This window comes from Camelus dromedarius, chromosome 4, assembly GCF_036321535.1.
Source record: "Camelus dromedarius isolate mCamDro1 chromosome 4, mCamDro1.pat, whole genome shotgun sequence".
In the NCBI taxonomy this organism is placed as follows: Eukaryota; Metazoa; Chordata; class Mammalia; order Artiodactyla; family Camelidae; genus Camelus; species Camelus dromedarius.
The window spans coordinates 51,215,044-52,257,002 of NC_087439.1; the positions used below are offsets into that span (position 1 = coordinate 51,215,044).

The 1,041,959-nt window shown below is 37.9% G+C and overlaps 9 protein-coding genes, 1 long non-coding RNA gene, 1 other non-coding gene and 2 pseudogenes across 31 annotated transcripts; 5 read left to right on the forward strand and 8 right to left on the reverse strand.

Annotated features, from left to right (window-relative positions):
* Nucleotides 1–1,608: 1,608 nt before the first annotated feature.
* Nucleotides 1,609–186,441, forward strand: OSBPL6 (oxysterol binding protein like 6). 8 transcript variants are annotated; one of them, XM_031451722.2, is made up of 27 exons: nt 1,609–1,750; nt 83,597–83,788; nt 107,185–107,442; nt 125,398–125,490; nt 132,214–132,336; nt 134,757–134,810; nt 135,902–136,015; nt 136,132–136,302; nt 139,796–139,928; nt 146,301–146,404; nt 146,982–147,074; nt 151,415–151,489; nt 156,798–156,963; nt 160,064–160,197; nt 161,004–161,027; nt 167,981–168,088; nt 169,892–170,029; nt 175,162–175,249; nt 175,758–176,011; nt 176,703–176,840; nt 177,191–177,254; nt 178,454–178,532; nt 180,077–180,221; nt 181,871–182,015; nt 183,201–183,327; nt 184,951–185,073; nt 186,095–186,441. In XM_031451722.2, exons 3-27 carry the CDS (start codon nt 107,341–107,343, stop codon nt 186,201–186,203), a joined length of 2,904 nt encoding a protein of 967 aa, XP_031307582.1. In that variant the 5' UTR covers nt 1,609–1,750; nt 83,597–83,788; nt 107,185–107,340; the 3' UTR covers nt 186,204–186,441. The 8 variants fall into 8 exon arrangements, with proteins under 8 accessions (XP_031307582.1, XP_031307583.1, XP_031307584.1 ...); XM_031451723.2 differs by lacking the exon at nt 161,004–161,027 and having other exon boundaries at nt 1,610–1,750; XM_031451724.2 differs by lacking the exon at nt 146,982–147,074 and having other exon boundaries at nt 1,610–1,750.
* A 31,363-nt stretch (nt 186,442–217,804) lies between these two features.
* PRKRA (protein activator of interferon induced protein kinase EIF2AK2) lies at nt 217,805–236,180 on the reverse strand. The gene is made up of 8 exons (XM_010991356.3): nt 235,944–236,180; nt 235,192–235,361; nt 231,834–231,915; nt 229,724–229,802; nt 228,581–228,698; nt 227,248–227,342; nt 221,403–221,577; nt 217,805–218,515 (listed from the first exon to the last, which is right to left on the reverse strand). The coding sequence occupies exons 1-8, from the start codon at nt 236,006–236,008 to the stop codon at nt 218,358–218,360; spliced, it is 942 nt and encodes a 313-aa protein (XP_010989658.2). The 5' UTR covers nt 236,009–236,180; the 3' UTR covers nt 217,805–218,357.
* Nucleotides 236,181–238,087: 1,907 nt separating this feature from the next.
* Nucleotides 238,088–245,576, forward strand: PJVK (pejvakin). Its single transcript, XM_010991367.3, has 6 exons — nt 238,088–238,557; nt 239,304–239,499; nt 240,029–240,170; nt 243,258–243,375; nt 244,978–245,076; nt 245,267–245,576. The coding sequence occupies exons 1-6, from the start codon at nt 238,347–238,349 to the stop codon at nt 245,557–245,559; spliced, it is 1,059 nt and encodes a 352-aa protein (XP_010989669.1). The 5' UTR covers nt 238,088–238,346; the 3' UTR covers nt 245,560–245,576.
* A 3,886-nt stretch (nt 245,577–249,462) lies between these two features.
* On the reverse strand, nt 249,463–261,474 carry FKBP7 (FKBP prolyl isomerase 7). Of its 2 annotated transcripts, none has more exons than XM_064484937.1 (4): nt 261,182–261,474; nt 260,006–260,157; nt 253,800–253,930; nt 249,463–249,788 (listed from the first exon to the last, which is right to left on the reverse strand). In XM_064484937.1, exons 1-4 carry the CDS (start codon nt 261,379–261,381, stop codon nt 249,627–249,629), a joined length of 645 nt encoding a protein of 214 aa, XP_064341007.1. In that variant the 5' UTR covers nt 261,382–261,474; the 3' UTR covers nt 249,463–249,626. The 2 variants fall into 2 exon arrangements, with proteins under 2 accessions (XP_064341007.1, XP_010989680.1); XM_010991378.3 differs by having other exon boundaries at nt 253,800–253,933.
* A 1,475-nt stretch (nt 261,475–262,949) lies between these two features.
* On the forward strand, nt 262,950–287,444 carry PLEKHA3 (pleckstrin homology domain containing A3). 2 transcript variants are annotated; one of them, XM_010991410.3, is made up of 8 exons: nt 262,950–263,692; nt 268,550–268,666; nt 274,420–274,575; nt 276,743–276,879; nt 278,365–278,529; nt 281,364–281,407; nt 283,159–283,274; nt 285,882–287,444. In XM_010991410.3, the coding sequence occupies exons 1-8, from the start codon at nt 263,653–263,655 to the stop codon at nt 286,007–286,009; spliced, it is 903 nt and encodes a 300-aa protein (XP_010989712.2). In that variant the 5' UTR covers nt 262,950–263,652; the 3' UTR covers nt 286,010–287,444. The 2 variants fall into 2 exon arrangements, with proteins under 2 accessions (XP_010989712.2, XP_064341008.1); XM_064484938.1 differs by lacking the exon at nt 262,950–263,692 and adding an exon at nt 263,798–263,985.
* On the reverse strand, nt 269,074–269,759 carry LOC105098647 (small ribosomal subunit protein eS26-like; annotated as a pseudogene).
* A 9,310-nt stretch (nt 287,445–296,754) lies between the features above and the next one.
* LOC135321141 (uncharacterized) lies at nt 296,755–421,683 on the forward strand. 3 transcript variants are annotated; one of them, XR_010380635.1, is made up of 7 exons: nt 296,755–297,412; nt 300,767–302,077; nt 348,254–348,403; nt 373,359–373,444; nt 382,971–384,804; nt 412,784–413,567; nt 420,764–421,683. It is a non-coding gene; the product is annotated as an uncharacterized LOC135321141 (long non-coding RNA). The 3 variants fall into 3 exon arrangements; XR_010380634.1 differs by lacking the exons at nt 296,755–297,412; nt 300,767–302,077 and adding an exon at nt 334,477–334,611 and having other exon boundaries at nt 382,971–383,118; nt 383,231–384,804; XR_010380633.1 differs by lacking the exons at nt 296,755–297,412; nt 300,767–302,077 and adding an exon at nt 334,477–334,611.
* Nucleotides 304,244–588,373, reverse strand: TTN (titin). The gene is made up of 330 exons (XM_064484940.1): nt 588,285–588,373; nt 571,794–571,897; nt 569,373–569,576; nt 567,602–567,889; nt 567,038–567,123; nt 566,683–566,927; nt 562,504–562,789; nt 561,979–562,131; nt 561,195–561,332; nt 559,766–559,897; nt 558,336–558,473; nt 557,610–557,747; nt 556,991–557,128; nt 553,545–553,838; nt 553,312–553,434; nt 551,827–552,108; nt 551,503–551,568; nt 550,704–550,962; nt 550,430–550,490; nt 550,098–550,313; nt 548,906–549,048; nt 547,817–548,022; nt 547,026–547,259; nt 546,675–546,919; nt 545,502–545,758; nt 545,219–545,383; nt 544,952–545,120; nt 543,149–544,842; nt 542,724–543,005; nt 542,007–542,273; nt 541,646–541,918; nt 541,259–541,522; nt 540,904–541,164; nt 538,964–539,224; nt 538,098–538,361; nt 537,743–538,003; nt 537,358–537,618; nt 536,707–536,967; nt 536,048–536,189; nt 535,793–535,958; nt 534,319–534,550; nt 532,513–532,797; nt 532,151–532,276; nt 526,901–527,089; nt 521,585–521,641; nt 507,467–510,208; nt 506,415–506,693; nt 504,035–504,598; nt 503,217–503,498; nt 502,829–503,107; nt 502,136–502,414; nt 501,760–502,038; nt 501,354–501,641; nt 500,962–501,240; nt 500,591–500,872; nt 500,217–500,495; nt 499,810–500,088; nt 499,412–499,690; nt 498,998–499,285; nt 498,606–498,884; nt 498,181–498,462; nt 497,802–498,080; nt 497,406–497,684; nt 497,014–497,292; nt 496,624–496,911; nt 496,104–496,382; nt 495,593–495,874; nt 494,310–494,588; nt 493,901–494,182; nt 492,838–493,116; nt 492,437–492,724; nt 492,006–492,284; nt 491,633–491,911; nt 491,247–491,525; nt 490,843–491,130; nt 490,436–490,723; nt 489,619–489,900; nt 489,083–489,361; nt 488,684–488,965; nt 488,263–488,541; nt 487,881–488,168; nt 487,425–487,703; nt 487,049–487,327; nt 486,663–486,941; nt 486,235–486,522; nt 485,805–486,092; nt 484,239–484,520; nt 483,724–484,002; nt 483,021–483,302; nt 482,627–482,905; nt 481,819–482,106; nt 481,429–481,707; nt 481,038–481,316; nt 480,670–480,948; nt 479,809–480,096; nt 479,382–479,669; nt 478,659–478,949; nt 476,676–476,963; nt 476,010–476,102; nt 475,603–475,888; nt 474,453–474,636; nt 474,153–474,242; nt 473,789–474,056; nt 473,428–473,688; nt 471,566–471,775; nt 471,281–471,358; nt 471,147–471,173; nt 470,677–470,736; nt 470,279–470,362; nt 468,638–468,703; nt 467,577–467,630; nt 466,290–466,709; nt 465,787–465,849; nt 465,342–465,419; nt 465,099–465,176; nt 464,401–464,487; nt 464,089–464,169; nt 462,985–463,068; nt 462,502–462,585; nt 460,412–460,495; nt 460,108–460,188; nt 459,882–459,962; nt 459,628–459,711; nt 459,276–459,377; nt 458,746–458,853; nt 456,826–456,909; nt 456,568–456,636; nt 456,072–456,155; nt 455,829–455,912; nt 455,459–455,542; nt 455,151–455,234; nt 454,336–454,416; nt 453,855–454,043; nt 452,819–452,896; nt 452,537–452,611; nt 452,240–452,335; nt 451,381–451,458; nt 451,050–451,211; nt 450,760–450,843; nt 450,506–450,583; nt 449,917–450,000; nt 449,558–449,641; nt 449,267–449,350; nt 448,732–449,058; nt 448,315–448,398; nt 447,129–447,203; nt 446,881–446,964; nt 446,565–446,642; nt 446,280–446,354; nt 445,463–445,618; nt 444,836–444,913; nt 443,836–443,904; nt 443,565–443,684; nt 443,125–443,421; nt 442,216–442,296; nt 441,355–441,432; nt 440,723–440,806; nt 440,478–440,564; nt 439,055–439,138; nt 438,860–438,943; nt 438,656–438,739; nt 438,254–438,331; nt 436,774–436,857; nt 436,446–436,526; nt 435,927–436,001; nt 435,727–435,810; nt 435,541–435,618; nt 435,304–435,387; nt 435,109–435,192; nt 434,926–435,009; nt 434,732–434,815; nt 434,538–434,621; nt 434,375–434,458; nt 434,081–434,167; nt 427,896–427,979; nt 427,729–427,812; nt 427,499–427,582; nt 427,283–427,366; nt 427,067–427,150; nt 426,856–426,933; nt 426,385–426,468; nt 425,832–425,918; nt 425,479–425,556; nt 422,413–422,523; nt 421,013–421,081; nt 418,686–418,766; nt 417,699–417,773; nt 416,965–417,057; nt 416,451–416,513; nt 416,025–416,114; nt 414,204–414,254; nt 413,267–413,668; nt 412,814–413,092; nt 412,273–412,548; nt 411,973–412,112; nt 411,546–411,672; nt 411,190–411,453; nt 410,640–410,906; nt 410,236–410,499; nt 410,009–410,148; nt 409,723–409,849; nt 409,329–409,595; nt 408,948–409,214; nt 407,696–407,962; nt 407,465–407,604; nt 406,912–407,038; nt 405,969–406,111; nt 401,653–401,776; nt 400,863–401,129; nt 399,074–399,171; nt 398,210–398,378; nt 397,852–398,118; nt 397,479–397,745; nt 397,116–397,394; nt 396,616–397,024; nt 396,386–396,510; nt 396,016–396,282; nt 394,936–395,205; nt 394,543–394,845; nt 394,148–394,450; nt 393,694–393,881; nt 393,493–393,607; nt 393,101–393,385; nt 392,840–392,991; nt 392,002–392,149; nt 391,668–391,845; nt 391,255–391,376; nt 390,875–391,162; nt 390,465–390,761; nt 390,160–390,346; nt 389,595–389,710; nt 389,207–389,506; nt 388,796–389,095; nt 388,597–388,702; nt 388,306–388,502; nt 387,916–388,221; nt 387,530–387,808; nt 386,657–386,956; nt 386,255–386,557; nt 385,781–386,143; nt 385,152–385,454; nt 384,716–385,015; nt 383,921–384,217; nt 383,354–383,638; nt 382,967–383,260; nt 381,374–381,673; nt 380,962–381,270; nt 380,683–380,873; nt 379,859–380,288; nt 378,377–378,685; nt 378,096–378,244; nt 377,978–378,010; nt 377,735–377,864; nt 377,346–377,645; nt 376,935–377,252; nt 375,645–375,941; nt 375,237–375,536; nt 374,837–375,151; nt 374,601–374,749; nt 373,671–373,821; nt 373,301–373,582; nt 371,726–372,028; nt 370,667–370,969; nt 370,285–370,566; nt 369,892–370,191; nt 369,496–369,798; nt 369,092–369,400; nt 368,695–368,976; nt 368,275–368,574; nt 367,895–368,188; nt 364,838–367,804; nt 364,195–364,515; nt 363,812–364,096; nt 363,412–363,711; nt 362,685–362,987; nt 361,974–362,249; nt 361,570–361,869; nt 361,176–361,478; nt 360,720–361,019; nt 359,935–360,222; nt 359,273–359,569; nt 358,882–359,184; nt 358,475–358,780; nt 357,341–357,628; nt 356,956–357,246; nt 356,579–356,866; nt 355,829–356,416; nt 355,623–355,727; nt 354,951–355,148; nt 354,549–354,845; nt 353,873–354,460; nt 353,479–353,781; nt 336,265–353,370; nt 335,371–335,667; nt 334,681–335,268; nt 334,289–334,591; nt 333,876–334,172; nt 332,213–332,500; nt 331,801–332,100; nt 331,227–331,529; nt 330,832–331,137; nt 328,951–330,717; nt 328,325–328,618; nt 327,344–327,631; nt 326,927–327,226; nt 324,766–326,832; nt 324,361–324,663; nt 323,927–324,232; nt 323,531–323,821; nt 323,140–323,436; nt 322,703–323,008; nt 321,489–321,794; nt 321,122–321,403; nt 320,348–320,941; nt 319,937–320,224; nt 319,535–319,834; nt 318,750–319,052; nt 317,897–318,199; nt 317,210–317,794; nt 316,787–317,092; nt 316,376–316,675; nt 315,131–315,706; nt 314,714–315,019; nt 313,296–313,889; nt 307,519–313,172; nt 307,234–307,390; nt 305,845–306,533; nt 305,598–305,751; nt 304,765–305,067; nt 304,244–304,625 (listed from the first exon to the last, which is right to left on the reverse strand). The coding sequence occupies exons 1-330, from the start codon at nt 588,359–588,361 to the stop codon at nt 304,327–304,329; spliced, it is 104,592 nt and encodes a 34,863-aa protein (XP_064341010.1). The 5' UTR covers nt 588,362–588,373; the 3' UTR covers nt 304,244–304,326.
* LOC116153057 (titin-like) lies at nt 429,993–431,890 on the reverse strand. Its single transcript, XM_064485387.1, has 7 exons — nt 431,851–431,890; nt 431,659–431,735; nt 431,453–431,561; nt 431,254–431,337; nt 431,119–431,138; nt 430,458–430,521; nt 429,993–430,342 (listed from the first exon to the last, which is right to left on the reverse strand). Exons 1-7 carry the CDS (start codon nt 431,888–431,890, stop codon nt 430,248–430,250), a joined length of 489 nt encoding a protein of 162 aa, XP_064341457.1. The 3' UTR covers nt 429,993–430,247.
* Nucleotides 522,798–525,530, reverse strand: LOC135321182 (muscle M-line assembly protein unc-89-like; annotated as a pseudogene).
* A 13,339-nt stretch (nt 588,374–601,712) lies between the features above and the next one.
* On the reverse strand, nt 601,713–796,684 carry CCDC141 (coiled-coil domain containing 141). 8 transcript variants are annotated; one of them, XM_031451742.2, is made up of 29 exons: nt 795,770–796,684; nt 784,519–784,587; nt 783,718–784,041; nt 778,185–778,356; nt 776,585–776,817; nt 774,170–774,292; nt 735,807–735,998; nt 732,241–732,349; nt 725,390–725,643; nt 712,391–712,507; nt 686,100–686,294; nt 672,051–672,223; nt 660,552–660,693; nt 658,691–658,810; nt 656,806–656,997; nt 651,295–651,474; nt 639,493–639,672; nt 638,839–638,964; nt 636,832–637,020; nt 635,455–635,634; nt 633,525–633,674; nt 625,441–625,581; nt 624,525–624,713; nt 622,995–623,178; nt 619,940–620,052; nt 615,861–615,977; nt 607,186–608,021; nt 604,968–605,052; nt 601,713–601,810 (listed from the first exon to the last, which is right to left on the reverse strand). In XM_031451742.2, exons 5-29 carry the CDS (start codon nt 776,684–776,686, stop codon nt 601,772–601,774), a joined length of 4,428 nt encoding a protein of 1,475 aa, XP_031307602.2. In that variant the 5' UTR covers nt 776,687–776,817; nt 778,185–778,356; nt 783,718–784,041; nt 784,519–784,587; nt 795,770–796,684; the 3' UTR covers nt 601,713–601,771. The 8 variants fall into 8 exon arrangements, with proteins under 8 accessions (XP_031307602.2, XP_031307601.2, XP_031307598.2 ...); XM_031451741.2 differs by lacking the exon at nt 601,713–601,810 and having other exon boundaries at nt 602,871–605,052; nt 615,861–615,974; nt 795,770–796,683; XM_031451738.2 differs by lacking the exon at nt 601,713–601,810 and having other exon boundaries at nt 602,871–605,052; nt 783,906–784,041; nt 795,770–796,682.
* Nucleotides 796,685–800,168: 3,484 nt separating this feature from the next.
* Nucleotides 800,169–918,180, reverse strand: SESTD1 (SEC14 and spectrin domain containing 1). 3 transcript variants are annotated; one of them, XM_031451743.2, is made up of 18 exons: nt 917,890–918,180; nt 880,063–880,154; nt 877,212–877,320; nt 866,504–866,594; nt 863,034–863,147; nt 841,367–841,480; nt 840,056–840,153; nt 837,812–837,867; nt 834,408–834,619; nt 825,850–825,972; nt 819,658–819,852; nt 819,010–819,124; nt 817,423–817,582; nt 814,260–814,341; nt 813,440–813,562; nt 812,482–812,673; nt 809,915–810,036; nt 800,169–807,499 (listed from the first exon to the last, which is right to left on the reverse strand). In XM_031451743.2, exons 2-18 carry the CDS (start codon nt 880,115–880,117, stop codon nt 807,370–807,372), a joined length of 2,091 nt encoding a protein of 696 aa, XP_031307603.1. In that variant the 5' UTR covers nt 880,118–880,154; nt 917,890–918,180; the 3' UTR covers nt 800,169–807,369. The 3 variants fall into 3 exon arrangements, with proteins under 3 accessions (XP_031307603.1, XP_031307604.1, XP_031307607.1); XM_031451744.2 differs by lacking the exon at nt 917,890–918,180 and adding an exon at nt 917,536–917,677; XM_031451747.2 differs by lacking the exons at nt 880,063–880,154; nt 917,890–918,180 and having other exon boundaries at nt 877,200–877,311.
* On the forward strand, nt 902,369–902,470 carry LOC116153222 (U6 spliceosomal RNA). The gene has a single exon (XR_004137005.1). It is a non-coding gene; the product is annotated as a U6 spliceosomal RNA (small nuclear RNA).
* Nucleotides 918,181–1,041,959: the final 123,779 nt, after the last annotated feature.

Sequence of the window (1,041,959 nt, forward strand, 5' to 3'; positions counted from 1 at the left end):
GGAGACTTTCCCCCTGATGTTTAAAGCCTATTTTTAAAATGATAAAACACACAGAGATACTATGCAATAGAGTAAAAGCATGCTAGCAGTCTTAAGATTAAAACGTGAGGTTTCAGTTGTGATAGCTCCTTTCCCCTCCCCAATAGTTTATGGTTCTCTGCTATTAGAAATTCAGTGAAAATTTTTGATAAGCAGCTGTTTGGGTTAAAGACTCTGTGTGTGCTCTCTTATCCCCTTGTATTTTCTCTTACGTGGAGTTTGGCTTTTTTTTTTTTTTTTTTTTTTTTTTTTTTTTCAGAGCGAGTAGTTTTAGTAGAGTTTCTGTAGATGGAGCCCAGGTGGAAGGAGTGGAAAGGTGGTGATGGTAAAGTGAAGGTCAGCACCCCAGTCTTTCCTTTGAAGAGACTTTCTTTACTGGGAAGGAGTTAATATGAAACTAATGTGTCGCAGGGTCTATTGTTTTATGACATGACGATATGAGAACATTGCTAGGCTGTAAGAAACGAATCCAAAAGGTGAGGTTGGAGATTCAAGAGAAATGGTGTGTGAGAATGAGGGCAAACAAATTGACTGTGTTTCATAGCAAATCAGGATTTTATCAGCACAGAAAACAGAGAAATGCCATCACAGTTGCCTTGGTGGGTAGCAATATCTTCAATTTTGGAAGGCACCGCTCCCCCCATCCCCCATTCACCCATCTGGACCCCTAGGGAGCCCCCAAAGCACTGTTTCTGTAGTAGTTCCTGTTACAATCCTTGTTTTGTGGACTTTTTTTCTCATGAAGATGGTGATGACAAATATTTTGAGATACTCCTGACATTTCCTCAGTCATCCATTTACAGAGGAAACGTCTGTGCAGAATTACCCCATCCTTCCCAGCAAATTTGCCTTTAGATTAATCTTCCCTCGGGCATCGGTTGGTGGGGCGGAGGGGAATGGATTGTAGCGAGGTGTTTCTCTGGGCCTGGGAAGTTTCTGCTCCGGAGTGTCAGGGACGGTGGGGGAGCAGGCACACACAGTTTCGTTTGTTTAATGACTAGCCTGAATGCTGGCCTGAGACAGGGGCTGGGCAGCGCCTCTGGGAAGGTCTCCGGGCTGCGGTTCCCTTCTCAATCCGCTCTCCCTCGGTGCTCGGATAGGATGCGCTCCAGGCCTAGAGCGCGGGGACCATTTGGAGTCACCCCCTGCGAATCAGGGCTGGCTCACCTCCGCTGGCTGCAGCTAGGGCGGGCGGGCTCACTTCTACGGCTCTCAGGCCCGGGGATGCCCGGTCAAGGGCTCTATGGCTGTGATCTCTGGACAACCCCTGTAGGCGTTTCCACCGGGGCCGGGTCGGAGGTGAGCCCAGGCAGTGAGACCCCGCGCGTCGGAGGCTTGGCGTGCCCAACTCGCGGGTCTCCCCGCTGCGCCGGAAGGTGCCAGGTAGGGTGAGCGCGCAGCGGGAGCGCCCGCTGCCCGCGGCTCCACTCCAGCCGGGCCGGCTAGCGGGAGCCGGGGGGCGGGGAGCCCGGAGCGCCGCCCCGCCAGCGCGCCCCGCCCGTGGGAGAGGAGGGGCTGCGGCGAGGCGGACCACTGGAGGCGCAGCACCGCCGCCACCGCCGCTGTCCGTGCAGGAGACCGCGGCTCCACGCAGGCGGCGCCCGTGCCTCCGCTCCCCGGCCGGCCCGCGCGCCCGCCTGTCCGCCGGGGCTGTCTCCCGCCTCCCGCTGCTGCCGCCGCACGAGCCGCGGCACCGCTGCTTGTCTTGCAGGTAGGTGTCCTGGCTGCGGAGGGGACCATTGGAGCGGGACTATAGTGCCCGCACCACGGCCCGGGGGTATTGTGAGCGGCCGGAGGGCCCAGGACCTTGAGGGACCCGCGGCCGAGCTACCGGGCTTTGGGTCCCTGAGGCATCGCAGCCCTCCGGGGGCTCCACTAGCCGAAGAGCCGGGGACGGTGGTGCCAGTCCCGCCCCGCGGCCGAGGTGGGAGGGGGCGTCTGGGTCACGGTCCCAGTTCGCCGCTCTCCCATCCCCCTCGTCGTGGGGAATTCCTGCTGCCGGCTCTCGCGCCTGCATCACCCCTCGCCGCCCCCTCGCCCCGGCTCCCCCAGGCTGCTGGGATGGAAGCTGGGGCAGGGAGAGGGACTGATGTAATTGTCGGCGGAGAACCGAACCCGCGCGCCCGCGCCCGCTCCAGCTAACGCCTACGCCGCACCTTTCGGGGAAGCCGGGGAGCTGAGAAGAGCGGCTGGGGAAGTTGTGCATTGGGTTTTATTGTGCGCGTGCACTGCGGACTGCCCTCACGGGGCACCCCTGCCCACCCGCTGCTGGCTCCCCTGCAGCCTTCTCTGCAGCCTTCGTCCACACCCCCGGCCAGGGCCGAGCCCGCCTTCCCTGGTTCAGACTGGGACAGGGTTTGCATTGCAGTCAAGACGTGCTTCCCCTGCATCGAGCCGGGAACTGCTCGAAAATCGTGTGGCCGGGGATGCTGGGGGAGGAGGGGATGGGAGACCTGAGGAGGAAGCCGGGGAGAAGTAATGACACCAGCACATTTTTTTCAAGCCACTGATGTATATAGACGCATCTGTATGACACCTATTAAGCTGTTTTTGAAAGTTATGACCAGATACTGATTTTGTGGCATATCTGTGATATACCTGAACGGTAGCTTAAACATAGAGAACTAAAGCTGGGGAAAGCATTACATAATGGACATGAAGCAAATGACATGAAACTAAGTGAAACCCACTGGGTTGCCGAATTCTTTCTTTCTCCCGGGTGCAACGTCCTATATGCTTTTTCTCTATAAGAATTTACGTTTTTAAATCGCTGGACTAGTTTTAGCCAATTGTGATTTTTTTTTTCCAAAATGACAAAATAATTTTTCTTGACCATCTTGTCTTAAATTTAAAAATTGCATGCTAATGGATAGTTGTATATCACAGAGCTGATTCATACTTGTGGTCTTTTTCCAAAGGTAAACGTTTTAAATATTCTGTCTTAATATCATTAACTTTATTTTCCTCTTGGTTGTATTTTTCCCCCTGCCTCCTCCCCCTTTGTTTTTTGGAAGCATTTCTACAATTTAAGGTCTGGGAGCTCACAGTGTTGATACTCCTATCCAATGCTACAGCATTGCAGATACAAAGACTAATAATAAATGAAACAGAAGACCTCACAGTAACTCAGAGTGAGCAGAGTTCCCAAGGTCGAAGGAAGGCTGCAGTGTAACTGGGCTATAATCATCTACAGAGAATATGCATAGCCCTCTTTGGCTTAGAGGGCCCCAGTTGGTGGAATATTATTCCTACTATTTCTTTTAGCCCTGAATGTCATGTGCTTCCCCCTAAAAATAATTTTTTTCTCAAAGTAGAAACAAAATATTCTGAAATTATAATCTTTGCATTTTTTTAGAAAGCCTAAAAATCCTGGTCTTGCTCATATTTTCAGTTTTGATGTTGATAACTCAATTATCCATTCAGTGGATGGGTTTCTTCCCAGATATCTCAGTTTTAAGTTATGATGCTTTATCAGATGTCTTTTGGTTATGGTATAGTGTGATTGTGCTGGACTTTTACAAGATTGCTTAATATAAGTTTTCTTGTCCTTAGATTGCCTGTACCTTATATTAGTTAACTTTATTCCAAGAGGAAAAGTAAAGTCCTTCTAGGATGAATTGTTTGTTGTTGAAGATCTGTAGCATCACTGCAGAAATAGAATTAGGTTAATGCATAAGTAGATAAAAGTTTTATGTGACTTATTCATGAAATTGTTGGACTAAGGAGATTTAAATTTTATTAAAATGCCTTGGCTAAGTAACATTCAGTAATCATTCAATGGATAATTACCTACTGAGCACCGGTCTGTTGAAGACAATGGTCTAGGCATGTGGGAAATACAAATAAGAATGAAAAGATGTCCCTGCCCTCAGGAGTTTGTGGTCTCATTTGGAAGGATAAGGCATGAATTCTCAAAAGAGGGACTTTTTTTTTTTTTAACTGCAAAGGCTAAGTAATAATTATTAGTTTGTTTTTAGTTTGTTTTTAATTTTGAAAAAAGGTCTCATACTAACTGTTAGTGTCTGAGCCTTTTTTTTCCCACTCAACATTATGTCACTAAGATTCATAGGCTGTACATAGTTCATTGACTTACATTGCTGTGCAATATTCCATTATGTGTCTGTAACATGATATGTTTCCCTGCTTTCCTACCGATGGCCTTTTTTTTTTTTTTAAATGATTGCAAGGAGTACTGCTTTGATCATTCATGTTTCCTGAGGCACATGGGCAAGTGTTTCTCTTGGGTAAATACCAAGGTATAGAATTGTTGATTGTGTAGAATGTGTGTATATTCAACTCATAGATATTGCCAAATTATTTTCCAAAATACAATACCGTTTCTGAAATTGTACTGATTTACACAAGCCAGTGAAACAAGCAAAGACAAACCATCAAATACAAACATTTGTGTGTGTGTGTGTGTGTGTGTGTGTTGAATTGCCTTTCCTTGGCATAGTGATTTGGAGAACATCTTGCTGGTAGTTTCAAAAGCAGCCGAATGACAATGTGGCAAATCTTTAATACAAAAAGAAAAAAAGAGAAAAAAAACAGACGTCCCCAGGAAAAAAGCTTGTGCATACCAATAAAATCAGAAATTATCAAAATAGCTCATATGAGAATAAAGGACTCTATAATCCTCTGTTATTCAGGGAGGATTATCCACATCCCTTGCTTCAGTTACACATTCCTTATATCCCCTAATTAGATATATGTTAAATGATTTGAAATCCAAAGTGTGCTTAGTAGCTTTGATCAAGAAAATGAACTAAAATTAATTTAGGGATAACTGACTTGATGTCCATCTCAGTTACTGAACTTGGTAGTCTGCCCTTTTAGTGTGGTTCTGAGTTTCCATGAGCTTTGAGGCAGTTCTGCATCCATCCACTGGATTGCCAACCCCATGGCTGATCACGTTCATAGAGAGGTGACCAGTGTCTGTGGTTCTCATGTGGAGGTGACATGGCACACATCAAGTGCCTTTCTTCTTCATTCAGCCAGCATTCATTGAACACATAGTATGTACCAGAAACCATATTAGGTGCTGGGTCATATGTTTGCCCTCAAGGGTCTACCCAAAACAGAATCTACCAAAAACAAATTACTGTTGAATATGTATGCATGTGTGTGGGGTGAATCTGGCTTTGGTTTTAGAATTTGCATGAAGTATCTATTTTTTCTTTTGTTCCCTAAAGTTTTTCCAGATTTATGTTTAGACTTCCTTCAGTTGAGAGTGCTTTGGGGGAAAAAATGTAGCCCTTGCAAAGAACAGTTACTTTAAATGTAGTTTTATGTTACTGGCTTTTTAAAAGCAGAAGGCTTTAGAAGGACTTAGTCATGGTTAGTCCTTTTGTCATGAAGACACTTAAGTGTTATCAAATAGGAGAAAGACAGAGGTCAGGGGAAGGATAGTTGGATGGGTGAATTCAGATTTTGGGGGAATGGAACATTACAGTGTTGAATGGAATTTCAGAGGAAAAGATAGAAAATAAACACAGATGAATGGTTATTAAGAGTTCCAACCTGGATATTACAGGGAACTGAGTGTGTGGAGTCATGAGGGTCTCAAGATGAAGTTTCTGGTGGGTTATATGAACCCATTTTCTTATAAGTTTATATTCACTTTCTTTGTGTATAGTATGAATGTAGTTTTTATATTAAAATGAATTAGAATGTAAATGTTAACTATCTGTAAAAGGATTATGTCAATGGGAGGGTGAATTACAGGAAGCAGAAATGTCCAAGGACTCTTTCTTACCGTGGTTTGGCTGATTACTTGAAAGTAAAAACTCTCCTGTGTGAGGGAATTCCATCTGATAGGGCCAGTGTCGTGGAACATCTATATAGTAAGCTGACAAAAGGCTGAGCTAGAAAGGAGGGCAACCCAAGTAGCCTGATATTCAGGACTGTCTAAGGGATAATTGGGTTAGAGAGAATAACTAACTATGTAACGAAAATCTTAAAATAAATGTAAGTAAGTAGATAAATAAGCTTAAAAAATAAAAATATGTTTAAATAGGCAAAAAACATTCAAGTAAAATATTGGTGGATTATCATTTTATATATGTTACCAGTGCCATGGGACTGAGTACAAAGCTTTCATGATTAATACACAAAAATTATCTTCTTCTTTAGAGATGACGGATTATATGGTTTTCTGTTCGAGAAAACCTACAGGTCAATTTGTAAACTATATGAAGAAAGGACCCAGACACTGGAAATTCTTATATTTGCTTGATGTGATGATGCTTGAGGTGTTAGAGCTGAAAGAGATTTGAAAAAACCTTTTATTCCAATTCTAACATCTCCCATTTTCTAGGTGGGAAAACTGTGGGCCAGAGACTTGCCCAGTGAGGCACTAGCTCCAGTTAGCAGAGAATATGCCAAATAATTTACTTCTGTTGTTGGTGACAGGAAATAAAGTTCTTCCCCAAATGATGGGTAGGTGAATAAGAAAATGAACCAACAGCAACCTCTGCAGTGGGATTTTAAGCTACCTTCCTATCGTTCTCCTTGAGTGGTTGGTGTGGGAAGTGAAATCAAGCATATTTTTAAAAACTTTTCTTATATTTTTAGAGAAAAGGCCTTGTTTTTGAGGAGATGATTAGAGGAATAAACATTGCAAATATCACTGTTTAAATTTTTTTGGTGTTTGCTGTTTTGATACCCACAGCTTTGTCTTTTAACCCAATAAACAGCAACGGACAGAGAAAATTAAATTATCTTGTGCCTCTCTCTTTTCCTTTGTGATTGTCTTTCCCTAAGCTAATATGAGACAAAAACAAAGTGTAGAGGGAATTAAGTCAGGAGTAGAATATCAACTTTTACTTTTTTATCTTGCATCTTATTGAGGCAATTCTCACTGTAGCTCTTGAGACCTATCCACCTTTTGGAGAATGTAGAAGTCGAAGGGAGAACAACAGCCTTATATTTTTAGAATCTTTTTTTTTTTTTAAGTCAAACCGAAAATAAACCTGGCCTCAATTTCCAGCAATAGCTTTATTTCACACTTCCTAAACCAGTGCTTAAGTTTTGTCATACATTTGAAGAAGTTACCTTGATTTTTTTTACACATAATAAAGTGTTGCTACAAGTAACATACTGTTACCAGCTACTAAAGTTTGAACAATAAAGTATCTAAAAGAACATGAAAATTTTAAAAATTTTGTTATGTGTCGTTTCTGGAGATAAAGTGAAGAGTCTGATTTTATTTTAAATTAAGATGACATTTTTGCTTTCTGTTTTATCTGTAGCAGCTAGACAAGCTTTTGCATATTTGCACCCCATCAGGCAACAATCTGAACAGTTTTGGTTGTATCATTTCCCTAGAATAGAATAAGGAGCACAATTTGAGTGGCATGTTGATTATGAAAAGACATTAATGAAATTCTTTTTGATCTCAATGAACTAAAAATTGAAGCAAGAACTATAAAGAGAGTGTGCTTTCCATGGTAGGTCAAGCAAATATAGCACTCATGTGAAACTCTGTGAAGAAAGCAAGGGAGAAGGGAAGAGCAAAATCCACAAGAACTCAGGATAATGGAACGGGAAGGTCAGGGGAGGAAGTGGGTGGATATTATAACCCAGCTTGTCCTCCAATTTCACTTCAAAAAGTGCCAACAGAGGAAATAAAAGTGTGAATCTGAAGGCTTATGGAGATCAGATATTATAGAAGATTTCTTTATGTGTCTGTACACATAAAGAAAAAGCTTTTAAACATCTTGAAGAATACAGAAGGCATAAGATGAAAGATTGATAAATTAAACTTCAAGAAAAGATAGTATGTGTAACAGGCAGGAGATGAACCTCACCACACCAGGAAGAAACTACTTATGACATGTCGTAGACTAAGAGTAACTCCTTAATATCCAAAGAGCTCCTCTGTGTCAACAAGAAAAAATGACTGTAAATCTAATAGAAAAAGGGGCAAAGGAAAGGAACAAACAGTTCACAGAAAAGGAATCACTAGTGGCACTTAAATATAAAATTATACTCAATTCAAGATAAGACAAATGCAATTTTAAACTATTTAGCCTATTAAATTGGCAAAGATCTTAACATTTGTTAATTCCTCATGGTGGCAAGGCTTTGAGGAAACTGAGAGGCTCATACATTGTTGGTAGGGGTACACAATGGCACAGCATCTATGGCTAGCAATTTGGTACTATTGCCAGCCATAAAATTTAAAAATCCACCTACCTTCTCATCCCAGGAAATCTAAGAAATTTTTCTGCAGATATACCTGTACATCACAAAATGAATTTGCACCAAGACATTCACTGCAGCTTTGTCTGTAATGACAAGAGATTTAAAGAGAGCTAAATGCCCATTACTATGGGACTGGTTAAATAAGGAGCAGAAACAAAACCAGATAGCTGTTAAAAAGAATGAGATCGTTCTATATTTGCTGACGTGGAATGATCCTTGAGATGTAATAAGGTGCCGAGAAGTATATGGCCGTTGATGTTAAGTATAACTTTATAAGTATATTTTTATGCTTGTGATAGTAGAGACTATCTCTTGAAGGTGACACAATAAATTGGTAATGGTGATTTCCTTTGGGGAAGAGAACTGGGTGGTTGGGGTGGGGATGGGAAGGACACTTATTTAGCACACTAATTAATATAGTGCACCTTTTACTGTGATTTGAACATATTATGTATTCAAACCAAGATAATTTTTAAATTTCTTGGGAATCACTCGTATTGCTAAAGTATGTTAAGTAGTTGTAACCAATAGCATTCCCTTGGAACTTTCGGTCTCATTGTGTGCTGATATAAGAACATGATCATTGTCATAAAGACTCACCCTCACTACTACCCTGACAGGCTGATGTTCAAAAGAGGAGGGAAACCGGAAGCGGTTGTCCCTTGGGACAGAGTTGGCACACCTGGGTTCTCTGCAGTTCCTTGCCCTTGCTACTGTGTCCCCAGCTAACTGGTCTTCCTGGGGAGGAGATCCAGGGGAGTTGATCAGGACCAAGGTGTACCCTGCTACAGGTGAGAGTTCAGGGAGAACAGACATTGAAGAAGGGGTGGCAGAAGCCCGAGACTGGGAGAGCACAGAAATGGAGATGTTGTTAATTGCCACTCCAACCCCATCAGATGCAGCTTCCAGTGGTAAAATAGAGAGAAATGTTATTTTATGGGCCACAATCTTGAGAGCCTGCTATCCCTGAAGTTTGGTATGGTGTCCAGGAATCTGTATTTTTTAAAAGTGTCCATTCTGGGAATTACTATCTCTTCCATCCTCCTTGTTTTATAGATAAGATGACCCCCTTCATCTCTTTAAAAAAAATTTTTTTTTGTTTTTGGTTTTTTGGGGGAAGGTAATTAGGGTTACTTATGTATTTTTAATTAATTTTTTTTTTTTTATGTGGAGCTACTGAGGATTGAACCCAGGACCTTGTGCATGCTAAGCACACACTCTACCACTGAGCTATACCCTCCCCAACTCTTCATCTCTTGAAATCCATTCCATGGAGTATTTTTATAATTACTTCTGAAGCCATTTTTGGTATTCTACTCCTAAGCATATGCTTTCGTACAGTGATTGTTTCATCGTGCCTTTGCCCTCCTAGAGTCTGCAAAGGGGTACCTAATACTAAACTATAGAATAGTAAGAAGGACAAAGCCAAGGAAGCAACTGAATGGTTAGTGGGTCATAACTTTGGGAAGAGTAATTATATGTTGATATGACTTTAATAATCAATAATATGAATAATTATGGGTTATACTGAAGAAAAGGAAAAACTTGGTAACAATCAGAGGTATTGTGCTGCAAAATAATTTTCCTAAAAAGAAATGAATAGTTTAATTACCATCATGAATACATATTTATTCAAAGTTAATAGACATAGCCCTTCATCTGGAATTGGTAATTTTAAATCAGAATGGCATTCACCAGTTATACAGAGGAAAGGTGTTATACCAGTCTCTTTTAATCTTGAGACATGAAGTCAGGATTAAGTATTTATCCTAATAAATGAATCCAGTAAATAATATGCATCCTTTTTCTCTGTGGAAGTTCTGATATTTTAGTAACTATGTTCTTTTCCAAATAAATTTATTCAGAAACTAAGAAGAATAGGCAGCAGCCTCGTAGTGGCACATCATGAGAAGCTTTTGATGTCAAAGTAGGGTGATTTGAAGAGCAAAGAATGATATAGGTGGATGGGGAGCGGTCAGAGAAGCTCTTTATCACAGAAGAGGAGGCACTGGAAGGCTTTGTAGGGGATGTGTGGCAGTATCTGGAAGACCCTTTCCTTAACTTTCCAGGACTGTTGAAATTTCAGGATGCATTGATTCTTACTCTGTGTATCTAGTGTATCTAATTCCTAATGGAGTTTTGTACGCAGGTTTAATCTGACATGAATGAACATTTACGTTTCTTTAAGAGATTCAGCAGCATATGTTAAATACATTGTGCTACACTGCTTCTTCTTGCCACACATCTAACTTCCTTTTTTTTCTTTTTCCGATACATCCGTCTTTGCAAATAGCCTTCTGTCTTGCGGTGCTTTTTACCGCAATACACGCCTTTTGGAGGAGCAGTGTATTTTTGACAGGAAGAGCCCAGTAGCCCAGGGAGAGATCATGGATACCCAAGTTCTATTCCCAGTCTCTCCACTTGTTAAGCATCTGACCCTGGACCAGTAACCTCTGGGAGCCTCATCTGATAAATGAGGGCAAAACAGTCATTGTTGGTGTGATCACGTTTCCAATTAGTATGTGAAAACACTTAGAGAACTAGTAAGTCCTACGTAGATAGAAAGTACAATTATTAATCATTACCTTAAATTCACATTTACCTAGAATCCGAATAACCAAAATAACTACACTTTTCCTGTAGACTTCTCCACTGATGACTGATTTAACGCTTATCTGCCCTGTGGCACTGTAAATTCAGAAGTGACTTGGAAATAAGATACTAATTATGATTACATTTAGCAGGATTTTTTTTTTAAGTGATCAGCAGTCTGGTTCTTTGAAAATTAGTTTATCACATGTACAAAGACTAAGTAGAAAAACCCAATTTCTGGCCAGTTTGGGGGAAAGCAGGCATCAGTCACTAAACTCAGCCCACCCCGGGAAGGGCCGCTTCCGTGGGTGCTGCCCTTCCCCCTGCGCGCTAGAGGCTTTTTGTCCCTTCCCAGCCGCCGTTGCGCGACCATCGCCTTTTCCACGCCCCGGACGCTCTCTCCTTTTCTGTCCTACCAGTCCTTAACTGGTTTTTTGTGAAACTCCGAGGCAGTCTCTATGCCCTGCAACTCCTCAGTTTCTTGTCCTGTTCCACTGTGCGACTTCCTTTGGTTGCCTCCTTGTATGTTTTGCCTTCCCAAGCAGGGTGGAGGTGGGCGGGCCCCTTTTTCAGGGCCGGGCCTCTTTACCACTCTTTTCTGTCTTTAAAGCTCCTGAGTGTCACTTGTTGGACGTTTGGTAGCTTCCCTTAGAGTGCATGTCCCTGCCCTGCGACCCTTCATTTTTCTGACATCATCATGCAAAGAGGTGTTCCCCACAACTGATACCCCTGTTAAACATGAACTCGCCCCCCGCCTTAATTTTAAACCTTTTTTTTTTTTTTTAAAAACAGGTATCTCTCTAGAATGTTTTATATACTTCACTTAAAAAAAATTGCACGTAGAATCCCCAACAACAGAGCCCGCTAAAGTAAGTGACGCTGGTTAACTCTAAGACTGTCCATTATTGTTCACGCCTGTAATACAGAGGACTTCGGCTGTGGGACAGCACGAATTGCTCCTTTACCAAATAACCCTAGAATTCTTCTCCTTTTAGTTTTAAGTAACTTTTTTTTCCCTTGAAGATCTTTTGCTTTCTCCTTTAGTTAGCCGTCAGCCTTCTGACACATGTACGTGCTGTCCTTCCACAAGATGAGTCTTCTGACACTTAAGAAATACGGAGGTAATTCTTTTTCAGCCGCATCTTTGAAGTAGTAAGTAAGAAATGCTTCTTATTCCTCATTTTGCTGAAGCTAGTTTTCTTTGGCTCAGAGGTTCATTTTCCAGTTAGTGCAGGATAGTTAAGATGGTACGAAGTCACTCTCAGTGCTAGGTAAATCTGGTATTAGACACTTTATTATTAGGTTATGGGAGGGTTTATAGTTGCTCTGAATATTGGCATTGAATTATTTTGACATTCTCTAATCCTATCGTCTTTTCTCAGGATCATTAATTTATTTGAGAAAATAATTCTTCAGCATCTACTGTGTGCCAGGCTTTGTGCTTTGAAGTCAGAACTGACATTCTAATGAAGGAAGACAGTCAGTAAAAAAAAAAAGTACATTGCTATTTTAAATTCTGTTAAGAACTATGAGGACAATAAAGGTGACTGATGGGGCAAGAGCGGTCGGTGGTGGTATGTTTATTAGTTTCCTAGGGCTCCCATAACAAAGCATCATGTACTGGATGGCTTAGAACAGTAGAAATGCATTCTCTCAGCCCTGGAGACAAGAAGTCCAAAATCAAGATGGATCCTTCCTTGCCTCTTCAACCTGCTGACAGCCACAGGAATTCCTTGGCTTGTAGTTACACTTAAAGTTTTTAAGCATAACCAATCTCTGCCTCCTTCACATGGCTTCCTACCCTGTGTCTCTGTCTCTGTGTGTGTCTCCTTCATATAAAGACATCAGTCATAATGGATTAAGGGCCAACCCTACACAGACTTCATCTTAACTACCTTACAACAACCCTATTTCCAATTAAGGCCATGTTCTTAGGTATTGGGGGTTAGGACTTCAGCATGTCTTTCTGGGAGACAGGATTCAGCCTGTAACAGTGGGCTTCTTTGGGTGGACTGACCAGGCAAGACCTTGCTAGGTGGAGACATTTGAGCTGAGCCTCAATGATAGCAAGGGTCATGCTGTGAAAAGGTCTGGGTGCAGATCCTTTCCTGGTACAGGGAACAGTAAGTGAAAGGACCAGGGGGATGAGCCTGTTGGAGTGGAGGATATACACATTAGGTTTTACATTCTTAAAAAGGGCAAAAAAAAAAAGTCTGGTTTGGGCAGATTACTTTTAAGACAAAGGGATTTTTCTTTTGAGCACTCTTGAATGTTTTTACTTATGGTCAGGCAGAGACTAAAACAATTTTCTTTAAAAAATTAACTGCTGAGAAATCAGGCCTTTCAGCAGTAGCTAATCATGTATTAAGAATTTTGTTGGTTAGAAATTTTTGCATTTTAATAGTAGAATTCTCCATCACTGTATTTGGGTTTATTAACCTAAAAGCTTTAAATAGAACAATATCTGAGAATTAAGCAGACTTTGTAATAGTACAGATTATTTTCTAGTGGTAAGAAGTTAATTAAGGCTAAATATACCCTTTAAGAACCTGACATTATATATTAAATTGTCATTTTCAATAAGACTGTAACATTATTGTGGTTGTCCTGTGTGACACCTAGTGCTAAGTAGCATTTGTGTGATTTATGTTACATATTTATGAAAATTCTTAGTTTTTTAACTTAAAAATTGATACAGAATATAGAAAAATCTGTATGAAAATATAAATTTCCCAAGATAGTCAAGAAGTTTCCATATTAGACTGGTAATATCTTTAAGCATTTAGAAATAGGTTAAAGTAACTTAAAATATTGTAATATTTAATGCAAAACTGGCATTATGAAATAAGCATTAGTGCCTTGTATATGTGTACTTTTAGTCAGAACTTTGATGTAGTTAACACCGATATATTTATATACATTTATATATTTTCATATACAGAAAAATATATTACTTATGAATAACAAGTTTCTATAAAAAATTCTAAATGAGTTAAAAAATGCTTATGTAAAATTAGATTTTTATGGTGAATGACTAGATAAGGGTTAGGATTACAAGCCCAGACTGGGGCCAAGGCTGCCTGGGTTCAAATCCTGGCTTTGCTTTGTGCAGCTGTATGACCCTGCATAAGTCAGTTAACCCTTCTCTGCCTTAGTTAACTCATTCTTAAAAAGAGAATAAAAATAGTACCTAAGCATTAGTACACAAAGCATTATTGCAAGGATACAGTGATTTAATGCATATGCATTTTCTAGAACAGGTACATAGTAAGTGCTGTGTAAACTCTAGCTGTTATCATTTTTAGCATGTTAATTGAAAATTAGATATATTAATATTCATTAATTGGAAATCATTATGTAAAATGTAAATACAGTCAGTGTCTCTTATGCCTTCTTACAAATCAAAAGCTAATTTGAGACAGATGAGAAAATTGTCAACAGTGTTTGCAAGGCTCTGTTTTAATGTTAATAATCTATTAAAAGTATTTTATATGCTTACCCATTTAGTTACTTATAGCAATAACTATGTTCAAGAGATTTTGTTAGGTCTTAAGGGAGAAAGAAAGATGATTAAGCTGTTGATTCTGCTTTTAAGAACCTGCTTATCCAATAAGGGAGAGGAGACATAATTTAGTATTACATGAAGTGTAATGAGGTAAATGTCATACCAAGAATGTGATTCATGCTTTATCTCTGGAGGCTGGGAAGCATCTGAGGCGGTTTTGTGGGTACGAGGGGCAGGGATAAAAATGTAGGAACTGATGATATTTTTAATGGATAGGAAGTATAGGAGAAATCTGAGGTAGAGAAGGAACAGTTAGAAAAATAGGCAGAAGATTGAGAGTCTTGTCCCCAAGTCAAGAGAGGAAAGGATTTCTAAGAAGAGAAATGGGCTATTACAAATACTATAGAAAATTTAAGGAGAGTGAGAATTGAAGAAAGACCTTGAAAAGCATTCCCGCCTTATCTTCCTGGGGGCCAGAGAGACTTTGTTGGGAATTGATTACTTAATTCTAGTTGGGCTGTTAGGTCATTTTTTGACATTATAAATAACCTGATGAATGGCCTTGTGTAGAGATACCTGATTATTCCCTAGAATGGCTAGTTTTTTAAGGATTAAGAGATATGAACATTTTAAGGCCTTCATTACATATCCTCTAACAGTCTAGCCCTTCAGACGTATTTTTAAAAAACATTTTTCACTGAGGATTTATGAGAGGGCTTAGTAAAAAAAGTTGTCCAAGTGTTGTGAAAATGTAGACATAATAATAGCTGATACATAGGCATTTACTATGTGTCAAGCATTGTTTTAAGCACTTTATTTGAATTAACTCATTTAATACTCACAGTAATGCTATTGCTTAGTACTATCATTAGCTCTGTTTTAGAGGTAAGAAAACTGGGGCACAAAAGATTAAGTAATTTGCCCAAGTGATTTCCTTCACTGTAGTATTGGAATACTGTTGGGAGCTAAGTCTTGAGTCGTTGTGTTGAGTGTTCTGTGCTCTCCTGGCCTGTAGTGAATATTAACCAAATATCACCAGTAATGTTAGGGAATCATCATTATTATAGAATTAGTAGCATTAAAGATATGAAAACTAAAATGACTGTAGAGAATTTATTGGCTCTTAGATTTAATCCCGATTGGTGATTAGAAGAAACATAAACATAAAATCCAGTGTTCTAAATTCGAATGAAAGCTTCCATGTGTCAGGATACAAAGGCAGCATTTCAATTTTTGGCTTTACTGTGGTAATACCACTTTAGACAAATACAAATGAACATTCTTTTCCTCCCTCTCTGCTGTTCCCCTAAATCCCATCCATTACCCCTTCCATACACTTAATATTTCTGTTCATTTGCTCCTGAGGATGCTTGCATATTTGCTGCTAAGTATTTTTCTGGGTCTTTAGAAGCCAGACTGATTAAACTACCTAGGTATTGAACTCCATCCTGTGGTTCCCTGGTTCACAGAGGTAATGAGTCTTCAACTTTTATCTGCCTTTGAGTGACTGCTCAGATGTCATGGGGTGCCTTAGGGGGACTGATAACTATTAAGGGTTGTTTTTTATTTTCACTTGTTAGATCCACAAACTAATGCTATTAAAGGTCTTTTCATAGAACTAGAAGGCTCTATCTATTCATCTTTTTAACTCCTACATCACATAGCCTTTTATATAGTGGGCATTCAGTAAGTTGTTGAATATGTAATTTTTGTTAATTGATTTGTATAAAATTACACTATACATTGTTTGCTATTAGAAATGCTAATTGTAGGTTTGTTTAGTTTGTATTTACACTCTAATCTTTAGACTTCAGGAAATACATATTTGGATAAAGCACTGCTGTACTTCTGTTCTTAAATGTCCATTATAGGGTAGCTAACTGACAATTATTTGTTTCTCTATGGAAGAAGTACTTTTAAAAATACCTTGAGAAGAAGGCTTAATTATTCTTTGTGAGCAGACCACATAATGTGAAATAACAAGGTTAAAGGATTACATTTTTCAAAGCCAAGAGTACAGTAAACAACTAAAATGCATTTCTTTAAGTTGAAGATACTAGAGCTTTTTAGTTGGTTAGTTTTGGTTTAAAACAGGCTATTTGACATGTCTCTCTGCAAAGCAATAACTTATGAGTTAAATGCAAGCAAGTTTCTGTTTCTTGAGACACTTTAAAAACTACTCACAAATCATGAGGTAACTTTCTTCATTTCTGTTTTGATGGCATAGGTATGATGACTGTACTTAAAACGGGAAATTAGTGATCTCTTTTTTAGGGTGGTGGTAGAATTTTGTCCTTGACAAATTAACTCATGTCTACCCCAAGTTTTAGTTTAAATATGTGACTCAGATGATAATATTACATCTAAAAGTGCTTTGTGCCAGAATGTATTACTGTGTGTGGTGAGAGGAGGGTGTTACTTGATAATTTTATGTTTTTTTCTGTCATTCCTTAAAATTTTCTTTCTGAAATAGATGAATTTTCCAGAAAGCCTTTAGAGAAATACTTGAAGAATTGTTTGCTTTACAAATGTATGTTATTATTTTATTGAGAATTAAGATGAAAGTCATCTTTTCTGATTTTAAGATAGCTAAGAATCGTAAAACTCTGTCTAAAGAAAATATTGGTAGGCAGTGTTGGGATTTGGCCACTGATAGGCAGTTGATTTTCATAAAATCAGGATGATAGCTTGAAAAAGAATGGCCATTCTTCAAAATAATGATTCTTTTGGGATTGCTTTGAGAATATTTTGTGGCAAACAGATGCCAGAAGTGTCTGTCATTATATTTTCTTAGTTCAGTACTTAAGACTTAACTAATACATTAACCTTTCCAACATTACAAGAATCACAGAAGAAATCTTAGAAATCATCTGGTCTACCTCCCTCATTTTGAGAGAAGGAAACTGAGTTTCTGAGAGGTTGAATTCCATGACTTGCCTGGCTGCCAGGCTGTCCTGACCTGGCATACAGTACACCTTAGGGTTGATTTGCATGTATAGATGTAGAAAAAATACTACATTGTTCCACAGCTGGAAACTCAAGGCACAAGTGGGTACAACTTGAGGACTCATCTCTTTCCCGTCTTTCAGAGATCACTGTTTTTGTTGCCTGATAATATCTTGAAAACTGTTTCTTCGTATGTTTGTCCCCTTTTTGCTTGTTTCAGATAGGAAAGTAAATTCTGTCCTTGTTATTTTATCTTGACGAGAAGTGGAAGTTTTCTTGGGATCTGTTGAAAGTGAGGAGGCGGACAGAGGAGTGAAATAGAGAAATTGAGGAGTCATGGTAAAAGTTTACATAGTCAACATGTTGAATAGGAAGGCCTAGCTAAGGGGGAAAGACTTTCTCCAGCAGTGTTTAGAAGCAACTGAGTGAGTTGGCTAGTAGTTTTATTGATTTGTTGATTGATTGTTCTTTTTTTAGCTACTATTTATTTGTCTGTATTGTGTCTATTCTGTGCCAGGGGCTTGACATACATTATTTCTCACCCCCACAATAGGCCCAAAAGGTATTGTTATTGATAATCCTTCTCCACACCTCACCCCACCATCCTCTTAACCTTAGTCCCAGCCCTTCTCACTATCACAGATGAGGAAATAGGAATGTAAAGTGACTGCCAAATTCCTGCACCTTGTAAATTGTATAATCCTATTTCAAACCCAGTTTCTTGTAGCTTCAGAACCAATTGGTCCATACTGCTTTTTTCTTGCTAAGATTGAAATTTGTGTTGTGGGAGGAACTGGAGAGATGAGAGTGCTAGAAAGGAAGAGGTTGAAGGGACAGCTCATGATTAACTAGATCAGGAAATGAGGGAGTCAAAGATGAAGAGTGATGGATGGCAAGTAAAAAGTTTTGAAGGCCCTAAGTTCTCTATGGTGTTGACAATGGCTATAATGGTCTCAAAGAAACAAGGGAGCATGTGGTTGGCCCTGGATGATGACAGTGAAAGTGATGTGAGAGAAGGAAGTCCCCATAATTTTACCTGATCTTCTGATTAATCCTTGATGTCCAGTAACAGTTCTAAGTAGATTGTAGATCTGACATGTTCTAGAAAAAAAATAAGCAAAGTTTTTTTTTTAAGCAAGACATAAAGAGTGCTCATCATAAGGAGAATACTGATAAATTAGATGTATTGCAGTTCTTTTCATCAAAAGTACTGGCAGAGAGCAAAAATCAAGCAATAGAGTAGCAGACATTTCCAGTACATATATCCAAATCCTTTTTAGGTCATTCACTTGGACAAATGAGAAGTTACATGTAGTCATTATTGAAACACTAAGTATTTTATTCTTTCTATCAGAAATTCATTAACAAACACCATGGCTTTGTATATTTCCAGAATTGTTTGTCTAATCCTCTTAAGGGCATTATACTACTAAGCAGCACAGCTAAGTGTTTGATCAGTTTTAATTAGAATGATCATTTGTCACACTTAGAAGCATTTGGCTCTTGACTATCAAAGTATTGAGGGCTGGGCAAAGAAAGTATTAATTCTGCCATCTTTTAAGGTTACATTTCAAGCTGTTGAAACTAGTCATAGTTGAGTCAGTATATAACCTTCAGCTGTTCAAGCCTATTCAGTATGCTGGTTAATCAGATTATGCATCTAATTTTTCCACAGTATAACATATTAAGGCGATGCAATTAAGATTGATCCTATTGGCCATTCTAAGAAAACCAGCATCTAGTTTTTGTCTTGTATGAAGAATTAAAGTGTTTTCCAGTAGGTAGAATGAGACAGAAAAAGATCTTTCTTGGGTTCTGTATGGGTAAAAAGCTATTATGTCAACACAAAAGGACACAAGAACTCACAGATTACATAGTATTTTGTGGTCAGGGATTACCATGTAAGATGTAGCAATGAGACTGAGTCCACAGATGCACATGAAAATCAGTGTCATTGCTTGATAGTTTTACAGTAGACCAATGGGACACAAAGTCAGAACACAGAACCATGAGGCCATAGTAGTGTAACCTGCATATTTAGTGATACTGTTAACCCTCCTCTGGTTTTCAAGGTGAGGAGAGAGTTGGAAAACTTGAATCATGTTGAATCACTTACAAAATGATTTAATTCCGTTATCAAAGGATTTAGTAGCCTCTTTACCGACTCTCCCTTATAGGAATTCAGTTTTTTAAATGAGAAGTTACCTCACTGGTGGGTCCCTGCTTATAAAGGTGGTCCTAAGTGAGTTCCTCTGTGTGTATGGGTGTAGTGGGGGTGGTGTATTAGTTTCCTATGGCTGCTATAACAAATTGCCACAAACCCTGTGGCTTAAAACAACACAAATTTATTCTCTCATAGTTCTATAGACCAGAAGTTCAAATTCAGTTTCACCAGGCTGAAATCATGGAGTCAATAGGGCCACAGTCCCTCCAGAGGCCCTAGGAGAGAATCTGTTCCTTGCCTCTTCCAGCTTCCAGACTGCCAGCATTCTTTGGTGTTCTTTGGCTTGTGGTCTTATCTGGCCAAACCTCTGTTTCATCTCTACATTGCCCTTTTTCTCCGGTTCTATCAATTTTTTCCTTTCTAAATTTTAAAGTGATATTATTGGGTGCATACTATTTATGATTGTGCTGTCTTTCTGGTGGATTGACCCCTTTGTCGGTATGGAATACTTGAAAAAAAGATCTGTTAGTGATTTTGCCTTGAAGTCTATATTGTATGCCATTACTCTAGCTAACCCATTTGCCATTCTCCAGGCTTTTACTTTCAACCGTTCTGTATTTAAATTGTCTCTTGTAAACAGCGTAAAGTTAGGTTTCTTTTTCGGTTTAGAAGTCTTTATTAGTTTTGAATATTTAATCTTACATTTCAAGTGATTACTGATGTATTTAGGATTAAATCAATTTCTGTGTCCTTTTTCTTTTTAAGATCTTAAATGTTTATAAATACTTTTACACTATTCTCATTCTTGATTGGTGGTTTAACTTGGCATAAAATTCTAGGTTGGAAATAAATTTTTTTCAGAATACTTAAGGCATTGCCCCCTAGCTTCCAGTGTTTCTGTTAAGAAGACCAAAGCTATTCTAAAACCTCATCTTTTGAATCTAATCCAAGTTTGCTTTCTGTCTGTGAGTTAATATTCTTTTTTCTTTTTAAATCCATTTTTTTCTGGGTATTTGGTGGGTAAGTTCAGTCTAGAAAATTCAGGTCCTTAAGATCTGAAACCTCTTTAGTTTTGTTGATGATTTTCTTTTCTCATTTTCTCTATTCTCCACCCCCCCCCCCCCCGGAATTCTTTTTATTTGAATATTGGACTTCAAGATTCGTTGGTTTTCTAATTTTCTTATCTTTTTTCATATTTCTTCATTTTTAATCTTCTTTCCCTATTTTCTGGGATATTCCTTAGCTTTATTTTCCAGCCCTTCTCAAGTTTTTCATGTCAGAATTTTCTTTTCTTTTTTAAAGTATTTCTTTCTTGTTTTTGGAAACAATATCTTCCCTTACCCCTCTAAGAATATTTATGTTTTCTGTTCCCTGTACAACCTGTTTCTTCCATGTTGCTTCCCTTTTGTTTGCTTTTTTTGGTCTGTCTTTCATGTTAGAGCTTTTCCTTAGGTAGCTGATAATCCTTAATTTTTTACTTCTTTTTAAGGGTGAGTCACTAGGGAGCTGATTTAGAAGCTCCCAGCATTTAACAGGACTTCTAAGCTGAGGTCTTCACAGACAGAGCCAGTTCCGTAAGGAAGCCCACCCTCACTGCCACAGAAATATTTTTAGGGTTTTTTTCTCTTGGTCAGGGAAGATTTCACAGAAAACAGTTTCCTAAGCTTCTACCTGAAGACCATAAGCCTGGCTACCATTTTGTTATCTGCTAAATAACTTACAAGAACTTTTAAGACATTGCCTGTTTCCACTTCTGTCCATACTATTGCTATATATATTCTGAAAAAATAAGACTGTATTAAAAATAAAAGTTGTAAGTACATTAAAAATTTAAGAAGTCAACAAAGACTTTCAAATTGACCTTCCTCTGCAATTAGGATTGACTGGTACCTCACTGTTAGATGATTCAACCTATTTGATGGCAATCTTTTGAACATTGTGTCTTGATGGCTTTTTAAGTTTAGATATCAATTTTGGAAGACCAATGTAGACACATTATGCCTTATGTACACTGGACATATAAATGACCACTCTCTCCTGGAATGGAGCAGAGGCTTGGACAAGGACTGGAGTGAAGATGGTCATCTGGAGCTAAGCTGCCAGCTCCAAATGGGGCATGACTGCATGAGCAGACCAAGATATGAAGCCAGAGAGGTCCTGAGCCACCTAGGCAATCCTAGGAAGGTCAGGCAGAGAGCCCGTCTGTGTACAGGCAGGCATAGCTTTTGATATGTTTCAGAGACTTTGGATAACAAGATGTCCTGAAGGTCCAAGGGCCTTCAGTCTTCAGTTACTATCTGATCTTGCCTAGGACTTACCTTTCAGGTTGTCCCTGGCCCCAGAACTACCTTTCCTCTCATGGCTCCTGCCAGAACATAGTTGCTTCCAGCACTTGCTTACTTCTAACGACAGCCTCATGTCATTTTGGTAGGAATCCTAACTCTCCTCTATCTCTCCGTCCCTGCCAGGGCTTGAATCTTCCCCTACCTCACTGTGAAGTAACCCCCACATCCTTATCTTTGGATTTGGATCTGTCACGTGGCAGCCACTGGCCCTGGCTCCCAACTGCTGCCCCCTCATTACCCCTCTGCCCACATTGCCGGCCTGGAGCCAGGTGAGTCATTTTCCTACTGCTAGGAGGAGTGGCATCTTTGCCCATTCTGGGACTGCTGCCGAGGAAAGATACATCCTTGGAATACTAAGTTGTGCCCGATGTATTTTCCTCACAAAAGCATTGTTACAAATGGTGGTTAGAAACTCTAGTTAAACTCTTATGATTTAACATATGGCCTGGGCTCTGCCATTTATAACACAACTTTTAAGGAAAAATGTGTTTCGGGTTCAGGTAATAGACTTGGCACAAGTCCCATTGATAAGTTGGGGGCTACCTTGTAACAGCATGCAAAGGAGGAAAAATGTCATCATCAAATATTCGTTAAGCTCCAACTTGTGCATCATGCTGTTATGACTGCTGGATCTGTGGGCCTCTGCTGGGCCTGTTTTTATAAGCTATAATAAGGCCGCCTTGCAAATTGCCCTCTGCACCTCAACACACTGTAGCACTTTCTCTGACATATCTTGTATGGTACTAATGGGGAGGACTAAGGCAAGAAGTGTTCCTAGCCTGAGAAAGTGCAATTTTAATTTAAATGCGACCTTTCCTGGAGCCTAAGTTCTTTCAGTCACTGAGCCTGCACTAATTTGTGTGATTCTTTTAGGGGCCAGGGCACTCTTCTTAGAGCTTTTTAAAATCAGTACTTCCTATCGGTTCAGTGTTTTCTTTCAAGTGAGGCACTCTTAGAATAACGTGGCACATAGCGATTTTCAAAAGATTAAAGCAGTGTGTTCTAATGTGAGCCTTGCAACTAATCGCCTCAACTAATTATACATAAAGGGCCAAGTCATTAGTGTTAATAAGAAGTGACTTTGGAAAGTACAGTCTGACCCAAAGACTGAATAACTATTGCAAACAGTAATCAGTGAGGTGGTATCCATTGTAGAAAACACCTTAGTGGAAATTATTCACATCCATTCAAATTGGGTTTTCCCTAAGTTGTTACCCTCACACTTGGTTCCTATTTCCTTTTCAGTGAAAATGTGCACCCTTTTGAATGTGGAAGCTGAACTAAAATAGCTCTGGGAAAAGTTACTTGTATAAATGAATGTGCGCTCTGTGAGTGTAGATCTTCTTGATTGATCCTCTTCAGGCTCTTCTTCTACCCACTTAAAACGTCTGTGCTCCATGGGTTTTTACATCCCGCCCAACCCCCCAGTCCTCCTTTCCTGTTACCTCATCAAGTTCTGTCTTTGCTGGTAAATCCCACATTTACTTTTCTGGGCCAGGGATCTTCTAGATTCCAGATGCACATTTCCATATGGATTTTATCTTACAGGCATTGCAGACTTGTGCATGCCCAAAACAGAATCGTGATCTCTCCCGAATCTGTCCCCTCCCCCTCGCCCTGGCTTCTCAACTTGGAAAATGATCCAGTGCAACTCCATGTCCTGTTGCTTTTCTTCCAGCTTTCTCTCTCCATCCCTATCACCCTGCCCTTGTCCATGTGCCCATTGTCTTTTTCCTGGACTGTAGCAAAAGACTTATAACTGCTCTTCCCAGATCCAGTTTGCCTCCTTCCAAATTATACCCAGCTGCTAGAAAAGTAGTAAACCACAAATCCAGTCACGTCACAATCTTCTTTAAAGTGTGCAGTGATTACCAGTTTCCGAAGAACAACAGGTTTCATTGGTGTGGCCGTTTGATTTGTAAGCTCTTCATCCCTATTTCACAACAGCTCAGACTCGCTGGCCATCTTTCAGGTTCTTGAATTCATCTAGAGCCTTCCCTGCCCAAGGCCTTTGTACAAATGGTTCCCTGAGCCCGGGATGCTCTTCCTCTTATGCTCTGCCTGTCAATTGTCTACTTACCTTCTAGTCTTACCTGTAGTGACAGTCCTCAGTGACATTTTCAAAAGCTCTCCCCAGTCGGTTAGATTCCCCTGCTAAATATGCCAAACAGCATCCTGTATTTCCCAATACTCATCATAATTATAATTAAATGAGCATTTGTATAATTACTATTTTGATGCCTGATTCTCCTACTAGCCTACAAACTCCCTGAGAGCAGGGACCATGCCTGTCTGGCTCACCATTCACTCCCCAGTGCTTTTTATTACAAATATTTGTCAAATAGATGTATAATGAGTATGGTTGGACAGAAGCTGTGACATATGTTATGTGTATTTGTACTTATGTTTGAATATGGGGTATCAGATGATCTAGGACTTGAATACTTCCCACTCCATAATGTAGCGATACTGTGAAAGCCTTATTTAGATCTTGTTAACTGTTCAGCTGTTGCATACTCTTTCCCCCTTTATTCTAGAAGTAGATTGTATCTGTCAGGGTTCTGCCAGAGAAGCAGAACCAGTAAGAGAGAAAAGATTTGTTGCAGGAATCAGCCTTCTCACATGATTGAAGGGGCCAGCTGGGCAAGTATGACGTCTGTAAGGCAAGAGGTCAGGGAAGACAGGGTGGAACTCTTGGGCATAGGGAGGGCAAGGCTGCTGTTCACAACCAGAATTTATTCTTCAGCGAAGCCCCAGCTCCACTCTTCAGGCCTTTCAACTGATTCAAGCAGACTCACCCAGTTAATTTAGGATAGTCTCCCATACTTAAAGTCAGCTGATTATGGACTTCAATTACATCTACAAAATACCTTCATAGTAAAACCAACATTGAATTGAATAACTGGAAGGTGTAGCCACTAGCCAACTTGACACAAAAGGTTGACCATCAAAGAAAGCTTTGATGCAAAGCACCAGTTTAAAAGCATAATCTACCTTAAAAAAAAAAAAAAACCCAGCAAGCAACAACCAAACTTGGCATTTCTGGGATTGAGAATGGTAATTAAATATTTATTCAGTGGACTTCTTATTAGCTATGGAAGTAATGTCTATTTTAAAGAGATTTTTACCAATCCTGCTGTAGTATGCCAAATAACCTCATTATTCTACTACCCAGAACAAATGTGTAACTACTTCAAATGTGAATCTATAATAAAATTCTAGGAAAATTGTCCCTTTTGTGTGTAGTGCTTCGAATAAGTGGACAATTTTTCCCAGGTCCCCTTTTTATTTATTAACACAAGCCAACATTTACTGAGCACAGAGCTGGGCAATGGAGATACAAGAAGAGGCAGAATATCACCCTGTATTTCCAGGCCTTGCAGTGGATTTAAGTAGACAAGTGAGTAATCAAACAATTGCAGGCCTGGAGTCTGTGGGGTTGCAGTGTGGAATTCAAGGGAGGCATGGTTTGGTGTCAAAGTGTGAAGTGTCCTGAGCACCAAGCTTGGGATCCAGCGTTACTCGGCAGGGAGAGAAGGGTCCTATCTGCTGGTGAGAGCCTTGTTCATATTATTTAGGAAGAGGAATCTCGTGTGGAGGGTGAAGTGAGGGAAGGAGAGGGTATTAAGGGCAGGAGTCTGAAATAGAGGCTGGATTCTAGCACTAGCAGAGTTTACCAGTTGAGTGAGGGAGAGAGACGATTTGGAGATGACTTTGAAGTTTATTGCTTGAAAGATAGGAACTCTGACAGGACCAGTAACGGAAGTGGATGGTACCAGAGGAGGAAAGGATGTTTAGTTCTGGGGCAGGTAAAAGGACAAAAGGTTGCAGTTGCCACTTACTGAGGGTCTATACCAGGTCTGGTGTGTTACACCCATTGTCTCATGTCTGTTGAGATGCCAGTGTGAATTTTAGCTTGTATGAAATCACCTTAGGAGTGTCCTGAAGCAAGGGAAGTATTTAAGAAAGATGCTTGGTGTCAGAGATTCTTTTTTAGTTCTTCCATCTTTTTATAAAGGATAATATAGGTACTCTATTTTGAAAGTTACTTGACAGTTGATTCTCAGAGGAGGTCTGTTTATAATTAAAGTGAATGTCAGCCAGTAAATGTTGGGAAAGGGAAAAAAAAAGGCTAACATTTATGAATGATTTCTGGGTTGTCTTACAGCTCCCAAAGCAAATTGAAAAAGCAGAGATTTTTGGCCTTGAACATACCTCTGGGTACATGAAATTGTATTTGCTAAATCTGCTTTCCAAAAAGGCAAGTGCAAGGGGCTCTCACCATTCAAATCTGGAAAAATTGGAGCATGACAATAAATAATGTAGTAATGTATTATAAACCATGAACTAAGATTTAATGAATCTGTATTGATCAATGAATGAATGGGAGTGGGGAATGGAAAGCTCTTACAGGAGAATGCCAACTAATAAATGTAGAAGGGTAGAAAATAGAAAAATCATCATTTGGCAAACATCACAGTGATGGTTGATGAAAACGGTTGATGTCAGTGAGTGGGTGGGGGTTTATTGGAGAACAGGATATTGGCATAGTCTCATAGTGTTTTTCCACAAAATACTCATTAGTTACAAAGAAGGAAATGGTGACTTTATGGTGAAGACTGGCAGACACAAACTTGTCCAGGTTATCAAGATTAACACCATCAGTCATGGGATGATCTGACATCCTGTGTCTCCTGAGATGATGCACCAAGAAGAGCACAGCATCATTTTTTGGGGTCTTCTTGCTAGGAATACATGGCTTGAATCTGGTCATGAGGAAACATCATATGGACCCAAATTAAGGGTGACCCACATCACCCAGGAGAATAAAACGATTTGACTCTTTAAAATTGTCAAGGGTGAGAGAGACAGGGAAAGAGTAAAGAACTGTTCCAGATTGAAGAAGATTTATGGTTGTTATGTAAGAGAGTGTCCTTGTTTGGGGAAGTATATACTGGAATATACAGAAGTGAAGCAGCTTTGTGTCCATAATTTACTCTCAAATGGTTTAGAAAAATACTGAAGACTGAAAAATAGCCTATTTAGGTGAAGGGAAAACAGATTTATTTTTGTACTGTCCCTGTAACTTTTTTTGTGAGCATTTTTAATAGTTATGAAATTCAAGGAAGGATCAAGGAACAGTTTTGGACTGAAGGAGACCGAGAGACATGGCAAATACAATGAGTGATCTGGATTGGCGCCTTTTGCTATAAAGGAGATCAGTGGGATAGTTGGCAAAACTTCAGGAGGCTTTTTGCATTAAGGGGATATGAGTGTTCTTTGTGCTGTTCTGGGAATTTATCTGTAACTTTCAAATTGTTTTGAAATAAAGTTTTTTTTTTTTAAGTATAAATGCTTTTTGAAATCCAAACTAACTTCAATTTCCCTTTTCTTTGACCAGATGAGGATAGAATTTGTTCCTGCTGTCAGTGGCCAACCAGACTGTGCTTTTTAAAGAGCAGGTTGAAGAATGTTAAAGATTTTAAGAGTAGGAAATGCCTAAGGGAATGTGAGATGTCCCTACTCTTGATTCTTTGCCCTCTAATATAAATTCAGGGGAAAAGTTTCTGCCTGGTTTGTCTTATATATAAGCATTATTTTTAAAAAAGAGAGTATGTTAAAGAAATGTGAGCTATTATTGACCAGATGCTGTGTGTGGTCTTATTTTCTGTATCTTAAAACTAGTAATAGAAGTATTTGGTTTGGTAACAGAAATGCCTTTTCCCCTTGTTTCTCTTTTTTTCCTCTTTTGTTTGTCAAATATCTCTGTACCCACCTCGTATCTCCTCTTTTTCCACCTCGTATCTCCTCTTTTTCCATATTTCTCTTTCAACTTCTTCCTCTTTTACTGACTTTTCTTTCTTCTTTTTGTGTTTGTTCCCCCTCCTTTTATCAAATCTCAGTTTTTCCCTCTTGTACATAGTTCCTTGCTTGTGTTTTCTTGTTTCCCAGCCCAACACCCTGACTTGATTCTCTTGTTATTGTAGCTTCAAGGAGTATAGACATAATGTTCTGTTTCTAATTTGCCCTTATTCAAGAGGAAGACCAATCTAAATCATACTCTTAGCAATGCACTATTAGTAACAAATGAAGTTTTATTAATACTTACCATTTATTGAATGCTTACTATTGGTCGAGAATGTGGTGATTGCATTATCTATATTCGCATTGAATCTTCACAGCAATATTTTGGAGCAGGTGTTTTTTATCCCCATATTTCAGAATAGGAAATTGAAGCACAGAAGTTGAACAATTTACCCAAAATCAAAAATGGTAGGTGGCAAAGCCAAGTTTCTAAATCCAAGGTAAATTTCTAAACTTGTGTTTCAATCCTACTTTAAAGCCCATGATTATTAGTCCCATAACAGTTGGGTTCTACAGATAGTGCCTTAGGGTCCAAGAGTGACATTTAGTTGAGTATCAATAAGAATCTACAGATAGTGAGTCTCGTATTGCTTATTACACTAGCAGTTGGGGGAGGGAAAGCTGAATTTTACGTCAGCATCTGAATGACTAGTTCTTAGCACGTAATTATTCATAATCAGTGCATGTTGCTGCTGAAAGCCATCCCATCGGACCCCTTTCTGGCAAGATTCTCCTTTTGGAGTGAAACAGGAACTAATTATGCACTATTAAATCCAAGACCCATTTCATATTCAGAGGTTCCAGTGGTAAACCTCACGTGTCAGGAGCAATTAGTGACATTGTGAAATGCCATCTTCGGTATGCTGAACTGTGGACAGTAAATCCTAGCAGGATGTGGAGATTTAAATAACCACCTCCACCATCACCTGGTGCCATCTGAGCAATGCTATTTCAAGGCAACAACTTCAGGACATCCTCATAACTGGTGTTATGAAGATTTCAGAAATGTGAGAATATAATTAATTCTGAAAGCTTTCAGATTTTGAGTGCCTAGGAAAGAGGCCAGAGATACTGGGCAGGGGATGAAGTCACACACTATATTCTCCAAGCTGATCACAGGGACACTGCTCCCATGCAGTTCCAGTAGGATGACTGCCGTGTGCTGATAAAATCTGCATGTACGTATAACCAAAAGCTGGGATGTGACAACAGGCTCGGCCAAGACTTGAGAAACTAAGTTCTTTTGTGCTACTTGACTATCCTGGATTAATGGGAAGGTTTTAAGTTGAAAAATGAGCAAACTTCTCATTGGAACTTGTTTATAAACTATTTCATATTCTTATTCTCTTTTATGGAGAAAAATGAAGAAATGAAAATGGTTTTTTTGGAAGTAAAATGTGCTATCGCAGAAGCATCATGAGTTTGTCGTGTACCTAGTCTTACTGTCACTTGTGGTTCTGCTTCTGGTGCTGACATTAGGAGTATCTCCTGAAGTGGGATTTCCCTGTCGATTTTGGGTTGTTGCATGTTGCTGAGACACTCCATGGGAAAATGCAGTAATAGGATGTTGCTAGCATGTGGCTGAGTAGTGAAAGCATCTGAAAAAAACTGCCCTCGTGGGATAACTGAGCTGTGTCCATTAAGCCATGTTCTGCCCCAGAATGCTGGCTCCGTTATGGGCATTCCTCGGAGGTAATTGACTCTTCAGCTCACTGAGGCAGCTCAAGGACTCTCTGTAGTAAAGAACCTCTTTGTCTCCCCTCCACTCAGAGGCTTGGCTATTTCAGCTAGACTATTCACATCAACTGTAAATTCTAACCACCACAAAACAAGTCTCTGGAAGTCCCTATTGTTCACAGCTTAGAGATGGGCACTTAGCAAGTGCCTAAAAAACCAAGAGAGAAAAGAAAAAAGAAAAGAAACAAGAAATGCAAACCTGAATAAAAATAAAGAATCTGAGGGGCATTGGTTAAATTTGGGTGGGCATGGGGTATTGGCAACTATTATAGTGTGGGGTAGAAACATCACTAGGAAATACCTAATAAGCACATAGTACTACTTAAGGGAATGCATTTTAAAGTAAACACACAGCCTGTTAATAAATGAGTCTGTCATTGAGTGAAATTGAAGGAAAGCACCCTACAAGGGTTGATGAAGCTATGAGCATGATTTTTTGGAAATGTAAATTAAATTCTAAGATTATTTTGTTTTAAACCTGTTTGTTAATTTTGTGCATAAGTGTATGTGTGTATTATAAAATTTTCACTCTCCTTTCCCAAGTAATAAACTTCTGAATAGCCCCGTAATGATCTTAGCTGATCTTCAGTTTAAGAATAAAAATTAGCACTATCTATCAGTCACATACAGTGTTTTCTTACAGAGATGTGAGTTGAGTTTGCAAAGACATGGCTTTGATTAGTGAGTGATACTCACAGAATAATTGATTCAGTCAACCAACCATGTTTTTGGGGGTAGAAGGGAGCTGGTTTCACAGCTGGTAATACATGAAATAGCAAGCTTGAGATACTTCTACTTGTCAGAACAGATAAAAATGAATAGTTTTGCTCTCCTAAGCCCAGATCTGACTGTCAAGTGACCCCTCCCAGGCACAACATTTAAATTGTCCCAGCTGGAGTAAACCACTGCAGGGCCCTGTGTTTAAAAGATCCCATGTTAGGTCCCACTCTCAGATCCCATCTTCTCTGTTTTACAGTGTTAGCTTTTCTCTCTTTTTCTGTGTTGTGCATTGGGTTTGGAGGGGAAGGAGGGAAGGCATCTGCTAAAGCAATCACCCTCATGGAGGCTGTAACCAGTGAATGTAGCATGTTCTCATCCAACCCCAGGGTGTTCCGACTTTGTGGTTATGTCAGGGAGCCACCCTGCAGTTTTCCCAGGTACTGTCTTGGCTTGATGCTGATGATGCCATTTTAATCTCTTGTCCATCCATCTACCTAAAATTCATAGATGTTTGAGGGCCTTCTATATTCTAATTTGTAGACACTCAGATATTGTAAAGAGATTTACTAATTCTGGCCTAACGCAAACGTTTGCTGAAAAAAAATAAAACAATCTTGGTGTGCATGAAAGGTAATTACAGTTCCTTTTAACATTTTAAAACTAAATGTTGTGTGAAGTCTTATTCTTCATGGCAGAAAAAATTTAAGATAGAACCTCCCCCAAGAAATATAAATCACTCATAATCCCACTATCCAGATGTGGAGTTAAACACCCAGATAATATTTGGTGTTAAATACCCAGATTTTCTTTCCTAGGATTTATATTCCTATAAATTATTTATTATATATGTATATTAATAAAAGTGGACATATAGTACTTTATAAACCTCTCCCTTTTTCCCCTTGCTCCAACCAGAGAAAATATTTGAACCACTATTCCGTAATGGTGACTATATTTACATCATTACTTAGAATGGCTGTGAAGATTTGTTGGACACATAGATTGTGTCCTGATTTTTCACTTTAATAAGCAGTACTGTGGTGAACATCGTGTACATGATTGGGCAATTGCTTGATTACATACTTAAACTCTTAAGTACAGAATTTATTAGATCAAAGCAGAACCTATGTTGAAGGCTTGGGAGACTTATTACTAGATTACTTTCCCAAAAGTTTATTCTGATTCTTTATCAATCAGTTATGTGAAGAGTGGTTTCTCCTTGTTTCATTTTTTTTATTGAAGTATATTCAGTTTACAATGTTGTGTCCATTTCTGGTGTATAGCATAGTGTTTCTGTCATACAACATACATATATTCCTTTTCATATTCTTTTCCTTGTTTGAAATTGCATCTCTTTTTTTTTTTTTTTTTTTAGGCTGAGCATGTCTCTGTGTATTGGCCATTTGAATCTTGTGGTCAGTTGGCTCGTTTGCTTTTCCCATTTTCTTTAGGTATATTCCTGTTTTGGCTTATTGTTTTGTGAGAGCACTTCATGTATTAGGGACATAGATTTCTTCTCTGCATTGTAAGTATTTTCCCCACTAGATTGGAATTTTGATTAAGATTTAGTCAAATGTAACATTAATTTGGTGGATGTGAGCATGTTTTTTGTCTTGGGTCTTGGGATTTGAGAATGTTTTAAACACTTCTGATCTAACGAAATTGTAAAAAAAGAAAGAGAAAGGGTACAGAGTGACTTCTTCCAGGCTCTTCTGTTTATTGCCTTGCCTTGGGGTAGAACTGTTTCTAAATCATTTGAGAAAACGGAGTAGCTGGAGTGTTTTCTCCAGCTAAGTGACTGGATTCCATCTGGTTGGTTTTTAAAGTGTTCTTTTGAATGATTTTAGCATACTCACCTATTGTTCCTTCTCAAAGCTGGTATCTTTGTCTCTTTGAAATAGTCTGTTCACATGGGTCCTTATGGCTTTGGGAGTCTGACAATTTTATGATTATGCAAATGTTATTGAGATCATCTTGATGGATGTTCCCAGAGCCCTTGGCTGACTGCACAGAGACTGAGCCTTTAACTGTCACAGGGTTGGCTAGTGTGACCTTCACATCAGGCTGCGTAAAACACACTTGCCAGGCATCCTAGGACAATTTGGAGCGGTTGCCCAGGCAACCTCACTTGCTTCTAATCAAATGCCCCAAGTCCCAGTGGGAATGCCACATCCGAAGGGAGAAATTCTGTCTTTAGAGTAGCAGCAGAAGTACATTTGTCTGTTTTAGGACACTACTAATGTTTGGGGGAGATGAGGTTATGCCATGATCTGACGATGAACTCAGCAAAGAGAGAGAATGAAGGAAAAGAGGATCAAGAGAACAGAGATAGAAGAGAAGCCGGAAGGAGGAGAAGGATGCACTGAAGTCAGTGGCAGAAATCAAAATAATAAATACGAGCAAAAGGTTCATGCATAAGAAAACACCATAGCCCAGAGTGAGCAGAAAGACACTGAGAATGAAGACTGAAAATTATGCTTATGAAAAAAATCCATGATCAATAAATAAATATCTGGGGAGACAAAAATAATAGTGGAGGCTTCTGAGAAGTATACAATAAAATTTTTTTTTTCATGGAAACAGACTTGTCTGTAGGAAGTATTTGATCAACTCTGCTTTAAGGAACTAATATTTTCTTTCCAATACTCTCCATTGTAGCCTGAATAAATCATGAGTAATTTTTCTGTAATTAGAATTATGCCACTCAGAATCATAAGACCCACTTTTTCTTGCTACTTCCATGAATCAGAACCATTATGGATTGGAAACTAGTATAGTTAAAGTCAGGTTTGTTTGTTTGTTTAACAGAACACTTTCTGTGTTATACTCGAATGGTTATTATGACAGGTGTGGGTGTTCTAGCTGCTCGAATTAGCGGAACGCAGGCTCGGGCAGAAGGGCATTGTGTAGCCCTGGGAAGAAAGCCTATCTGGGGACACCAGTGAGCTGGCCGTTCTCTACCCTCCAAACCCTCCGTCAGGTGCTTAATTCATCCTATTAAAAAAAAGTCTGTGACTTGCTGCTGAAATACCCAGAACCAGGTACAGGAGAGATGCAGATTTTACTGTAATCAAAACCAGCACATCCAGCACTTGGTAAAATGTGCTCTCCAAGGTAGTCCCTCAGTTAGTATTGCACACTGACAATGTTGTCTGGATTTCAGACCTTGGAAAACTTAAGCTCTGCTCAGATGTTTTCTAAAGATTGGATTTTATAGTTCCAGATAATCATGGTTTCAGTCAGAGTCCTGGCAGGTAAGAGATGTCGTATTCTCAAGGTTTAATTAAGAGACATTTAATAAAGGAAAGATTGCAAGAGGCGAGGACAGGGTCCAGAGAACCCCTAAGTACCCTGGGTCTAGCAGTGGTGGAGAACATGCCCATCTTTAGGTCAGAAGGAACAAGGGAGGAAGCAGTGCTCCTGGGACCCAGTGAGAGCTCTGGCCATGGAGCTGGAAGTATAGAAACAGCCACAGCCAGGACAGAAGCAGGCAGGGAGATGGGGGTGAGTGTAAATACCTCAGCTCCCTTCTCCTCTCCTCTCTTGTTTGATTTCTGCTTGCGTCTTCCGTTAGCCAAATCCATCTGCAGTTATAAGGAATCTTGGCTGATGCAACTATAGAAGTCAGCTTCCTGGAGCTCAGAGAAGGGCAAGAGAACGTTAGATAATGGATCAGGAAGGGGGTTGGGTGGCAAATGGAGAATGACTAGCATGATGTGCGAGTCTCCTCTGTTCTCTCAGGATCTCTTTACCTTTTGGGAGAGCAAGCATTTGGAAGAGAAGTTACTTATAAAAGAATGCCATTTATAGGCGCTGGGCAGCAGAACAGGAACACCAGTCAGTCTTATGATTTTCCCAGTTGATTCCTCCCTTGTTTATGCTACACTGAGTCTAGTGCATATTCTACAATTGCTGTTATTTCTTTAAGTGTGTCTCTCCCCTTCTAGACTTCAGGTCCTTCAGATTATGAACTTCCTTTTATTTGTCGTGGTCTCTCCAGCATCTAGCTGGGTGCCTGGCATGTAGTAGGAAATAATGACTGTAGTAAATGATGGAATTTCCTAGCCTCCTTCAGAATAAATTCAACTTCCATAGTGTTTTCCATAGTTAAACATCTTCTTTCTTAATGCTAGGTCCTCTGCATTATTATTTTTCAGTGAAAAGTAGGGAGGATGCACCGATCTCAGCTCCCTGCTGGCTGAAGCTCTGGCACTGTTAGTGGCCACAGTGGAAACACTTCTGCTCTCCTGTGAGCCATGAAGTGACAGTTTCATTGAGCATGTTCTGTATGACCAACATGTTTACTGATCCTTATACTAAGCATGAGACCAGTTCCCATGGAATGTGTATGGGGAACAATCTGAAACTGGATGAGGCTTGGGTGTGGTGGTGCCAATCAAATGCAAGAGGTAGAAAGAGAAGAGGGGTCAGCGATGTTCTATTAGAGAGTAAGTTAAATCTTGAGTTTGATCTTAAAAAATATGTGTAAAGTTAAGAGTAAGGAGTATGGGCTTGCCCTACCATATATCAGGACCTGTTATGAAGTTGTAGAAATTTAGTGTGGCACTGGCACTGGCACTGGGACTGATAATTCACCAGTAGAGTAAAATAAAAAGCCCAGAAACATGCTATATTAGTCTGCCAGGGCTTCCATAACAGACCACCACACATTGGGTGGCCTAAACAGAAGAAATTTATTTTCTCACAGTTTTGGAGGCTAGAAGTCCGAGATCGAGGGGATGCTTCAGAGGTGGTTTCTGGTGAGAACTGTCTTGGTTTTCAGATGACTTCCTTCATGCTGTGTCCTCATATGGCCTTTTCTCTGTGTATGTACTCCCCTGGTGTCTCTTATTCTTCTTAGAAGGACACCAGTCCTGTTGGATTAGGGCCACACCCTTATGACCTCATTTAACTTTAATTACCTCCTTAAGGCCATGTATCTAATTACAGTCACATTGGGGGTTAGGGCTTCAACATATGAATTTTGGGAGAATACAATTCACGACCATAACATATTATCTGCACACAGCTTTAGAACTTTTGGTGTATGTCAGATCAGTAGGAAAAGGAAGGGCTATTCGGTAAATGGAGCTAAGAATTAATGATTATCCTTAGGAGAAAAGATGAAAACAGATCCTTACTTTATATCCTATACCAAAAAAAAGTCAACTCCAGGAGGATCAAAGTCTTAAATTTCAGGAAAAACAAACAAACTTTAAGACTTCAGGCTTGGCCATAGGAAAGAATTTCCTAAGTGTTTTCTTCCTTCCTTCCTTCCTTCCTTCCTTCCTTCCTTCCTTCCTTCCTTCCTTCCTTCCTCCCTTTCTTTCTTCCTTTCTTTCTTCCTTTCTTTCTTCCTTTCTTTCTTCCTTTCTTTCTTTCTTTCTTTCTTTCTTTCTTTCTTTCTTTCTTTCTTTCTTTCTTTCTTTCTTTCTTTCATTTTCTAGGCTTTTAGTCTTCAAAGAAGGAGATTTCTTCAGACACAAAAAACACTTAATATAGAAGTTTGACAAATTGGACATTAAAATTAAGAATTTTTTCATCTAAACAAACATTATTGAAATTGTATCATGTCTTTTATTGCTTTAATATAATTTGTGGGAATGGAGGGAAAGTAGGGGTTTAGAAATAAGATTGGCCATGAATCGATCATTTTTGAAATTGGGTGATGGGTGTGTGGGGTTCATTATACGGCCACACAAAAGATGAAAGGATTAGTAGAATATACAAAGAAGCCCTACCAATCAAGAAGAAAAGCATGACTAGCATACTAGAAAAATGGACAAAGGATGTGAATGGTTATTTTATAGATACAGACAAGGAAACATATATGGCCAATAAATATATTAAAAATGTTCCACATCATTTGTGATTTGGAGGGAAATACAACTCAGGGCCACAGTGAGGTGCCATTTTATACCCATTCAATTGGAAAAATTGAAAGATGTGTTAATCAAGAGGATCTCCTACCCTGCTAGTAAATTCATGCAACTACCTTAGAAAACAGTTCTGGCATTATCTCGTAAAGTTGACCACACTTCCAACATTTTCCTCCTAAGTATATATGTAAAGGAAATTTGTGCGCATATATACAGAAGTATTTTTGGTGGCACTGTACACAACATCAAAAACCTGGGAAAACCCCCATGTCTATGGGCAAGAGAGTGGATGAGTAAACTGTAGTATATTCACCCAGTGGGAAATATGCCACAAGCAAAATAAAGTGTAATGAAAGAGTTGCAACATAGATGTTTCAACAATACAAAATGAAAAAAAATCTAAAAATATTACATATAGTGCCCTTTTCTATAAATTCAAAAGCAACTAAAATCATAACCATAGTTTTTAGGAATACATGTAGATGACATGCTAATATATAGAAAGGAAAGCAGTAGAATATTGAGTATGGGATTCAGGATGGTTGTTACCTCAGCTAGTGGGAACCAGGAGGTTGCGACTGGAAGGGCTGTTTGGATAGATAAGTTACTGTCAGAGTCTAATTTTTGAGTCGAGTGGTGGGTTCATGGTTGCATATTGCAATATTAGATATTGTAGAATCTAATAGTGATAGTGATTAATCCAGTTCTGTGAGATTGAGGTTGAATAAAACAAGCAAAAAAGGGTTAAGATGAGTGGAAAAAGAACAGTAGCATAGTACATTTATCACCAGAAATTTGGAAATTGTACATTTTGCATAGGAGGATAACAGGATTCAGGCTAAGTAGCTGTTACAAAGAGACTGCAAACAAAACTAACTGCTCATACAAGATAGAAAATCTCTCTCCTGCTTTCTCTCATTCACATAATAATTTAGATCATCACCATTCAATAAAAATATGAGAGCCACTTATGTAACAATATTAAAATTCCTTGTAGCCACGTTAAAAAAGAAATAAATCAGTTTTAATAATATTTTTTACTTAATATAGTCAAAATATTCTAACATATAATCAATATAAAGTTACTAATGAAATATTTTATATTTTCATCTTAATAAGTCTTCAAAATCTTATATGTATTTTATACTTATAGCACATATCAACTCAGGCACTAAATTTTCATCAGAAAGATTTGATCTGTATTTAGAGTTCATAAAATATACAGTTGAAAAAAGTAGTTTCACATACCCAAGATGTTCTAAACATATTTTAAAGTTTTCCATGAACTGAATCAAGTATTGGTATTTAAGATAATTAAAATTAAATAATATTAAAGATTCAGTTCCTCAGTCTCACCAGCCACCTTTGAAGTGCTCAGTAATCACTTGTGGCTAGTGACCACCTTAATGAAAGACCAGTTCTAGTACATTAGTTATCAAGATGTGTTCTCCCAGCCCTCCCCACCAGATCAGCAGCCTTAATATCACCTTGGGACTTGTGAGAACTGCACATGTGAATCAGAAACTGGAGGTGGATCCAACACTCTGGGTTTAACAAGTTATCCAGGTGATTCTGATATACACAAAAATTTGAAAAACCACTGGTATAGAGGCCATTCAGAGGCCAATGCTCTCTTACCTTGTTGCTCTCCAATCACTTAGAGTATTGGCTTTATCTACAGAGTAGAAGCTTCCTGCTTGGGACCACTTGTGAATCCTGCCTCTAGGTTGGTGGCTGGGAGAGAGGAATAGAGTAGACAGTTTCCTTTTTTAAAGGCTGAATTGCACACATTCTTCTGCTCAGATCCCATTGGATAGAGCTAAGTGGTCATCCCTAGCTGCAAGGGAGGCTGTAAATTATAGACTGGCTGGATGATAATGTGCCAAGCTAAAATTTGTGGAGGTAGGGTGGTGGAGGAAGTTCTCTTCCTGAAAGGAAGAAGTGGTGAGTGGACACTGAAGGCAGTTTGCAGTCTCACCACAACAGATGGATACAGTTTGATTTATTTTGCAACCTAGAGCTTAGCCTTGCTTTTATTATTTCATTGGCATATTGGGTTCCTTGGAAAAGTCAAACAGATGAAATATGGAAGCATATAATATCTAAGGAAGTATTAAAGGTGCTGTGAAATATGTCTGAACTTGAAAGGTACCAAAGAAAATTTGCATCACTAAGATCAGCCCCTGACTATCCTCCTTTGAAAAGGAGAAGGCTTTATGTGGTGCGTTTATGGAAGGCAGGACTTACCTTTAGGTATGATTATTCAAAGAACGAGTATGTAATTGTTCCAATTTCATTCTACAGAAATAATAACCATTAACACTTTGGTGCGTCTGCTACCTAGACCATAAATGTTTTTTTAATGGGATTATACTTTTTTACTGTTTTGTAGTCTGCCTTTCTCTTCTAACTTATAGCACAAATAAGTTTCATATTAATGATATAAATCTGCAGTGTTAAAGACTATAGCATCTTGTAAGTTAATCAATCCCTTTTGTGGAGTATTTTTTGTGGCTTCTACTTTCTGTTACATAATTAGCACCACACTGAATATCTCTGTACATTTCCACCCACAGCAGTTCATGAGTGGCCCTTTCCCTACATCCTCGCCATCTACAGCATCCTTTTAAATCTCTGCAAATCTAATAAGCATATTAATTAATTTAAATAAACAAATAAGAGGTTAATCTTTGTTCAAATTTACATGTCTTTGACATCCATTTTAGAGTTTCTCAAACTGTGCTCCTATGAACTGGACACAGGTATTTTGGGGTTCAGAGCCATAAACAATAGTTACCTTTTCTCACTTCACAGACAAAATAAATTATAGTACAGCTTTCCTCTATTTGAAGATTTACCTGTCTTCCTTAAATGTTTGCCTTATTTTGCTATTTGCCTATTCCAGACTCTACTCCAAGATAACTTTATACTACATAAAGATATATATTAACTTTAGAGTTTATAGATCAATAATTTATGCTGCTTTCTCACAAGCACCTTGATTTCAAAGAGACAAGTTCAAAAACCTCTAGTCAAAGAGGCATAGGGTATCACGGCTAAGGGCAGGCAAAGACTCTGGATTCAAAGTGCTTGAATCCTAGCTTTGGCCCTGCCAGCTGTATGATCTTGGAAAAGCTATTGAACCTACTGGAGCCTCAGTTTCCTCATATGTAAAATGGGATAATACTACTTATGTTTTAAGGTGGTTGTGATAGCTAAATGTGAAGGTGTTACCCTTACCACAGCTCACTAAATAATTATTAGCTACTATTATTTCCTTATAGAGGAGGAAACTGAGTTACCTAGCTTGTTACTTTCAGGGTTTAAATAACATATTACATTTGCTTTTTGTTTCAGTTGTCTTGAAACCTAACACTCCACCTCCCCGCCCTTTTTTTGAGGGGGAGGTAGTTAGGTTATTTACTTAGGTATTAATTTTTTTTAATGGAGGTACTGGGGGTTGAACCCAGGACCTCCTGCAGGCTAAGCATGCGCTCTACCACTGAGCTATACCCTCCCCTTGCTACGTTTCCATTGTCTTGAAATCACATGGAGTATTGTTCTTTATTTCCAGAACACTGAGTTTTCACTCAGCTCAGTACTTTTTCCTTGATTAACAGCTCCAAACTGGTCTTCCAAAGATAGCCTTAGAATCTTTCCATTCAATATAGTGGAGTTAAGACCTGCCCTTGGGCCCCAGGTCTTCTTAGTTAACTGGTCTCTCTGAGAAACAGTTCACAGTGACTCAGCATACCTGATTTTATTTTTTTTTTGACTATCAGATAAATTGTAATTGCAACTGACATTGGATAACAAATCATTATATAGAAAAGATTTCCTGATGGCTTGACTAGAAACTGTCCATGGTGTACTGCCTGGAATGTTTTCATTTTCGTAATATGGAGCACTGTAAATTATTATTTCCCACTTTTTACAGTTCTTCAAGCACTTTCAGGACAGCTGATTTGAGAAGCATGTTTAATATTCTGAGTGTAGAAATAGTTGAGACTTGCTTCTTCAGTCTTTGTAGAGGCTTGGAATCAGGGCCTCCCCTTTAAGGAAAAAACTGAGAAAATACTCAAACGGTAACCTTAAATTGCCTTCAGAAATTAACTACAGATTAAAAGTGAAATTTGAAATTGGATAACCACTTCTCTTGATGACTTTCTAATTCCTGTAAAATGGCCTTGCTCTTGTGAAACTTGTAGCCATTTCCATCAGTTTTGCTCAGCTGTGTTTTGTCGTGGCTGCTGCTTCTGAATTGGTTGAGGCTTCGCCATGGACTGCGAGTAGGACTCCATTTCAGGCCCTTCTGTTTTTAGTGTTTATCCATCCACACTAAGTGGAATTACTGTGGATATTATTATTTACTCTAGCTGGTTGTTAAAATGTTCAGTGTCACACTGAAAACCTTATCACAAGCTGGGGCCCTTAATTTCTCTGACATTTTCAGAGCAGACTTGGGGGATCCCTCATCCTCTGGGAAAGTAAGGTGGTGATAACGTGTGGGGGCAGTGCCGGGTTTCAGTTAGATGTTCAGTAGTTATAGCATGAGCTTTAATGTCATGCATAGGAGACCTGGCCACGGACAAGCTATTTAATCACCCTCTCTACCCATCTTTCATAACAGTGTCTACCTCATGGGTTGTTGTGTGTATAAAGATGATCCACTTATGATGACATTATTAGCCCAATATCTGGCACATAGTAATTCCCTTATGAGTACTAGTAATTAATTAGTATTATTATTCATAATAATAGGGATGCTAAATTCTAGAGACACTGAAAATACTCTTGCTGACACATATTTTGTATATTGAGATGGTGATAGTTCTCTAGTGTCATTCTTCTCCTTTTCTCTATAACTTTATTTAGCTTTTGAATAATACTAATGATCAAGTCTTAAAAACTAATGTTCACTCAGTGTTACATTAATAGGAGAAAATGAAATATTTTCATAGCAGTTCTTAACGTTAATTCAATATACATCTGAAGTCATATAATGCACTCATTTTCTGTGGTACATGTCATAACACTGCTTTGGGAAATGGGATGGTAATAATGGTAGCAGCAATAACAACTTTTATACTTACATCTGAATTAATATGGAGAGTATGTATGCCTGTGCATTTCAGGTTATTATTGTTGAAGATTTCACAAGTTTTGAATTATCAAGCTTTGCTGGACTTCAGCCCTTGTAATAAAATAATATTTCAGGCTGTAGTATAACCCACCAGCTTGTCATCCATGTGATAGCTAGACAGACAGGTAGTCACTTTTTAAAAAATTTTGTTTTGAGATAATTACAGATTTATAGGAAGTTGCCAAAAAATGTACAGAGAAGTCCTGTGTACACTTCACTCATTTTCCCCCAAAGGTAACATCTTACACGATGATAGTGTAAAGCAAAACCAGGAAATTGACATTGGTACAATCAACCGAGTTTATTCAGATATGCAAATATTTTGTCTAGTCTATAACTTATCTTTTCATCCTCTTCATGGGATCTTTTGTAGAGCAGATGTTTTTTTAATTTTGGTAAGGTCCAATTTATTTGTTTTTCCTTTCTATAATCTGGAGTGTGTTTCTCCAAAGCTGATCCACACAGCACCTGCTTTGGAATCATCTGAAGTGCTTGTTACGAAGCCCATTTGCTTGGGCCCCACCCCATGTATTCTGAATCAGACTCCCCAGGATGGGGTTTGTTAGTCTGTTTGATTTATGAAGCTCCTTAATAACTGAGAACCACTGATTCAGAGAGTTTGTCCTTGGTTTTTTTCCTTCTTGCTCTACCTTGTCTGTGGGTCAGCCTATTCCTTTCTACCACTTGTCTTATCAAATATGTGTAGGTAGCTTCTATACAACCTCTCTGATGAGCTCCAGAGTATCTCAGTTGCTGGATACTCTCTGCTACTATACATAGAAAGTCGTTAATATGTAGATTATTGGTTAGATGTTATTTTTCTGGACCCTTGTGAATAAGACATGGTAGAATAAAAACTATCCTAATTATTATTTATAGATTGTCAAAAGGCCTCAGCATTTTTCCTGATGCTTGAAGTTATTTAATTGTATAATATTTGGGAGGGTTGTTATGTAAATATATATCTAAACAGTCTTGAGGTTATTTGTATTTTTTTTTTTTGGTCTAATATTTCTACCTCTTCTTCCCTTCATTAGAGGAGATAATTTGATACGATCTGTATTTGGAGAAAACTTTACAGCACTTGATGAATATTAGTATTCCTGTGGCTTAATGACCTAATATTTAGATGTTTGGTTCCTCTTTTTAAAAATGTAAAGTCTTTTTTTAAGCATAAAGAACTATTCCTTGTGTCTTCAGTATCTCTCTGAAAACTGAGTTTCACATTTGGTTATTTTATTTGACTTTGGAATGTAATTAGAATATTAAAATGTCAATTTTAGAATGTCTCAATTTTATATCATTTGAACTAGTTAGGCTTTATTTATTTATGCAAATTAAATTCTCATTTTATGTTTTCTCCCAAGTCATTTGCTCTGTTCAATCCATGTTTCTAGCTGCTTCAGTCCCTTAAAAATTAGTGTCCCTTTAAGATGATAGGACATGCTGAAACAGGCCTTATACTGAAAGATAGCTGCTAAAATGATGATGAAATAAAACTGTTTCTTACACCTTGACCTTGGAAGAAAGTGATAAATTTAGGGAACAGTACTTAATGGTGTTTGTGTCTTCTACAGTGCAATCAGAATTCAGAAGGCAAGAAAAGAAAGCTAATTTTATCTTTGTTGTAAAGTTAGATTCATTCATTACCCCAGTGGAGAATAGCAATAGCTGTGGGTCATGAAGTTTCTCCTGTAATGAGGAATATTATGTGCTACTCTATCATTGTATCATCTTTCACGTGTGCAACTCTCAGGAGAGTTTGACGTCAGAGACGTTTGAGTTCCACGTGGGCCAGCTAGCCCTGGTGACACAGTCTCCACTGACTTCAGATGGCCATGTCACTGACATGTGCTGTGGGATATACAAGGGGATCTAGTGAAAGTGTGATTGGTGTATCTAAACAGAAACGCATTGATAAGTAAGTGATCTCTAAAGGCTGATGCTGGTAGGAGTATATTAAGGCTGGTGCAATCCAGGATGGAGTCTTCTCTGCCTTCACTGGATGTCAGAATTAGTTTATAGCCATGGCTTTGTCTTGGACCTCACCAAAATTTGAAACGATTTATCCTCCGAGACTTGAGACCCCAAAAGAGTTACTGTCTTTGACCTTGACTTTCTATCACTCTCTCCTCCTCCTTCCTCCTACCGGACCTGGTTATTTGTCCCTCTTGTGGCACCCAGCCTTCTTTCTGTCTTCTCTGTTCATCTGGTTTTGGTGTCATTACCATAGTTTGGACATCAAGTAAGCTGACTCAGCAGGACTGCCTAGTTTTTCATACCTCTTGTCCTTCTCTGATCCATCTGGCAAGTCCTGACCTTAAGAAAGCTTTGTCATTCTCTTATCTTTTGCTCCTAGGATAAATAACTTTTTTGTTGTGGACATTCAGGGAACTGAGTTGTATTCTTTTTTCCCTCTCCTGCCAGGTCCTCATGGATACTTGGTAAACCTTTCATGTCCCTCTAATTGATTCCACTTCCATAGGGGCTGTTTGAAGTGTTTTCCTCTCTCAAGACCATACTTCCATCCCCATATCTCTGCAGAATTCTTGCTGCTTGCTTTTCTGAGAAGATCAAGGCCATTAGATGTCAGTTCGTCCAACTTTCTTCTTTTCGATCTCCAATTCTGTGAATTTTTTGTCTTACTTCCATTCCTCCTGTTTCAAACAACTTTAAAGGTCTTCTTTTCCAACTCTCACCTCCTTGCTTCTGCCCTTAATCATATACCTTCCCAGTCTTGTGAGACCCTGATTTGTCATTATATCCTTCCTTTTTTGTAACTTAAGTTTGGTAACTTCTCACTGTATGAAAATACTCTTTAGAGTAGGATTTCTGAACTATCGACATGTTGATATTTTGGGCACAATCGACATTTTGTTGTAGGGGGTGTCCTGTGTATTGCAAGATACTTAGCAGCAACCCTTTACTCACCAGCTGCCAGCAGCACTCTGGAGTTGTGACAACCAAAAATGATTCCAGACATTGCTAAATGTCTCTCAAGGAGCAAAATTGCCCTCAGGTGAGACACTACCTTAGAAAGTCTTCTTGCAACCAAGCCATTCCATCTATTACCATTCTCCTTTTCTTTTCATTTCCATTATCACCAAGTTTCCCTTGTGGCCTCCTCACACTCCTTATCTCCATTTCCTCACCATTCAATCAGTCCTGAATCAGGCTGCTGACACCACTCATTACCGAAAATACTCTCAGAGGACCAAAGTGACCTTCTGGCAGCCAAATCCAGTAAGTGGCCTTTTCTCAGTTCCTTAATTTGCTGCAACACTTGACACTGTAGCTTCATTTTTATGGTATCCGTCTTAATGTATTCTTTTGGGTCTATTCCTATCTCCCTGTTTCCTTTAGATCCTCTTTCTACTATACTTTCTAAATCTGGGAACTCTCCTCTGTGTCGGCCTCAGCTGTGTTCTTCACAGTTCTCATCTCTTCTCATGTCTCTTCTGGTCACTGCTATGTAGATGATTTCTAAATATAGATTCCATCTCAGCTGCACTCTAGGCTTATGTGTCCTTTTGCCTTTTAGATATTTCTATTTGATCTTCTACATGACACATGAAACTCAACGTTGCAACATATTCAAAAATGAACTCCTGGTGGGGAGGATATAGCTCAAGTGCTCAGCATGCACAGGGTCCTGTGTTCAATCCCCAGTACCTCCTCTAAAGATAAATAAATAAATAACGTAATTAGCTCCCCCCTCAAAAATAAATAAAATTAAAAACAAACAAACGAAAAACAAAACAAACTCCTCACCTTCCCTCCTTCGTTGATTTCTCTTAATGGTATTACAGTCCTTTACTTCAATGGTTCCTGAATGTTTTTGGTTGTACAGCACAACAGTAAAAGGTTTTGTGCATGTTATATCCAAAATATGATATTTATTAATAAATATTGTACATGTATAATAGTATTATAATAAACATAAAAAATAGAAATTTTATAAAGATTAGGGAAGATAAAATTAATATTTAAAATTTTAACAGTAAAATTTTTTGTTCTCTCTGAAATATTATTAATAAGTTAATATGCTGCTCTCTTTAAAATCCAGATTTAATATCCTGTTATACAGAAATCTAAGTCCAGTTTATTTTGATTCTTGATTTTAATGTTTTAGTTGAAAAAGATACCCTTTAAACACATGTGGATTCATACAGAAGAAGTATATTGTTGGCTATACTTATGAAACTGTAATTTTTGGGTAGAATGGTGGTTGTCAGGGGCTGAGGAGGAGGGAATGGGGGGTGTTATTTAAGGGGCACAGAGTTTCAGTTTTGCAACAGGAAAAGTGTCTGGAGGTGGATGGTGGTGCTGATTGCACAGCAATGTAAGTGTACTGAACGCCGCTGTGTTAGACACTTAAAAATGGTTTAGATGGTAAATTTTATGCTTTGTGTATTTTACCACAATAAAAAATAATAACTTCAAAAGTGCTTAACTGAGAACCAGTCACATAATAATCACTTAAGAAAAGTTAATAATTGCTACTATTGTTTCTGTACCACCAACCTTGCTGACTGCTTCCACAGGCCCATTCGTACTTCTCAGTGTCCTAATTTTGGTTCCATAATTGATCACCTTGCCCATTGCATCTCACACAGTTCCTTATATGTAGTAGGTACTCAAGAAACATGTATTGAATAAATGATGTGACAATGATGGATTACAATCACTTTTTGCTTTTCTTTAGGGATTTCGTTCTATGACCAGGGGGATGGCTTATAATTAACTATTTAATTCATTTTGATTTTGTACCTTAGATGTGCTGATGGCATTCTACATGGATGCGTATTCATGGCAGAAGTTTATATTTAAGGCAGTTAAGCACATATAGCACAGATAGGCTTTTTTTTACTCTGGAAGTTATCTTGCTTCATGTTGTATGTTGGTCAGTTAAGAAGTTGTATTTTGTGACTTTAAAAAAGATGTCTTATAAAGTTGTGTAAGTTAACATGATTGCCTCGGACAAGAGAGGCTTTAAGATGATTTTAAAATATGTCTTGTGAAAGGGTGATTGAGAAGCTCTGTTTTTAAGTAGGTTAGATATGGAAAAATGTGCACTCAGAAAAAGAAAAGGGAACACTTTGGTCTAAATCTTTCACAGCTAAAACTCTGCGTTTTACTTGCTGCTTAACCAGTAGTTTTTGACTTTTCCCATCTCATTTGACGAGGTACCTGCCTTCCCTTTCTTTCTTCACTGGCCACCAGTAACCTTTTTGAGCAGTTGTCCAGCTCAGCAGCCGTGTTCCAGTAAAATGCACTCACAATTCCCACATCTCTCTTGGCTTCACCGTCTCCTCCTCCTCTTTGCTCCCTTCTCCATGAATCAGCGGATGTGGATGATGTCATCTTTTCATTTGGCTGTCTGGCCGGTGTTAAATGTCGCCCTGCCAGAAGTCAAGCGTGGCAAGCCTGCTCCGGCAGTTTTTGCTCTTATTTAAATCGGTGGAAGTTTTGAATGAACAAAGAATTTTGAATGCTGGAAATTGGTTAAAAAAAACACAAAAATCAACCCAGGGATCAGAAATGGATTAGGAGTCCCTGTAACCTGAAGCCATGAATCAGTGGTTGATGCAAACAGTGATTTCACACCATCTTGTAGTGCTTTTCAAAATGCTGCTAGTTGGCCAAAATCCGAGTAGGATATAATGCCCTAAGTTTTTATCATAGAAATGTTAGATGAGCTCACTTAATCATTTAATTCCTGTGTTAAACATTAAAAAACTATTCATTTTAAGTTTTTTTACAATACAGCTATGAAACAATGTACACAATATATGTACACATAAGACCTTCAAAAATGAACTTGTATTTTCTGATATAAAATTTATTTATGGAAATATTATTTAAATTATATTTATATATTTCATATATTTTATTAATATATTTATATACAAATATAATGTATAAGCCATATAAAATTGATAACCTGTATAGAAATTTATAAAATCTATAACCTCATATAGCTGGTATATTACAAAGACTTCTCTGCTTTCTCAGGATATAAATTGCTCTGCTTGAGAGTGAGTACTGTTCACAGTTCGTAGAGAGGACCTACGTTCCCATCTCACTGGCCTGCTCCTTGGCAGGGAGTGGCCTGTATCTAGAGGTGAGCGAGAGGATGGAAAGGCTTGAACAACATTTTTCCCTGGTTGAGCCAGTAATCTGGATCATAAGAGTGAAACAGCACATGCATTACATTTCTGTTTCATTTAATCCCACCAATTACCTAACATTTTCATGTGGAGATCTCACCGGTATCTTTAACTTTTTAACATTTTGGTCAAAAGCGACATTTTTTCCCGTCTACTTACCAACTAAGCCTTTGCCTCCTGTCTTTGTGTGAGATGTCTCCCCATTTAATTAGTTGCTCCAACCAGAAACCTGGGGTCTACTTGATGCCTCTCTCCGTCACTGCTCTCCCCCACCCACACTAAACTGTCCTATCCATTCATCTCCAATATATATCCCAAACACACCCTCTTCTCCCACTGCCATTGCCATGGGTTTCCAATTTCTTGTCCTCCTCTATCCATTCTTTTAAAAATACAAATCCAGTTCTGTCTCTACTCTGTTTAAAGTCTTTAACTGCCTCCCATTACACTTAGGAAACAAAAGCAATCAAACCAAAACCCAAATCCTTAATTTGGCTCCGAATTACTTGGCTCCTACCTACAAATATCACTTCATTTCATGCCTTCCTGTCCTTGCACACTCTGCTCAAACTTCACCGGTCTCTTGTCAGGTCCTAGTATGCCCAGCTCTTTCTTACCTCAGAGCCTTTACACATGCTGTTCCCTCTGGCTGGAGTGTCCCCTCCCACTTCGGCCTTCAGTCTTAGCTTAAATGCTAATTCCTCTGAGAATCCTTCTCCTCTTAAGTTAATTTAGGTCCCTCTTACTATTTTTTTTCTCATAGTACCAATATCATTTCCTTCTAGCATTTAGTATTTGTAATCATATGCTTAGCTGTTTAACTTTTTAATCTGTCTCTCACATCAGACCATAAGTCCCTGAGAGCAACAACGCGTCTGTTTGGTGTGACACCACATCCCCAGTTTCTTGCACCGTCTGGCACATAATAGAGGCATAATATGTTGCATGAGTATGAATAAGTGAATGCCTTTTATAAAAAGAGAATAATAATATTATATTCCTGACATTTCCTCGGAAGTGTCAAAGGTGGTAGATGGCTCTACTGAAGGCATTCAGTAGCTGATGCTACGACTCTGTATGCTTCTAGCGTTTCATGTGATGCTGAACATCCGTGTTTCTGTTCAGAGGGAGACTACCGCTTATGCTTATTTCACGGCTCCTGACACTTGGTTAACAATTTAATTTTAAATCACTACTGAGACTTGCCTCCAATGGAAAAACGGATTTTATCTAGGTTGTTTAAAATGTATGAGCCTTACTGTACTGTGTAGAACAGCAAAAATAATTTGCTGCTTTGGTAGTGGAAAAAAATGTATTTTCTCCATATGTGTTATTTTACCCCCTGCAAAGGGCTAAGTTACAGATGCAACATTATCTCTGTAATAAAAAGATTTTTATTGAATGGTAGGTAAAGCTGTAGCAGCCATATTAAAACACACTTTTCCAGAGTATGCTCCATTTCAGGGGAAACAGGGATGCAAATGTGAAATGACATGATGGATTTGACTGCAGCACCTTCTTACTTGGTGATTCGGCAGAACTCAAGCGTGTCTTCCACTGCCAGTGGGTTTGTACCACTCAGGAGGGCTGTGTGCGTAGTGCCTGTCTCCTTGCTCAGCTGGGATATGGTGGTTAATTTTTCTCTAGAATGACTTTTCTAGATCCAGTGGCTGAGTATACTTGAAATATAATTTCTGTTTTATTCTTAATTAAAATAAATCACTGTAACATATGGAAACCTATTCATAATTACACTTCTGCTAGTTTGAAAATGCTGTTACAAAGTATATGCAGTGAACTCTGTTGTTTGCTAGGAGTCTGACTCAAAACTCAGGCTGGGAACCAGGTGTCCCTGTGTTGTGGTGGGACATAGAAAACAACTCAGCTATATGCTTTCATGAAGAGGAGGCTGGTTCTTAGTCCAAGTCAGTGCATGGTCAACACCTGTGTACAAAATACTCTGTTAGACCATGTGTGGAATGCACGCAGATTGAACAAATACTCCTCTAGTGAGAAATAAGTATACGTGAAATATTTAGATCCAGTGATGTACACACAGGGCTCTTCCATCTTCAAGGTGCATGCACGTGTACACTGTGTTTTGGGGCCTCACTGCAAACTCTTTGAAGGAGGTGGGAGTGGTGTGTGACTGGTATTGTTGTATCTGATTTACTGATGGCACAGCTGAGCCTCAGATGAATTCAGATGTGTTCACAGGTTTATAGGTAAGTGGTAAGTGGCAGAACTGGCCCACAAAGCCGTGCCTTAGATTCTAAGCCCCAGCCTAAAATTTCATCGTACACACTGTGGGAATTCAAAGGAGGGAAAGATTCATGTGCCACAGGGATGCTGGCCTGTGGTACCTGCACAGCCCCTGCACCCCTTGTGCTCATAGTTTTGGAAGAGACCCTGAGAGCTAACTTCGTAGCCTCCATCCAGACCCTGGCCCCTTCCTCTCTCGCTCCATCACTTCTGTCCTCTCTTTGGTGCTGCTGCAGTTCTGACCTGACCACTAGTTCTCACCTGTCTCTCTGCTCCCAGTTTTTCCCTTGATTTAACCTCCCTTTTGTGTCACTAGTCTTTATTTCCTTTCTTCCCTTCACTGTTGGAGCATTTTCTGAATCTCTCTGTATGAAAGCCATTCACACATGCCACCCAACCCCGAAACTCCTTATCAGTAAGATCCCCAATGGCATTTGAGTTCCTGTCTCTCAGTCCTTCCTTTCCTTGGTCTCCACACAGTCTGCCTCTGTAGACCAGCCACTGTTTCCTGAATGTCTTCTCTGGTGGACTAGATTCTCGCATCGTCCCTTCTGGCTGCATTCCTGCTTTGCTCTGTCTTCCAGTGCTCTACCTCTCTGCTCCTGAAACATTGACACCCCCAGAGTTCCGTGGTCTTCTGAGGCATAAGAACTGAATTATCCGTGGCCATCTGTTCCTGCCCAGTAGCTACCCCTACCACCAAAAGATGACCACCCCTGTGTTCTCCCAAGGTTCCAATCTCTACATATCATATCACACTGTGCCCAAAATGGAGCAGAAGTTCTTTCCATCTATTATGGAATCATTCTCCAGTTTCCCAAAATAGAAGCCTTGATGTCATCTTCAGGTGGGGTCATCAGGAAACCTTGATGCTTTTATCTTGGAATTATTTATTATGGCCTCCTGATTAGCCTCCCTTTCAGTCTCTCCCCACTCCAGAAAGTCTTCCATTCCCCTCTAGAGTTACCGTCCTCTTAATTTAGTCTGATGATGTCACTCTCCTGATTAAAGGTCTCTGACTCCCATTTGTCTTCCTGACAGGGCAAGAGCCAATTCCATTCACAATGACTAGTGACTGGGCCCTGCGTGCAGTAGACATTCATAAATATTTGTCGAATGAATAAATCTGGTTCCAGTCTCACCTGTCAACTTTATCTCCCAGTGACCTGCCCCCATGCTGTTGTGAACCCCACTCTTCTCACCATTTCCCAAACATCTCCAGTTCTTGATTGTTTCCTGCTTGTGTTGTTTTTATGTGTCTGTGTTCCTTATTAAATTTCAAATCGAATCTATTTTCTCTTGGGCATCTTATAACTTATTTTTCAGTTCTGAAGAAAGAATCCTTTTGTCTTTTTCTTCATTTTCTTGAATTCAGTCAACTCTCACTGCATTTCTTCCCTTTTTTGTTCTTGTTCATGTCTGATGTTAACTTTTGTATTTCTAATTCTAGAGTTTGTTTTTAATTCTGCAAGTGCTTGTGTGAGGATACTTAATTCAGTTTGGAATGTGGTGTTACAGTTTTCTTCTGCTTCATGGTTTTGGGTGGGGAGAATTTTCAGCAGCTGTTTGATTTTTGTGCTGATATCTTTCATTGGTAGGCATTTCATGGGTTCAGGAGCTCTCGTGGTTGTCAGAGGCACATTTCTTCAGGGATGATGGTGGTGATGGTGAGGGTCTGGGGTGCCCCCCCCTTCATTTCTCCTTCCTTCACTGCCATGGCACTACTCCTTCCTTTATTCCTTTCTCTTCCAGAAGCAGCACTTCTCTGAGGCCTGTGGCCTCTCTCACTTTCCAGCCCTTGCTCTCCATGCAGCTGGTGCTGAGAACTACCAGTCTCAGACCTGTGTGTGGTATGTGGGCACTCAGTGCAGGGCTTTATTTCCCTCCACGGGGCTGACTTTCTTTCTATGCCATCTCTGCCCCTGTTCTCCTTTTCACAGAGCTTCCCCGCTCTTCACACCCACTGGTTTGAGCAGCAGCAGCAGGAACTGTGTTGGAAACTGGTGTTTATTTCTCCATGGACAGGGACTTTGAAGTTTGTGATATTCTCTGTCCCTAATAATGCTTAGTGGCTTGGGTCTCTTGATGACATTTGCCCTCTTGTTGATTTGTGGTCTTTGGGGAAGGATGTGTACAGAAGAGAGATTTGGGTCCATGCAGCTGCTATCATCCTCCAAACCTGGAAGTTCCTGCAAGGAAAGTTATATTCTCCTCACTTTTAGGTGACAGAACCAAGGCTAAGAAAAGCTAAGTGACTTGGCCAAGATTGCACAGATAGTAAGTACCAGGATAAAAGAAGATTTTGTTATTTTGCTTATATCAGAAAAAGGTTAATCCCTTGTGAAGTTTATTGATTATTTAGATGAGGGGCAATGTAAATTTTCTTGATAAATATAAGAGTACTATGGGGAAGTAAAGGTCCTCCGAAAATGTTTAATGTTTCCTGAAAAGAAATTTCAGGTTCATTTTGTAGGTGTGATGGTATGTAAATACATACAAACAGAAGGTTTGTGTGGCTTTCTCTTTCTACAAGGAAATGAATTTTTTTCTATGATTTTTCTCTCAGTGCAAATTGTTAAAGATCAGCAAAGAATGTAGTTCAACTCACAACCCTGCTGTTCATTGTTTTTAGATCAGAAAAGGACAGCCACTGGTGGAGAACATGGTTCTTTTTCATTAAGGAAGGATCAGGGAAATACTGCTCTCTGTGCAGACGGTTGTGTCAGCTTCCTTTTAATGTGAGGAGGAGGATGGAGACATTTGTGTCAAGTCTTCAGTCTCAGTGTTTCTCTTGAGCTTTGGTTTGGGAATTTGAGAAAAAGAGTGTCGGGTATTTTCGAGGAAGAGATGAGAGTTCTCTGGTTTGTTTCATTTTCTATCATACAGGTAACATCTACTCACGCTGGTATTTGAAAAGCAAAAAAGTATGAAGAAAGAAAAAAGTCACCTAAAATCTTATTATCCAGAATTAACTATTGTTAATTTGCTGGTATTGTTTGCCCTGCTGGTGCTTTTTTTTTTTTTCTATTGTGTCTTTTTTCAAACAAAATATTGTGCATGCTAGTTTGTAGCCTCCTTTTTTGACATGCTGATAAAATGTGAACATTTTTCCAATAAATCATCTATGGCATGGTATTTAATAGTTGTACATTTATTCTGTTACGTAGATGTACCATCCTTTTACCTAACCAGTCTGCTATTTTTGATTTAGGTTGCTTTAGGTCATTTTTGCTGTTAATAGCATTATAATGAATGTTCTTGCAAGTATATTTTTGTATATACTTCTCATACGTAGAGTTACTGACTTCCCTATTAAGATTGATTGTTGTTTTTCTGTTTGGAGAAATAGACTAAAATATATAGAACCTCTGTATATCTATTTACTTTCCTTTAACTTTTCAATATTTGTTTTGTGTTTGAGTTTACTCCCTACAGGCTCAGTCCTTGACCCTCAGTTTTCCTTCACCCTCAGTTTTCCTTCCTCCAGGCTTGCTTCTGCATCAAATTATTTTGTTTTCTGCAACTTTGGATGCCATCTCTATGCTGTTGACACCCAGTCACTGACCTTTCAGTCAATTTATAAGTAAATCTTCAATTGCTATTATAGTATGTCTAACTAGCTGTTTGATTCATAGTCTTGCAGCAGCAAGACTGAGCATGCATGATCCTTCCCACTCCCCCAGCAGGAGAGAGTTCTGAGCTGCAGGGCCGAGTTAATCTAACTGCCTACTGGACACTTTTCCTCAGGTCACTGATAAGATTTCAAGATTTCAAACTTCAAGTACAGAGTTATAACCATAGCTGCTAAAGTTTTATTGAGATTATTGTGTGCCAGGAATCATGCTGTTTTACTGTACATGCAGTAGCTTATTTTCTCACAACAGCCATATAGGTGGTCCCATAATTCCCACTTTATAGATGATGAGAACAGAGGCTTACAGAGAACCTAGTAAATCTCAGTGTACTCTTTACAGATCTGCTGTGTGTTTTACAGAATGGAATTCTTGATGCTTCACCCTACAGTGTCTTCCCAAAGTATTTCTTATCTTGGCTAATGGTGCACTGTAGTCCAGGAGCTCATGCCTGAAAATTAGATAATTTGGTACCTCTTTCTCCCTCATTTATTCTTATCCCCTGTTGATCCTACCTTCCAAATATATCTTGAGTAATGCCACAGTTCTGCACACCTGCTGCAACCCCCCACCCCGCTGCCCCTAAAGCAGGCCACCACCATCTCCTGCCTCAACAGCGCCTAGCCCGTGCTTCTCCTCTTGCTCCTCAGGACTAGTCCCCACACACAGGATGGTCTTTTAAGAATGCAGCTCTAACCCTTCATTCCCCTGTTCACAGCCTCCTGTTGGACTCAGGGCAAATACAAGTCCCTGTTCTGATTTGGAAGGCCGCTGCTTCTCTTCCCAGACTCACCCTCGCCTCCCTTGACCAGGCCACACTGTCTCGTCCTTGAGGCTTCTGTACCTGCTCTTCCTTCTGCCTGGAATGCTCCTCAGCTCCTTCTTCACCTGAATAACTCCTGCTCCTCCTTCTGGTTTCTTTTTAAATGCTCCTTCTGCTGAGCAGAAGCCTTCTCAGATCTGTGATGTCAGTGAGGATTCCTCCTTACGCTCTCAGCCCCAGCTCTTCACCTTCACCAGACCGAGCATAGTTTATAGACTCATAATCTTAGACTGAGATTCATTTGTAATATAATCTTAGACTCTGAGGGATTACTTATCTGATATCTTCCTCCCCCCGTCGCCCCACCTGTCAGCGCCCTGGGAAGCCTGGGACTGTGTCTGTTTGTTCACCCTTGAGCCTCAACCCTAAGTACAATCCCTGGCAGATAAGGAGACATTCGTCAAATATTTGAATTAAAAAAAAAAAAGTATAAACATACTGAGCTCTGGCTGCACCTGGCTGTGAGGTGAGCTGGGATGTCTTTTTTTTTGCCCAGGGATGTGGGTGTGTATTTGATTCTCCGTTGGTCCAGGGGGAGCCTAAGGATGTCAGGCCTGGGACCTACCTTTAGGCAAACAAGGAAGTGGTGGGCTCAGGGAGTAAAAGATGGTATATAATGGGGGAATAAGACCCAAAGCCATATAGAAAGAGCCACAGCCCTGCTTCTGTCCCAGTAGGACAGCCCACTGTGATCCTAGTAGGGGCTGAAGGCTGGGATTAGACCCAGTTCTTAAAGTTTTTATCTGATAAACTACCCTACTCTGTCAATATTGTAAAGTCAAACTTAGCAACAGTTACTACGGGTCTTTTTTCTTCTTCTTCTTCCTGCTCCTCTCAACTCAAGGAGTATCTGTGTTTAATTTTCTGTAGTATAAAATTTCATTACCTGTGTGTGCCAGATTTGCCTACAAGGGCTTTCTATGGGAGCAGAAAAGAGATTACAAGGGGCCCTTCATGGTTGGTCACTGCAGAGGAGGCGGTGTTCAGCAAGAGCCTCCCAGAAACCATCGTGTGTCATTCTGGCCATCAGATCTGTCCTCCAAGGCACCTGTGTCGGGATCTCTTAAGGCTCACAGTAGTTTTGGATTTGAAGGCATTTGTTCTTTCTGATCACACTCTCTTCCTGCCCGAAGCAGTGAAGCCACAGAACTATGTTGATTTAAATTCTTAATTTCTGTAACAGCGACAATACCCTCATAGGCACTGGTGACAAATGAAGATGATTTCTGTATTCCTGTTCTACTGCATTTTCCTCATCAGACTACAGATAACGGTGGCAGCAGCCATCCTATATGTGTGCTTATCATTGTGTTATTTCACCTTTTGACATCCTGGGCTCTGAGCAGAAAGAAATGTGCTTTTCATATTTCCATGCCTGTAGCTTTATCCTTTGTATTCTTAAGAATATCTGAGACTGAAGAGCTGTGTTCTGTTGAAACTACACTTGACCAGATGAGCTACTACACCAAAAATGTTCCCTGGGCACTTGAATGTGGATTCTGATCGTCGTGGATTTTGTCCAGCAAAAGTCCCACCGCAGAAGAACAAGATTACTCAAGACTATTAAGTCAAGAGAGTGAGAGGAAGCTGGAGACCAACTCACCGAGGTCCTCCAAAGCTCTTGTATTTGCTGAGAATAGTCAAACAAGGAATCAAAGTGAAATATGTCATAGGAATGAGTAAGGGGCATAGTGTACAGTGCAGGGATGCAGGTGAGCAGTTTTAGTTCATGCAAGACAGAAACATTATAATCTTAATTTATACTTAGAGAGAAGGTTACAAACAATCATGAGCAAGGTTACAGTGTTCCAAATAATTGATAACCCAGACCACCACAGAGTGTCTATACAATGATCAGAAATCGTCTAAGCATGCTAAGCAGCCCAGCTGTTCCCAGCTAAGGGATACGTCATAGTCTTCTGTGACCATCCACCTATGCCTGACAAGCAAAGCATGTCCTGCTGGTTAGGGCAAGGGACGAGTTATGGTTTTCCGTAAGCACAAGCAGCCCTGAATCTGTGACCTTGAACTAAACAAAGCGAGCAAAGCATGTCTGCTTTTTAAGGCAAGGAGACAGTTTGTAGCCGATTCCTCAGATTCCTGTGAGCAAAGCAGCTTCAGGGCAACTAAGCTAAGTTCCACAGATAAGGTGGTGACTGGTATTGAGAGTTTAGTCTTTTGTGCTTTTGAATATTTTGTCTTGAAGGAGCAGTATAATGACAAATATAGAAAGCATTCGTTTTGATTATACATTTCTTATGTGCTTACATAAAGGTGATAATACATAAAGGTGAGAATATGATTTGGGAAAAGCAATTATTACAATATCAAAGTTTGTTAACCCAAGTTTGTGCTCCCACACTTGGAGATTGCAAGGGCTCATGGTTGATAGCACTGGAAATAATTTCTGCATTGAAAAGCTACCATCCATTTTTTAAAAAGTGTTGCCCAAAAGGTGTAGAGCCTTGAATGTTGCCACTTCATTTCTCCTTTTTAAAAATAGGGTTAATGTTAGTCAGTTACAACAGGGATTGGCTAAATTTATAGGAGGTCCAGGTAGTAAATATTAGGATGTTCATGAGGCATACAGTCTGTTGCCAGCCACTCAGCTCTGCTGTCCTAGTGTTGAAAGCAGCCAGAGATTACTACAAAGATAAATGGGCATGGCTCTGGGCCAAAAAAACTTCTTACAAAATAAGCAGAGGGCAAGATTTGACCCATGGACCGTAGTTTGCTGAAATAATTAGCATAATTGCCCAAACCAAAATAGTTAAAGCAGGGGAGAAGACTTGAGGGAAACAAAAAATAGACTTTTGCTCTCACATGGTCAGTGCCTAAACTCAGATTTTAGAGAGGAGCTCGGGGGTCTTTGTTAAACAGCTATGACTGAGTTAGATGCTGTCTATATGGAACTAACACATAGGGCATTTGAATGGAACTAAATTTAGATATGCAGAGAGACATAAATCCTACCCCATTCCTTATGATTAACGCTAATACTGTAGACTGTCTCTGGTCAGCATGAATTAGATGTCTGCTGTTCCTTCCTTCCTGGCTTGATGAGATCATGGCACAACTCTGTCTCAGAATAATTTTGGATCTTTACTAAAATAATATGAGCTTCTGGTAAGCAATACATCAAGGATTACCGTGTGTGATCATGGCCCCTGGTGTGATCAGTATGAGAGAGCACTGGTTTCTCTGTAACTCCTAAACATTTCTGATGTAGAGCACTGTGAACAGAATTTATAGAAGGTGGCAAATACTAGAGAACATTCAGATCACTGTGTAAGAGTAGTTGTCACCATTGATGAGTTGTGAGAAAATAGTTTTCAGGAATTGCTTTTGAAGAAGTAGAAATGAGCAGCAAATTGAGTTGGTCAGTCATATTTGTGTGTGTGTGAGGAAACTTCCTCCAGGTGACATGAGAAGTTCAGACATTGAGGACTGAATTTGATATGGGTGAAGTTTGTTAGCAGTTCAGTAGTTTGATGGAATTTTGGATCTGGTCCAGCCCTTTCCACATCACAGTTGGGGCAGTTGAGACTAGCTCAGTAATACCATCATGCTCATTTTCTTACTTTGCTGCATTATCTACATGCTTTATATTCTGAAGGGTTACATTCAGAGCCAGCAAATCAAAAATGGATATAACAGTTAGTGTTATTTTTTTTACATGCACATTGATTTTATCCATCATTGTAGTGGAGATAGGGCTGCCAGTTGCCATATTTAGCAAATAAAAATATAGGTCACCAAGCTAAGTTTGAACTCCAGACAAACAAGGGATCTTTTTTTTTTTTTTTTGGTAAAACTATAGTGTTAAATGCAATATTTGAGACATACTTATGCTAGAAGATTCCTTGTTTAATTAACATTCAGATTTAACTAGATGTCCTGTATTTTTTTTGGCAACTCTACTGAGGGCATACCAGATGAAAATTGAGAAAGACTAGCCATGGTGGCAACCAGAGTAGGCTGTTTTGCAAATCCTAGCACCTACCTGGGGATCTTCTTAAAATTTTAATTTCCAGGTGCATACCAGAGACTGAACCAGTAGGACTGGGGTGGGGTTCAGGTATTAGTATTTATAGACAGTGTTCCCCAGGTCATCGTGCAGAGCTTTGGGGTCTACTGTTTTGTAATATTTATTTGCTGATGCTGTCTGGAACAGAAGTTTTCAAGGAGGTAGCTCTCTGGTCTCAATACCATTACCCTCCACTGGCTGAGACCTGTAAGAGTTTTGCTCCATTGATTGGGTGGTTGGGTACTACAGAAGTTGTCTTGAGGCTTACTTACCAAATTACTCAGCCCCTCACCTTCATTTCCTTCATATTACAGTGTGATATCAGGGCCTGGGTTTAGAGGAGGAGTGGGAACAGACTTGATAAAGTGAACTGATTTAGAGTAGGGGGTGACAGAGGAATGGTTCAGTCCAAAATTCTGTAGAACTTTCTTTCAAACTTCCTGCTCTTTCTCACTAAATTCCTTTGTTTTCCCACTTGTCAGTGTTTCCTTCTGAATGATAGAACTTTAGAGTTAAAAATGATCTTTGAAGAAGTTATCTGGTCCAGAATCCATGGAATGAATCCATTCAAGCCTTAGTATTCACATCATCCTGTGGTTTGACCTTTATGTCGGATTTCTCTGCTACAAAAGGGAGCAAGCAGAATCTAGTAGAAACAGTTGAGAAGCTCAGCTCCGTGATTTGGTGGACCACATGGGCAGTTAAGTGGTTTCATGGACATTGGGAAGCTGCGCTTTTTTGGCAGAAAAGCTATACAGCTCTGTGATGTTTTAGAGGGAGAAAAAAAAAAAAAGGAAGGCGCTGGTGTTTAGAGAAATCAGCATAGCCTCTTAGAGGAAGGATCCCTTCCATGAATAGGAGATGTTAAACTGTAAGGGGAAATGCAAACTTAGAACCTAACTTTAATTAGATTGTGAAGATTTTGCTAACAGGGTAATAGCTGGAGTGGGGGTCTTAGCTTCAAGTCTTAATTTTTCTTGAATTGACCAGCCTGTTCACTGAGGAGCTGTGTAATGTGCTGTAACAAAGGGATAAGACGTGAACAGTGTCAATCATATTTTTTGTTTAGCGGTTTCATAAACAGCAGCTCAGATGGTCTTCCTTGGGCCGTCCTGAAACCCAGTAGTTGGCAGGATTGGCTGGCACTTTTTAGGAAAGTCATATGGAAAAAAATGGACATGGCATTTGAGGCTACTTGAGCAGTGCACCAGGTCATTCATTTCATGCAAAACTAGAGGCCGTGATAGAGAGCGGAACTGAAAGGAACATGTTCTCCAAAAACAGATCTTAACACAGCGGAGCACTATAAGTAGGCATTTGGTACATATGTCTATTATTTGAAGATAAGATTAATGTAAGAGAATTTATCCAGGTGATCTTCTTATATTTTTGAATAAGATTGTATGTGATTTTTAAAAACATCACTTTGGCATGCTTATTTACTTTGAAAATTGGGCCAACAACCGCACACCAGGCCAACCTGTTTGTCTTCTCAGGGTACACCCTGACTCTTGGAAATTAGACTGGGACATCAGGGTAGAATTACATCTGGAAAACTCCCTCTCTCTCTCTCTCTCTCTCTCTCTCTCTCTCTCTCTCTCTCTCTCTCTCTCTGTCTCTCTCTCGCCCTCGCTCTCTCTCCAGCTTGTATTTTGTGGTAGTTGTAACTAAGTTTAGCCTAATAGACAAGTTTTTAAAAGTAAATAAATAAAGCCCATATGTCCACTGGGCTTCCTTGAGTTGAATGTATATATTCATCGGGGAGCCAGGTGTTTAGAAGTCTAGTTTTCCAATTTATAAGTATAACCAATTTGCATGAAGAATTTAATGTTTCTTATCCCTAATGTGATTTTTATATGAACTAATGAACATTGTTCTTGATGGTCAAGCTTCAGTGGATTTTATAAGGGTTGATTCTCAATTTTGAACATGTGAATTATCTACATCATTTAAAATCCTAAACCATCTTCCTTCTGTGATGTGGTTTTAGGCATCTTCTCTCAGCCATCAAGTTGAAGTGTGCACAGGACACTCAGACTTCTTCTAAAGGCCAAAATTTTTGCACTATTGTCCAAAATAAATCATATAGTACATCTTGTCACCAGATATGAATAGCATTTGTATTATCCATACTTTTGACTTATCAGTTCTATTACTGTTTTTTTCAGGCAAAAATTATTGAAAAACAAATGGATACACCTCATGTTTCTGTTGAAAGAAATATATTAATGATCTGTTCTACTGGTCCAGGGTGGAATGTGATCCATTAATAAAGACAAATCTTCATTATTATTAACTTTCTATATTTATACACTACTTCACAGTTTAGAAGTTACTTTTGCAGCCATTGCCTTACTTGATACTTAGCAACAACCCAGGGTTGTTTTGAGTGAGGTGTGCAGTGATCATTATTTCCAGCTTATAGGTTAATAAAACGAGGTTCAGAAAGGTGGAGCTTTGCCCAGAGATCTAACCACTACTAAGTAGCACAGATGGGATGAAAGTTCTAGTTTTTTTAAAGACCTTTAGCATGAGTTTCGAACATGTACAAAGTGAACAGAATAGTATAGTGAATCCCCATGTACTCATCATCCATCCTCTACAGTTATCCATATTCTTGTCATCTTATATCATCCATACCTTCACCAGCTCTTACCCCTACATGGTAATGATGGCGGTTTTTTATTGTTTTTTAAAATAAAGTTTACATACACCGAAAAGCACTAATCTTAGCTATATCGTTTTGACAAATGAATATACCTATGTAACTTACTCCCCTATTGTGATAATTCCGTCTCCCAGAAAGGTCCTTTATGTCTCTTCTCAGGCACCTCCCCACCCATCTTAAGTAACCCCCAATCTGATGCTAATTTGCTTGTTTGTGAACTCTTTATACGAGTGAAATCTCTCAGTCTGGCTTCTTTTGTTCAGCATCATGGCTGTGAAGCTCTCTCTCGACCTTGAGTTTAGTGCTGTTTGTTGAGATATATCTTCATCTCATAGTTACAGAAAGGTGATTCCTTAAATGATAACCTGAGAAAACTCAGGCTCTTGTCTCATGTCATCATTGTTTGAGCTCATGTTAGAGACACGCGCAGTTTTTCTCTGCGTACAGAGAACCCTGCGTTCTCTTCAGTGACAGAGCTGATTGTTCCGAAGGTCGTTGAGGAAAGAGGTGCTGCACCGTGAAGAAGTTTGCTGACTCAGTCACTTGCTTATCAGGCGAGCGTCCTCACCCCCCAGGCCCTTGCCTGATTTCTCCTAATGGCTCTGCCTGTATGTTCTTGGAGCCCTCTTGATCAAATTCCATTCGAGGTTGTGCTGATTTTTTAAGGTCAAGTACTGATAATTGTAAGATCCGGAAAGTCATTTACCTGTCTTGTCATTTTTAATTGGATTTCTTAATGGTCCGGTTTTACTAATTAAGTAGAAGAGAAATGATCAAAATAGTAGCTAAATTACTGTACCCAGAGCTTGCATTTCATTTCGTTTTATTTAAAAGAAATCAGCGAGGGCTCAACAGAATTAAATCCAAATGTGTTTTCCTTCTGTAGGGAATTTTCTTTGAATTCTTTAACTCAATGATCTCTATTTTAGGTTAGAAAAGGACAACATAGACAAAAAATAAGAAGCAAAATGCCTTTTACTTTTAGCTTTTAGGGAAAAAATGTGTAAGAATTTATATAGGAAAAGCTCTTAAGTAGAGCAGTGAACCCAGCAGTGAACTAATTTATAGGTGCCTCTGGCTTCTTTGACAGGCAGCAATTTCTTCCCCAAAGAAAGTTTATACATTGATGTTGCTGAATGACTCGTATTTTGTTTAACTGATTGGAAAGAAGAGTTTGAAAGGTAAAAATAACTTTGACTTTATTCCCTTTGCTGTTTGTTTTAAGTTTGAGTCAATACTGAATGACTCGTTTCCCCACATTAAAATTTTAAAGGCTGTGACTGGCTTCTGATAATCATAACAGCCATTGATGATCATTGCCAGGATCTCATTCATTCCTTAGGAAATGCAGAATGGTAATCTTCTAATTCTATCATTTGTTCTTCAATTATTAGCTGGAATAATGATTATCTTCTATAAAGAGAAACTGTCCTTTATCAAGGCCTCAACTATCCTGAGGTATGGCTTGTAATAGAAAAGCAGGATAAATGCTGATTCTCTTCCTTACTTTATCACTTTCAAAATGAGTTGATTAACTGGCCTCCTCTACAGGTGACCAATAGTTTTTTTTAAATCATAATGAACTTTTGGATTTAAATACATTTAATATATTCAACCCATTTGCAGTAATTATTTTATTTAATGATCAAATTGTCTGATTTTTGGCTAGGGGAGCCTCTTCCAGTTGGCTTCTGAGCTGTATGTATGGTATGTATGTATGTATGTATCAATCAATCGTCCATTTATCTTTCTATTTATTTATAACATGGTCCTACTAGTCTTTGATAGGAAGACGTTCCTCACTCATTGTACTGTTTGTTTCCAGACTGGAAATCAGCCATTTCTCCAAGAAGCTCTGGTTCCTTTTAATGGAAACTGTATTTCAAGACACAATATAAACACTAGTGGTGGTGACTGCTACTTAGCTGGTTATTATTTATAGGTTTTTACAAAGGATAAAGTTAGGAAATTTTACCTTCATATAAATTGCTTCATGAGTTCATATTGATCCTTCCAATTCAAATTGAAGATTAGGAAAAAGTGATGATTAGGTGGAAAAGAATAGGATGAATAAGCAAGGACTATAAGATAATGCAAAAAGAGCCAAGGAAATAATTAATGAAATTATAGAAAATAGAACTGCAAAGGGATCTTAAAATAGACATGGTCTATTTTTTACCTACACCTTTGCCCTTTCATAAAAGCTAAGTTTGAACCTGTCAGAGTAGAGAAGGAGTTCAGGAAGGTGAAACTCAAATATTAGTCACTGGCTTTAGCAGTACAGAAATGGCTGGAGGCCTTGATGTGAAGTGATGTGTGTGAAGTAGAGAGATCTGAAAACAGATTACAGCAGTTCAAACGCAGAATTTTGTATTGAGCAAATTTCAACTTTAGTTGACCCTCCTTCAACAGTTTTCTCACTTTGGACTTTTTCTTGGAAAAGGGCTTTTACCTCTGGCAATGAGAAATTTGGTATGTGAAAGCAAGGCAAAGTTAACTGCCGACAAGCCCCTTATACCCTTGGTGGTTCTGATTTTCCTTTTTGGTCAAGAGAGCTCTAGGTCATCACTTTTGTTGGATTTCTCCTACTGATGTTGACTTTAATGTTGTTGTTGTTTAATGAGAGGTAATGTGTAAGACATTTTGACAATTTTCTATTATACAGGGTGGAGGCAAGAAGCCTGGCTTCAGTGTCCCCCAGGTTAGTCTGGAAAGCATATGTGTTCATGTACACAGTCAATATCTAAGGCAAAACATTGCATGTTTGCATGTTATCATAGTTAGAGATGCAAACTTGGATTACTTTACTTACAATCCATAGGGAGATTCAGAATTAAATGCAGAGGTTAACTGTTTTTGTTTTTTTTTTTTTTGCTTTGCTAGAAAAACTTTGGCCACACATGTTTAAAATGCCAGTCTAAAAAGATGTCTCTTTTCAAATTGAATATCTACAATAAATATGTTGAATATCCCCAGTTGTTTCAAATTTTCTTTAATGCATGTTGCAAAAGAGAATTGCTTTTGATGGGGAAAATGCAAATTTTATTGGCCTTTAAGGTTGGTATCAAAATGTTAGGAAAACTCCATTTCATTATTATTATTCAGAATATGTCTCCAAGGGGAGCATTTCATGAATCAAGATACATAAAGGAAGTGTCATTGAGTTTCTTTAAACTTAATAGTCAAAAGAAGAAGTGTTAATATTTTGAAGTAGAGATCAATGAAATGCAATGTTATAATGGCAGGTTTCCTTTTGATATTTCAATGAAAAATAGCTTAATAGCCTTCCTCTCTAGGAGGATTAAATTAAAAATGGAAAAGACTGGCTTTCATTAAAATTAAAAACTTCTACTCTGTGAAAGACAATGCGAAGAAAATGAGAAGATAAATCCAAGACTGGGAGAAAATATTTGTGAAAGACACTTCTGATAAAGTATTGTTATCCAGAATATACGAAGAATTCTTACAGCTCCACAGTAAGAAAACAAACAGCCTGATTAGCAAGTGGGCCAAAGACCTCAACAGACACCTCACCAAGAAAGATACCCAGATGGTAAATAGGCATACAAAAAGATGCTCCGCATCATACATCATCAGGGGAATGCAAATTAAAACAATAATGAGATACCTGTACATACCTATTAGAAGAGCCAAAATCCAAAACACTGGTAACAGCAAATGCTAGTGAGGATGTGAAACGGCAGGAACTCTAATTCATTGCTGGTGAGAATGCAAAATGGTGTTGGCCACGTTGGAAGACAGATTGACAGTTTCTTGCAAAACTAAACATATTCTTACTGCGCAATCCAGCAATCACACTTCTTAGTATTTACCCAAAAGACCTGAAGACTTATGCCCACACAAAAGCCTGCACAGGAGTGTTCATAGTGGCTGTGTTAATAACTGCCAACACTAGGAAGCAGCCAAGATGTCCTTCAGTAGGTAAATGGATCAATAAACTGTGGTACATCCAGACAATGGAATATAATTCAGCACTAAGAAGAAGTGAGCTATCAAGACATGAGAAGACATAGAGGAACCTTAAATGCATATTATTTAAGTGAAAGAAGCCAGTTTCAAGAGGCTACATACTCTGTGATTCCAACTACAAGACATTCTGGAAAAAGCACAGTTTTGAAGACAAGAAAAAGATCAATAATTGCCAAGGGTTGGTGGGGGTGAAGAGGGATGAACAGATGAACACAGGATTTTTAAGACAGTGAAAATACTCTGTAAGATACTACGGTGCTGGATACATGTCATTATACATTTGCCCAAATCTATAGAATGGACAACAACAAGAGTGAACCATAAGGTAAACTGTGGACTTGGTGTTTATGATGTGTCAGTGTAGGTTCATCAGTTGTAACAAGTGTGCCAGTCTGCTGGGGGATGTTGATAATGGGGGTGGCTGTGCCTGTGTGGCTTCAGGGATATATAAGAAATCTCTGTATTTTCCTCTCAATTTTGTTGTGAACCTAGAACTGCTCTAAAAAATAAAAGCTTAATTTTTAAAAGTTCTGGGGGAAAGCGATACAAAGAGATTAGAATTCTTGACTTTCTAGATCTCTCACTGTTTCTTGGAATTAATAAATTAGGAAAATATGGAATAGGGGTAGAGAATCAAATACAACTGAAATTCAGAGTTAGAGAAATTATGTCCACATTCCAGATAGTACTCAGTATACCTAGCACCTGGCACTGTGTCATCCCTTGTTTTGTCAGAAGTTCCAGACACAGTATTTTGTAGATATAGTTCCAACCTTATAATGGAAATGGATTTTTAAAAGTTAGATTTATTTTTTAACCTTTTTTTTTTAAACTGCACCTTTTCTGTTCTGACATGAGAACTAGTTCTATAATATGTTTCTCCAAAAGCGAAGTATTAATGTGATCCTGGGCAAAAGTACACACAGAATAGTCTTTCAGGGCTGGAAGGAGTTTTGCCATCATCTGGTAGCCTCACATCCTTGGTTTATAAATAAACAGATCAGTGATGCCACTCAGTGACTTGCACAAAGTTGCGCACTTTGAAGCAGCAGAACTGTGACTCGGAACCCAGACATCCAATTCCTGGTCAGTGTGTTTTTGGCTGTATTGGGATGCTTGAAGATTGTGTCTTTCTCTCTCTGACTGTGTGTCTCAAACACCTTGGTTAGAAAGCTTACGGGCTTACGGGGATACTGAGGTGTCTACGTGTGAGGTGTCTTTGTTATTTAGAAGAGACACAGAAAATTCTCAGTGTCTTCTAAAATGATGATTGATAAATTTAAACTTGGCTTCAGGATATCAGGAAGCCTCTGACATAGTAGTCTTTCAGCAAGTGCTTTTACCTCTTCTGCTGGCCAGCGTCACACCAAGCCTTTTCTGGAGTAGAAAAGGGGACTGTGGCACGGTAACACGGTGCACCTGAGCACGGGGCCTCCTTTCATTATGGCCCACAGCTGGGCTGTGCGTGGGGCCCAGTTCTAATACTCTTCTAACTCATGAATGCAGGTTGCTTTGTCTAGTAAGATATTCCAGTTACCCTTGAGTTCTGAAAATTACCTAACCACGAAAAAGTAAAATCCATAAACATGAAAAAAAGAAAATTAAGTCCTTGAAATTACTCGATTGGAAGCATCATTTTTCTCATACAAATGTCCAAACTGATCATCACATCAACTCTTTGAATTTACAAGACATCATCTCCTTTGGCAATTCACAAATGTTGATTAGTGAATACTGACCGTATTTCTTCTTGTATATCCTGTGAATTCCATAAGGAGGTTGGAAACAGTTTTGGCTCAGACACAGATGGGCTTTTTCCATCGGTGCAGTGGGAAACAGGACCAATTTTAAGTAATCTCTATAAACTCTCTGAGGACCCTTTAAACACACAGAATTTCATGGGTTTCAACATGATAATGATTGGGTTTTAGTGTATTCAGTTTGCAGGCAATACTTGCTCTATAGGTGTATTTGTGACCCCCTAGAAACAACTGCATAATATCCAAGGGGTCCTTGGGCCTTAGGTTGGGAATCACTGGTATAGACCTCCAGGGAGTGTGAAAACTCAAAGAAGAGTGTTATCAGTGGGGCATAGTGTTTTTTTTTATTTTACCTTTTTTAGAATTTTGTAATGATTATTTGTTTTCCTTTTAAAAAGTGTGTGTGTGTGTGTGTGTGTGTGTGTGTGTGTGTGTGTGTGTGTAAAATGACTAAATACAGCCCCAAAAGTTTGCACAGGATAGTCTAATTTAGTTCATGCCATTTTCAGGTTCCAGAATTGAATAGTCCCACAGCTGTATTAAAGGTCATTGATGCTTGTCTGGTGGCTTTGACTTAGAAAATGTAGGCCAGCTGTTGTAAGCATGATGACATTTTAGTGATGATTGTGAGCTAGGTCAGCATACGCTCCCCTACCACTGACCTAAATCTGATAAGGCTGAAGCATGCATGCAGTAGACGGAATGTGCCCTCCCCAGATCCATACGTTGAAACCCTAACCGCCAAGGTGATGGTATTAGGAGGTGGGGCCTTTGGGAGGTGATATGAAGGTGGAGCCTCATGAATGGGATTAGTATCCTTATATAAAGAGAGTTCCTCACTCTGACCTTGTGAGAACCCAGGGGAAGACAGTGGTCCGCGAATCAGAATGGAGGTTCTCACCAGATCTACCCGCACCTTGGTCTTGCCTTTTGAGGCCTCCAGAAGTGTGGGAAACAAATGTTTGTTGTCCAAGCTCCCCATTCTGTAGTGTTTTGTTATAGCCCGACAGACTAGGACGATGTCCTACATTCTTAAACCTTTCTCATTCATTCTCTTTGTCTCTTGCTCTTCTCTCCTCTTTCCCTTCCTTTTTTCCTTCCTTCTCCACTTTGTTCTTTAGATGCTTGAGCACCATGTAGCCACAGATTCATGGTTAAATCATATGCTTCAAAAAAAAATCACAGAAATCTCTGATTGCAAACTGGTAAGCGTGGAAGCGGAAATGCGGGTGCTATGAGACTGACAGAGAGATGCAGCCCTGCCTGCGGGATCAGAGAATGCTTCCCTGGGGAGCTGACAGTTGGGCAGATTTAGGATTGACTAGATGATAAAGAAAGGAAAAGATGTGTTTTCCAGGCAGAGAAAGCAGTATGTGTTCAAAGAATTAAATGAAAGAGTGACAGACGTAGTGTGGGATGAGGCAAGGTGTGGAGGGCCTGCCTGTTGGGAACTTTGGTTTCAGTCCTAAGAAATGCTTTTTTGTGCTGAGGGGATTCAAGGAGCACGCTGAGCCCAATGAACCATTGTAGTATGTTCTCTGACTTTCCTGGCACAGGGCTAACCTCCAGCCCTTTGCTGACTGTGTTGGTCTCCTAGGGCTACCATAACAGAACACCACACATTGGGTGGCTTAAACAGAAATTTTTTTCTCATAGTTCTGGAGGCTACAGGTTCAAGGCCAAGGGGCCATCAGGGTTGATTTCTTGTGAGGACTTTTCCTGGCTTGTAGACAGCTACCTTCTCACTAGTATCCTCATGTGGCTTCTGTGTGTGCTGGGGGTGGGGGCGAGGGAGATTGATCTCTAGTGTCTCTTCTTATAAGGACACCAGTCCTATCAAATCAGAGCTGACACGATGACCTCATTTAACCTTAATTACCTCCCTAAAGGCTCTATCTCCAGATAAAGTCACACTGGGGGTTAGAGCTTTGACATATGAATTTGGAGGTGGGGGGACACAATTCGGCACATAACACTGACCTGTCACAATCTGGAGCATGACTTCTGATGATTGTCCCCAGGACAACACCTTGTGATTTACAGTGGGCAGCTGTCTTGGAAGAGGACAGACAGTAAAGCACTGCAGCATTTGGGCTTCTCCCTTTGAAAACCAGTGAAAGAACCAAACAGAAGCTGATTCTGTCAAGTCAGCATGCTCCATCACGGAAGCCCCAGCGCTTGGGGCTGATCAACTTGCTCCATCTCTAAAGTGGGCATAGCTCCTATGAGGGGACAGATGGTGCTCAGTCGCTGGGATGCAGCAGGTCAGCAGCAACGTCACCGTGAAGCCTTAGCACATAGAGAGAGGCCGAGACTTCCAGATGCAACCCTCAGAGTCTTGTGACTTCAGGTGCTAACAGCTTGAAGAATCATGTAAGACCTGCTATATTTAACAAGACCATAGAGAAGAAAACTATGAAACTAAAGTAACCACAGTTCTTGCCCTTTTTTTGAGAACAATGGTAACTATTGTTAACTACATTTGATTGTGGGACTCATGCTTTTTCCTGGCTTTTTAAAATTGGAGATCCTTAGAAAAGTCACCTTAAAAAAATAATACTAGAAAAATTAATAAGCATGTCATTCTCAGGGATATTTTCTGGGCAGTTTGATACATATGGCATTGGCAGGGCCATGAGCCCTATGGGAAGGGGAAACCAGAGAGGCAGGGCTATTTTTGTTTTTTGCCAGTGCACTGCAAGCTATCAAAGCAAGGTTTATCATTTTCTCTCCAATGGCATGAGTTTATCGATTATATCTGTGCTTTCCCCACTTACATATTCTTATTATAGAATTCTATAATAGGATGAAATTGTATAGGATGAGTTTCAATCTATTATAGGTTGAAAAGTTTAATGAAAGAAATCTTAGAATAACACAAGCCCCATCCAACACTCTACTAGTAGATATAATACGATAGGTATAATATATGTAAATATAACCTGTGTACGATCTTAAGTCTTTTATAGATTTTCAGGCTTCATAGGTGGTGGGAAAAAGTGAAAATCTGGAAAAAAAGAACATCGGCCAGGAAACCTGGACCAAGAGAGGTACTATGATGTGATAGACTAATAAACAAATTATCAAACACTTGCTCTGTGCAAGATGCTGTGCTGGGCATTTAAGGGCATAGAAAGATTAAAAAACAACCAAGAAATTTACATTTTAAGTTAGATTAGCCATAAATCTGAACAAGATATAAAATGTCAAGTAATTGAAGAACAATACAGGTGAGATGTCAGAAGGTGGTATATGATATATTGCCAAATGAACAGTCCTACCAGTGAAGTGATTTTCTGCACTAGCATCCAAACTCTGTGACAATGAGGACCATGCTTGCAATGCTTAACGTAGTGGTAGGCATTCACTGGGGTGAATGAATGAGTGATGGTGATGGTGTTTTTCACTTGTTTCTCAAAAAGGTACATCTTATGTATAGTATAGCAAAGTACACAAATTCTACGTGTAGACTCAATTAATTTTCTCTATCTATGTTTATGTGCAAAACTACCTCCAAATGAAGATACAGAGTATTCCTAGCACAGTGGAGGTTCTTTCAGGCCTCTCCCAGTCTGTACCACCCAATAGTAACCACCGTACCGACTACTGTCACTGTACTTTAATTCAGCCTGTCCTTGAACTTCATATAAATGGGATTATACAGTGCTTCTCTTTAGGTTGAGATTCACCCATGTTGTTACTATTGTTTGCATCCATGGTTCATTCTTTTTCACTTCTGTGTATTGTTCTTACCGGATATTTGGATTATTTTAAGTTAGGGGTTTTTATGAATGAAGCAGCTATGAACATTCTCAAATTTGCCTTTTGATAGACATAAGCACTCACTTCTGTTGAACATACATCCAAGACTGGAATTGCTGCATCAAACAGTATTTTTATCTTTAGAAGACATTTTTCTGAAGTGGTCATACCAATTTACATTCCCACCAACCATGTAAGAGAATTTAAATACAGATTCTGAATTGTTTTATAGGTTTCAGTAAAGTTCATCAAAGTGTGTAAAGACCCTTTTGGTCATTATAACTCGAGGGAGAGAATGAGTTTTTCCCTTTGTTAGTCTTGCTCGTATTTCCAGACTCTGAACCCTCATGACCAGGCACAATGTAAGCATTCAATCAGTATTTGAATGGAAGGAAGGCAAATATGAGAGCAGAGCATAGTGGTAACCAGTGATTGAATTCTGACCTTTACAGTTATCGAGGCTTCCAGCTGTATCCCTTGTCAGTTTCCTGATGCCATTCATTCCACAATCCTAACTGTTAGGAGTCTGCTCTGTGCCAAGAACTCTTGTCCTACTGTTGCTACTGAATAAAATTAAGGATGTCGCGCACTGTGCCATAATAACACAGTGGCTGGTGCAGGGATGGTTTCCTGACCGAAGCTTCCCTCCACTCCTTCCACAGGAAGACTGTGGACTCCGAAAGAGCCCTGCAGCAGAGTTTAGGGGGGGCTCGGTCAGCTCTACACCGAGAAGGACAAGAATCAGGCCAGGAATGCTTTCCAATAGATTCTTCAATTTGGCTCTCTTGTCAAGGAAGGTATCTTGTTTTCTTTTTGTGGTGAAGGGGACGAACAAGAAAAACCAAAAAGTATGGCCATGAATAATTTGAGTCTGGTTGTATATACAGTATGACTGTCAGACAAAGCTGCTTTAGTAATAGTAAAAGCTGACATCAGGTACCTCCTGTGGACCAGCTGTTATTCAGTCCTCGTTAGAACTCTGTGAAATGGATACACTTAGTAGCTCCATTTCACAGATGAAGAAACCAAAGAGAAGACATAACTCTCATGAGGTAACACAGCTGGAGAGGGGCAGAGAGGAATTTGAACCCAGATGGTTCCAGAGACTGGGCTCTTAGCCAATTACTGCATGACAGCTACCAGTTAGTTGTGGTGCTGTGAACTTTGACATTCACAGTCTTTATTTCTATGAGCCTCATAAAAGTTGGATATTTGACATAAACATTTCAATGATTTTTGCATGTAATTTCCCTGTGGGATGGCACATTTGTAGTCTGAAGAGACTACAGCCCTCCATGTCTGCAGGTTCTGCATCTGTGGATTCCACCAACCACGGATCAAAAATATTCAGGGGAAGACAATTTCAGAAAGCTTCAAAAGCAAAACTTGTATTTGTGGTGTGCGGGCAACTACAGGCATACCTTGGAGGTACTGAGGGTTTGGTTCCAGACCACCATAGTAAGTGAATATCGCAATAAAATGAGTCACACGAAATTTTTGGCTGTACACTATACTGTAGTCTATTAAGTATACCATAGATTATGTCTTTAAAAAAGATATATACACCTTAAATAAAAGATACTTTATTGCTAAAAAATGATAGTGATCATCTGAGCCTTCAGTGAGTTGTAATCTCTTTTGCATTAACATCAGAGATCACTGATCACAGATCACCATAACAAATATTATAATAGTAATGAAAATGTTTGAAATATTGTGAGAATTACCAAAATGTGACACAGAGACATGAGGTGAGCAAATGCTGTTGGAAAAATGGCACCTATAGACCTGCTTGACACAGGATTGCCACAAACCTTCAACATAAAAAACGCAGTATCTTCGAGGTACAATAAAACAAAGAGCAGTAAAACAAGGAAAGTATGCTTGTATTTACATAGCTTTTACATTAGGTATTATAAGGAATCTAGAGATGATTTAAAGGGTACAAGAGGATGTGCATAGGTTAAATGCAAATACCATACCATTTAATGTAAAGGGCTTGAACGTCCTTGGATTTTGGTATCTGCAGAGAGTGTGTGTTTGGGAAATCCTGGAACCACTCCTCCACAGATGCGGAAGGATGACTGTATGACCTGTAGAGGTATTAGAATAATCCATCAATCTCAATTTTTAAAAAGAAAAAAATTTTAATCTGGTGTTAGTTGTCCTGTATCAGAAAGTATGTAAATTGGCAGCCATACACACTCCTCAGTAATGTCTGTTTTTACATAAGTTATGTGTGTGTGTCACAAGAACCAAAGAATAATTCTAAAGTCTGAAAATTTGTGAGTTAAAAAACCTTTACACAAGTAGCATTTGAGCACTTGTAATTGGGTTTGTGCGATACTAGATCCTGAATATATACCATCTGTAGTCTCCAAAGTAACTTGAACTAGGTTTTGTTAAAGCTCAAATCCCCATTTTTCAGATAAGGAAATTGAAGATCAGATTAGATGAGTAACCTACCCAGTTTCATAGCTAGACAATGTCATTGCCAGGATTTTAAATAAGCCTATTTAACTCCAAGGCCCCTGGTCCTTCTGTGATACCACAGGCTTCCACTTGTGCCCAAAGAAAGCACTCGATTTCAAGGAAAATTGCTGTTATGTGATAGCATAATCTACCTTGTTTTCTCCATTCACTGTTTTAATGCATCAAATTAAATTTCCAGAAAAACAATTTTGAATTGTAGTGGACGGCATTGCTCACTGTCTCAACATTTTAAAATTTATTCTGATTTTACTGCCAGTACCATCTATCTAAATACAGTAAGCTTTCATCATAAGAATGCTAATAGGCCTGATTTAGTTGTCAAACTTTTTTGTGGTCTAATGAGCAAACAAGTCAGTCACTGTGGAAACCAAATAGAAATCTAGCAAGAAATGGGGCCACTTGAAATAATTCCATCAAAGTAGCATAAGAGGTAAAAGAGACTGACTCAAAGATAAATTAGGCCAGCGTTACTCAGTTAAGCCATGTGTGGAAAAACAATACAGATTACATATACAAACCTGATGCTTGTTTAGGGTCTATTTTATCATTTTAAACTGTTATGTGTGGTGGTGCCACTGACAATGTTCACCTAATTTATTAACAAATGTTAACATTATTTTGACCTCAGTTTGTATGTGGTAGGCACATTTGTACTTTAAAAGAATATTTAGTTATTTTATAAGCGAGTAAGTTAAAACAGAGTCTCCTGCTACCTGCCTGAAGGATTTGGTTGCCATCCCAGTAATCCAAGAGACACCAGCAACGTGATATTGGAGACTGAATGTTCCAAATGTCATTGATCTGAAAGCCATCTCAGGTAGAGAACTCCACAGAAAACTTCCCATTGGCATGACTCAGAGTCCAGACACTCCTGTAAACATGTTCTTTCATCTAGATTTAGGACTTAAGTCATCTATTCTTTCAGGATTTGGGGTTTAGAAAAATTTACTTATGTGTAAGAGTGCGTATTCAAATTCATTTACCTAACGGTAACATTACGTAACAGAGAAATGTCATCTGTGAATATAGGACTGTAGACAGCGGGCAGCTGTTCAGTGGTATGGCAGAAACATACCGATCAGCACAGCCCTGGAGCATCACCCCGGAGTGAAGTCAACCTTTCCTCTGTGATCCAGTAAATGTTTCAGTTAGCGCCATCCAAGTGGCCTATCAGGACTAGTGAATTTCCACCCAAACTGTATCAGACTATAGCTTTTAGGGGTTCTTTTGTTAGTCTTTCCCTCTCTTTTGGCACTTATGTGTTCTGTTATGTATCAGAGTCTCTGATTTTTGCATTTTGGTATTTAAATATTTAGAGTTTAAGGCACATTGGGCATGATGATTGAAAGTATCACTATATACACAGGTCTTGAGAACTCTTTATCCAAGCCCTAAGGTGAGCAGTGTTTTGAGTCTATAGTAGGTAAAATACAGAACCAGCTATCTTCTGACTTCTCTAACTTTGGTGGTGTATTACTAGTTACATGAGTGGGAGGGAAGCTTTTAAAGCACTACTGTTAGTAGGTGTTGGCAAATCACCAGTTGGTAAATGTAAATGGTGGTTTCTTTGCCCTGGAAGTAAGCATTAAAATTCTCATCTCTCACCTTGCTTCACAAGAAAACAAATCTTATTGTGTATCTTTTTAACTGAAGCCTTTCTTCAGCAAAGCTTGTCTGAGTGCGTATTCCTTTCCTTTTAGTTTCAGTGATCAGTCACGAGCTTTAGCACACTTAACGCATATCTCTTGCATACTTTGGCAAAAAGCATGAGCACTGCCATGTGCAGATGTGCCGCGGTGCAGTTGGGCTTAGAGACATGGAGTAGGTATGGATGTTGCCCTCAGAGAGCCTCCATTCTGAGGAAATGCTGGTCAACGTAAACTGAGGGAAGTCCAAGAGGTGCTGGGCAAGGATTATGAAAGTTGAAAACCTGGAGAATTACTTCTAGCTAAGCCATAGGAAATGATGCCACATCATCCATGCAAGGTTTAAGGGAAGGATGGAATTTAGACTTTGGGGAAGTAAGGGGAAGACTATTGTAGTTAGAGGAAACAAAGGGTGGGCAGAGAGTGGGTGTGTTTGGAGAAACTATAAGGAATTGTATTTGGTTGATGATTTCAAGAAGCCTGCCATGGAAGATAAAGTTGGAAAGTTAGTTGGAGTTAGATCATGGAGGACTTTTAATGCTAGGATAAGGAATTTGGGCTTTATTCTCTCTTTCCTTAGTTTCAAATAGTAACTCAAGTGTTTTACCTTAGGCCTGATTATTAAGTATTATTATTCATAAAGAGTAAAGTGATCCTTTTGGATTTCTTTTCTGGGGAACAAAAAATACTGTTACACAACAGCAGTTTGTGTGGTCTGGGTCAAATGGCTTTTCTTTGGCTGGAAATTTTGCACAGAGGCAGTGCCAAATATATCGCGCAGTCCTATCTCTCAGATGAAAGTCAGCTACATCACTACATCACTTATTTTGATTCCTCCCCAGGTTCAGTGATGTTAGGATCTACATTTCACTTTTTTTTTTTTTTTTACCAAAGTGGGGGTGGTGCTAAAATGCCTAATATTCCATTTCTCTAGCAAGCAAGCTGGTTTGTTTGAAAGCTGAGTCATTAAGCTCCTTTATCTTTCTCCTCAATTTCCTACTTGGCATTTTCCCTTCATATTGGGCACTTTGTAAGCAATGAGGGGGCCCATTGATTCGCTGCCCAGTAAAGAGCAGCTCTGGGTTTCTTTGTGTGTGTGTGTGTGTGAAGTAATTAGTCTACCTGTGCTGCGCCTTGGAAATATTCTGAGGTGATATTTTTAGCTACGGGAAGCCAAAGGAGAAGCATCTGAATTTTATCAGGTAGACTTGAAACACTTTTCAGTTGATAAAAACATTGGTGAAAAGGGACCCTTTTTGTATTCCCTGGCTAAGTAAATCAGTTGGCTAAAGCTTGAGGGTTATGTGGTAAGGTCAGTTAGTTTTGCTCTGATTATCTGTGGAAACCTCTTGTCCTGGCCATTGATTTTAACAAGTAATTATAATAACAACAAACACTTACATAGTTTTAAGTACTCTACATATAAACTCATTTACTCTTCAGAATAATCCTGAAGGGTGGATACTGTCACTCTCTCTATCTTGACAGATTATGAAACTGAGGCATTGCGAAGCTATGTAACCCGGGTCCCACTACCGGTAAATGGCTGAGCCAGGATTTGAACCTTGGCACTTAGGTTCCAGGGTCTTTACTCTTGATCTTATTAAAATCCAAGGACACAGGTAAGGATTCCCTAGACTTAAGGAAACACATTATGTGTCTAAATATTTTAGGCTGTTTATTTTGTATAGTATGAAGCTTTGAATTTAAGAAATTTCAGATCAGGATATGATAAACAGACACCAGAAATCCACTTAGCGTCTCTTTTGTTGTGAATGCATTTTTTTGCACTTAGGCAGGGCATTACAGAGGTGACATTTGAGGCCTGAGCCAGGACTTAAAGAATGCTCAAGTGCTCAGCAGGCAGAGAAGAGCATCACAGGTAGAGGGAACAGCATATGTAAAGGCTCAGAGAGGCGAAATGGCATTCGATGTGCACGTTTAGAGGAAAATATGATGTTCAGTGTACCTAAAGCAGGGTGGAACATGAGGAGAGTGACTAACATGCAATTTAAGATTACAGATTGCACCCTGCTTAGCAGTTTAAAAATTGTCTTCTCAGACAATGACTCTTTTTTGATCAAGGGCTCACAAATTTTTGTATCCAATTTCAGAGGATTTCCAGGTGCTCTGAAGCTTGCCTGCAGGTCTATAGACCCCTTTCCCCCAAGCAGTAGAGAATACTGTTATCCAGTGTATGTTTTAAGAAAGATGGCTCTGATGGCAATGAAAGATGGCTTGGAGAAGAGAATGATTCGAAGCGGAGAAACCAAGAGGCAGATATAAATAATCTAGGGTAGAGATAGCTGAGATGGCAAAAAGAGAGCCATGTCTATTAAAGACATTTAGAGATAGAAGTGATAGGGGAGGGTAATAGCCCAGTGGTAGAGCATGTGCTTAGCATGCACAAGGTCCTGGATCCAATCCCCAGTAGTACAGCCATTAAAAAAAAAAAAGACAACATACCTTCTGGGAAAAAAAAAAAGGAGACAGATGTCAGAGGACCTGGGGTGAGTTAAATGGGAGAGTTGCACATAAAATAGTTAAAAGTACCTGCCATTTCGAGTGAACTCTTATGTAAACTATGGACTTTGGTTGGTAATAAAGTGCCCATGTTGGTTCATCAATTGTACCAAATATGCCACACTGATGAGGGATGTTGAGGGAAGGGGAGTATATATGTGTGAGTGGGGAGGGCTATGTGGGAACTCTCTGTATTTTCTGCTCAATTCTGTTGTGAACCTGAAACTGCTCTAAAAGAATAAAGTCTATTAAAAACAAGAAACGAAAAGTAACTCATTTCTAGCTGGGTTTAAGGGTAGATAGTGATGTCATTAACTAAAACAGAGGACAAGGAGAGGAAAGGGGAAAGGGTAGAAAGATTATGGGCTTGATTTTTAGACCCACTGAGTTTCAGGTGCTCATGATATATTCCAATGGAAATGTCCACTAGACAGTTGGAAGTGCAGCCTGGAAAAGATGCCAGCATTGGAGAGAGACTCAGCAGTCTCTAGCAAATGATAGGTTGAAGTCCTCGGAATGAGTCAGGACCACGCAGGGGAGCCCAGAAGGAGAAGGCAAGGGCAGAGGAGGGGTATCAGGTAAAGCTAGCTGGGGAGATGCGACTCAGGGGAGCAGCAGCAGCATTAGCATCTGAGCGCTTCCTGTATGCTGGGTCTGTTCTGAACACTGCATACATTAACTTGCTTCATCCTCCGAGAAAGAGCTGCATTTTTACACATGAGGAACCTGAGGCACAGAGAAGTAAAGTAATTTGCACAAGGTCACAAAGCTAGTAAGTCACTTTCAATATAAATTAGTGGTAACATTAAGCTGATGTAATTGAATTAAAATAGTTTTTTCATAACTCTTTTACAGATTTAAATATAGATTGGTAAGCTTTGATGATAGTATTTCCTTACTTTTCCTCCTGCTCTATCAAGTAAATATAGTATGATCATCAGAATTCATGAAGGAAGTCTGATCTGAGGCTTTCATAAATCTCCAAATTCCCTGGCTTTTTCTCACATGAATATTCTGACAGGATTCATGCATTTCTTAAACATATTTTTGTTTAATAGGTTAAGTTTTCCCTGAAGTTTTCTCCCAATCAATAACCACTTTTGGCATTAGTCAGAGAACTTCCTGAAACGGTTCCGTGAGTCATATTTTCGTATTTCCATTTAGAATATGTTGGAGTCTCTCAGCAGTGACCTGAGACATCAGCAAACTCTACAGTCTTCTTTTAATTTATCCAAAACTTAGCTTGTTTCCTTAAATCTATCCCTTCCTTAGAACCTCTTCATTTTGTTTTCCCTTTTATTACTATGCCAACAGTGGAGATTTTCCTTGGAACCCCTTTTCTCAGTCTTTTTTTAATTGCGTCATCAGTGTTATGCTCACTGATGAGACAAGAGCAATGGAACCATGCCAAGTTGCCACAGCTGGGCCATCTGCTAGACTAGGGTCAGCAAACTACAGTCCACGGGCCAAATGTGAGCCACCACATTTTTATAAATAAAGTTTTATTGGAACATGGCCATGCTCATTCACTGACATATTGTCTGTGGGTGCTTTCCTGCTACAAAGGTGGAGTTGAGTATCTGCATTAAGTGGTACACTGCATGACCCACGTAACCTGAAATGTTTACTGTTGGGGACTGTCACAGAGGAAGTGCTGACTCTTGCTCTGTTGCATCTACTTTTGGAAGACTGGATATGTCCAAAGCACATCTATAGTGCTTTAGAGTTAAGGAGGTTGTTTTTTAAGTAAAATTTCACTCAACTGAGTGATAGAACCATTGAATAGTTTCTGTAATATTTGTTCTTTGGATAGAAAACAGAAATTGTCTAGAGAATAATAAAATGAAAGACTCCTTTAAGTAATCTATAATCAGAGTTCTTATCTGTATAATCAGTCATCTGAATTTTTCGGTATTAACAGAACTGTTTGATTTGGAAAAATAAATTTTTCTTTGAATGCTCAGGATTTGCAGAATTATTGCACTTTCCTACCCTCAGAGAAATGTGTCTCAATTTGAACCAAGTTAAATACAAACCAAAAATATCTGAAAAAATTGGCCTAGCTCATAGAAATATAACAGAATGAGAAAAATATGTTTTGTGTTGAGGACATTATTTTAATTTCTTAGCATGTTGACCATATCTTGTATTACTTCAGTCACATTTCTGAAAATACAGATATACTTTCTTTTCTTTTTTTTTAAATTGGGGTATAGTTGATATACAATATATGTAAGTTTCAGGTATACAACATAGTGATTCACATTTTTTAAATTAAAAAAATTTTTATTGAAATGTAGTTAATTTACAATGTTGTGTTAGCTTCTAGTGTACAGCAAAGTGATTCAGTTACATATGTATATTCTTTTTCATATTCTTTTCCATTATGATTACAAGATTCTGAATATAGTTCCCTGTGCTATACAGTAAGACCTTGTTTATCTGTTTTATATACAGTAGTTTGTATCTGCTAATCCCAAACTCCTAATTTATCCTTCTCCTACCCTCTTTCCCCTTTGGTAACCATAAGTTTGTTTTCTATGCTTGGTGATTCGCAATTTTTAAAGGTTATATTCCATTTATAGTTATACTAAAATATTGGCTATATTTCCAGATGTGCTTTATTTTCCATTATTTTGGTAAGACAAGAACTGTGTGAGGCCAAATGGGATGACAGTCTCCCCTGTCAAATATGCGCTCTTCACTTGTCCCTCCTGAAGCCCACTCTCCCAGGTCCCAGGTAGCTCTGCCCTCCCTTTTTGACTGCTATGTCTTCTGAGGTCCTTTCTTGCCTCTGGGTTCTCTTTCCTCCAATTTGTTCTCCTGGTTCTGCCTCCTTGAAGCATAATCACATGACTTCCCTGCTCTGAACTTCATTCCTGTTCTTTACAGCCTACCCGGTGAAACCTGGTCTCTCACCCGCATTTAAGACCTTCCACGGTGTTTGAAGCCTCCTCTCTGCCTTTCCTTCCCCCACTGTCCTTTTTTGCACCCTAAACTCTGAGTACTGTAACTACAGTCTCCACTTTCCTGGCTCTTGATTTTCATACACTTCTATTCACTGTTTGAAATGTCCTTTAACTTATGTGATACATGGTAGCTACTAATGAGATTAGGTCACTTTCCAAGTTACAACTCTGCTCTTTAGTTATTGACAGGAAAGCCACCACAGTTGCCGGGTGCAAGTGATGGAGTTAGTGGTTTTCATCTTCAGGAAGTTACCCTAGCATAACCCGTTTCCACAAATTCTATTGGGTTGTAGCACTAAAACTGTGTTCTCCAGGGATTTAGACACAGTGTCGAAACTCTCAGTGTACTTAAGATTATCACAGATAGGAAGAGAAAAATCAATTTTTTGTGTAAACATTGTAGCCACTGAGAAAAGTAAAATAATTATCTCTTTACCAGCTAAGGTATTTAGTGGAGACAGTAGACAAAGTAAGCAAGATAATGAGGAAAGATCATATGCCATGTCTTGGGCTACAGTTTTCTTTGGAAGGCAATTTAGGCTGTTTAACCCCAAATTAAGACAAAACTGTCTTTTGTGGAAGTGATGTGGGCTTTGATCAAAACCATGGGCTACATTCTGTACAGGAAATAGAAGTGTCTCATTTCTTATTTTTGTTGTGAAATGCACTTTGCTATATCGACGCTAACTTTATGTAAATATACTCTGCTGGTTATTCTGGTTGTCTTTAACGTCTTTACTATTTTAAGGATCTTTTCTTCCGTATTTTACAGAATGATGGTGCTTGCTTTATCTGGCCTCCACTGTGCATTCTCTGCATTAACTTAGTGCTACACGGGACAGTCTTGTCTCTGGTAGAATAGAATACATCCTTTGCCCTGAGGGGCTTGAATAAGACATGAGTGGAATGTGTGGGGAGTGTGCTGGACAAGAACGTTGTGTCTAGTGGGAAAAATTCAGGCTGTGGGAGGATTAGTCACACGATTCATAGGAAAAATTTTTTTGCAAAGATAATGGATCATTTGCTTCCTGAGTGAGCCATTCGGAAGGAACCTTTGCCAAATCACTAAACTCCCCTGGTGAGATTTTGCAGACTCCCTCAAGTACTGGCTAGTGTAGGAGACTTTGTTCAAATCAACCTTTCCAACCTTTCCAACTTTTGATTTATGAATAGTTCTGAAGGTGGGTGTCAGAAGTCTTTTTGGGCTGCGGAGGATATCATTAAATTAGAACGTGATTCCTTTTGTGTGTGTTGGTAAAAATTCAGATATGTTTTCTTTTAAAGTGTCAATTTTGGTTATGGTTTTAGAAAGAAACTACCTCTTCCCTTCTCTGAGTTTATTTTTTAATGAGAGCTTTAAGGATTAATCTTCAATGTGGGTTGTCAGAAGGAGTAATCAGACTTGAACTTTATTAATTTAGCACTTTTGGACTTCAGCCCCACACGCAGTTGATCTGCAAGGTAAAACAAGACCTTGTACAGTTTCTAATTAAAATAAAGTTTTGTTGCCACTTGGTTGACTTCCTAGTTTTTGAATAAAACTGAGTCACCTGGAAATTTGGAATTTGAACGTGACCATATAAATCTTACTGTCCTAACCAAGTTTTTGAAACTTAATTAAAACAAATATTCCTAATATTTCTGGCTTCAGTAACTATGAGAGATGATTGATTATATCTGAACCATGTATTGATTGATTGGTCATTTTTAATGCAGAGCAGTAATCCCCCCGAAGGTTATAGAAGGCATTATACTTTATCATGGTTGTTGTCCTTTTAAAAATTGTACAAAATGTCCATATGAACATTAATTATAGTCTCAGAACAAGCTCTTTTACAAAGTATGTATAAGTAGAAACCTTACAAAATTCACTTTTTAATTCTCACACTTACTGTGTGCAGCGAACTAAGGTCTGGTCGTAGCTTCCCAGAGTCAACGCAGTCTGGTAGGGGAGATAAGAGGTGTCAGAACATGAGGGAGGACCAGGACAGCCTCACATCAGTTGAATTGACCAAAGTACCAGGTGTTGATGAGAAGCTGCTTCCTTCTAGCTGGGAAGATTGATGAAAGAGTTGGAAATTGTACTTTTGAGCTGGATTTTGAAGGATGTAAGCAAAGATTGTGGGGAAAGAGACGAGTGAAGTGGAAAATGATCCTCGAGCCAAGGTATGATTACACAGGCTGGAGACAGGACACACCAGCAGTGTGTATGATGCAGAAGGGCGGGGGCATTCCTTAGGTGTGGTTAGCAAGATGCACCCCTCCCGTTCTCCCTCACCTCTGCTGCTGGACTAGGGGGACAGAGACAGAGAGAAAACCTTGATGTTACCCCGTGGTCTTCTCTTCTCCCTTACCTTCCCATTTGCTACTATAGGATGGTAAGAAGTTACGGAGAATAAGACAAGGGAAGAGGAATGGGGATGGAGTGGGCAAAAAGAACTGCAGTATAGCACAGGGGGCTTCTTTACCATATTCTTTCAGTGTTCTCTCCCTCTCCTAAGCTTGGCAGAGCCCATCAGAGGGAAAAGCAAGGAAAAGGTGGGTAGGGGAATTTCTATAGCTGATGATTCATATTCAGTCTGCCTATTATTATCTGGGATTAAAGAGCATAGATTGAATAGTATTTGCAGAAAATAAACATAATGCTGAGCATACAAAAAATAATATTGATGAACCCTAACCCTAGTTCTTCTATGCCACCATCATAGTCATCAATTCAATTTTATCTAGGAATTATAATATGCACAGAATTGTCTTACAACACAGTAGAAAATTTTAAATCCCTTTTTAAATTTTTGTAGAGGTGAAGAGGCATTTAGAACAAACACTTTTTTGCAGAAAAATGGTATTTAAAGTGTATCACAGCATAAGAAACTGGGTGGACAGACCTGTTTTTGCACTTTTATTAAATCATAACTTTTCAGAATACCTGTTTGTGCATTTTCTTTTTTTTTTCTTTTCAATAAGTAAAAAGAAAAAAAAAACTAAGAATGAAAGACTAGGCTTGAAAAATAATCAAACCTGGGCAGAAGCTTGTAAGTTTCATTAGGTCCCATTTGTTTATTCTTGCTTTTATTTCTATTGCTTGGGTAGACTGCCCTAGGAGAACATTTCTGAGATGTATGGACCTCCATTTTAAACTTAAAGTGAACATGTTTTATCTTCTCATAAAGTATTGTTTCTTTGCCTTCTGAGGAATTATGTCAAGTTGAACACTATGCTTTGTCAGTATAATCGGCTCTTTCTGCTTGAGGATTGTTCTAGGAGTTTGGCAGTAACGAGAGAAGTCTGCCTCTACTGCGTTAAGGCAGCCTAGAAGCTAGTGATCAGTCTTTATCGGGGTATTGGGATTGTACATTGATGTGCATATGTGAGGGAACCACCTCATAGTGACTGTTCTTAAAAACTGAAGTTTACATTTAATTAATTGAAGGTTTAAATGTGTTTCTGGAAGACATGCTTTGTGTCCTTTTAGGAAATATTTGTTTATAAATTGAGAGTTTACTTACTCCCAACTCTAGGGAAGATGTAAACTTTACTGATTGGTAAGGAGCTCAAGGGTTAAATCTTTGAGATGGCATAGGATTGAGCAAAGGTGGTAAATGGCTGAGATGCCATCCCTTGTGAACTTTCTCCTCAAAAGATAAACTGGAAGGAATTTTCTGTTGGCCACAGAGGCTCATGAAAGGTCAGTGGAGATGTAGTATATGACTGTACTCTTTCTTTTTCAGCTTCTGCCCCTTTCTGCAGAAGAGCAAGAGAAGGAAATCAAGGAGCCACTCCTGTAATTTACCAGATAACCCCAGCAGGCTCAGTAGACAGACCAAGTTCCCAGGAAAAAAGCTGCAGGCACCTGAGGACAAACCTCTTGAACAGCTTTTACCTTAAAGCCAGCCCAGAAGACTTTGACTCCCAGTTACAAGGTGAGTTAGGAGAATGCAAGCTTAAAGTCAAAAGCAGGGTAAGATTAGGCAGTGCTTAATGATAGCAAAATATTAGTGAGATATTACTACATCATAGGCACGTGTTTCTTTCTATTTTTTATGTATATATCAGATCCAAAAATAAGATGTGGTAATTCTGGTTATGTTTAGCCATCTTATTAAAAGTTCTGCAGTAATTTTTTTAAGGATAGGAAGTAGAAAAACATGCCACGTTATTTAATCTTTTTCTGTCTGCAGTCTGGCATCATGTGAAAATAAGACACTGCCCTTCCCTTTTCGAGTAATGAGCCTGCAGAGCTAAGCCTGCAAGTGGCCAAAGAGCTATTCCTGCTTTCGTCATATATGCAATTGTACACAGACCCACAAGTGCCTGCATACACACATTCTTGCAAACACATCCCATTTTTATGATCTTCCATAGTGAACAGGTTGACAATTGACTGTATTCTTTTTGCACATGAGACTGAAATAACTAATATGACACCAGCAATGTTCACTCTGGGCTCCTTGGCATCTTTGTTATTTGCATTTATTATTTTCAGAGCCACCTCACATATGCCATTTGACATCTTAGGCCCAGTGAGTTGAGTCTTCACAATTTGGACACATCCCTCCCAGTTATACAAAGCTTTCTGCTTTGTTAAGATCAGTGACGCCCAGCGTGCGAGGGTGTACCATTAGAGCTCTTGCGGATCTTTTGCAACATGTGTCCTCTGCTCAGACTCGTTTTCTCTGAGGCACAGGGGCAGCAGCAGTGGTGGTGGTGATGGTAGTGGTGATAGTTGCAACATCTGTAATTTGGGAAATGCTCACAGATGTTCTTGATACCACTTCTACCCTTTCCTTGCACAGACTGCTCCTTCCTGGAGAACAGAAACCAAGGCTCAGTTATTTAGTATAATTATTGTGTCAGAAACTTTGTTTATTACTGCACTATTTAAAGTTACTTTTTTCACATTTTTTAAACATTTTTTATTGATTTATAATCATTTTACAATGTTGTATCGAATTGCAGTGTAGAGCACAATTTTTCAGTTATACATGAACATATATATATTCATTGTCACCTTTTTTTCTCCATGAGCTACCATAAGATCTTGTATATATTTCCCTGTGCTATACAGTATTTAAAGTTACATTTTAAAGCACAGCTTGCAAACTGGTGGCCTACAGGCCAAGTTTTAGACTATAATTTTTTTTAACCTGTAAAAGTTTTCTTTTTTTAAAATGGAGTTAATTGCCAACATTGGACAATCTAGAAATTTCACATAAAAAAATCAGATACTTGGCCTCTCTTGGAAGATTAAAAATCTGGTCTGATCTTCTTAATATTTCAAGGACTGAAGTTTGGTAGTCTTTACCACTACCTAAGTACTTAACCCAACCAGCCTTATGGATTTATGTCACTTGCCTGGCACCTGCAGGCTTTTGAGGTCAAGATTCCTGCTTTGAGCATCAATTTCTTCTCTACTTACATGAAATCACTTCCCTGTAGTTTCCACATAATTGTCTTTTAGTCTTTTTTCCCTTTTGGCATTTTATTATTACATATAAAATTTATGTACTTTGAGAATGATGGCTTTCTGAGGTTAAGCTGACACCTGTCTGGCTTGTCTATGAGGAAGGAAAACTTATCCAAAACCAGATGGTCCATTGTTCTTAGTTTGGAAATCTCATTTACATATTGATAAAGTATGAATCATTTTTTCCAGCCCTTGAGATTATCATCTCAGAGTCTGATACGTCATAGCCTAAGGGTTCCGTTCCCTGATCAGTCTGTTTCCGTCCAGGGAGGTAAAAGTGATTAATTGAGTCGGCTTCTTTTTGAATGATACCTGTAGACATTTAGAGTCCATCTTCCGGCTTCTTACTCATTCTGGACACCACAGTGATTCAGTGATCTATGTGCTGTGCCATCTACAGGTGTAGAACTTTTGACATTGAGAAATCTCACCATCAAAATCAGATATACCTTCAAGAACAGTGAGTTGTAGTTAATAACAAAACCCTTTCCCCATGTTTGATCACTATGTATTATTGGGGAACTGCACTACTTTCAGGAATGTTCCTGTTCATTTGATATTGAATCCAACTTTTATATGGTAATAAAGAACTTTAACCACGAAAAGCATTTAAAATCATGGGGTCCTTACGAGGATAGCACTTTTCTGTCTGCTAAACTCAAATGTTAATTGTTTGATCATAGTTAAACTCAAATATTAATTGTTTGATCATAGTTTACAGATAGCAGGGAAGCTGACTTGATCCTAAAACAGTGGTTCTTATCCCAACAACCCATTTTTCAAATGCATAGTGCCTGTTACGCAGATCTTGGGCCTCAGGATATTCATTTTTAATGTTGAAGCAAACAAGAAAGAAGGTTGGCTGGGTTCGATGTTTATTTCTAATAGTTTACTGTGCTCTGGCTGCATTACTTTTGCTCTATCTCGTGGAATCTCCTAGGTCAGTATTGCCTGGGATCTCTTGATACTTGACCGCACGTAAAGATGAAATGTATATGCATCTCTTTGACTATCAGGTTTAAGTTCATAGAAATAAAGTAACTGGAAATTTGTTTCCACACATCTGCTGAGTTGTGACTTGACTATATGAGAAAGAAATTAAACTCTTCTTAAAAGGAAAAAAGCAGGTAACCAACATCTCATTTCCTTAATGGAATGTGTTTACTTCATCCCTCTTTTGTCATAGGAATTAGTGTGTGTGCATGTACACTCAGAAGTGCTTTCAGAAAGCCTCTTTATCTCTTTTTCTTGGCATTCCTGTTCTCAGCTACACGTTCCATGTCCCTTAACTCCCTGAGGAAAGGACAACCAGGACCAAAAAAATCGAACCAAAGGGCCTTGAAAGCTATTATTGACGTATAAAACAAGTTGAAATGTGGTGAAAAGGGTAAACCCAGTAAATCAGGCCACCAGTCAGCAAATATAACACAGGGAGAAACTGGAAGAAGAGTGTTCAGCCCTGGCATGGCTAGAAAGCTGACGTCTGCTCCCTTTTACCCATCACGAGGGTCATGAGACTCTTCCCTCAGGTAGTAAAAATGGAGAGAATATTCAATGAGAATGGACTATGCTGATACCATTTTACTTGAGCTTTCTTCAAAAGATGATCAAAGATATTTCTTTGTATTTTTAGGGGAAGAATTCCCTTTTTTCTTGAGGATCATTGTAAATTCATGAATTTTAAAAATATTTGTTCTGTGTTGACTAGTTATAGTGACTTTTTTTTCTGGGTGCTCTTTGTTCCTTGAGAGCCCCTTCAGATTGGTTCCTGTATATACATACAGAAAAGAGAAGCTATCACAAGTGAATCACAGTGAATTTTCACAAACTGAACAATTTCCATATAATCAGCACCCAGATCAAGTTGCAGAAGATCCCAGAAGCACCCACGTCCCATTAGTTTTTTGGCACAACAGGATACTTCAGGCTCCTCTCATTCATTTCACAGTTCAATCTAAGAGTCAGTCATTATAAGGAGCTCTGGTTCCTTTTAGTAGAAAATGGAATTTAGAAACTACAATCTGGGCAATAAGGGTGCTCATTCTTATCAGTTGTCAGGGTTTCCAGGCTGTTTCAGAGAAAAGAGTCAGAAATACATTTATGAGTTTGTGTTGATTTTTCCAAGTTGACTTTATGGTGTTTTAATATTATTTGATATTATAATTATGAGTTCATGTTGATTTTTCCAAGTTAACTTTATAGTGTTTTAATATTATTTGATTTTATATTTATATATCTCTTTTTCTCTTACACTGAAAATATTGGTTCAAAATAACATCACAAATTTATCTGCTTTATCCTTTAAGTAAGTAAAATAGTTTAAAATGAATAATCTCAGCATTACTACTACTAATTGTTCTATTTTTACATAGAGAAAAAATGTAGAGTTTTATTTACCTTTTATTAATGTCGTTATTTTTGGTCTTTTAAAATTTATGTATGTGGTCTAAAATGAATTTTTCCCTCAACTCCATTTTTTAGTATTAATGTCAATATGTTTCTTGGCAGTGAGATTTAGTCTATTAAGTCTTTAGTTCATCAGATAATTTGAGTTATTTGCAGCTCATGACATCATAGGCGGGAGATGTTTCAGAAGTGACAGTGGGATTATTGTACTCTTTGGATGGTGGACCAATTTGTGCTGCATTGAGTGCATTTATTAGTGACCATTCATCACAGCGCAGGCCCAGAAGCAGAAGAAAGAGAAATGATCTAAATGAAGCAGAGAGCCTGACAGTGCCCCAGCACTTTTGTCCTTCTTCTTTCTATCTGATAAAAGGATATTTTATGCATGTTTATCTTGGAGTGACTTCCTTTTCCCTTGGTTTGGTCAAGGGATCAAGTACTTTGACTTTTGGACATATTTTGTAATATTTGACGTCGGGAGAACTGTAAACGTTCATAGAGAACATAGGAATAGGTAGTTTCTCCTTCCTTCCTTCCCTCCTGCTTTCCTTCCTTCCCTCCTTCTTTCCTTCCAGCCTTCTGTCTATCCTTCCTTTCTTTTTCCTACAACCCATGTAATTCCTTGAACTTGAAGCTGAGGGGTAGGCAGTTGAGGGGAATAAGGAGAGCTGCATCACTCCCCTTTAGTCTTTTAAGCTTTTCTAGAATGTCTTCGAAACCACGATACGGTTGGAATCCATATTTTTGTTTTTTCCAAATATTTTAGTTCTAAACTTTGCCTCAGTAAGAAGTGATTACAAAGATGATAGACTAACACATAGGATCTCTAAAACTTCAACTGTGTATGGCTGGTGGTAAAGGAACAGTGTCAATTTAAATAGATGTGTCTTTTATCATGTGCCTTATATCACCCCTGCCATACTGCCATAGTTAAAGTGTTTGCTCATTCATGCTCTCGTTCATTCATTCATTCATCCATCCAGCAAAGTCTGTTGAGTATCTCTGCTCAGTGTGCACCAGGCACTATTCTGGGCACAGAGATTATAACAGGGGGAGAAGGAAATGTGACAGGTGAAGTCTCTGGGGATGGACAATAAGCCAGTACACAAATACTGTTAACTATTGTGTGAGATAAATGCTGTGAAGGAAATGCAAAGAATATTGTGCAGAAAAATGACAGGGCATATGCCTATTTCGAGGTGACACAAGCTGAGAACTGAAGGGTGATTTGCTGACTAAATTTTCATGCTTAGAAAACTAAATTTGAAAGTACTATATAGTTTATTTAAACAGTAGCTACAAATTTGGCATTTGAATTTATTTTCAAATGTCTAATTTTTTTTTTTCAACTGGCACTATAAATTGTTAAGCTTTAAAATCTCTTGTTTTGTCAGTTTCTGAAAACTGGAGGAAGTCCTGGATGGAAGGTATATAGGAACTCTCTCTGAAAACCTAAAATTATTCAAGAATAAAACATTTAAAAGAAAAAGAACGGTGAAGAAATACCAAAATTTATACTACATCGAGTATACTCTGGCAAAGATAAGAAGGTCAGACTATGTAGGAGGGGTGTGTAGGGAGAATGGTGGGTGGTTAAGAGTTCTTGTATAGACTTTTGTCTCATCACTCATTTTTGAACTAAACAAATTTTACCCGTTTTCATGCTTCATTTCACCTTCTTAAGTTTTACAAAGTTAACTAAACTTGCAAAAAGAGTCAGTTTACATTTTACCTTCTTTAAAACATTTATTCATTTTCTTAAAATACTCTTGGACTACTTAGAATGTTATCCTTCAGGTGGAAATTAGCAAATCTTTGTCACAGGGGCTTTTAATAAAATTGGTATCATAGGTAAAAGTCTTCTCTGATCAAAACAAATCTTCTCTACCCTTTTGTTAGTACTTTTCAGTTTGTGTATTTCTAAGCATAAAGTACCTTCTATTATATGTTAGAGAAGATGGAGAAATCTGAAGGTGGCAAGAAGCCAATAAATTCAGAATCTCCTTTGTAAATGCTTTGCCATCTGTAACACAAATAAACAGACCTGTCATGGAAAGCTCTTTAGTAATCTATAATCTTTGAAAGTATCCTCCAATATCTGGTCCCAAGAATTCTTCCTAATCTTTCATTATTGTACTCTTTGGATGGTGAGTTCTGGTTCAAGAGTCAGCAAGTTATAGCCCACAAGGCAAATCTGGCCTACAGTCTTGCTTTGTAAATAAAGTTTTATTAGAACATACCTATGCTCGTTCATGAGCATTTTGTCTATGGCTTCTTTTCCACTAGAGTAGCCCCCCTTTATCCATGGGGGATGCGTTTCAAGACTCTCAGTGGATGCCTGAAACTGTGGATAACACTGAACTGTTCTAATATATACTATGTTTTTCCCTATACATACATACCTATGATAAAGTTTAATTTATAAATTAGGCAAAGAGATTAACAATAATTTATAATAAAATAGAACAATGATAACAATATACTGTAATGAAAGTCATGTGAATGTGGTCTCTCTCTCTCAAAATATCTTACTGTACAAATTTAATGCCTTTTCCATCTTAACTAAGTACTTATCATGCACTGTGGCCTTAACTTTTGCAGTTTGAGATGCGATAGCAAAACTAGCACAAATTTCTTTTTCTTTCTTTACACTTTCACAGATAGATGGTTTGTTTTTACTGTAGATCTTAACAACCTCAGCTTACAATTTTTTCCTTCCTTCCTAAGTCAAGAACTCTCGCCTTTTCACTTAAAGGAAGGACTTAACGACTTTACAGCTTCTCTTTGGTAGATCTTTATTGCCAGCATCACTGCTCTTGCACTTTGGAGCCATTATTAAGTAAAGTAATGGTGACTTGAACACAAGCACCAAGATACCGCAGCAGTTGATCTAATAACCCAGATGGCTAAGTAGACTAATGGGTGGGGCACGCTGGACAAATGCATGATTTACGAGCTGGGCAGGATGGAGCAGGACGGCAGGTGATTTCATCATGCTACTCAAAACAGCATGCAATTTAAAACTTATGTTTATTTCTGGAATTTTCCACTTAATATTTTCAGGTCAGGGTTGACCTCAGAAATTGAAACCACGGATAAGGGGGAACTGCTGTACAGGGGTAGTCTTGAGTAGCTGTGATGAGATTGTTTGGCTCACAAAGCCTAGGTTTTCTGCCAGGTCCTTTGTGTAAAAAGTTTGCTGACCTCCAGTCTAGTCAAAGGCATTGACTGGGTTATCTCTTTCTATTTCTGAATCTGGGATCCAAGAAATTTTTGCAATCCCAAGGATTAGTAGACAACAGAATTGTTCATAGTAGAGCTTTTTGCTTTATTTTTTTAATTTTATTTTTATTTTTGCATTATTTTCTTCTTTATTCATAAGTGGAGGTACTATTTTTGTAGTAAAAATTTTCCATGAGCTTTCTAAGGTTTTTAAAAACCATTTTGTAATGTAAAGTCCATTTCAATAAATGTTAAATAATATATACATTAATTATCACTTAAAATTCTTATTTTTTTTTAATTCTGAGGAGAAAATTTTTAATTCCTTTTTTCTGAGGCTTTAGGTCTATTACTTGGGAGTGAATCTACGTCTAATACTATACTATTATTCTCTGTGAAGAGCAGGGCCCCGTTGGCAACCCTCTACACCTGCTGCATATTTTCAGTCTTGTTAAAACACAAAGTGCTGGGCCTCAGAGTGTTTGATTTGCTGGTTTGGATGAGCTAAAAAATTTGCATTTGGAAATTCCACTCCTGGGTATATATCTGGAAAAAAGGAAAACACTAATCCAAAAGGATACATGCACCCTAATATTCATAGCAGCACTGTTTACAATAGCCTAGACGTGGAAACAACTCAAGTGTCCATCAACAGACGATTGGATTAAGAAGATGTGGTGTGTATATATATACACACATATATATATACAATGGAATACTACTCAGTCATAAAAAGGAATGAAATATTGCCATTTGCAGCAACGTGGATGGACCTAGAGAATATTATGCTTAGTGAAATGTCAGACAGAAAGACAAATACTACATATCACTTATATGTAGAATCTAAAAAACAATATGAATGAATGTATAAACAAAACAGATTCACAGATATGGAAAATAAACTTGTGGATACCAAAGGAGAGGGAAGAGGGGGAAAGACAAATTAGGGGTATGGGATTAACAGATACCAGCTACTGTGCATAAAATACATAAGCAACAAAGATTTACTGCATAGCACAGGGAATATACCCATTATCTTGTAATAATTTATAATGGAATATAATCTGCAAAAATACTGAATCACTATGCTGTATACCTGAAACTAACACAATACTGTAAATCAGCTGTATTTAAATTTAAAAGAATTTGCATTTGGAATAATTTCCTGGTGACATGTTCCTGGCACCACCTTTTAAAAGCCCTGTAGTAGATAGCACTGGCATTTCCTAGCTTGGAATTTAGGAGAAAGTAGCTGCTTTTTCCATCACAATTCAATATTGTGTGACATTTTAGGCCTTCCTTTGAATTCCTTCAACTTCCACTCATTGTCTTTGTGACAGGACTCACTAATTAACCAGATATCATTTCTCTACTTTCATCTGTATTCCAGTCTCCAAATTCTGTTGCTAATGTCCACTGTCATCAAAACCTTTATAGGGTTTCACTTAAAAAAAAAAAAAAGTCCCTTTACTGTTGTTTTCAGTGTCGTTTTAAATCTTTTTTTTTAATTAAAAAAAAGTTTTTTTTTTGTGGGTGAGAGGTAATTAGGTTTATTTATTTATTTTAATGGAGGTATTGGGGATTGAACCCAGAATCTCGTGCATGTTAAGCATACACTCTACCACTGAACTATACCCTCCCCCATGCGTGTATATTTTGAAGTAATTTTTTCTTTCTTGATTCCCACAAAGTCCCATGAGGTGAGTTGGGCACAGAAGTTATCTTTCCTGCACAGGGGAAGCAAAGACTCTGAGGTTTAAGATCACAGTTTGATCTGCTGAGAAAGGAAGTCTCGAGGTCAGGCTTTTTGCATCCATTTCTTTGTTAATTATAGAGTAGCATGAGTTTGACACTAACTGGACCTCAAACCATTAGGACCCCTTTTCCTTCACTTTACATCAATATCTCTAGTATTTTTGACACTAAAATAATCTTAGTGTGTTATTTGAGCGTTCTCTTATATTTATATGTAGACTTAATTTTAATGAGGATATGCCACAAAATCCATTTAAAGACAAACTGATACATTCGTTTCTATTTTGTGGATTTTTGTAAAATTATGCATTTTCCCCCATATATTCTTTATCCTTTGATGGGAAATTGGCAAACCTTTTTTATAAAGGCTTTTAATAAAATAGTGTCATAGATCAAATCAGTCTCAAAATTGGAAGTCTTGAGGTTTAAATGTCCTGAGCCTGCTCATGGAGGAAGGTGATGATCTCTTGGATACAAGCGTGTCCTCAAGTCTTTTTCCCCCTCACAGAGTCATTTGGGGGAGGGGGAGGAGTCAGAGAGGATGCATAATAATAGTAAACATTTTGCACAGATTATTGCACTTAATTCTGATAATTCCATGAAGTAGATGTTATTGTCTCTGTTTTATAGATGAAGAAACTGAGGCACAGAGAAATTAAGTAAAGGGCCTGAGGTTTCATAGCTAGGGAAGGGCAGAGTTAGGACTGGTTCCAAACCCAGGTGATCCATGGGATTTTTTTTTTGTGGAAAAATAAAAGGAAAAAAACACCACACGATATATGCACCCCCACCCCCCGCCAAAGGCCCTGATTTACACGGCATGCATACTCCCCCTTGGCCAATTTCAGTTCCCAAGGGGATGGATGTCTCTGAAGGCTGAGCTGGGGAGAGGCGCAGATGGTCGACTCCTGAGCCGGTGTTAGCTGGCTCTAGTCACTACTACCTGTGTGCAAAGATTGCCACACCCCAATTAAATGAGTTCACAAGGCAGGAGAACCAGGACCTAGCAGTAGATCCTCAGTCACTGCTAGCTGTTTCTCCTCTCCTGTAACAATGAATAAGCAGTAATTGAAACCAACCCTCCTGCTGAATGCCTAACACAAGTAGAATTTAATTATCGGCACTCTGATATGTGGGTAAAGGTCTACGTAAGCATTGCTATTCTGGAGGGATGACAGTTTTTAAAAATTCTACTGAAGCCTTCTGACTGTGAAACATCTGTGATTAGGTAGATAATGGCTAGTAAATTAGGTGGGTGGCAGGTGCAGTAATTCTCTGCAGCCAGGCTAACCCATCAGTGGTGTTTTGAAAGAATTACACTGCTGCCGCTATTCCTATTCCTAACATACAACTTGACACCAGGAAGAATAGAATCTAATAATGCCCCAGGCCTCTAGAGCACCATTAGCAGCCCGGTGGGTCTTTTTTTAGGACAACCTGGAGGTTTTCTCTTGGGAATGTTGAACTTTGTACAGTCTTTCTCTCTAGCTGACTGCTGAACAGATAGGGAACTCCAATCTGTAAATCATTTGGATTATCTTTGGGCAAATATAATAAAATCAGACCTGACATGAGGGTGGCTGTGGCAGACTGTGGGCACAACCACCTGTATTTAATGGCTAGAATGGAGGACTTAAGTCTTAACTATAAAATGATAAGCCCAGTAAACATCTGAGTGTTTTTTGTGGCCCATAACGTCACACTGTAATGTTGAAATTGACATAGTCCCCACCCTCAAAGATTGTACAGAATCAACACAAGTGAACACAGTGCAATGCATGTTCAATAACATATGTATGCATAAGTATGCAAGTGATAGACTGAAGTGACCATTTTCTCCAGTGGGTTAGGAAAGCTTTTATAAAGAAGATGGAACCTGAGCACAAAATAATATAAAAAACTTAACACCTGCATGTTATAAAACCATTGCTGTGGTCTGAAATGTTTGTGTCCTCCCAGCATTCAAACACTGAACTCCTAACCCCTAAGGTGATGGTATCAGAAGGTAGGCCTTTTGAGGGGTGATTTAGTCATGAATGGAGTTAGTGCCCTTACAAAAGAGACTCCAGAGAGATCCCTTGCCCCCCTTCTGCCATCTGAGGACAGAGTGAGAGATGGCCATCTGTGAACTAGAAAGTTGGTCCTTACCAGACACAGAATCTTCCAGTGCCATTATCTGGGGCTTCCCAACCTCCAGAACTGTGAGAAATCAATGCTTGTTGTTTATAAGCCACCCAGTCTATGGTGTTTAATTGTAGCAGCCCAAAGGGACTAAGACAGCCACCTTCTATCTTGAGAATTTTTTCATCTTCCAAACTGAAACTCTGTACCCATTAAACTAACTCCACTTCCCCTCCACAGATCTTGGCTACCCTCTTCTATTTTCTGTCTTTGTAAATTTGACTACTCTAAGTCCTTCACATAATATTCTACGAAGTAGAATTATACAACATTTGTCTTTTTGTATCTGTCTTATTTCACTTAGCATGACGTCTTCAGATTTTATCCATGTTGTAGCATACATCAGAATTTCCATCCTTTTGAAGGCTGTATAATGATCCATTCTACTGATATACCTCGTTTTATTGCACTTTGCTTTATTTTGCTTCCCAGATACTGCGTTTTTCACAAATTTAAAGGTTTGCAGCCATCCTGGAAGGCTATTGGTGCTGTTTTTACAACAGCATTTTCTCACTTTGGTGATTCTTGCAATATTTAAAACTTTTTCATTATTATTATGTTTGTAATGGTTGTCTATGATCAGTGATCGTGAATGTTATTATTGTAATTTTTTCTTTTGTATTCTTAAATTAAGGTATGCACATTTTCTTAGACATAATGCTGTTGCACGCTTAATAGACTACAGTAAAAATAACTTTTATATCCACAGGGAAACCAAAAATTCATGTGACTAGCTTTATTGCAATATTTGCTTAATTATGATGGTCTGGAACCAAATCCATGATATCTCTGAGATATGCTTATATAAATATGTCACATTTTGTTTATCCATTTATTCATTGATAGACACTTGTGTTGGTTCTCCTTGTTGGCTATTATGAATAATGCTGCTATGAATATGGGTGTATGTATATGTATGTGTGTATATATATATATTATGGGTATATGTATATATATTTTTTTTTTCAAGTCCTTGCTTTTAATTCTTTTGTGTATATGCCCAGAACTGGAATTTCTGAGTCATACAGTAGTTTTATTTTTAATTTTCTGAGGAACCATTTTTAGTAGTAGTTACACCATTTTACATTACCTATAGCAATGCATCAGAGTTCATTCAGGAACATTTTTGTTTGTTTTGTTTGTTTTGGAGGGGTGGTAATTAGGTATTTATTTATTTATTTTAATGGAGGTGCTGAGGATCGAACCCAGGACCTTGTGCATGCTAACCACACACTCTACCACTGAGCTATACACTCCCCCTATTCAGGAACGTTTTTAACCTAAACCATTTTGTCTGCTTTAGCTACTCTTCAGCATACCTCAACTCAGTACAGAAACTTGTTTTGACAGTAAATTCCTCTAGTTAATGGGACTCGTGCTGCTACTCAGGTCACTTGGTGCCTTGTAAGAGTTTACATACACTCAGCATGGATTTATGAATCATTCATTATTCAGGGTCACAAAGCAGAGACAAAAATCTTTGATGTTTCCTGTTATTGCCAAAAAGTCCACTCTCTGCTGATAATCAGTACCTATTAGAAGTCATGGGAACCATATTTCCTAATATTATTTTCTCTATTAACATATGTATTATGGTAGTACCAAGCTTCCTTTCAAAACAAGTTAGCATGAGCCAGGAGGCAAATGATGAGTGAAAAAGTAGCTGACAATTCTTATAAAATTAGCACTGGTAAAATTGTCAAGTGATGGCATCAAAATGGTCTTGTCAGGGATGTCCGTGGCTTGTTGTTCCCATCAAAATAAAATGTCCCGTGATCTCACTATATTAAATATGTTGTACAGCTTTCGTGCCCATGGGTTTAAAAAAAAAACTGTACTGGTAACAATCCTTTTAGAAATACAGACTTCCAAGGATGTACTCTTTTAGCCATTTGATAATCTGTTGAAAGCTATTGAGTGTCTCCCTAGAAAAATAAAATGCATATATGTACAACACTTTTCATACCATTTCTGGACTTTAAAGAATGTGCTCAACCTATTCAGGAGCCCAGGTCAAGAACTCTCTTTCTGTGTATTGTATGCCATCAGTAATGTACCATACTGTAGAAAACTTGATTTGTTTAGGTTATTCATTTTGATTTATAGTTAATTAAGGGTAAATCTCAGTGAAAGAATTTGTTGCATGGGCTTTGATGTCAAATAGATTTGAAACCAATTCGAGGACCCTGTTTAATAAACTTCCTAAGCCCTAATTTCCTCATCTGTGCTCTAAGAATACAGGAGAGTCCCGGAAGATGAGTGGAAAGTGCTTGACATCCAGGCCTGGCACCTGGTAAGAGCCTGCTGTTTTTAATTGGTATTTTTTCCCTAACATGATAGAGGAAGCTAGCAAGGAGGTGGGTGATCTCTTTTTAGGACTCCGACCTCAAATAATATTTTTGATGTACTATTTTTTTACTCACTGATAATTTTTAAAAGGCTGTTTATGTTTTCTTAACTATATAATTAGTAGATGTCCAGAGAAAGATTGCTTGAGGAAAAAGTGTAAGAGGCAGTTTGGTTGTTCAGGTTAAGGAAGTATTCCCTAATCTCTTTATAATTAACAGTTTTTGGAAGTTCTGAGAACAATCCAATGCATAAGCCCCCAAACCCAATAAAACCTAAACTAGGAGGAAAGAGCTTTTGATGTTCCTGGAATATAAATTTCCTACCAAGTACAAAACTAAAACTGGATAGGAAAGAATATATAATTATTAAATCTAGGGGCAGATGTCCCAATTAGAGAATACATCAGTTCAAATTTCAGCTCTCCAATAAAGACATTATCCCATTATTATTTCACAGAGATTAGTGTGCTATTAGAAAATAGCTGATTTAAGCTGACTTTCAGGGGAAATTCCATATGAGAAGTTAAAATAAGTAAGTAGAATAATAATTCTTAAATCACTGAAGAAGATTTAGACTGTTCTTTATCCATTTTTCTGATATTATTTTAATTTACCTCATTGGTTTGCAAGAAAACTTTCTTTGTTAAAAATATTAACCCTTTGTCATAGATTTATTTTTTTCTAGTTTTTTTTTCTTCATGCATACTGGTTTTGTTGCCATGATTAGTAAGCTATTCCTCATCCCAAGGTGATTAAATATTTACCTAAAATATTTTCTACTGCTTTTATGGCTGTCATTTTACATTTAAAACTTAAGCCACTTGAAATACATTGTGATCTAAAATATGAGACAAGGGATTCAGCTTTTCTATTTTATTTTTTTGAAGTTGTTGTTACATAATCCTTTTGTTGAGTAATTTTCTTACTGATATAAACACATATTTGGGTTTTTTTAAATTAAAATTTTATTTCAAATTTGTAAAATATATTTAAATTTTTAAAGCTGCTCCTTATTTTTAATAGCAGTTTTATGGTCACAGCAAAATTGAGCAGAAAGTACAGAGCGCTCCCACATCCTCCGCTGCCCCCACACATGCATAGCCTCTCCCACTGTCAACATCCCACACCAGGGTAGTATGATGGAAGAGCCTACAATGACAGGTCATTATCACCCAAAGTCTAGTTTACGTTAGGGTTCACTCTTGGTGTTTTATATTCTGTGGGTTTTGGCAGATGTATGACGTGTGTCCACCATACAGAATAGTTTCACTGCCCTAAAATTCCTCTGTGCTCCACCTAGTCATCTCCTCTCTACCCCCAACCCCAGGCAGCCACGTATCTTTTTTTCTGTCTCCAGAGTTCCAGCTTTTCCAAAATGTCACATAGTTGGAATTATACAGTATGTAGCCTTTTCAAATTGGATTCTTTTACTTAAAAATTAAGTTGTATGTATACTTTGTAACCAGCTACTTTACTGACATTTCTTTTTCTAGTTGATTTTCATTTGATTCTTATGTGAATTTCAGATGGACAATTTTATTATTCATTAGTTAGCACTCTCAGAACACAGTGCAGTAGGGTGATAACCAGTATCATTATTCTGATGTTAATGGAAATGGTAATAATCTTTCACCATTAAGCCTGATGCTGGATTGATTTGTGTGTATGTGTGTGTACAGAATAGCACAACCATATAAAGGCAGGTATTCCAGTATTTGTTAGGAATTCATAAATATTTGGGAATAGATATATTTATATGGCGTACTTGTAAGTCAGGGTGATTGTAGAATATTCTGACTTGACTTTAGTTTTAGTAACTTTTAAAGATTGCAACAGTTATCTCATAATTTAGTATCTTCTCTTCCTTGGCTATACACTTTTTATAACCTTATTTCTGTATTTTATAACCTTATTTCTGTATTTATGGTTCCTGGTTTTTTTTTTTTTTTACATTAAAAAAAGTTTAAGTAAATAAATAAATAAACTAAAATAATTAGGTTGATAAATCCAAGAGTGCTTATAGTTACTTTCCCTATAATGTATCTTTACTAATTTATAAATTATGAATGTTAATGTGTTTGTTTTTATTCTTTAATGTTTAGTAATGGAAGTGATTAAGACCATGAATATTCCTTTCATTATAGCTTTAGCTATGTTCCGTGATTCTGAATGTGTAATATTTTCATGACATTATTTTAAATGTTCTGCGATTGCATTTATCTTTAGTCTTTCACCCTTGAGTTAATTGGAGAATCCACCCTATCACTCAGAGAGAAAGAGTGGAGGCAGGGAGAGGGGCAGGATTGAGTGCTTTTGGTGTCTACTTTGTCTATTTTCAAACATTCTACAGTATCAATTTGATTTTTTTTCCTTCAACCCAAGACATAGTTAGAAAAGTATATTTTAAAATTTTTCTAGGATTAACCCCTACTTGCTTCCACTTTTTCATTAATATTTAATTTATTGAATTGCTTCAGAGAGTGTGACCTAAATTCAGCAGTTTCACTAGGATCTGTCTTATTTTGAAATTGCTTTTTTTAAAACCAATTTTGCCTGATAAAGATTTTTTAAATTTACCAGATAAAGATAATTTATTATTGATAAAGATTTCATTTTCCAAGTTGAAGTCTTCCTTATGTTCAGGAATGTTTTTTAATGTTGTTTCTTTTCTTTTTCGGGAATTGTTTTCAGAATCATCAGTATCAGTAAATCTAAGTTCCATTATCTGTTAACTTTTCCTTGCCCTTTTTTCTGTTTGCAAGATGATTTCTTCAACTTTATGTTTCTAATCTATGTATTGACTACATTTTTTCTGCAGAATCATCCTGTCCTTCATTAATATTTTAATCACTGCATTTAAATTATGATGTCATTATTGTTTCCCCAATTTCTTACTTTTACCAGTTCCCATTGCATCTGAGCCTGTCTTATCTCTTATTCAGAGATGCCATTTTTCTAGAAAAATGTGCAAATGTAAAGCAGTTGTGCTCTGAAGCTACCTCTCTACCTTTCTTTTGCTAAGGATTAACATTCCAAATAAGTCCTCTATCTCTTGCACATAATGATTTCTCTCCTATTGGGAGAATAATTTTTCCTAGTGTTTGTTTTTGACAGAGGTACTGGGGATTGAACCCAGGACCTTGCTCATGCTAAGCGTGTGCTCTACTACTAAGCTATACCCACCTTCCTACAGTGATTTATACACACACAATTTTTTAAAACTCCTTTGTGTAAAATCTACTCTTTGTCAAAGATTATTTGTACTTATGTATAAAACAGAGACAGACTCACAGACATAGAATGCATACTTGCCAGGAGGGAGTGGGGAGGGAAGGGTTAAACTAGGAGTTCGAGATTTGCAGATACCGACTGGTATATATAAAACAGATAAACAAGTTTATACTGTATAGCACAGGGAACTATATTCAAGATCTTGTAGTAGCTTACAGTGAAAAAGAATATGAAAACGAATTTATGTATATTCATGTATGACTAAAGCATTATGCTGTACACCAGAAATTGACACAACATTGTAAACTGACTATACCTTAATAATAATAAAAAAAAAGATTATTTGTGCCAGGTATCCTTGGCTGCCTTTATATTTCCTTGATTAGCACTCAAATCATCTAAAAATTCACCCTGAAGGGTAGGGTGCAGTGGAGTGTAGGTTTGCCTTGTTCAAGAACTTAGTGTGAAGAGCCTTAGGAGTGTGGGGAGGGATTAGAGTCTTGGATGGTCACAGTTAGAGAACTTGTTTCTGGGTATGTTTTCCTCCATAGTGTCATAAATGACTACTCCAGAAGCCAGCTTGGGGAGAGGAGGCTGTATTGTGGGGGTGCGTTGGGATGTGTCCATGAAGCTCGCCAGAAGACAAGACTAAGGGAAGTAGCAAAGGGCGAGGAAGCTGTGGACTTGCTGTGCCAGCAGAGCTGTGCCTCCGTGGCCTCTGAAAGCTGTTAATCTGTGGCCAGCCCTCTCCCTGTGCCTCTTGCTTCCTGCGTCTCCAGTCTGGAGGAAACTGGCGGAGCTTCCCAGACTTTCTTCCTGTAACACCACTTCACTGTCTTGAGAAGGGGGGGGTCGTATGTTGGTTTCATACATTCTGTTTTGGTCCTGAATGAAGTGATTCCTTAGATTTTATGTCATGTAGTGGCCGCTGTTCCCTAGTGTAAATACTAATGGTCTTTTTTTTTTTTTTAATCCTTTTAGTCCTTGCTGTTTAATCATTTTCTAGGAAAATCTTTATCAGATCTTACACTGTCATGTTTCCTGGAAGTCTCTGGTTTATTTTCTTGAAATAAGTCCTTGATTTTTTTTTCTCACCTCTGGGTTAGTGACCTTAGGAATGAAAAAGATTCCCTACCCTTTCTGTTTAAGGAAAAAAAAAACTTTAATATATAATGACATTGTAATGACTGTAATATATAATGACAACAGGCATTCATTGCTCTGGTGATGATCTTGATAGAAAACTAATGTATTCTACCCAGCAGGACAATGACATTTGCATTGATAAGGTTAGTTGATAGGAATGTCCTGCCCCGGGTGGCTTGTCTCCAGCATCATCAATGTGGCTCCTCCTAATTCTCTAAATAGGCGTGCAAATACTGGAAAAGACAGACTATCAATAGCTCCAAACACTAACAAAACTATGGAGGATTGGACCCCAATTCTGTGGTGGTGAGATCTCAAATGGAGGAGAGTTTACCCAGTCTTGATTATGGCAAACCTCAGCTGCCCTTGCAGAAAAAGAGACTGCTTGAGAAAGGGCAGAAAAAGCTTTGCTTTTCTTAGTCTGTCTTCACCCTTAAAGATTCCGGTTGGCCCCAAACAGAAAAAGTGGTAACGGCTCCTCTCTATTGCTCTAGAATCCTAAGTGTAATTCTCTAGAACTCCAGATTAAATCACCAAGTTGAGAAGAGGACTGGAGGAGAAAATTTTGATTTTTTTTTTTTTTTTGGCAGAGGGTGGGGAGGCTTATATTTCAAGGGAAGACTTGAAAAATGCCATTTTACTCTTTACTTTGTCACTCTATGTTCTAGCATAGTTAGAGAAATTTGAAGGAGAACAGAAATAGAACTTTAAAGGGGGAATTGTATGTTTCAAATCAATGGCAAATATAAAAGTCAGTTAAAACCATATAAATATCAGTATTATAAGGAAAGGCAGGTTATAAAGGAAAAGCCATCAAGCATTAAAGGAAACAACCGAAAAATAGAAAGTGTAAAATAATATGGCAGGGGCTAGGCCAATTATTAATTAAACAGTAAATGGAAGGAGTGGAGGGGAAAGCTTCACTAAAATTAGATTTTTTAAACAACCCAATCTAATCATTACTAGAGGAACACATAGTACAAAATGATATAGAAAGTTATATGTAAACACATGGACAAGTTTCATTAATTACTTACAAATAGAAAGAGAGCAGGTGATATCAAATAAAGCAAAACAGTGTTACAATGAACAAAGAGGTCATGTTATAATAGTCAAAAGTGAATATATAATTGTGAACTCTTCAGTAATAAATGTCATTGTTTCAAAATATACTAAGTATAATCTAATTGTCCCACTAGAAGAATGGTTAAATGTATTGTGGTGTATCTGTGTGGTGGCCTTAGAGTAGTGATTAAGGATGATGATTCTGAAGTTTTTTGTTCACAGGGAAGGCTGTTAGCAGTATATTGTTGATTGAAGAAAGCATATTGCAGGTAGTATGGACATTATTCTTCTACTTTGGTTAAAGTGTAACCAAAATGTTAACCAAAATTATTTCTAGGTGATGAAACTAGAGTCAATTTAAGTATTTTCATCTGTACTTTTAATCTTTTCCTGTGGTAAATATAGTATGTTACGTTATTGTGCCTCTCCCTCTGGATTATACTTTCATGCATCATTGACCTCAGTTTGACCATGTGACTTGATTTGGCCAGTAAAATGTGAGTGAAAGTGACATGTGCCCCTACAAGCAATAGTTCTGCATGGCTCTTTTCTTCCTTCACGTGCAAGTTGCTCCTTCCACCTGGAGTGAAGAGGACATAGAGTAGGGCTGCAGCCGACCTCTGAACGATATGCAAGTGGGTAAGAAATAAACCTTCCTTATAAGCCCTTGAGGTTTTGGAGTTGTGTATTATCATATCATAACTTAGCCCAGGCTGAGTAGTCCCCAGTTTCAAATGCCTTTCTTTCTTTCTTTCTTTCTTTCTTTCTTTTTTTTTAATTGAAGTATAGTCAGTTTACAATGTTGTGTCAATTTCTGGTGTACAGACAGTGCTTCAGTCATACATGAATATACATATATTCGTTTTCATATTCTTTTTCACCATAAGCTACTACAAGATATCGAATATTAGTTCCCCGTGCTATACAGTATAAACTTGTTTATCTATTTTATATATACCAGTCAGTATCTGCAAATCTCAAACTCCCAGTTTATCCCTTCCCATCCCCTTCCCCACTTGGTAACCGTAAGTTTGTTTTCTATGTCTGTGAGTCTGTTTCTGTTTTGTAAATAAGCTCGTCTTTTTTTTTTTTTTTTTAAGATTCCACATATGAATGTTATCATATGGTATTTTTCTTTCTCTTTCTGGCTTACTTCACTTAGAATCATATTCTCTAGGGCCATGCATGTTGCTACAAATGGCATTCTGAACACACACAGTGTATGATGCAAGTTCTCAAAGTCTTCCCTGCCACCTTTTGCTTTAGTTAGGTCCCTGGGTTATAAATCTGAATTTTATGTCACTCAGTGTAAATACAAATGTTATAGCACTTAGAAAAAATTGTAGTGATCCCATTGATATGAAGGAGGAATGAGACAAGAAAATTAGATGTTAGGCTCTCGTATTGCTGTTATTTTCAGCTGCAGTATTTTTCTCATTGAGTGTAGGAATTATGTTGGTGTTTACTTTAAAATCTATGGTCTAAAAAAATAGGTTTAGAATTTTGTTTAGGTGATTTCTGAAAATGTGCTTTGACAGAGATGAAATTTTTTTTAAAGCCACAGCAATTCTTACACTCGGAATTAAAAATAGATGAAACTTACAGAGTTTAGACTTAGTTTTGTAATGCATCTTGAAATAGAGCAGTGATCAGACATTTGATTGATAATCAGGTTGGAAGGATCTTTAAAGGTCATTTCATTCAACCTTATATTAGGTACTTGAAACTTTTTTATTAATAAAGATTTTTTTAAATAATAGAAAAAACAATAGTAACCTCAGAAACAATTCTTGGAATGAATTAAATTCTCTCACTCACCTTTTCTTCATTCTTGATATTATTCAAGATATTCATAGTTATACTTCAACAAAAATGCTGCCCTTTCTCCAAAGAAAAGTTACCCTGAAAATGTCATTTTAAATTAAAACAAAAACCAAGGTGTTAGCATTGGTGTTAATGAGGAAAATACAGTTGGATGCAGTTAGGAAAAAACGAAAGTACATCAGAGGAAATGTTGGCCCTTGATGTGGTTTGGATTAAATTTACTTCCAAATGGGATAAGAGTTTAATGAGTTTGGTTGTCTCGGCGTGATCCCCTGGGGCACTTGAGCACATCACAGAACCTCCATACTTTTAGCTCAAGTATTAGCTTTAAAACATCTTGGACCAGAAAGCAAAGTGCTTCACATCAAGAATTTGAGCAGCATTCTTGCTTTCTGTTTGTTGGCTCCAGAGCTTGGCTTGGGAAATTGTACTCACACTTATTAGAATGCCTTCGTAAAACAAAAGGATTAGCTAATCATCTAGCAAGTGTCCTGTTATCACTGCCTTTTGCCAGAACTAAACAAACCGTGGTCTCAAGCCAACAAAAGAGCTCCTCAGCGCTGTTTGTTTCTTTTAGCCCAAACACTAGTTTTGTTTCAAGAGGAAGGCTTCCAGTGTTGGGGGGTAAGTAGCTTTTATTTTTCCTGTGGTGACGATGAAGTTGAAATCTTACAATTTCTATTCACTGAGAAGTCCAGTTTCCCCAGTTTATAGTAATTTGCCTTTTAATTATTGGGGTTGTTCTTTCCAATATTCTCTGTAACCAGTTGAGCATTAAAATCTTGATAACATTCAGGGTCACATAATCTGTTAACAAACTGTTGCAGATTTTTAAAATGTAACCATAAGCCTGTATAAAATTTAATTTACTTGCACTTGCAGAGTGTACATAATGTATACATAAATCACTCCCTCAATACGTTTGTATCATTGACATAATCTATTAAGCATTTGTCTCCAGCCTAAATTTCTCTGGGCTGCAGACCTGCCTTTGTCTCCATTTGAACGTATGTCAGCGCTAACACGTCTGAAACCACACTCATGACCTGCTGTCAATCCTGGATTTCCTTGGGCCAGCCCTCCTCACTGGGAACACCAGAAACCTGAGAATCATCCTCAACCCTTGCTTTTCCTCCTCTGTATCAGGTCACAGCTGACAGGACTAGGTGCTGAGTTTCCTACCAACCATCTAGTTCATCGTCTCTTGTTTCCTGATTGGGCCTCCCTCATCTTCTCTACTTCCGCCAACTTGGTTCTCCTCGTGGCTGCCAACGTAATCTTTTAAACACACAGATCCTGTTATACCTCACCTCTTGATGGTCTCTTATGCTTATGATAAAAATCAAAATGCTGAACATGTTCTACAAGGCCCTGCAGGGATTGACCTCTGCCTTCCTTTGACCCTCATGTCACCGTCTCTGTGTCCTCTGATCATACTGGCCAGCATGCATTCCTTGATCATGCCCAGCTGGACACCCAGACACCTGGTTAATGCCTTCTTATCCTTCAGATCTCACCTCAAACCCACTTGCATAGGGAAACCTCTAACCTCCAGACCCAGTGAATGTCCCTTGCATCGTGTCCTCCTAATGTCCCATGCATCAGCATCTTTTTTTGACTTTTTTCATTAACTGTCTCTCCCTCTGAAGCCCAGGTCTCACTTTTCTTTGGCCTAATGATTGACTTCTCTTCATCACGAACAGCCTCCTTTTCTAAATTGTGCTAAAGTACTTAACCCAAGGGCTCTGTGCTGCTTTCAAGGTATTATTATTAAGATGAGGCCGGAACTTGGCCTTTGACCTTCTTAGAAGAGGATAAAGTTCACTTTAGTTGTCAGTCTTTGGGGTCGCAAATTGTTGTATGAGCTTTTCATCTTACACTCATCATGCTTTCCTTTAAAATTTTTTTCCTAACAACCTGTGTTACCAATTGAACAATGCTTCTCTTGGGGACAAGTTTTTAGCCCTAGGACTAAAATGAAGACTTTCCTTGTATGAATCCAAATGACAAAGTGAAGTGGTTCTTGGCTGTGGATAAGTGAAGCAACCCCAAGCATTACCGCAGTCCTGGGGCATGCCTGTCAATCTGTAGATGCTTGTGAGCCTGTTGGTTGTTGAGAGTCATATGTAGGTGTGCTGTGGTCTTGGAGTACAAATAACTGTGGATATGTGTATTCTTTGATCCTTCCCAAACGCTGGATCATATTATTCACAAAATGCATCAACTCTCTTGCCTCTTGTCACTGACTGCTTTGTGTCGGATTTAACCATCACAAGTATGATGTGGCTGAACTAAACTGATGATAAACGTGGATGGGGCTCTTATTGTATTCCACCGAGCAGGGGAAATTACATTTCAAGGGAAGAAACTGATGTCCTTTGGCATGAGAATCCAGAACATAATATTGTAATCTGCTCTAAAGCAAAGAGAGTATAAGGGAAGAATTATCACGTTAGCATATGGTTTCTTCCCGTTTTCCATGTTGACAGACTTTTGTTGCATACTAACACTTTTATCCTCTACCTTAAAATCTGGAAGAAGAAATAACATTTTCTAATGTGTCAGACTTCTTCATTTCACTAACATTTTAGTACTGTTTCCTAAATATAATGATTTTTTAATTCATTTTAAAATTATTTACATGAGGTTTTTTGTTTGTTCATTTTGTTTTTAGGTGTTTTGGATATCCTCAATATTTGCCCCCTGTTTTCTAGCCAAACCTGATTCATGAAATGGACTAAAGCTGAAAAATCATCTGCTTCTTTGTCTGTGAATTTGAGACACGATTGGAATGATCGTAAGTGCATACAACTAGATTCTCACTGCAGCTATGAGTTCAGACGAGAAGTGCATATCCCCTGCTCATAAAATATCCACTCCAACCCATAGAAGTGCCTCCTCTTCAACATCCTCCCAAAGGGACAGTAGACAGGTAAGAGAAGGGCATTGTCATTTTATGCTAATTCAGTGCCTATAAGATATGATGGGATTGCTAATTCGTTCTGAAGTTTTTGTTGTGAAGATTTTTGTTCCACAGGGAAACTTGCTGTTTTCCATAGATTACCTGACAATGTCATGAACATCCTGCTCTTGAGTTGCTGTGATTTAGAATAATCCTTTTTTAGGGTACACACCACAGGAAGGGTGGCCAAGCAAAGCCCGCAGTGTCCTCCTCATTTCTGTCCCTGGAGGCAGGATGCAGCTACTGGGATGTGAATTTTCTGCTCTCTCTCTTCATTCATGGAGGTGGTAAAGGTCTTCTTCCTTTAAGTCTCTCACTGGTCTGCCAAACGCTAACTTCTGTTTGGAGCTCCATGGAATCCGGTAACAGATTCAGAAATGAGGTTACAAATACAATTGTGGAAATCAGGGAATTGAAGGAAGTGAGAATTCAGACAATATTTAAAGTCAATAGAGAAAGTAAATTATTTATGCTTAATTAGCCCATTGAGCCAATTATATAAATTATTCCTGTTTATGGAGTTGCTTCAGTACGACTTCAGGGGCTGTTCTGCAGGCAAGGTTGTGTGGGGATTCGTCCTGTGAGTTCTCTTCCTTGTCAGAACAGGTGGTTGGTTTGCCCAGCACTTGTCTGAATATTTATCATTTGCCGTTACAATATTATCTTGTGATGGAATTTCTTGTTGTGTAACTAGAAATTCATAATAAGCAGATGGTGGTAACTTTTAATAAAAACTTTCCTTTATGGGGGACAGTTACTGAACATTGTTGTAGAATTCCCCCCTCCTCTCATTTTCTATGTTCAAAGTATGTGCCTGGTTTCTAGAAGTACAAATATCAGTTATTCAATCGCCCATGTACAGAACTGGGTCTTGAGAAAACCAGTTCCACGCAAGAATTCGTTCTTCCAGATGGTGGGAATGCACTTCTGGGGGTGGTCCTTAGGGAACCCTCAGTCTACAAACCCTCTCAGAACTCCTTTCCCTATTTCTAGCAAGAGATTCCAGAGGAATCTGTAAGAATCAGAGTTTCCTTGTGTATATATCTTGCACAGATTCTAAAGCAGAAATTTCTCTCTTGGGGAATTTTTTTGCATTGGTGTTTTTTGTTATGGAATGCGAGAAGACATCTACATTCTGTTCCTTAAAAGCAGTTATACCATTAACTAAATCTGTGATTACACACAGTTATAATGTTTATTGCATTATATTTTTAGAGTTAAAAAAAAAGTAAAAGTACCATGAATGAAACACATTTATGTTAAATTACTGCTGAAGACTGAGAGGCTTTCTAAGCTTGCATTTTCAATCTACCCTTCACCTGCCTCCCTGTCCTTTCTTGTTATGGCTTCTCCGTTTTCCCCTTGCCCTGGGCATTTAAACTGAGAGACATTTTAAGCAGCGTGGCCTTTCTGGCTGCTGAGGGAAAGAAGGGATTGACCCCGCTCACCCTGGAGAATTGTGGCAAATGGAAAAGACTGATGACTGCTGCAGAAACATGTGTCAGGCATTATGGTCTGCCTGTTGCACCTGAGGTCCTGGCTGGGCGTGCAGGACAACAGCGGGGAACTGAGACCCCGGTCTGCCGGAGGAGAAGGTGGAATGTGTGACTCCTGGCTGGCTTGAGAATGGAAGGTTCTATGAAAGGAATAAAGGAGCATGTCCGTAAATTGATAATGTATTCTAGAAAAGTAAGAGACGATGTTCAAATGGTTATTATTCTTTAAGAAGTTTACTTTCATTCTTATTTGTCTCAGCAGGTGGAAACTCTTCCCAAATATTTTCTCCTCTGTTTTCTTCCTGCCTCCTGTTTTATGTCTGTTCATCTCCCTCAAGGGAGAGAATAAAGAACAAATTACAGTTCTTTTTCTCTCTCCTTGTCTCATCATTTCTTAAAATTCAGTCTTAAGGAAATCAGAAGTTTTGAGTGATCCATGACATAATATGGTGTAGTGTTTTTTACATACATCTATTTTTGTGTGATGACTGTTTTCATAGTTAAAGGACATAAAGTGATAAATTAGTCTTCACCAAATGTTACCATTCTCTGATTTGACTGACATCTATGTATACAGTCCCAAATTGTGAATCCATCCCTATTTCTCTCCTAAATTGATCTTACAGGTAAAGGATCTTGCACACAGCTGAGAATACAGTGGTACCTTACTGCACATTATTTGCCCGTCCTTCCCGTGTTCTAGTCCCAGATCACTAGTTACTTAAATGGGCATTTCTACCATGGTCAGCTTAAGTAGTGTGTATAAACCAGTTTGCTATTAGGATGATCAATCTCTCTTAGAACCAGGGTCAAAGCCATTCCTTTCTTCTTTGCCTCTCCCACAGTCAGTAGGTTGACAAGTCCTATTGATTATTTCTTCCTTCATAATATCATAATTTCTTCCTAGTGTCACTGTCCGCCCCCTAGTCCAGACTCTCATCACCTCACCCCTGGGATCCTGCTGAGTGCTCACTGGCTCCTTATGGCCTCATGAGATCAGGGTTCCTTACTCTGGCAGATTGATGCTCACAACCCTTCAAGGACTCTTGGTTACCTAAACGATTAAGGCTGGATTTCCTTAGTTAGTGTCCAGAGACCATCATGATCAGATCCAGCATCAGTGTCCCACTTTGTCTCCAAACCTGTGCAGTCTTATCTGCTCTTGGTTCCTAAAACTGCCTCGTCTCCACCTCTGCCCTTGTCTTTCCTGCAGGGAGCTCCCACCACCCTCCTCTCAACCCGATACCTCTCTATGCTTCAAGGACTCACTCTTATGACACTTTCACTGGCCACTCAAACCCACGTTGACCTTTCCCTTCTCAAACTGTATAGAAATTTCTGACAGTATTTCACATTTTTCTGTTCTTTATCTTTTTATATACTGACCTCTTCATTCGTATTGTGAGATCTTTCAAACTACACACTCTAATTCTTCAGAGACAAGCCTTGCAGCTCAAATAACTTAATGTATCCTAGAGGATATTTTTAAAGACCTACAATATTTGTCTTGTCTTTTTATTGCAGATCTTCCATTCCAGACTTGTTTGTCCTCTCCCATCTTCCTTCCTCATAGATAAGTAAAACAAAGAACATCTGCCAAGGGCCTAGTAGTAATTGGCCGCCCTTCCTGCCACTAAATTATGTAGCGCAACAGGTGAAAGAGGGCGAGGAGTTGGGAAATGAAGTGATTCAGTGCCCTTGTGATTTCACTAAGTGTTTCTTCACCAATGAGAGGGTCAAGGCCCCACTTAGCATTTAACAAGTTGGAAGACTTCAGTAATTGCTCCATTTATAGTTTGAGTCTGATACTAGATGTTAGAACAGCTAACAAAATCGGCTCTGCCTCTGTGTGTGTGTGTGTGATCACTCTGACTCTTAAGCTGCGAGAAATACACTCCCAAATTTTTCAAAGAGGAAATGAAGGGGTTGATTAGACATCTAGGACTTTTACATAAACCAGCATTTCCCAAAGAATGTGGCTGGGAATGCTTGTCCCTTGAGATACTACATGAAAAGAGGGTTCTCCTGTCAAGTAAATTAGAGAAATACTAAACACAATCTCTTTTTGCAATTTATAAATTAAGGACATTGATAAGTCCTGCAGTCAGAACTTGATTTAACTAAACACTTCTTGAGTTTGATAGATTGTGGAACTTTTTTTATTTCCCTAAGGTTTGGTTGTCGAAAATCCAGATTTTTCTTTCTCTTAAGAAATAAGAAGATCTAGGAACTCTGGGCCCAGTTCCCAAATGGCAGCACTGGGCTCAGGAATGGCTTTCCCTTTAGATGGGGTGTGTACTCTCTCATCAGCCACAGTCTCCACCTCTCCTTATTGTCTTTCAATACTTTTTTATGTTTCCTGCTTGACCCCTGAAAGCATTTGAATTTATGAACCCTGATCTGAGATGTCAGTAAGTCAGCCACAGTAATACTTAAGTGACCAAAGATTATCTCCACTTGGGTGTTAGGAAGGCATCTCAAATTTAACATGTCCCCAAACTGAAGTTCCCTCTCAAGTCTGCCCCTTCCCAATCATCCTTATCTCAGTAAACAGCAGCTCTGCCCTTTCATTCAGAAAGGCCAGAAACCTTACCAAGAGCTATCCTTGACTCATCTGGTTTCCTCACACCTCACCTCTAGACCCTCAGCAAGTCCTGCTGGTTCTACCTTCAGGATGTACCTAGAATCTGATCACTGCTTATCACCTCTTCCCCGCCCCCCGATCTGAGCCACCATCATTTCTCACCCAAACTATGGCCATAGTCTTCTCACTGGTCTCCCTGCTTCTACCTTTGACCAACATACAGGTCATTTTTTATATAGTAGTCAGAGCGATCCCTTTAAAACCTAAGTCAAATCAAGCCTCTCACTGGCTCCGAGGTCTCCAGTGGTTTCCTGTCTCTCTCCAAATAGTATCTGAATTGCTGACCGTTGTCTACAAGGTCATTCATAATCTAGACCCACATGTACCTCTCTGGTCTTGCCTCCTAGCACATTCCGCTTCACTTAGTTCTCCCAGCATTTTCCTTAGATGTGCCAAACATGCTCCAACCTCAGGGTCTTTGCAATTTTGGCCCCTCAGCCTAGCTTGCTTTTTTTCCAAGTATCCCCAGATGTGCTCACACACGACTCATTCTCCAAATGTACCCTTTTTAGCCTTCCTCTGCCTTCCCCTGTATATTCTTATCACTCACTGCCCACTTACTTGCTTTCATTTGTCTTTGGAGAATGAACCACTCCCTGACATGTTACATATTTATCTGTTTATATTTGTATCCCCTTCCTGTATTCCCTAACACTGAAATGTAAGCTTCCTGAACACAGGGGTTTTATTTTGTTTAATAATGTATCCCTAGTCCCTCCTGCAGCTCCTCACCTATGGTATGGCCCCAAATGTATTTGAATGGACAAATGAATGAGGAGTCAACATAGGAAGATTGCAAACCAGGTTCTAGAGGCCTTAATAGCTGTGCAGGAATAACCATGTGGCTGGGAGATGACAACAAGGGGAGGAAGTAGTATGGCTGGGAGTGCTGAGTCTCCTGGGGACAGCGGGTGGTCCAGAGGTGGCAGAAGGTCCTAGGAGAGCACAGACCCTCCGGTATGCTGCTGACGGTGACTGTGTGGTAGAATAAATGGCTTGAGGCTCATGAAGGCTATGATATCAAACAAAAGCAAAGCATTGGGAGCATTCTGCACAGATGTTAAAAATAGAGTTGGTAGAGTGGGAGATAACTCTGTTTTAAATCAAGAGCTGTTGCTTCCCAATCTCTCATAGTACTTATTTTATAGTAAAGTTACGTAGTAGGCTAAGTGTATGACCAGCTGACTAGATTTTGCTTGGTTTTTTTTTTTTTTAACATTTTTTATTGATTTATAATCATTTTACAATGTTGTGTCAAATTCCAGTGTAGAGCACAATTTTTCAATTATACATAAACATGTATGTTTTCATTGTCACATTCCTTTCTCTATGAGCTACCATAAGATCTTGTATATATTTCCTTGTGCTATATAGTATAATCTTGTTTATCTATTGCTTGTTTGTTTTGATAATTACCCTTATGATTACATATTTTAGGAAATTCTAAGACTGAGAACAGCCTGTAGAGACAATTTCAATAGTTTGGGATCAGGCCAAGGACCTGCATTTTTTAAAAGTGGGGCTCCTGTTTGGAGCCAATGATTATTTTTATTTGTGTCATCATCAAGTCATTTCAGAAAATCAGACACTATTGCTCTAAGAACTTAGGATTTGGAATGCATAATTACCAGGTGACAGTGTCTATTATTAGAGTGAATTGTTATAGCTCTACCGGGTTAGACATTGTAAAATGCTCAAATGAATCAATCTTTTTGTTTAAATGAAAAATCAAAGAAAAAAATACCAGCTATTCCTTATAGTGATTTAAAGCTTGGAGAAGCTCAGAAATCATAAAATGAAGAACTTTTTATGGGAAAAATGATATTAATAAGTCATAAGAGGCTGGTAGTTAATCTTCTTGCCAGTTTTTATCAAATATATAATCAGTATCATGATCAATCTTCAACAACTAATAGAAGAAGCTTTCAATTATGTGGGTATCTAAAAATATTTCCTGTACACTGTCATCAACAATAAAACCAACTGTGGTCCATTCAGTTAATGTCTGCTGATAACATGTGAAGGCTGTTCCCCAGCAGTGATTCAGTGGGACTCAATGTGACCAGGGGCTGGTTTACTACCATATAACCACCTAGTTCTGATGTCGGCAGCATCTGCTGTATTTGCAATTTTCATTATCAGTGAAGAAGGATCTAGAAAACCAGAAAGTAAAAATGTTCCTCATCAATGACTATACTTATGTTCAGGGTTTTCAGAACAAGTTTTCTTCCTGGACAAACAGACTGATAAAAATATCCCCTAGCATATCCATGAACTGACTTGGAATATGTCTCTTCCAGCTCAATGTCTGAAGCATCTTCTTCAAATAGCTTTGTTACGTGACATAACCAAGGTACAGCTTGGAAGTATAGTATCTCTATCTTCTGAATATGAACCTGTTTCCATCTTTTAGTTGTGAAGAATATATTCTAATTTGTTCTAATTTTGGTGAGAAATATGTTCTAATTTTTTGAGAAAAAAATTCAGGCATTCTTGATAAAATACCTAACCTCCAAGTTAAATCATCTTCAGCCTTATCAGTGAGGAGGAGGAACATAATTTGAAATCTGCCAGTATCTCAATTGAAAACTTGTAGAATTCAGTGGATCTAGGGATTTGCAGGATGACCCTGGCGCCCAGTTCTCAGTTCAGAGAGAAATACTAACCTCACGTGAAAATATGCAGTGTCCTCTGTAGAGTGATGCTGGAAAATGAAGCCCTCGGTGCTCGGTATCTTTAAATTCCTGACTCGGTTCCAACTGAGCCTTTTGGGGATTCCACTCGTCCTATGGAACCTAACTTTCAGGACTTATAACCAATATCAATGGGAAAATAATACCTGCTTGCAAAAACTCACCCTGTGACCAACTTCTGCGATTTAGGTGCATTTTGTAAAATTTATTGGATGTTCTAAAAAGTCTAAATATTAGACAAAATTCATGAATAATAGACCAACCCCTGCAACAGGATAACACAGCTGATATTTTATGAGTTCTTCCTGTAGAAGGTTGAACTATCATCACCTTTTTTAGAGAACTAAACTCTGGCATGAAGTGGTGAAATGTCTTGGCTGCAGCTAATGAGCAGCTAAGACAAGGTTTTCTCCCTGGAAGCCTGATTCTGGAGCCCCTGTTCTTGACCACTCCACTGTTTGCTTCATTTTAAGCTGATATCCAGGGGAAGGGCCTTCTGTCCTTGTCCAAGTGAACTTTGTCAGGCAGCATTTGTCAATTTTTTTTCATTTTTTTTTTGTTTTTGTTTTTCTTTTTGTTGATTATTTTTTGAGTTGTGTATCGCCTCCTTGTTTTTACCTCCAGAAATAATAATGATTTTCCAGATCCTCAGTGGCCTGGGAAGCAACAGACTGGAAGGTACATAGACGAAAATGTTAATAATTATCGTGAAGCACTGATATCAAAGGTGAATTTTATGTTTTCTGTACTTTCCTGAATTTTAAATTTTCTGTGCTTTCACTCCATGTATTGCTTTTGGAATGAGAAGTTTTGATCATTTATTTGTTTACTGAAGGCTGTGATTAGCCTTTCCCATGAAACAAAATGAGCAACCACACAGACTTCTTGCTGTCTCCACCATTTGGAGATCGCTGTCACTGCTGCTTGGTGTTTACAGTTATGTGTTTGGTTCGTGTCAAATGTACTGAAATTGAGACCACTGGAAGGAAATTTGCCACCTGGCAGTCAGACACTGATTACCCACAAGTGATTTAGAACTCAGCATTATCCAAGAAAGAATCTGTTCACTGCTTGCCCTGGTATGTTTGCCAGGACACTTTGGTTCTCACCGCCTGCCATGGTTGCTCACTTAAGAAGTTATCTCCTATTACCTGGAGCTGGCCGGTTTGGGATAGCATGTTTATAGCAGCAAAACCGTCAGAGCCAAGATGAACACTGCCTGTTTGGTTCTTGGGCACAACACCAAGTAGAGAGAACTACATAATCCTCAGTTGTGAACCCTAAAGGATCTCCTCTGTAGGCTGTTGATGAGGTCTGGGAATCTGTTGTTTCTAAAAGCCTCCTTGGAGACTTATTCCCAAGTTTGGACGTCACTGCTCTTACAGAATGCATTTTCAGGTGTTTCATTAGGACTATAAAAACATCATGCCGAAGGACCATAAGTCTACAAAATGGCTTTATTTGATTTTTCAACTTGGACAAATAGAAAACTGTCCCTCTGCCTAGTATCCACGGAAACTTTCCTGGGCTGTAATTAAAATACAGTCGCAGACGTAGAGGAAAGCCACATGCATGTTGTATACTTTACTTTTTTTTTTTTTTTTTTGGAAGTATAGTCGGTTTACAATGTTGTGTTACTTTCTAGTGTACAGCATGTCATATACTTTAAAGTGCCAGACTTCTTGACCTCAAATCCAAATTAAGAGCAGATTTTTAACAATGGTAATGGCCAATTTTGGTGAGTTTTCAGGGAAATGGACACTCTCGTGCACTACTGCTAAGCATATTAATTAATTCCACTTCTCTGGACAGAAATTTGTATCTAAATATGTATCTGAAGTCCTTTAAGAAGTCATACCATAGGACCTGGTAACTCAGCTTGTAAAAAATGTATTCTAAAGAAACAACCAAAGATACATGTAAAGATTTCTGTGCAAAGATGTTTATCAAAGTACATTCACAGTATTAAAAAAACTAGAAATAAGCTGATGTTCAGCAAGGAGTTAACTTAATAGCCTATCTCATGGGTATACAGTGGAATATTATACAGCTGTTAAGATGTTTTTGAAGAATATTTAAGGCTGTGGGGAAATTATATATTGTTAATTGGAAAAACTTGGCTGTTAAATAAAAATATAGCATAATCCCAATTTTTTTAACAATTGAACATATATATGCATTTTAAAAAGCTGAAAGCAAATATACCAAGATATTAGAAGAGATTATTGCTGGTTGTGGGTGGCTTTAATTTCCTTTTTTCTTTTCTGTCTCCTCCCCTCAAATTTCTGCAGTGAATATGTATTGATTCTATAGTCAAAAATGCATATTTTTCAAGGTCATATTTTGTGACTTAATGTGCATATGTATATAGCTTTAAAACAGTATTTGGAATATGGTAACACAGTATATATGCCAGCTGTTTTAATAATAAAATTGTAAGCCTTACCTCCCTAAGCTTCAGATTTAAAATGCCAGGTGCGACGTGCCAGATGCAAAACTTACAGCAAGTTTTTCAAACCATTTTTGAGATGCTGAGGCAGAAACTGGGCCATTCTTTGTCCTCTTAACTCTCTGTATTTATCTCATAGTAATTCAATCATGTTTTCCAAAAGTGGGAACCCAGACACTGTATCTGTTGTAACAAATATTTATTCAGTCAGTAAATCTTTATGAGTACATTTAAGCATTCATAGGTATGTACGCTCTGAGTTTCCAAGGATGATCAAAACAAACCAACTCTGCCCCAAATATACACATGCAAATGTTAAATATATATGTGATTTTTTTGCTTGTATTGTTATCAAAATATGTGAGTGATTATCATACTGAAAACCTTTGTTCTGGGTCATTTTAATAGCCTTGTAGAAAATTACAAATTAATTTGACTTTAGTGTTCTCTTGAGTCAGACGGAGCTATTCTCCTGCCTTTTCTATTAACTCTCATGCAGAGTTTCTATTAACTCTCATGTTCCAGAGCCTTTGCTCTTGAAGTGGCTTAGTATTTGTCCCTTTTATTTGCTGTTAATTTATAATTGCTGTCATGAAGCATGATCATAGTTGCTGGGGTTTTCAGTAGTTTTGTTGCTCGCTTGTGAGTGTTGAGAGTACAGGTAAGGAGCAAGCCCACAGGTCAGTCCTGGTTCTAGCGTTACTTAAAGGCAGCCCTGGGAGTTAAAATGCTGTTTATTCATATGCCTTTTACCACTTCATCGTCAAGATCACTCAACTACTCTTGGCTATAAATGGACCACTTGTTGGGTCCTGATTGTATTTCTTACAATGCAGGGTTTCCAACAACAGACCTGTTCAAAGTGGGGCCATAGCTCTTGGTTCTTAATGAGTTTCATGTTTCTCTGCAGGAAGAGTCAAGAGTGTGATGACTGCTGGTTCTCCCTTCAGGGTTTCCCAGGTGTGCTGTGTGGAATTTTCCCAGCCACCATTTCTAAAATTTTCTACTTTCATTCATTTTAGTGGCACTTAGAGATTTATTATTAATGCAATTCTGCCCTCTTTCAGTGAGAGCAAGATAATTGTTACTATAGAGAAAATAGTAGAATTACTACTTCTTCAGTCATGGCCTTTTGGCTTTGGTAACTTTAATATTTTGTGCTATTCCAAAAATAATAAAAATAATTCCCTGAAGGCCGTTTTTAAGAAAGCAGCAGGCAAGTCGGTGCACCTCTTCTGCAGGAGGCATTTAGAAGGATGCAGACATGTGTTACCATCCACTGCTGTTGCTTTCCCCCTGGCAAGTATCTAGGGCATCTGTCTCCATTCACTTTGTCAGCTTTCTCAGTAAATTGTGATACTGAGGTCCTGAGGTGGTGCTGATGACTGGCACTACATTGACTGGATAACATAATGGCCATATCAGGTATGGATTCTTTGCTTCCAAAGGGGCAGGCAGGTTTTGTACATGCAGGGCGTTTGGACACATCTTTCCATGGCAGTAAGAACACGCAAGATTCCTAAACATTTATTCTTACAGCACTTATAGCTGAGATGTTAGCTACCATTTATTAAGTGCCTGCTGTGTGCCAGCCCCTAGGCAGCACTGTCCATACCCTGGGTGCCAACTCTGTGACTTGCAGTGTCTTCTAAGGTAGACATTAACATGCCCATTTTACAGAGAGAGAACAGTGAGGCTGAGAAAGGTTCATGATTTGCCCAAGGCACGTGGTAAACAGCAGCATGACAGTTGGTGTGCTTGTCTGTGTAACTGTAAAACTTATGTTCTTTTCTCTGCCTCAGACATTGCGTTCCAGGAGTAAAAGCTAGCTGGCTTGCTCTTAGTTCTTAAAACTTGGAAACAAACTTTGAAGTTGTACTGTATTTAATAGTGCTGTAATCTTTTCTTTTTTGTTTTACTCATTTCTGTCTCTCTGTTCCCATGGAAGGTTGTGGTACAGGATGCCTTTTGATGTGTTCAGTTAGTCTTGAGGGAAAACACTACTTGAAATTGCTGTAATTTTTTTGTCATTTAATGTTAGATTTAACTTCAGTAGCAGGCAGGAGACTTAAAAGCTTGGAGTCCAGAGAGTCTTGATTCTCATTCCAACTCCAGTACTTACTGACTTTGTGTCATTAATTTAACTTCACTGTGCCTCTCTCTGTTCAACCAGCCATAAAATAAATTTAATAGTCATTATTCAAAGGCTTTTTATGAAAATGGAATGAAATAATCCATGTAAAGCACAAAAACAGACATGTAGAAAGCACTAAATATTAACTGTCACCACTATCATCATCATCAACACTCTCATAGAAAGGTTACCAGTATCACTGAAATAGTGTTACTTTGCCAAAATTAGACAGAACTAGAAGAGAAATAAGCCTAACAGCCAAAAGACTGAATAAGAAAATACTTCCAAATTTATAAATAATTTTGGATTTTTTTTGGAAAATATTTTGTATAATTCATGAATGTAAAAATAGGTTAGATAAGATAATCAGGTGAACAATTCCAGTGAAGTTAACATTCAGAAGGCAACAGTCCAATTCTTATTACTATCCTAAATTTGTGTAAGTGAGTCTATACAGAAATTGGTAGCCGCAGCCTAAAATATTTCCAGCCATTCCTTTATGTCTCTAAAATGAAGTTAAGGTAAATGAGAAGCCTAATAAGCCAAGAGACCCATTCAGCAGATCCGTGGATGCTCATCCTGAGAGTCATGTTTCTCTCTGCAGGAGTTGCAACTAAACCGTTTGCCTATTATTAAATGTCTTATTGTCTGTCTGTTTACCCACATCTTTTGATACTGAGTAAACCAGACTGCAGTCATGTTGGCAGATTTCTGCTTGCTGCCCAGGAGGTATTGAGATCAGTGAACGCTACCCGGGGAAGAAACTTTTACCAAATTAAAGAGCTGCTGCAGAATATGTGTGGTAGACTCCTGGTTTTAAGCTAAATATGCATCAGTTCTTTCTGAGTAGGGCGACCAAAGGTCCGGTGAGTATATTGACCTTCTCTTTGTGTTCTCAGTGCCTTAAAAACTGATCGGAATTAACCTAGATTCATCAGTTGTACAGCTGCACTCTGGTGGGGGATACTGATGATGGGGGAGGGCTATGCTTGTGTGGGGGCAAAGGGTATATGGGACATCTCTGTACCTTCCCCTCAGTTTTGTTGTGGAGTTAAAACTGCTCTAGAAAAAAAAAAAAAAAAGAAAAGAAAAAACACTGACCTAGAAATTAAGTTGTGATTTTAGTATTTGAAAGGAAACTTGATTTTCAAAGAAAAATTAACAAGTTTATGTAACCCTTTATTTAACCTGCTTATATAATAACACCTTGAAGGTATGTGGCATGTGTTTCCAAGTCACCATGAAACAATATGAAAATAGCCAGCTTGTGAAGAAAAGTCCAAAGAAGTGTAGCACAAATTATGTTCTTAAAGGAAGCATTATGAAAAGAATTAACTTTTGTTACAGAAGATGTTGCTACATTACGTTTTTGTGTTCTCCATTGACCAGTCATAGTTTTAAATCTAATAAACAAGAGCTCGGTAATTTAATTCACCAGATGTTTCCATTTTAAAAGTTAAGTCCTTATTTTAAAATGTTTTCAAAAGTTCTGTCCTTCTACAGCTGTGATTTTTATCATTCCAAGATGAAGTTAGAAGGCAGTTTTATACCTGATCTTGTGATAATGATTGCTGAGGAACTATGATCAGAGAATACTGAAAAATTCCAGAAATTTTTGACTGGCTACAATGTGCAGGATCTTGTGCTAGGATGCCGTGGGTGAGGGGTAAAGGGGGTGGGATACCAAGATGAAGATGAGCTGGTCCCTGCTTCCAGGGAGCACCCAGTTTAATTAGAGTCCAAGACTGAGTATGACAAATTTGACAGCTGTCTTCGTCATATCTGCCAATATAAAAACATAGTATTCAAGTACTTAGATATTTCATTAAAAATTATTAGTGGTCGTGTGTGATTACATAACTTCAGGGGTATGCTTTTGGCTTTGAATACCATCAGTTTGAAGGCATTTCTGAAGGTGGTGGATTAATATTTTATTATTGGATAGATAATACTTAGGTTTTAATAATGTACAAATAATAAGACTGTAAGTTTATATAAGAGCTTTTGGCTACTTCATTATCACTGTGAAAGTTAAATTAAATAGCTTATTTTTTGAAGATAGATACATTTATAATAATAGGTATCAGCTGGTAGTTTTATAAATTATGCTTTACTTTTTTCAGTTAAATATATACATACATTTATGGTAATAAAAATATTCCTTTACTTACTGTTTCTTAGTAAATGTTTTTACTATTCTCTGTTCTTTGGCAAATCAACAAAATTTGGGGTTTGTGTACTACAGCCTTCTGTGTTTGCAGTGAATGGATGTCTTCCTTTTCTTCCCTAATAGAAACTTTTGTATAATCAGGTAAAGAAGAAACTAATACTGTGTTTTCTGTGACAGGTACTGCAGTAGGTATGTTACAGATTCTTGTCCCACTTTGGTCACTAACGCTTCTGACCCACAAACTCCTAGCAACATTTTAACTATCTCCGGGTCTGTCTAAAGACAAAACTCATTTTTATCGTACTTTGAATATCCTAAATTGATTTCTGTCTGTGGCTTGCTTTGGAAGTTAGGCGACTTAGTTTCTTTCACCCGTCTGAGTTCTTCAGTTAATCCTTTATTTCTTGCCTACGTAGTTGCTAAGGTCAAGTTTCTTTCCAAGTTTTGCATTTCTTAACATGTTTGTTTGTTGGAGGGAAGGAGGGAGCGGGAGGCAATGTATGTATATTTTACTGCCCAGCAACCTGCAAGTATGAAGATAGAGAAGAGTCCTTAAAAAGAAGCCCAAGCCAGGGGGAGGATATAGCTCAGTGGTAAAGTGTGTACTTAACATGCACAAGATCCTGGGTTCAATCCCCAGCACCTCCATTAAAAATAAATAAATAAACCTAATTATCTCCCCTGTGCCAAAAATTACCTACCAAGGGAAAAAAAAAAAAAAAAAAAGAAGCAGCCCAGGCTTTTTTTTAGCTCACTGGAAAAATTAAAGTGAAAGTAAATTAAACATGGAACAGGTTTAATACATGAGTTTACAAAAATTTATTCACCCTCATTTGGTCTTTTGTATGATAAGACCTCTCTATAGAATATAATCATCTCAGGAGCAATTCACTTGTCTATTTTGTTCTCTGTCACCCTGTCATCTGTGCCCGGCACAATGTAGGTGCCCAATAACTTATTCATTAATTGAACCAAAGGGTGGATGAATGAATGAATGAATGAATGAATGAATGAATGAAGAAGGACACATTTCACTGGCAGTTTCTGGTGTTCTGCTTTATTATATTTGCTTTACTGATCTTTAGGGTTGATACTCTATTAAATAGTGAAGAAAGAACTGGTACTAAAATGTATAGCTTCTAAATGACTCTAATTCTTAATTTTTAAAAATGATGTATTAGAAACTGTTTTCTTCCTGTAGGAAATTATCTCAAAGTTATTTATTTGTTGTGAGGCGCTTGGAAGCATTTTATATTTCTGTAATACAGTAACACCTATCTATCTTTATTGCTCATAGTTCTTTTTTAGAAAAATCAACTCAGGCATTTAAAAAATACTTCTATGTTTTTTATATATTAATAGAATTTACAGTTAAAGAAGTTTTGCTCAGATATATTTGAAGAGTACCTGAAACAGGTTTTCCTCTTATAGGTTTCTGTAACGTGTCAGGATAGTTTGGGTTGTTAATGAGTAGGTTTGTATAATTTAGCTCAAGGTAGTTTAAGTGGTTGTAAAGAAATTCTGAAATGTGTTAATTTTTTAAAAATGCTTTTCCTCATAAGAAGCATTATGAGAAAGGGAACAACATAAATACAAGTTGGAATTCTCTATTTTAATAATAATCACAAATTTTTTCATAGTAATTCTTGAAGAACAGCAGTTCTCAAACTTTTTGGCCTCAGGAACCCTTTGCACTCTTAAAAATTATTGAAGACTTAGCAATAGACCCATTCCATGCTAGCTTGTGTAACATTTTTTTTTAATTCCCCAAACAAATTTTAGTGAAAAGAATGATAACTGTTTTACATTTTTGCAAATCTTTCTGATGTCTGACTTAATAAAAAACAGCTGGATTCTTACATGTACTTGTTTCATATATTACAATATCACATATTATGTATCCTATGAAAAACTCCACTGTACGTGAGACCCTGAGAGTAAAAAAGGCAAATAACATATTGGTATTATTATAAAAAAAGTTTTCACCTTGCAGATGCCTTGAAAGGGCCCTGGGGACCCTCAGGGTTCATGGACCAGCTTTTGAGAACCACTGCTGCAGAAGCTAGGGGGAGGGAGGGTTAGCAGCAGTGGGGTGGGAACTTCGACTTCTTTTATATATTTCTATGTTGTATTTGTATGTTTTATTATGAGTATATATTACTTTTGCCATTTTAAAACACAAAAAAGAAAATGAAAGGGTGTGGGGGGAGATGATTATGTCCCAGAAGAAGGGAATACATTTTTTTGCTTCAACAACAACAGCAATTCTCCTTTTAGTTCCTAATTATATGATCTCTGAATAAATTTAAATTTCAAATTTGGCTGATATGTTTTAAATAGGATCCTATCCAGAATATCAGCATGAACAAGCAAATAATGCAAGTCCCGGGTCATTTGTTCTCATTTTGTCTTGTAAACATCTGAACGCACACCGCCTGTATCTCACTCGGTAATAAGCCTTTGCTTCCGATACTCCCACAAAAGGTGCTGGCACATATTATGGACACTCAGCCCCATTTATCATTTTTCCCTGCTAATTCAGGGGAATCTGAGGATGGAAAGAGCAGAGTCCCATTTAATGCTACAATTGTCCTTGGACACTTTGGCTGTCAGATTAGGAATTCTTGCTAATCCCTGCCCAGCTTTATATTTGGCCCCAAAATATCTGTTCTTATTTCTTCCACTTCCTCACAAATTGGAGAAATAGGAGCAATTCATAAATCTTTCACTTTAGTTATTCTGTCTCTAATAAATGACTTACAAGGGCATTCAGATCAGACTTCTTGTTTACAAGGTAATAGAAATAACCAAAAGCTTGAAAACTTAAAAAATTTAGAATAATTTGGCTCAGGTCAAAGTATAATTTTCTCTATGAAAAAATAAACGTTAATCTGAGAATTTTCCAATTATTAAAAATAGAAACCTTAATAAGTTAAATAAAATCCAACTTGTCTATTGAAACAATGAAATGTTATAACTAGAGTAAAAATGTTACTGTATCTAAATCTTATCTAAATATTATGTCTAAATATTAACTCCACTGAATTATTTATTTAATGTCTTTCAAATTTTTACCCCCCATATAAAGTGCTTACTTTTTTCCCAAATACACAGGTAATAACTATTTATTGCAGTAAAAAAATAGAAAAAATTAAAAATCACCTATAATCGCACCACCTCTATATAGCTACTGTTAACATTCTGGAATTTGTTTCGATTATTTGTTTGATTATATGTTTAACATCATCGTATTCTACATACTTCTTATAGCGTGATTTTTTAGTTGACAGAACATCACAGGTATTTTTTCCATATCAATAAACAGAAATCCATGTTATCATTTTGAATCACTGCATGGTATTTCCTTGTAAGTCTGTGCGATTCTCATCTGTATTAGATTTTTTTTTCACTGTAGTAAAATAATGCTTTAGTAAACATATTGTTCCTCTGTCTTTGCACACCAATCTGTTTATTTCCTCGAAGACTTAGCTATGGGATTGCTGGGTCAATGAGGCATGTACTTTTTTTTCTTAAGACTTTTAAATAAAATTGCAAAATTTCTCTTTAGAGAGACTGTACCCAGTTACACTGTCTTTCCTTCCCCCAACCTTGATCTATTTTTGAATGTGATGCATTTTTAAAAAATCATTATTATTTTGGTTTTCATTTCTTTGAATACCTCTGTGGTTGGGGTTGAACATCTTTTCAGATGTTCTGCATAAGTTGCCTATTCATGTACTTTGCCTATTATTTTGTTGGAATGTCATTTCACTGGTCTATGAATGCTCTTCATAGTCTTTGTAAAAGACATCTACTACTTATTACATTTGATGAATTGTTTTCTTCTCTGTGCATTTAAGAATTATCATGTTATTATAATATTATAATATGATGTGATTATCATACCGATTATAAGAAACTCTAGACACTAAATGGCATTAGGCTCTGGGCTTTTTGACGTAGACATTTCTCTGTATCTCCCACCATTGGAGAAATGAGCAGATATTTCTATGTTAGGCTAATTGTTTAAGTAGTACGTGTACCTCCTTTCTCATAAAGTTATAAAAATGTTGAGACGTATTCTGTGTTTTTTTGAAATTTGTGAGCTCTCTGCCTCTCTCTAGCAGAAGTCCAGCAGCAAATTCATAAGGGGAAAAAATGAAATCCTGTGCTGGCATTTTTCTTCCAGTTGCTGCTGCCTTTGGTCCCCTGAGGAACTTGTCATTTTTAACATAGCTCTCTGTTCTTACTGTGATCTGTGTGATCTCACCCCCATATCCATCCACATGAGAAATGGGTTATCTAATCCTCGGCTGTGTTTACTTCCATTTATTTTCAGAGTATCCACATACTGGAAAGGACTTCTTCCTCTAGCACCGAACCCTCTGTAAGTCGGCAGCTGCTAGAACCGGAGCCGGGCCCCCTCTCCAAGGTCAGTGCCAGAATGTGATGCTTTCTCAGATGGCACGATGCCCACTCTGGGGCCAGCTGAACTGTAACTCTTACACCTGACTCTCCGAAGGTAGCGGTGACCCCATTGTAGGGCTGCTCTTCCACTTCTTCCTGCTCCAGTGCATGGGGTGTCTTTGCATAAGGCTTGCTTATGTTTCTTTCTATAAGGAGGAAAGAGATGAAAGTGTATTTTGCTGGAATTTGCAGTGTTATGTACAGATGTCCAGAATTCTCTTTGTTTTAAGGGAAAAGGGTCAAGAGGAACAGTTGACATTCCCTGTTGGAGAGCTGAGCTAATATTCTATTTAAAGCTAAGAGAAAAAAGTCAGTGGGTCCAGCAATAACAACAACAGGCCCCTTTACTGCCCATGTACTGTGTACCAGGCACTGTGCTAAGTGCCTAAATACATGATCCCGTTTAATATAATCCTCTGAGCAGCTCCATACAGTGTGGGTATTTCTTATACTTCATAAATATGGAAACCAAGAGTTAGTAACTTGTCCACAGTCAAAAAAGCTGCTAAGTAGCAGAGCAGGGATTAAGCTTTACCCCACCTGCAGGGTAAACTAGTCTGTCCTCAGAGGACCTGTAGTACGTTCAGAGTTCCAGTCCCCTTCTTCCATCTGGCCTTCCAGGCAGTGAGCTGTCTGAGGGGAACACGGCCGATTATTGATGAAGACGTTTTCTGTTTCATGGAAGCCAGTGTTCCCTCCTCTTCAGCCTTCTCTTCCTAGGACTAAAGGAACATCTAAATTCATTTATCTGAAATCCAAGAATCACAAAGAAAAGTCAAGGACACGCCATCGTACTCATCCCCATCCCTTGCTCAATTCCCTGAGGTTTTCAGTGGGTTGGCTTCCTTACTGAGAAACTCAGAAAATAGAAAGCAGGGGGATTTTGAATCCAAATATAAAAAACTTTCCTTCCCCCAAAGCTTAACTTCTAAGTATAGGTAACTGATTCATCCACTTTGCTTTTCCCGTATTAGACAGAATGTTTTGTTGAAAGAACACTCTACTACACTAGTGTTATAGACACGTGTAACTCTTTATACTTTGAACCCATTATAAGCATTAAAGTTACTGTATCAGACAGGGGTAGACTGCGAAACTAAAAAAGAGGGAGTTACTGAACTACAAAAATAACTTAGAAGTGGGAAACGATCTTATTTCTATTTGAATGGCAAACAGAGAGTGTCTACTTGGTAAATATAACTAGTAATCTCTTTGGAACCTCAGTTCTCTCATACACAGCTAAAGGACAGAGAGGATAAATCAGTACAGGGGCAATGCAGAAAGCAGCTAACATTGCTCCCTCACTTTGAGCCAGGCACTGGATTATATACAGGTATTTTCTCAGTCAGCCCTCAACTCCATGAAGTGAGTACTGATATTATTCTCATGTTACTGATAAGGAAACAGACTTGGAGTATAAATAAGTTGTCCGCAGTCAGATAGCTGGGAAGTGTGTGACATTTAGAGCAGTGGGAGACAAAGACCGTGATGGTGAGAGAGACACAGAGGAAGGAAGACTCGGAGAATGATGCATAGAAAAGGAGAGGTGCCAGCGGTAAAATGAGTAGGGAGCGACACACACACGCAGGACTTGCTCTGGCCCCTCCTGGCCCACCGGCTGCATCTCCAGCCTCTTTGGCATCTCACTTTATAATCCAGCTCCATCCACCTGCAGGCAGTTCCCTCCACTGGCCATGCTATCTCTTTCCTCTGCTGTTGGGCTCCTTCCGCCAGGCCTGCGCGGAATACTGTCCTGCTCCCCTCCCGCTCCTTCATTTAGCGAAAACTCGAACTTCTCTTAAGTTAGGCCCACAGGGACCCCTTTTCAAATGCTGCTCATTGTCTCCCTCCCTAATCCACCCTCAGCCCCAGACCATCTTGCATAGCCTGCAGTTGGTACTGACACACTCATTACTTTATTTCACATTCTTCCTTTTTGTCAGGTTCTCTCGGACAACCTGAGATGGGTTAGGGTGCTTCTGATCTACTGAGGGAGGACCTCAGGAGAAAGAGCATGAGCGAAGAGGCTAGGGCAGGTGTCGTTGCTAAGCAAGAGGGGGTTTCAGCTGGCGTCTACCCTCAGCCTGATCCTGTGGTGGGCTCTGGAGCATGGATTATATCAGAGTTGGTCTCCCCCGGAGGCAGGGAGCCCTCAGCCATTTGTACCCTTGTGTCCTTCAATTGTTGAGAGCTGTGGGGGAGGTAATACTAACGCATAATTTCCCGGGTGTGGAGGCCCTGGCTTGGCCAAACAGCAGCTCCCCGTAGAAGGAGGGAGCTATTAGCCTTAGCAGTTCACGGTGCTCACAGCAGTTGGGACATGGGTCCACTGGCTGGATTCAGGGATCCACGTAGGGCACCAGCAGCATCCATTTCCCATCACTTCTCCGTGCAGTTGCCTGTTTGGATCTTGCTGTACAACTAAGACTCTTGTTGTGTTTTTGCATTAATAGGTAACACGTCTCTTGGGACCCCCATGAAATCAGAGGGTCCCATTCAATCCAGATACCACAGCATCTCACCATCTCTTAGCCCCTTTGAGAGGAGATGGGCTTCCTGGGCACTGGCTGGTGGCAGAAGAACATTGTTTGAAGTACATATAGTCCTGTCTTAGGATTTTTTCAAATACTTTGTTTGGTGTTTTCACCTCCTAAAGCATTTCCCGTATCCCCCACCCACCCATGCACACAGGCCTGCACGCACACAGAGTAAGAAAGCAAATGTTTCTGTTTTCCCAAAGGAACAGACTAGGGCTGTTATTAGGTTACTTTCTGATTTTAGGTATTGTTATTAGATCAAAAGTATTTTTAAAACTTGTATAATAGCAAAAATGTTTGTGTGTCCGATTCAAGTGCTGACGTGATCACATTAGGGTTTTTGCCTCTGTTTCTATTACAAGTAATCCTATGGAAGTTGGTGACTTTAAAACAGAAAATTAATATCAGCTGAAATTATGAAAAACAGCCTTCAATTTTCCAAAAGTTATTTTAGCTTTCTCAAGACAGACCTGGTCTACTAAGCATAGAGATGGATTGTACTAAGTCCTGAGGTGGGATATTTTATTTCTTACATACTTAATTTGCAACATTATCATCAGCATTTATAATTAAAATAGAGTTGTTTGCTCTGGCTTTATCCTTTGCCTCTTTGTTTGACAGCTTATTTAACTGTAAGAGCTAGGATTTTTCCCATTTTCTTTCTTTGCTGGGCTTAATAATACTGAATCAGAGTAAGTGGAATTATTTGTTCAGAGCTGCTGCATTTATGTTTAAAAAATACATTTTAACTTTTTGCCTTTCTGTGTAATTTATCTTCCCCCTTCATTCTTATTCCTGGGTAGTTAAACTCCCAAAGAAGAAAAAAAACTGCTGTGATAGAAATCAGTAGCCATAGCTCCACAGGGACAAGCTGTTATTACATCCTGAGTTTAATTAGAAAAAAATTCAAGAAGCATTTTGTACTTATATTAAATGTTTCCATTTTCACAAGTAATCCAGAGTTTTCATCTTAAACACACAGACACACACACACACTGGAATAAATCAAAGATGAATACTAGCCTTCAAATAAGATCTAGCCAAAAATAAAAATGCTGTTCTGGGTGGGATGGGCATAGTTCAGTGGTAGAGCATGTGCTTAGTGTGCACAAGGTCCTAGGTTCAATCCCCAGAACCTCCTTTAAAAAATTTTTTTTTAAATCCTGTTCTTCTAGAGGTGCTGTCCCGCGGAGGGGCTACTGAAAATAGAAATGTCATTAAATACATCTGATATTTTTCTAAGAACAGAGAGCTCTACTGAATGTAGGTATACATATGTAGAAAGTTATTCTTTTGACTTCTTGATTATACAGATACTTCCTCAAAAGAATCAGTAGAAATCCATCATTTTTATGGAATGAAAATCTGTCTTTATTTTTCTTTTTTTTTTTTTTTTTTTTTTTTTTTTTTGCTTTGCTGATGAGAATAAAAGGCCAAAGATACCGGACTTCATATAAGAGCCTACTGTTTTTTTCTATTGTTCTAACATTATTCAAAAGCAATGCTCACCTGTTGAACTGCAATTCAATATTAAAAAATGAAAATTCCAAAGCGCTCTGCTTTGTACTACTGATGATAATGCCTTTATTGTCCAAAAAACATGGTGCAGAGCCTGAAATTGCCTTATCAGAAATACTTTTTTTAAATCATTTGACCAGATCCATCACAGTTACTGATACTATTATCTTCAGGTAGAAAATCACTTTTGGGGTTTTTGTCTTATGTGAAGGGAAATTGACAGATCCTTTCAAGGATTCTTAATGTTGCCAAATGAACATTGGTAGGTGTGTTTATATAGGGATGTAGTTCATTCACTAGGCACCCCTCAGAGATGACCAAGAAGATGGAGAAATGACGTTGGTCTCAGATTAGTTTGCAGGGGTGGTGGTGGTGGTAGGGTTGGGCTTGGGTAGAAGCATGATGCTGGCTTTAGAGGGCTCTTCAGAAGCTCAGTGATGTTTACATGAAGCACTGTTCAGCCACATCTCCTGGAAACATAATTGTCTGTGAAAATCCCACTCCGTTTACACGTCTTTGGACTTAAATGTAGACTTGACTAGGCCATAGGGCAAGCAGCTTCTGAGATGAAAGGAGAAGACAGGGGAAAGAGGCATGAGTCTCCCTTCCTGTCCCCGTGGCCGACATCAGTAACTAGTTAGGGCCTCCTCGCCTCTGGGTCCTGTCAGAGCCTCACAGTCCTGCAGCAGGTTCTGGGCAGCCCCCACCCAGACATCTGGGCCAGCAGGTCCATCTGCCCCGAGATGGAATGCACCCATTGCCATTCCACTGAAGCCTCTGTGCTGTGGCCTAAAGATGATTTCTGATAGAACGAAATGTTGCAGAAAAAACGTGTTGCAGCTCAGTGTTACAGCTCGGTGTTACAGCTCAGTTGTGACAGCAACCTGGATCTGGGTGAGAGACTAAGCAGCACTCGGAGAGTTGGAGAACTCAGGTTTATTATGCAAGCTGGCCCAGGGGAGTTAACACTCCAAGCTCTGGACCCCATCTGTAGGTTTACACAGGGTTTTATAGGCTACCAGTTTACACTTTGCAACATTGTATGCAAATAAGGTATAACAAAAGTTGACTAATTAAGAACAAGCTTTGTAGAAATGGACCAATCAGGAGTGAGAGAAATAACGAATCAGGAGTGAGCTCCATGCAAATGAAGTACTACAAATGGACTAATCAGAAGTTAGGAAAATGGACCAATCATGAGTGAAGGAAATAACCAATCAGGAGTGAGCTCAGGGAACCAATAAAATTTTAGGGGTAAGTTCCACTTTCCTAGAAGTAAGCAGTTTCAGAGGCAAAAAGTGAGTTAGAGCCACTGGCCCAGGGAACCGGATGGTGCTGGCAGGAGAGTAGTAGACCTGCCTAGGGGTCCCGCTGGTCTTTTTTATGGGGCTTCCCACCTCAGTATCTTCTCAGAAGGCAGCCTCCTGAGTCAATTTGGGATGGAGCGTTCTGCAGAGGGGGCCACCCTGACACAGGGAGCTGTATCCAGCTTTCCAGAGCCAAGGCAACTGAGCAGGTTACGCTGAGAGGTTTTGCTTCCCTGTGCCGTGGGCAGGACTGTAGCAGTTGTATTGGGATGTGACCTCGTTCCTGCCTCTGCTTCTGCTTAATTGTGCTCCACGCCCAAGATTAGCATATGAGTGTTTGCCAGGTCAACGGCTACTTCAGAGCTGCATGGGCCCTTGGAAATCACCTGGTCCAAGGATTTAAACCCAGGATGTTGCTAAGGAGCAGGTACCCAGCATGGAAGCAGGCCCAGGGGGGACTGGGGCAGACTGAAGATGGACAGCCGGCCCTTGTGGCAGGACCAGCATTGCCAGATCTTAAGCTTTCACAAAACACTAGAAATTTGGGTTTTTAAAGTCTGAAATCTTTTGACTTTTAAATGTTGACAATTGAATTTCAAAACTTTTTTTTTAACACCAAAGACGCACAAAACATCTTATGGAAGAGGAAACCATGATTTAGTCTGTTTTTAACAGAGGAGGATGATAGCTTGGACTTTAGAATATCAGATTCCTGGCTGTGCAATGTAGTGCTCTTTCCATGGGCTCCCAAGGATGTGTGAATCTCAGGACAAGCGTCTTCGAAAGCATGGACTTCTTGGTGTGTGTTTGGAGAGCTGGGTGTTTTATGTGCTCTCTGTAATGCATGCAGCCTCCCCAAGAGGAAACAGATGCCCACAGCACTGCTCTTCAACTTAATAGGTTAGGAGCCACTTAGGCTGCTGTAAACTTTTCATTTCTACACAGAAAGCCAGGCCCATGTGCTAATTGAACATGTTTCATCAAAGTGGTCTTATTTAAAATTTAAAGTGCCTCTGTGCAGAGGAACTGTCTGGGAAAATGCATTTTAAACCTTATGAATGCAGGCAATCAAAATTCCATCCTACCCCAGACTCCAGCTCCACCTCATCTCTGCTGGACCCGCATACCTGCAGGTGTCCCCGGAAACTCGCTCTCACTGCAGTGATAAGTACATAGCTGTGTCTGATGTTAGAATTTGCCCCAGAATGTTGTTCATACTTCTGGTGGGTCAAGTATTTCTTCAAAAGCAACTTCTACTTAAGAATCTGCTTTAAGTGTCATCAAACACTGAGAAACATGTGATTTGCTTTTCTTCTTTTCTCTCAGGAAGCTGACAGCTGGGAAATTATAGAAGGGCTGAAAATAGGCCAAACCAATGTCCAGAGACCAGACAAACATGAAGGCTTTATGCTAAAGAAGAGAAAATGGCCTTTAAAAGGCTGGCACAAGGTAACATTTACATCATATTCACCTTCAGATCATCTTCATAAATAGAGAGGCTCTTATTTGGTGTCATTAGTTGGTAAACCAAGAATATAGTGGTATGTGTAAAGCTAACCTTCAAGGCTTATTTTAACCATACAGGCCGCAATCTGTCATACTTAAGTCTGAGATCTTAAGATCTTGCTTAATATCTGTATGCAAGGGAAAAAACATTTTACATGATATTTAAAATCCAGTTGAGACATATTGTTGTCTACTCTGCTTTTTTTAACTTAAATTAGTACGAATATGTTCTTATTAAGTATTCTGAGATGTTTTTAAATGCATGTACGTATTCTGTTGAAGGGATTTATACTGTATCCCACCATTACTGAACCAGTTCCCTATTGCTGATGGAATATCACTGATCTTGGAAGTCTGTTTACTGCCCTTGGACGTATATGGTTTATTCCTCTCTCCCCTACTCCACATCTTTTTTCCATCTTCTAGTTTTAAGTATGGTGAAGGTATTTTGCACTATATTGTTGTAATGACCTGTGTGGCAAGAATTTATTCTGTGATGGTAAGGGTAGGAAAGTTGTCCTCCATTTTCAGTAAAAGCCCTTTGGTAGATGACCAGGATCTTCTCTGAAATCACTGTGAGAATAGGTTCATTACTTGCTGCATGGATTTCATCTCAAGGCAGGTGGATTTGTGGGTGCAAATGGCTGGGCGATGGCTGCCCACTGCCCAAGCAGGAAGGTTATGGATTATATCCTCAAAGAAATATATTTTTTTGCAATTTAAGGGAAGGACTTAAAAATTAACAGGTGGAAAATGTTGCCTCAATTCCCTGTCTCTGAAGATGGAATAAAAACAGGTCAAAGAGTCTTCTTCCCCTCACTTGTCGTAAATCTTGGCCCTCCCCAGAACCCATAATATTATACCAGGGCCAGGGTCTCTCTCCACCTTTGTTATTTTTTGGATTTTGTTCAACTGGCCGTACTTCTTCCTGGAATCACCTTGCCTTTCATTCTGATCTTACGATTTTGCAATTCCTCAAGTCGGTGGCTTCGCTCATTCTCTTTCCCCGTGACCATCCTATAGGTTATCCCTGCTAAAATTCTTAGATAGATAGATAGGCGTGAGAAAATAGAAAAAAGGGGTCCAAGAAACATGTGTTATCTGAATTGCTGACTTTAATTTAGTGCTCTCAGTCCGTGTTTCAGCCAAACTGGCTGTGAGTCAGCAGCAACTCTTTCTGGACCATGCCTTAGAACATTTTGCTGTGAAAATAGTTAGAGGTTCTCCCTTAAATTATCTTTTCTCCTGGTCTCTAATGACATCAGATATTTATTCAAGCATCAGCCTATTTGATTGCCCAAGTCCTAGGTAACCAAGTCTTTTTCAGCTATAGAGATTCTTCCTTCCAGTGCTTGCTTGATCCCCCGCCTCCCCAGAACCTGTAACAAAGGGGTTACAGTGGCCTTCTGTTAGTTCTGTGCAGGGGGCCTCCAGGCCTGACTGCCTGCCACTTCAGCAGCTAAGAGTTCCTGAGTCACACAAAAACTTCCCAGCAGAGTAATTTCTCAGCCACAGAAAGACTCCCTGCATCTGTAGAGACTAGAAGAGGGCACTGGACCCACTGTTTGATTCGGTTCTGGGAACTATTTGTTCTCCTGTCAATTGTCCGCGGAAAGGAAATCAATAGCAGAGAGTTCGTGAGGTTTGTGAAGCAAAAACGGCTGATTCATTGGGACTGGACCAGGAGTATCTTGGAAGAGACAAAAACTGCCATGTATATATATGTGTATGGGTTTTTTTCTGCTTAATATGGTTCAGAAATAATTTTTAATCTCTTTTACTAACAGTGAAATGCAAGCATTTTGCCAAGTGGAGATGCAAGCATATTGATAAGGCTACTTTTTAAACTTTCCAGAGAATTCATTATTCATAGGTCCAGTCCATGGGCTTCTGTAACAGACATAGGCATTTTTAAGAATTATTCATGGTAGCCAGGGACATGCAGGAGTTGATCTTCAAGGTGCAACATTCCCTGTAGACAAGTTCCTCACAGCGTCACGGTGACCCAACTCAGGTTACTCTTGTTTCTCACTTCCAAACACACCCCAGTGTGGTTCATTCAGAAAGTCTTAGCTCAGGCCCTGGGACTGCTCCCTCGCCCCCATTAAGAAGAACTCTGGTGGAAAGATTTCATCCCTGTTGGATTATGTGTGAAAACCCTAGTAGCTAAACAGTACAGAACTCAAGCTCAGGTTCCCTTTCCGTTTAATGTGGCTGACTGTGGCCAGGTGCACTGAATTCAAATACATGAAAATGATCAAACATACTGACGACAAATGCCAAGCAACGTTCAACCCACACTCGTGAATGTTTTATATAATTCAAAATCCTGACAGTAACCGGGGGTTGTTTGGTTCTTGCAGCGTTTTTTCGTCCTGGATAATGGAATGTTAAAGTATTCAAAGGCGCCACTTGATGTAAGTAGCACACAGGGCATGTTTCAAAGATTGATTTAGAATTCTGCTCAAAGTGAGTCAACAGCATAGTGTACAAGTCTTGTGCTGTAGTTACCAGCTTTGTGCATTTCTGTGCCTGTAAGATTTAACAAGCCACCGAAGTTCCATGTTCATGGAAGGTGTGTTTTGTGTTTACGATCAAGCTAGCAAAAAATCTCAAACTGCTGCATGATGATTTAACTATTGTGATGTATATTGTTTGAAACAGAACCTTAAACCTGAAAGTCCCACACTAATAAAAATTGCCCTTTCTGTCTTGGAGAGAAAACCCAAATAGGCTTTTTTCCCTGCATCTCTCCATAAACCATGCTTTACGTGCTTTTTTTGAGATTTAAAGCAACATTTGTCCTCATCGATGTCCTTTTAACGCCTGTCTTATAAACTTCATTTCTATTTTATACATCCTTTTATCTTGGGAATCCTGACTCTAAAATTATTTCAAATTATTTTTCTTTAATATGAAAAGTCACCGTTTGCATGCAAAACTAGAAAATACTCTTCTTATCACTGTGTATAGGGGAATTAATGGAGGGCTCAGATTTCATTTCTGTCCCCATCTCTTTCATGGAATCAGCTGTGTGTCCTTGATCAGATGAGGACAGCCAGAATGAAGAGCTGTCTGCTCCGGGCTCTCGGTCCCAGCTGCCCCATTCTCCCCCAGCAGCTGTCTTCTGACTGATTACTTGGGGATGTTCTGGGTTGTGGTCAAAGACTGACCCTAGTTATTTTAAGAACCAGTAAATATATCTTTTTTAGGCTATAAACTGTGTGATCTAGAATTATGAAGACTTGACATAATAGTTATGCCAAAAGCAGGAATAAGAAATGAATAGTCTTACTTATTGAAATTGGTGTGAACTCACTGCAACTTCAGCTGTCCTCAGATTAAGGACCTTAACTTCAGAACCTCAGCCATTAGATCTTCTTTGTAAAGGAAATGTGTTATTCCATCTCCTATAGATAAGTTAAAGATTACATTAAGCTCAACTGCAACACAAAGACATATCAAATCACACATCCTGCCAGGCTATTTACTAGTCTTTTGATTTCAGATTCAAAAAGGGAAGGTCCATGGAAGCATTGATGTCGGACTCTCTGTTATGTCAATTAAAAAGAAAGCTCGGAGAATAGATCTTGACACAGAAGAACACATCTATCATTTGAAGGTAAAGTCACTTTTCAACAGTTTCTCTGCCAATATCAAGGGAAATCTCTTGCCTGTACCAGTGGTAAACAGGAGATCTGTTTCGCCATTACCTGCCTCTCTTATTCTTTGTTTTAGGTGAAATCCCAGGACTGGTTTGACGCGTGGGTCTCCAAACTGCGCCATCATCGATTGTATCGGCAGAACGAAATTGTGAGATCACCAAGAGATGCTAGTTTTCACATATTTCCTTCAACCTCCACAGCTGAATCCTCACCGGCTGCTAATGTTTCTGTTGTGGATGGAAAGGTATGACTGTTATATAAAAATCAGCCCAGAAATTGCTTGGAAAATTATGCAAACATGTTAATGGAGTCTCATTTGACAAACCAGTAAGAGAAGATTTGCTTGTAAACTAACCCTCAGAAGACAATAGTGACATTTAACAACGTTATTTACAAGTGTAGACTAGGTGGAAATGTGGGTCACCAAGAGAATTAACAGTTATTATTCCTTTCATCTTAATTTTATATGGCTTTGTAGGAATATTAGAAAGTAGAGTGAAGATTGGGTTTATCAGCACCTACAAATTGATGTCTTCTTTGGTGGTAATAAGAAGACCACAAAGTTTTGAACATGAAACTTGCTTTTGTTCCTTGAGCTGTAGTATATACATGACCATGAGAGAGACCAGTGACATTCCTCACGAGGTTAAACAAGTGGGCTAGAGAATGTGACAGTAAGTAGTGGCCCTTTCAAATGGCCAGGCACTGTGTTAAGCATTTAACATTCATTCATTTCTAGTCTTTAATATATCCAAAGCTCAGAGACAGTAAAGAATTTTCTCCGGAAGTTACATAGACATTAAATAGCTGAGCCAAGCTCTGAATCCTCATCTGTTTCCAAAATCAATGTCTTTTCCATTATACCAGGTACCAGATTAAGGGAGGCTGAAGCTGTTCTTTGGGCTGTATTGAGAGTTCTTTTTCTGTATTGCTGAAAAGCTAGAGGTGCTCCCTATTAAAAATCAAAGTTAAGACAATAGGCAGGGAGACAGCTGTTTCTGCCTTTGATTCAATAATTAAGTTTTCTGAACCATGGCCACATTGCACTGCCCAGGGGTCTTCCAGCTTCCCACTTAGCACCTGATACTGAGACTAGAGACATCTGTGAATAACTGGCTGCCACAAGGAGTTGGGTTCAAGTGTGTTTCAGCGAAGATTTCGTTTTTCTGTTTTCTTACATAGGGATGTATGTAATAACATATATCCAAGTTTCCTTTGCAAAGCATTGAAAAACCTCGTGGAATACCTGCGAGAGTAAGCAAATTGGATGAAATGAAGTTAGTTTTTGCTATTTCAGTGGAATTACTTAACTAATTTTTTTTAACTTTTTTTTTTATTGAGTAATAGTCATTTTACAATGTTGTGTCAAATTCCATTGTAGAGCACAATTTTTCAGTTATACATGAACATATATATATATTCATTGTCACATTGTTTTTTTCTGTGAGCTACCACAAGATCTTGTATATATTTCCCTGTGCTATACAATATAATCTTGTTTATCTATTCTACATTTTGAAATCCCTATCTGTCCCTTCCCACCCCCCGCCCCCTTGGCTACCACAAGTTTGTATTCTATGTCTGTGAGTCTGTTTCTGTTTTGTATTTATATTGGTTTTCTTTTTAGATTCCACATATGAATGATCTCATATGGTATTTTTCTTTCTCTTTCTGGCTTACTTCACTTAGAATGACATTATCCAGGAGCATCCATGTTGCTGTAAATAGCATTATGTTGTCGGTTTTTATGGCTGAATAGTATTCCATTGTATAAATATACCACATCTTCTTTATCCAATCATCTGTCGATGGTCATTTAGGCTGTTTCCATGTCTTGGCTATTGTAAATAGTGCTGCTATGAACACTGGGGTGCAGGTGTCATTTTGAAGTAGGGTTCCTTCTGGATATATGCCCAGGAGCGGGATTCCTGGGTCATATGGTAAGTCTCTTCCTAATCTTTTGAGGAATCTCCATACTGTTTTCCACAGTGGCTGCACCAAACTGAATTCCCACCAGCAGTGTAAGAGGATTCCCTTTGCTCCACAGCCTCTCCAGCATTTGTCATTTGTGGACTTTTAAATGATGGCCATTCTGACTGATGTGAGCTGATACCTCACTGTAGTTTTGATTTGCATTTCTCTGATAATTAGTGATATTGAGCATTTTTTCATGCGCCTGTTGATCATTTGTATTTCTTCCTTAGAGAATTCTTGTTTAGGTCTTTTGCCCATTTTTGGATTGGGTAGTTTGTTTTTTTCTTATTAAGTCATATGAGCTGCTTATATATTCTGGAGATCAAGCCTTTGTCGGTTTCATTTGCAAAAATTTTCTCCCAGCTAACTTTTTAAAGTCCCATTAATTGTATTTCACAAGGCTCTCAGACCTTATTTCATTCTGGAGTATCTCTCTCCTAGGAACAGGGTGTTAGGGGATCCCTAATACTAACCGCTTCTGAAATGAAAGGAAACTCAATGATCCAACGCAAGATGCTCAAGATAGTCCCCAAGTTTCTCTAGGCCTCCAGTGTTCTCAGCACAAAATAGAATGAATCCCAGAGTTAGTCTAAATTAAGTAAGAAATGTATCCCAGATGAATATTTAAAAAATATAAATGTTTAATCCTTTGATTCTTCCAGCTTCTGCCTGTGTCTTTGGCACAGAGTGTTGATAAAAGATGTATTGTTTTCATCCCTTGTGTTATTTATTAAATAACTTGGGTGACATCTGAGAATGGAGAACTGAAACCAAATCCTCCCCACTGTTTGCCTTGAAATAAGAAAGCGCTTCAACGCTGGTTTTCCTAGATCTATTGCTCTAGTTACAAATGACACACCTCTAAGATCTAACTTGGTGAAAGATTTCCATTACATGTATCAAAATGCAATAAAGAGTGAAAAGAGCTTTTTATCACTTAGCTTGCATTCTAAGCATCAAATTATGAGACTCCTGAATTTTAATTGGTTTGTGGCCCTGTGCAGGTAATAAGTAAGTCTGGGTTTGCTAAGTATGTGCATCCTTCACTTTGTTGTGATGTAGAAGAGACAAAATCAGTTGTAATTGAATATTAAAGTCAAATATGGAATTTTAAAGTTTTGGCTTTGGGGGAAACAAGTTTCTGCTTTTTTTCACTGAGTGTTTACTGCCATCACTTTAGTATGTATATACATCATACAACTTTTATTTATTTCACATAAAATCCCTTTTAATGGAAAGTCTGTCAGCTATAGATAATAATAACTGGCCAAGATTGCCGTTTTATATGTACAGTTTTCAATGTGCTTTCAGAGCATGGCGAAGTTGCTTGCTGGTGAGTAATGTATTTAAGAAACTTAAGTGGCTGATGAGACCGTGAGTTGGTTATAGAGTACTGAGAGCTTTCGGGAAGGAAAGGCATTCCATCATGAGTTTAGACTGCTGTAAGAAGGACAACTTAACTAAGAAATTCAAAACTATTGAAAATTTGAGTTGGTAGGTCCTCATGGGTTTGAGATCTAACGGACTTGAATGAGCTCCCCTCCACTGTGCGGTGGAGATGGCAGCTTAATGAGTGCCATTATTGCTGATGAATTTTGGCCTCACTGAGCTCATACCACGTTTAGCCAAGAGGCTTCTTACATATTTTGAGTGTACCCTTTTTTCCTCTCTTTTTAAATGTCAATTTGAAGATGCTTGTCTTCTTTTTAGTGACTTAAATGTACTGTTTCTGCTTAACGAAACTCTTCCTTTGTTCACCATAGGTGCCCCCAAACAGCTTTCCATGGCAGTCCCCTTTACCATGCAGCAACAGCCTCCCTGCAACCTGCACAACCGGGCAGAGCAAAGTGGCAGCCTGGCTACAGGACTCGGAAGAAATGGACAGGTGTGCAGAAGGTTAGTTCTTGCCCGGGGTGGGCTCTCAGGATGAGCCAGAGAAACAGACACAAAAGGGGCAGATTGTGGGTGGGTACTGCACTTTTCACCTTCCCCACCTCCCAGCCCCCTTGATTGCCTCCATCTTTCTTTCTTCTTCTGTTTATACCCCAGATCTTCTCCTTGCCATGACTAGGGCTTCTTACCTGTCTGTTCTCCTGCATCCTCACAGCTGAATCGGGTTTTGCCCCTACCCCGACTGCCACTTACTTCAGCGCTCCCCCTCATCGCATTACCAGCTCCCTTCTGGCTTGGTTAGCCTCCCGCACCCTGGACCCTGGGGGGATCACACAGCTGAGTGCTACCTCCAGAGCACCCTCCACCGTCGCTCTTGACAGTCTGCTAGGTCCCTGCCACAGCTGCCTTCTCTGCCGCTCCATCTTGCCCATGAACAAACTTCCTGTTTCCCAGCTGCTGGCGATATAGAGCAAACGTATACTGCATCTTACATCCCCAGTTACCTGGTGGTGGTGTTCCACCAGGAATCGGTTATTAAATCTTCTGAACTAATACACGATTCCTTCGCTGCACCATCTCTGAGCCTTTTAATCTGCAGAAACTTTCTTCTTTCTTGTGATTAGCCTGAGCCCATTGGTCCAAACTGGATCTGCAGACCATTTCCACTCTGTGAGACAGTTTTCATTTGACCTTCAAAAATGAAAAAAGAAAACCAATGATATATCAAGTATTTAATAAGGCTAGGTTTAATTTTAAAAGTTATTTTGAGATGATGTTCGGCCTTATTTTAAAAAACTCTTTCTTTTTTTCTTTTTTTTTTGAGGGGGTATGCAATTAGGTTGGTTGGTTGGTTGGTTGATTTATTTAAATGGAGGTGCTAGGGATTGAACCCAGGACCCTGTGTGTGCTAAGCACACACTCTACCACTGAGCTATACCCACCCCCACCCTGGGTGTAACTTTTTTAATATTAAATTTTTTTCTTTTATGAAATTATGGTGAAAGGATATGTTAGATTATTTTACGTCCTTGCTTAGAAAAGTTGAAATTTAGCTATCTGTGTTCATGCCCCAACCAATTTTTTTTGCTCTACACATGCATGAACTCAGTCAGCAACATTTTTATTAGCTGTCTTCACATCTCAAACTCAATGTTTATGTGAAAATATGGTTTTAAGGGGGCCATTATATTCATAAAGTGTGTCCAGCTGACATCCCATTAAAAGGATCTTACTTGGATACATTCACAAAACGCACAGACTTTACTTTGACTTTAATAGACTCAGGTTGGGAAAAGAAGCTGAGCTTCACTCCCTAAAACACTGTAGGCTCGCCTCAGCGCTCACTCTGGACAGTTCAGCCTCTCCTCTAGTTTCTGCCGCTTCACACATGCTTGTGGCATTTAACATGGCCACCTCCATTGTTGAAAAGATTGACACAGTCTACTGGGACAGAATCTATTCATCTGATAAAAATAAATAGACATTGACTTTGATGCCAGGAAGCCCCTGGCTGCTGGGGGGATGTATTTGTCGCCCTGTGTGCTTCAGAATCCTCTGTGGTCCATCCCTGGGCCCTCTCCCCAGTCTCGGGGTGATCCTCCTGCCCCCCATCCTGACTGCTCTGCCTGTGTCCTCTGTCCTGCCATTCTGTTCTCCTTCAGGATTTAGTGCGATAATGAAACAACCAAAGTCTTTCCCGCTTCACTCATTCCTGCCCCCAGCTTGTAGACTCCAGCTTCTCGCCCATAATTTTACTTTGCCTTTTTCGTTCTATGGAAAAAGCATTCTTGGCAGCAGGAGGCCATCTTGATTTATGCTGTGTTCTCAAGCCTCATCCTCTGACCCTCCCTGCAGGACTTTCTCTAATGAGCCTCCTCTTTTAGGCCCTGTGAAGTTTTCCTTTTTCTCTGACTGCTCCTCCTCTGCTTCACTGGGATTCCCTTCTGGCCAGCCTTGGTTGTGGGGGTGATCGAGATTCAGTCTTTGCTTTTAGTTTCAGTAATAGTAATGAGAGTCAGAGCTGGAGCTTGATCCTGACCAACTTGATCCTAATGACTGTGCTCTGTACTTTGGAGATGATAGGCATGCTTAGAGTTTCAACTGCAATCTCTCTTTTGATGATAACAGTGGTGACGGTGGTGGTGGTAGTGGTGGTAATGATAATGATGATGGTGGTGGTGGTAGTGGCAGTGGCTGTGGGGGAAGTTAATAGGTACTGCAGACTTCCTGTGCAACAGGCACTATTCTAGGTGTTTTATATGCATCAACTCATTTAATCCTTCCAACTCCATTTTGCAGGTGAGAAAACTTAGGTACAGAGAAGTTAGCTCACTTTGACCAAGTTCACACAGCCAGTCATGGTGAAGCTGGGATTCAAATTTAGGCGGTCTTACCATGTGCACCACATTTCTCTCAAAAAGGCTGGAAACTCTTTAAATCTCAGACCTCTGTATCCCACCTGTGCTGTAGTCCCACCCTCTCCCTTGCTGTTGACCCTTCTCCACACTCTGTCACACGCTCTTCTCAGCCTGCCTAAAATCAGACTCTCTGTCTCCTCCATGAAAATGCTCCCAGCTCCTGGACTTCCCTGTTTCTGTCAGTACTGCTGTTATAACTCCTCCTGAAACCTCAGTGTCATCTTTAACCCACTCAGCCTGTTCATTCAGCTGAGACTGAGCTCTGTCATTTCTTTGAAGACTTCCCCCGTCTCCCCTCCCCCTCACCTCCCCTTCCTCTGAAATTCCATTTCCGATGTCCTAACTCAGGCCCACCCTTTGCCCAGCCTCTGACTGGTACCCTCACCCTCAGTCTCCTGCTGTGTGGCTCCATCATTTCAGAGGCTCCTGGGACATTACTGTTCTTGAACATGTTTGCAGCCGGTGCCAGCACTGAGCATTGTCCCACTGCCCTCGGCTATGAGACGTAGGTATTACTCCTGTCCCCACTTTGCAGATGAGGAAAGTGAAATGCATGGAGGTTGAGGAATCTGCCCAAGACTGATTGCACAGCTGCCATGGTGGAGAGGCTGGGAGTCCAGCTAACCCACATTTGACTAACTTCAGAGCCAATTCTTTGTTCACTACAAATAATATTCGCTTAAGACCACTATTTCTTAAAATAACTTTTTGCAAAAATCCCTTCAAGTGGTCTTCCATGAGCTCTTGGGCTCTAGTCCAGACTACTTAGCCAGGCACTTAACATTCAGCTTTCAGCTCTCTGTCCCTGCCTGCCCTTTCAACCTTGCCGTCATAGGCCCACCTAAACTTATTTGCTATTTCCTGAACATACTTGCATATTCCTGCCTCCATGCTTTTGCACAAGCTGTTCTTCCCAACCTGCAGTGCCCTCTCTGCCCTTCTCCACCTTCCTATTTTGCTGACTCCTTGTCATCAATCCTCCAGACCCACAAAAGTTTCTTCTGTCTCTTTTAAGTCTGCTCTGATGACCTCAAACCACAGTAACTGTTCATTTCCTAAACTCCCACAGCACTTTTTTTGGTCTATCCCGATCATTTCATAGAGTCTACAATAATGTGGTTGGTTGCATTTCAGAAGTTCATTATATAGCATCCTCTTGAACCCGTAATATATCACATTTATAGTTCTAATACTTAGAGAGAATAGCTATTCATAGATCTGGACTTCTCTCAAGCCAGATCTTCTCAAATATGTAAGGGAATTGCTTGGCTCTTGGAGAATGTTTTTTTTCCGTAGAAACAAAATATTAAACTAATAATCTATATGCCATCCTTATGTACCAGTATATGCCATCATTAAAGATGGATACATATAGTTCAACATATAGATTATTGTGTAATTGTTTTAAACCAGAATGTAAATTCCATGAATCTTACTTGATTGCTGCATTCCCTGTGCTTTGAACTGTGCTGGGTGCATAATGTCTTCCCAATCAGTGGTACCTAAATGAAATAATAAATGGATATTTTTAAATATACCTTAATTTATTTTATCATTCCACAGTTGGGTCACATGTTTCTTTTTGGAACAAGGTAGAGATGTTGAGAAAATAAGTAAACTGCTAGATACTTAAGTTTTTAGTTTTTTACTATTATAAACTATCTCAGGAGTCCTTTCTTAGCATAATTTTCCCTTTTTCCCAGATTCTGAAATTAGATTTAATCTTAATTTATTGAAATTCTAGAGATTTCTTTTTTTAAAGATGTTTTTATTGTCTTGGGCAAATCTTTGTATTCCTTACACACAGCTGTACACTTAGGCGAGCAGTGAAATTCAGCCGAGGATTTCTTCCATATTTTAAATGATAGAAATGTCAAGGCATGGTGTGGCTTGTTCCACGTTATAGTCCCAGAAGGATTACTAAGCCTAGTGCAATTAATACTCCATGAAGACGATTTCTGGTTTGCAAAGAATCGTCTCATCCCCCATCTCAGTTGCTACTTCCGTCGGGGAGGTAAGAGGGTGGCTGGTACTGTTACCACTCGAGCAATACTGCAGCTGAGAAATGTACAGTAAATCAACACTTCCCGACTCCTAGTTTTGGGTGATTTTGCCTTAAATTGAGTTCATTTATCAAGTTCTCTTTCCATTCTGTTAGAAAGGGTTTTAAGCCCCATTTCTAGATTTCTGTGCTACACTACAGGTACCATTTGTGTAGAATAATCACAATTATTAAGAAGTATGAAAGTAATATTTACTGGATAGAAGGCTCAGTGGGTAGGTACTGTTAGATAATGTCCCTCCCAGCACAGTGCTTGTGATGTAGTTTTGTTCTTTAAAAGGCCAGTTAAAATATAGGTCTCTTCAGCTGTCTCCTTTCTCCTTTTCCTTCTAACCCCTCCCTTCCAACTTGGCACTGTTTTCTCCCTCATTCCTTCCTTCCCTTTTGTCGTCTGTATTTCCACCCTTCCAAGCCACTCACCTTATTTTCTCTGTGGGGGAAATGAGAAGAGTACAAACGTGCTGCCTCCCCTGCAAAGGGGGTTGGTGGCGGAAGGGCACCAGCCCCCTTAGCACTTTCTTCCACCACCTCCACTGGGTGATTTCCTTTCTTAAGGAATTCAAAGGCCACTGATGGCCCAGAGTTCCCTGGAAGATCAACAGCCGCACTTGAACAGCCCACCCAGACTCCACCCTAAGGCAGATGCTGCCAAGAGAAGGGACCTGGAAGAGACCTGGACCCGATGTATTGCTGCTGCCCTCCTCTCTGTCAAGTGTACAGAGATCCTGAGTCCTGATAAAGACCCTCATAGCAGTTAGCCATCTATTTTATTTTATATGCAGCAAAAAACCCACCAAAAATGTCAAAAATCCCCAAACACAACTATCTATGCTTTTTGACCCAGCTAATCCTTAACTGCAACCTAACAGTGATATTTTGTTGCCTGTACCATATCCATAACAATTCAGACCTTTGAGATTTAATGAGAAACAGAGATAATATAATTGAAATTTTTATTAACTGGCTACAAAAATAGGAAAAACCACTTTATGATATAACAGATTCATAGACGTGCCCTATTGCAGTCTCTACTAAACAGTACACATGTAAAAGTTATCACATAACTGCGAGCCATGTTGTAAATATGATAATAATTAATTAATAATTAAAATAATGAATATGTAATACTAAAACTCAATATTCTTGACTGTAGTTTCACAAAGTCAGTTTTTGAGTGGTATTTTTTTGGTATGCACATCTTTAAAAACTGTTTTCAAGTACACCTCCCAAAATTTTTTTTTAGTTTAGAAGTCATTTCTTCGTTCTAAACAGAATGAAGAAACTCATTCAAGCAGAAGGAATTTCATACCCAAGTGATGCTGTTGCTGCTAGTCCAGGGAACACACTTTGAGAATATCTGGTTTTGTTTAGTATGTCTCTAATAGATTTTAAAGAAATCATTGCAACATTGTTAGTGAGCTCAATTACAGATAAATATGTTCATCTTGACTTTGATCTTATTTTTCTGAACTTGACTTTGACTCCACCCAAATTCCAGGCAGCCACCTTGTAAACTATTTTAGGAGCAGGCAGACAGGTTTCTAATAACAAAACCATACAACTGCTGAAGTTCTCTTGAGGGTGCTTCTAAGGTGACAGAGGCCACCTCAGCAGGAAAATGGGTACATCCAATTTCACTGAGATTTTAATGACTCTCTACACTAATAACTGTTCATTTGTAAGAGTGGGCTTTAAAGTAATTCAATAAATAATCAGTGATTTTATGGTTCTAAACCAGAGAAGGGTCTGTTCTCTTTGATTTGCCGGTATCATTGTTCTGTAAACATGCATCTTCCTGATCTATGCAAATACATAATTTGGATAGACTGCCTTATATCACCATCACCACCTCTCCCTGCCCAGTTCTAACATATTCTTATTTCTGATTTGTATTAGACCTTGCACACTGCCAGTCAAACCTCGTGGAACTTAGCAAACTCCTGCAAAATTTGGAAATACTTCAGAGAACTCAGTCAGCACCTAACTTTACTGACATGCAGGTAAACATATTATTGCTGCTGGTCAAAGGACCTTAAGATATTCACTCAGAAGTTTTACTGGATTGTTCTGTGAATATATAAGGTAACATTTAAAGGACAATAACTACAGCACAGATTAGTTTATATTCTGGAGTTATTCTTAATGTTTTTGAATCTTGATGTCATTGTGTTAATTAAGATGTCTTTTTGAAATGTCTTACATTGAAATACAAACTAACTCCAATAAGTAAATATCTGAGTCATTCTTCCACGTTTGTGTTGTGTTAGAAATGATAGTTGTGAAGCTATAAGTTAGATCCTCTCAGAATTATTACTGTCTTTTCATGTAGGAAAAAATGCTAAAGATCTCTATTCCTGTTTTCATTTTGTATAGCAGAAAAATATGTTTTATGATTAAGTTTTTGTCTCTGCTTTTAATGCCCACTGTGCATCAGTTATGCCTTTATCTCCTGGCCAGTTTGCTTTAGGCGTCTAACAATGACTCTTTACTAACTTGCTGTGCTCTCTTTGTCTATGCCTGTATCGTCTGTGTTAACTTAAAAATACTTTGTTGCTTTTAACTGTTTGTGTAACATAGGCTAACTGTGTAGATATTTCAAAGAAAGACAAGCGAGTCACAAGACGATGGAGAACAAAAAGTGTCAGCAAAGACACAAAAATACAACTGCAGGTACAGACTTTACTTTTCCTTCATTCATATTTTTATATATTTTTAATATGTTAGTCTTTATATATCATCAGTTCATAGAAGTTAAAAGGTTTAAAGCAGCTTATAACTACTTTGAAGCTAGTGCTTTTCAGAGTGAGTTATATTATCTAAAATAGCAAGAAATCTATTCTTATTCTGGCAGGAGTAAAAAAGAATTTAAAAGAGAAGTTAAAATTATGTAATATGGCTGCAAAGTGGCATTTTCATTCTCAGTTATGGTCTCTGGACCATTAAACATATTTTAACAAAAAGTCACCTTAAAAATTTATACTGAAAATCAAATGGGTTGTAATGAACATTCATTTATAAATACTAGATTTTAAAAGAGCCTTTTATGTATTAACTTTGTCCAAACTTTGTATCTATCAATAAGTGAGGATTGCAATAAGCTGGAAATTAACAAACTTGGGTTCTAGTCTAATCACTGTGATTTCCTGGCAGTGTAATCTCGTGCATTTCTGTTAAATTTTCTGGACTTCCATTAGCTGCTGGGTAAAGTGATGATAGTTGACTTAATGATCTCTGAATTCCCTTTCAACTCTAAAATTCTATGCTTCTACAAAAATAGGTATTATTGGCCATCAACAATCACTTTTAAAATCTCAACTGAATTCTTAATGGCTCCTAATAAATTTTCTTGAAATTCATTTTAAATTAGCTATTTAGTTGAATGAATAGTTTTAAATTTTTAAATTAAGATCCTCTTATCACATTACATCACAATGATATGAAATATGGTAAATGCCTAAAACCTTTTATGTCAAAATTCATGCTACTTTCAGATCTTTAAACTAGAATTTCTTCTACTCCAATCCTAGCTTTATATTATAAAGAACTCTTCCCTGCACAATCAAAATTAGACTTATGATTTTGCTTTTCTTTTTATTACACTATAAATCAATCTATATTCTAACACAAAGGTAATAAAGGAACTGCTTTTTAGAATTCTTCAGTGTCTTTTAAGTAAGAATAATAATTCTTCCTTAATTCCGATTTTATTGGTAACATTCTTTGTGTTGTAATTCTGAATGTGTAAATAACAAACTATTTGTTGCTTTGCTGGCTAATCTGCTGTATTTGAAAATAAATTTTCACAAGAATTAAAGATCCATGGTTTTTTATTTAGAATATCCACATTCTATGAACACAATTTTTTGTGGTCTTTTGTTCAGTATGTGCTTGTGTGTTTTTCCTTCTATTCAGAAAATTAATACTGTAGAGACAGATGTGCCAGATGACTTCACAAGAAAATTACCTAAAATTGCTTTTGGCGGTTTCATGTCTTTTGAGTGTGTGATTGTCTAGTTTTGTGAGTTTTGGGTTTTTTGTTTTTAAGCATGGAATCTATGGTTATCATAGCCAGGAAAAAAGAACCATTATAAGTAAAATAATTGAAGAAGGCCAGCATCGTAAGAACATATACATTTGTGGATAGATATCAATTCAATCTTGTTTTTATAAGATATGGGTAAACAGATTCCCATTCACAGCTGTGGTCTGGAGCAGGTTCGTTCTCAGTGAGTCTGAGTGAGTGCCCCTGGCTGCTCTGCTGTGGTAGCAAGGCCCACTGTGGCCTCCATATCACTCAGTTTTTTTTTGAAGGAAACAGAATGCAACTCTGAATAGCCCTCCTAGATACTGTGCTTTTCAGCGTGCGGAGAGTTTATGAAAATCTTTTTCAGTCATCAAAAGACATTGCTAAAAAAGCAGGAAAATAGTCTTCATTGATATTCCTGTCACATTTTTGGATGGTTTGTTTGTTCTTACATTTTTGTTTATGCTATTTTGCCTTGTTTTTGTATTGCCAGGGAGTAACAAAATGGCCCTTGTGATTCTGGTTTAATTATTTGAGGGGAAATTGAAATCATCTCATCCCCACACTCAAAGAAAACATTAAACTTTCTAAAGTAGGAGATTTAGTTCCAACTCCAATGGAAACAACTAGCCTGAGAGGTGGCAATAAGCTATTAATCATTCCCAGAGAAACCTTACTTGCACTTGAACTGGCCAAAGGATCATAGGGTGAATGCTGCAGAATTGAGTACCATCCCTAGACTAAGCAGACTGAGCATCTTCTGCTCACCCAAACCAACATGCCTTCCAGGATCCCTCAGGATGCCCATTCTCTACCACTGCGAAGTCACTTGAAGTTTCTTCAGCACGCATTCTTGGCTGGGGAACTATAAAACCAGCCAGTGATGACTGTGACTGCTCTAAACGTTATCAGTATTTTACCCACAGAAGGGCATAGCATTTGTTTTTACTGTCGTAGGTTAAACATACCCACCACCTTCTCCCTAAGGCACAGGTTTTCCCTCCTGCTTTAAATGTTTCTTGACCATTAGAATCCCATCTCATGGTGCTCAGTATTCGTTTTGAGCCCATAATCATTTCATTACTTGAACCACTTTCTCGGATGGTCATTGTTGTGGCCAACTGGAGAGACTTTTTGTAGTAAATGGCTTATTTTTCATCCCCTCTCTAGTCTGGAACTTTTGGTCCACCAGCCACGTGTGAAGGGACCTAGACTGGTGGTGGTCATGGTGGTTATTGTTACTGCTGCTGTTATTGTGGGTGTTGTTTTATTGAACTTCGTATTCAGCATTCCATAGTAGTTATAATTTTGAAATAATTATAAAAATAGATCATTTTAAAAATTGACCTTAGGGAAGTAGAAATGATGAGCATGTTATACTGGATGTTTCATTGCTTATTTTCACCTGAGTTAGATTATGCTGTTGATTTGAATATGAAGGTTAAATTTTGGACCCATATGGCCATATTTCTACTAAAAGCTACTGGGAAGCTAGCTCAGGAATCCATTGTGTAATTCACTGAAGGCAACAGTTGTCCTAGAAGGCTCTGTGGAATTACCTTTTAGAAAAAATACTTCCTGTGTCCCCAGCTTCAAATTTCTGTTTCTGATAAACAATCTCAGTATCACTATTATGCAGAAACAATTTGGTTATGTTTTAAATGAGGTAGAGGAGGGCAGGAAGAGAATGATTTTATAAGGATTGCTACAAAAGAGACTGCGGCTTAATTTCCTATGTTGCTAGTAGCATGAATTAAATACTAGATCCCTGAGTTTTGGAGAGTATGAGGACTAGTAGTCAGTATGGGATAGCAGATAACTGAGCTGATGTCATTCATGTGTAGCTAACCTAGATCTCACAGATGCTCAGATTACACTGAGGGGTAAAAATAGTTCTTTCTCTTTTTTTTTCTGCATTAGACATAAAGGGATTTTGTATAGAAAACATTTTGTGTAAAACAGGTTATCTGTGTATGTGTGTTTGTGTGTAATAAACATTCATATATGTACACAGAAGATTTATGAAGATGGAAGATAAATGTGAATGTAATTTGGAAAATTTAAAGAGGATTAGAGATATAAGAATTTAAACTATTTCTCTTGTTTCAAAAAGATTAACACAGCTATGCTGTTGGGTTTTTTTCCCCCCTCAGACAGGATTGTTAGGTGACTCTTAGTTTCAGTTAATTGGAACTGAGATTATTGCTCACAGCCTTGAAGAGTTAGGGTTTGTCAAGTGCAGGCAAAGTTGAATTGATTAGAAGGAAATGTTATTATCCCTTAATCCTGTCTACCAAAAAAGAGAAAGAAAGGAATCTCTAGAATTCTTCTACTGGTTTATGCATAGGTACACATCACTAAATGAAACTTACGCTTTCAAATTTCCATAGTTGAGTTTTGTAGGTGTTATTCCAACACAATGTGGACATTGAGACTGGCTTCCTCCTTGGAAAATTCTTCAACCTGAAAAAATCCCAATACCATTCTTAATATTGAATCCCAGAGACTTTATAGTAGGAGAAAAAATGGGGAGTTGGACTCTCATTACAACCTGTTTGTTTTAGCCTCTGTGCATTGTTTATTTAATCACTTGTTCCTGAACTTATTTTTTTCTTTACTTCCATTTATTGACTGCCTTTCAACTTCATATAACATGGCATTGCATGAATAAAAGAGTATGTACATTTATTTTACCTTGAAATGGTAAGCTGTTCATCAATTCATAACTTCCCATCTCCTATTAGGGTAAGGCTTATATTCAGCGAATAAATTTAAGTGTTTGGGTGTTCTGTCATGAGAATGATAAACTTCTCTCACCACACGAATACCCCTTCGAGCTTTTCAGTGCTAAGATTGAGCAAAAGTCAACTTCAGTTAAAAATTCTCCCTCTCCCTTGTCTGATTATCTTTCATCCTCCCATCTCCTGTCCTCTCTCTCCCCTACCCCATGTTTTCTCCTCCCTCCTCTTCTCTCATTCACTGTCAGGAAGGGCCATCTGCGAAGGGCCAGTTCAGCACAACTCGGCGCCGGCAGAGGCTAGCAGCAGCAGTGGCTACAACAGTGAGTGGATTTCAATCTCAAGTGGACCTTTCATAAGAATGAGAAACTGTGTGCTAGCGTCACCTCCCCTGTTCCGAGGGTGCCACTCCCATGCGGTGGCATCAGCCGTCTCCCTCTCCCGTGTTGGCGTAGCTCTCGCATGCTCCCTGGCTGTCTTTGCATGGCAGGTGGCACACACGGTATTCAAGTTTGCGATGGAAAACTCTTAGTAATTCAGAGCTCAACTCTACTGTCAGTGTAAGACACAATTTAAGTTCAAGGCTGCAAAACTGAGGTGTGAGATTTCCTTAAAGGATACTGGTTTGGTTTGGTTTGTTTGTTTGGGGGTCTTTTTGGGGTTGTTTTTTGTTGGTTTTTTTTTTTTTTTTTTTTTTGCCATACTGATTTAAAACCTTTGTTAACTGATTTCTGTTTTTCTAAGAAAAGTCATGTTACTACAGACATAAATTGTGCTTTTTTTTGTAGCAGTGTGACTATTTGAAAAGGATGTGAGAATAAAGAAGTGAGAGGATAAGAAAAGGTGAATTTTGATGTCATCTCTCAATGGCTACCCAAATTTATACTCAGCAAAGGAAAATTGTTTTCTGCAGAGAATATTGAGGTGAAAAATAAGGAGAAAACCATAAAGTTAAATGGTGTTTAATTCACATCTAGATATTGGTTTGGTATTTTCTTAAGAGATAATAGGATGGATTTTAGGAGGATGGAGGAGGTATGAGATAGATATGGCAAATAACCAAAACTTCAAATTGATTGTAAGGTACTTAGATTAATGAGCTGTCCATGGTGAATGTGAAATAGAATATGTCAATATAAGAACCTTATGCTGGATAAAAGTAAATCATAATATTTGCTTAATCATAACATCCTATCAACTTTTTAAATACAGAGTTCATAGCAAACAGAGACATTAGTTTTTCGGCTATTAGAGAATTTTTCCTGAATTATAACAGTCTTACTTCTGCTGATGGTGGAATGTATTTTAAGACTAAAACTGCTGACAAATATGAAAATATTTTGGTTGCATTGTTGGAGAATGGATACTAAAGTGAGGATTGTTGGTTTTCCACTTTAGGATTAGTGACTGACTCTTGCTTTATATCTGGGTACTTAGCTGAATTGTTTCAGACAGAATTGATTTTGATTATGAAATGAACCAGTGACTTGGAATTAGGGGACTGACTGACTCTTAAACTCAGTTTTGTGAACATTTGAACAAACCAATTTTTGAAGCTGATTTCATGGTTAATGTCTATCTTATGCATCTATTAAAATGCAAATGAATAAATTATGTTATACTGATATGGTAACAGATTCTGACAATAGATACCTGTAAAATTAATTTTAAAATTCTTTTTTCTTTTTAAATTAGGTACTGGGGATTAAACCCTGGCCTCATGCATGCTAAGCACACACTTTACCACTTAGCTACACCCTCTCCCCAGTTTTAAAATTCTTAAATGTAATCTTTCATTTAAAAAATTCAGAAATCCAAATGATTATTAGGGTGAGAACAATAGCTCAGTATGGAAAGGAAAGGTCAATCATTTTATGAAAATGCTGTTTCTTTAAATAATGTACTTCTAGGATGGCATGCAGGGAAGTGATTGTGTTTCTACTGTGCTCATTTTTTTGATTGCGGATACATATAGTGAATATAATAAAACTTGGATTAGAACCTATTAAATAGAACAGATCTATTTTTTTTAGTCAAGAGTACAAGAGAAAAGGCTTTTGAAAGATGGAGATATTGATGTTCACTTCCCCACAGGACAGCTGTGACCACAGAGGTTAAGAATAACTTAGAGCATCTAATGAGAAAAGCTGGCAACATTTAGTAATGTACTCAGGAATACCTAGAGAGAACGGTGACTCCAAACCCCCTAGGGTTTATGATTTTTTTAACTTCATACCAGAGCAAGACAGCATCTAGTAGGACCTTCCACTGGCTCCCTCGGCCCCTCGCCAACATCTCAGTGAGCTGTCACTGACGACTCAGCCCTCCTGTTTCTTTTAGTGCAGTGGTTCCCCTCAATTCCCTGTCCTTCCTCTTTTCAACACTGAAATTAGCCCACACATTTTGCACCTACGCTATCCTGCTAGGTGCCCTTTTACCTGGAATGCTTCCAGATGACTTCAGTCACTTGTTCTCCTCACCCACTCAGGTGTCTAGGGCAGCTGAGATTGCTCCCAAAGAGAAGTACACCCGAGATATTTCAGAGATTTATTCTCGTTGATTCTTAGTACTAGCATCAGTAATGGTCCACTTGCAACGTCAGCCAGACCCAACAGAATAGGGGATTGGGAAAGAGAAACACTGGCCCTCCCCATGGAAGAAGACGGAGAGTCCCAGTGCAACCAGCACACCACACCAGGATCCCCGCACCCGTAACGCAGAGTAACAGCAGCAGGACACTCTTCACAACAGCTCCCTGAGTGGTACACACTCAGAATCTGCCTTAGACCTCCTGTTGTGTGTTCGCTTTATCATTCATGTTTACTATTGCTAAATGTCTGTGCCAATAGTCCACCGTCAATCTGATTCCTCTTTTGACTGCTTTACAGACAGGTGATGAAAGCATCTCCTCACAGCCTGCTTCCAAACTGCAATTATTTTATGTTCCTGGATCAGGCTTACTCCCTGTCACAGGATTTCAAGGAAGCCTTGAATTTCCTTCCTGAGAAGGGTATAAAGCTACATTTTCAGTGTTGAAGTTTCTCGGGTACAAACATTAAGAGCTGTAGACAGCTCCCACTCCAGTCATCACCAACAGAGAACCTAGTTACCATTTAAATGTTGGAATCCCATGATACTCAAATTGATGAAGAAAAAAAAATGAATAAATAAGTCCCCAGGCTGCAGAGATATTCAATTAGAATTAGATTAATACATCTCAATTTGCGTTCTCAATTTCATTTCATGAATTTTTCAATTAAAATGACCCATTCCATATACTTCTTTTAACAAAAAAAGATATCAGTATAAACATTTTCAGCTAGAAGTTTATAAAAATTAGTTTTCAATTTCCCAGGGAACTGTCTGATTGCAGTTTGAATAGAGCATTCCAAGTCCCTTTTCCTGTGGGTTAGATACAAAATCCTTTTTACTGCTTTAATTGCCGATTTAGACTTCCATTATGTACAAAATACAAATTTGTAATATGTTTTTCTTCTTGGCGTCTGATTACAACTTTTAATAGAGAGGCGTTATCTCAGGGACAGTCTGGGTCCTTACTGGACATTCTTGGCCTCCACTGCTCATGGCCTCCCATTACCACCTCTCCCCCAGCCTCCTCACCCACTCAGAGTAAGAGACCCTCCCCTGTGCCGTGTCAGTCCTTGGAGTGTTCAGGGCACCTGGCTGCAGATAAAACCCTTTTCCATGATCCTCAAGACATTTCATTTCCTGTCACTGAACACCCACATTCCTTTTTCTGAAGTGTTTTTTAGTTCTTTGTATCTGGAAGCCATATCCTTAAACCTGAAAACTCCCTGGTCTATCCATTTCCTCAGGTCACAGTCTCTCCCCATGACCTCCTAATTACCAACCTTTACGTGAATTCCCTGCTCCTAGAGGACCTTGGACTGACTGTTCTTTCTAGATTTAGCATCACCACAGCCAAGGTCAGAAATTTTCTTTATCTGTCTTCAAATATTCTTCCATGTAAATCCTATTCCTTTACAGATACCCTAAAAAACCTCAGTCATTATTAGCACAAAGTTACCCGGACAAGATTCCAGCAATATTGAACCCGAGGACTCCATTTTCTCAAGTGGCTTATCTGTTATTTTTAAGTCTCTTCTCTGGAATAGCCAGAACTTCTGATCCTGATGAGATACACAAGTTCGTGACATCTCCCAGCCGAGTGTAGCCAAGGTCCCCATGGAGAATGCGGTACTTACTTTGATGACTCCAGATACCAAATGCTTCAGATATTCTATAGTAACATGCTTAGCTTCTCTGAACATGCTCGCTATCTTTCCCAGTAAGCCCTGGATATCTTTTGAGATAAATAACTCCATGCCAGGACAAATTCCATTCTAAGGACGCTTTCCAGTCTCAGCAGCCCTCCTCACACAGACCCACAGACTGCAGCTCAGGATAGATTTTTGGGATCTCCATCTCCTCCATCCTCCTCCCTCAGTGCAGACATATACTCACTCACTCCCTCTCTCCACCCCCCTCTCTTTTTCTGTTACGAGTTTTGAAGATATATCAAAAAAATGAAAAAAGGAAGGGGTTCTGACATACATTTAAATCAGGCGAGATACTGGTTCCTTCCTCCTCCACCATATTTTCTGTTAGATAGAGGGTGTGAATTATCTTTTAATTTATGCAAAATTCAGCTTGTGGAGGAGCCTAAGAGTCTGATTCTTGAAGATAATTGAATGCACATCTGTGCAGTAAGAATTAGGGGAGGTTGCTGGTAATCTGATTTACAAGAGGAATTGATATTCCCATTTCCCAAGAATGTTTGACTAACAGCATTTGTAATGGTCAGGTAAAACCTTCCAGAAGGAAAGGGAAAGGTGCTGTGCCTCCACCCATCACAATCTTAGCCCAGATCCAGCCTGGGCAAGGAAGTACCTCTAGTATTTGGGAAAATCTATAGTAATATGACTTTTTTTACTTAATGCTTTTCCATATTGGCCAGTTCATAAGCCATATTCGTGTATAACAGTTATGTGTAACATACAAAGGTAAACTACAGTAATTTATATAATATATATATTTCATTACAAATATATTTTGATAAATCAATTTCAAATTTAATTGTGAGTCCTTTAAACCGTTACTGTATTTAGTATTAAACTGAGTTATGTTTTCTCTAATGGCATTGGAGCAAGTGAATCTTTCTGTATGTGTGCCTCTTGAATTGTCACCTGTTCCGTGAGTTCCTGCTCCAGGCTCAGAAAGAAGTGGGCATAAAAAGCCCTCTGATGTGAGTACCCAGACTTTGTAAGAGAAGGTCAGCTGCGTCACAGCTCAGACTGCTTTCGGCCGGTACTGTTTCAGTGGGCTCAGAGCTGAAGCTTACCTGGGATTATGCCTTTTCTCCCTGTCATTGTGTAGTCATCTCTTCCTGAGACAGGGAAAAGCCAGGGAGTCAGTGGCAGTACTAAATCAGCTCCGGGAAACGAGACTCCTTCCTACCCCAGCCACCTGCAAAATAAATGAGTGCTGTCTCCGAGTGTGTCATCAGAGAGGATTCTATTACTGGGGAGAATGGAAGAGATCTTTTCTGTGTAAGAGAATGTGGAACAATGTGCTGTTTGCTGTTTAATAATTTGTGTCCTCCCCTTTCAGGTTCCTTTCAGTGCTACCATGTCCCCGGTTCGCTTGCATTCCTCCAATCCCAACCTTTGTGCAGATATTGAATTTCAGACTCCCCCTAGCCACCTCACCGACCCTCTGGAAAGTTCAACAGATTATACAAAGCTTCAGGAAGAATTTTGTCTAATTGCACAAAAAGGTAACAACCAATGTGACGTGCCTTTCAGAGAAGCTCTCTTCTTTGATGGAAAAGTTGCCATGTATTTTCTTATCCGTGTCTGGGCGGTCATGGTAGAAAAATTAAATGATTTATACACTTGTTGGAGCTCTATAGACAAAATGAAGCAGGATGTGATGCTTGCCTCCTGGGAGAACATATATCATAGGGTTACAGTTCAGACTGAATAAAGAAAGTATCATTGAATGGAGAGAAAAGGCAGAAAGAAAGGGTTATTCTAGGCAGGCTGGCAGACACTATTACTCAGCATGTTTTTCATCATTTAATACATACTTGCACGTTAGCCTTTGCACGGGGAAAAAAAAAGAAGAAATAGATTCTGTTTGAGTCTTTTTTTAAATTGAACAGCACTCACTGATTGTAGCTACAGTTGGTGGGTCAGGAGTTCAGGCTGGCTTTGCTAAGCAGTTCTGTGCCACGTGACCTTGGCTGGGCTCCCTCAGTGTTACTCAGCTGGAGGCTGGGCTGAATGGTTTAAGGTGGCTTCATCCAGGTGCCCCGCACTTTGGTTGGAGGCTGAGAGGCTGCACACAACTGTCTCTCTCCCTCTCCACCGCATCTCAGGGCTCCAAAAGAACAGAGCGGATTGGAATGGAAGTGACCAGCCTTGTCCAAGGCCAGCTCTGGAACTGGAGCAGTGTCCCTTCCACTGCACTCCACTGGGCAGAGCTTCATAGGCTAGTCCAGATTTGAGGGGAGGGGAAGTCCACCCCACTGTGGAGTCTCTTTTTTGATAGGAAATTTCAATAAGGCATGTTGCATATGTTTAACTGCTGTCATCAGCCACAGAGAGTAAAGTGTAATAAATAAGCGGGCTCGTGGAGTGTAGATGGACTAGGCAGTCTTGTCTGTGTTGACCAAGAAAAGCTCAGCTCCTGAATTAACTCCCTCCCCTCACTGCTACAGCGTTCTCCACCTTTAATTCAGCCACTGAAATTTGTCTTTTGCTTTTGATGGTACCTTCTCAGGCACTGTCTTGTAAAATATGTAATCTCTTAGAGAAAGATATACCTTATGTTACTTTCAGTCACTGGCACCTTATGATGAATTAATCACATTTGTTTCCTCTGGGGCTGCTGGTAATAGGTTATAAGATATTTTTGAAAATGTGTGTTAAATGAAACATCTCAAGTATCCCCCATAATACTGAAGAGCCCAGTGGCTCAGGAAAAGAAGGGGCATGCTGTGGGCATCTCCGGGAATGCTGAAGTCAACAAAAAATTTATACTCTCAAACCATCAGCAAAGATGTACTGTCAGGTATTTCTTTAATTCCACAACCCTGAAACAGTTAAGCAAAATCATCTCCCCCTCCCCGCCCCTTTTCTTTCCTGTGGATTTCTCAGCTGAGATTCTGTACGGCCAGCTCTCTTTCTACTGCTATTTTACTCCTTACACATTTTTATTACATTTCTTAGCTGGATGCTAGTCATGTCATTAGACTAGAGCAATGCTTTTCTGTTTATATAACAGCATAGATTTATGGCCAAGAAAGCCAGTAACTTTTACTTCTAATACGGGGTTATAGGAGCAGGTAGAATGAGACAACTGTGTGAATTAAATATAGCACAGCTTCTAAAGGAAGATGGATAAATTTGAAAGTAGCCCCAGGAAAGCTTTGTATATTTGGTTGCAATCCCGAGGCTTTCAGGAAATCCAAGTTTCAACAGAATTTTAAAGCCTCTGTTGAAACAACGTGTTTTCTTTTCCACTGTGCTAGAAAAAAAAGGGGGGCTTTTCTATGACTATTGAGTGAACTCTTTAGGAGGAATTATGGATTTTGAAATCAGTGAGAGTCCGCTTTTAGAGCTGCCAGTGGGGTTAATGTATTTCAGCTATCAAGTTATTACCATAAAATTGATGACAACTAGAATGTAGCACGTAAATCAATAGATGGTGAGTCCCTTGTGATCCTGCCATTTTTCCCCTTTAATTCAGGCCACTTTTTTGTGCTAAATTACTCCACTTCTTTTAAAAATAACCTTTCTCAAATAAGGAGATCTCTGTTTTAGAAGACTTGCATTTTATAGAAACTGCTATTGTAAAGATAGGAGTTGGAAATTTAACCTTTTTGTTTCAAAACTGAAGATTGCCTCAGATTTTACCAATGTACGTTGTTAGGTATGCAGAAATGGGGGGGGGTTATTGTTGCTTTTATTTTGTTTTATTTTACTTCCAGCTTTATTAAGCTATAATTTGATAGCTTAACATTTATAATTTAACATTGTGCACATTTGGGGTATACATGTCAAGTTGATAGACTTATATATTGCAAAATAATTACCACCATAACGATAGCAATACCTCCATTATGTCACAGAATTACCATTTCATTTTCTGGTGAGAACATATAAGATCTACTCTCTTAGCAACTTTCAAGTATATAATGCAGTATGATTAACTGTAACCAACATACATACATTAGATCCCCAGAACTTATTCATCTTATAACTAGAAGTTTGTACTCTCTTTGAAAGCACTTCTGATATCAAGATGTTCTTGGCTGAGAAAGTAATCCAAGTGCTGTTCTTAAGACCAAATCATTTCCTATCCCAAAGAGAACTAGTCAGCACTTATCAATCAGCTGACTGATTTATATTGGCAGGAGTCATAAAATGATCTTTTTTGAATGCACACTTTAGGGAAATAATTTTTAGATAGTTCTAAATGATCTGCATGAGGCTTCATTGTACACAGAACTGCTCACGTATTATCATTAAACATGGCAGAATAAAACTTGTTTCCTTTTCCTTCTAGAAATTATAGATTAGTTTCTAAATATTGAGATTTAAAATTGATATATTATATGCTGCCTCCAGGTCTTTGTTGGCCAGTCTGGTGTGAAATGCTAAAACTTTCATCCTGATTAGTTACCATTACCATATTTGTGTTGTGTATAAATATTCTATAGACTCCATTTTAAGGCTGACTTTTAATTAGACTGTAACATAACCTTTCCGGAAAATATCCATGCATGAATTAAAGTGCTGAGAAGTTTATAATTTTACATATTCTTTCTAGATCTGTTTAATCTCTGTTTCTCACTTTTCTCCCCGATCCAGTGCATTCTCTTTTGAAGTCTGCATTTAATAGCATAGCTATAGAGAAGGAGAAGCTTAAGCAGATGGTTTCTGAGCAGGATCACAACAAAGGCCACAGCACACAGATGGCACGGCTCCGACAGTCACTGTCTCAGGTAAATGAGAGTGTTTTGTTTCACTCTCATGGCACATTCCTAACCCTAGAGCCAAAGATAGGTGCGGAGGCAGGCCATCCCCAGGAAAGCACATTTGTATGAAATTCTCCCAAGACAGTGCAATGTCAATATTCAGTTTTATTTCTTTTCCTCCAAAAAATATCAAGGTAAGAGCAAAAATCAACCAAACTTGCTTGCACACATAACTGCTGTTTTGCCCAATTGAATACTTTTAATCCTCTCTATGGTTATTATGAATCCCTGGTTTTAGAAAAAGAATCACGCATTTATACATGACTGATATCCACATCTAAACTATGTTCCAAAATATGTTCGACCCAATGTTAAATAGACCAAATCTACCAGATCTTCCACATTTACTATTTTTTCCAACTTACAGTACATTTTAATCTGTTGAAAAGTACTGATTACCATTACCTACTTATTCTTTTCTGATTTGCACTGTTAGGATTTTCTTCCTGTATAAATTATGCCTCCTGAAGCTAGACTCTTTTATGTTTCAATATATATATAACACTATAATATATATTATTCAATCTATATTGCATTGATCTTGTTGATACTAATCGAATCCCTGTGTATTTCAAGGTTGAAATTTCTGTTCAAAAGCCTTGAAAACTGCAGTTATGCTTCTGACACTGAGCACTTCCTCTGAATTAGTGTCTTCATTTAGTCTATAAATGCACCTTTAAAAATTCCTTTGAGAATTCTATGTTGTTATTGATTTTGTGTGAGAACTCAGTGTTTATATAAAATATTGTTCACTTCCTGGTGCCTTGGATCAGAGCGAAGGAGCAAGCAAATCCTGGGTAAGTGGTTTTCCATGTGGGTCAGCTCCTGCTTGAATAGTTTTTCCCTCAGTCCCTACCAGTTAGACTTAAACTGTTTCACCATGTTTTATGTACCTGAACTGTCAGCTTATTTCCAATGTTAAGTTTCCTGTTATTGAATGTTGTTACCTGAGCCCACTTTCTGCTGTTCACTGTCACACCCTGTCAGCTGAGGTGCATCTGCTGCTTCCAGTGCAAAACGAAGGGGCACGAGAGCCTGAGCGTTCGAAGCAGCGTCTGTCGTGCCAGTCCGCAGACAAGCCCACTTTGCTGGTTTGCCCTGGACTATATTCTCAAGTCACCTATCTGTTGAACACTTAGTGCATGTTCATCGGTCTTCTGAATCATGATCTGAAAGGCTCATGAATCAGAAAGATCAACATAATGGTTCATGAACATGTATCTATCACCTTGTAAACGTGTAAAATACACTCTCATCCCCCTACATGTTGTAGTATTTTCCTCAGATGTGTTAAATGACTGAAGGCTTAGTGATAAAAGATAAGCTTGTACTAAGAAAAATAGGAAAATGTGCTTGATTCTTGCTTGCTTGCTTTTACTTGCTTGTTGGTAAAACAGAGAATGATAAAACAAGATCTAGGTTTGGGAGATCAGGTGAGATTAGAAATGATGATGAAGAGAAATTTTAGGCAGTTATTCATCCATTTAGTCATTGTTTTCATTCAACTCCTGTACGTTCGGTCCAGTGCAAGATGTAGAACATCCAGGTAAAAGTAGCCCTGGCCATGTTCTGAGTAGCTCGTGATCTGACTTGTGAGATGAGCAGTGTTTACTCAGGAGGCAATTAAGTGGACCACACTGTAGTCCATTCCAAGCAGCACATGGGTGGTTTAGATTTGTTCAGAGACATGAGAGATCCCTGAGCTGTGAGCAGAGCCAGAGATCAGCCTTTGTGGTAGAATCGGTCCTTGACAAACCTGAGTAGACAGCAGTAGTTCACAAGGAAGATGCTGATACCAACATGATAAAAGTAAAATAAAGCAAAATTACAGCAACTTTGGATGCTTTGGGTTAAATGTTCTCTTCTCTTGTCTAAATGTATTTATTTGCATTTAGAATTAGAGTCTCTGGGGGAGGGTGTAGCTCAGTGGTAGAGTGCATGCATAGCATGCATGAGGTCCTAGGTTCACTCCCCAGTACCTCCATTAAAACAAATAATAAATAAAAGTAGAGCCTCAGTAGGTTTTTCTTGTTTTTTTTTGGGGGGGGGGTTGTTACATTTAGTTGTTTGTTTTGTTTTTTTTTAACTCAAAAATATGAAAATAATTTAGGACTATAAGGATAGTTATACCCTACCTACTAGAGAATTTAGTGCTTCCAGTTCTGTCTTATCATAGCCTTTAGGCCATGTTCACATCTCTGTGTCTGTACACACCTTCCCATTGGGCAGATTGTATCCTCCTGAGCTTGAGGGCTTTGGAGAGAGGCCTTGGCTAGAGAGAAAGATGTGGATACCCCAGTATATCAGTGAATTTATAGATGTTGATGCATTGTGTTTTCAATCAGAATAAAAGAGGTCAATGATGCTGTCATAGAGAACATTAGTATTTAAAGGACAAGCTAAAAAAAAGGGGTGAGGGGATCTTTTGATGGAAGCCCAGGGCAAATAGTCGACAAATTTAGGTAGCAATGACCGTTGAGATCAAAGGTAAAGAGTTCTGATAATCTCAAGAAAGAAAAGGTTAACAGGATCTGACTTAGCAGCAAATGATATATGGGTTGAAAGTCAGCCTTGGGATTTGGCGGTCATCTCAGTATGTTTGTATCATGAAGGGAAGGAACTAGCAGATAAGGAGACTAAGATGGGAAACAATTAACCGATGGAGCCATGCTGGTTGGTCAACTCTTATCATTTTCATTTTAAATATAGCACTTAGGATTGAACAAGCTATGAAATAGCTTGCGTACATTGAGAGGGTTGTTCTGAGTATGTTTTTATAATAAAATAACTTCACATTTAATGTGCTTTTAGGTAAGACATCTTTGATCCCTATTCAAGTGTCATCAGTTAAACCCCAGGTATTTTTTTAATGAACATTTGCCAAGCCATGTCTCCCCTAGGAAAAGGAAAGAGAGAGAGAGAGACTGTGTTTAAATAACTTCTTAGATTAGTCTAACATTTTTAAAGCTTATTTTTTATTTGACGTAAGTCCTATTCGTTATATGTCTAATGATTAAAATGCTGCTTTTCAATAAAGCTTTTAAATATATCAACTTGGCAAATTCCATCATCCTTTAGAAGGCACATAACATAATAAAATATATAAAATTACCATTCTTCACTACCTGTGCAGCATGAATTGTTACCTGCCTTGCACATCTAATAATTTGCAAGGCTGAACAGTATAATGAATTCCTCTTCTACAGTATATTTCATCACTGATCTATATGTACACAAAGACATACATAATTCTATTATTTTACCCCATAAACGTTAAAAGTAAACTTTTACACCTGAGAGGCAGCATAGATGTTGGATTTGAACCTATGGGGCAAGGTATTTTGATGTGGCATCTATCCCTTTATAAGTGACTTTGTTTCACAAGCAGCTGTAGTACCCTGAACACCAGAATCAAATAGTATACATAGTAAGACTAAGGTAAACTCAGCACCCTAGATAAAAGGTTCAACTTAACCTGTGTCTGTCTTCAGTACGTTACCCTTTGTCACTGTTACTAGTTTGATTTCTGGCCTCATAGTTTGTACACAGCTTGTGCTAAATGCAGTGGGAATTGGGCCCGTACAAACATGAGCAGCAGTAATTCTTGTACTCCATCTAGAATTACTGTACTTCATTAAATCAATATGGCATCAGTTGTTAAATGTACCATCATTCTGTGCATTGCAAAGAAAGAATAAGCTCCTGTCAGTTAAGCTGACACAGTGCTTCAGAGGTGTTAATATGGGGGGAATGGTGCAGCTTAGAATCAGTGAAATGTGGTATGTGTGGGAATGTAAGCAAAAAATTGGCTCAAGGCACAGAGCAGCATAGTTAAAATTCCAGTCATAGTATTTGCCATTCTTCCTGTCTGTAACATTTTACACATCCAAAATAAATATTCTGGGCTGAGATACAAGTTCTAAGTGTATTTATTTATTCCTAAATTTTACCGTGCCCTAAGACTTGGCCAAATTTTTTGTGTATGAAAATATTCTTCATAGAATTATTTACATCTTTTTTTTTTTAAGCTATCCAGTAACTTTAAATTGATGTCATCTTGGACATAATTTGACAATATTTATTAAAAGCCTTTGAAAGATTTTATCCTTTGACTCTTTGGTCCGTGGCTGATACGTGTAATCTAAGGGAGTAATGCTGAAGGTAGAAAACCAATATGCATGTAAACGTTCATGGCAGCATTATTTATTCTAATAAGAATCAGTAACAGCATAAATGCCCAATATCAGAAAATAATCACTTATCTGCAATTATTAAAATCATATTTGTGAACAGTTTACAACATAAAATAAATATCTGTGTACAAAGAATAAGTGACAGACACAGGATGTAACGTATGTTCCCATTAAATAATGTGGAAAATGCACAAGAAAAAAAAAAAGCTAAAAAGAAATATACCAAGCTACCAAAAGTTGGTGGATTGGGTAGTAAGGTATGAATTTTTAAAAATATTTTTCTACTTTTGCATTTTCCAAATATGCTACAGTAGTATTTAGTTTGAAATCAGAAACAAGGTGATTTTTAAGAGATACCCAGGATTTGGTTCTTGTTAGCTCTAGTTTTGACAGTTTTCATACTCATTTTCTCACTCCTCCTGAACTGGTTTTGCTTTTATCAAAAAGGTTTAAGCCTTCTGATGATTCCGTCTTGCCATACGTTTCCTATCCCTCTCCAGCCATCAGGTTTCCATGTTTCCTTCCAGCACCCACAGTTCCATTCAGTAAAATGAATAGGTGAAGCCAGTGTCTCACTCAGTCTAAAGTAAATTCTCACCCATTGTCTGCCAGAGTAAATGAATGGTAGTCAATAACAAAGAAAGTAAGGGTTTGAGCAATTAAATCAGGCTAGGACTTCAAAATAGCAACTTCTTTTATAGCTTGGTCAGGAATGACGTGTTTTTTCGGATATATTACACCTGAATGTCTATGAGGGAGACGAGGTTGGGGAACGGAGCATGCTCTGTGGAGTTTGTAGTGCAGTCTGAGCTCACTCATGGAAGCCAAGTAGTGAGACTTCCTAAAGAATCCAGGCCCGGTCCTGAGCCCCAGGGCGCTTCCTGTCTGCTAGGCCTTGGCCCCACGTGCCACTGATAGAGCAGCCTTATGACTTACACATGTCCATGGCTTTTCTTGCTCCTGGGCTGGCGCGAGTGGCTGGTGCTGGGCCTCCTTTTCCTTGCTTTTCCACTGCTCGTGCTCTTCGGGTGCGTTCCATATCTTGCTTCTGCACTTGTCTGGGCTCTTCTATGTTAATTGTCACTAATAGCGTCATTTCACTGAAAATACCCGTATTCCTCAGCATCCCAAGGATGTTTCTATAATATCGTACAGAGAAAATAGTAGCACTTCAGAGAGGGGAGGAACAAACGTGGTCCTGAGCACTCCCGAGGGCGCTACGCTGCAAAGTTCCTGGTACCTGGTTGTAGCCACCTTCAGACACAGTCTGTGTGACTGAGGCAAAATTAGGAGCCCCTGGCATGACGCACAGAAATGGGCTGCTGCATGCTCCGCCTCTGCTTACACTTTCGACCCTCCGGGTTGCCAGGGTTGGAATAGTACTTACTGCCACGCTTTAAGGTGCTATGTAACGTTTTTCTACCACTGCATATATATTATCAATACAACATTCCTTTAGTTTTCAGCTCATTTCCTATTGATGTTGTCAGCTAGAGGCTACCTTACCCGGCTTCACACACACCTGTAGGGAGGATCACATTTAATGAATATTGGACGAGATGAAAGCTTAAATGAGAATTTAACTTTCCTAACTACCCAGAGCAAACTTCTACAAGTTCTCTCATAAATGACAAACCTGGGTTTAAAATGCCCACCCTATGGGAAACCATTACTTATCCTTGCCCTTGAGTTTTCGTGGGGTTGTTTTGTTAGCTCTGTTCCAGTGGCAACAGAAGGTATAGTCACTTTGGTGGAATCCTTTGTTGAGATTTGTGTGAAACCCTGAGGTCAAGACTGTGAGTCTGCAATTAAAACCATCAAACAACCTACAATAAAGCCTCCTGCTTCCAAGACAACAAATTATCTGGTTCCAGTTATTTCAATAACTAAGACAACTTGCAGTGGACTTGTGGACAGAGAAATAATGAAGGAACAAATAAGCATATGCAAAGTAGTCACAAAGGACAGGAGTGATGCAGTATTTTCCCCCAAATTTCAAGCATTTGAGATTTTACTTCTTAAGAAAAATGATTCTGAGCACTTTTGCTGAATATAAAGTTATCAGGAATCACATGGCTTATTTATTAAAAAAGTAGAAAAGTGGTCACTTTTTTCCTAACTAAAACATCCCTGTTTTCTCAGAGAACTGGACACATATTTCCTCCTATCTGCAAATGTAATGACTGCAGGATCTGTGTTTAATCCATCAATATTTGACAGCCCGCAAGACCAAATGTTCTACTTTACACCTCTTTTACTAACTGGTTCTAAAGACTTTAAGCAAAAGGCAAAAGCTTTGAGAGAACAGTTTTCTCTTTAAGAAGCAAGGGCTGGGTTGAAGGGAGAGAGGAGAGGCCCTTCTATGCTCTGTGCTCAAGGACTATGCACTGCTCAATGCAAGTGTGAAGTTTAGCCACTTCGTAACTTATCCTAGGTGCAGAGTTATAGTTATATGATATGATATTTGTCTGTGTATTGGATTACTGTATTCATTGAGTCCTTAAGAAGAAAAGAAGCATTCTCATTGCCTGGGGCAGAGGCCCTCTTCAGTAAGGCCCGACATTTAACTTCCACTCTGAAACATTCGCTTCCATCTTCTCATTGCTGATTTTAATGGGAAGGAAAGGAGCTGTCCAGCTTTTCACTGGGCTTTGTCCTCACAAAGGTCTTTTACTTGAGACTTGATATAATCCAGTTAACTACCAGTTATCTGTCTTATGGAAGAGGTTCCCATTCACTAAAGTGATGCATGTACCTCTGTCTACAGAGCCCCTGTAGGGATTCCATGCTTAAGTAAAGCTGTTCTCACCACACGCACTGAACTGGGGTGTAGCAGGTGGTGTTTTACTGATGCTGGCTTGGGATGTGTTAAAAGTCGTAGGAGACAGATATCTTAGAGTCAGTTTCCTTGCCATGATGTGTTCTTTGTTATGCTTGTCGATGTCCACACTGTTCAATGAAGACACCTTTGGTCTACACTTGAGTTAATTCTGTTACACTGTCATAGGAATTAATTATGTGCTCCTGGAAAATGAAACTACAACTATTTCCTTTCACCAGAATAAAATACAACTCTATAAAATATAAAGTCAGTCCACTATTTATTCCATTTCCAAATAATTTTTAAGATAACTATCTGGCTTTGAAACAACTCCCAAACTTTAGAAACTGGAACCAAAAAAATTTGAAAGAATCAAAAGTTTTTATACTCGTGTGCAAAATGTGATATATATGTGGTGGTAGACTGGGCTCAGGTGTAATGGGCCTGACTCTAAAGGAGAGAAAATTCCATGAATCATTTTTATGAAATTCATGAACTCTTTCAACCCACTAACCTAAGTACTACTTAGACTGCCAGTCTTACATTGCAAAAAATGAATACCTTATTTCTGAGCCATTTATTTCCTTCTTACGAGTAGGATCTGGCCTATGATGGCTCCAAAAGTTACAACTAAGAACATCATACACTTTGTTGTCTAAAGTGTACATGTGTGCTTGTTCTGTTTTATACTTGCTTAATAATTTGAAATTACATGTGCGGTTCTTGTTATTTTAAGGCACTCAACCAGAATGCTGAACTAAGGAGTCGATTGAACAGAATACATTCAGAATCTATTATTTGTGATCAGGTTGTCAGTGTAAATATTATTCCTAGCCCTGATGAGGTAAGACACATTTTTAATAGATGTAGAGTACTTATTTTATAGCATCTAAATCTACTGCATATTTTAATTAATTTTTATACAGTTTTTCCACTGCTGCTAAGATTCCCTGCGTAAATATTTGTGTTGCTGACAGTTCGGTGTTCTTTGGAGTGAAAGATGTACATGAGCTTGACGTTATTTATTCTTGGTGATTAGTTGTCTATTTTTATTTATTCCTGGATTCATCTGATGCCGCTGAACACATATTCCAGCTTGTGAATTTTCTGTCTCGGTCTTCATTTGAAATGTTCGTTATCATCAGTGACTCGTGATATGTGAAACAAACACTTTTAGCTGAGAAGGTGTTTAATAAAAGTTTTCTTGAGGTTTGTTTTAAAAGTCCTATCTAAGAAGAGACGTCACCTGACCTTGCTAAGATAATACTAATAGTGCTGCTACGACTGATGCTGCCGCTAATTATTAATACTGAACACATGTCAAGTGAATGCTTCCTGTGTGCTTGGCATTGTGCTAACCCACTTTACCTGTGTTATCTCATCTGACATTCCCAATGATTCTCTGAGATAAGGGCTATTATTATAACATTTTTCAAAGAATTTTTGGAGAAATGGTAAGAGGGTGAGAGAACATTCAGTATTTGGGCTAAACTTGAATGTGTAATTCTGTTTATAACCCTTTATAAAATTATCATTTTTAGCCATGAGAATTTATACTTTTCAGTAGTAATACCTGGGGAGAGTTTTAACTAATACTAAGGCCATATTTACACCAAAAACATACATTTTTTTAGAGATGTTCAGGGGGGCAAAGGTTCTGCCATCTAACTGCTCAGGAAATGCCATCCCCACACAGCTCTTCTTTGATGTAAGTTGCCCACCTTACCCCCAGGGACCTCCAGGGGTCCCATATCTCTGATGGCACTTGCTGCCCACTCAACTGCCTCGAATCTAGAAGTATTTCTAAAACTTTGTCATTCAAAAAGTAGTCAACAGTCTCGGTTTGAATCTTCTTTTCAACCTGAAATGTGTACTAAGATATATAAATTATAGTTCTCTTACATACTTTTCTGACTGAAATTTGTATAGCTTCTTTGAAAACAATATTTATCACTTACTGAATAAAAATACAGTTTGAAATAAGATTCAGTACTCTAGTCATATGTTTCATTGGCTGAAATTCATGATCAAATTGGAAAATGACTTTTATGTATTCTGTATCAAAAATTAGTGTTGCAGATTGTTTTCTTAGCCTGTATGTAGTGGTTTCTACAAATATTTCTTGAGGTGTAGTGTACTGGTTAGAATATGTTTAGTAATGACAGACCTAAGCACTTGAGAATGAACTTGTCTCCATAGTCAATTCAGCTTATTGATAGGGGCTCAAGCTTTTAAATTCCACTTGATATCAATTGAGCAGAAATTTAAAATGAACTCACTTTTCAACTGTACCTTTTGGATTCTTTAGGCATATTGGAAGGAAACATATCAGTGGTCGTTACTCAGTTGCAAGTGAAAATTACTTGTGGTCACCACTCTTTTAACAAATGGTGTGAATTTATTTAGAAATCCAACTAGTACATCGTGGTCTGATTTGAACAAATAGCTATTCTTATGGGGAGAAATGCTTTTTTTTAATTTAAGTATAGTTGATTTACAATGTTGTGTTAGTTTCTGGTGTACAGCATAGTGATTCAGTTATACATGTATATATTCTTTTACATTATAGATACTACAAGCTATTGAATATAGTTCCCTGTGCAATGCAGTAGGACCTTGTTACACCATATACTTTTCTTTTCTGTAGGCTGGTGAGCAAATCCATGTCAGTCTCCCGCTGTCACAGCAAGTAGCCAATGAGAGCCGCCTCTCCATGTCAGAGTCAGTCTCTGAGTTCTTCGATGCCCAAGAGGTGCTCCTCTCTGCAAGCTCGTCAGAGAATGAGGTAAAGTTCTTTGATGCATCAACCCTAACTGCTTCTGACCATAAGTTTGGGTTAAAGAAGGTAAGACTATGGAACTTGTTTTAACAGCATAGTAAGATGTCCAAATAGTAGCAAAGCCAAAAGCATATTGAGAAGCCAGGCTGTATTGGTTCACATTTACTGAGCCCTTAACACTCTGGGTACCAACCCAGTACTCTTAAATTTTATGAATAAAAAGAAAGAATCAAGTATTTATTCTGACTTCCCTGTACAGTTTATATTTAATGTTAAATAAATAATTGATAAGAGTTCTTTATAGAAGGAAACTAGCTAATAAACATAGAAAGAGTGAGAGAATAAGGAAATTACCATTCATATTTGTGCATACACATACATACACACACACACACACACACACACACACACACACACACACACACCCCTTTGTCAGAGACATGAAATTGAGCTTAGAAGACTAATGTCTTTCACATGTCTAGTTGGGTAATTGTGGTTTGGGGAGATTACCATTGGCTGCCATAAAAGCTTATTGGATTGCTTTCCATGCTAATAAATCTTGGCAAGGTCTTGGAAACAAAAATCTCTTCCTTAGTCAGGTTATAGAAATTCTTTTACTGAAATTTAGTCAAGTACACTTTGAATTTTTTTTGGCATAGGGGAAGCAGCCAAAACTCTTCCCCACACAATTGTTTAGGAGTTTTGTCATTTGAGATTGCAAATCTGTACTGCATTTTTACAAAAAGGAGATGAAAGAATTGCTAAATGTTATTTCCATATGCATGGAAAGTAGATTGGAAGGAAACAGCCTGACAATTAGTAGTAGTTGTTTTTTGGATGTTGGAAATTATGAGTGATTTTAGAAACAAAAGTAAGTAAAAAATAGAAAGAAATAATGAACACATGTAACTTTTATAATAGAGAAAAGGTACAATAGAATTCTTGTATCAGGTACTGAATTTGTTACCACACCCAGCTGGGCACTTGCCTCTCAGATTCCAAGTCATAAATTAACAGATTCACAGAGACTCACATTCACAAGCTAGTTTAAATTATTCATAATAGTAATTGATGTTATCAGATGGACAAAATAATCATTGCTTGCTGATTATGTCTCTTTCCCTGTAGTCAAATCTGCCTGGGAAGCCTGATTCTAGTCAGGCAGTTGTTTGGTGAGCAGGGAAGAAACAGGAGCAGAAGTGAGCTGAGTGATTTTAAAGCTGGGAGGGCCAGGATGTAATAGCTCCAAACTTTAGTCTCCATTACAGGGATTCTCTGCCACACAAATGGGAAATTTGTGTTGTGAGCTAGTCTCCACACCCCCAGGGAGCACCGTGCTGGAGACATGCTGCCTACCAGCATTTTCTTTTCTGACTCTCCCTTTTCTGGGCTCCCATAGCTGACAAGTTCTTTGTCCTTGTTCAGTCAGACAAACTTGACTGGACATTATCTGGGCTTGACCCATCATCTGATGACTGTAGCGTATCTCTCTGAGAGCAACCGAATTTCCCTATTTCTGTTCTTGGGGGCACATCTGACCCGGTGCCCAGTTGCCACTTGCACCAGCCACAGGCACTACTGAAATGAGGACGGTGTGAAGCAGGTTATTGCACAAGTCCAAGCAAGGTGGTGGTGCTGCCCCTGGGGCAAGAGTGAATGAATCCAGGGGCAGAGGGAGGGGCAAGGTAGTAGAGGACAGAGGCACATGGAGATAATACATTCACTTTAAGAGGCTGTGAGTTTAACAGGCCTCTCAGTGGTGCTACCTGGCAGCCATTTGGGTATTCAGTCTGCAGCTCAAGGAGAAAGCAGGTCTGGGGACAGAGCAGGGGTCAGCTCAGGATCCACTTACCAGCTGCCCGTGAGACATTGCCACCTGGGTGCTCCACAGAACTTCTAATTCAGCATGTCCAAATGAATCCATCAACAACCCCCTCCCAAGCACACACAATTGCTTAGTAACATTGAGAACATTGAGGTGCCTGTCACTTGGGTTTATCTCCTGGTCCAGCCTCTTCAAATACTTAAGACCGAGTGTAATGATAAAGGGAGAAGATCTAAGTAAAAAGAGTCATTTTATAAAAACCTGTAAGATACAGTCACAAGGAACGGATGTGTAATTTAGTTCTTTCCAGTGTGTAAGAAAGTAAGAAAGTCATTCTCTGTGCTTCAGAATGGGACATGGGGTGTCTTTAGCAAACTGATAACTCCAGGAAGCACTCTGGTGGCCTCTGGAAGGCTCCAGAACAGAGGTTGCAAGAGGCTGCAGCTGAGAGCAGAGCTCAGATTACAAATCTTCGTATGACAGCTAAGGAGTTTAGATTGTTTTCCTAAGGACACTGGGGTATAGGGACATGATCAGATTTGCATTTTGGAAAGATTGATCAGGCTGCCCAATGGAAAATGGATTCGAGGGGGCAAGAAAGGAGGCAGGAAGACTCATTACGGAGATTGATGGGGTAATTTAGGCGGGGCCCTGATGGAGGGTTGAATTGGAGGAGCAGCAGTGAAGCTATAGGAAAATGTATGTAATTGAGAGTATTTAGGTGACAGAAATTTCAGAACCTGATGAGTAAATCAATGTGGGGAATGAGTGCTAAAAGGCAGAGGAGTGAAGGAAAATACTGAGGAATCTTGGCTATTTGATGTGAACACTTGGGCAGAAAAGTGCTTAGTTAAGCAAGATGACAAGTCTAGGTAAGTTTCTGTTTTTTCCCTTGTTTCCTACTGCTCACACGTATGACAATATAGATCTTACTCAGGGCCCGCTGTCATCGTAAAATTCTTTTATATTCTACACAGACGTGGATATTGGACCATTTCTATCGTATATTAGTTTGGGCAAGATTAAAAGTTAAAGATGAATAGACTGTAGCTTCTAAATGTTTATGTAATAAACATGCCCTGCAACATGAATTTGGTTGGGGCAGGCTTTTGTCTCCTCTAATATAATTGGATATGATTAGCTTTTTTCAGAGAAATCACACACAAGAGTTTGATTTACTTTTTATTTCTATCAAAAATGTGACTTTCATGATCCTGATGGTTTAAACCTTCCACTTCATAGCAGTCAGTGGGAACTGGAGGCCAGCTGCAGTGGGAAAATACAAATCAGAAAAAGACTTCATTCTCAGTTTGCCATCTTTATAGACTTGCTCAGGGTACAAAAGCAAAACTACCATTATTCATTTATGCATAAAATCATTCTGTCTATAATACTGTCTCCCTAAATACATGAACTCTTCTTAACTAATTTTGAAAACATCAGCAATAAATCCAGAAACCTTAAAGGAAAGGCTGATTGTTTTTATTACATATAAATTTAAAATTTTTATATGCCTCCCCAAAAACAGCATAAACAACCTTAAGAAATAAATTGCAAACTAGAAAAGAATGAAGTTTATATGACAAACTGAAAAATGTGTGAAAGACAACAATTTCAGTAAAGATAAAATTCAAACTTTAAAAAGAGATCTTTTATGTCTGTTAGATGGATCCTAATATGGATTGAGGATGTATAGTGTCTAAGCAGATGTGAGAGATGCATGCTCTCATGCACTGCTGGTAAGAACAACTTAAATCAATACAATCTGTCAGGAGAGCAGTTTGGCAACACACAGCTAAAGCCTAAAAGTGACTCATCTGACCCAGCAGTTTCACTTCTGGGAATAAGTCTTAATGAAATTGCCAAACAGATTTACAGAAATATATTTACAAAGATGTTCATCCAAACATTGTCTATAAATAATAAAAAATTGGAAGCCACATGAGTGCTGGTTAAATTCCTTGGGTTATAACTATCTCATGAAATATGTTGCCATTCCAAGTAAAGACAAAGAGCTATATTTATGAGAATGGAAATATACTCAGAACACAATGAATTAGCATGTCAACCAATCCCCCTTTTCAGTATCTAAAGACAGGTGTATCTATCTGCAGAGGCATTTTGAAATTGAGGGTAATACTCACCAAATGTTAAAAGTGATTTCTTTTAGGTGATAGGATGGATGATTTTCATATCATTTGTTTACCCTCATGTAATTTCTGATTTTTTACAATAAGAATGTTTTGTTTTTATGTTCAGAAACAATATAGCACATTTCCATTTTGAAGAAAGTAAATAAGTATCAACAACTTTCTTGCCTCTAGGAGAAACACTGGTTTTCCCATTCCTCTGAGTGGCTTTATGTTACTTCTTCTGTTTTCTTATCTGTTCTAAGTCCCCTTAGTACATATGTTGCCCCTTCATTTTATTCTTATGTGAACTTTGGTTTCATTTTAGTTCCATGTTTTTCTCATGGAGAGAGTGGCTTAATTCTTGATTTCTCTGTGTCCTGAAATCTCTCCCTGCTACCCCAAATCATCTGCCAAATTTTGTCTGTTAATACTTCAAACATGGCTCTCAAATGCAGCTTTACCCCCTTGATCCTTACTGTGGCCGTCTCAGTGTAATCGGTCAGTATTTCTTACCTGGATCTATGTGGTATCCTATTATCTAAAAAAGCTGCCTAGGATCTGCCTGAGAACTAAATATGACTGTGCCATTCCCTTGCATTTCATAACTCAGAGGTTTATGTGTGAACCCTTTATGTTCACATGAAAAGCCCTTCAGGTCGGACCTCTTCTCGTTCACCCTACCCTGTTATAGCCACTCAACTTCTTAGCGCTCCTAGAATAAATGTTTCCCTTGCGGTCCTTGCCTTTTTGCAGACCCCTTCCTCTTGTGCTTCTCCTCTTTCTAACAACTGGCAACTCCTGCATCCTCCAACACCCAGTTCAAGTACTGCTTCCTCCAGGCAGCCTCTCCTGATTCCTTTAGGGGGATTCACAGGGCTTCCTTTTTTGCACATTCTTACTGCGTTGAACTGAAACACTTCTGGTTATGTCCTGGCCTCCCCCAGTCTCACAGCTCAACTAAGACAGGAAGCTACTTACAGAAAAGGCTGCTCTCTGGCAGTCCTGTATTCTGGCTCACAGAAGACTCTCAGTTGCTCATTGCATGTATCCCAAATACATTTCATACTGTGACCTCTGCTTCTCATTTGGGCAATATCCTGTTGTTTTTAATTGTTTGCTTTCTCTGAACTTTCAAGAGTGAACAAGAATTCTGATCCTCTCCCTGTTCTTCCCTTCCTCAGGCTTCCGATGATGAGTCCTACATCAGTGATGTGAGTGATAACATATCTGAAGACAACACCAGTGTTGCAGACAACATTTCTCGGCAAAGTATGCATCCTTTGAGCTTCCAGGTTGTTCTATCTCCATGCCAAGCTACACCGCTGATGACTCAAGGAACATTTTGACCCCCTCACTAACTGTTCCTTTTGCAGCTGATTGTTGAATGAATTTTGTCTTTGTATAATCTGTTGAGGCAAATGGTTGAAAATTTTGTTAGGTAAATGGTTAAATGAAAACGTTTAATTCTTGCCCAAACCAAAATTTTGAGTCTTTCGTATTAAATATATTTAATTTTTAAAAATTTGACTGTCTTTTCTCAAATAATACTTAAGTATATTTAATGCCTTGTTTAAACAGCTATACACTGAAGTTTTGTGCATTTAATGAGCAACCTTGTATTGAAATAACTCCATTCACTCTTGAGAGAGTATAATGAAGGCTTAAAAAATGTATCACAATCAGAATTATTTGAAAGGGTTTTTTCCCTCCCAGATTTTGGGAAATCAGAAAAGCAAAATACCTGTCACTGTGATTCTTATCTTTCTCCCTCTCCCAGTCTTGAACGGGGAGCTTACAGGAGGAGCCTTCCGAAACGGACGTCGGACATGCCTGCCCGCGCCCTGTCCTGACACCAGTAACATTAACCTGTGGAATATCTTGAGGAACAACATTGGTAAAGACCTGTCTAAAGTCTCCATGCCTGTGGAGCTAAACGAGCCACTCAATACTCTGCAGCATCTCTGCGAGGAAATGGAATACAGTGAGCTTCTGGACAAGGCTTCGGAAACGGACAATCCCTACGAGCGCATGGTAGTAAATAACAGAGCAGCACCCTTTGGGGATGTGCCAACCCTAGACCTGGGCTGAGGCAGAATTCGTTGTGATGGCATGTTTGGTTGCTACCTAATACTCTCACTGCAGAGGGAAGAGAGGAATCCGTTTGCACAAACCAGGCAGGGCCAAAAAGTTCCAGATACCTCGACTGAGAGATACATACTTTGTGATTGATTCTTGGTTCCAAGTGTTTCTGAAGTTAGAAAGTAAAGGTCTCACGCTCCTTGCTGGTTTAAGACATGCCGAGCCTTGTTTCATCAGCTCTTCCTGAATGCCAGGAGAGTGCATTGTTCAGGGACTTACATCTGAGGAGGTAACCTCCTGTTTGTTCTACTCCATGTGGTGCTAAAACTGTCCAAATGGCATAACCTACACTCTGGCTTTCAGAACCTTTGAACTCTGATACTCAGGAAATTGGGCAGGCAGATGACTGAGGAATATTTGGCCTCAGTTGCCTGTTGGTTCCCAAGCAAGGAGTTTAACCTCATTTCCACTTATTTGTTTATCCCCACGAGTGTATGAAGAGTCTGTGCAAATTAAAGAAAACGCAAATGCCATCAAAGCAGCGCCCAATGATAGGGGTGTATAAAGTCTTGGGGAACAGGGGACAAACAGACCTGGAAGTAGTCTCTCCTATATTATTTTCCTTTCTTAAATGTTTTAACAGGTTCTTATTGCTGCATTTGCAGTTTCAGGATATTGCTCCACCTATTTCAGAGCAGGAAGTAAGCCATTCAACCCTGTCCTTGGGGAGACTTACGAATGCATTAGAGAGGACAAAGGATTCCGATTTTTCTCAGAACAGGTGAGTCCCACTGGACTCAGTGAAGTTTCTGTGTAGAAACTGTAGGAGGGCTGTTTGATGATACAAAGAGCTTTTTGATAAACATCTGACTGAGGTGGGTTATAATACTAGTTAATAGAAAATTCACTTAGCTTATCTATATAATTGCCCCCTCTAAATGTGTTTAAGTGTGAAGTGTCTTAAAAGATAAAGATTCAGTAGTTTACTTGTACATTTTGAGACTAATTCATTAATAAAGATGGATGAGTTGAGTAGTTTTATTTGAGGGTAGCCAATATATGTTGTAAAAAATTATCATTTACGGAAGTTTTAACACTGATGTCATTGCCTTTTTCGTTTTTAACTATTAGGTTAGCCATCATCCACCCATTTCTGCCTGTCACTGTGAATCCAAGAATTTTGTGTTTTGGCAAGGTTTGTATTTCAATTATAACTTCAAAATCCAATTGATGAGCCTATACAAAAGTTTCTAGTTTCCAAAGGTGACTCAGTACTCAGTTCAGATTTCTACTTTTAGAACTCAGAGAATATTGGTAATTGGTGTGGAGTTCAGTTTGAGAAACTGGATTTCCTGATTTGAATAGAAACCATGTCATCTAGGAGATGGGATTATTTATTTAGAAAGCAAAGCCCTGTGGGACAGCAATACCCATTGTTCACTTAGAATGTTGCAAACTCACCTAGAATAAAAAGTTTCAAAACCCCTCTAGAAAAATTTACCATGAAGTGTGAATAGTTCCTTCACATTTGGAAGGGTGCTTTACTGGTCACAAAATGACTCTTCTCAATGCACTTCCTCAACCTAAAAACACACAAAATGATAGAGCACTGTGACTATACTTTATTGCAGAATAAGAAAGTAAACCATTTCTTGTGGATAACAAAGATTCAGAAATTTTGTGGAGTTAGCACTAAGCTCCCTTAGTTTTATCAAAATGAGATCAAGCAGTTATTACAAATGCACAGATATACCTGAGTGTCCACAAGTAAAACATAAACCCATCACGTGAGATAAAGTGCTGGGCCCTGGGTGGTATCTTAACAACTAGCACAGGAACATGTACCTTAAATTAATCCTACTTTCTCATAAATCTTAACCTATCTGTATTTACAGGGTTTTTTTTGTTTTGTTTAGTTTTTTACTGTTTTCCCAAATCATGCAGCTCTTCAAATACATGTGTATATAAATCAATGGTACTGCAATCTGCAATTATTTTTACTATACACCATATATATGTATATACATATACATACAAAGTATTTCCACCATTTAGTTAAAACTTAACATTTGTGTAGATATTAAAGCACAGTAGAGTCTATGTATGTGTATATATGAATGTGCACACACACATTATTCGAAGCCTTTCCTAATTTTATGTGTTGAAAACACATACAGAGCATGTATTATGGAGAAACATAGATTTTTTTGGTTCACAGTTAATCTTTTCACTTCGGGCCATCCTCAGGCACTTGTCATATTAAAACAATATAGAACCAATTGTGATTTCAAAAGTTCTTTGTCAAATGCAAGGTATAATATAAAATCACATTTCTAGAGTAAAATGACTAGATATACAATATGTATTTCTTGTCCTCTGCCTTATGTCGTTTAGATATCAGATGGAAAAACAAGTTCTGGGGGAAGTCGATGGAAATCCTGCCAGTTGGAACCCTGAATGTCATGCTTCCAAAGTAGGTTGCTCTCATCTTCCTTTTGGTCTCTTATCTGCTTTTCTACGTCAGAAATGTGTATTTGAAAGTCTAGAAGGTGCCAGGGAGCAATTTATCTGTATGATCAATGCTTCTGTTAACTTCCTCAAAGTTTTGAGAATGGACCCGCACAAAAGCAAATGAGAACTTCAGCATATGTATCAAAGATTCCTTTTATTTCTTCACATCCTCCATTCATCAGTCAACACCTGCCTGTCCTGGTCACCATGTTAGTTTGGATTTTATGTGAAAGTTTCTCTTTTTAGCCATTTCTTTTCTATATATTTATAATTTCACTCTTGAGTTCATCTTAGACCCAGCTAGTATTTTTAATATCTAAGTTATTTTATTGAGGAAGCAGTGGAATCCTCTCAGGGTTGTTGTCCAGAGGATATTGCCTATACATATTAAAATTAAGTGATGTTTTCATTGAGGCCAAAGGCTTGATTGCTTTTCCTTTTTTTCCTTCATTTGGTTGATTTTGTTCTGTTTTGGTTTTGTCAATCTGAATGACAGAATTCGCTGGTAGATTGGATATAGAGGAAGGTAGGGAGAGGGAGGAATTCCCAGGACCACAAAATAAACTTTCAATATTTACAAACTCATGAGAAAGAGAGTTTGCCCAGGTATATACAGTACCTACAGCATACCATTCATAAATTTTTTAGAAACTCAGAAGCATTTTATTTTGAAATAGCATTTTGTTTGTACATATACATAATGTGCAAGTTTAAAGGCGATTTGAAACTGTCGTCTCATTCCTTGGCAGAAACTCTGTAATCCTACACACTTTGCATTAGATTTATGCCGTCTATGCTCATTGATCTTTTCTCAATTTCTCACGTATTTGTCTTCAACTCACAGCTTGAAACAATGTCCTCAGAGTAGTCTTTCCTAACCTCTTGCCCTACTGTGCCTCTGTGCCTCTCTCTTCCCAGGAACCTTCCTTGATGGCCCATTGTTTGCAGGGTAAATCCAGACTCACTGATGTGCATTCAGGGCCTTCCCTGATCCACCCCATCCCACTCTCCAGCCTTGCCTCCCACCACGCCCACTCACCTGTAGCATGCCACACGTGGGTCCCCAGATGTGTCATGCTCTTTTGGCCTCTGTGGCTTTGTCTCTGCTTTTCCCAGCCTGTAGTACCTTCCTATCCAACCTTCAAGCTTAGCCCAAACCCAGCCTCCTCTAGAAGGTCTTCCACATTCCAGGCAGATCTAAGGGCACTCCTGCCATGCTCTCATACGTGTCCATCTACCCCTCCTTACTATTGGCTACAGGAGAACAGGAAACAGGCCCTATTCAATTTGGTAGCTTTAGCCCCTGGCCCATAGAAAGCATTGAAATGTTCCTTAAATGAATGACTTATGTCATAAATGTCCTTGACCACATAGAAACTTCCAACAAAGAAATGAGAGAGAGATGAGGGAAAAGGAAGCTTTGGCCAAAGGATATTTTCATTGGTAGAAACAGGAATATATATATTGTGACCATTGTTTTTAATCAGCGTTGTTATTCTTCACTAGGTATGGTGATTTCTACGTGTGGAATAAGGTCACCACATGCATACACAACATTCTCAGTGGGAGGAGATGGATAGAGCATTACGGAGAAGTAACCATTAGAAATACCAAAAGCAGTGTTTGCATTTGCAAACTCACATTTGTCAAGGTAAATAATGTCTTACAACAGCGAAAGAAAGAGACATGAAATGCTTCCTAGGGAAGAAATAAAACAATTACCTTAAATAGCAGCAATGAGTTCATCCTGTACCCTTGATCCTTATGGACATTTTAGGTAAGAAAGCAGAACCAGCTCTTGGGGCTGCTCCAGGCATGCGGACATCTGACCATGTAGAGGTCAAAAAAGGCACCATCATTTTTTCTTACAACAGGAAAAACATTCTTTTTAAAGAATTTTCTTTTTTAAGCAGCTAATCAATGCATCAAGTAAAATTCCAGAAAGTACTTCTTGCCTTTAACAAGTCTCCTGGTTTATATTCTATTTCTATGCCTGCTTGATTACAACATATTCAAGAGATCTTGTTTTAGGGAACTAAATATAAACGCAGTTGTCATTTTCTGAGGACGCGCAGTAGATGGTAGTTTCCAGTCCCTATAAGCTTATCCAACTCTGCTGCTATGATATATAATCTTGAATAAATTCAACAAAAAGCAGTACCTGTAATCACCAAGAGAAGATGTTAGCTTTTTGTCTTTTTTTCCCCTTTTTTTCTTATGGGCTCATTAAGTGGCTTCAAACTGAAGAGCCAGGATCACTCTTTGCTCTAACTGGATGATGTCAGTAAACGTGTGCATTTAGTTTTGTAGACTCTGAGAAACTTCCATTTAGGCCTGCCCTAAATACTTGTAGAGCTCGGGGCAGGAGTACAAAATATGGAAATCCCTATACTGTCTATGTAAGTATTTAAGTATGTAAATCAAGCCCACAAGATGTCAAATAAAATATGTCCTATCCTTTCACCCTGACAAAAGTATTTTTCATAACAAAACCTGCAAAGCCAGGTTGGACACTTGGGAGCTCCAGGCTGGACACGTGGCAGAGCAGGAGAGCCAGTCTGGCCCATAGCCTTCCCCACTCCGGCTCTGCCCTGCATTGCAAGAGGCCATGCACACACACACACACATAGGCAGTTCAGCCCACACATCCAAGCTCTGTCCACACCCCTTCAAACAGCCACCCTTTAGGCCCAGTGATTCACACACTGAGTGGATGAATCCAAGGAAAGTCCTGTGCGAGCTGTGGAATAAGCTTAGAGCCATTTGGACAGGGAATTAGGATCCTGCATACTTGGCGCCTGATCTAGAACAGGGGCCATGGGATCCAGGTGGATCACTTCCTACAGACGTCGCACCCCTTGGGGAAGAGCATGGCTGGAAGAGAGCTAGAACCAGGTCTTCCTGATAAACTTAGCCACTCACAGATACTGTGAAAAGTATTTTACAAATTATGTCTACAGTGTAGCCAGTTGAAAGTCATTAAAATCTATGAGCAAAATTCAAGACAGGAGGCTCAGAGAAAGAAATGACTAACCTATTAATTATATTCAGTTAAGATAGACACTGAGCCCTCTCATGCTGTGCTTCCATGCTCTAGCATGGAGTGGGATCATCGCTTTCTTAGAAGTGAAGCCAGCTAACCCTTAGAAAGCCACCCTCCGTATAAAACATCTTGAGATAGATTTCTGGAAATGGTTTGAATGAGAAACTTCAAGGTTAAGAACATTTTCCTTATGGAAATTATAAGGATGAGTGTTATTAAAGAGAGCAAGTGTTTTAACTGGAGTTTGGCTTTTCCAGGTGAATTACTGGAATTCTAATGTGAATGAGGTCCAGGGGGTTGTGATGGATCAGGAGGGGAAGGTGGTGCACCGGCTGTTTGGGAAGTGGCATGAAGGGCTTTACTGCGGTGTGGCCCCCTCGGCAAAGTGCATCTGGAGGCCAGGTGAGACCAGCATGCGGGTCCTGCCTCTGGGTGGCGGCAGAAGGTAGTCGGATCATCCCATGCAGTTCACCATACGTTTTCTTCAGTATTGAGATTAAAAACATAGATGATTAAGGCAATTATAGTTAATTTACACTTACTATGTAAGTTAAATAAGTCCTAATATTTGATAATAAGAAGGTGTAAAATTGAGGCCAAATCTGACATGTGGTCCGAGATTGGGCTTGATGTAAGAATCTCTCTAATGCCCGCATTTCAAAAGCTAGCTTTACTTATTAAAGAGTTCAAATGATTGAAATATACAAACTTAAATTCTTACTCATGTTATTTATTCTCTGTTTTAGTAAAGCAAAGGAAGGTCTACAAACACCCATAATCCACAAGTTCAATAATTTACCCAGAATAAGTGATCTTTTTATTTGAGCAGCAAAGAGCTGCAATATGTTGACATTTAATAAAAGACATCAGAAGAGTTCTGGTAATAACACTAGCATATAACTAATTATCAAGTACAATAAAACAAGTCTCCACATGACATTTATTTTCACTGGGATTTTGTCAGTTAATCCCTAACTTTAAAATTGGCTGTTGGTTTCCTAAGAGACGTCAGTGAGTACTGAAATTCCCCGGTGGTAGAGTGGTTAGTTCATTCATTCGACAGTTACTTACTGAGTACTAACTAAGCATCAGGCTTTGTTCTTGGAGCTTGGAGCACATTAATGAGCAGAGCATACAAAGATTCTGCCTTTGAAATTGGTTTAAAAGTGCCAATAAACATTAATTTAGATCTGCATCTTTTTTCTTTTCTAAATGGAAGTAAATTGTGTTTCTGGGAAAATCTTAATGGTGATAGTTAGCCACCCTAGCATTTAGTTACCCAACTGGATATTTTAGAGAAAAGTTATGGTGTAGTTTAGCCAATGAAGACTATTATTTGTACAAAGTGTTATTTTGAAGGCTGGATTTTATCAGTTATATGAATCTACCAGTTCTGATAATCAACATAAAGTGTACCATCTAGCAAAATATAACCAATTTAATCCACTCAAAAAATTCATGATCTAATATTTATGACTATAAATTTAATATTAAAGCGAGTGTTAATTAAGCACCCAGCTTAAGTCAGCATCTGCATGTCCTGTAAGCCTCTTTACCTCTCACAGTGATTCATTGGCCCCATTCTAGGTTCCATGCCAACCAACTATGAGCTCTACTATGGCTTCACAAGGTTTGCTATTGAGCTCAACGAGTTAGATCCTGTACTAAAAGATCTCCTTCCACCGACAGATGCCCGATTCCGGCCAGATCAGAGGTGAGCATGGCAGCAGTGTCTAAAATGAACACTAGATCATGGCATGGCACTACAGAAGTCATCAGGGCTTACTTTCACCACCATCATGTATTTATTTATTCATTGACTCATTCATTCATCCCCTTACTCAGTCAGTAGTAGTTGAGTCTTCTACCCTAGGTAAAAGAGTACTCAGAGTATGAGCATAACAGAAGACTGGCTTAATACAACTTCCCCACAGAAGATAACACAGATGTTTTTTAACAAAAAGTCTCCCCCAAAATTTACCAAAAGTCTGCAGATTATTGAACTCTTCCCTAAATATGAAATCACTCCTCACCCAGTGTTTGTACTTCTTTACTTCTATTAATCTGTGACATAAAGTATCTTTTTAAAAAATTTTTATTGCTGTAACTTTGGTATTACATTATATAATTGTAACTATATATGTAGTATATTGTATAATTTTCATATGTACAGCATTTTATGTCTACTTCTGTTTGCCCTACAGCCTGCTCACCACCAAAAGTTCAGTTTCTGTCCATTACCATTACAATTGATCCCCTTTATCCATTTCAGTGAACAATAAGAGGATGAGTTACAGAGACACCTAGAAATACTTTGAGTAAAAGTCTGGACTTTTCCCAACATGTTTTTGTGAGATATATTCAAAATACAGTACCTTTAATACCTTCTGATTCTTTTTTTTTATTACTATTCTTACATAGCTCTATACTCATTGTTGTACATTCCTACAGAATTTTTGCAGAAATTCTATAGGCCATACAAATTTCATCCAAGATTGTTTTCAAGTTCCAGTGACTTGGTGGCTCTATCTGTCTCCTGCCAAAATGTTCCCAGTATTGAATGTTCAACCATTCAGTTCTCTTGTATTTCCCTCTCTTTCTCTAGAACATGCAGTCTCACTGTTGACATTCAAACTTATCAGTAAGCTTCCTGTACAACATGTATCATATTGTATTCCTGGGTTTTTTTTTTTTCTCTCATTTTGAAATTTAAATATTTGCAAATCACCATTGAGTCTGCTTTGCCTTTCTCAATTTGACTTCAGTATTCCCTTTCTGAATTTCATTTACTAGTCATTTCCTCTCTGTGGCCTTTTGGAATTTTCCCCAACTGTTACCTTTTCTTTTTCCTCCAGTTTTGCTGTCTCCAATAAAATAGGAAAACTCCTTCCCTCTCAGTCTGTTCCAAAAGTAGCTGGAGAACAGCCAGTTGTCATCCTCCATCCTGTGGCCTTTAACAAATGCTTTATGACCAAATGGAAAAGGAGCACAGCCAGGGACTTCATGATGTTCTAGCCCCAGACTCTCCAGTTGTCCTGAAAACCTTACGTTGGAATCCCAGATAGCACAGAAAAGTCTTCAGGGCCAACCAGTTACCTTTAACTCCTGCCATTTTCTTGCTGAACACAAAAATTCAGTTCACATACACAGGAAGTATGTTAATTGATGGCAGATGGAGAGAGTGTGGCCTGGGGCAAGGGTGAGAGGACATGATCAGAGTGTTACACTGGTCACTGTGTGTGTTCACAGCAACCAGAATTTAAGTTTATATAAATGAGATGATGTTTTTCTAAGAAAAGAGGATCATATATTCAAAGATAAACTGCTTTCTGCTTAGATTTTTGGAAGAAGGAAGTTTAGAAGCAGCAGCAGCAGAGAAGCAAAGAGTAGAGGAACTCCAGAGATCTCGAAGACGGTACATGGAAGAAAACAACCTTGAACATATACCAAAATTTTTTAAGTAAGTCGGTTTATTCCCATCACAAGTTCAAGTTTTGCCAATGGTCGCCACAAGCAATAAAAAACTTCAAGTGAAAAGAAAATGAGGGATAGTTTCACATCCAGGGAAATCTGAGGTGGGAAATTAAGCCAATTTTGGTAACTCGTTTTGACAGTGAAAATATTGATTCATATTGATCTTGTGAAAAGTCCGTAATCATAAAAATAAATTTTCCTTAACAGCTCTTTTCTTTCATGGGCAGCAGTAAAGAGTGAGGGTCTTGCCTCTTTGTCCTTCAGCTACACCCTTTAGAATGGTAGAAACTTATCCCTCACTCAGAAATAAGGTGGGACCCCACTGCCCACGAGGTCGTTCTGGCTTCATTAGTGTTAATTTTATTTCTATCATTTGGAGATTGTATCCGTTCAGATTTGATCCTTCTGTGGTGTGATCATGGGTGATTATTACAGGATTATATAAACATCACACAGACTAAGCTGTAGCTTCCAAATCCATCTGCTGCCCTCCAAAGCCAGGACAGATCAGCTCGGAATAACCTCGCATCCTTCCTAGTTGCCGTCTCATGTCTGCCCTGGAGCAGAAGCTCAGTCTTGCCCTTTAGCTGTTGAAAGTGCACTCACTGGGCCTGCGCCCTGCAGAGGCTCTTACAGCCACTGAGCTTGCATACTTTCCCCACAGGTGAAGCAGAGAAAATTCTTGTGAGTCTGGGCCTGAAGTTCTAGTTAGAATATTCGTACATGCTTTGTTGGGAACACTTCATTTTCTAGTCCTGCCTGGAGGTGATTTATTCCTACACTTTAAGCCCCTCTCCCCGTGACCCTACCTACTTCCATTTCAAACGTTTAACAGCAAAAATGAGTTCATTTGTGGTCAAAATAGTCAAATCATCAATCAGCAGATAGGATACTAACAGGCTTACAAAGTACTTTTTATATGTACACATCTTATGCACAGGGGAGTGTCCAGCTATCAGGTCACCTAATGTGATTTGTGTCTAATGAGGATTTCTATATCTTCACAGAAAAGTGATTGATGCCAATCAAAGAGAAGCCTGGGTTTCTAATGACACCTATTGGGAGCTGCGAAAGGACCCTGGGTTTAGCAAAGTAGACAGCCCTGTTCTCTGGTAAACTGGGAATGTAGAGCTAGCCAACATATCACACTCTGAATGAATAAATAACTATGCACAATTATGTTTCTTAGAGCTCCGCGTGGTTTCTGGGTCGGCTGAAAACCGGCCATTTGCTTTTCTATTCATCTTTATAATGGACTTTCAGAAGTGCATTAGACAAGGCCCCTGACCACTTTCGGATCCTTTCTGTTTTGCTGCAACCATGTTCCTTAAAAAAAAAAAAAAAAAAATCCGCACCCTCCTTGAAAAGCAGAATAAAAGGAGCAGAATATAAAATCCAAAGTCTGAAGAGTTTGTAAAGGAAAACAAACTGTAACTGGTGCTTAAAGCTGATCCAGAGAGTTTAAAGCAAAGCTGCACGTGAACCACGTGTTGGGTCCCTTTTCCGGAAGCGCCATCCCCTCCTTGCAGGAGCTCCTGGGCCACGGCTGTTGGTCAGCTCAGACTTCAAGTGTGTCTGTTTGATGTGGTGTACTTGTGCTGGCCTCGTCAAAAAGGACGTGATGCTTCTCAGAACCTGTTCCATCTGTACGCCATTGTTCATGCCTTAAGAAATGCAAAGATGTACAATAAATCATTTTTTAAATGTGTGCTCCTAGGTTTATGTAAAGGACAGAGCTTTTGAATCATGGCATGATTCGCTTCCTGGGATCAGAAGATTATGAGACTAACTTAAATGGATTGAAAAAAGTGAACAACATGTGCTTTACTTTGATATATTGGTGACTGTATGGAGTGTCTGAAGGTCAAGAAGGAAAAGGTGTGCTAAGTAGATCTCTGTATTCACGTTGCTCATCAATTTCCTGTCCCACGTACAGCTAATAAACCATCCCTCTCCACCTAACCTCCCAGTGTGCCCTATTATTTGGCAATACCTGTATTTGGTTTGAACACTTGGCATCAGTGTGAAAATGTTGAAAGGAAATAACAAGCAGCATATAGAATTTCTCTGTGGGTTTAGGAGCATTTCAGCATAACTATTTTTGAGTGAAGAGCAGTGTAACCCACATCTCGATCCTGTGTCCAACCCATTGGCACTGTTGGAATTCCCCTGGGAACAGAAGCAAGAATACGAAAAGCTTATTTGCATTGTTTAATTGAGGTCTATGCAAAATCATATTTCATGTTTTCATCAAGTGTTTCTGTATGATACATGACCACATATTGAGCATTTACCTTGCTATTGGCAGAGAGGTAAAACTTAATTAAGGAATTTATCCATCCCAACAAAAAGGGAGAGGAGGAGGGGCAGAAATGTGTTTTGCAGACTTCAGGGTTTGTTTTTTCCTTCACTAATAGACAGAGGCTTTTATTTTTGTAGGAACTTGCATTGGTATTCCTGAATTTCTATCTGCAGATGACTATATAAATGCCTATGTAGTAAAAAAAAAAAAAAAAACTCTTTAGAGATTTCCCTAGAGAATTATAAAATTACGTATATTTTATTCTCAGTTAGGTTTTTATTCTTAGTTTCTTAGCATCAGGTTTTAAGTGTTATTTTAAACTCTGACAAGGTTACTGACATTTACGTTGTGTTACAAGGTGTTGGTTTTAGCATTGTTTCTGCTCCTCCTCAAAGCATTCCTAATAATGGCTATGCCACTATCACGAGACTGCTGAGAGCGTAAGGGAAAACTCTGACGTCTCCACTAGGTGGAGCACGCCTTAGCTATCCTGAAACTCATTCCTCCTTTTATCTGAGTCCTTATGTTCTGTGTACAGTATGCAGTGGTGTAGAATGAAATTTCACTGTCAAGGAAACTCCCTAATCCATTGCCAGCTCTGAGCACGTAAGCAACACCCTCCCTTGGTGTCTCAATGCCTTTCATTCCATTTTAACTCTACAGCTGTCTCCCCCATGGTAGTAAAATTCCCCTTTGTTGTCAAGTCTTTTTCTGCTCATTCATCTGGCCATCCTTTTGTCTGCATCTTGAGATACATGTCTTTAATTTTAAATACAATTAGAATTCTGTTGACTGAATGACTTGAATGACTGTTGACTTCCTCAGAAAAGTCTGTTCTCCCATAATTGGTAAAGCTTTAAATAGTATTTCCAGTAGTTCTGGTCTGCACTTACTAGCACTTCCCTGAAGAGTCTCCAAATTTTAGCCTAAAAATAAGGAAAGAACTCTGCAAAGTAAAGGTACTAAGGAAGTAGGAAGGTGAGGCACCAGGTGACCAATGGATATGCCAGTCAGGCAGCTGCAAGAGGACCCAGGACCCATGAGGGAAGCAACCATTGTACCTAGCATTGGGTTATGATTGAGAAAGAGTAACTAGTAGAATGGACCTTGACTACCTAGTAAGTTCAAGGTACAAGTCAGGTAGGTGAATGTTGGTCAGAGCTAACCTGAAACTGTGATTAGGATTTCAAGATGGGAATGAGAAGAATGTCAAGTTAATTAAAATTGCCACATTCTTTATAATATCCCAGAGTTAGAATCTCTTTTGAGATTCAGATAACCTGATTAGACTTCTGGTTCAAGTGATCATTTCAGTTTGGGATAACACTTCTGTTGTACCTGATTCACAAATCTCCTCATCGAACGTTCATACCCACATTCTTTTGGTTGGTTCATCCCCCATTTCTTTTTCACTTTTTGTTTATTTGGTGATTATAGCATTGTGAGACTTACTCTGTTTGGAATTTTCATCTGCAGAATCTTGGGGCTTTTGAGACTGGTTTAAACAGCAAAAGGATAGAATATATGTTAGATCATTCTTGATAAAATCTGACTTATTTCTTAGAATTTTATGTAAATCTTTATTTCGGGGGCACTTTTCCACCCTAAAACAACATAGGATAGAGGAGGACTTAATATATCTTTATACTTCCGCTGTGATTTATTCCTAAGCTCCTTCATCTTTTTGAGCTGGTCATGAAGGAAAGCAGTAAGAAGTGACGATGGTCCCGTGGCTGTGGCTAGATGGAACAGCTCGACAGCACACACCACGCATAGGGCCCGACCAGAAACTATTTTGCTTCTGATGCTGCTACCAAGGGTATAAATTTAGTCTCAGATTTTGCTGTAATTTTATTGAGTTTTTTTTAATTAAGTCATTTTTCATGAGTTACTTTAAAACACCCCATAATTTCCATGCAGTTGTAAAAATAAACCTCATTTGAGATACCTTTTCACACTACGTATCAATTATATGTGACATCAAAACTACCGAATGTATGTTGGTAAGAGAAACCAAGGAGTTGTTTTTTTCCAGTTAAAAGAGGGCTTTATTCATAGCACACTTATAATTAATAAGTAATGTTGAATTCTCAGTTGTAGAAACCAAGGAGTTTTTAATACCAGGGATGCCAGGTTGTCGATTTTCCAAACCTCTTCATTATTCTGACCCCATGCCTTTCAGCTATTCCACTAAACAATCATTACATTAAATCCCACCCTAAGGAGCACTGGGGGCAGTTAAAGAGGAAAATGACCCAACTATTTTGCTTAGTTCTAATTACAGCTGTGGCTGGAGACAAGTTTATAATCATAATCGAATGTACATTTTGTTAGTACCTTGTGGATTTTAATTATCCATCTTGTCTAATCTTGTTCTCTGTCATCCAGATAATGGAGTGTTTGTGATAGCAGAGCTCCTCAGACACCAGGGGGTGGAATAAATGTTTGCACTTGACTCGAGTTGGTATATTATGAATGTGGCAGAGTAAATAAAGTTTGTGTACAAAAGATTTATTTCTATGGGAGCCATTATGTTCAGGGTATATAAAATGTATCTAATTAAACAATTATGAATCTATTTTGTGCTCTAGAAATGCTCTTTTTGGGGAAAGATGGAAAAAATGTCATTGGAGCTAAGATTAAAATGTATGGGGTTCTTTATTTTTGTTTTTGTTTTTTCCAAAAAGCTTCCCAATCATTTAGAAATACTGCTGATCAAACTAGGATTAGATCCTCTGAGTTTTAACTGAATTTTTCGTAAAATTGATACGTTTAAACTGTACATTGCATGAACCATTCTGTTAAACCTGACTTTAACTTTTAGTACATAATTGTAAGAGCATATGTTTGTGACTGAATTGTAAAACTTTTGTTGAAGCCTTTGCTATTAGAGAAAATGGCAAATTGTTTAAGAAAGGATTAACTTTAATTCTTCCAAAGTAAGATCTAAAGAAGAATGAATTCTTTACAAATTGCTGTGATGAACCAGCATCTTAAACACATGAAGCCCTGTGATTAAGGCAGATTACAGGTGGCAGTATGCTGTCATCCAGGGTGCAAATTTACTCAGGTTTTGCTGTTATTTTTTTTTAATTACGTCATTCTTTTTCATGGGTTACTTTAAAATACCCCATGATTTCCAGCTTACAGACTTGTCAGTCATATGCATCGTTCTGTTCTCCAAAATAACTCTCCTTACTTGATTCATTTTCTCTTTCCCTCTAGTCCTAACATAGTGAGAGGCAGGGATTCACATCTATTCTTCTGTGTAATGGAGAGTTTATAAAATATGCAGTATTTATGTGCACTTGCAGAGTGGGATATTGGAACCACTCACTGCATTTAGCTTCTGTGGAACACTTTATTAAATGTTCATGGATTAAAAATTACCCCATAATTACATATTACTAGTTTCCTCAGTATCTCCAGATGGGTGGGGGAAAAAACATAAAACAAGAATGCTTTTATTTTCTGCAAAAAAAAACTTTTCCTATCTTCCTTCTAAATATGAATTAGGGCAATTTTGGGGAGAGGAAAATCAAGTTTTCAGCAACTAATGTATAGTTCTATTTGAGTTCTACCTGTTTCTTCTCACTTATAGTAAAAAGGGTAAGCAACAACTTAATACTGTTGAAGGCAGAATAATGCTAAAAGTACCACTTATTTTATCTTAGGTACCAATCCCTGCCCCCTTTAATTATTCTCATTCAGTTTTTTAAGAAATAATGTGGTTGCTAGAAACTTTTTTCAGTCATTTCAAGCTTGTTTTAAATCCTTTACTGAGGTATAACTTGACATACCGTAAACTTTACCCATCTGCACTGTACAATGTGATACATTTTGACATACCTATACACTTGACACGGGCACCACAATTACAATAGTGGACATACCCATCATCGCCCATTGTTTCCTCTGCCCCTTTATCATCCCTTAGCCCTGCACGCCACCACCTCGAGGCAATCACTGACCTACTTTCATTACTTTTCAAAACCTGCGTATTTTCTTGTATTAATTGCATATGGAACTTTTCTAATAGGCTGTGAGTATATACGATAGAAATATGCCTCAAGCCTCGCCCATGCCGCTACCTCAGGATCCACCATCAGCTAGGTGACAGGTTGCAAGAGAAAGACGATCTCACGAAGTTCTAGGTCTGGTAGCCCAGTAAAATTTTAGATTTGAAATACTTAGAAAACAAATTATGTTCACATCAAAATAGCCTTGTAAGTTCATTCATTTCCATCTTTTCGGGGTGCAAAAATAATGGTAACACTGAACTGGCTGGCAGGGCTGAGGATGTCCTGGGGAGTGGTTGTCTTATTTGGAATGAAAGAATCCCTGACAAAGCCGTGGGAATCCAGGACGACGGCTCTTGAAGTGACGTCACGTTGATGACGATGATGAGGGAAGCAGCCTATGCTGTTATTTATTATTTGCTTCCCCAGCCCTACTTTTGGGTCACAGACATTTGAAACTTCCAGTGCTCAGGAAGGCTGCTTTTCGTCTCTTCTAATTCTCTTACTTCCCATCTGGAAATAAAGTTGTTAAACCTAATTTTGGAGAAAAAAAAATGGAAATGAAGTGTCGGAATCCAGAGAACTTTCTGCCATTGGCAACTGTGCGAGTTGAAAGCTTATTCCTTTTATCCTTCCCCACAAAGCCTATTGCTCAAAAGTCGAAAACTTTCTAGAGACTGTCAAATACAACATGATTGGCATTAAATACTAATGAAAAGGCATGGATGAATAAAAGAGAAATGGAATCTGAAAAAGAAAAACAAGTTCTCTAAGTGGTCATCAGGCTCCTTGGGTGCGGGTGGATGGATCCCGGGGGACCAAGTTATCATCTAGGATGTTTGTTTACACGCAGATTCCTGAGTTTCCCTCCAAAGATTCTGCGTCCATAGATCCAGGGTGTAGACCGAGAAGCTGCAATTTAACAAGCACTCCCAATCTCCAGGGAATTTTGAGGCAGGCAGGGAACCTCCATGAGGGTGGGCTGGCCTAACCGCCCACTCCCTTGCCCGTTTGTCGTTTTTCTCATAGTGACATTCCTGTCGTGGCCAAGGAATTCAAGAACTGAAAACTGACTAGAGCTCAGTGACCTGTGACTCACTCTGCCCTGCGTGGCTTCTCGTCGCTTTTGTGACTTCCGTCCCTTTGCCAGGGCTGTCATATGAAGGTGAAGAGTAGGGAGGGCAAAACTCTGAAACCTACAAGGGGGGAGGGTACAGCTCAGTGGTGGAGCGCATGCCCAGCATGTATGAGGGCCTGGGTTCAATCCCCAGTTACTTCGATTAAAGAACAAACAAACGCGTCGCGGAAGCCGCGGGCGAGCGCAGCTGAGGTCCCGCCCTGCCACTTCCGGTCCCGCCTCCCAAGCCGGTGAGGGGCCATGAGCGGCTGTGCGCGGCCGTGTCCGGCAGCCGCCGCCCGCCCGTCCTGGCGTTGGGCGCCGGGCGCGCCTCGCCCGTCTCGGGCTGCCCAGGATAAAGGCACCAGTAATGCTGACGGTCACAAGCAGATCGAAGCGGGATGCCGGTCTCAAGGGGTCCCGGGCGTCAGCCACAGCCTCCGACTCCACTCGGCGGGTTTCTGTGAGAGACAGGCTGCTTGTTAAAGAGGGTGCAGAACTTGAAGCTCATTTACCTTGTACCTGTAAAGTGCATTTTCCTGATCCAAACAAGATTCATTGCTTTCAGCCAACTGTAACCCCAGGAAGAACTTTTTTTTCTGTGGAAGAAGTTGTATAATAACAGGAGAAATCTCATTTTCGAAATATGCTGGAAAACTTTAAAAAAAATCATTTAATCTGTGTCGTGGTTCTGCAGACGGCTGGGACATAGACATAAATTCTGTCTGGAACCATTTCCATTTCTAAGGAGAGTGAACACTAGGGTAGAGTTCCTAATGCCAGGACACTGCCCTTAGAAGTGGGCGTTCCACACGCCTGACCTCGGGAGAGGACCGGCCTGAGGACTTAAAAGTGAAGTAGGGAAGTGATGAAGGTTATAACTGTTCTTTGGCCACCTTCATAGACAAATTGCACGTGCTGCTGTTTTTAGGAAGGGGTACTGAGCACACTTTGATGTTTCCTGATGACTGAAGGTCACCATTAGGAGCATCATTTATTATTACTGGTAAGCAGTGTAAGGTGGTTCCAGAAATTATTGTGGTAATAAATATTGGTTCTCTGTTTACTAAGTAGTCTCACATGTGTGTGTTTGTAGTAAAAGTATTTTCTTTCTTGTGCCTTTTTAGGGCATTTTTGTGTGTCTATCAAGGATTCTGTTGCTCTGCCCCTGCCCAAGCTTGGGCTTTGTAGTTCTCAGCTATTCAAAGAACTTGGTTTTGCCAGGCTTATTCTTGTCTTAACGGGTGCATTTGTGTCAAGTCCAACCTCTGGATAACTGTTTCTTCTTTTCTAACTGAATTATTTTACTGAATTACATGGTTGTTGTTGTTATTGGGATTATGACATCGTCTTTGATCTTTTTAGTCTTGAAAATGCAGCACAATTGTTTGTTACAGTTTTGGTGTTCCCTGTTCCATCAGAAAAGTAACTTGTGTCTTGGTGCCTGTATCTGCTCAGTATTTGGGCATTTGTGTTTGGGATGGAGACCACATGGAGTTGTGTGTGGTATTCTCTTACCATGTGTGTGCCCTTGCTTTGTGGTGTCAATGAGGCAGAAACTTGCTGTGGTTACTAAGAAGCATGGCAGAGATCTGCCAACCCTAAAAACTTGCCCAACATCCTGGTTTTTCAAAAACTTTGAAGTCATGCTCCTCTTAGTACTGAAGAAAAACTACACAGACAGGCCTTAGTAGTAAAGTTTTAACCGTATATGGAGCAGATGGTTTTGAAACTGGCTTATTTGCAGCCAGTTAATCCTGGGGCTGAGTCTGAAAAAAAATAATAACTTCCAAGATGTAGACATTTCGGTGGTCAGGGTGGGAGAATTTCATCTGCATCTGGAGCTCAAAGCTCTTCTTTATCTGGCTCCTGGCATGATAGTTCCTCGTCATACTTGGGAACATTTTTATAGTTGTTTGTTTCTGGAATGTCCCTCATGCTCGGGAATAAATATACTCTTGAGAGAAAAGACAGAAGTGTAATTTGGTGATAGAGGAAAAGAAAAGAACCGAATTTGGGCGGGGGTTGGTGGATCTCCACATCAACTCATACAACAAGAAACAATACCAGTAAATGAAATGAAACAAAACAAAGCAAGAATCTAAAGACTGGCTGAAATACCCACTGAAGTCGTCTATGAAGTTAGAGGGATGGTTTGGAAAACTGGGCCAGCTGGTAGTTGCTCAGCTGACTTGTGGATGTCCCCTCAGCCTGCCCCAATGCGATGTGGTAGCTTTTAGACAGAGCAGACCAAGGACAATTCATTTTTTATTTTAGTTTTTACTTTTTAAATACATTTTACTGAGGTATAAAATTACAAACAGTAAAATGTACTAATTTGAAGTGTATAGCTTAATAAGTTTTGCAAAATGGATGCACATCCCTGTGGAACCACAACCCCAGTAAAGGCATTTCTGGCATTCCAAGAATTCCCCTCTTCCTCTATGTGGTCAATTCCTCGCCCCCTACCAGAGGCCCAAACTTGCTTTCTCATTTCCCTTACTATAAATTAGTTTTGTCAGTTCTTGAATTTCATATAAATGGAATCTTATATATGTATTCGTAGTCTCTGGCTTCTTTCATGTAACATGTTTTTAAATCCATGTCTGTTGTATGAACATGACATAATTATTTTCCCTGTTGTTGGGCATTTGAACTCTTCCCAGCTTTTGGCTGTTATGAGCAAGACTGCTCTTAGCCTTCTCATATCCTGCTTTTTAGCTCGTATTTTTCATTCCTCTTCAATTCCACTTAAGAGTGAAATTTCTGAGTCATGGGCAGCATGTAATTTTAACTTTTTAAGAAACTTTCTAAAGTGGTCCTATCACGCACTGACCAGCATTGTGTAAGTTCCCGTTGTTCTATGTACTTACCAATATTGGAGTGTGAGATAGTGTCTCACTGTGATGGTAATTTGCGTTTCCCCAACGCTGGGGTTTTGATTGGGACTGTGTTGACTTCTATAGATCAGTTTGGCAAGAAATGACATCTGAATATTGAGACTGCCAGTCCATGAGTGGAGTAAATGTCTCCGTTTATTTAGCTCTTCACTTTCTCTCAGCAGTTTTTTGTAGTTTTCAGTGTATAGGTCTTAACCAATACTTCGTTAAATATGTCACTAAGTATTTCATGTGTTTTGAAGCTATTATAAATGGCATTTTTAAAGTTTCATTTTACTTGTTACTAGTATATAAAAATATAGTTGATTTTTTAATATATTGACGATGCGTCCTGTGACCTTACTAAATTCACTTACTAAATTCTAGTGGCTTTGAAATGTATTTTTAGGATTTCTGTGTCCATAATCATCATATCTTCTTTCTCACAGTATGTATGCCTTTAATTTCTTTTTCTTACTGCAGTGGCTAGACCTCCAGGACAGTGTTGAATACAAGTGGTGAGAACACAGGTCTTTGCCTTGTTCCTGATCTTTGGGGGAAAAGTGTTCATTTTTCATTGAATATGATGTTAGCTGTAGGTTTGTTTGTTTTAACAAATTATCAGTTTGAAGAGGGGTTTTTTTCTGGTTTACTGAGAGTTTTAATCATGAATGTTTGGATTTTTCACGTGCTTTTTGTGCATCAATTAAGATGATCATATGATTTTTCTCCTTTATTTTGAAAATATAGGGAATTATACTTCATTGCTTTTTGAGTGTTAAACCAACTTTGTATTCCTGCAATAAACCCTACTTGGTCATGATGTATTACTCATTGTTTATATTCCTGGATTCAGTTTGCTAATACTTTGTTACAGAATTCTGTGTCAATATTCATAAAGAATATTGGCTTGTATTTTTTTTTTCTTGTAATTTCTTTTTCTGACTTTGACATAAGGGTAATGCTAGCCTGGTAGAATAAATGAAGAAGTTTTTAAAAAGAGTTTGTGTAAGATTGGTATTATTTTTTTCCTTAAATATCTGATAGAATTCACCAGTTAAGCAAACTGGGCCTGGAGTTTTCTTCCTGGGAGAGTTTTTATTTATGAATTCAATTTATTTATGAATTCAATTTATTTAATAGACTTAAGATTATTCATCTGTTATATTTCTTAAGTCAGCTTTGGTAATTTTTTTCTTTCAAGGAATTTGTCCATTTCACCTAAATTGTAGAGTGTATTGATGCAAAAGTCGAACAGAATATTCTCCTGTTAGTCTCTTGACATCTGTGGGATCCGGACTGATAGCCCCTTTTTTATTTGGTTATTTGGGTCTTCTCTTTTTTTCTTGGTCATGTCAGCTTGAGGTTGATCTTTGCAAAGAGAAAGCTTTTGTTTTTTTCAGTTGTTTGTCCACTTTATTGACCTTGCTCTTTTCATTATTGCCTTCCTTATACTTTATGTTTGACTTGCTTTTCTTCTACCTTCCTAAGGTGGAAAATTAGACTGATTTAAAAAAAAAGATTTTTTAAGCAGTGTTGATTGAAGTGTAAGTTACATTATTTTACTCATCATAATGCTTTTCAGTTTCATCTATGTTGTATTTAGTATCTTTTTATTGATTGATTATAATGCATTGTATGGGTGTATACCAATTTATTGATACCAGGTTATTAAGAAAACTTTGTGTTGTTTCCACTTTGGGGCCGTTATGCATAAAGCTGCTGTAAACCTTTGTGCCCAGGTCTTCATTTGCCAGTGTGTTTTTATTTTTCCTGGCAGTGGAATTACTAAGTCGTGGTAAGTATTAAGTGTAGCTTTATAAAACCCTGCCATACTGTTTTCCAAAGTGAAAGTACTATTTTGCATTCCTGCTAGCAGTGAATCAGAATTCCAGTTACCCTACGTTCTTGCCAACAACTAATATTATTAGTCCTTTCAATTTTAGCCATTCTGATAGGTATGTACCTCATTGTGACTTATTTGCATTTCTCTAATGACTAATGATGTTGAGCATCTTTTCCTGAGCTTGTTTGTTATCTATGTATTTCCTTTGTTCATATGTCTATTTAAATGTTTTACCCATTTAAAAGTTGGATTGCTTGTCTCATTATTATTGAGTTGTAAGGTTTCTATACCTGGGTATGAGTTCTTTATTAGCTATCTAGGGTTTTCTTAGTGGTTAGTAACATCCTTTTTATTAATGTTACATATGTGAAAAATTCTGATTAGGGAATTCCACAGCTACATTGTAAATCTTGAATATTTATGTGTATATTCACCTAAATTTATTTTTAAATATACTGATTGTTAGATTATTTGTGTTTTCTTAATTTGAACATTTCATATATAAAAACTCCCTAACTGTTGAGCATGACAATAAAAGTGCAGCTTCCAATAAATAAACAAACCTAATTCCCCCCCCCCCCCCAAATAAAATGGAGAACGAAACCTACAAGGTGAGATTGTGCTGAACCAGACTGTAAAAGTGCGGTCTAGCCCAAGCAATGGGAAATTTGCCTTTCAAAGCCCTGAATCAACCTCCCCTGCCCCACCCTCCACTCCCATTTACACCTGGTCTTTGTCTCTAAGGAAGGGCATGGTCTTTAAATTGGCTAATGGGATCCTGGCAGGTGGCAGCCACGCGGAATTTCTGTAACAAAACACGCTCTTGATCACCTGACTGACATTTTCTTAATGAGGTACAGCTGTAAATTCTTTATCCAGATCAGCTTCTGCCCTGAAAATGATTTATTTAATAATATATTTTAAAAATTCTTCTTGGAAAATGACTCCACTGTGAAATTACTCTGCCTATAATTGAAGGTATAAAGGCACTAGTCATGTACTGTGAGTTTGCATATGGTCATTTTGAGATGGAAAAATTAAATTTTATCTTATATCAGGGATAGAATTTCAAGCAACTTTCTACAGAAAAATAGCTTGTAATTAAATTATTCACTAAAAAATTGTCTAATCTGTGTCACCTCAAAACAAGAGTTGTACCTTTTCGATTAATGTTGTATACCAAAATGTCACATTTGTAAGAACACAGGAAACAGTACATTTTAAATGAACCACATAAAAAGCCTTGGGTTTTTTTGTGAATAGTATGTTCTAATGACCTTTCCATGAAATAGGTACATATTTTTACCTCCAGCAAGAGACTTAAAATAGGCTATAAAGACTGAGTGCTTATTCTGACTATATTTCCTGCTCTTTTTTTCACATAGTAACAATGTAGAAACTTTTAAATCAAGCACTAGAACACAGGACTTTTTCCTGAATTTTGAACTTTTTATATTAAAAGATTTAGAAAGCTGGTTTCAGTTTTCCATTTGTTTCTAGATTCTAGGAGTGAATCTGTAGCTTGTGAGGGCTGCAGGAAACTCAAGAGTGCACAGATCTGTGTTTTCCATGGCTGGTCTTTTGGGAAAGCCCCCAGGGATTAGCTTTCACTCATCCACATTCTCCCTTTCAGAAATACTTAGGGAATATTTTCTATCTGTCACGGGTGAAAGCACTTCCAATCAGCTAGTAATAGCGTATCCTGGTTTTAGCCTTTCTATACACTGTAAGTAGAGGATTTATCAGTCTTGAGCACCATGTCTCATTTCTTATGCAGAGGTGGAGGAAGAAATGCAATATACCAGACGTTTGGGTCACTAGAATCCCCAAATCAGTTTCTTCTGAAACAAATGTTGGTAGTGGATCTGGTTTAATCCTGCAGGAATATGTTAAACACACAGGCCCTGGCGCCTTTCAGCATCTGGTCCACTGTGGTGCGCTTACAGGGTGTGCACAGCCCCATCCCGGCACTGTCCTATCACGGAGACATGAGAATCTTGTCATAGCCCCTCCTGGAACTGTGTCCCCAGGATTCTACTGAGAAGCTCTGATATGAGTGGCAGGAACACACAAAGAAATCCTTCTTCTTTGTGTCCTTTACTGAAAAGTGTATACACCAGAACTTCTTAGCTTACAGGGCTGGAGGGAGGGAAAGATGATGAGAACTCAAGATGTCAAAGAAATGTCCTGGCATTTGCTGTTGGTAATAAAGCAACTGGAAAGCAAATTGAAAATAAGTAGCAAAGGGACACAGTAGATGAAACTTGTATTCGCATAGTTTGTGCTTATACATAAACTGTTACCATAAATCAGTTCCCTAGTCCAATAACAAAACCATGCCAGGAATTAACCTCTAATGGGTGAACATAGCCACAGTTACATTACACTATTGCTGGCTTGTACGTAGTGATTTTCTGGTTTAGTTTTAGCTTCCTAGGTACTTGATAAAATTTGGATGGCACACTGAGATAAATACAGTTGAGTTTGTGGTAGCTCATCTGCTCAGAGGGAAAAACCATCTGATGGTGAGGGTTGAATCCTGAGGGCCGTATGTTGGCCTGACTTAGAACTCTGGGGGCTGTCTGGCAGCCGCTCGGCGGGAGCAGTGCAGTGTCAATAGCTGCCTGCCTGAGGCAGCTGCTGCTTTTCCATACAGGCTCAGCTAATAGGGCTGTTCTTTCCTTTAAACAGTGGTTTAGATGGGCTTCCTAAATTTTGGGGGGGAAATAGTGAAAACTACAAAACTCAGTCCCTACCAGGAAGCTCTCAAGTGTATAATAAGGTCATCCACATGACAGGTAGTCCAGGATAAAACCAGACATCACTCTCAGCATTTCCTGATTACTCCTGGAATCATCCATCATTTTTGACCAAAAGTATACTTCCCAGATGCTAACAACTCAATATTTTAAAACACCCTTCAAATTCTGATCATTAGCTGTAGAATTTTAGGGAAACAAATATGAGAATGAGGATTTTTCTTTCAAAGAAAATTAAACCACTTTATATCCAACCTTTCTTCCCAAAGTCTCTCCCTGCTAAATGCTTAATTCTCCACTGCATTGCTCAGTATTTACTGTTTGCTATCACAGAACTTTTTGATTGTTACTTTTTAAGCTTCTCTTCCTTAAAATTGTATTTTAAGCCCTTTCTTAACAAATCTTCCTCTATTCTTTTTTCCCATGTAGAATAAAGCACATTTATATTTATGCAATTAATACACTCTCTTCAAAATGTACCAGTCATTTTGTGAGGTCTTTGCAGGTTAATTCTCCAAAGCATTCCAAAGGCATTTATCTTTGACATATAGAGTAAAGGAAAATGATAGAGAAAGCCTCTTCATTAATCTTGCCACAGTTCTGGTCAAACGATGTTCAAACTGAGATAGGCTGGGACCTGGGACAAGTGCTTGCACCTGGACAACTGTCTCCTTAGCAATAGAATACAAAAACTTAAGGGACTAAAAATAACTACACATGTGCAATTGGGGCAAATTAGGACCAATAAGATACAAGAAGACCAAAACCCAGCTGCCACTTCTGAGAGACCTGGAACAAAAACAGGGTACTATACACAGCACCACCAAGGGGGTGGGCACACCACCTCCGGCCCAATCCCTGGTGTGTTCCCACCCTCACCCTATTAAGGAACCAGCTCGCCCTCCCTCAGGGAGCCAGCAGGGGCACCTGTTACTTGTTTTCCTGCCCTCGTGCTGCAGCACGAGTCCCAGTAAAGCCTCTCATGAATCCCTCCTCTGGCCTCTTATCAGTTTCTATTGATTGAAGAGTCCAAGGACCCTAGTCAGTAACAAAACCAAGACTGGTCCTAAATATCACCACTCGTATCACCCATGTGGGCCTGAACTGGCCGTTAGATTTTGTACATTTCCTTCTAAGAGGTACCCAGATATGCGGGCACCTAACTAGGCGACCACACAGGTGGATGGCGTCCCCACACGGCTTCTTCAGTCAGTAATGTTCAGATTCATGGCATCAACCCTGAGAGGTCAAAGTCATTTTCTAAATTCCTCACAATTTTGCGAAACCTAATTAATGATATTTAATGAAACATTCTGAACATTTTTTTATTTTGTTCAGTGAAAAAGATGCTTTTCCACAGTCTGGTTGAACTAGTGAAAGGGCCTAAAGCTAGTATTATGTTAGGAGCCGTATGATCAGGCCACCCAAGGTGGCTGCTCTCCTGCTGTCTGCACATCGCCTGCTCCATAAGTGTCTGCTTCACCTACACCTTACTCACCTGGCTGACCTTCCTACATACTTGCCCCCAGCCCCAGCTAGTGCTTGTTCTGATTAGATCAGAACAATTTCCACCTGGATAGCTTAACAAAGGGCCCATGAGGACCGTGCTCTTCTGTTAGTTTCCCTGGTAACCAATGAGCCAACCTGACATTAATTGCCCCTATAACTGGTAACCTCCCCCCTCCCTCACTGGAAGCCAAGACCGTGGCCACATCCTGCCTGCTGTCTGCCTGCAGTCTGCCGCCTCTGCTGAGGTGTTGCTCCAGGACCTGGCTTCAGACAGGTAGGATCCCCTTTTCCATTAAACCATTGATATCTCTGTCGCTGACTGCAGGCTCTTTCCTGGGTCTTGAGGCTGGGCAAGTACAGGGCTTGCAGGCTTCAAAGCTGACAAATTCTTGGGAGAGTCTGTCTATTCCCAAAGGGCCATCTCATTACACTGCCTTCTCAATAGATTTGGGGAACCATAAGGAAGAACTTTTATCTTTCCCGGTCAGTGGGGTAATCTGCAAAACTGCTAACTCATGAATGACATTAGTGCTTTTAGAGATATCCTAGATTCCACCTCTATAAATTCCAATTATACTCAAAACCTAGGCCTATACCTGTATTGGTTTCCTGCTGGTGTTTTAACAAATAGGAACAAACTTAGTGGCTTAACACAAGAGATATTTATTCCTTACCATTCTGAGGGCCAGAAGTCTAAAAGGAATCTTACAAGGCTGCAATCAAGATATTGGCAGGGCTAGTTTCTTTTGGAAACTCCAAGGGAGAATCTGTTCCTTGTCTCTTCCAGCTTCTGATGGCTGTCTTCATTCTTTGGCTTGTGACCACATCTTCTAATCTCTGCTTCTGTAGTCAAATCTCCCTCCTTTTCTAAGAATGCTGTGATTACATTTAGGGCCCACACATATAATGCAGGGTAATCTCCCCAGTTCTGGATGTAATGTAATTATATCTGCAAAATCCCTTTTGCCATTTAAAGTAACATTCACAGATTCTGAGGATTAGGACTAGGACATCTTTGGGGCTATTATTCAGCCTCCCACAGTGGCACTCATAAAGCAGGAGGCAGTGAGTTGCACCGTGCAAATGCAGAGGAAGTTTAAAAGCTGTCATTAAATAACATGGGATTGACTGACCAGTTGCTAGAGCTGAGACATCCAAAATGATTCTCTTACACATCTGTCATCTTTACCTAAAACAACACTTGGCTGTTGTAGGTATGCAAGAAATATTTATTGAATGAATAAACGCATACAGCTCCACTTGAAGGTTGCAGACAGAAGAAAACAAAAGTATCTGAAAAAAATAACTTTGAATTTTCTTCATTACATTCAAATCATATAAGCAAGTATGTTTTGAAATCTTTTGTGTAAAGGTTTCCATGAGAATGATTAATTTAATCAAATGGGGAAATACAACAGGTAACAACTGGGGAGACAATCAGTAGCATCCATTCCTAGGCAGACTCACCCAGTAAAGCATGTACCTCTAAAGATGAAGAAAGCAGGAACATAGAAAGCCACACTCTAAATAGATGCCTGCCGCTGGGTCCTTCTATTTCTTTATTTATTTTTGAAGTACAGTCAGTTTACAATGTGTCGATTTCCAGTGAATGTTTCAGTCATATGTATACATATATATATTCCTTTTCATATTCTTTTTCAGTATGGGTTACTACAAAGTATTGAATATAGTTTCCAGTGCTATACAGAAGAAACTTGTTTATCTATTTTATATATAGTAGTTAATATTTGCAAATCTCGAACCCCCAGTTTATCCCTTCCCACTCCCTTTCCCTCGGGTAACCTTAAGTTTGTTTACTATGTCTGTGAGCCTGTTTCTGTTTTGTAGATAGGTTCATTAGTGTCTTTTTTTTTTTTGATTCCACATATGAATGATGTCATATGGTATTTTTCTTTAGCTTTTTTTTTACGTTTTCCATCACACCAGCCAGTCCCAGCTTTGGCCTCAGCACAGAAAACAGATTCCCTGTCAATTCTCATTTGTGTAAGAATGCTGTCAACCCAGTGGACTGGCATATAGTTGCTCCCAGGGAACTTCCATGCCACCTTCAGGTTCTCACTCTCAAATAAGAGCTTTATTTCAGATTCACACAGGTTCTTTTGTGGCTTTTTGTGACATTTTCCTCCTGCTCCCCAAGGATGAAATTGATCAGAAGTTACCTTTTTAATCTCAACTGGCTCTTTTAGGCAACAAGTTCATTTGCCAATGAGAATAGAAGGTGAGTTTATTTAGAGAGGAGGGCTGAGAGAAGAATCTTATGATTTACAGGACTTTTCCATTGCAAACAAATATTCTTCTCCTTTTCAGTTCAATATGTTAGAGAATTCTGGTTTTCATAGGGCTTTAAACCAGGGTTTAGCTGAGATAGGATTTTGTTGTTTCAAAGTCTGATCATTTTAGTGCCAACTGAAATTGCTGAAGTCATCCAGGTCATTGCACTAACATGAATCTAAATGTAAATGATACTTTTAGTCACCCAACATTATAAGAATAGTCAACTTTGTATAGCGCATTTCTCTGTGAGGGCTCTCTGTTCCAAATGGTTGTCCTTCCCTTGATGAGTCAAAACATGAAACAGGAATTTTCTTTGCATGTTACATGAAGAGCCAGACACTTCAGGTTCAGCTGTGACCACTTACCAATGTTTAGAAAAATCAGAAGGTACCATTCAAAACCAGGAAGAAAATTTATCTATTAGGTGAAAAATCATTCACAGAATTCAAAGCTTGATAGAAAAGAATTTGGAGAGTGGCGTCCAGGTGAAAATTAAGTACTGAATTTCTGTTTCTCAGGAAAGTTGAATGAAGAATATATAACTTGCATAAACTGTTTATCAGCACTTAAACCATCCACCACTCTGGTAATTTCATCCACCATTAAATCAATGACCACACTGTGGAAATAAATGAAGACCATCCAAGTGTGAACACGGGCTGTTTATTCAGAGCTTGCTGTAGTAAGGGAGCCACCACTCTTGTGTTAGGTGGAGACTCAGAGGCAGACGGGGGAGTGGGAAAGTTCTATATTGGAAAACAATTTCAGGTATGCTTGGAAACTGGTGACATAGGGAAGATAGAGGCAGGCTAACTAGAAGCAGTATATTTCATATGTTTAGCTTGGGAAGAATATTTGGCTTTCTCTGGTTGGTCCTGAGTTGGAAGCTAAGGCAAAAATAGGGAAGCTGGTGGCCATCAACTAAGTCCTGACGGTGCTGGGCCGGTTGCTGCAGAGGTTGTGGGTGAGAGTTCTATTGTTATATATGGTCTGGCCGTTGTCTGTTTGTCCATTCGGTCTCTTAACATGAAAACCAGATTTTTTTTTTTTTTTAAAGAAAATACCAGAAGATTCAAATCTGCTGGAGAGGCATCAGTGGGCACTGGAAAAGTCAGTTATTTTAAGAACATCATCCCTGAGTGATGATTTAACACACACCGCAGCAGAAGGTGTATTTTCATATCACTCTGTGAAGCATGAGTTTTCATTCAGGTCATATGCCTCTGCTTCTGATTTACTTTTACTCGTATTGAGTCCAAATTTCTTACGTGCACACTAATATGAAGCAGTAGCTGTTAGTGTGTTGGCTCCATTAGTAAAAGAATTTTGCAGATAATTAATGACAATTTTTTAAAAGTTGAAGTATAGTTGATTTACAGTGTTTCAGGTGTGCAGCAGTGACTTAGTTTTATATTTATGCATATATGATTCAGTTATATTTATATTATTTTTCAGATTCTTTTCCATTGTAGGCTATTACAAGATATTCCCTGTGCTTTACAGTAGGTCCCTGTTGTTTGTCTGTTTTACATATAGGAGTATGTATCTATTAATCCCCAAACTCCTAATTTATCCCTCCCTCCCACCTTTCCCCTTTGGTAACCATAAATTTGTTTTCTATGTCTGTCAGTTTCTTTTTGTAAATAAGTTCATTTGTATCATATTTTAGACTCCACATATAAGTGATATCATGTGTTATTTGTCTTTCTCTGTCTGACTTATTTCACTTAGCATGATCATCTCTAGGTCCATCCATGTTGCTGCCAGTGGCATTATTTCATTCTTTTTCATGGCTGAGTAGTAGTCTGTTGTATGCATTTACCACATCTTCTCTATCCAGTCATCTGTCAATGGACATTTAGGTTCCTTCTGTGTCTTGGCTATTGTAAGTAGTACACAATAATGCCAATTTTATACTAGTGCCATAAGATTTTCAAATGGAAAATCAATTGAAATAATTCCAAAAGTAGTTCAGTTTTTTCATATGACATGTAATTGAAGTAAAGCTTTTAGGAGTCAATTACATCAGAAGTGAAATACCTGACCCTACTTTGTGAATGACACTATAAATTCAGTTTAAAAATTCAACATTGCTATGAAAAGCTCCAGTATTAAGAAACCTCCAGAGTAGAAATACACAAGGAATTGGCTATGGTACAAACTTATTTCATAATTGTGTTCAAGCAAACTGAGAAATCTTACCAATAAAAGAGTTGTCAAATTTAAGAAATATTTATACATACCCAGTTAAAGAAAATGAATTACAAAATTTTTATGACAAAACTGATGTAGAATTTTTAAAAAGTCATTGTTTTCAGATGGTTATATACTCTTTTTACTATCATCAGTTGAATTTTAAAATGTTTGAATAGTACTTTGAAGTACTACTTTGTAAATTGTTCTAAGTATCTTGCAATGGTATTGAACATTTTTGTAACAAGTTCTCTAAATTTTGGTTTTGCTTTGCTCAAAATCAGTTGGAAATTGTTAGTCTAAATATTTAATGAGTAGAGAGCCAAAAACTTCAGCTTTTGAAATTTTTAGTGAATTGCAATTATTGAAAACAAAATTTCCAAACAGGAAGACACTGAATTTTATCCCTTCAAGCAGAAGAAAGGAACCAAACAAACTGAATGAGACTCAGACAATGTAGATGTAAACTTTAAATTCTCTAACTGAGCTTTAGAATATCCAAATTTGTAAAAAGAGCCTTTTGACAGAACCCCTATTTTTAATTGGATAAATTTAAATTCTTTACCTGAATGGAATGAATTAGAACAACCAATGGTTTTGCAGCATCTGGGTTTAGCAAAATATTCAAAAGAATTATAAACAGAGACCATTTATTGAACACATTTTGTGTTGTAAACCAACCCCCCCCCTTTTTTTTTTTTTTTGCTTAAGGCACTCGGATTGATGACAAAGGACAGTGCTTTTGAAAATATTTGGGCTGAAATTTTACACATTTCACAATTTAAAAGTGTTAGATATTTAGAATATCCTCCATTTAGAATTTGCCCCAAATTTACCAATTACCTCAGCACTTATAGAAAAAGTGGTTTCTCAATCAAAAATATTAGGTCTATGAGGGAGAAGCAATTGAAGATGTCAACAATCATAAATGTATTTACTGTAAACTGCAACTTCAAAAAATACTGTAGGCAATTTTAAGAAAAAAAGTGAAAAATAATAAGACCATACTAAAAAACATACACTTCAGAAAATGGCTCTCAGTGTGTCCAAACTTCCATTTTATAAGGAAACAAGTCAGACTGGATTAGGGTTCACCCTAAAGGCCTCATTTTAACTTAATCACTTCTTAAAAGGACTTATCTTCAAATGCATTAACATACTAGGGGTTGGGACTTCAACATATGAATCTGAGGGGGACAAAATTCAGCCCCTAACAATACCCAAAATAATTGAAATCAGAGTCTCAAAGATATTTGCACAACCACGTTCATAGCAGCATTATTCACAATAGCCAAAAGATGGAAGCAACAAAAGTGTCCATTAGCAAATGAATAGATAAACAAAATGGGGTATTTATACACAATGGAATATTATTCCACCTTAAAAAGGAAGTAAATTCTGGTGGAATCTGAAAAAAAAAGGACACTATGAACTCATCTACAAAACAGACTCACAGACATAGTAAACAATCTTATGGTTACCTGGGAAAGGGGGTGGGAGGGGATAAATTTGGGAGTTTGAGATTTACAAATGTTAGCCACTATATTTAAAAAAAAGATTTTAAAAAGTTTCTTCTGCATAGCACAGGGAACTGGGTTCAATATCTTATAATAACCTTTAATAAAAAATATGAAAATGAATATATGTATGTATATGCGTGACTGGGACATTGTGCTGTATGCTAGAAATTGACTGTACTGCAATAAAAAAGAAAAAGAATTTTTTTAAAAAGGTGATAAATTCTGATACCTGCTACAACGTATGAACCTTGGGGGCATTATGCTAAGTGGATTAAAACAGTCACAAAAATACTGTGTGATTCTACTTATATAAGTCACTTACAAAATTTATAGAAGCAGAAAGTACAAGGGTGGTTACCAGGGGCTGGGGGGAGGGAAGAATGAGAAGTTAATGTTTAATGGGTACATAATTTCAGTTTTGCAAGACGAAATAGTTCTGGAGATTGGTTGTACAATAATGTGAATATACTTAACAGTACTGAACCATACACCTAAAACTGGTTAAGATGGTACATTTTGTTGGGTATATTTTAAATTTTAAAATTACATAGATGTACATATATGTTGTACCATTGTTAATTTTCTTGTTCTGATAATGTTCGTAAGATAAAACCATTTAGGGATACAGGGGACCTCTCTGTACTACCTTCACCGTTTCCTATGAATCTATAATTGCTTCAAAGCAAAAAGTTTTTAAATATATTCTTAGGTTAAAAAAACATAAGGAAGTTAGAGACTGCCAGAACTTAATGGAGATAAAGTGTTTAATCATAGCCTGTCCATAGGGATAACTTTGATCCGCAAGAAGCTTACAAGCTGGGACCCGGCAGGACCTAGTAACCCATGTAATGATTGTTACAAGTTATTAGCCGTCAAGGGAAGTTGAATTAACAAGCTTCCCCTTTGGCATTGGGCCTTGATAATGGCTTCCTATCAAGCAAAGTTCCCAGCAATATTCCTCTGCATGTCAAATGCCTCATTTGCCCAAGAGTAAACCATAAAGTATAGTGTCAATTCTCTCCATGTGTATCACCCAGTGGCATACCATGAGCACACAACTGGTGGTACTGCCCCTAGCCAAGGCCACATAGCAACAGCAGGCTCTTCCCTCCAAATATTAATGCACACAAGATTTACCCCTTCCCTTGGAAAAAAGTTAGTTTCCTTGCCCTCAAATTGGAATCTAAAAATGTCTAAGTTATGGGTGCAGTATGTCTCAACTGCCAACTCTTTTTTCTTTCTTTCTTTAAAAAATTTTTTCCTTTGAGCCCTTACCCCTATCTCGCCCCTCCCCTCTTCCCTCTCCCCACTAGTAACCACTAGTTTGTTCTCGATATCTGTGAGTCCGCTTCTTTTTTGTTACATTCACTAGTTTGTTGTATTTTTTAGATTCCACATATAAGTGATATCATTACAGTACTTGTCTTCCTCTAACTTAGTTCACTAACCGTAATGCCCTCCAATGTTCTTATTGCCATTTTGTTAATTGCTTTGGGTTTGTTTCTGTAGGTCTTTTTTTTTTTTTTTAACCTTTCTTCCTCTTTTGTTCTCCTGTGATTTGATGAGCATCTTTAGTATTATGTTTGGATTCATTTTTCTGTTTTATGTGTATACCTACTATAGATTTTTGGTTTGTGGTTACCATGAGGTTTTTATATAGCAGTCCATACACACACACACACACACACACACACACACACACAATTGTTTTAAGTTGCTGATGTTTTAATTTTAAATGCATTTTAAAACCCTGCATTTGTACTCTCCTCCCCTCACAATTACTGTTTTTGATACCATATTTTACATCTTGTGTTTTCAGTAAAATATAGAGTCATACATTTCCCTTAGGTAATGCTCGTCGTATTGCAAATATTTTCACATGTAGTGCTTTCATGTCATTCAACACTAAATATGCTGAGACTTATAATTTTGTCTTTAACCTGACTATTATATTACTTGTCTTCTTATTTTTTTTTTCCTTAACAAATGTACATTAAAAAAACTTATTTTCCCCTTTTGCTGTTTTCCATTGGACAAATGAAAATCTGTTTTGCTAGAATGAAGTTGTACATCCTATTTCTAATCTTCTGGTGGTGTTCCTTAATTATTAAGACTCATTCTTTTTCATGTCAACTTCTAAACTGTGTCTCCTCCCCACGCCATCTCCCTGTCATCCCGCACTCCTTGCACGTTGAGTATCTCAGTGCCCTAGCGGCTCTGTGCTCCCAGCTCATCCTCTAGGGGCCTCGCCCCAGCCCGTTGGTACAAGCCTCTTGATGATCTCAACCCCATAGGCCTCCCATTCCAGCGACCCCGCCCCTCAAGGAGCGGTACTCGAGGGCTGCCTTCCCCGGGCTAGTGTCCACGTGGGCGAGCGGACTCCCTGGCCCCTGCCAGCGTGTTCCGCATGGGTGGCAGCGGCACTGCTCCCTGTGGGGTCCCTGGGCTCGCACTGGGACCCCACTGTCCCGCGGACTGGCGCTGGGACACCTCTTACCCGACCCCTCTCTCCCTAAAGAAGGTCACGGGGGTCCTGACTCTGCTTGAGCAGGGCCGACCTGTGTGGACACGGAGCCTCTGCTCCTTGAATCAGCGCGGTCGTGGTCAATTGACATCTTTTGTTGACAAAGGGGAAGAACTTCACACACACACAAGGCAGGATTGAGTAGTGTAGGCTGAAGAAAGCGCGGGAGCTTGAGCAATTTTAGGAGTTTTCTTATGAGGAATTTTTCAGAAGGGGTATCTTCACTGTGAAATAGGTATAGTAAATATCGATCTTGTCCTGAGGGTAGAAATTGGCCGTGAAGTGGTACCAATATGGTTTTTCCTTCAGATTTTATAGCACTTGTACAGAGGGGCCAGTACCAGTCCTTCAGTGGGAAGATGTTTTGTCGATAAACATACTGATTGCCTCAACTTGGACTAACGGTCACAGTGATGATTATGGGTGTTAAAAAAAAAAAAGTTTATTTCTCACATGTATGAAAAGGAAATTTCTTTTCATCTATCTTAGGCTCCCTCCAAGAGTAAAAAGTCAAAGTCACTTAACTTGCAAAATCAAATACTGACCTCATTTCAAATGAAATAAAATTCAGCCCTTGATCAGAACCCCCTGGGAGCAGTTTACATTAAGCAAGTTATGTTTTATTACTATGGTAAATTGATTTATGATATGATTTATCTAAAAAGCAATTATATTTACAGGTCCTAAAGTCAAATGCTAAGGGAAAACCTGATTTCTTCAAACCAGGTAGAGGGACAAACCTAAGGGAGTTTTACTGTAATGTCCATCAAGTTCAGAGGATCTTCAGCTAGATCATTCTTGCATGAGCTCTGCTTTGCCTGTGACTCCACTCTGAGCTCACTGAGAGCAGGAAGTGAGTGGATGGTAGCTAATATCTTCTACCTAAGGCTGGGTGTGGTTTGTGAGTAGGCGGAGTTAAGTAGAGATCCCTATTGCAGATTTGAGGAGCAGGGGTGGTCCATGTGCTGTGTGACCAATATGCTGAAGTTCATATGGTTAAAGACAGTTGCTAAATTATAAGTTAATAGACTCTAAGGTAAAGCTAGCTGTTATGAGTACATCTTGTGTGTATGGCACCAATTCTTGAAGCTTGACGTGTGAAAAGTTATGACACACTGTATACTCAGAAGGAGTAAGACTGGATATTAGGAGTGAAGATAGGAAAAAAATATAAACAAAAGGTGTGTATGCTGCGTCAAAACTGTGCTATAAGCTTATAATAAGAATTATAAAAACTTAGACAATGAAGTAAAATAGTTTTCTCCAAAGTGTGTGGTCCTCTGAGCTAATCCCACAAGGTGTTTAAAAAATTCTGATACCAAAATAAATTTGGAAGATGCTACACACTGTATCCCAGCTGGGAGATTTTAAAGGGACCTGATAAGTCCTATAATAAATAAACTTGCTTAACCCAAAGTTTACCAACTGTATTTAAATGTATAATCTTTAAAACATTATCAGTAGTATAAAAGCTATTTTTTAAGAAAGCTTTGGAATGCAATCTTTGAAACACTGTTCTAGAATTACCATTCTATTGGCAATGAGAAGATCATGAGTGACTCTGAGGAAAGTGTCAGTAGAATTGTGGGATCAGATCAGGTTATTAAGATGAAGGAATAAGTTGAGGAAATGGTAACGGTCATTATAACCTGTTTGCTGCAGTTCCCAATGAAAGGAAAGAAATAGATGAGATGGAAATTCAAGGGGGTGTGATGGTTAATTTTTATATGTCAACTCGGCTGGGTCATGGTACCCAGATATTTGGTTAAACGTTATTCTGGCTCTTTCTGTGAAGGCATTTTTTGGATGAGATTAACATTTGAATCAGTGGACTTTGAGTGAAGGGGCCACTTGCCACATGTGACAGTTGAGCACTTGAAATGTGGTTTGACTAGAAGTGCTGTAAGTGTAAATTATAGGGCGCATTTCAGAAACGATATTAAAAAAAGAATGTAAGCTATCTGATTTTAATGTTTAATCTGCTCATCTCATAAGCCTATATACCTCAAGGCTTAGTTGAAATGTTATAGAAGGAATTTCTGTTTGAGTGAGTCACCTCAATTTCATAACTTGGTAAGGAGAATGCCTTACATTATGTGTATCTTCAAGGTTTTCAAAGTACTTGCACGTTCATTCTCATTCATCTTCCTAAAGACCTGGGAGGAAGGTAGAGCAGGTTATCCCTATTTTACTGGTGAGAAATTGAAGAGTCTGTGAAGCAAAGAACATTGGATTCAAGAATGCTGCAGAACAGTGACTCAGGGTGACCAAATATTGTGAGGTCCTGGAAAGAACATTGGATTTACAGTCAGAAGTTTCAATTCTTCCCACAATGATGGCTTTAAACAGATATTTTTACCTCTTCACCTAAATTTCATTTATTCAGCTATAAAATGGGATAATCAGAGTACCTGTCTCAGGGTTGAAGTGATCTTTAATTGAGTTAATCCATGTAAAACACTTGACACAGCAATTAAACACCAGGAAATTCTTGGTAATTTAACAGTTAGTAATAATATGAAATGCTATTTTATATCATTCAAGTTAAGGGTAAACACCTAGGTGTAGCAAGGTTCTAATACTATTCTTCAGTGTTCTAGACCAGGAGGTGAGCCTTCTAAACACTTTATAAATCACTGCTCTGTAGATCCCTTTAATTGATAATAGAGGTTCCACTTAGAATTACTTTGCAGGCATGACAACAGGATTCAGAGAATTATAAATGAATAGGCCTCATTTTCTAGCTGAGGAAATGGAAGCTATTAAGATAAACTATCTAATACTTGGATATGAGACCAAAAAAAGTGGGTGGCATGTCCTTTCAGTGACATGGGAGTGACAGCTTCTTCAGGATTATCCAGCGTAATATACTTCAACTTATTGTTTATTATTTTTATTGATTGATTGACATATAGTTGATTTTATATATTTTTATATATATATATATATATATATGCTATATACGGTTGATTACGTAGTTGATTTGTTAGTTTCAGGTGTACAGTAAAGTGATACAGTTGCACACTTCTTCAGATTCTTTTCCATTTTAGGTTATTACAAGACACTGAATATAGTTCCCTGTGCTATACAGTAGGCCCTCATTGTTTATCTGTTTTATATAGTAGTATCTATCTGTTAATCTCAAACTCCCAATTTATCCCTCCCCATGGCTCTTTCCCCTTTGGTAACCGTAAGTTTGTTTTCTATGTCTGTGAGTCTGTTTCTGTTTTATAAGTAAGTTCACTTATATCACTTTTTTAGATTCCAGATATCAGTGATATCATATGGTATTTGTCTATCTCTATCTGACTTATTTCACTTAGCATGATAATGTCTAGGTCCATCCATGTTGCTGCAAATGGCAATATTTGATCCTTTTTTATGGCTGAGTAGCATTCCATTGTATAAATATACTACATCTTCTTTATCTTTTCATCTGTTGATGGACATTTAGGTTGCTTCCATGTCTTGGCTATTGTAAATAGTGCTTCTATGAACAGTGGGGTGCGTGTATCTTTTCAAGTTAGAGTTTTTGTCTTTTCTGGATATATGCCCAGGAGTGGGATTGCTAGATCATATAGTAAGTCTATTTTTAGTTTTTTTAAGGAACCGCTGTACTGTTCTCCATAGTGGCTGCACCAAATTACATTCCCACCAACAATGTAGGAGGGTTCCCTTTTCTACACACCCTCTTCAACTTGCTGTTTATTCTTGATTTAAGTTTCCAGACTTAGTGATAATATATGTTAACTTGTAGGTTTGTTTATTTGTAGTTTTTTTCCTGGTAGGAGTGTAAATTTCTGTGGAACAGACAACCCCAAAATTTACAGTTTAACTAGTTTTGTATCTCACCCAACAATCTTATTCTCCTATAAAGAAATACTTCAGCTTCACAAATGCTCTTTGAATTGGGCAGGGCATCTTACTGGTTCCCTCATTATTGAATGAGTCAAATAAAATCTTTGACATGCACAGTCTAGAATGCACCCTTGGTCTCAGCTCAGGTGTTTCCCCTCTCTCAGGTTCACAGTCTGTGTTGTTGTCCAGTATCTGAAAACAGCTGCCCTGTGTCTTTTGTCCAGTCTTACAATTGTTTTTACACAGAGAGGGCTAGCCCAGAATCTGTTACTTGTTCATGCTGGAAGCAGAAGTCAGTTACACTTACATGAGAGATGAGGGACCTGAGAATTGGGAAGGTTTAGCAACTTGTCCAGAATCACACAGCAGTTTAAGTGCTGGAGCTAGAATGCAAACCCAGCCTGTCTGACTTCTGAGCTGCTCACTTAATTACTGTACCATGTAGCTTCACAGTAAAATGGCTTTATATATACATGTGAAATGTTTTGTCCAGTGTCAAGAAACATAGTAAATTCTTAATAAAAGTCTGGCTATATTGTTCTTTAAAAGTCTAAAGCTCATTAGAAATTTGTCCCTGACCCAGTGCTTAGAAGCACAAGATAGTCAATGGGACAGAGGCACCACTGCATGAGTTGGTTTTGTCCCGATTACTACTAATCTTTATTACTCTCCTACTGTTAGTGAATAAAAAGAGGACATTTGCTTAAGTGCTTTATTGCCTAAGTCCTGTTTATTTGCATGAACCAAATATTAAATCTTTAATTTGCTTTCTTTTGCCATTAAGATCTATCTTTATTCATTAGGAATATAAAGCAAAACAAGTCAAACAAACCAATAAATCAGGCATAGATGGTACTCCTATCAATTTCTGAATTTCAAATCAATAAATACCGTGCAGTAACACACCCATCTGGCCATGAAGGAGACTTCATTGGAATGAAGGTATAATGCAAATATTTGTAATAGCACCCAGCACTTAGTCTACCACATAATTCTTAATTTTTAATCTAGCACCTAAATGTGCTTTAATTTTTCATCTCATTAAAAAATGTATAATGGTGACATCTTTAAGCCCATGACTCTCCTTGGTTTTAGCCTATGTACTTGAACATAGTTTGCCTGTTTTGTGCTTCTTCTTACCTGAGATATATGTAAGTTTTGCAAACTTCAGTTATATCTACTAGCACAAAATACAGCAGACACATTGCAGTTATCCACTCACTCTGATTGGTAGAGGAGGGAGAACTAGCTTATTCAGGTCTTCTTCCCATGACACCCAACTCTTGCTCCAGGCCAAACAGACAAGCAGATAGACATCAATGCCATTCCATCGACTCTGATCTCTCTGTTCAAATCGACCAAGTAGCAGCCGCCAGATTTTCACTGCACATTGTTCTCTGAAGATGGTCCTTTGGATAATTTCTAACCTAAGCAAATTTACAAAGGGAAATGCAGAAATCAGGAAATGATAAATAGAATAAATGCAAGATTTGGTTTGTTATCTTCCAACAATTCCAAGCTTCCTGTTTCTGGTATCAGCTTTACCTGTAGCAGAAAGCCATTATGATCTCCTGTCTGTGAATAATTCTGAATATGCTGTCAAGCTAGTAACATGTTCAGAGTGGACCACATCTTTAATAATTTCCACACGTTCACAATTTTTCAGATAAAGCTGAACTTCAGTGCATCAAAATAAATTCATTTTTGTCTAGTCTATTAAGAGCAGCTGCCTAGTTCTAATACTCAGAGGCTTTCAGGGTTAGAGTCTATACTTCTTAGAACTCATATTGTAGTATGTGCTCTTCCATGATTTTTAACTGTCCTTTGGCCCTTGAAGTGCAGTGTTATTCTAGATGTAGCCTTACTCATGGTAGGCTTTGTCCTCAAATTAGGATCGTTTGTATTTCATTTCCTACATTTCCCTTTGGATGTCAAGAAGAATCTTTTCAAAATGCAAATATGTTTTGTCATGGAGCAATACACACACCACCCACACAGACCTGCAAAAACATTTTTTAATAAAAGGCAAAAGAGTGGGGAGGGTATAACTCAGTGGTAGAGCACATGCTTAGCATGCACAAAGTTTTGGGTTTAACCCCCAGTACCTCCATTTAAAAAAAAAAAAGGCATAAGATATATGATCTAAAGAGAAATAAAAGTATCTCAGAGTTGCATTTTATATCATGAGTAAATAAGATGATTTATCTGACTTTTCTAATTAATATTTTTATCATAAACTATAACTGTATATCAGGTTGGGCTCTGCAGGAAGAGACAGCGGCAGGAGGTTTTTATTTAGGGAATGCTTTGGAGATCACCATCGGTGGAAGAAATAAGAGACTGGTATTGTGCAGAAAAAGTTGGGTTGTGATACGATCTCAACCCAAAGTTCTCAGCTGAACCCGCAGGCAACTCTGAAGCTGATGGGCCCTTTGGCTACCATGCATCCTGTCCTGAGAGGCTACATCTCTACCAGGGCGCAGTAGCACATCACAAGATGTTTGCCGAAAGGTGTTTACTTCTCCACCATAGATGGCCTGGTCTTAATCCAGAACCCATGGAGTCTGCATTGTGATTTTCCCATTGGAACTTGCAATAACCTCCACACAGTGTATTTTCTCACTACTGACACAGCTAATGCAACAGGCATAGTTACTTGTTTAGCCTATTTGGGTCACTCACCTAACATGGTTAACAGTACACCAGTTTTATTCATTAAGAGCCTAACAAAATACTGTTAACTGGAGGGTGCAGCTAACTCCTGAGAAAACCTGGACAGTCTGACAGAGGTGACATTGGAGCAGTCTCTTTAAGAATGCTTGCTTCCTCTGGAGTCAGAGCAGGGAAAGCACAGGCAGAAGGAAGAACGTAACTTCTGGGCATCTTATACTCAGTTCTCATCATTTTATCAATACACATTAACTGTTTAGAACCCAGTTATATTGTCCTTTCCCCCAGCTGGACTTCATCCTCTTCTTCCAGTGCTTTATGAGATCTTCCCGTGACTTCACCCCCTTCACAGTGGGCATTTTTACTGTGCAGAGGGTCTGAGGTCATCTCTAGAGTGAGTTCATTGTGTCCTCTCTATTCTACAGCGTCCATAAACACCCAAAACTAATCCAATCTTAATACCCATAAACTCTGGTTAATGCCTAAATTTCATTTCCAGTGTGTGTGTTCCTTAATCTCACCCAAAAAGTACCTAAAATTACATGATTTAATTGACATATTATAGCTTGTAATGTAAAACTACGTTACATGCTCTTTAGGGTTTTAAATAAGTTACATACACTGGTTTCCCTTTATTATGTAGTTTATTCTCAAAGGATTGCACTCAGGTAAAATATTTTTCCAGACAGAAATACACTTGTTACCTACTTCCTGCTGACAATCTTCAGATTGTCAAAACCTAACTTTATTATTGAGAGCTCTCTTCTTTGAGGTTTTCCCTGATCTACAAAGGTAGCACTGTCAGCTGGCACTGACAGATGGCAGACTGGAGGTGTTACAGGATGATATAAGTTAACACAAAAGGCAAAATTAAAATTTGCTCAGGAGACTTATTTCCCAACTTTTTAAGCACTCATTACTTTATTTGAAACATTCTTGTAACTGAATTGAGTGCACTGGAAAATTTTGCTTTTGTAATTTTAATGCTTTTTCAACTTCAAGTTCATCTGTGAACGGTTATGTCAAAGAAAAAGACAACACTGCATATGCTCAGAGAAAATATGACAGTGATTCATCACATATATATTTGTAAATTTTTGCTAAAGCCATAGGTCTTTTTTTTCTTTACCTTTGACTTTTAGAAGTAAACTAGAAATACTTAAATAACACAATACCCACATTACAGTGTTACTCACAAGAAGGGCTAAAAAAAAACAGGGCCACAGTCAAGTCAGTAGCACTTTAATAAAATGAACAGAACCCATTATAACAATAGCTCTTTATTACATGGATTCAGATACACAGCAGACAATCATGTTCCCTGATGTTTAACAATCATATCCAACAAAAGCCTGTAAGTGCGTTCCTCAATGTTAAGTCTAAGGGGCTTCCTTCGAAACCCCTTTACAAAGCCTTTCGCAAGGAAGAGGTTGAGCACCAGTAGGAAAGACTGTTGCTAGCGGTTTTAGTTCATCATCACTATCATCGTCAACATCATCAACAACAAACATGCAGCTTTTTCCTTCTATGTACATGGCACTGTAAAATGGGTGCTACAGTCTGCTTATGGTACAAAGTTTATAAATACAGTATACCAATACAAAGGTGAAGCCGTTAAAAACTGCTTGGTAACAGCTACGAGGAGAAAATTAAATCTGTAGTGTTGATGGAAATCTAAGAAATTTAGAAACAACACACAAATGTAGTAAAGGATTTACTTGGGAAGGGGTGAAAGGGGAACATATGTGCTACTGAAGGGTTCTCCAAGCTGTTCCAAGTTTACTTTCTTTCTGCTATTATCTTTAAATACTGCAAAGCATTGTGAGCTGCATCACTCTGTGCATTGCCACAGGAGATCCCAGAGCCATGGCAGACTGTGATGGGACTGGTGGACAGTTCAGCAAGACACTGATACTGTCCATTGGCACTCAGTTCTTCTGCAATGACATAATCAAACATGATGGTTAATGCCACATGCAAATAGAGCAGATCCTTTGTAAAAACAATAGTTTTTATGACTGTCTTTCTCCATAAGCATCTATGGTATAACCACTCCACTTACTATCTTTGTCTTCCTTGTATAAACAACTGCCCAACTACAGTGGTTCTCAAATACAGCTGCCTCATAGTCACCTGGGGGAACTTTAAAAAAATACAGGTACCCCAGCCTCACTCCAGCCTGCTCAATCAGAAACACAGGGCTTGGGGTTGGAGTGGCCAGATTCCTGCATTTATTTAAAAAAAAAAAAAAAAAAAAAAAAAAAGCTCCTAAGGCAATTCTAATGTGGCTAGTTGAATAGTGTTTGTAAATTACTGAACATGGCAACTTTTTTAAAAGGGAAAAAAACTTTTGCAAGAGGGCTGGAGAGATTGTATTTTCCATTATAAGGTATAGAGTTATTTTCAGTAGACATTTGAACCAGGAAACACATGGTTCAGGAAAGACCTCCCTTTGACATCATGTTCTTTGGTTATAAGTCAGTGCAGAGAGTTTAATTCTATATTGTATATGGATCAGGATGTTTTAAAAACAATACCTAAACCCTGAAAACAAATGGTCTTCTCATCAACTGATGAATCACTCTTACTAAAGATGGTTTACTGAGGCAAGGAAAGAAGTAGAAACAGGTGAGTTACGATAAGTGGTCATGATGAAGTGTTATTATTTCAGCTAGTGTCAATAATAGCATAAAATTTCCAGATACAATGGGACTATTTAATGTGCGAAGAGGGTTTCTAGTTCAAGCATCTCGGTTCTTTTAAAAATTAAGGTAAAATTCACATAACAGAAGATGAACCATTTTAAAGTGAACTATTCAGTGGCATTTAGTACATTCACAATGCTGTGCAATCACCACCTCTATCTAGTTACAGAACATTTTCACCATTTCATCAGCCCAGGAGAAAACACCATCCCCATTAAGCAGTTGCTCCCTATCCCCACTCCTACCCTCCAGCCCCTGGTGGCTACCAATCTAGGGATTATTCTATTCTGGACAGTTCATATAAATGGAATCATATGTGACCTTTTGTGTCTGGCTTCTTTCACTTAGTACAATGTTTCTGAGGTTCATCCATATTGTAGCATATGTAAGAACTTCATTCTTTTTCATAGCTGAGTAATATTTCATGCCATGTACATATCACAACTCATTTACTTATTCACCCATTGATGGACCTTTGAGCTGTTTCCACCTCCTGGCTATTGTGAATAGTACTGCTATAAACGTGTGTATACAGGTATTTGATGCCAGTTTTCAATTCTTGTAGGTATATACTTAGCAGTAGAGTTGCTGGGTCATATGATAACTCAACTGAGGAGCTGCAAAACTTGTATTTTCCACAGCAGCTGAAACATCTTACATTCCCACCAGCAACGTATGAGGGCTACAGTTTCCCTACATCTTTGCCAACCTTGGTTATTTCCTATTTCATTCATCACAGCCATCTTAGTGGGTGTGAACTGGTACTTCACTGTGGTTTTGATTTGCATTTCTCTGATGACTAAAGACAGTGAACATCTTTTCACATGCTTGGTGGCCATTTGTGTATCTTCTTCAGAGAACATTGAGGTTCTTTTGAAAGTAACTGTAAAGAAGTTAGTCAAGTTAATTGACTGTGGTTTTTAGACTGCTATTCTATATTTACAAGAATGATTTAGTTCTTAAAATTGGTAAGAAGCATTTCAAAGGCATCCTTAATTCATAATCTAAAAAATCATCTCAAGTTTCTTTTCCACAGATTCAAAACCTCCCATAGTCATATTCATGACATGGCTTATTCATCTCTCTGTCTCAAACACTCAGCAAAGTGGAAATAATATTTTTGTATGAATGGTCTCTCAATCAGCCAGTTTCTCATCATCTTTCTGCATTATTCACCAGGTTCTGCATCATTCTTAGTATATTAAGACATTGCACCTGACCCAAAGTAGCAGAGAAAATCTGAAGTCCTTTCAGTCTGTAAACACCCTATTTTCCCAGTGCTAGTAGCTCTGACAAGCTAGGTCCCCACAGTTCACCGAAGCTGGAATAAGGGATATCAAATTCTTCACATGCTATACTGATATTAAATCAAGGCACCAAAACACACATGAACACACCCACCCACCCACACACACAAGCCAGTTATAAACTGCATTAAAAGAAAATCCACACTGACTTGCTTTCCAATCTGTCCACATTTGTCTATCCAAATGATTATGGGCTAGAGAAAATATAGAAGAGGATTGCTGAGATGACATAAAGCTATAAATTGACTTGTCCCCATTCATCCCCTGGAACTGGCAGCATTAATGCAAAGAGAAGGGGTCTGGCCCCCACAAACCTGGTACTTGCTCTGGAAATGTAGGTGCCTTTTTATTTGTCAAGCTGCCCATCAGGGCTAGTTTAGTAGACATCGTATCTGCAGGGACTCTTCTAATCTGGCTCTACCACTAACTAGCTATGTCATCTCAGGCAAGTTTCTTAACCTTTCCATGCCTTACTGTCTCTACTTATACATAAGGAAAATAGAATCTATTTCACAGGATAAGTCTGAGGATTCTGTAAGTTGAAATATGTAATGTCCTTAGAACAGTGCCTGGCACATAGTAACTCTATATATCTTAGTGATTGTTGTTTTTATTATTATAACTGGATGGATCTTACCTCTATGTTTATTATTTATAAGAATGGGACGTATCAATGATATATTACTGCTCTGGTAATTATATACAGTCAGAATCCCTGATCAATGGAAAAAAAAAGTAATAGAGGTTTTTGTTTCTGAAACATATTTTATAAAGAAACAGTTTTTGCAATAAGCCAAAGAAAAAAATCCTACCTATATCCAAGTATGTTATACTAAAACCTTGTTCCTTGGCGATTTCACTAAGCAGCTGGATATAATCTGTATTTGGAATACTCAGAAGGCTTCTTTTCAGTAAGTTGATCTTTTCACCAGGAGAATTCCTCAAGGAATGCCAAGTACATCCTAAAGAATGTCCTACCACATTTGTCTGAAAAACAGAGGTGAAGATTAAGACTCTTAAGTTGGACTGGGTTCCAGTGCTATTATAAGTATGAATTAAGTACTCACATTTAGTACTTCATAAAGCATGTTTAAATGGATTCCATTTAATTAACTTTCCAGTGTAACCCAGACAGCACTAACAAGTATACACATTTAACAAATACCACAATGTTAACAAAAAAAGAAAGGATGTGCAATAATATCCTGGAAGTATTTAAAAACATTTTTGTATAATAAAAAGTTCTCAGTCAAATTTTGTGAGGGTCACTTTAAAATGTGTAACATATTTAAGAGCACTATAAGCAAATCAGTAAATACTGTGGACCCTTGAACGACGTGGGGGTTAGGGGAGCCGACCCTCCCCGCAGTTAAGTCAGCCATCAGTATCCACAGTTCTGCATCCATGGATTCAACCAGCCATGGACCGCGCCGTACTGTAGTATTTACTACTGAAAAAAATCCACGTATAAATGGACCCGAGCAGTTTAAACCTGTGCTGTTCAATGGTCAACTATAATTGAGTCTGCCTAATGGAGCAACTTACAAATTAAAATATAAATAAACTTTATCTTTACGGTTTCTTGTACTAAATACCAATCTATCTGACGGCTGTAGAGCAGAAAACAAACTATAGGAAAGATGAAATGTGCAAGTTTGAGAACAAGTCATTCAAATGAATGGCACGATGTAAAAAAAAATTCTTATCAGACCTGTCTCAGAACCCAAATGAGTTTAGTTATTCCTGTTTTCTCTCTCCTTTTCCTCTTTTCTTTGTTTCCCCCATATCTTTACCTTTTCATTTCCATTGTTAGAATTCTTTACATTTCCATGTTAGTTTATGGTTCTTAAATTGCTTTCACATATGCTGTTAGAAAAACCACAACTACTCTCTGAAATAAGTAGGTCAGCATATCCTTAGTTTCTATTTATCAATGAGCTTGACAGAGGTTAAGAGATTTTCAAAAGATCATAGGGATGGTCATGATAAAGAACTAAGTAAACTGCAAAATTTACTAAATAGAATTTTACGCTCCTTAACTTTAAAAAATACTCAAAAATCATAATTCATTCATATAGTAAAAGAATACCTGCAATAAGAACAAAAATATAATGAAAAGTCTCTTTCTTACCATTCTTTCCCCAGAGTTCTGCTCCATTCCCTAAAGATACTTGCTATGAAACATTTCTTCAGTATCCTTCCATAAATGTTCTATGCATATTTAAGTACACACACAAATATAATCTTTTTAAACAAAAAGAATGAGTTTTCTATATCTGGCATTGTTCATTTTTCTCGTATCACTGAACATATAAGCACTACATTTATCTTACCAGTCTCCAACTGTGGGCTTTAGGTTGTTTCTAGTTTCTTGCTTTTACTAACAATATTACAATGAAACTCTTTTGCACTTGGATGACTTTCTCTGCAATCATTTCTAGACGTAGAACTGCTGAGTCAAAGAACATATGTTTTTAATTTTGATACACAATTCCAAACTGATTTCTGAACCAATTTATACTCCCATCAAGTGTCTTGGAGGGTGTGGTTTTCTCATACCTTTGCCAATACCACGTATGGTCAAACTTTGTAAGTTTGTCAATCTACAGATGAAAACTGTATCTTGTTCAGCTTGCATGAATGAAGTTGAACATTTTTTTCACCATTTGTATTTCTTCTATTGGGTTGTCCTTTTTATTGATGTGTAAGCTTTATATGTGATAGTGAAAACAGTTCCTTCATAGTCATGTGTTGAATACAGTTTCTTCTCACTTTGTTTTTATTGGTTTTATTTACCCACATTTTGCTGTGCAGTAGGTTTTATGTAGTTAAATTTATGAATTTTTTTATGTTACAGCTTCTAGGTTTTAAGTTATGCTTAAAAAGGCTTTCCCATGCTAAGAATTTTATTTTTTTCATTTTATTTTTTATTGAAGTATAGTTGATTTACAATGTGTTAGTTTCTGGTATTCAGCAAAGTGATTGTCATACATATATTTATGTGTGTGTGTGTATATATATTCTTTTTCAGATTCTTTTCCATTATGGTTATTACAGGATAGTGAATATAGTTCCCTGTGCAAATAGTAGGTCCTTGTTGTTTATCTATTTTATATATAGTAGTTTGTATCTGCTAATTCCAAACTTCTAATTTATCACTCCCTAACCAGCTTTCCCCTTTGGTAACCATAAGTTTGTTTTCTATGTCTGTGGGTCTATTTCTGTTTTGTAAATAAGTTCATTAGTATCATATTTTAGATACCACATATAAGTGATATTATATGATATTTGTTTTCTCTGTCTGACTTACTTTGCTTAGTATGATAATCTCTAGTCCATCCATGTTGCTACAAATGGCATCGTTTCTTTTTTTATGGCTGCGTGGTATTCTTTATCCATTCATCTGTTGATGGACATTTAGGTTGCTTCTATGTCTTGGCTATTGTAAATAGTGCTGCTGTGAACACTAGGGTGCATGTATTTTTTCAAATTAAGAGTTTTCTCTAGATATATGCCCAGGATTGGGACTGCTGGATCGTATGGTAACTCTATTTTTAGTTTTTTAAGGAACAGAAGTGTGTGTGTGTGTGTGTGTGTGTGTGTGTGTGTGTGTGTGTGTGTATGTATGTGTATTTCCCCTCCTAAAATGTGTCTGTAAATTGTTTCTACATCATTTGTTGAATAATCCATCCTCTCATCCATTTATTTGAAATCTCACTGTTGTCATGTACTATGTTCCTACATGGATTCACATCTATACCTACCCTCTGTCTACTCCAGTACAAATACCTGTTTTAACATAGTTACATAGTACATTTACAGTACATTTTATTCTCTGGTGAGGTGTAACCCCACGTCCCATACTCTTCCTTTTTAGTTTTCTTGGTTATTCTGGAGTTTGTTTTTCAGAGACAAACTTAATTGTAAGTTTTATCAATGTCCAAAATGAATTCTGTAGATTTTGACTGAGATTATATTACATTTTTTATATACTTACAATATTGAGTTTTTCTATCAAAAATAAAAAGACAGCTTTACATGTATTCAATCTGTTTAATGTCTCAATTGAGTTTTAAAGTTTTTCTCTAGTAAGTCCTGCACATTCTTTTTAAGTTTATTTCCCAACACATTATCTTCTTTTCTACTATTAAGAATGGAAACTTCTATACTCCACCTGTTAATATTTGTAAATAGGAAAATTATTAAATTTTTCTAGCATACTTTTTCAGGACAGATATAAATGACCAATGTTATCAAGCTTCATAAATTTTATTAATCAAAGTAATATACACATATAACCAAAAAGATCAAATAGTACAGAATTATAAAAGCAAAAATCCCCTTTCCAGAAGCAATAATTTTTAACTTTCTATTTTTAATTATTCTGGTGGTTACCTTTGTAACTCTAAATAATATGAGAAAGGTATTGATTTTGAATATTAACTTTATGATCAGTTACCTTGATGAATTCTCTTATTGTTTCTAGTAGTTTGTCTCTAGGGTTTTATAGGGATACAATCATATTATTTGCAGTTAATGATCATTTTTATCTCTTATTTCTAATCTCTTGCTGTTTTCTCCTGTCTAATTATGTTGGTTGGTACTTCTAGAATAAGGTTTAAAAAAATGGTGTCAGTGAGCATCCTTGTTTTATTTCTGAAATTATGGGAATGGATATAACACATAACCATGATTTTGATTTTTTTTTTTGAGGTATATGTTTTAAATCACAATAGGGATATTTTAAAAGTGTTTATCAATTATGACTGTTAAATATCTTTTTGGCATCTACTGAGAGATTGTTCTTCTCCTTTGACCCATTAATATGATTAATTAGAGTAATAGATTTACCAACGTTGAAATATCCTTGCATTACTGAAGTAAACCCTCTCTGTCTATGGAATATCATTCTGTTAATGTTCTACTCAACATTAAAGTGTTTCACTATAAGAGAGATTGATCCATAATTTGTTACACTGGGATTTACTATTGTCAGATTTTAGTGTTAGTGTTATGTTGGTTTTGGAAAATAAATTTAGAAGCTTCCTCTTTGTAATATATATTGCCTGAAAGAGTTTAAATAGCACTGAAAATATCTCTTCCTTGAAGAGTTAGTAGAATTCACCTGCAAACCTGTGTTTTGTGATTTTGGTGTCATCTCTGACCCAGTTTTAAAAGAAGTTAGTGCAGTGTTATATTTTTCTATTAAGGAAGTAAAACCAAAATTATACTACTTGTTCATGTATAGTCTTTTTTTCCTACAGAATGAGCCCTTATTTTATCATAAGCTTAGGATACTGCTGTAATCTTCAATTCTCACTTCCTACCTAACATACTACTCTCAGATAATGTGCCATAAGACATACCTACCTATGAATACCAGAATCTCAAGTTAAGTATCATGTATGGCCCATGATACTCTTAAACTCTGTATCTGTACCCCCAGCTGCCTACTCAGTATCTTCACTTAGCTACTCCACAAACACTTCAAATTCAATATATCCTAAGTTTAAGCTCATTATCTGCTCCCCCCTCAAATCCTACTCATTTTCTATGTTCCCTGGATTATTCAACGGTACCATCATCTATTCGGTTGCCAAGCTAAAAATGTTTATTCCTTCCTCTTTACTCTCTACAGCCAATCAATTACCATGCCCCATTCACTTCAGTTTTCTAAATAATTTTTAAATTGACCATTTCAACTGCCACTACCTTAGTCTAGGTCACCACTGTTTCTCATCTGCTTTCTGTAACTGTAGCAGGTCTCTTTGATTCCAATATTCGTTCACTCACCATAATGCAGCCAGTGATTTCCCTTCTAATATATAAATTAGATCCTGTCCTTCCCAGATTAAACTTATTTAATGACTTTGCACTACCGTCACGATAATGTTCAATCTCCTTAATATAGTAGTTCCTTCAAGATTCAATCCCTCTTTACCTTTCTAGCCTATTGTTTGAGACCCCCTCCCTCCAACTGTGTGCTCCAGCCATTCCGAACTACTTAGAGTTTCTAGATCACGTGAAATGTTTCACTCCTGGGTCTTAGTACATGCTCTTTTTTCTCTCTGGAACTCTTTCCTGTTCTCATCCTAAGGTCTTGACTTAGATATTACTTCCTCCAAGAAGTCTTCCTGAAACCCCATCTTGGTTGGATCCTTCTCTTATGTTCCCAAGCACCTTCTGTAAGGACCAGTGTGTAGGGTTCTTTTCTCTTTCAGTAGGCTGCAAACTCCTTTGGGCTCGAGATTTAATTCACTATATGCCAGTACCTGATAGAAAGCTTGGCACAAAATACGAGTTTCCCTAAATGTTTGCTGAGTGGATAAATGAATGGATGAACCAAGAGATGTGAACGCATTGTCAATCTGAAGGTAAAAGTGGCACTACTGGCCCAGCATCTTTAGATACCATCACATTATTCTGAATTTGACTGTGCCTCCCAAGTCCTCTTACCTGGTCATGCCCGTGACCCTGGTTCACCTATAACATGCACCTAAAATTGGGGTACTGTATAAGTTAAGAGATTTTTAAACAATTCAGAGAATTTAAAAATTGCAACCCTAAAGTATCGATACAAAAAGCAATCTAGAGAAGTTTCCTACAGCAAGAGATGCTTAATTGCATTAACATCGTGGATCTCTGATCGTAACTCACCAAAGAAATGTGGTTCTCTGGAGAAATATTACTGAATTTGGCAAGAAACTTCTCAGCAGCATTTCTCTTGGCTTGTTTTTTTGATGCCCCCTTTCCTAAAAGAAGAAAAAGGCAATGGTAGGTTTTGAAAATGTTAGCGTCCACAGAGAATGACCAAATGTTTAAATTATTGTGTTTTATCAGAGAACAAGCCCATGGTTTTTGTACACTATTCTTTTACTGACCTAACATCTTAGTTTGTTATGCTTCATGCAGCTATGAATTCTTACATTTTGAAGGCATTTCTTTTAACAGGTTATCTTTAATAATTATACTTTGTTTTCCTTTGACAGTTATATTTCCCTAGGCCTAACTTTAATGAACCATATTTGGTTTAAATTCTGATCAAATATTCAAACTTACCAAGGTACATTTGAATTACAACTCCTATCTCTCAATGTCCTATAAACTGACAACTATGTGGAATTTCTTTCTCAACATGAATAAGAAGGGCACAGGAGATGCTGGAGTTGAAAGACACCATAAATAGCATCTACTTCCATGCTTCTGTTTTATAGATTTAAAAAGCCCAGGCAGGGAGATTAAACAATTTGCCTAATCTTGCAAATGAAGGGCTGCATCAGGAACGGAAGCCGAGGTTCCTGCTTATGGCCCAATGCTTTCTACACTGGCCAACACTACCTCTCCAGCACAAACAGTTGCTTATTACTTAAAACTAGTATCTAGCCAAGGTAAAATTCCATTACAAGCCACTTTGAAAATGATAAAAACATGCTGGAGAAGTTACAATAGGAATCCTCACTAGCAACTATATTCAGTGACTTTTTTTCCCCCCTCATAGCTTACGGCCTTTACAATATAGAAGATGCTATAATTCAAAAGGTTAACGTCTACTTTTTTTTAATCTCACTGCAATTTTTTGCCATCAGCCTCTCATTAATCATCTTGTTTTCAAATGTAATCTTCTCCTAGCCCTATCTTCTAGAACAGCTGTTGAAACTATAAGAGTACTATTGCTTTTTTCTCCAAAGTGATTTTCAAGTTACTATTATATCAGTGAACGCTGTTTAAAAAGTCAATTATTTATTTGCCTTTCCATTACCAACCCATTATTTAAAAAAATATCAAATTGACAAGTATAAGTATTCTTAAACCAAATATTTATACTTAAATTCAACTGCAGAAAGTTAGAGACAGTAGACTTGGAGTGTGTCCATTTTCTCCCCCACAGAAACAGTTGAAAAGAAATCACAACAGAAATTTCTATGGTCATTCATCATCTGAAAATATTTCCAATGTCTTCAGAAGTATGAGGGTAAAAAGAAATAAGTACCAGTTTCCATGAATGACTCTAGCCTGCAAATTGTGGTATATTCTCTCTTATGAGCAGGTCCTCCCTCCTGGGAAAGGGTATATTCAGGAAGTCTCCAGCCATGATGAATAGCCAGTTCCTAGAAAATCGAGATGAGGCTTTAGTCGTAATATTCATTATGCAATGGCTCAATTACATAAAGGATATTTTCATGATTTGGATCCCAATTCTAGTCATATGTTTGAAAAGAATAATAATATTCTACAATGAAAAAATGAGATAAGACCCTATATTTCCCAGAGATAGTCCCAGAATACCAAACTGACGCAGTTTCCTGCTGTGAATGGTGTTCTTCCATGAGGTCAGCTCACTATGGCTTAAAAGAGTTCAAGGGGAAAGACAAGCTACTTTCTCTCTCTTTGGGAACATCAGAAAGGACATCTACAGGTCATCAGTTCCTAAAGCGTCTCCGGTCCTCGCTCTGACCTTCCAGACCCATGGCTGCCTAACTAACTGTATTTGATCAAAAGCAGATGAGGAACAGACAGCAAACAAACACACCTGGATGAGGTTGAGGAAAGGAGAAGAAAACTACAGAAAAACCCATAGAGCAGGAAAGAGACCAAAGGACTGGCTGGATAACAGGGAGGGGAGTTGTCCAACAGAGCACATGGCTAATCTGCAAGAAGGATATTCTGCATGCAGAAATTCAAAGCTGAATATATGTAAATTTTTTGGTAGAATAAGCAAATAAGCAGACGACTTCCCCTTTTCTTGAGTTAGGTAACCCAATTTGGGTACTTTATAAAGTCTTCTGTCTCAACAGAAGTAGAAAGAGATTTGTCACAAGGGTGGCAAGAAATATTCTTAAAATATGAAACACTCTACCCATGTGCACTGAGGTCCTGTTGATCTCAAATAACAATTCCACAAACCAAAGGCAGATACTGTATATGGAAGAAAATCCAAAATTTAAATAAATATGAAAAGAATTTCAAGTTAGTGCTATAATATCTAATGATCATAACTTGGAAAACGATATATCATGCCACTTTATCTTTAAAATATTAACTCCTTCTTTTGGCCCCTGTGATACTATCAAAATTTATGACACGTTTTTTTCAGTAGACAGAAAGTTAAGTATGGAAAAACTGTGCTGCTTACCTGTAGTGAACCAATAGGATTAAGCTGGTTCTTTGGTTGCTTGGAAGGGTCTGGCATTAAGGGGTCAGGAACTGCAAAGCTAAACATTTTTATAAAGTGTTATAAAACAAAATAATTTCCTCCAAATTATCAAATAAAGGACAGGCGTTTTCTACTTAGCTTTTGCTCTTGCCTTTCCTTCAACATGGAACGCCCTTCTTGCCCACAGCCTCTGTGAGAATCTGATCTATCCCTCATCCAAGGTGTATCTCAAATGCCACTTCTCTCAGGAGCCTCTTCTTTCACCCCAATGGACATAATTTTCCCCTTCTTTGAACCATTATAACATTTGGTTTGACCCTTTAAATGAATTATTTTACCATAAGTTCTACACTCTTACATGTAATTTATCTGTCCTTCACCACACCTCTCCCCTGTTCAGACTTTAAATCCTTATGTATTACTTACCTTCATAAGCCTTGCAGTGCTTTATATATAATATGTGCTCAATAAAAATGTAAATAAAGCATACCATTGTTAGCCTACCCGAAAAGGGAAGAAGACTAACAAATCAGAAAATCCAACCTGGCAATGTGAATCATAAGGATCATAAATGTAGCTTTTTCATCCAAATAATTATGGAAGAAAGACCTGGTTTGATCTGTCATCTGCTCTATGCTAGAATAATCTTCCAAGGATTTATATATATCCTGCATAAAATAGATGGCTGGCGTGAGTGGAGACTGTGATTAGTGAAAAAGATAACAATCTCCTCTAAGTAGTGTGAAATTACCAGTTACTTGGGTGATGGGTCCTGCATTCCGAGGTTACCACCACCCAGGCAACTGAAGAGTCATTTCTTCCAGGACCAATGATGTTGAGCTATTGCCATCTCCTCATGTTTCGTTCCTAACTGCCAGAATTTCAAGCTTTTATAGAGGGTGATAAGATATAAACATTGTATACCAAAGCTACCCAAATAATTGTGATGGAGAAGGGAGAAAGTCTCTATCAAATCAGGCCAACTTCAGCCTGATTTACAGCTTAATAATTCCCATCTTATTCAAGAAGCACAAATACATAGTAAAGCTTGTTAGCCTTTTTTTTGGCGAGAAAGTGAAGTGTCCATGTGGAAGGAGGACACACTGGATGCTCATTTCTACGGATATACAAATACACTTTGGGTTGACCTTTGGGTTGCACAGAAATAGCATGACTATCACCAGCAAGGGGGAAATCCAAAAACTGCCATGACATTTGGCATGTCCAGAAAGTTAGCATGAATCAATTATAATGTGTGAACCTAGAGAATCAAGCATCATTTTGTGAGATTCAAGGCTTTCCCTGGTTGGTTCCAAACTACCTAGATGGTTTAGAATTACTTAGAAAAAGGGACCAACACTGCATGAGAACCTAATTACATCCCTAAGCCAAGTGTTGCTATGGCTGGGAAATAGAAAAACCCACCCTAAATGCCCATGGGCCTCTGGTGTCAGCCATGAGCAGATATACCAGATTGTACTCCAAGTACATCTGAGTACATATACAGAGAATTTGAAGGCAAAACATGCTCCTGGATGTGCCCATTAGAAACCAAAGGACACCACTTTATGATACATGAGCTACCACAGGACCAACACTCTTTCCAAAAACACCTAAAGTAATAACGAGTTTATTTTGGAAAGATAGTCAGCATATCTTAACATCCTCTTGTATTTGGCTTACATTCTATAACAAAAGGAAATCTCTTTGTCTCCTTCCAAATGAGAAATCCTAAAAGAGCACTTTTAGCTTATCTTTTTCTCTCTCACACCTTATTTTCTTCAGTGCAGAAATAAATACAGTAAAGTATTTGCCAGAGACACTCTGGTTTTCTACTGTTGCACATCATCTGAAAGGAGGAAAAAGAAAAGCCTAGTTCATGAGAGTCTTCATTTAACAGTTAATTGCTGGACGTAATTTCTTACAGATAAAGCTGTCCTTGGGGATGGCAGGTCTCCACAAGGAAACAGGATTTCAGAACTAGACTAAGAACTTTTTACTTTGTTGCTTTTGTGAGCATGTTCAAACTTTTAATCTTACCTCAACCATGATATTTTTGAGCTGCAGAATACAAAGAAATTTAGCTCACCAAATACTTGCATTGGCTTTCAAAATGTTTATGGCAGCCTCTGCAGCTCTATGTTTCGCCAGCTTCTTACTTGTACCTTCACCTGAATTAAGGTTAAAAAAATAAGTCTTTATATGCTGTGAAAACGTGGGGCTTGTGTAAATGTTTGCATAATAGAGAACAAAGCCACTACACATTATATATATACACACTAGGTAATAAAAAAATACACTATAAACAGTTATACAGTGTAATAAAATATTCACCATATGGAATCAACACATTTTAAAACCCCATGATTTTAAAAGATCTAGGTATTTAATTCTATGTACACCTGTAGAAAAAAATCCTTATGTGTACACTGTACATGTTTATTACATTAAATGATAATAAAGTAGACCATGTCACACCTTCTGAAGAAATACAACTTGGTATTTTATTCTTCCTTATTCCTAGAGAGGAAATTCTGTAGCAAGAAGTTCCCTTTAAAGGAGCCACTTACAGCAACACTGTTTGACAGCAAATTGTACACAATTTTATTCTAACAGCCCCTCCTATACTGGATTAAACCCCTCTGCTCTGCGAAGCTATCATGGCTACATGCTGGGTACAGAGGGGGAAGGTTTATATAGGGAAGATGACATTATATTATGCATCTTCCATACAATCTCTATCCCTTACATGGGTAGCTAAGGGGGCAGAAGGGAATAGACCTGACTAATCACTGAGACAGATGATGCCTAATGTCAGTGAGCAACCACACAAGTAACTGTAAATTCAATCTTCTTCCTTCTGAATTCAAACTAGGTGTTGAGAACCCTTCCAAAGTGGTATCAGAATGCTGATGTCTATTCCTCTGGTGCAGAGGGAAGAAAAGGGACATGGAATAAATTTCAGGTGTGGCCCTCAAGTGTTAGAGAACACACAAACCATCCTCATTTATTCACTAAACAGGTATTAAGGATATACAGTTGACCCTTGAACAACATGGGAGTTAGGGGCACCAACCCTCTGTGCTTTTGAAAATTCACCTGTAACTTACAGTCAGCTCTCTGTATCTGTGGTTCCTCCATTTTCAGCTTCCTCAGTAACCACAGATTCAACCAACCATGGATGGTGTGGTACTGTAGTATTTACTACTAAAAAAGATCCAAGTATAAGTGGACCTATGTAATTCAAACACGTGCTGTTCAAGGGTCAACTGTGGTAGAGAACCAGAGTCCCTGCCTTTAAAGAGCATACAGACTAGCGTGCGAGATTTGCCTCTAACACACATCTGCAATAAGGAATATTTCGGTAGGCCTATGTGCAGGTTGTAGGGTTGCCCAAGCGAGAGGTAGCTCTTGGTAAGAATTCAGAAAGGTTTCATGAAGGCAGAGCAAGGACCTGAAAGATCAGTAAAAATGAGTGAGGTGAAGAGGGATGGGGGATTAGGAAGAGCACTGTAGGAAGAGAAAAGGGCACCTGCAAAGGCTCAGAGGCAACATGGGGCACGGCGTTCTCAAGCCCCAAGATGCTTGGTGCAGTAGGGCCTGAGGAAAGGAATTTTGAGATAAAAGGCTAGAGAGGTGAATGGTTGGAGAGGTCAAAGAATGGTCTCCTAAATTTGTGCATCTCAAACTTTATAAATTGCCTGGGAATTTTGTTAGAACACATACTCTTATCCAGTAAGTCTATTCTGCACTTATTTCAAGCGTCCAGGTTGATATTAATGCTGCTGTCAGTCACACTTTCAGGTGTTAACTCATGTTAAGAAATCTGTATTCACCTAGAGGGTGTTGGGGAAACCACTGAATAGATTTTAAGAAGAAGAGGAAGTACATGAACAGATATGAATGCCAGAAAGAACAGTATGGTTGTTGTGTGGACACCATAAGACTAGAAGCTAAAAGAGCAGCTACAAGACTGTAGCTATAATCCAAGTGGCTCCAACAGTAGCAATGGGAAGACGAGAGGGACAGACAGATTCAAGAGATTTAGGAAGCAGGATTTGGTGGCAAACTGGACAACAGGCGGAAGGAGGGGAAGGACTCAAAAAGACAAAACCCAATTTCTACTGTGAGCAAATGGGTGATGGTGGTGCCTTTACTGAGCTAGGGACTGCAGGGGGAATGGATTTGAGAGAGAAAAAGATGGATTCAGTTTAGGACAATGAGAAACTGAGGCATCTTTCGGTCATCCGTGTGAAGATGCCCAGCAAGCACAGGCTGAAACACTGTTCTATCACTGAGCCTGAACTGAAGACAGAGACTTCAGAATTACCAGTGTTTAGGCAGTATTTGAATCTGTGGAGGTAGGTAAGCGTACACAGGAAGATAGGGCAGTGTGGGGAAAAGTAGGAGGCCTAGGCAGCTGCCACAGGTTGTTAATCTCTGATCTAAAACAGACTGAGGGGAAACAGGCTACTTTTTCTTGAATTTTCACTGAATATTTAAAAACAGACTAGCCAAAGCAGTAATGCAATGTTGATTCTATAGGTCATATGAAGAACCATCCAGCTAGAATCGAGCTACAATCCACCTGCCTCACATAGACAAAAAAGCTGCAAAATTTTCTTAAAGTGGCTTCAGTGAAAATAGCGGACTTCAGATTTTCAGGGACACAAACAAATGATGCCTTCAGATTACCAGATGGTGGAATCTCAGTCTTCTTGCTAAATTTCTTTTAGGCATTCTTCCAAATTAAATTTAGTATTCAATTTTTTGTGTGATTGCAATTAAATAGATACATAAGAAATAAAACATCTACAAATGGGCTACTTCAGTTATCATTTGCTCAAGCTCAATAACCATAATAAGGTGAATCCGAATTTTGAAACTTCATTGCTCTGTGACCTTGGGCATGTTTCTTATAATCTCTCTGAACCTATTTCCTCATGTATAAAAAAGTGATAACATCTCATTAAGATACCTACACAGTGTCAGGAACTAGAAGCTATAGGCAATACAGTGTAGTTGAGCCTCTGCCTTCCTCATTTTGTTTCAATACAGAATCCAGTGTGGTACTATGGGCCCAAAGTGCCTAATGAGTCTGGGGTCATGCTTCCTGGCATCTGCTACAACCTTTGAAACTTGACAGCACGTACTTATTCAGCTATGGCTGCTCCAAGAACCTTTCCTGATTCTCCCTAATTCTTGGAAGAACCCTAGGAGGATCCTAGGGTATGTTTCTGAGCTTCTCTTAGTATCTGGGGAAGAGAAAATTAGAGAATCAGAAAAGTTAGAAAGTCCCAATGACCCAATGAGATACAAGGTCTCAGTTTTACGAGACCGCTCTCACCGATGTCTCTGGTAAAAAGGGTACTTTTCCAAACTGAAAAGGGATACCAGGTCTTGACTGCCAACACACATGGTCATCGGGGTTAATTTTGCATACAGACCTGTGCAAGTTATGTCACCAATGGTTACTCTGAAGGTGAAAGTGGGCACGTGTATTTGCACATCGGATCTTTCACATTCGTAAACTGGGATGTTCTTGGTCTTCATGCCGTATTCGTGTAATACCTGAATTGGTGTTTTCCCTGGCTTAGCTGTAATCATCTTCCCCAAACTAGAAAAACCAGAAAAAAGCTGTGCTTTGCATGTCAAAACGGAGAGGGAAGTAGCATACAGAGAATAGTTTTTAACAGCCACTAATGGTGACGCGGGAGACACCGAAGCTCCCCGTCGGCCAGGCGCGCGTCTCCGGGCGCCGCTGCGGCGGGCAGCGGGCGGCGGGCAGCCGGCAGCCGGCAGCGGGCAGGGACGGGTAGGGTGAGGGAGGTCTTTATGGAGATAACCTGAATGCGGGTAGGAGGGATTCGCAGGGGAATCGAGAGGACATGGGTGCCGCAACCTCCCAGGACCAAGCCTACAAACCCCTTTCCCACGGCGGCGACCCGAGCCACCTCAGCCCATCCTTGCCGCCCGAGACCGCAAGAGGGGCGGGGCCGGGCCGCAGACCCCGGCCCGCGCGCCGCCGAGAGGGCGGGGCCGAGTGCCGGCCAGCGGCCGGGCCTCAGACGCGGGGGCGCGAGCGCCAGGAGGGGGCTTTACCCAGAATGCCGCTGGACAGCCGGCTCCCCCGCCCCCGCCTCTCCTGCCCACCACTACCGGCCCTGCCCGGCTCGGTCCCGACCGCCTGGGCGCTGACCTGAAGGTCCCGCTGTCCTCGCGCTCCAGCGGCGGGGCCGCGGCGCGATGCCTGCTCTGGGACATGGGGAGAAGGGACGGCTTTGCGGCAGGAGGAAGAGCAGTGCGGAGCGACGTCCTTGCTCCCCGGGTTGGCCGGTCCCCGAGAGGAGCGATCAAGCGCCGACACCACCACCTCCTCCCCTCCAACTCCCCCTCTCTTCCTCGCTTGCGTCCCTCCAGGGGACGGGCGGGGGCGGAGGCGGGGCCTCGGTGCAGCAGCGCTGGTCTGGCTCCCCGCCACGCCCCCTGCTGCCGGGGTTCCGGCAGAGATGCTTGCCGGCTCCGCCCACCGGCTCGCTGGCCTCAGGGGCGCCCGGCCCCGCCTCCTCTCCCAGCCCGGACATCCCTCAGCAGCAGCCGGTACCCTCCCTCGGCCCAGCGGTGCTTGGAGACTGCAGCTCAGTGCCCTTAAAAGGAGCCCGTTTCCTGCCCAGAGAGAGGCTTGTCTTTCGGGCAAGCCTCATAGGCTGTGAGGCCTGAAGCTCAGCCTTTTTTTCCCCTTTATTTTGGGCGGGGTTGGGGGCCTGGAGGAGGAGGGCTGCTTCGCTTTAAGAAAATGATTTCAAAATTCCAAGTGCAAAATTTCCAGAGAGCCTCCCTGAGCCTGGGTGCGAAGTCTGAGACTCGCGGTATATGGACTCCTGAGGGCTGCGGTGGGCTCCTGTCCAGGAGGCCGGCCTTTAGGTGCTCGCGGGAGCGTCCGGAGATCCACTTTTCTCCCCCCAGGGTGGGCTCCATTGTCTTCGAGGCTTAGGTTGAGTGGTAAGTGCTGGGCTAGCAGATACCAGCAAGGCACATTAGGTGTAAAAGAAGGCTTTTCTGTTGACCCGATTCCAATTAAATACTGTTTCTGCACACTTGTGGTGGTTGTAATGGCGTTTGCCTGGGATGCGCCACCTTTGGTGGGAATCACACGGCGACATTAGATGTATCATTTCTAGGGGTTTTTCTAGCCATTTGCAGAAATGACTCCTTGTGCTTTTTCGTTATTTTGGAAGATAGTCTTGCAGTAATGCTATTCAGACGAGGAGACATTATTAAAAACTATATATAAGCCATACTATAGAAACTATATATATAAACCATATATATGTAAACGATATATAAACCATATATATATAAACTATATGTATAAACCATATATAAACTAAACCATATATATGAAGAATATATACAAACTATATATAAACTATATGTAAACCGTATATATAAACTATATATATATGTAAACCATAAATATATATAAATAAACCATATATATATATACATACATATATATAGGTGACTCTCAAACCTGGATACTTGAAAGCAAAATGAAAAGAATGTCCAGAATCAAATCAAAGGGACATTTGAATTAAGCCTGTTCTTCTTCCTCCCCCTCATCCCTGTATATATGTATATATCTTGATTACTATCCACTGTTATGTTTTAATGAATCTTATTGTAAGTACCACATAGCCACTATTTCAAAACATGTTGTCCATAACTGGCAGTCGGTAGCAGTGCATTATTTCAGGACTCAGATTTGTTTCTAAAAAGTTTTAGCCATACAATTCCTTAAAAACACGCGTAAACTTTATGTAGCTCTTTTACAGTTTGAGTAACTAGGATAATATGGATGAAATGAAAAGAAAACAAGTACATCTGGATCTCATTTCCTAGAGATGTCTATGTGCCAGCTTCAGAGTAAGAAACCTGTTGAATGAGAGTTTATACTTGTATGGCTTTAATTTAGTATTTTATAAAATTATACATATAATTGTTTCCTTATATTTGTGAATTTATCTTTATATTAATCACTTGGTTTTGTAAGTATATAAGGAAAGTGAATGAAATGTTCAAAGAAGGAACTATATACCATGAGGATTCAAAACAGTACTTTTCTGTTGCCAAAATTGGCATGATGGACTTGTGAAGGAATTCCCTTTGGACTAGATCCACTGTAGATGGTGTCCAGGGTTAATGCCAGTGGCTAAATTGCATTGTTCCCTACGGGGTTATACGCTTCCTTCAAACCTGGCACACCACTATTAACTGTGACCCTCATCAAGGACATTGGTGATATTTTAAAATTACTAGTTTTTTGTGTATATTTTAGTGTTATAGACTGCAGTTCCCAATTAGACTTGCTTTAGGATATCAGTTTACACTGTTAATCTATAATTTATTACTTGAGCACACCAGGGGAGGCAGTGTTGTGAATTGTACACTGGTAAGCTATTTAATGAAACCGTGCTTTGTATTTTTAACGTGTATAATTATATTTAAACTCAAGCAAGACTTAGGCTTGTCTGACTCCCTTTGAATATATGGATTTGTTATCTGAGGGTTGCAGCTGATGGCGTTTTGATACCATATTAATATGTTTGCTGCTGCTACCAAGAGCTTTGTCAAGCAAGTTGGAGATGGAGGAAGATTAGTTCCTGTTCCAAGCCTCAGTGAGGCTGATAAATACCAGCCTCTGAGTCTGGTGGTAAAAAAGAAGCGATGTTTCCTGTTTCCTAGATATAAATTTACTTCAACACCTTTTACACTGAAAGATATTCTTTTAGGAGACAGAGAAATTTCTGCAGGTAAGTTTAAATGTCTGTGAGTGACTACCCATTCAGCTGTATCATTGGTAATCTAAACGTAGACTGTATATGCTTCTTACGTTTGTAATATTTACATATTTTTATTAATGAAAGCAACTTTTATTATTGTGGCAGTAATAATATTATTCAGATTAACAATGCCTAAAGTTTGTATAATATCAAATCTCTCATTGGTTGAATAATTTTCAAGTGAATAAAATTATTTACCATATAATTTAATTACAGTTATTTTAGGAATTATTTCACCAAATCAACTTAGAATATGACATAACAATATATTTCTTCATCTATAAAACGAGGGTATTACTTAATCTTACCTATCTCACATGGTCAAATGAGAGAAAATAATTTCTATTTATTTTTTGATTCAGTTATTATGGTTGGTAAACTGAAATGTATTATAGGCTAGATTAGGAAATAAATTGACATTTTAACAAATTTTTTCTTATAAACACTAATTTTCCTCTCAGCTAGCCAGTGGATCATGATGCTTAAGTATTCTGCTAGCTGAACAGAGAATTTGAGTTCATTTAAAGTACTCTGTATATTTATTTCTTCTTCTTGTCAGATTAATTCAATTTCTCTTTTCAATTGTGATTTGAAACGTTGCCTTTCTCAACATTTGGGTAATCAAGTTTTAAATAGTAAACTAACATGTTACTGTATATAATTTACTATAGACGAATTCAAGACATTTAAAAAATATTGATTTCTTTTCCTTAAAGGTATTTCATCTTATCAGTTACTGAATTATGAAGATGAATCAGATGTTTCACTCTATGGAAGGCGAGGCAACCATATTGTGAACGACGTTGGAATTAACGTTACTGGATCAGATTCAATTGCAGTAAAAGCTTCATTTGGTATAGTAACCAAACATGAAGTGGAGGTATCAACGTTACTCAAGGAAATTACTACACGGTCAGTATAATAAGTCTTAATATACTTTGATGTTGTCATTAAATATTTTAATTATATAAACTTCATTACAAAGAATGCTTAAAACATTCATGTTATAGTTTACTATTGTGCTTTATTTATTTGACTTGTTTGAAATACTACAAATTAGTAATATATCCAAATTTTGGGTAAGTGTGGATATCCAAAATCATTCTGTTTAAACAGAATATTTAATTGTTCTGCAGAATCGCTTTGGCTCTGCACACATTTGCTAAATTATCAGATTAAAAGAATTCATGAATCTGCTTGCAACAAATATACTAAGAGTCTCTTCCAACAGACTCCTATAATAAGCATGTTTTAAGAAAATGGAAAGGAGAGGCAGATAATTAAATTTCTTTTGTGCATTCTTCCTGATTTATATTAGGGCTGCCTTGATTTACTTTTAAACAAGGTAGATCATGAATAATAACACATGATAAGCAAAATATGTATTTGATTATATGTAATTAGATGTTATAGATTCTTGAGAATGTCTTCTTTATTTTAGAAAAATTAATTTTGACCACAGTTTGATACGTCAGTCAAGGAGCAGCAGAAAGGCAGTATTGTGTGTGGTCATGGAAAGCATTCGAACCACACGACAGTGCTCACTGTCTGTGCACGCTGGAATTCGTGGGGAAGCCATGCGGGTAAACCACATTCATCAGACTTCTCTTACTAAAAAGCTGCAATAGGAATTTTGTTTTAAAGTACTCAGCTTATAATTAGACCTGGGTATTTTGTCAAATGTTAAGATTAAAGAGCTGCAGTGTATATAGAATTTTTCACAGTAATGATTTTATTTTAGAATGTGAAAAAAATCCAAGAAAATTTGAATTATAAATGTGTAAAATAATGCAAACAGAACACTAATCCTTGTGAAATAATGTGCACAATGGAGTCCCTCCTATTACTATTTATGTATATATTTTTTAATTGAAGTATGGTTGATTTACAATGTTGTGTTAGTTTCTGGTGTACAGCATAGTGATTCAGTTATACATTTTTTAATCATTTTTTTCATATTATTTTTCATTATAGATTATTATTAGATATTGACTATAGTTCCCTGTGCTATACAGTAGGACCTTGTTGTTTTATCTATTTTATATATATAGTAGTTTGTATCTGCTAATCCCAAACTCCTAATTTATCACTACCCCCTTCCCTCCAGTAACCATAAGTTTGTTTCCTATGTCTGTGAGTCTCTCGCTGTTTTGGAAATAAGTCCATTTGTGCATTTTTTTTTGATTCTATGTATAAGTGATAGCATGATATTTGTGTTTCTCTGTCTGACTGACTTCAAGTGGTATGACAATCTCTAGGTAAATCCATGTTGCTGCAAGTGGCATTAGTTCATTCTTTTTTATGGCTGAGTAGTATTCTATTGTATAAATATACTACAACTTCTTTATCCAGTCATCTGTTAATGAATATTTAGGTTGTTTCCATGTCTTGGCTATTATAAATAGCAATACTGTGAACATTGAGGTGAATGTATCTTTTTGAATTAGGGTTTTCATCTTTTCTGGATATATGCTCAGGAGTGGGATTGCTGGATCATATGGTGACTCTATTTTTATTTTTTTAAGGAACCTCCGTACTGTTCTCCATAATGGCTGCACCAAATTACATTCCTACTAAAAGTGTAGGAGGGTTCCCTTTTCTCCATACCCTCTCCAGCATTTATTATTTGTGGATTTTTTTTAATGATGGCCATTCTGACTGGTGTGAGGTGATACCTCATTGTAGTTTTGATTTGCATTTCTCTGATAATTAGCAATGTTAAGCATCTTTTCCTGTGCTTATTGGCCATCTGTATGTCTTCTTTGGAGAAATGTCTATTTAGGTCTTCTGCTCATTTTTTGATTGAGTTGTTTGTTTTTTTGTTATTGAGTTTTATGAGCTCTTCGTATATTCTGGAAATTAAGCCCTTGTCAGTTGCATTGCTTGTAAATATTTCCTCCAAATCTGTAGGTTGTCTTTTCATTTGGTTTATGGTTTCCTTTACTATGCAAAAACTTGTAAGTTTGACTAGGTCCTATTTGTTTATTTTTACTTTTATTTCTATTTCCTTGGGAGACTGATCTAGGAAAACATTCTACAATTTATGTCAGAGAATGTTTTGCCCATGTTCTCTTCTAGGAGATTTATGGTGTCCTGTCTTATGTTTAAGCCTTTAAGCCATTTTGAGTTTATTTTTGTTTATGATGTGAGGGAGTGTTCTAACTTCATTAATTTACATGTGACTGTCCAGCTTTCCCAACACCACTTGCTGAAGAGACTCTCTTTTCTCCATTGTATATTCTTGCCTCCTTTGTTGTAGATTAATTGACCTTAGGTATGTGAGTTTATTTCTAGTCTCTGTTCAGTTCCTTTGATCCACATATCTAATTTTGTGCCAATACCACATTGTTTAGATTACCGTTGCTTTGTTGTATTGTCTGAAATCTAGAAGGGTTATGCCTCCAGCTTTGTTCTTTTTTCCTCAGTGTTGCTTTGGCAATTCTGGATCTTTTGTGATTCCATGTAAATTTTAAGATTATTCTAGTTCTGTGAAAAATGTCATGGGTAATTTGATAAGGATTGCGCTAAATCTATAGATTGCTTTGGGTAATATGGCCATTTTAACAATATTCTTGACATCCAAGAGCATGAAGTATGTTTCTGTTTATTTAAATCATCTTCAGTTTCCTTTATCAATGCTTTATAGTTTTCAGCATCTAAGTCTTTCACCTCCTTGGACAGGTTTATTTCTAAATATTTTATTTTTTGATGTGATTTTAAAAGGGATTTTTATAACTTTCCTGATATTTTATTGTTAGTGTAAAGAAATGCAACAGACGTCTGTATGGTAATCTTGTGTCCTGCTACCTTGGTGAATTCATTTATCACCTCCTATTAGTATTTAAATGTTGTTTTAAGAATAAAAATTGAGTGCTTATGTTGAATTCTTATATTTTTAAGTAATGTGGTTCATACTTGAGTTTTTAAAAGTTGAATTTATATTTTTACATTAATTTTTGTAAAATAACATTGTCAATAGTCAAACATACTTCATTCATTGTTAAATCCTTTAAAAATCTTGAAAGTTATATGTTTAATTTTTAGCTCCATTATACTATTTGTCCTTGTCATTCACCTAATAATGATACACAATAATGACTTGATTTGTTTTATGAAAATCAATTATTAGAAAGATAGGGTACAATGATAATTTTTCAAGTCTTTGCAAATGAAGTTTCTGTTCAGTGGCTACATTTAGGTGCCTACCCAGTCATTTAATATTGGCTCATTTGGGAGGCATGAACTGAAATATACATTTACTTAATTGTTGGTGATTGCTTGGAAAAGCTACTGAAAGCTCTGGGGGCTTTGGAACAGTGGACAGAGTAGGCTAAAAACAACTGTAGCAATTAAAGGCAATAGGTTTGCTGTTGAAAGAAAAAGATTTCTATGTCAGGGAGCATTACTGTTGTGGTAGCACTAATCATTGGCTCTGATACAAAGTAAATGTGAAAGTGGTGAGAGGTATTTCCTAAGGTAGATCATGAATCCTCATTGGATCATTTATTTGGATCTCTGTTATACGAAGTTTAATTCAAGTAGGACAGTTCTTTACTTGGAGAGGTGTTTTTTCTTGTTTTTGGTAGGATTGTAAAAAATGTTTTGTTTCTCCAAAAATCTATCTTTACATGTTATGCTCCTTAATGATGTTATTTATTTATTTAATATAGTTTCATTTTATGGATGAACAGAATCCCAAGGGAAGGGACAAAGCTATTGTTTTTCCAGCACACACAACCATAGCTTTCAGTGTTTTTGAACTCTTCATTTACTTGGATGGTGCCTTTGGTGAGTGAATGATTTGCATGAAACACTGAAATGATTATATTTTTAAAGAAGGATTTAATGAGAATCCCTGTCTCTGATTCTCCTTTCTCAATACCTCATAGGAGAAGAGTGATGCTGTAAGTACTGTCAGTCTTGTGCTTGGGCAAAATAACCCAGAAAGACCCTTCAATCCCCTTACCTATTACCTCTTTCCTGCTTCTTGGTGAAGGTGGTAGACTTCTCACCATACCACGTACATTTATGAATAGGAGGTGGAATACATTCCACTGACAGAGTATTTTCTTGACATGGGAACATAAAAAATGACCTTCCAATAGGTAGTTTTTGATGATAAATAGAGTAAGTAGACAGTAAGATGCCTCAAGGTGTCAGAGCACCCAAACTAGGATACCCAAAGACAACTTTTCTTCACTTTTTCCTATCATAGACCCAGCTCCCCTCACCCCAGACTCTCGCTTAAAAAACCCTTAAAGGTACAAGTGCTTCCCCTAAAATTGTCACCTTATATAATACTTCAGTGCAGCTTCTACATTTCACAGGTTTTAAGGTTAGGAGACCCATCAGCTCAAGTCTAGGTGTAGCCCGAAGGACTAGGCAAGGGAGCCCCTTAGCCATGGTCATTTATAAACATTTTTAGACCTGTTTTTGTTTCTGCAGTTCTGTTGGAGGGAATAGAGTATCCAGAAAAAAAATACAACATGCTAATTAAATTCTATTTGGGATACTAAAGGCTGTAGGTTTTTACAATTATATTGATCATTAGGAGAAGTATAAACTGATAGAAATGATACATCCATCAAAATTTTAAATGTATATATGTATGTATTTTAGCCTTATTTACATTTTTAGGAATTTATCCTACAGATAAACTTACATATATATGAAATGATATGGGTATAAGGGTATTCAGTTCATAATAGCAAAAGATTGGAAATAACCTTGAGCTATATTATCAGCAATTGGTTAAATAATGGTGAACCCACACAACAGAATACTATGAAGCCATTAAGAATTAGGTAGCACTTAAGATCCTGATATAGAATAATCTTTATGATTTTTTTTTATTTAATTATTTATTTTTTTGTTTGTAGGGGGAGGTAATTAGGTTTATTTGTTCATTTTTTTTTTTTTAATGGAGTTACTGGGGATTGAGCCCAGGACCTCATGCATGCTAAGTTCCCACTCTATCACTGAGCTATATGCCCTCCCCTCTTCTATAATATTTTAAAGAAATGTGTATCTAACTACTGGAGCCCAAAGAATTTTATATATATATACATACTTACATACATGCATACAAATTCCTTTATGCCTGTGAAATATATAGAGTATTTCTGGAAGTATTCACAGTGTAAATACTTGTAAAACTGGGGTGTAAAACTGAGGTTAGGGTCAGCGCAGACTAGAGACTTATTTATCACTGCATCTTTTTTTTTGTACTCTTGAATTTTGTATGATGTAAATATTACCTTTTCCAAAAATACATAAAATTTAACTTAAAAAAATAGAATGAATAGCATGTATCAGCATTCAACCACAACTTAAACTCCTAATAAAATGAATTGTTCAAATTATAACACCTTCTAAAATTCTTTTTTATAGACCTTTGTGTCACTTCTGTGTCAAAAGGAGGATTTGAAAGGGAAGAAACAGCAACGTTTGCACTACTGTACAGATTGAGAAATATACTATTTGAAAGAAGTATGTCCACTGAAGATTTTTTTCTTCTCAGATTAACACGAGATTATATATTCAATAATCCTGTCTTTAAGGGAGAATTCAAATTTAAAAACCATATTTAATGATGGTTTAGATTCACATATTTATAAATGCAGCTTGGCTATGTATTTTTTATTTGATTTCTAACACATTTCTGTTTTTGTCTCTTTAGATAGAAGAGTGATGGACGCCATTTCTCGTTCACAGCTTTACTTAGATGATCTTTTTTCTGACTACTATGACAAACCTCTCAGCATGAGTGATATTTCACTCAAAGAGGGGACTCATATCCGAGTTAATTTACTTAATCACAATATTCCAAAAGGACCTTGTATACTCTGTGGAATGGGGAACTTTAAAAGAGAGACCGTTTATGGATGCTTTCAGTGCTCTGTTGATGGGCAGAAGTATGTGAGACTTCATGCAGTTCCTTGTTTTGATATTTGGCACAAGAGAATGAAATAAAGTGGAAAGTGAATGTACCCTTCTGGTATTTTAGGTGCAACCATGCTACCCACCTTTTCAAAATTATCCAGGTTTGCTTTGATGAATTATAGCCAATTAAAGAGGGAAAGGAGCAAGAAATTGACCTGTCGGGGCATCATTTTTCCCATCTCTAAAGAGGAGATGATAATGGTGTCTACCTCATAAATTGTCATGAAGGTTAGTAATATTGTTTATACTGAAAAAGGTTTAAATATAAAATTCAGAATGTAGACATTCCTTCATAAAATCTATCAGTCACTTTAGAAGTATATTTTGGGATTTAGTCTGTCATTTTAGATAATTTTTTGCATAGAGATTTTCTAAATACCAATTTTATTTTAAATTAGCTTTTAATTTAGCGTTTCAGGATGATAAGAGTACACAGGATGATAAAAGTACACAAAAAGCACCTTATGGTGCTTTAACTATTGCCCTAGGTCTGGTAAAGTGAGAAAAATATGTTAATAATTTAATGTAATCCTAAATGTTTAATTGTGGTATCACATTATAAGCACACTGAGCTCAGTGCAGGGTTTTGTGTACACAGTTAAGGGTGACCGATAGTAACAGCCTGCTGTTCTGTGATGAACATATATAGGTGCTTGCTAGTACTGTCTTCATAAAAACTCACTACTGTCATTTTAAAGTTAAGGCAGCTGGGACACGTTTCTTTTTTCCTTTGAAAATGTTTAAAACATTTAAAATATTCAGTTCTGAGAGATCTTTTTCATCTGCTGTGTAAGATATCTAAAACTTTTTCTATACACAAACAACTTAAATTCTTCATTTGCTATGCATCATTATTAAAATAATTACAAAAATACTGTGTTAAAGTTCTAGAACTCCATCATCAAAAAGTTTACAAATAATAAATGCTGGAGAGGGTGTAGAGAAAAGGAACCCTCCTACACTGTTGGTGGGAGTGTAAATTGGTGCAGCCACTGTGGAGAACAGTGTGGAGTTTCCTTAAAACTAAAAAGAGTTACTATATCATTTAGTAATCCCACTCTTGGTTATATATCTGGAGAAAACTCTTAATTCGAAAAGATACATGCACCCCAATGTTCAAAGCAGAACTATTTACAATAACCAAGACATGGAAGCAACCTAAGTGTCCATCGACAGATAAATGGATAAAGAAGATGTGGTATATATACACACACACACATACACACAATGGAATACTACTCAGCCATAGAAAAGAATGAAATAAGCCATTTGCAGCAACATGGATGGACCTAGAGATTATCATACTAAGTGAAGAAGACAAAGACAAATATCATAGGATATCGCTTATATGTGGAATCTGAAAAAAAAATGATATAAACGAGCTTATTTACAAAACAGAGATAGACTCACAGACATAGAAAACAAACTTATGGTTACCAAAGGGGAAAGGGTTGGGGAGGGATAAATTAGGAGTTTGGGATTAACAGATATACACTACTATATATAAAATAGACAACCTACTGTATAGCACAGGGAACTATAGTCAATATCTTGTAATAACCTGTAATGGAAAAGAATTTGAAAAAGAATGTATATCTCTTGATAGATAGACAGATGGATAGATAAATAGATAGATATAAAACTGAATCACTTTGCTGTGCACCTGAAACTAACACAGCATTGTAAATCAACTGTACTTCGATTAAAAAAATTCCAGAACTCAAAGTATATATTATAGCACTCACTACTAGGTGTATGCCTATGAAGGCATTAGACAACTGTGTAAATACAAAATACTTGTATACTATATGTAGAATGATTAAAATTTTATTTTTTAACTTTTTAAATGTGGTTAGAGTTTTAGAGTAAATCTCCATATTCATTCAACATCACCTGTAATTTTTTAAAATACAAGTTTGAAAGTACTTTGTATGAAAACAATGGGACAGAAAGGGTAGAATTAGAAAGTTTGTATTATAGAATAATTTCTAAATGTATCTTTTATGGTATTTTTGTTTTGGGAAGAGTATATGATTCAAGTGCAAATATGAGTAGACTGATCAAAAAAGACTCTAGTGACTTTTTTTATATGGATATAGAGAATGGGGGTGGTTTCCAAACCAGAACAGAATATTGTGTTATCAACTTAATTTACTTCAACTGAGCAGGCTTTTCTAAGGGAAGTAAAGGGATGAAAGTTGATGATTGAGTAAGTGAGGAGTTATAAAACCGGGTATGGGAATGAGGAAAAATTAAGAGGAAAGAAAAGATAGTAAAGGGTTTTGTTTTATGAAGTGTCTAACTCTGTGCTATGCATATGTGATATCTACTCATCTAGTGTTTCTTTTTATTGAAGTATAATTGATTTACAATGTTGTGTTAGTTTCAGGTGTACAGCAAAGTGATTCCGTTATATATGTATATTTTTTCAGATTCTTTTCCATTATAGGTTATTACAAGATATTGAATATAGTTTCCTGTGCTTTACAGTAGGTCCTTGTTATCTGTTTTATGTATAGTAGTGTATATCAGTTCATTCCAAACTCCTAATTTATCCCTCCCCCATTCTCTCCCCTTTGGTAACCATAAGATTGTTTTCTATGTCTGTGAGTCTATTTCTATTTTGTAAATAAGTTCATTTGTATCATTATTTTAGATTCCACATATAATTGATATCATGTATTTGTCTTTCTCTGACTTACTTCACTTAGTATGATAATCTCTAGGTCTATCCATGTTGCTGCAAATGGTATTATTTCATTCTTTTTTTTATGGCTGAGTAATTTTGTATGTTACCCTTATACTTCTAAATTATAGGATTTCTGGCAGTATGTTTAAGGAGGTTAAAAGATGAATAATGAACAATGGTTTGGAAAGAGCAAGTTCCAGAAAACTGGAAAAAGCTTTGTTTTGAACTCACTTGTTTTGAATAGAACTCTTTACTGCATAACCACACTTTTCTGCAGACGCAATAGGCAAAATCTTACATGTTCCAATAAATATGTCCTTTCTTGGGCACCGACATGATCTTCTACAGCATCTCTTTACTTCTTACTCTCAACAAGTTGGACCACGATGATTTGACCATGACACAGAATTGCCATGACACTTAATATCCTCATTTGCATCCTCATTTGCTATCCTCAAGTAGCCTCATGTGTAAAATAAATTCTACACATCAAAAATTTGATAGCATATCAGTTTGTAATGCTCATTCATTTTTAATAACAAGAACATTATGAGGAAGTGACATAGGATAGAGATACCTAGAGAAAGGGAAACTAAGAAATACCATAGCAGCAATTTAAAACTATTAAGACAAGAAGTTGGGGATGGTAGATATAAACACCTACAAGAAGAGGCGTAGTATGTTTATAATGATGTCTGAGGGAGGACAAGACTCAGAGTGGTACAGACTTTATTATGCCTGCTTTAAGATAGAGGTACAGAGCCTTTGGTCTGATCAAATAACTTTATAAACATTAGCCAGTGGAACAAATATGCAAGGCCAGAAACTTGCACCAAAAAGCAGAGACTATGTTGAGGCTCTCTGTGGGACAGAGTTATACAACTAATACTTTCCTGCATGCATACTAAAGGAAGACTCTTTGGTCCTATGGTTTTTATATCCTACTATCTGTAATGCTATGAAACGTATAAATGAATGAAATGTTAAATTCCTGGGTCCCCATTGAATATTTAAAAAATATGGGGTACTTTAACATGCAAAATATTAGAAATTGGATATTTACATATTTATACATGCCATAAAGGTTAGAGTTGGGAAGAGTTTGCAGGTTTTTGACATAGATGTCCTCCAATAACCTGAAGGGGAAAAATTGCCCACTGGGATGCAGAGGTAGATTTCATGGTGATACAATTTGTGTTAACAGAATAAAGCAATAGGAAACACAATCAAGCCTTACCTGAAAGTTAACTTTGCAAAACAGTCTCACATTTATTATTCCAAAATTACATGTATTGAGGGGATCAAAATATGTTCATGGGGAAAAATAGAAAATACAACTTGGAGAAAAGTGACTGCTTTATATATAAAGTACAGTAGGTAGCTAAGAAAATTTAGAAATAAAAATATGCTATAGTTCATCATGTTGATACACATTGTATTCCTTAGGAGAAATGAAGCCATCACCATCATGGTCGTTCTTCTTAAAAATATCTTCTAAAACTGCGTTCTGATATGACTTGTCACGTGGCTTCTCATCTTTTTCAAATTCCTTTTTCAGGTAGTGATTTATCTAGAGGGCCAAAATAATATTTCTTTAATAAAAAGGTATCACAATAAATTTTCAGCAACTTTGAAGAAATGTTTACATAAAGAAACTCGTATCTAAGACTACTTATAATAAGTGATATAAAATTTTTGAAAGCTATTTGAGGTTTTATTTTATCAACCTTTGAAGCAAGTTTCTGAAGAGAAACAGATCTTCAAATTAGCTTCCCCTGAGATTATAGGTGGTTAGTGGTACATACTCAGAGATTAACATCTGAATTAAATTTTGTTGAAACTAAATGCTTTCCAGTAATCTACACTGTCCACATTATCAAAGGAAATTCACTCTCAAGGATTCCCTTAGTGAATAAAATTCAAATTGGCATTTCTGTAATCTCTAAAATTAATATGCTGTGTAGTGAATAAAACCAAACCACAGATTTTGAAATAAAATTTAACTTTCCTAATTTTTCTATGCTTCTATAGCTCTCCCCCAATCTACAGACTATGATAATCTCTCTAATAATAATGTCAAATAAAGAACAGGTATTCTGAAGTATTCCCTTTTCTCTATGACATTTCTCTAAGCAAAGACACATAAGTACAGCCTAACGTGGTAGCCACTAGCCACGTATGACCATTAAGCACTTGAAATGTGGTAGATCAAATTGAGACAAGCTACTGTAAGGGTAAAATAAACCACAAATTTTGAAGACAATAAAAAAGCATCTCATTGATAATTTTTATATTGGTTTCATGTTGAAATGGCAATATTTTAGATATGCTGAGTTAAGCAAGATATATTAATTTCACTTGTTTTACTTTTTTTTTTTTTTTTTTGAGGCCTCAGCACTGGATTTTCTTGACTCCCTGGCAGAGAGGAGACATCTTTTGGGCAAGTGCTAGGGGGGCTGGGTGAGTTCGGGGCACCTGAGGGAGTGTTCCTCATCTGTGTGGTATGAGGCTCAGATTTGGAGCTGAGGGTTAGTGGATGCACTTGGAGGCTTAGCTTGGCATGGGGGGCCTTGGTCTGGGGAGGGGGAGACTCTGCCAGTGAGAAATGGGTGGTCCTTCATCCTTTGGGTCTGCAAGACCCCTGGTGGAGAGCTTTTTAAAGATGTGGCTACAAAAAATTTCTAATTATATATGTGACTCAATTATATTAATTGGAAATTATATATATTATATAAATAAATTATATATACTGTATATTTACATATAATAACTAAAGAAAGCAATGCATGATGATTTGAAGATAATGTTAAGCAAGGCTGGGTGTTTTAGAAGCAACAGTGTTTTTGAAGGCTGAAGTTGAACCCTGAGTGGTTTTTAGCAATACATTCCAAACTCAATCCATTGTTGAGTAAGCCTTATTTTAGAATGATCAATGAATCTTAATGAAGGATCTATCAACTGTTCTCAAATGGGACTTCAGTCCTATATGAGAAAGATGCATTTTTTTCTTCCAACTGAGCCTCCTATATAGGTGTAAAGAATTTTAAACAGCCTCAAGTATTCCTCAGTTTATATGTAAGTAAATATATATATATATATATTAAACCAATATTGCTGACTCTCAAAATGTACTTTCCTAGTACAATGTAGTGAAGAGGTACAAAAAGGCAGAAGGTAAGAACATGATCTTAATTTTGCTGGCAATGGGCTCCACACTGTTTCTATTTTGTAATAATGTAATAAAAATACTGTGTTTCATTTCTCCCCCATCTTATGTATACTGCAGAAATAACTGACTAAATCTTTCTGATGATGAAGGAAGGTAGTTTTAGTTCATGTTTCAAATCCAGACTTTGCTGTACACTTGGACAAGTAATTTAACCTCTCTGTACCTCAGTTTTGTCATCTGTAGAAGGAGGGAAATAGTATCTATGTTGTGGGATTGATTTGAGATTTAGAGTCATGTTTACAGGTGTCAATAAAAGACAGTTACTGTTATCATTCAACCATATGAAAATCAAAATCACTCTCACTTGTGATAATGCAGTTGATATGTGAGAAACATCTGGGCAAACCGTAGCTAAGCAGGCCACTATTTTGGCTTTTCTCTACTTTCACTCTCCAGAAAAGAACTGAAGGTCCCATAAGGTTTACTGAGGTGTATTCATAATGATGAACATGTCTCTTGGTGTGCAAGTGATACTGAACGGTCTGTGTGCACAGGCTGAGCTCTTGGGTACTACGTGAATTCATCTGTAGCTGCTGTTCACTCTAAAGAGGGTGATAAGGAGTCAACAGAAAAAACACATAGGGAACAGTTTGCCACCCCTTTAATTGCTGCTCTTCTTACAGAGCAGGGCGTGTTCCCACTCCCTTATTCCTCTTCCATCACTAACCAACCAAAGAGCTTCAGGGAAAAAGTCCTTACTAATATGGAGGAGGAAGTAGAATAAAGGTGGGTAAAGAATTGGAGAAGGAGAGGGAAAAAAACAGAGACAAGGGGCTCACTCCCATCATTTGAAATCAATGATCTGGTTGTGTCTTTTATTACTTAGGTGGTTTAGTTATGTGTATTAAACTGCCTCCAAAAAAGAGGGGAGACAGCTGGGCTACCTAATTTAAACAAAGAGTAGAGTCAGTGGGACTAAGTAAGGCACAAGACTTCACCGAAACAAGCATTAGCCCTGAAATGTCCATGATGGAAGTTCCCTGCAAGAGGCAGGGTAAACTCATGGTTAGAGCACAGTAGTGGAGCCAGATTGCTAGGGTTGCAATCCTGTTCTGACACTTAGAGCTGTGAGACCTTAAGCTAGTTACTTAACCTATCTGGGCATCATTTCCCCCATCTATAAGATGGAGAGGATGACAATAGGGTCCCACCTCATAAACTGTCATGGAGATTAAATGAGTTCACACACTATAGGTTTATAATTGTACCTGGTACTGAGAAAGTGTAACAAAAATTATTACTTCAAGATCTTTTTAAAAAAATAAGTGTTCATTATATGAGTTTCATGTGTACACCATATTTCAAATTCTGTATACACTACAGTGTGCTCATCATCAAAATTTAGTTTCTGTCTGTCACCATACAGTTGACCCTCCTTACCCATTCCACCTTCTCACCTCCCCTCTGCCCCTCTGGCAACAACTACTCTGTCCTCTGTATCTGTGTGTTTGTTTTTGTTTGATTTCATTCATTTGTTGTTTTTTTAAACATTCCACATAAGAGTGAAATCATACAGTGTCTGTCATTCCCTGTTGGACTCATTTCACTTAGCATAATACTCTCAAGGTCCATCCATGTTGTTGTGAATGGCAAGGTTTCATTTTTTTTTTAATGGCTGAGTCATATTCCATTGTATACCTGTGATACATGTTCTTTAGCAATTCATCTATTGATAGGTTGTTTCCATGTCTTGGCTATTATAAATAATGTTGTAATAACACAGGACTACAGATAGCTTTCCGAAATAGTGTTTTTGTATTCTTCAGGTAAGTATTCAGAACCAGAATAGCTGGATCATATGGTGGTTATATTCTTAATTATCTGAGGAGGAATCTCCATGGTGTTTTCCAGAGTTACTGCACCTTGAGATCTGTACTGAGCCCTCAATTCATATATAAGACCAACTGGGGTGCAGAAGCTAGGTGACTGAACTCCTGGCCCCGGTTTACCAACTTTCTGGGCCACAATTCAAAATTCTTGCTAGCTCTTTTAATAATCTCATGTAATCCTCACAATCCTATGAGGTGGCAATTATTTGCCCTATTACAAATTCCTACTGTGCTGCTTGAAAAAGATCTGCTCCTGTAGTCTGGAGGCTGGAAATGCCCTGTAGAGATTATTTTGGGATTTTAATGACCCTCTTGCAGGGAGAAGGGAAATTGAACAGGTTGACTTAGTTTCAGGTTTTATATTGAAAAGCACATTTTATTCTTGGAACTTAATTTTCTGTTACCAGCTCTATAAAAGGAAAGTAGCCCATATTAGGTAGAACTAAAAAAAACAGTTGTAACACAGATGTATTTAAATTGTGGGAAAAAATTAGATTGTACATATGAAATCTATTTGAATTACCTCGGTTTTAGAGAGTTGCCTGTCATTGTCCGTGTCTATCTGTTTAAATGTTTCAATGCTTCGTGGTCCTTTGGTCACAGCATAAAGTTCAATCTCAAAAATTAACGTTGCATCAGGTGGAATCTTGCCTTCTGCTAAAGGTATAAATTTTAAGAGTTTAACTTACATGAAGATAATGTTCAAATATTTATTCACTAATAGCCATTACAGCATTAAGATTATATTATTTCATACATATAAAAACTGCTTTCTAAATATTTTTTAGGAAAATTTTTTCCATATGTTTTCAAAGCAAGATAGTTCTAAGGACCTAGGGGACCATTATGTCCTCAATAAATTGAAATAAATATAAATCATGTAATTTTTATTAATATACCCAAACATTATAATGAGGAGAGAGCTAGTGCTGAGAAGAAATTCACAGAAAAAGTCAAAGATCAGTACCTTTTAGAAAATGATTTTGTTCAATTATTTGGAAGTATGAATAAGATATTTGTGTTAATATACTTGTCTTTCAAATTCTTAATAGACATTAAAAAGTAGTGCTATGACAGAATAAACCAGTAAGAATTTTATGAAGATATTTCTAACACAATAAAACCTTTTAAGTATTAAGTTGAATAGTTCTTGTTAATAAAGTTAACCTATTTACTGATGTCATAGATGATTTTAGCAGGCTATGGGCTATTTCAAATGACCAGTCATAAAAATGAGCTGCAGAAATGACTTGCTAAGAGGCATGGGTGGCTTGTGTCATCAGCACATTATAGTCACTCAAATATTTGTTGAATGAATGACCTCTGTCATTTATTTAAAAAAATGAATGTTTGTTCTTTGAAGGAAGTAGTAATTTAAAATGAAAAAGTGGAGATTTCTCACTGAAGAATCTATATATAATCCAAAGAAAAAAAGCCTGAAAGTTACAGCCAAAAGGAGAAGTGAATCAATCATCTCCAAAGCCAGGACATTAAAAAAAAAAAATCTATTCATGTATCACATGACTAATGTGACCATCCCAACAAATGTACCACATGTTACCTGACTTTAGAGTAAAAGAGCTAGATCATTAGAGCAATGATCATTTTTACAAAATCCATTCCTATTCTGTCCAGTTATGATCTGTTTATGACAGAAAAATAACTTCTGACAATAATTAATAACAAATTCAAACATAAATTCACATTTCTTAAGAAAAAATATTAGAAGTCAAAGTTTCCAAAAAATTCTACTGTAAACATAGAACATATTGCCAATTAAATTTTTCCTTGCAAAAAATTATAGTATAAAGAGGAAAATATGCATTTGCTATACAATTAATTGTATTTAGAGAAGCAGATCAAAGATGTAGGAGTTAATGTAAAGAATCTATACATACCACATGCACTGTTAATTAAAGCACTAACAACTCAGTCACATGCATTTCAAGACATGCAGGGGTGCTCTGTGACATGAGGCAAGGATACTGTGCAGAGGAAAGACTTCTTCTAGCATCACCTAAAATAAAGTTATAGCTAATGTTAGACCTTAATAACTATTTTATTTTTTAATTGAAGTAGTCAGTTACAATGTGTCAATTTCTCATGTACATCACAGTGTCCTAGTCTTGCATATACATACATATGTTTTCATATTCTTTTTTATTAAAGGTTATTACAAGATACTGAATATAGTTCCCTGTGCTATACAGAAGAAACTTGTTTTTTTAATCTATTTTTATATATAGTGGCTAACATTTGCAAATCTCAAACTCCCAAATTGATCCCTTCCCAGCCCCTCTCCCCCCAGTAACTATAAGATTGTTTACTATGTCTGCAAATCTATTTCTGCTTTGTAGATGAGTTCATAGTGTCCTTTTTTCTTCCTTTTTTTTTTTAGATTCTGCATATGAGTGATATCCTATGGTATTTTTCTTTCTCTTTCTGGCTTCACTTAGAATGAAAATTGCTAGGTCCATCCATGTTGCTGCAAATGGCGTTTTATTCTTTTTTATGGCTGAGTAGTAGTCCATTATGGAAATATACCGTAACGTCTCTATGCAGTCATCTGTCATTGGGCATTTGGGTTGTTTCCATATCTTGGCTATTTTATATAATGCTGCTATGAACATTGGGATGCATGTATCTCTTCAAATTAGAGTTCCCTCTGGATATATGCCCAGGAGTGGGATTGCTGGATCATATGGTAAGTCTTATTTTTAGTGTTTTGAGGAATCTCCATACTGTTTTCCGTAATGGCTGCACCAAACTACATGCCCACCAACAGTGTAGGAAGGTTCTCTTTTCTCCACACCCTCTCCAGCATTTATCTTTTGTGGACTTTTTAATGATGGCTGTTCTGACTTGTGTGAGGTCATATCTCATTGTAGGTTTGATTTGCATTTCTCTGATAATTAGTGATACTGAGCATTTTTTCATGTGCCTATTGGCTATTTGTATGTCTTCATTGGAGAATTGCTTGTTTAGGTCTTCTGCCCAGTTTTGGATTGGGTTGTTTGTTTTTTTTTTATTATTAAGTTGTATGAGATCTTTATATATTCTGGGAATTAAACCTTTGTCAGTTGCATCATTTGCAAATATTTTCTCCCATTCCTTAGGTTGTCATTTTGTTTTGCTTATGGTTTCCTTTGCTGTGCAAAAGCTTCTAAGTTTAATTAGATCCCATTTGTTAATTTTTGCTTTTATTTCTATTGCCTGGGTAGACTGCCCTAGGAGAACATTGCTAAGATTTATGTCAGAGAATGTTTTGCCTAAGTAACAATTTATTTTAAAAAGTTTATTCAGTCAAGATGTTGTTTGTTAAGCAGTTACTTATGGTCTACACAGCAGCTTTTAAAATAATCTAATCCAAGCTATCAAGTAAACTGTTATAAATAATGCAGGTAAACTAGCAGTTAACTACATTTCAAAGAGCACACTTTTGTTGGGTCTGAGTGTCCTTATATGTAAAACAAAGGTGTTGGTGGTGTTACTAGTGAGATTCACTATTTTTCTATATATTGAAGACACCTCAAATTGAATATGAACTAGCTTCTTTCAAGTTAAATTTCTACATTTTTGCAGCAAGGGTCTGGCTTATTAACAGCTTAGGCAGACTGGGTAGTTATACATACCTAAGTATAAATTAGTTTACAAAAAGGACAAGCTAAGTAGTTATTTGCCAGTGGGTCCTGGGACCCAGGAGGAGCATCTATTGATAAGGGATGTGGGTGCTCTAGGCAGAGAGGGGCATGGGTGCTGTGGTAGCAGGCAGAAGGTGAAGGTATCTACATGAGAAAGAGAAACTCTGAAAATGAGATTAAAGAGACTGAAAGGCATATATCATTTTGCCTAGAATTGGCCTCAACCTATGACAGCATTTTTAGGACAAGATTGCATTCAATTTAATTCATCTTCAATTCTCTCTCTCTCTTCCCTAGGTTCCTTTACAACTAAAAATAGGATACATAAATTATGATTCTGTGGGAGCTATTGTGACAGGACCAAATGATTGGCTAAAAGCACTGAAAATGAAGCTGTAGTTATCTGGAACTGTCTCTTTAGGAGTTTCAAATCTGTTTGGGTCTGACTTACACCTTTAACCAACCTGCAATCCAAACTGGGGCAGCGATTCCCTGCTTCTGCTGGAAAGAATAGGCTAGGGAATAATTTCTCCTAATGAGTAAACCAACAGCCTCAAAGAGGGCATGCCATTTCAATGAAGTATTGGAGATTAGAGATAATATATCATCATAGAAAATCTTTAATTACTTTAAATATATCCTAAATATTTAAAACAGGTGGAGTTAGCAAGGGATTTAAATAGAATAAGATAGAGATTCTTTATAATCTTCACACAGCAGTAGGAAGTAAGGACCCAACTGAGAATGCAAGATGGAAACTAGCCCTCTGCCAGACTGCCCATTTTCCCCCTTTGTAAAAATTTCTCTATTCTGCTCCACTTTTAATTTTAATGATTTTTGGAAAAATTAATGCATGTCTTTCCCTGTCTGACTTATTTCACTTATCATAATACCCCCAGGTCCATTCATGTTGTTGCAAATGACAAGATTTCATTCTTTTTTATGGTGCAGTAATATTCCATTGTATATATACCATACCTTCTCTATCAACTATTGACAGGCACTTAGGTTGCTTCCATGTCTTGGCAATTGCATTAATGCTGCAGTGAATATTGGGGTGCATATATCTTTATGAATTAGTGCTTTCATTTTCTTTGGATAAATAGGAGTAGAATTGCTGGATCATATGTTCTATTTTTAATTTTTTGAGAACATTTTAAGATTTTTTAAGTCAACTATACTTCAGTAAGAAATATTTAATACATGTACACATTAAAAATTTAAGCAGTACAATATATTACAGAGTGAAAAGAAATCTCCTCACCCTTGACCCTCAGGCCTCCTTCCCAGAAATACTTAATGTCACCAGATGGTTTCTCTTTCAGATATAGTCTATGTAGATACATGATGCATATGTGAAATTCCCCTCTTGCATGTAAGCTCATTGAGGATAGGGAGTTGTTTCTGCATTGTACACTGCTTTATGTGCAGTGCCTAGGACAGAGTCTGATACTGATGCTCAATAAATATTCATTGTAGGAATATATTCTGTCCCTCTTTATTTTAACATATTAATACATACGGCTCTACTTCATTCTTTTTACTGGCTGCACAGTAATCCACTGTATAGCTACAGCATAAGTTTTTAAACTAATTTCCTATTGAGGGATACTAAGATAGCATGCAGTCTTTTGCTACCCAAAAGAAGTCTGCAGTGAATGTTCTTTAAGATATACCTTTGTGCACATTCCTGGATTTGGAACTATGTGATCAGAGGATACGTGCATTTTAAATTTTGATAGAAATTACTAGAGAGGTTGAATGATGTACATTTTTGGCAATAACCTGTGTCACTGCTGCTTTTTCTATATCTTTGCCAACTTTTATGTCTTTGCTAATCTGATGGGTGAAAATGGTGTCTCATTTTTGTTTTAAGTTCTTTCTTCAACTATGAATAAAACTGAGTATTCTGGTAGGTCATTTGTATTTTTAGGTTAGTGAACCACTTGTTTATGAACTTGCCCATTTCTAGAACAGGTCATATGTGCTTATACATGCTGCAGGCACTTTCCTCATTTATCTGCTTTACCTAGGTTCTCAGATCTTACTCTAGGATTTAAAAAACAGGTAAGATCCCGAAAGAAGCAGTTCATTTCTTCAATATTTCAAGGCTTCTCCTGACTTTGGATAATAGTGACTAACAGCTTGTTTTATTCAGATGTTCTTTTTACAATGTTCCAATGGTGTCCTTTTACTCTAAAATCATATGTTCCAGGTTCCTGAGTTTTATAAATTTGACTTTGGTACTGCTTACCAAAATATTTGCTATAGACATTTATGTAGTAATAATACATACTAAAAACAAATTTAAAATGACTAAGTGGAGTTTTATAAAATATACACCATCATTATGAGTGTTGCCACTCTGTGGGATAAAAGACTCTGGCCAGAGATCTGTATTGCAACAATGTCTTAATTTCTTGTTGTGTAAGAAGAGGGGATTGGGCTGGACTGGACTAGATACAGCTAAAGTTTACTGGACTCTATAGCCTATCATTATTTCCTCTATGATTTTTAGTTCAGTTTTTTTTAGCAATTCAAAATTTGTAGTTGTGGGAAAATACAAGTAACATAAAATTGACCATTTTAAGTACACAGTTCAGAGGTGTTAAGTACATTCACATTGCAACCTATCTCCAGAACTCTTTCATCTTGCAGAACTGAAACTCTATACCCATTAAATAACAACTCCCTATTTGACCCTTCTCTTCCTGGCTCTATTAATTTGATTACTCTAGGTACCTCACAGAAGTGGAATCATGCAGTATTTGTGTTTTGTGTTTGGTTTATTTCATTTAGCATAATGTATGCCAGGTTCATCCATGCTGTAGCATGTATCAGAATTTCCTTCCTTTTCAAGGCTGAATACTATTTCATTGAATGTATATACATTTTGTTTATTCCTCCATCTGTCAATGAGCACTTGGGTTATTTTTAGTCTTTGGCTATTGTGAATAGTGCTGCCATGAATGTGGTTGTACAAATGTATCTTTGAGACTCTGCTTTCTGTTTTTTTGGACTATATACACAGATGTCTATGATTTATTTTTAAATATAACTTAGACATATACATATTAAAACACCTTACCATAGCCTTCCTTTCCATATGCCAACGAAGAGGGTATAATCACTTTTCGCTTCTCTCCAGGACACATATCCATCATTGCAATGTCGAGGCCTTTTATGACTTGTCCAAAACCAAGGACAAACCACTTGGGGTGGCCTTCATTTTGTGTCCGGCTATAATTAAAAACACTTAGGTAAGCTGATTTCAAGAAAAATAAAATCAAACTTTAAAATACAGCTGGCCATTAGTTATAATTTAAAATTGGAGTCCTTTCTAACCATCTCTTTTCCTATTTTAGGACTCATTCTGAAACCCCTGGTGGAGTGTTTGGGTCAAACTACCCTCATAATAGCCAGAGGTAGGATTTGCCCAAAGCTGGTCATTAGGAGTCATCTCATTTTCCTTTTTATTGTCATCTTTACAAAAACTACTCAACAGTTAAGTTTTTAATGGGTCTCCTGACCCTGACTTGCTGCATGGCTTGTCCAAATAACTTATTTAACCTCCCTTGGTTTGTTCTAAAAAACGATGGTGCAGGTTTAACCTCAAAAATCATTTGAACTGTAATTAAAATTTGTATCTTTTTTCTTATTAAATGTCTCTATTTTCTTCTAAATAGAAAGAACTAACTTTCCCCAATCCTATTTTTATAGGGTAATAGTGCAGATGAAGAAAAGACATTCTTGTAAGCAATAAACCACCAATTAAATCGGAGCAGGCAGTAGTGGGACGAAAGGGCAGATGGAAGGACACAGAGCCCAGAAGTCACCAGGTAATGTCATTGTTGTAGTGGCTTCTTGATACAGTTGGAAAGTGGCCCCCAGCCAGTAAATATCATGCTTATGAACACCAGATAATATCTCTTAAACTACTCGACAGGAAAAGTGTGAACATTCTTACAATCAGTTTCTTGACCTACTTCTACAGGTCTCAAGGATAATGGCGGTGGTCAGGGGTGAGTGTGGAGTAGTGTATCTGTGATAATTTCTTGGGCCAAATTTTTCAATAATTTAAAAACTAATATTCCGCTTAATAGGGAAATGCACCAAATCTGATTTCCCTTTCTAGGAATAAAAGGCTCAACTCTTACAAGAAAAACAAGAACCAACCAACCAACCAATTAGGCTTCTGGTTGGTGGCCGGAGGGTAGATTTATTGCATCAACTGGACCCAGGAGCTGTTCCCATCATTTCCTACCTGCAGTAGAATTTCGAGCCGTCTTTAGCCAAAAAGCCGTCGTAATGGGCATTTAGCAGGTCTCCCTTTTTGCTTGTCTTAGAACAGTTTTCTGGACGATGCAAAACTTCTATTTTCACTTCCTCCTCTCCCTTTTGCCCCTGAGCAGTAAAAATGCCCCACACGTAAAAGAAAACGATTAATCTAAATAAGAAATGCATGATTCCTGGAATTCGCCGCAGATGACCACCACGTACCCTCGTTCGTGTCGCTCGCGCCCCAGAAACCTAGTTCCGACGCGTGGCAGGCATTGTCCTACGTCACAAAGGGCGGGGGCGGGGCCTCGCTTCGCCCCGCCCGCCTCCCGGCCAGCGAATTTTTGCGTCTGCAGCTGGTCTTGTCCCCACGGTACCACGCGCTTTGGCTGGCTCTCCTCAGTCTAAGGCAGTGGTGCACACTTAACGCCGCATCTCCCCGCTAAGTCGGCGTATTTTACAGCTAGTTTCCCCAGGGTTCAAAAGGAACGCTAACGTTACCCAAAATAAAGCTGGCAGAAGACGAACTAAAAAGACGGGATGGCGTAGTCAGAGAATACGATTACCATTTCTGGGCGTGAAAGGCTTCTCATCAGACTCTTAGAGAACTGGCAAGCATCGGGGGAAGCGTTTTGCTTCTGGGTTATCCTTGAAGCGCCTTCTCGGGGTCAGAGTCATGCATTAGGAGGTCCAGGCTAAGCCACACACTAGTGAGCGGAGGTGCTGCTCCTCCCCGCCAGCGTTAGAGACTTTTCCCGAGAGCCCACTCCAGCCGTTCCACACCCGCTGCTGGTTTGCGTTTCCTCCCCTCACCACTTGGGGCCGCCCTTGGTTTGAGGGCTTGTAGGCGTGCGGGAAAAGCTCTTGACAGGGTTGTTTTTCTTACCAAGTCTGCGAGATCGGTAATTATAAACATTGAACAGATGGGAAAACGAGGTGATTTGAGTATGGGCATTCTGTTTCAATCTCACAGCTACTAGGCAGCAGGGATTTGACCAAGTCCGACACAAAGTCAGCTTTATAACCCCACCTCCTAACATTTTAGTATGAAAAACTTTCCAACACACAGGAACAAATGAACTTTACTACCCTATTACCGCGGTCTTACAGCCTCTACTTGGATTCTGTCATTAACATTTAACTGCACGTATTTAATTTATTACACATCCTTCTGTCCATCTCTTTAGCCATCAAATCACCTTATTTCCAAGTGAATACCCAAAGACTTTTACCTAAACCACTTAAGGCCTGGGTTAGGATTTGGAAGGGGAGGTATGTTAACTACCTCGGTGATGCTAAGAAAAGCTGCAGCATTGAGCCTGCTATATCTGCTTTGCTTTAAAGTTTGCAAAATTCCATGAATCGGAAAATTATTGTCAGTTATATAAGATGATGATCATTTCCAAACAGGATTTAAAAAAAAAATTATAAAGCCTAGGGGGAAGCCCCATTTTTTTGAAATGAAATAAACTCAAGTTTGCTTCCATGTTTTATATTCTAAATGAAGTTGTGTCTGTCTAATAAGCGGGGATGACAAAACCGCTCCTAGCGGTTTCTTGCCGGACGACTCTCAGCGGCACGCTGCCTGCCTTGGAGATACTTTCTCGGACTCCCTCAGTGTGAGGAGGATACGAAGGAAACATACATAGGAAGTTTTTTCTTTTCGTTGGTTCTTCTTCCTTTTTTTTTTTTTTTTTAAAAAAACAGCCACCGGAAGGACCTGAGGCTGTTTTGAAAAACCTGCGAGGCCTAAGTCACTGCCTGCAGGACGCGTGCGCTGGGAGCTCGTCCTCGGGTCCGTCCGCGGGCTGCGCGCGCAGCGGAGTCCGAGTCGGGCTGTCCTGGGAGCTGAGGCTTAGGCCCCGGCGGCCGGTGTGTCCAGGCTTCAGCAGCAGCGGGGACAGTGGGAGCCCCGGGACCGCCAGCCGAGGGCTGAGGGAGGCTGAGGCAGAGTCAGAGCCCCGGCGGCCCGCCCTCCTCGCGCAGCCTCCGGCCCCGCTCCTCTAACCCCGCCGCCGGGGAGGGGTTTCCCAGGATGAGCCGGCCCCTTTCATCCAGGAAGTGAAAGCGACGCCGGGGTCAATGAAAACAAACGAGGAGCCTGGAGGGAAAAGAAGGCAGTCCCTGAGGAGGAAGCGCCGAGGCGCGGGAGGGAGCAGTGGGACAGCGGAAGCGCGAGCGGGAGGGGGGCCGCGGCCGCAGTTTTACCGCCGCCGCCGCCGCCGCCGCCAGGGCTCTCCCAGGGATGTCTGAGCCCGCGCCTTGCGGCCCCCGAGCTCCACGCGGCGACTGTCGTCCCGGCCTCTGAGGGCCGCCACGTCCCGGCGGCGCGCGCGGGCTGAGGGAGGCTCGGTGCCGGCTGGGGGCGGGCCGGGAGGGGCTGTCCAGGCTCCGCGCTTCCCTCATCACCGCGGCCGGCGCCGGGCCGGGAGGATGCGCGGCGCCGGGCTCTGAAGCATGGAGGGGGTTCTGTACAAGTGGACCAACTATCTCACAGGTATGAGGGCCCGGCTGCTCCGGGGGGGTGGCGGGGAGGCTGCGGAGCAGGCAAGTCAGGGGCTCCTCCTCTCTCTGCTTGGCCGGCCGGGACCCTCACATAGAATTGGCTCTGTTTGGTTCCTGGGCTTAATCCCTCTCTCTGTCCCTTGGAAGAACCATTTGGCCTCTGCAGGAGACAGTTCGAGACTACCCACCATCCCGAGGATGGGAAGTGCATCCGACCACTTCTTTGCTTGTGTAGTAATATTTGTTTCCTCCTATAGCTTCCTGAACAATTCCTGGTCACTCTGCGTAAGTCGTTGCATTCTGTCTGTTCACACTCATTTCAGCATTTTGTTAATAACTGATTGTTGGGATATAGAATGAAATATAAACTGGAATGGACCCTTTAAGATCAAGATTTAATTTTAAGAAATATTTTCACTACTTTTAATTTTCCCTAGCAACACTGTGTATTTTAAAATTTCTTTTGTTGAAATTGTTCGAGCATAGCAAGCATGATTTTGAAAGCTGTCTCCAGGTAATATTCTCTTAGGGGTTGATCATCAATGAAGTATCTTTATGGTTTAAAATTCAAGTGTGTGAGAAGTTGTGGAAGAAAGTGTAATACACAGAAGGTGGAGCAGGCAAGTCAATTTCACCCACGAAAGCGGTTGAAAGGAAGAACTCCAAAGAGCTAGGTATTTCTGTAGAAATGAGAGACCAGCAAGAAAGGGCCCTTTTCCATGACACCAACAGCCTGGTATTAGAGCCTTAAATCTGAGTTGCATCCCCATCTCTGCCATCAACTAACAGTAAGGATAAGTCACTTTCTCTAATCTCAGTCTGATAGGGCCAGGGTGATCAACTAGTTTATCCTGAAGGTGTTTTCCAACTTCAGAATTCTATGATCTCCCCAAATTAGAGGAAATGTTAGAATTCTATGATCTCACCAAATTAAAGGAAGGGGAATGGATTTAAAGTAAGTTTAAAGACCAAACAGATTTCTTGGTCTAGTATAATAGGCAAATCTTGATTATTGCTTGCTTATTCACTGTTCCAACTGTTCCACTGTTATACTGAGCCCCTTAGTAATTGTATGGTACATTCAACTTGTGTCCACCTGACCTCGTACAAAATCTGCACGTAAACACTTCGAGACATACACACTGAGCTACAATTATCTCTTTTTTTGATTAATTGGGATGCTGAAGACAGACTAATAGCAGCAAATGCTTTAACATTTATGATACATGGATGTTTTATTTGTTTACTTTGAAATGCCACTATTTCTATGACTGATATGTTTTAACAGGAAACTTTTGTTTTGCATTTGATTATGTCTTTTAAATTTTCAGTCTTACTGTTTCACAACATTGACATTTTTGAAGAATAAAGACGAGTTAATTTTGTATATTGTCCCTTAGTTTGGAGCTGTCTGGTGTTTCCTCATGATTAGGTTCAAGTTATACTGTTTTAACAAAAACACCATATAATTGATGTTAAGTTCTCAGAAGGCACATGATGTCAATTTGTCAGTTATTGATGATGTTAACTTTGATCCACAGACACAGTGTTTTACATCCTACAGTTTCACTCACAGTAATATTTCTCATGTCTTTCAAAATTTTTGGAAACACCATTTCAGTGTCTATACAGTATTTCATTTGTTGACATGTCATAATTTGTTTACAAGCCATGTTTCTGTTTCATGTGTCACTGCATTGCTAAGGACTTACAGCATTATATAATAATAGAGTTAGCAGACTCCTGATTTTTAGTGGAAATACTTTCAGTGTTTTGCCACGACTATTTTATTGGCTGTTGATTTAATATAAGTTTTTCAAAGTGTTGGAGAAATACTTTTTATAGATATGATGAAAATTCAAGAACCAAGAAATATCTACTTGTTCAATTAATTCATTAATTAATGACCATAAACCTGTAATTGCCCACCCCAACTCCAATACATACATCGTGCAATAATGTGTGTCTGAGCTATCTGAGCTATGTTTATTGACTATGCTTTGTTCTCTTTCTCTCTGGAAATTGTCTCTTGTTTATCAAAAACAGCCCCTCAGAATAAATACATTTCATCAGCAATTTCAAGTTCTATTCTCTCATTCTGGGCTCTGGAAAACTTTTTTTTTTTTAATTGAAGTGTAGTTAGTTTACAATGTGTCAATTTCTGGTGTACAGCACAATACTTCAGTCATATAGAAGCATACATATATTCGTTTTCATATTCTTTCTCACCATAGGTTACTGCAAGATGTTGAATATAGTTCCCTGTGCTATACAGTATAAACTTGTTTATCTATTTTATGTATATTAGTTAGTATCTGCAAATCTAGAACTCCCAGTTTATCCCTTCCCAGCCCCTGCTCTGGGAAACTGTTTAAAAATGAGGCATATATTTTTTGTTAGGCATTTTCACATGGGCAGTTGTGAGAACAGTTATACTGTTTAGTTTAACTTTAAGACAGTAGTTACTCTGCTTTGAGATGCAAGCATCTCATTGCAACATTCATAAGCACAAGCCTTGGGAGGTCATATGAGGAACCACTTATGCATAGACCAGAGGAATGGGTGATTACTAAGTCATGATTTATTCCTGGAGCAAAATGTGCTCTCAGTGACCCACTTTCTCATCTCCTATCACTGGGCACCAACTGGTTGAGCTTTTAACCATGTGTGCTTAAGGTTTTAATCTTTGCAGAGCATTTCAGTTAACTGCTAGTAGGCATTGTAGGAACTTGATGAAATGAAATCTTTTGTTTGGAAGAATTCCATTTTTAACATTTAAATTTGGCCCAGTGGCATGCTGCTTATTACCTTTGGTTCATCTTAGGTCAGAAGGATGAGCAACTCTTTATACTAAGTGATCTTTAAGGAACCTTCCAGTTTGATGATAGTGTTTTTTGAGAATCCTTTGTAGAGAACAAGAATTTCAGTAACATTTGGTAGTTTGAGATAAAAAGAATGTGTTTTTTGAAAAGATAATGAAAAAGGAAATAGCTATGAATCTTTCTCAAAGATATAGCCCTCATATATATATATGTCAGTCAAATAGAGATTGTTTTATTAAATACTTCTTCAAAAAGGTGTGTGGAGGTAATTAACAGTCTTAATTAGACGAATGTATTTTTTACTATGGTCCCCTTTCAAGTTGGTGCAAATTCTAAGTGAATCATTTTGCTCAATATTTGTTTTAAAGAGATAATGAATCAAAATAGTGCAGGTTTACAAAATCATAATTTGTCTTATAGGCACTAGACCTGGGGCAGAGGAGGGTATTTTCTCCGCACCTTGCTTATAATTTGTTTGCCAAGGTGAATTAATGTTTGGAAAGATACTGTTTTCATCATTTTATGCACCCCAATACAGTATTCTCTTATGAGGATACTGCATGTCTGTACTCATGCATAACAGGCAGTATCTCAGTCTTCTGGTATTTACTCATTCATTCATTCAGTTACTTGAGACGTACATTTTTTTTTTAAAGGACCTGTTACGTGCCAGGCGCCTTTCCCGGTGCGGGGTATGCAGTGATGAACAAGATAGAGTTCATGTACCAAAAGAACATTTCCTTTTAATTTGCTAGGCCTCGTTAGGGAAAATAGTGTTTCATGAAAAGAATTTTCCAAGCATCTGAAACTTGTTTTCAAATATCCATCCCTCTGAACTGTATTATGACTTTCCCTGCTGTGAAATTTGACCTTTTTATGATGACTCAGCATTGTCATTTCAGAAGTGTTACCAGTAAAGCCTCTTGGGGAGGTAAATCCTGGATCTGTATCAAGATGTAAGGATGATTCCCCTATCTGTCACTGTCTTGGTACTCTTTGGCCCCTGAAAAACTAAATTGACTAATCATACAGCGGGCAGTGTCTAAAGTGACCAGGCTGAATGGTGATTTAATAGTCACAGAAAGAACAAGGACAGTCACAGTGCCTCCAGCATGGTCACCATGTTATTAATCAGTGAACTGTTGTAAATTAATAGCATACTTGATAAGATTTCAGGGAACACTGAGTTTGGTTTGTAAGAGTGGGAGTTGAGCTTCAAGGAAAGCCATCATCTTCACCCTCAGCTTTGCATTCGAGCCAAGTCTGTGATAGTTGTGTGCTGTAGTCACTGAATAAATGTTAAATGAATGATTGCACTAGCATTCTAGCATTTCTGCTTGAGCTGTGCAACAGCAGGGTAAGAAGAGAGCAGTGGTGGGAATCCATGCTCTCCCCACAGGGTATGCAACTTCTGTGTGAGAGACTGGAGTGCATTCAGCACTCACTGTGTGCAAGGGAGTTGGCTTAGTATTTTATAGGAGGGGGGAGGTCACCTTGCAGAATTAAGAATTAGAGGGCTAAGTGGCACCTGAGAGGTCTTCTTGTTCAGTCCACTCATTTTGGAGATTGGGGATTTTTGATATTTATTGAGATGAAAAGATTTGTCCCAGTTTATTCAACTAAAGAATGATAGAACTGGAGCTAGAATCCGTGTCTTCCTTTGCTTTTCCCATTGCATCATAACCCAACTCTATTTCCCTTAGAAAAAAGGGGGCAGTTGTGGTGTACTCTGTGTGGGGCTGTTTTTAAAGATGGGTCTTACGGGTTGTTAATGACAAGATTGTGAGCCACAATAAAGGTGTTATTCCCTGTAGTTATGCTGATCTAGAGGTTTCTCCAGAAATCTCTCCCGACAAATAGAGATTGATGCAAGAATATTTTGGGCAAGTCTTGGCAATTAAAAATTTCATTATCAAATTGTTGTTTTGGAGCCAAGAAATGACATGGATGGTAAATTTTGAAATCATAGTTTTCTATGTGATGAAAATAGTTTTATATTGATCTTTTGTTATTTATGATCTTTGTAGGTTGGCAGCCTCGTTGGTTTGTTTTAGATAATGGAATCCTGTCCTACTATGATTCACAAGATGATGTTTGCAAAGGGAGCAAAGGAAGTATAAAGATGGCAGTTTGTGAAATTAAAGGTAAGTAAATATATGGAGTTAGATGAATTTGAAATTAGGTAAGTAAGCGGTTCTTCAGCATACTCCAAAGAAGAGGAGAAGAGCGCTTCTAACCAGGTAGGGATCTTCTGCTGCCATTTATTTCTTTAGCATTCAGGAGTGGCACTTGGCATTGTTAAACACAGTTTTTTGATATTTCTACCTCTATAAATATACTTTGAATTGAAATTCAAAGTACTAGTGCTGGTCTTCTGATTTGAACTTGAAAAGCAGTTTTTTATGGACGCAACTTCAGTGTCCATGCTGAGTCTACCAGTGTCTTCTTTCATTCTAGTAGAAAAGTATTATAAAGATTGGAAGCTGAACTCTAAAGGTCATGAGACCAGCCCAGTAGGATTTTGATGAAGTATGAAGACAGAGTGGTAAACTCTGGTTCTTTGCTGAATTGGAGATAAGCTCTCCTGGGTGATGGAGATGTTTTCCTTTCCTTTTCTTCTTCCTCTTTTTCTTTCTTTTTTTTTTTTTTTTGTTATCTTGAGACTTTTCAGGAATATTATAGGAAGCCCCTCCGTGGAATTTGTCAGATGTTTTCCTCATGATTAGACTGGGGCTTTGGGTTTTGGGGAGAAGATCACAGAGGTAAAGTGCCATTCTCATCTTATCATATCAGGAGTCCATGCTATCAACATGACATATCACACTTTTTTTTCAAAGTATAATTTCCATTTAAAATTTTTTTTTTTCCCAGAGGACAATTTTTCTTCAGTCTTTAAGGACTTAGCTCATTATATGGGCTTTGGTAGAAGTCGTGGGGCAGCATCGACAGGTCTAAATTGGGATGGGGAGGTGTTTGGTCCATCCAGACTTCATGATTCCTGACTATCTTGTTGTGACTGGCACAACTCACTTAGTAATGCAGTTTCAATGTAAGTACAGCTTGGGAAACACATAGGCATTGAAGATGGTCACTTCAGAAATGTCCCTGATGGCTGCAGCCTCTTCCGTGTTTCCTAATGGCCCTAATGGTGTCCTCAGGCACAGCTGGTGCAGTGAATAGGCTGCAAGAGGCCTGACCCTTGTTGATACGACCATTGCTCCTTCTTTTCTTGGTCATTTTGGAAGTGAGGAGCTGAGAGATCAGCCGTATCACTCTTGATGTTAACCTTGACCGCCTGGCTGAGGTAGTGTCTGTCAGGTTTCTCTGCTGTAAAGTTACCCTCCCCACTCCTTTTCCATACTGTTCTGTTTTAAAGGGGAAGAGATAAAGCTCTAAGTCATGCTGTGATCTTCATGAAGGAAGGTTTCACGGACCATTGATTCATTTGTGTGCGTGGTAGGTTATGTGTGGGGTGGAAGTAGATAGGGAGAGATCAGACAAAATGATAATGAAAAGTATTGAATTCTTCAAAGAGAACTGAAAGAAAGACTAAAGCATTAGAGGAGAGAGTGTTAAACCCTGCAAGGGGTCATGGCCATATAAGATACAGAAGCACTTCAGCCTGGTGTGTTACTTGCATGTTCCCTGAACTATGTGGGGTGTAATTTTGTTGGTTTATTTTTATAACTCATACAAGAAAAGCATATTCAACGCATGAGTTTTTAATTTTTATTTTTTAAAATGATGGTTTTGTCTCATTTTATTCCTCAGATTTGATTCCAAATGAGATTTGATGAGCATCAAATCAAATTACATTCTAAGTTCAGAGATTTGCCAACCTTGAGGATATTTGAAAGACTTAGTGGCAGAATTCTAAGGCAACTCTAGAACTTTTTCAAGCCACAGCAGCATTTTTGTTATTGTTATTTGTTTAATCATTTAATTAAAGAGTAAGAATCAGAAATGGGCGTAAATCTTCAATATTGAGCCTTAAGAATGTTTACAAAATGAACACACTTGTAGAATCACCACCTACATCAAGAATTAGAATATTACCAGCTGGGATAATAATCTTGTCCTCAGCCACTAATCCCTCTAAAAGTTTACATTAATCTGACTTTTATCACCATAGATAAGTATTTCCTGCTTTTGAACATTTTATAAATGGAGTAAATCAGTATTTTCTTTTGTGTTTGGCTTCTTTAACTCGACACTGTGTTTGTGAAATTCGTCTATGTTATTCTGTGTAACACTTCACCATTCGTATTAATGTGTAATATTTTCATTGTATGAATGTCCCACAGTTTGGCTATCCATTCTAGTATTGATGGGTGTTTGTTTTTCACATTTGGGGAATATAGTAAGTAAAGCTGCCAGAAACATTCTTAAATATTTTTTTTTGATGTATATGTGTTTCTGTTCAGTATAGATGTAGAACTGGAGTGGAATTGCTGAGGCATTGGATATTCATACATTCAGCTTCAACAGATAATAAAGAAAAGATTACTCTTGACGTTTGCTAAAACAGTGAGGCACAAAGAAACAGATTCACAGATCGGGAGAACAAACCAGTGGTTACCAGTGAGGAGAGGGAAGAGGGAGGGGCAAGATATGGGTAGAGGCTTAAGAGATACAAACTACTAGGTATAAAATAAATAAGCTATAAGGGTATATTGTACAGCACAGGGAATATAGCCAATGTTTTATAATGACTGTAAATGGAGTATAATCTGTAAGATTTTTAAATCATTATGTTGTACACCTGAAACTAATACAATATTTTAAATCAACTATACTTCAATAAAAATGTTTTTTCAAAAACCCAGTAAGGCAGACTTTATTCAGGTCTGTCCGGATAGGTATAGGAGCTACTGCAATAGGGTTTTGCAGTAGGGGTGAGAAATTGGGCTCCACTCTGAGTACAACGAGGAAAAGTGGGAATTTATAGCCAAGGAGCAGAGTGGCGGAGGGCAGGGTGGGGGAATCAGTGGATGGAAAATTACTAAGAGGAAACTGAAGAGATAAAAGGGGGATTCTGGTTAAACAGACCTAACGGGATTTGTATGAAGGCAGGTCAAGGTGATCAGATATTACCTGGGGGGTGGCGGGAAGAGGAATTTGGTTCGATTTGGAGGGTGATCAGATATTGAGGGTAGGGAATTGGGGCTCAATTGACTTAGCAGGATGTTTGCTAAAATTAAACTCTGCTAGGACAGAGACAGAGAGGCCCAAGGTGGAGCATAGTCTAACAGAGGGCTCAGAGGAGCCTGACAGGTTTGATCAAGGAGAGACTCCTTGTCACAGATAGTGACAAACTGTTTACCAAAGGATTGTACCAATTTATTTTTTCAACTTGCAGAGTATGACAGTTCCAGTTGCTTTTCATCCTTGCCAAAACTTGGCATGAGCAGTTTTAAGATTTCGAGTACTTCTAGAGTACATTGTGCTGTTTCATGGTGGTTTTAACTTGTATTTTTTTCAGTAACTAATGGTGTTGAGTATTTTTTCAGATATTAATTAGCCATTTGAACATCCTTTTCTTTTGAAGTCCCTTTTCAAGCCTTTGGCCCCGTTTCTAAATTGGGCTATCTTTCATATTGATTCGTAGAAATTCTTTATACAGTCTGAATGAATTTTTGTCCTGCAAATACTTCTCCTGATTTGTAGTTTGCATTTTCATTCTGTTAGTGATATCTTTTGATGAACAGAAGTTTTTGATTTTAATAAAATCCAATGTCAAAAATTTTTTTTCATTAGAACTTTTTGTGTTCCATATAAGAAATCTCTTGAAGGTTTATTGGTTTACCTTTTATACTTAGGTCTATTTTAGCCTGTGATAGACGTAAAATTTATTTTTGTATGTGGTGTCAGGTAGGGGTCAAGATTCATTTTTTTCCACATGGGTATCTAATTGACTGAGCACCATGTATTGAAAAGAACAACCTTTCACCAACTACATCATAAGGACATTATTGTCAAAAAGCAAGTGACTGTGTGTGTGTAGGTCTTTTTCTGTACTGTCTTTTGTTCCATGGGCCTGTTTTTCTATTCTTGTGCCAGTATCACACTATCTTGATTTCTTTAGCTTTACACTTCTTAGTATCTGATAGCCTAAGTCTTCTCACATTGTGCTTTTTAAGCATTGTCTTGGCTGTTATTGGCTTTTTGCATTTTTTTATATGTTTTAGAATCTGCTTATAAATTTCTACAAATATCTGCTGGAATTTTCATTGGAATTGAGTCTGTATATCATTTTGGGGGAGAATTATGTTCTTGACAAGTCTTCTGATCCATTAAGCTGTATATTCCTGTATTTAATTAGGTCTTTAATTTCTCTCAGTAATGTTTTACAGTTTTATAGAGATTTTGTCCATTTTTTCCTAGCAACTTGATGTTTTGGGAGCATTGTTCTTAAATTTGTTACCTTCTCAGGTTACTACTTTGGAGGGGAGAACCCTTGACTGACCCATAAATTCTGATATATTTAAAAATGGAACTAAAATCTTATTACAGTTTCATCTTGTAGCAACATCTTTGAAATTAGAGCATTATTTTCTTTTAAGGTAGCTATTGGTGCTTTCATTAGTATTAGCAAGTAGCAAAAAGAATTACTCTGGGAACTTTGGGATTTCAGTAGTTCAGTAGTCGTAGACAAAATTTTTTGCACCCATCATTGATTGTTGCATGTTTATGTATTTCACTGTTTACATCCAAGAATGGTCTATATAAGTAGAATAATAAGATAGCAAAACTTTTGTGGCACTTATTTGCCATAGTACACAGCATTTGATCAACATTTTCAGTAATTAATCATCTAAATTAGAGCTTCTGCCAGACTTTCTGGGCCCCTCATAATTTGGCTCCACTCAGCTTGTCCACTCATGAATATCATTACTTTGTAATCCCACACAAGGCTCTATTTAGGCCTGTCTCCTGGCCGCCTCAGTACATATTGTATTTAGTTCCTCATCTAGGCCTTTTCTTTGCCATTTTCCTCTTAATTAAATCCTGCTGTCCTCAAATCCTTCTTGAAGACTTTTAAAATTTCTTGCCTCTTCTTACCTTTCATTATAATTACACATGAAGTCTCTGTACCAAAGAGTTCAACATTTAGGTGTTCTGAATATTTTTAGCTTATCATTTTGTTTCCTGGGTAAACTTGTTCCTTTTATTAGAGCAAAGACATCTTTTTCCTCCTCTCCTATCTTCGCCTCTACCAGCACTGCTCTGAGCAGAGTAAATACTTGTTGATTAATGACAGTATAACACAAATTCAGTCTTGCTACAGAGATTTAGTATTGGCTCAGCATAATTCTTCATTAAGTCTCTTTTGTCAGAGATCCAGGGTAGGGGGCTGTGTGTAGAAGAGGAAAAGGAGGGTGTTGAGGGAGAGATGTTAAAACACTCATGCAAGTGATTTTGATATGCTTATTAGTTGAAGGCTATTATCTTAATGGAAGGTGACCTTGGTTACTATTTATTGTACTTTATCTCTATGCCAGGCACTAACCTAGGCTTGGGGTGGGTACCAAAACACAGACTGCTTTCAAAGACATTAGTGAAAAATGTGTAGTGTGACAGTGCACATATATTTAAGGTGGTACAGGTGGCCCCAAGGGAGTCAGTTCTTAGATCTCACTTTTCAGTTGTTAATTCATTGCTGTTTTCTTTTTCATATTCTGCCGTCACTTTGACACCACTGCCAGCCTGGATATATGTAAGAATGATAGCTTGGAGGTTGCCACTGGATAGCTCCTTAGGGAGTGGCACTGTCTGCCTCTTGAGTCATGGTTTGTTGTTTCAGGTCTGAAACATCTAATACTGTGTAAGTGATGATTTGATTCTCCCTAAATTACTTAAGTTCATTACTGTATTTCCCCTTTGTTTATCATTATAGTCCATTCAGCAGACAACACAAGAATGGAATTAATCATTCCAGGAGAGCAGCATTTCTATATGAAGGCAGTAAATGCAGCTGAAAGACAGAGGTGGCTGGTTGCTCTGGGAAGCTCCAAAGCCTGTTTGACTGATACTAGGACTAAAAAGGAAAAAGGTAACTATACATTTTTCCTTTGTGGTGAGAATATTTTCTTAAACATGAATGTAAGTTGTCATGTTCACTTATAGTACTCTATCCCAAAGAAATAATCAGAAATATAGAAGGTCGATGTACAAATCTTCAGATGTTCATTATAATGGAAAATTTGTAAACATTGCCAAGGTTTAAATTTAGGGGAATGGTTCAGTAAACTGGATAGTGCTTCCATAGGCTGATATATTATGTAGCCAGTAAAATGTTTACATGGAATTTTGATGATGTGAGAAAATGCCCAAAGTTAAATGATAATTGAAAAGAGCAGGATTCAAAATTACATAGCTTTTCCTTGGCCAGCTCAGGAAAGATATATAAGAACTGGTCAAGTTGTTACTTTTGGAAATGGAATTCATGGGAAGGAGACTCACTTTTTTCACTGTATACCCTTTGTACTTTTTCACATTATCATGTATAAATATTGCCAATTAAAAAAGATGAAATAAAAGTCAAAAGCAAAGCAAATAATTTATGATATTAGTTCAATTATATGAAGATATAATGTGAAAATAATAACAGTGTTTAAATCTTGGTAATGAGATAACTGGTTTTTTTCTATGTAGTTTTGATTTTTAAAATTTTTCACTGAGTTTGTATTTTATAATTAAAAACAATGGAAGTTATTTAAGTTAGCAAAAGCAACTAAATTATGGGTATTGAAAAATGAAGGCTGAGGATCGAATTTATAACAATTTTCAAATATATGAAAGAACACTCTGGGTAGAGTATGGTGAAGGGTAGAACAAGAAGGAATGAATAGCTGTAATAGCCAAAAGGTGGAAATAACCCAAGTGTCCATAAGCAGATGAATGGATAAACCTAGTATGGTGTGTGTGTATATATGTATATATATTGGAATATTACTGAGCCTTAAAAAGAAAGTTCTGACATATTCCACACTGATGAATCTTGGATACATGCTAAGTGAAATAAGCCAGTCACAAAAGGACAAACGTTGCATGATTCCACTTCTATGGAAAGTCAAATTCATAGAGACTAAAAGTGGAGTGGTGATTTCTAGGGTTTATGGGAGGGAGAAATGAGGACTTAGTGTTTAATGTGTACATCTTCTGTTGGAGAGGATGAAAAAGTTCTGGAGATGGATGGTAGTAATGGATGTACAGCAACATAAGTGTACTTAATGCTGTCGAACTGTATAGTTAAAAATAGTAACTTTTGTTATATATATTTTACTACCATTAAAAAGAAGACGTGGACTTAGATTTGGATAGAGATTAATTTAGGTTAGGATAAGTGGGCATATAGAGCTGCTTTGGTTCACTCTGGCTAGAGCGGCTTTGTGGCTAGTACCACAAAGCAGTGCTACTGACTCAAAGAATATGGAGAAGCACCAGGATCTACTGTGCATATTTTTCCTCCCTCTTTTGCTGCTTACACATCTAGTTTAGAAGGTTTTGGTAAGTGAGTGGCTGAGATTATGGCTGGATGTTTAGTCTGTCTGGAAGTATTAAAGAAAAAGTAGGCTCTTAATAAAAAAATTCCTAAAACAGTATTATGTGAAAATGAAGCTATGAAAGGAACAGAAGAAAATAAATATTTATATACAGCAATTTTAATTACATAAAAATGAAAAAAACTTCTGTATACCAATATGCAATAAAGAAAATTGAAAGAAAGCTCACAGATCTTGAGAAGTATTTTCAGTATATATATAGGACAGATGAAAGATTGCCATCTTTAATGCATAAAGACTTTTATAAATTATCAAAATCAATTTATATATTATTAAGAGAAAACCCAAATATCAGAACTGGAAAAATGTGTAAAGGACAAGAAAAGCCAATTCACAAAAAAAGAAATACAACTATTTATTAGATGAAAGATGAGTAATGGAATGGAAATATTCTGTATGAGGCATTCATTGCCATCACCCTGTCTCTGAAAGCTGATCTACCTAAACTTCATGACAGACGTATGACTATGAGTTTTCTTCCAGTTACCTAAAGAGAAGGTGTTTCCTCAGGGCGCTTATATTCTGTTTCCAAGGTCTCATCTCTTAAGCTATAGGTATTTCTATCTATTGCCTTGCTTTTTAATGATTCCAGTTGTTGTTTTGCCCCCAAAATATGAAAATGATCTAAATGAATGTTTGTATATTTCGTTTCAGAAATAAGTGAAACCAGTGAATCTCTGAAAACCAAAATGTCTGAGCTTCGCCTCTACTGTGACCTCCTAATGCAGCAAGTTCATACAATCCAAGAATTTGTTCACCATGATGAGAATTGTTCATCTCCCAGCATAGAGGTAGATCAGAGATGTTCCTTTCATGTCTGATTATGCTTTGCAGCACGTTGGTGGGTGAGCTTCTTCCCATAAGATGACAGAGAAGCATTTTCAAAATGCATTATTCTCAGCCATTCTGACCTCTCCAGATGTAGAGTATCTGGAAATTTGTAGCATCTTACAGATTAATGTGTGTACAACCAGAGTAAAGCAGGAAGCAGCACATTTGTCCGAGGAATCAGGCCTGTCTTTGAAGCCAGTTGATAATTTGGTGGTTGGGGTGGGGAAGAAGCTTTCCAGGCTGACTGCGTGAATTCATTGGACAACTGCTATTCTCTTTCTTTTGTAGTAAGATCCTAGCTTAACTACTGAAGAGTTGATAATTTAGCCTTATAGAGTCACTTTAAAAAATCCTTTTCAAAACAGTGATGTAGCAATCAAAATTCAGATTTGTGGGACCTGACTATGAAACAGACTCAGTCTTTCTGATAAAGTGGGACCAGTGAGCCTTACTGCTCTCTGGATGAAGTGCCAGCATGGTTCCTTGTCCCCTTTTGCCTGACTTGGGAGAAGTGGGATGACAAATCTTCCCACCTCCCCTGCGGCCTGCCCCTACTGGGGAGGAATCTTGGGTGAGGTGGGTCTCATTTGGTTCAGGTGCGTTAAACCCTGAGACACTTACTGTTTCACCACAGGCCCTCTGGAAGTAGGCGCCCTCACATCTGCTCCCGTGGCTCAGGGACAGTGTTAGGGACCCAGCTTGTGCCATCCTTCCACTCTGCTGTTCTTGGTGTGTTGGGATTTTCTCCTTATGCCTGAGGCTTTAAGGTGACTGCAAGGTCGCACAGAGGCAGGAGGCAGTGGGGTGGCCAGGGTGGAGAGAGACATTCTCTATTTGCTGTCTTTGGCTTTTATCAGGGAACAAAAATCCCAGAAACTCCCCAGCAGACTTTTCATTATCTTTTTAGTCTGGGTCAGTGGAAACTAGGAAAAGTGAGTATTTGACAAAGGGTCACAGAATAGCCGAGACTGGCTTAAACCTGTCTATATTCATCCCCCAGGATCAGGGCGCTCTGTGTTGTCCTAAAAAACACTTGGAGTCTTTATTGTACCAAGGAAGAAGTGGGTGAATGGATGTGGGATAGACATGAGTTCTACCTGCCACTAAGGAACTCTCATGGTGTTCCATTGCTGTGACCACCTTTGGAATTCTGACAGTTAGAAATTTACTCTTTAGGTTAGGTTTACCTGAGAGAAATTTTTGTACACGATTTTTCAATATGATATTTGATTTAAGTGCAAGAGTTATTTTTTTCTTGGAGTCTAATTTCATGCATTGTTTACCTGAGAGACATAATTCTTATTCGTGCATTGCTTCACTTTTCTAAGATAATGCATTTTAAATAGATTTGAACATGACCTACTAAGGTGTCCATTAGAGGTAATGTTTCACTACTGATTATAAGGTGTATGAGTCTGTTCAACTCTTTGTATGTAATTTTTCAGAACATGAATGAAGCCTCTTCTCTACTTAGTGCCACATGTAATACATTCATCACAACGCTTGAGGAATGTGTGAAGATAGCGAACGCCAAGTTTAAACCTGAGATGTTTCAGCTGTCTCATCCGGATCCCTTAGTTTCTCCTGTGTCACCTTCTCCTGTTCAAATGGTTGGAACTCCTTGTTTTTCTTCCAGTGATACTGCATGTGGTTTTGTTTTTGTTCTTATTTTTAAGGGTGGAAAATGGCACTGGGAGGGAAATAGTCAACAGGTTGAGTTTCTTTTGATTGTACTCAGATTCTATATGGGAGCCTCTCAACTACTGGGCTGGCATGTGCCAAGGTCCTGGTTCCTTCCACCCGCCAACCCCCCCAGGGCTGTGCCATTTCCCTCAGTGCTCCAGGAAAACAGTGTAATGCTCTGTGGGTGCTGTGACACGAAAAGGTTGGGGAGCACTCTTCTACTTGGTAAAAAACACCACAATGGGGTGATGATTTACTCACAAGGGGATAAAATTATGCAAATCTTTAAGGGAGCTATAAGGGATTTTAAACAACATGTTACATGGGAAACAATATTTTGTAGTTAGCATTTGGATTTGAACCCTCTGAGTAGACAAGTTACTTAATCTCTCTGGACTTCATTTTCTTCATCTGTAAAGTGAAATGTTTTCTACATCAGAGGAAAATCTGACCTGTTTAATGTTAGGTCCATAATGTTAGGGTCTTACTGTCTGATTACTTTGAACAACAAGTACCTTTTTTGCTGAGATTGGTGAATTTGTTGTTCTTTTCAAGCTATTAAACTTGTTCTAGCATGCTGTGGGGAACTTGGAGGTGAGATAAGGTTTGATGAGACTTTATGTTTTTTTAATCAAACTATTTTCAGATGCCCTTTTGCAGATGGAAGAATGCCATCTGGCTCTTACCTTAGCAATTATCTGAAGATTTATTTGTTGGAAGGAAGAATAGGGTACAACTTACTCCAAAGTTCTCTTACCCACCACAGCAAATTTGGTCATATGAGATTACCTAAATTTATTCAGACCATTGTTTTCTAATCAATTTATGATGGACTCACAACATCCTCTGAGATAGGTGTACCGTGAAAATGAGTTCTGTGGTCGGCTTAGTCTGAGAAGTGCTAGGTTAACTTAAACAAATTGGATTTCTCTGTCACAGAACTTCTTAGAACCACTTTTATGCTAAAGTGTATTATGAATCTCTGAGGAGAGATGGTTTCTGAAATTTATTTGACAATTAAACCATTTTGTTTATTTCTTAATGACATCTCACAGAACTGTGGTGTTTGGTAAAACACAATTTGACAATGTTGCTTTTTAGAACAATTTTAGATAAACTGTGAACTGGTAAGTAACACATATAGTTGAACAAAACCCCCAGTCTTTTGAGATAGATGTATTGTGTTGTGTTCCTGAGGCTGATGTACAAGGTACATCTGACTTTAAGATATACCTTAGAGTCAGATAAAATGAGAACACCTCAAACCTGTCTGGTTTCTGCACTGAACTTCTGAGGAAAATGCCTTCTCTTACAAATGTTCTATAGTCCAGACAAATCATATATATATTTTATATATAAAACTGTAATAACTGTCTCTTTTAAATTAAAACCTTTTACCAGTAGTAACATAACAGGAAATAAGTTAATCCAGAAATGTCAGTTTCCTAGAGGCCACTTACTTTTCCTTACTGTGACATTTTACTTCATACATAAAGTAAAAATTCTGGCGTATGGTAAATAGTTCTGGAGACACATAACATAGCGTGTTCCATCAGACAGTCTTTAAGGGACAATCGTTTTCCTTTTTTTTTTTTTTTAAATAACATGTAAATGAAAAATAAAGCTGAAATATTTGAGAATTCCAAATTAACTTTATAACCACTTTATGTAGTTAATCTCATTGTGTTCCTCTTTAAATTAACCTGCATTCAGTTGTATTTCAGATCACCATGGAAGTTCAAACAATTGTCATTTTGATCCACAGATTGATAATTGTAGTGGGGGAGTTGCTGGGTGAGCAATCCTAAATGAAGTGATTTCTGTTAAAGGAGATGTTAATGTCCAGTTGCATCTTTATTTTAATCACATTAGATGTCCCTGGACTAAAAATTGGCTGGGTCATATTGTTATCATTTCACTTGGGATTTCTCAGAGCAACTGTAGAAGGCATGTATGTAACGCAGATGTTAGACTTGGACTTGTAAGACTCTTGAGCCCCGTGTGTAAATCAACTATCCTTAGCCTTTAATATAAAATTCTCTTTTCTGCTACATTGCTAAACATTGTAATAATCTACTTGGCTGCCTTTATTTTTTGGTGGAGTAGTTAGATCTTCTAAATTGTGTTTCATGTTTGTCATTTTTATTAATGCTCTGATGGATTTTATGTACTTATTTATATTTTAAATATATGTTTTCAGAAATCTGTTTGAGGCTTAGGGTTCATCTTCTGAGTTCTTAAAAGACTTGAATTATTAATGCTGTTTTCTATGAAAACCACACTTTCGAACATCTGTGTAATAGCTACCTGAATAATGAATGATAAAGAGAAGCTTGCCTACCAGGCTGTTCCTGCCCTTTAAAAAAAAAGGGAGACGTTTATTAGAATATTTTCTTTTCTGGCTTGCTAGATGCTCCTTTTTATCACAAACAGTGTGATTTTTTTGGACTAGTAAAGCATACTGTTTTTTATATTTTTATACATACACACATTTTATGTATCTATTATAAAATTTAGTTTCTAGTATTGAGAAAATAATCCAGCATGTTTTTAGTATGTGCTGAGAAAAATTTCAGTTAATGGTTATTAGGGAGAAAGCTGGAATTATGCTAATAATGGTACTTGAGTCTATGAAAAATAAATTTGGGGGCCAGCCATGTTTTTCTTTGAGTAAATTTATATTAATTATAATAATGGATATTAGAGATGTCTTATTCTACCTGACATATGGATTATGCTTATTTTCTTCTTGAATTTCTAGATGAAGCGTTCTGTCAGCCACCCTGGTTCTTGCAGTTCAGAGAGGTAAAATAACTTTTTGACCGAGTTCACTCAAAATTATATCTACTTTGGGAAATTCTTTGGGCCTTTAACAGAGTGGTGTGGAATGTTAACTCTGTACGGACAGACTCCAGTTCTGATTTGCTCAGCATTATTTCTTTTAGTCCTTGGTATAGGGCCTGGCCCAATAGGCAGTCAGTAAAGAAAAAAATGAGTGAATTAAATTAACCTGCAAGTAAGCACCTTGCCAGCTATCGTACCTTTTTTAGATGTTTGAAATAATATTAAATGATGGTTAATAGAAATCCATTTTTGATGTATCAAGGCTCCAAGCTTAGGCTCATTTTACTATATTTTTTATAGCATTATATATTCATGCTGAGCTGTTTATTTTATTAGGAGCTAAAGATTACTGAAAAGAGAGAAAAAGCAATTGATATTTTAAAGTATATATTCATATCAACATGTTTAAAAAATTAACCTTCCAGTTAGATCTTGCCAATATCTCAGGCTATTTATCATGGTAGGTAATATTCTTAACTTGCTATGGTTGTCTTACTTGGTTCTTTGGAAAGTGATGAAGTTATAGTGACATTAGTATTTATTTCTCTACATTAATATAGGGGTAGAGGGGAAAAGGGGGTTGTTATGGGATTATATGAAGTTATGTGTGTGAGACTTTTGAAAATTGTAAAGCACTGTAGAATTTAAAGAATCTTTCATTCAATAAACATCTATTGAGTGTCTACAAAGAGAAAGAATAAGTGCTAACTGAGGCTCCTTATTATTGTTTTGTCACCTCCCCCCCCGGATGACTGTGTAATTGATTGAACTATTATGTGCTCAGAGGAGTCCAATGATATATGTATCTAATTCTGGCCGGGAATGAAGAGTTTCACCAACCGAATTTTCCAGGGAGATAGAAGCTTTATATCTTTGAAAAACTTTTATTTTTATGATAGAATTTTTTCTGAACTGTATTTTATCCTGTCTATCTTATTAAATGAAATATAATAAGAATTTTACAACTTTTTTTCTTCCTTAACAGAGGCACTGGGGATTGAACTCACGACCTCTGTGCACTCCAAGCACGCTCTCTACCATTGAGCTACACTCCCTGCACCCCTAAAATTTTATTTTTTTCCTGATAAATCAAGGTTGTCATTAAGAACAGTAATGGTGGGTCATACAGTGGTGGCTGAGGTGCCATTGAGTGGTGGTGATTTGCTTCTGTGTTGAATTTTTTACATAGATTTTTCTAGTTTTCTGGTTTTCCAGACTGGTTTTTAAAAAATAGTTTTTCTAGCCTCCATTTGCCATCTTTATCTGCTCTTGCTGCTGTCAATGCGTTGACTTCTGGTCTGCTCCAGTACTACTTGCCCATCCCCTTTGCTCTGCTATCTTAGACCAGATATGGATTGACCCAAGAAATAACGCACTTGTGAAATCCATAACTTTTAGTTTTCAAACACTTGTCAATCATCTGATACGTTTTCTCTCTAGTTGGACATTCCTCTGTAAAAGAAGTCCTTCATTGTACCCTTTTCCTTTCAATTTGGCTCATAGGCCATATTCCCCAGCTTACCAGCTTCTAAATGTTTTGACTTGTGTGCAGTCTAACCTCTGAAGGAGTAGAATGTTGCTAAAATAGAACTTTGAGTATAAATATAGGTCCTCTTTCAAGTAAAGAGAAGTCATTGAAAACTGCAGTTAAGTTGAGGATGTTTTCATTTGTTGAAGTCCTTATAGTTTAAAGCTTTTTATTTAATATGCAGGAGTAGCCACTCTATAAAAGAACCAGTGTCTACACTTCACCGACTCTCCCAGAGACGCCGAAGAACCTACTCAGATACAGACTCTTGTAATGATGTTCCTCTTGAAGACCCAGATAGTAAGTTAGAAGGGCTCTGTCTCTCCCCTTTGGCCTATTCAGCAAAATTATTGTAGGGCTCTGTAATTGTAGAAATGAAGGATACTGACAGTGAATGCTGTGCTTTGTCCATGGATTAATTCCTTAATTCAGAGTTAAGCAAATACCACACAATCAACAAAAGCTCACATATCCTCTTACAGACACCTTTGTTACTGAGAAGTACTTAGCATCTCTTTGTAATTACCATGTCTTAGATTTGTTTGTGAAATATCAAAAGCTTTTACTCCCATTACATTTTAGTAATCTCTTGGTAATCTTCTATTCCCACTACATTTGCATTTAAAAAACATGTTAGAAGCATGAATTTTGCATAGGATTCTATAGGAAAATAAAGGCAAGTTCTAAGTTCAAAGGAAAAAAAAATCAGCATTGTTACTTAAATAATAGGAAATGGCCAACGAAAATAATTTTTTCTGGTAGCAGTGGTGAATTGTGGTAGCATTTATTCCTGTACCTTTTTCTTTCTTATTTGAAGAGGCAACATACTGTGATTGAATACTTTAGGAAAGGTTTTGTGATTTATGTTAAAATTTAATTATTTTTCTCTTCAGAGAAAAAGCTTTGAAAACATGTGACAGAATATCTACTTAGACAGTAGTGATCATGATTTCCAGTAGAACACAAGTTTGGTGTTATTATTGAAACTCATTGTTAGACTACTGCTTTTCAAAGTCTTTACTATTACCCCTGCAACATGTGGGATAAAAACTACATACAGCTCTCAATTAAGGAACAGATTGTGTTCCAAGACTTTATTTGTAAGTCAGCTGTTTGGAACAAGATTTTATTTCCCTTACGGCAATGACATGGTAAATGGTGGTTAGATTCTTTAGATTGCCTAGAAGAGCCCAGCTAATTCATAGTATGGCTGAAATGGGACGAAACAATGGTGTTGGATTTCTAGTATTTGAATATAATGAAAACATTGATTAAGATAGAATTGTTTTGCTTACCCAGGGGGTTAAACAGGTTTAATTAGAGGAGAATGTAGATGGTTGAGATTCTGAAGGGACTGCTGGTCATTTTCAGATCTTTAGAAGTTGATGACATTTTTTTTTAATGCCTATTTTTTAAATAAATAAATCTGTTTATTGATATGGAACACTGCTCTGCTCATTACCATTTTGAATTTAAGTTGGGGCAATGGATAAAAAGTTGAAAGAAGGAAAAGGGTGAGGGTGGGAAGGGGATGGGAGAAAGGAACTTTACTGGGCCAATTTCGTACAACTTGGAAGAGATAAGGAAAAGAGGAAGATGGATGTTTAAAGCACTTAAGTATGGGAGAAAATGTTGCCTGGTGCAAGGTACTATACATTCCAATTTACCTTATTCTTTCTGCCTTTTATACATCACCCTTTCCATCCAGAGCTCATGAAAGAGTTCTGTTCTGTCTTGTCCTTTTCTTTAAATGCCACTTCTTTTTTTAAAAAGATTATTTTCATTTGTGATAGCTAAAGTAATTTTTTTAAAGCCAGCCATTTTCCTTTGCTCTCTTCTTTTTTAGGCACCCTGGTTCTGAATTTTTGAAAACAGTTTTCATAAGATCTAAATGTAAATGGCTTATTCCATTTAGCATTCCCCAATTTAGCTATTAAAGAGTGTGAGAAAACTAGTTACCCTACATGCATGCACACTCACACACATATACACATGCGTTACTATTTAAATACATACATATATCTCAATTCTCTGGAACTTTTTAAAATTGGCAAGTATATGGTAGGTCAGAGTTTTATCCTTATATTTCCTTCTGTTCATCCTGAAGTTTAGTGTCTTAGTTGGTTGACAAAGCAGAAACTGACTTAGTACTCTTTCTTAGAAAGTACATGCTTTGCAAATTGGCAATCTTAGTTGAAAGTCTATCTCAGCATGTTCTTTTCCTTGAGAGATGTAGCTGCTTCTACTTTATATTAACTAGAGTTTTAAAATTTATGAAAGTAATAAATGTTCATGTTAAATTCAAATAATACGTACATGTAAAATTGAACAGGACCATGCCAGTGTGTTTAATGTGTTCACTTGCAGCTGCAGTGATAGTTTTGTGAGTTTGCTTTCCAAATGGAAATATGGCACCTTTCAGTGTGAGGTAGCTTGTCCGCTTTGCTCAGAAAGTCTTGTGAGGAAAAGAGCAAGATGTGTATTGGTCTTAGTTCTGTTAATGTGATCTTGGGTTAAGCCTGTAACCTTTTTTGGTTTCTTTGCCTCGAAATGAGGAAGATATTAACGGCATTAAAATGATCAGGCTGGAAAAGCAGTCGTTAAGAAAGAGTAATTCAGTTCAGCAAATATTTACTGACTGCTCATTATGTGCCGGCCTTGGTTCTAGCAATTAACAAAAAAGTATCTCTGCATCAGATAGTTTCATAATTTATCTCATGAACTCTAACATTTCTCCTTATGCTTGCCAGTAGTAGAAAAGTTAGAGTTTACTCTTTTTAAACAAATGATAAAATAATTAGCAGGAATCTAAAGGAATTTCATGTTCCTGAACTGAAAATGTTCTTTCATGGAGGAGTGGAATTCATATTGATAGGATGTTTAACCTTTTAATCAATTTCTTAATAGGACCTGTTCACTGTTCAAGAAATACACTTAATGGAGATTTGGCATCATCAACCATTCCTGAAGAAAACAGACTTATGGCCAAAAAAAAATCTGAATCAGAAGATCCTCTTCCATCCTTCTCTTCCTGAGGAAACAGAAGTGTCCAACTTCCTTTAAGTATTGCTATGCAAAAGCTGCTGTAATTAAACTATGTTTTAGGGAGTAGTTTTTCCCTTAGGATTTCTCAGCACTTTATAGAATATTGTAAAACAAACAAACAAAAACAACCCACATACCTTTGAAGTGTATTTTATCTTTATATAGTTTATTTGCAAGAGTATTTTCCTAATAACTTCACAGTATGAATGTGCATTTTTTTTTTTTAAAAACAAATGATGGTGTAACATTTTGACATCCATAAGGACAAATGTAGATATTTTTCTAAAAAACTGTGAGGGACTGACAGCTTAGTCAGTGTGTATTGTAGCTTATAAACATGAAATCTTATAAACTTAAGGTTTCAGTTTGACAGAAGTGTGATATATATAACGTGTGCCATGGACCAAATGGTCACTTTACCCCAGCTGAAAATGAGTTTCGGTCGCAGCTTGATGGTGATTGTATTATATTCCTTTAAGCAAAAAGAAAACAGTTAATATTCAAAGTATTTTTAACCCAAATATCATGACATTGAGGATTTTTTAAAAACCAGACTGCGTTGTCCTTCATATATGAAGTTGACACTACTGATTTATCAATACCAAATGTTGGGTTAAAATATTTAGTTTTTATTTATTTATTTTTCTATTGCATCAAAAATATGATTGCATCCTAACTTTTATGACCTGCCAAATTTAAGATATGTATACATTGTTATTTGCATTGTTCTAGAAAAGAGGTTAATGTTGTAGTGACCTTGCTCACTTCCACCAGAGAAATAAATGACTTGCAATGGAAGAGGATTTTAGTGCTTTTTTCCTAAAAATAGACATTAAGCTGCTGTTGTAAGGTATTACTGTTTGCAGCTCTTTAGAATATCTAGACATTTTTTATTTATGAATATTTATACAAAAAAAGGAATCTGTCAAGGTGACTGCTCTACATAACTTGAGAATGGCATTATTTAATTGAAGAACAAATAGCATTTTTTTGGTAGTGCCTGTCCATACCTATTGTCAGTGTTTGCTTTGTAAACTTTTTCAATTCACTTTGGAGTGACAGTTTTGTCCAAGGTTTTGGATGAGGAGCACTTTAAAACAAACTGGTTTGGTGTTTTTAAGTTAATCATATGTTTAATAAATATGTGGTTTTTGCATTCAAACTCTTCATATAATACATTGTATTTTTTACATTTATTGATTGTCTAATCTTTTTCGAGTGTAAATATTCTTTGTTGCTTTGATTTTGTATGTATATTCAGACCTCATAGTAAATACACAAATGAGACATAATTTTAGCTTTTTTGCCTGTGAGCTAGGAATAGTGTGACCTATTTCATTTTAAGTTTCTGTTATAAGTTTATGTGGGAATTTTTAAAAGAGTTAATATTTGGTATTTCCTTATTAAAGTAAACCTGTAATTAAAGGCTTTCTTCCTTAAGTTTAAATGGACATAAACAATCTATATACATTGATATACATTTAGATAAACTGTATGCTATTTAAAGTATTAGTGATTTTTAAATAGCACAGAGGTCATTAGGCAATATATATTAAGTGGAATCTTTTTTTGCTCGTATGTTGTATTTCATATGTATAATTTGAGAGAAAAGAAGTTTGATAATGTAAGTTTTAATGATGATTAAGTAATCAGATTTTTTGCTTCTATTTTTTTGTTTTTATTTTCTGTGGTAAGAACAAGTAGTTATTAGACCATGAAGGTCAAGGTGCTACTGATTGGGAGTTTTTCTTGAACCAGTAGGTTTATACTGAAAACACTATAACAAAGCTTTTGAACTCATAGAAAATAAATCCATTTTCTGTTGCTTTATCAAAAAAGATGAGTTCCTGAACAGTTTTCTATAAATATTTTCTTAAATACAGTAGTCATTTCTGGTTCATACCATTTTTTTCTCTTTGAAACAGGTGCTCTGAACAAGTTTGTTACATTCCTAAGCATGGCTTTTATTGTGACTGGAGCCACTTCTTTTCCCTTAGGAACCAACACATTTGTGAAATCCTTTTTTTTTTTTTTAAAAGGGAATATCAGTGTATCTTTAATTATATCTAGGGTTTGATCAGTGAATTGGTAGCATGAAGCAATCTATAAAGCTTCAGAGAACCTTGAATTTTGAGGAGCCCAGTGTATTTTCCAGTGGGCCTGATTTTTCTGAATTTTAAGAAAAAGATGAACCAAATAAGAACAATTTCATAACAATTTTAGCTTGTCAGGATTTTCTGTAATGTATAACTATTGATTGTTCTTGTTTTGCTTTATCTAGGCCATGGGGTTATTGAGAAATTTGGAGACTCTTGGTATATCAGTGATCTTCTAAGCAAAACCAGTGCTTGTTTTTCAAGTGCCTGGTTTCTGTTGTGTGAGAATTCAAGGCCTCTATGATTAAAACAACTTTGATAAGGATTCTTTTGTACATGGACCAAATTTGAACTTTGTTATATTATGTTAAATTATTGTGTTAATCTTTAATCAGGACAAGTCCAGAAATGGATGCTATTGCTTAAACTTAAATTCCAAGGCGGGGGATAAAGTATCTTCATTTTGACAGTCGCCATGGAACCTTTCACCCTGAATTGTAGCTTTTCATTATGCATTATTACATGTAGTGTTTAGAAATTATCATAAGATCTCAGGAAATATATCCTTGTAATATGTTAATATTACATTGCTGTTTGTACTGATTCCATGTACATTATAATATCGTTAATTTGGATTTTACCAGTTCTTTACTTCTTTTATTAAATGAAGTGCCTCTGGGCCTGTCCTTTGGGCCTTGCTACTGCCACTTGGTGCAGAGGGAGTGTCCTGGTCTGTAAGAAAGCCTGGTGAGGCTGCAGGAGCTCCTTCGAGGAGGTCTCTCTGTGATGGCCCCAGTGGGTAAGTAATTGTAGCTGATAGTTGGGCTTCCTTCTCGTATCTTTCCAGTTCCACAGCCCTCCTTTCTTTGAATTCAACTGAATTTGTTTGAATAAGTTTGAATTCTTTTCTTTATTTTAAAAATTAACTTTCTTTTTACTAAAGTAATTCATACACATAGTTTAAAAAATCAAATAGCTTATAATGAGAAGGAGTAGTTCCCCCTCGCCCCAGCGTAGTGCCCCAGAGACACGCACTTTTAGCTCATAGTGGTTTGTCCTAGTATTTACCTTCCTATTTGAAAATAGGTTTTATTACTTTTTCTTGATTTGTCAGTTTTAGAAATGATTTTTTGAATTATGACAGGCAGGATTTACTTTTCTTATATCCTTACCTCCCGCATCCCTCCCAATATAGATTAATCACAACTTTTCGTTAAATCAATAGATATAAATGTTTATTGATTATTTCCTATAATTTTTTCCTTTCTACTGGAACCTTATTTTACCTGGAATTAATAATTGCCTGCTTCTAAAATTTGCTTAGTTTTTTAAGTGCCTGTCACAATGATTATCCAAAGGCTTAAATGCTGAAAAACATCAGATAATCTATCAATTCCTTTTTTTTTCCCCCTTTTTCCTTTAGGGACATTTCTTCTACACCTCTTCATCTTCTGCCATCTGGACCATTGCTCTCCAGGCCCATGCATGGCTTGGTGGTCATTCTGGGACTCCCTTTGTTTTTCAGTCTCATGTTAAATCTCCTGTCTGTTGGATCCTTTCATAATTTACTGCACCTTTTTTTTTGCCAAATCACATCCACCACCAAAAACTTCTTGGGAAAAGATACATGAGAGATAAAGATTTTGTGGCTTTACAGATCTGAAACTGTCTCTACTCTTGATTGGCTGGTAGTGTGGAATCTCTGTTGAAAATCATTTTCCCTCAGAATGTTAAAGGCAGTGCTCCACTTTCATGACTCCTGTGAAAATTCTGATACCGTTCTTTTACATGGGACCTGTTTTTATGCTCGAAGCTTTTAAGAGCATCTCTTTACCCTCAGCGTCTCATGAGGATGTTGGTATCTTTGTTCATTCATGTTGATGGGTACTCGACTTGGTGGAATCTTTCAATTTACAGACTTGACTACTTCAATTCTGGGAAACTTTTGTGTTATCTTTTTGATAATTTTCTCTCCACTATTTTCTTCATCCTGTTTTTTCTAGAATTGCTGTTATTTGAATGTTGGATCTCCCAGATTGATCTTCTGATTTTAAAAATCTTTCATCACCAGTTGTTCTTTAAGTTGTTTTTTAATTGTTCTTTTTGTTTTCCTCCAGCTCTTGTGTTGAATTTTTTTTTTTAGCTACATATTTTAATTTCTAAGACATCTTTTTTCTCTGTCCTTTTTTCATGAAGATGATTGTGGCTTTTTTTTTCTCATGTCTTTCCTGTTTCTTGTGTTGTTTCCTGTTCTGTTTATTTGTTTTAGATTGTGTCTTCCATTCTGAAGCCTTTCTTAGAAAGTTGGGAAAGTCATCCATTCATATTAAGAATCAGGTACTAAAAAGCTAACTTCATGGTTCTTTATTTGTGGGCTAGGTTTATCAGTTATCTGCCTTCAGGCAGAGAGCTGGCCTTTTTTGTTGGAATTCCCTAAATTTCAAAGGAGGTCTTTTCTTTGGGGACATTCAGTTTCTTTAGAAAGAATTCCTGGGTTCTAGCTGTAGGGTAGGAAAAAAAGGGCTGAGGACCCCATAGTTTGTATGGTGGCTTTTACTTAATCTTTCAATTTTCAGCCTCTCCACGCCCTGTCCCACCCCACCCACCCCGGTCTTCCTCTGTGTTTGGTGACCTTCAGGTTCAGTTTCTCCTGGGGATGGAGGTTGGGGGTGGGTGGGTTGTCTGGCTGTGGAGAGTGGGGAGAGGACCTGGGGTCCATCTGCTCATTTTACAGACTTCTAGCCCTAATTTCAGCCATGTGCCTCACTCTTTTTTTTTTTTTTTTTTTTTTTTTTTTTGGTACTTGCTACTTCCAAGTCCTAAACTTGTTAGATATTTGGTTGGCTGTATTTGTTGGCTTCTCCCTTTAGGGTACATAGGTTTTAACTTCCTGTGCTCTGCTAGGTTAGTTATCACACCTCCTTCTGGTTTTTATTTTTATAAACTCTGTTGAAGTCTCATGGCTATGTAGTTGGTTCTCTTTGTGGATTAATACCACATAATATCCCTTCAGTGTCTTCTTGGTGGGGTTTTGAAGGTAGAGAAAATAAATACATGTGGTCAGTCTACCATAATTAACTGAAAGTCTAGATTTAAATTGTAACAGTGTGTAGAAAATAAAATTTCTTTAATCTTAATTCTGTAATTCATTCTTTCCATTCTCTAATGATTTTCAATTAATATGGTTTTACTGTACTACCTACCTCATAGGGTTGTCGTGAGGATTAGAAGAATCAATACATATGAAGCACTTAGAACAGTGCCTGGCACATAGTGTGTGTTAATAAGTATTAGCTATTAATATTGTTACCATTATTATTATTAGTGCTATCACTCTTAATTTAGTAACCCATTTAGGCCTGAATAAAAAATGTTTTCACCAAAGGAAAAATTATTGATACATGGGAAAGTCTAGTGTTTGGTATTTTTGACTTTATATTTAACTAGACTTCACATGAAATGTTCAGATGTAAGGTGTTATCTAAGACACGTGAAAGCCTTAAAAATCCAATCAGTAACAGTTACTCTAAAAGTGTTTAAAAGCGTATGGTGACAATTTTGATGTGCTTTTAAGTTTTATTGGTATTGTGTTCTATTTTAATTATCTAAATGTGAAGTATAGGAAACAAAATAATGGAGATGTCTATTATGCCTTACAGCCAGGAGATGTGATACTTTTTGAATATATAGAGTATAGAAGTAGAGAAATAGTGGACTCCAGTCTCTGCATCAATGACCTTGTGAATGTTGGTACACTTTCAGAAAATGTGAACTTATATGAAGCAGAATGCCTACATTTGCTCAATTATTTTAACTATCTTGTTTGTGTCCGAGTTAAGAGTGTATGATAACACTGAATTATAACTCTTAGAGGTGAAATGTGAGAAGGTGCTCACACTACTCTTCTTAAGGATAGTGAGTTGCATACTTTGGGGGAGGGGATTTTTATTTGTAAGGAGACTTGCATTCTTTCTCATTAAAGTAGAGTCCTGTGGTTGTGACAAATGGCTGTAAATATCAATACTACTAGGGATGAGAAGTTTTTCTACAAAAGAAATGGCCAGTTGCTTTGTGTGAATAACAACCTCTTTGCATATTACCAGGATAATTTTGGTGGGATAGATGACAGGTAGACATGGCTGTGGTGAACCAGTGCCTGCTGTGAGCTTGATGCTGGCATTTCCCCCTTCCCTAGGTGTGAATATATTGTCTTTATTGTGTCCCTTTGTTATTTGCCTTGATATTGCATCTCTGGAACTTTCATGCCTACATCTTTGGAGCCCCTTCTCCAAACGCAGCAACTAATCTAGTATACTTTCATAGGAATTTCCCCTTTCTGTCCCATAATGTGCTTTTCTTCCCCCTAAATAGTCTTTTTTTGGTCTCTTTGATAATAAAATGCTTACTTACTGTGGGCCACTTGCTTTAACTTATTTTAGCCTCATAACAAAGGTGTTAAAGTACAAGAATACAAGAACCACCAGGATACACAGAACCAGGATTAATTCACATGTGATTGATTAGAATGATAAATATTTCACCATATCCTGAAATACTAGGTGTTTAAATTACCTCTCCAATTAGTATTTTAGTTAATATGCTTCTGGACTAGTGTTAGTTGCTGAATAAATAACTAATGCAGAATTTATAAAACCGAGAATTAATGGAAGGGAGGATTAAGTTTGGATTAATTGTGATAGATAAAACAAATGAATTAATGTACAAATTAAGCAATTCCTTTGACATCAGTGAGGGCTAATGTAGTCAGAATATCAAAGATGAGTAAAAGGTATGACTTTGTAATGAATTTTCTCCTTAGTTTTATTCTGTCAGAGTGAGAGGAAGATGTTGCTGATGATCTTTGTGCCTTTGAAAGTTGTCACAAAGACTATTTTACCCACTTAAATCTCAATATAAAGTCTATTACCAGATTTGGTGGCATGGGGACAGTTAGGGACAAAAGAGAACGGCATGAAGGGATCCGTGGTCGCCAGGAGCTACGCCACACACTCTTCTTTGCCAGCCTCTCTGGGTGTCAGTGGGCAGAGGTCATCTTGGATGAGATGTAGCAGTGTAGGAGTGACGAGTAATGACTTATGTGTAATGAAAAGGAGGGGTTCTAGGAAAGCGTTTCAGTTCTACTCACTGCTGTGGTCTCTCTCCCGGCACTCTGGACGTCAGACTCTGAGAGAGCTGGGTTATTTACCACCCATCCTCTAGTTTTTTTAAAACAGTACCTGAATATATTCTCTTCATTAAGTAATCACTTAGACAATATGAATAAAGTGAAAGTTCACCTTGACACCCCCACTCTCGCAGGAATAACCACTCTTCTGGTGTGTATTCCAGAACTTTCCTCTGTGCATTGACTTATTTTATGTAAGCATACATCTCAGTTGTTCAGATCAGCTCATCCAAAGCCAGATGGTTAAATAAACAGTGGCACATCTAGGTGATGCATCGGGAAATCTATGTGAAGAGATGACTCTGTATCTCTTTACAAGTGTTTCTTATGTGTGACATAGATTAATTCTGACCTATACCATTGTTGACCTGGCAGGCATTCTAGCTGTTTTATTTTTTTAATTCCTCTATGCAAGGAACTATGAATTGATTGCTTTTTCTAGATAGCTAGAATGAGGCCATTTTCTTTTGAAAGACAATCCTGCAGTTTATAGTGCTTTTCTTTAATTCTGTGTGTGCATGCAATTTTGTATGCACGGTTTCTTGGTTGTGGACAATGCAATTTGAAATCGTTTTGTTTTGAGATACAGCTTTATGTTTAGTTTTACAATTGAATTTTACAAGTTAAGCTACAAAGGATAAAATAAGTTTGCTATAGCAGCCCATGACCTGGTCAAAATAAGAGTTGTGCAATCAAAAGTGTGGCCTAGAGACCGTAAAGGTTAAGCGTCCAGATGTCTGCCTTGGAATGTATATATGACTACACGATTAAAAACCTTCATTTGACAAATTTATATGGCAAATGAGCATCCAATAAATACCTTTTAAGTCTTACCACCAGAATCTGACTCTGTACTTGAATTAAATAGGAAGTATCTATACTGTGCCCTTTTCCTTTGGCATTTGTGGTTGCTGGGTATCTAGGTGTTTCAGCACGCCTTCAGCATTGCACACCCAGATGACTGCCCCTTGCCATTATGCTCCCATCTTGGGTGAGGCCTTAGAATACAAGTCACATATACAGCTCCTGTTTGACTTTATTTTGTTTTCTTGTTTTGCAGTTGTTGGCCAGAGAGAAGGGTATGGCAGTAGGTACCTGTGGTTTAACATCGTGACTGTGGTTGGCACCCTGTCTTTTTGGTTTTTGTTTCCTTCTGTGCTAGCTCTGCTCAGTTAGTTGTGGCTTTTGGAGACTCTGAATTCGAGGCCAGGATCTGCAGGGAGTGACTGACTGACTTGATTTGTGATGTCTGCCGTGGGCTTGGTGAGAGGGTGTGGGAATGGTGGCAAGAATGTTCTGTCACCCAGAATATAGAGCAGTGATTATGGTTTGACTTTGCATAACTTTGCTAGATTACGTTTTTAAGCATTGACAATAGACAAATGTGAACAACTCATAATTTATTACCTGTTTTCAGTTTCCACTGTCACATGAGGAAGAACTTAGCCATATGTATATATTTTTAAATGGAAACAAAAATACCCCATCACCTCTCTATTCAGGCCAAGTGTACACATGTGCGTGTATAATGCACACCGTTCACTTACTAGCAGTGCCTTTGTGAATTTGAAGACCTTTGCAACCTTGAGTGGCGCTCAGGAAAAACTTTTAGCTATACTTTTAAAAAACTTTAAAAATTATGAGTTTGGGAAATGAAATTCAGTAGCAGACCAGTGCTTTGCATAAGTCATCTTTTGAATTTAGATCACCCTTAGTCATCGCTTGAGAGAAGAGTTTTAGTTCCTTTGTGGGCTTGTGTAAGTAGCAAACCTCCTTAGAGAGATGAGTTGCCCTTCTTTTCTCCTAGAAGTGTTTTAAAAATATAGGCCTTTGGGGGAGTGGGGGAGATGTACAGATTGCAAGTTTTCTTTCTTGCTTTTGTGAATCAGGCTCAGTTGGCCACACAGTGTCCTTAAATTTATCTTGAGTCATGAAGCCTGGCAAAATGTACCTGCCAATGACCTATAGTTTTTTGTCCTCATAACAGTCTCTTTTCTGGGGGCACACGAGTCTTCTTCAACTGTAATATTTGCATCTGTCACTTTCAGGTTTGACACCTGCAGGTGTTTTTCTTTCTTTTGAGAGGTAGTATGAAGGGAGTAAGGGAATGGATATAATTTTAGATGATGTTTTTAAGTCCAAGTTCTCTACTAGCATGATCTAGAGAAAATAAGACTCACTGTGATTTTTTTTAACCCTGTGTTACTCAAAATTCTGTATGTTATCTCAACCTTCCCTGTTTACCAGCTCTGAAGAAACCATGGTTATATGTTATAAAAATCATGGTTGAATGTTATTAAAGTCATGATTGAATGTTAAAAGTTTCTAAGAGCTTTCCAGTATTATCTGTAATTAGCCAAAGAGATAGTCATATGAATTTTCAATTCTAAGTCCTTTTTTTCCTGTCTTATTCATTTTCTCTTTTTTCTCTATTTTTAATGGCCCAAACAAAATGGTTTCTTTTTTTAAGAAATTGATGTATAATTGACACATAACATCATATTAGTTGCAGTATTTGATATTTGTAATTGTTTCTCCAGTTTCAAATGCTGATTATAGAGTCCCTCAAAATAGCCTCCTCAGTGTCTCTGTATTTGGTGGACTGTTTTGGAAAAGAATCACTTGGGAAGGGTAGGGAGTTATAGGGGGCATCTAAATTTAGGATAGGTTATATATTTATTCACCTTTTAAAAAATTTTGTTCAGTCAGTATTCATTGACCACTTGCTAAGTGCTATGTTGTGAATATTCCTCTTTGCTTTCTAATTCTCCCTTGCACGTAAAACTCACTGCTTTACTTTTAATAGTTTAGATAAATTGACTATCTTAACTGTAGTTGGCTTTCCTGAATTTTCACTTTTTTAAGTTAACTAGTTGAATAGTATTAATTATTCACATTTGCACACCAACATAAATAAGCAAGCATTAGAAAGTATGATTCTTTTAAAATAGCTTTTTCTTTGTGTGTATAAATATTACTGAAAACAAACATGATTTTTTTTTCCTTTTAAATGTCTTTATTAGTTGTAACTAATACATATAATGTTTCTTGCAACAAGAGTTTGTGGGTATTTAAATGTAACTTCAGAAGTTAAATAAATTGGAAATATTGAAATTGACAGGAAAGCTAGTCTCTAAATAAACCTAGTAACCTAATAGCAAAAATGGCTTTAGATTGGTATAATTAAGCACTTCAATTTTGAAAAAATTTCAGAATAGGGTTTTTAATCCTGGGGAAAAATAAACTTCATTAAAAGATATATGTATAAGTATTTTGTAAGTATTCTTTTTTTCTCTTCCAAATGCCAAAAGGTGTACTCTATATTTTTGTTATGAAAATCCTGCCTGTTTAAAGTATTGTAGCAATTTTATAATCAATAAAACTGAGCCATGTCAACAGTGTGGGGGAAAATGTTTAATAAATTTGCCATGTCACTAAGAAAACTTTTGAAGGTTTAAGGAAGGGTAAACCTTTGCTTATATATATATATATATATATATATATATGACAACTGACTTGCTGCACACTTAAATGTAAAATTTGATTGGCTAAACTAAAGTTAGTGCTGTGATGTGAGAAAAGATATTAGGAGAAAAACAGTTCACCTTTAAATGAAAACATTAAATGGATCACTTTATTTGGCGAGATCAGGGGTTCTCCACCCTGGCTCTACATTAGAAATCCCCAGGAGCTTTTAAACTTACTGATGCCTAGGTTGACCCAGACCAATTACAGAAGAATCTTTGGGCATGAGATCCAGTTACCAGTATTTTTTAAAGCTCCCCAGTAATTCCAATAGATAGCCGAGGTTGAGAACCACTGAGCTAGGTGGAAACTCCTACTCTTCATGGTTGCATTTCAGAAGAGGTATATATAGAGAGCATTAAAGTTTGGGATCATCATTTAACTGTCTAAAAGTTCAAACATTTTTCCAGGTCCTTCTTAGCATGGTCTGAGGATCATCAGCATTGGCTTCAGGGATTGAGTTAGAAATGCAGAATCTCAAGTCCTCACCCTAGATGTGCTGAACCAGATTCTGGATTTGGACAAGACCTCCAGGTGATCTCTGTGCACTTTAAAGTTTGAGAAGCACTGTTGGAGGTGGTATTAGGGTAAATGTTGGTCTTGATATATGTGGCCTTTTGCTTTTCTCTCTGGTTTTCTGTCCTAAGCAAGTTGTGACATTTTCATACCGGGTTGGAAAGTGAAACTCGTACTGTGTGCTCACGTCAGCAGGTTAACAGCTAGAGATGGTTTTCTGATCTAGAGCACATGTGAAGGGAACAACCAGCAAGCACTATCACCATCACCATCAAATACCTCTCTCCTAAGATGGGGAAAGAGAAAGGAGCTCAAAGAATGGTCACAGGCTGAAGGCCGTGTTCTTTCAGTCCCTTCTAGCAGCTGCCTGTGTATTAAGGAAAAACAAAGAGTATAGTCCTTGTAAGGATACTTCCTCATTCATACCATTATTTTGAGAATTCTTCTTTGAAAAAGAAAGAAATTTAAGTAAAAAATGTACTCATCTGAGTCTCAAACTGAAATGAATAAAACCAAGTCATCCAAGTTCTCTGAAATAATATCTACCCAGCTCCCAATTTTCAGAAACTTCTATCATGGGCACAGTCCCCTGCCTTAAACATTCTAGGTTCTCCTCTGTCTGAGCACCCACTCGGAATCCGGCTGATTGTTTTGTCAGGATACCTCCTTCCTGTAGGTTGGAAAAGTTCTTTTCTGTTGTCTTTAGGGCCCATAACATTGTTTCCACAAAGCTTTTGCCTCTCCCACCCCTGATCCCATGACATCTGGGTCAGATAAGCACCCTATTTCCTGGCTCTAGTGCAGATGCCAATAGAAGGTTCAACATTTCTGGCCTTAGCTTTCTGAGAAGAGGAATTTACTCTGCAGGGCCTTTTTATAGGGAGTGACCTGAAAGGATTTTGTTGTCTACCCTGGAATTGAAATGACCTGGAAGTAGGACAGAGCCTTCTCCTCTCTAAACACTCTTGCCCTCTTACCTCCAGCAGGTTTGATTTTTGCAGTTGTGAAGGAGTGGTAGGACCACAGTGATAAAAACGGACCCCTGGCTTCTAGATCCAGCTCTGCTACTAACTGAATTTGGCATGTTATCCGAAGACCCTGGATCTCAGTGTTCTCCACTTCCTCCTTTCCTTCTGGTAGCTCTCTCCAGGAGGCCTCAATCTTCTCCTGATAATGGTCCTTCTGTTTATCAGGACAGGGCATCTCAGTCTCCCTTCTGTTCTTGGCCTGATGGGCCTGTTGGTGTCCCTTCTCTCCAGCTTCTTTGAGTTGTTCTTGGCAGGTATCAACAAAGCGCTGACTTCATTCATGTGTTACAACTGCAGGGAAGAATTACGCCCCCATGTTTCTCTCTGAGGCTGAGACTGGTGTCAGACAGTGTGCCCTCAACATCCACGAGATTTCCCCTATAACTCAGAGCATTTGTCCCTACTGTAACCTTAGGAAGGAGCATTTGTTTTGAGGGCTTTTAGATGAGCACAGTCAGCCCTCTGTATCCATGGGTTCCACATCCCTGGATTCAACCAACAGTGGATAGAAAATACTTGGAAAAAAAAATTCCAGAAGGTTTCAAAAAGCAAAACTTGAATTTGTTGCACCAGAAACTATTTACATAGCATTTACATTGTTTTAGGCATTATAAGTAATCTAGAGATAAAGTATACAGGAGGATGTGCTTTGGTTCTATGCAAATACTGCGCTATTTTATATAGGGAACTTGAGCATCCACAGATTTTGATACCACTGGGGTCCTGGACCCAGTCCCCCACAGATACTGAGGGACGATTGTCCACAACACGAGGCTTGTTAACAGCGGCCCCTCCTGGCTGCTTAAGGAAAGGAATCCTGAGCATCAGAGCTGTGTGGAAGAAGTTCCCAAAGTGGGGTTTATCGCTGCCTCTTTTTAGGGGAGCTGTGTGTAGATGCTGCCTAGATGGCTTGGGCATCTACCTGCCTGTTCCCCCTCTGAAACATGTAGGGCAGTATTTCTTAAACTTCTTGAATCACTGTCATCTTTAAAAATGAAATGAAACTAGGAATCATGTCCCTTTAAAAAAGGGGGGGGGATGCAGAATGCAGGGAGTTCATGTACCCCTAAAGATTCTAGGTTAAGCATGATTTCAGGTTTGGAATCCTAACTTTTAGGACATGCTATCTTTCGCAGTGATTTCCTGACAGATGGGAAAGCAGTGGCATATCTGCCCACTTCTCTTACCTGCTTCCCACCTTTTCTTAAAATGAAGCCCTGCCTCTCACCTCCAGCCCTTCAGAGTTCCTTTACACTCTTAGTAATGCTTTTTTCTACTTTTTTGAATGTATCCTACTCTCCTCATCCCAGACATCTGCATGTGCAAGACTCCTCTGCTTGGAAGAAGCTCTGCCTTATCTCCTTAGCTCACCCCACCCTTCAGGTCACAGCTTTTATGTGTAACTTCCTCTAACATGACTGTTTCCCAATTCTCTCTCTGGATCAGATGCCCCAGCAGTGTGAGCAGTGTGCTCTTAGACACCTTGGACTTTTTTTTTTTTTTAATCCTAACACTTAATTTCATTTCTTAGGTGGTATCCAGTTCCTCCCCAGGATCTAGTCCTCTTCACACCTTACGTGTTTTCACCTACAGTAGCCGGTATCATCCTGCATCACATGTAGTGGTACCAATGAAAGCAGTTCCATCACCAAATAAGTTCAGGGGGCACTGTATCGCCTCTTGGGGGATCACAACATATACTAGCTCATTGAAGGCTCTGAGAAGTCCTGCATAAAGAAGTATAGTTACCTAAATCCTAAGTTTCTTTGGCTGTGGGACAATTTTCCCACAACATCTACCAACATCTCAAGGAAGAGTTTGGGAAATATTGACCCAGATATACCAAAAGGCATAAAACTGTTTTTATAACAGACTAAAAATTGATGGGCAAATCTGTTTTCAAAAGGCCTATTACAAGGAAGCTGGGTTTTTCTCAGCCTGAATTTCTCAAAATTATACTTGTGGCAAAATAAACAAATATAAATTACTTTCTCTTCCTGGAGCACAACCATAGAACATTCTTGAATCAGTCACCATGAAGACTGTCATTTAACTTACTATTTTACTAACTGTATTCTGATTTCCCTATCTCCCTGCCTCTACAGGGTTCATCTATATAATCAGCTCCTACTGGTTAGAGATGATAAATTCATCTTTTGAGAAATCCCATCAAAACACTTCTTAAAATGATCTGTTGTCTCCTGTTCATCATGTCTAGTGTTATGGGTTGAATTCTGTCCTTACCCCGCAAAGATTTGTTGGAGTCCTAACCCCCAGTACCTCAGGATGTGGCCTTATTTGGAGGCAGTCTTTACAGATAATACACAGATAATAAAGTTAAAATGAGGTAAAACTAGGGTGAATCCTAATCTGATATGCTGATGTCCTTCTAAACAGGTGAAATTTGGACCCAGAGGCTTGCAGGGAGAACACTGAACATGGAGTTGATCATCTACAAGTCAAGCAGAGAGGCCTGGAACAGATCCTTCCCTAACAGCCCTCGGGAGGAACCAACCCTACTGATGCTTTCATTTCATTTTGGACTTCTAGCCTTTCTGTGTGTAAGCTGCCACCCTGCCCGGTCTGTGGTACTTTGTTCCAGCAACCCTAGCAAACCAAATACATGTAGTGATCATGAGTGAGGCCCGTCCTAGGTCCCCTGTACAATGCTGCTTCTCTGGTCCCTAAAGTCAATGTTTTTTTCCATGGTAGTCCCTAATATAATGATTGCTGATGTTTACCAGCTGTTGTACCAGCACTGCTCTAGGGGTTCCACACGTAGCAATTTGTTTAATCCTCACAAAACCTGTGAGGTTGATGCTATTGTTATTCCTGTTTTACGGATGAGAATATCAAAGGATGGAGGCGGCCAGTAACGTGTGCCAGGTAACAACAGTAGCAATAGCAGATCCTAGATTTGAATTGGAAGTCTGGGTTTTGAGCGCGGATGTGTAATTCCTACATTATACTCCTTTTCAATGTGGCCATGTGTGGGGTTTATAAAATAGGAAGGACTCAGCAAAAAAGAGGGGCAGGGTGAGTGACTATTCCTCACAGGTTTTGGGGATTGGATGGATTGAACGAGGAAAAAGGCACCGGCTTTCTCCTCTCTGTCGTCCCCTGCCAACTGGGGGAGAGAAAATCTGGTCTGAATCGGAAATGCCAAGATGCTGGGAAGCCACTCCTGGGGTTGCAGTAGGTGAGGCGGGATTGAGCAGGAAACCCCACCCACCCTCCTCGGGCGAGCACGGTTCTTGGAGGGGCTGGGGGAAGGAGGCTGGCTGGTAAACACGGGAAGGGGTTCTTGTTCCAGCTGGAGTGCCTCTGAAGGCCCTCCCAGGATCCTCCGCACACAGTCGTCTCAGGTGCGAGCACTTGGCCACACCCTGCTGCTTTCCTAGGCCGTGCGCTGTTGCTAATACGTCAGAAGAAGGCGGGCCCTGCGGAAGTCAGGTCCTGCCTTTAGCACGGAGTTCCTTGGCTGGAAAGATCGCAGCCCCTCCCTCTGCCCCCGGCCCAAACTGCCTCTCAGGGTTTGGGAGCTGCAACACCGGCAAGTGCGAAACCCTGTCAGCCTTAGAATTCTCAGCGGCACGGACGGGACCTGGCCACGCATGGGACGCGTTAGAGGGTTAGTCTGTCAGAGCTGGGAATCGCCCCCAGGACCCACCCAGGACTCACTCGCCCTCCTGCCTCTCTCGTTTTAAGGTAAGAACAGGCATTTCAAGTTGTTTGATGGTGAAGTGGGTGCTGTTGGTGCCGCCCAGTTCCAGGTTGTTTTCTGGACCCGGTTTCTTGACTCTTGGCTGTTTGGCTCCCCTAGTTTGCATAAGTTGCTCCGGCCAAGGGGTGCCCCCTCACCTGGGGGGTTATTTCCCTCTCCCCGTCCCCACCCCCACAAGCTCACAGCCTGTAGCCACAGACTGGCAGATAAGGGAGACAAAAGGTCAGCGCCTTTGCTCCCAGGTGGAATCAATTCTGGTACAATTTATGCTCCCTGCGGGATGGGGCTGAAGCTCCTGCTGAGACTACTTTCTTGCTTAGCTTTTCCCCTCTGCTCTGCTTCTCTCACTCCCTTTTTCCTGGGAGCAGCCCCTCAAAAAATTACTTTATATGAGAGCCCCTGTCTTAGGCTCTGCTTTTAGGGAATCTGACTTAAGACGGAATACTTGCTGAATACATTAATGAAGACCCAAGATCTCTGGGGACTAAGAATTGACTATTTGCTTTGGCCACTTGGACTTACATTTAGGAGCTAATTGTACTTAATTTGTAACTTAGGCTTATATTTAAGAGTTAACTTAGGCAAAGAATCAATTTTACAAGTTTACAATTACGATTATCTGAGGTGGATAAATGCAGATTTTTCTGGTACTATTTCATTATCTTTTTTTAAAGGTTTTTTAAAAAGCTCAGTTGTTTCTTAAAAAGCATGGTACCATTTAAAGCGAGTTGTCTAGTTTTGCGGACTTTTGTTCTGTTTGGAGCTGTAACAGTCAATAACAGATTCAGTAGCACAACTGATCATTTTCCCTGAAGTTGTCATTTTCCCTTCTACACTCTTTGTCGGGCAGGGTCTGTATCATCTTGCTCATCTTTGAGTTGCTGTCTAGCCCAAAATAATTGTGAATTGTAGAGGTTTAGTATCTTTGGATTTGGTTGAATCAGCTCCCATGAAAATATTTTTCTGGATAATAAATTTAGAAGATTTAATCTGTTATTTTGGGGGATTTTTGTTAATTTGGGGGGATAAATTTATCCATGAGAATATCTGCGCTTTAAAAAGTTGTTGAATACATTCAACAGAATCATTTAAATATTAGCTCTAAAGAACTTATTAACCTGAGTTGCTTTATCTCATCTGTGATCATTTCTGTGATTTGCAAAGGGACATACCTCCCCAACCCCAGAATTCACAGAAAACATCCGATCACACATTTTGAGGTGCAGATAGCTTGCTTTATTTTGTTGTTACTATCTCAAGGAGGTCCAACAATTATAACTAACAATTGAATTTAAACCTGCATAAAAGAACTACATCAAATTGATATTTTGGGCAGTTAGTAATATTGTTGTTTTTTAATTTCACGACAGCTTTATTTTGTTGTTCTTTATTTTTTGCTGTGGCTCATTGCTTAGTTGCCCCGGTTTCTCTGGTATAATTTAAATTTAGAGCTACCACACAAAGGCGTTGGCTGCACCCCGGGACCTCCAAGAGTTGGCACTGCTCCGGCATAGGAATACTTGAATAGCTTGGTTAAATGAGGGGATGGCCAGGTGATGTTACTTTTCCAAGCTACCCAGGCACTCTCTATGGTCGGAGACAGTGTGAAATGAGCGAACAAAGTGTTGGCCGTTGCACTTTGCTCTGGTAATATTTAAGTCATGATAATTTTGAGTGTGACATCATCAGAGAAAATGTAAGACGTTAAAGTGTTGCTTACAGGAGGGTAAATGCAAACATCACCAATGCCTTACATTTCTGATTCCGTAAGTATTGGTGCACGTGTCAGGTGACGTGCACAGCATCGTTTAGGTGGATAGGACATCTTCAATGGGGAATTTCTCAACCCACTGAGGCATACTTAGACATCAACATTATGTTGAGGCACAGAGATTGATTTAAGTGTTGAGCAGGGTATTCGTTCCATGAGAAACTTTCTCCTACCAACAGTTAGTTTCAATAGTTACATTGTAAAATGTCATAAAATAAATGGTACAAAACTTCATAACCGTTAAATCGGCTATATACAGTATGTACAGGTCACTAGAAAATGTATAATTTTCTTAGGTCAACAATTATGAAAATGTTGAAAGGCATATTTTTGAACTTTGACTCATTTAGGTTGATACAAAACTACTTTTTTTTTTTTAAAGTATTTACAGATCAGAAAGATTAGTCCATGTGAATCGTTTGTGAAAGGTTAAGGAGTCTGAATATGAGAGCACAGGCCCTCTTAAATGGATCGAATGTTTATATTCACAGTGGCAGAGTCAGATCCGAATTCATTCCCTAAGCTCAGGGTATAGAGTCCACCGTCTTGTTTCTGTACGTCCATGATGATCAGAGTCGTCAGGTCATCTGTGTTTTCAATATGGAATCTCCCTTGTTGTTCTTGATTTTGAATTTTTCTTCCACCGCGGGACCATGTTATTTCCGGGGTAGGCTCACCCGTAAAAGCGCAGGCTACTGTTAAAACTTTGCCCTCATCAATGCTGATGTCAGGGGGAAGGGCTTCAATTTTAGGTGGAATTCCTTTATGGAACAATAACAACAACAAAAGTTTTAGAATCACTGAAGAAATCATGTTTTGCTTTCTACTGAATTGTATGTACTAAAGACTACACCATGCTACTAGGCTTATCTGCCTCTACCAGTAATTTTTTTCGCTCACCTCTTACGCCTGCTTTAAGCATCCTACTAGTTGAACTTTCCAGTTGTGTCATACTAGATTTTCCCATAAAACTGCTGGAACTCATTCCTACAAATGACTCTTGCATGGAGGACATGCTTTGGGCAGACATGCTTGCAAATTTCATCTCAGTCATGCTGCTAGCGCTGCTGCTGCTGAAACTGCTGAAGGAGGCCTCCTGCTTGGAGGCAGACATTTGGACTGACTGAGACGAGAAGCTTCCTTGCAAGCTCGTTTCGCCACTTGTCCTCAATACTACCTCTCTGGGAGGTTCTTCAACTAGAGCTGTGGAGCATAGCAGATACACGGTGAACATCAGTGACATCTGGTTAATGGGTGACATCTGACGTTGATGTATGGCAACAGAAAACTTAAACACACACGCTTAGAAATGTAAACCAAACAATTTGCCATGGAAGCAGAAGCAAATACATACATACAGTTGTCAAGAGCTAGCTCAGTGTCTCCCAGAAACGAATCCTTGTATTTCTATCATTACATGACATGCAGGTGCTAGAATCACTGGGAGAAAAATGATTAGTTATACAGAAAATAATTTCTATGTTGTGCATTCTGAAAATAGATGTAATAGGGCACTTGGTAGCTTTGCTTTGAAAGTTAACTCATCCATTTTCTGTTTAGCTGTAAAGAAACGTTGACCGTAGGAATGAATTCACACAGAAATTCCTGTGCCTCTTACATGTGGAATTTAACGAGGCTCCTAAGAGTCTGCTGTGCTCAGAAGGCAAAAGCAAAAAAACAAGAACCACATAAAGGTCTTAAGTGAGTAAGGAAAATGGTAAAGATATACTTACGAAGCACTGTTAAGGAAGCAGTAGCTGAACATTGGCCACGGAAATTTTTGGCCTTAATTGTATACTTCCCACTGTCGCTTACTGATGCGTTTCGGATTTCAAGAGAATATACGTTTCTGGAGCGACTTACGCTGATATTTGAAGAAATAGAAATCTAAAAAGAAGAGAAGAAAATTTCTTTGAGCTCTTCGGGAGCAGATGGAGTATTTAAAATTTTCTTCAGTAATATATTCATAATTAAACTTACTGGCAGGTTGTTTTTAAACCATTCAATTTCTGGGGATGGCTCGCCACTGATTTCACAAGAAAAGAGAACATTTTGTCCTTCATTAACATTTTGAGACCTGGGCTGTGAGATGAAGGCTGGAGCATCTGAGAGTTCTTTGCTCAGGGTCAAGTCGTACTGACACTTGATGATTCCTTGGCTGGTTTTGCCTATGCAGGTGAGGACACCTTCATCTTTATGACCAGCCTGCTTGATGGTCAGGGTCTGGTCACTACCCGAGACACCATATCTGTACTCCTCGGAGTTAGTGAGCTCTACCCCATTCAATACCCATTTTACGTCGGTGGCGCCAGCGATGTTGGCTTTTAAAGTCACCTTCTGACCATCAGTTACACTCATCTGAGTAGAAAATGCTTTAATTTCATGTGTTCTGATTTCTTCAGAAGCCTGTGATGTTTTTGTGATTTCCTCGTGGACGATGGATTTTTCCAGGGAGGTCGCTTCTGATTTCTTGACTTTTTCGGAAATCATAGCCTTTGAAGATTCCTGCTTGAGGGCTAGCTTTTCTTGAGATTTGACCTCTGACATCTTGATTTCTTCAGAAATTAGAGCTTTTTGGGAAACTTCCTCTTGGACAGCTGCCTTCTTCTGGGATGTAATTTCTGAGCTCTTTTGTGTAGATACTTTCTGTATCTCAGTGTCTTTTACAACTGAAAAAGAAACCTCTGTAAGGCAAACTGAATTGGAAAGAGGCCCTACCCTTTACTGTTGTGGATTATGCAAGTGAATAATATACAAAGGAAAAAATACTGACTTCTTCATGCAGTGTAGTAATACCTATTTTTTTTTTCAGTCCTAGCCTTGAAAGGTTATTATGCATGACTTGAGATCCGTGTAAAGATTCCTTAAACTCAGCTACATTGAAGATGACTCTTATGACTTAAGGGAAAAAAGTTTTTAAAACAGTTGAAGGATTTAGGAGACGTGTGGATTTAGGAGATTTTGATTAAATAAAAATTCTTTTAGAAGATTGAGATGAAAGCAAACTAAGTTTAATTGGGAAAACTGATACTCTTTCATTAACTTTGCACTGCTTTGGAAAATTAGCAAGAGAGCAGTTTTAGGGAAGTACCATTTTGTAAATTCACCTGACTTTATTAAACATTTCTGGGAGCGGGAATCTTATATAATCTGGATGGAATCTTATATAACAGCACATGCAATTAGGCACTTAGTAAGTATAAAAGTATATGCTATAGTCAAACATGTGTATTTGTACATTTGTGTACAAATGGTGTTCTGTAACTTGGTAAACAGTTTTAATACTTTGTGTATGTGTGTAAGGAAGAGTGTTTAGTAATGTTTCTAAATACTGTTTTCTGAAAGTGATAAGAATAAAAGCCAACCTACCTTTTATTGTTAATTTGCAGCTGGAGGACACAGATCCAGCTGAATTTGTTATTGTACAAGTATAAAGTCCACTGTCAGAAGTATCAGTCTTGTGAATTTCTAGGAAGAATGCTCCTTTGTCTTCAGAGAGTTTATATTTACCTCCTTGTGTTATAGCCTGTTGAATGCAAGTGATAAGAGTTTTAAAAAGTGACTTAATTTAAAACTTTCTTTGGGACTTAGGCAAGAGGGAAGAGGTTAGTTTTTGTAGAAGATAAAATTAAAGGGCATATAAGGACTGGTTACCTTTCCATCCTTTGTCCAGATGACAGTCGGCTGGGGTTCTCCAGTAGCTTTAACTGCAAATTTAGCAGTGCTGTCTGAAGAAACAGTTGTATCTTGCAGCCCAGTAACAATGACTGGTTTTGAGGAAATTGGTTCAGGAGCTTTTGGTTCAGTTTTCTTGGTTTCGATTAGCTCAGCAGTTTTGGGAACTGCTTTCTTGGTTTCTGCTGACTCAGCAGTTTTCTGAGCCGCTTTCTTGGCTTCTGACGCGCTTGACACCTGCTCATGTACACTCTTGAAGGCTTGTCCCCTAAACTGGAAGTTGGTTTTGGAAGTTCCACCTTCACCTGAAATCTCACAAACGTATTCTCCACAGTCAGATTCGGTGAGGTTAAGGATTTTGAGCTCACAGGTACCGTCTGCTGAATGATGAAACTGGAAATGCCCATTTTCCTTCAGTTTCTTGCCATCTTTATACCAGGCAACCTCTTTTACACATAATACGCTACTTTCGACTGCACAGGTCAGCTTTGCTGTATCTTTAGAAGCTTCTGCTCTCAGGGACTGAGTTATCTTGGGTAGGGCAGCGACTGGTCGCTGCTGCACTTTCTCTGTTGGTGTGGGTTTTGTCTCTGTGGGCAATACAGCTTTTGGGTGAGAAGTGACCGGTTCTGGGGATTTCACTCGTTTTGGAGACTTAACTCTTTCTGGGGATTTTACCCGAGGCTCCGGGGATTTCACTCTGGGTGGTGATGTCATAGCCTTTTCAGTGACCCTGGCCTTCTGAATGGTCAGAGTAAAATGTGCCTCTTGCTTGCCTTCACTGTTTTCCACCACCACGCTGTAACTGCCCTCGTCGGAAGCCTGGACTGCAGAGATCTCAAAGGTTGATTTGTACTTTGTGCTGGTCACTTGGTGGCGGGCCGAAGTGCTTATGACTTGTCCCCCACGCAGCCACGTCACAGTTGGTACTGGCTCACCATCTGTATCGCAAGAAAACCTTGCAGACTCGCCTTCGTAGACGGTTATGGACCTTGGCTTCGTGAGAATTCTCGCTGCTAAAGTCGTCTTAATCTTTCTGTGTGTGGATTTTTCTTCCAGCGACTTTTCTTCCACTGCAGCACTTTTCATTTCTGCGGATGCATAGTGTTCATAAGACGAGAGACTTTCCCTGGTCTCTGTCATCTGTGACTTCATTTCCCTGACCGAAGAGGAAGCTTCCATCTCAGATGTTTTCTTAAATGATGAGACTGCATATTCCTCTGTTCTTGTCAGCTCAGGGAAGACAGATTGGGGGACATCTTCATCTCTGCGCCGGGATGCGTAGGTGGTGTAATCCCCTCCCGTGACATCCAAGGTCGCGTAGTCAGAAGCCTCACCTTTGTAGTTGGTGCACACGGCACGGTATGTTCCGCTGTCATCAATATTACAGTCTAGAATTTCCAGGGTCAGGACCCCACTCATGTTGGTATAATGGATCTTGCTGCTTTCTTGGAGTTCTACACCATTGTGGTACCATTTAACATCGGCAGTTGGCTTAGACTGAACGTTTAAGATAAAACGTGTGTTTTGGCCACAGGGTACCCTGTGGGAGCGCATCCTCAGTGTGATTCGAGGGGCATGGTCCAGCGTAAAAGGCTGCTGACTCAAAACCTCGTATTTCCTTTCTGATGTCTTCTGAGTTTTTAAAGCAGCTTTCATGGACTCATACCTGGAAAAGATATCAAATCTTGCAGACCTCTCAAATCTTGACAGTGATCGCTCACTCGACACGGGGCTGGGGGAGCGTGGGCGAGTCCTCTCTGGGGTGGGTGACCTCCTTTCTGTGTCGTCCTCATACTCCTCAGCTGGCTGTGGACGGGTCCGGATCAGCTCGGACACCGGCCTCATTAGCTCGATGTATGTTGGAGACAGGGAGCGCCGTCGCCTCAGGAGCTTGGACACCGAGGAGGATGTCTCTCTATGAGCGTGTTTTGAGATCTCGTATTCTTCCTCAATTTCTGTAATTTCAGTCACTTCTCTCTGCCGTCGCGATTTCTTTCTTGATTTTTCTTCCCTCGCCATGTGGTCCAGCTCGCTTTTGTACTCTGAGAGCCGCTGGGTGGCAGTGACTGGACGCAGCAGCTCTTCGTCCTCTCTCTCAGCCATGATTCTCTGCCGTTGTCTGGGCTGCCGGTACGAGGCCTGGGCGTGCCGCTCCCGCAGCTCCGCGTAACTTGTGCTGGTCTCCTCCCTGGTTGGGATGTGATAGGTTGAGTATCTGAAGTCTTTTTTTGTTTCCTCCATTTTGACATGAGCTTGTGGTGAAGAGTAACGCAGACTCGAAAGCTCAAAACGTGGAGGGCTCCGGCTTGGGGGGGAAGCTGAAAAACCCAGTTCCAGCTCTTCTTCCAGACGCAGCCTCTCCTCCTCTGTTCTCTTCATCGCCAGGTAGTCGTCAATGGGGAGGAGTAACTCTTCGTCCGAAATGTCCCCAAGAGAACGTCTTCTTGGTCTGTAGTAAAAGTAGTAATCAGGAGAAGGTGTACGCCGGCGGGCTGGTCTCACCATTTCAAGATCATCTTGGGACAGTTTGGGGATCCGCCATCTAGGTCTGTATTGATCTGTGATGCGAGGAAGAGGCATCACGTAGAACTGTTCCCATCTTGAAAGGCGGATGCGCTTCGGTCTTTTCTGTACGATTCTGTCAATCTTCCCGGGCATTTCAAATTGATCACGGATCTTTTTGTACCATTTCATGTCAGACATGGGCACGAACTGCTTGATGTGTTGGTCTTCTTCTACGGTGGTCTGTTTGTACTTGCGTGGCTCTGGTACTTCGTAAGGCATACGGAGTTTTCTCTCCTCCTTCTTTTCTTCTGTCTCGAGGCGGTATTCGCCTTTTACAGTCTTGGTGCTCACAGCTGGTTTGTAAAGGATAGCAGCTTCTCTCAGCGCCTCCTGGGCCACCTGGGTCAGTGGCACAGTTTCTGTTCCAGAAAGAATTTCAGCCATCCTTAGCGTCTTGTCAATTTGCCTCTGGACGTGTCGTTCTCGCTCCTCCTCAGTCTTGAACTCCTGCTTGACATACCTCAAGCGTTCCACTTGGAGGTGGGCCTGGCAGCTGGTGGATCCAGCTGTGTTTGTGGCTGTGACCCTGTAATAACCCGTGTCTTCAGGCAAAGTGTCCCTGATGTGCAAAGCATAATAATCCAAGCCTTCATGGATAATTTCAATGTTGGGCCCGAGGGACAGAGGATGACCATCCTTCTCCCACTTTAATGTCGGCGGGGGGATGCCAGACACTCTGATCTCAAAGCAGACGCTTTGGCCTTCTTGGCATTCTGAGTTTGCCAGTAGCCGTTTGAACATGGGTCTTAAGGTTGTGTCTGTTGGAGGTGGGTGTGGGGTTACAGTCAGCTTTGCTTTGCAGCTGTCTTCGCCGTATTTGTTCCTTGCTACGACAGTGTACTCGGCGTCATCTTCTATAGTTACGCTGTTGATTGTTAATTGGTAAAGACCCTTGTCCGACTCAAATGTGTACTTCCTATCATCCTCACCCGGTTTTATTTTCTGACCTGATTTATACCATGTTACACGAGGCTCTGGATGGACAGTTATAGTTACTCCAAACCGGACATTTTCACCCACGTAAGCTGTCTTGTTATAGAGAGGCAGGGTGAATTCTGGTGGCCTTTCCAGGAGTCTCATGGTATCTGTTCTGCGCTTAATTTTCCTCATGGTTCTACGGCAGTAATAATCGTAAACCTCTCTCACACCTTTAACAAACAGCTCTGCATAAGAACTGTCTTCTCCGTAGTCATTGACTACTTTGCATCTGTAGGTACCGTCATCGAATTTGGTAATGTCTTTGACATACATGGTGGCCACTCCATCCGCATAGGTGATTTCATATTTCTCACTGTTCTCCAGCTGTCTGACACCAAAGTACCAAGTCACCTGGGTAGACTGATCATAATTTTCAATTTTGCATACGTATTTGACATATCCTCCTTCTTCACTGACTGCATGCATTATCTGCCCAGAAACTGGGCCGATTTCAATGGATGCCACTTTAACTTTAGCAACGCTCACTCCCTTCTGAGATCGAACTGCACCACCACAGGAGATCCGGGCTGCTGACACAACCATGTTGAGGTCTTTCTTGATCAGGGTGTGGTAGTAACGTCGGTGTTTCAATGTCCGGATAACTTTAGTACTGACTCTTTCTATCTTCTGCTTCAGCCATGGGTGCTGGAGGGCCTCAGAGGCTGTCATGCGAGATTTTCTCTCTTTCACTAACAGCCGGTCAACAAAGTCCATGGCTTCAAGGCTGATCTCTTTGAATGCCTCTTCATCAAAAGTATATTCTGCATTCATGATGTTCTCAATCATCTGTTGGTTAGTCTCAGCCAGGAATGGATTGATACCACTCAACAGCACATACACCAGTGTTCCAAGTGACCACATGTCTGTGGCTGTGCTGACAACATCATGCTGGTGGACTTCAGGTGCATAGTATTCAGGGGCAGTGAACAGAAGCCTAAAGTTGTCCCCTGGCTTCAGCTGACGGGCTTGACCAAATTCTATGATTTTAATGATGGAGCTCCTTCTTGTCTGGTAAATGATATTTTCTGGTCTGATGTCAAAGTTTCCAATATTATGACTGTGTAAGAACTCAAGTGCTTCGCAGACCTGGCGAACATAACTTACAATTTCTCTTTCATTAAGTTCAAAAGCACTCGTGTTAATGCGTTCAAATATGTCAAGTCCTGATATGAACTCAAAGATCATAACTAATTCTTCCATGCTTTCAAATGATTCATGGAGGTATAAGATGTTGCGGTGCCTAGCAATGTTTAGAATGGAAATTTCTTTCTTTACCAAAACCTGATCAGTCCCTTTGACTTTAACAAATTTGGCCATGTATGTTTTCTTTGAGGAGGTCTCAATACAACGGTGGACAATTCCAAACTGACCACGCCCAAGATCTTCGGCAATCATGTATTTCTCGTAGAGTTCCTTGGTTTTAGAATGAGACGCTTTAGTCATAGAAACTTCCCGGGTTTCGTCTACCTCTTCATCATAGTTCATTGCTCTGGTCTTATCTTCTTTGGTTATGGTTGGTTCTGAAGGCTCGGAAGGCTTGCTCAGGCCAAACTTATTTTCAGCTATCACACGGAACTGGTAACTTGTTTTTCCAAATAAGTTGATGACAGTATAACGTGTTTCTCGGGCCTGTCCTACACGGATCCATCTTTCTGCAGTAGTTGCACATTTTTCAACAATGTAGTTGGTGACTTTGCTGCCGCCATCTGAAGCCGGCTCAGTCCATGTTAAGTTGACAGAATCTCGTGAGACGTCACTAACTTTGACTCCTCGGGGTGGGTCGGGAACATCAGCCACGTCCAGTTCAACTGTCTTCTGATCGATTCCGAATCTGTTTTTAGCACAGACCACATAGAAACCAGCATCTTTTCGCTCCACTCCATTGGGGAAGACAAGTGACGTGAAAGATCTTGTGACAATAACTTGGTAGTGGCCATTGTTGTCAATGAGATCTTGTCCTTTCTGCCAGGTGATCACTGGATCTGGTTTGCCACTGAAAGGGATCTTGATGCTGATCACCTCACCTCGGAGAGCATGAACTGCTCCCATGCCTTCCAGAGTTTTAGGCAAGTGTATCTTGGCTGGAACTGTATCAGAATAAAAGAAGGAAGAACATAATTTAGTAATACCCAGCACTAAGAATAACACCTCCCACTCGATTATTAATATGTAATCTAGCGCCAAACAGATGTTTACTGATTTGTTTTTACCTTCCACTTCCAAGGAGGCAGTGCCAGACACAGATCCTCCTTGGTTGGTGGCTCTGACTTGGTAAACTGTGGCATCATCATCTGTGACACTTGCAATGATGAGCTGGTGGTAGCCACCCTTAAACTCTTGAATTCTGTACTTTAATCCATCTGCGATGATTTCTTTGCCTTGTCTGTACCATTTCACAATAGGTTTCGGATGCCCAGTCACTTTGCAGACCAATGTAGCGTTGCTCTGATATCTGACATTTAGATTTCTCAGTTCCTCTTTAAAGTGTGGGGCCTGAATGGGGACATCAGATTTGGGAGTGACAGGTTCTGATACTTCACTCCATTCACTTTCCCCACCAAGGTTTTCACATTTCACACGGAACTCATATTCAAGACCTTCAATAAGGTTTTGCACTGAAAATACGGTTTCTCGAATTTCATCTGTTGTCACAGCAATCCATTTATTCTGCTTCTTCTCACGCTTCTCAAGGTAGTAATTTCTAATCTTTGCACCTCCATCACTGGCAGGTGGCTTCCAGGCCACAACACAAGAATCTTTGGTGACAGCAGTAATAGTTGGTTTGCCAGGAGCACCTGGCTTTTCTATTTAAAACAAACAAAAAGCATTTGACTCATGGGATGAAACAAACAGCTTTGTTAAAAACTTTTTTAAAAAAAATAAACTGTTATGAACCTAATGTTTTATTAAGGATAGCTATTACAGAAAAGTGAAGTTGGTTACTTTATGCTAAGAGACTTATCAAAACACAAAGTTCCTTTTAAAGACAAAGGGGCTAAGATATTAGATACACAGAAATTCAGTTTAATTGAGATAAAGGCACTTGTCCCTTATCTGAATCTTTGCTATTTCCTTTCAAACTTATTTCTGTTAAAAAAAGTTTTCTGTAAGAAAATAAACTTTGGGTTACCAGTGGAGAAAGGGAGTGTGGAGGGATAAACTGGGAGTTTCGGATTTGCAGATACTAACTACTATGTATACAATAAACAACAAGGTCCTACTGTATAGCACAGAGAACTATATTAAATATCTTGTAATAGCCTATAATGAAAAAGAATATGAAAAGGAATATATATGTATACATGAATCACTATGCTGTACACCAGAAATTAACACATTGTAAATTGACAATACTTCAATTAACAAAATAAAATAAAATATAGGAGTAAACAGTAATGAGGTATGTTCAAATTTGGAATGTGATAGACAATGAAGATTAGTTTTTAGGTATATTGAAAGACTGATCTTTATGAAACATTGAGGTCTAAAATTATTTGCACAGATGTTTGTTAAATATACTAGTCAAGAGTTTAAAATGTTTGACAGTTGTTAAAAAAAAAAAGTCTCATGTAAAGATGGAACTTTGTCCTGCGAAGATTGCAGAGGTTGTACAAGAGTTTGTACTCACCAAATGGACTCTTAATGATCACAACTGAGGAGACTTCTAGAGGATCACTGATGCCAAAAGTGTTCTGAGCTGAAACCCGGAAGTAATACCCAGCGTTTTCTGTGAGGTTCACAATTCTACAGGTTGTCACTGAGATGGCTGAAGACACCAATTGCCATTCAGCCCCTTCCTTGGCCTCACACTTCTCCACCACGTAATTGGTGATCCAGGAGCCTCCGTCATCTGCAGGTGGTTGCCAGCTGATCACCACAGAGTTCTTCAATAGCGCTTCAATCACAATTGGTCCTGTAGGTTTGTCTGGTTTATCTGTTGGAGGAAAATACAATTATAGTGGTTTTTATAGTGTATCTCCAAAGATCTGTTTTGTTTGTTTGTTTTCTTTAAAAATGAAAAACACTGAAATTGAAAATGAAATACCTTGTATTTCCACATCAAGGATGGTATCCACTGTTCCAAGAATGTTGCTGAGCTGAACCTTGTATTTCCCAGCATGAGTCTTGCGTTGGACGTTCTTCATGACGAGATGAGTGTAGTGCTCAGTGTTTTCAATAGTAATGTTTTCTGAGTTTTGCAAAAGTTTCTGGCCGTGGAACCAAGTGATGGCAGGTATGGGACGACCAATGTACATAACATGAAGTCGAAGGGTGGAGCCCACAGCACCATAATATTTCTCTTTCAGTGGGTAACCGGGATGGAATTGTGGTGTGGCTTGCAGGAGAAGCTTGCTGCTGGTTTCTACTTCTCCAACCTCATTGGTGGCTATGCAAGTATAAACACCTTCATCTTCTTGTTCCTCTGTCATTACTGTCAGAGTATGTGTGCGTCCATCTGAAGACATTTTGTACTTCCGGCTTTGTATGAGCTCCTTACCAAATCGGTACCATTTAATGTCAGGTAGGGGCCTCCCAACAATCTGGCACGACAGCTGAGCTGCTTCGCCCAGTTTGGTGGTAACGTCTTTCATTTCTTTGCGTACTCCTGGGGCTTCTCCAGCTGTAGGATATGGAAGATAACATTAATGCATTGTTACTACTGGATCTGTAATCCTCTGTCATTGTACATCAGGAATGAATTCATCCTATTGACTAATACTTTATTAGACACCATGATTTACACATGAGTCTAATTCTTAAAAAGTCTTCACAGTGATTGGGGGGTCATCTGGAAAACAAGGATTCCACGAGCACATCGTCACGTTATTATGTAGAGTGACTTTTTGTGATTGGGGGGCATTCATGAGGTAAAAGGGCTCGGGGAAATCTGAGTTCTCTGTAGATATGTAGTATCTTTGCCCTTACTTAGGTTCACGGAAGTACATTTGTTGTTCACTTAAGTATGTTTGTTGACCCTTCAAGTCATATTAGGCATATTGAAAAAAAAAAAAAAAACCCGACTGTATTCAAGGGAGAAATTGCTTGGGGGATATGCTTGTTCACTGCACCTTACAGTCCGCTGCTGAGGTTATGTGCTTGGAATGAAATGACTTCCTACAGAACCTATCAACTATTCCCTGTGTGTGCATATGTCAAAGTAAGTGATTTCTTTCCAAACACTTGCTCTCCAATAAAGGTTTGTGGAGATCTACTTAGTGTAGAAGAAGAATTAGCCTTAACATGTTGTTTAGTTATGCAAACCATAAGCAGAGAACTAATGGCTACTTACATGTTAGTTTCGTCTTTACAGACATAGCAGTTCTTCGAGGTCTGCTCAGCCCTGTCTCATTCTCAGCGAAAACCCTGAATTCATATTCAGTGGCTTCTAGCAAACCCCCGACTGTGAATTGCCTGTCTTTGATGCGGTCCTTACTGCTCTTCTTCCAGGCACTGTCTCCAGATTGTCTATATTCAACCCAATATCCAAGGATTTCTTTGCCACCATCACATTCAGGTTTCTCCCATTGTAGGGTGACGCTGTCTTTGGATATTGAAAGAATCTCAAGTTCTCCAGGCTGGCTTGGCTTATCTGAAATATTTTAAAACAGGTGAAAAGGAAATCAGCTTTCTGCTGAAATAAAAGAAGGCCAAAGATGGCTTCCCTCTCTGATTCTAACCCCTTCAAAAACCCTCTCCTTACCAAATGGATCTTTGCAAACAACTGGTTCAGAGGGAGGGCTGGTCTCGCTCAGGCCAACGTCATTCTGTGCGATGATGCGGAACTGATACTCAGCATCAGGAACGAGCCCGGTGACAGTGTACATTGTGGTGGTGATCTGAGTCTTGTTGTGTCTGACCCATTTGTCAGTTGATGTCTCCTTGCGTTCAATGTAATAGCCTGTGACTCGAGAACCACCATCATCTTTGGGTCGGGACCAGGATAGGCTGACAGAACTCTTGGTCACATCGAGTACTTCTGGAGGATTGCTTGGAGGCTCTGGAGGGTCTGGGTGTATAAGTGGAAAACACATGTGTTAGAGCACAGTCCAGAATCTTATAAGCTGGTGGCTTTCATTTAGAAACAAAAGAGGATTTTTTACAGTGTTGTGGTTGGAAAACTTACTCAATGGTGTTTTTGGTATGACTGGTTCCTCCGATTTCAAGGGTTTGCTTATTCCAAACTGGTTTTCCGCCGAAACACGGAAATGGTATTCCACGTTTTCTTTGAGGCCTTTTACCACCAGAGATGTACCCCGGACTCTGGAATCGATAGTATACCAGGCGGCTTTAGGCACTTCTCGCCTCTCGAGGATGTAGCCTAGGATGTCGGCACCACCATCATCGGCAGGGGCTCTCCAGCTGACCCTCACAGAGCGAGCTTGTATGTCGTCATATTCAAGTGGCCCTTCTGGAGTGTTGGGACTTCCTATCACCCTGACCTTGATGTAAACAGCCTTCTTGCCACATTTGTTTTCCAGAACCAGGTCGTAAGTGCCAGAATCATCCCTGTCTGCTTCTTTGATTACAAGCTCAGTGTGTGTTTCAGAGGTGGCAATCATGGCACGCTTGCTAATATCTTGGCCTTCCTTGGTCCATTTACATATTGGGAATGGTTTTCCTTTGATTGGTATGGTAAGTCTGATGACCCCACCTTGTCTTACACAGATACCTTCCTGGTATCTTTCATCAAGTTCATAATCAGGATATTCTGGGGAAAAAGATAGGATTACAATGAGCATTTTGGGGGGCACGTGTAGAAAATAAGTCTTAAGGCAAAAGGCAGAAGAAAGTAGATGATCACATGTCTTACCAAGCATTTCAGTGACTTTGACTGTTCCTGGCACCTCAGCGGGCTCCCCAGGTCCGCCAGCATTACAAGCTAGGACACGGAATCTGTATTCGGCGCCCTGAGGTAGGTGTGTTAGAGTATACTCCCGAATCTTGGTTGGGGTGGTATTACATTTGGTCCATTCATGTTGATCTACTTTCTGCATTTCAATCAAGAAGCCTGTGACTTTAGATCCGCCTTCATCTTCTGGGACACTCCAAGCCAGGGAGACTGATGTCCTTGTTGTATCAGTAACTCTTGGGTTTTGTGGCTTTCCTGGAGGAGCTAAGGAGGAGAATAAGACAACAACATACTTGTTAAAGTTGTTTCAGGGCTGAAAAATGTGCCACCTAACAAATTCAGAGAGTTGCGGAAACATGGAATGTAAACATTAGAGTATTTCTCATTTTGTAACAATTTATTCATTTTATCAGTGAAAATCACTTAAAGCTCTTGCTTTTTCCTTTATCTTATATGTGCTTTATTTATGATCACTACTACTATCTTCATATTTATCAGATTTTAAAGTGCTTCCAGAAATATTAACTTGCTTTACAATTTTAACTGTGATGTAGGGCATATGTTGTGAGTCCCACTTTAAAGAGGGAGAAAGAGACTCAAGAGAAGAATATAAGAAGTTATTTGTCAAAAGCTGCTAAGGCTGGAGCAGAGAGGGCATTGATGGCAAAGGGATACAGGTGAACTTTTATTTTTTGATTGTGGTGGTGCTTATACAACAGTACATTTCCCCAAACTTACAGAATTACATATTTCAGGAGGGTGAATCTTACAACATTAAAGTATACCTCAGTAAACGTATACAAAACACATTTACCAATTGGATCCATGGCAACGGTGGGTTTGGAAGGACGGCTTGGTTTTCCACTTCCTCTCGCGTTAATGGCTGTGACACGGTGTTCATATTCTAAGCCTTCAATAAGGCCAGTGGAACGGTACCGCGTCATCGTCACTGGTACTTTATTTACCCGGACCCACCGGTCTGCTCTCACTTCTTTGCGCTCCACAATGTATCCAGTTACTTGGGCGCCACCGTCATCTTCTGGTGGGTACCAGGTAAGTGTCATGCCATCACGGGAGACATCAAATATCTGTAATGTTTCTGGAGGCCCAGGAATACCTGCAGCAGGACAGAAGTAAACACAACATGGCAGTAGCGATAAATTAAAGACTCATACATTTGTGTAAGTTTGTCTCGTATATACCATTTAAAAATGGTATCTAAGACTCTTGTGACTATTTTTCTAGTGTTTTCCTTTTTGTACTTGGTGTTCCTCATTTTCTTCAATTTTATAAACATTTGTTAAGCATGTACTCTATTTTTTTCTCACTGTGACACTCCTCCCTCTCCCCTTCCCTCCCTCCCTCCTTTCCTCCCATCCATCCTTCCCTAACTCTCTCCTCCTCTCTTTCTTTCATTAAAATAATTTTTAACCCCGTTGAAAACAAACAACAAAAGGAGGTTTAGGAACTTGAGAAAGACCCTGGGGTCAATTTTGTGACCTATTTTTTCTGACATTAGGGCATATTAAAAACAAATTCCTTTTTGTAAACATTTAGAATCAGAATTGGGGAGAATGGTGGAAGGGTCCAGGGACTTACTGATCCTGCTGCGACATTCTATGACCTCAGACTGCAAGTAGGAGCCAATTCCGAAGCGGTTGGTCGCAGCCACACGGAACACATACTCATTTCCTTCAATGAGTCTGGTAAACTTAAAGGTTGATCTAGTCACTGATTCAGACACTGGCAGCCATCCTGGACGATGGGCATCACGTTGCTCTACCACATAACCGCTCAGTGGAGCACCGCCATCCAGTTCAGGTGGTTCCCAAGAAATGGTAACTGAAGTAGCATCAATTTCATCAATCTTGATAGGCCCAGTTGGTGGACCAGGCTTGTCTATGAAAGAAAAAGGAAGCCAGGAAATTAACTTTCACTTCAAATCAAAATTAGGTGACTGAACATCAACAACTTGCTTTTGCCTTTGTCCCACATCCTTACCAAGAATGATAACTTTAATGGTCTCTGAAGTAGTTCCAGTTGCATTCTTTAATTCAAGTATATATTCTCCAGTATCTCTGATAGTGGTTTCACGGATCGTTAACTTGGCTACCTTAGTGCGAGTTTCAACTGTGACACGCTCTGATTCTCTTAGTTTAGACCCAGCAAAGAACCAGGAAGCGGTAGGTGGTGGGCGACCAGCGATCGGTATCACCAGCTCCACTGGTCTGCCGGCTGGGACATGGACGGTCTTTTGAGGCATTGTAGAAAGATCGATTGTTGGCAGCACTATGAGAAAGAGGAGATATTTACTCTTAAGTATTGTTTTTAATGACAAAGTGTTATGAATTCTTTGTATTTCCTTCATTTTACATTACCGTTACTGTTATTTTTTGGTGATTTGGGACGTACCTTTGAGGTCTTGTATGGTCACAGCTGTGACGATCTCTCTAGGTTCCGACACACCTTTCTCATTTTGTGCCCTTACTCTAAATAAGTACTGTTCACCTTCATTTAAGGAAATAACAGTGTGCTCTAGGATGGTGGGTTTCAAGGTGACAACCTTCATCCATCTCTCAGTGCCAGCTTTGCAGGCCTCAAGAACATATCCAGTGAGTCGGCTGCCACCGTCGTAGAGTGGTTTTTCCCAGGCAAGGCTAACAGTTGATTTGGTGACATCGACCACGTCTAGCTTCGTAGGTGCCAAAGGCACTTCTGAGACCAGAACCGCATCAGATGTTTCACAGGGTTCTCCAATGCCATAAATATTTTCTGGCAACACTCTGAAATAGTACATGGTTCCTTCTATGAGTCCGGAGATTCTGTAGAGTGTCTTGCTGCATTTGGTAGTTACTGTTTTGAATGCTCTCATGGCAGCTTCACGCTTCTCAATAATGTAATTGCTGACAGGAGCTCCACCATCAATTGTGGGAATTTCCCAAGTAATGGTCACAGAATCTCTTGATACTTCCTTAACTTTCACTGAAGGACAGGGACCAGGAGTATCTAAAAAATAGAACGAAAAATCCATGCTTCTTACTCGCCTGATGGGTTGACTGAGTTCTCTTGCAGGAAAATATATTCAACGTAGTTACTTTCTAAAGAGGTGATCAGTCACATTAAAAAGATACGCAAGGTATATATACACTATATATATACACAGCATAGTCAAAGACAAATGCTTACCGTATACTTTAACAAGGACTGTTGCTGATTTCTTGCCGGATTGATTTTCGGCTTCAATGGTGTATTTGCCAGCGTCGTACCGGTTAACTTTGTCCACAATAAGTAAAGAGTAACTCTCAGTGGTGTCAATGATCGCCCGGCTTGCAAGGTCAATGCCCTTCTTGCTCCATGTGATGACGGGAGGTGGTCTTCCAGATACAGACACCATCAGCCGCAATGAAGCCCCAGCTCTGATGGTCACAGTCTTCTTTAAATCATCTGCAAGCTCAAGATCTGGTATTTCTGGAAAGTTAACGTCAAAACTTAATTAATGCATGAACAGGTATGATGAGAAAATAATTCACCAAAAAGCTTATCTTATAAATACCTAGTCTTTCCACGGGCTCAATTTCGGCAGTTGACTCGCTGTATTCACTCATACCCTTCACATTCACAGCTGCAACTCTGAAGGAGTATTTCTGGCCCATTTTAAGGTCTGTCACAGTGAATTCATTATTTCTTATTGTGGCCTTGGTATGCACTCGGTACCACTGATCAGTATCCTTCTCTTGCATTTCAAGAACGTATCCTATGATGTCAGTGCCACCATCATACATGGGCTTGGTCCACGCTAAACTGATGCTGTGTTTGGTGGTATCTACGACTCTTGGAGCAGAAGGTGGTCCAGGGGTATCTGTGGAATTTCAAAAGGGGATGTGGATATTACATAAATAAGGAATCTTTGAGATTTGTATTTTTGATTTTCAAAACTCACTAAGGCATTATTCTTTGTCCACACTCACCAAGATGATTATCTTGTACTGTAACTAGGCTTTTCTGACACTACAGGACAGCAGTGTATGCTCTATTATTACCATTACTATTTTAAGAATTATACTTCTTTAGAAAGGTGGCTATTTCTTTCTGGCCACTTTGGCTAGCCATCTGTGTCCTGCTAGCTAAACTCATTGCTTATCCATTCTCAGGAACTTTTCTTTAGTTGCTCAGCTTTCGACAGGCTAATATCACTTGTAACCTGTACATTTCTAAAAAGTATAGAAGTCAGTTTTCTATTTCCCCTATTCAGACCCAGTCACTTACTCCTTTTAGTTCTTGGGCTTAAACTCTGTACAATGATTTGCCACTTATTTTTGCAGCTCTCGTGATTCACCACTTATTTTCAAAACTCTGGTGGCAATTACTTTGTTAGGTGCTTATTGAAATACTAGAAACTTGATGCTCTGCTAAGCCTCTTAAGGGAAACTTTGTCTTTTTTCTTTTTAGTAGTTATGTCATTACAGTGAATTTTTATCCTTTCTTATTAGGAAGATTTGTAAAATATAACCCGTTTACATTGATAGTAGAATAATTTATTTTTTTCATAGATTGGAAAATACTGCAACAATTTTCAGCTACTAACTTATCAACAGAAGTGGTAGTTAAAATGTTCTCTATCTTAGGCTGTATTTAAGATCCTTCTAATAAGTATATGCCTTTCTAGACCATTCATAAATTCTACAGGTTCTTGGAAATGGCATGTTGGAAAATTATTTGTATTATGGTTTTGATGGGCATTAGTTTTCTGTTTTTCTCGGAACTCACATGATGGTTCTCTGCAGGAGATAAAGTTGGATGCTTCACTGGGTTCACTGTTACCAGCAGCATTTACTGCGGTCACCCGGAACTGGTAATCACAACCTTCCATCAGGCTAGTCACCTTCAGCCTGGTATCATACACCACATAGTCCTTGTTGACACGTGTCCAGCGCAAGCTCTTCTTCTCACGTTTGTCTACGAGGTAGTTTCTGATCTCATTGCCACCATCAGATTCAGGTTTTGTCCACTGAATGATGATATGCTCCTTGCCAGCCCCGACTTCTTCAGGTATGCCAGGTTGTGATGGAATAGCTGTTTATGGTTTTATGAAAATAAAGGGATGATCAAAATTACACAAAATCACTCCTGGTGTGACTGTCCTCCCCTCCCCCTGATCCCATTACATTTCAACCACCAAGTTGTTTAAAAGTGTTAATACTCACTGAATGAGTTTCTGGCCACAATTGGCTCTGATTCAACAGGCACACCAGGGCCGTATTTGTTTACTGCCCGCACTCGGAATATGTATTCGTTGTTCTTGATGAGTCTAGTAACTACATGGGATAGGGTTGGGCATTCGCCTTCAACAATCACCCAGTTGAGCCTGCTAGTCTCGCGTCTTTCCACAAGGTAGTGAGTTATTTCTGCTCCTCCATCTTCCTGAGGAAGGCTCCAGGCCAAAGTGCACTTCTCCTCTGTGACTCTGCTGACGGTGAGCTTTCCACATGGGCCAGGGGAATCTAAAACAGGTTAAGGATGAGCAAGGATGAGGAGCTTTCTTTCTGCTCACGCTTGAGAATGCTATGCAAATCAAAGATCATTGAACATGCTTACCAAGAACTTTGACCACGACAGACACGGACTTGGTCCCACTGGCATTCTTAACTGTTAAAGTGTATTTTCCACTGTCGCTTCTGTCACAGAACTTGATCACAGCAGTTGCTCGTTTGCCAGTGTACTGCAAAGAGACTTTTTCACAGAGCTCTAGTTCCTTGTCTCCTTTGGTCCAGATAATTTTGGGTTCAGGTTTGCCACCAACTGCGGCATCGAGGACAAGATCCGAGCCTGCTCTGATGGTAACCAGATCACCCTGTAATCTGGCATCCAGTTCGGCTTTGGGTGGAGCTGTCATAGGCAAAACAGATGTGAGTAAACATAGGATAGTTTATTTTCACAGAAATTATGATAATTTAAAGGGAGAACATTGACTATTTTTTTTTTTTTTTTTACCGTATTCATCTCGGCAAGTGACGGGGCCTGTAGATTCTGATCCTTTGCTGATTACGCCTGCTGCGTTCTTGGCTAATACACGGAATTCGTAGGTATCTCCTTCGCTGAGAGCAGTAACGGTGAAGAAATTGTCAGATACTATGGTATAGTTGCACTTCAGCCAGCGACCATCTCCAACTTCACTGACCGGCTTTCGCTCTATGATATAGCCCACGACCTTGCTGCCTCCGTCATACACGGGGGCAGACCAAATTAGTGATACTGTTGATCTTGTGACATCTGTCACCTCTGGTCTTCCTGGTGCATCTGGAAGTGATGCAAAAAAAAGTTTAAAAAACGCAACTCTGAATTCCGCTAGTACCAATAATAATGATGATGGTGGTGATTAATAATAATAATGAACAACAAATGTACCCTTAAATTTTGATACCTACCAACTGGGTTTTGAGCCATCATAGGTCTTGAAGCTTCGCTGGCTTTGCTAACACCTGCGGCATTGAGTGCGTACGTTCTGAACTGATATTCCAGTCCTTCTACCAAACCGGTCACTTTGTAGTTGCACTCTAAGCAGGGCACTTTGTTTTCTTTCACCCAAAGAATGGTGTTACGTTCTTTCTTCTCAACCCAATAGCCAATGACTTTACTGCCACCATCATGGTAGGGTTCTTCCCAGCGAATAGACATGGCATTGGCAGACACGTAGTAGACCTCAGGTCTGGTAGGTGCACTTGGTGGGACTAAATATAAACAGAGGCATCAAATGTGAATACAATTTTAGAAAATTTAGGGGAAATATTTAATTAATAGAGACTTGGAAATATGATTTTCATTTTTCTTACCAAATGGATGCTCAGCAATGACTGGTGCTGATTCTAGGGGCTTGCTGACACCAAATCTGTTCTCTGAACTGACACGGAAAGAATATTCCATGTATTTTGTAAGATGAGTGACTTTAATCTGAGTGCGCTTGACACTGGAATTGACGAGCTGCCAAGCTGTTGTGCCCGACTCACGCTTTTCAACTATGTAATTAGTAATATCGGTGCCTCCATCATCTTGAGGTTCAGCCCAGGATAGGACACATGATTCAGCTGAGATAGATGAGACCTCGATGGGGCCGGTTACTGGACCTGGTCTTCCGATGACCACAACTGTGACGGTGAATGTTTTAACACCAGCTGTATTTTCCAGGGTCAAGAAGTATCTTCCAGAGTCACCTCTCATGCTGTCCTTTACAGACAGGGTGGTTCTGTCTTTTGTTGTTGTGATACTCACTCGATCTGTCTCCTTAAGTCTCATTTCTTCAAGCTTCCATGTTACTCTGGGGGCAGGACGACCACTGATCGGCACATCAATGGTAAATGTACTTCCTGCTTTGCAAGTTATGAGCTGATTGGTAATTCCAGTGAGATCAGCAGTGGGCTCAATTTGAGGCTCCTTGATGATGACCGAAGAGAAGGCTTCCCTGGGTTCACTGTAGCCAGCGTCATTCTTGGCCTTCACACGGAATTCATATTCAGTGTTCTCAACGAGGCGCTCCACTGTGAAAGTCAGCTGTTTGGTGTGACCAGCCTCAACCCAGAAGTCAGATCCCTTTTGTCTCATTTCCAGCAGGTAGCCAGTGATTCGGCTGCCTCCATCATGGTCAGGTTTAAGCCAAGCTAATACCGCAGAGGATTTGCTTGTGTCAACAACATCGAGTCTCTTAGGTGGAGCAGGCTGTTCTGTGGCTACCATTGGTTCTGGCATCTCATAGGGTTCCCCAACACCATACTCATTTTCTGCAGAAACACGGAAATAATATGGAACGCCTTCTACCAGGTCGTTGACCTTTAGGATCTGGCGAGTGCATTTTTCACTGACCACCTGCCAGCTACGGCGACTTGCTTCTCGTTTCTCTACCACGTAGTGATGGATTCGGGCACCACCATCAAGGAGAGGGGCATCCCACATCAATGTAACAGATCCCCGGGTCACATCCTTGAAGGTAATTGGGCCAGGTGGGCCTGGAGAGTCTAGCACCTTTACAATGAATGTGATTGACTTACTACCACTGCTGTTTTCCACGGTAAAGGTGTATTTCCCTGCATCATTTCTGTTGCAGTTTTCCACAGTGAGGGTGCTGAAGGAGTCTGTTGTATGGATATCAGCCCGAATGCTAAGGTTTGAGTCAGGTTTGCTCCACACGGCTGTTGGAGTTGGTCTACCAGAGTAGGCAATGAAGAGGCGAATACTGGCCCCAGCCCTGACAACATGAGTCTGCTTGAAGTTGGCATCGATGTCTAACTCAGGAGCTGTTAATCGGTCAACAGCTTTAATGGTGCCGGTCACTTCACAGCTGTCTCCCTTTCCAGCACCATTGACAGCACTCACCCGGAATTTGTATTCTTCTCCAGCTTGTAGATCGGTGACTGTGTATCTTGTCTTCACACATGCTTCTACATTCACCTTGTGCCAGTCTCCTAAGTCAGCTTTGCACATTTCAATAATATACCCAATTATTTCCATGCCTCCATCAAACACTGGCTTGGACCATTCTAAGCTCACAGTTGTCTTTGATGTGTCTGTCACTTTGACCACAGTGGGAGCACTGGGTGGGCTGACTGGTTCTCTACATTTGATTAGTCTTGAGATGCCACTGGCAGGTCCTACTCCTGCAGCATTTTCAGCCATGACATGGAATTCATACTCGTTGCCCTCGGTCAGACCGGTGACTTTGAATCTTGTCTCACAGATTGGTCGTTTGCTGATCACTTTCACCCATCGAGTGCTCTTCTTTTCTCTCCTTTCGAGGATATACTGTTGGATTTCATTGCCCCCATCTGATTCTGGCCTCGTCCATGTCAGGGTAATGCTATTGCCTGTTATGTTACTAGGTTCTGGAGTGCCAGGGGCATCGGGAATAGCTGTAAAATGAAAACAAAGAAGTAATCCGTTAGACACGTTTGCTTGGAAGTGAATCTTATGACATAGTACCACTTAGTAAAAATGGACACTCACTGTACTGTATTTGAGCAACCACTGGGTCAGAATCCAGTGGCCTGCCAACACCAAATTTATTAACTGCAGAAACACGGAATTGGTATTCATTGCCAGTTATTAGTTTACTGGCAGTATAGCTGTGGCCTTCACAATTATCCTCAATTAGTGCCCAAGCAAGTCTGCTGGTTTCCCGTTTTTCAATGATGTAGTGAGTTACAGGAGCACAGCCGTCATTCAGTGGAGCATCCCACCACAGGGTCATCTTCTCTCCAGTAATACTGGTGAATCTTATTGGCCCAACTGGTTCTCCTGGTGTATCTATAAGAAAAAGGTTCCAGAGTTAGTTTCTTTTCCCTCGCTCATTAAAATGTAATCAGGCATGTCTTTAATCCAGGTCCTGTAAATTGTAAGATTAAGAAGCTATTTTAGGAGTACCTTGTACTTTCACTTTAATTTCTGCCTTTGTGGAGCCAGATGCATTTTTGGCTTCCACTGTGTATACACCACGATGGTCCCGAGTAGCATCTCTAACAAAGATGCTGGTGGATCCAAGGACATCTGTTATTTCTATTTTCATCTTCTTTTCAATTTCTTCTCCATCTTTGAACCAAGTTACTCGAGGTACTGGTCGTCCTTGCACCAAAGCTTTAATTCTGAGATTCTCTCCAGACTTAATAGTGACACCATCAAAGTACTCAGGGCCAAACTCTACTATTGGTGGAACTATAAAAGAAATAGAAATAATATGCATTAGTTTGGCTTAATAAAGACATAAATAACCATGTTTTTCATTGGTACCATATCCTAAAGCCTGGAAGGGTAATGCTTATACTGTGTCACTAAGGGCTATTTTGAAAGTAGGACTAATAATTGAGAATTTAGATTGTGGGGTTAAACATTTGCATATTATTGGGTTATCTCCTTTGCTGATGTCTGTCATGTTATTAATCTTGCATTGCCATTTATAAATTGAGAAACAAAACATTTACAGATCATTTACTTCCTAATACTGCTCGTTTCTGTAGGAGGCCATCAGCTGCACTCAAGCAAGGCGATGGTTGTGCTGTTGGATCTGTGTTGTATTTTAGTAACTTCAGAAGAGATGGACAGTTCTTTTTGAGAGCTTTTCCCTTGATTTTCAGTGTCTGAAATTACAAAGCTAAAAACTCATTCCCACCTGCATGCTGTTTATTTGGAAAGGGAATGAAATAACAGACATGGTAAAAAGAACTGATACTAATTACATGTTTTTCCTCTTCATCTGAAAGGTAGAACATCTAATTCATCCACCTAACAGCCTTTGGTAATCTGTATGAAATGTTGTTTCTGTTCCCATTTTACAGACTAGGGGCTAAAATATTTTTTAAAAAACATACATGATCTTAGTGACACTGGAAATCAGTTGTAAACGCTTACCATTTTCATCTCTTGTCATAATAACGCCAGAAGACTGTGAGGGCGGGCTTATAGTTCCAACAGCATTTCTTGCAATTATCCTGAACTCGTATCGATCCCCAGGACTAAGTCCTGTAACCGTGTACTGACATTCGCTGACATCGGTAAAGTTGCATCGAGTCCAGCGATCGCTCCCTTGCCGTTTCTCAATGCTGTAGGCCACAATCTTACTGCCTCCATCACGCAACGGTGGGTTCCACTTAAGTGTGATGGTTTCCCGGGTGACATCAATGTAGTCAGGAGTGCCAGGTGGGTCTAAATAAATTATATGGAAGTTAAAAGTGTCATTATTTCTGTAATCAACTCTTAATCCTCAATGGAAGAAAAATAAAGTGGATAAATCGCCTGAATTCATTTTAGCCACTAATTGCAATTTTTTTTGTTGTATCGGAGTCTTAAAAAAAAAGAACTCTCAATTACCTTATTAGGCTAATTTAAAATCATCTCCCTTGTTTTACTTGACCAGCTCTCTAGTGATAAGAAGATATGTGAAAAGGTGGTAACGTAAAAGAAAAGCTGTGTTCGATTTGTCACTAGTACATTCAGTTGCTGAATTAAATAGATTTGAATAATTCTCAGTCACTTACCTACTGGGGAAACAGCCAAGGTAAATTTGCTTGGGTCACTAGGTGAGCTTAGGCCGGCAGAATTTTCAGCGTATACACGGAACTGGTAATCCAGGCCTTCCATTAGTCCAGTAGCTCTATATTCTCTTCCAGATATTGGTGATGTATTAAGTCTTTGCCAGAGGATGCTATTTCTTTCTTTCTTCTCAACATGGTATCCAGTAACTTCTGAGCCGCCATCATAAACTGGAGCATCCCAAGTTAGTGACATGCCATCAGAAGTTACATTGTATGTAACTGGCTTTCCTGGGGGGCCAGGAATCCTGAACTGATGTCTTGCCACAATAAGGTTTGACACAAGTGGCTCGCTGACTCCGTATCTGTTTTCTGCCCTAACTCTGAACTGGTATTCAGCATCTTTGACCAGATTAGGAACTTTGAAAGTTGTCCGGGCCACGCTCGAACACACCATCTTCCAATTAGTTTGTGAAGCTTCTCGCTTCTCAATGCTGTAACAAGTAATTTCTCCTCCTCCATCATCTTCAGGCACATCCCATGACATGATGACACTGTCAGCCTTGACTTCATCGAATCGAATGGGTCCTTTGGGCTTTGATGGTGGGCCAAGTGTGATGATTGTAATGGGAAATGAGTTTCTACAAACTGCGTTATCAAGGATAATGGTGTATTTCCCTCCATTCTCCTTCTTAGCATTCTTAATACTCAAAGTAAGTTTGTTTTCAGTTTTACTTAAACGAACACGTTCACTCTCTTTCAGTGGCAAACCATCTTTTAACCAACTGATAGATGGTTTGGGTTTTCCTTTATAAGGTAATTCGAGGTGCACATTATGCCCAATTCTCACACTGACCTGTGCTCCAGGGATTTCTGACAGGTCAACTTCAGGTGTAATCACAAGTTCTTTCACTGTAATTGGCCCAATAGTGACACTGTCACTCAGTCCTTTCTCATTTTTGGCAGACACTCTGAATTCCAGGACTGACTGTTCCTTGAGTTGGCTAACCTCTATTTCACATGTCTTAGTTATGCCAGCATGTGACCACACTTGTTCGCCTTTGCCTTTCCTTTCCACGATGTAGTCTGTGATGACACTACCACCATCAAAGTCAGGCTTGGTCCAGGTCAGCGTAACAGATGTCTTTGTTGAATCTTTCACTGAGAGGTCGCGTATAGGAGCTGGTACTTCAGCAGCCTTCACTGGCTCTGTAGTGTCACAGGGTTCCCCGATTCCAATTTCATTTACTGCAAGAACTCTGAAGAAGAATGGAGTTTTCTCTGACAAATCTGTCACCTTAAAGGATGTGCTGGAACATTTGTGTGACACTGAAGCCCATGTTCTCTTGGTGGCATCTCTCTTCTCAATGATGTAATTGATGATGGGAGATCCTCCGTCAATGAGAGGAGGCTCCCAAAGCAAAGTGACTGTGCCTCGAGAAACATGTTTAACCTGTAGTTTCTGGCAAGCAGCTGGTGTGTCAAGCACTTTAACATTCACAGTTGAAGACTTTGGTTGACCAACTCCATTTTCTATTGTGAGGATATATTTGCCTGTATCATTGCGAGTGACTTGGGGAATAATGAGTAGTGAAGATGAATCAGTGTTTTGAATGCTGTATCTGGCGTCACTGCCAAGATTCTTCTCATCTTTTCTCCATGTGACAGTAGGAGGAGGTCTGCCTTTGAAGGGAATAAACACGTGCACATCTTCACCAGCTTTAGCTATAATGGAGGTCCTGAGAGCCACATCCAGGTCGATCTCTGGTTCCTCTGTAGACATAAAATGGACATGGATAATGAATTTTAATGCATGAAAATGAGTGATTTCCTGGAAGTACTCTATTAAAAAAAAATAAAAACACAGTCACACCAGTTGGTACGTACCAAGTATATCTTTAGCTTGTGCGGGTTCAGTCATTTCTATAGGTTCTCCTTGTCCAGCACAGTTTACCGCGGATACCTGGAAGTAGTAATTGACTCCGGGCTTCAGGTTAGATACCACATATTCTGTAGTTCTGACCTCTCCCTTGGCAGAGACAACAGTCCATTCCTCTTCCTCTCCTTGTCTCATCGCAACGACATATCCGGTAACAGCACTGCCCCCATCATAGACAGGTTTACTCCAGCCAAGAGTGATGGATGATTTAGTTGAATCTGCAATTCTTATCTTAGCTGGTGGGCCTGGAGGATCTGGAACAGCCATTCACAATACAGTAGTTACGTGATCATGTACAATTTGGCGACAAGAAAGAAGACACAGGTGAAGACACCACACTTACCAATAGGATCGGCAGCTTTGTAGAAGTCAGATGGTTCAGAAAATGGACCATGTCCAGCAGCATTTAGAGCACAAACACGGTATTGATAGTCACTGTTTTCTGTGAGTCCTGTCACTTTCTGTCTGGTGTCACGGATAGTCTCCTTTAGGACTTTAAACCATCCCAGACTCTTCTTGTCTCGTTTCTCAAGGATATAGCCACTTATTTCACTACCGCCATCTGCAACTGGCCTGCTCCAGACAACTGTCATTGAATTCTTGGTAATCTTTGTCACCTCTGGCACGCTTGGAGGCCCAGGTGTAACTGTTTAGAAAGGAAGAGGAAAATGAATTTAAAGGATGAACATTACTGATAAATTCTATATTTTAATCTTCAAATCCTAGCTAAGAATACTAGATTCATTTATTATACTTTCCACCTTGTGAAAAAAATGATAATGAGAAGAGATATGGGGCACAAGAAAATAAAAATCAATCAAGCTCTGAAAACATCTTCATAAGCTAGCGAATAGCTGATATGTATTGTTACATTTACAAATGTTTGATTTTCTTTTTCTGATGCAACCATGGCTCACCGAATGCATTCTTTGCTACCACTGGATGAGATTCCAGTGGATCACCAATTCCATATTTGTTCACAGCTCGAACCCGGAAGACGTATTCATTTCCTTTGATAATTTTGGTGGTTGTAATGATGCACTCTTCCAAATGTTCGGACACCATAGACCACACCACGCGGCTTGTTTCACGCTTCTCCACGATGTAGTGAGTGATTCTGGCACCACCGTCATCCGCTGGAGGCTGCCAGAGAAGAGTTATCTTTTCGGCGGTGACGGTCTTAAACTCAATCGGTCCACCTGGAGGTCCTGGTTTGTCTGTCAGTGAGAGAACAAAACGTTGTATTAGTCAATTTTAGAAGTCTTCTAATTTAAAGTGATTAAGTTTTAGGCAAACAAAATATGATGTTGGCCTGTACTCAGCACCTACCAAGGATCTGCACTCTGATGGTGGCTGAGGCTGAACCCATGGCATTCCTTAGTTTTAATTCATAGCTTCCACTATTAAGGCGATTTGTCTCTTTGATGAGTATAGATGCAAGGTCAGTGGTATTTTCAACACACACCAGTGCACTGGTTTGTAACTCTTTATCATCTTTATACCACTCAATTGTAGGCTCAGGTTTGCCAGAAATGCCAGCTCTGAGCCTCACAGATGTACCTGCTCTGTATTTGACAACTTCTGTATATTCTAGAGGCAAATCAATCACAGGTCCACCTGCAAGAAAAACAGATGAGAAATATTTAAAAGATTATAAGGATTAAAAAAAATAATGGCAACAACTTCAAAGTAATCTCACTGGCCTTTATGAATTAACATATACACAAACAGTAGTTCTGATCCTGTACATTTACATTTAAGCTTTTATAAGCCGCTCTTCTCTCCCAGATAGGGAAGAAAAATGGCGAGCAAGCTTTGTACCCCAGTGACACTGCAGTAGTTGCACAGGGACTTCAACGCCTTTGAAAGGTACTTTAAAGTCTCTGAGGTGTTTTATTCCAATGATAAAATGGGATACAGCAGTGAGAACATCATTGGAGAAGCTGCATTCTACATTTTCTCTCATTCTAGGTTCTCCCTCCTCTTCCTCTAAGCACCTCCTATTCTTCTTAGTTTCCCTTCCCAGTTCACTGGTATCTAAGTGGGGGCAGTTCATGTTGGTCCGTCGAGTTATGAATTTCCTACTCACAGAACTCTGTACTTCACTGGACTGATTTTCTGTCAGGCTGCTTGGAACTTTTGAGAAACAGAATGAAATGTGACTTGTTTTGCAGTCTCCCAAGTACTGATGCACAGTTCACAAAGCCTGGTTCATACAGAGAAGCCCTGGGATTCCCAGCGTGAGGACGGGAGTGGATGCTTTAGCTCAGACACCGTAGAGACTCCTCCTTGAAAATGGGGGACTTTTAGAAAAAGTGTTGTAGGGTGAATTCTTGTGAAGTTTTAATTTTTAAGACTCTGTTAAGTTCAGTGTGCCACTTATTTTCCAGAATGGTCAACTATGTGTGTTTTGGGCTGACAGCGATGTAGAGTGAATTCTGCAGTCTGTCTCTGGGAGTCCTCACTCTGTCATCAGTGAGCTGCCTGATGTTGGGGAAAGGATATAAGTACTCTAAACCTCAGTTTCTTTTCTGTAAAACTGGTTAACGTTAAGGCTGTTAGAAGTAGGGGAGAGAATTCATGGAAAGTACCCAGTAAATGTTAGCTACTGCTAATCTTATCATCATTAATGCCTCTGTTTAGTCTTTCACTTATTTAAGAGGAATATTCTCTGGGCATTCAACCATGATTTTATTATTGACTGCGAAAATTTAAAATAAAAATGTGAAAGCAGCAACTCATACAATCAAAGAATCATAAAAGGTTGAAGCTTGAAAGCCTTTAGCTATCCTGTAGTCTAAATCTCACGTTTTACAGTGAAGTCAGGAGGCCTAAAGAGGGGTTAAGGAATTTTCCTAAGACTCCCAGCTAGTTCATAATTTCTTATAATCTAACTAAGGTGCATAGTGAAAGTTATCCTATAGATTAGGACCCATAAGACAAAATACTAAGTTAAATTGCTGTTGAGATTCAAAGTGCTAAACATGCTTACCGTAAGAATCGACGCAAGTAATGGGACCTACAACCTCAGATGGATTGCTGATGGATCCAACGGCATTTCTAGCAAAGACACGGAATTCATACTGGGAGTTCTGAGTCAAGCCAGAGACGGTGAAGTGAGTCTCGGTGACATTGGTAAAGCTGGCCTTGGCCCATCTGCCATCTGGAAGATCTCGTCTCTCAATGATGTAGCCTGTAATCTTGCTTCCTCCATCAAAAGCTGGTTGTTGCCATGAAAGGTTGACAGAGTTCTTTGAAATATCAGTGATACGGACATTTCTTGGGGGTTCTGTGGTAATAACAGAAAGCAGATTAGTGGCATTTATGTCATTATTTTGCTCTGCAGAAATAAGGTTTGCATTTTTTTAAGCAATCAGAACTGTCCTCCTTGTGAAAAATACATACCACAGGCATCAATGGCTAGGACTGGTTCGGAAGGATGGCTGGGTTTTCCAATACCAGCAGCATTTTCTGCATACACCCTGAATTCATAGATAAGTCCGGCACTGATCGTTGTGACTTTGAAGTGAGTTGTGCGGATGACCATTTTGTTGACTTTTTGCCATAAGATACTGTTTCTGTCTTTCATTTCCAGGTGATATCCTGTAACTGCACTGCCTCCACTGGACACTGGTTCATGCCAGCTCACAGTGATGCTTTCTCGAGTAACATGAGTGACCCATGGTGTAGATGGCGGTCCAGGTGTTGCTATAAAAGAGAGAAGTCCCGTAAGTTAACATAGACATTTAAAACATTTAAAGGGAAACCTGGGATCTCTGAAAAGTTTGACAACTTACTGTATGGTAGTTTGACAGTCACACAAGCTGAATCTATGTGATCGCTGATGCCAAAGCGGTTTTCTGCCTTGATGCGGAATTGGTATTCTTCTCCTGTGGTCAGTTTCATGACTTTGATCATGGTTCTTGCAACTGTTGCAGACACTTCAGTCCATGCTGCGGTACTTGTCTCTCTCTTGAGTACAATGTAATTGGTAACCTGACTTCCGCCATCATACTTAGGAGGCTCCCATTTGAGAGTCACACTTTGTTCAGTTATATCACTAATCACAACAGGGCCAGTTGGGGGACCAGGCCTGTCCAGTACGACGATGTTAATGAAAGCTTTGGTTGTTCCACTGGAGTTGGCGGCCGTGATCTCGTATCTTCCAGCATCAGCAGCAATGCTTTCTTTGAGATTGATGGTCAGGTTCTCAGCAGTAATTTCAGTATTAAATCTCATGGTTGCTTTCAGGGGTACACCATCTCTTGATAAGGTCACTTTGGGCAGTGGTTTTCCAGAAATTGGAATGTCAACTTTAAGGTTTGAACCAGCTCTAACATAGACGGTGTGGCTTGGGAAATTCTTCATGTCTATTTCAGGTGGTTCTGAAAAATAAGAGTATGGCAGATGAAGGTGAAAAAGAGTTTTTAAAAATTAAATCAATGCAAATAATTTCAAATTTTGCTTCTTTATAAAATTAGACATACCTAGCTTCTCCTTAACGAGAACAGGAAGCAGCAGCTCTCTTGGGTCACTCAGACCAGCTTGATTTTCAGCAAACACTCGGAAAAAGTACTCAGCATTCTCCCTCAGACCAGAAATAACATGATGGGTTGACTTTACCACGGCACATCTAACCCAGTTTTTCTGTCCTTTTTCTAGTGCTTCAATGATATAATGTACAATTCTGCTTCCACCATCATGTTCTGGCTTCAACCAGGTCAGGGAAACACTGTCTTTGGATACACTTGTTACTCCAAGTTTTTCAGGTGGGCTTGGTTTTTCTAAGAAAGTAAAATATCAGAAGAAAGGGAAGATTATGAAACATTTTTCCCCCACATGTGTTCTTCCTGCATTGTCAAAAGAAAAATTTTAAATGAAGGCCATATAGTTACTTTGATTTGAGTCTTTCTTACTTTTTGTATGACTAGTTTGGCTTCTGAACCAAGCCACACTTGCCCAGGCTTTGCCATTCCATATCATAGCATTCAAATCAAGTTGTCAAATGACCAGATTAAATGATAAAATTTATCCCATATTTATCATGGGTATAAAAATGAGGAATGAGATGAACAATTTTGTAAGAAATATCACAGTTTCTGCACACTCACACTATATTGTGCAGTCAAATTCAAATTCAGTTATGCTTAAACATATATATAAAATATTCAACATGTATTATCCAATTCCAGCTATGTCAATTTCTACTTTTTTTAATCAATTAAAAACTCTGTCGGTAAGATTTCATTTTGTGGTATATAGTGTGAATTACTTGAGGTGTGAACCAAAAGCACTAAAAATTAAATAATAATTAGAATGATTCACACTATTCTAGGAAATCTAATATGGAAATCTAGGTTTTCTTTGTTCTTAAAACATACCTGTTATTTTTACTCCTTCCTTTGTTTCGGCTGGTACACCAACACCAAACTCATTTTCTCCAGAGACTCTGAAGTAATAAATCGCCCCTTCTTGTAAGTTGGTAATCTTGTAGGAGAGGCGGTTACAGTTGTTGGTCACAGAGACCCATGCTTTCTTACTGGCCTCACGTTTTTCTATGTGGTAATTCTTCACTGGTGCTCCACCATCGTTTTCAGGAACATCCCAGGATAACACTGCAGACTCTTTGGTGATATCATGCACAGTAATATTGGCTGGAGAACCGGGAGAATCTAAAACTTTGACAACTAAGGTCAGTGAAGCAGCATTCAAAATATTCTGAATCGTTAATGTGTATTTTCCAGAATCATTTCTGTTGGCATTTTCAATAGTCAGTGATGTACGAGAGTCTGTGGAGTCAATGTAAGCTCTAGTGCGGAGGTCAGTGTCTGGTTTACTCCAGGAGACGTTGGGGACTGGTCTTCCTCGGAAAGGTACCGTCATGGTGAACGAGGCACCGGCCTTGACAATCAAGGTCTTCTTCATTTCACTATCAAGGTCAAATACAGGTTCTTCTTCTCTTTCCTTTGCTATCTGGGGATCGGAGCTGTCACTGGGATCACTAGCACCCACCTTATTGATAGATCTTACTCTGAAAACGTATTCGCCTCCTGTTGTTAGTCCACTTATTGTAAATTCCGTGCCTCTTAAGTTCTGAATGGCAGTTTTCCAGTCAGTTTCATCAGACTTTTTGTATTCTACAGCGTATCCGGTTACTGGGGACCCACCATCAAATAAGGGCTTAACCCAGCTAATCGTTATATTTGTCTTGCCTGAGTCCACGATTGTGGGTTTGGATGGAGGAGATGGTAAGAACACTGGATCTTCTGCCCGAACTAAGGGAGAGGTTTCACTTGGAAGGCTCAGGCCAGCAGCATTTTCTGCATATACCCGATACTCATATTCACATCCTTCCCGAAGTCCGGTGGATTTCACTCTCAGATCATAAACTGGTTTTTTGTTTACACGCACCCATCGCAGGCTGTTTTTCTCTCGCCTTTCAATTATGTATCCAGAGATTTCACTGCCTCCATCACTCTCAGGTCTCGACCAGCAAAGTGTCATGAACTCTTTGGTCACAGATGTAATTTCCAAAGACGTGGGAGGACTTGGAACTGTAAATGGATCTAGTGCCTTTACAGCCACACTCTCTAGTGGCTCACCTACACCATATTTATTAACGCCTGTTACTCTAAAGATGTATTCGTTGCCTTTGAGTAACTTGGTTACTTTACAGGATGTTGTCCTTAACTCTCCTTCACATATTGTCCAAGCAAGGCGGCTTGTCTCACGTTTTTCTACAATGTAATAGTCGATTGCTGCACCGCCATCTTCTTGAGGTGGTCCCCAGGAAAGAGAGCACTTCTCAGCAGTGAGGCCAGTTATTTCAAGTGGTCCTGCTGGTGGGCCAGGCTTATCGAGAACCTTGCAATTAACTGCCATAGACCGAGTTCCCGCGACATTCTTCAGTGTTAGCACATACTGCCCAGAGTCTCGTCGGACACAGTCTTTCACTGTTAGCAAGGTATCATAGTCTGTAGAGATTATTTCTGTTCTTGCTCTCTCTTCAATTTCTACACCATCCTTGGCCCAGGAAATTATTGGCAGAGGTCGCCCTGCAATGTCCGCATTTATCTTAAGGACCTCTCCAGCTTTGACAACAATGACAGCTCGGAACTTGACATCCATCATAATTCTTGGAGCCTCAACATCGTCTTTGACTGTAATAGGTCCAGTGGATTCAGATGGCTCACTGATTGAGTCAGCAGCATTCTTTGCAAACACCCGGAATTCGTAACGCTGATCTTCAGTAAGTTCGGTTACTTCAAAGTATGTTTCTTGGACATTAGTATAATTGCACTTCAGCCACCGACCATCTGGTAGTTCTCGGCGTTCAATAATGTATCCCGTGATCTTAGCTCCACCATCATAATGTGGTTTAGACCATTTAAGTGACACTGATTTTCTTGTGATATTTGTGACTTCAGGTTGTTCAGGAGGGTCACAAGGGTCTCTTGCAGGGACTGGTTCACAGGATTTACTGCACTTACCAATTCCAGCAATATTCTCAGCATATACACGATACTCATACATCAGTCCTTCATCAAGGCCAGAGACTTTCATTTGAGTATCAGCGATGAGCATTTTGTTTGCTTTTGACCAAAGAATGCTGCTTCTTTCTTTATATTCCAGGTGATAGCCAATTACTTGACTTCCTCCATCATGAACTGGCACTTGCCAGGTTACTATCATGGTGGATTTTGTGGCATGCACAACTTTAGGAGTACCAGGAGGACCTGGGGGGCTGAATGGATACTCTGCGACAACGGCTGAAGATTCACTGTAGGAGCTCTTTCCGTAGCGGTTTTCCGCACAAACACGGAACAGATACTCACTTCCTGTTATCAGACGAATAATTTTAATGGATGTTCTTGCAACTGCTTGTGAAACTACGTGCCATGCTGTAGAAGTGGTTTCTCTCTTTTCAACGATGTAATTGCTAATTTGGCAGCCACCATCATATTCTGGAGGATTCCAAGAAATGGTTATATTGTCGCAGCTAACCTCATCAATATGTATAGGTCCAGGAGGTCCTGGTTTGTCAAGAACAATTACAGTAATAGGAACAGTTAGGGATCCAGCACTGTTTGAAACACATAATTCGTAAGTTCCAACATCTTCCCTTGAAGCTTCCTTAATAGTTAGTGATGTTACAGTCTTGGAAGAAGAAACATTGACTCTAGTTGTCTCTTTAAGAGCCTGACCATCTTTTTTCCAAATTACAGTAGCTTGAGGTCTTCCTTTAAATGGAACATCAATCTTAAGTTGGTCTCTAGCCTTTACATTGAAAGTATTGAAAGGAAGCTCAACTGAAGGCTTTATCTCAATATCCCTTGCAATTACCGGCACTCCCAGTTGTCTTGGGTCACTTTTTCCTTTTTCATTAATGGCAGATACCCTGAAGGTATACTCCTCTCCAGCACTTAGGCCAGATATAGTTGCCTCTAGAGTCTTAACTTGTGTGCAGATGCTCCATTTTTCACTCCCTTTAGTCTGCATTTCAACCACGTAACCAGTAATTTTGCTGCCACCATCACTTTCTGGTTTCTCCCACTTAATCGTGGCTGTGTTACGGGTCACGTCCACAAGAGTTACTCTTCCAGGTGGGAGGGGTGGTTCAGAAGCTTTAACCGGTTCAGTTGTTTCAGCTGGCAAACCAATCCCATATTCATTGCAAGCCAAGACTCGGAAGTAGTAAGAACATCCTTCTAGCAGATTTTCAATTTTGAAAGTATTCTTGGTGCAATTATTTGTAACGGTAGCATATGCTTTTCTTGTCGTTTCTCGTTTTTCGACGATGTAGTTTGTGATCTTAGCTCCACCGTCAATAAGTGGTGGTTCCCAAGCCAACACCACTGAGTCTTTCTTCACTTCTCTTACAGTCAGATTCACAGGGGCGCTGGGTGAGTCGAGAACTCTGACGTTAACAAAAGCGGTTTTAGAGCCACTGTTATTTTCCAGTGTCAGATTATACCGACCACTGTCAAATCTGGTGACATTATCAATTACCAACATTGTATATGAGCTGGTCACCTCAATCTGGGCCCTCTCAGTGAGAATGCCTTCGGCCTTTTCCCATTTCACTTCAGGTTCCGGTCGACCCTTGATAGTGACAAATAAGCGTAACGTTGTACTGGCTCGCAGAACAACCACTTTCCTGAGATCAGCGTCGAGTTCTATTTCTGGTGGCTCTTGCCTCTCTTTAGCAACAACTGAGCCAGGTATGGTTGCAGGCTCTCCTACACCTTCAGAATTGATGGCACAAATACGGAAGTTATATTCAGTATTTTCTTTAAGCTTGGTCACCGTGAACTGCTTTCCTTGTAATCCTGTTGGTGGAGTGCAGGTTGTCCATTCGTCAGCAGTGGCTTCTTTGACTTCCACAACATAGCCCTTTACAGGTGCACCACCGTCATAAATTGGCTTACTCCACGCCAGGGAGACAGAAGAGCGCGAAGTGTCTGTCACTTTGGGATTACTTGGGGGTCCTGGTGGATACAAAGCATCACACGCACGATAGAAAACAGACGGCTCGCTGGGTTCACCCACACCAGCTGCATTTTCAGCAGCAACTCTAAATTCATAGGAGTGCCCTTCAGTAAGGCCAGTTACCCTGAATCGAAGATCTGTTAGTGTTTTCTTGTTGCACTTGGTCCATCTAACACCTTCCTTATCACGCTTTTCAAGAATGTAGCCCTCAATCTCAGCACCTCCATCATCTACAGGGCGTGCCCATGTCACGACCATAGAATCTTTGGTGATTGCAGAGGCTTCAGGTGGTGAAGGAGGACCTGGTGGTTTATAAGGATTACGGGCTATAACAGGCTCAGATTCCAGAGGCTCTCCGATTCCGTATTTATTCACAGCCATGACACGGAAGATGTACTCGTTACCAGGAAGAAGTTTAGTGACTTTGTAGTTAAGGGCCTGTACCTCAGTTGAAACTTGGGTCCAGGAGAGTCTGCTTGTCTCTCTCTTTTCAATGATGTAATGTGAAATACTAGCACCGCCATCTTGTAGAGGTGGGTTCCACGCCAGGTAACATTTTTCAGCAGTAACCCCAGAAACTTTCAGAGGCCCTTCAGGAGGCCCCGGCCTGTCAAGTACCTTTACAGTGATTGGTATAGACTTTATGCCACCAACATTGCTGAGTTTCAGAATATATTGTCCTCCATCACTACGTATACAGTCTTTGACGACAAGAGTTGTTTTCTGAATAGTAGACTTAATTTCCATCCTGGCGGCAGTTTCTTCAAGCTCTTTTCCATCTTTTGACCAAACAACATCAGGTATAGGTTTGCCCCGAATGTCAGCTTCAAGGACAAAAGTCTCTCCTGCACGAACCACGATGAGATCTTTGTATTTTGGATCCAGCGAGGCATTTGGTGCATCGATTTCGTCTCGTGCGGTAATGGCACCAGTGCTTTCAGATGGTTCACTAAAGTTGCCAGCTGCATTTCTTGCAATTACTCTAAATTCATATCTTTGGTCTTCTACAAGGCCACTCACTGTAAATTCAGTTTCTAATACATTGGTAAAGCTGGCTTTCATCCAACGGCCATCAGGCAGATCTTTCTTTTCTACAATATAACCTGTTATTTTGCTGCCACCATCATAGGCAGGTTTCTTCCATTTCAGTGTGACATTGTTTCTTGTAATAACAATGGCTTCAGGGCGACCTGGTGGGTCACATGGGTCACGAGCAACAAAGCATTCCGACACTTTGCTCGGCTTGCCAATGCCAACAATGTTTTCGGCAGAAACTTTGAACTCGTACTCCAGGCCTTCGTCAATCGCAGTTGTTTTGAATTTGGTGTCTTGAATGGGAGTCTTATTTAATTTGACCCACAGAATGCTGTTCTTTTCTTTCTGTTCAAGATGGTAGCCAATAACTTTGCTGCCTCCATCGTTAACTGGCTCATGCCACTGCACTAGCATTTGATCTTTTGAGACTGATGTCACAAAAGGAGTGCCGGGTGGCCCAGGTTCTTTAAATGGATATTGTACAGTAACTGGTTTAGAATCCAAGGGGGCACTTTTTCCATACCTGTTTTCTGCAAAAATTCTAAACTGGTACTCACTGCCCGTTTTCAGCTTGGTTATTTTAATTGTTGTTCTTGCAACTGTTGCTGATACCATATGCCAAGTGGTGGTAGTTGTATCTCGCTTCTCTACAATGTAGTTGCTTATCTGGCAGCCACCAGTATAGGCTGGAGGTTCCCAAGATATGACCACAAAATCTGCACTAACTTCATCAAACCGAACTGGTCCAACTGGAGGTCCAGGCTTTTCCAAAACGATAATGCTCAGATTTTCTGTTGCTGTACCTGCACTGTTTGTTGCTGTTACGGTGTATTTTCCAAAGTCATCTTTGTTGCTTTCTTTAATGTGCAAAATAGTTGACGTAGCTGTTTCCTCAACATTTACTCTTGTCGTCTGTTTAAGAGGCTCACCATCTTTGACCCATGAAATACTAGGTCTTGGTCGGCCAATGACAGGAATTTCGATTTTAAGATCTTCTCTAGCTTGGACAGTATAGGTGTTAAATGGTAACTTAAAAGTAGGTGGTATAGTCAAGTCCTTGGCTATGACGGGAACACCAAGCACCCTTGGATCGCTTTGTCCTTTCTCGTTGTAAGCCTTGACACGGAACTGATATTCTTGTCCAGAACTCAAACCAGTAACAACTGCATTACAGACTTTGGATTCAGCCACAACACTCCACTTTTCGGTTCCTCTGGGCTGCATTTCAACGACATACCCCAGGATTCTGCTACCACCATCATGTTCAGGTTTCTCCCACATCAGCGATGCACTGGTCTGGGACACATCAGTGAGCGTAACCTTTCCTGGTGGGGATGGAGGTTCAGCAGCTTTCACAGCATCAACAGTTTCCACTGGGACACCAACTCCAAATTCATTTTCAGCCATGACTCTAAAGTAATAGATGGCTCCTTCTGTAAGATTCTCAACTTTAAAGCTTGTTTTGCTGCATTTATTACTCACATTAGCATATGCTTTTCTGGTTGACTCACGTTTGTCAATAACATAGTTCTTGACCTTTGCGCCCCCATCGATGATGGGTGGTTCCCATACCAGAAGGACGGAGTCTTTTTTCACGTCTTTGACTGCCAAATTCTGTGGTGGCCCTGGGGTATCGAGAACTTTCACAGTGACAAAAGCAGATTTTGATCCACTGCTGTTTTCTAGCTTGAGAATATATTTTCCAGCATCATTTCTATCACAGTTATCTATTGACAGCTGGGTATAGTTTGCTCCTTTTTCAGTTTGGACCTTATCTGTGAATTCACCTTCCTCTCGAGACCAAGTGATCTCAGGTGTTGGGCGACCTTTGAATGGAATGTGAATTCTGACAGATCCACCAGCTCTTACGACGATTCCTTTCCTTAATTCAGAGTCAAGGTCAAGTTCGGGTGCTTCAAGTTTATCTTCTGGTTTCACAGTGCCAGGAACTGAGGTAGCCTCACCTAAACCAACTTTATTGAGGGCACAGACGCGTATTTTATATTCTTGGTGTTCAGTGAGTTTGGAAATTTCAAATCGACTGGCTCTCAGGCCAGTCTGTGGAGTAACTATTTGCCATTCTTCTTCATCTGCTTTGCAGATTTCTACTACATAGCCCAGGATCTCACTGCCACCATCATAGATGGGTTTACCCCAGGCAAGTGTAATTGAATTTTTAGTGGTGTCTACAACGTGTGCATTGATGGGGGGGCCAGGTTTGAACACAGGATCACAAGCTTTATAATAAACTGTAGCTGGACTTGGTTCTCCAACTCCAGCAGCATTTTCTGCAGAGACTCTGAATTCATACTCATGATCTTCTGTTAGTCCTGTTACTCTTAGACGCAAATCTGTAATGCGGCGTTTATTACATTTTATCCACCTAATGCCGCTTCTGTCTCTTTTCTCTACAATGTAACCAATAATCTCACTTCCACCATCGCTATCTGGACGGTTCCAACAGACAGTCATGGAGTCCTTGGCAATGTTCGTGACTTCTAAGCTTTTTGGTGGCCCAGGAAGCACAAATGGATTTTTCATTAGTACTGGTGCAGATTCCAAAGGCTCTCCAACACCATATTTGTTGACAGCCATTATACGGAAAATATATTCATTCCCTTCTAAGAGTTTGGTAATTTTCAGAGAATTGGTTACAACCTCTGAAGCAACAACAGTCCAGGCAAGCCGACTTGTTTCTCTCTTTTCAACAACATAGTGAGAAATGTCACTGCCACCATCTTGAAGTGGTGGAGACCATGTTAAAGTGCATTTTTCAGCAGTGACTCCAGTAACCTGGACTGGCCCTTCTGGAGGTCCTGGTCTATCTAATACTTTTACATTTACTGGGAATGACTTAGAACCTGCAACATTGGAAGCTCGTAAGATATACTGTCCACTGTCAATTCTAATGGCATCCTTTATAATAAGTAAAGCCTTGAAATCTGTGTTCTTTATTTCACATCTAGCAGATTCTTCAATTTCCTTATCTCCTCTTAACCACTCAATGGTAGGGAGGGGCTTTCCATGGACATCAGCTTCAAGCCTGAATGTTTCTCCAGCATTTACCACAATTGTGTCTCTGAATTTTGGATCCATTGAAATTCTTGGGAGTTCAACCTCATCCCTGGCAGTTATTGGTCCAGTACTGTCAGAGGGTTTACTTATTGTACCAGCTGCATTCTTTGCAAGGACTCTGAATTCATATCTTTGATCTTCAGTAAGACCTGACACAGTAAATTGGGTTTCAATGACATTTGTGAAGCTGGCTTTCATCCAGCGACCCTCAGGCAAATCACGTTTCTCTACAATATAACCTGTAATCACACTTCCACCATCATATGCAGGTTTGGTCCATTGTAAAGTGATTTCATTTCTTTTAACTATTATTGCTTCTGGGGTTCCTGGTGGGTCACAGGGATCTCTGGCTACATAGCATTCTGAATTCTTGCTTGCTTTGCCTACACCAACGATATTTTCAGCATAAACTCTGAATTCATATTCAATGCCTTCTTCAAGATTGGCTGCTTTAAACTGGGTGTCATGAATAATAGTTTTGTTGACTTTTGTCCACAAGATACTGTTTCTTTCCTTTTTCTCAAGGTGGTAACCTATGACGGGGCTTCCACCGTTATTGACTGGTTCATGCCACTGTACAACCATGGAGTCTTTGGAAATGGCTGTGACAAATGGTGTGCCTGGAGGGCCTGGTTCTTTGTAGGGATATTGAGCTACAATCGGCTCAGATTCTAAGGCAAAGCTTTGTCCGTATCTGTTTTCAGCGAATATTCTGAATTGGTATTCAGTACCAGTTTTCAGTTTGGTTACTTTGAGTGTAGTTCTGGCAACAGTAGCGGAAACAACTTCCCATACTGTGGTAGTTGTGTCTCTCTTCTGAACTATGTAGTTGGTGATCTGACAGCCCCCTGTATATAATGGAGGTTCCCAAGACAATGTTATACTTTCAGCACTGACTTCATCAAATTTAACAGGTCCTTTTGGAGGATCAGGTTTATCTAGAGTTATAATTTCAATGGATGCTGTCTTCTGACCCACAACGTTAGCAACGGTGATTCCATAATGTCCACCATCATCCTTATGAGTTTCTTTAATACTGAGTACAGTGAGGTCAAGTGAATCAGTCACATTGATTCTTGTAGTCTGCTTCAGTGGAAGACCATCTTTAGTCCAGGTAATAGTTGGCTTAGGACGTCCAGAAATTGGCACTTCTATTTTCAAATCCTGGCCAACCTGTATACTATAACTGTTGAATGCAGGTCTTACATCTGGCTCAATGACCAGATCTTTGGCAACAATTGGAACTGCAAGAGACCGTGGGTCACTTCTCCCCTTTTCATTTACAGCAACAACTCTAAAAAGATACTCTTCTCCCTGAGTTAGGTTGGTAATTACTGCTTCAAGGGACTTGACTCGAGCACATTCTGACCACTTCTCACTGCGTTTAGCTTGCATTTCCACAATATACTGAAGGATTTTACTGCCACCATCATGTTCAGGCTTTGTCCAGCTCAAGGAGACACTGTTTCTGGTGACATCATCCACAGTTATTTTTCCTGGAGGTTGTGGGACTTCTGCAACCTTAACTGGCTCATCAGTGTGGGCAGGAAGGCCAATACCATACTCATTCTCAGCTGTGACTCTAAAGTAGTAACTGCATCCTTCCTGGAGTTGATCAATCTTCCACGAATTCTTATGGCAATTTGTTACAACTGCAGCATATGATTTTCTTGTGGCTTCACGTTTCTCAACAATGTAATTTTTAATTTTGGATCCCCCATCCAGCAGAGGAGGTTCCCATGTAATTGATACTGAGTCTTTCGTGATTTCTGTGACTTTCAGATTAACAGGTGGACTTGGCGTGTCCAGGACTCTCACAGTAACAAAGGCAGACTTTGTTCCACTGCTGTTTTCCAACGTGAGAGTATATTTTCCAGTATCATATCGGTTGACGTTGTCAAGAACAAGAGAGGTGAAGCTGCTAGTGATGTCAATTATAGCTGCGTCTCGGATTTCCCCATCCATCTTTCCCCATTTAACTTCCGGTGTAGGACGGCCTTTAATAGGAACAAATAACCTTAAGGAGCCACCTGCCCTTATATTAATAATTTTCCTTAGTTCTAGGTCAAGATCAATGTCTGGTGCTTCCAATTTTTCTTCAACTGTAACGGGTCCAGGGACATCAGCATGTTCTCCAACTCCAGCTTTGTTAACAGCACAAATACGGAAGTTGTATTCATGCTTTTCCAACAGCTTCTCTACTTCTATATTTGTTTTGCTGATTCCAGTTGGTGGAGTGCACATGGTCCATTCACCAACACTCACGTCACATTTTTCCACAATGTATCCTTGGATTTCACAGCCTCCGTCATATATTGGTTTGCCCCAGGAAAGGAAGACAGACGATCTGGTAATATCAGTGACTCTGGGATTGTTTGGAGGTCCTGGTTTATAAATAGGATCACAGGCCTTTTGGTGAGCAGAAGGTGGGCTTGGTTCACTAAGGCCAGCAGCGTTCTCGGCTGAGACTCTGAACTCGTAATTGTGATTTTCTAAGAGTCCAGTTACTCTCAAGCGCAATTCCCCAATCAGACGTCTGTGGCATCTCGTCCATCGGATGCCCTCTTTATCCCGTTTTTCAAGAACATACCCAAGAATTTCACTGCCGCCGTCGGACGCTGGCCTTTCCCACACAACAATCATTGAGTCCTTGGTCACTGCTGTGATTTCTGGAGCCTTTGGTGCGTCTGGCACCACAAATGGGTTCTTGGCAATTACTGGCTCAGATTCAAGAGGCTCGCCCACGCCGTGTTTGTTTACGGCCATCACACGGAAAACATATTCATTGCCTTCAAGAAGCTTGGTAACCTTGCTGCTGAGAGTCTGCACGTTGGCATCAACCACAGTCCAAACCAGGCGGCTGGTTTCTCTCCTTTCCACGATATAATTTATGATATCACTCCCACCATCCTGGAGCGGGGGTTTCCAGGCTAGTGTACATTTTTCTGCTGTAACTCCTGATATAACAATAGGTCCTTCAGGTGGCCCTGGTCTGTCAAGAACTTTGACACTGACAGTGACTGATTTCTCTCCTGCAACGTTTTTGGCCTTCAGGATGTAGTTTCCACTGTCGACACGTACTGCATCCTTTACACTGAGACTGGTGGCAAAATCAGTGCTCTTTATTTCCAGTCGAGCTGTATTTGAAAGCTCCTGGTCACCTTTTATCCACTCAGTGGTGGGTATTGGTTTACCATAAATATCTGCATCAATCTTGAATAACTCACCAGCGTGAACCACAACTGTGTCTTTGTATTTTGGATCCATACGTATTCGTGGTGGTTCTGTCTCGTCTCTTGCTGTTATTGCTCCTGTGCTTTCTGAAGGCTCACTGAACACGCCTGCAGCATTTCGAGCTATAACCCGAAACTCGTATCTGTGATCTTCCACTAAGCCAGTGACTTCAAATTGAGTGTCAATAACGTTCGTAAAACTGGCTTTCATCCAGCGGCCCTCAGGCAATTCTTTCTTCTCAACAATATAACCGGTGATCTTGCTTCCGCCATCGTAAGTGGGTTTCTTCCACTGAAGAGTCACGGAATTCCTTGTGACGATGATCGCCTCTGGCCTGCCTGGTGGATCACATGGATCACGGGCTGCGTAGCATTCTGACACTTTACTTGGCTTGCCGATACCCACAATGTTCTCTGCGGAGACTCTAAATTCATACTCAATGCCTTCGTCGAGGCCAGTTGTTTTAAACTTGGTTTGAGGAATAGGTGTTTTATTCAGCTTAACCCAGAGGATGCTGTTTCTTTCCTTGCGTTCTAGGTGATAGCCAATGACTTTGCTGCCTCCGTCACTGACTGGCTCGTTCCACTGCACTTCCATGCTGTCCTTGGAGGAGAGCGTTACGAACGGTGTGCCAGGAGGACCAGGAACCTTGAAGGGATACTGGGCTACAACAGACTCTGAATTGAGGTAGGTGCTCTTTCCATATCTGTTTTCAGCAGCAATCCTAAACTGATACTCACATCCAGTCTTTAATCTGCAAGCTTTTATTGTTGTCCTTGCAACAGTAGCCGACACAATCTGCCAGGTGGTTGAGGACGTGTCCCGTTTCTCTACAATGTAATTATTGATAGAGCTTCCGCCGTCATACTTTGGTGGGTCCCAGGAGAGAGTAATACTATCAGCTGTCACTTCATCTATTTTAACAGGTCCTGTTGGAGGCCCTGGTTTGTCAAGAACGATAACATTAAGGGTTTCAGTAGCTTCACCAGCTGAGTTAGTCAGTTTAACTACGTAATGTCCAACATCTTCTCGGCAGGCTTCCTTTATCGTCAGCAGTGAGTTATTTTCTGTGCTCTCTGCGTTCACTCTCGTTGTCTGCTTCAGTGGTACATCATCTTTATGCCAGGTCACAGCTGGTGTAGGGCGTCCGATGAAGGGAACGTCAACTTTGAGGTCTTCACCTGCCAGAACAGTGAAAGTATTGAACAGGAGTTTGAAGGCTGGTGGAATAACGAGGTCCTTGGCGATTACTGTCACACTCAGTTGTCTCGGGTCACTGATGCCCTTCTCATTCTGAGCCGAAACCCGGAAAGAGTACTCTTCACCCTGAATTAATCCAGTAATAGTGGCTTCGGTGACTTTGACTGTGGCACACGTGACCCATTTGTCACTGCCTTTGCTCTGCATCTCTACGATGTAGCCTAGAATTCGGCTGCCTCCGTCATGCTCAGGTTTCTCCCAAGAGAGTGACACGCTGTTTCTTGTGACGTCCACCAGAGTTATTTTTCCTGGAGGAAGAGGGCGTTCTGATACTTTCACAGATTCTGCGGTTTCGGCTGGCAGCCCGATGCCATATTCATTTTCAGCGAGCACCCTGAAGTAGTAGCTACAGCCTTCCTGAAGCTGATCTATCTTCCAGGAAGTCTTGTGACAGTTTGTTGCAACAGTTGAATACGCTTTCCTTGTTGATTCCCGCTTTTCAACAATATAGTTCTTTATTTTTGAACCTCCGTCGAGAAGAGGAGGCTCCCACGTCAGGGTGACAGATGTCTTAGTGACCTCCTTTACCTTCAGATCCTGCGGAGGGCCTGGCGTGTCCAGTACTCTCACGTTAACAAATGCAGACTTGCTGCCTGAGCTGTTTTCTACAGTTAGTATGTATTTGCCACTGTCGAATCTGTTTACGTTTCCGACAATAAGTAGGGTGTAAGAGCTTGTGGATTCAATGCTAGCTTTATCCAAAGATTCTCCGTGTTCCCGGGTCCACTTCACCTCCGGTGCAGGCCTGCCTTTGATTGGAACAAAAAGTCTCAGGGTACAACAAGCTCTGATAGTCACAACTTTGCGCAGGTCGGCATCCAGTTCAATCTCTGGAGGCAGCATCCTGTCCTCAGCCTTGGGAGTTCCAGGCACAAGGGCAGGTTCCCCGATGCCTTCAGAATTCATGGCATAGATGCGGATTTTATATTCTTGATTCTCGACGAGGTTAGTGATGGTGTAAGAAGTTGCCTTGAGCCCGGCTGGTGGAGTGACAATCTTCCATTCGTCTTCTTCTGGCAGGGCGATCTCAACCATATACCCAGTGATTTCGGAACCACCATCATAGATGGGTTTGTTCCAAGCAATTGAAATGGAGGATCTGCTTGTGTCTAGAACACGGGGATTCCCTGGGGGACCAGGTTTAAACACAGCATCACAAGCTTTATAGAACGGACTGGTAGCACTCGGTGCGCTAACTCCAGCAGCGTTCTCAGCCATAATCCTGAACTCATATTCATGTCCTTCTGTCAGTCCAGACACTTTATATCTTAAATCGGTAAGGGTTTTCTTGTTGCATTTCACCCAGCGTTGGCCAGCCTTGTCACGCCGCTCCACGATGTAATTGATGATTTCACTTCCGCCGTCAGAGTCAGGATGTCCCCAGCAGACAACCATGGATTCTTTGGTAATAGCTGTAACTTCAGGATTTTTGGGTGGATCAGGAGGTCCATAAGGATCTACTGCAAGCACAGGCTCTGATTCCAGTGGCTCTCCAACTCCATATTTATTTACAGCCATGACACGGAATATGTATTCATTGCCTTTCAAAAGTTTAGTGACCTTTAGTTTTGTCACTTGGACTTCTGAGGCTACATTGGTCCAGGCCAGCCTGCTGGTTTCACGTTTCTGAACTACATAATGATCAATTTTGGCACCCCCGTCATCCAGTGGTGGCAACCATGACAATACACATTTTTCTGATGTCACTTCAGATACAGCTAAAGGTCCTTCAGGTGGGCCTGGTCTGTCAAGAACTTTGACGTTGAAGATGTGTTTAGCAAAACCACCAGGATTAGTTGCTGTCAGGGTATAGGCACCACCATCCCTTCTTAATGAGTCCTTGTTTACCAGATTAGTAGAGAAATCGGCTGTTTTAATTTCTAATTTTGCTGTATTTTCAAGCTCCTTTCCGTCTTTGGTCCATTCCATTGTTGGAGGTGGGCGGCCTGAAACATCAGCTTCCAGTTTGAAGGCTTCACCTGCTTTTACTGTAATCGTGTCCTTAAATTTGACATCCACCATTATCCGTGGTGCTTCAAGGTCATCCCTGCATGTGATAGCATCTGATGGCTCAGACGGTGGGCTGATAGCCCCAGCAGCATTTTTGGCAATCACACGGAATTCATATCTAGCATCTTCTGTTAGGCCGCTGACTGTAAATTCATTCTCCAAAATGTTGCTGAAGTTGGCCTTCAGCCACCGTCCATTAGGAAGGTCTCTCTTTTCAACTATATAGCTGGTAATTTTAAAGCCTCCAGTATATTCAGGCTTGGCCCATTTGAGTGTCACTGTGTGTCTTGTAATATTGAGAGGAACTGGTTTCCCAGGTGGGTCAATGGGATCCAGAGCTAACGCAGGCTCTGACGGCTTGCTCGGCTTGCTCTTGCCTGCCATGTTTTCTGCAATCACTCGGAATTCATAAGCAATACCATCCGTAAGTCCACTTGATTTGAAGATGTTGCCTGGTACCAACGCTTTGCTCACTGTCTGCCAGAGGATGCCATTTCGTTCTTTTCTTTCAATGTGATATCCTAAAATGGGGCTTCCACCATCGGAAAGAGGCTCGTGCCAGCTAATTGTTATTGCCTCCTTGGAGACTGCAGTTACCTGAGGGGTACCAGGAGGCCCAGGAACCTTAAACGGATAGTTGGCAACTACTGATGCTGATGTGATGCCTGGCCCAACTCCGTATCTGTTCTGAGCTTTTACCCGAAACTGATATTCCATTCCGGTAGTAAGGCGAGTGGCTTTATAGGTGGTGCGTATGACAGTAGTTGCCAGCTCAGCCCACGTGGTGCTGTCAGTCTGTCGCATTTCTACTACGTAGTTGCTTATTGGTACACCGCCATCGTTCTCAGGTGGGTCCCAAGAGAAGGTGACAAAATCAGATGAAACTTCATCAAATTTGATTGGTCCAGTAGGTGGCCCTGGGATATCATGGACTTGAATGGTGATGACGTCACCCACCTCTCCCACAATGTTCCTTGCTGTTAATGGGTAGGGCCCACTATCACTTCTTACACACTCGTTGATATTTAAGATGGTTGAAGTTGCTGTATTTTCAAAATTAACTCTCTGGGTCTGTTTAAGAATCTGGTCTCCTTTTTTCCATGTAACTGTGGGCTTTGGTTGACCAAGCACTGGAATTTCAACTTTGATGTTGTCACCAGCTTTAGCAATGACTAATTTCTGATAAATGCCGCGGAGATCCAATGCTGGAAGCATCGTCTGCTCCTTGACGATGACAGGCCTGCTCTCTCTGGGGGCACTTCTCCCTGCACTGTTCACCGCCATCACTTGGAAGGTGTATTCCTCCCCTTCAGTGAGATTCTTCACCACACATTCCAGTCCCTTCACTGTTGTGATGTGGGTCCACTGGTCAGAGCCTTTTCTTTGGGCTTCAATCACGTAGCCAGTGATCCTACTGCCACCATCGTGTTTTGGTTTAGGCCATGCCAGGCTGACTGTGCTCTTGGTTATGTCCATAATGTTAAGACTGTCTGGCGGTGATGGTGCTTCGGAGGCTTTTACAGGCTCTGTGGTTTCTGCTGGCTCACCGATTCCATATTCGTTTTCTGCCATGACTCTGAAAAAGTATTCACATCCTTCAGACAAGCCAGTAACTTTATATGTGCACTTGTGGCACTTGGTGGTGACCGTGGAGTAAGATTTCCGTGTTGCTTCTCGTTTCTCCACAATATAGTTTGTTATACGTGAGCCCCCGTCTATCAGAGGGAGGTCCCAGTGCAGGGTGACACTCTCCTTTGTGATGTCAGTAGGCCTCAGGTTAAGGACGGGTCCTGGTGTATCCAAGACTCGGACGTTAACGAAGCCACTTTTCTTCCCGGCAGGGTTTTCGATGGTCATCACAAATTTACCGGTGTCATACCTGTTACATTCTGGGATAATCAAGAGAGTAAATGATTCTGTATTTTCGATGTTAGCTCGGTTTTTAAGGTTGATATCATCTTTGGTCCATGTCACTTCTGGAGCAGGACGACCTTTGATTGGCACGAATATTCTAATACTGAGTCCTGCTCTCACGACAAGTGTTCTTCGAAGCTCAGCATCTAGTTCAAAATCAGGAGCCATTTCCCGTTCTACAATTTCAACATCTGGAATCACTGCTGGCTCCCCAACACCTGCATCGTTGATGGCACTGATTCTAAAATTGTATTTTTCTTTAGTCTGAAGATCGGGGACAACAAATTCAGTGATTCTGAGGGCAGTTCCTGTTGTGTCCTTTATCCAGGCATCATCCCCTACTTTTTGATGCTCTACGACATAGCCAGTGATTTCAAGTCCACCGTCATAGTGAGGCTTGCCCCAAGCCAACGAAGCAGATTTCTTGGTAGTATCGGTGACACGTGCATTTGAAGGTGGTCCTGGGGGGTCTGAGAAAGACACAAAGACACAAATGTGTGAAGAGTTTGGCTTTTGTATAAATTATATAAAATACTGGCACTCCCAAATGAGCTGTGCTGAAAAAGATAAATACTAACATGCCACATCTTTCATTAGGACAGGATTTGAAGCCTCACTAGGTGGACCAATTCCTGCTTTGTTCTCTGCACTGACACGGAATTCGTAGGTGTTTCCTTCTTGCAGTCCTGTTACTTTGCATCTGAGATCAGAAACTGGCGTCTTTGTTGCTCTCATCCATCGCAAGCCTTTCTTCTCTCTCCTTTCTACATGGTATCCTGTGATCTCACTGCCACCATCATCAACTGGTCTTTTCCAATTGATAGTGGCAGTATTTTTAGTGACATTTGACACATCTGGTTTTCCAGGAGGGCCAGGGGGACCTGAAAAGGAAGCAAATTTATGAGAAATCTACGATTTTCTCAACTCTGCCGCAAATGTTTACATGTCGGTTCCCTTGCATGCTCTACATACCAAATCTGTCTACCATCTTGACAGGTTCAGACTCTACAGGTTCTCCTTTGCCATACTGGTTTACAGCTGAGACTCGGAAGAGGTACTCATTTCCTTGGATAAGTTTGGTTGCCACATGCCTGCAAGACTGAATATCTTCAGCAACCACTGTCCACAAAAGTCGGCTGGTTTCTCTCTTTTCAAGAACGTAGGACTTAATGGGTGAGCCACCATCTTCCAAGGGAGGTGTCCATGTAAGTGTTGCTTTCTCAGCAGAAACATTACTGATTTCGATGGGACCTGGGGGACCAGGTACATCGAGGACGGTCACCTTCACATGTTCCCCCTTTGTGCCAAAAGGATTGGTAGCAGTGATGGTATATTCACCAGCATCTTTTCTAGTGGCATACTTGATAGCGAGCATGGAAGATGTTGGAGTTGAAGATATCTGAACAATATCTGATGGTCTTATGTCTTTTCCTGCCTTGGACCAAGTTGACTTTGGAAGGGGCTTGCCAAGAATGCTGATGGCACTCAAGACAATAGTGTCTCCAGCTTTAACTGTTAGCCCATCTTTTATTGTGGGATCAAGGACAATGGTTGGTGCCTCTGCAAAGAAAAAAATAACTTAATCAGAAAAGGAAGGAGGCTTACTTTGCTATTTTTTTCAATGTGCATAAAAAGTAAATAGACTTACCGTATTCATCCTTGCAAATGATGGTTCCTGTACTTTCTGATGGAGCACTGATAGCCCCTGCTGTATTCTTTGCTCTAATTCTGAATTCATATTTTCCACCCTCGACAAGGTCAGTTACAGTAAAGGCACAGTCTGGGACATTAACATGGTTGGCTTTCATCCAAGTCTTAGAGGGAAGATCTCGCTTCTCCACTATATATCCAGTCAACTTATGACCACCATCATATTTGGGTTCAGTCCAAATGAGAGTCACTGAATTCCTTGTTACGTTAATAACCTCAGGTTTGCCAGGAGGATCTAAAATAAAGCAAAAAAAAAAAAAAGAGAGAAACAGTCAAACACACACCAATGTTTTCTTTATGAAGAAAATACACCTGGGTTTTTCTTGGTATAATGACTCACCAATTGGATCAAGTGCCACAACTGGCTCTGATGGTAGGCTTGGCTTGCCTACTCCTGCTAAATTGATTGCCATGACTCGGAATTCATATTCTAGACCTTCAGTTAGACCTGTCACTTTGAAGTCTTTCATCCTAATAGGAGTCTTGTTAGCTCTTTTCCACAAAAGGCTGTTTCTTTCCTTGAATTCGATATGATACCCTACAAAAGACCCAGTGATGTGTCACTTCACATAGAAACTACAAATGTAGCCTGATTTTTAAATATATATATATACACACACAAACATATGTATGTTTTTGCCCAAGTAATTTATATATGGACATACGGAATAAATAATCATTCTTACTAGAATCTAAACTTTTATTATCTAGTCATAGGGCCATTTTTTTTCTCTTGGAATATACATATTGTACCTTCTGTGGGAAAATTTTAACTTACAAAAATTGGTATTATTAAGAAAGCTGTTACTAACTATTATATTAGGAGGTTTTCATTGAAATTAAGCATTAGCTTAATGTACCAAATGCATAATGTACCAAAAGGAAAATACATTTTTGAATGTGCAGATAGTGCTATAAATAAGGAGTACACATTCATTCAACTTGTTTTCAGGGAGGAAGATTTGAAAAAAATATTAATGTACATGCTGTAAGATAAGTGCAAACTAAATACCTGTAATTGGAGAGCCACCAGTTTTCCTGGGGTCAGTCCAAGTTAGAGATACGGAATCATGTCTGACGTCCACAATATTGGGAGGTGGGGGAGCATCGGGCACATCTAGGAAAAGGTAGGTAGTGCAGGATTTACAATAGGGAACATATCATAAATAAGCCAAAACTATGTTTTGCTTCATGCTTTTCTGACCTTGAGACACTTACCAAATGGATGTTTAGCAACAATTGGCTCCGATTTCAGGCCCTCTCCTACACCGTATTTATTTTCCGCACTGACCCTGAAGGTGTATTCCATACCCTCGTGAAGTCTCATTACTCTGAAGGTGGTCTTCTGGACAGCTGAGGCACATGTCACCCACTTGTTGTTTACAGAATCTCTCTTCTCTAGGATATAGTTGGTGATTTCAGAACCTCCGTCGTCCTTTGGAGGACCCCACTTCAAGGTGATGGCTTCCGCTGTGACTTCCTCAAATTTGATTGGTCCAGTGGGGATGCCAGGCTTGCCAACAACTTTTATGGAGAGAGTTCCTTCCTTGGTGCCAGCAACATTCTTCAGTGTGATTGTGTATTTTCCAGCATCAGATTTTCGGCAATCATATACTACAAGAGTTGTGTTAACTGCAGATGACTCAACACTGACTCTCGTGTCAGTTGCTAGAGGGTCTTCCCCTTTCTTCCAGGACACAGATGGTGCTGGCTTGCCTTTTATGGGGATCTTTAGACGGAAGTTGCTGTTTTCTTTTGCCACATAGCACAAATCAGGTAGATCCTTCAAGTCAAGGTCAGGAGCCACTGTTAAACAGAGTTATAAGTTACGGTTATTTTTAATGCCAGGCAGTTAATTTTTTCAGATCATTACAGTTTTTAAAGGATTTTTATATAAGCCAGTGAGTAGGGCTCAAGAATGTACTTTTGATGACAAAAGGAAGATGAAGATGATGGCTGAAGGCTTACCAACATCATCCTTTGCCACAACGCTGATTTCACTTGGGGTCCCTTCTCCATTTTCATTCTCAGCACTCACTCTGAAGGCATATTCCTTCCCTTCAGTCAAATCTTTTGTGGAGTACTGTAAGCTTAATGATTTCATAACTCGTTGCCACTTATTTTCTTCAGTCAGGAAATCGACTACGTATCCGGTAATTCGACTTCCACCATCACTGCGAGGCTTTTTCCAGGCTATGCTACAAGATGACTTCGTGAGAGAAGTCACTTTCAGATCCACAACTGGTCCAGGGGTTTCTAAAGCAAAGGAGAAATGATAAGTCCGAGCCCCTGATAACCAAGGTAAATGTCACTCAAAATGAGGGGGTGGTAGCTCGCTTGCTCACCGGAAGCTTTGACGGCATCACGCGTTTCACCAGGATCACCAATGCCGTACTCGTTTTCAGCAAACACCCTGAAGAAGTAGGATTTTCCCTCCTCCAAGTTCGAGACTCTGAAGCTTGTTTTTGAGCACTCCGTTGTCACGGTAGACCAGGACTTCCTCTCTGCGTCACGTTTTTCTACCACGTAGTTTATGATGGGGCTTCCGCCATCGATAATGGGCGGATCCCAGGTAACATAAGCAGAATCTTTGGATATTTCCTTGACAGTCACGTTGACAGGTGGCCCAGGAGTATCTGGATAAATAGTGGGTAAATAAGAAATGAATACGTAAAAAATAAATACACCGTCTTTTTAACATACATGGATTGTTTTTCCAAGTAGACTTACCAAGCACTTTCACTACAATGGTATATTCCTTTTTACCACAGCTGTTCTCCAGAGTCAAGATGTATTTTCCTGCGTCATACTTGTTCACGTTTTCACAGCGCAAGAAAGTGTCAAAGTCAGTTGACTTGATGTCCAGTCCAATCCTTTCTCTTAGATTGACGTTTGGTTTAGACCAAGTTATCTTGGGAGGTGGACGTCCTTTTACTGGTACGTACAGTCTCATTGTAACTCCAGCACGTAATATGAGTGTTTTCCTCAAATCAGCGTCAAGTTCTCCCTCTGGTGGAACTGTTTAATTTTGGAGTGAAGAAAGTTAAAGTAATAATTTAATGGTCAAATGTATTTCCAAGGACTGGCCTGATCACTCCTAAAATAGGTTTCTCTTCCAAAACTGATGTCTACTTCTTTAAAAAATCCCTAATATAATCTTTAAAACTTTGGCCAACTATTTCATTACTCTATAGCAATTATCGACCTTTCTATTCTCCAATATTCTATAGGCTGAACTGAGTTTTCCTTGGAGGATCTGCATCTCCTTTTCTCATGAACCTTACATCCTTTTAAATTATCTGTATATTAAAAGTAGATGATTGGTTCTTGGCTTTATTCCAGTGAAGGCACTCTATTACGTACTCTGACTTTCTTTATTTCATTGTAGGAAGGAAAGTACAGAGAGGTGAAGTGTAATCCAAGTAATTCAGAGTAAAAGGAGAAATGGTTAGGGAGAATAAGTGAGTAGAAGAAACGGTGAGAAAGGAAATTAAGATGGAGCACTACCAATTACATACGTACGGAGAGGGGTGGATTAGAAGAAAAAATAAAAATCTAAGAATAAGTAGCTCACCACCTAGTTAAAAAAATCTTTTTGTTCTCAGAATGAAATTCCTATATTCCACATTCTTTTGAAGACAGGAAATTCTCAGGTAAGAAAAGCATTTCAAAGCCACAGATCACCTTGCTTTCCATTTGGCTTGTTACACAATAAAGTACCAACACAGCTCTCCTAAAATGCGCCTGTAGGGTTACCAGCCCTAACACTTGTAAGGGTTGTAAATCTGCGTAAGGGAGTTCTCTACTCCCTCTTAGAAGATGACTGATGGGAAAGCTCTGTACATTTCTCCCAGTAATACTTACTTAAGATGTCCTTGGGACAGTGTTTATCGGGCACATCACTGGGGTCACTGTAGCCAATCTTATTAACGGCATACACGCGGAACTGATACTCTGTGTTTTCCATTAGGCCAGTGACCTCAAAGCGGGTTTTCTGTAACTTCTGTGGTAAATTGCACCTCACCCAGTTATCAGAGTCAGCTCGTTTTACTTCAACAAGGTAGCCAATGATAGGACTACCACCGTCATAGGCTGGCTTGCCCCAAGATAGACTCACGGAGCTGCGGGTTGTATCATATACTTTGGGAAAAGCTGGTGGGCCCGGAGGATCTGAGGATACATAATAATAGGAAATTTTCATTAAAATCTCATTCCTGATTGTTCAGTGCTGATTATAATACAGGATATGGGACTCTTTCATGAAAACTTACACAGAGGGTCTTGGGCATACGCAGCTTTGGATGCATCACTGGGTTTGCCTGGTCCAGCCTTATTTATAGCTATAACTCGGAACTCGTATTCAGTGCCTTCTTGGAGACCTGTTGCTTTTATCGTTCTTTCTATAACGGGTTTTCTGTTGACCTTGGTCCAGTTAACTGCCTGGGTTTCCCGCTTCTCAAGCAAATAGCCAGTGATGGGTGAGCCGCCATCATCTGCTGGTGGTTTCCAGCTTACTGTCATGTGATCTTTGGTTATGTTGCTAATAACAGGAGGATCACAGCGTCCAGGTGGGTCTGCAGAGATTGATTGAACTGTTACTATCCCAGGCTAAAAGGTAATATCCAAAAAGTGAAATGAAAAACCATAGCAAAACGTTCCTACCGTATGGGTTTTTAGCAATTGCTGGTTCAGTTATGATCGGATCGCCCACTCCGTACTTATTTTCAGCACAAATCCGGAACTGATACTCATGGCCCTCTATCAGCTTCTCCACGCTGCAGCTGGTGATGGGTACAGTAGCAGACACTTGTGCCCAGTTGGGTCTGCTTGTTTCACGTTTGTCAACAATATAGTTGGTGATTTCTGAGCCTCCATCTTCAAGAGGAGGTTCCCAAGAAAGCATTGCACGATCTGAATACATTTTGTTGATTTTTACGGATGCTGGAGGACCTGGTTTATCTGAAAGGATAAGAAAGGAAAGTCAAGTCTTTCACTAACACACATGAAATGGGGAAAGTGTAGAGTGGTGGTCTGGAGACCTGGGCTGCCGTCCTTAGATTGTCATTAACCTCCTATACAACGTTGGAAGTTACTTAATTTTTCCAAATCTTAATTTCCTCATGTGTAAAATTATGCCCTAGAATATGTGATCTCTAATGGTCTTTTTAGCCGTAAAACGCTGTTGTTCTATGATGAGGATAATTCCATGATTACCTATCTTAATGTATCTTTTGTAATCTTTTCTCACATACTGTTTTGTAAATTCTCTTACATCACATTAACCCAGAGTGAAACATGAGATTCTCATTGAATGCTTTAGTTACCTAACACTTTAAGCTTAATGGTGGCCGATTTGGAGCCACTTGCGTTTTCGGCAGTGATGGTATAGTCCCCTGAGTCTTTTCGGTTCACGCTGAACAGCTCCAGGGTGCACAGATTCCGCTTCATGGCCATCTTGATGCCTTCTGATGGTTTCAGCGGCGTGCCATCCTTCTTCCAAGAGACTGTGGGCATTGGTTTACCAAAAACAGTGGCATCCAGGCAAACATTAGTGCCAGCTTTCACAGTAAGCAAAGATTTCATAGCCACACTCAGGTCTATCCTGGGAGGAACTGGAAAGAAAGAAGAGAAAAGGATTTAATATATGCAAAGCTATATTATATAATTCTTGTTAATAAAAGTAGGAAATTCATGTGCTCTGTCATTTTCAAGACGGGATTTTTTTTTTGAGTAACATATCCATTATAAAAGAAATACAGGTTTAATGTAGAAATCAGATAATGCTGAAAGTATAAAGAAAAAAAGTAAACAGCACCTGTCACTTCAACATCCTTAAAGCTTCACTCTTATCATTTTGGTGCATTTCTTTGTCATCTTTCTGTGCACGTGTATGGTTAAAATTAGACAGTCCTCACAGATTTGTATAGTGCTTTTTAGTTTAACATGTTATTAAGATTCTCCATAATCATAATTTTTAGTGTCTGTATATAAAGTACCTATCATTTTACTTGTCCTTTTTTACCACAGACGTAGATTTATTTTTTTTATTAGCACTCATGATGTATATTTCTCCTATCTACCTTGCCTATAATGTTCAACAGAATCTTACCACTTTCTGCAACGATGGTCACTGGATCCGAAGGTTCAGAAGGCTGGCTGATGTTTACTGCAGTCTTGGCAATTGCTCTAAATTGATACTGAGCGTTCTCTTCTAAGCCAGTAGCTGTATACTCTTCCTGGGGAATCTGGTGAGGGGAAGTATTGCACCGTACCCACTTATCACCAGGAAGTTTGCAAGCTTCTACGAAATAGCCAATAATTTTACTGCCTCCATCATGCTTTGGACGAGCCCAGATGAGGGATACAGTACTCTTGGTAACATCAATAACTTCAGGCTTTCCAGGAGGATCTGAAACCAGAAGAGATATTCTCAGCATTTATCTTAAACTTATGTATTTCACAGTACTGCCCAGAACACATTCCTGAATAGAAGTAGTAACCTTTAGAGATTCCCAAGATTGAAATGTGTCCTCATAATACCCCCCCCACCAAGAAAATTACTCACCAACTGGCATTCTTGCAGTTACATATTCAGTGGGTTTGCTGGGTGGGCTGGATCCAGCTTTGTTTAGGGCATAGATTCTGAATGAATACTCAAGGCCTTCTACCAAGCCAGCACAGGGGTATTCAGTTGACCGGACAGGAGTGTCGTTAGCTTTCACCCAGAGCAAACTGTTCTTCTCTTTGCGTTCAATCAGGTAACCGGTAATAGGGCTCCCTCCATCACTGTCTGGCCTGTCCCATGCCACAAATATGCAGTCTTTGTTGACTTTGGTGACTCGAGCATTCTTTGGCTCACTGGGAACATCTGGAGATGAAGATAAGGGAAATGTCAGTTTCTAGTCTTAGTAACAGACTAGAAATAAGATATAATTTTTCTTTCCCTGAAAGAAACATACCAAATGGGAACTTAGCCAGCATCTTTGGAGATGTGAGAGGCTCTGAAATGCCAAATCGATTCTCAGCACGGACCCGGAAGACGTACTCTTGGCCGGGGATCAGTTTTCCAACTCTGCAGGACGTTTTTGTCACTGAAGCTAGTGCAGTCACCCAGTCCCCTCGGCTTACGTCACATTTCTCCACTATGTAGTTGGTGATGTTACTGCCTCCATCCTCAAGAGGGATGTGCCATGACAGGGAGCAAGCGTCAGCATCTATGTCAGAAATGTCGAATGGAGGCTGGGGGGGCCCGGGAGCATCTGTGGGAACCCAGGGGAAAGAAACATAAGAACAGGGGTTTGATGGGAAAAAAATGTTTCTGATCTGCATATTTAGATGGCCATTTGTCTAATGCTTAACCTACCCATGACGATAACTTTGATCTTCTGAGTGTCTGTCCCAGAACTGTTCTCTGCAGTGAGGCTGTAGTAACCACTGTCTTTCCGAGTAACATCTTTTATGATCAGAACTGAAGAATTGTCTGCTTTATGCACTGCCAGGTGGCTGGATGTGACAACTTCATCCTCTCCTTTCTTCCATTTACAGATCGGATAAGGCTTTCCATACACATGGGCTTCAATTCGGAGTTTCTTCCCGGCTTTAATAGTAATTTGCTCTGGCATGAGGATCTTTGGTGGCACTAAAAGTGAAAGGAAAATAATGTTAATTTTGTGGGGAGGTTAAATTTCTTCTGGTGGGGAACTATACTAGTGTTTTTCAAATTGCTGTTTGCAACCCATTAATGGGTTCAAATTAATGTCTGCATTTCTGCCAATATTTTTTAAAAAGAATGAGATTGAAACAAATGGAAAATATCAGAGTCCAGCATACGTAATCTGGATGGGTGTTGCTTCATGAAACTTCTTTGAGTTACATAATATAGGTGTGTACTGTGTCATGATTTGAAATGTATTTACTACATTTCGTGGGCCCAAATGTTTCAAAACCCCAGATAGTTACTATATTTCAAGTATTTCTGGGAATAAGATTCCTCAGGGAGAAATGTCTACATGTCAAAAGAAAATTTCTCGGAAACTTTCATCCCATGATTAAAAATGACTCAGTGACTACTTACACAGCTGTTCTTTGGCTTCATAGACTCCTTCAGCTTCTCTTGGCAGACTGAGGCCGACAGCATTTCTGGCCACTACTCTAAATTTGTATTTCTTTCCTTCCTTTAGCCCAGTGACAACAAGGCTGAGATCTTTCACCACCGAGTACTCTGTCCAGCGGTCTGCAGGCTGCTCTTCTTCTCTGTAACTAATGATGTAGCCGTCGATTTTAGCACCTCCGTCACGCAGGGGAGGTAACCAGGCTAATGCAGCACTGTTCTTGGTCATTTCAGTAACTTCTAGTTTCCTTGGGGGATCCGGCTCACCTAGAAGAAAAAAGTGATTAAGAAAAAACTATCCAGGTAACCGAATCCAATCCCTCTGTAAATATACAGAAATGCTGTAGTATGCCATTTGCTTCAAGGTATATGGGAACTACATACTTTGGCTTGGTATGTTGAACATAAAAAGTACACAATGAAGAGGGGAGGGTAGAGCTTAGTGGTAGAAGCATGTGCTTAGTATTCATGAGGTCCTGAGTTCAATCCCCAGTACCTCCATTAGAAAAAAAAAAAGGTACCCGATGAGGCAGATCGAAAAAGTCTTCAGTGAGTGAGTGAGATATTTATTTGTACTGTTCATGTTTCTATAAGTTAAGGCCCTTTCAGTAGTGGATTAAAATATTCAGTATCTTGATTTTGCTGAAGTCGAGGACTAGAGTTAAAAGGAGGAAGAAAGGATACAACTTACTTAGAGGATCTGAGGCGAGCACTGGTTTGGGGACGTCGGCTGGGACACCAGGGCCATACTCATTGACAGCAGTGACTCGGAAGAAATACTCATTCCCAGGGACAAGATTGGTGACGTGGAAGCTCGTTTTCTTAACTTCTGGGGTGACTGTCGCCCACGTCTTTCTGTCTGCCTCACGTTTCTCCACAATATAATGCGTTACTTGGCTCCCACCGTCGTTCTCAGGAGGGGCCCAGGAAACGTGGCATGATGTTTTAGTGACATCTGAAACTTTTAAATCAGACACAGGTCCGGGAGTATCTGTAAAGAACCACAAAATCAGACTTGCTAGTCTCCTCAGCCTCCTTATTAATTATTAACTAGGTGTTTTTGAAGGGAAGGAAGAAGCTTGTTAACCCACCTAATACTCTGACATTCACGAACACAGCCTTTTCCCCTGCTGGGTTCACAAGCGTCAGGGAGTATTTTCCCGAGTCATCTCGCGTAGAATTGGGGATGACGAGGAAGGCCATAGTGTCAACCAGATCAACTTGTCCCTTTCTGACCACGTTATCAATACCCACTTTTCGCCAAGTGACCTTAGGGGCTGGTCGCCCTCTCACTATGGCAAATAGTCGAATGGGGCATCCTGCCCTCACCGTGACCAGTTTTCTCATGCTGGCATCCAGATCAATCTCCGGAGGTTCTGCAAATAACACAAAAGCCATTAGTTGACTTTGGAATGTGGGGAAATCATGTGAGAAGTGAAACATGAGTCAATCAAGTGATAAAATAGGTTCTCACCTAGGATCTCTTTAGGTTTAATAGCATCCTTTAGTTCTGCAGGGCGCCCAATGCCAACCTGGTTTTGGGCACACACCCTGAACTCATATTCCTGGTTTTCATCTAAGCTGGTGACAGTGAATTCCATGCGAACAAGTTGTGCTGCAGCATTGCACCTTTTCCAGCCTTCATCAGGTGATGCATCTGCTATTTTCGGTCTCATTTCCACAACATATCCAATTATCGGTGCACCACCATCATACACTGGTTTTCCCCACCCAAGAGTTATGGAACTTTTGGTTGTATCAACCACTTTGAGGTTGGTTGGTGGACCAGGTGGTTCTGAAAGTAAATTGTGTAAGAATAAATTTACATGTGGTTAACTACTATTAGTGATACTTTAATGTGTAATTTTCTATAGTCTATCCTTAATTAATCACAGATAGTACATTCAATTTCTCAAGTACTGAGTCCTCCTTATTTTCCTTCATAAAATTAGAATCTACCATTGTTTGTACATTTTATGCGATTTGGTAAAAGATCTGTTTGGGAAAATATTGGCTAACATAAAGTTTTGATGTTGTGGATTTAACTTATTTGTCTAATACCTCTGTGCTTAAGTTTAAGGGTTGGTGTAATACCAGAAAAAGCAAGAACATTATACCTATGGGGTCTTTTGCCACCACTGGTCTTGAGGGCAAGCTTGGTTCTCCAATTCCAATTTCATTTTCTGCCTTGACACGGAACTGATATTCATGTCCTGGGAGGAGATTCTGTACTTTCAAACGTCTCTCAGGGATCGCACTCTTGTTGACAGGGACCCATCGTGTTGAATGTTTTTCCTTTTTCTCCAAAAAGTATCCTGTGATAGACTTTCCACCATCATATTCAGGTGGAGTCCAAACCACAGTCATCTCTTCTTTGCTTACTTTAGTGACTTCAGGGGGATCAGGGCGTCCAGGTCTGTCATACTTGGTTTTTGCAATGACTGGTTTAGTTTCTGTTGGAGGCCCTGTGCCTATTTTATTTTCTGCACGGACTCTGAAGATATATTCATTTCCTTCTATGAGACGAGTTACTGTAGCACCAGGTGTTAAGATAGTAGAGGAAAAGGTAGACCAAACCATTCGCTTGCTCTCACATTTTTCTACAATATAATTTTGGATTTCACAGCCACCGTCATCCTCTGGTGGATCCCAGTGAAGACTACACCTGTCGCTGGACACATCAACGATTTTCAGGTTTCTCACAGGACCAGGCTTATCTAAAACATTGACAGTGGCATAGGCCACAAAACTGCCAGCTGTGTTTGTTGCTGTAATTACATATTTACCACCATCACTTCGCTTTGCTTTAGTGAGAGAAAATTTAGATGAGTCAGCACCGGTCTCAATTTTGACCCTTGGTGATCTTGTTAAGTCTGTAGCATCTCTGTCCTTGGTCCATAAAACTTCAGGAAACGGTTTGCCTCTAACACCTGCCTCAAGTCGAATGGTGTCGCCTGCTTTGACAGTTAGCACGCCACTTAATTTCAGATCAAGCACCGGTTTCTGCAAGTCTTCCTTCACAACAACTTCCTCTGTCTTTACCCAGTCACTTTCTCCACCTTCATTCTTCGTTTGCACTCTGAACTCATAAATCTGGTTTTCAACACATTTGTCAACCATGTAGTGGGTATCTTTAATGCTTCCTTTATGCACTCTTTCCCAGTCAGCAGAGCCCTTCAGCCTCCTTTCAACGTGATATGACAGATTTGGGCTACCACCGTCATAGTCAGGCCGCCTCCACTTCAGATAGACAAATGTCTTTCCTTTATCTGCAATATGAAGGTTTTCAGGCTCACCTGGTCTATCAATAGGGTTAATAGCCAGAATTGGAGTTTTTGTTTCAATGGTTGGCCCAACACCTACTTTATTCTCTGCACAAACTCGGAAGTAGTATTCATTGTTGGCTAAAAGGTTGGCCTTGATTAATCGCTTAGTGACATCTGAAGCAACAATTGACCAGCCTTTCTGGTTTGGCTTGCGATACTCCACTATGAAATTTGTTATTTCTGAGCCACCATTATCTAGTGGGTTTTCCCAAGAAATTGTACAGTTCTCTTTGGTTACATTGCTGACCTTTAAATTCTGGCAAGGCCCAGGTCTGTCGAGGACATTAACGATAGCATGACCTTGGGCATGCCCACTGCTGTTCTTAGCTGAGATGATATACTTGCCATGGTCAGCTCTAACAGCTTCCTTAATATGTAACTCAACACGAGGCAGATCGTGAATTAGGTCAACTCGCTTTTCTCGGACCAATGCTTTGCCCTCCTTAGACCAGGTTATGTCTGGTTCAGGTCTGCCTTTTACCCGAGCAAGAATGCGGATAGTTTGGCCTACTCTAACGGTAATAACATCACGACAAGTCACATCAAGTTCTACTTCTGGAGGGTGAAGGATATCCTTTGCAATCACAGACTCTGCTAGTTCTCTTGGCTCTCCCTCTCCCACAATATTAGCTGCCTTTATACGGAATCTGTACTCATTTCCTTCAATAAGTCCAGGTACCCTGAAGGCACACTGCCTGATCAGTTCATCTTTATTAATCCTGCTCCACTGTGTTGTTCCAGCTTTCTGACACTCCACTACGTAGCCCAGAATGGGGCTACCACCATCACTGAGAGGCTTTGTCCATACTAGGTCAGCTGTTTCTCTGGTCTTGTCTTTCAGCTTAGGATTAATAGGTGGTCCAGGTGGTTTGATGGGCCGGCAGGCTTTTATTGGATCAGAACTTGGGGATGGACCGCTTAGTCCTGCAAGATTCTCAGCAAAAACTCTAAACTCGTATGTATTTCCCTCATAGAGTCCAGTCACTCTAAACTTCAGGTCGGCTATCGGTGTTTTGTTGACTCTCACCCATTTGCCCGTTACTTCTCGACGTTCCATGTAGTAACCGGTTATTGGACTGCCACCATCAGATTTTGGCAGAGTCCAAGACACTGTTGCCGCATTTTCAGTAATGTCAGTAACCACTGGTTTACCGGGAGGAGATGGAGGACTAAACTTATGTTTAGCAACAGTAGGTATGGAGTCCAGGGGAGGACCAACACCAATCTTATTCTCTGCTTTAACTCGGAAAACATATTCACAGCCCTTTTGCAGATGTGGGACTTTCAGCTTTGTCTTACTGCTTCCTGAAGAGACAACACCCCACGTGTCTTTCTTGGTGTCTTTTTTCTCAACAATATAATTTATCACAGGGCTTCCTCCATCATCTTTAGGCGGCTGCCATGAGATAGTCATGTGTTCAGGGGTAACTTCCAGAATATTAATGGGGCCTGTTGGTGGACCAGGGACATCAAGAACAGTAAGATGTACGGCTACGGTTTTGGTGCCAGCAGCATTGGAAACTGTGATCTGATATTCCCCAGTGTCTTTCCTTAAGCAGTTCTTAATGGTAAGAACTGATGAGAAGTTGTCAGTTTCAACTGTATAGTGTTCATCTGTTTTAATCTCATTCCCATCGGTTGTCCACTTTGCAGTAGGAATGGGTACACCTCTTATAATGGCAGGGAATCTGACTGTAGTTCCAGCTTTTACCACAAGGCCTTCAATTAATTTCACATCCAGCTCCACTGATGGAGGCACTGGAAAGTAAACATGAGGAAATTAGATTTTGATTTTCACAATACGAATAGTTTAAAAGAGAAAGAAAGTAATGCCAAGCTCATCATTACCTAGTTTTTCTTGACATTCTATTGGGATAGTTGTGTCGGGAAGACCAAGACCCACAATATTTTCAGCTCTTACACGGAATCTGTAAGTCTTTCCTTGTTGTAGTCCAGTGACAACACACTCTAAGTTTGTCACAGTCTTGAACTTAATCCAGTCTTCAGTGCCCTCTTCTTGATATTCCACCAAATATCCAGTGATTGGAGAGCCACCATCACGATCTGGCTTATTCCAAACAAGGGACACTTCAGTCTTGTCAACATCTACATGGTGTAGGTTCTTGGGTGGCCCTGGGGGATCTTTTTGGAAGAAGAAATCGTGATGAATAAATAATACTCTCAAAGATAATCAAAAAGTACTTTTGTATCTAAAGAAAGCAACTTACGTAGGGGATCCAGAGCCTTGATGGGTTTAAGTGTTTCCACGAAAGGACCACGTCCATACTGGTTCTCAGCAGCTACTCGGAAGAGGTACTGATTACCTTCATTAAGATGTTTAGCCATGTGACTCTTTTTCTTTGATGTAGTTGAAAGAGGAGACCACTGGGCACTGGCAACATCTTTCCTCTCAACCACATAATTTGTAATGACAGAACCGCCATCATCTAGTGGTTCCTTCCAAGTAAGGTAACAAGAATCTTTCCTAATTTCACTGACTTCCAGATCTCTAGGTGGCCCAGGCTTATCTGAAAAGTATTAAATAATGCAGTTATGTGTATGGCTTCATCCAGATAAGAGCTCGAAATGTATTAAAAGGTACTTTTTTATGCCATTGCATTAAATACATCATGTACTAAAATTCTTACCTAATACGAGTACTTTTACTGAGACAGTTTTTGAACCAGCTGGATTCTCTACTGTTAAGGAATACATTCCACCATCTTCATGGAGAGCATTACGAATTTCAAGCTTGCTACCAACTGGAGTAGTGTCAATTCGTGCTTTAGTTGGAGCCTCTCTGTCTCCTTTTTTCCAGGTTACTTTTGGGAATGGCACTCCTTTGATGATGGCACTAAGTCTCAGAGTGTCACCAACTTTTATGTGTTGTTCTCTTGCCATGTTGGCATCAAGAATCAACTCAGGTGGTTCTAGAATAAAGAGAATGGTACTTTCAGATTTGATTTGTTACTGTGTTTTCCAATGAAGCATAGACAGTGGAACACCTATCTTCCTTGCAAAGGCAGCTGAGAACATGTTACTCACCGAGTCTGTCTTTTACTAGCACTGGCTCTGGTACATGAGCTGGATCTGATTCACCAGCTTCATTAACTGCTATTACTCTGAACTTATAGGACTGACCATCCCGAAGACCAGTGACTTTATATTTAGTTTCAGGACATGACTCAGGAGTGTGATTGGCTCTTTTCCATTCTTCATCTCCAACTTTCTGGTACTCAACAATATAACCCAGAATCTTGCTCCCACCATCATGACGGGGTGGCTGCCAAGTTAGATCAACTGAATTACATGTTGTATCTATTGCTTCAGGATTAACAGGTGGACTTGGCTTAGCTGCATAATAAAAGAAAAAACCAAAAAGGTGTTAGAATATAGCTGACAACAAAGCTGGATAAAATGAAAGCTGAATGAATGCTTTAGTACTATACCAATTGGATCTTTAGCAATGACTGGTTTGGATGGTGGGCTTGGGTCTCCAATACCAATTTCATTTTCTGCAGAAACCCGGAATTCATAGTGACATCCTTCTAGAAGATCAGGAACCCTAAATTTGGTGTGTGGATGGATAGGCTCTTTGGTAACTCTAGCCCATCGTTTAGACATAGTTTCCCTCTTCTCCAGGATGTAGTTTGTGATGGGCTTTCCACCATCATTTGGCTTGTTCCAGGTTACTAATGCAGAGTCTTTGGTAACTTCTGTAACAATTGGCTGGTCAGGTGCATCAGGAACTCCTATAACAAACATTAGCAAAATGCATTAGAAGTTTAATTCTTCCTATTAACAACCTCAAATGTTGAATCATTAAAACGAAATATAATGCATACTGAAGCGATCTTTGGCTTTCATTGAATCAGACACCAGAGGATCACTTATTCCATACAGATTTTCAGCATATATCCGGAAAATATAATCTTTCCCTTCAAGCAGTTTAGGAACTTTGCATGTTGTTTTAGCACTTGCAGATGTCACGGGCATCCAGACATCTTTGCCTGTCTCCTTCTTCTCAATAATGTAATTGGTAATTTCACTGCCTCCATCATCTAAAGGTGGCTTCCAAGAGATAACCATGTAATCTTTGGTCACCTCATCAAAAATAACTGGTCCTACTGGTGGTCCAGGACGGTCTGAAGGAAAAAAAAATCACAGCACAAAATGTGATTTCCACATCTGCTTTGGAAAGAACAGGGTCTCTCTCCTTCTTGCTACATAATACTTACCAACAACATTAACTTGACAGAACCCTTTCCTGGAGCCTGTACTGTTCTCCACAACCACACAGTATTTGCCAGAATCTGAACGCTTGGCCTTAAGCTTCTCTAGAGCAAGTGTCATAGGAGTGGTCTTTATGTGAGTGCGATCATCTTCCAGCACATCAGCGTCATCTTTGAACCAAGTAACCTTGGGCTTTGGTTTGCCTGAGTAACGGCCAGTGAGGGCAAAAGCTTCACCAACTCGAATCGTGAGCTTATCTCTGAAGTCGAGGTCAAGCGTCGGAGGAGCTAAAATTACAATTATAAAGGCAAGTCAGCTGGACTGATGTCCTAGGATAAATCTATAGATGTACAAGTTTGCAAAATATGAACTGCATTTGACACATACCCAGCTCATCCTTGCAAGTGATTGGCTTGGTGCAAAATGATGGTTTGCCTTGTCCAACAATATTGACTGCACTGACACGGTACTCGTAGGTATCACCTTCTTTTAAGCCTTTCACAGTATACTTCCTGCCAAGCAAGTTGTCGTTTGTAACTTTGTGGAACTTCTCGGTTCCAATGAGACGGCTTTCTAGGATGTAGTTAATAATTTCTGATCCGCCATCATACTTTGGAGGATTCCAAGTCAAAGTGACAGAATCTTTAGTAACTTCTTTGACTTCTAGGTCTTCAGGACGCTCTGGTACAGCTGCAAGTGTGGAATGACAGTGAAACAAATGTCGTATTAAGAATGTAGTAGAATGGCTGCCTCTCTCACTCCCTCCTCTTTGGAGATGGCCCGCACTCTGTCTATGGGATGTGTATCTACTTTTACTTTAACCTGAGCACCCAACCCCTACACCTCGTGGCCTTTCTCTTGCCTTTTGAAACAGTGTACACTCTATGCAGTATGTAACTCTCTAAATAAATCTACCTTTACTCAAAAAAAAAAAAAAAGAATGTAGTAGAATGTAGTAAATAACACTTTTTGAGAATTGCATTTAAACATTAAACTATTTGTTTTGCTAAGTAGCAAAAGAGATCTTAACATACAATGATTAAATCTAAAAGGGACCCAATATAATCTAATTTCCAGATAAGCAAATAGAGAGGTTCACTGAGGCCAAATAATTCAGGAAAGTTCTCCAGAGTTGATAGTTTTAGAGTTAGGGAAATACTTCATATTTATGCCATTAAGTTGAAAATTAAAAAAAAAAAATCAGTGTAGTATTACATGAAAGGATTTGAAGAATCGTATATATTCCCTTAATCTCTTTCATGATCACATTCCAATACTACCAACATCAGATACTGGGTATTTACACATCAGATACTGGGTATTTACCTGAGGAATTCTTGACAAATTGAACGAAACTGGCATTTATACACCAATTTTGTCACTATAGTCTTTTATTAAATAAATGAAGAAATGACTAAGGATGAAATTGTTTTAAATTGTACTTACTTATTGGATCTCTTATGACAAGTGCATCTGTTGTCTCAACAAACGGGCCCATGCCAATACTATTTTCAGCTGCAATTCGGAAAAAGTAGGCTTTTCCTTGAATGAGACCTTGGACAGTAGCATTTTGTCGGGTGACTGTGCATGTCACTGGGGTCCATGCTCTGCGGTCAGATTCCCTCTTTTCAATTACATAATTGGTGATTGGAGAGCCTCCATCATCTTCTGGAGAGAACCATGTCAATTTGCAGGAGTCATTGGTTAGGTTGTGAGGCAGGAATGGTATTCCAACAGGGCCTGGCACATCTGGAAATAAGAGGAAAAGGTTTCCAGTTGTTGAACCTCAATGAACTACAGGGCTCAATATTTGTTACCCTCCGTTTTTAAAAGGGAGACAAAAATGTTGCTATAAAAAGAGAGTAAGATTTTGTATTTATTGAGTTGTTTTTTTCCTTCCTTGGTACCTATATTCAACCATATTTTAAAATGAAATAGGTTTGCAATAGTTACTGGTTGCCCTTGCTTTAGTAGAATGAATATATATATATATATATATATATATATATATATATATATATATATTTCCCCCCAGTAATTTATGAGTTAGATAAGAGGGAGATGTTTGGAGACAAACACACAGAGACAGGAGAGGGGTGAGGATGGCATGGCTACTTTTTGTGTCCAGTTTACTCTTCAGAGGAGAAAGGACGAGAGAATTTTTTCTGGGTGACCAGTAAATCTGAGTAGCACAGGAGACCCCAGATTTCAGAATGACCTTTGAGAGGGTTGGAATTTAACCTGGAAGGGCACTAGTTCTTAAAGTAATAACCATTGGACTAAAGACTGTTTAGCAGTTTGAAACAACCTAGAAGCTTGAAAGACTGTTGCTCAATGAAATCTTTTTCCTCATGCCAGTTTCATTCATCAATATTAATTATGTCCAATAGAAAACTGGTTATTTTCACATAAAAACTGGGTGTTTGGAGTTTAGTTGTGCCTAGAGATAGGCTGAGAGAGAGATCTGGGTGGGAGGGCTTCACTTTTTGAGCAAATCACTGGAATAAAGCCAGCGAGAGGCATGAACAAGCCTTGAAGCATTTGACTCGATATTCAGTGACTAAAAATGCAATATTGATAACCAAATATGATGCTTCTCTTCAATTAGAATACCGAAAACTTCAAAGGGATTTTTGCATTATGATGATAACCAGCAGGTCCTATGATGTGAAAATGGTCAACCATAGCAAATTGTTAAACATTCATGTACATTTGCAGGAACACTGCTTTTATGAAAACTATATAACAACATAGTAAATGTTTATGGTGATGTGTTATATAAAAAGGCAACTCACAAGAATTTATCGTAGGAGTACAAGCATATAAAATATGTATAGGATAAAAAAGCAACGAGGAGGTTTTTTTTAATGCTAATAGTGGTCAATGGGATTGTGGGTGATTTTTCTTATTTTCCAAAATATTTGTAACATAGCTTTTTTTTTTTTTAAATAATAGAGCTTTGCTGTAGATGAAATAAAATGTTATTTTTTAAAGTTGCATGGACAAATTGAAAGCTTTTACCTAATACATCAACGATAATTGTCTTCTTTCTTTCCCCGGCTGCATTTTTGGCAAGAAGAGAATAGACGCCTTGGTGGCTCCTCTGGCAATTCTTGATGACCATGGATGAGCTAATGGCTGTGGACTCAATGGTGGCTTCTTGAGGTAATGCTCTTTCATTCATGTTCCAAGTAATGGTTGGAGGAGGCTTTCCAGACACATAGGCAATGATCCGAATCACCCCTCCAGCATGGACCACAATTCTGTCTCTGACGCTGGCATCCAGCTGAATGTCAGGTAATACTGGAAAACAATTGAAAATAACAAATGTGCTTTTCATTTCCAATCTAAAACTAACTCTTGGTAAAATAATAGAAATATTAATAATTACCAATTCTGTCCTTCATTTCAATGGCATCTGTGACTTCTCCAGGTTCTCCAATGCCAGCAATGTTGACTGCTCTAACTCTAAATTTGTAGAATGCTCCTTCTTTTAATCCTGTCACAACAAGTTTTGTTCCTCTCACTTCTTTATCTTTAGCCTAGGGAGAAATCACAAGCATTTATAAGTAGAATTCAGTAGTCCTTCCTTATCTGTGGTTTTGCATTCTGTGTTTCATTTACCCGAAGTCAACCAAGATCTGAAAATATTAAATGGAAAAAAATTCCACAAATTAACAATTCATAAGTTTTAAATTGCACACCATTCTAAGCAGTGTGATGAAATCCTGTGTCATCCTGCTCCATCCCTATCCGGGATGTGAACCATCCCTTTGTCCAGTATATTCACACTGTATACGCTACCTGCCCATTAGTAATGAACTCTCATGTTTTTTCCTATACTATCTGTGGTTTCAGGCATCCACTGGGGGTCTTAGAATGTATCCCTTTGGATAAGGGGGAGAAACTACTGTAGTTCTTTGTAGTTTCTTGTTTAATAGCTTTCCAAAGCATAACCAATGGCATATTTACTTGTTCTGGGAGAACTGTTGTCAATTTAGGTTTTAGGGATCAGATATTACAGGTAAATACTGAATGCCAGAAATTATGTTTTATAATATTGTCAACTGATTAGAAAAAAAAACTGTATTGTTCACTTCATCCATCTTTTCAGGCTTTATAGCTAAAAGATACTACACAATAGCATGACTTAACTTTTGATTAGATTTTTGACATAACAGATGTTTGGATTATCTGTTAAATTAAATGGCTTTCTTTTATTTCTTAGTCCAGAAAGTACAGATAGGAGTTAACGGGATTGAGAATAACTACATTTTTAGTTTATTCATAGTCCATTTCCATAACGCCAAGTGTTAGCTACCTTTTCCCACTCTTCTTTGCCTTCTTCTTTATATTCAACGATGTATCCGGTTACTTTGGATCCACCATCTTTTAGTGGGGGAGACCACTCCAGATCCGCAGATGATTTGGTCCAGTCTGTGACTTTGGGAAATGGTGGGCCAGGAGGGGCTGGAAAGAAGCAGCATATGTTAGTATTCTTGACTTTTCCATGGCACTTTTGGTGGGATGGGGGCAAGGAATGGTTTCAAGTCTCACCAATTGGATCTCTAGCAGTCGTTGGGTCTGAGGGCAGACTTGCTGGACCCACACCAGCAGCATTGATGGCGTACACCCGGAACTGATAATCAGAACCTTCAATGAGACCAGTCACTTTATAAGAAACACCCAAAGTCATGGCTTTGATAGGATCTCGGTTAACTCTCTTCCATCTCTTCGAAGTGGTATCTTTCATTTCTAGCCAGTATCCTGTCACAGGAGAGCCTCCATCATATTCTGGCTCTTCCCAGTTGACAGTCATGGAATTACGAGTCACACTGCTAACTGTTGGTTTATCAGGTGCTCCAGGGACAGCTGTGACAAAAATCACATTGATGTATGAGAAATTATGAAAAACACAAATAAGAATGACTTTGTATGTGAAGCACGTCCTACTTACAGAAGAGGTTTCTTGCTGTTTCAGGCTCACTGTCAAGAGGCTCCCCAATGCCATATTTATTCTGGGCCATGATTCGGAATACGTACTCATGGCCTTCCAGCAGTTTGGGAATTGTGTACATGCACTCTTTCGGTTCACTGGAGACACGTACCCATGTCTTCCTGTTAGCTTCTCTTTTCTCAATTACATAGTTGGTAATCTTAGACCCACCGTCATCTTTAGGTGGAAGCCAAGATAATGTCATTTGATCTGCTGAAACAGATTCAAACTTTATCGGTCCTACTGGAGGGCCAGGGCGACCTAAAATGGTTTTAAGAGAAAATTTTATTAGGAGAATGATCTTAAAGCCAAATACTACGTTTATGAACAGAAAATCACATGGTTTTAATAAAACCATGAAATCTTTACCAAGGACATTCAGTCTCATTTCCTTTGATGCTGTTCCCAGATTATTCACGGCTGTGATGGTATATAGGCCAGTGTCACTCCTGCGAGACTGTGGAATAACTAAGGTGCAAGTATCATCCACCACCAGTTTGTTGACATGGGTGTCATAGACAACAGGTTCTTTCTTATCAGGCTTCATCGGAGGAGCTTTAAACCAGGTTAGTGTCGGGAATGGCACACCTTTAATTTTGGCCACAATGTTAACATCAGTTCCTTCTTCAACCTCCATGAATTCTTTTAGCTCAATTGAAGGTGGGCCTAGATTATTAAAGGAAAAAAAAAAGAAGCTATCATCATTAGGAACATAGAGCACTAAAGGATGGAAAGTAGAATTCACAGTCACTAGAAAGTTATCTGGATCTACTATAGTCAGGCTTTATAGCCCTGCTTGATATAAAGAACAGATCTGTCTGCAACTAGTTTATACCAGTTTGGGGAGCAGATACATGTGGTCATCATCCTTTACTGATCTACATGTGGCTATGTATCAGCAGTTGCCTCTCTCCCATGTGGCATCATTATGATTGTAGATATTGAAAAAGGGTAGAGAAAGGTGAAATTTATAGTCGCTTAGGCTTGAGTGTTCTTTCATGATATTCCCTTTAATATGTTTGCAGTGTTATGAGGGGACCTACTATATGTTCATTCTGAGATGAATTCCCTTTTAAGAAATATAACTGCTAATGGAGGCAAAGCAGTTTTCAATTTTCATGAATTTAGTATAAGAATATGCAAAGGGGGTTGTGACTACAGCTCTCCTAAATTTAGAAGAAGGAACTAACAACTACACAGCAGTAGTGATGGTAGTAACAGTAATTAGAGGAAGAATTATTACTATATTTGTGTGTATGTCTTATCTCTTAAAATGGATATATCTTTTCATCAAATAGAGAAAAAGCAGCTTGATTGTGAAGATAAATGAGTCTTAGCAGTTGTTGAGCAAATGACTGGTTAGGAGCTTGCAGAGGAACTGCTTTAACTTCTGGTGTGTAAAATAGCCTGCCGTGGAGAAAATGAGAGGAAGGAAATGCCAAACATCATCTCCTTTCAATAAGGGAAAGGTCATATGTAAGGAAAGATGAGAATTCTGTGGAAGCTGAGGGCATGAGCAATTAGGTCATGTGCCCATGTCCAGACTCAACCCCTGGTAGCTTCCCCATGTACAGACATCTCTTTTTATTTTGGACTTTTCTTAAATATCCGGAACGCATTCATAAAGAGGACATTCTCTGTTAATATGTTGGTACTTACATGTCTGGTCTTTGACAATCACAGGGCCAACAGTGTCTGAAGGTTTGCTGACTCCTGCAGCATTGACGGCTTTGACCCTGAATTCGTATTCCCCACCCTCTATGAGGTCTTCGGCGGTAAACTCCAGTTCCTCCACGTCACGTTTGTTGCACTGTTTCCATGCTTCTTTCTTTGTCCCAGTAGGATCCCATGCAAGGCACTCAACAATATAGTGGGTGACAGGGGAGCCCCCATCATTCTTTGGGGGTTTCCATGACAGGTGTACTGTGTTCTTTGTTATGAGGCCAATCTTGAGTTTAATAGGAGGATCAGGAGGATCTTTAAAAATAGTTAAAAGAAGTATTAGGCATTGTTTATAATAACATATTTCAAATTTGGGAAACTACTTTAATCTTAGCTTTAAAAACTTACATATTGGGTCTCTGGCAGTGGTCCTCTGAATGGTTTCCACAGGTGGACCAATTCCAAAACGGTTTTCTGCCCGTACACGGAAGAAATATTCCTGTCCAGAGATGAGGTCAGGAACTACAAATGAGGTGCTTCCACAGCTTGGGTTGACTTTAGTCCAGGCTTTTCCATCAATAGTCCTCTTCTCGATAACATACCCTTTGATCCTGTCTCCTCCATCATCATCTGGCATCTTCCATGTAAGTTTGCAACTACCCCTTGTGATGTCGCTGACTTTCAGATCTTTGGGTGGCCCTGGTACATCTGTTGGATGCAAATCACAATGTAAACAGTGGTTCTTTGTTTAAAATAATTTTTTCTTATTCCATAGTAACTTTTAAAGTCTTCCTTACCCATGACTTTAACTCTGCAATTTGCAGTCTTTTGTCCTGCTTTATTCTTGGCTGTGATGCTGTATTTGCCTGAATGAGATCGCTTACACTCTGGAATAATAATTACTGATGAATTTTCAGCAGTCTCCAGCTGCAAAGAAAGAAATATTAGTCATATGTTGAATAAATTGAAAGCAGTACTGAAGTCAATCAGATTCTGAATAATTTCTATATATATAATATATATATATATATATTTTTTACCTGTGCATCTTCAGGGATATCATGAACCCCATCCTATTAGAAAAGAAGATAGTCAGTTATAGTGTAACTATTCCTTAGAGTGATTCAATGGGAGATACAGAGAATTATAAATTCTTACCTTCACTGCCTTCTTTGCCTTTCCATCAAATTCCCAAGAGGATTTTGGTGTTGGGCGTCCCTTGATGACAGCAGGAATCCTAATCTGTGTGCCAGCTTGACAAATTAGACAGTCTTGTGCTCCAATGTCAATGAAAACTTCTGGTACCTCTGTAATACCATGGATAATATAACAGGATTTAGCTGACCTTTTCCAAAAAGTAATTGACATATCTTCAGTAAATTAATCAATTTCATAATAAGATCAAAAGATGAATATATAAATGGATTAAGGACTAGTACCCTGAACATCAGTGGCAGGGATCTCTCCAGTTGTGTCACTTGGTTCAGATTCACCAGCTTCGTTGACAGCTTTTACTCTGAATCTGTACTTTCTGAGCTCTTTCAGATTTGGCACCACACACTCACAGGTAGTTAAGAGTTTGTCCGGTTCATTTACACTCTTCCAGTCAGTACTACCTTCTTCCTGCATTTCTACAATGTATCCTTTGATTGGGCTGCCACCATCTTTGGCTGGAGGTTTCCATGCTAGTGAGATGCTTGACTTTGTTTTATCTTTGACCTCTGGACGAGAAGGTGGCCCAGGTGGATCTAATAAGAGGAAAAAAAAACAACATCAAGTTTTGAAGTTGGATGCTAGATTTATACACCATAAGAATGTTGTATTATACATGATCATACTTTATTAATCTATTAAAATAGGAATGCCAAAAGAATAAATTACTTTCTAGAGAAGTCTAAGACAGTCTATTTCCATTTAGCATTAATGCTAAAACAAAGAAAGCAAACAACCGACTGGGATTAGAAAGACTATTTATATACAATTGGTGAACAGCTATCTTACTTTTGAGATTCCTTTGAAGAGATTCTGCAGTATTTTTCTACTAAAAACTTATTTTAATTTACCATAAAATTAAAATTAAAAAATGATTTCATCTTTTGCTGGTAAACCTTTGAACACAAGCTAATCTTAATGCCCTTTATTGTAGACGTTGACCCTGCCCCAATCACATGACAGTTCTTTACATTTCTGACAGTGCTTTACAATTTCAGAAATTCTTTGACTCTGTTCATCTTTTTAACCATAGCTCTTTCATCTCCAGCATCTAGGACAGTTCCTTGTACGCAGCATATGTTTAATTCTAGCTCGCAGAACGAATGAATAATTCATTTTATAGATGTGTTCCATATAGAACTTAGGTTATTTTGTCTTTTTAATAAAGAGCTGATTTTTTTTCCCCACAGAGACACTGATTTTTGAACTGATCTGCTCATGGATCTTTCAGAGTTTTTTATTTGACCTCACAGACTGTGCTTGAAAATCTTGTATCTTTGTGCAATAAATATTATTGAAAATTTAACAACATTTTGCTTTTTGTTGAACGCACACTGGATGGTCTGACTGTTTAGTGAGAGAGAGAATTTCCACAGTATCAAATTAATGAGACAGAGGTTTATGTAAGGTATGGGAGCAGAGAGGAGCTCATAGTCTAGGGTCTTTATTATTGTGATTCCTCATATAATCCTAGGTTTAATCTAAGAGTAAAAACTATATGACTTTTTGTATGTATACGTATGTGTGCAGATACATTAGATATGTGTGAATAGTTTGTGTATATGTGTATACACACAAACATACTTCTAATAGTCTAAGTATGAAAGTTTTTATTTTAATATAATAACTTAGCATAGAAAAATACAAGAAATTTAAGAGCATTTACTGGCTCTGCCCTTTCCAAATTCCAGAAGTGGAAGCATACTTACATATGGGATCTCCTGCAACAGCTGGATCTGATGGTTCACTGGGAGGGCCGACTCCCGCAGCGTTGATTGCCATTGCTCTGAACTGGTATTTCACACCTTCAATCAAACGGGGAACATTAAATTCCACGCCTTTCAATCCCATTTTGGTTATTGGTGCTCGGCTAACACGTGACCAGTAGGCACCTCCCTCTTCTCTCTTCTCCAGCCAGTAGCCAGTAATTGGAGAGCCACCATTGTCCAAAGGAGGAGTCCAGCTCACTAGCATCGACCCTTTGGTGCGCTCCAAAACTTTTGGTTTTCCTGGAGGTCCAGGTGGACGATAAGGATCTTGAATGACCACTTTATCTGACTTGCATTCATCACTGGTTCCATATTTATTCACTGCTCTAACTCGGAACTCATACTGACCATTAGGGATAAGTTTCCAGATCTAGAAATCAGACGAATAATAATTTCTTAAAAATAATATTCTTACATTGATTTTCACTTGTTTTAAAATTCAGACTATTTTGGTAGAGAAGACTCTAAAAAGAAGTACATCTGTAAACTCAAATAGATATACATACTCAAACATGGAGAAAGTCTTTTAAAATGAGAATGTGTAAATTTATTGTACCTAATTGTGGATCGCTCAAGTAAAAGACGATCTGTGTATCAGATAGTATTTACCAAGTAGCTTCAAGTGCATGGTGCTGAAAACTATACTAAAGGTTTTTGTGTGTGGTTTTGAGTTTAGTCACTAAATTCCAAGGTTTTGCTAGAATGGTGTTAATTCAGAGTCATGTCCTTTTAACGTGCATAAGAAAATACTTAGAAGAGTTTACCCCGTATCTCCTCTCTACAGCAGTGTTGGTGACTTCTTCCCATTCAGCTTTCTTCCTACTTGCATCGCGTTTGTCAATGACATAATGGGTGATTTCACTGCCACCATTGTCTAGAGGGGCATCCCATGTTAAGTAGCAAGATTCAGCTTTAATGTCAGTAACAGCAAGATTCCTTGGTGGGGATGGACGGTCTGAAAAGGAACCAACAGAGGAGATTGAGAAGGAAATTCTTGAACAGACACCAGATTTTGTATTTTTATAAGAAGGCACGTCACTTACCGTATACTTCAACATGAACATTTCGGAACACTGAGCCAAGGCGGTTAGAAGCAGTGACTGTGTAAGTGCCTTTGTCCTCCCGGACTGCTTTGGGAATGCTAAGCTCAGTCTTTGCCTCACTTCGGGATACTTCTTCCTTGGTTATCTTAAGTGCATCACTGGGTTTTTCAATCACTTTCTCATTCTTGGACCACTCAATCTTAGGCATTGGAAGGCCTGTCACATCTGCAGGGATGTTAACAGGCTCTCCTGCCTTAACTTTGATAGTGTCTCCTCGAACAGACAGGCGCAACTTAATAGTTGGAGGCACTGTGAAGAAAAGGGAAAGAAAAAAATAGCAAAGTCATAAGGCTGTTTGCTCTACCTGTGACTAAAAGTACATTAAAATCATTATTATGTTCAGATCACACACCTTCATCATCTTGTATGACCACATTAAGAGGCAGGGACGGTTCACTTTCACCAATTTCGTTGACAGCCTTGACACGGAACTCATACATTTGGTGTTCATCGAGGTCTTCAACCAGAAAAGACGTGGTTGGGCAGAGTCGCTTGTTAACTCTTTCAAAGTCAGGTTTGTCGTGACGCCGTTTTTCAATAATATAGCCTTGGATGGGGCTGCCACCGTTACTGCGGGGCTCTTTCCAGTCAAGGGTGATAGTGGACTTGGTCCTTTCCGTATATGTGAGCCTCTCGGGAGACGTTGGAGGGCCTTTAACCAGAAGCAAGTTGAAATGAAATGACAAGAATAAAATAAACATTCATGTTAAAAAATAACATTTCACTTAAATTAATTATGTGAAAACCAGGTTTCTGTTTGTTATAATGTTACATCTGTCTTTAAAATACTAAAAATGTCTCAGTTACCAGGATTACAGGCATTCATATAGGCAGAATTTTTCTTAGTAAACTCGATAGTCAAGATTATTGATTAAAAATAAACCGAGGTACACATATGCTTTTTTACATTTCGCATTTTAGATATTTTACCTCTCTCACTGGGGAAACTTCTAATTTTAATGAACGAGGAGGGCTGTCTCTGAAGTTTTGCTTTGAATGACCAGCTGAGGGCAAAGCATTCCTCTCTTATTAACAGACAATGGATATGTCTACTGAACACACTTTGAACCATGCTCTCTCAAGGGCGGGTTTAAAATGGAGTGGAAAGAGAATGTTTGTAATGCTGCTGGAGTTTTGTGTCTTGACAAACAAAACAGAACAAGCTTTGAATGGTAAAGGTTGACCCAATCCATTGACTGTTACTGCAACCCAACTCTGTTCTGTTCTTTATGGCACAGAGCGGTAACTTAAGCGGTAATAGACATTCTGAGATGAGCTGTTACAGTGAGAATGGAATCTTGGTTTCTAGGGGGAGGTAGTGGTGGTGGAGGAATAATTCCTCTGTCTCTTGGGAATGGGTCATCCTCAGAGACTTTGCTTTCCTGGATGGGATGTCAGTGTGTATTACCAAGTGTGTGCAATTTTAGGGCCTTATATTTGTTCATGTTGGTGAAGGAGATTTCCTTTGGTTGGTCTTCTATTCTTTGGTGGCTCTTTCTGGTTTGGGGGCTTCCATATCCTTCCAGTGTGGGGACTACTTGAGGGCTAAAAGGAGGCCAAAGCATTTATGCTAAGGCAGTTACCTGTCCTGTAGTCTTTCAGAAACAATGAACTCTTTAAGTAGTAGACTATTAAATTTCTCCAGTATATTTTATTACTAAGATGTAATATTTCAACTATTTTTAGGTTATTGCTAAGCTCCAGTGATTCAGGTTTTTCAGTACACAAAACTATGTTGTTTTGTGCAAAAATTACGTTGAAAATATAGCAAATATGCTTTTCTTAAAGTTGCTGGTAGTTATTTGGTTTACCTTTCTTATTTCTCTCCAGCCATAGGTCTCGAGACTATTGGAAATTTGAAGCCATAAATCTCAATACATAAATGACATAACTAGAAGCAGTCAGTATTTTACTTTGAAAACATAATGAAAACTTTCTCTCTTACCTAGTGGATCAACTGCAAGAATTGGTCCTATTTCAACAGGAGGGCCACAGCCAAACTTGTTCTTGGCAATCACACGGAACATATATTCTTGTCCCTCAAGGAGACCCGTGATATCACATTTGGATCTTTCAGTCTCTATTGGCTGTCTCCAGGTATGCATCTTAGCATCTTTTCTTTCAATGATAAAGCCTGTGATGTCACTTCCTCCATCATCTTCTGGATCAGACCAGTTAAGCAGACACATCTTTCTGTTTGTTACAACAGGTTTTAAGTCAAGAACTGGACCAGGGACATCTGAAAAATAAAACAGCAACAACAAAAAAATCAATGCAGTAAGACAGTATCACTCGGGAAAAATCCTATGGAAATCCATGTAATATTCCTTACCAAAAACTTCTACCCTGGCTGCTGCAAATTTGGAACCACAGCTGTTGGTAGCTGTAATCACATATCTGCCATGATCTTTTCTCAATGCATCCTTGATAATTAGTTCAGATTTGGTTCCAACGTTCTCTATTACAACACGGTCTTTATCCAGGTCTCCTTCTTCTTTGGTCCACACTCTTGTTGGCACAGGACGACCAGTTACCACAGCTGGAATTCTAAGAGTTTTCCCAGCCATTATCTGTATTCCAGCCTTGACAGAAACATCTAGTTCCACAGTTGGAGGCTCTGTTGAAAGAGAACAATCATGAAATAAAGATGAAAAAGAAAATCCTATAAAATAGATTAACAGGTTTATACTGTATAGCACAGGGAACTATATTTGATATCTTGGTGAAAAAGAATATGAAAACAAATATATGTATATTCATGTATGACTGAAGCATTGTGCTAAACACCAGAAATTGATACATTGTAAACTGACTATACTTCAATTTAAAAAAAAGTTAAAAAAAAAAAATCCCATACTGGGAAAACATCCATAATCTTATTCATGTGACTTTTAAGTACCTTGTGGTTCAGCCACAGTCACAGGTTCTGTTTCTCCAGGCGGTCCTTCACCTGCAGCGTTGACAGCGCTCACTCGAAGTTTATAATCGGCACCCTCTCGGACTTCTTTGACAGTGTACTCACGGGCCTTGATCATCTTCTCTGTGCAGCGTGACCATTCATTTGTGCCAACCAGCTGCTTATCGACAAAGTAACCAATGATTTCCCCACCACCATTGAAAGCTGGGGGTTCCCATGCTAGTTCAATAGCTGTAGAACTTGTGTCAGTGACTCTCGGGATAGGTGGCCCAGGTGGAGCTAGAATGAATGCAGACACACAAATCAGAACTCACTGATGGTTTTAAAATGTACAGTAGCTTACGCTATCCCACTTTCTTTTTTTTTCCCCCCAGTGTGTTGCAGGTATATGGGTAAATACTGTTTTGTGAAACTTTCAAGTTATCTATACAGATGTTTGAAATTTTACATTGCAACCTCAAGAGACATGTCTGTAGTCACGTCTACTATTGCTAGTGTTTAGTTTGATTTTTTTCCAGCTTTATTTAATAGATCCTATTGTCATATACCACATGTAAGTTTAAGGTGTACAATATGATGATTTGATACATGCATATATTGCAGAATAATTACCACGATAATGTTGTACCACATAATAATACCCCTACCCCCTCACATAATTACCATTTTTGATACCACTTAAGATCTGCTCTCTTGACAATTTTCAAGCATATAATATAGTACTGATAATTATAGTGACCATGCTGTACCCTACTTTCTTCTTAAGGGATTACTTACAGATTGGATCATGTGCTGTTTTGGGATCTGAAGGGGGACTGAACTTTCCAGGTCCAGCTGCATTTTCGGCACATACTCTGAAGACATAGGTGAGACCTTCTAATAGGCCTTCTACTTTGGTCTTCAAAGCATTCAGAAGGTTTCTGTTGACACGAGACCAGTGTGTACTGTTAACCTCACGTTTTTCCAGCCAGTAACCCAGGATGGGGCTTCCATTATCTTTTGGTTCATTCCATGTCACTAGCATACTGTTGCTGGTAACATCTTCCACAATGGGCTTATCAGGTGCGTCAGGAGGTTCTGATTAAAAAAAAGGGGAGGGGGCATACTTAAATTAATTCCCTAGTATGAGATAAGAATTCAAGTTTACAAGCTGTGATAATGTAGATACCAACATATGATAAAAAGGCAAAGTTTAGATGCTAAAGAACCTTACCAAATGGATCTTTAGCTGTAAGTGGCTTTGAAACACATGGTGGTCCAGGCCCAAACCTATTTTCAGCTCTTACACGGAAGAGGTACTCCTTTCCTTCAATCAACTTCGTCACTGGGTATTTGCAATGTCTAAGGGTAGCAGTGACAATAATCCATTCTGAGTCAGGTTTTGTCTTGTCTTTCTTTTCCAAAGTGTAGTTTATAATTTCACTGCCACCATCATCTAGGGGTGGTTCCCATTTACAGAGGACTGAGTTCTTTCTAACATCTTCGAATATGAAGTTGATTGGTGGTCCTGGTATATCTGGTATTTTGAAAGAAAGAAGTGATTAAAAATTTGTGTAGAAATGGTTGCAACGGAAAATGTAAATGTTTAGTGTGCTTCTCTGACATCAGCTTCTGTTTTTCCTACGTCTGTCTATCTTTGTATCACATTAGCTGATGAATAACAAAGTCAGTTGACTTCTTTTACATAGCCAGGAGAAGAAAATGGGACTGAGAATACCTTGCTGAAGCTGTTTCCCATTTCTTTTAACTCCCCGACCCTGCCCCAAACTCCTTACTTTTGTGTTTTACTAAAACTCTGATATTAACTTTCTTCTATCGGGAAGCATAGTTTTACCTACTTACCTAGCACACTGACAGTACAGGGAGCTTTTGCAATACCGTGGTCATTTTCAACTTTGATCATAAACAGCCCGTGGTCAGGTCGGAGAGAATCTCGGACACGTAGCTGAGATTCTCCTTTTTTACTATTGTCGATACTCAAACGTTCTGTCAGAGGCAGGAAAAATGGCTCTTCTTCTTGAACTTCACCCCTTCTCCTCCTAACTAGGGGTGCTGCTCGCTTCTTAATTTCCTCTGGTATGATGACTTTTTCATCCTTTAGCCATGTAATAGTTGGGTAAGGTGACCCAGAAATAGTTGCATCAAGCGCTATTTCATCACCTCGCCTCACTTCTAGGCTTGTTCTCATAATGACTTTCGGGGCATCTGTAATGATTAAAAACAATACTTGTTTCAATTCTGATTAAAATATCTGGCAAAACGTTATTCTCATTTGTTTTACAAGGGGAAATGGCAACCCCATTAAACAAAACGTACCAATAGGATCTACAGCTTTGGTTGGAGGAGTGGCCCTAGAAGGTTCGCCAATACCAGCAGCATTTTCTGCTCGCACACGGAATTGGTATTCCTTTCCTTCTTCAAGTCCCTTTGCTGTATAGGTCAGGACTGGTACCAGGTGTTCATTGCACCTCTTCCATCTCTCTTCACCCTTAGCAATCTTCTCTATGATGTAACCCATGATCTTGCTCCCTCCATCGTACAAAGGTGGCTTCCATGTAATAGTCATTGCCTCAGCTGTGGGATTATGAACCTCAACATCTACAGGTGGGTCAGGGGGCTCTGAAGACAAGAAAAAACTGTTAAAATGGGGAACCCATCTTCTTAAAATAAAAATTGCATGTTCACTACTAGCTACATTACATTCATGCCCAAACTTACGCTTTGGATCTTGAGCAATGACTGGATTTTTCAGTTCAATATATTCGCCTCCACCAATCTTGTTGACAGCTTTGACACGGAAGAAGTATTCACCATTTGGTATGAGATCTTTTACAGTCCAAGATAATTTGTTCTCACCAGACATGACTGGTATATATGTCCTTCTCCCGGCTTCTCTGCGTTCCAGGACATAATGAAGAATTGGGCTTCCACCATCATATTCTGGAGGTTCCCAGGTTAATTTACAAGAACTCTTGGTGATGTCACTTGCTTTAATATCTTTGCATGGTCCAGGTAGGCCTGTTAGAAATCAAATTGATAATTATTATTGTAATCTGAAAAGTCAGCATATTAATAGCACACTCTTTCTCTAAGTAGGACTATTCATATCTTGGTAGAATAATCTTTGATGTGCTGAGTGTCCCTTACATTGCAGACCATGTAGCATCGTTGGCTCCCAACTACTAAATGTCAGTAGCTCCCCTTTGTTCCAAGCAAAAATGGACCCCCAAATACCATCCATGTGTGGGGAGGAAGAGGGCAGAAAATGTTACTACCCTGGTTGAGAACACTATGAAAAAATGCAAATACAATGAATAATGAATACTGGTTCTTTAAATGTTTTTTGGGTATGCTGTATCTTTTATTTAAACTAGTACTTCACATGGAAATAATTACAACAGAAGTAAGTTGGTGTAATCAGAGTTTAACTAGCTTTAGAATTGCTTTGCTTCTCATATGGGAAGAAATAATCTGAAAGGACATTCAGTTTACGAATGGTCAACTCATGAAGCCATTTATCCTAACACTGCAGAGTTAACTAATTTTCCCAACATGTGAAGAATGTCTAGTGTATCATCAAAGAATGATTACCTATGACTTTGACATTGATTGAGGCAGTTGCTGAGCCAAGCTTATTCTCCAGGGTAATGGTGTAGACTCCAGCATCTGCATGGACACTCTTGGGAACTTCGAGGTGTGCAGAGATGTGATCATTCTTCATTGTTAATCTATCACTTGCTTTAACATCTTTGCCATCTTTATGCCAACTAACGGTTGGAACTGGGACAGCTCTGAAGGGAACAGGAATGCTTAACTTTTCACCTTCAATGACAACAATGTCGTGAGTCTCCAGATCAATTGTTGGCTTGCCTGTGAGACAGAATCCAAAAGAGGTAAAAAAAAAAAAAAAAAAAGTCAAAAATGCAATGCACGAGTAAAGCCCATTTTTTAAATTATAAAAGAAACTGTGTCCTTACAGTCTGGGTCTTTGGCAACCACGTTTTCAGAGATTTCAGACGGCTCACTGACACCAACAGCATTGACGGCTCTCACTCTCAGAACGTACTCCTTGTCAGGAACAACACCTTCTTCAACCTTGTATTTCAAATCTTTTATTGGGCGAGAATTAACTCTCATCCATTTCTCAGTGCCTACTGGACACATTTCAACATGGTATCCTATAATAGGACTTCCACCATTTTTCTCTGGAGGTTTCCAAGCAATGGCAATGTGCTTTCTCCCCGCATCTGTCACGTGTAGGTCAAGGGGAGGTGAAGGAGGACCTGAAAAAAGAGTGAAACATTCACATCCACAATCTCATCCTCAAGCTCTATACAAATATCCTTTGTCTAATCAGCACTACTTACTTGTTGGATCTTCAATGGTCAGGATTTCCGTGGGTTCACTTGGGTGACCAACTCCAGCTTCATTCTCTGCCCGAACCTGAAACTGGACCTCTGTTCCTTCAATAACATCAGTTACTCTGAAGTTACAGTCGGGTCCTGCGGTCTTTCCAGCTTTCACCCAACGGGTACCTAACTTTTCTTTCTTTTCAATGACGTATCTATTGAAATAGCAAAGCATTTCATTAGCATTAATACAGTTAAGAATTTTCAGCCAAATGCAAATTTTTCTTTATGAATTAATTAAAATTCTACCTCTGTATTGGTTTTCCACCATCATTTTTAGGTGGTTCCCACTTCAGGTCAACATGTCGTTTTGTGACATCAACCACTGCCAGAGCATAGGGTGGTCCCGGGGTGGCTGAAAGCAAAATATTCAGTGGTTAGAAAAGTGAGAGGGAAAAGTGATAATCCTTTACAAATGGTGTCACAAAGACAAAGTTAGAGAGCATACTAAAGGTGTCTTTGGCCAGGACAGAGTCCTCGACTTCACAATAGTCACTTTGTCCTATGGCGTTTTCTGCAGCAACTCGGAACACATATAAAGAACCCTCTGTCAATGGGGTCACCGTGCACTTGGTGTCCTTGACAGTTGTGTCCACTGTTTGCCAGCCTTTTCGTCTCACATCTCTCTTTTCCACAATGTAGTTGGTGATAGGGGACCCTCCATCTTTCTCAGGAACTGTCCACTTCAGGTCTGCCGTGTTTTTGGTAATGTTAATAACTTCAAGCCAGCGAGGTGGTGATGGGGGATCTGAAGAAAAAAAATACAATTTTTTACTGTCTAATATTCAGTCTTCACTAAATTCTCTAGTGATCGCCAGGAGATCATACAGCAAGGATGCAATAACCAAGAGTGACTTACAGAGCTTCTCCCGGCAAAGCACAGGGTCACTGGGTTCACTGGGTTCACTCTCCCCGGCCTTGTTCACAGCTCTAACTCGGAATGAGTATTCCTGCCCTTCCATGAGCCCTGGGAGCAAATGCTGAGTGGTGGGAACCCCTTCAGCCACTCGGACCCAGTCCTCTGTTCCCGTCTTTAGCATTTCAATGACGTAAGACTCGATCTTTGCCCCTCCATCATGTTCTGGCTTTGTCCAGTTCAACATTAATGATGTTCTGCCTATATCTTTCACAGTTGGTTTTCCAGGGGGCCATGGAGGATCTGCAAGCCAACGAAATGAAATCATTATTTAGACTTGTCAAAAGGAATTAATATAAGTTTCAAAATCACAGACGTATATAAATAATACCTATGGGATCCTTTATTAAGACTGGCTCAGTTGATCTGCTTGGTTTTCCAGGTCCTGCAAGATTTTCAGCCAACACGCGGAATCTGTATTTTTTCTTATTGGTGAGGCCTTTCACTCTGAATTAGGAACAAAGTGTGAGTTGAATACCATGATAAGAAGCAGAAACTTCTGTTTGTTTTACATAGAAGAAGCTAATTTATTTCTATTGTAATTTGGAAATTTAACTGAAAATATTTCAATATAAAGTAAAAATTGCCCTTTAATTGTCATACACTTTCGATTTGGTCAAATGTATCTATCTAATTATAGAACCTCTAAAAATAATCATTGTCATAATATGCTAGGGGACCAAACCCTTTGAAACTTCCAGAAAGTTTGATATTTTACAGTAAGAAATTAAGAAATAAGTCCTTCAATGGAATTTATATCATTTTTGAAATTATGTGGTAATAGAAAAGTAAATAAAAAACTGTATAATAATATATAATCATATTTAATCAAAAGGAAAGAAAGCTAAAGAATAAAAAATTGCTATTTTAACATCTTGATGAAAACCTGGGCATACCTGAATGTTGTGTCCTTTATTGGCATCTTATTGCATCTAACCCATTTATCAGTATCAGGATCTAATCTTTCAACCCAGTATCCCGTGATTGGGCTGCCACCATCATCGTCTGGCTCACACCAAGTGAGAGTCACTGCATCTTTAGTGATATCAGAAGGTTCCAGGCGAGTTGGAGGTCCAGGTGGATCTGTAGACAGGATAGTAACATGTTATATGTCCTATATATAAATATGACACCTAAATCCAAGTTTGACACAAGCATCCTTTTTTTTTTTTTAAAGCCTACTGATTAATGGGCGACTTACCAAACTGAAATTTGGCTGTTATTGGAGTGGCCTGAACTGGCTCACCAACACCATACATGTTTTCTGCAGCAACTCTGAAGATATATTCTTTATTGGGTGTTAATTTGGTTGCCTTGAACTTTGTATCCTTGACAGTTGACGAAAGCTTGTGCCACACTTCACTATCAGTCGCTCTTCTCTCCACGACATAATTTGTGACTTTAGATCCACCGTCATCACGTGGTGGGTTCCATGTTAGAAGACATGACTCGTTGGTGACTTCCGTGATGTCAAAAGCAGCTGGGGGTCCAGGTTTATCTGTGGATGACATTATACACTCAGAAAAAAACCCACTTTTTAAATCGTGTTTTATTATTTTTAAAAGTAGCTCGAATGAGTTTGCCCATTTTTAAAATGAGAGCCTCCCTTACCTAAGACATTCACTTCTACCACAGCGGTCGCCCGACCACAGACGTTCACGGCCTCGATGATGTACGTGCCAGTGTCACTTCTCTTACTATCGACAATTGTCACTGTGGATTTTTTAGGAACGTTTTCAATGGTGATTCTCTTGTCCTGCTTCAGAAGCATATCTGCCTTCGTCCAAGTTACTTTAGGTTCAGGCTTGCCAGTTACAGTGGCAGGAAGTTCAATCTTGGTTCCTGCTTTTACAGTGAGACCCGCAAGCAGCTTCACATCGAGGAAAATTTCTGGAGCCTCTGAGTTGGAAAAGATTATTTATGATGTTAGTAGGTTTATGCAGAATTAAAGTCACAGGTCTGGCTGGTAAACAAAAACCAAAAATAAGTACCCTGGGTGTCCACAGCCTGGATTTCATCTGTGGGTTTGCTTGGTTTGCTAGCACCTAGCCTGTTCAAGGCCTTCACGCGGTAGGCATACCACTTGCCTTCTTCAAGACCTGTCACCTCCATTCTGTCAGAAAACAAAATAAGATTTTACGTTAATGCATCTAATCTATTCCATTGTGCAATATTCATATTTCCAAAATTTATACCACTGGTATAATACTATCCTTTAAATTAATTGCTTCAATATTTTAACTAATGAAAACCTCGATTAAAGGGTAAATCAGCAGAAGTTTAAAAAATCAGATGGGCACACCAGGTAAATTCTAAACCTAACATGTTGATTTTCCAAAAGAGAGCCCATTTTAGTGAGTAAGAGTAAACATTTACTCTTGTGCCAAATAACTATAAAACTTACTTTGTTTCTGCAACTGGTTCTCCACAGGCGACCCATCGATCAGAACCACGTGGACATTTTTCAACTAAATATCCTTTGATGCGTGACCCACCGTCATATTTAGGTGGATCCCATGTTAGGAAGATGCTGTTGGCTGTTCGATCTCTCCACTTAACATTCTCCGGTGGATCTGGAACCGCTATAACAGTTTAAAGAGTGAATTAGTCTTAGATAAGCTATCTATGAAATCTCCATATTGCCAGCCTGTGTCTTTTCCCCATAACTTCAACTCCAGTTGTAAAAGCAAAAACAGGTAACAAGAGGTTAGGTAAGAAATCATCCAGAATGTACTCACTTGCAGGAGCTGACATATTTACAGGTTCATCAACATATGCGGGTTCTCCAGGGCCACACTTGTTACGAGCACAGACTTTAAATAAATACTCTTTTCCTTGAACAAGATCAGGAACTGTGAATTCTAGTTCAGTCACAAAGTCCATAACCTGGGACAAAGCAATACAGTTAATAAGCTGTTTTCCAAAAACTCTTTGCCCAAGTCAAAAGGTTTTTACCATGAGCAAGGTTACAAATAGAAGTTGTTTTGAATGCTAAGGATTATTCTTATATGAATTTCATATTAGAGAAAAATTGTAAAGTACGGCACATAATAACATCTGACCCTTAATATAAGGGATAACTGTTTCATAGTTTGTACACATTCAAAAGGTGGCAAACAAGGTGTTGATTTTTTTCTACCACCTTGGTTATTAGAAATATGATAAATCAAGGTAAAAAATAGTAATGGTATAAACTGAGGAGGAAAAAAAATGGCAGATCAGGCCAACTAAGGTAATCTAGTGGTGTGAGAAGGACCATTACCAAGGAGTTAAGTACTTAGTGTCCTTAGAATGTCTTATATATTAAAAGGGTACATTGGCTACTTAATCAGGTACCACATGAGTAGATAAGTTTTATTTTTTAACAAATCTAGCTTAAAATTTGGTAAGTCTTGCTAAAAATGAAGCAATTATACCAAATTTTGGTTGAACTACCTCAGGAAGCATTAGCATCAACACTTTTAAAGCAAGGTCAAGGAAATATGTTTCATGTATAAAAACAGATAAACTGCATGGCATTCTGGGATCTCCCCCACTCTCTTTTCTGCAGTTGGTGCAATGCTGCTCAAAACTCACTTTAGTCCATGTTTTCCGGCTGACTTCTCGCTTTTCAATAAGATAACCAGTCAGTGGACTTCCTCCATCATCATCTGGTGGTTCCCAAGTTAAATGTACTGAGTCCTTGGTTATCTCACCAAATTTCAGTTCTTTGGGTGCACTTGGGCGAGCTGAAAAAAAAAATGCAGTCAGAAGTCATCATTAATAGCTTGAACCAATATTTGTTAATACTGTCAAATCACCTTAGATAAATTAGATAACAAAAGTTTAGTTCCTTACCAATTACATTGACGTCAATTTCCCCAGAAATTGCTTTCACTGGATTTTCTAATTTCAGTGTATAAATGCCCTTGTCTGGACGTTCACTTGGAGAAATGACAAGTTCAGCATAGGCAGACAGGGTTTTCATTTTCACACGGTCCCCTGCTTCTAGTACTTTATCTCCAAAAGACCAGGTAGCAGTTGGCCTTGGATAGCCCGTACTTGGAACCAGGATCTTGATAGGATTTGGGACAATAACTTCCAGGCCATCTTTAAATGCACTTAAATCCATTGTTGGTTCAACTACCAAAGAGAAAAGTGAATGAGTTTCCAGTACTTATATTTAAGTCCCTGGTACCCCAAAGTAGCTATGTGCTGTTCCCACATCTAAAAGTAAAATATCCATTTACCAGATGCATCATCAGCAGTCAGAGGACCAAGAATTTCAGATGGATCTGAAACACCAGCTTCATTTTCTGCAGATACTCGATACAAATATTTATTTCCTTTTTGTAATCCAGTAACCTAAAATTATGAATCAATATTTGTAAAAATACACATACATTTAAGTCCATGATTATATACTGACTCTTTAGATGCACATGCTCTACCTTGTAAGTCAGTTCAGGGACAAGTTTCTTATTGCAACGAATCCAATTATCTTTTCCTTCTTCACATCGTTCGATGATATAGCCCAATATTGGGCCTCCTCCATCTTTCAGAGGAGGTTCCCATGTGAGCTGAACTGATGACTGAGTCTGATCTGAAGAATTTAGGTTCACAGGAGGACTTGGTCTCTCTGGAATGGAAGAAAGAGTTGGAGCATACCATTTAATTCAGTGACAACTTATTAAGATGGTGCTATTATCATTTCTATCATACCCATTAAAATAGGTTTAATGAATTCACTGGATAAAAGTGGGCACAAAATTCTACAATTTTGTTCAAATTTTTCTGATGTTCTTCCTTCTCATTAACTTTTAATTTGATTTATTTTAATCGAGAGGCTTAATTTCTGGATTTAATAGAGAAATTCTTTTTTTTTTTTTTTTTTGATGGGCTTACCAATTGGATCAGCAACTTTGACAAAGGGTGTGGCTGTACTTGGTTTTCCAACTCCGATTCGGTTTTGGGCCCTGACCCGGAAACTGTACTCCTGTCCTTCCACCACATCAGTGACGGTTGCAGACAGGTCTTCAGCTCTTACGGTCATGGCAGTTTCCCATCTGATAGAAGCCTTGTCCCTTAATTCAATGACGTAGTTTGTGATCTCGGCACCTCCATCATACTCTGGTGGTTCCCATGTCAGTGAGACACCAAATCTATTCACATCAGTGATCGCTACATTCAAAGGAGGACCTGGAACATCTGGATTTCATCAAAGAAGAAAACACAGGCTTCAGGTTATCTCAGGAATAAAAGAAAGGATAAGCTAGTTTACAATTTACTTAACTTCTTACCATATTTGCTCCTTGCTTCGACAGGACTGTCAGTTTCTACTGGTTCACCAGTGCCGACTCTGTTTCTTGCACTCACACGGAACAGGTACTCAACTCCTCCTTTTTGTAGTCCAGTGACAGTAAACTCACAACTGTCTGCACGGTCAGTGGCCAGAACCCAGGTCTTTCTCTTGATATCACGTCTTTCAACAACATAACCTATGATTTTGCTTCCACCATCAGTTAATGGTTCTTCCCAAGCGAGGCTCACTTCACCATCAAATGTTTCTGTCACTTCCAAGTTACGTACTGGCCCAGGAACATCTGAAATTCACATATAAATTTTTTTTTTAGTGTGTTAGCATGCTTTTAGTTGTGCTTTGACAGTAAAGTCTGAGTGACTCCAGGGCTTACCAATAACTTGTAAATTGATGAATGCTTCTGCTTTTCCATGTTTGTTCTGAAGGACAATTTTATACCTTCCTTTGTCCCCTTTCTTGGCTTCTGAAATTCTGAAGGAAGTTTGCTCAGCTGTAGTATCAACGGTTTTTGAAGAAAGGGGCTCATTTTCTTTAAACCACTCTGCTTCTGCTTTGGGGTAGGCCTCATAGGGCACCACCATTGTCAGGGGCTGGCCAACATCAACCACGAGGTCTTGATCAGCTGTCTTGATTTTAGGTGCAGCTAGTGAGAAAAATAACATGTGAATGCTTTTGAGTGATTTATTGTAGTCCAGCTATGCCCTAGCTTCTTCACTATGCATTTGTTAGCAAATATTCATTACATAACCTTAGAGGCATATCACAGTCACTTTACAGCAGAGAACTTTAGCTGACTTAAGAGTTCTCACAGCTTATTCTGCAAATTATCAGACTCTGAAGAACAGAGGATTAAGGATGATATGAAACCATAAAATCTCCATTCTTTGCCAATAATAACAGAGAACTAAACATAGTGCATAAAACATTTTTTTTCTTTTTGTATAAAGTAGACACCTCATACTTAGTTCACGATAAACCAAACTTGTTCTTACATACAAGAGGTATATTAATAGCTCTTTCAAATGCCAACCTATAAGGATGCCTTGGAAGCTTGGGTCAGGATGAGAACAGACCTAAGAGGCTCCACAGGGATTTGGAAAGAAGAAAAGAATGCTGCCATCTCTAGGTCTGGATTTGCTGGGAAGACTCTCAGAGCAATAGGTTAATTCTAGGAATCAATCAACAGCTGCCATGTGCCAGGAACTCTTCTAGGTTCTGGCATGTAAAAAGCAATGCTGTCAATTTCTTCTGACTCGGGGCACTTGGTGGTAGGAGGAATTAGAATAGTTGACTTGTGGATAGGGCTTAACAAGAATAAAAGGCTTTCAAAAGCATTTTCTCATTAATTAACTGAAATCTGAAACATACACTGAAATCTGAAAACTGAAATCTGAAACATACACAGTATCTGTGACATTGTGAAGATATTTGAAAATAAAAGAAAGGGGCCTACCTGCCAGTTCAAGCTTAGCTCTGGCTTCTTTGTCTTTGGCAATAAATCTGTATTCACCCTGGTCTCGGGGCTTAATATCACAGATCTGTAGTCTGTGTATCTTTCCTTCACTCATCATCTGGTGTTTGTCACCCTGGACAATAATCATGTTATTTTTTAGCCATTGGACTTCCACCTTATCTTTGTTGAGCTCAGCTAAAAAGACAACATCAGCACCAGGGGCTTCAAGGATGTCTTGGGGAGGCCTGATGATCTCAACAGGGATTTCTGAAAAGAAAATGTGAAATAAATACAAACATGTTTGTACTGGGATTAACAACTTTTAAAAGCTGGCACTGATATTAAAATTGTCCTTCCACTTAATACGTACCTTCCACAAAGAGTCTAGCTCGAGACTTCCTGTCTTCTACTCCACAAGCATATTCACATTCATCATCCAGCCGGCAATCCTTAATAATGAGTCTGTGTACGCTGCCATCCTTTTCAAATTTGTATCTAAAAGAAGAGATTGAATTACTGGTTAGCTTGCATTAACGGCCACTAAATTGCCAAAAGTGTATGTATAACTACAGAAATAGAGATTAAGTAGCTTTCACGTACTTTTTGCCTTCTTTGATTTCTCTCCCATTTCTGTACCATTTTACATTTGCCTTCTCTCTGGAGAGCTGGCAGGAGAAGACAGCATCATCGAACTCGGTGACTGTCTGGTCTTCCAAGTGTTCCACAAATTCTGTAGGGGCTTCTATGATGAGAAGGTCAGCAACAGATTTATCTTGTCCAGCAGTGACAATGTATTCACCCTCATCGGGGAAGCCACAGTCTTTAATGATTAGAGAGTGCTTATATTTATCGATTCTGTATAAAACACGGTTGTCAAAAGCCACCTCTTCTCCATTTTTCGTCCACTTCAGTCTTACATTGAGACGGTTGACCTTGCACCAGAACGTGACAGATTTCTTCTCCATTGTTTCAATATCCTGAAGAGGCTCAACAATCCTAAGTTCTTCCTCTGTTGGAAAGGAGAAGAAGAAGGTTGCTTTTAACTGTCTTCATAATAGACGTTGATTTTAAAAATTTCTAATGCTGTCCAAGTGTCTTACCTTCTACTATTAGATTGGCTGCACTCTTAACATTTTCACCTCTGTGATTGGTCAGAGATACACTGTAGTTGTCTTGATCATCTAATCGTGCATTTCTAATTCTGAGGGTGTAGACCAGGTCTTTTTGGAGAATAATGTATTTTGAACTGTCAAATATGGCTTCTTTATTTCTGAACCATTTGGCTTTGGCACCTTCAGTATTGACCTCACAGTTAAAGGTGACTTCTTGCTGTTCCTTCACACGGGTGTCCTTCAGAGGAACTATGATCTTGAGTTTTTCTGAAAACAATCAACAGGACTTCATAGTATGAAGCAGTAATAGATGCGAACAGAAGTAAACCCAAGAAATACAAACAAACTTACCAATTACTGTCAAGTGAGCTGCTGCTCTGGCGGCCCCAACCATGACTACGTAAGTGCCCATATCTTGTAGAGTGGCATCTTTCACCACGAGGATCCTCTTCTTGCCATCAGCAATAATGTCATACTTATCTCCAGATTCAAGTGTCTTATCATCTCTCTTCCACTGGACTTCAAAGCTTTCCTTTGATATAGAGCAGACAAATTCAGCCTTTTCTCCTTCAAGTATCTCAAGGTTTTGAGGCTTTGAGATAAATTCAGCTGCAAGTTCTGGAAAGAAAAAGGCGCAAGATATTGAAAACGTAAGCATCTGTAACTTAAATGCAACCAGTATGGTTTTCTTAAAATAAAATAGTCTTCACTGTAACTTTCATACCATGTACTTTGACTCTGCCATCAGTTCGAGAACTTGGGAGTCGGCAGTTGTAGTTGCCCGCATCCTCAAGGTGAGCGTTCTGAATGGTCAGGATTCTCTTCCGTCCATCAGTAAGGAGTTCGTATCTACCTGTTTCAATGATCTCTTCATCTCCTTTGTACCAAACCACTTCTGCCCCAGGCTTGGAGACTTCACAAACCAGTTTTATGGTGTCTGTTTCACTAACTTCAATGTTGGTAAGATTTTTTGTAAAGACAGCTTCTTCTTCTGCAAGAAAAATTAAAAAAAAAAATTGAATTAAACTGGAAACTTTTCCCCCCAACATATATACTCCTGCAAAGAAAGACTTCACTCTTACCCAGGACTGTCAGCATGCCAGAAGTTCTCGCTGTCCTTACTTCACAGGAATATTCCGCTTCGTCGTCCAGTAGGCATTTGTTGACGACAAGAATGCGGACGGCTCCCTTAGATATGATGTCGTATTTTTTGCCCTTTTTAATTTCAGCACCATCTTTAAACCACTGAACCTATATTTAAGATAAATAAATACTTTTATCAGTTTTCTTGTTCCTTTGCACGTTCGTGCGTCCTTAAGGCGAACTGTTTTCCTAAGCTTTTCTAAAAGCAGCCATCATTTTGTGAAGAACCGAAGTGGTAAATACAGCTAAACCCCAAAAAGCAAGAACAAATTTCCTCAGTTATTATTAAGTGAGCAGCTGTGATATTATCAGTTATTAAAAATAATGGGACCATATTAAGTTTAGAGCAGTAGAGGGCTTTAGCGATCATGCAGACCAGCTCTTTTGCTTTCCAGATGTGTAAACCATGACTCAAAGGTGACTTGCCAATGGTAGTTAGTAGCAACCAGGAGTACTTAGTTGAGACATAGGAAATTACTGATACTTGTTTTTAGCCTAAGAAAACAGCAACTTCATATGGTTCAAATGAATAATTTCTAAATCTCCTGATTGAGAGTCCAGTGTTTTTCAAGTCATAGTAAATGAATAATACTAAAAAGAGAACAGTTAAATCAAGTATGTACTATCAAGTATGTATTTCATACTGAAGTGTGACATCTTCAATCTAATAATCGTTAATCTAAAAGAAAAGTGATGATCAGAGATAGGTTTGATTAACCTTTTTTTTTTTTTTCCCATTTTGGCTAACCAAAAGTAAACACAGTTACCCAACAACACAAGTTAGCAACCATCCAATCACAGACCTTGGCATTTTCTCGGGAAATTTCACACTCAAACCGTGCCATTTCTTTTTCCTTAACTTGAAGATCAGTGAGTGGTCTTAGGAATTCCACATGAGGAGCTGTAAGAGAAGGTCATCAGAATTCAAAATGAGGTTTCTAGAAAGTCACTCTGACATTACTGTAGTACGTATTAAGAAAAAGTGAGTCTTTTGCAGGCCTTTCCATCTTAACAGGCTACAACTGGCTTAGAAATCATTTGGAGCTCCCATTCAGGTGTGATACTTTGCATTTTACATCTTGGTAGTTTTCATAAAATTATGTGGCAACCTATATATATCCAACTAATTCTATCTGTCTGTCTGTCTATCTAATCTATCATCACCAGCTCAGTTCTTCTGAATGATAGCTGGAAGAAAAATCTTCTCCAGAGTTGAAAGTTGATACTGTCAAAAGAAATACCAGTAGCAAAGAAACATTATCTTATTTAAGGCAAGCAGCATAGTCTTTAAGAAATTAGAAGAATTCAACGATAGTGCATCTTGAAGAGCTATGATCAGTCTTGTCTATGGCTAAGAGGCTTGAGTCTGCAATTGAAATCATATACGTTCAGCTTTTTGTGTGTGTCAACTTCAAAGACGTCACGTATAAGTCAGGCACAAAATCCATTAGTGCGACAAAGCAACATGTTTTGCATGGGAGGGTGGCTTTTTTTTTTTTAATATCTCTTGTTTCATTTATCCCCAGAATTAAATTGGGGGATGCATAGGATTGGAGAGTTTCCCACATGCCCTTCCTTCTTTCAGGGGTACTTGTGAATCTTTTCCAAGATGACCTTTATTGATCAGTGAGATTCTGGAACACAAGTGCTGGCTTATAGGCTTGAAGATCTGCTCAGCCTTCTTGGAGTGGCGACAAAGTAGATGACATAGTGAAGAAGGAGACCCAAGAAGCTACTCTGTCATAAGCTAAAGCAAAGCAACCAAAGTGGAAAGGATAAATACAAGACGCATGTTGAAGCACAATCAAAGCCACTGTTTTATAGTTATTGACAGATGGGGAGCAACTAAACCAAGCAGCAAGTATTGCACAAAAAGACAGACTGAAAAATGTTATCACTGGACAAATGAATGAATGAAAAAAAATGAGCTAGCATGTGGCATTTTGAAAAAAAGACATTATATATTTCACCAGAGGAAGAAGTGATGCTAAAAACCATTAGTGCTCTCTTCATTTATAGGACTCAAAGAATCCAGGCTTCGCTCATCTTCTTTTCCATTCTTATTCTCAGAGATGGCATTACGTGAGTGGGCTTGATCGTATTACAGCAAATCTCTAGCATGCTCCCTATTCAAACTGAAATTTCACGCTCGTTTTCTAGTGGTTTCTCAAACCTGAGAATTCATTTTATTCCAAGTGGAAATTGCTTTCATTTCCTTTCCTTTTCTCTCTCTCTCTTTTTTTAAATCATGGCTCCCTTCTTGTCTTTTAAAATTCAATTTGTCCTCATCTGTATTGGGATATTCCTGCAGTAGGCTTAAACCCCACGTAGACAAACAGCATGTCTGCTCACTACTCAGTGAGAAGCATAGCAAAATGTGATCAGCCTGTCCTTCTCAGACCAGATGTGGCAGAAGGAACTCTCTCTCTTTTTTAAACACATAGAGGATCATGTTATGTCAGTACTGATACTGTTTTAAGTTGCCAAGAAATGCGATTAGGGCAAGAAGGGCATGCAAAAAGTGGTTTTTTGTTTGTTTGTTTGTTATCAAAGAGTTGCAAATGAAAAGTCCTGTGTAAGAAGAATACTTACGCACGACGTTCAGGTTACAGGAAGTCTTAAAATCCTTAGCATCACAAGTGTATGTTTTAATATCCTCTGGGGTACAGCCGTGTATAATAAGTTTTCTGACCCTGCCATCAGCAACAATTTCATACTTCTTGCTTTTGAGAATTTCTGTTCCATTCTTGAACCATTTCACCTTAGCATTTTCTCGTGATACTTCACACTCCAAAACGGCTGTGGCTTCCTCTTCGACCGTCTGGTCCTCAAGAGGCTTAGTGAATTCAACTGGGGGTTCTGAAAGAATCATACTAATTAGCCAAGGTATTTCTCCTTTCCTTCTCCAAGAGTTTCAGCACTTCCTCAACTTTCCTCTCACATCTCCAGGGATTTTCTGTTTTTAAGTTTCATTTGTAAATTTTGATTTCACTCAGATGTTTTCCTCTAATAATGATGTTTCATCATTATTTGTATATAGAGGAAAAGCATTTTTAAAGAATATGAAACACTGAGGAAATAATAGCCAACTCTTAGTTAAGAGAGTGATGGATACTTTGATAATAATTCTTCCTCCAGATGTTGACTGAATGCAATAAAAACAGTGGGGATGGAAAGACGAAGTAAAACCTATTCTAGCCAATTTTGGCTTTTTTTTTTTTAATAGTCTATGAGGCTATTTTCTTAGGCCAAAATTACACTTTCTGATATTTGGTGGATTTTAATGATTTATGGTACTTATATACAGATAATTGAGAGTTGGCATTATTTATGAACCTCTATATTATACATGTTTTTTAAAAAAAATAAGCCATGCAGTTACCTTTCACAATGAGTTTGGCTTGTGTTTTGAAATCTTTTGCTACTAGTTGAACTTCTCCAGCATCTTCTAACTTTACATCCCTCAGAGTAAGTGTATGAACTCTTCCTTCTGAACGTGTGACCACCTAGTTTTTTGAAAAAAAGTGCAGTTTAAGAATATATGAATGGTAACCACACTATTTTAGTGATCATTTTGAAATGTATAGAAATAATCGAAACAACATATTATGTACCAAGAACTAACATGGTGATGTAGGTCAATTATACTTCAAAAACAAACAAACTCACAGAAGAGATCAGATTTGTGTTTACTAGAGGCAGGGTGTGATGTGGGGGCTCATTGAATGAAGGTAATCAAAAGGTACAAACTTCTTTTCATAAGATAAATAAGTACTAGGGCTGTAATGTACAACAAGATAAATATAATTAACACTGTTGTACATTATATATGAAAGTTGTTAAGAGGGTAAATCCTAAGAGGTCTCATCACAGAAAAAACAAATTTTTTCTATATTTTAAAATTTTATCTATATGAGAGGATGGATGATCACTAAACTTATTGTGGTGATCATTTCATAAGTCAAATCATTATGCTGTACACCTTAAACTTATACAGTGCAGTATGTCAATTATGTATCATTAGAACTGGAGACACAAAAGAACATATGAAAGTGCAATCCAATATACAGAGGTGCATTTAGTTCATTCAGGTAAACAGTTTGAAATAGTGCTTTCCAAGTTGTTTTATAATTATAAAACATGTATGTATTTGAAAATGATTTTAACCAATAGTTTGGAATCTTTTGAGGAAATTTTAGGCTTTTGTAGTTTCATAGTTACCTTTACATAATTACTAGGTGGCCTTTTATAGTGAAATGCCTAGGCAAATGTTTATGTGTGTGTGTGTGTGTATGTATATGTATACATATATATCTGCCTCCATTCTGCTACTGGGTTTATATTTATATAAAGGAAGAACTTAGAATAGCTAAATAATAAAGGAAGGAAAAAGATGATTGCATATAGTAAGCTGAAAGTAAACTTCATGTTCTAAATGCTAGGTGTTTGCTGTACAACGAGCTAGAATTCTTCCCATTTATTTTAGCAATTAAAATTATTTTGCAAACCAACTAAACCTGTGATTAAAATAATATTTTGTTCAAAAACACAAGTGAAGATGTTGACTCTTCTTCTCTTCAGATATGGTTGCATTTCAGGACTGGGAAAATCAGGTATCAGACGGGGCTATAATTGTTCATGTGGCAGGGAGCAAATGGATAAAAGAACTTCAGAACTAGTTAAAGCACGAGACCACGTGGTCTTAGAATATTGACACAAATGCTGCCACCACTGTTAACATTTGGATGATAAATTCTTGTTGTAAATGCAACCTTAGGTGGTTTGAAGGGGCATTGTCGTAGGAAAATGAATTATCAAGAAGAACACACCGCCTTGATATGGGCTGTCATTAGGTCCCATAACTGTGATTTGTGCAGCTGAAAATCAGGCTACAACCTGACAGGAAACTGTGAGACATTTGGAGGTTCTTCTAGTTCTACCATCCAAAATTCCATAAGACTCTGTGCCCTGTCATCGAGATTGATTTTGCACTGCTTCAGGGTTTACTTATAGTTAAGAATAATGTAAAAAATTTTGTTTGTTTGCTTGTTTGTTTTATCAGTGGAACTGTTACTATGCTGTGTAAAACAAAGAGTCAGGAATAAAGTTTCATATAAAGGTTTTTCCTTGATGAAGAGCTGGGCATGGTTATATTAATATATTGAATGGGAAAAAAACTGTTTTTATGATGACATTTCAATATAAATTTTCAGTTTAAAATTTGGACTGTGATTTAGGGCCATTTTTAAAAGTATCCAGGTTCTAATCCACCAACAGATATATGTTGTCTATTAACACATTGTTTTGTCATGGAAATTTCTCTGAGGCTACTCAAGAATATTCTATCACCAAGAATTTGGCTAAGAACATAGTGGTTCTCAATAAATAGCTCATAGACAGTGTATGCTGATTACATTTAAAAAGGGCCAAAAACTAACAGGTATCTTATAAAAATAAACCAATAATGTGAATGCTGAAGATTTTGTGGTAGATTATATAAAGATAATATTAGAGGTTATCCTTAAAATATCGTTATTTTTTAAGGGAAGCATACTGCTGTAATGCAATAGACATTAGGACTGTAATCAACCAAACTATTAAAGTTTAAATACAAAATTATCAATGGCCATTTAGGACTTAGCAGTCCTTCTTGAACTGATGGCCAAAGGGGGGAAATACTCATTTCTGAAATTTTCTCTTTTGATAACCCAATACAATAATGTGTTTTTGTTTGGTTGATGTAGTTTACGGAGGCTAAACATTCTGTGAAGTAAAGATGAAAGGCCTGAGTTAAAGTGATAATAGCAAGTTTGTTCTAACAGATTTAATTTAAACAAAACCTGCAAAATATAATAAAATGACTATTCCTTCACAGCTTATATTTAAGTTCTTTTAAAAAAAGAGCCATTGAAGTAATATAAGAGCAAGTTCATAAAAAGCTGAAGTATTTGGGTGGCTAAAGTAAAGGATTAAAATTCCTATGCCAAGAGAGACACAAAGAGGTGCTACAGAATTATAGTAAGGTGATCCTTTCTAATCTGAGAAAAGAAAGTTTAGTGACAATAAGACATACATATATATGTATATATTTTTGAGTAAAATGTAACTAAGATTTTTAGAAGTCTACATTTTAATTTAAAATAGTACAGTTTTCATTGATTAGAACCAATGAAACCGATCTTATAATAAAAATCTCTTCATTTGACCAAAAGATATTTAGTAGCAGAATAATAGTATCATTTGTCCTTAAGCAGTGTTCCTTTATTCAGATCATGAATTTATCTAGAAAGGATCTTGAAAAGTCAGCCAATCCTCTGCCTTTGACACACTTAATTGGATAAATGCACATTAAAAAAAAGCAAACTTGAAGGTGGAGATGCCTCCATCGCCCAGCTCAGTATTTAGAAGGCCTCACCATGAGGATGGTTTCCTCACATTTAACTTATTCTCTCGCTGCAATTTGAACATTTGACTGCTTTTTCTATCTTTAGTTAAAAAAAAAAAAAAAAGAGAGATCAAATTACTTGTCATTACTGTTCGTATAACAGACAGACTTTAACTCGAAGATGACTGTTAACTGAATTACCCTTTAATCACTTTGGTAGAACACTAGTTTTTTTGTTTTGTTTTAGAACAGGTGTTCAAAGGCATTTTCCTTGTAATACTTTAATTAACTTTGTGGCTCTTTGTTAAATTCCTTTTAAATTATATAAGTCTTAAAAATTTGATTTCTATTGAAGCCTCGATGTAACATTTGATGCTATTTCTAAAATACTGGAAAAAAAATTGACACAGGACAATGTAATGCCCTGTGCTTTATTTCCAACCCACGTTGGACATTTGCTATATATTTCATTTCAAGAATTCAAAATTAAAGGCACTTATCAAGATAATTTTGACAAAACACATTGTTTTAGGGGGCAAAATACATTGCTCATTTTGGGTAAATTGTATTTTGGGCCTATCTGAATAATTGCTTCGGTTTTTACGTATGGGTAAAATCTTGGGCCAACACCAGAAGCTGGTTATTTCCTAAAACTTTGTAAAGCATATTTGTTCATACATATGGAAAATCAGGGAGCCCTCCTCTCTTGCCAGTACCATCAGTTGCACTTTAAATAGTCCACTTGCATTCCAGAATGTGCAGAGCTCAAAGCACTTGAGGGTTAAAAATAGCTTTGAAGAAATGCTTGAAGAGCAGATCTGCCCAAGAAGCTATCTCAACTACTTGATCAAACTGCCTGAAATGGAATTTCAATCCTCTCCTCTTAATCCCCTTATACGCAGAACACTAGATAGCATGGTGAGAATTAGCCATAGAACTTAGTCTGTACTGTTGTTACCATGCATCGAATCAGAAAGCCTTTTTGATCCTTCCTGCCTCCCAGTTAATTAAACAAACTATCACTGATAACTAGTGAGTGTTTTGCCTTTTCCTCAAAAGACTAAAACTTAATTGTACTTAAAGTTTTAATTTCCATTTCGATAAAAATACCAGGTTAAACCCAACAAAAGTCAGAAGAATTTCTTTACAATTACTTTACAATTTCGGCAGAAATCAGGCTTGAGTAGGGAAAAGAAAGGGAAAGGGAGAGTAGGGGGCATAAGAAGGCAAAGAACTAGGAACACACACATGAAGACAGAAGAACCCAGAGAAAAAGGAAGAGCAAGACAGGCAACTGCACGCCTGCTTTTTACCTTCTCGCCGGGCTCTAGTTTCTTCCCTCGGAGATACCATTCCACTGGGATATCCTCATAAGACAGCTCGCAGTCAAAGGTGGCTGTTTCCCCTGCAGTTACTGTGACATCCTTCAGAGGCCTCAGAAGACCAATGACTCGTGCTTGGCAAGAGGAAGGAAACGGCTTTGGATCACTCATTTTGTAATGCCAAAAGAATCAGGACTGATTTAGTTCTTAATCTCCATGGTTGCTTTCTTCAAGAAGGAGAGAGCCACAGGCCTGCCCACTGTTCAAACTCCCATGAGAACGTGCCCCTTGGTGCTGAGGAGGGGAGAGCTGGTGGCTAGAGAATGGGTATCTGTAGGGGCCCTTTCATTCTAATATACAAGGTCAGCAAGAAGTCTGTGCTGCATCTGTCTCTGCCAGGCGTCAAGTTCCTCTTGCTACATAGGTATGTGACTTCCAAAATAACTAAGACTCTGATTGGGAGAGGACAAGGGCCCCTCAATCACATAGCCTGTCTGATCCATAAACACTTTTGCACCTTCCAAAAATGTTAGCCCGATGCTGCCCGCCTCCCCTCTGGAGTCTGAAATGCCCACACAGCAAAAGTTATCTGTATGGTGCTGTAGTTGTACAGCCGCCTGAAGGATGTGGTCTTTAAGGGTTCTAAGTTAGACTCTTATTGTGTGTATATCTACTTTGAATGAAAGAATTACAAAGTAGGAGATTCTGACTTGCTTAATTTTCTTTTGTTCAAATGGTTAGGTCAATGAAATTACCAAAGCTTTAGAATTTGAACCACATGTGTATGAGAATGTCAGAGAAGTAAATACAAGAAAGTCAGTTCCTATATATTTTAATGTTTTCTAATTAATTAAATAATGCCAATTAATTTCACTCACATTCATTTGCTGCAAAAGTATATAGTTAATTTTCAGCAGAAACACGTAATACTTACGTTTTACTCGGAGGTGGGCACTAGATTTAACATTGGCAGCTTGGAAATCCACCCCACCGGTCTGGTCCAAGCGGCAGTTGTGCAGAATAAGGAAGTGCATTTTGCCTTCTTCCTTAATCTCACACTCCTGTACCAAAAGAAACAAAAGGGTTCATAGGAAGCAATCATCTTTGATATTTTTTTCTGAGGATATAATATGTTAATTAAAGGAATGTCACAAATGATTGGTGAGACTATAATTTTGAGTATTTTTGTGAAACAAAGCTTAGCAATACTATTCATGAAAGCAGTGTTTATTTTAGCTGTATAATTCTGAACCAACGAGCAGCATCACAGAATATCTACAACCTTAAACCACTATTCTGGATGAAAACTAATGCAAGTGTGCCTGTCCGTGCCCATACATAAACCCTAATATTTCTCTTTGGCTTCAGGTCTGACAGAGAACCTGACACCATGTTTTAAGTGCCCTGCATGCACTCTGACTTTCCTCCTGTCCTCTTTTATTTCATACAGCTCCTCTAGCTGTTGACAAGTTTAGAAATAGCCTTACAGGTGTTTGGAGTAGTGCCTCTCCCTTGAGTTTCCAGTTGGCATGGATATCCTCTTCTGAGATTTCGGTTTCAAAGCGGGCCGACTCAGTCTCCATCACCTCCACACTGTACAGGGGTCGCACCAGTTTAATTTCCCGATCTAGAAAAGTGAAGGGTCAGCATGTATCATTAGCCTCTGGCAGAAATAACTCCAACAGCTTCAAGAGTGAAACTCGTGGAAATTTCCTTACCCTCAATGCCAAGCTTTCCTGAGGTCTTATCTGTCCCGCAGTCACAGGTGTACTGTCCAATATCTGATTTCAAGGCTTTCTTTAGGATTAGCATGCGCTTCTTGCCATCAGCCTTAATAACAGCATTTTTAGATGGCTTTATTTCCTCCCCATCCTTAAACCATTTCACTGGTGCGTCTGCTTTGCTAATTTCACACTGTAGAACCACTTCGTCTTTCTCTACGCCAGTGTAATCTTGAAGCTTTCCTGTAAAGTATGGATCTCCCTCTGCAAGTAAAGTATAAGTGAAAAAATTTTATTAACCACCTAGGGAGATGCAAATCTCTTAGAAAGTTTCAGAGGCAGCTCACAGAGGTCTGGGTATGTATTTTAATTGCACAATGCTTCCACTCATTTAACATGTTTTATCTTCAAAAGTTCTCTAATAAATGTTAGAAAGGGAACCAATGCCTGGGATTTTTCAAGATCAATTCATCTATATTATATTTTGAAGTATTTTATTAACAGTAGTTTGAAAGACACAGTGAAAGTTAGCTTCAAACATAATTATGTGTTCCTTGACTATTCAGCTAAATTTTTAATTTCTTAGCAAACCTACTCTGCCTAGTTTACCTGTAAGCATTCAGATTCACATTATTAGTTTTTCTTATATCAATTAATAGTTTGCCTTTAATAGTTTCTATATATGTTAGACTTCATATGTAATCTGCTTGATATTAAGGGCCCAGGAAAAACAATGAGATTTATTAAGTAAGCTTTATTAAGTTCCGTGTTTCCCAGAGTCTTGAAAAACATTTTTCTGAAATAATTTTCATAAAGTGAGGAAATAGGAAATATTTATATTCCTATTTTAAACATGACAGGACCCAATAATTAGCTGAGTTTGGGGGGGGGTGTAATTAGGTTTGTTTGTTTGTTTGTTTATTTATTTCTAATGGAGGTACTGGGGATTGAGCCCAGGACCTCGTGTATGCTAAGAAAATGCTCTAACACTGAGCTATACCCTCCCTCTGAGTTTTAATTTTGATTTCAGCTGGCTATTTTGTGAGCCTGAATCTTTATTACTTCAAAATCCTCATATTTTTAGGTAAAAATATTTTAGAAATAAGCCCGATAACATATATGATAGCTCTCTAAGGACACGGGTTGCTTTCATGCAATGTAACACTTGAGAGACTTTTATGTATTAGATACTCCACAAATTTCTGCTGAATTGAATGCAATAAAAGTAAATTGAAAGAAAGGCACCCACCAAGCACAGTAAGTTTTGCTTCTGAACTCAGCCCCATAGCTTCTACTTTAATTTGAGAGGTATCATCAATAGAGAGGTCTTTAAATGTGATGGAATGGATTTTCCCTTCATCGTGCATTGAGATGTTCCTTTTGGTATGCTGGCGCTGGTCGTTCTTGAACCAGCGGACATGAATGTTATCATGGGACAGCTCCACGGTAAACACAGCACTTTCCCTCTCTTTGGCTGTGACATCCTTGAGTGGAGTGAGGAATTTGAGTCGGATTCCTATCAAGAAAAAAAAAAAAGCTCATTAATTCCAGCCCTTAAAGGAGGATATGTAAAAGCCACAACAACAACAACAAATCATTTAAAGGTGGCCTATCTGATAAAAACATTTACCTTCAATGATCAGTTTGCCACTGGTATGCTTATCTTCAGCTTCAAATATGTATTTTGCTTCATCTTCGAAGGCAGCAGATTTGATCACCAGCGCATGCCGGGTGCCATCCTTTATCAGCTCAATTTTGTCATCGCCTGTGATTTCCTGGGTTCCTTTCAGCCAACGGTATGTTTTGGGCTCCCTGGATACTTCACACTCAAACTTAGCCTCATCTTTCTCAAAGACTTTAACATCACTGAGAGGTGTGATGAAGATAAGTGGCAATTCTGAAAAAAGAGGAGGGTGTGGATGAAGCCAGCACGTACTTCCATTCATGGCCCCTGATCAATTTCACGTCTCCTCGGGAAGACTTGTGAAGAAAATACCAAAGGGTGGCTGGCAGGCAGGGCATACCTTTCACTTTCAGATTAGCTGCAGACTTAGCATTGGCAGCCTGGAAGGAGACCTCTCCTGTCATACCAAGCTGGCAGTTATAAAGGACCAGAATGTGCTTCTTCCCATCTTCAATGATTTCACAGTCCTGTTTGGAGAGGGGGTTAGAAGGAAAGAGAAAGAAGAACATGATTTTCATAACTGGTTATTGCTACAAATAATCAAGAGATTTCATACCATAAAGGTATCACTTTTCACCAAAAACCCTGCGAGACTTCCCCCTGTGTGACAGATCATCTTGACTTACAGGTGATGCAGTTAAAGGCTCTCCTTTTAACTTCCACTGGCCGTGAACATCTGGTTCAGAAAGTTCGACTTCAAAGCGAGCTGTTTCACCTACAAACACTTCTACTCCATACAGAGGTTTTTCCACTTTTATTAGCCGAGCTGAAATGATACAGTTTTGTGAGAATGACTGAACAAAGAAACCACAGGTTCAGGTGGGGTAAGTTTTAACATTTTTGAGCAGCTCACCCTCAACAGTGACATTTGCTTTTGTCTTGTCTGTGCCGCAGTCACACACATATTCGCCTTTGTCTTTCAGTTCTGCCTTTTTGATCTTTAAGATGCGGCGCAGGCCATCTGATTTGATGGAGTATCTGGGTGAAGGCACAATTTCTTCACCATCTTTGAACCATTTCACTGGCACGTCTTTGCTCACTTCACACTTCAAGATGATCTCATCCTTCTCCACTGCAGTTTTGTCATGTAATTTCACGGTGAAGTAAGGATCAGCCTCTGTGAAAGACATTTAGCAGATAATCAGAAGCACGTGAAAATGAAAGGTTACTGAAGAGTTACAGGTTGCAAAATGTTTAACTATTACCCACTCCCACCAACCAAAAACTGGCTACCTGGTTATGGGTGGCCACATTTACCTAAGACCTTGAGATTTGCTGTGGAGCTCAGGTCCTTAACCTGAGCTTTGATCTGGGATATATCATCCAGGGTCACCTCTCTCATTTCCAACTTGTGAGTCTTGCCTTCCGATGAGATGAGTACAGTTCTGCTCGTGTGGAGTTTGGCATCATTTTTGAACCAGGCTACGTGCATTTTTTCATGAGAAAGCTCACATACAAAAGTTGCTGTTTCACCTTCTTTCACTGTTTGATCTTCAAGAGGCGACATGAATTTCAGTCTTATACCTGCAAAGCAAGCATGGATACTATGCTCAGAAACACAGTTTTTCAGAAGTATTCCACTCTAACCTGCCTGGTAGAAGAGATCTGTTTCATATGGCATTTATTAGACATCTTTTCAAATGCAGCTATCTTCCATTAAAAAAAAATTAAGGGGGTTGTTTTGATGGCAATGTGAAAATAAGGTCATGGGGCCGATGGTCACTTACAGCTACTGGTGTTCTACCTTTGAAGTCAGCTATTCATGTGCCTAAATGAGATGTTAAAGGCCAATCTCACCAGGTCTCACCTGTAACAAATAGTCGTGCTGAGGTCTTCTTGCCCTCCACTTCAGCAGTATAGACCCCTTCGTCAGCAAACTGAGAATTGTTGATGACAAGAATGTGTTTCTTTCCGTCGGCAATGATGTCAAACTTGTCAGATGCCTTGATTATATCAGGTCCTTTAGACCATATAACATTTGCCTCTCGAGTGAGGACACATTCAAATCGAGCCTGTCGCTTTTCTGGGACTGTGACATCTTTCAGGGGCACGACAAAGTCAAGTTCAATTTCTGAAAATTAAACATTAAGAATGAGGTTTTTCAGCATGCAGAGGGATGTAAGATGCAGTTGAGACTACTCTGTGAGTTCTAAAGGCCCATACCTTTTACTGTCAGAATGGCTGTCGTAAATGCATTAAGTGCCTGGTAAAGAACTTCACCGGCTTGGTCCAATTTGACTTTGTGCAAAGTCAAGAAGCGTTTTCCACCTTCTGCCTTGATTTCACAAGTCTGAAAAATGATAATTTGAGTTAGCATTTGAATGAGATAAAGTATTTCAGATACAGATTCCTAGAGAGTCATAAAAATAACCATAATATTACTAATAAAAATAAGTAAAAATGTCTTATCATAATATTTTAAAAAATTGTCTGAGTTGTCCACAAATAGTGCATCAAATTTCTTTCCCTCTTTGAGGCTTCAGAAGCCGGAAATAACTCCATCACTGTTGAACCAAATCTGAATGTCAAACCTGATTATAGAATGTAGTTATTTTATACGACTAACAACTTAAAATGAGAAATTACTCACAGGTGAGGGTCTTAGAAGTTCTCCCTTCAGTTTCCACTGTCCAGGAACATCTGCTTCTGATATTTCTGCATCAAAGCTTGCACTTTCTTTCTCATAAATGGTAACATCCTCTATTGGTTTAAGCAATTGAACTTCACGTTCTGTATTGGTAAAGGATGAAATACTGTAAGGTTTTAAACAATCTAACAGTGCTTTCTTTTGTGTCTGTGTGTGTGTGTGTGTGTGTGTGTGTGTGTGTATTATTTTGCCTTAGGCACACACAAAATTTATCTTTTAGAACAAAAGCTAAGATTTTTATACCTCCAAGTGTCAGCTTTGCAGGATATCTCTTCCCTTCAATTTCCACTGCATATTCATCAACGTCTTCTGGTGTAGCATTCTTAATTTTGAGGTATAGAATATTTCCATCTTTCAGAATCTCTGTCTTGTCAGTTGGTTCCAAGGGGATTTCATCATATCCTCTGAACCACTTAATGTTTGGCGTATCCTTTGCTATAACACAGGTGAAAACAGCAGTCCCCTTGGGTTTCACATGCTGATCTCGTATGGGTTTCACCAGCCAGTCTCTAATGACTTCTGTATGAAAATGAGGTCAGAAAAATAATTATGATCTGAACAAGTCATATAAATAACTTCCTTAGTAAATTTCAGAAATAGAAAAAAATGCTTAAAACTGGACATAATTAATCTGCTGTGATATAGATAGATATAGATAGATAGACATTCCCTCTTGTAGATAAGGTATAAGACTGCTGATATCCTGATACTGGGCAATAAAATTCTCTCTTCTCTTTTCTTGTACATTAATCAGCAGAACAAAATTTCCCAGCAAAGGACTAACCTACGACTTTCACGCAGGATGAACACTCCAGGTTGTTGGCGTTTTCCACAGTCACTGTGTATGTTCCGGCATCGGAGTCGTCTGCGTCATTGATGGTCAGGGCCCGCAGCAAGCCAATGACACCGGGAACAATCTTGCCGGGTTTCTCCACCACAATCTTCCCATCCTTCCTCCAGACCACGTCACGCTCTTTGTTTAGCTCACAGCTCAAGTACAATGGCTGTCCTTTGACCACTGTGACTTCCTCTTCAAGAGTTTTTACAAAACGCACAGGAAGTTCTGTAGAGAATTTCAGTATTAAAAATCTGCAGAGACTTTCCAATACATACAATGCTTTCAGTGGAATAAAACTTGGAAATAAGACATTTTGTCTTAAAGGACAATAAAAAGTTGCTACTGAGGTTTATTGTGTTAAAGTTTATTACGGACCACATTCAGAAGACTGGAAATTACCTTCAACAATAAGTTTTGCCGTGGAGGTCTTTTCCTTATTCCCCAGACGTAAAACACAGGTGTACTCGCCAGCATCAGAGAGTTGAACATCAATGATGTGCAGCTTTCTGTCTTTACCATCAGCGATGAATCTGTGCTTTGGGCTCTCCCGGATGTTGCTACCATCTTTCATCCAGCTTGTAACTGCAGTGGAGGGGGAGACCAAACACTCAAAGATTGCAGAGGAGCCAACTGACTCTGCTTCAGTCAAGACAATGTCTTTGATTTCTTTCACAAACTTCAGTGGCACAGCCTTTAGCTGGTAGGTGAACGGGGCTTCATCAGGCGGTTTCTCTCCACCACTTCCTGGTCTTAGCTTTTTCCTTTCAGCTTCTATTGGTGAAGGAGTCTTTTTGGGTACACCTAATTCAAAATAAAATTAAAAATTGAATAAAGGTCAGAAAGCATATACTTGGCTGCCTGCTGGGTAAAACAAATGACAGAGCAACTAGGAGACAAGAACAGCAAATTAACGACTAGGCAAGTGAAGGGGCAACTGAATTTATACTCCTTTCTTTCAGACAGGAAAATCAGGTGGCATAGGAATCCATGTATAATAAATGCTCTTTATTTTCTCAAGTTTTAATGCCAAATATAAAATGTCCTGATGAATTTCTAATTATTTTATCTGTCATGCATAAATATGAAGTATATATATGAAGAATGAAGCTAGGGACTTATAGGGTTCACTATGCTAATACATATACACATATATGTTATATAATACCCACTTGAATAATATTAGAGGTGTATTAGTTGCAATATCAGAAGATATACTAGTCTTAGCAGAATCAATGGAATAATAAAGAGTGTTGTAAATTTTGAATTCCTTTCCCCTTGAATGCAAAGTTTTCCAGAGAGACAGATTACAATTCAGGTACAGGGACATGAATCTTACCTTTGATGGGACCTTTCGGCTTGGCAGCCTCTTCCTTAGGTGCTTTGGCTTCTGAAATTAAAGAAAACTCAGCATTTAAACAATTTCTGGACTTATTTCATTCTTAGTAGTAAACCATGTGGGGTGAGTCATGCTCTTTATTACAAATATTAATTCATAAAGAAAAAATTGGATTTGTTTATGAGATTCCTACGGAGTATACTTTGAGATTTCCAAGAAGGCATATTCTGAGACTGATGTGACCAAGCTAAATTGCCAATGTATTTAGGATGAAAAAATTACTTTCAGCAAGTATCTTTACTCTTCTCCCATTTCTGGAAGGCTTACTCCTGCCTTGTGAGGAAGAGTTTTACTCTTGCCTAGCTATGCAGAGTATTTTATATGTTTCTGTATATGCTGGTTATGTGAACCAAGGAAATAAGTTTTTGTCAACAAAGAATCAACATAGGCAAAAGGGAAATAACTCAGAAGTTACCAAAAGCATTTTTTTTTAATTAAGTTGGGCAGACCAATCCAGGGAAGACTAGAGAAAAAGAAAGCATATGTGCTACAAATGTATGTATTCTTTTGAAGATTTCCCCTAGTTAGACAGTGAACTAAGGCAGAATCAAGATAGTTCCTACACTTAGAGTTTAATTCAATTAACGCAGGGGCAGTATAAACTGTAGAAGCAATTTTCTAGTGTCAGGCTCTGGGGAATTGAGAAAAGCTGTATTTTTACATATACTTAATTAGCTCAATGGTGGTTATTGTCTTTTTCTGAATAAAAGGTATCATATAGAAGTCACAAAAGAAAGAATATAATGCCCAAACCATAAATATCAGTGACAAAGTATGTTAACATAAGTATTAAAATTAAACTACAGCCTGAAGAACATAATATATTGTCTCATGTTATTAAACACAATAAAACCCCAAATATTTCTAGAGGGCTTACTATGTACCAAGCACTGTGCTAAGTGTTTTGCATATATTTGATCCTCACAATAATCCTATTAGGTAGATATAGTTACCATTCTGATCTTATAGACTAGGAAATTAAAATTTAAAGAAATGAAGGAAATAGTCAAAGATTAAATAGTCAGGATGTGTACTTATCAATGGTTGATACACATCAACTCATTTCCGGTTTTGAGATTATAACCTAAGAGATGAACTACTCATACTTCATGTACAACTAGGTACTTTAAGTTTGTACCTGAGATAACTATACCGCTGAGTCAGTAATCTTTAAGAAGATTATTAATGATCTAAATTCTTACATAGATTTAAAGGCTGAACAATGCAGCCTTTTTTTTTTCTTTTTACTGTGGTAAAATACACCTAACATAAAATTTACCACTTTAACAATTTTTAGGTGTACAATTCAGCTGCTTTAAGCATATTCACAGTATTATGCAACCATCAACACTATCCATTTCCAGAACTTTTTCATTATCCCCAAGGATAGTCTTTTTCAAAAACTGAGAAATGATTCCTATAGGGCAGATGGGAAATTTGAATCTCCATGGGATTCCTATAAGTCTGTCCATGGAGAGTATCTGCCTGTCTTCTTAGTTTTCATCAGCATTGAACATACTCATTACTCCATCTCAAAAGCATATAAAGAAATGGTGCTTTGCAGGAATGTGCATTTCAATCAAAATCTCACCCTTGGGTGAGAGGTTAGATTGGTAAAGGACAGCAGATGAAGAAAATCCAGAATTTATAAACTCCCACAGTTGAAATGATGCCTATGTTTCAACAAACGAGGGCTTGTATTTTAATGAAGTTTTTATTAAGCCATCAAAACAAGCAAAAAGAAAACTACAGAATAAATACCTGCTTTCTTTCCAACTACTGGCACCGTGACTGGGGCAGCGATGGGGACTGGAGCAGGCTCCATGGGAGGTGGTTTGATAATTTTCACCTCTGTAGAAAGATGTCCATTGCATTAATGTATCCTTTGTCACTTCCAGAAACCTTATTTGGTGGCCTATTTGCCTTCTTGGATGTAACTTTAAAATCTCCCAATATCTATTTTTTCAGAGAACAATACATTCTAACTATATACAATATAATAATACATTTGCCTATTTCTAACATATTATATTAAATAAAATATAACAATATAATCTAAAAATACATTGGGATGTTAGAGATCATTTGATGAGTGTAGATATTTACTCCCTTTTTTTTATTAACTGCACATTATTCATGTGAAACATGAAGGTATACACTGTTGACATTGAGGATAAGCTTGCTTACCTGGTTCAGGCTTTGGTTTTGGTTCAGGTGCAGGGAGAGGTATTGCTGGCTTAATTTCAGGCACTGAAACAATTCACAGTAATAAGCAGGTTATCACAGTATTTTTGAAGTTTTTCACAAAGTTAAACCAAAAGTGGCAGACTTAGCGTATCTTGGAGATACTAGAATTTATACATCTATAGTCACCAAATGACCTATTTGATTGACATTATTTTGCATTTTAAACAAAATGTGGAAAATATGGTAAGGCAGTTTTACTGGTTCTAATGTTGTTACTCATCTCATTGCCCATTAATAAACTTTTCTTAGTGTTTAAAACTTAGTAATTTATTTAACAAATGGGTGGTCAAGAGGCAATTGCACATGAGAGAGAAATAGTAAAAAAAAAATTAAGCTGGATAAGATGAGCAGATCAAGCTCATGTGTTCAATTTTTTATGCCAGTGTCATGACATTTTAATTGATGCATATTTGCATTTTTAGGGACAACCAAGAAAGTGCCAGGAAGTTTGTACCTTTTGTTGGTTCAGGAATTTTCCTTTCTTTTTTGGGAACAGCAGCTGGAGGTGCTTCAACCTCTTCAACAGGTTTTGGAGGTGGTTCTGGCACTTTAAGATAATAAGGGTTTTTTTTAGTGTCATTTTAAGATTTGAATGCTTACAAATCAACTAATCTGAAATAATCAGATCAAATTATTTTTTCAAAAGCTCTATTGATGGCTTAAAAAAACTCCTTATCTTCTATCAATTAATTTTTATTTTCTCTTCTGACTCTGCCTCAACTTACTTTTCTTCTCTTATTCCATCCACTTGCCTCCCAACCCATTAGCTCTCCCTTTCTAAATCACTTCCGTAATAGTTCCAAATACACTCTTTGAGAACAGGCTAATGATAAAAGTCAACCCACTTAAAAGCCCCCAAATTTTGGGAAACATTTATTGATACCCTCCCATGACATTATTTTGCAGCAAACTTGATTACTTCACAACCATTTCTACCAGAAAACTTACGTGGCAAAATAATAATAATAATTATTATTTTTTAAAAAGTGTATGGAAATGAATGAATGGATTTGAGAACGATAAAGGTATTTAAACAGAAAGCAGACAATGGAAAAACACAGGCTATGTCACAGATGAAATACGAAGCTACGTTTACATTTAACTCCATTTATGTTTACAAGATAAACCTTTTGTTAAATGTCCAATTTGTTAAAAGATAATTTCACAAATTGTTACTGAGATTCCTACCTGCAGGTTTTTTAATTTTTTCTACTTTTTTAGGTTCTACTTTAGGTTCTTCTTCTTCAGGTCTCCTTCTTAGAACTTAAAAGACAAAAAGGTTTATATGTAAACCAAGACAAACTAATGAAGATGCTGAATAAGCTTGACAAATGTAAATGTTGTACAAGGCAAGGAAAATGAAAAGCATGCGAGCTGGTGCACTGGGAAACTGGCATTTTACACAAAAAATGTTTTAAAAAAATCAAAGTTTGTAATGTTAATTAGAATAGCACTCAGAGTCACTTTATATCTATGTAGGTAGACACGTCTGTTCAGAGACAAATCCGTGGCAGAAATATCCCAAACACAAAATGAATAATTTGAATAGCAACAAATTCTAATCAAAATTCAATAGTACAATTGAATAAGAAGTACTTAAATAAGTATAAAGTTAACTGTAGTCAAGATAGACAAAGAAATATAGTCTAGAAATAGGTAATTCTATGTGAAGAAAATGTTAGAACTTGATTTTTCATTTGAATATCTTGCTCCTAGTTCTTTAATATTTTATTAGTAGAAAGAAACATTCAGTTTTTAGAAAATGTTATTTATTAGTTACGGTGATCCCATGTCACTCTTCAAAACTGAATGCTGAGTTTAGGCTTAAATATTTTGGAGTAATTTAGAGTATTTAATAGGTTAAGTGCATTTACTACATAATTTTATTATGAAAGTGACAGCTATGGTCATTGTTATTAGTTTAGAATATTATCAATTTAGTTTTGTTTATTACTGTTGAAAATTTCAAGATACTCTGAATGCTCACAAAATTTCTGTCTTTTTAAAAAAAAGATACGGAAATGATCGCATTCTTAATTTTTAATGAAACTACAAATGAGTTTTCATAAACTGGGAATCTAATTAAAAGAAAACCAGGGGACAGAAACATTTTGTAAGCTTTCAAGTCTATTTTCGGCATATTTGAAGCTCACATAATGGCTGAAAATACTATACCGCTTTTGAGAACAACTTCTTCCTTTGGTTCTGGTTTAGGCTCAGGAAGTAATTTGCGAACTTTCTTTTCAGCTCCAAGCACTTAAAAGAATATGATTTTAAATGTTGAAGTGAATTCATGTAAAAAGTAAATTTCAACAAGAAAAATGTCTCTTTCAAAACTAGTTAGCTACGGTGCATAAGTAATATTTTTGCTGTACATAAATATGACAGAATTTTAAAGCAAATAATACCCTGCAAGTTATTTCTTCTGCAAATATCTATATAACCTTGTGATGAAATTCAATTGCATTAACTGCAGGCAAATATATTTATCATATTTATTCAGAAGATGTTCTACATTGATTTTATGAATCTTTCATCAAATACTAGGATCTTGACGGCATCTCTTCCCCAATCTGCAACTGTAGATTGTCCAAATCTACCTTGGTATGCCCCTGACCCTTAATTACATTGAAAAGATACTGGTAGGTGTTAGTGTCATTATTCAGTCTTCTCCACTGATGAGAAAAGAAAGGCAAGGGATCTTGGATTATCACCTGATGTTGTGAAAGGGCCATGTCTCGTTTTCTTAACAGAAGAGTAGTATCCTCTCTTAAAGGTCCCCTTTTTGAAATAATACTAACCTAAGATGATAGAACTATAGAATTTGAAAGCTGGTGTTGGAGCTTATTTTTAATGGATGAGGAAATGTTCTTGAATTTAGACTAAAAGAGACCCAAGGAATTCCAAGCTAATTCCCTCTTGAATCTTCAGTGAACACTGGGCATGGCAGATGATACTATTATATAGAGCAGCCTCCTATTACTACCAGAACCCTCATGGATTTGAATGGAGAAGAAAAAGAGAAACACTTACTGATTATCGAACCACTCTACCTCTCTACTGATGTCAATGAAAATCTAATTTAAAACATTGTCTTTTTATAACATTCATTAACGCACATAAAATCTGAATTCTTAAATATTTCTATAAAATTTCCCATTTGGTATTTTACATAAGACATTTTCAGTTCATCAAATCGTTTTTGTTTTATGTGATAAAAATAACCATGCCTAACTCTTACTTCATATTTTAAACATACAGAAGGCAAATATGTAAATATTTCATTTTAAATAGTGATTTTTCCTGTCAAGAATTTTATGTAAAATTTCACAGTTAAAGATTAAAATTTTTCAGTCATGGTAAGTTGTGCTGGCCTTCAATATTGTTTTAAAGTTACCAATATTCTTCATGTAAACCTTTTTCATTGATTAAACTGGAGAGATAACCATGTAGCTAATTCACGTAAGTTGGGTTGGCATATTTTTTACTTATCTAATGGACATAGTGAGACTATATCTTTGCATTTGTTTTTCCATATTGTTTTATTTTAAAGATCTTATTGACAATTGAGACTCAGTGTAGAATACACCATTGTAACAGTGATTTTAAAGTCATTATATGTCATTACATGTAATTTTAATGTTTGAGTGGCTCTGTAATAATCCTCCACTAGTTAGCATCCACAGTAATATTATTTTGCAATATCTATTTTTTAAATCAGGAAATATATATTCAGATGGGTGATTTTTTTCATAATTTCAGAGTGAATCAGGACAGATTGGACTTTCTGGATGTGCTGACTACTTCAATGGAACACTGCTATACTTACTATACTTACTAGAAAAATTAACAGTTTTATTTTTAATAGATGTTTTCTAGACCTTTATGATTCTTTAATTTTTCTTTAGGGCCTAAATTTGGGTAGGGAAAAATATTCTTTAAAGAGAAATAAATTTTGAAAAAATGACCTGCAGTGATAATGAAATTTCCCTACAACATGAGATCTGTACACCTGAAACAATGTGTTGGAGTCTGAGAGTCTGAGAGAAGAAAGCCACAGGGCAATCCCTCTGAATCATCTTAATAGTATAGAAGGAGAACATGACTTATTTTTAGTGCTTGTAACACTGGCTAAAATAGTGTTTTGTTCATGTGAAATTCCAAAGCTTTCTACTACTAGCTCTCAGAATTTTAAGCTAAGATGTGCCCTGATAATTAATTTTAGCTAATCAGTAAAATGTGATTTTTTTTAGTTTAGGAAAATGCAAGACGACATACATAGATGAGACAAAGAAAACAACATCTATTTATGAACGGATGAAATTGATGGGAGACAAAGAAAGCAACACTCATGAGCCAGGACCATAAAAGCTACAGAAACACAAGGAATCAATGAGACTACTCTGATGATCTTAGAAGAAGAAGAACATTCTGAGGACCGGGAAGAGCAAGGAGTCAAAGGAATGGACACTGCTATGAGCATTTTCTAGACTGTGAAATACCTTTCAGAGGTTTCAGCTCCACTTTTTCTGGAACCTGCGGTTTTTCAGGAACTTTCTTCTTCGAAACAGCTTCAAAGAATATGATCTTACTTTTATTATTTGTATATTTAGACTGGCCTGAACAAATTATTAAATACTTGCTCTAAGAATCAAAACCAAGCTTTGCTTAGAACCCCAAAGCAATAATAACAGCCAAGAACAGCCACTAAAGAACATACAGGAAGCGTTTAAACCATGAAAACAGATTGCTGTTTTACTCCAAAGTTTAGTAAGTTCAAGTCTGGCTGAGAAGGAAGATAATTTTTGTTCTTTGCAGGAGGAAGAAATTTTCCTTTGCATATAAATTTTACATGAAGGGAAATGTATTTAAGTTTGTGTCCTCATGGAATATCAGTCAACAAATGGGTAGCCTTTTAAGAAGTGCCCACTTTTTCTGTGTCTGCTAAAATGCCAGAAGCTCCCCCTATAGGCCAGGAGGGTTGTAGAGAGCCAAGAATCAGTGGAAACCATTCTTACTTTGGAAGATTCTGGTTTTTTCCATGTATAGGTGAGTATGGGGAAAGTGCGCATCTAAGATTATATCTAGATTATTTTAGATTGGAAAAAATCTCATGGCACCACAAATAAGACATGTTATTAAAATAAAAAGAATACTGTGATTGGCTAGTTTATTTCAGCTTTCAAAGATGTTATTTTAAAAATTAAGTAATATTGAATCAATTCAAAGAAAAACCTACATGCAAAGAGAATGAAGGTAAGTTTAACAATAGGAAGAGATGCTGGGTGTCAAGCGTATCCATAACCACTCTTTCTGGCTATGCTGAGGATGATCACAGAACACAACTGGGCTTTTATTCAGTTGCAAAAAAAGGCGGGGGGAGCAGTGACAGGTGGTTCATAAGTCATGTACCTTTCATGGTATATAAACATAGCTATTGGATACCATAAACATATTATCATAGTAGATTTAAAAGCATATGCAATTCCTTAAGAATACGGTTTGACTTTTGTATAAGTTTGTTACTGCAATATTAAAAATACCTTGCAGAGTGTTCTTATACATTCCACATGCACAAGATCCCAAAGATATGCATAGCAACCAGGCTTTGAAATCAGAAAATCCCTTCACCCCACTCCACATGAGAAAGTTAGTCCGACAGCCCTGTATCCGGATGGCCAGGATGAAGCTATCACTGGTGCACTTGTGACACCCAGTGCAGCAGGCGTGGCCTGGCCAGGCACCTAGGGCAGCATAACACACCAGTCTCTATCCAAGTCCCACAGCTTGATCATGTCTGAAAGTACACACTTTTAAAATACATTTCTTGCAAGCAGCACTTCAGATGACTGGATAGAAATTTGAAGCACATTAATAAAACTTTGGAAGTGGCATTTTATACCTTTAAGTTGGAATATTTTCTCCTTCACATCTTCCTTGGGTGGAGCAGGAGGAGGAGCTGGGGGCCTTGGTTTGAGTTTCGGTTTCTCAATAACCTTTTCGGGTTCAGGTTCTTAAAAAGAGTATTTCAGGAGTGTTAGTACGTGGATATGTTAATTGGTATGTGGATGTACAGTATATTCAATAGAAATTTAAGTACATTTATGAAGAAGAAAGTTTGCTTTTTTGGATACATAATACTGGTATCCAACATAAGACATACAAATATCAACATTGTACATAGATAATGAGAAACAGAACACAGGCACTGATAACAAAGGAAGCACCCATATAAGCCACATTGATGTGAAATACACAGTACAAATGATATGAATACACAAGACTGAGATGCACATTTAAAACAGGACATTTTAGATACAGGTGTAAAGAGACCTATACACGTAGAACAACATAAAACATATATACATGTATCAAGACGAAGAGCATGGTAAGGAAGACCTGAGTCCAATGAACTGAATACCTTGTACTGGTATTTCTTCCGGTTGTGGTTCAGGTTCAGGTTCTTCAGGCTCAACGTACTTCTCAATTTCACGTTCTTTAAAGAATGTTGACAAGGATAAGAGATTGTAATGTAAAGCTCTTCCCAAAGACTCACATAGATGCAAAGATCACGATCGTAAGAACGAAAATATACAATTACAAATTCGCCTACATAGAAGAAGAGGTAAGAGCTCTATTTTTGTGTACTCAGATCTTCTATTAACTACTCTATTTGATGTATATTGATGGCAGAAGAGATGACTTTTAAAATCCGGGGTTGGGTTATCATTTGAGGATCCAGTTATTCCAGTTTTGCCTCAGTAAACTGTATCTTTTGGAATTTCTAATTACCATCAAGATAATCAAAGATTCTACTTTAAAAGAAGTATAACAGTTTGAAAAATGAAGCCATCAAACATGTGCTGGAATGCTTTTACATATAATTTCAAGAAGGAATGTCACACTATAAATACTTTTGTATTTCTAACAGGATTTTTCACAAGATTAAAAAAATTAGAATTTATATATATGTAAATATATGTATATATACCTTCAACAGGGGGAGTCACTTTTCTACCAATGGTTATGGATGCTCTTTCTTCATATATTATTTCCTCAGGAGACTCTTCAACTTAAAAAACATAGTATTTGACTTTAGACTGAATTCAGAATAGAATACTGCAGCTGCTAGTTTTCAACATATCAACTTAGTTATACTCTATAACACATTCTTGGACTCCAATACCAATAACTTCACTACACAAGACAGACAACAGATAGATATAAAAGACCCATCCACAACCAAAGCAAGATGATGAAGATGATGGTCATCTTTCCAAGATTTACAGAGCAGCCATGTACCTTGGACAGGTGGAGCTTCTGGTTCTTCAGGTACAGGAACAGACACTTTCTCTTCTGTGATGATTTCCTTGGGAACTTCAGGCACTTTAAAGACATTGATTTGTTTACCATTAAGAATTTAGAAGATGTGCAAGATTCTGCAAAGAGCATGCAAAGAATACATGGGAAAGAACTTCATCTTATAAGACTTTGTGTGGAAAATGGCTTTGGAGGTGTGGTGCCCTTTGGGACATCCTAATTTTATAAATGAGTCTTCACAGCCTTCTTCACTTACTTCTCATCCTCTGTATATCCTTAAATGTAGATGTTCCCCACTGGTCTAACTCTGATGCTTTTAAAAATTGGCTCTACATTCTTTGAGCAATCATTCCTGCTCTCTCAGCTCTTATTTCCATGTCGATGACTTCTAGATCTACCTCTCTAGCCCTGATCTCTTTCCTCACTTCCAGATGCACACTCCCAATTTTTATACCTGAGAAGTGAAAAATATATTCACTATCTTCTAACATCAGTTCAGGGGCCCAGTGAACCATTCTCATGACCGTCTAGGTTCAGCCTTTACAGTTATCTTGGGCTCCCCTATGTCCCTAATTGCTTTGATAACAGACACTAACTTGATCTCCATCTCTCTCAAATCCAGTCTCCTTTTCCGTTTCTATCACCACTGATCTCATCCAGCTCTTAAAGACCTTAAGTAACTGCAATAACTCTTTTCTATTATCATTGTCTTCTAAGAGTTTGAACCGCTGCCAGTTATCTGAAGCCCAACTCCTATTAGTCTATACACCTGCTTCAAAAACTCTGGAACTTCCGACTGCACACAGACTAAAGTACGTGCCTTATACTGGCATTTCCAGAACTCCAAAATATGACTGTCATCTTTGTACCCAACCTTATCTTTCAGGATAGGCTGGATTTCTCCTGCTTGTCTATCTCTTTTTCTCTCTTTGTCTTAATTATTTCCCCCTTTTTTCTGTAAAATGTGTTTTATAAAAATACTTATACTTCAGTATTTTCTGCTCTAAGAACTATTATTAAAATGCTCAGACAACATTCAGAGAAATACATATTTTTTCTTCATGGTAGGTACCTTTTTCTCGCAGGACTGCTGGTTTTTTGGTAACAGGCACAGGTTCTTTCTTTACTGGAACAAGTCTCTTGGGAAGCTCAGACACTTTGAAGATATTAGTTTTATTTTAAAAAGAGTATTTAAAGACATTGAAAAAAGTGTTAAGATAAAAGAATCTATACTTAAGAGAGCAGCATCAAAATTAATGAAAACAAAGTAAGGACATTTTTGTTCCTAACAGTGAAGACAACTCATTGGATTCCACTTTAAGATATCAGAGTTTTTAAAAAAAAATTATGATGTCAGTGATGATGTGAATACCTTTAACTTCTGGTGTTTCAGGCTTCTTAACCATTGGGACTTTCTTCACTGGGACAACTTTCTTTGCCATCGCAGGTACTTTAAAGATATTAGTAGAATTTAATAGTATAAAATCACAAGATGCAATAGTACACATTAATTTGACAAGTCTGTTTAGCACTGTAACATATAGATGACAGTTAAACACATAGTACAGCACAATACATAATAAGGGAAGAGTGTCAAATTTTAGACAGCACACACAAATGAAGTAACTATTTACTTTACTGTAAGTACCTTTAGGAGGTGGAGCTTCTGGTTCTTTAATGACAGGAACTTTCTTCTCTGGAACAATCTTCTTGGGTTCTTCAGGCACTTGAAAGATAGGAATTTCTTTTAGAGTCAGATGATTACAATGAAAAGTTTAACGCTATGAATGAATAAAAAAGATAGCACTTATTTCTCTGGTATGCATATTGTAAAATTCTGTAGGACCAAAGTTTTATGTGTACAAATGACTTTTATTTTTGCCAATAAGGTCAAATGTTAAGTAAGGAGATGGAAGACTGACATTTTACCTTAACTAAGATATATAATAAACATAAAAATCAAATGATGTATTTTCCCATAGGGTGGATCCTGTCTTGTACCTGGTGGTGGGGCTTCTGCCTCCTCCTCTTCCACAACAGGAACTGGCTTTTCCTCTTCAGGAGCAATTTCCTCAGGTTCTTCACAGACTTTAAAGATAGAGTTAATTATAATTCAATGTGCAGAACTATATTCTAAAATGCACAGAATGTGAAACACAGTAAATAGTAATCTTGTTTTCTTCCCTTGTTTTGATGAGTATCTTATTTTTGTTAAGACGAACTCTCTCTATGCACTGATTTCTGTTTCTATTGATTTGAATGCTGGAAAAGCCCTTTTGGTGTTTAATGTCATCTATAGTCATTAGTTCTCTCATCCTACTTTGTGTGTACATTAGAGAAGCTTTGTTTAATTCTGCTAATGATGCCCTATATAGAGGCTGCTAACTAATTACTCAAAATAGATTTGAGCTCAGAACTGATTAAGAATGATGAAGCAGAACAAATAATTAAAGAACAGAAAATGACCACGATATACTGAATTAGAAAAGAAGAGGAACAAGGCTTAAATTAGAAATGGTCACAGTGGCAAGATCATTAATGGTCTTCTGTGTACCTTCTGGAGGAGGAGACTCTGCTTTCTTGGGGACAGGAGCAGCTGGTTCCTCTTCTAAGACAGGTTTCTTTGGCACCTCTGGCACTTAAGAGATATTAGTTAGTTTTACTTCTGGGTAGTTCAGGAGTACATAAAATGTCTAACATATTTAGTTTACATCTAGTTCAAATAACCCAGGGACAGATCCAAGAACAAAATTCATAATTAGGCCAGAGATCTGTTCTTGGATCCACATAGCGGTGAGAAAATGTGGCCCATTAAGATTAACAAAACTGTGTTAGTAAACTCTTCTAATACACCAGCTTAAAAAAAAATGATATTACTTAAAAGATTTAAAACCCTAAACATCCAATATAGTAGATCTGTAGTTGTAAATATAAGATGTTGACAAACAAAAGGGTTTCCTATAATAAGCCACTTTTGAGACCAAGAGTAAGTGCTTTTCTGCAGAATCTCTTTAGTGACATGTACCTTTAGCTGGTGGGACTTCGGGCTTTTTGGGAACAGCTACTTTCTTTTCTGGAACAACTTCTTTGGGAACTTCAGGCACTTTAAAGATATTAGCATTTTAACATTATGAAGAATCACTTGTAAGCATTCATTACATTTACACAGAACAAAATACTTTTTAAGAGATGGAGGCTGAATCCACCTCCACCAAACAATGGACAGTTACAAGTACCTTTAGCAGGTGGGACTTCTGGTTTTTTGGGAACCACTGGAGGCACTTTCTTTTCAGGAACAACTTCCTTGGGCACCTCAGGCACTTTAAAAGATATTAGTTTAGTTCTTAGCTCAGAGTTTCCATGACATAACGGAAAACATTAAGCTGAGTGGTGGAACATAGCATTTTAAAGATAGACATTTTTCTGTAGGAAGTAGTGGCAGTGAAAAGTACCTTTCACTGGTGGTGGTTCAGGTTTTTTGGCAACGACGGCAGGTGGTTTCTTTTCTGGGACAGGTTTCTTAGGTGGCACGGTCACTAAGGATATTACAATTTATGTTTTAGAATCAGTGAAGAAGAGTGAGAAAAAGGAGGGAAGCTCATCATGCCCAGGATTTTGAGGACAAGAAGGGCGAGACGGACTACAGTAGCCTTGCGGCTGGCCAGTACCTTTTGGAGGAGGAGTGGGCTCTGGCTCTTCCTCAATTTCAGCTGGAGGCTCTTCTGGGGCAATTTCCTCAGGCTCCTCGAGCACTTTAAAGACACAAGCTCATTTTAATGCTAGAATTGACTAAAAGTATATGAAATATTTTGCAAAAATATTTTTTGTTTTTACAGCACTAAGATGAGTGTTTAAAAAAAAAACAAAAACAAACCAGTTTGGAGAGTTTCATGATTACCTGCAGGGGGAGGACTTTCCGGTTTGGGAGGAATAACTTCAGGCACCTTCTTTTCTGGGACAGCTGCCTTCGGCACCTCGGGTACTTTAAAGATATTAGTATTTTTGTGATTAGACAGAGTAAAGACAAACAGACAGTGTCAAACACAGCAATATAGAGGTGACTACCTTTGGCGGGTGGGACTTCCGGCTTTTTAGGAGGCATCACAGGCACTTTCTTTTCAGGGACAACTTCCTTTGGAGCCTCGGGCACTTAAAAGATATTAGTTAAATTACATTTAGAAGTTATGAGATCACTAGAGCAAAATATTCTCAAGAACAGAAGAGTTAGTCTTTTTAAGCCTAAGGTTGATAATAAATACCTGTAACAGGTGGGACTTCTGGCTTTTTGGGGGGTGCCACAGGCACTTTCTTTTCAGGGATGACTTTCTTGGGAGCCTCAGGCACTTAAAAGATATTAGTAAAATTACATTTAGAAGTTACGAGATCATTGGAATAAATAATTTCAAGAGCAAAAGAGTTTTATCTTCTTAAATCTAAGGTGTCAGGTACCTGTAACCGGTGGAACTTCTGGCTTTTTAGGAGGTGCCGCTGGTGTTTTCTTTTCAGGGACAACTTCCTTGGGAGCCTCAGGCACTTAAAAGAAATTAGTATATTTACATTTAGTAGTTATGAGATCACTGGAATAAAGATTTTCAAGAGCAGAAGAGTTACGTCTTTTTAAGCCTAAAGTTCATGATACATACCTGTAACAGGTGGAACTTCTGGCTTTTTGGGAGGTGCCACAAGCACTTTCTTTTCAGGGGCAACTTCCTTGGGAGCCTCAGGCACTTAAAAGATATTAGTAAATTTATATTTAGAAGTTATGAGATCACTAAAACAAAATATTTTCAAGAGCAAAAGAGTTTAATCTTCTTAAATCGAAGGTAAGTGACGGGTACCTGTAATAGGTGGAACTTCTGGCTTTTTGGGAGGTGCCACTGGTGTTTTCTTTACAGGGACAATTTCTTGAGGAACTTCCGGAACTTAAAAGGTATTAGTAATTTTACACTTAGGTTAAAGAGATTGATGGAATAAAAGTATTTCCAAGAGCAGAGGAGGTATCTCCTCGGTAGAATATGGACTGGGGTAAAAATACCTGAAACTGGTGGGGCTTCCGGTCTTTCTGGTGGTGCCTTGGGAACTTTCTTTTCTGGGACAACCTCTTGGGGAACTTCAGGCACTTGAAAGATATCAGTAGTTTTACAGTTAGGTTAATGAAGAACAATGGGCTAAAATCATTCTCAACAACTGAAGAGACATTTCTTCTCCAAAATGATGTCTAGGCTAACATATACCTGTGACAGGTGGGGCTTCCGGTTTTTTGGGTGGTGCCTTGGGAACTTTCTTTTCTGGGACAACCTCTTGGGGAACTTCAGGCACTTGAAAGATATCAGTAGTTTTACAGTTAGGTTAATGAAGAACAATGGGCTAAAATCATTCTCAACAACTGAAGAGACATTTATTCTCCAAAATGATGTCTAGGCTAACATATACCTGTGACAGGTGGGGCTTCCGGTTTTTTGGGTGGTGCCTTGGGAACTTTCTTTTCTGGGACAACCTCTTGGGGAACTTCAGGCACTTGAAAGATATCAGTAGTTTTACAGTTAGGTTAAAGAAGAACAATGGGCTAAAATCATTCTCAACAACTGAAGAGACATTTCTTCTCCAAAATGATGTCTAGGCTAACATATACCTGTGACAGGTGGGGCTTCCGGTTTTTTGGGTGGTGCCTTGGGAACTTTCTTTTCTGGGACAACCTCTTGGGGAACTTCAGGCACTTGAAAGATATTAGTAGTTTTACAGTTAGGTTAATGAAGAACAATGGGCTAAAATCATTCTCAAGAACAGAAGAGACATTTCTTCTCCAAAATGATGTCTAGGCTAACATATACCTGTGACAGGTGGGGCTTCCGGTTTTTTGGGTGGTGCCTTGGGAACTTTCTTTTCTGGGACAACCTCTTGGGGAACTTCAGGCACTTGAAAGATATCAGTAGTTTTACAGTTAGGTTAATGAAGAACAATGGGCTAAAATCATTCTCAAGAACCGAAGAGACATTTCTTCTCCAAAATGATGTCTAGGCTAACATATACCTGTGACACGTGGGGCTTCCGGTTTTTTGGGTGGTGCCTTGGGAACTTTCTTTTCTGGGACCACCTCTTGGGGAACTTCAGGCACTTGAAAGATATCAGTAGTTTAACACTTCAGTTAACAAAGGGCAATAGACTAAAACTGTTTTCAATAGCAGAAGACATAGTTCTTTTGCAGAGTGAGGGCACTGCCAACATATACCTGTGACAGGTGGGGCTTCTGTTATTTTGGGTGGTGCCTTGGGAACTTTCTTTTCTGGGACAACCTCTTGGGGAACTTCAGGCACTTGAAAGATATTAGTAGTTTTACAGTTAGGTTAATGAAGAACAATGGGCTAAAATCATTCTCAAGAACCGAAGAGACATTTCTTCTCCAAAATGATGTCTAGGCTAACATATACCTGTGACAGGTGGGGCTTCCGGTTTTTTGGGTGGTGCCTTGGGAACTTTCTTTACTGGGACCACCTCTTGGGGAACTTCAGGCACTTGAAAGATATCAGTAGTTTAACACTTCAGTTAACAAAGGGCAATAGACTAAAACTGTTTTCAATAGCAGAAGACATAGTTCTTTTGCAGAATGAGGGCAGGATCAACATATACCTGTGACAGGTGGGGCTTCCGGTCTTTCTGGTGGTGCCTTGGGAACTTTCTTTTCTGGGACAACCTCTCGGGGAACTTCAGGCACTTGAAAGATATTAGTAGTTTTACAGTTAGGTTAATGAAGAACAATGGGCTAAAATCATTCTCAAGAACTGAAGAGACATTTCTTCTCCCAAATGATGTCTAGGCTAACATATACCTGTGACACGTGGGGCTTCCGGTTTTTTGGGTGGTGCCTTGGGAACTTTCTTTTCTGGGACCACCTCTTGGGGAACTTCAGGCACTTGAAAGATATTAGTAGTTTTACAGTTAGGTTAATGAAGAACAATGGGCTAAAATCATTCTCAACAACTGAAGAGACATTTCTTCTCCAAAATGATGTCTAGGCTAACATATACCTGTGACAGGTGGGGCTTCCGGTTTTTTGGGTGGTGCCTTGGGAACTTTCTTTTCTGGGACAACCTCTCGGGGAACTTCAGGCACTTGAAAGATATTAGTAGTTTTACAGTTAGGTTAATGAAGAACAATGGGCTAAAATCATTCTCAAGAACTGAAGAGACATTTCTTCTCCAAAATGATGTCTAGGCTAACATATACCTGTGACAGGTGGGGCTTCCGGTTTTTTGGGTGGTGCCTTGGGAACTTTCTTTTCTGGGACAACCTCTTGGGGAACTTCAGGCACTTGAAAGATATTAGTAGTTTAACACTTTAGTTAACAAAGGGCAATAGACTAAAACTGTTTTCAATAGCAGAAGACATAGTTCTTTTGCAGAGTGAGGGCAGTGCCAACATATACCTGTGACAGGTGGGGCTTCCGGTCTTTCTGGTGGTGCCTTGGGAACTTTCTTTTCTGGGACAACCTCTCGGGGAACTTCAGGCACTTGAAAGATATTAGTAGTTTTACAGTTAGGTTAATGAAGAACAATGGGCTAAAATCATTCTCAAGAACAGAAGAGACATTTCTTCTCCAAAATGATGTCTAGGCTAACATATACCTGTGACACGTGGGGCTTCCGGTTTTTTGGGTGGTGCCTTGGGAACTTTCTTTTCTGGGACCACCTCTTGGGGAACTTCAGGCACTTGAAAGATATTAGTAGTTTTACACTTCCGTTAACAAAGGGCAATAGACTAAAACTGTTTTCAATAGCAGAAGACATAGTTCTTTTGCAGAGTGAGGGCAGTGCCAACATATACCTGTGACAGGTGGGGCTTCTGTTATTTTGGGTGGTGCCTTGGGAACTTTCTTTTCTGGGACAACCTCTTGGGGAACTTCAGGCACTTGAAAGATATTAGTAGTTTTACAGTTAGGTTAATGAAGAACAATGGGCTAAAATCATTCTCAAGAACTGAAGAGACATTTCTTCTCCAAAATGATGTCTTGGCTAACATATACCTGTGACAGGTGGGGCTTCCGGTTTTTTGGGTGGTGCCATGGGAACTTTCTTTTCTGGGACAACCTCTTGGGGAACTTCAGGCACTTGAAAGATATTAGTAGTTTTACAGTTAGGTTAATGAAGAACAATGGGCTAAAATCATTCTCAAGAACTGAAGAGACATTTCTTCTCCAAAATGATGTCTAGGCTAACATATACCTGTGACAGGTGGGGCTTCCGGTTTTTTGGGTGGTGCCTTGGGAACTTTCTTTTCTGGGACAACCTCTTGGGGAACTTCAGGCACTTGAAAGATATTAGTAGTTTAACACTTTAGTTAACAAAGGGCAATAGACTAAAACTGTTTTCAATAGCAGAAGACATAGTTCTTTTGCAGAGTGAGGGCAGTGCCAACATATACCTGTGACAGGTGGGGCTTCCGGTCTTTCTGGTGGTGCCTTGGGAACTTTCTTTTCTGGGACAACCTCTCGGGGAACTTCAGGCACTTGAAAGATATTAGTAGTTTTACAGTTAGGTTAATGAAGAACAATGGGCTAAAATCATTCTCAAGAACAGAAGAGACATTTCTTCTCCAAAATGATGTCTAGGCTAACATATACCTGTGACACGTGGGGCTTCCGGTTTTTTGGGTGGTGCCTTGGGAACTTTCTTTTCTGGGACCACCTCTTGGGGAACTTCAGGCACTTGAAAGATATTAGTAGTTTTACACTTCCGTTAACAAAGGGCAATAGACTAAAACTGTTTTCAATAGCAGAAGACATAGTTCTTTTGCAGAGTGAGGGCAGTGCCAACATATACCTGTGACAGGTGGGGCTTCTGTTATTTTGGGTGGTGCCTTGGGAACTTTCTTTTCTGGGACAACCTCTTGGGGAACTTCAGGCACTTGAAAGATATTAGTAGTTTTACAGTTAGGTTAATGAAGAACAATGGGCTAAAATCATTCTCAAGAACTGAAGAGACATTTCTTCTCCAAAATGATGTCTTGGCTAACATATACCTGTGACAGGTGGGGCTTCCGGTTTTTTGGGTGGTGCCATGGGAACTTTCTTTTCTGGGACAACCTCTTGGGGAACTTCAGGCACTTGAAAGATATTAGTAGTTTTACAGTTAGGTTAATGAAGAACAATGGGCTAAAATCATTCTCAACAACTGAAGAGACATTTCTTCTCCCAAATGATGTCTAGGCTAACATATACCTGTGACAGGTGGGGCTTCCGGTTTTTTGGGTGGTGCCTTGGGAACTTTCTTTTCTGGGACAACCTCTTGGAGAACTTCAGGCACTTGAAAGATATTAGTAGTTTAACACTTTAGTTAACAAAGGGCAATAGACTAAAACTGTTTTCAATAGCAGAAGACATAGTTCTTTTGCAGAGTGAGGGCACTGCCAACATATACCTGTGACAGGTGGGGCTTCCGGTCTTTCTGGTGGTGCCTTGGGAACTTTCTTTTCTGGGACAATCTCTTGGGGAACTTCAGGCACTTGAAAGATATTAGTAGTTTTACAGTTAGGTTAATGAAGAACAATGGGCTAAAATCATTCTCAACAACTGAAGAGACATTTCTTCTCCAAAATGATGTCTAGGCTAACATATACCTGTGACAGGTGGGGCTTCCGGTTTTTTGGGTGGTGCCTTGGGAACTTTCTTTTCTGGGACAACCTCTTGGGGAACTTCAGGCACTTGAAAGATATTAGTAGTTTTACACTTCAGTTAACAAAGGGCAATAGACTAAAACTGTTTTCAATAGCAGAAGACATAGTTCTTTTGCAGAGTGAGGGCAGGGCCAACATATACCTGTGACAGGTGGGGTTTCTGGTTTTTTGGGTGGTGCCTTGGGAACTTTATTTTCTGGGACAACTTCTTGAGCAGCTTCAGGCACTTGAAAGACGTTAGTAAGTTTAGAATTTAGGAATATTGAAGGCATATACTATAATGATAGTGAAGGGGACAAGACAATATATATTCTTAACACAGCAGTGGGAATAAATACCTTTAGCAGGTGGAACTTCTGGTTTTTTGGGCACAGCCACAGGCACTTTCTTTTCAGGTACAACTTCTTTAGGAACTTCAGGAACTTTGAAGATATTAGTATCTGTTAGTTAGAAACTAAAAAATAGGGATATCGACAACACATTTACCCAAGCAAATGCCATTTGTGAAACTGGCAGACACTTCTAAGCACCTTTTCCCAGCCCCCTGAAACAGGTACCCAGCAACATGGAAGGATAAATACCTTTAGCAGGTGGAGCTTCTGGCTTTTTAGGAGGAGCCACAGGCACTTTCTTTTCAGGGATGGCTTCCTTTGGTGGCACCTCGGGCACTTAAAAGATATTGGTAATTTGTGTTTAGAGAAGGTGAAAATAATTAATCACAATATCATGTAATCATACACCAAGATATTTTGGATACCTGCTGACTCTTTTTTCTTTAAAATTATATCACCTTTATGTAGTGGGATTTATACATGTAATTTTTCTAGCAAAAATAGCAGTTATTTTTCTCCCTGTTATGTTATCATTGACTTTACCTGCAGAAGGAGGACTTTCCGGTTTGGGAGGAATAACTTCAGGCACCTTCTTTTCTGGGACAGCTACCTTCGGCACCTCAGGTACTTTAAAGATATTAGTATTTTCATGATTAGACAGAGTAAAGACAGACAGTGTCAAACACAGCAACATGGAAGTGACTACCTTTGGCGGGTGGGACTTCCGGCTTTTTAGGAGGCATCACAGGCACTTTCTTTTCAGGGACAACTTCCTTTGGAGCCTCGGGCACTTAAAAGATATTAATTAAATTGCATTTAGGAATTCTGAGGTCACTGGAACAAATATTTTCAAGAGCAGAAGAGTTACGTCTTTTTAAGCCTAAGGTTTGTGACAAATACCTGTAACAGGTGGGACTTCTGGCTTTTTAGGAGGCAGCACAGGCACTTTCTTTTCAGGGACGACTTCCTTTGGAGCCTCGGGCACTTAAAAGATATTAATTAAATTACATTTAGGAATTCTGAGGTCACTGGAACAAATATTTTCAAGAGCAGAAGAGTTACGTCTTTTTAAGCCTAAGGTTTGTGACAAATACCTGTAACAGGTGGGACTTCTGGCTTTTTAGGAGGCATCACAGGCACTTTCTTTTCAGGGACGACTTCCTTGGGAGCCTCGGGCACTTAAAAAATATTAGTAAAATTATATTATGAGTTATGAGATCACTAGAGAAAAATATTTTCAAGAGCAGAAGAGTTATCCTAAAGTTTGTGACAAATACCTGTAACAGGTGGGACTTCAGGCTTTTTAGGAGGTGCCACAGGCACTTTCTTTTCAGGGACAACTTCCTTGGGAGCCTCAGGCACTTAAAAGATATTAGTGAATTTACATTTAGGCGTTATGTGACCACTGGAACAAAATACTTTCAAGAGCAGAAGAGTTATATCTTCTTAAACCTAAGATTCATGACAAATACCTGTAACAGGTGGAACTTCTGGCTTTTTAGGAGGTGCCACAGGTACTTTCTTTTCGGGGGCAACTTCCTTAGGAGCCTCAGGCACTTTGAAGATATTAGTAAATTTACATTTGAGTCACAAGGATCAACAAAGACAAGAAGCACACTTACACAGCAGAAGCACTTTTCAGGTAGCTAGCAAGGCAGTTCTTTCCATAACCCTCCCTCTCCCATCCAGTGGAGCTGTAAGGAATGTACCTTTGACAGATACAACTGCAGGCTTTTGGGGAGGAGGCAATTTCTCTTCCCAGACAACTTCTTCTGCAGCCTCAGGCACTTTAAAGATATTAATATTTTTATGTTTAGAGGTTATAAGAATCAGGACAAACAGGAAACACATTGATATAGGAAAAGACATTTTTCCAAACTTTTAGCAACATATACCTTCATCAGGAAGGACTTCAAGCTTTTTGTGACGAACCACATATGTCTTCTTTTCAGGGACAATTCCTTGAGGAGCTTCGGGCACTTTAAGAAATTAATATTTTAAAATTGAGTGTTGCAAAGATCAGTAGGAACAATAAAATAGTTTCAAGACAAGAAGAGTTCTTTCTTTTTGAACTTGCGGGAATAGGAACTTGTACCTTTAACAGGTGGAGGTTCTCTTTTTTTGGAAGGAACTCTTTTTGCAGGAACACCTTCTTGAACATCTTCAGGCACTTAAAAGATATTAGTATTTCACATGTCAGAGTTAAAATGATTATTGAAAACAGTAACCACAATAAGTTAGCAGATGGAGTTTTCTAGAAGCCTCGTCTCTAGTCTTCTCCTTGCCCTACCAATCAACTAAGTCAAATGGTAAGGTTAGTAGGATCTTTGAGAAGAGGGGCTCGCCCTTCTCCAGCACCCAGCAGAGTTCCTATGACACTGTAGGCCTGCCTCACAAAGCATTTCTTGAATGAATACTTTTAATAGGAGGGTTTTCTGTTTTGATAGAAACTGCCACATATTTTCATTTGAGAGGGAACTTCTCGTGGAGCTTCAGATGCTTTAAAGAGATTAGTATATTTACATTTAGGAGTTACGAAGAACATTAGAAAAACAGAGTCTTAAGAACAGAGGACAGATGACTTCTTCAGTATCTGTTCAGAGGTGACATGTACCTTTCACAGGTGGAGGTTCTGGCGCTTTCAGAACATCCTCAGATACATTCATTTCAGGAGCAACTTCTTTCACAGCTTCAGCTAGTTTGAAGATATTAGTATTACACTGGGAGGTTAAGGGATCAGTGGAGATGTTAATGACATTAACAGAATCAAAGTAATTTTTATGGGTATAAGGATGCTTCCCTCAAGAACTGGATGAAGTATAAAGTCTTGAAGAAAGGAATCAAATCTGGTCTTTGTTTTTTGTTCCCCAGCTCCCTGGCACAATGCACCTAATGGGTATTTATTAAATAAATGAAGGAAGGGATGAAGGCATGAGTGATACCTTTAGTGGAAGGTGTTTCAATTTCAGGGGGAGCAGCCATGAGTGTTTCCTTTACAGGAACGACTTCTTGAGGTGATTCAGGCACTTTAAAGATATTAATGCATGGTATCTCAGAGTGATGAAGAGCAACGGGGAGTTTCAGTTGTAACTCCGCCCACAGGAATGCCCCAGACTGGGAGACCGCCTTGCTCCCTGAGTCTAATTCTTTGGGAACAGTATGAATAGTTGATTATCAGGAGCTATTTTTTTTTGTCCCCTCAGGCACTATCAATATTAGTTATTTTATTTCTTTGAATGGTAGGTGTATAGAGAATTAGATGACAGAAATTCAGCGGTAAATGAAAAAAACTGATTTTTAAAATAATTAACAATGCATAATTTTGTTATAAGTTTGAGGAGAATAAAACAGCTCCCTTCTTATCTGGAATGGCTTTATTTTGTACCCTCATCTTAGGCCCTATAAAAAGGTGATTGTTTTTCAAGTATAGGAGAAAGGAAAAACAACTAAAAGATTTTAGACTGAGGAAAAATCACTGTTAAAGTGTTCAGATATTCTTTAAATTACAGAATATTAGGGGCATTGTGAAGAAATTGTTTTTTTCTGAATGTCTTAAAACATTCCCATCTTTTGATTTATCTACAAATATTCAAAATAGGAAAATGTAGGACTCTAAAAATAAAAGACAGTGAGAGGAGCAAATAAATATTCAGGGCAGAATTCCAGCTTTAACTGGTTTTGGTTTTAACCGCCTTGGCTTTAGAAGGCTCCCAGGTGGAGATATTACAGCTAGAACCGCTCCACAATGAATTAATATTTTATTTTAAGTCATGTTTTTCTGAAAAAATTTCTATGATATTTAAGTCTTAGGGGAAATCAGTTATTTCAAATTCACACACTTGTTTTTGGTAGTAAGCTTATTTTAATAGAAGAGCAATTCCAACTGGTAGTTGTATTATATCCTAGAATTTCAGTCCCATGGAGAGTTTAAATTATTGACTTATGGTCTACAGCCAAGCACCTCTGTTATTTGAAGGCACTAGTTTCTGCTTTAAAGGGGATGGAGTGAGCAAATTCAGTCTAGTTTCAGGGAAATAAATGTTATAAGTGAGCTCATGTAGATTTTTTTCTAGCTAGTCTGTATTTTATTTTTTAAGGAAACAGTAATAGCCATTTGCTATTGAAGAATCCATCTGCACATTATATGTGTGTGTGTGGGTGTGTGTATTTTTTTTCCCCTAGAGGCCTCATAGATAAAATTTATAGCCCAAGCATTTCTATATGTATAAGTTAAGGATTTTTTCCCCTTTATGACTCATGGGAATATGCATATACTCAGTTGAGCTGCTGCTTTGGGGGAACCACTTCTCAGAAGTGACTTCTCTGGTAGCATCTGGAGCTTTTAAGATATTAGTATTTTTACATGTGTTAAGTACAACTACAATCATGAGATAAGGAAGTCGACTTTCTTGTGGCTTGTACCTTTTGGTGGTGGTGTTTTTCTTCTTTTGGTAACAGGAGCTTGTCTCGCTGGAACACCTTCCTTGGAGACTTCTAACTCTTTAAAGATATTAGTATTTTTTAAGAGAGAAAAGCCAAAGACATGAAGACATGACTGACAAAGAAAGTTAGGTATATTAACAGATGTTATAACTTTAAGTTAGGAGTTTAATTTTTGTTCCCAGAGTTTATCTTTATTCATTGCATGAGTGGGACTTGATTCTGGGGGTAACTCATAGATAGTCTTGGAGTATCTTAGGTGCTCTAAAGATATTAGTGTTTTAGCATTAGAGGCTGTGAAAATCTGCACAAAACACTAAACATATTTTTCAGATTGACGAAGAAAGACTTTCTTATTTAGATTTCCATAGCTAAGAATTATACCTTTAGTTGGAGGATGCTCTGGAATTTTGGGAACAGCCTCAGTAGACTCCACCTCTGGAAAAACGTCTCTGGTTGTATCAGGCTCTTTAAAGATATTAGTAGGTTTACACTTAGAAGTTGTAAAAACAGTAAATTATGTAACATGCAATTTTTGAGTCTTGAAGCCAAAGATATTCATCCAAGTTTGATGTTGCTGAAATGTACCTTTAGTTGTCGGTGTTTCCCTCTTTTTAGGCATAGTCACATATATTTTGTCCTCTGGAACAACTTTCTTGGGTGTTTCAGGCACTTAAAAGATATGAGTATAGTTATATTTATATAAATGGTGAAAGAAAGTGTTGAGTTAAAAAATGAACCAAAAATAAATTTTCTTCCTACTAGATCATTGTTGTTATATACCTTTTGCTAGTTTGGTTTTTGTCTTTTGAGGATGAGTCACAAGTACTTTTTCTTCCAGAGTTGATTCTTCAGATACTTCATAAACTTTAAAGATATTAGTATGTATAAATCAGAGGCATTTCAAGATAGATAAAGAATAGCATTAAGATATAATACAAAATAGACATACAAATGACTCAAATTACTGGTAGTACACAGACCCAAATTAGTGACAATAATGCACTGACTAGGAAAAAGCCTCATTTCCAGTTTTATGATACAGGACTCTCAGCACTTTTTTTTTAATAAGCATAATAATAAAATTGAGGAATTCACTGACCAGGGACTACTATATAATTCTACTTTGCAGAAAGCTACTGGTAAAATTTTCCTATTGCTGTTAATTTTTATGGATTTAGTCTTAAAAAACAGAGTCGATGTTGAGTTGCACATAAAGAGTTCTCCTACATTTGACCTACTGGAAATTCATGTAAGCCATTTCCTTTTTCAGTAACCTAGTTATCTGTATTTTCAAACCAAATCTAGTTTATGGTTTCATACTTAATATAAATGTGAAAGCCATTTAGGGATTAGAAGCAGAAAAGAAAAATAAAAAAGATTAAATATTTGGAAAATAAGGCAAATGAATAAAATGAAGACTTCTCCAGTTTTTAGAAAGAAAGACTGGCTGATAATCATAACCAAACTCAAGTATAAAAAGGGTACTCAAAGGAGGGAGTTATCATATATATATTTATCATAACCTGTTATTATAGGATAACAAAAAATGGCTTTAAATTATAGACTTAAAAAAATGGAAGAATATCTTCACTATTGGCATTTTCACTCTTCAGATTACTGAATAGTATTCTACTTAGAATATTTGATTACTCATATTATTTTACTCTTCAAATTAATCATACTTTTTCATGAAAGCAAAAAAAAAATGGCTTGAGAATTCTTTTGAGGTTCTATTGGGCTTGTGAATCTATGGGTATTTGAGCAGCATTACCAAAATGTTTCCAACAGTTGTTGTGAAGAGTTTAAAAACACTAATGGTAAAGTATTTTGATTCTACAAAATCCAAGTAAAATATTACTCTGAAGTTAAAGTCAATTGCCTTATGGTCTGAAAAAATAAACTGCTTAAAAGCAGAAGACATTTGCTACACAGAAGACATTAACAAGACAAGACAATGACAAATTCAACAAGACAAATGACTTTTCTAAAACTGGGCAACATTATATGTACAAGACTATTCATTTTTTTTAAAATAATGAGGAAATGTACCTTGTCTAAGGCTAATAGCCACTGAGATTATTTAATTTTAGATGAATAATTTTGGCATGTTAGTCTTTTACAAGATATTAGTATATTTACTTTTAAAAGCTATGAAGACAAACATGAATGAACCAAAGACAACCACCGATTTTTCTACACTCACTGTATATCGTTGCATCTTCAGAAAGAACTATAGGTGATTCTTCTTCTTGAATACTTTTCTTATGCACCTCAAGAACTTCATCAAGAACTTCAAAGATATTAGTATATTAATTGTTATAAATAATAAATTTGATATTAAGGAAATAAAGAGACAAAATAACAAATACTTAACATCACACAGTCACTTTCAACCATGAGTAACTAAACACAGAATCATTTCATGTTGTGACTAGTATCAGTGTATACCTTTAGCAGGTGGGACTTCAGGCTCTTTGGGAACAGCTTCACGAACTTTTTCTTCTGGAACAATTTTCTTGGGTACTTCACGTGCTTTAAAGATATTTGTTTGTTTTATTTTTAAGAATTTCGTATTTGGATATAAAATATCAAGACAGAATGGGGCATCTGACAAGGAGAATGTCAAAAATTCAAAAGCTGTAGGTCAACTAAATACACAGTCAATGCATTTCTCTAGATGGCCTTGTTGATGAGTTCTTGATTCGTTATATTAGAAAGACTTGGCCCTTTGGATACAGCATCATTTTCTATCGTCATTTGGAATGTGTTTGTTTCCAGAGCTACTTGACAAGAGGTTCCAAAATGAATTATTTTTGAAAAAGAAATTGAGGGGTTGGTCAATATTGCTTAATTATTGCTTAAGAAGAGGATCAATACAAACATTAACAAAATTTAGGCTTAAGCTTTTGTTCCCAGAGGGTCATCACAAAAGGGAGGATTACGGTACAGAACATTCATTGAAGTTTACATCATTCAACCAGATTGTTGCACTGAGGGGAGAACGTTCTCTCTCTCTCCTCTCCACAGTGAGTAAGTAAAAGGGAGTTTCATATTACTAGTGAATCAGCAAAGGCAGATACCTTTAGCTGGTGGGATCTTGGGCTCCTCAGGAACACGCACTTTTTCTTCCACCACAATTTTCTTGGGTACTTCGGGTACTTTAAAGATAGTAGTAATAATTTCTTTTACTTTTAAACATTCAAAAGATTGTTAACAAGTAGAGCAAAAGAGAAATGTAAACACAGAACAGAACATAGCCACGATAATAAAATACAGACATCACTTTATCAAATACATTATCGTAATTAAAAGGAATTAAATTTTGATAACAAATACAACAACAAAATCCAGGGGAATTTTCCACATAAGAATTGTAAGAATTTGAAAGAAAAATGAATAAGACACCTTCAGCTGGTGCTATTTCTGCTTGTTTTGGTGGAATAATTGGTATTTTTTCTTCAGTAATAACATTCTTAAATACTTCAGATACTTTAAAGATATTAGTATATATTGCTTATTAGATATAGTTTTTTATTTCTATTGTGAAATTCAAGAGGCTTAAAAGATCAACAGGGACATTCAACACACAGTCACTATGTCTTTATATTTACTAGGTCATTAAATTAATAATTAATAGGAAAACATGGATTTATCAGTAAGCAAACTGGTGAATATATAATCAAATAGTACCAAAGAAGGCAAACTGGGCTCACTATTTGGTTAGTAGGGATATTTGCTTTGGGTATTTTAAGTATAACAGTGACTTTCTTTTTTGGTAGAACTTCTTTTGGACCTTCAGCCACTTTAAAGATATTAGTTTGTTTTAGACATTCCCAAAACACAAAACACAGACGAAAACACAAGAAGAATGCAAACTTGTAAAGCAGCCAAGGTGCTACTGTATGTAAATTTAGTTAAGTAATTTTTCACCAATAAAATACCTTTAGCCGGTGGCTCTTTTCGAGGAACAACTTTAGTAGGTGGTTTTTTTGGAGGGATGATTTTCTCGGATATCTCAGGCCCTTTAAAGATATTAGTTTTGGGTTTAGAATGAACTCTTGAAGTCTGATGGTGCGTGATGACTAAAGTTAGTACCATGAGGGCTCATAAAATGCTTTATCTATTCCTATTTAAAAAATTTATACACATCTATTTCCAAGAAAAACTTGAATTTGATAAATTTCATCTGTATTGTAAATTTACCATGTGTTCTAAGCACACACACATTTCTTCATATTACACACGTATTATTAATTTGTTCAACATCTGTAGTGGTCTTGCAGAGAATGTATTTGCTTTATGGCTTATCATCAGAATATGCTAGAATGCAGGTGCTGCTACCACACTTCATTTCCTTCCTTAATGTCATTTCTCTAATGAAAATATGTAACGGTAGAAGCTTTGGATAAGTAATTATCAGTTTGTGAACAGCTGACTGAACTGCTGACAAAACAATGGTTGTTTGGCCTGAACATGTAAATTCCTCAGTGAACTGAGGAGGTTCTTTTTCATTCAACTGATGACACTAGCCAGTTATTCTGGTACCTGTAACAATCATGTAACATCCTTACTTGGACTTTAAAAAGATTCCACAAATTCATACGATGGCCTCATTAGGTAAGTAGATAGCAAATATTATCATCTTGTTGGCTAAAATTACACTCTGTGGTTAATCTCTACTCCGTATCAATCATTGCCATCAAGTAGTTTAAATTCATGCTTAAAGAATTCCATGATTTTATCATGGAAAGTAAGTGGGTTTCTAGTGTTCCAAACTGAACGTGAAATGTGCTTAAAAAAAAAAGAGCAACAGAAAGCAATTTGTAATATCTGCACAACTCCCTATATACCTTTAGGTGGAGCTTTGGGTTTCTCATATACTTCCACTTCTTCAGCCTCTAAGACTTCTATTACCCTATGGACTTCTTCAGCTCTGTGAACTTCTTCAGCTCTATACTCTTCTACTTTGACGAATTCTTCTACCTCATGGAACTCTTCTTCTTCAAAATATTCCTCAACCTCACGGAACTCTTCTTCTTCAAGAGCTTCTTCCACTTGGGCTTCCACTACTTCGAACTCTGTTCTTTCCTCTACTACTTCCTCTTTGTGGAAAGCAACTGATATTTTTTCTTCAAGGACAGTTCTCCCTGAAAGAGCATCTATTTTAAGAGATTTGTTTTTCTTTAAATACAGCAGAAATAAAGAAGTAAGTTCAAAATATCAAATAAAAACAACTAAAAAAGGCTTTCATGCAACAATACATGAAAATCAAAGATCTTCCCCAAAGTACCTTTAGCTGGGGGAACAGCTTCTTTTTTAGGCACAGGGACTTTCTTTTCAGGGACTTTCTTTTCTGGGATTTTCTTTTCTGGGACTTTCTTTTCTGGGAATTTCTTTTGTACTTCAGGCACTTTAAAGACATAGTTTTAATATTTAAGAATGTCAAGAGCAAGCTTTCATAGCAGAAGACATCAAAAACAATCAAGACAAAGACATAAAACATCCAAATCTTAATGAAAAAAAGATGAAAAGAAAGTTCAGGTTAAAAAGAGAAGATGTACCTTTGGCTGGAGGGGCCTCCTTCTTCTGAACAGGAACAGGTATTTTTTCTTCAGGAACCTTCTTTGGCACTTTAAAGATATTAGGCATTTCAGTTAGCTGACAATACTCAATAATAAACATGAAATAAAAGCATCAGAAACAACATCAGTATTACAATAATCAGAGTCGAAAGAGCCACTCTGTACCACTGAACACTGATTTCAGAGGCAACAAAGATATTTTCCCTGATCATTCATTTGTGCTAACCCTATCTTTAGAAGAAGATATGTCCGCAAAGAATCTGTGCTATCCTATTTTGCTTTTAAACAGCAGGGATTACCAATACTGGGCCTACTTGTACTATTTTTAATTTGATGAAGGCTCTTTTGAAGAGATTAGCATCACAGAGTACTTAAGCCTTGACATAGGTGGCAGGTTCTGCTGGGCGCTGTGGAGTCTGCTGAGGACATCTACTGTGATGGGGCAGCACAACCCAGCCGAGTCAGAGCACTACTGAAGCATAACTTAACTAGGAAGCACTGAGAAATAGACATTTTGTAATAATAACCTTGAATGCTCTGGCCAGATATTAAAAAAGGGACATGAGGCTCTTTAAAATAATTACTAGCTAAGCATCAGAACAGATAATACAGTAGACATAATTATTGTAATAATTATGTGAGAAGACTCCACTTATGTAATGGGATAAAATCTAGGAATTGAAGGTTGGGAAGAGGGGATCCATTGTAATGTATATAAGTATAGGGAGATGTGCTATTGACATTTAAATTCTCAGCTATTTAAGAATCTTCTGGAATAATTCACACACACATAATCATTCATCAGCATTCCAAAAAAGGCTAAAACAATTGAATGAGTTATATTTTCACAGGTTCTAAATCAATATCATAAGTTTGCTATTTAAATAACTCTAAGAAACCAATGAAAGAAAATACTCCTGTTTTTTAAAAAAGAAAATAAATGGAATTTAAAGATATTATTAATCAGGATTTGCTATACCTTTAGCTGGTGGTGCCTCCACTTTTTTAGGAACAGGAGTAGGTGCTTCGGGTACTGCTTTCTTAACCACTTCAGGCACTTAAAAGATATTTTATGGACATTTTGAAAAATGACATGCAATGAAAAACAGCCATATACTAAAAAAAAAAAAAAACAAACCCAAAACAAACAAAAAAAAACCCCAAACACAAAACACTGATTTATTTTTAAAAGCTATTAGCAACCTAAATAGTAATTGTATATATAAAGTACTGATGCTGAAGGTAAGAAAGATATTACTTGGAAATTCTATAAGCAACTATAGTATCAACTATGCAAGCAATTATCATAATCTTCAGCAATGATAGCCTAAGAACTATTCTAAAAAGTGAGCTTCATAGAAATAGATTTTTTCCCACCTTAATACTGAAGAAAAAACTAAGGATTGAAAACTGTGAGAAAGTATTATAATAGCATTTGGCCAGGAAAAAAAATCAAAGTACCAATAACATAAAATTCTCTAATTGTGTCAGTAATAATTCATCTTCAATTTATTATTGATATGATATAAGAAAAATATACTGATGAATCTTAGGTGTAGATTTGGAACACCATCTTTTAAATGTCCAACTCATAAAAGCAGTGTACCTCTAGGTGGCGCCACCTCCTCAATCTCCTCTATGCTCGGTGGTTCCTCTGGGATCTCTTCTTCTGGAATAGGTTCTTCAGGCTCTTCAAGCTCTTCAAGCTCTTCAGGCTCTTCAGGCTCTTCAGGCTCCTCAGGCTCCTCAGGCTCCTCAAACACTTTAAAAAGATCATTATTTTGTAAATTATTTTTATAACTCACTTGAGTATTAGACTAAAATGATATATCTGAAAACTGAGGTTGTCTGATCAAAACAAGTAACTCATAGCTCAGCCTTCTAAATGCATGGAAAACTCACTCATCCTTGAAAAAAGTCTTACTGGGTCTTCAAAATATGGTAGGCCTTTCACAGAATTTAAGTACTGGGAAGGACCTCAGAGAGTAGCACCTAGTTAAAATTTGTTATTTTTAATGGAGGGTTTTTTTTTTTTTTTTTTTGAGGTCAATCACTTAGGGGTAGAAGTCAGATTTTCTGCACCAGTTACTCAGGCTTAACTGGAATTCCTCTTGGAAAAGCTAATCTCATAATTGCCAACCAACTCATCTGATGACGAATTTCCCATGGCAAATTCAGTTTCCCTTCCAAGATACTCATTATAGTAAAACAAACAGCAAACAAACAGGCTAAGCATGCAAGAAGAGAGATTCAATAGGTTTTTAGTTTACCTATCCAATTTCTATTAGGTGAGTAATAATTTCTTTTAGAGTCTGAATGTGTTTATTTTCTGGAGTGAAATGTGCATTTGCCTTCTTAAAATATTGGATAAAAATAAGACAGTGATGACTTTGAAAATGCTGTTTTCTTAGAGAGTCATCTACCTTCAACTGGTGGAACTTCCTCTTCTTTGGGGACAATGATTCGCCTTTCTTCCACTTTCTTAGGTACCTCAGGAACTTAAAAGATATTGATTGTTTTAGGCACTTAAAATGCAAGAACCAAGAAGAGTACATAAAGACTGAGTGCCCCATTTTTCAACCCAAGAGAATAAACATAAGAACGCACATGCATGAGATGAAACACTGACACTGCACAGAATCAGTTAATGAGACACAAATAAGAGGTTTGTGGATGAAGATAAAGGGTCCATTAAAGGGATATTCTACCTTTTACTGCTGGAGCCTCTACTTTTTTAGGAGGAGCAGTGGGTACTTCAGGAACTGGTTTCTTTGTCACTTCAGGTTCTTTAAAGATATACAAGTTTAGTATTTTTGTTTTTTAGGAGCAACATACACAGAGAAATCAACAAAAAATACACAAAGTGGAAAACCGGACATAGCACACACACAGCGAGCAGAGTCCCAGTGACAACTGGACACGACAGACTGTACAATGCCAGCGTTTTATGTTGAACATCCTGAGCGGCTGGCATCACAGTTCAGCACTGGGGCAGCAAACACATCCCTGCTGGGAGTGATGTACCTTTGGCAGGAGGAGCCACTGCTTTCTTAAGAGCTGGAGGAGGCACCTTCTTTTCTGGTTCAGGTTTCTTAGGCACCACAGGCACTTAAAAGATATTATTTTATTTCATAAGTTCAGTTTCACAGACACAGAGACAACAGACACCACAAAAATGTAAGTTACGTTAACAAGTACTGAGATGGGACATTCTGGCTTTTACAGGTGAAGAAAGAAATGGCAGTGTCTAGTTTGCTTGGGAACAGCAGTACCTGCGGCAGGAGGAGCCTCCTCTTTCTTGGGAACAATCACTTTCTTCTCTGGCACTTTCTTCTTAACTTCAGGCACTTTAAAGACATCATTTTATGACAAGAATTCATTGTGAAGGATATAAGAGAGAGAACACAAGAAGTCCACACACAGAAAGACCAACATGCAACAGTTGCTCAGGATAGGGACGTAATGTAAGTCGAGAGCCCAAACGTGATGATATAATTAGGTTTTGTGGAGTAAGGGGTCAGCAACCTATTCAAATACTACAGGAGAGATGCTGTCATTTCATCCATTTAAATTTCACCAGTAATTTATTAAGTCATTATCTATAAAATATTTCTGGTTCTTGAAATCCAATAAAGGATCAGCTTTACCATTTCATTGATTATAAGACTATTTAACCTGGTGGAGAGGTCATGCTTATTTTAAGCAGTAATGCCATCAACTTTTGCAGAAAATATTATTGTGCTTTGAGGTATAAATACATGTCCTGGACTACGAGCTGGTTGACTGTAATAAATCTGTATACTATTCATTTAGTGATAGAATACTTTCACATACCTTACTTTATTTTATCCTCTCAATAATATCTGAGCCACTAGGACTGATATTAGTATCCCCAGTTTACAGGAGAACTTTAGGCTCAGATCATTTAAAGGACCTGCTCAGGGTAACACAGCAAGACACAAAGCCAAGGCTAAAAACAAAACCTGCTGAGCTACCACTTACATGTATTTATCAGAAGATATAAGGTATTACTCAGTGTTTTGATAAATACATTAATCTTTCTTTTATATTTTCATCCTGATTTTATAAAGGCACTAAACTTAAATGGTTGAAGGACAGACATTTAGGAAGATTTATTCATTATATTTTTCAGGTATCTTTTTCGTGTAGAAAATTTAGCCTTGAAATATATCTATATGAAAATTATGATGCTTAATAAAGTTATAGGGAATTGCATAGAAATTTTGTGGCAGCTTTGGGACAACACTTCCTTTCATCTTTGGTTTTGAATACTGCTTTCATCCAACGAAAAGCGGGTATCAGTGTTCCAGAACATTTTTAAAAGTAAACAGTGACTGTCTAGTTTATAAATATCAATTTTCCTAAATCTCAGTTCTATCATAATCTTTCTGGTGAACATATGGATAAAGAATGTGTATTAACTTTGGGGAGGTGTACCTTTGGGTGGTGGAGGTTCCACTTTTTTAGGAGCTGGAACAGGGACTTTCTTCTCTGGTACAGGTTTCTTTGGTACTTCGGGCACTTAAAATTAAACATTCATTTTAAGACATTAAAAATCACATGTACAGTATTATATATAAAACAAAAAGACACATGAGAATAAGACCACAAACAACTAAATAACACTTCACATCATGAAATCTGAAAAGACATTCAGATAATTTACAATAGACAAACACATAAGACAAGACACAAAATATTAAGAGCACACATGCTTTGGATGTTTTCTAAGGTTTAGATGGTAGAAAATGTAAAGAGTAAAGCATCATAGATAAAATTAGAGATGAATAAAGTAACAGGAAGGCAGAATTCAACACAATAGAGGCCTGAAGACTCCAAGAAGAGCTGCCATACCTCGTGCAGGTACTGGCACCTTAGGTTTAATTTCTGGAAGAACTTCTTCTTTAGGTACAAATTCTTCTTCCTCAGGAGGAATTTCTTCTTCTTCAGGAGGAACTTCTTCCTCCTCTGGTGGAAATTCCTCTTCCTCAGGGGGAACTTCCTCTTCCTCAGGTAGAATTTCCTCTTCCTCAGGGGGAACTTCCTCTTCCTCAGGGAGAACTTCCTCTTCCTCAGGGAGAACTTCCTCTTCAAGAACAATTTCTTCTTCAAATGTAACTTCCTCCTTCCGAAGCAGAGCTACAGGAACAGGAACTGGAACTGGCTCACGTTTCTTCGGCACTTTAAAGATATTCGTTCAATTGTACAAGCATCACTTTCATGTACCATATTGATAACAATGGGACAACATGAAAAGCAAATATTCTGTGATCGTAAAGCATCAATTGTCACCAAAGTCAATGTCATCAAGCATTAATTATAATTAGTGAGGCTGTATAATACCAGTTAGTGGTCCTTCCTGCCTTGGTTCTGTTAGAGATTAATGTACCTTTGGGTGGTGGAGCTTCCACTTTTTTCGGAACAGGTGTTGGCTTCTTTTCTTCTGGGATGATCTTCTTGGGCACCTCTGGCACTTTAAAGATATTATTTGTCTTTAAGAATGTGTTATTTTATATGTCTTAGAGCAACAGACACATAAAAGGATCACAAAACACCTGACTTTTATATTTCTAACAAGATAGACAACTATTTATAACATGTAATGTTATGAGGAAATTTGTACATAAATATAAGAACTGTAATTTTTTTCCCACAGACATTAAATGATGAAGTGATGTACCTTTTGCAGGTGGAGCCTCTACTTTCTTAGGAGCAGGAACCGGCACCTTCTTCTCAGGCACAGGCTTCTTGGGGACTTCTGGCACTTTAAAGAAATGATTCAGAGAAAAATTTTATACAACATAAAACTTTGAGTCCAAGTATGGTCTCAAAAATATTAAGACAAGGTCATAAGAATATGACCAAGTTATTTCAAGAAGAATTTTACTTTTAAAATAAAATACTTTCTCTTTCATAAAGGAATAGTAACAAATCGCATTCCCAAAGAGCATAGAATTTAATTTAATTTAACCATTTAGTTTTTCACTCATATACAAACTTGAAATTTAAAAACCATTATGACATTGCAAGTTCAGGTACCTTTGGCAGGTGGAGCTTCCACCTTTTTAGGAACTGGAACTGGCACCTTCTCCTCTGGTACAGGTTTCTTGGGTACCTCAGGAACTTTAAAGATATCAAATAGGGTTAGTGTCACATTTTTTTACTCATAGATAAGAATCCTACCATTTAGACCTTATTGAAGTATCACAGATACCCTAACAATTTCACTTTAAGGTGGAAAATAACAGTTATAATATCCACAACACAAAGGTCAGGAAATGCACAAAAATTAAGATTAAAAAAACACTGAAAAAACATAGACTGATAATAAAGACAACACATGATGTGTAGGAAATGGTGATTTTTGTCCATTTTGGTATTACCCTAAGAATTTATTTTACTTTAAGAACTTTCCACTAAAGAGGAGGAGCCCAGCATGAAACGCCGGCATGCTTTGATGGTAAAATTCAGAGACGAATACACAGTAAACTGCTCCGGCAACCAGCAGGGTGGTTGTGGCATTAATATTGTTAATCTTGTCATGGGGAAAGAACTGATACGGCTCACCAAGTTACACTATGTGGGTAAATTATTACATTATTCCACTGATGGATATAAAGAGATGTACCTTTAGCTGGTGGAGCCTTCTCTTTTTTAGCAATGGGCACAGGAACTTTCTCCTCTGGCTTCTTAGGAATCTCAGGCACTTTAAAGATATTGTTTATCAGTAAGTTCTTACTAACAGTACCAACACATCCACATAAAAGACAGTTAACATTTCTAACAACAGATAGTAACACACACAAGGGTTTGAAGTCAGAAGACAGCTATTGACAGGTAGATTAAGTCTGTTATATGCTCATGATCTCAGTGGTGGTGTACCTTTTGCTGGTGGGGCTTCCTTCTTTTTGGGAACAGGAACAGGCTTCTTCTCTTCTGGAACAGGTTTCTTGGGTACCTCAGGCACTTTAAAGATATCATTAAAATTTTTGGAAATTGTTGCAGAAAAGATAGAAAATGTGAAAAGCAACTGCAGAAATCATACTTCAGCATCTAAAATTGTCTGTTTCTAAAATTAGCAAAATTGGTCATTGGTGCTAAAAAAAACCCCAGAATCTGACCAAATTGGACACCCAGACTCCAACGATCCCTCTGCGGGAGATATAAACTACCTTTGACTGGTATCACTGGTACCACTTCTTCTTCAGTTACGATTTCCTCTTCCTCATGAAGGTACTCTTCTTCTTCTTCAAAATATTCCTCTACTTGGGTGACAACTTCTTCTTCAAAGGCAATCTCTTCTGGTTCTTCTTCTCTTGTAGGTACTTCTGGCACTTTAAAGATATTATCTTTGGTTTGGACATTTTCCAATTACTCAACAAAATTAAGACACGTTAGGAACATTGCCATTTGTTACAGAAGAAGAACTTTGCACATAGAACTGAACATGAATTTCATACCAAAGAAGACAGACAACACATTAAAAAGAGTGGTATTAGGTACCTTTAACAGGTGCTGCTACTTCTTTTTTAGGAACAGGTACTTTTTCTTCTGTGACAACCCTCTTAGGCTTCAGGGGCACTTGAAATATTAAGTATAAGGACATTTTACTGTCAGAAACAGGCTATCCAGCCAATGTTTGCTCTGTTGTACTTGAAGGAGATAGACTAATTTTGCAACTGCCTCTCATGTGATAGATATGTGATTGTTCATCTATAAGAAACTTCATATTTTCCATGGAAAGGATTCTGAACCACATTAGCATAAAAACATACAGAAATACTCAAGGAAGTCTGAGGCAGCAGAATCCAAGTGTGAAATGATGTTTAGTGTTAGGTATCTCCACTTGTAGAAAACATCCTTTACTGAAAAGCTAAATTTACTTCTGGATAAGTATACTTTCTGAAATTGCAGAGAAGTTACTTAATACCTAGTAAAAAGCAGAGAAACATGGCTAGACACTGAGTTGACTCTTTTTTCAATCTTCAAAATGACTTTAGGATCAATAAACAGATACTGAACTATGGTGAATGTAGTTATGTCACTACACCAATTTAGATAAGTCAGGAATGTGCCAAATGGTCACAGATTTTAAATCCAAACATTCTATTTTATGTGTATTGCAGCCATGTGTTAGGACATAGCCATTGTATGATATGTATTTTGTGTGAATGTATTTTGAAATCACTTTTCCTTTTCAGGTAACATTATTTTTTTATCCTGTACTTACATATTTTTACATCTAATATCCTCCTAATGATTAATTGAAAAGACACAGAACAACAACAAAAAAGCAAAACATAGCTAATTTAATTTCAAAAGAGACATTATAAAAAACCACAATCGAGGAAGGAAATTATACCTTTAGCAGCTGGTTCAGTAGTCACCTGCTCTTTTTCACGTTTGGTAATTGAAATGTGTATTTTTTCCTCAACAACTTTCTTTGCTTCTTCAGGTGCTTTAAAGATATTATTGAAGACCATTAAAACCAACCACATGAATACCAAGTAAATAAAAATACATGAAACACTGTGAAAGGCAAGAATCAGGACCAAACAATACATTCAGTGAAAACAAAGAACATGATACAAGGTAGTAAGACATGCTCCAGAACATAAGTAACAAAGATGTTTTTGGTAGTTATTATGCTGCCATGTACCTTTGGGCGGTAGAGGTTTGAGTTTCTTAGGAATGAGCACTGGTACTTTTTCTTCAGGGACAGCTTTCTTCGGCACTTTAAAATATCAATATTAACAGATTTAAAAACCTGAACCAGATTTCTTAAGAGTAGTAAGAACAAAAAATTAAGAAATACGATGTACAACATAACATCCCCAAACACACACGCGAATGGTACACGGCCACATCAACATGGATTTGGAGCATGACAGACTTGTAGGAACCACAGGTCTCGTAACTGATAATGTCTTTCTCACTCTACCTTTAGCTGGTGGGGCCTTTGGTTTGGTGGGAACCGGTTCTTCTGGGACAGGCTTTACTGGGATGGGCTTCTCAGGTTCTTTAAAAATACATACAGGGTATTTAATGTTAGACTTTAGAACATAAGTTTAAAAATGGTATTTCTTCAATGGACTCAGAGAATTAAAATAATACATCTTATCTACAGGGTAGCCATTGCCTCTAGAGGTGAGTGAGAATCAGAGGTCCAAGTAGAAGAAGGTCTAAAAGACAAACTTACTGTTGCTGTTTCTGCCTTTCTATTTACTTTAATTAGGTAATTATGACTCTCTCTTATATACTGAGTTATCATTTCAGGTAGACAAAATCATGGTTAAAACTCCTCTCCACATAATATTGAGTTTTAATTCTATCTGTAAAACTACACAGAAAATTCTCAAAATTCAGCTACAAAACATCAGAAATTGAATAAGCAAAAGAACATTGATGCATTTCAAAATTCCAATAGAAACTTATTCTTCGAGTAAAATAAATCAATTTTTTGGAAGCGACTTATATACCTATAAATATGATCTTCATTAGATAAAACAGGAATGTTTGTGTTAGCCTTCTTCCCTCTCTTTGCTTTTGAACCAATCTTTGTCAAGTTTTGATGATGAGAACCCCAAGGGTAGTGTATTTTATCAACAGTCTATCATGCTTGATAGTAACAAGCTTCAGAATGAGAGATGCTCAGAAATTTTAACTCTTGTATTCGAATGATCACAACCACTTGAAGATAAACTCCTAACCTTTTTGGGAAACTTAGTGACATTTGCTATTTTATATATAAACAAAAATGAGAGGGAAAATGGATTATTCCCAGAACCAAAGCCTAACTGTAACCTTAAGATTTATAGAGATTTTTTTCCTAGAAGTTATTACAGAAAAAAAATTCTGAATTCACCCAGCAAAACAAAGTTCTTTACAAATTTTGGGGGGCATTAGAAAATTTTCTCCTGTTCTAATGGAATGGGCATGTATTTGATGTAGCGTCAGGTTTGCAGTTTTGCTCGTACCTGTGATGTACTCTTCATAATGTTCGACTTCGCGTTCCTCATACTCTTCATACTGCTCGTACTCTTCTGTTGGTTCGTACTCCTCAAATTCTTTATAATCATATTCTTCATAGTCTTCATATTCCTCTTCCCGTTGTACTTCTTCTTCTCGAGCATAAGACCATTCTTTCTCTTCTGTTACAGTTACTTCTGGAATAATATTGACAACAGCAGCATTTTACTTGATGCCCATTTAGGGACGACTGTGACAATGTGCTGTGATGTCATTCCTTGGTGATGGTCTCATGCACTGGTTATGGGAGACCCTGAATGCCCTTTGCTGGTCAAGGGATTACAGAGTGTACATTGCTATTTATGATTTCCAACGTTAGATTCCCTGCCTTTAGTCAACAATAAGGACGGGAGTCAAATTAGGAACTAGCAGGCAGAGAGCTGAGTAGTTTCATGCTTCATTTTATTATTTAGTCAAAGCACAATGTACCTTTAGCAACATGAGGCTCTCTTTTTGGAACTTCAATGGATACCTTTTCTTCTTTAACAGCTCTTTTCCTGAGTTCAGTCACTTTAAAGAGAGTAATTATGAAAAGTGAATTGCAAGATTTGGAATAATATGTGTTAAGAGAAATCGTGTACATACAATCTAAGGACAAAGATGACCGTCACTGTGCTCATCATTTACATTTTCATTTAAGTGGTGAGAAAAACCAACAGGCTGGGAAATAAACATGGTTTAATATACATACAAATACTTTTTCTAGGTTACTTAATACTTAGAAGACATTGAATAACTTTTAGAAGATCAAGTAGTATTTATAAGAGAATTAAAAAAGACAACTAGACAGCATAAACAATGACTATCAAACAAACATGAGTCAGAAACTTCTGCTACAATAATAGTTTCTTCACTTTAATTCTAAAGTATTTTCATAAGCTCTACTAGCACAAGGTAGAAAACCGAGGATTTAAAAAATTTTTAATTTAGTCAAAGATTGCCACACGAAACAAGCACTTTGGTCAAGGAGTTTAGCATATAGACAAACAAGGATACATTAAAGACAAGTACATTTTAAGGGAAAGTATCTACACATGTTTGGTGGAGCTGTACTTTGTTTTCTGAAAAGAGAGAGAATATTTTCTGGTATCAGAAATGTTTAGTTTTGAGGTGATAGGGAATAGTATATGTGCATCATATACTTTGTAATATGTATTTAACTTACTTTCCCTAAGGATCCCATTTTCTTTTGATTAGTTTCAATACCTACAAGCTTATTTAGATTCTAGGAGAAGTTGTTATACCTCTGGCTGGTGGTTCCTCCTCTTTTTTAGGTTTGAGTTTTGGAACTTTTTCTTCTGGAACAGCTCTCTTGGGTTCCTCGGGCACTTTAAAGACAGATTTCACTTTAAAGAATTGTTTTCCTCATTCAAACCACAAAAAGGTAGCTGTGTAATAGTAACTCAGACATAAAAGACTTGACATTTTCATAATTTCAAACATAAAACAACAACTGTAACAATAACAACAAAACCCAACACCCGCAACTAGTGTATTTGGTAAAGGGACTCAGGTAAGTACAATATTCTGTGTACTGAAAGGCCCCATGTACCTCTTGGTCTTGGAGGCTCCACTTTTTTAGTGACAGCAACATGAACTTTTTCTTCCTGGGTAATTTGCATGTGCCTCTCAGTCACTTGAAAGATAATTTTAGGATTAGGGGGTTACAGTACTTCAAGTGGAATTTTTAAAAAAATCTATTAACCAGAAAGTACTGTGATTTTAGAACATAATTTTACAAGGTATACACAAAGAAAGTTCACAACAGGTAAGTAATATTCCACCACAGACAAGGCAATAATACATCACTGCCACCAACACAGACCAATAGCCTCCAGGTAAAAGGTGCAACCCAAGGACAGCAGTGGGAGAACCGAGGACAAGACATGTTTCTAGTTGCTGAGCTGCGGGATTTCGTTTACCTTTGGTGGGAGGAGGTTCTTCTATCTTAGCCACTTTGGGAGGAGCCCTTTTCTCAGGAACTGGTTTCTTTGGCTCTTCTGGCACTTAAAAGACATTGGGCAACACAGTCAAGCATATGAATGTGAAAACACGCAACACAGGCACACTTATTTTCTTCTTAATATTATAAAAAGTTGAAGAATGAATCAATTTAAGATTTAAAAACACAAGCATTACTCAGGAATAAAGGAAAACCAATATACCTTTGGCAGGGGGCACCTTTTCCTTTTTGGGAACTGCAGCAGGAATTTTCTTTTCTGGCACAATTTTCTTAGGTACTTCAGGAACTTTAGAAAGATTAGATTGAAGAATGTTAGTTTGTATTACAGAAGAAGAGACTTGGTTTAGGAGTAAAGAACTCTTTTTTTTTTAAGATTATTCTTTAAAAAATTTATTTATTTACTTCTTGTTTTCTGGGGAGGAGGAGGTAATTAGGTTTGTTCGTTTGTTTGTTTATTTGATGGAGGTACTGGGGATTGAACCCAGGACTTCATGCATGCTAAGCATGCACTCTACCACTGAGCTACAACCCTTCCTGCAAGAACTCATTTTTTAAACAGATTACACAAACATTTATGACTACATTCACTAAAAATGTTTACACATATGTGCTGACAAAAACAGGCAGTTTTAAAACGGAAGGCATTATTAGAGCTATTAAGACAAATGGCATCTCGTTTCTTTAAGAGAGAATTGTACCTTTAGCTGGTGGAGGCTCTTCTATTTTAGCCGGAATTTTCGGTTTGGGTACAATTTTCTTCTCAGGCACTTGAAAAGATGATAAAATACGTTTGTAGAAGGTATTTTTCTTTTTAATAAAAATTTAAAGACTCTTCTTAATAAACATGATATTTATCAACATTTGTGATACAGACAAGAAATTAACTACAAGAGAACATTAAGAAGGGGACGAGCCAGACACACAGAGGGCCAGAGTTAATTTCAGAATCAGGATACCTTCAACTGCTTCGGCTTCCACCCTCTCAGAAACCAAGTGCAGCTCTTCTTCTTCCACCACATATTCCTCAGGCTCTTCCATCACTTTAAAGACATCAATTTTAAAGAAGATTAGCTGTAGTGACTTTCATCTTTAACTTCAGCTGTACTTCAGTAGGTCAAAGAGTCATTAAGATAGTAAAGGTTTACCATGTGCCAAATCCCTGATTGTGCTCATTTAAAATACCCAAAGGAAAAGATTTTAATCAAAGCACACGCCCTAACAAATGGAGTATGGGAGATACGTTTCAGTGATTTCATTTTTAAGTGTATTATTAAGATCACAATGCTTGTATTCACAGGAACAGGACAAGTACAAGACAGAAAAACAATTCCAGCGGCTAAGTGTACGAGAACACAGGAATTTGAAGATAAGTTTCAAAAATAACATAACACTCTAGATTTGAAGGCTGAGGGGCTTTCAGAAACATATACTTGAGGAATCATAAATCGGTTTACAAGAAAGAAAAGACCTGTATTGCACATGAAAAACCTACTGAAGACTTGGAAACAAGACTTTTTTCCCAGTTTATTGAGGGCAGGTATGGTAGGATAAGGCAAGAGTCTTCATATGATTTTTAAGCCTATGTGTATAAAGTTAATTATAGAATAGAAAGATCTAGTTACAAACACTAGAAGTAACATTAACAGGGAACCCCATCTCTTCTCTAAATTTCTTGAGCCTAATGAAAACATAAGAATATCTTAAAATGTCTCTCCTTTTAATTAGAGTCTATAGTACTAAAATGCATTTATAATGCATACTGTCAAAAAATAAAATTATATTCATGCAAGGAGAACTTTCCTCATGTACATGTTATGTTTGATTTCCCAAACATTTCTGGAAGGAATGGGGTCATCTTTGAATCCATCACATTCCTGACTTATGCCCAACATCTCGGCCTTTCCCAGGAAGCACCACAGAACTGGTAGCTTCCTCTAGGGAGTCATGTCTTGCTCTGCTCTAAGCTATTGCATTAAGACCGCATGTCTGGATTTCACATGCATTTTCTTCCAAGTGGAGAAGAGGCAGGGTATGTTTTGTTAGCCAGAGACACACTCAAGGGCATCTAACTGTACAATTCTATTCATCTTTTCATTGGGAAGACAGTTAACTTGTTAAGGCACCTATTGACTTCTCTTTAAAGCAGAACTACATTAGAATTTCTTAGTGAAGTTCTTTCAGATATACAGCTTTAGTCAGAATGCCGGATTTTAGCACTAAACCTAGTGGTGTCTCAATTCATCAAAAGATTATCCCCACATGGAAATAAAGCTCATTGTTCAATCCTTAAACTACAGAGAACTAGCATTATAGGTGTGGGAACATCTGAATAACTAGATGATCTAATTCAAGATATTATATGATTATTTTCTCCATACACAAGATATTTTAAAAACTCTGTGTTCAGTGTTTTACTCTCAGACCTGGCCTTGACTTCTGGAATATAATAAGGTAATGTAGTTTCTTACTCATTCAAAATCTGTGAGTCAGGACGCATTAGTGAGTTGTGCTTTATGTTACCCATGTTTTAGACATCAGACTACCAAGGTGAAGATTCTGCCAACCCACTATATATTGAAACCAAGTCCTGTCTACCAGAGGGATAAAAGTATATGGAGACACCTGCACCATTAGTTACCCCTAAACATGAAGCCTTGTTTTCTATATAGCCAAATAAGAGGGGAGGAGAAGCAATACCCTGGGTGTGTACTCTAATTAATGCTCCTGAATCCTGTGTTTTGCTCAAAAGATACAACAATAAGGCCAGTCGATGTTCACTGAATTTGTGTCACTTTCATTAATCAGATAAAACCATCTGGGAAGGAAAATAGCTCATCAAGACTCCAGATCACCTCTGGCTTATTTGCATTGTTTACCTTCATATTCTGTAACCTCCACTTCCTCCTCCTCCTCCTCTCTTTCCTCTTCTCTATAAACTGAAACGGATATTCTTTCCTCTTCTTTTGAGTAACTCCATTCCTCCTCTGCAGATATTTTAAAAGATAAGATTTAATTTAAATTCAGCCTAAATATCCTGAAATACTGATAACAGCCATGTGTTCCCTCCAGATGGAAAATGCTCTTCTAGCTGCTTAGGGTGTGTCCGTAGGACTTCCTCATTAGAAGAAGGAGCAGGCTGATTTCAGATAAGGGGGCACTACAGCCCAAGACTGAGAAGAACACTCAAATTAGGTCCAAGTGTGGCCGCTTTCACAATTACCACGTTTTCAGCACCCCATTCACTCTCTTAAAATGATTCAGGACCAACAGAGACACAAAAGACTCAGTCTTAGAGGCTACAATAGACAGATACTGATAAAGACAACTTCTAAATTAAACGGTGTGGAAAGAAGATGCAGAGGAAACACATGCAAACTCATTTCTCCCCTCACTTCCGGTCAGATACCTTCGTGCCGCATGACTTCCACTCTTTGAGGAACTGCAACAGATAGTTTTTCCTCAGCAGCAAATCTTTTTTCTTCTACGACAGTTTTCTTAGAAACTTCAGCTTTAAGAAAGCATTAAAGTGGAAGTTTAAACATCAAGAATCTTAACAGTTCTCTCTCCCTAAAGTTGGGGGAAGATTAGCACAGTACACCACTTTCACTAGCAAAATGGGAAACAAGTACACATCACGAGTACATACACACAAAAATTCTATCTGAAGAGAGACAAAGGGTGGGTACAAGAAGACACCAGATAGGAAAAAGAATCCACTGGCTAAAAGACTTTTGTCAGAGGCTTGAAACAAATCCTACCTCGGGGAGGAGGGGCTTTCTTAGCAACAGGAACTGGCACAGGAACTTTCTCCTCTGGGACAGGTTTCTTGGGCAGAGCTGGCACTTTAAAAACATTGTGCACTTTTAGAACCTCACTGTTATCTCACTGAAGCCCAACACGAAACACAGATACATACTCACAGTGCACATATGTCACAAAACTAACAAAATCATCATTTGCCTTGGAACATAATATTATAAAGGTGATTCTTGGGAAGATGGAGAGACAATACCTTTTGGTGGTGGAACTTCCTCCTCTTTCCGAGGAACAGGTCTTTTTTCTTCGGGAACTTTCTTCTTTGGTATTTCTGGCACTTAAAGGATAGTATTTGATTTAAAAATTCTCAGAAGGGCAAAGTAAATGAGTAACACAGAAATGGTAGGCCCATGAAAGAACACATGCAATTAAAGAAGCTTGAAGGGAAGACAAGGTTATCTCATGGAGATAGGACTGGGTACCTGCTGGTGGGGGAGATTCCTCTCTTTCAGTGATGACGGTTACTTTTTCTTCTGTGACAACCCTCTTCTGTACTTCAGGAACTTGAAAAGACATTAATTTTTACAGTTGACTTCATATTTTCCAAAGTAGCTAATGGCCAGTTATTTTGTAAGAAAGTAGGCAGGTGGACAGGCACTTTTGTTGAATTCTTACACCATAAAACATTCATTTGGAATTACACAAACTAAATCAACAGATAATTAAACACAAAAATGTTTCGGACTCAAGATGTAAAAATAGAGCTTCTTTACTAAGTCACTATACCTTTAGCTGGTGGAGCTTCCTTTTTCTTTGGAACAGGAACAGGAACCTTTTCTTCAGGGACAGGTTTCTTGGTCACCTCTGGGACTTAAAGTTTTGAAAATAAAATGTTAGTTCAGATATAGATCACTTTTATGAATGGACAGAGGCACATACACAAATCTTTATGTAGTTGTTACAGATTTTCTATGCATTGGCAAAATAATGCAGAAAATTAAACTATTGTGTTCTAAAGGTCACAACGTGGTAAATGTCCCAAGTAATGTTACAGAGGCCTTCAGACAATTAAAAATGAGTTATATACAAGAAGAATGTGTACAGAATTCATTCTTTCTCTATGTATTAGTACACTTTTGATAAAAACTAATTAGTCAGTAATTACACGAACAATATAGCGTGTGGGTATGGTATATAGAAAAATCTCGAGAAATGGAGTCTATGAAATCTCGAGAAATGGAGTCTATAATGACAATGGGTGGAATTTACCTAAGACTATCTTTGACTAAGATGTTGTTAGAACCGTTGTATATCTTTATCGTTACTATTTTTTTCCATTTATCTTCTGTTTTTTTTTTTTTTTTTTTTTGGTGTAGTGTGTACAAAACTCAAGAAACACTTATGCTAGGGTAGCTCTCTCAATCTGACATCCGTGTGTCAGTGGCTTTGGGGAGTTCTGTATGCAAAATTTTGTGGATATGTATATATGTGTTTTTCTCTAAGATAGTCTCCCTAGTTTTCTACAGGGTCTATGACCCAAAAAGGGTTTACAAATGGGTTTAATTTACATCTTCTAAGTGTTGATGATGGTGAGGTTTTAACTGGCAGATGTAGCTTATCAGCAGGCATTATCGGTAAAAATTGCTTCCATTTTAAATAAGATATTGACAGTTTTCATGAACCCCTGCACCTCTACACTTGTATTTGTAGTATCTTGATATAATTATACAGATACACATTTATGCGTGTACATCATATGTTGTGCATACATGAGAGGTTTATACATACATGTTACTAAATGTATTTATTTTTATGAATAAATAAGACATGTTTCTTTGTCTCCTTAGGAGTGACCAAGAGACTTTGGTATTAGTACTGGTTTTCATAATATAACCTTTTGATTATAATCATTATATTTTATTTTCACATAATCATTATTATTTTAATGATTAGGTAATTAGAGATTATTCTTTAAAAATCATTTGATAAAAAACTCTGAAATAGCCAGGAGCCTGAGAAAGACAGAAGTAGATCTGATTCGGGAAGAAAATGAAAATATAGAGAAATCAGGCAAAGGGGAGAACAACTTAAAATGCATGATTTCAGTAAGTCTGCTTTCTCCCAAGCTGGATTATGCTGAATTTCTCTGTAACTGACCAGATATGTGTGGTTTGTAGCTGCATAACCTCCATGAAGTAGTGTCTTTTATCACAAAACCCCCAAAACCAACCAAATCCAAAAAAGCATAGCAAGGATTAGCACATCTGAATCCAAACATACCTATCTAAAAGGTTCCCTGACTCACTAATTAGATAATTGTAACATTTACGGCAAATATTGATGTTCAATTAATGTCTCAAGAAACATGGTGAAAAGTGTCAAAAACTGAGGTTTCCAACTACTCAAGAGCACGGATTATTGACTTTTCAGAGGAGTGGCAGTTACCAGCAGCATTGTGCACGTCTTTATCTAGTTAACATTCAGTTCTGCCAAACTCTCTCCGGTATCTCACTGTAACTCAGGAAATGTTTTTTATTAAGAACAAGTCATATAGTTCAGGGGTGAAAGGGTTTTTCTTAGAAGCATCCCTGTAGGATATGAGTTTCACAAATAGTTCTTCTTTCTCGAAGAGAAGGAAGATATTAAAAATTTAAGATAGCAGTTTGATATAGTTACTTTTAAAAATAGCTTCTTTTAATGTTTGGTATCATAAATAATGTATGTCAAGAGTACAGTTCCTGAAGCTGACAAACAAATGAAAACACCAGGGGCATGTAAAAGACACGAAATAAAAAGACAGCATAGTACAAAGACTGTATAAAACAAAGGACTGGCATGTGGGGCAAAGGGCTGCCCAGTGATCAGTTCTGGTGTACCTTTCGGGGGAGCGGGAGGTTCCTTCTTGGGCACAGGAACTGGCTTTTTCTCCTCTGGCACAGGTTTCTTTGGAACTTCAGGAACTTTAAAGACACCATTGTTGAAACAATGTTGAGAACTCTAGTCTCCTTCTGAGATACTTACGATTACATTAAAGCTTAACTCCTCAATAAGAGTGTAAGAATTTAGGAAGTAATTTAATATGCTCTACCCGTAATGAAAATCCATGCTAAGTACATCAGTACCATAGAGACACTACATATATTACATGAAGCCAACAAAGACCCAATCAACATGGTCTGGAGTCTTAAAGTGTTATTGGCACTTACATAACATATTGCCACGAATTAATGAAATCAACATACACAGAATTAAATATATTACAAATGGTTTACAGGTGCTATTCCATTAACACAGATCCCATAGAAAAAGGTACAAGAAGACAGACACTGTGACTTTTTTTTTCAAAACTATGATTCTACCTTTGGCTGGTGGGGGTTCCACCTTTTTAGGAACGGGAACAGGGACCACTTCTTCTGGGACTGGTTTCTTGGGTGGCTCAGGGACTTTAAAAAAAAAAAAATGGGCAGTTGTTGAGAAATTGTGCATTTTGATAAGGCATATGCTGTTACGAGACTCAAAGAGTAGACATTCTGGTTTTATACCAATTGAATGCAAGAAAGTTATGTGTTACAAACAAGGATAAAAGGCAAGGGACCAGTAGCTAATTAGAAACTGCTGTGGCTGTTATTCACTTCTAACTGCAGGAACCTCCACCTTCCTCAGAACAAGTAGGAGTAGGAGGAGCACCCCTTCCTCAGAGGTGCAGTGCCTGCTCCTCAGACACCAGTTTTAGAAACTTTTATAAAGCAGCTGTGTTATAACAATTGCATTAGACTATCTTAAATAATTTTTGTATTCTAATCGTTTAACAATTTGACTGGGGGTGGGAGAGATTGGTGGTGGGAGGAGAGCCCTAATTTGTTTCTGCTGCCGATTTCCAAGTTCCGACTACCCTGGTGGTGCAAATACACACATCCTGGCTAAAAGCCTTGACACTGCTGTTGTAGAGTTGGGAGGGGATACGCAGCAGTGCACAACCACCCAGTATTTCCACCACACAGATGCAACTGACAAACAACTTCAGAAACATAGACAGCAGTAAAATAGGAAGTAGTGAGTTTTGAGCATTTATTAACGTAGTTTTAAATATAATTTATTTAATTGTAAGTTTATATAATGTAACTTTTAATCATGGAGGTGTTAAACGCTGGTTAGCAAAATTCCTGAAAATCTAACCATCAGCTCTGGTGAGCGGGTATCAGCTGGCTCCAGGACATTGCATTTCCATTTCCTAATAGCTGGTCACTAGATTGTAAGCTCTCTGAAGTGGGGCGGGGGGCAGAGCCTCCAAGAATTCTCATTCCTCTCTCTGGGACCCTCTTCATGGTCTCCTCATCCCCCTGTGAGGTTCTTTATATACAGTGGCTCTAGGTCTGCAGACTGTGTGACTAAATCTATTAAATATTCAGATATTTACTATGGAACTTTTAAAAGATTTTAAACTTAGAATGAATCACTAATACCTTTAGGTGGAGGCTCAGTCTTTTTGGAAACAGCGACGTGAACTTTCTCTTCGGTAATGATTTTCTTTTGTACTTCGGGGACTTTAAAAAATGTACATTTTAGTTACTGGTGTGCCGTACTGTGGGTGGTAATTATAATTTACAAAGAGTATTTAAATGCAAATTTAAACAGACAAATGTGAAATGAAAAGATGACAGATTCACAAGGAGACAGGGATGGCCACACAATCACAGCTTAGGTAAGAAGAAGAGGGATACGTATCCATCAGAAGCCCTTCCATTTGAGTCCCCAGATTCAAATGTGCCTGATACCTGTGACTGACACCTCCTCCTCTGTGTGAGAAGCAAGGAACATCTTTTCTTCTGAAATAACCATCTTCTTTGTATGTACAGCCGGTACTTTAAAGAGAGTATTTCACATTAGTACATCTTTTTCCAGGTTGAGACATCAGATCAAATACACGGGTTGTACACTATATTTAAGTCCTTAGACACAGAAGGAGTGGGTTAATAAGACAGCTTGAGAACAAGTTCAGCATTGACAAGAAGACAAAGTGTGTTTTGATCTACAGGAACAAACAACCCATGCAGCCTTTATCAAACAGTATTAAATGGGAATCAAATAGACACAACTTCTTCACACGGGATGTGGTGCTTTCCCAAATCCATTAGGGTTTATTCATACAAGTGAGAGGATGGGGACCATTATATGGAATGGAATGCATTGCATAGTAAAGTTAGAAGACTAGTGATCAAACACAAAACCTTCCTTAAATTTAAAAAAAAAATTATGTAATTTTAAAGCCAAACTAAAAACATAGATAATGTTATTATTAACTTAAATTATATAAATGTGCAATGTCAAATGTATATTATATAATATAATGTACATAATATGTATTTATTTTGGTGATTTCAGATTCGTGAATTGTTCAGGACTATATGTATACATAACCATATACATCAATAAAAATGTTTAAAACTTGTAGCTAAAAGACAAAAATGTATACCTTTCACTTCAATAACTTCTTCCTGCACTGGAGTCCGAGAAGGTTTTTGTGGAACAATCTTCTTTGAAACTTCAGGTACTTAAAAAATATGTACAAATATATTTGTATTGTGAAGAATATTGTTTTGCACAAAAGTTTAAAATATATTAGTTTAGAGGACTATATAAACAACTAACATGTGACTATATATCAGTAAACAGGTTACTTGTGTACATGGTACTAGGATGTTTTAAATGATAATACCTTTGGTGACTTGAACTTTTTCTTCTTCCATTCTTCGAGAAGTCTTTTCAATTTTTTCAACTATGGGCTTCTTTACAACTGCAAGCATTTTAAAGAAATTGCAGTACTTTTAGAATTTCTATTAAAATAGTCTCTTTTTCTCTCATTTTTTTTTAAAAAAGAGAGAGACACGTTTGTTGCACTGAAGTTTAAGTACAAGCTTCTGTACCTCAAGTATTTTGGTTATATTTTATTGTATATTTACCATAACAATCTTTTTATCATCTTTTTATGTTTGCATTAAATTAATCAGGTAGATAGTCTTAGGGAAAAAATCATTGCTACAATGAAGCTTCGAGAAGAAGTTGTGCCTATTGGATTGAACTGGTGATTCATACATCTTTGCCCACAAGCTGTGATAACGATGTTGATGCTCTGACCTATTGACATCATTCTGACGACATACCTTTAGGAGGTGGTGCTGCTTTCTTTTCGGGCACTTTTGCTGGAATTTTCCTCTCTTGTGATTCTTTAACAAAAACACAGGAATAAGAAGGGGTGCTTGAGTAGGTAGGTTCTACTAGAGTGTATCAATTGGCAAATGATATAAGTTAAGAGTAACACTGAACTGTGTAAATTATTGTATATTTGGGAACTTTACTGCTAAAGGGATTTTTCCTGCTGGATTTAGAAGCAGGATCAAACAGAGATGCAGCAAGGCAGTGAAAGTAAAACTTGAACTTCCGCATTAGAAAAGGGCACTTGCAATTTAGTCTCCGTAATAGGATGAAATGATTCAACTTACAATGTCATGAAAGTAACTGAAGAAAACAACTGTTAAAGCTTCTAAAGATTCCTAACTTTAAAAAATGCAAATGGTCATCTATTTCATATCTATTGTAAATCAGGTTAATAACACTGAAAATATCAAGAACTGAGCAAAAATGAGGAAAAGAGAAAAAAAATTACCCAATGAATACACTCCTTCATAAACCTCCTTTTGAACTTGGATGACCTCTCCTTCTTGATAAGTCTCTTCCCATTCTTCCTCCTCTTCGTCATAACCTTCTGCCCTTTCATAGTATTCTTGCCCTTCTTCAAAATCTTCTTCCCATTCCTCGTGAACTTCCCTTTCAGCTTCGACCTTGGTCTCTTCATAGTCTTCATCTGGTTCCTCATAATAAGGTTCCTCAAATGGCTCTGTGTATGGTTCCATCTCTAGTTCGTCATAAGGTTCTTCCACAGATTCTATGAAAAGTCTCTTCTCCTCATAGACTGCTTGCTTTTTCTCATACACAGCTTCTTTTTCTTTCTGAACCTCCTTCTTTCTGGTTATGGTTGTGATTTTCACTTCTTCCGCCTTAGAGGATACATCGATAATTTCAGCAGCTAAAATAAATAAATAAATTTTAAAAGATAATATTAGCATATTAATTATATCCATATAGTTATTTCACTAAATGAAAGTCAATGTGGTAAAGCAATATCAGTATTTCAGATCTCAGCATTATATTGATCATTTACATTTTCTTTGTGTTGGTTCTGTTTGCATTTTTGTCTATTATGGAACACAGTCAGGAGTGTCAAGATATACTCTCCTCTTAACTTGAGGGTTTTTCTGGTGTGAACAAAATGGCATTTGGCAAATATTATCAAATAGAACACATCTTCCATTGTTTTAGGAGAGCTCCAGGGTGCAAAATCCTTAGTTCTTTTCCCCATGGATTATCTTAATATTTGATCATTTTATGGAATTTATATTTAATATTTCTAGTTATTTAAATGTCCAATTATTCTTTTAAAAACAGTATTAATTTTAAAGCTACATTTTAGACTATCGACTATAACTCTTCAGTTTAATAAAGATAATATTTAGAATTATGTAACCAAATCAATCCATTGCTTTTATAGAACAACTTAAAGAAAATGAAGGCTAACATTATTTATATGATTCTTAACATTTGCCTTAGCTACAGCTGAAACAATCAGGGGTGACCCCTCCCTCTCTAGCCCTCAGCACTTCTTTCCCCGTGCTCCTTGCCCTGAGGCTGCACAAACGTCTGCCTGTGTTTCCTTTCCTGGTATCAGAGCAACAGGTAGTAGCCATCCCTGCTAATGCTAATTTTACTAGAGCAGAGGAGATGCTACAACTTTGCAGGAAGTGAGAAGCCTGATACACAGAAATAAGAATACAATGCAGAGATGCAGCTCTCAGAAATAGAGTCAAATATTTAATAATTTAGTAATTGCATTTACCTTTTGCTGGAATTAAAGCAGTAGGAGGTGGGGGCTTCTTGGCAACCTCTGGGACTGTAAAAACATAAAGCAGACATTTATTTTTAGATTATGCATTTTTTAATGCTTACTAACCTTGCACACCCTTATTAGTCACGTGTATGACCTGATGCTACTAGTCATATATCAAAGACTTATATAATGTCCAAATTTAGCTCCCCAGAAATGCTATGCAATGCTGTATTAATGAGAATGCAGGGAGGCTGAAATTTTATTAGTTTAGGTTGATTTAAAACACTTTAAATTAACATGAAACATGAGAATATTCAATATGCCTAATGCTAAAAAATAACGCGTGTTTAATTTTTTCAGTGAATAACAGTAAAGTCCAGGCTTTTGAGCTGCTTCTTATTCTATAATGTTTCACAAATCACCAATCAGAAAGAAGTCTCAGTGAATGGTGCTTTGTGCTCCTGGATTCTCCTGTTAGGAGGTTCCTGTGCTCTAATCTTAGCCAAATAGCTTTCTTGGAGAAAAATATTTGTTTAAACCTAGTTATCCAATTTTCTTCCTAAAAACTTTCTAGGATAAAGAAAAAATAGTCATTAAATTGGTCCTCCTGCAAAATAGTTCTTTTTTTTTTTTTTTTTTTTCTGTAAGTACTGGCATTTAGCTCAGGTGAACCAGGAAGGATGCTGACTTTGGCTGGAGCCGCCCCTTGAAACCAGCACCAGCCCTTGACCTTCTATTGGTGCGACTCGATCAAGACAAGCTGTTGTACTAGACCAGCTGTTGCCTTCTTTAAATTACCATCCAGAGATAAGAAGAACTCTCTAGTGTTGCCATTGGGTGCTATGGGCAGACACAGGCACAAGGGGACAGGGGAAGAAAAAAGGGGTGTGGCAAGAAAGTTGAGAAAGAAAAAGTAAAAACTGAGTCAAAGAGGAGGGTGAGAATGAGTGAAGGATACGGTACCATTTTGTGAATTCACACTCTTACCCTTCCTCTCTCTTCCACTATTTGGGATTTAAATGTTAACCAAGAGAAAGGCAGTAAGACTGAATTTTGATTAACTGTACTACCTTCAGGTGGTGCCTCTTTGGGCTTTGCGACTCTTTTAGCATCTTTCTTCACAGCTTTTTTGGTCACTGAAAAATGAGATATCAGATGTAAATTACTAAAATGTTTTCAGGAAACTAGGAGGTTTATTGAAATGGTTTATTTTTTTCACATGTTTTGATGGTAACAAGAGACTCTGCACATTATTCCAAGACACCTGTTTCAGAAAGACCTCGGACTTGAAAGCAGAAAACTTTTTTGGAAGGAGAGAGAATATGTAGGGTGATTTTACATCTTCACTGATTTTATACTTGCTTAAAGTTTTCGAAACATCTAGGGTGAGCCTAAGTGATATCATGAATAGAAAAGGTACATCTTTTCTTCTTTGTTTCACTTAGGTAAGAACACTTTAAATATGTCAGGAAAAAGACTAAGAAGTGAATTAGTAAAAGTAAAGTCCTATCTATGCTATAAGGTGGAAACTTTCTTTTACTGTTGCTGACATTATACCCTGATCGTGGTCCCTGACCATAACTTGATTATGGCTCCTAGCACTCATGAATAAATAACACTGTTTTGCATTTTTAAAGCACAATTTAATTTCTCAAGTTTCCCACTGGGTATTTAAACTTAGTCATGTTGACACTAACACTCAAAGAATAAATCATTAAGATAAATTATTATTCCTGACAACAAATAGAAGTGGAAATCCATTTTACGAATTTTGATTCTTGCTCCTTTTTGCTATCAGAAGTAGATGAAATATAGTTAACTATATTCATATAAATTTAAAAAAATGTTTTTCTTTGTTATTGAGTCATAAAGCTGGAAGTGTCCTTTTTTTTAAACTGAATTTCCCCTGAAGCTGACTGAAAATTAGCTCAAGCTTTTGACACCAATTGCAGTGGTTATTAGGGGACTAGCGAGTCAAACCCTGGGAAACCACTACAGTAATGGTGGCTTGGCTTTGGAAAAATGTGACTTTGACATGTAGAATTTTTTTCCTGATGATGCTGGGAGAATTCTAACAGCAAGTCTGAACTCCCCAGAACTCTGGAAAGGAAGTCGGATGACTAATTAGTTGAGCAGCTTGGTGACACAAATAGTATAATTTATCTATTAAAACATTTGAAAAAGACAATTCTCTGGCACACTCAAGAGTTTACTGGAGAGCTCTTTCTTTAGCTTAAAGAAAAATGAAATCTATCAAAAATATTTTAAATCATAATTTTTGTATAAAATGGTGAATTTTAAAAAGTAGCTAATAGTGTAACTGAGAAAAAACACAAGCTGTAATCTTCACCTTGACTATACCTAATATGTTTTATTTCTATAAGCTTCACTAGAATTTGATTCTATCATTTTATTGTTATGTATTGTAGTTAGGAAAATATGAAATGTGTAATCAGTTTGCCACTAATGCTTAAGTTATTTCTTTAAAAATATTTAATATTAAACATCGTATTTGGTTTGTCTGATGATTTTCAGACTTTTAGGCGCATGTCTCACATAACTTAGTTAATACTTAGAGCAAATAATTCACATTTTAAAAGGCAGTTCAACCTGCTGACCACTAGAGGGCCAACGTGTTTCATTAAACAATTTTCTAGGTCTGCAATAGTTACATTCTCTATTTTGACATCCAGGCAAATAACATGTAATACCTTCAATACGTTTTGCTGGTGGTTTCTTTTCTTCAGGTAATGGTAGCAACAGAGGGATAGGAGGAACAGCCGTAGGAGGAATTTCTGAAGAAAATAAATGCCATTATAAGTAACATGGTTTGGTTTCTTATTTTGTGTGAAATACAATGAAAAGTCTCATGCATTTCTTGCAGTACTTCAAAAGTGTTAGAGTACCAATTCATCAATCAGAATAAAAATAGCACTTATTTATAACTGTAACTACTCTTTTGCTTTGATTTGTAATCACACAGGCGAAGATGACGTGGATGGGTTTATTCTTGCTTTATGCTGCGGTTTGGCGTAGGTAATGTACTGGCGGGGTTGGGGGGGGTGGAGTACTGCCGCTTCAGGCTCAGGAGTCGTGCGCTGGGACTTACCTTCTGGTGGCACCGCTCTGATAGGCATGGTGGGGATTGGAACTCTGGAATCAGGAATGTCTGAAAGGGACATTTAATAATGATAAGCACAGAGAGACTGAAGACACAGATATTTATTAGACAACTAAGGTGTGTTTGACTGCCAGGCATTTCCAACAGCAGAATCTAATATGCAGACACAAAGATATTAAGATTCTTTTGTGTGTAACCACACAGGCAAATCTATTCCCTATGAAGATGTGTTTTGTTCTATGGCCACATCGTTTGGCTTGATACTAGATAGAAGCTGAATGTGACCTCAGAACCTCTAATTTCCCAAACTCACAAAGCCTAACATGTATTATTTTCCTGAAAAACATTCTGTTGAAAAAAAGAAATCGTATTTGTAGATATGTTCGTTTGGCTTCTATTGTTTACATAATTACACTAAATGTATTGTAAGCGAGGATTGATTTTTTTTTTTAACTTACCTGGAGGCTTCATCTCAAGTTTGATTTCTGCAAAAGAAAAAAAAAATGATGTTTTTTAAAATTGAGAATGGTCTTGGCAGGCTACTTTGTTTCAGATGGCCGTGTGATTTTAATGGGGTGTTTTGTTCTCTGACCTTTAGTTGTTAAGTACAGCTCTGCTGTGCTTCTGGCTTCACCTCTCGGCTCCAGTCGAGCAATTACTGAGTAGACACCTAAGGGAAAAAAATCACAAAACGCTTGCTTTCTGATATGTTTGCAAATAACATTTCTTTATTTCCAAACAGCAAGTACTTATTTATATTCCTCTTTCCTAAAAAAGTAATCTAGATAGAATTACAACGTTTAAGGGTAAACTAGGACAGAAATCTAAAAACAAAGTTTAAATTCTAAATTCACAGGGACACTGTCTATTAAGTTACCTTCGTCATCTGGGGTCACGTTGTGGATGGTCATATAATGGCACCGACCATCATTCCTAAAGTTGTATTTCTGGCTCTCGGTCAGTTCTGTTGGCCCTTTGTACCATGTTACAATGGCGTCATCAAAGGACACTTCACACTCGAAGGTGGCAGATTGATGTTCACTCACCACGATGTTCTGTATGCGCCTCGTAAACTGAATTGGTTCAGCTGTTTAAGTACAAAAAGAGTTCAAAGTTAGATTGCACAGGGAAGAATTTCTTTCGCTGTGCTTTCCCCCCAAGACGTTTAAAGTCTCCATCTTTTTATCCAACTGGAAAATAGCAGAAAAAAGGCTGAAAATATAAAACAAGAAGAAAGTGCACTTCTTTGCATCAGTAACAAAAAATTATCCCAAGATTTCAGTGTATTCCTACAGGATCAAAGTACGAAAGTGTAAAGAAATCCTTGAAAGTCCTTAAAATACTTACATGAAGGCAATAGTCCAGGGTGCTTATACCCCAAAGTCAAATTTAAACTTGAAAAATGTTAGTGAAATGGGAGGTTCTAAATAAACGGAACGTAAACTTAATTTTACTGTATACTTTATTCCCCCTGACATTCTTCCTTTCCTCTGTAAAATAATTCCGCTTGCTATTCAGGATTTAGAATTGCTTATTAGTTGACCTGTATAACTCCTGTGAAATAATTCCAAACTTAATAGGAAATCTGTACTTCTAAATTTCAAAGGATTCATTTTCAAGGGTTCTGAAACCTGCTTTGCAAGCACCTTGGGGCAGGCATGGAGTCCATCCACTGGGGACAGCAGGGTGTTTAGTAGAATGGGCTGGAGTGGAGGTCTTTCTGCAAAATTGTATCTGGAAGGCTGGAATGAACATCTTAGATGTCATACGTACTCTGGTGAGCTTTTTTTTAAGGATCGTACAAAAATATGCGATTAGTTTTTAAAATAAGTGGTTTCAACTGGATCCTTTAAATTGAAAACTATTTAAAATTTTTGAATGTAAACTACAACCTTGCTATCGACTGGAAAGCAAGTCAGAAAAGTTGAAATAGTTATGTAACTAAGAAGTCATATGGTTGTTATTTCAACAACTCTCAATGGGCTCCAACACCTGGAAGCAGAGGCTATCAACAGAGTCAAATGTTGCTGAATACAGCTTCAGGATGTCTCCGGACAGTGCCTGCAATCCACGATTAGGAAACAAATATTGTGGCACCTAAATCCTGAGATTCCACTTCATTTCAGAGATTCAGAAGGCTGGAATGTGATATTCTTAGGAAATAATTATTTTTTTTAAATAGCTGCTAATCACACATCACATATGTTGTTAATTTTATAAAGTTTCATATAGATAGAGTCAGACTGATTCCTATAAACAAAATGTCAACTTCTAGCCAAAATCCTCTAGACAGCCATGAAAACTGGTTCGTTCCAAGATTTCTTTCTAGGATTCAAAATCATAGATATGAGAATTATGGAGTTTAGTAGATTTGTAAAGAATTCCTGGATTTAGCAGAATTATGAAATTTACCAGAAATAACTGTTAGAAAGTCATTTCTCAGTTTGGATTACCAGAAATAACTGTTAGAAAGTCATTTCTCAGTTTGGACTGAAATCTGCTTCTGGTCAAAAAAAAAAAAAAGAAGAACTATGCAAAAGAAGTGGCATTTATGTGAACACTTCCCTTTTGATTTTGTATGAATTTTGAGATGTGAGTGAATGCTATGAGTTTTGTGTGTTGGGAAATGAGCACACACGAACACTTTGAGACACATCTGACGGCAGGGTTGCGGAGGTCCTGCACAACATTTGCCACTGACCCATGCTGTAGTAACTCCAGCCGTGGTCTGTCACCCACCTTCAATTCTGAGCTCTGCTGAAGTTTCAAGGTCTTCGTATTTGCAGGTGTACTGGCCCTGGTCTTCTGCTCGAACATCTGCAATGGTCAGCTTATGGACTTTATGTTCCACTTCAGTCTTATATCTACCTTGGGGTTTAAAGATTCTGCCATTTCTGAACCATTCTGATTTTACATTAGGCACAGAAAACTGGCATGTCATGGTGCAAGTCTGGCCTTCTTTCAAAGTAACATCCTGAAGATGCCGTTCCCAAGCAGGCTCTGTTGGGATGATACAATTCACATTTTGTTCAATATCACATGTGATACACTCAACAGTAAACTAATCTCACAAGTTTTTTTTTTAAACTCCTCTACTTACCAATTACAGTTAGTTTAGCACTAGCGATGTGTGGACCACACACCAATCTATAATTGCCCTGATCTTTAAGTTGACAGTTTCTGACTCTGAGTGTATGTCGATCACCATCAATGCTTATTTCAAATTTATCACTGGGTTCCAGTTTTTCAGTCCCTTTGTACCATGAAAGCTTGATTTCTGGATAATTAATCTTAATGTCAATTTCAAACACAGCATCGTTATCTTTCAAAACTGTCTGATTTTCAATGTCCTTGATCAGAGTGACAGGCTAGGAGAGTAAAGAATTAAAATGCATTAGTCACTCCTTCCGTTGTAATTGCCAGTAATAATTTGTTCATTTTGTGATCAGCATAATTCAGTTTACCTCTGTCTGGGATAGCCTTTGCTGAATAAATGACACAAGCTCCTCAAATTCCCTTTCTTCCTTCTCTGACTTCTCTATTTCCTCAATTTCCTGAAGAGAAAAGAAAAGTATTAAGTATTCCATATGAAATAAACTTTGAATTAGAGGATGCACGATTACATTCAGTTTCCATTCTTGATGCTGCTTAGGCTTTTATTAAATGTTCTTATACAACTGTAGGGTTCTGGACATTCGAAGTGCATATGTTAGATGTTTCAAATGTGAAATTTTCAAGATGATACTATTAACAAAAGATCATACCAATCTATGTGTCTCTTCTTCTTGGCTTTGCTTTAGCAATTCAAATGCTTGAAGAAGACCCCGGAAGTCAGTGATTCCGTACATGCGGGCATATTTTTCATATTCTTTTGGATCAACATTTTTGAGAAGTTCCATGATATCAATTTCCTCTTCTTCTCCAGCTCCTTTCTTTAAGGCTGGAGTCCTAAGTGAAATAAGAAATAAACATAGGTCTCTTAGGACATGTGAGGCTACAGTAGAAGACTGTTGTCGATGGACCAGGAAGTGGGCTCCCGCCAGACACTGAATCTGCCAGCACCTTGATCTTGGACTTCCAGTCTTCAAAACTGCGAGAAGCAAGTTTTTGTTATTTATAATCCAAAAAAAGAGAAATAAACATGAATCACCTGTCTTCTACTTATTTTGAATTGTCTATCATTATTCAAGGATTATAACTGTAATTAATTTTTTTCACAGAGGACTAGTTCTATGTCCTTTATTCAAGAACTATTAATTTTACCATGTTAACCGTGAAACAAAAAATGTGGGTTTGGAGATGCAGTGGATTAAGGCTGGAACTGTCATGAAAGTATACAAATCTGATCAAAGAGTTTGTGAATAACAAATATTCTTGTAAACTTCACAATAAAAAGGGTTAATCAAAGAATTAAAAGGAAAAACAATAAGAGCAATGGAAAGCACTCATAAAGAATATATATCATATCATGGAAAAGATGTGTAGAAATCAAATGTTGATTAATTGATTAACAATGTTGCTGAAATATAATTGGTACTGAAATTACTCGTAATTGTGGAAAATGTCTAAAACAGCTGATCTAGAAAGCCATTCAGAGCATGAGAAATTACACAAAGGAACAAAAATGTCATGCCGACACACACACAGGTTTTTCTATAAGCCACTTCCTTTGTTCAAAATTTTAATAAAATAAATACCTCATTCTCAAAACTTTCTCATGATTATGCAGATACTGATATTCATGTACCACTAACTTGCACCCAAATATTGTGTATTTGCTTATCTGTTTCTGTTAAAATGTCTATATGCTTATGTTCTTTCACAATCTGGAACCTTGAGGGGACGGTCCATGCTTCTTGAGAGACCCTTTTTGTGAACAGTACATTATTGTGTGTGGTGTTTTACTGAACTTACTTTTTCAGCATTGCTCTAAGGTCACCTTCAATTTTCTCTTGTTTCTTCCTCTCATCCACCTGTAGATTAACATTACTTTCAATTTCACCATGTTTATTAAACGCAACACATCGGTACAATCCAGAGTCGGTTTTTGTGGTGTCTCGAATCTCCAGCTTTGCTTCGTCACCTTTCTGGTGGATGAAAATGCGACCTCCTTGGTTCAGCTGTCTCCATTTCCCTTTTGTCCATTTAACATTTGGAATTGGATCACCTCCAACTTTTGCAATGAATGTGGCAGTGGTTTCTAAGGAATGATGAAAACAAATCAGTCACAAATTTAATTTTCCAAAATCAGTTTTTCTGAAATTAAATCAGTAGTAAAAGGCACACGATAGATGAGTATGTACTTTTCATGAAGTACTTACTTTCGACAACTCTGATACTCTGAGGTTCTGATATGAAGAAGAGTTTTCCGTCTACCGCTGCTTTCTTAGCTGCTGGGACAGCAGCTGGTTTGTCTAGAAAAAAATTTGCATTTTACATGTTTTGTTATCACAATTACCTTAAAATTGTAATAAATAATTTCCTTTGAAAAATAAGCTTTAGGAGTTTGGAAGTGTCATAAATCACATGAACTCTACATGAGAGTGGATTATAGAAGATAAAGCAGTTTCAGAGACATTTATAACCAGTTGCAGCTATTACCTGCAGACTGGACTACAATCACATTAACAGTATCAAATTCTGTATTCCTAGACTTGGCTTTTCTACAGATTTCCTTCAGGGGTACAGCATCAGGCTACCTTAGGTCACAGTATTACAGCATCATTTTTGGAACTTCACTTAGTTACATCCTCCTGGATATGGTGAAAAGTGGGTCAAGAAATATGAACCTGGGGTGCTTTCAGAAAGTCTGTCTGGAAATTATTGCCATTAAATTATCTAATATTTCAATTATAATAAGCAGGTTACAAATTGCAAATGAGCAATAACTGATATTTCTAGAAATATAATTGAACTCATTTAAATTGTGCAAAGCAAATAAACGAGAGCAGTTGACTTCATCCAAATAAGTTTCGAGGTGTCTGTACCTTTAATGGTCACTTTTGATTTGGAAGTGTCACTTCCAGCCACGTTGGAAGCTTTACACACATAATCTCCTGCATCTCCTTTAGCCACATCCTTGAGTTCCAGCACAGCAGTCCCATTAGCAAAGCTGAAGCTGCATCTGTCTGAGGGCTTTATTTCCCTGCCAGCCTTCAACCACTGGATCCTGATCGGTTCTGATCCCCTGACATGGCAGCTGAGCTGCATGAATTCTCCTTCAGTCACTGTTACTGGAGTAAGGTGTTGGTCAAACACAGGTGGCTTCTTCGGTTCTAGAATTAAAAAGGTATTTTCATGAGGAACATTAAATCCTAGAAAAGAGACAACTTTTGCCTCTCATAGGTAGCACTGGTTTCTAGAGTAGAAATTAATCTTGTGCCTTTCTCTCTGAAAACATTAGTTACCTTTGTTGGATTTTAAAAACAGAAAAAGGTTTAAAAACAAGCAAAGAATAGAGCCATGCTGCCCATGAATTACCCCAGCATCTGTGTCCTGATTAAGCACTGCAAACATTGCACTGGCAGTTACTATAAACTTTGGTGTCATAGAGCACACTGTTGGTTTTCTCAAACCTGCACGCAGGTGGATTTTCACTGAACCCTAAAAACTAAGGGCTTATTGGAGAATTCTGCTCATGATATGCAGGGCTTGCTAACCCCTTGGTTAGAAAGCCAACCACTGAGTAATCCATGAGCCCACATCTTAATATGTGATTTTCTCTGATGTTCATCTTTTGCTATTAAAGGCAGCTACAGTAGCATTTAAAATCCAATCTTTGCCCAAAGGAATTAGGGGCTGAAGCTCAAATGTGCAACTGAAAACCAATGAAGAAGACAAAAATAATATGATAGGAAGGTCATGAATAACCCGGTATTATGTAATGATTTTATTGAATGGTTCTGAGACCATTCAATAAGGCAGTATTCATGACTGGAAAGATGAAAACTTCTGATGTCTACTCTTTTTAAAATTCTACATATAGAAAGCCTCAGAATTCTACAGATATTATTTATCTACTCAATAGCAAAGCCATCTTGAATGTGAATCATGAATATATGTCACCGCTAAGCACATGTTTTTCGTTTTACTAAATGTGTTTGAAACTAAATGCGTTTAAGTCCTATTAAATGAGTGATGAAATTTTAATTATAAGGTAATGATATTAGCTTCTTAGTAATATTAATCTATTAATTATATTAACCTATTGTCTGTGCACCCTGAAATGGCCAGCTAGAGCATCAGAGTTGGTAATTTAGTCCTAGCTTTTCAAGGAGGTTAGCCTGTAAAGTGATTTTGATGAACTGCAACAAAATTATCTAGATGAAGCCATTATGGTTAGAGGATCAGAAGGTCTCCTTAAACAATACAGTCTATTTCTTTGCCTCAAGCTATGACTGTGTATTTATTCATAATGATATGCAACATACTTCCACACACCTTGTTTTTCTTTTTGAGCAAATTTTACCCTTTTGTATGAGATTAATATTCATTTACAGGCTAAAAGCTTTGGGCAATACATGTCAGACAGTAATCCTGGAGAAATATCCTTAGAAAAGAGAATGTTTCAGAATGTGATAGAACTCATAATAAGCAAAGCTAATGCAATATTCAATGATAAAATTTTTTTAAATTTCAAAACAAATGTGCTTCATAAAAATTTATATGTCACTTATGCATGAATTTCAAAGTAGACTTAGACTTCTAACTACCTGAGAAAATTTTAGGATATGATTTACAAGCTAAGATACAGTCCATTTATTATATGATACTACTTTGCTGGGCCACGTAATTATATTACAAATAATACATATTTTTATTAAATATGTGCAATTGTGGCAAATCAATTAAATAATATAGATTTATATCTGTTATAACTTACTGGGTTAAGATGTCAGAACAAACACACACAACTGTCTAACAGGCAGGAAAGGAAAACCCAACGTCTGGGGGCTGTGAAAGTGACTCACCTCTGATGACGATTGAAGATGTACACAGAGCAGAGCCTGCATCGTTTGACACTTTGCACGTGTACAGACCAGCGTCGCCCACGCCCGCCTTCCTGACTTGCAGCAGAAGTGCGTTGTTCTTGAAGGTGATTTCACAGTTGGGTGTTGGATGGATTTCTATATTGTTTTTGTACCAGGCAACAGTTATAGGCTGGGAGCCAGCAACACGGCCCTCGAGTTTGAAAGAATTCCCTTCTGTTTCTTCTACTGTCTCCGAAAGTTTTTTAGTGAAACTCGGTGGGATGAGCCGCTCTGTAAGAAAGTTCAAGGATATATGAAACGGAATCCAAAAGTAGGTTATTAATAGGAAGTTTTCCAAGAAAGAGAAGTCATATTTTTAGTTCAAAGTCAAAGCTGATCAATCAAATACAGTGTATCAGTGTACGTTCCTTAACATTTTGGCCTCCTTCCACAAGATTATTCTTTGATTTATAGGATAAATGATAAGAATAATTTATGGCCATTTACAAAATCAGTTATTTGTTAAAAGAAAAAGGGAGGGTGGTCTTAGTGCTATGTAGGATATATAAAACTTTTAGAGAAATACAGATTTTAAAAAGATCACTTTTTCTCTAGAGAAACTTATTTCCTTTGAAACATTTTTATGTCATTTGTTTTAAAATGCCATAAATATCATTTGTCCTAATAAAAACTGCACCCTTCGGATATGATATACCAAGGTACCTTTTATATTGAGCGGAGCTGTGCAGGAGTCCTTTCCCACTTCATTGACAGCATAGCAGGTGTACTGGCCAGAGTCTCCTTTGTCTACTTTCAGGATTGTCAGATGGGCACTGTTTTCCAGGTAACTGATCTGGTAGTTTCCGCCACTTCGTATCTCTCTGTTGTCTTTGGCCCAGGCGACCTTTATTGGCTGTGTCCCAGTAACGTGGCACTCAAAGTCTGCGCTCTCTCCCACCACAGCATCCACAGGGGCAAGAGGGATGTCGAAGAAGGGTGGGTTCTTCCCCTCTAAGAGGAGAGCAGAAAGACAAGGTTGCAGGCTCCAGACCTTGATCGTCCCCATCTACACACATCCTCCTTCCCTAATTTCAAATTTGGCTATAAAAAAAATGTAATTACAGAAACAGAAGTTTAAGAATCCACAAACCTGTGAGAACAAGTCTGGCACTGGAAGAAGCAGAACCTATAGGATTTGTAGCCGTGCAGGAATACTGGCCTGCAAAACTCCGATCTGTTTGGAAAATATTGAGAGTGGCTACATTGTCTAAAAATGATGTTTGTACATTGGGGCCATCTTTCAATGGCCTGCCATCTTTAAACCAAGACACCGAGATAGGTTCCGATCCACTGATGGCGCACTCAAAGACAACGGGCAGCCCGACCGTTTCGTGAACATCTCTCAGTTGTCGAGAAAATGATGGTGGAAGCTTTTGTTCTGTAGGAATGGAAATTAAGTAATGAATGCTTCTGGACTTTTTCAATGTGCTGAATATTCTCACAATTATTGTTATACAGATAACGGGATTTTTATAAAACTATTAGGCGGTATTCACATCTCCTGAATTAACTTGGCCACAAGGAAAAGCAGGTAAATTTCTGGAGCAAAAGTTTCACTCTGAGGCCACCCTGATGCATGGTAGGTATAAAAATATGTAAGCCAATAAAGAAACTGATTGGTTTAAGGCACATCTCCAATATGTGGCAGATTCTGACTTTTAGATTGCTTTCTAGCAATTTGAATGAGACACGCATAGGGTGGAATTTAAAAAATACAATTACTCATTTTTCTTGAAATGATGACATGATCCTTCCAACTGAAGATTAGTCATTTTATCTCTCTCCATAAAGGTGATAGAAAAAGATAAGCTCCTAACTTGTAGACAGAATTACTTAAGCAGAAAATTTTGCATTTTGAAAGACTGTCCTGAAAAGAAGACCCTCGCCAGATTTTTTAAATACTGTTCAAAAGAAACATACATTTGTTCATTTTCAAAAATATTGCAATCACCTTGAACAGTCAGGAAAGTTGATGAAGAAACTTCTCCCACACTGTTTTCAGCTCTGCATATATATTCACCACTATCATTAGTATCGACCTGGTTGAAAACCAGTGTAGCAACATTATTCCTAAAATGCATTTTGTAGGTAGCAGTGGGTCTCAATTTTGTATCTCCTTTAAACCAGGACACTGCAATTTCAGGGGACCCAGCAAGTTGACATTGTAAAGAGGCAGAATCTCCAACCGTCACCTTCACAGGCTCCAATTGCTTGACAAAATATGGTGGTTCTGTAGCCAAGAGAGGGAATCAGTTACGAAGGAGACACGCTGGTATGGTTATTTATGCATAAATATAGGAAAGTACAATCATAACAAACCTAGGATCAGTATTTGTGCTGAACAGGAATCTTTCCCAGAAGCATTTTCAATGTAGCAGTTGTACTGTCCTGCATCCTCAACTGTGCTACTTGGAATTTCCAGAATTGCCGATCTTTCCGTTGTGGTTATATTACACCTCTGGGAAGGAGCTATGTTTATGCCATTTTTCTTCCATGTGACTGAAATGGGAGGAGTTCCAGTATATGTGCCTTCTAGGATCAGGGGTTTTCCTTTCTCTATGCTGTAATCATTGAGCTTCTTTACAAATTTGGCTGGAGCTAGAGTAGAGAAATTGAAAACATGAAGTCAAGCACATATACACACAGATACGGACAGGTCTGTTGCTGCATGTACACGACTGAAAAAATGCAGGACAGCGGTCAAACAAACCTTTCACGTGTAGGTGTGTCGTGTAAGAAGCTTTGCCGGCTTCGTTACTAACGATGCAGGTATATTCTCCACTGTGTGATGCATCTACATCAAACAGCTCCAGTTCAGCAACTGAATCCTCCAAAGACACATTACATCTGTCCCCTGGTACTATTTCACTGCTACCCTTGAACCAGCTGACACTGAAAGGGGGTGTTCCTTTCACAATGCTTGTGAAAGTTACATTGGTTCCAGTCAAAACATCCATGAGCTCGGGTTTCTGAACAAAAGATGGTGGTTCTAAACAAAAAAGCACATACCAGAAAAAGCTTAATACTTTTGAATTTTGATGATTAAAAACGGTTAATCAGTAACAAAATGCAGTTCTGTTTTGCTGTAGTTTTAACTGACCTCTCACAGTCAAAGGAGCACTGCACTCATCAGAACCAGCTGCGTTGGTAGCTATGCACGTGTAGTCACCAGCGTCTGAGTCTTCCAGCATGTTCACAGTCAGAGCACAAGTGTTATCCGTGAGGGTGGTCTGGTATTTCCTCCCACTGCTGATCTCACTTCCTTCGTGGAACCAGGAGACAGAGATTGGAGGTGATCCATAGACTTTGCACTCCATTATTACCGAGGAACCAGATAGGCCATGGGTCTCTTTCAATTTTCTTGTGAATGAAGGAGGAACAGTTCGGTCTGAATGTGATAAAAATCAAACAAACAAGGGGCATCAGTTATAAAACAATTTGAAAAGAGAATTACTGTCTTCTTGATGGGATATCTCCAGATCCACTTGGCTCTTTTGCGTGGGTATCAAAGAATTCCCTGTGGCTTCACACAATGGAAAGCCTTGAGAATGAGTGAACAAGATGTACTGGTTGATGTGTTAGGAATTTTGGTTTCTCTTTGCTGTGAATCATTATGTAGAGAATTATTCCAACATAACTGATTGTATGAGACCACGTATCCTTACTCCTTATACAGGGGTTAAGTTTTACTCCCACTACCTTGAATCGTGGAAACTCCTCCAAGAGAAAGGGATAGAGCTTTTGGACTTGGCTTTCTTCTAGCTCTACAAGTATTGTACCTCTGATCTTCCTGATTCAGAGGATGTCAGACTCACGTCCCACCTTAGAATTGAAGCTGCCCATACACATGTACATAAATCAGGAACTATACTATGATAACACTGAAACAAAAAACCCAATCAACCAACCTGAAACTTGAACTGAGGCTGTGCAGCTGTCTTTCCCCACAGGGTTTTGCACCTCAAAACTGTATACCCCGCTGTCACTGGGCGCCACGTTAATAATCTTGAGGCCAGATACTTTGTTGAAGAAGCTTATTTTATACTTGCTGTCACTTGTCAGCTCTTTTCCATCCTTGAACCACTTGGTAGTGAGTTCGGGCGTGCCTGTGACTGTGCACTCCAAGGTACAGGTATCTCCCGTGGTAACTTTGATAGATTCTGGCTTTTCCACAATCGCTGCAGGCTCTGGAATGAGAGGCAAATTGTATTCGGATGTTAAAATCACATTGAAAAACTCAAGAAGACACAGGTACTGGTAGGCGTGTTCTTGTTCTCATGGTGACATTCTATTTTCACTAACCGAGGATGGACAGTGTGGTGGAACACTCTTGCATTCCGGCATCGTTTCTGATCTGACAGGTGTATTTCCCGGCGTTGGCTATTTCTGTTGTGGAAAAGTGGAGGGTTGCAATGTTTTCTGAGTAAGAAATCCATATGTCATCACTTTCTCTGACAACTTCTCCCTTATCTTTGAACCACATCACGGAAATTGGCTCAGCGCCTTCAATAGTAGCCTGGAGCTGAACTTCTTCACCCACGATGGTAGAAACATCACTGGGCTTCTTCACAAACCTTGGTGGTGCTGATGGGAAAAATTGGCAAAATTGGGGATTTAAAATTTGTGGGGTGAAGAGTATTTCCCTCAAAGTCATGAACTCAAGGATCTAATTAGTGATCATGCATTGTTTCCACTTCTTATAGAAGAGGCATTTTTGGTGAATGGGAGCAGGGATGCATTAGAGTTTGTATTAAGCAGAAAGAGTTCAATGTCTCAGTCCCTCTGCCTTTCTAAATCCAGTCAAAACGTCTTGGGAAAACTGCCTGAAAGGGTATTTAGTAGGATTTAGAAATGGGATGCACACTAAACATAAAAAGATTTGGAAAGGGAAAAAGGGAAAACTGGGAGAGGCAACGAACGGTAAAGGATGGAGCAATAGCTGAGGGGCCCACAGAGCACTGAAATGAGAAGGAAAATAGCAAGAAGAGAGTGAAGCCACTCGAACCTTTCAGAGCGATGGAACCAACACAGGTGTCACTCCCCACATCGTTTGTGGCTCGACACTGGTACTCCCCAACGTCTGCAGTATCGACGTTCAGGATGTGGACGCTCGTAAGGAAGTTCTCGGACATTATCTTGTACTTCTTGCCACTCCTAAGTTCCCTCTTGTCTTTATGCCAAGAAACTTGAAATGGGGGTGTGCCCTGAAGCTCACACTCAAGGTGAACATCAGCTCCTTTCAGGGTCTCAACGGGATGAGGCTTTTTGCGGAAAGTGGGTGGTTCTAAAATTGGAAGGTAATTGAGTTAGGAAAGAAGGAAAATCAGGATGTATTCTCTAAGTAGGCAGTTACAGGTAAGAGTCAGTTTGCCATTCCACCACAGAGAGAACATATCACTTCCAATTTTCTACCACATCCTTTACAATGTTTAGAAGAGTGATGGAGAGTCAAACAGGAACTGAGAGGACAACTAGAGAGGAGGCGAATGTGAAAAACACCAAAGATGAGTAAAAGCTGACCTTTAACTTTTAAGGAGGTGCTGCTGCTGGCACTGCCCGCTGCATTGCGGGCCTCGCACGTGTAGTCTCCGCTGTCTTCCACACGGACATCATGCATTTCTAACACAGCCACCGAGTCAACGAACGACATTCTGAATTTACTGCTCTCTTGAAGTTCAGTCTCGTCTTTGTACCACAAAACTTTGATTTCTGGAGACCCGCCTATTTTACATTCATATCTTGTGTATTCATCTTGTTTCACAATTCTTGAAGGTTCTAGCTTCTTAATGAACCTGGGTGGTTCTATGGAACCAAAACAGAAAACACAAGGGAAGAGATGGAAAAGACATGTATAATTCAAGATGAAGTGAGAAGTCAAACCAAGAGGTCTTTAGCTCTAGAAAACAAATTTACTTGATGCGGTTCAAGAAAGAAGAGCTAAGTGACACCTAAATAGAAAATTCCTAAAATTAAATACATTTAGTTTTTTAAGCACCCACATCAAGTATTATTACAAAAAGAAGAAGGAAGAGACATTAATCCTTATTGTGCAATCCTCCTATGAGCAAAGGAATCACTTCTTTAGCGTGAGATCAGAGACAGCGCATGTATCTGCTGGTGGAAGCATTCGGAGGTTTACAGGGATTAAGAGAGTTTAGTTACTTTCTTGTATGTAAACCAGTGCAGGACTGTCTATTTTCTATGGCTGCAAAGGTATCAGTTATGTACCATGAGGAGTCAGAATAGCAGAACTGGGTCAGATATCTTAATATTTTTAAAGTGCCACTTTCTCTTATAGGCCTTAAATAGATATTTCTTCAACCTTCATAATTTCTCTTTGAAGTGGGGAGAACAATGCTTTCTTCATTAACTGAAGCAAAAAATTGAAGTTCTGGGAGACAAAAATAATTAGCTATATGTCATAGACTAAATGGGCTGCTAAATCTAATTACATTTTAATTTCTAGATATTTATAAACTATCGCCACAAAAGCCTTTAAAAATGCTCTAATGGGTTAGACCAATAGCTCATTAAGTACTTAATTTCTGACCACAGCAGCCATGAACACGCTACCAAGAGACATGGCTGCCTTCGGTAACGTCAGATGTTGATGTGCCCCCAGCCCCTGGCTCCCACTATTACTTCAGTGGTGCTAGTGGAGGAAAAGAAGTTGACACAACCTGACTCTTCTTGAAGGGCTTGAAAATTTGGGGCTCTGCTACCTGCTAGAGGAACAAAATCCACTAATTTATAATCTACTGTGGAAAATAAGTCAGCCGAGACAACTTGCTTTCACTGTCCTAAGATAATTTCTCTCCAACTTGGATTTTCTTGCAATTCTGTGAAAAGTTTTTGTTCACTCTCTCTCTAGGCTCTATTTTTAGCTTTTGAAGATGGACCTTCAGTCCACATTTTGCCAGTTTTATTTTTTTTAAACAAAAAATTTAAAAAAAACTTGACCCCATTTTGAAGTCCCTGGATCCATTCGATCACTTCTCATTACTAGACCATATCTTGTAAGCACACACTTCTTCCTACATTTTATGATACTGAAATGAGACCTTGCTACTTCACTCGAACAAGTACCTTGTACACCCAGATGAGCAGAACAAGAGTCTTTTCCCGCGACGTTGCTTGCGTAGCAGGTGTACTGCCCAGCATCACCTTTGCCTACTTTGAGAACTGTCAGAGTGGCAGTATTCTCAACCAAAGTCATCTTGTAGTTGCCTCCAGGGCGAATCTCTCTGTTATCTTTGGCCCAAGTGATTTTGATCGGTGCGGTTCCAGTTATGTGACATTTAAAAGAACCACTTTCTCCAAGAGCAAGATCTACTGATACAGGCTTTAGATCAAAGAAAGGAGGCACTTCATGCTCTGAAAAGAATGAAGACCAACATGGTGACTTCAGTTTTCATGCTCCTAGACACGAAGCAGAAACTAAGAGGCACCAGTCCTTTGGTGGCCTGGAGCAGTGAGGCTGCTTTCTGATGAAGAGGGTAATGTGTTAGCTACTTACCTGAGAGAAGGAGCCTGGCACTGGATGAAGCGGTCCCAAAAGGATTAGAGGCTGAGCAATTGTACTGACCAACGTGGCTGTGGTCAGTTTGCAAAATCTGAAGAGTTGCTACATTATGAACAAAAGATGTTTGCAAATTAGCATCATCTTTCAGAAGTACCCCATCCTTATACCAAGACACTTGAAGAGGTTCTGAGCCATTGATGCGGCATTCAAACGCAACTGGGAAGCCAAGAGTCTCTTGAACATCCTTCAGTTTTCTTGCAAAGGAAGGTGGGAGTTTGCGCTCTGTAAAGAAGTTACAGAAGATCCTTATTTACCAGTGAGAAAACACCCACAGCATGTCCCAAGCCGTTAAAATTGGGATGTTTTTAAGAAATGGGATTTGTCAACACACAGCAAGACTTGTTAAAGAAAACCATCATCACCTTTGATAACAAGCACAGATGACGAAGCCACTGCCCCCACGCTGTTTTCAGCCTTGCACGTATACTCTCCCACGTCGCTGTGATCCACTTTGTTGATTACTAAGGAGGCAACATTATTTTTGAATTGCATTTTATATGCAGGAGCTGATCGTAGCTTTGTGTGTTCTTTATACCAAGAAATTCTAATTTCTGGGGTTCCGTCCACTTTACACCGTAAAGTTACAGGTTCTCCAATGGTGGCTTCTACGTGCTCCAGAGGTTCGATAAAATAAGGTGGTTCTAAGGTACAAAGGATAGTCATCAATCAATCAATCAATCAAACTCAAAGAGGATGTTTTTTAAAAGAAAGAAAAGAGAGCAATGAAAAGAGGTAACTGTCAACACACCTAAGACAGACACCAGAGCATCACAAATATCTTGACCAGCCTCATTTTCTATCAGGCAGCTGTACTGTGCATAATCCTCTATTGTGCTGTCGAGAATTTCCAGGATCGTAGATCTTTCTGTCATGGTAATACTGCAGTTCTGAGACTGTGTAAGGGGGAACTCATTCTTCATCCAGCTCACCGAGATGGGAGGTGTGCCAGTGTATGTGGCCTCAAGGACTATGGGGCTTCCTGTCTCCACACTGAAATCAGCCAATCTTTTCACAAAGGTGGCTGGTTCTAGAAGGAGAAAACGTGTGGGCAAAATTGACATCTTCAGGTAAAGAATCAGAAAGAAAACATGTAAAAGAGACACGATTTGGAGAAAAGAGCAAACCTTTCACAAAAAGATGTGTGGTACAGGAAGCACTGCCCGCGTCGTTAGTCACGAGGCAAGAATAGTCTCCACTTTGCAACGGCTCCACCTCAAACAAGTCCAGTTCCGTGACAAAGTCCTCCAGAGAGATGCTGCATGACTCCCCCGACACCAGCTCGCGGCTGCCTTTGAACCACTTGACCTTGAAAGGCGGGGTGCCTCTGATGACACTGGTGAACGTGAGGCTCGTCCCAGGCAGAACTTCGACAGAATCAGGGGTTTGTTCAAAAGATGGTGGTTCTAGATACCCCAGGGGTGGGGGAGATCAAGAGAGACAAGAAATCCAAGTGAGCAGTTAAAGAAAGGGGACACTAAGACAACACAAGAAGGCAAAATAAAGAAATCCCCCGCGAGGCGGGCGCTAAGCCACATGGCAGAGGTGATAGCCAGGGAGCAGCCTGGTCCCTGCGGACTGACCTTGAACAGTCAGGACTGCTGAGCATTCGTCAGACCCGGCCACGTTGGCGGCCACGCACGTGTATATGCCTGTGTCGGAGGACTCCAAGAAGCTCAGATTCAAAGCACAGACATTTTCTGAAAAGCTGGACTGGCATTTAGGCCCACTAATGATCTCATTTCCATCCTGAAACCAGCCAACGGAAATGGGGGCTGAGCCAGAGACTCGACACTCCAAAACCGCCGAGGCCCCCACGATGGCACTGATGTCTTTCAGCTTACGGATGAAGGAAGGCGGCACGACTCGATCTACATGGAGAAGGGGAGTTTTCTGTTTAAAGAGAAGCCGTATTTTTTTCCCCAGGAAAAAATGATATATTCATAAAAACCTCACAGTACTCACCCGAAACATGGACAGATACAGTGCAGTTACTTTTACCGACACTGTTTTTTACTTCAAAGCTATATAACCCCTTGTCACTCATTTCTGCACAAGGGATTTTAAGTGAAGCCACTTTGTTGACAAATGTGATGTGGTGTTTGCTGTCTGCAGATAATTCTCTTCCATCTTTGAACCACTTGGCTGAAAGTTCTGGTGTTCCAGTCACCACACACTCTAGTGCAAAAGGGTTTCCAGTAGTGACAGTCATGGGTTCTGGTTTCTCTATGATTCTGGCTGGTTCTAAAAGAAGAAGTATACTGCACTTAATACAAAGTCATCTTCCAAACTGAGAGTGTAATCAATGTATTATTTGGTAAGAATAACATTTGTAGGGAATGATCGTGGGTCATTCAACCTGATTTTTTTCTCAGGCTGTACTAACCTAGTACAGTCAAGACTGCTGAACATTCTCTCATTCCAGCATCGTTTTTGATTTGGCAAATGTATTTTCCAGAATTAGATGCTTCTGGGCTCCCAAGTTGGAGGGTTGCAACGTTATCAACGAACGAAATCCTCGTGTTTTCACTCTCTCTGATGACTTCACCTTTATCTTTCAGCCAAACAACAGAAATGGGCTGGAAACCTTCCACTACGGCCCGTAATTCAACAGCATCCCCAATAAGGGTTGAGGTGTCACTTAGCTTTTTCACAAATCGTGGGGGTTCTAATGAAAGAAATTTGTGGTTAGACAAAAAAGTGAGCATCACAGCCATATACCTTATCGGTCAAGCAAGAAAAGATGAAGGAAGAGGCATATGTTTTTGTGCCCATGTATACAAACCTTTGAACTTGACAGTGCAAACACACGTGTCACTCCCCACCTCATTGGCAGCTTTGCAGTGATATTCTCCCACATCAGAGGCTTCAAGATTAAGGATATGAAGACTTGTATCAAAATTTTTCGAAGTGACTTTAAATTTCTTGCTGCTTCGAATTTGCTTTCGATCTTTAATCCACACCACTTCAAATGGGGGAGTTCCCGAAATTTCACATTGTAAGACAACATCAGACCCTTTAAGGGCTCCTACTGGGGAAGGCTTCTGGATGAAAACAGGAGGTGCTACCAGAAAAAAAGAAGATAGATGATGAGAACACTTGCTTACTAAAAATGAAAAAGAATTTTAGAGTCTAGAATCATCGTGTGCCTGATGTGACCAAATGAGCGTATTCTAACACAGGAAATGACAATTCATAAAAACCAGTTTAAGAATTGCAAGCAAATCACCTTAACTAGTCTTTTTATTTTGGAGCTCAGGACACTCCTGAGAAAGAATCTAAATTAGAGGAGAAGGAAGAAAAATGCTTAGTGTGTCTAACCTTTAACGGTCAGTGCTGTGCTGCAGCTGGTGTCCCCAACACCGTTATGAGCCTCACAGATATAGTCCCCGCTGTCCTCGGTGCTGGCTTCACTGATGGTAAGCAAGGCCATAGAATTCACGAAGGACATGTTGTATTTCCAGCTTTCATGGAGTTCACTGTCATTTCGGAACCATGCAACTTTAATTTCAGGGGAACCGCTTATTCTACATTCCAGTTGGATGGATTCTCCCTGCTTTGCAATTTTTGAAGCTTCTAATTTCTTAACAAACTTTGGAGGTTCTAGTAAGTCAAAGGAAAAAACAGCTTATGTTTGCAGTTGAAGATTCTGTGAATACCTATTTACACTAGTTTATTATTAAGAATATACACAGTTTCTGAGAACTTTGTGCTAAAATATATTATCTTTTCTACTAAGTAAACTTCTAATATTTTAATAGATAATTTAATTGATAAGTTAGTTTTTTATAGTTTGGATAGATAAACTAAAACATATAAGTTAATGTACTATCAAAGTATTTGATTAAAATGGTAAGTCAGAATGCCATATAAAAGGAAAGAAGGAAACAAGAATGGATAGTTGAAACCACATTTAACAAACTTCAATTAAATAACACTGACAAGATTACACTGAGAGACACACTAACAAACAATACAGAGAGAAAACAGAATTTCAATTAATGTTGCTTCCAACACTAATACACATGATCTAATGTGATCTAGTTTATCCCAAACATATAAAAACTAAAGCAAGTTTTCAAAGACAATGACACAACATGGGAAAGAACAAATACTGGCAAATGCCACGTAATGATACCTTTTACACTGAGTTGAGCTGAGCACATGTCTTTGCCAACATCATTGGTCGCTTGGCAGGTATATTGACCGGAGTCTCCTTTGCCTACTTTAAGAATTCTCAAGTGTGGAGTGTTTCCCACACATGTAATTGTATAGTTTCCTCCAGGACGAATCTCCTTGTTGTCTTTTGACCAAGTGATTCGCATTGGTTGAGCACCAGTAACGTGACACTCAAAGTCAGCACTTTCCCCAGCAATGACATCTATAGACACAGGCTTGATGTCAAAGAAGGGAGATTTCTTAGGTTCTGGAAGATGAGAAGAGAAGGCAATGTTTATTTTTTCTTCTTTTTTATTGGCCATTTCTATTTTGACAATGAATAAGAAGTCATGGCTGGAAAAGAGAAAGGTGAACGTGGGAACAAACCTCTTGCTGTCAGTCGTGCGCTAGAAGATGCTGTCCCAAGTGGATTAGAAGCTGAACAGGAGTACTGGCCAGAGTGACTCAAGTCTGTCTGCAAAATTTTTAAAGTTGCCACATTATCTACAAACGATGTCTGTAGATTTTCATCATCTCGTAGCAGTACCCCGTCTCTATACCAGCACACTTGGATGGGCGCGGAGCCGTTTAAGCGACAGGTGAGTGTAACTGGTAACCCAACAGTTTGCTCAACGTCCTTTAACTGTCTCGCAAAGGAAGGTGGGAGCTGGCGCTCTGTAGGAAGACAAGTAACACTTGAGACATTAGTAGAGGAAATACAAATTTCCCCATGGAGTTAAAGGAGTTAAGGAAAAAAAGAAATTTCTTAATTTCTGAAATAACAGCATCACCTTGAATTCTGAAGACAGTCTTAGAAAAGGCAGTTCCTATGCTGTTTTCTGCTTTACACGTGTACTCGCCACTGTCACTGATAGCCACTTTATTAAAAACAAGTGTGGCCACATTGTTTGTAAAATAGGTCCTGTATTCAGGAGTTGGCCGTAACTTGGTGTCTCCTTTGTACCAAGACACTGTGATTTCTGGTGTCCCAGCGACCTGGCATTGTAAAGAGACCGAATCTCCCACTGATGCTTCCAGAGGCTCCAGTTCCGTAACAAAATAAGGAGGTTCTAAAGAAGAAAGGTTCACAATCAGCCACTGAAGCTAAAGAAAACTGAACAAACCAAGCCTCATGTTAGACGAATGCCAGTCATTTAAGACAGAATAAGAAACACACCTAATGTTGATACCAGAGCTTTGCAAACATCGCTTCCTGCCTCGTTTTCAATCTCGCAGGTATACTGTCCTGCATCCCTTTTTGTGCTGTTCAGAATTTCCAGGATGCAAGTCTTCTCTGTTGTGACTATGCTGCATCTTTCAGATGGTCTTATGTTAAAACCATCCTTTTTCCAGGTGACTGAAATGGGAAGTGTTCCAGTATAGGTGCTCTCCAGAATGATGGACCTCCCTGGCTCCACAGAGTGATCACTTAACTTCTTCACAAATGCAGCTGGTTCTGGTGAGGGACAAAGTACAGCAGTTCAACATAGTAAAAACACGAACAGAGATGTCACTTAGAAAATAGGAAGAACAAATATACTCAAGCAAACCTTTTACAAAGAGATGGGTAGTGCAGGATGTTTGGCCAGCATTGTTAGAAACCACACAGGTGTATTCCCCACTCTGACCTATGTCGACATTAAATAATTCCAGTTCTGCCACGGTGTCTTCAAAATAGATGTTGCACCTGTCTCCTTTCACCAGTTCCCTGGCACCTCTGAACCAGCCGACCTTGAATGGAGGGGTTCCTCTAATAACACTTGTGAAGGTGACGTCTTTGCCTGGCAGTACTTCCAAAGGTTCAGGCTCCTTCACAAAAGAGGGTGGTTCTACACAGACATGGAGGACAATGAAAAGATCCCGTCAGCTTTGAATTTACTTGCAACTATGAAGCAAAAAGAATACGCTGGAATGTGTGTCAACCTGGATGTGCCCACAAAGAGGAATTGTGTAAGAAAGGGCATGAGTGTCTAACACTGACCTTGTACGGCCAGCACTGCACGGCACTCGTCAGACCCAGCAACGTTAGCAGCCACGCATGTGTAATTGCCCATATCCGACCAGTCCAGAGAGTTCAGCTGCAATGTGCAGACATTATCTGAAAATGTGGTTTGGTACTTTGCTCCACTGACAATCTTGGTTTTCTCATGAAACCAGGCAACAGAGATGGGCGATGATCCAGCCACTTTGCACTCCAAGATGCAAGATGCACCCAGCACCCCAACAGTATCCTTCAATCTTCGTGTGAAAGAGGGAGGAACCATCCGGTCTATGTGAGGAGAGGCAAGAGACTCGTGATTCGAAAGAACAGAGGAGATGTGAGAGATGAAAACTTGTGAAAGAAATGTGCTTAAGAAATGCGAGGAAAAGATTGAAACCAACCTGAAACATCAACCACAGCTGTGCAGCTGCTTTTTCCCACATTGTTTTGAACCTGGAACGTGTATGTGCCTGCATCCTGCTTCTCGATGGAGAGAATCTTTAAGGAAGAGATTTTGTTGTAGAAGCTAAATTTGTGTTTTTGGCTGCTGGTCAACAGCTTTCCGTCCTTGTACCACTCAACTGAGAGTTCAGGAGTGCCAGCCACCTTACACTCCAGAGTGCAAGTGTCCCCTACAGTCACTGTCATCGGTCCTGCCTTCTCAACAATGACTGCAGGCTCTGAAATAAAATGCGACAGCCGCCCATCAAAGTCTGTTACCTTTCCCTTGTCTCTACTAGCAAATTCACTAAGATTGTTTCCTCCAATAAAATGGGTCAGTGTAGGGTTCTCGCTGTCTCTCGACCTTAAAATGGGATTCCATAATTACACGATGCCATGAAATGATAGGACTTATTATTAAGAAATGTGTTTGTACACTAGCTGACTTCCAAAACAGTTCAGGCAATCAATGTACATGAGACAAGACATATTGATTTGCACTTGACTCTCTTTAGAGCAAAGCCTACATGTTATTATGAATTACTCGGTATTTTTGCTCTACTTTAAGGTGCTAGAGACAATTTTTTGCAACCTGTTATCCAAACAACTGCAAAACTGAACAGTAACATGCCCCAAGATGACAGTGCAAGCCGTCCCTATCAAAATTCGATCTTTGGAGTTCTCGTTGGTTTTAATAATTAGAACCTTGGAAACAAAATTTCCTTGTAGCATAGGCTAGGCTCCCAATTTTTTTTCGTGCTTAAACCAAAGACAGTCATAGTATAGCTGCTAATCAATCAAGAAAATAGTAGAAGAGATGGCTAATTTTTGTTAGGATCATAGACACAGAAAGAGAGTGTTTGCAAGGTCAATTAGGTCCTTTCCCCTAAACCTTTGAAATAGGTGTGGATCAATATAGCTCTAAAAATTCAGAAAAGGAGACTCTTACTAGTATCTTTTAGGAAGTCATCTCAGAGTTTGGCCCCTCCTTCTATCAAGACTATTGTACCGTATTATACCAACCTAAGACAGTCAGTGTGGCCATGTTCTCCCTCACTCCACCGTCATTCTTGATTTGGCAGATATACTTCCCAGCGTCAGCTGGTTCTGCTTTTGTAAACTGCAGAGTTGCAACATTTTCCACAAATGTAATTCTGGTGTTTTCACTTTCTCTAACCACTTCTTCCTTATCTTTAAGCCATTGGACAGAAATAGGCGGGGCGCCTTCTATGGTTGCTTGTAACTCAGCAGGCTCACCAGCTACAACCGTGAGGCTGTTCAGTTTGGAGACAAATCTTGGTGGTTCTGAACAGAGAAAGATGGGTGGAGATTGTTGAAAAGATTGCCCAGATAATGGAAGAGAGAGAGAGGAAAAAAATAAGCATTTTGCACGTTCCTGCCATTTCTGCCACGTGTAGGAAGTAAGGCTTACCTTTTAATTTTACAGTGCAAACGCAAGTATCACTTCCCACTTCATTCTGTGCTTTGCAGTGGTATTCACCAATATCTGAAGTGTCCACACTGAGGATGTGAATACTTGCGTGGAAATTTTTGGATGCAATCTTGTATTTCTTGCTACTTCGGAGTTGCCGCTTATCTTTGTACCACACCACCTCAAATGGTGGTGTTCCCGCAAGTTCACATTCAAGAGTAACTTCAGTATTTTTAAGGGTTTCTACCACAGGAGGGAAGCTGCTAAAGACAGGTGGTTCTGTAAAAAATAAGAATTCTTCATGAACTGGGCTGCTTCACTTAATAGAATGTTTTCACTTCTTTGCTTTTAAATCGGATGAAAGAGTCAAGATACTACAATAGGTCCAGCACGTTAGTGTTGAGGGATAAGAGCTTCAGAGAAGCCACAGACCCTAATGAGCAGTTCAACATTCTGTCTACTCTGCCTTGCTAATTTCTCTTGGACGGTGAAGACTGGTGCAAAATTGTAAAACAAAACAAAAACCAAATAAACCTCCCAAACCCAAGCATATGAATCAATATGATCAGCATGAGATGTGGAATCCTGACTTTAGGGATGGATTTTTTTGGTATATGCTTTAGAACTGGGACCTTTGGAAGTTATCACAATGTCTGTGATCTAAGTCGTCCACTTCAACAAGTGGTTATTGCAATGGCTGCCTCACAACATGACAAGCTTGGACTTTGTGACAAGGATTCTGGAAAATACTAGTACTATTTGCACTAAGGTACAGTGATAAAATTTCAAAAAACAGGAACTGATTCTTCAGAGAGAAAAAAACATATATAACTGTCCTGTTGTAAATGTAAAGTTAAAACCTGTATTGCTTGAACCTTATATACATGCAGTAAATATTCCTTGTTTTTAATGATAAAGATTATAGTGAAGATGATGATATATTTATAAGCTGATTGAAGGCAAAATTAATTTTAAAATGCCCAGCTGGTTTTTTTCTGTGTGTTTCTGAGACATCAAATTTGAACTGCTCAGCTAATATACTGAGGTGATCAGAACTGTGGCATTGGAATCACAAGAAAAATATCCCAGAATGACTGGCTGCATGTAAGCAAATCTTAAGAAGAAAAAATTATCTAAAAAGGGAAATAATGCTAGTTTGAGAAAATATTCTGTGATCTCAAATGGAATCTAAAAGTGACAGTAAAAGAATGAAGAACTTTTGATACCCTGGGGAGAAGAAGGTGGGTTTCAGGTAAGGAGTAACAGAAGAAAGAGGTTTCTACCTTTTACTATAACCTTGGTACTGCAGCTGGTGCTGCCAGCAGGATTCTGAGCCTCACAAATGAAGTCTGCACTGTCCTCAGTACCAAGATAGTTCATCTGTAAGACGGCCACTGAGTCAATGAAAGCCATTCTGTACTTATCGCTGGGTGGGAGCTCATGTTCGTTTCTGTACCACACAACTCTGATTTCTGGGGATCCAGTTATCTTGCATTCAAGTCGTGCTGAGTCACCTGCTTTCACTATTTTGAATGCTTCTAATTTCTTTACAAACTTCGGTGGTTCTAGAGAGTGAAGAAAAGAGATTATGAGGCAGCAGAATAGATATAAATAACAAAGGTTCAATTAGGTAGTATGTAGGCAAGAAAAAAACATGAACAGTGCCTGGCAAACAGGGTGTACTGCATTAGGAAGAAGGGTACTTTCTTGGCTGGGTAGCTGCATTGTAAGAGATTACAGAACAGACCAGAGCCACAGGTCAGACAGAAACACAAAACAATCAAACTTGCACACCTGTTACAAGCAACATTGTAGTGCAAGAGTCGCTACCAACATCGTTGGTAACTTGGCAAGTATACTGTCCAGTCTTGGAAGCATCCACCGAGTAGAGATTTAAGAAGCTAGTTGACCCTTCCAAGCCAATGAAACATTTAGGTCCAGAGGCAAGTTCCACATCATCCTTAAACCACTTTATTTTGAATGGTGGGGTTCCTTTTAGTACTGCTTTAAATTCCACTGTAGAATCAGGAACGGCTTGTTGTCGCTCAGGTTTCACTAGGAAGCTTGGTGGTTCTACAGATTTTAAAAGAAATACATATAATTAAAGTCCACATAGTTATTTTGATAGTTTTTCGGACGTATAAGAAAACATTACTGAAAAGAGGTAATGACCAAATATTTCTTGAACTCAATAAACACGTATCTAAAGAAACAGAATTATTGAGACTTTCAGCTCTAGAGGATACCAAGAAAGAGTGCAGCATTTTACAAGTGATCACAAAGAAGAATCAGGACGAGGTAAAGAAATTCTAACCTTTTACAGTTAAGATGCCACTGCATGCATCGTCCCCTGCAACATTTGTGACCCTGCATGTGTAATTCGCAGTATCTTCTAATTCCAGGTTATTAACATCCAGCAACACAGTGTTCTCGTGACAGACAAGTCTGTATTTCGCACTTGTAGTTATTTCTTTTCCATCCTTAAACCACTGAGCACTGATGGGAAGGGAGCCAGAAACCTTGCACTCCATATGAATGGAAGAGCCCAGGACTTTATCCATTTTGGTTAATTTTTTGGTGAACGATGGAGGAATATCTTGATCTGCCCAAAGCAAATAGCAAAACACACGCATTAATATGCTGCCATTTGTGTACAAAGGACATAACACACATAAGGGAGGCTGACCGGGGCCAAGACACAAACCTAGCACTCTCAGGTAGGCGTCACAGCTGCTGCTTCCAAAGTCATTTTCCACCTTGAAAGTGTACTCTCCGCTGTCTTGCTTCATTACTGACTGGATCCTAAAACTGGCCACGTTATTTTCAAAACTCATCGAAAAATACCTACTGGGCACAATTTGTTTCCCATCTTTAAGCCACTTCACTCTGAGTTCTGGCGTTCCGGCCACAACACACTCCAAAGTCACTGGGTCTTTCTCAGTGACATCAACGGATTTAGCTTTCTCTAGGATCTGAGCAGGCTCTGTAGTAAGAATTAAAATGTGGATGAGTCTCAGTGATATTGCCACCGGAAATAGGGAACTGCTTATGAAATGGTCTCCACAGAATAACTTTGAAGGGGACTTGCTTACACACCTTGTACTAAAAGGAAGGCGTAACACCTCTCAACGCCTGACTCGTTCTTGGCTTGACATGTGTATCTTCCGCTGTGCCCGTTATCCACAGATCTGACTTGAAGTGTGGCCACATTGTTCACAAATGAAACATGAACATTATCATCTTCGTCAAGAATCTGATCGTCCTTTAGCCAGGTGATAGAGATGGGAGGTGAGCCCGCCACCGTGCTCTGAAAGGTGGCAGAGCTTTTCAAAACAGTCGTGACATTTTCTATCTTCCTAACGAATGATGGCGGCTCTGTGATTAGACAGCGTGAAAAGAAGAGGTATATTTGAGCTCCTACCCATAACCATAAAACTAAAGAGCATTACAGAACTTCTATCCGGTAGCCGGCTGCCGGTGTGGCTCACTGACCTTTCAGAGAGACTCGAGCGCTGCAAGAGCAGCTGCCGCCCTCGTTGGACACAATGCACTGGTACTCGCCAGTGTCGGAAGGGTCACACTTGTTTATACTGAGATTAAACACCGACACTCTGTCAGTCAGGGTATACTTTTTGCTGCTTCGAATCTCCCTGTTGTTCTTCAGCCACGTGACTTCAAACGGAGCCGTTCCCATAACTTCACACTCCAGCTCCACATCACTGTCTCTGACTACTTCCGCGGGCCTCAGCTCCCTGATAAAGGTGGGAGGTTCTAAAGATTCAAAAGGAAGACAGAGAACAGCTTACTCAAGGGGAACTCTGAGTCCTAGCCAGCAGCACAGCCAGAAAGGAAAGGAGATCCAGGAACTAACCTTTCACTTTTAATTCAATGCTGCAGCTTGCCGTGCCTGCATCGTTACGAGCTTCACAGACATACGTCCCACTATTTTCTACCCTGGCATCAGAAATTTGGAAAGTGGCCAAACCATCGATGAAGGAAATGCCATGTTTCTTGATGGCTGTTATCTCATTCCCATCCAGGTACCAAGAAACTCTGATTTCTGGAGTGCCTGTGATTTGGCATTCAAATGTTGTTGATTGTCCGTTCCTCAGCACCACCACTGGGCTGGGCTTCTTAATGAATTGAGGAGGTTCTAAAGATGGGGAAAAATGTGTGACGTTGAAAGTTTTTTAAATGGAAGGCCAATAAGCAAAATTGCCTTCTTAAGCCTCATCCCTTCCCCCACCCCAAGAAAATCAAGGCAAGCAAGACAGCGAAGAGATAGAGAAACCAGACCTTTGACAAAGAGAGTGGCTTTACTGGCTGCTGTGCCAACATCGTTGCTTAACTGGCAAATGTAGGTCCCCGAATCGGCAGCTTTGGCTGAAAAGAGCTCTAGAACGGTGGAGGTGTCATCCTTCCAAACTGAGCGAGCTGCTCCCGAGTGCAGCTCTTTGTTGTCTTTAAACCACTTGATTGTCATGGGGGCAGTGCCACCCACCAGCGCCTTTAACTGAACCCTTGTATTGGGATTCACATCTTGTGACTGTGGCTTTTCCATGAAGTAAGGGGGTTCTGGGGTGAAAGCAGCAGCAAAAGGAGAAAGGAAGGTTTATTTTACAACAGATCGACAAAGGTAAAGAACTAAGAAATGAGAGCAATAGGTTTTGGAGACAGAAATTGCCGACCTTTGACTGTCAGACGGCCACTGCACTGGTTGTGGCCTGCCTTGTTAGTGGCAGAACAGGTGTAGGTCCCACTGTCTGCGCCTTCCAGCTGACTGATTTCCAAGAAAGCAGTGTTGTCATGAAAAGAGAATTTGTATTTTTCACTAGCTGTTATTTCCTGGTCATCTTTGAACCACTGGATGCTTATGGGATGTGACCCAGCCACTATGCATTCTAAGTCAATAAAGGACCCTTTGATGCTGTCCATCTTCTTCAGCTTTTTGGTGAATGAGGGAGGTATGATAAGATCTACGCAATGAAAAAGCAAAAAACCAAAATATTAGGTCAATCTACCCGTTTGTAGTTTCTCTAAAATTTTAAGAGATGAAGGAGCTAAAAATGCTCAGTTTCTCCCCATAGAAAAGCTGTACCAACCTAACACATTAATGCTAGCCTTGCAGCTGCTCCTCCCGACATCATTTTGGACTTCGAAAGTATATTCTCCACTATCTCTCTTTTCTGTAGAAATAATCTTCAGTATAGAGACCGTCTCAGTGACACTAATTTTATATTTTTGGCCCAAGGTCAGTTCTTGACCATCTTTAAACCATTTGGCTGTAATCTCCTTGGTCCCTGAAAATTTAACCTGCAAAGTGGCTGGGTCTCCCTGGGTGACATCTATAGACACAGCCTCCTCGATGATGGTGGCAGGCTCTGCAGAAAACAAAGGGAGAGGTATGGGTTGTCAACTGCTCTGCTGAAAAGCTTACATCTCTGTTTTTTGTTTTTGTTGTTTTTTGGCCGTTTCCCCACGGCAAACTTTCTGAACCAACCTTTCACTGAAAGTAACGCAGAACACCTTTGTATGCCTGCATCATTTTTGGCCTGACAGACATATTTCCCATCATGCTTGACTTCAATGCCACTGAGGTACAGACTGGCCACATTGTTCTCAAAGGTCATTCTTATGTTCTCATCTTCGGTGATTTCATCGTTGTCTTTTAACCAAGTCACCATGATGGGCAAGGAGCCCTTCAGCGTGGCCTGGAAGGCAGCCGTGCCTCCTCGGAGGGAGCTGGTGCTTTCAATCTTCTTTACAAAGGCTGGGGGTTCTAGTGGAAGAATGAATTCTCAATCAATGCTAGCTCTAGAGCAAAACTGGCTTTACCGAAAAAAAAAAAAAAAAAAAAAAGAGCTGACTCCGCAGAAAAGCCAGTCTGCCATGAGAACTGACACGAACCTCTTAAAGTCACCCTGGCGCTGCAGGTGGCACTGCCCACCTCGTTGGTCACCCGACACTGGTACTCGCCCACGTCTGCGGCTACAAACTTGAGGATCTGCAGGCTCACCAGCTGGTCCTGAATGAAGGTTTTATACTTTCTACCACTTCGCAGTGTTGTATTATCTTTGAACCAAGTGATCTCATAGGGAGGCGTGCCTGCCACCTCGGCCAGCAACATGACGTCATACTCCTTCAGCACTTCAAGGGGCTTGAATTCCTTGGTAAAGTAAGGTGACTCTATAGTAGGAAAGGAGTTACTGTGAGTTAACGGGGAGGAGTCTGGGCTCTGAGCCACAACTCTGGGAACACAAGGGGATAACATGAACACAAACCTTTGACTATTAAAATGCTACCACAGTGGTCACTGCCGGCCTCATTCTGAGCCTCACACATATATTCACCACTGTCTTCAACGGCAATATCTGTAAGTGTTAGAACCGCAGTGGACTCCACGAAAGACATTTTGTGTTTGCTGCTCTCCTTAATTTCCCTATCGTTCACGAACCATGTTATTTTAATTGGAGGGGTGCCCGTTACTTTGCAGGCTAGCTGGGTGGCATCTCCCTTCTTTAACAGCTGTGATGGCTCTAATTTTTCAATAAATGTGGCAGGTTCTGTGGGAAGAAGGAAGTTGGTAAGAAACATGAGGAAGAGGAAAGAATTTATAATTGTAACACAAAGAGGTCAAGGAAACAATGCAAACCTTTTACAAATAAGTTTGCACTGCACTCCATGGTTCCGGCCACGTTGCTGACTTTACAGGTATATGTGCCTGAATCAGAGGTCTTGACTACATAGAGTTCCAGGGAACTTTCAAAGGCTTCTCTGGTGATATAGCAGCTTCCACCAGAAACCAGCTCTTTGTCACCCTTAAACCATTTGACTGTGAGAGGAGCAGACCCTTGGAAGGTGCTTTTCAGGGAAACAACTGAGCCAGGCAGAACATCCTTTGACGCAGGTTTGGTTACAAAACTGGGTGGTTCTAAAGAAGGGGTATAAGAAAGAATTTCAAAGAGTTAAGAGGTGCGATGGAAGGGAAGAGGCCTTAATTTGAACGTGATCTATGTAAGAATGAAATGCAGCCCCCCAGCCAACCTTGCACAATCAGGGCCCCGCTGCAGTCTTTGCTGCCCACGGAATTCGTGGCTCGGCAGGTGAAATTCCCTGCGTCGTTCACGTCTACTCTGCTTATCTCCAAAGAGGCCGTGCCTTCCACAAAGGCTATTCTGTATCTGTCAGAGGCAGCTACTTCTTTACCGTCCTTAAACCAAGACACCCTCATGGGGAGGGAGCCAGCGATTTTGCAGTCCAGCCTGCAGGCACCACTAACAATGCTATCCACATTGCGTAGGGGTTTGGTAAAAAACGGAGCAATGTCTCGATCTGTTTGTGGCACAAGAAGAGAAGAGAGAACAATGGGGGAAAGTGCTCAGTGATTTTCATTTTGGTCATTTGTTGGGTTTCAAAGGAATGGGTAGCCTAGGTTTCTAAAGATACTAACCTAGTACAGTGAAAGTCGTCTCACAGGAGCTGCTGCCCACTTCATTGGAAATCTCAAATGTGTACTGGCCACTATCATGTAGTTCAGCCGAATAAAATTTGAGTTGGGCAACATTGTTTTTAAAACTTAGTCGATACTTCTTACTGGCAACCAAAGGTCTCCCATCTTTATACCACTTGGGCTTAAGTTCTGGGGTGCCTGTGACGGTGTACTCCAGCGTGGCTGGGTCTCCTGCTGTCACCTGGATCAGTTCTGCTCTCTCAATGATTTTGGCAGGTTCTACAATGGTATTAAATAGTAAGAATTCCGAACTATGTGTTAAGGTTTCATTGTAAAAGGAAAGATCAACTCAAAATTAAAATGCTCCCATACGAACCTTTAACTATTAATTCCCCAACAGATGTTTGGCTTCCGGCTTCATTTTCAGCCAGGCATGTGTATTTGCCACCAAAACTAATCTGCACATCAGGGATTATCAAGACTGCAACACCACTGGAAAAGCTCATTTTGATTTTTCCATCTTCTTTAATGATCTCTTGTCCTTTCATCCAAGTGACAGAAATGGGTTCTGACCCTCTCACGGCAGCTTGTAAGGTAACGGTTTGTCCTGCTAGTGCAGTAAAGTCATCTACTTTCTTGACAAAGGTGGGTGGTTCTAGTTAAAGAGAGAGAGCGTACAAAACTTATCAAGTTCCAAACACTTCAACATCGTAAAAAAGAATTTCATTGAGGTTACAATGATCTACTCTGTAGTATTGGTCAATTAGAAGAAAAAAATAAAATTCAAGAGGAATTATAATTCCATCCAAGAGAAAGAAGCATAGAAGATACATGGTTATCAAGCCAACAAAATTGTTTATCATGCAATTCACTTTTGTTACTAGAAATTAAATATTGCACTAGCCTCCAGCTAAAGCCTGGGTGGTCCCTAGGGTCCCAGGTCACAACCAAAGGCAAAACATATTTTCAGGGATTAGGAGAAGAAAAAAAAAGGACCAGTTTTCCTTCCACGGGTTAAAAAAGCGATTTTGACAATTTATTAAAGAGACCGCGCTTTTCGGGCACTAACCTTTTAATAAGTGGGTTGCAATGCAGCCACACTTCCCAACTTCATTGGCAACAACGCACTCGTATTCCCCAACATCCGCACTATTGAAAGAAAATATCTCCAGGGACACGAGAGACTTCTGAGAAAACAACCTGTACTTTTTGCTACTTCGAATTTGCTTCTTATCCTTGAACCAGCTAATCTCAAATGGTCCTGTGCCTGAGATTTCACACTGAAGGAGGGCGTTTGTTCCTCTCACTATATCTGCTGGCTCAAGAGTTTTGATGAAAGAAGGAGGTTCTACAAAAGCACGAAAGCATTGTATAAGTGACGGGTGACAAGCAATGAAAAAGAACAGCTTTTCTCAGAAACACAAGAAACACAATGGACTGCGATGGAGTCAACAAACCTTTGATAACTATCTCAGCGCTGCAGCTGTCACTGCCCACGTCATTCACTGCTTCGCACGAGTAAGTGCCACTGTCTTCCACTTTGACATCCGTAATATCGAGCACAGCCTCCGAATTGACAAAAGACATTCGGATTGTGTTACTCTCGGTAAGTTCTTTGTTATTTTTAAACCAAGTAACCTGGATCACAGGTGAGCCTTTCAGCTTACAGTGCAGGCGTGCTGATTCACCTGGGAGCATTAGGTAAGAGGGATCCACCTTCTTCACAAAGGATGGTGGCTCTACATGCAGTCAACAGAACAGAAAAAGGAAAAGATACCTGAAGCATAAACCACACAAAAGAAAAGCAGACATCATGCAACAAAGGGACACACAACACACATAAAATATCTTCACAACATTTCTGAAAAGGTGGTGGTGTATGCCACCACTTTCTGCTTCCATGATTCCAAAACACTTTCCCAGACTCGATTCAAACAAACAAGCAAACAAACAAACAGAAACAAGTTCTACTCATACAAAAAGCAATTTTACAAAAGAAGATTGTTAAGGACTGCCCAGACATTTGAAGTTCTTTGAAAACATTTGAAGCAAGCTGTGTTACTGGCAGACAGTTTTAAGCAAACAAGAGTTAACTGAATTCTGAAGAAGACTGAAAAAATAAAATCAAACAATGCCAGGATTTTCCCAAACCAAAGTGTTTGCTTGGATGAAATTATTTTCATCACAAGATGCACTGGCTGCATTGTTTGTCAACAGTGTTTCTACTGGGGCATCCCTTCAGAGAAGGGAGTGAAGATTGCTGCACATCTCTTACCTCTGATAGTCACTGTTGCTGAAGAAGAGCTGCTTCCAGCTTCATTGGAAACTGTGCAAACGTAGGTTCCTGAATCTTTTAGCTTGGCCAGAGGGATCTCAAGTGATGCTATTTTATCTTCAAAATAGATCTTATAGTCTTTCCCAGGGGGGAGTTTCTGCCCGTTTTTACTCCATGTCACTGTGACTTTTCTGTCTTCATCTACTTGGCCCTCAAGGTGGATCTTCTTATTGATAGCTGATTGTACAGAGTCTAACTCTTTAATGAAATGCGGTTTGTCGATTATGGTCAACTCAGCTTGGCAGATGTCAGCTCCAAACTTGTTAGAAGCCTTACAGGAGTAAACCCCTCTATCTTGAATTGTAAGATTTGAGAGTTCTAAAATGTGTTTGTTGTCTACATCTGAAATCTTGCAGTGAGGGGAAGGCGAGAGGGCAACACCATCTTTCTGCCAAATGGTTTCGATCACGGGAGTCCCTGTCACTGTGCAGAGGAACTTGGCTGCCTTACCCACAAAAGTTGTAACGGACTTAGGTCTGGAGAAAAAGGTTGGTGGATATGCCTCTGTAAAAGAAACATTTTCAGCATTATATTTTGTCCCCACAAAGCTCTCACTGTAATTATACATTCCGAGAAAGAGAAAAGATGCATTATAATTTTTGATAGATATAAGATATTATTTAAAGTAAGGTAATGTATTAATAAGATGAAAAGATGTGTTGAAGGCAAAGATGACAGTGTTTTTTTACAGAGGAGCAAGACGGCACTTTAAATGTCGCTATCAAAGGAAAGAACAAATGTTCCTTTATTTTGCAACATTAACTTGCTATTGCAAAATATTTGTCCATTTTACTAGCTGATTAATTGTTTGAGCTATGTGATAAGCAATTCAGCTGACACTTTAATTTTGCAAATTTGAAGACCATATAAAGAAGATAAAGAAGATGTACGTGACTTTTCTAAAGAGTAGGGCTATCAAGCGATAAAAAGTTTGAGTAGTCTCTATAACCTTCACGTCAACCGCCAGCAAACCCTTAAGTGGCTCAACTTTAAAAGCATCCGCTAATCATTTCAAAATTGTAAAAATATTTATAGCAGTAATTTTCCATTTCCTTTCTGCATTTGGAAGCTAGCCTTTATGAATCTCTCTTTCCAATTAAAAAAATATCTTCTTCCTTCTTTCCTCTTGTGATTTGAAGCTCAAGTGTTAGTCCCCATTGCTCAGCTGGCCTACTTTGGGTAAAGAAATTTCCCAAAGTGTCATTAAGAATAATGTCATGCATTTGGTTGCATGAAGGCTCTTTTTTTTTTTTTTTTTGAGACTGTTTGATTACAAAAAGTGAAAACCACTAGATGGGTCACCATGGGCCTGGGGTGTGGAGTTTCTAATATAAAAGAGTTGTAGAGGAGAGGAAGCTACAGGGATCCCGATTTTTTCAAGTCAAAGAGATGTGCAGCATTTGCCTTTCCCCTCTGTGCTCTCATTGAAAAAGAAGACCAAGGGACAATCCCACGTTGACATATAGCACATGGCTTCTTTCAATAATACAAGTCACTGCTACCCCTGACTCTAAACCACAGTTCATACTCACACTTTCCCTTGGGCAGAAGAAAGCAGAAAAGAGAACGAGAGAGGTGGGGGTGGGCGGAGAGAAAGGAAAGAGCTACACATTTTTTTGCTAATAAGGGAATTCAAACATCTGGTATGTGTTAACTACTTGAACGTCATCCTATGTGTCTTTAGAAAACTGAGAACAGAATCTGCGCGTAGTTGTTCTTATTTTTAAATTAGCAACAGAGCCTAGGCTGAGAGTCTTAGTTTGCAGTCCTGCACTAGCTCCCCATCTTACTAGGATTTGTTCAACTTTAGTTTTATGCTCTGGAGTTTTTTCATTTTGTAATTCTGTTCTTAATTGGTTAACTGGTTCCTAATTATTAAATACACTGGGAAATCATTTATTTTTTAATAGCACCAAACTGTCCTGAAATTTTTTATATTAAGGGCCAAGCCAGGGTATTAGCAGTTATCTAAGACATTTCCACCAAGCTAGTCATTAAAAAAAAAAATAAAGAAAGAAAAGAAAAAGAATCCCCCCTAAAAAACCTCCAAACTCTCAGGAACCACTGCTTTTGTGATTCCTCGACATTAATCTCAAAACAATGAACTGTTTTTAGTGTTTTCTTTCACCACTGTTAGAAATACGATGGTCAGTAATGATTCCTTGTCTCACACATGCTCTGCAGTAGCTAGCCACGTTGTCACCACCTTGGCTGTTGGTCCCTCCAGTGAGGAGGACAAGCACTTCCTGCACCTGTACGAGAAGCAAAACAGGCAGTAACATGAGACGGAGTAACACCTGCATCAGTGCACGGCCTTTACCTGTCACAGTCAGCGTGGCTGTGCAGCTGGCACTGCCGTACTCGTTGGAAGCTTGGCAGGTGTACTCGCCACAGTCAACAGCCTGGGTTCTCAGGATTTCCAGGGTGGAGACATAATTTGCAGATCGAATAGAACACTTGTCACTCTCGTAGATTTCTCGGCCAGCTTTGAACCACTGGAACCGGACATTGGGGGCACCGTGGATCTCACAGGTGAATTTGGCGAGGTGGCCCAGGGCTACGTCCAGGGGCTCAATTCTCCTCCTGATCACTGGGGCAGCTGCAAAGGGAAGCAGAGGCCATTAGCACACCTGCTTATCAGGTTCACCACATTCTTCTTTTCTTTCTTTTGTTGCTGTTAATGAAGTGTAACAGTTGAAACTGGTGAGTTGGATTGTAGCTGTTTAAGACAAGTGACTGGAAAATGAGAAAGATCACTGAAAGCAAGAGAAGACAATAAGCAGCTTTCAACATATTCAGTTGTTAACTTTTCAGTGAATAGTGAAAAAAACGACTAAAATGTGATGCTTACATGCATAGCAACGTGATATATTTAAATATACCATGCTGACTAGGAATACTGAGAACAACGTGAAAAAAACACCGTACACTAAATAAAGTGATAGAGTGAAACAACGGCAAAAAAGAAATCGGAACAAGACACACAAATGGACAATTAATCATGGTTATTCTGAATTTAGGGATGAGACGGGGGATTTCGGGGTAACTAGGTGTTCACTGACAGCTTTTTATTATAAATTATTAAAGTATTTTCATGTAAAAATTAAGTAAAAATGTATCAGGATTGTGAAATATATGAAAATATGTCTTATTCTAAAAATAAGTATCAGTGTAGATATAAGATACCACCTAGTAAGGCAGTAAGGGAAAAGGAGAAAGGTTAATAACCATGATTATGTCTGAGATTTCGTTCTTACTCTAAATAAACTGCATTCTGGCAATGGCAGATAAGTGAAAATTCAGTGAGGAAACCTAAATCATTCCAGTCCAGTGAATGTTAGAACTGGATCCACTTAATCCTTCAAATCCAACCTCTTTTGACTACAGTGAGTTTTGCTGAAGTCGCTGCTCTTCCGTGGTCATTCAAGGCCTCACACGTATACTCTCCTTGATGTTCTTCTGTATTGACTTGGTCGATGACTAGCGTATATGTGTTTTGATCTTGTAAACACTTGAACTTTTCATCTGAAGGCACCAGTTTACTCTCAAAATACCAGTTCACCTCTCTGGCATCTGTTATGGATGACGTGAGGCTTACAGTGTTGCCTTCCTCAGCCATGGTGTCCACCAAGGGCGTACGTACAACAGGACCATCCTCCCTGAGGAAGCCACCCTCAGCTTCCTGGATCTCTACTGGGCCAACCTCCTCCTCAGTATCACCTTCAGAGGATTTCTCTTTTTCCTCTGATGGTTTTGGGATCCCACCCTGCTTCTCACCAGAGATGGCAGTGGAAGTAGTTGCGGTCGTCACAGCTTTGACCTGACTTTCCACATGAAAGTAACTGACCTCTTCTGTTGAGACCAGATATTTAGATTCAACTTCTGGCTCCGTGATCGTGTCAACCTTCTGTGGCTCTGAAAAAGTACCCATTTCTTCCAGCAAGCCTGTTTGGTCTCCTTTCTGAACTCTAGGCTCCTCAGCTGTTAAGATGTTCATTTCCTCACATATTAGAGAGCACAAAGCATCCTTAAGTTCAGTTTTCAAGTTAGCCATTTGAGGATCAATGCCTTCCAGAATGATGGTTAATTCTTCAGTCAGAGACTTCACTGACGTAATAAGGTAGGTGCACATAATGCAGTTGGGCTCTTGGGTGAAGTTTATGGCCTTGACCTCCACCTTTTCAATGTTTCTTAACCCTTCAGAGAAAAGACTCAGTTGCTCGCTGGCCACTGCTGCTTGCAAAGCTCTGCGGATCTGAGTTTTCAGGTGTAGTCGTTGCTCTTCTGGGATACCAGAAAGCAAACTTTCCTTAGAAAGAATGTCACTTCCCTGCACCTCCTGCACACCATGGATCGCCATGGGCTCTTTTGTGTACTCAGTGGTTTGGTTCGGGGGCATTGCCCAGTGGTCAGAATGCTCTTCTTTGAGCAGTACCTGCTTTTCCTCACATGCTAACGGAAACCTTAAGGACTTGCCTTCCTCAACCCTGGCTGCAAAATCTTGCCCTGCACTGTCTAGTTGATCAGCACTTTCCATCAAGATTTCATCTTCTGTGCCCGTGTGTTCTGAAGGGACCTGGGAGATCAGGACGTCAGGACCCTGGATTCTTTCCACGTGACCCTCAGCTAAGCTCCGCTCCAGGATGAGAGCACTTTGTGCCTCTGGTTTTTGAAGAGTCACTCTTTGCTCTTTCTCCACTGTGGACACTGTCTTTTCTTTTGGTAAAAGTACTTCCTCAGTCACAGAGGTTGGGTATGAATGGGCTGGAGTTTCTTCTATTGACAACTGTGGATAACTCCCTTTAGGTTCAGCTAATAAAGTTTTCAGAGGCTCAGCTGTTAATGGACTAATTTCTTCTATGGACATGGCACTTGGAAAGATTTTTTCAGTACCTGATAGAACCACCTGGGACTCAGGCTCTTGATGTATTAGAATATCTTCTTTGGGGAGGGTTTTCTGGGACTGGACGATCTGTAGCTGTAAATTGGGAGGTGGTTCCTTGCGAGGCTGAACATGAATAGTGCCACTGATGGAAAGATGTTCCCTGGTGCTTTCAGGAGTGGGCATCTTCTGCTCCAGCATGACTGTGGATTGCCGTTGCTCAGCTACTAAAGTAACTTGACTGCTCAATTCACTGGTTTTAACAATATGCTCATAAGAAAGCTGCTGCTTTTCTTCTGCCATTAAAGCCGCTTTCAAAACGGTGTCCTTTACAAAAGCTGCAATTTCCTGCTCTGAGTCCAATGTGGGGACCTTTAAGGATGTCTGTGGAAAATCTTCAGGTGCCTCTGGCATGGACGTTGCTTTGCAGGGGGCATCAATCATGTGTGTGTCTTCCGGAAGCACGAGCAGCTCTGCGGCACAGGTGGACTCACCCCACACGTTCTCTGCTTTACAGACATAGAGACCACTATCTTCTCTCTGAGGGTCATTGACAATGAATGTTCCGGAACCATCAGGATTATGAATGATGGTATAATAAACATTGGTGCAAAGCTGCTTGTTTTCTTTGAACCACAAAACAGTGGGTGTAGGCTCTCCAAGCACCATGTACTCAAAGATGGCAGGGAGCCCTTGAGCACAGCGAATTGGTTTTAACTCCTTAAGGAAGTAAGGAGGACAAGGACCTTCAAGCTTTTCTGGAGATTTCTCCTCTGGTTCTGTCTCTCTGAGCCCCTCGGCTTTGGAATTTATTTTCAGATAGGCGCTACAAATTGCTTGTCCATATTCGTTACTGGCAATACATGTATACTCTCCCTCATCCTCAAATTTGGTGAACAGAATGATCAAGCTGTGATCGTTACCATCAAAAACAAATCTGTAGTCAGCTGAAGGGGTTAACATTACTCCATTAAAGAACCACTGAATTTGGGGCTTGGGAAAGCCAGTGACAGTAACAGACAGTTTAACTACATCTCCTATGTTTATTTCAGCATTTGACACCTCTTTGATGAAAACTGGGACGCTGCCTTCCTTTTTGGAATCAAGTTTAGTTGAATGAACTGGAGGTTCAGACAGAAGTTCAGGTGTTTCATTTCTACTAGATAAATGAATGCCAGAGCTATCAGTCTGAAGTCTTTCTTGCTCAGCAGACAGAAGAGAACTAGAAAACTCTGCGTGGGGAAAAAGGATTATTATTGTATAATCAATAGTATTTAATAAACAAACAAAAGAGAAGTCAAAGAATTATGCACCAATTGCTGGTCTCCTGCTTCATTCCTGGAATCGTTAGATTATTTCAAGATTAATTTATCAAAAAGCACATTTCTAAAATTTTCACTTTAGCTTATTATATCATATTATATGATTATAAATACTGCACTGATGCAACTTTCAATCCACTTCATTTGTGTTAAGAGTTTATAAATTTTAAAGATGCTCTTATGAGTTCTCTTTGCGATAGAATCCCAATTCTAAAGTTTGAAAAACTGCTGGATAAATATTTGTAATAAAAGAATTCAGGATTATTTAAATACGTTTCTAAAAAGATCTAGAATTATTATTTATATTTAGAGTTTTCTTGAGTTTGAGATCTTCATTATCAAATGGAAAACTGCTTATTTCAAAAATAGAACATCTATGTTCTAGTTACAGCTTATAAACTGAAGCCACTATTACAAATAAGGGGCTACAGGAAATATTTAATTTGAATTTTATTTGATTTAATCTGTTCTTAGTTACTAGAAATGCAGGCCTTCTTTTGCCTGTGTAAATTGCCATATTACTTCAACAATGCTTTTATAATGAGGCTGATGTTAAAAGTTAAGAAAGTGGGAGAATCAGAAATGAGAGAAAGTTCCAATGTTAAAAATTTGATTACATTTTATTGAGCGAGAAATACCTATATAGTATTATTGAACAGAAAAACAAGCAGTGAATAACAGATACTCTTTAAACAGTGTCCTGAGTGACAGGATGAAAGACATGTAATTTGGTAACAAGAAATCAGCTTTTCATGAAGTGTTGGGTGTGTAGAACAGCTGTTAATACTGCTTTTATTACCTAACCTAAAAGGAGGTTTACTATTTTATTAGTTCACTCCATTTGCATCACATGGAATAGTCTCATGCTTTAATTCCTTTCTGTTTGAATGTATAAGCTTTAGAAGGCAGGACCCCAGTGTCTGCTGGCTGTGAACGCACTGGTCAAACAAACCTACCTGTAGCATGTAGAATACAGACTCATTTATTACCCAGTTAGTAAGCTGTAAAGCCACTGATTAATTTCACATACCCATGGTGCCCACTTTATATTTAATCTGTAATATATCACTCATGTCAGCTTTCCCTTCACTTGAATTCCCAAAATACCTGGGAATGAATGTCAATACAGTGAAAACACCCCTATTCACTAATATGTTGAAATACTTTCAATTGTTTTCCCTTAGTTTAAAACATGGTATTTCACCATTAAAACAGATAGTAAATGAAATTCAAGAGGGCTGAAACATGAAAGGTGTAGTTAGGAATACATGTAGATTTAACAGCCAGTAATTATGTCTAAACTCTACTATGAAAATACAATGAATTTCCTATCCAGCATCAGAGATACTAATATTTCAGGCTTTTAAGTTATGTACCTCCTGAGTCAGAAAATTAAAAAAAAATCCATTTAATTACCTACAACAATTAGTAAGTAAGCCAAGTGTGGGGCAAGGCTTATTTTTCTTTATTCAGTCATTGTCATTCTGAATACCCTCAAGTTCAATGCACTCGACACTTACAGAATTCCAATGAGCAAAATCAAATAAAGCCTACCTTCTTGTGTGTGTAAAAGTGTATTTTTCAGCTCTTCCTGCCAATCCTGTAAGGCATTAAAGATTTTTCTTTTCTTTTCTTTTTCTTAAGAACAAGTTTGAACTATTGGTAAGTTGTAAATGTTTGGGTAAAGTGTGCTTATCGTATTTGTCATGACCTGAATTTCTAATTTATTTAAACACTGATTATGTGACCAAAAGTAGAATAAATTCTAAGTCCCTAAACTACAGAATTAGTTCTATTTCTGGGATTTATGATGTGATATATTACATTATATCTATAATTATGATCACAGATATTGTGTGCTCATTGGTTGAAATAGAAATTATTTTTCCACAATATTGTATCTGTCTCAAAAAGTTATGGTGACTCAAAACAAGCAAAGCAAATGTTCTTTGTTGGATAGGGTGGGTGGGGTGTGAGCCTGACTGCTTCATATTGTACACATTCTCCCAGTTTCTTCTTTAATTTGAAAGGCTTTTAGGGAATTTCCATTATGGGAATAAAAAAAATTGACAGATGAAGGAAACATAAAAGATATAATTGGATATATGAATTCTTTTGAGAATTAAATTTAAATTAAATATTTATTTTTAAAATTAAATGAAAATTAATATTTTAGTATGATCATGGTGCATAAAAATTGCTCAATGCAAAGGACAAATATAGTCATTAGGTAACAGTGAGTAATTTAGTGATGGAGGTAGAGAAGTTTCACAATTTTATTACTGTGTTCTACTATTTCTGTTGTCATCTATTACAAAACTAAACTTTATTCTAAATTATATTTTAAAAAGTTACCACTGTCATGGCACAGAATCACAGAGTTGAATGATCACCTCTAGTCTTTTGGTCTCACCCCTCATTTTTAGATTAAAAAAAAAACTGAATTTCTTTATACTTATTACATCTTCCATGAGAAAATTTAGTTCACTAATACATAAGTACAATTTAAGGATCTTGTGAATTTACTATAATTATAATTTTGAAAAACAAAAAGAGTCACTTTAGAAACATATATACATCTTAAATTTAAAAGCTTACTGATTTCTAGTTAGTTTTAAAAGTGAAATTCAGTGAAAATGACAGGAAAGCTTACTATCTTGTTACTTGTATATAATTGGAAATACTAGTTACCATATCCCCTCGATACTAAGATATCCTTCCTTCTTTTTCTAAAGATTCTGAAATTGGACTGCAGTTTAAAATCTATATATAAATGTAACACAGCAGTTTCTTTCCCCCCCAGGCTAGTATCAAATTAATGCTGCATTTTACACTTAGTGCTATCTCAAAAATTGAGAAAATGGGGTATTTCCAAAAGTGGAAAGATTTAAAAATTTTTTAAATTTATTTATTTATTTTGTTGGGGAGGTAATTAGACTTTCGTTTGTTTATTTTAATGAAAGTACTGAGGATTGAACACAGGACCTCGTGCATGCTAAGCATACATTCTACTACTGAACTATACCCTCCCCACCAAAAGTGGAAAGATCTTTATTTGCAAATTCTGCAAATGTCTAAACTCCACCCACAAAGAGAGCATCATTGGTCCCTTCAAAACCAGCAAGAGTTAAAACACTTAAGAGGGATATTAAAAATGAAAATATTTTTAAAACAGCCAAAAAATATTAAGATTGCAATGTAAAACAGCTTATAGCATTAGCTACCAATTGCGCAAAGCTGGTTTCTGTTGTTGTTTGGTTTATTGGAAGTCCAAGTAAATAAGCATGGATTTAGATGCAAAAGAGTTATCATTTCAAAAATGACTCAAAGCAGAAAGATTTTACCTTACCAATTTGTCTGTGTGGTCATCTGACATGGTCTTCCATTTCACATTTTACTTTGCCTATATAGTTTATCTGCTACAACAGAATGCATCCTGCTAAAACACTTCATGGAGGAGGAAGGAGGAGAAAGCAGAAATACAGACAAGTAGGTAGCCAAGGAGACGTTTAATTGTATTTGATGATTCACAGCAGAATTGACACAGGTGATGATTCCACAGTTTAGATGACAGAATATTTACATGTATTACGAACAAGAGATTTCCACATAAAGAAACTATTTTCCCAGGGGGTTTTTCAATGTGACGTGTTTAAACAAAGTAGACCTATTTGGAAATTATTATATTTGGAAAATGTGAGAGCACTCAGATTGATTCTCATCATTCCACAGGCACTAACAGCTTGCACCAGGAACTTTAAGTCAGGGTGAGCACTGCGCAGGTCTCCGCCATTCCTGACTTGTTTGTCGCTACACACCTGTACTCACCTTCATCCTCTTTCACTAAGCTTGTAATGAACAGGTTGTGGAACCCTATGCCACTTTCCTCCGCACTGAACCTTGATCCTTGTACCAGTTTCCCATCTTTGTACCAGTAAACCGTAGGCCTCGGAGAGCCACGGACTAAACACTGGAAATACGCTGCTGTTCCTAATGGTGCACAACAGTCAGAAATTCCTTTGATAAACCTGGGAGGTCCCTCCACCACCTGAAATTCAAAAAAGCTGTCTGCATATTTGCTCTTTAAGACTAATTCTTCCTTCAAACTGCTTAAAGTCACTTTACTTTTCTTTGACATCAGAGCAAACATCTCAGAATCTCCCATGGTGAGGAATCCCCGACAGATTGCCTCCCCTACACAATTCACAGCTCTGCACCTGTATGTTGCACTGTCAGAAAGACAGACGTTGCGAATTTTAAGGGTATGACTTCCATTCTCCTCACTCATTGCATATTTAATGTCATCTGGCTCAATACACATATATTCTTTATACCATTTAACTTCAGGAGTAGGGACCCCTATGACTGAACATTTGAACACAGCATCTGAATTTTCTGGAATTCTAAAATCACAAATAGGCATTATAAAGCGAGGAGGCATTTCGAATACTTCTAAGTCAATTTTTAAGTCTTTGTCTTCTTCCTCACTTGACGCCATAGCTGGACCTGCTAAGTTCAATGGAAGAACATCTAGACTCACAATCATGCTTTTATGATCGGGAGTAAATTCGGGAACTGTGACTATCTTCACTTGCTTCTCAAATTCTTTAACGTCTTTTTCACTCAATTCAACTTCTAGGACAATTTCTTGAGGAGAGGGTGTCCTTGATGATGCAGTGTTTTCCAAATCAAACTCCATGACATGCTGATGTGTTACTGGAGGTGGGAGTGCCACTGCTCTTTCTTTCGGGGGCACTACATCAACATTCGCAAAGCTCTTTGCTTCCCCTATGATGTTTACAGCATGGCACATATACTCTCCCCCATCTCCTTTTTGAATGTTAGCAATTTCCAAAGAACACACATTCCCCACCCTTTCTATTTTGATCCTCTCATCTGGCTCGAGCAAAGATTTATTTCGATACCATTTCACACCAGGAACTGGAAGGCCCTCAACTTCAACAATGAAGCCCAAGGTTGTGTTTTCATAGATCTTCCGTTTTGTCAGAGGTTCGATAAAAGATGGAGGCATTTCATTGTCTTTTGGTTCAATGGCTTCACTGGGCGTGCCAAATGAATCCGAACGCCACATTTCATAAGCTGACCTTCTTTCTTCTGTAGGTGTCTGGAAATGCTCACTTGATGGACTGTCCTCCCTTTCTATTTTTGATGGGTACCTTTTAAAGTTTCCAGCAAGGTTTTGTCCTCCAGTAGGAATAGAGTATCTTTCAACTGTTTCTCCTCCTAAAAGTGTAGAATCTCTCTCTAGTGTCTCCCCTGGGGGTGTGGAATATCTCTCTAGCGTCTCTCCTGGGGGTGTGGAATATCTCTCTAGCGTCTCTCCTGGGGGTGTGGAATATCTCTCTAGCGTCTCTCCTGGGGGTGTGGAGTATCTCTCTAGAGTCTCTCCTAGGGGTGTGGAATATCTTTCCAGTGTCTCTCCCGCAGGTGTGGAATATCTTTCTGCCACCTCACCTTCGGAAGGTGTCGAGTACCTTTCAGCAGCCTCCTCTAAAGGTGTGGTTCTTTCAATAGTCTCACCTCCCACATTTGTTGAGGGTTTTTTAGTTGTATCTGAAGGAGTAAAATATAAATCAGGAGATTTTGGAGTTTCAAAATGTTCAACAGAGGATGGTGGGGTGTAAAACTGATCTAGCTCAGAAATGTCTTCACTGCTTGTACTTGCCACATCAATTGAAACATCAGATTCCGGAGAAAAAGGGCGACCTAGTGATTCCTGTTGTTGGTTGTAATACTCATACACAGTGTTGAAAGTTATTTCTTCAACCTCCATTGATGTGATCAATTCACTCTGGACAAGTTCTGCCTTGGGTTTGGTGCCTCTAGTCTCAGGAACTTCATGCTTTCCAGCAGTAAGTAAGTATTGTGTTAGGGAGGGCTCAGATTCCGTTACTTCCATTGTATGTGCCTCATCCAATTTAGGAAGATTTTCAGAAGAACCAGTTTCTATCTTTTCTCTTTCCATAGTGAAGAAAGAGGTTTCATTTTGAACTTGAACTTCCTTGTAACATTTTTCTTCTCCATAGGCATCCGTTTTTTCACTTATTTGTTCACTCGGCTTCTGCTGTTCCTCAGTCATCGAGAATGGAGAGCACTGACTCAGGGAGACTTTGCTGTGGAGCGTGTCTGCTTCCTGAACTTCACCTACGTGGTCTCCCCAGATTCCAGTGACATAGCCCTGAGTCCCTTGATCCTGCTTTTGAAATGATGCCAACTCTGGTTCCAAAGTATTTTCTTTCTCCATTTCACAAACCTCCAAAAGCTTTTCCTCACTTGCTGCTTTTTTCAAATGTGAAATGAAACTTCCATCTCCATTTTTCTCAGATATATCTGTTTCTCCTCCATCTGCAGAAGAGGTCTGAAGTTGGGCACGTGATTCACTACGGATCTCTTCTGAAAAAGTTTTAAGAGACACAGTATTTAAAATTTCTAAATTTTGTTTCTGTATCTGTTGGACTTCTTTCTCCAAATCAAAGGCATTTTCATCACTACCACTTTTCTCCGTCATGATCCTATCTGAAAACTCCTTACTGCAAGAAATCTCTGGCTCAGCAAATATGTTACTTGGCACTCTTTGAGAGGTATTCTGTGTATCGGACGGTAATGCTTCAGTGCTAACAACTTCCTCTTTATATGGTGTTTCCTGCTGATGCCTAGTTTCTGGCTCTTGAAACTCCTTAGCAGGATCTCCTAAATGAGAATACATTTGTTTTAGCACAAATACAATGTTCTCAGCATCTGTTGTTTCAGAAGCAGGATGCTGAGTTTTCAAATAAGCTTCCTCTGGTTGATCACTATCTAATTCTTGAAATTTTGTATCTGCATTTTCTATTTGAGCATCATGGTGCTTTAGGTCAACTGTAACAGGTGCTTCCTGTTCAGCTCTTTCAGAAACTGCAGATTGATCTAGAAGACCTATTTCCCTCTGTTGTTCCCTCTCTTGTACTTCAAATTCCTTATGAGTCTGAGAAGAAAGCAGTCTTAAATTCATCACAACATTAGATGAATCTGGTTCAGCGTTTGGAGACACTTCCTCTGCCTGATACATATTTGTGTCTAGGTTACTCAATCTTGATTCATTTTGCTTTAATGAAAAGTCTTTGTCATCGAGCTTCTTTGGAGGAGGATTCACAAATGATTTCTTGGTAGGTCTTTTTTCTAGAAATCCTTTTTCCACGTGTTGTAATTTTTCAAATGCAATGATTCTATGCTTCACCTTCTTTCCTGGGTAGTATCTCTCCTCACCAAAAGGCTCTTCATATACAATGATGGATGATTCTTTGGTATTGTAAGTATCAGAGGTTCTCTCAGGAGGGATATTCGACAAATAGTCACTTTGGGCATATTCTTGCACACTTCCCCTTTCTGGTTCACTGAGTTCTCCAAAATCATTTCTAACCTCTTTCCTAATTTTAACTTCACCAAAATCATCAAGAAATGGATAAACAGTCCCCTCTGCTTGGTATAGTTTTGATTTTTCATTGACATGTTCCTCTTTCTCTTCATCCTGACATCGTATGAGTTCAGCTCTGACAGGTTTGTTGATTCTTACAGATCTAGAGACACCTTGCACAAATCGGGGAAGTTTTTCTCTGGAAGATGTACAAGAAACTGGACCTTTCTGGTCTATCTGTTCAACTGTCTCAAGGCTTTGAAAATATTCTCTTACGGAATATTCTTTTATATTGGACTGTGGAGTAAAAGGACCAGCTGGATAATCATAAAAATGTGCTCTTACAGATTCTCCTGGAATTTGTTGATCTTCAGAATACCTGGCAGAAATTCTACCCATATTTTCTAATTGACTATATTCCCTGTGAGTGACAGGGTCCACTGTTAGCTCTGAAACACTCTCAACTGTTCCAGAATTGTTTTCAGCAACACACTTATATTTTCCAGAATCTTGAGAATGAACGTCATGAATATATAACCTGTGGCTGCAATTAACTTCTTCAAACTGAAACTTCTGGTTCTGCTTTAAAAGGACTCCATTTTGAAACCACGTCACGACTGGTTTAGGCTCACCGGACAGTAAACACTCAAGGACTATGGACTCTCCTTCTCTACACCTGGCATGCTTTGGCATTTCTTGTAACAGTTCTGGCGGCTCATTAGTAATGTCAGACGAAAATATAAACTTGTGTTTTGGTGACTGAGGTGTTGCCTTAGGCACCACCTCCTCGAGTTGAAATAATTCTCTTGACTCTTTATCTTGTTCTGGGGTAGGAGTAGCTGCTGTTATCTGAATTTCTACTGGAAACGAAAGCAATTCTACATCTGCAGAGAGAGGAGCTGGTGGGTTAGTCCTTAACACATCCTCTTGTCTCAAGGATGGATGAATGCTTTTTGCTTGATCAAATACCAACATCAGCTCTTCTTCCTCATCAGTGTAGTCATGCAACACGGGGACTCTATGTGCTCCGACATCATGCCTTTGTTTTGCTTTCACTACAAGTGTACCAGCTGTCTTTACTGTTCCATATTGGTTAAACAGCACACAGGTAATAGAACCTTCATTTTGAGGAAGAACGGAAGAAAACGTTAAAGTGGAATAGTTCTCGAAGGTATGAGTGATAAAGCCTCGATTACGTGGGACTGGTACATCATTGTTATACCATGTCACTATGGGTGGGGGATAGCCTTGAAAATGACACACAAATTCGCAACTGTCACCTTCATAAACCTCTTGAGATTCAATTTCTTGAAGAAATGAAGGTGGGCAACGTTGAGGACGGTTTTGGAAAGAACTTTCAAAAAATCTTGTGGTTTTGTCTTCCTGTTCAGTTATGAATTCATCAACTTTTGTGGAAATGGGGTGTTCCAATTCTCTCAAATCATCTTGTCTAATTCTTTCACTATCTAGCTCTTCATTTTCTTTAATAGTTATGATTGTATCAAAAGAGTCACTGGTATATGGCATAATAACTTGAGGCACCTTTTCTGGGGTCTCATATATTTCCTCGTTCTGACTTACATCCATGAGATCTTTAGATGGCCCTACAATGTCAGTTTTGGTCATCACTTCATCAAGTTGTTCTCTTGCTTGGATATTCTCATTTACTGGACTCTTACCATATAAATGGCCTGTTGATAGGTCTTCTCTTAGAAATGCCTCATGGCTCATTCTCATTTCAGTCTGTAGAATTTCCTCATCAACAGTGGTCTGAAAGCTGGTGGGAGGTTCTCCAGAGTCTACATTTTGACCCATTAGATTAGGCAGGATGTGTGGATCTTGGACAACACCTTCAGCTGAACTATCTGCCTTGTCATTATCATCAGCTAGATCAGCTACAGACCTGCTTTGTATTTCCTCTCTAGAGAACACCACGTCCGTACCACTATCTTCACTTCTCAGAGTTCTTGAGCTTATTTCAGATGACATCTCCAACAGAGATAATTTCCTTTTCTCCATTAAAATTTTTCTAGCCTCCCGTAAACGTTGCAACTTCATTTTGGTCTCCTCGTCCAGGAAACTTTCACCCACATTCAGCCATCCCCTTATGTCAGATTTACTTTCTAAATATTCTTCACCACACATTAAGGTTGTTCTCTTTCCAGGACTTACTGTCTTAAAGTGTATAGTTCGCCTTATTCCCTGCTGCTCCACGTCTCGTTTCTTGTTAAAGGGAGAGCCAGTAAACCTCAGGTCAACCGTTATCCTATCTTCTCTACTTTCAGCCAAAGCCTCCATGTTTTCATGTGTCTGTTCTGCCCTTTTCAGAAATTCTAAATATTTCTCATCTTGCCCTCTCTGAATAACAAGCAACGAGGCAGTTGATTCAGCAGACCCTTCACTATTAATTGCTAATAATCTGTAACTTCCAGAATCTCTGTCTTGGACCCTTTTCACCTCTAAGCTAGAAGAGTGATGATGTAAATCACTCTCTGTTTTTATAACCCGACGAAGGCCTGCTGGGATAGGTCGATTGTTATGAAACCAAGTCATTTCTGGAGTTGGACAGGCAATTAATCTACATGTAAAGACAACAGGTTCGCCCTCTAAAACATATTTAAACGTAAGTTTTTGGGTAAAAGAAGGCTTGAAATATTCAGGCCAGGAGCTTGTAGATGATAGTCTACTCGCATATCTTTTAGCAGCCATGGAGCTGTGGTCTAGATGTTCAGAATCTGAGAAGGCATCCCGGGCATCTTGATCTGAATGTTCAGATTCTTCCTCAGAGGACAATTCTGGAAAAAAGTTAAATTATAAAGCATTTTACTATTTTCCATAGGATTTGAAAAAGTTGAAAATAAATGAAATTGCAAAAATAGGAAATAAAATAAAGTGCATGCTACAGATTCTCACAAATCCAGAAAAAAAATTCACTCACCATATTTGTTCGAATAAACGCAACACCATGCTCTGTTTAAAAGATTCTGACACGAAAATCGTTCGTTGTCTGGTCTTTTCTTCAAACTGCTGAAATTTCTTCTTGAACAAGCAAAAATGCATTTCAAAATAACATGTTCCTGTGCATATTTGTTTTGAGAGCGGGAAAACCTTGTTCTTTTGATGGCTAAGAGGAAAATCTTACCTGACTTGCAGAGAGTGGAATAAACGCCCTTTCTGATCCTTTTGATTGTAGATTAAATTATTATATTTTTGGAGAATTAACTATTTAAAATATATATATACAAGAACTATAATCAGAAATAATCAGCTAAAATAAAATGAGAAGGCGTTTATTCGAACTAATACAGCCACAAAGTCATGATGTTATGCAAAGAAAAGCAGGCAATAAGGATCACATAAGGCAGCTATCTGCAAGCCAGTGTAAGAGACATATCAATGTTAAAATGATGTATGTGCATGAAGTGTAAACCAGAATGGGAATGTAACATTTTCACACACCCTGAAGAAAGTAGCATTTCATGACATTGCATTCTGAAAATGACAGCTAGGTTATTGTCTATTGTTCAGTTTAATTCACTGTGATTTTGAAAACAAATTCCTACTTCATGATTTCATGCAATAAGATGACGACTTTTCCTAAGACACGCTTTTGAAAGTGGCTGCAAACACAAAGTTGAATGTGGCTGATAAATTTTACATACAAGATTTTAAATCACCATAAAATAAATTACTGGGAAATGCATGTAACCATCAGCATACTACATCAGGCATGCGACATAGTAATATATACTCGAAGAGATATATTTGTACATCTGTGTCATTTTTCTCAATGATACTAACAGAAGGCAGATCAAGGATTCTATTAATCCTTCAGAATTTCTATTTAAATCTCACATTCAGTGTAACAATACCTTTCATCTCCATCTCAATCTCCTGTCCAATCCCCTCATACAAAATCGATTCAGGGGCTAGAATGGAAAAACATATAAAGAGATTTTAATGTTTAATTCTGTATACTTTCTGCATCAATTAGTGATTTATGCAATTACAATTTTCTCTTTATTATAATAATAGAAAACTACATCCCACAAATGCATCCCCCCAAATCCATGCCAAACAAATCAATGAGCTGATGAAGTACATGACAACGTTGACAGAAAGACTTTAAAACAATTTTATTTTAGGTTCTCTGTGCAATTTCCTCTTTTAGTTCTGTAATTCCCCATGCCTTTTACATGCATTGAGAAGAGCAATCCACAAACTAAAGGAACATATATTTTAAATGTCTTGACTGAAAACTTGCTAAGAGATGAAATCACGTTTAGAAAGAACATGCATTTTCTGATTCGCCACTCTTAACTGAGGGCTATTCTCAGTTTTCTCTGCAGAATTAAGAGTTTTCTGCTAGTAAATACACCTTGGATTTGAACCACCTTTAAAACTTTAAACTACACAAAGTCCAATAATAAAGAGCAAAACAAAGACTTCTCAATTCAAAATTGCTTTTATTACATAAGGAAAAGACACAGCCTTTAGACTCAATGGTCTCTGGGTGGCTTCTGGAGAAAGAGGGTGCCCGGGTACCACTCTCAGTCTCTGGTCCGCGTGACACGTCAGTGTGCTTGACGCCGTTTCTCAGTTCCTCGTGGTCTTCGACATGAAATTAACGACAAACTTGATGTTTTCTTGGACAATTCTCTCTTTATTTCACAGGTTGTTTTAATTTGGGACTCTCTGAGTGTTTTAATATTTTCAGTGTCTAAATCAAAGGTAATTTTGGTAACTGCTTTGGTTTGTGATTCTTTTGCTGGGTAAGAATAAAGTTAGGAAAAGGAATGCATTCGCTGTGTTTGGAAGAGTAAAACACATGCGGAATTTAGAGAAGATGAAATGTCATTAGGATGAGAGGGGAAGCAGCATGTTAATTCCCAAACTTAAGATATGATATGTCTATGCTCAGTATGCACATAAGAACTTGACTCAAACAGACTTAGGGGATTTCACATTCCTACTTGATTTTTGTGGATAACTATGTAAAGTTATTAGCTACCCCTCCAAAAAGAGGAACAGATCAAGACTGAACTATATGAGATAATTAGACAACTGTGCCTGATCACTCTTCAAACACTTAGAAGTGGGCTTATCTTTTAACTTTCTTAAGCACAGCAGTCTGGGCTTTCCCAGGGAAAAAAACAAAGCTCATGCTCCAAGAACATTTTAATAATATAATCAGTTAGAACTGAGTGAACTGGAAATCCTGAAGCAAATCCACCCTGGAAACAGGATCATCAAGCACTGTCCTATGGCATTAGTTTCTTTAGGAAGCAAGTTGAAAGACCTCTATGTCTCTCACCTCTACAGCACAGCCAGCTCCCAATTATCTTGCTGCAGAAACTGTCACAGTTGTCACTGACATGACTTGTAGACCGCAACTCCAGACAGATAGCTACTCTGTCATTACAGCGCTAGCCAGCAGCTATGTGAAACTGAGGGTCAACTTTCTGGATGGTGGAATATTCCATCTAACATGCACAACTAGACCTCAGTCCCTGAGATATTCCTTTCCAAGGCTATGGAAATTAATCAGAAATAGCTATAGATCAAAATGTCAGATTAATAAAGAAAAAAAATCCTCCTTTGGGTGAGTGAGGATTGTAGATACATTAAGGGAATTAATGACTCTGTTTCAAAATTCAGGGCAGAGATGGCCATGCACATAGCACGGTATTGCCCCCTGCTCATCTGTAATGCCTCAAAAATAGTATGGCCAGACCAGGGAAGAACTAGAGGCCACAGCTCTCCACAGGCCCCTGGAGATGCCCAAATTCCACCAGCTTCCTTCGATAGGAGTCAGTGAAGGTCCTTTGCCTGCAGACACACAGCACAGGCTTTTAGCACCTGAAGAATACTTTTCTCATTTCATTAGTATCTAAGAAGAAAGTCCATGGATGAAAGGAAGAAGCTATCCTTTGCCCAAATTTATCCTTGCCCTTCCAGACACAGTAGTGAATCCAGCACAATAACAGCTAAAATAATGATCTTGCCCTGAGCTAACTCTACAATTCTGGGAGTATCTGAGAAAGCAGCATCATTTATTGAAAAATATCTAGAGACCACTAATTTTGGTCCAGACAGTGCCAGGCACAATAATACTAAAAAAATACACGATGAACCATAACATTTTAACCTTTTTTTGGTACAATTTCTAGGTGGCACATTTGATAAATATTAGAAGAAAAAAAAAACCCAGCACCTATGAAACAAACATTAACTTTCTGATCCCAGATTTGAAAGTTGAACTTTCCTTGACTCTAGACTGGTAAGTTACATGTTCATAACAAGTTTGGCCAATGACTTGGCTGACTTTCATAAGTCATTTGTGAATACAGTGCTAATTTAAGGATGTTCTAATTAATATATTCATTGATTGTATTTGCATGTTGGAAAGGCTGCATAAAGCGATGAGGATGAAATGAAGCAAGTCACAGCTAAAAATCAAATAACCACCTTCTACTCTCAGTACTGCTGATGTGGTCTCCTCTCCATACTCATTGTGTACAAGGCAGCTGTACAATCCTTGGTCCACCAGCTGAATATTACTCATAGTAAGAAACTGAGTATTTCCATTTTGTGACTGCTTTGCTCTCCTAGATTCCTCTATCTTTACACGTTCATGAGTCCAGGTTGCATCAATGGAAGATTTATCTTCTAAAACACAGAGCAACTGAGCTGTGTCGCTGCACTCTACAGAGAGGTCCTGAAGATGCAGGAGAATCTTCGGCATGTCACCCATCAGTTCTTCAATATGTTTCTCAGCTAACTCAGTGCTTTCTGCAGTTTGTGAAAGGGATCCAGTACGGTGCAGGTTGACATCTCGAACGGATGCAGCTGTGTAGGTGGAACTTTGTGATACTTTCCAAAACCTGAAATTCACATTCATATGATGATCCTTGAAATGACTTAATTTCCTTTTGGGATATTTTGCTCTCCTGCTTTGTGAAAGAAGAATCTGCCCTGCCTAGGACTTGGTGGATCTCTTACATCTTCCCCAGAACTCTGCCTAGCTAGGGCTTGCACTGTGTAATCAAGTGACAAGAAAAAGAAAAGAATTGTAAGACCTCAGCCTTGTCACTTGGCTAGGTTAGTCACATAAAATGGCATGGAAGATGAAGATGAAAGACATCATCGTCACTTGGAGGCAGCAGGCCAGACGCAGTGTGCTCTAGGATGTCAGGCTCACACAGAAGAAAGTTCATTCCCAGTGATCCAGTGATGAATGGATGATGAAGTCTCATGAGGATGCCACACAGTATCTGGTTCCTTCCTTCTGTTGTCATTGCAGCTATCCAGAGTGACACAGCCTCTCTCTCTCTTTTTTTTCCTGACTCTCTTTGGGATATCATTTGTTCTCCCTCCATATTGTTATAAACAATACGTAGCAAGTCGATCATTAATGACACAATGATGAGATGTTGTTTAGAAAAGAAAAAATGTCAAGCAAAAGTAGACACCTAACAAAGAATGACTAGTGTAATGCACGGGACGCATACTCCAGTGAGATTTAAAGTACATCGGTTAAATCTTAGTTAAGGACTTAGGGGGACCTGGGTGTTACTTTATTAGTAAACTATGGACTGACTGCAATATGCATGAGACACACAGCAGACTCTCATTAGTAACAGTGGAGCAGGAGAGATGCAGCACATCAAAGTCTTTGAGGCAAGCTGGGCTTTCTTTACCTTTCGGAGTCACTGCGAGCGTAGCTGCACAAGTGGCTTCCCCAGCACTATTGGCGGCTTTGCAAGAGTACTGCCCGGCATGCTCCGAGTAAGCATCGACTAGAAGCATTAAAGCCATGCCTGTGGACTCCTCAAAATGGAACACTACATCTTTTGTTGGTAGCATTGGCTGCTGGTTATAAAACCACTGGATTTCTGGCTTGGGAATGCCAGAAACCCTTGCATGAAATCTGACTGTCTCCCCGCTGTGCACCCTGAGGCTTGCGAGAGGCTGAATGAAGACAGGCTTTTGGCCAAGGGCCTCCTTCTTAAATGAAACTGATGAAGAGACATGCCATTGAGAGTTTGATGTAACTTCTTCAAGTTTGCTAAATCCTGAAAAGAAGCATGCCAATCTTTAATGTCTTGCCAGGCACCGAAACCAGAACTCACTGGGAGTTGTCTACAGACCCACTGCAAATTTCAATGGTGGACTAGAAATCCAGTCCAATCCTAATGCCTTGTCAGTGTATGCCATTATTGACTCAAAGTCACACAAGTGTCCTTCCATTTGCCAAACATGCTGAGACATAAACAGTCTAAGAAACTTCACCACATTCTTCTTGAAGGCAGTAATGGAGTATGCAATTCAGTTTAGGTATTCTTGCTTTCTGTTGTTATTTTTTCCCCCTCTGGTTGTAAAACCAGCTTTTCTTTTTTGTAGACCACATTAAATCAATTAATTATTTAACCAGAAAACATCTGGTTATTGTAACAAGTGTTTAAAATCAAGGAAAAAAGCCAAAGTTGCCCTAAATCTTCATGTATTTGTATATGTTTAATACTACAGAGATTAAATTAGCTTAGGAAACATAGTCTTACTGTAGAAAAATACTATCTTATTTTGAATCAAAGTGCCCCCCACCTCCCTGATACTGAAGGAGTGTTTCTGATTGCAGTTTAAGAGCCCCAAGTAACCAATGTTAAACCATCTCACAGCTGAGCCCCTCAACCCTCAGGCAGTCTCTGAATGATGGTGAATATCCATCTGGTGAACATCCAGCTGGTGTACAGACCTGAAATCATCAACTGCAGCTTCTGTGAAATCAGAACTGTGTCAATAAAATGAGGGGATGGGAACACTCAGATTAAAAAAAAATTAATTTTCATCCCAGACAGATGAGAAAACAAATCTACTTATTTCTTTAGCATCTTTCTCCCTGTTCTGATACATGCTGATCAGGAAGCATAGAAGCCGGTGATGAGAGCAGGACATTACGAAATGTTATAGAGACCAACCAGGGCAAAAAGAAAAATGATGCTTTGTGATTCATAACGAGAAGGGTAACTGAAAAGCGGGAACATCGCATATAATGTGGAAAGAATTAATTGCATTAAAAGAGAATGGTAGGACCAATGATGATTTACATGAAATCCTTAGTGATGGTTACTGACATTATGAGATTAGATCTGTATTTAAATGTGATTCATAAAGTTGCTTTACTGTACCTTCCAGTCGCAGACTGGCTGTGCTTGATACTTGACCGACAGCATTGCTGGCAACAAAAGTATAAATTCCTTCATCTTCTGGGAAAGCTTCAGCAATTTCCAGTTGGTAAGTGTCTTCAAACTGAGTCATTCTAAAGAACCGAGATGGCTTGATTTTCTTATCTTTGCTGTACCAAGACACTTTTAGATCTGTATCACAAAAGAAAGGGATATTTAAATCACAGGAATGGGGGAGGGTAAAGCTCAGCGGTAGAATGTGTACTTAGCATGTGCAAGGTCCTGGGTTCAATCCCCAGTACTCCATTAAAAATAATAATAAGAAAGAATGAAAGAAACCTAATTACAACCAACCCCAAATTTTAAAAAAATTAAAAAGCCCACAAATAATGTTTTTAATTTTTAAAGTAAATAAATCACAGAACAAGTGGATATTTCTGTTTACCTACAAACACATTATAGACTATATTGGTGACTAATTTTATATTTATCTCAGTAACACTATACTTTTCTTTTGGGCATGCCACATCTGATCCTCTATGATTTCTTTTCATCTTTAAGAAGGAAACATGATTCTACAAAAATCCAGCTTACAGACACATTTTAAGGTTTAAAATTTTACCATTTTAGTTATATCTTTTTAAACCATTTGCATGTCATGCTATGGAAGCAGAGACAAGGTTTTGACAATGAGAAAACCTTGGGAAAAAGGCTGTCCTGAGAAACTAGTCATCATAAAAGGGCTGATCTGGGATTGTGGTTGCCTACTAGGACAGGAAGTGAGGAAAATCTCGACTCTGGGCAGAGAGAGCCATCAAAAATAGAACCAAGAAAATCAACATTTCATAAAGTTTACAAGAGACACCCATGAAGGCTGAAGAAATAAGAATCTCTATTATTTTGTTACCAAGGAGCAAGCACTGCAAAGTCTTAGCCCCACAGAAAGTAATTTTTAAAATTAAAAGGATCATGGAATTTGAGCATCTTAGATATAGTTGGTTTTTTCAAAGTAGCAGTAATAATAAATAATAATAAAACTAGTTATTTCCATACAAGGATTTGAATCATCTTAAAACGATAGGAAATAAAAACCCAAAAGCAAGGATAAAATAACATATTATTATGTTGTTATAGTTTAAGGTGATGTGCACTTTTAAAAATATTATACTTCCATTAAAGCAATGACCCTGTTGGTCAAGAATGGATTTAAATTTAGATACTTGTTTTAAAAGCTGAAATTAAAAGCCATCTTGTTTTTGGAATATACTGACACTATATTACTTCCTTATCACAATACCATCCACAGGGGTCTTCTAATAAATAGTCCAACCATCTAGTACTTGTCTGCATTTGTTAATATTGGTTTATGAAGGTTCCCCCTGCCTTTCCACTATAGTAGTCATTTACAACTACAAGTTCTCCTTTTAATTAAACAAATGTTTTTACTTCCTTAGGTAGCAAGGTAAGGTAGGAAATAAAATCCTGCCACTCTAATTTACCAGCTGTGTGACCCAATGTTTGATTTCATCTCTCTGGACCAGTCTTCTCATTTGCAAAATAAGATGCATAATAATTCATGGGCTTTTCATTGCATAAAATTGCTGTGGGAATTCAATGACATACACATAGGAAAGGGCTTTAGAAACCAGCGGCACAAATCAGTCATTAAAATGAGAATGTCGAACATCACATGGGATCAGCAATGCCTTCAATAGTGTGCCCCAAAACAGGGCCACACACCTAATTCCCACCCCCATCCCTGCAAAACTGAAAAAACAAAACAAAACAGGGCCATAGAATATAAAGTCATATTATCACCTGGAGTGTAACAGTCATCCTACAAATATTCGGTTTGTTTGTTTCACACTCAGTGGAAAGGAAAGGATGAAGAGTTTGGTACTCTCTCTCTCTCACAAGGTTCCCCACTTATTCCTACTGACAACTTCTTCCTTTGGAGGAACTGAATGAAGCAGGAGGACCGGCATGAATTATCAATACTAAATGAGCTAAGGGGTAAGATCTGTCTTAGTAATGGACTTGGTGCTTCTGGCTGGGCTGCCACTGTCTATGTCACTGGCTTCTCATGGCTTCTGTGGGGCCGCCCCACTGCCCCTGCTCCTCACCCCACAGTTCCGTTGTATTTGGTCCCTAAATCTTGTTCGTTCTACCTCCTGGATTCTTGCACAATCTACCCGCATCTTGGACTCCCCTCGTTGTCAACACTTTCCAAGTCTATCATTATGATATGATAGCCTCTCCCTGGTCCCTTACCTCCAGTCTTAACTCCCATATCTATTGATTCCTCCTTTCACTATCAGAGCATTGCCTTTAAAAAGCAAACCTGATCATGTTACCCATGATATGGGGCTTAAAAATCTTTCAGTGGTCCCTCAAAGTAAACAAGATAAAATCTCAAGTTTTAAGCATAGAATAGCAAACCCTTCAGTATCTGATTCTTGCCTTTTCTAGCTTCTGGCCCACCCATTACATCACTTTCTAACCATACTTAAACCACTTGTTTCCAGCACATAAAGTGTTCTTGCAAGCTTTTACGACTTTCTAAGTGTTGTTCTCTTCCTGGAGCACCACTGTGCTCGATGATCCTATTAATTCTTCAGTGTTTAGTCCATGCATCTCTCTGACTGTCTCCCAGACATACAGCACTGAGTAGGTGGGCTATTACAGCGCTTACACCTTGGGATCGAATTGCACATGTGCGTCTCCTCACCTACACGCTGACCTGCATGCAGGCAGGAGGCAGGTCCGGCATCCTCAGAACCTAGCATGATGTCTCAATAGCAGAAATACAAACGTTGGTAGAATAAAACGAAACAGATGCTTAAATGAACGATGGGCATTCCTCATTACTAAACTAGTTATTTATCATTTCACTTAGCTAGCTGTCACTCTGTAAGCCTCCAAATGATACTAACTCGTATCTGTAGCATGACCACTAGCAAAAATCTAGCGTTATTACATTTTAAAATTCTACTTTTCCAAATTGTTCTTCTACCACTAGGTGGCACGAGAGACCTTCAGTAGACACATTTTCACATGAAAGCACCACCAGATTGCTTGACCATGTTCCATGTGTTCAGCAAGTACTGAGTTCCTAAAAACATGAGACTGGGGCTTCTGAAGACTCCTATTTTTTCCCAATGCCTCTGGAGAAGGCAGAGCTATAGTTACCTTCTCAGAGCAATACCTGGTCAGAGGAAGTTGTGTAAGTATCTTCAGTCCCAGGGGCATGAAACTATGTGATTTGGTAAGCTTTTATTTTAAAAGCACATTTTATTCAACGAATTTAATTTTTATCATATAGAAAATATATTTACGAGAGCATGCTAAAACCTCTATATGTGTATAAATACTACCACACAGAGAGAGTTAATGATCTCATGAATTTATAAAGTCCATTCAAACATTTGAAGACATAAATCCCATAGAAAAGATATTTGTCTCTTTCTACCCCAACTGGAGTCTTATAGAGAGCTTCAAATGTATTTCTGTAACACCTTAAAGGCAAACTAAAAATGATTTATGAATTAAAAAGCACTGTGTAAATATAGTTAAGACTACTACTTTAGACAATCCACGTACATGTATATTTATTTGAAAATTTTCCTGAAAAAATCCAATGAATGGATAAATTATTTATTGTGGCTTTAGTGAATTTGATGTTAAAATGCATTTTTCTTTTTAGTAGGATATTACCAAATCAGTCCTTATTTCTCAGTATTTAGTATTTCTCAAATACTGCTCTGAAGTCACAAAGTCCATAGTATTTATCCATGTTGGGAACCCAATGCCAGACTTTTATGTCTCTATATTTCCTCTTAATGGTTATAATAAAATTAGTGTACTGAGCACCAGTCACTTGCCAGCCATGCCTATAAGTGCTTTACATACTTCATATCCTTTAATTAAATCAAACCGCTCTCTTTGGTTTCTAAATCAGCATCTCCACCCAGAGGAGGAAATCATTAGGTGATAGAAGTCCAATTGAAACACTAACTTGTTTAGGAAAATGGCTCTTGGCAAAGTAGACACTGGGTCATAAACTAATGGGAGAAGCACAATAACCAAAACAAACTTATTAGGAATGCTTCAAAATGCCCACACTTTGAGAATTTCTCCTTGTGGTGGTACACAAAAGCCAAGAAAATGAGGGCATGATCTTCATTTGGGATAAAGCTGATTTACGTTGTGCCTATCTGAGGTCAGTCTACAATCATCATCAGCTTGAAATGGCTCCGAACGTTTTGTCTCACTCTACTAAGGTCAGACTCCTGGGGTGAGGGAAGGAGTGGTGGTGTTTGGGAAACGTGCACCGATAAAATCATAACAGCAAACAGACTGAGAGATGACTGTGCGCTGGGCGCTGTGCCACGGGCTGGTGCGGGGTATCTCACATAACCATGAGAATGGCCCTAAGTGACTGGTATCAGCCACTTAACAGTCATTCTTTTGTCCAATCAGCAATTACTCATTGAGTATCTACTAGGTAAGGAGCTATTCTTGGACAAGGATCCACCCTTGCTTTCATGGAGCTCTTCTTTTAGTAGCTACTGCTTTTCAGGCACCTGGTTCTCAGTATGAAGAACCCTTGCCTCATGAAACGTACATTCTAAGATTAAATGCTGTATTATCCTCACTTTATTCATGAGAGAAAGAGAACCAGAGAAATCATACATTTGCCAAAGGTCACACAGGGGAGTCAAGATTCAAATCCAACCTCTCTGATCATAATGGCCCTGCCTTTGGACTACCAGATACTGCCTTCCAAAGGAATATGCCTTTTCACACAAGAACCGTCCATAGACTGAACATCTTCCATGTAAACAGACACTTCTTTTGAAACACATGTAGATACTATTATAATTAATAATAATTGTAATATTGCCATGTTTTTTCAAGAGATAACATAAGTGCAACTATAATCATAAAAGATGGCATTTTTTTGAAGTTTAAAACATTGAAAAACACTGATCTAATTCTTTTTTAAAATTGTGGTTAAAAAAAACATATAACATAAAATTTACCACCTTAATCAATTTTTAGGTGTGCAGTCTGGTAGTGGAAAATACTGATTTAATCCTTCATTCAATAATTCAAGTAAGTCTCCTGCAGGATGCTCATTAAACTTCAAATTATGCACAAGAGATGTTTGTAAGGGAGGAAAAGGTGAGAACACCTTCTCTTCACATCATTCTTTTAAAATATTAGCAATTATACCTTTGCTTGCAAACCTACCTGTTCCAGAAACTCTGCACTGAAAATGGGCTGGCCGTCCCTCAGAAGTGACAGCATCCTGAAGTGGGGTGATGATGGCAGGAGGGTAAACTGGCATTTCCTGATCGGGAGACACAACTTCTGGAACTAAAGAAAGGGACCACAAGACTTGTCAGGATTAAATCGCCCTACAGACTGTGGAATAAACATGCCAATGTATCTGAATTTCTCTGGCAGTGGAGCATTTTCAAAATCTCAAAGTTGGGGAGCAGTCTACTTTTAGGCGCTCCACATTGTGTTTTTTTTTTTTAAATGTACACAGTGAACACAAAAGCGGTTTCTTAGGTTTTATCTTAAACTGAGAGGGAGCGAGGGATTTCTACCTTCCACTGAGAGTGAGGCCGAGGTCGTGGCAACCCCGTAGTCATTCTTGGCTTCACAGGTGTAGACAGCTGCGTCCTCCGGGAAGGCTTCAATGAGCAAAAGTGTGTACTCTTGCCCATCGTGAAGGAATTTGCACTTGAAGCCAGTGGAAAGCAGCTGCTCTTCCTTGTACCAGGAAATTTTTGGCTGTGGTCTGCCGGATATCACAGCACAGAAGCGGGCAGGCTTGCCAGACTGCACAGTAACAGGCTGGAGCTCCTGCAGGATTTCGGGTGGTTCTGGGGCTGGGAGTAAAAGAAAACAAACAGCCCATGAAAAACACGAAAACACAAGAAATCACGGGAAAGTCTGCATTAACTTGTCATCAGGTAAGGTTATGTGCCCAGAAACAAAACTTTGGAACTGTGATACCTTTACTTGCCTCAGAATGCTAGAACATTCTTTGTGCTAAGAAGGAAGAAAAACCTGGAATTTTGTCCAGAAGTAGAGGATATAGCTTCAGAAAGATACTTTTGATATTTGGGGTGTGTGTGCTGAGAGTGTTGAGTTTCTCAATATAACGTGGTCACCCCTTTCCTGGTTCAGGTCTGGGTGGGGGGCAGCAATGGACAGTACCCTAAAGAATTTGAGAACAACTTCCACATGCTTCCTATTTTTAAAAGTCATCTGGGCAAATCACGTGGTGAGGTGGCTCATCCCACTCAGGTCTGTTTGTTTTGCAAGTATTTGCATACACGTCACAGTCATTTCTTGGATGAAAGGAATAAGTGAACGTCATTTTAGATCTAGTTAAAGGCAGTTAGGTAGATTTTAAAAATTCAACTTTCTTGTTATGCTAATTAAAGCATATTCTTAGTATTGTGATAAGTGAGGGGAACTGGGTGGTTCCTGGAACCAAGAAATGAGGAGAAATGACTTTTTAAAATTGAAGTACAGTTGATTTACAATGTTGTGTTTGTTTCTGCTGAGAAATGACTTCTGTGAGGCTGGTTTCTGACACGACCACGTGGAAAGAACTTTACTTCTCAGTGCCTCAGCTTTTCTACCCCTAATGTAAAAATCAAAATAACTGGGTACAGTGAGCACTGGTCTTCTAGGGGCTGAGGGAATGCTGGCAATGTGGTTCGCTTTTATGACCCCTGTGATTACTCTTAGTGTTTCTTCATCTGTCTCAGGGGTATTTATTCAGAGACAGGACCCCAGGTCAGGACAGGGGTGAAGGCTCCATTCTTTCTGTGTACGTAGGATAGTCTCAGATTTAGACCAGCCTCAAATTCAGCTCTAAGGTTTCTGATGAGGAAAGTGGTTGGTTTACTGGCACTCCTCTGAGGACTTGGTGGCACGTGGAATCCCCCCTGAAGTCAGAGCCCCTGATTCTCGGGCTTGGAGCTCGCCTGTGGCTCTCCAGGTTCTCCCAGGCACTCCCTTATGAAGGCTGGGGACACCCCCACCACTTATAGTGCTACTAGTACCTAGGCAGTCAGGGCCAAGGGCAGAGAAGAGAACAGCTGGATGCTGTATCTAGAAACCCATTTGGGGTCCATTATAACTGACACACAGTGGATGTTTCATAGTGTTCACCAACTAAGTAACGATCTAGCCATCAGGTGCTTTCTGGAAACGACATCTTAGTCCTTTAACAGTTGCCATCCCTTTTCCATAGGTAGAATGTGAAAATAAATGTAGCTGCAAACATATGAATACTAGGGGGTCTTTAGAAATCACCTAGGAATTACCAGAACTCTAGTAAGCTGAAGGGGAGGATTTCAGATGGATGCACAAAATGTGTTAATATCTCTACCTACCGTTGACATAGAGAGTAACAGAACTTCTGTTCCTTCCTGCCACAAAGGTGTATTCACCAGCATCACTATGCCTGGTCTCAGAGATAAACATCCGGTGGATTCTTCTCTCCACCGTGTAGTGGTATCTTTCTTGAATTTGGAAATTGATTTCAATGCCATCTTTATACCAGTGGGCATCAACATCGTCTTCATTGACCTCAAACTCCACGACAGCACGCTGTTTCTCAATAACCTTTTGATGGAGCAATATAAAAAGAAAATTGAAGCCCTTGTTTCCTTTCAGTTTTAACCTGTTTATAAAACAGCTCATGGCAGGGAGTGGGACAACGGATATAGCTCAGTGGTAACCACATGCTTAGTATGTGCAAGGTCCTGGGTTCAATCTCCAGTACCTCCATTTAAAAAAAGAAAAAATAAATAAAAACAGCTCATTCGCAGAGCATGCCAAACCTACATATTATGATATAGAAAGTTGGTGGGTTACAGCACATTCTACGTTCCTGCCTATCCTTGGACAAATGGTGCCCAAACTTCTTTTGCACAGAATCATGCTTACACCTGCGCTGAGGACAGAGGCTGCCCCAAAGAGGCAATGTTTGCTTCTTAATTAATCGTAACAGAAAGACTGACACTTTACATCTGTGGGTTGTTTATCACTGACAAAGCTCTTTTAAGTTCCTATTCGGTTTGATTTCATATGATGTGAACAATAACCTTGTGGGCTAGGTGGGATTTCCTCATTTTTACAGGTGAGGAAATCAAAGTTCAGAACGGGACAATAAAAGATGGAGGACACACACAGGTTGTCTGAATCCCCACTGAAGGCTCTTTCGCCGCGGCCTAAGGTCTGTAACGCCTGGCTCTCCTTGGATGAGCAAACGATAAACATGAACCCCAGTGATGCTTCTCTTTCCATGTTGTCTCTGAGATGCCGTGTGGGAGGGCTGGCACCCACGAGGACAAGCTTTGCACGTATAGTCAGGAGCCAAGGCGTTTGCTTAGCATCCCTGCTAGGAATTCAGCTTCGCTCCAACTGGTCTTCCTTTTGGACCTCAGAGAGAGTGTTCCCAGCCAAGTCCCTGTATACCTGCCCCTGCGCAGCAGGAGGCTACTGAGAAAATGCCACCCGATTTTGAATTCCCTTCATTCTAGTTACTGTGTGAACACCACAATTTAAACCTTAGTTCTTTTTGGATTGGTGCTGCTTGGCAAGTGGCCATTTATTAGACAGTGGGGTTTCTACAGCTGCTTTAATTAAAGTATTTAGACAGCTGCTAAGGACACACTTACTCCCTATGTGAGAGAAAACTGACTAAACTGATGTCAGCACAAGAGTATGAGCCAGTAGGGATAAGCTGATTTCACTTTTAGAAGATTATAGTTGCAAAACTTCAAAGTCAAAAAAACCGAATGATAAAATTACAGATTATGAGCTATTGATGATTTCTCCAAAAATTCAGCACGCAGACAGTACCTGAACCTCCTTTTTAATGCTTCGGATGCGAACGTCTCTGCCCTCTACAAAGAGGTTAGCGCTGGACATGTTGCCTCCTGCCACCACTGTGTACCGCCCGGCATCAGACATCCGGGTGGATGGGATCAGAAGGCGGTGGACATATTTCTCCTTCTGTATCTTTATTCTATGGAGGAAATGGAAACTGAGGTTTAATGTGTGATGACTCATAGGAAGCCAGGAATCACTGGGATGTGGCAAAGAAGAACGACTGACCGATCCACGAGCTGCAGCTCTTGGCCGTCTTTCATCCACTGCACAGTGATGTCAGGCTCAGAAACTTCACATTCAAACACGGCTCGCTTCTTCTCGAGAACCTTAATGTCCTTAATGTGTTTCCTAAATTCTATATGACGAGCTGGAAAACAGCATGTAAAAAAAATTAACCTTCTTAACAGCTTTGCTAAGATATTACTCACAACTATTCAGTTCACCCATTTAAAGCATACAGTTCAGTGGTTTCCAGTGCATTCAGAGTTGTGCAACCATCATCAGAATCAATTTCAAAGCATTCTCATTACCCCAAAAAGAAACCACGCACCCCTTAGTCATCACCCTCCAGACCTCTCCCATCGTCCTCCCCTCAGACTTAGGCACCGATCTGTGCCTCTATAGATTTGTGTCGCCTGAACTTTTCCTATAACCGAAATCATATGACATGAGGTCCTTTGTGACTGGCTTCTCTCACTTAGTGTACAGTTTTTTAAGGCTCATCCATGGTGAGCATGTATCAATACTTTCTTTTTATTGCTGAATAATATTTCAGTGTGTGGATATATCACATTTTATTTATCCATTCTCTAGTTGATACACTCATATTTTATATAGTGTGTCTGACATTTATTTTTATGGATATGACATTTATGAAACCTTACCTTCCACATAAAGAGTGGCTGTCGAGGTAGCTTTTCCAGCCACAAAGGTGTACTCGGCAGCATCCCCAAAGTGAACATTCCTGATGTTCAGTGAGTGGGTGAGCTTTTTGGTTCTCATCTGGCACCTGTCAGTTGATTTGATTTCCACGCCATTCTTTAGCCATTTGTAAGAGATGCCTTCGTAGTTCACCGTCACCTCAAAGGTGATGGTGTCCTTTTCTTCAGCATTGATGTCCTTCAACATGGATGTAATCATGATTGCTGCAAAGGGGGGAGGAGATACACCCAAGGGGATTTTGTATCAATATGATGTGGGTTGTAACAGGCAAAGAGTGAAAATTGGGATGTTTTTAGTACATCTGTTAAAGTGCTCACAGTTCAGAGAGATGAGCTACGGCAGTATCCAGGTACCCCCCTCTACAAGACAAGTGACACAGGAATGGAAAAGGCAAGCAGTAGACACCGGAGAGTCTTTACAGAGAGCCTCTCAACGCTGCTCTAATCGAAAATTTTATCCAGATGGGGATGCTGGTCCCTATCTCAGTGTGAACACACAGTAGATGCTGCACTCGAGGTAACTGGTCAGGAAGGAGGAATGTAGGATATAGAGTAACACCGAGTCTATTGAGTGTAGTTTTGTTTTTAACTTACGGGTCACTTTCAGGGTGGCGCTGACTTGGTCATTGCCACAGACAAACGTGTATTCTGCCGAGTCCTCTGTGCTGGTGTTCATGATGATCAGCTGGTGGAGTTTTCCCTGAACCACGATCTTGAACTTTTCACTCATCTCAATCTCCACGCCGTTCTTCAGCCACATGGAAGGCACGTTGAAGTGGGAGACCTCACACTCAAAGGAGGCAGTTTTGGTCTCAGGTACCTCAATGTTTTTCATGGTTTTCGTAATATGTAGTGCTTGGGAAAATCAGAGAGCATGTCAGTTAATATATTTAATTTTAAAAAAAAAAAGAGGAAGTGAGCAAACGAATGAAGACATGGGGATCACCTAGAAATACCACAGGGGCTGCCTCATACTTACTCTCCACAAAGAGTTTAGCTTTGCACTCCAACTGCCCCACCACGGCTGTATATTCGCCAGCATCCGAGGGAGAGATGTGCTGTAGCATCAGTTTGTGGACCTTCCTTTCTGAGACCAGCCTGTGTTTGTCACTCGGCTTAATCTCCACGTTCTTGTGGAACCATTTTACGGGGACTGTGTCATGCGAAACACTAACTTCAAAGGCAACGGTGGCATTTTCCAAGGCAGTCACATCCTTTGGCTTCTTAATGATCTTGACGGCTAATGAGGAAGGTTGAAGCAGTTTAGTGATATGCTTAACTTCAGGGTAACCGTGAGTTGGCCAACTTGGTAAAGAGTTTCTAAGTCAACTTACTCTCAACATGTAGTCTGGCACTGGCTCCCAGTCTTCCAAGCTTAAAGCCGTAAACGGATTCATCCACAACGGCACAGTTTTTAATCCTCAGAGAGTAAATGTTTCCTTTGACTGAGATGGTGTACTTTTCATTGGATTGCAGCACAACCCCATTTCTGAGCCACTGGACACCTTTTACATTAGGGTGTGTGAGCTCAACAGTGAAAACAGCATCCTGCGTCTCTGTCACCGTGAGGTTCTTCAGAGTCTTCTTAATTTTGACAGCTGAAGACAAATTTATGATCCGTTTAGAAAATAAAGATGAGACCACCAAGTAAGAGAAGTCCACAATGAGATCGTTACCTGGTCATCTTGCAGAAGAATGGTTATCAAAAAATTTAGTTATGTAGCATCTCAAGTGTTTTTAAAAGACACTTCGAATTAACACAACATTTTAAACTGACTATACTTCAATTAAAATAAAAAACACTTTTGAGACTATTCAGGAAAACCTGGCATCCGACTTGAAATGTACAACATATAATAATTTTTCTACACTTGAATGAGATGAAGGTTGCATAGCTGTATGCATAACAGCTTCATCGATGGACTGGAGAAAAGAGAAAGAAGAACAGAGAATGGGAGCATCTAATTTAGCTGTTCCACGGCTGGTACCTAAGAACTGGCTCCCTCACATCAACCCGTCTTATAGACAATCTCGCACCTTGTGGTATATGGCTCAGAAAGAAAGTTCAGAGAGTTTATAATGATTTTGTGAAATATGGATTTATGGCATCCAAAAATGGTTATACCACTTGACTTTCAAAGTAACTGTCAAAAAACATAACATGACTTGAAATGGATAAATCTGCTATTATGTCACTGACCTTCAACTTTGAGTTTGGCAGATGTTTTGGATGTGGCCACCTTGTAGGTGTATTCTCCAACATCATCTAGTTTAGTGGCAGCAATGATAAGTCTCCTTTTGTGGCCATCAGATTGACTTTTGATGTTGTTACTCAGCGGGAGGTGTTTGCCATCCTTCAACCATTCGCCTTCCGAATCTGGGTTGGCAACTTCACATTCAAATACCGCTTCCTGGGATTCAGCTACGGTCTGATCTGTGAGTGGCTTAGAGATGGCACCCCCTTGGGAACAAGAGAAATACAAGGGTGAGTCCTTTAAAAATACTTATAAAGAAATCTTTACACAACTAAATATAAAATATCAATTTTTAAAACATGATTTTTGATTATGAAATGTCTAATAAAATAATTTTTACCCATATTGAGAAGGTACCACAGAAAGCCCTCATTCTAAGTATGTTATCATTGATAACGAGGGAAAACAGTGGAATCAGGAAGGTTCTGCACAGGACAAGCAACTGTTAAGCTATACAGAATTCTGAGAACTTAATGTGCATCACATCACATGGGTGGGCTCTAACCCAGTTCCTTCTTCAAAAGCATTCTACTTAGTTTTCTAAGGATGGTTTCCTGGAAATGTGTCTAACATTTGACTGGAAAAGATTTTGCTGAACAAAATGTCTAGTCATCGATGTTTCTAGAAGATTAGGGATTACTATATAGTAAAAATCACTATTTTTGCCTAACGTCATCTCTTCCGTGAAGTTCTCCCCCACTGCCTTCAGTGCTGTCGTCCACTCACAGAGATGATTACTCGTTCAGCAAGTTAGTTGCTAGCGTATCCGTTCCTCCCTAAACTGCAAATTCCTCAAGAAGACTATCACGCCTTATTAATTTTGATATTCTGAGTTCTTAGCAGTGTCCAGTCCATGGTAGGTACTTCAAAAATCTTGGGTGAAACTACATAGGGGCTCCTGGTTTTTTCTTGCTTTCATGCATTTAAAAACATGTAGTTTATATTAAAAAATATCAAAGCGTAGGATCTGAAAGTTTGTTTCAGAAGTTTTTTCATGGTCAAATCTCTGAGGAAATCTTATAATGTAATAAAGTATAAACAATGAAACTGTCATACCAAAGAAGATACACTATTCACATCTGACTTGATTTTACTACCAGATGTTATGGACTATGCAATTTAATCTCAATGCCATATTCCAACTCCTCAGTACTTATATTATAATGCACCAAAACCAATTAATGATGACTTCTAGTTTTTTCTTGACAATTTGGTTTACAATTTTGATTCTCCATTTTAAAGCCAGGAACTTCTGCTGAATGAGAATGGTCTACTTCATGTCACAAGAAAGAGACATGAGGATACACACATTGTATTATATTTTTAAAATACTCATTGGGTTTATAAAAAAGGATGAAGGGAACAAATGAAACAAAAGGGAAAGGAACAAGAATGATAAAAAAAAGAAATATGTCTTTACAGTAGGAGAGCTTAAATAGAGTTCAGTCCCACAAATGTGAATTGACCGTCTATCATGTGCAGCATACTGGACTATATACAAAGGTGAGAAGGAGGCAGTTCCAGATTTGAGGAGCTTATACTCAGGTGTGACAAGAAGAAATGGGGAATAAGACAGGTATTTGAGGCAGGGCCATGAAAGAGATACATATAAAGTGATCCCGAGGTCGGAGGAGCAAAATCTTATACAAATGGAAGGTCAAGGAAGTTCTCCACGGAGGAGATGACATTTGAGGTACATCTTCCTGGAAGAACATGTGGAATTTATGCTGAGGGGGACAGTGTTTAGAGTATTACCAGTTTTGAGAAAAGCATAAGCAGAGGCATGGAAGTGGGAAACTGGTGGGAATTCGGGAGGAAATGGGCGACAATTTCTTAAAACAATTGCCCCACGTAAGAACTTAGGTTAAATGATGAACGTACTAACCTGCCACGGTAAGTTTTCCAGATGTCCTATTTTCTCCAGCATAAAATGTATATTCCCCTTCATCATCTTTCATCATATTCAGAACTGTTAACTTATATATTTTTCCATGAGCTTCAATTTTATATTTAGAACTGGGTTTAATTTCCTTGCCCTTAAAATTCCACAAGACATCAATTCCTGAGTGGGACAGTTCAACTTCCAAAACCACATTTTGGGTTTCTGTACAGGTAAGGTCACGAAGACCTCTGATAATTTTAATTTCTGGGGGAAAAAAATAAAATAACCACTGAGTTATTATTACCCTGGGAAAACAGAATGCTTAAAATAACACCAAGTTAGATGGAAGAATTCTTACTTTCTACAGAGAGATCACAGCTGGTTTCAACTCTGCCAACCACCAGCTTGTAAGGTCCTTCATCGGAAGCATGGGTCCGGTTAATCACTAGCCGCTGCTTTGTGCCCTTGACGATGGCATGCACGCGATCATCAGGCTTGATCTGTTCGTCATTTAAGTACCATTTAACAGACGTCACATCAGGGACTGAGACCTTACATTCAAGCACAGCCTTGGTGCCCTCAATCACGTTAACATCCTTGAGAGGTGTTATTATATCAACACCTGCAAAATCACACACACAAAAATAAAATACTGATGAATATGAATTTTGTTGGAAATGCCTCCTCATTAAAGCCCTCTACCTTGCCTGACAAGTGTACACATAAAACTGTAAGTTGCACTCACTGTAGACAGAGACGCGCCCACTGGTTGACAGTCCAAGGGCTGGAATGGTGAAGGAGTAATGACCAGCATCCTCCTTGGTCATGTCTTCGATAAGTAGCATGTGTGACTGTTTGTCTATCACAATGTGAACCCTGTCACTGGGCTGCACTTCTTGGCCATCTTTCATCCATACACCTTCCACATTCTCTAAGGACACTTTAACTTCAAGCTGAACGATGTCACCCTCACAGACTTTTTGATCACTAAGTCCTTGTAGGATAGCAATGGGGCGGGCTGCAAAATACGGGGAGAAAAAAGAACGTTATGATCATTTATTATCATAAAGATGCTCACTGCAGGCTGAAGGAATGGGAAGACTTACGTTTCATCTTCAGTTTACAGGTTGTCTTTTTCCCATCGACAACAAAGCTGTATTCTCCCTGGTCCTCCTTGGTCACATCCTTTACTGTGAGGTTCTGACGTCCACGGCGAGATGTAATTGTGTACTTGCCGTTGGATTTGAGCTCCACATCATTATGATACCATTTGCCTTCTATATTTTCTGGGGATATAATGCACTCTAACTCCCCTGAAAATGATTCTGGGACTTCTATGTCCTGAAGTTCTTTCAGAAACTCAACAACTGCACCTGACACATGAGATAAGGAGAAATTAATTTCTCTGGAGAGTTATACATCTATTCTTAGGATAGAGAAAATTCCTTGTAAATCTCTTATCTGTCCCCTTGTAGACCTCTTCTCTGACCCTATTCTCTCAGGAATATTCTTAATCTCTCACTGCAGGACTAAGAAATAAATTGTCAATAAAAAGGAGTTATTTTAATTTTTAAATTAATTTTAAAGCACAGAATTATATCCCAATAAAAATTCTAAAGACCAGAAATCAAAATAACCTTGCTTTAAAAAAAATCCAAATTGTTAATCTTCTTAACTAGCAGTATATATCATGATTCTTGCTCTGAAGCTTGTATCTAACTCCCAACAATTCTTTTTGTGAAATGAAAACTGCATAGCTAATTTTATCACGTGCTAAGGGTGACTTTAACACTTAAGTAAACAATGAAATCATTATTTACTACCTTCGACAATAAGTTTAGCTGTTGTTTTTATGTTTTCATCTTCCGCAAGTACACAGCTATAGTCTTCAGCATCAGACGTGTCGATTGTCAGTATGGAGAGGAAGTGAACTTTTCTGTCAGAGTGCATCCTATATTTATCTCCCGTGTGAATCTCCACACCATCTTTATACCATTTCACTTTGACAAATGGCTCTGAAGTTTCACATTCAAAGGTTGCCATGGTGTCTTTTTCCTTAGCAACAACATCTTCTAATTCCTGCGTGAAAGTGATCAATTGCTTGGCTACAAAAAAGGGGGGAAAATCACATTATATTAAATTAAATTCACAATTTGGATAGTGGGAAAAGAAAATAAAAAGACTACATCACTGGATACTCATGGATAAATAGAAACAGATCCATCAAATGGAAGGAATTTCAAATTACCTTGGACCAGTAAGAATGCGTGGCTTGAGGTTTCCCCAGCTATGTTAATGGCTTTTACCATGATGCTGGCAGAGTCCTCCGCCGTCACATCTCTTATGACCAGCTCACAAACATTGTCTTCTGGCCAGTACCAGTAGATGCGGTCGGAGCGTTCGATCTTTACACCGTTTTTATACCACTCGCATTCAGGGTCTGGTTTTCCCACCACTCTGACCCGGAAGTGTGCATCAGCTCCTTGACCCACTGTTTGGCTTTGGATTCTTTCAAAGATTTTGGGGGCCTCCATACTAGGACTAAGTTCAATTTTATCAGGTTTAAAACTGGGAATAGTGATTTTGCCTTCTTCAGCAAGGGCTTTCTTCTCCTCTTCAGTCAACTCTTTGGTCCAGTGGAGAAGTTCCTCTTTTGTCTTCCTTAGAAGCTCTTCATAGGACTCATCTTTCTTACGAGACTTGAGCTCCACGGCAGTGATGGCTTCGTAGTAGCCCTCCTCAGTCCTGCGTTTGAATTTACTCCGCAGCTCCTCTGACTCTTCGGACACTTTTTCATGGGTAATTCTTTCCGCCCTTTTCAACCTCACAATTTCCTTGGTTTCAGTGGTGTCAACAGGTCTGTCTACTTTTTGTACTTCAAACTGAAGTTTTCCAGGCTCATGGACGTGAAACTCGGGCTTGGGCTCAGGGGCTCGCCTAAGGACAGACCTGAAATCTTCCTTCTGTTGGATCTCAAGCTTCACTTTATGCTCTGTCACACCTTCAGGATTCTCTGCGGTGACTTTGACTTCACCTGTGTCATATGATTTGCAGTCCACAATATCCAGATAATGAATGCCATCATAGCGAACTCTGAACCTTTTGCTTTTGCGGATGAGCTGCCCATTGAGGTACCAGTTGACTTTGGGCTGAGGGTAGCCTGTCACCCGGCAACGGAATCTGGCAGTCTCCCCTTCAAGTACTCTTACTGGCTCTGGGAACAAGACAATGTCTGGCTTCTGCTTCTCTTTCTGATCTGTTGTTACACCTGTAAGGGCACCTTCATGAGCCATCCGCTCTAATTCTTCAATTTTCTGCAAGCCTTTCCTCCCCTCAGGCAATTGAGATTCTTCCACAAGACTCTTCTCGTCTTTCACAATAAGGGTGGCGGATGTGTGATCTGTTCCGTATTTGTTAGTGGCTCTGCAAGTAATGACACCGCTGTCTCTGGAATATGCAACTCCGTAATCAAGGCTGCAATACCCAAATTCATTGATCATCCGGAGCCTGTTGGCTGCTTCAAGTGGCTTTCCATCATGCAGCCACTCCACCACCATCGTTGGGTCACCAATTGGCGTTAGCCTGCATTCAAAGTGGGCAGGCCCAAAGCGCTTGAGTCTTAAGGAAGTGAGTTTTTTCTTGAAAAATGGTTTCTGTTGCTTCTCTTTGTCATAGAGGTCACCCTCTTCCCATTGTTCTTGACCGTATCGCAGGTGGAGGGGCTCCAGTTCTGGGGCTGCGATCTCCTTTGCTCTATATGTCCCTCGTGGGATGATTAATTTTCTCTCTGGCTCTGGCTCTGCAAACTCGACTTCAACATTTACTTTGCATCTTGTGGTGTCTCGGCCAGCCTTATTAATCGCTGTTGCCGTGTACCAGGCAGAGTCTTGACTGACAGTGGAATCGATTTTAAGGGCAGCTTCTCCCTTGGTGCCTTCAATTCTATAAAAAGTGAGGGGAAAAAAATCATCAATACAGAAGTAGTCTTTGCTTTCCTGGTTACTGGATTTGTATAATAAGCTTAGTTTTATTATTTTTTAAGTAAACTTACCTGATTTTTGGATATTTGTGAGGTACAATGATCTCACTGTTTTTCAACCATACAATGTCAGGATTGGGGTTACCCGTAGCTCGGACTTTCATTTCAAGTCGGGAACCCTCCTTGACATTGACATTTTTCAGCTTTTCCACAAACATTGGTTTTACCTGATGTTCCACAGCTGAAAGAGAAAGGTCATGGTTCACAGTGAGTAGGACTGAACTACCTGTTCACAACCCAAGTCACAAGGTACTTTCTTTTTCCCTCAAGAGCAGATACCTTCTACAGTCAAAATCACTGAAATTGACGATTTGCCTGCCCTGTTTTGGGCAACCACAGTCCACTCCCCAGAATCACTAGGTGTTGCAGGGACAATAATTAGTGATTGGGTACCATCTTCTTTAATGACTACTTTATGGGTATAGTCATTGACAATTTGCTGGCCTATAAAAAAAAAGTAAAAAGGAAAATATGTTAAAATAGTTTGTTATTTTAAAATTGTTGGATGCACATATAAGCTTAATCTTGTGTTAATGATTTGTGAGAAAAAACTTATACTTACCATCATGAAACCAGAAGGTCTCGGGCATAGGTCGACCCACAACCTTTAAGTCAAATCTGGCGGTTTGCCCTTCTAAACATTTGAAAGAAGCGGGTTTCAACACAAAGACTGGCTTATACAGTCTCTCAAGTTGTGACTCATCTGTTTCCTCCAACCTCCGTCCAGGGGACATCCGTGCAGGGGACATCCGTGCAGGGGACATCCGTGCAGGAGACATGCGTATTGGAGACCTGCTCACGGAACGTGGAGAGATGGATCTGAAAAACAAAGGCAAAGCAGAATCTTTTCAAGAGGTATAGAGAAAAACGCAACAAAATGAACCTCTTTCTTCATGTTATTTTAGAATTTACTTTGTGTACATATTAGAAGGTATCTCAACCTCACTGGATCCAAAACGGAATACATTATTATTGTCCCCAAAGCTGTGCTGTTTATATACCATCAATCTCAGTCAGCAGTTGATCAACCCAGCCAGGAGCCCGGCCTCAAAATCTTAGAATGGTCCTTAACACTGTCTTTCCCTCACCACCTGGATTTAATTAGTCACCAAACCTTTTTGGTTTGGCTACCAAAATATCTCACTACCTATTGATCAGTTAAATAAATAAACGAACACATTTATGGAAAAAGAAAAATAAACTTCTTTATCCCTGAAGAGGAAAAACACAGAAATTATATTTGAAAAAAATAACCAAAACCCTATCCATACATTGCAGCCAGATTGGCTTGGAATAGATTTGAAGTGCTGACACTAACACACAGGCAGGCTGAGAACCAAGGGAATTTTTATAGGATCATGGAGACTCAGTGTTCCCTCTTCCAAAATAGTAATAATTCCTACACTGCAGGGTCATTGTATAAATTAGAGATAATTTATGTCAAATCAGGTGTTAAATACACCTTTATAGCTTTCATTACATGAGCTATAGCACTGGCAAAACAAATAACACACTAATGAAAATGCTTTGCTCATCTTACGTATGGGCAAGAAAGAAAAACTTGGCAATCAACCATCAGTGTGGCTAAGGTGAATGTCTGTGCTATCTCAGCCTTCAGTTTCTCCCGCCCCCCCCCCATGGCCCCCACTGCCAACACAACAGCAATTTGCTACTGAGATATTTGGTGTTTTAAACAATTCAAATACTAATCAAGCTGAATTGTCGGGAGTCTTACCTGATTCTGCTCACGGGCTCTGGCGTGGGTATGTAGGTCGGGGCACTAAATGGTGCAGCAGGCTCCACGTACAATTTCCCAGAGCAAATTGCATTTCCTTTAATATTGCTGGCAAACGCGGTATAGATGCCCTCATCTTCCGGAAGAACAACAGGTATGCGCAGACTAGCTCTGCCATCTTGTAGAAAATCCATTTGGTATCTCTCTCCATGTCTAATGCGCTTGCCATCTTTGTACCAAGCAATCTGCAAATATCATGCATATGTGAATAGATATAGATAAAATAGTTATTCTATAACCTATCAGTGTCTTTACTGTAACACAGAGGTCTGACGAATGTTTGCATTTTACCTTGGGTAATGGATACCCAGACATCTTGCAATGAAAAGTAACGCCCATCCCTTCAAGAATTCTGTAATTCTTGACTCTTAAATCAAATCCTGCTTCCACAGCTTCAGATTCAGAAATGTCAACTGCCATCTTTTCTTCTCCATCTTCTTCAAGAAGTTCTTCTAATGTAGTCTTTATTATTCTGTATTCAATTTCTTTAATAAGTCTCTCTTCAAAGGAAGAAATGTGGAATTCCTGCAGAGTGAAAAAGATGACAGTTTTTTAAAAAGATATATCCTGACTGATAGAAATTCTTTAAGAGTGTTAGTCTCAGAGATAAGATTTGATTAAAATTTTCAACTGAGAGAAAAAATCTAGAAGGCTTTGCTTGCTTGTTTTTGCTTTTTTGTTAGTTTTTCAGTGACAATTACATGGGTCACTGTTTTGTTTTTTAATCTGCATTACAGTCATCTTTGTCAGTTCATGCTGAGGCATCTTGGGTCAATGGTATTCAAAGAGGATGGGTTACATTTGAATATTCACCTTATGGATGAAGGAACCTTGGCAGTAATGAACTTGGTGGTGCTAGTATTTGTCTTTTGCCTGAATATATGTAATCTCTATTTCTAAAGACAGATGTGCCACATGCAATAAAGATTAAAGAAACTCTTCAGCAATGAACTTGGACCTGCCTATGGTAGTTTAACCCTGATCCATCACTTGAAAATGAAAATATCAAACAAAAGAGAGGCATTGTGGGAGCAAAGCATAATTTATGAAATGATTCACTTAGTCATTATGGTTATACTCACCTGGTCTTCCACAAAAGTTCTGACCATTACAGTATCTTTGGCCATTTTCTTCCTAATTAAGGCCTGTTCTTTTTCATACTCCTTTTCGTACTCAGAACGTATAAATCCAGGTGCTATTTCTCCAACTTTAGGTTCTTGCACAAATGCTGTCACTTGTGTCTGGTAAAGCATTTCTTGCTGGGACTTCATCAGTGACTCATAATCAGCTAGGAGTTACGAACGTAAGTTACCTTTTAATGTTCTTATGAAAAAGCCTTCATGCCACTGTTCATTCAAGCAAATCTTACATTACAGAAAGTTGATAACCAAAAGCCAGAGTTACCAAATTTTACTGTCAAGGTGCTAAATATATACTTATTACATTGAATTTCAAAAGACAAACTTACATTAACAAGTCAAAGCAGCCATTATTATTGTAGAAAGAATTTTGTATTAGCAGTCAGTCCTTTGGGATCTACCCTAGAGGTCTTCCTAATTTGCTGGGTGGCTTTTGGTAATTCATTTGTTTTTCCAGGTCCCGAGTACTTTATCTGCTAAATGGGGATAATATCCTAACTTTCTCTAAGGGATTTTGTGCAGATCAAATGAGACACAGCATGGGATGTTCCACTAAAAATGTGAACATCTAAGCAAAGGTATATGGAGACCCATAGACACATTTCCTTTAGCCTAATGCTATCACACTTTTTTCCCAAATTATTTACGAATATTGAAAATCCTGATTTCTAGCTTTTCTTTAAAACTTAATGGCATGCTCTAGCAACACTGAGCCTGCCTGGTACGTGCGTGCTGGAGACAGCACGTGGGGGTAGGAAGCTGCTGCCCCCTTGAGGCAGGGCATGTACTCTCCAGTTTGCCACTGTTTCACTATACTCACTTATGTTAACTGCCTCAATCTGGAAGGCAACTGGATTTAGAATCCCTGCATTTTCAAAGGCATGATATGCCTAGAAATATTTACACCCAGAGATGGGCCTCAGCATCAGAACCAGAATGATGCAATAAGTCTTTTGACAATCGAGCAGCACTGCTACTTTCCTGAGTTTCCATTCCTATCATGCACACGGAGCTATTCAGAGTGGCACTTACATTCTTCAAGCAAGGAGGCAGATGCAGAAGTTTCGCCGTGCTTATTACGAATAACAATAGTGTATTCTCCAGCGTCATCAGCAAAAGTCATCGAAATTACCAGTCTGCACTCACCAGTTTGTTTGTTGTAACTCACTTTGTATCTTTATGGAAATGAACAAACAAAAAATTTCAGTCTTAAATCACCCTTATGGGAGTAAAATAAACCTTATGTGGATCTGTAGTATAAAATTCAATGATCCTATGACTAGGACATTATGCTGTACACCAGAAATTGACACATTGTAACTGACTGTACTTCAATTAAAAAAATAAAGTTCAATGATCTTAAACATGGGACTAAGTTCCACCATAGAATGTAACTATCAAATGTCTGAAAATTGAGGAAAACTCATGGACATGAGTCATGAGGGCCATGTAAGTTAAAATTTTTATTTTAAAGAATATTCATATGTTCTTTAAAATAAATAATAGAACATAACCCTCCTAGAATCAACCATATGGAAATAAGGGGCCTCAGTGTTTACATTAGTAAATGATAAGGTCATTTAAACACTTATATATTTCTCTTTGTTCATTATTCTGTTCACTTTTCTGTGAAGATCAAATGAATAATCAAAACAATACATTTCTTTAAACATTTTGATATTAAGCCTTTGGTATACTACATTTCTTCTCATTAAGCTATGACAGCTACATTTTTAGACTGTTTAAGTTGCAGGAAATTCAAAGCTAAACTTTATACTCAGGTGCAGCAAATTTATTAGCATAGGTTTTCATGTATAAGTATAACTAGCTTTCCTCTTCATTACATGACCCTTTTTCTTTTATCTTTTGGTGACTTAATTATTATGCATTTTAATTGAAAGTTGTTTCAGATTCTTTCTAGAAGAATACGTTGTGCCTATGTGTAAAAATCCACAAAATTTTCTCTATTTCACTAGCACTATAAATGAATCAAACTAGACTGTGAAGAAATTTATCTTCCATCCGCTATCGTCACATTGCTTTATTTCTCACTAACAGTTTGTACAAAGACATGAAAATACTCCTAAGCACACTATGAAGGCTCCTTATTGCAAGAGCCTACCTTTGAGGGATGGTGAGTAAGTGATTCTACTTCTCTCCCTCGGCTTCATATATGTATCAGACAAACCACAGAGAACTCTATCAGATTCAGTCATCAAAATACCTGTATCCAGTGGTTAGAGGAACACCGGATTTTTTCCAGTAGACATGGGGCTTTGGATTGCCGCCAACCTGGCATTCAAAGACAATGCTCCCACCTTCCACCAGTTTCTGGACCACTGGTTTTGTGATGAAGAAAGGAGCAGCTGGTTCTCCAGGCCCTGCTTGTTCCTCTGTGATGCTAGTATCAGTCATCACCACATCTCTTGCCTCGACAAAGCTGGGAAGAGAATTCCCTTCATATTAGCTTCTGCACTACAATTTGCCAATGGTTTAGGGACTGAAAAATCAAAACACTACTACAACAAAAATTCATCAGCAAAAAAAATGTTTTACCGTTTCTCTTCTGTGGTAATTTTCTCAGCCACAGTTGTTTCCTTTTCAAACTCTTCTGACACTGGAAGAAGACAGAAGTTTCTCTTGTAAGTAAGGCATTAGTTTGTTTCCTTAGTGACATCTGCTTAGCATGACAGTTAAATTGACTCCATAATCTACCCTTCAATTCTAAAAGGGGATTCCATGACGAAGTGTGCAGAAACCGTCTTGTGGAAAGAAGTGTCAGGTAAGAGTGATGGCAGGTGCGGAAGGATGCAGGAGTGTGGCCACTAACCTTGCACAGCTAGGTAGCAGGATGTGCTGACGGTCCCAGCCTCATTCACGGCAGTGCAAGTAAACCGTCCGCTGTCTTCTGCAAAGGCTTCACGAATCATTAGACGAGCAATTCCACTCTGGAAGGTTATCTGGAAATCAATGGAACTTTCTATTTGGTAGTCTTCCCTGTACCATGTCACTTTGGGGGATGGGTATCCAGAGATGTGGCACTCCAAGGTGACAGATTCACCTTCTATAACAGTCACGTTTTTCAGGCCCTGAAGAGACAAGAAAAAGGAAGTATTGATACGTGTGCATATTCACTCATCAACCCTATATATATATATAATAACAAATGTGGGGACTTGACCTTGCTAATTCTAATTGTCATTAAAATTTTTTTTTTAAGATCAAGATTCTATAAAAGATTTTTTTTAAGATCAAGATTTCTAGTAAAGAAATTCCCTTGGATATTGGAATATTCCCAGTTTGAAATAAATATAAGGTGTTTTCAAGTCTGTAAGGTGGAAATGTATTAATACCATACAATGGGGCAACTCTGTATCCTCTGTTATTTGCACATATTCAAATCCCAACCAAGCCTAAAGTCTCAGCAGCAAATGCTGCCTCTTCAACAAAGCTTCCCATGCAATCTTCAGTTGGTCCCCCTTTCCTTGCCAAGTAGTATATGGTCTTAAAATTTACATTTGTAAATGCACTAATGGCATTTTCCAGTTTGAGAAACTGATCATTGCAGATATTAAAACTATCTGATCCGACATGCACAGGGTTCAAACACAATCAATTTGTTTACTCACCGAGACTAAAGTTGGTGGAGTAACAGGGATTTCAACCGGTGCAGGGACTCTTGCGGTTTCTGTCACCTACGAATTTTACAAAGGATGTTAACAAAATGTCCACGAAGTTAGGGGAAATCTCATAAACTCTTAGCACGTGTAAAACTGTAAGAATTATTTGAGAAAAAAGAGCTCCAACTGACACCACGCTCCACAGCATGAAGTGCGAGCATGGTGAAGGAGAAAGGCAGGACGCCTGGTGGACCACTTCTGGAGTACAGACTGGCAGGCGCCTGGCCCTGCTCTGTAGGGAAGGATAAGACGGCGGGGGCTCCAGGGACCAACCTTGGCTTCGCGAGCCTGCAGTACTTCCAAGCGCTCTTCACGGACCACAGCCCCAGTGATGCTCACCCCTACTTCCTTCTTCACCTCGATGCCAGCCTGACTCTTGTAAGTTTCTGGTATGTCAGCAAAGGGGAACTGGGGTGAAGGGGTGGGCTCCGCTCTCACTCGGGCCTCAGCAGGCTTCACGGTAGGTGCCTTCACAGATTTGGTGACCTTCTGAGCAGAAGACGTGGCTGACAACTCTTTTTGTAATGTGGCAATAGCGCTACCGGCTATTGATGCCTAAATGGAAACGGAGTCAGAAAATAAACATACTTAACCGCCATCCCAGTCATCACTAGGAAGCGCTTTGCCTCTAGCCTTCCTGTGGCAAGAGTCTATTTTCTATATGGTCCTTTTTTTTTTTTATTGTTCTCACTGTTGCTCTCACAGTTAATGAAAAGTCAGCTAGCGATAAGCCAGTTATAAAGCTCACTGTCATTCCTGCCAGTTTGGAAAATATATTTGAAAATATCTTTCTTAAAGAGTTGTCTTGAGGGTTTCTTATTTTATACTCGTATCATAAAGGGACTGAGGGGTCTTCCAAAGCTCGGTTATGAATTTTCACTTAACCATCTCAGTGAAGGCATATGGGAAAATACTACAGTGAGAAATTAAACATCAAGAAATTATTAAAAATACTTGGTTAATTCCTAAGAACTACTTCAAAATAGCACATTTAGGCTTCAGCCACAAACCTGTGTGAAAGGTGTAAATGGAGACACTTAGAAAAATACTTTAAAGGGTTCCTGACTCTTTGTATTCTGATGCTGTCTGTGGTTACTTAGTTTCAATAATAATTTGAGACTATCTCAAAGACAGGTTTTAAATGGACCTTACAATTCTTTGAAACATGCAAGGTTGTGATTCAATGTCTTGGATGTATAAAATAAAAACAGTTGTGCCTAATTTTGAGGGCTAGGAGGCACTGTCCACTTGCTAAAGTTTTTCCATGTATTCGCTTGCCCCTGACGACAGAGCTGAGGGGCAGAGCCAGGGATGCTAATGCAGAGCCATGTGATTCCAGCCCAACCACCGCACAGGACCACGTCTCCATCTTGCTACACTGAGTATATGAACATATGATGTCTCAATGTCTGCTTGATTATTGATATCCATTCCCATTTAAGTCACTCTGCAATGTCATCCAGCGTAAGGAAAACTGAACTTGTAACACACCACCTTTTACGAAATGTGAAACAGAGAAAAGCCTGGATGAATTTGTGTCTTCTCAGAGGTGTAAGAAAATCACCTGCTACCCTAGGCTCACCAGGCTGGGTGAGTTTCAGAAACCAAATTTTAGGGGCTTCTAAGTTCACCAGGAAGGCAGAAAGACCACATGAAAAAGAGGCCCACATTGGCCCACGCCAAAGATACTCTACATCACACGTGAGATGCTTCCCACCTCTGAGCCTAACATTTCTTCGTCATGCTCTAACTTCTTACCTCATATCCGTGTTCTGTCTTGGGAACAGAAATTTTTGAAACAGTAAAGTGAGGGCTTGCTGTGCGGGGGCGTTTATCCACATGGACTAATCTTTCACTTGTTAGATCTGTAGTTTTCTTGATCTGCATTGAAACAAAACTCAGTGACCCTGCTGTTCACCACAGGACCATGGCAGCTAAGCATGCGTCCCCGTGAGTGGGGTGAACAACCCTGGGGGAGGGGGCGGACTCACCTGTGATGATATGTGCATTCCCATTTGATCAGTAGTTGTGATGTGAGTCTCAGAAGGAGCGTGGATCACTCTAGGCTTGACTGCTTTAGGGACAACATGGGGTTCGGAGGCTGGACGCGGGGGCTGCTCAGCTACCTTCGCGGCGGAAATGTGCTCCTTGTATCCATACTCCAAAGTGGTCTGCTGAGCGTGTGACTCTTCAACATGCCCGGGTTCTCTCGGCTCCCGAACACGGGCCTGGTCTACAGCAGCCACCACTGTGGCTACAGCTTCCGCCTTTTTCCCCACGCCCACCTGGAGACAAGGTTTCCAGAATTAATACACAGTAAGGTCAAAGTCAGGTTGGGGCTCCTCCCAGGATAGTCGTTAAGAACAGATGAGTGATGACAGACAGAAGGCACCCATGTTATACAGCTATGTTAACGTCTCCAGAAACATGACTCCAAACTGCATTTAGGAACTAAATATTTCACTGATTATTATGACGCACAGACACCTAGTTAGATACACTCTATAAATCCCTGCTTTGTTGCATTAGACATTAAATCTCATAAACACAACATAGGATAACACTATACATCTATGAAACAGTAAGGAGATTTTGAGTTTGTCTAGTGTTTTGTCCATGGCAGAGAGTCAGTTAGCACTTGTGAAATCAGAACTTTGGGGCTGGTTATCTTCACTGATTATTTTTACTGCTGATCATTTAGTCTGGTGTCAATGCAATGACAGCGATGATAGAAACTCACTCAAATACTGTCATAGCCCTATCGAGAAAAATCAGTTGCTACAGAGTCGTACAGTTGCATGCCAATCTGAGATAACATGAAAGCTTGTGAAGATGCAGGGAACATATTAATTTACTTATAATTCCCTAGGGATAAAAATTTTGTAATCTATTAGAAGTCTCTTTCTTAAAGCACATGAATGGAGATATTATGATGAAAATGAAAATGTTATCATCTTTGGATTCAAGAGAACAACCTTTCACAGTGAAGCTCAATTCACTTTCATTATTACTGAAAGTTAAAGTGAAGAAGGAAACAAATATTTTCTCATTTCCATGAATCTGATGATCATCGACGCAAACAGTTTGCAAAGGAGTTTCTCTTTTAAAAAAACGGTTGATGTGGCTCACATGTTATCAACGTATTGCAAAAATCGCATCACTGTGTGCATCGGCGCTCTTTAAAAGAATGCTGGACTATTTTATTAATGCCCAGTTTTCTTTGCTGCTGCTGTGAACAGAATCTAGATTGCATCTAAAATGTTTTTCAAGTATGCTATCTTCATATCTGTTAAATTATCCTCTGAACCATTTAAGATATAAATGAGGTGTTTTTGAGATGAAATTGGGCCTTTGGTGATCACAGGCTTCATCTAGTTCTCCTTCTAGGAAGCCACAATCTAATCTACCTTGAAGGGTTGCAAATACTATCTTCCCTTTCGATTGCATCTTAGAGGAAACTACAAAATATAAGTGAGGCTTAGCTAAGTTAAGTTTGTTTATCTCTTTTGTTTTCTTTTTTAAAACCATATAGGCCATCAGTTGATTTTAATTTTACAGATGTTTTTAAATGTTAACATCTTCAACAGATTATACATATATGTTACTTTGCTTGTAGAAATACTGCATTTACATTCTATCTCATTTGAATCTTTTGACCAGTCTATGAAATAAGTTGAGTTTTAGTTTTGTTTATTTTAATAATGAGGAAACTTAGGCTCAAAGTAATTGTCATTTGCCAGCTGAAATATATGAAGGTCGTTCTTAAAATTTATGCAAAAAAGAATCTTGATTATGGTAGGGTATTTTAAATTGGGGGAACATCCATATATTTTTTTCCTGAGTTACTGTGTATCAATTTATACACATTTGCTGGTGGATTCATGTACTTCTTTTGGTGGACAAGCGTGACGAGCCCTCTACGCTGGCAGCTGCTTTTATCTCCTAGTGGACTCTAATATCCCTCAGATTTTTGGAACCCAGATGATCAGGAAGAAGAATTGGACTAGGAGACCCCAACTTGTACCAGTCATATGCTAAGCATTAATTTAGGAGACACAAAGAAAAGTGTTATTTAATTTGGCGTTTCACAATAGAAATGCTAACCCGTCCCCCGGGAATCTAAATGTCTCTCACGTTTTGCGGACCAGTTAAGCAGTTAAATTGAATAGCAGGAGCACGATGACTCATGATGGGATGAAAAGTTATGAGAGCTGATGATGGAATGGGAAGAAACAATGCTTTTCACCTCCACCGCATCAGTTTTCATCTCCTCCCCCAAAAGATGAACTTGTTCTTATCTAACAGCAAATCCTTTTCTAGTTCTTGGCAGTGTGGCTGGTTCAGTGGATTTTGCAGTGGTAACTATTTCTTTGGGTATAGACATTTTCTCAGCTTCCATTCTTAGCTAGTTTATAACAGCAAAAAACTTCAAATTTATGTGATTTGGAACAAACAAAAGTGCAAATATAATCACTTACAAAGTATGATATATATTCGAATTTTTTATCAATGAGAACTTCTAAAAGGCTGATATGCCATTCAATATTAGACTTGGGTAAATGTTTAAAAAGTTGATCTTAAATCACGTCTTAGGAAAAAAACCCAAAGATGTAAGGATATAAAACAACACTGAGGGAAATACAGACAGGACTCAGTCATAACACTAAAAAAATTTTTAAAACTTCAGTTGCTAATTTCCAAATACTATATCAGCAATAAAGATGAAAATTTGGTAAATAGATAATTTGGGGTACAGTGTCATGGGAAGTAGGTTATTTCATGGAATTGTCATAGCCACCAATAGATGCTACAAATAACCTTTTCATGGCTTATGTGTATTTGTTCTGGTTGGGTAATTTCTTCTCTAGATTTTAATAGTGCATCTTGTTCAGCTCTAGTGGGAGCTACTACAGCAGGCACTATAATTTTCTCAGTTTCTTTTCTCATCTGATATTTACAGGGAGGAAAAAAAAAGTTTCACATGATAAAAATTATGAATAATTTCCTGAAATGAGTCCATTCTCGAATAATGTAATATGCTGAATTTATCACCCCCTCAAAACATATATATTCTTGACAGTAAGAGTCATTCTTTACTTATACACTTTAAAAAAAATGTGTATGGAGTATCTTAAAAATTAGCCTGCATGCAATTTTAACCATCAACTTCTAGAGAATTTCTAGATGTCAATAATAAAAAGTGGAAAATAATAGTGAAGAGATCAGTGGGGAAAGTAATACATAGTAATATTAACAATAATAAATAATTGGGGTTTTTTTTTAGTTTCCAAGTGTATATCTAAAAACAAATTGGTTAATAGGGTCATAAGAAACTCTGAGATTGGGTGATTAATGTATTACAATAGGGGATTTCACATGAGATTGGGTATTAATGTGTTATAACAGGGGATTTCACACTTGGAACAGCAATAGTCACCTTTTCATGAGTTACTTGAATTTGTTCTTGTCTAGTAGCCATTCCTTCTCTAGTTCTCAGTATTGTTTCTTGCTCTTTGGCTTTAGCAGTAGTAACTGCTATTGTAGACAAGGCAGTTTCCTCAGCTTCCTTTCTCATCTGATTATTACAGTAAAATTAAGGTTTACATTGCACAGGGTTTCAGACACATATGGTATGACCCTTCCCCCCTCCTGGTGGGGATGCAAGACAAAGTTATTCAGGGTTAACCACAAAAAAGAAGTTAACTTTCACTGGGCAGTGTTTGGACGTACTGACAGGGAATCACAAAACTCAGACATGTTAAATATCAAAAAAAAAATCTGCAGATGATTCCATATATTGTTTTTAAAAATCAGGCTAAAGATGCTCATCTTCATGCAAAGGATGATGGTGAATAAAGTGAATTACAAACATTACAGATGAAAATCAAGTGTGCAGATAAAAGTAATGGTAAGCAGTCACACAATTACCATTTTGCTTTTAGTTGGAGATTCAAAAAGGAAAATACAGATTAATAATTCATACCACATTGTAGTTAATGATTTACTAGAAATTAGTTTAAGGATAAACTTTTCCCATTTTGAATATCTGTATTCACCTTTTCCTGAGTTATTTGAACTTGTTCTCTTTTGGTAGTGATGCCTTCTCTAGTTCTTGATACTAAATCTTGTTCTTTGACTTTGGGTGTGGCAACTATGACTTTGGGTACCACTGTTTTCCTAGTTTCTTTCATCATCTGGTCATATGACAAGAAAAAGATGAGAAAAATCGTCATTAAGTATCATACCACCTTGAATAAAAGAAATGTAAGTCAAAACTGAGAAAGGAAGCAAATTTCTTCCTCCTCAAGGACATTTAATCATTTGAGTTGCTTTGATCACCCATACTGTTTCATTGGTAACAATAAGAAAAGTTCCATCTAAAAGAAATAATGCGATGAGCAATAAAAGGATGCATTTCTCAGTCTCACATTATTCTTATTATAATCTATGGGAAATGCCAGCACAGTCAGAAATCACACATACTTTTGCATTTTACCAACTGACTTATACACTGGCATCTTCAGTAGAAAAATATTAAATATGAAAGTGAGTTGTGATACTGTGTTAGTGACAACCCAAAGAATGCTCAAAAGTTAGGAGGAAAGTGGCAATGAAAGCTAAGTAGGTAGCAAAAAGGTCCTGAGAGATTCTGAAGTTTTTTGTTTGACTTATAAGAAGAGGGAGAGGTGAAAACGTGATGATTAAGACCCAGGATGAAAATGTAGGTGGCTTGCAAACGGAATGAAACAAGAGTGAATTTCACACCAGCAGGAAGTCATCACCTTTTTGTGTGTTATGTGCATTTGATCTTGCTGTGTGGCAATTTCTTCTTGAGCTCCCAGAATTGTTTCTAGTTCTGTGGGCTTTGCAGTGGCAACTACCACCCTGGACTCAGCAGCTGTCTCAGCTTTCTGTATTATCTGATTTTCAGGGTAAAAGCAAGATTTGAGTTTCAAAAGGCACAAAAGAAATGGCAAGATATCCTTGCCACATTCAGGAGAATACAGGATGCTTCAGGATGAGAGAGAAGGTATCACAGTTCCATTTTAAGGGCATACCGTTGGGTTTAAAAACCAGACTAGCCTTCCTGGGGAATGGGTTTCTCTTCTGCCCACCTGCCCCTTAGCAAATTGTCCTAGAAACTGAAAATGTCTCCTCTCTGAGATATGTTGACACATTAGAGAACTGAGTGAGTGCCCACTGGCAAATGGCTAGAAAGCTCTAGTCAGACGGAACTTGCCAGTCACCAGCATTGTAATGGCAACAGGGATTTCTATGCCTTGATTATGCCAAGTAGGTTTCTTGTCCATCCAAAATCTCTCATTCACAGGAAGGAGAGGGAATTTTATCCAACAGCCTCTGGTCAACTTTTTAAGCATACAGTGTTCTGAGCTGGACCTCTTTAAGAAACTCACACAACACTGTAAATCAAATACACCTCAACTAAAAGAAAAAAAGTAGCTCTGGGATCAGCAAGGAGCTTGAGATCAAGAGAGGTTGGCCAAATTGGGACACCCTCAAGGTCACCAAAATCTACTTGAACATGAAAGAATTCAGAAGTTGGCTCTTTCTCGACCCTTTAAAGCTTGATTTCATACATGGGAGAGAAATAGATTTGGTGACATTGAGGTTGTTCCAACTTGGCTCTCTTGTATCAAAGCAGCAAACACTTCTGGGTCACCGTTTATCAACTAGGAATTAGGGCACTTTCTGAAGAAGTCCTGGTCATCCCTGATGTCCAGTAATTCCTCACTTTCCCTCGGTATTTGGTTGGACTGTTCATGGCTGATGTGTGTGTGTGTGTGTGTGTGTGTGGTGTATACATGTGTCTTACCACTATGTAAAGTTTGTATGTTACAATCTAAGTGACTGAGTGCTTAGGCTGTGTGTGAAAAAACTGACTTTACCAGTGGCTAACTGGGCTGGAGTGACGTCTGTCGTCCACTGAAGTATGCTCTAGACACATCACTCGTGTGTCCCACACTATTCTAAGTAGACAGACAATCTCCCCCAAACTGATCAGTTGAACGGAAAATTGTACAATGAGAGCAGAATATCCATCACGAGTTTCAACAGTAGACATAAAGAAACAACAAAAAGAAAAAGCACAAAAGACTCCTCCATTTAGAGGTTTTGGTCAGAGGGTACATGTAGCTGGCTGGAATTCTATATTTGTCAACAAATTACAAGGTATTTATAAAATTGGACTTACTGTTTCTTGAGTTATTTGTTTTTGTTCTTGTTTCGTAGTAATTTCTCCAGTTATTCTAGTTTCTTGTTCTTTGGCTTTAGTCGTAGAAATTATTACCTTTGGTACAAATGCTTTTTCAGTTTCTTTTCTTATCTGAAATCAGTGATAAAAACAACATCTTACTGTCACTTGATCTCTAATGGAAGTGACACAATGTTTATTAAATATAAACATTTAGGAAGTAAACATTTAAACATACAGGAAGTAAAAGAAGTCCTTTTTCCAGAGATACCACTAAATAAAATAATCTCATTTTTGTTAATATGACCATGCTCTTTCTTTAACTGAATCATAAGTTATGCTGCTTAAATAAAAAAAGTTGGATTCAACACTGTTTGCTTTGGAGAGTGCAGTCTTCTTTAAAAAGACTTCCAATTTTTATCAATGGATATATGGCAATGTTATCTGCACCACTCTGTCATCTAAAGGTGATCTTAAAGCATAAGGTATTAGAGTGGAAGACTTTAGAAGTAATATTTTCTGACCCTTCAATTTTATACACGAAAAATCAAGCATAGACAATTTATAATCTGCAATTGTATATTGTTGCTTCGAAAATTTTTCTCAATATTGTGATGGTTTGGAATACCAAGACTTACTTTTCTAAAATTGAGATATAAGGAGAAAAGTTTTAGAAACATCCCAGGCAAAATGTTTTCCAAATCCTTAACCCCCCCCGAAAGATATTGTGTTTGGATCTGGACACCTATGGTGTCTATGGGGGGAGAGGGGCAGTTTTCCCCCATTTGCCTCTTTGCTGTCCTCAGGCATCATCACTGAAACTCAGGATCTCAGGGTTAAAAGAGGCTTGAAAGTTATCTTCTGAATCCACCCAACTGACAACTGGCTTCACTGGCCAACCACCCTATCAGTTGGGTTCCTCAATGCCTCCCATCATGGGGCTGCCCTTTTTTGCTTTTTCTGGTCATTCGATCTGGGAAGGACCTGCTGTCCATCTCCCTTCAAATCCATGTTCAAATGTTCTTCTAAGGAGTCAGGAAACAGTTGCTAAGCCTGTTTCAAAGCAATGTGTATTCAGAGTTCCTTTCCACTCTTCCCAGTCCCTGCCTCCGTATCCATCTCTCCCTCCTGGCTTTACCTTCATCATAGTCACATGTTTAGTCAGTGCAACTCCAGTCAGTGTAGATGCGACCCCTGTCTCAGTTCCCAGCATGTGTTCACAGAGATCCCTTTTGTGTCCACAAGGGAAGCGTTAAGTGACTGTAAGGGACTCTGGCACCCAGCACCCAGGACTACAGAGATAGAGGGGATTTTATTAGTGCACTAACAACCATGTTGCCCATGAAACAACACCCTTCAAGGTAAACATTATCATCTGTCTCAACACTGGTAATCACAACAATAATTTCGTATCAAAAACCGACTTCACCTGTTCATGAGTTACATGCACCTGCTCTTGTTTTGTCATCATTACTTCTCTGGTTCTTGATTTTAATTCTTGTTCTTTGGCTTTATCGGCGGCCACTACTACCTTAGTGACAGCCATCTTCTCTGCCTCCTTTTGGATCTGATTTTCAGAGGGGAAAGGAAAGAAATACTTTAATGCACCTTATATAAAAAGTTACAATAATAAACCAGGATGAAGGCAGAAATGTCACACAGGAGAGGATAAAGAGGAAAGCTAGAGTGATTTTAAACTATAACAGAAAATCTATTCAAATGTGAGGATGGTAAATGATCTAAGATTTATCACATCTTTCAGCTATGAATCAAGTGTCACATTTGTTTGGAGGAAAGTAAAAGCAAAGGTCTTTGGGGGAAGCTCAGAGGAAGGTAATGTCAGCCCTGAAATAATGGCTTCCCTCCTGGCTCCTGGAGAGACTGAGCCCGGGACGCACACACCCTCTTGTTCAGTGGACTTGCTCTGCTACCCTCTGCCTGTTTCATCTCAGAAGTGCCCTGTGGATCCTTCGTCCAACTTGCTGTATTGACTTTCTGAGAGCTAACTCTTGCCTGCCTACCTGCCTGACATAAACTGGGTATTTGGGGCATCTGTATCTTGAACACCTTTGGTACCTTAGACTGCCCTCTGCTCAGAAACTCATCAAAGTCCAGGCGAGGATGGGCTCAGCGCTGTCCTCAAAACTATCTGAGCATTGGTTCCACCTGGGACCTCCACATGCAAAACTCGGTCTTGATGGCCCCATGCATACCTGTTCCTGAGCAGGTTGGATGTGGGTAGCAGTCGTGATTGTCCTCTGAGCAGTCTGCTCTACAGCGCTGATAACTGGTTCTCTCACTCTGGCCATATCAACAGCAGCAACAACGGTCGCAACAGCTGCACTTTTGTCAGTTTCTTGCTTCACCTGCATTGGCAACAAACAAGCCCATTACTTTTGGGAAGGACACGCCCAGTAGAAAATACAAAAAGAACGCTGGAAACCAAGCTACCTAGAGTGAAACAGACACATGCATAAGCATTTATCACTGACAAGAAAGATACGGTATGTTTGGCTAAAACCTGTGTGTCATGAAAATCTCACGGATTAGAGCCTTGGTCCCAATTAGAAATGCCCTCACAAAGCATAAGCCAAATCTGGTCTTCAGTTTCTGTTCTGCTCTTATCCGTCTGTGCATTTCCCCTTCAACCTATACAGACTCATTTCACGGCAGGATTCTGACAGGAGAAAGCAGAACGTGAAAGGAAGAAAAAGGAAACAAGACTGCTCTGGCAGTACCTCTGCAGCACCGGCAGCGGCAGCGGCAGCCGCTCTGGTGATGGTCACTTGCTCCTGCATCCCGTATCTCCCTTCCCATCTCTCCTCCGTCCTGATCTGAGTAGCGCTTGTCACCGTGGTTTCTCTCATCTCAGCCTCAGCTGAGGCCACGTAGCCCTCCTGCTTCCAAGGCGGAGGAACTTCGGGGCCTGGGGGCACGGTAGGCGTCTGAGTCTTTCGGGCGAGTAACGGAGACCTAACAGATCTGATGGGGGACGTGGAGATCCTCCCTGCTGGGGACACGGACCTGAAAACCAAATGGCAGAAGTCAAAGAACCCCGAGACAAAAAAACCAACTCTCTGGGTCATCAGATTTGAATAATGGAAGAAAAACCTGTAAGTGTTTAATTTAAGGCAGAGTTTTAAAATCTGTAGCTCAATAACCTGTGCAGGGGCAAATAATGTACTTGGAAGTAATTTGTTTTAAATCTCAGTGAGCCTTATTCTCATCTGCTTGTAATTCTGTAAGAAAATTAGATTTAATTCTAAGCTAAAGATTTCTGTCCCCTGCCCCACTTTCTCGCATTCAGAAAAGTCAAGACAGCAGAAGGTGCTTCCTTCAAATGCAGCCAAAGAAAGGACACAGCAAATAAAGTAATCATAACTCTAAACTTCTCTGTACTCCCAATTCAGGGGGGTGAAGGGATGTCAAATAGGTGTTGAAGGAAGAAAAGTTTCTGTAATCTAAACGCCTGTGCAGCTCAAGGCTAAATAAGGCAAACCTTTTTCATTTCCCTGCTGAACTTCCCACAGGCTTCACTGTGCCCATATGCCTTATAAATCTCCAGGTTTTCTCACTACTCTTTGAGGAACATTTCTGGGTGTAAGCTGTGCAACACACTTTGGAAACTTGTTCTTGTCAAAGTGTGGTGAACTGCTCTTTAAAATTTCTTCTGTATTTTACCCTCATCATCACTGTATTATACCCTGGACTTCTGTTAAATATCCTTCTAGAGGCTGTGGTAACTGGCTAATTTGAAACCTAAGGATTCAATAGCTTGTGATTAAATAGATAAGGTGGTTTGTTCCAAAATGGTTTTCATTGCTTTTTATGTGTGTCCAAAGTGCAGTAGCATCAGTTGAAGAATCTGGGTGCTAAATTCTGGCATTTATAGCCAAAAAAGACAGTTCCTGAGCTACAGTAATAATTCTATGGGTTAGTCAACTATTTTAAGATAAAATTTTCCTTAATTTCTTTTGATAAGGCTTATTACACTTTTGCCTCTAGGTGGCAGTACTGCCTTATCACTGCGTTTACTGTATCTAGGAAAACGTTTATAAATGTATTCTGGCACTGCACAAGGTATTTAACATACACTGATCATAAATGAAACAATTATTCTAACTAGGGCTCAAGGTGCAGTTGACACCTGCTCTAAATTACTGAGTAACTTAACAGTGCAACATTACAATATTAACCAAATTCGTGAAGAAATGTTTATTTTCTTTAACAGTTTTTTGGTGAAAATCAATTTACGTTTTGTAAGTGGAGTTGTAATCAGCTGACAGGACATCTAGGGGAACATGGCTCTATTCTGAAAGTGACGGCCTTAGAACTCTAACAAAGACTAGTTTAGAATAACAAAGGGTTTACACCAATTGAAGAAAAGCAAAGTAACATGTACTTGCAAGTTTCAACGTGTGCCTTGTTTTTGCTGTCCCTAGTAAAGTGGGTTTAATTCAAACAGAATTAAAGACATGATTAGCATGACTTGAGTGATCAGCAGCAGGTTGCAGGGAAGCCCATAACTGTGAAAATCAATGTAATTTGAGTCACTAAAGTGCTTATTTCTGCTCTTACAATAAAAAATAATCCCCTGGTCGCAGCTAGATACAATGTACCTTATTCAATGAAATATGTTTGCCTTACTCTATGACAAAAAAATCAAGATTAAACCAGGAAGCACTTGAGGAAGTTGTTTATCTTGGATAACCATTATTTTCTCCATATATTGGTATTTTAATTTCTTAATTATTTTAAAGCAAATCTTGCAGGCTAAATAACTGGGATGGTTACTAACGAATTCTCAGAACTTCTAAGACAGTCACAATGCTCCACAGAATCAGGGAAGCTCTATAATTCTAAATGACCCTCGGCTTGGATTAAAAATATGGTGAGGCCCTGAGAAACCACATTGGGCCTGCCTTGTGATTTCACAGTGTGCAAACTTGGAGTTAACCAGAGACAGAGCACTTTTCTTATTTGATAGCTAGACGAACTTTTTGGTCAAGGCTTCATATTAATGTTGACCAATATCTTTACTTTTTTAGGTGGTCAATGTAATCAAGATTGGAAAATATCTAGCATTTTTCCATGTATCTGTTGGGTATTTACATGGCCTCTTTGTGTGAAATGCTTGCCTTTTATCCATTTTTTTTTCATTTGTGTTGCTCACTTTTTTCTTTAGTAATTAAGTTGTGGAAGCTTTTTGATACACCTGGCGTATTAGTTCTTCTCATAAGTGTAGAAAGCATTTCCTTCCAGCTCTACTGCTTTCATGTGGCTTCCCTATGGGGGCCTCACCCCACATCACATGTGCAGCTGTGTGGGCTCCGCACTGATGCCAGACCTGTACCACTCACTCTGCAGCCGCTGCGTGTTTGTTACAACACTTTCACAGCAGAGGCAATGAAGCACCTTGAGGAAGAGGCACCTTTAAAACTTTTTCACTAATGCACTCTTTGGTTTAGCAATGACCTCCCTTTTGCCATAGATAGATTTTTATGTAGTGAAATCTGTAAATCTATTTTTAAACGCTCTTCCCTATAAATGTTTTCACCAATTTTGTTCTCGTTTTTTGTTTATCTTTTGAAATGTGGCTCTCTAGTCAAACTGAGTGGTGTGAGGTAGAGGTTTATATTTATTTTCTCTTTATTTTGTAAGTGCTCTGAGGAGGGGGTTTTTATTTGTTTTCTCCCAAACGGAGAGATAATCGGGCCTGCATTCTTCATCGAGCAAAATGTCCTTTTCCCCAGTGAAATGAAGGGTCCCTTTGATTAAAAACTGAATTTCCTGGATAGTTGAATCTGTTTCTGGACTCTGTTCTTCTCCTCTGATGCATTGTCATTCACCAAATCATACTGTTTTGATTATAGTAACTTCACAGTAAGTTTGAGATGAAATATCTACTTTTTTTTAGATGAACTATCTACTTATTATCCTTTTAAAATTTTTTTTGGCAGGGGAACTTTTTCTACATTTAAAAATTAATTTAAACTGATCAAGAAACATTTTTTTGTTTACTCCAAATTTTCCCCTTTTATCAGTTTACTGCATTAAAAAAAAAAACAAAAAACCTTAGCATGTTAAGCCAAAATCCAAAGTTTCAAATTTGCTATGGATAGTTTACACTTGACTATATAGTTTCTGAGCCCTCATGATAGATGCTTACTTTGTAAAATACTTTCATATTAACTAAGCCTAGAAACCCAACAGAAACCCATTTTATATTCTAGATAAAATAATACAAGCACATGTAAAACACTTACAAGGTTTTCCTTATTATATCAGAGCCAGAGAACACCTGTATAACTATTTTACATTTACAAGGTACCTTCAACTAATGACCTCGCTGAATCCTCACAACACACCTTGAGATTATTCTGTGATTCTCTATAATTTACAAATGACCTTAAGCAAATTATATAACTTCTTTAGCTCCAGTCACCTATGTATAAAATTAGGGATGCTAATTCTTAGAGGCTGCTGTGTATATTTAACGAGATAATGTCCACAGAGTGCCAATCAAATGTCTGACATAGAGAAAGTGATCAATATATATTAGCAACTATTTTATTATTATTATTTCCTAAATCACATTTTAGCAAGTGATCAAGCTGATTGAATGCAGGACTTCTGACCCTAAATTCTGTGCTCTTCTCATTTCCCTATGTTTTTTCTTGGCCCCAAATCACATATTTATTAAATGGTATACAAATAAGAATTCAGAATCCAAGTTTATAAAGTTCTCTAACATATCTGTGGATAGTGAGGATTTATGAAAATCAATCAGTATATTCTAGGTTTACCGCCTTTATCACATGCTACATGTCTGACTGCTTACTTCTATTTCTCTTCTTATTGGATTAAACCTAATTCAAAAAATGCATAGTGACCTGATCTCTTTTAAAAGGCTTTACCTGACAGGAGATGGGGTCGGTGCCCGCACGTGTCTGACTGGGGAAGGGGAGTGTCTTATTGGCGATGGTGACTGCTGGCGAGCCAACTGTGCTTTGGCAGCAATGGATGGTGGTGTGGGAGACCTCGACTTTGGCTTCGGAGGTATCCTGGGAGGTGTTTTGTGTGGCAGCTGTTGCCCAGTGGCACCATCTATGACCATCTCAGCTGTTGCAATTGATCTGGCATCAAAGTGGGCTTCAATCTTCTGTAAAAGAAGGAAAAAAAAAAGCCCATGTTGAGGAGGAATAGTTGGTGAAGCACCTATCTGAAAGGCTTAAAAATGGACAATATATTAAAACAAAACCAAAAAAAAACCTTTTCAATCCGGGTTTGTCGTGTTTCTGAAATCTGAGCAGTCGAAACAATTGTCTTTGTCTTTTTAGCGGGTACTACTTCTTCACCTGTAGGAAGGGAAAGAGAAATATATAGGAGGGGGCACAAGGACCCATTTAAAGGGATTATGTTCATTCTGACTACAAAGTTAATAAGATTTTCTAGGTGTTCCAATGGAGAAAAATGCAGAAAGCTCTAGATTTTGTATGAATATAAATTAGGTTGAAACATAGATAGTATTTATTACTAGATACGAATTTACTTAGAATTTTTTTAAAGTATTATTTGTCAACAATTTGAAAACACAGATGACTTAATTGAAATACTTTCCAGTTTTTAGTGGGGTTAAAAAACACAGATGGTTTCAATGATTCTGAACTCCTGCATAGAATCTCAAGAGACTTTTCGTGGATGTTGAAAAGCCAGCTTTGATTTCAGCTCACAGCATCCCCAGACTGCAGAGGGGAGGCAGGTGGTCCCTGAGCCCCACTTTGTCCTAAATCAGTCTTCGCCCCTCCTCCCTGTTCCTCAACGTCCAGCACGTACCTTGAACCAGTAATTCAGCAGTGGAAGTAGCTCTTCCAACGCTATTGGTGGCGTTTACTGAGTAGGTTCCGGAGTCTTCGGGGTATGCTTCTGCAATCAGTAAGCTGTAGAGCTCGCCTTCTTGTGAAATTTGAAAATCAAGGGAGCTCTGGATTTCAGCTCCGTCCCGGTAGAACTTCACCACAGGTGTAGGGATTCCAGTCACTCTCACTTGGAGTCGCACTTGGCTTCCTTGTCTCACAGTCATGCTTTGCAGTCGTTGAACAAAATTGGGTGGCGCTGTCTCCGCTGCAGTAGGAAGAGAAAAAAATCAGGACCTCCAGCCAGGGTGCTCCCAGCTGGCTATTTTTAAATAACCACCGCTCTGGTTCCAAAATCAGGCAATGACTTGCAGATTACTTGCTGAACCAAACATCCTTGACTGTCCTTGAGCCCAGTTCATCCATCAGATGACAGCAAGAATGGAGTCAGGAGATGGCAGATGGCAGCCCTGCCACCGTTTTGTTTTGTTTTGTTCAGCAGTTCTAGGCCACCATTTTTTTTTCTTCCAAGAAAAAGCCCAGATCTTGTTATAACATTTCTAGAGAATCTTTCCAGCAGTACCTCCCAACTTCACATCTAGCACTATATTAGTATGTGTTAAGGTAACTTTACATATTTCAGTAAGTTGCATTAAAAAGAATTCCAGTGGCTGGTTTGATGGGTGCACCTGTGACTCAGAGAATCATTAAATTTTAATTTAATTTAAAAATCCTAAATCATCTCCAACTTGATCAGTATTCAAATAACCCAAATATTTACTTGCATTTAAAATGTTAATCCAAATAATGACAAGATTTAATGTTAGTTATGCTACAGAAAGTGATTTTTTTGTTAATTATGTTAGAAATTTTTTTATAAATGAAATGCAAAGTGTGAATGGGATTAATTTTGACGTTTTTGAGCAATAAACAACAGCAGATGCTGTCAACCCTGTGCATTTTCCATTTCTGAACTTTCTGGATTTATGTTAAAGTTCATGCCTGATGTCACCTGATACGCCATCTGTTTAGGTCAATAATAGCTCTATAATTGAATAGTGCTGAAGGTATAATTTATTGGATAAACACATGTAACATTATGCAGCTCATGAAAGATATTGTTAGGTACTATGTGAAGTAATGCCATGTTTTGTGTATTAGTGTCTTACCAGGAAGTAAAGGGTGGAGACAAGTGACAGAGACCATGAAGATTGGTGATAACTTTTCTGGGAAAACTGTGTCATTCATTTGAATCACAAAAGCGTTGGCCTTTTTCTCTGTAGGTTTACCATGTAGTGTTTTTAGAAATTGAAAGTAAATGAAGAATTATTAAACTTTATAGCCTACAGCAGTATTTCTTAAATGGGTGGTCTGTGGACCACCAGCATTAGAATCATGTAGGTGCTGGTTAAAGTGTGAATTCCTGGAGATACACCTATTTCCTTAGTAGGCATGTAGACAAGGCTCCAAGCCTTTCTACTTGCTCAGAAACATGATTTTTAATATTTCCTTAATAAACTTCTGAGTGTTAATATGTGTACAGAGGAACTGGTTCTCAGCCTTTTTTAGGGGGAGAATTAAATTCCACAAGACCATCAACTTTGCTGTCAGTTCAGCATCAAGCGGGCCCTTCTCTAGGCTCACACTGCATCTACTTGTGCTCAGTAGCTTTTGTGGACCCCCCGCCCCAGGTCCTGGAGATGCCGTCTAGGGGAGGGGTGCAGAGGACAGACTGGTCCCCTCCAGCCTACCTGTCACGAGAAGCTCAGCAGTACTAGTTGCTTGTCCAGATCCATTGGTGGCTCTCAGGGAGTATCGTCCACTGTTGGCTTTAGTCACGGCGGGGATCGTCAGTCTAGCGCGGCCATCGCTAAAGGAGATCTGCACGCCGGGCAGAGTGGAAGAAGAAATCACCTGGCCATCCCTAAACCAGCTCACCTCAGGAACTGGGAAACCTGGAGAGCAAAGAGAATTCATCTTTAGGTTTGGGGCACTGCCAGGTCCTCTGCTCTGTCCCATTATGTTCACTCCCTTGTCTTAAACTGTAAAAGCTACCCAGAGTGTAATGCTCTTTAATGACAGTGAACATCTGACAGCTGTGTGATCGAAGTGCAGACCCACATGAGAGAAGACTGTGGGTTCATGTAGAGGCCAGCACCTTCGTTTTATAGGGGAGGAAACTGAGGCCAAAAAAGTCTTAATGATTTTTCTGAGGTCCCTGAGTTAGCAGTGGCACACAAAGGACAAGAATTTCCATCTCCTGCCCTCCTGCCCAGGGTGCTATCTGATGCAATTTAATAGATATCATTAAAATCATGAAAGAGAAGTATAAAAGTGAAGAGCCAAGGAAACCGGAATAAAGTGTGACTGTTACCCTCTTCAAAAACAAGTGAGGAGCAAAAGCAGCACAGGGTCTCAGGTTGACCTAACAAGCATAAGAGGACACACTCGTCTCTAGGCTTCCTCTGCGGGGACAGGGACACTGACTTCCTGAGCCCTCCTGCCTCTCAAATGTGCAGCCAGTAAAAATGCCATCCTGCGGAGGGGCAGCTTCTCATACAACCAGACATGAAGCCAAACCTCATCTTTCAGAACAACAGGGATACTTGGACTTGCAGGTAGAAAAGCCAAGTTCTCTTCGCCCACCATGAATTGTGGGGCTAAAGACTACAAGCACACGGTTTGATGTTTGAAGTAGACTAAAATCCTGCCTCCAGGAGGCATGAGGTAAATTCAGGGCCTGGTTTATTTTGGATTTGGCCTCAAGGCTGGTAATCTGACTCGAACTCAGGAGGTAAAGATAAGCAAGAGAAAGCTTCCTTCGTTGTCCTCATGTTAGCCAGTCTCCCACCGTGGCCAAATGAAGAGTTTATTTGACTAATTCATGGGGTCAAATATTTTCATTGGTATATTTCTAAGAATTTATTAGCACAAAGTGTGAAGGAACAAAAAGCTATGGGGAAACTGAATTCCACGACTCCACAAGCAGGCAAAACTCCCGCTGAAGCCCTATGTGTTCTGCTCAGTTCAGAAGTTACTGAGTGTTACAAGATAAATAAGTAAATTATTTGGGAGTCAGAGTTCGCCATGCATGAGAAGAACTGAATTGGTCTCTATATACATGTACAGTAGAAACTGAAGAATGATTACATGATGTTTGTGCAATGTGAAAGTGTTATCCGGTTATGAATAAGATCAATACATAAAATAGAAAACAAAAGGAAAGAGAAAAGAAAAGGAAATCTTATTTTATATCTTTATTATAAGCCATAAAATTAAAAAAAAGAGGAACAATGCACCATAGAGGTGCATCAAACATCGTCTTTTAATTAATCCATATCATCTTACATGACCAGTTACAATACTGAAGGAGACAATATTGATTAATTTGGAGGTTATTTACAATAGAGTTCATAGATTACCCCTACTATGTTACATGATGACAGGTCCCAGAAATTATCCGTTTTCAAAACCAGCCCTGAACTGAGTTATAAAGAAGGAAAAGAAGAGGAAAAAAAGACACAGAACTTCCTTTTAAATAAAATTCTAGGGTTGTTTGTGTCTCTTTAGTATAGGAACCCAAGTGGTAGATAACATTTTTGGTTGTCATTGCAAAATGATTGGAAAGGCTTTGATTTTTACTAGAATAACTTATTAAAGATTGAAAATGAAAGAATAAAATACGTAGGCGTTAGCTCATCACTGAAAGTTCTGTCTCTGAGGAAAGTCAGTTATATTATTTTCCGTATAAAACCACAGAGGCTCAGGCACAGAGAGCGCTCAGCCCCAGGCTCCTTGCCCAGCAGCTCCCTGGCTGGCCCCTCCAACGCTGGAGTTCTTGGCTTCCAGTCGGGTTCTGTAGCTATATCCAAATATAGAATAACCAAATTTGGTCCTACTTAGCAGCTGGATTCTGACGGTAATTTTAATCCAATGCTAATTATTTTGTTTCGTGGAATTACAAACATGAATAAAACATTTTCAAGCCATTATATTGTCATATTTTGTCAGGACTCTGAACGGTATACCTTTAGAGTGGCCCTTCCATAGAGCTGGGCCAGTTTTACACAGTGAGAGCAGGGCTTAAATTTGGCATCAAGTCCCACAGCAAAGTTAACTTACTGGAGAGGGGGCAAGGAAGACAAAGGAATGGTGGGAAGGGGTGAGCTTACCACTAATGTGAGCCTCAAAGGTTGCGGTACTACCCTCCAGTACCACAACACTTTGTAACGGCTGCGTAAACGTCGGAGCTTGAGTTGTCATCTTTTTAGGCACTCTGAAAAGGAAGAGAAAAAAATTAGACGGTCTCAGGTAAGGAGCTACTCTGTAGATGACAGAGATACACATTTTCCAAACAGGTTGCTCATTGATCATCTGTGGGCCCAGAGTGATGGGCAGGACTTGTGTTTGTGGCTTGACTTTGGCCTCTGAGTTCACTTGTAACCTGACAGAGTAGCAAGTGTAAGGGAAAATGGAAAAAAATTCAAGCGAGCAGAGAAAAGGAATGCACTCATCAAAGAGGGAAATTCAGTCATACTAAAGGGGAAATCTGGGAGAGAGTTGGAGAAAGGGAAAGCTGGAAAAAGCTGGAGATAGTGACGGATAATAAAAGAGATGTGTGAAAAGTCTAAAATGAATCTTTGCATCAGTTCAACGTTTGAAAGAATTATTTTAAAAAAGTTTCCTTCCCCTCAATATTTTTCATTCACTGTATCTATAAAGTTGAGAAAGATTCAGGCACTATTACTTTAAGTAATCCAGGTGACTTATATTTAAGAGTCATCAAAATGAAAAATTTGAATTTTGCACTTTCTTTCCTCCCTTGAAAAGTTTTGGAAAGACTTGTCAACTATGCAAACCTTCTGCAGACAGCATACAGAGCTTTCTGTTTCTTAATCTTTCCTCATATTGTACCTGCTCAATAAATGTGGCTACTGTTGAAGTAATATTCAGGAAAATTTAAACTTAACTGAGTAGGCCAAAATTTATTATGGATCTGAAAGAAAAATACTCGAGATTTTAATGTGCCAGCTCTGAAAAATGGAAGTTGGTCTGAAATGTAGTTGAAGTGAAAACACCTAGGCTTTCATAGCATAAATATTAAAAATAAAAAATATGTAATTGGAAGTTAAGTTCTTTTGTTATATGGAAGAAAGTGCTTTGCCTAGAGAGACTATGTGAAGAATTTTCTGTTGCATAAATACCTTATTACTCAATGTGACTATTCCACTATTCTGATATAAAAAAAGATTTCAGTGGTCAATTGCTTCACTGCTATTTTTCATAAAATTTTCTATTTACTAAAATTTTATGGAGCAATACTCTTTCTAGTGATAAGTCTGTACCTTACTGTAACTTTCTTCACTTAGTTAAAAGAAAATGAAACTAGAATTCTGAGACAAAATTTAAACTTGAAAAATTCAGATAATATCCAAAAGCTCCTTGTGAAACTATTGTCAAGAACTTCTTATCGTAGTATATTATCTTTAGGACAAGTCAATTTGTGTGTGTAACGTTTCCTGTGTATAAGCTAGTGCATCTTCTAAAAATAGCTGTATTCTTTTACACAATTTATGTTTTATACACCTATGTATGTATAGGCATTTACAACTAGTGATCCAATCCCAGGAAGATGGAAAAATCAACGTTTAATTCAAAATAAGTCTCTAAAACATTTCTTAACCTCTTAGCATCAACATTTATCTCATATCATGTAACTTGATTGAGTTGAATTAAAATACATAATGAAATTCTGAGTATTTTAGAAAACAATTTTATAGCTTTTCCTTTTTTTTCTCCAAATATTAAAATGTATTGCAATTAACTAGCCTAAATTGGTCTTCTATTCCTATTGTTTAGGTAAATTTTGTTGCTTTAGCACTCGCTCTTGAGGGCCCTTTGTCTAATTAGAGCTGGAGGTATGCATCTAAAATGTCATGTTCCCAAAATAAACTCTCCAGCGTTGACTGACAGCCGGCAAGTGTTCTGTCACTGTCCTGCAACTGATATCTCAGCAGTTGATTCCCTTAAAAAGTCATCAGGGTGTAGCTGATACCACATGCATTTTATCAGAGCTATTCTTGGTGTGTCTCACTTTATCACGGAGTAATATAACCTTGAACATTCTCAAGAGACAAAAAAAAAGGCTATATAAAAGAAGCAAACATTTCTATCACCATTTCAGACCTCATCTTTAAAATTTTTAGAATATTAGGCGCATCTGAACAATTTGAATCATTGCCTGTGCTGATATGCTAAAACGCTGAACTTCTTAAAGAAAAGCGTTCCCCTACTTTAAAACAGAATTTAACCAGCAGATTCAAAGAGCAGACAGCCCCAGCACCAAGTAGTTAGACAAACACCTCTCTATAGGCGTTTAGCATACAAAGCTAACTAGAAATAGAAATCACTAAGGAAGGGACTCTACTAATAAGAAAAGACGCTGCTCACCTGATTTCTCAAGAGTGCCCAAAAAGGGTGGGACTAAGCCCCAGGTGGCTTCTGAAACGACGTCCTATCTAGAGTTGGTTTTGTCGACCATCTCCAACATGAATCGGTGAGCCTCTAAACTTAAAAACAAAACTACACAGTCGAGACTGTGTAGTTTTGCTTTTCTATGCAATCCCTACACCCGAGGCGAGGCTGGGAATGCACGACTGCTCGAAAGCGGGGGTCGGGCCCTGCCCTTTTATTTGCCAGATCTGCTGACAGCCCCGCAGCCTTAGGGCAGGGCGCAAGGTGATTGGCTCTCCCAGGAAAGCATGATGGGAGAAGGACCTATTTGGTAGGCACGGACCACCTGTTCTTTTGATTGGCAGTGCTAAATTTAGCCCCTCAAAAGAGGCTTTACCAGGGAAATAGAACTTTACTGAGAGAATAACTCTATTGAGGCTGAAGGAAGAGCACCTGTGGCCCCTGTTAAACTCTGACAACACTGGTCTGAGGAGAATTTGTGACAATAGAAGACACTTGTGGGCAATCAAACAAAATAGCTCCAAGCCTGAGGGCTCTGCCCTGAGTCAGGCGCCGTTCCTGTTCCCCTCCCCCACACAAGCAACCAAATGGACCTGTCAATCATGACAACAGATGAGGGAATTTATCTCCTGCATAAGACTTCACTTTCTTTGAAGAATCAGTGCTTAAAAACCTCAGCATTGAAGACAGCTCATTTATACTATCTACACTCTCCAGAATCCACTTGTCCTTTGGGGAGAGTGAAGCCAACGTTAATGAGCTATGTGTTTACGCGGCCCTGCAAGAAATAACCATGAAAGGCAAAATCTGAACTCCGCTTAGATTTAGTACATACGGTAACAGGATTTCTTTTCTTTTCCTTTTTTTTTTTTTTTTTTTTAGATTTCATTTTCCTCTGGCATTAATATTTACAAATATACATGCACTGATCCTTAATGAGCAGACAAATCTCCTGTTTAAATCATCCATAGGGTTCTTTTTCAGGCACATGAAGGCTGCTTTGCTAATCTCTGGAGTTTGCTGCTACTAATGGGAAGTGGTTAGGAGATGATATAGCTGCTATTTTAGGACCGAATTTAATTTCAAGCAAGAGATATTTCAAATACAAAGAGCATACCAGAAGAGCTTTATAATAGTTCAGCTGAGAGATTTGTAAAACTTCACCAAGAGGGAAGAAGATTGTCATGCTGATAATGAAAAGAGATTTTTCTTAATAAAATAGACTAAAATTTTAAAGTTTAAGTTAAATCTATGGCTATAATAAAAGTCCCCTGATGTGGAAGAACTTAGACATACATTTGACTTTTCAACTTCCTGAGTATTTCATACTATGTTATTTATATAGTGATTAGCTTCTTAACATTAAACAGAACTACAGTATCTTGGACAACTGATTTAGTACAGCTATATAGACAAGATGTGTTTTTTTAAACATTTGTCTTCTGTACGTAAGCAGTGCATCTGTATTGCTGGTATCATTTTCCCTACTATAGATTCTATCTGCCAAAATCCTGTTTGATTGCTTCATTCAGAAACAAACGTATAGTTTCATGTTCTATATCTTAAAAATTATTCCCAACTAGAGTCCATGTTACAGGCAACCTGCCAGTCATAAGGCAAAGCAAGCCTAGAAATGTCATATGATCTTTCTAATTTGCAGTGTTCACCAATTGGCTCTCTAGTTAAAATGTGTTTGTGCACATGTTTGTGTGTGTGTGTGTGTGTGTGAATGTGCATTTTTAGATTCATTTAACCTAATGTGAAGCAATATTAATGTCTTGTTATATTTGTTGGAACCCAAGTGGAACCGCTTTAATCCTTATGGGAACTAGAGGGAATGAATGAATAGAATCTTGATGTTTGTGTCATCTAGACCTGGTGCTCAAAAACAGGGAAGATGGACCATATATTACAGATGTCAGGTCAAGTGTCTGTCCTCCAAAGCTGTTTGTCTACTCATTGTTCTTGGATGTTTCTAGACCTTGCAATATTGTCAAAATACTTGCCTTTTGGCATTCATATCTTCAGTGACATTCAGAGTTAAGAAAGGAAGGAAGAAAAGAAGAAAGGGAGGCAGGAAGGAAGGAGGCAAAGGGAAAGAAAAGAAGAGGCCAGTTAGTAAATAACTAATATACTACTTTGGAAAGAGGCCATATTATTGGATTATCATGGTAAGCACTAGTTTTAAAATTAAATATTCCATAGTTGGAATATAGTGAGCTAGTCCAGAGGAAACCAAATACTACTTAGATTTGGGGATTTTGCTGATGCAGTTAGATCTTAATTTACCAAACAGCAGGGAGGAGTCCCACAGATAATCCTAAACAGCTGATAATTCAAATATAATGCCTACTTAGTTTTGGAATGCATGGTGTGATTCTCTTTTTGAACATTATAGTCAATGCAATTCAATAAATATGTATTAAGAATATGCTCAGTGCTGAATACTGCAGTAAGTTATAATTTTGGATTCTGTCATTGCTTATTGACTCAACAAATGTCTGTTGAGTGGTGACTTTTGCCAGGCATTATGCTAGACAGTGGTGACCAACAAGACAGCTGGTTCCTGTACTTTTGGAGCTCATGGTCCACATAAACTTCTAATAAATTCTTAGTAATCTACGACTGAAGCCTAGACCAGCATATGTGTAAAACTCAGGCAGTAACTCCATCGACAAAACTGTGGTTGTGGTCAGACTTTGTTTATGCTCCAGAGGACCAATGACTCAGGGAAGGGCTTACTGTGGGTTATTTGAGAAATGGGTACAGTTTTTAAGGCTAATGTAAAAATCCTTTCTGAGACAAAAGAGTAACATTAATGGCTCTTATAATTCACTATATTATTTTTTATGCATTCTTACTGTTTTAAACACCACTCAAGCACTGGAATTATAGCAATGCACACAATAGGCAGAATCTCTGCTCTCAAGGAGCGTGCATTTTAGTTAAGCACAGTCAAATCTAGTAATATTCTATCTAAAAAGTCCCTTCCACTCATAAAGTGTTTCAGAGTTGAAATAGAAGCTTATCATTGAGCTATTTTCATACAAGGAAGTAGAAAATGAAATTCAGGATGTGCATAGGGAAGAATGTGCTGACCTAAATGACCTGTTCTAATGGTGTATCGTCTGTGTTCCTTGAGTTGTAAAGGCATGCAAAGCTCCACTGGGGGCAAGGAAGTGATGCTTACAATTCAAGAAGAGACCTCTTTGCCCCCTGCTTTTTATGACTTCCAAGTAAGATCAAATTAATTGATTCCTACAGTTGTTTCCAGGTGTACTAGTAGTTGCTGACACACTCAACGGCATCTTAAATGCAAAAAGATTGTTTTAGACATGTGTGATACTTCTACCACAATAAGAAAGATCATGAAGTGAGTCTTGAATTTCACTGTAGCCCTGACTCCAAGGGCACATGGAAATTCGCTCCTCCCCTATGCGGGCTTCAGCAACTCACTTGCATCTCGGAGTCTTAGATTTGTCAGTTGTAAATTGGGGATCATAATATCTACTTCAAAGGGTTTGGGGGAAGATTAAATGACAGAATGAATGTGACAGGGCCCAGGACAGTGAGACTCTGACAGACGACAGGCATTTAGTTTGTTTGTCCCTGTCAAACATGACGTAAAAGCAAATCATTTCTGTGCTTGGTAATATTCATTTGATCTATGATCTAACTACACAGCTGAATGTCCACAACAGTGTTCTCTAAGAAATCTCTGAAAGGTCCAAAAGTGAGCTCAGAAATACAAATCATGTCTTTCCCTGAAGGACGCCAGAAGGTGACATGACATTTATATGTAGAATTAAAGCAAATCCCCAAAACTACTGGAATCTTAAAGAAGAAATAAGCTGGGTTTCTGGAAGCTTGGGACAGGAAACCTTAAACCAGATCAAATCCAACCACTAGCAGATGCTCATAGGAGGTGACATTAAATAATAAGCTTTACAGACGCCAGAGGGAGGTGGTCGAGTTCACTTTATCCAGTAACCACTGCAGGCTCAGACCTAAGGCTTAAGGGCTCTTTTGGGGCCAAAAATGTCTTTGGAGTTGAAAAATAAGTTCTTCTCTGAAATACAAAAAGGAATCGGCAAAATTAAAAAAAACAACAGATGTTTATCAAATGCCTACAAAAAAGTTATGTTAACTAGTCAACTGCATTAATGGTGGGTATGTTTTCATATAGTTGATATATTAAGGGGTGGATCATCTGACAGTAAAAGAGCCTGTGAAGGACAAAAATCTGCAAATGACCTTGAAGGCAGCTCTACTGTCTCGAAAACAACAGCAAGAAATATTTGAAAGATCTTTTGAGCCTTAAGTAATGATTTCTGTTCCTATGGAATTCTGAAGATAGTGTATGTCTGTTGAAGAGATTCAGGCCTTTTACCCTCTGTTTTACCCCATCTATTCCGAATTCTTAGTCAAATACCACCACCACCCACCCACATTTCCTCACCTAATTATAAACACAGCCAAGTGCAGGGTACTGGATAATCTCCAGCCGCCCTTCATCCACCACCTGCCCCCCTCCACCCTATGGGAGGGAGGCTGGGGAAGCTATTCCTTTGGCTCCCTCCTTACCTGTCTGTAGTTCGGCCATAACCTCCTGCTTGTGACTGTGCTCTGTCTGGGACCCTTTCCTGCAGGTGATCTCTTTGGGCTCTGGTAACTGCTCCTTTCCCGTGCTTTTGGCTGGGTGCAGTGTGGCTTTTCCCAGGGCTCTGCACCACCTCCTGTTCATGTTCATGAACCTGCCCACACCTCATAATCGTCCCTTCACTAGACTCTCTTCAGTTATGCTGTTGAGTTGCATGTGCCTCCTGTCTGCCTGTGACCTAATCTCCTTGTATAGCGACAACAATCAAAACTTCTCTCCCCAGTAAACCATCCTAAGCATTTACCTTCACTACTAGATAGTTGTTTCAATTCCCAATAGACTTCTACCTTGCCCTTTCTCCCTTACAGGCTGCAAGTATTTTTTACATTACGTTCAGACTTCTCTTACTTTCCTCTTCATCCCTCCTCTCTCTCTTTTCTTCTCAAGTGGTTTGTGAGGATCTTCCATGTACCACAAACTATGGGGGCTAACAGACAGCATAAAATCCTTCACTTAATAGTTGTAAAGACAAGAGAGCTACGTAACAATGTGAGGAGAGACGATGGGAAGGGCAGAGCCAAAATAACTGAGAGACAATAAGTGCCCACGAACCCAGAGATGGAGCAGAGCAGAGGAAGGGAAAACAAAAGCAGAGTTCTGGAGGGGAGGGTACAGCTCAGTGGCAGAGCGCATGCTTGGCATGCACGAGGTCCTGGGTTCAATCCCCAGTACCACCATGAAAAAAATTTAAAAAACAGGAGAGCTTCTCCTGGAAAGGGTAACTCAGCTGGAAACTTTCCATTTCATTCCACAAAAGAACTGAGGCTTTCAGCCAAAGGGGATAAAATATGATAAGAGAGAAATGCAAATAAAGAGTAACTTTCAGAGAAAATAGAAACAGAGTAGAGAACTAAAACCCTGTCAAAGAACAACATACGCTCACAAACCAGGAAGGCCACAACATTTGCCATCGCTGATCTTCAGGTGTGACGATGGACCTCCTGAAAGTTAAAGAATAAACAGACATGCTTTTCAATCTAGAGAGGGAAGCGTACCAATTCCTTGGGGAAATGCAATCTTTTTCACACTGAATTTTAAAAACGTATTGTGCACAACTTTACAGAGAGGGTCCTGAGTGATATACAGAACATACAGTGTTTAATAATGTATCTGTAGCAGGTGTAGTGACCTAATTTATACGTTAGTATTTTGGGTGGAACCTTTTAACAAAAGTCAAGGGCATCACACTAAAAGGCAACTCACTAAATGCAACTGAATGAGGGGTTGAAGAGATTTAGCGCAAGTTTCAAATAATAAGAACGAGAGTGGGGCCTCACCCCCTGACCTGTGGGTGGGATTTATAATAGTCACAAGATCTCTGGTAAGGAGCATCTCTCAGGTGTTCCTTTGACAGAAATTGAAACTGAAAGCCAGGAGCACTCTGGCTAGGATGCTAGTTTTCTGTGTGATTGACTGACAGGTGATTAACCATTACCTTTAAGAGTTTTTGACAAAGTTCACATTCCCTGTTGTAAAGTTATCCACATTTTCTCACTGGCATTAATAATAAGTGCTACTTTACACTTAACCAAGTAATTTATATTTTTGTAAGTAAATCCACTTCCAGCTTGATAATTATGCTCTTGGATTTCAGGCTGTTGATGTAGAAAAGTCCTTAGGGACGCTGCATGGATCTTTTGGTAAATGTATGAGAGGCAAGCAAACACCCTGGGGAAGGTCAGCATGGAAGGCAAATCTCTCTCAGTGTCAGGACCTGCTGCTACAGGAGGAGGCTCAAGACACTAGCTGCTCATTGCTTCTCCTGTGCTCGTGACTAGTGACTTGAAAGGGCTTTGAAGATGAAGCCATGTCACGTGTCGGTGTTAGAACCAGCCAAGCCAAGCTGTCTGCCTCATACCTCTGTTTCCAAGAGTTTTGTTTAAAGACTGTAGGGGATAATATCTGGCCGTGAGTGTGAGCAGGAATTATCACTAGGAAAAGATATTAAAGGGATTAGGCCATTTAAGCATTTGATCTTTGAAGTTCTGAGGGTCAGAAGGCTGTGAATACCAATAAAATAAATCCAGTGGGGTGAAAATTGTTTACACAGTAGGTTCCTGACATTGAAGGTTTAACATTTGTTGGTTTGACACGTTGTGAGTAACAGTATAGGGTCAGGGCAGTTAATTTAGGAGAATTGTGGATTTGAATCATGTTTATAATACAGCTGTGTACCAGAGTGTCACCTACTAATAAATGAGCCCAACACAGATCACAGACACATTAATGTGTGGCTTTCATTCTCTATTTGTGCCACATAGAATTATATTACATAATGAAAAAGCATTTGTTCTAGAAATTAGTAATAGGAAATATAAGCTGGAAACACCTTACATGTCTACCAAGGGGGAGTATTTATACTGATACCACAGACTATTTGGCAGCTCTTGAATATAAGAATAATGGTGAAAGGGACTTTGCTTTACCAGAAATTACAACTTACTATAAAACTACAGCAGTCAAACTGCCAGGTATTGGCACAGTAATATAAAAATAAATAATTCAATAGAATAGAGGGTCCAGAAATAGATCCACGCAAATCTGAGGAATGAATCTATGATGGTTTTGTTCATAATGGTGCTGATATAACTGAATATTTATTCAGATGAAGGCACCTCATACCATATAACATAAATCTCAAATGGATTAAATATCTAAGAGTAAAAAGAACATAACAAAATATTATAACTACATTTACAAAAACATTTGGAAGCCTCACAAGTTGGACAGACTATCTTAAGCAACACTGGAAACTCAGATGCCATAAAGACTGAACAATTTACCAAGTCAATAATTTGGGATGGCACAACCTACCCTACAAGTTCAAAAGACTGAGGGAAATATTTGTATACATGTGTCAGTAAATAGTCAAATGCTTCAAAATGAACATAGATGTACGAGTATAAGGATGATTATTTTAGCAATGTTTTAAGTTGAAAAATTTTGGAAACAACTTGAATGTCAATCAATAGGGGAGTGGTTGAATGATATATGGTATAACCATGATAAGAGTATTATCCAGCAACTAAAGAAAGTGAGTTAGACCCACATTACCTCACAAAGATGGCTAGGGCAGCAGTGAAAAGCAAGTTGTGGAATATAATCCAATGTTGTTATTCTCCCTCACAGCAATCTGTTTATTTCAGTCATAGTTCTTACTTGCTCGTTGTTGTTTGCATGTTTTGCTGTTTTCTTAATTATTGCCTGATACTTCCACTGGGCTATAAACTCTATAGATTTTTTTAAGCAACAAAATCTGTTCAGTTGGCCTTTAAATCCCTGACTTCTGGTACAGTGCTGTCCTAGATGGAAGGTGCTCATTAAATATTTGTTTAATGAAAATTTATAGTAAACTTTTGGAATGATACAGAAAATCTATTAAGAGTGATTTCCTTTAGATAGTTGGGCCTAGCTCTCTCAAAGCAAAGATGGAAAACTTTTAATTTTGGGGGGATTAGCAGATACAAACTACTATATACAGAATAGATAAACAACAAGGTCCTACTGTATAGCATAGGGAACTATACTCAATAACTTGTAATAACCTATAATGAAAAAGAATAGAAAAAGGTGTATGTATATGTGTATATATATATATATATATATATATATAACTGAATCACTATGCAAGATATACCAGAAACTAACACAACATTGTAAATCAACTGTACTTCAATGAAAAAAACACAATAATCAACTTCATATAACAAATACAGACATTTAAGAAATTCTTAACAAAAAGCTTTTTTTACTTTATACTTGATTGAAGTGTTTGTATTTTCATCATGAGCATATATTACTTTCATTTTAAAAAGACTAATTTTTATGGTAACGTATCTAAAACCAGTTGTGAGATTAAAACATAAAATTAAAACATATAAAATCTACTGAATAAAAAACAAAACAAATAACAAACAAAAAAACTTTCTCCATGAAAGACACCCCCTTAAACTGCTATTCTATGCATGAGAGCCACCAAAGGCTGACGAAGTCTAGACAAGGAAAATTCTACACACGCAGGGGAAAAACGACTGCAAAGAGGCCTCGTATACTGAAGTGTTAGCTATGCAATTTGGACATTAGGAATGAGCATGCATTACTTTTATAGAGAGCAAACAAAATTCAAACACTTACAAAAAGCAGCTGTCACATAAATATGACAGTTGGGGCAGGAAACGAGCCTTCTGGAAAAATCTTTCTTTGCTACTGCTACTGTGTCTGCCTCTCTTGAACTGCCCACTGGAACCTCCAGTCCACTGTAACCAGACGACGTTCTACATCATCGGTCTTTTCCAAGTGCTCTGCCACCTCCTTGCCTAGCGGAAATGTGGGTCTCCCTAGAGGATGCTGCTTCCTTTGTGACCTCACCTGGTGGAAACTGCTTAGTGTCCACACAGCCACGTTCTGGTTTCCCCGAGCTTCCCATCACCACCTCTAGACATTACATGTTCAGTATATGGGCCTCCTGCCTCTCCTTAAGTGTTGGTTTTTCTCAGGTTCTGCCTCTTCGTACTCTTTGTGCTTTCCTTGCATTTAACTCATCTACACTCAAGGCTTCCACTACGTCTTGATAATCTCAGAATGATGTCTCTGGCTCTCTCACCTCTCGTGAGCGCCACATTCACACTTCACTGTCTACTGGGTATCTCCAAGAGAATCTCAGGCTCAAAACAGCAAGCTTGAACTCCTTATAAATCTGTTACTCATCTTGATTTTTCTGTCTGAGTTAATAAAGTCACAATCTATCCAATCACCCAAGTTAGAACACTGGGACTTGTTCCTAAGTCTTTTCTCTCCCTCATATCTGCTTCTGAGAGGTCAATAAATTCTTTTCATCCTACCACCTAGATGTATTCTGAATCCTGACAGTCCTGTTGCTACTTCCAGCTTTAGTATCGGATTCCTCACTGGTGCTTCTGGATGTGTTCTGTGTCCCACCAATCTAATTCCACACCAAAACCAAAAAGCACTCTGCAATACAAATTTCACCTCACTTCCCTGATTTAAGTCTTCAGCAACTCTTGGAAACCCTACATCACTTGAGATACTGACTGAGTACATAATCTTCCACTGCTGACTTTCTGGTCCCCCGTTTGGTCTTGAACTGGCACAAGTGAAACTCTGCCCAGAACAATGATTGACACATAGTGGGTGCTTGTTATGGGCTGAACTGTGTGCTCCTCCCCTTCATATGTTGACATCCTAACTCTTAGTACCTCAGAATGTGACGGTAGATGGATTCTTTAAAGGGGTAACTAAGTTAAAATGAGGTCATTAGGGTGGTGTCTTTATAAGAAGAGGTGATTAAGATACAGACACACACAAAGGAAAGGCCATGTGAAGTTATGCAAAGACGATGGTGATCATCAAGCCAATGAGTAAAAGCCTCAGAAGAAACCAACCCTGCTCTTGAACATATAGCCTCCAGGACACTGAGAAAATTAATTTCTGTTGTTTAAGGCCCCCAGTCTGTGGTACTTTGTTATGGCAGCCACGGCAAGCTAACATAGTGCCCCATGGACCGTTTCCTGAAGAAATGAACACATTTATCAGAGAGATATGTTGATGACTATTTGGTGCCTGACTTTCTCTGAAACCTGAAGCTTGTTTTAAGGAAATGAGATTGGAGTGGGCCAGAGAAGACAGGCCTTGCCGCCAGCTGATGAGAATATTCCAGGAGCAAAAGACTGCCTATCTTTTGGCCGTCAATTTGGATTGAAGTGTTAAATGTTTACTCTGCCATTTAAAAAGCTAAAGCATTAGCAGTAAAGTTTCACTTTTTGCAAGTTCTTTTCATCTCGGTCAGAATGAAGACACCCTGGTTACCTGTATGTGAGCCTTCATCTCCTCCTGTCTCTGTGGGTAGACTGTGGTGTGGGCTAGGGGTGTTTATAGGAACCCAGAGGAGGAAATCAGAATCATCAACCCTGCAGAAACTACACTCATTAGAGGTTAGAAGAGTAACAAGTATAAGACCCTGAGGAAGTTTAAAAACTCTCTAAGCTTTGAAAAAGAGAAAAGCAGGCCCCGACATCCAGAAGCTGGTTAGGTGCTCACAGTTAGGTCTTGTGTCCTTCTGATAAACAGAAACAAGATCACAGAACAGTAACACAAACAAGGCCACTCTGGGACCATGATGGATAAAGACGGCAAGAAAACCACTCCATCATCTTGCCTGACACTAACATCAACGTTGTCCAAGCTACAAAAATGACCCAGAAATCTTCTCTCCAGGCTAATAGGAGTGACTGCTGCTGCTTTACCCGCTTACAGGTTCTACCTCTATTTGTTCTTCCTGCCCTACAGATGAAATTTATTAAGATACTCAAACATAAACTTACCTTTGCCTCCAATCCACAAGGCCTGGTTTCCTTCGGATTCCCCAAAGTCACCTAACACAAGCCCAAATTCTGTCTTAAGTCATTTCTAACTTCCTGTTACTGAAGTGCCCTGTACTTCCCTATGGTATGTGGTCTCCTTTGTGGTAACAAGCAATAAACCCAACCCGTTTAGCTATGGATGTGCTCCTGATAGTCTTTGGATGGAGAGCACTGGTGTCATGTATGTTTATAGACCCTATATACACGTGTGTGTGTGTGCGTGCGTGCACACGTGCATGCACATGAACACAGAAAAAAGCCTGGAAATGTAAGCACTAAAATGTTAATAACTATTGTCTCTGGGTGGTAGATTATGGGTTAATTTGACATTCTTATTTTTCACTTATCTATATTTTCTGTTTCTACGATAAAGATGATTGCTATGTAGAATAGGAGGAAAAAGCTATCTAAAATAGAGAAATAGCATATGTAAGGAATTTCTTATTCTTTAGAAAAATTTTCTCAACAGATTTGAAAAGGTGGAACATTCATGTTCAGAAATTATAGCCTTACAATGGAATTAGATAAATCTCATTTTGTTTGAATCATAATCCAAATCATCACGAACAGATACTTTTATAAAGGAATATAACTAGATTTTACTGATCTCACCATAGACACTGAAGAAAACATAACAAAAGTAAGAGGTGATGGCTCCCAATAATTAATATATTTTAATTCAATTTGTTCTCTGATAATTCCTTCCCCTGTTATGTCCTTTTGAAAGCCTTTTTCAAGTTGATTAATTCATCAGCTTCCAACATTCAACATTTTTATTCTGCAAGTAGTATCTGATGAATAAATGTTCTGAAACTAATGCCACGTATCCAGTTTTTTCCTTAACAGTATCTCACATAGAATGTTCCAGATCTAACTCAATATATTTTTCTTCCTAGCCATTCTATATTTGATGATTCCAGGTCAGTGACCCATTTAAAAATAGAAAAATGTAATCATATTAAAATAGGAGTTAGGGGATGAGGAGGATAGTCCACCCCATTGTTTTATTTTATTGAAATTCCTAGAAATAGCCATTACCTCCTGAGGACACTCTATTAAATGAGTTTTTAGAAGTATAAAAGACATAAGCTTTGTACTAAGGTAGGAATAAGATGAATTTATATGCAGTTCCAAATTAATAAACCCAACAACTTAATTTAACAGTTCATCTTAACTTTAGAAATAGTGTGGATTCAATTCTACTTGCTGGGGAGACTGGCTAGGCAGTTGTGGGTAAAAGCAGAAGTCACCCTTCCATGAAAGCCAGACACAGAAAGACTTTGGTTTGACCCAAGAATCTTTAGAATCGAGGGATCTTTAAGTATGGCCCATCCATCAGCCTGGCCAAAAATGGATTATCTTCCCACTGTCTCCAATGCCTTCTTTGAATATAAGCCAGGTCTTTAAAACATCCCTTCCCATGTGAAAGGAGTTCACATGGTATTCAAGAAGTTGGATCTAAGAGCACACTGCTACAGCTGGAGCCTGACACACAGCTGAAGAGGGGAAGACTGAATGAATGGGGTAGGGAAGGGGTCCTTTTCCATGCTAAAGCAGGGAGAAGTCCCCAGCCAGAGATAAGGTATAGCTGGAAAGTATGAGATCTGGGTTCTAGCCTAGTTTTACTTCTACCCAGTTGTGTGATAACCCCTCTGGGCCTATATCAGACAAGAGGGACAAGAATAACCCTCTTTGAGAGGCAGGAAGGCCAGGGAGGGAGGCTGTCTCCCAGGGCCAGAGCACAGGGATGTCAATGAAGATAAAAGAAGAGGTCAAAGTTGAGAGATGATTATGAGTTGTTAGGGATTAGAGAATGCAGAGTGAGGGTAATGGACATAAGGATGACTCCAAAATTTCTGGCTTAAGCAAGTGGGTTGGTAATAATGCCTTTTACTGGGTTAAGAAGAGACGCAAGTTTGTCTTGGGAAAAGATAACTTCTGATACAGGCAAAGCTGAGGGGTTAGTGGAGAAAAAGGTGCTGAGTAGATGATAAGATCCAGAGCATACACTAGGAGTCCGGACTGGAGGTGAACCTTCAGCAGCTCTTGGCTCATTTGTTTGGCACCTGAAACTCTGGGAGTGAATGATCTCCCAGGAGAGCATGGAAGGGAACTCGGATGGATAACTGAGAAAATGCAACAATTAAAAGGAGAAGGAGATGGGCAAAGAGACTGAGAAGGAAATATAATAGGAAATCCAGGTGAGAATAGTAGCACAAAAGCCAAAGGAAATGAATATTTTAAGAATGAGGGAGAAATAAATGGTTCCAAATGTTGCTGGAATGTGCCATTTGGATTCAATGTCATTTTAACATTAGGGAGATGTTATTTCCATGAAGTGGTGGGAGATGGAAGTGTATGAGTCTCTTTCAAGAAATTTCTTTTGTGAAGGGGAGGGAAAAATAGAATGGGAGCTGGAGAATATCTTATAGAAAATAGAAAACACCCACCAATTCTTCCCAGAGAAGGGTAAAAAACCAGCATCCGTGTCTGTGATGAGTTCATACATATTTGCTTCAGGTATTTAGCTCAGTCTATACTGAATGTCAGGGACACACCACCTCACAGCACAAGACACGTGGATGCTTGAATACATGACTATGCTTCCAAAGACATGTCATATCATACTTGCTACTGCTTGTAGACAATCAATATTTTAATTGGATTTTTGATACTGAATGAGAAATGACTGGATACATGTTGGCTCATTAAAGACCTCCATTGACAGTGAGTGGGAGGGGTGGGGGTGGCAATCTGCTTAAGGGGTAAAGGCAACACTGAGACAGACCCCAGAACTCAAAACTCAGGGAAATAGGGTTGTTATTAGGAAACCTATTAGGGTTGAGCAATAGACTGTTCCTGGATAGTAGACAGATTTTTCAAATTTACCTTAATGAGACAGAACGGCTTTTAGACCAGAGTAGAATGCAAAGAAAAAAACGACTGTTTTAATAAGTCATGAACATGTTGTTCAGAAATGGAGCGCAACAGAAGGCAGGTGTTAGCTCCTCTCACTCCTTCCAGCACCATCTGAAAGAAGGCAGGCAGGGCACCCTCTGAAAGTCCCACACGTTCACTGAACCCTCCTCGCATTGTGAAGATAAGCCCCTCAGACCACCCAAGCCTAATGATGACGAATTCAAACTTACCCCTCTAACTCCATGCTCACTGAGCGACCTTTTGAATGGCCATTTGCCTTCCCTTGTAGCTTGCTGTAAGACCACATTCACATTTTAAGTAGTGATTGGTTTCCACATGTCATCTATCACATTGACGAATGCTGATAAATATTTCATTGGTTTTGTTTTGTTTCTCTTTGGTTTGCAGATTTTTTTTCCCTAGAGTTATAAACATAAGGGACCTATATTTAGTTTAATATTTACACAAATTTAAGTAATAAGGTATTAAAAGTAATATAAATTAAAATTCTTGGACTCATCTACAAAACAGAAACAGACTCGCAGACATAGTAAACAATCTTACGGTTACCGGGGGAAAGCGGATGGGAAGGGATAAATTTGCGAGTTTGAGATTTGCAAATATTAACCACTATATATAAAAATAGATTTAAAAAATTTCTTCTGTATAGCACAGGGAACTATATTCAATATTTTATAATAACCTTCATTGAAAAAGAATGTGAAAACAAATATATATATATATGCATGACTGGGATATTATGCTGTACACCAAAAATTGACACATTGTGACTGACTATACTTCAATTAAAAAATATTCTTAGGACTCGTAATAATATTTTTCTCTTAAAATAGGTTTATTATTAAACAGTGTCACAACTGAAAAATCTAAGCGATGCTTAAAAGCCCTCCATTTTATGCCTAAGAACCACAATTTGACTAGATTGCACTTTTTATCACTTCAAAAATTAGCGTTTTTTCCTCTTCCAAGCCATTGAAAAAATTAATAGCCTATTTTTAGATTCGTTTTAGTTTACAGAAATATTAAGCAGGAAGTACCAAGAGTCGCATATACTCCCTTCCCACGCACAGTTCCCCCAATTATTAATGTCTTGCTTTAGTTCCTTTGTCACAACTCATAAGCCAATATTCCGGACACTACAGTGTGGAATCAAATCTCCTTCCTGGAGGTGGCAGGTCCAACACTTTCTAGAAATGCTGGCATTCTGTCTAGTACTAAACAAGAAAAAGATATTTGAAATTGCTGATAGCCACACATATGCATTATTTTAAATGTGTTCATTTTCAGAAGTATTTATTAAGCTCAGTTTTCTTTTTACTGCAGTCTTCTAACATCTAACAACCACCAATAGTTTCCCTGAATGAAATAGCAAAAACAAAAGCAAAAGTAAAAACAAAACCTATTAAGGTGACTTTATGTTAAGACTCTTGAATAGAGTTATCTTGTTAAATTCTATTTTCTTCACATAAGGGTAAGAGAAGGACCTGAGAGAAGAAACTTGTTCTTAAGCTACAAATATTCATGCTTTATGGCAGATCTGTCAGAGTAAAGGTTTCCAGACTAAAAAGTCACATCCTTAAGGACTATCCTATAGGCACAGATTTAAACAGAATTAATATCGATGACATTTGGAACTGTGCATGTAGCCTTTGCAAATGGATCGAGCCTCTTTACCAAAAAATGATATTCTCCACATTTTTTCCTATCAAATTCCAGGAGGATGTAGACTCCAATCTGAGGAATTTCGTGGGCTTCTAGTTGATATATTTAATTGAACATCATCAATATCATTATACTAGGGGGTGATAAGTTGGAAATTTCAGCTCATATAACAAACTTCTTCAACTAAAACTATTTAGCAATCTATCCATGATAGTAGTAATCCACTTAAGGAAAAAATTGATAAAAGGAGAGGTTAAATAAATACCCAGCAGTACAGTTGTTTAGTGAAGGCCACATTAATTGCTAGGTATTATTTCCTAAATTTTTCTGACAAAGCACCATTGTTAGATCCTGACCAAGGCTGTGCTAACTTGTATCTTTGGAACAGTGGTTCCCAACTGGGGATGATTTTATGCCAGGGGATATTTGGCAATATCTGGAGACATTTTTGGCTGTCTCCAAAAATGAAGGTGGGTGTGTGCTAATGGTGTCTAGAGTGTAGAAGCCAGGGATGCTGCTGAAAATTCTGCAATGCACAGGACTGTCCACACAACAAAAATCTATCTGGCCCCAAATGTTAATAGCACCAAGGTTGAGAAACCCCGCCTTAGAGGAATACACCATGAAAACCACATTTTCCTTTCTTTAAGTAACTTTAGTAAGTATATAGATATCTTATGGAACCTTCTTCTCAAAACCCAAGCAAAATCCAGTTTCCACATAGAACATGATCTGGTCAATGAATATTTTTTAAAAAGCGTTCTATTAAATTAAAAGGTGTAGCAGAATGTGTTTACTGCATCCATTTATTAAGCATATGCATCAGCATATTCTCCAAGTAAAGCACACCAACAACACTGCCCCTTGTTTATGTGCTACGTAACGGGACATCGAGTCATGATTTACTGCAGTTTACCTTCTATCACAGGGAAGCTGAGTGGAAAGCTGTAGTGATTTCTGTCTGAAAAGATAGCAATTGCTCTGTCCTCTGGCTCTCTTTGGAAACTGGTGGTTCTGAAAGCTTAAGGTACTATTTTTACTCTTATTTGGCTCTGACTTGTGTAACTATGTTCCTGCTTCTCATTTTCCTTGGTTTGGTCACACTGGTAGAGAATGAATGTGTGTGTGTTTGGAATGGGGGCACAAGGTTGTAGTCACTCAGAAAAGGCTAAGATAATTTCTCTTTCACAGTTGTCTTCACTCTGAAAACCAGAATTAATAACTTGACAAAATCAGATTTTCCTTTTAGATATGTATTCTTAATTAAACATATAATCTCTTCTTTTGAAAATTTAAAAAAACAAAGAAAACGGTATCTGAACATATTGGGCACTAAAAATATTTTTATCCAGGCTTAAGTTCAATTTAGAATAAAATTATGACGTGTTCTAGTTGTAATGTAAAAAAGATACTGTTTAAAAAGTGACAAACAGTTGTTTCTACCTAAGAATAAGAGCTAAAGTAGATCAAGAATCAAACAATGTTTTTTAAAAAACACTAATTTATGTGAACCACTTAGAAGAAAGCATTAGAAATATGTAAAAGCTTATTTCAAAAGAGACCATAATAGAAAAACAATTTGACTTCATTTCAATATAATATAGGCTAAATTTTTTTAATTGTTTGGAACTGACACAAAGCCTTCCTTTAAATCAGGTATTATGTGGGTGGACGTGCTGATAACCCTGTTTAAGTGCTACAGTCTTATGAGGTTGCCTTTCTATGAAGTTCTTCAAGATTCCACATGCTAAACACGCCCAGATACTTTTTGTGTTCTATTATGCCAATATGCAATTTTACATTCGCTCCACACATAAGAGGATGTTCTGCTAGGGTTGCATTTCCCTAGAGAATAACAAGATCTATGCCAATCAACTTTCTCTTTTCTAACATAGGGATAATTTGTCAACAACTACTACGTGCTATATTGTCAGTTATTTTATCATTCAGCTGAGTCACAGACTGCCAGCAGCATTTCTGCATTAAAGGGCATTGAGGCTGGGACTTTTAGGGGTTGAATAAGAGCCTGACTGTGCTTGGGTATACCATGTTTTTAACTGACTCTATTTAGAGTCCAGAAATATTTTTCTATTCTTCTCTATTGAATAAAGAGAACTTTTTATGACTGCCAAGCGTGTACTATTCCCAGCAAAGAAAGTTCTTATTTGCTTTCTGCTTCCCAGGAAATTTTCTTTAAATTTTGTTCTAAAACTTGGCTGGTTTCTTGATCATTTGGCCCCAAATACCAAGTCCTTAGTAATATCATCTGCCTGTTTGAATGAGAAAACCAAGGATATACTTTGTATTTAATACCCTTTAGAGATCAGAGAGATCTGGAAGCACTTTTAGAGATGGTTTAATTTATACCATCATTCACAGGCAAGGAACATGAGGGATAGAGATTTTAGTTGCCTAAATCCTCAGAGCTCTTCTGTAGCAGAGCTAGGATTAGAATTGTCTTTAGTTCTTCAAAATAGTAACGTTTAAGAGGAGTAATACGGAATAGTCCACATCTTTAAAACAAGTGCTCATTTCTATTTCTATTTGAATACAAGATGATTAAAACAGGCTCAAATGCATGAGATATATTATCAAATCAGTGTTCCACTACTTTAATAAGCATTATTTAAGGATTTTGATTAACTTATAAAAAGATCCACAACAACTTCGACAAAAAAGCCTGTTTATCCAATTAAAAAAAGATTCCGACGCCTCTAGGTTCCTCAGAGTAACATCAATAGAGGGGTTGAGTTTTGTCTCATCTACTTTATCTGCAAATGTCAATTTTAGATTAGACATGTAAAGTCATATCCATCATTAAAAAATTAAATTGAAAGTGAACCTTAGTTACAATTTGCTGATTTCCGATATAATTTAAATTATATTGTGTAAGTTAAATTATATGACATTGGCTGTCATATAATTTAACTATCAATGTTACTAATTTTTAATATGTGTCAATGCTATTAAAATAGCCAAATAAACTTCGTACCGTATATAGAGTCAAAAATATACTTTAATGCTAATGACATGAACAGCAAAGTTTCCTTGGTAATCTCTATTTACAGAAATGGCAGCAATGGATGTTAATAACCTTCTAACATTTAGATTAGTTACTTTTATTGCAAAACATCTAAGTGATCACACTGTAACTCAAGTTTTTAGGTCACTTGAAACAGTATGCTCTGGGAACTCGTTGCTGAACTTTCCAAAGGTCATTTAATGTTGGCATTGACTTGTTAGCTATTTATGCTCACTGGCGGGGCAGATAATTCTGAGTATAATTGCAAGTGGTTTTTGATTGTTTCCCCCAAAGGAGTTCTAAATGCAGAGAATATTTTCCCCCCTATTCAGACATTGTTCTGAATAAATATTTGGCCTATTTTCAAACAGACAAGCACTATAGTCATCATAATCTGCCTGACCTAGTATGCCCCTAAGAGACTTTGCTGGGTAGCACTGTGGGCTTAGAACACAGAAGTTAGTTATTCTGAAAACTATTTTGCAGAGTTCTTGGTGCCATTGCCTAAACACCACACATTGTCAAAACTGTCTGACTGAACATGTGATGCCTGAACCCAAATTCATTTCCAAACAGAACTTTACAGATTTTAGAATGATCCCTACCACGCTAACTCCTTTTACTGTTTCTACTATAGGAAACTGCCAATCCATCTCAGTGTTCCTGAGAGTCTTTAAGATGTGTAATTCTAAAGCAGTTGCAAAAAATATTTTTCTCTTACCTTATATTAACTTTTTATTTGAAGAGAAACGAGCATGAAGAGGAGGGGCTGCCAAGTGTGGACACACAATGGAGAAATGTTCCTCTTTCCTACCAATCTGAAACTTTACAGGTTGGTTCAAAGAGGCTAAATCTTATAGCTTTACATGACAGTGTCTGCCTACTAAACTGGAGGAGTTGTTCCTGAAGCTAGCCCAAGGACTGACAGGGTCAGTCCTGGTGGAGTGGTCATATGGAGAGAGAGGGGGATGCCTGGGATGACTTCCACACCAAGTCTTTGTAAGATTTTCAGAGGACACCCGTTATGGATATAGATACAGTTAGATTCACTTATATGCAAGTTTGTAGACATATATGGATGTGTATGCATATGTACGTTTATGTGTGTGTGTTTATTCTAAAACAGAATGAAGAAAGGAGGAGAACACGATTTTTTTAACATCACAGAGAAGAATATTAACATACAGTCATAACTGGGTTTGCATTTCCTTCAGGGGTTCCCATTCTCTGGCCCATTTGTCATTTCATCGTATTGTTATCACTATTGTTCAACATGTTGTCTTTATCATCTCACCTATTTATTGCCTTAGACAATATTTCCTGTTTATGTCTGACATGGAATTCAGCTTCAGTGAATTTCACCAGCACAGTTCCATGAACCTGAAAAATGTTTAATATGACCATAGGGTTAAAATTATCTATGCAGTATGTAGTTAGTTACTTAGCATCAGGCAAAACAAATTCTTTATTATTTCATAGCTTCTAAACATTTTCCCATTAAAATTAATGACATGGTAAGAAAATATAGGAGAAATGAATTCAATTCCTTTTTCATGGTGAAAGAGTATACCAATAGGGAAAAACCAGTACATTTGACTTTAGAAAACTGTCTTCACTTGTTCATTACTGTCCTGTTACAAACAGATCACTGTTCTGCAGTGGGATGTTAAATAGGAGTATATTCTCTATCAAATATTAAATACCACGAAGATTTTCTTTCTTAAATTAGAGCAACTGCATTTATTAAGAGCACTTACGAATCAATACTCATACAAGAATAAATATCCCCTATCTGCAAAATGTGAATAAGGAAATCAGATTAAAGTTATTACTGCTACAATAATTTAATGTTAAACTATATTTTAAAGAACTCCCAGTGGTGCTAAGAAACAGGCAAGTAAATTCTACATGGTTTCCAGGTACTTAGTAAACATAATATACATTTCATTATTTGCATGTATAAACCATCAGCAAGAAAAAAGAAATGAACACACAAAACATTTGTTCCTGCAATAATCATGTATGCTTGAGGAATGAGCTGGAGAAAAATCCATTTTTAAGAACCCACATTCAGTACTTCATATGGAAGATACAAACACAATAGCTGATGAATTAAAAATTGCCACTTCTCAAGCATGATTTATGATATTATTAGTACATTTAAATAAAAGCAACCTCCAAGTTCTATTTAGAAATAATTCTTTTTGAATTGTTATCTGTGAGGAATATGGATTTATATTTGGAGTATATATATATATATATATATATATATATATATATATATATATATATATATAGTATTTGCCCTCCCCACTTTATACCAGTAATCTGGGAATCCTGTCTGAAATACAGTGGTCTTTATACACTTAAAAAACTGGAGTTGTGCTGAGTATCTTGTAGCATGCACATAAATAGATGTCTATATTACACCACCATTGAAAGAAGAAAGCCTATTTTTCTATCAACTCTTGGTCATCAGTTGCCCATGGCACTGGTACCATTAACAAGAGGTGTTTTCCTAATCTGATCACTTGGGCATTTTATACACTACCTAATTTATACAGATAAGAATTCATACTAAGAAATAGGTACACACACACACACACACACACACAAACACATACACATACCCACACATCACAGAGATCCAAAACTCCTGAAATGGTTTTTATCAATTCACAATGGTATGAACGACACGTGGTGCACTATGCTACACGAGCGTGATTAAGCCAATCAACAATTTCTCACATTTAAAGAAACCAAATAGATTTTTCTAATTCTGAGGTTCTCTGTGAGGTGGTACCATCCCTCTAACTTACTGAATTTTTATCTATGATGGGTTAGAGTCAGAGCACAGAAGAATGGGACTCATGTGCCAAGAAAATCAGCCCTGTAACCTTAGACTGGTCATGACTCTCACATGCACATTCTGTGATGCCTGGGCCATTCTTCATGGTGGTCACAATCCATTTCTAATTGTAATAGTAAATCAATATTTGTGCAACTATATAATATGCTGCCACAGATTTGAACAAAAACTACAAGAGTGCTTTGCTTGCATACCCATTTCTAAGTCCTGGTTGGGGTGGAAACAGTGCTCCGCTGTTTATATGATTATATTTACAAGGCCTTTGATAAAATATAAGTTTAATACTTGGTTTTTGTGGTGTATCAGTTAGTTTTCTTTTAAGCGATAAAGTATAATACCATTATGTTTTAGACAAATGATATATATGCCCCCAAATTACCTTCAAGAATATGGAAATGAAGAAAGCACTTATACTAACCATTTAGAAAATATAAGATGATTAATTTCACCCACGTTTCCAGTTAAATGTAGGTGCTAAAGTAGCCATTTATATTCCATCTTATAATTAATAGACCAATATATGACTTTATTAAACTGATTACTTTTTAAAGTATACTATAATGGCTGACATATTTTAGCTCTGGTTTCTGTCAAGAAATATTAGAAATACACTAGCAGCATGAGTCCATCGTTGCTGGTGGGAAAAGTACTTATCCACAGGAGATGCATTCATTCTTGCCATGCAGCAGAGTACCAACTGGTAAAACATCCACTCTGGGACCTGATGTCGGAGGCCCAGGGGAGCCCTTTTCTTCTAATATCATTATGCCATTGTTGGAGAAAGCTCAGCTCTACAATGCTGTAATTACAGTGTCTTTCTGATTTTTCTCTCTTTCTCTGATAATGACAACGGCAGCAAATGATCAAATTTGATTTATGTTCCACATCAAATATTCCCTTGCTCTGTTGAGCACTGTTTCCTTCAAGTAATTTACCTCTCAAACCCTCCCAGAATAATGCAAGAAGCTACCAGAAAACTCAAGTGTGAGATGCTGCAACTAGATTACAAGTATCCATGATGTCTATAACCAATTTATGGAAAATATACAAATTCAGGTTGTCCGCCTTTGCCTTGGCCTCTAAAGATGCCTGATTCACCATGATTCATTTATTGCCAGCTCCCTGCCTTTCTCCTGGGTACTGCTGGTGCAGACCTTCTGTTTTTGGTGAACTTGCTATACTCATTTATCAGTTCCAAGAGTTTTTGAACAATTCTTTGAGATTTTCTATGTAGAAAATCATGCTTTCTATAAATAAAAGCATTTATTTTTTTCCAATCTACATAAATTTTACTTCCTTTTCTTGTCTCATTCACTAAGTAGGACTTTCAGTACCATGTTGGATGACAGTGGTGAGAGAGGGCATTCTGACCTTCTTCCCAGTCCTAGGGGGAAAGTGTCCAGTATTACCATTAAGTCTGACATTAGTCAGGTTTTTTGTAAATGTTTTTTTTTTTTTAATCAACTTGAGGAATTTTCTTCTGTTACTAGTTTTCTGGGAGTTTTTAAATTAATTATCATGAACACATGTTGAATTTTATCAAATGTTATTCCTGAAGCAACAGATATAATCACATGATTTTTGGTCTCTTGTCTGTAGATGTGGATTACACTGATTGATTTCTGAATATTGGACCAGCCTTTGCATACCAGGAACAAATCCCACTTGTATGTGTAATTTTATTTATTCATCGTTGGATTTGATTTCTTGATTGTTGGATTAATTTGTTAGTACTGTGTTAAGAATTTTTGTATCTATACTCATAAGTGATATTGGTCTGTAGTTTTATTTAATATCTTTACCTGATATATTCTGATTTCACAGAATGAGTTAAGAAGTATTCTCTCTACTTCTATTTCTTGAAGATATTGTGGAGAATTGGTGTTATTCTTCCTTAAATGTTTAATAAATTTACCAGTGAAACCATCTGGGCCTATGGTTTTCGTTTTTGGAAGCTTATTAATTTTGATTCAATTTCTTAAAAAGACTAGGGTCTTCAGGTTGTCTATTTCTGCTTCTGCAAGTTTTGGTGGTCTGTATCTTTCAAGGAATTGATCTATTTCATCTCAGTTATCAAATTTGTGGACACAGAGTTGCTCTTAGTATTCCTATTACACTTTTACTGTCCAAGGATCAGGAAAGATGACCATTCTTCAATTTCTGATATCGATAATTTGTGTCCTCTCTCTTTTCTTGGTTAGCCTGTCTAGAGATGTATCAATTTTACTAATTTTTTCAGAGAAACAAGTTTTAGTTAAGTTGATTTTCTCTATTATTTTCCTGTTTTCAAAGTCACTGATTTATATTCTAATTTTCATAATTTCTGCTTGTCATAGGCTTAAATAGCTTTTTTCCCTCTAGTTTCCTAAACTCAGAGCTTATTTATAAGTGCTAGTTTTTCCTTCTTTTGTAATACAAGCATTTAATGTCATAACTTTCTAAGCACTGCTTTTGCTGCATCACACATATTTTATAAGTTGTATTTTTATGTATTTCAAAATATTTAAAAACTTTTCTTCAGATTTATTTTCCCACCCACGTGTTATTTAGAAGTGTGTTGTTTAATTTCCAAATATTTGGAGATTTTCCAGTTATCTTCCTGATTTCTAGTTTAATTCCACTGTGGTCTAAAAATATGCTTTGTATGATTATCCTTCCTTTAAATTTGTTAAATAAGGTGTGTTTTATGCACATTTCTAACATTGGTTCACATTTCTAACCCCAGCTTCCCTTTGCCTCCTCCTGACTCCAGAGCCCATTTGTCCTCACTTTAATTACATGTTGCCTTTCTTGGTTCTTTTCTGGTTCATGCCTGTGCATCATCATCAAGAAAGTAGTAAATTCATTAAGGGTCTTATCTTGAAGGGCTTTTGCTTCCTTTAGATCACCTAGCACTGTGGTGCACTCAGGGGCAATGTGCACGTAGAAGATGAAGAGTTGCTGATTGGCTGAAATGTACCAAAGTGATCCCCCAAATCAAGATAAGAACCAAGGGTTTCCAGCATACCCCAGGAGCGCTCACTGGAAAGGCTGGGTGGTGTCTATTAATGAATGTCTCTGGGAGTTTCATTGCCAGATAAATACTCATACGGACTTCTCTAAAACATTGTGCACTGGTTTCCTGGGGCTGCTGTAACGAAGAACAGTTGGCCCTCACTGCCAACTATGCTATTTTATATGAGGGATTTGAGCATGGATGGATTTTTGGTGTCTGCAGAGGAGTGGGTGCCCTGGAAACCAATCCCGTAGGGATACCAAGGGAGGATTACACCACAAACTAGATGACTTAAAACAACAGAAATGTATTCCTTCTCAGTTCTGAAGGCTGGATATTCCAGATGAAGGCATCAGCAGGACCAAACACTCTCTGAAGTCTCTAGGAAAGAACCCCTCATTGCTTCTCACTTCTGGTCATTGCCACTTCTGCTGTTCTATGGCCTTCAGCAGCTGCGTGACACCAATCAGCTTCCGTCATCACCTGGCCTCTTCCCATGGGTCTCCTCTGTGTCTCCGTGTCTGTCTTATAAGGATACCAGCTGTGGATTTAGGGCTCACCCTGACACTACTCGATCAGTACAATCCTCTAATGTCATGAGACATTTTATTGTGTGGCCTCTAGCTTCCTCTCAGGAGGCATTACGTGGATCTGCAGGAAATTCACACTGAGAGGGAGGGTGAAACCCAAAGCTGACTCAGTTTCCTCACCCTGGTGTTTGGTTATTTTCTCCCCTCTGGACCTACATATCTGAACACTTAGTGGAACACAGCAGACAAATCCTTCAGGTTCCCACATATCTCAATTACTCACAAGAATCTTTCAGTTTTTCTGGTGAGGGAAATATTCTTGTTTAATCTGATAACCCAGACCAGGATGTGATGAGAAACTCTCTTACTCCTTTAAAAATAACAGAAATTAATAAATATGCATTAAAGAGGCATCTTCTGGAGCTGCATTAACTTGAATCAAAAGCAGGGTCAGCACACATGGCAATGTTTGCTGGAAAAGACGCTTTGGAGCAGATGGGCATTTAGCCTTTCTCATCCTGCCAGGTACCTGGTTTTCTACTTTGTCTGCATTTCCAGCTGCCCTGCTTGCCAACAGCCTCTTTGGATGGGGGTTTGCAGAATACTTATTACAGAGAAAGGCAGCTTTCTGGCATCATTAGAATAATGTAGGTTATAGACCATTTGCCATGGAGAAAGCTCCTTCATATTTCATCTCTTGAATTTTTACCTTCAAAAGATTTCATTATATGATTTTTAATGCTCATGTAAGATAAAACTACCATCTTGTAGTTGTTTGGATCAATAAAGTTCTTGGAAAAGAACAGTTGTTGAATGACAAAGGGAAAAGTGTGTTTCACTAGCTAGTTCTGATGAAAGTATTGATATTTAAGTGGCTCTAAATGGGAAAAGAGCCATAGCAGGGAGCCATACAAATACAGATTGAAAACTTCAAATTATGTAACTATTACTGTTCTGGTTTAAAGAAAAATCAGGTTGGATCAATTTTTTCAGCTGCTCCTGTGGTTAAAATACGTTTCAATTTCACCAGGTTTTGATTGCAATGACTGGAAATATGTGCACACAAACATTCTTGTCTATACAATTCCTTCCCTTGTCCTTTAAGGAGGAGAGGGTGATAATTTTATGCTATAAAAAAGGAGGATCCAAAGAACTGGATTTGCCAGGTCCTGGCTTATACAAATGAAATTTCCACTGAACAGAAGGAAGAGCTATCTGGCCAAACACTCAGACTCCAGAATCAAAGACTTATTCATCTGGAGGAGTGTCAGGCATCCAACCCTCACCCCCAGTGCTTGGGTGGTTCATGATGTTATATAAACTCTCATCAACACAAGGAATCATGGTGTGGGGGTTCTTGGGGAAAAGCCAAATTAGCAGCTTTCTACTTTCTGTTTTGAGACTGAATTCATACACAGCTGATAACATTCAAATCTCATCTCATGCGAAGATAGTGCAGAGAAAATGAATTGTTGTTGCTTTAAGCAGAACACTGTTTCATTTAGTGAATGCAAATCTTTTGGCTCTCTGATGCAGCTCAAGATTCTGCTTATTATAAATGGAGAACAGTCTGTCATGGTTTGGAATTTGCATTGACACGCACAATATCAGAGTACCAGTAGGAGATATTTTATTTTGATTCAGCTAACTTATTTTATGGACACACTTAAAATACTGTCCCTACAACAGGAATGTCAAAAGCTTCAGATGGCAATTTCTAGTATGGAATGGTCATGAATAAAAATAAACAAAGTGGAACAAGATGTTTTGTTTTTTCCTTCCTTCATTTAGAATTCAAATAATCTAAGTTCTTGGATTTGTTTTTTTTCTTATATTTACACTTATGAATGAGTTTCAAATGAGATCTATTCCCAACCAGATTACCAAACCCCAGCTACAATAAAATATTGATAATTTGTGTAGTGTTCTAAAGAAGTACATAAATTCTGGTTTTGGCAGTTTGGACTTAGTCACTGAGAAGGGAGACACGCACTTCTACAGTTACACCTGATGATGATTTATGCCTGATTACACCTGATTTTAAATGTCAGAACAATGATCTTGGATTTTGCCTCTTCTCACCTCTGTATTATTTTGACCTCTAGAGCTAGCATAGATCTTCAAGTTTAAATTTTCAATCAGGGTGTAGCCCAGAGGATCTGATAAGTTCTCACTTAAGTTTTGTAGATTAGGTGAGAGAGTTTTATGCATTCCTTATGGCTAGAACCTGATTCTGACTGGTTAATGTCCATTATATAAAAGAATAATCTGGTGACAAATACATCTTTGTCTTTTTACATTCCCTGACCCCTCTCTCCAAAAAAAAAAAAAAAAAAAAGGAAAGAAAGAAAGAAAAGAAAGAAAAGAACAAGCTAGGCTTATCTTTGCTTACCTCTGACAATAATTCAAGAACTGTGGCGTGTGACTATGTCTTAAGTGCATGGGATACAATCGGTGAACAGGGCTGTCACAGATCCTGCTGATGAGGATCCCGCACTCTGGCCAGGAGACAGATGCTCAAACATGCGATTCCAATGCACCGAATTAAGGGACATGACATGGGCAGCTCAGGTGCTGATGGCGCCCGTAGCAGGAACGGCTACACTGGACTTGATGAGTCAGAAGGCTTCCTGAGGGAAGTTGTGTCTCAAAGGGACCTGGAAGGAAAAGCAGGAGTTAAGCCACATGAAGACAGGGTGGAATACAGTAAGGGTGCTCTGGGAAGAAGGACTGGAGAGAAGTAAGAGCATGACAGGGTAAAATGTGAAGTTAAATGTCGCTTTGTGGGGCAGATCAGAAGGGACGGAACAGAGGCTGGGAATGGAGAGGCAGGTACTAAGGCACTTGTGTACAACTTGAAGGAATTTAAACTTGGGGGAAGCGGTTTGTGTCTTGATTATAAGTGATGGTTAGCATTATTGAATGAAACAGTTAAATTTTCCTGCTTTTTTCCCCCAAATATTTTAGATATTATAGAATATGCAAAGATTCAAATGGAAGGATCCCTCTGGCAAATTTCTCCTGGAATTGAATGTGAAAACTTTACCTTCAAATGTTTATATGTCTTTCTATAAGAAAATCAAAACTAGAAAACTCAATGATTTTACCTTGTGAGAAGCTCAAAACACATTTTGTATTGCATTCCTTCAGGGTGTCGAGTACACGCTCTTTTAACTTTTTCTTGACATTTTCTTTTTCTTGTTACAAAGTGTTACTAACTGTCCAGAATTTACTCTAGAAATAAATGGGTATAAATCATGTATATTTCTTAAAACTGAAACATCATATCCATTTCCTAGGTTTCTCATTTTTAACCAATAATTTTGGTTCACACGTTCATAAGGAGAACTTTCGATCAAGACAAAAATTTTAACAAAAGGGATAATCACACTGAAGTCTTTGAAATTAAACTATAACCAGAAGAATAACCGAATAGCTGATTAATCTTCATTGCTGTGGGAATTACTAGATAGTCAATAGCTCAGAAGAATACGTAGGCAGGTAGGTGGGTAGGTAGGTAAATGGATGGATGAAGAGACAGATGATAGACAGCTACATGAACTATATCCTGAATATTGGCATAATGCTTTTACCTAATATTTGAGCTCTATGTATGTATGTGTACAAATATGTGATATACATCATATATATATCACATAAGGTATACATATCACATATATATATATATATATATACCTTATATTTGATATAAATTAAATATATCAGAGGATTTATATGCCTTGTTTGGTCATACACCATGGATATATGTATATCCCACCCTGCTCCCCAAAGGATTTACCTTAACAGCATGTAACAGGTAAGGTAAACCAGCAACTCCCAGGTACCAACAACCCCAAACCACAAATTCACCCAAGCTGACAAAATGGGAAGGGAGATCCCACTAAATTAGCAAGATGAAAAGGACAGGAGAGGTAAGAGACTATGAGTTTCCTAGAAGGCTGTATACATAAGCTTTTAATAGGTTTCTGTCAAAATCTGTAAGAAAATTAAGAGATTAAACTTTTTTATTACATTGAAGACACAGCACAAGAAAATACATGGCAACTTTTTACTTAGCCACACATTTCACATCTTCAGATAAAATTCAGTAACTTTTTAATATCAACTTGAATATATTAAATTTAAGTATTTTTACTATTTGTAGACAGTCTTTACAGCAACATAATTAGTTCATCTGCTTCATGAAAAATCTATAATGAATATTCTTTCAACTAAAGATTTTACCCTAACATGACAAGACTATGTTTAAAATCTAAAAACAAATGCCTCTCTTATACATGTTTATTTTTTAAAGGAACTAAAATGATCCCCTTTTCTGAATGATATATTTCAGAAAAGCACAGAACATTCTGCAATATTAGTGATAATTACAGGGAAAGGATACAATTCATCTTATGTTATCCTATTATATACCTCGAGATTATACTAAATGTATCCTCCTGAGTTTAATTTCAAATCTTTGAAAAGGATATAGTCTTAAGAAATTAGAAAGGAGTTTAAGCTCCAATTCATAAAACATCATTTTGCTACATGCAAATAGTTGGAAATCACATACCAACATCACTCCTTTAATTTAATATTTTTAAAGAAACAACATCTGAAAGAGAAAGAGTGGGCAGAAAGCGGTATGATGACAAATTACATTAAACAATATAATTACCCTCCACCTTCAAAGAGTATTTTTCATTTTCCAGACGTTTACAAGACAAGGAATGAAAATGGTCAATTGCCTAAGAGGTAGATGATGAACCTATTTTCCAAAGAGGAAACTGAGGCACTACAATGCCTTACCACAGGCTGTAAAAAATTGTCAGCAGCAGAATCAAGATTAGAAGCAGGAGGAACTGGTTGCAGTTGTATACACGTGGCTGCCCCAAATGTGTCAACAGAGTGATGAGAATATGGTTGGTCCACCCCTGAAGCTGTGCTCCATCTTGCTCTGTGACATGCACAGCTGATGGAAGTTTGAAGCTCCATTTAAAGTTGACAGAGCATCTCTTCTTCAGCGTCAAACCCATGAAATCAACAGGAGGAATGACTACTTACAGCGGAATCCTCAGACTTAGGAGTCCAGGCTATGTTGAAACTACATAGAATGCACTTCAGTAAATGAGATCAAGACATTAAAAGCAAAATTAAAGGACGGCTTATGCAATAATGGAAGTTACAACTTCAGTTCAACATTTCTACTGTTACTCTACAAAGAGATGTTTATGAGTACAATTAAAAATAGACTCTCCAACAATTGGATTTGAAATATAATTCACAACTGCATGCTGATGGGAGACTTGATCGGCATGCTCTTAAATTATAAGGCAATAAACAGAGTGTCATTTGACTATGTTTTATACTGAATACATTACCTTCTGGAGAACAGAAGTGTTTCTTTATCCACTGCTAATGATTTACCTAAGCTCTTCAAGTACATTAAAACATGAAAGAAAATCTTATTATTTCATGAGCAGTGGTATCAGCCAAATAAGCAATATGGCAAGAATGGAGGTACACTTGGTGGGGAGGTACACTTGGAGGGAGATGCAGGAAAGTAAACAGCCATACTGTTGTCCTTTAGGCTCATGAGAATGACGTCCGCGGGTGCCAACCTCACAGTTACCGTGTGAGTATCCAGTACATTAGGGACACGCTAATGTAGATGACACACAGCATGATCCAGTTTATTCTTGTGATTGGTGGCCCGCGGTTACCTGTCACGTGGAGGATGACACTGGAAGAGAGAACGCCAGTAGAGTTTTGGGCTTGAGCCACATAGATGCCTGCATCTGCCTCACATACCTTCGGAATGAACACCGAATGTCTCGTCTCCTTGTGTAAAACCTGCAAGTGCCCATCTGCAGACAATTTCTGGCCCTTCTTGTACCTGAAGCAGAGAGTCAGTTTTTAAAGTCAGGATCACTGTTTATTCACATTATTTTCAAGTTCTAATAAGCATCAGCATTCAGCCCACTACTACTGCAATAGTTTCTATTTAGCGTTAGCAGGAACTCTGCAGCAACTACAAGTTCTGGTGGGGCTGTTTTCCCTTCAAGCGGAGGTGGACAACTGGTGGCCAGAGAGGTGCTTGATGGGCTCAGACCATGTTTTTTAAAAATTGAATTTTTGGACATTTAACAATTGGAATATTGCCCATGAAAATTCAGATATCCAATGCCTCTTAAAAAACCAGGCCACCTGGTCACACTGGGCCACCGTTAGCTCACGGCAACAATCACTCAAGTGGGAAATGGGATCTTCTATTTGGTCTGTGACATTCTTTCAGCCACTACGAAACAGTAGCTTGTGACATCTTGGAATCTATTGCAAGACTCATCTGCCCCATAATCCTCAACTCACAAGATCCACACAAGGATACCAAAGCGCCGCTTTAGAGGAAGTACTTACGTAGCACTTCTAGGCGAGATGGGTTCATTTAATTTTTGTGAATTAATTTCATTAGAAGAAAATGATTTCTAATTATAAAAGGCATTTATGCAACTGGATTTAACACTGTTAACGACAAGTTTCTAAAAGTTTCCTATGAACACAAGCCTTCAGCTGCATCGTTTCATAAAGCAAATAATTTGTGTATTTTGTTTACTCTATAGATTCTTGTTTATTTATGCCCATGTTCCTCCACACAAGGAGTGACAAACCTGAATCATTCTCTATTCCCACCACCTGAGTGATAATTCTGTATTATTTCTGAGAGTCCTGAGAATGATTTCCTGATAGCTCACCAGTTGTTAACTGGGCACAACTGCTGTAAATTCGAGGGCAAGATTTTTTTTTTTTTACAATACTATAGTGGTTCCTCAACAGTAAATGCTAACCAAGTCATCCGTGGTGTGGACAAAAACAAGAAACACTTCAGACATTTTTCTTTGGAGTGAATAGATATTTAATAATGAATTAAATATCTTTTAAATTCATAAATATGAAAGTCCTCATCTGTAAAAAACATGCAATTGTAAAAACAACAAAATAAGACAAGAGGCACACATGGCTGCACCGTGGCCCAAGTGCAGTTTCCTTGAATAATTTGAGAAACCAACATTTTCTCATAAATTGTTTAGATAACTGATCCACACTTCAAGTACCATCAATGGACACACACAATAATTGAAATCGTTAATTTAATATCTACTGAAACATTATGATAAATAAGTGCTATCTTACTTATCCTATTTGTTAACTATAAATTCGTACTCACATATTTGCAAATTTGTCCTCAAATAAATATACTTAAGGTTGAAAAATTTCTAAATGCTTAAAAGTACCCTGCATATTAAGAAAGTCAGAACTGCTTTTACATCAACAGTGATTTAAAACCTGTATTCTGCAGTTTACTTTTATTAAAACAAATCGGCTTAAAAATAATGACATCTCTAGAGTAAAGTCATATTGTTCACAGTTCAGTTATTATACCACCTTTCAAAAATGGATTTATTACCTGTCACTGGAAGCAACTGTGAAAGAAATAGTTTTATTCCATCTCTCACATTGAAGAAACTTATAAAAAGAAATCTTAACAAACAAATATTACAAAAGTGGCATGTGTGACTCTGTTGGAAGAGGGAAGAGATGAAATGGATAAATGACAGAAAAGGGAAAAACCCAAATGCTTATTAAGGTTTCTGCTATCATACAAGATGTGAAACCAAGAAAATTTCATGCTTGTATATAGAAATAAACAATAGGAAAGAAGTTCAACCCCAATCTTTAGAAATGTGGAATGTTAAAATGATACAAAAAAAATAGTACAACTAAGTTGCGGTGCTTTTGGAGGTTGGTTAAATTATTATTGTATGTGGTTACTTTTTTTCCCTTAAGGGTGTTAGCTATGCGGTTATTAAAACAAGAGTTGGGGGTTTGATGTGAGGCTGGATCATGCAGAGTTGCAGTGACGTAGGATATTAATCAGCCGTCCCTAAACCTTTAAGTTAGTGCCCACAGAATGATATGCTCAGTGATTCGATTTGTTTCTGTTCACGGCTTGTCATTATAGGCTACCCACCATGTCAGTGTAGGCTCTGGAAATCCTGTTACTTCAACTTCCAAAGTCACTGGAGAACCTTCCGTGACAGTTACATTAGACAGGAGCCTGGAGAAAGTAGGAGCCTGGCCAGCCCGGCTGACCATGCTGTTCTTTGCTGATGTACTTTTAATCTCTTCTGGGGGAACCATTTGCCTCTGATAGGCCTGGCTGGGGCCTGGCTGAAACCCGAGGCCTGAGTACACATCCTGGGAAGCATGCAGCCTATTCCGGGTTTTAGTGTCGTTATTATCAACATGCAGCTTCTCCCGTGTTTCTAGCGAACTTCCCTGAGCCTGGGGGGGCTGTTGCAAAGCTCTCTCATGCACTTCACTCGGCATGCTCTCTGGAGGTTTAGCACTGATTCTGTGGAAGGCAGTACTCTTTTCCAGAAATCCTGGAGATGTCAATGGGGGCTCAGCTTGGAACTGGGGGTAAGGCTTCTCCAAATGACTTGAAAATGTTTCTGTCTCATCATTGCAAACATCAGCAAAAGCAGCAGGTGGTGGAAGGCCAGAATCCCAGGCCTCCCCTGGACCACTGGCCCCCATCTGCATCCTGCAGGTGCTTGTGTGAAGGCTGAGGGAGGGGCTGGCACCTGCCTCCACCTCCATGTCAGACGGAGCAAGGAGGGAATCAGGGCTTCCCGGGAGCGGGGGCAGGGAGATGTCATCTGGTGAGACACACTCATATTCTTCTCCTAAAAGCATGTCTGCAGGCAGGAGCAGGCCTTGGGCAGCACCCTCTTTGCCGGAGGACAGTGGCTGCATGTCTTCTGCTCCATTGATGGCCAAGACGTCTGCTAGCGGGGTCTGCCCCTTCAAATTAGAAAAGCCAAAGCTTCGAGTTAGTCACTGACTTTTCTTTTTCCAGATCTCAAATTCGACTTCAGAGACAACTTGAGAAGATCTGCAGTGAGTGACAGCTCAAGGCCTTGGCAATGGCATCACAGAACTTGAAACCATTTGTCTGTTTAACCTGAGCACAGCCCCATCATGACCAAGGAGTCGGTAAAGTGACCTCTAGTCTCTGAGTGATAGGTGACAAACCTTGCGAAACAGAAGAGAGAGGGCCCTGGTTCTCATCTCTGATGGTGAGGCTGGACTGGGTCCATATCTTTCAAATCATGATCTGACGAGTCTCTTCTACCAGCAAATTCCTCTTTGGTTTATTTTTTCATCTACAATTCATGGAACACATGGTCCCTAAACATCAGGGGCTCCCTTGTTAGGTGATCCTCAGACCCTCCTAGAATAACCCTCCTCCTCTCTCAGGAAAACCAATAAAAAAAAAAAAGATTGTGGTAAAACATACACAACCTAAAATTTACCATTTTAACCATTGTAAGTGTACAGTTCAGCAGCATTAAGTACATTCACATTGTTGTGCAACCATTACCATCATCTGTCTCCAGAACATGCTCATCTTTCCAAACTGAAACTCTGTACCTGGTAAACATTCACTTTCCATTCTCCCCTCCCCCAACCTCTTCGACTTTCCTTCTCTATAAACTTGACAACTGTAGTACCTCATACAGAGAAAGTCATTTTTAATGACTGGTTTATTTTTGAAAAGCCTTTTAGTTTTATTCTTACCTTGAAAAATATCTATTGAGCACCTCTTATATATTAGGTACTGAGCTAGGCATCAGAGAGACAAATGGTGAGTCAAAGTAACACGATCTGTCCCTTTTGGGGATGACATCCTAGTGGGGAGCTAGGTATTAATGGAACAATCGCACACTGTAGCCTTTCACAGGTGGACACACCAGGATAGAGTAGAGGAACACTTGCCTCCTGTCTCTCTGTCCCATGTGGGGCATAGGTCATGCTAGGAGACTGGGAAAAACTGATCTGCCTCCTGCTTACACTGTTTTAGAATTTCTCCCCACTCATCCACGTCCGTCTCTGGTTTGAGAAGAGGTTCAAATAACCCTTCTGGCATAGACTCAAAAGAATATTGAAGCTGTAAGTTTATTTCTAGGCATTTTGTTGTTTTTGATGTAATGTTTATGCTGGTTATAAAATTCTGGTTTTTGAAGTGAAAAAAAAAAGTGAATGAAGGGCCACAAATGGCAAAATATCCTTCTTTCTTATGGGTGAGTTGTATTCCATTACACATATATATGCTGCTTTTTCATTATCTATTCAACTATTGATGTGCACTTAGGATGCTTCCATATCTTGGCAATTATAAATAACGTTGCTGTTAATAGCAGAGTGTATGTATCTTTTTAAATTAATTTTTATTTTGTGGTTGGCTTTATTTCTTTGATAACTATGTAAGTTTAAAAAGCTAAAGCTCTAAACATTCTTAGAAACAATGAACACTATATATATGTAAATTAAAAAACATATGTGCAGTGAAAAAAGAAAAAAAAAAGAAATGATCTATCAAGCCATGAAAGACATGGAAGAAATTTAAAAGACATATTACTAAATGAAAGAAGCCAGTCTGTAAAGGTTACAAACTGTACAATGCCAACCAAATCACATTCTGTAAAAGGCACAGCTACAGAAACAGTAAAAAATTGTGGTTTCCAGGGTTTTAAGGAGAGGAAGGGTGGGAGGAATGAATAGATAGGGCGCAAGGGATTTTTATGGCAATAAAATTATTCTGTATGATCCTACAGTGGTGGCTACATGTCAATATGCATTTGTCAAAACCCACAGAATGTACAACACCAAGAGTGAACCCTAGTGTATACTATGGACTTTGGTTGATTAAAAAAAAACAACGACCAGTTCAAGTTAATGTTGAGTTACCCTAGAACTGATTAAAATCTATTAAATTCAAAAAAAATAATAGAAGAATTTTGAAGCTGAAAAGGATCTCATCCATCCCAACCTGCTTACTTTATATCCACTTCTTTCTTTGACTTCCCTCCGCATTTCAGGGGCATTTTACTTAATTAACAGTTACTGGGTTTTGTCTGGCTGATCCTGCTTGCACACGAGAAAGTTATGTCCGAGTTTTTCGTCTTAGCCCATAGTCCTGCTCCTGACATACACTTTTAAAGTGTTTTTTGAGAATTAAATGTGTTTCCGGTTGAAGATTAGAAACCAAACGAAACAGTGTTAGTGTTCCTTCTGCCATCCCACAGATATGACTTATCCTCAGAGAAAGTGCAAACCCAGCTGAGAGAAAGTGGTTTCCTTCAGCCATTGAGGAGAAGTATAAATTCTGGACCTAAAGCCAGAAGTGCCTAAAAGTTCTTCTCAATTAAAAAATTCCTAAATAAATCCTTATCTAGTAAGAAATGTTCCTTTTCTTTTGGTTTTCCTACCACAGCTTAGCTCTGCCTCTCTTTCTAGCTCTTCTGAAAATAGAATGTTCATTTTCCTTTTCATGGGGACTTTGATCCAATCTCCTGTTCAGTCTAAGACTCTCCTCTTCTCTGTGACATTCTGGCAGCCTCTGAACACTTTCCTGAAAGGGTGCTTTCTATAAAAAGAATTTTATGCTTTATTTGTGTTAAGGATAACTTTCTCTATTTAGCACAGATCTGCCTTCCCTCAGTATCCAGTGGATCTGAATTGGCCTCCTCAGTGACAAAGAAAATGTCCAACTGCCCTCCTCTTTTGCCAGCCCTTTGACTCTTTGGAAATTTGGTCCTACACCCCCCAGGTCTTTTTCTGTCTTGACTCCCGGAACTTTCATCATTCTGGGCACCTTCTGGGAGGTCCCACTCTTACTGGGCTATTAGCTCCTTCACAGGAGAGCAGGGACATTTGTCGATCTGAGATCATCTGGGCAGACAACTCCTCAATGACTTCTGTGGGCAACCTACACCTCTTCAGGGGAGAATAATGTTTAAAAATGGAAAATCTGCAACAGGATTAGGAGAGAAACTTGACTCAAAGTCCAGGCTAGTTTTCCCACTCCTAACTCCCTCCTGGGGAGGAACTGACTTACCTCATTGCAGATTTGGGAAAAGAGACCAAACATGCTCAGCTCTTTCTCTCTGAAGCCCTCTCTTTTGGATCTGCCTTTCACCAAGCCAGTGCATGCATGTTGGCTCTAATGTATGAACAACCTCTGGACAGGAAGCCGGTGTTGTCTAGCTGGGCACCCAAGTGGTGGGGTAGGCAAGTCTATCCAAATCAGAGAATGAAGTTCTGGGAAACCCACTAGAAAAGTCTGATCCATGTGCTGCAGTCCAGCTTTTACTGGTTCCTGATTCCTGACGCCTGTGTCTCACTTTCAGATGGTGCCAGACTCAAGAAGGGAATCCAAGGATATTGGATTTTTTCACTTCTTATGATTCCTGAAGTAGAAAAATACTTTCTGCCAAAAATAACACTACCAAATAAACTTCGACAGAAATAGAGAGTTTCCTCAAATCTTTTTCTAGAAACATTTCAATTCATTAATGTTGCTCCCTAAATTATGTTTATTTCCAGGATTCATTTACTTTCCAGGTGGACAGTAATCAGTGGAATCATCATCTCCTTGATCTATGTGATGTTTTTATGAAAGTGAATTTATTAGTTCTTTTTTTGTTTTTATAAGAACCACATGGGACTATTGATTCACAGTGAGTTTTTAATCAACTAAAATTTCCGACTTCTTCTGTCTAATAATATCGTTGACAAAAGTGTTGAACACTGCAGAGCTTAGGACACAGCCAGATGTCTCCCCAAGGCAAGGCAAACTCTTCCAGGTTGACACTGATGAACACTCTTGGGCTTAATTAGGACCAAACACTGACCACTCATTCAGTTCACAAATTTCTCCACTTCCCTTAAGAGATATCATGAGTGTGTTTATCAAATGACTGACTTCCTGAAATCACAATAAATTTTGCCTATGGAACTAACCTAGAATTTTCGATTAAATAATCATCTCACAAAGCAAAATAGGGTGGGTTTAATAGAAGTTTTTCTGAGGAAATCCATGTTGGATTCTAGGCACTTCTGCCTTTATTCTCAAATGCAAACAAGCCTTCAGTTTTTAAGTCCTTGTGGAATTTTATAAAAATCCCTTTTAAAACCTACAGAGCTATAGTTTCCTGGCTCTACTAGTTTTTCTTTATGAAAATGATTTCCAAACATTCACATATACTATTTCTTTTTCACATTTTTCTGCTGTGAAACCATTTTTGCTATTAGTAGAAAAAAAGTGTGTGTGTGTTTTTCCAGAAAAGGGTGGATAATTCTGTATATCTCAGCACAGACAGGGAGGGCATATTTGTATCAATCTGATGAGTTCTGGTGAAGTGGCTGGGAAATTCTGATTTAATTCACCAAAATATAGCTCATTCTCAATTTGTTTCTCTCATAGCCTTGGCTGCTCTTTGTCTTTGTTAACTTTCTTTTTATTTTCCCACCTTCTAAATATATGAATGGTATGTGATCTTGCCTTTAAATTCTCTAATCTTCTCTACATACCTTTCCCTTCAAAGACCACACCCACTGTCATAACTAATGGTCAATTAACTTTTACTTAATCCTAAATCTGTAGCTTCAGATCTTATCTCCATTGGGATTTCTGAACTTAATTTCCGCTGATGGACATAATCACCTGGCTCTACAATCATTGCCATGTAGGCAAACAAAGTGAATGTCAGGAGGAGAGAACCTAATGATACTCTACATCCATTGAACTAAGTGTGTAGCACCAATTCTCAAAGTCCACAAAGACGGGGGCCATCTAGTTGGAAAATACAAGGGAACACCATAAGACTTTATCTTCTAAAATACCTCCACAATAGATAGTCTTATCTTGGGATACATAAGACTTAATGAAGGTAAATGGGAAGTGGATAAAGAAAGATATTGAACATAGAGCTTGGTCTATGAAAGACATTTCTTGGGAAGGCCTTTGGAAGGGGACTTGGGCAGTCAAGGGGTGACTTTGCTACCTCTGAGCATTTGGGGAGGACAAGAGGAAAGAACAGAAGGGTGGTGAAGAGCACTTTTGCCCTTACCAAATTTTTCCAAAGACATTTCCAAATGCCTCAAGAACATCTTACCCCTCCCAGCAGGTGATCAGGATTAGTGGAAGAGGGCCCAGGGACCCCATCACCCACTTTGATAAAAGCACCCCACTGAACTATTTGCTATGAAAGTACTTTCATGCTACTACTTTACTAATCATCATGTAACAGATGAGTGGAAAGAGGAAAAAATTGTCATGGGAATCTACAGCATCATTACAAAACAGCTTATTTATATTCATAGCAGTTTCTTGGAGCTCCCCTTTGGTCTTGTGAAAAAAGTTACACGGCTGAAATTCAAGAGAATTGGGCTGTCTGACCAGTTCTGACACTACTTTCTGTGATTTTTGGAGGGCAAAATATTTAATCTCTTTTGGCCTTAGTTTCCTCAACTGTAAAATGAGATTTGATCAGATGATTGTTAAATCCCTTCTAGCACTAGAATTCTGTAACTCTAAATGCTGGCATCGCAAGCCTTACATGATTCTGTGATTTTAGGCAAGGCTCTTAGTGCTCTGTGCCTCTGTTTAACCTTAGGGGTCTTCAGACATTCCTGTGGATTGAGCTTCGGTGCTCACCTAGGGACTCAAACACCATCACTAATCTGCTAGCAATGCGATAGGCATTGCATTGACTGAGTTGTCTATTTTCACCTGCTATATTTTTGGGGTCAGAAAAATGAGGAGCACTTTACTATCTCCAAGAGAAAATCCTGTGCTGAATATATTCTTGTAACAGCTGGTGGACTTGCTCTTTCTGACTCAGATAATTTTCTGAGGATGAACAATACCACTCAAGGGTATTAGAAAGGAATGCAGTGATTCCCAGATAAGCTTTTTACTTGGTGCTTCTTGTTATCTGCCCACATGGTGTTCAGAAACTCATTACATCTGACCCATGATATAAATGATAGAGACAATAAGAGGGTAAATGCGACTGAGCTGTTAAAAAGTGAAGATTATTGCTGCCCTTTCATTCTGTCAATTGCACCAGAATGTATATGTGAAACGAGGTCAGTGAGAGATCTTGACAGCTGTAATTATGGATTTTCACTTTTATCCTAAATAACTGGTGATCTTTCATGACTTTCAATTTATATTGAAACAAATATTTCTTAGTGAAAGCAAATCTTGCTTTTTTATTTAAAGGAGTCTCTTCCTTTAATTTTTTTCTAAGAAAAATAAATAAAAGCAAGAAAAACCATTTTTATGAAGTATAAATGAGTGTATTTGCTCTGGGAGCAATAACTTTTGTTTCTAATTAGTAAATGTGTGGGGTTGACAATGTAGAAAAATGTGCAGGATTTAAAAAATAAATAATAAGATGTTGGATTTAGTACTTCTTATAACTTAGTTGAGAAAATGTGATGCATTTAATGTTATTCTTTATTGTTTCAACTAGTTGGTCTCAATCAAGGTTGATTTTGCCCCCCAGGGGTATTTGATAATTCCTACAGACGTTTTTGGTTGTCACAACTGGGCAGAGGAGGACAATGCTGGCATCTAGTCAATAGAGGTCGGGGATGCTGCTAAACTTCCTACAATGCACAACAAATAATTCTTTAGGCCAAAATGTCAACAGTGCGGAGGTTGAGAAGTCCTGATTTAGACAATCAAAGTAACCAAAGACTATGTGATATAAGACTAAGGTCCAACAAGACAATTAAGGTTCCTTTGCCTCAGAGAGGAATCAGGGTTTAAAGGCTACAAAGCCATCCTCCAGAAAAGTCAGCTTGCTTAATTAATGGGACTTGCTGCCTGGTGGATGTATAATTACACTAGACCTTGACATGGATTTAACCTATGGAAAAGGACTATGGACCTATAAGAGAGCTGTAAGAACTGTATTTACTTTAAGGAAAGATAAGTCTCTATCCATGCAACAAGTACAGAATTTTTCTAACTCTCATGTCACAAAAAGTATATTGTATTTATTTGGGGGTAGCTGAGAATAATGTTGACTCTGCTTGTTCCTTCAGTTCCTTGGGAGAGAGACCAACACTGGGAGTAAACTTGGCAAAGCCTAAAGTCAAGAGCTATTTATAGTCCAGCTGCTATGAATAGAGAGTGAGCAACTTATACCAAAAAATCCATAATGATGTGATTTGAATAATGTTTTTGAAATGCATTTGCATTTTGTGAGTATTTGCAGTTTTTGCTGCATACTTAATCTATCTGTAATGCAGAGACTTTAATTAACATTTCTCTGAATACTTTAGTATTTGTATTTCAGTTGCATCCTATGTTTTAGTACATGTACCTATAAATATCATCTTAGAGGTGGATTCTGTGGAACAAGATACAATCTAATTTGATGTATTGAGTTTTTCCAGTGGGTAATATAAAACAACAGAATCACAGCTTGGTGGTATGATGAAGAGGAGAAATACATTTGAAGCTGGGATTGAATATATTAAGGCCAACAGTAAAGGCAGCTAAAGATGAGAGAAACAAAAGTTTTTGGCAACGGTATGGTATTTGAATGGCTGTCTTAATGCCACTGTGAAATGCTATGGTTCCAGTATTCAGTGGGGGGGAGGGGGAGGCACAGAGAGAAAGCACAGGGGAAAGAAGAAGGACTAAGAAAGGGGTAGAAAGGAAGTAAGGGGTAAGGCATTTACACTGGAAGATACAGATAGATAAGAAGGCTTCCATTAAATTTTTTCCAATGTACAATGACTCTAACCTCAAAACAAAAATGAATATCTGAGGTTACATACCTTAATCCTTTCTTTATTAAATACTGTCTGCTTACTTCTCGCTGGTTCTTTCAGTAGGTCGACGGAATCATCATGGAAGTCTTCCATATTCAGATTCATCTTTACAACATCTCCCTGCTGTACAAAGTGATGGTTAGTGAGAGCTTGGGCCAGGAAAGTTGAGGGAACAATGCCACACAGTAACCACTTGGGAAAAAACATAGACCATTTGCAATGCATCAGTAAATGTATTCCACAAGAGATGGACACACTCCCGTGATGTGATTTATAAAGCTATCCCTTCAAGCTTATGGCTCCCTTCCCACCTCATTCCTTTGATAAAGTTCATTTTCAGAAAAAAACTGGTTGTTCAAAGGCCCAGCAGGAAAAAAGTCACTGTTACAATAGAATACACCTACAGGAACATCCTCTAGAGAGAAAAATCATTGTGTGTGGCAGTTTAAACCACTGGGAGAATCTGGGGGGCAGCAATGAGGTAGAAATGGCTGAAGATCCTGATGGAGAACAAAGTAGGAAATCCAAAGAATTTACATCAGCAAAATGTTTGGGAGATTCAAAGGAAGGAAAAGAGGAAGGAAATACCACTGAGTATAGGTAAAGAAAAAAATAACTGAGAACAATGATGCTTTGCGGGGGATGGTATTTTGCCCTTGCAGTTCATGGGCTCCATTTTAGTCATGGAAGGACAGGGGGTTTGCAAATTGCTGCGAAGCCAGTGTGAGAGCTGCAGAGACTCTGTGAAGGTTAAGGGAGCCACAGGCACACCAAGTGACAGGACACCAGTTAGGATGAGGTCATACTGCAACAGAAGATGCTCTGTACTGCCTGGAACATGGGCATCAGATGAGTCTTAAGAGAAATAGGCATGCTTTTCAAATGCATATGTTACACCAACCTGGAGGATTTGGGGAGACCTTTACTGGGGAGATTCAGCTTTTACTCTCAACTCTAAAACTTAAACTGGTTTGTATCACTGGATAAGTTACTCTGCTTTAGTACACACCTGAGCACTAATTCTCAAGTGGCAGTGGTGGAAGGAGTACTCGATTTTGAGTTGTAGCTGAGTTCACGTTCTGGATCCACCACTACTGAGTGTGGGGCTCCAAGCAGAGCTCTTTCACCCTCTTTGAACTTCTCTCTAAAACAAAGAAAACAATATCTGCCTTATGTCCATCATAAGGCTGTTTGGAAATTATAGAGGTAATATATATCAAAATCCTTTGTAAATCTCAAACTGCTATACAAATAGAAAGGATTATTTTCACTATTTCAGCCTTGACAGGGATTTCTGGGCCTCCTTTTCAGTAACCTCCACAAGAGAGAGTCATAGCATCAACCCTACAGACATGAAAACTAGGCATTTATGCTCACATGCTAACATCTGTAAAGTGCTAGTAAGCGTTCTTTGACAGCCTTTTGTTCAGGCTGTAACTTGTAGCGCGATGCTGATGCCTATTTTTTTTTGCCAGAGAGGCCCTTCCTCATTTTTGTATCCACCCACATCAAGACTATTTGAGCTCCTGAATGATTCTTTTCTGTGCCAATCCCTTGAGCTTTTACTACAAACGCCAAAACACCTTCTGGAGAACTTGTTTTAGGGAAAGCGTAGTGTTAAGTGCTGTGTGAGACTCTAAACTGAACGGGGTTTCCTCAAGTATGATCAGGTAGAGAGGCTGGGATGGCAGTGATGGTTATATGCGATGACTGGTAGGAAGGAACACAGATGCTTTGGGAGGTAAGAGGGGGAGTGATACAGCCGAGGAAAGAGTTGTGGAGAAGGCAGTATTTGGGTTTGGCTTTGAGGGATCAACAATTTAGATAAGAGAGATAGAAGGTCATGTACGTGAAGTACAGTAGTCGGCCCTTATCTGCAGGGGATACGTTCCAAGATGCCCAGTGGATGCCTGAAACCGCAGATAGTACCAAAAACTTTATATACATGAACTATGTTTTTTCCTGTGCATACATACTTATGATAAAGTTTAATTTATAAACTAGGCATAGTAATAGGTTAATGACAATAACTAATAACAAATAGATTAGAGCAATTATAATTATAGCAATATACTGTGACAAAAGTTATGTGAAGGTGGTCTCTCGCAATTTAAAACTAATGAATTGTTTATTTCTGGAATTTTCCATTTAATATTTTCAGACCGAGGTTGAGTGCATCTAACCGAAACCACAGAGAGCAAAACTGCAGATAAGCAGTGGCTACTGTCAAAATTTAGAAGCAGGAAACTTAGGAATGTAGGGGGTAGACCAGTGAGACAGGAAGCTACAATGAATGCAGAATCACAGTGATTTGGAAAGACCATCAGCCTCAGAACACTGGAAGGCCTTGAGTCTGAACTTGACTCGCTAAGCAAGGAAGAGTTTGTAGCGAAGTACTTTCAATGTAAAAAATGACACTAGCAGAACTATATTCAGAAAGGGGCATCTAGCTAGAGTGAATAATTAGGAGGCTCCTGACTACAGGAAAAGAGAATCCAAGTAACAGATAGGGGATGAGAAAGAGAGGGTGCACTCCTGACTCAGGGAGTGCAGAAGTATCAGAGAAAGAGGACGTGGAGAGAGGGGGTAGAAACAGTTTCCAGGAACAGTAGCCATGAAGGTGAAAAGCTGGAAAGGGATATAACTTTAAGGGAATAGGTTTTATTAAATGGAAGGGATGTTATAGGCAACAGCAAAGAGTCAGAAGTAGCAGCGATTTTCAGGCTGTGTATCAGACAGAAGTCAGGGGAAGAAACAGATCCTCAGTGGGTGGGGTGAAGGTGAGGAGGAAATGACAAATGTTGAAAAAGATAATACAAATTATATGGTACATTCATACATTACTGGTGGCACTATAATTGTAAAAAAAAAAAAAAACAGAAAGCAAAATATATATATAAACATTGAAAACTTTATAACCATTTACCCAAATCTGCCCTGGAGAATTTTTGTGTAGGTAATAATACGAAAGAAAGATAAAAGCTTTCATGTACAAAGATGTTCACCACAGTGTTATGTAAAATGGTAAAAAAGTTGAAAAATCTAGATTCTCAACCAAAGGAAAAAGATAATTTGACTGGGCACCCACTGAATTGAAAGCTTAGCAAACTAATTTGAATGGGATGGTATTCAAATTTACGACATGGAAATTGACACAGAAAAAATGGTTGCTAGAACAGATATAATTCTGCTTTGAACTGCAAGAGCACAGTTATATCTCAACAACAGCAATTACGAGAATAATCACAGGTGTTTTCACGTTCAGTCCTCAGGGGTACTCTGTGATGAGACTCCTCTATGTCCATTCTATGGATCAGGAAACTGAGATTCTGGGCCATTAAGGAATTTCCCCCAAATCACAAATCCAGTCATCTGGAGACCTGGCATTCCTTGGGGGGCTGTGTTTTACCCTAGAGCCTGTGTGCTTAGCAACCTTGCCATTGTCTTCATCCTAAATAACTCTGGTTCTTTCAGCCAGCTGCAAAAACAGCACTAATGAAACCATTTTTTAACATGATAGAGACAAAATAATGTATGTGTACATTTCTCTCTTTTAACTGGATTTTGCCTAGGTAGAGTCATAAACACATTTCCTCTGTATTTTTTACCATCAATTTTTTATTCCATGAAAGATGCTAATGATTATTTTAATATTTTCATGAAGCTAGATGTTCAATGAGTATAATACCTGAATATTAGTTTTATTTTCTTTGGGGCCACAATTTGGAGGGAAAAAAACCACCTGTGTTCATTATTTATGAATGAAAACGTAAGGTTACTTAATACAGACTTGATTTTGATTTTACCAGCACACATTTATTCTTTAAGTTGTGATCCATGAAAATGTTAACGAGACACCTTAATTTTATTTGGCCCTCATTCTCAGCAATATTTCTCTCTGCCATGATAGAAAAGAAACAGAATTATCAGAAACACCCAGATAATTATGTTAGAAAACTGTGAGACAAATGTGCACATTGTCCCTTGAGAATTTTTATTAGAACATCTTTGCACCAGAAGACACTTGCTCAACACATTTTTATTTATACCACTTAAAAATACATATTCTGGTAAGAAGAAATTACCTTCAGCTTTTCCTCTAGCTCTGTGAGAGAGCTACATAATTCAGTAACAGATTCAAGGACCTCCTTGTGTTTGGCCACTATTTTCTCAGCACATTTCTGTCCTTCCTCAAAACCTGGGGAGAAAGGATAAAATTATATTTAAAAGTAAAATCCTTAGCAGGGAAAAAAAAAGTCCCAGGCAAGAACTTATCTCCCCAGTGTCCAGTTGTAAGGGCTGGTAGATAGTAAATGCTTAATAAAGACTTGTTGAACAGATAAATACATACATACATATATACATACATACATAAAGCCATTTTTGAAAAAACCAAGTATTCTAGAAAAACTGTCACATTTGCTGTGCCACGTTAATTTTATGTAACCCAAATAGTGTTGCCATATGAGTATTCTTAAAGCTCCATTCTGATCAGTTCTCTTCTTTTCAGAACATTCAGTGGTTCTTCACTACATAGAAGAGCCTACATTCAAGGCTCCCCATGATATGGTTTCAACCTGCCTCTCTCAAAAGTATGTCACCCTAACTCTCTCACCTATTTCATCTCTGGCCAAACTCAACCAGCAACTCTTCCCCACAGCCACTGAGTATTCTTTCCTGTACTGGGAAGGCCCTCCCCCACCTCCCTATTTCTGCTTGACAAATCCTACTCACTCTTCAAGGTCTACCTCAAATGCCGACATCTTTGTGAAAGTGTTCTGAACCTTTCCCAACTGGATTTTACCTCTCCTTGTTGGAATGATATTACGAAGACCTAGCATGGGGCGAGTGCTTATTATTGCCTGTGGCTCAGCACTTTATATGCATTAGTTAACATAATCCTCCTCTGATAGGTTCTATTGCATTTCCTAGTGAGGAAACTGAGGCACAAAGGAATCTCCTCAGGTGACCCAGACAATGACTGGAGGAGTAGAGATTTAAACCTGGACTACTGGACTCCACAGTTTAGGCTAAACTAGTATTGCACATTGTTATGGGCTGAAATGTGTCCCTCCTAAAATTAATATGCTGAAGCCCCAATTCCCAGTATCTCAGAATATCACCATATTTGGAGATGAGGTCTTTAAAAGGTGATTAAATTAAAAAGAGGCTATTAGGGTGGGGCCCCAAACCAATATGATGATGTCTGTATATGAAGAGGGAGAGACACTGGGGAAATAGGGGTTCTTGTGCACAGAGGGACGTCCATGTGAAGAGGCAGCAAGAGGAGAGAAGCCTCAGCAGAAATCAACTCTATTAGCACCTTGATCTGAGACGTCCAGCCTCCAGAACTGTGAGGAAATAAATTTATGGTGTTTAAGCCACGCAGTCTATGGTATTTTGTTACAGCAGCTCGAGCAAACTAATACACGCATTTTATACCTTTCTCGTTGCATTTACTATATTGTGATTTCTAGGCATAGATTGGATTCTTGAATGATGGAACTAGGTCTTATATGTCTTTATATCAATCACAGCTCCTGGTACATAATGTGTACTCACACATTTTTTTTTAGATAAATTTATTTGCATTAAAATTCTGGGTTCAATAATGCCTGGGTGGCCAGCAAAAGTTGATATAATATTCCTAAAGTATCTTACTTGATGAAAAAAATTTAAAATCCATAGTGGATAAAGACCCATGCCATTCATTTATTCATTTAGTGGGTCACTTATTCATCAAATATTTGTTAAGCACCTGTATGAAACATGAAGCAGTGAACTAACAGGCAAAATCTCATCTCTTAAGGAGCTTTTACTCTGGAAGGGAACAACAGACAAATAACTACACAATATGTCAGCTGGTGATGAGGGCCAGGAATACAAACAAAGCAGGATATGGGATTGTGTGTGATGGGAAGGTAACATAACTTTTATGGGGTCTTTGTGAGTACTTACCATGTGCTGAAATTGAATAGGCACTGAAATATAGTGATAAAACACACTTTCCTTGCCCTCAGGAGCTTATGGTCAGTGGAGCAGACAAATGAAAAGGTGATTATGCTACAGTGTGAAAAATACAATAATAGAGGAAAACATAAACCATTCTACAGGAGCCAAGTGTCTCCAGAATTTTTTAGTGCACTTATACAGTAACTACAGTACAAATGAAACATCACATTCATTTCTGTTAATTTTCAATCTATATAAAATCTGTATTTTATTATTTTTATATTTCTACCCTTCTCCTTTGGAAAATCATTAATAATTTATTCTCAATAATGTAATATTAGGTATTGCATATCTATTGTCCTACAAAATTTTTATGGCTATCCATAGATACTGCTTCAGGTACGAGAGAAAATGTTCATCTAGCAGCAGCTGCAGGCAGCCAAATGAAGCATTTCACAGCACCTGCTGCTGTCTTCTTCTGGGGCTAGATTTGCCCAATCACCAGGAATTACTCTTAGCCTCAGAGTTAACACTGTCAGGGAATTCATGAAACTTATTCCTCTGTACCCTCAAGGACTGTCACCAACCAAAGGCCTTTTAAATGGCGGCCTCCTTCAGAGAGAAAGACTTCTCAGATCGACAGTCACAGAGAAGAGGAAAGCCAACCTGGGAGATGATAATTTGAGTTCTTCCATTCACTCCACAAGTGAGAGGAAGATGAGGGGAAATCTTCCAGCTCTCTTATATCCATGAACCATAACCCTCATAGAAATGAGAGGACTGTAGACTTCAGTCTTAGCTTTCTACCTACCTAAACTATTATGGGAATTTTGTATGTTTTTTGAGGAATCACTCCAGTGGAAATTAGATTTTTTTTTGTCTGCATAAGCTGAGTACTGTTCTGGTTTTATTACCCTGAAGATGAATGGCTGGGACGGGGGAAGAAAAGAGAATAGAGAAGGAGGGTCTACAAACGGTCATTAGAGATCCACAGGCTTCATCTCCTGCAGCCAGGGGCGCCTTCCTCTACTCCCCACTGGTCACTTTCACTCCTCTCGGAACCCTTTCCCTGAATAGGCTGGTGGAGTGAGGACCCTGAGGTCTTGTCACGCTCTGCCTTCTGCTGGATTAGGTTCACTACAGATTCATTCAATGGTGAATCACTAGGTATCTTACAAGAGACCTCACCATATAAGCACTGAGCGAGGTCACTGATCTCCTGAATCCTTTCTTCTTGCTGAGGCACTGAGGGTGTGATAAACTTTTGGAACTGCTGGTGGAGAACTTCCACAGCTGCCTTTGTCGTGCACTCTGTGGCGTATTTTCCAACTCTTACAACTGTAGCACTTGCATCTTCATACCAAAAGTTACACTAAATTAAAATGGGACAAAACATAGATTAAAGAGACACCGTCCTTCCAAAGTTCTTCATTTTGACCACTGAAGTATCAAATTCCAATTTCCTCAACATTTATATTCACATTAGTGGGAACTCCCGGAGGCCTAATATAGAAAAGATCAAAACATGGTCATATACTTTTGCACTTGGAAATGAGAGTCAGATAAGAAAGAAGTATGGAAATTCGTTTGATTTTCCAGCCTCCCTAGATGTGCCTGAAGCATAATTCCTAAAATGAATGCTGCAGGCTTACAAGAACAGGCAGTATGAAAAGCATATGGCGCTAAAAAGAATCCAAATGTCAGCTAAAGGAAAGAGCGCAAACACACAAATCCAGCCTCATTAATTGAAATCATTAACACACGGATGAAGTATTGCCCAAATAACACTCCAATAAACAAATTCCCTTTTAAGAATAAGATTTAGTCTACAGATCGAGGAAATATCACTTGAAGAATAGCCTTTAAACTCTTCTTAATAGAAAATAGTCATATTTTCAAAGCACAGTGGAGAATTGAGACAGTTTCTCACCAAAAATAAGTAACTGTGATGGAAGAAATGTGTCTGAGCAAGGCCAGAAGCACTTAGGCTGAGTGAGAAATAGAAACACATGACTCTGTTAGGAGCTGGCTTTAAATAAATGCCACAGAAGTACAGCGAACCTATACATCAGATACACAAGAATGATAATCACGGTCCTCCTTAATGTGCTGTGAAGTCTAAAAGCTCTATTGCATTTGTGGTAGAGAGAGATGTTTTCTATCTCAGAATAATGGCTACAAAGAACACTCAGGAACTTCAACTGTAGAGTTTCTTCAATATGAAGTGTGCAAATAACTTTATCTTGTCACATTTCATATAATTTATGTATACCTTGCCATTTATCCTCTTGACAAAAACAAAATAACACCAATAACAATTTTTGTACCTGAAAAATCCAAGTATCACCTTTCTTTCTAAACATTTTCAAAATCTGTGAAATAAAAAGTCATTTTGAGTAGTTTAACAGATATCCAGCAATTCCTTGATGGTTAAACATCTTGAGTTGATGAGGTTATGGAGAAATGAGAATCTCTCTTATGGTGCTGGTAAGAAGAATAAATTAGTAAAATCTTCCACAATCAAAACCTTGTAACATGCATCCCTTTTGGCCCAGTAATCCTACTTTAGGAAATTATCCTAAGGAAATAATCATGAAAAGGAACATGATGCATGAATTTAATGACAATAATAGCTAATGCCGCATTGTTTTAAAGCAGCAGAGTAATTTTAAAAAGTAGTATTACAACACGGATAACGTTACAACAAGAAGAGGATACCTCTTCTATCAACTCCTGGAGATGCTCAGTCAGGTCCAAATTCTTCCTGTAATCTGTCACAACTTTGTCAAACTCATCCACATTTTTCTGCAAATCCTTCATGGCTTCTGAAAGGACATTTGCTTTATCATTTGGATAATTTAAGAAAAAAGTTTTATTCTCAACTTTTCCCATTTTCCTTTTCAAAACCTGTGCAAAACAAACATTTTAAAATGACATTCAATTTTTATTTCCAAGGCTAGTTAGTGATGAAATATTGAGGGGGAAAACTTGGAAAAACTTTTATATCTTCCTCCATTATGATATGTTAAAGTCATAATTCTTAAAATACATTTTGGAAAGAATGCATTTTCCTCCAGATAGTTTATTGATTCAGCATTCAGCAAACATGTATAAAATTGACTATACACCAGGATCTAGTCCATATTTTGAGAATGATACTATGAGTTTTTAAAAAGACAGTGATCATAAAATGAAATATTTTACTGTCTTTAATTAGCTCACTGTCTCCAGAGAAAGGCACTCAAATAATCTAGCCAGGATATGAGATAATCAAGGAAGGTATAAGGGGCTGCAGGAGCAGTGGAGGAAGTTCCTGACATAGGTGGGTGCAAGGAAAGAAAGCAGGGTGTACAAAAGCAGGGGGTATGCGTGTGTGTGTGCATGCGTGCGTGCATGTGTGTGTCAAGAATAGAAATAGTGAGGCTGGGCAGGTTTGGCAGAAATCATTCTGGAGCTACTTCAAGAGATAAATCAATGTAATGTATTTTACATGAAGTACCCAATTGTTACAAAAATTGAAAACATTCTTTTCAGTCCTAATGCTCTAAAAAAGCCCCAGGGTTAGATACCTAGAATTGACATGTAAACATTTGCAATCATTGTAGTAGCACACACACACATACTTTCTCATTACCTGTAATTTTTCAGCATACATATCAACTTGTTGAATTTGATATTTAAGAGTCTTCAGATTTCGAGCTTTTTCATTCTTTTTAGTGTAATTAAACTTCAAATTGTTGAATTTCTTTTTGATGTCTTTGAATGACTCTTTGAGCTGCAGTTCAATAAGAAGAAAGAGGTGATTTTCTTAAAATGAGAATCCTAATATTCACTTGCAATAAATCAAAATAGCTACACTTCAAAATATTCATAACCTTCAAAATGTATTCAGAGTGACTTTCAATAGAAAATAAGTCTGCTAAGTGAATGAATAATGTGAATCTAGACATATCCCCAAAATATAGGTAATTATAAATTGTTCTTAGTATTTTTTAATTTGTAATTTATAATTAATATTATAGTTACAGAACATCCTTTGGCCTTCAAACAAGAAAGTTTTTAACATATCATACATTACCAACAATACTAATTTTCGTATTCGAATTAATTTGACACCATTTTCCAACTCATTCTGTTCTATGTGTACTAACATTTGTCTCAGATCCTTCCATAGTGTAATACTCTTACACCCATCATGAATACATTTATTAAGGCTCCAAGGAGCTGTTCATGTTGCAGAGGTCAATGGAGTGTTGACATTTAGACCAATGAGGACATTAGTGGGGTGAAAGGTGACACCCAACATGAGAACCAGCAGTAGGAAAAGGACTTTATTTGCCCAAATCCAGTTACAAAATTTTTTCACAGGCAGTTTCCAGAAGAGATTTACTTTTTAGAGACAAGCCATTAACTTCAAAGGTCCCTCAAAAATGGAATGTAAAATGCCAATTGCTACTGATGGTGGCCATGCTAACTTGTGTATCAACAGAGTATATGGCTATCCACTGAAAACAGGGCTTAGATTGTGACTTTCTTAAGAACAAACAGTTCAACTTTACCAGTGAACCAAACTTCTAAGCCGTCTAGTTCCATTAACCACACCGCTTTCTGTGCCCTTCTCCATATTCAAGAAGGATAAACATATTGACAGGCAGCTCACTCTTCATATTATCAGCAATGAGAAGTACAGGGAAAACATAAACCTTCTCAGATTATATGGAAGCATTTAACAGCCAAGAATGAACAATGTCACGGTTGATAAATTTGAGCTATGACAAGAAAAGTCAGAAAGACATTAAAATTCTTTTCAAAGACAGCAAATAAATTATTTGGGAGGGAATAAAGGCTGTGCACATGCTGGAGTATAGACTTACAATATAGAGAAATATATCTTCCCTAGAAAATGCCTGCTTTCTCAAATGCTTATTTCAAATTCTGCATATTGTAAAAACAAAACCTTGACCTTTATCTCCACTTCCTGAAGACAATGATCTATAAAGCCCCCACCAAACTGCATACATGGAAATTATTACACTAATGCAATTTTTGTACCTGCCACACCTATACTTAAACAGTGTTGCTTATTTTATAAGATAAATGAAGTTGTTGAACATTAGTTTTAAATTATAAGGCCAGAGACCACATAAAACATTCAAACTGATAAATCGGTAATATTCCAAAGGAGTGGAAGGAACTATAACTTTAAAATTTGAAAATGACTTCTCTATTAGAACTCAGGAAAATATTTAAAAGATCGTATTCAATTGAAATAAATCATTAATATTTAAACTCTTTGAAATTTGATGTTTTAATATGCACATATTTGATATTAGTGGGAAAGGACAAATGAGGTCAATTTTACAGGATTGAGATGTAAAGGGACCACTGTTGGTTAATCACATAAAACTCTGGCAGGAACTTTTTTTTCCTGAAGTCATAATCTGCAACTAATTACTACCACATCTGAGGAAACCAGAGATTCTTGCATTAAAAAGCATGTCCTCAGTAGGGAGTTCCTGTCTAGTGAGTACAGAGTTTCCATTTGGGATGATGAAAACGTTCTGGAAATGAACAGTGGTGATGGTCGTATAAGAATGTGAACGTGCATAATCTCACTTAACTGGACCCTTAAAATGGTTAAAGTGGTAAATTTTATATTATGTTTATTTTACTACAGTTAAAAATAGAAGTTTTATTTTTAATAAAAATAAAATAAAAATGAAAATGAAAAGAAAAAACACGGTCACTAACATGTATCCATTGGAAAATAAAATTTTATAGTCTCTTTTCCCTGTTTCTGGAACATACTATATATTATAAACGTCAGTCTAAAGAAAGGAAGAGGAGCTCTGTCATCAACCTGATAACCACTGGGTCACATCTGCTTGTTTAAATGAGAAACATCAACATCTATTTGAAAACCACATGCTGAACGAAGAAAGGCTGAGCCTTAACACTTTAATTCGAAGCCATGACATTTTAAGAATACTTTAGGTTAAGAAATTTAAGACTGATAAATGATGAGTCTGATTTTATTTCCGCTGGCCTCAGAAGGTATACACTTCCACTGAAGATGATTTATAAGGCCAAAGTATGTTCATGCGTTATGGGTATGTGAAATGAGATCAGTTTCTTTCTGACACATGAGCTCCTTTGACAAAGTTGCTGGCACTTTTCTCTTTGGAGCCCACTGGAAATCCATTTTAAATCCTGTGCCTTTCCCAACTCAAATTCAGGGTGACAGCAGATGCAAGGGACGGTAGCAGGCAGGAATGACCTCCAGCAACTAGATTTTCAGAAAAATCTAGCCGTGCCTGATTTTCTTACCTACACATTCCAATATGAAAACCTAACTTCCCATCTAATCCCCACATAACTTGTGATCATATTTTTAAAGGAACTGAGTGCCACGGTTGCCCGGCTGTGGTATCATTGTTCACGCAGCTGTTTCTAACTTTAGTTAGCTCGTCAACAATGGGGAACGGTGGCGATGGCTAAGACAACTGCTCCGCAGGAGCCCAGAAACAGGAAAAGACACCCAAAGCCTGGGGCAAGAGAAAGTTTACCCTCTTCAAAATCTTTCAACAGTGTTCTAATTCATACTAACAAAATTTCTGAAAGTCATAAGAAAATCAGGAGAAAGATATTTTTTCCAATGAATAGTGTGATTTTCCTATCTCTCCACTTGTTCAGCTCCTCCATATTTGCTGCGGAATAAGCAGATTGATTTATTATATCTAGAATTGGAAACAAAAATCATTAAGACTTTAAGACTAGTTCTTTTGAAACTAGCAGAATGAGCATCTTCTCCAAATTTCCCAGGGAGCAGTAGGCCCCTCTCAGGGTCAGGAATAAGTGAAACTTCCTTGAGAAGAAGCAGAAGAGAACGAGAGGGACAAAAACGAGGCTGGCTTGCTATTTTTAGTCTTGACAGAGCTGGTTGAGGCCACTTTGGCACATGAATGTATTATTTGCGAGTCTGTGGCTGGCCAACCTGATTTATGGCAGGGACATGGGACATTTTAAAACTAAGAAAATGTATTTAAAACAAAAGCCTTTCATTAGAACTATGACCCATGATTGGCCAGAAGCAAAAATACAAAACAAGTAGTCCATTTCTCTTAATGCCTATTTCACAAGCTTCATTCCTCACCCACCATTTTGTCCACTCCAGAAAAAAGAAAAAACAGCTTTCTGATGCTCATTTCCAGAAACAGAAAGAAGGATGCAACCGTATCACTTCCCAGGGATGCTTGCATTGGAAAGGAAGGGACTCAAAGACTCATAATTTAACCTGAATGACTCGCTACAATTATTAACGGTAGAACATGTAGCCTTCAGTGCTGGGGAGACTTGGGGACGAGACTTTCTTGGCCTCCTTCCAAACAGCAACCACACGGCTATCTTCCTGTGCTAACGACCAGTCTTGTAAAAGCAGGAAGTGGGGAAGCTTGGAAAGAGAAGACAATTGCTGCATTTTAAATGGAAGATGGCAGCCTATCTCAGTAATAGTTACTTTATCCACTCTACAAGTGTTGTGTGTTCATAATATATTTCAGTTTCATTTTCTGGACATGAGAGCTGTGATTTTAACCTTCAGCTCTCTATCTTCTTCAGCAAGAAGAGTCATTTTGCAAATGTTAAACACCAAACTTTGAACAGATCTTAACCCCATGGATGGACATTTTCAGAGCAAATTATAACCTCTTCTGTCCTCTCACCTAGAGCATCCAAATGGACTCACAGTGGGGCCTAGTAATGAGCGCTGGTGACTGGCAGGTCCCCTGGGCTTTAAGTTGCCCTAGACTCTTAGTTTGCTGAGGACTTCTGTCTTCTTATGTATGGCCTGGCACACAGTAGCTACATGATGATATTTGTTGAATGATGACAATTAGGGGTTTTTTTTCCTTAAAATGGTGAGTTAAGACCACCAATCTGGAAAATAATAATTATCTGTACTACACCATACTGCAGCCCCATCAGGGGTTTTGCCCACCTATACCCTCTTTTTTCTCCTTCCTTTCCTGCCAGTTGATGTCTGTCTGTAGCCATTCTGTCAATAGCAAAGCACCAAACAGTATCAGGAAGTTAAATTTTATTAGTTGTGTATATATATCTCTGTGGCACTATTTCCCTATACTAATTTACTGCTTCTAATCTTCTTTATCTTCTTGGAACTTAGATAAACCACTTACTCAAATTGACAAAAGAATCCATGTGACTGGAACAAAAGACTCTGACATACGGAATACATATATATATATTTATCTCCATCCCTTTTCTGTTTCCTTCCTGATGGGTAAGATGTTGCTACAGTGTAAAAATTTCAGGCTGAAGTAATATAATTATATGAAAGCTTCTGTTCACAAAATTTATTTTGAGAAAATGAATACCAATCCATTCTGTCATTACTGTTCTTTTCAGCAAAGTAATTGTTTGTGACCCATAATGAGGCTCCAGTGACAAATTTCCATTAACATCATGTAAATGTGAAAGTAATTTTTTTGGTCAGGTTGCAAGAAGAAAACATGCTCAATATTAACTTACTACTTTTCTAAAGAAGACGTGTAAAGAGTAAGTAACTGATGGTGTTCTGTCATGTAATGTGGCAGAGAACCTCTCTAATGCTTTGTGTATTAACAACTTACTTATATTGCCCGGCAAGAAGATGTACACTGAGATTCAACATTCATGCCTACAAATGTACCTTTGTGTGAAACGGGGAGAAAAAACTCCGCAAAATCTGGTAGTCTGAGGACTGTGTTTTCTAGTAGTCATGGAGAAAATGAGGTCTTACAATTAACTATGTGTTATATACTATATAAAATTAGAAAATAATAACATGTTATTCAAAGACAATCAAGGAACAAAACCATGGCTCTTTGCCTTTAAGGAATATTATATCACATTTTAAAAATCACATTTAGAACACCTCGTTTTATTTTGCCTCGAGGTACTGAGTCTTTTTCTGTGGCCTTTAGTGCAGTTAAAACCATCTAAGTTAGTTGTGGCATCTTCAAGAAAGTAAGAAAGTAATCTTGGTTGAAATAACCAAATGAACTGTACTATTATATCAGATCATATGAACAGCTTGTAACAAATATGCTAGAAAATAAAGATGAGGAGGAAGCAGAGTGAAAGGATATATTTAGCATCAGACCATGCAGTAGTTGAAATGGGCTCAAACATCAACTGAATGGTGAACCCTGAGTGTAACAGGTGACATATGGCACCCAACAATTGAGCCTCTAGCCCAAAGCTGATGCCCTGAAACAGTGTGAGCAGGAACCCCTCAGTCCTGAAGCACACCACTCAAGTGAAAACAGTATATACCTCAGTCTTCTCATCTAAGAAATGAAGATCCTCCCAAATCAACTGCAACTCAGAGTCAGTAAACTTCCAAGAAGCACTTTAAATGCATGGGAAGCATAACGTGTTTTAAAATCAACTTAAAAAATCAAATGCTGTGCTTGGTCTAGTTTCCCGGTGGGGCATCTGACTCTATTTTTTTATACCAAAAAGATTAGTGTAACATATTGCTTTTAATTTTACATAGTGTTTTAAGTACTTATACCAAATGCTAATTATGATAATAATAATAAAAAATATCTAGGTGTCAAATATTATTGCAACTAAAATTTGGCTCTGATGTTCACAATACAAACTAGGACACACTATCTTTATTTTACTAAAGGGCACTGAAAAATATTCCTTCTGATGATTTTCCCATTAGGCTCGTGGTTGGAAAGCCCAGGTTGTGCATGATATACTGTGACATGCCTTCTCTATCTCTACAAGGAAGGAAAGGGGGAAAGGGCCAAAAATTTTCAAAGATCCTTTAAATACAAAACTGTAACCTACATCAAAGATTGGTTGGATTTGAAGTTGAAGTAAATAGGAAGAATCGCTCTCTTACTACTTGAGATCATGTTACAGTGATATCTGATGCCTAAATCAAACCCGCACGTATCTGGTTTCTTGTTCCTGTTATGGTACAGGCAATCCTGGGATGTCCCTACTGTGACTGGAAGGGACATCTGTCTTCCCAGCCCACTGGCTCCCAGCAAAGGCTCATCACGATACAGCCCTGTAAATAGCAAGACTGTGGGAAGGGCCTGACAGGGAGACCCAGCTCTATAAATGCCACAGAGCTTCAGGAAGGGGGACACTGAGCCTCAGCAGCTGGGAATAAGCCTTAGCCTGCTCTCTTGTGGTTTCACCAAAACAGGGCCGAACATCACAGCCAGGAGAGAGATTTTCAGCAAGGAAAGTTTTAAAAAGTTTTCCAAAATAAGATGAAGAAAAAGAGGAGGAAGAGAAAGGGGGAAGGTAGGGGAAGAGGAGGAGAAGACAGAAGATAAGTTCGGGGAAAGATGGTAAACAAATCACTTCCATGACTGTGAATCTAAATTTTATAGCCTTGGGAAGAAATAAGACTGCTTTCTTCAAGGAGCCCTGGCTGAAGCGTTAACTGCACACAGAGGCCATTCTACCACAGAGGGCAGGCTACACGAGGGGTTTAACCCTGAGTGGAGTAAGAGTCTCTAGCCCACAGTGACCCCCTGGGGCACAGACTCTGAGCAGAAACTCTCCAGTCCTGCTGAACTGAAAACCGTTTTTGATGTCAGTTCCTGCTTCCCTCCTGCTGAATGGGATCCAAGTGGCCTCTCCTGCCCTCCCCCTTTTCCTTTCCTCCCAGCCATGCTCCCTTCCTACACTTGCCTGTGGACGATAAATGCGCTAGACCACGGTTTGAGTTTAGTTACTTATACTCACGTCCATGCCCTCATGTTGTTTGATAATATTGGTTACTCACTGGACCTAGACTGTATAAACTAGGCATAAACAAAATGATTCAAGAAGGTTCACCACTTCTTTTTCCCTCCACTCACTTTCCTAAGGGACTTGTGATTATTGGACTCAGAAACCCCTTGCTCTAAAAGGAGATAAATCTGGAATTATGGTACCTTCTACTCTGCTGTCCATTCCAGTCAGGAACCAGGACCCTTGCTGCCCTATGTTTCTCTCCCAGAACAATCAAACCTCCAAATGGAAAGTTTAAGTAGGGGAGGGTGGTGGTTGTGGCTCAGGACACGTCTGGGGGTTGGGGGAGTGGGTTGAATTGAGGGAGAGGAGGTGGAATTATGTGCGTGGGGGGTGCATGGACTCGGAGGATACCTTTCATCTGGTACTTCTTTTTCTCCAGGAGTTGTTTTGCCAGAGAAGCCACTCAAGTTTGAGTAAATATGAAACCAGCCACTTGACTTTGGTGATAACACTTTGTAGCCTCTGAGGCAGCAGGCCTGCTCCCCTCTGGCCCTTAGCACTCGCTTCATCATGAGTCAACAGTACTTAAATAGAATCAGCAGGCAGGAGCTGGCCGCACCCGGAGGGTGTCACCCTTCTGCCCATGAGGGCTGTACCCACTCAAGCAAAACAACTGCTCTAAGCGTTTGCGGGGGAGAGGAGGACAAACAAAAAAACCCAATACTACATTCTAGGTTTTCTATGCACTGACAACATACTGATTTCATCAACTGTGAGAGCTTAATGTTTACTCAGACTTTCTGAGCCCTGAGACCACTGCTTGGTGAATTAAAGGTCAAGGGTGAAAAGAAAGGGTCGTGATTCACTCCGGGTGTGTGTGTGACACACACGTGGATTCTGAGACATATGCTTTAGGTTCAGAGTGGCTATGGGCGCTGTGCCAGTTCCCACCTCGCTTATCTCGTCCCTTGTGGTGCAGAACTCCACGCCGCGGGCCAGAGCCCATTCACAGTCCTCGGCCCGGGCTCGCCACTGTAGACCATCCTGCTCCAGGAGGTCTAGCTGCTGCTGCAGGTTCTTGGCAGAAACATTAGAGCAGTTCTAAAAGTGAAAGAGAAGTGGCATCGATGAAGGGAACGGCAAAACAGCAAGGAAACCAATGTGTTATTCACCTGCATTGTGAAACTCACAAAGGACATTAAAAAATGGGCTCCGGATTTACTTATCATAAGCATCTCTGCATATGATTTCAGACAGAAACCAGACACTCAACACCCAATCCTGGGAAAGACAAACCCTCACATTTCCAGTCTTAAAACTTCAGTTTTAAAGATTTGCTCATCACATCGAACTCCCCAGAGACACCATTCATTATAAGGTATAATTTTTACTTCAAAAGGCATAAAATATGCATTAGAAACATTTGGCTTCTGCACTATAATTTTCCTGTCAAGTTGAGCTTAACCTCAGCTTCATTATGCAAGTGCTCCAATCTTTCTCAGCACAGAGGGCTGCCAAGGCCAAGGCCAAGGCCAGACTTGGAGAACAATTTATATTATTCGTGCAAAATGAGACGTCTTACTTGTTTTCTTCCTTTTTAAAATAAATTTACTAATAAAATTAAACTTTTTAAAAAGAAAATTTCTTCTTAGTAAAAACAGATTCTATTAATGGCGACAGATATTTTGTATTTCTATGTCTTTCAGTTAAAAAAATACTTTGGATACACTGCATACCATATAATTTAGTGGATATCTTAAATGAACTTTGAAATAAAATTGGCCATTATGATTTTTCTTAATATTATACATATTGGGTAGAATTAACATAACTTTTTCTTCTCTCAAATTAAGAACTTGGAAATGGATTTTTTTAAAAAAATCAGAGCCCAATGTGTTATTTATGAAAATTCAATCTGAAATTATTTCCATCTCTCTTAGGCTCCTTGGTAAAGTCACTCCAGTGGATTCAAGCAGGCCCAACGACTAGTTTCCAGAGCCCTGGGTACAGCCAGGATGCTTACTGTTCAAAGCCCAGAGCCACTCTGGGCTTTTATGGATAAAGAAGCTTCTCTAAGACCAAATCCTTCATTTATAAAATGAAGGTCCTGGGCCCGATGATGTCTAGGATTCCTTTCAGGTCTGACATGCTAAAGCAGCATCGTCCAATGGAAATACAACATGAGCCACATAAATAATTTAAAATTTTCTAGCAGTCATACTAAAAAGTGAAAAAGAAACGGATGAAAGTAATTTTCATAATATAGTTTATTTAATCCAATTTGTCCAACTACATCATTTTAACATGTAACCAAATATTAAAAATACTAAAATGACTTTTTTTGTACTAAGTCTTTGAAATTAAGTGTGTATTTCACACTTAGAGCATATCTCAACTATTGCTAAATTTCTATCAGAAACACTTGATCTATACTTAAATCTCACAGAGTTTATAGTTTAAAAAGTAGAGTTGCATTCCCAAATTGTTCCCAATATACTTAAAACTTTGACAGTAACTATTTTGGGTATTGGTTTTAAATTAAAATTAATTAAAATTAAATAAAATTAAAAATTTAGTTCCTTAGTTGCATTAGGCATATTTCAAATATGAAAAATCAACTGCCATTATAGAATGCACAGCTCTGTAATTTTTAAAATTAGCATGAAATAGATGTATTAAACAAGACTTTTTAAATCAGATTTTTCTCCTTAAAATGTTTTTCTTTGAATGTGGTAGAAATCCACCACAAATAAGTATCCCAATGGTTTAATGTATTTTTTTTAATTTAACATATACCGGGCAGTCTGCCTGGTTTCTTCCATACTACAACTCAACTCCCAGCTATAATTAGGTACAAATGATGGTGTTCTAGGTAGCTTACGGGCCGCTGCACAGATGAGATGACATCCACCCCCAAGGAAAGGGCCAGTTTATAGAGATGGTCTGCGTGTGCCTGCTTTTCCTGAGAGTGACTGAGGAGAAGCTGGGCAGTGTAAGCATCATCCATTTCCTCTGGCTCCTCCAGAAACTCCAGTTCTCTTGATCTGAAGAGTCGTCCCAGCTGGAATTTAGGGCATTAACACTTAACCTGGGGTTCATATTTTTATGAAGGCAGATTTTTTTTTAATTGAAGTACAAATGATGTATAATATTGTATGTTATAGGTGAATATAGTGATTCACAATTTTTAAAGTTTATACTCCATTTATAGTTATTATAAAATATTGGCTATATTCCCTCTGTTGTACAATATGTCTTTGTAGCTTATTTTATACCTAATAGTTTGTACCTCTTAATCCCCTACCCCTATACTGCTTTCACCCCTGCTCCCCAACTGGTAACCACTAGTTTGTTCTCTGTACCTATGAGTCTGTTTCTTTTTCGTTATATTCACTAGTTTGTTGTATTTTTTAGATTCCACATGTAAGTGATATCATACAGTACTTGTCTTTCTCAAAGACAGAGCTTTTTTAAGAATGCTTATTTTCCATAACATTTAACTAGCTGGTCAACTGCTGACAAGCCCATCTAAAATTATTAGTATTATAGACAAATAAGTGTTAACAATGCTGCAAATCAGTAGGGTAAAATTGAAAGGCTAACACTGTCAGTTCTATTAAAGAAGAAAACACTCTCTTTGCTCATAACCTAAAACCTTAGCAAGATGTCAGACTGTTATCTGAGTAAAGTCAGAGGCTGTTTTCAAGAGATTTCAATACGTCTCCATTTTCTATTAATAGAGGCTAATCACTATGAAGTTTTAGTGAGCGCTCTATGATATCTGGTACTTGAGATATAAAAAACAATTTTTTTGTTTTCTTCCCTCATAGAGCTTACACTTGATTTAGGGGAACAAAAGTAATTAAGAATCAAGGAGCTAAAAATGACAGATGTACGGAATAAACAATAAGATTTGAGGAATTCAGAAGAGAAAAAAATCACTCCAAGTGAGGTAGTGTTGTTAGGCGGAGGGTTTAGAAGGTAGAGAGTGCAGAGGGGGACCTGTTAGGGAGTGGCAGCTTGAGAGTCAAGGTTTGGAATTAGGAATGTGGGCGCTGTCTCTGACCAGCAGAGAAGAGCTCGGTTTGGCTGGAACAAAGAGGAGGATGCAGCACAGTGAGGGAAAAATCAGGGCCAGACTGCGGAAGGCTTCTAATATCAGAATGAGCAACTTGGCTTTTACTTACTACACAGTAATTTATTTTAAATTTCATATTTTAAAACTGAGAGTCTTCTTGACGTTCTTGGTAAGTCTTACCTCTTCTCTGACTTGGTGGAACTGGACTACCTTATACAGGATATCCTCGTAATCTCGGATTCTCTCTCTCTGGCTTTGATGGAGGTGAATGAGGTCCTTTAGTTGCTGAGACTTCTCTTTCACAGGGGCTCCTCTGCCACTTAGCTCTTCCGATTCTTTTATAATGTACTGAACCTCATCACTGAGTTGCTAAAAAGTTGAAAGCAATAAAAGAAATAGAGCTTTTAGAGAGCTTTTTACTTTACATGGAGATCTCAATAAAAAACTCTTTTACTTGTTAACAAATAATTATTGTGAGCCTCACCCTCATCCCTACAGATCCAGGCACTGTGCCTGAGGCTGGGGATTTATTGCTCCATCCCCATCTACTCAGAAATTTTTTTTTTTAATTATGAGCAATGCAAAAAAAAAGTGTTTCAAACTTTGGTGATGAAATGGAAAGTCATGTATTTCTATGGCACACCAAGTATTCTAGGTGTTAAATAAATGTTAAATAAATGTATTTTAGATACTCTGTGAAACCATGGTCATCTCTGATATCTAGTACAACTAGAATCAGGAGGCATGATAAGAAAACCAAAAGAAGGTAAGTATAAAAATACATTGGGGGCAATTACTTGTCCTCTGTGATAAAAGGATGACCAGAATGAACCACCAGCTGAGCAACACAGCAGCTATGCTGCTTTAAAAGCAGTCATTCCAGAATCCACAAATAGCCACCACTTGCAGGGAGGGATAAACCACCTCCATTTTCTCCAGCACTGCTCAAATATCCCTTATAGGAATCCAGATCCTGGTGGACAGCTCAAAGAGGAAGCCACTACAAATTCAGGGTTGGATCTTAGGTCAAAGATACAAGTAATGGAAATGACTGAGGCTAAGGAGACAACTTGCAGAAGAGTGACCTAAAAAGGGTCTTCAAGTTGAAGTCAAGCATATGGGCATCAAGTATATGCACATCACAGTGACAGAGCTAAAGAAGCTTGGCAGTGGTCCCTGACTGAGAGGAATCTACACACACACACTCTTGCTCATGTGTAGGGCTGTGTGCACGTGTGCGCACATGAAATGCAGACATGTCTAACACAGGGTTTATAACAGAGAACCTAAGAGGTGGGCTAGTTGAATTTTCTAAGAGTTTGGAGGAAAGAGTTCACTCTGGGCCACAATGATGTGTGTGCTTTGTGTATGTGTGTGCAGGGTAGTTATGTATCACATCAGTTTTGTCTTAAAGGAACTTAAATTAAATATTCCCTAAAGGAATCTTTAATCTTCTGGTTCTGGGATTCTTTAAAGCCAACACTTACAAAGTAGTGACAAACAGAAACACTGATATCTTAACTTTGCAGCAAAGAACAAGAATGCAGGCAGGAGGATAACATGAGTGCAAACTTTTTTAGCAGTTGTGTCAAGCTCAGGAGTGGCAGGAGGCAGAGGTGTGGAATGCATCAGCAGTCCGGGCCTGGGAACATGACTCATGGTTTTCTCCCTCACACCCTGAGGGCTCTCTAAGAGGGAGAACGGAAGAGCACAGCAGAATTCCTGGGATGGTGGTAGGAGCCTGGGGTGCCAGTGGGTGGGGAGAGTGACATCACATGACAATTACAGGGACAGAGGACAGCAGAACCTGTGTGTCAGAGGTTGAGTATCCTTGCTCTGTGGTATCTGAATCTAAAACATGTCTGTACCCCTTAGGAAAATAATTAGAGTAAATATATATGAGAAATACATTAATAAGAAAATAATTTAATGTAAATTAAACAATCTAAGATAAGAATATATTGAGGTCATTTTGTAGCCTGAATGTTTGAGTATTATCAAATACAGAACACTGCAGTAAAACAGGAAAATAATGTGTTTTTAAAGTGGATTTCTAGACAAGCTATGCCTTTGTTTTTTTTTAAAAAAAGTAATTCATCAGAATATTAAAATTAATTAGGTGAGCTTCAACTGAACAGTTTTTAATTCTTTTTCTATTCACCCAAGGCCATCAATTTGTCTCTTCACCTGGAACTGAGGCTTCATTTCATTCCATTTTTTCCGTAGACCTAAAATGGTCTGGAGACTCCCTCCAAGGTCAAGTGCAGACACAGGCAGAAGTGCTTCCTGAAGAAGTTTTAAGTTGTGAGTAGTCTGAAATAAACATTAGATAGTTAGATGACCATGGTGTGTCATCACACTTCTCAGTTCCCATGAAAACACACAACCCAGCGTGAGCTTGTGGTTCTAAACCACCCACGAACAAAAGCACAGGCCCTCTTTTTTATTGTGGTAAAATACACATAACAAAATTTACCATTTTAACCATTTTAAGTGTGTAGTTTAGTGGCACTAGAACATTCACATTGTTCTGCAACTATGACCACCATCCATTGCTAGAACTTTTTCATCTTCCCACACAGAAACTGTGCACATTAAACCTTAACTCCCTTTTCTCCGCTCCCCCTGACACCCCACCCCTCAGCCCCTGGTAACCTCTATTCTGCTTTCTGGCTCTATGAATTTGACTACTCTGGGTACCTCACATAAGTGGAATCACAATATTTATCCTTTTGTGTTTGACTGATTTCACTTAAGCTTCCAAGGTTCCTCCATGTGCAGCACATGTTAGAATTTCCTTCCTTTTTAAGGCTAAATAATACCCATTGCATGTTCCCTCACCTTTCTAAGGTGCTCTTTGAAGGCTCCCCACTGCTGTTTCACAGGCTCGCTTGCCGTGGCTTTACGTTGCCATGCTGTCCGAAGGCGGCTCAGTTCTTCCCTTTCTGCCTTCCGGTTCTCCATAGTGTTCTCCATAACGTGCACTTCATTTTTCACATTTAATATTTCATTTGCTTTTGCCTGTTAAATTAATCATCTATATAATGGCTTTTCTTTCCCAAGAAATACAACATTTTTGCATACAGCTATTTTAGGAGGCAAACACTTCATCATAGCCAAAGCAGAGCACAGTTCTGATATCAAATAAAGTATGAAATGTCTGTGCAGGGACACAGCTGGGCTCTTATAACCCATAATCTATGCTTGGACATCAGGTCCCAAGTTCTTCATGACCCTACTGGTGTTGAGCCCCCTCCTCTAGGATCTATTTATTTCCTGGGACTTGAGGGATGACTGAATGATCACAGGGATTCAGAAATTCTGAAGTTGAGATCATTTCAATGCATAAGTGGGCTCCATCTTTCATTTTAACACACATTAGAATATGTCAAAATCTCAGTATCAAGAAACACGAGGGAGTAGATTGTTCCACACCTGTTTTTTTTAAAACTATCCCACTATATATACTACAATTACTTTAAATTTTCCTTGTGAGTAGTTCCTAAAGTTACTTTCTTTTGTGAGAACCGAAATGTGCTTCTATATATAGTTGTCCTTCGGTATTCATCAGGTGATTGGTTCTGGACTCTCCACAGACACAAAAATGATTGGATACCAGTGTCCCATAGTTGGTTCTCCATATCTGTGGGTTCCCACATTCCTGGTTTCAAGCAACTGTGGACAGTGCACTATGTTTAAGTCTTCAGTTGGTTGAATCCATGGTTTGGGAACCTGCGGATATGGAAGGCCAACAGTATCTCTATATTTGTGTCTCTACTGTGCACCAAAAGCACAATATCTAAATTCCAAGACTTCTCTTCCCAACTTTCATATGTTCTAGCTACCTGATTTGAAATCCTTTAAAAAAGGGTTTTAAATAAGGGGAAATTCAATTAGAGGTAGAAGGATAAGAGAGGTAAAGAGTAAGACCATGTGCTTTTTTTATGTCCAAATATCAAAAAAAGCATAATATTTGTTTGGCAAAACAATAATCTTTACTTTGATGGCCAGGCTTTCTCAGTAAACTCCTGAATTTCTAAGGAGCAACTGCACATGGATTTCTATAATGGCAATGATAGCTGGGTATCTAAAAGTCAAAGGACCTTTTAGGTTATACTCAGAAGATGGTGTCATGAATATATACAGGATATTTTAAATAACAGACCATCTCATTTTTAAATTATTTTAAATGATATTAATATTGTGCATTTATATTTTTATATTAATGTAGACATTAAAAAGTATCGTTTAACTGCAAAAAACCTGCAGGTGCTAAATGAGATTTCTCCAATGAATTTGGGGATCTGGTAATAAAATAACGTATTCTGTAATTATTATGAACTAGATGCACATATTGTGAAAGATATTAGAGAGTCACAGCAGGACCCAGAGCAAATCATATTTTTTACCTATGCTATAAATAAAGATAGGGTATCTTTCACATGTCATTAAGAAACTATTAATCAAAATGTAATATGTATAATTTAATGTAAACTTGGAATTTGCAGCATGTCAATTACAACTTCAATTAGAAGAGTACATGAACTGAATGAGGTCTAGAAAAGAGAGAGCCGTGGTAGGATTTGTTGATGTCTGGCTAGCAGGATTCAAGAAGAATGATTATGTATTTGGCACACTTATTATTTTGGCCACTCAAGAAGATTAAATAATTTGCCTGAGGTCTAGTTAGTAAACACACCACTCATTTTACTTCTGCATAAGGTCATGAGAAAATCTGCCATAATCTGGTCTAAATAAGGCACTAAATTACCCATTTTCCATGTAGATTCACAGACAATGAGTGGTCTTCTGACATCTTGCTTTTCAGATACCTTGCTAACTAGAAGGCAGCATTCCAGGTAGTATTCTCGGTATTCCCCACTATAAATTAGTAAATTGGCACTTTCACCAAGATGTCTGCCAGATATCTGTCCTAAATCACTTTCTCTGATCTTGTTGATTTTAGATGAACTGAAAAAAATTTTAATCCCAAGCTTGAAAATATGAGCCCTGGCAACCCAATCAAGAGCAGAACCCTCAGCAGAAAATCCCAGCTGGTCTTCTTCCTTCTTAACAACCAAACTGGATATCATATTTCACCAAAATGTTTGTTTAAAAGTCTAATGATCCAAAAGATATGAAGAGGAAAAAAAATTGTTTTACTTGCTTTACCAACAATTTCATATTTCAGAATGTCACTGAACCAATGAAGTCAAGCATTATGTGGACTTCAATTCTTATTAATAAGGAGTGATTTATTTATCATATGACAGTGCTAAAGACCTTGGGGTTAAGTGGCCATGTTTATATTAAGATAAAAGACCACCAAGGTATGTAGTAAAATGCACACTATTTCTGAAAACTCTAAATGGACATATGAATACCATGCAATGTAAGTTTATTTAGAAATAGATATAAAACATAATTTTGAATGGGTTCCTGCTGTGGATTTTAAATAAAAATCTGACTATACAATCTTGAACATTTTAAATAAAGGACTTTCGTTTCTGAGTAGGATGGAGTAGCCAGTGGCAAGGCAATACTTCTGCCGAGAACAAACAGAAAAGCTGGATAAAATGCAGGAAGCAGCTATTTGAAGGCAACAAGAACAAAAGAGGCCAAGACTCCAGAAAAGGATGACCCTGGGAGTGGTGAGCTCACCTTTCACTTCTTTTACCCTAGCCAAGGGCACATCCCAATTCTGTGTACTGACAGGAGGCTGACCATAAGGATTTACCGGGGGACAGAGAAACCAGTAGAGCTTCTGACAGACATTTGTTGGGGTAGAGGGCTTCAAGGGCACATTTGATCTTCATCTCAGAACACTGACCCAATACTGAGGTTGTACAGGGCAGTGGATTGAAAAATTTAAGCAAAACCCTCTGAAAAGCAGAGTGAACATTTTCAAGCAGTCTCCCAAAAATCCCAAAATTGGAGGTGGGGACCTGCCAGGGTGAGACCTCAGAAAATGCACCAAGCTCTAAGTTGAAAACGCCGAGAGCCCAAAATCAGCAAAACAGACGGAACCTCTACAGGACTCAACTCCAGACTCAACTCCACCAGCTCCTGATTGACTTAAGTGATCTTCCACCAACATCCACCTAGGTAAAGAAGATGACACCATCTGGAACCCCTGGAAGTTTTTTATAGATAATGCCCAGCATTTGATAGGTATTCACGTGTCATCCCAAGATAGGATTCCATGACTAGAAACCAAGAGAAAAAGCAGTGAAAAGAATCAACTCCAGATCCAGAGGGTAGAATTAGCTGAGAAACACTTCAAAATACCCATGATTAATATGGTCACCAGAGTACAGGAAATATGGAGAAAGAGAAGATGAAAAAGAGAATTTCATCGGCAATATAAATCTAACAAAAAAGAACCAACTGGAAATTCTAAAACTGAAAAATTAAATTTCTCAAAAGCAAGTTAGTAATAAAAAGTATAGACAAAAAAGTGCAGTTTGCAAATATGTAAATTCTCTCATGAGTGCAAATTAGAGAAGTACACAATCAAAAGATGGAAAAAGATATACTGAACAAACGTAAAATGTAAAAGATGGATGGATAGAGAGATAGAAAATACACGTTCTAACTCGAGGCCAAGATGGTGGAGTAGTAGGACGCTTGTGGCTCACCCTCTCCCACAGATAGACCAAGACTCACATCCACGGACCCACTCAGCCAACCAGAGCACCTGCGGAACTCCAACAGAACACTGTGCTCTTCAAAAGACAAAGACGCCAAAAATCTGTTTTATTCCTACATCGGCATTAGATAAATAAATAAACTCCTTTAAGGACCACAATAGATAACTGATACTCCATAAGCCACAGTGCTAGAGAGGTATGAGCAAGATGAAGAAGCAGAGAAACCATTCCCAATTAAAAGAACACAAGAAATCCCCTGAAAGAACAATCAATGAAATAGACATCGATAGCCTACTAGATCAAGATTTCAAAAAAGGAGTGATCAAAGTATTGAAGGAACTAAAAGAGATATTGTTTAGAGATATAAAATATGTCAAAAATGAAATTGAAGCTATAAAGAAGAGCCAAGTAGAATTGGTAAACTCATTGGCTGAGATGAGAATGGATTTAAAGGCTGTGCAAAGCCAACTAGCTAATGCAGAGGAACGAATTAGTGACCTAGAAGACAGGACAACAGAAAGCACCCAATCAGAACAACTGCAAGATAAACAAATAAAAACAAATGAAAGCAACATAAGGGACCTATGGGATAATATAAAGCATGCCAATCTTCGCATAATAGGGGTCCCAGAAGGGGAAGAAAGATGAAAGGGGACTGAAAAGGTTTTTGAAGAAATCATGGCTGAAAACTTCCCAAACTTAGAGAAGGAATCAGATATCCAAGTACAGGAAGTTCAAAGGGTCCCAAACAGGAAGAACCAAACAGCCTCACACCAAAACATATCACAATCAAGATGGCCAGAGTCAAGGATAAAGAAATGATCCTAAAGGCAGCAAGGGAAAAACAAAGAGTGAGTTACAAGGGAACCCCCATAAGGCTCTCAGCTGATTTCTCTACACAAATACTACAGGCCAGAAGGGAGTAGCAAGATATATTCAAAGTCCTGAATGAAAAAAAGATGCAGCCTAGGATACTTTATCCAGCAAGGCTATCCTATAGGATAGAAGGAGAGATAAAGAATTTCACAGACAAGCAAAAACTAAAAGAGTTTAGCAACACTAAACCCATGCTAAAAGAAATATTTAAAGGTCTACTCTAAATAGAAAAGCAGCAGGATGCTACAGAAATGAGAAACTCACAACTGGAAAGGTGATAACTCATGAATTACAAATAAAATAAATACGAAATTGTAAAAGAAGACATCTAAATCATTAAGAATGGGAGAGGGAAACAAGAAAATATAGAGTATTTTTTTTCTTTCTTTTTTAAATTTTTTGTTTTCAGCAGGATAGGTTCGAGATATAGTAATGGGCTAATAGACTTACAGAAAATGGTAACCACAAGCCAAAAACTTACAAGGGAGTCACAAAAACTAAATAAAATCCAAGATAATACAAAGGAAAGTTACCAAACCACAAAAGGAAGAAGAAAGGAACAAAGAGGAAATACCAAATCAACTGCAAAGATAAGTTCAAAATGGCAATAAACACACATCTATCATTAATTTCTATAAATGTTAATGGACTAAATGCTCCAGTCAAAAGACACAGAGTGGCAGACTGAATAATAAAGCAAGAACCTTCAATATGCTGCATACAAGAGACCCACTTTAGGGAGAAGGACACATACAGATTGAGAGTGAAAGGATGGAAAACGATATTGCATGCAAATAGAAAAGCCAAAAAATCAGGTGTTGTAGTACTGATTTCAGACAAAATAGACTAAAACAAAGGCCACAAAGAAAGATAAAGAAGGACATTTTATAATGATTAAAGGAGTGATACAAGATGAGGATATTACATTTGTTAATATATATGCACCCAAAATAGGAGCACCTAAGTACATAAAAGAATTACTAACAGAGATAAAGGGGGATATTGATGGGAATACAATCACAGTTGGAGATTTTAACACCGCATTAATATCACTAGACAGATCTTCCAGACAGAAAATAAATAGGGCAACAGAAAAACTAAATAATACAAAAGAAACATTAGATTTGGTGGATATTTTCAGAGCATTACACCCGCAAAAAATAGGATATACATTCTTTTCATGTGCACATGGAACATTTTCTAGGATTGATCATGTACTTGGGCACAAAGGAAACCTCAACAATTTTAAGAAGATAGAAATTATCTCAAGCATCTTTACTGACCACAATGCCATGAAACTAGAAATCAACAACAGAGAAACAAAGGAGAAAAAAAGGAAAGCATGGAGACAAAACAATATGCTATTAAAAAACCAATGGGTCAATGAGGAAATCAAAGCTGAAATTAAAAAATACCTTGAGACAAATGAAAATGAAAGCACAACCACACAAAATTTATGGGACACAGCAAAGGCAGTGCTAAGAGGGAAGTTTATAGCAATACAGGCCTTCCTCAAAAAAGAAGAACAATCCCAAATAAACAATTTAACCCACCAGCTGAAAGAACTAGAAAAAGAAGAACAAAAAACCCCAAAAGGCAGCAGAAAGAAGGAAATCATAAAGATCAGGGAGGAAATAAATAAAATAGAGATTTAAAAAAAACACAGAAAAAAATCAATCAAACCAAAAGCTGGTTTTTTGAAAAAGTAAATAAAATTGACAAACCTCTGGCCAAACTCACAAGGAAGAAAAAAGAGAGAGCACAAATTAGCAAAATAAGAAAGGAAAATGGAGAAATTACAACAAATAAAACAGAAATACAGAATATCATACAAGAATATTATGAAAAACTATATGGAACCAAACTGGATAACCTAGAGGAGATGGACAAGTTTCTGGAAACATACAGTCCACTAAGACTGAACCAAGAAGAAACTGACCACTTGAACAAACCGATCACTAGAAATGAAATTGAAATAGCAATAAAAAACCTCCCTACAAATAAAAGTCCAGGACTGGACAGCTTCACCGGGGAATTCTACCAAACATACAAAGAACTCATACCAGTCTTTCTCAAACTCTTCCAGAAGACTGAAAAGGAGGGAATACTCCCAAACTCATTCTATGAAGCGACCATCACCCTGATACCAAAACCAGGCAAAGACACTACCAAAAAAGAGAATTATAGGCCAATATCACTGATGAACATAGATGCCAAAATATTAGCAAACAGAATCCAACAACACATAAAAAAGATTATACATCATGACCAAGTGGGGTTCATCCCAGGGACACAAGGCTGGTTCAACATACGCAAATCAATCAATGTAATACATCACATCAACAAGAGAAAGGACAAAAATCACATGATCATCTCAATAGCTGCAGAAAAAGCATTTGATAAAATTCAACACCCATTTATGATAAAAACTCTCACCAAAGTGGGTATAGAGGGAACATATCTCAACATAATAAAAGCTATATATGACAAACCTACAGCCAGCATAGTACTCAATGGTGAAAAACTCAAAAGCTTCCCACTAAAATCTGGGACAAGACAAGGATGCCCACTATCACCACTCCTATTCAACATAGTCCTGGAAGTCCTAGCCACAGCAATCAGGCAAGAGAGAGAAATAAAAGGGATCCAAATTGGAAAAAAAGAGGTAAAAGTGTCACTATATGCCGACGACATGTTACTATATATAGAAAACCCTAAAGGTCCCCACAAAAACTGATCGAAGAGCTGATCGAAGAATTCAGCAAGGTAGCAGGTTACAAGATTAACGTTCAAAAATCAGTTGTGTTTCTATACACTAACGATGAATCAACAGAAAAAGGAAGTAAAGAAACAATCCCCTTTAAAATAGCACCCAAAGTAATAAAATACCTAGGAATAAATCTAACCAAGGAGGTGAAAGAATTATACACAGAAAACTACAAACCATTGATGAAGGAAATTAAAGAAGACTTTAAAAAATGGAAAGACATCACATGCTCTTGGATTGGAAGAATCAATATTGTTAAAACAGTCACACTGCCCAAGGCAATCTACAGATTTAATGCAATCCCTATCAAATTACCCAGGACATATTTCACAGAGCTAGAACAAATCATAATAAAATTTGTATGGAACCATCAAAGACCTAGAATTGCCAAAGAATTACTGAAGAAAAAGAATGAGGCTGGAGGAATAACTCTCCCAGACTTCAGACAATACTATAGAGCTACAGTCATCAAGACAGCATGGTATTGGTACCAAAACAGACATATAGACCAATGGAACAGAACAGAGAGTCCAGAAATGAACCCACAAACTTTTGGTCAACTCATCTTCGACAAAGGAGGCAAGAATATACAATGGAATAAAGACAGTCTCTTCAGCAAATGGTGTTGGGAGAACTGGACAGCAGCATGTAAAGCAATGAAGCTAGAACACTCCCTTACACCATACACAAAAATAAACTCCAAATGGATCAAAGACTTAAACATAAGACAAGATAAAATAAACCTCCTAGAAGAAAATATAGGCAAAACATCTGACATACATCTCAAAAATGTTCTCCTAGAAGTCTACTCAAGCAATAGAAATAAAAGCAAGAATAAACAAATGGGACCTAATGAAACTTACAAGTTTCTGCACAGCAAAGGAAACAATAAGTAAAACAAAAAGACAACCTATGGAATGGGAGAAAATTTTTGCAAATGAAACCGACAAAGGCTTGATATCCAGAATATATAAGCAGCTCATTTGACTTAATAAGAAAAAAACAAACAACCCAATCCAAAAATGAGCAAAAGACATAAACAAGCAATTCTCTAAGGAAGACATACAAATGATCAATAGGCACATGAAAAAATGCTCAGTATCACTAATTATCAGAGAAATGCAAATCAAAACTACAATGAGGTATCACCTCACACCAGTCAGAATGGCCATCATTCAAAAATCCACAAATGACAAATGCTGGAGAGGCTGTGGAGAAAAGGGAACCCTCCTACACTGCTGGTGGGAATGCAGTTTGGTGCAGCCACTGTGGAAAACAGTATGGAGATTCCTCAAAAGACTAGGAATAGACTTATCGTACGACCCAGGAATCCCTCTCCTGGGCATATATCCAGAAGGAACCCTACTGCAGGATGACACCTGCACCCCAATGTTCATAGCAGCACTATTTACAATAGCCAAGACATGGAGACAGCCTAAATGTCCATCAACGGATGAATGGATAAAGAAGACGTGGTATATTTACACAATAGAATAGTACTCAGCCATAAAAACCGACAACATAACGCCATTTGCAGCAACATGGATGCTCCTGGAGAATGTCATTCTAAGTGAAGTAAGCCAGAAATTTCTGAGAAAGAAAAATACCATATGAGATCACTCATATGTGGAATCTAAAAAAAAAACAAAAAACCAAAAACAAACAAACAAAGCATAATACAAAACAGAAATAGACTCATAGGCATAGAATACAAACTTGTGGTTGCCAAGGGGGCAGAGGGTGGGAAGGGATAGACGGGATTTCAAAATTGTAGAATAGATAAACAAGATTATACTGTATAGCACAGGGAAATATACACAAGATCTCATGGTAGCTCACAGAGAAAAAAATGTGACAAGGAATATATATATGTTCATGTATAACTGAAAAATTGTGCTCTACATTGGAATTTGACACAACATAGTAAAATGATTATAAATCAATAAAAAATGTTAAAAAAATTACTTCCAGGACTCAAAACTTTGATCTAGGCTGGAAATTATTAAAATAACATGTTGTTTCAAGGAAGCAGTTGTTTATAAATTATTATGTATTTTTGGTGTGGATTTACTTTTAGTCTTTATATTAGTAAATATATACCTTCTGCTCTCCTTAAGAAGAGTAAGTATTGATAACATTTGTTAATCCCTCTTACTCCATATCCTTTTGAGAAATATCTTCCAAAATAAAATGGATTTATGTCATGTAAAAAAAAAAAGAAAATATACGTTCTAAATGTTCCAAGTGAAAAATAACTTATCTTTCACAGTGAAGCACCTACGTAACAGAATATAGGCAAAATCTCAGCAAGTTTTCTCTGATGCTTAAAGATAGTATTAGATAAATTAGAATTATTTAATGCATATTTTGTTTCCATATATATTTAAGAAGAGTGCAAACATTATGTAATAATTGTACCCAATAAAACAGAAAAAGGAAAAAAATATAAAAGACATACATACACACACACACACACACACACACACACACACACACACGAAAGAAGAGTGGTCTCCAAACAACATAGTTTAAAACAAGGAATATAAATGGGAAATTGTAGCTCAAAGTAGATGAGAATAGTTGGAGCCTAACTATTCCAAATGAATTCAGGCTCCAGACTGAGAATCATCACATGTCAGAGTACTGAGAAAATTGCAGATGTCAGTCATCTCTGCAAATCTACAGAAAATAGGAGAAGGACCAGAAAATTAGAGAAAGGAAAAATGCCATGATTTTCAAATGGGGTGGAAAGAATGGGCTATGTAATTTGTTGATAAGGAAGCTTTACATTGAAAATCAGTGAAATAAAGTCATCACTGATCAAGCAGGTTGTGAGCACTTTGGAAAGAACCCCTGGATCACTAGGAGTCAATCTGATTTATGCCAAATTATATTTACATGATTGATAGGATACTAGGTAGACAGACCTTCTTTTGAGTAGTATCTTCCATTACAGACTTTAAAAAAAGTTGTGAAACAGTGGTTAAAGCACTGTTGCGATCATCTATGATTGTTTAAAAAACTGGCTAATCACCTGGTTTCTTTATGGATTGGGACCTCAAGCTGCCCCTCAGACACTTTTATTAAAGATCTAATTGCAGCCATAAGAGGCTTATTTATTAAGGAACAGAATTAAACCCGGGAGAGATGGCTGAGGTAGCAGATAGTAGGTTCTAAATTAGTGTAACAAAATGGCATCATGAGTGAAAACTGACAAAATGACATTAAATAGGAATACATATAAAGGCTTACATTTGTATAGAAAAGATAAATAGGCTACACAGATATAAAATAGGAGAGCTTGGCAGAAACTGCAATAAAACTGTAATGAGAGTTTTGTTCGATCACAAGCTTAGTATGAACCAACAAAGTGAAATCACTGCTAAAAGTGCTAGCATAATCTTAGGTCTCATTAGTTAAGAATGAGACTTAAGAATTTTGTACTTGTGTTGAAGTTGTACTTTACTCTTTGCTTACATTTTATCAGTGATTTTGACAAACCATGGAAAATTTTGGGAGGGAGGATTAGGATGAAGAGGAAAATAAAGCTACCTCCTAAAAGAAAGGACTTATATCTAGTTAGCTGCAGAAAAGACTCAGATTAGACACAGCAACTATTTTCAATGTTTGAAAAACTTGTGTAAGAGAAATGAAATCTGAATATTTTTTCCCCTGTGTAACTACAGAGGGTTAGAACCAGATGTGAAGATTTGACTTAAGCTTTAAAAAAAAAGTTTTCTAGCAACTGGCCTTTTCTAACAATAAAATGAACAGTTTTGTTAGGAAGATCCTTGAGGTATTGAAGGAGAGGTGGATTAGCCATCTTTCAAGAATTCCATAGAGAACTTTCTGTCTGAGGTCGATACAACAGTTCTAGAATACTTTACAGACACTCGACAACTAAAGTTTAGGGTACATTTCTAAATACAATGCAGCCTCACTATAAAAAGATCTGCTATTGTAAGAAATTCTTCAAAATAAAAATTCATCCTAGATATTGTCTTAAGCCTCTAGAAATTTTACAAGGATTTTGTTGCATGCTCTTAGTACATAACTCAGAACTTTTGGGTGAACTGAGGACCCTATGTGATAACAATAATGTTGCATTTAGATTATAGTCACTTGTTTCTAGATAAAATTGCCTTCACATGATAAATTAACAAGAGGTCTAGGACCAAAGAAGTACATAAATGCTGGGCTTCAGAAGGACTAGTCTAGGTTGAATGAAGCTAAAAAGAACTTCCTAAACCAGCACGGCTGAATAACAGACAGTTAAACTTCTTAATTTATGATTTTGACTTTGACAAGTAACCCTTGCAGAAGGTATTACTCATTTAATGTCATTCTCACCATATTTATTAAATTAAGGATCTCAAGCCCTAGGTCTTGAGTTAAGAAACTTCGCTTTAAAAATAGCTGCCACTGCTTCTCCACTGAGACAAACCAACACTTGACTTCAGCATCATCCTCTTCCTTTCCTGGGACTTTAGTTTGGTAGAATTCCCTTAGGTTCTGACACTGCTCCTCTACCTAAAAAAAAGAAAAATGTAAATGAAAGTTAAGAACACTTAAAAACATTTCTAAAAGGAAAAAATACTAGATTCTAATAAAAGCCTATATAAAAATTAACTGGAAACCACATTCAGAATTCTTTAAATAATTATTAAATATTGCCAATTTATTGAAAAGATATGAAATTCTACTTTGGTTGTTGACAGACTGGACTGACTACCACTGGGTAGTTAATTGAGCAGACAAGTTTATTACTAATAAGACCTACTTACTATAGCCAAAATCATATTTATGTATTATATATGTGTATGTTTCACAATTGGGGACAACTTATATCAAAGACTAGTGGTTATTTTTTACATGGTTCCCCTTAAAGCTGAGTTTTAGAATTCAGAAGAAAGATAAACAGATACAATCAAGGAATACAAATTAGAAAGAAATGTAAGTCAGTGAAAAACTATTCATAATTAGTAAATCACGTGTTTCTAATCAGTGATAAACCAGAACCAAAGAATATAAATAACTATGAATTTTCCAAATAAGTTTTAATATTAAACTGGCTTCATAAGCTAATCTTATTGAGGTATATTACTTCACCTCCCTAGAATTATACTTTCTCATTTGCTAACCAATATAAGCAGTACTAGATTATTTTAAATCACTCTCTTTAAACAGAGATTATATAAAATCAATGTGCCTGTAGAACGATAGATAAACATGTAACTGGGTGTTGTAGAAATAGCAGAAAATTTTTGATGCAAGTGTTTATACATTTTGAATACATAATTGGCCAACAGGACAACACTCAGAAAAAAGAGCTCATAACTACCAAAGGCAATCAACACAGGATAAGAAATTTAAGGCAATGGTTAGTCACCATATTTTAAAGATTTCTAACATCATTGTGAATTTAAATTAGTGCCTGCAAAGGGCTCTCAGAAACAGAAGTTCCCTCCTCTTTTCCATATTCCATTTATTCTATTGCCTCTGTTTTGCTGACACACGTTTCCTTAGCCCAGGATGATCGTTCCTCAGTTTTCTGCTCCTACTTATTCTTCATGAGATAGTTAAAATGCTACCTCGTCTATAGAGTCTCCTAAGATTCTCTAGTAAGAATTAACCATTTATTTCCTTGGTTTCCCCAAGATGCTTCTGGGGGAAAGAGAACCATAAGCAAATTATTACAAGACAAAGACAAGTATGCACACAATGCTATGGGCACCCTGAGGAGGGACCACCAACTCTACATAGAGTAAACAGGGGAGAACTTCACAAAGAAAGTGAGGTTTGATCTGTGCCTTTCAGAATCGTCCAGGGTCAGAGGGAATAGGAAAAGGCGGCCCCAGACAGAAGGAATAACAAGTGTAAGGCACAAGTATAAAATGCTGCCTAGTTTAGCGCATGATAAATAATCCTGGTGTGGGCTACATCCAGGTGGCACAAACTGAGTGATAAGAAAGAAGCTGGAGCCATCACTGTGCTGGGATAAAGATGGCCAGCAGGCTTCAACTTGTTTTCTAACTGTACTCACCACGATGTGACACGTTCTTGTTAGTCTGAAACAACTGACAGCTATCACAGTGACTCAGAATCAACCTAACAACCATCAGGACTTCAAAAGAAGCCCCTTTGATGGGCTTTTGGTTATGTGAAATTCTCAAAATGTAAACTTTAACTCATTCTTCTTTTCCAACTGCTCAAAAAAATCCTCCTTGAATGTAAGAATGATGGCATTACAGGGATTCCTTTGAATCTGGACTAGTTTCTTTTTTAAGTGAATTAATGATAAACTCTAATACTTTACCCCTTTTTGGTAAAGTTAGAGCTTGCGTCACAAATTACATTTGTCATATTATCTGAATTTCAGGAGGTGACAAGATCAGATTTGCTTTAGAATAACTGTTTTTTTTGGGAAGGTATGAAGAGGAAAATTAGAGGAGGCAGAAAGACCAGGCAGATACAACTTCTTTAAGCTAGATGAGAGATGATGAGGACCTGAGCCGAGGAAGGGATGGTACAAATGAAGAGGAAGGGGAATTCAGAAAGCTTTCAGGTTGTCCCTAAAGACATGGGATAGCATGGCCTTTGAAATATGAAAAAGCAAAAGGGAGAAGATTGGAGATTTAACTTCAGTACTGATGTTTACTACCTATTTGATCTTATACACCTAACTTCTCAGAGCCTCGGTTTCCATCATTTATAAAATGGAGATAATAGTAAATAAACAGACAAGCATTATAAGGATTAAATGAAATCAGGAATGAAAAGCTCGGGGCCTAGTACAGAGTAAGAGCTCATTAAAAGAGGGATTGGAAAAAGACTTTGAGCTTCTTCATAGGACTTCTGAAAGATGGTGGGGTCGTTAATCTAACACCAAAATACAGAAGGAAACACGTTTGAGGAACAGATACCAGTTGTGTTTTGTTGAGTTTCAGGAGGCTACAGAACATGTAGGTAATTAGTATGATTGGAAGTTGAAAGCACAGGAGCATTGGTGCGGCGCTCAAAAGAGTGGGGCTAAAAACTCAAACCGTTTTTGAGTTACTGGTGAATTGAAACTATAGGTGTGTGTGAGGGGGTGATTTTTGTAGGGAAAGTGTACAGACCATAGAAAAGAGGAAGCAGAGGCGAGAACTCTCTGACCCAACACGCTTCAGGAACAGAGAACTGAATCAGGAAAAAGAAGAAACAGTTACAGAAGTGGACACAATGATCCCACTTATGTGAGATATCCAAACAAGGCAAATCTAGAGGGACAGATAGCAGATCAATGCTTGCCTGAGGCTGGGCGGGGTGGGGGACCAGGGCTGGCTAAAAGCATACACCAGGGCTCGTCTTGGGGGTGATGGAGATACACAGAAACTGGAGTGCAGTGATGGTTGCACAACTCTATTCTTTATAATTGATATAAAAATCATTACATTCTAAAATAGGCGAATTTTATGCTATGTAAATTACACCTCAATAAGTCTGTTTTTTAAAAGAAAAGTCAAAGGAGGTGAGCATGAGCAACTAGGTTAAATAAATGTGGCAGAGAGGTTAGGTGGGATGAAGACTGAAAATGCACCATTTCACCTGTCACCTACTAAGAAGACGTTTATAAGAACATTTTCAATGGAGTGAAGAGGTGGTAAATGGCAGGACTGGAAAGTGAATAAACACAGTGGGATGAGGATTGGGGAAGCTCAGCAAGAAGAGGAAAGAAATGTCATTTTCCCATTTCAGGAGTCCAGATGTGAAGGGAAGGAAAATTATAGAGTGGTAGCTTTAGTGAGGGCAAAACCATTTGGACATAACTGTAGACCAAAGAGAACGAAGGAATAGAAAAAGGAAATTTTTAACATTAGAGGATGCTGAAGCAAGATTCGGAAGGCTGCAGGAGCATGCAGGGAGGGATCTGATAGCTGATTAGCGTTGGACACACAGAGAAACTACGCTTTACTGGTGACAGTGGAGGAAGGGTGAATACACCAGCAGGTTTGAAAGCTGAAGGGAGTCAAGGCAGGTAGGCTCAAGGGACTCATTTTTCCTCAGTCACATGAAAGGTAAGGGCACAGGCTGAGATTCAGGAACTGAAACTGCAGGAAGAGGTTTGAGAATTGAGAGTGAATGGGCACCAACTAGAGAGCATATGGGGGACTTGGCTGAGGTCAAGACCCATAAATCTGTAACAGCGCCCATCGGCACAGTTGTATGATTCTGCAGGAGCATCCAGAAGCTTGGAAAGAGAAGCTGAGTAAACAGAGAGAACAGACCTAGTATTGGGACTTGGTAGAATCAGACAGGGTGGAGGGTGGGGAGCTGAGGGCATGGGGAGTAGAATGGAACTGAATAAGCTGGTGAGAAAAGAGGAAAAGCCTGAAGGGGTGGAGACTAACAGACTGAGAGCACGGCCAAGGTCAGGACAGAAGGCTCTGGCTCCACCAGGAAAGAAAAGAGATTTAGTGAAAGCGGGGAAGATGAAAGGACATGAGGTCCTTCTGGGAAAGTGTTGTCTGCAAAGCTAAAATTCCAGCCCTAGTTCCCAGGCTTCTGGTTCCAGAGGCCAGAGTGGGCCATGGAGGTAGACGCTGAGCGAGAGCCCAAGAAGGTACATTTTTGGCAATGAAGGTGCAGAAAAACAAGTACTTCTCTGTATCTCCTCTGCCATTTCAAGTTCTGAGAAAAATATTAATCAACAGAACAACCTGTCAGTTGTAATACCTCTGCCAAACTCAGAGCCAAGGAAAACTGAAAAAAAAAAAAAAAAAAGCACAAAAAAGAAAGATGTGGATGGAAGTCTTCCTACTTTGTAGCATAGAGAACTATATTCAATATCTTGTAATGGCCTATAATGAAAAAGAATATGAAAAAGGAATGTGTATATATATATATAACCAAATCACAATGCTGTATACCAGAAATTAACACCACATTGTAAATCGACTATATTCCAATTAAAAAAAAAAAGAAAAGAAAGATGTGGAAAAGAAAAAGGAGGCAGCGCAGTGGTTACCTGAGATTTCCAGGGCCTGCGCATGGCCTTGCTCCAGAGGGTTGAGAACTCAGAGTATCATAGAAGAGCTGACAGAGGTGACGTGGGGAGGCAGGATGGTGGCCCGGGGAAGTAAGGGTCAGAGTGTTGGGAGGGTTAGGGGGAGAAGATGGAAACTGGGAACGCACTTAACATTGGTTGGCTCTACCCCTGAGTGGACCTTGCTGGCTCCACCTCCCACTCAACCAGCACCCACCTCCCTGAAAGAAGAGTGAACCATGGGGACCTGGGTGCACTGGGACCGGAGTTAAATGAGGTTAGACTCCAGTACTTCTCTAATACTGCTGTCCCCTTCAAGAAGCTGGGACCTTTGAGAGAATCCTAGTCTACCAAAGGGAATTTTACAGATTATTTAGTACAAACCAGTCAAAATAATGCCCAGAAGACATGCAAGAGAGATCTGAGACTGGACCCACCAGCCCATAATTTCTAATTCTGTGTATTTTTGATAAATCACATGAATTGCTTAAATATTCAAAGAGATTCATGACTTATTTTTAAATAGAAAATGACTTTTTTTTAACGATTTTGTTCTATAGGATACTGTAAATATTTGTAGGCCATAGTAAAAAGTGCCTCAACACTGTCACTTTGGTTATTTATATATACTACACATACCCTTGTATTGTTTTCCAGTAAAATAACTTACTCTTCGAGTTTGTGTACAGTGCCCTGGAGAACAAAGTGGATATAAACGAGTACATGCACTGGGGTAGAAGATCTGGAACAACCTGTGAGGGCTTCTATTCCTATAGAAAACAGGAAGATGGGCAGATACCATGCTGCCAAAGTTCGTCAGCCCATAGGTACCATACCTCCTCTGATGACTTTAGAAATGCCACATAAGTTTGCAGGATTTGTGATCTGGAGCTGATGCTTTGGCCAAGTATGTTTAATTCTCTCTCTAGCCATTTAGCTTTAGAAGAAAGCGATGCCACTTCATCAGGTTCAAATTCATTTTTCTCCGTCAAGAGTTTCATAGCTGCTTCTAATTCATGTGCTGTCTCCTATGAAAGCAAAGCACGGGGGTCAGAAGTTGACAGGGGAATCATGAACATTCACATTCCATTACCTTCCCTACCACCATCTATTACGATTATTAATTGAACTTGTAACAAAACTCTCCTCAATAAAAAAAAAAAGGCACATATTTCAAAATTCGGGAAAAAGGCACCTTAAAATGAAAAACCATCTCAAATTATTCTTTCACTCTATCAGTTATACTGCTTATTTAGAACATTCTATTTTCAGAGCCACAAATAGAATATTTAGTAAGAAAGGGTCTAAAATAAATAGGCAGAAATGCTTAAAATAATTTAAATAAAAGAATTATATGGGATCATTGCTTTATTAAATTTACCAAGAGCTCTAGAAAATTCTTAAACTAATTTTGTTATAGAAGAGATGACAAGTTTATAGAACTTATTTACTCATTTTTAATTTGTTAAAGAAAGCCATATCAATTATGTAGTCCTATTAAAGTCTCCATCCACAAGAGTTTTAAAATAAGTACAGGGAAAATGGTACACGTGAAGCCTGAATAACATCAAGAGTGAAACGGACTTGCTTAGGGTTGCTCTCCAATGTTTTCTGTTGAGTGCAATTTCTGGCATATCAAATCGAACCACTGATTCAATGGAAGAGGAGGTATCGTAGTCACCACAGACACAATTGCCAAACAGAGCCATGCAGAATTTCATGTGAGACCGAGCTAGGATTCAAGCAAACATGAGACAAAAGCTCCACTCTCATTTGCAGCAAGCAGGGAGTGCTCCCCCGCTTGTATTTACTATGCTTCCCAAGTACTCCTGTGAATAAACTTTTAATTTACAAGCTCTGCTTCCAGAGAGCACTCTGGGAAGGAGGAAGGCAGGAGTTTCTCCCCATGCAATTTCCTCCTTGCTTCTAAAATTTTTTAAATAAAAAAAAGAAATTGAGTTCAGACATACATTTCATTTTAGACATTTTAAATAATGAATAAAAAACACCCCATTAAAAAAAAAATCTGGTTCATTGGTGAGTTTCCGGTGGGAGCGCTGTCTGTGAAGGAGACTCTTCTGTCAAGAACTGATGGCGTGGTGAGGCTGGTTCCTGCAGACTGGGGCATGTGCCTCTCCTTCCTAAACACCTGCTGGGGCAGGCAGGGACTTCACTGCAGGTTCAGAGCTGCTAGCAGGAATAGTTGAACCTAAGTCCCATGTGAAAGGGGTGAGAGGGTGTTAGAGGAGGCACCAGGTAGAGGGGGGGCATTTTTTGTCTCTAAACATTGGGTGTGCAAAGAAGATTATAATTTATTTTGCTTCCTGGAATCTTGCATTCACGCATGTTGCTTTTGGTAATTTTCTTTTGCAACTCACTCTAGCAGAAAATTACAAATATCCTTAGAGAAGCACACTTCCTGCCTTCTCTGGCACTCCAAAAAGGAGTTGCTAACATCTCCCAGGCAAGAAAAGAGGGCCAAATGAGTGTTTAATGCCAGGTTTCAGTGAGCCCTCATAATGCCCTAATAAATGCACATATAAATATAGGTAATTTAGATACCCATAACAGTAAGAATTTTTAAGTCATTACTTGCCACAATACCAATTTAGGATTGCAGCCCCCAAGGGAGCTAGGATTAAGTATTATAGCTACTGCATATAAAGAAAAGAAATCATATTTGTAAAAAATAACCATAATAACAACTCTTATCTTATTTACCTTAGCTTGTATATCTAGTTCCAGATATTTACTCAAAATCTTCTCTGAGTCAGAAAGGCTGGAACCGACATCCATTGCACTGGAAAGTGCTGGACTGATTTTCTGAATGGACAATTCCACCTTTAGGAATAAGGAATATATTGCAGCCTTAGGACTATGTATTGGCAGATATGTATACGTATGTGTACAGAAGGTAAATATTACTCTCTGCATTCCCATTATACTTTATACTCATATATCCATTTTAATTTAAAAATAGTTTTAAATAATTCAGAATTTCCCAATATTTTATATATTATATATTACATATTTCTATTAATAATACTGCTCTTCATATGAGGTAATACTACTAACCACCAATAGAGGGTATATGTTTACAGATATTTCTTTCATTAACAGCAATGAGGTATAGGCAAGAATCCACATTCTCTAAGAATTTATTATCTCTATTACCTAGAATGGATAATGCACTTGTCAACACATCAATAGGGATGAATTTTTCTGGTTCATTAAGTCAGAATCATCCACTGTAAGCTGAATGGGTCCCAAGCTACAGGGATATTTTGAAGCAGAGGTCCAGTATGAGATCACCTTATGGATTACTATATTTAGGGCCAAGGAAACCTGGGGCTGCACCACATGCTGTACATGTAATAATAAAACACAGAGACACACTTCGGTGATTTAATTGATGAATGTAGGGGACTATGATTTGGTCTTCAGTACACATGAATCAATGAATAGAGAGACCTTTAAAGGGTTCTATTCAAGTTCAGTTACGGCCTTCATCCCCCTGCTCAGTCTAAAGTCCACATATCCCAGAGTCCAGTTGGCTCTGAATTGGCAGTAAGACAAGTAGCAGCAGCCGTCTGAGTTCCTCTGTTTTCCACCACCACCAAATCAGTGTGAGTCTCCGGCGCTAGGGAGCACAGCATCACAGCTGCTGCCATATTTGGCATCTCCTTGGACCCAAGCATCAGAACAAGGCTCAAATTCCCATCTCCGGGTCAATAACAGGCGAGGAGGACAGTTTAGATAGAGATGTGGTTATTTAATGACCTCTCTGTGAAGTCTATTAATCTACTGGTGTAAGTCAGGTACACAAGTTCACAGTAACAAATGAAAATAGCACTGAAGATTTGAGACCCAGACTATGCAACACAGTTCATTAGCATTAATGTCATTGAGATATTACTAGTTTTTGCTATAATCCCACCTACAGACAAGTAATTTTTTATTTAGTCAAATAGTAGCTGCCTGGTTTTATTCCTCTCTGAGAATGGGAAATAAAATTTTCCAAACCATTGTATTCACTCTGTAGAGAGGATTTTTCACATGTACGGTTTTATTCAGAGCAGCCAGGTCCTTTGTACTGGTTCAGTTCAATAAAGTGTGATAATGGCAATTGATTCCTAGAACCCCTACACATCATTTTTGGTATCTGCCTGCTGTTCTTGTGCTGTATAGTGCCATGTTAACCAAAATGCGTGTGTTGGAACCATGCACGGAACCATGTAAATCAAGGAGGATACAATCCCAACATGCACATGGTTCAGTCAACATAGTTCTGTGCAAACTGAGAACTGCCTTTGTGTGAACATGTTCAGGGCTGGGGAAGCAGTTAGAATGACTTATCTAGCTTTGGCAACCTGGGGCAGGGATAGTTGATGAGCAGTAGTGAATTACAACTTCATTTTGTTGGGATATGAAGTCTAACATGTGATGAAGAGAATCCTATGGAGACACACCCCTATCCTCCCACCATGCCCCCATGCTGCAGTTGCCAGACCGTCAACTATTTTCACCAGATAAGGAGCTGCAACTAAATAGTAGCTTAAGAAGGACGTATTTATGAATTCACCTTTCTTAGGTAGCCCTCCACTGAGGCTGTTAATTGCTGTCTCTTCAGAGCAAATTCCTTGTGCGCGGAACACTGTTGCGTCAGATGATCCACTCTTCCCCTAATGCAGCCCATCATCTCATGGACACCGGTCACGCGAGAGCTGAATGGAGCAAGCCAGCTGTTAGTTCACTCCACCCCAGGGAGAAGCCCCAGGAACAGGGAACATTTGAAAATGAATCTTTCATGATAAGCATGAGTTGATAAAAGTTACCAAGCTTTAGGCTTTAGGATAACAGAAGTTAAGTAGCTATAGTCCTGGTACAGCAGATAGCAAAACAAAATATGTTTCTTTGTTTAGGTCAGTCAGTCCTGAGGGAAAAGATGAGTTTTATGGGTTTTTGCAACCAGGTCTAATCTTATTTTCTAAAGGTTCACTTTTTAATATTTCTGTAAGATATTTTGAAAACCTTATGGCAAAAAGCACAGTATGTTTGCCAAGAGTTTTCCTGGGGGTGTTATTGAAAAGCTTCATTTATCTAAAGATGCTCTTTGAATAGAAATGTGCATCAGCCAATTAACAAAACATTTACTGATCCAATATGGTAAAATATTTATGTAACACTAAGGTCCTTGTTCTCCATGTTTAAGAATGGTCAAGGCTGTATTCATAGATGAAAACCAAGCTATCACTAACCACTAATCACTAACCAAGTACATCTAATGTACTTGTTCATAAAAAGAAACCAAGCCCCACGTTGTTGTTTCTCACCTGTGCTGGCCTCATGAGAAAAAGAAAAGTGACATAAGAACTCATAAAGTGAAAATGCCTTTAAAACAACAGATGAACTTGGATCCCATTTGCACTGGTCTAAAGACAGACTAGAAAGTTTCCTAACCATTTCCAACTTAGGCTTATTAGCAATGCAAGACAATGAAAGAACATTGCTGATGGAATGAGCATGTTCTAATTTTCAACCTACCCCGAGATGGAGCCTCTCCTTCTATGTAAGAAGTTGAAGTCTTTAATTTCCTATCAGTCATTTCCTTCCAATACTAATAAAGATTAACATGGAAACACTTACATTTAATTACCCAGAGTTAAAAAAGATCTTGGAATGAGGTATAGATTTCAGTAGTTTTATCTCAAATAATTAATTTATGACTCTGTAAAAATGAATTTAATTAGTAATGAAATGAGGGCAAGATCCCAAACGCCTGAGAGGTAAAGTGACTTCACAGGAATGACAATGAGGCTGCCAGAGTTGAGAGTTCATCAGGCAGCTTGAGAATCTTGTGGAATGTGCATGGTCCCGTGGGACCACGGGGTCCCAGAGAAGTTTAATTGGGGAGTGAGGAGAACCTTATTCCTGATACACTGTGTTCCACAGGTGTTACACTAAAAACAAGTTGGTTTGCATTTTAATAACTCAGAGACAGCGAAGAGAATAATCAAGAAATCAGGAGAGTTTTAGAAATAATTCTTAACATACTTACATCCACAAATCCTATAAAAGCAGTATACTGGTAACACTAGTCATAATTTGAGTGGGTTTTAGGCTTTGAGACATGGCAAGATAAAAAGGCACTTAAAAGCCCAATTGTCTTATATGTTAATAGTTTTCTGTAGAATATGCAAATTTGGAAAGAGAAAGAGAAAGAAAAAAGAAAAAGTGAATAAGCACTGTAGAAATAAAGTTTGTCAAAGTAAATGGGTAAATATTTTCTAAAAACATTTATTGACCTCTTACTGTGACAAGGCACCATTTTTAATGTTTTAAGTAATCTCTTCTATGTCTTGTAACTATCCCATGATCTGAGTATAACTGTTATCTCTATTTTGCAGATGAGCAAAGTGAGGTACATAAGTGCTCAGTAACTTGCCCAGGTCACACGTATTACATGGCAGGGCTGGGATTTGAACCTATTCATCTGATCTAGGGTCCACACTGTTTACCAACTCATGGTACCTTTTCTGGGTCTGTGACACATCACAGAGGATGGGGAGTATTCTTCGTCTAAAATTTCACTTTCCCTTGAACTGAGTATTGATGGAAACAGGATTAGCCTTGCTGGCGTGCTCTTGAAATTGGCTGGCTTCCCCAGGTAATGCAATGTCTGTCTGTAGTTTGCAAAGTGACCAATAGAGGGCTGACATCATGTTCAAATTCACATCCCAAAGGCCGCTCCAAGCACAGAGAATGGAAATGGGGAAACAAAACCAAATCAAGCAATCATTCCATAAAAATATCGCTCTTTAGCAACTTATAATTTTAATTTACATGAATAAAAACCAGTCAAATAGGATCTCCTTCTCCGTCTTGGGATGGACCATTCATTTTCAATTTTTCAATGACCTAGGAGAACTGGGTCTCATTTTGTGGTGATTTATGCCTTATCCTGTGTATCTATTGTATTATCAATTCTTTACGGGAAAGACAAGATTCTTTTCATTCATTTATCCTCTGCATCTCTGAGCACACAGCCTTGAAAGAAGTGGATCAGTGCATATTTTCAAATGAAATAAAATACACTTTGATCAATATTTAAGGGAAAAGAAGACACAGATTTAAGGAAAAGGAACATATGCACAGATAGTTACTGTGTAAAACTGTCACTAGCAACAGTTTCCAATAGTTTTTAAACAAAGAGGACTTTGCCCTTTGCCCACTTATGGAAGTTTTAGGCTATGCACAGACTGCCCAAGTTCTTCTTTGATGGGTTAGCATCTATAGTTAGGTTGACTAATACTTTCCTTCTCTGTTCCAAGCCTTATAGGGACAGACTGAATTGCCTGTCCATGTGTATTCACTCTTACTTGTGGCTTAGATCCCCTCCTCAGTACGAGGAGTTCTCAGTTATCTCGCTTACCCTAGCCAGCTCCTATTTTCGCCTCTCTATGTCCTTGGCTAGATCATCTCTGTCTGATCGGGTATTAATCCTTTCCCTCTGCCAGACTCCCAGTTGGAATCTATCTGTCACACTAACCCCAGGGCCACTCCCTCTCCATTCCTCCTTAGTGAAAACCTAATCTGCAGGTTACAACCAGCCCTATTCCATCATTTTCAGTTAGAGACTTGAAAAACTGACTCCAGACATTTCTTTTGAACGTTCCAAAACATTTTAAAACATGGATAGCATGCTTATTGCCAATTTTCTCCAAGCCTGAAATGCAGATGGTTTGATCAAAGGAAAAATATGACCTCACTCTCTGCCAACAATTCATACATGAATTGAAAATACATTAATAGAATTCCATCAGCCACCCAGAAATGAGTCCTATTACTTCACTGGTAATATTAAATAAATGATGGGACAAGAACTGAGGACAGATAACAGAAATTTGGTTGAACAAAGACTCTGGGCATTTGGTTCCGATTCTGAAGCCACCAGCTCACGTGCTGCCTGATGGAGTGGCTTAGGGGCTCCCAGTGGACAAGCCTCCAGCTCCAAAAACGTGTGGCTCTGAAATTTGCACGGGAAATACTGACTGACCTCTGGGCTGTCTGTCTAAGAATGGATCAGACAGGTCCTGTCTGTAGTATGAGCATGAGGTATATCAGGTTAGTCCTGACACTGACTTTGACTTCTTCAAGCATCACAGATACTCAGAAACGACAGACTGGGAAGGCTTCCTTAGACATTTGTATGAAACTCCATCATGGGAGTAGTTTCTCCCCTATTCATTGAGCCAGTATCGAGGAGGGAAGGAGGAAAGAAAAATGATTGATTTTTCCCCAGAGAGCAGAAACATATTGACTTCTGGCACAAAAAAATACACTATTACATTTGCTATATGAAGCAGTTGCCCTGTCTTTGCATCTGTTGCAAATTGGGGCTGGGGGAGGGGAGTAAATCCCAACGTTAATGCGTTCTGATGATTCCTGAAAGCAGCAAGTTGCTTTCAAACCTTTCATAAATTACCATTGGCAGCCCATCTGGATTAGGAGCTGAACCAGATGGTAAGCACTTGACAGCTTACTCCATCTCAACAGAAGGAATCAGCTGATCATATTTTTCCTTTTGTCTATGGAAAAATTATACTTGGAAAATAAAGAAAAATACCTCCTTTATCTTTAGTTTGCTACTGCTCTTGACAGGAATGATTCGTGTTTATCATCTTTATTTTGGAGGAAACAACGGCCACCCTCTAGTTTTTAATCCCTACTTTGAAAAAGTGCCATTCAAACTGCAGAAGTGAAATGCATGTTTTTATAATAATTTTTTCTGACTTAAGTGATTTACATTGAGAATCACTGCTCACCAAATGAATATCACACCCACACACATCTCTTCTGTACACATGGCAATGAAGGAACAGCAGGTAGTCATTGGGGCTGAAGCTATAGGGTTCCTGGGGTCTGGTCCAGATCCATGCAGAGATGCCCACAATTTCCATTCCTATGGGACCAGAGAGACCAAAATGTCCTATATGAAGGGCACCACAGCTAGGATTCTACCTGAAATCAGCAACAGGGATGGCATCCATCCTTCTTGTAAAAGAAGGTTGAAAATGCTCTAACCAACTCCTACTGGAGCCAAGGAATCAGACTTAGCAGTGCAGTCAGGAACCCCTACTCCTCCCCAATCTGGTTTCCTGGCTGCATCTCTGAGAGCCGCAGTATCTCCATGGGACCTTGAGTGACCCTGACCAAACAGCAGAAGATGGATTCTTGACTGGAGCCCCTTTGAGTTCAGGTAGAAGTCATTGCAAAGCTACTAAAGAGGAGAAAGAAAAGAGGAGAGAACAAAGCAAGGACAATAAAGCTGAAGAACAAACACTTCCCAGCCAGAAGGACAAGCTACAATCGCAAAACACCTGAGGAAAATGAATCCTAAGACCTTCAGCCATCAAGACCTAAATGTACTGTACCTGAGGCAAAAATTAAGCAGAGCAATCTGAAAACGACTTCAGTCTAAGAATGTCTCACATTACCAGAGAGATAAAGGAAAAAGTCCATACCCATAATGAAAGAACAAGAACTCTGAAACAAAAACAGAAGTCAAATAAAACTGGATATGAAAAAGAAAGAGTCAGGGATCCTAGAAATGAAAACAATATAGTTATGAAAACAAACAAAAGAATTTGATGGCTGAAAACAAAGGGGAAATTAACAAAAGAGAAAAATCAATCTGAGGGATTCACTGAGAACACAATGCAAAGAGAGAGAGGAATAAAAAATATGAAAGACAATTCAGACACCTGAGAGACAGACTGAGAGGCTCCAACACTCCTCCATTGGGAGGTACAGGAGGAAAGGAAAGAAAAACAGAAAATCAATATTTAAAGAGATAATTGCTGAAAAATATCCATGATTGATGACAGAAATCCTCAGATAAAAGTGGCACAGCATGAGTTAAACAGACCAAGATTCTCATCTGAGGTAATTTAGAAAATATAAAAATACATTTTAATGTATATTCTTCCAAAAAAGGTTTTCTCTTTGCTGTCCTTTCCATCCCTCCTCCTCCAAAGTTAGCATGACGCTATATATGGGATTTGAATCCTACTTGACCCTCTTAAATTATACTGTGAGAATACTTAATCTGTCTTCAAATATTTCTCCAAAGCACCCTTCTAATATTGGCTTAGAATATTCCATACTGTGCTTGCCCTTAAACAATTCAAACGTTTCCCTATTTTCTGGGAATATTTAGGTGGTTTTTAGGTTTGCACTATTATAAACAGCACTGTGATGAGCATTTTATTCATAAATATGTTCACTCACATCTTTCCCTCTCTGTTTTCTGTGTTCTTTTCTCTCTAAGCCCCCTCATTGCAGAGAACTCCCCACTCCAGTTGTCCAAGGCACAGATTTCTGCCCCTTTAGTCAGCCTTCCTATGTAGACTCTGCACTTCCACACCCTCTCACTCTGGGATCTTTGCTATTTCCCACCACATCATTGACATCATAAATGAATAATTTTTCATATTGTAATGAAGGGCTCCTAGATATTGTACAAGAGCCTAATCTAATTACTCTTAGATTTAACTGAAGGGTAAACTTTGGGTGCCTTCCATACTAAGAGTGTCAGAATTATAAAAGCCTTAACAATGTTAACAGGACCAGACTGCAGTTATGACATTTACTCAGCCTCTAAAGAGAACGACTTAACACGGATATAAAAATATTTGGAAAGTGGCTGAGTTAACGTTTTCATAAGAACTCAGCTTTGCAATTCCCTAAACTTCAGTGTCTGACATTTACCATCTAAATATATCATCAAACTTAAAAAAAAAAAACCCAAAATAGTTATTTTAAGTCCTTAAATGCTTGGTAGAATTCCTATAAATGTGACCATAGATGACTCTATGATTCAAAGAGTTTTTGATTTTCTTTGTTTTGTTTTGTTGGAGGGAGGGGATTATTTTTATTTGCTTTATCTTTAATATCTTTTAAAATATTTTTGCCATGACATAAACTTTCCTTTTATGCCATTCCAGCCCCTAAACATTTCAAAACAAGATGCCTAGTATGTAAATACTTAGCTAAGGAACATAAAAGAGGTTTCCGACACAGTTGACCTTGAGGGCTGACCTCAAGCTGATGTCATGGTTTGGATGACGAGATGATGCTGTCACAAGTCAATTAAGGAATGACTCAGAACGCCACAGAGTGAAAAATGAAACCATAAGACAGCTGACAAACACAAAGAACTTCAAAAAGTATTGTGTGGTAGGTATTGATTATGTTCATCTTGGTTGGAAGATGTAGACCCTTCACCCATCTTAGATTATCAAATTGAACAATGGCCCTCTCAAGTCTCGTTCCTACACTTGACCCATCTAGATCACAGGAGCCTGGGATTGTGTCTCCCTTCTCTAAAGAGGTGGCTCCAACACCCACTGTCCCCAAAGCTTCCTCGTGCCTAAAAGGAGGGTTTCTAGTTTTTGTCCCATTGTGGAAAACTCCACCTTCACCCAAGGTCTCTGACCCAGCATTTCCAATCATCACAGCTTCCTGTGGCTTAATAAATAGAGACTTCTGCTTGGTAGTGTTACTGGAGACTAGGCTCTTGTCTTAGGAAAGAATCCAAGAGTGAGACACAGTAAAGTGAAAGTAAGTTTATACAGGGAGATACACACTCCATAGACAGATTGCAGGCCATCTCAAAGGTGAGAGAGGCAGCGCTGGAGCTTGGAGTTGTCTAGGAAAGTAAGATCAGCCATGAGGTTTTAATAGGCCAGGTAATTTCATATGTTAACAAGTAGGAGGATTATTCCATCTGCTTTGGGGAAGGGGCAGGTATTTCTAGGAAATTAGGCTACCACCCACTTTTTGGCCTTTTATGGCCAACCTCCAAACTCTCATGGCACCTGTGGGTGTGTCAGTTAGCATGCAATAACAATGAGCCTACAGTGAGGCTCAAGTCTACTGGAAGTTGAATTTTCTGCCATCTTGGGCCGAGTTGGTTCTAACCAGTTTCTGTCCTATCCTCAATTGCTGTGTCATTCTTTTAATGGTTGTGCCCTGTTCTCTTCCCTCCTGTCTCAGTAGCAGGACACCTTTGGGCTATCTTTACACTCGGTGCTCTATGATGATGCCAGGGAAGGCCCAGGAGGAAGTGAGGGGGCTGGATTCCAGGAGCTTTCAACCTCACTGTAAGTCTGGTTTGACCATTATCAGGTCCCATGACAGCAACCCGCATCATAACTAAGTGCAGATGAGTGCACTAAAATGCCTTTCACATTAAAGTGTATTGAGGTTATGTGACAGATACTCTGAAAGGTAATAAACAATTTAAGGATGACTCAGAATTATTCTATCACCTGAGTATATGGAGGAAAGAGGCAAGGAAATATGTAAATAAGCATTATTTATTTTGTGAGGCTTCCCCAACTTCAAAGGTATTTGATTCCAGGATAGAAAAACAGTGTGGATCTGTTCTTAATAATAAAATAATTACAGAAAAATAATGACAAAATTCTCAGATTTACTGGGAAGCTTCATCACAGATTAATATGAATTTCTCAAGTCCTATTGTGTTAAAGAATAGAAAAAAATTAGATCTAAGGGTCTCTGAAATTCCTATCTGCCCCAGTACTAAATTTTGCCTTTTATTACCTCAGGATAAATGTTTATCTGTTGTATTTCTAATGTAAGCTTCCCCAGTTCATGAAAATGAGTATGATTTGGTGCAGCTGATTCTGTCGTAGCCATCTGAAACAACATGTAACTCAGTATTTTGCTTTTAAAACTCTTTGTATAGAAGGTTAAAAAAATAAGTGAACCAATTGTTTACTGGGTGTTCTCTATGTGCTGAGAGTGGTGCTATCCATCTGATTTTTAAAGATCCTCTATAAAATGTATATCTCCATTTTACTGATGAGGAAACTGGGGTTTAGAGAAGTTAAGTTTAAAAGTCCTGGCATTGTTTGGCTCTCGGAATGCATGAAATAAAACTCCTTTGATACTAGGTCCTAAGTTTCTTACCCACACCAATTTTCAAATGTCAGACAGTAGGTATTTTAGTGTTTTGTGTCCTGGTAGTGTGGCTGGCATTCAGAAGTCAAGAAAGCCATTGTGATGCTCAGTAACGTGGACCTTTCTCTGCTGAAATTTATGTTTATTTTTGTTGCCATTAGTCTAAACTCTACCTTCAATACAGCCATGGCTGCAATTTGAAATCTCCTTCTTAGGTTCAGTTTCTTTCCTGTGATGGTAACCCAGGTCATCGAATAGAAAAATCGTTAGATGAAGAAGGAAAGCAAGTCCCAGATGGGATGCATGGGATTGAGGTCAGTAGCCACATGTGGCTCTAGTTCACGACTGAGATTCTAATGCATTTCAATTCAGCTTTTAGTGGATTTCTATTCTACATCTACCCTCTAATCAGAAATGTCCTTTTCCAAGTAACAACTGCACTTTACCTTCAGTTCCTCTTGCAAAATGAAATAGTATTGATTTGTAAAATATTGTGAAATCTCAGGGCAACCAAATATCTTGGAACTACTATGAAAGTTCATTTATATAGAATGTAGACAGAATTCACACTGCTAATTATTGTTTTTAATCCAGTTACCTAACCACTAATTCAAGTTTCTTGAAATGGTCTCTACCTATGACGTCTTCTGTTAAGATCCAGTCTGCAGCCTGAAGAACAGAACTACAGCCCGTTTGAGAAACAATATAGATTAAAAATTAAGACTAGAAAGACCTAAGGAGTCGAAAAGAATGAGACCAACTAAGTAAATAAGCATGTGGACCATTACCAAATGGATTGCCAAAAACAGTCACTAAAACCCTGAAAATAGAATGTAATATAAAATAAAAGCACTTCTCTTAATTTAAATACTGAAAACAAAGCATTATTGATTAGAGCAAACAGGACAAAGTTTAGGAGTACTAAATTGTGACCTGCCTTCCAACTCCAGGACTGAAGCATCAAAACTGATGCCAAGAAGCAGGCCCTGTATTTACCCTCATGCTTTGAACAACTAGAAAACCAGACAAAGCACACGAAACAAGGGTTCTCAGACACTGAACGACAGGTGGCACAGGACAGCGACCCCTGAGAGAAGGGAAAGGAAGGTGAGTGCTGTGATTGGATCTGCCTGCTGCCTGGGAGGTAATCTCCAGACCAAAGCTCAGGGAGGTGGAACCAAACAGAGCCCAGAGGTCTTGCTGAGCTGAGGAGACAGAGATCAGACTTCGAGGAGTCCAGGACACCTAGAATTTCAGAGGCAGCGTACTAGAGACAGATCATGAGATCTGCAGAGGGGCCTTTGGCTGCCTCCTGATTCATCCTTGCATGAAAGGAAACTGCCCAAGGCCAGGGAAAGTACCACATGTAAAGAGTGGCCTCAACTGAGAAACAGTTATCTGTCTGTGCTTTGAGACCTACATGCTAAGCTGACATGGGACCATTCCCCAGTTATGGCTGGAGAGCTCAGCACTTAGTCCATCATGACACGACTCAGATCAGTGTCCAGCATGTGCCCTGAGCCCAGGCTCAACAAGTCCAGGAACCCTAGAGGGTATCTTCTGCATGGTCCAAGACACTTCTACATTCTGGAAGACTGGATCTTTAGCAGGGGAGGGGAGAAAGGAGCTCTCATACCCATACTTGGGGGCCAGACATACTGAGACTCCTGGAGCGGGGTGGACACACTATCACCTGACGCATGGCTTGGACTTAAAGACACTTAGTAACTATAGATATTGTTAGTTTTTCCAAGATGAGAATCATTTGCCCATCTCATAGCCGCAGCTTTCTAGCTCCTGCTGGAAAATCTTGGATTATTTCTGATCTTGGCTTTGCATGGTCCCATAGCAACCATCACAAGCCCTGGTGACATATATCTGTCCAAATTCAAATTATCTTCTGAAAAGAAAATCTCCTAAACCCAAACTTACTAAATCAACACTTTTCAACACATTTAAAATAGAGCATAAAGAAGGTTTAAATAGAAATAAAATAATTTTTTTTACCATATTTGACCTATTTCATTGTTCTTCAAATCGAATGTCTCTAGGTTTCAAGGAGAGTGTGGATGTGGAAGATTAAAAACTGGGCTTACCCCAGCTGCACAAATCTTTTCTCTCTCTGTCAAAACACAATCCCTGCCATCATTTCTTCCTAGCCAACATCTGTTCCATCATCTGCCCTGTCACCTCCCTTTTGTCTTCCAATCCCTATTCTTTCTCATACGTTCTCGTACTGCATTCTTTTCCTATTTCTCAAGGTCCTTCTCTTTCCTCATTCCCACCTAACTCTAAGCTCATGCTGATACACTCACTGAATGTGCTCATCAAAACAATCCTCCCTAGTACACTGGCTAAAAGCATGAGGTCTGGGATGCACTAGACCATCAATCTGGATCCATGCACTTGGGTTCAAATTCTGGCTATACTACTAACTGGATGTGTGACCCTTTGCAAGTTACTTAACCTCTCTGTATCTCAGTTGCTTGTGAAAAGAGAACATGAATAGTATCTGCTTTGTAGAGCTGCTATGAGGATTATTAATAAGACAATGCTCCCAAAGCTGCTGAGACAGAGCCTGGTACAGAGTGGGCTCTCAATTGTTAAAAAGGGAGCTATTATTATTATTAGCAATGTCATCTTTTACTTAGGGTTTGGCTTGGCGAGCCATCAAGGTGATAAATGAAAGGGAATTTTGAAACTTAATTTTTTACAGAAAAGAAAAAAGGGACAGGGTAGACTCAAGATTCATGAATTAAAAGGGAGGAAGTAATACCATGAAGGTACTAGAACATGAAAAATATACAGAAGGAAAGTTCAGTTTTCCTTTCCCTCTCCCCTCCTCAGAAACTCATAGAAAGAAAGCTTTAGCATCTCCAGGTCCTCAGGTCAGAATGTGGCTTGACTTCACTTCTGGACGAGCAATGCTGTGTTCAGAATCACTGTTGACCAAAATTCTATAGATCCTTTAAAGCCATGTTATAATGCAGCAAAACACCAGTGGTAGAAAAAAAATCATGCAATTTATTTTTTAGGAGGTTGTGGAAACTGTGAAAAAGCTTGTTACACTAAGGAAAGGATAGACTTCACTTACCTGCAGGAGGCTACTTGGCTGATTAAGGCTTGTCCCTTTTGCAAAGCATCAGCGGCACAGTCTTTAATTTCTCTGTGTAATTCCTCATGCCTCGCTGCCAAGACAGGCAGACTTAAACCCTCTGATTTAAGGAGCTTAAGGTAAGCTTCAACTCTTCCAAGTACATCAAATGCCTGCCAAATAAAACATACTTTCATTTTCTGCTCTTCCAGTATAAAGTCTACATCAATGTGTACACAAAATACTGGAGATTAAACCAGCCCATACAATTTATTGGTTTGATCATAACCAAAAACAATAATCTGAGTCTTAGGAAAACAGCTGTACAGTTTTAAGGCTCCATTTAGGGAAACTGATCACAGCTCAGTTCAGCACAGATAAATGTCAACACCATAAAATTACCCAAATAGTTTACATTGAGAATGTACCTATACAATACAGTTATAACTGTAGAGAGTTTGGGGAGCCAGGTTTATTTTTTGCACATCCTATACTGTAAACAACTAATGGATGAAATGTTTTAAAAATATGCAGACTTTCATAACCTAATATCTCTGTAATACCTTTTTAAAAATTCCAAATAAATTGCACTTTGAACCTAAATCACTATGGGGAAGTATTCAAGAAATTTGGGGTTTTTTTGCTCCTTGCCTTTTTCTGAGTATGAGATCTTCTGTCTATTCCATCCAAGGCATCCATCTGCCTACAGAGAAGATTGGAATTTGGTTCTGAAGCAGTGCAAAGCCTAAGACAAGGTAATATTCGGCTTCTGACATGCAATATAGGATTATGAAGAAAAAAAATCACTTGGTAAATCAAGATACTGTCTTGAGAGATTTTTTAATTCCTTTGTTTTCTTCCTTTATTAGGAGGTCAACAACCAAGAATGGGAGATGAAACTTACAGAGTTAACACAGAGTAGAGAGGACACTATCCTTTTGGTCATGAAGGCCTACTTGGCATTAAGAAGGAAGAGTATGTGATAGAAAAGCAGTAAAAGAGGACTGTGGTAATACGAGGAAAAGAGAGCCAAGCCCTGTGGTCTTCACAGGTCTCCTGATAGCCTACCTGGGCACGTGGGCCTGGATCAGGAGATGAGTTAGGTAAGCTGAAGGTGAACAGCAAGGGAGCTCCTGCCATGCTGCCCTTTGGCTCTCCTAGAAGAAGCCATCTTACAGGACGTGCCACAGCCTTCTGGAGAATGGTCCTACCCCAGTAAGCCTGACTTGTCCTAGTCAGCAGGAACCTTGAAGTCTAGCCTGCCTGAGCTAAGGTGGAAGCCAGTGAGCTCGGCAGGGGCCCATCGGGTGAAACAGGAAGACCCCACAGAAGACTCAAGAAATGAGAGCGATGGTCTTATGAGTCTAATACCACTGAGACCTGAGAGAGACCAGGGAGGGGAGCAGGGCTGGGCTGACGCCTAGGGAACACAGCTTAAGCCAAACGTAGAGGCTACAGCTGTGCAGCCGTGCCAAAGCACCCGGGCCCCCACACCCAGCCACTATCGAAGGGAGCTGAGTCTTAACGGAAGAACTGGAACTGGACGAACTCTGAATTTACAAATGAAATCTCTCAAATACGGTCATACTACTTGTATGTTGATACTCTGTTTTCCCACCAATGTCCTCACGTCTCCTGAATCTGCTCTTTGCATTTACTTCGTGGGTATAAAGAAAACTCATTCCCACTTACTTAGTAGATGATAGGAAGTAATAAAAATAACCACCATAGTTTAAGGAGAACTACGTGCTTCTTCTCTACTATGTGTTTCACCATTACTTTTCATCCAGTCAACAAATATTTTTCAATGTCTGCTGAGTTCCAGGCATACTGTTCTTAACAGCCATGGGAGGGAGTGAGAAATTATCCCCTTTATAGGGTTGGGGAAACTGTGTCTCAGAGAAGTTCAACAAACTGCACAAAGTCATATCTGTACTAAGCAGCATATTTGGTATTTGCAGTCACTTTGTCTGGCCCTGAGGCCCCTGCTCCTAAATTCTGAGCTATAAGGTCATGTAGCAGAGGATTACTATGGGAGGCTTAAGAAAAGAGGCATTTCCAAGAAGGCTGCTAATCCTAGGTGGAAAAGTGGGGTTTGAAACTTACTTTTTGTAAATAGCGTCTACCTTTCCTTATTACAGGTGAGAAAAGATACAGAGAAAGATTGAGTGATTTCCCTTATGCAATAAAGGACTGTAACAGAAAGACAGTTTGATTAAAGAAACTTTGTACCTGAAGAACTCTTCCTCCTTATCTGATCCTTTTTCTTTCCTGCAGTTGGCAACAGGGCCAAATGTGTTGAGATGCTGATGTTAAAAAGATAATTTGAATGGCTTTCTCGATCTTTCCATAACACACTGAAACACCACCAGGCAATAACTACTGCTTCCGGAATTTTGTTTTATATTTGTAATTGTATTGCTTATTTTGAATAACATGGAGTCTCTTGTTAATCAAGGGTTGGTTTTAAAGTTGGTGCCTAAAGCCAAAATCTGGTGTAGTCAAAATTATTATGAACTCCCTTAAATCATGCTTAAAGTTTAGTGTATGTGAACCAGTGCTCACAGTAAGGCATACTCACAATTAGGACTGAGAGCCACTGAACTGGACTAAAGGAAGAAATACGGGGAAATGTATACTTAGATGTCAGGACATTCACTTCTCTCCTTCCTTAAAGTAATCCTCAAGTTCTTACTGTGACTGGGGACAGGACAGACTTCAAAAGTGCCTTTTCCTGCCTACAAGTTTAACTCCATTCTATCTTAATGTTAAGCCACTATAACCTTAATACATATCATGTTTGTCACTGTCTTGAGAATTAAAGAAGGAAAAAATATGAAAGTAACTAGGCCGTGATGGTAGAAATGTAGTAAGTACTCAGGAAATACCTACTGGCTCTTATTCTAAATCTTGATTGAACAGACACATCTTTGAAAAATCACTGAGAAGAGCACGGCCACCTGTTGCCTGCCACTCACTCTATGTGGATTTCCCATCTTGTGAACTCAACTGAACAGCTGCTACTCTCCGATCCTTGGGCATTGGTCTCATCTTCATAGCAATTAGATTCTAAAGCCACACGTACATGAAATGCATGTGTGATGTGACTCCACCTCATTCCTGAATGTTATCAGAAAAGTATCATTTCCCAGTAGCAGGGAAATAAACCGAAGGGCTAAACAATCACTAGAAGGAGGAGGTGGTAGATCAAGGGCCAATGCAACCAACCACTTAGAATTAAAATAGACAACTTTTCTTTCAGAACTTTTTTTCAAAGAGATCAAAGTGTTAGGAAAGCATTTATCTATTAATTTCTCTACGCATCACAGTTAATAGAACTACAGCAGTAGAGAGGAGGTGAGCAATTGCTTTCTTGCATTAGCTCAACAATATATTTACAAAATAACTGCAATAGGTAAGACAGGCTGGATGCTGTAAAACAGCTTGTTCCTTATCTTTAATCCTAACTTAAGCCTAACAGGAATAATCTATAGACACAGAAATAGTGAAATGTCTCAATTTTAAGAAGAGACTTCTCTCAAGATTATACTATCTGTGGCTGTCCAGATCATATGCAAATCTCATTTGTCTTATTCCCAGGCAGAATTTGATGAGGAATCCATGTGCCAATTCCAGAAATGATCTAAGTATCACTGTTCTCACTTAATCTACCCCCGAAATAGAACTGAGTGCTTTTCTATTTAGCATATCCGTGAGGAACTCGACACGCTAGATCCAGGCTGGAAGGAATCTCTTTTTGTTGCACACACGATGCACAACAGGTTATTTCTGGCAAGAACACTGTGACCTCCACATAAACTCCTTTGGAATTAACATTTTACCTTGAGTTTTTTCCTATCACATCCCCCTCTTTCTTCTAACCTTCTATGTGATGGTCAAATAGAGGTTATGCGACTGGATTAGAATAAATAAAGATACAGGCCCAAGGATAATATTTTCTCCCTCTGGGTTCTGACACTTCTTGGCTCTTCTTGGCTCTTCTATATGGTACCTCTCAGGGGACAAGGAGCAGATGACTTAGCCCTTTTGGCCCTGGTTTGGGAAAGATTAAGGCACTGCTTAGGTTTTGCTCTCTAAGATACTAATAAAGATCTTTCCTTTTTCCCTTGTTAAGCACAGGATGCAAGCAGAGATATCAAGATATGGCACATTTTATTCTTTTAAAAATATCTATGAGATTAATAAGTTAAGCAAGAACCATGAATCATCTAGCATAATTCTTACATTGTGTTGTTCCACAAAGATGCTTGATAAGTAATATTATTTGCTTCTTGACTAATTTGAAGAGAATCAACATTAAAACATCAACAACAAAAACTACTGCAGAGCCTTAAAATGTTTTCCTTTCATGAATCCCTAGGGTGGAGAATAAGTTTTGGTCAAATCATTTATAATTACCGAGGACACAAAACTCAATTCAGCTTCTAATTAAGAGCACTGAATTGCACTATCTGCAGAGATTTAAAGTTCCCCTGGGTTCAGTACTTTACAAGACCAAAAGCTTTCGTTTCTTTCCCTAAACACAACCTAGACAACTTCTAGTGGCTCCCAGTGTGGCAAGCTGATTGCTAATTCAGGTCTTGCCCAAATCTGCCCAGGAGTTCAAACTCCCTGAAGGCCAGGGGCAGCAGGGTGATGGGATTTTCAGCTCCCGATCTTTGCTGTCCCCTGAGGCTGCTCCGGCTGACTCCTTGCCTCTCCAAGCCTGTGGATGCTCGGCCCCGGAACTCCCTCAGTGTCACTAGTGTTACAAGGTAGACTAGCGATATTAATGAAAGGTGTTTAAAATCATGAGTACCTAAAGCAGGCTTTTGCCTCACAATCTGAAAAGCTGAAAAACTTCGGAAAAGGAGGAGTTTGAGATTGAAAGTGGCATGTATCTGAAGCACATTATTTACAAGGCATGGAGGCACTTTAGGTACTGACCACTTCTTAACTTTTTCTGAGATGAGTCCATCTTAGAAATGTTAAATGCTGAACTTTAGCCAGCTAGTCACTGTTTATAATTTCTGATTTTCTTTGATCTAAACTGACCTAAGTGGTTTTAGGATGATCTTAGGATTATTAACACAGAGTATGTCCATTTGCAATGTGCAGAGCATTCTTTTTTTCATTTATTCAACAAATATTTATTGAAATCTATGGAGCATGTACTCTGCTCTGTGCTGGGGATATGAAGATGAACAAAAGCACTGAAGTCATGCTAGAGCAGTGAGCACATATTAAATGCATACATATATAAATGCATATATAATGACAAAGTGACAGCTAGCACTTAGTGAGCGCTTAGCTGCTCTGTGCACTAGTCATGTGTTAACTCACTTAAATGGAGCAAGGACTCTGTGAGGTACATATAGTTATTATTTCCATTTTACAGATTAGAAAGCTGGATGCACAAGGAAGGTAAGTAACTGCCCAAGGTCACAGAGCTAAGAAATGTCTGAGATCAGATTCATATCCAGGCAGCCTGGTTCCAAAATCCACTGTATTATTTTACAGAAGTGTCATCCTAGCAAATGTTTCTAAATATTCACTTCATCTTCTACAATTCCATTTGTTTATTTCCACTCTAATTCTCCCCTGAAAAGATTTTGTACATTTATCACCAATTGTAAGAACTTTCATTCCCGAATATTCCCCGAAGTAGATAAGAATTGTTAGACCAATTTCAAAAAGAGAAAACTCAAGCTCAAAATGTAAATTGACTTGTCACATGGCCAGTCATCCATTCATTCATTATACAAAATGTTATGAACACTAGGTGGCATATGAAGATGCTTAAGGTAATCTCTCTCAAAGGAGCACAGAGAAATACTATGGGAATAATAAGAAATAAGCAATTAATGCTGCCTGGAGACCACTCAGAGGAGGTGATATGGGTGATGACAAGTCTCTTTATACATCACTACTTTCCTTCTCAGATATGACACAGAGACTGAGTTTGAAATCTTGTGTATTAAAGTAATTAAGCTCTCCTCTTTCAAAATGATCTCATCCCAACTACCTTGGATCAAGACAATCTCTTATGAACAATGTAGCTAGCTGGCCTTGAAACTCCACAGTTTCTAATATTCTACTGCTTTCAATCATTCAAATAATTATTGAGCATCTACTACCTGGGAGACACTGTTCTGGTGAACACAAAGTAAAATGGACATATTTCTTACCCTGAAGGAATTTTAATTTAGCAAAGGAAAGTAAATCTACCCTGAATTAACCTGTAATACAAGGAAGAATATATTTACTGTCAAGGAAGAGGTACAACCATCTGAAATTGTGCATAGGAGGGAGACCAATTAATACATTCATGCCTCAGAAGTCAGTTGATAGCTTTATTGTGAAAGATACTCATGAGTAAGTGACAATAAAATTGAAAGTCTGGATTATAAGACCATTAAATATAGACGAGTTGTGGGTTCTCATGAGAGACGTTAAGATGTTAAAGGTATTCCTTGATTTTGATAACTTTTCTATTTTAGATAGATAGATATTTAATAATTGCATGCTAATAGTTTAGCATATTTATCAAATACTTACTGTGGTTTAAATAGCCTGTCCCTGAGCCATAAAACCAAGGGTTTTTAAAACCATTCTTAGAGCGAGTACAAGAGGAGAGTATTTTAAGTTATCACTTGCTTCTACACGAGGAGATTTGCCCCATCAGGACTTTTTCAACACCTTACTATCTCTGCATACTGAAGGACATGTTTAGTGTAAGACAGAAACTTCTTAGCATTCAATTCAAGACGCTTCCTGAACCCTTGCTTCTTCTATCACTCTTTGCCTCTCACCACTCATGGCTGACACCTTACGGTCTCGGCAAAATACATGACCTTAGGGTCCCCAAATGTGAGACGGCAGTGTACTATGCAGCCTTCCGCAACCCCTTCTTGCCCAACCTTCCAAATGCAGCTCATTGAGCCTCTAGTCCAGGGAAGCCTTCCTGAAACTTTCCCTGGGTCAAGTTAAGGGTGTCCTCTCTGTGTGATCTAACACCCCAGGATTACTCCACCAAGGCTTCCCCACAGCACACAGCACTTCTGTTTCCTAGCCTCTCCTCTAAGCCAGCATGATGGGGTCTGGAAGGCAAGGATTACATCTTTTATTACTTTAGCTCGAGTTCCTATATGATGCATGACAACTACAGGTATGTAACATATTAACTGAATGCAAGTATATAAGAAGGGAGGGAGTAAAAGCAAGTTGCTTTTCTAAGAGAAAGGGAAGGTTTTCTGGCAATGAGAAATCTGAGACAGGCTGCTTAAGAATTATGAAACTGAAAGCAGTTACACTTTCCTTGATGTCTAATGACAATTAGCTTAATGACTTGAATTCATTTCTATCACTTCAACAAATTCCTTCTGGATAATATTTCTTTGGTTCCTCCACTTGGGCAGGTTTTTTCTGTCAATTCGTATTATAACTGGGCTTTTTAGTGAATTGTTTCCTACATCCGGGCTAAAATGTATCTATTTTGAAAAAGGTAGAACAATGCGTATATAAATTTTTAAAAATGTACCAAGCTCAATGCTTAATTATTTTATTTTATTAAGCTGTTGTAGGTATTACTGTTTTGCATCACTGTAAGTATCTTGATAAAGCAACATCATCTTTTTAAAAGATACTGACTTTTCAGCAGTGATGGCAGAAGCAGGAGAAGCTATGATAATCATTACATTTCAAAGTGCCTCTGGTATGTTTGTCTGGCAGCCCCAGATTTTTGCTTCACCCATGCTTTTAGGCTGATCACCTAAGAACCAGACCACGTGGTTTTGATCTTGGTCTCTCCTTTGTGCTCTCCCTGGTGAAATCGTATGCCTGGGAATGGAGAGCTTTGTGACCCATCAGCCATGTTTTACAGCTTTAGGTTTAATCATCGTTGTCATGTAAACACAGGCTCCCATTGTTCTGCTCTTGAAACATAGTTGTGTGTGCATGTGTGTGTGTGTGTGTGTGTGTGTGTGTGTATTTATCTCTGTTTGATTTAAACCACATTCCTAAAACAATGATAAGTACATTTTGGATGATCAATACATATTAACCAGAGCTTCTTTTTTGTGAAAATGCTAGGAAATAATAAATAAGATCATCTATAATCATGAAAGATGAAAATTTGAGGGGATCAAGATGAGTTACTATAATAGGGGCTATGTTCATATTTCATGCCATGTCCTCATAACTCTTAGCAACATCTGGTAACTAGGGAAACTCTTCTTCAATCGGCTATCAGCCAGTATTGACAATCAATCCATACTAGCATTTGTTGCTAAGTGATTTAGCAAGTAAGTTCACCAAACACAGTGAATAACTCTAAAATGCAAAGGGAGTGTCTTGGGTTCTTGAGTTACATGGCCCAATCTCCACTTGAATATGTTTTGTGGAAAGCATCAATAGCATTCAGTAAAGTCATGGGATATAAAATTAGTATACATAAACCTGCTGCTTTTCTGAACTGTATGAACTGTCAGAAGAAGAAAGCAAGAAAACAATCCCATTTAAAATCACATTAAAAAGAATAAAATACCTAGGAAAAAACTTAACCAAGGAGATGAAAGGCCTATACTCTGAAAATTAAAACACTGATGAAGGAAATTGAAGATGACACAAAGAAATGAAAAGATATTCCATTTCTTGGATTGGAAGTATTAATATTATTAAAGATGTCCATATTACCCAAAGCAATCTCTATCAAAATACTCATGACATTTTTCACAGAACTAGGGCAAATAATCCTAAAATTTATATGAAACCACAAAAGACCCTGATTGCCAAAGCAATCTTGAGAAAAAAGAACAAAGCTGGGAGAATCACACTCCCTGACTTCAGACTATATTATAAAGCTACAGTAATCAAAACAGCATGATACTGTCACAAAAACAGATAAACAGATCACTGGAACAGAATAGAGAGCCCAGAAATAAACTCACACACTGACGGTGAATTAATCTACAACAAAGAAGGCAAGAATACACAATGGAGAAAAGACTGTCTCTTCAATTAGTGGTGCTGGGAAAATTGGACAGCTACATGGAAAAGAATGAGATGAGAATATTTCCTCACACCATATACAGAAATAAACTCGAAATGGATTAAAGACCTAAATGTAAGGCCTGAAACCATAAAACTCTTAGAAGAGAACATGGGCAGAACGCTCTGACATAAATCGTAGGAATTTTTTTTTTGTATCTGTCTCCTAAGAAAGGAAACAAAAGCAAAAATAAATGAATAGGATCTAATTAAACTTAAAAGCTTTTGCACAGAAAAGGAAACCATTGACAAAAGAGAAAGATAACTACTGAATGAGGAAAAAATATTTGGAAATGATATAACTGATAAGGGGCTAATATCCACAATACATAAACAGCTGATATAACTCAACATAAAAAAAAACCTGATTAAAAAATGGGCAGAAGGCCTGAATAAACATTTTTTCCAAAGAAGACATACAGATGGCCGACAGGTACACGAAAAGATGCTCAACGTCGCTAATCATCACAGAAATGCAAATCAAAACTACAATGAGATATCACTTCACACCTGTCTAAATGGCTATCATCAAAAAGATCACAAATGAGAAATGTTGGTGAGGGATGTGGAGAAAAGGGAACCCTTATGCACTGGGTTGGTGGGAATGTAAATTGGTGCAGCCACTGTGGAAAAGTATGGAGATTCCTCAAAAAACTAAAAATAGAACTATCACATGATCCGGCAATTCCATTCCTGGGTATTTATCTGAAGAAAATGAAAACACTATTTTGAAAAGATACATGCATCCCAATGTTCATAGCAGCACCATTTACAATAGTCAAGATATGGAAGCAACCTAAATGCCCATCAACAGATGAATGGATAAAGAAGATGTGGGGTGGGTGTGTGTGTGTGTGTGTGTGTGTGTGTGTGTGTGTGTGTGTGTGTGTATATGCACAATGGAATATTACTCAGCCATAAAAAGAATGAAATTCTGCCATTTGAAACAATATGGTTGGACCTATGAGTATTATGCGTAGTGAAATAAGTCAGAAAGACAAATACTCTATGTTTTCATTTGTATGTGGAATCTAAAAAATTGAACAAATGAATATATATAACAAAATAGATTCACAGATACGGAGAACAAGCCAGTGGTTACCAGCAGGGAGAGGGAAGGGGGCTGGGCAAGGTGAGGGTATAAGATTAAGAGATACAAACCATTATGCATAAAATAGATATGCAACAAAGATAGACTGTACAGCACAGGGTAATACAGCCATTGTTTTGTAGTAATTTTAAATGGGGTATAATATATAAAAATATTGAATCACTGTTGTACACCTGAAACTAATATAATATTACAAATCAACTATACTTCAATTCAAAAAAAAAAAAAGAAAGAAAAGCAGCAGTAGTAACCTTACTCTCGAGGTCATGTGTGCTAACATCGCCACCTACTGCTCATTCCAGTCATTCCAGGTACAAACCGTCACATGGCAAGCTGAAGATGGTAGTCATTCTCAAGGCAAGAAACAAGCTCTTGGGTAATCATCAATCCCCAACAGGATTAAAAGTTAATCAGCCTCACTCTTGAAGCTACAGAGTAAAGACTGGGGCACTCTGGGCAATGTGGACAATTAGGTGATAATCATATTTTACTGAATTTCACAAATTGGAAATACATTGGCTTATAGATTTTTTTGTATGCTCTCCTCTGTATTCCCTGCAGAACAGTGCCTGACACATAGTACTTGTTCAATAAATATTAAATAAATGAATCACTAAAGAAAAAGGGTAATTTTTCTCATAAATTTGCCACACCACTTATTCAGCAACTTCACTTAAAAAATCTATTGTGACATTTTTCTAGTAAATAAGAATATCCCTAGATATTGGTAGAACTGGTAGAGAGAGAGGAACAGATAAAAACAAAGGAAATACGGGGAAAAGAGGGGGATTTCCAGATGACCACAACAGAAAATACCAGAAACATATGATAAAAATCTGGATGGAAAAGGAAATAAATACATAATGGAAATCTTACTAACAACACTCCATTTTGCAGATGAGATTATGACATTTATTCCTTTTTATTTTAACAAAATTCAAAGAAAGGTTAAAGGTTATTTTAAAAATCGTGTGTTTTGTGTTTTACTGAGCAAACCCTCAAGCGGGCCACTCATTCATTCATACTCATGGCACTAACATTTCTTCGTACTGGTGTTTGACACAGAAATTGAAAAACATTAACTTAGCTTTAACAAATTTGGAACAGGAAACTGTTGGTTAAAAAATAATTCCATTTATCAGGAATGAAATTGGTTTTGAGGTAAGTATCTTTTTTTAAAGCCCCAACTTCCTTTTTTTTTTAGCGCTAACGTCCAGATGTGCATGCGTGGGGCGAGTCTCTGCTGCTCTCATCCATCTTACTGGTGTGCCGAGAACGCCTGACTCTGATCCCTCTTTGTCTGGGCCACTTCTCAGTACTGGGTTTGCAGCCTTCAGGGCTGAGGAAATGTCTTCCTCTGAGACAAAGAACAAGCTTGCTTACCGTTTGCTATTAAACAGTAAATTCCCCAAGTTAAGGATTCTTTTCCTGAATGCCACCTACAGCGGTGCCATCACCCACTGGGGCCCATCTGCCCTGCCCCCGCATAATTGGGGACTGGGGAACTGATGTGACATCTGACACTCTGGTTACTGCTTTTGCTGTGACAATAGTCTTCCAAAACTGATTCAGAAGTCACATGTCTTCTTTGAGCATCCATGAGCTGTGACAAGTTAACATGTTAGCCAGATAGCTGGTTAAAAATCTCAGACCCTCACAGCAACATGGTTTCATCAATGATGCAAATGATCACAGTGAGAAAACAGTGCACTCAAGGCACAATAAAGTGAATTTTCAAAAGGAAAATTCAGTGCTTTGAAGATAAATTGATGATGTAAACTGAAAATACTCTTTTGCTGGTGAAAACAAACCTTTCAGACTAGAAAAAAATATTTTAAGGGATTTTGAAATTATATTAATGTTTTAAATCCAGTGCTTTATTTTAACTAGGGTTATTTATGAGTGTTATGCCAAAAATGGGGTAAAGTGGTAAGAATTTTATAAAATTTGGAGATTCTACAATATAAATCAAGAAGGAAAACACCATTTACAAGTCTTGAGAAGAATTTCCTTCTTTAATTTAAATGGATTTACTCACAACATTATTTCATCATTTATTGCTTCTTAGTAATATGGTTAATAATTCATTTCAAGAGTCATGATTTAAACATCTACTTTCCAAACTCCAGCTTCTGTTTTTGCTGAGGTAAAAGTATCTAGCATCTTTCAAACTAAATTCTCAGATTTGGAGTTGGAAATTATTTCTTCGATGCTTTGAAAAAGGAAAATGAATTCTACATCTTTCTAAGTACCACCTGGCTATAGAGAATACTGTAGTGTAGATAAGTCCTAACCGAACAATCACAATTTGAAAGCCATGGCATTCAAGTCATTAAACCGGGGGTCTAGAAGTCAGGTCTTCAGGGTTAAGAAATAGGATTTGTTAAGTTTGGACCTGAATGACTGTGTAAGTTTGGGAAAGCTGCCACTCCATTCTTCAACTTTTTAAAAAAAAATTACTATTGTAAGAGATAGCATTCCTTCTCCCTCAAGGCCCAGGAATAATGTAAGAAGAAAAAAATCTCCCTGGCAAGGTAACCAGATCATGAGAGCAGAGGAAGCGAGAGTGAGAGTGAGAGTGAGAATGAGAGAGAAAAACCCCACATTTTGTAGGGCTATAAATTACCGGGCTTGGGCTAGAAGCACTGTTTCATCATAGCAACATGTCCTATATAACTGTTTTCCTTAGAAACAGTATATAGCATTAATTAACTAGCAGATGACCCACTCATTTTGTAGAATGAGAATGTAATGTAAGTTTAAAAATCTCTTATTCAAAAACAAGACTGTTGAAGAGAAATTTAACCAGCAAGTACCATGGACTTAGCTCAACAGCTTCAGAAATATGCTATGTCTGTTTCTTCTCTTAAAATAAAAAAAATCCCAAGTAGCAAATAATTTAACAAATACTTTTTTAACATTTTTTTTTACCATAATTCTAGCATCTCTATTTTGGAACTTTACTATTCATGCTTTCCAAGTTTCCTATTAGTAACGAAATTCAAAATTAAGTAGCTATTTTGATACATACCAGGACATTGTAATCAGATTGTTGATGCCATGACTTTAAATCACAATATATCTAGCTTCTGGGGGCTCCCCATTTATTTCCTGTCACACTGGCCAGTTTTAAAAACATCAGTGAAATTTAAGGTATCCATTTCAATAAAGCAGTTTGAAGGTGTTTAGATTGGGAAAAGTAGAAACATTTTCCAACAATATCACCAGCCTCAGATACTCGAGTGATGTGAACACAGGAACATTACCACGCAATAAGAGCCACCTGCTACAATCAATATTAAATGAATCAGCCAAGAGAAGTGGAGCTCTTCTCCCACTCGAGAAGACCTGGACACAATCCAAAGCAAGATTTCCCTTTGGCTGACTTAAAAAGGCAAAACCAAGGCTGGGCAGCCAACCAGAGCCTTATGGTTTGCATGCCGAAGGCCTGCAATATTTATGTATCTTTTACTTAATAAATGAAAGAGGATTTTTTAAAAAGGATAAATTTTTGGAAAAAGTTTCAAAGGTTTTTGTTTTTTGTTTTTTTTCAGCCTTGATACATTTTATAGTTCCTTTCCTCCAGGAGAAATACTAGCATGTTGGCACAAGGATCCCCCTCAAACAGACCAATGAGAGGTTTAAGATAAAATTCTCCTGGGTTTTTCCTAAGTGACCCTTTACATGTCAAAGCATAGAGTCTCTCAGTTTTGAGAACGAAATAAAGGCCATGACAGTGATATATTTTAAAAGCACCTCTCTGTTGCTATCAATTTTGAAACTCTACGTGGAGTTTAGACTCCTGTGATGTGTTCTGCCCATTGAAGTAACAGTGCCCTTTACTGGTTTGCTCTGGTTACCTCATATTACCAACTCCACCTCACACTGACCTTGTTAGCGCTGTTGAAAAAATCATTTGCCTTTTTTAACCAGGTCTTCCTTTCCACCATGAGCCGACCCAAGTCTTCTTGAAGCCGGTTCAGTTTCTGGTTTGAGAGCTGTAGGTGTTCCTTCTCCACATGTTCTTTGGACAGCAGAATCCCAAGGGCCTCACTCTGCAGCTTCTCAGCCACGGAGAGCCATTCCTACAAGAGATCACGCTTCAGTTTACTGGACACATCCTCCCCTTGGTAATCTCTGGGAAGACTCAGAGGACATTTAGATGTGTTGAATATACCAGAAATATATAGACATACCTGTCATTATATTTTCAGATCATAAAGGAGTAAATGCTACATTCCAGGTTTGAGTATCAAGATGTAGATTAAAAAGAGAGAGAGAGAAGGAAACAGAAAAGAGGCCAAAAAGGGAGAGGGGATGAGAGCAGAAAGGGGCAGGTCGGTTGGGACAGGTGACTGATGGAGGGTCTGGTTGCCCTGAATTCAGGTCACTTGCCATTTCCATTAACACTACCTGAAAACACACCCAAAACACAGTCATCAGCCTTTTTCAATCTCGAACTCATTTTTACCTATTTTTTTTTCATTTAAGTATAAAAACATTTCTTTCCTATAATTCAGCCTTGCTGCCAGTGTGGGCAAATGTGCACAAGAAAAGAAAGGAAATCTCACACTTTATGGCTTTTGTTTGCGCATCTGTCTATACTTAGAACTGAAATGAAGATCCGTTATTCTCCACAAAGTTAATAGCTGTTATTGTGCAGTGTTCTCTCCTTCCTGACCCTAGTTTCACCTCCCAGTGTTTCACTATTAATGATTTATAAACATTTCAGAAAAGGAAAAGAGGTAGCTTTTTTTCTGTTGCATGAGGATGAAAAACAGTAAGCAAAAAGGAAAGTAAGAGTTGAGGTAAACCAAATATATTATTTGAAGGGAAAGTCAGATTTCTTTCAAAAGAACTGAAGCCAGATCCAATTTCATAAAATAATGCTTGTCTCTAACATGGAGGTCCTGTTAGTGAATTTTCTGGTACCCATCTCAGCTGAGACTGAGTGGTAAGCATAAGCTGTTTACTAAATCATCAGAAATTTAGCACCAAATTTCAAAAATCACAGTCTGATTCCATCCTGGCTTATTCTCCAGTGTAAATGTCCCATTATTAAGTTACATTTGGTATATTATATTGTACAAAATAAGTATGATGCTAGTGCAACTTACCACTATTGTTTCCATTCATTCATTTCACGAGACAACTAAATACTGTGAACCTGGGACCAGGCTAGGATAGACGTCTTGGGGAATATAAAGAAAGAATAAAATATAGTCCTTTCCTTTAACAATACTTAAACTGCTACTTCATGTAATTTTATATATACTCACATTATTAAATGGATTAAAAATATGCTGCTCCTACCTATACACACATACACATACACACACACACACACACACACACAAAATGGTAGTATTTTAAATAACAATTAGTGAATGTCGAAAATAGAAAATGTACATATTATTTTATGGACTCCATAGACCCTGTTTGAGTAATTGTGCAAGAGAAAAAATATTTTGGTCAATGGATGCAAGCATTAGTATGGCAGATTAAGGGACTGGTGTTTTTTTGAGCACCAATTATAAGCTTATGGTTTGTAAGTATAACCCTCACTAACTTAGGTAAGATGTTATTTTTTTGCCAATATTTACACAGGCTCAGAGGAGTACATTCTTCAAGGTTACATATCCAATCAGGGGAAGAACCAAGACTACTCACAGGTCTGTATACAATGTTACATTCCAGGGAACTGAGGGTAGGGAGATTCCAGAATCTTCAAATTTCTCAGCAAGCACAAAAGCAATAGTCTTGGGCATGAAGACGGGCTACAGGAGTTCTTAAGATCCTTCACCTTTTAAAGAGCTATTTTGTCCCCACTTAAGGACAGCTAATTCGTGCCATGATGTTCTTTTGTAAAGCACTGTAACTATCCCTCGTACTCAAAAACCATTACCTTAGCCTTATTGGGAAAAAGCAAATATTTCTAAAGCAGTTACATGATTTCTGGCACACGTAATAGGCACTCACTAAGTGTTAGTCCCACTTTTCTTTCCATCAGTTTTATCACAGTTCATTAGTGCCCCAAATAACAATAATGTTCTAAAATAATAATGGAAGGAGTCTCCAAATATTATGGGTCAGTGTCATGTATTGATCAGTATTATGGGATAAACAAAATGAAGCAGGTTTCTTTGCTGTAGTACTTAGAATTTTTAATATGTTACTAAGCATTAAGACTCCTGGAGGAAAATGTGGTATAAAACATTTTGGACAGACTCTTTTAACCAAGAAACCATTTGTTTCCTAATCACTTCAGGGGACCAATGCTCCGGAACATTGGAACAACTGGAGAATACTGTAGTTGTAGCTAAAAGCAGCTGAATCACCTACGGGTTCACTTGTTTTCAAAAGTCTTTGTGTTTCTTTCCTTTTTTGTTGTGTCCCTATCCCTCCAGCTACCCAATTAGTCCATTTCCTGTCTTTTGGATCTATTCTCTCACTTCTGTCTGCTAAGAACTGTGGGGCATTCATCCTCAATGAACTCAAGTGAAGAAGGGCTTAATGTGTGAAGATATAGAGTAAAGCAGGTCATTCTTTCAGAAAGTTGGCATTGACCAGAATCTTCTGTGCCTGGTAAAGGAAGACCACATAACAAATACAGAGGACCTAGGAGAGGCCTGGAGAGCTGGAGGAAGGGGAGTGGAGAAGGCGTTAGGATATAGAGAAGCAGGTTATAGCCATCATGTGCTAGCCCTGGACAAACTAAACTCTGCGCTGCTGGGGTCTTAACTGTCTGCAAGATGGTAAGGGTTGATTTTTCTTTCTGTATGCTAGCACGTTGCTAAATGCTTTACAAGTATTTAATCTTCACTACACCCCTGCAAGGTAGGAACTATTATTACCCTCATTTTATAGACGGGTTAACTGAGGCTCAGAGGGATTAAGAACTTGCCCAAGGTCTCAACACTGGTAAGTGAAAGAGCCAGAACTCAAGTTCAGGTAGTCTGACTCTAAAATCTAGTTTCCTGGTCTCCGCTCCTCAGAGAGGTGATAAACAGTGCTATTTACATCACAGGAAGATTAAACCCATTAAGAACTACAGAGGTGAAACTTCCACAAGACCTAGATAAGGCCTTGAAAATGATGCAAATCTTTATATGACCCTGGAATTTTCTGATTTGAAGTCAGAAGCCTTGTTATTTTTAAATAAACATGGTATCTTACATATATAACTGAGATTTTATAGCCCAAACTCGAGCTATATTTTGCTTAGCAACTGAACCAAAATAAAGTGCTTCTCTACGAAAAAGAAGAGAAATACCTATTCTCTTAACAGAGTTTATAAATCTGCCTTTAGTATAAATTCTGCAAACGACATTAAAGAGAGACTTCTGGAGTATAGCCAAGTCTTCGAAAACCCACTTTAACCTTGTGTTTTATAATATGTTATAAAAAGTGGGCTGTGACCTTCCGAGGAAACTGTAAAGACCATTTCGTGCCTCCTATCTTTTCTCATTCTCCAGTCCCAGTCTTAATTACATTTTCACATGAAGTCTGTGGGCAGTAAATGAAGCTGGGTCCATTCAGTATTTCTATTCAATCTTCTCAGAAAATTGGTTCATGTATTCTTTGGGTGATCTATAGGCAGTTTCTGATGCTTTTCTATATCATTCAGGTGATGTATTTCCCCAGCCATTTTTTCTTAGGGGACATTTCCACTATTTTATTTTCAAGACAAAACCTTCCAGATTCATCTGAATCCATCACACTACTTAAAAACCTTAGTCGTCACTGTTGTCAAGGCTGGAGGACCCCAAGGGAGAAAATCTTGGTCTGTTTTCTCTAAGCCATTGCTGCCTGCCTGCTAAGTGTTAAACCGCTGACTGCGTTTCAGTCACTTTGCAATAAAATATTTCCATGACGTGTGCCCACCAGCAGAAAGCCAAAGCCTGCCATTTCCTTGGCTTTTCAGTTTGACAGACGGACATGCGTATCTCTGACCCAATAAAGGCGTGTGCGCTATGTGTTCCTGGGCTCAGGGTGTCTCCACAGGTCACTCCATTAGTTTCCTTTTTCACTCACAGTAGCAACCCTTTTAAACTGTACCTTTCAGTGTTCCATTTGCTGAGGAAATTGAGCTTCTCTGGGATCCCTTGATTGAAAGGGGACTTTTAAGAGGATTAGCGCCGACAGACAGAAGGCAAAAATAATTTTCTCTTCCCTAACCACCCCCTCCTTTTTTTTAACAGTCCCAGGTTATCTTTTTTAAATGAAATGATGGATTGGTATCAAAATGATCCAGCAAGTCAATTTAAAAAGTAAAAATATTAGCTACTCCAATTTAAAAAAACCCCAATATAATCACAGCATGTTTAGTAAGCTTTTATTCACATGAAAACTTCCCTGATGAAGTCAGTGGGGGGATTTAATGGCCCAACACCATGTGGGAAATTATTTTCATTATAAATCTGACTTCAGAGTGCAGTTTTTAAGTGGGAGAAGAACAAGAATCAATAGGGAACATGTCTGTAAACTGTGAAGAAAATATCAGTTGTGAAGATGACTGCACCATATCATATCTGGCAGAAGCATGTGTCCGGCTGACATGCTCTTCTCATAGCCTGGCTATTTCGGAGGCTGTCTCATTAGATACAGCTCATTTCTTGCTCAGTCTCTAAGTCTACAGCCCCGTTTGGTTTAGCACTGAGGAGAATTAACTCGCTAACATCAAATCGTAGAATTTTACATGATTGCATTAACAGATGGTCCCAATAAAATAAACCTGGCAATTTTAATCAGAGAATATTTGAAAGTCTGCTTTGAGCAGGAATTTTTTTAGAATAAATGTTTATGCTTTTGAAGAGTGGCAGCGAGCCCTTGAAAAGCAGAAAGTTCCTGATTCTGCTGAGTTGGATTGCAAGCCGGGCCACAGTTTCTTCTCATGCTCCTCCCCTGGGCATTTCTAGGTGACCTATACCAAAGCAAGGTTCATCCTGGAGATATGGCTCTCATCCCACTCTTGGATGAGTGTTGAGTTCAGTGTCCACAGGCCATTGGAACCCTGCCCTCACTGTGATGCATTTCAGCAAAGACAGAGACAGATTGCAAACAGAGACGAACTGTGATTTTGTGTATCTTCTGGAGATGAACGAAGACGGGGTTTCAGCTCCCAGCTGCAAGGCAGAAATCACAGCCGCTGAATCAGAGAGACCTCGTGGGTAAGAGCAGAGAAATGGAAATCCACTTTTCATTCCAAACTTAGTAAGTGGTCTCAAGCAGGGCATTTTGCTTTCCTGAGCCTTACTTCCCAAGGTGCAACGACAGCCACCACAGTTTCGTATAAGCTTCTGCTTCTCTAGAGAAACATCTGTAAATTCAGTGGTGAATTGGCTATGCTTCAGATTCTTGGATTTCAGTCAATACTAAAATTTGAGTTTTTAGCTACATTTTTCATAATTACCCTCAGGAATTGGTACTGACAGTCTACAGCAGAAATGAAAGGTGTCACCAAAGTCATCTTTGAATAATAGTGGCTGTTTTTCTTTTTTTCTCAGTTCTTTCAAATATTTCAGGAGTTGCAGGAAAAAACACGGCTTGGAAGTTTCTTATTTTCCTGATTCTGTTCAGTGCTTGGCCACCGAGTGGAGCTTGTTGTTCAGCTATACAGGGCAGGGTGCTTGTTGCTAATACTGAAGCAAATGGATGCGTGGCAGAATAAATTTTTTTAAATCTAATAAAACCGTAACAAATTACACTCATAAGCAAATCCTCAAAATAATGTTTGGAGCAGCAATACATTTATTTCTTCTTCCTTAGTTCAGCATAGCTTTGAGATAAAAATTTAATTACACGGGAAGTTGGGAAGAAATTGTCCCAAGATTTGTGTATTCTGAGAATCATTATATTTTCCTTTAGCGTCTTGTCCTTTTTTTTGTTAGGTTTTTGTTCCTCTTAATCACATTTTCTTCAAGTTGATTTAAGTAAGGAGCAGAGCCAGATTTGGAGGTACTGATACTTCCAATTTTAAGAAAAATTAATAAAGTCTAGCTGGCCAAATTATTTTCATCTAACCCAATTTGCCTACAATCAGAGTGTGCCATTGGCTGACTAGGTGGTCCCAGTTTATATCAATGTCTTCCAAAGACATACTTTCTAATTTTCTAGAGAATCTGTTGGAGACATCTTCAGAATCTCAACAAATAATTCAACTATGGGAAAAATTATTAGGTTTTGATGTTCACTTCTCATGAAGATTTCCCTAAATCAAACAGATTATGTTGGGAAGGGGGGTACCTGAATATTTTACCCACGAGGAACATCAGATACAGATTAGAACACTGGCTTTTAAATCTGGCTATCAATATCTCCTGGGAAATTTCTTAAAACACACATTCTCACACTCACTCCATATCAACTGAATCATAATTATAATTGGTAAGATGGAAGAATATGTATTTTTTAAAATCTGAAGCATTTCATCTGAAATCAGGAACAAATAATAATACATACAATCAGTCAAATTTTGGAACCATTGGACTAGTATATTCTAAAATATTTAATGAATAGGTAACCTAGAATAATTTCTGTGTAATCATACCAATAAATGGGGAGGGATTATATAATAATAGTAGTTTTAATCTCAAAATTTTCAACTAATACTAATTAGACTCTGAAAATTATATTATTATATTAATGACTCCCAAATCTGCAATTTAACTTCAGTTTACAAATTACTTTATTCATTCAGTATTATTTTAAGCTATGGAAGATAAAGTGACAAATAAAGTCTTTACCTTCATACTCCTTAAATGATTAATATACCAACCCATCGTGAGTGTAAAACAGCTCTGGTGCAATGCTGGATATCATTAGTCTTAATTCAAATAGAAGCCAAGACGTTTCTTTCCACTTTGTACTTTATTCACATTATTGTGTCAAGCAAAGAGCTGCTGATTTAAAAGGAAAGTGGAATTTAAAATTGAAAAAAAAAAGCTAGAAGGTATAAAATTGATCAACTTTTCTTTCCCAAACTTTTCTATACACTTATATGGTTAACTTTAACTTTCCCTGCAAACTTCTTATAACTATATTTATAATACTTACATACTATATCCTTATTATAAGGGAAAATCATACCTTTAATGGTATGAAGAAGTTACTTGTTTTCTAACGAAATCTAGTCAACGCTACAATTTCTTCGACTCATCTCCCTTTCTATAGGCTCTGGTTCTGCTAAGAACTATGTAATGCACAGGATTCTCAATTCCATATTCAGTAATCTGTGAACCAGCAGCAAATGCTGAGCACTTTATAAGTCTCCTACACTGAATGTGGTACAATATAAAAAGCATCGTTTAGCACCTCTTAATAACACCTAACTAATACAAAAGAGACCGTTGTAAGCTTACATGGAAAACAAAACAAGTATTTAGTGGAAGGAGAAATCAATTCTGATTCGGGGAGTCTGGGAAGCCCTTTTACAGGATCCAAAGTTATGGGCAGGAGTTTCAACTGGTGAGTGTGCTGTGGGTCTGGGGAGAAGACAAGGGGCTGACTCGAGCAGAAGACAGCCCACAAAGAGCACCTAGCAAGGGAGTCAGCTGTTACCAAGGAGATGTGCAGGATGATCCCAGACCATAAAGGAGATAGAACTATCTAATTTGGAAAATTAATAGTTGTTTCTAATAGGAAGTGAAGTATGAGTATGAAGACCTAAAACAAGTGGGTGGGAGTTACTCAGGCAAAAGAGGAGTAGAGGTGGGTAGAGAGTGAAAATTGAGTCCATGGGTGAATGCCCAAATGAAAGCTGTTCAGGACCAGATAAGATGGCCAGGACCAAAGACAGGTTTGTAAATAACATTCTTTAGAAAAATTTTGAAGGCAAAGCACCACTCACTAAAGGGGAGTGTGGTGAATGAGAACAGGAGAGAGTTAAGAACAAGATGTAGACACGAGCTGTACTCGTGCAATGGCAGGAGAATGAAAAGCCCACATCAGAGAAAGAGAAACAGGGAAGAAAAGACATTATTACACAAGCCACGCAAGGAGAGTTTACAACAAACGTATGTGACAACCAAATGCAATGCATTATCCTCAATTTGGGGCAATTTGAAGACATTTGAAAATGGACTATAACACAGAAAATATGATTGAGTCAATGTTAAATTTATTGGGTGTAGTAATTGGATTATAGCAATAAAAGAAAGCATCCTTGTTATTAGGACATCTGTTGAAATACAGTCGGCCCTCTGGAATCATGGATGCAGAATTCATCCATCCAGAATGCCCAACTACTATGCCATTTTATAGGAAGGAATTGAACATCTCCAGATTTTGGTATCTGTGAAGGTCCTGGAAGAAATCCTCTGTGAATACTTAGGGATGACTGTGTTTAGGGTGAAAACACATGATGTTCACAACTTATTTGTAATGAGTCAGGAAAAAGTATATATATGTAAATACATACAGAGAGATACAGAAAGGAAATGTCACAGAATTTTAACAGCTGGTGAAGTGTATATGGGAATTTACTGTACTAGTCTTTCAAATTTGCTGTGTAGAGTTTCAAAATTAAAAGTTAAGGGAAAAGAGTTAATAAAGTTAATAAATAAAAAATAAAATGTTAAGAAAAATCTTATTAAACAGAAAAACTAAACACTCAATCTCTGAAAGCAATCTAAAAGATCAATTGTGGGGACAGTTTAAATAAACACATCTATACAATGGTATACTCTGTAGCAATAACAAAATAATAAGAACACTGCCTGTATTCTAACTAATATGGAAACATAACCAATGAAAAAAAAGCAAGATGAACAGTGAGATCAGCAGGCCACCAATGAGGTAAAGATGGACAAGACAGGAATAGTATTTGCTTATGTAATGTAAAGAAGCCAGACAGATAATAAGATACTAATAACAGTGGTTACTTTTGGCATGGGCAGGGGGAGGGCTCGAGCAGATGTGAATAGAGATGCAAAAGAAATTTTAAATGACAGACCTTTTTAAGCACCTTTAATTTTTTTACAATGAGAATATATTGGTCCAAAAGTAAATTAAATATATTGAAAAAAAAAAAAGAAATGTAATTTACCAAATAAACAAAATAAAAGAGAAAAACCACATGATGATCTCAAAAGACACAGAAAAACACTTCAATAAAACTCAATGTCCATCCATGATTTTAAAAAATCCAAAATGTGACAAAGGATAGATACAAAAAATAAAACAAATGAACAAAAAACCAATAGAAACATCATACTTAATGATGAAGCATTTGATGCATTCTATTTTAAGTCAGAAACAAGACAAAGATGCCCACTATCACTGCTACCAGTCTTCATTTTACTGGAGGTCTTATCCAATGCAATTGAACAAAATAAATGAATAAATAAATGTATTAGAGATAGAAAGGATGAAACATTATTGTCATTATTTGTAGATGTATAATTTCCCATACATAAAAAGCAAGAGAATCTAGAAAAAATAATTTAAATAAGAGTTTATCAAAGTCCCTATCTACAAGATCAGTATTAGAAAACGAGTAACACTCCTATATAGCGACAATAGCCAATTATCTTTTCTAATAAACATCCCAATTATAAGAGCAACAAAAATTATGAAGCAGTCATTCGTTCAAATGTTTATTTGGCAGGCCTATTTTATGCCAAGCATTCTTCTAAAAACTTCATCTAGGCCAGTGAATTTAGTTGTGGAGTGAGGGGGGAGCTCCAATGTCAGTGATGGTGGTGGTACATCATGTATGAATGAGGTCTGAGGATCTAATGTAAAACATGGTGATCATAGTTACACTGTACTATACAAATGAAATTTGCTAAGAGAGTGGAACTTAAATGTTTTCACATACACACAAAGATAAATATGTGATGTGATGGATGTGTTATTTAACAAGATAGAGAGAATCCTTTTACAATGTATACATGTATCAAATCACCATAATAAACACTTCAAATATCTTACAATTTTGTGTTAATTATACCTCAATAAAACTCAAAAAAAGAGAAAACGTTTAAATCTCTGGATTCATGAAGCACCGAATCTCATACCAGGTTTGCAAAGAATCTAAGCAACCGGCATCACCCTTTCTGTGCCTGCACTCCCCATCAACACCCACTGGCCATCTCAGGACTGTGCAAGAGGGCAGCTTCAGATGATCAAATACTGTGGTGCTTTGTCCTTAACAGCAGGTGCAACTTAGAGGCAGCGCTGTCTTTAGTCACTCTGCATATTACTTGCCTTTTCAACATTACCTGAAATTGGACTCTTGTCCTCGGGTTAATAAAACATTCACTTTCAAAAATCAGGGGTAAGGCAGGGCAGCGGAGAAGAAAAGAAAAGAAAAAAGAAAAACAGAAGTTAAGGATGGTTAAGAAGTTAGCAGACATTCACACATTAGTGTGAATCAGATTGCTTTCCTCTTAACACTTGAGAACTGCAGGACTGAGTCCATCCTTCATCAAGTTTTAGCCATTATTTCTCTGTTGCCTCAGAATCTGGAGCATTCGAACAGAACTGTGTTTAGTTGATAGCCTTGAAGATGATCATGCAGTAGGGAGTTACTCACAACTTCCCAGCCGAACTGAAAGTCACTTATGAACAGCAACTGAGGAGTCTAGCAAGGGCAGACTCAGGGTAACGTTTTGCTGGCAGCTTCCTTTCCAGTGGAGTTGTCCACCGCCGCAATCAGCACTAGCTGTGTTTAACTCATGTCCTGGACCCCTCTACTGGGTGCTACAGGAAATCCAGAAATGAATGTGTCATGGTCCCTGTTTTAGAGAATTTCCCAGCTGTGGGGAAATCAGGACATGTGGAGAAACTGGGCACGTGATCAGCTGAAATGCCAGGAAGGCATTCACTGCTTTAACTGAGCAATAAGCAACACTCTGCGAGAAAAGAAGGGAAGGCAAGTACTGGAGGCATCAACAAGGGTTTCGGAGAAGGAATCTGGACCAATGCTGAGCCTCAAGGTCATCAACTAAGATCATCCTCTAGGCTGAAGTGCAGATACAGACCTTTTCTGCCCAATGTATTGACCTCAAAATATTATCTAGGCATCCTGAGTGTGGTGCTTTGTCTTGCTTCTTGGCCAGTTTCTCTTGGGCCCAATCTTGAATTACATATCAAACTCTATTCTCGGCTTCTGTTTCTGCTTAGCTTTTTTGCTAACACTTTGCCCCTGATTTCACTGAGAGCACACTTTATTTTCATTCTACTCCCCTTCCTCTTTGGTAACTACCTTCTGACCTCAGGCTTGCCTGTTTTTCACTCTACTCAATTACAATTGTTTAATTAACTTTGAAAAAGGAGAGGAAGAAAATAAGGGAAAAGAAATTCCATGACTAAACCAAGATTCAGAGGTGAGAAAGTCTGTGGTAGGCACGGGACTAAACCAAGATTCAGAGGTGAGAAAGTCTGTGGTAGGCACGGGAACCATTAGCAGTCCATGGAAGCTTCAATGCAGGGAGACTTACAGATTGGGAAGCAGGCAAAGGGCAGGTCAAAGAGGGCTTTAAATGTCACAAGAGTTTGTATTTTATTCTGTATCCAAAGGGAGTTTTAGGAGATGCTTCAGAGAAAAGTGGCCTAGTCTCTGCTTGTCTGAAGGTAACCTGGATGATGTCACAAAGGATTAACTGCAGAACAGAAAGACCGGAGGCCCAGATGCTAGTTAGGCATGTGGCAGGATGATTTATTGTGTTTTTCCTATATTGTCCTATCTGCCCTGTTTCAAGAAGAAAGTCAGTATTTTCTATGCCCCTCTTGTCTTAGTGAAATTTATATTAAGACCCAAAGTGGACTCACCTGCAAGTCATTTCCTCTCCTGTCTTTTGCAAAAAGAGTAAGTCCAATGAGGAGGTTATGTCAGATATGTTAAAGGAGAGAGAAATGGAAGTGAGAGCCATCGAGAGACAGAGAGACCTGGCCAGAGCTGGAGGAAGGCTGGACGTGAGGTGAGGCGAGTGGAGAGGCATGGTCCTCTTGGGGCACTGCCACAAGGACGTGCATGGCTTCCCTGTAGGCCCAGGACACTTACAAAAGCCTGGAAAGGGGACTCCAATAATGACAGAGATTGAATATCTCACCAGGACAGGAACTCAGAATCAGGCTTATGTTGACTGAAAAAGTAATTTTTTCAGCAAACCAGCAATATTTCATATAAATGTTGTAATTTGTAGTCTCGGATTCATGTTACTACACAACATAATTGCAGGAGACCTAATGAAAGATTCTGAGAAACTAAAGTAGTCAGCCTGGGATAAGAAGGCAAGAAGGAGACAGAGGTAAGAACTGACTAAAACTGAGAGGGGATCTGAAGTGAGGGAAGAGGAGGACTGATGTGACTTTGAAGTCTTTAACCTGGGTGACTGAAGGACTACAATTTCCTTAGCCAAGAGGAAACATGGAGGAAGGTTTAAAGGAGAAAGTAATAATTTAAATTGAGTTAGAAGTGCTGGTAATAAATCTGTGTGTAAATCTTTCACAGGAACTTATAAAAAGAAGACTGGAGTTGAGAAAAGATGTAAGAGTTGCAGATCTTTTGAAAAGGCTCAAAATCATTAAGATAAAACCTGTATTTGTTGCCGCAGGATAAGACAATTTCGCATGCACTAAGAATGAAATGCGAAAAGAGCCAACGATTAAGCATTATATGCAAAGGGAGAATGGAGAAGGAGATGGCATTGAAGGGGATTTAGAAGGAGCCAAGGGCCATCAGAGAGGTGGGAGAACTAGAGAAGGTGGAGTCACAGAGGCCAAGTGCACAGAGGGCCTCTAGCCATCTGTTACTTGAAAAAGAGAAGCTTCTCCTAATAAAGAATTAGTGGGTGGGGAAGCTAGCGAGGCCGAGAATGAAGTAGTTGTATTTGTTTCCTAGGGTTGTTGTAACAAAACACAGCTGACCCCTGAACAACACGGGTTTGAACTGTGAGGGTCCACTTATATACAGACTATTTTTAATACGTATACTATTAATGTTTACAATCCATGGTTGGTTGAATCTGTAGATACAGAATCCAAGGATATGGAGGGCTGACTATGAGACTTGAGGATCCACAGATTTGGATATCTGCGGGGTATCCTGGAAGAATCAATTCTCCACGGATACCGAGGGACAACTGTACAGCAAATTTGGTGGCCTGAACAACAGAAGTGTATCCTCTCACAGTTCTGGAGGCTAGAAATCTGAAATCAAGGTGTCACCAGCATTGGTTCCTTTTCAAGGCTTTGAGAGAATGACCTGTTCCAGGCATCTCTTGTCTCTCTTGGCCTTATAGACGGCTGTCTTCACCCTCTGTCTCTCCACATCATCTTCCCTCTATGTGTGTCTGCCTCTGTGTTCAAATTTCCCTTTTTTATAAGTCATATTGAATTAGGGTCCACTCTAATGACCTCATCTTAACTAATTATATCTGCAATAACCCTACTTTCTTCCAAATAAGATCACATTTTGAGAGGCTGGGGGTTAGGAATTCAACATATAAATGTTGCTGGACACAATTTAATCTGTTATAATAGTCATGAAAAAGGTGTAACAGTGCCTTAAGGTGAGCAGCAGTGTTTATGTTTTCTATTTTGTGAGGGACTAAAGTATAATTAAAGGAAGAAGAGAGGGGGACTGAAAATGAGGTCCTAAGAATGAAGAGAGGTAAAAAATGAAGAGATGGGAAAGGTGGGATTTAAAACAGTGTATGAAGGCTTAAATTTGGAAAAGAGGGGAACTGGAAATACACTGGGAGATGAGAAGTAAGAGACAAAAAGGACAGAGAAGAAAAGACCAAGCAGTTTGACTTCATATGACTAAGTGACTATGAAGTTAGAGAAAGCCTGGCTGAGAATTCTAAGAGAGCCTCAAAGTTTTGGACTGGTTGTAGGGGTGACATAAGCAGGGAATTAATGGCTGATAAAGAAAAGAATGTGTAAGGCTAACTGATAATAGATCATTTACTTTTTAAATAGGTCTAGTCAGAAAATTGTGCTAATTGTTTCATCTTGTTTGAGAAGTAGGAAGAAACAGAAAATGGGCAATTGAGTTTGCTTACAAATAGCCTTGGTCTGTGCTGAATAGTACAAAAAGGGAAGCCAGGAAGGGGTGAAAGGAATGGGGGTATGATGAGAGCACTTTGGGTGATGCCATGGAAACAAATGTGGCCACAGGAGGGGGAAACTGAAATAAAGGCCTTTGAAGTAAAGAATGCCATGGATTACAGCAACATAGATGGACCAGGAGATTATAGTCAGTGAAGGAAGTCAGATAGAGAAAGACAAATATCACATGATATCACTTATACGTGTAATCTAAAAAATAATACAAATGAATTTATTTACAAAATAGAAACAGTCTCAGAGACATAAAAATAAATGTATAGTTACCAAAAGGGAAAGGGGGGAGGGATAAATTAGGAGTTTGGGATTAGCAGATACACACTACTATATATAAAACAGATAAACAACATCCTACTGTATAGCACAGAGAACTATATTCAATATCTTGTAATAATGAAAATGAAGTGAAAAGAATGAAATGAAATAATGAAAACGAATACGAAAAGGAATTTTATATATATATACATATATATGTATATATATAATCACTATGTTGTGCTCCAGAAACTAACACAACATTGTAAATTTACTATACTTCAATTAAAAAAAAAAAGAATGCCATGGAAATCTAAGGCCATGGCACTGAATGTCACCAAATGGATGCTGAAGTAGCACAGGAAAGTTGTGGGGATTTAAGGCATGACTGTTTTAAGACATAAGAAAATGTCTTTCCAGGATCCACCTCAAATAGATTCAATTTCAGTATTATCATTATGATAGTAATATTACCTTGGGTGTAATAGTAGCTATAAGAAGCCATGCTTTGTGGGGAATTTTTATTTAAGGGCTGACAAATGACAAAAAGAAGAAGGGAGGAGGGAAGAAGAAAACGAAGAGGGAAAGGAGAAAGGGGATGAAGAAGAAGAAGAGAAAGAAAAGAATATGTATGAGGAATTTTTGTAAAAGTCATTAACTTACAAAAAACAGGAAAAAATTTTCTGGGCATTTAAACTTAATGAGCTGGTGAAGATTCTGCAAGCAATGACAGTAGGCAGTTTTACACCTAGTGATCATAGAGTACACTATTTTTTATTTGCCTTCTTAACTCATCTCCTTCTTAGATAGGCATAAACATTTCTAGAGACTTTCTAAGCTAAATTTCCCTTGGACATGAAGGTATATGGTTCACTAAGCTTTGAATTAATGTGTAAGTTAACGCTAGAGTAGGGTCACCAAGTGAAAAACCCCACCATTTTATAGATTTTCCCAGTGCTTGCAGGCAAATTCAACCCTATTTATACATATTCTGCCTGTTAGTAATGAAATTGTTTCTAATTTATGTTCTGTGGAAAATGACATCTGCTTTTAATTAGGAAGTTCATTAAGAAATCAGACAAGTAAAACAAATTATTCGCTAAAATGAAGACAGAGGAATTGAAATGCACTAATGCAGGTGTCCCTCCTGTTTGGAGACTCACTTAATTTCTGCCTTGAGACATTTCAGATTCAGACACCATTTTATTTTTTTAAATTAGATGAAACATTATAAAAGTAACAAACTATGCTTCGTTTTGCAGATTTTCCTTATAATCATCAGAGATGACGTGAGCTGATTTACTGAAGCAATATGTTTTTAAGTGATTTTACCATTTTTTTGCATACCTTCAATGAAGGAGTTTGGGGATGTAATGGAAGTTCAAATAGAATAGTCAGCTTCTTTATACAGGTTAATATATACCACAATAAGAAGAGAATAGCTCAACAATACTTGTGAAATAAAATACTTTGAAAATATTTGGACAACCTGGGAATGATTATAGGAAGTCTAGATATTGCTACACACTTCCTGAACCACTCAAGAGACCTACAAGTAGCTCCTTTTGTACTAAATAGTTCATATAAGTGCTACTTCTGTGGAAATATTTCTATTCAAAAAAAGGAACAATCAGAAAATTTAAATACTTGTCTTTTGATCTTCAATTACCTGAATAATAAATGCAAGCAAGGAAAATAGAATTGCAACAGATCAAGTTCTAAGCTCAGACAATCATGTCCATACCTTAACAGACTCAAAGATTTATTTAGACTTACATCTCTTCCAAGTTCTTACAATGACCCAATATTTCAACTCCATCACTTAAACTCTCTTTCATTCTTCTGCAGTTCTTTCCTTCATAACCTTTGTTACCCAAAGGATAGTCCAGAGACCAACAGCATCAACATTATATTGAAATTTATTAGAAATGCAGATGCTCAAGCCCTACCCTATACCTGGTTAATCAGAATCTGCATTTTAAGATCCCCAGGTAATACATGAGTGCACTACAGAAGCTCTGTCTAAAACACACTGAAAGAATGGCTTTTTAACAATCAAATGAGCAAGAGACAAATGACTATGGAAAGGGACATTTGCAGATGATAGGATCTTATACACAGAAAATCCTAAGGAATCCTCAAAAAACTATTAGACCTGATAAATTAATTCAGCAAAGTTTCAGGGTACAAGATCAATGCACAAAAATCAGTTGGGCTTCTATAGATTAGTGATGAATCATCTGAAAAGGAAATTAAGAAAAAACAGTTTCATTTACAATAGCATCAAAATGAATAAAATACTTAGGGATAAATTTAACCAACGAAGTGTAAGACTCATACATTGAAAATTACATAAGACATTGTTTAAAAAATTATAGAAGACCTAAATAAGTGAAAAGACATCCTGTGATCATGATCAGAAAATCTAATATTGTTAAGATGGCAATACTCCCAAAGTCATCTACAAGTACAATGCACTCCCTATCAGAATATTAATGGCCTTTTTTTTTTTTTTTTAAGAAATAGCAAAGCTGATCCTAATATGTAGAATTGCAAGGGACCCTGAATAGCCAAAACTATCTTGGAAAAGAACAAAGCGAACTCACTCAGATTTCAAAACTTACTTCAAAAACTAGAGTAATCAAAAACTATGTGGTACTGGCATAAGGACAGGCATATATATCAATGGAATAGAAGTGAGAGTTCAGAAATAAAGCCATACATCTGTGGTCAATTCTCTCCATAAGGATTCCAAGACCATTCAATGGGGAAAGAACATAGTCTCTGCAACACTGCTGGAACAGCTGTGTATCCATACGTCAAAGAATGACCCTTCCTTCACATCATACATACACATTAGCTCAAAATCAAGCAAAAACCTAAATAGAAGAGCTAAAAATTTTAGCAATAAAATTCTTAGCAAAACATAGAAGTAAATCTTTATGACCTTGGATTTGGCAAAGATTTCATAGATATGACATCAAAAGCAAAAGCAAAAAAATTTAAAATAGATAAATTTGACTTCATCAAAATAAAAAACTTCTGTTCAGAAAAAGACATTACAGGCAGAGGGCTTGAAAAGACATTTCTTCAAGCAAGATATTCAAATGGCCATGAAAAGATCTTCAACATCATGAGTTACTGGTTATTAGGAAAATGCATATAAACTACCACAATGATATAATACTTAACACGCACACTCTAGGATGCTAGAAAAAATAAAATAAAATAAGAACAGAAACATAAAGTAAGTTTTGGTGAAGATGTGGAGAAATTGAAAGCATTGTACATTGCTGGTGGGAGCACAAAATGGTGCAGCTGCTGTGGAGAATAGTATAAATGATTCCTCAATGTATTAAATGTAGAAATATCATATGACCCAGCAATTTCACTCCTATGTATATACTCAAAAGAACTGGATGCAGGTATTCAGACAAAAACTTGTGAATGTTCGTAGCAGCATTACTCACAATAACCAAAAAATGGAAACAATCCAACATCAAGTGATGGGCAGATAAACAAAATGTAGTATATTCATACATTGGAATACTATGCTGCTGTAAAAAGAATAATGTACTGACAGAGGCTACAACATGGATGAATCTTGAAAACATGCTAAGTGAAAGAAATCAGAGACAAAAGGCTACTTACATGATTCTATTTATAACTTACTCAGAATAAGTAAATCCATGGAAAGTAGATTAATGGTTGTCAGGGACTGGGGGGAAAAAGGAATAAATTGGCTGTTTGTGGGAATGGCATTCCTTGTTAGGGTCATGAAAGTGTTCTGCAACTAGATAATGGTGACAGTTATATAATATTGTGAACTTACAAATGTCACTAAAGGTAGCTTTTATGTTATGTTTATTTTACCACCATTTTTTTAAAGCCTATATTATGTTGTGCTTGTGTGAGGCATTGTGCTAAGTACTATTGTATAAGAACACAATTAATCTTCACAACAGTTGCATAAATTAGGTACAATTATTTCCATCTTTCACCAAAGGGGGAACCCAGGTTCAGATATACAAGAAATTTGCCCAAGAGTACATCAGAAGTAAGCAGAGATGCTGGAATTTAACTCTAGGCCCTGGGAGTATACATTCACTCCACTATCATAATCTGAGATACTAGTATTGCTCCCTCAAATAATGTATGATATAGCTACATGGCTGAATAACACATAATCATTAATAAACATATTTAAAATATGCATTCGAATGGAGAAACGCTTATGACATAGTGCTATGTGGAAAAATCACACTGCAAAACAACACATACACAGTTTTATATATAAACATACACACATACAGTGTATACATACCACATAAACACACAGTTTTGGAATATTTCATTTTTGTATGTTTTATATCTCCTCATTTTCATGCATACCCACACACTATGAATAATTTTATTTTTATTTATTTTTATGTATTTTCTAATTTTTCAAAAATGAGAATGTATTATGTAATCAGAAAAATAAAATAAGAAACATTTTTAAAGAGTCACATTCTTGTAGTGGTTCTATTGATGATAATTATGCATTTAAATTATTCAAATAAGCTTGCAAGAGATTCTGCTTTACTTCCTTATCTCATAGATATATACACATTTTATAACTTTAAATTTGACTTTTTCCTCTGAATAAAGTTTTCATGGGACCTAAGCATTGGTATTTTTTAAGATCTCCAAATAATATAATTTGAAGGAACTTAAGGCCAAGATCACAAATCCAATTTATGAAATCACTCAGCAACAACTGGAAAATATGTTCAGTGACTTAGAAAATCAGATTAGATGATGAATCATGGAAGATGGTTTTAATCTTGAAGCCAAGGAATGTGAATTCTACTATATTAAAACATTGAAGATGATGTCTCTTTACACCATTTTCATTTTCAGTTTGCTTCTCTCCCAGAACTTCAAAGATTATTTGTTAATCAAAAATTTTATAAACAATTTATAGTAATCTATGAAAATTAAAGAGAACTGGATATACATGAGATATACGGGAAAATCCTCTAAGTCAGTGTCTCTTAAACATTTGTGTGAATGTAAGTTATCTGAGGGAATTTGCTAAAATGTAGATTCTGATCCAGTAGGTTTGGTGGGTGGAGTCAGATTCAGCACTTCTAATGACTTCTAGATGCCACTGTCTGGGATCCACACCTTGAATAAGACTTTAAGTTTCCTGTAAGCCTTTAAAATGGGCATTAATAACATCCATCTCAGGAACTACCATGCCCCATCCAAAGTTACTCTCATTCAAACTTTAGTAGTTTCCTAATAGACTTTTCTGTCTTCAATATAACTTCTTCTCATTCTTATCATTTACATTTTCCCCAATGTAATCTTCTAAAATGCAAATCGGTTTAAGCTGCTACTCCATTTAAATTGTACATTATTGCTCATAAGGTCTTAAATCCAAATGCTTACAGGGGCCGGGCACAAAATGTAAATGACTGAAACAAAGGTGGGAGAGGAAGGTAATGAGGAATGGCGGGGACTGTGGCATACTGAAGTATACATGCCGTTTCTAAAGGAACTAGCTATTACTAGGCTCCTGGCAAGAGTTATGTCTATATGGAAAGAGGAGCATGACATTGCCAGGTCTTCCATTTTTTAGAAGAAATAGGAGGTATGGACTTCATTTTTGATAAAAACTTCAATATATTAAGATTGGCAATGATTTTTTTTTTTAATCTTGATTCCCCAAACCACATAAAATCTCTGGGCATGAGTTCCAGACTTCAGGATTTTGTCAAAGCCCCTGTGTGATTCTAGTGTGAACCAGTTACAAAGGGCCTGAACTGAACCAAGGGTTGACACTACAGAAGTTGGGGGGATCCATAGTCCACCACAATGGTACGAAAATTACTTTACATTGAAAACAGCTAAATAATTAGTAGCCACAGAAAGAAGTATTATCTAAACTTAAGTGGAGCCTCCCCAAAATACAGCTGCCATTAACCCCTTTCCAGGGAGTCTCCTGATTGAAAGAAGACTGACACTTAGCACCAGGAAGTATGAATTCAGTGGCCATAAACCCTCTCACTGGGAAGCTTCCAGCCAGGAAGAAGACAGGCTGCTCATTCCTTAATAATCAAAAAGCCCAATAAAACCTCTATACTCTCCTATTGAGGCTCTAAAAACCTTCCTATTGTTAAATCGATCTTTATAAAACTTTACTTTGGGCTATTGCATAGTTCTCCATTACTGGTACCTCCTATGTGCACTGTGTGAAAATAAACCTTGCTTTCACTCCTGTTATTGTCAGTTAATTTGCAGGGTCCTAATCACTGGACCCAAATTGGAAGAGGAAAATTTTTCCTCTCAACAGAAGTACAGGTTGGTTCCTGAAGGCAGTTCTTGTGTGAACATTATTTTTGATATATATAAGAAGGAATGATTATGCCTCCTCAAAGGAGATAATAAGGAAGTTTTGTGAACATATCATTTTGATATACCCTATAATCAACTCTGAGCTCCAAAGTTTGAATTCAAGCCTTGGGGCATCAAATTGATATATGATTAAAATCTAAAAGGACCTAAGGTGCTTTATATTCATCCATATCTGCTATTTCTTTATCTGTTACATATGTAAGAGGAAAATATTTTTCAGTATTTAGTAAAGGAAGTATAATTTGATACAATTACTCATAGTCAAAGGTTGTATTAAAAAAAAAAACCTTTAGTTCAGTTATTTCAACACATACTGAGTAAGATATTACATTTATTAGGAGATGTGATAATTGTCATATTTCTTATTTGAATATATTCCAGAAAGAAATAATAGAGTAATTTTCAAAGTTTATTTAGAAAGAATTTACTGAGTAAACTAACAGGCAATACAGAACAGCTCCCTGCTGTTCGATTTAGCTGTGGGGAACAGAAACACCTACTTTCTCTGTGTTACCAGATTATTTATATGAGGTTCACTAATGAATCCGCAGCGTGAGGTCTTATTTCTATGTTAAATCTCCTTTGAAAGAAACATCCCCCCTTCTTCTCCTCATACCCACACTCAAAAAAAAAAAAAAAAAAAAAAGTCCAAAGTGTAATATGCTGCTTCCCATTTAAGGACATATAAAATTGGATTCCTTCTCTAAGAACAAGGAATGACGTTGAAAAACCACAGATGAAAACTATTTGAATGTTTACACAGTGGGTGGGAAAGGGAACATTTTTACATTTTTGGAGCCACTGCTAAAATGTGAGTGCCTGCCCAACTATTTTCTAGTTGAGTTTGTCATGGCTCCTCCTTACAGGTCAGGAAGGTGAGGCTGAGAGAGGGTAAGTGTACCCAAGACTGCAAGTGAGTGACAGCAGGAATTCCAACCTGTGTTTTTCCTATGTAGGTGCAACCCAATATAGCATTGTAATCTTTATATTTAGAAAATCTGTTAATCCAGGTGGGAAGAGGTTAGTAAAGGTGGCTAAGGAAAATAAAGGTTTTTAGGTCCTTTCAGAAGTCCTAACATTATAAACAAGACCAGCTTTATGGACAAGTGACTTGTGTTTAGAAGGCCTCACACTTAGATTAATGCCCTGCTCTTGCTGTATTGAAATCTCAGTAACTTTTAAAGAAAGGCCTCCATATTTCCATTTTAAACTGGGTCCCACAAATTATGTAGCTTGTCCTTCCTACAAAGGCCAACAAAGTGAGGGTAAAGTTTATAGATAAGAGAACCTTCCTTTAGGAGACAAAAGATGGCTGGCTTGCAGTGTCAGGGCCACATGGATTTCTGGAGTAAAATGAGATGGGATGTTCTAGACCGGAGATATACTAGGGGAACACTTCCTGGGTATGATGTTTTCTTTCCCCATTTGCCTGGCCATTGCCTGTCAATGTACCTTCTCAGGAAACAAAAGAGTAGCCGCAGCCCAGTACCAGCCAGAGGAGAGAAACATCAGGATAGCACTGCAGTCTGACCACAGCTCATATATGAGAGGTAAGCAACATGACCTGTTTCTGAGTGTGCCCTCTTTAACTCTCCACCACGTGAGCTAGGAAGGTATGGGAAACGGGTCTTGGAACAAAGCAAGGTCCAGAGTCCAATCAGTGGGAGATCCCCCAAGGGGTCCCCTCCTTATATGTGTCTGGGGTAGAGAAGAAACCTAGAAATGGTTGAGCTCTAATTGTAACAACAAGAGCTCTCCGCACTTAGAGGCATCTCCTCCAACCCCCACTCCAATTCACCCAGAAAAGGACAAGTTCGAGCACTGGCTGTCACACCTCCCTTGCCTTACCAAGTGAAGCTGCTGATATCCAAGGGAATATTGACTCACAGGGAAAAATAACATCTGGTCACAAGCAACACACTGAAATACCTAAATCAGAGGACACAGAATGAAAACACTGGACAGACCAAAAATTTAATAGATGAATAAAGCTCATCTTAGGATATAAAGAAGGACATGAGACTGTTGAAGCAGAAAAAAAGTCATGAAGAAGACTCAGTGTGAGGGATTGGGTATGAAAAATGTAATAGCTGAAGTGAAGAACTCAGCAGAAGGGCCAAATAGCAGAAGGAATGCAGTAGAAGAGTCAATGGACTAGAAGATGAGGTATTAGAAAGGATAAAGAAATGAGAGGTAATTAAAATTATGAAGGGTAGAAGTAGGGCATCAATATTTACGTAGTAGGATTTTCCAAAGTTATTCTGCATCTATGAATTGCCATAATGAAGAACACAAAGAACTATGTAGGCCAGATGCAACTAGTATTGTGGGAAGAAACATGATGAAATCCATGCCTTAATACCATTAATGCAAATTAAATGTATATATATTATATATATATACATATATATATATGTATATATTTTAGCAAAGGGAATATGTCTAAAGACTCATATTGAACCCATTAGAGTAGGTGCCTGTGAGAATGGGGATGTGAGGAAGACAGAGAATGAAGGGCCAAGAAAGTGGCCAACCCAGAGATTTAGGATGAATTAGAGAGTTTGTGTTAACTACATGCTGAGGGCCAAACATTTAAAAATAAATAATGATAATGGATGGCCAGATAGATAAGTCATTACCTGAAGTCACCAGAGAATCACAGAGAGAAACTAAAAGAATGTTTCTTTCTTCCACACAGTTAAAGACTTAGAAAACAGACGTGAATTAAACATCCTTTTCAATACCAGGCACTGTCTGAGGTGCTGGGAATACCAAGATGAATGAAATACTGTCCCCAGACTTAAGAAATGTTGCTATTTTCCCAGTCTAGTGACATCCAATTTCAGCCAGCTCTGAGAAGGTGTTTTTCACAAGCGTGCTGCTTTAAATTTAACAAGCATAACTATTATTGTAATCTATATCCTCTCTTTCATGGGACTGAAATATAAAGGGAGTTTTGAGGCCACCTAGGCTCACCTTCCACGGCCTCAGAATTCTTTTCTATTTTCCAAGCTGTGAAGTTTCCTTCCTTGTAACGAACATGCACTGTTAGCACTTCTCTTCGGAACAGTGTGGATAAGTATTACCTCTGAGACAACGCGTCTTCTCTGGTTTGAACATTGCTAGGACCTTCAACTCTAGTCATAGACAAACTGATCTGGTCATTGTTTTGCCTTATTCCACCTGATTCAGGAATGATCACCCTCGCCTAACCAACCACTCATACTCTATCCATCTGCTCAAAAACCCCATCCTTCTGGAAAGCCATCTTGGATCACTCCAGAAAAGAGTGTCACTCCCTCTTCCACATTTACACCAATGGGGTCTCTCTCAACCCATGTGACTCAGGGACCTCTGCTGCCCTGAATAACCAGTTATCTTGCCATTGGATTGTATAGTGTCCCAAATGGATGACAATTGTCTTAAAAAAACTTTTTATCAACAAGTTATGTTTGAGCATTCATCTCTAAATAGATATTTGATGTGTTGATAATCTGTAAAGATGGTATTGAGACTGGGGGTTCCATAGGTCAGCCCATAGTTGAAGGAAAATTTTATACCATAAATAACACTTCACGGGAAGTAATAAAACAGGAACTCCTAGCAAAGGAAACATACTTTTTTTTTAGAAAATAAATTTAATTTCAAGGATGCTATAGAAAAGTAGGCTTCTCTGCCTCAATTTCTAAAATCAGTTTGGCTCAAAAACTATTTACTGAGTGCATGGGACTGCATGAGATCTGGTAACTGGTTCCTGAGAGGCTCGGGACCCTGAAAGGAAGTAGTCAATCTGTCTGAGTACAGTGGTGCTTTTCAGGAATTCACACCCGTTTTGTTTTTTTTTTTTTTTAATAATATTTGCTTGGGTACTCATATGGCTTAGCTTACACATGTAATTAAAATGTGTAATCCTGCAATATGAATTCATCCACAGAATGAAGTATTTTGCAGTTAAAGGATATTAGGCTACACAGGAAAATATTTATGACAAAGTTAAAAATGAAAAAAAAGCATGACTCTAATGCTATGTATTTCTAGGGCTGTGAATGGAAAAACTGAAAGGAAGTACACAAAAATATTAATAATGGTTATCTTAATGATCATCTGAGGGTTGCAGGATTCACTTTTATTTTCCTTTTATTTTTTACAGCTCTGAAATCTTCTATGATGCATATTATATAAGAAAATATACACTATTAAAAATGTATTTCTTAAACCCCTTGTGCCTACAACATAGGGATAATGATGGAAAGAATATGTTTTTCTATTTATGCGTATCAGAGCTACAAAGGTGAACTGTAAACTATGATATAAGCTAAACTGAGATTCTATGTTCACAAATATTCCACTCCAAACTGTCCTCAAAGCTGTGAGAAACCATGATTAAATCCACAGTTACAGTGAGTATAACCCCAAAGTATATCTAAATTATGTGTATACAGTGTTTTAATTTATTTGTTTTAAAGGAAGCTACCATCCTATGCATTCAGGTCATCTACTGTACTTAGCATTTAGGAATTTTGATAGCATTTTCATTGATAAAACATGAGTTTCACATACACAGAATAAACTGCTATAAAACTTCAATAAAAATTAATTTTCCAAACAGATAAACTAAATATTGAAAATTTTTAAAGAACTTAAAAAATCACCAGCTGTCACAGTCTTCTGTAACTGAATCTTTATCAGTCAGGCAAATACTCAAACCACACATTCAGAATACCTCTGTATACTGCAGTGTTCAAAGAGAAGCGAAAAAACGACAAATGAAAGCATCACGATCCATAGAAGGTGATTTAATTCTAGATAAATGCCATCGGCTGCCCCCTCTGCCCCGACTCCTCCAAATCCCATCCTCCCAAACATGAAAATATTTATTTGCTTTGTCTTCTTTATGCTCAACTATTGTTAAGTAGTGTTGGCCCCTTGCTTTCCAGAGCTTCGTGACTTAGCTGTACCTACAACTATCAACCACACAAGACATTAATAACAGAAAGTTCTCTAAGTCTTGATACTGATTAAAGTATTCACTGTTTCCACTCAATTTACTACAAATGGACTTATGTTTTCTTGCAGATCAAAATAGAGCACCTGTAAAGAATTTTGGAAAATATTTATAGACCTACATGTATGAATGAGTTAATTTCCAAATAACAGGACAGAGCGGTGAGAGGCACCCCGCCACATGGCTGCTCTGCTCCCCGTGCCCTCAGCACCTTGTGGTTCCTTTTTACACATCCACACACCTACAGGCAGTTGTCCGACTGGTAGCCATTACTTTTTCTAAAACTAAGGAATGCAAAGCAAGTTAAGAAACTAGGGAAATATAAATGGGAACAGCAAGCAAAATATACAAAGAGAGGTTTGAGTGCTCCTCTAAATTACCTATAAAAGTGTATTCGAAAGAAGTCCAGGCAGTTTTCAGTTATTTTTTTAATGTGTCTCTTACCTTTGCTTTTATTATCAGTTCCTCGTGCTTACGAATTAGGTCCTCATTGTCTGAAAGTGATGAACCTAGACTTTGCTCTTGTAAATCTCTTACGGTTTTCTGAAGCCAACAAGTAACCTAGGTAAGAAGCAACAAAGAGATTACATTTTAAATGATTAGTATAAGTGAGTAAAAATTCAGAAACAGTTCTCTAACCTTTCAAAACTTAAGCTACTTTAATTTCTTTTCATATAAACTCATCTCATATGTTAAATTAATATGATCAGGTTTTTAGTTTTTCTTCACTTCAATCTCTACATGCTTAAGAGAAAAAACAAAATAATACCTGAAAATCATGAAAACGATATATCATTTCAGTGGATTACAAAGCATGAAGGAAATAATTCAAAGTCTCCTAACAAAGAAGAACCAAAATAGATCCCCATGCAATCTATAAATCATGCATTCTTTTAGAATACATATCTTCTTTCCTGTATAAGATTATGAATCTGAGTATTGTTACATAGACTCACATGAAGATATTAAATAGTATATGTAGAGTTATGTTTATACTATTAAAAGATGATGTGAAAATACTTAATTTGCTATAATTGCTGAAAATTTGTATTCAGAAAATGAATGGAAGAAGTTATTAAAATTCCACTGACATTATAAATGGCTACGAGCATGACTCACATTCACTTACTTGATTTACAATACGTGCCTTATACTGTTAAAACAATAAATAACAAAAGACTTGAAAGAAGCTGTATCTTTCCAAGTGATGATATAATTTGACATGGGACTGATGACATGTGGCCTCTGGATGCAGATTCCTTACCCCAATTAAAGGAAAGAGAGCTGGATTTTTACTGTCAAATCTTACACAGCATTGTACTCATGATCACATCATGGATATTGATTCCTAAAAACCCACTACATGCTGGACAGTTTGCTAGTTGCTTTTTGGGCATCATCTCTTCCTCTGTCAACAGTTCCCTAACAAGTATAATATCGGCACCACAGAGATGAGGGTAGGTTAAGCAGCTTATCCAGGGCCATATGGGAAGTGGCAGAGCCGGGATTTGTCCCCGAATCTACATTATTCCAAAGTCCATGCTCTTTCCATTGGGTCCTGCTGTCAGCCTTGGGTCACCTAAAGTCTTACAGCCCTGGTCATCAGGGAAAATTACTTCAAACCTGAAAGATGAATCCTGGTACCCCACTCAAAACGGTGCACACTGCCCAGCATTATACTATGACTTTCTCCAGCCGAGGCTGTCTTGCCTACAACAGCCGCAGTATTTCTCTAAACTCCTGTAACATGGAGAAGTGTGTGAAGCAGGTGGCCAAGGACAAAGCTAGGTTAGTTCTGAAGCTCCACACAATAAACACACATGATGAACACACACAGACACATTCTACACAGAAGTCAAGTTAGCGCTGACATGGAATAAACTCCACTACCATTACAGGGCTGATATCACAAAGCTGATTAGGAGATCAAATGTCTATATCAACACTTCATTTTTTTCCAGTATGACCAGGCAGTAAAAATAGGCAGCAAGATGGTTTCTCCAGCTTTCTGCCAATTGGAAGCCTTTGTCAGCCAGCATGTTAGGCTATCGTCAGCGCAAAGAAAAGAATAATGGTGACCTTGTACCAGGTTTCATGTGAAATATGCCTCATGTTCTTCAGAATATTTGCTAACCTGTGCCTAATACATACTCTAGCTGGTCCTTGTATCTAAAGTACCATGTTTATGTAGTCACAGTTATTTGAAGATAGTTTTTCTTTCTGGCAGCCCAGTTAGAACTAGATGATATATTTAATGTGCGTATTGGAGCCCACAGAGAGTATTTTATCAAGAGCTATAAAATTTGTTCATTAATGTATTAAATTTCTATAAAAATTTCTCACAAAAGATGCAGCGAGCTCACATAAAAACATAACTAGAGGAATGATTTAAAGGTTTCATCAAGGAAAAATGGATCATGACTATAACTAACTTTCAGAGATCATTTATTTTATGAAGTCCTGGGAGTGAGTTTTATTTATTTTTAGCTGAAGTGGGAGGAACTCTGAAATCTCAAGAATGCTTTAATAGGGAAAGTTAATATAGAATCTGAGTGAAGAAAACATGGGGACAAACAGGTGTTCACTAATCTCTAAAAACAGGTGAGAAGTCTAAACCCTCAGATAATCCCATTCAATTTTGTGAGTCAAAGACTTGTCATCTAATACATGCCAGCAGTGATGAAAGCTGGGAAAGAGAGATTGTTTTGATTTTTAAAAGGTATCTACTGATTTCATCCCCTAGATTTGGCAAATACTAGTTCAACCCCCAAAGGATACTCTTCTCTTGGGCACGGCAATACTATTACCTACAAGAGAATGTAGTGAAAGATCTATGGTGGTTTTCCATATCTCCTGACCTGCCTGATAAAGCATACTGACTCTATAGATCTCCACATTTCTACTACCAAACACATCCTGGGAAGAAATACACAAACAAGTTGGCACAAAACTCAGAAGAAAATAGTTTACTGTGGGGGTGTGATATCTCATCATGAGGCAGTCCACACGAGCAGCCTCTTAGATCAGATTTACTTTGTGTGCTGTGAGATGCATGCAGAATAGACACTCAGAGCCCTTCTGATGTAAAAGCAAGACACCCTAAATAACCAACAGCATGTCAACCGTAATGTAAACCAGTCATGCTGTGAGCAGCTATTGCAGACAGCTGCACAGATATTCCAAGAGCACTTTTTATAAGCATTTAAATTATATCAGCTGCTGTCCCAAAGCCTGAGTGATAAGTACAGTGAATGATGCATTGAGACATTCTATAGAACATGGTCCCTGCAAAAGGATGAAAACATGAGCCAAGAGCTGGGGAGATGTGGAAAGAAAGGAAGAACAAAGTCAGAGTATGTACTGGGAATTGGTTCTGGGCAATGACGGATTAAGGGGAAAATGAGAATATTTTTCCTTTCTCTTCCCAGTTCCTACCTTTCAGATTGACCTGAGTGATGTGTTTGTGGTCATCTCACCTGTCTGACATGACATTTTAAGTATTCAGTGCCCAGAGGAGGTTGAACTATGGTAGAGAAGGAAGGAATGAGGTAGATTTTTTTTTGCAGAGGGGAGGTGGGGGGTGGAGAGGAAACACCTATGGGGGGTGGGGGGAGACAGAGAGAAAGGGAAAGGAAACCAGGAAAGATGCAAAGAAGGTACAATCAGGGATGCCCAACAAAAGTCAGGAGCTGCCTTGTAAGTTAAAGAGGGATGCCACGAAAACTCAGTCAAATGGTATAGACCTGCACTGTCCCGTACGGTAGCCGCTAACCCCACATGGCTATTGAGTACTTGGAATGTGACAAGCCCAAATTGCAATGTGCTCTAAGTATAAAATGCAGAGTGGATTTCATAGAGTTAGTACAAAAATGATAAAAATATCTTGTTAAGAATGTTGATATTGATTAAATGTTGAAACACTATTTTAGGTATGTCGAATTAAAAATACGTTATTGCTTTTCACTTTTTTATGTGGCTTTTTCCTTTTTAACTTTTTTTCACTTTTGTAACACGGCTACAGAAATTTAAAATCACATATGTGGCTTGAATTACAATTTTTTATTGGATGGTTCTGTAATTCAAGGATATTCAGAATATCCTTTTTTGTTAAGTGTAGATCTAAGGTCTGAGTTTCAATTAAGGACAATTTAAGATAGCAAACTCAAGAGAATGGTGGGATGAGATACTTTTTGCTGAACATTAATGGACCACTGCATGGGGGGAAGAAGTAGAACTAATGACTCAAAGAAGTTTACTGGCTAAGGAAAAGGAGGATCAGATGACTGCTTTAAGGAAAGCAGAGGTAACAAAGGGACTTCTTCCCAACTTTTGTTTTCTTTATTTGATTATATGAGATGTAAGCATTTTTTCAGGTACAGTGAACTGAAGCTGTGTTAAGGAGAGTAGAGGCAGGGAGGTACCAGGAAGAGCGGGAAGGTTGGTAGAGGGCACTATTGAACGTATCGGCTTTGGGCAAGGAAAGGCTAGTTTTTGTTTGTTGAATAACCTCATCTCACCTTGACCCCCTGATGGAAGATAAGAATAAAGGAAGTATGAGAAATGAATAGGATTTTCCCATAGAGGGGTCAGGTACTACTCTAGGCAGGTCACAAGTTATCTCACGCAATCCTTACAGCCTTCCTGTGATGGAGATACTTGCTTTTTCAACAGATAAGGAAACTGAGACCCAATCAGGGTAAGTAATTCATCTAAAGTCACACAACCAACAAGAAAGTCCCACAGGTTGAGGCAAAAATGCCATAGCCAGAATTCACGTTTTCCTATCCAATGTTTTTTCTCCTCATCATATCCATCAGTAGAACCAAAGGATTCCAGGGAAGAGGGATGGTTCTTATTAAGCTATGACTATGAATCTGGTTAAGATTAAAAACCAGAATACAACAATACAGTTACAGAATCTGTTTCTAACATGGAAATAAGTCCTGTGAATAATCACGGCGGCTCAGTGGAAGTACTATATTAGAGAGGAAACTGATGTGTGGGTCAGGCCCGCCAGGAAGAGCACCTCAGAGGAAAAGGCCAGCTGCAGGCAGAGGCGATGGCAAGCACAAACTGAGAATTCCAGTTCCCAAACGGGGCATGCCAAAGACAGGACTGACACACAGGAAGCACAGGCAACAGAAACATACTTTCTGATGGTCGAGGATAAATAACTCAAGGGGCAGGAAGGTGAACTTTTGCTGCAGCCCAAAGCCGGGCATCAGATTGCCATAAGCCATCACAGTCTCTTTTTCTGCAGTTTGTACTACAATCCAAGATCAGGTCTTACTTTTTGCTCTTTGTTTAAAACCATGCTGGAGGAGGCGAGCTAGCAATGAGCAATTCAAACATCTTAACAGAAATGCTTAAGGGAAGATGAAAATCTCTCCAAATTACTTTCATTCTGTTTTCCTTGTGCATAAGAGTTCTTGCCAAGTAATCAGTTACTATGAGAGACAAAAACCTGATAAAGCAGGGGAAAGGCATCAGTTATGTACCTTCTTTAACTCAAGACATCTTGATATTCTGTCTTCTAATTATCAAAAATGCACACATACACAAAGGTGCTGTCAATTATAGCTGAGGGTCACACGTGACAGTTCTAATGTCTACTTTGATTTTAAAGGCATGTTAGTATTATAATAACCATTTTAACTCCCAGAGGTTTTGTTCTTTTCCTTTTTTTACAGTAGGGAAACCAGTTGTCATTATTTTGTATTAGGTAACCTGGTCAAGCGTGCTCTGTATTTAACTAGGCAGTAACCATACTGCAATATCCATTAGCTCCATTAGGTGATAAAGAGTATTAGGAGAAAAGGCAGGAAAGTTGTGTCTCTGATGTTTGTACCTGAGGACTTGGAAGCAGAGAAAGAAAGAATTCCTGTCAAAAACATGGACTGCATTTCTTTTTAGATGTAGTCTGGGACTGATCTAACTATTGGCTTGTTATTATTTGGACTTCATCTCAGAGATTCCAGGAGGACAAAGTTCTCAATCTTTTTTTTTTTTTTTTTTTTTGGTAGAACTTGGAAGCCCTCCATGAGTTACTGAAGTCAACTGGAAGGTACTAGTAACTCCTCAACAAACTATAAAATCCCAGTATTCTCTATAGATAGATAGTAGGAAAACTAAAATATGTTGTTTGTCTTAAGGAAAAATTTTTGTTCCTTTATTAACAGCTTCATAGATAATCTATCTCCTCATCTGAAACTGTAATTTTACATATTTAATTATTCTGATTTCTGCTAACATATCATTTCTAATTATTCTGACTTGTGTTAACATATCATTTCTCTTCTCACACCTATATTTAAAGAAAAATGGCACTAAGGACATCTTCCCTTCCCAAGATTGCCCTCAACTCTTGTTTGTGCTTAGGTATTTCTTAACCTCCAACTACTTAATGGTGGAAACTGTTTACTCCAATGAATAAAATCAGTACAGTGGTAGTCTCTGGCCTAATTCTATTTCCAGCATTACCTCTGAGTCATTAAGAGGAATCCTGCCAGTAGTGGAAGGAAGTCTTTTTTTTTTTTTTTCAAGAAAGTAAACAGAGACCCAGCCCAGTGTTCTGGTGATGTGTATCTCTGCCGAAGATATCTATCTAAGGCATGGTTTTCCCGATATAACTTAGAATACCACCCTAAGTGATCTGGAGCCATTCACTCTGTGTGTGTGTGTGTGTGTGTGTGTGCACGCACACGCACGTGCGAGAAAGAGAGAGAGACAGAGAGACAGAGAAAGAGAAAGAGAGGAGAAAGACAGAGAGAGAAAGAGAAAGACATACGGACATTTCAGAGCTACAGGGCTACCTGGGAGTGAGAGCAAAGCTTGACATTTTCATATTACCATCCCAGATCCCAAGTAATGCAGCCTAATGAAGTTCATACTGAAGCTTTCGTGTAAACACCTGGTTGTTGGAAAATAAGAGAGTCAGAAACTATCATACTGACGGGATACATAACTGTTAAATTTTAAAGAATGTCTTAATCCTTTCAAAATGTACCATTTAGCTTGTTTGCTTATAGTCTCCCTATAAAAAGCATTAAAATTAATTGAGCCTCTTTGCTTGTCTTCGGGAACCGTGAAAATGACAGTAGAGGAGAGAACGCGTCCCACTGCCTACCCAGTATGTGGTTGTAGCGGTGTTGAGGAAGGAAAGCCAACAATCTCCAGCACCACGGGCAAGGAAGAAGATCTCAGAGTACTGGAAGGAGGCAGTAATAGGGCTTAACAGATAGCAAAATAAGTGTGAAAGCTGGGATGGACATTCCCATCATCTGTACCAGAGTCCCTCTGTTCTACCTTTGACATGCAATGTCCTTGAAAGTAATAGTAATAGCATGCATTCTAACTAGGAGGGGGTTCTATTGCTTACAAAACCACATACTTCTTCTGCAAACACTTTAAGACACTTTGCATTTACCTTGGCATAATTTAGAGTGAATTCTAGAGATAGCCTATGTGCTAAAATGAAATTCTGTGCTAAATTGCAACCTATGAGTGTTGGAAAGTCACATGTATCTGTGACCGGACTGAACTACTGGATACCAATATCAGGAAGATAATTCAACCCTTATTTTGCTCTTATGCCATCCAATGTTAAAAAGCTATATATAAAGTAAGATTTTTTTAAAAGCTTACTATGTGGTAGCCACTAAGCTAGGTACTTTTGTTAACTCATATTAATTTAAGCTGGTCAACCATTCAAGCTCTAAATCCTAGTTAGAAGGTAGAATCCTATAAAGGAGACTATACATGCATGTGCACACACATAACACACACACACAGTTTTACAGTTGTCCAGCAGGTACAAGACTGTTTCCCTGAGGCTGTGCTTATATGTGTCATCACTGATAGCATTTTAATTGCCTATTGACAAAGAATATGATTGCATATAGTTACATGATTATGATATACATGGTACTCAAATTATAAAACCTTCCAAATGTGAATTCTACTACCCATTTTTCCTCCTGCAAAGATATGTATGTTGTATGTATATGTGATCTGGGTAGTAAAAAGAGATCATCTGCCCTTCTGTCTTACTTAATTCTCCTAGATGTCCTTGATACTGTCTTGTACAAAGAGACCACGAATAACTTAGTTTTAATTTATTTGTTTGTCTCACTTACTCCTGATTGGAGCAAATGAGAAAAATTACATTCATAAATCTTCTTGCCAAGATAATTAATTATGCACAAAATACTCCAAGCTGCTTCTGATTTTCATTAATGAAGCAGATTATCTGCAAAATAAGATGCTGCTGGAGTTGGGGGAAAAGGTCAGCTGCTCATCTTTAAATGTAAAACAAGCGCACATTTTTATAATGATAAAGAGGGAACATGCTGTGGTTACGTTTTTCAGTCTATCACATTCCAATTAAGACAGAAAAGCATGTGGTTTCCATTTGCCTTTTTTCTGCAATTGATGTAAATCTTGAGTTACCATCATTCTGGTCACTTAATTTCTTTTTCTAAAGGAGAATTAGCTGAACTATCATAGTTCAAAAGCATTAGGCCATAGACACTTAGAAACAGAGAAGCACTAAATGCATCTTTTAAATGGTTCTTATGAGAGAAGGCGCATTAGATATTCAGACACCCACATTATTATTCATCAGTAATCTTTGCTCTAATCCTCCATTTAATTTTCCTTTTTCTTACATGGCTAAAATGATTGACAAAGCTGATACTGTATTAATGTAAGGTTTGACAGCGCCTATGTTCCCTCAAAAACAGTACAGAACTGACAAAAATATCTTTACCCTCCAATGAAACACGTGCCTCTGTGGTTCCAGCATCCTAGGATTATCAGGTAGGTCATCCAGGAACATAATAATAGAACTCAAAGTACAGAGTCACACTCAGTTTGGTGTCCCTGATGCTATTCTTCCCCATAGCATCATCAACAGAACTTTAAAATGGAACACTCAGAAAAACCTGAAAACTTAGGTAAGATGATTATGTGTGTACCTACCTGGGTTTTAAAATATTCCTTTGTTCACATAATAAAACACAGTAAACATGAGTTACTGTCTATAATACTAAGAAATTGGAGAGACTCTACCTCCTCATCAATAAGATGGTGTTAAAATTGTGCTTCATTCAGTGAAATACCACATAAAAATTATCTATGATGCTTTTGCTGCAAGACTATGTGTATGACTTGTTCAATTTACTAAAATATTAGCTAATGAGATAATATGTGTGGGTTAATTCCATTAGTTTTTGTTTGATGTTTTGTTGTTTCTTTAATAAAAGTGTGTGTGCCTGTGACTATGCTCATTCTTGGATAAAGGTGTAAAAGGTGGCAGTGTGTCAAATGCTGTAGCAATTATCTGTATGGATGGTGATCTCATCTACATTTTTAACTCATTAATAAATGAACATTTTAAAGTCACAAGCAGAAAAAATACTACCTTTTTCTTTTAATCTATTAACTGAGTGCCTATTGAACAAGAATGGCTGATGAGATTATAAAAGTGACTTTTATTTGATCACTCCTGGTGAATGCAAAATAAATAATGAAATTAGTCTTCAGTGTAAGACCAGTCTTTATGTGAGCAAAGAGGGGTGGTATTGGGGGAGTATCTAATGTGTTGGGTCTTCACTGTCCTTTTCAGATGTGATGATAAAAAGCACTAAAACTAATACAGCAGTTTCCACATGCCAGGTTCAAAGCACTAGACATACAACAACTCATTTGATGATACTAATAACACTTTGGTATAGGTACTATTACAACTACATTTTACAGAAAACTGAGCCTGAGGGAGGTTAAACAGTTGCTCAGTTTCTCAGCTGGTAAATGGTGGAATCAGCATTTGAACCCAGCCAAAAATCTGGCCCCAGGATCTGTGGCCTTACAAACCCACAGAAACGACAGTGGTTGTTATTAATTACTCTTACTGCTGACACTGTTTTAGCAAAAGAAAAGGTAACATTGGGTATTTTAAGATTAAGAGCCTAAGTTTTATATTTAAGGAAATGACTATCTTATTTATTGACCAATTTTATTTAAAATAATATTTATCCTTAAGATTATTGCTAAATTGATTTTGGTTCTAGACTGTCAGAAGTAGTCTAAATGAAAGCTAGTTCTTTTAACTACAACTGTGCATTCTTAAAGCCTTACTATACCTATGGCAGCCTCTGACGACTAAACAGTCTTAAAAGACTTAGACACAAACAACAATAATGCTAAACCCAGGAGAAAGACTAGGAACTGAATGAGAAAGAATTCATAAGTTGTAAGGTTTAACCAGAGAGGCAGGACAGGGAAACTAATAGGGAAACTAACAAGATGTCTTTCCATAGGTGACTGGATACATAAACTGTGGTACATCCAGACAATGGAATATTATTCAGCACTAAAAAGAAATGAGTTATCAAGCTATGAAAAGACATGGAGGAATCTTATGCATATTAATAAGCAAAAGAAGACAATCTGAAAAGGCTACATACTGTATAATCTCAACTATATGACATTCTGGGAAAGGCAAAACTATGGAGACAGAAGAAAAGACTACTTGCTGCTAAGGATTAGGCAAGAAGGGATGAACAGGCAGAGCACAGAGGATTCTTAGGGCAATAGAATTATCCTGTATACTGCAATGGTAGATACACGTCACGACACATTTTTTCCAAACCTAGAGAACATATTGCACTAAGAATGAACCCTAGTGTAAACTATGGATTTGGGGTGATAATGATATGTCAATGTAGGTTCCTCAATGATAACAAACGTACTACTCCGGTGGGAGATGTTGATGATGGGGGAGGTTGTGCACGTGTAAGAACAGAGGGTACAATGCAATTTCTGCTCAATTTTGCAGTGAATCTAAAACCGCTCTAAAAAAATTAATCCTGCTTTAAAGAGCACCCCCTCAAAAAAGAGCATACACTCTCTCTCCCAACATATGAGACCCCCTAAGTTAGAGAACTCACCAATGTTATTAGCTTCTGTATTCTCTTACTTTGGTTACTATTAAGACATCTTTCTGCTTTCTAGGGTTGGCAAGGTATCTAGATTTTCCTTAAGCATATAACTAGATTACATAGTTCATTTTGAATCTTTATGTGATTTTTTTTTTACTGCAGAGGATTCAAGTGGATGATTATTGCCATAGTCTTGAAACAGAAAAGCAAAAGTACTATCTTAAAAATAAACAAATAAAATTGTTATTACAAGAAATTGAATACAGTTCCCTGTGCTATAAAGTAGGTCCCTGTTGTTTATCTATTTTATATACAGTAGTGGGTTTCTGTTAATCCCAAACTCCTAATTTATCCCTTTCCCGCCCTTCCCCTTTGGTAATCAGAGTTTGTTTTCTACGTCCATAAGTCTATTTTTGGTTTATAAATAGAATTTGTGTAATTTTTTCTAGATTCCTCACATCTGCTCTTTCATTCTTGGGAAATTGTTCCATGTTTGGGAAGCCTCTTTGCAGACAGAAGGTCTCTGGATAAGAGAGGTTGTGGTTTAAAAGGGATAAATTACTTTGTATATAAAGTAAGAGGAGTTTTTAGTGGGTTTTTGAAAGCACCAGAGGCAGGGATTTGGGGTTATGAATTCAATAGTAAGAAATAAGAGTAAGTTTCTTTTTAAGGGGAGAGCAGCTCTGAGAATACGGTGTCAGGTCAGGATTAGGGGAGCAAGAGAAAGAAAGAGAGGGAGAGAGTGCCATAATGGACCCACTTTATGTTAGGGAGGACAAGGAACTTCAAAAACAGCTGTCTGATAAACAATGTTCTTGTCCTGAGCATTACTTCTCCTTTGTTATGCTAGAATCTTCAGTAAAAGACTACTGCATTTGTAACAGCATTCTGGTTAATAAGCATGTGAAGGTCGGGTAGGGAGAAGAGACAAACTGGGGAGAGGCTATGGGTTGGCAGGCAAAACAGCAGAAGCAGGACAGCAGCTGGCAGAAGTCAAGGTAGACGGCTGAAGTGGAGGTGGGCTGGAAAGTATATAGTGACCTGAAGAAGGAGGTGACAAAAAGCATGCAGACTATATGTCTGCAGGTATCTGCACTCGGGGGTCTGCCATCTCCTCAGAGAGACCTTCTATGATTCCTTTTCTGATTAAAAGTAGATCAACACAAGTCAAAATTCACTGCCCTCAGTGATTTTCTTTATAGCACTTATCATTGTTCATTTGTTTATCATATGTCTTTCTCATCACACTAGAATAGTGGTTTTCATCTAGGGGCAAGGTTGCCCCCCAAGGGACATTTAGCAATGTGTGGAGACATTTTTAATCATCACAACTGGAGTATGTTCTACTGGCATCTAGTGGGTAGAGGCCAGGAATGCTCTGGACACCCTAGAGTGCCCAGGACAGTCTCCCAAAACCAATTACCTAGCACCAAATGTCAATAGAACTAAAGTTGAGAAAATGCTTTAGAAGAAAAGTTCCTAGAGGAAAAGGACTTTATCTTTTGTGTTGTAATTCCCAGTACTTATAATATAACCTGGCACATAGTAAGTATTCAGTAAGTATTAGTTGAAAGGTTGATCATCATTTAAGTCCTCATTTTTTCCAGCTTGAAATAAGAATCAGTTTCTCTTGGACTCATATTTGCTACCATCTGTATGTTGATCTCTCCAGTTGGATCAGAGCAATAATATAAAACACGTGAAAAGGCCCATTTTCTATGCATCCAGACCAGGAGACCTCCTACATCATCTCTCCCTGAAAATTCTCTCTGTTTAATTTGTACAGATTAAAGCATGATTGGGGCGGTCAGAAATACAGCAATAAGTATCCTACACATTGGAGTTGGGGGTTTGCAAAGAGAGTTCTAACCACTCTTTCCCTCAAGTGATTGGGACAGAAGGAATGCATAGCAAGTACACGGACAACTGATCAGAGCTGGGCCCACAATCTGGGTAACAAGCTGTAACAAGCCTGCAAACTCATCAACCTCCCACCCCAAAGCCCTCGAACCACTGTGCATCCAGCCATAGGCCAAAGTCAAATTTTTCCATTGGTACCAGACTACTCTTCTAAGAACATTATTTCTGTTTGGGGCTGACAGACTTTTTCACTGACATTAGCAGCAATCTACAACCATTCAGCACCATCATGTCTCTGCAACATTAAAGAAAATTGCAATGAATATTTCAGACTTTCAAAGTAATGTCCCTAAAAGCAGTGACTTAGAAGGAAGTGAGAAAAAGAATCCAGCAATAGAACACAGTCATTTTCAAATCTGCTCATGGGTATTCTCCCATTTTAAAAAATCAGTATTATAATGAGAAGAAATAAAAATCTTTGTTTTTATATTACTTCCTTGGGAAAACAACACGGTAGTTTGGATCAGAGATCAAAGAATTGGACCATGATGACTGAGAAACTGTCCTAGAAAACAGTCTGTCCACATAATAAGCAAGCTTCACGAGTCAAGGTCAGGACCCCATTAATGTCCCTTTGGGTTACCTGACTTTCTTGTTGGTCCCACTGACATATCTGCAGAACCTGACTCAGTTCCTGCCGCTGTTGCTTCAGGTACTTGTCTAGTTGCCGTCTCCTGTCTTGCAGAAGTTCAAGAAGGCTGTCGATCTTCAGGCAGCTGTTATGAGCTCCCTGAACCATCTCGGGATTTACATTAGGTCCATCACATTTGAATTTTTCTATGAAGTCAGTGAGTTGTTGACTTTTGTTTAAGAGGGCTAGAGATCGTTCTAAGAGTTCTAGAAGAGAATTAGAAAAAGGAATAGTGAGATGAGCAAGCATTTAGAGTAAAATGTGGGCTCTTCATATAATTTAAAATATATGTAACTTTCATATGAATTCAAATGTGTAAACATAAAACACCTACAATACAACTGGTCGAATACCTCACCCTAATAATTGCTATGGCACTGACTGCTGAACGGTAGGATGCTGAATTTCAACAACAGCGTAATTCAGTGCGAGGAGTTGAAAGACCAGGGGGTTTGGGTACTGGTTCAGCTGGTTTTCAGTGGTGTGATGCTGGCTGAGCTGCCTACCCTCCTTGGAGCATTCTGCATCCTGAGGTGGCTGGACTAAATCTGAGGTTTAAAGGATATTGCCTGCAGTGACTAAACAAGAACTCAGTAAATGTGCTGGCCAGGTGCCAGGGACGATGGCAAAGCAGAAAATGTGTGCTCAGTCTCACAGGATCAGCTGTCACCCAGTTCTGACCAACTGTGGACATGAGGGAATATGAGTTCAGTACTGATGTGGCTTCCAATTTTTTAAGGAATTATAAACATAGATTTTTATGTGAAAGCTTCTGATTTTTAAATGTTTTGTAATTTGCATTTTTTAATTAAAAAATACTTAAGGATAAACAAAACATGGCTCTTTGCCAAATAAGCCACCAGTTTGTGCTCTCTGAAGTAAACAGCATTACAGGTTTGGGCAACATCTTGTAGAAATGGGAGTTCAAGCCTGAACATTGAAGGACTACTAAGGAAGGGTGTGGAAAGGGGGAGTTGAGACTAACACTCTGACGAGCAACCTCACTTGGGGATCAATTGGAGGAGCAGTTGGGAAACTATCCACTCCCCATAAGCCAAAAACCTAGGAGTCATCCATGATGCACCCCTCTCCCTAACCCCATCAATATCAAGACCTGTCTATTTCACCCTCTATCTCCTGCATCTGTATACTTTTCTCTACCCCCACACAGAAAGCATCATCTGTTTCCTGGACTGGTGCAGTCACCTCTTAATTGCATCTCCTCTCCAATCCATTTCATCCATTCTCCATGTATTAGCCAGGAAGATTGTTTCTAAACACACTACCACACACACACACACACACACACACACACACACACACACACACACAAAACAATGGCTTCCCATTGTTCTAGAATTAAGGATAGACCCCTTAACATGATTTCTGGTCTAGCATGATCTGGTCCGTATGTTTGCTTTGAGATCGTCTCAATCTCTTTATCTCCAACCGTATCTTCTTTAAATACCTCACACATGCTGTACACCTTCCTGCCTCAGAACTTTTCACTGCGTTCTCTGCCAGAGACATCATTCTCCTCAATCCCTTCCTTCTCCACCTTTATTCTACTCATATTTCAGGTCTTAGTCATTGTCAATTTCCTCAAAAGACAAACCAGACTAGACCAAATCCTCCTATCAAGTGTTCTTACACCACAATGTTCCTCTCATTCACAGCTCTTATCACAGCTATAGTTCTACATTTATATGTTGGGTTAGTTGACTAACATCTGTCTTTGCCACTAGGCTCCAATGCAATATGAGAACAGAGACCATGACTGTATTCCCAGCACTTAGCATAGTGACTGGCACAGGAGAGACATTCAGTAAGTTTTGTAAGATGCTAGAAAGAAATCAAATGATTAAAAGAGGGGGGAGAATTAGGAGAGCTATAGATGCTAGAGATCAGCAGTCCTCTAGGGATGTAAAAAAGAGATGTTGGGAAGACTTGGGGTTCTGTGATGGGTAAGTGATAGAAACAGAAGCCCAGTTACCAGGTTGAGAAGTGGGAAGATAGTGATGAAGTCAACAAGAGAGGACAATCTTTGAGACATTTGTTGTTAGAAGGGAAAAAAAAAAGGATAGACTATCAGCAGGGTTAAATAAACTTTTTATTTTTAGAATGGGAGAACTTTGAAGAATCTAAAGAGTAAATACATCCACTCTACTAGAAATGGACTAATCAGTGCTAAAAGCCACACATTCTGATTAGTTGCTCAGTGTTCTTTCCACTGTGCTATGGCACTCTACTTTAGCATCCTAGCATTCAGCAGTGAACCACACAGCAATGAGGAGGCTGTGGCAGTTGGGCCAACTGTCTCTTTTAATTGACATCTTATTTTGAGAGCTGGAAGAAAGACTGAGATAAGTGAAGATACTGTAAAGAGATATTTTGAGATAAAAAGGAAAGAATTTGAAACAGTTTATGCCACATGGCCTAGATTTGTCCAATAAAGTACTAGGTGGTATTATCTGCGCAGAGTGGAAAAGGTGTAATTAGGTGCAATGGGCAGTTTGGTTAGGAGTTAATAATACAAAGAAACAAACAACAAAAACAACCACAGACTTGAAGCAGGACAGGGGATTGGATAATTCAAACAGAAGAAGAAAAGTCAGGGAGAACATTAAAATTAACGTAGATCTCTTAAATGGAGACGTAGAAGCAAACATGAACAAGATGGGAGGGACAGGGGCAGAAAAAACCTATCTATTTAGAAAAAAATCTTATGTGGAAGGGAAAGGAAGAACGGAAAATGAGGTGAAAGCAGGCTATAGAAGCCCTTTCCCATCAAACTGAAGAGTTTTGATTTGTATCGTCTTCTGAAGTATAGTTGGTTTACAATGTTTTGTTAATTTCTAGTTTACAGCATAGTGATTCAGTTATACATATAGATTTGCATAGTTTTAATCGGTATGACTGATCCTCCATATATAGGCATATGTATTTCCTTTGTTTTGAAGAGTTTGTTAGGACATCGCAAACAATTACACACACACATACACACACACAAACACACACACACACAGGAAGTATGGGCAGGCGGCAGGTCTCCACATAGTATTTCTTCCTGTCATTAACTAGTGACATCATATGGTAATTTCCTTTCTCTTTCTGGCTTACTTCATTTAGAATGACTATCTCTAGGTCCATCCATGTTGCTACAAATGGCATTATTTTATTCTTTTTTATGGCTGAGTAGTATTCCATTGTATAAATATACCACAACTTCCTTATCCAGTTACCTGTCAATGGGCATTTAGATTGTTTCCATGTCCTGGCTATTGTAAATAGTGCTGCTATGAACATTGGGGTGCATGTATCTTTTCTAATTAGAGTTCCCTCCAGATAAATGCTCAAGAGTGGGATTGCTGGATCACATAGTAAGTCTATTTTTAGTTTTTAAAAGAATCTCCATACTGTTTTCCATAATGGCTGCACCAAACTACAACATGATGTTCTTAACCTCATTCAATGGCATTTTCAAGTATACACAAAAGTAGAGAAAATAGTATAATAGATCCCAATGGATCTGTATCTAAACTACATTTAAAATATATATAACATTTAAGAAAAAGTAATTAAATGATTGCTTCTGCAAGGAAGTTTCTTAGATATTATGTTCATGTTAATAAAGCCATTGCAAAAACTGGCAGGTATGACTGTGATCCTCCAGAACTTAGAACCAATTTTCTCTTCCTAATGTGCCTGCCTTGCTTATTGCTCACTTTTGCCTCATGCTACTGTGTCTTACATTGGAATTATATACAAATAACACTTAACAAACATACTTTGAGTTGACTGCTATCTAAGCCCAAGAGATTCAGAGATGTACTAGTCCCAGTCCTCTAGGATCTTACAATCTTGTGATGAGGACAAAGAGGGAAATGAATTATGACTACACAGAGTGCTGGGTGGTGTAACAGAGGGACCCACAAGACGCACAGAGAGAATTCACCAATATATGTGTACATGCCTCATCAAACTGTAGGCTTACTGTGGACAAGGGCCAGTACATGATTCTGATTTTCTCAGCTGGCATAGGTTCAGAAAATACTGCTTAATTATGCATAGTTGAAATGAGGGCAACCAGAATGGTAAGTAATCTAGAAACCACATTTGCTGGAAAAGACTTTAACTAGGCATGTTTCACCCAAAGGAGAGAAGACTGGAGAGAACATGTTATTCCTCAACTATTTCAATTACTGTCATGTAGAAGAGGGGACAAATTAATTCTGTAACTTTCCAGAGGGCAAAAACTTCAACCCATTCTTTCTGGTTCTGACCTCCAAAATGCTATAGAGTAAGTCTCTTACATGCAACAGAGCCTTAGCATTGCTGAAGAAGGAAAAAGTATAGGTTTTGAAATAGAGTAAGTATTAGGGATAAGTTTGCTTACAGTTTTCCCAGTTACATTAGCCTTTTCATCCTAACATCATTCACAATCTGTGCTACTCACTGATCAGCATCTCAGAACCTTATTATAATGGCTAGCTGCAGTTACAGCTGTAATTAATTTTGTTAAATTTAAAGACAACACTGCTATGGTCTGAATGTTTGCCCCTCTAAAACTTACATGCTGAAATCCTAATACCCAGTGTGATGGTAATAGGAGGTGGGGTTCTGGGGAGGTGGTTAGGCCGTAAGGATGAAGCCCTCATGAATGCGATTAGTGTTCTTATAAAAGAGACCTCACAGAGCTTCCCAACCCATTCCCCTGTGTGAGGACATAATGAGAAGTCTGAAACCTGGAAGGGGGCCCTCATCTGACCACGCTGTAACCCTGATCTCAGACGTCCAGCCTCCAGAACTGGCAGGAATAAATTTCCGTTGTTTATAAGCCACTTCATTTGTGGCATTTTGTTACAGCAACCTGAACAGACTAAGACAGATATGAAGTCCTTAACTGAAAATCAGAGTTTTGTCCTTTAATATGCATTTCAGATCAGTTCATCTTAATCATATCCCACTGAATCTGTTGTTTAATAAATTTCATCAACTCCCATTTTATAACCACAAAGCCCTTGGGTGCATAAATAGGGAGCCTGATATCCTTACTGGAGTCTCCTGTAATCCCTGTGCTTCAAGTATCACACAGAAGGGGCACAAAAATGTCATGATAAACATGCCATCAGGATGGAAGAATGTTCTGTCATCACAAAAGTAAACTATGTTTCCTGTCTTCAGCTAGCATTGTTATCCAACTTTGCAGATTAAGAGGAGGCCCAATGGACTCTCAAAGCCTACCCTTGAAAGGCAGGGCTTTGGTCCCACCATCAGCTGGATGCCAGGGTGCTGCAGGCTAAGACCTCCAAACAAAGCAGCATGTGCCCAGGAAAACTGGCCCACTGAGCCACAGAGCCTAGGACCTGAAGGAGCCAACATTAACAGCAGCAAAACAGCATTAAGGCTACTCCCCCTGCCAGCTCCATCCCCAATAATTTATGGAAAAGTCCCTACTTCCACAACCCCCACCCCCAGTCCCTTCGGAAAATGCTTTCATCTAATTGCCTCGGTACCGAACCTCTTCCACAAAAACATCAGTCACTATCAGGTTTCAGGAGGTAAAATTGCTGCGTCATGATCATGTTGGTTGGATGAAGACTGAATTGAGACCAGAGAACCATCTCAGTGGCATGGACTCGATTCACTCTCCAAGTCTCCTAAGGGGAATTTCATGTCATTCTGTTTACCCTCTTTGGACCCAGCTAGATTGCTGCACTGTAAAAACTGGGGCAGGCTGCTGCTCTAATGCGGATACTTTTGACGCTGTATATCGTCCCTGTTAGTGATAGGTCCTACAGACTAATCATCAGGTAAAATTACATGTACACATGTGGTAGGATCTCATAAAGTGTACACAGGAAAGACTGAGTCCTTTAATCTTTGAGTTTTAGAAGAATAATGATCTATTATCTAGGGTCCTTTGAAGGGTGATATAAACACAAAATCTATTTGTGCTTTTAAAAACACCTTTTGCCCCTGCCCCTACAATCTGGCTTGTGAAGTGAGAAGTTGAGTTAGGACTGTGACAAGTGAATTCAGGAAGCCATCCACTTGTACTCAGCTCTACTGGGCAGCAATAATTAGAAGAACTCGCTAGGAAGAACAGAAGTCATTGCTCCTGTCTATTTATCTAACCTGCTTCCACAGAAAAAGTTACAGTAAACAGTTGCTCTTCCATAAATGCCTTCCCTATTACAGTCCTGGCTCATCCCAAATTCTAGTGGAAAACGCCCACCATACAAATTGTTGGTTAATGACTAGACAACCTTTATTATAGTTGTTTCAGAAGGAGTTGAAGATAATTTTATATAGTGTATTACGAGATTTTTATCTGGAAGAAGTTCACTACTTTTAAAAACTGCAATAGTGAAAGGAAATTTCCTTATCCAGAACTGTTATTTAAAGGCTGAAGTTCATTTGCTGACCCTTAGAAGGAAAAGATACTGGATTCAATCATTTATTCAACCAAGAAATATTTCATGAGGACCCACCATGTGCCGGCACCTCGCTAGATGCGGAGGATAGAAGGATGAGCGAGGTGGAAATGGTCCCTCCCCAGGAACTAAGATCCAGCAGACTGAATAACTGAATCTCCCAGAGGCTCTTCTTCTACTGCCCCTGAGAATCATTTACAACTAGATCTTCCTTCCAGACGATGACCAAAATTAAGGCTCTATTTAACCTGATTTGGAACTAGTTGAGGTTTACATAATCAGATAAATTAAAAAGATACTGTCATACATGAACATCCTTATATTAAAATCTTTAAAAGCTTAGGTTAGAACAGACATATTTCTTGCCTTTGGTATGATGCTCATGAAGCTGAAGAAGTGATTTTAACGACTCAACACTCTCGAACTCCTGAGTGTTCTGGAGGAAATCTTCCGCTTGGTCTATTTTAATGGCAAACTGCAACAGAAATACAGGGGAAAAACATTTGAAAAAATAAAAACCAATGTGCCACTTTCAGTTATTTGTAAATGTTTTTCATGAATTAATGGCTCAGCCGACTACGTAGGTTTGTGTGTTTGTATGATGATGTGTGTGTGTGATGTGTGCTGGCTCACGTGTTTGTATGAGGGTGTGTTTGCATGTAGTCAGTCTACAAAGTGCCAAGATAAGAACTTTCTTCCTGTTCCTTTGCATTCCCTTCATATCCGGAAATACGTTATGTACGCTGAAATAAACCAGTTTGTTTACTGTTCTAATGTCTATTGAAATTTTCAATGAAAATTATGTTTCAATAATTTGTGTGTAACAAATACAGCCACTGTCAACATCCTAAAGCAGTTTGTTAAAGAATAACCAAAGTCTGCTAAAAAACAAACAAACAACAACAAGTTTGGCTAAACAGTACCTACATAATTATTAGTAAATTTAACTTAAAAACCCATTTAGGTTGAAATATAGTTGGTTTTTCCTCTATAATTAGACCTAGAACTGAAAAACGTTTCAAAATAATACATAGTCTAATCCCATTTCTACACTTGATTTTAACCAAAGGGCCGAGAAGCGATGCCTAATCCCGTTTCTTATACAAAGCAAATATATGTGTGTGTGTGTGTGTGTGTGTGTGTGTGTGTGTGTGTGTGTGTGTGTGTGTGTGTGTATTAGTATAGAAAGTGATCCAAAAGATACATAGCAAAGGGTTACCTTTATGAGAAGGAATGGGATTAGGGATAGGTGAGGGGTGGTAAACTGTTAGCTTTTAAATCTATAACTTGTAACTTTGTTAACTTTGTTTGCATTTTTAATCAATGATTTTATGTACTTCCATATAAATATAAGTGAAATCAGATCCAGCAAGAATGAAAAAATGGAAAGTTTCTCCTCTGTTTCAAAAACAAAAGGAACAGCAATTTTACACCCTAAATGGTGAGGTACATGACCAGTCTCTCTTTTGTGTGTTTCTCCATAGACTAGGACTTATGAACAGGAGATGTTTTAAGTGATGACAAAATTCTCAGGGGAATAATCTTAGAAGCAAATTTTAGAAAAGGGCAAAATATTTGGTTATGCTAGTACAGTATATCCATAGCAGTAGACAAATAACTAGGGTTCAAAGGTAATTATTATCATTTATAAAAGCATTTTAATCAACATGTTCACCTTTGGATCAGGAATAGAATAAACTTATAAAGTACTAGTGAGAAAGAAAAAAAAAGCCTATCACCATGCTTGTCCTCTTTTTCAAGTTTTATCCACACCCTCATCTTTGGATTCAGTAATATTTAATATTTTATGTGACTGTTTGATTAACAAGATCTACTGTGTTTTGATTATTACAATAGCCATATAAAATCCAGTTTTAAAGGCATGGGATCATGAGAGAGAAACTGATGAGCACGTCTCCTTTTGAAAGGCAGAGAAGGTGTCCACCATCCTGTTAGAACAACCAGATGGACACAAGCCACCGTCGCTTGGGGACAGTGTCCCAAAAAAGCACAGTGTTTGAGAAGACAATACCCTATCTGATGGTGCATACCGTGAGCCTGAAGCCATCTTGTACTACCAACCACGCAGTAAGAAGCCATTCTGTATTTCTAAAGAACTCCTGCATGCACGTGGTTCAAAAGGGGATCCAATCTACACATTTACATCTCTAATTAATTCCATTTCTAACAGCTGATTTTAAGAACATTCTTCGAAGAGAAACTTCAAAGAGAAAAAAAACAAAACAAAACCCCGGTAGGTGATTTGTTTTTTCCCTGTAGAACATTACAAGAAGTTTTGAAGTCACTGTGTAACTTATATCTGTATTTCAACTTGTTTGACATTAAAAAAAAAAAAAAAAAAAGCCAACCAACAAACAATACTTCACTCAGAAAAAGCTTCCCTAGAGTTCTATTAACTTTTATCTTGTGGATATTTTCTGTTCCCCAATTTTCTTCTTTGGATAGTTTGTACAGGATAGAAGTGGCAACAGAGGGACACTTTTCAAAGACCCTATCCTTAATATCACCTCCATCATTTTTTAAATCACTTATGAAGATTGCTTTGGCATACACAAGGGAAAGGGAAGATCATGCAGGAGTTTGCCTTCAGCTAAGTATGAAGTGGTCCACAAAGTTGGAAGCAGGATAATATAAGAAACAATTCACTTTTTCACTAGGAATCAGACTGCTGGGTTGAATTACAAGTTGACTTATATTTCCTTTTACTTCATGCAGTATCTGGAAGTCATTTCTCATCACATAGAAGATCACCTAGCATTAATGTTCCTACACAGTGAAAAACAAATATTGGGCTTAATGTTTGAAAAAAGATAACTTCCTGTGCTCAAACAAGCCGAATTTCAAGGGTAGTTGACACCCACACCCCATCTACTAAGATGAAAGGAATTAGATGCATCTATAACTTGATGCCTGTAGGTGTATTTCACCTGGTTTATTTCTTCTCAGGAAAGAAAATTGTGTGTGGAACTTTTTCCCAAAATGATGTGTAAAATGAATTCTGAGCTGGATTTCAGTGCTCAAACTGTGAAAAACAAACCCTGAAAGTTACAATACAGTTTTTGCTCCTCCTTTTAACTTTTAAATGAGTTTATGATGCATGAGATTGTCTACCCCAATTTTAATGTTCTATTACTAATCTTCTTTCCTTCATTATTTTGGATTTCAGTCCTGAATTTTCAGTTTGGAAATGTCGTATTTTTCAAAGCAAGTGCTTTATCATGATGAAGCAGTGTGCCCACACCAAAGGCATGGACTGCCACTTGACAGAGAAAAAGTGAGATTTCCAATAACTATGTTACACTAAATATAACTCCTCTTTTGATAATGTTCTTTGAGTCTCACATTTTGAAATTGGGTTCCTCAAAAAAAAATTGCAGAATTCAAGAAAAATCATAGGGGGAAATGACCACCTTAGGCCCAGGATTTTGTCTTTCCCTTATATTTTAATGAGCTCAAACTATGAAAACTCGTCTATAGGCCTTAGGAAAGCACTCTGTAAAGTGCTTCGCTTATAAGGTAAACATTCTATCGAATATTCTGCAATTGCTTTTCATAAGCAGCAGATTAAATTGTGCCCTCCAACTTCCAGTTAACAAGAACACATTAGACCAGAATTTCCTAGTAATCCTATAACCAGGGGTAATTATATCACAATGACTTATGAGTAAGAATTCCCATTTTTACTTACTATTTATCAATTTTAATGAACTGTACTTAGTTTTTGTTTGAAGGCCTACATTTAAAATATTAACAATTTTATTTTTTGACAATCAAAAATTAAATGTATATATCTTGGTTATTCTGACATTTTTGAACTGATTGCAACGTCTATTTGTGGAAATAAAACATTTTTAGGAGTGCTATCCATTTGCTCTAAAGTGGAGAAGGGAGAAGTTTTTTTAAACACAAACCTCCAAGGCATTTTCAAAAAATTCAGAGGTCAACCTGAGAAGCTCCCTTCTTCTCTCAAGCATGGAGACCAGGGCTGCCCATGCTTCGCCCAGCGTTTCGGCCATGGCATCATAGACCTGACTCTGATCCTTGTTCTCTTCAGCCGCCTTGTCTGCTTCCTGCAAGAGTTCCCACACTCGGTCTTCCAAAGCCTATGTCCAGGAAAGAAAAGGCACAAGGCAGAGTGTCACTCAGTGTAAGAACTTGGGGTCATATCTTAAACCCTTGAAATTTTGAAATTATACGTGGTCTAGGAAAATCTAGAAGAGAATTCATAAACATAAACTGCTATGCAGGCAGGTAGATAAAGCAAGCGGGAGGAGCAATGGAGACTAGTAAACTGGGGAGCATGGAGAGGCTAAAGGCACCCACATTTAAACATTGCTCAAACACCGTAGAGATTTATCAGAAATGCACAACTACATTCCCAGGGGTACAGAATACCATTATGACTTCACACTTCAGAAAAAGAAAACTAACTGGAATACAACTAGAAAGGAGTAATCATGAAAAAAAAAAAAAACTGAGACATAAACTCAGTAAAACTTATTTATTCTAAATAATTGTTATTGTTAATATGCTTGTGAAGCTTAATGTAAATGTTAAGAGTAAATTCTTGAAAGTCAACAGTCATGATGTAAAAATCTATCATTTTTGTTGACTGTTTGAACAAATTATGGAAGATGAAGGGGATCATGTGCTTACAATATTATCTCATATGGGGACAGGAGGAGGAGCCCATAGATTCTGTTTCATTCTTGATATGGGCACCAAAATAAAGGCACAGTTTTTAACATAACAGACTGAAAATAACATGAATAAATTATAAAATGTCAGCAGAAGAGGAAACTAAACATGTGCAAAATACAACAAAGAAGACAAAAGAAAAAAGAACATATTTATTAGGACACGTACAAAAAACCAATACATATATATAGGAATATGATTAAACATCAGTTAACATAAAAAAAATGGATGAGTTGGGAGGGTATTGCTCAAGTGGTAGAGTGCTTGTCTAGCATGCATGAGGTCCTGGGTTCAATCCCCAGCACCTCCTCTGAAAATAATTAATTAAACCTCCCCCGGCTTTAAAAAAAACAAACTTTTATTGTAAAATTATTATAAATCGATAAAAAATGTTTTTAAAAATGGATGAGTTAACTTTTTTAATTAAAAAACGAACATTATCAGATTAAGGGAAAAAATTAAACTAATTTTTTTTTGTTAGTCACCCCTCAAATAAAAAGACGTAACATTTGAAAATAAAGAAAGGAGATATATCAGGCAAGACAAACAAAAATAAAGGAGAACTAGCAATATAAATCTCAGACAAATTAGAAATCAAAGCAAAAATCACTGAAGATTAAAAAAATCACTTTATGTTGATAAACAGCACAATCCACAGGGAAAATAATGCAGTCATGACATTTATATTTATGACACTGAAGTATTTTAAGTAGATATACCTAGTCATATCACAATGCAATAAAAGTAGGAATAAACAACAAAAGGCCAGATGATAAAACAATTCTCTTAAAAATTCTGAGAAAACAGTTTAAAAAATTATTCCTAGATTAAATGAAGAATTAAAAACTATAATTAAAGACCATTTAGGAAAAAATAGTGATAAAACAAAAATTAAAGGAGGATTAATCGATTAAATGCAAAATCAGAAATTAATAAATTAGAGAAAAATTTAAGAACTGAGTTTTTAAAAAAATTATTGAAAAGCCAAATGAAATATAAAAACATCTGATAGGTGGGATCAAGATGAAAGCAGAGGAAGACCCTGAGCTCATGCCCTTGCACAGACAAACCAAAACTACAACTACTTAAAAAACAATTCTTTCTGAGAAAGATCTGAAGATGAATGGAACAGCACTTCTACAATTAAGGATATTAAAAAAAAAAGAAAGAAGCCCACATCAAGATGGGGGAGGAGGCAGAGAGATAGTCAGCACCTATTTCCCACCCCCCTCATGCAGCAACCTACAAGGAGGAAGGGATATCACACTCAGCCAAAAAAAGGATGAAATGTTGCCATTTGCAACAACATGGATGGACTTTGAGGGTATTATGCTTAGTGAAGTAAGTCAGAAAAAGACAAATGCTGCATGATATCACTTATATGTGGAATCTAAAAACTACAGCAAGCTAGTGCATATAACAAAAAAGGAACAGATTCAGATACAGAAAACAAACTAGTGGTTACCAGTGGGGAGAGGGGTGGGGGAGGAGCAAGATAGGGATAGAGGATTAAGAAGTACTAGCTACACAGAAAATAAATAAGCTACAAGGATATACAGCACAGGGAATACAGGCAATATTTTATACTAACTGTAAATGGAGTATAACCTTTAAAAATTATGAATCAGTATGTGGTACATCTGAAGCTTATGTAATATTGTAAATCAACTATATCTCAATAAAAAACATAAAAAACATTTCCATCCATTTGTTTTTAATCTATGTCTTTATATTCACACTGGGTTTCTTGTAGACAAAGCATAATTGGGTCTTTTTTTTTTTTAAATTCACTCTAAGTCTCTGCTAAACTCAGGAGCAGGTGGACAGGGCAAGCAAAATTACCTCAAAGCTTTTCTACCCTTTTTTAAGTTGCTTTTTTCTTGTTTCAGTGTGCACTTGATTGCTATAAACCTCTGACTACTTTCCAAAGTTCTGACAATGTTGATTAAAACAGTTTTTGCTTGCTTTTTCAGTGTTTCTTTAGAGGGATGGACCATTGGAGCTGTCTACTTTGCTATTTTAATTGATGAATGTCAGGTTTTTATTGAATTATAGTTGACTTATAATATTTTTAGTTTCAAATATACAACATAGTGATTTGATAGATTTATATATCACAAAATGATCATCACTATGAGTTCGGTTAACCATCTGTCACCATACGAAATATTACAATATTATTAACTATATTCTTTATGCTGTACATTACATCCCTGAGACTTATTTATTTTAAAACTATAAGTTTGTACCTCTTAATTCCCTTCACCTTTTTTCCCATCTCCCCACCTGCCTCCCTTCTGGCAACCACTAGTTTGTTTTCTGTATTTATGAGTCTATATCTGTTTTATTATGTTTGCTCTTTTGTTTGGTTTTTTAGATTCCACTTATAAGTGAAATCACACAGCATTTGTCTTTCTCTATGTGACTGACTTCCCTTAGCATAATACCCTCTAAATCCATCCATGTTTTCACAAATGGCAAGATTTCATTCTTTTTATGGCTTCATAATATTTCATCATATATATGCATATATATATCCCATATCTTTATCCATTCACCTATCACTGGACACTTAGATTGCTTCCAATTCTTGACTATTGCAAATAATGCTGCAATATACACTGAGGTGCATGTTATGTTTATTGTTGCAATTACATAAAATAGACCTATTCTGAAGAAAAAGACCCTGCCATTTGCTGTACTAGAATAGTGAGCCAGAGCTTCTCCATTAGAATCCTAGAACAGTTCCTTCCTTCCTTATACTTTCAAATTATATCCTAAGATACATCACACACCTTAATTGTATTATTGTTCCTAGCTATCTGCTGTTTCTCCCTGTAAAAGTACACTCTCATGCCTTCTAACATCGACTCGTCCATGTGACTTGCTTAGACTAGTGAAACGTGAGCAGTTCTGTGTGCCATTCCTGAGAGGAAGGTTTATTAAACAATGAGTGATTCTACCATTTCTCTTTTCATAGAAAGGGCTGCTCCTTCAGCCTGGATCCTAAAATAAATAAGGCATGCAAAATTGAACTGTAATTACCACGAACCCAACACATAGTGTCAGAAATACTACCCGTTCCCATAAGCCACTGCTGCTGGGGGGTTGCCTGTTACCCTAGCACAGCCAGACAGATTCACAAATGTAAAATCATTTGTTATGGCTCATACATCCGAGGTTCTCTCATATTTAATAAAAAAGGAAGATAAAATTCATAATTCAACAAAACAAAAAATCTAGACCAGAGCCTGATAATTTCATAGCTAACTCAAAAGGTATCTCAGGAGAGTGTGTTGAACATGCCAGTGAACTCTTCAGAGAGATCCACTGAATGAGTGCTTGCTCTGTTCTCTTTGGTGTTTAGGCTAAACCACACGAATGATTGTCTAAATTGCCAGGATGAAAAATAAAAATAAAAAATAATTTGCCAGGACAGCTAGAGCAAATGCGAATACTTTCTTATCTATTTGAGAGCATAGTATCTGGGTATTTTTTTTCATGTGACAAGCTTTAGATTATCTTGAGGGCTGGCTAATTCTGCGTTGTTCATGTTTTTTCACTTTACAGTGTCTGTCATTGAAATGGAATAACATGGCCTCAGTTTCTACTTATGATGGGTGTTAGCTCAATAATTACACTAGGAGTTTTAAATTCCAAGATGTCTTGTTCATATGACAAAGACTGTTCTAAGAACTGAATGTAGGAAAACTTAATAATTCCATTGCAGACAAGCCAAGGAGAAGAAGAAATAACAGGCAATGAATTCATTCTAGAGCAAAGCAAGTGAACACTTTAACTTTCAATGAAATGTCTCAAAATAGACAAAGAGGTGGTCAGATAGATGTGAAAGTTTGCTTCTTCTATATCTAATAAGTTTGTCTTTGGAAGTATTTTTTTAGCCTTATTAAACACATATAAAATAATTCCTATTAAACACTGTTCTTTTCCCACTGAAGCAACACTTTATAAATCAGTGATGCAGAGGTTTTAGGGGCAAGCAGCTTAAAGGACTACAATTCTGGTTTCCAGTGTTTCTTTGGGCTTTCCCATGACCTTCAGTATGAACTGCAAAATATTCTATTCACTGTAATCCCAAAGTCAGAATATTCTTGTAGAATCCTCTGAGTTTAATTTGGTACAAATTACACTTGGGATTTTCTCCAAGAAAGCCAGTAGACATCTGCTTTGAGGACTGGCAGAAAACTATGTGCTCCAAATTCTCTTGGAATTTAGATCATTCTTGGGGTGCTGGGATCAGCGGCCAGGTACAGATCAATGTTCCCCTAACAAACAAACACCGTCTGAAATACTGGGGGAGAGGACTCAAACAGGGTGAACCAGGCAGGATTCACAGAACTGGGATATTTCTTAACCAGTCCAAAACCTGGATAATGACCAGCTGAAGTATATTTCTGTGAGATTCCCAGAATGGAACATGATCTGTACCCAAAGCCAAATTCCACTATCCAGGTTTCTGATGTATAGTACTTAGGTCTCTGTGATACTTCTTCCCCAGGCTTGATAAAGGTGTTAGGAAGGCCACACAATTCTTTTAGTGTTCTCCAACTTTCTATGGTTGCCCATGTACCATGTCATCCAATTGGCCAGGCCTTCCCTTCTGAAACTGGTGCTCACTCATATCCTGCCAGCACTGAGAAAATACTCTTCTATTTTAATCCCCATTGCTGAGCCCCCAAGGAGACTACCTCTTTCTTCCTTCTTCCCCTCAAGGAGCAGGATGTACCACTTAAGTAGCTTGAAACACAAACGCCAAGTAATGTACTAATGGAGAGAGCTAGAGGGCATACTACCCATGCATGTTAATGATAATGATTTCAAATCAAGGAGACACAAGAGACCTGAGTGCTGTCTCCCTCATATTTACAACTCCAGCATCTATCATGTGGAGGCATTTCTAGTTGTCACAACATGTTTGTGTAGTTTGTGGGGGAGGGGTTTGATGAAGGATTGTCCCACCAAACAGCAACCCTACTGAGAAAACACTGAATGCCCTGCAAAGAGTAGTGGCTCAATAAATGTTTGCAGTAGAAAGTGTGGGTTTTCCCTAAGAGGTCTAAGAGGTTTCATTTATTTTCTCTTGAAAATCATTTCATTTTATTTCACAGGCGATTAGAGGAGAGTTTAGAGGCCAGCTGTCCCAATCTGACATCCACTTTAGAAAATGTCTAACAAATCCACAGCACAGCACCCATCCTACAGTGACAGGGCTCCTTTACTTTTGAAGCAAAGCCTTCCATTGTTATTAGAAAAAAATTTCTTAGACAAGACCAAATTTTGCCTCCTTATCCCCCAGACTGCCACATCACCCAGCTTTCCCATGATAGAAAACGACTCACGACAACCCACAAGTCTTCTGTCTCTCTTACTTCTTATCTAGACATGAAGAGTTCTTTTTAAAATGTCATAGGATTTATGTACTGTGGAAATGAAAACCAGGCAACCTCAGGAGGTATAATTCTGAACACTGAAAGTGAGCCTGTGCTGCTCCCACCTCAAATTGGCTCTCTCAGTTGCTTTTGGCTATAGATGAACCTCTTATCTAACTGGAGAGAAGAAGCTGTTCCAGGTTGAAGACTAGCAAAAACCATAAGGTAAAATGAAAAATCAGTATCAGAAAGCATACCTACAAGAGGAGAAATCTCATTTTGGCATGTCTTATTTATTAATGCACTAATAATAATGCAATATAAATAATAATACTTGTATAATATATTACAGTTTAAAAATTTATATTATCTCCATAGTACTTAAAGCATCCTCAATCAACAGGGATCTATAGAAAGTATTTCCCTTGAATGGAAAAGGTGCTCTTTATCCTCCATTAAAGCTAAAACCAAACCATCATTTGTCCAAATATGATAATACCCTCAATGACTCTTATGATTCAGAGAGGATAACATCTAATGGAACCTGAAGTTACTCAAGGATGTAGTCACTCATCCATGCTTTCACCCATTCAGCAAGAATTTTTCAAGCATCTCTTAATCAAATGGTACAAATTGTAATAGATATGAAAAATTGGGGGGGGGCATCTAGTTTTGATTGTATTGTTTTTCTTTCTTTGATGATTCAGCTTTTTATTAATACCCATCTACTTCTCAATTCACTTCTGAACACATGCACACACTTAAAGTCATATAGTATAGATCAGAGATCAGAAAATTATGGCCCACAGTCCAAGTCCAACCTGCCATCCATTTTTATATGGTCTACAAACTAAGAATGAGTTTTACATTTGTTAGGTGTTAGAAAACAAAATTTTTAAAAATACTATTTCTTGACACATAAAAATTACAGAAAATTCAAATTTCAATGTGTCAAATAAATTTTTATTGATGCACAACCATACCCAATTGTTTATGTATTGTCTGTGCCTACTTTCACAATACAATAGCAGAGTTTTAATAGTTTCAACTCAGTCATATGACCCACAAACCCTAAAATATTTGCCACCTGATTTTTTATCAGAAAAGATTTGCTGACCTCTGATATAGACAGTTAAATGCTGTGCTGTTTTTCTGCTTAACATTATGAATTCTTTTCTTTTCAGCATTTTATAGAATTATTATTTTTAGTGGCTGTCTAATAGCCTATCAACAGGGAGGCTATAATTTATTTAAGTATTCCTCTACTGTTAACTATTAAATCTGATCTCCATTTTTAACTATTGTGAGTAATACTGGGTTGATTCAATTCCAACAATCTCCTCATTTCATTTGAATTCTTCATCCTGTCATATAAATCTTTGTAGATCTCTCTTATCTCCAAAAAACAAATTCCTAAGAGTAGAATGATTGGGTCAAGGCTCATCCCACATTTTCAAGGCTCTTGATGCACTTGTTAAGTTATTCTCCAGAAAGTTTGTACCAACTGACTAGCACTATTACAGTATACTAAAATTGTCCTTTTACGTATCTGACTTCCTACTAGCCCTGGAGGACAGGGATTTTTTAAATTCCCAGTATGGAGCAGAGTGCAAGGCTCACAGAAGTACACAATAGATGCATAAGGAATAAGTAGCCTGGCCCATTTCCAGTACAGTAGAGCAGTGGTTCTTAATCTCGAGAACTTAGAAACTCAGATAACAAGTTTGTGGACTTCCAGTTTGAGAAACCACTAAAAGAGTCAAACTGCCTCTCCAGTGACACCAAATGAAAAATACAAGCACAAGTGTAAGCTCTGAAATTTAGCAGCTTATAGTGAATATTTTAAGATAATCATTAAAATTTTGAAATTATTTTAGGTGCTCATAGATCTGAGAATGTATCTCTGAACTCCCAGGGATCTGGGAGGCACAGCTGAGAAACAATGTGACACAGGAAGTAGGGTACTAAGTGGGGCCTGGGGGGCACCTAACTGTTGACTGTGCAGCTCCAGTGAGAGCACACTGCACCAGAGATGCTCTATACTGACAACTTGTATATTCAATACATTCTGGCCAACAAGAAACCACTTCTGCCTGTCCAGCCTTGTGGTTGCACCGTTTGGGGAAGGTAAGAAGAGGGGAGAAGTTACAGGTGGAAAAAAGCACAAAGTTCAACCAAAAAGATTGGGAGAGGATATTTAAAGAGGGGAGAGATGTGCTGGATAGCAAAACACCTGGAAATCAGGAAACCTCAAGAACAAGGCAGAAATGACAGGATTCACACAGCCAGGAAGGTGAAAGTCATTCCAAAGTTTGATGCAAGAAAGTTGAAGGTTGAGGACAGGGTAATGGATGGTGTGAAGCTCCCAGGAAGCATCATAAACACAGCAAAATGATACGTCTCACAAACATACAGAGTAGTTGACATTCTTCTTGTGGAATCACAATAGCTATGAAGTACATGCTGCCAGGAAACATGAGTGAACAGTTGAGCAATTACTCAGATAATCTGATTGATGCATTTAGTCTCACCTGGTAAGTGAGATAAAGATCTAGTCGCACCTGGTAAGTGAGATAAAGATCTTTTTTTTTTTTGCTTAGTGCTTATTTCTGGATTATTTCAACTGTCTACTTTAACATTTCTTGTGGAAATTTAAAAATTTACTTCTCACAAGAGGAAACAAAGTTTGCTCATGAAGAAAATTTTGAGGTAATATCCTGTCTTTCATGTATAAAGATGATGTTTTCCAACAAACAAAAAATCGTGTACATTGAGGTATTTTTCCACTGGTGGAGATGAATTTGCCTCCAGTGGCCACATTACACAATAATCATGTTTCCTTTGTGACGCAAGGTATGCAGTATAACACAGTGATTAAGACACAGAAGCTGGGGTCCACAGTCTGGCTTCATGTAGCAGCTCTGCACATTTTATAAGTTACTTTTTCTCATTAAGTCTTGGTCTATTACAAAATGGGAACAACAGTAATATCTATTTTATAAGGTTTTATGAAAATTAAATGAAGTAATGATGGAAACTCCTAGCATAGTGCCTGGTATACAGTAAGCATTCAATAGTGTTAGCTATTATTTTAATTATATTTATGGGTACTTACTTACTAGTTTTATTATTGTGTATTTATAAAACCACTGGAAGGAGAACACACTGAGGTCCTTGAACAAATAAACAAAATGACTTCATATCCCTAATAAGAAATGAAAAGCTATTTCTGATTTGAAGTGGCTATCGTGACATGTCAATCCTGATAGCCTGCAGTAACAGTATCAGAACTGATAAAAGTTCAAAACATAACATATATTTTAGGAAGAACTATTCTTTCAGAAAAATTCTCAGTTGCTCATTTTGTCCTTAAATTTTACACTAATTCCCTATGGTAAAATGATTACTTTTTTTAATGTATGAAAGCAATTGTATCACATATGCAGATAGGATAGATAGTAAAAACATTTACTACTTAGTATTGAATGTAGAAAAGTAATAAACTTGACAAAGTTCTATGTTTTGTAAAGTTCAAATTCTTAGCATTTTTGGGCTTCATGGTAAATCCAATTGTTTTGTCAAATTGGGTCCATTAGTTTCTAAAATCCATGTTTAAATAAGAATGGAATGTTACATTCTGGGATTTGTAGTTCCCTTGGGCTAAAGACTATATGAATGACTAGGAAGATGTCAACATACTCCTTTTTATGCATTTCTGGGGCATCCATCACTAAACCAGAATAAACATGTGAAAGCAAACATGTTCTATCATTATCACAACCACACTGCCAATGCTGATATAAAATATATTCTAAATCAACGTTTATAGTCGTCTCCTGCTATTTCTTCTAATGCCAGTAACTGTCCTGACAAATTTATTTCAAAACTCACCACACAATGCATACTACTGACCAATTTTTAAGAATAATAGCCAGTTGCTGATGGGTGAACTGTGTGTTTATCTACAAATATAACAGTCTTTGAATTAATAGATATTATAGTTTACTGTCAATCTGATTCTAATTCTACTGCCAAGCATTTCAGTTATTAGTCATTACATTTCAGAGTCAGGATTAAGATACCATCTGAAATTTCTTTCCTACAAATGAGATCTGAATACAGATTTTCTGAAGTTTTCTTGAAACCACACATTGTCTTCTCTATCAGGTAATCTAAAATACATCCTAAATAAAGAAGAGCATAAAATTTAGTTTTAAAAGCCACCAAATTTCTCTTAGCTTCTTGAGAGTTTTGAAATTACCAAACCTATGAAAATTCAGAGAATATTTTAGGGTGTTCTAGTCAACTCACCAACAGAACAGAACAAGAGCAAGTTAACCCCCAAATAGGATGTATTTAGAGATTGCCTACATATTTTATGTACCTGTGGAAAAAATAACAAGAAAAGAGTAATAGTGCAATGAACAAGCACGGTGCACTCTAATGAACTTCTGTTACCAGATTTAACAAATAATAATACAAGAGGTATGGAATGTTTGCTTCCCATCCCAACCCCTGCTTCAATATCGTGTGTGTTTCCTAATATAAGCTACTTCTCTCAGATACTTTGTACTTTCTAAACTTCCAGATGAGGCAACATCTCATTTCTGTCTTTTCTGTAATACCAGTGAAAATACAATTCTACCAGCCACAAGGAAGCCAAACCAGCTATTGGCCCAGGTGTCAATTACCCAGTACAGCCATTACTGCAGCTTTGCTCTCAGACAGCTCCAAGGCTGCCCTTGAGGTGTCTGTACCTGAAATAATGCCCTATGGCTTCCTTCCCTGTCTCTCTCCAATCAATTCCTTGGCCAGAATTCTCTCCAAATTTCCCTGGACAAAGGCCAGTTTGTTCACTTGAGCTTCACTGGCAGGTAACATTACTTGAGGTATCACTTAATTGTAATTTGTCGTTTGCATTTTATATGCATGGGGCATAGGAGGAGAGGAAAAAGAAAAGCAATTAAACAATGTGAATGCACCTTTGTTCAATGTTATTAGCTTCTAAATACTTTATATAAGAGGTTACTATAAGGCAAACCTTCCTTTCTCTGAGAGGAAAACAGTGGGGGTTTATCACAAGAAACTGTTCGAATAGTATTCAATGCCCTCTCTGCAGGATACTGTAGGGGATGTCCATGTGCATCTAAGAGATTAACTAGGTGACTTCTAGGGTTCTATCAAGTTCCATGGTTCTGGGATACAATAATCCATTAATTCACTTAGCATTTATTGAGTACCTATCACTTGCAAGGTACAGGAAGTAGCTGAAATCTAGAAATTTTGTGTATGAAATGTTTAACTTTGTTTTCTATCACATTTCATAACAGGAGTTAATATTAAACTTGGGGTTGGTGAGAGGCTTATAATATCCAAGATCTTACTAAAATACAAAAATAAAACCATTGTTTGTACTGTTGAGGAAATGCAGTTTCTTCTCTCTTGGTAGGGCATAATTTGTTTTTGCCATTGAAGACTGTACCTTTTCTTCCTTTCCTCACAAGCAAACACTTGAGAAATGAGAAAATTAAGTCACCATGGTGGACCTGCTGATTTTTTTCTTTTCTTTTTGCCAAAAGTACAGCCCTTTTCTTCTCTGTCAATAGAACCCTTCTTTCATGTGAGAAACCCACAATACATGACTTTAGGAAGGGCCAACACTGTTCCTTTACCATTGACAAGAGAAGGTGATGACATAGGGCTAGCTCATAAGAGTTACCCATCCCAGTTACAAATTGGTTCATTGGCTCAAGGATGAAACTGTGACTGATTCAAGGATGGATGATCCAAGCGTAGAAAAGCTGGTTCCTCCAGAGTCCTTTCTGCAAGAGGTATCTGGAAAGACCAGAATTATCACTCTGGTAGGATGTGACCAGATGTAGCTGATTGGCCCTGCTACCAGCCATGTTTGGGAGCTTATCCAAGAGATGGAGAGACAAAGCCTTGACAACATTACTGTGTTCCTGATCCAGCCATGCCTGATCCTTTTACTTACACAAATCAACAAATTCAGCTATTTAGGTCACATTTTTCACGGCTTCTCCAAACTGAAATTACTTAACGAATATATGCAACAAATTAAAATCACATCTGTTTTTAAATTGAGAGTTAGATACTAACTACTATATATAAAATAAACAACAAGGTCCTACTGTATAGCACAGGGAACTATATTCAGTATCTTGAAATTGAAAAGGAATATACATATGTTTAACTGAATCACTATGCTGTACACTAGAAATTAACACAATGCTGTAAACTGACTATATTTCAAAAAAAAAGTAAAAACAGAAAGAACACTGAAATTAAACATTTATTTAAAACAAAAAAAGAACTGTATCTGATAAACATCAATGTGGCTTTTGAACAGAGAAAAGTGTCAGTCCCTGATCAGTTCTTTTCCCCAACATCCCCTTTCTGATTGCCCATCCAGACCCTCCCCACATCCACAATGTTTAAATAAAACTTTAAGTAGTTGAGGGTCAGAAATTTTCAGTTGAGGGACTTAAATTTTCAAGGTCTAACAACAATCTCGGTTTTGACATCTATAATGAAATGTTAACTAATGGTTGTCCAGTAATACTATCTCTTTCTTTACCAAGTAAGATGATAAAATATTTCATAACATTTATTTCAAAACACTTTTGAAATAAACATCATGAGATAACTGTCAAGTTCAGTGTTAAATGATTTTTCCTGTCTCCGCTATTTAATATCTGTCTGGATTAACTACCATAATTACCTCCACCTGTCATTACTTAGATTATCTGTCACAATCATGCAGTAATGATAACTGATTTAGAAGGAGTCCCAGGCAATGCGGTTTCTTAGTTAAGCCCATAATGTCTCACTGTGACAGTGTTCACAAAGTGACTGATATCATCTCCTATATTCTGTTATCTTCTTTAGAGCAGACATTTTATGAAAATGGTTGTCTTGATTTTAAAAAAATAAACAGAGTTGCTGAAAAGTCTGAGTAATTATCTGGGCTTTGGTTATCTGTATCATTTATTTTAATAAATTGGTATTTTCAGTATTTTGTGCCAAAGATGCATAACATAATGCTAGCCATCCCCTTCGATAACATTAGGGTTAAACAACGCTCATTCATCAGATATTTGTGGAGCCCCTACAATAAGCCTGACTATGAGATACCCTCCAAGGTCACAAAGAGATGACATGGCGTCTTGAGCAATGCAGGCCAGTATGATGTATGTATTACCATAGCATTTGGTAGAGTTGTCCTGGGCACTGACCAGTTCTGAGCCCTTTGCAAAGACCTCTGCAACTGAATCCTCCCCATCCTCCCTCTACTGCTCAGTGTTCCCAAATCTTAGGCAGCGAACTGGCAACACCAGTGCCACCTGGGGGGAGCTTTGGGAAATGCAGATTCCCAGGCCCCACTTCAGAGGATTCTGACTCAACAGCTTTGAAGTAAAAAAACAGGATTTATGTTTAAAAGCAACAACAACAACAACAACAACAACAACAACAACAACAACAACAACAACAACAAGCCCTCACTTGATTATGATGTACAACTATGTTTTGGAAGCACTCTTCCACATATCCATTCTTCTGGGGATGGAAAATAGGACAGTTATTCATGGGTGAGTATTGGAGCTTTTAAAAACCCACCAGTTCCCAAAATATTTCTATACCTGGACTTAACAGGTGTCTAATAATTTCTCCCTATAGCAGTACTTTTAACTTGAGTAGCTCACCCTCTGCCTAAAACATACCAACGATTATTCATCAACCATAAGATAAAGAGAAACCTCCTCTCTGTGGCACACCTAGCCCTCTGTGATCTGGCTGCTGCCTACCTGTCCATCCTGTTTGTCTCAGGACCTTTTCCTCAATCCCCTTCTCCCTAGCCTGTGGTCCAATGATGCCAAACTACTTACGGGTCTCCTAATTCTCCACCCTGGGTCAGTTCTGAGGCCTTGGTATGTGTTCTTCCTGTTGCTCAGCTATCTATTGACAACTTTTATACCTGGAAAATAATCTAAGAATTTCCTGGTTCCTTCCTATACTCTCTTTTCCCCCTATATTTTATACAGGTTTCTGATGAAGTCCCCTCAAACTTATTGGACTTGTTTAAATATCCATCCATTGATGTCCAAAGCTTAATTTTAAACAGACCCCTTTCTTCCCCAAAAAACAAAAGTTGAAAGAGAAAGAGAGGGAGAGGGGGAGAGAGAGACAGAGCAATGCTAATGAAACAGTGCTGACAATTAGTAAATCTAGGTGAAGGATTTCTGTAGGACTGAAATTTTTCAAAATGAAAAGACACCAAAAATGGCTTAGCTTCAAATAAGCTTCTGGAGTATAGGAACTATGATAGCTTTCTTTGTATTGCCCACATCGAATCCAGTACCTGCTTTCATTAACTACTGAATGAATCAGTGAGTGGGAGGAATGACACATTAATACCTCATCTCTTTTGATGCATGAGTTAAACTTCACCTGATGGAAAACAGGTTGAGTTCCAGCTGAAGCTGGTGGGGTGGGGTTGGCACTGTGGTGGAGCCAGGAGCAGAGGAGGCTGGACTGTAAAAGCTGCTGAGACTCTATGCTTCTAAAGGGTAGAAGGTGCTAGAAACAGTGACGTTAGGGTAAATTGCCCTCCAGGCAAACCCTAAGTGCCAAATATATTTCCTATGTCAGGCCCCATGCTTTGAGAATCCTTTTTTTTGGGGGGAGATTTTGCACACCCATAAAAATGCATCTGTTGATTCATTTGGAATTTCAGTTTTCACACAGCAGAAATACTTGTGAGTTACAATTACCAAACTTTTAATTTTACCCAGATATCTTGAACTTCTTAATAATGACTTACAACAAAAATAAGTGCCTACCAGAGACCTGTGAGTCCAACTTTCCCCACATCTTACTATTTTGATTTGTATCTAATAGCTGACCTTTGCAAAAGAAAAAAAAAAAAGATAGTAACTCTAGTTTTATCTTTTGACAGCCTTAGCTCTGCTGAAGAGTCACATCATTCCACTGTAAACTGGAGAGCCCTGTCCAGTTTACAAATGATCTTCCAGTTCCTACTTATGTCTTAATTGGGGAGAAAGATGCTTTACAGGGGTATGAGGTAGGTGGTAATCCCTCCCTTCTGCTCCAGGCAGGGTAAAAACACCTGGATCCCCACTTCATGAGTTTTCTCTGAGTCCTTCTATAAATCCTCATTCCCTGTCACCTGTTTTAGAGCATAATAAAGTCCTCCCTTCACCTTGGCGTCCTCTTTAAATTGGAAGAAAGTGGCAGTTGGGTTATACAAAACATCACAAAGAAAAATCAGACACTATCTGAGGTGCAAAAAAAAAAAAAAAAACTTCAATTTTTCAAAGTCTAAAGAAAAAAACAGATTTCTTGTCCTTACTTTGAAAAAAACTATTCTCAGACATTTTAAAAAATCCATTCTCAGGTGAAAGAAGCCTTAGGGTAGTCACCAAATAAAACATGTAGATTAATTGACAGTAGCAATAATAACATGTTTTGGTTTTGCTTAGGTTTTTTTTTTTTTTAAGCTAGTTGTTAAACAGAACAAAATGGAATGCCCAGTTTACAGTGTAAGCAGGTTTTGTGTTGACAATGAGATATGGGGCTTCTAAGATGAGCAATCCATGAAAAATGGCTTGCCTCAGGACTCAGTCAAGGCCAGCTTAATTTAAGTTTTCCTCTCTCACTTGGTTAGTCATTAAACTCAGGAAAGTATTTTGGAATTGGATCTGAGAAAAAGACACTCTGACCAACATCATAAAGCTGATTATTTAAAGAGATGCTAAAACGCACTATTTCCCTTTGGGTTCTAAAACAATAGGATACCAAGGCCATTCTGTGATACTTGAAAAATGCACTCTATCTTTTTAAGTGTAGCTTTGAAATCGCTGGTTTTAAGTATAGCATATTTTATGGAAATTATACCACCTCAACTGCCATGCAGCACACAAAAAGGATTATGGATTTTCTCTTCAGTGGAGCATTAAATGGTCCCCTGAATAGCAATTTTCTAAAAGAGCAAATATATGTGGCATATCCTGCATATGTTTCCCTGACGCTGCAGAGTCTATCTGTAACACAGACTAGGGGATACAGGTAAAAGTTTCTTGTTCATAGGAAAAAAAATCTGAGTTTTACCATTAAAGAGAAGGTAATTCAGGGTACTTAAAAGCAAAGAATGAAAATGTTGGAGACTTCTGAAAATAGTAGATTGTTAAATTCTATTACTTAGGTCAGTCTCTTGCACAGAACACCAAAATTTGTTCGGGCCTCTGCTGCTCTTTTTAACTAGGATACTTCACACTTGCATTCTGCCTGTCCACAACCTGTTAGCCTTCACATCCCAATTCCCACGCTTCCTCCTCCATGAAACTCTTCTATTCACCCTAGCCAAAAGCAAGCCCTCCTTTCTCCGGACTCCTTTGTCACTTTATTTTCACCTTTCTAATCTGGATGCTACATTTCACTCTATAGTACGACTGTGAAAGAGTAAGTTTGAAATTGTGTAGATTATAAGATAGGTGAGAGCAAGAACTGTATTAGCCATTTTCGAATTTCCTACAGGAAAGTACAATAAATATTTTTTTTTAATTTGTTCAAAATAAAATTATCACAAAAAGTAAACAGCAAAAAAGTAAGATCAATGCCTCAAAATTTATATTCTGAAAAAGCTTTGACTTAAAAAGTCAGCAGATTCAGATGTTGAATACCTCATGTTAGTGATTTTTATAAAGTAGCCCTTTGTGTTTAGAAGACTAAGATTCTATAAACAGTCATTGAGACACTAGTGAAGGCTGCTTACAAATGTTGGTGAATCTGCACAAAGAAGGTAGGTCAGTTACTTTCCAATGACACCTTAGCTCAGCACGTTCAGGTACTGGCTAATGGTATGAAAACTCAACTCAGAGAACAAATAAAGCCAGAAAATACACTTATTGAAACTTAAATTATTGCACAGATATTGCTAACATGGTAATTTTTTTTTACTATATGTGCAATGTAAATATTATGGTGATATGAAGGTAGAATTCTTTTTTTTTTTTGCTTTACTCTTGATAAACACAACTAGCTCTGAAATGTAGAAAGTGACTGGATTGCACTGCCAACAAATATATTTTGAAATGTATGTTTTGTGGGGGAATATGTCCCAATGGCACAACTGAAATGACAAAAAAATATCCTGGACTCACACTCAGGATCTTTGCTGGAATGGAAATCAACAGCCTGCTTCCTTCATCAAGAAAGTCTTGCTATGGAAAAGAAACCACAACTGTACTAAACAGTGTGCTGAGGGATATGATAAAGACTGTAAATTTATAAAGGCTAATGCATGAAATCTGATATTATTCTCTTTATTATGTGATTAGATGAAACCTGGAGATAGACAACCACTACTGCATGCTAAGGTTTGGTAATTATTGAGAGGAAAATTATTTCACAAAGGTACAACTATAAAATAAACCTCTAGTGATTCAGTATAAATAAATAAACAAACAAATAGAGAAATAAAAATTCATATTCTGAGATGGGTCATTAAAACTTTCTTTCAGATAATAATTCCTTAAAAGCCAATTCTAAAAAATCCAGTTTCCATTAGACTATAAGTTCCCAAAAACCAGATCATGCCCGACTTCCTTCGACCTCCCATAGCTCCAAGTTCAGAGCCCTGTGCTTTGTCAGTGTTAACTATTATTTGGTGATTCAAAAATAAAACTCTGTCCACTGAGGCAATGTTACACAGTTTACATTGGCTCTGTCTACTTACCATTTTAAGACTAAAGTCTGTTTGGATCACAATACTTAATACAAATCCAAATACTCAATACATACCCCAAATATTTTTATCTTCTTGGTGGGTCTCCCTAGAGACTTCAGGAATTGATAAAATATGTTCATGGTCTACATTTTCACATTTAGGAAAAAAAATGACTCCTTCAGCCTTAATTGCATATATACAGAACATTAACAGTGAGAGAGGTATGTTCTTTACAAAGACCTATCAACACTGAGGACTCACTACTGTATTCTTAGATTACTCAATGCTACACTTTCTGTTTCTTGTGTCAGTAATTCTAGTTTAACTACGTAATATTTATTTCATAAAGAAACACTTTTAGCAGTGTTCAGGTAGGCAAAGCTACTCAAAAACTATTATATGTTTTATTTCTCTTTCTATTTTTGCACTTCACACTTTGCTTTATATCAAAAGTAAAGTGATTATTCTATAGTAGGAGAATAATACTATTGTAACATACTCATCAGAAGAGAAAATTAAAAAGCAGTGACAATACTAAATGCTGGTGAGGATGTAAAGATACTGAATCTCTCAACATTACTGGTAAGAATGTAAAATGGTACAGCCACTCTGGAAAATAATCTGGTACTTTCATATAAAAATAAACATGGAACTATCATAAGACTCAGCAATTGTATTTATCCCAGAGAATTGAAAACTTATGTCCATAGAAAAGACTGCACCTGAGCGTTCTTAGCAGCCTTGTTTGTAATAGTGAAAACCTGTACACAACTAAAATGTGCCTGAATGGGTGAATAAACAAACTGGCACATTCATACCGTCAAATGCTACCTAGCAATAAAGAAAGAATGAACTATGATACATACAACAACTTGGATGGATCTCAAGGGCTTTATGCTGAGTGAAGAAGGACAACTGGAAAAAGTCAAAACTGTATACTTACATTTATACAACATTCTTTTTTTAAACCTCTCCCCTACCCCTTTCCCCTACGGTAACCTCAAGTTTGTTTGTCTGTGAGTCTCTTTCTGTTTTGCAAGTAAGTTCTTTTGTGTCATTTTTTTAGATTCCATATATAAGTGATATCATATGATATTTGTCTTTCTCTGACTTATTTCACTTTATATGATAATCTCTAGGTTTATCCATGTTGTTGTAAATGGCATTATTTCATTCTTTTTTATGGCTGAGTAATATTCCAGTGATATATATATTGCATTATCTATCTATCTACCACAAATTCTGTATCCATTTAGGTTGCTTCCATGTCTTGGCTATTGTAAATAGTGCTGCTATAACATTGGGGTGCATATATCTTCTCAAATTAGTTTTCTCCAGATATAAGTGGGATTGCTGGATCATATGGTAACTCTACTTTTAGTTTTATAAGGAAACTCCATACTGTTCTTCATAGGGCTGCACCAGTTTACATCCCTGCCAACAGTGTAGGAGGGTTCCTTTTTTTCCACACCCTCACTGGCATTTATTACTTGTACACTTTTTGATGACAGCCATTCTGACCAGTGTGTGATGATACCTCACTGCAGTTTTCTGATTATTTGCATTTCTCTAATAATTAGTGATATTGAGCATCTTTTCATATGCCGGTTGGCCATCTATGTAACATTACTGAATGATGAAATTATAGTGGTGGAAGCCAAATTTGTCATTGCCAGAGTTTAGGGATGGTGCCTGGGAGGGGGATACAAATTAATATAAAGAAGTAGTAGAGGGAGAGCTTTGTGGTAAAGGAATCCTCTGTATGTTGATAGCAGAAGTGGTTACGCTAAACTAAACATGTGATAAAATGTTACAGAACTATGCCCATACATTGTACCAACACTAAAGTCCTGGTTTTGTATTATACTATAATTATGTATGTTGTAACCACTGGGGGAAACTGGGTGAAGCCTACACAGGTACCTTCTGAACTAACTCTGCAACCTCCTATGAAGTTAGAATTCTTTCTAAAAGTAGTGAAAATTGAAAATACACAAAAATAAAATAAATAAAATAAAATCTTGTAAATGAGTAAAGCTGGATGGAACTCAATGACACTGAGCATACACTGAGACTCTTCTGGGCATCTGGGTCTATACTGTTGCCCCGCATTTATTTTTCACACTACTTGTATGCTATCTGCCTTCCTCTACTAGACTGTAAGTTTCAAGAGGGCAGCAACTTTTGTCCATTTTTGTCTACTGTTGAATCCCAAGAGCTTAGATCAATGCTTACATTCATAATACATTAAGTCAAAATCTGTTGAATGAGACAAGTGAGACAGTAGACCCACTGCATTAGCATGTAAATGCAATAATTTATGGTAGTAGATGAAAAGATACTCATAGTTGCAGATTCTGATCATGAGAATTGTAATAATGAAACCAAAACACACTTTTATTTCCTAACTTTCTATTTGATCTTGTGTTTCATTTACCCAAGTTAAGTGCAGGCACACCAACTCTAACCACTGCTTATGTACGTTCTAAGTAAACAAAAAAATGCCTTGTTAGCCTTCAAGTGTATAACCAGACATTCTAAAGCACATAAGTAATTTTTAAAAATATAACATTCTATTATATTTTTAACTAATAATAATTAATATTAAGGATGGAATTCAAATACATCAGCATAGCTCTTAGTCTCACTCAGAGTGATAGGAAGATTACTTAAATAGATAAGACATAAGAAAATAACTTTTGTTATTTTATTATCATACTAAATAACTATTATAATATTATAATTATATAGTTATTATATAATTATAATATAATAATAATAATAAAGTAATTAGTAATAGAGACTTTATTGTTATTATTATTATTTCTTAGAATCTAAAGAATTCCATAGAAAGAATTTGCGTGTCTCAATACAAGGGTGTATTTTGTTCTCCTACTCAACCATATGAGAGCTTTAAAACTAAAATCTAAAAGTATAATTTCACCTAACCTTGTCCTTAGCCCTGTATGTGAGCTATATTACATCCCCTGGCAGGTGTTTCTCTGGGCCAACCCACACTAACTTCACCTGGGGACTTAAGGCTCTGCACATTGGAATGGAATCCTCCATGCAGGCACTGGATGAGACTGAGGTCACTCTTCCCCATTGCTGACCAAGGCATCCTCAGTGTTGGCTGTGATGTGATAGCACTTGTTGTGAAATCAAGTGTACACTTCTAGAGGGATGAGGCTTGAGAGCTCAGTTTGTGCCAGGAGGCCTCAGGATACAACAAAGTGTGAAGATCATGACAAACTAGGTATTAATCAGAGTGGGAGTCCCAGCTCAGCCAACAACCTGCCCTGAGCAAGTCATCAAACCTCTCTGAAAACAGAATGGTGGCTTCCAGAGGCAGTGTGCTTTCCTCCCAATATTGTTACACGGAGAAAATGAGATGATGCATGTAAAGTGTTCAGCCAAGTGCCTGGTCCCTATTCAGTCTTCCACAAAGATTAATAACTGTTAGCATCACCATCATTACTAACGGTCACCAAAATGTAAGATAATGGTAAGATCATAAATGTTTTGGAAATCACATACTTCCTTTTACAGGCAGGTTATGCCTTTATTTCACTATCAACATAGGTTATACCCTCCTCTGTAAATCACACTTACTGAATTTAATTTTTAGTTTATACATACAGCACGGAAGCAAAATGGCTTCCTGGCTTAAAACATTTTCTGATGCAAGAGAAAGGAACATGCCACACCTAATTCCAGCTGTGAAAACCTAACTGCACACGCCTGTTTGAAGGTGTTATTGCCCTGCCCTGTTTGTAAGGGCTGCCCCTAATGCTAACTGACACGCAAATAACAAAACTACATGTCTGGTTGGCTTCCAGTTTGAAACAGAAGCTGCAGCTAACAGGCTGCTGAAAACCCTAAGGGCCACAGCTGTCCTGGGTAGAAATAGCCTCTAACCAAAAGCTGACCACAGTCCTCATTCAGTTAAGAATTCTCAGGGCAACTCTTTAACTCTCAGTTGTTCCTGTGCTAAAACAAGTTAGCAAAATATCAGTTGGTTCTGTTGTTGCTAGGAAATGTCAGTAACATGAGCTATGACAGAGACAAAATTAAGAAGACTAACTTGGAAAATTCTGACATGTGTTGAATCAATTCGGATTCAAAAAAATAAGTTTTTTGTTTGTCGTTTTTTGGTCATTTTTCAAACCAGAGCCATTTACTAAAGGCCCGTAAAAGGCCAGTTTTACTATAAAATCTACTCATAAAGGAAAATGCCAGAACCACCTTTCCTTTTCAAAGTTACAACTTAGTCCCTTTATAATTAAATGTAAATAGAATCAGGTATTTTCTTTTTCTCAATTTACTGCAAAATAATTTTTGTTCAAAAAAGTTTCTTTTGTACAGACCCAATAAAAGATGATATTTTGAAACAGATTTTCCTTGCACCCTAAGAGCTCTACATTATTTTTCATAAATGTACATTCTTAATTTTTTCCTTCTTGGGTATTTGCATATAAATGACTTCCATGTCTGCTTTGTGAAATAAAGTAAATAATGTAATTAGAAATAATCTACAGGTGCCTGGATTAGATTATTAGCAGTGGTTTCTGTTTGAGAGATGTGTTTGTACCCTTGGATTTATTTAGATTTTACTACCTTTCCCTTAGATCTCTAGCTTTTTATGTGACCGGAAAAACAGAGTCCTGAAGGCTTATCAAGAATGCCATTGTGTGTTTTACTGGAGAACCCGAACTCTACCACGCTTAAATAAAAAACGAAAATAACAACAAAGAGCGACACATTCCCTAAGACTTGATGAAAGCTAGAACACTGGGAAGTTTTTGTACCAAACACAAAGATAAACAAATACAAGTATTAAACTAACATTTGTTCACAAGATGAAGCCAAAGTAAAGAGACAGCTACTTCTGTCTTAAAGAGTTAGCTCTCTTCCCTGCCCCAGAAAGGAAACTTCTCACACCCATTACTCCCACAGCCCCATATTTCAAGGCTGACCTTAAATTCTACCTTCTCCATGAAGCCATTCCAGCTTAGTCAATTCCTCTTTTCCCCTGGACATGCCTATACTACTTTCATTATCATCAGCTTTCATCTGGGGACTTAATTAATCAGCCAGTGCCTTGATGCTGTGATTTCACTGTTACTTAATTGCTTCATGGGTCTCCCAGGGTCATTTCCCCCTATGTTATTATACACTATAAATTTCTGGAGGCCAAGGCTATCTCTTACATTTCCTCTGTGTCTCCCCACCCTGCAACACCAAGCACAGAGCCAAGAATGCGACAGAGAATCTGGTCCAGCAGAGCAGAGCCATCCTGATGTAACTGCAACTAGACTCCTGTAAATCCTGTAAGATCCACAGCTGGAACACTGATGAGAAATTACTCAGTGCTCGTTTTCAGTCAGTTGAGAAGTGACATCCTTATAATCCCCCGCCTCTAGAATGAGTGGGATTTCACCCTTCAGCTAATGCCGAGGCATGCCATGTGCCAAGTACAGATGTGCAGAGCACACCACTGGAGTTGGAGTCCCAGCTCCACTGCTCCCCAGCTGTGCAGCAAATAGTTTACAAGTTCTTTAGTTTCCTCATTTGTCAAATGGGGACTAAAAACAGTATTACGTGATAATCATTCAACACTTACTCTGTTGTGAAGCCCTGTCCTAAATTCTTTCAATGTTTTAACTCATTGAATTCTTACACCCACCTTATGAGGTAGACACTATCATCACCCCATTTTACAGGTGAAGAAACTGAGACATGGAGAGGGTAGGTAACTTTCCCAGAGTCACACACCTAAGCAGCAACACTGGGATTCATATTTAGGCAGGCAGAGTTTACATGCTCAACTGCCAGGTATATTGCCTCTCATAAAATTTACCTCTCACAATTATTTCAAGGTTTAAACAAATTAATGCATTTAAAATAGTATTAATATTTGATACCACATATTAAATTTTAAAAAGTGGTTGACACATAGTAAGTACTCGATGAAAGTCCACTGTATTATATTCATATGTATGTCAGGATTTAGGCTCCAAAATTCTTACAACTAATTTAGACAAAAAATGATCCAGATAGTAACTTAATATGTGCCAACACAATCTCTGCCCAGAGGGAAGCTTACACACAGGAGAAACATACATATGTAAAACAACAACAACAAACCCTAAGCAAATCAATGTTAAAAGGACACTAACTGATGAGGAAGAGCCCATTAGAGCTGCAGGGGCCAAGTGTGGGCTGGCCTTGCACTACCCAGACTCATCACATCCGGCTCTAGATAGCTCCTTTTAACAGGTACCCAAGATGATTCTGGTGTAAGTACTCATAAACCACACTTTTAACACATAATATAGGCCACACTTAAACAAGGACTTTATAAGAGTGTGAGACTGTACTTACATAAAGAGGTGCTGATTGAGAAGCCCAGTGGAAACATACAAAGAGAGATGGCCCAAAGTAGTACTGGAGCTCAGGGGACGCTTCCCGGAGGAGGGGGACTTAGCATTCCAAAAAAAAAGAGTATCATCCTCCTGCTCAGTTAAAAGAAGACTAATGATACAAATCAGAAAAACTAAAGTAAGAATAATTTATCAGTTCCACCATGTTCTCTTAGGAGCCCAAATGTTCTACACATTAATAATTGAGTCTTCTTAAAACCCTCAGAACTGTTTTGAGCAAGAAGAGCGAGGTATGTACCATTAAATTGTCAGTATTTTGTTTCTTTACTATAGTCTCTTTTTATGTGTTTCTTTCTTTTTTTCTTTTTTTTTACTACACAGAGATGAATGGTTCCTGAAATTATGTAATAGATACCTGTATTCATTCACTCATTCATTTATGCATTCATTCTACAAACATTTCTTGAATATATAAATCCACACACAGTGCTAGCCTCTAGGGGGAAATATGTTCATAGTCTAATGAAGAAGACAAAAATGAAACATAGTGGATTTCCCATGAAACAGATTTTATAGTAGAGGCAGGCAGGCTACAAGTTACAGAGGGGACTCAGAGGAGGATGTGGTTAATAGCATAAATGCCGAGCATTCCAGAAAGGTTTCAGAGACCAACAGTAACTCTCTCACTGTCAAATCTCATGGCAGACTCATCAAACACGCTGCTGTTTCCAACGCTATCCAATACTGTCTTGAAATTTCCTTTTGCGCAAACTTTTGTGATGTGACCCTGAATATTTTTGCCGCTAACCCTCCATGGCCCTTTTCCAATTCCACTGATTGCACCTCTGTTCAAGCCTTCCAGTGTGGTTATTTGATGGTAGTTGCTTCCTCTGGTTTGGGTCAAAGCTTCTTATTTTTTATTGTGCATCAGAATTACTGCAAAATACTTTTAAAACGTACAGGTATCCTGGCATTCTCTTGACACGGGGTTTGGAGCCTGGATACATGAGCCATGTGTTTTTTTTTAAACTCCCAGGTGATTCTTACACCAGCCAGTCTTCCTTCCCCTAACTGCCCCAAGTGGAGACTTCATTTTCATATCATCCATTGGTTTCCTGAACTGCCTAGAGCTCTAGGAGAAGCAGTCATCAGACTGAGAACACTAGAGTGTTAAGTCACTGTCCCAGATTTCTCCACCCAGGATATTATAAGACCAATTCTATTATGACCATTTGGAATCTGAGAGCTGCCTCCTACTCCTCTTGCCCTTGGTCACTAATGTAAGAGCCTCTGGTTATCCATCTTCTTTATAATCCTCTCACTGATCCCTTTCCTTCCAAATTTCACCACCATATACCTCATGGAAATTCAGGTTCAAGGTAAACAAACTTCATTAATTCCCACACTCCACTACTTAAGTGAAGACTGCTTATTTCCCCTAACACTGGTCTCTCCCATTTTAACAAAACTGTGTCTCACAATCAGCATTACCTTCTTGCTTCTGTCAAATTTATTACAGAATGGCTTACTCTTGCTATCTCTGATTCTTCTCTTCACATTTGTTCATTCATTACACAACCACAACCTGGTGTCCACATCACTGCTCCCCTGAAACTACTCTAGCAAATGATATTTGTAACCTCCAATCTGTCAAATAGAACATTCCAACTGAAAACGGCATCACTTTTAACAATTATGTAATAACATCAGGAGGACATCTATTTTTCTTATCCTATGGGCTTTAAGGTTTGGGATTATTGTGAACTTTTCCCTCACTCTCTATGTAAAATAAATTATCTGATTCTATAATATCATCTTTACAACTTATTAGCTTAATTCATCAAAAACATATTTCTATTATACATAACATACTGTGCAAACTGCTATAACAAGGACTTTTAAATTTGACTTTTACTCTCACACTCACAACTCCAGTCTAAGTTCCTAAGTCTCCATCGACATCTTTTAATGCCAGTAATCTTCCATTCAAGTCCACCCCGTACACTGTTACAAAGGTAACCTTTCCCAAACTCCATTTTTATCTGATCTTCCCCCTGCTTTAAGAACCTACTCCTGGCCACCATCAAATCTAATGGCGCAGCCTCACATGTCCTGCCTTCCAACCTAAACCTTTATCCTCCACACTGATTTAGCCTCATCTTTGGATAGTTCCCAGCAGAGCTCTTCACATGCCTTTGCGTATCTTGCTTACACTTGTCTCAACAGATTCGCCAATCCATTCTCTGATCTGGAACATCATTTTGACTCCCAATTTCTACCTGTTACTTCCTTTGAGAGCCAAACACTCTCATCTCTTGGGCTGATAACTCTTGTATGAGCTATCTGTCAGCACTTTGTATACAGTTTTTCATAAATTATCTGGCAATGGATATATTTTGAGTATTAATCCTAACTCTATATAAATTGGAATGGTAGCAACATAAGCCATTGTGGAACTTGGTCAAAAGCCACTATTGAACTTGTTTAATCATCTATTAAATGTGAGTATTTCTTACCTCACAATGTTGATGTGAGTAGGATGACTGGCACATAGTAGATCGTCAATAGGTAGTAAACATTGTATCTTCTGCAAGCCTTTCAAGGGGAGGAACTAGTCCTTATTCTGTAATGTTTCATGCCCATAACCCTCTGTGCACCCAATTCTGAGCTGTGTACACAGAGGATATTCTATAGCTCTATACTGGGTTCCTAAGCTGATGAAAATTCTGGTATGGTGAAATCCTATTTGCAAGTTTAGCTAGTTTTTTTTGGAGAAGTATAAACCTGCTCTGTTAAAAGTAATCTTTCACAATGACTAATGAATTGGCCAAAATGAGAATTTGAGGATTGAAAATGCTGTCTGGCACTCCTGTGTTTACTTAAACTTTTTTGCAGAACAGTTTTAAGTCTCAGATAATATGGAAATCTTTTTTGATCTTGGAAGAAAAAAAAATCCAGAATTTTTCCTCCTAATCTTGATTAATTATCCAGTACTTTTTCCAGGTGGGTGACTTAATTCTGAAAAGCAGGCTTTACCAAAGATTTAAACCTTTACCTCATTTATATAGGTAGCCATATACAGACCGTGTTGTGCTTCTCCAAGCATAAAACATTAAATAACAAATAAACATTGGTAGCTCAGGTTATTATAGATAATTTTTTTCAGTAACATTTGCACCCTCTCTTTTGTTTATTATTCAGGACTTAAACCATTAGCCACAATCAGAAAGGAAAACAGGTCATATGTGAAATATTAATAAATGAATTAAGCAACACAAAGAAAAATTCTTTGTTAGTCCAAGTTTTAAATATGCTAATGAAAAGTATATCCTTGCTTTATGTTCATAATTGAACTAACAAAATATACAATCTTTAATGATCTGTTAACCAACATGAAGCAAAATTAACCAAGGCATGTTAACAGAATCCTTCCAGCTATTTTTAGAACCTGAATTGCATTTGGCCTCCCATGTTATTAGCACTATTAAGCAACAAAATCATAAAAAGTCCACTGAGCAATATTTAAGCAATGAATGAACAATGAACAATAAACTAATTGTATGTGAAATTATTAATGAAATGTGCAATAATGCTTCCAGAACTCACAACCACACAATTCACCATTAATTACTGTCTTCTACTGTCAGCCTTTCAAACTGTATTAACACAAAGTTTTATTTTCATTGCTTCAAAATGCTTACATAATTTATTTTAAAGAAATTACTTTTTTGAGTAAAATCAATGGCAATAGTTAAAACACATGCACAAATACATTTACACAGATACTTTTTTAGTGTTACACCTCATGCCTGATGGAATGGCTATCATCAAAAAGACGAGAGATAACAATGGTGGTGTAGATGTGGAGAAAAAGGAATCCTTGTGCACTGTTGGTGAGACTTTAAATTGGTACAGCCACTGTGGAAAACAGTATGGCAGATGCTCAAAATATTGAAAATACAACTCCCAAATGATATACTCTGGGAAAATATCCAAAGGAAATGAAAATAGTAACTCAAAAGATATCTGTACCTCCATGTTCATAACAGCATTCTTTAATAACCAAGACAGAGATACAACCTAAATGTCCACCAATGGATGAATGGATAAAGAAGTTGTGGTATATACATACAATGAAATATTATTCAGCCACAAAAAACAAAGAAATCTTACCATTTGCAACAACATGAATGAAACTTGAAGACATTATGCTAAGTGAAATAAGTTAGACATAGAAAGAGGAATACTGTAAGATCTCACTTACATGTGGAATCTAAAAATAAAACAAAAAGAACTGAGCTTACGGATATAGAGAACATGTTGGTGGTTACCAGTGGCAGAAGGTGTAGAGAGGAGGAATTGGAGAGAGGTGGTCAAAAGCTACAAACCTCCAGTTACAAGATACTAGGGATGTAATGTACAACACAATGCTGTAGCTAACACTGCTGCATGATATAGAGGAAAGCTGTTAAGAGAGTAGATCCTAGGAGTTCTCATCACAAGGAGAATTTTTCTTTTTCCTTTTCTTCTTTCGTTCCTTTTTATTGTATCTGTATAAGAAGATGGATGTAGCTGAATCTATTGTGGTGATCATTCCACAATATATGTAATTCAAACCACCATGTTGTATGCCTTAAATTTACAGTGATGTATGCCAATTATTTCTCAATAAAACTAGATAAATAAATAAGTGAAATTACATATGCAATTGCATTTGTAGTTCATATTATGTATTTCTATTTACGGCTGCTCTAAGAAGTATAACACACTAGCAAAGTATTCTTTTACCAACACATTAATAAAAGTTTAACAGCCTATGGGATCATTGAACCAAAAGAACTTAGGCTCTCAAAAAGCAGTTAGCTATAGCCTTCAGTGGTTTGTGTTTCTCTAGCTTCAATTATGTAAAAACTTGGGATATGTTTTGAGCTGAAACTTAAAGTTAAAAAAAACAAACACATCCTATGAAACTGAATCTAACAGCTTCATTTCTTTAGGTCTTTCTCTTCTGACAGAGCAATTACGATTTCTTTAAGAAAATCAGATAGCCATCTACATAGCATGGGTCATGGAGCTGAAAGAAGAGACTGCTCTCTCACCTTCTCTGTCTTCCCATTTCACAGGCTTGACCCAGCACCTGAAATCTGTACCTAGAAGCCCCCTTACTGGTCCTCTGGCTTGAAACCTGTGGCTTTGGTTCCTTCCTACCACTGTGTCTGCAGGACCAAGCAGTGGGGAGAACAGAGGAGGAAAAAAGGAATGTGAACTTATGACAAGCTCTGGGACCACAGTTCCTCTCGTCAGAGAGAGGTTCCCCTGCTGGCTTCAAGGGACTGTCTGGACTGGGGCAGAGAAGAGAAAAAACGCAAAGCAAAAACAAAAGCAGAGTATTTCCCTCCTTTCTCTTTGACTCACGAAGTCCTCTTTCTAGTGCTCAGACCCAAAAGAGAAGACTTTTCTGGAGCTTTTTCTCACCATATCTGATGCATACTTTTCTCACCATATCTGATGCATACAGGGTGTCAGCTTGCCTTTGAATCCAAGCTGGGTAATACTGAAGAGAGAAGAACAATAACACTGCTGGCTTGGTGGTCCTCGGAATTCTGATCTCTTTCCCTAATCTATCTGCTAGTTCCTCCTTTCAGCATCCTCAGCATACACACATTCTGCCAGGGTTTATAGTTGCATTAAATGGAGGTAGGGGGGTGGTATTTATTCCATCTTGCCTGGAACTGGAACCAGTATTCAATTTTAAGAAAAAAAAATTTTTTAAAGACAAAAATTCTAAACTTGCTCAAGTAAGTCCCTGAACTTCAAGTATGTGTTAGGTAGGAGATGAAGGACAGAGATAATTTGAAGGGCAGGGCTAACCACAGAATCAGAAGAGGTTTACCTTATTCTTCTGAGGACTAGTAGCTAGATGAACTTGTCATGAGAATGATATAGCCATGTTATTTGAAAACCTCTTCAGTTTTACATATTTATACTTACAGTATATCTAAGACATGCCTATAGTTTAGAAAGGATGCATTCTGGGTAAGGCTAATCAGGAAGAAGTTGTAGTAGTCTTAAAACAAATAAGCAAAACAAAATAAAATCCCCTCATTTTTGGTTAAGCACAATACATACTTAAGTATTTTCTGGAGCACAAATATCTGTTGCTTTCTGGATGGAATGCAAAAAGTGTATTTTTATCCTAACATTTATTCTAACTCAGTACTGTTAAAGACTGGGAGCGTGGGTGAGTGGGTCCTGTGCTACCATCTTACCTCTGCCACCCCTCGTTTATACTTCTTGAACTGTCAGAGTTCTGCCTTGCCAGTCCAAATCTTGGACCAGGACCCTTTCATCATAACTGATAAGGACTATGGGTCCTACTTTTCATTACAATTTTTTGCCTGTAGATTTATATTTTAAAGATGCACTACTTTCTAAATAATTAATAGCTCGGGAGCTACAGGACCATGATCTCAAAAATACAAGTTGTGATCCTGGTTTTTGACCCAGTTTTTAAACAGAAATGTGTTTGCTGACAAATAATATAAGGCCAAACCAACACTGGTTTAAACAACCAAGAGTTTGTCTCTTTTACAGCAAGAAGCCTAGGGTTTCGCATAATCCTCCACGGTATAAAAGAAGCATAAATTATCAGCTTATAGATTGATTTCTATATTGTTGGGCATTGTTTAGTCTCCAGTTAGGTTACTGTATCAAGAACATGTGAAAAGATGCTCAGTATCAGAGCAAAGTATTTTCATATCTATATCCTCACTAGTACTTTCATCTTTACCGATAGATTCCCAGAGGGGAGGTTGCTGAGTCTCAGGATGTGAGCATTTTACATGTCAGTGCTTGCTAGTTTCCAAAATGATTGTGTTAATCACCAACAGTAAAGCAGAATGCCCCTTTCCTCACATTCTCTCCATCACTAGATGTTATCAATATTTTGAATTTTTAATGGTGCATTGGGCAATGATTAGGCAATTAATGATTTATCTTTTATCACTGTTTATTTTCATTTTGCAGGCCATTACTGATGCTGAGTATCTTTTTACAGGATTATTGGCAATCTGCCTCTCTTCTGTGAATTGTCTATTTTTTATTTATTTATTTTTGGTTTATTTGTCTTTCTTATCAATGTGAAGGACTATAACCCTTTGACTGTCATATAAATTGCAAATATTTTCCTTCCAGTCCATTGTTTGTCCTTTAAATTGGTCAACGGTGTCAGGAAAACTCATATTCACCTCCACGACAGCACATATATCACTTTCTTTGTCGAGCTTCCCCCAGCTTTCCTGTCAGAATTAGTCATTCCTTCCAAAATATACCCATAATATTTTGCGCATAATCCCCAGATTGTAACCACAAACTTTTCCTCCTGATCAAGTATATAAAAATGCAAGTCAAAGAGACTAACGTTGTAATAGACATCTTTGACTCTGCTTTCACTTTTCCAAAAGTAGGTTATTCACAAACTTCAGAATTTCCTTTTTATTTATCATTAGTGCTATCACACCATCTTTCATTTTAGAGAATCTTAGTTCTACTTCTCAACTGCCTCCCCAGGAAAACCCTTGTTTTCTTCTGCCTGCCCTGTTCCATTCATGAGTACTGCTTCAGATTCCCCAGAGGAAGGCACCACTGCTCTTGCCGTCTTTTCCAGTTATGTATCGCTGTGACAAAGCACTGCACATTCTAGTGACCCCAAACAACAATTATTCCTTTTGCTCATGATTCTGTTTGGGCAGGGCTTAGTGGGTAAGACTTCAGGGCAAGCTCAGTCAGGCCTGGAGAATCAACTTCCAAGATGGCTCAGACAGCTCATGCACAGGACTGGCAAGCCAGTCAGCTGTTAGCCGACAGTTCAGCCAGAGCTGTTGCTAGGACCCTCAGTTCTTCACATGGGCCTCTCTTTAGTGCTCCTTGACTTTCTCACTTTGGTTAGGTTCCAGGACTGACTATTTGAAATCACAGAAAGTAAAAGTGACCAGTCTCTTGAGACTGGACCTGGAAACTGGCACCATATGATCTATGTTGAACTCTTAGTCAGAGCAGTCCCAGAGTCTGTCCAGTTTTAAGGGAATGAACATAGACCCCACTTCTCAATGGCAGGAGTGCCAAAGAATTTATGGCCATCTTTAACCTACCATAATCTCCCTGTGTACTGGGTCTTTCTACAGTTGTCAAACAAAGCTGTCAGTATTTGCTATAACCAAGCCTCTGTTCCCTGCAGAAATGTGGGAGATGCTGCTCTTTCTTGCAGATTCTATGCAATTGGTGTCCAAGCCACAAAGCAGTATGGTGAATGCCTCATGTTTCCCTCAGGCCCTTCAGCTTCTGCCAGGGAGTCCAACCCAACCCCAACTGCTGAACCAAGACAGGGATAAGACAGTGTCTTCTCCAAATATTTTACTCTTCAGTCTCTGTGCCAACAAAATTTTCTCCTTATACAATTCCCTCCCCTCTAGTAAATTAACTTGCATCAACACTTCATTAGGTACAGTCATACTCTGATCTGCTGCTTAGGCCAAACTAGTAACAAATTGTTTGTGATATTTGCTATATTAATGTGCCTTAACACCATATCTGAGAAGCCTATGCTCATGGACACCTTAGCCTCTCTTAAGCCAACTTATCTTATAAAACAGTAGCTTATAAGATAGTACATGGCACTTTTCAAATCTAAAGGATGTTATTCGAATTTTATTTCACTCCACAGCTCCATACTATTCAGTGGAACTGAGTATCTGGGAAAAGAAACACCCTGCACACTAGCAAAGTGCTAAGTCAATCAGGGAAAATCACTAAGAAGTTTTGCTGTTTCATAGTTGTGAGAATACTATTTTTGTTTTTAAGTGGAAAAGTTCTCCATTTCCAAAAGCCTAAAAGAGAAATTATACTGACCACTAGTTTCCACTCCCTCAGGAACCCTGCATTGTTCCTATCATATTTTGGTGACCTTTCTCAAAATGATTAGTGAAAATATGACAGGTATTTTACATGTATGAAACACCAAGACACAGATGCCTTTGAACCACAGATGAATTAAGTGTTGGAATTTGGAAGGTGCCAACTAACTTCACTTCTCTCCCTTCAAGATTCCAAATCAACTGAGAAATAGACATTGAGGTCAGATATGGATCAAAACATCTGCTCTTATTACTGGTAAAGGTGGACTGGAGAATGGGGTCAATTTGGCTTTCTACTTTTTCTTTTTAAATATCTAGTCTTTGGGACCCACCTACAGAGAGAGCTGGGTCTGAGGTACAGACACATATTCTGCTGCCTTGTGTAAGTCGGATTATGGCTTGCCTCTGCCATGAAGAGACATTTAGTCAAATCAGCGGAAGCAGAGAAAACAGAGAACCTGCAGCCCACGGGCATTCAGGGTCTGCAGAGAGGGCCCTTGAGGCTTCCCCATGGTGGCCACTTCTTCTCCTAATATCACCAACTGGGTGACACAGTCCCCCTCACTCCTACAGGGAAGAGAAAGGAGGAGGAGACATGGGTGAAAGCACCTTCTTCAACATTTCTGAGAGAGTAGAATTTCCTAACTTGTGGGCCTACAAGAAAATAGGGAGGAATAAAAATGAATCTCTTATATGAAGTAAACCTTTAGGATAAAACACTGCTATGAAATAGTTAACTTAAAATGGGTTAGTCCTCTTCCAATACTGTCCTAAAGGGTTTCATCACGTTCACAACACACATGCTATAAAATTTTCTCTAATATGTAAATATACATAGTTCAAGTCACACAGCCTTACTTTATTAAAATACATTATTAAAGAACATCATCAAGAAAGTGAAAAGACCATCTACAGAATGAGAGAAAATATTTGTAAATCCTTATCTGATAAGGAATTAATATCCAGACTATATAAAGAACTATAACTCAAAAAAACCCTCAATTTAAAAATGGACAAATGACTTGAATAGACATTTCTCCAAAGAAGATATATAACTGTCCAATGAGCACATGAAAAGATGTTTAACATCATTAGTCATCAGAGAAATACAAATCAAAACCACCATGAGATACCACTTCACATCTAATAGGATGGCTATAATTAAACACACACACACACACACACACACAGAGAGAGAGAGAGAGAGAGAGAGAGAGAGAGAGAGAGAGAGAGAGAGAAAGAGAGAAAACAAGTTCAGCAAGGATGTGGAGAAACTGGGACAACTGAACATTGCCGGGGGGAATATAATGGCACAGCTGCTGTGAAAAATATTTTGGTGTTTCCTCAAAGAGTTAGCATAGAAATACTCTATGATCCAGCAATCCACTCCTAGGTATATACCCAAAAGAACTGAAAACAGGTACTGAAACAGATACTTGTACACCAATGTTCACTGCAGCATTATTTACAATACCTGGAAAGTAGAAATAACCCATGTGTCCATGGACAAATGAATGAATAGATAAAATGTGATATATCCATATAGTTGAATATTCATGCATAAAAAGGAATGAACTTCTGATATATGCTACAACATGGATGAACCTTGAGAACATCATATGCTAAGTGAAATAAGCCAGACACAAAAGGACAAATATTATATGATTCTATTTACATGAAGTACCTAAAACAGATAAATTCACAAGGGCAGAAAGTAGATTAGAGGTAACTAGGGAAGGGAGGAATGGGAGTTATTGCTTAATAGGTGCAGACTTTCTGTTTGGGGTGATGAAAAAGTTTGGGAAGTTGATAGTTGTGATGGTTGCACAACATTGTGAATGTAATTATCACTGAATTGTACACTTAAGAATGGTTAAAATTGCAAATTTCTATTACATATATTTTACTATAATGAATTTTTAAATAATGCATTCATAGTAAATACTCCAGTTTATAGCAGAAATCCATACTATCTCTTATTTAAGGAATAAGTTTTAGTAAGACTTTAAACTTTACTACTAATATATTTTAACTCTTCATTTTTAAGTAAACAGAATGCTAATATCATATATTTACAAATATAGGAACTAGGGTTCAGAGGTTTTCTTGGCTCTTATAGTCGTAATTCCTCCAGGCAAACAGCAATTGTAGTTACTTGCAGGACTGATGCTGAGGGGAAGAAAGCTTCAGCAACATCTCTAAAGTATCTCTAACCCTTCTTTTCCTCCTTGAACCACCTGAGGATGCAGTGTCCACAGTGGCCACAAACAGAGCTTAGCCTGCTTACATCTCCCTCTCCCATTTCCTGAATTTCTTCTTTCTCACTAGAAATAATCAAAATGGTTTGGGAATCTAGATGCCTTTAGGGAATAAATGTTTTTTCCACATGACTATGTTTTCCCCTCTGAAAATAGGGAAATATTTTTTCTTTGGGTACTCCACTGGAATGGTTAAGTACACTGCTGAAAGGAAAATACGATCTCCAGGGTATAGACATTACCAACATTAGAAACACTCATAAAAATTCTGTGTTTCCAGAATTTTTGCTTTTAGTCTAAACTATTAGGGTTTGAGATAATTTTCAATGGAAGGCAGAAAACAGCTTTTCTATCAAATTAAAATCCAAACTTCTCTGATATATTAATTATTAACAAAATAATTACCCTACTTTTTCTTTTAAAGTCAGCAAGAACTTCCATAAATCATTGCATTTCTCCTCCAGACTTCCTTCTTAGGTGTCTGAGGGTATCTGTTATTATCATAATTTTTCCAATAAAGACCTTGAGAGCAGAGAGGCTAACTGCTGTGCCCAAAGCAAAGTGGACTCAGCACAGAACCATTACACACTCCCACCACTCCTAAGAGTATATTCTTCTTTATATTTAGAACAAATCCCAAGGTCCTGTGCAGAGGAAAAGGACTGGAATGAACATTATTATTGGCTTACTGAACTAATAATGTTCCTATCATTCAAAAAGCTCATATTAAAACTAACTTGGATACAATTTCCTGCTATAGGTTAAGACTGTACCTATCCTAACAGCAATAATAACTAAGTAAATTGATTAAATGAGTGATCTACCCATTTGCAACATAGAATTCACATTTTTCTTATTTTAAAAACTCTTTATATAAGCAAGTCTGAAACAGACTTCAGACTCCTTTTTTTTTTTTAAACTAATACTACTGGGAGATGATACTACTACTTAAAATTTCTTGGGAAAAGAGGCTGGTTTGATAGGATGGTTGGGACTAGGGAGGGTACAGAAGATGGACATTAAGAGGTCATGGGTAGAGGCTTATGTGAAGCCAGAAGGCTTTTTACTTGAGACCTCGTGTTCTTAGACCCACATGCAGAGAGGGAGAGTGGTCTCCCTATTCCACTGCACATTATGGTAAGATCCACTATAGAAAGGAACCTTTGATTCATCCTCTCCCAATCATTTTCACAGATAATAAGCCTGAAGTCCAGAAGGTTAGTCCACAGCCAGAAGATGGGCATAAAAGGACAAGACTTTACAACAGAGAACTACAAGCACCTTCTGAAGATGGATACTGTTAACTGGAAAACCCTTTTCCAGCTGAGCTCCTGCATGGATTTAGGTGTGCATTTTAGAGCATAGTTGTTGAGAGATGAACTCCTCCGCTCAAGAAAGAATTCTCCCTGGAGTTGTGGGCCTGGACAAGGATAGGGCTGTGGGGAAAAGAGGTAGCCTGAGAGAGCCAGACTGCTGTGAGTTTCCCCACCACCCACAGTTCGTCAGTGGACCTGGAAGCACTGGCTGAAATTTCTTCAACTCCTCAGTCTGATTTACCCATTTACTTTTACAACAGTCCAATCAGAAAACCACTATTGGTGTATGTCAGATGCAGATCAGATCTGCCTCTAAATCTAGGAAGCAAGTGTAAATTCCAGCCTAGATGTTCAGAGGAGCCAGTAATATTAAAGGACTGAAAACACAGAACATCTAGTCATTGCAGGCTTCTGAATCGAACTTCTTTGATCTTAGTGATGACATTCATTTGCCTACGGGGGTTATTACTCACAAGGTTGGCTGCAGCACAGGGCTGCCTTCTCAGAAGGGGAAGCTACCTGGGGTTTATTCTTTACCTTTCACTGTCTTGAAATTCTTCACAATTTTATCTTTGAACGTGTGTTTTATAAGTGAAGTCCAATAGGACAACAGAGGAAGTGCTGTGGGATGGGAATCTCATCTCACTTGTGGTCCTGCCTCCGGAGGAGAGAATCTCTTGGCTATCCTATCTGCCCCTGTGCCCCTGCTCAGTGACCTCTGTCATCTTCCCTGACAGGGGTCAGGGCACAGCCTGGGACAGGTTGGGGTCAGGCCCACACCCTGTGCACTGAGCTGTGGCTGAGGCTCAGCACCTATGAGGGGCTGCACTCACCCACACATATGCCCATGCCTGAAGGAGCTAGACACCAAAAAGCATATTAAAAAGCAAAAACAAAAAACACCATGACAGGTCAAGAAAAAGCTTTTTCCTGCTTTTTGAGCAGGGAGCCCCACATTTTCACTTTGCGCTGGGTCTCCTGTCCCTGATTAGATACCTTATCTGGCAATCTCAAACCAACATTGTTTTCAGATTCTTAACTAAATAACCACAACATATATGTAATAATAACTCTGTTTACTGAAGATATTCTTTGGTTTCACGAACTCTTAACATTAAATATAAAATCAGATCTTTCCAACAGTTCAACAGAGGAAAAAAGCCTCTGTATTATTTTTGCTGGCAGGTATAATTAACTATAGAAAGTTTGGATCTGTAGCTGTGGCTTGACAGTATAATGCATTAAAATGGAAAAATTATGGTTTTTTTTTTTCACTGAGGCAGCTGGAAAAAGAAACTACTTATTTCTCCACAGTGAAAATATTATCACTCCATATATTCTATCACATTGGAGAAAGTTAAAAAAAAAATCTTGTTACTTCTCTCCAATGCTGGTGTTTGCTCATAAATAACTGTAGTGTTTTTCCATTATCTCTCTGGCACTATGTTAAAATGGCCATAGGCCAGTGACACCAGGGGAGTCGAGGGGAAGTGTAAGAAACAGCTTTTAGTTTTTAAATTTCGTATCTGCTTCATATCTGAATATCTTACCTTGAGCTTGGCCAAAAGAAGTTCATGATCATGAAGAAGTTTTTTGGCTTCATCTTGACTGCTTCCAATTTCTAAAAGATTGGGCTGTGATTCAGCCAACTGCAGTTGTACCCATTTGCCACACTAAAAATAAAAGTGAAATAAAATGCACTTTTAGTTCCTTTTGTTCCTTCCCCTTCTCCTTTTCCTTAGTTTCCAGTTAGGCCTTACTTAAATTGAAATAGAACAGTTTTAATATAAATCCATGCCCTGTCTTTTTTTTTACTTTTTGGGGGGATAAATTCTTTTCTCTTAGCCTATTGGATTTAAATTAAAAATTCCCAAATGAGGAATATGTACAATAGATTATGTATTATCAAGTAGTACAAAGTTATCGAATAATTCATATAATTTTACATTCTCCCACTCACAAAACCAAATTCTATAAAAATCATGATTTGGACAAGTAGGGTGCAAGCTTCACCAAAGGGGAAAGGCTTCATAAATGCAATGTAGGCTGATTAGTATTTTCACACTGACCTTGCTCAATCAACTGGAAAGAATTATCAGCAGACAAAGCACCTGATTTTTCACTTACTTTCAAGTTAAAACATAATATTTTCCAAATTTTGTTGTTGAATAAAGCATGTACAAAAATGTCAGTGAAATTCATTGTATGATTACTGCCATTTGAATGCAGCCAACTTGTTTTCCACACCCAGACCCTTTAACTGCTCCAAGATATAGTTCATCATTGCATTTCCTAAGGAACTGTTTTTCTAAGAAGCAACAACTGTAATGCAAGGGGAAACACCACTGGGCAAGTACGTGTGGCTATGTGAATTGCTAAAGAGAAATGAGAAAACCACACGTCTATTCTCAATCATTGGTGCCCTGAGGCTGTGTGGAAACAATAAGCCCATACAGATCAGACACAGGTACTTCTATTCCTTTCAGATGGACTTTCCACTTTGAGTAGCTTGAGTTTATTTCATATGTGATGGCAATGAATTAAGGGAGCAGGGGAGGGAGGACAGAGAGCACATTCGTAGAAACACACTTAAAATAAGAGTTTGTAGTATAATTTTAGAGTTTTTTTTCTTATTGGAAATTAACCTCTGATTCTTTTATCATTTACACACATTCTTCCTCATCCCACTCTAGGAAATGTTTCATATTTGAGGAGAAAGAAGTTTAAAGAAAAAAAACAACAGTAAGTCAGCCTCTTTTCCCTCACTGCTGGAATTTGCAATTACTCAAAGATTCATAAAATCACATGCAAATTATCCATTTTTGCTACTTTTGCTTCAGGCTTCTTTCCATGTCCACTCATTGCCTTTGAAAATAACAGAGGTCAAAGAATCAGCAGAGGCCCTGTTTACGTGGGGCCAAGACTCATGAGTCCTGGGGACTCAGCCTTGGTAGGAACACTTTGCATTCAGTGCTTCTAGACTGAATTGTTCTGCTCAGTGTCAAGTTCTGCTTTCCTGTTACAAATTTTCACATTAACATTAAGATTCACAGCAATTAAGTGTAATTAAATAGGACTTGTCCATGCTTCTTACAAAAGGCCAGAAAAATCTTTCAGTTAAGCCCGGGGGTGTAGGGTGGTCCTGAAAGTAACGGGCTGGGGAACACCAGCTTGTTTGCTGGAGTCCCTTCATCAAACACTGAATTCTTCACGTGGGGAGTCGTCTAAATCCAAACACAATGCCTCAGAGATTTTTGCAAGACACCCTCATAGGAAATAAAATCATGGACCCTTCTTCAGCCTAAGGATGTATGGTCGTCTTTGCAGAAGGGCAAACTTCTTGACACAAAACATGCTAAAATCTTTAAGCCCCAAGTGGATTTAACTTCCTGCTGTTAAAAGCAAATTTGACACATGCCCTTTGCACTTTTGCTGGCAACCCTGTTCATTGCCCCAACAACGTGACAAGGATTTATTAGTGCCTTTACCATGTCAAAACCAATGCTGCAGAGGGCACGTGTCGCAGCGTCTTATTAGGTATTCCCTGCGCTCTGTCATGCTCAAAACAATGCCACCCCTTATCTGCTGGGACCCTCTTTCCCTCCATCACACCTACTCTCAAAAATCACAAACGTTTCACAGGTTCACCGGACTTTTCAGCCTGGCAATCATGAACTTGTAATCACAAATACTTTATCTTTAAAAACCAAACTGAAAGTATATGGTAGAGATTTTTGTTGCTTTTTAAAAAAATCAAGCTGTTGTAGATGTTTTCTGACTAACTGAAAGAGAAACTCTAGTAACTGGCTGAAACTTAGCTGCTGATTTAAGAAAGCAGTAAGATGTACTTGCTGGGTTATTCTCTACATGTTGTGTACTGCCAACTGTGTGGACTGTTCCTTAGAATTAGCCACACATGGCAAGAAGCCCATAGCCCCCCAAAGGAAAGGAAGTTGTTAGCTTACCTTTATGACAGCTATAATGATTCTGGAGTCCCCAGCCTGCACAGCTACTGAACTGACTGTTGTCGTAGAAAACTCCACACCAGGACTTCCTTGGCTGGACATGGTACGTTAGAACCAGAGTTTACACTTTGGGCAGCCTCTGTATAGAAGTGTGTCTGCTGGTCATTTCAGAAGGCAACCACTGGGGTTACTTGGATTCATTCAGGGAAAGAGCTCCGCTCATACTGATTATGCTGCCAAAAGGAAAGAACAGGAGGTTAAAAATAGACAACCCCATTGAGTTTATCATGAGAGAGAGAGGAAAGAACGGGAAAGAATCGCCACACCCCTAGTATGGTAACACTGAGCGCCTGTTATTTTGGCCATTATCTTAAATGCAGAGAGCAGCGTCTAGCTCTCTGCCTATTAGCTGATGTTTGATAGCAAATGGAAAAAGAATTACATACTAACAACCCAAATTACTTCTGCCATTGAATCTATACAGTTATGATGGACTGAAACCAGCCAGGCATTAACCTGGGTATCAATCTTTTTCAGATTCATAAAGTCTCCTTTATGCAAAGAAAACTTCCAAAAATGTACTTTAAAAATAAGTTATGGTATTTGTTTAGGGATTAAGCCACAAATTTGTTTGAAATACATTTTTAGATTAATCTGTTTTTCTAAAACTCACTGCCTTTTGTCAAATGAAGTTTATATGAAATGGTCACATTGTCTCAGAGCCTCAGATTCCTTGGGGACATTTAAAAAATATTTCAGTGAGCATTTATCAATAGGTATCTACCATTTCAGGATTTCTTTGTGACCATCTACTCCACTGAACAGTGTTTTCAAGTTTGGTGATCACAGCTACTAGGAAGTAACATACTTTGCTGTTACCTTTTAATTGCACCAAGAAAATGTTTTGGGTTTGGGGGTTTTTTTGTTTTGTTTGTTTTTATTAAAGGTTAACACTGTATATTTTGCTATACTTTCTACAAAAGGGTAACACTGTACTTCAGGTTTGGTTTTTATTCTCCCCCCACATCCTGTGCAGGAAAATTATAGACAGCTTAAATCAGAGCCCAAGATCAGCATATTAATCCTATTGCTAGAAACTCAGCGTGTGTCACAAGTTGTCTGTGGTATTAAACAGCAGCTGTTGGATTCCCTGTCAAGAAACAGCTGAAAATAACACTGAAGCTTAGGTCAGAGGTCAGATGCAAACACATCAAAGATACTGACTCCAGAGCTGCTGGAGCCATCAGAAATCTCTGGCACAAAGCCAGAATGGAGGAGACAGCAAGGATATAGCAATAAACAGTTAAATGAGTCCATTCGCTGTTTAAACCCTTAGCTTAATTTAAAAACACGAACAGGTTCAGGGCCAATGTTCAGAAGACTGAGTTAGCACCACTGCTTTTTCTGCTAAGGTTCATGATGATATTCTTGAATCAAAGTAGGAAAAGTGCTCTTACATATACTTTGGTGTTCAGCAATTATTTCTGTTTCCCAGAGCATGTCTTGGCTGCTCTGCAATTATGTAGCTATCCCAGGTCTCCTGCTGCTCCAGCAAAAGAAAACCACCCTGGATCCCAGTTCCCAGCTCCACAAACTTTACCTGAGGCCACGAAGGGAGCATTTGGAGCAAGCTTAGGAGAGCAGATGCCAAGAGATGCCACGATGTAGGAAATACTGTAAATGGTTTCACTTTACAGCAGGGATGGGGAGTTTGCAGAGGAGCAACCCAACCTCTTTGCTGGGGTTGCCTCAGTGTTGAAGGTTGGTTCCTCCTGAAAATAGATGGTTCAAACAAACTGAAACTGAGCAAGACCAGTTTTCAGCTAACTGCCCTCAGTAGAAACCAAGAGTTGACAACTATGTCACATAATTTCCACACCCTAAACTAAAATGCTCAAAGTAGCCTTGCTTACGCCATTGTGTACATTGCCAACAAGAACAGCAAATAGTGACCCACACCCAAAATACACAGTGGACTTTCACCCAAAGTTAATCCTACTGTTAGAAACTCAGTTTGTGTCACTAGTTGCATAAAGGCTCTCAGGAGGCAAAGGGAGCTTTTGGCAGCAGGCTGTCCCAACCACGGCTAGAGAAGAGCGGTTATGTCCACAAAGCCCCACTTAAGATGGATGATTGTGTAAAGGGTGTGGAGAGCAGTGTGGAATGTGTGGAGTCAGGCTCACATGAAGGGAAAAGAAGGAGAGAGGTGGTGAGGAGAAAGAACATGGCTGAAACTCTGATTAATTCCAAGGCTTAAGGGCCAAAGGAATTAGAAATACTTTAAGACTTTGTTAAAAGATTAATCCAGTAATTCAGCAGCAGAGGTAGTGCCTTTCTGTGTATTGACAACCTTTCTTTCTATTAATGAGATGAAGCAGGCAAGTGTTGCATGGAAAATGTTTTCTGCATTGGTGGACATGAGCAATAATGCAAACTGCATACATGAACTTAAGTGGTTTCTAACTATTTTTTTTAAAAATTCAAATTCTTGACTTTAAAATCTTCAAAAGACTTGAATCACTTTTTTCTCTCCTTCCCTTGCTTTCTACATCTCTTCTCTTCAACTTTTTAGTCCTTTTCCCTTCAGAAGCTCTGTGGTTCAGACCTCTCCATCCACATCTAGCTCATTTAGAACCTTGGCTTATGTCTCTTCATCTAGTATAGCTATTTAATTATAAATTTCATTATTAACTCTGGGAAACAGTTTGGAGAACAGTAAGTATAAAATATATTGTACTAAAGAAATTGCTACACTATAATTAGATGGATTTTTTTTAAAGCTTTTTGAGCCACAGTTTGTTTATACTCTGCCTCCCCTATCATCACACACACACACACACACACACACACACACACACACACACACACACACACAAAACAAAACAAATAAAGCTCACAGGCATTCTCATATTCTTTGAAGTTTATAGAAAATCTTGCAGAGGTTATTATGCCTTCTCTGTTTATCCCTCTGGGAAATGCCTGTTTTTATACTAGCTGAATTTTAGTGAAAAATCCTCCATGGGGAATCAAAAGCTATAACTGGATTCTGTAGAGTTGCAAATAGCACACCCCCCCCACCCAATTTTTCTTTTATTATGGTACAACCACAAAACAAATTTACTAGCTTAACTATTTTTAAGTGTACAGGTCAGAGTTATTAAATACATTCATCTCCATAAGCCTTTTAATCTTGTAAAACCGAAACTCTATACACATTAAACAGTAATTCCATTCCCTCCTCCCCCAAACCTCTGGCAGCCACCATTCTACTTTCCATCTCTGTGATACTGATTACTGTAAGTACCTCATGTAAGTAGAATCATATAGTATTTGTCTTTTTTTGACTGACTTACTTTACTTAGCACAATGTCCTTAAGGTTCATCCATATTGTAGCATATCAGAATTTCCTTTCCTTTTAAGGTTAAATAACATTTCATTGCGTATATATTCTACATTTTGCTTATCCATTCATCCACTGATGGACACTTGAGTGGCTTCCACCTTTATCTATTACAAATAATGCTACTATAAACATAGGTGTACAAATTATCTCTTTGAGACCCTGCTTTCAGTTCTTTTTGGTCTATACCCAGAAATGGAATTAGGGGATCACATGGTAATTCTACTTTTTAATTTTTTGAGGAAATACCACACTGCTTTCCACAGTGACACATAGCACATTTTCATGAAATATAGGTAGCTGACAGCATGGAAACTTTATCATGTGATTATTTTTTTTTAACTCTGAATATGGGTGTATCATTAAAACAACATTTTTTTTTTTTGCTGGAATATGTGTGGAGTCTGTTCATTTTTTCATCATGAGCGTTTGTCTTAATCAATACTATTACTAGTTAAATTGTATTCAACTTTATAAAGACAAATTAGATAGATGGGATATAAATAACCCAGAATAAGTCTATTTATCCAGGTTAAAATTCAAGGCAAATTTTGCCAGGTATATAATAATAGTAGTTAGTAATAGTAGCTGTCATAATATCAGCTACCATTTAGCTAATTATGTGCCAGGAACGGGGATAAGTGCTTTACAATCTTTATTGCATTTAATTCACATAATTAAGTGACTGGAAAGACTTATTTTTCTGGCTTTGTAAATGACACACACATGCATACACACACAAGCACACAGTCACACACAGTGATTCACTGATTCCAGCCACCCCAGGTCTAGCCTTTCCCACCTGAGTTTCAAAGCTGTCTATGATCTGGTCCCTCCTACCTGCCTAATGACATACACCATTATTCCCAAGCCCCAAAGATCATCTACCTAAATTCAGTTGTCCTATCCACAAAAATCATCCTCTTCTTCCCTTCATCTATCCAAATTCCTCCCATCACTTAAGACCAAGATAAGGTATCAACTCCTTTTAAAAGCTGAAATATCTATTTATATTCCCCCTCCTCAAACTTTAATTGTAACTCACAGTTTAACAATTATATGCTTGTATTATCAACTTGTATTGTTTTCTAATTATTTCACTTCCATTGGTATTATTTCTTAACTAGATTTAAAGCTCCCTACATAAAGAGTCACGTGTTAACTTTTTTTCTTTTTTGGGAGGGGGATCTTTGCAGACCTCCTCAAAGAACTATTGTAGAAACTGAAAGAGTTTCTTTACATAAAGTGCTTAGAAGAGGATCTGACATTTAGCAAATGCTCTCTATATATATACATGGAGCACAGTACTAGGCACAGAATTGATGCTTATAAATATTGGCAGACTGACTGAATCACATCAGTCATACAGGAAAAAAAGGCAGTTTTAATACAACTCATTCATTCATTATTTATTCATGCAACCAATAGTTATGAGCATTTGCTACATACCAGCACTTGCACAGTAGTAATATAGTAGCCGGCAAAACAGAGGTCTCTACTTTCAAAAAGATGGCATTCCAGTGAAAAAGACCATAAACCGTGAAATACATAACCAAGACAGAAATCCACAGTGATAAAAAGCTAAAGGAAAGACAACAGATAGTGGTTAAGTAGACTGAATCACCAAAGATAACATTTAGAATTTGCCAGAGAAATCAGGGGATACTTTCAGGGTATTTCTATCAGAATACAGAGATTAACAGGAATAATAAACTGAGAGTGATCCCAAAACAACAACAAAATGATACAATTTGGCAAAGGCAACAACTTAGGGGCTCTGAAGTCAGACTGTTTTAACTCTCTGTGCCTCAGTTTCCTCAATGCAAACTGGAGAAAATGGGAATATCCACATCATATAGGTTTGCTGGGAGGATTAAATAAAATAACATTTGTAAAACACTTAATGCCTGGTACATAGGTGGTGTTTTAATAGTTATACATTATTACTTCTAATACAACATCTGTTAAGGGATTTTCTAAATCTAGTAACTGCCACAAAATTTGAAGTAAATTTTAAAAAATAGGTTGAACTACATCATTTGGTAGGCAACCCAGATGGATTAAATATATTAGAAAGACATAAAATATGCATTACCAGGGAGGAAATTATTTCAATATAATTAGGTGGTTAAAACATTTCACTGTAAATCAGTATATCTAGAATGTCATCTTTAGACAAAATTTCCTTAACTAATTCTTTGTATCATGTAATACTCTTCCTGGTGCTTCTCATTTATTTCTTAGATTACAAGCATTGTCACTTAATGAACATCCATTAAGTAAACTGAAGTTGCTCTTTCCTCTAAAAACAGCCTCCATTCTAGCCATAAACTTATTCTTCTATGTCAGTACTCATTTGTTCATTCACTGAGTATGATTACATATCTGCTAGGTGCCAAGGACTGTTCTAGATGCCAGGCACACAGCAATAAATGAAACAAAGTATGTCCACTGATGGAGCTTACCTTCTGGTGGGGGAGACATAACCAATTTAGGAATTAAATAAGCAAAAAATATATAATTATGTCAGGATGTTATAAGTGTTATGAAGAAAAACAAGGCAAGGTAAGAAGGTAAGGGTCAACAGGGGAAGAGGGACACTACCTCAGGAAGGAGTCAGAAAAGTTCTCCTGAATAGATGAGATTTGAGTAGAGACCAGGATTAAGTTGAAAAGAGCAAGACATGCAGATATCTCAGGGAAGAACACTCTAGGCGGCTGGACATGCTTGTCAGAAAAACATCCAGTAGGTCAGTGTGGCTGGAGCTAAGTGAGGACTGAGGGAAGAGGACACTGATAGAACATGAGATCTGCCAAGCAGCACCCTGGCTTGCTTGGGACAATCAGAGGTGACACCTGTTGCCCTGGCATAACTACTTGTAAAGGCCCCTTTCACTCTCGAAAGAGTCCTGTTTGGATGCTAAGTTACATGGTAACCCTGCTCTTACACCACGGTAAGGAGTCTGGAATTCATTCTAAGTGAGATGGGACATTATTGTAAGGTTCTCATCCAAGGAATAACATCATTTGACTTAACGTTGTTAAAGAAACCCTCCATGGAGAAGAGACTGTAGGAGTCAAATGAAAGCAAGAGGTAGGATGAATTCCATAGCACCCAAAGCACAATTGTCAATACAGTGTCCCTTCGGGATGTTTCTTTATAGATACTTATGTTTCACTTAAGAAATATCATGACTCGTAACATTTTTACACTCTGTGCATTGACTTCCACAGATTTCCTTACAATTACATGTGTTTAATGACATATAAATCCTTAGCCTCTCCATAAGAACTGGGAGAATTATAAACAAGCAACTTTAATATACAGCAAATTTCCCTCCTCTAAGTGGTAAGAAAAACAAGGCAAAAGAAAACTGGGGAAAGTTCAAAGGATACTTAGCTTGGTGAAAGATCAAAGATGGTTGTATTTATTATAATTTTAAGCCATGGTTTACCAAAAATGATGAGTGCAATGATATCAATACTTGTTCAGTGATTATGTACATCTTTTCCTAAAATTCTCTATTTAGAGCAATGAAATCTAGAAAACTGTCAAATATTTGTGTAGGCTTTAGTTAAAATAAATAGCAAATATGTGGCTATTATTGGTCTGAGAAAACTTTTTTCTGAATGGGAGAGAGGTATGCAACACTTCAAGCCAGGAAAGATTTTTTTTTCCTAAATCACTGAAAAGCTTCCATGTGCAAATTTTACTTTTAAAATTTAAACTCACCAGACTTCCTAGCTGTGTTGAGCTGAGCACCCAGGCTTCAATGTAGCAGGGTTCTCTCTCTGATATAATTCCTGTTACCTTAAAGAAGTATCCTGAGAGTAACCCTTCAGGGAGGGTGAGTACATAAGAGGACAGGAGTCTTAGTTAACTTGATTTTGGAAAATTACACTTCTTTTGGTTTTCCTTACTGTTGCTAAACTCCAGTTGAGGCTGAGAATTTCCATCCCAGAGTAATCTCTGGGGAGGTCTTGAGAGCAGCAGTCCTTCTAGCTGCTAGGAAACCCAGCAGTGGCACTGAGGGTGAGCTGTCACTTCTCTCTGCAGCTATAATTTTTGCCAAGAAAAGAAAAATAATACAAAACTAAGTATAAGAATCAGATACTCTAAATAGAAAGATGGATTCTAACCAGGAAATATGTAAAGAGTTAAAAAGAGAAAGTGGTTTTTTTATATAATGTTTTATTATGAAACACTAAGACATAAAAAAATTAAAGTATATGTATATATTTTATAAATGCATAATATACATATGTGTGCAGATGGTCATGTTACATATATTAAGACTCTTTTAGTGTTATAATGGGCTTTCTCAGTTGTATGGGGTGATGTTTACTGGCATTAGTTTAATGACAAAGCCAATTTTAACAGAATTCTACTGTAGATTATATTTTTTTAACTGAGTCTGTAAAAATTTATTGTATGTTTTTTGAGATCCACATCCCAGTAAGAACATCTCACACCAGTGTTCCTACAGAAGCCCCTTGCTATCATAATCTCCGTTTTTGGTAATACATCACTCACCCGAGTCGTAGAACCCACATGAAAGGCAATGATTGCTGAGAATGTCCGGAAGGATGAAGTTACTAACACCTGCAGGAAAAAAGATATTCATATACTCAGGCTTTTAGGAAAAACAGGAAACAAGATGAGAGAAACTCACAAAAACCTGGAAATCAAAAATGGAAACAAAAGTAGCAGGTCATTTGCACCCCACCCCACACAACTCACACCACTCTAAGCAAACCAGTTTCCTATCACAAATTCCACCCTAACAAAGGATGGACTTCAAAAGCAGTCAATTTACTTTTTGTCATTATGCTCTGGCATGTCTCTCCTGCTATCAGGGTAAATGGACAGCCTCACCACTAATGTTTGTTGCATACCTGCTGTGCATAGGCCCTTATTTCCTTTATCAGTCCCATCCTCATTAAATCCCTTAGATTTGTAAAATTTATAACCAATTAACCTGGTTGAACCTCTCAACAACCTTGTATAGTTGGCCCTCCATATCTGAAGATTTTACATAAGGGACTTGGGCATCTGCAGATTTTAGTATCCACAGGAGGTCCTGGAACCAATCCTCCGTGGATACCGAGGGATAACTGTACTTGAATCAGGGCAGAATGGTTCATTCTGTCATACTGGAGAACTGAGGCAAGAGAAATTAAGTGGTTTATTCAAGTCCATGAAGCTAGTGAGTCGAGAACCCAGCCACTTCCCTCTTAGTCTTTTGCTCTAATGCCACAGGGAGTAGGTTCTTCTATCCTAATGTTAGATAAAAAATTATACAGATGTCCATACAAACCCATCACTCAATTAGCCTGCACAGGTTGAGCACTTCCTGGACAGAGCTCTCTGAATCGGAATACTATATGAAGCATCATTAAAAGGCAACAACACAAATACAAAACTACAACTCTGTTCTCAGCTTTCTCCATTAGAAAAAACAGATACACACACTAAGCAATTTGGCAAGAAAGCTTTATAATATAGAAAATATACCAAACTAAAATGTCCTGGAAAATGAGAAGAAACCATTTAAAGAACTTCCTAAATCAATGTGAGCAATCATAATACAGAACAGTTTTATACATGGATGTAAATTATTACTGTATTAATATATAAACAAACTGCTTTGGGTGTGCTTTCATAGCACTTCCTTTTTTTTGGTTAAAATGAAATCACATTATTAAGAATTTATCACACAGAAGAATGGAAATCAATTTTTCTAGCAACATTCACTGTAGGATTGTTTAGTGATTTGTATAATCATTTGTATGAATTATTGCATTGATACTCATCTTTTCCTGTATTTAAAACATGAAAGTATTTGCTTAACAAATGTCCATTTAAAATTTATTTTATGTTCTTTTAATTTCTCAGGTTCTTAACTGTATTTTACGAATTTCTCCATAGTTCATACAGGTAAGTGTAAATATAAATAATTAAAATAAGATACATGATTTCCATTTTTCCTTGTATCTCTCTGGTATTTAAGAAAAAATCCATGAGGAGAGAAATAGCTATAACTAGCATTCATTTTGAAATTTACTAGTACATTGAATATTCAGCCTATCTTTACTTGCTTTTTCACTGGATTATTTTATCTATATATACACATACACACATATACATACATACATACATACATACATAAATATAATACAGATAAAAGGTAGAGGAATATAGGACCATGTTTAAAGCTTGGGGACATCCTGACTATCTTAATCCACTAATCCTGGCCTTTTCACTAGTTTTTCAGGTCATATGTTAATGTCACATTTTCCAACCTTCTTTAAACTACCACACTCTGTAGTTTAATTTGTGAAATTACTAATACATCACTTCCTCCTTCTTGCCAACAGTGTATCACTGAGTAAACTGTGTTGTAACATTAATTAGATTTTAAAAGGTGTTTTGCAAAAGTATTTAAATTCCTGTGGAGATGTTTAAAGATACTTTGAAGTATCACAAACTTTAGACTTAGAAATGTTAGTATTGCAATTATTTTGTCCAGCCTATTGAGATATTCTTGACATATAACATTGTGTAAGTTTAAAGTGTACAATGTGCTGATTTGATACACTTATATATTGCAAAATGATTACCACAATAGCATTAGCTAGCACCTCCATCGTATCAGATTATCACTTCTTTTTGTTGTGAGAATATTTAAGATGTACTCTCATAGCAACTTTCAAGTACATAATACAGTATTGTTAACTATAATTATCACGCTGTGCGTTAAATCTTCAGAATTTATCTTCTAACTGGAAGCTTGTACCCTTTGACCAATATCTCCCCCATTGTCCCAATATCCCAGTCCTTGGTAACTACCATTCTATTCTGTTTCTAGGAGTTTGGATTTTTTTTTTTTTTTTTGATTTCACATCTGTCTTGCTCTGATTTGTTTAACTTAGTGCGATGCCTTCAAGGTCCATTCGTGTTGTTGCAAATGGCAGAATTTCCTTCTGTTTCATGGTTGAATAATATTCCATTGCATATTTATACATCTCCTTTATCCATTGATCCACTGACAGACATTTAGTTTGTTTCCAGATCTTTGCTATTGTGCATAAAACTGCAATAAAAATGGGAGTGAAGATATCTCTTCAAGATCCTGTTTTCATTTCCTTTGGGTATACACCCAGAACTGGGATTGCTGAATCATATGGTAGTTCTATTTTTAATTTTTTGAGGAACCTCCATACTGTTTTCCACTGGCTGCATTACTTACATTTCCATCAACAGTACATGAGGGTTCCCTTTTCTCCAAATCCTTGCCAACACCTGTCATCTGTCTTCTTGATGATAGTCATTCTAACAGGTGTGAGATGGTACTTCATTGTGGTTTTGACTTGCATTTCCCTGATGATTAGTGATGTTGAGCATCTTTTCATGTTCCTGTTAGCCATCTGTATGTCTTCTTTGGAAAAATGTCTATTCAGTTCTTTTATTTTTAATTGGATTCGTTTTCTGGCTATTGAGTCATATGAGTTCTTTATATACTTTGTATATTAACCATTTATCATATATATGCTTTGCAAATAATGTCTTCCATTCCATAGGCTGCATTTTCATTTTGTTGATTATTTCTTTTGCTGTGCAGAAGTTTTTCAGTTTGATGTCATCTGATCTATTCATTTTCGCTTTTATTGATTTTTGGTACCATATCTAAAAATAGTTGTCAAGACCAATGTCAAGAGTTTCCCCTACGTTTTCTTAGGAGTTTTACAGTTTCAGGTTTTATGCTTAAGCCTTTAGTCCATTATAAGTTAATTTTTGTGAGAGCTGTAAGATAGGGGTCCAATTTCATTTTTCTGCCTTTGGTTATCCCAACACCAATTACTGAAGAGACTCTTTTTTCTCCACTGAATCTTCTTAGTAGCTTCCTTGTCAAATACTGGTTGATCATAACTGGGATAGTTTATTTCTGAGCTCTAATTCTGTTCTGGTCTATTGTTTTGATTACTATGCCTTTGTAGTATAGTTTGAAATCAGCAAGTATGACGCCTCTGGCTTTGTTCTTATTTCCCAGGATTGCTTTGGCTACTTAGGGCCTTTGGGGGTTACACAAATTTTGCGATTGTTTGTTCTAGTTCTGTGAAATACACCATTAAAATTTTGATAGAGATTGTATTGAATCTATAGATGACTTTTAGTATGGACATTTTAATAATGTTAATTCTTCCAATCCATGAACATGGGCTATCTTTCCATTTGCTTGTATCTCCTTCGATTTCTTTCTTCAGAGTTTTGTAGTTTTCAGTGTACAAATCTTTCAGCTTCTTGTTTAAATTTATTCCTAAGTGCTTTATTATTTTTAGTGCCATTGTAAATGGAATTGTTTTCATTATTCTTTTTTCAGGTATTTCATTGTATGTTGATTTTATATCACGCAATTTACTAATTTCATTTTTTTTTGGTGGAACCTTTAGGGTTTTCTGTATATAAAATCATATTATCTGCAACAAAGATAATTTAACTTCTTTCTTTCTATTAAATACATTTTTTTTCATTATTTTGCCTCATTGCTCTGGCTAGATTTCCAGTACTATGTTGAATAAGAGCGGTGAGAGTGGACATCCTTGCCTAGTTCCTGAACTTAAAGGAAATGCTTTCAATCTTTCGCCACTGAGTATATTAGCTGTAAGCTTGTACTACATGGCCTTTATTATGTTGAAGTATATTCCTACTATACTCAATTTAAGAGTTTTTATCATGAAAGGATGTTGTATTTTGTTAAATGCTTTTTCTGCATCTCAAGATAATCACGATTCTTACCTTTCATTCTATTAATGTAATGTATCACATTTATTGATTTGCATATGTTGAAATTTCTTGTATTCCAGAGATAAATCCTGCTTGATGATGATGTATGACCCATTTAATGTGCTGTTGAATTCAGTTTGCTACTATTTTGTTGAGAATTTTTGCATTTATACATATATTTTTTATTATTCTATATATTTCAGGTATACAGCATTATAATTCAGCATCTGCATCTGCACTCTTCAAAGTGATCACCACTGCAACTCTAGTTACCATTCTTTACCATACAGTTTGACCTCTTTCACCCATTTTTGCCATCCCACAACCCCTTCCCTCTCTGGTAACCACTAATCTGATCACTGTATCTGTGAGTCTGTTTTTATTTTGCTTGTCCATTTGCTTTGTTTTTCTAGATCCCACATATGAGTGAAATGATATGACATTTGTCTTTCTCCATCTGACTTATTTCACACAGCATAAAATCTTCAAGGTTCATCCATGTTCTCATAGACAGCAGCAGTTCATTCTTTCTGATGGCTGAATAATACTCCACTGTGTGTGTGTGTCACATCTTCTTTATCTATTCATCCACTGATGAACACTTAGGTTGTTTCCATACCTTGACTATTGTAAATAACTCTGCAATAAACATAGGAGTGCATGTAAGTTCAAATTAGTGTTTTCACGTTCTTTGGAAATGCCAAACAGTGGGACAGTTGGGTCATGTGATAGGTCCATTCTTAATTTTTGAGGGGTCTCCATACTGTTTTTCATAGTGGCTGCACCAACAGTGTACAAGGGTTCCTTTTTCTCTACATCCTCTCCAACATTTGTTATTTCTTGTCTTTTTGATAATAGCCATTCTTACAGATGTGAGGTGATACTGTGGCTTTGATTTGCATTTCCCTAATAATTAATGATGTTGAACATCTTTTCATGTACCTGTTGGCCATCTGTATGTCTATTCCAATCCTCTGCCAATTTTTAAATCAGATTTTGTTGTTGTTGTTGAGTTATGTGAGTTTTTATATATTTTGGATGTTAATCTCTTATTACATACATGGTTTGCAAATACCTTCTCCCACTCAGTAGGTTGCCTTTTTGTTTTGATGATGGTTTCCTTCTCTGTGCAGAAGCTTTTTAGTTTAATATAGTCTCATTTGTTTATGTTTGCTTTTGCTTCCCTTGTGTTTGGAGTTAGAGCCACAAAAACATCACTAAGACATGTCAATGAGGTTACTGCCTTTGTTTTCTTCTAGGAATTTTATGGCTTCAAGTATTACAGGTATTATTACATTCAAGCCTAATCCACTTTGAATTTATTTTTGTATATGGTATAAGATAGGGATCTAGTTCCATTCCTTTGCATGTAGCTGTCCAGTTCTCCTAACACCATTTACTGAGGAGACTATCCTTTCTCCATTGTATGTCCTTTGCTTCTTTGTCAAAAATTATCTATCCATGTGTAGGTTAACTTGGGGGCTCTCAGTTCTGTTCCCTTGATCTGTGTTTCTGTTTTTCATGCCAGTGCCATAGTGTTTTGATTACTATAGCTTTGTAGTGTAGCTTGAAATCTGGAAGCATGATACCTCCAGCTTTGTTCTTTTTCAAGATTGCTTTGACTATCTCGGGTATTTTGTGGTTCCATACAATTTTAGAATAATTTGTTTCAGTTCTGTGAAATATGCAATTGAAATTTTGATAGGGATTGCATTGACTCTGTAGGTTACCTTGATCATAAATGGATGTTGAATTTCATCAAATATTTTTTCTGCCTCAATTGAGATTATCATGTAAGTTTTATTCTTCATTTTGTTAATGTTATGTATAACACTGATTGAGTTGCAGATTTTTAATCATCCTTGCTTCCCTGGAATAAATCCCACTTGAGGTTGGTTTAATGCATTATTGGATTTAGTTTACTAGTTTTGTTGAGGATTTATGTATTTACATTCATCAAGGGTAATGGCCTGTAATTTTCTTTTTTGTGTGTGGTGTCCTTGTCTTGATATCAGAGTAATGCTGGCTTTGTAAAATGTGTTTGAATGGTTTCCCTCCTCTTCAATTTTTTGAAATAGTTTGAGAAGGATATGTATTAACTCTTCTTTAAATCTTTGGTAGAATTCTGCTGTGAAACTGCCTGGTCCTGGGCTTTTCTTTGTTGAAAGAATTTTGTTCACTGATTCAATTTCAATACTAGTAATTAGTCTGCTCAGATTTTCTATTTATTCATGATTTAGTCTTGAAATATTGTATATTATCAATTTCTCCCAAGTTGTCCAATGTGTATTCTACTATTGGGATAGAATATTCTGTATGTATCTATTGAGTCTATCTGGTTTAAAGTCAGATGTGTCATGTAAGTCAGATGTTTCTTCATAGATTTTCTGTCTGGATGATCTATTTATTTATGTAAGTGGGGTGTTAAAGTCTCCAACTATTATTGTATTGCTTTAAATTTCTCCCTTTAAGTCCATCAATATTTGCTTTATATATCTTGGTGTTCCTCTGTTGAGTGCATTTACATTTATACATGTTACATCTTCTGCTGAATTGCCCTCTTTATCATTAGGTAGTGTCCTTCTTTCATTACAGTCTTTGTTTTAAAGTATATTGTGTCTGATCTGAGTATATGTACTCCAGCTTTCTTTTCATTTCCATTTCCATTGAATTCTTTTTCTGTCCCTTCACTTTCAAATTTTTGTGTGTCCTTTCTTCTGAAGTGAATCTCTTGTAAGCAGCATATAGACGTATCTTTTATAAAAAATGTATTCAGCCACTCTCTATCCTTTGATTGGTGAATTCAGTGCACTTGCACCTAATTATTGATGGGTACGTACTTATTGCTATTTTGTTAATAGTTTTCTGGCTGTTTCTGTACTTCCTCTCTGTTTCTTCTTCTCTTCCCTTGTATTTTGGCAGTTTTCATGTATTATATTTAGATTTCTTTCTCATTTTCTTTTGTGTTTACTATAGGGTTTTTTTTTTCTTGTGGTGACTCTGAAATTTACATATAACATCCTATGTAAATAGCCTGTTTTAAGTTGGTAGCAACTTAAATTTGAACACATTCGAAAGCGTTATCTTTTTACATATCCCCTACATTTTATACTTTTGATGAAACATTTTGCATCTTTTTTTATGCATCCGTTAACTATTCTAATTTTGGTTAACTTCACTACTTTTATCTTTAAACCTTCAAGCTCGCTTTATAAATTACTGATCTACTACCTTTATTATATATTTACTATAATTACTTTTTTCCAGTGATACTTTCATTTTTCTTTGTTTCCTAATTATTAATTAGTGCAGTTTCTTTTTAGATTAAATATGTTGTTTTAGTATTTTTTTGTAGGACTGGTTTAGTGGTGATACTTCTTACATTTTTGCTTATCTGGGAAGCTTTTGTCTTCAATTCTGAATGAAAACCTTGCTGGATAGAGAATTCTTGTTTGAAATGTTTTTCCTTTAAGCACTTTGAAAATGCCATGCCCCATTTTGGCCTGTAAAGTTTCTGCTGAAAAATCTAATAGCCTTATGGGGTTTCCCTTGTATGTAGCAAGTTGTTTATCTCATGCTGCTTTTAGGATTCTCTTTATGTCCTTTTACTATTTTAATTATAAGGTCTTGGTTTGTTTCTCTTTGGGTTCATCTTATTTAGAACTCTCTTGGACTCCTGGACCTGGATGTCTGTTTCCTTCCCCAAATTAGGAAAGTTTTCAGTCTTAATTCTTCAAATAATTTTTCTGGTCCTTTTTCTCTCTTGTCTAATTCTGGGACCTCTATATGTGAATGTTACTCCACTTGATGTTGTTCCAAAGGTCCCTTAAGACACCTTCACTTTCTAAAATTATTTTTTTCACTTTGCTACTCTGTCTGGTTGCATTCTATTGCTTTGTCTTCCTGCTCACTGACTTCAATCTGCTGCTGAAATTGTCTGGTATATTTTTCAGTTCATTTATAACTTCTACTTGGTATTTTCTTATATTTTCTATCATCATGTTGTAATTTTCACTATGTTCATCCACATTTCTCCTGAGTTCAGTATGTTTATGACCATTAATTTGAACTCTTTATCAGGTACGTTGCCCATCTCCATTTTGTTTAGTTCTTTTTTTGAGTTTTGTCTTGTTCTTTCTTCAGGAACATACTCCTCTGTCTCACTTTGCCTATTTCTCTGTGTTTGTTTCTAAGTATTAGGTAAATCAGCAATCTCTTACAGTCCTGAAGGAGTAGTTTTATTTAGGAGATGTCCTGTGGGGCTCAGAGGTGCAATCCTGCCTAGACACCAGAGCCAGGTGCTCAAGAGGCATCCCCTCTGTGAGCTGTGTGTGCCCGCCTCTTGTGGTGGGGCCACAGCTGCCCCTGCAGCACACTGGTTAGTGGGGTTGGTACCCAGACCAGCTGCAGGGCCCAGCCATGGCTTCTATACATGATATGGGCAGGGCTGTTGCTTACCTGGCTGTGAGGCCCAGCTGAGATGCAGGGGTGGGTGGCACTCTGAGTTGGGCATGCCCAATGATACTAAAAGGTTAGAAGGAGATTTTCAAAATGTTACCCACCAGTGCCAACATTAGTAAGGTAACTTGAGATCACAAAAATGGCTCCTGCCCTGTCTCAATCCCCAGGGAGCAACCCAACTGGCTCCTGCCTCTCTGGTAGATGCTTCAGGATTAGTAAGTGGGTCCCCTTCACCTATGGTCCATACACTTTTCAATCTAGTGGTGTTTTTTTGTTTCTTTGCTTTTTGGGTTTTTTGTTTATTTTCGGGTTGAGTGAGCCGATAGGTAGGCCTTTTAAGAGAAGGTTTTCCATTCCCTGCAGTTCTACAGTTTTTCTGGACATCTTTCTCATTGGTTTTCAAAGCTAAAGGTATTTTATTTGGGGGGTTCCTTTCTCCTGTGCAGGATTTAGGAGTTAGTGTGCCTGATGTGGAGTTCAGCTCCCTCACTCTTCTTGGAAAAGATCCATACCTTTGTGATCCCTCTCAGTTGTGGATTGCTGTGGCTGAGGTGTGGTTTATTTCCCCCTTGGTGAGACTGTATCTCAGCCCTCCTACCCATCTTAATGCTGTCCTTTTAAACTTTGTTGTGGAGGCTCTGTCCATCCAGTTTTCAGGTATCTTTCTGAGGGTATTATTCCATATTTAGTTGTAGATTTATTGCATCCCTGGGAGGAGGTGAGTTCAGGATCTTTCTACTCTGCCATCTTGAACCCTCTCCTCTTGCATCTATATTCATTAGAGATATTGACCTGTAGTTCCCTTTTCTTAAATTGTCCTTATCTGGCTGTGGTATCAGAGTGATACTAGTCTTGTAAAATGAGTTGGGGAATGTTCCTCCTCTTCAATTTTTTAAAAGAATTTGACAGTTGTTAATTCTTTAAATGTTTGGTAGGATCTACCAGTGAAGCCATTGGTTTTAGATTTTCCTTGGTGGGGGGGGGGTTGATTACTAATTAAATCTCCTTGTTATTGGAAAGTTTATATTTTCTACTTCTTCATGATTCAGTCTTGGCAGGTTCTGTTTCTAAGAATTTATCAGTTTTTTCAAGGTTGTCCAGTTTGTTGGCATACACTTGTCCAAAGTAGTCTCTATGATCCTTCATATTTCTGTGGTATCATTTGTGGTATATACTCTTTCATTTCTGATTTGAGTCTTCTTTTTTTCATAGTTTAGCTAAAGGTTAGTTTTATCTTTTCAAAAAACAGCTTAGTTGTATTGATCTTGGCTATTGTTTTTATTGTCTCTATTTCACGTATTTCTGCTCTGATTTTTGCTATTTTCTTCCTTCTCTTAACTTTGGCTTAGTTTGTTCTTTTTCTTCTAGTTTCTTGAGGTGCAAAGTAGTACGTTATTTGAGTTCTTTTTCCTTATCTAGATGTTTATAAGTGTTCATCTTAGAACTGCTTTTCCAGCAACCTATGGATTTTGGTATGTTGTGATTCCACTATCATTTGTTTCAGGGCGTTAAAAAATTTCCCTTTTGATTTCTTCTTCGACTATTGGATGTTCAGGAGATTTTTCTTCCTACTTTTAAAATCACTTTTGTCTGCCTTGATTTGTAGATACCTGGACAGGATGGGAGGATGGTTTGGCTGTATCCTCAGTCACCCATAGACCACAGGTAGATTTGGCTGAGTGAGCCAAACAGGTTTGGTCAAACAAGTGGTAGAACAAATAATACAGTTAATTTGAGTTATTACTCAACTCAGAAAATTTGATTATTATTGCAATACAATATCCTCACCATCAGCATCCACAGACTGCTTAGGCTTGAGAGCATATGAGTTAAATAATATTTGGACAGTGTCCTTAATTTTCTCAGTCATGGCCATCAGGAGGCCTGGATAAGTAACATGGCTGAAGAAAAGGCACATTTAAATCAAACTCAAGTATGAATCCAAACTCACTTCTTTAAAAACAAAACTTTGAGATTAAGAAATTGGAAGGGAGCTTTTTGGTTCAAAATGTATGATCTAGAATAATGAATTATATATGTTTTATTTAGAACTTTACTGCAGAATTCCATCTCCTAACTACATTTGGATGTGGAAATTTTGCAGAATAAAACAGACCAGCTCATGGAGAACTGCACAGTATGTCTGTTTTTGTGCCCTCACAGTCTCTGTTCTTTCCTTGTCACCTCTGCAAACCACCTGCCCAGGGCCCCTTGCCTCAGTGCTATCCACTCCTGCCCTTACCTATTTGTTAACCAGTCCCTACCAGGGGGTTCATAACCTAATGTGTTAGTTGATGCTGACTTAAACTGTGGCCCCTTCCAGAAGAACCTGCATTTAGAGGACACTTGATGAGAAGAGATGGCATTTTTAAACTCAGTAAGTGGAACCTCAGAAAGAAAATCTGTGGTCTTGCCTACTCTCTCTTCTACCATCATAACTGTATCCCATATGGAAAAGCCCTCTAAAAGGGTCAGATGGGTTAAAAAACAAAACACAACAAAAATTTGATGCCATACTAGAGTCCATGCAAATACTCACTTTTCAACAAATAATTATTGTGCACTTCTGATGTTCCAGGCATTGATTTAGGTACCAGAAAAACATCAAGGACGGAGACACATGAGGCCTTTGCCCGCAAGGAATTTGCAGTCTAGGGAGATCATGGGAAAAATTTCATTATAGGGCAGTGCTCTTGTGCCAGCTACCCTCCTGAAGGGTTTACAATGTCATATAACTATGAGAAACACTTTGAGGCATTTCCTATCATTTTATTCACGAAATTGACCCAGATATACTAAATAACTTATCCAAAATTACAAGGTTAATCTCTTCTCACAAATCTTCACATTGTTTCTCCATTTTCTCCTTCCTTTCCATTTTTGTCACTTTATGGCTATTTTGTTCTTCTCTCTTACACCTTTTCTTCTCTGCATTCTGCATACTGTCTTGTTCTCCCTCTGTGCTGTGCACTGTGCCCATTCAAGTAACATGCTCTACAGCTACTGTTTCTTTGCTTCCCTTCTTCTTCTGTCTTAATCATCTTTAAGCATATAACTTTTTTTCTTCACTCTTCTAAATCTTCTGATATCTATACTCATTCAGCGAGGTTTTCTTTATTTACTTATGCCACCAAAAAAATTATCTGAATAGGTAAAATCTGCTTCTATGTAATGCTGTAAGAAGAACTTCTGATTTTTGTTTTGTTTCCAAAAAAATCCTAAAAGCAGTGTGGTACTGGCAGAAGAATAGATATACTAGTCAACAGAACAGAACGGCTAACCCAGAAGCAGGCCCAAGAAACTTAAGAACTCAGTGTATTTTCAAAGTAGTATCATAAATCAATGAGAGATACAGCTTATTCAATAAGTAATGTTTACAACACTTGATATTTAGAAAAATCTATCATATTAGGTCATTATCTCACATAATGTACCAAAATTGCTTTTGTATTTAAAAGTAAAAAATTAAAATGCACAAGAAAACAAAATTTAAGCTGAAGGAGAATTTTTCTAAGCTTTAAGGAAATGTAAGAAATCAAAATGAAGGTTAGTTAACAGATTTCACTATAAAAATAAACATACTAACATACCAAAATTCATAAAGATTAAAAAAAATGACAAACTACAAACAGTACTGCTCTAAGTATCATAAAGGATTATTACCCTTGTTGTATAAAAAGCTTCTACAAATAAATGAAAAATGATAAGACTCCAAAGGAAAAGAACACAAAAATAATAATAGACAAGTCACCAATGGGAAACACAATGAATACTACTAAATTATTAAATTATTTTTGCCCTCACTGGCAGTTAAGAGTTTTTATCAGTAACATTTTGTACTGGAAGGAGTGCCATGCAATGGGCACTGTAGCTTTTGATGGGAAGCATAAATTTGCCTAACATTCTGGAAAGCAATTTGGTTATAACTATCAAAAGCCTTAAAATATGGATACATTCCAAACAAATGTTTCCACTTTCAGGAATCAATCTCAAGGACAGATGCAATCAAAATTAAGTACAAGGATGTTCACTGTAGCATTACTTACCATAGCATTAAGAAAGAAAAAGAAGGAATGAAAAAATGTTTGCCAAATAGCAATAATAGTTATGATATCTACTTATCACTGAATATTACACAGATATTGAATTACACAGGGAAAATATTAATGGGAAAATTTTATGTTACAATATTGTAAAAATCAGAAACTAAAGTTAAATAGTGGTATAATCTTGTTAGATGATACACAAAGGAAATGCATCAAATACTAAGTGGGTTTTCTGCATTGATGACTTACGGGCAGTTTTTACTCTGAATATTTTCTGTATTTCCTAGAGTACTTTTTAAAAAACAATAACTACACTTTATTATTATATTAAACATAATTTAAAAGAATAAAGCAAAAAGGCACAGTTGACCACCATCATCCCTCAGTCATGAGACAGTAGAAATATAAGTTCAGGCTTCACTGTGAATTTGCTAAAATTTACCATATACTTTTCCTGAACCTGGTGATTTCATAAATATATTTGACTTCTGAGGTCACTAAAATTATTTTACATACTTCCCAAAATGCCACATCTGCATTCTTTTAAATTACAGAAATGAGATAATTTGAAAGATAATCAATGTCTCTGAAAAGTCTCCATATTAAATTTTTATAAGATATTCTAGAATCTTGCAATCCAAAGTGTGGTTTGCAGACTGGCAGCATTGGCAACACTTGGAAAACTTTTGGAAATGCAAAACCTCAGGTCCTATCCCAGACTTACTGATTCAGAATCTACATTTTAATAAGATCTCCAGTTGATTGTGGGCACGGTCCAGTTTCATAAACACTGATCTAGAACACATATTCTAGTTCTAACCACATGTTTATAATGTACTGTGCTGCTCCTTTGAAACTTAATCTATGTTTCTATCCTAATTACCTGAGAGGTATCTTTATGGTTTATGAGCTCTAAACATTTTCTTAGCACAAAAGCAGCTTCCAAATAATAAATACATTCTAAAAATCTATTGGTAGGTCAGGTGTTCACAACTTGCAACATACAGTAATATTATTAATCCTAACTAAATTTCTAGGTCATTCAACAGAGTCGCCTGCTTAATCCATAATGTATCTGAAGGAGACCAGTTGCGTTTTAATCATTTTGATGGAAAAATGTGTTCCCAGTTCTAACACAAGACTCTAAGAAAGCCTTGTCGTGTCAACAATACAGGACTTCCTCATAGATGCAACTGTGTAGACAACCGGGTAGAGCTAATAGTCCTATTCTGAGAGTGTTCTGGTTAGAAGAATAAAATGGATTAGAGAAACAGGAATGTCAAGTGTTGCTACTGACTCATGTTTCCTTCTAGTCTTCATTTTGACTAAGAATAGACATTGGCAAGATTACTTATCTTCAGGGGTTTGGAGGAAAACGTGATCCTGGGATTGAGGTACTTGACCTTTCCAATACAGGCATGGCTTCATTATCATCAACCTGCAGCAACAGAGTTATCACTGAAATCACCATACAGAATATTTTCTTTGCTTGTCCATTCTTAAAATGCAGTTTTGTCCTATACAAAATAATTTGGAATAGACCTGAAGAGAGATGTAAGCAGAGTTCAATGCACGTTGTTTTCTCAAGGTATTTAAACCCATGATGCTATCTTCTGCATATCTCAGACATTGACTTCAATATTTACTTTTTGTAGAATTTTGAAAATGAAAGTTATACTGATTTGAATTTTAAAATTCTACCCCCCTAGATTTTCATATGTATTTTTTCCTACTTCACCTTGAGAATTCTTGCAACAGATATTTCAGAATATAAGAATATACTTGCTAGGCCTTTTATACTTAGAAGCTCTTTCAAAAACACTCATTTTAACAAGAAGTCAGAAAATAAAAGTAACAAAGAAAATTATGATCTATTAATTCCACATCTCAAAGATAACTTATGCAAGTTCTATAAACAGCTATTTTTATTTGTAAAATGAATATTTCTATAGTTTTGGAATGTGCCTTTTTTCACCCAATAATACACCATGAATATCTTTCTTATCACTCTAATTCTCTTCCTTCCTGTCCTGACAAAAACTGGGTATTTCTTGTGCTCATTTTAACTTTCACATAAGAGTTTATGCTTATGAGAATACTTCTGGGTACACTTTACACAGAAGGTGGAACAACTTTGTGGATACATCGTGTCTAATGGGAGATTAAATGAAAAAAATATTAATAATAAAGTTACATTCTTTTTCATATACACATTTTGCTCATATGTTCAACTGTCATTCAAATACACTTAACATCACTAGACAAGGAGTAAGGCTTGCTGACCTCCAAATTCTGGCAACTCTAAATTCCCAGTAGCCATTCTGGAGCTGTCATTATGTTTAGCATAATATGATTGTGTTATTTTAAGTATAGCCAACTTTGTTTTAATATGTATTCCCCTATCCCAGATACACATCTGTCTTTTCAGTCTTAAAAATGGTCTTCTTGTTAGGAACAAAAGAAATGTAACCACTACCTATTGTAATGAGAACCTAACAATCTCTGACAATGTAGGACTCAAGAGAAAGCCCTGAGTTTCTGTGCTAGGCCTGTGGGAACATAGGATGGGAGCTGCTGAAGACAGGAGAGGCACAAGGGAAAGTGTGTTTAGTCTATCTTCTAAGACTCCAGATTATTTCAGAATAAAGGAGTTACATTTTTGCTTTAATCAAAGATTGAGAGAGAGAGAGAATATTGTTAGAAAAAAATTTAAATTTTTACGAAAAAAGTGAACAGATTCAAAGATGCTGAATTCACGAGATTATGTTATAGAGACCAGTATAACTTAATTCTCCCTAGATTTGATGAACATACTTTATTAACAGAAACCAAACTTAATGTCCAAAGTGATAACATAACAAGGAAATACATATCAAAATCTGCTGCCATTAATTATAGTTTTTAACATTTTTATTGCATATACAATGTATGGAACATTATAAGGATTTACAGTAGAAGCCAAATATCCCAGCCCTTAAAAACAGAATAGGAAAGATTGGATGGACCATACATAAATCTTTGAACACAAGCACTGGAAACGTACATATGATTATACTTTTACAGGCTTATACAGATAACCGCAGTATGTAATAGAACAGGCAGAGAGGGTAAGACACAGTGGATAGAAGTCACTGGGGGTGTGAAATAACTATAGCTGGGTGGTACTGAAAAGACAAAATTAAAAATATGACTTGCAAAGGTTAAAATATCCTGCAAAAACATAGCTATCCCCTATGCACAACTCTGAGGTAGAATTCTCCCCACCCAGTTTTCTGGTTTCTTGACCACCATTTGGAGGACTTCCCTGTCCAGATGGTTCTCTCACATTGCTGTACCTGGGACTGACTAGCCATACATGTTTTTACTGTCCCTTCTACCCTTACTAAACAGAAGTAATCTTTTCTGTTCAGCTACCAGTCTTACTTTACCTACTGAAAATGGGTGGCAAAAGTTTGTAATATAACAAACCAGTGCTGTTTCTTATAGTTAATATATCACCATGTTTGGGTAAGTGCTTTAATATTTCAAGGAGTGAAACCAATGCTAACATTTCAGGGATAGGAACCACTTGGGGAACTGTTTTGGGCAGACAGGCATTTGCTTCCCTCAAATAACATCAACTGCCAACCATAAAAATGCCATTTCTATTCCAAACCTACTTCTCATATTTCAAATGTGGGTCATAAAATTAGTTAACAACTTACATATCCAAAATATAGTTAAAACCCAGGACACAGCACAACCACACTGAAAAAAGCTATGGCAGTTTCTTTTAAAACTACCCTATGACACAAATTCTAATGCTAGATATTCATCCAAGAGAAACGAAAGCCTATGTTCACATAAGATTTATGTTAAGAATAATCAGAGTAGCTTTATAATTACCAATACTGGAAACAGACCACGTATTTATAAATAGGATAATGGATAAACTGTAATATAGTCATACAACAGATTACTCAGCAATAAAAAAAAAGGAATGAACTATTAACATAACATACCCAAACACATAGATAAATGTCCAAAACATGGTAAGAAGCCATCTAGAAAGAGGACATGCTGTGTGACTCTATTTACACAAAGATCTAGAACAAACAAATCTGATTTACGGTAGGAAAAAAAAAGAACAGTGGTTCCCTGTAGGGGGTGGCGTGGGGACAAGAACTGACTGGAATGGCCATGTGGGAATTATCTAACATTTTGTATTTTGTTAGCACTGTATGCACTTGCCAAAACCCAGCAGATACACACGTAAAATTTATGCATTTCACTGTATGCTCACTTTACATCAAAATTAAAATGTAAGCAAATACTGAACTCTAGTGAATAATATGTACGCTAAATACAGTAGAAAGTGTAGAGATTTCTGCAATTTAAAATGCATTAAAAATAATCTGGATTTGATGAACTGATAGGTGGACAGACGTGATAAAGCACAGTTAAATGCTAACTAGCATCTGGGTGGTAAGTACACTGTAAAATTTTAACTTTTTTGTATGTTACAATAAAACAGGGGAAAAACTCAGGGCGCAATGCTTACCAAATAATGCTGAGGATTTCATTACTGATCTCACAGCAACATAATCATCAAACTCTTCCCAATAGTGTCCATTTAGAAACTTGAGCTTGTGAAAGGATATTCCTGAGTGTGAGGTGAGCAATCAGCTCTCAAATCTATGCTGGCTGAAAATTGTCAAACATACGGATCTCCTCACACCTTAAAAAAATGTTAATACATACAGTGATCATTGTTGGCTGTGTAACTAACGTTGAGTCAGAATTAAGATTTAAAAAAAAAACACCACCACACACTCTCTTCAGGGAAAACACCAAGCAGAGATTCTGTTTTTACCCTGACTTCTAAAACTGAGAAAGAATCACGGTAACTGTAATAAACGTGCAGACCCAAAACATAACGTGAGGCTTGAACACGGTGAACAGGCCCTGATTTCTGAATCATTCGCCTATCTCTCCAAAGAGGGGCACATTTGGGGGTCACTCTAAAGAGATGGCATTTGACTTGTAAATACTTCTAAGGTGGCACCTTGAGATTCACTAAAACGGCTTCAGACTTCAATAGTCTTCTGTCAGTAGTAGTTTTCCACATGCCTGATTTAAGATCCATAACAATACTGCTCGTAAGAACTAGCAGTTCATAAGTATTTTTAGTTATTTGCTAAGAATTCCTGTATCATTATACATGGGTATTGTTGTATATTGCCTCCAAAGAGTTTTCTAACAAAAATAATCTTGATTCTCTTAAAAACTTACTTACTGCTTTCACACTACGTAGTCATGGCTCTGGCTTTGCCTGCAATTTCTAAGTTCTTCATGTTCTAGGACAGGCTCTGCTTTTTCTTGAAGCACATGGACTAGTTTTTTCAAGTTTTCAAGCCTGCTTTAAAATAGTACAGCCATGCTATTCAGCGTCATATCTACGAGCCCCTCCCAGTCTTCAGCATTCCCCTGTATTTATGCTGTTCCATGGAGCGTCTTACTTCTGCCAGTCTCCATGATAGGACCAGTTTGTTTCTGTTATTGCTACTACTCAAGTTACCAAGACTGCTCTTCTCTAACCGTAACAGCACTAACAGTGGTCAGATTTGTGCTCTTGTTGCTGCAGGTTGGTGCTGACTCACTAAGATCCACTCTTGAGCATAACACTTACTTTCTACTTACTTATTAATGGAATTGTCCTGTCCTGTCAGCCGCAAGTAGACGATATTCCTCACTTGTCTTCCAACTGGCTGGTCTATCGTCCTGTCATAAAAGAGTTAATTTGTCAGATTTGAGCATCTTGTTATTTACTGATGTGCTCACTGACCCCATCCTTGGTATTTTCAGTATATAGTTTTGAATTAAGGGACATGGAGCATCAGGAAGTGACCACAGATGTTACCTTTCCCTATGATTGTCATGTGGGACAAGAACAAGATTAAGAATGCTCCATTTTCTATTCTGAAAAGGTAATTGTAGCAATGATACCTCCCATTTTGAACATTTTAGTTTTCAACATTTTTAACATGATTGTATCTCATTCTTGAAATTATTTAATGTGACTTCTCTATTTTACAGACCCAGGGTTGTTTAGTGATTTTTACAAAGGTCAGTAAATGGCAAAGCCAGATTCTGAAGCCAGGTATTTAAACTTTCAAACTCTTTTCATTATATTCACTACAGTTCTTATTTTAACCTTTATATTTTCTCTACTATTCCTGCCATTATTTATTCTTCTCAGGTAGACCTGGATTTTCCGTAGCACACACTAAAGTCATAACGTCATGTGATAGATCTGTACTTCATTTTGCCTCATCAAGGTACGTGCTGCCCTACATACCAGAAGCGTATTTTCCACCCCAACTGAAACTTTTTATTTTTAGAATCGAAACTTAACACTGATTAAGTTTGCTAATTAGGTTAACTGGTCAGCCATGGGGGTTTAACAAAAACACCCCAATCACACAACTCGTCACTGAAGATATTTACCCATGTATCATAATTTCCTATACCGTTTTCAATAGGCTCAAGATGTGGAAGAATTTAGCAACTATACTATGTTTAATTTTTAGTAACCACAGCGTTTTTACTACAGACCTGTGAGGATGGGAAGAGCACACAGCAGTATCCACTCTGACAAGGAACTTACAATGTAGCAGAGAATTCTGAATTCCTTCTCCAAATGCAGAATGCACAGCAAGGCAGGCTCAACTAATCTCACAATCATGCCATTGGTTACAATGGGTTTAGATCAGAGTAGGATTGAGCACTATCAGAAAAGTAATTGTCATGTTCCTATTAAGGGGTATGCCACTAACTACATTAATACGAATACACTAAGTAGCACACTCCGTATGTTAACTGACAGGGTAATGAAACAAACAACAAACACATTAATACTAGGTAACACTTGGGAGCAGTAGCCAATTTAAAGGCCTATAAAGTCAGAGAAATACCCATTCTTCTACACAGCAAGGAAGTCTCGAACTGCCATCGACTTCCTCGCTGGCAGGCTGCGTGCACAGTTTTATCAACACTACCAGGAAGTCACCTAGCAGAGGAAGGTCATCAACAATGAGGCCTGGGAACAAAGTCAATTTTATCTGAGATAGTCACCTTCGCATCTTAACTCTGTTCATCAAAGCTCCGTTCTTCACGAACGGATGCCAAAACTGCCTTTATATACTGAGCTTACACAGGAACAAATGCACAACACAAAAGCAAAAGATAAAAGACCAAAACAAAATGAAGCTAGCCCAATTAACTCTTCAATAATTCCCTGAGATGCACTAAAATAAGGTGGCAAGTTGTGCCATATACCAACTAGAAAAGATGGTTCTTTCTCCATTATATTTGCAGGCCAACGTTGATTTCAAACAGACTGCAGTCACTTCCTTCACAGGTACTCTAAGTGAACTGTGACTCTATGAACAAAATCACATTAGGGCATTGCTGGGTTTTCATTCATAACTGTTTATGTATATACAGATATACATATAGAAAGTAGCAGCAAAGTTACAAATGAAAAGCAACAATATTTACTACGTTAAAAGCATATTCATCTTCATTTGAAATATGCAAATTCCAGGTGTGCCTTATTTTACTCTTGCTGTAGGTAGGACAGCTTAAGGCATACAAAAATTAACTCATTTGACAATAAGTAGGTGAGTTGATGGTAGAACTAAGGAGTCTCATTACTTACAATCCAGTTCCTTTCTGGCACAGTCTTTAATAAAAACATTCTAATTACTCTGCAATTCAGTAGAAGAAACAGATCTTGACTATAACTAGGTATCTAAATCAGCTAATATCTAAGCATCTAAAATACCAAATGACTTCCTGATTAGTAGATTCACTCATAACTCAGCCCTAACTTTAGGAAATCTGTTTAAAACATACTTCAGACTACAATATAAGAGGGATTATCACTAATGCCTACAACAGAACATTCATTCACATACAGGGGAACTGAGCAGTTATTACACATGAGCAAACGGCTGGGAATTGGAGAAGTCCCACAAGATTCCTTCCCTCAAAAGAGCTTATAATGTAGCAGGTAGAGAGACATGAACAGTTGTAGCATGTGATTAGCACCATCATGTAGACTGAAATGAAGAATCACAAAAGCTCATACTCATAGAAGTTATGACCTAAAAGACGGAGAGGATTATCAAACATAGAAAAAACTTCCTGGATGTTCTCAGACTCAATGGCAGTATAAGAGGGAGCCAGCTGAATGTGGCCCTCAGATTATCTGGCATATGTGACTATTTAAAAAAAGGCTGCATCTTTAACCAAAATTATCTAAGAGGAGAAAGGTGAAAAATACAATTAATAACTTCACCCAGGTTGCAATGTCAAGCAGGAGTTGCAAGTACAGGTTTAGAACTTTGGACCAGATACGTAACATAGGACACTGGGATAAAAAAGAAAGCCAAAGGATGAGATACCTCCAGAAGCACTGTAATGACAGAAGCTGTGAGAGCACGTTTTAGTAGACACATTTTAAGTAAGAGCTATGTGACTATACTTAGGCAGAGGATAACACCTCAAGGAAGACACTGTCTAAGAAGGGCTGCTCAATGATATAAATGTTGCAGAGGCAGAAATGAACAAAGGATGCAGACAGAGGGGAAAAAAAAGTCATTCAGTTCAGTAACTGGGAGCCCACTGAGAACCGTTTCATTGCAGTGCTGTGTAAAACCAGACTGCCAGATGCTGCTCTTAGCAGTGAGCGATGAGGATGTAGAGGCAATGAATACGGGTTTCTCCAAGAAGTCTGGCAGTGAAGAAGGCTGGAGATAACCAGCAGGCTCAGAGGAAGTTTTTTGCATTGGAAGATACATGAGCATTTTTGTAGACAACGAAAAGGAACCAGCATACAATTCTTTGCATAATTTTGAATTGACCACAGACTACAAAATATCTTTCTCAAAAACATTTTCTGAAATAAAAATTAACACAAAAATTACGTATTTTATGATTTCAAACTTAAAATAAACTTAAAAGCACGTTTTATAAATTTTATTTCTAAAAGACTTGTACAATTTTTGTTATTAGACTACTTCAGAATCTTGCTTCTAGTCTGTCATGAGAAATTAAATTTTATTAACAATTGCTATTTTTAGTTCCAGAAAGATTACTCTGATATAAAGGATTATACTTAAGTAACTTATACACCACCTTCCCCAGCCCTCCTCCCCCAAAGACAAAATATCTTCAGGGTAGTTAATAGTTTGGATATTTTTTCAAGTTGAAGATGAGAAAAATTAGAAATAGTATTCCATTCATAACTTCTTAAAGATCTAAATTGTTCTTAACAATTATTTTTCATGATAAAACATGCTTATTATATACACATGCTTACATATGAGATTTATGGCTAAAATACATGCAATCAACATGAAAAACAAATTATCAAATATTAAACCATCCTCAAAACCCTAAGAATGCCCTTTTAAATAAGGCACTCATGTTTGGAAATAGGATATAACCACCAAATTAAATAAGATGTTTAAAAGAAGTCTTTTATTAAGCACAAACAACTTTTAATACATTATCAATACAAATAGGAAAATGTCTTTTAATGAATATGATATATCAAAGATCTGAAAGTTTTCTTCATACTGACACAATAAAAATAATGCAATTTTGAAGAATTACAAAGGAAAATTTTGAGGACACCACCGTCTACTAATAACAGTTTAACTACAGTCTAAATTTACTACATCACCTGGGGAGGAAGGGCAACCATTTTTTATATAGAGAATTCCTAAACTCTTATTAGCACCATTCAAAGCTTATTATCAGTTGTTCATCTACAAACTGACATGTCAGGTAAAGCTTTAAAGCAAGTTTTCAGTGCAATGTTTACAGTTCCTTCTTTTAAGATACTTGGAGTCTATGGTCTCAAAGCATGTTAAATAATTATGTCTTGGTATTTGCAAGGTGTTAACATGTAGCAAGAAATGTGTAATGGAAAGAAATGAGGCTTATCCTGCTGTGAAATGCATCTTTAAGTACTGTAGCGAATGCTGTAGAATGCTGACGACATGCGGGATCATGAACTGCAGGATCTGTGGGAAGAAGGTAGCTATTAGCTCTCTGTAGTCATCATTTCGGGATGTCTCAGCTGCTGCCTTTTGAGACTAACTAGTTTCATCCTGTCTCTGATGTGTTCTGCAGTAGAGGCCATGTCACTTGGACTCCCAAAATATTGTTCAGTTCTAAAAGTCAAAACAGAAAACCCCCAATCAGATCAAGACAAATTCACCGACTGAAGTGAATGCAAAAGGAAGGAAAAATTACCATAAATATTACCTACATGATATGGCGTTAGTTCATTTGCAGACCATACTGTTTATCTTTCAGTAGCAATTCGGTAGGAGAAACTTTTTTTTTAAATGGCATAAAATATATAAAGACATGCTGAGAAAAATAATTAGTGGTACAAATGTCTTATCATGTGTACTTATGATAATCTTAATAAACCAAACAATGCAACAATAAACAAAACACTACAACAGTGATGTTCTGCTTTCAGCCTGGGGCCCATAAGCATACAGAAATGTAAAATTTGTATGTGTACTTCCGTGCGAAGGGCTATGAACACCAATTATCTAATCTAGCTGGCAAGTAAAATATACATTTAATGTTAAGCCATTATTTGAGACATTAATAGGTAAAATCATTTAATTTTATTCTATTTGCAAATTTCTTGTAATTCAGAGTCACAGAATCTTTTAGAGCTCCAAGAGTTTGTGGAAATAATGTGGTGAAGCTCTTCATTTTTTAGATGAGAAAACTAAGGCCTGGAAAATTAAATGATTTAACTACAATCACATAGTGGGAAAACCAGGATTTGAACCTGGGTCTTTAAGCAGTGAATCCAGAAAGACCATCTAATTAAAGTTCTTTTATTTTTCTAGGAGAATGTTACAAAAGAGAAATCTGACTAAACCTACTGTCAAACAAACTTTACACAGCATAAACAGATTAAGATATAAAAGGGAATAAAGTAACAATTCTAAATATTAAAGGTGGTAGTTGTGAAATTTGAACATACAGCATTACCTTATTCTTTTACCTTAAAAATGAAAATGACACACAAGCTGTGGAACACAGGAGAAACCCAAGAAAAATACCAGGGGTAGGGAATTGGGTACAGCTCAGTGCTAAAGTGTGTGCTTAGCACGCACAAGGTCCTGGGTTCAATCCCCATTACCTCCATTTAAAAAAAGAAAGAAAGAAAAACAAAAACACCAGGGGTAGATGCTCCTAGACTTACTTGAGTAGAATGAGAAACTGACTATGTGACAACTGTCTGTGAAATGCAGAAATAGGGTTTGGGAGTGTTCTGGAAGGGAACAACCAGAAGCACCCTACTAATATTGTTACTGGCTCAATTTATAAATTGTTAGATTTTATTATCTTTTATACACTGGAGACGTACAACAAGACTTTAGGCTGCTTCTGATTGTTCAAATTTAGGTATGAGTAGAGATTATCGAAGTACAGACTATGCATAATATTCGTTCATGGGAATAAAGTTGTATCTTCTCAGTATCAATTCCAAACAATCATCTTCAGTTCATGACACAGTACAAGTGGCACTGACCATGTGTCAGATTTAAGTTGTTTACATACATTTAGCTCATTTAGCTCATTTAACCCCTGTAACCTAAGGAGGTATGAATACTATATACCTGTTTTTAGATGAGGAAATTGAGACACAGAAAGGTTAGGTGGCTTGCCCAAGATGTCACAGCTAGTAAACAGTAGAGCTGAGATTTAAACCCAACAAATATTGTTCCTGAGCCCATAACTGTATCCACTACACTATATTCCAGTATAAGGATAGTTTATTTAATGGTTTGGTTTCTCTATTCTTTGAATTAAATATCCTCTGGATTATCTCTATATTATTTTCATTGAGAAGGTCTAGCTCCTCAGGGATAAAGCTCCTGATTTATTTACCAGTCCACTTATTTGCATGAGACTATTTTTTATTTCTATCATCGACTATCTGAAATGGAAAGGAACATGGGAATCATGACCGCATCATTTTACAAATGAAGAAATTAGACCATGTAAGACAGTGAAAAGGGAATGGGTTTGGAGCCAGACAGACCTGAGACTGTATTTTAATTCCACTTAGAAGCTATGAAATCCTGAGCTCCTTACTTAATCTTTCTGAGCTTCAGTTTCTTTATCTGGAAATCAGGATTAATTGTACTGGCCTAGCACTGTTTGGTCAAAAGTAATAAGGGTGAAGTAACTCAGGGCTTGGAATATATTTTGAGCTCACTAACCATCAGTCCCTTCCCTAAATGAAACCCAAAGTCCCCCAACTCTTTATCAGCATAGTCAAGGCTAGAACCCAGGATGTCAACCCAGTCAGTGATCTTTCTTCTACAGCAAGCTATTAAGAAGCAATACATTTGACAGCATCAAGTACCAGCTGCTACTGCTGTTAAGAGCCGAGTATGGATTTTTCGTTTTAAACTAATCTATTGTAGAAATTAAAGATGTGGACCAAAGCTAATTTACTTGGCTTTTTAAAAAATAGATTTTCTTCTCTTGATGACATCACTTTAAGACCTTAGTGATACAAAGACAAATTATAAGAACATGTATCATACCCATCAGGATAAACTACAGGAACAGTCAGTCTATCTAAAAGTGATTTCCCAACAGCTTCAATTTCATCAAATTGCTCCTCATCATTAATAGCTTCAGGCTCTTCTGGACAGTCCTGCAAAATCTGCAATAAATAAAAGTGCAATATCAATCAAGAGACACAGAAAGGGAATCAAGTTCATGCAAATTCAGCAGACTAAAGGTGTTTTAGTTTTGTTCTCAGCATCTTCACGTATGCTGCTGTAGAAGTTTGATCTCTTATTGACAAAGCTGGCTCAAGAAATTCAAACAAAATGAAATATATAATCCCTACTAATAATATAATTGGAGTACAAAAAGGTCTATAGTGAGTTCCAGGAAAAAATAATACTAGACTACCATTTGGAAACTAAGCTCAAACTGTGCTTAACAAGTAGTATTCTGTCATTCATTAAACAACTATTTATTGAACACTTACTTTATGTAGATGTAGCAGCCTGGGATGTGAAATGAGATATAGAACTTGACCTAAAAGAGCTTAGAGACTTCAAAAATGAAAGAAAACATAAACACTAACAACATATACTCCAAGTACAAACACATAACTGATGTGATGACTTAGCTAGAAACTTTACAGCTATTTTAAAAACAGATCTGCTGATTTGAGTTAACTGATGTAAACTGATAAGGTTATCATTCAAATACAGGAAGTTCTTATAGTCCTTGATATTTTTTTTCCTTAACAATTACCATTTAAACTTAAAAGGTACAAAAGAAAAGAAAAGAAAGAAAAATGCTGAAATGTGTAATAGTTAAGTCTACAAGTACTGACCCACACTAGTCAATATAGCAGCCACCAGGCTCATATGGCCAGTGAGCACTGGAAGAGTTGCTAGTCTGAACAGAGATGTGCTATGAGTCTAAGATACACTCCAGATTAAAAATAATAATAATTTTAAAAATTTATCTACAAGAAAACAAACCGTAAAAGTTGGGGGAAAGAAAAAGTATTTTTGGAACTTTTTTTTTGCATTATACTTTACTTTATCCAATTATGTTTATTTCAGCTTTACTTATAAAGGACATTTTCATATTCTGAAAGTCTAGATTCAATTTAACTATTTTCCCAAACATTGTACTGTATAATTAGCTTATAGCTGTGGTTGGATTTATGCTTAATGGTATAAAACAGAACACAGTCAAGAGGAAAATAGTATCTGATAACAAAAAGCTTTACATAGGTTGATGCAATAAAATATGATCTTAAGTGGAGCTTATTGTAAGCATGATAAAGGCTAAATTGCAGAAAAATATTGGAATATTAATTTTCTATGAAAAAACTCTCAACCATATTCTTACATGACCTCTTACAGAGATTTAGGTTTTAAAATGTCCTGCAGATACATTTAAAAACCAGTATCTTAAAAAGTTATCAGTGGTGTTACAAATTAAGCCAGTGGTCACCCTGGAATGGGCAGCAGAAGCAGTGTGATTAAGACAGGGCAGGGAGCCTCTGGGGTGCTGGTAACGTTCTGTTGTTTGAATAGTGCACTGATTATATAGGTGTGCTCACTCTGAAAATTCACTGAGTGTAACTTTTGAGCTGTACACTTTTCTATGCTATACTTCAATAAAAAGTTTTCATTAAAACAATCAGCAGACAAGCTAAACCTTTTGTATACTTTCATTTATCATCATTAGGCCCATTTTAAACTAAAACACATACCGGTAGAGTAAGTGACCAGCTCAGAAAGAGTTAACTATGGACATTTCCCAGCAAAGGTACTGCATAACACAGACAGAGACTACCTCTTTCCTGAGGTTCCTGGCAACATCTCTTCTGCTCTATGGACTAAAGCTATCACATTTACATCTTAGGTTTCTCTTAAGTGTCTTAAATTGTACTGAACATTCCCTACATATAAACTTTCACTGTTAACAGATCCAAACAAAGTTAACCACATAGTAAGGCTCCCCTCTGGAATGGAAATAAGGCTTGGGTGCAGTTGAGAAAAAGGTTCTCCTGAAAATTGCCCAAATAACCGAGCATATTTCATTTTTGGTTTCTTGGACTAATAAATTCATTAAATAATAAATTCTAAAATGAATCTTTACAGATAACACATAAAAAAGGTTTTATTTTTATCCTTATTCTCATAATTTTAGCTGGACAGTTTCTACTTTTAACACTACAAAATTACAAAGTGACCTCTTAAAAATTTTATGACAATTAGTAGCAATCACCAAAGCAAGTTTCCTTTCCTGGAGTCATGAAACAGATGGGAGTTATGACACCTGAAAGAACAGAGAGTACATTCTAGGCATCAGGTCTAGCAAGGAGAGAAGCACTGCTGACAGAGGACTACTGGATGGTTTCCATTCCTCTAACCATGGTACTCCAGTACTAGCATGGATTACTAAGAGCCTTTGACACTCTAAGACAATACATTATATCTAAACAAACTTTTAATAATGGAATTAATAGAAATTTTTAAAAAACAGACTAATTACAAAATTACATTATTAAAATTAACAGATTTTAAACATACATAATAAACACTATTGAAACCACATGTTTAAAAAAGCAAACCTTTTCAGCATTTGAGTGAAATGCAATAGCCATTTCCAGCCTATGTACTCTCTCTTCAGATGCTATTGTAAATTGTTTCCATACTCTGTTCAGTCGAGGAAGTGTATCCCCAGATGATCGAGATGTGCAACGCAAAGATTGGCACAGCACAACTGTGGCCTGTAGCAACTGTCTTCCATAGTCATAAGTGCTCTAAAAAAGACAAAGTAAACATAAAATTACAATAAAAGAATTCTGAAAAGAGGGATGGACAGGTGTGCAGGAGGACTGTGGTTGCAATTAAGTAACACTACTAGAAATCAATAATGAATGACTCCATCAGCACTTACTACTACAAATTATTTGCATGCATAAATAATGAAGGGGAAGCAATGCATTCAGTTAATTTTTAGTTGAGTTTTTTCTTATTAGGCTTTTCTCTCTTATTCTGTTTTTTCCACTTCAGTTCCATGGGCCAAAAAAAAAAGTCTGCTCACTCTTTGATCAAAACAAGTGTGTGGAAATGGTCATTTAAAATTCTATATAGGAAACCACACTGTTGCAATGTGAATTCAATAATTACAGAAAATAAATTAAGATACTTTTTACATGCAAAAAAAAAACCCTATGTTGTTATGCTAACACTGGTGAGATGCAGACACTTGAGTTTCCAATTTACTGATATTAACACATAGTTCACATTAACTTTCACGAATGAACAGTTACTGCCTAAAAAATGCCACAATACATATGACGAACCAGAGGAAGCAAACAGAACCTGTATTCAGGGAAACAAAATCCCTCTACAGTTTATGCAGGCTAGTTTTGATGCACCAGTTGACATATTCTTCATTCTGTGATATTTCTGGAATAACATAACTGACCCTACTGGACTTGGAGGGTTAAGTTACTTTACAATCATGCAGAAAGCTATTCAAATGCTGAGTTTGTAGAAAAGGAAGATAAACCAGTTTCGCACCTGTGCAACATCAACAAATTTTCTATGCTTTTCCAGTAAAACTTTCGTTTCCTGAGCATCATCGCCCAATCTGATGTGGGTCTTAAGCAGAGCATCCAGAAGTTCACTTAGCCATTCTACTGCCTAAATGAAAATAAGTAACAGTGAAGCTGGATTCATAACTCTTTACTTCTTATATCAAAACAGCATATTTATAAAAAGAAAGATTAGTACAATGTGATTAACACATTAGTTATAACCCAAGTTGTTCTTAACAGCTTATTTCATTCAATGCCAAGCTACATAAAATCTAAAGACCAGACCTATGAAAGAGAAGCACTCCTTTAAAAATATTATTACATGATTTATATTAACGGAAGATCATGTGTTTCTGTAATATAGATCTTATTGGAATGTCACTGTAGATTTTTGTTACTACTTAAAATAGTAAGTTTCCTCTAAGTCAGGCTGGAACCACATTTTCTGATGCTAACTACACAAAGATAGCAAATTGTTTATCTAGCTTAAAAACCCTCCTGTGGTTTAAAAGGCAATGTGCTACATCAGCCTTCACCCTGGGATATAACTGACAACCAAATCAATAGCAATAAATAACAAACAACCCCAATTTCTAGCTCAACAGAGCATTTCATTGAGAAGATAAGTCAAATGAGACCAGTTACATAACTGGGAATACAAAACTTCATTATTTCAACAGGATAAACTAGAGTCTGATTTAATAAATTCACTTTCTTAGGCCCATGAAAAGTACATTTCTATAGTTAGGAAAATCAATCTTCTAAGAAAAGACAAGTGCATAATGTGTCTGATTGATCTTTACCTGGGCAGCATCTTCTTCACATTTGAACAACTGCACCATCTGAAGCATTTTTAATCTTCGTACATCTACCATGTCTTCACATCTAATAAATCCAAACATAAATCAGGGTAATATTTCAGTTTTGTTGATAACTATTATTACACCACCATCTGGCACGCTTGTTTTACAGTAAACTAAAATACTTAGTCCTATACTATGGAGACTGCAACTATTTCGTTTTGATTTGTAAGAATTTTAACTGTATCTACATTACATCAAAACCTCAAAATACCTGAATGATACTCTTGAGGATAGCATGGATTCTGAAAAATACTGAAGCAAAGCATAAACACAGTAGTACACTAAAACTCAAAGAAATATCCATTGCCAATTAGTACTAAACAAGCTTCAAAATAAAAATGTAAAGTTTCTCAAATATTAATTTAGAAGATGATGCTCAAAGGAAATTTTAAAAATTAACTTTTCATTATATTACATTATCCAGAAATATCTAATTCTTAATTTAAAAAAAAAAATCTCCATCTATGTTCTTAAGAAAAGAAACTATGGATTTCGGAGTGTAGAGAAACACAATTCAGAGCATTTTTTAATTTTGCCGTGGTCTGCCTGGAAAATATACAGATTACACTTTTAAGCTGACTTGATCTAGCTCAGCTCTGATCCATTCCCTTCATTCCCCTGCAGTTCTATATGCTTTAGATGGGACAGAGGAAACTCAATGCAGTACCAAATACCAATACCAAGTTGCCCAAGAGGCAGTGGGCTCCACCACAGTTGATGCTCTTAAAGAATCTTGATAATAATAGAGAAGTCATTGTCACTTTAAGGCTTTTTTTTTTAAAGAAACCCCTCAATAAAAACCCATAATATATTGTTGAAATGCAACTTGGTTAAGTAATTCTACAAGGGACTGAAGGAAAGTATTTTTAAAATCTTAGGCTAAAAGACAATGTAAGACACTCCAATGATGAAAGTTAATACTATACACATATTCAACACGTTGTCAGGTATTGGATAATGTGCCTGAAAAACATAAAATGTGGTCTCCACTACTAACATGGTCCCATTTGGGGAGACAGACTTTTAAACAACGTGATAAATACTATTGTGGAGCTGTATGAGAATCGGGAGGAAAGTAACAAACCTGCCTCAGAAATCTAAAAAAAGCTTCCAAAGATAAGCATTCCTGAGTCTTGAAGACTAACTAGGAATCCACTTGGCAGAAAATGAAGAAAGAAGCATTCTAAGTCATGGATACATGAAACAGCATGACACATTCAGGAAAGTACAAACAACTGTGTGGTTTTGTGGGAAAGTTAAAAGGAGGTAAGATTGTGCAGGACTGGGTTATGAAGGGTCTCCCACACTACTGCAAAGAGACTGAACTTCATCTGAGAAATTTTATACAAGGAAGTTAGGTGACACAGAAGTGTGCTTTACAGAAATTGCTTTTATGTAAACGGACTGTAGAGGAGCAAGGCCAGAGGCAGATAAGAGCTAAGATTATGAAAAAAGAAATGTTCATGACTCAGAGAGAGCAGAATTCAGGCATTTGATTAGGCAGTAAGGGATGAGGATGAGTAAGGATTTTAGTAAATCCTTAGGATAAATCCCATGTTCCACAGCTGATGGTATTTTTAACCTGGAGAGGAAATTAAAGAAAAAGAACAAGTTTTGGAGTAGAAGGATTCTAATCTGTATGTATTAGTTTTAAGTAATATATGGAGCATCCAGGTGGAGAGACTCAGACAGCAAGAGGAATTATGGGTCCAAAACACAGGAGAGGCTTCTGGGTCAGAGCCAGAACTACTAAGTATAGTCATATTAAAGAAAGCCATTAAAGTAGTGAAGACTGCCCAAGGAGAAGACAGAGGAATAAGAAAATCTGGCCTCCGAACAAACCTTGAAAGCAGTGAAATTAGCTGGAGGACAAGAAATCAGTGAAAAAAAACCAAGAAGAAACAGAGTGCCAGGATGAGAGCTATAATGGTGTTTTCAAAGAAGACAAGGCTGTCAGGAGTTTCAAGAAGAAAGAAAAAGTCAATTGTGCCTAATGCTATTCAGAGTGGTCAAGCAATGTCGGGACCAAAAGTATTCCCTAGATTTTGAGCAAGATCAAGTGTTTATTACACGTGGCAATACAAAGTTCAGTGAAACAGTGAGGACAGAAGTCAGACTGAGAAGGGTGGAACAGTAAATTGGAGGTAGTGAGCAAGTTATATAAGTGCAGATTAGACCTTCAAAGATTTAGCTCTCTTTCCTGACAAAGGGTTTAAGAGAAAGGTATATATGTGTGTGTGTAACTGTTTAACTTTCTTTTAATAGGAGGAATGTAAGCATTTTAATGAAAAGCAGGGGTCAGAATGGGGAATGGGAGTTGATGGAGTGAGGAGACATGGGGGGAGACGGCTCTGATAAGAGCAGAACTATATCCTCCTTTGTGATGATAAATAATGAAAGGATATGTTTGCAGATAAGAGGGGAGAAAAACTTTCTGTCTAATGACTATTTTCTCTGTGATGTAGTGGGAGAGTTTCTGTGAGGTTTTCTTGAAGACCCTAAAATTTCTAAGTGTGCAAAAATTTCACACAATCATGCTAGATTGAGTATACTAGCATATACTAATTTAATCCTTTACTTTGCAATACTCTGCAATTACCATTGCTGACTGAATCTTCAAAGAATTCTTTAAATTCCTAGTTCAATATCAAATGAAACTAAACATCATCTTACCCAGAGAATACCGTCTAACCCTTCTAGAGCAAAAATAAGAACAATGGATGAGTGACAATTTGTGAGACGTTTAGATGAAGAAACAGATCAATGTAGATGGCAGTCTTAATAGCAACTCTAAATAAACAAAATGAAAATGGAAAAAGCAAAATTCTCCAAAAAAGGGTTTTCTTAGAAGAAAGAAGAGTCATAGGCTACACTGGGGATATGAAGTGGAATATACCTGAGCAAAACTGAAATTTTTACGAGAGAGTAAAAAGGGAAAAGGTACTCATTATTTGAAAAAAGTGTCATTATTTGTTAGTACAATTATATACAACAATTATTACATTCACCAAAAACCTACTACATGCCTACTATAGAACATAAATTATATCACTTTTCATTTTAATGTTATGTTGTCTTAGCAAAAATTAACATTAAACTTTGCCTTTGTTTCCTAAGCTGCATGTCTTCCATCACTCCTTGTATGTGGTCCACATTTTCTTTATTTTCAATGGTTACATCCTTTCCATAGGCCCAGGATGCCTGATTGGAGATCTGATCCAGAAGACCTTGACCTTTTTCACGCAAACCTTGCAATCCTACATCTAAAACAAAAGTTACTGGATTTAATCTCTTAAACAAGAGATGCTTTCCCTCCCTCAAGTAAATCCTTACAGCAGATACTGTACTTGGATTCCAAATATAACAACATTGGTACATTAAACTATCTTGAGATGGAACCCTCTGGATACTTTAATCAATAAAAACCTTTTAAATGTGGCTCAAACTGGAGTTCCCTCTCACTCATTCTCCCTAAAGAAAATTTCCAAAAGGTGTATTTCCATAGATAATAATTACTTTTCAAAATTGAAAGCAGGAAGAGAGTGTGAGAATTTCTATTTTGAAGAGAAAAAATTCCAATATTTTCCTTTTACGTAATCCAATTTTTAGGAGAACAAGAAAATACTTTGTTCAAAAAAAATGTTTAAGAGTTGCAAGACTTTGAAACATTCAAGTAATGTATTCTCACTGTAAAAGGATACTGAACATTTTGAGTATAGGCACTGTCCAGCTTACACCCAAAGAGAAGTAACACTTAGGCTTAAAAGACTCTAAATTAGGCAAGTACACTGGAATTCTTTTTTCTTTTTTGAAGGAAAAGTATAGCTCAAGAAAACTGACATTTTGAAACAAACTTCATTTGGCATATTAAATACTAAACATGTACTAGACGTATTATGTTAATGACTATATAAGTAAATAAAATGACAGTACAAACATAATTTTCAAACTCACTGCCTCAAGTCCCTTCAAAATTAATTTGGTTCAATGATGTGTCAGCATTTTCTACTAAATCTCTGCCTTGAGTTTCTGCTTCTTCTCCTCCAGTCCCCTTTGCCCTCCTGTCCCTCTCAATACCACCCTGCCCTCCCATTTTTACATCCACTATCCACTTCTCCCAGTCATGACCTAGGGAAATTCATCGTATTTCCCACCGTAGTAAAATTTAAAAGGTTTTGGTGTCAAGTGAGAGAACTTGCTTAATGAAACTGCACCATCCTCTCCTGGGAGAGTATGTCACCCTGGCAATATTCCCAGTTCGGAGAAACAAATGCACAGAACCAAACCAACCATTTTTTCACAGGGTTAGGATAGAGCAACAAAACTCACTGCATAAAACACAGTTTGGGGCATACAAGGTTTGCCACAGAACATTTCACAGCTAATTACAGTTTATACATGCACTACAAATAACTTCATATTATATGCAAGACATAGCACCTGTAGATATGGCTGGGTAAACAAGAAAGGCTAAAGGCCCAGTGAAGGAAGGGTGATTGACCAACAATGAAAAATAAAAATTGTAGCATAAATTACACCCTTTAAGGTAATAAAGCCTTTTTTATACTAATTTTTTCTGTGTTCCTTATAAATAATCATAATTCAGTATAAGTTGACTTGTCTAACTATGGAAATGATAATTCTTCAAAAAAGAACCCTTATGTTTTCAGCATTTTTAAAATCTGCTTACCAACACTTTTCAGCTTCTCTTCAAGCAGTTTTAAAGTTTGCTGAATCGATGCTCCATCAGCTGGTGCTACATCTACGCACAACATCCCTAATAAGCCATCCAACTGCTGAGACAACTAAAGCAGAGGGACACCAAAGAGATAACCCTGATGTAATCAGCATCTAAAGTGTTTAATGATTAATGAGGTTTATATCTAATGAGGTTATTACAATTATACTTGAAAAAGACTATGCTGTTAAAAGACAAGGACAAATAATTAGAATAGATGTTTTCTGAAAGAGAACATACAGATGCATGCATCAGAAAGACAAAGAAGTATGTCCAGGTCAGCAGAATGTAAAAAAGTATTGAAACTTCCAATTCAATGTATGTTATAAAGCATGAACACTGAGAAAGTATCAAAATGAAATATATCTATTAGTTTGGACTATTTAGACAAAAATAAGTTCAGTTGCATGCAGAATAACTTAAAATTTTAAATTAAAAAGCATTTTTTTAATCAAAGATATTTATCTTATTTCCCCCACCAGAAAATTACTTTATTGTACCGGAAAAATAATTAGGGGACATGCAAACCTGCAAAAATGATGTGCAGATAAGTATTCAGATAATCTGAAGAAAAGAAAAGCAATCAGAGTAGACACTTACGTCTTGGGCAACGCCATGAAATTCCAGAGCTGCTTGTAAGAGATTCTGCCTAAACTCCAGCTGACTGGCCTGTCGATAACAAACATCACTAAGTTGTTGCTGCAGTGACTTCAGTTCCACAAGATCTTCCTCATCCCCAGCATTTAAGAGTGCTGCAATTTGCTGATTAAGTTCCACGTACACTGCAAACCATTCCTGTAAAACAGATGTTGTAAAGGATCAAATCAGTTCCTGAAGAACTACACATTACAGTTTATTATCTCTGGATATGGTAAGTAACATATCTGAGAATTTTCCAAAGCAAAATTATTTAAATTGAGGATAAAAAGTCCCTAGCACTCAAATCCTTCCACTGTGATCCCTGGAATTCACTCCTGCCAATAGCAAAATCTTTTCCCTCATCCTGGCTTCTAGAGGTCCCCTTCTCTTTTTTGTTCTACATGAAACCTGTCACTCTTAGAGAAAGCAGGTAACCGTGCAGCCCTCATAAATGACTGCTGATTTTGTCTCCATAGCCAACCTACCACAAGGCTGGAGGTGAGGGAGTTGGCTGCCTCATTCCTCATTACTATTTCCAGACCATTTCTTCTTCTCCTCTTCTCTCAAAAACCACACCTCCTGTAAAATGCATGTTGTCAGATTACACTCTGCCAACCGTTCCTGTTGCATGCACGAACTTCCCTGCCTTCCTCTCAGTGCCAGCTACCTACTGACTTCCACCAAGTAGACATCCATCCAACATTGAACTCTCAGTTCCCTGACTCCCTCCCTCATTTCCAGCTACCCTGTCCTCACCCCACCTCAGCTACCTACTCCAACCAATACAAAATCTTGTCGTTATCACATGCTACTTATAGCCCCTAAATCTTAATTTCAAGAATCTCATTCTTTGACGACCAGCTACCCACTCTCCATTTCACATTCTTTAGTTATGTCCACTCCTACAGCCTCACAAGGTCCACCAGTCCACTGACCTCAGCATATTTTACTGTCCAGCACTCAGGAGCTTCATGTCTTCACTTCTACCCTTGGTCAGAGGCTGTAACTACCTCCTGGGGCACAACCCATGCTCATGCCCTGCTCTCCTTCCTTCAATCACATTCACTCAGCAAAACCTCAAACAAGATTTCTCTGTCTGCTGGGTGCCTAGAACAGTTAAATATGATGGATAAAAACAACTATGTGGGTTGGTGTCTTTTGGGAAAATACAGTTATTTTTCAAATTTTAGTGCAGTATCAAAAAAGAATGTCCATAATGGTCAGAAAGATACTAAAATACTTCCCCCTTTTCCAAATACCTATCTGTGTGACTACTTCAACCAAATGGACTGGTGTCTTTTTAAAGTTATGACCAAATAACTTCAAATGAGCCTTTAGCAACCCTACTACAGTTCCCAAGTCAATTCACTTTCCCATTCTCATGATTATTCACTCCTTAAATCTCCACTCTCTTTTTGCCTCTTCACTCTCAGCCAAAAATCCAACTTCTTAATTCACTAGGAAGCCATCAGAAGAAAACTTTCATTTTCTCACTGACAAATCTATGACTTGGCCTGTGTCTTTAGCTCAATGCTTTGCCCTCCCTACTAATACAACAAAGGAACTGTGCCTGATTGTAAGCCCAACCCCTCCACTGAGCTCTACAGACTGCCCTCCATTGTCTAACTAAGTCTTGGCTCTTGTAATTATCTTCTCTCTTTTCAACTGGATTACTTTCATCAGCATACAAATAAGTTGTATATCTTATATTAAATAAAATAAATACTTAAGATATGTGCATTTTACTACAGATAAATTAAACTAAAAAAAAAAACACCCCCTTCTCTTGAGGAGTTCTCTATAGTCACTCTGTTTTCTCATTTCCTATTCTTTTTTCAACTCACTCTCCTCAGAATTGTCCATCTCACTCTTCTCAAATTCTCAGTCTTTATCTTATTGGACTTCGCAGTTGCACTTGACCATTTCCTCCTCCTTGAAACAACTTTTTCTCATTTCCTGAGACACACATCTCCTTTCCACCCTCCTCTGCTGGCTTTCCTTCTGTTCCTTGCCCTCTTAATTTTAGGAGTGACCCAGGGTTCAGCTTACCAAAGGCTCTTTTCTTCTAAATCAATACTCACTGGGTTTGGAATGCTTTTATCTAGTCCCATGCCTTTAAGTAACATCTATAGGCTGATAATTTGCAAATTAATAATCCTCAACTTTGATCCATCTACTGAATTTCAGACACTGCTACCCAACTGTCTACTAGCTATCTTCACATGGATGACTAGTCGATGTGTAAAATTTAATCTACCCCCCAAAGATTCTGATTCTCCAGCCTCCCAACCCGCTTCTCTCCCAGTTTTCCCCACTTAACTGTCAATAGGCCAAACACCTGACTCCTCCAAGAGCCAGTCCTCCCGGCTCAACTTCATGAACCAGGCAACTTCTCATCACTGCTGCTGCCCCCATTCTTATAGCTTCCTACTTTCCTATTTCATCGTTTGTCTCTTCTCCCTATTCTTCATTCAATAGCAGGTGATCTTTTAAAAACATGAATCAGTTTTCTATTCAAAAATCCCTCCGATGATTTCATGTAACATTTAAAATAAACTTCAAATTCCCTTTTGTGGGCTAAAATCACATGACCCAACTCCCCCTCTCAAAACTTTGTTTTCTGTGACTCCCTACCTTGCTCACTGCACTACAACATCACCAACATACTTGCTTTTCCTTTATCATGGCAAGTAAGCACCTGTTACAGGGTGTTTTCACTGCTGCATCCTCCATCTGAATTGCCCATTGCTTGAATTACTCCTTCAGATCACTTCAAGGTCTCCGATTAAATGTCATCACCTCAGAGAAGCCTTTCCTACATTGCTCTCCATTCGCTCTTTCCCCAACTTGAATATAAGTTTATATTACAAGACAGTGCTATATACCCAAGAGCCTACAATATGTGACATCTAGTATGTGTTCAACTAGCATGTACTGAATGAACATATAAGACACTTTACATGAGGCACTGTAGATTTGTTGATATTAAATTAAGTAGGTAACAGGTACTGGTCTAAACATCGTCTACTCTTGTGCCCTATACCTAAAACCTGGGTTTCTCAAATTTGCCATTTTGTTTTATTGCTTGAACTACTATGGAATCTTTGAATATGAATACATGGATGATGCAATCTGTGTATTCATATTCAAAGAACACTGCCGATGTAGTGCAAAGAACACTGGAAGACATTCAAGATGTATCTTATTTCCTTACTAAGGGTGTGATCTTCATCAAGTCAGTCTCTCAGAAGCTGTTTCTTTTTAACAACAGTATTTTCAACTGGAGGCAATTTTGCTCCCTAGAAAATGTTTTGCAGTATCTAGAAACATTTTGGCTGTCACAACTGGGAGGGAGGGATACTACTGCATCCAGCGAGTAGAGGCCAATGATGCTGCTAAATACCTACAATCACAGGACAGCCCCTACAACAAAGGTTTATCAATAAATGAATCAATAAAGCTAAGGTCAAGAAATCCTGTTCTATACAGTTGTCCCTCGGTATCCTTGGGGGATTGGTGCCGGGGATTCCAAAACCCATGGATGCTCAAGCCCCACAGCCAGCCCTCCATATCTGCAGGTGCAGAACCTATGGATACAGAGGGCCTTCTGTACAACAGTGATGATAATATCTGTCTTACCTACTTTATTGGATATTGTTTGGATTTAGTTAGGTAATATATGTAAAATACTTTTAAAACCACACAGTGATTATAAAGCTTAATGGAGACTGACTGATTTAAAGTAGGAAACACTGCCTGAGAAAATTATCACCGTTGTGTTCTAGAACAGAAAGGGATTTCACAGTCTATCTATAGTACTTACAAATTTAGTTAATACTCTAACTAAATAGGTCCAATTCTTTGAAGAAGTAATAGCAATGATTCAGAGAAAAGTAGTAAACAAAAGGATTAGAGTCCTAGGATAGTATTTGTTACAGGGAGAACTATCTACATCAGCTCACCTGGGGTGCTTATTAAAAATACCTAAGCTCCCCCTTGACCTACTAAATCAGAGTCTATAGGGGTGGGGCTTTGCAACAGGCATTTTATCAAGTGACTCTCATGACCACTAAGGTTTAAGAATTACCATCCTGAAGCTGCTTTTTTTCCTGGTTTAATCTTGCAAAATACAGGCCTTAGTAACCAGACCAAAGATGTAAACAATTTAAAAACTAGTATGTTTCATAAAACTAACACCTGAAATTAGAACTGAGATTTCATAAAGAAATAACCAGTTTCTCTGGGATGTGGGGGGAAAAATCTGAGACGCACACATACATACACACACACACACGTAATTAATCAAAACATTCCTTCTGAAGAAACAGGGGAATATGAAATTTACAGAACCTTAGGCGAACAGGCTAAGTCTGTTCAGTTATAGTCATTCTCTGGTGTATCTCTTATAGTCATTCTCTGGTGTATCTCTTATGAACATTTAACTGTATAGAAAATGATTATTTCATAACACACACACACACACACACACACACACACACACACACACACACACACACACACACACACACACACACACACACACACACACACACACACACACACACACACACACACACACACCCAAGATATGGGATCTGGATTAGGATGGTAGGTAAGAAATGTACTTGAATGTTCACATACTAGGACAGAGGTGGTCATCAGGACTGACTCTGGAAACATGTACGAATTGGTGGTGTTGCACAGCTGGTGAAACGATGGGTATTTACACTTCATACCATGATACAGAAATCCTAATCTAGGGGGAACACTGCCAACTCACTTCGGCTAATAGGTTACAAAGAAATGAGGTCTTGATTCTTCATGTAGACCTGTTTTGCTGCTTACTACCAGGCACAGCACACCAGTATTCTCTCTGGAGACCAGAGGTCAGTACTGTGGGATGGAGGACACTGAGAGAGTCCTAAAGCAACTTCAGAGATTTATGCTTCTGCATGTTCTTATCATGTGCTTTTCCTACCACTTATCTACCTCCACCAAAAAGATAAAATAAAATTACTAAACTAAAATACTTTAAAATTTAAGTTACTATAATCATTTTTATATACCTTAGTATTTTTTCTTTTGTGCTTGCCTAGTACTCAAAAACCAAGTAAACTCTCATTGTCAATCCTTAACAAAAAAATACATATTAGTAGGATTTTTATTTTCCATATATTAGTACTGAAAATCCTAATCAATTTGGATTTTTAGCTTTATTTCTGAATTATGTTTTTATAAAGAGTGTAAAATTTAATACTTGACTGTTTTAACACAACATGGCGTATTAAAAATTTCTCCAAATTCTACCCATATTAAGCAATCAATATTCTAGAAATTTGTCCTTATAATTTCATAAGACTAACGGAATTCCAATACAGGCTTTAAGGTGTTGACTTTTATTCACAAAGAGAAAACTTTTAATAAAATATTAGAGTATCTTAAACATTATAAGCTAACTCACGCAACCTGCATGAAACAACCTAGTCACAAGGTGACAATGCAGTGCCACCTATTGGTTAAAACAGTACAATTCAAGTTTTGCTTTTTAGAACTTGATGGAATTTTTTTCTGAATATTTTCAATCCCTGGTTGGTTGAATCCTCGGATGTGTGTGGAACTCGTGGATTCGCAGGGTCCAACTATATATATATTGTCTTTGCAATTTTCCTAATTAGTACTTGTAAGAGACTTAAAGATGAAATCCCTTAAATGAAAAAACTACTATTTCATGCATTTCACAGGTTCCAACATAAGGTTCTTCCTTTTATGCTGAAAAAAACATACTGAATAAATTGTATTTAACTTACAATCCCTGTTCTTGAGGTTATACTTTTTAAATTCAGGACTACAGATGAAAGTTCTATTTTTGTACTATTACTCTTCTGTTATGGTAGTTTTAAATTAAAAATTTTACAAATTGTGTTTCTATAAAAATATATAATTAAATTATACTGGAGACAAAACCAAAACTAAACTTCTAATGAATATGTACTAAGTAGCCAAAATGTACTTGATGGCCATTAAACATTAAATATACCGTACACTTCATGCCCCTAAATCAAAGTATAGCAACTTATCACTTAGTACCACATGTGCCATTAACTATACACATTAATAACAGCACTGTAACTTGCAAAGGAAAAAGCCTCTCACACTGTGCTGGCTCTCGATCTCTTCATGCTTCTGCTGTAGGGCTTGGGAAGCCCGAATGGAGTCTCCAATCCCCCACTGGGCTCGTAGTTGTTCTGATCCAGGCCCTTCGAGCCAGTTCACAACCTATGAATAGAAGTTGAGATGAAATTTCAAAATAATCAAAAGCTTTCCAAACTTTAATTCTAATTGGTTTTCCCCTCCCACCATTCCTCAAGTATTTTTAACTTAAATTCTTTACATTCTATTGTTTAGGCAGTAAACATTTCTTTTGGAACTGTACAGCTATAACATGACAACTTTTCCAAAGCCTAACTCTGAAAGAATGCACACTCTACCACCTTAGGTTTTCAGCTATCTATCTGCCAAGTCAAAAGAAATCTGGAATGCTTCCATAAAAGAGGATTAAAAATTAACTTATGATGATAAGAAAATCAGAGAATTATAGGATTTAGAACTGGAAGGGACATCAGAAACAACATAGGTCAAACTAACACTTAAGAAAACTGAGTTTCAGAGAGATTAAGTGACTTGCTTAAGGTAACATAATTATTTAAAAACTAGTTCTAGAAGCCTTGTATCTTGACTTATAGTCTAATGTTCTTCGCAAAGCATTGATAAACCAGAATGAATTAACTAACTGATATAAAGTTAAAACTCTGCTTTTCTCACTTTGAAAAGAAAATTTTAAACTATAGAATTATACTACTGCAATACCCTCTAGGGGTCTTCCCAGGATCAGTTAAACATTCAGACCCACAAGACTACCTGAAGTCCCACTGGCACCACCTACACTCAGAAGGATGTTTGCCAGAATAGCAGCATTGGGTGTTTCTCTTCTGCCGAGTCCCTGCCGAGTCAACAGTTCAGGAGATGAGATCCATACGGGACACACTTTGGCATCAAAACTTCGTATCACGTAGGGGTCATGCCCATTATAAAAGTCACTGAGCTCAAGGATGCCCGAAGTTACGCCTTCCACCAAATATTAACAGTTCTCCTAGTCCATAACAGTTCTCCTAGTCCAGATCTAGAACAATTTTTACTGCAAGAACTGTAACCTAGTAACACAGTCGACATTTTAATTTTTATCAGGTTTTCAAGGGAACAGAGCTAGACAGTTAAAGCCAAGATCCAATTCATGCAGAAGGAAAAAGGGTTTTGTTTACCCACAAACATATATATTCTAAAACTATACAGACACAGTGAAGTAATTCTAACAGAAAAAATAATATTTTCAAGCTTTACCAAGCTCAATTATTTATTAAGCTAAATTAGAATAAGGAATTCAACAAAAGATGTATGGTTATGCTCTAAATCTAAACTCGAGACAGCTCCAAAGAATTGAATGAGGATGGCTCTGCAACACATTATAGACCCAGTGGACAGACAGGCTCACCTTAGAACTTTATATAAGAGTTGTTAGTGCATTCCATAGTTTTCACCAAGTTAAAATATATTTGTTTTAAAATCTAACAGTTCATGTAATTTTAACAATCATGTGAAAGTACCACATCACAGGGAAAAATCATGTATATTTCTTTCCATTAATTTTCACATGCATTCATTTTCAGGTTACTCTAGATTTAAATGCTACAGCCCAATTTCACAGAGTACAGGTAAGTTCTATCCTACATTTTTCACTTCCATGTAGCTACAGTTACTGTAATTGTCAATGGCTGCGAACTTCTTTTTTAAGAAGGCCAACCTCTTTGCTTGCCTTCCTCCCTCACTCCCTCCCATCTGTCTAACCAATCAACCCACCCCAAAGGACTACCTCAAATAACTATTATACCTGCTTTCACAACTCCAATTCTCTATTGTTGAGCATGAATTACTTAGAATTTCCACCAAGTCCAAGTAATTCTAAGATGAACATATACATAGCAGTTATATAACAGCTTTTTCCCCCTCTCCAACTCTCTACTATTTTCCTAGAAAAACATTTCCAATAGAGATTTTGGGTCCAATGATGATGTAATGTTAACAGTTAATAGTATATACTATAAAGTTACTCTCTAAAACACTTGTTTCTATTTGAAACATTCAAATCGTAAAAGTTTTAACTGAGAATAACCTTTTCAAGGTATACAAACTGACTACTGCTTTTAAAATACTTCTGTCAAGTGAAAAACAGAAATCTCTTCAGATACATTTCTAAATAGTAGTGAGACTGAATAAATTGCAAGTGTTTGCTTACTAACAGTATATGATCTTTGGGGATTTCTCTCTTCGTGTCTGTGCCCATTTATGTCCTAGTATCTTAAATATTAATATATTTATTGCTTCCACCTTCTCCTTATAAGGTTTTAATAATAGAAAGCAAAAATTCAAAAACACAAAGTAAGTTTAAGTATTATCTGTGACTCACTAGAATAACCTAACTGCTATAATTTACTTAGCTAAATTCTGCTTTCAGAGTACTAAATTCACCCACAAACCGCTGTCAGGTGCTCTTCAGAATACAATGCTTTGTTCCCCAACATCTCCACTCTTTCTGCTTTACACTTTTGTATGAGCTATCTTTGGAGGTGCAGGGTACTAGGAACCTGTCTGTCTCTGTTAGGCTGTGGAAAGTAATACTCTTTCACAAAAGAGACAGATGAGCAGTTCAGCCTGGAGAAGCATTAGGCATGCCTCTGAATTCTGACTTCCGGCTCTGCTCCTAGTAGTTGAAAGACTGGGTGGCCTGTCGTCTTTAAAGTGGTGTTAATACTACCTACTACACAGGGCCGTTGTCAGGATTATACCAGTCATTATATGTAAGACAATTAAGCACAGTAGATGATACTAATAATTGTAAGCCTCTATGATTTCTCCCACTTTTTCTGAAGGAAAAAGCCTAGCTCCTTATGTTTATTCACTCTATAAACTTTGTTTCACATCTGCATTTTACAGAAAAATCCACAGGTTTCTCAAGGAAATCCCTGAACTAAATGTTTTATTCTGTGCTTTTAAAAAATTAAAATAAAAAGTAGGTTTTAAGGAAGTTTATATAAACATTTTGAAACAATTTTCCATTCCCTTTTGGGGACTCAAATGCTCATTCTCATACATATTATGAATATCAATACAGAAACAGACACAGAATGGTATTTAAGTATTCTAAATAATTTTTAATAAATTATTTCACTAGAAATCTCTAAATTCTAAAAATAAGGGTGGAATGAAATTATCTCAAATTTTAACTAATTAATATGTTAGATATTATTTTTAAAAACCTAAGACAGCATTACATAAACATTTAAACTTTGAGTACTTAGAGTACTTTAGAAATAAAAGCAGGTTAATATACATCATGCTACCTGGGAAAAAACAATTCATCAGCATGGAACTTTCAAATTTTCAACAAAGCAAAGACATCTCCTTGGCACAAAAAGCTAGTTACATAGTCAAGTATACATGTAGTTTTAATGTATGCCGAAAGTAATCTTCCTTAGTATGCAACATCAGTAATGAAGACACCGATGTATGACTATTTCAAGTAAAAACTATGCAAAAATTGAGGTTGATGCCCCAGGAAAACAAGTCTATTTAAATGCATTAATAATGGTGGTTTGCCAAACTAGGTTATAGAATTCAATTTTAATCAAGACATCTTGCTCAATCTGAATATTAACTTACTGCAAAACCAGTTTCATGCACAATCCATATCAATGTGACCTCTCAAATGGTTACATTTTTATGCAAAGTACATCCTTGGATATGCTCTTAAAATCCACCATGACAAATATTTGTAGAGGCCAAAAATGTATGTGACTATCCACCATTTTTTCATGGCCAGATTGATCTCTGAAGACTGCATGAGAGAATGTGAGGTCAAACCAGGCAGAAGGGCATATCAAGCAAATGTCAAGCACGTGAAATCTGACTTTTACATGTAGTAGCAGCAATTTAAACTGTGGGGAATAAATGACTGGTAACTACAATGGTTATTACTTATCAGTTTATCTAGTAGAACTACTGGTTTCTTTTTCATTATGTTTTTGTTTTCAGTAATAAGTCAGTAAAAAAAGATTTGGAAAATTTCAATTTTCACTAATTTTACATAAGCAGAAGTATTTTTTATGATTATGATTTTGATTCTATAATAGTCCTCATATAAACAACAAAAAACTTCATTTTCCCCAAATGTGCAAGACTAAAGATGGTTCAGTTTATGCTCTCAATGTGCTGACATGATCAATATGTTACTGTATAGCTGAACTTAAGTGATCATTTCAGCAAAGGAAACAGATCTTTCCCTAAAATGTGACCTGTGATAAACAGAGTGCAGGAACCATCACATGATGAATATTAATGTTCTAACCAATTCACATGCAATGGTCATAAAGAAAACTGAACTGTAATAAAGTTTATTTGGTTTTAACAATAATCTCATTATCATCATCACCATCATTATAAATATCATCATCTTCTTTCTCTAATTTCTTTTTCTTTATTCAACTGAGCTGGTTCATCATTCCAAAAATGCACGTCAATACATGAATTCCCTTGCCCCTCTGTCTTTTTATCATACCTATTAATCCGATGTAGCAAAGCACAAATGCTAAAGGAATACCATCACCCATGTTCTCTTGTGCCTACACGTCAACAGCCAGCCATGAATTGACAGGGTCACACAATAAGCCAGGAAGTTTCCACCATAAGTTCAAGATCATCACTATCTAAAAATACAATTTCATTTCCCTGGTAATTTTACTATTCCAATCCCCACAAAGAAAATTCAGAATCATCTCCCATCCATTTAAACTTTTAATCCTCTTTAACCATTGTACCCCCACCCCCAAACCTGTACCACCAAGGAGATTACCTTTGGCACTTACTTTATCAAAAAAAAAAAAAAAAAAAAGGATAGAGAGGGAGTGAAGAGGGGAGGAAAAAGAAATCATCACTCAGGAACTTCTTCATCTTCCTGATGCCTGACTTATACATGGGGGCACCTCTGGATTCACCCTACCCATCTCCCTCCTGTTACAAAAGGAGGAATTCTCCCTCTTTCATTCTAAAGCTAATCCCTTCAATTGTGCTCTAGAGTCCATCCATTTTCACTTTGTCAGGAACTTGATAGTATTAACTATTCTTTCTCTCTTGTATACTCACCTCCTTCCTCCAAACAGACACTTCTCACTAGCCTTTAAACCTCAGTTTCCTATATTACACAAACAAGCAAGCAAACAAACAAACAAAACTACACAATCTCAGTTGTGGGCTGAATTGTACTGCCCATCCCCAATCCATATGTTGAAATCCTAACCCCTAGTACTTCAGGATGCAACCATATACATCTGAAAACAGGGTCTTTAAAGAGGCAATTAAATTAAATTAAAAAGGTTATCACAGTGGGCCCTAATCTAATATGACTGGTGTCCTCAAAAGGAGAGGAAGTTTGGACACAGTGAGGTATGGGGGAAGATGATGTGAGGACACGGAGGGAAGAAGGGCATCAGCACGCCAGGAGAGGCCTGGAGCACACCCTTCCCTGACTGCCCTCAGATGGAATCAAGCCTGCCAACTCCCTGACCCTGGACTTTCACCTCCAGAAGTACGAGAAAAGCCCCCTAGACTGTAGCACTTCACTCCCACAGACCTGGCAAACTAATACAACCCACTTCTGGGCATTGCTCTATTTCTCATCTCAAAGGACAACACTGTCAGTGGGTCTCTACACCTAGTGTCTCCTTCACCACCCCTCACTCTCAGTCCTCAATTCACTCCACTGTGCTACCGGCTCTGCCACTCCACGCCCTGGGATCATCAGTGACCTGGATTGTATGGATTCTTAGTGGTCATGGTAAGTCTTCCTCTTATTCAGTCTTTTAACAGGGTTCCCAACTCCTTCCCCAAAACGCTTTCTTCTTTTGGCTTCCATGACACAGAGCTCTTCACATTTTTCTTCATTTTTTTTCATCTCTGGTCAAACCTACGCTGCCTTCTTTTCAGGAGTACACTCCTGTATCTTATCATTCAATGCTAGAGTTCCTCAAAGCTCAGTGAAAAAGCCCTCTTCTCACCTACCCTCAGCTCCTTCCTTGGGCAATTCTCACCCACATCAATGCTTTAATTACCACTCATACACAGATGGCAAACAAGTATGTCACCAGGCTAGACTTCTCATTTCTGGAACTGTTTGGGACTACCTTGATAAATCTTTTCTCTTAGATGTCTCAACATCTCCTGAAATTCAACATGTCTAAAACCAAACTTATGATTTTCCACAACTTCTTCACCCAAACACCCAAACCGGGTCCAGTGTTCCCTAATTAGACAACACCACCATCCACAAGTCTTGCAACCCAGAAAAATCATTCATCTCTGATATCTTCTTCTTTCTCACCGTTATTCCCTCCACTCTCCTTCCTGGGACTTGGCATGGAGGCAATTTCACAACTATTTGTGTAATCATGTAATCATGTACCATTAAGGTGGGAACCTTATCTGTTTTTACTTACTACTACATTCCACCTAGCACAATGTCAAACTATTGTAGATATTCACTTTTTAAAAAATGGGTGAACAAATAGACATTAAAAAAAAAAAACTCATTATGTGACAGACACTAAACATTTTGTTAAAACTATCTTCTTTAATCCTTATAACAACCCTATCTAGTAGGTATTATTATTGTTTTCCTCAGTGGACTGAGGAGAAAGCTAGGGCATTGAGAAGTATAATTCCTTCCCAAGCCAGCAAAGACCTTGGAAGTGGTACAAGAGGGTGGACCAGGTTACGGGGGGACTTGTATACCACTATGCTATTCCATATTTATAGTTTCCAAAGATACTCTCAGCTACTTGGCTGAAGTTTACCTGGGTTTAAAACAAGCTATCTTTAACTTACAAATATAATACACAGGAAAAGTTGTATGTAATTAATGTATGCTCAGAAATCTTCAGTTTCTAAGTAGTCATCATGAGATAAAGCTTAAATCCTTTTTCCTGGAATTCAAAACCTTCCATGATCTAACTTCTTCCTTCTTTTCAGCCCTTTCCCCCCTGATGCTCTAGTCAAGGGTCAGCAAACTACAGCTTGCAAGCCAATTCTAGCCTATCATCTGTTTTTAAATAAAGTTTTATTGGAACACAGCCAAACACATTTGTTTACATAATGACTACACAGTAACAATGGCAGAGTTAAACAGCCATAGCTGCAATAAAAATTTTATGATTCAAAAGCCTAAACATTTACTATTTGGCCCTTTACAGAACATTTCCAACAGCTAAACTGGAATCGAGTTCAACGGGAATAAATATAATAGCTACCATTAATCGAGTGTTGGGTTCTTTGAATAAACCTTTCCGAAGAGATCCTGTTATCCCTATTTTAGTTAATGAAAAACAGAAGGAAGGGAAAGAGAAGAAGAAAAAGAAAGAAAGAAGTCAAACTGAGGCTCAGGTGGGTGAATAGTGTGACCATGATCACACAGTAAGTAAGTGGAGGAACTGGGATTCAGATTGTGCTCGCTGATCAAGTTCCAAGACTCAAAGGCCAACTACTTCCCCTGGTGCCTACTGCTGTCTTTTTCTTCAACAGAACTTGGGATTTCATGCTGTTATTCTTTATTCATCTATTCTTCCTCCTCCACAAAATGCCAATTCTCCTTTAAAACCTAAGGAGGTGTCAGGTGAAATTTCACATGTTTTAGGGGACAAGCTCAAGCACTACCTCTTCTACTAAGTCTTCCTGAATCACCTGCAACCAGAGGAATAATCCCTCCTATGAATGCCAGTCATATCCTTGTGACATCTAACACTTCATCCCCTCTTAAGCTTAACAATAGCAAAACCCAAGTTTACCTCTATATTCTATAGAAAACCTAGCACAAGGTCTTCTACATAATTAGCACTTAAGAAATACTTATCTAATGAATGAATCTAGATAGAAACACTGGGACACTTCTAATCTGGATTTTTTAAGTGAAATACTTAGGATTTACTTCTTAATAATTCAACAGATGAAAATCCAGAATGTAGTCTAAATATACAAATGTCTTTCTTAGTATTACTGATTTTTTGTGTTTTTAGTCTACTTATAAAAATCAATTTTAAAAGGAACTTAAAATTCATAAGTATTAAATATATTCAAAATTTTTATCAGTATCATAAAATAATGGAACTTAACATTATAATTACTAATATTACATGTTACCATTTTGCTAGGATAGAAAAATTCTTCATAATGCCCAAATTAACAACAAAAACCTAAAAAGTTATTAGAAATTTAAAATAAATCAAAATCAATAATAAAATGATATTTATTGCAAGAATACAGTACCACAGGTAATGTTTCCAGCAACTAGTTATTTCTGAAGTTCATTCTGAAAGAGTGAGCTGAATGCTCAATGTCATCACTGTAGAAGTAATATAATTTAAAGGCAAATACTATCATGTAAAAACACACATATTAAAATAATTTTAGAGTCTGGTTTGATAGTTCTAAAGTTCTCTATGTAGTGTAAATAAGGCTTAGTATAAAATCAAGTACAGAGTAGCAGTTATTTAAACCCCCCCCCCCACATTTAGAATAAAAAAAGAGTTAAATATATTCAATCAGACACCTACCTGCATCACTTTCTGCTGAATCTCTTCTAACTGTGTACGCTTACTACGTTGCCTACAAACTTCCTGGTAGCGGGTATATTGCTCTCGCAGTGAATCCAATAATTTCATAACCTGTGGCTGTGCAAGCAGTTCATCATCCATAGGAGACCATGAGACCCCTCCATCAGAGCCATTAAATCGGCGCTGCTGTAATTCTGATAACAATTCATGTCCTTTAAAATGAAAAGATACATATACATATAGTTAGTATTCATAAATACAACTCTTCCTTCTTAATCTTCTCAATTCTAACCCCTTATTTTTAGAACGTACCTGCCTATTTGTTTACCTACCTATCTACCTACCATGGTCATAAGTACTAAAATGCAATTTTTAAATTTATATATAAATAAATAGAAAACTGCATATATTTGGATATATATACTATATAGTATATTTATATGCTATGTCATATATCATAATTGTATCCCGGTCCCTGGCTTAAGATGGTTTGACTTACAATTTTCTGACTTTATGATGGTGCATTCAGTTGAAACTGTACTTCAAAATTTGTATTGTTTTCTTTTTCTGGGTTAACAATATGTGATACAGTCCTCTCTCGTGATACTGGGCAGCAGCAGTGAGCTGCAGCTCCCAGTCAGCAATAAGAACATGAGGGTAAAGAACTCATTCACTGACAACCAACCTGTACCCATAAACTATTCTGTTTTTCACTTTCAGCGTATTATTCAACAAATTGTATCAGATATTCAACACTTTATCAAAAAATACTTTGTTTTAGATGATTTTGACCAACTTTAGGCTAATGTAAGTGTTCTGAGCAAGTTTAGGGTGGGCTAGACTAGGCTATGATGTTTGGTACTTTAGGTGTATTAAATGCATTTTCGACATATTTTCAACTTATGATAGTTTATCAGGGTGCTAATTACACTGTAAGTCGAGGAAGATGTGTCATAAATAAATATGCTACACTATATAGTAAATATATAGTGTATATATAGCAATATATATTTTCTAGATCTATCACAATCTTGTTATTGGTGGATTCACTGCTCAGGATATTGTGCCAACCAATCCTCCTTCCTTGTGGAGCACAATTACAATCTGAGATTTCTATCTGATAGTATTAATTAGTATGTTTTGTCTGACAGTAATAACCAATACTAAGCAATAACTTGTAGGATTTCAGTATTAACCCATATACTTAAATCATAGCACCTAAAAGGAATGTTGATGTGTAACAATGTATGATTATAGTAAACGGGGGAAGTCTTTCCTGGTACAAAATAGTATTTTAATAATCTCTACTTATACGAACCTCTACAACATATTGACCAGGAATCTTGAGGGGTCATACCAGTCTGAGAACCACATCCAATATTATTTGATTACAGCAAACTCATACAGAAAATCTCTCATGCATGAGTAATTAAAATTATAGAATGTGCAACACCTAAAGTTGTTACATATATTAAAATTAAAAAGTAAATAAACTGCAAATTGTTTTTCCAGGATATTATTCCAATCACTATTTAGGAGCCAATAAATATGCAGATATTTAAATTCTCTTCTCTTCATCTTTATTCAAGAAAATGTCCTAAATTTAAATGGCTTTTTAACATATACACAGTACTATATATAAAACAGATAAACAAGGACCTACTGGATAGCACAAAAACCTATATTCAATATCTTGTAATAACCTATAATGGAAAATAATATGAAAAAGAATGTATATAATTATACTATATATATAAATACATTATGTTATATATATAATTATATATGAATGAATATATATATTTGAATCACTCTGTGGTACACCTGAAACTAACATGGAATTGTAAATCAACTATACTTTAATTTTTAAAAAATGGCTTTCAATAATAGAAACAGAATTTTTATGACAGAGTTATTTCCAATGTCTGACAAATATCCAAGATTGTTCTAAACCTCTCCTCTTTAAACTCCTTCTACCCCTACTTTGAGTTAACAGCATGTAAAAAAGAATTTAGTGGCATTTAAACTCCATTCTAAAATACAAATCTAGAAAGTTTCTTAATTCAATGGCTTAAGCAGCTTTTAAAACGTTAAATACAAACATGGGATTAAGTTTAAATCTAAAGCAATATTTTTACTGACAGTCTATTATATCTTCTAAACATGTAGCAAAATTCACAGATTACAAATATTTCTTTTTCTTCTAGGAAATAAGATCCAAATCATACTGAAAAATCTTGGGAGAACTGAATCAATACAACAAAGATACTCAGAATTTATTTCTTTATATTACATTATAAAACATCTGTTTTTAAAGACTTATGCAAAGTCTTTCTATACACATATACACACATATATTCACATATATATTTCCATAAAGTCATTAGGATCAGAATACATTTTTTTTTTTTTTTTTACTTTGACAACTGTACCTTTAACGTTTTCCTTGTGGATACCATTTCCATGCAGCACAAACATAATGACTTCAAAGACCATACTTTGAAACCAAACTGCCTTGGTTCAAGTCCTAACTCTATCATTAGTAGCTGTGAAACCTGCATAAATTATTAAAACTTTTAATGCCTGAGTATCCCCATCTTAATATTAGGATGACAGTAATACCTACACTTCACTGAGCTGTGGTGAAGGATAAATGAGTTAGCATATGTAAAGTGCTTAGAACACTGCCTACTATGCAGTAGGATTAGAATTATGTCTTATTACTAGAAAAATAAATTAGAAACAAAATATATTTTCATTTAAAAGAATTCCAACATGTTCTACAGTTTGTGAAACTACTACTAGAGCTATTTGGACTGGAATGTACAAGCCACACAGCACTGAACACACACTATGTACAAGGCCATTGCAAGGTATTAACTGTTTTTACACAGATGACTGTAAAACAGCTACTAGCTTTGGATTTAGACCTATTTTTAATGCTGTGGTGATAGAGCTTAATAGTTATTTGATCTTGAGCAAGTTTTTTAATCTCTCTAAGCCTTGGCTCCTCAAGTACAAAATAGAGAAAATAATACTAATTATCTCAAGGGGCTGTTGAGAGAATGAAATGAAAATGAAAATACACAAAAATACAATGCTAGAAACAATGAGTATTCAATGATCTTCATAGCAATCCAATGAAATAGAAACTTTTATCTTCATTTCACAGATTAAGAAATAAATTCAAATATTTCAAGGAGAGATAATTTATCATTATTAACAAATTTTTTATATTGTAGAGTATATTAACACAGGTTAAACCAAGAGCAGTTTGAAAAACTTTCCATTAAGTTTCTACCACATAATACACTCAGTCAATGTTTATTTCATGAGTCAATTAATACATGATTGGTTTAATGGACTATGACTAACACTGGTAAGTTTTTTTTTTTTCATCTCACCTGTCTGAAGAACAGTTTCAGGATCAACTGATGGAAGAAAGTTTAAATCCACAGACCTGGCAAGCACCAAAAGAGTGATTTGTTAAAAAAAAAAATATGTATTTCTATCTATACAACTTAAGAAAATCCTTTATACATACTTATCAAAACAGAGGCATACAAGGATGAAAATCTGAAGTATACTGTTCTACCAGGCTAATTTCTCTTAAGCATTAGGAAGTCCATTTGAGATAATGAAACGCTAGTAGACAAAGAGATATCTACATGACAAATGACAAAATACACTACTTGGAAAAATATAATTTATTATTAAGTATAGTATTATTTCAAATATATTGAAAGAATCAATTTTAGTACTTTCCCCTGGATAAGATATTTGCTTCAAAATGAAATTTGTCACTACATAATAACCCAAGAATGTTAACACTAGAAATGCATGCAGCCATCCTCCCATCAAGAGTTCACTCACCTACAGCAACCTTTGAGAGCTGCCAACAGTCTCTGATTATTTGTGTGTTTGTGCCCCCTAGCAGCTGTACTCTCTTCCCTGTACTAACTGTTTCATTTGAAGCTGGACTATGGCCTTTATTTTCTTAAACACATATGATATGCAGAAGATGAAGGAAAGATAGGGTGCATGGCAAATCAAAGCCTAGGACCTTGCTGCTGTAACTGACAGGTCTTGCTCTGTAGCTTTCAAACTTTTGTCAGCTGATCTACATCTAGATGCTTCCTGAGGACTGACATAAAGAAGGTGATGAAAATTTTCAAGAGGGACTTTATTACCTGGGGTTTAAAAGACACCAAGTAATAACACTTGAGTTCCTAGGGGAGGGGTTAACAAATACAAGATTTTACTTGATTTTCACGCAGCCTCGCGAATCATTTTCCAGTGTTTCCCAAAACACTGAATGAGACATTATTAGATGGAGAAAAAGGGGTTCCACTGGTATGTAAGTATAGGAAACAAAGGAAGCAATTAAACAGGTTTCTTGACTGCAGTGCTTTCTCAGAACCTATAATCTGCAAACGTTCAGTCATTCCCAAAGAGGGAATCATAATAAACAGCATTACACTAGATAACTGCAAATTCATTTTCTACAGGCACCCTCTTAGGATGTCTTTCCTGAAGAACGTGGTTTTGAGAAACACCAAACTTCCTCTGTTGCACTACTCAGAAAAGTAAGAGGTTCGGCAAATTTTTGTCAAGTAACTTGTGTGACATTTTCAATTCCTAAATCACAGCATATAGGTGTGTATGTGTGATATTTGTATTTACATATATGTAAAATGTTTACATCTACATTTTATATAGTCTCTATCTATATGACAGTTATGTTCCTAACTGTTGTAACTTTAGATTTACATTCAAACCATTTGTTTTCATATCTTTACTTTGTTTTAAATCAAGATTTGGTGTTATACTATGACTTCACATCTCTCTTACCTTATTATCTCAGTTAACTAGTCTGTGACTATATTTAGATTCATGGAATAACAAGATGAATTCTATCAAGGTCCCACTGTATGTTTAAGTTCAGGTTCAAATAAGATAGACAAGGATGAGTACTGAAACTTTCAAATTTCTTAATGAAAAATTACTCTTCTAGTGACTACTTTGTTACTGAGGATTAATTTGCTTCCTACCTGGGGAAAGGGAACTGGCATGAAAACTGTTAAGGGTGAAAAATTCAATATAAAATAATAAATCTAGGTAGTTACATTTAGATAATACAAATGAACAAATACTTCATCCAATGTCATAAAAACTAAATTCCCCAAGCTGAACTCATGAATATCACATATTTTACAAGGACACAGGAGTTTTACATGATCGGCATTTAAGTGCTAATGTATTTAAATAAGGTTATAATGATTTTATTTCAGGCTGCAACCTTTTCCATATTCTTTACAAGCAAAGTAAAACTCTAAAAAGGCAGAAAACTGTTTCATTTTGAAAACATTTTCTTGCAAAACAAATATTTTAGTGTCAGAAAAAGCTAAATATATTACTATTCATCAAAAAAAAGTCTTCTGTAAAGAAATTTGGATTCAAATCAGTAAATTTTACATGTAAAGCAAATTCACAAAAATTAAAAAATAAATTTAGTTCAACTTTTGTATGGTAAGTTTGATTGAATGGAGACTTGCTCACCTTAGTTCTTTCAGCTTGCCTTAACAATAGAGGTCATCTTTTATCAGATTAATCATAGCTTTGCAAAAGTGTAACTTAGCCACATTTACCTTTCTTTCTCTTGCTGATTTCCTTTATCACTTCCATTGTTAATCAAAGCAAGTTCATCTAATAATGATGTAGATTCCTTTGTAAACTTCTCAAAAACCTACAGTATGAGATTTTATTAACATATTAAGAATAATCTTAAAAGTTGATATATATGTATACATATATATGTGTGTATGTGTATATATATATATATATATATATGTGTATATGTGTATATATATATATATATATATATATATATATATATATGTATGGATTTTCAACTAAGACCAATAGAATTAGCCATGCAGGATTCTGGTTCCCTCTCTAAATGACTTCAATCACTGGAGCACAACAACGCAGAAGACAAAAACCAACCACTTCCGAAAACAATGAAGACAAAACTGCTTCCTAAAATAATTAATAATTTCAATGGATAATAAATTTTTAAAATTTAAATACATTAATAAATTACTTTTATTCCTTAATCAGACAAGTTTATTTTTATTCCTATGTTTCTTTGAGAAACATCTGCACCAATTATAGTTTTAACTACATGAACATTAGCTAGACCAGTTCTAATGCTCTAATTCCAGTTATGGAACATTTCTTTATGTTATTCTGTTAATCATTCTGGTTGCACGTAATAAGAGTTTTACACACAAGCATGTATTACAAAAATAAATTAGTTATAATTTTAACATAATTTCTCAAAATATTTCTAAAAAGGGATTTGTGGAAGTCTTTACAATGAAATGGACATTCATTTGTCTGATACCATTGTTCAAGTATGGTGAAAATAGAATTGGTTATCCATTCTGAAATATCCAAAAGTTCAATATTCTTCAATAAAATTAGCATATAATCTAAACTAAGTTAATTTGAAGGTTGTTCTTTCAGTCCCTAGCAATTTGATTAAACAATGCTATATTATACAGAGCAGCATATTTCCTAAGTCTGGCCTGGAAAAGAAGATGTATTTTCAGAAATGAAAACCTTAACCTGGTCAAACTACTCTTCAACTCGAACTGATGTCTAAATATCTTCTCTGAAAATGGTGTATCAATTAGATTATCTCTCAGGAAATTATGCTCTTTTATTCTACTAAAAAATTTACAACTTTGACTATAATACTTCTACTAATAACAACAATAATAGCTGAGTACCTAACTCCACAGCATTTGCCTTCAAGCATTATGCTATCAGGTGGTATGCATTATATTTCTTCATTTTTATAAAAAGGAAAACAATCTACATTTCAGTTGATTAAAGTTATCAAAATATATCTTATTTATATGTAATAACATTTTATCTCATTGTAATATACCAACCAGCCTCTTATTTAACCAATCCATGTGATCATAGGTGAGACTCCCACCAAAATCTTCTGTTAACTGGCAGGGTTCTATATAACGAGTCAATTTATTGGCAGACACTAAAATAACCTAAAAAGGTTAAAAAAATTTAGTGAGCCACTATTAATGTCGTGAAACTAATGAGATAAAATTGATTAAAATATGCAATACTGTTTCCAACATGATGATATATTATCATTTATTTAAAGAATATAATAACATTAAAATCAATTCAATAAATTGTGGATATCTACTAAGAAATAAGCTATCATAAACCAATTATAATACCACACTGTAAAAAATAAGACACACTATCAGCTCAGGTGAAACACTTGGAAATATCAATAATTTCTTGGCAATAAAAATCAATTCCTTATTGATGTACAATGATGTATTCAGCAAAGAATTTTCATATGGCCTTAAAATTAGCTACGTACACTAAAATAATAAGTAGAAATGAATAATAAATTTGGCAATCAAAAAGTTATACACTGTAAAGTTTTTCTAACATTCCTTTGATTATATATTAACAAAACATGCCCTCTAGTAGCAGAGTAAAACTCAATTAACATACACTAATATTTAATTTGAAAAACAGAACTAAAAAGTAGGGTGAAGGTCAGAGAATTAATTAAACTTGAAACTTACGTATTAACATGATATTTTTTTAACTCTAAACTTAAAAAGAATTATAAAATGAACCGAGACCATTTTAGCACTAAATAAAATTTTAATGAAGATTTACATGAATATAAAACAAAATACATTATGTGGGAGAAAAATATTCAAATGGTATTATTAATGCAAAAATGATACATGGAAAGTTGCTATTACCAAAAAAACAAAAAACAAAAAATAAAAAAAACAACTTGGTAAGAAAAACAATGTGTCCAGATGGAAGGAACACCACTCCTACCCTAACAACAACAAAAGCCAGGTAATCTACAAAGCTGTAACTTTTCTGAAAACTCCTCAGAGTGCAAAGGTTACAGAGAAACCAACCAGTCTGAAAATAAAAAGACAAGCACCATGGAGAGAACGGTGGAAGGGGTGACTACTAAGTGGCATGAGCAGTCCTTTTGGGATGATGGAACTATTCTGTACCTTAACTGTGGTGAAGGATTTATGACTATTTGTGTTTGTCAAATCTCATAAAGCTGTAGGCTGAAAGGGATGAATTTTACTGTATATAAATTATACCTCAATAAACCAAACTTAGGGGAAAAAAAAAGGAAAAAACCAATAACAACATAAGGAGGATTTGTGAAAGAACTTCCAGAGAAAGGAAAATTTGGAAAGATATCCAATATGCAAAACTAGGTACATTCATACTATATGTGAATTTATAATGTAAACAATAATAAGAAGGGAAAGAAATCACCAAGACTGCAAAATGCTTTGGTGAGGGGTGGGGGGATCACCTTACAAAGCTAACAAAAGCATGATACCAAAAGTTCATAAAACTACCAGAGAAAAATATATCCTATCATAATTAGAGTTTATAACAAACTGTTAACAACAAACTTAATGGAAATTAAGAGCCTTAAATATTCATGTTAGAAAAGAGAGGCTGATCAGTATGAGCTAAGTGACCGACCTAAGAAGTTAGGGGGCAGAGGGTAGGAGGAGAACAATAGAATAAATCCAAATAAAAGAGAAGAAAGGAGGTGAGAAATTAAGAAATTAATAAAGCCAAAACTTGTTCCTTGAAAACTAAAATAAAATCAACAAAGTCCTGATAAAACAAAGCAAGAAGAAAAGAAAGGCATGAATATCTAGTAAGAATAAAAAGAATATGGCTACACTGACAGTAGTGGTTTAAAAGATAATACGGAATAGGACAATCTCTTGTCAATAACTATGTCAATTTAGAAGAAATGGACAAATTCCTACAAAAAAAGGTAATTTTCAAAACTGACATAAGAAAAAACAGAACACTTACAAATCAATGAAGTGAACTGAATCACTAGATTCTTTCCATTTTCAGTCATCATACTGCTACTGGTAGTTTTAACACTGCTATTGAGAAATCACTTAATGAAGAGACAGCAAATGACTAATATAGGGTATTCTTATTGTGCTATCCCTGATGCCCTAGAGAAAACAGAATTCTTGAGAAGGAAGATATAAGAGGGAAAAAGTTACCCTTATGGTCTTCAGTTTGAACTGAAGTTATCATCTTACATAAACGCACACACACGTAACATAAATTTTCTAGTTCTGTCCACTGAAATGTTTAGAAACAATGACCAATGCATACTCCTAGCATCCAGATTATTGTCTTCAAATACCATTTCCCACTAAAGGAATCAATGATCTTCAGAGAAAAGGCCAATTCCAGGTGTGGGGCTGGAAATACACATGATGAGCCTGGAACATCTTCTTATCCAGGTATCAAGAAAGCCATTCAAGACATTAGGGTTGTGCCAAAAGGTCCTGAAAAGGCTTCCACTGGCCAAAGATGTAACAATTTGCATACCAATTTAAACTCTTTAATAAACTAAGGGATCTAGGCACTGAACATCAATGGCTACTAACTTCACGAAAAAGAAGGTAACTATTACGAGCCTCATGATCAAAGAAACATCAACACCAATGAACAGCCTTGGAAAAAGAAAATCAAATATGAATATAATTACCTGTCTAAATCCAACTATGAATTCATGGAAATACAAAGATTTGAAAAAGCAGAATAATATGTTAAATTACATCACAGGGATGCTCACTAAAAGGAAAAACCCTACAAAACACACATCATGGTCTCTTCAAGGAAAAAAAATGTTCAAGAGAAAGAAAAATTAAGATTAAAAAGCTTAATTTAATGGACTAATACAAAATCCCATAACCAATAAGAGAATTACATACTCTTTTCAAGCCAAAAATATCTAAAAACAACTGTGTATCAGGTCATAAAGAAAATTTTTATGTACATTTCAAAGAAAATAACTCATAACATTCTAACACTACAATGAAATTAAGTTAGAAATCAATAATCAACCAAATCAGAAATCATCAAGATTTTTAAAATTTATCCACTTGGAAAGACATCTCAAACCAACCACAATATGTGGACAATATCTGGATCCTGATTCAAATCTATCAATCCTGTGTGCATTCATAATTTATGTATAAATTTATGAATAAAATTTAAAATGTATTATTTATATATAATATTTTATATATGATTAAATCCTTTTATGACATTCACCAAATAACTAGATATTTGAAACCAAGTGGCTCTTTGATAATAAGGAATTGTTTAAGGTATTATTTATGATATTATTATCATTATTAATGATAATGGTATTGGGCTATTTTTTAGAAAACTTTTCAGATAAACTTAAATGTCTTAAATTTCCTTCACTATAATGTCCCAAGTCTTCCTTGGGGGAAGTGGACAGGGGTAAGGATGGGGCAGGATGGACCATGCGTTGATGGTTGTTGGAAATGGATATAGGGATACACGGATTTAATTGTAATATTGTTTACTTTTTTATGTGTTCATAACTCCTTATAATAAGAATACTAAAAAACTAAGATACATAAAAAACTCTCTTTAAAAAAATCTTTCCAGAAAGAAAATGCCAGGCCCATTCAACTTACAAGTGAGTTTTAAAAGTCAAAGAACAAAGGATCAATCAAGATGGCCAAGAAGGAGTACATGGAACTCATCTCCCCACTATTAACATATCAAAAATATATCTGCATGTAGAACAATTCTCACTGGAAATCGGCAAAGACTCCTGTACAAGAAAGGCTGTAAGAAAGATCCACATGTAATTAGGTAGGAAGGGAAGAGGAGAGATCAGGTCAGGACCTGTGTCCCTGGGAGGAGATGCAGAGGAAAGAAGAGATTTTATGGGTGGAGACCCATCCTGGGGAGTGTGAGCAGTTCAAGCCACAGACTGGGTGACAAGTCCTGGGGGCGGCACTGGATCTAGGGGTGCCATGACCGGGAGAAAGCTCAGCTGTGAGATGCATAGGCAACTTGGTCCCAGAGTAGCAGCAGCCACTGTTGGCACATACTCAGGCAGCACATCAGAAGCAGCCCAGAACTCTAAGGTGGCCACTCCACAACAGCTCACTCCCCGATACACAGTGAGAGTCCACGTGGCCCTGCCTGCCTTGTGGTGCAGCTTCACAACAAGACAATGGTGGCAGAGGCTGTAGGCAGTGATTGGCTGTAAGTGGCAAAGCAGACCTGGATCTTAGGCTGTATCTGAGCAGGGAGAGAGAAACAACTGCTGATGCCTGCAGAGTACTGCACTGCTCAGACCTCTGTCTGCAGGCCACATAAGCCGAGAGTACGCACAGACCCCACTTGCTTCAGCACTCCCCCACTCCGGGTCAAGGGTCATGATGTTGGGATTGGGGAAAGTACACACTTAAAGGGAACAGAGCCAGCTCAAGCCTGACTCTTAGGGCTTCTTCTCCATCAAACTGGGATGAGACCCCACCCCTGAAAGGGCGATGATGGACACTTAGCAAAGAAGCCTCACCTCACACCCGACTGCAGCTCTAGTCCTTCCACTTCCAGCCCTACCTCCTATCAAAGTGACAGCGGCCACTCTGAGGAAAGACAGAATCCACATCCATGTCAAATCCAGCTCTCACCAAAGGCACTGGGAATATGCATTCTGTACAGGAATGTTCCCACATAAGGACACCTCTTCAAGACCCAATAGGTAACTGTTTCACCTAAATTCATAGAGACAGAGAAAGTTAAGCAAAATGAAAAGGCAGAAAAACTGGTCTCAACTGAAAAAGCAAGAGAAGAAGCCTGAAAAAAACAGTGGGATAGAAACAAACAATTTACCAGATAAAGAAATCAAAGCATTAGTAGTAAGAATGTTAACTGAGTTAGGGAAAAGAATAGATGAACAGTGAGAAACTTAACAAGGAAGTAGAAAAAAGAAAAAACCCAATCAGAAATGAATAATTCAATAACTGAAATTAAAAAAAAATAGAAGAAATGAACAGCAGATTGATACACAGGAATGCACAGATAAAGGAAATCCCCTAGTCAGAAAAACCAAAAGAAAAACTAATTTTTAAAAATGAAAACAGATTAAGAGATCTCAGGCATAACCTTGAAAATGGGCAGAAGACCTAAACAGACATTTTTCTAAAGGCATACAGATGGCCAAACATATGAAAAGATGCTCAATTTTGCTAATCATCAGAGAAATGCAAATCAAAACCACAATGAGATTATCATTTCACACCTGTCAGAATGGCCATCAGCAGAAAGACCACAAATAAAAAATGCTGATGAGGATGTGGAGAAAAGGGAACCCTGGTACACTGCTGGTGGGAATGTAAGTTGGTGTAGCAACTGTGGAAAACAGAAGGAAGGTTTCTCAAAAAAACCCACTAAAAACAGAACTACCATATAACCCAGCAATTCCACTCCTGGGTATATAATCAGAAAAAAAACACAAACACTAATTTAAAAAGATACATGCATCCCAATGTTGACAGCAACACTGTAATAGCCAAGATAAGGAAGCAACCCAATTGTCCATCAATAGACAAATGGATAAAGATGTGGTGTGTGGGTGTGTGTGTATATATAGACATATATGTATGTGTGTACATGTGTATATACAAATATTTTATATATATGTATAAATTTATACATACTGGAATATTTCTTAGTCATTAAAAAAGAATCAAATTCTGCCATTTGTAGCAACATAGATGGATCGAGAGATGACTATACTTAGCGAAATGTCACAGAGAAAACACGTATTATATGATATCACCTATTTGTCAAAAAATAGAACAAACAAATGTATACAGCAAAACAGAAACAGACTCACAGATATAGAGAGTAAACTAGCAGCTACCAGCGGGGACAGGGGAGGGGAGAGGGGCAAGATTGGGGCATGGAATTAGAGACACAAATTACTATGTACAAAATAGATAAGCAACAAGGATATATTGTACAGCACAGGGACTTAGAGCCATTATTTTGTAATAACTTTTAATGGAGTATAACCTATAAAAATTCTAAATCACTACGTTGTACAGCTGAAACTAATATAACAACGAACATCAACTATACTTTAATCAATCAGTATCAAAAACCATCATTTCAATCTTAAACAAACGCTTCCAGAGAATAGAAATGCAGGAAGCACTCCAACTCATTTGATGAGACTAGAAAAACACTGATACCCAACAACACTGTGAGAAAAGAAAAAGCTACAATGACTCATAAATATCCAGATTGAGCCAGTATCAAAATGTTAGCAAGGCTATTGGGCAGCATGAATTCTTACACACTGTAAGTGGATATGTAAATTAGAACACCTCTTTGAAAAACAGTATGGCATTATCTTGAAAATTTGAGCATTTCTATAACCTATGCCTGAATATTCTGCAAACAGAAAAATCTTACACATATTTATAAGGAGACATATATGACTGTTTATAAGTATCATGCATAATGGCAAAATAATTAGAAACAACACGAATGTCCATCAACAGGAGAACAAGTAAATTGTTTTTATCCACAGAATGGAGTAACATTCAGCAGTGAAAATGAATCAACTACATCTACCACAAGAATAGCATGTATCGAACATATAATGATGAGTGAGAAAAAGCAAGTCACTGAAGACTAAAATCATGATCCTATTTTTATAAAGCCAAAATTAAGTGAAATTAAATATATTATTTAGGAATAAATAATATTCTTAAATGGCAACTCTATAGAAATAAATATAAGAGAATAATAAAAGACAAACATTCCCTATTTTTCTAAAAATTTTGTCTTGTTCTCATTTATGTTTTTAATACACACACACACAGAACGAGAACATGAACAAACGATGGACAGGTACAAATAAGTCAGGTATAAAGGGATGGAGGGTAGGTAAATGAGATCAGGGAGGGGCACTCAAATTTGTTTCAAGGTATTGTTATTTGGGTTCTTAGGTTGGGTTGTGGGTATCCAAGTGTTTGTTTTATTATTAAGCTTCATGTTTTAAAGAATTTTTTAAAGAATATGTACTAAATACGACATTAAAATACTAAAAACATAAAGAATCAACAGAAGGGAATGACTGACAGAAGGGGCACCCTGAGCTCTAAACTTCAGACTAAAAAAAAGGTAACTCTTCTGAGGCAGCAAGCAAGGAGGTTAGAGAAAAATGGAAAATCCGGAGGCAGAGATGACAGGAAAGCAGAGGGAGTTCATGTGCCTCTTATTTTTCCATTAAAAAAAAATAGAACAGCAAATTATACTTTTGGTTAGTTTAATAACAGCAAACTATTATGCTTATCTATTTTAAAAGACAACTGAATGTTATTTCCAGTATGAAGAGTTGAGTGTATCTCAATTTCACTGTTCCCCTGTTTAGGTAATAATGGGAGCTAATTTAAAACAAACAGAATAAAAAGAACAGAGAAAATCATCTTCCATTAGTGAAAAATTTGTCACAGAGGGCCTTCATTTTACCCTCTTGTTTAATGCAACTTCTTTAGACTAGTTGTTAGAAACAGGCATGATGTTAATCATTAAACAGTAAGCGAAGTTAGACCATAGAAACCATTTAATCTGCCACCAACTCCTCTCTTGGGATCAAGACAGATACTTCCACACTAGGAAAACTAAACACAGTCAGATTTCAGGGAGGGGCTTTTCCTGCTCCAAAAATGTCTAGCAATCGATTAACTAGATATATATTTACAATGAAATAAAGTATGTATTAACTCCATGAGGAAATAAACTACTAGCTAAACTGAGTGTCAATTCATATCTGAAAAGAGAACATTTCCAGAGTACTCTCTCCTGAAAAGATGACTGACGAGAAAACTTGACAGATGTAAAACATAACGAATGGTCCTTCTGCTCTTCTAGTCTGCTCTCCTTATTTGGCACAATATTCAATTTAAATACTGAAAAAAATCTTTTGGAAAACTGCTATCATGCATCTTATAAACTTAACCATTTTAATAATATTCAACATTCATTATTTAGTGGAAGTTAAATTTATTTATTGGAAGTATTATTTATTAGGATCTATGTACTCTAGAGCTGGGAATATGAGGATAAATAAGTTATGCTTCTACAAAGTAAGTGAGCTTTTTATTTCTGCACTATTCCAGAGAGAGTTGTATAATGCTTTCATAAAAAGAAGTAGATTAAAGTTTTTTGGTTTGTTTCTAAAACGTTTGCTGAAAATACTCTAACTAAATCTAAATGTTGTTGTCCTTTTGGTGGTAATAGAAGAGAGGGTCAAAGGCTTTACTAGAATACCCCAAATGATTTCTAAATTCCTTTCCTAGGTTAAACATTGTTGTATTACAAATGGAAGGATAGTAAGCCAGGAGCCAGCCATTCCAGGTCTGTGCCTTAGCTCTGCCATAAATTCACAGACTTGTAGAAGTCAACCTAAAGGAATTCACTCCAGGCATATTTCCCCAATGTGCCAAAGAAGGCAGCCGCATTAAACTCTCTCTGATGTTTCTTTAGGCTCCAAGAGGACACAATTTTAATGAGCTGTCATTGTATACATTTAATTTGGACCATTCTCTCTAATATATGACTTGTGACCTGCCCAATAAAGGGCACTTGTCACTTTCTACCCACTCTGGTTAATCTCATTATATAAACTTTCTACATTTCAGTTCCTGAATACATTAAAATCATTAGCAATGGATTTCAAGTTTAGTAAGCCAAATGGAAAATTCAGTTATGCACGGCAAAAGTTTATTTACATCTGAATACTCCTCTTACAAGTTCTTTTTTCCTAAAATCAATTTAAATATAAATATCACAGATTCACTTCCTTCCATAAAATATAATTTGACATAAAATATATTTGAGAATTTACTATCCCTTACTAAATATAATTTTTTTTAAAGTTGGCTAGGATTATTGCTATTATGATATTTTTACTTACACAAAACACATAAACAAGGGAACATCATAATTACAGAGACCTGCATAAAGTGAATTTTCTCCATCATTACAAAAATTTTATAGAATCCATATTCTTATAAAATTCACTAATGGCTATTCAAAGTGAAAATAGTAGATATGCCATGTAGATACACAGAATTGTATACCAGGTATTATTTAGCTTTTAAGATACTTTATGTGAAAAAAAAATAGTAATTTAAACAGTCAACTGACTCAAAACCACCACCATTTCAAATTAACAATTTAGAGAACTATCTACTGGGTGAAGCATCTCAGTTTCCACTGCAATAATCTCATCTTTACTTGAGAGAGTGAGAGCGAGGAGAAACTGCAGAGGAGGCTGGCAAATCAGCCATAACTTTTTCTATGTTATTGGATAATGTATGTTTCAAAAAGAACGAGAGAAACAACTTTTAGAAAGATCTTGTAATAATAGGAAAGAATCTTACTGTATGAAAACGCTATACACCTAAGAATCACCTTTTTGAAGTGAGTCAGGAGTGGCATCCTAAAGAGGAAAGAGAAGCCCTCCTCCCAATGCACAGTGAAAGTACATTCTGTTTACAAAGGAAAGTAACTGTTCACATGCATTTGGAAAATGACACCACTTGCCAGAATGCATCATACAAACCACAGACAACTGCTTCTAAGAGGACAAACCAAGTTTAAAGAAACAGACAATTCAACTCCATTCTAAGTGACACCAAGTGTCACAGAGGGATATGATTTCAAGAAAAAAAAAAAAAAGAGCAAGTTCAAACGCACAAGCAAAAATAAGACACTATGTTTTCCTGGGAGTGGGAGGGTGAGAAACTTAGGCCTAAAGCAAAATTAAGAGTGCTAAAAAAGGAAACTGCAGAGAGATTTCTGGAAGTTAGAAAAGCACAGAAACATTAGAACACAAATGATCTGCATTAAAAAAAGAGAGAGAGAAAACTGACACATTCAGAGTCAATGTGGAAAACAAATTTGGAACCCCATACTAGGTGATTTTCTCTAAAGTGCTCATTACAGCTTTTTAAGTTACAAAATACTAGCTAAGATTTCCTATATTCCTTTCTGTTACAGTTCTTAAAGAAGCCCTTAATACAGCATATCTGTATAAAAGTTTGAACATAGAGCAATATAAATCAGGGAGTTGTTTTATCTTACGGGAAATGTTTTAATTACCTGGCAAAGAGGGAAAAAATAATAATTTGAAAAAAAAAATCCACGGTGGGTGGGAATATAACTCAGTGGTAGAGCACATGCTTAGCATGCCCAAGGTCCTGGGTTCAATCTCAAGTACCTCCATTTGGGGAAAACACACACACGCGCGCGCGCGCGCGCACACACACACACACACACACACACACACACACACACACACACACACACAACCAGTCCCCTAAAGCAATCCACCAAAATTAAAAGCAAGGTTAGAAAATAAGGGTCCAAAATATCACACTGAAGTCACATATATTATGTCTGACCCCTTTTCACCCTATGATTCTAAACATGAAAACACAAAATAATGACAATTGCTGAAAATTCTAAAGAAGTATTTTCCAAAGCTACAGAAAAAGCTGTGAAAATCTTTAGTAAGTGACTACTTAATGAATAAGAAATAGAGCAAATTAAAAAATCACTGAATTAGAGCAAAAATACTAAAAGTACAAAAAGACACAAGTGTACATAATAGTATTGGAATATTATTTTAAACACACTATAGTCAGTTCTTCACTATCTTCTACAAAACTTTCAAATATTTACTGATATTGTCACCTACTCTAATTAAGTGATTAACTGATAGAAAAACCATATTCTAGCTTAAAAGCCAATCTTCTTAAAAATCAAACAATTCCTTACTTATGGAGAAGATGGAACCATGAACTCAACATTTGATTTTTCAAAAAATACTTTATTTTTCAAAGGTACTGAACATTTTACAATAGTTCACGCCACTTAAGCAGTATTTCCCATTAATGAAAATCTCCTTTCTACAGTATTTTATCATTTCTTCCAGAACATAATATAGAATAGGTATGCAATGAGCTTATTTTAAGCCTAAAAAAGGAATTTACTAAACTATTATAAAGTACTGAATTAAAGTCAACTTCATAATACCATCTTAACATACTATACCAAAGTAAAAAGAAAGACCAATTTTGGCTTTTTCCATCTAACAAATGGAATGCATAATCTTTAATTTTAAAATAGTTATGTAAGACACAGAATTTTAAAATTATCTACTTTCATATTGGATTTTAAGACTATGTGTAAATTGGAAAAAAAAAAAGACTACATGTAAATTAGGATGGAAAATGGCATTATCCCATAAAAAAGAACTATTTTTATAATCTGATCTTTAAAATTTAACTTTTATATTTTACAAAAATCCAACTCATTTATTTTTGTAATTTTTATGTTTCTTTTTAAGCAACTATACACGAAAAAAGGTTTGCAAGCCTGGCCTGAAAGACAACTCTGATTGTGTATAGTCTTTCAATTCCTCATAACTAAACACCCAAATTTGATTTAATAACATTATATACTATCATTTTTACCATAATTTTTAGCATACTAAAGACATAATGATACTGAAACAACAATTTTGATAAAATGAGTATAATTTATACATCTGGGGATAACCACCTTGAGGAAAATTTTCAAAATTATTATCATTCTTATGCTCCTTATTAAGTTGTTATATATAACAAATACCAATGAATCTTGTGCTGTTATTGACCAGTGTTTCATTTGAAATAAAACCACCATACTGGTTATGATTTCTAGCTGAGTGATAAATCTTGAATCACAGATCTCCAACTGACTTGTTAACTAATAATTAAAAAGATTTTAAACTCAATTAAACTTAACTCAAAATGGTGTAAATATCTGAATGTAAGTCCTGAAACCATAAAACTCCTATAAGAAAACACAAACTGCAAGCTACCCAGAGGCCTTGGCAATGATTTTTTTTAAAAATCTGACACCAAAAGCAAAAGCAACAAAAGCAAAAATAAATTAAGTGGGATTACATCATAATAAAAAACTTCTGCACAGCAGAGGAAACCATCAACAAATGAGAAGCCAATCGACTAAATGAGAGAAAATATTTGGAAACCATTTATCTGATAAAGAACTAATATCTAAAAAGTATAAAGATCTCATACAGCTCAATAACAAAAAACCCTCCAATCTATTAAAAAATGGGCAGAAAATCTGAATACACATTTTCCAAAGAAGACATACAGTTGATGCTCAATATCATCAGTCATAAGGGAAATGCAAATTAAAACCACAACGAGGTATAATCTCACACTTGTTAGAATGGCTATTATCAAAAAAGATAAGAAATAACAAGTGTCAGTGAGAGTGTGGAGAAAACGGAGCCTTTGTGCACTGTTGGTGGGAATGCATATTGGTAAAGCCACTATGAAAAACAGTACAGAGTTTCCTCCAAAAATTAAAAGCTGAACTACCATGTGAGTCAACAATTCCATCTCTGGGTATTTATCTGAAGAAATAAAAACACCACTTCCAAAAGATACAAGGACCCCCATGTTCACTGCAGCATCACAGCATTATTTACAATAGCAAAGATATGGAAACAACCTAAGTGTCCATCAATGGATGAAAGGAAAAAGAAACTGTGATTAATGTGTGCGTGCATGCGTGCGTGCATGTGTGTGATAGAATATTAGTCAGTCATAAAAAAGGTATGAAGTCTTGCCTTTTGTGAGGACACAGATGGACTCTGAAGGCATTATGCCAAGTGAGTTAAGTCAGAAGGAGAAAGACAAACAGCATCTCTTTTAAAATGTGGAATCTTAAAACAAAAACAAAAATAAGATCAAAAGTACAGAGAACAACTAATGTACTTGAAATGAAAAAAATTACTTATATTTTTAAAAAGGGGAATATTTTAAAATATGATTCTTCCTTTAAGGATTTAACAATTTGGAAAATCACGTGGGGAAACACTAAATAACAATAGTCCAGTCTTGGAATACAAAGTTTAAAGAGAGATAAGAAAAATTAAAAAAATCTAACTTCAAAAAGTAGCTTCTAAGGGGGGAGGGTATAGCTCAAGCAGTAGAGCGCATGCTTAGCATGCATGAGGTCCTGGGTTCAATCCCCAGTACCTCCTCTAAAAATAAACAAACAAACCTAATTACCTCCCCCCACCAAAAAAAATTAAAAATTAAAAAACAAAATACATTAAAAAAAAAAAGTAGCTTCTATTATTCTGCAGTGATATGAGTGTTCAGTATGTCACTAATATCCAGATTCAAATTTTACAAAATCTCCTCCTATAAAAAAGTATTAATTCACATGTCAGAAAAACTATCTAAATCTTAGGAATGGGCAAAGGTATTACTGGATGTTCTTTCATGCAGTGCTGAGCTTGTACCTTTGACTTTCTACAGACTAATTAATAGGTACTAACCTCTGTAGGGATTGAATCATACCTCACAAATTACTGACAACTTCATTAATGAGTTGCGTATGTTTGACTTACACTTATTTTATATTTACATGAGAATCATGATTTTATCCTTATGAAAATCACACTTCAACATAAGCTTTATCTTATTATTCAAGAATGTGGTGGGTGGGGATCATATTCTAATTTTTACCTGGTAAGTAACTGTTAATTATCTTCAAATACTCATCTCCATGAATATTCTAATATGTATGGACACAATTAAACTCTTGAAGAAAAGATTTATCAGTTACATTCAAAGTAGATACGCTTGAATAAGCAAAAATCTAAATTTCAGATTTATCTCCAAGGAAATCTGAAACCGTACAAGCACAAAGGGAACAATAAAACAGTGGAATTATAAAGAGGAGGGAAAAAGATCATTCCTGCCAAGTCCTTTCAAAGGAAATAACATGACATTTTTAAAATAGTAAAGTCCTATATAAATATTACTTTTTCCTTTATTTTATATATTTAGAGAGGTTAAGACAAGACAAATTAAATTAATAAACCACAATAGTTTATTAACTAGCACATACCATTGCTCAACAAATTTGAGGAGAAAGGTATTTACCATATGGTCTTTAGTCAAAACATTTGTGAAAGTTTTTAGTCTGGAATCTAACTTACAGAAACATTCAAAACCTATTTCTCTTTTACTCCTATTCTTCCATCTGTAACTAGAACACTTACCCTTTCCTAATAAAACATTTCCAAAGAACCCAAGACTGACTGAACCTTTTACTGGACAGGCACTCAGATGTTTTATTTTTTGTTTTACTTATGCTAACAATTTGTGTGCAAGATCTGGAATGAAAATGCATCTTTGTATGTATCGTTGTGTGCTTAGTGCAGATTCATATATGTGTTGTATGTTATATACATACTATTTCAATGTGTATGTCTGCTTGTATCTGTTTGTTGGGGGATATTTTTCTCACTGAAGAAAATAACTTTCTGCAAACTAAATAGAAGTCAGAATAGATGGAGCCAGAACTGTTCTGGACAGAAACATGAAGGAAGTCTTTGGTCCTGAATCCTAACTACCATGGTCTCAAAAGAACAGGATCAGATGCAGTAATAAGAGAAAAAGAAACAAATTTAGAATGGTGGCTGGTTATCAATACCAGTAAAAACAAACAAACAAAAAACCACTTATACTCATGAATGACAATAAAGAATGAGAAGGTGAGATCCTCTTGATTATTAGTCTCCCAATTTGAGGATAAGATTAATGCTAGTACTGCTTAAATTTTACCTTATCATTAGGTTAATTATATCATCTAACCAGCAAAAAGTATCAAAGCCACTTGGTACAATGCTGCTGAAGATCAGAAAGTACTGGAATATCTGAGTTGCTAAAAAGGAAACTAAACAAGAAGGTATCTATTTCAGAGACAGGAAGGATATACAAAGAATTATTCAGGTGACCAATGAGAGATTAATATTCAGTGGCTGATGGAAAACATTAGGGAAGTGAAGAAGAGGAAGGTCATCTAGAAGAAAAAATTTAGGAAGGATCAAAGGCAAGAAAATGTGAAACTGTGGGAACAGGTTGTCATTAAAATGATGACTTGGTGTTTCTTTGATGAGTATTGTGGACAGCTGGTAATAAATCTTTTTTGTGAATAATTCTATAAAATAAAACACAAATTTTTGCTTACAAGAACAGTACTCATAATAAAGTTACCCTTTAAAAATTACTTAGAATACATACAAAACAGAGGCTTAATTGTAACAACCCAAATGATCCAAAATAACATCAAGAAAAATAACTATTAATTAAACATCTATGCTGAACTTAATTATATATTGCTCTAAGTATCATTTAATGGCTGGTGTTGAACTGCCCCTTAAAGCTGAGTATGTTTGGCAGAATATTAGCCAGCATTTGAAACTACACTCATCTGATTAGGACATTAGGCTTTTAACTAAGTGCCTAGTGCTTACTTACTTGAGAAAATAGTCTAGCTGAATCTCTTCAATGTCTACAAAGAAAATATATTGATATAAAGAACTTTAACACTTAAGTTTTAAAACATCAATCTATGACATCAGATCAAGGCAGACAGGAATTCTGTCTTCTACTTTTATCCTCCAAGATACACAGTATATAGTCACTATGAATTCATACAGCGTGAGACTCAACTAGGCAGAGCATTTCTGAGCAGATGCCTATACTTAAGCACGATGGGACAGGCTCCTCACAAAAGAGGTCTTGGCTCCTACCCATTGTTCACAGGATTAGTTTCTGAACCACCACCCTGTGGTCACTGCATTCTCTCAGAGCAACACTTCCTGCAAGCCTCTGGCATGAAAGGCAGAATTCCCTGCCTATCTGAAGTACTCGCTCACCATGGCAATATTCAGGCCTACTGCTTTCAGCTTTTACTTTCTTCCTTCACTACACTTTTGATTCTCCTCCCTGGGATGCAGTTTCCCATGCAACGATCAGGGTAATACCTTTCCTAACGCAATCCAGCAGCCAGGGCTGCCTTCCCTTACAGTGCCAGCACACCCCTTCTAGTAAGTCTACAACACAGTCAAGTCAACCAATGACAAATATTTGCAAGATAAAAATGAAAAACAAAACAAATCATCTGGCTTCCGCTTAGGATAGGTAGAAAGCTGGAAAGAGCATTGCTCCAATCCTTACAACAACAACAAACTAATGCAAATTAGTTTTCTTTAATCCATCAGAGTTAAGTCCACAGGAAAACCAATTAACCTGAAATCTACAGAAATACCATCCTTACAGGAAAGATGGAGCCAGAGCATTTGCCTACTGAGGAAAATACCAGGCATGATACAAGCCAGGTAAGAATTCAGCTAAAATTTTTAATGAATTGCTAAAGGCCAAATGTGGTTCAGTGTGAAAGCACAGAACCCACGAGACGCAAAGACACAATAAAAATTCAAACTCACTTGCAAGCTCTTTTCCACAGGCCTCCTGAGGACTCATGAGAGAGATGGGGGGTACGTAGTATAAGACACTTGAAAACAGACCTGAGGGAGGGAACAGCGATCACCACTGGAAAGACGAAGCTGAAGCGCAGACTAGATTCTTCAACTCTATCTCCCCTAGAGAACAAAGCCTTCTATCCTGAAGGAGGTCAGCGAGCCTGAATGACCAGAAAGCACAAATAAAGCCCTACTGCAGCTGGGAGGAAGCGGCAAGAAAAACTCTCTATCCTAGTGGAGGCAGGAACATATTATGATCCCAGACTACCACGGGCCCCCTAAAGCTGGGGAAGAGGGCCCTACCCTCAGATCCATGGTCACAGAGCTGCCACAGACTGAGGCTAACTCAGAGCAACAGAAAGTGCCCCACCGACAAACACTGAGTAATAAGTAAAAGCAGTCTATTGCAAAGAGAGACCTTTTCTGAGGCACAAGTACAGAGGAAAGATCTACAGCTGATGGTAGGACAAACATTGAATTAAAAAAAAAAAAAAAAGCTCTCTGGCAAATCAGCCCCATCTTCAACACAATGTAACTCCAGAGAAATTTGAAATTTGAAGCCTGTGGTGCACTGAGGAAAGTAAGAGCAACAACAAAAGCCAAAGCCAATTCAGCTCCTGGCTAGACTAAATCAGCCCTTCCCTTACCCTGCTAAAAAGATGGGCCCATGTGCAGGAAGAAATACGATTTCTCTCAGTCCTAAACAAGATGTTCAACATATAAAAAGCAAGAAAGTAAACAACCTACTGTCAGGAGTAAAACCAAACAACATAACTAGAGTAAGACATACCAGATACTAGAACTATTGGGTAAGGAATTTAAGATAACTATGATATATGCTAAAGGTTCTCATGGAAAAACTGCAAGACAACATGCAAAACAAATGAGGATTTCATCAGATACAGAAACCGTAAGGAAGAACCAAACAGAAATGCTACAAATCAGTAACATGATAATGGAGATGAAGTGAATTTACAAGTGGCTCATCAACAAACTCAACACAGCGAAGGAAACAGTGAACTTGAAAATAGAGCAGAAGAAAATACCCAAACTGAAACACCAAAAGAAAAAAAAAAAGGAGAGGCTAGAAATGAAATAGAACACTAATCTAGAATGGTGAGAAATTTTTAAATGGTCTAACATACATTCAAGTGGAGTTCTAGAAGGAATAGAAAAATAAAATGGGGCAGAGGAAATATTTAAAAAGAAAATGTCTTCAAGAATTTTCCAAAATTGATGGCAGACATCAAAACAGAGATCCAATAAGTGCAGGGAACACCAAACAGAATAAGTACCAAATAAAACATGCCTAGATGTTATAAAACAAAACTTCTGAAAACCAAAAACAAAGTGAAAATCTTGAAGCTGGCCAAGGGGAAGAAACAAACAAAAACACACAGGGGACCAAAGATACAAATAACAGTAAAGTTCTCAGAAACCATGGAAATGAGAAGGCAATGGTGTGATATATTTCATGTGCTGAAAGAACTAAACAAATAATGAAAAAAAATTCTATCCCCAATGAAAATATCTTTCAAAACTGAAATAGAAATGAAGATTTTTTTTTCAGGCAAAGAAAAGCTGAGAAAATTTAATGCCAACAGAACTACAATGCAAGATATGTTAAAGGTAAGTTCCTTAGGCAAAAGGAATATACCAGCCAAAAAACTGAAAAGAAATGAAGAACACTGGAAATGGCATAAGTGTAGGTAAGTATGAAATTCATTTTTACTATTTTAATTTCTATAAAAGACAACACACTGTCAATAGCAAAAACAGTAGCAATATATTGTATGCTTACAGTACAGTAAAAGTAAAATGTATGTAAATAATGAAGAAAAGTATCAGAAATATACTGTTTAACTTCCACTGTATGTGAAGTGGTGACTTGAAAATAAGAATTCACTAACTAAAAATCCATATTGTAAACCTATGGCAACCAATGGAAAAAAACTAAGATATAAATTACAAGTCAATAACGGAAATAAAAATGTAATAATAAAAATCCCCAATCTAAAAGAAGGCAGAAAAAGAACAAAAAAACAAAATCTAGCAAGATGGTAGATTTAAATCCAACTATATTAATATTAATAATTACATTAAATACAAATGGTCTTATAAACTACTGAAAAGACAAATACTATTGGGGTGGATATGAAACCAAGACCCAAATATACTATATCTATAAGAAATCCACTTTAAATGTAAGGAAACAGATAGGTAAATAGATAACAGGTAAACAGGTAGTAAGGAAAAAGATAAAATTTGCAAACATCAATCAAAAGATGCTGGAGTAGGGAGGGGAGGGTGTAGCTCAGTGGCAGAGTGCGTGCTTAGCATGTACAAGGTCTTGGGTTCAATTCCCAATACTACCACTAAAAAAGTAAATAAATAAACCTAATTACCTCTCCCTTCTCCCCCACCCCAAAAAAGAAGAAGCTGGAGTAGCTGGAGAAGCTGGAGTAGCTGGAGAAGCTGGAGTAGTATCAGACAATGTATACTTCAGAACCAGATATATTATCATGGATAAGGAAGAGACATTTAACAATGAAGTGATAAAGTGGTCAACTCACCAAGAAGACATAATGATCCTAAATTTTTATAAGCTCAGTAAAAGAGCTTCAAAATACATTAAGCAAAAACTGATAGAAAGAAAAGGAGAAACACATCCACAATTATAGTCAGAGAGTGCAATATTTCTCTTTCAGTAATTGACAGAATACATAAACAGAATATTACAAAGAACACAGAAAACCTGAACAACAGTATGAACAATCTTGACGGTTACAGATAACTTCACCCACAAGGGCAGGATACACATGAACAGTACACACAGAATACATATGCACAAAGGAGTCAGCAAGATAAACCATATACTGTGTCAAAAACCAAACCTTAACAAACTTAAAGTACCCAAAGTCATAAAACACATATTGTTAGACTATAACTTACAAATATTAACTCAAAATGGATTACAGATCTAAATATAAAACCTAACATTATACAACATCTTGAACAAAACAAGAAAATCTTTGTGACCTTGGGTTAGTCAAAAGATTTCTCAGCTATGATACCAAAAGCCTGATTCATAAAAAGGAAATTTAAAAATTAGACTTGATCAGATGTTAAAAACTCCTCAAAAAATGAGGTTAAGAGAATGAAAAAGCAAGCAGACTGAGATGCAGTACTTGCAAATGACATATCTGATAAAGAACTTCTATCCAAAATACATAAAGAACTCTCAAAATTCACTAATAAGAAAACAAAAAGCCTTAAAAATGGACAGAGTTGAACAGCCAACACCAAACATACACAGATAGCGAATAAACACTTAAAAATATACTCACATCATTAATCATTAGAGAAATGCAAGTTAAAACCATACTGAGATACCTGTACACACCTACTCGAGTAACTACGATTTAAAAACAAAGAAATACTGAGTGCTGACAAAGATGCAACTGGAACTTTCACACACTGCTGGTAAGAATGCAAAATGATACAGCCACCATGGAACTGGCAATTTGGAAGTTTCTTATAAAGTTAAACAAACATACACTTACCATATGACCCAGCAATCCCACTCCTAGGTATTTTATCCCTTAAAGTAAAAATTCACACAAAAGCCTATACACAGATGATTATAGTGACTTTATCTGTAATCACCAAAATCTAAAATAACCCCAAATGTCCCTCAACTGTGTAGCCAACTGGGAATGAATAAAAAGACTGTGGTACATCTACAAAATGGATTACTATTCAGCAATAAGGAACTACCAATACATCCAACAACATGTGTGAATCCCAAATGCAAATGCCTATGTGAAAGAAGCCAGATTAAAAATGCCACCTACTTTATCATTCCACCTATATGGCATTCTGAACAAGGCAAAACCACAGGGACATAAAACAGATCAGTGGTCGTCAGGAAGATGGAAGAAGGAACTGACTACAAAGGACCATGAGAGAACTTCTGGAGTGATGTGACGTTCCCCCATTTCTTGATTGTGATGATGGTTACAGATGTGTTTGTATTGGTCAGAACTCTCAGAACTGCACATTAAAACTGATGAATTTTATTGCACTTACCTTTTTAAATGAAGAAAAATCTCACACATTTCTAAGACATTTCAAGCTATCTCACTTAAAAATTAACTAGGTTTTCTTAAATCTATCTGAGATACCTTGGCAACTTTTCCTCACTACCAAAAACACACTGACATTGACTTTATTAAAAATAAAAATGACTAATGTAGTATGGTAAAGTCCAAAATGAGTCTATTGTCTGACTCCTATAAACATTCCAAGGCTCTATATTCTACAGGGGTGGGTTAGGCTTTGTACCCTTCAATGCCTCCACACTTTGTTTAGTATCTATCAATTCTCCTACTAGGAATCTAGGATTAATAGGTTGTGGAAGGAAAAATACAACAGATTTATTTAAATTTATATTCCATCTTAGGACTTCTTTCTGATCTACAATAAGATGTACAGTCCTCCCTCAGTATCCGCAGGGAACTGGTCCCAGGATACCCTGCAGATACCAAAACCCATGGATGCTCAAGTCCCTTACATAAAACGGCACAGTACAATGAATATATTCAGCCCTCCACATCTGCAGATATTAAAACCGAAAACACAGAGGGCTGACAATATATTTACTGAAAAAATCCACTTATAAGTGGACATGTGCAGTTGAAATCCATGTTGCTGAAGGACTGTGTTTCACACACAAAAAGAGGGAGATTGTTATGTCAATAGGAAAGGATGGATAAATGTGTTCATGTATCAAAATCAAATCAGATACTAAAAAATAATTATGACATCATACAAAATAGGCTCTAGCTTCAATTTCTAAATGTTTAGGATTTCCAAGTATTAGTTAAATGCCCCCTCATTATGTAATAATGTAATATAATAAAAATGTTTTTAATAAAAAGGTTCTACTTATTCAAGAGTTCACAAAGAGTGATGAAAATAAGAGAGCATTTGTGGTCTTTGACAAAGAATCATAATTCATTCAACAAATATCTGAAATGTTGACTCTATATATTTTTTTAAATGGGAGGTACCAAGGATTGAACCCAGGACCTCATGCATGCTAAGCACATGCTCTACCAGTGAGCTATTACTCTCCCTGCCTCAACTGCAGATTAATCATTACTTAGGCACTGATTTAAGCATTGCTTAGTATCCAACGCAGAACAGACAAAATCACTCCAGCAAACTGCTGTTTTTAAAGATATAACACACTTCTGCTTTTTTTAATAGAGTATATTTACCTCAAAGCCAAGTCTATCCTTTTCTTTCCAAAAACAAAAATGTGTTACTTTCTTATCCCAGAATTCATCTGGCTTCACTACACAAACAAGGGATACTTCAGCTGGAACAACATTCTATAAAATACAGAAAATTATAAATTATACACATAAATGAATAACTTACTAAAAGTACAAATTATTAGATATTCATGATTAGGCAGAGTAATTAAGAGACCTTTGGAAAATAATTAAAATAACAAAATAGGATAAATAACTCCAAAATTCAAAACATACATAGTAATAAAGAAATACTTAAAAGATAAGTTGATTCAGAAAAGGTTTCAAAAGACAAAGCAATACAGACAGTACATGTGAATTATTTTTGTTTTACTGAATCTCTCTAATAGGAATATACTTAAACCACAAGACAATTTTAAGCTGAGAAATTATTAAATTTGGCCTTTCTATGATATGAAGAAATTTTTTCTAACACAATCACCTTGGAGAATTTCTTCCAATAATTTAAAAGCAATTTTCTCACAAAATAAGTTTATCAGCCATTATATAAAGAAGCCAAGATTCTGTGTGATTAACTTGAAGAAGAGGACAAAGCTAATCTTTGACAAATACTATTTCACATTTACTAGGTATGGTTATTCATATCACCTGAAGAATGAAAATTAACATTTACTGAGTTAATGAACATTCCACATATATTTTACCAGCAAGTCCCACAGAATCCATCTTTAAAATATATCTTACATTTCTACCACCTGCACTGCTAACATCCCCAAAGTAGTCGGCCTTTTGAAATATCCTCTTAGCAGGCCTCCTTGCTTCACATTTTCTCATGCTCACAACAAAATTCAAACCCCTTACCAAAGCCAAGATAGCCTTCCAAGCTCAGGGCCCTAATGACCTCTCAGACTTCATCTCACACCTCTCCCCTCTTAGCTCACTTCTCCACCCCAGCCACGATGACTTTCTGGCATCTCCTGAAATGTGACAAGTCTGTTCCCACCTCAGGACTTTGCCCTTGATGTTTCTTCTGTCTGGAATGTTCTTTGCCCTATGCCTAGAAGGACTACTTCCTCAGTTTATTTAGGATTCTACTCAAATATTCCCTCTTCAGAGAGACCTTCCCTGACCACCCTTACCTAAAAGTAGCAACATCTGCTCAGTCTCCTTTTACAATGTATTTTTCTTAATAGCATTCATGATCTGATGTTACATTATTTAGTAATTTGCCTAACTGCTTATTGTCTGACTCCTCAAACAGAATACAGGCTTCCCAACAGCAGGTACCTTGTCTACCATGTCACTCCTGTATCTCCAGTGCCTATGGCAGTACCTGGTATATAGAAAATACTCCAAAACCTTTGTTGAATAAATAAACTCACGACAAGTGGATCTCATTCTCCCAATTTTACAGAAGAATGAATTGAGCTTCAGAGAACTAAAGTAACTTGTCCAAGGGAACAGAGTTGTAAAGGATGGCGCTGGAACAGAAACCAGATCTGATTTTAAAGTTCCACCACACCGTTTCAGATGTTCTGGACCAGGGGTCAGTAAATTCTTTCTGAAGGTCTATACAGTCTCTGCTGCAACTGTTTTAATTCTGTTGCTGTAGTGTGAAAGCACCATCAACAACATGGAAACAATAAAACTTCACTGACAAACTCTAGACCATAACTGGCACTACTGAATAAGTTATATAATTATAATAATTATTATCATTGACGAGGAGGATAGAAAATCTTTCAATTTAAATATAGAATGGATTTCTCACCTAGTAGTTATCTTAACAACTTTTACAGAGAAGAGTTAATCTTCAGGGTTTGGAATATAAAAGTGCCGGGAACACATCTGACAGAAAGTTATTATGGGACATGAACCTGTGCTCCCTAAAAAACTGATCCACTGGAGCTATGTCCTTTCCAAACCAAAGGAGTGATTCTAATGACGAAGGTTTAGGCCAACCATTTAAGAACAAGATGATGAGTAGATAATGTGGGGACCACCTCAGAAACATCCCACTTGGTAAATACACACTTGGAAAGGATAGAGCCTACACCTGGGGCTTAGGTTGTGCTGAATTCCACTCGTGACTCTCTCCCATGTTCACCATGAGAACCTGGGTAAGTTATGTAAAATCCCTGAGCCTCAGTTGACCTTTGGGGATAATAGAACCTGCTTCTCAAGTCTGGGAGGATGAAATTAAATGAGATCACATTTACATCTCAAGCCGAGTACAGTACCTGAGTCACACTAAGCACAAAAACTAAAAGCTAAAAACTAAAATCACCATTTCCATCCCTCGAATCCTTTTCCTAATCATCCCAAATAAAAAAATAAACCATTAAGAATCATCCTCCTTAGTTATCATTTAAAATTCTTAATTATATTCCTTTCCACAGAACCCTAAAACAGCTACCAATTATTTCCCAATTCATTTAGAATTCTTGACCTTTCTTTCAATCACTGGTATTTACCTAACTGAATGTTTACTATTCACTTAACAGCCAACATATTTCCCCCAATTGGCCTGCCATCAGCTCCTTTCACTGCATTCACTTAATTTCTGAGCTATCAGTAAGTCAGGGTCCGTGCCAAGAATGCCCTTTCCACTCTCTTTCATTTAAATTAGATAATCTCTTTTATTTAATTCATGTAACTTTTACCTTCTGTACAAACCCTTCTAAGGAAACCCAGGTACATGAGAGCAATCTACCCCCTTTCAATCACTCAAATGTTTTATTTTTCTACTTCAGATCACAATATCCTCAATACCCTCATAATAAATCAACAAACATCTACTAGGTACCTACTACAGGCAAGGGATCACAGAAGTATTCTGTGAGGAGCACGAGGAAATTTAAAACACAAGACTAGGACCAAATGAGGGGCTCTGTATCCACAGCTATTTATGGAATACTTATTTGTGAGCTGCTAAAGCTCCAAGGACACAGCTCTCCAGCACATTTCTTCTGGATTAGACGTAAATATAAGACTATCATGACTCCTGGTATTTTCGGAGGAAAGAGGGGAACAGAGAGGAGAACCCTATCAGAACCACCTGAGAGGCTTTTTCAGATTAGACTTACCCAGTCCTACTCCCTGCCTATAGTATCAAGGGACAGAAGGGGGATGAGGCAGATACTGCAGTGTGCACAAGCTCCCAGGTGGGTCTCATATCCTCTGCCCTCACACTCTGAGACTCACTTGCCTACTTGCTTAAATTACTTAAACATGACAAATTATTTTTGATCATTTGCAAAACCTTTGGAATGTGGCTGAAAATTATTTTACCACTCAAGAGTCTAACCTGTAAAAACTGAATTTAAACAGTCCAACAGTGATCTGTGCATTTCAGAACTCGGTCACTCCTGAGAAGCCTGGGCACAGTCCAATAAATGAAATGCATTTGCTGTTATCACCTTATCTATTGCTGTAAAATAAGACCATTTCCTGATAGTCAAAAATAAAATTACCTGTAGCATTAAGACTACTGTTTTCACCACATTCCACTGTGATTTTCTGCCGTCCACAATCACAGTAAATCCTCTAGCCTTACACTTTTCACTGAAATAAAACAAAATCAGAGTATTAAAACAAGCTTCATATTTTATTCTTCATAATCTTAAATAAAGTTTACAGCTGAATCATAAATGGAGCAGCATTAATCTCACTTGGTTTGGTTTACATTGTCGATAAAGAAAATTCTTCAGAGTATCCTCAGTTTTCTCAAGCAATTTATTTTTCTCATTTCAGGAAACACTGACAATTTAATAAGCTAATTTTGAAAGAAAATTACCCTAAAACCATGTAAATCAATGTTTTAAAAAGAGAAGACATCAAAGCAACATTCAAATAGTCTCACTAGCCTCTCAATTTCTTCATCTGTAAAATGGGATCTCAGTGAAGTCTAATGACCGCCAAGTGTGTATATAGTTCTTGTCTCTCCTTCCTGCTTGAAGTGTAAGGTTTGTGAAGTGATAGTTTAAAACAGGTAAGCTATTATTAAACCATTAAAAATGAGCTTCTTGGAGTTCTTTTGAAAAAGAGAAGAAATGGAAGCAACATTCAAATAGTCTCACTAGCCTCTCAACAAAATATTATCTTGAGTGTTGGAAAATGTGTTGTTATATATCATATTCAATTATTCCAGTACTGACTAAACACTTCCTAGAAGACTACCCTAGTAAAATGCAACAACGTGGAAAAACTTAATCCTAAGACCAAAAACTACATAGCTTTATTATTATTATTATTATTATTATTATTATTATTATTATTAGTTTTACTTAAAAAATCAGCTTAATGCAAGGATCTCAACTGCCCTCCTCTAACACAGTGGAAGAAAATATAGTTTTCTTATTAGCAGGTCAAGGATTTGGTAGTAAAATCTCTCCTCAAAGTTCTCCCAATCACCTACATTATAGGAAAGGTTAATAGTAGACCCTTTCCTGAGATTTAAATTCAACAGTCCAGGGAATTTTACTAATCCTCCCTTACTCACTCCAAGCATTCACATTAACCTCAAGAGGAATCTTGGAGAAGTGACATCCAGTTCTATACAGGAACAGTAAGGTAACAAGAATGACGATGATATTGTGAAAGATTTAGAAGAACAGGTGCCTCTGTAGGCAGGGACAGAAGCTGAACTTCCAAAGGAAATAGAGAAGTGTTCAAGACACAAGGAAACCGAAACACATGTCCATACAAAAAATTGCACACAAATGTTCATAGCAGCATAATTCATAATAGCCAAAATCAGAAACAACCCAAATGTCCAACAACTGATGAACAGAAAAACAAAATGTGGTAATCCATTCAACAGAGCATTATTCAACCATAAAAAGAAATGAAGTATTAATACATGCTACAACATGGATAAAACTTGAAAACATTACGCTAAGTGAAAGAAGCCATATACACAAGCTCATATATCATATGATACCATTTTACAAATGGGCACTAGAGACAGAGAGTCCATTAGTGGCTGCCAAGGGCTGGGAGGAGGGGCGAATGGGATGAGGAGTGACTACTAATGGGTATATGATTTCTTTGAGGGTTGATGACAACGCTCTGGAATTAGAGAGTGAGGGTCGCACAACCTTGTGAATATACTGAAAACCACTGAATTATACACTTTAAAAAGGGTGATTTTTTTTATAAGTGACATATATTAATAAAAATGTTACAGTATTCTATTTTTGGATTTTGCATTATAAAAAAAAAGGATTCACTAAGCATTCTTTAGTGGGTAAAAAGGGTGAGGCAATACAATGATCACTTCTGGATTAGCAACAGCACATAAAGACTTGCTGGGGGAAGCAAATCTGACATCTAATTGCTAGTTGTGGGATCAGGTAAGAAAGAACACTATGACTTAGGGAAGATACAAGCCCAAGAAAGACCAGCCTATTAGGGCAGCCGTCTGTTGGTCTTTAGAGAAGTGGCAGCAACTCAGGGACTCTAGCAATGCACTATGGAAACTTGCAGGAAGGGGAGCTAAGACACACAGAGCTGTCCAGGGAAGGGCCTTCTCTGCTCAGGACTAGAGCCAAGAGAAGTGTGCCATACCCATAATCTGGCACTTTCTTGTCACTGGCATCTATATCTTTGAGGCTCAGGTTAAACAATCATTTTGTTAAACACGTAAGTTTTACACAAACAACATATTTAGTATTTCAAAGCACACTAAATCAATCTGCGTATTAAGACAAAGAAAATAATGAAGCTTGCAAATACCATGTGCAGCGATCTTAATGGCATAAAATACTCTAAATTTATCTTTTAGAGTACTTAAAAATACACAATCATAATTTTCTCACATTTTACTGAGACAGACAAAGAAAAAACATACAATCCAAAGATATTACATATTTGAAAGTTGCAAGACCAAGTGATCTTTCAACTACTTGACAGGAATGATTTTTTTAAAAATTTCATTCCTCCAAGTGGAGTGCTGGTTTAAATTGTTTTTAACAAGAACATACTTAATCTAGAAGCATATTATGTCCCTTATAAAGGGCATGTTAGAGTAGCTGATGTGCTATATAAATAAATTCCTGCACTACTATTAACATGTTTATCATTTTAAGACCAGTAACAACAACAAAAAATCTAAGACCCTGCCTGCCTCCTTGTTTCTACTCCATCAGAGCCTTTCAAGAGTGAAGTGACTGAGTTAAAAAAGCTATTAAGAGAGGAGAGGCTCCCTAACAAGCTCACTCACTCTGACTAGAAAGAGACTATCAACGGATTTTCTGGGTTCAGTACTCTGTAGCTCTTCACTAATTCCTTTGATTACAGCTAAGGGGTCCTTTTCCACCCAGAGAGCTCTGCTTATACTTGAGTAATGGCCCTAATCTCAGTTATGCTTTATAATTCTTGTTTACAACTTACCTTCATTAGACAGCACACTTCCAGAAAGCAAGAATACTGTTTTTACTGACATGGCAGATTCTAGCATAGTGCTTTAAATACAAAGGGACTTTAAAAATGTTAGGTGATGCACATCACATCACTCCTCAGTCAGAATGTAACAATGGCTTTCCTTCTCATTCAGAACTGAAGCCCTGACCATGGCCTACAGTCCTCTAAGATCTGACTCCAACCTCTGAAGCTCTCTGAAACAATTCCACCCAACTACGCTCCTTACTGATCCCACAACATGCTGAGTCCACTCCTGCCTCAGGGCCTTTGCACTTACTACTCCTTGTGTCTAAAACATCCTTTTTAAAATGCTCTTTCATCAGCTATCTGTAGGGCCTGGTCCTTACTTCAATCATTTCTGGTAAAATGTTATCTTACCATTGTGTAAAACACTGCCACACACTCCTTCCCATTCCATCCCTGCCTTAACTCTTTCCATTATCTGTTCTACAGCACTCATGAACATCCAACATACTGTGCATTTATAATATTCATTTGATCATTAGGGTATAAAGCCCATAAGGGCAAGGACTGGGCCTTTGTTCACCCATTTCTTCAACACCTAGAATGAGACAAGAAACTCACTGTAGGATCTCACATATTTACTGAGTGACTAAGACTTATAAGCTTAATTTGTGTGATTTTTGGCAAGTCATTAAGTCTCTGCATTCTGATGTTTCTTCTACAATATAAATGAGTTTTTCTACAATTAGGAAGAACTGACCTAAAATCCAAATTTGAATTAAAAAAAATCAAAACTTGAGAGAAATATGTAAAGGTAACTCCTGTAGATGTTGAATCTCTACAGAATTAGAATAATCCGATCAAGATCCATCCTAGCAAGTACTTGGCAGCATTCCTATAAAGAGGATTTAAGTATGGGTAAAGTGGTTAGTCTAGATGACTGAAGGTGCTTAGTCTAGATGATTGTTAAGGTACTTCCCAATCCTGACATTCCATGATTCTATAACTGGATGATCAGTAAGTTCTCTTTGAGCAAGAAAATGGTATGATTTTAAATATACACTGAAAATACTGTTGAAAGAAAATATTTAAAACAAATAAACAAGATTTTCAACATTTCCATTATAGTACTATGTTCACCAGAGTTACTTTCATATGTCGGCTACCACTTGTGATAGATCCAGGTTAAACGTGAATGAGTATTACCAGTTATCAATAGCTATGGCACTGTGATTATAACAGAGGTAGCTGCAACAGTGACTAGGAACACAGGCTTGGAGCCGGACTGCCAGGTCCAAAACCCCTCCCAGCCCTACTTTACCACATCTTCTTGGTCTAGATACTTAAATTACCCACTGTTCCCATGCCTAAGTTCCCTTATATGTCAGATGGAGATAAGGATGATAGTGCTCGTTTCGTAAGGCTGTTATGAGAATTAAATGGCTTACCATTAACCTATTATTTCCTGAAATATAGGATATTCTTTTTATATATGCCTCCCAATCATTACCCATAAGGAAATTCTCAGGTCCATTGTTAACTTAAAGTTCTCAAATAAAAGCAAGACCAGCCTAGACAAACTTCTCATCCATCAAAATAGCTTCTACTGAGCTGCAACTTCTATATGTTTATTTGATTTTCCAAGAAAATGTAAGATACTCTGAGAATGTTCAGTCAGTCTGCTTTTGAGTACACAGAGTTCTGAAGAAACTGAAACAGTAAAAGAAAGTAAAAAAGAGAAACCCAAATCCACTGACCCCAGTGACTACCTATCACTGATTAAGTATGAGGTACTGCAAAAGGCTATGAAAAACTACAAATTATAAAACACAGTTTCTCCCCTCAAGGAGCTTAAGATCACTCAGAAAGGTGAAAAGGCGGGGACTACTTTAAACTCACAAACATCACCTTTTTTTTTTAAATGTTACTAGGGAAACCACATACATCTTTGAAAAACTGTTTTAAGGGAAGACAAATAATATATGTAAAAATTCAAGAATTATTAAACACATTATGATTAAATGCCTAAAGAGTCAGAAATGAAAAGTGCTGTAAGTCTGGACAACAGCTGGAAGATTCTGGAAAGTATCTATATAATGGAGCTAATAAAATTTAACATAACAAGGTATAGAGCAAGCAGAATATAAGCAAAGGTACTGCTCATTAATTTGGGGAAGCTTCTTAATTTCTCTGCTCTCATTTCTTTATCTATGAAATAGGGGTAATAGTAGTATCTAGCTTATCCTTATTTTGATGATTGAGTTAATACAAGTATTTAGTTTAAAACTAAGTGCCTTGCATGGTAAGTGCTCTAGAAATATTAATCGAAAAGGTGAGACAAATCATTCAAGGTCTTGGCATAGCAGTTAAGGCTGAAAGACTGCCCTTAAGAGTGCAGACCTAGTCCTTCTTGTCTTCAAAATGCATGGTGTACAAGTCTGAACTTGGTATCAACAAATTAGCCTGGCTACCGCTGTACTAGTCCAGCTTGACAACTAAGCCATCCCTCTACGTGAAGTTAAGCATTCGAAAAGGAAACAGAGAAGACAGAAAAAATTAAAAATATATGGCAAATGGAGAGGCTGTGAAGGAAAGGGAACCCTCCTACACTTCTGGTGGGAATGCAGTTTGGTGTAGCCAATGTGGAAAACAGTATGGAGATTCCTCAAAAGACTAGGAATAGACTTATCGTATGACCCAGGAATCCCGCTCCTGGGCATATATCCAGAAGGAACCCTACTTCAAAATGACACCTGTACCCCAATGTTCATAGCAGCACTATTTACAATAGCCAAGACATGGAAACAGCCTAAATGTCCATCAACAGATGACTGGATGAAAAAGATGTGGTATATTTATACAATGGAATACTATTCAGCCATAAAAACTGACAACATAATGCCATTTGCAACATGCATGTTCCTGGAGAATGTCATTCTAAGTGAAGTAAGCCAGAAATAGAAAGAAAAATACCATATGAGATCACTCATATGTGAAATCTAAAAAAAACAAAAAACATAAATACAAAACAGAAAGAGACTCATAGACATAGAATACAAACTTGTGGTTACCAGGGGGACGGGGGGTGGGAAGGGACAGACTGGGATTTCAAAAAGTAGAATAGATAAACAAGATTGTACTGTGTAGCACAGGGAAATATATACAGGATCTTGTGGTGGCTCACAGCGAAAGAGAATGTGACAATGAATGTATGTATGTTCATGTATAACTGAAAAATTGTGCTCTATACTGGAATTTGACACAACATTGTAAAATGACTATAACTCAATAAAAAATGTTTAAAAAAATACAGCAAAGAAAGGAAATAATACCTTAGGTGTCACATTTTAAAATGGGACACTGTAAGTTTTCAATACATATTCACTGAATGAATGAAATGAGTATTTAAAAAGCACTCATGAACAGAAAAAGCATGTTCAGAGCAATTAACTACAGTGCTTTGAAGAGGTCAACACAATTATATCTCTATTTGCCACAAGTGCATTTGTTGAGGAGAAAAAAGGAAGGCACAGGCTCAAACTTTCTTAGATGCTTATCCCATAAAAAAAAAAAAAAAAAAAAAAAACAGAGAAGAGCCATCCCAGTCACATCCTCACAGACTATACTGAACTTTTTAAAGTCTAGAAAGACAAATCAATGATAAATTAGTGTTTTTTATACACACACACACACACACACACACACACACATACATATTCAAACTACCTTCTAATTGCTCTGCAGAGTGCTGTAAGCTCCAAGGAGGCTCCTTAAAAGTGGGGGACTGAGCGCTGCAGTGGAATTGGGGATGAGGAGAAAGGGCCGTGGGCCTCCACTTCTGTCTGTTCTATAAATTTCTTTAAATAAAATGTCCAAGGATAGTTTTTTTAAAATTCTGAACATACAGAATATATGCCCTACAGAATTCTGGTAGTTACAAAACTACTTGTATGGGATTCATATGATAATTTCACCATTTTAAAGAATTATAGAGCTATACAGTTGTTGTATTTCCTTTGATGATCTATTTTAGGTCGTTTCTATGATATCTATTGCTAAGTCTGGTTTGTTCCTTCAATATGCATATAACGAATACCTAAGGTCTCCAAATCATTTTTATGAGCATTGTAGATACAGAGACAAATAAAACATGGCTCTGCATTCAAGGACCTCACAGTCTAATAAAGACTGTGACTCCGCAGTAAACTCTATGACACCAAGAAGCGAATAGGAAAAACCACCTAAAAGGGCTCCTTACAAAGGTAATAGTGGGAAAAAAGGTTGAGAAACACTGATGTATATGTTTTACCATGTATTTTTAAAAAGCAGGTAGTCTCAGTATCTTATAATCACTTTGTATAATAGTACTGAAACAAATTTCATTCTACACACTCAGTGTGAATATGCTGTTGATTTAAAATTCTGAAATACATAAAGAAATGATATAAACACCTACTTGTGAGGCTTTTGTTAGTGCTAATCTCAATATTTACTTTCTAATGAAAAGATTTACAGATTAATTTATATTTCTTGTCTTTACCTCCATAAGGGAATCTTGGATTTGACTCTGCTCTCTGAATCATGGACTCATAATTTCTGATCCTGTTGTTTATGTCTAAAAGGTACAGCAATGGCTGGGAAAACAAAAGAAAAATTCTGTTTACCGTAATCTCCTAAAATTAAACACTCGGGTTGGCCCAAATGTGTCAGTCTTTCTTACTCTTTAGTAAAAGCCCTTTACAGAAAGTGGGGCAGCAATGCTAGTCTTGAACTCCACATAGATCTGAATACAAGGAGTTACCTGAACATAACCTAGTATTCAGATCAAGCTACAATTAACCTGAATCTCTCCTCTATTCTCAGCCCAAGAGTCTGAAACAAACAAAAAAGCTTAGGGCCAACCTGTGTGAAAAGGAATCAGGAAATGCCCCCATTTTCAACTGTTACCCATTTAAAATAGGTATGTATCACACCTTGTCTCTGGTCATTAAAATAAGCCTAAAATACAAGTAAGAAACTGAATAGTTTCTTTTTATTTTTACATAACTTTGAAAGGTGTTATCTTCAAAATGTTAACATGTTCATTGCCAAAAAAGGCTATTTTTGGACATCTCCTATAAAGAAGAGGCCACATTAGCTAGCTACATACACAGCTGGAGCTGTCTAGAGACATTCACAGCTGGGAGGAGTAAGCTTTAACAGCAGGGGATGGGAGACACAAGCAGATGACACAAAAACTGCAGACACACTAAAAGAGGAAACCCCTTCCAGACTCAAGCTGAGCCCAATGTGTCAAGGATAAACTTAAAAACAGTTCTGGGATGGAAAGAGGGGTGGAAAACACATAATAGACATGTGATAAAATAAAGCAGTACAATGTTGGCTGCAGGCTTCCAAGCAACGGGCAAATGGTGTTTACTGTACAATTCTTTCAACTTTTTTGTATATTTGAAATTTCTCATAATACAATCTAAAAGTGGTTTTTGAATGGTAGGCATTCTGAAGGAGAAAAGCCAGTTTTTAAGTTTGCACATAATAAACTGCTGTCCAGAGTTGCAATGTAGAGCTCAAAAACACTCTAACTCTCTAATGAAATGGCAAGTACTGATAGAAAGCTGCCAATTACATTTTAAATGCCAAAGTTACAGGAGTTTGATCCAAGAAAGCAGACAGCTAACAATTCAGAGCTTTCACAAATATTTGAGAAAGTCAAACTTTAGCAGAAAAACTATCAAAAATAAAGTATCCAGGTATCTGTTTTGTCTTGCTAGAATAAGTTCTTCCATCTTGCTTCAACTTTTATCTTCTCTACTAGCTGGCAGGTATGTGTAGATATGCAGAAGTCATGTATAATTTATACTGAAAGAGTATTACATGTATATATATGTAAGAAAGAAAGAGAGTGAGAGAAAATTTAAACAGTATTAGCTATTTTGCCCTCCACTGTACTTTCTGCTTGCACACAAGCAGTGAACAGACAGGAGACAAAAGTGAAACTGCTAGTCCCTTAGCCCATCTCAGGGATCCAGTGTCTCTTACAGTGTGAGCATCTTGGGGGGTTGAGAGTGATTCTAATATATAAGAGTGCATTTTCTTATCACAAACCTAATCACAAGCCTACTGGAACCCACCCTCAGTCGTATGTCCCAACGCTGGAGGAAAACTAGCATATTCATGGAAAAATAGGTTATTAGTCTCTAATCCTCCCTTAGGCATCTTTCAAGGATAATTCTGACTATCAGTAATTTTTGCATTACATTCTAACTTCAAAACCTCACCTAAAATGCATCTACACTGTACTCTATTCATCTGCAGTATGAAGAGCCCTGGATTGGTGTCAGGAACTGCAGATGTCAATCCTAGCTCTTCTACTAATTAGCTGTGTAATACTAAAGTAACTAACCTCTGAGTCTCAATTCCCTCAACTATAAAATAAGGCAGTTGGTTCAGATGGTCTCTAAATTCCCCAACTACTTTTAACCATCTATGGATCTATGAATATCTTTTCATAATTTGTTAGCAATGTGTCTAAAAGTAGTTTATTATCTAATGACGAATAATACAAATTAGCAACAAGCAGCTCAGAGAATTAGCAAGGCTTTCAATACCAATACACTGTGAGGTCTGATAACTTTCCTTTCAAAAAAGTAAAAAAAGTGAGAATTTTCACTTGAAGACCTCTATTTCCCCAATATTGAAAAAAGTGATCAGTAATAGAATCATTACTTTATTGATCAATATCGAAAGTAGATGTGATTAAAGTCAATTGTTCTAAAATATAATTTTAACCCTGTATTCTGCAAGGTGGTTTAAAATGAAATAATCTATTATGTCAGTAATTCCAATAATAATAAAAGAAAATGATATAAAGAATTGTTTGCTCTGAATAAAATGTTTAAAGTTCACTTTCTGGAGCTTAAGAGCATAACATAACAATAATATAAGAGAGAGTTCTGTTTCTTTTACCACCTCTGTATTTTGCAAACAAAAAAAATCTGTCCTCGTTCTCGTGCTTTATGGCAGTGGTTTGCAAATCTGGCTGTACGTCAGAATTACCAGGGAAGCTTAAAGAATTCTTTAAAAGTTCGATGAACAGGCCTCCCAAGAACAATTGTATCAGAATCTCTGGAGGTGGACCCCCAGGCATTAAAATTAAAACAAACAAACAAACAAACAAAAATCTCCAGATGATTCTAACATGTAGTCATACTTCAGCCCCCAAATACCACATATGGGAAAAGAAGCTGGGGAGGGGGCTTTTCGTTCTTGTTGTTGAAGTAATGGGTAGGCTTATGCAAATATAAAGGTTTAAGTTTTGTCTTCACTCAAGAAACATAACAATTAAAAATTCGAGGATATTTGGATTAAAATATTTAAAAAATTTTGCATTTAATATAAAAATGTTTTAAACTCCAAATAGCCTTCACTCAATATATTAAAACATACAGATATATTTATATCTAGTGAAATAGCTACCTAAATATAAGATGCTTTCTACTGAATTCATTTCTCTAAGTTTTCTTAAATTACATGGGATATAGACAGATGCTCAATCTTTGTGTTCCTTAAAAATTGACAGTACGTACATTTTGGAAATCTGTATCATTCATTGCATCAGGAGCATAAAGTCTATTTTATCTGCTGTGGCATCATAAATTACTGATTCTAGTGTTTTCAATTATAATTTCACTGCTCATAAAATAATATAGCAAAGTATACTTTAACAAAAGCAGGAATCATTAGTAAGTAAATGAAAACATATTGAAATTTAAGAAAAGACACCTTTAGAGTCACCTTGGAATGCTGAGTAGGTAGTCTAAGGTGACACTCAGCTCATCCATATTTGTCTGTTCCAGGCATAATGGAATTGTCAGAATGAGTCCACTTCGTCTGTCCTTTCCTCCTGTTAAGGGGAAATATACATAAATTTAACATGTAATAGATATTAAAGAACTAAATGAGTAATATATATTTGGATCCAATGTTACTAAAACAATTACAAGTTTAAGACACCAGTAAAAACTATCTAATGGCTGTTTATTTTATACATTGTAAATGTTTACAGTAGTATAGCAAAATTATTCAAAATTTGGAAAAAATAAGAGGAAAAAAGTTCACCCATGAAATCTTCATTTAAACACAGCAATTATCATTTTGTTTAACTTCTTCCATTTAGTCTGCTTCTTATTCAAATCAGTTCATCAAATACCTATTGTGTGCCTAGCACAGTAAGTATTTACAAGTAAAACAAAACAAATTTCCAACCAACCTAGGAAAAAAAGCTTTAAGACATAATAAATAGTAGAATGAAATATGACAGTTTATTTGCTAAGCTGTGTTGTACAAAACATATAAAATATTATTAAAAGGGATTTTTAATGGAGAAAATGGTAAGAGCTATGATAAATGTAAAAAGTTTCACAGAAAAATTAAAACTTAAGAAAAATGGGTAGAATTTATAAACCAAGTCATAAGAACACTCTGTGATGAGGCGTGATCTAAGTTAACTCACAAAGGTCAGACAGGCATTCTTTGCTTATGAGGCAATAAAGGGAAAAGCCCTTTGCGACTGAGCAGTGTATGGGACCTGGATACAGAAGTCTGAAAGCCAGGTAGTGGAAAGCACTTAGATTTGATGGATGTTCAACATTTCATGGATGTTCAAGTCCTCCTCAATTTTCCATAAGCATTAGAATATAATCAATACTTTAATACCCACATAGCTTCTTTGAAAGTTCCCCACATGATTGATTTTCACACTGAAGCCCATCTTTTGACCCAACTGACATTCATGGCAATTTTAGAAGCTTAAAAAACCAGCAAATACTAAAAGAAACAATTCTATATGATCTCTAACACTAAAAACTGAAAGGAGTGAAATGAAAAAAATGACTCCTATGAATGACAAGGATGCAATTCATGATGTACCAACCATAAACGATTTGTCTTTTATCAGGTTAAACATATAAATTACTGATATTCAACCACCTTGTTTAATCTCAGTAAATGGCAATTTCAAATGGTTCAACTTTAACTGCAAATTTTTTTTGTTTAGCATACAGGTTTTTTTTTAATGGTGTACCCATGGTTTTTAAACGGTCTCCCCTGAATGATTTTCTTGGTTTGAAATTTTTTTCTCTATTATTACTAGTTGAAATAATTAACAGTCAACAGAGAAAGTCAAGAGGAGTTGGGCTAAGAAAAGTTTCATTTGCTCCTTGAAAATCACTAAGCTTGATCCCTGCATTAAACATTTGCAAATAGGTTCATATCTGGACTGCAGCATTCTGACCCACTGTGAAATTGTCTGCAGAGGACAGGTGTAACAATCAGGACAGCATTTAATTTCATGCCTTCAGCTTTCACTAAGGGACAATAAAATAATCATCAGTGTACATGCAAAAGAAGGCAGATGCCACAAAGAAAAAGATTTTCAAGATAGGTATGGTCATCACAGTCAAATGCTGCACAGAGACAAGTGTGATAAGAATGCAAAAAAGTCACTAATAAAGACTTTTTAAAAATAGTTAATATTCAACAGTATGGGCAAACAGGCATTTTCACACACTGGTGGGAAAAATAACAATTGAAGCAATATTATTAGAGGGCAATCTGACAAAACCTAACAAAAATTTAAATGTAAAGTCTTTTAACACTTCCACTTGTAGGAATTTATACTGCTAAACTTGTACAAAATGCACAAACTATGAATAAGAACATTTCCTACAATACCATTCATATCATTAAAAAAATAGAATGTACATGTCAACTGGTAAGGGAAGAAGTTTTTTTAAAAAAAGAAAATACTATTAAATAAAGAAACAATAATACTAGTAGAATTCAGTATCTTCTTTTGTCCTTTATAATCTACGCTAGAAAAACATGTCAATTTACAGAGAGATACAATGTACATTGAAAAAGGACATTAGTAGCCTAAATATCAATTCTGATAGGATCTAAAAAGAGTAAGTGAGAAAGAGCAAAATAATATAAACAATCTTAAATAGGTGGGCCATAGTACCTATTATAAAACATGTGCAAATTTACTCAATGATCTAAAATTCCAGAAAGTCGCTACACTCAATGTCACCACTGCTTTCACACTAGTCAAATATCTGAAAGCTTCTCTTTTGACTCTTCTTAGTTCATGTAGACTTTGGGTTAATAACTGGCAGTAAATTCAAGCCTGTATATCCAAATTTGAACAGTAGAAAGTGAAAATCATGTGACGTATATTTCATAACTCCTCCTTGTATGAAGACGGAAGACAAAAGCTAGGACGGAAGCTATCATAAAAACGAATCACTCTGTATTTCAGAAACTAATTTAGATGCTGGTTAGTCAATTATTCTCAGCCTGTATTAATTATTTCATTTTTATATGAGAAGTGAGACATCATGACATTTACCTTATAGAGGTCATTTTAATCAAATTGCAGAACAGAATAAAATTTGGCCTGCCAAGTACCAACAGTGACAGAGTTGGCTCGCATAGCTATCCACTCTGAGTAAAAAGTGTCTCAGAAATACCTTTAAAACAAAACCTTCACAGAAAAATGAAATGCATTTCTGTAAAACTTATCAAATAAAAAAAGTTTAAACAAGTTTATACAATAAAAACTAACAATCTTAAGAAGAAAACATACCTGAAAGGAAGGCTAGTTTTTTCTTCAGAATGGGTAATATTACGGAGGCCTCCATTTCACTCCAGTAAACTTCCTCCAGTAAATCTTCCTTTCTGAAAACACAGAAAGTTAAATGTCTACTACAAGATAATTACTCTATGAAATATCCACAGGCATACCTCATTTTTTTATGCTTTCCTTTACTGTTTTTACAAATTGAAGGCTTGTGGTAACCCTGTGTTATGCAAGCTGGGGCCATTTTCCCACCAGCATTTGCTCATTTTGTGTTTCTGTGCCACATTTTGGTAATTCTTGCAATATTCCTAACTTTTTCACTATTATTATATTTGTCATAGTGGCCTGTGATCAGTAATCTTTGATGTTATCACTGTAAGAAGATTACGACTCGCTGAAAGTTCAGATGATGGTTAGCATTTTTTACTAATAAAATAAATTTTTAAATTAAGGTATGTATGTTATTTATTTAAATATGTTATTGCACATTTAACAGACTACAGTGTTGTATAAACATAACTTTCATATGTACCAGGAAACCAAAAAATTCATGACACTCGCTTTACTGACGTATTTACTTTTTACTGTCGTCGTTTGGAACCCAACTAGCAGTATCTCCAAGGTATGCCTGTACTTATTACAGCTTACCCAGGTTTCTCAATCTGAGCATTATTGACATTTTAAGTCAGATTATTTATTCTTTTTTTGTAAGGAGTTGTCCTGTGCGCTGTAGAATATTCAGTGGCACCTCTGGCCTCTACCCACTAGAACACCAACACCATTCCTTCTTCCCAGTTGTGACAACCAAAACGTCTACAGACATTGCTAAATATCCTCGGACGCAAAGTAACAGCCAGTTGAGAATCACTGGCTTAACTGCTTTTCAGAGCAATGCTCTTGGGCTAGAACAGTGTCTGGTACACAGCAGTAACTAAATATATTATTTGTTGAATGAATCAATCAGTCAAACAGGCAATGTTCTAGTACTCTTCTTATTAGTGACACAACTTAATTCCAAACATCTGATTCTTTAACATCCACTATTTAATGGCTTTCCCAGATTTCTCATATTTTTTTGCTTCCGCATAATACATGGTAAGACATCTTATCCTCACGTTTACCTGAAGATATTTCCTAATACACTATTTTAATTTCTGTCCCCACTGTTAACTATCTCTATTACTCCACATTTTGTATTTTAAATTCTCCAGGGAAAAATCTGGTTAGCTCAATTGATCTCTCTGTACCAAGCCCTATTATCTTGCTTTAGTTTTCCAGTGTCCACTCAGGCAAAGCCAGGGGTTACGTCTAAATACAAAATGGGACTATCCATACAGCAAAGGCTAAGGGCAGCACAGTTTCCCCTAAATGGGAGCTTTGGCTTGACAGGCATCTGGAAGCTTGGCCAGCCTAGTACACTATCAAAGCAGGATTTAAAAAAAAAAAAAAAAAAAAGCAGGACCTTTCAAACAAAACAGAACAAGAAAATGAAAGGTTCTATTATATTATCCACCTAAACTTAGTTTCATGTCTGAAACAGTATTCTCCATCACATTTTATCCTTCCTTCCCTTGTCCCACCTGACATCCACCTACCATCACTACATAGTGAGTTTTTTGGAGGACACTGTAAAATTGGATTGTTTAGTGAAAGTATACTTTTTTTAAACAGCCTCCTCTTTTTTTATTGAGATATAACTGACATATAAAATGGTATTAGTTTCAGATATAAAGTATGATTCAGTATTTGTATATATTGCTAAATGATCACCACGATAAATCTAGCACACAGCACACACTTACAAAAATTTTCTTATTGTGATGAGAACTTTCAAGACCTACTCTCTTAGGTCTTTCAAATATGCGATACAATGTAATTAATTTAACTACTATTACCAGAAAGCATACGCTTTTGGAAATAGTTCTCCAGCAGAGCAGAAAATGTCTCTATATGAAAGTATATTACTTATTCAGCAAACACTCGCTATGAACTTATCCCATTTCAAACAATGTGCTGTCAGCTAGAGCTTAAACTCAAGTCACAATCCTGCCTTTTGGAAAAAAAAAAATTTCAAGATTTTTAAGAAAAAAAAAAGAATCTAGTCTTAATACTTGTCAGATGCAACTAAATAATAAGCAAGACTAATTAAAGAAGTATATTATTTTACAGCTTTTGCATATACAACTAAAAACAAATCACTACTATTTTGCACCTGTCTACAAAAGAAAGCATGCTCTCAAAGTAAATATGATACATTCTTTGCAAGTTTTATCCTTGAATATTTGTTTACAATTGTTTTCTCATTTTTGTTCTGTATCAGCCCATGCTAACAGATATCTAGCATGAAGAATGAGGCGAAAGCTCACGTTTTACATTTTTAATCTAAAATAGTAGCACTTCATGGTTCCAGATCATTATCTTGACCTGATAAGTTTGTTATCCAGCTCTACAAGAAGCAGATGGTTCAGACACATCTCAGGTCCCTTTCTCTTGTGACCAGCTTGTCAAATACCACATATGAAAACCTTACAATAATGATTACGAAAATTAACATTTACCAAGTGTTTACCACAAGGCAAACACTGTTCTAAATGATTTAACTTAGATTAATTTCTCTTCAAATACTTCTGTGAGGTAACTACTATTATTAACTCCACAGAAAAGTACAGTAGGGCTTACAAAGGTAAGTTAAATGTGGCCCAGTATCTCAAAGCTAGTAAGAAGGGAAGTCAGGATTCACACCCAGGGAATCTGGTTCCAGCAGCAATGTTCACACATCACACTATCAGCTTACCAATAAAACAATTTTGGAAAACATCCAGTGACATCTCGCCAACTGAGTTAGATGGAGTTCTAGCTATATGTAAAATTTAAAAAATCTAGAGAATTATATATAATAATACATATACCACAAATTTCTATATATATATATATATAGAAATTCTGTGAGTTATATAGGATCCTTCCAATAAATTCCTTTTCCCCTTAAGTTAGCTAGAGCAGGCTTATCTTTTAGTCAATGGAGAAACTCGACTGGTACAGGCAGCAAAACTGCAATTTTTAGAGTCTGGTAGATCATATCTGCAACCACTCCATGCTGCAGTTTCTTCTATGTGGTTGGGTTTGCTTATTTGTTTGTTTGTTTTGATCTGTGGCCATTTATTCTGAATGAAAATGTCCATCAACACACAGAAGTTTTAAGCCTGGCCACAATAAAACGCAATTAACCAGTGCCCAAGAGAAAATAACATCTGGAATTCAAAAGATCCTACAAAGCATACATAATGATAGCTGCAGGTGACCCTTCAAGTCATACCTGTTACCCAAGCCTCGAAAGTCAGGTTATCAATTTTATGCCAACAAGTGCCATATATTCACCACTGTGTTCTCCAAATACTTAAAGCACAAAAGGGCGATGGTTTCAGTCTCTGGTCTAGATTTATCTTGGCAGGCTCTGACATCCGGAAGCATTCTTACATTTTATCAGTCTCCTGAGAGACAGATGCTTTATCCAAATTTTCCATGACTTCAGAAAACCACCTCAGCATGGCAAAATAAATTTTTTTTTTTAATCCAACAGCTTTTTTTTTTTTTAAAAAGAACATCTTGAAAGTGATGAAAAAGTAATTTAAAATAATGAAAAATAATAGGTTTTTGGCTGTGTGGGCCAAGATCAACTAAACTGATGGATAAAACTGTGAAGCAGTCAAGAGATGAAAGCTGTAAGATTTACTCTTTGTATCTTCCTCCCTTCTAGAGTCTCCTTTCCATTAATCTCTTTCGTTGTTATAAAACTGATGGGTAATGAAAAGCAATGATTACTGTACTACTAGTTCCAATTCAATTTGGTTTTTTAAAATTTATTTGTTTTAGATTTTTCAAGTCATTAACACAGACATAAGAAACAAACAAACAAAAAAAACCCAAATCTGCCTAATCTCTGATTCATAGAATAATTAAAATAATGTACAAAACATACAAAAGAAACAGAAAATCTTGCAAAATACAACCATCTACTACCATCACCACAATAAATGTTAAATAACATGAGGTATCTGCTAATGCTCTTCTCCAATGGGTAGATATAGATCATTATTTTTCATAAGCAGCTTATTCAACCTAAAAATATTTGAGTGAACTGTACTATCAAAGAAGGAATAAAGTCAATGATGGACATATACCTGGTAAGAATTAATGAAAAGTGGCAAGGAAAACAAGTTTTTTAAAAAAACTTGCCAAGAGAAGCAGGTTTAAAAATGGTAGAATTTAACAATTCACAACATGCTTAACACAAACATGTCACATTTCATATATGGTCATTTAAAATGACCTATTTTAAGTCACAATTTATTATATACAAAAGAGGCAGAAAGCCAGAGTTTATAGCAGGTGAAGTGCCCTGGAGACCGATGAACATAAAGAAAAATGTGCAGCCATGACTGCACATTACCTTCAACCAAAAGCAAGAAACATCGAAGTAAATTAGTATCATTCCTAGGTGCAAAATAAATCCTATCTAAAACAGCCCTTCTACAGTTAGGAATGATGAATTCTCAGAAATAGAAGGAAACTAAGTTTCATCTGATATTTGTATCTATCTTCTAGTTTGAACATCTTTCTCAAGATCTTGAAGAGTTAAAAAAAGAAAATTAGGGCAACCAAGCAGTTAAATTGCTATTTTTGTCTCCCCAAGAGCAGAGACCAAGTCTCATTTATCTTTTTATTTATTTACTCATTCATTCACTCATTTAACAAATCTATAATAAGCACCTACTAGATGGAGGCAAGGCAAGGTGCTGAGCATTGGCATTCAAAAAACATCTAATTCATGAATGGATAAATGAAAGAACAAATGAACAAACACGAAACAAACAATAAAGTAAAATACATACCCCAGGAGCTCTACATTATCACAATTACCTGAATGTCAATACCTTGTGATGTAATCGTAGATCACACTGTGAATACTTTTCCTTCAAAGCAGCTCCTTGCAGGTTCTTCTAGTGGGACAGTCTCCCACAGATACAGCAGCCATATAAATTACTGGACCCCAGAGAAAGACAGGCCCATGATGATGGTAAAGTGGACCTCAATGGCTGCTACCAATGGGCAGCCATAAGAGGGCAGCAGAGGATTTGTTAAGCAGCAGGAAAAAAGAATTGCAGGCCTTTTAATCAAGACTAGGCAAATTATACTTTATAAGAGATTGTAATTGATGATATGAGTGGGTGCACTGGAACTCCTCTCTCAGTAAGTATAAATCAACCAGTTTATTTGGAAAATGTAGTTAGATTCTTTGAAAAGCGTTTTTAACAATCAGTGAAACCCATTAGGATAGCCTGAGGCTGGCTAACTAAATCATCCCTAATAAGTCTACATCATGTAGACACATAGGGCAATGAACAAAATCAGAACACAGGCTCCTTAGCCTTGTATTTCCAGAAGAAATACTATAGCTGTCCTTAGGTTCAGATGAGGAATACCTTCAAGTATTGTTACGAAGCAAGAGCAATCTTTAGAAATTAAAGCAAAACAGCACACAGAAGAACTCACTACCACCTAACTGGGCCCATTATGCTATTATGTATCCATATATAAAGTCATGCAGAAGTAAACATTACTCAACTTTAGGAAAAATATATCAGTAAAGCAGATCAACAGTTGAAAATATGTCATTTTTTTGTTATTGCAAGTGACAGTGTATGATTATTAATCTGGTTTTACAATAATATCTACAGCTCTAAGTGAAAGAACAACAATCCTTCTGTATAGATTTTAAGTGAAAATGATAAAATGGTTAACTTTCACAACAAGATAGACCTATCCAAAACAGTAATTCTTCTAAATAAAATTGAAAGTTAAAGCATCACCGTATAATACCATTTTTACAGATGGCTCAGGACCTAGCTTATTCAGTGAAGGAGGGGGAAAAGAAGAAACAGAGTAAAGAAAGGGAAAGAGAAAGCCTTGAGTTTTCTTCGAAAATACAATCTACCTTGAAAGACAAGAAAATTCTATATTAAAGGTCCAGTGGGACATTAAAAGTGCTACACTGTATTTATACTTCAAAAATTCAAAAGCTAAGGGTTATGATAGCCTATCACTTAAAAACCCTTTTCAAAAATAATATAAGCTAACACAACATTTTAAATTGACTGTAGTTCAATAAAAGTAAATTTTTTTTTTTGAAACCCACAAGATAAGCAGCTACCCCTACCCTTGCTGCCCTGTCCTTTCTCAGCAGGAGCCACTGACACATATTTACAGTCAAAAGCACAGGGAAGTCAGTTCTTTGAGGACTTCCTCACCTCTCTAGCTATTCTATCAAGTCCTCAGCAGTTGTAAACCTTCATTTTTGAAGGTCCAGCTTCAAAAGTCCTTAACTGTATGAAATTTTCAAATCTTTGGCTTTTCCTGTCTGTGTTAATTGATAAATTCTCAGGAGTTTGACTGCTTCTTCACCAAAATTGGAGCAGGAAAAGAAAAAAGGAATATTGCTTCAGAGAATTGAATGAGGCTTGTGGAATTCCAGTAAGGTAAAGATATTTCTGGCATCCCCAGCTATAGAGCACCCCACGACTAGAGCCTCTTTACCTGCTGCCAGAGCTCTCTGAGGTGCGCTCTCTTCCTGCATGGTTTCTGCATCTGAGTACTGCACTGAGCTCCAAGAAGCCTGGACACTTCCTTCTCCAGGGCAATGGATGTGTCCACTGAGTTCACCTGGCTAGGTAGGTCTTCATCATCAGGTAAAGTACAAGCCACCATATTAACTTTACAAACTCATGGTCTTATTTCTAGATCCCAACTACTCTTCACCTGCTGTAAGTGTTTCCTACCTTCCTCTATCTCCAAATTTCTCTGGGTCATCATTAAACCTCTTCTCTACTGAACTTTATCCTAGAAAAAAGTGTTCTTCCTCTATACTTGGCAAACATACATACCTTTTATTGAGCTAATTTCAGACTGTATCTAATTCAGACCTGTAATAGTCGAATAAAGTTGAACAGAGGCTCAGATGTAACATCAGGTTTCTAATTCCAAATAACTGGCATACAAATTAATTTTTAGCATCCAATTGTTTGTATGTTGGATAGCACTAAAAGAGTACTTTTGTTCAATGAATTTTTATATATATATACACACAAAAGATATATATATATTTATATATATATAAAAAAACATTAATTAAGATTTTGGTACAGTAAGTTCTTTTGTTTATGTAATGAAAACATTTGGTACATACCAAACACCACACTGAAAAGAAAGTTAAAAACATAGTACAAAAACAAAGTTTAAAAAGTTTAAGTTCAAAAAAAGTTTAAGTTAACTAAAAAGAGTAAAAACAGCTCAGATAATGGAAATTATTATGGCATTACCCAAGCAGAACAAAGCCAGTGAGACATGAGTTATTTTCCACCAGATTAAAAGTCCACTTAAAAAAAAAAAAGTACATTGTAATGTATTTTTTGAGGTAAAACTACAAGAACAACACTGAACATATTACACATCCTTTGACTTTTTTAGTGTAATGTCCCACCACTATCACACGGAACAAAGTAATATAAGACACATACTCCTGAATGGTAGGCACTCAGTAAATGGCAACTATTCTTAGCAACTAAATTTTCCTTCCTCCACCAATTACTGGTTTACTATCACTGATCCTCCACAGAGGCCACAGTCAAAGCATTCCCACTAAGGCCTTCTTGGACTAACACAATAAAATGGTCACAAATTTATTACAAGTAACACAGCTTGACAGTTTGTTTCAAGAATAGTGTTTCATTCTCAGAACAACATACAATTACCATTAATATCCCCATTTTTTCCTGATGAGAAGACTGAGGCACACAGAAGTAATGTGCCCAAGGTCATACAGAAATTAGCTGATTTATTACCAGGAACTTAGAACCATAAAGAGCACCTACTCCAACTTTTTCATTTTACTGATAATGATAAGGAAAACTTTCTTAATATGTTTGGGCTGTTATAATAAAAACACTATAAACTGAATGGCTTATAAACAATAGGAATTTATTTCTCACAGCTCCGTTTAGGCTGCTATAACAAAAATACCATGAAGTGGGTGACTTAAAAATAACAGAGATTTATTTCCCACAATTTTGGAGTCTGGGAAGTCCAAGATCAAGGAACAGGCAGATTCAGTGTCTGCCCACTTCCTGATCCACAGAGGGGAGCTCTCCAGGGGTCTCTTTCATAAGAGTACTAACCACTTCCTAAGGCCCTATCCAAATACCATCACACTGGAAACCAGTTTTCAACATACGAATTTTGGGAGGATACACATATTCAATCTAGAGTAGAAAATGAGGTCTACACACATAGATTCCCCCTTCTAAGTCAATGAGGTGGAACATCAAATCCGGGCTCCTAAAACCCTGCACAGAGCTGCACAACTACACTATACTGCTGCATAATAAAATCAAAACTAAAAACACACAAATAACAGAGAACTATTATTTCTATATACGTTAATAATTTTTCAGAATATGTCCCCACAAAAACTTACCCAAAAATGTTCATAGCAGTATTATCCATAACACTAAAGACATGGAAACAACCCAAATGTCCACCAATTCTGAATGGATAAGCAAAACTGGTACATCCATATAATGGAGTATTATTCAGCAGTAAAAAAAAAAAAAAAAAGAATGAGGTATAAATACATGGTACAACATGGATGAACCTTAAAACATTATGCTAAATGAAAGAAACCAGACAGAAAAGGTCACATACTCTAAGATTTCACTTATGTGAAATGTCCAAAACAGGCAAATCGATAGAGACAAAGTAAATTATGGGTTGCCTAGGGCTAAGGTAGGTATAAGGAATGCCTGGTAATGGGCACACAAATTCTTTTTTGGGGTGATGGAAATGTTTAAAATTATCATGGTGATGACTCTCTAAATCTATTTTTAAAAATCACTGAATTGTATACTTATAATGGATGAATTTTATGGCTATAAATTTTACCTCAATAAAGCTGTCAAAAAATAATTTAAAAAAAAACAACAGAGTTGCCCATTTTGTAAATCAGGAAAATCTGGATGAAAATGATGCTCATTTTAAGTATTAAAAATTTTAAACTAAAAATATGTAAGCAATATGTTCCAGAAAGTCTGTGAAATGAACTGCATATGCTGAACAATTTGTCCCCCTGACTCCCACTATAATTAGAACGTACTGCTATGAAAGAACTTCAGCTGCAAAGACAAATTTCTTTCAACATGGTACATTCTGGATGGAGTAAAATAATAAGAAAAAAAAGTAAATGGATTAAATAGAGGGAAGAAAAGAGAGTATATGCAATAATATTGATACCACTTTTATGTTCATAGTTGCCCAAACTATCACTTTAAGTATAAAGAGAATTTAGATTTGCTTTTTATTTTTAACCAAAGTGGTATTTATAAATAATGGTCTTATCTCTTAGGGTATCTCTAAGTTTTCATACCAACACACATGAAGGCATCCAAGATTTGATTAAAGGTTAAATGTTTATTACTTCCAATAGTATCACATGTCTTAAAAAAATATCAAGTTTGCTTTTGAGGAAAGTGTAAACTGTGCCTTTGAATTAAAATAATACTAAGACTTTCTGGCATTCCCTAAAAATCAAAGGCTTAGAGGATCACTGAATGCAAATCACTTTGAAGCATCACCTACAATAAAAGGTGGAATGTAAAATTAGTTATCTGTATAATTCTTTATACCTCCAAATAAAATAACAATAATGACTAATATTACTGGCAATGTTCTATATATAAAGCAGCATCCTAATCACTTTGTGTTCATCGCTTTATTTATAACTCACAACAATCCTATGAGGTTAGAATTATTGTTATTACCATTGAGCAACTGAGGAAACTGAAGCTAAGTGAGATAGAGAGGTTAATCTGCCCAAGGTCATGCAGTTAATAAGCAGCAAAACTGGCATTTAAACCTAAGGCTGGGTCTAAGGTTTAAATGACATTATTTCTCAAGCTCTTAACATAGCAACCTTTATTAAAATATGAATAGTAAAGGTCTTCAACATCTCTCAAATAGAACTGTTCATTTTTTAGGTGTAAGGACAATAAGGTTAAATTTATTAAAAAGAGCACCTTATCTTTTAGTGACAGACACTTTAATATTTATAAATAAAGTATGTCTGGGATTTGCATCAATAATGGGCAGGGGGAACATATATGGAGTAGAACTTGTCATGTGTTGATAACTGTTGAAAGAAGACAGATGATGGGTAAACAGGAGTGCATTTTACTACTCCTACTCTCTCTGCTCTTGTATGTCTGAAAATGTCCATGACAAAACTAAGAAGACTAAATCTTTAAACATACCAATACTGTGAAAGAGGAAGCTACAATCCTTTACAATTTTTTTTTTTTTTTGCATTGAGCAGTAGTTTTTTAGGTCAAAATCAAGGAGAGACAGGACACAGACAACACATAATTTTAAAATATTCACATATTCACCATCATATCCTAAAGCTCTTTCTGTAGAAAGATCTGAGGATTTGGTCCCCATGTAAGACTGCTGAGAAGGAAACAAATTCTTACACATAAAATAACAAGATAAAAAGAAGCAGGTATGAACACTGGGGTGCACATATCTTTTCAAATCAGAGTTCCCTCCGGATATATGCCCAGGATGGGGATTGCCGGATCATATATGGTAAGTCTATTTTTAGATTTTTGAGGAATCTCCAAACTGTTTTCCATAATGGCTGCATCAAACTACATTCCCAGCAGCAGTGTAGGAGGGTTCCCGTTTCTGTACACCAGAAACTGACACACTGTAACTGACTATATGTCAATTAAAAAAATAAACAAATAACCTCAAAAAAAAAAACTTTTTTAAAATAAAATAAATAAATAAATAAATACAAAGCAGATAGGCAGGTGGAATCCCTGCTCTCACGACTGCTTTGTTGGCACTGGAAACTTGTTTCCTGTCCCTTTGGGTCTTTCTCACTTTGTGACTGGAGTCATTTTTTCAGCAGTCTCCGTCCCACTATCACTATATTATACTCTTTTATAAGTAATTAAATTACTAAGGAAAACAAAAATCTATGTTTACAATATGCATTCACTGATGTATGAACAGGACACTAACATATGAATAGTAGTGACTGGTCAGAAGAAAGAAGAGCTCTTAGGTGAAGACTCTAATTATTGTTTGACCCAAAATAGAGATTGCAAAAGTTTTGCAAGTAACACATTAACACTTAAGAGCATGTTCCAAATTTAGTAACAATTTATTTTACCTATATAGTCAATAGAGCCAAAAAAAGTTATCTCTGAAATCTAATAGCAGGTGTTGGCTGTCATTTGAATGTGTCCATTTGTTTGCCTGGGACCAAGGCTGGCACATGACCAATGCACAATAAATGTTCACTGAAAACTGCCTTCTTATAATCCTGCCAGCTTTCTCATTTAGGTGCCACTGGGCAGAAAAATTAGGAAGTAGGAGAAAAAACAAGGGAAAACCAAGCTTAGATAATTTTAAACTTGACAAAGCACTATGAATAGACCATGCATTTACTCTGAAAAGAATATTGAATTACATAGTTCAGGGACCTTTACTGAAACATCTTGGGACCAGGTCCATTGGGATCATGAATGAAGAGAGGCATTTTAAAAAGCCTTCTTTACGCTGAGCCAACTCTAAATTTCGGCTTTTAGAAATGGCTTATTTAACTTTACTACATTTACAGCCTAAGTGAGTTTTCACTATCTATAGTTCAATACTTGGAAAAAGTCACTATTTAACATGAACCTTTTTTTCCATTTTCTGAAATTGTATCTTCACTTTTGCCCCAGTATTCACCAGCCCCTCCTCTATCTCACTTTCTCACTTTAATATCTATAAATACTCTCAAGCTTGTACTTCTCTCTTGCAGTATTTGGATGGTTCCTGACTCTAGCACCCACATCTCACTTGGCAGATGATATGGTCTGTCAAATTCACAAAAGAACCACAGAGGAAACTTTGGGATTCCTCCATACAGTCAAAAAGAAGCTTTTGACAGCAAGTATTTCTAATAATTGAAGCAATATCATTTCTGCTATCAACTAATACTACAGTCTGGAAATGAGACTGTGGCAACAACAATTAGAAAGAGTATTAATTTTTGTTGAGGCACAGAACGCACAAAATCAAATTTTTTAAAGTGAGAAACTATGCCAATTGTTTACTTTACAGAAAAATGACTGAAGTTTAAAGAGGTTTTCCTGAAGTGGCCACTGATTCTAGTACAAAGCATACCAGTTAGGTAAGAGGGAACAAAGAAGCATCTTCCATTTTTAATGACTTCTGTACTGTTTGTGCAGGCCTGGAAAACAAGCAGAGGTAGCAGGCTGTAATGATTAAGAATTAGAGTCAGACCGACCTGAGGTCAAATCCTAACTCTGCCCCTATCAACTGTGTGACCTCAAGCAGGTTGCTTCACCTCTCACCCTGGTTTCAGCACCTTAAGAGGGCCCAGATGCCATTCTGTGTAGGGTGAAATCCCAAAATTCTTTCATTAAATCCCCTTTTAGCTTAGTAAGCTCATTACATTGGCTTCAATGCTTTAAATTAAAAGGACTAGAACTAAAACAAACACTGTTCCTGAACTCCTTCCTTAAGATCCTCCCCTCCTTCCACGAATCTTCCTTGATACCTATCAACTACTGAGGCAAACTGAAAGACACACAAATCCTCCACTACAAAGGAAATAAAGATGTCCAACAAACAAACTATACTTTGCTACAGTGACAGAGAAGGGTACTCTTAAATAAGTATTCTCACAAGTCCCTAAAACATCAGTCTTGCTCATAGAAGTGCAGAGGCATAAGCAATCTTCATCTATATAAAACTACTATAAAATTAAATCAGAACAATTAAACTGATGAAAAATACCCCCTAAATCAATAACAAAGCACAAAACATTAATAAACATTCCAAACTCAATTGTATCTCTTTAAATACACCTTCAGTATATGAAAAGAACACTTTGGATCAAAAATATAAAACCAAAAAATAAAAACAAACAAATGAAAGAAGTGATGACTGAACTCAGTTAAAAAGACAGAGGAAAAAGATAAAATCCTACCAGAATTGAAGACTAAATTCAAGGTGCCCAAGAATAAATTCAAATCAAAACTTTTAAAAAGGCATTGATAGAAAACAGTGAAAGAATCAAAAGGGTAAAAATGAATTAATAAAGTAAAAATACATAGAAAGTTTTTGAAATGAAAGATAGACGAAGAAGATATAATTACGTGTAACTGGAGTCCCTGAAGAAGAAAAAACATTGGAATAGAATATTTAAAACTATAACCCAAAAATAGTTTTCAAAACCCAAAGACCCACCTCTACATATTAAAAGTACCCACTAGGTAGCAGGGAAAATTGACCTGCTACAATAAACTATAAGAAATATCCCAGTAAAACTGTAAGACTTAAAAAAAAAAAAAAAAAAGGGCAAAATAAAACAAAGAATTCCAAGCAAAAGGGTCAAATAACTTATAAGGGCAAAAAAAAATTAAGACTGGCATCAGACTTCTCAAAAACAACATATTAAGCAAGGCCACACTGTAATAAACAAGGAAAGAAAGTGCAAATGAAGAATTTTGTTTCTGGCCAAGCTGTCCTTCCAGTATCAAGGCTATGCAAGAACTCAGAGAAAATTGTGCCCACAAGCTCTTCTTAAGAAATCTGCTAAAAACTGAAATATATCTAACCAACAGATGACTGGGAGACTTCAGAGAAAGTTTGATGGTGAGGATTTAACATATTTAACTACAGAACTAAAAGCAAAACAGCACTGCAGTTAAGATTTGAAAATGAAATAGATATAATTCAACTAAAAACATAGGCGAAGAGGGAGAAAAAGAAAGATGTAGAATAAACTCACTGTTGAAATAGCAACAGGTAAGAATCAAAGCATACTATTAAAAACTAAAATAAAGGACAATAGAAAGTTAAACAAGAAAGCAAGGAAGAGGGCATTTTAAAAAGGTATAAGTACACAGGTAACTTCTATAATAACAAATTTTTTAAATGGAAGTGCAAAGAAAGCATATCACAAAGAAACAAAGAAAAATATAACAATGCATACAATATACATATAACAAACTAATATGACAAACTTGAGATCAAACTCAACAGTCATTAACAGAAAATGATTTTTAACACAGCTCTTAAAAACAGGCCTAATTAAATGCTATATGCAAGAGATAACCTAAGGGAGGGGCAAGATAGGGGTGGAGGATCAGGAAGTACAAATTACTATGTATAAAATAAATAAGCTATAAGGATATAAGGGAATGTAGCCAATATTTTATAACTATAAATGGAATATATAACCTTTAAAAATTATGAATCACTATGTCGTACACCTGACACTTACTATAATATTGTATGCACATCAACTATACTTCAATATAAAAATAAGACAACCTAAAACCGCGTAAATCAAAAAGACTAAAAATTAAAGAGACAGGAAAAGGGATATCAAAGCAAACAGAAACAGAAGCAGTAAAAAAGCAGAAGTAGTGATCCTGATACTAAAGAATTCAAATCAAAAGAGCATTAGATGTGACAAAGAGAAACAGCATTTAATGTTAAAAGCCAAATTACACAATGAAGATACAACAATTAAAAAAACCTATGCATCAAATAACACAGCAACTATTTGTAAAAAGCAGAAACTAAAAGGGATGCAAAAAGACTCAGAAAAACAACTTTAATAATACATGACTGACACACACTCATGAACTTAACTAAGAATATAAGCAACTTAACATAAACATAACATACAACATAAACAAGGTAACTCTTGACAGATATACAGGGAGAGAAGGTCATGTGAAGAAAAAGATGCAGAGATTGGACTTGTGCATCTACAAGCAACAAATGCCAAGAATCACCCGCAACCACCAGAATCTGAGAGAGAAGTGCAGGATGATTCTCCCTCAGAGCTCTAGAAGGAAACAACCCTATCAAAACTTTGATTTCAGACTTCTGGCCTTCTGAACTGTGAAAGAATAAATTTCTGTTTTAAGTTAAAAAAATAAGAATAAATTTTTAAAATAAGGTAAATCTTATAATATATATCAAACTTTATACCCTGGTTATAAACACTACTCTCCTCTTCAAGTGAATATGAATACTGACAAAAAAAAAGATTATATGTATGTCTTAAAGAAAGCAGCAGTATATTTATGAAGTACAAATAACACAAAGGCTGTTCACAAGTCTAAAATATTAGACATTACTAACAGAATCACAAAACAAAAGGGCACTTTACCCCAAATTTTTAAAATTCTCTATTATTAAACAACTTGAATGAAACAGAAAAGTACAAACCAAAATTACAGATTTTCTCAAAAACAATATGAAAATGATACAAGCTGGAAACAGGAAAATCCATATTCTTGAACATTTACATCAATAATAAAAATAAATTCCTAATTCAAAAAGAGTAAAATAAACCAAAGGGAAAAACACAAGGATAGAAATAATAAAGATTTAAAAAAGACATTAATGAGGTAGAGAATTTCTAAAGTTATATCTAATTCATAAATCAACATCTTGGACTTTTAAATTAAGAAAATAGACAAGGTTAACAGAAAAAAAACAAGGAGAAAATACAAATATACAAAATAAGGGGGAAGACATTTTCAACAACATAAAAACATATTACACAAAATTATCCATTGCAGTATTACTTGTTATTGGAAAATACAATAGGAAGTAACCTGAATGTCCACAGAATAGTAACAGTTGAATACAGAGTTGGTACAGACACACAATGGGGCACTCTGTGACTCTAAAAATAAATGAAGATCCCCTATGAAATAATACAGATATCCAGTATACATTGTTAAGTGGAAAAAGCGAAGTGCCAAAGAATGCCTGTCGTGTGCTACATACATTTTTGTGCAGTAAAAGGAGAAAGAAGACTATATACCTGTATATGCTCATCTTGTGCAAAGAGAAACCAAAAATAAAAGAGAAATTTAGGGTAACTGCCTATGGGCAGTAGGGGAGAATGGGTGGAATGGATGGGGGATTGGAAAAGGAGTAGAAGAGATGGGAGGGATGACTAACACCGCTCTTTCTATAAAGTTCTAACTTTTATAAGCATGAGAATGTTTCACATCCTCAAAGAAAAATAAAATCCTCAAGGATGAAAGGGGAAAAAAAAAACCCTAAAATAGAAATCAAACAAAAACAAATGTCTCTAGTGGCATTTCAAATAACAAATACAACTACACTAAAGAGGAAAGGGGAAGGGAAGAACTAACCCAAGTAAATTTTGAATACAGTGTTTTTACTAGTACTCTCAGGCTATAAACAAACAAAAAACTGAACAGTGGCTTCCAAGAAACGTTTTATTTTGTTTTCCACAGTGTTTTAAGGATCAATAATTCTGAATTACTTTCTGTGTATCCTAGGGTTGAGCAAATAAATAAGTAAACTGTGGATAATGGGAGCCAGACTTATCACTGATAAAGAAGGGGGTTATAAATATGGAAAGTGGGGAGGGAGGCTCCAATGAACCCCACAATGATGGCTGGAATAGAAGAAAGTAGTATGTACTCATAGTTTTTAATAAATATAGATGTAGGTGTGCGTGTCTTAGTTCTGTCCACTGAGAAGACTCTGATGGTTGATTTTATGTGTCAACTGCCTAGGCCACAGAGTGCCCAGATGTTTGATTAAACATTATTCTGAATGTTTCTGCAAGGATGTTTTTAGGTGAGATTAACATTTTAGTTTGTAAAGCAGACTGCATTCCATGCTATGGGTGGGCCTCATCCAAATAGACGAAGGCCTGAATACAACAAAAAGACTGACCCTCCCCTAACAAGAGAGAATTCTCCAAATAGACTGCTTTCGGACTTAATCCGCAATATCAGCTCTTCCTGCCCAATGGTCTTCAAACACTGGTTCAATGGACTGTCTAACATTAGTTCTCCCTGCGTCTCTAGCCTGCCAGCCCATCCTGTAGACAATACTTGCCAGTCCAATCGCATGAGGATATTTGACAAGTACACTGTCTAGCACATAGAAGGAACTCAATAATGGAAGACAAATGGCTGAGTTAGTTTGGAGATATTTTAAGTGGTTACAATCTTTCATAAAGATATAGCTCCTTCTCTTTAGGAATAAGAAATTATTTTTTATAAGAAGCACTAGTAATCAGACATGTGTGCCAAAAATGGCAACAGATCTACTTTCAGTAGCATAGAGAATAACTTCAAAACATCCCCTCAATGTCTGGGAGTACAGAGACTTCCCCTAGCCTAGCTCACCAGAGACAAGTCTACAGAAGTTGGCACCTCTATTTCCTACCATAAGGGCTGAGATACAACTACAGTGTACAAATTTTGAAATGAATCTCTAAGTATAATGATACTAATAAGCCCTAGAAAACTTTTGGCATGATGAAAACTCTGGAATCTGGATTTTTCCTTAAAATTCCTATGATCAGTAATATATTAAGTACTTAAAATATATTAAATAAAATATTATACTTACATTATAAACTATATTTAGAAAAACAGAAAATCTAGCAAGTACTAATTTGAAATTGATTCAATAATTTTCTCACCATCATTCATTAAATTAATATAAAGCATCAGATCTTTTGAAGTAGTCCCCTCAGTCATGCCAGTTCCTATATTACTGGAAAGATTACTTAATAAATTACTAACCCTAGAAAAAAAGCCAGTGTTATTTTATAATCTTCTATATTTTGCTTATAGAGGTCATATAGAATAAGCCAAACTAAGTGTTCCTATGATAAAGAACAAACTAGAGCACCTAATTTCTTCTTCCTCATAGGAAAGGCTTTGTTGTCACAAAAGTTAATTGAATTCTTGTCTTTGATCCTATTTTTTTCTCTACATTCTCTATTAACTGACCTCTTTTTTCTTTTTCTTCTTTTGACTTGCCCTTCTTTCCTTAGCTGTAACCGATTTTATTATTGAAACTGAAGGTCCTGTTAACCTTTTTAGTGAAACATACTAACTACTTAGATCCCAAATGCCTACATCAATTTTATCATAAGACATTCACAAGTGCTATGCTTACTAGTCACTACCAATGTCTGATTTCTCTACTCTAGTGGTAAATGCCTTGTTTACAACTAGTTAAGATACTATATTCTTCCTATGTGTTGTAGTTTTACAAAAAATACTCACCTAGATTAATACTATTAACAAATAACTCTAGGTTAAATGGACTGTAAAATAGGATGCTATATTATCTCACTTTCTACAACCATCTTTTTAAAAAAGAAAATTAACAGTTTATTAAAATAAATCTTTCAAAAAATCTTAGATTTAGTAATTTTAAGTGTCTTAAGAAATATTTTCACAAAATGTTGTCTTCTCTTTGCAAACTAGATGATATTTCATATAATACTTTATACCACGATCTCATGGGTGAGTCATTTGCAGGATATACAACATGGATTTTTAAAATATGCTAAAGTAAAAACATTGGAAGACAAAGTTCAAAGCTGCATAGCTGGAAGCATTCCAGGACAAAACCTTAAAAGTAACTGAAATCACTGGTGTTCACTTATATTTTTGGATAGTCTGATTCTAGACCCAGCTATATATATCAGAATCACTTGGGGAGCTTTTAAAAGTTATCCACTGCATGAAAATGAATAAATGTTCCCATTATGACTGAAGTATTGTGCTGTACACCAGAAATTGACACAACATTGTAAACTGACTATACTTCAATAAAAATATATATAGAGAAAAAAAATATATCCTCTGCAGGCTAACTGAATCAGAATCTCTGGGGTTTGGACTTGGGCAAAGGAATTGTTTTAAAGCGCCCCAGCTGACAATAACATGCTGCTAGGATTCAAAACTATTGGCCATGTCTTTGCAATTATTAACACAGACTGAAACACTGAAGTATCATTTAGCACTAATAATATTGTTTCCTCAAGAACTGTCATTCAAGTAAATGTAAATCTCTAAATTACCTAACAGCATTTCAATGTTTAAGTCTATTATTCAACAGAGTAGGTCTTCCATGATCATTTGCTGGTGATGCAAATATTTTAACAACTAAAATTACAATGATTCCCTTACTTGAAAAAGAATATGGAATTATTATAATACAGAACATACTGTTTTGACATTTTACAACAATTTCAGCTTCATATCCTCCAAAACAACTGATGATGCAGTCAAACACCTAATAAAGTTTGCAAGTTACAAGGTGAGAATTATAGCCTTGAGATGAAGGACTGAGGCATTTCAAGCCAAAGAAAAATTGGTCAAGGTCAGGGTATAAAGACTAGAACTGCAGAATCCGTTTGTAACAGAAGAAAGTTCAGTATGATGGTGTGAAGGAGTAACTGGAAATAGAAAGAAAAGCTAAGATTGTGTATAGTTTGGGAAGGTTCCTGAATGACAGACTAAGAAACTTAAGATATTCATCTACAGGCAATGAGAGTCACAGGTTTTTTTTAAAGGAATGACAGGCCGTTCTACTTCCAAGAAGATGTACTTTACCCTATTCCTCCCACTAAGTGCAACTGAAAGCCCTAAACATTACACATAAAACAATCATAAGAAATCTATGAAAGGTGGAGAGAGGAAGGCAGACTGCCTAGGAACCTAAGGACCTAAGGAACGAGTCAGCGGTGAGTTTCTTGGACTTTATTTTTGCTTCATGTATCTCTCTTTAGCCAAAAGACCAGGAAGAGACAGTCTAGCAAGAAAGAAAACTTTTAGGCAATAACAACGCTACTCTAGCCAAACAACAGGAAAAAAAAAAACCATGACCTCACCTCTACTCATGCCAGAAAAGGCTGAATGGGCGCCTAGACTTCCATCCTCTTGAGTATGTAACGAGGCACAGCTAGGAGCAGGTGTCACAAAAGGCCAAATACAGAGCCACAACTTTCATCTGATAATGAGCCCCATATTCCAGTGCCCCTCATCCTTGCTGTGTCAGTGGAGACCACATGAAAAGCTGTTAGAATTATCTGTCAAAGATCTTAAAGCAGACACGATAAAAATGCTTCAATGCGCAATTATGACATGCTCAAAACAAATGAAAAAATAGAAAGCTTCAACAAAGAAACAAAAAAATCTTAGCAAAGAAATAGAAGATATAAAGAACCAAATGGAAATTTTAGAACTGAAAAATACAGTAACTAAATTTAAAAAAGCTCTGTAGATGGACTCCAAACAGAATAGTGGGGACAGAGGGAAAAAAACCAATGAACTAGGAGAGAGAACAGAAATTATCCAATCTTAACAACAGGAAGAAAATAGACTGAAAAACCAATAAAGGTATCCTTAGGGACCTGCGGGACTACAACAAAAGATCTAATATTTGTGTCACTGGAGTCCCAGAAGTAAAGACGAAAGGGAGAGGGGGTGACTGAAAAAGTATTAAAGAAGTATGGCAAGAGACATAAACCTACAGGTTCAAGAGGCTGAATAAACCCTAAATTGAATAAACCCAAAGAAATCTATGCCACATCACATCACAAACTTCTGAAAACTAAGGACAGAGAAAGCATTCAAAAAAGAACAAAACCTTACCCATAAGGGAAAAACAATTCAAATGACAGAGATTTCTCATCAGAAACCATGCAGGCCAAAAGGAAGTGGCCCAATATTATTCAAGTGCTATACTCGGCAAAAATACCTTAAGTCACGAGAGAGAAGTAAGACCTTTTCAGATGAAAAAAAACCAAGCCAATTTGTCCCCCACAGACATACTCTAAAATAATAACTAAAATAAGTTCTCTAAACAGAAAAAAATGATAATAAGAGAAGGAACTTCCAAATATCAGGAAAGAAAAAAGAAACCAGTTTAGCGAAAATATAGGTAAATACATTTGACACAACATTGTAAAATGATTATAAATAAATATAAAAAGTTTAAAAAAAAAGGTAAATACAATAGGCTTTCCTTGTTCTCATGACTTTTCTAAATTATGTCTGACAAAAAAAAAAGTTATAACTGTCTCATGTGGTTCTAAATATATGTGCAGAAAACATTTTAAGACAAATTACTGTTGTATCCTTTACTATGAAAAGGAAGGTAAAGCTTCTATACTTCACTCAAATTGGTAGAATGACAACAGGAGACTATAATAGGTTTTGTATATATAATACCTATAGCAAACACTAAAACTGATTTTATGTATCATCCAATACGCAATAGATAAATCAAAATGGAATTCTAAAGTAAACTCAAGTAACCCACAGGAAAAGAAGAAAACAGAGAAAGAAAAAAACAGAAAAGAAAAAGAGAGATAAACAGAAGACAATAAATAAAATGGCACACTTAAACCGTAACACATCTAAAATTACACTGAAGCCTAAATACATTAAGACATATTAGCAGAGTGAATTAAAAAACATGATCCAACTACATGATGCGTATAAGAAACTATATGGTATCTAAAAGAAACTCACTTCAGGGGATAAATTAGGAGGAGTTTGGGATTAACAGATACACACTACTATATACAAAATAGACAAGGACTATTTTATAAATATACAAAACAACAAGGACCTACTGTATAGCACAGGGAATTATATTCAACATCTTGTAATAACTCATAACAGAAAAGAATAAAAAAAGAATATATACACACATGTATAACTGAATCACTTTGCTGTACACTTGAAAGTAACACATTGTAAATTAACTACACTTGTTTAAAAAAAGCTGGGAAAAAAAGAAACACTTCAAATACAACTATGAAGGTAGACTGAAAGTAGAAGGATGGAAAAAAATAAATCATATAAACATTAACCAAAGGAAAGCAACAGTGGCTATATTAATATCAGATAAAATAGACTTTGGAGAAATGAAAATTATTAGAGACAGAAAGGTATATTACAGAATGATAAAAGGGTCATCCATCAAGAAGACATAGCAGAGGGTGGGAAGGGATAGACTGGGATTTCAAAATGTAGAATAGATAAACAAGATTATACTGCATAGCACAGGGCAATATATACAAGATCTTATGGCAGCTCACAGAGAAAAAGATGTAACAATGAATATATATATGTTCACGTATAACTGAAAAATTGTGCTCTACACTAGAATTTGACATAACATTGTAAAATTATTATGAATCAATAAAAAATGTTTAAAAAAAAAGACATAGCAATCCTAAACATGTTGGTACCAAAAGACAGAACTGAAAAATACATGAAGCAAAAACTGAAAGAACTGAAAAGACAGCTCCAGAATCATAATTGGAGACTTCCACATCCCTCTCTCAACAATTGATAGAACAGTGCTCACTTCGGCAGCACATATACTAAAATTGGAATGACAGAGAATAGCAGGGCCCTGGTGCAAAGATGACACACAAATTCATGAAGCGTTCCATATTTTTTTGGTTACCAGTGGGGGGAGAGGTGGGAAGGGATAAATTGGGAGTTCGAGACTTGCAGATACTAACTACTATACATGAAGCAGATAAACAACAAGTTTCTTCCATACAGTAAAGTGTTTTGGTATTTGCTATAGTTATTATATATACAGGGAAGTATATTCAATGTCTTGTAGTAACCTATAATGAAAATGAATATGAAAATAAATGTATGTATGTATATGTATGAACTATTATGCTGTATACCAGAAATTGACACATTGTAAACTGACTATACTTCAATAAAAAAAAGATTGATTAAAAAAAATTTGATAGAACAGCTAGACAGAAATCAGCAAGGATACAGAACTCAACAACACTGTCAACCAACATGATGTAGTTAACATTCATAGAACATTCCACCAAACAACATCAGAATATGTATTTCTTCCCAAATGCCCATGGAACATACACTAAGATAGACCATACTAAGATAGACCCTAGGCCATAAAGCACACCTCAACAAGTTAAAAATAACTGAAATCACACAGATGATTCTCTGACCACAATGGAATCCAACTAGAAATCACCAATAGAAAGATAAATGGAAAAATCTTCAACCACTTGGAAACTAAGTGACACATTCCTAAATAACCCATAGAGTCAAACAGGAAGTCTCAAGGGGGGAAAAATACATTGAATTGAATGAAAATAAAAATACAATATATCAAAAAATGTGGAACACGGCTATTACTTATTACACTAAATGTGAAAAGCTGTTACACTAAATGCATATGTCATTATGTCAGAAGAGAAAAAATCTCCAATCAATAATCTAAGCTCCCACCTCAAGAGCAAAAAACCTTAAGGAGGCAGGATAAAAAAGGAGCAAAGGAAAAAGAGAGAGAGAGAAGAAACACAAATTACCAGTATCAATAATGAAACAAGGATTATCACTATAGCCTGCAGACAGCAAAAGGGGAAAGGAGTACCATGAACATCTCTACACACTTTACTTTGACAACTCATACTAAATGGGTCACTTTCTCAAAAAATAAAAACTACAACTCATCTAATATGAAACAGATGATACGAATAGCTGTTTAAAGGCTATCAAGGAAAATATATTTATAATTTACAGAACTCAAAAAAAATCTCTGAACCCAAATGGTTTTCACTGGAGAATTCTACCAAATGTTTAGAGAGGAATTATATCAATTCTACACAATCTATTCCAGAAAACAGAAGAAGAGGGTACACTTCCCAATTCATCTTCTAAAGCTAGTATTACTATGAAAATCAAAGACATGAATATAAACATAAGAACCCTTAATCAAATAGCAGCAAATAATATTCAGCAATATATAAAAAGGTGATAATCAAGTGGGATTTATTCCAGGGATGCAAAGCTGGTTCAACATTCAAAAATCATCAATCAATGTAAGCCACCATGTACCAGGATGAAGGAGAAAAATCACGTAACTGTATCAATTGTTATAGAAAACACAACTGGCAAAATTCAACATTCATACCTGATAAAAACTCAGAAAACTATGAAAGGTGGGGAACACACTCAACTTGATAAAGACCTTATACAAAAAAACCTACAGCTAACATACTTTATGGTGAAAGACTGAATGCTCTTCCCTAAGATAAAGAACAAGGCAAGTACATCTACTCTCACCAATCTTATTCAACATAGTACTAGAAGTTCTAATCAGTGCAATAAGACAATGTAAAGAAATAAAAGGCATACAGGTCAAAGAGGAAGAAATACGACTGCCTCGTTGAGGACAATGTTCATGTAGGAAATCCCAAGGAATCTACCAAAAACTCCTAGAATAAGTGAGTTCAGCAAGATTGCAGGATACAAGATAAATATACAAAAACCAATTATATTTCTATATACTAGCAAAAAAAACCATGTGAACACTGAAAAATAAGTTTATAATTACTCCAAAAAATGGAATACTTAGGTATAAATCTAACAAAAGATGTACAATCCTTCCATACTGAAAATACAAAACGCTGATGAAAGAAATCGAAGATCTATAAAACACGGAGAGACATATCATGTTCATGGATTGGAAGACAATATAGTAAAGATATCAATTCTCCCCAAATTGATACATGAGTTTCATGTAATTTCTAACAAAATCCCTCCTGTTAAGATTCTTTGTAGACATAAAGATTATTCTAAAATGTATACAGAAAAGCAAAGGAACTAGAACAGCTTAAAAAATTTAAGAAAAGAATAAAAACAGGAGAAATTCATTTACCAGATTTCAAGACTTATACACTGTGGCAATCAAAACTGTGACACTGGCAGAGGGGTAAACACACAGATCAACGGAACAGAACAGAGAACCCGAAAATACAAAGATGCTCAATCGTTTTGTGATAAAGGTTCAAAAACAATTCAATGAAAATTGCCTTTCCCACAAATGGTTCTGGGGCAACTGGATATGCATAGGCAAAAATAATGAACCTTGATCACACCTTATACAAAAATTAACTCAAAATGGATCATGGACTTACATGTAAACAGAAAACTATGAAACTTTAAGAAAAATTTTTTCTAAAACTTTAGGAATCAACTTTCAGGATCTAGAGCTAAGCTAGATTTGACACCAAAAGCACAATCTATAAAAGGAAAAACTGAAAAACTGGACCTCATTAAAATTAAAAACTTTTGATCTGTGAAAGACCACATTAAGAGAATGAAAAGACAATCTACAGAGTGGGAAAAATACTTGCAAACCACATACCTACCAAAGAACTAGTACCTAGAATATATAAAAGAATGCTTGAAACTCAACAGTGCAACAACTAACAATCCAAACAGAAAATGGGTAAAAAATGTGAAAAGACATTTCACGATAAAGGACACAGAGATGACAAATAAGCACATGAAAAGATGTTCAATATCATTAGGAAAATGTGAAGTAAAACCACAGTGAAACATCACTACATACCTATCAGAATGGCTAAAACTAAAAAGTCAAAAAAACAAACACTGCCAAGGATGCAAAAAAACTAGATCACTCACCGTTTTAGTCTGCTAGGGTTGCCACAATAAAATACCTCAGACTGGGTGGCTTAAATAACAGAATTTTATTTTCTCATAGTTCTGGAGGCTAGAAGTCCTAGATTAAGGTGTCAGCTTGTTTGGTTTCTTCTCAGGCCCCTTTCCTTGATTTGCAGATGGCTGACTTCTCACTGCATCTTCACATGGTCTTTCCTCTGTGTATGCATATCCCTCAAGGATGTGTGTCCAAATTTCTTTCTTATAAGGACATCAGTCAAATTGGATTAGGATCCACTCTAAAGACCTCTGAATCACCCCTTTAAAGGCCTTATCTCCAAAGACAGTCACATTGTGATACTTTAGGAGTTAGGGTTTCAACATATAAGTGGCAGGGAAGGGGGAATAGAGAAAACTCGGCTCACAGTGCTCTATACATTCTACTAGGAATGCAAAATAATACTGCCACTCTGGAAAACATTTGGGCAATTTCTTTTAAAAAGTAAACACGCAACTACCATAAGACCCAGCAAATATACTCTTGATCATTTTTTCCCCAAAAATGAAGATTCATATTCACACATACACACAAACCTATACACAAATGTTATAGCAGCTCTAGTCATAACAGCCGATAGAAACAACCTAGATGTCCTTCAATTGGTGAATGTTTAAACCAACTGTGTTATATCCACACCATGGAATACTACTCAGTAATTAAAAAGGAACAAACTACTTAAATGTGTAATAACTTAAATGAATGGAGAAATATGCTGAATGAAAAAAATCAATCCCAAAAGGTTACATGCTATAGATTTCATTTATATAGCACTCTTGAAATGACAAAATTATAGAAATGGAGACTAGACTGATGGTTACCAGGTATTAAGGAGAAAGGGGGTAGGCGGGAAGGAAGTAGGTGTAACTACTAAAGGAAACTCTCTCTGTCTTACTACAGATGGGTGGAAAACTTCACTGAAACCTTTTCCCACTTTCTAATATTTGAATTATGTGCTGCAAAATAAGTTAGGTAACAATGATCAAATAGGGGTGGATGGGGAGATATTAGTCACCATATCAGAAATGATTAAAGAGGCCAGGCCCTGTGCTAATCCAGACTTATCGTGGCTCCAATCTGCTCTACTTCACCTGGCTGCACTCAATTCTTAAATGTCACCCAAAGTTAACAAGTGCAGTGTCCCACATGATCCTGCACAAAAGATGTAAATTATAAAATTACCTCTCCTTTTCTACCAATATTCTGATTTCCTTAGTATCTGATCTCAGTCAAGTATTAATGAGAAAAGCAGTAATTTTATCTGCTTAAATATTCACGCTAATGTGTAAGTAACTAATAGGTTTAAATATTGTCACAATGTATAAAAGCAGGTTAACTCTAGTGGCATTTTAACAGAAATTGTATGTTTAAGATAGAATTAAATTGCAGTCCAAATGTTGTCATCTGTTTAATTCAGATGCCCTAAAGCAACACTCCCCATTCTGATCTTGGAGTTCTTAGGTATTCTGAAGTAAACTGGATACAAAATCTAAATTCAAAGCAGTAGTAACAGCTTCCATTTCACCACAACTCAAAACTCACGTCTGGTTAGTTGCCTGTCCTACAGGGAGGAAATATTTGGAACAGTGCTTTTACTTGTCTGTGAGTAAATATAATCCAGGACATGGTAAAACTTCTAAAAAAAATCCGTTTGTCTTCTCAGCTGCCTCTAAGTGCCCCTTTCTCCTGCGTTCTAAGTTCTCTACCACCCACAGGGTATCCTTCATCCTCCTGCCTTCACAAGGCCATCATCTTTCAGCTTCCCCATTCAAATTAATAAAGGACTTAAGCAAGGACTGAACTGTTCTTCAACAGACTCACTTTGTAGTTTAAGGCAGATAGGAGAAATGTGCACTTTTTGGTTGACTTAGATTGACTGAGGGAGCAGGAGCTTCATTTGTTTTTTATTTTGCTGAGTCCACTAGGAATACTGCTTTAGTGCTGATATCATGCCTAGAGGAACTGGGTCAACAGAGTTAATAGGTTACTTGAGCTCTCCTTTGCCCTGTCCACTCTATTAACCTTATTTATTCGGAAGCCAAGGAATCTCTAATTCCAAGGATCCAGATTCCATTTTCAAGCTACCACTTCCTTCTCTTGGTGTGATATTCCTTTCCTTCTTTCAGAATGGTGGTCATTTTCTCCTGCCCTCCAACTCCCAGCAATCTGTTCTCATGCCCCAGAGTTCTTGTAGCCTCCAGTGTGAGAGAAGAAAACAAACTATGAATGTCTGGAAGGGAAGGGTGTGTAAGACAGGAGTGGCTATGTTGGGCTCATGGGCTCCCAAACATGAAACTCCAACTAAGGACAAGAGCAAAGGACCATCACTCCCTCTCCCATCCCGCCATCCAACTAAGTAAGATTCAGCACTCTTGTTTCTTACAGTGCATTTGCAGGGTGGGAGGCACTTCAGCAATACCAACAATTAAATAGCACATAATACATGATATCAGGAAAAAAAACTACCAACTGGCAATGATTGTACATACTGGAGAATGTACTGGGAAAGAAAAACTTCTAAAACTGAATGTTAATTACAATTACATGTTTGACTGGCTTTTAATTTCTGCCTAATTATTATGCAGTGTAATAAACATGAATATCATAAAGGCTATGTCAGATTAACTTCCAGTTTTACCTTAAGGTAATTGCAGCCTTTCCAACCAACCTCCACCCTTGCAGCTTCATTCATTACTCAAGTGTAAGATGCTGATTCTTCCTAAAACAACAATTACCAAGACACCATGCTGTCACACCAGAAAAGAGGCCAGCAACTTGGTGTCCCACTCTCATGTTGTCCATCTTGCAACAACAGTGCTTCTGCCAGTCTTTCCCCAGTTCAAGGTATTCCTTTTCTAGTAACTATAATTATTTCCCCCAAACAACATTTTTTATCATCACTTCCCAGCTGATGAAGCACAGGCATTCATCAGCTTGTCTGTGCTTCACAACAAGCAGCCTCAAAATCTAAACTCTCAAAATGGCTCAATGAAAAAATGGTCAAATGAATTCATAGTAAAAGATATGCATCAATGAATGAGAAAAGATTAAACAGTCTGGTAAAAGGGACATAGAAACACAGATGTTTTCATACATCCCCTGTGGATATACAAAATGGTGTAACCTCTATGGAGGGAAATTTAGCAATATCTATCAAAATTACAAATACAAGTACTCATTTCCTAGGAATTTATCCAATGGTATACTCACATGCCCCACCACTGTGTTGAAATAGCAAAGTTATTCAGTGCTGTATTATTTATTAAAAATCAGTAACAGTAATAGCAAATATTTATTTAGCACTTAGTATAGTGCCAAACACTGTTCAAACACTTCATACAGTTGCTCATTTAATCTTCCCAACAATCCTATAGGGTAGGTGCTATTAACATTCATACTGTACAGATACAGTAGGAAGCCAAGTAAAAGTAGCCCAAGACCAAACAGCTAGTGTGAGCCAGGATTTGAACGCAAGGAGGATAGCTCCAGAGCCTATTCTCTTAACTATCATGATATACTAATTCATCAAACTACATATCAACAGAAGAATAGCTGACTAAAACATATATTACATTCATATAAAGGAATATTACATTTTTAAAAAGAAAGTGCTTTTAATTCCCCCTCCCACTTTAAGGGTAAGCTAAACTTAGTGACTCACTTTCAAAAATTAGGTACTGAAAGGGAAAAATACCAACTTTACAGTGGAGAAACCTGGCAAACACTACCTTAACCACAGGATCTAAGTTAAACATCACCAGTGATGTCTTGTAAATATCAGGTAGTACACCCTTACATGAGAAAGACAACTCAACTTTGTGCATTATATCCAAAAACCCGTAGCTCCATTCTAATCATGAAGAAAACACCACACAAACCCAAGCTGAGAAACAGTCTATAGACTATCTGACTGGTACTCCTCAAAACTGTCAAGGTCATTAAAAAAAAAAAAAAAAAGTCCTTGAGAAACTGCCAGAAGAGACTAAGGAGAAATGACAACTAGGTGAAATTAATGTATTCTAGATGAGATCATGGAACAGAAACAACATTAATTGAAAAACTGATGATATACAAATAAACTCTGGAGTTTAGTTATCAGTAATGTACCAAAGCTGATTTCTTAGTTTTGACAAATGTACCACAATAAGATGATAACATTAGGGGGAAATGAAACTGAGTGAAGTGTATATGGGAACTTTTGGTAGTATTTATGGAATTTTTCTGTTAAAAAAAAAAATCTCCAAGAAGTGAAAGATATAAAATCTTTCTGGAAGAAGCAGTATGTGCACAGGTATAATCATCTGTGTAATGCAGAAGGGAGAGCACATATGCATATATAAAATACTTCTGGAAAGACACAAAAGAATCTGGTAACAGTGGTTGACTATGTAGAGGAGAGAACTCAGTAACTGAAGAACAGGAATAAAATACTTTTGACTGTGGCCTCTTGTACTTAAATTTTGAAACATATAAATGTATTATGTACTCAATTTTTTAAATGAAAAGTATGACAAGGACCTGAGCTAATGCAAAGTCCTAGAAATAACATAGGGGATTAATTAGAAAATTTTAGGAGATTAAAAAAATCTAATCTCAATCTATCAGTTAATAAGGCTTCCCACATCCCCTTTCTCACTCTTCCCATGAACCTCACTTCTTTATGCACTGCAATTTTGTTGTAGCTGAACCAATCTGACTACCAACCCCAACAAGTCAGCTTATCCCCCAAATTCGCATCTCTCCCAGCAAAACCTAGCTCCTAACTTTAAAGTCACCCACCTATTGTGTTATTCAGCATCCTGTATATTTTGTTTATAAGAGGGATAGCACATACAGGAACTCACGCCATCACTACCCCTATACCCATGACAACACTACTCAATGATTACAGCACCCTTTCCCACTAAATCCACACACTGCCTCCAACTACTTCTTAACTCGGTGTTGCATGTAGCCATCATTATCAATTAAGCTGGCCAATGAAATATAACCTATTTACCATATCTGGTCTCTATTACATTAATCTGTTTGCCTTAATACATTCCTCCATGGATTTCATATATATTTATTTTCACATACCCCTATTTTGTTCTGAAAGGATTAATGAGCCTTTCAAGAATACATGAAGTACAAAAGTTAATAGATTAAAAACAACAACAAAAGAATAAAGAAAACACCAAAAATAATTTTTACAAAAAGACTGAAAAAATGTACGGCATAAAACCTATATGCTCTGGGGTGGGCCACAAATCTGGCTTTGGCTTTCCAGTAGCCATCACAAAAAGGAAAACCCAGTCCACACTCCAGGAGATAAACAGAAAAGTACTCAGAAGAGAAACTATTCTTGGTACTTAGACCAAACAATAATTTTTACAAAGCAAAGAGAATGAACGCTACAGAATGAACAAGATATACAGGATTCACAACTACTGTTTTCAAAGGGTTGGGCTGTTTCTGATAGTGTCCATCAGGAGAATCTATGGTGCCTTACCAATGACCAATGCAGCAAAACTGATTTTACAAAGAGCAGACAAATGCTTTGAGAACTGTGTCCTTTTACTTGGTTTCCACCTTCATTGCCTCCCTAACAAAATGTAAATCCTCTGAAGGCAAGAACCATGTTCTGAAACACAGCTGTAACATAACATGTGCTGTAACATGTTCTGTAATACATAGCTCACAATGCTTTGTTTCCTGCAGGGGAAAAAAAGCATTCAATATCAGTGAGAATTAACAGAGAGCAATTCAAGCCTAGTCTGATAAAAATTCTAACCAAAACATAGGAATTCCCACTCATACTAAACAGAATAAAAACGACACCTGAAGCCTCAATAGATAATCTCTAAACCTTCCACACTACTACTGAATCGCAATTTAATTTGTGATGTCCCAACAGCATTTTTTGCTTTGCATATCCCTGGCATAAGGCTTGCAGAAATGCCAAATCAATATCATATCATATCAAACAAAATTCACAGCAAACGCTTTGGCAACCCCTACAAAGGGAAAGACAATATTACTATCTTTGAAGAATATAATCAATAGCTCTTTACAAACCAGCTGACAAAGGCAGGTTCATTTTTTAAATGACTCCATAAGTCCTCTAGCAGACAATGAATTATAATGCAGATTTTCCCTACTTTCCAAGAATCCGTAGTTTCTGTAAATGCCAAACTGTCAGAGAACTGTACTTCTCAACTCTTTCAAATATATATATATATATATACACATACCTAGATACATACATAAATACACACACACACCCCACCATCAAACAAGCTTATCTTTCCCTTTACAACCACTCCCTAACCCCTCTCCTTTTACCTGGTCAAACTGGAAATGAATGAAGCTTAATAAATTATTTAGGTAAAACAATTATGAGCAATACAAGTATTAAAAAAATTAAATTAGTACTCTTAAGCAGAGGCATTAGAATACATTAACAATTCTGTTTGCATTTTATTAATGGAAATCATTAATAAGTAAGTAGTCTCATCCTTCATTGGTTTAGTTTTTTAATACACTTAGTATTTCAGTTGGCAATATGCTCCTCATTTGGTATTCCCTGTACACAGGAGCACACCCTATCATCCCAGGAGGGGATAGCTGTAATGAGTGAAAGAACATCGACAGGACTGGGTGTCCACAAAATGGACATTGGAAAATCTAATCCCTGTGCCTTTGTTTCTTCATCTACAAAACTGAGAAATGACAATCCCCTCTATCTGATAAGATTACTGGGCGGATTAAATAAGGTAAGAATTGTAAACTGCCTAGTAAACTGCATGTAAAACAGATCCTTAATAAGCGTTCAGTTCTCTTGTTCTTTTTTTAATAGGTAAAGAAATAGAAGGAGCTTAGCAGGTGACGTGTCCAAGGTCAGTGCCCAGAAAGTGTAATACAGACTAAAACTCTAAACTTAGGGACTAGGGTTCTTTCCACTGCATCAAGCAGCCTTAAAATAGCAGAACCCAACACCTCATATTCATCACTGTTGGGCATTCATTACTGGCAAAAAAAAAAAAAAAAAAAACCTAACAATTTGAACACGTATTAGATGCCAGGAACTAATCTCTTTCCTCATGACTACTCTGTAAAGTAGGTGTATTTATCCCATTTTACTGAGAGAAACTAACTTATCCAAAATCGTAAGTGACAGTGCATAATTAATCCACGTCTGTTTACTACTCTCCCCGACTTGTATGCCTCAAAAGTATACAAGTACCTAGAAATCATTGTCTACCAAAAGCAAATTCTAAATGGCCTGGAAATTTTTATAGATCCTTCCAATATATTAGTGGAACCCTTCCCTAGCTCCACCATCCTTTATCCTTAAATTTGTTCCTGTTGTTAAGCTAAAACAACTTACAATAACTATGGTGACAAATCTATATTTGTATAGCATGTTACAAGCTAGTATAATTCTTTTCATTTTTATTAGATGCAACTATTGAAGTTTTTCATATGTTAGCTCACATCTCGCTTGACACTTTCAAGACTCCTGTGATATAGGGATTATTACCATTTTACAATAAGGAAACAAGCTTAAGAAAGTAACTTGCCTAAGGTTATATAACTAGTAAGAGCAGAGAAAACACTTATACTCTTGCATCTAATTGATTCATTTAATCATTTACTTTTGTCTACTTATTCATCAGAGCAGAAAGGGAAGTATGAGTGGGAAGGCCTTCTTCACCAAAAATATAATAGAAAATAATGGCCAAAACTTGATAGAACAGTAACTATAGGAAAAATCAGAAAGGCTGTCCCACCTCTCTTCCCTCCTTGCAAGACTGTCAAGTAATTTCCAACAAATGTTTAGAGGGCAGAAGAGTTTAAACTATTCCAGAATACAGAGGAAAAAAAAGGGAGTTTACCAATTCATTCTTAGAGGTTAGCTTAATCTTGACACTAAAACCAATCAAGAACAGCAAACTAAAAATGAAGCATAAATATTATGTTTATCTTCTGATGATAGATGCAGAAGTTTTAATATATTTAAGTGAAAAACTAAGGCATATGTGTAGTATGATCCCATTTGTATGAGAAAAACCACTGTGAACAGACATGTATGTACTAAGTATGTCTGGGTATATGTATGTGTATTTATGCATACATAAATATAAAGATAAGGGTTTGGAAATAAAAGCTCAAACTGTTAACAAAGGTCACCTGGGACAGGAGGAGTCTTGGTGGTGAAGGAAGGTAAGGGGACAAGTAGTAAAGTGAGATTTTTGGCTTTTACTCTATATACCCCTGTATTATTTGAATTGTTATAATTAACATGCATCATTTTTGACAATTAAAATACATAAATGAAAAGCAGGGCCTAATATTCATTTGATGTATCTCCTCTACTTGTTATAGTGAAAAATAATTCTTTTATTCATTCATTGGACATTCATTTATTGAACAAACACTCAGGGTCCAACTCCCAAATGGGCACTGAGCTAAGCACTGCTGCCAGCCACCAGGTTCTTAGAGCCTATTTTTCTAAGCCCAGGATGGAATAACAGTTACTTTCTTCCATAAGATATCGTGCTAGTAAGTTTTAAGTTCTAATTTTTGTCACTTACTGCTTTTTAGGTTATATACCAGGAATAAGAAATACTTTCCTTATCTAGAGTTTGTACTGCTTTTATTCTAAGAAGGACTATCAGATAACTTTTATTAGGTATTTTTGGCAACTGGGAAAAAGTGCATTTGTATTCATTCATTTAACAAAGGTTAGTGTCCCTGCTGTGTTTCTGGGCACAATGCTGGACAATGGACATGCAAAGATGAATAAATAACATGACCTTCTACCTACCCTCTCGGGAGTTAAGAATTCTGCATACCTGCTATGTCTACAGAGTAAGTAGTACGTAATCTGAAATACACACTTTGGTAATCCTGCACTTCAAAGTGAAACTGGCAAACTGCCCTGCTCAAAAATAAAAGTTAATTTCAGTGCAACCCAGAAAAATCCTAATGTTCACAAAAACTGTGAAATTGTTCAATTACTCTAAGGTGAAAGAGAATAAATTAGTGGGAAAATAGAGAACATGGAAGCTGCAGAGGAATAGAAAGCACGATGTCTCAGCGAACATGGACTAGGACTAGCTATGCCACTAAGAAGCCATTCCTAGGCTTATTTCCCCACAGAAAATATAGAAATCATATCTACCTTATTAGGAAAGGAGAAATCAAAGAATATATTCAAAAAAGTATAATAAAATCTGGTGATTATGAGGCAATGTGGCCACAGCACCTGCTTTTTGCTGTTGTTTGGTTTAACTTACTTATTTCCCCACGAGTCTGTCAATGATTAGCCAAGCAAATCTGCAAACAGAATTTAACTTCTGTATGCCTCACAAAGTGGAAAGAATGCAGGAAGCACAGTCAGAAGACCTGAGTTTACATTCACACCCTGACTCCTACTAACTCTGGAAGGTTAAAAAATCAGCAAATTATCTAACCTCTTTGCACCTTAGTTTCCTAGCAATAAAATAGGGATAAACCTATTTTATAGGAATATTTCAAAGGCTAAATGAGAAAATACATGCAGAAATGTAAACTTAGGAACTATTATAAATTAGTTATTTTTCCAGAGAAGATATACAAACAGCCAGTAAGAACATAAAGATGCTCAACATCATTAGCCATTAGAGAAATACACATGAAAACCACCACAAGATACCACTTCACACCCACTAGAATCACTACCATCAAAAAGACATTACCAAGTGCTGGAGAAAATGCAACCCTCATACTTATATGATGGGAATGTAAAATGGTGTAGCAGCCACGGAAGATAGTTCGGCAGTTTCTCAAAGAGTAACATTTACCTTATGACCTAGCAAGTACACATCTAAATATACACTCAAGAGAACTGAAAACATATGTCCAAACAAAAACCTGTAAATGAATGGTCATAGCAACATTACTCATAATAGCCCAAAAGTGGAAACAATACAAATGTACATCAACTGATGAATGGATAACAAAATGTGGCACATCCATACAGTGGAATATTATTCTGCCATTAAAAAGAATGAAATATGGATGAACCCTGAAAATATTATGTTCAGTGAAAGACACAAAAGGCCACATACCTATATGACTCCATTTATATGAAATGTCCAGAATCAGCAAATCCAGAGAAAGAAAATAGGCTGGAGGTTGCCAAGTTTGGATGAGTGGGGATGGGAGTGGTAGCTATTAGGTAGGAAGGTTTCCTTTCAGGATGCTGAAAATGTTCCTTGAATTAGGGATGTTTGCACTACCTTGTGAATATACTAAAACCACTGAACTGTACATGTTAGAAGAGCAAATCCTATGGTATATGAGTTACATATCTCAATAAAAGAAACCTGCAGAAATTTAAGTTTGGGCTACTTTTTATTAGTAAATATCCTACTTTTTTCAGGAGGTTGTTCCTGCTGCTTCTAACAGCTTTGAAAGTTGGTGTTAGATGTTACACAGATGAATGGCATTTTTTTATAAAGCAAAATTACTAATTATGCCAGAGAAACTTTCTACGAATCAGATTAATTTGGTATGATTTTATTTCTTCAAAGTCCTATTAATATCGTTTGTTTTTAGGGAGAAGAGAGAGCTTCAAAGAGTCTTTATAGAATACATTTTTAAAAAGGTCAAAATGTAGTATTTAATAAAAATATTTTTTAATTAGTAGACATTTAGTTTCCAGATAAGCTCATCAATCACATAAAACCCAAGCAGGTAAACTCTGCAACCTCTACCCACCAGTGGTAACCTTCTACGTTCTGCATTCTGCTATTAGATTTCTAGGTCCAACATCAGCTCTTTCCAATTATTATTCACAGGTGTTAAAATGCTTGATAAATTCTTTAAATGAAATCACTTCATTCCCTAATGCTGGGGTATTTACAGAGTAGGCCCGATTTTTAAGGTTAAATTTAGTCTAGATTGTTTGAATAAATATACAACAAAATGATTTCCCAGAATTTGGGATATAAAAACAACCTATAGAGTTGTGTAATGCTTTCTAAGTCCTTTGGGGATTTTTCATGAATTTGGTCATGGGTTAAGGCAGTCACCAACTTTCGTCCACACAAAGTATTACGTAAAAGCTTCCTGGTTCTAAAACAAAGAAGTATTTTATTGCTCAAAGCAAAAGGAAGATATTTTCCTTCCATTTAGTATTGTTGTACTAAAATAGCATACCAATGAAACCAGCTAGGTAACAGCATGACCGAAGGTATGTAAACAAAAATAAGCTGTACTTTATTTTGTATTCTTCCTTTTGGGGTGAAAAAAGTTACTCACACCTAAGAAAATAAAGCTCATCAAACCAAAGAAAACCATACGGGATAGTATTTCCAACATGGGGGTATTCTGAGTGGCAATTTTAATTTGAGGGTATGCCAACCTATGCTAGGATGCATGGTGGGTATACTTGGCACAGACAGAATGTGAAGAAAGAGGCGACCTGTCAAACAGCTGCTATCGAGTTACTCCCTCAACAGCACTTTCAACTTCTCGGGTTATGTCTGTGTAAAAGAAAAAGATGTCAAAGAACCAAAAGAACCAGGCGGGCTGTCACAGCAGCAGCCAAGTCCAAACCGTGCATTCCAGGGTGAAATGCCACAAGAACCCTTAAGAGCCGGCCAGACTGCGGTTCCTTTCCAATATGAATTTACCTCACATTAAAAAAAAAAAATAAATGCACAGCCAGGTATTTTTGCCAACCCGCTCTCCCTTCCCTTTGTGACTCCTCCAAAGGCTGAAGGGATGTTAACATCCCGCAAGCCCAAGGGAAACCAAGCCCCACGCCGCGAGCGAGGCGTCCAGCAGCCTCTTCGCAGCCCGGGAATCTCGGGCCGGCGTCCCCCACACTCACCGGGCAGGGCTGGTCACCGGCCACACAAAGAAACCAGCCGCGGACGCCGGACGCGGGGACTCGCCGCCGAGCCGGACGCCACATCTGGTCCCCTCACGGCGGGTAGACGAGACCCGCCGGAAAATAAGGATTAACCCCCGTACCTGTTGCATGATTCGGGTTCCTTTCACCCAGAAATGAACGCGGGCGCTCAGGACGGGAGACGCGGGCCGCCGGGGCTCTGAGGGCCTCGGCCGCACCCGGCAGGCGGCGCGGAAGCAGGAGCCACCCGCTGGGCTCCCCACCTCGGGTGCTTTGTCTGTGGCGGCGGGGGAGGGGCGGCGGAGAGGGGGTGAAGCGTCCCTCCCTCAGTCGCGCTGCCCGCGCGCTAGAAGAAAGCCAGGCCCGCGGCCGCCGCCGCCTCCACCCGCCCGCGCTCGCCGCCCGGCCGCGGGGCCTGCGCGCTCCTCCCGCCCGGGCCGCCCGGGCCGCCCGGGCCGCGCGGCGGCCACACTCACCTGGCTGGTGCTGGCGCTGGCGGCCGGCGGCTCCGGAGCAGTGGGGAGGACGCGGAGACGCGAGCGAGGCGCGGGCGGAGGCGGAGGGCCCGGCGGGAGGAAGGAGGGCTGGGGACAGAGCGGGCCCGAGCGGCGGTGTGGCGGCGGCGGCTCCAGTCACTGGCGGCAAATCGCGTCCCGGCCCCTCTGTGTGTCAGGCAAGGGGCAGCAGCGCGGGCGGCCCTGCGACCTCCCAACACCCTCGGCCCGACCCGCGTCCGCGCTACCCCGCGCGCGCCCGGGTAGCGGCGGCGCAGCGACCCCGCCCAGCACGGGAAAGGGGCGGGGCGGGGCGGGGCGGGGCGGGGCGGGGCGGGGCGGGGAGTCCCACCCGGGCTGGGGGCTGGGCTCTGGGCGAGGAGGGGGCCTCTGACCACCCCCCCCCGGGCAGCCCCAGCAATCCTCACCACTCGCCGAGCTCTCAGCTCCCAATCCCCCCAACAGCGTGGGGTACAGTGGAAGGAGCACTGGGCCTAGAGTCAGGCAGCCTGGGCTGAAGGAAGGACCCCGCCACCCCCGACCTGACGCCTTGCAAGTCCTCTGTCCTCATGTTGAAATACATACGGTCGAGTCTATGGTCTCCAAGATTTTCAAAATTTTAACACTGTCATCCCGGGTTTGTTGGGGTTCCTTTGCCCCCAAGTGCTCACTGCTAGGAGACTCCAGGAGACAGGTCTCCCCACAGTGTGGGGTGGGGCTGAAGGATAAAGGGAGCTGGAAAGGAATGTGTTATAGTGAAAAGGGGCTGGATCCAGGGCGTTTGATTTTGTGGAGGATCTTTCCACTGGACAGTCCAAAATTTATCTACAAATGGCTACTTCCCCATCTTCACCAATTCTAGTTCTCCCAATGTACTGACCTGAGTCCTTGCTCTTCCAATTTTACTGCGCTGTTTTTATGTCATTTCCTGAATTCAGTTCAAGAGTCATCAGCTAATACGCACAAGCTCAAGGCAGCCATGTGGTCCCAATCCCAGGCCTTACTTATTAATCACTGTGCCACTCACTTAAGTACTACCTAATTCCATGGAAAAAAATCTTACCATTCTAACAACTCGGCAACTAAGTTTCTCTCTACTAAAGTTCTCTGATTTAAAATCTCAAGGATTAATATCTCCTCTTCATTCTGTGACTGATAATCTGTCTCCACAACTTCAGCCTCTTTGCCATTCTTTAGGTCAAGCCTTTCTAATTTCACTTCAGCTTCTGTTCCACATGACTGCCAGAGAATGCTCCAAAAACACAGCCTCCCTCTTTAAAATCCTTCCGAGATTCTCCACCTGGATAATCAGGTTCAAGAAATTACCATGGTTTCTAAGGCCATTTATGATCTGATTCCCAGACCTCTTCAGCTCCAACTTTAACTCCCACCACATACACACAGATTTAGTAGGCTCTGTCTCCACGACTTTGTATGTTTACCCCCGTCCAAAACCCATCCTTTATTTAATCAGGAGAACTCCTACTACCCTTCAACACAGTAAAGATAATGCATCACTTCCTCATTGGAATCTTCCTCGACATCCCCTCCTTCTTCCACACCTGCATCCTCACTTTCCCCACTTGTACTGAATTACTCTTTCCTTTCTACTTTCATGGAACCTTTGATCTATTCTCTACGACAATCCTTAGCACTTTGTTTTTTCCCATTACTTTTGTTTGGTGGTCTTTTCTTACTTGACTGTGAGTTCCTTAAAAGGATAGAGATTTGTATCTAGTTCATTTTTGTCTCTCAGACATAGCACAGGACTCAGCACTAAGAAGGTTCTCTTTAAATATTTGTTCAAGTACTAATGTCACCATTCATTCCAACAAATAGATGTTGAGCATTTACCCAACTAGAGAGAATTACAGTGCAATCCACAGTCCCTGTCTTCCTTACTTAACCTTCCACAGTATTCTGTTCCTCCTTCCTTTACAATTTGGCATTCTCTACTTACCATTTTAAGCCCTGTCCTAATACTGCTTGCATTCTTTGCTTGTTTTAATAAAGCAAGATCATGCCAAATAACCTATTATAGTAATTCACCAAATATCCCTGCCCTTCCTCTTTCCATACCCTCTAGTTCCACACTGTATCACCCAGTTATTAGATAAGGGGCAACAGCTGCAACAGAAAACACATTAGCCTAAATGCAGAGAACAAAGTATGGGTGCTGTATTTTCCTGTAACTACTGAATGAACACTTAAATTCACCAGGCCTCACCTCTGCAGTTCCTCTGGCTCTATGATTAGGCTTCATTTTTAGTATTTTGTTAATAAGGTAAATATATCCTTTATATATGTATAAATTGAAGAGAACCAGATCCTTGCAAAGTAGCTGTCCAGCATCTGCTTGAACTCTGAGTGATAGGGAACCACTCACTACTTCACAATGATACTCATCTTTGAACAGCCCAGCGAGTCCCAACTTTGAACTGAAATGTGTCTCCCTGTACATTTGGTAGGTAACTATGGTATTAGTAGAAAACACCCCTGGATTTCAACTCCAAAGTGGTATGGTTACAGCCTAGTTCCATAACTTCTAGCTGTATGACCTTGGACAAGCACAAAACAACTCCAAGTATGAGTTTGCTCAACTCTAAAGGACAATAATAACATCCTACATCATTATTATAAATATGAATACAATGTGTATTAATGTGCCCAGTCACTCTGAATCTGGTACTAAGATGTACTGAGTACAGAACAGCCCAGTTCCTTTTTCATACACAGGCTTTTTTTTTTTTTTTTTAAGTATAGTCAGTTTACAATGTTGCATCAGTTTCTGGGATACAGCATAATGTTTCAGTCATACATATACATACATATATTCATTTTCATATTCTTCTTCATTATAGGTTACTATAATACATAGCCTTTTAAACATCTGAAGTCAGCAACCATAGCATATGACTTCTCACACCACCCTCCACTCCCGTGCCTCATTCATCTCCTCCATACATTCTCACCTAAACATACTCTAGGGCCTCTTAAAATGTGGCATCTAGAACTGAGTCCAGTAGTCCAGGTATAAAGAGAGGAGAAGAGAAATACGGTTTGCTGCATCCTTATGATGGTGTTTCAAAATTCAGCTTGATATCACATTCATATTTTTCTACTACTCCACACTGTTCATAAATATCATGTTTTTGCCAACTAAAACAAAACCCCTCAAATCCTTTTTAGGACTTTAATACATACACTCCTATAAAACCATGTCACCTCTAACCTGTTTGTGTACAATTTGTTTTTGGAGATTGAGTGTGGATCTTTGCATTTATTCATCTTAAATATCACTTTGGAAACACTGGGATCCCCTGCCAAATAGAAATCAATGTGAAATAAGAATAACATTTGAACGACATTCAGGAGTGGGGAGAAAAAAATTCCAAGTTCCTAAATTCCTAATTTCTCCACTAAGGCTTTTCATGAAATGCCATATTTAAATGTCATCTAAAATTATACAACTTCTCACATTCATTTTGTTTTATTTTTATAATAAGTTAGTATTTTATGTGCATATGTTTCCCAAACATTGTTCTCTGGAAACTGTGAAGAACTCACTGAGATAAGATAGACTGTTAATGCCATTTTACCCAAGCTCAGCAGGGTTAGGTAATTTGCTGAACACTCACTCTGCACCAAAATAGGCTTCTTGGAGGAACTGCCCCACCCACAGGCCCGCTGAAGGGGTGGCCCCAGGAAGTATTCTTCTCTGCTGTGTAATCCCTGAATCACTGCTGATTACCCCTAGGAAGGTACCTGACCTATAAACAGCCAATTCACACCCATTTAAAAAATGACCTGGGAAAAAACTCAACCCAAAAAAGCTGGTCCAATCAGACAATAAGTTGGGCAGCTGGATCCAAAAGGGGGCCCAGAGAGTGGACAGTGGTGACAAGGGCTCTGACAGGTCACCAGTGAGCAGAAGATAACGTCAGCCAATGACTAAGAGGAAAACATCCATTCACATATCCTTTCACTCATCTGTTCAACAAACATTTATTAAGCATTTCATGTTTCTGGTGCAGGGGGTACAGTATGAACAGAATACACAACAGTTCTGCATGGATCTTGTATTCTGGTGGATGGGACAGGCAATAAACACAATAACTAAATAAATCAAATAGCATATTAGAAGGTGATAAGTAGTGGATAAACATTATGCAGAGAAAGCAACTAGGAAGTGCCAGGAGCTGGGGTAAAACTTTCCATGACATGAACTGGGAAAGCCTATCTGAGAAGGTGACATTTGAGCTAAGGCTTGAAGAAGGTGAGGCACTGAGCCTGTATATAAGAAACACACAGGAGAAGCTGAGGGAGTCAACTGGTAGCAGATCAATCAGCAAGCAGACACAAGAAAATAGCAAAACAGACAACCCATAGAGCAGGGCATTCAAAATCTACCTGGGAGCTTTTTAAAAAGCAGTGTTTACAGCACTTCTCCCAGGTACATTAGACCAGAGCCTTCGCAGTTGGGGCCTCAAAATCTGTAATTCTGAAGCACTTCTCAGGTGATTGGGATGACTCCAGCTCTAAAAAAGAGATCCAGAAGTTCCTACTGAAGCCTTGGGTTCTGAATAGCCTTCCAATTCTGTGCTCCAAAAAGCCCAACTTAGCTTGCATTCCTTTCCCACTAGGAGGCTTGGTTGTTCAACTTTTCTGTTATTCCTGAGAGGGAAGCCTGATATCAGGGCTGAGATTTCAGTCTTTCTGATTTACATATATATTCTTTACAAACCACATGAATAGGAACCAAACTCCAACACCCTACTCCCTGAGGTCACATGTTTGAATTCCTGTATCTTGCAATCAAAATTGCCTAACAAACCACAATCACAAAGCTATGAGATGGTGATGCCAAAGCTGCAGCACTGGGCTGGTATTCATTCTGCAACTCTTGCCTTTGGGAGTAGTTAACATTTCAAAAATCAGTATTGGAAAAATTGTCAAGATACTGTATTTTCAAATCTAAAGGTTTTATTTTAACAATGTACATATACTGCACATTAGTGAATTTTTAAGAAAAATATTTAATAATTTTATCATAAATTACTTTGAGTACTCATTTTACCAGTTTTTATATTTGATATTTTAATTCCAAGCTTAAAATTTCTCTTTCACTGAGGAAATTAAGAGGATCTGTTTTTTTAAAAATGTACTTTCATGGTTCTGAAAGTATATAAATAATTAACACTTTTAAGGTTTCTGTTTGTTTGTTTGTTTTGGGTTTTTTGGGGGGCGGTTGCTTTTGGCCACCTATTAGTTCATCATTTAAGCCAATGTATTTGGAGTCCTTTAGACAACAGAACTTTTTCCAAGGCCAACATAGTTTGCAGTCACTCATATCAAGTGGGTTTTTTTCCCCCAATGACACTTTCACAAAATGTTTTTGGTGAATAGGTCAAAGGAAAGAGTAAAAAGCAGTGTTTGAATTTTTATAAAATCAGCAAAACCTTTTTCTAACAAAACTGACTTCTTTTCATAGTAGTGGAGTCATAGGATTTTAAAGCTGGAAGACATCCCATCTATTCTAACATCCTCATTTTCCTGTGACCCAGAAAAGTTAAGTAACATACTCAGCCCTAGACTTAGTTCACAAAACATCTGGAATCCAGGCCTCCTGACTACTAGCTGGTAAAGCTGAAAGTTTATTAATACTTGCAGTATCATCTATATGTGTGTAAAGAGACGTGGGGCATAATTTAGAAATAATACAAGTTTATATCTTGAACATCAATAGTGAAGGAGGATTAATAAAATGGCTGCACTTAGGCTAACAGATTGCTTGTTTTTATGCTTGCCCTTAAAACGGTCAACTGACCTGACTGACTGGTTGCTACTCACAGTTCCAGGCCCACTGTTAAAACTAAAGCTATTGATCTTACTGTTTCTACTTTATTCCAATAATCAAAAGCTATAATCATGCTTGGTCTCTGAGTTGATCTCCAGGGAGAAGGTCACAGGACTTTAACCTTACAAAATAGCCTGAATTACCAAGACCACACCTTGAGTGCTTAGGAGATAAAGAGATCCAACCGATAGCCTCCACAGAATTGGTCACCTGGAAGCATCATGACGCCATTCTGTCTTCTGATGAGAAAATGATTCTGTTGATTGTTATGCTTTATTGTTTGAGCTCTGGCTATATAACCACCCCACCCATCCCAAAGGTGTGTTCACAGTTCTGAAGGCACTAGCCTGCTGTGCCCAGCAAAGCAATAAAACTGCCTCTTTTCTTCTAAACTCCAAGACCTTGTCTCTGGATTATTTGGCTCATCAGGGACGGGGCTGATCTTTGGGCAACAACAGTGCTTTAAAAGTATTCTGAGTAACAGAAAGTGGAATAAAATTTCAGATTAAGGAAGTCCCTAATTTCAATGATCAATTTACTGTCACTCAGTTAATATAAGCTTTCTAACAGATTTACTAAGGAGGCCAAGTTAAAAGCAAATTGTTCAGGCAAACTGTTTTCAATGCTTCTGGCAATATACAACACATTGCATAATAGAGAACAATAAACTGGCTATGCCAATTTTTATAGTTTCTGCCCAATATATTTTCTTCTAGTAAGTACCATTACATATTAACACAATTTATGCCCCAAACATCTGTTCCTGAATCAGAACTCTTTGGTTATAGGTACCAAAGCCAACTTGAACTGGATCAGCGTGGAGCGTGATGGAGTTTCTGGAACAACACTTAAGTAGCTCGGGAGCACTGAGGGAAGAATGGCATTCCTGAGGACCTCAGAGACCACAACCAGACACCCAAGTAGAGTCAGCATCTTTCTCAGCCCCTTCTTCCAAACCTGTTTGTTTCTGACTTGTCTGCAATTTGTTTGACAGCAAATGAGTCTGTTTTAGGCTATAAGGAGAAGAGCCACAGGTGGCACTGGGTATATATCCTCCATCTTAAGGATGGTTCATTCATGTAGAAAAAACATTAGGGGTAGCTAATATTTTGGGTCATATGAATGTTCAAACACTGTGAACAGTAGAACAAGATTGGACCGGGAAGTAGAGGACTGCAGATCATCACTGGCAGCTCCCATCATAGGAGGAAGTCTCCTCCAAAGAAGAGAGGAAAAGGGGAGAGATGGGACCCAGGCCAACAAAAGAACAGTCAGTCACTGCAGGATGTGTGCTTCTCTAAACCCCACACTAGAAAGGCAATTTTTGTGACATATTTTACTACCCACTCAAATATCAAAATTATGTTAATTACTTCTAGGCTCATCAGTGTATATTAAAAACCTACATTCAAGTATCATCTTTTTCTGGTTTGTTCATGGGTCTTTAAAACCCTAGCCTAGAAAAATTCTTCAATTTATTCATGATTAGGGTAGAAAAACACAATTTTGCTTGATCAGAATGTTTTTTACTTATGTTCATTATACATCTAAAAAATTGAGATCTAAAAATACCTTATTCAAAGCTGAAGAGGTCAAAGCACTTGATTATCAAGTTTAATCCACATAGTGAGAGTCAGGTCTCATTTAAAAGGTATTATGAGGTAAGTTACAGAGAAAAGTTCCTTAGTTTCTGTTACATGGTATTTCAATGTGGGGCTAGGTCCTAGTTATTAGTAAGACAGAAAAGAATGTTAAAAATAAGCTTGGTCCAAGTCATAAGGTTTACTTTTGTTTTTCCAGTGTGTTCCAGTCTTCAGCCCGATTACAAAAGTCAACATTTACCTCAGCCATCAAGCAATGTGTTTTGCTCTAAACTCTCAAAATCTGAGGTCAGAGACCAAAATGTTGTCTCCTAGCTTCAATTCTCTTGTGCTCAGAAACGAATCCCTTGTTTATCTCTGTGCGTGTGTGTTTAAATTCTGTGTTCTTGAACAAAAGAGGGATAAATCACATTTAAAAATAATCTCCAGCTATGGTTCAGACTCTTCCCACGTTGTCACTCTCTCCAGCTGCTCTGGAGAGGTGGTGAAACTCGGCCGTGACTTTAGCAGCTGAATGGCAGCTTGGGAGAAGTCCCATTGCATAAAGTTGGACGAGGCACTAGCAACACAAAAGCAAAGGATTGATTTGCTTATGGGATAAAGTAGAAAATGGAAAGAATTGCCTTTTGTATCAGTCCAACTTTTCTTCTCCTTCTGAATAAAACATTATTATGTAACAAAGGGCCTTTAAACAATTTTTTTTTTTTAAATTGGCAATTTGACAAACATAGATTGTGTCATCCTGGGTTAGAGCCACTTCTTAGGGTGTGGAGTTACTTGATTCCGGCACTGTGGATCAGTGCTCAAAACATGTTACACAAGCTAGGTTCATGCCTCATTAATATTATCTAAGATTTAGGGGAGGAAAGGAGTAAAAGGTATGTTTCCCTTTGGGGACTTGAAGAAAGGGAGCCCTGGGGTGGGCCCTGGTTGACCATTTTATTCTGAAACCTTTATTTTTTTGTATAAAAAATCATGCAAATAAGCCAACAAATGTATTCTATCACCAGTCCTAAGATGAAAACAACTACAGTTTAGACATTTTCACTGAAAGTATGGCAGCAAATTTGGGACAAGAGTTGTTGCCAGTGCTCAGCTTACCCTCCTGTGAAACAATCCTGGGTGTCTTGTCTGCACGGAAATGATGCTTAGAGGCTTCCATGGCCATTTTAATGCTGTACGACCAACTTTAAAGCATTTCACTTGGAAAAGAAGGTGGAGTGAACAGAAACATGGGAAAGACTTTCAATGATTTACGTTTTCGTGCAACCAAAAATGCGGTGCCAGCACTGCTTTAGAGACTTGGAGACAACGCTGAGGATGTTAGGAGTTTGCTCTCCGTCTAAGTGGGAGACAGGAACCCAACCACTCAATGCAATGTGATACATACTGGACTTATCATTAAGTTCTACACAAAATTCTATGGGGACCCAGGGAAGAGTAATCACCAATGTCCAGTGAAGGCTTCATGGAGGCTTTGACACTTGAACAGAATCTAGAAGAAAGAGTTGACATTGTTGAGGCTGGGAAAATGGAGGAAAAGCAGAATAGTATGTACAGTGGCTCAGAGGCACTAAAGAACATGCTAGTTGAAGATTTCTGAGCATTCTTGCTGTGGCTGCATAAGCAGAGAGAGGGTCATTTAAGGGAAGATCAAAATAAGAAGTAGCTGTGGGCCAAAGGTGGAAAATTCAACAGACTGCAGAGGCCAGGCAGGTTATGAAAATGGTTACAGCTGAGCAGATCTAGGTGCAGACACATTCACTGTGAGTGAGCGGCTCACTGGAGAACGCACAACCTCTAAAAATACTGCACCAAACTATACTCACCTTCCCAAATGTGAGAGATTGCATCTTTCCCCACACCCTTGCTGAGAATGGTTATTTACAGCAATATTTTTCATTTACGCAACAAATACTTCTTGAGTGTCTTCTATTGTGAGTGATGGTATTAAGAATTGAGGATACAGCAGAGATAAAAACAAAAATTCCTACCCTCATGGAACGTATACTCCAGTGAGGGGGAGATAGAAAAAGAAGTAAAATTTGCAGTTGCCAGAGACATGCTCTGGAGAAAAACAAAGAAGAGACAAAGATAGAGAATGGGAGACAGGTTGGACTTTCTATAGTGTATATCAGGAAGGCATCACCAGAAGTGACCCTCGAACAAAGACTGGGTAAGGTGAAGGAGGAAGCTCTGCAAACATCTGCAGGAAGAGCATTTCAAGCAAAGGAAACAACAAATCCAAGGCCCGGAGGAGAAGCCATACCTGTGGGGCAGGGAGGTGGAGGGGAGTAGGGGTGAGGGGAAAAGAGAATATGTTGGGTCTTTTAAGGAGTTCTAAAGATTGAGGCTTTGGCTCTGAGCAAGTTGAAAAAGCTTTGAATAGTTTTCAGCAGAGGAGTAATAGGTGGGGTTTGTACTTCTAAAGACTTATTCTGGCTGCTGAATGTGAAACTGAATGTCTTGGGTCCAGAGAATAAACTCAAAGGCTAGCCAAGAGGTGAGAGCTATTTACTACTCAGGACCAGGTGACTGTGGCTTGTCTCAGCCTTGAGGCAGCGGGTGGTGGGTGGTGGTTAGATTCTGGTTATAAGTTAAGGATCCAGGATTCCATGACAGATTGGATGTGGGGTGTCAGAAGAAAAGAAAAGAGAATCCAAGGATAACTCTGGGGTTTGGGGCCTGAGCAATTAGAACAACATTATTCTATTTAATAAAGGGGAAATTTTAAGAAGGAATAGTTTGGGTAGAGGGGGATGGAAAGGGAGGTGGGCTTATTGATTTGGTTTCAGAAATACTAACTTTGAGATACTTATCAGATAATGAGCAAAAATTTAGAATAAAGCAGCTAGTAATTTGAGCCTGAGTTAAAGGGAGAGGTCTGGGCTGGAAATATACATTTGGGATTTGTTGGTATATCAGCATAAAGATAATGTCACAATTATGAGACTTAGTGAGATTAACAAGAGAGCAAGTATAGAGAAGTCTAAAGACTCAGTTGTCAGTTCTGGGGTAGTCCAACATCTAGAGACTGGGAAGATGAGGCGGAATCAACAAAGGAGACTTCAAAGGAACAAACTATGAGGATGGAGAAAAACCAGTCATGTGTATTATCATGGAAATCAAGTAAAGAAATATTTCAAAAATAGGGAAATGATCAACTCGGTCAAATACTACTAACAGGGTGAGTGTATTAGAGTTCCCAGAGAAACAGAACCAAGAGGTAGGATGTATGTAAGTACATTTGAATGTGTTTGTTTTCAAGAATCGGCTTATACTTATTATAGAGGCTGCCAAGCCCAAGATTTGCAGAGTGAGCTAGCAGGCAGGAGACCTAAGCAGGACTGATGCTGCAGTTCAAACATGCAGTTTCACGTTTTTCTAATGTGAAATTTTCTCGTGGGAACATCAGTCTTTTGTTCTATTCAGGACTTCAGCTGAGTGGATGAGGCCCACCCACATTAAGGAGGCCAATGTACTCTACTCAAAGGCCACCAATTTAAATGTCAATCTCCTCCCAAAACACTTGCACCAGAACATCCAGACCAAATACCTGGGCAGCATGTCCCAGCCAAGGTGACACATAAAATTAACCATTACAGCAACAAAGATGAGGCTGAGGAGTGGCTGTTGTATTTAGCAACATACAGGCTACTGGCAATCTTAGGAAGAACGGGTTTGGCAGAAAAATGGGAGGAGAAGGCTTGATTGGAAGGGGTTTACAAGCTAACAGAAGGAGAAATGTCACACACTTCTGGGTTCACAGGACATGGGGGAAAGAAAACACAGCAGTGGGCTATAAGCCACCAGGGCAGACTGACCTGATGCTGGTTACCAATACCCCAGCTCGGGGGCAAGCTGGGGAACTATGAAAGATTAGCTCTCTCCTGAAGCTGGAGACCTGAAAAGAGGTTACAGTGTTCCCAGGTCACTAGTAGGGCATGCAGCTCCACACAGAAGAGGATTTTTGGAGAAACCCACCGTTAGTTTAAGTCCTCAAGATTCCCACAGATTAATACCAACTAAACGAGAATTCATAATCAATAGGTATAAGAAATACATCAGCAAGCAAATTCATGAGAGTATCAGAAACAGCAAGCATCAGCTCTAGTCCCCCAAGGGTGTCAAATATTCAAGTTACCAAACAAAAAATATGAAACACTACTATGAAATGTTTAAAAAAATTTTTTTAATGAAATACAAGATGAGTAAGCAATAAGGGGCTCCCCTATAAGACCAGGCAAATTAGGAAACAAACCAAATAAAGCTTTCAGAAATATAAAATAGAATTGTCAAAGTAAAAAAAACTCAATTAGTTAAAACACATATTGGGCAGAGTTGAATAAAAATACTGGTCAATTAAAGGACAAATCTGAAGAAATTATACTGAAGATAAGCAAATGGAAAATATGAAAGGTTAACAGATATGGAAATAGTCTCATATGAGATTACAAGAAAGAGGAAAAGAGAAAGCCTGTTTGTTCCCAATGCCTACTACCAAGTAGGCAAGCAGAGGACAAATAAAACCCCCAGGATCCATACACACCGACCCTGAGCCTGACTAGGTGTGGTCAAATTTTAGATTTATCTGATTAGTATCCCCTCCTTTGAGGAAGGCTGGGTTGGGAAAATGGCAGAGCCAATAGAAGTTCCTCATCCTAGTTACCAGTAGTAAATGTGATGCATAAACAGTGGAACCGCTTACAGTGTTCATATTTTAAGACTGGACTAAAATCTTCCTGTAAAACTAATCTTGCCATGTGACATCAGATTTTCCTTTGGGTATAGTTTCTTCTTCTTTGCCTATAGACATACTTAAGTTTCTATCTATTTATAAAAAACCAAAACTCAAAAAATTCTTTTAAGCTATTATCTTTTCTTTCCTGTTCCATTCAGTAATAAATTTCTTGGGGGGAAAAGTCATCCAGACTTAAAACGATTATTTGTTCACTATTCATTCACTACTTGCTGCCTCCCCAGTTAATGAACTGAAACAGTTCTTTCAAAGTTAACAATGACTATTTATCATATTCAGTGAATTTTCTTCCTCTTTTCCCTCTTTATAGTACTTGATACTGTTACCACTCATTTCCTTCTTTTTTAATAAACAAATATTTGTTAAGTTTTTCTAGTCTCTAAATCAGGCCCTGGAAATAAAAACGTAAGATAGTTCTCTGACATCAAGTGATTTACAGTTTACTTATCAAAGAAGACATGTGCGTAAGGAAATAAAACAAAGCACTAAAAGAAAAAGTAGAACCACAAATGAGGAAGTGATTGCTTCCACCTGGAGGAGTCAGGAAAGGCTGTACACTTGAGTTTTTGAAAAATAAAGTGCACAGAAGACATAGAAAACAAACGTACGGTTACCAAGGAGAGTAGGAGAGGGGAGGGATAAATTGGGTGTTCAGGATTTGCAGTACTAACTACTGTATATTAAATAAACAACAAGGTCCTACTGTATAGCTCAGGGAACTATATTCAATATCTTGTAGTAACCTATAATGAAAAAGGATCTAAAATATATATATGTGTGTGTATGTGTGTGTGTGTAACTGAATCATTATGCTGTACACCAAAGACTAACACATTATTAACTGACTATACTTCAATTAAAATAACAGTGTGTGCTGATCAGGCAAATGCGCACAGACTTAGGCATCACTTGAGGCACAGGAAGCACCTGAGCAAAGGTACAGAGGCATAAAGCATCCAGGTGTGTTAAGGTATTATGAACAGCTCAATATGCCTGGGACAGAAGAATCAAGATGGGCATTAAAGGCCAGAATGAAAGGCAACACAAATTCAGGCAAGGCTTTGAACTCACTCATTCAAAGGACTTTATCTTATCGGCATTCAACAAAGCACTAAAGGGGTTGTCCTTCTTTTTTGTCTTTCTTACTACATTTGTAATTTTGAAACAATATCCTTGCAGGAAGATAGAGGCTTAATCGAAGGCTATAAAGCTGGAGAAAGGAGACATTGAGAACACTGACACATCGGTGAACACTGAGATTGACTTCTGTTTTGCCATAAAATATAATGTTGTGATACAACATTAACATTAGATCACTGATTATTTCCTTGGTAGAAATTCCTGGAAGTAGAAATTACAGTGTCAAAGTTATTAACAATTATAAAGCCTCTTGATATACACTGACCAACTGCTTTCCAAATACCCTGTCTCAACTGATGTTTCCAGTAGCACTGAGAATTGTATTAAGTTTTTAAAAAATTCTTTAAGTGTATAGGCAAAGATTTCTTCTTCATATAATTTGCATTTCCTGAATTACAAGTTAATTACATTTACTGGAAATTTGTATTTTCTTGTTTAGGGAACTGTCCCTTCATGTTCTTTGATCATTCTTTTTATCAGAATGTTTTTTCTTGATTTATATTAAGTATATTGATCTTTTTTATCTGTCATGCTTTTTTTCTGCAAATATTAATATGCAAGGTTTTAAGACTGTTTTAGAGTTAAATGTATTTATCTTTTCCTTTAAAAATCTTTATTTCCTTCTCACTTTTCTTTCAATGACTGTGACACCATTTTATCTTGTTTCCTATTTCTCAGTCCACTTTGCTCTGATGTCTAGCTGATACTTCTTTCTCCTTTCAAATAGAGGTATCTGTCATGGTCCTTGGACTTTGTACGTTAATGTCCTTATACTCAGAGATCGAACCCATTTCAAATCTTTCAGTGGTTTTAAATATTGATCCTCTTAATATAAAAAGATTTTTTCTGAGTAATATACATCTTTAGTGTCAAATTCAAAAGTGCAAAATAATACACAGCCAAAAATAAGTCTCTTTTTCTCCCTGATCCCCACCTAAGCAATTTCTCTTCTAGGAGGCAACCATGATTATAGTCTCCTGAGGAGCCTTCTAATAGTCTATGCATTTATAAATGTGAGTCTGTGTATGTATGTTGTGCATATATATATATATTTACAATTAATATATATAATTACATACATATGTACAATTTACCCATACACATATTAGCATGATATGTACCCTGATCTACATATTACTTTTTGTACTTAACATAGATTTTAGAGCTCTTTTCCTACCAGTACACCTGAGACAGCATTGTATTTCATTATTTGAAAATATAACATTTTAAACCAGTCTTCTAATGCTAAACACTTAGTCAGCTTCAACTCTATTACAATCTATCATAAACATCATCTTGTACTTAAAGGATAACTGCTTAGGACTAGAAATGCTAAAAGTGCATTTGTTATTTTGATTACTGTGAACTTGCCTTTTATTGAGATTATACTAATTTACAGCTCCTCCAGCAATGCTTGGTAACTGTATTATAAATTTTTTTGGTTTTTGCCAGTCTGATAAGTGAAACATAGCATCTAATGTAGTACATAATTGGGTGAAGATTGGCATCTTTTTTATACATTTAAGAGTGATCTGTATTTCCTTTTTAGTAAACTATTTTTTCCTATCCTTTGCCTCCCTCACTCCTATTTTATATTGAAGAGTTGGTCTTTTTTCTTATTAACTTATCGGAATTTGCTTCTAATATATGTTGTATTTACTATTCCTCAAATTTTAGTTTATGTAAGATGGTTTTATTGTGTCGTTTCCTGTAAGATTTCTGTGATTGTTACGTAAACAGATTTATCAGTCATTTCTTTATGGCATCTTTGTTTTGGGTTATACTTAGAAAGCCCTTTCTATGCTGATATTATTTAAAACAAAATCTCCCATGTTTTACTCTTGTACTTTTATGGGTTTATTTTTATTCCTAGATCTTTGATCTGTCTGGAATTCATTTATATGCAAAGTTTAAGGTAGGAATCCAATTTTTTTTCCTAATTGCTATCCACTCACTGCAGAACCATTTGTTAAATAATTTTCCCTTCCCTCCTCAATCTGAAGTGCATTCTTATCACCTCCTTGTGTTTTGTGGTCTATTTCTGAACATTCTATTGTGTTTTACTGATGAACATGCTCCCACCTGTTTTTAATTGCTGTACTTTTATATTATATAAAAAGGGAGTCCCTTCTCATTTTTCTTCTTTTCTGAAATTTTCCTGGCTATTCTTGTTTATGTATTTTACATATAAACTTTAGGATCAGCTTGTCTAGTTTTAAAATGTAAGCATTTTTACAGTTAAATTAAGATTAGGTTAAATTTATAGATTAATTTAGGAAGAATTAACGTTGTTATGATGCTGATTATTTCAATACAAGAACATGGTTTTTTTATTTTTTTTAATTTTTTTTAACATTTTTTATTGATTTATAATCATTTTACAATGTTGTGTCAAATTCCAGTGTTCAGCACAATTTTTCAGTCATTCATCGACATATACACACTCATTGTCATATTTTTTTCTCTGTGAGTTATCATAACATTTTGTGTATATTTCCCTGTGCTATACAGTGTAATCTTGTTTATCTATTCTACAATTTTGAAATCCCAGTCTATCCCTTCCCACCCTCCACCCCCCGGTAACCACAAGTCTGCATTCTCTGTCTGTGAGTCTATTTCTGTCCTGTATTTACGCTTTGTTTTTGTTTGTTTGTTTTTGTTTTTGTTTTTTAGATTCCACATATGAGCGATCTCATATGGTATTTTTCTTTTTCTTTCTGGCTTGCTTCACTTAGAATGACATTCTCCAGGAGCATCCATGTTGCTGCAAATGGCATTATGTTGTTGGTTTTTATGGCTGAGTAGTATTCCATTGTATAAATATATTTATACATATACAAGAACATATGTTTTTGATTTGTTCAAGTCTTCTTTTGTGTCTTTCAGTAGTGCTTTTTTCATGTAAGTGATACAATTTGTTTTAAAGTTTATTCTTCCAATTTCATCTTTTTGTTTCTATTATAACATCTATTCCTTCCATGCAAATCACTTTCAAATTGATATCTCTATCTTCATGTCTTTTAAAAGCACCACATATACACATCCAGCTGTTTTTTAGATTGTTTCCATTTGAAAGTTCCACTGTTATTTTAAAGTCAACAAGTGCCAAATCTGACTCATCACTCTCTACCAGCCAAATGCAATCTATCTCCTTCAGTTTTGTATTAGGTGCCTAATACAGGACCACATGCCTGGCACATAGTAGATTTCTATACATCTTACGAGTAGAAACACTTGCATGTTTGCCTTCTCTCTTTTTCCTTCTTTACTTCTCTCTCTCTGTCACATAGGCACACACATACTGAGAGCCAGCTATATAACTAGTGGGGCCTAGTGCAAAATAAAAATGAAAGGCCCTTTGTTGGAAAAGTAGGAAAAAAGTACTATTAAAGGTACTAAAATAGAAAGCTTTTCCTTTCTTCCCATGATGTCTCTTTCAACTTGTCGTGGTGTTTTTATTTGATATTTAATGTCATCCTACATAAAGAAAGACAAAACATTTTAATGATTAGCCTGAATTTTACCATTCATCTTTATGTCATGCAAGGCCAGTTTCAAACAGAAACAAAAAATTTAATATATGCAGAATCACAGAAATCACACAACTTGTGTATGTGCATATGCATTTTGTTCTTAACAGAACAGCAGAAACACTACACAAAACTAACTCAGCTGGTTTTATTTCACTTCTTGATACTCATGCATCCCACCAGCACTGTGTCCCTTTGGCTTACTGATAAGGAAGGAGTAAAAGGAAAGGGACTATGGCTTATCCCGTCTTTTCCTTTCCTTCTACGTCATCATTCTCAGCCTAACTGGTCGGTTAAAAAGGGAAGTAACATAAATGAGAAAGGACCTGTAGTGTTTATTGCTCATTCGTGTTTCTTAGAGTGGTATCGTCTTATATCTGCATTTTGTTTCAACAAGTTCTGGTTTTCAGGGAAGGTGTGGCCTCTTGGGGTCCCATTTACTCAGATGTAGGCAGAACATGCTTCAAGTCTCATTAAACTCCACACGTGGTAGGTCCACCAGAGTTCTGTGCCCGTGGGACACTTGAAGACAAATGCAATGGCAAGATGCTGAGGTCATGCACTTGTGTATATCTCCTTTGCTCACTGGCATACTCCATTGTCCCACTGAACTACTTACAAAACGAAAGTTCAAGGATGAAACTGTTAAGAATTTCAAGACAGCAGAGTGTTAAAATCTGCATGGCTCCCTTCTGAGAGTGGGGTCCTGTTGGGCTACACAGGCCCTATGCCGATGAAGCCAGCTCTGCACACAGCCCAGCTTCTCTTTTTTAACTATTTTAGCCTCACTTTCTAGTAGTAGCAAACATTCATGCCAACGGAGAAGTTCAAAGTTAGTTTTGGCTTTTTCCTCCCTCCTAGGCTGCCTCACTCTCATCTCTCACTTCTACTTTCCAAATCCTACGAATTAAGCTTATCACTAGCATCTGCCTTTCCTTTTTATTCCTACTTTATCACCCACATTTAGATAACTGTATTCTTCTACAGTATTTTAGTAAGAGTAACCATCTGCTAGGGACTAAAGTGTGTCCTCCCTAAATCCGTATATTGAAGCCCTAAAACCCCATGTGCTTGTATCTCAGAGAAGGCCTTTCAGGAAGTGATTAAGGTTAAATGAGGTCATAAGGGTGGAACCCTAATCCAACCTGACTGATGTCTTTATAAGAAGAGACATCAGAGTTCTCTTTCTGCCACATAAGGACAAATCAAAGGATGGCCCCTGTAAGCCAGGAAGAGAGCTCCAAACAGAACTCAACCATACTGGCACCCTGATCCTGGACTTCAAGTCTCTAGAACTGTGAGAAAAATAACTTCCTGTTGTTTAAGACATCCACTCTTGTATTTTGTTGTGGCAGCACAAGCAGACTTAATCCATCACCTCTTTCTCCCTGTTCTCAGTTTTTATCTGTCTTTTTCAGTGCACATTTAAAGGATTATTATCCTAAAATTATAACTCAGATCAAAGTACAACTCCGTTTAAAATCACTGATGATTGAGTTGAGTGTTTGCCTCTCAGCTGGGCATTCAAAGACTCCACACCAGTATCTTCTACATACTTTTCCGTCTTCTGTGCTACAAGAAAACTGGACTGTTGACGCTTTCAGAAGCAGGTCCGTGCTTTCCTGCTTCCGTTCTTTTGGAACACTTCCTTCTCCCGTTTCTGCCTGTTGAAATCCTTCGTTTTACACAAGGTCCATGTCTTAATTTCGCTTCTTTCTTGAAGCTTCACCTTACTTAATTGTATGTTATTTCTCTTTTAACTTTTGGTGGGAGGGGGTGGAATTCCTTTGATATTTTATTTTCAATTCCACATGGCATTTAAGTAAAATTCAAGGCAGAATATGATTTAGGCATTTTTCTTATCTTCCCTACTAGTGTACTTCTCATAGATAGCAGCTGAACTTGACCTTCTGATGACTATGTGTTTGTTGTGGAATCTCTATTTCTCATATATTAACGTGGGTAGAGAATGCATGGCTTTATTTCCATTTAAAAATTTTAAAAATGAAAAATAACACCTTATTCTTTCTGGTTTTCAAGTCATGCTCACATCTATGAATACATGTAATCAGTTCTTATACGGAGTAGGTACCAATCTTGTCAAATTGACAAGGAAGCCAAGGCTCTGAAAGATTGAGGAATTTACTAGAGGCTGTGAAGCTGTTTAGTGAGCCCCAGAATCCAGAGTTGTGTCCCCACCACTGTCCATTTTTAAAATTAAATTCATGTAGAAGATACATTTGAAATCTGCTTGTCTCTTAGAACCTCATCATGTTACAGGACCTCTCAGTCCAAGGTCTGTTACACCTGAGTAAGTTTTAGAGTCAGGAATAAATTCAGATCTACTTATTCTCAAACCGCTGTACTTTCCCCAGATTTCTAAATATTTTACCAAGCAAAAAGACCCTGCTTTTTTTCATTTCTGAGTCTGAACAACTAAGACTGTACACACAGACCATAAACACAATTAACCATAAACCAGCTGTAAAAAATTACAATCATATAGAAAATCCAAAAGTACTCAGAACAAATTCATATGTCAGGAAGACTTTTACACTGAAAGTTTGTCAAAAACACCATTTGAACTGAAGGACAAAGGCCTCTTCATGTACATAATAAAGAGTAGAGCTACCACCTGCTTAATATTTTCCTATGTATTGTTTTCCTAAGTATGATAAATTTGGAGCCTATTGTTTGCCTCGAAGCATTTCAGTGATGCCTGAAATATGAAAATACTGAACATATTAAATGCAGCTACTACATGTCCTGGGTAGGTGGACGTTGGAGTGACTGTGTGTGACTAGAAAGAAGGAAATTGTTTTCCCATTTGATGTTTCCTCATCTCCCTCACTACTACCAACAAGTTGCTGTTCCACAGGAAATTAAAGTCCTGAGTTATACTGGAGTAAGCCACTTATTATTGAACATTTTCAATAAAGAAGCTCAGAGACTAAAGTCCTTGAGGGCAAAGATTTCCCTTTTGCTTGTTGCACTTTGATGTACCTACTTTATTTAAAACAGCAACTGGCATTCCAGTAACACAATGGAATTCAACATATGATGTAATCCATCTAGGAAAATACGAACTTCTCTGCCTCAGCTGAGGAGTTGATCCACCCACTGCCCACATTCTGAGGCACAGAGGGAAATGCCAACTATTCAGCAGACCTAAAATTTCCAGTTGGGTTTTAGCCCAGTTCTCCCATCCATGCAATAATTGCAACAAAGTTCAGGAGAATAATCCTAAATAGGCGACTAAGAAAGTTCAATATTTTTCAATGCCTAAAAAAAGAGGGACAGAGAAAATATTTCAGGGTTCTGTTTCTTTCAAAACCTTTCAAAGCTTTTGCATATCTCTCAAAATCACTTTCAAGAACTGTCTTAGCTTGGGTTCATTAGACACAGTTGCTAAAATGGAGAGCTGCATCTGGAAAGTTTACTGGGGAGTGCTCCCAGGAAGTACACCTGTAAGAAAGTGAGGCAGAGGGAAGAATGGAACTGCAGTTGGTTACAAATGAGGCCTCAGACAGCATTAAGGAGAGGTCTAAGCTGGGGTGGACCAGGTTGAGGGCAGGGGCCAGGACACTGTATTCCCATATTAGCCATTTGTCATGGACTGCTCCCTGAAAGAGAGCTTTGGGGGAGGCAGGCCGCTGCAGCTGAAGGCAAGTACTCGGGAAAGACACAGCTGAGCCAACTGGCAGCAGCCAGTGACGAGGGGATCAAGCCTGAGGAGTGGGTTCCAGAGGAGTGCCACTGCATCCACGCCAAAGCCGTATATGAAGTGATCCCTTCATATGACAGACTTCACCTCCTCCCTAGCCATGCTGGCCTCCTTACTAGTTCCTGAAATTGCCAGGCATGCGCTCCTCTCAAGACCTTTGTTCTTCTTTTTCCTCTATCTGGAACACTCCTGTGGTGATCAATTGTCTGGGTTTCCCAGGCTGGGACTGCCCTAGTTTTAGCACCGTGATACATCCTGGGAAACTCCTTAGTCCCAGACAAGTCAGGAAGACTGAGACCTCTTCCAGACACCCACACGTTTCACTCATCTTTTCTGACCGTCCTAGTTTAAATTGCACCCTCTGACTCTCACATACATACTCCCAATTCCCTTTTCCTGCTTATATTTTTTTCTGTACCACTTAATACCTTCTAATATACTGTATCCCTTATTTGTTTTATTTAGTTTAGGAATATAAACTTGAGGACAGTTTCTGGCACTTGGTATGTGTTGAATGGATGAAATAAATAAGTATTTCTAGTATTTTATAGAAAAGAAATAGTTTGTATGAAAAGTATGCTGTCCTTTAATGATCGGTTAAAAATGTTTCAAATGGTGATCATTTATCATTGTTAATTATTTGGCAGTTACACTGGTAAAAGGTCAAACTGATCACAAAATCAGTTCTTCAGTGAGCAAATGTAGGAAAGATTTAAAATTAAATCATTCTACTTGGTGGCTGATGGTGATGACATGCCATTTTTAAATTATGTGAAATAATTTAACAGATTACTTATTTAGAATTTGCAACTTGAAAAAATAGGCTGGAAAAAATGGGGCAATCTGACTGACAGCATCGCCCACTGTGAAATTAACACAGGGTAGCAGCCATTGCCTAAATGCATCGTTATAAGCAAATGTTCAGACATGAGCACAAGACAGCTATGAGACTGAAATTCCAACAGCTGTAAAGTCGAAGTTAGATTTTGCTATATCTTCAGTGATCATATTTTCTTTGATAAGAAGGGTGGAGGAAAAGAAACAAGTGTCTTTTGGAGAGATAAATATTTCTTTGCACTTGAAAGTAAAATGTTTAGAAAATACAACAGCTATACACACACATTTCAATTTCCATAAAATGTAATAAATACTTTGACTCCTATTCAAACTTAGCCGAAACTATAGTTCCCTCTGTTCCACAAAGAGTGAAGTATGCTAAGAAATATGAAGTGGTTTCACACAGTATTTTAAATGAACTTTTTTGCTTTTAGTTTTATAATTAACATCCTTCCAAACTAGTTTATCAGCCAATCTTTAATATAGACATAATTATTATTCTCAAGCTGGGAAGAATGTTTAAAAAGGAAAATGCAGAAAGTTCTCCTTTGATTTTATTTCTGAAATGTATTATCCTAAGAAAACGTAATAAATGAAAAATAACTGGTCACATTGTATCATGATGGGAATTACGCATTTAGCTTCCCACGATTTATACATGGATTCATACATAATATCATGGAATTAAAATAAATCTTGTGTCTTTGTTCTGTTCACAGAACAATAGAAGGAGCTAACTAACCTAACTACCTGGAAAAAAAACTATGGTTGTTAACACATGGTCCTAAGATTCACTTTGCTAATCAAATTTTTGCTTCCTAATGTTGAAAAGGTAGTGAGTTCAAATAATGTTTATTGTATTTTTGTTGCAATTCTACTGAAGACTAAAGTATTTTATGTTCCATTCATAAGTTTGCATTCTCTTTAAAGTTATAAGTCAAACTCCAACACAGACTCAAGGAATATATGAAGTTTTTAAAAAATATTAAATGAAATTGGTTAAGTACTGTCAGGGATTGAATGGTGTCCTTATAAGAAGAGGAAATTTGGACACAAGGAAAGACACCAGGAATGGGTGAGTCAGGGGAAACACCCTGCAAGGACACAGTAAAGGTGGCCATTCACAAGCCAAGGAGAAAGGCCTCAGAACTCAACCCTCACATCTCGATCTTGGACTTCCAGTCTCCAGAACTATGAGAAAATAAATTTCCATTCTTTAAGCCACTCAGTCAGTCCACGGTGCTTTGTAATGAGTGTACTTTTAAAGTGTGGTAGCTGTTAACCCAAAGTGTAACAGCTAAATCACTTTCCTTTTAATCCCTGATCAAATGCAGTTTAAAGTTTCTGTTTGTTCCGTGAATCCCTGGCATGGAGGCTGGCTGAACTGCCCATCACTCTCACTAAGCATCCCTTGTTTCTTTCCTCTTAGCCATTCTTCCCCGCTTTTTGTCTTGTCCTTTGTTTCATATCAGTACTTCCCCTTTCAGTACTTTAGAAATGCCCCACATGCTGCAACCAGATGTCTGGATGTACGAAAGAGGAAAATGTCAAGTTTTATTTTAAATGGAATGAAGAGAGAAGCTGAAAGGTAAGGGGAAATTGGTGGTACCAGAGCTCCTGGGAAGAACTGGCATGACATTCTTCATTGTTTTATAAACACATTTCTTGATATTTGAAATGGATTTCTAATAAATTATATTTTCTTCTAAGTACTTAATGGTTTTATATTCCACTACTTTTATAAGCCTTTCTCTTATTTTCTTCTCTTTGAACAAAAAACATTCAGTTCCTCTTTTCATACCTCATTTTTATTATGAATCTTTCTAGCCACATTCCTGACCATTCCCCACCCCCATTAGCCACCATGACAAATACCAGATACTCAATAAAAGCTTGATCAATAAATATATAAATATCAAAAGGCATCCTGACATTCTCCACCTCTCAGCATCCCCTCTGCTGGGTCCCTGCTCATGGTGGAGGCTCTTAGTTGGTCCCCCTGTTCCTGTTATTCCTGGTGGTCTGTTCTCAACACAGCAACCAGTGACTTAAAATATAAAGTAAATGTAGCACTTCCCTATTTGAAAGCCTGGCCATGATTTTCCATTTCACTCAGAGTAACACACCAAGATCTTACAATGGCTTGCAAGGCCCTACCTAATCTGTCCTTCCCCTCTCTCCCTGTCAACTCCACTCCACAAATACCTCAAATGCTGTTCCTCAAATACCTGCTGTTCCTCAAATACCTCTAGAAAATTCCCAGTTTAAGGCCTTTGTACTAGCCATTCCGTCTGCATGAAATATCCCTACCATGGGCTGAACTGTATCTCCTGCAAATTCACATGTTGAAGTCCTACCCCCAGTACCTCAGAATGTGACTGTATTTAGAGACAGGACTTTTAAAGAGGTAATTAAGTTAAAATGAGGCAAACAAGGTGGATCCTAATCCACCTTCTAAAAGGAAATTTAGACAGACACACAGAGTGGGAAGACTATGTGAGAACACAGGGAGAAGATGGCCATCTATAAGCCAAGGAGAGAAGCCTCAGAAAAAACCAACCCTGCCAACACCTTCACCTTGGACTTCTAGGCTCCTGAACTGTGAGAAAATAATAAATTTCTGTTGTTTAAGCAACCTAGTCTGCGGTTCTTTGTCATGGCAGTCCTAGCAAAGTAATACGATCCCTAAGGTTCACTTTTTCACTTTCTCCAAGTGATTTTTAAAATGTTTCATTTTCAATAAGGTTTATCCTGATTATTTAATTTTTTAAAGCAGTGTAACAGTGTATTCATTTATTTTTTAGTATCTTTTAAAAATCTAAATATAGTTGATGTATAATATTATTTAGTTTCATATATACTACATAATGATTCGATGCTTGCATATGAAAAGATTACCACAGATAAGTCTAGTAACCATCTGTCCCCATACAAAGTTATTACTATACTACTGACCATAGATATTCCTTATGTTGTATATTAGATCCTCATGACTTATTTATTATATAACTGGAGGTTCGTATCTCTTAATCTTCTTCACCTACATCATCCACTCTTCCACTCCCCTCTCTTCTGGCAACCACCCATTTGTTCTCTGTATCTCTGAGCCTATTTTTATTTTGTTTTGTTTGTTTTTGTTTTTAGATTCCACATATAAGTGAGATCATGCAGTATTTGTCTTTCTCTGTCTGACATTTCACATAACAGTGTATGTATTTCACATAATAATTTCACATCATAATGCCCTCTAGATCCATCCATATTGTCACAAATAGCAAATTTCATTTTTTATGCCTGAGCAATATTCTAGTGTGTGTGTGTGTATACATATACACTGCATCTCATTTTTTTCTTTTGCAGCTTAAAACAACAGAAATTTATTTTCTCACAGTTCTAGAGGGTAAAAGTTTGAAATCAAGGTGTCAGCAGGGCCTTGCTCCCTTCAAGGGCTCAAGAGAAAAGGCTTCCTTCCCTTTTCCAGGTTTGGTGGCTCCAAGCATTCCTCGACTTGTGGCTGCATCACTCCAATCTTTGTCCCAGTTCTCACATGGCCTTCATCTCTCCTACTGCATATTCTTTATCCCTTCATCTATGGATGGACACGTAGGTTGCTTCCATATCTTGGCTATTGTAAATAATGCTGCATATATGCACTGGAGTGCGTATATCTTTTTGAATTTGTGTTTTCGTTTTTTGGAGGGGATAAATACCCTAGAGTGGGATTCCTGGATTATATGGCAGTTCCATTTTTAATCTTTTGAGGAACTTCCATACTGTTTTCCATAGTGGCTGCACAAATTTACAATCCCAACAATGGTGCACAAGAGTTCCCTGTTCTCCACATCCTTGCCGATACTTGTTATTTTTTTTTCTTTTTGATGATAGCCATTCTGACAGGTGTGAGGTGGCATCTCATTGTGTTTTGATTTGCATTTCCCTGACGATTAGTGATGTTAAGCATCTTTTCATGTGTTTGTTAGCTGTTTGTATGTCTTCTTTGGAAAAATGTCTATTCAGATCCTCTGCCCATTTTTTAAATTGTGATGACCCTACTTGAAATTACAACTTTCCTTTGTTCACCCTCTGTTCTCAACTTTCCAACCCCAACTCTTAATCCCCTTTACTCTGCTCTACATTTTTTGTTTTGATAGCATTAACCACCTTTCCCCACACTCTAACATTACTCTTTTACTAAGTTTATTTTTTATTGACTATCTCCTCCTGCTAGAATTTAAGCTTCACAACAACAGGGATCTTTGTTTTTGTTGTTGTTGTTTCCTGGCTTATTCTCTGTGCCAAACAGTTGAAATAGTGTTTGGCTCATAATAACTGCTCAACAAATATTCGTTGAATACTGAATGAGTAAATGAAGCAGGATGTTTGTCTTTTGTGCATAGCTGAAAATAAATTTTCTTTGATAAACAATATATTTTCTCAAATTAATCTGTTTCAAAATACATCTATCACAGAGGAGTGTCTGTATTGTTTAATCCATAAATCTGGAAAAAAATTCAAACATCTACGATAGTATTTATTGAGCACTTACAGAATATCACTTTACATGAATTGTCTCATCTAATTCTCATAAAAACCCTATGAGATAGAGGCTACTTAAATGACCTCATATTAAAGATTAGAAAACAAAATGACAAAGCGATTAAGTAACTTGTTTTAGGTTCTTGGACTAGGAATGATGGAATAGAACGTGAACCCAGGCAATCTGACCCTGAAGCCTGTGCTTAGAACTGCTCTGTAGCTCAGGACAGGGCAATGTCATCTATCTTTAAGCCAGAAACCTGGAAGTCATCTTCAATTACTTCCCCTCTCTGTCTACACTCAGACTACCTAGTCTAACAGTCAGCCCTGAGATACGTCTTCACAATAAACCCCAAACCAATCCCCTCTCCACTCTCACTTTCATCTCCTGGTTTTAGGCCACATTCACATTTCTTGGAAGGAGAGGCTCTCTGCTTCTATTCTTGCTTCCATGTCATATTTCAGGCCCTCATCACTTTTCTCGTGGAACACTGCCACAGCCTCTTGTCCTCGTTCACTCTAATCCTTTCTCTACATTGCTGCCAGTCAGATCGTTTGAACATGTGAGATCCAGATCTTCAGCACTGGATACAAGGCCTGTCATGATCTGGTGTTTCTCTACGTCTCCAAACTTGCTTCCCTGCCACAGCCCCTAGCAGCAGTGAGACACATGACACGCTTTCCCTGCTTCTGTGCTACTCTCACTGTGACCAGCCGTTATTCATCTGCCTTACACCTATTTGTCCCCTAAGAGACTCAGTTAAGAGTTTGTCCCTTCTAGAAATTAAAGGCCAGGTTTCTTGATTTGTGAGAAATCAAGGGAGACTTTCTAGAAGGGACAACAAAAGGCCATCTAACTTTCGTTGGGATGCTTATCACCGAATGTTCTAGATCACACACTAAACTAAGCCAAGCTGTGTATAGCTGGCACATAGTCAGTGCTCACTGAACATTTATTGGATAAATGAACAGATAAACAACACAGTTTTGAATAAATTGGAGAAGTACAGGTATCTGGGCACAAAATAAAAAAGCAACAAAATGATTAACTCTGGAGAGAGTTGTGGGATGAAGGGTTGAGTAAGGGAAGAATTTTCCCTCTTCTCTTTGTTTGTTTAATAAAAAAGAAAACATTATGCTGTACACCAGAAATTAACACAACACTGTAAACTGACTATACTTCAGTAAAAAACAAAAAACAACAGAAAAATAACTGACCTGTTGCTCGGGAGTTATGACACTAAGAGCACAACAGAGCGTTGTCAGAACTGGGGTCTCATCCCACGTTGGAGTTCTTACTAATTGAATAATCCTTAATTCTTAACTGATCTGGACCTCGGTTTCCCACTCTGTAAAATCAGAGGACTGGCTAAATGCGGTGTTCTTTTAAGATCTTTCCAAGATCTAAAATTCAATTTTAGAAATGAAGCAAACAAACAACTTTATAATGGAACTCTGAGTTTTCTTCTTCTGTTTTAAGGTAATTTTAAAATATTTTTCTGATGTTAAAAAGCTATTCCACAATTCTCTAGGACCAGAGTCCCAAACTTTCTGTCTGCAAGATATCAGTGAAAGTGTTTGTTTGCTCTCTTGGCCTACCTGCCTTTTTTGGGAAAGAAGTCTGAAAAGCTATGTTATTTCTTTTCAGCTGTATTCTCCAAACCAGTTTTCCAGGAGATGGGAATAGGTTGCCTCAGCAGAGGTCAATTAAGTTTGGGGACCTGCAGCATCCTAAAGCCCTTTCTGAAGTGCGCTATCTGCCTTGTCTACTGAAGGCTCAGAGAAGTCCTGGAGTGTAGAAATGTGCTTGGTCCAGCATTTCCCTACCCGACGTAAGCATGGAACACTTTTCCATGGCACATGTGTTTAAATCCTATGGCAATTTGTCCTGATGGAACCAATTTGGGAAACTCTGGCTTGGAGCAGCCTTTCTACTGCTCAGTGTCATTTTTCTCATCAAGTTCCTATGACTTTATAAGCACAGGAATAAGCATATGCAAAATGCACAAGCATGTTGATTTAAGAAGCTTGACTTAAGCGACAGCTATTTCATGGCTTGATTAGTACCCTCAACAATCCCTTTCCAATCTGATCGTTATCCCCACATAACCCATTTTTCTGTTTAGGCTGCCTCAATGTAAAAGTTAATTTCTACGGAATTTCTTGACTTATCAGACTTCTATTTTACTTTCTTGCTACTGATTACAGTGGCTATAACGTTTTCTTTACAACATTTAAAAACACACTTGCATAGATATACAGTCACAGAACATTTCCAGTAACCTAGATGGCGCTGAAGCTTTTCTAAAAACTACATGACCTTAGAAGTGCTTGAATTTCTTGTCCTACCACACTTGAATCATATCTTATTGGTAGTTAAAACACTAAAAGTACAGAATATACTCTCTCCATATCTCTTTGTACATAAAAGATGCTATTCTCAGAAGTCCGCTGAACTCTGAGTACATCGTCCTGCTGTCAGCAGTACAAACTGAAAATCTTTTAAAATGTCTGTCTCATGTTTTATTATTCAAAGAACGGCTTCTCACTTCTTTTCTACTAATGCTTCATCAACTTAAGATCAGAGTTGAGTCCCCAAGCTGAAAAATTACAAAGCTTCAATTACTTGTCCTACTTTATAAGGATTTATTTTTAAAGCAGGCAGAGAACAGTTTTTTGATGGTCTCTGCTACTGGACCTCACATGCTCAGCGTGACTACAGACAGCTGCAACAAAAGTTAGCAAGAAGCTAACGGGCTCTGACCTGACTGCGGAACACCATCTATAATCTGCAGCAGACACTGGGGGCTGCAGCTGTCTCCTTAGGAGCATTTCAGAACAATTTCAGAGAGCCTGACTTGTAACCTCTTTTTAAAATCCTCTGGTTTCAAATTTGGGGAGACAGAGTAGTTGAATGCGGCTAATCTGAATAATGTCATAATAGCTCCCTTTAGAACTCAAATGGAACAATACATATGAAGGAGCTGTGAAATAAATATTGTTTAGTGAGAAAGCAAAGTATCATTATTAGTAGCATTGTTTTTGAATAATAGACTCAGCTCTAAAAAGGAAACCGTGGTTATAAGATATATGGGTAAGATAGTTTGACCCAAGTGAAAAAAAAGTTCAAATATTTTAACATATTATTCATAGTTAGGGCATTTTATAGGTATGATAATTGAAACAGAGTATTGGCCTAAGAATACATAGATTAATGGAACAGAATAAATAAACTAGAAATTAATATACAAGAATTTAGTATCAGATGACAGCGGCAGCACAAATCAAAATGGGATGAGAATGAAATTGAATAAATAATGTCATGGTAACTGGATAGTTGCAAAAATAATTATCCAGATCTTATACTACATACTAGTGTTTCTAGTAGAAATGGGTATATTACGCTTTCACAGCTAAATTAATTAATTAATTAAGGCCAAGTTAAACATTCAATAATGGAGAAGTGCTTATATAAACTGTGGCACATTTATGAGATGAAATTGTAAACAGCCATTAAAAATTATGATTACTGTCTTAATCTGTTCAGGCTAACAGCATACCATAGATTGGATGGCTTATAAACAAAAGAAATTTATTTCTCACAATTCCAGATGCTTCCAATATCAATGATAGAAAGGGTGAGGGAGCTCTCTGGGGTCTCTTTAATAAGGGCACTAATCCCATTCATGGGGGTCCTACCTCTTAATACCATCACACTGGGGTTAGGGTTTTAGCATATGAATTGCAGGGGACACAAACATTCAGTCTATAGCAGTTATAAACAATATTTGGCAATAAAAAATGTATGATATAGTGTTAAGTGAAAAGGGTGGATTACAGCAAAATCCATGCACCTACATTACTTAAGTATAAATGTGTGTGAAGACACTCCTAAAAAACAGTGGGTTAAAGCATATAGAAGCTTACTTCTTTGTTAAATAAAAGTCCATTTGGCTGTCCAGGGCCAGTACAGGTAATACATAACAGATATTACTCTTGATGTTCTGATATGCACGGACTCAACCTCAATGTTGAGGATGGAAATATCTGTGTTTTAGGCAGTAGGATAAAAAAAGAGATGAAGGGAAAAAAAGGCAAAGGACACCTGTGCTGTCTCTGAAGCTTGATTCCCAGAAGTTGGCACATGATCCTTCCATCTGCCTGGATCCCTATGGCCTGAAACCAGTCAAGTGGTCACACCTCACTGCAAAGAAAGCTGGGAAGTGTAGTCTCCAATCTGGATGGCCATGTGTGTAGCCAAAAGTCAGGGGCTCTATGAACAGAGGAGAAGAGAGAAGAGATTTTGGAGGACCACCCAAAGTCTCTGTTTTAATACTATCTTGTAACAATGTGAAAAAGCAAAGAGGGAAAAGAACGGAAGGAAATAAACCAAAGGAAGAAGATATATCACTAGAAGAAAAGACACCCAATTCCTACTTTGCTTTTTTTGTTTGCTGATTTTCAAATCCTTTCCTTGGTTGTGCCTGGACTCTTCCTGGACTCTTCTCTTCACAGGGTCCTCCCCTTCCCTAGCTCCTGTCTTCTGGGTTTCCCTCCCGTAATACTCAAATCCAATATGCCTTCTCCTCTCTTTATTTTGCAGAGCAGTTCAGCTTTGCCTCAGTTTTAACCTTCTGTATGTGTTCAGGTGCGGAATAACTAAAAGGGCTGGAGGGTAAAGGGACCCACTCTTCACAAGGTAGAGGTATTTTGCTGTTTCAGTTTACAGGCAGTATTTTCCCTAACAGGAAGCTATAGCAAGCCACAGGGATACTATTATATCAGTTAATCACTGTGCCCAGCTTGCCTACAAATTCTGTTTGAGTAAAAGCTGTCCTCCTCTTAACCAAAGTAGAGGCAGCAGCTTTTAGATCTTTTGACACTATTTCCTCCAAGCCACAGCTGGTTGGACCAGAGATGAGCATCTGATCCAAGCTGGAAAGAAGAGCATTGCTTAAAGAGGTGATAATGGAGGTGAGCTGGGCCAGTCGGAGAACATATTCTCAAGGAAAGCAGAAAGCTCTGAGTAAGAAGTGTTATGAGGCCCAGTAAAGATGCTTCAATAGAGAGAGGGGGATTTGTTGGTTGTAATATTTCCCTGTGGAAATTCCTTCCCAGCATTTCTCAGGAAATTTGTATGCTTCTGTATGCTGAATCCCTAGGAAAGTCAGTTTAGAAATTGAGAAAATGGGGACAGGTATTGTAATTCTCCTGTGAGAATTAAAGCTGAAAAATCAACCTGGAGACATCGCTGGACCCAAAGAAACCACTGGTGTCAAATCAAACAGGAAGGAACAGGAAACACTGACTTGTAGAGTCAAAAATTAATATTCCCAGGAACAGGACAGGAACATACAGAAGTGAAGTGGTTACAACCCAGTCAGTCCTGCTTGTAGCTGTGGCCATATTGTAAGTGTAGACCCATTTCTTGTTAATGATGACTTATTCTTGCAAATTAAAAGAAATTAAGAAGTTTATATGTATAGTACACTTAATACAAATCCTATGAGCAGTGTTCCAAAAAACAAGCTTTGGAAGCAAAATGAGTCCTTAAATTGGCAATTTTCATGTACAATTCTATGAAGTTGTATAAACCTTGCTAGGAGATCTGAATGTTAAATTATTTGAATATTACTTAATAATGTTTGTTTTCACCGTTTGAATATTCACTGTAGGCTACAGACCTTTGTAAACACTATAACAGAAAAATACAGAGAGAAAAAGATGTGTGTGTTGTGGAGTACTACTATATGAAATCAGAAAAAGATCCAAGATCTGAATTATCAAAAGCCATATTGATTTCAACAACAAAACCAAAATCAGGGGAAGCAGACAAAATAATTTCATCATTAAACAAAGAAATGAACTTTATGAAACAATCTATACTCTAGTGCCCAACTTGAGAACACTTTCGGTCACACTTTTAATTGGACCAATATCAATGCAAAATAAAAGAACATTTTCTAGGTTGAACAGGCAATTAATTCTAGGTGCATTTTGAAGTTTTACTTTAAGAATGAAATTTTAAATATTAAATATTTATGGCATTCTATTTTAATTTTAAAATTATTTTTATTTGACATCTATTTTGTGTTATTTTGCCTTCTTTTAGTGCCTTTTTTATAATCAGGTGGAAATTATTTTTACATGCTATATACATTTACATATTAGTATATAATTAATATATTTATATATGATATATTTTATATACTTTATATAGCTTATATTTGCATGTTAATATATATTTACATTATATATATTTATATACTAGCATATTAGGACCATAATAATAGTAACTATTATTACTCTGAAAAAATCTATATGATCTCACAGAAAAACAACTCATTCTGTAGTTATGATCATTTATCATTACCTAACAACACATAAAGTATTGTGGAAAATACAGACAACTTATGATTTTAGGAATTCCTGAGAAATTCCAGGCATTCTGATTTCTTGCTTCTGAATCCTGAAGATTAATATCTCAATTTAGCAAGTCATGGAAAGAGGCACAGAAACAATGATGGAAGGAAATAAGCCACCATCAAGAAAGGAGGTAAAGCAACCGCTGTGCTGATGCAGTGACTCTTGGCTTACACTGGGAGGGGTTCTGTTTAGCCAAGCCAGTCCCACTGCTATGGGGGTTCTAGTTAGCCAAGCCCCTTTCCTGTGTCCTGGAGGTTCTCCTGTAATGTCATTCTTATTCCTTCCATGAGAATCCCATTCTCTTTATTGCCAGTTGTTACTTTCCTATAAATTATTGGAGGTAAAGACCAGAACATGCACAGAATTTTAGAATTAAAGCATCAAGCAAGGTGTGATTGAAAAACATTAGCATTTATTTTCAAGTAGGTATAATCAATGAACAAGGAGTGATCTTATTTCCCTTTCTGATTGTGTAGCCTTTTTACATTAAAATATGAATAATCCTAAATTCTCCTATCTCAGAACACTGTACTACCTCAGAAGCCCGGGTCTGGCTTCAGCCTATTATCCAAACTGTTAAATAGGCTAAGGACTCATGCTGATTATCCAGGTAGCACTGTAAATGGCTACTACACTTAGTAGGATACAAAATTATCTATTTATTTTATTTTTAATTCATTTTTAATGAAGGTACTGGGGGTTGAACCCAGGACCTCGTTCATGCATGCTAAGCACATGCTCCACCAATGAGTTAGGCCCTCCCCCAACAAAAATTATTTATTTAGTCTTTAATCATTATCAGAAAGAGTGCCAACACTTCCAAAATAGAACTAAACATTGAAAAAATGTGCAGATGTGTGGAATTCAGGAGGCATTTCACAACTTCACCAAGCATGTTTATTCTATTGTAACTCACTCAGTTGTGATACTAATTGTGTTATTATTTATCTCTCCAAGATCTTTACTGATTTTTTTCTGTCCTTTGCTTTTTTGAGTTATAGCCAAAAGAAATTTATATCATAGATCAGTGTGCCTCCAAATGAAAATGATGTATAGATTCATTTCCATGTCTATATATAATTAAATATTTTTCTTTTATTAAAACAGCAATTAACTTCATTTTAAAATCACCTGTGTATACACTGTCTCAATGAATATTTTCTCTGTGGAATAGCAGCTCTTACATGTCTACATAATTTAAACATTTCAACCTCAGACAACTTTATTATATTTTATATTTCATTTGAATCAAATATGAATACTGTTCTTCACTGTGGGGCTATTTATTGTTGGGATGCAAACCACTTTATACATTATATGTAAGGTTTCAGCAAACTTTTTTTGTAAAGGGTCAGCTAGTAAATATTTTAGGTTTTGTGGGTCATTACGGTTTCTGTCAAAATTACTCAACTTTAACCTTTGCAGTGTGAAAGCAGCTGCAGACAGTATGAAAACAGAGTGTGACTGTATTACTATAAAACTTTTTTCATGGACAATGAAATTTAAATTTCATATACTTTTTATGTGGGACAACATAGTCTTCTGTTGAATTTTTTCAAGCATTAACAAATGTAAAGACTACATTTGCGGGCCATACAAAAGCAAATGGTGGGCTGGATTTGAACTGCAGGCCAGGGTCTGACAAGCCATGTACTAAGCTAGAGTCATATATATTATAAATATTTTCAATATGATGTTTCTATTCACTTCTACTGGTAAAGAATGAACATTACAGTGTTAGTCGTAGGCAGAAATCCAGTTTCATGGGTAAACCTCTGACAGTTTTAAATTCACCATTTATGTATGCCAACACTTTGTACCAGGATGATAGGGAGATAATAACTAGCTTTCATTTTGGGTCAAAGTGGTTTAGTTAATCATATATAGAAATAAAATTGGATTAATAATGCTTCTCTCTCAACCTCAAAGGAGCATTGGAGGAAATAATTAGTGATTTTACATCAAAGAAGTAAAATTGCTACATAAATATGGAGTTTAATAAGACATGAGGACCTGGCTTTAATCAAACACAATTATGAATGTCTAGTTCACACAAAGGAGACTGCAGGGTGATTGCGGACTTTTCTGGAGAATACATGCTTATATCCCTTTGTTCACCATGTCAATGAGTACATTTAAAATATCATTTCCTACAATTTATGATACAAAATGAAGAACTGTAAAATGATACAAAAACATCTATAAAATTTTCACCCACCCACTCATGACATGCACACTGAAAAGCACAAGTTAAACTCCAAAAGGATGTTATCATCTGGTTCTTACTTCAAAATAATCAGTGGAGCCCTGGAAGGCCTCTAGAGGTCACCTTACAAAGATGTTTCTCCAAGCATCAAAGAAGCCATTTGGAATACATGAAGCAGAGTGAACCCTCGAACAACACACGAGTTAGGGGCTCAGACTCTCTGCCCAGTTGAAAATCCAAGTATAATTTATGGTCAATCCTCCTTATCCTTGGATTCAATCAGCTGTGGATCATATAGTACCACAGCATTTACTAAGTGGATCCACATAGTTCAAACCCATGTTGTTCAACCGTCAACTGTAAATTGACTTTTTACATTTAGAAAATTTCAAAATACTAGAAAACAATCTTTTTAGTCTCATGACTTCCCAACTCTGCCTTCTTGACCACTTTTTCTTTCTTCTATACTCTGCTCCAGACATCATTTAACTCAAAATCCTTTTGAGCAAGGCTTGAACTACAAACCAGAGACTGAACTTCAATCCACGGATGACTTTCTCCCTTTGTCTTTGGAAACATAAGGTTTGCAGCAGCCTCTAGACACCATGTGTGGGTGCTTGCTAAGAACAAGATGCTTTCTCAGTGGTGGCAAAAATCTTTGCTCCTTTTCTATGATTTTACCATGAATTGTAAAGTGGAAATTCCCACACATAGAAAGTGTCAGTAATAAAGTGACTAGCCTGAATCTGGGCTGGGCTCCATTTGTTCCTATGCGGTAGAGGAGTCATTAGGTGTGACTTGGTTTTAGAGTCAAACCCTGCCACATATCTTAAGGGTTTAATTTTGGTGGAAAAATCTCAAATGTCATAAATTTCCTTGCATGCTTCCAATTAGATATTTTGTACTTGCTCTGCTGAGTCTAATCGTTTCATTTCTCCTCATTTCTGGCTTAGCTATGACTAAGATTATGCCAACACAAAACTGACCTAGTCTCCAGTGGGATATTATTTTACTTTCTAAAGGAAAATCAGATTTTAAAATTCCAGATTTCCGTAGTTTTCCACAAAGCACTTTATCTGACATTAAAAGTTACCTTTATTAAAGTTTTTACTGGCAAATAATTTTACAGATGTGCAATGTATCATAGGCAAATAAAGTAAGTTTCCTAAAAGTTGTCAGGGATCCTAGATGCCTTGATTATGAGTATTTTGCTTATCCGTTTGAGTTGTTCCCTGTTTTAGATTTTTTTAAATCACTTTTAACTCTTGTTAAGTGAAATAGATTTTACTTAAGGCTGAGTCAAGTATCTTTGGACATTACAGACCATTTCAAAAACACTGTTAGAAATACAGTAACTTTTTTTCCTCTTGAAATTTTTATACTAAATTTTCATCTTTTACCTTAAAGCATAGCCTCTTAAGTATAGTTTCCTTAATTGGAACTTAACCATTTTTTTTCTTATCTTCTGTTTAAAATGATATTTCAGATGTTTTGGAAGGGTTCACCATTACATCAACTATTCAACAGGACTCACTTTTCATTTTCCAGATGAAGTCACTTCTACAGAGGGAGCTTCAGAAACAGACATTAAAGTCAGTTCTTATATTCAAAGCTTAGGCCATTGAACCATACAATCCTGTACAGCATGTAGAAATGATGTACACAGTAATATTATTTCCTTAGAGTAAATACTGTTGTATGTTTCTATAATGCCTGAAGAAAGACTAGGTTCTCAATTTTTAATTCATAAGTTGCTAGTATTAACATCCAAATGTATCTCCAGATTAAAAAATGATTAGACACTGAGCTTTTAGGACCAGAGAAGATGATACACAGATACCCAACTTTATAAACCCTTAGGGAAGAAAGGAAACTGTTGTTATGTAAAACCAACCAAAGAAACATGGATATGAACAACTTTACCTAGAATATTAATGTCAATCAGAAGACTAAACCAAAGAAAGGCGGGCAAAAACTAGAATTGTGAGTCCTAATTACAATGTAGTTTTCTAAGTAAACTGAACAGCACTTGTTGTATTCATTCTTTCCATCAACAATAAGGGTTTTTTGGACATCTAACATGAGCAAGGCACTGGAAATTCAGAGTCACACTCCTGCTCTCTATGGATTTATGATCGAACGAGAGCACTCCCAATCCATAAGAACAAAGCAACTCTTACCATTTGTAATGAAATACTTCTCATTCCCCAATTCAATCTAAGATTACCTCCCTTTTAGTCCTTTTCTATCACATTGCAGTTGATCCTGAACAACACGGGTTTGAACACACGGATCCACTTAAACATGGGTTTTTTTCAATAGTAAATACTATAGCACCACACAATCACTGGTTGGCTAAATCTGTGGATGCAGAGAACCCAGGATACAAAGGAACCACATAGCCAGAGGGCCGACTCTAAGTTATACACAGATTTTCAACCGCTTGAAGGGCACATGCCCGTAACCTCCCATGTTGTTCAAGGGTCAGCTGTGTTTTGTGTTTTTTTCCCTTCATCTCACCTGTTACTGTTTAAAATTATATACACATTTAATTTGTTTATTGCTGTTTTCTCCCTCTAGAATTTAGAAAAGGAAATCATCTTAGTTTTTCTTTGCTATAATTCATGTCTTAAATAGTGACTGGCACATACTGTGAATTAATAAACACTTGTTATATAAATAAATTAATATCACAGAGAAAGACTCATAGACTTCATATTTTAGAGCTCTATGAGACTTTAAGATCAACCTCTTCTATTTTCTCATTTTACAGATGGGCTACGTTCCAGAAAAGTGAAGGACAGGTAAGCTAGTCACTTAACCTAGTCACACAGCCAGTTAGTGGCAGAGTCACGGATAGAATGCAGATGATCTGACTTCCAGTTCAAGCTTTAAAATACACTCCATATGTCTTTGATATTTTTGAATAAGGATTCCAGGTCCAACCTTGGCTACCATTAGTTTCTGATCCATCTTTTGAAGTCATTGTGTTATAAATGCACAATAAGGATGAATTCATTCTAATCTTTCCCTGTTGCCATGTGCACCTGAGCTGCCAGAGGAAATAGTATGGTAACTTAAAATTAGTGCCACTACAATTTGTATCCTCTAGCCTCACCTGGATTCTCAAAGCCCTCTAAAATATTTTTGCTTATTCCTACTTTCCTCTTTTTCCCATCTGCACAGTAGTTGTCCCAAACTTTCACAGTTCACCCCATATATATTTATTAAATGACTTTACCTTCAACTTCTCATAAAAATGGAAGTGACATGGTAAACAATTTCTCAACCTTCCACAATCTTAACTACAAGCTTACCTTTACTTTCTTTGATACTTCTTTTCTTTGTAAACTAAATTTGAGCCTGCTATACATTAACTCTTCTATCCAAAAATGCTTTGATAAGGTAAACCCCTTCCTTCTTCTTGGAACTCTCTTCTCCCTCGATTTCCCTATCACCATTACCTCCTGGTTCTCTTCCTAACTCTCAGACCACTTCTCAGATTCTTTCTCTGAGCTGATTTAGCTCTTAAGAAGTGTTTCACTCTGGGATTCCATTGTTGCCTTTTATAAAATGTTTAACTCTCTCTCCCCTAGGAAACCTTATTCATTCTATACCTTTGTATAACACCTATAGATATGATCCATGTTTCCTTTTCCAGTAGGGATGTGAAGGTGATTAAGCTATATTTTCAGCTCCCATATTTTATCTGAACTTCATTTTTATGTTTCCAACCAGACATGATTATAGGAGAGATCTGCTTACCACATGGAGATGGGGAGCTCAAACCACTATTTTTTGTACCATATCTTACTGAGATTTGCGTGAAGATATCAGTATTCTATCACTACCATCAAACTACTCAGAAAATACTAATCAAGAATCTACCACAGAATAGAGAGCCCAGAAATAAACCCACACACACTTATAGTCAATTACTCTATGACAAAGAAGGCAAGAATATACAATGTAGAAAATATAGTCTCTTCAGTAAGTGGTGCTGAGAGAACTGGACAGCTACGTGTAAAAGAATGAAATTAGAAATTTCCTCACACCGTATGTAAAAATAAATTCAAAATGTGAGAGCAGAAACCATAAAACTCCTAGAAGAAAACACAGGCAGAACACTCTTTGCTCATATACTTTAACATCAACAACACAAAACAAGCAGCCCGCTTAAGAAGACCTGAAGAGACATTTTTTCAAAGACGACATACAGATGGCCAACAGGCACATGAAAAGATGCTCAACATCACTAATCATCAGAGAAATGCAAATCAAAACCGCAATGAGATATCACTTCACACTTGTCAGAATAACTGTCATCAAAAAGATCACAAATAACAAATCTGTGGCCAGGATGTGGAGAAAAGCGGACCCTGTACACTGTTGGTAGGAATGTAAAATGGTGCAACCACTGTGGAGAACAGTATAGAGGTTCCTCAAAAACCAAAAAACAGAACTACCATATGACCCAGCAATTACACCTTTGGATATATACCTGAAGAAAACAAAAATACTAATTCAAAAAGATACACACACCGCAGTGTTCATAACAGCATTGTTTACAGTAGCCAAAGACACAGAAGCAACCTAAGTGTCTATCAACATATGAATGAATAAAGGTGTGGTATAAATTTATACACAATGGAATACTATTTAGCTATAAAAAGGATGAAATTTTGTCATCTGCAACAACATAGGTGAATTTGGAGGTATTATGCTAAGTGAAATAAGTCAGACAAAGAAAGACAAACACTGTATGAATTCTCTTATATGTGGAATCTAAAAAATAAACTAGTGACTGTAACAAAAAACAAACTTGCTGCTATAGAGGACAGGCTAGTGTTAACCAGTGGGGAGAGGGAAAGGGGAGAGAGGCAAAATGGGGGTATGGGTTAAGAAGTACAAATTACTATGTATAAAATAAATAAGCTACAAGGATACATTGTACAACACAGGGAATATAGACAATATTTTATAATAACTATAAGTGGAGTATAACCTTTAAAAATTGTGAATCACTATGTTGTACACCTGAAACTTATATAATATTGTAAATCAACTATACCTCAATGAAAATAAAAAAGAAAGAAAAAAAAATCTACCACAGTCAAGGTGTGCTGGGCCATTTATCTTCTGGTTCTAACAACTCCAGCAGGATCTACTTGACTTTACCTAAACTAATAAAATTAGTTAGAACTTAGATAAAATTCATCTAGAGGAACAGATCATATAGGGACGTAACTCCTAATTAAATGCTAGAAATATCTGCCCTTTTCCCACCACAGTTTATGATGAGTGAAAACTGATGTGCTCTGCACTGCTGCTAAACAAATCCTGAAGACGTTTCCACATTCCAACTTAAGGCAAATGAGCACATTATAAAAATATCAAAGGGACAATGCTGTGCTATTACAGGAACTCAAAATTCATATTTTGTCTCTAGAAGCTGATCACTTCTGACTGGCTGAGTCTATTTTAAGCAACATAGGAAAGAAAGTATAAATTCTGGGCAAAGATAAATACTGCGTTTCCGACTCAATTGATTTTTAAATGCTCTAAGAATGCATGAAGCAGATACACATAAAAGATATAAAGATCTAAGACTGCATGTTTACCTTACAGTTTTGATTCTGTGTCTTCATTTACAAAGCCCCTAGATTAAATTTTTGCCCGTTCCTGTCAGGCAAAGTGCAAAGCAAATCTCAAGATTGCAATTCCTATCGGAAGGGCTTTTTCCTCCATGAAGGAAATTCTTCCTTGTCCCAGTGAATGAATATCACTTTGTAATTCAAGAGAAGAATATTTTTAAGGCAAGAGGCCATTTGATCAGCTAGAAAAGGAATCTTGAAACAATTTAGTTAAGAGCATAGTACATAGAATAATAAAAGGAAGGGGATAGATTATGTCTAATAGATTGGCATAAAAGTTTTATGCTGAGATTGCTTTAGTAGCTGATGTCTGGTATGTGGCATTAAATTCCAAGTTTAAATACAGGCTACACAGGAAAGATCAATGAGTGATACTTGGCTTGGGTGTGTCGTTGGGGGAGGATAGCACTTACAGAGTGTATTTACCAACCTGAGTCTAATGGTGTTGCCATCAGGCTGAAAAAATCTGCAGCTTACGATGAAAACATGATTCCTGAAAACAGAAGGAGAAAACTATTTTACAACTCCCACAAAATAGGTACAACCTTGGTTAGATAAAAGACAAGGTCTATTATGGGAAGAGGTAATCAATAGCCCTTGAAGTAGACTCCACACCCTAGTGTGTTTGGGCTTTTTGAACTCTGATATGGTTGAAATAGCATGATACAAGAGGCTAATTATCAAACAAGTAATGGGAAACCTATAAATCACAACAGGGAAAATGCGTATTTCTGTTTTCCAGAGTTGGGAAACCTAAACGTCAGCGATTCGTTCCACTATATCCAAAATTCAAAATCTTAAAGGAAATACAACATAAGCCCATATTTTAAACAAATATTTGACATTCAGGTTCTTGTTCTGGTTTATCTTTATTTTTTGGCTGATTACAAGTAGAGCTTTTCTCACAACTTGTCAAGCAGGGTATCTATCTCTCCTTTTCAGTTTAATTTGGGTTATTTTATAAAAAGAACTATGAGATGAAATGAAATAGAAAACAAATAAAAGACAAAGGAAATTAAATGACTAATTACCTAATTAAATTGGAGGCTTATCTCCTATCTCTTTCCTTTTAGACGGCTGACACCTATGCATTTATGAAGAGTTTAGTATGCTTTGCGAAACAATAATGCCACAATTAAGCTAATCTGTTTATTTCACCACTAGCTAAGTAAAAGCATTTAGGAAATAGATGTCCCCTACTATATTTTATAGCTTAATTTATGCACTTAAACTGGCTATTTTCTTAAAAAGGAGTGACTGTAAACGTGCATCTGTTATTATGCCATGTTTGATGAGTAAAGTTTCAATTCATCTATAGGACCCAGACAAAATTTGTTCTATTCATTCCATGAAACATTTTTAAAAGCCAATTTACTGAAGATTACAAGGTCTTCAATCTTCCTATATCATTCATTTGTGCCTTTTTTCTTCTTCAAGGAAGAAGGCACAAATCCAACTTTCGAGAAGGTAAGAGTTTTGTTTCAGAAAAGGCAAAGTCTTTGCCTTTTGCAGCAAGTCCTCAAGGAACAAGTGAAAGCACAGCTCTAAGATGATGTTTCTTAGGGAAGAAATGGAAAGTAGTTCTCCCCAAATCGCTTGATTAGTTCTCATAACACCAGTACACTGTGGCTAACCATTTGAGAAAAAAGCATATTAACAAGTGTGATTAAATAAATTTTACTGAACACCTACCTCAGTATGTGCAAGGTACCACAGAGAAATATCAGGAACAAAAGACAGACTTCAAAGAAGTCACAGGCTAATGGGAGGCTTAGCCATTTATATAAATCTGTCTCCCTATCAAAAATTTGATAAGGGTAAACAAAATACACCCAGAGAAGTGAGATCAGCGAATCATCTTGCTCAAGATGATTTATCTGGCAAGTGGTGGAGGTGGGATTTGCCTCCAGGTTTACTAATTGCAAAGGTACCTCTTCACAAATTAGAAAATACTTATTAATTTTTCCTTCTGATAGTTGTTAGTGTATAGAAATGTAACAGATTTTTGTGTTTTAATTTTGTATCCTGAAACTTTACTGATTTTGTTGATGAGCTCTAGTAGTTTTCTGGTGGCATCTTTAGGACTTCCTATGCATAGTATTACATCATCTGCAAACAGTGACAGTTTTATTTCTTCTTTTATAATTACTTCTTCCTTCCTATACACTAATAACAAACTATCAGAAAGAGAAATGGAGGGAACAATCCCATTTACCATCACATCCAAAAGAATAAAACACCTACAAATAAACCAACCTAAGTAGGCAAAAGACCTGTACCCTGAAAACTGTAAGGCACTGTTGAAAGAAATTGACACAACACAAACAGATGGAAAGATATACCACGTCCCTGTATTGGAAGAATCAATATTGTTAAAATGACCATACTACCCAATGCAATCTACAGATTCAATGCAATCTCTATCAAATTGCAAATGGAATTTTTCACAGAAATGGAATTAAAAACTTTTTAATTTGTATGGAAACACAAAAGATTCTGAGTAGCCAAAATAATCTTGAGAAAGAAGAATGAAGCTGGAGGAATCAGGTTCCCTTGTCTTCAGACTATACTACAAAGCTACAGTAATCAAAACAGTATAGTACTGGCAACAAAAAACCCTACATTGATCACTGGAACAGGATAGAAAGTCCAGAAATAAACCCACACAACTTTGGTCAATTAATCTACATCAAACGAGGGAAGAATATACAGTGGAGAAAAGACAGTCTCTTCAGTAAGTGGTGCTGGGAAAACTGGACATGTTAAAGAATGAAATGAGAACATTCTCTAATACCAAACACAAAAATAAACTCAAAATGGATTAAAGACCTAAATTTAAGAGTACATACTATAAAACTCCTAGAGGAAAACACAGGCAGGACACTCTTTGACATAAATTGTAGCAATATTTTTTTGGATCCATCTCCTAGAGTAATGGTAAAGAAGCAAAAATAAACAAATGGGACCTAATTAAACTTAAGAGCTTTTGCACAGCAAAGGAAACCTCAACAAAATGAAAAGACAACTTATGAACTGAGAGAAAATATATAGAAACAATGTGACTGACAAGGGATTAATTTCCAAAATACAGAAACAGCTCATACAGCTCAATATCAAAAAACCAAACAACCCAATCAAAAAATGGGCAGAAGACCTAAATAGACATTTCTCCAAAGAAGACATACACATAGACAAGAGGCACATGAAAAGATGCTCGACATCTTTAATTATTAGATAAATGCAAATCAAACCTACAATGAGGTATCACTTCACACCAGTCAGAATGCCCATCATCAAAAAATCTACAAATAATAAACGCTGGGGAAGGTGTGGAGAAAAGGGAGCCTTCCTATATTGTGGTGGGAATATAAATTCATGCAGCCACTATGGAGAACAGTATGGAGGTTCCTCATAAAACTGAAAATGAGAGTTATCATATGACCTAGCAATCCCACTCCTGGGCATGTATCTGGAGAAAACTCTAATTCAAAAATGTACATGCACCTAAATGTTCATAGTCGCACTACTTACAGTAGCTGAGACATAGAAGCAACCTAAATGTCCATCAGCAGATGAATGAATAAAGATGTGGCATATATAATGGAATATTACTCAGCCACAAAAAGAATGAAATAATGCCATTTGTAGCAATATGGATGGACCTAGAAGTAGAATTAAGTGAAGAGAAAGACAAATTATCATATGATATCACTTATATGTGGAATCTTAAAAAATGATACAAATGAACTTATTTACAAAACAGAAACAGACTCATTGATATAGAAAACAAACTTATGGTTACCAAAGGGGGAAGATGGGGAGAGATGAATTCAGAATTTGGGATTAAGAGATACATATTACTATATAGAAAATAGATAAACAACAAGGACCTACTGTATAGCACAGAACTATATTCAGTATCTTTTAATAACCTATGATGGAAAAAAATCTGAAAAAGAATACATATGTATGTATAACTGAATGACTTTGCTGTACACCTGAAACACTGTAAATCATACTATATTTCAATAAAAAATTTAAAAATTTGAGTTAAAAAATGGGAAAAAATAAACTACTTATTAGGCATACATGTACTAGAAAGAGCCCTATTAAATGGTAGTGGGGAGATGGAGGTTGAGGTGTCAATGAGGGAAACAATGAAATTAAAGGATACTGGTTGTTAGTTACATTATTTACTTGGAACAATAATTAGGGAAATTTTAAATTTATAAGCAAAAGAATGGTAGTAGGTTGTATGTATATATAGTATTTTTTTGTTCTCATGTGCATGTTTTTCTATAGTTTAATGTTTCTGAATTCGATTCATCTTATGATGAACATTTACATTAAATGTAAAACTATTATTAAAGTGATGTTCCTCCTTATAATCAGTCACATCATAGATGAAGAAACCTAGGTTCTGCTACCCCTGAGCATATGATCTGGGCTCTCAGAGTGTCATCTCAGCTTCCTCATCTATAAAACAGGAGTGATAGTATCTCATAGAGTTTATGAAGATTTAATGAGATACTGTATATAAATCACTTAGCAGCGCCCAGCACACAACAGGCCCACAGCTAAAGTCATAGTTATTGTCATTTTTATTGTTGCTGATGTTTACCAGTTCATAGACTGAGCATCCTTCATGGTGAAACATCTATAAAATTACTTTCTCTCAGAATTTTATCATCACACACAAAGCATGACCACGCTCTATTCACAAACCTACTTCTTGAAAGGGAGGGATTATGATAGGGGTTGGAAAGATGAGACAAATTAGAGAGGGAAGGTTGCCAAGTGTTGAAAGCCTTCTTTGGGAATGTGACCTCTAGGAAAAGAACTCTTTCACACAGATGCATCATAAGAATATGTCAATTTTCTATTCTGTGGAAGGATGAGCAAATTGTCACTTCTCATCACTGAATTCAATAGTGACAATAATGTGATAAGTTACCCAATGACAATGGCAACCATGAATAGAGATAAAGTCTTCAGAAGAAAGGCAATTATATTTAGACCACAAGAAGGAGGAGAATGAAGAAAGTAGAGGGCTACATACAATATTGCCAAAGTTATCTAGCAACAGGGCAACATTTTGTTGTTGTAGTTGTTGTTTTTAGAAAATGGCAAATGAGAATAGCAAGAATAGGATGTGACACTGAGCTCAGGAGGGCTAAAATGCATGACTATTATCAATGAGTTTATAATTACATCAATAAAAATGGTTATTTGTGGCACATGCTTCAGGGAATTGGTTTCATAAATAGGTGTGTGTGTGTGTGTGTGTGTGTGTCTGTGAGTTACAATTTTACAGCCAAGTATATAGGAAGGAGGAACAACCCAAATATAGAGAATTTAGTTAGTAAGGGAAAAAATCTTAGCTACCACCCCCAGCCAGAATGTGCAAGACAAAAAATTAAACTCAAGGAAACATTCTATATAAACCAGATGCGAGTTGGCTAAATGTAAGGATCTTCCCGGTAATATTTACATTTTAGGAGATGACTCCTACAATGAATTCTAAGCTGTGAGGTACAGGGATAGGGATTTTAGCACCTGCAAGGCAGATATTTTTGAAGCTGAGAATCTTTGCAACAGTTGAGATGAATTTACCGCACACAGTCTGTTCTTCTGCCCAAGGTCAGTGTGCCCAGGTGAAAAACTGCCCTCCTTCAGAAAAGGCTAATACAGTCTGCAGCAGCAGCTACAGAACAGCATGCACTATCTGTCAATCCAAACCAGCACGATGAAAATTATTCAAATCAATCAATTAAAACAAACTCACATACATAATGCATTTGTCACCCAACTTTGTTTTGTTTTCCTGGCTGAGTTCATAAACAAGGGAGTCAACATTCTTTAAAATGCAAATATCCACGTTTCTTAATCTTTGAAGACTTTGCTAAATAGACAATAAATACAGTTCTACCAAGTGTAGTTCATGAAAGCCTTTAGAAGGGAAGCATTTGCCAGACCAATTTTAGTGTAAATCAAAAAGAGATCGTAAAGAGAATGACTCCTGTATCTCCGTATGTACTCCTATGAGGTCTTTGAAAGTGTGGTATAGATATTCATCGGTGTGTTCCCCAACCTCATGTATACATTCAAAGAAGAAATAAGCAAATGGCTAAATCATTCAGGAAGAAAGTGAAGCATGCTCCATTTTAGCCTGAGGTTGAGTGCAGGGTCTCCTCCATCTGAAAAACCTTCACCTTCATTATTTGTTAGTTCTTTCTTTACTGTTTTAAAACAAATACAACTGAACTATCTAATTCATGTCTAAAAGGGCAGTAGCCACGTACGTATCCTCTTCAGTCAGCGAGGATAAACAGCCTGCAGTCCCCATGCAAATCTCCCAGCACACTGAATCTCTATATCTGGAAAATACTGCTTGCTGCTTAAAGCATCACTCCAACTGTGCACTGCTGGCAGGAATTCTTACTGCTCAGACTTTTGATATTTATTGGGAGAGCCTCAACTTCTAGCGCAAGGATGCCCAGAGGGAGTCCTGGAAAATCTTTTTGAGCTTCATAGCTGGGCTCCCTTTTGGGGCTGCACAGCTGGCATTGTACGTGGGCAGTGTGCTTTAGCTTCTGTCTGTGGGGATGAAAGGCCAACCCCCGTGCTGTCTCAAGACCGACAAGTTCTTTCAAGACCCAGCTTCTGTCTTCATGAGAATTCTTGAGTTGGTTGGTTCTTAACAGCTTTCAAATTGCTCATTAATGCTCTGTTCTAAAGTATGGTAAGTTTCAGTAAAAAATACTAGAGCTTAAATGGGTACTGTTTAACTCTCAGAAAACAGGACTGTTAAGTTTAAGATAATTTTATTATGTACCAGCTATGGAAACATAAATAAAATTAAATTTTCTTGAGTATTCACTGAAATTTTAGTGGACCAAAAACTCATTCCCAAAATTCTTTTAGATGCCAAAGTTCAGAAAGTTTGTTAGATTTTATAAAGGATATCAAAGTTGTCTTTTAATTATCCTCTCTGGCTCCCTCACACTATTCTAAGTAGGTTTGACTCCATTTCCAGGTCTGGGGCTTAGATCTGCTATATCTAAACCCAACTGGAGTAATTCTGTATCTCTGGTATCTTATTAGATCAGGTGATTCAGGCCTAGGTAATCAGCACATGAAATTTTTTTGCTAAGTGGTTGGGGGAAGCCTGCCTCTTCTCTTCCTTGAGATGTGAATGAGGAGCAGGTGGCCCCGGCTGAGGCTGGCAGGTGGCCCCGGCTGAGGCTGGCAGCCGTCTGCTGAAGCCAACCTGAGGGCAAAGCTGATGTATGAGGGAAGGCAGGCTTGAAGAACCATTTCTTACAGGGCCTGTTCCCTGAATCTTGCCTCACCCCGACACAATCTCCGGACAAAGGTTCAGCCTGTGGAGCCCCAAATTCCCATTTACTGTTTAGTTCAGTCTGGGTTGGCTTTTTGCTATTTGCATCCAAAAGCATTTCAGCTGACAAGATTGAAGGTACGAACTGAGTATACACAAACTTCTTTAACCTTCCGGAGTCACTCTTTCTTTATTCCGGCCCTCACCCCAGGAAACTGCTGGAAGGGCCACGTGCTTTCCAAGTGCTGAGGATGGACAGCAAATGATTCTTGTTCGAGGTGTTCTCTTGTCCCCTTTTCCCCTGTGGCTAGGGCCACTCTCAGATTTCTCTTTCCCTCTTTCAAGATGACAACTGTGCTGCTTCTGGGACAACTTCCACCCCAACCAGGAAGTTTCAAAACCTCTACATTCGGGGAAGGTAGCTTTTTATCCAAATATGGAGAAAATTATTGTCTCTCCATAATACCTCATTGCCTGAATACTCCCTTAACCTCAAAATACTGCTTTAGCACCAAGTTTTGGGCCTTATCTTTTCTAGCCAGAGATTCATTAAAATATTTTTCCAAAGAAATGGACAATTTTCCCCAAAGAAGTTGCAGTCACCCTCATTAATACAGAATACACTTCAGTTTTTTATGCTTTTACATATATAAACACTAGGTAAAAAATGGTGATTATACCTGAGCTTTTTCTAATGCCCAAAACTGCTTTGGGCATCTTAAGTAATGAATAAAATATGAGGAAACTAGTAGAGGCTATGAACTTGTTGTTTATAGCACAGTGCAACAAAATGCGGAATTTTAAAAAATATTACTTAATGTTTAGGTCTAACATCAGTAAAACAATTTCTTATTTTACTGTGATCCTGTTTTGGATATAATTTGGCAGATACAGTTCCTTCCGTGCTTTCTATTACCTTATTTTTTCATTAAGAAAGGCTTTGGTTAAATCTCCCTACTCATCAAAAATGCCTTTATCTGATTTATTTTTGCATTTCATCAGTGAATTTCTAGGCAAGTAAATATCATCGGGGACATATTTGAGTCTGGAAGATGGTATTGTGATTAATATTATGCTTTAATTAAGTTACATTGACATTCATAATAGATCTCTATCTGGCTGATAAGAACTAATATTTTCTTGGATAAAGAGCAATGCAAATTACAGACAGACAGTGATCAACTCCTAGTGTTCAATTTTAGCAGTTCAGATAAAATGGATCATATTCTATGGGGAAATTATGGAACTAATTATGAAGAGAAATGATACTCTGAAAAAAACACAGATTTTCAGCAGGAGCTAATTATAACAGTTACTGATAGGTACAACATTTTTAATATCTAAAACTCTTCATGAGTGGGGTGGATTTTTTACACTGTAATTTTCTCTTCAAGCTCCACCATGATTGAGCAGCTTCCAAAATAACTCAGTGTGCAATATAACAACATAAATGGATAAGATCAGATACCATTTCTGCTCATGGTGAAGATCATTCCAATAGGTCCACTTCTGAGGGTCAACCCAACCCCAATAATGCAAAGCATCTTTCTTTCCCTACAACCATTAGGTAACCATAGGCAGTACAAACAAGTGGAATCACAGCAGAGCCTGGGGCTTCTAAGCTCATTACATTGTTCTCTCATGTGATCTCCATCTTACCCGCCACCATACAGAAATATATTCATTTACTGAAACTTTGTCAATATATTTTTATGCCTACCGCTCTCTACCTTGATCAATGTGATACAGACACACTGATAGTCTTTTTTTTTCCTCAAACAGGCCAAATCTGATCTTGCCTTGGGGCCTTTTTGTAGTTGTCCACTACTGGAAGTCTCTTCCTGCAACACCTGCATGGCCAACTCCCATTCGCATCTTGGAGCAAATGTCACATTCTCAGAGAGCCTTTGCCTGATGGGACGTTCTAAGTGTGCTCACATTCCACATGAGCAATCACATTACCCTGTTATTTTTTTTTTCCTTTTTCTATAACTTGCAGAAGTAATCTTTGTTTCTTTGGCTGTTGCCTCTCTCCTCTTTCACATTCTAGAAGTCAGTTTTCCCAGAGCAGAGACCTTGTTTGTCTTTTTCCTTCTCTATCCCTAGCATTTAGAAGGTACTCAAAAATGTGTTGAATGGATGAATAAGTGAATGGAGATAAAAATGAAATCGTAAGGTTACATTTTTAGAAATGAAGAAGAGTTATCCCACTATTAGATGTTAATGGTAGGGAAAGATCTGTGCACTGGTTTTATGGTTAGGGTTATGAAAACGTCCTTCTTGAGTTACTGGCCAGTTGCCCTGTACTGTTTCAATGATGGAGCCTGGAAGATTCACCTCAGCCCAGGAATAACCCCATCAATTAGACTTCTCTTTACTCTCAATATCTTCTGGCACCAGAACTAATGAATAAACCATTCAACTGTTCATTGATTTGTAGTGGTTAAATGACTGGAAAACACACAAAGCCTACAGAGGCAGGAAGCCTTGTATTTTAGACTTTTTGGAGCATTCTACCGCCTTTTAAATCCCATGCACTTGTACCTATTAAAAGAGAAAATACTGGAGTATTCTTTTTGGTGTTAGCTCTACTCCCTGAAGTATACAAGTCACTTTTAATATTTGTCTTCGATAACCTATTGATTTTTAGACAAGGAAATACAAATGTATTTTTACCTTGATTTCCTACATAGTCTGAAACCAATGAAATAATCAGAATGTGAACCCTTTCTTGCTCAAACTCTACTTGTCTCAACCCATACATGCTTTGCACAGCCAGGGTCTTATATATTAGTAAGAGCAGACACCAGAATATGGGGGAAGGCCCTGAGAAAACTCACCTGAATGTGGCAGAAATATTTGAACAGGTATGTGTATATGTGGGAACATCTATTTCCTGTCTTGTTACAAAAAGATTTAAAGCAGTTGGTACTAAAAGGCACAAATAAACCCTCATCTTCCATCAAACTGCCAAAATAAAGGATGGCAGGAACACAGAAATACTGTCAGGAAATATGATTTCTGTGTCTGAATGGTTTGTTCATTTATCCATCCATTTGTTGAGCACCTGTTTATCAAAGCAATGTTTTAAGTGTTGGAAGTGCAGTTTTCTTGCCCAAATTGTACTGTTAGAGGAGGAACTGGGACTCAGACCTAAGTAGTATGACTAAGCAGTAGTAGAATCCATGGCAAATATACTTCTTCAAAATTATAACTACGTCAGCCCTGTTCCCAAAGAGAGAAGAGTACCCAAAGAAGACCCCAAAGCGCTGAGCTTCAGTCAGTACTTCTCAAATGCTAATGTGCATAAGAATTACTTTGGGGATCTTGTTGAAATTCAGATTCTGATTCAGTAAGTCAGGGGTGGGGCCAGAGACTACCTTTTTAACACGCTCTCAGGCAATGCTAATGCAGCTGGCTCTGGACCACACTTTGAGGAACAAGGACTTAGGTAAGGAAGACCTGCACTGATCAAATTGGCTTTATAGTCACTCATCCGGTGCCCTCTTGTGGCTCCTGAGGTAATTACCCTCTTTGCTAGACTTTATTCTTTTTTTTTTTTTTTTACATTTTTTATTGATTTATAATCATTTTACAATGTTGTGTCAAATTCCAGTGTAGAGCACAATTTTTCAGTTATACATGAACATATATATATTCATTGTCACATCTTTTTCTCTGTGAGCTACCATAAGATCTTGTATATATTTCCCTGTGCTATACAGTATAACCTTGTTTATCTATTCTACAATTTTGAAATCCCAGTCTATCTCTTCCCACCCCCGCCCCCTTGGCAACCACAAGTTTGTATTCTATGTGCTAGACTTTATTCTTGAATTTAAATTATTCTTGGAATCATTCTCTAATTACCCCAGGTAAACGGTCTTCAAACTTTAGTCTTTTTATAACTTTCATATTTCTTCCATATCCATGAGCACCACATATTAGTTCATAATTTTTAACATATCCATGTATAACCTCTTCTCCAAACTTATTACTATTTTACTTGACTTTTTCCTTAAATAGACTGTTTTCAAAGGAAATTTTACATCATTACCTCATTATCATTACCTCAAATGGAAAGACCAGTACTGTTTATCACAAATACAAGGTAACTGTAAAACTAATTGAAAGGAAAATGAAACAACGTTTCAAAGGCCAGGTATGGCCAGACTCACCAATAAGAGAGAGAACACAAGTAAACAAAATAATAAAGGGACACGGAGAAATTACAACCAATACCACAGAAATACAAAAAACAAACCCATAAAAGAATACTATGAGCATATATATGGAAACAAATTGGACAATTTAGAGGAAACAGGCAAGTTTCTGGAAACATGTAGTCCACCAAAACTGAATTAAGAAGAAATAGACCTCTTGAACAAACTGATCATTAGAAATGAAACAGAATCAGCAGTTGAAAACCTCTCTACAAACAAAAGTCCAGGACCAGATGGCTTCACTGGGGAATTCTACCAAACATACAAAGAGGTCATATCGATCCCTCTCAAACTATTACAAAAGATTGAAAAGAAGAGAGTACTCCCAAACTCATTCTATGAAGCCACCATCACCCTGATTCCAACACCAGACAAAGACACTACCAAAAAAGAAAATTACAGGTCAGTATCATTGATGAACATAGATGCAAAAATCCTCAACAAATTATTACCCAACAGAATCCAATAGCACATAAAAAAGACCACACAGCATGATCAAGCTGGATTCATCCCAGGGACATAGGATGGTTCAACACATGCAAATCAATCAAAGTGATACACCACATCAACAAAAGAAAGGACAAAAATCACATGATCATCTCAACAGATGCAGAAAAAGCATTTGATAAAATTCAACACCCATTTATAATAAAAACTCTTACCAAAGTGGGTACAGAGAGAACATATCTCAACATAATAAAAGCTATTTATCACAAATCTACAGCCAGTATAATACTCAACGGTGAAAAACTGAAAGCCTTTCCACTAAAATCTAGAAAAAGAGAACACAGTTTTGGAAGTCCTAGCCACAGCAATCAGTCAAGAAAAAGAAAGAAAAGGGATCCAAATTGGAAGAGATGATGGAAAATTGTCACTATATGTGGATGACATGATACTATATACAGAAAACCCTAAAAGCTCCACACAAAAACTACTAGAGCTGATAAAAGAATTCAGCAAGGTATCAGGATACAAGACTAACATACAGAAATCAGTTGCATTTCTTTACACCAACCATGAAATAGCAGGAAAAGAAAGTAAAGAAACAATCCCTTTTAAAATTGCATCCAAAACAATAAAATACTTAAGAATAAATCTGTCCAAGGAGGTGAAAGACTTCCACATGGAGAACTACAAAACACTGATTAAGGAAATTAAAGATGACTTGAAGAAATGGAAAGATATCCCATGCTTTTGAATTGGAAGAATCAATATTGTTAAAATGGCCATACTGCCCAAGACAATCTACAGATTTAATGTGATCCTTATCAAATTATCCAGGACATTTTTCACAAAACTAGAACAAATAATCCTAAAATATATATGGAATCACAAAAGACCCAGAATTGCCAAAGTAATACTAAAGAAAAATAACAAACCTGGAGGAATAACCCTCTCAGTCTTCAGACAATACTACAGAGCTAAAGTAATCAAAACAGCATGGTATTGGCATGCAAACAGACATCTGGATCAATGGAACAGAATACAGAGCCCAGAAATAAACCCACAGACCTACGGCCAATTAATCTTTGACAAAGGACGCAAGAATATACAATGGAAAAAAGACAATCTCTTCAGCAAGTGGTGTTGGGAAAACTGGATAGCAGCATGTAAATCAATGAAGATAGAACACTTCCTCACATCATACACAAAAATAAACTCAAAATGGCTTAAAGACTTAAATATAAGACAAGATATGATAAACCTCCTAGAAGAAAACATAGGCAAAACATTCTCTGACATAAATCTTATAAGTGTTCTCCTAGGGCAGTCTACCAATAGAAATAAAATAAAAGCAAAAATAAAAAGCAATAGAAATAACAGAATAGAAATAAATAAAAGCAATAGAAATAAAAGCAAAAATAAACAAATGGGACCTAATTAAACTTATAAGCTTTTGCACAGCAAAGGAAACCATAAGTAAAACAAAATGACAACCTATGGAATGGGAGAAAATATATGCAAATGATGTGACTGACAAAGGCTTAATTTCCAGAATATATAAACAGCTCATACAACTTAATAAGAAAAAAAACAATCAAACCCAAAAATGGGCAGAAGACCTAAGCAAGTAATTCTCCAATGAAGACATACAAATGGCCAACAGGCACATGAAAAGATGTTCAGATCACTAATTATCAGAGAAATGAAAATCAAAACTACAATGAGGTATCACCTCACACCCATCAGTATGGCCATCATTCAAAAGTCCACAAACGTAAGTGCTGGAGAGGGTGTGGAGAAAAGGGAACCCTTCTCTACTGCACAGGTGGGAATGTAGTTTGGTGCAGCCATTATGGAAAACAGTATGGAGATTCCTCAAAAAACTAAAAATGGACTTATATGATCCAGCAATCCCACTCCTGGGCATGTATCCAGAGGGAATTCTAGTTCAAAAAGATGCACGCACCCCAATGTTCACAGCAGCACTATATACAATAGCCATGACATGGAAGCAACCTAAATGTCCATCAACAGATGACTGGATAAAGAAGTTGTGGTATATTTATACAATGGAATACTACTCAGCCATAAAAAATAAAAGGACAGCAACATGGATGGACCTGGAGATCATCCTTCTAAGTGAAGCCAGAAAGAGAAAGAAAAATATACCATATGATATCACTCATATGTGGAATCTAAAAAAAAAAAAAAAAAAAAAGAGGACACTAATGCACTCATCTAAAAATAGAAACAGACTCACAGACATAGTGAACAATTTTATGGTTACGGGGAGAAGAGCGTAGGAAGGGATAAACTTGGAAGCTTGAAATTTGCAAAAGTTAACCACTAAATATAAAAATAGATAAAATACAGATATCTTTTGTATAGCACAGGGAACTATATTCAACATCTTGTAACAACCTTTAATGAAAGAATATAAAACAAATATATATATATATGTGTGTATATATATATATATATTTACATGACTGGGACATTATGCTGTACACCAGAAATTCACACATTATAACTGACTGTACTTTGATTTAAAAAGTCCAGGTAGAGGTCCTCCAAAGCTCCAAGCCTAAATCCTTGTTAAAGGGAGATTCATACATGTTAAAGAATGTTAAGAGACTCAGTGCATTAAACTAGCTTTTGCTTTGATAGTTTCAGGAGGACTGAAAAGCAGCTGAGTAGAGATCAAGTCCTCTGTAATTCAACGTTATTTAATGTACTGGATGTGCACCACCTAAATCATCTCTTGGGGAACCAGCTATAGATAATGTGTTAAGGGTCTTGTTTTTCTTCTGCCCTTGAGAAAGCATACTTATAAATCTAAGTTAATCAGTGTCACAACAGAACTGGTCTAAGGCAAAAGTATATATGAGAGGGATATTCTTACCACTCCTTTCTGCATATCCAATGGCATGGAGGCACTGTGGGCTCTGGAATCAAAGACTTAGTTTACTTTTGTGACAATTCATTATCTCTTTTCTGGATATTATTAGAATTTCCATCTGTAGTCATAAATAAGCTTATTCTGTCTTTCATCCATTGAAGAAGTAGTAACTGAGCTCTACAGTATATTAGCTTTGAGGAGGGTAGTGGACAAATTCAACTTCCCTTCAGATGGTTAATCAAATTAATCCTGAAAATTCATCTCCCTTTACCAGTGAATGGGTCAGGGTGGGCAAGCTAAAGCCAACGTGGTCAATGAGATGCAAGGAGAGACTAGTTGATTGTAGAAAGTAAGCCTTACTGCCCTTAGTGGAAACACAGGGAGGTAGCCTTCCTTCCCTTTCAGAATAAATGAAGTGTGATTGTTGTTGGTTACTGTAGGCTATCATAGCCCTCCTTCACCACTAACAAGCCTTAGGGTAAAGCAGATCCTGTTGATGGTGGAGCAGAGAAAAAGATTCTAGCTCCTTAATGACACTGTTGATTGTTGAATCAACCACCCCTCAAGCATGACCAGCCTCCTATGTGAGATAATTGATTTTCTTCCTGTTTACTTCAGTATAAATTTGGTTTCCAGAAAATGTAATCAATAGCATTCTGACACAAAGAGGATACAAAAGAAGTATGAACCATTGGATTTTTTTTTAATGGGGGAAACATAGCACATAAAAAAGTTTAAATACCACACTGCATTTCAGTGTAAGTAAAGAATGGCATGGTAATGCTCTGATACTTATTAAGCACCTAGTATGAGCCAGGCAATGTGTGCTATGTTTTACATGCATTATCTCATTTAATGGTTTTAACACAGTAGGTAGACATCGCTATCCAAATTTTAGAGCTGAGGAAATTAAGACTTGGACAACTGTGCACCATGTTCAGTTAATGGTGAATGATTAAGGAATACAACTCCAAACTTTGTACTGTGCCACAGCGTGGCTGAGAATAGGAAGTTAGATAGAGGTCAGTATAGCAGATTGGTCAGTCAAACAATGGAAGTAGAGTGGCTTTGAGTTAAGATACACCAGACATCTGTTTCTTACTGTCTTATAATCTTAGATAAATGACCTAACTTTTCTGAGCTTCAGTTTTCTTGTTGGAGATATGGGATAATTCTACCTACTTCATAAGGTTCTTGCCAGGATGGTAAGATAATGTATTTATAAAGAGATCGTGCTCCTCAAATGGCAGCTGGCACCATGACTGGGATACAGGAAGGATTTGCAAGGGGCGGCTGTTGGATTATCACACTCACACATTATTTTGTGGAAATTCCCATGTGTTTGGGTAGGACTAGTACTCATTTTAAAACTGCTTTTATTTTGCATTATTGTGGATTCGTAAGAAGTTGCCACCAATATCCATTTTAAAAAGTTCATAGCATCAAACTGTCCCTGCATATCCTGCTCACTTCATTCTTTTGCTTAAAAAGTTTAATTCAGTAGCCTTTGGGAAATATAAAAAAGAAAGTTCCAATGTACTGAGACTGATTTTGAAGCAGTGGATATTTGAGGATCAATGGCTAAATCCAGGTATCCAAAGGGTCAGAACTCTTTAGACACTCACCCTGTCGGTATCCTTCTCTTATAGGAGGAGCAGAGGTCATCTTCCTGTTAAAAGGGAGAAAAACCGGAAGGCGGAGGCCAGTGGGAAAGTGTAAGAGCTCGACAGAACTCTCTGCCATCCCACCACAGGGCTGATGCACTACCTCTCTGCTGCTAAATAAGGGAATTTTCCATGCACACCCTTTTCATTTATGAAATGTAATCTTCCACAAACTGTGTGAAACAAGACTTTGTGTCTTTTACCCTGCACAACCTTCCTGCCCACTTTCCTAACCACCCCCACCCTCCACCCCGAATTTGCTCACTCTTAAAAGTAACCTTTTAAGTCCTGGGAAATGATTCTGTTTTCTCAGTTGACTACTGCTTCCCACAGAAAGTCTCTTGCCTCCCTTCAGTGACTCAGCACCTGAGAGAGAAAAATTGGTCTGGAGGGAGTGTTAAGACAGGTCACACTGCTGTTTACAGGAAAGGGCTCAAGCGCTGCCTCCAGGGAAAGTGGAAACACCGTGCTTAAATGCTGAGTGGAAAATACAACAGATGACGGAAATCCTGTGAGGACAAGGGAATGGAGAGGGGAACTGCAGAAGCTCTCTCAGGTATGAACAGGTAGATTTACTGGTACCAGGAGCAAGAGGGCTCTGATCAAGTGCTCACACTGTTGTGGGGTAGGCAGAGCATGCATTCCTTTGCTCTAATTTTTGGCTTCGTCTTCACTTTTCTAACGTTGAAAGTTTGTAAGTACAGGAGTTTGTGAAACAAGTGGATGCAATGCAGAATCTGAGCTTGGAAAATCACAAAGAAACAAAGAAAAAAGTCACTTCTGCCTTAAACAATGAAAAAAGTCATTCTTTCCTGCCTTTCTGATTTGTCCACTTGAGGCCAAAGTAGCTGGCCTATTCCCTGAGAAAATAGTTCATTTTAGGTTGTTCCTATTGTCACAAGGGATCTTTTCAGAGCTGTACAAGTATCTGGGACTTGGACTCTGTTCTTCCTCTTGAAAATAAGTGGTGGGAAAATCTTCCATTTGTAATGTTTTCATCATGTCAGTAATTCTTGAATCACTGTAGATTATTCTAGAAAAACAGATGAAGCAAGCAAACTTCCCTGCTCATTGTGTTCATTTGAAATCACAGCCATAATTTCCCATCAAAAATTTGCTTTTATTCATCCATCGATTTATTTACTTATTCACTCATTTCTTTCCTCTCCTTCCTTATATACTTCGAAGGAGCATACAAAAATGGAAAAAAAAATAACCAAGAAAAATCAGTGCCAGAAGAAAATCAGAGATCATACAACCAGACATTCACTAAAGGAATACCATGTATTTGGCCCAGAGCTTTACAGCAGCTAAAACGGGGGGGGTGGCCTGTAATTTTTAAATTGATAATACAAATTACGGTGTCCATAAGATTAAAACAAACTCACTGCTTAGAAATATCACGGTGATTTTGACTTGGGGAAAAATTCCCTTCTAAGATGAAATGAGATGGTGAACAACTGTTTCAACAGCACTTCTGCATTTAATGCAGTAATGGGTTTCACAGGATTGCTACTAATAAGATCCCTCATCGCAAGTCGATGATTTCACGGCCAAATTCAGCTCAGTAAGGCTAATTCTGTAAGGAGCTCAGAAATGTGTTTGTAGGATTCAGCTGTAAGACTCGGTGGTAAAATGTCAAATCTCAGAGAAATAGACTACATGGCCATCAGGGAGTTTTGCCAGAATGTATAATAGTCAAGCTTTTTAACTGTTTTGGACAGTGGAATTCAAGGTTACACTCCGTGGAGAGATGTTCGAGTACAGGTAATCCATGACAGTGATGAAGGACATCTATCAGCGTCAGTTGAGCTGGTGGTAGAATTGACATTTGCTTATGAAAACTAAGGAGTCTAATCCAAACACAGGACTGAGGTGGCCATGACTGTCTCAGACAAAACAAAGATAAATTCCTTTTTTTTCAATGCTAGAGATTGGGAGAAGTTAATTTTAGAAATGTTGAGGCTTCATTATACCTTAATTTGTGGAATTTAGAAGTAATATATGGCCATTTTTTTAAAATTTAGGAAGTACAGAAAAACATGAAGAAAAAATTAACATCACTTTTCATCCAATTGCTAGAGACGATCAGCATTGACGTTCTATTATCTATCATTTTTTAAAGTATAAAGTTGAGATTTTATAGTGCAGCACTTTTTCACTTAATATTACATTGTGAGCATTTTCCTATACCATTAAATATTCATGAAATCATTATTATGTTTTATTATTGCTTAATATTTCATTACATGGGCAAACCATAACTTATTTAGTCATTGCACTATTTGTGGCATTTAATTTTTTTTGCAGTCACTCTGGTCAGGGGATCATACCTTACTTGACTTCTGCAAAGATATAGTCTCTGCAATCACACACTATTTGGGTTCAAATCTCAGTTCAACCACTGTGTGACCCTGGGAAAGTTACTTAACCTCTCTGATTCTCAGTTTCTTCACCTGTATAGTGGGAATAATGTCATTGCCCATCTCCTAGAATTTCTGTGACAGGTGATGTCTTTAAAGGAGCTATCACATACAAAGGGCTCACCAAATGATAGCTACTATTATGAATACCTTCCAGAGGTGTTTATCCAGAGTTGTGACATCAAAAATCTAAGTTCAAGTTGTAGGTGCTAGACCTTAAGCACTGTAGCCTGCATCTAAAAGAATTAGCACCTTACAACTCAAGCTTCAGGAAGGAGAAAGGAGACCATCACAGTGAACATTTCAGCAATTAAAATAAAGGTACTGGAGGAAAGTTAAAGAGGAAAGCAATTAAATACATTTGGATTCTGTATTAGCTTTCTAGTGCTGCCATAACAAAGTATCACAAATTGGGTGGCTTAAACAACAGAACTTTACTGTCTCTCAGTTCTGAAGGCTGAAAGTCCAAAATCAAGGTGTTGGCAGGGTGGGTTCCTTCTGAGGGTTGTGAGGAAAAGATCTGTTCCAGGCTTCTCCCCTTGGCTTGTAGAAGGCTGTCTTCTCCCTGTGTCTCTTCACAGCATCTTCCTTCTATGTGTGTCTCTGTGTCCAAATTTTCCTTTTCATAAGGACACCAGTCATACTGGATGAAGGCCCACCCTGACGACCTCATTTCGAAAGACCCTCTTTCCTAATAAGGTCACATTCTGAGGTTCTAGGGGTTAGAACTTCAACATATGAATTATGGACGGGACACAAAACTCCCTATGAGGTTCCAAAGTGAGCTTCATCTTACTTTACTTTTTGGAAGAAAAGCACTTCATCAAGACAGACAAGACCATACTGGTTCTAACTTTTCAACTAGCCCACACTAGCATCAAAAGCATGTGTGCACAATGTAAGCTCTCATAGAACTATGGTAGCTGGTAAAGGGGTGAATGTGAGGACAAGACCTAGTTTGACTAATAGAGAGGACTGTGGGGCCACTTTCTCAAATTTTACCATGCAAGTCATCTGTTTCTTCAAGCAATTCTCTCATGAGTCCTGGGGTGTTCATTAAGTTGCATTAGCTACATGAACAATTTACAGGACATGCAAAATACTACACGGTGAAACTTGACACTGTTTCAAGTCTAAAGAGACCTCACTGCCATGATAAAAATCAGAGAACAAAATTGAACTTATGGGGACCAAATAATGACTTAAAGAGATAGGAGAAAAACAGAATACATGGAGAAAATATTTTCTTTCCTATACTTCAAAACTAAAACAATAAACTAATATGTAACTGTAAATTTAATTAACTGAAGGAAATCAGCATTCTGGAAATCGATCACGTAAAGTGGTCAAATATTTCAGGAATATAAAGAACTGGGGGTTGAGGGCAATGTAAGCCCAATGGATCAGCAAGAACCGAGAACAAATATCCTTGGGAGGGGAGATGGAGACTCTACTGAGTCTATCTCATCTGTGGTTGTTTCTCGTAACTACCAAGTAATAGAATCATGATTCAAGTTAAATCATCCATGGGATTACAGAACTGCAGAGCTTGAAGAGACATTCATTCAGTGTGGAAATGGTGAGAAAACTACTGACAAAATTGTAACTCAGAATTGAGTCCCTGCATCTTTGAAGATTGTTCTAAATTTTCAAACTGATATAAGGCAGGGACTCAAGCTCTAGTGCTTGCTTTAATCCCCAATCGAAAGGCTCAGAAAGAATCCTGTGGAGTCCGGGACCATGACAGATCCAAAGGCTCCTCCTGCAGATTAGATTTCTGACTTCCCTTGGAGCAACTGTTCACAGGATAGTGTCAAGGATCTCCCTGGTCTCTGCAGGAGCTCAGCGTGAAGCATTACTCAGGGAAGCATTTTCCCTGGAATTCTGGCCAGTATTCCTCCAGAAGCAGAGCTGAAAATGAAGAACCTTTAGAAAGGACAGGAAACTGGAAGTAGGACAGCACTTGAGAGCACATTTGTCCCAATGGCTTTTGGTATGTTGTCAGATGTTGTGGAAAATTCCAGTTAGAGAAGTTTTGATGTTTCCTTCTGTGTCTGGTTGAAATATAGTTTCCTCCTTTTCTAAACAGTGAAAGACAGTGTCACCAGCCTTCTAAGTCATGTACGAGTAAGGCAGTAAAGTAGGTTTTTGGTAATGTTTCATACAGAGTTAGACAGAATTAGACAGCAGCAAATCATAGTTCTTCCTGAGAAGTGTTTGCTTTTGTATTTTGCTTCCAAATTGCCATCAATTCTGATGTGTGCAAACACTGAGGCTATTTGGGAATCTTGTTACCTCCAAGACAACTTTATTTTTGGATTAGTAATAAGCCAAAGGCATAGACATCATTTCCTGGCCTTTGAAATGATGATATTTATAAATACCTCAAGATTTATTTCAAATGGAAACAATTTGGTGGATGGATAATTTAAATCTTTTCACCAGAAGACTCCAATGCAGAGAGATCTACTCAAATTTTAGTTTTACAGTTGTGACAGAAACACACATAGAAGGATCTAAAACAAAGGGGCATGAGTAATTCCATGTCATAAATATTATATTCTCAAGTTTATCTCTCTCTCCATCACATACACTTGAGATATATGGCTAAAATATACATCTGTAACAAACCCTTCTAGCAGATATTTGATATGAGTAGGGAAAATGGCTTGATGCACATGATTAGTTTATTTTTGTAAGGTAGAAAGGACTTTGATTCCTGAAAAATAGGTCCACTGCATTCTTAACATATTTAAGAATAAGAATGAATTAGCTATTGCCTCCTGTTTGAATATCCAAATTAGGCTGTCTTTCCTCTAGTAATTTATACCATGCTATTAATAGTATTTGTTAATAATATTAACAAGGAACTGACCTACTTCCTCTTTTCAACCAAGAGATAAAAGGTAACTCACTTTCCAATTACTGAATACTGTTCTTGATATCAGCTTGTCTCATTTCATAAATACATTGAAAGAATTTAAATTCTAAACCTAGGAAAAAATTGATAGAATTAAAATTCCCTGGCTTTCTTATCAGGACAAGCAGAAAAGTAACACCTAACACCATAACTGGCTCCTAGGCATTATAGCTCTAGAGGAAATATTTGGATGTTTCCAATTAAAACCTGACAAAAGGTAAATTGCAGCATGAATGACAGAGAAAATCAAATGCTGATTTTATTTAGAAGGATTCCATTAGGGAGATAGGTCAAAACTAGGAATTTGTGGCAACTTAACGGTTCTGGGGAGACAGAAAGTGGGTCTGTTGTCACTCAGAAAATGTTTCACAGGCATATAAAATTAATAAGACAAGTACAGATAATGCAGTTAGATATCTTCATTCTTTGGATGGCGAGGGACAAGCTGTACTGATCAGCTGTATCACACTGGCGTTGATAGCTGAGCTCTGTGCACTGTGAGCACCCCAAAGGCAAGGGGTACACCTTTGAAGTTCCAGAGGAAAGAGGTAGAAGTTTGTTGTAAAAATTCAAGTCACTGAAAATATCCAATGAAAACAATGAAAGTAATTTATTGTTGACAGTTCAGTAAATTGTCTCCTAGTCCTTTGAGAGGCTATCCACATCTATCATTAATTTATGTGTATTAGACAAGGTGGAAATATTTCTATGTTAACTGCTGACCTGAAAATTCATTATAGATTGTGGCTGAAAAAACACCTTAATATATGACTGAGTTGAAAGGTGAACCTTTAAGGTTCTGGCTGAAGTGTAAGCTGATACCTAAACTTCAGAGACTAGGACAGAATTGCTCTGTGTGAGACTGGGAGAAAAGTTCTTTCTCCTCATTTTTTCATCCAAAAATGGGCAATAGGCAAAGTTGAGAAGAAATAATCAGCAGGAAAAAATTAGGGGGAGGAGAGAGGAAGCTGTGAGACTGCATAGAGGAGTGAAGAGAATTCATGCTGCTGAGGTTCCAGGAAGCACATAGGGACCAGAAATCTCTCATGGGGACTTCACGCCACTTCCTGTGCAGTGGTGATGCCGCCTCTTCCATGGCCCCCAGAGGTCTAGTAAAGATTGTTGTATCCACTGAATGCCTGGATGCGAGGGAGCTTTCCTTGTGAGAACAGGTCATTGGACTGAGTATCAAACTGCACTGCAGCTATGTGAAAGGAGTTCACACTAGAGGGGGCAGTGAGAGCTAAATCCCTTCCTTCTTTGCTGCCTGGTCCCCTTGAATTTGCAGAGCACTTGGGGGAAGTTTTAGGATCTAAAGGACTTAAACTGGGGTTGCGTGTTGAACCACCTTTATTTTTAAAGGTCAGAAAGACTCTAGTTAATATCTGGGTTATAATTATTCTAACTCAGACCATGATGGTGAGGCCTCTCCTCTGTCTTCTTTTTTTTTTTTTTGTATATATACATTTATTGAAGTATAGTCAGTTTACAATATTATGTCAATTTCTAGTATATAGTATAATGTTTCAGTCATACGTGAACATACATATATTCATTTTCATATTCTTTTTTACCATAAGGTACTACAAGATATTGAATACGGTTCCCTGTGCTATACAGTATGAACTTGTTTATCTATTTTATACATGTTAGTTAGTATCTGCAAATCTCGAACTCCCAATTTATCCCTTCCCATCCCCTTTCCCCTCTGGTAACCATAAGTTTGTTTTCTATGTCTGTGAGTCTGTTTCTGTTTCGTAAATAAGTTTGTCTTTTTTTTTTTTTTTTTTAAGATTCCCACATGTAAGTGTATCATATGGTATTTTTCTTTCTCTTTCTGGCTTAGTTCACTTAGAATGACAATCTTCTGGTCCATCCATGTTGCTGCAAATGGCATTATTATCTTTTTATGGCTGAGCAGTATTCCATTGTATAAATATACCACAACTTGTTTATCCCGTCATCTGCCGATGGACATTTAGGTTGCTTCCATGCCTTCACTATTGTAAACAGTGCTACTGAGAACACTGGGGTGCATGTATCTTTTCAAATAAAGTTCTCTCCAGATGTATGTCCAGGAATGGGATGCTGGATCATATGGTAAGTCCATTTTTAATCTTCTGAGGAATCTCCATACTGTTTTCCATAATGGCTGCACCAAACTACATTCCCACCAACAGTGTAGGAGGGTTCCCTTTTCTCCATAACCCTCTCCAGCATTTACCGTTTGTGGACTTTTAAATGATGGCCATACTAATGGGTGTGAGGTGATACCTCATTGTAGTTCTGATTTGTATTTCTCTGATAATTAGTGATATTGAGCATTTTTTCATGTGCCTGTTGGCCATATGTATGTTTTCATTGGCGAATTGCTTGTTTAGGTCTTTTGCCCATTTTTGGATTGGGTTGTTTGTTTTTTTATTAAGTTGTATGAGCTGTTTATATATTCTGGAAATTAAGCCTTTGTCAGTCTCATCTTTTGCAAATATTCTCTCCCATTCCTTAGGTTGTCTTTCTGCATTCCCCATCTTCTGTATCGGTTAAAATGGAATCCCCTACAAGAATGTCCCTCAGATACTTCTAATGGTTTCTGGTCCCTAACATCTGTTAAGGAACATGTCCCTGGGGTTCTTCCCCTCTTGTCCCCTCTTGCCCTGGGCATGAAACTCACCATCCTGACTCCACAGGACATAGCAGCCCTTTCACAGTGACAGAGGCTCTCCAGTAATTTGTCCTTGGCCTGCTGACCTTATAGAAGGACAGGTACTAAGTGAAGGAAATCCAAGATGAAAAATAAATAGCTGCTGCAGCTGGTGTACAGAATGCCTGGGGTCCTCTCTGGGCTGAGCCACCTTCCTAACTTGTCATTAGCTTATTTCCAAGTGGTTGAGCACAGGTCAGGGCTCCTGTCCTCTCACAATCTCCCATTATCAAACCCTGAGAAAGGAGGAAAATTTTCTCCTTAACTCAGTCTAATTCCTGCTCATTAAGTCCCATTTTTTGTTCCAGGATGAATCTCTTTCTAGTAAGACTGACAGTGAAGAACATCCATCTCTTACAGGGAAACCCAACTCCTATATACAAGGGTGAGATATGACTCTGTATTCCTAAGAAGACAATCACAAAGATGACACTTCTTCCATCATATAGGTTAGACAGTCTTACCCTTGGTTAACTTGATGTAAATTATTTTTATAAAAGAAATATATAAAATAACTATAATTTCTGTTCCATTTCCTTATTTCACTTGACAATGTATCTTGTACATCATTCCATATAAGTACATATTTACATTATTCTTTTTAATAGCTGCGTGCTATTCCATTAAATGGTTATACTATAGTCATTTTTTTTTTCCATGACCAAGTTGAATTTATTCTGAGAAGGTTAAGATGGAGTAAAAAGTAGTAATAAATGGTATCACTTGTGTTACTATTTTTTAACATTTTCGATTGATTTATAATCATTTTACAATGTTGTGTCAATACTATAGTTTTTTGATGAACATTTTCATAATTTTTTGGATACTGCCACAAATATTTTTAATAGATAATATAAATGTGATATGTACCCCAACATATATCATCCAATACTTTTTCATTGTGGTCAAACATACATAACATAAAATTTACCATTTTAACTATTTTTTAAGTGTACAGTTCTGTGGCATTTAGTACATTCATGCTGTCGTGCAACCATCACCACCATCCAGCCTCAGAACTTTTTCATCTTCCCCAACTAAACTTACCCATTAAACATTAACTCCATTCTCTCTTTTCCCCAGCTCCTGGCAACTACCAATCTACTTTCTGTCTCTATAAATTTGACTATTCTAGGTACCTAACATAAGTGGAATCATACCATACTTGTCCTTTTATGACTGGCTTACTTCTCTTGGTATAATGTTTTCACAGGTTCACCCATGTTGTAGCATACGTTAGAATTTCCTTCTTTTTAAAGGCTGAATAAAATTTCATTGTATGTATATACAAGTGGCCCTTGAACAACACGGGGGTTTAAGAGAACCAAGCCTCCGCACAGTCAAAAATTCTCATATAACTTATAGTTGGCCCTCCGTATCCAAAGTTCCTCCATACCTGCCATTCCATGTCCACAGATTTAACCAACCATGGATCATGCAGTACTATAGTATAAATGGACCTATGTAGTTCAGATCTGCATTGTTCAAGGGTCAAACTGTACTACATTTTGTTTATCCATTCAGAGATGGACATGGGTTGCTTCTACCTTTGGCTATTGTGAATACTGCTGATAAGAACATGGGTGTACAAATAGCTGTTTGAGTCCCTGCTTTCATTTCTTTTGGGTATAATATACCTAGAAGTGGAATTGCTGGATCATATGAAATTACTATGTTTTATTAAGTCACTGTGTTTATTTATTTATTTATTTTTGAGGGACTGCCATACTATTTTCCACAGTGGCATCTGGGTCATTTTTAATAACATAAAAACAGCTTTATACATATATCTCAGAATGTTCATGCAAAGTATTCCTGTAGAATAAAGTCCTAAAAAGTATAGAAGTGAAATTACTGAGTCAAAAACATTTTAAAAAATATTGCCAAATTTACCTCCTCAAAGATTATATTAATTTACATTCCTACCTACCTGAAGTTCTCTGCTTCACAAATTTTGTATTATCAACTCTTCTCATTTTTGCCAAGATGATAAGTGAAGTTTTTAAGCTTGTTTAGATTTGTGTTTTTGTAATCAATAGTGAGGCTGAGCAAGATTTTTCATTGTTTTCTGCGCACTTGTATTTGTTTGTCCATAGTTTCCCTATGTACATCTTTTGCCTGTTTTTCTATTGGGTTGCCTTTCTCTTGGTGACTAAAGAGAGCTCTTTGTAAGTTAGAAAATTAGCACTTTGTTTTCACAAATATTATGAGAATTTTTCCAGTTTTGGCCTTCTGACTATAATTATGGAAGACTTTTATGAATAATTTCAAAGTTTAAATATATGTAGTGGTACATTTATAGATATTTTTCTTTATGGTCTCTGGGTTTCATTTTATGTTCATAAGTACTTTCCTCACTACAAGATTTACTAAATACTAATTCTTATTTATTTTTAGTATTTTATTGTCTTTCAAATTTTAATTCATGGATCTAACTGGAATATATTTTGGTGTGAGGAGAGAAGGAAAACTTTGTATTTTTTCTCCAAATGGTTAATTAGTTGTTCTAACCCCCTTTTTCCTAACTCAGAATGTTAATATTAGCATTTACTAAAATACCACATATTACTGTTTGTTTTCCTATTCCACTGATACACCTCTCTTTTACTGTGCTGATAACATTGTTTTATTTATTATGGCTTCATATCACCTTTAAACACATATTAAATGTAGTCCTTCCCACTGGTACTCTTATTTTAATGTTGTTGCTCTTGGCTATTTTCACTTGCACATTCTTTCAGATAAACTTTAGAAACATTTGGTCAAGTTTATTAAAATTCTATTGGGTTGTCGTTGAATTTACAGATTAATCTAGGGAAACTGAAACTTAAAATACTGAATCTTTTTATCCAGAAACAAGACATTTTTATCCATTTATTAAAGTCATTTTAATTTATGGTTATCTCTTGATTACTCTCAGCTGCAGACAAGTCTTAATTTCAAGTTTTTGTTGAGAACCACCTGTTCTGCTTGATTATCTCCTTTGTTTTTCTTAACTGCCTTTATTCTCATCATCTATATACAAACTGTAACTGATTAAGAATTTGGAAGCAAGAACTTTGGAAGAAAATATCTAATTAAATTTCTACCTGAGAAGAATGTAGACAGAGACACAGCAACAATCTTGGCAGATATTCTTCCCAAGCCTGTGTTTCTCCTCAGTCTGAAAATGTGCCCTGGTCCATCTTGGGGTGGGGAACGCAGAGTGAAAAAGGAAAGGAATAGTGGATAAATTCCTAGTTACTGTAGAATCAGAAGTTTCATGTGTGGCTTTATTTTATTTCAAATATTGTGAATTCTTAGAAAATGAGATGTACTCATAACGAAGCACGAATTAAAAGGAACTCTAAACCAACATAGAATGACATTTTAGGGTATGTAGAGTTCTATATATACTTCCTCCCAGTGGTGTGAATAACTGCCTACTGACAATATTCCAAAATGGAAGAAAGGAGAGTTAGAACATTTTTAAAAAGTGGAATAAAATTTGGGTTAATAAAATATGAGGAAAATAAGTCAATCTCCTGTGAATCCATTTTTGATGCATTTATAAACACCATAATAGTGTAATGCAAATGATTTTCATTATCTGTGTCTTTTTAAAGATTGATAAATTGCTTTTACACTGTACAATTTACAATGTAAGTCCAAAGAATGAAATACATATATATTTAAGTAAATATGTAGTAAATTTACAGGAAAAGGCCAAAGAATGAAATAAATATATTTTTAAGAAGAATGTCACAATCACCACTAGAGGGTACAATAAGCAACCTTTCTTCCACATATTTGAGCAGAAAAATATTACTGAGAAATAAAATGCAATTCAGAACCACAGTACTTGAAACAACCTTCATAGGTCATCTGGAAGAGAAATGGCTTTTAGAAATGTTCATCAGATTTGACATCTAACCAAGAGCAGAAGGTATCAAGTGATTTTCAAGGGCAGTGTTTGTCTTAGGCAAAAGTAAAGGGACTTTATCAAGGCATGCTTCTAAAGTAATTAAACAGGAAAAAAAAAGTGCCTTTTATACTTACGTGGAACTGTGCATCCATCTCACTCAGCAAGCCTGCTGATTAAAGCTTCTCCTAGAGTGATTTTACTTCATAAGGGCTGAGAAAACAAATGATGACATAGACTTTCAGAACCTCAGCAAGATCCACGTTGGCACTAAAAGAAAGAGACAACATTTTCAAACCAACTAGTAACAACTGGCATGAGCCAGATGCAGAGAGCTTCAATTCCTCACTTCCAATATTTCACCAGACAAGTGGAGCCCATGTTGTGAAAAGTAAACATATTCCTCATTAGAATTCTAAGGAGAGTAGTTTTTTGTTTAAGTTGGACCATCTCATTCAATAAACCACCTCATCTGCTGTAATGGTTCTGGGGACAAAATCCTTTCTTTAATACAGGATTTCCCCTATCTCCCATTATAAACATTCTCCCAACTTTTGAATACTAAATGCTATTCTGTGTTCCAGAATAATTGCTTCCTAAAAGAATTGCAAAAATTCTCCTAAATTGCAAAACAGGAGAAAATAAAGCAAGCAAAGTTCACTATAAGGAGGAAAATTTGAACCTTCTTTTAACTATTTTTCTAAGCATAGCATTAGCATAGGTACATAGCACTTTACAATATATAATGTACCTTTACAATAATCTTTTGATCTGGGTGGGTTAGGTATTTTTATTCTTAACTTCTGAGTGGCGAAATGGAGACTTGGGGTGGTGAAAGCCTTACTCAAAGTCTCTCAGTTAGTAGAGGATGGAGTTGAGAGAATATAATTTGGACTCCTTCTTAATCCAGTCCTATTGCCACCATACTCTGGCTCCTGTGCACCTATAATGATTCAGTGTTAGAAATCTCCTTAATGGAACATTTACATTTCTCTGAAAGAACTGCAGACTTAATATAAGAAGGATTTTCTATTTGGCTGAGAGTGTTCCTGTGTTTGTGCCCAAAGTGTCCAGTAACTAACCATTTCGATTTCTTGGTCATTTTAGTTTCCCAGATCCATTTTATCATTTGGGTATGACACCCTAGGCAGTATATCACTGAAGGATTATTATATTTCTTCAGAGGTTGAAGTCCCTTGGCCTTCATCATAATATGACCCTGTCCTGTTTTATTGATTACTTGGAGACCATTCTCAAAATGTACAAAGCTGTTCAGTCTATGCTTAAATCTTTTTAGAATTTGTTAAAGCATTAGAACAGTTTATATTGTTTGCTCATACTATTACTCAGCAATTTTAATGCATATGTATTAGATGTAGAAAAAGATCATATTTTTTACGCTTTAGTATCTGGAACAGGAACAACATTAGTGGGATTATAGAAAAACAAAATACAACAGTCTTCTACACATGAATCATTGCAACATAATATGAAGATAGGCTGCTATAGTCCCATACTTTCCTAAATATTTGACTTATAACCAAATATTAAAATATGGGCACTGAATCAGTTTTGAACAGTTTTTTGAGGTGTTATCATTTCAGATGAATTGGATATGATGTGAGTTTCAAACTGCAATCATTTTTCTTCAAGATTTTTGCCATATAGATGCCATCTGTGCTATTATTTACTATATACATATAAACACTTATATTCAATAAAACGTGATTCAAATTATTTTTCTCATATATATTAAATGCATAACTTTGAACTTTAAAAATGTTTCTTCAGAATGTATTTGAAATAATCTTGGGTAGCATATTTGATAGGTGTACCATATTTTGTGAGACACTGCTCTAGTAGAAAGAGTTCTGAATTAAGAAGCAGAGGCCTAGATTATGTATGAACATCACTGTTTTCTAACTTTGATCACTGAACAAGTCCACAGACCTCCCTGAGTCTGAGCCTTTAAAGTTGTGAGGATTAAAAACTAATTATGTAAAGATCTTTGCACATGCAACGTACTTAAGTGTTAGTTTCCATCCCTTAAAGAGAATTCATCTGATTAAAGATCATGGTTACCCAGGTTAAGACAGTGTAAGTTGAGTCCAAATACCTTCCTCTCTGTGTAATTCTTATCCACCAGATATGCAACAAAACGCTGATAAAAGACCCAGAAGCTATTTTAGAGAGGCCAAGCTATTAATGAAATCAAGTGAGGAGGCAGATCCCCATTGTAAATGCTTTGAATGGAAGTTACACGATTATTTATTACATTCCATGAGGAACTCTATTTTCTTTTCAAGGCTGCAAGAACAGAGGCCCACTAAAGAGCTCACATCAAAGGGGAAAGGTGCTCCTGTAGGTACTCAGAGGTCTCAAGGAACACAGGAACACCTAAAGGCATTCCCCTAGTTCTCCTGTCATCTAGAACTGGAAAACCAACCTCAGTCATTCAGAGGCTTTGTAGTCTCTTCTTCTCTGTCTCTGTCTTGTGTCTGTTCCCCTGGGACTTTTTCTCATTGGAGTTTCCCCTGCTCGCTCATCTTTCTCATGACCTCAAAACGGCAGTAAGAAGAATCTGGTCCAGCTTATACATTTCCATGAAGCTAGAGGTATTTGGCTAACCAACGGGTCGGGTCTTCTGAGAATCCACCTTAGGAACAATGAGCTGTGAAGGGACGGGTGATGTATTTTATTTATTCAGTCATGAATATATAATTCCTTCCACTACCCTACCCTCCCTCCCAAGGTATTAATAACATTTTGCTAGGGGTAGTGAGGTATACTGAAAAGAGCTATAGGGGAGCATGATTTTTAAGATTGGTGTTTTAATAGATATATCACATGTCTGAAAAATATCCTGTAGGTACAACATACTTCAACTCTTTTTAATGCTATTATCCCAGGTTGTTCTGCCTCTCAAATTAAATCAGCAATCCTTTCCTGGCCCAGGCCACATTCGTACTTTAAAATAATTTTTTTTTCCAGAGAAGTCAGATATGTGAATCAGACTCCTGCATCTAAAGAAACATACCGCCACCAAACTCTTCCAAAGTGGGAACTGAGGACATGGTATTAATACCTACCATGATGGCTCACTGGCTCTGACAAATCTGATGAAATATTTTACTTCTTAAATAGAGAATCATTAGTTATTTCTCCTCCTCAAATGTTGACACCTCATCATGTAAACACAGGCTAATAACACTCAATACTATTAGTTTAAGAAGTGAATATTCACATTTTCAGTATTATTTTATATACTGAGTGAATTCAACACGAAGTTAGTACATTCCTTATGCAAAATTTTGCTGGACTCTTGACATAAAGACATGGGTCTTAAACTTTAGCATGCCTAAGAATCAAATTAAAGATTCTTATTCACTAGGTCTGAGAGAGCACCAAGGAAACTTCTAATAAGCACACCAGATTTTATGGGTGCAAGTGGTCTGAGAACCACACTTTGAGAAATATTTTTGAGAAAACCACTGTGCATGGATGAGAACAATCTAAATGAGCTCTTCTGGGGATGACATGGCTTCTGCTTTCTGCAAAGGGATCATCACATCGTATACTTTGTATTTGGGACACTCACACACTAGTTATATTAGCATAAGTCCCAATTACCTACTTTGAAATCATTATATAATAACTGAATTTTCAAAAACAGGGTTTCTCAGTGCCTAGAGAGAGAGCCTGGATCCTAGTTAAGCATAACCAGGCCAACCTGGTGCACTGGGGTTCTGGTGTTGGTTTTATGTTAGTCCACAGCCCTTTAACACGCATCACTTCAGTGGTATTCCATGCTTTCAGAGTATTCTCTGAAGAAAACAACTTTGTTCCACTTTGAAACAGGTGTTTTGCAAAGGGAAATGTGTCTCTTGAAATCAGGTACATTTTCTTGGGTGTTTTCATTGCAGCAAATGATTATAAAAATGCTATGATAGTCTTTGGGTCTTTTTTTGTGTGTCTCTAAAGGGAAAATGTGGGAAAATTGAAAACATGTGATAGCATAAGAGACTTTAGATTGTTGATCATAAAGATCTCCTGGGTTTTAAATGGAATTTTAAAAAATGATCCAACCTGAAAAAAAATTTAGAAAACAACAGAAGCAAACTTATTTTCCAAAGTTTAACCTGCGCTTTTACATTTAATGCTTCCTACATGCTGGTTTTAATGCTCCTTTATTCTTTACCTCTACATTTAATGCTGGCTTTGGGTCCTTAAAAAGCTTTTTTCTGCCTTAAATCTTCTCTTCTTAGCTATGGCTAAACTTGTTTTTGTGCTTTTTATTTCTTTTATTTTTAACTTCTAGATGATGAAGAAAGTTAGATTCTGAATTTCTTTATTTTTGGGGATTTTCTCTTTGGAGATTTACGTTATCAGTCATAATACTTTTCCAGTCAAAATTTCAGAAGCCTCTAATGATTTTAGATTTGATTTACTCCTATTTGTTCCATATACTATTAAAGGAAATCACAATTTATTTTCTACAACTAGACTTATACATCAGATATGTTTTTTCATGGTGTCCCTGCTATAAGGTCTGTTTTTCTCCAGCCTCTGGTCTGAAATATTTCTACTTACTCACATAATTTCAGTCCAGAGCTCTTCCTTCTTGAAGACTTTCCTGCATTGTTTCCTACTTTGGTGTTCTTTCTCCTATTTTCCAATCTCTAGTCCTACAATTATTCTACGATAATATGATTGTTGCCCTGTCTCTGTCCACATTAGATACTAGCTTATAGAAGATACAGAACTTATTTTGAAATCCACAGTGTCTAGTGCATTGCTTGCCTCAAGGAAACTGCCAAATAAATACTACACTAACTACTACATATAAAATAGATAAACAACAAGGTCCTACTGAATAGCATAGGGAACTATATTCAATAACTTGTAACAGCCTACAATGAAAAAGAATATGAAAAGGAATATAAATATATGTATAACTGAAACACTATGCTGTATAACAGAAATTAACACAACATTGTCAACCAACTATATTTCACAACAAACAAACAAAAAAGAAAAAAGTTATGGAGAAACACATTGTTTAATTTTCTCTTGTAATGAAAAGGCAAGATGGGCAGTAGAGACCTGACATTCCCATTCCACAACATCTTCTGGGACCAACATACCTTTTCTCTTGCCCCTCAGTCATCCTCAGTGAGTGCCTGTCACCTTGCGGTCGTAAGGTTACTGATCCACCTTCTGTGTCATGTTCATGTTCTTGATGGCAAGAAGGGGACAGACCAAAGTGTAGGCACGAGCTGAGTCAGCCCCCTTTAAAAAGCTTGCTCAGAACCTCAGCACTCCCATCCCAGTTACAACCAAGTTTTATCTCATTGGCCAAACCAATGTCACATGACCACCCCAGCTAGCTGCAAGGGAGGCTAGAAAAAGTCTCAGCTGAGCACATTGCTGCCCACAATAAAATTACTGTTCTATAATAAAATAGGGGAAAAGGGAGACTAGATATTGGGTAGAAATCTAACAATCTCTGTACATCAACTGTGAAATAATGAACTAAATCAGTAAAAAAAAAAAAAGTATCTTTATGAATTAGGCTCAACCTATATGTTCTGATTCATATAAACATTTAAAATGACAAGAAAATTTGAACAAGAAAAGCCTCTCTTCAAATAAGAAATAGGTTGCCAAACCACTTATTCAAATATAGTTACCTGTGGTATCTTAGAACACAGTTCCTCAACTACAGCACTATTAACAGTTGGGCTGTATAATTCTGTGTTGTGGGGAACTGTACTGTACACCATAAGATGTTTAAAGGCATCCCTGGCTTCAACTGACTAGAAGCCAGTAGCATTCCTGATCCTAGTTGTGACAACCAAACCACATCTCTAGACATTGCCAAATGTCCTCTGGCAGGTAAAATTGCCCTTGGTTGCCACTCTTGAATGATATGTTTACCAAACTCCAGTCAGTCAGTCAGTCCCTGAAAGAGATTTCAAACATCATTAGAGTAACTCTGCAAAATATTTATTTTTAAGTTTTAATTGCCCTTTTAAACTTCCAATTATCTCACAATGCAAATGATGACTACTTAGCTTACATTACCAGTGTATGCGCAAGCATGCCTGGAAGTGTGGGGCTGGCTGGACATCTATCTCTTCATGAGGCCAGCTTCTGCTTCCGTACAGCATGACAATCTCAGGGTAGCTAGACTTTTTACACTGCCCCCAGTGCAAGTGTTTTAGGAGAACCGTAGAGAAGCTCCAAGACTTCTTATGATCTAGTCTTAGAAGTACTGGAATGCTGCAATGGATCAGAACCCTATAGGGCCTTCCCAGAACAGACCCATTGTCCTCTACCTGCCTCCTATCTGTAGAAAAACTTTAGCCAAAGAACAAATTTAATCAGAGAAGTGAGAAAATGCAGAAGCATAGGAAAACAATCAAATAACACAAAATAACAATAGTTTAGTCATTAAACAAAGACTTTTAGTTTCTCCTCAAAAATATTCTAAGCCATATTCTTTGAGCTATTTAACAGATATTGAAACCCTCACCAGGTGGAAGAAGTTAACTACATGATGACCAGATGATAGCCATGACATAAGCTGCTCCATCTTACACAATTCCAAGAACTGGTTCCAAGGAAATGGAACAAACTACACTTAAAACAAGCAAGATGACACTGATCAGTCCCCTCCATGACCAATTCAAAGATGACTGTCAGAGCTGACTGTGCTGTTCTACACGTGCTCCACCCCAGACCTGAATACCCCTGAAACCCCCTTTTAAAAGCTCTTGCCCTTGATGGACATGGGGAGTTGGTTCTTTGAAACATGAAATCACTTCTCCCCAGGATTGCTGGCTTCCTCAATAAGCTATCTTTCCTTTTACCCAACAGTTGTCTCTCAGTATTGGATTCTTGAGGGATGAGCAGCTGAACCTGAGTTTGGTAACAATGCCAATTTTGTTGCATTTTACTGTACAGGAATTCACTAAGTCCAGCTCAGACTCAAGGTGGTGGGTAAAGAAAGAGAGGAATAGTCATTATTTCTCCAGAGGGGAATGGAATGTATACATAGGGAGGGAAGAAATTGATGGTGGCCATCTTGGAGATAAGCTACCAAATCTGCCCAGGTTTAAAAAAAATGCTCTCTCTTCTTTTCCATCCTCCTAGGTTATAGTTTTACCACTCCTCCCAGACTTGCAGCAGCTCAATTTCTGGAAATGCACAACAGAAGACAAATGCTCCATTCACATTCATAGGATATTCCTTCACTTTGGACAACAGCTCTTTCTTTCCTCTCTGCCTTTTGTTGACAATTGGAATTTGGGGTCTTAATGTAAACACATCCCATTTTTGGGGAGGCATGCTAAACTCATTTGTAAAGTTTTGTTCTAGTTCTTCTGGCATATCTTTCAGGAAATAACATTTCTCATCCTGGGTAAGCTGATCAATAAGCTGATAGAAATTTTCCTCCTAAAAGAATTCAGTCATGATTTTTGGCTTGTCAGAAACATAGACCATAAATGTGCATGGGTCTGGGGAGTGGCTTGGTGGAGAGAGAGGATTTGGAGGGAGATAGGTCTAGGTGTAAATTCCAACTGCACCACTATGGGGCCTATGGTGAGATCCTTAACTTCTCTGACCCTCATCTACCTTCTCTGCAAAATGAGTGACATATGCCTATCTTAATGGGTTTTTCTTTTTTTTTTAAATCAGGCATGATTGTTGGGACACAGTTCTCTATGGGTTCCAAATTTCTGAACATTTTAGAGGCACTGACTGCCTTGCTACAGATTATCTTTTCAATAGTAATCCCTTCTTTCCCTATAGGGATAATAAGGTAGCGTCTCCCTCCAGGGCTGAGGTCAGACAGGCTCACTGTCCATTGTAAAAGATCCAGATTTCCTAACCTCAGAAGTGCAGTCAACTACATATGCAGGAGTGAGGTAGCTTGCTTCCTGTCACACTGTGGGCATTCAGTCTTGAGGAGTTTATGCAAATACAGACACTCTAGCTAATGGTATTGCTATGATTAATAGTCTTTTGTTTCTGACCCAGGAGTCTGTGCTTTGAGGTTGGGCACTTGAGGCAGGGAGGGCGGCAGCAGCCTTATTTATTTATTTATTTATTTATTTATTTATTTAATTTATATTGAAGTATACCGAGTTTACAATTTTGTGATTTATTTCTGGTGCACAGCATAGTGACTCAGTTTATATATATATATATAAACTGAGTAATATATATATATTCCTCAGTAATATATATATATTCCTTTTCATATTCTTTTCTATTATTGGCTATTACAACATACTGAATATAGTTCCCTGTGTTATACAGTAGGACCCTGTTGTTTATCTACTTTACATATAGTAGTTAGTATCTACAAATCCTGAACTCCCAATTTGTCAGTCCCCTCCCCCACCCCAACCATAAGTTTGTTTTCTATGTCTATGAGTCCATTTCTGTTTTATAAATAAGTTCATTTGCATCATTTTTTTTAGATTCCACACATAAATGATATCATATGGTATTTTTCTTTCTCTTTCTGGCTTACTTCACTAATGATTATCTCCAGGTCTATCCATGTTGCCACAAATGGCATTATTTTATTATTTTTTATGGCTCAGTAGTATTCCATTGTATGTATCTACTACAGCTTGTTTATCCAGTCATCTGTTGATGGACATTTAGGTTGCTCCATGTCTTTATTGTAAGCAGTGCCAGCAGGAGCCTTGGTGCTCTTCCTGTTCACTCTCCTTCCTTCCACTCTGACTACTGCACTTCCTAATCAGCCATGCCTAGAATGGGTTTGTTTTCTGTCTTCCTCTCCCTGTGCTGATGGGATCTCCCTTATGCAAGACATCATGACTAGGATTACCAATCTCAGCTTTGTAAAGGAGGAGATAAAGGAGTTTAGAAAATCTGTTTGCTCTATTTTTCTCCAAAAAAGGTTGCTGAATTTTGGTGTCAAAAGCTGAATAGTAATACTATTTTTTTTTCCTTTTTACATTCCTGTTTTAACAATTCTAAATCTCCCCCAGGCAAACTTTTGGCAGAATGGAAGCAAGAGTAGGATAAGAAAATGTAAAAAAGAAAATCTCAAGAATATTTTTTAAAACTTCCCATTATTACTAGCTCTCAAGAATTACTACGCAGTGAGTCCCACCTCCCAGTAACAACTGAATCATTCAGTACACTGTGGTTAAGTTTGGTATCATTCCCTTTGCTCAGAACATTTTTTTTATGCAGCCGATTATTTCAAATCCCACATTTCAACCCCTTTAAAAATCTCAGTGTCTTCCATCAGATAAAGGAACAGAATCCACAGACACTTATTGAGCAACATCAAGGTATTCCTGCATGTATTTCAGCATACATGCTCTCTCCAGCCATGTCTGAAAGCTGGAAGATAAATCTTACTCAAATTCTCAATGCCATGATAAGTTCACTTAAGCACAACTTAGATTACTTGAAAAGCAACTGAAAGAGAGAAGACACTCTCTGGCAATGTGATAAAGTTCATTTATTTCTATTTTGAGAAACATACCACTTCAGATTTTCACCAGGATGAAGTTGGATTAATTCTCCACATTTATGTGTAGTATTTGAACTAGAATTCATATCACCTGAGGCTGTAAAGTTCTTTGTGGACTCCAAACTGCATTCTCTCTCTGGACTTTAAGCAAATCAATTCATTTTTCACCAGGTGGAAATAGGAGAGGTCAATCAGTATGTCCACCCACCAACAACACTGAATCACCTTCTCCCTTCTCCTCTCAGATGCTTACTGAAAGTCCTTTGAGCAGTTATTATTGTTCTCAATTTATCCCAGTTCAAAATATAGATCATTTATACTAGGCAATTGGTGGGGCTAAGCACTGTGTAGAATAGTAAATAAGTACCTGGAGCTTATAACCTTGGTCAACTTGACACTTGAATGGAAACAATGTAAGGCAAAATAAAAACGGTGCCAAAATATACAGTAAATCAAAATAAATGAAAATGTTTATCTATACAAATACTTGTATACAAATGTTTATAGCTGCTTTACCTGCAATAGCCCCAAACCTGAAACAACCTACATTAGTTTCTTATTGCTATGTAACACAGTACCCTAAAACTTAGTGACTTCAAATAACAAACATTTATTTCACAGTTTCTGTGGATCAGGAATTCGGGAGCAGCTTAACTGGGCAGTTCTGGCTCTGGGTAACTCATGAAGCTGCAGTCAAGCTGTCAAGGAGCTACAGTCATCTGAAGTCTGGACTGAAACTGGAGGATTTGCTTCCAGCAAGACTCATTTATGACTGTTGACAGACCAGAGTTTCCCATTACATGGGCTTCTCTGTACAGCTGCCTGAGTTTCCTCATAGTATGGCAGCTAGCTTCCCACAGAGTAGGTGATCTAGGAGAGAGTAAGGAGGAAGTCCAAAATCCTTACATGACCTAGATTCAAAAATTGCATGCCATCACTTCTGCTTTATCCTATTCATTAGAAATCAGTCACTAAGTCCAGTCCATACTGGAAAGCAGAGGAAAATTAGGTTCCACCTCTTGAAGGGAACAGTATCAAAGAATTTGTTTTAAAACCATCACGCAACCTAAGTGTTTATCAACAGGAGATTCCACAAAGAAATTGTTCATATATCATACAATGAAATACTGCTCAGCAATAAAAATAAATGGAAGTTTTGATATATGCAACAACATGAGTCAATGTCAAAATAATTATGCTAAATGAAAGCAGTCAGACATAAAAGAAGACGTACTGTAGGATTTCATTTACATAAAAATTCTAAATACTGCATATATAGAGAAAGTAGATCAGTTGTTGCCTGGGGACTGGGTTTGAGGGGACAGAGCAATGGAGGGAGGGAGGGAGGGATTTCAAAGGTGAACAAAGAAACTTTTGGAGGTGATGGATATACTCATTATCTCATTATCTTGTTTGTGGTGACAATTTTAGGGATGTGTAAATAGGCCAGAACTCATCAAATAAAGATTTTAAATATGTGCAATTTATTGTATGTCAATTATACCTTCATAAAGCTGAAAATAATTTATGGTAAAGACAAGAAAATTTTTCATTCTTATGCCAGTTATATTTTCCAGAACTTTACTTTTTAGCTCTGTCTCTTTAGAGACCAAATATAATAAATAAGTCTGGGACCTTCATCTATTGCAAAATAGTTTTCAGCATGGAAGGAACTTACTAACCTCTTATAAGGTAACATCTTGGGACTCTTGAGTTCTTATTTGGCTAATCAACACACTATAGGTTACTTTCATTTTAAAAATAGTCCTTGAAAAAATTTAACATATAAAGCCAGCAATGTCTATTTGTTTTGTGTGCTCATCCAAAATCAAACTAATTTCTTCTTCCACAAATATGCTCCTTTATCTCAGTTTATTAAATCACCATTCACCCAGCACCATAACTTAGAAACATCTACTGCTTCTCCTTCATTGAAATTTTCTTCCCCAACTCATTTCTCACAATTTGCTTATTAATTCAACAAATATTCATTGAGCAACTATCGCATGCCAGATGTAGTATTAGTTGCTAGGTGCACAGTGGTGAGCAATTATATGCGATTCCTCCCCTTATGCAGCTTACATATTTTAGTGGAGGGTACAGTCTCCAAGTCTGGTCGATTCTATACTGGAAATGTCTCATGTCTTTTATGTCCTTCATTTCCATTGTTACTGATTCAGTTTACACTCATCATCTGTTGCCTAAACAAATTTTCTAATTATTTCTGTCTTTTTTTCTCTCCTCAGACTAATTTGTTCTCCACATGGCTGCCAAAATCTACCTTCTAAAACTCAGATATGATTATGTCATCCTCTGATTCAAATAATTGTTGATGGATCCATATTACCAGCTGCATGAAGTCCAAGTTTCTTCATGACTTCACCACCACCAACTGACAGCCTCAATTTCAACTCAGTTAGCTCATTTATGCCAGCATACTGTACTACCCAAAGTTCCTCATCATGCTGGGTGTGCCCACATCTGCTTGCACACGTTGCTTCTGCTTGGAAATGACCTTTGATCTTTCCTTCAGCCAGTAAATTCCTGTGCATCCTTCAAGACACTGTTCACATGAACCTCCTTTCTAAAGATACCTATCTGTAAGCAGAAGTTATCAGTTTCTCAAACGCCCACAATACCTGTGTATTCTTATAACTGAGCACTTATCAAGGCATGGTATAACTCCCAATAAGGGGAAAAAAAGCAGCCCTATTCTCCATGCTGTTTCCTGCTGAATGGAACATTTTCACAGAACACCAAAATCATCTGAGTTTCCTTTGTGGCAAATCACAAAAGGAAAACAAAAACAAGAACCCTCCACAATCACATTTAAGCACAGGCAAAAACAAAAACACTGTGCTAATGACAAAAATGGTCACATCTGCTTCTTTCCCAGCTAACTTGAGTAACTGCTGCTTCCTAACCAATTATAGGTTTAACCCCATTCCATTCCACCCTCTTTCTAGATGAAGAGTATTAAGATACACAATTATAGAATTGCTCCCACTTTCTGGCAGCACCTAGTCCAGAGCAAACCCCTGCTTCCTTGAAACATCCCCCAAATTATTAACATGAGCCAATATTCTACAAGTCTCCCCAACACCCTCTGAAGCTCCCCTTTGTTTGTGGTGTGAGGTCTCCCTTGCTGCAGCAAATAATAAACCCAATTTTGTTTAAATGCAGGTATATTTCTGGTAGTATTTTGCTGTTGGGCATCAAAGTATTTACATATTTGATCTTTCTACTAGTCTATGAAGACTTAGAGATCTAGGACATTTATCTATCTATCTATCTATTTTGGCATACTCTGTACCAAGTATAGTGCCTACCTAGATACTTGTTTGTAGGATAAATGAATATGTATTTTATGACTGAAGGCACACTTTTTAACAAATAGAAGCAGTTTCTTTAATAAAATATATTATTTCTCATCAAAGTACTCTGTCAGTCTGCTACTGACTGAGTTTTGTTTTCACATGTGAAGGTGCTCCTGTGGTTTTGATGTTATTGCCTTCAGTCAGTTCCCACCATCCCAGAGCTTATGTCTTTGTCTTGAAGTGATGGTGGCTTGTATTCTCCTCCACAGTTCCTCACGATCCTTACCATTCCCAGCATGAGTAGCTACATAGCCCACTAGGTGTGAGGATGCTGTTATCCCAACTATACATTACCAGAAATAAGCCACAGTAGGAAAGCAGATTAGGACACTTCAAAGTGTGGGGAAAGAGAAGCTATGAAAAATGAGAAAGAAATTGATTTCTAACTACAGTTAGCCCTCATACTTGTTTTGACTTCATGGATGATTCAAGGTACAGTATAGTTGTCTTCTCTCTCCAAGATTTATTTCTAGCTATAGATTTCCAGAGCCCTCTTAACCTTGATCTTAAGTATCTTCCTATTTTGTGTTTCAGTAATACATTATTCAAAGTGGAATGAAAGTGCTAGCTCTATTTAAGGTATTTACTTCATTTTTGTCCCATATAACAGAGTGGTTAAGAACTCAGGTTTTTGCATCAGAAAGACATGGATTAGAATCCAGCATCACCAACTTCCCAATTATGTGAATTTCATGTCATTTAACCTTTCTCAATCTTAATTTTCTCATCTATAAAACAGAGATATCAATAGTAAAAACTCGTAGAGTTATGCTGAGAATGAAATGAGATAGCATATAAAAACCTTCCCAGGCACATCAATTACTCAAAAATTATAGCTACTATTAATGTAATTAGCTCATTATTTTTCATTAGCAGAAACTGCATTAATAAATTCAGGGTGGAAGTTCAATAGTCTATACCATGCAATATATGTTATATAATACACTATTATTTCACATATTATGATATATATTATGAGTATTAAAGAACATTTAACTAAAATATAAGTTTTTTATTTCAAGATTTAGTCAAACTAGTTATTCAGTAATAAAACCTTTGCAAAACTCATTTGTGTATATTATATTTTACCTGAAATAAACTTCTTAATCTAGAAAAATAAAATAATTCTTTATAAAAGATATCACAGTGGGAGTTTTAGTGATTGAACTGGATGACTTTCAAGGTTCCCTGTTGTCAGAAAGAGAACAGTGAATTTGATAAACAGCAGGACAAACTAAAGCAAGGAGGGAAAAAAGCAGAAACTAGACTGGCCCTTGGGAAGGGTAAAGCATTGTTATCATAACCAGCTGCAGATGACAAAAGGAAATTCAGTCAAACTGGAGGTGTCAATGAGAATGACAACAGGTAACTGGTTGGTCAAAGCAGGCACAGTTAGCAGCTGAGAAATCAAGAAAGAGTTGGAACACAGCAGAGCAATTGGGTGAAATATGTAAATAAGATATATTACTGTTGTCAGGGAGGAAGAAATTTTCCTCTACCCTTTCAGGTTCTTCTGGCTGGACAAAGAATTAAATTGACATGAAACAGATTAACAGAAGAAAAACAAACACAAATTTAATAACATGTATACATGGGAGAGACCCAGGAAAACTGAGTAACTTGTCAAAATGGCCAAAGCCACCACCCTAAATACCATCTTCAGCTAAACACTAAAGAAGGTGTTGGCGTAGTGGTTTAGGACTTCAAAGGTGAGGAAGGTAATTCTCATGGAGATGGAAAAACCAATTGTTTGATAAACAAACGTTAGCTACACCAGGCAGAGACAATGGTATACACCATGGACCTTGCCAAGTTCCCTTGCCAACCATATTTTTTGTAGCTCTCTCTGATGATAGCTCCATTTTTTGGAATAGGTCCTTTAAATTTTTTTAGGCAGTTAAGGGGAGATAACAAGAAAAACATCTGAGTCTTCTGTTTTTTAAAAATAATCAGCCTAAATTAATCCTCATACCAGAAAGACACATTTTGAGGGGGCAAATTTTGCTCCCCTACACTACTATTAGTAGCTAGTATTAATGAGTTCTTTTTGTTTGCCAGGGGTTGTTCTGAGTTGCTTGTCAGCTCACTTAATCCTCAAAACACCCAATATAATGGATACTTCTAATGGCTACTCTTATGCAAAAATGGAGCAGAAAGTGAATAATGGTGGAACTTGATTCCAAAGGTATTATCTGTCAGGTCTATTTGGGTTCCAGTTTCTTTCAGGTATTTTTAATCTCTGACATTGTATTATTCATATCTAGAAGATCAATTTGGACCATTTGTATATGCTTCATGTCTTTCTGTAACATGTTTATGTTTCCTCCACATTTGTGAACGTACAGAATATAGTTGTGATAATTATTTTCATGTTGATGTTTACTAATTCTATCATTTGTGTCATTTCTGGTTCAATTTGATTTAATGATTTTCTATTTATTAAGGATCCCATTTTCCTGCTTTTCTCAATGTAGGTAGTTTTTGCTTATATGACAGATATTGAAAATTTTATTTTGCTGGCTGCTGAATATTCGTGTACTTAAAAATATTCTTTAACTTTATTCTGGGACCTAGATAAATGTTTAATAAACTTTGTAACAATTTAATCTTTTGAGGCTTGTTTTTAAGCTCTGTTATGTGGAACCCGATTAGCCTTTAGTCTAGGGCCGATGTTGCCCACTAGTCGGTCAGTGCCCTGCTGAGCACTCCACCTGATGCCTCATGCATTATGCCACCTGTCTACTCTGACTGGAAGAGACAGCAACTCTTCCTGGCTTTGTGCAAGGTCCAGTGATTACTCTACCTTTCCTCTTCAGGAGGTTCTTTCTAGGGCCTTTGGCAGTTTCCTCACGTACATACAAAGATCAAGACTCAGGTGAAGATTTGGTTGCAGTGGGGACCTCTAACTGCAGTTCTTGTCATCTCCGATGCTCTGCCAAAACTCTAGCTTCCATGGCCTCTGTGAACCCCCAGTTTTGCCTTTCCAACTCAAGAGAAGCCTGGGTTCTGCTTGGCTTCTTCGTCTCAACACTGTATCCTGGAAACTTTCTTTCAGCAGTAAGCTGCAGCAATTTCTCTCAGCAGTAAACTGCAGCAATCTTAGAGTTTACTCCAATGGGCTTCTTCTTCTTTTTTTTAACTCTTATGGAATCACTGTCCTATGTTGCCTACTGTCCAGTGTAGGAAAAACCACTGCTTCTTTTCTTCTTATTTTTTCAGTTGTTTGAGGCAAAGGGGCAATTCTATTCTATGGTTTTTCATCCTGGCCAGAAGCAGTAGTCTCCAGATATCTTTTTCACAAAGTTCCCTGAAGCTACAGCCTGGGTAAGCACATGATTTGTAGCCCTAAACAAAACACACCAAATTTTAATCAACTATTCTATGACCACGTAACATTCCACCTGGACTCAGTCAACTCCTTAATTTAAGGTCTATTGCCTGCCATATCCCATTTTCATGTATAAGTTTATATATTAGCCATGGCTCTTCCAGTTGAAAGTAATATAAATTCTACTCAAATTAGTTAAGGAAAAGTCCTTTTAGCTTATTTAGCTAAAGTCCACAGAACAGGAGTAATTTTAGGCATGATAAGATGGAGTATTTTAATGGGATTATGAAGGTTCTGTATCTCTATTTCTCAGAAATATTCTCTCAAATGACTTTCAAATGGCAGGCAAGATTTCTGTTGGCACTAGAAGACTTATATCCTAGCTGTTAACTACTTCAAGACATGTATCTTATGATACATGCACCCCAATGTTCACACCAGCAGTATTTACAACTGCCAAGACATGGAAGCAACCTAAATATCCATTGACAGATGACTGGATAAAGAAGTTGTGGTATATTTCTACAATGGAAAACTATTCAGCCTTAAAAAAGAATAAAATAATGCCCTTTGCAGCAACATGGATAGACCTAGAGATTGTCATTCTAAGTGAAGCCAGAAAGAGAAAGAAAAATATGATATGTGGAATCTAAAAAAAAAAAAAAAAAAGAAAAGAAAAGGACACTATGAACTCATCTAAAAAACAGAAATAGACTTGCAGACATAGTAAACAATCTTATGGTTACCAGGGAAAGGGGGTGGGAAGGGATAAATTTGGGAGTTTGAGATTTGCAAATGTTAGCCACTATACATAAAAAGATTTTTAAAAAGTTTCTTCTGTATAGCACAGGGAACTATATTAAATATCTTATAATAACCTTTAATGGAAAAGAATATGGAAATGAATATATGTATGTATATGCATGACTGGGACATTGTGCTGTATACCAGAAATTGACACTCTGTAACTGACTGACACATTGTAACTTCAATTAAAAAAAAAAAAGGACACGTATCTTAAGAGTTTAAAACCCCTCAAAGAAAGATGTCTTTTCTGATAGCACTTATAGAAGTCCTTATATTTGGTTCAGATAAGCCTGCCTTGGATCACGCGATGATTTTAAACCCAATCACTATGGCCTGGGGCAAGAGTTTCTTTCACTGGTTCTCCTAGTTAGGTCCCCTCCTGAGTCATATGGAATGGGTTATCAATAGGAAAGTGGGGTGCTAGTATCAGAAGAAAGAGATGAGTCCCTGCGCAAGACAAGAACACACATTCTAGAGTTTGGGTACAAAATAGGAGGTTAGTTTCAGGAATAATGCAGAAACCCAATACTATATCTCATACATAAAATAGAGAGGACTAACCTCAAGGTGAACAGATCAGCTGAGCTATTAAATGAAAGCATAAGTCTCTTGAACTAAGAACAGATTGGTCAAAGAACCTTGGTGTGGTGAAGTCTACTAACTGAGGTCAGGTAACCACATCTATGAAAGATGTGTCTATGATTCTGTTACAACAAAATACCGAGTCTCTTCTTTTTCTATAGTTTTTTACTAGGTGATCTCAAAATGTGCTGGTTAATCCTAAATCTCTAACTGGGACCTCTCTCCTCAGCTCTAAACTTCTGTGTCCAACTGTTAAACTGACATATTCACTCAGGCATTGGACAACCTCTAAAAGGCTGCTCATCCACCAGATTTTCCCTTCCCAGAAAATGCTACATCTATCATGCCAGCATCTCAGGCCACAGATATCTCTGATTCCTTGTTTTCTTTACAACCCATCCTTTATGAAGTATTGTAAGCTCTATCTGCAAAATATATCCCAAACATGATCACTTCTCAGCAATTCCAGTGATACAACTGTAGACCAAGCTTCCATCCCATCATACTTGGACCATGTCTGCCCCACACATCAGCCAGAGTTAACTTTTTAAAGCATAAATCTGATTATGCCAAATCCCCCTACTGGCTTCCCATTGGAGATGAAATAAATTTGAAGTGCCTTGCCATGGCCAACCTCCCTGCTAGCTCTTAGACCTCATCTCATCCCACATTTCCTCCCTCCCCCTAGTCTCCAACCACACTGGCCTGTTCTAACCTCATAAATGCACAAGGCTCTAGCCCACCCTGGGGTTTCTTTGCTTAGAATGTCTCCCCACTTCCCACCGCATTCTATACTGTCACAGAGTTTCTTCTTTGCTTTTTAAAGTCTAAACTTAAATGCCAACTCTTTAGCAAAAACTTCCCCGAGGAGCCAGGTAAAGCAGAACTTCCTCTCTTCCCCACCACCCATCACTTTCTGTCTCATAGTGCTGTTTAATTTTCTTCATGGTATTTAAAACTATTTCAAGTGATTTATTTTCTGTGTGTCCCCTCAAAGAATGTGAACTACATAAAGACAAAGACTTTGCCTGATTTTTTTGCCTTACCTCCAGTACCCTTAGTGTCTAGCTTATAATAGGTGATCAGTAAATACTTAATGAATTGTTGGCTGTTGAATGAATAAATGAGTAAGTAACTTAAAGACACATAGGCCTTGTCTGTTACCCAGACCCAGATTATCTTATATATTATATAACTTAATAAAATAGTCTCAGAGTGTGATTTTTTAATAAACACAGGCTACATGCATAATTTTTTTTGTGTGTAGACAGGCAGATTACACCAGAATTCTACAAGTCTTAGTCCTTTATTTTTGCATGCTCTTTAATCTCACTTTGATGAGATTTCCTACAAGACACCTAAGCCTAAACAAAAAGAAGCAATCTGCTTCCAGCCAGATTTATCCTCTGTTTGAAACAATTAAAAAAAAAAAAGGAAGGAAACAACAAATTAAAAAAACAAACAATATGTAAAAAACAGTTTTCAGTTTTTAAGATGCTGGACATCAGGCATCGAAAGTTGGTGATTGCTGAGACAGAAAACAGAGGTCAGCCCCTTGACCACCGAGCTTACTGCCTTTAATTTCTAGGCTGGGGCACAGGGAGGTAGAATCTGGCAGACTCTCTGAGAAATGCCAGATTATTCCCATAAACATTTTGGCTTGTTTCTTTACTGGGTTGTGGAGAAGACTTAATGGGAGTGATTTATAGGGTAGATAAAGTGTGTCTTTTTTCCTCTGTTTTTATAAGAAGATCCCTTTGTCTGACCTTGGGCAGAGGGGATGGGTATTGGGAAGGGTGGGAATGATTTGCCAGTGAGGAACGTAAGGTATACCCCTATCCCTAACCCTGGTTAAGCAGGGGTTTATACTCTTAAGCTGTGGACCCCTCCTGAGAGCAGTTGGGTGGACATAACTAGAAAGAGCTGAAGAGTTGAAGGCAAAAGGACGAAAAGTTTTAATCTCATCAACTTTTTGGCCAAATCCTTTTGGTCTGGTTTTTCTACCCAAGGCAACTGAGTATTTCTACAGAGGCTTCTGAGGATCAGGCAGTGGAAGGGGCCAGGGTAGTGGAAAGAAATCAGCAATTTTGTGTTTCTCTATGGGTATAATGTAACACGTATGGACTTGCTCTCCCCAGGAGCGTGGCATCATGGCAGGAATTTGCCAAGGTAATCTAATATTGTCATGTAATTCACAGATTTAAACACATCACCTCTCTTCAGGCCCTCCAAAGAAATCTAAAGGATTTATAGCTTTTCCTGTCTGAGGGATTTGGAGTATTTTCTGACCTAAATTCCTGGTCTATTAGAGATTACTTTGACAATTTCTTAAACTTAGGATTTGTGTGTCTAAAAACCCACAAGACTTCAAGGAGCTAACAAATCTTAGGGGCCTCTTAACTGTGGGGTGCCAAGTGCTTCGCTAACAGAGCCAGCAGCCGTACAAATCTTACATTATAATCCTGTCATAGAAATGCAGTAAAGTACCAGGTGAAATTAAGTGAGACATCAGTTATATATACTTAAATAGATTACACTGATGGAATCAACAAATGTATTTTGTCTTTAAATATTTAGAATTTTGCCTGTGTAGACTTAAAACCAAAGGAGTCTGTCAATGTGGCTTGTCTTCAGAGCTCTGATAAACAAATGAAGCCTAAGTTAGTGAAATAGGCATCAAAAGATCATTTCATTTTAAACTCCTGTTGCTTTAAAAAATTTACTTAGGAAGTCACAAATCAGTAATATATGCAGATGGTCGAAAAATCAAAAAGTACCATTAGGCTTTCATTTCTTGCTACTCAAATACAGTCTTTTGACTCTTCTTGCTGTTTCTTCTATTCTTAAGTTCATATTTCTAAATGACAAACTTAGGCTACTATTTCTTCAAATTATTAATTTTAGGCATCCCATTATGACAGATGTTATACTACCTTACTCCTCCTCCCCATCTCCTATTATATGCTATTTTTAATTAAATCAATACTTAGTGTAAAATCATTTTAACCTTGCAAATACTATTTTGTAGAGCTAAAGCATATGCTATGATACATTCTCCCTTTCTGCAGCAGTTTTTCACCTTGTCAGATTTTTTCACTTGTACCACTGGGTATCTATATATCCTCCCCAACCTTGCCCTCAACCAAAACGCTCCATAAGTGAAACTAAACTGTTGAGTAGTTTTTTTCTAGAAGACATCTGATTGAAGTCTCTGTTCTCTCACTCCACTATGTGCTGCAGGGCCAGTTACCTGGAGCCCTTTTTGCTGCTTTAATGGGATGTTTCCATTTTCCCTCACATTTCTGATTGTCTTCCTTTTCATTTTACTCCCTGATTTTGCTGGATCCCATTCTTCAGTGGCTCCTTTTGAAAGACTGCATGGAAGGCAACATGTCTTATCCTCTGTGTATCCAAATATGTCTTTATTTTACACTCACATTTAAGTGATAATTTGAAATGGAAAATTATATTACTTCATCATTTAGAAGGTGTTGCTCAATTGTCTAATCATTTAGAACACTATTTCTTGAGACATCAACACCATTTTCAGCCCCAATCATTTTTATGTGCCTCAAAGTTTTTATATTGGCAAGTTTTACTATCTTCTTTATTCCTGATGCATTGTTGTGGGTCTTTTTCCATTTAATGTGCCATGCATTCGGTGACCTCTTTAAATCTGGAGACTCACATCCTTTCATTATAGGAAATAGTCTCCTATTGTTTCTTTGACTACTTCTCTTTTGTACTTTGATCCCTTTCTGGAATTCATCTTGGTTGGATGTAGATCTTTTTAACTTGAACCTCTGTGCTATATATATATATATATATATAATGTTTTCTTTTTTCTCTGTTTAACTTTGAGTTTTCAGTGACTTTTTCTTCCACTTCCTTGAATATTTTTAATTTCCAATATTCTGTGTCTTTTTTATATGATTCTTTTCTTGTTTTATGCATCCATTATTTTCTTATCTTTTTCAGGATTCTAATTACAGTTTTTAAAAAGTTCTCTTTTGATCTCTGCATACTCTGTTTTCCTTATACATTTTTTTAATGTCTTTTTTTTTACTTTGGAAATGTCTTAACTGTCTGGTAATCTCTTAGTGTTCATTCCTATTTAAGAGTGAGGCATTACAAATTCTGATTAAAAGATTCTAAAAATGTGGGCCTTATTTTTTGGCAGGTTTTATCTTATTGGGTTTGTGCAGAGATCCAGCCATTTTACTGACCTCAAAGTGCCAGTTCTCTGGGTCTACATGGTTTTTCTTGTAGAAACTTACCTTTCTTTCTTGGGACTGTATATTCAATTTGCCAGCATTCTGTACAAAAATGTAATGGAACACAGGGGTGGGAGATTCACATACAGCTTGTTAATTAATTCCCTATTATCAACTTCATGTCCCACATCCCTACCTCTGTGTTTCTGGCTGTCTGTGAGACTTGAGTGCCTCTCATCCAAATTCTGTAGAGAAAGAACTTTTAGTCTCCTGAATGGGGATTGTTATGGTGCTGTGTGCAGATGAAAATTTCTGGAATGCTGCCTGTGAGCAGTCAGGGGAGACTGACCACTCCATATATTGACTTCAACCTATGCCTTTTTACAACACCTCACTTTATCCCCAACTTCATTCATGCCAGCTGATTTCAGGTCCTTCCAGATATTATCACTTTCTGCCACTCTTAAGAATTTGACGTTTTCCAACCAGATCATTGGTTTCCATTCCTCCATTCATTTTTACATTCCATTGTATTGAGCTCTGTCATCCACTAGTATTACTTCTTCCAGTCTCATGATTTTGATTGGGTTAGTTCCTCATTTTAGTGGGGTCTTGGGAGGGAGAAGAGTTAAACATGAATGGTGAACCCCACATCTTTAATTGAAATCTTACACATCTTATTTTCCATTTGGAAAATTTCTTCCCAACCCTTTCCATGTGCCCTAATGTCATGTGGTTCTATTGGGATCACCAATCATAAGAGGCTTCCTCTTGACCACAGAGGTGAACATGTAACTCAGGGTGGGTTAGTTACAGACTATACAGATTTGCCATGTGATTTTTTTTTCCCCCAGGTAGGTGTAGCTATGACCAAGGAAGGGATAATCAAATGACTGGGAGCTGGAGAAAACATAGCCTTTCTTCTAAAGAGCAAAGAAACCCGAATGTGGATGCAGTTATGGAACTGCCAGTGGTCACACAATTTCTACAAGGAGAAAATCTGTCTGAAGCAAAAGAAAATGATGTCAAGCTGAAGTGAGGAATTAATGGAGAATCAGTGTAATAAAAAGAGTGTTTGAGTTCTGGTACCCGGTCATGGCTAGGCTTGCTTCACTTCTGAAACTTCACAGAGATAAACAAATACTTAGACAAGCTCGGAACTGGCTTCCTTTCCTCGTAATCCAGTGTGTCCTGACTGGTGTAATGTTATTCTATGGGGCATATTTAGAATTTTGGTAGCAATATCTTGCCTTTTTTTTTTAAATAGAAATAACACATTTTGAAACAAAATAAGGTATCTTACTTTCACATAAAACAAACATGATTCAAACTGGTCTAAGCAATTCACTACTCATATGGAAATTAAATGTTAAAGAATTTATCAGGCACAACTGGATCTAGTTGTTCAAAAACACTCTCTTTTGAATCTGTCTCTTTTGCTTTCTGTCCTCTCCTCTCCTCTGTGGCTGCAACGTCCTCAATCTCTTCTAATGTGGTAGTAAGATTTCAATAGCTCTCATCTTAAATCCTATCAGTCTAGAAAACTCTGGAAGAAAGAGAACTCTTTTAACTCTTTTCCCAGATTGACTCACCCTGGATCTTCTACCTATCTCTGGACCAACCGTGACAGAGATGAGGGGTAGTGGTGGTCGAGTCAGTCCTGCCTAAACCACATGGGTGCAATCAGGCATGATTTTGAATGGAGTTAGAAAAAAAGCACAAGCCAAACCTGGTATAAGAGGATTAGCTGTGGAAAAACACTGAATAAAGATGAACTGTTAAATGACATTAGAAAGGATATCAAGAAAGTGATGATAAAGTAGTAGAAAGAACAAAGCAATGGCAAAAAAAAAAAAAAAAGAGGAGAAAGTAGAAATGCTGAGCTGAGGCAAGTTGCACGATAAAGTTATTAAGAAATTAAAAAGAATTCTGTGTAGAGAACAAATATTGGTCATCCTTTCTTGGATGTGTGTTTAGGCTACATCTTGAATATAGACAAAGTTTTGATTAAGGCTAATTTCTTCTATAAGATGCTTCTCTTATCTCCCTAGAAATGGATAGTGAATAAAATTTTTAATTCTATTTGCTGGTCTATTCAAGAGGGATACATATGAATGACAGCCAACTGGGGAATTGTGAATTAAATCACAGTTTATTTGTAATAGAGAAGGAAATAAATTCTGCGAAAGAAAGGGGTGAATATTTCAGTGCTCTAGAAATAGAGTTCTAATTAATTTATAGATTTAAAAGGCCACTCTGACTCAACCTCGTAATTTGAGTAATAAAACTCTTCTAATGGCTTTACAACAGATTTATAAAATAAATGAGCAAACTTAATCAAACCACAGTGCTTGGCCAATACAAATGTTTCTGTTGTGAGCAATTTACTCTATCAATTGAGAGATTCAGAAATGAATTTGGTGGCTATATGCCTCATATTCCATGAATATATTAGTTGGAACTTCATCAATGTGTTCTCTACAGTAAATTAAGAAGACATATACCTAGCAATCAGCTTAAGTTTAAAAATATTATTATTTTTATAATACTGAACAATTTCTTTGAAGTCCCATAGAGATAGATATTAAATGATTTTTAAAAAGAATCTCTAGGATACTACATTTAAAGGAGTAAATGTTTCACTAATTACAATCATTTCAGTTGACTAGAAGAAATATACGGATGTGTCCACCTTTTAGATACTTTATTCATCTGTGGTTTTGTGTTTAGAAACACAAAGACAGACAAGGTTATTGATTTATAATTTACATTTAAAAATTATAGGCCAGAATGATAAACTTAATTGTAGCCTATGTTTTATAGTTGTTTCCCTGAAGAAACAGACCCAGCCTATGCAAGGGAGCTGTCTACTGTGAGGGAGAGATATCAGGGAACCCCTCCAGTCCATCAGGCTCCAGCGGGGCTGACTTCATCCATATGCACCTGACATACATTCTATCAGTAAAAAGTGATTATCCATTATCATGAGGTCATGGAGTTCTTTGAGAATCTGATGGACATCACAGACCTTCCATCCAGTATAATGTACATAAGCACATATACACATTATTATATAATTTCTGAAGGTCAGCTATGAAGCCCAGAATCTTTGGATCAGACTAAGTTTTTTTTTATGTGCAAAGCAAAGGAATGAGTGTTTCCTCTTGAGTAGGTGTTGAAATGAACGTGTAAAACAAGACCAAAGAGGACACACAGATTAATGTACTGATTTAAGCTGGAAAGTCACTTGTGTCAAAATTTGAAGAATTTAATTCACAAGAGAATTTCCTTTAAAAAAAAAAAAGAGCTAGAAAGGAGGAAAAAAAAATGTACACTTATTAGGTGGTTGGGATATTTTCCTCTACCGAGTCAAGAGAAAATGGGAGGTGGTAGAGCCAACCAAGTACTCCTTCTACCTGAGAGAGTTTCAGCCTGTGGAAGTAGAAGACCTGGAGGATGGTGACCAGATTGTGTGGAGATTTGGGAGTTGGGACCTGAGAATAGGACAGATTATTTGGTATAAGGTCTGCAATCCATGTGGACACTACTGAGACAGAAGAAAATGAGAGAAGATTTGTGTTTACTGAGTACAAAGAAGGCACTACCTATACATTTTATACAACAACTCTGAATAAATTTGTTATTTTTAATAATGCTAAAAATGCAAATGTTCTACAACCTAGCATATCTTCTCCTATAGAAACTTCGTACATATACACAACGAAATGTTTAGAGCAGCATTGTCAAAAGTAGCAAAAAAATGGAAATATAAATATCCATCAATATGAGAATGGATAAATTGTGAAATGGGCACAAAAAGGAATACTACACAGCAGTGAAAATTAATGAACTAGAGCTATATATGTTAACATGACACAACCTGAAAACATAATATTGAGTAAAAGGAAGCAATTTAATATAATATTATACATACAGACACATACACACATATAAAGTTTAAAATATGCACAATCATGCCATTAGGGATATTTAAGTCTGTAGTAAAAGAACAAAGAAATGCATGGGAAGAATCAACACCAAATTCATGAAAATGGATTCTGGGAAAGAGGGAAGGGTATTCCATCAGAGATGAGTACACAGGTAGCTCTATTTGTACTTTTTTCTTAAGATTGGTAGTGGGTGCATTTCTCTTTGTTGTATTAGTCTTTATTCCTTTATGTATGTATTAATTATTTCATAAGGACAATTAAAGATAAACTAGCAATACCCGTAATACTGAGTGAGAATTAAAATGTAAAAAAAAAAGAATTCCTTTGATGAAACTTTTACTAATATTGTGGACTAAGTTAACATAGATAGGTTACCACAACATAACTCATAAAAATGTTAGATAAAAGGTGTATTTTTAAAAATTGTGAATATATAATCAAGCTCAAAATAAAGAAAAGGAAATCTTCAGGTGCCAAACATGAAGAGAAATATCAAAGTTAAAGCAATGAGCAAAGGCTGAAGTCAAACTGGAGCTGTCAGCTGGGATTCTAAATGCCCTGTTGGAATAAGCAGTGGCCTCAGTCCTGAGAATGTACAGAAAATGAAACTGAGACTACTGGACAAAGCCTGGACCTTGGATGAACTGTCCCATTTGTTAAAGGGGGATCAAACTCTGATCACTAATGAGAGGAAATAGTGAAGATGTTTTTATTTGTCCACTACCTTGAGTGGAAAAGAAAAGGCATACATTAGAAATTATAATTTTAAGCTTGTACCACCCCCAGATGTGGGACATAAACTTGTAATAATTCATGGCTCAGGAACTCACAAACTAAGAACACACCATAAAATCATATTTAGGATCTTTGAAACCTGTTGGATTCTGGGAGAAGCAAGTAAAAACCTATTCTGTAAGACACTTTCATGACAAAAGAAATTCTAAAATAAAATAATTAATAATAGTAATTCCTTCCGGGAAATTAGCTCACAATAAAAAATACACATCACACAAAAAATAAGTTTAGTGAATATCAACAAAGTCAACAAACAACATAATTAGTATCCTGAGAACTGCAGATAATAGAACAAACTAAAAAAATTAAAATAGGATTGTTCAAATTGTGTCAAGAGATTTTTTTTAAAAAGGAATTGGAACTATTACAAACAAGGACACCATGAAAAAGTGACTGATTAAAAAAAAAGAATCAATTAGGGTATCTAGAAATTAAAAATACAGCCATACAAATGGAAAACTCAAAACACAGATGAAGCAGATTAGACACAAGAGATAATAGTAATCTGAAGATGAAAGACAAGAGAATTGTTTGAATATAGCACCAAGAAAGAAAAATACTGAAAGGAAAGATATATAGAGAATAGAACCAAAAAGTGCATATACTGAATATTTAAACTTTCCTTGAAGTGATAAAAAATATGAATTCTCAAAATTAAAGAAACCAAAGTTGTGAGCAGAATAGAACAAATTCATCCAAACACATGGTAAAACTATAGAATGCAAAGAGAAAAACCAAGCTGAGAGAAAACATAGATTATTTATAAAGAGATGAAAATTTGACAGCAGGTTCTGATCAGCAATAAAAGATACCTGAAGATGAAATAGTATTTTCAAGGTTCTAAGGAAAATTTTCTGTCAGCCTGGAATAATATACTCAGCTAAACTATCAACGAAGTGGAAACAAATATACAGATAGGGAATGTACTTCAAGAAGAAATTAAACTCAAAAAGGAGTGGAATAAAGAAGCAATGGTTAGCAAATACAGTCAGTGGTAAGTCTAAAGGGTCTTCAAGTAGAAATCAGTAATAAAAAGAATTATTTGGACTAAAATATTAGAAAACAGTGGAGCAGAAGCTGTCATTGTGACAGTATTCCAAGGTCCTTTTACTGTTTGGCAGAAAGATAGAGATTTTGAAAGAAAAAAGCAAAGAAAACATGATTAACAGAAAAAATAAGATGGTAGAAATAAGTTCAAATAAATCTGATAATGGAACAAATGCCTAACATACCATTAAGAAGATAGAGCTTATTTGGTTTTAAAATGCGTACTCCCATTAGAGACACACCTAAGGCAAAGTAAAACATGGAAGTTGAAAGTAAACAGATGGAAAAAGACATATCAAATAAATTCCAATGAAAAGGACAGTAGTAATATCAACATCACACTAAATAGACTTTAAGACAAAAAGTTTTATTAGGACAAAGAGGTTTTTAAAAAAAATTTTTAAAAGCAATTTTATCCATCTATCCATCTATCTGGTTGTACGATGTAATTTTTAAAAATGCATAATGTGATGATTTAATATATGTATACATTGTGAAATGATTACCACTAACAAGTTAACACATTCATCACACACATAGTTACCACTCTGTGTGTGTGTATGTGTGTGTGTTTGTGTCTGTGGGGAGAACACTTAAGACCGAAAGCAGGTTATTCTTTAATGATAAAAGGAACATTTCACAAGAAGTTGTAAGATGCTAAAGACTGTGTGCACCTAGGAATGCCTCTCCACTTTGGTATAATTTTCACAGATTTAATGAAGATTTAGTAGGTTTAATTACTTTTAATTTGCTGACTATTTATTTGAATAGTACATTGCATCTTGGCTGCTTTCCCTTGGGCTCCTTGATTTATTTGTACTACATTTTAAAAGCTCTCATCTGAGATTTTGGACTTAGGCTGCCCTTTGGATTAAAATCATTACCTAGTCCCAAACCAAAAATAAAATTTCATCATGTCTATTTTAATTACCTTTCACATTCAAGTCTTTAAGTCATTTTAATGGATTTTTGTGTGCACTGTGAGGTAGAGATAAACTGTGTTTTATTTTAAAGTGGATATCCAGTCATCCCAGTACTGTTTACTGAGTGGTTTATTCTTTACCTGTCATGTGCAGTACTAATTCTGTCACATCATTTCCAAATATATGCTGTCGGTCTCTTTCTGAGCTCTCTTCGCTGCTACATTGCCAATTTGCCAATCATTCTTTGACTTTATAATTAATCTCTCAAGGACAAGTCTTCTACCTCCTCTCTTCATCTCCCTTCCTTGCAACATCTGGGTGATTCCGACTTTGGCCTTTCCCTAGGAATTTAAACATTTGTAAAATTTCTAGAATAACCCTTAGGTTAATTTGATTGTAATGTATGGAATCTATATATTAATTAGACAGTTGGGACTTTTAGGATTTGAGTTTCCCTATCAAGTTATCCTCTTTATTTATTTAGATGTTCTTTAATGACTTGCAATAAAGTTTTATAATTTTCTCCATTAAAGTTTTAAATATATTTTATTAGATTAATTCCTATGTACTTTATGTTTAAGTACTAGCTGCTTAAAAGTAATATGTTTAAAAGATTAATTGGTCCAAAAATTTGTCTTTTCTTAAAATGCACACTTTCTTACATCTTGGTTTCTGGTGGCATAAAGAAATACAACTGACTTTTGAATACTGATTTTATGTTCAGTCACTCTTATTAACGCAAGTAATTCAAAAAATCTTTGTATTTTTATATCACCTGTAAATAAATAGAATTCAGTTTCTTCTTCTTTAATCCTTATCTTTTTACTTATATTCTTTGTTTGCTGGCTGGGATAAAAAAAAATATTGGTGGGCTAGGATGGGGTATCTCAATGTACAATGTGGAATACAAGTGGTTATAGTATCTATCTTTTTCCCAATACTGCTTTTTAATGGAAAAATTATAAAATTTCTCCATTAAGAATGGCACTGCAGTAGTTTTGAGTAGATACCTTTGTAAGACAAGGAAGTAAAATTTTTTGCGTGAGTTTTCTAGTATCTGGTTGTATTCTAGTGGGATAGTTACTTTATCCAAAAATGCTTGGACATTCATTTTTTTATGACCCAAACATCACCCTCACCTAATTCTTAAGAAATGGGGGTCATTCCTGGAAGGGAAAAGGAGGTCAGTGACTGAACTGCTCTTACAATTTGAAGTTTCTGGCCAGCCTCACTGCTGGGGACTGGATCCCCTAGATGCTTAGTGGCTGCTGTGTACTGAGTAATTGCTACTTAAAAATTTTTTGCAAGAAGCAGCTTGTCAGGGACTAGAAAAATGGATTTTCTGTGGGCAATAGAAATGTCAATACATAATTCAGTGGTGGAAAACACTGATGACTGAGAAATACTGACAGCTAAGTAAGAGTCTAAACTGCCCAATCTATGGCAAAATACTTCACTGCTCTAGAGACAGCATGTGTTAGGGTGGTCACTTACTGGGATTCAGATATCAAATTAATAACCAAGCTTGGAGAAATACTCCACCTAGGTGTTCAGCATGGGAAAACTACACCACGTTGTCCACCAGGGGGCAAGAGTGTGATGCTTGGAGCCCTGAAATTTCTGAATGCCTTGTGAGGAAAAGTGGAGTTGGGATCCAAGCAAAGGTGGCATTTTGGAGCACAGGTAAGGCCGGTTTTCCTCCCCTCCACCTGACATGGGGCTGCCAGGAAATGGCGTTAGCCTTAATCAGGCTGACAGTGAGGCAAGATGTGTCACAGGGGGGTCATAAACTTCTTCACCACTCACTACTGGGCATCTTTCAAACTGCTGCATGGGTGGAACAGATTTATTAATACCTCTTAGGCTGACCAGAACTGTGGAGGTGGGAAGCAATCCCAAGTTTGTCTCAACTGTGAAGAGAAACATGACCAACATCTGTAAGGAAACAACCAGCTCACTTCCAGACGGGACTTGTAGGACACCAGGACGGCTTCCTGGGAAGCTCCCTCTCTCCCAGCTCCAAATCCTGCGAGTAAGGGGAGTGTCCCTGAGAAGAATCCTGAAAGAAGTCAAGAAACCCAAGAAAGGAAAAGGAGAGGAGTGTGAATAGAACACAGAGTGAACATACCTTTCTAAAGAGAACCACGATTTAACGGGGACACCACATATCTAATTCACTAGATGTTGGAGTCTTAGGCTGGGAGTGAAGGTTGGTTCTCTCTTAAACCCTACATCAGGCTTGAGGCAGGACAGGAAGATACAGATGGAGTAGGATGGAGCATCCCAAAGTACAGAAACACTGTGAATACGTTGTTTCTTTTTCAAGTGTGTTACGGGTATGAGCTCAAATGATCTGTTTACATCCTTGTTAGAAAATCCTAAAATGTAAATTTGAAGGCATTTAACCTACGCATTCTTTAAAACATGTCAGTGACTTGAGCATTTCAGCATTGATTTTGTGTTCTAATGCTTACTCATCTCTCGGTTGTTTTTCCATCTACCTTTTTTCAGTACCTTAGTAACAAGTTGAAACCTGGTGATTGCAGAAGGATAAAAAGTTCTAGGTTGGTAAGTAAATAAGGAAAAAAGTCTCAGTGCAGTATGAAAATGTATGCGCCTTGTTCAACAAGCAGGAAAAAGTGCTGTTAAGAATTACTAATATATAAAGCTTTGCCTTTTAAACTATTTCATTACTTGAAAAACATAATAGGGATAATCATTCTAAGAAAAGAAAAATAAAAATTTTGATCAGCATGGATTTTACTATTCATCTTGATATTGTGCAGTGCCAATTTTAGTAAGTATTTAACTCATATGTGGAATCACCAATATTTTACAGTTCATACCTACATATGTATTTCTTCCTTGCTTGACCAATTGAAATCACAAACCGTTTTGCTCATTTATTGTTACCCAGACATTCTACCAATACTCTTTATCTTTGGCTTACTGATGAGCAAGGAAGAAAATGGAGGAAAAGAGACTCCGGGTTGTCCTATTCTTTCCCTTTTCTTTTCTGTCATAAATTTTAGCATAACTTTTAGCTAAGTGGTACAAATAAGAAAGAATTTAATAGGGTTTTTTGGATATTTGTGTTTCCTAGAATACCATTACTTTCTTTGAAACAAGTTCTGGTTCACATGAAAAGCATGACCTCTTGGGACCGACAAGGTCCCCACAGGTGTGTCAGTACAGAATAAGCACAGAATTCTGGTGGACCCATGATGCACACCAGTTTAGGAAGACTCAAAGTACATGTTAAATTTTCTGTGGAAGTTGCATAACAATTACGAATGCTGTATGTAGATGATTGGCAAGTTACTGTGGACATGCTCATGTTTATCTCCTCTGTTCCACTGTCTCTTTGAACTTCACTCACAAGTTCAAAGATAATGCCATTAAGAATTCAAGGTGGCAACAATGGATCTATTCACCAAGCACAGGGCACTTCTGAGAGTGGGGCTTTGTGTGACTGCACCTGTTGCATGCCTATGAACTGGCTCTGGAAGCCACAGATCTGGGCCTTTCCTTATCTGGTGCTTCCAGATTCCAGCCTGGCTGTTACTTACTATGTATGCTGGCTACTAAAAGTTAAGCTGCTTTCAGAGCTGCCCCTTGGCCTTGGTCTACTGAGGGTGAGCACAGATGTAGAGAGAGCCAACAGAGCAGATTCTGTCTGGGATTTGGCAAATGCTTCTCTTAGGGATGTCTTGCTTCTCCTAGAGCAGAAAAAGCTCTGAGACACAGGAGAGGTCTTGTAGATGATCCAGAATACCATGTTTTGACACTTATCTCTGCACAGTTCATGTCCATCATATATTAGGAACTGCCTGTCAGTGAGAAAACATTGAAATTTGCTGGAATATCATTCAAGTCTCACCAAAGATTTGGAACAGCATGGCATCAACTAACACTTTTATGACGACTCCTCGTTCTGTATCTCTAGCCCAGGGACTTTTTCTTTGAACTGCAGACCCACACTTCTAACCACGTACGTGACTCTCCATTGTAATGAATGCTTCACTGGTACCTCAAACTCTATCCAACTCTGAATTTATTGCATTATTCCTCACATGTTCTCCTGCTCCTTCTTCAGAAATTTTTATTTTGGTAGCAGCAACACAATCTCAGTCTCCTCCCTGTCTTCACATCACTCACCTTCAACTGGTCAACAAGTATACTGAAACCAGCTTTTGATTGTGCCTTGCATCCAGGACCCTCTCCATCCTCAGTGCCACAGCATAATTCAGTTCTTCCTTCGCTCTCTCCTATACTTGCCGCCATGTCTCCACTGACATCCCTTCCCAAATACCCCCTGGACTGCCACAATAATTTTTATCTTGAAAAATACAAAGTGCATGAAATATTTCAAGCATTGAAGAAATCTAAAGTAGTTTATAGTAAAACTATACCTCACCATTAAGCTTTGCTAAATCTTAATTTGGCAAATTTGCTTCATATTTTTTAAAAAGAAATAAAACATTATAAATATGGCAATAGTCATCTGTATACTTCCTTCTGTCCCATCCCTTTCCCTCTCCCCTCAGAGATCACTACAGTTGGTGTTTATCCTTCCTATTTTGGTTTTTACATGTTTACTATACATGGATTTTATCTGTAACATATATATTATTATGAATTCTAAAAATTTCACTAAGTGGGATCATACTATGCATATTCTGCTGCAACTTATTTCACCAAACATTTTTTTTTTTTTTTGGAATTCAACCATGTCAAAGTTTCCCATTTCAGTAATTTATTTCAGTATTTCAATTTCAATTTTTGTTATTTGGTATTTCATCATTCGAATGTCCCCTTCCCCAACAGCAGCCACAGAATCATTACACTAGTTTTTAGTTCCTTCTTTATTTTTGGCCTCTAGGGTTTTCAGTACTTTGTTGAGAGCTCAGATTTTCATCTAAATAGATGTTTATTATAACTTACTCTGTATTTCTGGGTTTTGTGGTAATTCAGAGGGTTTTAAAAAAACATTATTGTGGTACATCACCTCCAAACACGGCAGACAACAATTCCTCCCATTCTTGTATGCTCACGCTGCTCCTTGCGTCAAGAAGCTGAGCCTATTTTTCTTCCTCTTGAGTCTTACCAGTAGGCTGTGGTAGGAATAATATTCTAGGACTTCCGAGCCAAGGTCTTAAGAATTCTGGCAACTTCTGCTTTCTTTTTCTTGGAGCCTAGCCACCCTATTACAGGGAAATGTAGGCTAGACTAATGAATGACTAGTGACCACAGTGAGAGAAGCCCTGTGGGATGAGAGGGCATCGTTGGAGGTTCCAGCCCTAGCTTAGCTCCCAGCTAAATGCAGATACATTAGTAACCCTAACTGAAGTCATGTGAAGCAGAACAAACCAGCTGAGCCATGCCAAATTCTTGACTCATAAGATCATGAAAAGTAACAAATTCTTGCTTTAAGCCATTAAATTTTAAAGACATTTGTTCCACAACAACAGATAATGAGACAGTGCTACCTGCCAGAAAACGTGAAGGATCACTCTAACATGCAAATCTAACATTATGTTTTGATGCATCTCATACTTACAGAAGCGTGGAAAAGACAGACATAAACACCTATAATTTAAATATGAGTCAGTGAATACTACAATAAAAGCAGGCACAATCCTGTGAGGCTCACCCAAGCCAGCCCTGGCAGAAGGGAAAAGGGCCATTTACATACAGTTATTCATAATCTTGTGTTTGACTAACACTCCTGTTACTTTTGGACGAGTCACTATGTCTCATCATTTTTGAATGTCCACAGCCTAGTATGGTTTTGGGCACACAGTTGTCATGTAATGGGTGAATGAACTAATGTGGTCTAATATGGAAAAGCACATAAATCACATTGTTCCTAATCTCAATTTACTAAGGGTATACAATTGATACAGCATTAAAATAATTTTCCATGACTCAGAGCCTGACCAGCCATAACTGAATAGTGACATGGTGTGATGTCAAGTGCCTTATGAAATTAAACCCCTAGTACTCTTTCTCATCCTCTGGCTGGAGTCTCAGATTTCAATGTAAGAATGCTATTCCTGCAGCTAAGGATTTTTAGGGTAGTTAAAATCTACCTCTCCATTACCAGAGGAGAGTGTCAATTTAAGCTGTGATGAGTTATTTTACCCTAGTATGAGTGGGTTTTCTCTCTTTCCAGAGAGCTTGTTTGAATGGAAAAAGGAGGCAGAGGAAATTTTAGGGTGTGAAGGGAGCTGCTAAAGATAATCACTACCCACCTACAGTTCAGCTGAGGGACTGGTCTGGTCCTTTTGTTAAAAAGGAAATGGAGAAAAGTAGATAGAAAGACAGTGTATATTATCACACTCTGTATATGCCCACACATTTGCCCAAGCTAAGGACAGAATATTCATTTCTTCTAGAGGTTAAAATCTACTATTTTTAAAAAAAGTACTCTGTATACTTTTTCATTAAAGACATATAGTTCTCCTTGGTAGGCTACTTTTTAAAGAAATTATTTTAAATTAATTTTTTTAAAGAAATTGTGGTAAATATTTGTTCAAGCCCCTGCTTTCAGTTCTTTTGGGTATACACCCAGAAGTGTAGTTGCTGAATCATACGATGATGCTATTTTTAAATTTCTGAAGAACCACCAAACTATTCTCCATAGTGACTGTACCATTTTACATGCCCACCAGCAATGCACTAGGGTTTCATTTTCTCTACATCCTTACCAATACTTGTTTTTCTCTGCTTTTTTGATAATAGCCATCCTAAAAATGTTAAGTGGTATCTCACTGTGGTTTTGATTTGCATTTTCCCAGTAGCTCGTTTTTATGACCATCTTTCCAATATTTATCATTACTTCTTCTAAAGGAGTCAGACATCTCAAGAGATAGAAAGTTAATGAACACAGAAAGAAAGATAACACCTCTATATGAGACAATCAAAATGGATGTTGGTGCCTGATGGTGAAAACTTGAGAGAGAGAGAGAGATATATATATCACACATGTAAAAGTGAGGCTCTGAATTTCCCTTTATAGCTCTTTAGAGACCGAAGTTCCTTGCACGAGGCAGCAGGCTGCTGGCAGCCTCCAGGGAGCACCAGAAAGCTGTGGGTTCACTTGCCTCAGGCTCTGGCCTGTGGTCCTTGGCAACAGGTTTAGGAACAGTAGGCTATCTGGGTCCTATCTTTGGTCCCACTGATTCTCATTACTGCATAAAATTCCTAGCTGGGGAATATGAGGGAAAAAAACAGGTTCAGGGATTCCTGTTAATTCTGCTAGAAGGCATGGGGGCAATAATCAAAATTATAACTCTCTTATATGCTGTGAACTCAGCTGAACCCTCAAGAGAATAACCTGAAAAACTGAGGGCTCTCGGATCACACCAAGGTTGTAAGATCCTTCACCATAGGGCCAGAGAAGAGGAAATATTTAATATGTGCTGGGCACAGGGTTAGATAATTTTTACATAATAGCTTAGAAGTTACACATTACTTTATGTTACCAAAAAACGAGGTCAGTAATTTGCCAAGGTCACAACCTAGTAAGTGCCAGAAAGAGAACTAAAATCCAGGTCCCGTTCTAAACCATGCTACCTCTGGAAGCGTCTATTATACATTGGGCATAATTATGGTTATTTTATTATATTCCTTTTAATGACTGAAAGAAGATCATCTCTGCAATTCACAGATTAGAAAAGACTTGGTATCCTCGGAAGTATTATGGAATTTTGAAATACTCTAAAAAACAGTCCACTTGGGAAAAGATGCTGATTCTGGCTTGATGCTAATTAAAAAAATGAATAGCTATGATTTACTTACAAATGCTTGAACTTGTCCAAGTCACAGAATTAGACTTGGCATCGCCTTGTTTATCAGAATCAGATTCCAGAAAATGTAAACCCCAGAAAAATCAGGATTTTTATCTTTCAAACTCTTTGGGCAGTGAATTGCATACAATAAGGCAGTGCAAGCCAAGAGGTGATTATACCACTGTTTATGAGTTTTTGTTCTAACACCTCTTTGTTTACCTCACCTCACATGTTGACCAAAAAAACATTTAGAATATATTAAAAATATAAAACCTGCCCTAAAATAACACTCAATTGCCTGTCGTGATAACAGGGCTCAGGGGCACCTTTTATCTAAGGACTTCACAGTGCTTTATGTGCTCATTAACTCACAACCCATCTGTTTTACTCCATTTTATAGCAGAGAAGTGGGGGCATCACGGAAATCACACAATATGTTGGTGCAGGAGTTTAATAGGGATTCTTGGGATTCTGAGTATTCAGTCTGTTCATTCCTGACACAATATGATTCACCAGATATGGGAAGCAAGAAACATAATAGCTAATATCATTGAGAGTTTATTAAGTTCTTGACTCTGTATTAAATGCTTTATATGTATTAGCTGATTTACCCCTTAAGAATTCTATGAGGTAAAAGCCATTATTATTAGATAGAACAACTGAGAAGAAGGGAGGTTAAGTTATTGCTGTCAATAAGTCTCGGAACCAGGATTCAAACCAGGTAGAGCCCATGTGCTTACTCATTGCATGACACTACCTCTCGACATAATAGAATACCTCATGTCTTTAAGTATACTAAAGCTTAGTGGTTCCAGAGAAACCAGTCATTTTGCTCTGAAATGTATAAAGCTATGTGTCAGCGCATTAGTCAGTGTTTTCCAGAGAAACAGAACCAACAGGATGTATGTGAATGTTAAGTATATAAATATAAATAAAAATTTAATAAATATAGAGAGCTTGATTTTAAGGAAATTGGCTTACGTTATTGAGGAGGCCCTCAGTCTTCAGTAAGTCTAAAATCCTCAAAGTAGGGTGGCAAGCTGGAAACGCAGGGGAGGGTTGCAGTCCAAGTCCAAAGGCAGGATTCTTTCTTGCTTGGAGGAGCTAAGTCTTTGTTCTGTTAAGGCCTTCAACTGACTGGATGAGGATGACCTACATTATGGAGAGTAATCTGCTTTAACAAAGTCCACCAGTTTAAAATGTTGGTGTCTTTCAAATACGTCAATGTCAAAGAAGACAAAGAAAGGCTGAGTAATTATGGTAGGTTAAAGAAATCTAAAGATACATAAAAGCTAAATGTAGTACATGATCCTTGATTGGATCCTGAAAAAAAAAATTAGTCAATAGAAGTAAATACAGATATATTAAAGATGATGGAATTATCAAAGAAGTTAAGGCAGTTGTCAAAATGTGTGAAATGTGTTCATCCACAATTCAGGTAAAAAAACAAAAATTACATAAAGAACATTTTGGGGGCAACTGGTGAAGTCTGAATGAGGTCTCTAAATTGGGTAATGATATTGTATCAATGTTAAATTTCCTGATTTGATCATTATACATTTAAAGTGAATGTCCTCTATTTTAGAAAATCAGGCTATGAATTACTTACAGGCACAAGGATGTGAAGATGGCTGCAACTTACTCTGAAATGATTCAGAAGAAAGTAAGATTATATGGAAAACAAATGGGCAAACTGATGATAATCTGCGAATCTAAATGAAGTCTATGTTTCAGTTCTCTCTACCATTCTTGCAAAGTTTCTGTGTTTTTACAGAAAAAAAAAATGTGGTGTCATCTAAAAAACACATTCACAGAAACATCCAGAATAATGTCTGACCAAATATCTGGGCACTGTGGCCCAGCCAAGTTGACATACAAAATTGATCATTACAATCAGGCAATATCAGGAAGCAGTTCTCCTGGTGATTAATATGCCCTCAACTGATCCTCTAGTCAGAATGGGCAGAATTTCGAGCTTCTGTGAGTAAACCAGCACCTAGAACCTTGCCTTTACATGGGCTGTGTGAGATACAGGGCAGGTCCCAGGACACACTGTCTGCTGTTGGCTTTGCTTATCTTGAATGCATTGTTGGGGATCTGACCCTGTAGTCAGGGTCCACCTTCCCTTAACCAGCCATTTGCCATAGCTTCTGGTTACTAAGGACCTTCACCTTGACTATCCTGGTCATTTGAATCATGCATTGATACCCTCCTCTATTTGACCTCTCCTCTGAAACTCACCTGGTTTTAGTTTCCTGTCCTCCATAGTTGGTTCTCTTTACTTTTCAAGGTGACTAATCCAAGTCATCTAGAAATTCTCAAAATAATTTCTACCTTCCAAGGGAGCAAGGAAGCAAACCTAAATTGTTAATTCTTTTAAATTTAGCTCTTCTATTTTTAAGAGTCCCCTGAAGACAATGCTGGGTGTTTATTGGTTGCTCAGCAAATTGATAACAAACTCTTCTAGCTTCTCTCTGTTCCCTCCTCTGTAACACTGTGATAATATCAACTGGTTCTTCAGGTGTAGTGGGAGGTACACATGAGAACATTCACATTAAAATGCTTTGAAAAGTAAACTTACAGTGAGAGAGTGTGTGAGTGTGTGAGTGTGTGACTGTGTGACTGTGTGTGTGTGTGTGTGGTATCTATACCTTCCAGAAGCAGTTCCTTCCCTTTGGCTCCAAAGAAGTGACTTATACCTTTGTCACCAAAACAGTCACAATGGATATTTCAGACCATGCAGAAAGAAACACTGACACTGTTAGGAGGATAAGGTGGTTAGCGGTTATAGGTGGTTGAAGTTATTTGCAGCAGGTAGGACTTAGTGACCTTTAAATCACTTTGTAGGTGCTCAGCCACTTCATCTCCATGGAAGAGTGACTCAGCACATATATGCTGACCTATTGGCTGAATTCTATGTATGAGCAAAGTAAACTACCTAAGAAACTATGGACATCTGAGTGGTACAAATGGGACAAAAGGACAGTTACAAGTGATATCATAGTAAGTATCAGCTTCAAACGACCTCAGCCCTCAGCTACAGGATGCACTTAAGCTGGCCATTACAAACTCAAATTTATTAACCAAATTAATTAATTCCACAAATGATAACATAGAGCTCCCCCCCAAATATGTAACAAAATAATAAAGGAAAGAAATCAAATGAAAACTTAAAAGTAGGCACTAACCCAGATATGGATTAAACTAAAAAAAATTAATATTTATATTCCTTGAGTAGTTATGCTATACCAAACAAATATGGTTCTAAGCTTACTATATGCAACAACTAATTTACTCCTCTCAGCAATCATGAAGAATACAACCATTTTACAGAAGAGGAAACTGAGGCACAGAGAGGTTAATACTTTGTCCTAGGTCACACAGTTACTAAGAGATACAGCCAGAAATTGAACCCAGGCAGGCAGTATGTACGACTCCAGAGCCTGTGCTCTTAACAGGCCAAATTGAATGAGAGAAAGTGTTTTGTGACCATCAAAGATCCATACAAAATCAAAGTATTATGGTCATGATTATAATTAGAAGGTACATTCCAGATAATCAGAACTCCGCATCTTGCATCTAAGGGATTGGGATTGGTAAACTGACCTGCTCAAGTTCACAGGTGAACTCGAGCAGATCTAAATTTGCTCTATTTCAGGCATCAGTATTACCAGCACTCCTGCACCACCCTCTCCCCATTATATTGACGGCACAGGTTCTAGTAACAATAGTGTTGCAGTTCTATTTTTTGTCAATGCCATCATAAGATAGCTCAGTGCACTGAAAGAAAGAAAATGCCGGTAAATTGTGGAGTAGGGAGTTAGATAAATCAGAATAGTAGCAGAAAGACAACGATCTCAATTACAGAGCCTCTTTGGCGGGCAGATTTAGTTCCAAAATTCAGCAAGTCCCTGTGGCTTCCTGACACTGTGGGCACACTGAACCTCTGCATATTAAACGACTTCCTCCTGGCCATATGCAGACATGCCAGCCCCTCACAGAACTCTAGCCACCCCGCCACACGCCTCCTTCCTGAGGGCTGTGTTCAAAGGCGTCTACTTCAAGGGCTGCCTTAAGTGTTTATTTTAATCGTTGTGACAACATTAAATTGAGGTGCTAAAAATAAGTTAGTAAGGTGGGGTTTTGAGGGCTTGCCTTCTTTACTCCAGAAATGCCCCCGTATCTTAGACTAACATTTTCCAGTAACAAATTCCAAATAGTAATTTAAAGAAGGCAATTATTACGTATAACTTGACTGTCCCTGGGCTTCACCAGCCTGTGGGAACACATGAGACCACTGAACGATTTATACCCGCTTTTTACTGGCGTAGTGATGTTGCCCGTGCTTACTTGAGTTCCACCTCTCAAGGCTTTTGTCACCAGCAAAGCCCATTAAGATTCCCAGGAAATAAACAGAATCTGGGTGATAAAAAAAAAAAAAAAAAAAGGTCTAACCTTTGTTTCCTTGGTGCTTAGTCTAATTGCAGTTGCTCACAGGGCGCTGGGTGTGGGGGCCTTGTCCCGGCACTTCAGACGAAAGGACGCGCCCTACACCCCCGTTCAAGATGGCGGCCGCCGGCTGTGGGCGGAGACGCCGCGCCTGCGCTGAGATCGGCAGCAAGCACACCACAGCTGTGCCTTCCCCTGGAAAACTCCGCCCCCTTCTGGCTGTTGAGATCCCTACAAGCAGCCCCGCCCATGGCCTGCTGGGGAGGGTGTGTGTTCTAGAGTGGAGGCTTGCTCGGCTCCATTCTTTGACTTAAGGAATAAAGCTTTTCTTTCCTTCTGAACCAAACTTGGTCTCCTTCTATTGGCACAAGTGGCCCTGGGCAGGAGGACCCTTGTTGGACTCGGGAGGGTGAATAACAATTTGGTGGGCTCTTCCACGGGTGTTCCACATTCATGGCATCTGTGCTCTGCTGGGCACAGAGTGCAGTGCTGGTGGCTGTCCTTGGAGTGCCTGGGGTGGAGTGGGTGAAACTGTCTTGCCCCCTGGAATGGAATCCAGACACAAAATGTCAAAACAGTGTCACTTGGTGGCCAGTGTGCTACAGAATTGAGGAAGATATCCTCCTCTCTGCCCGCAACCAGGCCTGCGTCCAGGGCACTGGGTAGGGCGTGCTGTGCTGTTCTCAGTCAATTCTCAAGAAGCAGGAACTTTAAGGAAAGTGCCTTCCTGAGTCCGTGAAACCATAGATACTGATCCCTAGATAGGTTTCCAGGAGTCTGAGAATGCTCCTGGCATTGTGTAAGAAACTGAGTGTTGTAGGTGCAAATGTAAATTTTTCTGTGGAGAGGGTCCAATGCTTTGAGCAGATCCTCAAAGGGGTCCGTGAACTGAAAGATTAAGAACTGTCTCCCCCGTCCAAGCTTTGTTACCAGATTAAACTCCTTACCCCAAAGCTCTGTCCTCTTTCCCAGGGGGAATCTTTAGGCCCCTCCACTTGGGGCAGGCAGCAGTGAGAGAAGTCTGTTTGATCTGCTCTGCAAATAGACTTTTCTCACCGACTCCCTCCTGCAAAACACTTTAAACATGCTCAAATATACCTGAACCCAGTTGAAAACTATGGCTCCAAAAGACATCCTTGCTACGTGAGTTTAATTAAATTTAGAAAAAGTAAGTTTGCACATTTTATTGCCAGTCCTCCTACATTTGTAGTAGAGGTTGTATTACCATTTTAAAACAGCCTTGGAGGGGAAAATCCTCCTTCTTAGAGAGAGTGACAACTTATTCTGAGGAAATAGTAGGCGTGGTAATGGGGAGTGTTGATTTAATTAATTTTACTGCCTATCTACATTGCCTGGGAACAGGTAAAATAACCAAATAAAAGGGCAACATTTCATCTTCATGATCCCCACAATCAGGTCAGGGGGAATCTACTAAATTGTGGAAGCCACTGCATGAGGCACAGTTCAGAGAATACTACTGAGATTTGGAGGTCCTGGGATTCAGAGGCACACTCACCATGGGCCCCCTGAAACTGAGCTCCAGTGGGATTGTGGGCACTGGTTTAAAGCAAGGGAATGGTCCTCACCTGGAAGAGGGCACTTCCAGGCTAAGCATGGTGGTGGGAGGGGGCCAGGGGCCAGGAGGACATTTGGGAGGAGGCCTTACCTCCGGGGGCAGTATCACACTTCTTTAATATGTATTGATTCATACTTAATTCCATCCTTTCTTTTCTTTTATTCTCCTGTCTTTCTTTTTGCTCCAAAATGGTTCAATTAATTAGCAAATGGCTGGTATATCTTTTCCTAGAACATTCCATTTCCTTCCATGTGTCTTTGGGGACAGCAGGAAACTGCTCCCAACTTACTGCAGGCTTTCTTCTCCCCTTGGATCCTTTGGTTGTAATGGTTCCCATCTGCTCCCTGGAGAAGGAAATGAAAACTGCACTGCATTCAGCATGTGCTGGATCAAGCTTTCCCACTGCTCTTGTGAATGGAGCCAAGCACGTTCACAGTCGCTCCAGACTGTTCCCTTTCTTCAGTGAACTGTCCTGAGGCGGGAGCTGTGCAGCAGGGCAGGCCTCCCGGCCTCAGAGCCCTCATAGCTGCACAGCGCATGCTCCTCACACCGGACTCCCGGGCATCCTAAACACCAGATTGCTCCTGCCCCTGGGGGCTCTGACTCATCCTAAACTGTCCAGTTCCAGCATTGCCTAAGAGCTCATCTCCACTGTCTGTGTTTGTCTCCAGCAAGCACTATTTTTACCTATTTTCTGAGATGCTGGGAGTGGGCGAGCAGGCTTGGGAATCAAATGCTGAGTGGGGAGGCCTAGGGGGAAATGTCTGGGAGCGCAGGCCTCAGAGGGCGGTCCCACAGCTGCAGCTCTCCCTGCCTGGAGATGCCAAGCTAGTCACATCCGCCAGCTCTCTTGTGCAAACCCTGCTCACCTCCTCCACAGGCCTGCTCTCACAGGGTTGAGGGAATGAGAACGTGTGCAGGAGGCCTTCCCTTACCTGTAGGTTGCTCTCTTCAGTGGCTCATTTAGGCAGAGACAGATAATGGGAGAGTCTGGGCTTGGAGTCCTTGGTGAACACGGTTGCTTTTCTGTCTGTAATGCCTGTTTTCCAGCTTTGCCTTAGTAAGTGTTGTAACAGATGTAGAAAGGGGAGTCACCCTACTTTTCTGTGAGATGTTCCTAGTCGAAGCAAGAGATATTATTCAACAGTGTCTGCCCTAAATGAGAAGCACTTTGCCAAAGCATTTGTATTTGGCAAGCAAAGTGGTGCAAAATTCAAGAGGAAAGAGAAAGGAGAACACCTCTCTCACCCCACCCCCACATCTGTCGCTCTCTGTTGCATGAAATATGATCCAGTTCTGCTGTTGCTTCCAGCACTAAAAGTGCATGTGACTCTGGGTGAGGATCCCCTGTGACTCACTTTATAGATTCTGAGCATAATGCCACGAGATCTCAGAGTGGAAATCAGATGACGTTCTCACATGGAGGCTGGCAGGATTCACACTCAAAGTGAAATGGAGCAGGACCTTATGGGGCTTTCCCAGGACAGACACCACCCATCACCCCCACCATCCTATGTCCCACCTGCCTCTTGTCTGTAGAAAAACTTTGGTCAAAAAATAAGTTTAATCAGAGAAATGAGACAATACAGAAGCAAAGGGAAATAGTCAAGCAGAACAAAATATTAATAGCTTAGTCATTAAACAAACTCATAGAACTTTAGACCCTCCTCAAAGATTATAGTTAATGTTCTGAGCCATATGCTTTGAGCTATTTGGTAGATACTGAAACCCCCACCAGGTGGGAGAGGTTAACTACAGGATGACCACACTGTAGCCATAATAAAAGCTGCTACAATTCTCAGCAATGGCCTCAAGGAAATGGGAACAAAGTGACCCTGGAACTGAAGATTACTAACTGTACTTACACAATCAAGAGGACCTGATCAGACCACCACTTGACTAATTTCAAGATGACAGAGCTGACTGCGCTGTTCTGCATGTAGCCCCTCCCTCTGCTTGAACACCCCTGAAACTCCCCTTTAAAAGCTCTTGTCTACTTCTGGATACAAGCCCAGGAGTGGGATTCCTGGGTCATATGGTAAGTCTATTCCTAGTCTTTTGAGGAATCTCCACACTGCTTTCCATAGTGGCTGCACCAAACTGCATTCCCACCAGCAGTGTAGGAGGGTTCCCCTTTCTCCACAGCCTCTCCAGCATTTGTCATTTGTGGATTTTTGAATGACGGCCATTCTGACTGGTGTGAGGTGGTACCTCATTGTAGTTTTGATTTGCATTTCTCTGATAATTAGTGATATGGAGCATTTTTTCATGTGCTTTTTGATCATTTGTATGTCTTCCTTGGAGAATTGCTTGTTTAGGTCTTCTGCCCATTTTTGGATTGGGTTGTTTATTTTTTTCTTATTGAGTCGTATGAGCTGCTTATATATTCTGGAGATCAAGCCTTTGTCGGTTTCACTTGCAAAAATTTTCTCCCATTCCGTAGGTTTTCTTCTTGTTTTATTTCTGGTTTCCTTTGCTGTGCAGAAGCTTGTAAGTTTCATTAGGTCCCATTTGTTTATTCTTGCTTTTATTTCTTCTAGGAGAAAATTTTTGAAATGTATGTCAGATAATGTTTTGCCTATGTTTTCCTCTAGGAGGTTTATTGTATCTTGTCTTATGTTTAAGTCTTTAATCCATTTTGAGTTGATTTTTGTATATGGTGTAAGGGAGTGTTCTAGCTTCATTGTTTTACATGCTGCTGTCCAGTTTTCCCAACACCATTTGCTGAAGAGACTGTCTTTATTCCAATGTATATTCTTGCCTCCTTTGTCGAAGATGAGTTGACCAAAAGTTTGTGGGTTCATTTCTGGGCTCTCTATTCTGTTCCATTGGTCTATATGTCTGTTTTGGTACCAATACCATGCTGTCTTGATGACTGTAGCTCTATAGTATTGTCTGAAGTCTGGGAGAGTTATTCCTCCAGCCTCTTTCTTTCTCTTCAGTAATGCTTTGGCAATTCTAGGTCTTTGATGGTTCCATATGAATTTTATTATGATTTTTTCTAGTTCTGTGAAATATGTCCTGGGTAATTGGATAGGGATTGCATTAAATCTGTAGATTGCCTTGGGCAGTGTGACCATTTTAACAATATTGATTCTTCCAATCCAAGAGCATGGAATATCTTTCCATTTTTTAAAGTCTTCTTTAATTTCCTTCATCAATGGTTTATAGTTTTCTGTGTATATTTCACCTCCTTGGTTAGATTTATTCCCAGATATTTTATTACTTTGGGTGCTATTTTAAAGGGGATTGTTTCTTTACTTTCTTCTTCTGTTGATTTATCGTTAGTGTAAAGAAATGCAACTGATTTTTGAACGTTAATTTTGTAACCTGCTACCTTGCTGAATTCTTCAATCAGCTCTAGTAGCTTTTGTGTGGACCTTTTAGGGGTTTCTATATATAGTAACATGTCATCAGCATATAATGACACTTTTACCTCTTCTTTTCCAATTTGGATCCCTTTTATTTCTTTCTCTTGCCTGACTGCTGTGGCTAGGACTTCCAGGGCTATGTTGAATAGGAGTGGTGATAGTGGGCATCCTTGTCTTGTCCCAGATTTTAGTGGGAAGCTTTTGAGTTTTTCACCGTTGAGTACTATGCTGGCTGTAGGTTTGTCATATATAGCTTTTATTATGTTGAGATATGTTCCCTCTATACCCACTTTGGCGAGAGTTTTTATCATAAATGGGTGTTGAATTTTATCAAATGCTTTTTCTGCATCGATTGAGATGATCATGTGGTTTTTGTCCTTTCTCTTGTTGATGTGATGTATTACACTGATTGATTTGCATATGTTGAACCAGCCTTGTGTCCCTGGGATGAACCCCACTTGGTCATGATGTATAATCTAGGAATTTCAAATTTAGATAAGTAATTTTAGGAGATTTACTTCCACAGTTTATTCTTTTCCAGCAGAAGTTTAGCAATAAATGATAACATTCTTCTCCCCAGATCTCCATGACCATAGTGCCAGATGACAGTTTAAATGCTCTGTAGGTCCAAACGTAAGTGGATTAGATGATGATTTGACTGAGGGAAAAAAAAAAAAGACATCATTTAACCAAATATTCTTCCCCCCCACGACCCACATACCTAGAAAGCTGGGTGTTTTGTTTGTTGTTCCTCAGGCTTGGGGGATGTATTTGCCCTCAGTTGTTATCGGGGACAACAAACTCCTCTCCTTCCTAGTTGTGGTCCCTCTTTAGCTCTAAATATTTTATGGGTCTCAAACCTGGCTTCTCATTCAGATCACCTGAAGCGTGTGTTTGTTTTCCTATAAATGTCTGGGATTCACCACCCAAGATTCTGATTCAGTTGATGTGATATTGAGGCCATGGCGTTGGTATTTTTTGAAAGCTCCTCAGGTGATCCTCCACCAGGTTGAAGGCCTCTGGAATAAACTCATCTCAGGATTATCAAAAACAGAATAAATGATTTCAAGTTAAAACAAAGAGACAGACAAAGGTGAAGAGGGACTGACTACCAAAGACTTTCCTTTCTTTGAAGTTCTTAATAAGCTCCTTTAGGGCCAGGTGGGAGTCTATTTTAGTATTCTCAACACCACCATCTGGCACATTGTCGTTTGTAGAATGAATTAAGATTATTTAGTCTTATTGTACAAGAGTGATTTGTAATATATGTCCAGAAGTCATTTCTTGGCATCCTCAACTTACAAACACTATGGAACACCTGAAAGTAAGATGGGAAAAAAAGCTGTAGTTGAGCAGCTAAAATGTCAAAAAGTCTAAGAATGATTCTAATACATTTTATTCCTGGGAGTATCCCAGTGCAGCAGTGTAATGCTACTGCTGCTTAGTTCTCATTTTTTGCTGTCCAGAGCACTTCAGTTTTTTTTTTTTTAATGGAGGTACTGGGGGTTGAACCCAGGACCTTGTGCATGCTAAGCATGCAATCTACCACTGAGTTGTACCCATCCCCCCCATGGTGATTATAACCATCACCCCATAGATTTTTATTACTAAGGCTCTAGTTGGGTCTCAGTGTGGCGACATAACCATCTCTCTGGTCCACATAACCTTCCCCATTCCCTCCTTTATATTTCTACCAAGAAGATCTCCCTAAATGCAAATCTGCAAATATTATTCCCATTCCTCTAACGATCCCGACAAGCTACAAGACTTTGCTCAGACTTCCGGATGAGGGTCTTCATGACTGAATTCACATCTACCTCCCGACTTCCTCTTACCCCTCCTTTTTCTCATTTTCAAGTTCTGTGAGCTGCTCACGGTTCCCTCCATACACTGTATTTCATACTTCTGTGCCTTTGCTCATGCCATTCCTCCTCTTGGGAATGCTCTTTCTTCTTACCATTTTATCTATCTCGTTCTCCAGGAAGTTTCCTTGGCATCAACTAATCTGCACACAAGCCATCCCTACCCAATGGGCTCCTTATCTTCCCTTTGCTCTCATTATATATTGAAATAATGTTCACACATGTTGTCTTCACCACCACTTCCTCTGTTTCCCAGCATTTTAAGTAACCTGAAGGCCGAAACCATTCTTATCAGTTCACTTTTTCCAGAGTCTGACTTCAACAATAAGTGGGTGTTTAAAGGGGACTAAACTGAAAGCTCTTTCCCATTTTTATTACTCAAATATCATGTCTCAGCAGGAACTTCTGTAAGTAGATCACAGGCCCTGCGTTTCTACGAATGGTTCCCAGGATTTAGACGAGATGTCAGACACTCTGACAGCAGTGACGTAGTCGTGCAGAGCTGGCAGGAGGTTGACAGAGATAAACATGTGAGTTACTTTGTCTCTACCACTTTGGCTCCTCATCTGTTTCTCGGGTATGTGTAGTGCCTGTCATGCCCATAATGTGATACTTAAAAATTTATTAAACATTTATTTTAATTGTTTTTATTGGATCTTCACAATACATTTTGGAATATGCAGAACAAGTAGTATCATCTCCATTTTATAGATGAGGATATTGACTCTCAAACTTGCTTAAGTAACATGCCGAGTAAGAGTAGGCTCTGGGGATTGGAATTTGGGAATTCTGATTTTTGGCCATTTTTCTTTCTGTAATTGTATGATATCTTCTATATATGTGCCACAAATGATGGTTTTAATGATGCATTTGAATCATCAAGAAGATTATAGACAGTATAACATGCTTAAGAAGGCAGGACAATAGATAATAACTCTTAGAAAAGTTTCCATCCAAAAGTTTAAATAAAACCAAGGAAATGTGGTTCTGAAGGGACTAATGTTAATGTATGTGAAAAATCAGCTTATTTGAATAACTTATCCCCTGATTTATAGATCAGTATTATCCTATAAGTATTATTGTAGCCAAATTTTAGCATCATAGGAGGTTTATTAGAGATTAGGTTCAGGGCATAGCAAGGTTCCTTGAAATGTATTCTAGACTCTTCTATGTTTGCTTAAAGCCATGCTTTTCCTAGTCCACAACAATAATGGATAAATTTTAGAGATCTTGCTTTGAAAGCCACAGTCAATGATTCTCTTACTTTCTTAGAATTGCTACTTAAGATCTAACTGGCAATCTTTCATAAACACCTGAAACCTCTTTTCTCTTACTTCTCTCCTTAAATCAGAGGTTGTCTTGAATCACTAGGTCATCCTCCATATTACAAACGATTTGTTTGGTTTTGAAGTAAGGATTTTGTTTGCATAGAGAAAAACAAGTGAATCGATTCCTAGGGCATTTAAAATCTTTGTGTAAAAGTATTTGGTCGTTTAAATGTGGACTTCCTTGGAGTCTTCGTCTGAAATTTGGTCCACTCAAAATAATCTTTGGAAATGCTTATTGCTTTAATCTCAACTTGATACGCAGCACTTCCTAGACCCAGGAATCCAGTAGGTATCCTGAAGCCAATAATGCTTTCTTCAAGTTTCTGAGCCAGACTGTTCTCTGTCTTCTACATGTTACACTGGGGCAGGGGGTGGGAGGGGGAACCTATTAAGATGCAGTTATCTGGGCACCGCTCCTGCCTTCTTGAATAATAATCTTAGGGCAGGCGGCAGGAATCTTCATTTTAACAAACTTTCCAGGTGATTCTTTCTTCTACATACTACCGTTTGAAGATCTGTGGTCCAGGTTGTACTTTGCACCTCAGTGAAGACTCAGCAGTCAGTTCAGGTTTTTGCCTGCAGATAAAGCAAAGCAACCACCCTACTACAAAAGCCTTCCTTTCTGGCTTGAGATCAGTGCTGCTTTTCCATTCTTGTTTGGTGATCTGCTTCCAAACCAATTTCAGTGCTTAACTGCTCAGTGTATTGATTTAAAATGGGTTCAGCCATGTTGTGAATTGTGAGTGAGAATTAAAGCCAACCTTTTGTTTCAAAGAAGGCATAAACTTGACTACCTGTTATCTGTAATGACAACGCATCTCAGGGGAGCCTCCTAGTACCAGGAGCTACAAAGGAGGAGCCTACTGATCTTTACTTTGGAAAGCCAGAAATCAAAGCGCGAAGTGTTTCTTCCTAGGTTTTCCTATTTATCATGCAAGCTTCGATCTTAACGTTTAGTCCCATACGTGCCATGAGTTTATATGCAGTGGAAAGCGAAACAGTTTTGGCATCCAAATAACTGCTTCTCTTAGGGGAAGTATCTGGATGGGATTCTGACTCTTTGACAGGAAGGAGAGTTTGTATTTTGCATCATCCTTTTATCATTTGAAACGTCTGGGCTTTGTAGGTTAAATGCTGTCAGCTGCTCTTCAAGGAAATTTTACCAGCTATTTGTTCTTACACTGTCTATGCTCTTTATACGTGTGATTCTGCCCCACTGCCTAAGCTGCGGAGAATGAAACAGACAAATGGGCCTCGTATGATCGTCATCTCATAGACGGAAAAAGGAATCTTTTTTTCCAGCTGGTGGCCTATTGACCAAATTATGTATTTTATAGTTAAAATGCACTTCCAGTCAATAGTGAAAGACAAATGTATTTTGATCTTATAATAATGTCATTACTAGAACAAATGGGCAAAATTTCTGTGAAAAAATGGAGCTATCTGAATCTCTGCACTGGTTATGCAATTGCCACAGAATTGGTGTTTAGTAGTAACAAGAGACACAGAATTGGTTGAACAATAGAAGAACCCAGAACATAGGAGAGAGATGGGAAGAATCCATGGGAGAGGCACTGAGAATCACAGACCTTAAGATGCTATTTACATTATTTATGCAACTGTTTCCTTTTTCAAAGTAATTATACTTTGAATACATTATATGTATTGTATACTTTATGTAAATATACTATACGTATTATAATTTCTCAACATGTCAGGAAAATAGTTTTTCTCAAAGAAGAAAAAAATCTGAAATAAAGGAGAACTCTTTCCTTGCTTTCTATTTTTAAAATGAACTATTCTTATTTGGTATTTATTATGTTTATTTTCCAATTATAATTTCTTGGAGTCTTTTGAGATTTCTTCTCTGTTATTATACAGTGGAGATCATCTGTGTTGGTTATCATGGGACAACTGATTTTATTATATGATTCTGAAAGGGCAGATGTGTTCATTGTAAAACATTTAAATTAAACCAAAAATTATAAATAAAATATAAAGCCATATGAAAATCTACAACCCAAGGGTAACTTCTTCTATCGGTCTGCATAACCACTTTTATCAGACATCTCCCCATGTATATATACAAACATACAGATATAATTTTGAAATGTAATACGAATATGATCATATTCAGCATGCATTGTAACCTTTTATTTCCCCCACTAGGTCACATATCATGGACATCTTTTCATGTCAGCAGTTACAGAATTATGTCATCATTTTAAATGGTTGTGCTGTTTCCCCCTGCACAAGTTCCATAATTTATTTACTCATTCCCTATGAACATTTTTTCACTATTTTGAAACATACTTCTGTGTACATCTTTTTAAATTTACAGGGTTAATATCTTTGGATAAAATCTTGGACATAGAATTCCTGGGCCAAAGTTTATGGATAATTGACATGATGATACATGTGATTCCAGAAAAGTCAAAGCAATTGTTATTACTACAAACAATGCATGAATGGGTCTATTTCCCCACTCACACTGTTAGGCAGTTCAGAAAATTTATAATTTGTCAATATGTTAGATCAAAAAATGTTGATTTCATTTGTATTACTTTAGTGGTGACAAGTATATTTTCACATTTATTAAGCATTTGTATATATTTTGTCTTTTCTGGATTGCCTTTCTGCCTGTTTGGTTATTGGATTGTTTTTCTTTTTTGAAAGAGTTTCCCCACCCACCTCATTTTACGACTTCTCTGTATAATAAGGATATGAAGCTGTATAGGTCACATAGATTGTAAATATTTTTCTTAGTTTATCTTGTATGTTTAAATCCTTTTTATAGTGTTTTTAAATTTTCTACATCAGAAAGAAATTTACCTTTTAGAATAATAGTAATTTTTTTCAACCTAAAGATTTCCACAACTTGAAATTCTGTTTTTGTTATATGGAGTACAAAATTTATAAAATTCAGACAAATCAGTGATATGCAAACACACTCTGTATTTACTTTGGCTTTATTATCTTAGTATTACTTCTATTTGTATTATACCTTTGTGAACAGGAACATCAACTTACAATGAATGAATTTTGTCTCCATTATAGATGTATTTTTCTCTGAGTCTAGGTTAATGCTAAAGACTCAAAGTTGGCTAATTTGAGAGAATCTTACTTAAAATTTAGAAATTTAAAATGAGAAAAATTATTTATATTTATCCACTTATGAAAATTTGTGTAGCAAACTAATTTATAGAAACATTAAAAAATTTTTATTTAAAAAATTTTATAGACACATATTTACAATGTTGTGTTAGTTTCTGATGTACAGCAAAGTGACTCAGTTATTCATATATTTTTTTCCATTATAGGTTCTTAAAAGATATTGAATATAATTCCCTGTGCTATATATAGGTTCTTGTTTATCTATTTTGTATATAGTTGTTTGTATCTGCTAATCCCAAACTCTTAAATTATCCCCCCACCACCTTTCTCTTATGGTAACCTTAGGTTTGTTTTCTAAATCTGTGAGTTACAGAAATATTTTTGCATGTTTAATTTTATTTGCTTCCCAGAACCACCCTGTGAGTTGGGTACCATTGTATCTGTTTTATATATGTAAAAAATTGAGTTGCCGGGAAAATTACCTTAAATCAGAACTAACAAGTGTGGGACATGACCAGAGTTTCAATTCAGGTCTTCTGAGTGCAAAATATGTATTATTCTTATTTAGTTCTCTTCTATCCTTATTTTTTCTCACTACAATAAAAATGAAAAACAGGTGCTTAATGAAAAGCTTGTCCAATCATCTGTAGATAAGTGACTTCCTTAAAATGAATAATGTAACATTAAGATATTTTTATTGCATCCACAGATGGTATCGATCTGATAACCAGAGTTCTGCTGCCGGTTGAGGACTCAGTGAGGAGTAGAACATATTATATTGTCACTCTGGCTTTAGAAATTTTAGCCAAAGAAATCAGGGCAGTGCCTGACAGTCACACTCCATAGGTGCTGAGAACCTGCATCCTTCCCCTGATGAATTCTCTCACAGAGCTAATTACTTGGAGGAAGGAAGGAGGCAAAGAGGAGCATCCCCTGCGGTGTTTTCCTTTGCATACACAGCACTCAGCCCACTAGGGTTCCACAAACAGACACGTTCCCAAAGAGGCCATGTCACCTCTGATATTAGTTGAGCACCATCATATTCACAAAACAAAGTTCTGATGGAAGGAAAACTGTAAAGAGAGGCCAGAATCCACATGGCAGACCTACAGAGGTGTAACGAAATCCCCCACTTGTTACCCGAAGATGCTAGTGCTTATCAAGTGTGCGTGACTTAATCTTTATCTGAAAGAGTTTCTGGCCCTCTCTTTCCTCTTTCCATGATCCCTCTGTCTGATGGCATCCCAGACAGCGGGCGTCCATTCCTCAAAACATCCCCAAATTCATTCTCCTCAGTGAGTCTTTTTAGACTCCCAAAAGGAGACTTAGGGCAACAGGATTTTCACCTGATGTTCTAATAACTCTTTCTCCTTTGTTCTTTTCTCCAGTGGGAATCCCTTGGTTCTCTTTCTCAACTATATAAACTATAGGGTAGTTTTCCTTGGGAAAACTTTCTGGGAGAAATATTCTACCCAACCCTAAACATTTATGCTCCAGAAAATAAGAATTCTCTTAGGGCAGAGAAGGAACAAATCGGGGGTGATATGTTTGGTGCAAAATACAAATGCAAATTTTGGGGTTTTTTGGTTTTATAATACTTTAATTTTGCTTAACAGGTATCAGTGCAGCTTTAAGTTAGAGGCATCTGCAGCTACAAATTCCCCTCTCCTGGTCCTATCCAATGTCAATATCTCATTGACTTTCACTTATTGCAAGTTCCTTCCTCTGCCTATTTGTGAGTGCATTGCACAATGTGCCTTAAAAAAACTCATTACTTAGTTCTGAATACCCAAGAGGTCACTTCTCTGCTGAAGGATTATGGTACTTGAGAAGAAGAGAGATGCTCCTGAGACAAGGGTTGCCAGATTTAGCAAATAAAAATACAAGCTGGCCACTTAAATTTGAATTTCAGATAGACAGCAGATATTCTCTTAGTATAAGTATGTCCCAGATATAGCATATTTATTTATGCAACATATTAATCTATGTGCAATATCATAATGAAAATTATTAAAATATTATACTAAAAGTTGTTCATTATTTATCTGAAATCAAAATTTAACTAGGTGTTTTATATTTTGTCTGGCAATCCTGAGACAAGTTTTCAGATTCCACAGAGACCAGAGCTGGGCTATGTCAGAGTAAGCAGCACATTTTTAACTTTCCAATAAGTGGAGGGTAGAGAATGGTAATGGTAAAAAAAAAAAAAAAAAAAAAAAAAAAAAAAATGGTAGTCTTTTCCCACTTCAATTGGCATAGGAAGAGGTAATAGTTCAAATATGTATACCCCCTCAGGATTGACCCACTCTGCCACCTCAGAATCAGGGTGGATGATGAGATATATGTGTTTAATAGTATTTTATAAATCATTGCTTGAAGCTATTCATGGATTCTTTTGGAGCCTTGCATTTTAATTAATTGCTGTTGTTTTGTACTTTCTCCCTTAGGTGATTTTTAGAAAACTTAAACTCTAAAATAATCAGTAAGTTCCTGGGTCTATTTAAATGTTGACATTTAAAATTTTTTTGAGGACTGTAGTAAGATTTAATGAGATATAGAATAATACAAGAGAAATGAAATATAATTGTCAATGGTGTCTGTTTTAAAAAGAAAGCTTCTCCAAAGAGTTAAACTGAAACACAATTCCTTCAGAGCATGACTGAAGGTCCAACCAAGGTTTAATGTAGCTAGTAGTGGTGAGAGTTCAAATGACTCATATTGAAAAAACCCTCACATTCTTAATGTCAAACTGGAATCTTAATAGAGTCTGAAACTAACCTGATTGTAAGCCTAGAATCTTGAGGTCAACAATTTTCAAACAGTTGGATTAACTCTTTGATAGAGGAAGTCTGTGATACTGTTGCTCCGTATCATAGCTGCACAGCCAGCCACTTGCCTTAATTTTTTAGAAATGAGAATTTAGGTCCTACTCCCACCCCAATTTTTCTCACCTTAAAAAACTGACATGGTTTTCGGGCTTAAAATGGGGAAAGCGGATCTATAATAGCTTTGTTACCACTTCCCTCAAAATTCTATAACAGAGCAATAGACTAAAGATGGCCACAAATTCTTTGGTTTTCTTCACGTTGAAAAGTGAATAATCTCTTTTCCTTTGAATTTGGATTGGCCTCAGTGACTTGCTTGATCAATAGAATGCAGCATAAGTGACATGCTGGGAGTTTCAAGACAATTTTATAGGAAGACTTTTGACTCCTACCCAGAACCTCTG

What these genes read in the sequence shown, in the direction of transcription:
- TTN (XM_064484940.1), bottom strand. Translation starts at nt 588,361, where the DNA reads ATGTGGTCTTACAGCAAGCTACAAGGGAAGGCAAATGGCCATTCAAAA. An exon ending in AGTGATTTTGACTGTAGAAG is followed by an intron (nt 545,121 to 545,218) that starts GTATCTGCTCTT and finishes TTTCTCTTTCAG; the next exon opens with CTGTGGAACATCAGGTAAAA. An exon ending in AGCTAGACTCTTTGTGGAAG is followed by an intron (nt 396,283 to 396,385) that starts GTACGTATTAAG and finishes TTTTCTTTTCAG; the next exon opens with AAATCCCTGTTGAGATCATC.
- CCDC141 (XM_031451739.2), bottom strand. Translation starts at nt 776,686, where the DNA reads ATGTCCAGCCAAGGAAGTCCTGGTGTGGAGTTTTCTACGACAACAGTC. An exon ending in TCCTTAATTTAATAAATATG is followed by an intron (nt 639,673 to 651,294) that starts GTGAGAATGACA and finishes TTAATTTAACAG; the next exon opens with GCAAAAGCAAATGAAATATT. An exon ending in TTAATAAAGAAAGGATTAAG is followed by an intron (nt 608,022 to 615,860) that starts GTATGTAACCTC and finishes TCTAATTTGAAG; the next exon opens with GGGCAGACCCCGCTAGCAGA.
- PJVK (XM_010991367.3), top strand. Translation starts at nt 238,347, where the DNA reads ATGTTTGCTGCTGCTACCAAGAGCTTTGTCAAGCAAGTTGGAGATGGA. An exon ending in AGACAGAGAAATTTCTGCAG is followed by an intron (nt 238,558 to 239,303) that starts GTAAGTTTAAAT and finishes TTTTCCTTAAAG; the next exon opens with GTATTTCATCTTATCAGTTA. An exon ending in TTACTTGGATGGTGCCTTTG is followed by an intron (nt 243,376 to 244,977) that starts GTGAGTGAATGA and finishes TCTTTTTTATAG; the next exon opens with ACCTTTGTGTCACTTCTGTG.
- PLEKHA3 (XM_010991410.3), top strand. Translation starts at nt 263,653, where the DNA reads ATGGAGGGGGTTCTGTACAAGTGGACCAACTATCTCACAG. An exon ending in GTGGACCAACTATCTCACAG is followed by an intron (nt 263,693 to 268,549) that starts GTATGAGGGCCC and finishes TGATCTTTGTAG; the next exon opens with GTTGGCAGCCTCGTTGGTTT. An exon ending in TCCTCTTGAAGACCCAGATA is followed by an intron (nt 283,275 to 285,881) that starts GTAAGTTAGAAG and finishes ATTTCTTAATAG; the next exon opens with GACCTGTTCACTGTTCAAGA.
- SESTD1 (XM_031451743.2), bottom strand. Translation starts at nt 880,117, where the DNA reads ATGGAGGCCTCCGTAATATTACCCATTCTGAAGAAAAAACTAGCCTTC. An exon ending in AGATCGAGAGCCAGCACAGT is followed by an intron (nt 819,853 to 825,849) that starts GTGAGAGGCTTT and finishes TCTGTTTTACAG; the next exon opens with GAATGGTTTGCAGTGTACGT. An exon ending in CCTGTAGTTTATCCTGATGG is followed by an intron (nt 807,500 to 809,914) that starts GTATGATACATG and finishes TTTGACTTTTAG; the next exon opens with AACTGAACAATATTTTGGGA.
- PRKRA (XM_010991356.3), bottom strand. Translation starts at nt 236,008, where the DNA reads ATGTCCCAGAGCAGGCATCGCGCCGCGGCCCCGCCGCTGGAGCGCGAG. An exon ending in ATCCTATTGGTTCACTACAG is followed by an intron (nt 228,699 to 229,723) that starts GTAAGCAGCACA and finishes TCGATTTTCTAG; the next exon opens with GAACTGGCTATTCATCATGG. An exon ending in CAGAGAACCACATTTCTTTG is followed by an intron (nt 221,578 to 227,247) that starts GTGAGTTACGAT and finishes TCTGTTTTTCAG; the next exon opens with ACAAATGTGGTAGGACATTC.
- FKBP7 (XM_010991378.3), bottom strand. Translation starts at nt 261,381, where the DNA reads ATGCATTTCTTATTTAGATTAATCGTTTTCTTTTACGTGTGGGGCATT. An exon ending in GGCTCGAAATTCTACTGCAG is followed by an intron (nt 260,158 to 261,181) that starts GTAGGAAATGAT and finishes TTTTAATTATAG; the next exon opens with CCGGACACAAAATGAAGGCC. An exon ending in ATATGGAAAGGAAGGCTATG is followed by an intron (nt 253,934 to 260,005) that starts GTAAGGTGTTTT and finishes TTATACCTTTAG; the next exon opens with CAGAAGGCAAGATTCCACCT.
- OSBPL6 (XM_031451722.2), top strand. Translation starts at nt 107,341, where the DNA reads ATGAGTTCAGACGAGAAGTGCATATCCCCTGCTCATAAAATATCCACT. An exon ending in GAATTTTGTGTTTTGGCAAG is followed by an intron (nt 177,255 to 178,453) that starts GTTTGTATTTCA and finishes TATGTCGTTTAG; the next exon opens with ATATCAGATGGAAAAACAAG. An exon ending in CGATTCCGGCCAGATCAGAG is followed by an intron (nt 183,328 to 184,950) that starts GTGAGCATGGCA and finishes CTTTCTGCTTAG; the next exon opens with ATTTTTGGAAGAAGGAAGTT.
- LOC116153057 (XM_064485387.1), bottom strand. Translation starts at nt 431,890, where the DNA reads ATGGCACCACCCAAAAAACCGGAAGCCCCACCTGTCACAG. An exon ending in GGAAGCCCCACCTGTCACAG is followed by an intron (nt 431,736 to 431,850) that starts GTATATGTTAGC and finishes ATATCTTTCAAG; the next exon opens with TGCCTGAAGTTCCCCAAGAG. An exon ending in TGCCTGAAGTTCCCCAAGAG is followed by an intron (nt 430,522 to 431,118) that starts GTTGTCCCAGAA and finishes GTTCCCCGAGAG; the next exon opens with GTTGTCCCAGAAAAGAAAGT.